Source organism: Schistocerca serialis, chromosome 3, assembly GCF_023864345.2.
Source record: "Schistocerca serialis cubense isolate TAMUIC-IGC-003099 chromosome 3, iqSchSeri2.2, whole genome shotgun sequence".
In the NCBI taxonomy this organism is placed as follows: Eukaryota; Metazoa; Arthropoda; class Insecta; order Orthoptera; family Acrididae; genus Schistocerca; species Schistocerca serialis.
The window spans coordinates 246202160-247263609 of record NC_064640.1 but is presented as its reverse complement, the minus strand read 5'-3'; the positions used below and the strand labels follow the sequence as shown (position 1 = coordinate 247263609).

The following is a 1061450-nucleotide window of genomic DNA, read 5'->3' as shown; positions in this document are numbered from 1 at the left end:
TTTAGATGTAGGTAACCCTATGTTATAGCTTACTACACTCAAATGGTTGTGCCCAAAAAAATGTACCAAGAAGGAGTGGAAAGGGGAGAGGAAAGAGAGAGAAAGAGAGAAAGGGGGGGGGGAGAAAGAGGGAGAGACTAATCAGCTGGAACACAGATCAAATAATGAGTTGTTTGTCACGGGAAGGAATAATTCTGATGACAGAACAATTACTTTTTTTGTGGCTGTAGTGTTTTATGTTTCTGATTATCATGCAGATACGATGCACTCTAGTCAGTAGTCAGGCTCCTTGATGTAATGGTAAAGTGCATGACGGGGATCCGAGAGGTTGCAGGATCGAGTCCCAACTGGATAATAGAAATATTCAGTCTGCCTTTAATCTACCTTCACATCTCACTAATGTGAGGAGTTACCAGGAATACAACATGATTCAGATTCCATGTTAATCTGTAGGTCTTCTTTCCTTGGTTGAACAGCTGGGGTAGATTAGGGATATGCAAGTATGTCAATAATACAACAGTAATATGCAAGAAATTCAGAATATGGAACTGATGTGTAATTTGCAAAATAATTGTCAAAATTTATGGACAGTAATTCAATAGTCATTGTCAGCTACTGAATCAGTTTTTCTGAATTCTAAAATGTTTAACCAGGTACAAGAGAAACATAATATTGATAATAATGATAACAGAATGGTATATGCAATTCAAAAGAGTCTGACAGTGACAAATTAAATCTTGCAGACAAAATATGAACACTATAAGACAACCTTTTATGAAACTTCTTTAAGCACAAGCCCTCTTTCTTTTTCCCTATTTCATGCAACTGTGACACTGGCCAGTTTATTGATATGTAGGGAGATAGCTGCATCAACTAATTAGGTAACCATCATTAATATGTGACAGGTATGTTTCTTTGCTGTGTTTTCCAGCTAAAAACGTTTCTACAGAGTGACTAAATTTCCAATGTTGAAATATAAACTCAGTCATTTGTAGTGGATTGCTTGGGTTATTGTAAGCAAATGAAGAAAAGCTGCCTATTCAACTCATTGGAAGTGTGAGATAATAGAATAGGCATCAGGAGTTCATCAGGGGAACTGAATAATTTTATAGTATCGCAATCAGAGATTGAAAGTAGCAGGATCATGGATTATATTACAGTTTTAAACATTTTAATCAATATTTTAAGGCTATGTTTACTTCACTAAACACTCAAAAAGAAACATTATACACTGTTATGAGTCCTTAAGTTGGAGAAAAAGTATACTTGAGAAATAGAGAATAGGATCTGTGTATTTTACTGAAGTTTTGTGCACAGTGACACAAATAACTATAGTCAGACCTGTCAGATGTATGTGTAAATGCTTATTACATTAAAAATAGTTACATCTTAGAAAGTGCTACACATATTTCAATTACTAGAAAATTGTGTTCTCATTTTAGTTATTTGATTTGTTAGAGATGCTAGAGGTTAAATGGGTAGGGAAGCATTTTTTTTCTCTCAAGTTCTTTGAAACCATGTAAGTTAAGGCTGTACAGTCTTCCAGCAAGTTACTGGGTACATAATTCATCAAATGCTGATTAAAATAAATTATTTAAAACATGAAAACAGGAGATCTGCTATAAAATCTACAAGTAACAATATCATGCGGCAAAAAGATTTCAGTTGTACAGAGTGCAAGGAGTCTGACACAAGAAAGCCTTTTGACTTAGGATTGAAAATGTGATGTTCACTTTCTTCAGTCCTGTCAGAAGCCTGTTGGCATTGGAACCAGCAGAGTAGTGTATACCTTTTTCTAAAATGCTTAAGCAAGTGATTCGAAGTGGAATTTTTTCTTTTTCCTATTTAGTGTACACTCAGTGAATGCTGCAGTTCCATGAGAAAGTCTGTAGATACCACAAAATGTAAATTCCAAAGAACTTGAACAACAGCCTGCATGAAGTTCATGAACTGATACTACAGATATTCTCATTGCCTTTATCTCAGCTAAAATATTGTTTGTGAATGCAGTAAGTTGTCCCAAAATGTAATGCCATCAGACATAAAAGAAATCAATGGACCCATAGCAGAACCTATTGACACTTCCCACTTTACACCACAAAGTCGGATTGAATGTTTTTCTATTTGTAAAGCCCACACTGTCTTGAAGAATATTTTGATGTGTGTTGTACATACCACAGTGATTTGTTTAGAATATGCACGGAGTTTACAATGCAACAGCTTGTACATTGTCCTGGACGGGCATAGGGACCACAACAAGATGAAGTGCCATCTACTGGAACATATTGCCTGATCTGATAACATGCTGCTGATGAAAACATTTGCGTCACGAAAAAATAGCCATCTAAAAGCAGGCATTCATAAATCTGGTTATGGCTCTGGAACAAAATTCTAAAAGTATTTGTGGCTGGTTGAGTTATTCACCAACAACCTCTTTCTGTCTATTAGATATAAAAGGAATTATTCATGAGCTTACCACTAAATTCCATAATGCTCGAACTTATGCAACACTATATGATTAACTTACCATTTAGCCCTGCAAGTAAGTCATAAAGGAAAAAAATAAATTGTGTTTTTCATTTATGGTATTTTCCTGAAGTCAAACTATGGATTTAGTGTCTGTAATTTTACTGTTTTATTCGCAGACATTCCATAAATTTAAAAAATACTGGGAGTAAAGAATCTGGCTAATACTTGTGAACATGATCTCTTTTGCCCTTTTTATTAAGTGGTAACGCTGGCAAATGTTTTCATACATATGAAAGGTAATCATGCTGTTATGCACCCTTAGCCCAAAGAGCAAAAGCTAATTGCATTTAATGTATGGTGCTATACTCTTTATACTTAGTACCTATTCACATCCATCAGTGTGATGTAATAACTGGGAGTCTCCTCATTCTTACTTGTTTCCAGTAGTTGTATGTGATATAACTGTCAGGAAATCCTAGTGAGTAAAAAGTTTTGTGAACTTAACTGGGCCAAAATAAAATTGATGTCATATGCCATCTATTGCCAGAAAGGGATTATTAAATGTTGTGCACAATTCTTTTTAGTCAACAAAAGTTTTGTTTTCCTACAGACGAACTCTAATATTTCAAATACCCATCTGCTGCTTTTATACATGTTTCACAAGTGACTGCATAGCTTTTGTATTGTTCTGAGGGCTTAATGGTTTTCTGTGAGTCTGGTTACATTCTTCAGTACTTACAAATATTGCCAGTACTGAAATTCTGTGAGTATCATTCATATGACAACACAGCTCCTTTTCTTCCTACATGATACTTAATTCAATTAGTTATTTTTATTGGATGCTTATCAGTACTATATTGCTCCCTGCAGTATGTCAATGGAAACATGAATAAGAGCCTATAAATGAAGCAGTAAAAGTTGGCAAACATACTGTCTTTTGTCACTCACGTCACCTGTGTTTCAGACTTCTTGCCATGGATGCCTTTTAAGCTAGCCTTTAAACATCAACATTGCAGCTGTATCTACATCTTTTAATATTTGCTATTTTCTTTACATCCTTTAGAAATAACTCTACCTTGATCCCTGTCAATTGTAACACTCCTTCATCAAAATCTGACACATTATTAATCATTTTCCTTGCAAGTGCTCCTGAAATAAATAATATTTCATGAAGATATTTTGTATGACTGTGCTACTGTTTCTGTGCATTCTACCTGTACAGCTCACTGCCTTTGAGTTTCAGTAAATCTGATGCCAATATATTGGTGATTCATTATTGAAAATAAATTATGTTATTTTATTGCTACCACTACTCCATCTATTCTGCAAGCCAACTCATGATATGTGGCAAAGGGTTCTCTGTCTATCACTATCTCTTTCCTCCTTTCCTATTCCAGTTGTGAATGGTATGCTGGAAGAACAATTGTTGGAAAACATGTGTGTGAGCTAGAATTTGTCTTAATTTTCCTCCCTGACCTTTTTGCAAGCTGTCTGTAGGAAGAAGCAATATGTTGATTGAGTCTTCTAGGAATATAAGCTCTCAGATTTTGACAATGAATCACACCATGACGCACAGTGCTTCTCTTGTAGCAGCATCTCCATGATGCTTTCAGACCTATGAAATGTGATGAAACGCACTGTTCTCCTTCAGATCTTCTCTATTTCCTCTATCAGTCCTATTTGATATGGTTCCCAGACAAGCAATATTCAAGTATATTATATGAGGGCTTTATAAGCTACTTTCTTCAGGGGTAAACTACATTTCCTGAAGTTTCTTTCAGTGAATATCTGTCTGGCATCAGCCTTAGTTGTAATAAGTTTTGTGTGGTGATTCCACTTTAAACCACTCTATATGATTCCGATCGCTTCCAGTGATTGTCTGGCAATCATGTAATCATACTATAATGGGTCTTTCTACCTATTTGTGCGCAATACATTAAATTTCTTTATGTCGATTGTCAACTACCAATCCTTACAGCATGTGTCAGTCCTCCGTAGGTCTTCCTTCATTTTGCCACAATTTTCTAGTGCTGTGACTTCTCTGTAGTGCTGCGACTTGACAAAAAGTCTTATGGAGCTTCCAACATTGTACACTAGGTCGTTTGTATATACTGTGAACGGTAATAGTCCTATGAAGTTCCGTTTGGCGTACATTTAAGTTACTTTTACATCTGAAGACTAATCTCTGTTAAGAATTTCATGCTGTGTTCTAGTTACTAGAAACTCTGCAATCTAGTCACAAAGCTGGTCTAATACTTGGTATGCCTGCATCTTGTTCATTAAGTGACATTGCAGATGTGTATCAAACATTGTCTGGAAGGCAAAGAACGCAGTATCAAAATAGGTGCCACTATCTACCGCCTTCTGCATCATGTGGACAAACATAGTGAATTGCATTGCATACAGTCATTGTTTGCAGAGTCCACATTGATTCCTATAGAGGAAATTTCTATTCTCTACAAAAGCTGTAAATTGGGGGAGGAAGTTAGTGTTTAACCTCCCGTTAACTGTGAAGTCACTAGAGACGGAGCACAAGCTTGGATTAGGTGAGTACAGGGGAGGAAATCAGCCATGCCCTTTCAAAGGAACCATTCTGGCATTTACCTGAAACAATTTAGGGAACTCACTGAAAACCTAAATCAAGGATGACTGGACACAGGTTTGAACCATTATCCTCCCAAATGCATGTCCAGTGTTCTAACCATTGCACCACCTTGCTCGGTATACACCATGTTCTAAAGTTCTACAGCTGACCGATGTCAGTGATACAGGCCTGTTTCTAAAATGCTATAGTTGACTGATGTCAGTGATAAAGGTCTCTATGTTGTGTGTATCTGTTCAATGACTGTCCTTGAAAATGGAAACAACCTGAACATTTTTCCAGTCACTTGGAATGCTTTGTTCCTCCACCTACGGTAGACATCTGCTAGAAGAGAAGCAAGTTCGTTTGTATAGGCATCCCAACCTGTTCAATCTCCTTTCCTCTGTTAATTGATTTTGTGTGATTTTCTACATTGTCACTTATTTCACTATCCACCGTTGTGGCATTCACCAAGCATTTGAAAGGAAGAATGCCTGTATGATCTTCTTCAGGGAAACAATTTTGGAAAAAGGAATTTTATATTTTGACCTCCTTCAGTGATATTCCATTCTGATGTCATTATACTCATTGAGTTCCTGGACAGAAGGCTTTGATTTATCATAAGACCAAAACTTCTTAGAATGTTTGTCAGGTCCATAGATAGGCTTTCACTCTCAGATTCATTGAATGCTTCTTCCATGGGACTCCTTATAATGATTTTGGCTTTGTTCAGTTTTTTTTTTCTGTACTAGTCTTTGATACATTTAAATCTGCAATGAAGTTGTCTTTGGTTTTGGAGCATCTTTCTAACATGGTTGTTGAGCTACGGTGGGTCTTTTACATCCCTCTCAACTTTTCTTGGTACATACCTACCTAACATACATTGTACAATGTTCTTGAACTTTGTCCACTTTTATTCCACATTCTCATTCTCAGAGGTGAATGTTTCATGTTAACTCCTTGGTTAATCTGAAATCTGTTTCTTGTTGCACTTAACAAGTAGAAATATTTTGCTGGCTTTCTTTACTTCCCTGTTTACATCAGTCTTTGATGCTATTATGACCTTATGGCCACTGGTTACTTGGTGTACTGAGTCAAAAAGTTTATGCCTGTTCATAACCATTACATCTAAGACATCACCCTCATATCGCCGCCGCCCCCCCCCCCTCCCCCATCATCAGGAGCAGTGTGTCCTACTGGTCCCGAGGTGGTATTTTATGTGTAATACCAGGCCACATTGTTTCATTATGACATTATACAAAGACCAAGATGACATGCCACCAGAGATTATGTTGATACCTGTGATAGAAGGATGCTAATGGCACCACTGGGACATTTTTATTCATCAAACATAACCCTTTTCTTTGAAACTGCTGTCTGATAATAGAGGCTAAAATGTGCATTGCCAAAACTTCCCTATGATCTATTCGTTGATATTTAATATGGCATTGATGTTCCACACAGTATTCTGACACTGCACAGAATAATAGCTGTCTCACTCACTACTAATGTTACAAATTCCAGGAACCTTAAGATGTAGACTGTCATTTAATGGGTCTTTCATATTATTTATCAAGTAGATTTTCAACTATCACAGCATAATCTTCCTATTGTTCTTTGTATTTTTAACATTTCTTGTGACTGCTGCAGCTGTTATTTTGGTCAGTTCATGTGTGCACCATAAGAACATTGTGCAGAGCACATACAAGATATTAACTGTTGAGATCCTGATCAAACAGCAGTTGTCACACACAGATTCTGAAACTGGTACTGAATTAAGTTTGATGAGACAATGGTATTGGGTCATCTGTCAACATACTAGGATTCCACCATCAAGGAAATGCATGGAATAAGACTCTGCAATAACAGCTTCTGTTGGCAGTGAATGTCCAATGCTGACAAAGTACAGTGAACTGTACAGAGTTCTTTACTTTACAATTAAATTGGTGATACTACTAGCATCTGCCCTCCATCACAGATATGGCGTTAACTTACTTCTGATAGCATTTTGAAATTCCTTGGGTATCACCACAATGTAGTTTATGGAGTTTGCCTGACTATCACAAATAAAACACTATTCCAGCATCTGCTACAGTGGTCAGGTTGTAACTATGACTAATAAGGAAGTCATCAAAGCTTATCATTTAAACTTACACAGCATGCAGCCCAAGTGAAATACTGGGTGTAAGTGCAGAAATTTTCATTGGTGACTGAGCACAATATTAAAACAGTATTTACTTTATTTTCAGGCTAATAATTGTTGCTCTTAGGAGTAGTATGTTTTACGTTAGTTAGTATCCCCAAGTACATGTGGCAAGAGAAGCCTTATTTTAACCTGGGCAGCAGGTCAGCTGTTGAAGTGAGGACACATATGGATGCAGAATGGTTGGTCTATACTGCCAGGTGTAGCCCACTTAGTAGTACAGTTAAGACTGTGCAGAAAACATCAGGTAGTAAATTATGTGACATGTTCTCTGTTTGACGCAGAGAAAAAAACAATGAACACACTGATCTGTGTACGTATTAGGGCACCACGTGTAAAAATATCTGAACTTAAATCCATTATACCATGTATATCTCAGAAATGGAATATTTGTAGAAGAGTTGAGAAGATGCAAAAACATTACAAAGTTAATATGTGAGGATGGGTCATTTGATGATCACAAATAGCAGATGCTGGAGAGCAGAATCATGTAAAAAAAAGGGCAGAAAATGATTAGGTTTTGGGCAAAGTCCTTCATTATAACTAACAAAGACACACATTCAACTTACATCTATCATTGTCAGATTATTCCTGAATGAATGAATAAATAAAGATCATTCATTGTAGTCTTACAGCTCTGCTTCCATTTGGTAAAAATACATGTGTCTGATGCTCAGATCAGCACCTGTATGCACAGTAACTGTATGCATGTGTTTATTAGCTCTGGCATAGGGCTTCAACCAAAGCTAAGCATTTTTTTGCCCTCTTTTAGTTTCTGTCTGTTGCTCAGCATTTCCTCTGTATGGAGACTAGGATCTATCCTCTTACACAAATATTTTCCATCCTTGATTTTCCAAAAGAGCGGAAGTGGTGTACTGGCTAAGGCACTGGACTCATGGGATGAGTTAGGTAATTATCTAGATTTAGATTTTCTGGGGTTTACCTGTATCATTTCAGCATTGTTCAGTCAAGCTAGAGCCTGTCTCTAAAGACCACATTGTGATTGTGACACTAGAAGCACTGAGAGCAAGAGTGGACTAACCCACATTTGTTGCCGTGTTAAGTTACCTGCATGAAAGTTGTTAAAGTTACGATGATGGATCAAAACACACAACCTAAAACTATAGAGGAACAATTATAAGGTATGTTACTATTGATTAAGTGTGCAGTGGCAATATGAAAATATTGATTCCTCTACGTATGACACTGAACTTCAAAGATATGTTTCAACTGGAGGAGGAAGGTGATGATCAAGAACGTGATACAGAGTGGCTTGATGTTAATGACAGATTGGAAATGTCCTCAATACCAGGGCCATCTGCATCCTCATCATCACCTGATAATGTGAACAGTATGAAAAGCAAAAAGTGTTTGAGGAATGAGAAAGATTGGAAATGGAATGTAAGAAAACAGGGATGACCCATGGGGGAAGAATGTGTAAATGGTAAGGGTAAGGTTACACCTCCAAACGAATGCCGAATGGGACCATGTCCTTGTATGAAGCAATGCCACCTAAAGGTAAATGCAGACAGGCAGTGTAAAATGATTATTACGGCTTGGTGAACTTCGATTTGCAATCGGCCTTTCTATTTAACAGTATCCGTGTTTAGAAAACATCACGAACATATACCACGTTCCTTTCTCGATGGGAAAATACCAGGCAATACTTTTTGCTTGATATTCACAATAATTTGTGCAAGTGTGCAAACCATTTTTTCAGAACACATTGGCAATATCTGGAGGATGAATAGACAGAATGTTGAAGCAAAAAGGTGTTAGCACAACTGCTCCACTTGACCGACGAGGACGATGTAAATCTGCCAAGAAAACACTGTTAGATAAAATAATTGAATTGAAGGTTTTGTTGACAAATTTCCACGTATGAAAGTCACTATGCCATACACAAATTGAGTAGAAAGTATTTGGCACCTGATTTAAATATCAGTGTTATGTATTCATTATATTGCAAAGAAACAGTGAACCCTGTATCTGATCATATATTCGCAAAACCTTCAATGAACAGTTTAATTTATCTTTCCATCCACCTATTTCGGATTCATTTAAGAAATGTGATTCTTTCCAGATCAAAATAATGGCCTTACCAAACGACAGTTCGTTCATCTCGCAGAAAGACGAATATTTGAGGAAAGCTGAGTGTGCACGTAAGGGCTTGCAGAATGATACTTTGCTTGCTAAAAAAAATGATAATGTTACAGTTATAACATTTGACCTGATGAAAACCTTGCCTGCACCTGTATTGTCAACAGGGGTATGCTATTACAAAAGGCAAATGTGGACCTACTGCCGCGGTATTCATAACGTAGGGAATGATGATGTTCACATGTTTCGTTGGAACAAGTCAAAAGCATCCAGAGGTCCTCAGGAGATTGGCTCATGTTTGTTGTACTATGTGAACCATTTTGTGAAATCTTACCGGTTAATTATGTACTCGGATCAGTGCGGAGGTCAAAATAGGAATATTAAACCCTCACGTGCCAGTACATAGTTTCCAATCCTATTTATATCGTAAATGAAATTGATGACAAATTTTTAGTCAGTGGTCATTCTTATTTACTTTTAATCAAGATTTTGGCTTGACTGAAAAACAAAAGAAGTAGTTTAAAAATGTTTGCATTTCAGAACACTGGAGTGAGATTATTGAGGCTGCTAGGAAGAAAAAGTACAGTGGTTCAGGATCCAGTAGCTACGATTTGTGGAAAAGCTACCTTCTGATATACGTTTTAAATATTTCAATGAAACAGGTGATGTATTTAATAAAGCTGATGTGTGCAAGAGGACATCAGCTCTTATAAAGGAGTGAGTATACTGGACTTCATTCCACCAGTTCACCATGATTTTTATAAGAACTTGAGGACAGCTGTTGCAACGTCTGCAAATATGTTGCCGGTATCATACCGTATATTCATAGTGAATATTATGATGTGCAGTAACAGTTTGTGGAAACATTTGTGGTTGTTGTAATTGCATTATTTCATGACATTGTATCTTAAAGCTATTCAATGATGTAAACAAACTATAGTTCCTATACCTCTAGAATAGTATATAAAGAACAATAACTATTTGTATTCTCACTATTTTGTAGCTATTTCAATGAGTACGTTGAATTTCAATCCTCATTGTATTTGCTTATGCATTTGTTTCATGTATGTTACTTTATTTACTTTTCCAATGCCGATGTTTTCATACTCGGATTGCAAAGTACACAATCTGAAATAAAAATCGTTAAGGCTTTCGTGGCCACTTGTTGACAAACTGCCTATTTGCTTCTGTGTCGGGTTCTTCGGCCGACGTTTCGCCAGCACAAGTGGCTGGCATTGTCAAAGCTTCACCCTCCATTGCCGGTGGTAAACTGGAACCGAGCTCGCGGTTACATGTACCAGGCGCGCCAACGTCCGAGGGCTTCTCTGAGGTCATTTCCGGTGCGGTTCTCCTCACGATACTTGCGACGGTCGTTCGCAACAGTACGGGAAGCCAGGATCCGTTTACCTTAAGGCTTTCCTATTTCTTGTTGAAGCTGTTCCCGTGTTTGTGTGTTTCTACAGCTTCTCTAAACAAGCTTCTCTACAGCCAGAACTTCCGTGTCGGCGAATTTTATTACATGGTGGTCTCACTCAGCGCGTGCTCTGCCACGGCCGATTTCTCCACCTGCCCCAGCCTGCAATGCCGCTTATGTTCTTTGATCCTGGTGTTGATTGATCGTCCAGTCATTCCGACATAGCCGGCCGTGGTTGCCCAGCGGTTCTAGGCGCTACAGTCTGGAACCGCGCGACCGCTACGGTCGTAGGTTCGAATCCTGCCTCGGGCATGGATGTGTGTGATGTTCTTAGGTTAGTTAGGTTTAAGTAGTTCTAAGTTCTAGGGGACTGATGACCTCAGAAGTTAAGTCCCATAGTGCTCAGAGCCATTTGAACCATTCCGACATAAACTTTCCCCCATGTGCATGGTAAGCGGTATATTCCCGACATTGCAAGTGGGCCCCTTTTATCCTTTGCCGATCTAAGACACTCTTTGATCTTCCTTGTCGGCTTGAAAATTGTCTTCACGCCGTGTTTGTGCAATATACGGCCGATTCTGTCCGTCACTCTGGGAATATATGGCAGAAAGGCCATACACGATATTTCTTTTCCTGATTTCTTACTTCGTCGAGTGTTTGGCTCTGTTACACTTCTAATATTATTTGTGGAGTACCCATTGCTCGTCAGAACACTTTCCAGATGTTGCATTTCGCGTTTGAGGTGCTGCGGCTCACATATTCTTCCTGCTCGCGTTACTAGCTTATGAATCATGCCTCTTTTCTGGCTCGGGTGGTGGTTTGATAGTTTGTGCAAGTATCGGTCCGTGTGTGTCGGTTTCGGTACACGCTACGTCCCAGGTTTTCGCCGTCCCTTGTGACCAGCACATCTAGAAATGGTCGTTTTTTTGTCCTTTTCTACTTCCATGGTAAATTTTATGTTGGTGTGGAGGCTGTTCACACAACGAAATTATCATCGACGTATCTGTACCACACCTTAGGTTTACAAGGCGCTGAGTCTAGTGCCTGTGTTTCGAAATGTTCCATGAAGAAGTTGGCCACCACTGGACTAAGGGGTCTATCGATGGCAACTCCTTCCAGCTGTTCGTTGAAATCGCCATTCCACGTGAAATAGTTTGTGGTGAGACATGCATGGAAGAGCTTTGTGATGTCTTGCGGGGAAAATGAAACTTATGTGCTCCATAGCGTCACTGAGTGGCACTTTCGTAAACAAAGGAAGAATATCAAAGCTGACCAGGATGTCTTTTGGTGCAAGTTTGAGTTTCTTCAGCTTCTCAGTGAAATGTCCTGAGCCCTTTATGTATGTGGCGGTCTTCCCCACGTGCGGCTGGAGCAGAGAGGCCAAGTGTTTTGCCGGTTTATACGTCTGTGAGCCAGGAGTGCTAACAATCGGTCTTAGTGGAGCGTTGTTCTTATGGATCTTAGGAAATCCATACAGTCGAGGTGGTAGGGCTTCCGTGTTGCGCAGGTTTCTCTGTATGTCGGCCGACAGAGAAGACGCCTTGATTAACCAATTCGTATTCCGTGTGATACGCTGCGTCGGATCTGTGCTTAGTTTTCGGTACGTCGCCGGATCTAATACTTTTCGGATCTTTTTCTCATAATCTTCGGTCTTCATTACGACGGTCTCATTCCCCTTATCGGCAGGCAGTACCAATATACTCTTGTCGGCGTTAAGATTCTCAATAGCTTGTACCTCTTCTTTCTTCAGATTGCAACCTGGTGGTTAGCTCGGCGCAGTATCCTAGCTGTTTCAGTGCGTATTTCCTCTGCCCTTTCACAAGGAAGGGTTAGAATGGCCGCTTCGGTGTTAGCAATGATGTCCTCCAAAGTTGTAGTTCTCGGGGTGGTAACGAAATCCCCTCCTTTTTGAAAAACAGACACTTCCTCTTCGGTCAATAGTCGTTCAGTGAGGTTGACCACTGTGTGTGAGATGTCAGAAATCGCCTTGTCAGTTTGCTTCCGGTATCTTTCAAACTTTTTCTTCTGTCGCTCAGTGCAGCGTTCGAGTTCGTTCAGCATGCTCCTGTGAGTGATGCTGTCGATCTTGTCCCAATCGTCTCGATGCATTCTGCTACTTAGTTCATAGAATATGTCCAAAAGTTTATGATCCGTTCTTTCCAAGTCTCTCCGTGTTGTATGAATACACTTACGAAGATAAGCTTGTTCCATTCTGTCGTAGATACGATGGGCTTGGGCGGTGGTGAATAGGCGCTTACATTTCAAGAACTTCGGTGTAGCATCTTCATCTCTGCACCGCGTAAGGAAGGGGAGAGAGGACATCTATCGCGCTTTCTTCTTCCATCGTTGGTCAAGGTGTCGGTACAATCTACAAATCTCCTCCCCGTAGAGGCGTAATAAAAAATTGTTAAGTCTTTCGTGGCCACTTGTTGACAAACTGCCTATTTGCTTCTGTCGCGGGTTCTTCGGCCGACGTTCGCCTGATGATTTTACTGACGTTTCGCCAGCACGAGTGGCAGGCATTGTCAAAGCTTCACCCTCCATTGCCGGTGGTGAACTGGAGCCGAACTCGCGGCCGCAGGCTATATGTACCTGGCGCGCCAACATCCGAGGGCTTCTCCAAGGTCATTTCCGGTGCGTTTCTCCTCTTGCTACCGAAAATCGACACAGGCGGACCGATACTTGCACAAACTATCAAACCACCACCCGAGCCAGAAAGAGGCATGATTCATACGCTCGTAACGCGAACAGGACGAATATGTGTGCCGGCCGGCGTGGCCGAGCAGTTCTTTGATCCTGGTGTTGATTGATCGTCCAGTCATTCCGACATAGCCGGCCGTGGTTGCCCAGCGGTTCTAGGCGCTACATTCTGGAACAGTGTGACCGCCCCAGTCGCAGATTCGAATCCTGCCTCATGGATGGATGTGTGTGATGTCCTTAGGTTAGTTAGGTTTAAGTAGTTCTAAGTTATAGGGGACTGATGACCTCAGAAGTTAAGTCCCATAGTGCTCAGAGCCATTTGAACCATTTGAACGAATATGTGAGCCGCAACACCTCAAACGCGAAATGCAACATCTGGAAAGTGTTCTGAGGGCAATGGGTAGTCCACGAATTATATTAGAAGTGTAACAGAGCCAAACAATCACCGAAGTAAGAAATTAGGAAAAGAAATGTCGGGTACGGTCTTTCTGCCATGCATTCCCAGAGTGACGGACAGAATCGGCCGTGTATTGCACAAACTTGGCGTACAGACAATTTTCAAACCGACAAGGAAGATCAAAGAGTGTCGTAGATCGGCAAAGGATAAAAGGGACCCACTTGCAATGTCGGGAATATACCGCTTACCATGCACATGCGGGAAAGTTTATGTCGGAATGACTGGACGATCAGTCAACACCAGGATCAAAGAACATAAGCGACACTGCAGGTTGGGGCAGTTGGAGAAATCGGCCGTGGCAGAGCACGCGCTGCGTGAGACCACCATGTAATAAAATTCGCCGATACGGAAGTTCTGGCTGTATAGAAGCTTGTTTAGAGAGGCTGTAGAAACACACAAACACGGGAACAGCTTCAACAAGAAATAGGAAAGCCTTAAGGTAAACGGATCCTGGCTTCCCGTACTGCTGCGAACGACCGTCGCAGGTATCTTGAGGAGAACCGCACCGGAAATGACCTCGGGGAAGCCCTCTTACGTTGGTGCGCCAGGTACGAGGGCAGTTCAATAAGTAATGCAACACATTTTTTTTCTGAAACAGGGGTTGTTTTATTCAGCATTGAACTACACCAGGTTATTCCCCAATCTTTTAGCTACACAACACTATTTTTCAACGTAATCTCCATTCAATGCTACGGCCTTACGCCACCTTGAAATGAAGGCCGGTACCATTCCACTGGTCGATGTCGGAGCCAACGTCGTACTGCATCAATAACTTCTTCATCATCCGCATAGTGCCTCCCACGGATTGAGTCCTTCATTGGGCCAAACATATGGAAATCCGACGGTGCGAGATCGGGGCTGTAGGGTGCATGAGGAAGAACAGTCCACTGAAGTTTTGTGAGCTCCTCTCGGGTGCGAAGAGTTGTGTGAGGTCTTGCGTTGTCATGAAGAAGGAGAAGTTCGTTCAGGTTTTTGTGCCTACGAACACGCTGAAGTCGTATCTTCAATTTCTGAAGAGTAGCACAATACACTTCAGAGTTGATCGTTTGACCATGGGGAAGGACATCGAAGAGAATAACCCCTTCAGCGTCCCGGAAGACTGTAACCATGACTTTACCGGCTGAGGGTATGGCTTTAAACTTTTTCTTGGTAGGGGAGTGGGTGTGGCGCCACTCCGTTGATTGCCGTTTTGTTTCAGGTTCGAAGTGATGAACCCATGTTTCATCGCCTGTAACAATCTTTGACAAGAAATTGTCACCCTCAGCCACATGACGAGCAAGCAATTCCGCACAGATGGTTCTCCTTTGCTCTTTATGGTGTTCGGTTAGACAACGAGGGACCCAGCGGGAACAAACCTTTGAATATCCCAACTGGTGAACAATTGTGACAGCACTACCAACAGAGATGTCAAGTTGAGCACTGAGTTGTTTGATGGTTATCCGTCGATCATCTCGAACGAGTGTGTTCGCACGCTCCGCCATTGCAGGAGTCACAGCTGTGCACGGCCGGCCCGCACGCGGGAGATCAGACAGTCTTGCTTGACCTTGCGGCGATGATGACACACGCTTTGCCCAACGACTCACTGTGCTTTTGTCCACTGCCAGATCACCGTAGACATTCTGCAAGCGCCTATGAATATCTGAGATGCCCTGGTTTTCCGCCAAAAGAAACTCGGTCACTGCCCGTTGTTTGCAACGCACATCCGTTACAGACGCCATTTTAACAGCTCCGTACTGCGCTGCCACCTGTCGGAAGTCAATGAAACTATACGAGACGAAGCGGGAATGTTTGAAAATATTCCACAAGAATTGATGTGACAACAAGATGCAGCAGAAGTGTCAAAGTCTGTATCTGGGTCAATGGGTAGATGTAAAAGTGCGTCTGAATTACCACGTTTAGCCGTCGGACAATACACAATCTTGTACTGGTATTGAGACAACAACAAAGACCATCTTTGCAATTTTTGGGCGGTTTGTACAGGAATCGGCTTTGTCAGATGAAACAAGGACTGCAATGGCTTGTGATCCGTTGCTAAGTAGAATTTTCTGCCATACAAATAGTGGTGGAATTTGGTGACACTATACACAATAGCCAATGCCTCTTTCTCTATTTGTGAATAATTACACTGAGTTTTCGACAACACTTCTGATGCGATAGTGATAGGCCTGTCTTTATCACCAATTCTGTGCAAAAGCACAGCACAAATTCCGTAAGAGGAAGCATGAGCTTGCAACACAACTGGTTTGTCAGGATCAAAGTGAACTAAGCAGTGATTACTGAGAAATTAATCTGTAAATTTTTGAAAAGCCTCATGGCACTCAACTATCCAAACAAAGGGGACATTATGGCAATGCAAGCGATGCAATGGAACTGCGATTTGTGGAGCATTCAGTATAAACCAAATATGATAGTTCATTTTCCCTAAAACTGCCTGCAATTGTGCGAAATTGCGAGGAACTGGCAGATCTCGTATGGCCAACAAATGTGGCTGAATAGGATGTACACTTTGTCTGTTTATGACATGACCAAGATTCTGCAACTCAGGTTTAAAAAAATCACACTCGTCCCGTCTACTCTTTAGTCCTGCATCAGGTAACATATGAAACAAAACATGTGAATTTGCAATGTGATCTTCAGGTGTATGACCTGCTATGACAATATTGTCCAAATAGTTTGAACAGTTTGGCACTTGAGCAGTCACCTGTTCCAAATACCATTGGAAAATGGTGGGTGTGGAAGCACTACCAAAAGTCAAATACAAATATTTAAACAAGCCCAAATGAGTATTCACTACACACTTTTTGAGATTCTTCATTGAGTGGTATTTGAACATATGCGTCGCGCAAATCGATTTTTGAAAAGTAGCGACCAGCGTCTAATCTGTCCGTGAGATCCTCTGAGCGTGGTAATGGGTGTGAGTCACAGTTTGTGGCTTGACCGTAGACTTAAAGTCAATGGAGAGTCAAATGCGACCTGAAGGTTTGGGGAGCAAAACCAGTGGACTTGCCCATTGATTAATTTGTATGGGCGCAATAGCTCCGATATCTTGCGATTCTTTAAGTTCAGCAGTGACTTTGTCCTGTAATGCAATGGGAACAGTTCTGGCCTGGTAAAATTTTGGCCGATCATTGTCCTTCACAGTAGTATGTGCAACAAAATTATTAGCCTTGTCTAAACCTCCAGAAAAGACTTCAGGAAATTCTTTCAGCACGCGAACTGTCTTTTGCATGGAATGCAGACACTGACAACAAATTGTTCAAATGGTTCTGAGCACTATGAGACTTAACTTCGGAGGTCATCAGTCCCCTAGAACTCAGAACTACTTGAACCTAACTAACCTAAGGACATCACACACATCCATGCCCGAGGCAGGATTCGAACCTGCGACCGGAGCGGTCGCTCGGCTCCAGACTGTAGCGCCTAGAACCGCACGGCCACTCCGGCCGGCTCAACATATTGTCCTGAATGTTAAAAGTCAAACAAACAAATGAATCAAGACCAAATATGTTCTCACAATCACTTGATTGTAGCACTGTAAAGTCACTGTTAACGTATGTGAGCTGTATATGGCAGGCAAAGTACATTTTCCAAGAACGGGAATCTCTTGTCCATTACAAGCCGTCAGGTGCGTGCTAGTTTTAGACACGTGTGGGGAGCCTAACAGTTCATATGTGTGATGATTTAGCAATGTAACAGAGGCACCTATGTTCAACTGGAATTTCACATGTTTTCCACAAAGAAGCAAATGTACAAAAAGTTTGTTGGACTGGCATAGCTCTGAAGAAACTGCTTGCTTGCTTGCTAGTTTTGCTAACGCCTGTTGCACACTGCATTAATTACATGGGCGCTGTGACTAGATTTTTGTGAGTGGGCCGAATTCTAATGTTTGTTCCATTGTAAACATACAGATTGTACATGTCCTTTTTTTTTCACATGCGTAATGCTGCACTTGGTGCGAGGGGCAGTCTTGGCATTTGTGCCGTAAATAACATCAAGAGCATGACTTAATTCTGTTCACTTGTGAAGCCACCAGTTTTTTTTCCCTTTATTGTTATTTCATGCTTCAGATGAGGCGGGCCGGCAGCGGCCTACATAGGCCGCTCTTCGGCCAATAGACACAACAGATAGACACAGAAGACAGAGAAACATAAAAAGCGTGATAATACATGATGAACATTACTCAATATATTAGAAGTCGTTTGATGGAAGGCACTGTACACAAAGGGTGTCACCAGTTGAACAGACGAAGACATCCAGTTGGAGACACGAACGTAGGAGAACATCGATGAAAACACTGTAGCACACAACAGAGGAACACTGACGCATGGAAACACTGGTGACAATCATCAGCGAAGCACTCGCAAACACACTGATGAAAAGGCGAACGAGGGTGCCTCCAGCTGGAAGGGAGAGGTAGGAGGGTGGGAAGGGGGGGGGGGATCGGAGCCAGTGGGAGAAAGAAGGGAGAGTGGGGGGAGGGGGAGGTGAGGGGTTGGAAGCACGAGAAGGGGGTTGGAAGCAAGAGACGTGGGAGAGAGGAGGGGGGGGGGGGAAAGGAAGGTGAGGAGAGAGAGAGGGGGAGCCCTGGCGGAAAAGGGGGGATGGGAAGGGATAGTCAGAGCTGGTAGGAGGGGTAGATGGACTGAACAAGGACATCATCAGGGAGGGGGAGTTGGCGGAAGCCACCTCGGGCAAGGGTATGGAAGGTGTGAAGATGGAGAGCAGGTGGAATGCAAGAATACAGGTGCGGCAGTGGGCTGGGGTGGGTGAGGATGGGAGAGACAAGTGGGTGTGGGGGATCAGCTTGTGGGAGGTGTAAAGGATTCTTATCCATTCGAGGAAAAGGAGAAGGTGTCGGAAGAGAATCAAGTCTTATAGGAACCGTGTGGGGGATGGGAGACGGATGCCATAGGTGAGGCGAGGCGCCTGGCGCCGGGCACAACAAGAGGAAAACTTGCCGACCAGAAGCCGAACCCTGATTGGCGGACAGCTACCAATCGTTGACGACATGAACATCCACGAAAAGCCTCTTTCCTTCCATCTTCCCTTACGTCATGACTAGCCAATCATATTATAGGGCCAATTAAAAGTTTTACAACAGTGTCGTCAGACATCGACAGTCTGTAATAAATAGAAGCAACTATCCCCATGCAAAACCAGTCGTGCCCTGAAGAAGGCTGTTGCAATTCGGCCGAAACGTCGGTTTTAGTTGTTAGTTTTTAGCAATGACGCGGCGTAATACCCAGAAGAATTTTAATCACAATGACAACGGCCGCGGAAGCCTACGTTCTTAAAATCTACATGAAGCTGCAATTCACGCAAGTTAAAAAGTAGCTCACTTCATAGCACTGATTGGCAAGCCATTCTCGTTGGGACCTCTCGTTAAATCACGTGTAGTAACAGTAATAGAATGCATAGTTCCGAGGGAATTGGCAACTTTTGAAGGCATTTCTCACGCAAACTGCGTCCCATCGAAGTCTCTGCATGGGAGCTGTTCTCTGCAATGAGCAGAATAAGAAACGAAGAAAACTCATTGCTTCAAGACTTTACAATGAAGAGTATGCCGTGTATCGCTGTAGCAAACAAGACGTCACCTGATAAAGTGCATTTGCCTTGCAAAAAATCTGTAAAAAGCGCAAAAACCGATAAATCTTTGGTTAGTTTTGTGAAGGTTACCTGTTAATTATTCTGCCCTCTGTTTCTATACAGTTAGTTCATCCATTACCAGCAGTCACATTTTTATGGCGTTCAGTTTTTTTATTCTGAATAATTTCGTGTAGATGAAATTAGAAATGGAGTGATTTCGCAAATAGCAGTGACCAAGGCGGGATTTAGGGTGCAGTTGCAGTTCTTCGTGACATCACGCCCCGGCCAACCCCTTCACTTTTACACCCGTTCACTGCAAAGTGTGTTCGTACAACCACAGCTCACAGCTGATTGGTGGCGCACCGGGGGTAAGTGAGCGTTCCCCAGCACGTGGGTGATCGCACTGGTTGGAACAGCCTGTATTAAACCATTTCTCTCTCTCTCAATATTTGTTATTCGTTATATGTTGATTTTTCTTGGTTTTCTGTTATTCTTCCCTCAGTTCAACAGCTTTTTGACATATCCGATGCCGTGAATGATATGTTTGAGCAGCAGCAGCATCAGTAGAAATCAATTCAACAGGCAGACAGGCTCCCTGATGCAGATTATGGCACACTGGAGTGGAAATCAACTCAGCACGGAGAACTGTTTCCAGACTTTGAGTTTCCACGATACCCATCACCGACACCACTAAGTTAGCACACAAATAAGCTCTCTGATACAGTGCGCCGTATATTGGGGCAAGACACGGATTTGTTTCCAGACTCTGAGCTCCCACCATATCCAACGCCTGCATCACTCGTCGAGGATCAGCTGAGTCGTTACAGAGCGCTGTTTTTCAAGGCTGCTTATCAACTGGCCATCAACAGATCGAAGAGTGTTAATGTTGGTTTAGTATCTGACATAGACATCGAAGTTATAATAGAAACAGAGATTCTCCAGCGGGGTACAAAGGTGCAGTTAGTGTATGCAGTGGGATCAACTCTGCAGCAAGCTGAAATACGCCGAGGACTGAGTGACAAATGAATACAATTCATTCCTTGGGACATCAGTATCTTCGGCAGCAACAGTGCATCCATCGTCAACGTGTCTGGGGGTAACACGATGGTGTCAAACATCTCAAGACCCAACACAATGTATATATTTAAAGCATCAATGTGTCACGAACCTACATCGCCAATACACTCTCATGTGTGATTTTGAACATAGCATTAGAGAACGTAATAAGGTCAGCTCAAATCAACACAACAGGCACAATATACAATAGGATGGTGCAGCTTCTGCCCTATGCAGATAATATGGATATTATTGCAAGAACAGAACTAGCTGCTAAAGGAACATATAGGGCACTAGTGGCAGCAGCAATAAAATGGGACTGGACATGAACATCAATAAAACCAAATACAGGCGAATGATACGACCAGAACTGAATAAAATGTTAGAAATTGACTAGGTGAAAATAGAATCTGTTAGTGAATTTGTCTATCTGGGAACGCTGGTAACATCACATAATTTTAGTATGGGAATAAAGCGGCGCATCCACCTAGCTAATAAATGCTATTATGGACTGGTCCCAAAACTTAATTCCAGAATCTGTCCAGAAGAACAAAGTGTAAATTGTACAAAACTTTAATACGTCCAGTATTAATATAGGACTCAGAAACCTGGACACCGACACAACAGTGTGAAGAGCTAATAGGATGTTTTGAATGAAAGATGTTACGAAAAATCTATGGGATGACTAATGAAGATGGAACATGGCGTAAACGATATAATTTGGAACTTTACAGATTGTATAAAGATCTTGAAACCACAAAGTTCATTAAAAGAAATCGCCTAAAATGGGTGGGCCATGTTTCTTCGTATTACAGCGGAGTAGACAAGAGGCGGGTGCGAAGAATTACATTTCACCGCCGAGAGTGGGACAGGGGAAAACACAATACGGCGCTTTTGGCGAGCCAGACAGCGGACCTCAGCGTAAATGCAGTAGGCGGGGAAATTAGACAGCGTCACGTCACCTTCGTTATGCGATGAATGGAACGCTACTACTAGTGCAACAATACGTGCCAAGGGCATTTACGAAACAGTCTTACACTGTAACAGACTCGTTAACTACGAGGGCAGTTCAATAAGTAATGCAACACATTTTTTTTCTCGGCCAATTTTGGTTGAAAAAACTGGAAATTTCTTGTGGAATATTTTCAAACATTCCCGCTTCGTCTCGTATAGTTTCATTGACTTCCGACAGGTGGCAGCGCTGTACGGAGCTGTTAAAATGGCGTCTGCAACGGATGTGCGTTGCAAACAACGGGCAGTGATCGAGTTTCTTTTGGCGGAAAACCAGGGCATCTCAGATATTCATAGGCGCTTGCAGAATGTCTAAGGTGATCTGGTAGTGGACAAAAGCACGGTGAGTCGTTGGGCAAAGCGTGTGTCATCATCGCCGCAAGGTCAAGCAAGACTGTCTGATCTCCCGCGTGCAGGCAGGCCGTGCACAGCTGTGACTCCTGCAATGGCGGAGCGTGCGAACACACTCGTTCGAGATGATCGACGGATCACCATCAAACAACTCAGTGCTGAACTTGACATCTCTGTTGGTAGTGCTGTCACAATTGTTCACCAGTTGGGATATTCAAAGGTTTGTTCCCGCTGGGTCCCTCGTTGTCTAACCGAACACCATAAAGAGCAAAGGAGAACCATCTGTGCGGAATTGCTTGCTCGTCATGTGGCTGAGGGTGACAATTTCTTGTCAAAGATTGCTACAGGCGATGAAACATGGGTTCATCACTTCGAACCTGAAACAAAACGGCAATCAATGGAGTGGCGCCACACCCACCCCCCTACCAAGAAAAAGTTTAAAGCCATATCCTCAGCCGGTAAAGTCATGGTTACAGTCTTCTGGGACACTGAAGGGGTTATTCTGTTCGATGTCCTTCCCCATGGTCAAACGATCAACTCTGAAGTGTATTGTGCTACTCTTCAGAAATTGAAGAAACGACTTCAGCGTGTTCGTAGGCACAAAAATCTGAACGAACTTCTCCTTCTTCATGACAACGCAAGACCTCACACAAGTCTTCGCACCCGAGAGGAGCTCACAAAACTTAAGTGGACTGTTCTTCCTCATGCACCCTACAGCCCCGATCTCGCACCGTCGGATTTCCATATGTTTGGTCCAATGAAGGACGCAATCCGTGGGAGGCACTACGCGGATGATGAAGAAGTTATTGATGCAGTACGACGTTGGCTCCGACATCGACCAGTGGAATGGTACCGTGCAGGCATACAGGCCCTCATTTCAAGGTGGCGTAAGGCCGTAGCATTGAATGGAGATTACGTTGAAAAATAGTGTTGTGTAGCTAAAAGATTGGGGAATAACCTGGTGTATTTCAATACTGAATAAAACAACCCCTGTTTCAGAAAAAAAATGTGTTGCATTACTTATTGAACTGTCCTCGTAAGTGCGGCAGAGTGAGAATCGCTGATACCTTCCTAACAGCAAGACCTTTGCGGTCATGACTAGTGACCTCGGGTAAACATTAGCCATTATTTCGCTCCGTAAATAGCCCAGGATTTTAGCTCGTAATGCCGTCGGTCAGACGGATTGATGGTGTGTATATTGCTCGCTATCGATTCCTAGATTCCCTGATTACAGTAAAGTGAGCCTGCCCGGTTAGCCGGGCGGAAAGGTGTGTCGGTTCTCGGCAGGAATCCGCCCTGCGGATTAGTGTCGAGTAGAGATGGGTAGTTCGCGAACGAACGGGTGCAAAGGAACGGTTCACCAAGATGAACTAAAGGACCGAGGAACGAATTCCAAGGAACGATCGGTTCATAGTTCACTTCGGTCGCGGCAGTCTACTTATAGTTCCCGGGAACTAGGGACGATCGGTTCATAGTTCACTTCGGTCGCAGCGGTCTACTCATAGTTCCCGGGAACGAGGAACGATCGGTTCATAGTTCACTAGTTCACTTCGGTCGCGGCGGTTACTTCGGCAGTTCTCGTTCTAGCCTCGGTCGGGTGCTCGTCTCAGTCTCGGTCTCCCTCGGCCGCACTCGTCGTTTTTCGCATGACCACCTGTCTCAGTTCCACTGCCGACTGAGGTCAGCAGTCCCTAAGTTTACACACTACTTAGCCTAAATTATCCTAAGGACAAACACACACACCCATGCCCGAGGGAGGACTCGAACCTCCGCCGGGACCAGCCGCATAGTCCATGACTGCAGTTAGTTCAGTATCCAGTTGTTCGTTTCGTTCACTGCGCTCGCCCATTTCACAAGTGTTCCAAACTGTTCTTGCACTTGGGTCTGGCTATTCAGCGTCCACGACCGGTAATCAAAAAGTATTTTATAGTTACGTAAATTACATAAAAATTACGTTGTATGTAATAGTTACGTCTTTTCAGGTAACAAAAGGGCATATCAGCTCACTTCATTACATCGATGAACAGCAGAAGACATACTTATAACAAGGCAAGTTTTTTTGTTATTCGTATATTTTTTGGTTTCATAGACTTGATTTAGCAACAAACTTTCAAAAATTTGCTTAATTTTTAGTGTAACAAAATTCATTTAAACGATTTTAGTGTGTCTTTCATATACAAAACATTACATTTAGGAAGACTCTAATTATTTTTAAATTTGGTTGTTTCCAATTTGCATTACCTGCTAGTTGGGTTTCTTTGAAAAAAAAGAAGAAGAAGAAGAAGAAGAAGTGGGTTGTGGGTCATTTTGGCTCAGTAGCAAAAGCGGTGCCTCTCCATTTGAAAGGACATAGATTGCCATAAAATCGTATTTACTTATTATCTCAAAAACATTTGTTCAGAAGGAGCTTTCAAACCAAAAACTTTATTACTGCGAACTCGATTATTATTATTATTGCTGCATTGACTTTAATAATGCAACATAAAAACCTAATTTTTACTGAGCGTGTGACGCAAGTATGATGAGAAAACCACATTTTATTTTATGCTTCCATAAAGTCTACTTCGCCTACGAACTCAGAGACAACGTGAAGTATATATAGGGTGTAAACGATTATTGTTTACAACGTATCATAGCTATGTAGTGGAAGTCGAAACGAAGAATTTTATACAAGATACTTGTGGTCGATTAAGTTGGGAAACAGCCACCAACAGGTTTACAAGACTACATGTGCTATAGCCCATGCGCGTAGCGTGAGATTTTCATGTTCTCTTCTCCAGCTCTCTACACATCGTCATCGATTGTTTCGCCATTGTTGCTTGCATTTCTTCACTGCCTAGTTATTACATGTTTGTCTGTTTGTTGTATCTGCTCGTAACTGGGCAACATATCGTCCGTAATTGGCGAGCAGTCTGTACTCGGGCCCGGTTTTCCGTGCGCCACCCTATATTATTTCCCTGCGATCAGCCACACAACGCTATAGTTGGCTAAACGAGAGGTTCTACAGAATCACAGAAATTACTTCTAAAAGTGTATAAGAATTCTGTAATGAATAAAAACTCTATACTCCAGGGGGGAGGCAAGTGCCCCCTCTTGGTGCCCTCCATCCGTCAGTCACATACACTACTAGTTTTCAGTTTTTCATAAGAACCATATACCAAGCACAAATGAACGGTGAACGAGTAAAAATGAACGGTTCCCAAAAAAGAACGATCAGCAGTGAACTAGTTCCCAAGGATGAACGAGTTTGCCCATCTCTAGTGTCGAGGTCTGGTGTGCCGGCCAGTCTGTGGATGGTTTTTAAGGCGGTTTTCCATCTGCCTCGCCGAATGCGGACTGGTTCCCCATATTCCGCCTCAGTTACACTATGTCGGCGATTGCTGCGCAAACACTTTCTCCACATACGCGGACACCATAATTACTCTACCACACTTACAATGAGGTTACACTCGTCTGATTTGAGACGTTCCTGGCTGGAAGGGGGTGGGGGTCCACTGTGGGCCGAACCGCACAATAACTCTATGTTCGGCGTGGGCCGGCGGTGGGGTGAGTGGACTGCTGTAGCCTGTTGTGGGGTTGTGTACCACTGAGGGCTACGGTGGGGACGAAGCCTCTCTGTCGTTTCTAGGTCCCCAGATCCATACAATACAATACAGTAAAGTGAAGTCTGTTGTAGATTTCCTGCACACTACTGAACGACAGCCCCTACTGGGAGAGATGGGTACCTTGCCGTAATCGGCAGTCGCAGGGGTGGCCTCGGAGGTATTTCCTATTATCCTTGCTCAGGACACTAGCTTTCTTGATACTTCGGCAGACAGCTGAGGGACTACCTGAACTGCAGCCGAGGATCGTCATGGTACACATCTACATGACAATCATCATCGCCGTTCGACAGATGAAGAAGAATGGCGGTGAGCGGTAGGGAACATAGCAGTTCCAAAATTGGAGTGTACACACCTGCCGCCTTCACTCTTTGCCACGGCCTCCGCTGCTGGGTCAGCGCCGGAACCACCACGGCGACCGCCATAACAGCAACTGGCGAGGAACGGGCGTGCGGCGTGAGATACGTTGCGCACAGTGGGGGTCGCTTACCACGCGATTCCTCGATTAGCATCGACAGCCAATATCGACAGCGAGTCCAGATACTGAATCTAACTTAAGGAAATAAATAATTCTAAACCTTGTTGCACTGTGCCTACCAGCGACAACGGGTCACCATCATCCCTCCGAGGAACAGTGGCAAGTAGCGAGCTGAGAATACGCCTCCTGACACAGAACAATCTCTACTCCCGCCTTCCCAACAGTTTTCTACTTGTACAATTGGTGCCAGGAAGTGGTCGTGCTTGTGGGGCTTGCAGCATCAGCATCAGAAGTCTGTACAACGTGTTTCGTACCAGAGCCAACTAACAGTTACAACAATTGTGGGGTGAGTCACTGAAAAGCTTTGTTACTCACATAAATATGGGCCTGCCGGAGTGGCCGTGCGGTTCTAGGCGCTGCAGTCTGGAACCGCTACGGTCGCAGGTTCGAATCCTGCCTCGGGCATGGATGTGTGTGATGTCCTTAGACTAGTTAGATTTAATTAGTTCTAAGTTCTAGGCGACTTATGACCTCAGAAGTTAAGTCGCATAGTGCTCAGAGCCATTTGAACCATTTTTGAACATAAATATGTTTTGGTTGTGATCGTGTCCAGAATAGGACACAATGAGTTAAGAGTTACGTTCGTAAAGCATAGTGAACCTATATATGTATCTGAATTTAAGGGTAATTATAGGGAAGTGTATTTAGTACCAGTAGATTGTAAAATTTATTATTTGTCTGGCTACAGTGTGGATTGGCTTGTGATAAGTTTACCCCTGTAATATGTTCCACTTGTGGGAAGTATGGTCATGCAAAAGAGGGCTTCGTTAAGTGTCATTGTGTGTCGATGAGACGAAGTAATAAGCAATTTTTGGTATTCATGATAGTGTGTGGTGTATAATGCTTACTACGATAGAAAAGGAAATTACACAGATACGGCAGAAACGCGAGCAACTACTACAGCGGTCACAGTATCAGCTCTGACGGAGCAGGTTAAATTATTAAAGCAACAGAACGTGCAAACGGCCTAGCAGTTACGTAGTCAAACGGGAGATCCTTCACACTTAGGTCCTAGTGAGGTTACACCAATACTGGCAGTACGTTCTCCACTCGTGGATCTGGTAGCCGCTAGTCTTATTTCTATTTTCTCTGGCAGAACATCGGTGGATGTAATTATTTTTATTCGGGACGTGTTATCTGCGGCCAGCTTGTGCAACTGGTCTGAACAAATAGCAGAGCAGATGGCCAAATTGCGCTTGTCGGGTGAGGATAAGATGTACATCATACCCATGACGTTTCGAGTACGGTAACCACATTTACAGAATTAGCAAACGGCTTACAGCAACGCTACAGAAAACAAAACAGTGCTCGTTTCTTTCGAGAAAAGTTAAATAATTTGAGACAATTGTTAAATGAGACCGTAGAAGCGTTATCGGAAAGAATACACAAGTTGAACGTCCATTTAACTGTCAAACCGAACGCTGATGCAGCTTTATTGAGAGACGTTGAGGATATGATGATAGATGTGCTCCTAAGGGGCGTTTCCCCAAAATTTTCTCGCAAAGCGTGAATGGAAAACTTACAAGACGTAGCGGCAGTGCTGCGTGTGGACAGTGCTATCAAGTCTCGGAATGATCAGAAAACGTTTGTGTCAAACAAAGGATGTTACCGCTGCGGACGAAAGAGTCATTTAAAATCACAGTGTCACCAACCGCAATGTTGTGATTGTCAACCGGTTTGTCATGAGGCGCAGGAGCGTAGATGAAAGAAATAGGGTAACTATAACGGCAAAAATCATAGCTAACACTTCGTTCAAGAATCATAAAAGAAGGTTGTATACATGGAAGAAGCCTGGAGATACTGACAAGTTTCAGATAAATTATATAATGGTAAGACCGAGATTTAGGAGCCAGGTTTTAAATTGTAAGACATTTCTAGGGGCAGATGTGGACTCTGACCACAATATGTTGGAAATGAACTGTAGATTAAAACTGAAGAAACTGCAAAAAGTGGGAATTTAAGGAGATGGGACCTGGATAAACTGACTAAACCAGAGGTTGTAAAGAGTTTCAGGGAGAGCATAAGGGAACAATTGACAAGAATGAGGCAAAGAAATACAGTAGAAGAAGAATGGGTAGCTTTGAGGGATGAAGTAGTGAAGGCAGCAGAGGATCAAGTAGGTAAAAAGACGCTAGTAGAAATCCTTGGGTGACAGAAGGAATATTGAATTTAATTGATGAAAGGAGAAAATATAAAAATGCAGTAAACGAAGCAGGCAAAAAGGAATACAAACGCCTCGAAAATGAGATCGACAGGAAGTGCAAAATGGCTAAGCAGGCATGGATAGAGAAGAAATGTAAGGATGTAGAGGCTTATCTCACTAGGGGTAAGATAGTTACTGCCTACAGGAAAATTAAAGAGACCTTTGGGGAAAAGAGAACACATGTATGAATATAAAGAGCTCAGATGGAAACCCAGTTCTAAGCCATGAAGGGAAAGCAGAAAGGTGGAAGGAGTATATAGAGGGTCTATACAAAGGCGAGGTACTTGAGGACAATATTATGGGAATGGGAGAGGATATAGATGAAGATGAAATGGGAGATATGATACTGCGCGAAGAGTTTGACAGAGCACTGAAAGAGCTAAGTCGAAACAAAGCCCTGGGAGTAGACAACATTCCCTTAGAACTACTGACAGCCTTGGGAGAGCCAGTCTTGACAAAACTCTACCATCTGGTGAGCAAAATGTATGAGAAAGGCGAAATACTTTCAGACTTCAAGAAGAATATAATAATTCCAATCCCAAATAAAGCAGGTGTTGACAGATATGAAAATTACCGAACTATCAGTTTAATGACTCACGGCTGCAAAATACTAACGCGAATTCTTTACAGACGAATGGAAAAACTGGTAGAAGCCGATCTCGGGGAAGATCAGTTTGGATTCCGTAGAAATATTGGAACACGTGAGGCAATACTGATCCTACGACTTATCTTAGAAGCTAGATTAAGAAAAGGCAAACCTAAGTTTATAGCATTTGTAGACTTAGAGAAAGCTTTTGACAATGTTGACTGGAATACTCTCTTTCAAATTCTGAAGGTGGCAGGGGTAAAATACAGGGAGCGAAAGGCTATTTACAACTTGTACAGAAACCAGATGGCAGTTATAAGAGTCGAGGGACATGAAAGGGAAGCAGTGGTTGGGAAGGGAGTGAGACAGGGTTGTAGCCTCTCCCCGATGTAATTCAATCTGTATATAGAGCAAGCAATAAATGAAACAAAAGAAAAATTCGGAGTAGGTATTAAAATCCATGGAAAAGAAATAAAAACTTTAAGGTTCGCCGATGACATTGTAACTCTGTCAGAGACAGCAAAGGACTTGGAAGAGCAGTTGAACGGAATGGACAATGTCTTGAAAAGAGGATATAAGATGAACATCAGCAAAAGCAAAACGAGGATAATGGAATGTAGTCGAGTTAACTCGGGTGATGCTGAGGGAATTAGATTAGGGAATGAGACACTTAAAGTAGTGGCGGCCGGTGTGGCCGTGCGGTTAAAGGCGCTTCAGTCTGGAACTGCGTGACCGCTACGGTCGCAGGTTCGAATCCTGCCTCGGGCATGGATGTGTGTGATGTCCTTAGGTTAGTTAGGTTTAATTAGTTCTAAGTTCTAGGCGACTGACGACCTCAGAAGTTAAGTCGCATAGTGCTCAGAGCCATTTGAACTTAAAGTAGTAAAGGAGTTTTGCTATTTGGGGAGCAAAATAAGTGATTATGGTCGAAGTAGAGAGGATATAAAATGTAGACTGACAATGGCAAGGAAAGCGTTTCTGAAGAAGAGAAATTTGTTAACACCGAGTATAGATTTAAGTGTCAGGAAGTAGTTTCTGAGAGTATTTGTACGGAGTGTAGTCATGTATGGAAGTGAAACATGGACGATAAATAGTTCGGACAAGAAGAGAATAGAAGCTTTCGAAATGTGGTGCTACAGAAGAATGCTGAAGATTAGATGGGTAGATCACATAACTAATGAGGAGGTATTGAATAGAATTGGGGAGAAGAGGAATTTGTGGTACAACTTGACTAGAAGGATGGATCAGTTGGTAGGACATGTTCTGAGACATCAAGGGATCACCAATTTAGAATTGGAGGGCAACGTGGAGGGTAAAAATCGTAGAGGGAGACCAAGAGATGAATACAGTAAGCAGATTCAGAAGGATGTAGGCTGCAGTACGTACTAGGTGTTGAAGCAGCTTACACAGGATAGAGTAGCATGGAGAGCTGCATCAAACCAGTCTCAGGACTGAAGACCACAACAACAACAAGGGTAAAAAGAAATCAAACGACAACTAGGATCTTCCTTCTGTTGAGGAGCATTCCCATTAAATAGCAGTGCATTAAAAGCGCACGCAGAGACGGATTGTTCGTTGGTGGCTTGGTTGAAAGAGAAACAACATGAATTTTTGGTGGATACAGGGGCACACATATTGGTTGTCGAATTGGAGCTCATGGATAAGTGCAGTCTACAAGAGCCAAGGTATAGATTGCGCTCAATAGGCGGCAAAGCATATGATTCGATCGGGACAACATGGCCCGGGTTTCATATAGGAAACACAAGGTTTTGTGAGTTACCAACTGTGGGACAAGGTCTCGCTGCGATACTTGGATTAGTCTTCCTGGTTAGGCATCGCGCTAGAATCTACCTTTGGCAATGGACGATTGAACTCGATGTTACATTGTTGAACTCGATGGAAAATTATTTCCGTTGGGTAAACAATTTCAAATGTTTCTATATGACAAGGTGCACCAATTGCAAATGCGGCATCGAATAAATTTTGTATGACAAAGTACTAGCAGATACAGGAAAACTGATCTGGATACCAACAGATGTTAACATTCCATAGGATATAGTGTGTTTGGTAGAACTACTAGCAAGCAATGACATGTTGGATGTGCAACACTGTTTTCTACTTTGCTGTATAGAGCATACGAGGGATAGTAAGATTCAGGTTATGGTGCCAATAAGCCTGGATAATTTTGGGGAAAATGAAGTTAGTCTTCCAAAGGGATTACTGATACCCACGTTAGAGGTTATCGAAGAGGAAGATATCGAGGATTCTAGCCTATAAGGCGGAACAGAGTGAACAGGGGACATATTTCCGTTGCGAGAAAATGTGAAGCATCTGAATGGTGAAGATATGTCCTTAATGGAATCAGTATTAATGAATATATATCATAAAAGTAAGTGTACAATGTGCGTACCGCTAAAACTCAGAAACAAGTCCCAGTACGACCAAGGGAGTTATATGGTATGGTAGCCCTCTATCTTCCATCCAAGAAGAAGGTTCCCGTTTTTACCTGAAGGGCGTGCTTTTTAAGATATAAAGGCTGGGAATTTCGCCCTATAGAAATGTCTAGAGCATTCCAGAACATTTGAGAGTATTCGAGAGGCTTCTACAACATTCCAGAATTTTCCGGAATGTTCCACAATGGTCCGGGCCCTTCTAGAGTGTTCGGGAACAATCTGTAACTTTCGGGAAGATTCCAGAATGTTCTGGAACATTCCGGAACATCCCAGATCATTGTGGAACAGTCCAGAACACTCTCGAATGTTGCGGAATGCTCTGGGACAGTGTGGAGCATTCGAAGCCTTTTTGGTATGTTCTGGAATTCGCCACTGGTGGGGCTACCCATACGTAGGAGTATATAAAGCAAGACTCTTCGTGGGTTCGAACATTAGTTTCTTATCAGTGACGAAGAGAAGAACCGAAAAAGTAGTGTAGTGAGTGAATAAAAACAGACAGTGAAGTGTGGGTAGCGAAAGTGATAGAGTAACTGAATATAAATCAGAAATAAATTGCAAAAAGTGTACTTAGTATATTCGTTAGTAAAAAGTTGAAGTGATTTATATTTTAGACAATGTCTAAACGTAAAGGAGGAGGAGATCTTATCAGTTCTGAAGCAAAACGGTGAAAATAAAAATAACAGCGAGAAAACGAAACAGAAGAAGAGCGCGAAGGACCAAACGAACGAGAATGAGCACTGTGAGAAGCAGAGAAACCGAAGAACAACGAAATCAACGGACTGAAGAATCAAGAACTGTGACACAATCTTAAAATAAAAGACTGCGAACTCAAGCCAGCCATGAAAATATCACCCTACGAGAAGTGTGGACGAGGACAAGTAAACAGTACAATCTAACAAATGAAGCGTTCCCGACGAAATAATATAACAAACACAAACATGTCGTCATCGGAAAAATCGATAAATCTGCCAATTTTGCAAAAATCAGTAGAGAAACACCAGGATTCTGTTACACGAATGGAAAAAATTCGATTACAACCACTGGAAGCACCTCCGCAGGAGGTTTTACATTACATGAGCGAGGAAATTCCAGAATCAAAACACTTTCTTCAAAATATAAGGGGTACAGCGCCTACTTGCAAATGACTTCCATCGGTGTCACTTCGATCAACACTAATATCAGTGGATTGAGACAAGAAGTAGTCCGAGATGTACACAGGATCTTACACGAATATAATCAATTGTTTCACATATTCAAAACAGCACTAGACCGAGTGATATCTGATGGTTATACAGTTATAATTCGAGCCGTCAAAAGACCACATTGAGGACACGAACGTCGATTTAATGCACCTCAGGTAGACGAAATCGCCATCGTAATTGTGGACAATGAAAACGCAGGCCGTGACATAATTGTACAAAGAAGAAGAGAAGGACTACAACGCATTGGAGAGGCACACCGTTCATATGATGCAAGCCAATATCCATTAATATTTCTGCACGGAGAGACGGGTGTCATTTTAATCTGAAACAAATTCAACCTGAAACAGGCGTAGAAACAAACAAAAATGTTACTTCCAAGGAGCTCTATGCTTACGCTTGATGATCGGAGACAATGAAACATACGATCACATTCTCAACACTCACCGTTTATTCCAACAATTCCTGATAGAAATTTATGCAGAACTAGAAGTGAATGGATGGTTTACATAAGATTGAATCAGAAGATACTACGCATGGAAGAATATATCCACCTTCGAGATGAAATAATAAATTATGGAAACTTTGACGACATTGGAACAATGCTCATCTTACCATTATCCGATACGCCATGTACGAATACACACAAGATTTAATTCGACTACATTCCATTATACTCGTTTTGTTATTGTTGATGTTCATTCTATATCCTCCTTTCAAGACACTGTACATTCCATTCAGCTGGTCTTCCAGGTCATTTGCCGTCTCTGACAGAATTACAATGTCGTTGGCAAACCTAAAATTTTTTATTTCTTCTCTATGGATTTTAATTCGTACTAGAAATAGTTCTTTTGCTTCCTTTACTGCTCCTTTACAGACTGAATAACATCGTGGATAGGCTACAGCCCTCCCTTGCTCCCTTCTCAACCACTGCCTCTCTTTTGTGCCCCTCGACTATTATAACTGCCATCTAGTTTCTGTACAAATTGTAAATAGCCTTACGCTCCCTGTATTTTAACCCAGCCACCTTCAGAATTTGAAAGGGAGTATTCCAGTAACCAGTATCAAAAACGTTCTCTAAGTCTACAAATGCTAGAAACGTAGGTTTGCCTTTCTTTTCCAAGATGCTACTCCAGGCGGGTCTAAATTAATGTCCGGAACGGAAATACTGAGTGCGAAAATGAAGATTTGGCCCTGTTTGACTACCCCCTGAAGCAGATCTTAGGATCTCTTAATGGTGATTACCTCCTTCTTGGTCTTTAACATATAAATTACAACATAAATATAATTGAATGATTAAGGGAACTAGTAACTACCAAATGATAAATGCTGTTTCTAGTTATACATTTATTGTAGATTATAACCTATTTAAATTACAAATGTTTATATATCAATGTCCAATGGACATAAAGAGATACAAGTGAATTTACTAACTAATACGATTGATCAATTGACCAGCTCTGCCCCTTTTATGGCTACGCTGTCTAATACAAATAACGTGAGACGACTGACATCATCTACGTACCAAATTCTAGAAGACACTTCTTTCAAAGATGATCTGCAGTGGTGTGCAACCTCAGTGGAAATAAAATTTACGTAATCACAACTCTTTAGCTTTATAGCCCTAATAAGTCGAAGCAGTTACCAATCTCATCGTCTGTACTGTGTCCGGTGCGTCAGAGTGATGGTTCTCGTACAAGTCTGTGACGATGGAAGAACTCCAGCCACAAAATATATAAAAAAAAAACCGTCATTCAAATACTAGAATGGCAGAAAGCGGTTCTCTAACAATTATAATCTAATACTGTCCTCTCCTCTCTGTGTTCCACAGACAAGAAACGCGAACTCCCAGCCACAAGGACTGAATTCAGATAACGTCTCTATGTGAGTATAGGCAGAAGAAGTGCTCTCAATCACTGAACGCTGCATACTCAATGACGACTCCCTACCAGAGGCGAAGTCCAGTATCGTATAAGTTCGCAACAGTACAGTGCCTAACCGTTCTAACTATAAAATCTTCCACCGAGCGAGGTGGCGTAGTGGTTAGCACACTGGACTCGCATTCGGGAGGACGACGGTTCAATCCCGCGTCCGGCCATCCTGATTTAGGTTTTCCGTGATTTCCCTAAATCGCTCCAGGCAAATGCCGGGATGGTTCCTTTCAAAGGGCACGGCCGACTTCCTTCCCCATCCGCCCCTAATCCGATGAGACCGATGACCTCGCTGTCTGGTCTCCTCCCCCAAAAACCAACCAACCTATAAAATCTTCTGAGATCAAAAATAGCAAGTCCGTCTGTACCAACAAAAGCTGATACTGAGCGACCATCCAACATGGGCGCTCAAAGCGGAAGACCTCATTCTTTCCAACGCTGGCTTCCCAGCAAAGCTCGGCTCCTCCCCTTCGTAACTGCAGAAGGCCAATCCTATTCTCGAAATCACGGAATAGTCTCCCTCTCTACAGATTCTTCCGAACGCTGACCAACCATATTTTAGTCTTTTGTCGTCAGCGCGGAAAGTTTGCGAGGAAATACCTACACTCATACAATGGTACGTTTCTCAGATTAAACATCCTCAGAAATAACCCAGCCTGCGATTTCTGAGGTGATGCTTCCTCGTTCCTCTCTGCTGATCAAAGATATTCAGAATTTCCAAAGTATTATCCAGTTATCCTTCCGGCCCTACTACAATACCGGCCGGCTGGTGCTGTATTGTGTTTCCGCGCTCAGGTGCCCAGACCATCCGTTCAAATGGCTCTGAGCACTATGGGACTTAACTTCTGAGGCCATCAGTCCCCTAGAACTTACAACTACTTAAATCTAACTAACCTAAGGACATCACACACATCCATGCCCGAGGTAGGATTCGAACCTGCGACAGCAGCGGTCGCGTAGTGCCAGACTGTAGCGCCTAGAACCGCTCGGCCACCACGGCCAGTTAGAACGTCCGTCTTGGCACTTCCTGTGTGAAGCAGGACCAACACACCTGTGCGGGCTTTTCCACCCAAGGCTTGAGTTACGCCTGCCGTTTCATTTCCACTGGCGTTCCAATCTCTACTAGTATAGGCAGTCATTTATTACGTCGTTTTGATAATAAAGACACTCCGTCACCCTTCACGCAATAAGCGTTAACAACTGTTTACAAGGTGTACGTGACAATGTCAGTCTTCTTTAAATATTCGTATATACGATATACAACGTTTCAAATGATACCTAATTGCGGTTGTAAATAACGGCAAAGTATGTAGATGAGTGCTTGTAAGGTGCGAAATTATAGCCACCCTACAATATCCCCACCTAATGAACTATTTTGTACTAGGATGGGGTAATTCTTATAGTATTATCTCATCCAGTAGAAAATAATATAACCATCAATTGCCTGTACAAGGGAACTAATAAGAATACGAGGTCAGAGGAACAACTGAATCCTGATATATTCTTCTACAGTCATTCTGCATTCATTCATGGGCTAACTGCCATAAATTTGGTTGCTACATGTTTATTTTAATCTGTCTGCTTCTTATGTTTTGAACATTTTTTTTCAGACATGACAATTGGAATATACAATAACAAGCAAAATAACCCATGTTATCAAAGGAAATTTACTTGGTAATTCTTATTCTCTTTCAAAAATTGCAGTTCCTATCTTTCTTTAGACGTAAGACCCATGCTCTCTGTCATTCATCCATCCCTAAGACATAGGTTGAGGCAAGAAATATTAAAGTAAAATATCCTAAACTTTTCAAAGTGGTCGTCAAATACATTACATGTGCTTCATTAACCATTAATATGCAAAATAAGCAGTTGCGTAAATTATTCTAGAGGTTATCTATTGGTCATTGTACACAATTATATAAAGTTCTGTGAAACATTCTGCATAATTTTACTTGGTCATATTTTTGCTCTTGGCTTACATTTGAAAAAACCATCGTTTCACAAACTGATTGTCCAAGTCTAGTGTTTCTCTAACGTGTATACTCCTTAAACAATTCAAAAATCTTATGTTCTAAAGCATTATTTGACAAACTGCATTTACATTTACTGACAAAACTAATATTTGTAATGAGAGTTCGGATCGACCACCAACTTCAGCTAATGTTCTTGTGCACAGCGTATAAAATGTAATAGATTAAAGCATTAAAAACCATAGCATCGTTGTAAAAGAAAATGACAAACAACGATTTTACATAAATAAATAAACAAATAAAATTCTGGAAGTACACAAATATTTAAAACGTTGCAGCATAGCATCATTATCAAAGAGAATGACTAACAATAATTATACACGAATAAATTCACAAATATTTTCTTAAGACTACCCTGAAAATAAGTACAAGATGTTTACAAAATGACAAATATCGGAAACTGTTAGTTTGTGGGTGTAGCTGTTCAGTGTTCACTAAATTATACACCCTTTTTTCTATCAAGAGTCACACACTGATTCGGATTTCACAACACACCTTCATCCTCATTTGTGTACGGGGATAGGAGCTACAGTTTTTGTGAAGTTTAGGGAGCGAAGATTGATTGAGATCGGTCATGGTGGATTTGCAAGTCAGTCTTTTGACCCTCAGCCCACTGTTGATCCTGTCAAGTTACAAGTCTCTCGCAGAGTTCATGATGTGGAGGGATCCTGGAATACACAGCAAGGTAAGTGAGTGTATGTTTTGAACCAGCCAAGTTTTCGTCGAATTTGCACAGAGTATGAGGAAGGTACAGTCAGGCAGAATCTTTATAGGTCACCTAGAATTCTCCTGTGTCGGCTAAGAGAAGTGTAATTGTATCTAATCTTCAGTTCTTTGTGTTTCTTATTTTAATATGTTTGTGTTCCTACTCTTCTGTTCTTCATGTTGCTTCTTTCTCTTGATATAAAAATTGCGTTCTGGATGAGGATATCGGTAGTTGTGGACAGGTAGGTTATCTGTTTGGTGCATTATACATAGAACTTTGACTCAGATTCCTCAGAAGTCAGTGCCAGGTGCCTGACTGCTACAGATTATGATGTTTATCAGTTTCTGTCTGGCAGAGAACAGCAGAAGCAAAAGCAAATAGAGTTCACAGTTCTGTACAGCTATTAGCAGTTGCACTGTAGGTTTAACTGACTGTATTATGTGTGCAATTTGTTTATCTCGTCTCCTCGTGTAGTACAATAGTGGAGACCAGATATTAGTGGGCCGTTTAAACACCCATCTTGACCCAACCCAGCAGGTCTGCTGCGGATTGCTACACTACCTGCTCAGTCGTCGCCTGTGCGGCCCGAGGTCTTCAGGTAGCCGCATTTGAAAAGGACTGCTGTTTGCCCATGTCCAAGACATGTCTTCGACTTAGCGACGGCATCTCTTGCTTCCGCTATTCCCTGCAGCTGTGCCGTTAGTCTCCCGTTCCATCTGAAAATCACGTTGTTGCTTCCGGTGTGTATTGAAAAAGTTTCTTTTTGCGACATCTGTGCCCACTAACGCATACAATTAGTTTCCAATTTACACAAATACTATACAGTACATAACACAAAATCATTGACATGTTTTTTTTATGAACTATAAATTTTTATATGCATTCACTGGTGAGGTCATTTATCTTTACATTTATATTGTTCTAGTTGTACCATCAGCCAAGACACTCACTTATTTACTCTTATTATTTTGATCAAAATTTCATGTACAAAGTTAATGTTAATTATAAAAGAACACATTCCTTAACCTATGTAATTTAATTATTAAATATCTGTCGGCACCTGTATACCTACAAAAATACATATTCATTAGTTATCCATACAACAGTAGGATTATAATCATCACCAGATCCCAATGTTAATAATTGCAAATACTAGTTGTTAAACAACTGGCCAGTAGGGTGTTTATACCAGTTTAACTACAACCCTATTCAAAGTACTGCATTGTGGTTGGGTATCACAAGATCGTCCGATCTCAAGGCTCTTGGTTTCGTCATGGATGTCGTCCTGAACATATGTGAACAAAAAAGTGCACGTCTGCACAAACTTACACAAATAAATGATAGGACGCACCTTTTCTTCATTTCATGCTTTGGCTTGCTTCCTGTCGAAAATCATACTACATAGCAAGTTTAGTACAAAATTACTGATAGCTTCATTAATCACACTGTCACGTAGCTTCTTTCATGTTTTTACTCAGTAATACCTTCTCTGTCACTGTCCTTTCTCCGGCGCTGCTGCTATTACCTTCATCTGTCGTTAACTCTTCCTTTTAGGTTACTATAGGTACATTTTGTTGTGGATTGGCGAGACAGCCAACCCACTATGAGAGGAAGCCGAAAGGCACGTGTTTTAGCTCACGCAGGCTGGCGTGAGGTCTGGAACAGGTCAAGGAAATGAGACTAACAAAAAACGTACGTAGCTGCTGGAATACTTAACTTTAATCCATAATTGGTGAACATCGCTCTTGACGGTACATGTTTTACATCATCAATAGTAACTGGTAATGGCGCTTTGCTAGGTCGTAGCAAATGACGTAGCTGAAGGCTATGTTAACTATCGTCTCGGCAAATGAGAGCGTAATTTGTCAGTGAACCATCGCTAGCAAAGTCGGCTGTACAACTGGGGCGAGTGCTAGGAAGTCTCTCTAGACCTGCCGTGTGGCGGCGCTCGGTCTGCAATCACTGATAGTGGCGACACGCGGGTCCGACGTATACTAACGGACCGCGGCCGATTTAAAGGCTACCACCTAGCAAGTGTGGAGTCTGGCGGTGACACCACACATTTTATTTTACTAGTGGTACCTGGAAATACAAAGATTTTAGTACATTATATAAAATCACTGCTCATCAACACGACTGCCATGCCCTTATATATTACCCACAATGCCATGTGCTTTGCACGAATAGCATTTCTTACTTACATCATTGGCGGACCTCACATCCTACAATTTCTTACTTTCCTTTATTAATTTTTACGTGTCGATATACCCTTGTTACACTTCCATTTCATGTTGCTATAACACTCAAACAGTATTTCGGTGCTCTCGTACGATACTCTGCAGAATTGGCCACCATATACACAATTATTCCGTCTCTCTGAAAAGCATAAATACAACATTTTCCTATACAAATAACGGTGCGCCGTGTAGCCACTTGAAGCAGGCCACCTAGTGAACTCTCATTCCTCTGAATGGAGACAAATCATACTTGAACGACACACCTACATGTCACCGCAAATAACTACTAGCAAGTCACTCATTTGTGATCCTATTGCTAAACATGGAAAATAGACTCTCATTTCATGAAGTATTCGTAATTTTTTTTTTTTTCAAAATGCTGACGTTCTCTGCTAATACGTTCCACATCAATTGGGTAACAAACTTACGTATTCACACATCTTTACAACATTTTTGCAGTATCACATGTTTCTCATTTTTACTTTATTCCTTCATGGACAGATAGCACATCTTAAACTCCAAACACCTTTTAAATTGTACGCTCAGCTTGCTTTGCACATAGTTATAGCCTACATAATGAAAAATACCCTCGACATCCTGCCCTTTTATGTACTGTGGTACCTCTTTTAAGATGACTATAGTACAGAAAATATTGATAACTCTACATATCCCTTCAGTGCAATATCTTAACTTAATTGATAATTATATACAATATACTTTACTTTCGCCATAAAAGCTCACTTTAATTCTTCTTACTTAGTCTATGTCATTTTGGGATACTCTCCCAGAGTTAGGTGGTTTAATTTCAATTGATTGTTCCCGATCCCTGTTGTTATTCATTCCACCCCATCCTTGGTCAGACCGTTGTCGAGTTTCTCTATTGACGCCCCACGATGCGCCATTATTTTGTGGCTTCCATCTGCATTTATTTTGATGCCTATATTCTCTGCCACAGTTCTCCCACTGTACATTGTTGAGGATATCTTTCAGCGTATACATCTCCAGCTCTCACTGAATTTCGTTGGCATTCTCCATAAATGAGAAGCATAGCGACTTGTTCTTCGAAGGTATACATCATTCACATTAGCTTTATTCGACGATACTAGTCTTACTGTTCCTATTTGTGTTGTGCTGCAAAACCGTCGAATGGTGTTTACATGTCAATGGCACATTAGATGGATACGCCGTATTCGGCGAATATTTACTATTTGCACGATATACAGGAAAGAATTGCAGAGAATGTGCTTCGATAAGTGCTGAAGTGATAAGGAATACAACTCAATCCATGATAAGAAGATTTCAGGACAGCATTGATACCAATGGTCATCATTTCGAACATCCTCTGTAAATGGACGTTCATGACACCTTTTTGACCTTCGTTGATCTTCAAAGACACAGCATTGGATTCGTCTCGGTAGCCGCTATCAGAAACATATCTCTGACGCGCCCCTACCTAGCAACAAAAAGCCAACGTCATATTATGGCCCCCGTTGTTCCATGCAACATTTGTTCCACAAACTTTTCAGCTACTATCATACTTTCGGAGTTAGTCTAGGTGGCAATAGTTAGTGACTCACCCTGTATACGTTTACAGACTTAATTCTATACAGCTAGCTGTTTGAGCAGAGTGCAAAAGCGTACAGAGTGCGAAACAAATTCGACAATTACGCAAATACATTGCAATCATTTTCACAAGTCTTGAAAACAATGAGTCGCTGAGTGTGATATCTAGAGGCAACACTAGGTAACTGGTGGTTTGACGTACAGAGCTGCTACCCGAGGTCCATGAGAAAGTATTTAAAATGGCTCTGAGCACTATGGGACTCAACTGCTGTGGTCATCAGTCCCCTAGAACTTAGAACTACTTAAACCTAACTAACCTAAGGACATCACACACACCCATGCCCGAGGCAGGATTCGAACCTGCGACCGTAGCAGCAGCGCGGCTCCGGAGTGGAGCGCCTAGAACCGCACGACCACCGCGGCCGGCGAGAAAGTATTTCTCGTCGGCTCCGCTGCGAACCCTGAAACCTCAGGGTTTAAAGTCAAGTATAAACATCGGATGGCTTTGCATGCTACTCATCACGTCACATGTCGAGAACGGCGGCGTCAAGAGGGCTCTCTTTACAATATATTAAACGTTATATTAAAGTTACAAGTGAGACACAAAACACTCTGAAAAGCAAAGAAACAAATTAGAATTTCTTGACCATACAGCTAAAAGTCCATTGACATTTGAAAATTCAGTACTTTGCGGATAATCGGAATAATGTAGGTAGATAGGTAAAAATTGACATACATGCTTGAAACGACATGGAATGTTATTGAAAACACACACACACACACACACACACACACACACACACACACACACACACACACACACACACAAAACGGACAACAGGTGGTGCTTCATGCCATACGAAAATAATAACTGGCATAATAACTGATTCATAGCAAAGACGATGTTCCTTATAAAAAATGGTTCAAATGGCTCTGAGCACTATGGGACTTAACATCTATGGTCATCAGTCCCCTAGAACTTAGAACTACTTAAACCTAAGTAACCTAAGGACAGCACACAACACCCAGCCATCACGAGGCAGAGAAAATCCCTGACCCCGCCGGGAATCGAACCCGGGAACCGGTGCGTGGGAAGCGAGAACGCTACCGCACGACCACGAGATGCGGGCGATGTTCCTTATAACAAATACGAAACACGTCGGCCGTCATTCCATCAACAATACCTGTAGTCGAGGGACAATGTAGAGAAGAGCACTGTACAGCTTATCAGTAGGTACAGTGAGAAACTGCCGTCGGATATTGTCTTTTAGTATTTCCAATAAGGTCGGATGAGAGCTGCAGATTTGCAACTTCAGGTAACCCCACAACCACTTGTCACAAGGATTGAGGTTTTGGGACCTGGAGGGCTAAGCAAGATGGAAGTGGTGTTTCAGCACGTGATTCTTACAAACGATGCACGCAAGTGATCTTTCACACGTGTAGCTATATGGGGTGGAGCGCCATCCAGCAGAGAAGTCGTACCTACCAGCAGGTGTTTATCACCCCGGCTAGGGATGATACGATTCTGTAACATAATGGCGTACCTCGCACCCGTTACACTGACAGTTTTAAATGTTGCACCCCACATTTCCTCGAAGAAAAAGAATTCTATCATGACTGATGTCGTAAATCTAGACCAAAAGGTCACTTTCTGGTCGTGCAATGGGGTTTCTACGACAGTTTTAGGATTTTCAGTAGCACACATCCTGCAGTTTTGGGTGCTGACAGACCCTCGGAGTGTGAAGTGGGCTTCACCAGTCCACGACACGTCACCTTCCCCCATTTTTTAAAGTGCCCACATCGCAAATGCTCTCCGTGCCACAAAATCGGTGGCTAATAGTTCATGATGGCACTGGCTTTTGTATGGATAGCATTGGAGGATACGCCTTAGTGCTCTCCAAACAGTAGTGCATGGAATGCCGGTGCAACTTCACGAGCGTTGACCTCATCATGCTGAGATGAACCAGTTAAAGTTTCCATTCTTTTCTGAACTGTCCGAGCAGCAGTAGCACTGGTGTCTGGTCGCTCACTACGGGCTCATCGTCCAAACAACTCGTGGTTTCGAACTTCGAGATCATTTTCTTCACAGCAACACTTGTTACAAGACCTTTACGCATTCGAATACCTTTCTTATGGCGATAGGATCGTAAAGCTGCAGTAGCGGATCCTCCGTTACGATAGTAAAGCTTCACTAACAATACCATTTCTGGTAAAGTCAACATTCTGCTATTTGCTGGCGCACCTGACTCCCTCTCTCACCACAACTCAATTTTATACACGATGCTCATGCAGCGTCACTGACGTGTTGCAGTGCAGCTCCATCTGTTGGCCGGTTTTTGCACTAATTTTTGGTTGGAATAAAGCCCAATGTCACTTCAGGCTTTTGTGTCAAGTTTTATCTCTCTAACTGCATTATTTTGTAAATTAGTGTATTTTCAAATGTTAACAGACTCTTTGGTCACCCTGTATTTTCACTCATTAACTACAAACTATATAGACCGTTTCACTCTTTCTTTGATAAATCAAGAAACGTATTTCTTATGGAAACTTATGTCCGGCCCCGGTAGCTGAGTGGTCAGCGTGACGGAATGTCAATCCTAAGGTCCCGGGTTCGATTCCCGGCTGGGTCGGAGATTTTCTCCGCTCAGGGACTGGGTGTTGTGTTGTCCTAATCATCATCATCATTTCATCCCCATCGACGCGCAGGTCGCCGAAGTGTCGTCAGCTCGAAAGACCTGCACCAGGCGAACGGTCTACCCGACGGGAGGCCCTAGCCACACGACATTTCATTTAATTTCATGGAAACTAATACTCAACATAAGCGTGAGAATTGGAATACCAAATAAAACACCTAGAGGAAAGTGGAAAGAATATCAGGAAAGTAGCTATATGACATGGACAGGCGGCAGTGTCTATCCCCGTGTTTTCAACTGAAGTAGATGATCTACGTTTTCTGGGTAATATATACCACAATCCAATCATCAGTATCGTGGAAACGGAAAACCTTTCTCAACGAGACTGAACGATGGCAGACTTATAGTCGGAGAGATGCTGTAAAGCAGCCTTTGACTTACAGTCAGAAGATCAACGGCATAACTCTCACGGCGGATTAGGCCTATATCGACTTCGACTGGTTTAGCCCTCATTGTACTTCTAATACCCTATCCATCGCATCCTTCCTCGTATTGTATCATGGTTTCAAGGCACCAGGGCGCTAATAATGCTAAACGCTGAGACAGATTTTCGTGATCGTTTATCACCCACCATGCATTCTCTATATTTGATCATAAATCGTCTGCATATGTTGATCTATATGCTAGCGACTTCATAACCTCCACTCACATATTTTCTATGGAGGTTGAGGTCTGGTTACTTCAGGACAAAAGGAAGAAGTTGGAACCAATTATTGATGGCTCCACTGCTATGAATGGGCAATGGCTCTATGAAGAATTAGTATGTTTCTGACTAATATGAAGAATTTTCAATTTATATACCGTGAACAAGTTCGACCCCTTCAGTACCTGAGGCACACACAATCACTCACAAGGGGAGCACATAGGTCAATACGGGGATCAAATACAAAATGAGTGGTGGTTTAGTTTGAAGTGACACATTTATCGCTCCAGTAGACTTTCGTTCAGGATAGATCGATCTCACAATGCGGACGAAATTAATTTAAAATGGCATCAGGTTTCGTAGTTGTGGGATAGTCATGTTTGTCTGCTGTTAGGCTGGCCAGTTCGGGGTCTTTTGTTCGATAAAAGTCGTCTAATATTACACTTTGTTTTCGCTGGAGTTGAAATGGGTTAGTGTATATTACTGAGAATAGAGAAGGCCGCTGGATTCCTGTTAGACTTTTTATTTGTGACAGCAAACGCTAATCTGCCTCGCCTGTTCAAAACGACAAGTAGCCTTTACTTTATTATTCTTTTTTCTCTCTCTTTCTACTCACAAACATACAAGGAAGCTAAAGATCTATTTTTAAGGAGGGATATTCTCTGAGGACTTTACAAGTGTTCGGTCACTTGATCTGCTGCATTTACTGAAGGTGACCGTGGCCGATGCCGTAACCCATTCACATCTCAAGTCAACGCGGTCACTTGCGACTTTTCGTTTTTCTGATGTACAGACATATGTAGATGGGAAACATGCTGGAGTCGAATTATGTTATGCGATGCTGAGGAAATTAGGTTAAGGAATGAGACGCTAGAGGTAGCAGACGAGTTTTGTCATGTGGACAGCAAAATACCTGATGACAGCAGAAGTAAAATTGATCTAAAATGTAGACTGGCAATAGCAAGATTAGCTTTTCTGAAAAGGTAAGTACACTAGCACTGAAATAAATTTCAGTGTCAGCAAGTTTTTCCTCAAGGTATTTCCCAGTCTTCCTGCTGTTATTTAATGGTGTAGGTTGTCCAAACATTATCCCTAAAGAAGTTTTACCCATGATCCGAGTCAAAGAAAATGGTAACAACACTCAATGGGCTATTATTCAATTTTAGACACTTCTCAGACAGGTGTCCACAGTGCATATCTCAACATATATCATACATTAGACCGGATGTCCGGATGTGATCACAAACGATTGCAGCTATGAAAACGCTTTTCCTTGGCGTTAGCGTAAGCAAGACTTTGCAAGGTCATAGGCAACTCTGTTGTCATCACAGTGACTTTTTCTTGTTATCTCAACGAAATATTCTGAATAATTCCCACTTAAGATATAACATTGAATTAGTAAAGTAAAAATTTTTGCGTTCGAGAAGGTCCTTTCATGAGTAAGCTGCTCCTAGTCTCATCTTTCAAGTTGCGAGCTATCTACCCCACTACGATTTTGACAATGTGAGAGTCTTTAATGCAACAATGCCTAATCTGTATAGTTATAAAGTACTCACTTTCTAAAACAGTGCCGGCCGGGGTGGCCGAGCGTTTCTAGGCGCTACAGTCGCAGGTTCGAATCCTGCCTCGGGCATGGATGTGTGTGACGTCCTTCGGTTAGTTAGGTTTAAGTAGTTCTAAGTTCTAGGGGACTGATGACCTTCGAAGTTAAGTCCCATAGTGCTCAGAGCCATTTGAACCATTTTTTTTCTAAAACAGTAGTTGCTTCCAAAATCAGTTCCAGATTGGCTGCAAAAGCTGTGTTTCATCAATTCCTTTCGCTACTTTTTTAATTCAGCTGCTACCGATCAGAAGTAACTGATGACTCTTAAACTTCCCTGTCATATACGAGGTATGTTCACAAACTAAGTCCCGTTTGGTTATATAAAACAAACGTGTACAGATACAGAAAAAATATTCATTGTACAAAAATCTACAACCGTTAAACTACTTTTCTACATAGCTTCCGAAATTTTGTAGGCACATGTCATAGCGTGGCACAAGGTCGTATGCCTTCTTCATGGAAGGTGTGTACCCAACGTGAGCAAAGGTTTCGAAATTTCAGTTTTACAGTAGCAATTTCATGAATTAGTTATCGTGAGATTTGCGGAACTTCCATAGCAAGGGCACTAAGTGTAAACTTACGGTTGTACTTAATCTTCTCTTCAATAGTGTGAACCAGTTCATCAGTAACCACAGACGGGCGTCCACTTCGTTCTTCATCGTGTACTTGATCCCGTCCTTCATTGAACAGTCTGACCTATCTTCTAACCATTGAATCACTAATAGCATTGTCCGTAAACCACGAAGATTTGCCGATGAATTTCCTTTGGTTTAACTTTCATTGCATTTAGAAAAAGAATCACAGATCTGATTTCACACGCGGCGGCATTTTCAATTACGGCTGACATTATAAAGAAGCACTACAAAGCACACGTCGGCAGCAGCGAGCTGAAAATGGCGTACATACGTTCTCCTTGAGTCAGAGTAACTGCCGCGCATGCTCGGAACTGCGATCGTAGCGCCAGAGCAATGACAGAGAGCTGAACCAACGCCATGTTCATCTCGTACTCTACTGGAAGGGCAGTTGCTGGTTCAGATATTGTTAGAATAGCGAAGCGTATCGTTGTAGATTTTTAGTTTTCTCTTATAAGAGCCAGAACAGAATTCAGTAACATTTGCATTTCGCCAACTGAACGATCCGTCTATTTTTATTCATCATCATCAACCTTCTTTTGCAATGCAACAGTCTTAATTCATTATTAGTTTGTTGTTAATGTTGTTATTGGTATTCGTTCACTCACAACAGCTTTCCCAAACATAAAGGGTACTGACACAGACGACAGATGGATCTACATGATACTGGACGTTTCGCCACGCAGGATACACTGATTTATCTCGGCATCTGGTGTTGAGGGGAATTGAAAAAAAAATCCAGTGAGAAAAGATGACAACGGGAGGCCGGTGAATCAGGCAGAACTCTCCCATAATTTCTGTTGATTTAACACCATGATGATAGGCAAATTCGCGTCACAGTGTATTAATCAACAATCGAATATGTAGTACGGACTCTGTCACTGCTACAGATAACTACAAATTTATCAGCGCACACTCCGCTGCAGAGTGAAAATTTCATTTCAGCTACAAATTTGTGACCACTACTATAGTTTACTCTTGGCTTAGCTGCTGGTTGTACTGTCACAACTGTAACAAGAGGATTTTGATAATTTTGTTCTGACATAAATCATTCGAAAATGAGTTATGTCAGTGGATAAATTATTCTCGCTTTCATTTAAGCTGCTACGTAAACAGGTATGGAAATTCTGGGTAATCAAGTGTGTGTTTTAGCTGCGACATTCGATTTCGAATAGAATTCGTATGCCTTATCGCAACTTCGATCCAATTTCTCGTCGGAGAAGGCAGAATGGTTTGCTTTGCGAATACCAAGCAACGACTCACACACACATACATCACACACACACACACACACACACACACACACACACACACACACACACAAAGAAAAAAAAAACGTCGCTAGAAAGATTCGAAGGAACAATCAGAGACGTGCACTTGAATTCTTTTCAAGATTTAGGGGCCAAAAAAAAGAGGACAACATTACGAAATCAATGAACAACCTATTCAATATACATTATTGTCACTATATACATAGATCTGAAGGTGAAAAACGTATGAAGGCGAAGAACTGCACACTCACCACATCTGCTCTTTAGTTTCTGCGTTAATGAAGACAATTTTTAGTTTCTTCTCTTCTGAATCAGCAGCTGAAATGATTGCTTGTTGCAATTCTGTTTACTTGATGTGGTTCCATCATTTGAATTCAGCGCCGTTTCCAGAGCATTCGGAAATCAAGGGATTTCCAGCTTATGTTTCTCTTTTCTGTATGTGCTCTTTGGTGCAGCTTGGTAGTTTGCGGAAAAACATCTCTGTGTAAAGACGGTAATATGACGGTAGTGCCATTCAATACATTGAGAGAGTGTGCTTATCTGCAATAAGTTTATTAACAGCGACGATGTGTGTGTTATAATTCAATCATGTATCCTCATCCACGTCTCAGTACGCGTGGGGCACTTTCTGATTACAACAGGTTATGGGCCTAGTGCATGAGTGTGCTGAGCGTGTTTGAGTTCAAAGAAAAGAGAACACAAAGTGTTATAACCGACGAAGACGACGTATCTGACGTCATGCAATAGCCGACGACGAAGAAAACAATACAGAATGATGGAACCATCTATGAAGATTGGTCGCATGTGCAGCAATAACTATTTTGCGTGATCGATCGGTGTTCGTTTATTGATACAGCATTGTGAGGCATGGAGTGCCACAGAATCCGGTTTTGGAATACGTTATGGTCAACTGAACGCAGAGGAAAGAAAGAAAAATGAGATGGCCTTGTCCATGGTCGAAGACTGCTACTCCTGCCGGCCGAGTGGCCGTGCGGTTCTAGGCGCTACAGTCTGGAGCCGAGCGACCGCTACGGTCGCAGGTTCGAATCCTGCCTCGGGCATGGATGTGTGTGATGTCCTTAGGTTAGTTAGGTTTAATTAGTTCTAAGTTCTAGGCGACTGATGACCTCAGAAGTTAAGTCGCATAGTGCTCAGAGCCATTTGAACCATTTTTGAACTGCTACTCCTAGAGGCGATTGATAATCTTAAACAAGCAAAGGAAGCGTGGGAGAAGATCGAAAAAATACACTGCAACAACGGCCTACTCAACACTATCCCCACGATGAGACATTTAGTAAACATGAAGAGAGAAGGCGATATGACTATGGACGACTTGTTTAACGTAGGTACTGGCTGTTAATAGATTAGTAAAGCAAAGGGGGCTTCACCTTTGGCAACAATACAGTTGAAGACCTCGTTAGAAATTTAGAAAGAGACGAAGACAGACTGACAACAGACATCGTCATCGACAAAAAATGGCTCTGAGCACTATGGGACTTAACGTCTGAGGTCATCAGTCCCCTAGAACTTAGACATACTTAAACCTAACTAACCTAAGGACATCACACACATCCATGCCCGAGGCTGGATTCGAACCTACGACCGTAGCGGTCGCACGGTTCCAGACTGTAGCGCCTAGAACCGCACGGTGACTCGTCATCAACAGATTAGAATTAGAAGAGAAGGGTGTGGAACCAGATTCCAAGTCCACCAGGAGCCTAGATGAAGCCAAAGCATATGTAACACAAGGCGAGGTCAGAAACAGCGCGAATTTGTCCTGAGCCACTACAAACGTTATAAACAAATCCAAGAAGGTGAAAACAACACATTCAGTAGAAGCAAACTCCGTTTCTCCTACAGTGAAGCAGATCACATAGCTAGGGCCCACATTTCCATGAAAAACAAGTAGGGGCTGCTCCGAGCAAGCAGATTCTTCCTGAGAAATCAGCATACAAGAGCGAGCGGGTGCAAGTTCAACAGTGCTAAAAATGATTCAAAACGCATATATTCATCAAGTGCAAGTGCGATGGATGATGAAATAGTGGCTACGACAGTGACTAAAGGTGGAGATGAGCTGATGGAAAGTTTTTTTCTGGATTCAGGAGCATCACATCATATGACTAGTCATCAAGAGATAATATAGGACTTAGAGATGGGTAACATTGGAGAAGTGAAAGCGACTGATGGGAAAGTTACTAAAGTGACTGGTAATGAAGGTGTTACCATGAAAATAGTAAAATAATATGGTGGCAAGTCAATGCAGTTAACAGAAGTGCTTCTGGTGAAAGAATTGGATGGGAACTTGCTGTCTATTAAACAGCTGGACAACAAAGAAATGTATATCAGATTAAAGAACGATAACGTTAGTGTGTCTCTTGGTGAGAAGGAAGTGTTGCCAGGAAGATCATCAATCAGTGATATGTATTTAATGCACTGCGAATATTATAAAGTGACAGCAACAAAACACATCAACAAGGCGAAATGAAGCAACAGCCAGCTGGCAGAAGTTTTGCAGCACCAAACGCTTGGACACAGAGAAACTTTACCGAAAGTGTGTGGAGTTAATAAGTTTAAAGAAAAATCTGAAGCTTGTGTGCAAGGAAAAATGAAAAGAGAACCTTTCAGACTACTGAAAATGTTCTGTAACTGGTACATAGGGATGTAAGCTCTATTAGGCAGACCACCTTGGGTGGAGCATATTATTATGCTACTTACCTGGTTGATTCCTCAAGATATTCGATAGTTAGAGTGCTAAGGCAGAAAAGTAACGTGTTTGATTCGTTTGGACAGAGTACATCAACAGCAAATCTGAAGAGTTGTTCAAGGAAGCGGGCATATTACATCGGAAAATCACAGTTTACTCTCCTCCATCCAACGGGAAAGCCGAACACCTGAATCAAACACTTATATCCACCATGATGTGTCTACTATTCCAAGGTAGTTTTCCCAACACTTTTGGGGGAACGCTATGATATTGCCCTGCTACATCCGAGATAGAAGCCCGACTGGATCCCTTGGTGAAAAAAAAACCATATGGAATGTGGAAGCGGGAAGAACTTCTTAAAGAAGGTTTTAAAACGCTCAAAGCGTTTCGTCTCAGAGCTTGGACAAGCATGTTGATATTTGACAAACTCGGGGAACGAGCGGAAGAATGTGTTTATCTTGCAGTGGAAGAAGGATCAAAAGGACATCGTCTGTGGAGCTTTGGACAGAAATAAATCTTTTTAAGAAAAGATATCACCTTTGATGAGAGAGTATCCCCTCTGAAGTCTCCCGGCGGGGTCAGGGATTTTCTCTGCCTCGTGATGGCTGGGTGTTGTGTGATGTCCTTAGGTTAGTTAGGTTTAAGTAGTTCTAAGTTCTAGGGGACTGATGACCATAGAAGTTAAGTCCCATAGTGCTCAGAGCCATTTGAACCCTCTATAGTAAACAAACAACTGTGTCTTCTAGGAGAAGTAAATACGAAGCAGACTACAACAGCTGATCCACACTGCGGTGAGGTGACAGCAGACGACGCCAATACGGTGCAGTTGAGCCTTTCGGATGTATCGACAGATGGCGACAACACACCACCCGCGAATGCAGAACCAGTTGCGGATGGTGCAGCTAAGTCAATAACTGTTTCTGAAGATGGGGGCCAATGCGGGAACGGAGAAGAAAATAGATATGGTACAGAAGTTGGTGTATTTACCATCAGTGAAGGTAGTAATGTGTTTGAGGAGTGCGATAAAGCGTTGGAAAGTGAATTTTCCAGTGTAAATAACGAAGTAGGGTTACGATAGTCTTCGCGTCTGGTATAACTGAAAAAGTGTGGTTCTTATCTCTTTGCGTGTTTTTAGCTATTGTGCGTCAAGTGAATCCGTCTCATCCAATATCAGTAGAAGAGGCTTTTAGGCTCAGTACACCGGGAAGTATGGCGTGCGGCCATGGAATCGGAAATGAGTAGCATAAAACGCTACAATACATGGCAACTTGTTGACAGATCAATAGCTGGTCATGTTATAGAAAGTAAGTGGATATTTATAACAAAGCGAAAGAGAGCAGGTGATATTACTAAATTTAAAACAAGGTAAGCAACTCTGGGTTATAGCCAGGTATCTGGAGCAGATTATTGGAAAAGCTACAGCCCACTGATGAAACGAAGTGGTTTGAGGATACTGATAGCAATAGCAGTACTGAGGAGATGGAAAATCAAACATATTGATGTAGAAACTGCTTATCTGCATAGAAGTGACACCTTTTTCATGCAGCAAGCAAAATTGTCTAGTGTTAGAAATGAAATGTGTTTATTTACTAAGAGTTTGTATGGTTTCATGAGACAGCTACGGATTGGAAAAAATTTTTGTGCTCTGTGACGATAAAGTTAAGTCTGAAACAATGTGAAAAGGACCCTTGCGAATTCTTCACAAATAATTTGATCTCTGGGGTTCATTTTGACGATATTGTTATAATACGCGAGGAATAGAGGACTGTACCATTCAAGAATGTTTTGAAATATCACAGTGACATTAAAGAAATAGATGACATGTTGTATATTCTAGGACTTGAGGTTGAACAGTCTCACAAGGGCAGATAAAATTAAACCAAACTCGCTAAATTCAGATGTCGCCAGTACAATTTAAAATGCACGACTGCAAGGACATAGCTACACAATGCAATGACACTCTGTAAACATGTATCGAGTAGTGCCGATATCGATTATGATGACAGTGCTATTGTCTCTTCTTTTTTTTCGCGCCAGAACGAGCGAGAGAGTCACGTGGAGATGTTTAACCGTGTGCTTGGTGTGAAGATGTTTAGGAATCAGGCTTAGAGAACAAGTAAATTTTGTGACTATAAAGGTGTTTTATGCTGTGTAATCATTCGTGTACCTCACGAGACATAATCCGCGGTTCGCGAAGTCAAAAACCACGAGAACAATCGCGAGAACATGATTAGATGCCGCGAGCATCTCATTCGCGCCGGTAAATGAAACTTGGATTACCTGTCTTGCCACGAACGCCGCATCTGGACTGAAGTGTGGAATGATGTATTGAGGTGTAGTGTTACTGTATGTATCAGTGTATCAACATATTTGTTACTTTGGGAAGCGTATAACAGTGCAGCCCTGTGTAGTGCAAGTGTTAAAAAATACATCAATGAAACTTAAATTTCGGTAATTCGCACTCCTTTATTACCCTTGTCATTTATCATTTACTACAGCAATACTCAAGCTGCTGTTCCTAGACTGCAAGGGAAGAAACGAATGACTATTGGATTTACGAGGTGAGTGGGCAGGACTACCAGATACAGACGAAACGATAGCACCACCCTCCCCCATTCGCTTACAACCCGTTTTGGTGAAGACGAAAATGACATGCCAATTGACCCAAAAATGTATCAGATAGGATTAACGGAGTGCATCGAGAAAGTTAAAAGAAGAGCAGCACGTATTGTATTATCACGAAATAGGGCAGAGAGTGCCACGGACATGATACAGGATTTTGGATGTACGCTATTAAAACAAAGGCGTTTTCCGTTATGGCGGAATCTTCTCACGAAATTTCAATCGCCAGCTTTTTCCTCCGAATGTGAAAATATTTTATTGACGCCGACCTGCACAGGGAGAAACGATCATCATAATAAAATAAGGGAAATCAGAGCTCACACGTAAAGATATAGGTGTTCGTCTTTTCCGTGCACCGAAGTGGCCGAGCGGTTCTAGGCGCTACAGTCTGGAACCGTGCAACCACTACGGTCGCAGGTTCGAATCCTGCCTCTGGCATGGATGTGTGTGATGTCCTTAGGTTAGTTAGGTTTAAGTAGTTCTAAGTTCTAAGGGACTGATGATCTCAGAAGTTAAGTCCCATAGTGCTCAGAGCCATTTGAACCATTTTTTTTCCGTGCACTGTTCGTTAGTGGAATAACAGAGAATTGTAGTAAAGGTGGTTCGATGAACCCTCTGCCAGGCACTTAAGTGTGATTGGCAGAGTACAGATGTAGATGTAGATGAAAAGGCGGTGAGGTGTTTGCTGCATATCTCCACGTGTACTCGATCCGATACTTCCTTTATTTCGGGAAGGGTGAGTCAGCTCGATTCAAAATCGTGTTTCTCATTGGGACTGAGTTAAAAGGGTGTTTCGTTACCTGCAGCAAACTAAAGATTTGACTTTTTGTTTCAGAACCGATTGTTCTGATACTAGTGCACTCAGTGATACTGACTGGGCAAATGACACAGCTGACCGTAAATCCGTAACGGAGTACACCATTTTGTTAGCTGGAGGAGCAGTCAGCTGGGAGAGTAAAAAGCAATCCATTGTAATGATCTCCACAGTAGATGCTGAATATATTTTCATGTATGAGACATGTAAGGAGGTGAAATGATTTGCAGATTTCCTAACGAGATGAAGTGTTCTGAATTTGTTGGACTGTGCCTGCAGGTCAATGCTTACAACACAGGTGTTACTGAGATTACCAAGAAAAAGAGTGTATCAGAAAGGACCAAACATTTCAGGGCGCACTATCATAAAGTAGAGCAGACTGTCTCGAACAGTTTTCTTATATTTAAGTATGTGTCAATTGATGACAATGCGGCAGACGTTTTAACTAAAAGTCTTAGCGGTATTAAAACTGCGAAATTCATAGAATGTTAGGATTAAAATAAGTATTATTTCCTGATGGACTACCTGTCAGGTAAGTTTTGTCTCATTTGTGTGGTTCTGTTTAATACAAGAGTTTAGTAGTGTGAGAGAATTAAGTTATTCTCTTATAATGTCCACTGAGGGGAAGTGTTGCAGTTCTGTTTAGTTAATGCGGTGGCCATCATTTGAATACAGCGCCATCTGCAGAGCATTCGGAAAACAAGGAACTTCCAGCTTATGCGTCTGTCTTCTGTATGAGCTCTTTGGTGGAGCTTGGTAGTTCGCGCGAAAACAACTCTGTGTAAAGCCGATACTATGACGGTAGTGGCATTCTATAGTTGTAAGTGTGTGTATCTGTAATAATTTACTAACTGTGACGGTGTGTGTGTTATAACTCAACCACCTATCCTCATCCACGTCTTATACACGTCGCGCACTTTAAAATTACATTACAGCGAGACATCAAATAATTTGTTAACTGCGTTTCTTCTTGCTTTCATCACAAGCAAAGTATTTCCCTGTTCTCGTGCTAGTCATGATATGGCGCAGAACTGCATGCAGACTCAGTCGATTTCGAGGAGCAGTTTTAGGTACACAGTATCTTACACTTCTGTGACGTGTGGGGCTACATTGATTTGCAATCACTTTTTATTCCATTGAAATAAACTTTATTGAAAATTATCACTGTAAGTGTTTTATTCGCTTGTATTTTGGGAAAATTGTAATTGTGATGGAAAATTATATAACTCAATATTTCACACGCCGTAATCTGCATGAGCGAAATTAATATCACTAGCTTCGCTATGCCTACGCTGAAATTATATAACATTGGCGTTAACAGCCTCCTTCCACTAGGGAAAGCTTCATACGCGGGGTTAAATCTAACTGAATTCTTAAATGTGTATAACCTAAAAAGCAACATTAGAAACTATGAGGGGTAATATTGCATGAAAACGAAACACACACGTACCTCCGCCTTGAAAGTCGATAAAGACTAGCATGTATTGTATTGTATTGTGTGTTAACCGGGGACCCAGAAACGACGGAGAGGCTCTGTCCCCGCCGCAGCCGCAGTGGTCCACAACCGCACGACGACTACCGCAGTCCACTTCGCCCCTCCGCCGCCCCACACCGAACCCAGGGTTACTGTGCGGTTCGACCCCGGTGGACCTCCCAGGGAACGTCTCACACCAGACGAGTGTAACCCCTATGTTTGCGTGGTCGAGTAATGGTGATGTACACGTACGTAGAGAACTTGTTTGCGCAGCAATCGCCGACGTAGTGTAACTGAGACGGAATAAGGGGAACCAGCCCGCATTCGCCGAAGCAGATGGAAAACCGCCTAAAAACCATCCACAGACTGGCCGGCTCACCAGACCTCGACACAAATCCGCCGGGCGGATTCGTGCCGGGGACCAGGCGCTCCTTCCCGCCCGGAAAGCATTGCGTTAGACCGCACGGCCAACGGGGCGGGCAAGACTAGCATGACTAGTATTTCGCTACAGATCTGCCTCTGCATAGCTAAGAATTGGCAATATTGCTGAAAGGCTTTGGCAACCCTGTGATAGCGCATCCACTTCTGCGTGCTATCCTGAATTGTTCCGCTAAATTCACTTTGCATTCCCTTTCCTATTCGATGACTCATGCTAAATAGTCCTCATGTAAGATTAGACACTGATATAGATGATTTAATTTTTGGTCTCCACGCATGCCGTTCTTCACATATGTAACAACTGTTGTTATATTTAACGTTGCACTATGAGGTTCAGCGACCAAAATCGCAATCTACATCTACATCCATACTCCACTTGGAACGCGTTCTGAGGAGCATGGACTTTCCACAGTTGCATAAGAAGTGTCACAAAACCTAACACACGCCGAAGAGATGCGTCAGAAGAAAAAATGTGGGGACGGCCTTTCTGCCATACATCTACATCTACATCCATACTCCTCAAACCACCTGACGGTGTGTGGCGTAGGGCACTTTGAGTACCTCTATCGGTTCTCCCTTCTATTCCAGTCTGGTATTGTTCGTGGAAAGAAAGATTGTCGGTATGCCTCTTTGTGGGCTCTAATCTCTCTGATTTTATCCTCATGGTCTCTTCGCGAGATATACGTAGGAGGGAGCAATATACTGCTTGACTCTTCGGTGAAGGTATGTTCTCGAAATTTCAACAAAAGCCTGTACCGAGCTACTGAGCGTCTCTCCCGCAGAGTTTTCCACTGGAGTTTATCTATCATCTCCGTAAGGCTTTCGCGATTACTAAATGATCCTGCAACGAAGCGCGCTGCTCTCCGTTGGATCTTGTCTATCTCTTCTATCAACCCTACCTAGTACGGATCCCACACTGGCGAGCAATATTCAAGCAGTGGGCGAACAAGTGTACTGTAACCTACTTCCTTTGTTTTCCGATTGTAATTCCTTAGGATTCTTCCAATGAATCTCAGTCTGGCATCTGCTTTACCGACGATCAACTGTATATGATCATTCCATTTTAAATCACTTCTAATGCGTACTCCCAGATAATTTATGGAATTAACTGCTTTCAGTTGCTGACCTGCTATATTGTAGCTGAATGATAAAGGATCTTTCTTTCTATGTACTCGCAGCACATTACACTTGTCTACATTGAGATTCAATTGCCATTCCCTGCACCATGCGTCAATTCGTTGCAGATCCTCCTGCATTTCAATACCGTTTTCCATTGTTACAACCTCTCGATGTACTACAGCATCATCCGCAAAAAGCCTCAGTGAATTTCCGATGTTATCCACAAGGTCATTTGTGTATATTGTGAACAGCAACGGTTCTACGACACTCCCCTGCGGCACATCTGAAATCACCCTTACTTCGGAAGACTTCTCTCCATTGAGAATGACATGCTGCGTTCTGTTATCTAGGAACTCTACAATCCAATCACAAAAATGGTCTGGTAGTCCATATGCTCTTACTTTGTTCATTAAACGACTGTGAGGAACTGTATCGAATGCCTCGCGGAAGTCAAGAAATACGGCATCTACCTGGGAACCCGTGTCTATGGTCCTCTGACTCTCGTGGACGAATAGCGCGAGCTGGGTTTCCCACGATCGTCTTTTTCGAAGCTGATTCCTACAGAGTAGATTTCTAGTCCCCAGAAAAGTCATTATACTCGAACATAATACGTGTTCCAAAATTCTACAACTGATCGACGTTAGACATATAGGTCTATAGTTCTGCACATCTGTTTGACGTCCCTTCTTGAAAACGGGGATGACCTGTGCCATTTTCCAATCCTTTGGAACGCTACGCTCTTCTAGAGACCTACGGTACACCTCTGCAAGGAGGGGGACAAGTTCCTTCGCGTAATCTGTGTAAAATCGAACTGGTATCCCATCAGGTCCAGCGGCCTTTCCTCTTTTGAGCGATCTTAATTTTTCTTCTATCCCTCTGTCATCTATTTCGATATCTGCCATTTTGTCATCTGTGCGACCATCTAGAAAAGGAACTACAGTTCAGTCTTCCTCTGTGAAATAGCTTTGGAAAAAGACATCTAGTTTTTCGGCCTTTAGTCTGTCATCCTCTGTTTCAGTACCATTTTGGTCATAGAGTGTCTGGACATTTTGTTTTGATCCACCTACTGCTTTGACCTAAGACCAAAATTTCTTAGGATTTACTGCCAAGTCAGTACATAGAACTTCACTTTCGAATTCATTGAACGCCTCACGCATAGCCCTCCTCACACTACATTACGCTTCGTGTAATTTTTGTTTGTCTGCAAGGCTTTGGCTATGTTTATGTTTGCTGTGGGGTTCCCTTTGCTTCCGCAGCAGTTTTGTAACTCGGTTGTTGTACCACGGTGGCTCTTTTCCATCTCTTACGATTTTGCTTGGCTCATACTCCTCCAATGCATATTGAACGATGGTTTTGAACTTTGTCCACTGATCCTCAATACTATCTGTACTTGAGACAAAACTTTTGTGTTGAGCCGTCAGGTACTCCGAAATCTCCATTTTGTCACTTTTGCTAAACAGAAAAATCTTCCTACCTTTTTTAATATTTTATTTACGGCTGAAATCATCGATGCAGTAACCGCTTTATGATCGCTGATTCCCTGTTCTGTGTTAACTGTTTCAAATAGTTCGGGTCTGTTTGTCACCAGAAGGTCTAATATGTTATCGCCACGAGTCGGTTCTCTGTTTAACTGCTCAAGGTAGTTTTCAGATAATGCACTTAAAAAAATTTCACTGGATTCTTTGTTCCTGCCACCTGTTATAAACGTTTGAGTCTCCCAGCCTATATCCGGCAAATTAAAATCTCCACCAGAACTATAACATGGTCGGAAAATCTACTGGAAATATTTTCCAAATTTTCCCTCAGGTGCTCTGCCACAACAGCTGCTGAGCCAGGGGGCCTATACAGACATCCAATTACCATGTTTGAGCCTGCTTTAACCGTGACCTTCACCCAAATTATTTCGCATTTCGGATCTCTGAAAATTTTCTTCGATACTATTGCACTTTTTATCTCTATAAACACGCCTCCCCCTTCACTGTCCAGCCTGTCTCTGGGGTATACATTCCAAACTGAGTTTAGAATTTCATTACTGTTTACATCTGGTTTCAGCCAACTTTCTGTCCGAAGTACTATGTGGGCATTGTGACCGTTTGTTAATGAGAGCAGTTCTGGTACCTTCCTATAGACGCTCCTACAGTTTACTATTACCACATTAATATTGTTATTCCCTGTTGATTTTTGCCTACTCCTACCTTGCCGCGTCTCAGAAGGCGTCTTGTCGGGCCTAGGGAGAGAATTCTCTAACCTAAAAAACCCACATGTGCACTCCACACGTACTCCGCTACCCTTGTAGCCGCTTCCTGCGTGTAGTGCACGCCTGACCTATTCAGGGGGACCCTACATTTCTCCACCCGATAGCGGAGGTCGAGAAATTTGCACCTCAGATCTCCGCAGAGTCGCCTGAACCTCTGATTTAAGCCTTCCACTCGGCTCCAAACCAGAGGACCGCGATCGGTTCTGGGAACGATACTACAAATAGTTAGTTCAGATTCCACCCCGCGAGCGAGGCTTTACGCCTTCACCAACTCCGCCAACCGTCTGTATGAACTGAGGATGACCTCTGAACCCAGACGGCAGCGGTCATTGGTGCCGACATGAAAAACAATTTGCAGTCGGGTGCACCCAGTGCTCTCTATCGCCGCCGGCAGGCCTCCTCCATATCTCGGATGAGACCCCCCGGCAAGCAGACCGAGTGAACACTGGCCTTCTTCTCCGACCCTTCCGCTGTTTCCTTAAGGGGCACCATCACCCGCCTAACGCTGAGAACGCCGCTGAACTCGCCACTCCCCTTGGGGAGAGGGTGGCCCAACCGCGCCCGGTACCAGCGAAGATGCCTCGACAGCAGGGACCGTGGGTGAAGCATTTAACACCTGGGGTGTACCATGGGACATACCAGACTCCCCACTGCCGCTACACTCCGAGGCAGCAGCCTGAAGACGGCTGACCGCGGCCATCAACACGTTCAGCTGTTCGCGAACAGTGGTCAGCTCCTCCTGCGTCCGTACACAGCAGCCACACATCCTATCCATCACGAGAAATCAACAATTTACTGTAGATAGTTGATCAACTTTTAACTAGACTGCTAATTCACTAAAGGCGGCAGATAGCTGACTAAACTGTGGTTACTAGACACTTCTTGTTGAAAACAATGAAAATAAGCACTACCTGTCTCTGGACTGTATTCAAAACAAACACTAGCACTACTGGCACTACAGCTGACTAAAGGGACTCTCTCTGACTATTCAAAACAAACACGAAATCTATGGAACAGTATTACTAGTATTCGAAAATTAAAGCTGCCTAAAAGCAAAAACACAAGGAAGAAGAAGTGAAAAGTAAGAAAAATACAGTTAATACTTAAATTAACGTAGCTCGCTGCACAGCAGATGTGAAGCAGACGGCAGTTACGACGACACTGACACTACTGGCACTGTGGCTGACTAAAGAGGGAGAGAGAGGCGCTGTGAGCAGCGTCCAGTTAGCACGGTGATTCCACACGTCTTGCGATGCAAGGTCGGTGCGAGACGTCAGTTCTAATTACGGTGGAGACCAGTGGATTCAAGATTACTTTTTCCTTTTTATTTAACGGAGTAGTAAATTGCTAGAGTAAATTATTTTTACGACGTCTGACGAAAACCTTTACACATTTAATTTTCTAGCAAGATAGACTCAGTAAGCTGTATTAATTGTCAATGATGTCTGCTTTACTAATACCAAGTGCTACATTACAGCATTCTTGCTGAAGAGATTTGAGTCGACTGTCAACGACACGTATTTGAGTTTTGTTCGTCACGTGGGACCCACATATAAGGAGGATAGTTATGAATTAAACATACTAATTAATATAGATCCTCTCTGTTAAATCACTGGAACATGAATTAGGCACTTCGTGTAGGCATTTGCTGACACCGGCTTTAGCAACTCCATCTCATTCCGGGTAGCTTCAAAACTGATCAGCTTTGTTGGTTTAAATGTAATTGGTTACCTTAACTTTTACTTTCGATCAACGTTAAATGCTCCGTAATTCCATACGTGATACTCAAAGCTGCAGTGTACCTCATCTGCTATCTGCATGGTGCGAAAAGTGGCAATTGCCCTGAATAAAGAAAAGTGTGGAGTTATTCACATGAGTACTAAAATAAATCCGTTAAATTTGGATTACGCCATAAGTCACACAAATCTGAGCTGTAAATTCAACTAAATACTTAGGGATTACAATTACAAATAACGTAAATTGAAACGATCACATAGATAATGTTGTGGGTAGAGCCAACCAAAGACTGCGATTCATCGGCAGAACACTTAAAAGGTGCAACAGGTCTACTAAAGAGACTGCTTACACCACGCTTGTCCGCCCTATTCTGGAGTATTGCTGTGCGGTGTGGGATCCGCATCAGATGGGACTGACGGATGACATCGAAAATGTACAAAGAAGGGCAGCTCGTTCTATATTATCGCGAAGTAGGGGAGATAGTGCCACAGACACGATTCGTGAACTGGAGTGGCAATCATCAAAACAAAGGCGTTTTTCGTTGCGACGGGATCTTCTCATGAAATTTCAATCACCAGTTATCTCCTCCGATTTCGAAAACATTGTATTGGCACCCACCTGCATAGGGAGAAATGATCATCACGATAAAATAAGAGAAATCAGGGCTCGCACAGAACAATTTAAGTGATCGATTTTTCCCGCGCGCCGTTTGAGAGTGGAACGGTATAGAGACAGCTTGAAGGTGGTTCATTGAGCCCTCTGCCGGGCACTTTATTGTGAATAGCAGAGTAATCACGTAGATGTAGATGTACAGAGCATGCACGGCGTGGGATTCACACATATTATCGCATACATTTATCATACGGAACCATACGACAGTAAACACATTACACCATAGTTACTGTAAATTGACAGAAACATACGAATTCCTGACCAAAAATAGCACGAAGACTCGCCTCTAAAAGGAAAAGAAACGATATATAAAGCATTAATAGTAGCATTAAACAACATAGTTGAGGTATTGTAATTGGATCATAAACTATAAAATTAATTTTTAACTATACTTTTGTCTTGCATAGTAGCGTAACACAATACTCATCATACTGAAATGGATCGTCCGTTTCAGTTGCTGTCGAACACGAAATGCAAATTGTAGACCTTTTTATGGAGCACCACTCAGCATCTCTAAGCCATTTTATACCCTATAAAGCCAGAGTGGTAGCTGGCACTTTCGACAAAGGACGAGTGAGTGCAGCGTCAGCTCTCCTGCCGGGTGGTACCAAATGGGTCCGAGAGAGCTCTGCCGCATGTAGTTTTCAGAGGCATACAGCCTGCCAGCAAAGATATTATTGGACGGAACTGTCATAACCAGTATGTCAGAAAATGAAATACATTGTAGGTTCACTACCATTATAGTCAGAACTTCAGCATTCAGACGAAAGGTGCTATAAAAATTTAGGTAGCGAGTGGTCTCGACCGGCAGTGGCTGAATTCAGACGAACGCGGTTTACTGCTTGACCATGGGCTGTGACTTCGGTCAGCAGCTCAAATACAAGACAAGACTTCCTCCAGAACTACCGCAGCTTAGAGTGTTACCAGAGATTGTGCAGATAGTCGAGCTTGGAGAATTATCAAGGTGGCCATGTTATTTGTCCCATTTCACGATGGGCACGGACTTGAATTCTGTTGCACCCAGCCGTTGGTCAGATTTTATGTCAAAGAGTGTAAATTTAATTCAAAAGCTGGATATTATCTACTGAGTTAGACAAGAAGTTTCGGTTCTAGATCAAATTAGTAGTTTGTCCTTCCAGATCTTCATTGATCAGGATGATACTGGGACACAATATGATAAAATGATGACTGAAGACTCAATTTTGTATTCTACAATTGCTACACTGAAAGAGCTCGCAGTTCAGTTCCAGCTTTCTGACATCACACAGAAGCAAAAACAAGTGTGCGCAGAATTTCAAAATAGCTGAAGTTGCTTGATAGGAAGAGGCAATTGACAGGACCTTGTAGGATATCTGTTATCCACAGTGTTTATCACTTAAGTAGATTAAAAGACCCAATATTGTTAAACTACGTGATGATCAGTCACTTGACTAATTCAAACCATCAAGAAGTACTCGTACAGAACAATTTAAGGTGGAATAACTATAGTGCTGGCCATTAAAATTGCAACGCTTGAAGGCGGCATGCAACTGAAGTGTGCTGCAAATGATTACATTTCAGCGGAACAACACAAAGTAGCGTGGAATAACACCATCTCATTCTGTATACAAGGAAAGATTACACAAGACATTTTTCATTCAGAAATCACATCTGAGTATTGTATGTTTAAGAGAAGCTCATGTTATGCTTCATGTAAAAAGGAAAAACGTCTACTACCACATATCGGAATCCAACAGCAGCGGAATTGTAGCTTATGAAGACTGTGTTTTTTTGTGATAGTGCTGTTTATGGTGGTCAGCATCATATGAACTGTCATACTAATATTGAATCATTCGTTTCAGGATGGCCATACTCAGGGCCACGCAGGGTCTTAACGGCCCCACGCAACTAACACCCGAGGGGACAGACATACACTCAGGTTACTAAAGTCATGGGACACCTCCTAACATCGTGTCGGAGCTCCTCTTGCCCGGTGTAGTGCAGCAACTCGACTGACTCAATAAGTCGTTGGAAGTCACCTGCTGAAATATTGAGCCATACTGCCTCTAGAACCGTAGATAACTGCGAAAGTGTTGCCGGTGCAGGGTTTTGTGCATGAACTGACCTCTCGATTATGTCCCATAAATGTTCGATGGGATTTCAATCGCGAACAATTGTGGTCCAGACATCATCGTCTGGGAACATGAAGTCCATGAATGGTTCAAATGGTTCAAATGGCTCTGAGCAGTATGGGACTCAACTGCTGTCGTCATCAGTCCCCTAGAACTTAGAACTACTGAAACCTAACTAACCTAAGGACATCACACACACCCATGCCCGAGGCAGGATTCGAACCTGCGACCGCAACAGCAGCGCGGCTCCGGACTGGAGCGCCTAGAACCGCACGGCCACCGCGGCCGGCGAAGTCCTTGAATGGCTGCAAATGGTCTCCAAGTAGCTGAACATAATAATTTCCAGTCAATGATCGGTTCAATTGGACTAGTGGACTCATTCCATTCCATGTAAACACAGCCCACACCATTAAGGATCCACCACCAGCTTGCACCGTGCCCATTTGACGGATTGGATCCGTGGGTTCGTGGGGTCTGCGCCACACTCGAACCGTACCACAAGCTCTTTATCAAGCCCAGGACAGGTGCTACAGGTGATGTCGTGCTGTTAGCAAAGGCACTCGCTTCGTTCGTCTGCTGGCAGATGCCCTTAACACCAAATTTCGCTGCACTGTCGCAACGCATACGATAATGGTACGTTCCACATTGATTTCTGCGGTTATTTCACGCAGTATTGCTTGTCCGTTGGTACTGGCAACTCTACAAGAACGCTGCTGCTCTCTGTCGTTAAGTGAAGGCCATAGAGCACTGCGTTGTCCGTGGTGAGAGGTAATGCCTGAAATCTCTAGTTCTCGGCGCATTCTTGACAATGTGGACCTCGGAACACTGAATTCACCAACGATTTCCGAAGTGGACTGTCCCATGCGTCTAGCTCCAACTACCATTCCCCGTTCAAAGTCTGTTAATTCCTGTCGCGCCGCCATAGTCACGTCGGAAACCTTTTCACGTAAACCAGTTGAGTGAAAATGACAGCTCTTCCAATAAATTGGCCTTTTGTACCTTGTGTACGTGATACTATCGGCATGTGTTTATGCGCACGTCACCATCCCACGGCTTTTGTCACCTCAGTGTATAGTTCACTTGGTCATGGAGACTTGTACAGCCATATCACATACTTTGAGCCAGAACATGGAATTGTGTATAAAAAGATAGGTACACAAATGGGCAGTGCTATGACGTCTGGAGCACCATCGACTATCACCATAGTGACCACTGTTGTAACTTCTCAACGCCATAATAGAGAGACGTGCACCGACAGTGTTATATCCAATGGGCGTCACCCCCAATGTTTTTGAAAAGCAGTTTCAATTTCTTGTGTCTTAGTTGACGAAAAATGACAACGTTGAATGGATATATCAGAGCTTAACTAATAACACATACTAAAAGCTCTTGTGCAGTAGGAATTAATGGTCTACATGATTTAATAACGTTCCAGTAAATCAAATCCACTTATATTATTCACTAAAGAGACAATTAACTGTGTTGGTACGAGCGCAAGTGATGAAAGAGTGGGGTAGACGAGCACAGATCTGCTTGGTTTTGCTTTAAGTTTTCAGCAGTGGTAGCCAGGAGGTGGCTCAGATGGTTCAGATGGCTCTGAGCACTATGGGACTTAACATCGATGGTCATCAGTCCCCTAGAACTTAGAACTACTTAAACCTAACTAACCTAAGGACATCACACAACACCCAGTCATCACGAGGCAGAGAAAATCCCTGACCCCGCCGGGAATCGAACCCGGGAACCCGGGCGTGGGAAGCGAGAACGCTACCGCACGACCACGAGCTGCGGACAGCCAGGAGGTAGAGAGCTAACAACACAGACAGAATCACGTACAGTCAGGTGTTGCTATAGCAATAAAGTTATAGAGTGCATGTGTCAAGAGGAATTGTTATGAAGAGAGTTTAAGGCAATTTATCAATACTGTCTTTTTTTTTTTAATACAAAGGAAGGATGGCAAGTAAATATTTATTACAAAAGGTGTCTCAGTTTACTCAACTTTTCCACTACAATGTAACAAAACACCAAGTTTGTAGAACTTTGTCAACTGTTTTTTAAACTGCTCTAACGTAGCAGATAGCCTGCTATATCATATCTACTGAGTCCTTCCCCTCCCCCCCCCCCCCCCCCCACCAAAAAAATCCAACAATCTAATGCTGGTGACGATCATGGTGTAACCATTGACAAACTGTACACAGGAGTGGTTTCACCTCATCTTTCCAGATGAGTCTTAGTTGTGTGTAAGATGTACAATGTACAGTGTGTATGTGTGTTGAAGCTCTGAGGAGTACAAACATTGCCAGGTTGCATTCATAGTTAAATGTGCCAGACACCTTGTTGGATACTATGTGATGTCACTGGGTGCAGGAGACCAACGCCTCTGGGCACAAGGCCTGTTGTAGTGGTATTTGGTGCCATTAAGTGCACAAGATCATCGCCTCTGACTCGCATATGTGGCAACTTGGAAATGGCTGTGCTCTATCTTCTAGGTATTTTTCTGCCAATAAGATAACGCAAGACCACCTACTGCCTGTGCTGTTCTGACCTACCTCGTTACAGAGGGTATTTGGCTGTTGCCCCGGCCAATACGTTCTCCAGATCAGTCACCAATTGAAAAACCCGGTCATGTGTTTCCAAGCGACTGGCAAGCCACCACTCACCAGACACGATGACTGATGAAGTCTGCCATACAGGTGAAGTACTATGGATTGATATACCTGCATCTGTCATTGAAGCTCAGATCAAATCGATGCCCAGCCAGGTTAGAGTCATTGTTGGTGCCACAAGTGGCAGATCTACGCACCAAATTTTGCGTCCTATATATCTCCAAATAACCTGCAGATTTAGGTATATGTTCTCCCTATTATACTACGTAACTATAATATGAAAGTTTCTTTATTTTGCATTATTTCTAGTGTTGTATTTTTAATGGCTAGAACTTTACATAAACATAGACATGACGAAATCAAACTGTAGAGTTGATTTGTTAGATTTCTAAGGAAGGGCGATTTACTCATAAAGGAAGTCATATGTAAATCAGTGTTATGACCATTTCTGAGAATTTTTCATTGATATGGGATCGTTAGAAAGTTGGATTGATTGAAGAGTTGTAGTCTTTGTCATGGGTTTGTTTAGTCAGTATGAGAGCATTATCAAACTATTCAACAAACTCTAATGTGAGACAGTGAAAGAAAGGCATTGCAAAAAGCCTTCTTTTCAAAATTCGGAGAGCCTAAGTTAAAATCTGATACAAGAGACGAACATTAATTCCTGCCATATGCACTTCACACGTTCATAAAACTGGAGATATTTGGGCCTGTTGAGACAGCTACTAACAATTATTCTTCCCACATGCAATCTACAGATAAAAGGCGAAAGGGGAAAATGAAGGCTCTGAGCACTATGGGACTTAACATCTGTGGTCATCAGTCCCCTAGAACTTAGAACTACTTAAACCTAACTAACCTAAGGACATCACACACATCCATGCCCGAGGCAGGATTCGAACCTGCGACCGTAGCGGTCGCGCGGTTCCGGCCTGAGCGCCTAGAACCGCTAGACCACCGCGGCCGGCAAAGGGGAAAATGATTTTGGTACACTATGTACCCTCTGCTACAAAGTCTGGCGTGGCTTGTGGAGTACCAACGTAGATATAAATCTCTAAAAGGTAGTTGTTCTATGGTTCCCAATATTGTGGAAAAATGTTTAGGATATAATTCTTCATGCTTTCCCGGCGATCTGTTGACATCTTGGATATTCGGGAATCCAGCCGGATATTCGCGTCGTTCTCGCACATTTCAACAGCGTGCCTCGCTGTCTTCTTCAGCGAAGCACGCTGTTGAAATATCGTGCGAGAACGACATGTTAGGATAACTTAGAAGAAAAGAACAGAACGCTCGTTTTTAAAGCGCTAATGGAAAAGAATGAGCTTACACTGAGGTGATCATGTTTTTGAAACATGAAAACGGGACATTTAAAATTTTTGTCAATGAAAAAAGGGAAGAAAACACAATGCATAAAATTATTTCATCACAATTTTGAAGTTTTCTAAACTAACAATAAATCAATAAATAATATGCAATTTATACAGACCTATATAGTAGCTCTGAATTTAGTCCAAGCAAACAATCCTGTAGAGTTATTAGTGCAGTGCACTCCTCATTGATATTTTGCTGATGAATGGATCTTCTTTTGTAACTCTACTTTATCACACAAAACTTTGTAAAAAGTTACTCAACTGTGATTGAAGCCTACCTTATTAATTAACATAGCTTTCAAAGTCTGTACTGAAACAGCGTTTCGTCATTTGTCCACAGAACAGTCATATGAGAAAACACTTGAGCAGTGGGGGCGTTTTTCGCAGGTGAACAAAGAAGAAAATTTAGTATTTTAAGAAAATTGGCATAAGCCACATTTTTCGTATTACAATGTGAAATAAGTTCTTCCCAACAGTCGTTTTTGGAGCATCACCTGCGACTAGCTTTGCGAAAGAAACCATGACACTTTCTGCGCTACCCACCCACCATTTTGCACGATAATGCGCGGGCGCATACAGCGCAAGCTGTGGCTACTCTGTTCGTTAGCTGCCGGCCGCTGTGACCGAGCGGTTCTAGGCGCTTCAGTCTGGAACCGCGCGACCGCTACGGTAGCAGGTTCGAATCCTGCCTCGGGCATGGATGTGTGTGATGTTAGTTAGGTTAGTTAGGTTTAAATAGTTCTAAGTTTTAGAGGACTGATGACCTCAGATGTTAAGTCCCATAGTGCTCAGAGCCATTTGAACCATTTGTTCGCTCGCTGGGACTGGGAAGTACTGTACCATCCACCATACTCCCCGGACTTAAGTCCTTGCGACTTTGAGTTGATGCCGAAGCTGAAGGAACCACTTCGTGGCATTCGCTTCAGAACTGTTCCAGAGGTTCGTCAGGCAGTAGACCGCTCCATTCGCATCATTAACAGAACAGGCTGTGCTAACCGTATACTACGCCTTCCACATCGCTGGCAATGGTTTCTACACAACCCTGGTGACTGCTCTGAAGGACAGTAACAGGAGCAAACATGTAACTCTTTTGTACTGGTTGTGAGTAAATAGTTCCAACCTACATATTTTTCACTGTTTATATGTAGTGATATATCTGACCCTCCTCCCGAGTTAAACTGAAAGTTGACGTACACTTACTGCATCGAACATCTGAGTTAGAAACTGTTTTTTTTTCTTTTTAATGCATGAGTATTGCTTTTGTAGGTCACTACTGAAAACACACTTCCTTTTCGATGGTGGTATATTGTTGATTTCAAGTGTTTTAGCACTCGCAGTTTACAGAAGTTCGCTACTTTATTATTTCACAAATGCAGAACACAACACTGTCTTCTACCAAAGTCACAACTGTAATGAATTCTTTTTGATTTACACTCAGGTATATGAGTGTACAGTTTTCTTGATTTTTTGCGTCATTCACATCAGATACAAGTGATTACGATTTGTTAGTTGACAGCGGAGACCGGCACAGTTTAACTGTCGTCGTTTCCAGAACTGTTTACGGTACCTTGTAGCAGGGATGCCCACTTACGCACAAAAAAACTCTGCGCGGATTGTTTTTGAGAGCGACTCAGAAAGTAAGGGAATTAGTAAAATACTCAGAATTAAATCCACTCTACCGATAAAGGCACCTGAAGATGTGAGAACTAATCTGACTTAAAGATATCACATCCACAAGCGGATAACCATATACAATGAATGTGTAGCATAAACAAAACTGCTCCATACAGGATGCATCTCCAAAACTACATATATAAGACTTACCAATGCCGAACCAACACTTTGGCCATAAAACTAAAACGCTATACTACCGCTACTAGGAAATGAATCACTCAAGTATAACCACAATAAGCATTCTAATCAAGATTTCGTGGCCTCCACAGGAGCTTCTGATGTCCAAAACTCAATAAACGTCAGCTGACGCAACATGCCACTTGTATCATCCTTACTAGACTCCTTCCCAGTTTTGTGACAAAAAATAAAACCAGACTATCGAGACGGTTAGAGGAAACTGGGAAACACATGCTGTACAACCTCAGCCCCTAACTTCAGAGGTCCATAACTCAATAAATATCAACCGTCACAACATCCACTTGCAGCGTCCGTAGTATATTCGTTCCTCAGTTTTGTGAAGAAAAATTAAGCCAGATTGAATACCGAAGAAAATATGAGCTGTACAGCTTCAGCTCCCAACTTCAGAGGTCTACAACTCAATAAATAACAGTCGTCACGACATGCCACCTATATCATAAACAGTAGACGCTTTCTTTTCTTTTGTGGCACGAAAGAAGCCAGATTAAGGAAACCACAAGTTGAATATCGCAGAAATTACGTTCTGCGTGGACTCCGCCACTAACTTCGGATGCCTGTAACTCAATAAATATCAACTGTCAAACATGCAAGGTGCAGCATCCACAATAGACTCATTCTTTAATTTCGAGGCAACATAAGACGATAGATTAACAAGCCGATTAGGTGAAATCGGCAATTGAATATTACAGAAAATACACATTATCGGTCTCTGTCCCTAAATTTTGTTCATAACTCAATAAATATCAACCGTCGCAATATTGCAGTTGCAGCATCCATACTAGACATCTTCTAAAGATTTATGACAAAAAATGAGGCGAGATTAAAGAACAGATTAGGAGAAAAAGGCAACTGAATATCACTTGAAATAATGTGCTATACTGGCTCGGTCCCTAAATTCGGAGATCCATAACTCAAAAAATATAAGCCATCTCCAAATACCACTTGCTACGTCCATAATAGACTCCTTCTTTAGTTTTGTGAGAAAATAAAGCCAGGTTAGCGAACCAATTAGATGCTATTGCAACTGAATATAGTAAGGCAAACTTATTGATTACGAGGTACAATAACATTATTTAAGTTTTAAGTGTTACGATAGGCAACTTCATCTATCAGTCAGTAAGAAATTCCATACGAAATGAGTGTAAATGACATAAGGTACGTTAAAATACAGCAGATAGCCCACTCCATGCTATTACTCCGACACTGGTGAACACGCTGTGGCGTCATCGGGAAGACAACAGTGCTGCGAACTTCATTTCTCCTATGCAGTAAAGAGTAACTGTGATGTTGTTTGTGGGTTATTTCTCATACCGATCATAAACAAGTATAATTTTTAGTTGTCGTTCTATTTAAGGCAAATACTGCCCTAACTAATCAAGCAGAAACAGCTACATAGTAACATGGAAAAAAACTGAATGAGACTCTTCAAATTAGCAGCACGTTGCACAGAGAGATGCACCATCAAATTTAGTTGCGTATGTTTACCGATTCAAATAATTATCAGATCAAAATACATACCATTTACATCAAGCTAATGTTTCACGTCAGATATGCTATGCAAAGAAAAGTATTTGGTTTAAACAATATTAAAACAAGATCAGGGCCGTACCGAGACCGTGGCGAGATGGACCCCGCCAAGGGTGCAGGCACAGACGGAGCGCAAAAACTGACCTAAAAACACTCTAGAAAGACGATTTAAGAAGTCATACATCACATGTTCCTTTTTTTTTGCCTTTGAAAAAAAAAGCCTTTTCCCTCGGCCCAAGATTATAAACGCACGCTGTTGTCAGAGTCATTTCGGCCAAGTACCATTACATCTACATCTACATCTACATGAATACTATGCAAATCACATTTAAGTGCCTGGTAGAGAGTTCATCGAAGCACCTTCACAATTCTCTATTATTCCAATCTCGTTTAACGCACAGAAAGAATGAACGCCTATATCTTTCCGTACGAGCTCTGAATTCCCTTATTTTATCGTGGTGATCGTTCCTCCCCACGTAGGTCGGTGTCAACAAAATATTTTCGCATTCGGAGGAGAAAGCTGGTGACTGGAATTTCGTGAGAAGACTTCGTCGCAACGAAAAACGCCTTTCTTTTAACGATTTCCAGCCCAAATCCTGTATAATTTTGTGACACTCTCTCCCATATTTCGTGATAGTACAAAACGTGCTGCTTTTCTTTGAACTTTTTCGATGTACTCCGTCAGTCCTATCAGGTACGGATCCCACACAGCGCAGCAGTATTCTAAAAGAGTACGGACAAGCGTAGTGTAGGCAGTCTCCTTAGTAGGTCTGTTACATTTTCTAAGTGTCCTGCCAATAAAACGCAGTCTTTGGTTAGCCTTCCATACAACACTTTGTATGTGTTCCTTCCAATTAAATTGTTCGTATTTAGTTCAATTTACGGCTTTTAGATTAGACTGATTTAGCGTGTAACCGAAGATTAACGAGTTTCTTTTAGCACTCATGTGGATGACATCACACTTTTCGTTATTTAGGGTCAACTGCCACTTTTCGCACCATTCCGATATTTCTTCTAAATCGTTTTGCAGTTTGTTTTGATCTTCTGATGACTTTATTAGTCGATAAACGACAGCGTCATCTGCAAACAACCGAAGACGGTTGCTCGGATTGTCTCCCAAATCGTTTATATAGATAAGGAACAGCAAAGGGCCTATAACACTACCTTGGGGAACGCCAGAAATCACTTGTGTTTTACTCGATGACTTTCCGTCAATTACTACGAACTGTGACCTCTCTGACAGGAAATCACAAATCCAGTAACATAACTGAGACGATACTTCATAAGAACGCAATTTCACTACGAGCCACTTGAAGTTACATTGTCAAAAGCCTTCCAGAAATCTAGAAATACGGAATCGATCTGAAATCCCTTGTCAATAGCTCTCAACACTTCATATGAACAAAGAGCTAGTTGTGTTTCACAGGAACGATGTTTTCTAAACCCATGTTGACTGTGTGTCAATAGCCCGTTTCTTCGAGGTAATTCATCATGTCCGAACACAATATATGTTCTAAAATCCTGCTGCATATCGACGTTAGCGATATGGGCCTGTAATTTAGTGGATTACTCCTACTACCTTTCTTGAATATTGGTGTGACCTGTGCAACTTTACAATCTTTGGGTACGGATTTTTCGTCGAGCGAACGGTTGTATATGATTGTTAAGTACGGAGCTAATGCATCAGCATGCTCCGAAAGGAACCTAACTGGTATACAGTCTGGACCAGAAGACTTACTTTTATTAAGTGATTTAAGTTGATTCACTACTCCGAGGATATTTACTTCTACGTTACTCATGTTGGCAGCTGTTCTCGATTCGAATTCTGGAATATTTACTTCGTCTTCTTTTGTGAAGGCTTCCCGGAAGGCTGCGTTTAGTAACTCTGCTTTCGCAGCGCTGTCTTCGATATTATCTCCATTGCTATCGCGCAGAGAAGGCATTGATTGTTTTTTGCTGCTAACATACTTCACATACGATCACAATCTCTTTGGATTTTCTGTGAGGTTTCGAGACAAAATTTCGTTGTGGAAACTGTTATAGGCATCTCGCATTAAAGTCCGATCTAAATTTCGAGCTTCTGTAGAAGACCGCCAATCTTGGGGATTTTGTTGTGGGTTGGCAGGAGAGCCAACACCGGGTACTAGAGGAAGCCGAAAGGCACGCGTTTTAGCTCACGCAGGATGGCGTGAGGTCTGGAACAGGACAAGGAAATTAGACTTTAGAAAAACGGACGTAGCTGGTGGAATACTTAACTTTAATCCATTAATGATGAGCGTTGCTCTTGACCGTACATGACTCGGTATCAATTGTAACTGGTAATGGCGCCTTGCTAGGTCGTAGCAAATGACGTAGCTGAAGGCTATGCTAACTATCGTCTCGGCAATTGAGAGCGTCTTTTGTCAGTGAACCATCGCTAGCAAAGTCGGTTGTACAACTGGAGCGAGTGCTGGGAAGTCTCTCTAGACCTGCCGTGTGGCGGCGCTCGGTCTGCAATCACTGATAGTGGCGACACGCGGGTCCGACGTATACTAACGGACCGCGGCCGATTTAAAGGCTACCACCTAGCAAGTGTAGTGTCTGGCGGTGACACCACAGATTTTGCGTCTGTTTAAATTTGGCATGTTTGTTTCGTTGTTTCTGCAACAGTGTTCTAACCCATTCTGTGTACGAAGGAGGATCAGCTCCGTCGTTTGTTAATTTATTTGGTATAAAACTCTCAATTGCTGCCGATACTATTTCTTTGAATTTAAGCCACATCTGGTCTACACTTATATTATTAATTTGGAATGAGTGGAGATTGTCTATCAGGAAGGCGTCAAGTGAGTTTTTATCTACTTTTTTGAAAAGGTATATTTTTTGCTTATTTTTCGAGGATTTGGGGATTACAATATTCAGTCTCGCTGCGACAACCCTGTGTTCACTAATCCCTGAATCGGTTTTGATGCTCGTTATTAACTGAGGATTATTTGTTGCTAAGAGGTCAAGTGTGTTTTCACAACCATTTACTATTCGCGTGGGCTCATGAAGTAACTGCTCGAAATAATTTTCAGAGAATGCGTTTAGCACAATTTCGGATGCTATTTTACGCGTACCTCCAGAATTAAACATGCATTTTCGCCAAAATATCGAGGGCAAATTAAAGTCACCACCAACTATTATCGTTTGAGTCGGGTACGTGTTTGAAATCAAACTCAAGTTTTCTTTGAACCTTTCAGCAACTGTATCATCTGAATTGGGAGGTCGGTAAAAGGATCCAATTATTATTTTATTCCGGTTGCCAACAATGACCTCTGCCCATACTAACTCACAGGAAGTATCTACTTCAGTTTCGCGACAAGTTAAACTAAGAATTAACAAAAATTTACGAACAAATCTCACGTCGGTTACGTGTCGACAGTGCGCTTGGTTCATACAGCTGTCACTTACACAGTTATCTCACGTTCAAAAATTGAGTCTTTGCTGCTGTTAACCTAAGATATTATAGGTCTTCAACGGTTGGCGAGAGGGTGCTGATGCAGATATTATGCTATTTGACCGAAGACTTCAGATTTTTGCCGATTTCTGCCAACTGAGGACTAGAGTGAAACTGTTTAAGCTAGAATGCTTGTGCGTATTTAATAGAATAACAACTGAAATGGATAACAGATCTCACATATAGCACATTTCAACGCACTTCAATTTTCTGCCAGGAACGCCTTAAATGAAAGCTCTGAATCCTATTTTCATAGGTATACAGCATATTTTGGTGTCAAATTTAGCAGAAATATCGATTCAGCTGAACTAGCCAGCAAGAAAGCGTATTTCAAATTCCAGCACAAAGACCTAGTGAGGGTCACTGAAACAAATTTTCATTTGGACGTTTTGAAGTATTCCAGTGACGGCAGCATCTTATCAACGCAGCTTCAGCATATGAAAGATGATAAAAAAACTACTTAAGGTCGAATGTAGGTGAAGCAGGCTGCCAAATTCAGTTACAGGTAGGGGCAAATAAAAGTGGCGTGGACGAGTGGATACAATTGGACGTGGATGGATGCATATAATCACACCCCGTGACGCCCACACGACGTGTTGCCCTCTGTGTGATCCACACCGGTTCATAGCGTTGTGCGGGCTGTGTCAGAGTGAGTGGAGCAATGCAAAGGGGAAGACGGTACTCACAGCGGAGCAGCGGGTGCCTGTTGTGGAAAGTTACGTGACAACAAAGTCGTGGAAACGGTGTGATCAGTTGTTTGCTGTGAAGTTTAATAGTGTCAAAGCGCCAACAAAGAGTGGCATGCAACGCTTAGTCCGAAAGGATCTGTTTTGAACAAGTAAAAAAACGTCCCGAAACGTGTCCGAACACCAGAAAATGTGGCAGAAGTTCACCGGAAAATGCTATAGAGTAGTACCAAATGAAGCCGACGCCTGTCGCAAGGGACCAGCATATCACATCGATCATGCGGACGAATACTCCGCCTGGACCTGAACATGCATCTCTAACGAGTGTCTGTTGAACATGCATTGAAACCAGCAGACGCTCCTCGGCGCCTCCAGTTTTGTGAGTGGCTGTTCACTGAGATAATAATGAATGGTTTGGACATGTCTGATGTCTGATGAAGCCTGGTTTCGTCTGAGTTGTTACATCAATTCACAGAATCACAGGTTCTGGGCAGTGGCGAATCCACGTAACTCCCACGAAACACCATTGCATGATCAGAAGGTTGATCTTCGGTGCGCAGTGTGTACACGCCGCATTATTGGTTCCATCTTCTTTCATTCGACGCTGACTTCGGCGCATTACATTGCCAACATTTTGAAATCGCTTGTTGCAGCGTTAACGGAGGAGGAAAAGACCTACAGTTACATCCAACAGGATGGAACAAGTGCCCATACAGCCGGCGGAAACTTGGAGCACATTTACACAATATTTACGCTTGACAGAATTGTTAGCAGAAGTCAGTCTAGTCGCGGCCCTAGCTGGTTACCCAGGTCACGTGAACTGTCAGCGAGCGATTACGTTGTGTGGGGAGCCCTCAAGTATAAGGCGTATCTCAACAACCCTCATAGTCTTCAAGAACTGCAGCAGAACATTTCGGATGATACTGCAGCAATTCCATCAGTCCACCTTCGATCCGCCTTCAGAAACTTGCTGACTAGGACCCAAAAGTGCTAAGAAATGAATGGTGGTCACTTTCAACATTTGCTATAGACAGGTTGTACCGTATTTTCTTTTTTCCCCGGTGTTTCTTTGTACCCTGGAACTCTGTTCTCTGGGCTACTTTTATTTGCCCATTTTGAACGGAATACGACACAGCTGCTAAATTTGACATCTATGACATAATCAATAGGCTTGTTTCGCTCAAAGCAAGGAAATGGAAAATAAAAGTGTAATGAAACTACAATTCTTGGAAAGTAATGTTTTCTCAAAACTTATTTGTAGCTGTTTTTCTTTTAATTCCAAATAATAATTTATGCAATATTAACAATTTATGAAGAACAAACAAAATCTATTCTTTGTTGTACATTATACTAAAATTAATGTACAATAGCTGCCGTAAACAATAAGACATAGATTTTGTTTATTTTCAATGTCTTTAGAAAGTTTATACAATTTTTAATATGTTTACTACAATAGTACATTCAACTTGTTGTGAGCAATATTTCTCATCTATTTAGCTAGTTTATGTAATATTATTGAATAATGCTTCATTGATGTTGAACTTACCTTACAAATTACAAAATGTCCTAAATCTGTGCAGACAGGTTTGTCTCTGTGGTGAGGGGGGGGGGGGGGGGGGGGAGGGCCAACTTTAGCAGGATCACCTCGAGACAGCTGTGCACAAGATGTTTAATCTGTGTTGCGAATGAAGAGACGCAGTCCAGAACTGCTTTCTTGGGTGTACTACTGCATTCTTCTTAACGGCCAACCATTCTGCCTTTCTGTTTTGTTGTGTGAACTGAATGAAAATCCTTGTCCATACTCACAAGAAATAGACATTAGTTGTTAATTGTTTCGAACTGAGAATCTATCGGTATTTCCATCATCATTTTGCACTTCAAAATCTTTTCTCAGTTGAAAGTTGCGAAAATATGCTTGAACTCTACCAGTTTAGACAGTCATTCACGTGAAGGATATGTGAGACATGCTTTGGAAATCGTCGTAATCCTCTCTTGATCCACTATTTCTTTTGCAACAGGCTGGCAATTTACTATTTGCCCTAGAAGACAACTATAAATGTTACTGCATTTGAAGGCAAGGCGAGCCGGCCGCGGTGGTCTAGTGGTTCAGGCGCTCAGTCCGGAACCGCGCGACTACTACGGCCGCAGGTTCGAATCCTGCCTCGGGCATGGATGTGTGTGCTGTCCTTGGGTTAGTTAGGTTTAAGTAGTTCTAAGTTCTAGGGGACTGATGACCACAGATGTTAAGTCCCATAGTGCTCAGAGCCATTTGAAGGCAAGGCGAGAAACTGTATGCCACAACTTCACTGAGACATGGTGAACTGTTGAAGTCAATATTTAGGAGCTCGTTCTCTTTTGTGGGTTGAGGATCTTATGGGCGCCCAACGGCGAGGTTATCAGCGCCCTAACAATGACTGAAATAAACGAACGTAGGTAAGAACGAAAACTGTCGTACACGCATGCACATGAAATGACCACACAATTACTCTATCACACAGGTACTCCCACATGCACTAAAGCCAAGGAGGAGGCAAGATAGCTAATCAAGAAATTAAAACAGAGGGAAAACAAAACACGGAAGAGCTAAAAGAACAGCATAGGGAAATGTGAGTGGCCCTTTTCTTCTATTTTTGCATTTGCTAGCAATCAGATTGGCGCCTAGTTTGAAGTATAACTGATTGGCAAGAAAATGTTCGTAATCTGCTTTGGACTTTCTGCTAACATACTTCGGTACTTACATTAACTGCAGTTTTTACGAAAGTATAAGATTATTTGAGGATGCGGAAATGTCTTTTACCCTGCTTATCGACTCTTCAATAAAAGATGCAACAACTTGAGTGTAACAGGTATAAAAGGTAAAAATCTGAATTAGAACTGGATCAGATCTATTTCAAACCTTTGAGGTACCTATTCTTACCTTGGATAAAATGAATGTTGGTAGTCGAATAAGTTACATCTGATGGAGTAATACTTCAGGTTGTGACGTCATAAGAGATGTGTGTGACACAAAATTTGGTCAATAAATGGCTGGTTTTAGCTGAGAAACGTACGGCTGGCAAACTGCAGCATATTGGTCAGACCAGACTGGTAAAGAGCCGTCACGGAGTTGGAGGGGCCGCAGCGAGCAGTCGAAAAGGGTAGGTAGCTATCTGACCAGCCGGTGAGCGGATGTTGCTTGGATTTCCTCACAGGGGGAAGCGGTGACAGAAAGTCACTGCTTGTCTATGGATACTAAACAGCATGTCAAGATTCTATGTTATATGAATGCGAGGTATCTGTCCGAAAGAAGAGACACATCGCCCGTGCACATTTGAGGTAGGAGTAGGTTGCAAACTATGTGTTACAGTAGGATGTATACGCCGATTCCATGACACTACATTTTCGTGCCACGATATTAGAGTTACAAGTTTCGTGTGACTGTGTGTTCATGTCAGTCTTCACAGGGCGGCCATGTGCGTGCTGCCGTCTGTCTACGCTGTAGTTGTTACAGAGCCGCCAAGTCCACGCTGCTGCTTGCCAGTGCGCAATATCTTCGCTCGGTCTCTTTGCTCATGCTACCAACTGTCAGTAGCGCAGTATAGATTTCTGCCATCCTGTAGGAATCATAAATCTGCCTATTCCCCTATTTTCGCAACTAAGCAAAAAATAATAGACACCTTCGACAATGCGTCCCATTATTTGGTTAAATCGGAAGCAGATAGGGGTATAGTTGTTTGGTTTCTTCTGTAATTTCAGTTATGCTGAGCAAATCATTTTCGAAGAATATTTATATTACTTATTTATGAGATTTGTTCATAACAGCAAAGAAAAAATCATATATTTAAGACAGTTTCAACAAATTCATTCATGCATAAAGAGTAAATAACTTGTAACATCTGAACCTGCATGGAATGGGCTTTCGTAACAATAAATTATGCTGTTGTGGTTTAAGTTTGGGGAGTTCTTTTGCGTAAATTAAGTCTATGATAAAATGTTGTCAGTATGACCTCAGAAGCCATTTCCACTGCCCATTAAACGAGGTCCGTCTAGTCTTTGTATGGACAGGAACGCTCCACTTCGTCAACTTACCACTATCTGACGGGCGACTTAAGTCAAACCAGGATTTGTCGAGTTCAGGAGAATTCCACCACTCACAAGGGCTTACTTTGACTTATAAACTTTTCGCAATGTTAGGATGAAAATAACAGTAACAAGTAGTTATGCCAGGAAGCGACACGAAGAAGAAAAATGCTAGTAGCACAGAGGAAAGTACTATAGTTAAATGGCTTTATCATGAACGAACGGCTGCAGCTTAGCAATTAGAATTTAGTCGACGGCTTCAAGCCGTTGCTCGCGGTACTCAACGGCTGTTTACCTACTACATGTGCCGTGTCGAGGAAGTCATTTTCTCAAATATATTTTCTTACAAGTAAATTGAAGGTAGAGGAGCACTGCTGTCAGCTGGATCAGAACATTACGCGGAATCAACGGCGACGAGTGAAAATGTGTAGCCAGCCGGGATTCGAACCTGGGATCTTCTGCTTACGAGGCAGGTGCGTTCACGACTGCGCCATCCGCAACAGCTCCGCAGACTACCTCGGCACGCCTCAGGGCCTATCCACACTCCCTGTCCATGTTTTTCATCTTCGCTACTCTGAGATTCCCACAGGAGGTCTGACGTACTTGTGCATCCACGCTGCTGAAGGCGGTCAATTACCCAGCTAGGCGAATCAATCAATTATATGAATGCGTGGTGTCCGTTCTTTTGGACATGTCTGAAAGAACAGACACCACTCCTTCATATAATTAACACTTCCTTATATCACTTATCCATAACTAAATGTTTAGAATGCAGTCCACTTGCCATGCTGTAATGAAAGTCATCCAATATGCATAACTATTTTAAGATATCACGTTTTATTTTAGATCGTCAGAGTTTTATTTTTTACAATCTAAATAAAATTTTTAGCTACTGCATTTCATCCACTTGAAGCAACAGTCTTTATTCCTAAAGAAGGAAGATTTATCCATTTTGTACTGTAATTGCTCTAACGAAGCTATGTTTTTCATATAATTTTCTGTTGTAATTTAGTTTATGACAATGGTTTTTAAATAACTTTATTAGCGTCATTTAATACGTATAATATTTTGTGTACTAGATTGCACTGCTTAGGTAGGCTTACAATGTTTGTCAGTCACGCACTACTTTTGTAAAATGTTAGGCACGATTATTCGCGCTCAATTACGAACAGTTTTTGTCAGTTCATTTTATGTAAGTCAGTCAGCATGCTGATTTGCGCACTGCTTGTGCTATACACACACGTGGTAACCTCCAAATTGAAGTTGCCCTTAACGTACGAGCCTAGTACGCAAGTTAGTTCACAAGAGTTATCTGTGAAAATCACTTTGGTTTCATTTGATGGGCGTGAGTTGTTATTTCATTTATTCTGACGTGAACTTTTACTTGAAAGAGCCAAACGGCTTTATTCTGAAGCACCTTTTCAACAATGTGTAACAAGAATATGTGTACTCTTGGATTCTAGTAGTTTATCCTGCTTTTGAAATTCGTGTTTTACTTGAACCTTTGTAATCAATGTGTAATTTCTAGGTGTTTCAGTTTCTTCTGAAGAAGATAATTTTGTAAGTATCGAGACCTAGGTCAAGGGTTGTAATAAATTATGTTACGCAACTGGTTGGCTAATTCTTTCATCCTTTCCCAAAGTGTGGCTTTACAACTGCTGTTGACAGCCATGTTCAAGATTTTAAAACGGAATGAAATTTATCAAACTTGTTTTGGAACGCTTGCATGGTTAACTATAGGCTATCTTAGAGAATACATTACATTTTTCATTGTCACCAAGTCTGTTGTATGCATCTTTCCAGTCTGCATTCCGCAAATCCATTTTACAGTGTGAAAGCCCCCAACTCCTTTGTTAATTAAACTGAGTACATAACTTACACAACCTCAGTGAAAACGCCCTGAAAATATTCTCCTGTTTATACAACATTTTGACTCAAGCATGAATATCACGAGATCTGCCTTCTATATAAGGAAGTGTTTATAGAGTAACAAAAAGATATAATGGTAACTTGAATATATGTTTATCTGAGAGAAACGTTACAGTCACACCTCTATATTTCCTGGCAAATCTATAAGTGTCTTCGTGTTTTCCGTTATAGAAAGGAGAAGTGTCATGATGATGTAAGACCTCACTTTGTAAACCCTTGAAAGTATTCACAAGTGAACTTGCAATACAGTACTCACTCAAAACATGTTCATGATCAGCAAAATGTCTCGACGTTCACAGACGCACTAACTTACCTTAAACTAGATGCAAAATGCAGGCAAACAACTTAAAATTTGAGTTATTTGTAGTTGTAATCCCTAAATATTTAGTTTAATTTGCAGCCTTCGGATTTGTGTGACTTATCGCGTAATCGAAATTTATCGAATTTCTTTTAGTATTCATGTGAATAACTTCACGCTTTTCTTTATTCAGGGTCAGTTTGTAACACCATAGCTCTAATGCTGTACTGATTTATTTTGCTTTTGTTTCATTTAATGTTACATTGTTGAGCTTCTGTAAATGTGTGTGATTGAATCGATAACATAAAACTGTATATTTCTTTCTTTGTAAAAACTCTGAGTCATGGTTTGATTCTATGCAATGTAGTATATCTGTCGTTTAAATTCTTTGTCTCATTTGGAGGGAACAAAACTTACTATACATAAATGTAATTCCTGTGTGAATAATTTTTTTGTAGAAATGTCAATATGTGAAAATGTTCTGTTTTATTTAATGTGTTTGGTTGCTGCTATGTAAACTGCTGATCCTCACTTAGAGTTCTTAGTTATTCTGTATGTAAAAGGTGTTGTGGTTCCCCTCGGGAACGGAACTGTGTAGCGCGCGCAAATTGTGGTTGGCCTATGTAGAAAAGGTGGTACTGATAGTCAGTCGGGGACGAGCAACGATTTGGGGACGAGCTACGAGTCCGTGCCCTGCCATGTAAAAGATGCATTTTGTGCTGATTCCGAGAGAGGCTTTTCCTGCTTCTTTGCAAGGCCTCGGATGGATGGATAAATAGCTGGAACTATTCTGGAATTTGTATCTGTCGTCGCCACCAAGAAATGACTGAGTCCAGCAATTCTGTCTGCGAATCCACCTACCAACATGCAGTTGCCACCACGTTGCGCAATCACTGTAACGTAATACTATAATGATGTACAGTGAAGGATCAGCTAAATGGATGTGTTATTGTGCTCAAATATAAGGTAAATTTTATCTGAATTTATGTACCTACCTTGATTTTTTCCTCATCATAACACCTCTCAGGTTCCTCTCCGTTTGAGCTAAAGTGATATCCGAGTGTCCTTACTAAAAGAACATTTATAACCAATGTTATGCTAATTAATGCCTCTTGAACTTAGTAAAAAGAAAGTTAAAGTTAATGTGGCAAGAGAGTGAGTTAAAGTTAATGATGCTTACTGAAATAATTTTCCTAGTAAAACTGCTTATTAATGTATTGTTGCCAACTTCAAATTAAAATTTCTTAAGACTGAGACTTATAAAGCATATGATCACATAGTTGTCTGTAGTAAATTATAAAAGGTGAGGCAGTTTCTTGCAATTTTGTCGACATTGTGTTTCGATGTAGTAAAAGTGAGAAAGCTGCAGTTGTGAAACGTTATATACTCGTGTTTACTAAGTGTTTGTCTCTCTTGTGTATTGGAGGTGCATATTAATCGTATAACTGGATCCACAGTTTGTCTATTGTGTTACTGCTGAGTAACAAGTAACGGAAAGACCATTAATTATCGTAAAGTATTTAACTGAGAGAGACTTAACTTACGTCTAATTAATGATTCTGCAGTGAATAGTAATAATAACGTTATAAAGACCATTCAGTTTGTATAAGCCCTGAAAGTGATAGTGTTTTTCTGTACCTGTATTAATTTTGCAAATAGTTTATGCTGCTCTGTTAGTTTCAATCTTACCGTGAACATATGTATGTGTCAGAGTTCACTGCACTCGCGTGTGACAAAGTATAGGGTGTGTTGATCCGTTATAGTTACTTATATCTACTTCCTTAAACGAGAACATTAATCTTTCTCTTGCCTAATTAGGCTGGCGACCGTTTTCCTTATTCTATAAAAAGTATAGCTAGGCAAAATTTTGTTTATTACTGTTCAAATATTTACGTAATTCTGACTTTCACTTCCGATAAGCCACCTCCGTTAGGAACAACACGGTCAACATAACAAAATTCTTCTCAGAGGGTAACACTGCTCTGTTGCTTTATACCATAATTGCTATAACAAAATAATTCTGTTTTGCAAACTGCCTCCTACTTTAAGGTTATGGTATAGCAGTAGCGGACGGTAGTGTTATAAGTTGACACTTTTCGCACTCTACAGATATCTCATCTAAATCATTTTGCAATTCGTTTTGGTCATATGATGACTTTACAAGACAGTAAATGACAGAGAACATCATCTGCAAACAATCTAAGACGGCTATTCAGATTGTCTCCTATGTCATTAATATAGATCAGGAACAATAGAGGGCCTATAATGACTTTCCGTCTATTACTACGAACTGTGACCTTTCTGACAGGAAATCACGAATCCAGTCTCCCACTTGAGGTGACATTCCATAGGCACGCAGTTTGGTTAGAAGACACTTGTGAGGAACGGTGTCCAAAGCCTTCTGGAAATCTTAAACTATGGAATCAATTTGACATTCCCTATCGATAGCACTCATTACTTCATCAGTATAAAGAGCTAGTTGTGTATTGCAAGAACGATATTTTCTGTATCCGTGCTGACTATGAGTCAATAAATCGTTTTCTTCGAGGTACTTCATAATGTTCGAATACAGTATATGTTTCAAAACCCTACTGCAAATCGACGTTATTGATATGGGTCTGTAACTCAGCGGATTACTCCTACTTCCATTTCTGGGTATTGGTGTTGGTTCAATTGGCTCTGAGCACTATGGGACTTAACATCTGAGGTCATCAGTCCCCTAGAATTTGGAACTACTTAAACCTAACTAACCTAAGAACATCACACACATCCATGCCCACGGCAGGATTCGAACCTGGGACCGTAACGGTCGCGCGCTTCCAGGCCGGAGCGCCTAGAACCTCTCGGCCACTCAGGCCGGCGGTATTGGTGTGACTTGAGCAATTTTCCAGTCTTTAGGTACGGATCTTTCTGTGAGCGAGTGGTTGTATATAATTGCTAAATATGGAACTATTGTACCAGCATATTCTGAGAGGAACCTGACTGGTATACAATCTGGACCGGAGGCCTTGGCTTTATTAAGTGATTTAAGCTGCTTTGTTACACCGAGTCTTCTTTGGTGAAGGAGTTTCCGAAAACCGTGTTTATTGACTCTGCTTTAGCGTCACTTTCATCAGTGACTTCACCGTAGTTATCGCGCAGTGACGGTGTTGATTGCGTCTTACCACTGGTGTGCTTTATGTATGACCAGAAACTCTTTGGGTTTTCTTCCAGATTTCGAGACAGCATTTCGTTGTGGAAATTATTAAATACCTTCGACTGTTTTTTGTTTTTTTTGTTTCACCAATTCCAAAAAGTTATCTCTATTTGCGCTGGTGTCATCTTCCCTGTGGCAGAGTTACTCCAAAGGAATCTTACTATGTCAAACATTCTGATTAGAGTTCCATGCCATTTTCAATTTCTTTTACTACTACATCTTGCTCTTTTTTATCAATAGTCTGTCTAAGACTTGCTTCCCACTTCTTCTGTTTAGTAAAAGGTTGGTTGTGTGCAGCACTTTATTTATGCTTGGCGACCTTAGAGTTCCACATTTTATAATCAGCTATCTAGTTTTTGCAAATGAATGTATTTTGTGGAGGACTTGAGACCACAGTAATATTGTATATGAAGGTTAGAAATGTGGTTTGGTGTCCCTTGAACCCAAATCACATGACAAAAACTGAGTTCAAGTAGCACACTTCTGCATGTTGTATCGACAAGTTTGCATATCAGCGAGTGTATATGGTTTACTTTAAAAAAAATATTAAACTGACTATGGATAAAACTGTAAAAGGTGTGAAATATGAAAAAAATCACTTACCAACAATCTATCCTTTGATGGTGCGTGAATAGACGAAAACTGAGGATTAAACGAAACAATTTTTAGCCACTGGTGGCCAGCGTATGAACTATAAAATCTATCCGTACTAAACACAGCTGCTACCTATCCGAAAATCATACTCCTAACAGTCTTATCAGTAACTGCTGTCTCTGATAACAGCGTGAACCTTTTTTCCCCATTTTCGGCAGAAGATAAACCTTAGGGCTCAAGGAACCACAATTTACAGTATATTTGTTTAGGTCAAATCTTAACAACTCTACGTATTTTGAACCACTTCACTTGTCCAGTTGCCTTGAAATTCTGCTTAAGTATCTGTATAGTCCAGATGTCAATAGAGTTATCTGATCTAATAACCACGCAGACAAGATTATCCAGCGTGGCCATTAGCATTCGAGCTGGGAGCTTTCGTGACCAGTGTGAACTATTCAGGAGCGTGCTTGACGTGTTTTACACGGATCACTATGCCTTTTTTTTTTTTTAGCACGATTTGCGTTCTACGGAGTTCATCACAACTCAGTCAAGAAAGGGACATCAAAGCACAAGAAGCAACGATCATAAGAATACTTCAAGAAAGTGTCCCAACATCGGATCCGGAATTCTCTTCAGACGGAAACGAACGCCAAACGAACAACGCAGACATTGAACATTCACAATCCATGGAAGTCCAAGACCACTAACCAGGGATCGAACAGCCATTTGAGACTGTTCGTCAAACCAAAAGAGACAGAAAATGGAAACAATGCTTGGAAATGCCATCGGCTAGCAAGAACACCAAACGAATACCGACAGCAAATAAATTTGAACAGCTTCAAACCACAGATACGAACACAGCAGAAATTCAACGAGGGCCATCCACTTCATCCACTGACAGTCACTTTTGACAAAAGCCAAAATTCCACAGATAACGCTCATTTACTCAGGAAAATACACTGAACTTAACGCTGCATTCAAACAGACAACAACTGGACCTGTGAAAGAAATACATAAACATAACCAAATTAAATACCACTGTGACTCCCTATATGATTAAAGAGCTGCAATCCAATTCTTTCAAGAGATAAAGATGCCATTATATGCCTATCAACTGGCAACAAATAGAGAACATGTTATCAAGTGGATACCTGAGGAAGTTATGGAAGAGGAACTTCATGAAGAACTGAAGAGACTTCAGTGTCACACGTGTGCATCAATTCTAGAGACGAGACAGGCACACGAAAAAGCTCATTCCACAACCTACGTACTAGGCCTCATTTCCCAAAGGACATCACACTATGCACTACATGATATTAGAAGCATGTTTAATAAAGAGCAAAAACAGAAATTTACAAATCAAAGGATGAGCGTACCCAATGCAAGCGCTGTCAGAAGTCTTTCAAACAGTATTTTAATGTACAATGCCGACTACATATGTCAGATGTGGAGACAATCACCATTCTAAGAACTGCAGACTTCCTCGCAACGAACCACCTAAATGTGCAAATTGCTATGAGTCAGGACATCCAGCTTCCTCGAGTGGATGTGAGCAATATCAGAAAGCAGTCAAATCATACTAGCTAACACCTGAAACAACAAAGAAGCGACAACCTCAGCCCACAGCAGTATTCCCACCACTAAGAACATCCACTGGAAATCTCAATAACAGTTTAAACCAGGGCATAACCCAGGCATAAGGGCATAAGTCAGCGAGGTCATAAGAAAAGGGATGAAGAAAGACATAACCAACAACCTGAATAATCCCTGCGACCATCAGAAACTATAAAAGCATTCTTCAACATGGGATCTGTTGTGTCCCTCTTTAACAGACGTAACTTCATAGCTACAAAAACGGACCTAGCAAGACAGTTCAACAATTCAACTGACCTTTTCTCAAAGAGTCTAGTTTTGATAGAAGGTATAATGACGATCTTCTCCGACGAGTAATGGATCATATGCCACAACTGAAAAAAAACGCCTCACATTTGGTTATACAATGGCGTCAAGAATAAGAAACTAGAAGTCACAGATTTGACTGAATTCCATGAAGTCGATGTTATGTTCGCATCAGAAACTCACCTAAGGTCAGCCCAGGGATTCAGAATTGGAAACAAAACGGGCTACCACAGTGACAGACCTAACAGGGGAGCAGTAGATATCACAATATTTTTGCGGTCCTCACTCACACAAAACTATGAAACTATTCCGCAGCTAACGTCCCTAGAAGCAACAGCAATAACTATAGAAACATCTAATGAGAAAATTTCGTTGATAGCCACCTACTTGCGGCCAGATATCTACCTTGAAGACGATGATTTTATCACACTATTGTATCATTTCGACAAAATCTTGCTTTGCGGAGATGTAAATGTGAAGAACATAGCATGGAACTCACGTCAAGAGAATGTAAGAGGAAGGCAACTTCACGACTTTGAAGAACGACTCCAAGCAATAACTACTGGACCAGAATAACCAACATGTACATCCATCACACAGAACCGTGGAGAAAATGTGTTAGAAATACTAATCGTCAACAACATCAGCACACACCTCAGCTTAAGAAACACCAGTGATTTGACATCAGATCACAAACCGATTTTCCGCCGCATTTCACGAGCAGTAGATCCACCAATGAGACTAACAAAAACAATGAATTGGGGTCAATTCCAAAATTGGCTAAATAACAATATTACATTAACAGAAAACGTCACCACAGCGGAACCTATTGACCAAACAACTGAGACACTATCATCGAAAATCAAAAGAGCAGCCAGGCAAGTTTCATTAATAACAACTCATAGAATACATGCTATGAAGCATTTCCGCCCACATTCCAGGATCTTAAATATTTAGATAAACAGAATCAACGAACCTTTAACCAAGCTTACAGAAAGTAAATGAAGCAGTTGTCATGAGAATTGACTAGAAGAGCCACGAAATGGCGCTCTGGACTGTGGGAATATCGAATGTCAACCCTACACAACGACCGCGAGATGAATGGCAACTTATCCTCACCATTCGTAAACCACGACAATCAAAAAGAGCCCTACTGCACAACTATAGACTCACGTTTGACCCGTGGGAAAGACCGAATTATAAATCACAAGTTCGAAAAACAAAACATAATTAATACAAAAGATTTCCAAATTGACCAAGTTGAGAACAATGGAACAACAGAATGAGCCAACATAATACGCAACGCCAAAAGCAGAGACAAGTTACAACTGTCCACACCACATGAGCTGAAACGAATCATCAAGAATACCAAGTCAGTACCTAGACCTGACGGCATCATTAACGTCTATGTCAAATATCTGCCACGGAAGCCGCTACTATTGCTAACTAGAATTTACAACAGTTGTTTAATTAATGAATATTACTCCTCCAAATGGAGAACGGCAAATGTAGCACCAATTCTAGGCAAAGACCACAAAGAGCCAAGAAGCTGTAGGCCTATAAATGTATAATCAACATTGGGAGAAATCTTGAGAGAATATTATTGGCAAGAACTGACCACCATTATGGGACAACAATATCATACCAACCCCTCCCCTCCTCCCCCTCCCCCCCCCCCAAATCTGGCTTAAGCCAGAGATAAATTCTGCCGAAATTTTTACAAAGGTACAGACGGTGTTTAGAAAGGATAGATTGCATGCAACCGGTGGTGGAGTGTTCGTCGCTGTTAGTAGTAGTTTATCCTGTAGTGAAGTAGAAGTGGATAGTTCCTGTGAATTATTATGGGTGGAGGTTACACTCAACAACCGAACTAGGTTAATAATTGGCTCCTTTTACCGACCTCCCGACTCAGCAGCATTAGTGGCAGAACAACTGAGAGAAAATTTGGAGTACATTTCACATAAATTTTCTCAGCATGTTATAGTCTTAGGTGGAGATTTCAATTTACGAGATATAGACTGGGACACTCAGATGTTTAGGACGGGTGGTAGGGACAGAGCATCGAGTGACATTATACTGAGTGCACTATCCGAAAATTACCTCGAGCAATTAAACAGAGAACCGACTCGTGGAGGTAACATCTTGGACCTACTGATAACAAACAGACCCGAACCTTTCGACTCTGTATGTACAGAACAGGAAATCAGTGATCATAAGGCCGTTGCAGCATCCCTGAATATGGAAGTTAATAGGAATATAAAAAAAGGGAGGAAGGTTTATCTGTTTAGCAAGAGTAATAGAAGGCAGATTTCACTTAACAGATCAAAACGAAAATTTCTGTTCCGACTCTGACAATGTTGAGTGTTTATGGAAAAAGTTCAAGGCAATCGTAAAATGCGTTTTAGACAGGTACGTGCCGAGTAAAACTGTGAGGGACGGGAAAAACCCACCGTGGTACAACAACAAAGTTAGGAAACTACTGCGAAAGCAAAGAGAGCTCCACTCCAAGTTTAAACGCAGCCAAAACCTCTCAGACAAACAGAAGCTAAACGATGTCAAAGTTAGCGTACGGAGGGCTATGCGTGAAGCGTTCGGTGAATTCGAAAGTAAAATTCTATGTACCGACTTGACAGAAAATCCTAGGAAGTTCTGGTCTTACGTTAAATCAGTAAGTGGCTCGAAACAGCATATCCAGACACTACGGGATGATGATGGCATTGAAACAGAGGATGACACGCGTAAAGCTGAAATACTAAACACCTTTTTCCAAAGCTGTTTCACAGAGGAAGACCGCACTGCAGTTCCTTCTCTAAATCCTCGCACAAACGAAAAAATGGCTGACATCGAAATAAGTGTCCAAGGAATAGAAAAGCAACTGGAATCACTCAATAGAGAAAAGTCCACTGGACCTGACGGGATACCAATTCGATTCTACACAGTGTACGCGAAAGAACTTGCCCCCCTTCTAACAGCCGTGTACTGCAAGTCTCTAGAGGAACGGAGGGTTCCAAATGATTGGAAAAGAGCACAGATAGTCCCAGTCTTCAAGAAGGGTCGTCGAGCAGATGCGCAAAACTATAGACCTATATCTCTGACGTCGATCTGTTGTAGAATTTTAGAACATGTTTTTTGCTCGAGTATCATGTCGTTTTTGGAAACCCAGAATCTACTACGTAGGAATCAACATGGATTCCGGAAACAGCGATCGTGTGAGACCCAACTCGCTTTATTTGTTCATGAGACCCAGAAAATATTAGATACAGGCTCCCAGGTAGATGCTATTTTTTGACTTCCGGAAGGCGTTCGATGCAGTTCCGCACTGTCGCCTGATAAACAAAGTAAGAGCCTACGGAATATCAGACCAGCTGTGTGGCTGGATTGAAGATTTTTTAGCAAACAGAACACAGCATGTTGTTATCAATGGAGAGACGTCTACAGAAGTTAAAGTAACCTCTGGCGTGCCACAGGGGAGTGTTATGGGACCATTGCTTTTCACAATATATATAAATGATCTAGTAGATAGTGTCGGAAGTTCCATGCGGCTTTTCGCGGATGATGCTGTAGTATACAGATAAGTTGCAGCATTAGAAAATTGTAGCGAAATGCAGGAAGATCTGCAGCGGATAGGCACTTGGTGCAGGGAGTGGCAACTGACCCTTAACATAGACAAATGTAACGTATTGCGAATACATAGAAAGAAGGATCCTTTATTGTATGATTATATGATAGCGGAACAATCACTGGTAGCAGTTACTTCCGTAAAATATCTGGGAGTATGCGTGCGGAACGATTTGAAGTGGAATGATCATATAAAATTAATTGTTGGTAATGCGGGTACCAGGTTGAGATTCATTGGGAGAGTGCTTAGAAAATGTAGTCCATCAACAAAGGAGGTGGCTTGCAAAACACTCGTTCGACCTATACTTGAGTATTGCTCATCAGTGTGGGATCCGTAGCAGATCGGTCTGACGGAGGAGATAGAGAAGATTCAAAGAAGAGCGGCGCGTTTCGTCACAGGGTTATTTGGTAACCGTGATAGCGTTACGGAGATGTTTAATAAACTCAAGTGGCAGACTCTGCAAGAGAGGCGCTCTGCATCGCGGTGTAGCTTGCTCGCCAGGTTTCGAGAGGGTGCGTTTCTGGATGAGGTATCGAATATATTGCTTCCCCCTACTTATACCTCCCGAGGAGATCACGAATGTAAAATTAGAGAGATTAGAGCGCGCACGGAGGCTTTCAGACAGTCGTTCTTCCCGCGAACCATACGCGACTGGAACAGGAAAGGGAGGTAATGACAGTGGCACGTAAAGTGCCCTCCGCCACACACCGTTGGGTGGCTTGCGGAGTATAAATGTAGATGTAGATCATATCGGAATACCTAGCTTACAATATGAATATCCAAACTACACATGTGCCATATTCTGTGATACAGAAAAAGCGTTCTGTAATGTGCAGAGACCAATTACTCACAAAACTGAAAGACAATACAAACCTACAGGAGTGCTATATAGAAATCGTAGACAGCTTTTTAATGGACAGAAGATTTTATATACAAGTCGATGGAAAAAGATTGGACGGCAAGACACAAATCGAAGGAATTCCGCCAGGCTCGGTACTTTGGCCCGTTGTGTTTGCCATATATGTGAATGATCTCCCAAAACTACAGAACATACTATTAGCACAGGTTGCAGATGACACAACGCTCATATCTAGCAGCAGACTACCCAACACTGCCATAGACTTCATCATCAACTAGACGTTCTTCAATTATGGGCGGCTCATAACAAGATCAATATTGACTTCCTGAAAACTAAAAGTTATCCTCTTCACTCGCCGAGGACTAGTACTAGACAGAAAACTGGTAATCAGTGAAGAAGAAATAGATTGGACTCATCAAACTAGGCATCTTGGTGTCGTGCTTGTCAAAAAGCTGTCATACATGCAGCGTATAACAGCGAAACGCGAATAGCTAACAAAATCAATTTATGGGCTGTATCCCATGCTTAGTAGCACTTATATGTTTATCAAGGCCAAATTTAATATCTATCAAGCGACTACTGTGACGATAATGTTGTATAGCTGTTCCTTCTGGGACACAGCCAGTAGATCCAACTTAAAGAACCTACAACTAATCCAATAAAAAAAAATCTCCGCAAAACACTCAAAGCCCAAAGATGAACAAGAATACATAGAATGCACAACAAATGGAACATTCAAATGACAGACTAACTAATCAGAATTAAGACGCAAAACTGATTAGACAAAACTGAGGCAATGAGGCCTGATACTAGGCATATCAAAAAATGGTTCAAATGGCTCTGAGCACTATGGGACTCAACATCTTAGGTCATAAGTCCCCTAGAACTTAGAACTACTTAAACCTAACTAACCTAAGGACATCACACACACCCATGCCCGAGGCAGGATTCGAACCTGCGACCGTAGCAGTCCCGCGATTCCAGACTGCAGCGCCAGAACCGCTAGACCACCGCGGCCGGCCTAGGCATATCAAAGACATCAGAACAATAGAACCAGAAATATGACATAAAATAAAGGTCCCTCATGCAGTAACAGAGGTCCCACAACAAATAAGAGGAATGAAGGGCAAGCAGACCTAAGAGCCCATTATCCTACAAAAATTGACAAATAAAAAGAAACTTGAACACTTAACCTTACATCCTTGCAGGTCCAGCCGCCAAAGTAAATAACACTGTGGCGACGACATAAATAAATAAAACCTGACCCCCCCCCCCCTGTGCCACTGGTACCATGGCCCCCTCCCACTCCTATCTACTCTACGCTACGCCTCTGCCGCCTCTCCACACTACATATGTCACTGGGGCAGCTGAGTCCACTCTGCCGCCTCCCAGCGTCAGTTCCGTTACTGGGCTGCCTTGATCGTGCTATTATGACTGCATAGCAGCCATCGCATGTGTCCATGCTGACACCTGCCCAAAACGCAGTGTTTCACCGCAGCCAATTCCGTCCCGCTGCCTCCAGACCACTGCGTCTGTTGCTTGCCAACGCCACCACTTCTGAGTCATAGTGTCTCTGTGCCGATCGATGTCTTCGTGCCGCATTGTCCACGTGCTGCCGAGTCTGAGCTACAGCGTCTCCACATCACAAACGTCGATCCTAAGCATAGACCTCCGCAGCGCATTGCTCTGCAGTAGCAAGTCAGAGATTTAACTTAATATGTAACAGCAACAGTTGCATATTTTATTGTTTATTTCCAATCGCTAGCCATATGCAATGAAATGGAGAGCTCGTTAAGTGGCTGTGGATCAGAGGGTACTGAGAGTAATGCAAGTAGCACTGGTATGCAAAATGAAGAGATAGTTATGAGATCAGTATACATTTGAATATCAGTTAATAGCAAGCTTGAGTGCATTGATAATGGTAAAAACTTAGGGGATATGGAAATGAAGTTTATCAAGAAATTTGAAAAGATGGAAACAGGAATGGGGAGTATGGAATCTGAATTAAAGGGTGTGTTAAAACAGTGTTTGGAAAAAAAATATTGAGGAATTAAAAGCTTGTGGGGAAAATAAGTAAAGTACGCGAAAAATTTGATCGATTGGAAGCCAGATTCAGAGACACTGAAAGTAAATGTGAAAGTGCTGTTAAGTTGCTAGGTTAGTTGTGCAGAGGGTCAAAGGTGGAGAAAGGATTAATTGCTAACATGGGGACACTGCAAAGTGTTCCCAAGAGTATATTCAGGCATGAGAACCTAAGTGGAAACTTTATGAAAGGCAAACAGATGCCAAGTTAAAATCCGTGAAGGTAGAAATTTCTGAATGTCAGAAAGGTGTTAATAGCAGAATTAAAATTGGAAGTAAACAATTTGAAAAACATTTAATAATGCAGCAGCACAAGGTAACTCAATGGCAGGATATCCTCTAGGGCAGAGATTTCATTCCAGACCCTTTGCTGGAGAAAACTGATATCGTGCAGTGGATTTCTTGGCTGCGTGTAAAGCTAATTTATAAATGGTGTGAATCAGGTTGCTAAGATTAAATTTGTAAAAAAGGCTGTTAGAAGGAGGGCTCACACCCAGGCAAATCAAAATACTGAACAATTTGTTGACTATAAAATAATTGGAAAAAAGCAGCCGAGATTGCAGAATAATTTTTTCAGTGGGTCAAACTACAGAAGTGCAAAGAAAAATACGAGGGAATTTTGTGTTAGGGAGCTGGATAAATTGATTCGTCTGAATAGACCACTGGGTGTGCTAACTGAAATTTCAACTTTGAAAAGAAGGCTACCTGAATCCCTAAAATGGATACTTATTCATAGACCAACAGACACTGTGGAAGAATTTCACACCTTTATTGAAATTATGTATGGGGCTTTGTGTTAGACAGATGTACAACGAGAAGAGAGAAAATGGTAGGAGTCAAGTAGAGAAAATTATAAAAATTTTAGTGGAAACAGTGGTAATAGGTGGAAGGATGAGCAGTTTGGCTAGAGTAATGAGGGCAGAAGCTGGAGGAACGGACAGCAGGAAGATAATAGAAACTTTGGCGTAATGAGAGACAATTTTGATCAGAGAAGGAGGAGATTAGCGTTTAACGTCCCGTCGACAACGAGGTCATTAGAGACGGAGCACAAGCTCGGAGTGGGGAAGGATGGGGAAGGAAATCGGACGTGCCCTTTCGAAGGAACCATCCCGGCATTTGCCTGAAGTGATCTAGGGAAATCACGGAAAACCTAAATCAGGATGGCCGGTCGCGGGATTGAACCGTCGTCCTCCCGAATGCGCTTCCAATGTGCTAACCACTGCGCCACCTCGTTCGGTTTGATCACAGAAGAGACGATGAGATGGAAAGGGGTAAAAAAGAAAGTCCACATGCTATCAATTTTCAAGGTAGACAGTCGGGAAAGTAGGTGAGGCCTCAGTGATGGTACGGTCCACAGGGAGGCCAGTAAAAATGCAAGGAATAGGACCAAACAGAGATACAGTAGGACAAGAAATGAATGTGACAAGATGAGGATACAATATCGTAATAAGAAAAGGAGTAATCACTATAATAAACAGAATAACAGCATGCGTAATGATGATAAATCCAGTTTTCATATTAAGGAAATATTTGATCAAAATAAGGTAACTCAGAGAGCAGATATTGAAAAAAATGTTGGACTGAGTTCAATCCAAATTTTTGAAATGTCTGAAAGACACATCAGTTTCATCAGAGGCAAAAGCAGAAGTGGAAATGGATTCAAGGGGTGAAAGTACAAATAGCAGTAGCAGTAATTGTGAGGAAGCGATAGATGTAAGTGGATCATTAAATAATGAGAAAAATTGTGAAAGTGACTGATGTTGCTATTAAGTGTTGCCCTGATAACACAACCAAAACATGTTTCCCTGAATAATGAACACATGAGTCTGTGTGAGTATGTTAGTTGTAATTGGTTGGAAAAAGGGGAACCTAACTGTAATGTAAATGACTCACTGTCTTATGCTAGGTTTCGTAAAGATTTGCTACCAGGGGAATGGGATCAACTGAAATCCAAAGATGCCATGGGGGAGCAGGAGATTGTGAATATGCTTAATGAATTATTTGAAGGAGATACAGAAATAGAAGTGTGAGAGTAGGAGGAAGTCAGACTCTGATTTACAGGGAAAACTGAATTAAATAGGAAAAGGTTCAGTAAATAATTGATGATAAGGAGGTAAGAATGGAAGCTGTAGCATTATTGGATTAAGATATATCTGCAATATCAGAATCATTCTGGCAAGTAATTAGATGCAAGGAGTTGGTGGAATTACCAGTAGCTGAAGTAAAAATTATAACACCAACTAGAGTATGTAGCAAGCCAATTAATAGACTAATTTTATTGGATTTCAAAATCAGTTATCACAGGTTCAGTGAATGTTGTTTTGTAATTCATGGTTTAATCATGAACATCAAATTAGGGATGGATTTTATCTGCAAATATAGAAGTAACGTAACAGTGAAAGACAGGATTGCTGAATTTGGTGATAGAGATGGCAGAAGGAACATGAGGTTTAAAAGAGAATAAGCAGTAGAAAGGAGACTGCATGTTTGCAGGTGGAATGAAGACATGAGTTTAGTTGTTATATAATGTATAAAGTGTAAACGTTTTTTTGTATTTGTACAGTAATAAGCAATTTTGGAAGTCAGTAAGTATAACAAAGCTTGCATGTATATTGTGTGATGCAAGGTGTACAATGGGTATGAAAGTGTCAAAAGTCTGTCTACATGGCAACAGAAAACTGAAAATGAAGTAGTCACAGCATATCACAGTATGTGCAAGAGGGTTAGCTGCAGATGGAGGGTTTCTTTATTTATATGACTGTTTCTGTGACACCTGGAGTTAAGTTTGGTGCTTGGGAGAAGAATTACTACTAGGATTGGTCACATAAATTGGGTCATTTAAATAATAAACTGAAAATTTAGATAGATGTTCATAAATAAGGGTTAAATTGCAGATATTAATGTGTTTGCTTGAACTATTTGGATGATGAAAGGGTGGAGATATAAAAGGAGTATGCAGATGTTTGGGTTTGTATACATTTATTTGTTTTGGCGTAGTCTCAACGGAGTAAAGTACACAGTGGACATGTGGCAATTCAGGGAAAGGTTCATATTTCCTGATCACTGGAAGTCTTGAGTCTGCTTATCAGAGCAATAATTTATTTATTTATTTATCTGAAATACTTTTCTGTGTCCAACCCAGTGCATATTTACATGATAAATTACGTAAAATTTTGTAAATTACACAATGTTTAGAGCCAAACTTGTTACATGATCCTACTTCACTCTTTTACTCTAAAGTAATTGTTAGTGTATTATAGAATGAAAGGAATTTGGAAGATTGGAGAAATACATTAAAACCTCTTATTTCATTTTAGCAACTTATGCATCTACAGTTCCTGAAATATTTCTCTTGATTTTGTTCAGTCCAATTCATGTTCTTTGACAGTGTTGGACAGACCTCTGTTCTATCTTTCAGATTCTGAAGAGCCAGTTCTTCAGTTATTACGTAGTTATTGCCAATGTCTCTATTAAAAATAAAAGATTATTCAGTACCACAATTTAATTAATTAATTATTTTTCATAAGTGGTTCCAGTTCTGGGAAATCCTTTATACCAATCATCTTCAGTGGAAGTATGTACAATCAATGTGCCCGTTTTGTAAATGTTGAAAATAGTCTCAAGCTCCTTATAAATCTTCATCAACTGTAAATGAATTTCCATTGGCAGTATAGAATACAGGAAAAAGAATTTTATGATGGCATGGTATTCCAGATTATCCATTTGAACAGGAGTCTATCCATATGAGTACTTTAAGATGCCATCTAAACAGAACAGTTTCACAGGTAATGTTGATGTCATCATCACCATTGTCATCATTGTTATTTCATTATGAGAGGGATCCCCAATCATTATATACCATACCCAATTAGTTTTTAAAGTAGAGCTGTCAACAAAGATTGTTTCATCCTCTAATACAACACTCAGTTGCATCACAGATTTAATCAGTATCATGATACACTTCCCTTTTAGCAGTAGTAGAAATAAACAGACGAAATTCATGTGATCAGAAGAAATAAATAAAATTTCTTAAACAGAAATTTAATTCCACATTTGTGTCAACAGAACTGATAATTTCAACATAGCAACTGATATGAAATTCAGCATACTATATATCAGCACACTGATATTCAGCAATGGCGGTACTGCATCCAATTAAACATAGTTTCAGTTCTCTGTGACTGTGCTGTTCTAAGACAATGAATAATTTTTAAGATTTCATACTGAATGCACTACAGTACCTCTATTATTCTTACCATTGTCACCTATTGCTACATAACAAGAAAAGGACGAAACTACTGGCTGATTTAACTGAATTATTCTAAATCTGTTTCCATTGTCATAGAACAGCTGAAAGTAAGAATGGCTTGAGGCTATGATAAGTGTCTCAGTAGTTACAAATAAATGATAAAAACTGCTGTTTCATCATACTGTTTCTTTTCTGAATTGAACTGCTGTGGGAGATTAATTTATGGAAATTTTAATACAAAAATTGTTTGTATAGCATACCTCAAAGAAATAGCTGATGTGCATTAAGGTGGGGCTAAGTAAAAATTAAAACAAAGCAAATGTATTCACAAAAGAATTTTGAGATTTCTTCTATCAGAAAAATATTTATGTCACAGAACATGTAAATAAATAAATGTTTGTTATTATAATCTTACTTTAACTATAGCAGATGTATGCAGAAGGGAAGAGGGAAATAGGTTTGACTTCCCCTGCTGGTGTCTCCAGAGTGAGCTAAAATATTCCAGTCTTTCTTAATAAATGTTTAATAACTGGCAGTAGTCAAATCTGATGTATCTTACTTGTTCATTACTGTGTCTATTGCTGCATGAGAGAAATTTTATGCCTCCCAGTGTGTATACCTTAATCCATCATAATGTATTGTAATTTTCACCTTTTCAAGGTCTGTCTACTCACACATAGACTTTATATCTCTCTTTCTTTCTTTCTTTCTCTCTCTCTGTCTCTCTACCTCTGTCCCTCTCTCACTCAGTCACTCACTCACTCACCCATAGCAGTAACAAGTTCAAATAATAAATAATTATTGTATCACATTTCAAAACTCGATTTTTCTTCAAATTAATAAATTATTTTTTTATTAAAAATCTCTTATTTAGTACACATATTCATAAATACACAGTAAAATAAAGACAAAATTCTTTTATTTTGAAGACATTTCTTGTTTGTTGAAATGCATGAACATTTACAAAAATGTCATATTATTCAACAACACACTGTTTAGCATTCTCAAATTAATAGTACAAGCTGATAATTCTGTGGAATCCAATGTTGCACTTTGAGTACTTCGAATAATCTTATATTGCAGGTAGAATGACATGCTGGAACAAATTCACACTTTGTGTATCCACAATTTTCCATTTTATGTTTAACACGAAACGTTCATACTACCAGTTTACACAGTACAAAAGACTGTACTTGTTTAACATTCACAATCAATGAAAAAATATTAATTAGTGAATCATACAGAAACAGTCCACTTTCCAGACACCTCAAGGTATTACTTTAATACAGATAAATGTTGAACTTGATGTCAAATAAATTGTGTCTACAGCAACACAACGGATGTCGTTCAGGGACGCGCAAAAAATTACCATCAGCTACTAAATTTTGTTTGATTATGTTTTTTATTGCCTGTAGGGAGTTGATAATTTCTAGACACTACTATTTGTTATCTCGGATATGTGTGAGAGTTGTATCATTCATAAGTGGTTCTCTGAGCTCTATCTTTGTCGGCTGTGGTGCAGTTTTAATGTCTGCTGTTCGCCACTGCCAGGTCCTGACAACTCTTCCATTATTATTGTTATCAGTTTCATGAACATATCGTGGTTGAAGCTTGATGATAGTTCCAGGTTCTCTCATTCTTTCTTTATGATTAGAATTTCTGCCAGTATCCTTAATTACTGTTCCGGCATCAGACATTGCCTCTGTATCTTCAACTACATCGAAAGAGGGTATAATGTTTGTATCACCAAGAGAGGAGTTTGAAGAACTACCTTTGCTTTTAATTATGGACGCTACTGCAGCTGTGATATCAGACTGTGTTTTAACAGATATATGTCCTTGATCCTTTGAGTTATAAGGCCTTCTACTGTAATTATCATTCCTGAATTTATCTACATTTTTAGCATGCAACTGTCTGTCATCCACATAGTTATGAAAACCTGACTCAAACGGCAATGATGTGTAACTTGATGTGGCATTTGGTGGTGATTCTTTATGCAAGTATGCAACTGGCCAGTACTGTGGTGGTCCGTAGTCATGTCTGGAACCATGGCTTGGATATGGTAAATAGCGTTCACTGCATGGTCTCCACTGATTTGTACTGAAGGTTCCAACGTAGCACCTGCACACACAATGCAAAAAATAATTAAAGTAATTTTTCGTTAGTATGTATCAACTATAAACCAAATATTTTTGTTTAAAAATTAATATGAAGATAGTGATAAATTCATTTTAAGGCTTTTTAAAAATGCATTTGAATTGATGACGTACTAAAAATATTTTTCATCTGTACAAGCTGTATTGACAAGAAGCTAATTTCTGCTATAATTTACCTTTTAGAGATGATTTAGGAAGGAGGCTGCTTCATATTGAAGTATTAAATACTGACTGGTTTGTTTCAGTAGTGTTTTAAGTTTTACTATTGACTTTACCAGGGGATTCTGAAGTTCGTATTTGTTTTATTTACATCAAAAATCAGAGGTTGCTGAGAATTTCAGAGGAAGCATTAGGGAACGATTGACAAGAACAGGGGAAAGGAATGCAGTAGAAGAAGAACTGGTAGCTTTGACAGATGAAATAGTGAAGGCAGCAGAGGATCAAGTAGGTAAAAAGACGAGGGCTAGTAGAAATCCTAGGGTAACAGAAGAGATACTGAATTTAATTGATGAAAGGAGGAAATATAAAAATGCAGTAAACGAAGGAGGCGAAAAGAAATAGAAACGTCTCAAAAATGAGATCGACAAGGAGTGCAAAATGGCTAAACAGGGATGGCTAAAGGACAAATGTGAGGATGTAGATGCATGTATCAGTAGGGTAAGATAGATATTGCCTACAGGAAAATTAAAGGAACCTTTGGAGAAAAGAGAACCATCTGCATGAATATCAAGAGCTCAGATGGTAAACCAGTCCTAAGCAAAGAAGAGAAATCTGAAAGGTGGAAGGAGTATATAGAGGGTCTATACAAGGGTGATGTACTTGAGGACAATATTATGGAAATGGAAGAGGACGTAAATGAAGATGAGATGGGAGATATGGTACTGCGTGAAGAATTTGACAGAGCACCGAAAGACATAAGTAGACACAAGGACCCAGGACTAGACGACATTCCATTAGAATTACTGGTAGCCTTGGGAGAGCCAGCCATGACCAAACTTTTCCATTTCGTGGGCAGGATGTTTGAGACAGGTGAAATACCCTCAGACTTCAAGAAGAATATGGTAGTTCCAATGCCAAAAAAGCAGGTGCTGACAGGTGTGAAAATTAATGAACTGTCAGTTTAATAAGTCACGGCTGCAAAATACTAATACCAATTCTGCACACATGAATGGAAAAAACTGGTAGAAGCCGACCTCAGGGAAGATCAGTTTGGATTTCGTAGAAATGTAGGAACACGCGAGGCAATACTGACCCTACGACTTATCTTAGAAGTTAGGTTAAGGAAAGGTAAACCTAAGTTTACAGAATTTTTAGACTTCGAGAAACCTTTTGACAATGTTGACTGGAATACTATCATTCAAATTATGAAGGTGGCAGGAGTAAAACACTTGGAACGAAAGGCTATTTATAATATGTACATAAACCAGAAGGCAAATTTAGTAGTCGAGGGGCACGAAAGGGAAGAAATGGTTGAGAGGGGTTAAGACAGGGCAGTAGCCAATCCCCGGTGTTATTCAGTCCTTATATCGAACAAGTAGTAAAGGAAACTAGAGAAAAATTCGGAATAGGAATTAAAATCCATGGAGAAGAAAAAAAATCTTGATGTTTGCTGATGACATTGCAATCCTGTCAGAGAAAGCAAAGGTCCTGGAAGAACAGTTGAACGGAATGGACAGTGTCTTGAAAGGAGGCTCTAAGATGAATATCTACAAATGCAATACGAGAATAATGGAATGTAGTCGAATTAAATCAGGCTATGATGATGGAATTAGATTAGGAAATGAGACTCTTAAAGTAGTAGATGAGTTTTGCTATCTGGGCAGGGTATAAAACGTAGACGGGCAATGGCAAAGAAAGCGTTTCTGAAGAAAAGAAATTTGTTAACATCGGGTATATATTTAAGTGTCAGGGAGTATTTTCTGAAAGTATTTGTATGGAGTGAAGCCATGAATGGATATGAAACAGAGACGATAAATAGTTTAGACAAGAAGAGAACAGAAGCTTTTCAAATGCTGAAGATTAGATGGGAGATCATGTAACTAGTGAGGAAGTACTGAATATAATTTGGGAGAAGAGGAATTTGCGACACAACATGACTAGAAGAAGGGTTCTGTTGGCAGGACACGTTCTAAGGCATCAAGAGATCACCAATTTAGTACTGGAGGGAAGCGTGGAGGGTAAAAACCGTAAGGGGAGAGCAAAAGATGAATACACTAAGCAGATTCAGGAGGATGTAGGGTGCAGTAATTACTCGGAGATGAAGAGACTTGGACAGGATACAGTAGCATGGAGAGCTGCATCAAACCAATCTTTGGTCTGAAGACCACAACAACAACAACAACATGGAAATGGATATGTTTTTCGGAGATAGTAAGATACATACCCAAGCAAAAAGTTTAAATTTAATGTTATTTTCCCTCTGACTTCAGACAAATGACGAGATGAATTCTACAAGTTTACAGTTGATTTCTTCTCTCTTCATTGCTCAGTTGAGCTAATGCATAATCTCTGCTAACTGGGACATTAGACTGTAGCTCCTTTCTATTTTCATTCCCTCTTTTCATCAGCTGGAGAATTTTGGAAGCGACAGGATCAGCTGAGTTTTAAACAGATACTGACGTAGTAACTGAAGCTATAGACAGTATCAGCAAGGATTGCCAATAGCACTCATTAGCAGGATTCCAAAGAAAACTGTCACTGTAACATATAACTATGAAGCTTTCAGTTGCACACCATAGTTGTATTGCGTTGTCAACTTTGCTTTGGTATTGTACTCTGATTTGAATACAATGTAGATTCTCCACACTTTGCTCAAGACCTTGGGTTTAATCTGCAGACAGTTTGGCTCATCCCCCCCCCCCCCACACACACATAAAACATTTTATCCCACCCCCCCCATATCTGGTCTATATTATCCCAAACATAATCATATATCTACATTCAATGTTACCCAATTTATCAGCCAGTGTTTGTAGATTTGAACTTGTACACCACTTTATACTGAATGGTTTGTTCTTATATTTTGTAGATGGATGGATTATGTGATTGTAAGGGAACAAACTAGTATGATCTTTGGTCCATACTGGGGTATCCAAAACATAGGATTCAGCCATTCATTTTTAAACCACAAAAAAGGGAGTAAAAATTGATGTAGGACAGCCGCGAGATATGTTAAGAATAAGAGTCGGAGGTAAAAGAAAATTGGGTAAGGTAGACATCAGCTGGGATCAATTTGAGGCCCACTGCAGCTCGGCATGTGCTGGGAGGTGCAGCCCAGCCTGAAAAGGCACTCCTGCTCACTGTACCATGTCAGTATAGTTCACAAGCTGTCTAATAGGAGAAGCGCAAAACTGTTTTAAGAAGAAATTAAGACACAGCGTAATATTAAAATTGAGTTTGAATGTCAGGGGTTTAACCAGCGCTTCATATGGGGCAGGCACTAAGAGTTGACGATATACTGTTGATCGCATGTCAGATCCTGGTATCGTTATTTCCAGATCATCCTTCCTCATAGCTTCTTTGAAAAGCTGATTGGTTATTTTATTCCCCAGTATTTCAATTTAAATGGGGAACCAGAAGTAGACTATCATCTTCCTGTTGTGGCGGAGGTCTAAGACGATATATTGTGTTCGCGTTATCAATGACTGCTGGGAATGACAGCGGACTATAGTTTGTACGCTGCACGTGGAGTCTGCATTTCAGGAAATAATCATGTGATTCACTGTGGGTGTAGCGATGGGTACACATTATTGCCACCAATTCTGCTGTAAACATAGTGTCGTTGGTACTCACATATGTAAAGGGATAACCTGTCCAGTCTTCAACTCTTGAGTGATCAGTTCAGTGCTATCTGAATTGAGGTACTCACTGAGTACTGAGAGGAACAATTGGTGAGAAACTAAGGAGTTTATTACGTGCTTTGGACCAAGAGAAAAATCCAGTTCAATTTGTGCATGAGGCACGCACCATGTGAGAGTTCATGAGCGTGACATAGTCGAAGGCTTGCTTGGGAGTAGGTAAGCAAAAGCTGGAACTGATAAACTGCAACCAGGTAGATACTGAAATTTCTGACCGAAACAGATTTTCTTCAAGTCTTACACATTAAATGATTTAAGATCTTGAACTTCTGGGTCTCATGTTCCCATTTTGTGATATTGCAAGTTGATGATTAGGATTAGTGATCTTCACAGCAACTGGTGCAGTAAGGTAGCTGTACACAGGGGAATTCCCAAATAGTGGTCATCGGAAACCTCCACAGAAATGTTCATTCATTCAACTGGATGATGTATGACCAACTTTCAAACAGTTGAAGCACCTCATCGCAGGTGGTATAAAAGGCTTTACATCACGGCCGTAAACCATAATCTGAATTTCATACAGTAATAAGTCACGTCAAAGCCCTCCTCTGCCTCCCAAAAAAAAATTTGAGTATATTTTGCTATCTTTAGGGCCTCGTTGGACATGGCAGATAAAATGAACGTCCCGCAATTCCAAATTAGCATGTAATCATCATCCATTTGAAGTATAGCGCCCTCGTGGAAGATTATACCCTTGATCGTAGTTACGTTCCTGTGTGAGCTGACTGAGATAGGGAGGTTGCCAAACTAGTTGCAATTTAACAATGAAGCGACAGACTGCAGAGGTTGTTTTAATCGGCACAGATTGAATCAGGGCCCTCAGGGGTTTGGCATTAACTTGCTGAGTAAGGGCTTGGCGAACCCGGGTTCCCCGAGATGAAGACTGGTGAGCGCCGCCAGTTCTCTATCACAGTAAACTCTGGGCAGGCTTCAACGACCACCGTGTGGCGCGGCGGTGGAATGCCGTGTGTCACTGGGGCCAGGGATCTTGGCTTAACTACCTGAGTCGCGAGGATGGAAGAAGCCTCTGTAAAAAAACCCTCAATCCTAAGATGTGCAGTGCGCTGATGGGATGCATGGCTGTTGAGGCAAAACTTCCATAAGCGGGCGACCTCTGGAGAACCTGCCGCACCTCAGTTGCACAAGGCTTACCCAGGCAACTGGGGCTGTGCTGGGTGGACATCCGTTCCCTAGCTGCTCATGGGACGCCCATGGCGCCTCTTAATTCTTAAAGAAACTGCTCCCAGTGGATCAGGTGGGCCACTGGTGAGCACTGTTACCCATCCCAACAAGATACGCTGTAAGGGTACGTCTCCTGAGCATACTCGTCAGAAATGCAGAGTCAATTACAGTAACCAGGGTACAGGTGTGTCAAAGTGGTTTTGTGATGGTTAAAAGAGCTGAGGGCACCTTTGCTAAGGTGTCCCCATTCTACATCCAGAAAGGTTTAGATGGTGTTACGAGTTGTCTGAACAAAATAAAAAGGCTTTGTAATGGTATATGTTGATTGAAACGGCCACTTCAGGGCAACTACCATGACTTCTGAAAGCAACTGCATTGGGTGAATACTCTATGACTGTTGAACTGCATAATACCTTAAATTCCAGCTGCGGGGTGGTAATATGTGAAGACCTCTTGCATGAGGACGTCAGTGTCTTGCAGTGGGAAGGTGTTATGGAAGTTCAAAATGTGAAGAAGAGAGTGAATGGGAAGCTTGAAACAACAACTACATTCATATTAACTTTCAATACGCAAGACCTGCCCAGCTACATTAAGACATGTTTCTTACACTTAGCAGTTCACCCTTTTTTCTAAATCCCATGAGGTGTTTCAAGTGTCAAAGATCTACTCATACTACCATTGCATGTAATGGTCATGATACTTGAGGGAACTTTGGTCAAGCAGTTCATGAACCAGGTGTGGAATGCTCATCTCCATCAGTGTGCGTTAATTGCTGTAACTCACATCCTGTCTTGAATAGGGACGAAAAGAAAATTCAAGAACTTAAAGTTACACGTCGCGTGTCATATGCCTCCTGTTGCTGCACATGCCAACTGCCAGGCTCTAGTTACACAGACTCAGTTACACAAACTTCTCACACTGACAATGTGGAGCCACTGCCCCAACAGCAATCGTCCCACTGGCACCTACTGGTATACTCATTCAAGGACCTTCCCGTGTTTGAGCCCAACGAGGGAAAGCTACGACAAAGACCAAGTCAAAATCCGGTGGAACAGTACCTAAAGCACCAGCAGTCAAACCAACTGCTACTGCTGCTATTGACGACTTGGCAATGTATGTGGTTCCAATCGAGGAGTCATCTAGTCCTAGTAGTCCACCCCCAGTTACTTAAAGTGTAAAGAGAAAGGAAAGACAAACTTTCCCAGTAGATAATGGATATCCTGCAGTGGAATTTAAATGCCTTCAGAGTTCGCGTGGATGAACTAAACTTCCTCACACAGACCAGACCAGTGAGTGTGTGTCTTCAGAAAACATATTCCAAGGAATCCGATAACCCTGTGTTTACGGGTTATCGTCTACATCGAAAAGATGACCTTCTTGGAGGTAGAGCTCAGGGAGGAATGAAAGTGTTCGTCCATGACTCACTTTGCTCCTTCCCTGCAACCCTAATCACCACACTGCAGACAGTTGCTGTCACACTGCATTTTGTGTCCTTTCAGATAACCTTCTACATCTACATCTGCATGGATACTCAGCAAGCCACATTTAAGTGTTCCATCTATCTTCTGCCACAGGCGCCAATGGATGATGAGGCACTTTCCGAGCTGATCGACTAGCTTCCGCCGCCGTTTGTGCTCTTAGAGGATTTTATGCCCATAATATTCTATGTTGTTGCCTCTTCACCTGGCCAAGGGGACGAGTGGTTGAAAGTTGTTACGGTCTGACACCACGTGTCTCCTGAATACGGGCACATTTTTGCACAGCATCAGAGACATTCTCCGCCACTGATTTGACCGTTTGCTCTCCTCCTCTCGCAGACTCTGTCGAATGGGAGGTGGCAGACGACCTTCACTCCAGTGACCACTTTCCTATTACTGACTGCCTTTTACAACGAATCGATCCTTGGGGAAAACCACCCAAGTGGCTGCTATCCAAGGCGAATTGGACGTTTTATAGCCAGCTGGCTGTGCATGAGCACATGGATAGCGTCACATCCACGCTGCCACTGATGCATCTATGCCTAAATCGTCAGGCCGTCACAGAAGGCAACCTGTTCCTTGGTGGAACGATCAGTTTCGTTGCGCTATACGGGACAGGTGGATAGCGCTGCACAGGTTCACGCGTTGCCCAATAGCAGAGAACCTACGAGCCTTTCGGTTAGCGAGAGCAAAAGCCCGACAGACAGTGAAGGAGAGCAATAAGCAGTCATGGCACGAGTTTCTGAACTCCATTCATAGGTCAATTTCCACCAGTGCAGTATCGGAATCCGTAAGGAAGATATCTGGGAAAAGGATGTCATGTCCATTAGCTGCCGTGAAGGATAATGGAGTCCTGAAATTGACACCATGCCACGGTACTTTTACGATTAGCATTGTCCATGAGTTCAGTTCCACGTTTCCACGCCTATTGCAGTTCGGAAAAGGTGACGTCGTTCTTCGCCTCCAACAATGACGAGGCCTATAACCTCTCGTTCTCCATGTGGTAATTGGACACAACATTAGCTGCAGCTCGCGAGACCTCTCCTGGGCCATACTTTATAAATTACGGTATGTTAGGGCACCTTAACCCTGAAAATAAAGAAATCTTACTTGCTCTCTTTAATAAGATATGGAGAGATGGGGAATATCCTGTCCGTTAGAGGGAATCCATAATGGTCCCCATTCTTAAACCAGGCAAGGACCGTAAATTCCCAGGGAGCTATCAGAGTCTCGCTCTTGCCAGCTGTGTAGGAAAGAAGCTAGAATGAATGATCAAATCGCGCCTTGTCTGGACTCTGGAATCTCGAAATCTCCTCAGTCGGTTCCAGCGTGGATTTAGAAGACATCGTTCCACTCTTGATAACCTCACCCTACTATAAACAAAATTTGATGTTCATCTTTTTTGACGTTGAAAAATACGTCACTACATGGAGAGACAATAAATTTTGTGAGCTACATGAATGGGGCTTTCGTGGCCGCCTCCCCATTTTCTTGCAGTCCTTTCTTGCTGAACACTATTTTCGGTACAGAGTCAGGAATACTCTTTCCAATAGATTTCGTCAAGTCCATGGTATTCCACAGGGGAGCGTTTTAAGTATGACTTCGTTCACAGTGCAATCAATGGCATATCGTCTGCAGTGAGGAGTCCTGTCCAGTGCTCATTGTTGTAGGTGATTTTTCTATTTTCTGTTCCACTTCTAATCCTATATCTTTCTCTCGTCAGTTACAGTTGACACTCAAGCGATTGGAAGAGTGATCTTCCCGGACAGGTTTCAATTTCTCCCCAGAGAAAACAGTATGTACTGATTTTAATCGTGATCGTTCTCTTTTTACACTTCTGGAACTAAGACTGTGGGATACTGTTTTACATTGTAAGGAGGCGATGTGGTTTTTAGGTCTCTTATTTGAGAGCAAACTTGCTTGGCTGCCACACCTCAAGGAGCTCAAAACAGGAGCCCTTAAAGCGCTGGATATCATGAAGTGCTTGAATGGGAAGAAGTGGTGTGCGGATGGATTCTGCTTGCTGCACTTCTATAAGGGTTTCGTGCGATCACGTGTCCAACATATTTAAAGATGCTGGACTCCTTATGCCACGAGGGCATCAGATTGCCAACAGGAGCCTACACGACGAGCCCTATACCGAGCTCTGTGCAGAGGTAGGGGAGGCGCCATTAGCGGTTCCTTGGCTGAACAGGTGCTCAAGCTCCGGTTGTCTCCGACTTTGCTGGCTTTCCCTGCAGATATTAATTTCTGAGATACCTTAGAACGACTATATGGAACTCGTCCACGAGGGACGAAACTGTTCGATGTACGGGCAAAGCAGCTTTTATTGGATCTGGGAGTGTTTCTGCCAACATACAGAGAGAGGGTTGTTGCAAAGCTCTTCCCTGTTTGTTATTGAAACCTAGAATAATTTTTTATTTGACAGAGTGTAACAAATTGCTCACTCCAGATTACGTTTTTAAGAATAAATTGATTACCATTTTGAGTGATACTAGGAGTCTAACTTGGTATACACGGATGGGTCCAAAGAGGGGGATACTGTCGGCTGTTTTGTCATTTTTCCTGCCTCTGTCTTTAGGTTCCATGTGCCTAGTGCGTTTACAATCTTTCTGTGCGGCTTTTAAGGCTGTGTCCTGCAGACAATCCAGTTTATGTGCCCAGCAGATAGAACTGTCCAGAACATCCACGAAGCCATCCTGCACTTGCAAAGACAAGGAAAGGAGGTCTTATTCTGCTGCGTACCAGGGCACGTGGGTATCCATGGAATGAGTTTACGGCCAAGGAGGTATGTACCCTTCCCAACGTAACTGACTACCCTATCCCTCTGCAAGATGCACTGTCATTGCTGCGAAGGTCTGTTATGCATCTTTGGGTGTGACGGAAAATGAGTTGTCATCACTAAAAGAGACTGTAAGGCCATGGTGCACCTCAGTTACAATTGATGAAGTCTGTTTAACGCGACTTCGAATAGCCCACAGCCCCTGACCCATGGCTTCCTCCTCAGGCGTGAAGAACCACCTGTTTGTGATGCATGTGGCGTGCTATTACGGTACGACACATTTTAAGCGACTGTATTTTATATAATGACGAGAGGGTTCAAGCTGGTTTATTGACAGACATGCCCTCAACTTTATGTGATAATGAGCTTAATGTGGCACTTGTTTTACGATTTTGTGCCGGCCGATGTGGCCGAGCGGTTCTAGGCGCTTCAGTCTGGAACCGCGCGACCGCTACGGTCGCAGGTTCGAATCCTGCCTCGGGCATGGTTAGTTCAAATGTGTGTGAAATCTTATGGGACTTAACTGCTAAGGTCATCAGTCCCTAAGATTACACACTACTTAACCTAAATTATCCTAAGGACAAACACACACACCCATGCCCGAGGGAGGACTCGAACCTCCGCTGGGACCTTTCAGGAGATACAGTCCAGGTCTTAAAGCTATGCCGAAAGTCAAATCTTTTACGATTTTTCGTTAAAATGATTGTAGAGAAAAGAACGCCAATGTACTGTGGACACTCGTGACACGTTTTCGTGGCGTTAGGTAAGAATTTATTTAGTGAACGTGTGAACTTTCTCAATATTTTGTTATAAATAAACATAAATCATTACGTAACGCATACTTTATTGCTAATATGGACAAAAATCAAACAAATTATGCCTATTTTCTATTCTCTTTGTAATTATTCTCCACGCATAGTTCATTCTTTGACACGCTTTCCAATTGTATGTGTCAGTGAGGAAGTTCTGGATGATTTATTCTTTTATTAGGAATGGCAGAATTTGCATTAGGTAATGCACCTTCTTATCATTTATTGGAACATATCGAACAGTCTCTCCGTTTAAAACTGTGCTGAGAACAAAAAATTTTGAGAAAACCCGCTCTTTCTGTACATGTGGAGGTTTGTCTTCTGTTTAGGTGATACGATAACTGCATAACAATACAGAAAATCTCAGAACGTATGAGGTTTCTCTATCGGCCTATGTGTTTAAAGTAAAAGTCAGCTCAATTTTGTCAAAAAAATAGGCGTGTAGGGTTTCTAAATCTTCCCATTTAGTTGCAGGCAGTCAACATAGGTCTGGACAAAGTGAGCTGGGCTTCATTCGAAAAGCTGTTTTATCAGATCAACATCAATAATGATGCTGTTCTTCGAGAGTATCGACGCGTTAAAGGAACGCCCCACACCGGGGTTGAGAAGAACACGATTCGCCAATTGCGTCACAAATTATTGAAGAAGTTACTATTGCCACGCTGAGAATGCTGGACGCAATGTGCGATCTTCATGCAGTGCACGAACTGTATCACGACAGCTGAATATTTCATGGGCTACCGTTAAAGATGTGCTGCAAACAGTCGTGAAGTGGTATCTCTAGTGCGGTTGCAGGTCTAGTGGATGTAGATGGTCGCGACACTGGGCAATACTTGTAACTTGGAACGTAAACCTGGTACGCAATTAATAAATGTTTCCCTCTCATATGTATGTTAAAATGTGTTTCTTTCAATGGTTTATTCGTTGTCTTCGCATGTCGTTACAGATGTTTCCACTAACTTTCTTCTTCCTAAGATCACTGGTTTTTCATGGGGGCCCTCTCAGGTAGTAAGTTTAATTACAGCCACTCTGTACAACGGATGCGAGGAAGGGGCCGTGGTCTGGCGGCTCCCTGTGAAAGGCATGCGCTTTCCACCCAGCTGCTCTTGTACGCCAGACATAAAAATTCTTGGCACTGTGCGAGCTGTCTGCTGCCATTGAGAAATGTGAAAGGGGCGCGGACTCAATCACATCATCAAACTGGAGATAACAAGTGTATTTGTAGATTTTCCCGACGAATATGCTGCTTGGAAGGCTCTCGGGTATGCAACCTGTGGTGTCACCGCCAGACACCACACTTGATAGGTGGTAGCCTTTAAATCGGCCGCGGTCCGTTAGTATACGTCGGACCCGCGTGTCGCCACTATTAGTGATCGCAGACCGAGCGCCGCCACACGGCAGGTCTAGAGAGACTTCCCAGCACTCGCCCCAGTTGTACAGCCGACTTTGCTAGCGATGGTTCACTGACAAATTACGCTCTCATTTGCCGAGACGGTAGTTAGCATAGCCTTCAGCTACGTCATTTGCTACGACCTAGCAAGGCGCCATTACCAGTTACTATTGCTGTTGTAAAACATGTACCGTCAAGAGCGATGTTCACCATTTACGGATTAAAGTTAAGTATTCCAGCAGCTACGTACGTTTTTTGTTAGTCTCATTTCCTTGACCTGTTCCAGACCTCACGCCTGACTGCGTGAGCTAAAACACGTGCCTTTCGGCTTCCTCTCATAGTGGGTTGGCTGTCTTGCCAATCCACAACACAACCGAATTGATTGATCGTTGCAGAAACGATTATCTACGGCGTAACGTGCAGTCACCATCAGGTTACTCCTGATGACTGACATCCTGGACCAATGGGTGCGATATATATCCCGGTCGCCCCCCCCCCCCCCCCCTCCATTTACCCCATGTATGGACCGCGCAATGTCTCGGCCGTGGTGAGGGGGGGCGGGGGGGGGGGGGGTAGCTCGCGCTCGGGATTCGAGTGGCGGTGTTTAGCCTATGCTCCGCCTTGCTGTGGTCGGTGTTGCGTTTCCGTTGCGTTTCGAGGGTTTTCAGAGCTGGATCCCACGCTTGACTAAGTTGAAATCCATTGTCCTTGTTGATGAGGTTCTCTTGTATCCAGATTTCGGTAGCCTTCTTGTAAGCACAGTCCGAATAGTGGGACGTGTTTTGCAGAATTTTTGTATCTTCGTATTTCATTTTGTGGTTGGTTTCAAAGCAATGTTCACAAATTACTGACTTTGTGGGCTGCTGGAGGTCGGTGTGCCGTTTGTGTTCCATGCAAATGGTTTGTCCGACATATGCTTTCCCACAATCGCATGGTACGTAATACACTTCAGATTTACGGAGACCCAGATCATCTTTTACTGTCACTAAAAGTGATTTGGTCTTTGCTGACTGGCGGTACACACATTTGATGTTTTGTCGGTGTAAAATTCTAGCGATTTTTCCAGATACGTTCCCAGCGCATGGAATGTAGGTTATCTTTTTCGGTTGGTCTTCATTGGGTGTTGGCTGTGATGTGGTCTTTTGCTTGAAGGTGCGAAGAATTTGGCAGTCGCTACAGCCATTTTTATGGAACACGTCCCTGTGGTGGTACAGTTCAGGTTTTAGGCTTTCGTAGTCGGACATCACAGGAGCTCTGTGGACCAGCGAGTTTAGCACTCCTTCCCTTTGTGACGGATGATGACCGCTAGAGGCGTAAAAGCACAGGTCCGTGTGAATTTTCTTCCGACAGACGCTGTGTCCCGGTGTTCCGCCCGGTTTTCTCCGAGAATGGCAGCTGACCGTTTTGCTCCACCTCATAGGTGAACTGAATTTCCTTGTAGATAGAGTTCAGGTGCTGCAAGAAAACTTGAAGCTCATCTTTCCCGTGAAGCAAAATGATGAGCATATCGTCAACATACCTGTACAAGACGGTCGGTTGTAGTGCTGCTGAATCTAGTGCCTTGTCCTCAAAGTCTTCCATGTACGTATTGACCATCACAGGTGACAGAGGACTACCCATAGGCACGCAATCAGTCTGTTCATAGTAATGTGCCTCAAAAAGAAAATATGTGAACGTGGGCGCAAAATTGAAAAGTTTGGTGTACAAGGACCCAAATTTCTTTCCAGTAAGTTCCAACGACTCCTTGACTGGAATTCTGATTAAAAGTGACACCACGTCGAACCTGACCATGAGATCTGAGCTGGCCAATCTGGTTCCCGTAGACGTTTACGATCTGAGCCGAGTTCTTGATGTGGTGCACACATTTGCCAGCCAACCATTGGACTCAAAACCAACGTCATCTGTTTCGCAAGCTGGTACGTCGGCGCTATTATTGTACTCACTATTCGTCTCAGGGATATGCCCTCTTTGTGTACCTCTGGAAGCCCGTTGAGCCTAGGTGGTGCGGCAAAAGTACTTCAGAGAAGTTCAGCCATCTTGCGCTGCATCCGGCTAGTTGAATCCATAGCTGTCATCTTTTAACCGGCGTCGTCTAGCAGTTTGTACATTTTGTCTTGTACTGAACGCAGCGCGGTTTTTCCCCGTCTGGCGTCGCGGACCTGGCGAGAGTGCGGCACGTTTCCCACCGCATCTCCTCCGCCGTATCGGGTGTAGAGTAGAGGTAACTTCGTCGACTCCGCTGATGATTTATGCGTCAGGTAGTGCTACTGGGCGAAGTTTAAGCGTTTCTCAAGGACAGACAACTCAGCATCATCGGTAGTTTTCCCTGTAAGATCCATGATGGTTCGTCAAGTCTCTTGTTTTGGCTGTCTTGATGCTGGTCGGTCGAATTTTGAAGACTGTTTTATATATGCATTTCGTTCTGCCCTCTCTGCTTGGAGTTCTAGATGTAGGGCGAAGAGTTTGCGTCCTATAGAGTCAAGCTGGCGACGTGTATCCCTGTTCCGTTCGCGCACTAAGGCCAGGGTGGTTCTTCTGGTAATTCGGTTCGCTGCTGACATCTGGATGTGATGTACAATCTTGGCAAAAGTTGGCACAATGCAGATGTCACGGCATCTTTTCCAAAACGCAAGTGCACTTAGAAGGCGTTGTTTCTTACTTCGAAGCTTGTCGAACTTCTTGACTTGCTGTCGCAGCTCCTCCCCGTAGATGAAAGTAATGTGTGTTCGTAGGTTTTCCCGGCGAATATGCAGTCTCTCGGGGATGCAGCCGGTTTGAGTGATTGTTATAGAACAAATTGACGGCGTTACATGCAGTCATTATCAGGTTACTCCTGCTGACTAACATCCTGGACCAGTGGGTGCGATATATATGCCGGTCGTCACCCTCCATCACTGACCCTGTGTAGGCACTGCGCGGTGCGCCGGCCACGGTGGTGGTGGTAGCAGACACACATTGTCAAGATGGACTGATAGGAGACGTTAGCAGGTGCGGGGGCGGAGGTGACTAACAAATGAGTCGATGGAACACCCCATTATTAACTGGAGACTTGCAGCTTGCCTAGTGAAGGAATTCTGGCTACGATAAATTCTGCATGTGGTCTTCCATTGTGCCGGCCGGTGTGGCCGTGCAGTTCTTGGCGCTTCAGTCTGGAACCGCGTGACCGCTACGGTCGCAGGTTCGAATCCTGCCTCGGGCATGGATGTGTGTGAAGTCCTTAGTTTAGTTAGGTTTAAGTAGTTCTAAGTTCTAGGGGATTTATGACCACAGATGTTAAGTCCCATAGTGCTCAGAGCCATTTCAACCATTTTTTTCTTCCATTGTGGGCGGTACAAAATATTTCGCAAGGTTGTTGAACAATAACTTGATTGACCAGAGAAAGAACATAAGCCGGCCAAACAGGTTACTGGTCACGCCCAGGGAGAGAGCTCTGGGGAGAATGAAAAGAGACTGCCCTGGAGGACACTTGTCGAGTTGGCGATGGGTGAACTTCCTGGTCAGAGTCGAGACCGGACCTCGTTTCTTAACATAGGTGTCCACAAGGGGAAGGGAGGGGGACAAGAGGGGGCACTTATCACTCGTGGAATTTGGTTACAGACTTGTTGATCATTACAGAATTTTTTCTAATTTCTAGCAATCGCAACGAGAAATACTACAGCTTTAGCAATAACTATATATCTTTGGTTTTCTTAAGTGTTACTGTGTTCACGGGATATTATGCCGATTATTTGGTATGCCTACGGTTTTGGCGCTGATCTGCAGTCAAGATAGGTAAAAACCTTTACAGAACCGTGCCGAAATACTGCCTTCACACTGTCACACTGATTCCGTCGCTGAATCCTAACACACACATACATGTGACAATCATCCGTCCCCAATTCTCATACGAACGCTCGTCCCCTAGATGCATGATGGAATCGCAAGAGTAGTTTACCATTTGTTTGTCGGAAAAGAAAATAATTTGTCAAACTGGAGAGACAAGAATTAATTTGGTGCAGTTCTAGGCTGCTAAACGTTGATTCTACATGACCATTCGAGTATGGGTTTTGGAGGTTTCGCACATTCGTCTAATCCTATATTGATACTGGGCAACACTTTACCTCGCCAAACCAAAAAATATAGCTTTCAAAACATTTTGTTCAGCTTCAGTTATGCCAGTCGACACTAAAAAAACAGAAATCATGTGTCTTCTGCCGCCGCCACCAATGCCAGATATAGCACTCCGGTCGCTGTCAAAGAAATACATTGTGACGTGCCTACTCCACCAGGACATATGGCCAGTTGACCTGCAGCGCGTCTTCCGCCGCGACACCAGCAGCGCGACCACCATCCGGTAGAATGCACTAGAGCTCTCTCATCCTAGTCTGCTGCCAGTTTCGTTTGTCTTTCAGCAAACACAATTTAATACTCTTGTAACAACTCTGAGAATCTTGTTACCGAGAATGAGAAAGACATTCCCGCTAAAGAAAAAACACGAACTGCGCTAGTCGCGAGTGTGGTGCAAAACTTGTTTTGAGTAAAACAATTTCTGTTGGTTGTGTTCCACAGCTCCGACAAAACTTTAGAAATGACACAATGTAACACCGAAAGCTACTGTTAAAAGTATTCTTTAATAATTATCGCACATCTCATATTTGCACACGTAATCTCATGGTTGGTAATTTTTGTTCCTAGTTTCCGTCGATTTTTTTGAAATTGTTATTCTTTTCTGATGTCATTAATTGACTGACTTTTATTTTGTCTCATTTGCCTACATTATGTATAGATTATGTACATGTGATTCGGAACATTCCTGCTTAATCTGATGTCCTAAAATAGCAAGGGTACATGATAGTATTTATGTATATATTTACCTCTGTCTTTATATTTAGTTATCTAATTTATTTAAGTACTTATACAGCATAGAAATGAAACGAAGTCCCATTCTTATTGATAGAGCGTAGGGGAACGATGCGGGAGACCCGCACCGCCGTACTAGGCAAGGTCCTGATGGGGGTGGTTTGCCATTGCCTTCCTCCGATCGTAATGGGGATGAATGATGATGATGAAGACGACGCAACAACACCCAGTCATCTCGCGGCAGGTGAAAATCCCTGACCCGGGACCCCGAGCTCGGGAAGCGAGAACGCTACCGCGAGATCACGAGACGTGGAGAAACATATATCTACAGTTATTTAACTTTATCTGTGGTTTGACATGCAAAGATATATATTATACACAATAAACTTTTTCACACATGTGACATTACATAAAGATATGAAAATATTCCTCATTATTTACATACACACTCCTTTGCACCACAGAATTCATTTTTCACTAAACAATCCATAACAAGTTTCTGGAACGTCTTCTCACACATAGACAGAGCCTTAGATAGACATTTTACCAGTTTTACACCTGAGTATCGAGGGCGTCCTTCAAAAACTCGCCGGCTGTATGATACACTTCATAGCAGGTCTTTACTTCTTATGTAATATGAATGCAGAACCGAATTTATTTCTAGTAATGTATTGCTTTATTTATAAAGCTATTGTTCTTTATATGTACGCAGATGGAAGTATCAATATTTTTAGAGGTTAGAAGGCAGTTCTGCGTGAGTCACTCTGCATCTTATTCAGAATGGTCCTAGTGGTTTTATCTGCAATATAAAAATTCTTTTTGTTGTAACTCTTGGTCTTAATACAATCTGTAAGTAGTGCTTGTGTTTTTGCTACAATTTCGAAACGTACTTCTTCACCTGCATACTCTGTATTCATGACATTTGCATTATAGTTGCTGAAAAAAGGGTCTCTGATCGAAACTGTTCGTTTATAAGGAGCATTTCGAAAGACAGATGCTGGACTTGACACCTCGTAAACTTAAGGTGTGCTACCGGTACGTCGACGACACGTTCGTCGTGCGGAGCCATGGTAATAAACAGTTCAATAATTTCCTGAGACAACTGAACAATCTGCATCCAACATTAAATTTACTATGGAAGTAGAGAAGGATCAACTGCTACCGTTCCTAGGTATACTGATCGTCGTGTTTGGTCGTTGCGGACGTCGCAAGATATCCTGTTCAAGTTCTGTGGTTGATCCTTCCACTCAGTTTTTTACTACAGAGGCCAACCGGTTCTCTGACCGAACACGTTGAGCTACCGTGCCGGCATGAGATAGAGCCAACAGCACCCAGTCCCTGAGCAGAGAAAATCTCCGACCCAGCCGGGAATCGAACCCGGGCCCGTAGGTTTAACAGTCTGTCGCGCTAACCACTCAGCTACCGGGGGCGGACCCCAAAAAGAGATGTGATTAATTGTGCTCGTAGCGTAGATGAATATGTGAGCCGCTGCACCCCGAACGCGAGATGCAACACTTGGAACGCGTTCTGAGGAGCATGGACTCTCCACCAGTTGCATAAGAAGTGTCACAAAACCTAACACACGCCGAAGAGATGCCTCAGAAGAAAAAATGTGGGGACGGCCTTTCTGCCATACATCTACATCTACATCCATACTCCTCAAACCACCTGACGGTGTGTGGCGGAGGGTACCTTGAGTACCTCTAACGGTTCTCCCTTCTATTCCAGTCTCGTACTGTTCGTGGAAAGCAAGATTGTCGGTATGCCACTGTGTGGGCTCTAATCTCTCTGATTTTATCCTCATGGTCTCTTCGCGAGATATACGTAGGAGGGAGCAATATACTGCTTGACTCCTCGGTGGAGGTATGTTCTCGAAACTTCAACAAAAGCCCGTACCGAGCTACTCAGCGTCTCTCCTACAGAGTCTTCCACTGGAGTTTATCTATCATCTCCGTAAGGTTTTCGCGATTACTAAATGATCCTGTAACGAAGCGCGCTGCTCTCCGTTGGATTTTCTCTATCTCTTCTATCAACCCTGGTACGGATCCCACGCCGGTGAGCAGTATTCAAGCAGTGGGCGAACAAGTGTACTGAAACCTACTTCCTTTGTTTTCGAGCTGCATTTCCTTAAGATTCTTCCAATGAATCTCAGTCTAGCATCTGCTTTACCTATGATTAATTTTATATGGTCATTCCATTTTAAACCACTCCTAATGCCTATTCCCAGATAATTAATGGAATTAACTGCTTCCAGTTCCTGACCTGCTATATTGTAGCTAAATGATAAAGGATCTTTTCTTCTGTGTATTCGCAGCACATTACACTTGTCTACTTTGAGATTCAATTGCCATTCCCTGCACCATGCGTCAATTCGTTGCAGATCCTCCTGTATTTTAATACAATTTTCCATTGTTACTGTGGTGTCACCGCCAGACACCACACTTGCTAGGTGGTAGCTTAAATCGGCCGCGGTCCATTTAGTACATGTCGGACCCGCGTGTCGCCACTGTGTGATCGCAGACCGAGCGCCACCACAAGGCAGGTCTCGAGATACGATATAGCACTCGACCCAGTTGTACGACGACTTTGCTAGCGACTACACTGACGAAGCCTTTCTCTCATTTGCCGAGAGACAGTTAGAATAGCCTTCAGCTAAGTCCATGGCTACGACCTAGCAAGGCGCCATTAACCGTATCTGAAGATAGTCTTATTTGTATTATCAAGAGCGATGTACCACAAGGATAGAATAAAGTTAAGTATTCGAGGAGCTGCATACTTTTCTTATTAGAATTCACTACTTATCCTGTTCCAGAATTCACGGCCGTCTGCGTTAGCGTGCATTTAGGCCGCCTCTATCTACAAGGTGTTGGCACATTTACCAACACATCAGTTACAACCTCTCGATATACTACAGCATCATCCGCAAAAAGGCTCAGTGAACTTCCCATGTTATCCACAAGGTCATTTATATATATTGTGAATAGCAACGGTCCTACAACACTCCCTGCGGCGCATCTGAAATCACTATTACCTAGGAAGAGATGCAAAAAATCGCCCATACGCTTCGCAAATACGGCGTAAAAACTATTTACAAACCGCAATGTCGAGAGTACACCGCATAACAAGTAGATGTAGAAAATTCTATATTGAAACGACAGGTCGATTTATCAATACCACGACCATCGAACATAAACGATATTGTAGATATGACAGGTGGAGACAGCGACCGTGGCGATGCACGCGCTCTGTGGGACTGAACCCTTATTAAGATTCGCCGACACGCAGATTCCCATTGTGGAGAAGAGCTACCACGCCCGTTAGTTCAGGAGGCCTTTGAAATTCTGTGGCACTCTCTTTTCATTTGCATCTATGTTCATTTGACGGGAAACCTACTTTGCTCTGGGTCAGCTCCACTGACGCATATACACTTCCTATTTGCATTAATGTGACCACCTTTCAAATGTCTGAAAAATCACGTTTTGCAGCGAGGACAGCACCGCGACGTGCAGAAAGAGATTCAATGAGTTCCTGTAAGGTATTGACAGGGATGTGGAGCCGTACTGACTCCAGCACTGTGACCAGCTGCGCTAGGTTTCTCGGTTGAGCATCCATGGCACGAACAGCCCTGTAGAGGTGGTCCCACAGATTCTCGAGTGGATTGAAATCCGGGTAGTTTGGTGGACACGTACGTACGCTTCCAGCTATCAACATCGTCAATAGGTCTTTCTGTTTTTCAACTGATAAACATGAGCGATGTTTAAGATAAAGTACGGCATAGCATACATTAGCCATGGCCTTTCCTCTTCTTAATACATTGACATGTCTGCATTGTTCAGTTTCTGGGTAAGAGTTTGTAATAGCTATTTGAGATGGAAGAGTATGAAACACTTCGATCATACTGCATTTGTAGATCTTACACGCCTGTACTGACATCAGTGTTTCAGCAGCATCTTTAAAATCAAAGAATGCATTAGAATTACATGGAATGGGTTCATAGCTTTAGCTGACTGAACAATCTAGTGAAAATCTTGCGGAACAAAGACCTTGCTTACCTTTCTTCGGTCCTCTAAATTACCCGCGTCCGACCATCCTGATTTAGGTTTTCCATGATTTCTCTAAATCGCTCCAGGCAATTGCCGGGATGGTTCCTTTGAAAGGGCACAGCCTATTTCTTTGCCCATCGTTGAATCATTCCGAGAGTGTGCTCCAAAAAGCTGTGCCCACACGCCAAAAGCTTGTGTACTGCAGTGCTGTGTGAGAGACTATGTTGACGACCAACAGCCGCATTCATTTAAGAATGAACTCGCAAACAGCGATGGTAGTCCGTCACAAATTTTAACTTATTCTGAAATATTCGACAGATGGTGGGGAACCATATTAACAGTTCACTGTTAAAACCGTGTTACCTCGTCAAACCATCACAGGTTAAATAGAGGAGTTCTCGAACGTACGCTAGTAGGGACCCCAGAGGGAAGTACTGATTATTACAAAGACAATGTGATCTAGTAATGAATGCTTGAAACATTTTATCCTTGACCTGACACTTGGAACGAATCTAGAGACATGCAGCGGACTACGAGAACACAATATTGCTGAAAACGCATTTTGTGAAACCATGGCACTTAGAACGCTTGACACTTTCGCTCTTCAAATGCCAGCCGAAGATCCCGACATCAGAGCCAATAGGCAATACGCCAAAAAACGGTTCAAATGGCTCTGAGCACTATGGGACTTAACTTCTGAGGTCATCAGTCCCCTAGAACGCAGAACTACTTAAACCTAACTAACCTAAGGACATCACACACATCCATGCACGAGGCAGGATTCGAACCTGCGACCATAGCGGTCGCGCGTTTCCAGACTGTAGCGTCTAGAACCGTTCGGCCACACCGGCCGGCGCAATATGCCAAAAGTGAATATTAAAGCTTCAATAATTTTACGTTGAACAATGCACTGATGACCTAGAACATTATGACCGCCCGCTGAATAGCTCGTTTGTCCGTCTTTGGAACGAAATAAATCTCTGATTCTGCGTATCCGACAGTTTGTTGGTAGGTTTGTGGAGCCATGTGCCATTAGATGTCTACGCACAGGTCACGTAATTCGTGTAAATAAAGGGCTGCTGATTGGCGTACTCGGTGATAGTGGCCGATCGCGACCCACATGGGTTCCATCAGGCGAATTTGGTCGCCGAGATACCAACGTGACTTTACTACAATGCCCCTCAAACCACTGTAGCACGGTTCTGGCACCGAGACACAGACAACAATAATGCTGAAATCTGACATCGTCGTCGGGGAAGACATTAAGCATGAAGGCATGCAAGTGATTTGCAGCTGTCAGCGTGTCTTAGATTATTGTCACAGATCCCATTGAAGCGCAGAAGAATGTCTCCCATAGCACAGCACTGCACTCACCAGCCTGCTTCTGTGGCGTGCTGCGTATTTCGAGCCGCCGTTCACTTCGATGACGGCGTTTGTGGAGACGACCATCGATCTAGTGTAGCAAAAATGTGATTCACCTGAAAAGCCGACAGGTTTCCATTGATCAACGGTCGAATCCCGATGGTCCCTCACCCATTGCAGTCGTAACTGACGAAGTGTTTGGGACAACATGCGAACACGGAGGAGTGGTCTGATGCGGATCTCCGTGTTAAACAATGTGCAATGAACGGTGTGCTCCGAAACACTTGTGCACGAACCAGCATTGTGCTCTGTCGGCAGAGATGCCACAGATCACCATCTATCCTACACTGCTGGCCATTAAAATTGCAACACCACGAAGATGACGTGCTACAGACGCGAAATTTAACCGACAGGAAGAAGATGCTGTGATATGCAAATGATTAGCTTTTCAAAGCATTCACACAAGGTTGGCGCCGATGGCGGCACCTACAACGTGCTGACATGAGGAAAGTTTCCAACCGATTTCTCATACACAAACAGCAGTTGACTGACGTTGCCTGGTGAAACTTTGTTGTGATGCCTCGTGTAAGGAGGAGAAATGCGTACCATCACGTTTCCGACTTTGATAAAAGTCGCTTTGTAGCCTAACGCGATTGCGGTTTATCGTATTGCGACATTGCTGCTCGCGTTGGTCGACATCCAATGACTGTTACCAGAATATGGAATCGGTGGGTTTAGGAAGATAATATGGAACGCCGTGCTGGATCCCAACGGCCTCGTATCACTAGCAGTCGAGATGACAGGCATCTTATCGGCATGGCTGTAACGGATCGTGCAGCCACGTCTCGATCCCTGAGTCAACAGGTGGGGACGTTTGCAAGACAACAACCGTCTGCACGAACAGTTCGACGACGTTTGCAGCAGCATGGACTATCAGCTCGGAGACCATGGCTGCCGTTACCCTTGACGCTGCATCACAGACAGATGCGCCTGAGATGGTGTACTCAAAGATGAACCTGGGTGCACGAATGGCAAAACGTCATTTTTTCGGATGAATCCAGGTTCTGTTTACTGCATCATGATGGTCGCATCCATGTTTGGCGACATCGCGGTGAACACACATTGGAAGCGTGTCTTCGTCATCGCTATACTGGCGTATCACCTGGCGTGATGGTATGGGGTGCCATTGGTTACACGTCTCTGTCACTTCTTGTTCGCATTGACGGCGCTTTGAACAGTGGACGTTACATTTCAGATGTGTTACGACCCGTGACTCTACCCTTCATTCGATCCCTGCGAAATCCTAAATTTCAGCAGGATAATGCACGACCACATGTTGCAGATCCTGTACGGGCCTATCTGGATACAGAAAATGTTCGACTGCTGTCCTGGCCAACACATTCTCCAGATCTCTCACCAATTGAAAACGGCTGGTCAATGGTGGCCGAGCAACTGGCTCGTCACAATACGCCAGTCACTACTCTTGATGAACTGTGGTATCGTACTGAAACTGCATGGGTAGCTGTACCTGCACACGCCATCCAGGCTCTGTTTGACTCAATGCCCAGGCGTATCAAGGCCGTTATTACGGCCAGAGGTGGTTGTTCTGGGTACTGATTTCTCAGGATCTATGCACCCAAATTGCGTGAAACGTAATCGCATGTCAGTTCTAGTATAATATATTTGTCCAATGAATACACGTTTATCATCTGCATTTCTTCTTGGTGTAGCAATTTTAATGGCCAGTAGTGTACTTTACAGAGCATACAAGCCTCCAAACCACATGTTCTGTGAAGAGCCGTGGACATCCAACCATTTAGCGCCTAGTAGTAGTTTCACTGTCCTTCGTAGATGCTTCGCCGCTTTCGAGATACTCGTTCACAGGCTCTGCGTAACAGTGATTTGCTCTTTATCAAAGTCACTTATCTCAATGGATTCTCCCATTTGCACACCATATCTTCGCTAGGATGATCCACAGTCCGTGTCTGCTCCTCTTACGTACCTTTGTTACCGTGTCACGTGCCTGCAAAGCCACCAGGCGGCACCAACGTCGTGGTCATAATGTTTTGACTTACCAGTGTACTTTGAACAGCAGCTTACAGTGTTGCAGGACGTCGCTATTCTTTTTTAGGGCAGTTTACGTACCAGGGGTAGTGGTAGCCGTCTGAGTACCCGCAGTGGTGCCCCTGGCGACAGCAGTAGTCCCAGGCGCCCGCGTCGCCGCCCTCCAGTTCGCAGGACCAGAAGCCGCCCACCACGTTCAGGCTGCAGAACGTCCCACGCCGGCACGGCTGCCCCGACACCGTGAACCGACTCCACGTGTCCGAGCCGCCCGTGTGCGCTGAAAATGTATCAGTTGCGTGGACGACGGCTTCTGTGAAGTAATGCCTCCGAATTTATGAGAAAACTCTTAAAGCTTTTTAAATAAAAAAAGACATTAACATCTTTACCCTTTATGTTTGTATACTTATTTCTCAACATAGTCACCCTGGCAACGAACAAACGTCTCCCAACGAGAGACCAGTTTGTTGATACTGTCCCTGTAGAATGTTTGTCTTTGTTGACGGAGCCACAACCTCACCTCTGCTTGCACTACTTCATCACTGTCAAAGCGAAGTCCTCGAAGCTGATGTTTCAGTTTTAGAAACAGATGACAACGGGATGGGGCCAAGTCGGGGCTGTATGGATGATGGTCGGTGACAGTGAACCCAGTGCGTCGGATTGATGTAGATATCGCTGAGGTCTAAGGCGCCTTGCCACGGTTCGCGCGGCTACCTACGTCAGAGGTTCGAATCCTTCCTTCACTCTGGAACCGCGCGACAGCTACGGTCGCAGGTTCGAATCCTGCCGCCGGCATGTATGTGTGTGATGTCCTTAGGTTAGTTAGGTTTAAGTAGTTCTAAGTTCTAGGGGACTGATGACCTCAGATGTTAAGTCCCATAGTGCACAGAGCCATTTGAACCATTAGAATCGTCCTTGGAGTATGGGTTTGTGTGTTGTCCTTAGTGTCAGTGAGTTTAAGTTAGATTAAGTAGTGTGTAAGCCTAGGGACCGATGACCTCCGCAGTTTGCTCTCATAGGAACTTACCAAACATTTCCAAAAAGATATCGCTGCGCTCGTGCGTGGTCTAGGACTTCGACGCTGAAGGAGAGAGTGCTCCATGTGCGGACTAACTCTTCTATGGTTAAAAACTAGATTACAGCACGATGTTCCTCAAGCACCGACAACTACTATGTGATCAAAAGTATTCGTACACCTGGCTGAAAATGACTTACAAGTACGTGGCGCCCTCCATCGGCAGTGCTGAATTCATTATGGTGTTGGCCTACCCTTAGCTTTGATGACAGCTTCCACTCTCGCAAGCATACGTTCAATTAGGAGCTGGAAGGTTTCTTGGGGAATGGCAGCCCGTTTTTCACGAAGTGCTGCACTGAGGAGAGGTATCGATGTCGGTCGGTGAGGCCTGGCAAGAAGTCGGCGTTCCAAAACATCCCAAAAGTGTTCTGTAGGATTCAGGTCAGGATCCTGTGCAGGCCAGTCAATTACAGGGATGTTATAGTCGTGTAACCACTCCGCCACAGGCCGTGCATTATGAACACGTGCTCGATCGTGTAGAAAGATGCAATCGCCATCCCCGAATTGCTCTTAAACAGTTGGAAGCAAGAAGGTGCTTAAAACATCAATGTAGGCCTTTGCTGTGATAGTGCCACGCAAAACAACAAATGGTGCAAGCCCTCTCCATGAAAAACACGACCACACCATCTCACCACCGCCTCCGAATTTTACTGTTGGCACTACACACGCTGGCAGATGACGTTCACCGGGATTTTGCCATACCCACGCCCTGCCATAGGATCGCCACAATGTGTACCGTGATTCGTTACTACACACAACTTTTTTCCACTGTTCAATCGTCTAATGTTTACACTCCTTACTCCAAGCAAGGCGCCGTTAGGCATTTACCGGCGTGATGTGTGGCGTATGAGCAGTCGCTCGGCGATGAAATCCAAGTTTTCTCTCCTCCCGCCTAACTGTCATAGTACGTGCAGTGGATCCTGATGCAGTTTGGGATTCCTGTATAATGGTCTGGATAGATGCCTACATATTACACATTACGACACTCTTCAACTGTCGGCGGTCTCTGTTAGTCAACAGACGAGGTCGGCCTGTACGCTTTGTGCTGTACGTGTCCTTTCACGTTTCCACTTAACTATCACATAGGAAACAGTGGACCTATGGATGTTTAGGAGAGTGGAAATCTCGCGTGCACACGTATGACACAAGTGACACCCAATAACCTGACCACATTCGAAGTCCGTGAGTTCCGCGGAGCGCCCCATTCTGCGCTCTCACGATGTCTAATGACTACTGAGGTCGCTGATATGAAGTACATGGCAGTGGGTGGCAGCACAAAGCACCTAATATGAAAAACCTATGTTTTTGGTGATGTACGGATACTTTTGATCACGTAATGTACTTAAGTACACACTGCCATGTTGCTCGCTACAATTTGGAGTCCTCTAGCGGCAGAGGGTTACAAACTGCGTCAGCGAAGCGGGAAAGTCGACCGAGTAATACGCGTGACATGTAATACCTCAACCTATATTGAGAACAGAATAAAATATTCGGACAATGTACCTTTCAGCACGCATAATGCATTTGGGTTTCGAACATAGTGCAAAATGAAACAACAAGTTTACTATTAACTGTCAGTAAGTCACGGTAAAGCCTAACCAACGATGTTCGCATTAGAGCGAACATAATGCTGTGAACGACCCCTTAAACATAAAGTAAACAAATGACATTGATTTGAGCTTAAAGAGAGAATATGACACCGTTAAATTAAACATAGATGGTACCCTTGTAGTTTGTGTAACAAACATAAAATTTACAAGAATGAATATTGATTCGCACTTCAAGTGGTGTGAATGTACAAAGACACTTGCAGATAGAATGTCATCACCATGTTATCCCCTTAGACTTCTATTATCAGCGTCTGACGGGCGGTGTCTTAGGTATACACTTTTCATACGTACATTCCGTCCTTAGTGATGGAATTCTTTTCTGGGGCACAAATGCGCAAAATAGGAACACGGTTTTCACATTACACAAAAAGGCCATACGAATATCAACCTAAAATAGTAATAGATCTCACTGTAAGGTTTTGTTCGAAACGTTGAGGATTTAACTACACCATGAGAGTATATTTATCAATCAGTTATGCACGTTAAAAATAATATTCATAACTACTGCACAAACAACTCTGTTCATGACTGGGGAGGACGATACAGATAGCATTTACATTTACCGATAAAGAATGAAAATAAAACTCAAACCAACGTTTTATACCGAGGAGAAAACTACACAATAAATCTTCCAAGGAGATTAAAGACATTATTAAAACAAACATATTTAAGCCGGTCGTTAAACAGTTTCTCGTAAGCAATATATATTCGACACAGTGAAAGATTACTTAGATAACACAAAAATGGCTCTGAGCACTATGGGACTTAACTGCTGTGGTCATCAGTCCCCTAGAACTTAGAACTAGTTAAACCTAACTAACCTAAGGACATCACAAACATCCATGCCCGAGGCAGGATTCGAACCTGCGACCGTAGCGGTCTTGCGGTTCCAGACTGCAGCGCCTTTAACCGCACGGCCACTTCGGCCGGCTTAGATAACACAGAGTAGTAATTAGTTGTAATAGTAATAATAATGTTATGTTAATAATATTTCAAATTATATCAGGCGATGCTAAGGCAATCAGATTAGCAAATGAGAAACTAAAAGTAATAGATGAGTTTTGCTATTTGGGCAGTAAAATGACTGGTGATGACCTAATTGGAGAGGATATAAAATGTAGACTGGCAATGGTAAATAAAGCGTCTTTGAAAAAGCGAAATTTGTTGAGGGGAAACTCTACCCTAAAACTTCAATTTTTTTCAAAAAACTGTTAATAGCTGTTTCACATCTTTGGAGTGTTTACCCTTAGATACTAAAAAACATTTAGCTATAGTCGAATTACAAGTACGTCCTAGAAACATTTGAAACATGGACTGCATGAGGCACATCGACAGCTGTTGAAGTGATCAAGACAGTACCTGTCCATCAAAGACTTGCATCTGATGCGTTACTGTCAAGATGCACCGATGACTGACACAAAATGCAAATGGAAATTCTCGCAGTGTCATTTGGTCCAAGTTTACCAAAGAAAAAAAGATAAAAGGAAAAAAACAGATACTTCTGGGTCTTATAAAAGGTGTTCAGCATGGGCTGTTTGAAGAAAGCAGGAGTCCCACTCTCCTGTATCATCCTCCCAGAAAAAAGATCTACTTATCTAGACATCAACGATGGATTAAGCAGACCACAAGATGCTGACTGGAGAAGGAGAAATTCTATAAAAAGGCTATCTTGGTCTTGAAGCTACACGTAGAAAAGCCTTACAAGAACAGGAAGGGAAAACGTATAGTGCGGGTGAATTTTATCCTTAATATTGAGCAATCTCAACTAAATTTTTGCAGGAGGTAGTTTTGAGGTATTTGCATGTTTCTATGCATTAATATTATCGAAAAAGTAGTTTTTCTATTTTATAATCACATTTATATACCGATAATTAACGAAAATATAAGTTTGAAACTTGAAACAAATACTGAGAATAAACTAATAAAAAAATCAAATGGCTCTGAGCACTATGGGACTATAACTTAGAACTACTTAAACCTAACTAACCTAAGGACATCACACACATCCATGTCCGAGGCAGATTTCGAACCTGCGACCGTAGCGGTCACGCGGTTCCAAACTGAAGCGCCTAGAACCGCACTTCCACACCGGCCGGCTATAAACTAATAACATTTCTCGTAAATTAATGCACAGAACTATTGAACATTCCCGTGAATGCGCCTAAAAAATCTGGAATGTGAAAACTGAGGTCTGCGTACCAAAAGCTGGTTTTCGAAAGTGCTACTAAAATCATATTAAAAATTCAAAACTCCAAAACCGATGAAGATCTGCACGTCAACGTTTGGGTGTTGCTACATCTTTGTGTGACAGACATTATTTTAAAACCGGCCGGCTATAAACTAATAACATTTCTCGTAAATTAATGCACAGAACTATTGAACATCCCTGTGAATGCGCCTAAAAAATCTGGAATGAGAAAACTGAGGTCAGCGTACCAAAAGCTGGTTTTCGAAAGTGCTACTAAAATCATATTAAAAATTCAAAACTCCAAAACCGATGAAGATCTGCACGTCAACGTTTGGGTGTTGCTACATCTTTATGTGACAGACATTATTTTAAAATTTGGTTGGAATAGGAAAACAGCACAAAAATTAAATTTTTAGGTGGAATCTCCCCTTAACATCCAATACAGATTTAAGTTTTAGGAATTCTTTTCAGAAGGTATTTGTCTGGAGTGTAGCCTTGTATGGAATTGAAACGTGGACTATAAACAGATCAGACAGGAAGGGAATAGATTCCTATTTCTGAACTCAATATTTCACTCTCTATAGAAGCACGTTAATTCAGTTTTTCAGGCAAGCATATGGAATCTTGAGATACAAAAAATGAAAACTAAAACCATAGGTACGGTCCGGATGTCTGATGATGGTACGTATATTATTATATTCTGAAATAATTTGTGAATAGTGTGTGTCGTTTGTGCAGTGACTCAGATTATACTGTCCGTCTTTATTGCTTTAATTTTTTCTAAAACGACCGGTTTCGATTCTTTACGAACCATCCTCAGGTCTGTAGATAAAAAGAACATAGGCCCCCTACCTAACAAACACATTCTCTACGATATTTTAGTGTTTTATTTCCCGATATTTGCCTAACTTCTGTCAATGCCTGACATGACACAAATTTTGCATAAATTGATATATTGTCTTCGGAGAAAAGGCATTCTTCTTCTCATTAGACGCATTAAGAACATTCTCAGTAAAGACATGGCACACGGAGGGATAGTACGCTGTATCAAATTTGGTAGGGTACATGCCTGCGCGCCTGTAATATCGGCTATCACATACTCACGAATTCCCACTTGTTCTGGTGCCCAACAGCATGACACCTCTATCCACTGTCTATGTAACTGGGACAGGGCGTACTGCATATTCTGGACAATTTTATCTTTTGGGTACATATGCTGGGTAGCCTGTAAAGCGCAGAGAGCCGAAGCAGATGAGGAATTTCATCCATGATCACGTCTCATCTGATCTCCTGTCCTCAAAATCACATACCCCATCTGTCCAAGACGTTTAAAGACTGAATTAACAAAAAACTGAGAAAAGTTAAGATGGTGGTTTTATTACGTCAAGTGTTTTACATGGTCTCCCCCCACTTGAGTACAAAGCGTAGAACATTCATACAACCATGTCAAACTATCAGGAAAGTCTTTCTTTACGATGTCGTTCAATTCGCGTGTCACATTGGCTTGAATGTCGGTTGCGCCGTCAATTTTATGCATTTTGACAATATGTGGTAGCTTTTTATTGATAAAAACACGTCTTATAACTTGTGACGATTTTTTCCAGCCGAGAATCGTTCGCGTTTTGCATTTCAGTATGGCAGCGGCAGGCGTCCACGCGTCATTGTTTTCCTTCCGCAATCAAGGTGTGCAGGACAAACTTTACACACGTTTTTCTTGTCTTCTAAACATTCCGGAAAATGTCTTGAACATTTCATTTAGAGATGTTGCTCGATTGCGATTTGTGAGTCAACGACGTTGACACTCGATGCCACCAAGCGAGGTGGCACAGTGGTTAGCACACTGGACTCGCATTCGGAAGGACGACGGTTCAAAACCACGTCCGGCTCACCTGATTTAGGTGTTCCGTGATTTCCCCAAACCGCTTCAGACAAACGCCGGGATGGCTCCTTTGAAAGGGCACGACCGACTTCCTTCTCCACCCTTCCCTAATCCGATGGGACCGATACCTCGCTGTTTGGTCCCCTCCCCCAAATCAACTACTCGACGCCCGCGCGCCCACTACAGTACTGTCTGCCAAAAAACTACGGTTTGCTAGTTTTGTGCAGTACATAAGTGACGACGTAAATGGTAGGATTATCAGTAGTATTGGTAGCATTGGTAGTGAAAGAAACATTGTGCTGTTTCTCGGCACTCACCAGGACGGAATACTGTAGAAAAAAATTAATTTTGGTTTCGTGACAATGAAAGTAGTCACATGGTGTCCAGAAACATTTTCCAACCATGAGCGAGATTTACCTGTGACAACAGCGTGAAATCATTACATTCGGTGTTGAGTAACGTGGTACCTATGCCCGTCCGGTTAGCCGTGCGCTCTAACGCACGGCTTTCCGGATTGGGAAGGAGCGCCTGGTCCCCAGCACGAATCCACCCGGCGGACTTGTGTCGTGGTCCGCTGAGCCGGCCAGTCTGTGGATGGTTTTTAGGTGGTTTTCCATCTGCCTCGGTGAATGTGGGCTGGTTCCCCTTATTCCGCCTCAGCTACTCTATGTCGGCGATTGCTGCGCAAATAAGTTCTCCACGTACGCGTACACCACCATTACTCTACCACGCAACATAGGGCTTACACTCGTCTGGTGTGAGACGTTCCCTGGGGAGATTCACGGGGGACCGAACTTTACAATAACCCTGAAAGAGTGGTTCGGTGTGGGGCGGCGGAAAGGTGACGTGAACTGCGGTAGTCGTCGTGGGGTTGTGGACCACTGTGGCTGCGGTGGAGACGGAGCCTCTCCGTCGATTCTAGGCCCCTGGTTAACATACAGAACAATACAATACATACAACGTGGTACCCATAGCATGGTGGCTAAGTGGCTCATACCCAGGAAAATTGAGTGGAAAGCTTTCCTCCAGTATTGGGTCTCTAACATCGATAACGAGGCTCCTGAAGCATTAACAGCTCTAGCTGCGCGGGATTAGCCAAGCGGTCTAGGGCGCTGCAGTCATGGACTGTGCGGCTGGTTCCGGCGGAGGTTCGAGTCCTCCCTCGGGCATGGGCGTGTGTGTTTGTCATTAGGACAATTAGGTTAAGTAGTGTGTAAGCTTAGGGACTGATGACCTTAGCAGTTAAGTCCCATAAGATTTCACACACATTTGAACATTTTTTGAACAGCTCTAGCGACGACTTTGTCTACGTCTGTCAGAAGTTGATAATCTGGCGTTCGAGAGACTAGACTTCTCCTGAGCTGAAGTCGCAGACATAACAGACATCGACGTTTCAATAGTTGTTTTACAAGTGGTTCTCCAATTTTTTCCCAATCTCAGTAAAGGTCCAGAATGAGATTTTCACTCCACTCTGCAGCGGAATGTGCGCTGATATGAAACTTCCTGGCAGATTAAAACTGTGTGCCCGACCGAGACTCGAACTCGGGACCTTTGCCTAACACGGGCAAGTGCTCTACCATCTGAGCTACCGAAGTACGACTCACGCCAGGTACTCACAGCTTTACTTCTGCCAGTACCTCGTCTACTACCTTCCAAACTTTACAGAAGCTCTCCTGCGAACCTTGCAGAACTAGCACTCCTGAAAGAAAGGATATTGCGGAGACATGGCTTAGCCACAGCCTGGGGGATGTTTCCAGAATGAGATTTTCACTCTGCAGCGGAGTGTGCGCTGATATGAAACTTCCTGGCAGATTAAAACTGTGTGCCCGACCGAGACTCGAACTCAGGCACACAGTTTTAATCTGCCAGGAAGTCTCAGTAAAGGTTCCTGAGCTATATGTTTACTAGACTGTGGACAGAATCTACACTTCTGGATGTTATCTAGTAGACGAGTAGCCACTGCTTTATGATATACGTATGGTTCCACAGTACTCACATGTGGATTGTCTTGTTTTCGATGGTCCTTGTATTGTGCGCTTCCAAATGATGACGCATGCTGAAGAAAGTTGGTCGCTTACTAATTTTCTGTAGTTCACGTGGTCCTTCATATGTCCTCATTCAATTTCTACACAGTTCAACGCTTCCGGTTTCGAAGGGAAGAGTAAGACATGATCACACAAGTAAACAAGGCTGTCGAAATGAGGTAAGGCCCGACAGATATGCAACACACCTGATGTACTACAGGTAATGCGGGTAGCATCTTAACTGCTGAAGTCCATTAGGAAAAGTACCGTGGTCTACGCTTACTTATGGTAGCCTACAGTAGTTTTACAGCTCTACAATTGACAGCTCGAACGCCCATTTGTTGTTTACAGTTCTCAGTTCAAGCTAAACACTGCAGTTACTGCACTGACGTCGTCTTTACACCACGAATAAAATCAGTCTCGGAACTCTATGGACGGACGATGCAGATGCCAGCATGAAATGCATAGTGCACATGTTTATGTAAACGCAACACTTTTTCAGGAATTTACCGCTGTTGTCAGGTGCTTAGTGATCTATACTCCCATAAATTAAACGTCTCCATCTGTTTTGTTTTGCATTTTTGCAGTAGTCTCTGATATACCAACATAATGTCGAGTTTTGTGTTCTAGTGGTAAAGTACGAGTCTGGAGACTGTACGGTTGCAGGATCGAACTCCAGTCAGACACCGGAATTTTTCAGTCTTCCTTTATATGCACCTTCATCTCTCAATGATGTGAAAAAATGCCTGGAACGACACGTGATTCGGATTCCACGTTAAACTGTAGGTCCCTTTCGCTGATAGGATTACTCGGGTAGGTTAAGGAGCTGCAAGTCGCCGAAGTGGCGACCAATTGAAAGAACTTGCAAACATGAAGCTGAACATCACTCTCGAGTGACTGTTAGCCAATAATGCCATACGAATCTACTTCTACTATTTCCTGTACACCACTTTTAGTGGTCTGCTAGTGCCATCAGTACGGAACTTACAGAGGTATTAATATTATTGCTCGGACTAATCAACAAGGTGCGGCACATTGCTCTGTAACATGGTCATGTTAAGTAACGATGCCATGCAAATGAAGCAGGGTACTGGATGTGTGTAGCGAACTCGTGCGAGTCGGACTCGCTCCCCATTCACTTTTCTCGCGCCGCGGCTTCACTCGGCTGTCAGTTACTCACTCGCCTTCATAAGGGCGAGCATACGCCAAGTGACTCAACAGGTGCGCTATCATACGGACGTCTAAAGCCCGTTTTACACGAGCGACTTTCATGTCGAAATCGACTGCTCGAAGTGCGTGTGCCTTTCGTGCATGCATGTAAATCAGCAGCCAACCACGATGTGTGTGTGTCCATGACGTCAGTGATCTACGGATTGTGTGGAGCGTGGAGTTCTAAATTTCCGAGAATGCTGCACACTGCGCAGGCGCAGAAACAGAGGACTATGGCGGCGTCTACTAACATCGGAAGTTAACCTTTTATGTCCGAGCTCACTCCTATTAAAGATATGGACTTCATGCTTTCGTGTCTTCTTCATCTTTACTGTGTTGTTTGCTTTGGTTCAGCAGCTGTTGTGGTTGAGCACCTGAAGGATAATTCGGAAAATATTTCGAGTAGATTTCCCCACCATGTTATAGTTCTGGGTGGAGATTTTAATTTGCCGGATATAGACTGAGAGACTCAAACGTTCATAACGGGTGGCAGGGACAAAGAATCCAGTGAAATAACATATTAGACCTTCTGGTGACAAACAGACCCGAACTATTTGAAACAGTTAACGCAGAACAGGGAATCAGCGATCATAAAGCGGTTACTGCATCGATGATTTCAGGCGTAAATAGAAATATTAAAAAAGGTAGGAAGATTTTTCTGTTTAGCAAAAGTGACAAAAAGCAGATTACATAGTATCTGACGGCTCAACACAAAAGTTTTGTCTCAAGCACAGATAGTGTTGAGGATCAGTGGACAAAGTTCAAAACCATCGTACAATATGGGTTAGATGAGTATGTGCCAAGCAAGACCGTAAGAGATAGAAAAGAGCCACAGTGGTACAACAACCGAGTTAGAAATGTGCTGCGGAAGCAAAGGGAACTTCACAGCAAACATAAACATAGCCAAAGCCTTGCAGACAAACAAAAATTACGCGAAGCGAAATGTAGTGAGGAGGGCTATGCGAGAGGCGTTCAATGAATTCGAAAGTAAAGTTCTATGTACTGAGTTGGCAGAAAATCCTAAGAAATTTTGGTCTTATGTGAAAGCGGTAGGTCCAGACACTCTATGACCAAAATGATACTGAAACAGAGGATGACAGACTAAAGGCCAAAATACTAAATGTCTTTTTCCAAAGCTGTTTCACAGAGGAAGACTGCACTGTAGTTCCTTCTCTAGATTGTCGCACAGATGACAAAATGGTAGCTTTCGCAATAGACGACAGAGGGATAGAGAAACAATTAAAATCGCTCAAAAGAGGAAAGGCCGCTGGACCTGATGGGATACCAGTTCGATTTTACACAGAGTACGCGAAGGAACTTGCCCCCCTTCTTGCAGCGGTGTACCGTAGGTCTCTAGAAGAGCGTAGCGTTCCAAAGGATTGGAAAAGGGCACAGGTCATCCCCGTTTTCAAGAAGGGACGTCGAACAGATGTGCAGAACTATAGACCTATATCTCTAACGTCGATCAGTTGTAGAATTTTGGAACACGTATTATGTTCGAGTATAATGACTTTTCTTCAGACTAGAAATCTACTCTGTAGGAATCAGCATGGGTTTCGAAAAAGACGGTCGTGTGAAACCCAGCTCGCGCTATTCGTCCACGAGACTCAGAGGGCCATAGACACGGGTTCACAGGTAAATGCCGTGTTTCTTGACTTCCCCAAGGCGTTCGATACAGTTCCCCACAGTCGTTTAATGAACAAAGTAAGAGCATATGGACTATCAGACCAATTGTGTGATTGGATTGAAGAGTTCCTAGATAACAGAATGCAGCATGTCATTCTCAATGGAGAGAAGTCTTCCGAAGTAAGAGTGATTTCAGGTGTGCCGCAGGGGAGTGTCATAGGACCGTTGCTATTCACAATATACATAAATGACCTTGTGGATGAGATCGGAAGTTCACTGAGGCTTTTTGCTGATGATGCTCTGGTGTATCGAGAGGTTGTAACAATGGAAAATTGTACTGAAATGCAGGAGGATCTGCAGCGAACTGACGCATGGTGCGGGGAATCGCAGTTGAATCTCAATGTAGACAAGTGTAATGTGCTGCGAATACATAGAAAGATAGGTAGGTTCCTTATCATTTAGCTACAATATAGCAGGTCAGCAACTGAAAGCAGCTAATTCCATAAATTATCTGGGAGTAGGCATTAGGAGTGATTTAAAATGGAATGATCATATAAAGATGATCGTTGGTAAAGCAGATGCCAGACTGAGATTCATTGGAAGAATCCTAAGGAAATGCAATCCGAAAACAAAAGGAAGTATGTTACAGTACACTTGTTCGCCCACTGCTTGAATACTGCTCACCGGTGTGGGATCCGTACCATATAGGGTTGATAGAAGAGATAGAGAAGATCCAACGGAGAGCAGCGCGCTTCGTTACAGGATCATTTAGTAATCGCGAAAGCGTTACGGAGATGATAGATAAACTCCAGTGGAAGACTCTGCAGGAGAGACGCTCAGTATCTCGGTACGGCCTTTTGTTAAAGTTTCGAGAACATACCTTCACCGAAGAGTCAAGCAGTATATTGCTCCCTCCTACGTATATCTCGCGAAGAGACCATGAGGATAAAATCAGAGAGATTAGAGCCCACACAGAAGCATACCGACAATCCTTCTTTCCACGAACAATACGAGACTTGAATAGAAGGGAGAATCGATAGAGGTACTCAAGGTACCCTCCGCCACACACCGTCAGGCGGCTTGCGGAGTATGGATGTAGATGTAGAACTGACGAGATGCTGGTGTTGGAAAGAGGTGTTTAATAAGTGTATTACCCATAAGCATACAGCTGAGAATTGTGCCTAGAGCTGTTTGATGTCAGAGTTCACTACAGACACCTGCTCGAAAGTAATCCTGCAGCCCAGGTAATTGAAGCCAATACATGCTACCACAACTGATGGAAAAAATGCATCACTGGTTTAATTACACTGCGAAATTGTCGTGAAAACACCAGCACTCGTAATGTATGGGTCATAATGCAACACATGTACTGGGGAAAATCATCACCCCAAAAGATTGTAGAGGAGACGGTAGTTGAACGTGCACTCTCCTCGATGTACAATCACAAATTGTCGAAATTTGAGGCCCTCTTACCTCCGCTCATCCTTTCCCTGACTCCATCCACCTGCGGGGACACACAGGCTTTTCAAACTGTCGACTGCTATCGCTGAGCGATTCACGGTTTTTCTGCGACAAACAGCCATCCTCTCACGGTCGCTGGCCACACCTGGCCTATCCCCATATTCCCGCTGCCCTCCCTGGACAATGGCAATATAGTCTGTCTGTAAACTGAAGAGCGAGCAAGCGAGTCCCCACTCTGCCTACCCTGCTACGTCACAGGGCGCTTCTACAGGCTGTTTCACAACGTAGTACCGGCCCTGCGGCGGTGCGCGCTTCATATCTGTGGCGACGCCGCGTACAGATACGTCCCGGCTGTGTTTATTTTTAGACAAATGCATTAAGAGTATAAGGAAAACAAAAGACGATAGCTTCTTCGAAACAAAACATTATAGAGTAAATAATATTAACATAAGAACGGAAGTCAGTATTCTACTACAAACATAGAACCGAATGCCTCTTCATGTGAATGTATGTTCCTCTATTCGTAAGACGAACCAGATATAGTGCAATCAACCTGTAGAATTTAAGGCTTGTTCTTACTAAAATGTAGAAGTTTTCTTTAAAGGGTCTGCATTGGAACTTAACAATTCTTGCAACACGAAGAGTGTTTAAAAAGTAAGCAGAAATTTATAATTCCGTGTTTTGTATTAGTTCGGTTTGCACTGCTTTTTTTGCCACTCTCTTCGTAAACATGTCTGAAAAGTATCTGTGCAATGTTTTGCATATTGGGTATTTACCCAGTTCTCAGTTGTCAAATGGTTCAAATGGCTCTGAGCACTATGGGACTCAACATCTTAGGTCATAAGTCCCCTAGAACTTAGAACCACTTAAACCTAACTAACCTAAGGACATCACACACACCCATGCCCGAGGCAGGATTCGAACCTGCGACCGTAGCAGTCCCGCGGTTCCGAACTTCAGCGCCAGAACCGCTAGACCACCGCGGCCGGCTCTCAGTTGTCAAAAAAGTTATATGTGTTTTGGTAGCATCAACTATTATTTGTTTTGTATAAAAATAGATTAGAGAATCTGTACTAAATTTTGTTATAAGAATGGAATAAAGTGTATCAAATTTTTAGGAATGTTAAATATTGCTTTTGGTGAGTCTCTTATGAGTAAACCCAGAACACACAAGTGGTATAAACATTTCAAAGCAGGCCTTAAAGGACAGCAGTTTTACAAGAATGGGTGAGATTAAAAATGCAGTCAAAAGGCCTATGAACTATCCCGAGGAAATAATTCCTAAAGTGTTTTGGGAATTGGAAAAAGCACTGGCATAAGTGTATAGCATGTACTGGGGAATATTTTGAATAGGATAACATTGTTGTAGATTAACAAGTAAAGTTCTTACCAAAAAATAAAAATTAATATGTGAACGCACCTTGTATGTCAAGCTTTTTACATAGAAGTCCAGAATCGGTATACGTGTCTCGAAAGAAATTTCAGTAGTGTTTAGCTATTGCACACATGTTTTAAGCAATATTCCTTAGAATCATGTGAATAGTAACCGAGATAGAGTTTTAGTGACAGAGTATATTCAAATGCTGCTGTTCTCTAGGCATTAAATGTATTACGTGATTGAATCACGTTCTGCTAGCGAAACGTTAATTGATTTTACCATGAAGCTCTCAAGTTATTCCTGGTTTTGTACAACAAGTGATAATGGTATTTATTGCTTTGGACAACATTTGACTGTATTTATCTTGGAAAATCTTTTACTACCATGTACTACATTTCTACCAAAAGAAATTTCATAGTGTATGAGCAGAGTCAGGCTTGAAAGAACACACAACATATTTTTCAAAAAAATATTCATTGCCTGTTTACATACATCGTATTTTAGAGGTCATCATCAACATTGTCACTATCATTACTGTCGTCGTCGTCGTCGTCCTCGTCGTCATCACTTTCTAAATTAATAACTATAGCGTCTATTATGTCTTCCATAACCCCATCCTTAACCCAATATTCTCTTTCAAGTTTCTCCACATGGAGGCAGTATGCACTCCAGTCATCTTGACTTATCGTTTCAAAACCTGTAACAATTGGGACAAGTTTTTGTATACGCTCTCTTTCGGTTACGGCAAAATTTAGTTCGGAATAAAACATGGAAGCTCAGAAAATGTCTACATACCTTCTTTCACCAACTGCAGCAACTTCGTCATGCAAATATCTCCAAGAATATTTCTTCCTCTGACGAAATTCTTGAGCTTTGCCCACGCCATTTCAATTGGATTTAAGTCACAGTTGTATGGTGGAAGTCGCAGCACAGTGTGTCCATGGGCTTCAAGTATTTTATTAATTTCAAATACTTTGTCTTCCGGCTTATGTTGTTTAATTAAATCAAATAATTTTGTTTTTCTCATTGTCAACTCAGCTTCCACCTTATTTTTTAATAACCATTCAATCATTTCGCTTTTATTCGAGGACCTAGTTGGAGCTTTGTTGTGTTCCTTGTTGTGATATGAAGCGTTGTCCATAACAATAACACAGTTCGGTGGCAGATTCGGAATCACTTTATTCGATATCCAATTAGAAAAATTTTCGTAGTTCATTTGCCCATGGTAGTCTCCTGTTGCACAACCCGCTTTATAAACCAACTGTGCGTTGGGTAAGAACCCATCTTTTGATCCAATATTCACCACTATAATCCTATTGCTTCCGCTAACATTGTCCATAATGCCCTCAACGCCAGGGCCCTGCCAACATTTTCTGTAAGTAATGTTATTGTCCACCCAAGTTTCATCAATATAAAAGAATTTTCTGCCTAGCTCCCTTAATTTCCTCACTTGGATCAGATACTTACATCGCCAGTCAATTATATCCGTTCTTTCTACGAGAATCTTTCGTTTACTTACAGATCTTTTCCAGGTAAATCCCATTTCACGCAATGTCTTGTGTAAAACATCTTTCTGCCAAGGAAAATGTATTTTTTGTTTCACGGCATTAAGCAATTTCCGTAATGTCGGCACTATTTTTTGGTTTATGTAAAAGTCCTCCATCGTTTGTCGAATGACTGATTTTGTGAAACTGTCTATGACGATGGGTTTCCTCCCTAAATTATCAGTTTTCCTTCGCGGCGATTCCAGTAAACCATGCGGCTTGTTTTCACGTTCCTTCCTTATGCGTCCTATAGTGGCGAGGCTGACGTTTGCATATACTGCAGCCCTTTGATTGGGGCTGTTAATGTTAACCAACAGTTCTTTTTGTGTTGCCTCCTTAACACACGCTGTAATAACGTTAGAGACGATCGAACGCTCGTTACTCCGCAAATACCTCCTCTTCTTCGTATTCCGCACATTTTCTTGCAATGCAGGGCGATTATCCATCACTTCGGGATACTGAAGTATATCAGTGAGTACACAAAGTCAACTGACTGACGCTGGCAACAAAGATTCCACAAACAGAAACGACGTATATCAGTATATCACTGCACGCTGAACTACACCACTAGACGGGTAACAGGGCAACTGATTTTGGGTGGCCCTGTAGGCCAGTGGCAGCGTTCTTCCGGGAAAGGCCACTTCCCCCACCAAAGGCGCTGCTCGCTCTTCAGTTTACAGACAGACTATACCCAGTCTGCCTTGAGGCGACAGTCCTTTGCCAACACAAAAGGGAAGTTTAGCGGCACCGCCCCGTCCCTTTATCTGTGTTGAGGGACCACACATGCTGATCCACACCCACACCGCCGTTCTGCGATGGAGAACAATTGTATTTAACGTCAGTTCAACTCTTATAATCGACGATCTATTAAAAAAGAGAACACAATCACGACGATAATAAATATCCTCTTTCAACAGAAGTAGGCACAGTTCATTTTGTTTTAGTTTCATGAAAAAAGAGGTTTGTTCATTATGGCAAGTACCATTTTACCAATGCGAAGCTATATCACACTGGCGTTTACAAAACAAATCGTGAGAGCCTGTCTTGGAATAGCACCTCCTACTAGATGTTACTGCGTCTCTCTTCTTCTGCTTCATCGAATGCATGCTTACATTTGACATTTTTGCTCCATAACTCCCCTCTACTGACAGGTTTGTAAAGTATCTAATCATATATCAGATTCTTGTGTTCTAGTTTTGTAAGCAATTTGATCATCACAGTCTGTTTCACGCAATCTACCCACATCTCGGAAAAAGAACACTATCATTTCTAGGTCCCATAACGAGCTATAATTCAAGTGGTGTCTACTTCACTGTTATAGTTTAGAAAGTATGAAATAACACAGGACTTGCGATAACACCTGTTTTTTAAACACGAACTCGTTACAATAATTATAAAAACAACCGTGATTCCATGACAATGGATAGCAGCCAATTTTTATTAGTTTTATGAGCAAAATGGGTGTAGTTTTGAGAGAATTATCTGCATCAAAACTAAACAGTTATACCATTCCTTATAGTAGAACCTCCTATAATATTTTATCATGTCTCTCTCTTCTGATATATCGAAAAACAAATAGTGTCTGCATGTTGACATTGAACATATTACATATACATGTACTGCCCCATTGGAGCACATTGCTAGTGCTCGAAGTCACACGGACAGATCTGCATAAATTTTTCTCAGTTCGCTACGGTCGCAGGTTCGAATCCTGCCTCGGGCATGGATGTGTGTGATGTCCTTAGGTTAGTTAGGTTTAAGTAGTTCTAAGTTCTAGGGGACTGATGACCTCAGATGTTAAGTCCCATAGTGCTCAGAGCCATTTGAACCATTTTTCTCAGTCGTAGTGGAGGAAGACCGTATCCAACAGACTATCAATCACAAGAGAGGGTTACCTTATTGGTCCTTCATAAACAGTTTAATACAATGTTTTTTCGGCTGTAATACATGGAAGCAGTGTACGACTACAGTTTTGTACACCGCCATATACTTTGTCTTTCTACAATGACATAGAGGTCTGCGTCAGGTGCTAAAACGATATTAACTCGTTTCCATCCTTTGTCTCTCACAGAAAGCTGAACATCGCATGGTGTAAACTATGTGTCTCCCACAACACACAGGTCGGCAGAAATAAAACATCGAGGCGATGTTTCTCAATGACAAAAATGTGAAAGACATCGCCACATATGGAAACGGGAAGAGTTTGTGGCATTGTAGAGCGATTACAACAGCTATCCGATGGTGATAACTTATACAGTTAATCTCATCTTCCACAGTGACAGGGTAGCTGCTGTCTCGGTGTTGTGTTTTGACGAGCATTCTTTCCTCATTTTGCATGTACATGATTACTGTTGCGGTGTTGACCATCCCCAGAAGGTGACGTTTACAACACATGTGAGGCTGTAGAACTAAAAAGAGATACTGTTATCTTATGGGTGAAAAAAAAAACATGTGGAGGGCATGGCAGCAAATGGAAAAAAAAAATTGGAAATTTGTGGTAAGGTCTTATGGGACCAAACTGCTAAGGTCATCGGTCCCTAAGCTTACACACTACTTAATCTAACTTAAACTAACTTACGCTAAGGACAACACACACACCCATGCCCGAGGGAGGACTCGAACCTCCGACGGGGGCAGCGGCACAGACCGTGACAAGGCGCCTCAGACCACGTGACTACCCCACATGGCGCAAATGGAAATAGAACGAGTCTGCAGCATTGAGGATCACTTCCAAACAACTGTCTGAAGATGATGATCTGTACATTTAATTCCATGCTCCAACTGTGACAAGTAGTAGATATCCCGTGTTCTGCCGAGGCTCCCTCCATGTCGACCAAGTAGTGTCAGTGAGTCATTATGTGGTAATCAACAGTATACCAGTGGACGGACAGGATCGGAAAACCACTGTTGATATGGAAAGATTTACTGTAATACACACAGTTGACAATGTGATCAATTTTTGCAATTGTACCAGTTGTTCCATGATTTCAACACAAGCCAATGACACAGCGCAATGCTTCCCAGTTTCTGCATCATCGCTAAATCACTCCTTCACTACTTTGGCTCAAATGGTTCAAATGGCTCTGAGCACTATGGGACTTAACATCGGAGGTCATCAGTCCCCTAGAACTTAGAACTACTTAAACCTAACTAACCTACGGACATCACACACATCCATGCCCGAGGCAGGATTCGAACCTGCGACCGTAGCGGTCGCGCGGCTCCAGACTGAAGCACCTAGAACCACTCGGCCACTCCGGCCGGCTGCACTACTTTGCAAGTACCATATACTGGACTGAAACTGCAGATAGAGGACTGTGCAGTACATCCATTCGGTCATATACATCAAAGTATACCAGTTGTTCCGTAATTTCAACGCCAGCCAATGACACGGTAGAATGCTTCCCAGTTTCTGTATCATCTCTAAATCACTCCTCCACTACTTTTAAGCTACACTATATTCGACTGCAAATGCAGATAGATGACTGTGCAGTACATTCATTCGACCGAACACACCAAAGTATACCCGACAGCGTCCAATACCGGTGCAATTAGATTATCTACACGTTTCCAGTGCATCGATCATAGTGCAGAATTTACGATTACAACTGTCCATCTTTCCCTGTGTCGACGGGTGTCAGAGAGCATTCTCGCATTCGTATGATACAGTCGGAGATTGACAGATCCCTCCCACATTGTTCTTGGCCAATCTTTCCTGCAGCACCAATCTTACCCACGGCACCCATCCAAATGCACAAGATCCCTCCAGATGCGTGCGTGTCGAGGAGGGTAGCGCCTTTTATCTGTGTATAGTAGACATGAGAGTGCTGCAGTGATATAACAGACAGTTAGGATGAAATGTATGGTTTATACATGATGGAGCTCCAGACGGTTGGAGTTTAAAACATTTCACATACATCAAGCGTGCTTTCAATTCTGAAGCATTATTCCACTGTCTGGAGTCAGTATCAGGAAGGTACCAGTATGAGAGAAATGATCGTAGATCATAAACACACATTCCTATGGTTACATGGTTCTGTACCTAAATATGCTATAGGCTTAAAGACACATGGTTTCCAAAGAATTAGTCATGCAGAATGCAACGCTCTTAGTTCTCAAATGCAGGATATATTTGTCCAATATCAAACATACAACCACCCCTCAAGTTTCCTACCCTAATCACTATGGTGCCAAACTTTAAAATGGTAAAACTGCTTCCTTCTACACTACTCTGGTGTCCTACGATGGCATCGTCAGTGTATATCCACCACTCAAGCTGCTTATAAGCCAACTAGAATGAAGTCGAGAGACTGCTCTTCTGTCTCTTAGGAATTGCTAGCGAAGTTGCCTCACCGTGCGAAGTGAAGCATAACACTGCAGGTAACAAGAAGCACTGACAGATCTCAGGAGCCAACGGCCACTACGTAAGCAGCAGTGCCTCACGACTGCAACTTCCACCGGATTCGCAGATGACAACCAACAAAAAATTCACGTCAAAATTCCCCAGCAACAGCATCGGATGTCCGTCCTCCTTGATTTTGTCATCCAATCAAAGTATAGTATGCAAAAGCGCCCAGCCAGTGTCAATTAATAAATATAAAACAGCACACACAAGCTTCAAGATATCTTGGACTCACGTTCGGCAGGCAGTTAACAAGTAAACCTCACCTATTAACCATCCAACACAAACGCCAAAGTGGAACTAATGTCCAGGGGAACATGGGGTGACAGCCTCCTATTCTACAAACACCAAACGTTCCCCTCCCCGAAACCAGTTTTCCCTTGTGCAGTTCCCAATAGTTTTTAGTGAAAGTGCAGTGCTACTTTTTAAAGAACGTCACCGTTTCTGAAAAGTGTTTTAAATATATATTTTTGCTATAATCTTTACCTCTCTGTTTTCTGATTTCAATTAAAAAGCGAAGAGGGTCGCAATTTTATATAAATACCATGAGTAATCCACAGTTTTATAGATTTTAAAAACTTTCTAAAGTTTTTCACCTTTTAATCATTTTCTTTAGTCTTCATATACATGATGGTCAGAAACAGTGTGAAAGTCTTGTAAGGATGTTGCAGGGAAAGTTGTGTTGAGAAATAACTGGCAAGAAAAAAATTCGAAAAGTTTCGCTGTTTTTGAGTTAATTAGCATTGAATTTAGCCAATCGGGCAGTTGCCCACAAATTCAAGCTGCCCGTTAGATACAATAAGCGGCAGTTGTTCTAATAGCGTAGATGATAGAACCGAAACCGTTCAGCCTTTGATTCGGGTTCAGTCCTTACCAATGTCTCATGTCCAATTTTGCATCGCCCTCTTTTTAGGTTTTAGGAAACCAAACGAAAAACACGTTTGGCGACACCGGCTTTGGCGGGCCGCTTGAATTCGAGCGCGCAACGGCCTGTTGGTTGACTTGAATGCTAATGAACTCGGAAAGGGCGCAACGTACAGAATTTTTTTCTTAACAGTTGTTTCTCACGGAACCTACACTTCAATACCCTCACAAACTTTTCAGAACACTTCCAGTCTCAAACTCTTGCACAAACAGTTGCGTAAACGTTTTCCAAGAATTGTGCTTCACATAGCACTCGACAATGAACACGCGCTGTTTCATCGTGAGCATCATTTGGTGTTGCATCCAGCTGATACCTAACACGTCTGCTCCTCACATACACTCAACGTAATGACACAGTGACGTACTCTGGACAGAGCATGAGGGAGATGTGCATCAGCGAAAATATGACAGCAACCGAGTGTGCATAGTTTAATTTTGCTCAGTTCGTTTGTCCACGCTTTTTGCCGAAGAGCGGGAAGTTGTACCACTGACTGTCCACCCTCTGCCCATATGGGGTGAGGGGGTTGAAATAACTATTAAAAAAAAAAAAAACAAGTACTCCCTCTGATGGAGGCTGCATGAATAGCAACCGAAACGTTGGTAGCTAAATCACATACTAGCTGAGAAATTTAGCATTGTCCAGGTACCTATTTATTTTCAAGCTTCTGCTAGTTCATCTCCTCCTCCTCCTTCCTCTCTCTGTCCATCTTCTTCTTCCCACTCTCTCAGTCCATGCCCTCCGGCTCCCTCTCTCCTCCCTCCCCCTCTCTACCCACCTCGTACCCTCCCCTCTCTACTCATCCCCTCTCTCTTTATCCCCTTCTCCTCCCTCCTCTCTCTATGCATCCCCTCTGTCCCTGTACATCACCTCCACTCTTCTCTCACTCTGTCTCTCTCGACCTACCCCTCTCTCTGCCAACTTCCTTTACCCCCACTCTCTGTCTATCTCCTCTTGCCCTTCTCTCTGCCCATCTCTTCCTGCACTTCTCTCTGTCTATCTCCTCCTGCACTTCTCTCTGTCTATCTGCAACTCCCCTTCTGACCATCGCCTCTACCCTCTAATTCCTCCTCTGCCACCCCTTTTTTTGTCAGTCTCCTCCTTCCCTCTCTCTGTCCTTCTTCTCCTCCTTCCTCTCCCTGTTCTCCCCCTCTCTTCCCTCTCCCTGCACATCTTCTCCCTTTTCCTTTCTGTATCCTTCTTCTCCTCTCTCCTTTCTCTGTCCATTTTCTCTGTCTGTCTGTTCATCTCCTCCTCCCCCATCTCTCTGTCTGTCTCTTCCTCCCTCTGTCTCTGTCCATCTCCTCTCCCATCCTCCTCCTCTTATCTGTGCCTGTTTTCTTCTTCCTCCTTGCTGTCAGTCCATTTCCTTGTCTTCCCTTCTCTTTCCATGTTAACACACGCAGCCCAATCGGTGGCTGGTAATTATTACCCCCACAGTATTCCTTTCCAGATTGTAACTAGTATGCGTAACAGATTCCATTGAAATGGCTCGAGGGGTTTGAGATAGGCTTTATGTCCGTGGCTTTGGTGACATAAGCAAATGTCAAATAGATTTCACATATATTTAACATATTTCACGCGTATTTGTACACATATTTCATCTGTATGTCTCGCGAATTTCGCACTGCAGTTTCATTTTCACGCAGCTTAATGTTTATTACGTCGAATCTCCTGAGCTGCATGTCGTACAATGGTATAATTTTAGAAGTACATCCAGTGGTATACGTGCTTACTGTCTGCGAAACGTGTTGTGAATACAGTTAGTAGCAAAGAAGTAATAAATTAAACGTCATGCATGATGCGCCTATTTTTTCACGGATCTCAGTATTTGACGTCATTTCTCTTGAAATATGTGTCGTACAATGATATATTACTGTAGGTACATTCGGCGGCAAATGTGGAAATACTGTCTGCGAAAAGTGGTGCGAATAGAGTTAGTGGTAAGAATACTTAAAACGGATAACAGAAGCGACGCGTCGTGACATGGAAGCAATGCGGCCTTGGCAGATCACTGGAGGGATTTGGTAGCACTTCTGCCCACACAGGTCACCTAATTCCCGTAAATTCCGGGGAGGGGGGCGATGAGCTCCGACGCCACGTCCAATCACATCCCAGATGTGTGCGATAGGGTTCAGATATGTCGAGTTGGACGACTAGTACATCAACTGGAACTCGCCACTGTGTTCCTCGAACCACTCCACCAAACTCCTGGCCTTGTGGCATGGCGCATTACCTTGTTGAAAAATGGCATTGCTGTCGGGGAACATGATCGTCTTGAAGTGGTGGTAACAAGATCTGCAGCAATGTGCGATATTCCTTGGCCGTCGTGGTGCCTTGCACGAGCTCTACTGGATCCATAGATAGCCACGTGAATGTTCCCCAGAGCATAATCGAGCCGCCGTCAGCTTGTCTCCGTCCCGCAGTACAGTATCAACGTGTTGTTTCCTTGGAAAACGACGGATTCGCGACCTCCCATTGTTATGATGAAAAAGGTATGGGATTCATCAGACCAAGCAAAGCTCTGCCACTGCGCCAGCATCCAATGCTGATGGTCACGTGCGCATTTCAGTCGTAGTTGCCGATATCGCGGTGTTGACATTGGCATACGCATGGGTCGTCGGCAGCAGATGCCCATCATTAGGAGTGTTCGGTGCACTGTGTGTTCAAACTTGTACTCTGCCCAGCATTAAAGTCTGATGTTAGTTCCGCCACAGTTTACCAGTCTGCCCAGGCTAGTATGCCCGAATGTGGAGTGGCCGCCCAACCCTACGACGTTTGGACGTGGTTTCACCTTGGTTTTGCGACTTGCTGAAGGGCACTCACCACGGCACTCCTTCAACACCCGACAAGACGTGCAGTTTCCGAACTGCTCGTGCCGGTCCTCCGAGGCATCACAATCTGCCTTCGGCCAAACTTAGATAGATCGAGCGCCTTCCCCATTCTACGCACGGACAGCACGCTCACTGATATTGCCTGCACCGTGCGTGTCTGTCTGGCAGGCATTCCTCGCCAGGTGGTGGTGCTATCGCCTGAAGATGTTTATATCGATAGTAGGTCGGTGGTCTCAGCGTTCTGGCTGATCATTGTACATCAATACGCCCATTTTTATAATTGGTGTGGATGCCACCGTCACATACCTAGAAGCATTTTATTAGAATAACGTTTATCGGCCTTATTTGATCTTCACGAAGGTATCTATTGACTGGATTTTTTCGTTTGTTACGGCTATGGCGTAATGTGTCTCTGCAGAGCTCCCACTATATCGATTCGCCGTAATTGATTAGGTACACGTAGTTGAACGCACTGCGCCACCTGATGGCCCCTCTGACCGCATAAAACATTTATCAGCTGTCGCCGAGCGCTGCCTTGAGCGTAATCACAAAATGAAATTCGACGAGACCAATAGCGTGGGGCAAGCGCCAAGTTTATGGAACAACGTAATTATAGAGTCTATGGAAATAAAGATGTCGGAAAACCTAAGAAACTGTTACGGATATCAGAGCTGGAAAACGCAGAGAGAATAAGAGAGAATGTGCATTTCACTGAATAATAGCACTGGCTCCGAAATACAAATGAATAACAAATGGGCATCAAAGGACATGCCGGCTCCTGGAATACGAACTCGGCTATAAATAGCGACGTGATACCAACAGTACTTCAGTCTGGTCGGAATCCAAGTAGAGAGGAAGGATAAGGACACAGCAAGCTGAACTTCAAGAAGACGTTTCTGTCGGATGTCGATATATCGTGACAGAAAAATAGAATCATCAATTCAGCTGAGCAACTGAAAGTACACCATTAATCAATCACGCCGAGAAATCTCAAATAAATTAACAGAATTCCTCATATCTCAAGGCAAGGAACAATATAAAAATTCAGAAGTTTCATGTTGGGAAGCAACGGAGGGTACTAACGTAGGTGATACTCGTTTTCAAGAACGGTCGTAGAGCAGATGCACATAGTTATGGGCCTATATCGTTGACATCAGTCTGTTGTAGAGCTATGGAACATGTTTTTTTGCTCACGTATTATGGCGTTTTTGGAGACTCAACATGGATTCCACAAACAGAGCTCTTGCGAAACTCAACTCTGTGTTTCTCCATGAGACCTACTGAACTGTAGACATCAGTGTTCAGGTTTATGCCGTGTTCCTAGGCATAAGGAAGGCATTTGACACCACCCTGCACTGCCGTTTAGTGAAAAATGCCAGCTTACCGAGTATCGAACCATATTTGTCACTAGATTCAAGACTAACTGGCAAAGAGAACTCAACACGTCGGATTTAACGGACCAAAACTGACAGATGTAAAGGTAATTTCTGGAGCACCCCAGGGAAGTGTGATATGATAGAACCGTTACCGTTTACCATATATGACTGTAGCGTTTCGAAAAGGACCTGCAGAAGATTGATGAATGGTACAGGGACTGGTAGTCGACCCTGAAAGTAAATAAATGTAGCGTATAGCGCATACACAGGAGAAAAATCCGCTACTATACAACTACATCATCGATGAAAAATTACTGGAAACAGTATCCATCGTAAAATATCTAGGAGTAACTATCTGGAGCAACCTTAAGTGGAATGGCCGCATAAAACAAATACACTGCGTAACACAATTAAAGGATCACTTTATCGAAACCCCATAATGTTGTTCCATTCCAACGCATAACTTCGAAATTTGGTTCAAGGGTGGCTACAACCTTCCTCTATAATGGTATAAAAGCGTGGCGCCCTGCGCCGTCACCCTCCGGCTCGACGACGCATCAAACATCAAAGTGTCGACACTTACGAAAAAAGACCAGAGCTCAGAAGTTCTTGTGACGTGTCAAGTGGATTAATGATGCACATTGGCACCAAATGTCACCAAAATTTGCCCAACACCACCGTGGATGTGCCATATGATGGGAAAGTCGTCAGAGCCTCTCTTACGTACATTCAATGTTTTCTTTTGACGCCTCTGCGATGGAGGTCAGAACAGTGACGACCGGCGATGAAATCACGCGGTGTTCATTTGGTTGGCTGAGGAAAACATTTCAGACACACCGGCTCTCAGAATCGAAACGAAGAGGGTTGCGGGGTTGGCATAAAGTGCGTTAATGACACCACTCCCTTTCTTAGGAGTTTGATTTCTATACATTTCGCGGCAGAAAAGGCAGTCCACAGTACGATGAGCAAAAGGACGACGTTCTTGACGACAACAAGGGGGTTTGAAACTGGAGCTCTGAAAACGCATAAGGAGGCTTTGTCACTATGGATATATCTTGGGCTATTCAAACAGTCTCGACAAACATCACGGTCCTGTAACCCCACTGAACGAGATGTGATCCATTTGGAGTGCAGTGTGACTGCAGTTTTTCGTTTGGGTACAGAGTAGTTCCACTAGAGACGTTTAAAACCATTCTAAGAAATATTGAACGTGATCCAAAGGAGAAGCAGGAAAGGGTCCTTATGCTTTTTCAATGCTCCTGTTTCGCGCCCTCCTGCGGCGTGAGCACACAGGGGTGCGACGTTGACACATGCGAGAAGAAAAGGGCAAAGGGTCCCTCTAACACCCTGCAGTTAGGCAAAACCCTCTGAGCACCTGCTCACACTAACAGAGAATTTTAAAAATGTGCCTTTACAGAGAAAACCTACGAAATAGCTCAAAGTGCGTGCAGGTAGGAAATCATTTGACACACCTCTGAGGCCAGTTGACTGCCTGCAGGCGCCTAGTAGTTCAAAAATGGCTCTGAGCACTATGGGACTTAACTTCTGAGGTCATCAGTCCCCTAGAACTTAGAACTACTTAAACCTAATTAACCTAAGGACATCACACACATCCATGCCCGAGGCAGGATTCGAACCTGCGACCGTAGCGGTCGCGCGGTTCCAGACTGTAGCGCCTAGAACCGCTCGGCCACATCGGTCGGCCGCCTACTAGTATTTCGCAGGTTTCTTCTGAAAAGGCACATTTGTAATATACTAAATAAATGTAGGCGGGTGCCACTGAGTGTTTTGCTGGATTGGGGATCTTAGAGGGACGCTTTTCCATTTTATTCATGGATGTGCCAACGTCACATCCCTCCACGATCACGCCAGGAGGGTTTGAACGTGGAGCACCGAAAAAGCATAAGGAGCATTTGCTGCTTCGGATCACGTTCAGATTTCGTCTAATGGTTTTGAACGGTCCCTAATGGATCCACCTCGTACACCAGGGCAAAACTTGCTGTCGCATTGCACTCCAAAGGGTTCAGATAATATTCGGTGCCGTTACAGACTATTAATGTTTGTTGAGAAGGGATGAATGGGCCAAGAGGTGTCCATAGTGCCAAAGGTTGTAGACAACGTCGTAATTTTGCTCATCGCACTGCGAACTACTGTTTTCGATCGCGAAATGTGTGGAAACCAACGTTCTGAGGAAACGCGTGGTTTCATTGCCGCCCTTTATGTCACCACGCAGAGCACTTTGCTTTCGATTCTCAGCGGCGGTGTGTCTGAAATGTTATCTTCGGCCAACCATAGAAATTCCTAGGAAGAGTGTTAAGCAAATGTAACAGATCCATGAAAGAAGTGGCTTCTGAAACACTTGTTCGAACGATTCGTGAGTATTCTCATCGCACTGGAGCCCTTACCATGTAGGCCTAGTAGTAGTACATCTACATCTACATCCATACTCCGCAAGCCACCTGACGGTGTGTGGCGGAGGGTACCTTGAGTACCTCTATCGGTTCTCCCTTCTATTCCAGTCTCGTATTGTTCGTGGAAAGAAGGATTGTCGGTATGCCTCTGTGTGGGCTCTAATCTCACTGATTTTATCCTCATGGTCTCTTCGCGAGATATGCGTAAGAGGGAGCAATATACTGGTTAACTCCTTGCTGTCGCATTGCACTCCAAAGGGTTCAGATCACATTCAGTGCGGTTACAGCCCATTAATGTTTGTTGCGAAGGGCTGAATGGCCCATGAGGTGTCCACAGTGCCAAAGGTTGTAGACAACAAGAGATAGGGAAGATACAACGTAGAGCAATGTGTTTCGTCAGAGAGTCGTTTAGTCGACGCAAGAGCGTTACAGAGATGCTCAACAGACTCCAGTGGCTGATAGTACAAAAGATGCTTTGGGCATTACAGTGTGGTTTACTACTGAAATTCCGAGAGACTATGTTCTGGAAAAAGTCGAACAACATGTTTTTTGAAACTTCCTGGCAGATTAAAACTGTGTGCCCGACCGAGACTCGAACTCGGGACCTTTGCCTTTCGCGGGTAAGTGCTCTACCATCTGAGCTACCGAAGCACGACTCACGCCCGGTACTCACAGCTCTACATCTGCCAGTATCTCGTCTCCTACCTTCCAAACTTTACAGAAGCTCTCCTGCGAACCTTGCAGAACTAGCACTCCTGAAAGAAAGGATACAGCGGTGACATGGCTTAGCCACAGCCTGGGGGATGTTTCCAGAATGAGATTTTCACTCTGCAGCGGAGTGTGCGCTGATATGAAACTTCCTGGCAGATTAAAACTTTTTCCTTTCTTTCAGGAGTGCTAGTTCTGCAAGGTTCGCAGGAGAGCTTCTGTAAAGTTTGGAAGGTAGGAGACGAGATACTGGCAGATGTAGAGCTGTGAGTACCGGGCGTGAGTCGTGCTTCGGTAGCTCAGATGGTAGAGCACTTGCCCGCGAAAGGCAAAGGTCCCGAGTTCGAGTCTCGGTCGGGCACACAGTTTTAATCTGCCAGGAAGTTACATATCAGCGCACACTCCGCTGCAGATTGAAAATCTCATTCTGGGAACATGTTTTTTCCTCCGACTTAGGTCTCGGGAAATGACAACAATGAGATCATTCGAGAAGTTAGAGGTAATACAGAGGTTTCCCGACAATCATTCTACCCATGCGCCATTCGCAAATGGAACAGGGTAGGGATGGGGGGACAGATAGTGGTACCATAAGTACCACCCACAAATAACAGCAGGCGGCTTGAGGAATACTGATGTACATGTAAAGGTCTTATACAAAAATGGTTCAAATGGCCCTGAGCGCTATGGCAGTTAACATCGGAGGTCATCAGTCCCCTAGAACGTAGAACTACTTAAACCTAACTAACCTAAAGACATCAAACATCCTTTTCCGAGGCAGGATTCGAACCTGAGACCGTAGCAGCAGCGCGGTCCCGGACTGAAGCGCCTAGAACCGCTCGGCCACAACGGCCGGCAAACGTCTTATAGAAAATGGTACAGTTGTAAATAACGAAATATATTAGCGGTAACTAGCTGTCATAGACGTATCGTTTCATTTTGTTTTGGACTGGCACTGTATTGGGGGATTTATTACCATCTCTTAGTCTTCTGGTAACTTTGCATTCAGTGACATACGCCTATGAAGTTTTCACGAAACACGATAGAGTTATTGAATTTAAGCATGTATTTATGAAAGATACCTTTTCACACAACACTCATCTAGTAACTGTGACGTTGCACTGTAATTTACAAATACGAACACAGATCAATGTATATAGTCGAGTTCTAGCGGCATGTCATACTAAAAAAGCATTCTGAAATCATCCTGACTAAAGAAAATTACTGTTTTTGTGAGTATACTTACGTATGTAGTTGTGTTCAATTGGGGGATCTTTGTTTATGGGGTACTGAGGCTGGCAAACTGGATCTCTGGAGTTCCAGGCAAACAGCCAGTTATCTTCTTCGTGAACGAAGTCAATCCCGGGACGAAGGTCTCTTTGTTCAATGTCACTCAGAAGACAATTAGCAGGACGTCCACCACGCGTCATCCTAAATGAATACAAAATACATGCTGTAGTATATAACACTTAGATTACACACCAATGTAATGAAAGGATTATATTCTAAAAAAATACTTAAAGTCAAAACTGACACAGCAGAATTAAGGTAAATAAAGCGAGTAAATTTCATTAATGCTATGTATTTGTTCTTGAGTTTGAAACTATTCTGTTATCACACATCCCTTTTTAGTCATATATGCCTTATTTTCATTATGTTCCTTCTGCGTTCTGTTATGTTCTTTTTGTCTTGTCTGCAGAGTAAGAAACATTATCTTATTTTGCACTACAGCCATATGTTACCATTCATCTATGAAGTCTGTCCTTGTGTCGGCCTCTGACCCAATCGTCAGAAAAAAATGAGTACCAAAGCCGGAATGAAACACTGACCTATGTTTTTCGCGGTCATACTTTACCCACGGGATTATTAGAACATGCCTCACGGCCTAATTCACCTCTGTGTATTTCTCCACTCATCGTCCGACACGTTTCTGTGAGAAGTAACATTTCAGTTCAGTCGAAATCTTCGAAAGAGCAAATTTAATTACGTGGTTGAAAGAGCGATTAAATTTTTACCATATCATGAATTTTTGCGGAATAAAGATGTTCACCCGATCAAATTTTTTATATCATAATATAAATATATTTTATATCATGAATAGCCCAGAAACATAGATTGTGGGAAATGCTCCATAATTTCATTGAAAACTGTTATCTTTGTCTTTTATCTAAGGTTTGCCAAGGTACTTCCCGTACTTGTGAGCACTGGCAGTCTACTTTTGCTGGTATTACGACCGAATTTCTGCATCAGGGTAGTAAGAGTTCTTGATTTTATTGGGTGCAGATTTTTCTTTGCAGTGAAGAATACAATTACAGATGACAGCTGTGTGCACATCTCTTCTCCATCCCTGAGTTCGCTGGTCACGAATGTTCAAAACATTTTATTTCAGTGCGAAACATTGCAGGGCGAATGGATGATTTACATATATAAATAATACTTCGAAAGCATTGAGTGAAATATATAGCCAGTAGAGAAACAACAAGCGCAATGATTTATTGTGACAGTTTGCGCTTTGAAAATTTTACATCACATCAGTAAAACATATCCAAGTAATCCGGCACTTAAACTACTTGGAAGAAACGACTGCAAAATCCCCGTCCGGTTATTCTGATTTATCTTCTTACGCTTTACCTAAATCACTCCAAGTAAATACTAGGACAGTTTCGTTACGTAGACCATGGGCAATTCCTCTCCCTTCTTTTTCTAACGGAGTTTGATATTAACAAGACCGTTAAACTGTCTTCCTTCTCTTCACATCTGTAAATTGTTGCTTGGCGAATGCGCTGTTACTGATTCCTGTGATTTAACACCAGTTATGAGACTTTTCGCCTATTGCGCGCAATATATTACAATGTATATTGAAGGCTACCTGCCAGACCCAGTACCATGAAATTTTTTCTCTCCAGTGGAGAACACACAGAAATGAACTCTGACATGGATACTAACTGTAAGCACACCTTTTACCTATCACAGAATTTTGTTATTCACGAGCAAGGATTTAGGTTTGCATCCCGGTGACCAGTTGTGATCGATCGAGAAGGTTTCTGCAATTCACTACAAATTTATCATTAACTTCGAAACCCACTGTAGCTCAATAGTCAGCGAAAATATTTGAATGATGCGCTGCAGAGCTTTAAATTCGTGATTTTCGGGTCTATATCTTGAGCGTATAGTTTTAAGGGTCACTGCAAGTTGAAGCACTCGTTGTTCTTTGCACCAACAAAACGGCCACTATTCTATTTCCCACAGACGAGGATATCTGGACTGTTATAGGAGCGAATTGGTTCGATTACCATAGTTACAGGACAACGTTTCGTTGTCAGTAATTGTTATCCACGTAACGAAATGTGCCTCATTTTTTTTTTTTTTTTAGGATTTCGTATCGTCGAAACTGATATTTCAGATGTTTTCTCCGAACTCTAAGTCTGTTGATGGTGTACATACTCCCGAGGTTTCACCTGTTAGGAGGTACGACACCATTTTCGTACTATTCCACCACTACAAAATTTTCTTCATTGGCCGACCGCGAAACATCCTCGAGACTGAGATGTCCTGAAACTCTCCGAAAGATCTGAATGTGGCAGAGCCATGTGTCAGTCATCTCCAAACATTGAAAACATTTCTTTAAGTATCGGTAGACAGACAACCTGTGTGAAAAGAAATATACTCTAAACCTGCTCGCATCTACGACAACACGGATAGTGTGGGATCCATCTCTTGGCTGCAGATCTAATTATTCATGGACGCAAGTCACACCTTTCCACTTTGAGACCCATTTTGAAAAACTTTACTGGCACTCTTTTCAGTCAAACTCATTTTCACAGATAGTTTCTGTGTAATTACTTTCCTCTCCCACCCTCTCCTCCCCTCCCTCCTTTTTCGACCTCAGCAGTGCGTGTCAAACAAATCTATATTCAAAATATAAGTAAGTATTATTACATATTTATCAGTTTCGTTGTAAAAGCTATATTTTACCTTTTTTCTTTTTTTAAAAAATGTAGGTGTAGTAATATAAGACGGCAACACTGATAAAATGATTATCATGGAGCATCTCAAAGTTGTGAACTTTGCTTTTCTACCTATAAAAAAAGTCATACGTAAATGTTGTGTTACAGGCGAATAACTAAGTACAGCAAATATTTCAAGCAATATGTGCAGGCCTCGGAAGAGGGAATTAAGATTTAACGCATAAACGATATCAGATAATGGGCTCATACAACGAGGTGTAGGAAGTAATCATATGTGCCTTTATTGGAGAACCATTCCGGCATGTGAGTTAAGTGACGTAAGGAAATCACGGATAGTACGAGAAAGAAGATTTGCACCAGCCCCTCCTTAGTCTGTGAGAATACAGGTGCATGTTACCTTTTCATCTCCCGACCGTCAAATCTTCTCTGCTTATGCAGGGTTGAAAAATGATTGTTAACATCGGTACAGATATCCGAAACTTTTCTACAATACGTGATCATCTCACGATCGCGCGAAGAAAATATTTTGTGAAAAAGAGTGATGCCCTGCGGCGTCACCCTCAGGCCCGGCGACGCTTTAGTAAACAAAGTGTCGACACGTGCGAAAAAGAAGACCAGCGCTCAGACGTTAACGTGAGATGTAAGGTTTTTTATTTATTTTAATTACACGTAAAGTTCCGTAGGAACAAGTTGAGGAGCAAATCTCCAAGGTCATGGAACGTGTCAGTACATGAAATTACAACATAAAAGTAATAACAGATAAAAATAAATGTTTATGAACCCGAAAAATGTCAGTCCATAAGTTTAAGTAAAAACAATCAACAATACAATAAGAATCAGCTTAATTTTTCACGGAACTCTTTGACAGAATAGAAGGAGTGACCCATGAGGAAACTCTTCAGTTTCGATTTGAAAGCGCGTGGATTACTGCTAAGATTTTTGAATTCGAGTGGTAGCCAGAGCTCAGAAGGTCATGTGAGGTGTAAGGTGGGTTAATGATGTCACATCTTTTTTATTTTTATTTATTTATTTATTGTTCCGTGGGACCAAATTAAGGAGAAGTCTCCATGGTCATGGAACGAGTCAATACATGAAATTATAACACTATATTAGAAACAGATAAAATGAAATATAAAAAAAAAACATATTCAGGTGACAAGTCGTAAGTTTAAATGAAGAAAATCAAAAATGTAACACTGGAATTTGCTTAATTTTTTAGCTCTTCCAGGAGCTCCTCGACAGAATAGAAGGAGTGAGTCATGAGGAAACTCTTCAGTTTAGACTTAAAAGAGTTTTGGCTACTGCTGAGATTTTTGAGTTCTTGTGGTAGCTTATTGAAAATGGATGCACCAAACTTCACCAAAATGCTGTACAATACCACCTGGACGTGTCAGAGGATGTGTAGGCCGTCTTACCCACAATTCTCCCCTTATTTTGACGTCTCCGCAATCGAGGTTAAAACCGCGACGCTGAGCGTTGAAATTAAGCATTTTTCTTACCCGTGAAAAGATTTCACACACACCGCAGCTGGGAGTCGACATGAGACCTGGCATAAAGGGAGACAACGAAAACATCCTTCCCTTGAGGCGCTGCACACATTATCCAATCGAAGACGACAGTTCGCCGTGTGATGAACAACAGGGCGACGTTCTTGACAATCTTTGACGCTGCTAATACACCAAGGACACTTCAACTTTTATCTAAAGACATTGTGGGCCAGCAACACCAATGAATGTGATCGCACTGTGAGGGCAATTTTTGCTCTGGTGTACGGAGCAGAACGACACGAGACGCTTCAAAACCATTCGACGAAATTTGAGCGTGATCCGAAGCGTTAAAGGGTGCCTGTTTCGCGCCATTCTGTGGCGTGATCACGGGGGGATGCGACAAGTATGAATAAAACGGCAAAGGGTCCGTCGAAGACTCTCACCCCCCTAGTTCGGCGGTTCTGTCAGTGTGACTCACCCACGTTTGTGCAGCACTTTAAAAATGTACCTCTACAGAGAAAACGCGTGACGCAGCTAGGCAACCACTTGACACGTCTCCGCTCCGGCATGCCTAATAACAGGTGGCCAGAACTCTCAGGGATCTTTTTGTGCAGATACATTTTTACAGTGATCAACAAACGAAGGCGGGTGTCACTGACAGCACTGCCTAACTGGTGGGCCTTAGAGGAACGCTTTGCTGTTTTATTCACGCATGTGTCAATGTCGCGCCCCTCCGTGATCACGCCACAGGAGGGTTGAAAAAACATAACCACTCTTTGATACTTCCAATCGCGTTCCAATTTCGTCGAATGGTTTTGAACGGTTGTGGTTCCACACTGAATACCAGATAAGAAATTGCGGTCGCACTGCACTGGAAATGGGTACTATCAGGTTCAGTGTAGTTACTAGCCGACGATCTCCTTAGAGAAGGACTGAAGCGTCCGTGGGGCGTTAGCGATGTCAAAGATTATGAGGAACGTCGCACTACTTCTCGCCCCACTGTTAACTGTCGTTTTCTATCGCAAAATGTGTGGAATCAGCGCCTCAAGAGAAGGGGCACTGGCGCTCTTTATGCCAACCCCGGAGGCCTTTTCATGTAGATTCCTAGCGGCGGTGTGTCTGAAATATTTTCCTCGGTCACTTGTAAGAGAAACGCGTTATTTCAACGCTGAGCGTCGCTCTTCGAACCTCGATCACGGAGGCGTCAAAACAAGGGGTGAAATGTGGGTAAGAGGGACTGTGACGATCTTGTAATCCTCTGACACGTCCACGAAGGTGTTGGGCAGAATTGTGGCGAAATTTGGTGCCAGTGTGATATCATTAACCAATATTGCTCCTCTTATGGGCTTCTGAGATCAAGCCTTTTTTTTTCGTATGTGTCGACACATCGCTGTCTGAAGCGTCACGAGGGGACGTCGCAGGACGCCATGCTTTTGCATCATTACAGACGAAGGTTGTAGGTATTCAAACTTACACGTCGCAGTGGGGAAATAATTACGAGGTTTCGAAGAAGTGATCATATAACTCTGTTGTGAAATGTATTGCTTATGCTCTTGAGAGGCGGTAGGCTGTAGGCACTCTACGTCGTGGCCATGCAATGTATGTTGTCTGTAAATCAGTCATCTTGTCAACGTGAAAAGTGGTAGGCCGACCAAGTTAAAGTCCCTGATTCGCTTCCAAAAAAGCTTTCTCCGCTTAGAGACACACATTATTAAGATCTTATTGATGAAAAGCACTCTATAAGTTTGCTAGAGTAGGTTGTATGCATACCTAAATAACGGACCCCGCAGATTTGGCAAAATTTAGTTGTCCAGTGCCGGCGAAAGCTGAAGCACATGTATTGTCGTAGGGAAGCGTCAGCGAACATTTTGTCTCTAACAAAAGTGATTCTTCATCGATAAACGATTTTATACAAAGACTTTGAAATACCGTGTGTCTATTAGGTGCCAACAACGTGGTTCTCTGTCGATACGGGGTATGGAGTCTAAAGTGCTCTAGTATTAATTGCCGAACTGACTGGGAAGAATATCACAGAGTTACAAAAGTATCAAGGTAGTTTTCTCGCTCTCACACCAGAGAGAAGCGATATTACGAAACCACACACACGCAACTTATCTTTGGATAACAGTATTCAGTGAAAGCGTCCATGTTACTGCAGCATGGTTTTCTAATGTCATCAACCCACCATCCATAGGTCGTCTTCTCGGCCTTTTCCAATGTCTTGGCTTACGATACATTAATTCCGTTATTCACATTCCACCAATTTGCCTGGTTACAAGATCCACTCGCTCCGTCTAATTTTTCAATATTCTCATAATTACGTTCTCCACTCCAATCGCGTTCCGGATCCATTTGTTTGTTTTTCTGTGTCTCACACTAATCCCCAGCAAGCTTCTCTCCATTCATTGTTCGCTGCGTAACACTAAGATCTTGGATGGTTTTCACTTTAACCGCGAATATCCCACTGTCTTAAGTTAAAACTGTTAACATGCAAGTACACTCCCTGACAAAAATGTGATGTTCCAAGAATACATATTCGGATGTCAATGAATCTTCGTACATACACACAACGCAGCCTGATATGTGAATGATAAGAGTTGCAATTATTCATGACAGGTGTAACGGCCACCAGGGTGTACTAGTGTTATTCGTAAATAGTGTTGTTAGCAGGCCTGGTCCTGTATGTACACTGAACAGCCGGTATGCCCAGGTTTGGCACGGATAACAGCGGTGAGGCTTTGGAAGGTCGTTGGAGGGAACTGGTGCCACATCTGCACAGATAAGTGCAATTCCCGTAAACTCTGGTGAGCTCTGACACCACGGTAAATCCCATTCCAGATGTGATCGATCGGTTACAGATCTGGCGATTTGGGAGCCAAAACATCAATTGGAACTCGCCACTGTGTTCCTCGAACAACTCTAACACACTCCTGTCCTTGTGATATGGTGCATTATCTCGTTTAAAATGCCACTGGCGTCGGGAAGCATGATCGTCGTGAAGGGATATACGTTGTCTGCAAACAGTGCACGATCCTCCTTGGCCGTCACGGTCCCTTGCAGGAGCTCCACTGGACCCAGGGATGCCTACGTGAATGTCCCCCAGAGCGTAAAGGAGCCGCCACTAGCTTGTTTCCGTTCCGCAGGACAGGTTCAAATGGTTCAAATGGCTGTGAGCACTATGGGACTTAACTTCTGAGGTCATCAGTCCCATAGTACTTAGAACTATTTAAACCTAACTAACCTAAGGACATCACACACATCCATGCCCGGAGCAGGATTCGAACCTGCGACCGTAGCGGTCGCGCGGTTCCAGACTGTAGCGCCTAGAACCGCTCGGCCACCCCGGCCGGCCGCAGGACAGGCTTCAAGCAGCTGTTTCCTTGGAAGATGACCGATCACGCCCTCCCATTGGCATGATGAAGAAGGTATCGCGATTCATCAGACCATGCAACGCTCTGGCACTGAGACAATGTCCAGCGCCGACAGTCACGTGCCCATTTCAGTCGTAGTTGCCGATGTGGTGTTAAGATGGGCATATGCATGGGTCGTCGACTGCGGAGGCCCATCGTTAAGAGTGTTCGGTGCATTGTGTGTTCAGGCATACTTGTGTTCTGGCCAGCATTAAAGTGACGTTAGTTCACCACCTGTCCTGTTTTACCAGTATGCACAACGACGTCCGACATCTGTAATGAAGGATGGCCGCCTAACCCCATGACGTCTGGACGCAGTTTCACTTTGGTTTCGCCACAGCACTCCTCGAACACCTGACAAGTCGTGCAGTTTCCGAAATGCCAGTACCGAGTCTTCGGGCCGTCACAATCTGTCCTCGGTCAAACTCAGATAGATCGCGCGCCTTCTCCATTCTACACACGGACAGCACGTCCACTGACACTAAATGCACCGTGCGTGTATCTGACTAGCAGGCATTCCTCGCCAGGTGACGGTGCTATCTCCGCGACGGATTTATACCGATAGTAGGTCGGTGGTAATAATGTTCTGCCTCATTAGCGTGAGAGGCGTAAACAGCGTCAGTAGCTGAGTGATCACTGTGAAGGAAACGTAGACGGCACAGTTTCGTGTGACATAGCATTATCAAAATCTGACGGAGTTTGAAAGGGGCCTCGTTGCGAGTCTCCGTTTGGTCAGCTAGTCGAATGATGCAATATCAACACTTGTGGGACATTTTGGTAGGACAGTGTTTCGATCCAAAACTCCATACGATTGTGTGAGCAGGCATACTTGTAGTCAATGTTCTGTTCGATCACGTCTGACCACCGAAAAGGAGGCTCGCCTTATTGTGCACCAAGCACATCTTAACTCCTCCACATCAACACCTGCCGTCCGACAGGAAATAATCGACTGCCTGCAGCATTCTGTGACATCCCTTACCATTGGTGTGAGGCTAATACAAGCTGAATTAGGAAGTTACCATCCTACGCATAGCACAAACGGCTGCGTTTAGAGTGTTGCCATGATTGGGAAGTATGGACTGCGGATGAATGGAGTCGCGTTGCGTTCAGCGATGAATCCGGTTGCCAATACCCTGGATGGCCATCGCCGGCGAATAAGACCTCAATCTGGGGAGAGGCCACATTCTTCCAATCTTCCAATGCTTTGGAGAGTCACAGCGGTTTTACTCCTGTCGTGGGGAACCATCTGGTATGACTTCAAGTCACGACTCGTAGTGATTGAGGGCTCTCTGGCGGCACAACGATGCGTCGCGGACACCCTGCGTCCTCGTACATTACCTGTCACGTAACAGTATTTTGGCGCAATTTTTCAACAGAACAATACTCATTCACACACGGCACGTGTATCTACAAACCTATGTGTGATGTTGAGGTACTCCCGTGGCCAGTAAGATACTCAGATCTGTCCCTGACGGAAGACACGTGGGAACAGCTCGGACGAAATTCCATCCCAGGATATCAAGGAGCAGTTTCAATACTCGTGTGCCATCTTGCATTAGGAGGCACCCTTCCGAACCGAATCAGTGCATGTATCCCGGTAAGAGAGGGTGCAACATCATACTGATAAATAGGATGATACCGCCAAGTCCTTTGTAAATTTGATTGATTTTGTAATCACTGAAATGCGTAACATCACATACCCTCTCAACTCGTTAACTTTCATTTCGTTTCCACCTTTCCATCTGGGTGCTTCTCTTTTCTGTCAAGCATTCTGTTATGAACTTTCCGTTTAAAATACACTTCTGGAAACTGAATTAAGAACACCGTGAATTCATTGTCCCAGGAAGGGGAAACTTTATTGACACATTCCTGAGGTCAGATACATCACATGATCACACTGACAGAACCACAGGCACATAGACACAGGCAACAGAGCATGCACAATGTCGGCACTAGTACAGTGTATATCCACCTTTCGCAGCAATGCAGGCTGCTATTCTCCCATGGAGACGATCGTAGAGATGCTGGATGTAGTCCTGTGGAACGGCTTGCCATGCCATTTCCACCTGGCGCCTCAGTTGGACCAGCGTTCGTGCTGGACGTGCAGACCGCGTGAGACGACGCTTCATCCAGTCCCAAACATGCTCAATGGGGGACAGATCCGGAGATCTTGCTGGCCAGGGTAGTTGACTTACACCTTCTAGAGCACGTTGGGTGGCACGGGATACATGCGGACGTGCATTGTCCTGTAGGAACAGCAAGTTCCCTTGCCGGTCTAGGAATGGTAGAACGATGGGTTCGATGACGGTTTGGATGTACCGTGCACTATTCAGTGTCCCCTCGACGATCACCAGTGGTGTACGGCCAGTGTAGGAGATCGCTCCCCACACCATGATGCCGGGTGTTGGCCCTGTGTGCCTCGGTCGTATGCAGTCCTGATTGTGGCGCTCACCTGCACGGCGCCAAACACGCATACGACCATCATTGGCACCAAGGCAGAAGCGACTCTCATCGCTGAAGACGACACGTCTCCATTCGTCCCTCCATTCACGCCTGTCGCGACACCACTGGAGGCGGGCTGCACGATGTTGGGGCGTGAGCGGAAGACGGCCTAACGGTGTGCGGGACCGTAGCCCAGCTTCATGGAGACGGTTGCGAATGGTCCTCGCCGATACCCCAGGAGCAACAGTGTCCCTAATTTGCTGGGAAGTGGCGGTGCGGTCCCCTACGGCACTGCATAGGATCCTACGGTCTTGGCGTGCATCCGTGCGTCGCTGCGGTCCGGTCCCAGGTCGACGGGCACGTGCACCTTCCGCCGACCACTGGCGACAACATCGATGCACTGTGGAGACCTCACGCCCCACGTGTTGAGCAATTCGGCGGTACGTCCACCCGGCCTCCCGCATGCCCACTATACGCCCTCGCTCAAAGTCCGTCAACTGCACATACGGTTCACGTCCACGCTGTCGCGGCATGCTACCAGTGTTAAAGACTGCGATGGAGCTCCGTATGCCACGTCAAACTGGCTGACACTGACGGCGGCGGTGCACAAATGCTGCGCAGCTAGCGCCATTCGACGGCCAACACCGCGGTTCCTGGTGTGTCCGCTGTGCCGTGCGTGTGATCATTGCTTGTACAGCCCTCTCGCAGTGTCCGGAGCAAGTATGGTGGGTCTGACACACCGGTGTCAATGTGTTCCTTTTTCCATTTCCAGGAGTGTATGTTAAACTTAATTATGAATACAGTAGTTTTTCAGAAGAGCTCCAGGCCACTGTTTGCTCTTCTGGTTACTTCCTTTTCCATTCATCGAGTGTTGCCTTCAACCGTCGTAGCTATTAATGGTCCACCCGATGAAGTTTCGGAAGTGGTCTTATAAGTAAATTTTCCTCGAGACATTTAAGTCTCATATTTATCTACGATAATGATGGAACCTGAATAAAACGACCATGACTTCAAATATTGGAGTGCTATTCCAGTGTGCAGATAACGAAGAAATTGAAGAAATGTATGATGCAATAAAAGAAATTATTCAGAGAGTGAAGGGAGACGAAAATTTAATAGTCATGGGTGACTGGAATTCGAGTGTAGGAAAAGGGAGAGAAGGAAACGTAGTAGGTGAATATGGATTGGGGCTGAGAAATGAAAGAGGAATTCGCCTGGTAGAATTTTGCACAGAACACAACATAATCATAGCTAACACTTGGTTTAAGAATCATGAAAGAAGGTTGTATACAAGGAAGAACCCTGGAGATACTAAAAGGTATCACATAGATTATATATTGGTAAGACAGAGATTTAGGAACCAGGTTTTAAATTGTAAGACATTTCCAGGGGCAGATGTGGACTCTGACCACAATCTATTGGTTATGACCTGGAGATTAAAACTGAAGAAACTGCAAAAAGGTGGGAATTTAAGGGGATGGGACCTGGATAAACTGAAAGGACCAGAGGTTTTACAGAGTTTCAGGGAGAGCATAAGGGAACAATTGACAGGAATGGGGGAAAGAAATACAGTAGAAGAAGAATGGGTAGCTTTGAGGGATGAAGTAGTGAAGGGAGCAGAGGATCAAGTAGGTAAAAAGACGAGGGCTAGTAGAAATCCTTGGGTAACAGAAGAAATATTGAATTTAATTGATGAAAGGAGAAAATATAAAAATGCAGTAAGTGAAGCAGGCAAAAAGGAATACAAACGTCTCAAAAATGAGATCGACAGGAAGTGCAAAATGGCTAAGCAGGGATGGCTAGAGGACAAATGTAAGGATGTAGAGGCTTATCTCACTAGGGGTAAGATAGTTACTGCCTACAGGAAAATGAAAAAGTCCTTTGGAGAAAAGAGAACCACTTGTATGAACATCAAGAGCTCAGATGGAAACCCAGTTCTAAGCAAAGAAGGGAAAGCAGAAAGGTGGAAGGTGTATATAGAGGGTCTATACAAGGGCGATGTACTTGAGGACAATATTATGGAAATGGTAGAGGATGTAGATGAAGATGAAATGGGAGATATGATACTGCGTGAAGAATTTGACAGAGCACTGAAAGACCTGAGTCGGAACAAGGCCCTCGGAGTAGATAACATTCCATTGGAACTACTGACGGCCTTGGGAGAGCCAGTCCTGTCAAAACTCTACCATCTGGTGAGCAAGATGTATGAAACAGGCGAAATACCCTCAGACTTCAAGAAGAATATAATAATTCCAATCCCAAAGAATGCAGGTGTTGACAGATGTGAAAATTACCGAACAATCAGTTTAATAAGCCACAGCTGCAAAATACTAACACGAATTCTTTACAGACGAATAGAAAAACTAGTAGAAGCCGACCTCGGGGAAGATCAGTTTGGATTCCATAGAAACACTGGAACACGTGAGGCAATACTGACCTTACGACTTATCTTAGAAGAAAGATTAAGGAAAGGCAAACCTACGTTTCTAGCATTTGTAGACTTAGAGAAAGCTTTTGACAATGTTGACTGGAATACTCTCTTTCAAATTCTAAAGGTGGCAGGGGTAAAATACAGGGAGCGAAAGGTTATTTACAATTTGTACAGAAACCAGATGGCAGTTATAAGAGTCGAGGGACATCAAAGGGAAGCAGTGGTTGGGAAGGGAGTAATACAGGGTTGTAGCCTCTCCCCGATGTTATTCAATCTGTATATTGAGCAAGCAGTAAGGGAAACAAAAGAAAAATTCGGAGTAGGTATTAAAATCCATGGAGAAGAAATAAAAATTTTGAGGATCGCCGATGACATTGTAATTCTGTCAGAGACAGCAAAGGACTTGGAAGAGCAGTTGAATGGAATGGACAGTGTCTTGAAAGGAGGATATAAGATGAACATCAACAAAAGCAAAACGAGGATAATGGAATGTAGTCGAATTAAGTCGGGTGATGCTGAGGGAATTAGATTAGGAAATGAGATACTTAAAGTAGTAAAGGAGTTTTGCTATTTGGGGAGCAAAATAACTGACGATGGTCGAAGTAGAGAGTCTACATTTAGACTGGCAATGGCAAGGAAAGCGTTTCTGAAGAAGAGGAATTTGTTAACATCGAGTATAGATTTAAGTGTCAGGAAGTCATTTCTGAAAGTATTTGTATGGAGTGTAGCCATGTATGGAAGTGAAACATGGACGATAAATAGTTTGGACAAGAAGAGAATAGAAGCTTTCGAAATGTGGTGCTACAGAAGAATGCTGAAGATTAGATGGGTAGATCACATAACTAATGAGGAAGTATTGAATAGGATTGGGGAGAAGAGAAGTTTGTGGCACAACTTGACCAGAAGAAGGGATCGGTTGGTAGGACATGTTTTGAGGCATCAACGGATCACCAATTTAGTATTGGAGGGCAGCGTGGAGAGTAAAAATCGTAGAGGGAGACCAAGAGATGAATACACTAAGCAGATTCAGAAGGATGTAGGTTGCAGTAGGTACTGGGAGATGAAGAAGCTTGCACAGGATAGAGTAGCACGGAGAGCTGCATCAAACCAGTCTCAGGACTGAAGACCACAACAACAACATTCCAGTGTCGTAGAGCCCTGGCAATGGAGACGATTTAGGGGGGAAATGAGCTGAGGATATGTGAGACATCATTATCGCAGATAACTATGAGACTTAAATGTCTCGAGGAAAATTTAATTATAAGATTTGTACGATTACCTGAGGTACAGGATTTCTCCATTACGTCCAACGCTGGGGTGTTATTCCAGTTCCGGAGAGCCTTGGAAATAGTGACGATTTAGGGGGAAAATAAGCTGAAGATAAGTAAAAACTTGCCTAGTAAGCAAGGAGACCCGAGTTCAAGTCCTGGCCGTGGCACGAATTTTAATTCATTTATTCAGCTTCCTTCATTTTCGGAAGTGAATCCAGTCATCATTTACTAGCACGCACGATGTTTCGTTAGGGCATCTGCCAGACATTATCACGTGAGTTATCGAAGATGAACATCGGCTTCGCACGTTACACAATTTACTAGCGCACTGTCTGCCTTTCACACAATAATTGATGTCATAACTGGACCGACCACAGCATGCAGCGCCATCGATGCGGGAATGGGGAAACTCAGCTGTGTGGTGGGTTGCCGCTCGAGTGAAAGTCTCTATCGGGACCAGTGTAATACTTACCCTCTCTGATCAAAAGTAACTAGACATCCCTATGTAATGCAAAACTGACCACCAGACGTCGCGAGAGGCGGACCTGCCAGTATAAAAGAAGGTGGGTAAAACTGTTATGTCAATAGGGAAGCAGGGGACCTCAGTGACTTCGAACGCGGACTAGTCATTGAAAGGCACGCGCGTAAAAAATCCATTAAGGACATCTCAGCCCTTTTGCAGATGCCCCAATCGACTGTTGATGAAGTGCAAAAGTGAAGGAACAACCACACCTAAACCGTGGCCAGGTAGCCACATGTTCCTGACAGAGAGAGACTGCCGAGCACTGCGGAGGCTGCTTGTAAAAAATCGCACTAAATCAGCGGGAGGAATCGCTCGTGAGTTCCAAAATGCTGCTAGCAGTCCAGTTAGTACAATGACTGTGCGTAGGGAGTTAAAAACAATGGGGTTCAGTGGACGAGCAGCCCCTCATAAGCCAGTACTCAGTGCTAAGCGACGCTTGAGGTGGTGTAAAGAGTGACGTCACTGGATAGTGAATGGCTGAAAACGAAGGATTTGGAGTGATGAATCACTCTGTACCCTGTAGAAATCCGATGGAAGCGTTTGGGTTTGGTTAACGCCTGGAGAACATTACCTGCCATCGTGCGTAGTACCAACAGTGAAGTAAAGAGGAAGTTGTGTTACAGTATGGGGGTGTTTTTCATGATTTGGGTGTAGTCCCCGTATTGCCCTTTAGAAACCGCTAAATTCGGCAGGATTTGAACATATTTTACAGCATTGTGTACTGAGTTCAGTAGATCAACAGTTAGGGAGACAACTACTGGATCAGCATGAGAGTGCAACCTGTCACAAACCAGCATCTGTTAGGCAATTGTATGTGAACAATGACATTCCTAAAATGGACAGGCTTGCCCAGAGTCCCGACCTGAACCCAATGAAACACCTCTAGCATTAGTTAGAACGTCGATTTCGATGTGGAGAGCAGCGTCCAACATCACTGTCTCTCTGGTTTTCGGCTCTTGAGGAAGAATGTGGTGCCACAGACATTCAAACACCTCATTGAGTCTCCCCAGTCGAGTTAAATCCGTCATAAAGGTGAGGGATGTACAAATTCCTTATTGATGTCGACTAATAGATGATCAGATACTTTTGATCATATAGTGTATATGTTTCGTAGGGCAATGTTGTCAGCGCTGGCCGTGGGGCATGATGGGAACGTAAGGGGGTGTGTCAGCTGCTGGTTCTACGTAGCAAATGACATATCAGCTGGCAGATTAGATTTTCATGCCAAGAGACGAAGGAATATTGTTATCTTCTCACGTCGATGTAACTCCGAAGCCTCTATGATCTCCAAAAAAAGCCTCTTTTTACATATACATTCGTTGGCTATCCCAACTCACATCGACATTACCACCTTCTTATCTAGCCTAAACATCGGACCACGCTACAGATCAGTCCGTCTCCAAAACTTACATTCCGAGACACTGTTTCAAAAATGGCTCTGAGCACTATGGGACTTAACTTCTGAGGTCATCAGTCCCCTAGAACTTAGAACTACTTAAACCTAACTAACCTAAGGACATCACACACATCCACGCCCGAGGCAGCATTCGAACCTGCGACCGTAGCGGTCGCGCAGTTCCAGACTGAAGCGACTAGAACCGCTCGGCCAGACACCGTTTCCTTTTAAGTGATATGTTCGTTGGCTTCACCAGCTTAGAAGCAAATTTTCATCTTCCAACCTATCCTAAACCTCGGCCTATGCTACAGATCAATCTGTCACCAGAACATTCATATCGAGTGAAGTGGCGCTATGGTTAATACAATGGACTCACGTTAGAGAGAACGACAGTCCAAATCCCTGTTCGGCTATCTTGATTTAGGTTTTCCGTGATTTCCCTTAATCGCTTAAGGCAAATGCCGGGACGGTAGCTTTGACAAGGGCGCTGTCTATTTCCTTTCCTATCGTTTCCAATTAAGAGATTGTGCTCCATCGTATTCCATTGTAATTCTTCTTTACTGTACCTTTATTGCGAGAGGAAGTTGGTTTTTTTTCGTGAAACATTCTTTGGGTTCGCCAACTCACATCCAAATTATCACCTTCAACCTAACCTAGACGTTAGGCTCTGGTACACATCAATCTGTCACCACAAGCTTTATTTGAAGCAAGTATTCACGAATCAACAGCGAAGAAGAGAACGGTTTCAGTTTTGGCACTAGAATTACACTGCCTCTTGTCTCGCCTCTTTTTGGTTAAGTGAATATAACGTCCCACTGACGCATTATCAATTTTTGAGCAGTAGAGAAACACCGTCTCTGTAATCCCTGGCCGGCCGCGGTGGCCGTGCGGTTCTAGGCGCTCAGTCCGGAACCGCGTGACTGCTGCGGTCGCAGGTTCGAATCCTGCCTCAGGCATGGCTGTGTGTGATGTCCTTAGGTTAGTTAGGTTTAAGTAGTTCTAAGTTCTAGGGGACTGATGACCACAGATGTTGAGTCCCATAGTGCTCAGAGCCATTTGAACCATTTTTGTAATCCCTGGTGTACTCTGTCATCTGTTCTGAGGGGACACTCGGGGAAATAATGCGATTTCATGCATTTCTAATAGATAGGTGCTGCCCTGGTTTAAAAGCGTCCTGTAATACCTTCCCTACGGTCTCCTTAATAGTGAAATCCCAAAAATGAATTAGCAGTAGCAAAAATTATTATTTTATCGTATTTCATTGTATTTTTGGTGGATGCACAATATTCGGCATTGTCAGTCTTGGTGGGTTGCAAAAGGTGAGCGCTACGGTGAGGTTGTGCGTGACGTTCTTCCACAATAATAACTCCTCATTCAGCGATACAATTTCAAGATTCCGTACTAGTGGTCCATTTGTAAAATACCAAGGCATATACTTACCCGAAGCTCAGAGATGCACAGTAGAACTCGAAGTTTTCTCTAGCGCGTGTGCATTCCGACCTACAGATCATTTCCGTGGGGACATTGAGGACTTTCTTGACGACCGGCGGCAGCAGCTGCGCCGGCGCTCCGTAGCTCACGTAGCACGCTGAAACACGCATTTCTCATTGGCAACTTGTTTTCAATTCATTTATTGCTTACTTAAAGACCTGTTGCTTCATATTTTGAAAATATGTCATACATTTTCCAGTTTTTCCATGTAATAACGTAAGTAGTTCTATAATGTGAGCAAATATTGTTTTCAGAAATAGAAAATCAAAGTAATAACAATGAGCTGCAAACAAAATTGGATGAGTTAAAGGAAATGGGACATGTTAATTTAAAATCTTACAAGGGGAGGCCGCCAATTGTGAAATTCAGATTCGATTCATACTGCGCATAATAAAAGCTCATGGCCAGAGGTGTAATGTGGCAAAGCACCAAGATGCACTTCTCAGCCGTTGTCGAGAAAATCGACAGTTAAAATAAACCGTTGCGGTGAAATGCCCTCTACGGTTAATAGTTTTATACAGCGTCGTGGCGGAGCGGTAAGCGCTCGGGTTTATAATTGGAAGGTCGCCGGATCGAATCTCGTGCCATGCAACATTTTTTTTTATTATTAGGTTTTTGTAATTCAAATTATATATATATATATATATATATATATATATATATATATATATATATATATATAACTATTAATGCATTGCTTATGCATTTTGGTGAAGGCGGATCGCTCTCCAATTGTACCGCCTCCATTTTTCCGTTTGTTTAACAGGGTGTACCAAAGCTCTCACGTCCGCACTGATTTTCGACGATGTTATAAGTTGCGCTAGGGACCGCATCTACCTTCTTTCGAAGTTAGCAGGCAACTACGCTTTTATGCGGCGGCTCGTTTCGGCCCATTCAACATCTGTCCTTCAAGTGTAACGAGCGAGTAACGGAGCTTATATTTCATACCTGCCACAGCAAATTTGTGTTCGTGGGGTCTCTATTCTAATTCGAACGTTTGACTTACGCTCATACGTATTCGTTTCGGAATATCGTTTCTACGTCTTCCGTTAACTATACGTGGTTAACATTATGAAGACAATTAATAACATTTGTGAAATACAACTTTGTTTGCGGAAAACATAATGATGTTCGAAGTCGCCAGTTTTTCCACGACAAACGACCTTCAACAACTTATTATATGCATAATTGTTGCAACTGATTGCCGGGAATTATATATATATATGTGTGTGTATGTGTGTGTGTGTGTGTGTGTGTGTGTGTGTGTGTATAGACACATTTGAATAACAAAAAACAAATACTAAAAAAAAAAAAATTGCATGGCGCGAGATTCGATCCGGCGACCTTCGGATTACGAACCCGAGCGCTTACCGCTGCGCTACGACGCTGTCGATAATTATTAATCGTTGAGAGTATTTCACCGCAACGGTTTATTTTAACTGTCAATTTTCTCGACAACGGCTGAGAAGTGCATCTTGGTGCTTTGCCACATTACACCTCTGGCCATGAGCTTTTATCATGCGCAGTATGAATTGAATCTGAATTTCACAATTGGCGGCTTCCCCTTGTTAGTAATTTAGGAGAAACTAATAGAGAGATTTGTAGTTTTTTTATTTACTATTTAAATAAAGTATGAAATGCCACGGCTATTGTATTTTATTAATATAAGAAGTGGCACGACAGCGAGAAAAGGAGGAAAACTTTCTTTAGAGTAATATTCGAGACAACTCACAAGCCTTGGTGCCAGTATGAAGTCAGACTTGTTGACAACAGTACTGTAATGGCTCGGCGAGGACAACAACGTCGTGTAAAAAGGTGACTAGCAGATGCTGGCATACAGCCACAGTGTTCGAGAACCTTCTGTAAGTTTCTGGAATAATCTTACGGAACACCTTCGGAAGAGCCTGGGGACATCTCTACTGCAGAAACTCGCACAAAAATCGCTTAAAAACCAGTATATAAACTGCCGATGCAAGGGGCAAGACAATGATTACCAGGAAGCAGAAGAAGCAGTACTACAAGCGAGCCTCAGAGTCACTACAGAGTGGCACTTTGATGCTGCTGCACTAAACTACGAGCAGAATGTCCACATTCGAGGGAGGACTACAGAATTTCCGATACGTATCCGGTAATAGTTGTTATCTTGAGTTTTCTGTCTGTTAGAAAAGAACAGCCTATGTAGAGTATGTGTCTAGTCGTAGCAACAACTAATACTTTGTATTTTCTGTGTGTCATAATACGAAGAGTAACAAGCACTGCCTCACACTTGCGTCCTATTGGGAATGATTGTGTACAGTCGCAATTAGGTCTCCTAAGTACAGAACTCTGTTTGTGCGGCAGTTGGTCACACTGTTATGAAGAGTGCTTCACGCGCTGTGTGTATGCGCACGCCGCGCCGAGGCGCTCAGTCTTGGCTTGGCAGCCGTTGAGAATGGAGCTTCCGTTGGATGTTATCGCTAAGTGCGAATTGAGCGCAGTTATTTGGTTTTTGAACGCAAAGGGCACTGCGCCGAATGAAATCCATCGCCAACTGACGGAAGTGTATGGTGAGTCGTGACTGGATGTCAAAAATGTTCGTAAGCGGTGTAGAGAGTTTGCAGCTAGTCGGACCGAAATTCACGACGAACAAAGTTCAGTTTCTGAGGAGACAGTGTTGAAGGTTGAGCAAAGCATGTGTGAAGATCGGCGGATCACCCTGGATGATGTCTGCACGTTGGTTCCTGAGCTTTCCCGAAGCACCGCTCACAGAATTTTAAGGGAAAAATTGAACTACCAGAAGTTTTGCGCAAGATGGGTGCCACGTATGCTGACTGAGGACCACGTGCGGCAACGAGTTGATGCTTCCCGCGCATTTCTTCACCGCTTTGCAGCCGAACAGGACAACTTTGTGGATTCAATTGTCACGGGTGACGAAAGCTGGGCATACCACTTTACACCTGAGAGCAAGCAACAATCACGCCAGTGGCGGCATCCTTCTTCGCCAAAGCCGCGGAAATTCAAACAAACGCAGGAAAGGGGTATTGTTGGTCGACTTTATGCCCACTGGGACCACAATTAGCGCTGACAGGTACTGTGAGACTCTGAAAAAACTCAAACTGGCAATTCAGAATCGGAGAAGACGAATGTTGAGCAAGGGCGTACACATTCTCCATGACAACACTCGCCCACACATCGCTCGGCAAACCGTTGCTCTTCTGCAACAGTTTCAGTGGAACATAATCACCCAGCCACCCTATAGTCCTGACTTGGCGTCCAGTGACTATCACCTGTTCCATAGGTTAAAAGAACATTTGACCGAAAAGCGATTCAGCTCCGACGACGAGGTGAAATAAGAGGTTCATAACATTCCGAACAGCATGGCGGCGAGCTGGTATGACATGGGCATACAAAAAGTGCCACAGCGTCTACAAAAATGCATCGACAGAAATGGTGGTTATGTCGAAAAATAGCTTAATGTTCAAGCTGTAAACTGATGTAACCCATTGTATAAATAAACAGGTCTATGTACCTACAAAAAACAGGAGACCTTAATTTTGGGATTATCCTCGTATTAATATTCGATATTTTCTGTGTTTCAGAAAATAGGAAGGAATAAGTGCAGTGTCGAGCTTGTTTCCCACTGTGATCAAACTGTTTGTCTTGTGTACTGTTGGAATGAGTTGCAAGAAGGGCGCTAACTCTCATAGTGAAAGGTAGAAATAAGGCCCCAGAAGTTTATGGCAAGGATTATCACACAGAGTGATAGGGTGTAATTGGTGATGCGCTGGGTCATGACAGAAATATAAATTATATCTACCGGAAATTTGAAACCTTCAAATTATTTATTGAGTCTGAAGGAAGTTTAATGACGATGGGATAGATTTAAGATGAGTTGTAGATTCCCACCACCACATTTCAGCGAAGTAGGGGGGGGGGGGGGGGGGAGGGTTAGGATACTTCGGAAAGACATCGATCCTTCGAGTCTTGCTCCCGCCGCTGGTTCATGTTGTTACTATGCTATGGGCCTATTTGTATTTTACAGGGTTTGTGTGTCTCCAGGTACAGTAACCTCACACAGATTATGCACAAGGGATTTGGTCAAAGAAGCTGTCGTCATCATCATCTGTATTGTTGCTTGGGTCAGTTTCACCATCTTCCTCTTAGGTGTCTGTTACGTTGACTGTAATGACTTGGGTCTCAGGTCAAGTATATTTTGTCGTTCATTCGGGTAATGACTGTGCAGGGCCTTGGAAATTGAGCCTGCCGTACTACCGACTTCTTTCCACGCTGTTTCGTCTCTAACCTCATTTCATAAGTCCTCGTATATGACTCGTCTGTCTAGTCGTCTGGCCTGTGTGAGAAGTGTGCAGTCTATTACGACGTGCTGTGGAGTGACATTTGAAAGGTAAGTTTCGTCATTGTTTTTCACACCGAAACTTCATTACCAAAAACAAATACACCGTGGCGTAATGAACTACACACCTTGCACTATTTTTTTTTTTTTAAATTTCAAATGTGTGTGAATTCGCCGGTCGGGGTGGCCGAGCGGTTCTAGGCGCTACAGTCTGGAACCGCGCGACCGCTACGGTCGCAGGTTCGAATCCTGCCTCGGGCATGAATGTGTGTGATGTCCTTAGATTAGTTAGGTTTAAGTAGCTCTAAGTTCTAGGGGACTGATGACCTCAGAAGTTAAGTCCCATGGTGCTCAGAGCCATTTGAACCATTTGTGTGAATTCCTAAGGGACCAAACTACATAGGTCATAGGTCCCTAGACTTACACACTACTTAAACTAACTTATGCTAAGAACAACACAGACGCCCATGCCCGAGGGAGAACTCGAACCTCCGGTGGGAGGGGCCGCGCCCCCGATGTGGCCGAGCAGTCCTAGGCACTTCAGTCCGGAACTTAGCTGCTGCTACGGTCGCAGGTTCAAATCCTGCCTCGGGCATGAATGTGTGTGATGTCCTTAGGTTAGTTAGGTTTAAGTAGTTCTAAGTTCAAAAATGCTCAAATGTGTGTGAAATTTTGTGGGACTTAACTGCTGAGGTCATCAGTCCCTAAGCTTACACACTACTTAACCTAAATTATACTAAGTGTTATATCCGAGCCAGTAATGCCACCCGAGCCCGCTGCCAAAAGGTTGGCAGCATCAAAGTCCGGACGCCGTCCGCATAAGCAGCGCCAGCGAGACCCCAAATCGCCGCAAGTCTGCGCGCGCCACCGCTGGCTTCTGGCTTCTTAAGCGCTGGAGTCGCGAGCGCTAGGACAGTTCTGTATTCGCCGCTCAGTTGTATACTCGCCACCGAATTGTGTACTTGCTAGTCAGTTGTGTGTTCATCGCAGCAGAGTTGTTGTTTGTCGTCAGCCGACGCTGACCTAGCCGCTCCGACTCGAACTAGACAGATTTCTGTAGACACGGAGTTCACTACTGTGTTTCTGTATCTTCGTTAATAAAGATAAGTACCGACTTTTATTTAATCAGAGTGTTTGGGTTTTCATCTTTCTGTTCACTGTTCCAGCGGACCGGTCGGCCCGCTATTAAAAGTGTGGCGGTGACTTCGTAAGCCGTTTCTACAGCGAATTGTTTGTCGCTACGAACGCCGCCACAAAACTAAGGACAAACACACACACCCATGCCCGAGGGAGGACTCGAACCTCCGCCGGGACCAGCCGCACAGCCCATGACTGCAGCGCCCTAGTCCGCTCGGCTAATCCCGCGCGGCCAGTAGTTCAAAGTCTAGGGGACTGATGACCTCAGATGTTAAGTCGCATAGTGCTCAGAGCCATTTGAACTATTTTGGAGGGGCCGCTCAGTCCGTGATAGGACGCCTCAAACCGCGCGGCCACTACTCGCGGCTCACTATTTTTCGACATAGTCACCACTGATATAAAGAAATATACTGTAGCGTGTAGTCACTTCGATGAAACCACTCTGGTGAAACTCGGTGCCCTGCGATACAAGGGCTTTTCGCGCAATCTGCTCCATCTCAGCAATGGTTTGGAAGTGACGCCCCGAGAGTGCGGCTTTCAATGCAGGGAACAGATGAAAGTGCTCCTTAAGCATGCAACACCAATGACCAACCATTTGATGAGACGTGGCTTCTTCACCATGCACGGTTTGTAGGCATTCATGGACGACAGACAAAATAGTCCCAAGTGCCCATTCATACTGGATAACACCACGCACTTCCATTGGCGACCACATTATCCATACAAGTCCGTCTGCCATCGTTATTTGTACTTGATAAGCTTTGGCCACGACGGTCTGCTACTACTCTCTCTTCTTCGGTGCTCTGCGCATGTGTCATTCCTCCTCCGCTGACGCCCCTTCCGTCATTGAACATGCAACGGGTGTGAATTCACATGGCGTTGTTTTGCATCACCTGATGTACCAACTTCTGCTTAAAAAACAAAGACAAAACTTACTTTCGGTACGTCTCTCGTACATGACACCCATTACATGAGGGGTAAATGCATAGGGTATGGGCCATGTCCGGTCAGGTCGTGGACCGTGCCCCTTCTGGGGCCGATATGTCTGATTGCTAAGCGTGTAAGCTGGCTATAATTTAGCACCTTACAGGTACTCATCCACATACTTTGCCGTGAACTACAACCACAATTAGATATCATTTGATAAGTTGTACATCGTGTATATGAATATTTAAAGCAGACTGATATTGTCACGTACGTCTTGTAAATAATTGTTAACGCTTATTGCATGAAAGGTGACGGAGTGTCTTTATTATAAAAATGGCGTAATGAATGATTGCCTGTACTAGTAGCGGTTGGAACGCCAGTGGAGATGAAACGGCAGGCAGAACTTAAGCTCTAGGTGAAGGCCCGCACAGGTGTTGGTCCTGCTTAAACACAAGAAGTAGCTAGACAGACGTCGTCGCACCTGAGCTCTGGAGCACAATAGGATGACGGTCGGCTGCTATTGTAGTAGGGACCGGAAGAATAACCGGATAATACTTCCGAACACTGAAAATCTTGGAGGCAGGCGAGAGGAGGGATGAAACGGCACCTCGGAAACCACGCAGGCTGGGTTATTTCTAAGGATTTTTACTCAGAAGCCTACCATTGTACGAGTATAGGTTTTCCCCCGCAAACTTTCCGCACTGGATGACAAAAGACTAAAATATGTTTGGTCGGCGTTCGGAAGAATCTGTAGAGAGTGAGGCTATTCCGTGGTTTCGGGAATATGATTCGTTTTCAGAATTACGATGGTGGGGAGCCGAATCTTGCTGGAAAGCCAGCGGTGGAGAGGAGAGGTCTTCCGTTGTGAGCGCCCGTGTGTGACGGTCGTTCGATATCAGCTTTGTTGATACAGACGGACTTGCTGTCCTTCCTCTCAGGAGAGTTAATAGTTAGAACAGTTAGGCACTGTACTGTTGCGAACCTATACGATTCTGGACTTCTTGGTAGCTGTCGTTGAGTACGCAGCGTTCAGTAATTGAGAGCACTTCCTCTGCCTATACTTATGTTGAGACGCTATCTGAACTCCGTCCTTGTGGCTGCGAGTTCGCGTTTCTCGTCTGTAGAACACAGAGAGGAGAAAACAGTATTAGAGTATATTAGTCAGAGGACCGCCTTCTGTCGTCCTAGTGTTTGAAAGAGTTTATTTGTGGCTGGAGTTCTTCCATCGTCGCAGACGAGTACGAGAACCATCACTTGGACGCACCGGGTGCAGTACATACGGTGAAATCGCAAATTACTTCTGCTTATTAGGGCTATAAAAGCTAAACAGCTGTGATCACGTTAGTTTAGTTCCACCGAGGTTCCACACCACCGTAAATCATCTTTCAAAGTAGTGTCTTCTAGTGTTTGGTACGTAGATGATGTCAGTCATTTTGCGTTATTGATATTAGATCGCGCAGTCATAATAAGAGGCAGAGTTGGGCAATTGATTAGTAATTTTACTGAGGAACTGTAAACTTTGTAGTATAAAGTTAAAAAAAATCTAAAATAAATATGTAAGCACGAACAGCGTTTATCATTTAGTAGTATTAGTTGCCTTAATCATTCATTTATGTTTAGGTTGTAATTTATATGTTAAAGTCCATTAAGAGATCGTAAGATCTGCTTCAGGGGGTAGTCAGAGAGGGTCAAATCTTCATTTTAGCGTTTATTACTTTCCGTTGCGGAAATTCATTTTACACCAGCCTGGAGTAGCATCTTGGTAGCGTTCCCTGGTATTGGGCAATAAGGTATAAACTCCCCGACCCTTACCCCATTCCATTGGCAACTATGTGAGGGCCTACCTTCGTCCCGGAGCAGCGGCGGCTCACGACCCCCAACGCCCGGCTGGCCCGGCGGCTGTGGTGGCGGTATGGGGAATGGCGGCTCGCAGCCGCGGCCGTAGCTGCCACGCTCGTACAGCTCATACTCCAGGTCGTCCACCAGCTGGCGCAGGGGACGCAGCTCCGCCGCCGGCCAGTCCGACAACTGGCAGTTATCCAACGGGCCGCCGATCACCGGCGGGCCGTAGCTGAAACATGACGGCAAGATTGGCGTTAACCCTTAACTACATTCGTGGGGTGATTTATTATCCCACACATCACTCTTTTGTTCGCAATTCCGTTCCTATGACAACGTTACCAATCCACTTCTATTTAATCTTAGTATCGGTTGTACTTTTGCGTTGTGAAGGCGCGTGCTCATCGGCGTCTATTATTTCCGTAGGTAGGTACTAGTTCGGGTCAAATTTACTATAGACCTATATCTCTAATGTCGATCAGTTGTAGAACTTTGGAACACGTATTATGTTCGGGTATAATGACTTTACTAGAGACTAGAAATGTACTCTGTAGGAAACAGCATGGGTTTCGAAAAAGGCGATCGTGTGAAACCCAGCTATTCGTCTACGAGACTCAGAGGGCCATAGACACGGGTTCACGGGTAGATGCCGTGACTTCCGCAAGGCGTTCGGTACGGTTCCCCACAGTCGTTTAATGAACAAAGTAAGAGCATATGGACTATCAGGCCAATTGTGTGATTGGATTGAAGAGTTCCTAGATAACAGAACGCAGCATGTCATTCTCAATGGAGAGAAGTCTTCCGAAGTAAGAGTGATTTCAGGTGTGCCGCAGGGGAGTGTCATAGGACCGTTGCTATTTACAATGTACATAAATGACCTTGTGGATGACATCGGAAGTTCACTGAGGCTTTTTGCAGATGATGCTGTGGTGTATCGAGAGGTTGTAACAATGGAAAATTGTACTGAAATGCAGGAGGATCTGCAGCGAATTGACGCATGGTGCAGGGAACGCCAATTGAATCTCAATGTAGACAAGTGTAATGTGCTGCGAATACACAGAAACGTGATGGCTGGGTGTTGTGTGCTGGCCTTAGGTTAGTTAGGTTTAAGTAGTTCTAAGTTCTAGGGGACTGATGACCATAGATGTTAAGTCCCATAGTGCTCAGAGCCATTTGAACCATTTGAATACACAGAAAGATAGATCCCTTATCATTGAGTTACAAAATAGCAGGTCAGCGACTGGAAGCAGTTAATTCCATAAATTATCTGGGAGTACGCGTTAGGAGTGATTTAAAATAGAATGATCATATAAAGTTGATCGTTGGTAAAGCAGATGCCAGAATGAGGTTCATTGGAAGAATCCTGAGGAAATGCAATCCGAAAACAAAGGAAGTAGGTTACAGTACGCTTGTTCGCCCACTGCTTGATTACTGCTCGGCAGTCTGGGATCGGTACCAGATAGGGTTGATAGAAGAGACAGAGAAGATCCAACAGAGAGCAGCGCGCTTCGTTACAGGATCGTTTAGTAATCGCGAAAGCGTTATGGACATGATAGATAAACTCCAGTGGAAGACTCTGCAGGAGAGATGCTCAGTATCTCGGTACGGGCTTTTGTTAAAGTTTCGAGAACATACCTCCACCGAGGAGTCAAGCAGTATATTGCTCCCTCCTCCGTATATCTCGCGAAGAGACCATGAGGATAAAATCAGAGAGATTAGAGCCCACACAGAAGCATACCGACAATCCTTCTTTCCACGAACAATACGAGACTGGAATAGAAGGCAAAACCGATAGAGGTACTCAAGGTACCCTCCGCCACACACCGTCGGGCAGCTTGCGGAGTATGGATGTAGATGTAGATGTAGATACCCCACGAAGTTATAAACCTTACTTTACTTATTTGTCATCACTTTTTTAAAAAGCTGCTTTAGGTAGAAAGAAGCGATGTTTGAACCATGCCAAATTTTGGAGTTTTTGTTAGCTAGTGAAGGCAGCTGACTGTAGTCGTAAAACTACAATAGGCTACTGTAGACTATCGTAAATAAGCATAGACTACGGTAGTTTTCGGGAGCAACGGCCTTGCCGCAGTGGAATCACCGGTTCCCGTGAGACCACCGAAGTTAAGCGCTATCGGGCGTGGCCGGCACTTGGATGGGTAACCATCCAGGCCGCCATGCGCTGCTGCAATTTTTTGGGGTGCACTCAGCCTCGTGATGCCAATTCACGAGCTACACGACCGAATAGTAGCGGTTTCGGTCAATGTAAACCGCCATATCGACCGGGAGAGTGGTGTGCTGATCACACGCCCTTCCTGTCCGCATCCTCAACTGAGGATGACACGGCGGTTGGGTGGTCCCGATGGGCCACTTGTGGCCTGAAGACGGAGTGCTTATTACGGTTATTTTCCAAGTAGTGTTATTCACTTAAAGATCGTAACTGCATTACCGGAACGTTAGCTGCGTTGCATACCTATCAGGCGTTACCTAACTGCGAATGCTTTGTTTACATATGCAGTCAGTGACTTACTAGATTCTCCTAGACTCCGGAAACAGTGAACTGGCTAGATACTGAATGAGGACATATATATGGCCGCACAACCTACAGACCATTTCTGCTCTACATAGCTATCCTCCTGCCTGTTACTTAAAAATAAACACTATCTACAGCAAAATCAAAATTGTTGATTTGTACGTGCAACAGAGGGATGTAGTAGCAGAAATAGAAAAAACAGCAATACAAATTTATCATATAGCGTTAAAAAAGGGAAAATAAAAAAAAACACAAAACGGAAACATATCAAACATCGCTTCAATACTTCATCGAACATATATAAAACATGTTTCTATTATTTATAAACAACTTTCGCACTTATAACTAATAACAGGAAACACCTGCCTTTGATCATGATAAAGAGCTTCCCACTGAGTAAAAAAATACAACAATAATTATACAGTTTTTAATGTTTGTGCATGTAAACTGTACTTGCATCAAAAGTAACTGCAGAAGTGCAACTAATTTTTCTTACGTATAAAATGAAAATTATATCTTGTAAAGATATAAAATACACAAGGAACTAACAATGAATGATGTGCAGTTATAATTATGTGCAAGACAAACAAGAAAACAAAAAATAAAGAGAAGTCTTCGGCTATCAGTTTCTCTCTCATACATTCGTATATGTTTCTTTCCCTACCAGTGCTACCAATACTACCAGTAATTCTACCATTTACTACGTAATTTATGTACTGTACCAAAGCTACCGAACCGTAGAGAGCAACGCTACTGCTGACTTATTGGATACACCAGCCGAGTTTCGTGACAATGAAATAAATATATGATCAGAAGAAGAAAATGTTCGCGAAGAAAAGCAAGAAATAGTAAGACAATGTGGCTGTTTTTATGGGAAAAATCGTTATAAATAAGAATTGCAAGACGGTGCATCGAGATTTTATTAAAAAACTCGACATGACTTCGATAAAAGCAAATATAAAGAGAAGAAAATGAAAGCCAGAATTTTTTCTAGAGACTTGCATACAGCAATGGACAAAGTTCTTTGCAAAAGGTCTCAAAATGGTAGCAGGGTCGATGAATTTGCAGTGAAAATCCAATCGGTACCGAGGCAGCCAAAAATTGAAAAGATGTCACGATGCGATACATGTCCATCCCCGAAAGACACAGAAACTACCAAGATATGTTCAAAATGTCAAAAATACGTGTGCAAAATGCATTACATGACAAAAATGTGTGACTTGACTGTGATGAGCGAAATAAGTGTTTAATTGATTCGTTCAAGTACCTACTGCCATTTTTAATTGATAGTCGTTGTTTATTATTTGTCTATAGTTTAGTTAATTTATCATTACTTGTTCTCAAATCACGTTTCTGAACATTGCTGAAGTAGATTTTCTTTGTTTTTTAATTCCAAAACCTCTGTTTAAGAGTCCAATGTTGGCGTAAGAGACTTAATTGTTGGTAAGATCATGTTTTCTTTGTTAATAAAGTGATTTTTCATAAATAGAAGCCTTTCTTTTATTCATTCGTTAACAACAATTTAGAGAAACATTGTAGTAAATAAGTTTCAGATGGTTTTTGTTTCAGAGGTCTAAAACTACCAAACGAAGTTACTAACGTCAGTCTGAGCGTCTGCCATGCAAGCAGGAGATCCCGGGTTCGAGTCCCACCGGTACGGTAGCTCAGCTTGTTCGGTCAGACGGTTTAGCTACCCTCTGTAATAAAAAAAACATGAGTGAACGGATCAACGAACAACCTGAACGGACGTCCGCCACGAACAAAGTCAACGAACAATATAGGACAAAATAAGGTTAAAAAAAAAAGAAAGTCCCGATCGGGGCACACATTTTCAACCGTTCCTGTTGACTCATATCAACGTCTGTATGCAGCTAAGGGTATTCATTTCATTGTAATTAAAATTATATGTATGAGAGGAAATCGAAGTCAGAAATAATATTTAAATGATTTAAAGTTGTCATGTTTTCCTTATTGCTTTTACAACTGTGTAATTTCGGTATTAGACCATTATCAATTACCTTTAAAACGGAACCATCACATGTTCATGAATTAGCAACCATATAAATATTAAACATAAAAATCATTTAAATAAAAATAAAATTTTAATGTAACATGTTTTTAAATTGGACTAAAAAATATATAATAATTTCTTCCAGGACCAGATTGATTCCTAACCCCATACAGATAGTCGTAAAAATTTGTGATGGCGAAATTTGAGTAGTTATGACAGTACTAGTAAGATTTATAACGTAAAAGGTGGGGCACGTGCAGTATGTAACTGATGCATGCATGCATGTATGGACCTATATATGTATGTATGTATGTATGTATGTATTGAACTACGGACCTAGAAACGACGGAGAGGCTTCGCCGCCGCCGTAGCCCACAGTGGTACACAACCCCACAACAGGCTACAGCAGTCCACTCACCCCACCGCCGCCCCACACCGAACCCAGGGTTATTGTGTTTCGGCCCCCAGTAGACGACTCAGCGACGGTATCGGATGCGAATTTCTCGATCTCTGCTATCGGGTACAGAACTGTAGGGTTTCTCTTGATAGGTCAAGAGTGCAGTACACGCAGGAAGCGGCTACTAGGGTAGCGGAGTACGTGTGGCGAGCACGTACGTTTTTTTTAGGTTGGAGAAACCCTCCCTTGGGATCAAAGACGATTCGCCTGATAAATTAGCCATAATGTCCTCAGAGAACATTCGTCGTCGTCAGAGACAGAAAAGGTAAATTTTATTTTAGTAAACTGCAGGAGCACCTAAGGAAAGGTCCCAGAATTAGCATCGCTTACTGAAAGTTATAATGCACAGATAGCATTAGGAACAGAAAGTTGATTGAAATCAGACATTAACGACAATGAAATCCACAGTTCAGATTGGAATATTTATCGTAAGGATAGGTAAGTATCGAAGGTAGGTCAAAAATGGTAATCGGATGTTTTCATAGACCACCTGGGTCAGGAGTCCTAGTGGTAGAGCGCTTCAGACAGAACTTGCAGAATACTGTTAGTATCTTTTAGTAACCTTCCTGATCATGCTTTTGCAACAGGGGATAACTTCAACTTTCCAGATATAGATTGGGAGTGTCATGCCTTCAAAACTGGTGCCATAGACGGAGATTCGTGTTACATTATTCTGGATGTCTTCTCCGAAAACTACGAAAACTATTTTGAGCAGATAGTTAGAGAACCAACTCCCGAGGGTAACGTCTCAGACCTCTTGGCAACAAAGAGACCTGAAATTATCGAAGCAGTTAACGTAGAGGAAGGTATCAGCGATCATAAGGCTGTGATAGCATCTATGAGGACGGGTATGACATACAATGTTAACAAAGGTAGGAAAATATTTTTGTTTAGGAAGAGTGACAGGATACGAATTTTAGAGTATCTGGGCAATCAGCATCAAATAATCGGTGATGAGGACGAAGATATCGAAAACAAATGGAAAAAAATTCAAAGGAATCGTGCAATATGCTCTAGACAAGTATGTTCCGAGTAAGGCCTTAAGGAATGGGAAAGACCCAAAATGGTTTAGTAGCCGTGTTAGAAAACTTGCTACATAAACAAAGAGAACTTCATCTCAGATTCAAGAGAAGTAAAAGCCTAGCTGACGAACAACAGTTGAACGAAGTGAAAGTGAGGGTAAGGAAAGCAATGGGAGAAGCGTTCAATGACTTTGAAAGTAAAACTTTGTCAACAGAACTGAGTGAAAACCCTAAGAGGTTTTGGTCGTATATAAATTCAGTAAGTGGGTCAAAATCAACTATTCATTCACTATCAGTGACCATACTGGCACCTAAACGGTAGAGAACAGAGAGAAAGCCGAAATGCTGAATTCGGTCTTCCGAAATTATTTCACGACGGATGAATGTAACACAGTCCCTCCTTTCAATCGTCGTACGAACGTCAAAATGGCTGATGTTGAGATAACCGATCGCGGAATAGAAAAACAACTACAATCGCTTAGTACTGGAAAGGCGCCAGGACCAGATGAGATATCTATAAGATCCTACAAAAATTATGCTAAAGAACTTGCTCCTCTTCTAGCAGTAATTTATCGTAGATCATTTGAGCAGCGAAGGGTACCACACTTATGAAACCCTTATCTGCCGCAGTCTTACTTACGCCAGTGTAGCATGGACTTGAGCTCCTCCGAAGTATTATCGTTACCTGAAAATCCTGGAACGACATACACTTCATCTCGCATTCCGCATCCTACTACTTTCTCCCACTCGTATGCTGTATCGGCTCACAAAATTCCCTCAGCGCTTCAGATGCCTAGTATACCTACGCCTCTCCTACATCTTCCGCAAACTTCAATCCGAACACCCTATGGTCTCCCCCTTCCTTCAGGATCCTGACTTGCTCCTGCGTCTCTGTCAACAGGTTCCAATTCCTGTTCATCTCTAAATACAATGAAAGACGAATGGGTAGTTTTGAGAGGTGAAATAGTGAAGTTAGCAGTGCATTAGTTTGTCAAAGAAAAACATGATCCAGTAGGCAACCTTGTATAACACACGAAACGTTGAATTTAATTGACGAAAGAAGAAACTACAGAAAAGTCGCAAATGAAGCAGGCAAAATAGAATACAAACGTCTAAAAATGAGATTGACAGAAACTGCAAAATGGCAAACAAAGGATGACTAGATGGAATATGTAAATCTGCAGAAGCATGCATGAGTATGAGATACATACATTAGACAGCGCCTATAGGAAAACTGAAGAGACGTCTGGGGAAAGAAGAACCTGTACGAATAGTAAGAGCTCAGATGGCAAGCCAGTACTAAGGAAAGAACAGTAGGCTGAAACATGGAAGAAATATCTACATCTATATAAAACTTCCTGGCAGATTAAAACTGTGTGCCCGACCGAGACTCGAACTCGGGACCTTTGCCTTTCGCGGGCAAGTGCTCTACCAACTGAGCTACCGAAGCACGACTCACGCCCGCTACTCACAGCTTTACTTCTGCCAGTATCTCGTCTCCTACCTTCCAAACTTTACAGAAGTTCTCCTGCGAACCCCAGGCTGTGGCTAAGCCATGTCTCCGCAATATCCTTTCTTTCAGGAGTGCTAGTTCTGCAAGGTTCGCAGGAGAGCTTCTGTAAAGTTTGGAAGGTAGGAGACGAGATACTGGCAGAAGAAAAGCTGTGAGTAGCGTGCGTGAGTCGTACTTCGGTAGCTCAGTTGGTAGAGCACTTGCCCGTGAAAGGCAAAGGTCCCGAGTTCGAGTCTCGGTCGGGCACACAGTTTTAATCTGCCAGGAAGTTTCATATCTGCGCACACTCCGCTGCAGAGTGAAAATCTCATTCTGGATACATCTATATACACACTCCACAAGCCGCTGTACGGTGCGTGGCGGAGGGTACCATGTACCACTAATAGTCGTTTCCTTTCCTGTTCCGCTCGCAAACAGAGAGAGGGGAAAAAAATTATCTATAAACGTCCGTAATTTCTCTTATCTTACCTTCGTGGCCCTTATATGAAATGTGCATTGGCTGCAGTAGAATCGTTCTGCAGACGGCCGCCGGCCGAAGTGGCCGTGCGGTTCTAGCCGCTGCAGTCTGGAACCGGGAGACCTCTCCGGTCGCAGGTTCGAATCCTGCCTCGGGCATGGATGTGTGTGATGTCCTTAGGTTCTACATCTACATCTACATTGATACTCCGCAAGCCACCCAACGGTGTGTGGCGGAGGGCACTTTACGTGCCACTGTCATTACCTCCCTTTCCTGTTCCAGTCACGTATGGTTCGCGGGAAGAACGACTGTCTGAAAGCCTCCGTGCGCGCTCTTATCTCTCTAATTTTACATTCGTGATCTCCTCGGGAGGTATAAGTAGGGGGAAGCAATATATTCGATACCTCATCGAGAAACGCACCCTCTCGAAACCTGGCGAGCATGCTACACCGCGATGCAGAGCGCCTCTCTTGCAGAGTCTGCCACTTGAGTTTATTAAACATCTCCGTAACGCTATCACGGTTACCAAATAACCCGGTGACGAAACGCGCCGCTCTTCTTTGGATCTTCTCTATCTCCTCCGTCAACCCGACCTGGTACGGATCCCACACTGATGAGCAATACTCAAGTATAGGTCGAACGAGTGTTTTGTAAGCCAACTCCTTTGTTGATGGACTACATTTTCTAAGCACTCTCCCAATGAATCTCAACCTGGTACCCGCCTTACCAACAATTAATTTTATATGATCATTCCACTTCAAATCGTTCCGCACGCATACTCCCAGATATTTTACAGACGTAACTGCTACCAGTGTTTGTTCCGCTATCATATAATCATACAATAAAGGATCCTTCTTTCTATGTATTCGCAATACTTTACATTTGTCTATGTTAAGGGTCAGTTGCCACTCCCTGCACCAAGTGCCTATCCGCTGCAGATCTTCCTGCATTTCGCTACAATTTTCTAATGCTGCAACTTCTCTGTATACTACAGCATCATCCGCGAAAAGCCGCATGGAACTTCCGACACTATCTACTAAGTCATTTATATATATTGTGAAAAGCAATGGTCCCATAACACTCCCCTGTGGCACGCCAGAGGTTACTTTAACGTCTGTAGACGTCTCTCCATTGATGACAACATGCTGTGTTCTGTTTGCTAAAAACTCTTCAATCCAGCCACACAGCTGGTCTGATATTCCGTAGGCCCTTACTTTGTTTATCAGGCGACAGTGCGGAACTGTATCGAACGCCTTCCGGAAGTCAAGAAAAATAGCATCTACCTGGGAGCCTGTATCTAATATTTTCTGGGTCTCATGAACAAATAAGGCGAGTTGGGTCTCACACGATCGCTGTTTCCGGAATCCATGTTGATTCCTACATAGTAGATTCTGGGTTTCCAGAAATGACATGATACGCGAGCAAAAAACATGTTCTAAAATTCTACAAGAGATCGACGTAAGAGATATAGGTCTATAGTTTTGCGCATCTGCTCGACGACCCTTCTTGAAGACTGGGACTATCTGTGCTCTTTTCCAATCATTTGGAACCCTCCGTTCCTCTAGAGACTTGCGGTACACGGCTGTTAGAAGGGGGGCAAGTTCTTTCGCGTTAGGTTTAACTAGTTCTAAGTTCTAGGGGACTAATGACCTCGGACGTTGAGTCCCATAGTGCTCAGAGCCATTTGAACCATTTTGCAGACGGCCTCAAATGCCAGTTCTTTAAATTTTCGCAACAGTGACTCACGGAAAGTTCGTCGCCCTACCTCCAGGGATTCCCATTTGAGTTCACGTGGCATCTCAATAACACGAGCTGATCGAACCTACCGGTCACAAATCTAGCAGCACGCTTCTAAATTGTTTAGATGTCTTCCTTTGATCCTCCCTGGTGGGGATCCCAAACTCTCGAGCAGTGATCGAGAATAAGTAGCACTAGCATTCTATACGCGGTCGGTTTTACAGATGAGCTACACTTTCCCAACATTCTCTCAATAAAACGAGGTCGAGCATTCACCTTTCCTACTGCCAATCTGACGTGCTCATTCCTTTTGATTCGCGTAGACATTTAATCGATGTGACTGTGTCAAGAAACACACTAATAATGCATTATTCAAACTGCAAAAGGTTATTTTTCCTACTCATCCGCATTAACTTACATTATTCCACATTTACAGCAACCTGCCATTCATCACACCGAATAGAAATCCTGTCCAAGTCATCTTGTTACCTCTTACAGTCACTCAACAACGACACCTTCCCGTACACCACAGCGTTGTTAGCAAACACCCGTAAATTCCTGCTTCCCTTGTCCGTCAGATCATTTATGTATGCAGAGCGTAAGTTCGGTCCCATCACACATACCTCGGGCATTCCTGACGATACCCTTGTCTCTGATGAATAATCGCTGTCGAGGACAACGTACTGGGTTCTATTATTTAAAAAATCTTCGAGCCACTCACATATCTGGGAACCTACCCCGTACGTTCAGACCTTTGCCAACAGTTTGCAGTGAGGCACTGTATCAAACACTTTCCGAAAATCTAGGAATATGTAATCTGCCTGTAGCCCTCCATTCATGTTTTGTATGATATATTGTGAGAAAAGGGCAAGCTGAGATTCACAAGAGCGATCCTTTCTAAAACCGTGGTGATTTGTGGACAGAAGCTTGTCTGTCTGAAGGAAATTTATTATTTTCGAACTCAGATTGTGTTCAAGAATTCTGCGGCAAACTGATGCTAAGGATATTGGCCAGTAATTATGCGTCCTTTTACCTTCGTTATATACAGGAGTCACCTGCGCTTCTTCCCAAGCCGCTTGGGTCTTTGCACTGGACGAGAGATTGGCGATATATACAAGCTAATAAGGAGCCAATACCGCAGAGTACTCTGTGTAAAACCGAATTGAGATCATCTGCACCTGGGGACTTTTTTGTTTTCAGCTCTCTCAGTTGCTTTTCTGAAACAGGGATGCATACTTCTAAGTCCTCCATGCGAGTGTCTGTGCTACAGTTAAATGAAGTTAATTTTATACGATTTTCCTGTGCGAATGATTTCTCAAACGCTAAATTTAAAATTTCTGCTTTCCTTTTGCTATTGCCACTCCAGACTGGTCGACGAGTGACTGGATAGAAGCCTTCGTATCGCTTAGTGATTTTACGTACGGCCAGAATTTTCTCTGGTTCACAGCAAGATCTTTCGATAGAGTATGACGCTGGAAGTTGTTGTACGCTTCGCGCATTGATCTTCTTACGGACGCAAAAGATTCTATTAACTTTCGACTGTCGGCGTTTGTGCTCTCTTTTTTGAACCGAGAGTGCAACAACTGTTTCCTCAGCATTTTCCGAATTTGATTATTAAACCGTGGAGGGTGTTTTCCATCCTTAATCTACTTACTTGCGCCAAACGTCTCCAGGGTCCGATTACAATCATTTTCAACTTTGCCCACAATTTCCCTACGTCCGTCATATTGAAACTAAATGACGTCTTTTCATTGTCTAAGTAGGATGATAAAAATTGCTTATCCGCTTTTCTAGCATAAATACTCCCTAGCCATCTTGATGGGTTTATTAGCCTTAGTAACCATCGTCGCTATGATGACATCATGTTCAATAATCCCTGTGTCTATAGTGACACTGTCGATGAGATCAGGCTTGTTAGTAGCTACAAGGTCTAAAATATTTCCTTTACGGGTGGGTTGTCTAACTAGTTGTTCAAGACAGTTTTCGGAAAACGTGCTCAAAAGCACTTCACAAGACTGTCTGTTCGCACCACCTGCAGTGAATCAGAGGACGTATACTTGGGAGATCAAAGTCGCATTCAGCTAACAGTTCATGATCCGGGTAGTTCCACGCTATTGAGCTTAGTCTTTACTTGAATGATTCTACAGCTGCTACGGCGAAATCAGGTGGCCGGTAAAAACATCCAACAATTAACTTGAGCTCTCCAAGGTCTCCTACTTGTGTCCAGATAATTCACATTGAGATTCAGTTTTGACCTCGATAGACCCAGTACTTTTGTCAGCAATGAACACTCCTCCTCCTATGGCGCCTAATCTGTCATTTCGATATAGTACTTCCAATTTCTTGCTAAATATTTTAGAGTTTTCTGCTTCGGGTGTCAACGAGCTCGCGGTTCCCAGAATAATTTAAGCCCAACAATTTTCCTGGAGGGCAATAAGTTCAGGATCATTATTGTGAATATTTCGACAATTTACTGTTAATATTTTGTCAGTGGTAGTGTCTCCACTTTGTACGTGATTTGCTCTTACTCTCTGCATATTGACTGACGAGCGTTCATGAGAATATCACAAACTACCTTAAATATTCCAGAAGTACTCTGCTAGCCGAGTAACTGCTTCCTGTGTGTAGTGCTCCACTGACCTACCAACAGAAATCCTACAACTCTCCTCCCCATAACGCAGGACGAGAAATTTGCAGCCATGACCGTCACAGCATCGACGGAGCCTCTGATTGAGGTCTTTCACTCAACTCCAAACCAAAAGACCCCAGTCGACTGTGGGTACGGTGCTGCAAATTGTAAACTCTGCTTGCACCCCTCGAGCGAGACCAGCAGTCTTCACCATTTATGTTAGCTGCCTGTCGGAAGTGATGATGGCCTCAGAACACAAGCGACAGGCGTCGTTGGTGCCGACATGAGCAACAACTTGGTGACTACTGCACCCTGAACCCTCTATGTCCACAGGAAGGGCCTCGTCCACATCTCGGATGAGGCCCTCCGGCAGACACACGAGTGCACATTGGGATTCTTTCCAGCCTTGGACGCTGTTTCCCTAAGGGGCTCCATAACGCACTTAGCATCGAAGCTCCTGATAACCGCACCCCCGCCCTCTCCCTTTTGTCAGTTCGGACCCTGTTCAAGGGGCGGACACCTGATCATTCAGAGAGCAAATAACTACACGTATTATAAAGCCCTGGCAGCGTTTTTCCGTGTAGATGTGAAAAATAATCTCAGGATCTATGGTAGAGTCTTTGATATGGTTTTCAGTAATAGATAGACTGATTCATGAGGAAGGTATATATGTTACCGCTATGCCAGACAACTCGTTCCAAAACCATTCCACCTGGTATACAAAATTATTGAGACTGACGGAATACAGTCGGATTTAAAGAAGAATTTAATGATTCCAGTTCCAGAGAAGTCAGATGTTGACAAGAGTGAATATTACCGACCCATTGGATTAATAAGTCATTGTTTGCAAAATACTGACACGAATTATTAGCAGGAGAATGGAACAGCTCGTAAATGGAAATGCCGTGTGGCTAGGTCATCCCGTCAGGTAGACCGGTCGCCTGGTGCAAGTCTTTCGAGTTGGCGCCACGTCGACGACTTGCGTGTCGATGGGGATAGAATGATGATGGTAAGGACAACACAACACCGAATCCCTGGGCGGATAAAATCTCCGACCTAGCCGGGAATCGAACCCGGGCCGTTAGGTATGACACTCCGTCGCGCAGAGCACTCAGCTATCAGGGGCGGACGAACAGCTGGTAGAACACGACCTCGTGGAAGATGAGATTGATTTCCGGAGAAAAGAAGGAACATGCGAAACGATACGGGTTCTACTATTTCTCTTGGAAGGTAGGTTTGCCTTTCTTTAGACTACGTTCATTGCATTTGCAGATTTAGAGTGCGCTTTTGATTTTATTGTCTGTAATACAGCCTTTGAAATTCTGAAGGTTGAATATAAAATCCACGTGGCAAAGATTATCTACAATTTCTCCAGGCTACGGTAGTAAGAGTCAATGGACATGAAAGTGGAGCAGTAGTTGAGTGAGTGAGTGAAGAGGCTTACACAGGACGCATTAGCGTGGAGAGCTGCATCAAACCAGTTTTCGGACTGAAGACCACCAGCACCACAACAGCAACAACAATTAACACAACATTTTAAGCTGATCAGGATGGTGTAGTTAGATGCTTATCTTGTCTTAAGGGACAGAAATGTTCTCCGCAGTAACTCCTGTCTTTGGCTCCGCATACTCCGATGGGAGAACAAATACCTACAACCAACACGCGAACCGCCTCTTTGGCGCACATCCATTCCTTAGGGAGACGAAATAAGAAAAAGTATGTTTAAACTAACAGACTCAAATGATAAGAGGAGAGGGAAGAGGGAGTACTCACCGGTAGCTGAAGGTGCGGCAGGTGAAGAAGCGCGCGTTGAGGCAGTCACGCTCGCACTGGCCCAGCGAGTGGGCGCTGAGCGAGTCCCGCACCACGGAGGGGTGCAGCCTCTGGCCGCTGCGCACCCTCCAGAAGCAGTCTGCAAACAGTTTAGTACTCCGTGTCAGTGTCCACACCCTCAAATAAAAACTGCAACTTTCAGGATTATTGATAGCGTGAATTCAAAGTGAGGTTAAACGCAAATGATTCTCTCGGTGTACAGTCCGCATCAAATCTGAACTAAAACTCGTTTTCGAAAGTATCCATACGTTTCTTCGTCAGGATGTGGCAGTCCGCCTGGAGCAAAGTCTGCCTCCTTTATAGTGATGTTCAAACTTGTTACTGGTCGGGTGACGTCTTATCGACTGAGTGACGTCACCTGGAGGGCGGGACTCATATGCGTAAATGTGAGAAATTTGGAAGGAAACAGTAAGCCCCCTCCCCGCCCCCCCACCCCACCCTATCACTCGCCCAGATTGAATGGCGGCAAGGGAATGGAGATCGCCATCATGGTTTTTGGTTTTACTTCTTTGAAGAAGCTCCGTCTTAAGTGCTCGTCTCAAGATCTGACTGGATATTTGTGCAGCTTCTATCATATAGGTACTTCAATACACGTAACTGCTTCATCTTACAGAAGTCTGAGGCTACTGTTAATATTGTGTGCCATGTCATTGATATACAACATGAACAGCAACGCTTCCAATATACTTCCCTGAGACACGCCCAAATTTGCAGGAGTTGGACAAAAATATGTAAACACTGCGAGAAATATACGTTTGAACAGATGATAGCCAAGCCTGCAGGTTGTGCTATTGTATTTGACCACGAACGTCATCTGTACAACGTCCTCATTCGTTGCAAACGCCAGTCGCGGTCAGAACGGTGTTCTGTCTGGTTGTGATTGCATTACGTCGGAGCAAAGTGAATTCGAACGTACGAAAATTGATGGTACTTTTATGGTAGCTGCTTCCGTAACGAAGGTAGCCGAAATGTCTGGTGTTACAAGAAGCACCGCATCGAAGATTTATACCACATACACGTAAAGCGGAAAAACTTCGTCCGCTAAGTCACAGCGCAGACGACAGTGTGTGTTGCGCGGTTGTAACGGACGTTCAATGAAGTGGATTGTGACGAAAAATAAGGGGACGAAAGCTGAAAATGTCACTGCAGAATGGAACGTCGCAAATGCGAACCCTATCAGCACCAGAACTACACAACGGGAGCTCCATAAGCTGGGGATTGCAGGGGGAGCTGGAATTCCGAAACAATACATCAGAGATGCATACACTCGTAACAGGAAAACGCGGTACCAAAGGCATAAAACCTGGGATATGGAGCAATGGAAGAATGTCATTTGGTCAGATGAGTCTTGTTGCACACTGTTTTCAGCTTCTGGCTGAGGTTACGTCCCAGGAGAGAAACATGGCGGGGCTCCGGTGGTAATTTGGGTAGCCGTATCGTGGTGTTCCATGGTCCCCATTCATACTCTGCAAGGTCGCATTACTGCCAGGGGTTATGTGACCATTTTGGCTGATCAGACCCATCCTAAGGTACAATGTTCCTTTCGCAGTGGTGATGCTGCATTCCAAGGCGACAGAACTCCTGTTCGCACAGCTCCCATTGTCCAGAACTACACTACTGGCCTTTAAAATTGCTACACCAAGAAGAAATGCAGATGATAAACGGGTATTCATTGGACAAATATATTATACTAGAACTGATATGTGATTACATTTTCACGCAATTTGAGTGCATAGATCCCGAGAAATCAGTACCCACAACAACCACCTCTGGCCGTAATAACGGCCTTCATACGCCTGTGCATTGAGTCAAACAGAGCTTGGATGGCGTGTACAGGTACAGCTGCCCATACAGCTTCAACACGATACCACAGTTCATCAAGAGTAGTGACTGGCGTATTGTTACGAGCCAGTTGCTCGGCCACCATTGACCAGACGTTTTCAGTTGGTGAGAGATCTGGAGAATGTGCTGGCCAGGGCAGCAGTCGAACATTTTCTGTATACAGAGAGGCCCGTACAGGACCTGCAATATGCGGTCATGCATTATCCTGCTGAAATGTAGGGTTTCGCAGGGATCGAATGAAGGGTAGAGCCACGGGTCGTAACACATCTGAAATGTAACGTCCACTGTTCAAAGCGCCGTCAATGCGAACAATAGGTGACCGAGACATGTAACCAATGGCACCCCATACCATCACACCGGGTGACAGGCCAGTATGGCGATGACGAATACACGCTTCCAATGTGCGTTCACCGCGATGTCGCCAAACACGGATGCGACAATCGTGATGCTGTAAACAGACCTGAATTCGTCCGAAAAAATGACGTTTTGCCATTCGTGCACCCAGGTTCGTCGTTGAGTACACCATCGCAGGCGCTCCTGTCTGTGATGCAGCGTCAAGGGTAACCGCAGCCATGGTCTCCGAGCTGATAGTTCATGCTGCTGCAGACGTCGTCGAACTGTTCGTGCAGATGGTTGTTATCTTGCAAACGTCCCCATCTGTTGACTCAGGGATCGAGACGTGGCTGCACGATCCGTTACAGCCATGCGCATATCATGCCTGTCATCTCGACTGCTAGTGATACGAGGCCGTTGGGATCCAGCACGGCGTTCCGTATTACCCTCCTGAACCCACCGATTCCATATTCTGTTAACACTCATTGGATCTCTAACAACGCGAGCAGCAATGTCGCGATACGATAAACCGCAATCGCGATAGGCTACAATCCGACCTTTATCAAAGTCGGAAACGTGATGGTACCGTACGCATTTCTTCTCCTTACATGAGGCATCACAACAACGTTTCACTAGGCAACGCCGGTCAACTGCTGTTTGTGTATGAGAAAGCGGTTGGGAACGTTCCTCATGTCAGCACGTTGTAGGTGTCGCCACCGGCGCCAACCTTGTGTGAATGCTCTGAAAAGCTAATCATTTGCATATCACAGTATCTTCTTCCTGTCGGTTAAATTTCGCGTCTGTGGCACGTCATCTTAGTGGTGTAGCAATTTTAATGGGCAGTAGTGTATTTTCGTGTGCAATGGAATGAATGGTCGCATCTCCACTGGCCACCACAGTTACCAGATCTCAGTATTATTGAAACTTTGTGGTCTACTTCGGAAAGAAGGGTTCGTGATTGCTATCCACCTCCATCATCATTAGGTGAACTTGCCACTATCGTGCAGGAAGATTGGTATAAGATTCCCTTGAAATCCATATAGATGAGTGGAAGCTGTTTAGAATGCCATTCGTTTCCTACACCGTGGATGGGCCCACATGTTGCCATTGTTGTTTCGAGTACGCCGCAGAAGTTGTTCTGGGAAACCCTTACAAATCCTTCATGCAGTACTGATTTCTCTTCATGTGATTTTCATATTTTTGGAGTCCTGAAGAAAGACGTTCGTGACCGTTGATTTGCAAGCCTGGGCACAATTATGGTTCCATAGGCAATTACAGTCTTTTTCCATGAAGGCACTGACCATTTTGTCTCGCAGTGAGATAGCTGTATAAACATTTACAGCGATTACTTTTGAAATAATAAACAGTTTGCTTACTTTTTTCCACTGTCTCATTTCCATTGGCTGCACCTTATACTTTAGAACACCAGATAGTAGGCTACAATTTCCGCTATAATACAGAACAGTTAAATAAATAGATAACGAGTACATATTCTTTCGACTACTCCAGCTGTCTGTTCAAAGCTGATCGTACAAGGTTCACAGCATCACTAACTAACAACTATGCCCGTTGTGTGATGACGACGCTTCCTTGAAAAGGAGGATCACAGTTCGCAGATTGTAGAAATAAAAACGTGTCACGTCATATTAAGGTGATAGAGCACCGATTAGAAATTAGATGTGAAGTGTCAGTAAAAGATATATTTGTTTCTTTTTACTCAGTCTCTGCTCTGTGATAGGGGTTTTAAACTGAGATGGCGTAACGAGTAGTATAAGTCATTTTTTATTCTGCTGTTATGAACGTTGCTGTTATTTGCAGATTGTGGTTGACTGTTGACAACAGCCTTCGCAAGGGAGTAGATGTACTGTGAGGCAGTTACCAGAATCCTGGACTGTTTAAGGTGCTTTCTACAAGAGGTTCTGAAGTGAATACCACACATTATCTTTACTGAACGCTTCTGCACAACACACATGCACTTTCTTCCTGAGTGTCGAGGTACCCTACAATATGATGCCACAAGACAGTAGTGGTTGAAAACAGGAAAAGTAAGTAAACTTTTTGACCTTTTGATCTTCAAAATCTAATACTAAACGTAAGACAGAATCTGCAGAGCTTGGACATTTAAGAGCATCTATAATCCGTGACTTCCAACTCACGTTCTTACGAATATACACACCTAAGAATTTTAAAATGTTATGCTTCATTTTTTGGTTAACTTTCGTACATGATTTCTGATAGTGTGGTCAGGCTTTGTGGAGTACAGAATTGCATTTTTTGTCTTTTGTCTAAGTCCAATGACAGGCCATTTGCAAGAAGCCAGTTATTAATTTTAAAGGAAATTTTATTTACATTTTCTATTGTTGAATTTTCTTCAATATTCTTTCTTAAACACTTGCATTGTCAGTAAAGGAACTATCCGTACTTCCTGGAGACATGATGGTATACATACTTATTCATAAGTACCTGTAGGGTTTCAGAAGACGACTGCACGAGAACTACAAGATGTACAGAAAATAGACACATATCAGTGGATAGAGCATGTCTCCAAGTTTTTAACTCACATAGTAGCCAGTATTTCTGATGTGGTATATGTCAAAACAGGTGGAACAGCACGTACCTGCAGTTCAATAAAGTTGCTGCTGGCTGAGGAGGTGCGGTGCCAACACCCCGCGTTGGAAAGCTGTTCATTGAGCTGCCTATCTACAGGCGCGAAGTAATTCGATGCGACTATCCGGAGCGGATGATTTGTCCACATGTTCTGACATTTCTGCCCCATAGTGGTGTGTTCTAATACTACGCCACGACGCGTATTATGAATCGAAACTTCGAGAGATGCTCTATCTACTGATATGTGTCATTTTTCTGTATGAGTTGTAATGTTCGTGCAGTTGTCTTCTAAAGCACTGGAGGTACTTACGAATAACCCCGTATAGCGAGAACGAGAGCGGATCCAATAACAATCCCTTTGATACATCTGTCGTGATTATTTCACTCTTTCTGTGTGGCCAGAAAGGGATGACAAGTTGGCAACATACTGATTGTGGCCACCACATTATGTGAAAAAGTCTCCACGTCTCCACAAAGTATTGTGAGGAGGGATGTGATACACTGTTTGTTTATGTTGAAACGTCCATAAAGAAGAATTTAACTATCCTTCACCAAAGAGAACAGCAAGTAGAAGAAATACTCATTTAATTCACGCAGCAATTCGTTGATTTCCGCTGACTGCATTACTACTAGAACGTTATTGAATAAGATAAGATGATAAGGTCTCTCTTCCTTTTGAGACGTTTACACTTCATAATGTCATTACTACCTGCATGGTCGATGATTTTTTCTCCATGTTCTTTAGCACAGTTCCAAAAATTACGACTTTCTTCACTGTTCAGGTTTCCGTTATAATGCCAGTGAAAGAAATAGATTTCACCACGAGAAAAAGCAGAGGTGGTATGGAACAGTTTTTGGCTTGCATATGTTTTGCCGTTTTCACTAGTTTAACCTTAGGGCGTGTCACAGCGTCTTTAGAAGAGAAAGTATAAAAGGAAATGAGTAGTATTGCCTACAGTACGTCGACAACTAGGTTTAGGCGTTTTATGTAGCGTTTGTATTTCTTCATGAGCACTGGTACTTTTCCTTTGAGGATGAAGTATACTGAACATAAAATTAGCCCACCCAGAAGAAACAACACTAGTGCTGAATAACACAGCATCTTGCCTTGATAATGGCCTCAAATGGTCGAGAAATAATGGCCACAAATATCTTCAGGTATGCTATATCCCGCTGAAACTACTCACTGATGATTAGGTCCCGCACATCTACAAATTGTGGGGACGTAGATTGCTATCTTTCACACACTGTTCCAAATACATTTGGCAACAAAATTAAAGGACCACTCTTTGGAAACCCCGTAATTGCCTCCTATTCTTACGCATGAGTCTGAAATTTACTCAAAGGCGCCTACAACCTTCCTCTGTAATATTCCAAAAGCGTGGCGCCCTGTGACGTCACCTTCGAGCTCAGCGATGCTTCAAACAACAAGGTCTCAACACATGCGAAAAAAGGCCACAGCTCAAAAGTTCATGTGAGCTGTAGGGTGGGTTAGTGATGTCACACTGGCACCAAATTTCACCACAATTCTGCCCAACGCCACCGTGGACGTGTCACAAGATGGGAGGGTCACTACATCTACATCTACATAGATACTCCGCCACCGAAAGGTGCGTGGCGGAGGGTACCCTATGCCACTACTTGTCATTTCCCCTCCCGTTCCACTCTCCAATAGAGCGAGGGAAAATCGACTGTCTGTATGCCTCCGTATGAGCCCACATTTCTCATATCTTCTCTTCGTGGTCCTTACGCGCCATGTACGAGGGATATTCGGAAAGTAAGTTCTGATCTGTCAAGAACTGGAAACCACTGTGAAGATCTAATAAAGCTTTGCACGTATGTATTTGACAGTGTATCTAGTAACGCTGTTGGTTGCATCACGTCGCTCTTTTCAGTTCTGAGTGCACAGTGAGCACATAAAGATAAGTAGAAAATAGTGTCTCCCGCCAAGCATGAGGTCCTGATGAGAGATTTCGCCTGATGTTATGCAGCCCACATTACAGAACTGTCATACGGAACTTCGTGACAATTCTCGGACGCAATCTGCAGGGGCAATGAAAATGCTCCTGCAGCGTTTTCGATGTGAAGTGTTTGATAACCCGCACTACAGCCGGTAATTGGCTCTCTCTGTGCTCACATTAACTACTGGCTATGAAGACAACGTTTTCGCACAGACAACGAGTTATGCATGAGAGTAGAGAATTGGCGGGAAGCACAGGCGGCTGCCTTCTATGACGAGGGTATTGTAAAGTTGGTATAACGGTGCGACAGATGTTCTAGCTGGAGCGGCGACTATGTGGAGAAGTAGCTGGAAGGTGGAGCCAACTGTCGCAAATAAAACATTTCTGATTTTTAATGTAGTTTCCATTTCGTGACTGATCGGAACTTACTTTCTGAACAAGCCTTGTATGTTGGCGGCAGAAGAACCGTTCGGCAGTCAGCTTCAAATGTCGATACTCTAAATTTTCTCACTAGCGTTTCCCGAAAAAAAATGACGCCTTCCCTCCAGGGATTCCCATTTTAGGTTCCGAAGCATCTCCGTAACACTTAAGTTTTTTTCGAACCTACCGGAAAAAAAGAAACAGCCGTCCTCTGAACTACTTCAATGTCTTCCTTCAATCTGTAATGTTAGGGCTCCAAAACACTCGAGCAGTACTCAAGAATAGGTAGCACCAGCATCCTATATGCGATCTCCTTTACAGGTGAACCACTCTTTCCTAAAATTATCCCAATAAACCGAATTCGACCATTTGCCTTCCCCATCACAGTTTGCACATGCTCCTTCCATCTCGTATCGCTTTTCACCGTTGGGCCCAGATATTTAAACGACTTGACTGTGTCAAGCTGGACACTAGTAATACTGTATACTAACATTAAAAGTTTATTTTTCCTACTCATCAGCATTAACTTACAGTTTTCCACATTTAGGGCTTGCTGCCATTCATCATACCAACTGGAAATTTTGTCTAAGTCGTCTTGTATCTTCCTAAAGTCACCCAACTTCGACACCTTACTGTACACCACGGCATAATCAGCAAACAACCGCAGACTGTCGCCCACCCTGTATGCCAAATCATTTATGTATGTAGGGAACAACAGCGGTCCTGTCACACTTCCCTGGGACAATCCTGACGACTCCCTTGTCTCATATGAACACTCGCCGTCGAGGAAAACGTACTGGGGTTCTATTATTTAAAAAGTCTTCGAGCCGCTCACCATACCTGTGACCTTATTCCATATACTCGTCTCTTCGTTAACAGCCTGCAATGGGACACCGTGTCCAATGCTTTCCGGAAATCTAGAAATATGGAATCTGACTGTTACCCTTCATCCATAGTTCTCAGTATATCACGTGAGAAAAGGGCAATCTGAGATTCGCACGAGCGATGCTTTCTAAAACCATGCTGATTCGTGGACATAAGATGCTTAGCCTCAAGGAAATTTATTGTATTCGAACTGAGAATGCTTTTAAGGATTCTGCAGCAAACAGAAGTTAGGGATATTGGTCTGCAATTTTGCGGATCCGTTCTTTTACCTTTTTCATATACTGGAGTCACCTGCGCTTTTTGCAGTCACTTGGGACTTTGTGCTGGGCAAGAGATTCACGATAAATGGAAACTAGGTAAGGGGCCAATGCTGTAGAGTACTCTTTGTAAAATCGAACTGGGATGATATCCGGACCTGGTGATTTATTTGTTTTCAAATCTTAAAGTTGCTTCTCTACGCCAGGTATGCTTATTTCTACGTCGTCCATACGAGAATCTGTCCGATGGTCAAATGACGATATGTTTGTACGGTTCTACTGCGTGAACGATTTGTTGAACGTGAAATTTAAAACTTCGGGTTTCGTTTTGCTGTCTTCAACTATCACACCATACTGCTCAACAAGGGACTGAATGGAAGCCTTAGATCCGCTTAGTGATTTTACATAGGACCAGAATTTTCTCATGTTCTCTGCCACATCATTTGATAAGGTATGACGGTGGTAGTTACTGTATGCTTCGCGCATATATCTTTTTACAGACGCACGAATCTCTACTAACCTTCGCTCGTCGTCGTTTATGCGTTCTCTTTTGAGCCGAGAGTGCAACAGCCTCTGCTTCTTCAGCATCTTCAGAATTTTGTTATTAAACCATGGTGGATCTTTTCCATTCTTTTTCCACTCACTAAGCACATAACACTCCATTCACTATCTAAGTGAGATACTAACAACTGCTTATCTCCTCTCTGTAGCAATAGAGATAATTTTTTTGTTGACTGCAGTGAAAACTCCCTCTCCTATGGCTTTTAATCTGTCTTTCCGATATACGTACCACGACTCGCTAAATATCTCAGAGCTTTCCACTACAGGTATCAGCCAGCTCTCAGTCACAAGAATAATTTGAGAGCGAGAACTTTCCTAGAGGGCAATAAATTCGGGAACTGTATTACGAATAGTTCGACAGTTTGCTGAAAAAATTGTGACAGTCGAAGTGTCTTTATTCTGAACGCCTTTTGCCTTTCCTTGTTGTGAATCGACTGGCGAGTGTCCCTGTTACCCACATTTCGCTCCTTCTTTTAACATATCTGCGGTGGAGGTCAGAACTGTGACACCTAGCGTTGAAATCATGCGATTTTCTTGTAGGTAGCCAAGAAAAGCAGTTAAGACACGCCGTCGCTCAGAATCGACACGGAAAGGTCTCAGGGAGTGGCAAAAATGCGCGACAGCAATGTTTGTTCACGTGTAGCTGCTGGAACCACTGCGGATCTTTCAAAACAATGCGACGAAAGTTTAACGTGATTAGAAGGAGCAAACACAGTTATGCTTTTTTTAGCCGTGCTATTTGCCGCCCTTCTGCGGCGTGATCACGCAGGAGTGCAACATTAACATGTCGTGAATAAACCGGCGAAGAATCCCTCATCCCTCTTCTAACACCCTCGCCCCCCCACCCCCCCCAGTTCTCCAACGCCCTCAGTGCCACCCAGGAAACTTTGTGCCTGTCAGAAACTTTGATAGTATTCAGCCTTACGACTGCTCTAGCGCCTGAAGGTAGGCAAACCCTTGCCAGAGTATGTCGACGAGGTTGCCTAACCCACAGGCGCCAGGCAACCTCGTTGTTGAATTGGTGTTGAAATTTCTAAATGTCCGTTTATAATGTGTACAACAAACGTGCGCTGATGACACTAAGGATGTTGCAGAACTGGGGGTGGGGGGGGCGGGGTGTCATAGAGGGACCCTTCGCCGTTTTATTTGCCCACATGTCGCGCTCACGCCACAGGAGCGCTGAAAACAGAGGGCTGGAATAGCATAAGTGCTGTTAGGTGCTTCTGATCATGTTCTAATTTCGTGATTGGTTTTTGACGGTCGCTAGTGGTTACAACATGTACACGAGAGCAAAAACTGTGCACTCCAAAACAGTGTGATCACGTTCAATGGGAATGCAGCCCCGCAATGTCTTTAGAGATGGACTGAAACGTCTGATGGTGTTAGAAGTGTCAGAGGCTGTCAAGAACATCGACCTGTTGCACCACAAGGAAAGGAATGGTTTCATTGACATCCTTTGTACCTCACCCTAAGACCTGTTCGTGTTGATTCTGAAGTGCTTTCCTCGGCGAACCGTAAGAAAACACCGTGATTTCAACGCTCGGTGTCGCGGTTCTGACCTCCAACGCAGACACATCAAAAGAAGCGGTGATGTGTGTAAGAGGGATGACCTTCTCATTGTGTAACACGTCCACGGTGGTGTAGGGAAGAAGTATGTTGAAATTTGGAGGCCAATGTGACATAATTAACCCACATTACAGTTCACATGAACATGCGAGCTGTGGCCTTCTTTCGCATATGTTTTAACGTTGCACTTTAAAGCACCGCCAAGCCCGAGGGTGACGTTGCAGAGTACCATGCGTTTGCATCATTGCAGAGAAGTACAGTAGGCAACTTTGAGACAAATTTCAAACTTATGGGTCGCAATGGGAAACAATTACCGAGTTTCGAAAATGTGATCCTTTTATTCTGTTGCGTAGTGTGGTTACGCACATCTATGGAATTAAGATCGGCTAGTGTGGAGGCTAATTCGAGGTTGCCTAACTGTTTGTAAAACCAATAGCGAATGAATGGAGCCCTGTTGACGCCTTGGAAGACAGGAATGTTCACAGGAAACTCACGACGATGTTGTAGAAGAAAATGCAACATTTCGTGTCACAGAATGCTGAAATAAACATCTTGGATCATACTGATAGTAACCTGAATGAATGGGTTCAAGTCATGGTACGAGAAAAACCTCCAAAAGATTGCGGAACCACCTCCAACCTGAACAACACCCTGCGCAATAAACGCCTCAATGGCCTTTGGTGTACTCCACGCCTTCTATCATTTCAATAGCAGCAAAACTGCGACTCGTTAGAGCACACTACACGTGTACCTCCAGGTACTCTCCAGTTTGTGTGTTTTTTTGGCCACTGAAGACGTGCAACTTTATGTACCGTTGGAAACAAGACGTTCTGCGTGGTACCCGACTCGAAATGTCCATTGCATTCAATTCCGTTCTTAATGTTCCCTCGCAGACATGTTTAGATGGTTCAAATGGCTCTGAGCACTATGGGACTTAACATCTGAGGTCATCAGTCCCCTACAACTTAGAACTATTTAAACCTAACTAACCTAAGAACATCACACACATCCATGCCCGAGGCAGGATTCGAACCTGCGACTGTAGCAGTCGCGCGGTTCCAGACTGAAGCGCCTAGAACCACTCGGCCCATGTTGAGATGGACCTGCATTTAGTGACACCAGCAACTACTGTCGGGTTTGAAATCAATCGTCACTGTCAAGGCGTAACTCATCTCCGATTGGTAAAGATCTTTCTGCGACCACAGTTCTTACCCCGGGTGACACGGTTGCGAGTAGCACACCATTCCCTGCAAACACATTGGGCAGTCGGCGTTGAGGCAGGGTAACTTCAGTCACGATGTAGTCATGGGCACGTCCAAACGCGACAACTCATTCCTGTCATTGTGTCACGTCTCCACGTCGTCCCATCTTACTGCGCTGATTCCACGTAATTGTCAGGAACAAAAACATTGCGTCACTGCCATGACTAACGTCAGCAATGGAGGGTCTCAGCACCGGCTGGTACCAGTTCTACACCATTCACAGTGACTCAAAGCAACCAGTGCCCTCTTTAAAGGGGTGATCAATGTTTTGTCCGACGAGCTTATGAGTGCTGCGTGCTACCATAAACTGATTATTCACAGGTTATCATTGCGTGCTTAGAACATGGTGTTGTTTTTGACTAATTATCACTGTGAGATAAAAGGGAGAAAGTGCCAGCAAGTACCAGCGTACTACGAGGTGCATTCAAGTTCTAAGGCCTCCAATTTTTTTTCTCCGGACTGGAAAGAGATAGAAACATGCGCATTGTTTTAAAATTGTCAATACCGGCCAGAGATGGCAGCACCGTACGGCAGATGGAATTTTACCGCCAGCGGCGAGAATGAGAACTGTTTTCAATACTTAAAATGGCGACGTTTTCCTTACTTGAACAGCGTGCAATCATTCGTTTTCTGAATTTGCGTGGTGTGAAATCAATTGAAATTCATCGACAGTTGAAGGAGACATGTGGTGACAGAGTTATGGATGTGTCGAAAGTGCGTTCGTGGGTGCGACAGTTTAATGAAGGCAGAACATCATGTGACAACAAACCGAAACAACCTCGGGCTCGCACAAGCCGGTCTGACGACGTGATAGAGAAAGTGGAGAGAATTGTTTTGGGGGTTCGCTGAATGACTGTTGAACAGATCGCCTCCAGAGTTGGCATTTCTGTGGGTTCTGTGCACACAATCCCGCATGACGACCTGAAAATGCGAAAAGTGTCATCCAGGTGGGTGCCACGAATGCTGACGGACGACCACATGGCTGCCCATGTGGCATGTTGCCAAGCAATGTTGACGTGCAACGACAGCATGAATGGGACTTTCTTTTCGTCGGTTGTGACAATGGATGAGACGTGGATGCCATTTTTCAATCCAGAAACAAAGTGCCAGTCAGCTCAATGGAAGCACACAGATTCACTGCCACCAAAAAAATTTCGGGTAACCGCCAGTGCTGAAAAAATGATGGTGTCCATGTTCTGGGACAGCGAGGGCGTAATCCCTACCCATTGCGTTCCAAAGGGCACTACGGTAACAGGTGCATCCTATGAAAATGTTTTGAACAACAAATTCCTTCCTGCACTGCAACAAAAACGTCCGGGAAGGGCTGCGCGTGTGCTGTTTCACCAAGACAACGCACCCGCACATCGAGCTAACGTTACGCAACAGTTTCTTCGTGATAACAACTTTGAAGTGATTCCTCATGCTCCCTACTCACCTGACCTGGCTCCTAGTGACTTTTGGCTTTTTCCAACAATGAAAGACACTCTCCGTGGCCGCACATTCACCAGCCGTGCTGCTATTGCCTCAGCGATTTTCCAGTGGTCAAAACAGACTCCTAAAGAAGCCTTCGCCGCTGTCATGGAATCATGGCGTCAGCGTTGTGAAAAATGTGTACGTCTGCAGGGCGATTACGTCGAGAAGTAACGCCAGTTTCATCGATTTCGGGTGAGTAGTTAATTAGAAAAAAAATCGGAGGCCATAGAACTTAAATGCACCTCGTAATGAGGTCACCCGAAGTGAGTGCCACCATTTGGCACACTGCTTAGTTTTATCCGATATCGCGGTGAGATTTGGGATTCAACCCATGACAGTGGAACGCAGTCTGGATATAAGTAACTGCACCTCACTACTTGACCTCTTCTTGTTGTCCTTTAAATTAAATCTCTTGCACTACATGTACTGCTACAGTCTACCACCAAACCAGCGTGTCTTAACGATCGCGGCTACAGGTGCGGGCTGGAGTAGCATGTGCTGTACTAGCTAGAGCTATCGCCGCAAGCAGACGACGGCTGTTCATGGACGTACAATAGGAACGGTAGCTGAGCAGAATGCCTACGACGCATGAGGTAGGCAGGGAGGAAACGCTCCTTCCCTTCGCTCCCTTCCCCTGCGCATGGTCTGTGTTATCGCCATCCAAAGATATTGCCGTATCAGTAGACTTCGTAATCATCCTTATTGTGTCTCATTTGTTCGTGACTTATCGGTCCCCAGTTTCCTTTAATTTTTATTCACAACACCAGTGAGAAAGGGGAAAATTCTTGTGAAACGTACATGCAGAGATGACATTCACATTATAAGCAAGAAACGGACATGAAAACCCTATAAATGACCAGGTTTTAACTGAATATTAGGAAACGCATATCGAGACGAAAAAAACTGAATTCGGTAGTTGCACTCAGAGTGCCAATATTATTAGTAAATTAGTTATACATCAGCTACTGACACCATGTGCACACAAAGAGAATTTGATTGATTTTTTTGGAAAGTATCAGTGCACTCAAGAGGTGAGACGATTTAATATACACTGTCTGACAAAAATGTGAACCACCTAAAAGGCATGGTTGAATGTCAATGCAGCTTCGTACACGTACACACCGTCGGCAGATATGTAAATGATTGAGTTGCAGATCTCTGTGATTAGTAGAACGGCCATCAGTGTGCAGTAGTATTGCTCGTGTTTGGTGTTGTTAACAATCCTAGTTAGGCTTAAAAATGCTTTAACTGTGTCTGATGTTGGGGGGTTATTGTGGAGGACAAGGAGAAGCCGCGTAACCGTGTGAGGCGGCGTTATAAGCACCTGACAGTGTTTGAAAGGGGCCTCATTGTGGGTCACCATTTGTCCAGCTGGTCGAATTGTGGAATATACAAATGTGTGGGGTATGATAAGGGTCTAATTGGGAACGTGGGGGCGGGGATACTCGTCTCGTCAAGGCTCCGGTCGACCAGTCTGACCACAACACAGGACGGTCACCATATTCTGAACCAAGCACATTGTAACTCCTTCGTATGAGCCTGCCATCCGGAAACAAGTAATGGACTGCGTGCAACATTCTGAGTCATCCAGACCCATTGGCCAGAGGCTAGCACCAGCTGGAACACGGAGCTACCGTCCCTTTGGCCGTAGTTAACACCAGAACGCGTACGGTTGCTTATGCAGAGGTGCAGTGACCAAGAAGTGGTTGGGAAGTATGGACTGCTGATGAATGGCGTCGCATTGGGTTCGGCGACGGATTGCGACTGAACACTACAACGGATGACCATCGTCGACTTGTATGGCGGCGGTGACCTGGGAGCAGGCCCCATTCTTCCAATGTTTTGGACAGGCACAGCAGAGTTACTCCTGGCCTCATGGTGCGGAGAGCCATCGGGCATGACTTCAGGTCGCGGCTGGCAGTGATTGAGGGAACACTGATGACACAACAGTACGTCACGGACATCCTATGTGCTCATGTGTTACCTCTCATGCGAAAGAGTCGTGGTGCCATTTTTCAACAGAACAATGCTGATCCACACATGGCACGTGTGTCAACGAACGGTCTACATGCAGGTGAGGCACCACCGTAGCCAGAACTATCGTCGATAGAACGTGTGTGGGATCAGCTCGGCCGTCAACTCCGGCCCAATGTCAGTCCAGGACATAAAGGACCAGTTACAACAGTTCTGAGCTAGACTGCGTCGCTGGAGGAAATAACGGCTTTTGGACACCTTTCGCAACCGAATTAGTGCATCATGCAGACCAGAGCGGGTGCACCACACTGATAAGCGGTCTCATACTGCTAAGTTCTTTGTGAAATTGCCTCGCTGCTGTAATCACTGAAATAACACCTCATATCCTCTCTCTCAACCCGTGAAGTTCCATTTCATTTCCTCCTCCACTTTTGGGTGCTTCGCTTTTTTTCTCAGGCAGTATATTTATCTGCCAATGGTCTTGCCGCAGTGGTAAGACCGGTTCCCGTCACATCACCGAAGTTAAGCGCTCTCGGGCTGGGCTAGCACTTGGATGGGTGACCACCCGCTCTGTCCAGTGCTGTTGGCAAGCGGGGTGCACTCAGCCCTTGTGAAGCAAATTGAGGAGCTACATGACTGAGAAGTAGCGGCTCCGGTCACGAAGACTGACAACGGCCGGGAGGGCGGTGTGCTGACCACATGCACTTCCATATCCGCATCCAGTGATGCCTGTGGTCTGAGAATGACATGGCGGCCGGTCGGTACCGTTGGGCCTTCATGGCCTGTACTGATGGAGTTAGGTTTAGTATAGTATATTTTTCTCGTTCGAATCCCTTCAAGCCAGTCACAATTACAATAGTGAGGTATTTGTTTTCAAGAAAAAGTTTTGAGATCGGCGCGTGCTATTCCGTTTAGAGTACGACGCAATGCACTTTACAGACTATACCGCATTCCTGTTGCGCACATTCTCCTCAGCTGCGGACGGTACCTGCATCGGGTTGCGATGGCGGCAGTGGAGGCAGTGGCGGTGGCGGCGGGGGCGGCGGCGCTGGGGCAGGCACTGGGGGCCGCCCGTAGTCGTGGTCGTGGCGGTCGTGGCCGTAGCCGCCGCCGACGTCCACTGGGCATTCGCGCGAGTAAATGTCGTAGTCGCGGTCCGGCACCAGCGCCGTGTACGGGTCGATGAGGCGCAGCTCCACGTCGCTCAGCATGCAGCGGCTCTGGGGCACCCGCGCCTCCACGCTGTACCTGTGCGCACACCCAAATCAAATGGATCTGAGCACTAAGGGACTTCACATCTGAGGTCATCAGTCCCCTAGAACTTTGAACTACTTAAACCTAACTAACCTAAGGACATCACACACATCCATGCCCGAGGCAGGATTCGAACCTGCGACCGTAGCAGTCTCGCGGTTCCGGACTGAAGCGCCTAGAACCGCACGGCCACCGCGGCCGGCTATGCTGATTTACTATGTAATAATCTGCCGATGTTACTACAAGCTGTTTCACTGCATGACAGAATGGTGATGTACTTCCAACATGATGGATGTCCGGCACATGGCTCACGTGCGGTTGAAGTGGTATTGAATAGCATATTTCACGACAGGTGGATTGGTCGTCGAACCACCATACAATGGCCCGCACATTCACCGAATCTGACGTCCCCGGATTTCTTTCTGTGGGGAAAGTTGAAGGATATTTGCTATCGTGATCCACCGACAACGCCTGGCAACGTGCATCAGTGCATTGTCAATGCATGTGCGAACATTACGGAAAGCGAACTACTCGCTGTTGAGAGGAATGTCGTTACACGTATTGCCAAATGCATTGAGGTTGACGGACATCATTTTGAGCATTTATTACATTAATTTGGTATTTACAGGTAATCACGCTGTAACAGCATGCGTTCTCAGAAATGATAAGTTCACGAAGGTACATGTATCACATTGGAACAACCGAAAAAAATGTTCAAACGTACCTACGATCTGTATTTTAATTTAAAATACTTACCTGTTACCAACTGTTCGTCTAAAATTGTGAGCCATACGTTTGTGACTATTACAGCTCCATCTATCACAAAGCGAAAAATGGGGCCCAACAAAAACATTCATATTTCTTTAAGTACTACACGAATATGTAATAAAAATGGGGGTTCCTATTTAAAAAACGCAGTTGATAACAGTTTGACCTAAGGCAGCGCCATCTAGCGGGCCAACGATAGCGCCATCTGGTTTCCCCCTTCAAGCTAGACAAGTTTCGTTCTTTGTAGTTTCTTCGTTTAACGCTTATTTCGTGAGATATTTGGACCGGTCACGACAATGGACCACCCTGTATACGGCCGTGTGACTTGTTAATATACTGAGGTGACTAAAGTCATGGGATAGCGACATGTTCATATACAAATGGCGGTGGTACAGCGTACGCAAGTTTTAAAAGGGCAGAGTATTCGGGAAGCTGTCATTTGATTCATGTGAATAGGCTTCCGACGTGATTATGGTGGCAAGAAGGAAATTAACAGACTTTGAACGAGGAATGCTAGTTGGAGCTACATGCATGGTTAGGGAATTCAATATTCCGAGGTCCACAAAGTGAAGAGTGTGCCGAGAACACAAAATATCAGGCATTATCTCTCACGACGGACGACGCACTGGCCGACGGCCTTCACTTAACGACCGAGAGCAGCGACGTTTTCAGTGCTAACAGACAAGCAAAACTGCGTGAGATAACCACAGAAATCAATGTGGGACGTACGACGAACGCATCCGTTAGGACAATGCGGCGATTTTGTCGTTAATGGGCTATGGCAGCAGAAGATCGACGTGAGTGCCTTTGCTAACAGTACGACATCACCTGCAGCGCCCCTCCAGGGCTCATGACCATATCGATTGGACCTTAGACGACAGGAAAACTATGGCCTGTTCAGATGAGTCCCGATGTCAGATGGTAAGAGGTTATGGTAGGGTTCGAGTGTGATCCAGACCCTACGACGGCATGGACCCAAGTTGTCAACAAGGCACTGTGCAAGTTACTGGTGGCTCCATAATTGTATGGACTGTGTTCACATGGAATGAACCGATCACTGACTGGAAATGGTCATGTTCGGCTACTTGGAATCCATCTGCTGCCATCATGGATGACAATACACCACGTCAGTGGGCCACAATTGTTTTCGATCGGTTTGAAGAACATTCGGTACAGTTCGAGCGTTTGGTATGGTCAACCACATAGCCCGACATGAATCCCATCAAACATTTATGGGACGTTATCGACAGGTCGGTTCGTGCACAAAACCCTGCACCAGCAACACTTTCGTACCTATGGACAGGTATAGCTGCAGCATGCCTCAGCATTTCTGCAGGGGCCTTCCAACGACTTGTTGAGTCCATGCCACGTCGAGTCGCTGCGCTACGCCGGCAAAAAGAAGTCCGACACGATATTAGGAGATATCCCATGAGTTTTGTCGCCGCAGTGTAACATACAATGATTTACAAAAAGTTTCGTTGTGAATCGGTCTATTAGTGAAAACCGTTTCAAAATCCCTACAGTAGGTCCTGGGATTAGTATTCAAATACAGATAGAAACACGTGACGAAGGCTTTAATTTATAGCATGTATAGATGTTGGCAACGCAACGCCAACGTCATGTTACCGCTTTCGGCATGTGACTTTAGTGTGATGATGACCACTAGGTGGTAGAGATTGTTTACTGCATTGTGGTCAGAAAAAGTAAAATAAATAAATAAATAATAAGAGAGCCACACGCTTCTTCGCACAGTGGGCCAGCCGGGACAGTTTACATCAGTCACGCTAAAAATGGCGGGCTGCATCGAACACCACTCAAGAACAGGAGAAGATATCAGCGGTGTGCATACGTACCTAATATGTTCCAAAACTCCGCACATAAAAATGGGATTTCACGGTGCTCATACCTCGGTTCTATTGGTGGCAAAATGGTAGGGGCAAGTGTTTTGGATAGCCCTTGGACTAGAGACCATTTGTATATCCAACAGAAGATCGCCTTAATCTCACTATCCTACAGTACAGGGATAACGTACGAATATTACTCACTCCCTTCTGGTTAGGTAAATGAAGCAAATGGGTTGGTTCTTCTTGCATTTGATGTGGTCTGTTGTGGGCTTAATGAGACTTATGTAGGCACCATTTGTTCATGGGTGGTTCCTCGGAAAACAGCAAAAAATGGAACTTCCTGGCAGATTAAAACTGTGTGCCCGACCGAGACTCGAACTCGGGACCTTTGCCTTTTGCGGGCAAGTGCTGTACCAACTGAGCTACCGAAGCACGACTCACGCCCGGTACTCACAGCTTTACTTCTGCCAGTATCTCGTCTCCTACCTTCCAAACTTTACAGAAGCTCTCCTGCGAAACTTGCAAACTTGCAGAAAGGCAAAGGTCCCGAGTTCGAGTCTCGGTCGGGCACACAGTTTTAATCTGCCAGGAAGTTTCATATCAGCGCACACTCCGCTGCAGAGTGAAAATGTCATTCTGGAAACATCCCCCAGGCTGTGGCTAAGCCATGTCTCCGCTATATCCTTTCTTTCAGGAGTGCTAGTTCTGCAAGGTTCGCAGGAGAGCTTCTGTAAAGTTTGGAATGTAGGAGACGAGATACTGGCAGAAGTAAAGCTGTGAGTACCGGGCGTGAGTCGTGCTTCGGTAGCTCAGTTGGTAGAGCACTTGCCCGCGAAAGGCAAAGGTCCCGAGTTCGAGTGTCGGTCGGGCACACAGTTTTAATCTGCCAGGAAGTTTCATATCAGCGCACACTCCGTTGCAGAGTGAAAATCTCATTCAGCAAAAAATGGATTTATTACTACATTTTCGCCGTCACCAGTGGAGGATTCCAAGACGGCTGTTCACACCAAATGGCTGAAATTTTTGAGATATATTCTTAGATCCCAATCTCGAACAACCGTGGAAACTTTTTTCATACCTTTGCCCGTTTCCAAGATACAGAGGTTCAAAGTAACCCTACTTCTACACGTAAAATCCGGTATGAAGCGAAATCTAAATAATAAATAACTGCAGCAAACTGGTTAAATTTTATCGGTATATTCTCTAGGCGTTAATCTAGAAGAGCCATTTCCTCGTTTTCAAAAATCTGTATCCATTATCGAGAAATACCTCAAAAACTTGTTTTCTTTTGGTACCAAATCCCAGTCGCGGATTCCGAGACAGCTATGCAAACCAAATGTCTGCAATTTTGATCATCTCGATCTGGAACAATACTAAAATTTTTTTATGTATCGTTATCTGGTTCCGAGATACAGAGGTTCGGAGTTACTGTACTTGTAAACGTAAAAAATGGTTCGTATGGTTCTGAGCCCTATGGGACTTACGCATCTGAGGTCATCAGTCCCCTAGACTTAGAACTCCTTAAACCTAACTAACCGAAGAACATCACACACATCCATGTCCAAGGCAGGATTCGAACCTGCGACCGTAGCAGCAGCGCGGTTCCGAATTGAAGCGCCTAGAACCACTTGGCCACAACGACCGGCAGTACACGTAAAATACGCACTTAAAATGAGGTGTGAAGCGAAGAAGTAGTTTCTAAAGTGACGCAGCACGTAGAAATATGCTGTAGTGTGTCTCCGTTGTCACCTGGAACCACGTGTTGAAGTACTGATTCACATGCAAATTTTGTTTGTCCGTAACATCCAGTGTGAAGCGCAAAACTACTTTTGCTTTACTTCAATTTCACATAAGTAGACTACCTAAATTTTACAGACATGCATTTCTGTTCATGAGTTACATGCCCGGCTGCAAAAGAAGGGTACCAACGGAGAAATGCTCCTATCGGAACTCAATAAATGAGAATATTTTTCGGTTTATTTAAGAGACTCTGAATGAAAAATGGAGTAGCAACTGTCTAATTCTTTCCTCAGCATTGTTCAAAATTTTCCCAAAAATTTTGGCATGCGAATATATTAGCGTTTTTTTACGCAAAGAGAGAGGAAGACAACCTCAGTGACATAGAAACAGAAAAGTAATAAATATTGGAAGACATTAGAGAGTGGTTGTGTTATAAGTCACAGTTAGGGGAGCGTGTGGGAGTTTGAGGTGAGCTGCGTGTTAAAAAAAGCACTAATATGTTCTCATGCCCAAGTTTTTGGGAAAATTTTTAAATGCGCTGAGGAAGGTACATTCAGGCAGCAGGCACTCCACTTTTCAGTCATAGTCTTTTAAATGAACAGCTACATACTCGTATTTTTTGTGCTCGGATATGACGATTTTTCCGCTGGTATAATGATGTATGCTTGTGAATGTTGAGACCTCTCTCACATGTTCAGTTAGACTCAATGGGCACTGACAGAAAGACAATGAGGACCTAACTGCGAATGAATGGGAACTATAATTTTTCCGCTCATGCATTATTCTGAAATGTAACATTTCTCTTTTTATGATACCATTTACGCAGGTTAAGTCCAGTGAGTGTGTTGTGTAGTAGAGAACCATCGATCAAAGAAATCAGTCGCACCTTGCGCCATATGCGCCCGAATATTGTGTTGCAGGCTGTGTTCCAAAAACGAACAGCTTAGCGAGAGAAGCTGGGACACTTTCTACAGAACTTGTCCATTATTTTGTCGGACAACTGTCGGGTGCAGTCGGTGCGAGTTGTGACTGATTTGTTTGATCGATGCGTCTGGAAAGAGCTGTCCTACCCACCACACTCCCCTAACTTAAGCCCCTATAACTTCAACTTGATTCCTAAGATGAAAGAAGCACTTCGTGGGATTCGCTTCAGAACTGTTACAGAGAGTCGTCGGGCAATAATAGCTCTATTCGAATTGACACAAAACTGGCGCTGCTAAGGAATGCTGCGACTTCACATCGTTGACAACAGGTTATGTACAATGCTGATGACGAATTTGAAGGTCAGTAAAACTTTGAAACATGTTTCTATTTCGTATAACTTCTAAATAAATAGTTGCCACTATCAAAGTTCGAACCCTCGTACACAAATGCAGCGAAAACTTAATATTCAAGCTGCACCGTTTACCAAAAAAATGGTTCAAATGGCTCTGAGCACCATGGGACTTAACATCTGTGGTCATCAGTCCCCTAGAACTTAGAACTACTTAAACCTAACTAACCTAAGGACATCACACACATCCATGCCCGAGGCAGGATTCGAACCTGCGACCGTAGCAGTCGCACCGTTTACCAAAAAGATGGTACAGTTAGACATTAGTGGGTAATCGGACGACTAACGGAACTATGTAAACAAGTCGCACAGTGATGAACATGAAACCGGAGGGGTTTATAAATATTAGAGAAATACGCAAAAAGACAGCCACCACAGAATTTCTGTTCATGCCATGTCATGTGAGACGGCGATTCACCGACGCTCTTGACGTTACAGCATTGGAACATCGTGGATTGGAAAGTGTAGCTTCGTTAGATGAGTCGCGTACAGATTTTTCAACGTTTCGAACTGAGGGTCGGACTTGACTGCGGTGTCGACACGTTGGTGGTTGCGTATAAATAACTCGCCTGATTGAACACTGGAGAGAAAAAAAAAATTAATTGTGGTGTGGTCTTATGGGACAAACATGCTGAGGTCATCGGTCCCTAAGCTTACACACTACTTAATCTAACTTAAACTAACTTAGGCTAAGGATGGCACACACACCCATGCCCAATGGAGGGAGGACTCGAACCTCCGACGGGGGGGACCAGCGGGGACCGTGACAAGACGCCCAGACCGCGCGGCTACCCCGCGCGATGAACACAGGAAAGAACCAGGAATTTTGCGCTAAATTGTAATTGTGTAGTAGGTAGTGATTACAGTGTTACTTATAGGACACTGCAGTACACACAGACTGTAGCTATCTCCCTCGGTACGTATACCCTCTCCCTCCCTCCTCTCCACACTTAATGCAGTAGGTTTGTATGCAGCGATTAAAAGAAATATTTCTTATCCAGACAAATATGGCCTCTTCAGCATCAATTTAAGTCATCCTGTAATATTATAACCTTTTTGTTTTAGAAAAACAAACACGGTTATAAATAAAATGTAAAAGGCTTAAACTTACAAGAGCATCCTGTTATAAGGAGTTTATTTTCGTGATTTATGTGAAATGGAATTACGTGAAATGAAATTACGTACTGTGTTGTCTCCTGTAGCAAAACATCTCTGGAAGTTATTCGAGTTTCCACTATATGTATCATCGTTATCACGTTGTTTTGATCAAATACCTGTCCTCACAGACTTTCGATGTAGGCAAGCTGGTGGTTTCCGGTTAATCAGTGAATCGCTGACAGCAAGAGGGAATCTAGGTGAGGTACTGAAAACTACTACATGCACTGTCATCACAGTACACACATTCTTGTTGAACTGAGTCTGGCCAGCCGCGGTGGCCTCGCGGTTCTAGGCGCGCAGTCCGGAACCGTGCGACTGCTACGGTCGCAGGTTCGAATCCTGCCTCGGGCATGGATGTGTGTGATGTCCTTAGGTTAGTTAGGTTTAAGTAGTTCTAAGTTCTAGGGGACTGATAACCACAGCAGTTGAGTCCCATAGTGCTCAGAGCCATTTGAACCATTTGAACTGTGTCTGATAAACGAATAGTAGGTGAAGAATAGAACTTAATGATACAAACGGGAGCCAGTAAGGAACACTGTTGTTTCTAGTTACAAGATCATTGTGACGAAAGTTTTTCCGAGTTTGATATGCGTCTAGAGAGCAAAGTATCAACGAAAACAGTGCTACGGGGGCTATAAAAATAAAAGTTCCTTAGTTGAGGCGCTAGAGCCGAACTTCTTGCAAGCGACCTGAATTCCAGGATACTGCGTCTTTAAAGACAATGTTATTGCTACTCACATGTCTAGTATTGGTCTTATAATTACAAGCATGAAACAGCACGTCTTTTCCGATCTCTCCAGTTGCCAGAGTCGAATATTTATCGAGGCATTGAGGTCTGTATTGAAAAATATGCTCACATAGCTGCAACAGAAGTATAAAGATATTTTTCTACAATTTTCTGGGAATCTTTCTCAGTATTGTCGACTGAGGTACCCACATAGAAAATTTTATTGTGTTTCGAGAAGAGTCTATTGTTTTTTCAAGAAAATATCTACTGTTTTCATGAAGAATGTGTCTTTGTTCAATACATTTCAAATGCTTTTTTAAGAATGAATTTAATTATATTTTACTTCAAGAAAAGTAACTACATTGTCCTCCACAAGAAGGGGTTATTTCATTCGTTTACACGACGAAATTATTTATTTGTTTTTCAGGAAGAAGCACATATGCTTTTCAGAAGAAGTTTTGGTTTTCGGAAGACTTACTTCACTAGTGTGAAACACGCTTCAGGACAAATTTTATGACGAATATATCATTACAAGCTACAAGCCTGAGGCGATTGAGGTATTATTTATTATGTGCATAAGGTGGGCCGGAAAGGGTTTAAGGAGGCCCTATCGGAAAATTAAAAAAAGGCATGTATATGTCTGAGTGTGGTTTTTAGGCTGTTTTCAAGACTCGTTTGCACAAATGCTGGGACAGCTTCCAGTCTCTGCTTGAGAATATACCATACGGAAACAATGAAAGTACGATAACACACAAAACGAAGTTTACACAGTTTTAATTTGTCACTAAGTTACAAGACAGCACACACTCCGCTAAAGAGAGAAAGTTTCATTCTGACAAGTTTACAGGATTCACAGACAGACGGCGCATATGACTTCCCTCCCTTTGGTTAACTGACGATTGTGGCGTAAGCAATGGGATCCGGATTCAGAGTTAAAGTTAAATTATTTTGCCAGATCGCGAAAACATGACCACGCACAACGAGGAAACGCTAGGAAGGAAAGAAATATCGGAAAACCACAGGAAATCTGAGTCTGGTTTGCGTGACAAGGATTTTAATCCCATTTTTCAAGACACGAGTTGATTGCCACATTCACTGCTTTATCCCCCTTGGAAATGTCCGCAGCTCGTGGTCTAGGGGCTAGCGTTGCTGCCTGTGGATCACGGGGTCCCGAGTTCGATTCCCAACGGGGTTGGGGATTTTCTCTGCCGGAGGACTGGGTGTTTGTGTCGTCCTCATCATTTCATCATCATTCGTGAGAGTGGCTAGATTGGATTGTGTAAAGATTAGACTGTGTAAAAATTAGGACTTTGTACGGGCGCTGATGACCACGCAGTTGAGTGCCCAACAAACCAAACATCATCATCACCCCTTGGTAATAGAGGCAGAGTGCTGTGTTCATCAATAAACAGCCATACATAGAGAGGGTGCCACTCAGCACGACCAGCCTCTGGAGAGGCGCAACATACGAGGTGCGGCTAGAAAAAAACCGGACTGATGCTGGAAAAACATTTATTTACAATTATTTACAATTTCATGTTATCTCCTTCAATGTTCTCTCCTCCTCGGTCTCTACACCGCTCCATACGAATTTTCCACTTTTCATAGCAATGCTGCAGATCATTTTCGGTAAGTCCATACATTACTTCCGTCGCTTTTTCTTTTACTGCTTCAACAGTCTCAAATCTAGTTCCTTTCAAAGCTGACTTGACTTTAGGGAAAAAAAAGTCACAGAGGGCCAAATCAGGTGAGTAGGGTGGATGATCTAAGATGGGAATGTTGTGTTTTGCCAAAAACGTCTTCACTGACAACGCACTGTGAGCTGGGGCATTGTCTTGGTGAAGGATCCATGACTTTTTTCTCCACAAATCGTTCCGTTTTCTCCGTACTCGCTCACGTAGGGTAGCCAGGACGCTAATGTAGTAATGCTGATTCACTGTTTGTCCCTCTGGTACCCAATCAATGTGCACAATCCCTTTGATGTCAAAAAAAAAATTATCATTGCCTTGAATTTCGATTTTGACATTCGTGCTTTTTTTGTCGTGGAGAACCAGGAGTTTTCCAATGCATCGATTTTGTAAGAAGGTGGGATCACTTTCAATTTTTCCAGGATGTCAGAACAAATCATTCTTCGGCGTTCCTTCTGTTCAATTGTGAGACACTTTGGAACCATTTTTGAACACACTTTGTTCATGTTGAAACTTTCATGAAGAATCTGCCTAACACTTTTCTTGTCAACTCCTGTTAACTCAGACAATGCTCTGATTGTTAAACGGCGATCTTGTCGAACAAGTTTACCGATTTTTTCAATGTTTGCATCAGTTTTTGCTGACAATGGTCTGCCAGTGCGAGTGTCATCACTGGTGTCTTCGCGGCCATCTTTAAATCGTTTAAACCACTCAAACACTTGTGTTCGCGATAAACAATCATCGCCGTACACTTGCTGTAACATTACAAACGTTTCACTTGCAGATTTTCCTAGTTTGAAACAAAATTTGATGTTAACACGCTGTTCTTTCTGTACACTCGACATTTTCCGACGCACAGACAAAACGTCAACTACTTAAAACAGACGCCACGGGCAGACTGAGTGCAGGAGGCAGATGAAACTGGAGCAGTAGGCGGAGCGAGAGTCACGTGACAGGCCACGTGACTTTCAGCCTTATTGCATTCGTTTTATTGTTTCACCAGTACTAGTCCGGTTTTTTTCTAGCCACACCTCGTAGTTCTGGTTACGCGCCATACATGGCGCACACAACTCAGACTACGTTATGCTTTCGCCTTTCGTCACCCATATAGTTCCGGGGCACACGTGAAATACGGGCCCCTCAACGAACCTGTGACGTCACACTGATCAGCTTGCCCGCCAAACTTCGTAAACGCGCGGCTGCATGTAGGATCCACGCGATATCAGTACGTCAATGGAACGGTACCCATATAGGTTTTAACCTTGTCGGCTGCTATCGAGAGCTTGCATGCATTTAAAAGTGCAGTTAATAATTATTAAACTCTTCTGCAATAGTTACTCACTCTCCGCCGGAGTCGGCTGCTGGCAATCGTTAGACCTGTAGTGACACGCGTTGTGAACGTCCATTGGTCAAACACAGATATAAGCAGACGGACTGTTCCACTACGCTGGTATCACCATAGCAATTAGTTCGACAGTATCAACACCGTGTATCAAGACAGAATTAGGATCTGTATACACTCGCCACCCAGAAGAGCCCAACTGGAAATCCTGCAAGTCATATTAATAATCGTTTATTGGATTCAGGATTAGATTAGTGTTCAAAGACTGATCACTGCAAAGAACTCTGAACTACAATGCCACGCACTCTCTTCACATTCAATTAACGTGAGGTATAAGTTACTTTAATACATTATTGTTGCTAATCTGTGTTGCCATAATTTCTGCTATAGTTTGCTAAACATGTTTGGACCTGTGATGAGGCTTTATAGTAGCTGCGTGCAAGCAAGCACCACATAACAGCAATTGCTTTCAGCGATAGGATGTTCTCTTCCTGCGACATTTTGTTGGGCGCTAAGAGTATTTAATGAATACAACACAGAGCATATGCTCACTTTGACAAGCGTGCGGAAGGAGTTTACCCGTGGACTGGTTGCAGGAACATTCCAGGAACAGAGCTGACTAAACGATATAAATCCAGGTATTCGCTTCAGTTAAGCGAAGAAAAATACAGTTAAGGATGTCCAGATGGTGGTTTGGATATCCTCCATCTGAAGTACGAATCTACTGTCTTAAAAACTGTGCCAATCCACTTGGTAACTGGAAAATGAAGGAAGGAAATTAGGGTTTAATGCTCAGTCGGCAACGGGATTTCTGGAGATAGTACACACGCTCTGGTTGGTGAAGGATGGAGGATAAAATTTTCCGTGTCTTTTTCAAAGGATAAATCTAAATGTGGACGGCTGGACGGCAGTTAGAACTGGCGTCCACTCGAATGTAACTCCAGTGTCTTACCACTGCGCCATATCACTTTGCTCGGTGAACTGAAGCAGAGAATCCAAAGCAAGTGTCATTAGTAGCAACCGTTAGCATGCAGCGGTGCTGACCTGTAGCTGAAGGAGAGGCAGGGAAAACGTTGCTCAACGAGGCACGCGTGTTCGCAGGCGATCAGCGAACCCTCCAGCTGAGTCAGCACCACCGACCGGTCCAGCCGGAAGCCGACGCGCGCTCGGACGAAGCAGTCTGCACAGACAATCAAAAGTTATTTATTTATTTATTTATTTATTGTTCCGTGGGACCAAATTAAGGAGAAGTCTCCATGGTCATGGAACGAGTCAATACATGAAATTATAACACGATAGTAGAAACAGATACAATGAAATATAAGAAGCGTATTCAAGCGACAATTCGTAAGTTTAAATGAAGAAAATCAACAATGTAACACTGGAATTTGCTTAATTTTTCATCTCTTCCAGGAGCTACTCGACAGAATAGAAGGAGTGAGCTATGAGGAAACTCTTCAGTTTAGACTTAAAAGCGTTTGGGCTACTGCTAAGATTTTTGAGTTCTTATGGTAGCTTATTGAAAATGGATGCAGCAGAATAGTGCACTCCTTTCTGCACGAGAGTCAAGGAAGTGCATTCCACATGCAGATTTGATTTCTGCCTAGTATTAACTGAGTGAAAGCTGCTAACTCTTGGGAATAAGCTAAGATTGCTAACAACAAACGACATTAAAGAAAATATATACTGTGAGGGCAATGTCAGAATTCCCAGACTTTTGAATAGGGGTCGACAAGAGGTTCTCGAACTTACACCACATATAGCTCGAACAGCCCGTTTTTGAGCCAAAAATACCCTTTCTGAATCAGAAGAATGACCCCAAAAAAGAATACCATATGACATAAGCGTATGAAAATATGCGAAGTAGACTACTTTTCGTGTTGAAGTGTCACGTATTTCAGATACTGTTCTAATGGTAAATAAAGCAGCATTTAGTTTCTGAACAAGATCCTGGACATGGGCTTTCCACAACAGCTTACTATCTATCCGAACGCCTAGGAACTTGAACTGTTCCGTCTCGCTTATAATATGCCCATTCTGTCTGATCAAAATATCGGTTCTTGTTGAATTGTGAGTTAGAAACTATAAAAACTGAGTCTTACTGTGATTTAGCATCAAATTATTTTCCACAAGCCACGAACTTATTTCATGAACTACATTATTTGACAATGTTTCAATATTACACACAAGATCCTTCACTCCAAGCTGGTGTCATCAGCAAACAGAAATATTTTTGAATCACCTGTAATACTAAAAGGCATATCATTTATATAAATAAGAAACAGCAGTGGCCCCAGCACCGACCCTTGGGGAACGCCCCACTTAACAGTGCCCCATTGGGACTGAACATCACTACCACTCTTAATAATGCGGAGAATTACCTTCTGCTTTCTGTTCTTAAAGTAAGAGGCGAACCAATTGTAAGCTACCTCCCTTACTCCATAACGGTCCAACTTCTGCAGTAATATTTTGTGGTCAACACAGTCAAAAGCCTTCGTTAAATCAAAGAAAAGACATAGCGTTCGCAACCTTTTATTTAATCCGTCCAAAACCTCACAGAGAAAAGAGAATATAGCATTTTCAGTTGTTAAACCATTTCTCACGTATGGTTAGGTAGTGCATCAAAAGGATAATCCTGCAATGACACCGAATGCTCATAACATTTCAGCAACAAACTCCTGGCTTCTCAATACGTCACAGAATCATTAGAAGAAACATGTCCTGCCAAAAAGGTATTTTATATTAACAATATTTGTAAGAGAAAGTTTTCAGTGTAAAAAGTAATGGAACATCTGAAATATGATACGTGTCGAAGAAGTTTGAGAAAATGTGAAAAGTTTTTTTTTTCTGTGTGGTCGAGGAAGAAAGATCAGCTCCCGCTTACCCCGTGCTATGGGCAACGTATGGCGCGCGAATTCACTATGTGACGGAATTACACCATTATCGGTGCAGGAAACATTAACTGGCGGACCACGGTCAACATCCTAGGTTCTAGACGTGTGAAATGTCAAAAAATGGCTCTGAGCACTATGGGACTTAACGTCTGAGGTCATCAGTCCCCTAGAACTTAGAACTACTTAAACTTAACTAACCTAAAGACATCACACACATCTAAGTCCGAGGCAGGATTCTACCCTGCGACCGTAGCGGTCGCGCGGTTCCAGACTGTAGCGCCTAGAACCGCTCGGCCACACCGGCCGGCGTGTGAAATTTGTTTTCGAAGCGTTACCAGTATAACTTTGATCCGAAAGATGAGGCTTAATAGTCACAATGCCTACTTCACTGATAGAACTCTGAAACTCGTATTAACACCAAAGATCTATCTCCAATGGTATGGAAGATAAAACGTCAATTGCCGTCAGAGTGGAAACGCAAAAGCAGGCGAAACACATGTTTTTGACGTGGAAGGGCGCAAATCAGCATTTGAGAACAAACGGGCAATAAGATCGATTTACGCATAGTTGATATGTCTTATTGCATCATATGGGTTCATACACAAAATGCGCAACAATGCTGATGTCTGTGTAAACGAGGCTCACATGCATTGACTAGCGAGTCTTCAACCACAAAATATGACCACAGCACCGGATGGGCACTACCTTGCCTGCATGACAAGAAAAGATCTTTTCATAAATCAGCATTGATTCAGGGAGCATCGTTCATGCGAAACTCAGCTTGTCCATTTCTCACACGATATCCTGTGAACCATGGCTGAAAGGCAACAGGCAGAGTCTATATTCCTAGCTTTCCGGAAAGCGTACCACACTGAAAATTGCTAACGAAAGTCCGAGCATACATAATAAGTTTCTCAAATATGTGAGTGGCTCAAAGACTTCTTAAGTGGTAGAACCCAGTGTTCTCTACATATATAAACAATCTGACGGATTGGCTGAGAAGCAACTTGCGACTGTCTGCTGATGATACGGAAAGTGTCGTCATTGAGTGACTGTAGAATACAAGATGACTTATAATTTCCAGTTGATGTGATCAATGGCAGGTTACTATAAATGTAGAAAAATGTAAGTTAATGCAAATGTAGTGTTAGTGGTGTGGTGCTTGATACAGTCAGGTCGATTAAGTTCGTAGCGTAACGTTGCAAAGCGGTGTGAAATGGATCGAGTGCTTAAGGCCAAAAGAAGGGAGAACTAAGAAAGTGCAACTCATCTATAAAGGTCCGCAGCTCGTGGTCGTGCGGTAGCGTTCTCGCTTCCCGCGCCCGGGTTCCCGGGTTCGATTCCCGGCGGGGTCAGGGATTTTCTATGCCTCGTGATGACTGGGTGTTGTGTGATGTCCTTAGGTTAGTTAGGTTTAAGTAGTTCTAAGTTCTAGGGGACTGATGACCATAGCTGTTGAGTCCCATAGTGCTCAGAACCATTTGAACCATCTATAAAGCAGACCGCGCAGAGAATACTAGTGCGACCCATTCTTGAGGGCCGCTCGCATGTTTGATAACCTCATCTGGTCGGATTAAAGGAGGGCATCGAAGCAATTCACAGGTGTGCTGCCAGACTGCCAGATTTGTTACTGGTAGGTTCGATCAACTCGCAAGTATTAAGGAATTCAAATGGGAAACCATGGAGGGAAGACAACGTTCTTTTCGAGAAACACTACTGACAAAATTTAGAAAACAGGTATTTTCACGTGACTGCAGAACGATTCCGCTGGCACTAACGCACATTTCACATAAGGACTGCGAAGACAAGATTAGAGAAAACAGGGTTTGCGCAGAAGCACATATAGACAGTCGTTTTTCTCCTGCGGCATTTGAGAGTGGAACATGAAAGTGAATTAATGTAGTTGTACAAGATACCCTCCGTCGTGCATTGTGTGGTGACTTACAGTGTATGTATGTAGAAAAGAAGAAAAGAGCGAGGTTTTAAATTGAAAATCACTGAAGCTATTGTAATTCCATTACCTACGGAAGGAAATGTCATGACTATGAGAGCGCTGAAGCCCAAAACTCGCTGTAAGAGAGACATGGGAGCACATACACGTTACTACAGAGCGAGCACGTACACACGTCGACCATCGACTGCAATTAGTAGCCCTGAAAACGGAGAAATGGGTGTAGTGCGTTTCCTTACAGTGGAAGGAGCGCGGGGAACGGAAATTCATCGAAGAGCGTCACACGTTTACTGCATGTTAAAGATCAGAAACGAGTTCTATATATTTGCTTTAAACTCACAAGTAGGCTGCCCATTTGAGTCTGTCGTCGTGTACAAGAGGAAGCAGAGAAGAGAAATTTGTATGGATGTACATGAGTGTATTGTAGTACAGCAGTATAGTTAACTTGGTGTAGTCAGGAAACTTTCAAAGACCTTTCTTGGCGACGAAAGAAGCAGGGCAAAACGGGTCAATAGCCAGGCAGGATTCCAGAGAGACAGGACCGTTGATTGTGCAGCAGCGAACACGGAAGCTATGGCTGGCGACACACTGAATGAGCTGTGCGCCTGAGCGACAAAAAAAAAAAAAAAAAAAAAAAAAAAAGGTGTGTGAGTTCTTAAGTGACCAAACCTCAGAGGTCATAGGTCCCTAGACTTACACACTACTTAAACTAACCTATGCTAAGAACAACACACACACCCATGCCCGAGGGAGGACTCGAAGCTCCGGCGGAAGGGGCCGCGCAGTCAGCGACATGGCGCCTGTCCGAGCGAGCAACGTAGCAGAATGACATGGCGACAGAGAGATATCGTCATAATGGTATCTCAAGGGAGCCTGAGTTGGAAGCAACAGCAAACATTTAGCGTACAGACTCTGCAGAATACGCCTACTACCGCTCCTGAAAGGTGGAGTTGAGTTACATTTCAGACGGTGACTGAACAAGAAAAGCTGGGAGGATCGTTTTATTACCCCCTCGCAGTAGCAGAGCACACAAGCCCGTGTTGTATAAATCCTACTTCCGTTCTGGTGGCTAATCAGTTTTTAGAAATCCAGCCTGGAGAGGAGGCCTCCATCTGCTAGTATAGTCGCTTTAGATCTTCTATGGAGCAGCGAGTTCAGTCTAAAGAAACTTAGACGCTGTTAAGATGAAGTACCAATTACCGAGTCAAAACTGACAGAGCTGTGGCCGCCACCAACCAGGAGGTCCTCTGGAGGCTTAACTAGCATGGACAGGGAGCAGATCGTCATCTTTTTTGCAGTGAACACACAGTGCGTAGTGGGGTGATCACTCTGTTGTAGGAATAATTCAAAAGCCGAGATCGCTTAAATACTGTTTACTGGATAACCGGTTTCAACACACTAAAGGTGCCATCAGCGGATCTGAATGTAGATAAACATTTATAAACCATTTGGATATAACGATACATGAGGCAGACCAGCTGATACAAAAACATTGTCACAAAAAATGAAACACAACTGCTCTCATGGTCATTCTTTTCCGTAAGATATTTAAAACCGAAGTCACAAGATAAAACTATTGGTGCATGACCGCTGCTCGATTCAGATTCGATAATGGCACCTTTAGTGTGTTGAAACAGGTTATCCAATAAACAGTATTTAAGCGATCTTGGCTTTTAAATTATTTCTAGATCGTCATCTGTCGTCGTAGGTGTGAGCCGCTGCTGCTGCCCGCCTCCATCCGCGTGGCAGACTTCACACCAGTCGGGAGGCGACAGCACTCCACTCCAGGACTTCACGTACTCCGAGCAGAGCTGGTACGCGCCTTTCCTGTGTGTAGTCTACGATGGGGTCACGGGAGTCGTGAGCATCATCTCACGGAAGCTGTGTGTAGGCTCACTCGGCGTTGGCGCAGCTGAATGCTAACGTAGGCCAGATCGCTGGCTTTGTGTCGTCGTTGCAGCTGAGTCAACGCACCACCCAGCTGTGTGCTAACGGGTGTATTTCACGGAGGAACGCCACCGCTGTCCCCAACAGCTTTAGCTGTCTGAATGTAGGTATCTAAACTGTAGTATTCTGTGGACCATAAATGTTTGCAACTTTAATATTTCCAGAACGAGATTTTCACCCTGCAGCGGAGTGTGAGCTGATATGAAACTTCCTGGCAGATTAAAACTGTTCGAGTCTCGGTCGGGCACACAGTTTTAATCTGCCAGGAAGTTTCATATCAGCGCACACTCCGCTGCAGAGTGAAAATCTCATTCTGGAAACATCCCCCAGGCTGTGGCTAAGCCATGTCTCCGCAATATCCTTTCTTTCAGGAGTGCTAGTTCTGCAAGGTTCGCAGGAGAGCTTCTGTAAAGTTTGGAAGGTAGGAGACGAGGTACTGGCAGAAGTATATCTGTGAGTACCGGGCGTGAGTCGTGCTTCGGTAGCTCAGTTGGTAGAGCACTTGCCCGCGAAAGGCAAAGGTCCCGAGTTCGAGTCTCGGTCGGGCACACAGTTTTAATCTGCCAGGAAGTTTCAACTTTAATATTGTTTTTAACGACTTAGGGCATCAGACAGGCACCTAATCTCCGAATTGACATGATCTGCATCCTTGGATGGTCAACTGTGGACCTCCTGAACTCGATACACTACCCACCGTTGCGCCCTACCCCTAGGGTGCTACAGCATATATAGGGTGAGCATTAATAGAACCGACAAACTGCAGGGACAGATTCCTGACTGGAAATAGAGAAAAAAAGTTCGATGATGCACCCTTACGACGGTAGTTGGCGCTCAAATCACGTGCTCTTTGTTTCTTGTTGGATGCAGGCTGTGTGATTGACGCAGCGTACTGAAAGCAGCAGAATGTTCCAGTATTCATATCGGGAATAAGCCGACATAGTGTTTGTGTACTGCCGAGGAGATGGAAACGGTCGAGAGCCAGCACGGCTATACCAAACCAAGTATCCTCACAGACAGCAGCCACATCACACAACATTTAAAGCCCTTTTTGGGCGTTTGTATGAGCGTGGGCCCTTTCAGACAGAAGAACGTGCAGGGAAGCGGCGGATTGTGCGTACACTAGATTTCGAAGCCAGGTTCTACAGGATGTTGAGATGAACCCTAGTATAACTCCAGGCAAGTGGCCTGCCAACATGGACCAAAAGTATGATTATGTGTATCCCGCATGGTATAGCATCCCATAAGGCCGCTTTGAACATCTGTTGAGACGTGGATCCGATGCAGCATGGTACTGTGTTCCGGGACGATTTGTTGTCGTTGCACGCACACCGTCCATTTCTGGACACGGACTTTTTTTCCCTCCATTTCTAGTCAAGAATCCGTCGCTGTAGTTTGTCGGTTTTATTAATGTTCACCCTGATAAAATCACCAATACTCAAATATGGTACGTCATTGCACTATATGTACCGATATGATGTAACATTAATAATACAGACAAACTGCAGGACGGATTCCCGACTAGAAATGGAGGAAAAAAGGTTCTTTGAACATGGATTTTGCCTTGGTGGGAGGACTAAAATAGGGTCCGATTAGTCTCGTGATGCAAACTGAGGAGCTTCGTGAAAGAGGAAGTAGCGGTAACAAGTGTAATAACGAGACAACGGTCGGGAGACTGGGGTGCTGACGTCCCTCCATACGCATCTGCATGATGCCATTGGTTGAGGATGACGCAGTGGTTGGACGGAGGCGAGTGGCCCGTCTTTGGTTTTGGCTGGATTATTCTTGTCCTTTTCATGTTCCATTCGCGATTGCTACAAGGGAAAATGATTGTAGGTACCCTGCTGTATTAGTCCGAATTCATCCAATTATAGCGTTGTGACTATTAAGCTGGGACCACTGAAGAGCCAAATCATTATGACCACCTATTTAATAGAATGTTGGTCAATCTTTGGAACGCAATACAACAGCGATTCTGCATGGTATATATTCACAAATACTTGGTAGTGTATCAGAGGTGTCTGGCACCAGATGTCAAGCAGTTTCGTAAATTACAGGCCGGTGCTTTGTGGACGCAGGACTGGCGCCCGATAGTATGCCAAATGTGTGCCCTCTGGTTCAGATCAGGCGAATATCATGGCAAAAACATCGACATGAATTCACAATCATCCTCCTCAGACCATTGTAAAATAATTAGGGTCCTGTGACACGGCAGTTATTATGCTGGAAGATACTATGACTGTCAGGGCAGACATGAAGCGTGAAAGGATGTCGGTGGTTCAAAATACTGTTCACATAATCCACAACTATCATGGTGGCTTCGATAACTACGTCGCATGGAAGCCCAAATAAATGTATGTGTTGCTTCCCCTAACGGCCTGCACGACTACATCCGATGTGTAACAAGAAACGTCATTCATCCAACCAGGCGACACGTTTTCAATCATCCACGGTCCAATTTCGATGATCGCGTGCCCATTGCGAACGTAATTGACGATGCTACTGAGTCAAAATAGAACACGCTTGCTCGTCTCCTGCGGAGCCTTGTGTTCAGCAATGTACGCTGAACGTGTGCTCCGAAACACTTGTGCTTCTACCAACATTGTAAATGTCGTCAGATCTGTCGCAGATCACCACTTATCCTGCCTTACAGAGCGGGCAAGCCTCTGATATCCACGTCTGTAATGTGACGCGAACGTCCAACACTTTGTCACCTACTCGTATTTTCACCATCCTTAAAGCACTTTACGCAGACGGCCACTATAGAAGCCCGGGAACGATCGACCAGCTTCGGCGTTTCGTGGGCGCTCGTTCTCAGGCGCCAGACCTAACGATGTGCCCTTTGCTCAAGTCGCTTATGTCGCAGGATTTCGCCATTTGCGGCCGGTATCGTCACTCAGATGATTCTTCCGTCATTTCTGCTTTGATTACAGTATATACTTTCCTTACGTGTTCGCATCCTCAATAGCAAGCATTCAATCTCGCGATAGACAGTGGTTGTAAGGTTTTCGCTCATCATTATATATATTGAAGGAATTAACATGTTTCTTGATGAAGTTTGGAACGTAGGTGCTTAAAATTTTCCGACTAAGGCACTCGGCAATACATAACTTTCTAATGATATCGGTCAATTAGTCGGCCATTTCTGTGACGTGTTAACTTTGACCAAACGGAGAGGTGGGGTTCAAATTCAAAATGGCTTTGAGCACTATGGGACTCAACTGCTGTGGTCATCAGTCCCCTAGAACTTAGAACTATTTAAACCTAACTAACCTAAGGACATCACACACATCCATGCCCGAGGCAGGATTCGAACCTGCGACCGTAGCAATCGCACGGTTCCGGACTGCGCGCCTAGAACCGCGAGACCACCGCGGCCGGCAGAGGTGGGGTGTTCCATTCCTCCACTAGCGCGATTGACAACTGCTGGACAGTTGTTGGTCCATGTGTACATGCTGAAAAACGTCTTCTCATGCATTCCAAGCGTGCTCGATTGGATTAAAGTCTGGGAAACGGGCAGTCCAATCACTGAATATCCTCTAGTTCCAAAAACTTCTCCATCTGTGCAGTTTGATGCGGTCACTTATTGTCATATGTAAAAATGAAGTCAAAGCCGAATACACCCTCGAAGAAACGTACATGGTGAAGGAGTACAGTACTCACAATAACGTCGACCGAAGAGTGTACAGTGTTCAAATATTTGGAGATGAGCACACGCATGCAACATTATGCCTCCCCACGTCTTAACAGTTGGACAACCAAAACGATCGTATTCGACAATGTTGGACGTACCCTTATATGTCGAGAGATGAAAACACGTGACGTACCCAGGTACATAGTCGAACATGATCGTTTCGGTGGTCCAGGTGTTATGCTGTGGGGAGGCATATAGTTTCATGGCTCTACTGACCTCCAGATCTTTGAGGACGGTACATTCGCTGGTCAACGTTATTGTGACTCTGTAAATCTTCTCCACGTGTATTTTTCAGGGGTGTATTCGGTCACTACTTCGCTTTTATGGATGGCAATGCGCGACCGTATCGAACTGTGCAGCTACAGTAGAGGAGCTCTTGGAACTAGAGGATACTCAGGCGACTGGACTGGCTTGACAGTTTCCTAGACTTAAATCCCATCGATCACGTGTGGGATGCTTTGGAGAGACGTATTGCAGCACGTTCAAACTCACCAATGAGCATCCAGCAGTGGTGGAGCAATAGGCCCCATCACAAGAATTCCTTACCAACCATAAATCCAGCATGGGAGTATGTTGCAGAGCATGCACTGCCGTCCGTGGTGATCACACACCCAGTTAAGAACCACGTCCCACCTTTTGTAATGTCCAGTCAATAGCGGTGACTTCAGTGAATGTCTTTGAATAAAAGTGTCATTTCTGTTCCTCTCATTGCATAGTTATTTGAGTTGCCTTCTGCACTACACTGCAGCAGTTCTTTATATGTACGGTCCAAATTTCATCGAGCTGTATTACTTCTTCAGTCCGGAACCACGCTGCTGCTACAGTCGCAGGTTCGAATCCTGCCTCGGGCATGGATGTGTGTGCTGTCCTTAGGTTACTTAGGTTTAAGTAGTTCTAAGTCTAGGGGACTGATGACCTCAGATGTTAATTCCCAAAGTGTTTATAGCCATTTGAATCATTTTTTGTGTTACTTGGCAGTGATACATCATGCGAAAGCTACTTTCGTTCTTAAATTTCGCACTCCATTGTACATGGCGTTACTCCTGTCTGCTTTACAGGGTTGCGCTAAGATATTAACCATTTTCATTTAGAACGTTTCAGATAAGCTGTTTTACTCTGTAGCTTACAAAATAATAAGTGGAAGAATACTTATTTAGATAGGGAAAAGTAAGAAATTTACTCTTTCTGCGGAGTTATGAATATTGTTTATTTAGTTATTTTCCAGAGCTATAGAAATTAGTTTTAATTTTTTAAATAGTACTTTTTGTTTGTAGTGTTGCTGGTGTATTTAAACCAACTGTGTGTAAACCAATTACAATTACATTTCTATCGATTTTACTTAGTGAGCTAGAAACATTCAAATTTTTAGATATGGATACCGCACGCTTTACATAATCATTGGCTTTGTATAGATATATGTTGGGCGAGGGAATGTTCATTCAAGTGAGGTGTACAAACGGGTACCCATTTTCGAGAATGCCTAACCCAGTGGAAACCCCAAGAAAATAACAGCTGTCGTCAAGTGCATTTATGAAAACTACACATGCCAGATTTAACATTAAGGTCTGCTTTCAGATCCAATAGCAGTGAAAACAGGGGTTAAGCAGGGCTGCATGCTCTCACCGATACTTTTTGAACATAGTACTTAATCTTGTAATGGCGCAAGCAATAGATAAAGTGAGAGCAATAAAACGGAGCAATGGGACACATCTAGAAGACCTAGATTTTGCAGATGACCTTTGCCTTCTATCCCACAGCCTCAAAGACATGAAAGAGAAGCTGGAAGATCTGAAATCTGCAGCGAAGGAAGTTGCTTGAAAATTAGCGCCCAAAAAACTACAGACATGCGGGCAAATGATAACAGCACTGCAGAGCTTAAGCTTTGGAGCCAGATAATTGAAAAGGTGGATAAGTTTTGCTACCTTTGAAGCATGATTACCTCAGATGGCGGTGCAACAGAGGACATTAACAGCCGCATCAACAAAGTAAGGGGAGTTTATACAACTCTACGCTCTATCAGGAGATCGAAGGAAATATCACTGAGGACCAAATTGCGGATATTTGAAAGTAATGTAAAATCTGTGCTCCTTTATGAATGTGAAACATGGAAAGTGACAGAACAGTTAATCCACAAGCTGCAGAAATTCAACAACAGATGCCTGAGGAACATCCTGGGCATACGGTGGCCAAATGTCATCTCTAACGAAACTCCTTTGGAAAGAACAAACCAGAAGCCAATTGAGCTGCAAATCAGAAGCAAGAAGTGGAGATGGTTAGGACATACTCTTAGAAGACCAAATGAACATATTGCGAGAGAAGCACTTGACTGGATCCCGCAAGGACGACGGAGACGAGGCAGGCCCAAAATGACATGGAGACGGTCAGTTGAAGCAGAAGGCCATCAACAAGGAATAGGATGGGAAGAAATGAAGATACTAGCAGAAGACAGAACAATATGGCGATCCCTTGTTGCAGCCCTATGCTCCACATAAGGAGTTAAAGGAATTAATAATAATAAATAATAACTCAGTGGCTTTGTAAACGACCGGCGGACGATATGTCAAGTTGTTGGTGTCACGGAACGACAAGCTTCAGCTATGAGTTGCTCTGCTTCCCTAAAACTACTTGTTTCTTGAAGTCATTGCTCAGAGTATGAAAATGTAATGGCTGGTGGGGCTCGTAACCATGATATCACATGGTGAAAGCCATAGATGCTTTATTTGCATTGTGTCGGGATTCGCCGAGCATCAGCAACACGTCAACGTACTCGCCAGATGTGTATGCCATGTTATGTTTATTCTGCGTCAGTATCCGTGGCAGATGGGACGTCGGTTGTGAGTGGACTCCGATCGGCCTTGTAAAGGTGCATCTACAGTCTAACCGAACATGACTTTAAACAGAACATCGAGGAATTATTTCGCTCCGTGACACCACGAGCTTTACATCTCGTCCGCAGGTGGTTGAGAAGACACGTTGAGTTGAGCGTTCAGGAAAATCGGCACTCGTTTGAACACTTCGCTTAAACGAACATTCCGCTACTAGAGCATCCATCTGAACTCAGTTAATTACGTACAGCATGTTGCATCCACCTGTAAAACTTTGAACGATTGTATCTTCCTAGCTAAAACTGAGAGAAATTTGATTTGAATTGATTTGTACACGGTTGGTTTAAACACGTTAGTAACATGACAGGAAAAAATAATGTTGCGTTTAAAAAATTATGAATCGTTTCTATAAGTCTCTGGAAAATATGTAAATAAACTATGTTCATAAGTCCGCAGAAAGAGTAACATTTCTTACGTTTATCTATCTAAATATTCCTTTACTTACTATTTTGTAAGTTACAGAGAAATTACCTATCTCAAATGCCCTGTGTGTAAGCACGTAGTGCACTTCTAGATCTACATCTGTACTCTATAAGTCACCTTGTGGTGTGGCGGAGGGTACTTTGTGTACCACTGTCACTTCCTCCTTTTCCTGTTCCTGTTGTTAATGGTTCACGGGAAGCACGATTGCTGTTAAGCGTTCGTGTAAACTCGAATACCTCTAATTTTACATCCATACTTTTTCCGCAGTATATGAGGACCATACGCTCTCCAATATTTGACAGTGAATCACACCGTGATGTAGAACGCCTCTCTTGCAGCGTCTGCCGCTGGAATTGGCTGAGCATCTCCGTGACGCCTTCGCACTTTCTAAAAATGGTTCAAATGGCTCTGAGCACTATGGGACTTAACATCTATGGTCATCAGTCCCCTAGAACTTAGAACTACTTAAACCTAACTAACCTAAGGACATCACACAACACCCAGTTCAAATGGTTCAAATGGCTCTGAGCACTATGGGACTCAACTGCTGAGGTCATTAGTCCCCTAGAACTTAGAACTAGTTAAACCTAACTAACCTAAGGACATCACAAACATCCATGCCCGAGGCAGGATTCGAACCTGCGACCGTAGCGGTCTTGCGGTTCCAGACTGCAGCGCCTTTAACCGCACGGCCACTTCGGCCGGCTCAACACCCAGTCATCGCACTTTCTAAATAACCTGTAACGAAACACTCTGTTTTTCTTCTCTGTTTCTTCTATCAGTTCTATCTGGTACGGATCCAAGACTGACGAGCAATATTCAAGCGTTAGTCGAAGATGGTTTTGTAAGCTACGTCCTTTGAGCATGGACCAGACTTCCTTAATGAATCTCACTTTGGCATCTACCTTAGCTGCTATTAATTTTATGTGGTAGTTCCACCTTAAATCGCTCCATACACCTATTCCTAAATATCTTATGGATGTGACTGCTTCAAGTGATTCTTCTGCAATCCTGTAACCATACAGTACCGGATCTTTGTACTGGTTTACGTGTAATACGCTACACTTGTTTATGCTGAGTGTCAGCTGCCAGTCCCTGCACTAAGTGTCGATTCTCTGCAGGTCTCCCTACATTTCACAACAGTTTTCTGATCTACGAGAACATTATGACCACCTACCTTATAGCAAGTATTTGTACCTTTGCCACAGATAACAGCGGTGACGCGTCATGAAATGGAAGCAATAAGGCCTTGGTAGCTCGCTGGAGCGAATCGGCACCCCATTTGAACAGACATGTCACCTAATTCTCGTAAATTCTGGGGCGGGGGCCGATGAACTCTGACGCCACAGTCAATCAAATCCCAGATGTGTGCGACAGGGTTCAGATATGGCGAGTTGGGGGGGCCAGCACATCAGTTCGAAATCGCCACTGTGTTTCTCGTACCACTCCATCACACTCCTGTCCTTGTGACATGGCGCATTATTTTGCTGAAAAATGCCACTGCCACCAGCAAACATGATCGTCATGAAGTGGTGTACGTGGTCTGCAACCAATGTACGATACTCGCAAGCCGTCATAGTGCCTTTCACGAGCTCCACTGGACCCATGGATGCACACATGAATGTTCCCCAGAGCATAATGGAGCCGCCGCCACCTTGTCTACGTCCCGCAGAATGGGTGTCAAGGATATATTACCCTGTTTTAACATTGGCATGATGAAGAACGTGTCGGGATTCATCAGATCATGCAACGCTCTGCCACTGCGTCAACGTCCAGTGCCGATGGTCACGTGCCCATTTCAATCGTAGTTGCCGATGTCGTGGTATTAGCATTGGCACATGCATGGTTCGTTGGCTTCAGAGGCCCATCGTTAGGAGTGTTCGGTGCACTGTGTGTTCGGACGCATTTGTACTCTGCCCAGCATTAAAGTCAGATGTTAGTTTTGCCATAGTTCGCCGTCTGCCCTGTTTTACCAGTTTTCCGAGCGTACGACGTCCGACATCTGTAATGAGGTGTGGCCGCACAACCCCGCGGCGTCTGGACGTGGTTTCGCCTTGGTTTTGCCACGTCTTGAAGACATTCATCACAGCAGTCCTCGAATATCCGACAAGTCGTGCAGTTTCTGAAATGGTCGTGCTTAGCCTCTGGGCCGTCACAATCTGCCTTCGGTCAAACTCAGATAGACTGTTTGCCTTTCCCTTCTACACATGGCTAGCATGTTCACTGATACTACATGCAACGTGCATGTGTCTGACTAGTAGGCATTCCTCACCAGGTGACGCTGCTATCCCCTGGATGGGTTTATATCGATAGCATGTCGGTGGTCATATGTTCTGACTGAGAAGTATATATAACAGCATCATCCACTTGGTCACTTACATATACCGTAGAAAGTAATCGTGCACTAGCACTCCATTAGGGTACATTCGAAATTACTTTTACGTCTGAAGACTTCTTTCCGTTGTGAATGACATTCTACAGTATGTTCCGTTTGCTAGAAACTCTTGTCCAGTCGGAGTCTGACGTTCTGTACGCTTGTATGTTGTTTATTAGGCGTCAGTGTGGGAGCTGTATCGAACACCATTCGGAATTAAAGGAACACGCAATCAAACAGGGCGCCTGTATTTACGGCTTCCTGGATCTCGTGGACGAACAGAGCGGGCTGAAATTCTCACGATCGTTGTTTTCGGAACCCATTTTGACGTTGGTTGCATGGTGTCTTCGTGGTATTGCAGTTTTAATAATTAGCAGTGCAAACGATTATATAATGCAATATAGTGTACACTACAGATTAAAATGATGGCTGCTGTGTTTGGAGACGAAGATGGAAGGCGCACGGTAGGTAGCAGCTATAGTGCGCGTCATTTACGACAGCGGCCGAGTTTAGGTTCATTCTGCGCATCTGACGTCACAAAACACAGTCAGCCCATGAACAGAGAACGACGTTGCCAGAGCTCGACTGCAGTGCAGAGCACGGACGAGTGGCTTCAGTTTTAGAAACGTTCAGTCATAAATAAAGTAATTGACCAAAAGCAATGTCTTGATAGCAGACTTTCTTTTATGGAAAGTTTGGAAAAAGCATTCTTTATACCAATTGCTTCATGTTCTATTAATTAATTAAACCAAACAAGCGATAAGCCTCCTAATTCAGGCGATAGCAAGGGAAGGTTTTTTGTATCATTCTCACGAACCGCTTTTTAGCAATAAAGAACAGCAGTAATTGTTTATTTCCTACTGTACTTCGACGAAACGTGAATAATTCATAGTCATACTAACAGTGTTTGTTTGCCCGCATCTCGTGGTCGTGCGGTAGCGTTCTCGCTTCCCACGCCCGGGTTCCCGGGTTCGATTCCCGGCGGGGTCAGGGATTTTCTCTGCCTCGTGATGGCTGGGTGTTGTGTGATGTCCTTAGGTTAGTTAGGTTTAAGTAGTTCTAAGTTCTAGGGGACTGATGACCATAGCTGTTAAGTCCCATAGTGCTCAGAGCCATTTGAACCATTTGAACAGTGTTTGTCGGTATTTTGCGTCATGTTTTGAAGTCCTCCAGTAGTTCATTTGAACAAGAAGCTGCATTAGCGTAATGGTTAAGGTGTTTGGCTGCTACGCAAAAGGTTCTGAGTTCAAATGTTGTTCGCTGCTTAATATTTTCTTTATTTAAAAACAATATCAAAGTGTCTTACTTCATGAATTTTATTCGTTTGAATGTAATTTTTTGAAAATTCTAGTGCTTTGTCTCTTCATTATAATCATAATGAGTTTTCGGTTTTTCTAATTTTGTCCTCCAATATATCTTTTCACAGCAATTAAAAACAATGAAAAGGCACACTTACAATATTCATGTTATCTGTTTTGTTTGTATATCTTCTCTTCTGCAGTCACTGTTTTACTATTCATATTGAGATATATTCTTTGCGACAGTATTAAAAGTATTATTTAGAGAAGAATTTCTGCTTGTATGTTGCCGAGCTACTTGATTGTCTGATGCAATTCTTTGCTTCGATGCTTTGGCAACATCATCACATTCAATGTATTTGTCAACCGATCTACGTTTTGGCAAGCATTTGCTGTCCTTTGTGACAAACACAAATTGTTTGAGCACTGCACCTCACTGACAATATAGTTGAGTTTCTATGTTTTATTACGTCCACAATTCAGTTTTGTGTACTTTGCCAATTTTGTTTTAATCAGAACTTTTCAGAAAAAAGCGAAATGACTCTGGTATAAATAAAAATTTTATTACAGTCGCAAAAGACGGAATATTTCTCAATATTACATATGACACCTATCTGGTACTTAAATTAAATGAGATATTGTTATACAGTAAATTTTATATGAAATTTAGTTATCTTGTCCACATTTCATTCTCAACATTGTGGCAACTAAAATCGACCATAGGGAAAGTGTTGTGTACGTAGTTCCGCGTAGTCAGCACGTACACAACTTTCCCTCTAGAGCGCGCCCCGCTAAGCACAACAGCACAGGCGCAGCGCTCGTCTGTCTCCGCAATACGAGATGGCGCTGCCATAGAGACGGACCAAATTCTGCTTCCGCCGATCCGTGTATTAATATGTAATGCAGCCAATGAGATTGCTGCTAAAGTAGAACCTTTTCTCCTCGCGGATCACACTCGTGCAGTGATACATGAACGCACGAGGTATTATAACGAGTGTACAGACCTCCAATTAGTCAGTCTGCATTTGTCTGCACCAGTCTGAACTAGTCTACATTTGTCTGTAGCAGTCTATAGTCAAGTTTCAGTCTGTGCCTAATAAGATTTCCATATTACTGTACATAGCCATGAAGATACATGTATAGACACTTTTGTCAAGTATCAGAGATATATGTGAGAATAAGATTAACGTACCAATACCAAAGGAATTTCAGATTGTCAATTGTAAATAGCATCCAGAATCAAGTTAAGTAATCTTTATGCTTGTCATTATTTTAATAAATGTTGTGAAAATTAATCAAGTTCTGTTTAAAGTTAGTCACTGTCAATCTGCTACTCTAAGCGTGCAAGTGGCATTTCTATCGTCTGACCTAACAGCAGAAGATAAACACGCTACGATAAGACCACTAGACATATTGCTGACACTCGCCTACTTCGTTAGAGCGACAAGTCAAATAATCTGATGGTGTGTGTACTGAAGGTCTTACAGTACACACTCCACAGAAAGTATACGCTATGGACTTTTACCTCTGCAAACTCTTCAAAATTTCGTGCAATAGTTTACTACGTTTAATGCTGCACAATAACTGCGTTGAACATCGAAACAAAATTAAGTCATTTATGGGGACAAGGTATCAGTCAAGAAGATGTGTAAAAATCAAATTTTTGTGCCAAATAATTTTTTTGAAATCGAATGATAAGTGTGTCAAAGCAGTCGAAACACCACGTGTCACCACAGGCGAGCAGTGCAGTGATGACAAAATCGCGCACAGCGCGGAATGCGGGGAGCACGTCTCTGTAGCAGCGAAAGGGTTAATGCGGCCGTGGTGGCTTTACTTCATAAACTGCGCGCTCCCCCCTAAACGTAAGTTTGAGAACTATATTAGACTATGGCGCTGCTTCTGTTGGCGCGTGCGTCGTTTACAACTGGCAACGCAGCAATCTCCCGCGTCTGAGCGGGCATGCGCGAGCCGCCAAGATAAAAGAATTCAACTATAGTACTGTACTGACCTCGAGGCGGCAGGTCCTGTGGCGGGTACTGGGGCGGGTAGGGGTACACGTCGACGGGCGGCGTGGGCGGCGGGTCGGTGCAGGCTGCCCCGGTCTCGCGCTGGTAGGCACTGAAGCGCACGTCTCGCAGCAGCCGCAGCTCCGGCGGCCTCGCAGACGACAGCTCGCACACGCCGCCATCAACCCGCCTGGCACACACAGCACGTATCACAGAGGCAAATGCTCGCTCACCGCTCCGCATCAGTCTCTATCACTAAACATCAGCTGCATCTAAGAGATCCGAGACAAAACAAAGGATACTTAAGCTTCAAATATTCCGTGTGCTGCTTACCGACATGTGTAACCGTACTGCTGTGCTGTTTGTTTATTTATTCGTGTGAAAATAATCAAACTTCAGCATACAAGGTACACAGGTATACATACGCAACAGCACTTATAAACTTACTGGTAATTTAAAATTTGAAGACATTTGTACATATTCCAGGACATAGTTTACATTGATGTAGGCTAGGGCTTTTCTCAAAGACGCGGATTTACCAGTGGGTGTCGCCAAGAAATTGACACCTCAAGGACCTGTACCGCCAAGACTTTATGGACTCCCTAAAGTCCACAAAGAAGGAGTGTCGTTACGCCCAATTGTCAGCAACATTAGGTCACCTACATATTTGCTGACCAAATAACTGGCAGAAAGCCGGCCGCGGTGGTCTAGCGGTTCTAGGCGCGCAGTCCGGAACCGCACGACTGCTACGGTCGCAGGTTCGAATCCAGCCTCGGGCATGGATGTGTGTGATATCCTTAGGTTAGTTAGGTTTAAGTAGTTCTAAGTTCTAGGGGACTGATGACCACAGATGTTAAGTCCCATAGTGCTCAGAACCATTTGAACCATTTGAACTGGCAGAAATACTAAGCTCTAACGTAGGTAAATGCCCTCATCACATTCGGAATTCTATGGATTTCGTAAAACGTCTCGAGAACTTCAAGCTGAAAGACTCAGATAACCTGGTGAGTTTTGACGTTGTCTCGTTATTCACCAGGGTGCCTCTTCAAGAGTCAGTTGAGCTCATTGCACAGAAATCTGATGCTGTGGCCTTCACCACCAGACATGACGGCGCCTACAGTATCAGCAACCAAACTGACAGCCTGCAGTCGCGGGTTGCCCTCTTCGCAATCACACCGAAGCACTACACAACCGACAGGCAATATTGATGAACGGCCACAACAACAACAACAACAAAAACACAGCAGTGACACCAGCGGCCACCAGAGGCCACTACCGGCCCACATACACATAAGGAAGAGGTCACTGCAGATTCTGAAACTATTTTCACATGTCAAACCACGTGATGGAAAACAGTTCCGAGGTACTCATCCGCCGAAGCGCTATAAAGGCCGGCGCTCGGCTGCACATCGGCAGTTAATCGACCGCCAGCAGACGTGGATAGCTGCCGCCCCAGCATCCCGGCTTGGATCTTCTCGCTGATCTCTGGATTAGGCTTGGTATATCAGAGAAGTCTCTGGCGGAGACTAGTAGGAAATTATTTCAGTTGTTTTCTATATTATTCTTGTATGTAGTTGTGATTCGAAGACGGATCAGTGTTTTGTGTTGGTGTTATACTTGGAGAATTTGTTTTGGTTAATTGAACAGTCGAATAAATTGTTTTCGGACTTTGATCGTTAGTTTCTTCTGCTCACGCAGACATATCATTTGACGAGAAGACGACCGACCTTTACAGGCACGTTCTGACCTCCACGTATTTTCTGTTTAATGGAGAATATTATGAGCACACAGAAGGAGTCGCAATGGGGAGCCCACTTTCGCCTGTGGTCGCGAATTTCTATATGGAGTACTTTGAGGAGGAAGCTTTTGCGTCATCCAAATGGAAACCTTCTTGTTTTCCACATTATGTTAATGACACATTCGTGATATGGCCCCATTGAAGGGACAAGTTCCTAGACTGCCTTACACACCTGAACTCGATACATCCGAATATCTAATTCACTACGGAGACCGACGCAGAAGGAAGTTTACCATTTCTGGACGTCATGGTCAAAGGAAGAGCGGATGGCATCCTGGGCCATGGGATATACAGAAAGAAAATGCACACCGACCTGTATTTCCAAGCAAATAGCTGCCACCACCCTTCGCAGAGGAATGGGGTACTAAAAACACTGGTGCACAGAGCGCGCACCATCTCGGACGAAGAGAGTCAGAGAGTCTGCCCCATGAGCTACAACACCTCAAAACTGTATTTCGGAAAAACGGGTACTCGGAATGGCAGATCAGACGCGCTCTCCGCCCCACCTCTACAGTACAGCGTGTGGAGATGGACGAAGTCACGGAGGAAGAGATAGCCACCGCCTATATACCATATACTGGCGTACTATCGTGGAAAATTTATTTATTTATTTATTGTTCCGTGGGACCAAATTAAGGAGATGTCTCCATGGTCATGGAACGAGTCAATACATGAAATTTTAACACGATATTAGAAATAGATAAAATGAAATGTAAAAAAACATATTCAGGTGACAAGTCGTAAGTTTAAATAAAGAAAATCAACAATGTAACACTGGAATTTGCTTAATTTTTCAGCTCTTCCAGGAGCTCCTCGACAGAATAGGAGTGAGCCATGAGGAAACTCTTCAGTTTAGACTTAAAAGCGTTTGGGCTACAGCTAAGACTTTTGAGTTCTTGTGGTAGCTTATTGAAAATGGATGCAGCAGAATAGTGCACTCCTTTCTGCACAAGACTCAAGGAAGTGCATTCCACATGCAGATTGGATGTCTGCCTAGTATTAACTGAGTGAAAGCTGCTAACTCTTGGGAATAGGCTAATATTGCTAACAACAAACGACATTAAAGAAAATTCATACTGTGAAGGCAATGTTAGAATTCCCACACTATTGAATAGGGGTCGACAAGAGGTTCTCGAACTTACTCCACATATAGCTCGAACAGCCCGTTTTTGAGCCAAAAATACCCTTTTTGAATCAGAAGAATTACCCCAAAAAATTATACCATACAACATAAGCGTATGAAAATATGCGAAGTAGACTACTTTTCGTGTTGAAGTGTCACTTATTTCAGATACTGTTCTAATGGTAAATAAAGCAGCATTTAGTTTCTGAACAAGATCCTGGACATGGTCTTTCCACAACAGCTTACTATCTATCCGAATGCCTAGGAACTTGAACTGTTCCGTCTCGCTTATAATATGCCCATTCTGTCTGATCAAAATATCGGTTCTTGTTGAATTGTGAGTTAGAAACTGTAAAAACTGAGTCTTACTGTGATTTAGCATCAAATTATTTTCCACAAGCCACGAACTTACCTCATGCACTACATTATTTGATACTGTTTCAATATTACACACAAGATCCTTCACTACCAAGCTCGTGACATCAGCAAACAGAAATATTTTTGAATCACCTGTAATACTAGAATTCATATCATTTATATAAATAAGAAACAGCACTGGCCCCAGCACCGACCCTTGGGGAATGCCCCACTTAACAGTGCCCCATTGGGACTGAACATCACTACCACTCTCAATATTGCGGAGAATTACCTTCTGCTTTCTGTTCTTAAAGTAAGAGGCGAACCAATTGTAAGCTACTCCACGTACTCCATAATGGTCTAGCTTCTGCATTAATATTTTGTGGTAAACACAGTCAAAATCCTTCGTTAAATCAAAGAAAACACCTAGCGTTCGCAACCTTTTATTTAATCCGTCCAAAACCTCACAGAGAAAAGAGAATATAGCATTTTCAGTTGTTAAACCATTTCTAAAACCAAACTGAACATTTGACAGCAAATTATGTGAATTTAAATGCTCCAGTAACCTTGTATATACAACCTTCTCGATAGCTTTAGCAAACACCGATGGCATAGAAATAGGTCTAAAATTGTCAACATTATCAATGTCTCCCTTTTTATAAAGTGGCTTCACTACCCAGTACTTTAATCGGTCAGGAAACCGACCACTCCTAAAGAAGAAGTTACAGATATGGCTATGTACTGGGCTAACATACATAGAACAATACTTCAGTATTCTGCTAGACACATCCATGAGAGTTCTTGGTCTTTAGTGATTTAATTATTAACTCAATCTCGATCTTGTCAGTATGATGGAGGAGCATTTCAGGTAACAGTCTCGGAACACTTTTTTTTAAGAGCGCTATATGATTCCCTGTTGGGACTAGGTTCATATTTAGTTCACCTGCTATATTCAGTAAGTGATTATTAGATACTGTACATATATGCGACTTATCAGTAACACGGACATTCCCACTATGCACTGATTCTATTTCCTCGACCTGTCTCTGCAGACCAGCCACTTCCTTTACGACTGACCATATGGTTTTAATTTTATGCTGAGACTTAGCTATTCTATCTGCATACCACATACTTTTCGCCTTCCTAATAACATTTTTAAGCACCTTACAGTACTGTTCGTAACGGGCTGCTGCATTTAGATTTTGACTGTTTCTAATGTTTTGATATACCTGCCACTTTGTTCTACAAGATATTCTTATCCCTCTAGTCAGCCGCCCAGGCTGCCTGTTTGTGCTAGTACCCTGTTTTGAACGTTGTAACGGAATGCAACTTTCAAAGAGCACGAGAAAAGTCTTGAGAAAAGCATTATATTTATCGTCAGCTGTATCAGCGCTATAAACATCTTGCCACTCTTGTTCCTTGATAAGGTTTACAAAGGTCTCTACAGCAACTGGATCAGCTTTGCTAAACAGCTGATGACTATATTTAACACGTGTTACAAAAATCCTTTACAATTAAAACTTGTGCATCATGATCTGAAAGGCCATTTACCTTTTTGCTAATAGAATGCCCTTCTAGTAATGAGGAACGAACAAAAATGGTGTCTATGGTTGTTCTACTGTTCCCTTGCAGTCTCGTTGGAAAGAATACGGTTTGCATAAGATTATATGAATTAAGGAGGTCTACCAGCATCCTCTTCCTTACACAATCACTTATAAAATTAATATTGAAGTCACCACATATAACTAACTTTTTGTATTTCCTATAAAGTGAACCAAGAACCTCATCTAGCTATAGCAAAAATGTTGTGAAATCGGAGTCCGGGGATCTATGAATAACAACAGTTAGAAGTTTAGCTCCATTAAATTTAACCACACCTGCACAACATTCAAACACCTTTTCAGTGCAGTACTTTGAAACATCAGTTGACTCAAATGGGATGCCGTTTTTCACATACATGGCTACTCCCCCACACCGAAAAGAGCTCCTCGAAAAGCTGCTAGCCAACCTGTATCCTCGTAAAGGAAGCCTCTGAATTATCTCCTTATTTAAAAAGTGTTCAGATATACCAATAATTTCAGAGTCAACATCTATAAGCAGTTCACTAACTTTATCTCTAATACCGTGTATATTTTGGTGAAATATACTAATTCCCTCATTACTCGGATACCTAAGCTTTGCCAAAAGTGGTTCCTTTGTTAGAGAGACTTCCCTTAAGCAGGAATACCTATCAGCTGACTTCAATCTAAAAAAAAGGTGTAGCTCTAACACTCACTACTGCAGGAATTTTCCCATGAGTGATCCCACCAACCCCACCTATGTTGTCACCTATAAGCTTTCCCAACCTCCCCTTCCCATACCTGTTGAGGTGCAGGCCATGTATAGTGAACCCCGTCCTGCTGATAGACTCCACCGACACCGCTGAAATGTGAACCATGCTTTCTGTCATCAGCGCACCCCCAAGTCTCATATTATTACACCTGACGGCTGTATTAAGATGAGGCCGATCGTGACGCTGAAACAGTTCCACGAAATGCACATTCGTGTGCCAGTCTGAGTGGCTATCTTTTCCAGGTCACCATCTATATCATACTCCCCATCCCTATCAATACTATTACCAGCGCCACCCACAATCACTACCTGATCCTCTTTAGTAAAATCCCTACATAACCGCCCTATGTTAAAAGTCACCTGAGCCAATCCTGCATTAGGCTTCACAATGCTGGTGACCTGGTACTCACTCCCCAACACTTCCTGCAACTGCTGGCCTACACCTCTGCCATGAGAACTACCTAACAGCAGAACCTTCTTCTTCCTCTTCGACTTTGCAACTGTTCTAGCCACCGTAACTACTGAGGTCTGCTGCATACTTCCTACATCTACAGCTACTAGAGATTCCTCTCCACTAGACTCTGACAGTTGGTCATATCTATTGTAAACACCAATAGTAAAACTATCTGAAAATCTGCTTCTCCTAGCAGATCTCTTGCCAACAGCCAGCTCCCATTCCCCAACCCCCTTCTCCCTCCTCATCCTATCTAGCTCCTCCTGTGCGTTTTTCAACTGCACCTGAAGGGCACATATCTTACGCTCCTGCTCCTCTATCAACTTACTCTTGCTACATAACCTGCAGTTCCAGGAGAGGATCTCACCAGAATGCCCACTGGCTTCCACACTGCATCCCCCCCAGTGAAAACACTTCGAGCAAGTCTCACACCGCAATCCACTACTCACGAACCTACGGCAAATCCAACACTTCTCACTCATGGTAAAATTTTACTTTTTTATGTTCCGCTACTATAATAAGAAGATGTTAAAAACCTGACTACAATAATCACAAACTTACTCTACAAGGGAAGTAACTATTATTATTAAGAGTATTAATAAACAACAAATGTGAATATAGCAAAAGACTAATACAGAAAGAAAATCAAACGTCTAATGACACAGTAACGAAGCTGAAAACAGTTCACAAAAGGTTCTTCTGAAATTATTTCACCAGAAAACACAAAAAACACCGGTTGAAGACTACTAAAGTTCCTAAATAAACCACTATACACAAACAATTAATTAGTACTTAGCTTTCGATGCGCCGCTACAGCTGCAACTGGTCAGCGCGGAATGTAAACACAGGTAAGAGGTTACGTTGCTCGATACGAAACACTCGCAAATATCAGGTCACAACACAAGAAAGGCAGAGGTGAATGAAGAAACTACTAATAAGTCACTTATATAGTAAATATTATCACAAAAACCGTTAAAATATGTATCTGAAACCTAAAAATATATAAAAACTTAGAGAGCGATCTCACACGCAGTCACTCGCTTATGACGTCTCACCAAAGACGAATATTGAGGAAACACCGAGTAGGAACTGTCTTTCGCCCGCCCAACAAAACACGAGCATTATTGGGAAGTGTCAAACACGATATCGGTTTGCGGAAGGCCGGCATATACCATATTCCCTGTGAATGTAGGAAGACTCACATTGGATAGACAGTGCGCACCATCGAAGATTGTTGCCGAGAACACCAGAGTCACACTCGACTTATGTACCCCAACAAGTCGGCAGTCGCAGAGCACTGTTTGTCCGAAAATCACGAAATGGACTACCAACATATCAGGCTCTTGGCACAGACATCTAAATACAGGGACAGCGTCGTTAGAGAGGCTATCGAAATTCGTACCAGGGACGGACTCATCAACAGAGATTGCGGCTATAACCTCAGCACGGCATGGGAACCAGCGCTGAGTCTAATTAAAAAGAGGCTCAGCAAAGAAAACGAACGAGCGACCAGGACGGACGAGGCAGTTACACTGATCCCACCACAGACGCCGACGCCAGCCTCTCAGCGGCCGCGGGCGCGGACCGCGGAGAGAACGCCTCTTGGAGGAAGGGGATTTAGGACGGCCGCCCGCCCTCAGGAGCTCAGTTCGTCAGCGCACCTGACGATGGCGACATGTCTGAACGCCGAAATATTGTGCTCGTTGGACACTATTGACAGGCAGTACACCCGTGGACTGTTCGGGTACATTGATGTAGTTTGTTAAATACCACAGTCAGAGTCACTTAAAAACTAATGCTAATTTGGAATTTGAAGAATACGTTAAAGGAATGTTAAAATAAAAGAAATAAGGACAAAAATGACAATCCAAGCAACTTTAGCCCAATATTTGGCAATCAGTACGGCTTAAGAGTTTGCGGACGTCGGATCAGTAAAGATACGTCTTCCAAGATCTAGTCTACATTGACATACATGGCCCGTAGTTTTTTGAGCATGCTCAAAGTTTTCCCACACGGGTTACTCTTCGGTGTTATCAGCAACTAGGTATTCTGATGGTGTCATACAGAGGTGTTGAGATGTCTTCCATATAGAAAATGAGCAATACTTCTGTTGACAAACGTTGTCTACTATCCTTATGAAACTTTTCCTGGACGTCAGTCTTGAAGGAAGAGGATGATGATCATATAAACTGATGTTTATCGGAGGTAGATAGATATTTTAGGCCTTTCTCTGCATGCAACAACCACACGTCTGATGTCTCGAGGGGCAATTACAGCTAAGTGGTGGAGTTTATTCCGCGTTGTAGGTTTCAGAAATCCAGTAATGGGCCAGCACGACTCATTACGAGCGATATTCACATGTTTGACGCCGGCAGAATTGTAACAGACAGATTTGAGGGGATATCTGCTTTTATATGCTGTTTGTCAGAACAGTACGTCAGTGTACGAAATTCTGTGTTCGTTCCTCTGCAATGTATTGAAATTTACAGGTATGATGATATCTGTGAGTCATACTCTGAGGCCAAAAAAATGCTTCTGGCAATTTCCAGCAGAAATTTCTTTTAGGCTCGTTTGATACAACGACGTCATAGATCTTTTGACGTCTATCGAAGGGTGATTCACACAGCCGTGCTCTAATATCACCAACATGTGCGCGCCCGGCTAGCCGCGCGGTCTGACGCGCTGCTTCCCGAGCGGAAAGGCGTGCGGGTCCCCGGCACGAATCCGCCCGGTGGATTAATGTCGAGGTCCGGTGTGCCGGCCAGCCTGTGGATAGTTTTTAAGGCAGTTTTCCATCTGCCTCGGCGAATGCGGACTGGTTCCCCTTATTCGGCCTCAGTTACACTATGTCAGAGATTGCTGTGCAAACACTCTCCACGTACGCGTACACCATAATTACTCTAATACACATACACTGGAGTTACACTCATCTGGTATGAGACGTTCTCAGGGTGGGGAGGGGGGGGGGGGGGACCACTGAGGGCTACGGCGGGGCCCCGGTTTGTAGGCCCCGGTTTAATACACAGTACACACAATACAAGGTTGACTTTGTCTACTATATAACACTGGACTCGCATTCGCGAGGACGGCGTTTCGAACTCTTGTCCGATCATTCAGATTTACTTTTTCTGTCATTTCCCTACGTCGCTTCTTGATTTCTTTGGAAGGGCACGGCCGATTTCCTTCTGTGTCCTTGAAACAGTCTGAGCTTGTGATCCAATTCTAATCACCTCGATGTCAACAGGACTAATCTTCCTTCCTCTATCCTCCCTACTACAAACTGAACTCCAAGTAACAGCCATCACCACGCCTTGTGAATGTGATTTTATGCAGGATGGCGCTCCATCCCTTATGGATCTCTTGCGCACATTGGTGAAGATCGCGTGCTAAGCCGCGACTTCTCACACGCTTGGCCTCCCATGACCCCAGACCTCAATCCGTGTGATATTGGTTCTGGAGTTACCTGAAGTCGCAAGTCTGTCGCGATCGTCTGACTTCATTAGCGATGCTAAAAGACAAGATGCGACGGCAATATCTGACCATACCTACTGAAACGCTGTACAGTAATGTTCACAACATTGTCCCTCGACTGCAGGTATTACTGACGAATGATGGCCGACATTTGGACATTTAATATGAACAACATCGTCTTTGCTAAACATCATTATTATGCGGTGGGGTGGTAAGTTCTTACGGGCCAAACTGCTGAGGTCATCGATCCCTAGGCTTACACATTACCTAATCTATCTTAAACTAACTTATGCTAAGGACAATACACATACATGTGCCTGAGGGAGGCATGGCTCTTTAGACCGCGCGGCTACCACGCGCGGCGTCAGAATTATACACATTGGCCTCTCCACATCAGTATCATTTTCAATTTCACAGCCAACACAAATTCGTAAACTTTTTCCCTCAATTCTTCTTTATTCGCTATTTGCAAATGAGTGATCAATTTATTGATTTTCCTTGAAGCAATCGGGTGTGTTACTTCCTGGCCAGACCACCAAAAGGCATGGACGTAGACGACAGTCGTGCGAGGTAGCCACATGGTTTGAGGCGCCTTGTCACAGTTTGCACGGCTCCTTCCGTCGGAAGTTCGAGTCCTCCCTCGAGCATGGGTGTGAGTGTTGTCCTTAGTGTAAGTTAATTTAAGTTAGATTAAGTAGTGTTTAAACCTAGGGACCGATGACCTCAGCAGTTTGGTCCCATAGGATCTTACCACAAATTTCCATTTCCATAGATGATAGCTGCTGTGCTGTGTTCCTATTACCTGTGAGCCCTGCTGTTGCCGCCACAGCTCTATGCGCTGGGCACGCCTGCCGTGCCAGCCGATCAGCACTAACATGGGCCCCTTAAAGCTGGCAGCGCAGGGGCTCAGAGGGGCCTTCCGTATCCGCCTTCGTCCCCCACGTGCATCCTCTACGACCTCATTCCCTTCCCTCACCTTCTCCTTTTCTTTGAACACATCTGCACCCTGTATATTGCCTGCCGACTCGATCCCCACCACCCCCTGGTGTCCCCCTTCCTCTCCCCCTCGAGCCCATTGCCGCGCCTTTACCCTTGTGTCCTGCCCTTTCTCCGTCTCCACACCCTCCACCTCTTTTCCCAACGCAACTTCCATCTCCTACCCCTCCATGATGTTGAACTTCGCCCTGATGTCTAGCCCTCCCATCAACTCTAACCCCACCTTCCTCCTGCCTCATCCTCTGGGCTCCCTCTCCTCCCCCTCCCTTCTCCTGAGCGGCTTTCCCCCTCCTACACCCTCTCCCTCTCTCATGCACCCCTTCAGTGTCTCTGCACTCCCTCCTGCCTTCTGTTCGCTCTTCATCTCCCACCCTGCTCATCTCCTGCCCCTTGGTGCACCTCCTGCCCCCTTTTTTTCCGCCGGCCGCGGTGGTCTAGCGGTTCTGGCGCTGCAGTCCGGAACCGCGGGACTGCTACGGTCGCAGGTTCGAATTCTGCCTCGGGCATGGGTGTGTGTGATGTCCTTAGGTTAGTTAGGTTTAAGTAGTTCTAAGTTCTAGGGGACTTATGACCTAAGATGTTGAGTCCCATAGTGCTCAGAGCCATTTGAACCATTTGAACCTTTTTTTCCTCTTCCTACCACCACCCCAGCCCCGACACAACAACTTCCACCCCTCTTTTTCCCTCCTCTCCAGCCTTCAGTCCCTGGACAGGTCGATAGCGGCGGTTTTTTATTCTTCATGAGTGCTCCTTCGTTTCCAATGGTTTTTTAAGTGTCGTACTCTGCGTGATTTTTATCCTGTGGCTGACTTTTAACTTGTGTTTGCCTCCACTGTTTTTAAATGCACTTTGATTTGCCAGGTGTGTTCTTTTAACTTTATGTCGACTTTTTAGCTGTCCCCCAGTGCATGCCCCCATCTTAGTGTATATTTTACCTCCATCATCTCCATTTACTGTGTTTTTTGTGTCACTATTTTTATCCCCCCTTTTTGTGTAATCACCCTTCTGTATTTTTGTAAAGCCAATTGGATGGAGAGCGGCGGAATGTGCCGCTGCCAGCCCTCCCCTGCCCATATGGGGAAGAGGAATGAAATTACAACAACAACAACAACAACAACAAAAAAGGTTTAGAGGGCAGTCGTGTTCCGCCTGTGCTCTTGTGTTGTTCATCGTATGCATCGTTGTTGGTTCCTGATCTTGCTACATTAGGCTCTCGATCTGTTTTGCTCTTCAGACACATATACCTCCGTATCCGTTCGTGGCTGTTATTGTTGTCTTCGTTGTTGTCCCTATCTGTTTTTCTGTGGGTCGTCACCCTCAGCCAGTTGGCCTGCGTCTTCCAGTCGTTTCGGATTCTGGGTACTAGATTTGGCGACGAGGTAAAAGGTGGAACAGCAACAGCAACAGCTGCTGCTGCTGCAGCAGCAACGATTGCGACAGCAGTTCCATAAGCGAACGGACGTTTTCCGTCAGGAAATTCAGCTGCTGTCAGACAGATTATAGGTATAAGGTTCACAACCCCACTGTGGTCACTTCCCCGACAGAGTCCCACTCAACAGCATTTCCGCCATTTAACGGTACCAAGGAGGATTGGGACATGTATTTGCAACGGCTGAAACAGCACTTCGCCGCTTTTCGGTTTCTGATGACGCTCTCCAACGTTCGCTCTTCTGTTCCTGGGCTTTCCTGGATACATTTTTCTTACTCAAGAAGTTGGCTCACCTCTCAAACCCGGTTGCACTCACTTTTGAGGAATTGTGTTCGTTGCTGTCGACCTATTATTTACAACTGTTCCACGAGGTCGCATCGCGCCTTTAGCGCCTCTGCACCATAAGCAAGCGGGCCAGTCTTATCGATAGTGGGTGACAGACTTGAAAGGTCTGAGACGTCGTTGTGATTTTATCTGTGCCAACCCATCTCGCAAAGCCTCATATGCCGATTCCCTGATCCGTTACGTGGTAGTCCAGTCGGATCCCAATCCTGAAGTTGGTACTACAGCCCTCAGGCTCAACAATTCCTCCTCGGACGACATACTGAAAATCGCGCACTCTTTCGATATTGCGCAGGCAGCAAATGAACGTCTCACGGCCCGCCCCCAGATCGCTGAGGTTCTATGACTGCCGCGGCGACGGAAATCTCGCATGCCTTCTTTCCGACCGCGGTGTCGTGATTATCACTTTCGGACGTGTCAATGACCTCCGAGCAGCCAGCGGGATCTGCCTTCTTGTCCTGACTGTTTTGCGAGGCACCAACGGACTGACTTTCCTGATCGCTGGGCGCACTGCATCCATTGTGGCAAGGACGGACATCTCCGAACTGTCGGCCATCAGCCATCAGATCAGTCTAACCCTACTCCTAACTTGCGTCACGGGACGGTGTATGAGCTTCAGGCCATCGTTCCCCAGGGCAAAACTTGCACCCCCAAATTGTTTATTGATCTCATAACTGCTCGTCAGGACGTTTGTTTCCAGGTCGACACGTGTGCGACGGTTTCCCTGGTCAATCTCCCAACGTACACTCGTCTGGGTTACCCAGCGTTGGCCCCGCCCTCTCGCAAGTTGGTTGCACATGGTGACAGTTCTGTTCAGTTCAGAAGTCAATTCATCACTACAGCCACATACTAGATGGTTACACTCCTTCTAACGCTGTATGTTGTCAACAGTCATTCCACTGGAAATATTTTCTGCCTGGATGCTTTCTCGCTGTTTGGGTTCTCCATCATGGACGAAGTTCAAGTCACCTCAGACACGGTCTCCTTCCAGGAATTTGGTGACCTTTATGCTTCTTTGACGTCTCTGTTCGAGCCCAGCTTGGGGTGTGCCACCGATTTTGAGGCACATAATTCTGTACATTCAGATGCGGTGCCCCGTTTATGTCGTGCACGTTCTCTTACAGTCTTACTGATGGACGGCTGTTAAGCTCGAACTCGATTGCCTTCATGACGCTGGGGTCATAGAACCGATCAAAACTAGTACTTGGGCCACACCCCTGGTCGTAGTCCAGAAGCCAATTGGTTCTCTCTGGCTTTGTGGAGATTTTAAGTCGACGATCAATGCCCAAGCTCTGGCAGGAACCTTCCCCATACCATGTTACGAGGACCTCCTCTCAAAGCTTGTTGCAGGTGACTGTTTGTCTAAATCAGATCTTTGCTGACGCTTACTTACAGATACCACTAGATGAGGAATCGTAATGCATTGTCACCAATACTCCTTTTGGCTTATACAAATACAAGCATTTGTCTTTTGGGATATCTTCTCCTCCAGCGATCTCCCAGAAATACATGGAACAGCTAACCATGTCCATCCCAGCTTGCACCAATTAGCTTGATGACTCAATTGTTATGGGTGTTACACATCAAGACCACCTGCACAACCTACGTACGCTCTTCACTAGATTGTGTGATGCTGGGCTCAAATGCCGTCTTCACAAATGCCAGTTTTTCCAGGAACAAGTGGACTACTTGGACCACTTGCTCACCAGAGATGGGATTCAGCCCACTGACCGTAATATTTCTGCCACTGACTCTCTCCCGCGTCCCCAAAACATCCAGGAGTTGCAGGCTTTTTTTGGTGAAGGTGAATTATTATTATAAGTTCATTCCTCAAGCAGCACACATTATGCATCCACTCAACGGTTGTGGTAGAAAGGCTTTCCATTTCAGTGGTCGTGGCCTGTGAGCAGGCCTTCACGCAGCTGCAGTGCATGTTACATTCCGCACCCTGCCTTACTCCTTTTCCCCATTGTACCCCCCCTGTTCCGGCTGCGGATACTTCTCCCTATGGCATTGGTGCATTGCTAGCACATCGTAATGATGATGGTACGCAGCAGCCCATCGACTATATATCCAAAATACTGACGCCTGCCCAACGAAATTATTCCCAGATCGAGAAAAAGGTGTTGGCGATCATCTTTGCCGTGAAGAAATTCCATGTGTATCTGTTTGGGTCCTGGTTTATCCCCGTTACAGACCATAAACCGCTGGTAGCACTCTTTGAGGCACATTCGCCGCTTGTAGAGTGGACAGCCCAGAGGCTCCAGCTTTGGGCTCTTCTTAGCTTCTACAATTATGCCATCAAGTACAAACCTACTGTATAACATGCAAATACAGATGCCCTCTCATGTTTACCCTCAGGACTAGACCCGACGTTTGGACAGCTGGAGTTCTCATGTTATCACATTAGCGTGGAATGACAACACATCTTGGATGGGTTTCCCATCAATACTACTCTCAATATGGCGGGCACATGCTGCGACCCTATCTTGCGGCGTGTCATACACTGTGTCCTCCATGAGCGGCCCACTTATTTTAGAAGTTGGCTTCTACCAAGCTCTAAGCCTGGGCCCACCTCTCTCGTCGTTTGTCCATCGTCTCCAATGTGCTGCTGCAGGATGCCGAGGCGGGTACACACAGTGTTGTCATCCTGACTACTTCACACACTTATGCCTTGGAACTCCTCCACCGCAGGCACTGGGGTATGTCGTGGATGTAAGCCTTTCCCAGGCAACATGTCTATTGGATGGGACTGAATAAGAACGTGGAGGCTATGGTGCACCAATGCTCTGCCTGTGCTCAACATCCGGCTGCTCCACATCACTCTTTCGCTGCCTGGCCTACTTCCCTTTGCCCTTGGGATCGCATTTATCTAGATTTTGATGGCCCCTTTCTTGGCTCGATGAGGCTTATTGTTGTGGAAGCTTATTCAAACTACACCTACATGGTCAGCATGGCGTCCACCACCATAACGGCCACGCTCAATGCGCTTCTGCAGATTCTTGTCATTGAAGGGCTTCCCTGCACCATCGTAACTGACAATGGGCGCCAATTCACTTCTACGGCCTTTGAACAGTTCTGCACCGCTAATGACGTGAAACACCTGTGTAGCCATCCGTTTCAACCCCTCTTCCAATGGTGAAGCGGAGCGAATGATGCACACATTTAAGCAACAAATATGAAAGGCCGTGGCCCCTTCTACCACAACAGTGGCATTCACAACGTTCCAAAGCACCTACATGTCCACCTTCGTCTATGTCCACAGCCCAACAGAACTCCTTCATGGTCGCCCGCCGTGTAGGCTCCTACACTTCTTGGCACTCCAACCCAAGGAATCCCCGACCCGACACGCTGGACAATACCGTCCTGGATCGACTGTTGGGGCATGTTCCGACAGGGTAAAACCTCATGGATGCCAGCTATGGTAGTGGGCACTCATGGACAGTGTCTTACAACAGTTGATACCCCGAGAGCTTTGAAGCATCAACACATGAACCAACTCTGTCCCTACCTCCAGCATACCCCTCCAACAACAGTCCCCATCCTCACACGTCCCTCCACCTCATGAGTAAAATTTACACTCTACGGCACCATCGGCAGCTCCTGTAGCCGTGGGTATGGAGGTCGAGACATCACCACTGCCTCCGTCTACTCCACAGCTACTCCCCCAACTTGCATTTCCCCATCGCAATATTTGATGTCCCGTGTTCCTTCTCCCAGCTGGCCGCTTCCATGGATAGCCCACCACCTGTTTACCTCCCAAAACATCGGCCAGGGTGCATCTGGCCATATGCGCCCATTTCGGGTGGCAGGGAGCATGAACATCGACAACATTCTCTCGTCGGCGCCCTATAACCTGCGAGCTCTGCTGTCGCCGCCACAGCGCGGTTCGCGTGCCGCGCCAGCCTATCGGCACTCACGGGAGCCCCAAAAAACCGGCAGCGCAGGTGCTCAGAGGTCTTCGCCTTGTGTTCTTTTAATTGTCCCAGTGTCAGGTTTTTTGTGCACAATACTTTTTTAAGGTTTTTATCTCCATTTTACAGTCGCCCCCTTTTTCGTCTGTTCTCTTCCATTATATTCCCCTTTTTTATATTTTTGTCCGTCATATTTTCTCCTCTCCAGTTTTAAATGTCTTCTGTTGCATCATCATTGTCTTTACTGCTGCCAGGCCGCCCCGGATGGGGAATTTAAGTACAATAAGAAAAAATACTCAGAGGTCAGTCGTGTTCCGACTGCGCTCTTGTGTTGTTCAACGTACGAATCGTCGTCGGTTCCTGATCTCGCTATGTCTAGGTTCTCGATCTGGTTTATTCTTTGGACTTTCTTGCGTTCTTGGCTGTTGTTTTTGTCGCCTTCGTTGTTATCCTTAGCTGTTTTTCTGTGGGTTTGGGTAACTAACCGTCGACGACCCCGGCCGGTCAGCCTGCATCTTCCGGTCGTATCTGATTCCGATTACTAGACTAGCTTGTAAAGCTCACCTCCTTATATCCATACCAGGTATCGCTACTGATTTCTCCACGGCGATTTGAGATGTATCTAAAATGTATTTGAAAATAGCTCGTCCCAGATGCAGTGATTTGTGCTTCCCACTTATACAGATCTTCTCTCTTTGCCGTATCTATGCTTTACAGCTTCAAATTAGTTCTTAGCAGAGTGCCAAATGTAACGGCTTTTTGCTTCTATTCAAGGTCTACGTCACATTTTGTTTTTTTATTATCTTTAATCTTTCTTCATAATCTTCCTCATAAGATACTTCAGTTAGGATAGGATCTGACATTGCACTTCCGTCTTCGAAGCTTAGGATAGTGTGTCTTTCCAGAAACATGTCATTATCAATAGCATTTATAACTGCGACGTAAAAGCATTTTCTTCGCTAGTGGTCGTAGTTGCCACATTGTGTAGTTCTGCAAGGTTCGCAGAAGAGCTTCTGTGAAGTTTGGAAGGTAGGAGACGAGGTACTGGCAGAATTGAAGCTGTGAGGACGGGTCGTGAGTCGTGCTTCGGTAGCTCAGATGGTAGAGCACTTGCCCGCGAAAGGCAAAGGTCCCAAATTCGAGTCTCAGTCAGGCATACAGTTTTAAGCTGCTAGGAAGTTTCATATCAGCGCACACTTCGCTACAGAGTGAAAATTTCACTCAGGAAAAATCGAAGTTTTTTCCTTGGGTAGGTTTACTTGTATGAACGTGAAGATTTTGTCACGCTCACTAATTTCACAGTTACTTCTGCTCCTGCTTATCATCGACCTCCAAATACAAAACGCATTGCTGTATCAATGAAAAATAATTCAAGATACTAACATGTTAATAGAGATACTTTGTGAGATCGCAACTTTATTGTCAGATGACAGTGTAGTATGGCGCCGAATGTATTTCGAAAATCTAGGAAATACTAGAGCTACCTATTCATGTGCATTTACTGTTTGTAAGGTGTTGTTTGGTTTTACATTAATTGTGTTTTTTGAACCCATGCTGATGCTTGTGAGAAGCATCTTTTCCGCAGAAACTGAGATTACGTTCGCACTCAGAATGAGCTCTAGCGGCTTACGACAGAAGTTAGGAGTATTCGTCTGTAACTTTCCTCCTCCATTATTTCAAGATTTTCAAAAATTTGTGGAGGCTGCACTCTTTTTCAGTAATGTGACACCTCTTCGCTGCACTATAAGCTGTAGGTAAATGACAGCTAGGACAGGTGCTAATTAGGCAGCGTACTCAGTACAATAAGTAACAGGTACTCTTTGGGAGAATGGAACCTTATTCCTTTAAAAAGTCATTGCATTTTTAAATTTTCATATTCTGGTTTTCCGCTCATCGTCTTCGGCGATAACGTGCTTTCTTATTTTCTTCACTGTTTACGTTGTTTTGATATGGTTTCACTTCCAACCAGATTCCCCCCACCCCTTCCCTTGATGTTCTAATTTTTGTGAAGGATTTTCAGGAGAGAGCCAGGAAATGAGTAACCTTTAAACCATCCGTTTTATGATGATATGTTGTCAATATTTCATTGCTGCGGTTGCATGGGAAAGATAAATTAAGGTAGTTTTTCATCATCTTAATTCCATTCAAAGAATATCCAGTTCATTTTGGAAATACAAACATATGGTTACCTATTATTTCTGGACGCTCTGCTTGTAGGGAAGAATGGTGGTTCTCTAGAGCATTTAGTCTATCGCAAGTCCACTCACACTGATTTGTATCTACAGCCTTAGTGTGTGCTTATAGCACTTGTGTGTAGGGCACACCCGTTTTCCGTTTGGGCTAGTATATGTAAGGAGGTCATTCACAGCAAAACTGTGTTGAGGGGGAGTGGAAAGCCACTCGCTAGTTAAAATAGCCATCCTAAAGTAAGCCCGAAAATGACTCATTAGGTAAGGAGGAAAGTACGCCGTCAAAAGAAGAAAGTACGCAATCAAAACATACGTCTCTGCCTGTGTATGTTAGTCGCTTTTCGCCCAAAATAGCAAGTCCCCAACATAGCAAGTCTTGAGTAGATTTCAAGTTACAGTGGTTTCCATGCACAATCTAAGATTTCAGCCCTTGTGGGATCAGTGAAGGACGATTTATCACGTATTATGGAAGGTTGAAGTTGTAAACTATCTTGTCATGTTGATATGGCTTATATCACACGCACTGTGGAAGAGAGTAACTCTGGTAACACCGTGTCCTATATTCACAAAAAAAAAAAAAAAAAATGGCTCTGAGCACTATGGGACTCAACTGCTGAGGTCATTAGTCCCCTAGAACTTAGAACTAGTTAAACCTAACTAACCTAAGGACATCACACACATCCATGCCCGAGGTGGGATTCGAACCTGCGACCGTAGCGGTCTCGCGGTTCCAGACTGCAGCGCCAGAACCGCGCGGCCACTTCGGCCGGCCTATATTTACACTTGACATTCAAAGGAATATGAGAAAGCAATGATTTTGCCTTCAGCAACATCGTTTTGGGACTCCATTATGAAAGTGTCCATGGAATTCGCATGGTAGAACACTTCATTTGTCATGATAGCTGCTATAAAATTGAATTCCGTCATTTAAACAAAGTGCTGTAACGAAGACGGCAGAATACGCCTTAGGTAACGGCGTGCGGCAACCCACCAGGCAGCTGAGTTCTGCTCTTTCACCGTCGTTGGCGTAGTGCTGACAATCTTGTTACTATAACCTTGATAAACGCGTGAAATGCATACAGCTTGTCATTACATACTGCGACGAGAGAAGCGTATGTCGGTCTTTGACGGCTCATCTCACGACCTCACTATAACTGACAGATGTTGACTTGAGATATCGTGCTGGTAAGTGATCGACGACCTTCTGCAACGCCGAAACATTGTCGAGGATTACTATTAACAACTGTTGCTTTATTGTCTTCAGATATAACACCGTAATAAAATTTGAAATAGTAGCTGTGTTACAGAGTCCCACAAACAGAATGTTGCTCTGGTGGGAATGGCTATTGCCATCATGTCATTCAGGGAGAACTGTTAATTTCGAAGACAAGTGAAAAGAAAGAGCCATTAGCGCTTAACGTCCCGTAGTCCACGAGGTAATTATGGAGAAATATACGCCCGGATTTAACGGGAATGGGAAAAGGAATCGACCGTGTTATTTTCAGAGGAACCAGCAACAGAGGATGATTCGAGTTTAATGTCCCGTTGACGTCCACGTCATTTGGGCTGAACATAAGCTTAAGGGGAGAAGGAGGTGGTCAAATCCAAAAAAATTACGATTTTTTTTGCTACCGAAAATTAATTGGAACATTCCTCTTTAATGTAAACTTTGAATTATTGTTCTACTCACCCTAGAAGTGGAGTTATTACCATTTTCCCCCACGCCTGCAGAGGAAATGGGCGGCCGCTGAATGCATCTAACACCCTCTCGTGACTTCCTGGCGAACTGCTTGGGATTTTCTCGGCCTGTTAGGCATACAGCGCCTTATGTTACGCATACAGCGAGTGTGCAAGGGTTGGCTACATTGTTTTCGGTGGCAAATCAAGCGCTAAGAGCGCGGAACATCGTCTCTTTGCTGTTTACCGTTTCGAATTAGTTCAGTGCTGCGCCTGTTGTTGGTAGTATTATACTTCTTGTGTAAAGCGTTGTTGTGGTTACGATGCCACGTTTTAGTAACCGTGTATATAAGAAGAGGAAGAACGTAGGGAAAAGAAAATTAACACTAATACCAACTTGCGATACTAAAATTACTGAAACAGTGCGTTCTTCTGCTAAGCAACACATGGCCGGCCATAGCCCTGTGACATCTTCTAGCAAATACTACCTTGGGGATGGTGACTCCAAAGGTTTCAAGACTATAGAGGAACTGAAACCATATGGAAATGAATTTGTAGTTGAAAAGTTGGAATGCATTGGGCATGTGCAAAAGCGTATGGGTGCACGGCTTCGAAGGCTCAAACAAACTTTGGGTTCAAGTAAGCTCAGTGATGGAAAGACAGTAGGAGGGAGAGGCAGGCTTACTGATGAGGTGATTGAACGTCTACAGAGATACTATGGGTATGCTATAAGGCAAAATACTGGTAATGTTAGTGACATACGAAAAGCAGTGTGGGCATTGTTCCTTCATACTGCCTCTTCCAATGAATACCCTCAACACAGCCTGTGCCCAAAAGATTCCTGGTGCAAATATAATGCAAAAAAGGACTATGATCACAAACATGGTTTGCCATCAGCTGTGATAAATGCAATAAAACCAATTTTTCATGACTTATCAAAGCCAGAATTGTTACACAAATGTCTACACGGAAAGACGCAGAATCCTAATGACAGCGTAAACAATTTGATTTGGAAAGTGATTCCTAAAAGGGTGTTTGTAAGCATAAAGCACTGCACTTTGGCATTTATGATGCAATAGCAACCTACGACCAAAGGAACAGTGTGAAGTGTTAAGTTCTGAAGGCATTAGGATTTACAGCTGGGGTGAACACTGTACGAGCACTGAGAAATATTGACAGAGAAAGGATAAGAGGAGCAGAAAGAAGAGAAAGGCATATGAAGTATGATGGAACAACAGGCCAGAAAAGAAGACGGAAGAGGAAGCTTTTGGAGGATGAAGAAGAAGACCATGATAATCCATCCTATAGTGCAGGAATGTATTGAGAAACTTTGATAGCCATTTCCCGTAAATTAGAATATTTCGAATATAAGGAACATTTTCACAAAATCCACTCAAGCTAGAGAAATGAAATTTTTATACAGCACTCCTAGTGGTCAAACTTCCATTGTAACACAGCCATTTGGCAATATGTTCAGTAGTTTCATTTCAGTTTAATTATAAAGCAATTATTTGTAAAAAAATTTGGGTCATTGACAAAAAAATAACTGGAAGGAAACTAGAAAAGATACTCCAAAATACCTCTGTCATAACTGCAATACTAAACCACTCTATATGTAAAAAAAAAAAAAAAATTCAAATTTTTCTATTTGGTAGTTTATTCATAAATGTTCCTCAAACCTAGTGATTTTAACATGGGCAGCATACGCACCTCCGGCTCCCCTTAAATTGGACAAAGATGGGGAACAACGAATGAGGAGGCGCGGCAATTGGTTGTAAGTGATCAAGGTGGGCGCTAGATGATTATTGGACGTGATAAATTCGTGGCAAGATACTGGCGGTATTTTTTTTTCTTTATCCTAAACATTATAGTAACTTTTTAAATTTAATGGTACATCAGCAATTCCACTAGCACCTGAAATTCGCCGAACACAGCTATGGCGAGAGTCATTAAGCTAATGGGTTGGGGAGAATATCAAAGAGGAATCTGCTGCGGGGTTCCATCTGCGGTACATGACGTGGAAGGCATTAAATCGACTGAGGCCAAGTGCGTCACGATGCAAGGCGCACCTCAGGAAGTGGGGCTCCACCACTGAAGATGAGACCTATGAGTGTGACGGCCAGCAGGAGCCACATCTGCTGGTCTGCAAAAATCTGCCTGATCCAGAAGATCTATATGCAGGAAGTGACAAGGCCATCCAGACATCGCACTTCTGGAGCTTACGGTCCATCTAACAGAAAATCTATAGTGGCTGGGAGAATTTTGTTATTATTTCTATTATTTTGTATTACCTAAGTCCTGGACACGTGAAATAAATACTTAATAGTAATTACGCACTTTTTCTTTTCGGAAATTTTAGTTCGGATTATAATCCGCAAGAGTCGAAATCAGTAAAGTTGCTTAAATCCAGCAAATACGTTCAAGATAAATGCAAATGAAAAAGTATTTCACTGTTCAACATTTACAGAGAAGAAGAGTGTTTTTACGATTTGTAATTACAACGTCAAAGTCGACAGATTTTAAACTTTTTCTGAAGCTTGAAAAGCAGTTATTTCTTGTCCACAAACGAGTAGTTTGAGGTAGTCTGTCACTGAAATCAAATCAATGATTGACTTGCTATATGTTCGAAAGTCTGATACTCATCTGCAACTTAAACGTGGTTAAGTAATTAGTAGGCTCTATATAGTCGTGTGATATGTATTCTGTAATCTTAGAGAGTGCTGGAAGAACAAGCGATGTCCTTAGTTCGACGGTGTTTCGGAAGATCTCTCTTTAGGTAATTGTCTTCAAGGCTTCATTTCAGCAACGATTGATTGACGAACGTGAGATTATAAATATATAAAGAAACTAATTACAGTTCTTCAGTGTAATTTCATCACGGTCGCAGACCTCTATTAAGACTGCCTGTCGTCCATTAACAGAAATGTAGATTATGCGTATCTTGGGTCAAGTGACTGTGATAAACACGACTGCTGAGTGGCCCATCACCACATTCCAAACAAATGCAATCATTTACACAAGCTGTCAAGGGGTTCAAACACTCAGACATTCAAAAATGATTATATTTGTTTTTCTATTTGCCAGTTGTATATTTCAAATTCCTTTTATTTTATAAAGGACAGTCAAATGAAAACGAGACAGATTCCAAAATTTAAGTAAAGAATTTATTATTTCAAAAGTAATCACGATAACTGTTAATACATTTATCCCATTGTGAGACAAGGCGGTCAATTCCTTTATGGATAAATGTTTGCGGTTATCTACGTACCCATGATTTCACCCAGGCGCGCATCTCTTCGTCTGAAGCGAATCAACGGCCACGAATGTCTTTCTTCAGGTCTCCATAAATATGGAAATCGCATGAGGAGAGCTACGACCTACCTTACCCCTGGCTGAGGAAGAGTTTCAAAAACTCTACCTTCTGGTTGTGATGAGAAATGGACGACTTAGAAGTCCCTGAATAGACTGAGATGTGGAGTTGGCAGATCAAAGGTTAATCTGGCAAGATGGAGATATACTGATCAAGATGATATTCAGTTTGAATATGGAGAAGACGAGACTTCATCATGTGCTTCAATGCTGACTGTGTCCAGTCTCCTACACAGAAGATGAACTTCATCAAGGTACAGTAAATGCATTGGAAGTGGCCAAGGTTTGGGCAAACGTGATATGGTCATAACGGTGTATAATATGCGTGTTTCTGATCATCATCACAAGTCTTTGGGCTTATTGCTGAGCCTCGTTCCCCATGAACCATGCATCTCCGTCCTGGACGATATACATCATCTCTCAGAACCTGCTCGTTGCTCTTCTCCTCGGTCTCTTGCCCTCAATCTTCTTCTCCATGATCATTTTATCTCGGTTTCCTCCATCTCTTATCCCATTATGACCAAGGAACTTGAGAATTTTGTGGTTAACAAGAGAAGAAAGGCGCAAACCAAGCAACTAAAGATGCTGAATAACTGAAAAATTTGTTCTCCTTTCAGTCCATTTTATGCGCAGCGTCTTGCGCCTGCACCAAAGCTAAAATTCGTCAGTACGCTGCTTGCCTCTGTCCTTAAAGGTCCATGTTTCGCAACCGTAAAAGAAGACGGGAACACAAGTGTTTCTACAAACCGGATCTTTATGATATTTGTTATTACTCTGTTCTGCCAGATCTTGGTTAATTTCTTCATACCCACTTCCCATAGTATGATCCGTCTTCTTATCTCATCTTTACAGCTTCCTTGTCTCAGATGGCTGACCCCAGGTAGATGAAAGAATGCACGACTTGCAGTTCCTATAATAGACGTATGAGTTTAACTTCTGCTCGTCGATCAGTTATCATGAGTCGAGGTCTAATCCATATGATAGATTAATATCCTTTACTTTTCTTAGTAGCTCAGCAAGTTCATCTTCGCTGGTGACTAGAAAAATGGTTCAAATGGCTCTGAGCACTATGGGACTTAACTGCTGAGGTCATCAGTCCCCTAGAACTTAGAACTACTTAAACCTAACTAACCTAAGGACATCACACACATCCATGCCCGAAGCAGGATTCGAACGTGCGACCGTAGCGGTCGCGCGGTTCCAGACTGTAGTGCCTAGAACCGCTCGGCCACTCCAGCCGACGGTGACTAGAAGAATGGTGTCTTCAGCAAATCGGAGGCTGTTAATAGTTTTTCCACCAATTAAGATGCTATTAGTCCAACTAACAAGAGCATTCCTAATGACATGTTCTGCATAGATGTGTGGTTAGGGGGATAGAACACAACCCTGTCTTACACCTTTTGATACGCTGAAGAAATCAGATGCACCAGTGTTTCTCTTCATAGTTGCGAGGTGACTATTGTATTGACTTCTGATCAGCGTTGTCAAGTGGGGTGGGGCACCAAACTCTGCTAGCACTTGCCACAACGTTTGCCAGACAACACATTCAAAGGCTTTCCTACAGTCAAGGAAGCGGACGAAGACAGGAACGCAGAAGAACTCTCGCGATTTCTCGATTATCGTCGTATGTTGTGAATCTGTTCACGAGTTGCTTTTCCTTCAAAATGTTTCTGATACGAGAGTAAATAAACCCTCGACGTTTATCGCGCGCTGGAAAAGCTGTCAAGCGATGAGGTGTGTCTAGAGTACCAGATGAACGCCACATAAAACTGGTAGAGACGTGTGAAGCCGGCGCCGTGCACTGTGGAGTAGGCAGCGCAGGCGGACCGTACGTACCGGAAAGCGAGGGCGTGGCAGGAGAAGCGGCGCTGGGTGGAGCAGGCGTGCTGGCAGGCGGCGAGCGACTGCAGCGGCAGCGAGCTGCGCACCTGGTCCGGCGCCAGGCGCTCGCCGACGCCCAGCAGCTGGTAGCAGTCTGCCGGCAAACAAGGCAACGCTGTAGTCTCACTTCGAACTCAAACCACATTACCATCACAATATACTGACTGGGGTACACGTACTTTCTAGTTCCCGACGACATTTTTCCGGGTTTGACTGGTGCTTTTGTAACTGTAATAATCATTTATTGATGTAACTGTTCCGGGTCACACATTTCTGTAGTTCAGTTTAGTTAAAAGCAAAAGGATGAAAAGAGAAAGCACACGTTTATAATACGTACGGGGATTAGACATAAGTCCTAATCTCCTTCTCCCCCTGTCTCTGTCCATCTCCGCCTCCCCCTCTCTTTGTCCATCTCCTCCTCCTTCTCATCTTTCTGTCCATCATCTCCTCCCTCTCTCTGTGTCCATCTTTTCTTCATATTTCTTTCCATCTTATCCTGTCCTCTCTCCCCCTTTCTCCGTCCATCACCTCCCCCCCCCCCCCCTCTCTCTGTCCATCTTTCCTTCCCCTTTCTTTCCATTTTCTCCTGTCCTCTCTCCCCCTTTCCCTGTCCATCACCTCCTCCCCCTCTCTCTGTCCATCTTTCCTTCCCCCTTCTTTCTATCTTCTCCTGTCCTCTCTCCCCCTTTCTCTGTCCATCACCTCCTCCCCCTCCCTCTGTCCATCTTTCCTTCCCCTTTCTTTCCATCTTCTCCTGTCCCCATTCCCCCTTCCTCTCTCCATCATCTCCTCCCCCTCTCTCTGTCCATCTTTCCTTCCCCTTTCCTTCCATCTTCTCCTGTCCTCTCTCCACATTTCCCTGTACACCACCTCCTCCACCCTTTCTTTGTCCATTTTCTCCTCCCCACTCAATCTCCTCCTGCCCCCTTTCTCTGTCCATCACCTCCATTTCGCTTTCTATGTCCATTTCCTCCCATCTCTCTGTCCATCTCCTCTTCCTCCCTCTCCCTGACCTTGAATCTTGTTTGTTGTTATTGCAAATTCAAATTCTTTAGTAGTTAAGTAGAGCCCAGTAATTAGAGCTAATTGGGGCTAGGGCTACCTCGAATTATTTAAAAAAAAAAAAGATCGGATAATACGGAAATGACACTAAATCGATGGGTAAACCATGAATAAATGTTTAATGAGCACAATAATAGAATATCGCTTTTTACCAGTAATGTCGCGCCGTCTTATAAGAAGAATGGTGTTAGTTGGAGGGGCTCTGCTTGCTGCTCGATAAAACGCAATGCTACATCTAGCGCTACCAAACCCTCGGTGTGAGTGATCACTGGTACAAGTTCTTCAGGCAATTCCTCGCCGTCACTGTCTTTAGCGGGTTCACTAACCAATTCAACAATTGCAAGATTGGTCCCTTCAAACTGTTCATCACTGTTCATACGTTCTGAAACATCACTCGCACTCGCATTTTCACATCAAATGGTTCAAATGGCTCCGAGCACTATGGGACGTAACTTATAAGGTCATCAGTCCCCTAGAATTTAGAACTAATTAAACCTAACTAACCTAAGGACGTCACACACATCCATGCCCGAGGCAGGATTCGAACCTGCGACCGTAGCGGTCGCGCGGCTCCAGACTGTAGCGCCTAGAACTGCTCGGCCACAACGGCCGGCATTTTCACATCCAGCAAACATTTTCGTCAGTTCTGCCAACGGTAGGTCATCTTCGTCTGTACTGAAGCTATCCGTTTCGTTGCGTAAAATCTTGTTCCAAGACTTTTATAGTGTCTCCGCCTTTATTACAGAACATGAATCGGCTATCCAGTAAATTAGGTCTTTTATCGTAGTTTGTTTTCAGATTTTTTTAAACGATTCCTTCAAAAAATGGTTCAAATGGCTCTGAGCACTATGGGACTTAACATCTACGGTCATCAGTCTCCTAGAACTTAGAACTAGTTAAACCTAACTACCCTAAGGACAGCACACAACACCCAATCATCACGAGGCAGAGAAAATCCCTGACCCCGCCGGGAATCGAACCCGGGAACCCGGGCGTGGGAAACGATTCCTTCACCTTCCGTTGTTTGTAGAAGCGACCGGGGCAAAAGATGAAGATACCTTTCTTTTTCAAGCACTGTAAAACACCTTAGTCCATAGGCTGTATCGAACTCGTCACGTTAGGGGGTAAGAATAATGCACAAATACCGTCACATTGTAATTTTTCCTCATCAGGGTGTGAACCAGCGTTGTCAGGCGTTAAGATTGCTTTGGAAGGCAAGCACGTTTTCTCTTGGTCTCTGGAACAAAATTTCGAAAAACCACTTCTTAAGAATATTTTTATCCATCCAAGCAGATTTTTGGTGGACATATGTAACACGCAGTGCAGAAGCACCGATATTTTTTAAAGCTTTAGGCTTAGCAAACTTTGCTATTATCAGCAGCTCCAGTTTGTGGTGTCCATTTGCATTCGATGCAGCAAGAACTGATAACCTCTCTTTACGTTTTTTGTAGCCCGGAGCTGTCGTTTTTACTTTTGAGGCTAGAGTTTTAGATGGAACCATTTTATAATTTAGGCCTCTTTCATCACCGTTATACAGATGATCAGGAATAAGATTTTCTTCTTGTATAATTTATTTTAATTTCTCGCAAAGTCGTGTAACAGTTTGAGAATCTGCAGAAAGTATTTCACCTCAAATTTCAAACTACCTCACGCCGTATCTTGAACCTGCAGTAAAATCGTCCTCACCTTCCCTTAACTCATATATATATAAAAAAAAAAAAAAACAGATTTTTCTAACAGAATAGGCCTTGAAATTGGATTTCTTTTTTATCTTTGTTGAGTAAACCAAACGAACAAAGCTTCACTATTTCTTTTCAATACTCAGACTTCTTCGCTGACTTCCGTTCAAATGACGAAATGGAACACTTGTTTTTTGTCTCTGTTTCTACGGCAATCTTCAACCGTCACTTCAACGATTTATACTCAGCAGCAAGTTTTTTTTTAATGTCTCTCCTTTGTCTTGTCTTTTCAAAACCTCCAGTTTCACATTCAGCGGCACAAACTTCCTCTGACTCCTACCACTCACTGTAACGTATGGATTAAAACATCAAGAAATACACGGTTATATACTAACAGTGCACTGTGCATACATACAACACTTTAAAATTAATGTGACACAGGTGGGCTCGCTACAGTACAGATGTTACTACACAAACAACTTCAGTACATACACTCCTGGAAATTGAAATAAGAACACCGTGAATTCATTGTCCCAGGAAGGGGAAACTTTATTGACACATTCCTGGGGTCAGATACATCACATGATCACACTGACAGAACCACAGGCACATAGATACAGGCAACAGAGCATGCACAATGTCGGCACTAGTACAGTGTATATCCACCTTTCGCAGCAATGCAGGCTGTTATTCTCCCATGGAGACGATCGTAGAGATGCTGGATGTAGTCCTGTGGAACGGCTTGCCATGCCATTTCCACCTGGCGCCTCAGTTGGACCAGCGTTCGTGCTGGACGTGCAGACCGCGTGAGACGACGCTTCATCCAGTCCCAAACATGCTCAATGGGGGACAGATCCGGAGATCTTGCTGGCCAGGGTAGTTGACTTACACCTTCTAGAGCACGTTGGGTGGCACGGGATACTTGCGGACGTGCATTGTCCTGTTGGAACAGCAAGTTCCTTTGCCGGTCTAGGAATGGTAGAACGATGGGTTCGATGACGGTTTGGATGTACCGTGCACTATTCAGTGTCCCCTCGACGATCACCAGTGGTGTACGGCCAGTGTAGGAGATCGCTCCCCACACCATGATGCCGGGTGTTGGCCCTGTGTGCCTCGGTCGTATGCAGTCCTGATTGTGGCGCTCACCTGCACGGCGCCAAACACGCATACGACCATCATTGGCACCAAGGCAGAAGCGACTCTCATCGCTGAAGACGACACGTCTCCATTCGTCCCTCCATTCACGCCTGTCGCGACACCACTGGAGGCGGGCTGCACGATGTTGGGGCGTGAGCGGAAGACGGCCTAATGGTGTGCGGGACCGTAGCCCAGCTTCATGGCGACGGTTGCGAATGGTCCTCGCCGATACCCCAGCAGCAACAGTGTCCCTAATTTGCTGGGAAGTGGCGGTGCGGTCCCCTACGGCACTGCGTAGGATCCTACGGTCTTGGCGTGCATCCGTGCGTCGCTGTGGTCCAGTCCCAGGTCCACGGGCACGTGCACTTTCCGCCGACCACTGGCGACAACATCGATGTACTGTGGAGACCTCACGCCCCACGTGTTGAGCAATTCGGCGGTACGCCCACCCGGCCTCCCACATGCCCACTATACGCCCTCGCTCAAAGTCCGTCAACTGCACATACGGTTCACGTCCACGCTGTCGCGGCATGCTACCAGTGTTAAAGACTGCGATGGAGCTCCGTATGCCACGGCAAACTGGCTGACACTGACGGCGGCGGTGCACAAATGCTGCGCAGCTAGCGCCATTCGACGGCCAACACCGCGGTTCCTGGTGTGTCCGCTGTGCCGTGCGTGTGATCATTGCTTGTACAGCCCTCTCGCAGTGTCCGGAGCAAGTATGGTGGGTCTGACACACCGGTGTCAATGTGTTCTTTTTTCCATTTCCAGGAGTGTATAATAATGGTCAGCCAATGTTGTAAAATGTGTACTGTATTGTTACCTAGGTGTACTGTATTTTAATGACCACAGCTGCTGAGTATGCACATAAATAGGGGTAACAGTAATGATGGTATAAACTGTACAACTGATTGTCAAGCGGTCCCAATAAGTGAACGGTCGACAAAGAAACAGTAAGCACACTCCCTGAAGCCTAATGATATCTGTAATAGAAATACATTATTCATCTGTAATAGAAATGCATTGACAGTCTGAGGCCAAGGTTATTTCGGTGAGTTATGAACGAAAATTCTAAATGGGACAGTACTGTACATGGAAAACTGAAAGATGTAACACTCGACAGTGCGTAAAACGTACATACGGACAACCTATGAAAGCGGGTTTTTACTCTAGTTTTATGAAATATGTTAATTTTCTTTAAGAGCAACTCGAATTATACGGTACCTTGAAATATCGTGATTCGAATTACCGGGGCAGTACTGTATTTGACACTACTGGCCATTAAAAATGTTACACCAAGAAGAAATGCAGATGCTAAACGGGTATTCATTTGACAAGTATATTATACTAGAACTGACATGTGATTACATTCTCACGAAATTTGTGTACATACATCCTGAGATATCAGTACCCAGGACCACCTATGGCCGTAATAACGGCCTTGAAACGCCTGGGCATTGAGTCAAACACAGGTTCAATGGCGTGTACAGGTACAGCTGCCCTTCAACTTCAACACGATACCACAGTTCAACATGAGTGGTGACTGGCATATTGGGACGAGCCAGTTGCTCAGCCACCATTGACCAGACGTTTTCAACTGGTGAGAGATCTGGAGAATGTGCTGGCCAGGGCAGCATTCGAACATTCTGTATCCAGAAAGGTCGGTACAGGACTTCCAACATGCAGTCGTGCATTATCCTGTTGAAATGTAGGGTTCCGCAGGGATCGAATGAAGGGCAGAGCCACGGGTCGTAACACATCTGAAACGTAACGTCCACTGTTCAAAGTGCCGTCAGTGCGAACAAGAGGTGACCAAGACGTGTAACCATTGGCACACCATACCATCACGCCCGATGATACGCCAGTATGGCGATGACGAATACACGCTTCCAATGTGCGTTCACCGCGACGTCGCCAAGCACGGATGTGACTATCATGATGCTGTAAACAGAACCTGGATTCATCCGAAAAAATGACGTTTTGCCATTCGTGCACCCAGGTTCGTCGTTGAGTACACCAGCGCAGGCGCTCCAGTCTGTAATGCAGTGTCAAGGGTAACCGCAGCCACGGTCTCCGAGCTGATAGTCCATGTTGCTGCAAACGTCGTCGAACTGTTCGTGCAGATGGTTGTTGTCTTGCAAACGTCCCCATCTGTTGACTCAGGGATCGAGACGTGGCTGCACGATCCGTTACAGCCATGCGGATAAGATGCTTGACATCTCGACTGCTAGTGATACGAGGCCGTTGAGATCCAGTATGGCGTTCTTTATTACCCTCCTGAACCCACCGATTCCATATTGTGCTAACAGTCATTGGATCTCGACCATCGAGAGCAGCAATGTCGCGATACGATAAACCGCAATCGCGATAGGCTACAATCAGACCTTTATCGAAATCGGAAACGTGATGGTACGCATTTCTCCTCCTTACACGAGGCATCAGAACAACGTTTCACCAGGCAACGCCGGTCAACTGCTGTTGTGTATGAGAAATCGGTTGGAAACTTTCCTCATGTCAGCACGTTGTAGTTGTCGCCACCGGCGCCAACCTTGTGTGAATGCTCTGCAAAGCTAATCATTTGCATATCACAGCATCTTCTTCCTGTCGGTTAAATTTCGCGTCTGTAGCACGTCATCTTTGTGGTGTAGCAATTTTAATGGCCAATAGTGTAATAATAAGCCGATAAGCCATAAATACAACATTCCTGGTTGCTAACAACGTTTTACTTTTATCCAGCCTATATGTGCCCAAACTTTTATTAAAGTAACGTGTAAAATTTGAAGTAAATGGGTCGAATATTTTCTAGATTTTCGGTAAAATATTTCCCATTTACATATTACATATGTATTTATGTATTAAAAATATATCACCTATGTCCGTCCAAATGTTCATTAGAGTATTGTATAAAAATTTGAAGTAAATCGGTCAAGATCTTTTCGAGATTTTTGGTAGTAACGTCTCCCCTTTATATAGCACATATTTATTTATATGTTACATATATTAAAAATAGATGTATTAAAACACGCACATATTCTAATGCAATGTTGTGTCAAAACTTCGAAGTAATCGATGAAGAATTTTCGGAGATTTTAGACTTTAAACAAATGAACATTTACATTTTTATGAAGATTTCCCTTATAATTAACACATGCTTATATATATATACTATATGTGGCCCTCTGGTAGGCATATGAAAGCGCACGCGTATTCGAATGCAACGTTGTGAGAAAACCGCAAAGCAGGCGGTGAAGAACTTTCGGATATTCACGATTTTGAACAAACGAACATTTACATTTTTATTTATACAGTGTAACTCCCATTACTCACCATTTGTTAATGAGAGACAGAACTGCTGGATTTCAGATTCACCTGTAATGGAAACAACCTTTTTTCTTTACATAAATCTAAAAATGTTCCAGCACCTTTAAGCCATCGTCAGTGAGTACCCTTTATTCGGTTCTGTAAAATGTTAACACTTCTTAAGTAATGATTATTCTAACGAAATCATGGCCTAAAATAGCTTTTGTCTGTTGTTGCCAATATGTTACTTCTTCTAAATTTGTGGGATATGTAGGATACTCTGTGCATTTCTGCATACTGGAAGTTTTCCAGGTGGAATTAAACGATGTAACCGTGAATTTGGTTGGCGAGTTAAAAATCACTTTATCTATATGTGTAATTCTGTTGTGCGAGAAGATCTAAAACTTGATTTAGCGATTAATTATAGTTAGTTCTGAAATATCTGCTTACAACTGCATTCTCTTCTGTTGGTGCAATGGACTCAAAAACAAAATGCATGGTTTTGCGGAACTTCACACGCAAGTAACACTTTTTCACTTTACAGGACTAAGTGTTTATGTTGCTTCTGAGTGTGCCCAGTCCCTGTCGATGTGCGCTTGGTCCCATCTCGGTTTGGCGCCAAATATGAACTTTGTTTTCTCTCTCTCTCTCTCTCTCTCTCTCTCTCTCTCTGTCTCTGTCTGTCTCTCTCTCTCTGTTTGTGTGTTTGTGTGTGCGTGTGTGTGTGCGTGTTTGTTTGTTTATCTATTTGTGTCGTCTTCTCTTTACAGCTCCGTTAATGAGTTAAAGCGTGTGCCACTGAAAAGTGTAGTGTACACTGACGGGAAAGAAATCGGAACACCCAAAACTAACTAACGCAGAGTAATGAAATTTCGGGAATACATTTGCCTAGATAACATATTCGAGCGATTAACACTGCAAGACTACAGGTTAATGTAAGCCAGAGATAAGCCATTGCAAATGTGAAATGCTGATACATTAGTAACCAGTGTAACCGCCAGAACGAAGAATGCAAGCATGGAGATGTGCATGCTTTGTTTTGTACAGCTGCCAGACGTTAGTTTGTGGGATGGACTTTCATGCCTCTTGTACTGACCGAGTAAGTGTAATTTACTCGGTCAGTACAAGGACGGCTAATGCTGTTAGTGGATGACGCTAGGGTTGTCGTCCGATGACGTCCCACATGTGCTCGATTGGAGACAGATTTGATGACTGAGCAGGGCAAGGCGACATGTCGACACTCTCTAGGGCGTGTTGGGTTACAACAACTGTATGTGGGCGACCGTAATCATGTTGGAAAACACCCCCTCGAATGATCTTCATGAATGGCAGCTCAGAAGGTCGATTCACCAGACTGACGTACAAATCTGAAGTCAGAGTGCGTAGGATAACCAGAGAGTGCTCCTGCTGTCGTATGAAATCACACCCCAGTGTTTCTAGTATGCAGATTGACTGATTGTAGGCCCTCACCTGCCTTCCTTGTAATCAACACACGGCCATCACTGGCACCGAGGCAGGACCATCTTTCATCACAAAACACAACAGACCTCCAGTCTACCCTTCAATGAGCTCTTGCTTGACACCACTGAAGTCACAAACGGCGTTGGTTTGTGGTCGATGGAATGTACGCAACAATGCGTCTGTCTTGAAGCTGTCCGAGAGGTACGCGACTTCTAGCACTTCTTTGTGTCATTGTGGCGCCAACTGCTGTTCAGATTGCTGGTGCAGTTGCAGTACGATACGCCAGAGCCATACACCGGTCACGATGGCCTTCCCCCCCTGTAGTGCCATGTGACCGTTCGGAGTTCAGACTTATTGCGACCATACATTCTCATGATCACCGCTACCAGCAGTCAGTACAGTGGCTGCATTCCTGACAAGTCTTTCTACATATCACAGAACGAACATCCAGCTTCTCGTAACCGTGTTATACGACCTCGTTCAAAGTTAGTGAGGCTTTGATAATGGCGTCTTTGTCGTGTTAAAGGCATTCTTGACTAACATCAACTTAGCTTGTCCAATCTGAAAGGTAACTAACGCTCACGACCGTTACGGCGTGTGTTTAAAGAAAACCTGATTTGTATCCTCATAGCGGCGCTACTAGCCCAGTGTTGAGCGATTGGTACGAAATATGAATAGACATCATCTTTAAGATATAGAAACACGACTACTAACTTTCGTTTATGTCGTACGATTTTGGTGTTGCAATTATTTTTCTCGTTACTGTTGTTGTCTATAAACTGTTTTCCTTCTACACACGATTTAACAATTGAATGAACTGTACTGAAAAGATGACACGAAGAAATGAATGAAGTAACACACGCAGACACACGGTACGCAATTTTTTCCGCCTCATTATGTGAGCGGTCAGCGCCTCTGCCTGCCATGCAACGGGCCCGGCTCGATTCCCGGCCGGCTCAGAGATTTTCACCACTCGGAGACTAGGTATTGCGTTATCATCATCACCATTTCATCATCATTGTTACGCGAGTCGTCCGTGCGGCGTCAACTGAGAAGACTTTCAGCTCGGCGGACGAACTTTCCTACGTGAGGGTTCCCGGTCAACAGTGCCATACGATCATTTCATTTTTCACCACTGTGTCAGTCCCGCACAAACTCACAAATGAACTGTATTGCTATAAACACTGGTCTTTCTTAAATGAAGGTAAATGCAGAAGGTAAATGCAGGGAAATTCCCACAACAACAAGAAGGAACCTTAAAATATCCGATTGCAAGATTGGAGTTGAATTCAAGGAGCCTCTCACATTGTTTAAATATTCAGGGTTAGTATATTCAGGGGTATTATTCTAAAACAGAAGTTTAGAAGTGGTAGAGAAGGCGGACTCAAGGTTTAAATTTGCTGGAAGAATTCGGGAATGTGCGGTGAATCTACGAAAGAAATGTCGTTCAAGACGTTGGTTCGATCAGTTCTAAAGTACTGCTCCCTCGTCAAGTAGGCATGACAGTAGCAATGAAAAGAATTCACACCCACGTTTCTAGGATCCTAATGCAGCCCATACGGAAATGCAAGAGGGATGGTCAGGGAAATAAGAAGGGATCTCTGGAAGAAGTCGACATCGTTTTTGTGAAACGTTGTTGAGTAAATCTAGAAAACTTGTATTCAAGGAGAAGTGTGCAGGAACTCTACTGCTTCCGCTATATATCACTAGTAGGGATCGTGAGAACGAGATAAGAGAGATTAAAGTGTGCAGCGAGCCAGATAGTCAGTAATTTTCCCCCTCGCTCTATGTATTAGTGGAACACTAAAAAAAGTGGTTAATCTTGGTTTGAAGCACGCTCTCCATTCAGCGTACAGTAGATTGTGGAGTAACTTATATCCACAGCTGCAGGCGAAGAACGTCATTAGCATGCAAAGTAGTCGTCTTCTAAATGAATGCAGGAGGTGAGCTGTGTACGTGAACACAGTATGGAGTTTTCTCCTGACTAATAGCTATGAATTTCTCGACAATGTCCATTTAACAAATTTCAGATCATCGGGGGAACGTATACCTACTATCAACGGGCTACAATTCCTTTAGACCACATGCAATAACTTTCTGGGTGTGGGGACTAAGATAAACTCTCGTACCCTTCAAGGAAGTAATTTAAAATGTTACAATTAGAGAATGTAATAAATATCTGTTCGTAATTAATGATTAAGTTATAAGAAATCAGCGAGTTATATCAGAAACAATATTTTCTTCTTTTAATATACGTATTTACTGGGAGAGACAGAAAAAGAATAATTGCTGTGAATAATATCGACATATTTTGTAATTGCCTCTCGGGTTAGAGATCTACAAAAGTGAGCAAATCGTTTTGTACTTTGTGAGACTTGTATGTAGAATTTCCATGTGAAACCAAGTTCGCTCTGTTCGTCGACGACACCTGGAAAGCAGGAGATACTGGTGCCCAGGTTGATGCTGTGTTCCTTGACTTCCAGAAGGAATTCAGTACAATTCCTCATTGCCACCTAATGAACAAAATACGAGCGTACGGAATATCAGACTCATTGTGTCGTTGGTATGAAGAGTTTCTAGCAAACAGAACACAACCGGTCATTCTCAATGGAGAGAAATGTTCAGACGTAAGAAGTAACTTCAGGTGTTCCGCAAGGGAGTGTTAAAGGACGATTAATTTTCACAATATACAGAATATAGCGGGTGGAAGTGCAACTGTTTCTGCTGGGGACTGAGGGCGGTGTACTGAAAAACATTACATCAGTAGTTACGTCATTTGCAGACTAATAATTGTAGCTGTTACAAGTCGTATGTTTTTAGGGTTGGTTGTACCTCCAAGTACATGTGTTTAGGGCAAGCCACACACATCAAAAAATGTTTTGCATCACCCCGGTTCCCAGAACTCCTGAAGATAGGCGTTGACTGTGGGTATTGTATCACAGACACAGTCCCTTTGACTGTTCAGAGATGTCACTAAACCCGCCCAAAGATGTAAACAACCATGCATGAGCAGCACCTGTTAGACGGCGAGGTTCCGACAGCCGATCAGTTCAAGTCATTCCACCAGGTAGGAGGTACACGGCTCGTGTTGTCTGTAGTTAAACCATGCCTAGATAGTCAATACCACGGTTCGATTGCATCCGCACTGTTACATTGTGCCAAGAAGGGCTCTCTACAAGGGATGTGTCCAGGCGTCTCGGAGTGAACCAAAGCGATGTTGCTCCGACATGGAGGAGATACAGCGAGGCAGGAACCGTCGATGACATGCCTCGCTCAGGCCGCCCAAGGGGGGCTACTACTGCAATGGATGACCGGTACCTACGTATTATGGCTCGGAGGAACCCTGACAGATACGCCACCATGTTGAATACTGCATTTCGTGCCGCCACAGGACGTCGTGTTACGACGCAAACTGTGCGCAATAGGCTGCATGGCGCGCAACTTCACTCCCGGCGTCCATGGCGAGGTCCATCTTTGCAATGACGACACCATACAGCGCGGTACAAATGGACCCAACAACATGCCGAATGGACCGCTCAGGATTGGCATCACGTTCTCTTTACCGATGAGTGTCGCACATGCCTTAAACCAGACAATCGTCGGAGACGTGTTTGGAGGCTGAACGCTAGACTGTCGAGCGAGTGCTGCAAGGTGGAAGTTCCCCAACGTTTTAGGTGTGGGGCCAACGTACGCCGCCGGTGGTCATGGAAGGCCCCGTAACGGCTGTACCATACGTGAATGGCATCCTGCGATCGATAGTGCAAACATACCAGCAGCACATTGGCGAAGCATTCGTCTTCATGGACGACAAGTCGCGCCCCCATCGTGCACATATTGTGAATGACTTCCTTCGGGGACCGAGCGAGGTGGCGCAGTTGTTAGCACACTGGAGTCGCATTCGGGAGGACGACGGTTCAATCCCGTCTCCAGCCATCCTGATTTAGGTTTTCCGTGATTTCCCAATATCGTTTCAGACAAATGCCGGGATGGTTCCTTTGAAAGGGCACGGCCGATTTCCTTCCCAATCCTTCCCTAACCCGAGCTTGCGCTCCGTCTCTAATGACCCCGTTGTCGACGGGACGTTAAACACTACCCACCACCACCACTTCCTTCGGGATAACGACATCGCTCGACTAGAGTGGCCAGCATGTTCTCCATACATGAAACCTATCGAACATGCCTGGGATAGATTTAAAAGGGCTGTTTATTCACGACGTGACCCACCAACCACTCTGGGGGAGCTACGCCGAATCGCCGTTGAGGAGTGGGACAATCTGGCCCAACAGTGCCTTGATGAAGTCGTGGATAGCTGTGTACAGCAATCTGGACCACCATCTCTGAAGGTCTCGCTGTATGGTAGTACAACATGCAATATGTGGCTTTCACGAGAAATAAAAAGGGTGGAAATGATATTTGTGTTGATCTCTGTTCCAATTTTCTGTACAGGTTCCGGAACTCTCGGAACCGAGGTGATGGAAAACTTTTTTTGATGTGTGTATTAATGTTTATTTTCCCCTGGGCAGCAGGACGCAGTACGGTTAGGCTATACTGACGGGCGCAGTCCACTTACCGGTGAGGTTAGGACAGTGCAGAAAACATCAGGTAGTAAATTACACTACAAGCCATTGAAAATGCTACACCAAGAATAAATGCAGATGATAAACGGGTATTCATTTGACAAATATATTATACTAGAACTGACATGTGATTACATTTTCACGCAATTTGGGTGCATAGATCATGAGAAATCAGTGCCCAGAATTACTACCTCTGGCCGTAATAACAGCCTTGATACGCCTGGGCATTGAGTCAAACAGAGCTTGGATGGCGTGTACAGGTACTTCTGCCCGTGCAGCTTCAACACAATTCCACAGTTCATCAAGAGTAGTGACTGGCGTATTGTGACGAGCAAGTTGCTCGGCCACCATGACCAGACGTTTTCAATTGGTGAGAGATCTGGGGAATGTGCTGGCCAGAGCAGCAGTCGAACATTTTCTGTGTCCAGAAAGGCCCGTACAGGACCTGCAACACGCGGTCGTGCATTATCCTGCTGAAATGTAGGGTTCCGCAGGAATCGAATGAAGGATAGAGCCACGGGTCGTATCACATCTGAAATGTAACGTCCACTGTTCAAAGTGCCGTCAATGCGAACAAGAGGTGACCGAGACCTGTAACCAATGGCACACCATACCATCACGCCAGGTGATACGCCAGTATGGCGATGACGAATACACGCTTCCAATGTGCGTTCACCGCGATGTCGCCAAACACGGATGCGACTATCATGATGCTGTAAATAGAACCTGGATTCATCCGAATAAATGACGTTTTGCCATTCGTGCACCCTGGTTCGTCGTGGAGTACACCATCGCAGGCGCTCCTGTCTGTGATGCAGCGTCAAGGGTAACCGTAGCCATGGTCTCCGAGCTGATACATCTGTTAACTCAGGGATCGAGACGCGGCTGCACGATCCGTTACAGCCATGCGGATAAGATGCCTGTCATCTCGACTGCTAGTGATACGAGGCCGTTGGGATCCAGCACGGCGTTCCGTATTGCCCTCCTGAACCCACCGATTCCACATTCTGCTAACAGTCATTGGATCTCTACCAACGCGAGCAGCAAGGTCGCAATACGGTAAACCGCAATCGCTTTAGGCTACAATCCGACCTTTATCAAAGTCGGAAACGTGATGGTACGCATTTCTCCTCCTTACATGAGGCATCACAACAACGTTTCACCGGGCAACGCCGGTCAACTGCTGTTTGTGTATGAGAAATCGGTTGGAAACTTTCCTCATGTCAGCACGTTGTAGGTGTCGCCACCAGCGCCAACCTTGTGTGAATGCTCTGAAAAGCTAATCATTTGCATATCACAGCATCTTCTTCCTGTCTGTTACATTTCGCGTCTGTAGCACGTCATCTTCGTGGTGTAGTAATTTTAATGGCCAGTAGTGTAAGTAAGGTGTTTGTAGAAAACTGTTCGACGCAGAGAGAAGGAAAAGTGATTTGTGCACATATTAAGACACCACATATAAAAATATCCTCACTAATACCCGTTACAACCTGTATACAAAGGACATAGTGGATAATGTCGGAAGTTCCAAGAAGACAATGCTGTTGTATACAGACAAGTCGCACAGCTGGAGAATTGCAGCTAATTTCAGGAAGACCTAAATAGGATTGACGATTGGTGTAGGGACAAATTGACCATGAACGTAAACAAATATAACCTAATGCGCATAAATAGGCAGAAAGACTCATTAATATATGATTACGTGACTGCAAAACAATCACTGGAAGTACTCACCTCCATAAAACAACAAGGTGTATGCGTACGGAGTGATTGAAAGTGGAACAACTCACAGGTAAGGCAGATGCCAGACTGACATTCATTGGAAGAATCCTCAGGAAACGCAGTCCACATATATATGAGGTAACTTGCAAAACTTTCGTTCGACCGATATGTGTGAAGATAAGCGATTCTGAACATCACTGTCCTGAGTATTTTCTCTCTGCATTTTTATTTACGTAATATCGCTGTTGTCATGTTGATATAGCTAAGTTAATAAATACCTTGGTACAAGTGATCGGTCTTGTACTCCCTGGTATTAAAGACTCGTCGGCAAAAATTTCTGGTGCAGAAACCCGGGAAAGGGTGTACGTGGGCTACGATTGGACGACACACTGCTGCTCTCTTGTCATTAACGGTATACGGAGCTACTGTAACACCACAAAAGGTACGACGGACAGTTGCATGCTGCAGGGTAGGCATTATACGAAAGCACTCTTACCGCTTACCGCTGAGAACACAATTATTACGATCCACAACGCTTGTTGTTGCCATCAGAAATACACTAAGAAGTGCCTGGTCTGAAGCAAAAGGATCATTTAGTTGTGCACACTTAATTAAAAAAATTTTACGTCAATTGTCGCAGGCCGTAGGCACAAACATCTCTGGCTATCAAAGAGTCTCTTTGTTAACATCTGTTGCTTCACGCAGTCAGTCTTTGTTCATTTGAAACAGTGGACTATTTTACAGCGTGTGTAGCGCATTATTTGGAAACTAATAACAAAAGTGTCTCCTGAAGAGTTACACAGTCTGAAAAGAAAACGATCTCGCCAGAGAACACTTACCACGTTCTTAGTACCCGAGACTGAAGAATCTTCAAATGACACACCACTTCAGGGTATTAAATATCGCAAGGAGCGCCGAAAGAAGAACTGTCACTTCCCACACAGGTTGACGACACTTTACACACTCGTCTCCCAGACAGTTTTAGTTCTTGCGATGAGAATCTTGACAAGCGAAATACGCAATTTTCAAGGCCCAATAGGGTATGAGAAAAAATATTCTGCTTCTGCTGCGACATTGTGTTCGAATGATGCAGTCTCGTCTGTGGTTCACATTCCTTCGACAATTAAGCTGCCGTCTATTAAGGTCAAATCCTTCTCTGAAGATAGTGAGAGCTGGTACAAGTTTTGGAAACAGTTTGAAACTGTATCGATAGTAATGCTTCAATGTTTATTATTAATGAACATGTGTCCTGAAGAGGATGTCTAGAAGACGAGCCCAAATGGCTGGTGGATGGCACTGCTGTAATTCCTTCGACTTATGAAGATTAGTGATGGGAACAATCGAATGAAAACAATGGATTTATTCGGTTGCTGGAAATCAATAGACTCATTCGGTTGTAGTTTCACATATCGATTGAATTGTTCATGAGCAATCAGACGAAAACAGTCGATTCAGTAGTTTTATATATCGGTTGGATTATTCATTCATTTCTTTCGAGTGAAACCAGTTTATGCGAGCAAATGAATGAAAACAGTCGACATGTTTTTTGTTGTTGTATTAACTGAGTTATTCCTCCTTCCTTCTCAAGTGAAATCAGCCTGTAGTTTTTCTGTCGGTTGAACTATGCATTTTATTGTTTTTTAAACTGAAACCACTCTTTACTATTTCAGTCAGCCGAACTATCAATTCATTACTCTTCTGAATGGGTAACCCTAACCCCGCTGCTTGAAGACATCGCAGGGGTTCACGAAAGGTAAAATAAGCATTTCATTTAATTATGTACTGAATAGAGAAATTCTTCTTTTGATCATTTAAAACTGACTCAGGAAATGAAAAGGAGGCATTCGGATTCTGGAAGCCTACAACATCGTGCAAAGAATGAGTCTGAGCTTTCTGAAATCGGCCTTAAACAACAAACCTATAAAATCAAGCACAGAAACATGAATTACGTAGACACTTTTAATATAAATTCACTCTCAAAAACAGGAAAACCTGAACTTAAATAAACTTTCTAAAGGAAAAGTCTGTCGAAACCAGTTGTTACAAATAAAGGAATATTTATGCAATCTGAGCTTTACAAACTTCTTATAAAGGAGAAAAAATCATAACAGCACTGCAAGAAACAAGATTTACTGATGAACATCGTTCCGACTCAGAAGGATTCAGGATATTTAAGAGAAAATGGGGAAAAAGAGTTATGAAGAGTGTAGCTCAATTTGGAACAGGTTTCATGAAATTTGGAGCAGACTTCATTGTAAATAAAGCATATTAAACTCAATAATATAATTTAAATTAGTTAATGAAAGACTTCTCACACTAGCATTTAAATCATCAAAGTTAACGCCATTTTAAATGAAAATGCACCAACGAATGAGGAAAACATAACATAGAAAGACCTAACAGAAAATGTTTGTCAAAATGTGTCGAGCATGCTAGATCACATTCCATTGAAAAACACAATATTACTACTTGAAGACTTTAATGCACACACTGGCAAAGAACGTCAACACAGATTAATAGCAGGAAAATTCCGTACACATAGAAGAACCTATGCAAACGGAGAAAGAGTCTTAAGCCTGTTCACGTACAACAACATAGTACTAAAATCTACACTCTTCCAAGGAAACTAACTACATCGGTGTCACGAAATCCAAGTTGTGGTGGAAAACAACACGATCATGTTGCAATAAGTAGATACTCTGCTGTGGAGGTACTCAATGTAAAAGTTGCATAGAGCACCGGTTTAGATTCAGACCACGTCATTAAATTCAAGGTTGGACCAATAATTAGAATAAAGAACCAATATTAACGGTTAAAGCCTGACATAGAGAAGGTCTCTAGTGACAATGATTACAAAATGTAAATCGAGAAAAAATACATAAATGTTGGGAACAACTTCAAAAAGACGTTGAGACTGCAGAAGAAACTATCCCCCGTAAAAAAAATGGGAACATCCTTGGTGTAATGACGATAGTAATAGGTTAATTATAAAGAGGCAACGAACGTGGAATATATTGAACGCAAATAAAAACGATAAGAAAAGGACAATTTTTATAGAAGCAAGGAAGCATTCATCAAAAGGTCTCGAAAAGATCAGAGTACAACATATAAAATATTAACTAACGTCAGTTTAGTCACACTACAAGCAGAACAACACAAGAACTTAAAACATTCAAAACTAGTTTACAGAAGTACGAGTACACACAACCAAGTTTACAATTTATAGACAAAGCATCAGGAGAAGACAACATAGTTTCTGAGTTGTTGAAACACTCTAGTGAAATTATTATTCTATGTGTGACAAAAATCATTAACGAAATTTCCACAACAAAGAGCCTACCATCAGTATGGACTTCGGCATTAATACATCCAACACATAAAAAAGGAATGAAAACTGATCCTAACAATTATAGAAGGATCTCCCTCTTGCTAGTGACATATAAGATCTTGTCTGTAGCACTTTTAGAGAGAGCTGAAGGAATACTCGACCCACAACTAGGGTATTATCATGCAGGATTTAGGAAGGGAAGATCTTGTGCAGAGCTAATACTGACTCTAAAGAGCATAATAGAAATGAGGAAAATCAGAAACTTGAAATATGTGGTAACTTTTGCAGATTTTAAAAAGCTGTATGGCACAGTTGATAGAAACGCACTAACCAACATTATAAAGGAATTCGGACTCGATAGTAAAATAACAGAAATAATTAAAAAACTTGAAGAAACACAACATAAAAAGTAAAATTTGTGGGAAAACAGTCAAAACCTTTTGCAATAAAATCAGGGGTAAAACAGAGAGATCATTTATCACTCCTAATTTTTAACTGCCCGTTAGAGAAAGCATTGAGAGAATGGAGGAAATCCGTCAATACTAAGGGTGTTCAAGTAGGAAGAAACCCAAACAAAATTACCATAGATTCTCTAGCTTCCTCAGGTGACATGGCATTAATTACTGACTCGCTGGACAGTGCCAAAGAACAAATCACACAACTAAAGAATCAAGCAGACAAAACAGGACTAAAAATATCATTTGACAAACATCAATGACGCATCTTCAAATCTTAAAATCGATGACAACACAATATTTAAAACAAACTGTTTTAAACATCTAGGAGAATGAGTACGAGCAATACAAAAGAAGAGATAGCCATAGAAAATAAAAGTGCATAAAATGGAAAGGGCATTCCAAATGACAAAAACATATGTAATAAAAAAACTGTCCTGGACTACAAAACAAAGACACTATCAATCAGTGGTAAGGTCTGAAACACTGTATGCTGTAGAAACACTTAAACAAAAAGATGTGGAAACCTTCAACTTTCGTGGTCCTGTCTTCCTTAGTTCCGTGTAATATTACGATATACTGATAATTTTTACTTTATGGACCGTCTGACAGCAACTGAATGAAACACAATTTCATGCCATACGGGTTTCGCCTGTATTTTCTGCAGGGCATCTTCAGTGGCAGGTTGCGTGGACGATTTTCTACGTATTACGCTCCTGTTGCAGTTTTGGTGTTTTTCTTCTTCTTATAAATGTCAATTTGCGGTTTTTTCCCCCACATTTCACAGCACTATGAACAGAACACTTGTTTTGATGCAATGTTTGTTTCACAGCACAATGAACAGAACACTTGTTTTGATGCAATGTTTTTGCATCAAAACAAGTGTTCTGTTCATTGTGCTGTGAAATGCGGGAAAAAAAACCGCAAATTGGCATTTATAAGAAGAAGAACAACACCAAAAATGCAACAGGAGCGTAATATGTAGAAAATCGTCCACCCAAATTGCCACTGAAGATGCCTTGCTGAAAATAAATGCGAAACCTGTATGGCATGAAATTGTGTTTTATTCAGTTGCTGTCAGACGATCTATAAAGTGAAAATTATCAATATACCGTAAAAAGGTGTGGGGTCTTGAAAAACTAGAAAAAGTTGCGAGAAGAATTCTAAGAAAAATACTGGGTCCTAGAAGTAACAGTAATGTTTAATACAAATTAAGAGAAAAAAGAGAGCACTATTTGAAACTGAAAAAGCTAACTTACGTAATGAGGCAAGGAAGACTACAGTTTCATTGACTCATATACCGAATGGATAATAACACACTAACCAAGCAGAACTACAACTTCCTAAACAGCTACATATCCAGACCCACATAGTTCACCGAAACTGACGAAGATATGAAAAACGTAGGAATCAGAACGTATAAAATATATAACAGAATACTTTTTAGACAGACAACTCAAAAGGCAAGGTTTCAGGAAAGAAAGAGGTCTATAACAGTAAGAAAGTGAACCCATGAGAAATGGAACGGCACTTTTGAAGGATGAGGGATGTCTGAGAGTAACGAAAATTAAACGCAAAGAAGCAAAACCAAAGCTGATTTATCGCACCCTCCAAAAGGGTTATCCAAATAAATAAATAAACATTGCTGTGGGTTAAGGTGTTACAGGTGCAATTAATGCATAACTAATGAAGCTGTGTCGTTGGTGGTAAGAAGTTGTAAAATTTTAGCAGCTGGTTTGCATTCCGTTTTACTAAAACGTGTCCACCATTTGAATCAGCAGGCCGCTTGCGGCCTCCCGCTGCCGCCAGGTGTGCATCCGGGGCGTGGAGGTGGCCAGTTGCCACTGCTACACAGGCGGCCACGCCACCCCCTGCGCCGGATGTGTTCCTGGCTGTCGAAGACTGCCGGCGGCAGTACCAACCCTCCAGTAACGACGACGTCGCTCCGCCCCCGGACGCAAAAACAGTGAAAGGATTCACAGGGCAGACGTAACTGGCGGAAACTTGAGCCGGTTGGTTGTCTTACAATAAGTGAAAACACTCAAATCTGGAAAGTGAGTGAAAAAGCTTCATGTAGTTGACGTGACCGCATTAGATTGTTTCATTCGACTGAAAAAAAAAACTGACTGAACGAAAGAACAAACGACTGGCCAGTCGGTTCGTCAAACCAGTCGGTTTTCCCATCACTAACAAAGACACTAAGCGAATCTTCAGGAAAGGTATGGAGACTGCAACCGCCTTGTGTAGGCTCGTTTAGATTGCTTGCAAGTGAACCTACTTCCATTTTGATCGGCTTTGAATATGCTGTAGTGTAGAACAAAATAAGAGACATATGTTTTTTTATATACTTGCCCATACAGTCTGAAACAACTCTTAGAAAAAATCGAGTTTCATGTTTCTTAACAAACACAGCTGAAACGATAACAGATATAAAAAGAAAAAACTTCAAATAAAAGTCCTATGGTTTTTTATGTACGTTACAGTGGTGCACCCACATCTGGAGAAAAAGTAATTTTTTTCAAAGTCCCCTCCCCTTCTATTTTGTTCTTCATTTTGACATTTGACTAATAGCAAAACGTATAGCATCGTTAATATACAATTCACTCATACACGATGTAGTGTTATTGGCTCAAATGGTTCAAATGGCTCTGAGCACTATGGGACTTAACATCTATGGTCATCAGTCCCCTAGAACTTAGAACTACTTAAACCTAACTAACCTAAGGACATCACACACATCCATGCCCGAGGCAGGATTCGAACCTGCGACCGTAGCAGTCGCGTGAAGTATTATTCCAAATACGCATTCGTAAATTCAGTGACGTATGACGAAGTGTTATTTCAAACACGCATTTGTCAGAAATTGTCGGCCGGTGTGGCCGTGCGGTTCTAGGCGCTTCAGTCTGGAACCGCGTGACCGCTACGGTCGTAGGTTCGAATCCTTCCTCGGACTTGGATGTGTGTGATGTCCTTAGGTTAGTTAGGTTTAAGTAGTTCTAAGTTCTAGGGGACTGATGACCACAGATGTTAAGTCACATTGTGCTCAGAGCCATTTGAACCATTTTGTCAGAAATATCTCTATATCACTGTACGCGCGCCCATTATGTGTCCGCTTCAGTGCCAGTTGTCATCTTGGGTTGCTTAATAAGTCTTTCCCAGTTAAATATTATCTAAATGTCTATTCTAAATAATCTATTGTTACATATTTCTTTTAATTGCATAGCACGAAGCACATCGTAAAATTGCAATTTCATGGCAGAAGCCACAAACAGGATTGCAATTTTAAAGCAAAAATCAAATTAGGAGGTTTCTGTTCAATGTAGCCACTCTTGTACCATACATATTTAAATGGTTGACAAATCTGGGCGAAGAAATCTGATTGTGAATGAGGTATTTAAGTTTTATAATAATATTTCTTAAAGAGCAAGTTAGCATCAAAATTATATAACATAATTACGTATGAGAAAAGTCAACGTGAGCCAAGAGAACCCAGACGGCGTGTACAACACTCGGCGTGTTGATGTCATATCAATGATGTATACTAGGCGCCCCAGCATGCAGCGTTTCCCTTACACCGCTTATCCCCGCTCCGCTGCCCATGCGCTTGGGTAACGTTGGCCGAGGGAAATAGAGAGGGATCGTCTCTTCCTTACCGCTCCTGTCATGAAATTGTAACTCTTCCATGTGCTTGGTGCGCAAGATCAAAGTGTAAGCTGCATTTCGTCGTCATAATCATCATCAAAATCATCATCATCATAATCTTCGTTTCAAGCATTACACCATTTTTTGTTTGGCCTGTTACTGTACCCACTGCTTCCTCGCTCTTCCTTAACTTCTTCCTCTTTTGATCCGAACAATTCTGCACTTCCTCATTACTGTACTGATTTACAATAATGTTACAATGAAAATGTACAAACAGTTTCAAATATAACATAATTAAATCTGAAAAAGTTACAACTTGAAGAGAAAAAATACACCAAGTGTAAAAAGGAGACACATACACAACAGAAGATATTTTATGTTTCATAAAATTAAAAGAAAATATATATACAGAACTATAAATGCTGAATATACATTTAGAATATATCTATCTAAAAAAGACTTATTAAACAACCCAACGTGACAATTGGCATTGAAGCTGTAACAACATAATCGACAGTGAGTAGTTCACACAGTGTAATTTATTATATGAAGTATAAAGTGTTACTCTTTACTGCTTAATGTCTTTGCGTTACTGTAAGGAAGAGGAGTTTAGCGAAATATGTTTTGTAAAATTTTAACTGTGTGCTTAAGTAATGGAATTTTATTATATATGTTTGTTTATGTATGAAAAACCGTAATATAAAAACTGGTTCATACTTAGGGATTTTGTATTGTATAATGTAAAAGACATAGTGATTCTCCTCCGCTACGGAAGCGCGAGCTAAAAGGTGGAATTGGTGCTCATCCGGGCGGCAAGCGAGAGAGCATAGGAGGCAGCCAGGAGCCAGCAGCCGACGAGCCAACAGCGCAGGTACTGAGCGAGCCATTCAGTATCTAATTTGAGGTGGAATGGCCTCGGGTGCAATTGTGGCTGTACAATGGTGCTCTGGCTTTGGAAATGGCTCTAAAAATGATATTCACGTCGCCAAGAAGAACTAAGTAGGGCATATTACTGCAAAAGGAGAGACCAGGTAGCCGCTACGTGCTCGCCACCACTTCATCAGATTCGAGAGGTTAGAACTGTATAACAGTATGAATCGGAGTGTTTGTGTGATTTAATTTGCAATAATAATTCAAATATTGCTGAAATTTGTGTTCGAACGATGAATTTACTCCTTTCATGGTACCAAACAGGGTCCTCTCCTCAAAATTATTAAACATCGACTATCCTGTGTGTGAAAACTGATAATAATCTGTGTTATTTGCTTATGCCTAATTTCTGAATACAAAAATATATAAATGTGGATTGTCAGATTAATGGTTTCATTGAAATCAGGGGAAACACTTACTGATGAATTTATAAAAATCTCCAGTGTGTTTTGATTTGCTTCTATCATACAAATATTAATGTTTTAATGTTTAGTGGCATAAAAGTAGTCAGTGAAAACAAGTGGTGTTATAAAGCATTTGGTTTTGATGCTATTTGAAGTTGAACTTTTACTTGAAGTTATTTATGAAGTTGTAGAGAGTATTGTAAGTGCAAATAACGTTAAAACTTTGCAAGATAAATGATCTTAAGTGGGGCACTAATTCAGCTTTTATCATAATGCAAAATATTTCTGAAAAGTGTGTATAGTTTGCTTATACAAAGAAAGTATGGTTTGTGGGACCCCCTTTCATTTTTTTATATCAGGAAGAAACCAAACTGAATAGTTGTTTCCTAACTAAAGAAACTAGAAGTGATTATTTAAAAGAGTTTATATAAAAGGTATATATACAGTGTTATCTTACTGCAATTTTGATGAGTATATATGTGTTAGTCAAACTTAAATTCTTACCATGTGCCACTTAGTCTTGTGTATGCCCTGGGGAGCAATTCAAATGCCAAATTAGTGAAAGGTAGAAGTGAAGATTGTGGTTAACAGGGATAAAGTCTCTTTTCCATTTTTTGCTATGCTGTTGATAACTACTGCTACCCACTGTATAGTTCGTCTGGTTATTGCATGTGTTCATTGCACTTGATTAAGAAAGGATTTATGAAAGTTACTTGGCAAGAGTAAAAATAGATTCATTAAAAATAATGTTTCCACATTATTATACCTAATTAGGCTGGCGACCGTTTTATATTTCATTTACAGGAACTCTGTTACTGTAATTTCTTACAAAATTTTAGTCTTTCTGTTGTCTACCAACTGCTACTATTACGAACTTCATGTTCGATTCCCTCTGTCTGTTAGGTAACACACGGTCAAACTTTTAAAAAAATCCTCCCAGAGGGTAATACACTCCTGGAAATTGAAATAAGAACACCGTGAATTCATTGTCCCAGGAAGGGGAAACTTTATTGACACATTCCTGGGGTCAGATACATCACATGATCACACTGACAGAACCACAGGCACATAGACACAGGCAACAGAGCATGCACAATGTCGGCACTAGTACAGTATATATCCACCTTTCGCAGCAATGCAGGCTGCTATTCTCCCATGGAGACGATCGTAGAGATGCTGGATGTAATCCTGTGGAACGGCTTGCCATGCCATTTCCACCTGGCGCCTCAGTTGGACCAGCGTTCGTGCTGGACGTGCAGACCGCGTGAGACGACGCTTCATCCAGTCCCAAACATGCTCAATGGGGGACAGATCCGGAGATCTTGCTGGCCAGGGTAGTTGACTTACACCTTCTAGAGCACGTTGGGTGGCACGGGATACATGCGGACGTGCATTGTCCTGTTGGAACAGCAAGTTCCCTTGCCGGTCTAGGAATGGTAGAACGATGGGTTCGATGACGGTTTGGATGTACCGTGCACTATTCAGTGTCCCCTCGACGATCACCAGTGGTGTACGGCCAGTGTAGGAGATCGCTCCCCACACCATGATGCCGGGTGTTGGCCCTGTGTGCCTCGGTCGTATGCAGTCCTGATTGTGGCGCTCACCTGCACGGCGCCAAACACGCATACGACCATCATTGGCACCAAGGCAGAAGCGACTCTCATCGCTGAAGACGACACGTCTCCATTCGTCCCTCCATTCACGCCTGTCGCGACACCACTGGAGGCGGGCTGCACGATGTTGGGTCGTGAGCGGAAGACGGCCTAACGGTGTGCGGGACCGTAGCCCAGCTTCATGGAGACGGTTGCGAATGGTCCTCGCCGATACCCCAGGAGCAACAGTGTCCCTAATTTGCTGGGAAGTGGCGGTGCGGTCCCCTACGGCACTGCGTAGGATCCTACGGTCTTGGCGTGCATCCGTGCGTCGCTGCGGTCCGGTCCCAGGTCGACGGGCACGTGCACCTTCCGCCGACCACTGGCGACAACATCGATGTACTGTTGAGACCTCACGCCCCACGTGTTGAGCAATTCGGCGGTACGTCCACCCGGCCTCCCGCATGCCCACTATACGCCCTCGCTCAAAGTCCGTCAACTGCACATACGGTTCACGTCCACGCTGTCGCGGCATGCTACCAGTGTTAAAGACTGCGATGGAGCTCCGTATGCCACGGCAAACTGGCTGACACTGACGGCGGCGGTGCACAAATGCTGCGCAGCTAGCGCCATTCGACGGCCAACACCGCGGTTCCTGGTGTGTCCGCTGTGCCGTGCGTGTGATCATTGCTTGTACAGCCCTCTCGCAGTGTCCGGAGCAAGTATGGTGGGTCTGACACACCGGTGTCAATGTGTTCTCTTTTCCATTTCCAGGAGTGTACGTACTGTGCGTTTAAGGCATATTTAGGCAAATTACAGCGGTAGTGTCATACTTGGCTTCCTTGTGACAAGTTTGTATGTTCCGTTATGTGGAAACAGTGTAACACACGCACGTGAACGCCAGTAATAGTGTTATAAAGCGGACACATATCGGGTGCTCGTACCAAGATATAGATATACTGATGAGCCAAAACATTACGACCATCTGTTTAATAGTGTGTTATTCCACAGTTTCAGCTTGGCATGAATTCCACAAGCACTTGGCAGAATTCCAGAAGTATGTGGCACCACATGTTTACGCTAAGGTCCAGCAAGTCCCACAAATTAAGGGCTCGTGGTTTGCAGGCACGCAGCTGGCGAGCAATGTGTGTTCCAGTGCATACAGATCAGGAACATTTGCTGGCCAAGACATTAATGTGAGTTCACTATAATGCCCCTTAAACCACTGTAGCACGATCATGACCTTGCAACGCGGACAGTTATCCTGCTGGAAGATGTTCTTGCTGTAGGGGAGACTTCAAGCGTGAAGCGGTGTAGGTGGTCCGCAACAATATTCACGTAGTTCACTGGTATCATGATGCATTCGATTACCACCACAGAGCCCATGGAATTCCAACTAAATGTACCCCACAGCATAACTCTGCTCTCACCGGCCTGCATCTGTGGCGCAGTGCATGTTTCGTGCAGCCATTCTTCTAGATGACAGCGTGTTTGGATCCAACAATAACCTGGTGTGACAAGAAATTAGATTAATTCGAAAGGAGACACGTTCCTATCGATCCACGGTGAAAACTCAATGATTCAGTGATACTGTGCCCGCTGCAGTCATAACTGGCGATTTCGTTGGGTCAGCACAGTAACACGTAGGGGTCACGTGATGTGGAGCTCCATGTTCAACAATGGCCTTTGAAAGGTGTGCTCCGAAACACTTGCGCCTGCATCAACATTGTACTCTGTCGTTAGCTCTACCACAGATCGCTGCATACCCTGGATTGTACACTGTGGGATCCACCGACCTCTACGTTTTGTGATGAGACGTGGTCGCCCAGTACCATACGGCCTATTCGTTATTTCACCATCCTTCAACCACTTTCCGCAGGTTCCCACGATACAGCATTCCAACAGGTAACCAGCTTCGCTGCTTCAGAGATTCTCGTTTCCATTCGTAGCACCACAACAATGCGCCCTTTGTCAAAACCGCTTATATCAGAGGACATCCCCATTTGCGGCCAGCATCTTCGCTATAATGACTGTCCATTCGTCTCTCTTCCGCTCACCATCTTTTATTACTGCGTGACGTGCCCCCAACACCACCAGGAGACTTTCAACCTCACGGTGGGCAGTGGTCATAACGTTTTGGCTCATGAATGTACACTCCTGGAAATTGAAATAAGAACACCGTGAATTCATTGTCCCAGGAAGGGGAAAATTTATTGACACATTCCTGGGGACAGATACATCACATGATCGCACTGACAGAACCACAGGCACATAGACACAGGCAACAGAGCATGCACAATGTCGGCACTAGTACAGTGTATATCCACCTTTCGCAGCAATGCAGGCTGCTATTCTCCCATGGAGACGATCGTAGAGATGCTGGATGTAGTCCTGTGGAACGGCTTGCCATGCCATTTCCACCTGGCGCCTCAGTTGGACCAGCGTTCGTGCTGGACGTGCAGACCGCGTGAGACGACGCTTCATCCAGTCCCAAACATGCTCAATGGGGGACAGATCCGGAGATCTTGCTGGCCAGGGTAGTTGACTTACACCTTCTAGAGCACGTTGGGTGGCACGGGATACATGCGGACGTGCATTGTCCTGTTGGAACAGCAAGTTCCCTTGCCGGTCTAGGAATGGTAGAACGATGGGTTCGATGACGGTTTGGATGTACCGTGCACTATTCAGTGTCCCCTCGACGATCACCAGTGGTGTACGGCCAGTGTAGGAGATCGCTCCCCACACCATGATGCCGGGTGTTGGCCGTGTGTGCCTCGGTCGTATGCAGTCCTGATTGTGGCGCTCACCTGCACGGCGCCAAACACACATACGACCATCATTGGCACCAAGGCAGAAGCGACTCTCATCGCTGAAGACGACACGTCTCCATTCGTCCCTCCATTCACGCCTGTCTCGACACCACTGGAGGCGGGCTGCACGATGTTGGGGCGTGAGCGGAAGACGGCCTAACGGTGTGCGGGACCGTAGCCCAGCTTCATGGAGACGGTTGCGAATGGTCCTCGCCGATACCCCAGGAGCAACAGTGTCCCTAATTTGCTGGGAAGTGGCGGTGCGGTCCCCTACGGCACTGCGTAGGATCCTACGGTCTTGGCGTGCATCCGTGCGTCGCTGCGGTCCGGTCCCAGGTCGACGGGCACGTGCCCCTTCCGCCGACCACTGGCGACAACATCGATGTAGTGTGGAGACCTCAAGCCCCACGTGTTGAGCAATTCGGCGGTACGTCCACCCGGCCTCCCGCATGCCCACTATACGCCCTCGCTCAAAGTCCGTCAACTGCACATACGGTTCACGTCCACGCTGTCGCGGCATGCTACCAGTGTTAAAGACTGCGATGGAGCTCCGTATGGCACGGCAAACTGGCTGACACTGACGGCGGCGGTGCACAAATGCTGCGCAGCTAGCGCCATTCGACGGCCAACACCGCGGTTCCTGGTGTGTCCGCTGTGCCGTGCGTGTGATCATTGCTTGTACAGCCCTCTCGCAGTGTCCGGAGCAAGTATGGTGGGTCTGACACACCGGTGTCAATGTGTTCTTTTTTCCATTTCCAGGAGTGTATTTCTAACTTATTTCTGACAAATTCTTCTATGGAATACCACTTCATCATATATGATTGAATTTGGTGTTAACGGTACCATATGTTTTGCTGTTAGTAAAATTTCATAATGAAAAACAAAGCATTGTGAGGAGGGGATTTCGAAATAAATGTTTTTTTCTACAAACCTGTGTAACGTACATTAAAATCGTATAACCTTATTTTGAAGCTTTTTCTTTTTATATCTGCTACCTTCTCAACAGTGTTCACTTAAAAATATTAAACTCGATTTTTTCAAGGAGGTGTTTCACCCCCTCAACGGCTACATGGGCATGGATAAAAAATATGTATCTCTTATTTTGCTCTGCACTACAACATATTCAAAGCCGATCAATATCTAAGTGTATTTTTTGGATAGGTTTACTTGTTGGAAGAACTGCGACCCTTTCGAATTCAGTGTCCTGAAATTACTAACAGAACACTCATAGAATGCAATAGACGTGTCCACACTCTAAAGTCCTTGGGTGAGGATGTAAATGCCTATGGCAAGGTCCTCTCGCCCGGTGTCCGCATACATCTGTCGATGCTGGATAACCTACGTCAAGAGAAAGGAACTTTTCGAAGGTGAGGTACTATGTCTAATGGAATTTTTAAGCGAATATGTCGATGGTGGGCTCACTGCGCAAAAGATACCCAATGGCATGTCACTGACGAGAATATTACGTTCAGTCGCAACCACTCTTAACGTTAATTCGAAGTAAGGTCGTTCGAAGCACAAGATCGCACATACCGTGAAGCCTTACTGTGTTTTTTGTGAATATAGCGACCACTGAGAACAAGACTGCAAAATACTAAAGGATAATCCGGAGCACCTCAAGATCCTAAGATCGATAAATTGGTGTTTTCTTTGTCTTAATCAAGGCTACACTCTCAGAGACGGTTCGAAGATAGGAAGAGCCGCCTGCTCTTACTGCAAAGGGAGTCATCACCGAACAGTCTGTGATAATTCGAATAAATCTAAGCCGTCCCGCAAGTCATATTATTCTCGCAGCGCCCCCATTAATATTTCAGTGGGCAAATTTTGACAGAGGACACACAAGCTTCAGACACCTTCAGGCGGCACACATGTTTGTGACAGGGCCCACAGACGGCAGCCGGCTCACACGCTGTATTTTGGATGCAGGCAACCATTCCACATTCATTTGCCGAAATATGGTCGATAATCTAAACGTAAAGATTATCGATACTCGGCCTTTCTCAGTAGACGCATAAGAATCCTCTTTGACGTACATGGCTCGTAGATTTGTGCGTTTCAAGCGAAGCAGCGCATGCAAGAACATTCATGTTACTCTCAATCCCTTCCATAGTTTACGTACCTCCACAAAACATCCGACTGTGCCCAAGAATGTCAAGATAAATCAAAATATCAAACACATACAGTTGGCGGACACCACTGGAGTGGAACGTCATATCCCTATAGAACTACTTATTGGACCAGATCACTACTGGAAAATAATGGTCGACGCAGCGTCAATGCCCGTTAATCCGTCTCCAGCATTGTTGCCCGCTAATCCCTGGTGGAGTCTCAGGCGTGTGTTGCCCAGATGCTTTGAGGCACTCAGTCCGGAACCGCGCGACTGCTGCGGTCGCAGGTTCGAATCCTGCCTTGGGCATGGATGTGTGAGATGTCCTTAGGTTAGTTAGGTTTAAGTAGTTCTAAGTTCTAGGGGACTGATGACCACAGATGTTAAGTCCCATAGTGGTCAGAGCCATTTGAAATTTGAATTTTGCCCAGATGCTTTAGCGAAACATTCAACTGTTAAAATCATAAATCTAACTGTTAAAGAACCGAATAGTGACACAATGCGTAGCTTATGGGACTTAGAACCAATCGGATTCAACAACGATCAAGAACTAGTAATCAGAGGGAAAGAGTAAGTGGTGTTGAAAGTGTTTCACACAACGTACATGCTTGCAGACGATCGGCGAGTAGTTCGTCTCCCTCGAAAATCCGCTGTCGCTCCACTTAACAACTTTCACAATGCAGAGAGGTGTTTCGCTACCTTACAGAAAAGACTAAGCAGAAATGGTGACCTAAGACGCCGTTACGGCAACTTAATGTTGGAACATACGCTACTGGCCATTAAAATTGCTACACCAAGAAGAAATGCAGATGATAAACGGGTATTCATTGGACAAATATATTATACTAGAAGTGACATGTGATTACATTTTCACGCAATTTGGGTGCATGGATCCTGAGAAATCAGTACCCAGAACAACCACCTCTGGCCGTAATAACGGCCTTGATACGCCTGGGCATTGAGTCAAACAGAGCTTGGATGGCGTGTACAGGTTCAGCTGCCCATGCAGCTTCAACATAACACCACAGTTCATCAACAGAAGTGACTGGCGTATTGCGACGAACCAGTTGCTCGGCTACCATTGACTAGACGTTTTCAGTTGGTGAGAGATCTGGAGAATGTGCTGGCCAAGGCATCAGCCGAACATTTTCTGTATCCAGAAAGGCCCGTACAGGACCTGCAACATGCGGTCGTGCATTATCCAGCTGAAATGTAGGGTTTCGCAGGGATCGAATGAAGGGTAGAGCCACGGGTCGCAACACATCTGAAATGTAACGTCCACTGTTCGAAGTGCCGTCAATGCGAACAAGAGGTGACCGAGACGTGTAACCAATGGCACCCCATACCAACACGCCAGGAGATACGCCAGTATGGCGATGACGAATACACGCTTCCAATGTGCGTTCACAGCGATGTCGCCAAACACGGATGCGACCATCAGGATGCTGTAAACAGAACCTGGATTTATCCGAAAAAATGACGTTTTGCCATTGGTGCACCCAGGTTCGTCGTTGAGTACACCATCGCAGGCGCTCTTGTCTGTGATCCAGCGTCAAGGGTAACCGCAGCCATGGTCTCCGAGCTGATAGTCCATGTTGCCGCAAACGTCGTCGAACTGTTCGTGCAGATGGTTGTTGTCTTGCACACGTCCCCATCTGTTGACTCAGGGATCGAGACGAGGCTGCACGATCCGTTACAGCCATGCGGATAAGATGCCTATCATCTCGACTGCTAGTGATACGAGGCCGTTGGGATCCAGCACGGTGTTCCGTATTACCCAGTGAACCCACCGACTCCATATTCAGCTAACAGTCATTGGATCTCGACCAACGCGAGCAGCAATGTCGCGATACGATAAACCGCAATCGCGATAGGCTACAATCCGACGTTTATCAAAGTCGGAAACGTGATGGTACGCATTTCTCCTCCTTACACGAGGCATCACAACAACGTTTCACCGGGCAGCGCTGGTCAACTGCTGTTTGTGTATGAGAAATCGGTTAGAAACTTTCCTCATGTCAGCACGTTGTAGGTGTCACCAGCCGCGTCAACTTTGCGTGAATGCTCTGAAAAGCTAATCATTTGCATATCACAGCATCGTCTTTCTGTCGGTTAAATTTCGCGTCTGTAGCACGTCATCTTCGTGGTGTAGCAATTTTAATGGCCAGTAGTGTATTTCGTACTACGTGTATCTTGCTAAAAGACTATGAAGGTAAGGTCAGTGAGATTCGGCTTCTCACGGAAGTTTACCAGCAATCGTTCTTCCTGACAACTATTCAAGAACAAGAAGTAGGGGGAAGGGACAGTGGGGCACAAAGTGCCCTCTGTGACATCCTGCAAGATGGTTTGCAGAGTACGGATGTAGCTGTGAAGTGAGGTCCTTAGGTGGCTTGAAAGGATATTGTAAAGAAACAAGAATTTTTGTTGTGGAAAGAATACCTTTACTCCTGAACTGTAGACATGGAAAGATATTAATTATTTGAATTTACTCATTTTTCCAAAAGGTCATTTTCCATTAAATGCTGGTTTTAATCAAAAGATCCGGTTTGGACGAAGGGGAAGTTCTCCATTCTGTGTGAGCATTGACGTATACTGACTGGCCATAGATTTGTTCCAATCAATGAGAACAGAGACTTACCCCACGCGCGCGCTGTAGGACCAAAAAGAGCTACACGAATGGAAAGCGTAGGGATTTGCAGCTGTGACATGGTCACAGTGAGACGTATTTTTCACGTCTCCAACAAGTTTTGTAAATTAAAACACAAAGATGTAGCAGACAAAGAATCGTGTATTGTAGTGAGGAGTCAAAGCGATTTTGGATCGTGAATCTGTAAATTATCAGTGTCGGAATCTTATACCATTACTAACTTTTGGGACTGTTTTCAATAATGAATATTAATTCCACATTGCATTTTGTGGCAAAGGAAACCTCTCTCTGATCAAATAAACTCTGCTTTATACATAGGCGAACAATCTAAATGACTGGACGTAGTATGGACATTTACCTTCGCCTATAAACATTATAATTCATGTGCTGACCAATACTATATACGGTCATTTCGTGAATGAATTTACCGACGTTTTTTGTGTGAGAGAACAGTTTGTTGTGTACCATATTGAGTCTGACAAGGAAAAACTCTATTTTACTGTGCAACGCAATTGAAGGGTCACTTCTCTGAAATTCCGTAATTGACTTCCATTGGTAACACATGTGAAAAAATGCTAGAGCTCAGGAGTTCAAGTGAGGTGTAAGGCAGTTTAATGATAGGATATTGACACCAAATTTCACCAAAATTCTGTCTAATGTCACCGTGGACGTGCCATCGGATAGGAGGGTCGTCACAGCCTTTCTTTCGCACGTTTCAGCCCTTCTTTTGACGCCTCTGCGGTGGATGTCAGAATCGCAAGCCCAGCGTTAAAATCATGCGGTTTTTTTACGAGTGGTCAAAGAAAATATTTCAGGTACACCGCCGCTCAGAATCGACATGGAAAGGCCTCAGGAGGTGCATAAATTGTGTCAACGAAACCACCCCCTTCTTAGGGGCTTCGATTCCCACAGATTTCGACATTTCACAGTGCTACAGGACGACGTTCTTGAGAACGTTCAGCACCTCTGACACTCCCCCCCCCCTTTCCCCCGGACATTCAGTCCTGCTCTAAAGACATCGTGGCGCTGTAGCCACATCGAACGTGATCGTTTCTCTTTGGAGTGTAGCGTAATCGTAATTTTTGCTCTGATACGTAGCGTGAAACCACTAGAGACCGTCCAAAACCATGCGGTGAAATTTGACCGGTATTCCAAGCGGCAAGCAGCAAATGGTGTCTGTGCTTTATTAGTCCTCCTGTTTTGCGCCTTCGTGTGGCATAATCATAGAGGGGTGCATCATTGACATGTGCGTGAATAAAATCCCTCTAAAACCCACAGTTTCACAACACTCTCGGTGTCATCCTCGTACCTTCGTTGAACACCTGTGCAGGGACTTCGACACCCATTTAGTCTAGTGCCACTCCGCTACTGCTCTACCGCCTCCTTGCGGGCATACGGAATGCAAGTGGTGTCAAAGGGGTTGCCTCCCCTCAGGAGCTATAGCGGCAGCTGAGTGCCACTCAGTTAACACTATGCCGTCTAGCGACACCACAGTGGTGTCGTGCACGATACAGCGGTCAACGGCCGGCGACATCACAGTGGTGTCGTCTGCATAGTATTGCTCAGTGGCCGGCGACACCACAGTGGGGTCATGAGCATAGTATCGCGCAGTGGCCGGCGACAGCACTTTAGTATCTTTTGCATTCTGTTGGTGGTTTGTTTAGGTACCAATAAGTTAAACACGTCAACAAGTTTTTTGTTTTTATAAGTACTTGTGCCCTTTCATCATGGCGGACGAAAGAGACAATAGTATTATTTACGATGAATGCACGAACGTCTCGTCTGACCTTCCGGACGACTTGTCCGATCTGGAAGAAGACACTGGACATCAAAAAAATCAAAGTGAAGCAGAATCGTAGGGAGATAGTGAAAAACGTCCAAGAAGAATTCGGCGAACGCTACGGTTGCCAACTGATTCGGCTGAAGCAGACGAAGAAGGCAGTGCACAGTGGGCAGACTTTGATTTACCGAGGACCAATAATAAATTTGAAGGATCCCCGGGTCCAAACATATTTCCCAAAGATACACAGAGCGTCGAGGATATCGTAGAATTATTTATTGGGAACGATCTATTTGAATATATTAGCAACGAAACCACCAAATACTACAGTAAAATTGGCAATAGAAGGAAAATGGATTTAAAAAAATGCCAAATTTGTCAACGTTACGGGACCCGAACTTAGAAAATGGTTTGGGCTTGCTATCCTTATGGGAATTGTAAAAAAAAGCAAGGATCGGTGATTACTGATCAACGATCCGTTGATAGACACACAGATATTTCGCAAAACGATGTCCCGCAACCGATTCAGACAAATATTATCATTTTCACATTTTTCCGACAGCAACAATAAACCAGATAGTGCCGACCGGCTTGTCAAAGTGCAATTCGTAATTGATTATTTTTCCAAAAAGTTTAAAGAAACGTTTAATCTAAGACAAAACATTCAATTGGTGAAGGAATGATACCGTGAGGTGGACGATTAAATTTTAAAGTTTACAATCCGTCGAAAATTACGAAATACGGCATACTCATTCGGATGCTGTGTGATTCGATTACGGTATACATTTCCTCATTCAAGATATATTCCGGATCTGGACAGCCTTTAGCCAAAACAGTGATGGAACTATTGACACCTTCTGATGGAAAGTGGCATCATCTCTGCATGGATAAATATTATAACAGAATAGAACTTGCAGAGAAGTTACTTGAAAAGAAAATTCGAGTTTGTGGAAAGATACGGCAAAATAGAGGATTTTCGGAAAATTAAAGCGCGCAAAAATCAATGTGTTCGAAGCTTGTCATCAACGGAAAGGTGACAAGCGGCCGGCAACAAGCCAAGTAATCCGAATTAGCGCTGCCGGCGCCAAGCGAATAAATCTGTACAAGACCTGCGGACAGCAAAGGGTTAAGTGGGTGTCGAAGCCTCTCCTCAGGTACATTTTTAAAGTGCTCAACAAAGGTATGCCAGTGGTACTTAGGGTGTTTCCGAACTATGGGGAGGGCTGGGGGGGGGGGGGGGCACCTTAGAGGGACTCTTTGCGTTTGATTCGCGCATTCATCTACATCTACATGTACATCTATACTCCGATAGCCACCAAGCGGTGTATGGCGGAGGGCACTATTCACGCCAAAGACATATTTCCCCTCTCTGTTCCACTCACGGGTCGCGCGAGTGAAAAGCGACAGTCTGAACGCCTCAGTATGAGCTCTAATTTCCCTGATCTTTGAGTGGTGATCACTGAGCGATTTTAAGTTGGTGGAATAATATATGCTCTACATCCTGGTCGAAGATCGGATTTTTGAATTTAGTGAGCAGTCCCTTCCGTTTAGCACGTCGTCTATCTGCAAGTGTGTTCCGCTTCAATCTTTCTATGAGATCTGTAACGCCCTCGCGATGGCTAAAAGTACCAGTCACGAAACTTGCCGCTCCTCTTTGGACCTTCTCAATTCCCTGAATGAGACTCAAGTTCTAAGGGTCCCATATAGACGAACAATACTCTAAGACTGGACGAACTAAAGTATTGCAAGCAATTTCCTTTGCTGAAGGACTGCATCGCTTCGGGATTCCACCAATAAATCGTAATCTAGAGTTCGCGCACATGTCAGTAGTGCACGCCCCTCTCCCCCCTCCACTCCCATGATCACGCCACAGTAGGGCGCCAAACAGGAGAATCATGAACTCCCTTTTCTGATTCGGATCACGCTCAAATTTCGTCGAATGGTTTTGCACTGACTTTAGTGGTTCCACCACTATATGGGAAACAAAAAGCTGCGGTCGCGCTACGTTCCAAAGGGATCAGATTATGTTCTGTGTTCTTGCAGCCCCATGGTCTTCTTATTTCCTTAGAGACGTGTTGAATCGGCTGGAGAAAGGGTGGGGGGGGGGGGGGGTCAGCAGTGTCGAACGTTGGCAAGAACGTCGTTATCTAGCTCACTGCACTGAGAAATGTCGTTTTTCACCGCGAATTGTGTGGGAATCAACGCCCCAAGGGAAGTGGTGGTTTCATTCACGTCCTTATACTACCTACTGAGGCCACTTCGTGTCGATTCTGCGTGACGATGCGTCTGAAATATTTTGTTTGGTCATCCACAAACAAAGAGCGTGATTTCAACTCTGGGCATTGCGATTCCGACATTCATTCCACAGGCGTCAAGGGAAGCGTGTGACGATTTGCCCGTCATGTGACGCGTCGGTGGTGACTTTGGGTAGAATTATAGTGAAATTTGTTGCCAATGTGACATCATTAACCCAACCTTAAACCTCATATGAATTTCTGAGCTGTGGCCCTTTTCCGCATGCGTCAACACCACTCTGTTTGAAGCGTTGCCGAGTGTGAGAGTGACGCTGCAGAGTGCCACGCTTTTGCACCATTACAGAGGAAGGCTATAGGCACCTTTAAGACTTTTGCGTAGCAATGGGAGATAATTTCGGGGATTCCAAACAGTGGGCCCTTTAATTGTGTTGGGCGGTGTATACAGGGTGTCCCAGAAATCTTGCGACAATCTTCGAGGGGTTGTAGAAGGCGTCCTGAGGAACAAATCGGGGATAGAAATCTGTGTCCGGAAACGTCATCTAGAGACGCTACAGAGCGTTGAAGTTACAGGCGCCGGTGCTTGGCACTAGACCAGCCCTAGGCAACAATCGTGACATTGTACGCTGACGGACCGTAGGCGTAACGTCTTGCAATGCTGTTCGTTATTCGGTGAGCGCGAGTGATTGCCACGATCGCCAGTGGAGAAGATGGAGCTAGCTGTTGCTGTTGCGTGGGCAGGCCTTGCCTCCTATCAATGTAACAGTTTGTTGCCTTGGTTTCGGACACGGGTTTCCATCTGCAGTCTATTTTTCTCCTGTGTACCGAAAAAAATGGAGACTTAAGACGCTTTCAGGAGAAAAATAAAATGCAGATGGAAACCTGGGTCGGAAACTGCCATCCACCGAGGCAACAGAGCATTAAATCCATAGGTGACAAGAGTTTTCTACCCAGCGGCTAACTCCAGCTTCTCCACTGGCGATCGTGGCAGTTATTCGTAATCACTGAATAACAAACACCATTTCGTCAAGTTCCGCCTACAGTATACAAGGTCACGTCTGCTGCCGAAGGGGTCGCGTAATGATAGGCGTCGGCAGCTATAACTTCAACGCTCTGTAGCAGCGTTAGATGACGTTTTCGAACACGGGTTTCTATCCTAGATTTATTTCCCTAAACGCCTTTCTACAACCCCTTGAAATTTCTCGCAATATTTCTGAGACACACTACGTATCTCACGGAGTTAAACGTGTTTTACATTTCTACTTATTGAACAACACAACATAGCTACATTTACCTAAGTAATTAATTGAGCTTATCTAGCAAAATGGAGAGTTCATGATACCTATGAGAAGAATTAATTAGACCTGCTCAGGAACGCGTGATGTACGGTAAGGAGAAAACTGTGGAATAGCTTCTGATCCCAGCCCATGGCACAACAGTAGCACAACACCACTGCAGCTTCTGTTGAATATGTTTCACATCTTCAGGGACATGTTTAAGTTCTGTTGAAGGATAACGATGAAAACATTAATTAACCCATTTTATAATAACGCGTTACACATCACGTAGTGTTTACAAGTTCTCAATACAGTTGGAAATTGGAAATTTGTGGTAAGGTTTTATGGGACCAAACTGCTGAGGTCATCGGTTCCTAAGCTTACGCACTACTTAATCTAAGGACAACACACACACCCATTCCAGAGGGAGGACTCTAACCTCCGACGGGGGCAGCCGCGCGGGCCGCGACAAGGCGCCTCAGACCGCACGGCTACCCCGCGCGCTTCAATACGGTTACAAAATGAAATGACCGGGTGGCACTGATGGCCGGGAGGCCCCATCCGGGTAGATACAGTTAAAAAGAAAATACCACTACGGTTTATATTTAACAAAACAAGATGAATTTTTAAAAAGCTTTTGGATTAGGAGCTTTAGCCATGGTTTTTCTTTTAGTTAACGTCGAGGAATGAGTAACAAACTCTTTGTTTCAATTTTTTTGCAGGTACCGGAAATGTCTTGCATTAATCCTCATATAAGACTTTCCATTAGAACTATGACAGAGTTTATGCTTTGTGCGAGTTGCTGTTGTCCAGAAACACCTGAAGCTGAGAGCTAGTACATGGAAGTAAATGCATCTGTTTACAGAGAAGTATTTCTTTAGAAGATAACTTTTCGTCAAGCTTAGCCTTTCTACAGTTTTTTTTTTACTGGTAGGATCAAAACTCTTCCCGTGCATCGATTCTGCTGACTTTCTGTCCACATTTGTATTCGTTATGGGATATTAGCAATACGCCAAACAGAGGAATACTCCAGTATCGCTGGAAATCAGTCGTATACTTCACAGAACAACAGTAACACAGCCATTAACAAAATTCAGTATACTTCCTAAACACAAATGACCGCGGGTGCTTCGTCCAACAAAGAAGTCAACAGATGTCACATTGCTAAAACTGTTGTCAATATTTTCTGAGTCATTGGTTCATAATAATAATGGTTGCAACTATACATTAAAATTCATTGAGATTACCTTGAAATTAAATGCAATCGTTAATATTTAAATGTTTGCACAAAGGTTTCATCTGATGTTTCAGTGATATAGGTACATGAAATACTTGGCTACGCTAAAGGCTAACGGCTGCTTAGGGGTGAAGTACTCGAACCTCCTATCTGTCTCATTTATCTCTAGACCCCAGGATCCTTTCACATTCCAAGAGTGTGTTCAGTCACGATTAATCTCATCGTAGTCGGGATGTTAAATCCTTATCATCCTTCTGTATTATGAAGTGAATTGACTAATTTGTTTCAGGGACATAAACAACTGCTATGCTCTTCAAATGCTTCGACCCTTCGCAAGTAAATACGATACTGAGCTCCCGATTGAATTAGGTTTAGCTTACACTGCGCAGATTGCGTACTTTGTTCTCTGACTACTGTTGAGCGAGATGAAGGTGCTTTAAGCGAAGACGTTATACTGTGTGTTCTAAGCAGAGTAGCCGAGCTATCGACAGCCACTACAGTCACATTTCCTCTCAGGAAGCCACTACACTGCGCACTGCAAAGGGATTGGACAAAATAATACGAACAGTATCAACACTTCACTTCCGGAGCTTCTTTTCTCTGTAATGCGCTTTATTTATTTATTTTTATTTATTTACATGTAAAGTTCCGTAGGACCAAATTGAGGAGAAAATCTCCAAGGTCATGCAACGTGTCATTACATGAACTTACAACATAAAAGTAATAACAGATAAAAATAAATGTTCATGAACCTGAAAGAAAATCAGTCCATAAGTTTAAGCAAACGCTATCAGCATTACAATGAGAATCAGCTTAATTTTCCAAGGAACTCCTCGACAGAGTAGAAGGAGTGACCCATGAGGAAATTCTTCAGTTTCGATTTGAAAGCGCTTGGATTACTGCTAAGATTTTTGAATTCGAGTTGCAGCTTATTGAAAATGGATGCAGCAGTATACTGCACACCTTTTTGCACAAGAGTTAAGGAAGTCCGATCCAAATGGAGGTTTGATTTCTGCCGAGTATTAACCGAGTGAAAGCTGCTTATTGTTGGAAATAAACTAATATTGGTAGCAAGAAACGACAATAAGGAATATACACATTGAGAGGCCAATGTCAAAATACCCAGACTCGTGAACAGAGGTCGACAAGAGGTTCGTGAACTCACACCACTTATTGCCCGAACCGCCCGTTTCTGAGCCAAAAATATCCTTCTAGAATGGGAAGAGTTACCCCAAAACATAATACCATACGACATAAGTGAATGAAAATATGCAAAGTAGACTAATTTACGTGTCGAAGTATCACTCACTTTCGATACCGTTCGAATAGTGAAAATGGCAGTATTAAGTCTTTGAACAAGATCCTGAACGTGGGCTTTCCACAACAGCTTACTATCTATCTGAACACCTAGGAATTTGAACTGTTCAGTTTCACTAATCATATGCGCGTTCTGTGAGATTAAAACGTCGGGTTTTGTTGAATTGTGTGTTAGAAACTGTAAAAACTGAGTCTTACTGTGATTTAATGTTAGTTTATTTTCTACAAGCCATGAACTGAGGTCATGTACTGTACTACTTGAAACCGAGTCAATTTTGCACACAACATCCTTTACTACCAAGCTAGTGTCATCAGCAAACAGAAATATTTTAGAGTTACCCATAATACTAGAGGGCATATCATTTATATAAATAAGGAACAGGAGCGGCCCCAACACTGATCCCTGGGGCACCCCCCACTTGACAGTACCCCACAGCCGTTATCCACATTGTGAATAATGACCTTTTGCTGCCTGTTGCTAAAGTAAGAGGTGAACCAATTGTGAGCTACTCCCCTTATTCCGTAATGATCCAACTTCTGGAGCAATATTGTGAGATCAACACAGTCAAATGCCTTTCTTAAGTCAAAAAATACGCCAAGCGTTCGAAACTTTTTGTTTAGCCCATCCAGTACCTCACAGAGAAAAGAGAATATAGCATTTTCAGTTGTCAAACGACTTCTAAAACCGAACTGTACATTTGATAGCAAATCGTGTGATATAAAATGATCAATGAACCTTACATACACAGCCTTTTCGATAACTTTTGCAAACACTGATGGCGTAGAAATAGGTCTAAAATTATCTACATTATCCCTTTCTCCCTTTTTATAAAGCGGCTTTACTACTGAGTACTTTAATCGCTTAGGAAACTGACCATTCCTAAAGGAAAAATTACAAATATGGCTAAATACAGGGCTAACATGTGCAGCACAGTACTTTAATATTCTACTAGACACTCCATCATAACCATGAGAGTCCTTAGTCTTCAGTGATTTAATTATTGACTCAATCTCCATCTTGTCTGTATCACAGAGGAGTATTTCAGACGTCAATCTCGGAAAGGCATTTGCTAAGAAATTTATATGATTTCCTGTAGAAACTAAATTTTTATTTAATTCACCAGCAATGCTCAGAAAATGGTTGTTAAATACTGTACATATATCTGATTTATCAGTAACGGAAATATTATTCAAAAATGGTTCAAATGGCTCTGAGCACTATGGGACTCAACTGCTGAGGTCATTAGTCCCCTAGAACTTAGAACTAGTTAAACCTAACTAACCTAAGGACATCACAAACATCCATGCCCGAGGCAGGATTCGAACCTGCGACCGTAGCGGTCTTGCGGTTCCAGACTGCAGCGCCTTTAACCGCACGGCCACTTCGGCCGGCCGGAAATATTATTACTGCGAACTGACTTTATATCATCAACCTTGTGCTGCTGACCAGACACTTCCTTCACAACTTACCATATGGTTTTAATTTTATCCTGTGAATTAGCTATTCTATTTGCATACCACATACTTTTTGCCTTGCTAATAACATTTTTAAGCACCTTACAATACTGTTTGTAATGGGCCACCGTTGCTTGATTGTGACTACTTCTAACATTTTGATATAATTCCCGCTTTGTTCTACATGACATCCTTATCCCACTAGTCAGCCAACCGGGCTGTCCATTACTGCTAGTACCCCGCTTAGAATGTTCTAATGGAAAGCGACTCTCAAAGAGCATGAGAAATGTGTTATGGAAAGCATTGTATTTATCATTTATATTATCGGCACTATAAACATCTTGCCACTCTTGTTCCTTGACAAGTTTTGAAAAACTCTCTATTGCTGTTGGATTAACTTTCCTACGTAGTTTTTAATTAAATACAACGTTGGTTTGAGTACAAAAACCTTTTAATGTTAAAATTTGTGCATCATGGTCTGAAAGGCCATTGGCCCTTTTACTAACAGAATGCCCACCTAGTAATGAAGAATAAATAAAAATATTGTCTATGACTGTGCTGCCATTGCTTTTTGTTGTATCCCTATACAACATAATTTCTCTTTACATATCCTCACTCATTTTCTAGACGGTTCACCACTTCTGGTTTCTAGGGGAATCTAGAGAGGCACTGATCGTATGCGTAAAAAAAAACCGATTGTTACGAGGTAATGCCCGATATGTACGCAACACACCTGAAGGACGGGTAATAAGGGTACGACCTCAACTGACCAAAGCCATTAGAGAACTACCGTAGTGTACGCTTATAACAATATATGGCAGCCTACCGTAGTTTCACAAGTCTAGCTGTGACTCGCTAGTGTTTGTGTGATCGTTGTGGTGTTGTGCTTATTTACTGTTATTTCAGACCTTAGACGAGGGAAATTTGTCGAAAGTATCCATCACAACAGTCTCTGATCTAAGGAGACTTTCAACGATCAAAACAACGCCTGGAGAACTTAGGAAAATTTCATGTGTGAAACACAGAAGCGAAACAAAATCCGAACTTACTTACGTAGAGGAGGGTATTAAAGATTATTTATACCGATAAGATGAAGACTGTTGTCACGAAAGCGAAAGCTAACTTTATTAAGCTTCGAGAGAATGACATCACCGACGGGGTTGCTACGGGACTGCATAAACAACATGTTTATTCTATGACTGTATCACGGTTTTTAAAAGGGAACTGATGCTTATCAGAGGGTATGTACCCATTAACACGCTAGAAAAGTCTAAAATTGGTTTAATGGACGTATGAATAAATGCAGATTTAAATATTATAGAACCATTGTGGTCTACAAAGGAAAAGCTATTGCGGTTGCAGCTAATTTTCCCAGCAATTCACAAGAAATTTGAAGGGGTTCTACCCGTGACAACTATAAAATCACATTGACCACCATGTAAATGTCAATGTAGAATGGTATTTTGGCTAGGATGTCCTCTATCGATTGCCATGTATAAATAAAAAGATATTTTCAAAATATCCACGGGTGTACTGCCGGTCTACAGTGTCCAACGGCCACAATATTTCGGCGATCATACATGTCGCCATCATCAGGTGAACTGACGGACTGAGCTCCTGTGAACGTGCCGGCACGGAGATATGTACGCTATGGCTGCTCAGAGGGAACTGGGTTCGGTCGCGGCGGCGGCCGATTTAAATACCCTCCGCCCGCGGCGCGCTCCCTCCGCTGTCCGCACCCCGCGCCACGGTCGCACGGTGGAACAGATTGCGACGGCGTCTGAGATGACGTCGGAGTGATGGCTCTGTCCGCCGTGGTCGTCACAACTATACGTTTGCTCGATTTTCTCTTGATTTACCCAATCGCTGGTTCCCAAGCCTTGCTACGATTATAGCCACAGTCACGGTTTTTGAGGTCGTCATTGGTGCGAATTTCGATGGCCTCTCTAACAACGCTGTCCCAGTATCTCGACGTCTGTACCAGAATCCTTGTGCGTTCATACTCCATGGCGTGATTTTCCGACAAACAATGTTCAGCGACCGCCGACTTGCTCGGATACATCAGTCGAGTGTGCCTCTGGTGTTCACGGCATCGATCCTCGACGGTACGCATCGTCTGACCAATATACGACCTGCCACATTGACACGGAATCTGGTACACGCCGGCCTTCCTCAAACCGAGGTCACCTTTGGCGCTCCCCACCAGTGCACGAGTTTTATTCGGAGGACAAAACACAGTTCCGACCCTGTGTTTCTTCAAAATGCGGGCGATTTTCCCACGGGAGCTCAGTCCGTCAGTTCACCTGATGATGGCGACATGTATGATCGCCGAAATATTGTGCCCGTTGGACACTGTAGACCGGCAGTACACCCGTGGATATTTTGATTATCAAATACGCCGGGAGAAACTCAAGAATCACAAAAAGATATTTTGTTTATCAATGTCCGCTGGACATTTCCCATCGCGAAATGTCAGTCCTCTGTCATAAGAGTACGTGTTTTGCATACAATACATGACTCATGTGAATACTTGTGGTGTTATGTATTGATTACAGTCAGAGAGAAGGTGAAACGTGATCCTAGCACCTAGATTAATTCACAGAATAGTACCGAAATGGCAGCCGAGCTTAACTTCCCATCCAATAGGACGAATGATGGTCAGTAGTTTCACATATTATCATTCTATGAGACACTCCACAGCGATGTGAGACTGAATACAGTAGAAACTAGTTCAACCAGCGTGATTCGAAACGGCTACCTCTTGGTTCAGCGATACCTCACTAATGTGCATTAACATCAGCTACGGAGGTGGATTATTGATAGCCATTCATGATTTATATAAAGTTCTTAGGTTGGTTCGGTACGGAAAGAGCCGTAAACCCTAGTAGACAGCTGTCCACATTAATTTGTCCAACCTCACTGTCCAGAAACTATAAGAATATCAGTGTTCAATGAGGATGTGAACTTGGCGAAAAAATTTGGAAGTGTCCAAGTGGAACGATTTAAAACAGAGAGGAAACACGTAGCATGTGAACTGCATTCCAGCCAGCCACTTTCATCGCGTGCACAGCGTGAAGTCTACAGAGCGGAAGCATTGCTTGGGGAAAACCGCCGCGAAACAAGTGTCGTCTAAGATGGAGATGAGTTACGGACCTACCGTGACGACTTGCCATGCAGGAAAGGCTCGTTTTTGCGTGATAGTTTTCCGAGTCCCTCATTAAAATTCTCAAACAATAGTTTGTGGGTGTACCGAATAGAGGGTTCGAGCAATTTAGAAACCATTGGCACGGTGAATGAGACGAGCATACCATTTGCAACAAACGAAGAAAAACCGAATAAAAAGGTGCTTTTTTTCAATTACATCGGGTGCGCGACCGCGTAATTATGTAATAGAACTATCAATGTTTTGGCTACTTATCAAACTATGACGCGATGATACACCAAGCAAACAGATTGCAAAATGTTATTCTTAAAGGAGAGAAATCTTCAGACGTAAAAGTAACTTGGGGCGTACACTAAAGGAGTATTATAAGAATATACTTTCCACTACATATTTGAACGACTTTATGGATAACGTCGGAGGAACCATCAGGCTTTTCGAGGATTATGCTAATATAGACAGAGAAGTCGGAACACTAGAAAATTGTAGCCAAATGCAAGAAGACCTACAAATGATCCACTCTTGGTGCAGGGATTAGTAGCTGACCCTCAAGGTAAACAAACGTAACATACTGCGCATAAAAAGGCAGGAAAACCCATTCTTGTATAATTACACAACTGCGGAACAATTATTAGAAGCAGTCACATCTGTTAAATGTCCTGGACTATGCGTACAGAACGATTTACAGTGGAACGACCGCCTGATTCTAATGGTAGACGAGATAGACAGACTGAAATCCACTAGAAGAATGCTCAAGAAGTGTTGTCAGTCCACGGACGCAGTAGTTTACAAAACCCCTTGTGATCAGTACTTGAACATTGCTCGTCACTTTGAGATCCGTACCAGATAGGATTGCTAGAGAAAATACAGAAAAGTCAAAGAAGAGCAGCACATTTCGTCACAGTTTCATTTAGTAAGCGTGAAAGCGCCACGAAAACGATCATCCGACTTAGTGGGAGACGCTACGAGAGATGTGTGGTTTACTGTTAAAATTACGAGAGCATATGCTCCTAGAAAACTCAACTGATACATTGCTGCCATCTACTTATATGTCGCAAAAATACCAAGAAGGTAAAATTAGAGAAATTCGAGCTCACACAGAGGCTTACTGACAATCGTCTTCACGAGGACGATTGGCGACTTGAACAGGGAAAGAAGGAAGTGACAGTGGTGCACAAAGTACACTCCGCCATACACCATAAGGTGGCTCGCCGAGTATAGATGTAGATGTAGATATGGAAGAATTTTATTGAAATGGACTCCACCTGCGATAGCCAAAGTTCGTATAGAAACACCTTGTTACATACAACAATATACGTTCTTACACAGCAGCAGTAATCCAGTATAAGGTACAGTACAACTATTTGGACTCCTACGTCTTTCATAATACTGTGACTTAGACACGTGCAGCTTATATATTTTGGGTTCGCTAAAAGAGAAGCTACACGATCGTCATAGATGAAAGAGATTATCTGACTGTACAGATCTGTTCTCAACGAAAACCCGAACACATGCATTTCTGCAGGCCAACGGAGGCACGCTGACCAAAAGAAAACTGTGCTGTCTTGCAAACCTACTGACTGGAAGAGTACAATTTTCATTTTATCTCAGTGACTACTCTTTCAAAATTAAAATCATTGTTTTTTCCTTCTCGCTCGTCCTTCATATTTAACTTTGGAGAGTCAAAATAGGCGAAGGATCTTGGAGAATCCTGCCGTTCTAAGCACACAACTCACGAAAATTAAACTGATAATGTGTCAGTCTTCCTTAGATCCACGCACGCATGAAATGGAAAGGACATAGGACGCTATGATGCAAACGAAACTGCTCCGGTGCCTCAGTATCCTGCGACTGACCCCGTGTTACCTCACAGTCATCAGAAAACGCAGCATAAAAGGTCAACCCATAGTCTGATGGACTCGAATATCCGGAATGTGGTTAGTCTGCTGGCCATGTGCACCAATAAGAACGTGACGTAAATAATGACATTAATGTCAAAGCCTTATATGTACGCTATTGCTGAATAAATTCGCAATTTTGCTAATATCTAACAGAAATCAGTGAGACACCTTCTGTTTCATTGCCACACACTGGCCGGGTCTGAACGGAATTTTGGGTTTCCCCTGCAGTCCAATCGCTTACTGCCGATACCACGTCATGAAAACTCCTTGTTACTTTGAAGTAAAAGGAATAAATTAAGTAGTTCTATATAGATGGAACAATTTCTCTGAAGACATGTCTCCTGCCATGTGAGGACCGTAGAATGGACTACAATGGAACTCTATTGCCTATAGTTTTTCATGGAGCAAGGCAACCTTCGTCGCTTCCTCTTGACAACTCTAATACCAGTATTCTGTCTGAATAATCATCATAAAAAAACAAGAACATGAACAGCATATACACCATTATCTGCAATTTTATTGCGGTTGCTAACTCCGATTATTCATCTCTTTGAAATCTTCAAGGCTTCCAGGTTTATAGAAATCATTTCTATCATACGATTTTCATCTATACGTTAACATATATGAATCATCCTTCAATACTTATTACTTTACGACCAGAATACTTACTCCCCGTTTGCAAAGTATATTGTTACGTGGAACAGTGTTAATGATCTTTCGTAATTTGCAGTTTACGCACTCGTTATTTGCAAATGAGCCATCGTTTGATATCAGTAGATTACTTTCACTCAGAAACGATTGACATCGCGACGTGATCTCTATACTTTGTCTAAAATTACCTAGACGAAGGTAACTTTAAGTACTTAACTGCTTCTCGAGGAAGAAGCATGTGGCGGAACAAGTTGTCAAACAACGATATTTGTGATTTCTTTCTCGCACGGTGTACCATACGATAACAGTTACGGTGTGACACTTTTCACAACTAACATTTTCACTACTCCAAAATGTAGAAACGTTACAAATATTTAATTTAAGCGAAATTTTCATGCCATTAAGAATTCATTAGATGCATTTGAATCAGAACCTTAAATTCTCAACCTTATAACTGGTTTTACACAAATTCCATATATTCAGTTGCAATGAGTCATATAAAAATACGAGTAGTATCGTAGTATCGTCGCATGAACAGAAACCATTCATGTCACTTTGTCAGTCTGATTTGATTAACTATAGGAGTGAAAAAACTTTATAAATACCTCTGCCAGCCACAAAACTTGTTGACTACATAGATTATTTAATTAGCAGCATGTTTCGAGGTTAGACTTCATCATCAGGCTAGAGGGGGCAGCACAAAAACGTTTGAAAGAAGTGCACACACGTATTAATGTTTGCCTGTATAGACCTGATGCATTCTGTGGTCATACTGTGGAGAAAGAGAAGGATAACGCAATAAGAAGCGACGTCTCTTTGTATGTTGGTCTGCTGTGAACATCACATTTTTTGTAAATAATTACTTAGCTTTTGTAACGTGACTTTCTTCCTACCTCCATTTCTATGGCTTCTTTGAACTTGTTAGCCAGTGTTCACAAACTTCTAAAGGTAACGCGAAACGGCATATCACAAACAACTCAACAGAAAAAAAGATGGCATTTAAGTACTCAACAAATTTTGTGACTGACAGTGGTATTTGTAACACGTTTTCATATTTTCTAAACAGTCACGGTATATTAACAGTCAATATAGCTCTTTAAACTAAAGGAGTGATCTCTGAGTCACCTTCGCAACCAAGTCCTTTCCAAAAATTTATAATTATTCCTTATCTGGCTTTATTACGCAAGTTACAACGCCTGAGCGCAAAATGTACAACATTAACAGCTGATTTTCGCGACATCACACATTGTACCTCAATCATTATCAGCTTCTCGGACTCCGTTCTGTGCAGTTAATAAACCGACGTTGTAACGAGCTTTAAAATGACAACTGTCCTTGTGCTCAATGTATCCATGAATCAAGTAATTTATATAGGTGCAAACAGAGAACCAACTACATTTGCAACTGCCCATCTTCCTGTGCCTAAATCAAGGATTTGACCTCTTAACAAGCCCGTAAGAGCTACGTTCGTATTGCTACGAAAAATCGAGAATCTTGCACGATATATGTGAAAAGCCTCCATCTGATACTGAAAGCCGGTTTGTTATGTAAATCCAAGACGAGAAACAAACGAAGCTGAACCACTTCCTGAACAGAGAGCATCGCTATTTACACAAAACATAGAATTTTCTTGATTTTTCAAAGCATTTTGCTAACGTGAAATAATTTATATCTTCCAGAACTCTAAATGTTAGACACAACCTACCTATTGGTTGGAATCGAAGCTAGGGCCTGCATGAAGAAAGATGCACAAACATTTCAATGAAAAAAGTCACTGAACGAACAGAGCTTTGTGGCGTTCTTCTTCAAAACATATTTAACAGTGCCAAAAAGGGACAAACACAGACAAATCTTAACAGACATTCTCGTTCAGATATTCAGGGCATCCAGTGACGCCTATGGGCTGAGGATGACTCGGCGGCAGGTCAGTACCGTTGGGCCTTCATGGCCTGTTCGGGAGGAGTTTTAGTTTTTTTCAGTGAAAGCTTAAGTTACTCCACGATGTTCCTTGCAGATCTCGTGTTTTCACCGCGAAGCGTTTTTGCTGCGGTTGGGAGGTTCTACCACAAAGCAGTTTAACACTTTTACTTTTATTAACACCTACTGACTTGACACTCTAGTACTTTGCGCGTTTTTGAACTGAGGAACTGAACGATAATTAAAAATAATTGTGTATAGATTCCGCGTAAGGGTTTCTCTAAGCTTGTAAGACTAGGTACTTCCTAGTTAAGGTCGTAGCTTACCACATACATCTGGTATCTTCATCAGTGTATAAACATATAAAGGAATTCTTTACAGTTGTTTGCAATCGTCATTCATGTCAGTATGCGGAGGTCTGTTTCTTCGTCTTACCGTCTTTTATAACGATCAACAATCGAAACGCTCGTGATCGAGGGCAAAGTCCACAATTAATTAAAAACAAACTGTGGTGTCACCACCAGACACCACACTTGCTAGGTGGTAGCCTTTAAATCGGCCGCGGTCCATTAGTATACGTCGGACCCGCGTGTCGCCACTGTCAGTGATATCAGACCGAGCGCCACCACACGGCAGGTCTAGAGAGACGTCCTGGCACTCGCCCCAGTTGTACAGCCGACGTTGCTAGGAATGGTTCACTGACAATTACGCTCTCATTTGCCGAGACGATAGTTAGCATAGCCTTCAGCCACGTCAATTACTACGACCTAGCAAGGCGCCATTACCAGTTAATATTGAAATTATAAAACATGTACCGTCAAGAGCGATGTTCTCCAATTATGGATTAAAGTTAAGTATTACATCAACTACGTACTTCATTTGCTACTATTAATCCCCTTAACTGTTCCAGACCTCACGCCAGTCAGCGTGAGCTTAAAAGCGTGCATTTCGGCCTCCTCTAGCAACACGGTGTTGGGTCTTCTGCCAACACTTCACAAACTAAATCGCTCTCGAAATTCTCTGCGGGTTTGCTGCCGGATCCTAAAATCAACTCGATTCAATATTTCGGCGATCCAACTGTTGATCATCTTTAGGAGAAGGCTGCTTCTTCTGCTGAGTCAGCAGTGTTCTCCTGAAGATATTGAATAGAGTTGATTTTAGGATCCGGCAGCAAACCCGAAGAGACTTTCAAGACTTATTACGCCAGGAAAGCCTACGAAGTAAATCGCTCTCAGTACTGTTATCAGGGTAGGAGGTACAGTTAATGCTCGTAATTTGTCACTAACGCAGCTTTCTGAGAGACAGAAGCAGTTGATCCTTCACAGAATAGTGATTCACAGTTTCTGAGCACAATGAAATTCACTACACTGTTGCTAGTGAAGATGTCAACCCAGCCGTTTGACACAACAATGATTTCTGTTATTTTCTGTACAATGCGCTAGTGTAAATTATAGTGCCACAGAATTTGACACTTCTATAAATTTTCTTTGGGGTATAGCCTTCTGATACTAAGAAAAGGTATTCAGTGCTTACCACATAGAATGTTGTTAATAAAATCTCATACATTAAAGTAAATGCATCAGAAGGATTCACTAGAGTCATTGTTTGTTTTATATTTGGTAGGAAGGTTACAGACTAGTAGTTATTCAGCTTCAAATGACTACATAGTGTACTATTCATTGGGCATGGTTTTCCCTAACTGGCCGACCGCTGTGCCGAGCGGTTCTAGGCGCTTCAGTCCGGAACCGCGCTGCTGCTACGGTCGCAGGTTCGAATCCAGCCTCGGGTATGGATGTGTGTGATGTCCTCAGGTTAATTAGGTTTAATTAGTTCTAAGTCTAGGGGACTGATGACCTCAGATGTTAAGTCCCATAGTGCTTAGAGCCATTTTGTTAAGTCCCATTGTGCTTAGAGCCATTTGAACCATTTTTTCCCTAACTTTTCCGGCTGTCAATGTGTGTTGCTACGCGGAAGACAGAGGAGTGAAGAATTACCTTCGTAAGGTGCTGCTCCTACTAAGGACCCTCTATAGCTGAAAGAATTCGAGGCATTGCTGTCCGCTATTGTCGATGGTGATTTAAATGCCAAACGCGCAGACTGAATCCCCAGAGTGATTAATACCTGTGTCCTAGGTCTCCTACAAACTGTGAGATATCGTGATGCCTCATCGTGGTGTCGGCTGATCCCATCATATATCTGATAACGAGATGCCTACGAACGCCATCGATGAAGATGACATCACCCAGTAGATGTGCACTGTCATCGTGTCACGTTCTTGTGATCTTTGTCAGCGGTATTCAAAAAATGGCTCTGAGCACTATGGGACTTAACCTCTATGGTCATCAGCCCCCTAGAACTTAGAACTACTTAAACCTAACTAACCTAAGGACATCACACAACACTTAGTCATCACGAGGCAGAGAAATGTCAGCGGTGTGTTCGGCACTAGACCAAACATACGCATTGCACACAAGCTAAGCAACAGCGTAACACATTTCGAATTGAGGATCCCACACTGCGACAGTTGACAGTGAAATGCTTCCATTGGAAGGAGGTGACAACACTGCGGTGTCAACTATACACGAACCAAAAGCATTTTCCGCGAATTTTAGGCCAAACGAAGTGAAGTGTTACTCAGAATGATGTGGACGCGTCAATATTATGGCCATACACCAAGATGGTAAGGACCAGCATCCGGCAAAGAATGACCCGTAACTAAATTCTCAGCTACGTAGAATATGTTAGAGGGTCTGATGAGACCTTGCCACATCGAGTTAACCACAATGAATGAAACTACTAGAAAATCTACAGTGCAAAGAGAAAATGTTGTTAGTTTTTTGCGATAGTAATCATTGACCTGGCGTCCGATTTATTATTGCAGGACTCCCTACTACACAAAATTTTCAGTACGATTCCGCACTTGCGCTCCCTCTCCACTCCTGCACCCATAGAACGCAGACGATATTGACTTGTATTCGCGACGCGTGAACGCTGAACGAACCAAATCTTCATACGGACATCCAGTCTTGGGTTTTCCCTGATTCATGGCAATCATTCCTTTCGAAAGGTCAGGTCCGACATACCACTCCTTCCTGGTACAGTCCTCGTGTGTTCTCCATTTTTAATGCCATGTCACATTTTACACTTTAAATCCTCTGTGCTAATTCCAATATTTCTGCTATCTGAAATACTACTCGCTGTACAAGTCAGTATAATGTTTATGTAGAACGTGCTCTTAGCAGTCAATAGAGCGTCTATCATTCTGACTTTAATGTTTTTGTGATTGATATATCTGGGGATAATACTCTTGTAGAGAGGAACTGATGATCAAGCTTAAGGTTGTCTGTAAGGCGTGCCTGGATAGATCATTCGGTAGGAGAATTATCCTCAGAAGGCAGTGCACTGAACTCGAGCCCCGATTCAGCACAAAATTTATGTGTGTCAGCTAGGTTAAACCGACCTCCGGTTATCAGGAAAGCATATGTTTTTCAGTTTTGCTAACCACACTAATGCAGAGTTCGAGAATAATCATGAAGAGACGAATTTTTTATCTTACCCGGGTTTTACACTCGTTCGCTGGAGCGTTGTGCTGATTCACTAGTTGCATTTGCCTGGGGTAGTAACAGAAAGGAAAATGCAGATTATATTTAACTTTAATTTATCCATCTTATATATAAATGTTTGGGATTGTGAATGTATTAAAAAATTTGTAAGATAATTTTTCAGCTTCTGTCACTTTTTTGTCCAATATGTATTATTGACACTACACGCTCCGGCAGTATATCGTCATCATCACGTAGCTTACAGTCATATCCACATCACTTTTTAGTTACAGATTCTTTTAAAGTGTGATGAGGTCTATTTTACTTGGTGTGCCAGTGAGGCAATGTACCGAAATTTGTCCCTGTCCAGAAAGATTTATTTATTTTTTATTTTAGTGTGCAACATTACGCTTAAATAACGTCAGTGACGTCGTTACCTACATTTTTGCTTGTATGTCCCTATCTGGCACACAGAGTACAAGAACAAACACAAAACCGTCACATCACACTTTCAAATGCAGTTATTTACATTCTTAAATGAAAAGATGAAACTTATTTCAGTTGCTACGACAGCTCATAGAATAAGAATGCAAATTTTTTCCTATAACCATATTTATGTTATGAAACATGTTATACAGAGTGGTTACATTCAGTAATATTAAATCAAACTGAACTTTAAAGTAACAGATGGTGGCACCATGTTGCCGATATGCGTTGTGTCAATAAATATTGTCTAAGAAAAGTGTCTGAGTCTGACAAGTTATTCATAAATTACATTTTCTACAGGAAGTCTGGCTCCAACGGAAACATCTCTTTTCTGTGAGTTTAACAGCAGTCATTCCATTACTGATACAGTTAATTTTTTTAACGATTTCATTATACTCTGCGCATTAAATCCCTTGGATAACACCAAATAGTGACAATACTGGCGTTGTGAGAGATGCTACCAGCATATAAATTTCATTTTTATTTACTACAACTTAGGTGACGCTACGCAATACATTTACTCACACAGTACAGTAACACGTGGCCGCCTGTTAAATTTTGATCCATTTCATTGATTTAAGGAATATTGTGTTGTATTTGCAGTGAAACGAATACAATACTTCAAGTTGTAATGCAGTTATAGTTCATAAAATATCCCTCATTCTGGCGGATGAGAGTCTTTCCCTATGACAGTTTTCAGGCTACGAGACAGAATACTCATAATGCTAGCGACATCAAACAAAGAAGTCCTGTGTCTGTAACTTCTCTCAAATCTGCTCACTTGTCCTTATGTTCATTTCAAGTGATGCTTTTGACTTCATGTGACTGTATTATGCACACATTCCAATATTCTACATATTGCCTGCGGACTACCTCGTCATATGTACATATGTGTATTTTTACTCTTTGATTTTAGACCTAAATATAATATTTAAAATCTATAAAATTTTAGAGCACAAGAAGGATGTGAAATCTCTCTTAATTTTAAAGCTCTTACTGTTCGCTAGAATCTCTCTGCACTGTGTTCATACAATAGTGAGTATAATGTATCAGATCATTATTTATTACAAATGACAGCCTCACGGTGCAGCCTGCAACCGTTGAGAGCAGACTAAAACAAAACATTCTACAACGTTTATGCACATGTACTCTTATATATAAAAATAATTGCACGCCGGAGGTGTCGACAGGCATGCAGGTGCGTTCCATATCAGAAAAGATGGAGTTGTTGTATTAACACTCCTGACCGAACAGTATACACGTAAACATTGTGCTTACCACGCTGCGCGGCTGATCATAAGAGGATGTTCTGTCGACAAGTACGTACCGTCGACGGTAAGTATGTGGAACATAAAGATCAACGGCAGAAAGGATCACTGCGTCGGTCGACATGCTCTGAACGAGTCGTCGTATTCGGTTTTGACAGAACAGACGTCTTCATTATCCGGAACTACATCTACGCACGTCCCCGTAGACATTTAAGACGACTAGAGCTAACCGCTTACCAGCGTCCACATAGATCGAATGTTGTCGTCTGAGAGAGAAATGGATAGGTACATACCAGCTGTGTGAGGTACTGAGGAACAAATACCTCTTCTGTTCAGGCAGGGATGATCAGGTAAGCTGTAAGTGACCAATCTTTGGTACTGTTAATTTAACGCAACAAATGAAAAGTCATTAAGACTCTGGACATTAATCCAGTTGACTTTCATTTTTTACACTACTTAGTCATTTTCATTCTGTTTACTGTGATTTTTCTTAAGCGCATCATGAGAACAATACTGTTCTCGTGCGAGAGCATGGCTGATACACAAACAGACATTGCCAATATCAGAATACACAGACGGAAAGAAATCGCAACGCCAAAAAATAATGAATGTAGAATAAAAAAATTTAGGGAATACATTTGTCTAGGCAACATAATAGGTGATTAAAATTGCGAGATCAAAGATTAATGTAAGCGTGAGATAAGCCACTGCAAATTTGAAATGCTGGTACATTAATAAACGATGTAATCTCCAGAATGTTGAATGCAAGCATGCAAACGTGCATGCATTGTGTCGTACAGGTGTTGGATGTCAGTTTGTGGTATGGAGTTCCATGTCTGTTTACACGTGGTCGCTCAATACAGGGACGGTAAATGCAGTTTGTGGATGAGGCTGGAGGTGTCTTCTGGTGATGTTCCACATATGCTCGACTGCAGACAGATCTGATGGTTGGGCAGGCCAAGGCAACACGTTAACACTCTTAACAGCATGTTGGGTTCAACAGCCGCATGTGGGCGAGCGTTATCTTGATGGAAATCAGCTCTTGGAATGCTGTTCATGAATTGCAGCACAACAGATCTAATCACCAGACTGAAGAACAAATTTACAATCAGGTTGCATGGGTTAAACCACGAGAGTGCTCCTGTTGTCATACGAAATAGCACCCCAGATCTTAGCCCGACGTGTAAGTCCAGTGTGTCTAGCACGCAGACAGGTTGATTGCAGGCCCTCAACTGGCCTCATTCTGACAAATAACCGGCCATTACTGGCACCGAGGCGGAACCAGCTTTTATTAGAAAACGCAACAGACGTCCATCCTGCCGACGATGAGCTCTCCTTTGACACCAATGACATTGTAAACGGCCGTGGATTTGGGGTCAAAGGAATGCTCGCTATTGGGCGTCTGGCTCGGAGCTGTTCTTGGAATAACCAATATGTAACAGTTCGTTGTGTCACTGAGGTGCCAAATGCCGTTCAAACTACTGTTGTAGATTCAGTACGGTGCGCCAGAGCCATAGGCCGATCACAATGGTCTTCAAAAATGGTTCAAATGGCTCTGAGCACTATGGGACGTAACATCTACGGTCATCAGTCCCCTAGAACTTAGAACTACTTAAACCTAACTAACCTAAGGACATCACACAATGGTCTTCCCTCTTGGTAGTGCCAAGCGGCCGTTCGGAGGCCGGACTTTTTGAAACCGTACATTCTCGTGACCACTGCTGCCAGTAATCATGTACAGTGGCTACATTCCTGCCAAGTTTTTCTGTAGTATCGTAGAGGGAACATCTAGCTTCTTGTAGCCCTATTACACCATCTCCTGTAAACCCACTGCCAGAGCTGTGTTAATAATGACGTCTTTGTCGCCTTAAAGGCATTCTTGACTATCATCAACTCACAACGTCCAATCTCAGAGGCAACTAACGCTCAAGATCATTACAGTGCGTATTTCAAGCAAACCTGATTTGCATCCTCATAATGGCGCTACTGGTGCCACTTTTATGCGACCGGCGCTAAATCTGAACAGACATCATCTTTCAGTTGTGGAAACACGCCTACCAACTTCCCTTTATGTAACACAACTCCTTCTTGGTGCTGCGATTTTTTCCCGTCAGTGCATAATGGGAGAATAGTTCGTTATACAGACTCGTTAGTGGATTATATTGATTTATAAACTTTAACTTTTAATGGAGATAAAACTTGACAAAAATTAAACTGAGATTCTTTATCAAACTTCTTACACACTATCATTCGACAAATCTCAGCATCCCTACGATCTGATGCTTGCTTGTCATGTAACAGAGGGAGTCAGGTGAATCGTCATATCTTAAGGGAAGCTGGAATCTCTACTCAAATTTAAACTTTGTTAAGCAAGCCTGTATAAATTGATTTTCCAGTCACTAAATAAATTTCCCCTAAATTCTTTGCTCGGTTCACATAAAAAGGACCTAGTACAGCCATTTTATATTTTAACAGCCTTGCACCATAGTACCTCAAGTCAAGCACTCGGTAATTGGTGGTGGTGGTACGCTTAGTGTTCCATATCTGAGACTGACCTGTGGCAAATGAAGCACTTCTACCATTATTCGGTATAGTGCGGCCGTGGAGTTGCCTACTAAAGCGACGTCAGTGGCATAACCACATACACTGATGAGCGAAAACATCATGACTATCCGATTAATAGGGTGTTGGCCCATCTTTGAAAAACAATGCAGCAGCGGTTCTCCGTGACATGGATTTGACATGAACTACGTAGGTTTCTGGAGGTGTGTGGCGCTAGATATCTGCCCAAAGGTCGCGCTGTTCGTGGACGCGTAGCTGGTGTCCGATAGCGTCCAAGTTGTTTTCCATTTGGTTCAGATCAGGCGAATTTGTTGGTCAGGACATCAACGTGAGTTGACTATCATGATCCTCTAACCACTGTAGTACGACCCTGGTCCTGTGACAAGGACAGTTATACTGCTGGACCATGCCATCGCCGTCGGGAAGACATCAAGCATGACGGGTTGCCGGTTTTCCGCAATAAAGTTCACGTACGATAGTTCACAACTGTCATGGTCCCTTTTGATTACTACCGAGCGAGGTGGCGCAGTGGTTAGCACACTGGACTCGCATCCGGGAGGACGACGGTTCAGTCCCCCGTCAGGCTATCCTGATTTAGGTTTTCCGTGATTTCTCTAAATCGCTTCAGGCAAATGCCGGGATGGTACCTTTGAAAGGGTACGGCCGACTTCCTTCCCCATCCTTCCCTAATCCAATGAGACCGATGATCTCGCTGTTTGGTCTCTTCCCCAAACAACCCAACCCTTTTGATTACTACCACAGGCCCCGTGGAAGCCCAGGTGAATGATACCCATACCGTAGTATTCACGCCACCGGCCTGGGTCCACGGCGCTGTGCATGTTTTGAGCAGCCAATCGCATGGATGCCGGCGTATCCGAACACGACCAACAACACAGCTATTAAACCAAGGTGTGTCTTTCCCATCCCTTAATACCTTGCTTGGAACAAACTTGATTAAGTCATACTGAACGGTGCTTTTGAATTTTTCCCATGTGTTCTCCACATCTTCGTCCTTAGCACTGAATATTGTTGTTGACTACTCAGATACTCTGCAATTTATATTTTCCAACATTTCTTAACATTCTTTGTAAAACCCGTTGTCAAAGTTGCTATGACAGCTTTATGATCACTGTCACTTTTCTCTTCGTTAACTGATTCGATAAGTTCGGATCTGTTTGTTGCTAGGACATCTATGACGCTACCGTCACGAGTTTGTTCTATAATTATCTGTTCGAAGTTATTTTTGCGCAAGACAAAATAATGTCACACAAATTCCTGTTTCTGTCACCAGTTTTGATAGCACGACTCTCCCAGCCTATACAAGGCAAGTTGAAGTGGCCTCTCATTACAACAACATGATCAGGGAAATCACTAACGATATTCTGCTTGTTCTCCCTAAAGCGTGCTACCACTACCGTCTGTGGCCGAGCTGTTCTAGGCGCTTCAGTCGGGAACCGCACTGCTGCTACGGTCGCAGGTTCGAATCCTACCTCGGGCATGGATGTGTGTGATGTCCTTAGGTTAGTTAGGTTTAAGTAGTTCTAAGTTAAGGGACTGATGACCTCTGATGTTAAGTCCCGTAGTGCTTAGAGCCATTTGAGCCACCACTACAGGTCTATAAGCGCACCCTCTTACAATGTTTGACCGAGCTTTAATGCTTAACTTCACCCAGATTAATTCACATTCGGAGTCTGTGATAACATCACTAGATATTATTGATTCCTTTGGTGCAATAAATACGCTTCCACTAATCGCGACTAACCTGGCCTTACGATAAATATTCAAATATGAACTTAGGATTTAGTTGGTATTCACTTCTTGTTTCAACCAACTTTCTACTCCTAATACTACCTGAGCACTATAACCTTCAATTAGTGATACTAATTCAGTGACCTTTCCTTGGATCCTCCTACAATTTACTAATACTGAAATTAACAATGAAATAAATAACCCTAGTTGCATACCTTTTCCATATCCGATCTGAAGGGACGAGCACTCTCTGAGATCATGGTGGCTGCTGTAACTTCGATTCGTCTCTGATCCAAAAGGAAGGTGTGTTCCATAACCTGAAAACCCGCCATGTGCACTCCATAAGCACTCCGTTAGCCTAATAACCTCTTCCTGCACGTAGTGCACTCCTGACCTGTTAAGGGGAACCCTACAATTCGCCACCAGAGAGTGGAGGTAGAGGAATTTGCATCCGATACCGTCGCCGAGTGGTCTGAGCCTCTGGTTTAGACCTCCCACTTTGTTTCAAGATAGAGGATGGCGATCATCCTGTGTACGATGCTATAATTAGTCAGCTTTGCTTTCACCCCACGTGCGATGCTAGTTGTCCTCACCAAATCAGTCATCCACCGGAAGAAACCGATGATGGCATCAGAACCTATGCGGCAGACGTCAATAGTGACAACATGTGCCACTATTTGTACACGTTGTACCCAGTGCGTTAGATAGCTGCTAGCAGAGCCTTCCGCACCTTACGGACGATACCCTATGGCAAACATACCGAGTGCATACTACCATTATTTACCACCTTGCACCCATTTCCCTGAGGGGCTTCATTACCCGCATAACGTTGAAACTTCCAGTGTGTAGGATACCTTCCCTCTGTACTTGTCCGGACTGGGCCGGAGAATCAGCCCCTGGCCCATTAGGAGAGGCATCCCGAGTTGGCTCAGAAGTATTATCAACACTGGATAGCACCTCATACCGGTTGCTAAAACCTAAGGAGCTAGTCATGAGGACGATTCCATCTTTCACCTTCCGCCCATTGACACACAAACTCAAGACTGTCAGCCGATCACATATTGTGTATCAGAATACGCAGCGATAACCAGGTCACTAGGGGATTTCAACGGCACCACGGGTGTTGCAGCTCTTGTCATGGGCGCCATGATGTCGCCGCAGCTTTGAGCAATAGCCAGAAGTCTGTTGACCATGGCTAATGCAACCTCCAGCTGTTTACGGACAGCAGCCAACCTTAACTGAGTCCGCTCACAAAAACCATAGTCCCTATACATATCGTACTGTGTAAAAAACCGAATAAGGTCTCAAAAATAGAAACAAAGCAATGAGAAATAACTGAAAAAGTACAACAGACGCCCGCAAAGGAGAAAATTACTCTACTGTGACGCTTCTGTGATGAGGAGAGCAAGCTGCTATATAAACACTAACTCACTGAACGCAATTGCACAGGATACAGGCAGACAACGAACTCAGACTACCAGCTGGCTGCTGGTCTAAACATTTAAACTACTCTGTCGCGCCACAGGCGACGCAAATCTACACTACTAAAACTATGATACACACAAAAATATATTCAAGAAAACAAAAACTAGCTCTGATCTCTTTTAGACGAAACTGAAGGGGATGCTAATAATCAACGTCATAAAATGAGAAGCGCAAACAGCTAGATAAACACTAACTCAATGAATGCATCTGCACATCACACAGGCAGACAACGAACTGAGACTATCAACTGGCTGCTATAGGACACAGAGTAGGAAGAATTATCCTGAATACCTTATAACCAAGGTACAGCATGAACGTATGAATATACAGGGTGTTTCAAAAAAGTGTCATATACGCACAGATGGCAGTACTGGTCAAAACTAGAAGATAAGCTCCTGTAACTGTATGTCCGGAAACCAATACGTACTGAGATGTGAGCCAATCTGTCCTATCAATCCCAGCTCTCTCTTACATAAAAGTAAAGACTACAGGCAGCACTGCGTGCAGTTACAAAGTATTCTGATAGATCCCCCATCGCCGGCCGTAGTGGCCGAGCGGTTCTAGGCGCTGCAGTCTGGAACCGCGCGACCGCTACGGTCGCAGGTTCGAATCCTGCCTCGGGCATGGATGTGTGTGATGTCCTTAGGTTAGTTAGGTTTAAGTAGCTCTAAGTTCTAGGGGACTGATGACCACAGCAGTTAAGTCCCATAGTGCTCAGAGCCAAGATCCCCCATCTTTTCTTCGCAGTGAATGACGCACTGTTTAAAATACACCTGGCTCCATCTGGACTTCATTGAATGCATTGTTCACATGTTCCTGTAACGTCTGCACATAGTCGGTGGATTGGGCATAAACCAATGTCTTTAAATGGCCCCATAGCCAGAAATACGACTGATTCGGGTCTGGTGAACTGCTAATGGATCTCTTCTACCAATCCGTGCCCCTCGAAACGCTGCGGTGAGATACGATCGCACGATCCGTAGAAAATCGTTTGGTGCCCCGTCGTGCGTAAACGACAGTCGTTGTCTTTCTGCAAGGGTAACAGTCTCCAGTAGCGCTGATAATTCATCGCGCAGACCGAGCGAGGTGGCGCAGTGGTTAGCACACTGGACTCGCATTCGGGAGAACGACGGTTAGATCCGGTCTCCGGCTATCCTGATTTAGGTTTTCCGTGATTTCCCTAAATCGCTTCGGGCAAATGCCGGGATGGTTCCTTTGAAAGGGCACGGCCGATTTCCTTCCCCATCCTTCCCTCACCCGAGCTTGCGCTCCGTCTCTAATGACCTCGTTGTCGATGGGACGTTAAACACTAATCTCCTCTTCCTCCTCATCGCGCAGAAATAGGTGATACGCAGCATCCGTTTATCTGTTTGGCAAAGTGTATGGCCCTATGAGTCTGTGAGTCCTCACGCCTCACCTCCGTGATTACTCGAGAATTTGCATCTGCCCACAAGTGTGTATTGTGGTAATTTATTATGCTATCTCCTGCCTACACCGCCGAATACTACACATTACTCATCACGAGTAAAATGACGCATATGTAAGTATCGATTTCAGTACATATAATTATAGGATCTTTTCTTGTAGTTTTGACCAGTACCTCGTCATGTAGGGATATGTAACACCTTTATTTTAAATACTCTGTTCATGACAAGACTGTAACACTTTAGCTACGTTAGATACAATAATGCTTAGTAGAAAATACTACAGGCAACGGCCTTGCCGCAGTGGATACACCGGCTTCCGTCAGACCACCGCAGTTAAGCGCTGTCGGGCGTGGCCGGCACTTGGATGGGTGACCATCCTGGCCGCCATGAGCTGTTGCCATTTTTAGGGGAGCACTCAGCCTCGTGATGCCAACTGAGGAGCTACTCGACCGAATAGTAGCGGCTCCGGTCAAAGAAAACCATCATAACGATCGGGAGAGCGGTGTGCTGACCACACGCCCCTCCTATCCGCATCCTCAGCTGAAGATGACACGGCAGTCGGATGGTCCCGATGGGCCACTTGTGACCTGAAGACGGAGTGCTAGAATATACTACAGTCAAAAATTTTCTGATAGTTGCGCTTCTACATACAACTGTAGTTTCAGTTAAACCATTCGTTTGCCACTATCCAATCTAATTCATTCCACCTTTCATCAGGGATGCGATTCGGAGTTTGGTTACCTGTATGAGAAAAATACTGAATTGTAAAGATGTCAGATAATGGCAAATTGCATGGAAATGTGCGTCTGAGGCACATTTAGTTAATCAAATCAATTGGCTCTTAGTCTGATGCAAAACAATGACTACAATATGACGACAGCACTGAACTTTTTCGATAAACAGATTTGAGCGCATCCTGAAGCCGCACGACATTATGGGCATGTAACGGCTTCAGTATCCATCTGATCGGTGTTAATGTACGATCACCGTAAAGGACATGACCGAAAAACTTACTACTGTCACTAAAGGCTTCCTTCCCCGTTCCATTTACGACTGGAGTCGCAGAAAAACGAACCACTTAGTTGTGTACCTCATAGATGATTTTCACGATGATGTGGAAGACGTGTGTGGCTGTCCTTACTTAAAATATATGATGTATGCAACAAAAGAGTTTACACCATGTATCAAATACTGACTCTTTTAATTTATTCATCGCGAAAAGGAAGCCGTCTTTCTTCCTCGATTCTCATTTAAGTTTCCTGAGCATCTGCACGATAGTGACTAATCTTTTCGGTTACAGTGCCATCAACAACTCTCAAGCCTTGCATCCAGTCCTACAGGCGAAGTTCACGGAGGTCCTAAATACTTGAGTAATCCTGCACAAGACACTTCTTGGAGGTTATCTCTTTCTGCAGAATTTCCATATTAATGGAATGTTTCTTCCCCATTTCTCACCACTGTTCCCACACTGTCTCTATAGGCCTACGTTAATTACATGGCATACCCCAGCATCCGTTGCTGAGGATCATCAACGACCAAGGGAGAGTGCATAAAACGCCGCGTTCAGTTATTAGGCAAGATATAGTGGACCATTTTCAAAACCTATACAGTACCACAGAGTGTGGTGGACAGAAAGTAGGTAATCGGATGAAGCGAGTGGGAGCACAGGCTACCATGTCAGCACATCCAAACTGAGAACTAAAGAACACTTGACTAGAGTAGCCGCGTGTTCTGAGGCGTCTTGTCACGGTCCGCGCGGCTCCTCCGTCGGAGGTTCGAGTCCTCCCTCGGGCATGGGTGTGTGTGTTGTCCTTAGCGTAAGTTAGTTTAAGTTAGATTAAGTAGTGCGTAAGCTTAGGGACCGATGACCTCAGCAAAATGGTTCAAATGGCTCTGAGCACTATGGGACTCAACATCTGAGGTCATCAGTCCCCTAGAACTTAGAACTACTTAAACCTGACTAACCTAAGGACATCACACACATCCATGGCCGAGGCAGGATTCGAGCCTGCGACCGTAGCGGTCGCGCGGTTCCAGACTGATGAACCTAGAACCGCTCCGCCACCCCGGACGGCCTGACCTCAGCAGTTTGGTCCCATAAGACGTTGCCACAAATTTCCAAATTTTTCTTGGCTAGAGAGAGCGTGAGAAGTGTCATACAGGTGGTCCACGGCATAAAACACCGGGCACGTATTTCACATCTGTGATGCTAGCTGACAAGTATTATCGCAAAAGTGAGGACAAATCGAAGCGTTTAACGAATTATTCGCGAGGACAAACCCCCTGGGCAATAACATGGAGGCCATCAGCATTTTGTTGCGAAACAAATATAAACCAGTCATCAAACGCAGATTTTAAGATTCTCGAATAAAATATTTAAAGAAATCACGCTGGTCATTTTAGCACCGTATCAGAAAACCATAATTTCTGAGAGGTCAACGACAAACATCATGGCAGCATACATGAACTTAGAATTTATATGTGACGGAATACGAGGTTGTGGCCGTACTCAACTTTAAAAATAAAATGAAGCTTGAGCCTTATTTTCAGTTCTAAAGCAGACAGATATCTTGTCCATTAACACTGGGACTCAGATTTGGCGGAGAGTTTAGATTTAGTAGAATGCAAAAATGCCTAAGACAGGGCTGAACACAAGTGAGATTACAATGGGTTTCGATAATGACTTCGCACATATACCTGGAAATTTCATAAGTGGTACCCTTTCCAGAATTAAGTTTAACATAACTTTAAAACTCAACGGCCTTGCCGCAGGGGAAACACCCGTTCCCGAAGGACCACCAAAGTTAAGCGCTGTTGGACGTGGCGGAACTGGGATGTGTGACCGTCCGGGCCGCCATGCGCTGTTGCCAGTTTTCGGGTGCACTCAGCCTCGTGATGCCAATTGAGGAGCTACTCGACCGAATAGTAGCGGCTCAGTTGAAAGAAAACCATCTCAACGACCGGGAGAGCGGTGTGCTGACTACGCGCCCCTTCTATCCACATCCTCATCTGAGGATGACACGGCGGTCGGATAGTACCGATGGGCCACTTGTGTCCTGAAGACGGAGTGCTTCACTTTACAACTGCATATAAAATTATGAAGAGCTTTTAGATATGGTATCCCGTTGTTTGCGACACTATACGCCATCGCCACGGAGCCGCTTTTTGCCAAGACAGAGGCGAGCTTATCGAGGGAGAGATCCAGCATGGCACGGATCTGACACGTTATTGGTAGGTTTCCTGAGGTATGTGTCATCCTATGTCCACTAACCGGCCACGTAAATCCGGTTAATTATGCTCCCGTGGTTTGAGGACTCGGAGCTTGCACCCGACAGCATACCAGACGTGTTCCATCGGATTCAGATCAGGCGAATTTGATGGCCAAGATATCAACATGAGTGCACTATCATGCTTTTCAAAGCACTGTAGGACGAATTAGGTCTTGTGACAAGGACTGTTATCTAGCTGGAAAATGCCATCGTTGTTGGGAAAGCACGAAATCATGAGAGGATGTACATGGGTCGCAATAATGTTCATGCAGTCTACAGCTGTATTGGTGTCCGCAGCTCGTGATCTAGTGGCTAAAGTTGTTGCCTCTGTATCACGGGGTTCCGGGTTCGATTCCCGGCCGAGGCGGGGGTTTTCTCTGCCCGGGGCCGGGTATTTGTGTTGTCCTCATCATTTCATCATCATTCGTTAAAATGGTGAGACTGGAGAGTGAAAAGATTGGGGAATGTGTACGGACGTTGATAACCACGCGGTTGAGCGCCCGATAAGCCAAATATCATCATCATTAGCTGTCTTGGCGCCTTTGACTACTACCACAGGTCTTAGAAGCCCAAGTGAATGCTCCCCATAGCGTAGTACTGCCCCCATCAGTCTAGGTCCGTGGCGATGTGCATGTTTCGAGCAGCTGCTGGGTGTCGGAGTATCTGGACGCAACCATTGACCTGGTGTAACAAGAAACGTGATTCATCCGGTTAGGCGACATGTTTGCTCTGATATTTTGTCCAATTTCGATGATCCCGTGCTCACTACAATGGTAATTGACGAAATCGTCAGGTCTGCATGGAAATATGTAGGTGACGCCTACAAAGGAGTCTCATGTTCAACAGTGTTCGCTGAATGGTGTGCTCCAGAATACTTGTTCCATCATTGTACTCAGTCGTCAAATTGCCACAATCGCCGCCTATACTGCTTTACAGAGCTGGCAAGCTTCCGACCTACACGTTCTGTGATGCGGCGTGGACGTCCAACACCTTGTCGCCTACTCGCGGTTTTACCACCATTCTACCATCTTCCACAGATACCCACGACATTAGCACACGAACAGCCGATCACCTTTACCGATCTGAGGTGCTCGTTCCCAGGCGCCGAGACGTAACAATCTACCCTTCTTCAGCGTCTAATAAGTCAATAGATTTCCCTATTTGCAGCCCGTACCGTCGCTAAAATGACTTTGTATGTGCACTACTTATGTATTTTCCTTACCGCGTTACATGTCTTCAAAACCACCATATGGGAGGTAACCTCGCGCTTGGCAGTAACCATAATGTTTTAGCTTTTCATTGTTGGTAAACGATCAACAGGAAATTAAAATTTAACAGAAGTCACGAGAGCTTCTGAACTGGATAGCGGGAGAAGAATTTAAATCTGCCATCATATACACTGAGCTGACTAAAGTCATGGGATGGAGATATGCACATATACAGATGGCGGTGGTATCGCGAACACAAGGTATAAAAGGGCAGTGGATTGGCGGAACTGTCATTTGTACTCAGGTGATTTATTTGAAGAGGTTTCGAATGTTATTATAGTTTCTCGACGGGAATTAACAGACTTTGAACGGGGAACGGTAGTTGGAACTAGGTGTTTCGGAAAACGTTAGAGAATTTAATATTCCGAGACCCACAGCGTCATGCGTGTGCCGAGGACACCAAATTTCAGTCATTGCCTCTCACCAAGGACAACGCAATGGGCGATGGCCTCCACTTAGCGCCCGAGAGCAGCGGCGTTTGCATAGAGTTGTCAGGACTAATAGACGAGCAACACAACATGAAATAGCCGCCTAAATCGATATCGGACATACGACGAACGCACCCGTTAGTACAGTGAGACGTAACCTGGCGTTAATGGGCTTTGGGCTTTGGCAGCAGACGAGCGACAGCATTGCTTTTTAAAAAAAAAAAAAAAAAAAAAAAAAAAAAAAAAAAAAAAAAATGGCTCTGAGCACTATGGGACAGAACTTCTGAGGTCATCAGTCCCCTAGAACTTAGAACTACTTAAACCTAAATAACCTAAGGACATCACACGCATCCATGCCCGAGGCAGGATTCGAACCTGCGACCGTAGCGGTCTCGCGGTTGCAGATTGTAGCGCCTAGAACCACTCGGCCGCCCCGGCCGGGCATTGCTGACAGGAGTGCCATTGCTAACAGCGCGACATCGCCTGCAGCGCCTCTGCTGGGCTTCTGAACACATCGGTTGGACCCTAGACGATAGTAAAACCGTGGCTTGCTCATCTTAGTCCCGATTTCAGTCGGTAAGAGCTGATGGTACGGTTTGAATGTGGCGCAGACACCACGAAGCCATGGACCGAAGTTGTCAACAAGGCATGCAAGATCATGGTAGCTGCATAAAATGGGTGGCCTGTGTTTACATGGAATGGACTGGGTCCTCTGGTAGAACTGAACCGACCATTGACTGGAAATGGTTACGTTCGGCTACTTGCAGACCATTTGAAATTATTCATGGACTTCATGTTGCCAAACAACTATAGTATTGTTATGGATGACAATGCACCATGTCAGCGGGTCACAATTATTTACGATTGCTTTGAATAACATTCTGAACAATTCGAGTGAAAGATCTGACCACCCAGATCGCCCGACGTAAAACTCATCCAACATTTATGCGACATAACCGAAAGTTCAGTTCGTCCACAATGTCCTGCACTGGCAATACTTTCGCAATTATGGTAGATTATAGAGGCAATATGGCTCAATATTTTGGTGGGGGCTTCCAACGACTTTTTGAGTCAATGCTACGTCGAGTTGCTGGGCTACGCCGGGTAAAGGAAGGTCCGACACGATATTAATAGGTATCCCATGACTTTTGTCACCTTAATGAATTCGTTGAGAAACCAATGCAAGACCAAACCGGATTAGATAGCTCGGAATGCAGAAGGAATTCAACTAGTACTCACAATCAACACAAACCCAAGTCCAAGTACAAATGGAAAAAGGGAGCAGGTTTATTCGAGGCGTTATTGAGATAACAGAATAAGCACTCCGTCTTCAGGCCACAAGAGGCCCATCGGGATCATCCGACCGCCGTGACATCCTCAGCTGAGGATGCGGATAGGAGGGGCGTGTGGTCAGCACATCGCTCTCCCGGTCGTTATGATGGTTTTCTGTGACTGGAGCCGCTACTATTCGGTCGAGTAGCTCCTCCATTGGCATCACGAGGCTGAGTGCAACCCGGAAAATGGCAACAGCACATGACGGCCCAGATGGTCACCCATCCAAGTGCCAGCCACGCCCGACAACGCTTAGCTTCGGTAATCTGACGGGAATCGGTGTATCCACTGCGGCAAGGCCGTTGCCTAACAGAATAAGAGCCCTGGATAAAATTATGATGCCAGATTTCATTAAAGTCTGTGGTTTGTCTAAGCTACAATATGTAGCTGCGATTTATCCTCCACGGAATATGAAATTTCGAGCTATTTTAGCGAAGGCGGCATGGCAAATATGGAAAGGAAATATTTTCGAGCTGCCTTTCGAAATTACAGCGACACTTATATGTGTGTGGGAGTCTAGGCTTACGCAATCCGGTTGCTGAGCGTAAAGCAATGCACTATGAAAACTCTGGCGACCAAACCATACAGTATAGCATTGTTAGTGTTGCAGGTTGTCTATCTAACGGCTTCCAGGGGCAACAAAAGTTTCATTTTCAATATTTCATGCAATTGTTGACCTAATTTAAAAATTTAAAATGCTGTCATAATCTACTCATCAAGAGCTATAATCTTATGTTTCGCGTTTAAAACAGCAAGTTAAGTATTACAGTCAGAAGCCGTGTATATGAAGTGAGCCAGCATAACTCACAGTGCGGAAATTACCCACACTGTAGTCATCTTGCGCTTAATAATAACAACACATAGCGACTTCAAAACATAATTTGAAAGCTTTAAGAAACTTTTTTCTCGGTGGCACTGCCCACAAAATGGTGGAAGGAAAGAAGTTTATCGCTTACTTCGTTTTCACTGTTCTCGCAGTAAAACTGCAGCATCAGGCATGATGTTTCAATGTATCATCTCTTTACTACTAATTCTATTCGCAACACATTTTGCAGACAGTAATCACATATCTCACTGAACGTACCTGCAGAATTATATCATTGCACGACACATAGTTCGGGAGATATGATGTTTTATACATGAGAGTTCGAGTCTTTGTAGAGGTGGGGCGGTGGTTTACTGTTCTGTCAAAGCGATTCACACACGGAGGGCGATGATCTGTACGATCGTATCCTTATTATTTCTACAGAATGCGGTTCGACGTCGAATACATTTGTAATGCCTGGGAGGACAAAAGTAGCTGTGAGGACTAAATGCAAACGTATTGCCGGTTTCCGTGCAGTGTGGCGGGCTTTACCCTGGACGTCCTCGACGATGATGATGGAGGGTCGGTGCGCCTCGGTGAGACACGAGGCCGCTGCCAGCAGGCTGGCACACAGCAACGGCGCCACCATCGCAGCCGACGGCAGCTTCTAGTGCGCGCAGTTTCCCCCCGCCATCTGCCGATGCTCCAGCACGTGCCTGCTGGTGGTGAGAGCTTCCATCCACACTGGCACGCGCGCCGCGTCACGACGCCGCTTATATACAGTCGCGGCGTTGAAAGGTGGGGGGTGGGGGGGTGGGGAGGGGAAGGGGGGCAGGAAGCTGCGGTACAGATGCAGATATGATGCGCCACTGCTTCCGTCAACGCTACCACTTTCCATCAGAGTTGCGCATTCCAAACTTCTGGAGGTCAAATCACGTAGACCTGAGACCACAGAGCCATATAGACCCCGCACGCCCCTATGTCTGTCGTGTTGAGCTTTGAGAACAACATCTAAGTCAGGTGATGGGGAGCAGAAAGCTGAGTTTTTGTCATGCGAACTACGCGAAGTGGAACCGCAACATTTACAGTTTCTCTCACCTATAGCTTAAATCCGCTGAATTACAGACCGTTGTCGTTGAAATAAATTTGCAGAAGGATTTAGGAACATTGCCTGTATACGAACACTATAAATTACATCGAAGGAAACAGTACATTGGCACAAAGTCAGCGCGTATTTGTAAAATATCGTTCTAGGGAAATACAACTAACTCTTCATTCACACGAAGTACTGAGTGCTATGGACAGGGGCTCTCCAGTTGACTCCATATTTATAAATTTCCCGCAGGGTTTTGACGCCGTCCTCCACAAGTGGCTTCTAATCATATTGCGTGCTTATGGAATATCGTCTCAGTTGAGCGACTGTAATTGTGATTTCCTGTTCGAAATGTCACAGTTCATAGTAATTGATGGAAAGTCATCGAATGAAACGGAAGTACTGTGTGGCGTTCCCCAAAGAAATGATACAGACCTTCTCCTGTTTCTAATCTACATGAATGATTTGGGAGATAATCTGAACAGCCATCTTACATTGTTTGCAGTTGATGCTGCCGTCTAGTAAAATCATATAAGATCAATAACAGTTGCAAAATGATTTAGCCAAGAAATCTTTATGGTACGAAATTGGCAACAGACTCCAAACAATAAGAAGTGTGAGCTCTTCACATGAGTAATAAAAATATCTGATAAGATTCGTTTACACGAGAAATCAGACAAATTTTAAAACTTGGCAGATCAGTACCCAGGGATTGCAGTTCCGTACAATTTGAATTGGAACCACCACGTAGAAAATGTTGTGGAGAAGGCGAACAAAAAACTGTGTGTTATGGGCAAAACACAATGAAGATGCACAATATGTACTAAAGAGACTGCCTATGCCACTCTTGTCCGACCTTTTCTGGAGTACTGCTGTGATGTATAGGATCCTTACCAGAGAGGATTGACGGAGGACAGCAAGAAAGTTCAAAGAACGTCATCTCGTTTTGTTTGACCGCGGAAAAAGGGAAAGACTGTCACCGATATGCTAGGCGAGCTGCGGTGGTATTCATTAAAATATAGGCGTTTTTCGTCACAGCGAGGTCTTTTAACGAAATTTCAATCTCCAACTTATTCTCCGAATGCGGAAATATTTCGTCGACTTCCACCTACATAGGTAGGAATGACCATCCTAGTAAAATAAGAGAAGTCACAGCTCGCGCAGAACGATTCATGTTTTCGTTTGACCCATATGCTATTCGAGAGTGGAATTGTAAAGAAGTAGTCTGGAAGTGTTCCGATGAACACTCTGCCAAACACATAAATGTGAGTTGTTGAAGGGCCATGTACACGTAGAAGTGGATGTAAAAATAAAGTACTGCTTTTGACAACCGAAACTACATCTGTATTGACATTACTCATGTAGTTGCACAGTTAACACAGTTTTTCCTAAATTCCTAATGTTAAAGCGATGGTTATTTTTTTGTCCTTGGTCAAGTGAAAAGGTAACATAAAGTTTGGAACACTGTACTGAAAATTTTTTATTTATGCAAGCGACGGAAATGCAGTTATTCACCGAATTCCGGTATGTGTGGCACAGCGAATCATTTAGTTCACCACTTTCGGAAGAGAAGAAGACAAAATCGCAGTTTGGCAGGAAGCATTTAGTTTTCTGACAATTCTTCAATAATACGTGTTGAATAGTTTATAATGTTTTTGTTAGAAGTGACGTCCATTTGTAACAGTAACGTCTGTTTTTACACAAAATAAACGGATATGTTTTATGACTTTTGCTTAATCCAGTGTATATACCGAAGTATAATCACGAAGTATAATTTATTAGAAAACGTTGATTATACAGAAAACTCTTGCAGTGAGTCAGACAGTAACATCACATCGTCTTAAAATCTCAGTCAGTCGTGGAAAAAATGGTTCAAATGGCTCTAAGCACTATGGGACTTAACATCTCAGGTCATCAGTCCCCTAGACTTAGAACTACTTAAACCTAACTAACATAAGGACATCACACACATCAGTGCCCGAGGCAGGATTCGAATCTGCGACCGTAGCAGCAGCGCGGTTCCGGACTGAAGTGCCTAGAACCGCTCGGTCACGCCGGCCGGCTCAGTCCTGGAGTTTGAGACCTGAGGATCAACGCACTTTTTCGGGTGTGATTTGTAATATGCCTTAGTCTTCAGTTTTTATTTAGACACAAATAAATACACTCAAATAGAAGGCCATTCACATCTTCTTGGTAACGATATCACCCCTTAGATTCAGCCTGTAAACTGACTGATCTCAATCGAAACATTACTTCCACATATCTTTTGGTGCAACCAAATGCTGCACAAACTTTCATCACTGCAATAAAGAAACCTTTACTGAACAAGTACAATTAAGATAAATGTATTCCATGATGTTTCGGGATGGAAACGGGATGCCGTCGGTTTCTTGCCACGGAATTTCAACTGACAACCATTCCGCCATCTTCAGGTGAGTACTCTGTATTGGAGATTGCTGTATTTTTCTCTTTTTTCTTTGTTGTTACTTCATCCCCCACGGAGCATTTGGGCAGAGGGTGGGCTGTCAGCGGTACAGTATTCCACTCTTGAACCAACAACATTCATAAAGATATAAGAAAGATGATAGAAAAAATATGAGGACTGTTTATGTTTTTAATTAAAAAGATTAATGAGGGACAGCGAAAAGGACTAAAAATATATCCAATTTAAAAATCACAATTGCTGTGAGGTGATATTCTTCTATGAAAAAAAGCACTGGAGCTCTGCAGTACCACTTAACATTTAAAAGACCTGCGCTGGGTGACAACTAACGTGGGAGGAGAGATTATGTTCCATAGAGGTTTAGGGGTGTGAGTAAAGAGATAGGGGTCTGTTAAATGGGAAGAACTATGCAGATGATAGGTAGGAGGAGAAGCGGATCATGGGAATATAAACGGTTGGAAAGGCAAAGGTAAGAGGGAGTAATGGACTGCTATTTCACGTCGCTAACTTTATTCACCAAACGTTGGCGCGCAGACGCACGCGCAAAGGCAGCTGTTACTTGAGAGACGCTGTCGTGTTCAGCGCGCTTCGAATATTGTTCCATGTATAGTGCGCAGGCGCATGCGTAACGGTGATTGTCGGAATGCGGGCTCTTAGAGTTAAAATTCAGGTGTCAAATTAACTGTCGTTAGGCTTGTCATTAGGCACAAAATGTTTTCCTTCTGAAGATATTAAAGAAATCACCAGGTGCCACGCCTTATCCAGATTACAGTGGCCATCATGACTAAAAAGTCTTCCATTAAAAGTATTTCCACAGATTCCTCAACAACTGAAAACCAGAAGTATCTCGTCTGGGCCAAAATTATCCGTAGAATGTGGCAGAATTATCCATAAAGTGTCCTGTGGAGAGACAATGCTCGGCCATGGCTGACTTACTGGGCTACAAAAGACGTGTGTGGCAATGATCAACGCACCTTTCACGTACAATGCGTGTGGTGTGCCAAATGTAGGCGTTTTGACGCCGGCAAGGTATGCTGTAGATTTCAGCTTGACGCGATCCTAGATCGTTCTTTACCAAACCGAGAAGTGTAAAAATCCTTGTAGGTGGCCGGACATCTTTTTAACATAATGTTTCCTTAGGGGTCTGCATAATTTCGGCGAAATATTGCTGACATATAGGAGGAATGCCCTCAACTTGAACAGTTCATTCTCCTCTTGAGCTCGTTGGTAATCACATTTCTTCCTTCTTACAGTTGTGCTGAAGTGATGTGGAGAATATCCATTATCTCTGAACCCAGACTGTAGGTGTTCCAGCTCCTTTGCAAGGCTGTCTATAGCGGAAACAACTGTCCGGTACGCCAAGGTTCGAAGGACGACCACAGTTTGTGAAGGCTGGTGGCTGCTAGATACCTGCAGATACAGATATGTGTGTATGGGCTTACTGTAACCGGAGTGCCCCAAGGATAGATCCACTTTCCGACTGACCAAGACATCCAGACACGGCAGACAGCCGCCCTTATAGATTTCCATTGTAAATTGGATATTATCGTGAACTGAATTCAGATGCTGCAAAAATCGTGGCAGTTCGTCTTTACCGTAGGATATACTACCAAAGTATCATTTCCACATCACCAGAAGAGTTTTGATTTAAGTTCTGCCCCTTCCTCAAAGCCTTCGATAAAAATGTATGCTACCAGGGGAGAGAGGGCTACCCATGCCATCACCGTTAAATTACTCAAACTATTAACCTACTTTTTATTCAACAGAGAATATTTTGAGCAAATTAACTGTAATGCCACGGTGAGTCCTCTCTGTTCTGTGGTAGTAACATTTTTATCGAAGACTTTCACGAGACGGCGCTTGATTCGGCAGAACTTAAAGCAAAACTCTTCTGCCGATATCTAGATGGTATTTTCGTAGCGTGGCCCTATGGCGAAGAAGAAGCGTCATGATATTTGCAGCATCTGAATTCATTTCACGAGAATATCCAATTTACGATGGAAGTGGAGAAGGGGGCTCGGGCTATCTGCCGTTTCTGAACGGCTTGGTCAGTCGGATTGTGAGTGGATCATTGTGGCACTCCGATTACCGTAATCCCACACAGACCTGTATTTACCAGCGTCTAGCTACCACCACGCTTCACAAACTATCAGCGTCCTTCAGACGTAGGACTTTGGTGCACCGGGCACTTGTGTAATGAACCCTGTCTGTCGAACGTTGAATCTGCTAGAGACAGCCTTGCATAGGAGCTGGAACACTACAATCTCTATTCAAATTTAATGGATACCATCCGCATCAGATCAGCACATCTTTAAGAAGGAAGAAAGGTGATCACCCACAAGATCAAAAGGAAAAAAATTGTTCAAGTCCAGGACGTTCCTCCAATATATCGGCCGTATTTCGTCGAAATCAGGCAGAATCCTAAGAAAACATTCTGTTGAAGGTATGACCAACCACCTACAAAGAACTGTACACTTCGTGGTTCGGTAAAGGACGATCTAGGGTCACGCCAGACTGGAATCTACAGAATACCTTGCCAGTGTGGCACAGCGTGAATTTGTCAGACAACACACACAGTACATGAAAGGTGCGTTGAACATGATTGCTGCACTGGCCTTTCTCAGACCAGTAAGTCAACTATAGCCAAGCATTGCATCTCCACAGACATTCCATGGATTATTCTGTCACGTAAATCTTGGTCATGACGAGATCCTTCTGGAATCAGTTATTACGGACTCTGTAGAAATACATGCGGCAAAATATCTTGTTAATAGTGATGGCTGCTTTCAACTGGAAGGGGCGTGGGACCCAGTGATTACTTTAATATCTTTAGAAAGAAAAATATCTGTGCCTAATGACCCGTATAGCGACAACTAATTTTATTAATTTGACATCTGAATAATAACTGTAGGAGCCAAACTTCCTACAGAAGGCATGCGTGTAATATTACTATTATGCATGCGCCTGTGCAGTTTTCGAAGAGGACGGCTCCTAAATTTCACGCGTGTTGCGTGCGCGGGCAACTTGCGGGCTAAGGGTTGGCCTGTCATTCGTCTTTGCTTGCTCCTTCTCCGAATTACCCGAACACCGCAACATTTCATTTAGCATTGCCGTGCGGTAGAATCGTGGTGTCACCGCTGTTTACCCTACGCTATTTGTTCGTCGTATCAAGGACGTTCACAGGTCCAATGGATGCTTGCACAGAACGAGGCAGTATGGCGATCCATCGTCACAATTCATTATTACGAATGCGAATGACAGAAGAGAGAGATGAGAATTCTCAATTCGCATAAGCGACGGGTGCTGCATATTTGCTGTGAAATGACATCACAATACCATGTAGAAAGAGTTTAAAGATTTGGTAGACAAAGAGAGAGCAAAAAATTTCAACGTTCGACAGACAGGGTTCATTGTTATGTACATCAAGAAGCGCTTTGTGCTAAACTTGCAAGCAAGGGTCACATGAAGAAACTGGTGGTAAGGAATAATAAAACTTCTGAAGTCACACACATGATTCCACTGGCAGCTGCAATAGTTTTCAAGGGACTGGTCGATCAGTATGGAGACTTCATATGTTACTACAAAGTACGCTGGTTATGCCTGGAACGATTTTTCGATCTAAAACTCGCTATTGTTGAATTTATGAAGGAGAAAGGAGTGCAGGAACGAAAATCAGAACGTCCGGAATGGATTGTAGATCTCACATTTTAAGTGGACTTACCTTCACACTGCCCACAGTAAGACATTGTAAGGTGACTTCTTTCTGATTTGATGGGGATGCATTTAGAAAGAAAATCGCGTTGTGGAAGGGACACATTTGACAAAGACAGACCAGTTCCCTAAGATCACTGGCGTTACAGAAAACGCGAGGTTTGAAAAGTTCATTGTGGCCTTGAAAGAATTACAAGGATAGTTTTATAAAGGCTTTGAGGACACTGTCAATCTTATATTTGTTTTCAAGCTGTTTCCGAGACCTTTTGCCGTTTCAGTTGAAAGCGCCACTGTGCATGTGTAACTGTTTGACTTGCAAGGTAATTCCAGTTTTAACGACAGATCTTTTTACAGTTAAGAAAATGTTCCGGCCTATTATGCAGTGGTCGAATGGACCCAACGTTTCGTCCCCATCTGTGGAGGACATTTCCGGTGCTGAAGAAGATGTGTACCAATCTTCTACCATGGGATGATAGCAACAGCGGATGACGGCATTCCACAACCGCCAATTGCGCTCGCGTATTCAAAACGGCACTGCGCGAAAGGATGCCGAAGAATGCGGAAGCGGAATTTTGCTTTAGTCAGTAGCGAGCCAGGGTGTGAATCGGACAGTCAAAGAAGCTACAATCCCCCTTCAAAATGTTCTCCGCAGATGGAGACGAAACGTTGGGTTTTAAGGCGAAACCCGTTCGACCACGGCATAATAATCAGGAACGTTTTATTAATCATGACACTGCCGGACATGAAAGTTTACGTTTTACAAATCTTTTTACGTTAAAACTGCCAAGGACGTCTACATTGCTCTCCTCAGATGGAGTTTTAAAATCTCCATAATGAGGTTGCAAAAGTGCTAAGATATTTCGATCGCCCCGTTTGTATGAAAGCCCTTTTTCCATTATGAAACTAAATAAGTAACGGTTACATGGCAGCTAGAGTGCGAAAATCTGTGAAACTGTCAGTATCTGTCCGTATGCCGACAGTTTGCACCAGATAAAAACTATAGTGTGTGTTCAACGGGCTAAAAATGATTTAATAATACTGAAAATCTGTTTTGTTTGTGATCTGTATTGTTGAGGAATGTGAAATATAAAACCATGTCTGTGAAAAGCGACTGGACTGCCATTTAAATGCAACGCGTTCGCAGTTCTTCTCTCTTCCCCCTCCTCCCTCTCAGACCGGATGGCGTGGTGGTAAGATAAATGTGCAGCGAGATTGAGAGCTTTGGCTCTCGTGCCTGTGCAGGGCCCATGAGCCGAAATCATGTACACCCATGGTACAAAGTTAGTGACGTGGACTAGCAGCCTCCAGTGCAGAAGACTCACCTGAAGATGGCTGAATATTTCTCAGATGAAATATCGTGGCAAGAAGTTGACGTTATCCGCCTGGAACCTGACACTTCATGAAATACTCTTTATGCTGCGAAAACTTCAAGAATCACAAGATGAACGTAAGTTGAACAGAATTTCAGAAGTATCCTGAAAGTGGATGCCACCACTAGTCAGCTGATCCAAATGTTGGTGTCCATAACAACGTCATGTGTTGGCTATACATCTGTGGACTAAAATGCAAACAGTACCGAGCGTCTGTCAGATAAACACTGTATCATTGAGATGGCGGCATGTTTGAGACTGATACATCGTCGACCTTGTAACTGTCAACAGAGCGAATTATGAAGTTCTTCTATCCTCATACGTTGAGATTTTACTCAGAATTTTATCATTATTTACACATCTAGTGAGTAGTAACAAACGATTCAGAGCAAATGCCACTTCTAGCGGATCAACCTGCAAATGAAAGCAATCTTTGAATAACAATGATGAATTGTGGCTCGACATTGTTAAACGGATATAATGAAGTAATGATATATCCGCGCGAATAGAGCCAGTATAATTGAGTCTGTTAGCGGAAGTCCTAAACTGCAGTTAACTTCCGTGTCAGTGTGGAATGCAGTAATTTTGATTAGCGGCAAATTGTATGGATGATTATAAGAATTGTGTTAATACGCTGTGCTCTGTTTTGCTGGTAACTATGAATAAATACCAGACTTCGTTAGTCTTATCAATGACTCTGAATTAGAAACCTTGTTCACGTCCAATCATAGCCACACTAAAAATAATTATTCAAATAAAAATGAGTTTTTAATACACCACATTTTTACATCTGACTAAAACGTGTAAAATAATTCTTCTTGAAATACACAGATTCCTAACTCCACACATCATTTATGTATTGCATGTGCCTTACTTTTTCGTTTTAAATCTTACAATTATTGTCATAGTTATTAAAAATTAACAATCATAAATTTTCAGGACTGTCTGTTTGGTAATAGCAATCTGTACTGGGCTAGAAGAAATTACTTTATGCTTTCCAGTCCGATTTAGAAGCGTGGTATATTAAAAATTCATATTTATTTCAATAATTATTCTCTTCTTTTTAGTCTTGTGTGTGTGAAATTTTTGAATCGATTCCAAACATTTTGATGAGAGTGCAGCAGAGACATGTGATAAATTTCAGGATAATTTCAGTCTCTCTTCACCTAACGTAACCAATATATTACTGCCTTCTACGTATACAGCTCGCGAAAACACCTTGAAAGTAAACATCAGAGAGATTAGAGCTCATACAGAAGCTTAACCAGCAATCTTTCTTCACGCGAACCATTCACGATTGGAACGGGGAAAGGGGGTAAGGATCCTGTTACACAAAATACCCTCCACGAAACACCGGACAAGAAAGTAAATTAATATTGCATTGTCATTCAGTTATGACCTATGCTTAAAATTTCAAGTCTCATTGGGAAGTCAGTTTTAAAATTTGTACCCATCAGAGCGACATAATAAAAACATCGTAAAAAATGGGGAAGCTGGTCCAGATTATCAACAATGAGAAGAAGTAATGTGATGCGAGTTAGCTTGTGTTGCCATACCAAGACGGAGCAGTCGGGTAGCTTCATACAGTCATACGGGACGGCATCTTTCTGAGCTGTATTTCTTGCGATATGCCTTCATTGTTTAGGGAGGCGTATGTTAAACACATGGTAGATAGACCACTGTTCCTACATCTAGATGAAGCAATGTGACTGTTCTTGTCCACAGGTAAGCATGTGTTGGTTAAGCGGAGAGCACTTCTACATAGCTTTCCAGACTCATGTAATTGAACACTGAGATGACTCTCGAGTTTCGTTTACCTTTCGCTTTACGTTACAAACAGGATCTAACAACTAATATGGACAACCTAATCTTTGATAAAAGATTTGAAGTATAGAAGAATGTTTTTCTTCTTTTTGCTTCCTCTTCTTTCTCCTCCTGATCCCCGTCAGCTATAATCTTGCGGCAATGCATGATCCATTTACAATCTTGGATTTTACGCATTTCATACTTCATAGAACACTGCTTTTACCACATACTCATTTACTGCAGTAGCAGAGAGATAGAAGAGTGAGAGAGAGAGAGAGAGAGAGAGAGAGAGAGAGAGAGAGAGAGAGAGAGAGAGAGATGGAAACGCAAGCACATACTCGGCTGAGAGGATAAACTTGTTTCTAACTGTGTTTCCGGAGCGAGGTTCCCAATCTTCTTGCGATATTTTTTACTGCCTTTCAGTCATCGTTTTAAGTCTCAACCGTCATCTCAAGAGCACCTTGTATATGTTCAGGAACTCCACATTACTAGACCGTGAGTATATGATGTTCGTTTTCTTGCGCCTTTGTCCCATAGCGGTGCAGAGTCGACACGGTTATAAATGGATGTGCCAAAGTTTGTTTACTGGGTCGCCGGATGGCCGGATACTCTTCCCCCGTTCCCCCGTCATCCTGGAAGCGAGAGTATCCACAGCATAATTATCAAGAAAACATAGAAGAAAGGGCAGCACTAGGTTATCGATAATGTTGCAGCAAATATCCTGGTTCAAGGTCCATCTGAATAAATGGATCCAAGTCATGGCCTGAGAAACATTCCAGAACGTTACCGAACGATCTCAACAACCTCCAGCCTGATCTACATAGGAGGGACAAAAATATGAAAACAACATAAACACAACTCGTTGTCATGGCTAATATGTTGTAGGAAAACCGTTGGTATTCAAAACAGTTTCCAAACGTCTTGGAATGGGTGAATACAGGTCGTGTATTGGTTTTCAAGGGAATCTGATACCATTCTTCCTGCAAAGTAGTGGCAAATTCAGGTAACTATGATGGAGGTGGACAGCGATCACGGATCCTTCTTGCCAGTATAGATCACAAAGGCTCAATAATATTGAGGTCTGGTGACTGAGGTGTTCAGGAGAGATGCGACAATTCACTCTTGGACAATGTGAGTTGTGTGCACATGGGTCCTGCTGTCTTGGGACTTAGAATCACTACAGGGAAACAAATATTCTACTGTGTGATGGAGATGATCATTCAAAATGGCCATATAATCCTTAGCAGTAATACGACCTTGCACAATAAACATGGGGCCTATGGAATACCACGAGATGGCTACCCAGATCATCACCGATTCCCCACCATGTTTCACTCTTGGGACGAAAGCTCCGCCAGAAGTTGGAAACAGGGTGAAACAAGTCACACTACCAAATGACATTATCCTATTGCTCAATGAGCCAGGATTTATGGCTACAGCATTATATTTTGATGTTACGGGCATTTTATCAGTGATGGATCATTTAGGAATTGCAGCTTGCCCTGCAATTCCCTGCTTGTGGAGCTCCCTTCGTGTCGCTTTGTTGCTGGCGGTGTTCGTCACAACCCTCTTCACTAACTTTCTGTCTCGATCACTCAGCACTCACTTTCTTCTTGATGGCTTAGCGGATGACGTTTTTCCTCTTTCCATGTATGCGCTATAAATCTTCGATGCAGTGCCTCTTGAAGCACCAAATACACTACTGGCCATTAAAATTGCTACACCAGGACGATGACGCGCTACAGACGCGAAATTTAACCGACAGGAAGAAGATGCTGTGATATGCAAATGATTAGCTTTTCAGAGCATTCACACAAGGTTGGCGCCGGTGGCGACACCTACATGAGGGAAGTTTCGAACCGATTTCTCATACCCAAACAGCAGTTGACCGGCGTTGCCTGGTGAAACGTTGTTGTGATGCCTCGTGTAAGGAGGAAAAATGCGTACCATCACGTTTCCGACTTTCATAAACGTCGGATTGTAGCCTATAGCGATTGCGGTTTATCGTATCGCGACATTGCTGCTCACGTTCGTCGAGATCCAATGAGTGTTAGCTGAATATGGAATCGGTGGTTTCAAGAGGGTAATACGGAAGGTCGTGCTGGATCCCAACGGCCTCGTATCACTAGCAGTCGAGATGACAGGCATTTTGTCCGCATGGCTGCAACGGATTGTGCAGCCACGTCTCGATCCCTGAGTCAACAGATGGGGACGTTTGCAAGACAACAGCCATCTGCACGAACACTTCGACGACGTCTGCTGCAGCATGGACTATCAGCTCGGAGACCATGGCTGCGGTTACCCTTGACGCTGCATCACAGACAGGAGCGCCTGCGATGGTGTACTCAAAGACGAACCTGGGTTGCACGAATGGCAAAACGTCACTTTTTCGGATGAATCGAGGTTCTATTTACAGCATCATGATGGTCGCATCCGTGTTTGGCGACATCGCAGTGAACACACATTGGAAGCGTGTATTCGTCTTCGCCATACTGGCGTATCACCCGGGGTGATGGTAAGAGGTGCCATTGGTTACACGTCTCGGTCACCTCTTGTTCGCATTGGCGGCAATTTGAACAGTGGACGTTACATTTCAGATGTGTTGCGACCCGTGGCTCTACCCTTCATTCGATCCCTGCGAAACCCTACGTTTCAGCAAGATAATGCACGACCGCATTTTGCAGTTCCTGTACGGGCCTTTCTGGATACAGAAAATGTTCGGCTGATGCCTTGGCCAGCACATTCTCCAGATCTCTCACCAACTGAAAACGTCTAGTCAATGGTAGCCGAGCAACTGGTTCGTCGCAATACGCCAGTCACTTCTGTTGATGAACTGTGGTATCACGTTGAAGCTGCATGGGCAGCTGTACCTATACACGCCATCCAAGCTCTGTTTGACTCAATGCCGAGGCGTATCAAGGCCGTTATTACGGCCAGAGATGGTCGTTCTGGGTACTGATTCCTCAGGATGTATGCACCTAAATTGCGTGAAAATGTAATCACATGTCAGTTCTAGTATAATATATTTGTCCAATGAATACCCATTTATCATCTGTATTTCTTCTTGGTGTAGCAATTTTAATGGCCAGTAGTGTACCTCGGCTACCGTAGTTACGGAATCACCTACAATACGAGCACCAACAATTTGCCCTCGTTAGATTCATTTAGCTCCGACGTAATGCACTCAAAACTACGCAGAACACTGTTCTGACCACGACTGACACTAGCAACGTGCTGAGGATACCGCACAGGTGCCGTCGGCTGTCAAATACAACAGCGCAACATGCAGGCTTGGCTAGCATCTGCATTCATCTTAAAGCGTGTATTTTCGCGTTGTTTCTGTATTTTAGTTCACCTACTGTACGCCATCCACACAATGCTGGTTAAACGCCTCATTGGGCCGTGGGCGAATCGTCGGCCCACACTACTCGCCTTCAGTCAGCTACTGTCCAATTTATGTGTCTTTTTGACAAAATCAAGACGTGCATATTTATATTCTGCTGTGGGCAATGATCTATGCGAGGTACCAGAATCCAGATATTCATTGCATACAGTTCATTTCGCAAAGTTCACTTGGAAACTGGTTGACATGGACCTTTCTTCAACGATAGTAGCAATACGTGAAATTTCTTGTTATTGATAATATCCTATTAGGATCTTTTACTACTACTGTTGTTACACCGTATTATATTATTAAGAGTGGTACACCATTCCCTATACACTCGTGATCTAAGGCGCTACAGTCATGGACTGTGCGGCTGGTCCCGTCGGAGTTTCTAGTCCTCCCCCTGGTATGAGTGTGTGTGTTTGTCCTTAGGATAATTCAGGTTAAGTAGTGTGTAAGCTTAGGGACTGATGACCTTAGCAGTTAAGTCCCATAAGATTTCACACACATTTGATCACATATATACACGTTGGAAAACAACAGATTGGGCAGCTTCATACATTGGGTCATCATGAGCACGTCCAAAGAAGACAGTCAATAGCTTATATCTGTCATTGTATCATGTATCCGCGTTCAACCATCGTATTGCGCTGATTCCGTAGAAATGACTGGAAATTACAAGACTTCGTCACTGCCATGATTCACCTTACCGGTGGTCGGTCACATAACCTACTCCTACCATTTCTACTTCACTTACAGCGCGCCAAAGAGGCCAGAGTGCTGTTCGAAGGATGTAACTATTTTTTTCCCAGTGAGCATAGTGGAGTAACATACAGAGCTATAGACATGGCATGTACAAAGTTCCTCCCCTGAATCGGTAGACTCTTGGGCCAGGCAGAGACTGTGGTCAGTGTGGCTGTTCTATAATTACGTGGCCTAATGTGATGGCATGCCGTTGCTGAAGGAGAGGCAGGCCTCATACCAACTGTGAATTCTTCCCAGTCGTCATGGAAGCACTGATAGACGAGAAGAAGGCGTGTACAGAACTTAAGAGAAGGCGCCGCTTCGCTTATCAAGAAGCACTTACTCCTCGTAAAGGCTAATTGGGGGGCAGTATCGGGTGCAGATCTCCCGGGCCAAAACAAAAGACGACCCTGTGGCGCCCTTGACCGAGTCTTTGCCTCACACACGGCGACCGGGGAAACCTGCTGCGAGGGCCACCAGAGATCGGTAAGTGCCGACTTTAAACCGGCCGGCTACAATGCATAATGGCATCCGCGTCTTACAATACAAACGAAGGCGGCTACGTCTGTGTATCGTCACAGACTGCATTAGCTGCGAGATAAAATCAAAGATCGCGCAGAAAAAGCTTTCGGGTAGACTCGTCTCATAAGGGATGCAACACCACAGTTACAAGATGCAGAAACAATTGAGCCCAGGCCGTGGCATCTTTTCAAGGTACCGAAATCAGAAATAGCACAAGAGAATCTACAAAATTGGACAACAACCCTGAAGATTACGATAACCAGGAAAGGTCCCAAAAATTGGAAAAAAAGACAAGGAAATAAGTCCAGAAAGGAAAGAAAAATAGCTCAGAAGTACAAAGGACCCATCTGAGAGCCGAAGTGTCTTCCGAAAATGATACAAGTAAAACTATTAAGAACTTTACCCTATCTTGCCACAGTTCAAACAAGCGGGAAAAAACCGCCAAAGGCAGCCACACTTGGGAACAACTAATGAAAAAACGCTGTGATTTTTCGATTTCGAAGCCTTACTTTCGAGACTTATGGATTAAGTGGTGTTAGGGGATAGGGTTATCTAGGGGCAAACAAAACGCTACCATAAGAAGGCACACATACGTTATGATGTTTGAGATATTGTAGACCGAAAAGCTGGCTGTTGTGGCCGAGCGATTCTAGGCGCTTCAGTCCGGAACCGCGCTGCTGCTACGGTCGCAAGTTCGAATCCTGCCTCGGACATGACTGTGTGTGACGTCCTTAGGTTAGTCAGGTTTAAGTACTTCTAAGTCTAGGGAACTGATGACCTCAGATGTTAAGTCCCATAGTGCTCAGAGCCATTTGAACCATTTTTGTAGACCGAAAAAACAATAAATCGCTTTCTGTTCAGCTCCACGGTTTTATTCGTGAAGAGTGACCTTAAATAATATTTAGGAAAATTTCTCCGTTCTTTCGTATATTAAAGTGGTGATAAACTAAAATTTATTAATATTAGAACTATAGAGGGATTTACCCTTTGTCACCTGACTACTGAACAACCTAGGCAACACATTGAGAAGAAGCTAGGCGACTTGAAAACTAATTTGGTACGACGTGGCAGTATTTTTATTGCTAGCTGTATACAGGATTCCCGTGCGATGCAGGTTCCATAAAGCCGTGGACATTAGTTATTAACACTGCGATGGATCTATACTGAAATAGGAGTTACTTTCAAGGCTTGATATGACTCTTCTATCCTATCGAAAGTGAACCATCCACGGTCTAGACGCCGAAAAGTTGAGCTGACATGTGACCACCTGCAAACAAACTACAAGTACTCCTGTAGGGTCGGAAATTTCCAAGGTGTGTCATATCATTCGGCCATAACTTGCAGTAGTTTTGAAGGACTATGTGAACAGTTTCTGTGAATGATATGGCCACCTAAATCGCTACGTATGAAACTGATGAAATGTCTTCGGGAAATGACTGATCGATCGATTTGTGCACAGAAGAATCTATCTAAAGCAATTACACAACGGGTGGCTGTAGAGACATTATGGATGTAACTGCAGAGAGGATTCACTGTCTGTTTCAGTCAATGCTAATTCACATTTCTACGGAGAGAGGTACTGGTGGTAGTAAAGCTTGAGAGCGTGACGTAAGTTGTGGCTGGATAGCTCAACTGATAAGAGCATTGCGCACTAAAGGCAAGGTTTCTGGATCCAGTCACAATCCGGCACAAAGATTTAACCTGCTAAAAAGTTTCATTTTTATGCACTTTGGCAGGATAAATAATGCGTATTGTTGGTAGATGTTTTACAACTTTTGATAGGTACTCCAGCGTACCTTTGCAGCACTTATTATGAGTGACTGATCTTCCAGATGTCGCAGCACATACCTACCTTAAACGGGGAGAAATTTGGGTACATTATTTTCGTATGTTTTGTGTTTCTGATAGAAATAATTTGTCTTTTAGTGCCTCGATATTGTTTGTGTGAGATAAAATTGGGAAAAACCATGTTTTCGGAGATAATGTTTTTATTGTGGTCTTTAGTGCGCTGACTGGTTTGATGGAGCTCTCCTCGCTAGGTTATCTTCTTTAAGTGTCTTCACCTCTCCATAGATACTGCAACCTATCTCTGTTTTAGCCCAGCACCATATGTTGCTACAAGCATACATTGTTTGAATGAAGTTGCGAATTAAATAATTTAACTAAAGTTTGAGGTTTTTGTACAAAATGGGATTACCTGACTGAACTACATTGCGTAAAAAGAGATGTACATTATGGTACGTACCTCCATAAGAAAGAAAATGGAAACGTCCTTAATTCGGCAGAGCAATATTTTGGAATCGTGGCTCAACAAAGTAGTTCGCGCAATCTTTTGTTTTTACTTTATAAGCTGTTAGCTCAGCTGGATGACACGAAACACATTCATATCCTACGCGGATAGGATCCGTGAGGAGGCATAATGAACATTGCACCTGCAGTCCTGACCTTGTATTGTATTGTATGGAACTGGAGACCTAGAAACTTCGGCAAGGCTTCGTCCCCGCCATAGTCCTCAATGGTGCACAACCCCGCAACAGGTTACAGCAGTCCACTCACCCCACCGCCGCCCCACACCGAACCCACGGTTATTGTGCGGTTAGGCCCCCAGTGGAGTCAGGGAGAAACGGCTATCTACATGCCTCTGTACCAGCCCTGATTTCTCTTATCACGAGGGAGATTTGTGTATATCGCTACATATTATAAACAAGTCGTCCCGCTGTAGACACTCAGTGCTACAGGTTTTGCGGAGTGGCCGCGCTGTCTCTGGCGCGTTGCCACGGTTCGCGCCCCCCCGAAGGTTCGAGTCTCGAGTACTCCCTCGGACATGGGCGTGTGCGTGTTGTTCTTAGCGTAAGATATTTTGAGTTATATTAAGTAGTGTGTAAGCTTAAGGACCGATGACCTCAGCAGTTTGGTCCCATAGAACTTACCATAAATTTCCAAATGTTCAGTGCTACACGTGAAAAGCCGCTGTGGATCGCTAGTCTTGCACAGAGAGGATGACAGGGGTATCGAACGAGATTTTAGGAGTTACTGTTCCAGACAACTTCAACCTGTACTCGCAGTTGCACAAGGGCTACCGCCAGTAATGTAGACAACACCAAACGTCTCCCCATCATGTCTCACACATATCCAGTTGCGATCATGCTGGCCCAGGGAGATGACAAAATTGTTTGACAGGACCTTCCATAAAGCGGAAACTGTGCGCTTGGGTGCTATCCTGTTTGAAGAGTATATGGTTCAAATGGCTCTGAACACTATGTGACTTAATATCTGAAGTCATCAGTCCCCTAGAACTTAGAACTACTTAAACCTAACTAACCTAAGGACATCACACACATCCATGCCCGAGGCAGGATTCGAACCTGCGACCGTAGCAGTCTCGCGGTTCCGCACTGAAGCGCCTAGAACCGTTTCAGAGTATATCTCATTGGCTTAGTAGGAACGGCAACATAACGGGATTTCTGGATGAGGATCAGTGTCGATTAACAAACACTAGAGGCGTTTAGTCGTCGTACGCAACGGCTCTCCACATCATAATGCCTGAAGCTGCTTCAGGTTGTCGCTGACTGCCACACTCTTGTAGTTACCGCGCTGCACTCACAAATGACGTCAACGTAGAATGTACCGTAACTATTAAGGAGAGCCACGGAATCGCTTGAGGAGTCCTATTGCCAAATCATAGAATAGTTTTAAAAACAGATTATCTGGAAGATGGATAGGATAATAGTGGCTGTAGGCAGCTACAAACTACTCCCACATATGCATGAGTGTGGGCCCTATCGTGAAGGTTGCACAATTTAAAATTTGACTTAAACCGTTAATGAATGAATTACTGTTGCCCGATTCTGATGTGAATCTCTGTGATTTACGTAGGCAACGGATAATGTATTTTACAATTGCAGCTATACACACTGCTCTGCAAAACTTAAGGTCAAGATAGATAAAATAACATAACATATTAACAACTCAGCGGGAATGAATGAAAGTGTGGGAGTATGTTGCCAGAGGTCTCCCAGTCACGCACAGAGACGGCATATGGCGTGAGGTTAGCACGACTATAACGCCAAATGGGGCTGGCCTCGCAACACCAGGCAGTTGCAGGAACGGAAAAAACGCAATGGGTGTCTGTCAGGGAGGGGTTGCGATGGTGCCAGGACCATAGAGACTAGACCAAGGAGGAGTGGGGTCGCGTGCTCCTCTCTGATGAGAGCTGATTCAGTATGAGTAATGATTCTGACGGTAGCACCCAGGAACATGGTCGTAGACGATAGTTTTGATCGTTCAGGTTTTTGTCGTATGGGGAGCCATAATGTTGCATGAGCTTACTGGACTCCAGATATTTGAACACGCTACACTCACCAATCAACGTTTTATGACACTGTACTTCTTTCGCATGTGTGTCTTCTCAGGGCTTCACTCGGCCCTGTCTTTATTTTTATGGATGACAATATGCGACCACATCGAACAGCGCATGTACAGGAGCCCTTGGAACGAGACGATATTTGGTGAATGGACAGGTCTGCCACTTTCCCCTAGTTCAATCCCGTCGATCACGTATGGAGAGCGTTGGGGAGACGTATTGGAGCATGTCCACATGCGCCAACGACCACCAAGCAGTTGACAACCACGCTGGTGGAAGAATGGAACACGTACGACAAGAACTCTTTTGCAACCTTGTAGCCAGTATGGGAGAGTGTTGGAGATTATTCATTGCCGTCCGCCATGATCGCAGACTCTATTGAGAACTATGTTCCGCCTTTTTAAATGTCTAGGAGACCATCACAAATCGAGGTGATTTGAGTGTAATTGTTATCTCTGAGTAAAAGTGTCATTTCTGTTCGTCTCACTGCGTATTGCTTTCAGTTACATTCTTTACTATATTGTAGCAGTTCTTTCTCTGTAAGGTTCAAGTTTCATTAAGCTATGTGACACGTCGTCCTTAAGTTCTGTACAGTGGCCTTTACCTTTCGTAAACAAGTGCTCTACCGGCTGAGCTATCCAAGCACGACTCATGACCCGCCCTCACAACCTTACTTCCGCCAGTACCTCCTCTACTGCCTTCCAAACTTCATAGAAGTTCGCCCACATAACCTGCGGGGGTCGGCCGAAGTGGCCAAGCGGTTCTAGGCGCTTCAGTCTGGAACCGCGCGACCGTTACGGTCGCAGGTTCGAATCCTGTCTCGGGCATGGATGTGTGTGATGTCCTTAAATTAGCTAGGTTTAAGTAGTTCTAAGTTCTAGGGGATTGATGACCTTAGATGTTAAGTCCCAAAGTGCACAGAGCCATTTTGAGAAGTGTGCGCTGATTTGAAATTTTCTAGCAGATTAAACGAGTGTACCTGATTAGGATTCGAATCTGGAAGTTTGGAAGACAAGAGATGAAGTAATGCGGAAGTGAAGCTGTGAGGGTCGCTCTTTTATCGTGCTTGGATAGTTCAGTCGATAGAGCACTTTCCCGCGAAAAGCAAACGTTCCAGCTTCGAGTACCGACAAACAGTTTTAATATGAAACTTCCTGGCAGATTAAAACTGCGTGCTGGGACCGAGACTCGAACCCGGAACCTTTGCCTTTCGTGGACAAGTGCTCTACCATCTGAGCTACCCAAGCACGACTCGGGACCGAGACTCAAACCCGGGACCTTTACCTTTCGTGGACAGGTGCTGTACCATGTGAGCTACCCAAGCACGACTCACGCCCCGTCCTCACAGCTTTACTTCTGCCAGTACCTCGTCTCCTACCTTCCAAACTTTACAGAAGCTCTCCTGCAAACCTTGCAGAACTAGCACTCCTGAAAGAAAGGATATTGCGGAGACATGGCTTAGCCACAGCCTGGGGAATGCTTCCAGAATGAGATTCTACATCTACATCTATACTCCGCGAGCCACCTTACGGTGTGTGGCGGAGGGTACTTATTGTACCACTATCTGATCCCCCCTTCCCTGTTCCATTCACGAATTGTGCGTGGGAAGAACGACTGCTTGTAAGTCTCCGTATTTGCTCTAATTTCTCGGATCTTTTCGTTGTGATCATTACGCGAGATATATGTGGGCGGTAGTAATATGTTGCCCATCTCTTCCCGGAATGTGCTCTCTCGTAATTTCGATAATAAACCTCTCCGTATTGCGTAACGCCTTTCTTGAAGTGTCCGCCACTGGAGCTTGTTCAGCATCTCCGTAACGCTCTCGCGCTGACTAAATGTCCCCATGACGAATCGCGCTGCTTTTCGCTGGATCATGTCTATCTCTTCTATTAATCCAACCTGGTAAGGGTCCCATACTGATGAGCAATACTCAAGAATCGGACGAACAAGCGTTTTGTAAGCTACTTCTTTCGTCGATGAGTCACATTTTCTTAGAATTCTTCCTATGAATCTCAACCTGGCGCCTGCTTTTCCCACTATTTGTTTTATGTGATCATTCCACTTCAGATCGCTCCGGATAGTAACTCCTAAGTATTTTACGGTCGTTACCGCTTCCAATGATTTACCACCTATGGCATAATCGTACTGGAATGGATTTCTGCCCCTATGTATGCGCATTATATTACATTTATCTACGTTTAGGGAAAGCTGCCAGCTGTCGCACCATGCATTAATCCTCTGCAGGTCCTCCTGGAGTACGTACGAGTCTTCTGATGTTGCTACTTTCTTGTAGACAACCGTGTCATCTGCAAATAGCCTCACGGAGCTACCGATGTTGTCAACTAAGTCATTTATGTATATTGTAAACAATAAAGGTCCTATCACGCTTCCCTGCGGTACTCCCGAAATTATCTCTACATCTGCAGAATGACATGTTGTGTTCTTTCTTCTAGGAAATCCTGAATCCAATCACAAACCTGGTCCGATATTCCGTAAGCTCGTATTTTTTTCACTAAACGTAAGTGCGGAACCGTATCAAATGCCTTCCTGAAGTCCAGGAATACGGCATCAATCTGCTCGCCAGTGTCTACGGCACTGTGAATTTCTTGGGCAAATAGGGCGAGCTGAGTTTCACATGATCTCTGTTTGCGGAATCCATGTTGGTTATGCACTCTGCAGCGGAGTGTGCGCTGATATGAAGCTTCCTGGCAGATTAAAACTGTGTGCCAGACCGAGACTCGAACTCGGGACCTTTTAATATACTAGAAAGTTTCTATAATAAGATGCGAACTGAACACCAGCCAGGTAATTGGAACCACAAGCATTTCACAGATAGTGCTCTGTCTTCTGTGCTATCCAGTTACGCGAGGGCAATACAGTCAAACCTTTGGTCTAACATTTACTCACATCCATTAGCTTGTGCCCCACAACAGCGCTCCTGCTACGCCGTGGGTCAAGAAAGCTTTAGAAAAGTATCTGGAGGAATACGGTTAGAGCACAGCCCGGAAAACGAATGGTACGGGTTAAGAAATATATTTTTCTGATGTCCATGCTTGTAGTGTGATCAGCCTGATGTCAGCCATATCGAGTCCACCTGGCACGTGAGATTGGTATGATACGGAATGAAGAGGTAGGATATTTCTGTGCTATTTGCTAGCGAACTACAAGAGGTCCTGCCTTCAGTATTCTCTGTCGCAAGGACCATATATACAGGGTTATTACAAATGATTGAAGCGATTTCACAGCTCTACAATAACTTTATTATTTGAGATATTTTCACAATGCATTGCACACACATACAAAAACTCAAAAAGTTTTTTAGGCATTCACAAATGTTCGATACGTGCCCCTTTAGTGATTCGGCAGACATCAAGCCGATAATCAAGTTCCTCCCACACTCGGCGCAGCATGTCCTCATCAATGAGTTCGAAAGCATCGTTGATGCGAGCTCGCAGTTCTGGCACGTTTCTTGGTAGAGGAGGTTTAAACACTGAATCTTTCACATAACCCCACAGAAGGAAATCGCATGGGGTTAAGTCGGGAGAGCGTGGAGGCCATGACATGAATTGCTGATCATGATCTCCACCACGACCGATCCATCGGTTTTCCAATCTCCTGTTTAAGAAACGCCGAACATCATGATGGAAGTGCGGTGGGGCACCATCCTGTTGAAAGATGAAGTCGGCGCTGTCGGTCTCCAGTTGTGGCATGAGCCAATTTTCCAGCATGTCCAGATACACGTGTCCTGTAACGTTTTTTTCGCAGAAGAAAAAGGGGCCGTAAACTTTAAACCGTGAGATTGCACAAAACACATTAACTTTTGGTGAATTGCGAATTTGCTGCATGAATGCGTGAGGATTCTCTACCGCCCAGATTCGCACATTGTGTCTGTTCACTTCACCATTAAGAAAAAATGTTGCTTCATCACTGAAAACAAGTTTCGCACTGAACGCATCCTCTTCCATGAGCTGTTGCAACCGCGACGAAAATTCAAAGCGTTTGACTTTGTCATCGGGTGTCAGGGCTTGTAGCTATTGTAAACTGTAAGGCTTCTGCTTTAGCCTTTTCCGTAAGATTTTCCAAACCGTCGGCTGTGGTACGTTTAGCTCCCTGCTTGCTTTATTCGTCGACTTCCGCGGGCTACGCGTGAAACTTGCCCGCACGCGTTCAACCGTTTCTTCGCTCACTGCAGGCCGACCCGCTGATTTCCCCTTACAGAGCCATCCAGAACCTTTAAACTGCGCATACCATCGCCGAATGGAGTTAGCAGTTGGTGGATCTTTGTTGAACTTCGTCCTGAAGTGTCGTTGCACTGTTATGACTGACTGATGTGAGTGCATTTCAAGCACGACATACACTTTCTCGGCTCCTGTCGCCATTTTGTCTCACTGCGCTCTCGAGCGCTCTGGCGGCAGAAACCTGAAGTGCGGCTTCAGCCGAACAAAACTTTATGAGTTTTTCTACGTATCTGTAGTGCGTCTTGACCATATGTCAATGAATGGAGCTACAGGGAATTTATGAAATCGCTTCAATCATTTGTAATAGCCCTGTATAAGGAGTCTCAATTCTGAGAAATTTTAATTGTTGTACACCACTAGTTCAATCCCTGCGTGGTTATACAAATTCACGTTTGGCGTTGTTCTTTGAACTACTTCAAGCTGATGTCATGTACCTGCTCATTCTGATGTCCTCTCCCTTACACGAAACTTGGGCGCGTGCGTGGCGTCTCACACCCTCTTAGTCACAAAATGAGATCACTAGAGAGGAGAAGAGACACGCGGTTGCCGCGACCTGAATAGAGCTGTAGCGAATCCTCGGTAGACGGACGTCGCCGGCGCCGTCGGTGAGGTCAATGCCGCCGCCCACTCAAGCGTAGAGCCGGAAAGCCATTTACCTCACTGCTGCCTACAAAAACACCTTTAACAAAGGACACGGTTCCTCTGCTCACTACAAGGAATTCCGCAAATTAACCGGAAAAAAGCTTCCTATTAAAAGGTAACTATTTTTTCGCACTTTCAATCCTTCAGCACCGTCATGCACGCTGCTGCCACAAGAAAGACCAAGAAAACCCACGATAGCTATAAAGAGTGTACAGATGTCTCAATACGCTCGTGCAAGGAATTTTCGTACAGTAACGGGACGACAGGAGATTTTATGTTGTAAGTTAGTGAACTCAGTGTATGTGTATGCTCCCTCACGGAAATTGTTTTCAGATAACATGAATGCGTTCTCCATGATCTGCGAACTACAGTCGGTAACTCCAGTAAGGAAAAGAAGCCAGATTTCTCATTCAGCTTTCTTAACTTCTTTGTAGTAGGACCAACAAATTACACAGCAGCGAATTTAAATCAGTTTTAACCGAAGTTTAAAATGGAACATCCCGATCTCTAAGACGTTAACCGAAAAACGTCTTGACGATCTCCATCACAGAAAATTATTCTTCCAGGCTGCAGCGCTTGAACATGCTCGCTACACTTAAGCAAATATGAATATGCAAATCGTATTTATAAAAATGAGTTGCGAAAATTTTTTGAACCAAAAGATAAAGAAAGTAATGTCTTTCTTTGTATTCTTTTTCGTGCTCCGTAGAAGTCTATTAATTTAAGTCCCATGATTACTAATGAACCATGGGGGCACACAGTATCTTTTGTTCAGTTGGTAAGGTCTTCGCGAAGACGGTAAAAATTATCCTTCCTCCGACCTGTGAAAGATGTGACAGCGATGAATACTCGTAAAGAGAGATGTTTCCTTTCTTATTGTCATGGATGACTGTTGAAAAAAATATAGATATGGTGGAATACGAAACTGTGTGTAGCGTACCCCTCTCGAATAGAATCAGGGGACTGCAGAGCTTAGTTTCCTCAGAGTCAACATACGAATTACCATGGATTACCATGCCCCTACTCTATGATACACAGCGGAGACGGTAAGGATAGAATCCAGAACACTGATACGTAGGAACATCCAAGTTTTGTCAGTGAAAGGTATGCCGTTACCATAATAAAACAAGTTACATTCGCTCGCTACCAGCTGGTGTTTTATTCTAGAGCTTCGGCCTGCAGTGTTTTCATTATAGAACTATTCGTCAGGTATTCCTAAAAGATCATCAATAGCTGGCAAATAAAAAAAAATGGCACAAAAGACACAGCCATTTCATGAAACTGCCTTCGGGCAGAATGTGACAATGTCATAGGCTACTTAGCTGCTTAAGCTATGGAAACAGTTCTGGTACTCAGTCAAGATATTTTGTAAATTGCAAATGATAATTTTATATACCGTAATGCTGCTCTATTTATACGCTGGTATAATTTAGCTTCTTAGCCTCGCTCGACGACCAAATATTGCTAGCTATGGCACTGTCAGGGAATCAGAATAATAGTTCAATGAACAACTCTGAGTGCTTGAACACAGTTTATAATAAAATGACGTAAATCGCAGGACGCGTATTAAGGTCCTACCTGACTTGAATGATTCACAGTAACTTGGTAATGGAAGCTTCGAAAGGTTTTATTTCGTCCATTACTTACTCACGTAAATCAGGGTTGCAGAAAAAGCATCGAATGGATAAACACAAGTGGGCAGTATAATGAACGAAAACAATTGTAAGATTACTATTTTCCATTCTTCTTCTCCTTCTGTCTTCCACACGATGACGCTGTTTCTCACGAGCACTCGCTTATCCATGCATTTCGCAGTAGTTTGTACGATTAGTCAACCTTCAAAAGCTAAGGTTTGACTTTAACGACAACGAGGTCATCAGCCAGACAGCACTAAGGGAAGTAACGTGGCCTTGTAGCAACAATCCTGGCTTTCGCCTGAATTGATCCTGGAAAAGCTCGGAAATCTTCACTTAGCATAGTCGTACGATTTTTTAAATTCAGTCAATTGCGCCCTCCTACTCATCAAAAACGTTTTAGAACGCCATGACAACAGTTTATGCTCTAGTAAGGTGGGAAGTCGTGTGGATCGTCTGTGTAGAAATATTACGAAACAAAAAGAAATAGAATTGGACCAAGTTGTTTAATAGTGTCAAAATAATCAAAGCGCCACCACGAGTATACGTTGAGTGAGACGCCACAGAGGACGGTAGTGATTTACAGGTTCCGCCAGGGGTAACCAGCACACATTTGTATGGCTTTAATACACTCCTGGAAATTGAAATAAGAACACCGTGAATTCATTGTCCCAGGAAGGGGAAACTTTATTGACACATTCCTGCGGTCAGATACATCACATGATCACACTGACAGAACCACAGGCACATAGACACAGGCAACAGACCATGCACAATGTCGGCACTAGTACAGTGTATATCCACCTTTCGCAGCAATGCAGGCTGCTATTCTCCCATGGAGACGATCGTAGAGATGCTGGATGTAGTCCTGTGGAACGGCTTGCCATGCCATTTCCACCTGGCGCCTCAGTTGGACCAGCGTTCGTGCTGGACGTGCAGACCGCGTGAGACGACGCTTCATCCAGTCCCAAACATGCTCAATGGGGGACAGATCCGGAGATCTTGCTGGCCAGGGTAGTTGACTTACACCTTCTAGAGCACGTTGGGTGGCACGGGATACATGCGGACGTGCATTGTCCTGTTGGAACAGCAAGTTCCCTTGCCGGTCTAGGAATGGTAGAACGATGGGTTCGATGACGGTTTGGATGTACCGTGCACTATTCAGTGTCCCCTCGACGATCACCAGTGTACGGCCAGTGTAGGAGATCGCTCCCCACACCATGATGCCGGGTGTTGGCCCTGTGTGCCTCGGTCGTATGCAGTCCTGATTGTGGCGCTCACCTGCACGGCGCCAAACACGCATACGACCATCATTGGCACCAAGGCAGAAGCGACTCTCATCGCTGAAGACGACACGTCTCCATTCGTCCCTCCATTCACGCCTGTCGCGACACCACTGGAGGCGGGCTGCACGATGTTGGGGCGTGAGCGGAAGACGGCCTAACGGTGTGCGGGACCGTAGCCCAGCTTCATGGAGACGGTTGCGAATGGTCCTCGCCGATACCCCAGGAGCAACAGTGTCCCTAATTTGCTGGGAAGTGGCGGTGCGGTCCCCTACGGCACTGCGTAGGATCCTACGGTGTTGGCGTGCATCCGTGCGTCGCTGCGGTCCGGTCCCAGGTCGACGGGCACGTGCACCTTCCGCCGACCACTGGCGACAACATAGATGTACTGTGGAGACCTCACGCCCCACGTGTTGAGCAATTCGGCGGTACGTCCACCCGGCCTCCCGCATGCCCACTATACGCCCTCGCTCAAAGTCCGTCAACTGCACATACGGTTCACGTCCACGCTGTCGCGGCATGCTACCAGTGTTAAAGACTGCGATGGAGCTCCGTATGCCACGGCAAACTGGCTGACACTGACGGCGGCGGTGCACAAATGCTGCGCAGCTAGCGCCATTCGACGGCCAACACCGCGGTTCCTGGTGTGTCCGCTGTGCCGTGCGTGTGATCATTGCTTGTACAGCCGTCTCGCAGTGTCCGGAGCAAGTATGGTGGGTCTGACACACCGGTGTCAATGTGTTCTTTTTTCCATTTCCAGGAGTGTAGGATCTGCAAAAGGTGGAAAGCGTCAGATTTTTAAATTTCCCCTATTATGGACTACTAGGATGGCTGCTGGCAGTAACAGGGCGAATATAATGACGCTGAACGGTTATATGCAACATATGGGCGCTAGTCAAACACTGTATTAATACCTGCATTGAGAATCAGACAGGGGTCAAATGATGAATATTTGCCATCTGTAACTAATTATTATTAGCAGGTCACTGCTAAAGGCCTGTGTGAGATAATCGTTATGCAACCTGTACTGAGTGAACGATGTGCTGTTTACAGACTTCACTCAAGGTGATTTATGAACGTAGCTTCTGGTTCACAGACTGAAACAATAAATCTATGCTGTGAAGTATGTATCAAAATCTGATGTCAACAGCACATAAACTTGTCAGCTGAACCATCTTTAATGTCTGTTAGGAAACTGCTTAGTTCGAGAAAGATTATCATCTCAAATTGTTAATAACTTAGGCCGCCACTAGTTCAGTTTCTGACTAATTTTTTAAGTAACGAGTAATTCATGATGTTAACCTGAAAAAAATGTTAAATAGCAAATAATTCTATTATCTGACACATTTCTATTTCCTGTAAGCAGTTTAATTAATGTGCTTTAAAATGTGTTTCCATTGGGCTTTATGTTTTCAGTTTCCCACATCGGTGGTGACAGTGTGGGCATGATTATTGTCTAAGTTACAGTAATACAAATCCCACAAAATTAATCTGATATGAGGTGGAAAGTCTGATTACTAGTTTTTCAGTGTATAAAATTAAATTAGGTCTGTTGTGTTGTTGCGGTTTTCAGTCCGGACATTACTAATGCTGCTCTTCCTGATAGTCAATCCTATGCATGCCTCTTCATATGTTCATTTCTGCAACAACCTACATCGACATCAACCTGCTTACTGCATTCCAGCCTGGACCTCCCTCTATAATTTTTATCGTCCACACTTCCTTCCATTATTACGTTAATGATTCTTTCGTGTTTTAATGAAAGATAAAGACAGCCAAGCGGTTGCACAAATTTTGTTACATTGACCTGGTTTCGATACCAACTACGCATGTTTCCATTTGAGTAAGTTACAGCTACCTATAAAAATATTTTAATCATTGTAAGAGAATAAGGTAAGGGAATTAGAATGAATGAAAGAAGGCTTACCAACTTGAGATTTACTGATGATATTGCCTTACTGGCCAAAGACTTCGCAGAGCTCCAAAACTTAGCTACAGATCTTGCATCGGAATGTCAGCTGGTTGGCTTGAACATGAACCTTTCCAAAACAAAAGTAATGTCCAACAAATGGGTCCCAGCTGGAGATGTGAAGGTCAAGGACAGTCTGCTAGAAGAGGTCAGTGAATATGTCTACCTTGGCCAGATTATAAATACGAAGGGAGACATAAGGCCAGAAATCTATCGACGCATCAAGCTTGGCTGGCAAGCATTTGGGAAGAATTCAAAAGTGTTCAGATCAAAAATGCCAGTAAATTTGAAGAAAGCAGTATTTAATCAATGCATTCTTCCTGTGATGACGTATGGCTGCGAGACATGGACAATGAACTCATTTACAAAAGGGAAACTTAGGACAGCACAGAGAGCCATGGAGAGATCAATGCTGGGCTATACAAGAAAGGACAGGAAAAGTGCAGATGACATCCGGTCTGTGACGAAGGTTAATGACATCTTAGAGACAGTAGGTTCCTTGAAATGGCAGTGGGCTGGCCACGTCGCAAGAAGAAAAGACAACAGATGGACGAAGCTAGTACTGGAGTGGAGTCCGAGGGAGCACCGGAGGCCTAGAGGAAGACCACCAGACAGATGGGACAAAGACATCAAGAAGATCGCTGGTAACACCTGGCAGAGAACTGCCCAAGACCGTCCCACTTGGAGAAGACTGCTGAAAGCCTACCTGAATCCACGACTCGAAGAGGCCACATCATTTGATGATTGAATTGGCTGATGATGATGATGATGAAGAGAATAACAATAATATCGAAAACCTTAAACAGTACTACAATATTAAAACAGAAAGATATTACCTGCATAGAATCACAATGCATGGAGAGATAATAAAAATAAATGAGCTCAAGTCAAATTCGTAAAAATTATCTTGTAAAGCCACCACTGAAACTACGAGACATTTGTCCAGTTTCTTATATAGGAGAGGTCGAAAGAGCCATCAGTACCAGATATAGAGGGAATTTATTAGGAAGAAAGGATATCCTGTACCATTGTAAGTAATTCATCGTTTGCTGATCATTTTCTAATTACAGGCCACAAACGGAAGGAAGTCGACGAAGTTACTATCCTCCATAAAGAAATTAAAGGTTATAAACTTGACATCGTTGAAGAGTTGGAAATATTTAAGCGTATATCTGTTAATGATGGTCTCATTCTCAGTGAACACCTTCCGAAATAAAATTTTTTTGACGGCATTAAACCGTTATTTGCAACTATTTGACGTACTGTAATTCTTTGGCTGAAAGTCTTTACATATGGTTCTCAAGCATCATTTTTCTCCTCTTTTTAATTGATTTCAATTTCTTTCATAGCTATTATTTCTACTTTGTTAATTCTGCTCATTTTAAGTAATTTTTCGCTATCTGCACTGCGCAGATGGTGCGTACAATCGCTGTTCCATTTTACAGCATTTTCTTGTATTTTTAATTTATTACCCATCTTAAACTTGGTCTCTTGTTATATCGGTTTTCATTTGTAATATGCCGGCCGGTGTAGCCGTGCGGTTCTAGACGCTTCAGTTTGGAACCGCGTGACCGCTACGGTCGCAGGTTCGAATCCTGCCTCGGGCATGGATGTGTGTGATGTCCTTAGGTTAGTTAGGTTTAAGTAGTTCTAAGTTCTAGGGGACTGATGACCATAGATGTTAAGTCCCATAGTGCTCAGAGCCATTTGAACCATTTTTTTTCATTAGTAACTGTTTTCTTAACTTCTGCCGCTCTACACCATTCGCGCCACATAGGTGGCGCTCACTGCGTTATTTTCGCGCAACGGCAAAATCAGTTAACAAAAAATTCCAGTCTGATGTCAGTTCTAGTGGCTTGTTATAAGCGTGCTATGAGTGTTGGCTTTTCGAGATAACTTTTATTAGTTTGATTTGAGCACTTTAGATAGTACATTTTTATCATCTCTCTGTGCAATGTGATTCTATGTCACTAATTTTTTTTCTGTTTCAATACTTCTTGTGCTACTTAACGTTTTTCATATGGTTGTTGTTCTCCTATGTTGATTAAAAAATTATAGGTAACTGTAACTTTTTTGATGAGGATGCCCTTCGTTCGTATTGAAAACAGGTCGATGCAATAACATTTGTACAACAGGTTGGCTGTTTCTACCCTACATTAAAACTTAAATACAGTTGCTGAACGTCAACCATGTTCCCGATTGTCACATTCTTTGATGCCTAAAGATGTGTCCCATAACAGATCTTTTAGTCAGGTTGCGCCATTAACTTCTTTTCTCCCAATCCCATTCAGTACCATTTCATTAGTTATCCAATCTACCCATCTAATCTTCAGCATTCTTCAGTAGCACTACATTCCAAAAGTTTCTATTCTCTTCTTGTCTGAATGGTTTGTCTCAAACCTATCACTGCTGGACAAAGTTACACTTCAGACAAAACACTTAAATTTACATTTGATATTACCAAAATTTCTTTCTCGGAAACGCTTTTTTTGTTATTGTCTGTCTACATTTTATATCCTCTCGATTTCGGCCATCGTCAGATATTTTTCTGCACAAATGGCAAAATTCATCTACTGCTTTTAGTGTCTTATTTCCTAATCTAATTCCCTCGGCACCGTCTGATTTAATTCGACTACATTCGATAACCCTTGTTTTACTTTAGTTGATATTCATCTTTTAATACTTTTCCAAGGGGTTATGCATTCTGTTCAACTTAACTTCTTGCCGTCTCTGACAGAATTACCAAGTCATCGGCAAACCCCAGAGTTTTTATTTATTCTCCTTGAAGTTTAATCTCCTTTCGAAATTGCTCCTTCGTTTCCTTTAATGTTTGCTCAGGGATGATGTTGAGTAGCATTGGAAGTAGTCTACAACCCTGTCTCAATCCCTTCTCAACTACATGTCCCCTTCCATTCTCTCGACTCTGGTAACTGCATTCAGATCCTGTACAAGTTGCAGGTATCTTTTGACACCTTGTATCTTATCCTTACTATCTTCAGAATTTCATAAACGGTATTCCAATCAACATGGTCAAATTAGGATTAAAGCCACAGTAGTAGGTACTTGTGGCATGGGGTCCGCAAAATATAATTTCGTACGGGAGGGTGAAAAAGGTGTCCGATAATTGTAGACAATCTATTTCGTGAACTTGATTGCGAATGCTGAGTAATTTGAGACTATTTTTCATAGAAACAGATAAACTATCTGTTTATGATGTGTGTGTGTGTGATTGAATTTGTAGTACATGCAACAAATTTATGCTGTACGTAAAACATAATCATTGGCGATGTGGTCCATGGAATGAAATCTACTCCAAGGAGTGTACTGTTCGTGTCAGTGTATACCATCCGTTTTGCGTCCACGTGTACAAACTTTAATATCTGACATTAATGGCTTGCTTTTGCCACACATACTTGGAGGTAATAGCCAACCTAAAAATATGCTAGTCGTGATAGCTATAATTATTGGTCTGCAAATGAAGTAAATACAGATGTAACAGTGTTCAGTACACTGTGTCCTCAGTCGTCAACTGAAATATTTGTACTTCACTAACATTTCACTAACACCCTATATACACAACACCCTATATACAGGGTGAAAAGTATTTAAACCGACAAACTCTGGCAGGTTGTAGGGGGCATTAAAACAAATATTTTTCCCTAATGTCATTTTTTCCTTTGTTTCTCCTGGAAGCCCTTGAATGTTTTTACTTTTGCTCTGAACTTTTCTCTTTGTCCTATTTCTTCCTCAGATATTTCCAGTTACCTCAGATCTGCCATAACTTCTTTGATCCACGTCATAGATATTTTTGGGTTTCTGTCAAAAAAAGTTTAAAAATTTCTTTTCATCTAGCCTTTTTAGGTGTCTATAATATACAACAATTCTCGTCCTAATTGCGTCTAATATTCATTCTATTCTCTAATAAACTTTTTTATTATTTCTTAATTTCCATTTACCATTGTCATATTTTGATCTCGAGATTTTCCTGATTATATCCTTTTTCTTCTTTCCTTTTTCATCTAATTTTTTCGCTGTATCAAAAGAAAGGCATTCTAAAGCATAAAAGCGTTGTGGTCTAATGACAGGGTTGTAGCACTATCCTCTGATTACCTTTTCTAGTTCACAGCTGAACAGTCGTGGGGACAATACATCACCTTGTCTTGCACCAGTTTTGATCTCAAACGCCTTGGAAGTTTCACCTAAAAATTTAATTTTTCATTTTGTATTTGTTCGTGTGTTTTTTATGGTTGCCGCTGATTTTTTGTCAGCTTCCAACACTTTTAAGTCGTTGAATGATGTTTCTCCTGTCAATCGAATCACATGCGTGCTTGAAGCCTACAAATGTTTTGGCTCTCATTCTTCTATACCTGATTATAAATTTGAGATTTATAATTTGTTCCACATATGATCGTCCTTTTCTAGACCGTCCTTAGTACTCTCCTTATTGCTGATCCAGTTGGCTTTCCAGCCTTTCCTGTAACGATTTTGAAATAAAAATCTGTAAGTCACTGGAAGGAGAGAAATTCCTCTGTAGTTGTTGGGATCAGTTTTATCTCATTTATTGTGGACTGGATGGGTTTATGCTGTTTTTTAATCTTCTGACATAGCTTCTGCTTCCCGGACTTTTGGAAGGAATCTATGTAGCTTCTTGACTGTTTCAGCAACTGCAATTTTTCAATTTCAACAGTTACTGAATGTTCCCCGGGGGGCTTGTCATTCTGTAATGATGTTTCGGATTTCAGCCATGAGTGGAGGTTCTGAATTTGTGTAAGTGTATCCTGAATTTTGTTCTAGAAATTTTGCTCTTGGTTCCTCACAATTTAACAATGTCTTGAAAATGGCTTTCTAACATTTCATAGTTTTCTTGGTTGTTTAAGGATAGTTTTCCATATTTGTTCTTGAAACACGAGCTAGGTAACTGGTGAGTTTGGGGACTTTGTTGAAAAGTTTCCTATCAGTTCTTGGTATTGTTTTTTTGGAGGTCCTCCTCAATTAGCTGGGTCTATGCGAACTTCCTTTTGACTGTCCCTATAGCATCTAACTTTCTTTTCGCCGTCCCTATGGTTTCTGATATTTGACACATTTTTTATTTAAATTTGATAAAGTCTCCACTTCTTTTGGTGGAGCAGCTTGCATTTCTGCTACACCTGATTTCTAAGCAGTAACGCTTTTTTACACTGTTCATTCCACCATATGTGATTTTTGCGTCTTTTTCGTTGTGCTATTTCAGTCTGTATTAATGTTTTGTGCATTTTTAGGTTTTTTAAATGTATTGTACCTGTGCCAATCTAATATTTCTTAACAAACAAATACCGGGTGAACAAAAAAAATCAGTATAAATTTGAAAACTGAATAAATCACGGAATAATGTAGATAGAGATGTACAAATTGACACACATGCTTCGAATAACATGGGGTTTTATTAGAACCAAAAAAATACGAAAGTTCAAAAAATGTCCGACAGATGGCGCTTCATCTGATCAGAATAGCAATAATTAGCGTAACAAAGTAAGACAAAGCAAAGATGATATTCTTTACAGGAAATGCTCAATATGTCCACCATCATTCCTCAACAATAGCTGTAGTCGAGGAATAATGTTGTGAACAGCACTGTAAAGCATGTCCGGAGTTATGGTGAGGCATTGGCGTCGGATGTTGTCTTTCGCATCCCTAGAGATGTAGATCGATCACGATACATTTGCGACTTCAGGTAACCCCAAAGCCAATAATCTAACGGACTGAGGTCTGGGAACCTGGGAGGCCAAGCATGACGAAAGTGGCTGCTAAGCACAAGATCATCACCAAACGACGCCATCTGTCGGACATTTTGTGAACCTTTTTCTTTTGTTCTTATAAAGCCCCATGTCATTTCAAGCATGTGTGTCAATTTTTACCTCTCTACCTACATTATTCCGTGGTTTATTAAGTTTTCAAATTTATACTGACCTTTTGATCACCCGGTATTTTGAAAGTAGGTGCCAATGCATCGATATAGTTTGATGATTCACGTAACATGAATATCATCAAATCATTAACTGGTCGTCGGCATGACAGCTCAGGACAGTGTGGGCAATGTAGAAGATGTCAGATAATTTGAGCGCCGCATTATCATAATTACTTAACTCCCTGCACATTCCGTTTCGAAGATATCGTTGGCACTGAGCTTTTCGTGACCATCGTCTTAAGGGTGTATCGCGAGTACATTGATTTGATGAAGACCTACCAGAGTCGACTACCATGGCTAACAATGTGTCTGTAACACAATTTCCGCAAATACCTCGCAATTTAGCAGTGGATAGACTGGTCTCAGCACAGCAAATCATCCGGCATTTCGATGCTGCATAACAACTGATGAAAAACCACAGACTCTGCAATTACATTCTTGCTTTGGGACGCAGAAACCGCTACTCTACACATGGATATACACCTTTGCTCACCTTATGTCACAGGGCACAGACATACAGACATTAAAATTGTTGCAGGGATACCAAGACTGGGTGCTCGAAGCATGTAAAATGATAGCTTGTGCAGAGGAGTCGCAGTACAGATTGCTATACGCCGATGAGAGGGTAGCAGTACTGTGAAAATCACCTGAAGCGATGCGTCTTGTTTGTCAACATAACACTGTTGTGGTGCTCCTCGTGTGTGGGATAGTTACATGGAATGAAATTTTGTCTCCCATAGTCTCATACTTCCACGCAGGAACCTACCACATTAATGTGACCACCTGTCTAAAGTCTGAATAACCATCTTTTTCAGAGCGGACCGATGCGAGATGTGCAGGAAAAGGGTCAATGAGATTCTAGAAGGTACCGACAGTGCCGTGGACAGTTGTGCTAAGTCTCGGTTGACGAGCCTTGGCGCGAACAGCCCGATCGAGGTGGTTCCACACACAACCGATGGGATTTAAATATGGCGAATTTGGTGGCCAGGGGAGTGGAGTAAACTGATTCTAGCGCTCTTCGGACCACACTGCCGTGATACCTTGCATTGTCCTGCTGGTAGATGCCATCGTGACGACAAACTGCACGTAGGGGTGGACATAGCCCCCAAAGGCATGCATACTTGCTGATGCACTGTGCATTACAGAATGACGAGATCACCCTGTGAATGCCACGTAAACCTTCCCCGGACCAAAACGTTCCCTGCTGCGGCCTGGACCCTTCAGACAATTGCAGCAGGGCCGTGCACGCCAACGGCTATCTGTCGGATGGAACATAAAACGTGATTCATCTGAAAAGGCCACCTGTCGCCACTCAGCACACGTCCAATTTCTGTACTGACGTGCGAATTACAGCCTTCGTCGCCGACGAACAGCGGTCACCCATACGCAGCAATATTTACGGTCGTTGACGAGACACTGTTAGTAGCCCCTTGGTTCAAGCGGCGGTCAGTTGCACGTTTATTCGCCAGTACACATGTCTGCAAGCGTCGTTCACCCCTATCATCTATGGCCCTTGGTGCACCTCGGCACCGGTTTCGGATAGCGCCATTTTTCTATCCACTGTATACTTTAACCACAGCAGCACGCATACAGCTTACAAACATAGCCGTTTTGGAAGTGTTTCCATCCTTGGCCCGAGGGCCAATGCTATGCCCTTTTGGTAGTCAGGTAAATTGCTCAGTTTCCGCATTACGACAACTATTGCACAATTTTCAGCGTCTCTCGGCCACGCGTTACACATACACAGATGGCGATAGTATCTCGTACACAAGTTACAAAGGCAGTGCATTGGCGGAGCTGTCATTTGTATTCAGGTACTTCACACGAAAATATTCCCGGTGTTATTATGGTGGCGTGTTCTTTGAACGCGGAATAGTAGTTGGAGCTAGACGCATGAGACATTCCATCTGGTAAATCGTTTGGGAAATCAGTATTCCGAGACGCACAGTGTGAAGAATGTGCCGACAGTACCAAATTCCAGGCATTACCTCTCACCACGGACAACGCAGTGGCCGGCGGCCTTCACGTAACGACCAAGAGCAATGACGCTTCGGTAGAGTTGTCAGTCCTAACAGGCAAGCGACACGCGTGAAATAGCCGCAGAAATCAGTGAGGGACGTACAACGAACGTATCCGTTAGGACAGTGCGACGAACTTTGGCGTTAATGGGCTGTGGCAGCAGAAGACCGACGCAAGTATGTTTTGCTAACAGCACGACACCGCCTGCAGTGCCTCTCTTGGGCTCGTAATCATATCGGTTGGAGTCTAGACGAGTAGAAAACCATTGCCTGGTCAGATGAGTCCCGATTTCAGTTGGTAAAAGTTGATGGTAAGGTTAGAGAATGGCGCAGACTCCACGAAGCCACGAACCTATGTTGTCAACAAGGCACTGTGCAAGCTGGGGGTAGCTCGATAATGGTCTGGTCTGTGTTTACATAAAATGGACTGGGTCATTTGGTCCAGTTGAACCTATCATTGACTGGAAATGGTAATGTTCGTCTACTTGGAGACCATTCGCAGCCATTTATGGACTTCATGTTCCCAAACAACGATGGTATTTTTATGGATCACAATGCGCCATGTCAGTGGGCCAAAGTTGCCCGCACTTTGTTTGAAGAACATTCTGGACAACTCGAGCTTCCGACATGAATCCCATCGAACATTTATGGCACAAAATCGAGCTGTCAGTTAGTGCACAAAATCCTGCACCGGCAACACTTTCGCAGTTGTGGATGGCTAAAGAGGCAGCATGGCTCACTACTTCTGCAGGAACTTGTAACGACTTTTTGAGTCCATACGACGTCGAGTTGGTGCACTACTCCTGGCAAAAGGAGGTCCCACACGATATTAGGAGGTATCTCATAACTTTTATCACGCACGTTGACGTCGAACATAGGCTGTGATCGCATTAATGTGACTGGACTGTTTATGTGTATCAGTTTGCTAGCTTACAGCATTTCCCACGCTACCTCTGTGTTTAGGACGACATTGCATTGGGGGAAAGCTGAACTTGGAGGTACGCTTAAATAGGTTACGAGCATTGCTGTCCTCAGGGAAAGTGAGGAAAAACTGAAAGACCTGCTGAACGGAGTGAACAGTAGAACGAACACAGAATATGGACTGCGAGTAAATTGAAGAAATACGAAACAATTAAGTGTAGCAGAAATTAGGTTAGTGGTGAAGATAACATCAAAACTGGGGATAGTTAAGTAGATGAAGTTAAGGAATTATGCTTCCTTGGAATCAAAAAGCATATGACGGGCGAAGCAAGGAAGGCATAAAAAGCGGAAAAGCGCAAGCAAAGACGGCATTCCTGGTCAGCAGATTTGTATTAGTATTAAATGGCTCTGAGCACTATGGGACTCAACTGCTGAGGTCATTAGTCCCCTAGAACTTAGAACTAGTTAAACCTAACTAACCTAAGGACATCACAAACATCCATGCCCGAGGTAGGATTCGAACCTGCGACCGTAGCGGTCTTGCGGTTTCAGGCTGCAGCACCTTTAACCGCACGGCCACTTCGGCCGGCGTGTATTAGTATTAAACATCGGCCATAGTTTGAGGGGAAAAAATCCCTCAAATTTACGTTTGGAATAATGCATTGTATGAGAGTGAATCATGGATAGTGGGAAACCTGGAAAAGATGAGAATCTAAGCATTTAAGATATGGTGCTACAGAAGGATATCGAAAATCAGGTGAACTGGTGGAATAGAAATGGGGGATTTCTCACAGAATCGGCGAGGAAAGGAACATTGGCAAGAAAAAGGGTAGGATGATAGACCATCTGTTAAGACATCAACGAACAACCTCAGGGAGCTGTACGGGTAGAAACTTTTGGGGAAGACAGAGACTGGAATACTCGTATATCCAAGAAAGAAATGCGGCCGTTGGATGCAGGTGCTAGTGTGAGATGAAGAGGTTGGCGTAGGAGAAGAATTCGTGGCGGGGCGCATCAGACAAATTAGAAAACTGATGGAAGAAAAGAAACACGATCGAATATTGTATTATTTTGCCACCTCAAAGGAACGTCGTTATGGTCTTCGAGAATGGGCACTTCACCATCTCTAGTGCCACCTGTATCATTTTTGGAAGGTTCTGCAAATCTTTATTGCCTGACTAATACAAGTGCATATATTGTAAAAGCTCTGTTACTAGATCATTATCTCGGTAGTGCTTACAGTCAAAGAATTAAATCTGGTCAACAATGTAGAACAGAAAGCGCCAACGAAATTTTAATTACAGGATGTATTATAAATTCACAAGGCTGCGCCGGACACGTCACAACCCCAAAAAATGTGTGAAATGGATGGTGAAACTACAGTGGGAGATCAAGTCTTGACTACAGAAAACAATCTAATATGAATGTGCGGTGTAGTAGTCATACAGATGTGAAAATACTTGCACAAGATAGACTATCGTGTAGAGCTACATTAAACCAGTTTTCAGAGAGATGAACGCAACAACAACGAATCAACACTCTGTAATGTTCAATAAAGTTGTCTACAGATTGATTTTCTCTGCAAGTAAAGCACGGCACCCATTAATTGAGTGATTGCTTTGAATGCCATAAACATTACCTGACGCTGTCCTATTGTGATGTGTGCCCTTTCCCTCCATAACAGCGAGAACTAGCTTGTGAGACCTATTTCGGAAGGAACCACAGTTCAAAATGGTTCAAATGGCTCTGAGCACTATGGGACTTAACTGCTGAGGTCATCAGTCCCCTAGAACGTAGAACTACTTAAACCTAACTAACCTAAGGACATCACACACATCCATTCCCGAGGCAAGATTCGAACCTGCGACCGTAGCGGTCGCGCGGTTCCAGACTGTAGCGCCTAGAACCGCTCGGCCACTCCGGCCGGCGAACCATAGTTGAATGTGGATTTCAGAACCAGAGTGTTCTTTAGTGTTGCATTTGAAACTACTCAGAGTACAACTGCTGATTTTTCGTAGTCCGTTTCATATAAGCATCGTTAGTGGCGGGCATGTAACTCCCATGATAGTCGCTCCAGAAAAATTTAATAGTCGCACTCTTCTGTGTTAACTAGGGGTCGCAGCTTGCACGCAGTGCTCACTCGCTAAGTGCATCACTACATCGTTCCCTTCGTTTTGCTTCTGATGTGGGCTGCCTAGTTCTGCTGAGAAAAAATTCCGTACCTCGATCTATGACATTCATGATGTTTGTATTTTACTTGCTTCTCTGATTTCTCTGTCCTAGAAGCCCGACGGCGAATAGTTAGATGACTTTTTTTTCATAATTGGATGTGTGAGTCTTAAGTAAAGTGTACTCATCTAGTGTAGATTTGTCTCCCTGTCCGAATATCACGTCGTTTCGAGGTACAATGTGCGATGTTTGATTTCGCACATCAAAAAGAAACGCAACATACCCCACGAATACGAAATACTACTGTATCTTACACATTATCCGAATATTTATTATATATATATATATACATGTAATTGGAAATTGGGCTTTATTGATTTCTGCATCAGAGCTCGGTTTGTTGTTGCGAAGGTTGCATCAGTATGTGGTAAAGCGGCAACTTTCTTTCTCAGGTGTCAGGGATTGGATAGGGAAGGGGGGCGGGTAGAGAGAAGCTCAGTGCCTTCTTAACATTATCTTTCGACAGCAAAGGCCTTTTTCGGCATATCCATTTCAATCAAAAGGCTTCCATCATCACGTACAGTTTTCACGCTGCATACCAGCGTCGTCATTATCGAATATCCCTGTTGTGGCTAGTGACAGCTATTCGCTGGAGGTTACAGGACCCAGTGGGTTAATTTTAGGTTCACTCCATGTTCCACAGTGCCGTCAGAGCTCTTCTGCCGATAAACATCTACAAACGGAGGCACCTATTCTATTATGTCTCCACCGTGCATTTGATGAGTTAATTAATTTGCTTTAGATTGTCGAGGAGGCCTTCAGAGACTTCTTGTCATGTTGCTACATCACGAATATATCGTATCCGCATCGATAACAATGTTTCGGTAGATGCTGTTCGTAGTGCGAAGTCTTGAGTTTCCTGGATTTAGAAGTTCGCTTCCACAGATGTCAGAGGGGAATCCTTTGGAACATCATCCACGAGTTCATAGCAGTTTCAACCGTGAAACAAATATATCGTCGATAACCAAGGGCAGAACAAGCTTAACATAGTTGCTGTTGTTGTGGTCTTCAGTTGGAAAATTCCATACTACTCTATCCTGTTCATGAGTCTTCATCTCCGAGTAATCACTGCAATCCACAGCCATTTGAATCTCCTCACCTCTTGGTCTCCCTCTACGATTTTTACCCCCCCCCCCCCCCCCCCACACACATCTCTCCAGTAGAAAATTGGTTATCCCTTAATGTTTCAGACTGAGTCCTACCATCCGATCCGTTCTTCCAGTCAGGTTGTGCCACAAATATCTTTGCTCCCCAATTCTATACAGTACCTCCTCATTAAGTACGTGATCTACCCATCTAATCTTCAGCATTCCTCTGTAGCACCACATTTCGAAAGCTTCAATTCTCATCTTGTCTAAACTGTTTTTCGCTCACGTTTCACTTCCATTCGTGTCTACTCTCCATACAAATACTTTCAAAAAATACTTTCTATACTCGACGTTAACAAATTTCTGTTCTTCAGTAACGCTTGTCTTGCCATTGCCCGTCTACATTTTATACCCTCTCTTCTTCGGCCATCGTCAGCTATTTTGCTGCGCAAATAGCGAAACACATCTACTACTTTAAATGTCTCATTTCCTAATCGTCCGCGGCTCGTGGTCTTGTGGTATCGTTCTCGCTTCCCGCGCACGGCGTTCCGGGTTCGATTCCCGGCGGGGTCAGGGATTTTCTCTGCATGGAGATGACTGGGTGTTGTGTGTCTTTCATCATAATTTTCATCCTCATTCACTCGAAAGTCGCCGTAGTGGCGTTAAAGAACTTGTGGAGCGGCGGCCGAACCGCCCCGCGAGGGGTCTCCCGGCCACCAATGCCATACGCTCATTTTTATTTCCTAATCTAATTCCCCCAGCATCACCTGATTTAATTCGACTACATTCTATTAACCCCGTTTTGCTTTTGTTGATATTCGTCTTATATCCTTCTTTCGAGACACTGTCCACTCCGTTCAACTGCTCTTCCAAGTCTTTTGCTGTCCTGACAGAATTAAAATGTCATCGGTAAACTTCAAAGTTTTTATTTCTTCGCCCTGGACTCTAGTTCCTACTCCAGATTCTCTTTTGTTTCCTTTATTGTTTGCTCAGTGTACAGATTGAATAACATCGAGGATAGGCTAAAACTCTGTCTCGCTCCCTTCCCAACCACTACTTCCGTTTCATGAGCCTCGACTCTTACAACTTCTGTACAAGTTGCAAACAGCATTTTGCTCCCTGTATTTTAACCCTGCTGTCCTCAGAATTTCAAAGAGTGTATTCCAGTCAAGATCGTCAAAAGCTTTTTCTAAATCTACAAATACTATAAAGGTAGGTTTGCCTTTCCTGAGCGTATGTTCTAACAGACATCGTAGCGTTGGTATAGCCTCGCATATTCCTACATTTCTCCGGAATTCAGACTGGTCTTTCTCGAGATCGGCTTCTAGCAGTTTTTCCATTCCTTTGTAAAGAGTTCGTGTTGGTATTTTGCAACCATGACTTACTAAACTGATAGTTCGATAATATTCATACCTGCTTTCTTTGGAACTGAAATTATTAAATTCCTCTTGAAGTCTGAGAGTATTTCGCCGGTCTCCATACATCTTGCTCACCTGATGGGAGAGTTTTGTCATGTTGGCTCTCCCAAGACTATCAGTAGTTCCAGAGGAATGTTTTATACTTCTGGGGCCTTGTTTCGACTTAGGTTTTTCCGTGCTCTGTCAAATTCTTCTCACAGTATTATATCTCCCATCTCATCTTCATCCACGTCCTCTTCCATCTCTATAATATTGGTCTCTAGTACATCTCCCTTGTATAGGCTCTCTATACACTCCTTCCACCTTTCAATTTTCCCTTCTTTGTTTAAGACTGATTTCCATCTGTGCTCTTGATATCCATACAGCTGCTTCTTTTTTTCTGAGGACCTTTCTAATTTTCCTGTACGCACTATCTAACATTCTCCTAGAGAGATATGCTTCTAAATCCTTAAATTTTTCCTCTAGCCATTCATGCTTAGCCATTTTGCAATCCTTGTCAATCTCAGTTTTAGACGTTTGTATTCCCTTTCGCCTGTTTCATTTTCTGCATTTTTATAATTCTCCTTTCATCAGTTAAATTCAATATCTGTGGTGTTACCCCAGGATTTCTACTAGCCCTCGTCTTTTTACCTAATTGATCCTCTCATGCCTTCACTATTTCATCTCTCAAAGCTATCCATTCTTATTCTACTGTATTCCTTTCCCCAGTTCTTGTCAGCCGTTCCCTAACGCTCCCTCTGAAACTCAAAACAATCTCTCGTTCTTTCAGTTTATCCAGGTCACATCTCCTTAAATTCCCACCTTTTTGCGGCTTCTTCAGTTTTAATCTTCAGTTCATAACCAATAAATCGTGATCAGAGTCCACATCTGCCCCTGGCAATGTATTAAAATTAAAAATCTTGTTCCGAAATCTCCTTCTTATCATTATATAAACAATTAGAAACCTTCTGGTGTCTCCAGGTCCCTTCCATGTATAGAACATTCTTTCATGACTCTTAAACCAAATATTAGCGATGATTAAATTATTCTCTGTGCAAAATTCTACCATGCGGCTTCCTCTTTCATTTATTTCCCCAGTCCATATTTACCTACTATTTTTCCTTCTTTTTCTTTTCCTACTATCGAATTCCAGTCCCCCATGAGTATTAAATTTTCCTGTCCCTTAACTATCTGAATAATATCTTTTGTCTCATCATACATTTCTTCAATCTCTTCGCCACCTGCAGAACTAATTGGCACATAAACCTAGACACGAAGCCCACACCCACCACTGTAGTACATCTCGGCTAAAATAACGCGTTCACTATGGTGTTCATAGTACTTATTTATTATTAAACCTACTCCGGCATTACCCATATTTGATTATGTATTTATAAGCCTGTATTCAACTGACCAGAACTTCAAAATGGTTCAAATGGCTCTGAGCACTAAGCGACTTAATTTCTAAGGTCATCAGTCGCCTAGAACGTAGAACTAATTAAACCTAACTAACCTAAGGACATCACACACATCCAGGACCGAGGCAGGATTCGAACCTGCGACCGCAGCAGTCGCGCGGTTCCGGACTGAAGCGCCTAGAACCGCTCGGCCACCAAGGCCAGCTCGGCAGAAGTGGCCGTGCGGTTCTAGGCGCTACAGTCTGGAACCGCGTGACCGCTACGGTCGCAGCTTCGAATCCTGCCTCGGACATGATGTGTGTGATGTCCGTAGGATAGTTAGGTTTAATTAGTTCTAAGTTCTAGGGGACTGATGACCTCAGAAGTTAAGTCCCATAGTTCTCAGCGCCACTTGAGTGTCCGCGCGGCTTGAGGCGCCATGTCACGGACTGTGCGGCTCCTCCCGCCGAAGGTTCGAGTCTTCCCTCGGGCATTGGTGTGTGTTCTGTTCTTAGCATAAGTTAGTTTAAGTAGTGTGTAAGTCTAGGGACCGATGACCTTAGCAGTTTGGTCCCTTAGGAAATCACACACACACACGCTCTTTTCCACGTAGTCAGTATTTGCGGAGAAGCAGAGGCTGTCTTCCTTGGCAGGAGGAAGAATGACTACGTCGCTGTTCTGATGGAGATCCTTCAATGCTGTCAGAACGTGGCATATCGCTGGACAGATTTCTTCGGTTGCTTCTAATGAAACCTCTCTGATGTCCTGTTCAGTTTCACTGAAGATTTAACAGGGCAAAAATGGGGCAAGAAATGGGATGTGTTGATTTCAAAGGTACCATTTCAGCGTTAGATTTACTCGATTTAGGAAAACAAAAACAAAAAAAAAAAAAAAAAAAATTCAATGATTTTAACCAGAATGTGACTCAGATAAAACAGAACAAACTACCTGTGCCTGAATGTTCAGCAGATAATGAAAGACTAACACTAGGGCCGAATGAAATAAATAGAATGATTTCGTCTCGAGACTGTAATACACAACTGTAAGGAAAATTCGATATAGAAGTCAAGTCCACAACGGTTATAACAGGAGTTTCTCTAACCAAAGACAGACTCAATGAAGAAATTGTAGCAATAAAGCGCTGCTCCTATTGAAGAGTTACAGAGTCAAACAACCGCCCATACACAGCACAATACCACATAGGATCCAGTGTTATCAAGTAAGAAAAATGACGTTCATATCTACAGTGCGTAGACTATCTTTAGTTACGACTGAGGCCATATGCCTCATAAACTAGCTATCATGACTTAGGTTCCCTTTGTTACGGCTCCCTCATCACACCGTCTGTGAGGAACAAAACTTATGCATAACTGACACACTAGGACAGGCGACTGCACTGTATGTTTGTGTGCTCAGGGCAGTAAGTGTGCAACTCTAGCATCAAAGGCGATATTTGGATTAAAGGTGTGCAAATGTAAGTAGCTTTCAGCAGCTTGTCCGGTAGATCCAGATCTGTTATACAATATGAGCCTCAAATAAGGGCAGTACATGGACATAAAACCAGAATAACACAGAAATAAAAGAAATTCAGACCACAGACCTGCATTTTTCTTCTTATATGATGCTTTTAGCAACTGACAGTTCTCCAGTGACACTATGGAATGCAATGCGGAAAGTTCGGAAAACTAAGCTTGGACCGAGAAAAGAGAAACATGAGTTGAGAGGTGGAAGTTCAGGGAGCGTTCATATAGAAACGTCAGAAATAACCGTTTCTGATGTCATTCTGTGATTAAGACGAGACCGCCAGAAAGTTTTTGCTGTGCGAAGAGATTGACCAACTGCACGCAGGCATCGTGGCCAACCTGAAGCGAGGATCGCGTCTGACGGCGGCGCTGCTGCGGAGGTGGAACTAATTTAACATCCGGGAATTGTTGCCTCGTGTCTTTTGCGGGGACAGAATGGTGGCTCACAGAACTCCCACGTTTTCGGTGAAGAAACGGTTACCAAATCGTGCAGTAGGGGGACTGTTCGCCGGTGTCAAAGTTCTTCTTCGTCATTTTGTATTTTCAAAGAAATTCTGCGTTCAAATTTCGCAGCGTATTTTTCTGTGAAAAAAAACCCTCTTACGCTCCGAGCCTAACAAGGGAACCTCCCCATCGCACCCCCCTCAGATTTAATTATAAGTTGGCACAGTGGATAGGCCTTGAAAAACTGAACACAGATCAATCGAGAAAACAGGAAGAAGTTGTGTGGAACTATGAAAAAAATAAGCAAAATATACAAACTGAGTAGTCCATGCTCAAGATATGTAACATTAATGAGAGTAGTACCTTAGTAGTGCCGTGGTCCTGTGGTTAGCGTGAGCAGCTGTGGAACCAGAGGGCCTTGGTTCGAGTCTTCCCCCCCCCCCCCCCCCCTCCCCCGAATGAAAATTTTAATTTTTTATTTTCAGACAGTTATCAAAGTTCAGGCACACACATACACACAATCAACTTCGTTCTCCAAAATTCCAGGACATGTTCAGATTTGCTTGGACAAATGCAGGATTTGACGGTCTACACACGGAAAAATTTGAAAACGTTAAAAACATATGTTTTGACAGAGCACAGGGAAAACTGTGCGACTGTTGCAGTCATTTGTTGCAGTTTATGTGACAAACTCTTATGTTTTCATCACTTTTTTGGGAGTGATTATCACATCCACAGGAAAACCTAAATCGGGCAAGGTCGAAGAATCTTTTTACCTATTCGCCAAGTGTACAAGTTAGGTGGGTCGACAACATATTCCTGTCACGTGACGCACATGCCGTCACCAGTGTCGTATAGAATATATCAGACGTGTTTTCCTGTGGAGGAATCGGTTGACTTATGACCTTGCAATCAACTGTTTACGGTTCCCATTGGAGAGGCACGTCCTTTCGTCTACTAATCGCACGGTTTTGCGGTGCGGTCGCAAAACACCGACACTAAACTTATTACAGTGATGAAAGACGTCAATGAACGAACGGACAGATCATAACTGCGAAAATAAATAAATTAAATTTTTCACTCGAGGGAGGACTTGAACCAAGGATCTCTCGTTCCACTGCTGCTCACGCAGACCACGGGACCACGGCGCTCCTGATCTCACACCGTCCTTGATGTTGCATATGTTGCACATAGACTACTCACTTTGTATATTTTGCTTATTTTTTTCATAGTTCCACACAACTTCTTTCTGATCTGTGTTCAGTTTTTCAAGGCCTATCCACTGTGCCAACTTATAATTAAATCTGAGGGGGGTGCGATGGGGAGGTTCCCTTGTAAGGAATGCTAATTGATTCGTAAGTTCCTTTCGAAAATGGATAGTTAATTGGAAGAAAAAGTTACTGATAGAGAGCGTGCTGGAAAGTAATGCCTTCGAACTTTTTACTCTGTTCTCAATATCGGTTAAAGTATTGCATGTCATGCATATTACTCGATCGACTTTCCCGCTTCGCTGTCGGAAGTTGCAACCGTCTGCCGCTAGAGGGATCCGACGTGTAGTGTATAATATGGCAGTGCGTAACGTAACTATGTCGGACCGTGAGGAACACCGAGCTGTAATCAAATATCGAATTCGAAGAATTCGTCCACACATAGAGCATCCTCTCCTTCAGTATGGCAATGCAAGACCACACACAGGCGCTACGACATCTGCAACAATCCGACGCCTACGGTTCAGTGTCATCGATCATCCTCCATACAGTCCCGACTTGGCCCCATTCGATTTTCATCTGTTTGCAAAACTTAAATAACACCTTCGAGGACTTCACTTTCATATTTATGAAATGGTGCAAGCAGAGGTAACGTTATGGCTCTGTCAGCAAATGAAAACTTTCTACACTGACGTTATCAACAGACTGGTCCCCCGCTGGGAGATGTGTGTTCGTCGCCAGGATGAATATGTTGAGAAATGTGTATGTAGACATGAGGAATAAAGATACAGAATGTTAATAAAGTTTGCTTTATTTAAACAGCTTTAAGAAATTTTACATAATAAAATTCGGAGGCACTACTTTTCAGCATGCCCTCCTAATTCTCCGACCGACAGAACAGAAAAGCAGACTATATGAGAGAAGCTTTCCGGGTGGGAAGGAGCGCCTGGTCCCAAGCACGAATCCGAACGGCGGATTTGTGTCGAGGTCCGGTGAACCGGCCAGTCTGTGGATGGTTTTAGGCGGTTTTCCATCTGCCTTGGCGAATGCTGGCTGGTTCCCCCTATTCCGCCTCAGTTACACTATGTCGGCGACTGGTGCGCAAACAAGTTCTCCACGTACGCGTACACCACCATTACTCTACCACGCAAACATAGGGGTTACACTCGTCTGGTGTGAGACGTTCCCTGGGGGTCCACTGGGGAGGGGGGGGGGGCCTACCGCACAATAAGCCTGGGTTCGGTGTGGGGCGGCGGAGGGATGAAGTGAACTGCAGTAGTCGTCGTGGGGTCGTGGACCACTGCCGCTGCGGGGGGGACGGAGCTTCTCCGTCGTTTCTAGGTCCTCGGTTAACATACAATACAATACAATATGAGAGAAGATAAGAAGAAAAAGGAAAAAAAAGCATTCACCAAGTTCACAATACGATTTAACTTATTGTGGCAGCAACTTCAATTAGCTTAATATTTTTAATGTTTAGTAAACCTGGAAACATTCTAGAGATATTGCTGCTGATTTTGTTTTCACTTGTGGCTGATCCGTCTTAAAATTTGCTCAGTTGCTTGCACTATGATTTAAATTTGTTCACAGTATTCTGGACCCCCCTTCCGTAGCCGAAGTCGCTAACGAACGCCTGTGCCATGGTATCGATTCGGAGATAAGCTGGTTCAAATCCGGGTGATGGAAAATTTTTACTGTCAGTATTTGGCCGGCAAGGGGACGAGAGATGGTGGTGTATAATTTCTGATCAGCAATCTTTTTGCCAATATCCCGGATCAAATTCCGAACCTCGCCGCAATGTTTCATAGAGTGAGGGCATATGACACTGTTGATAGTGGTCCGTCAGTCAGATGGGGACGTTAAGCTCCACCACCACCTTGGAGGCTAGGCTACGTGACGGCACTGGGTTTCACCTTTTTCCTTCCCCTTATTCATAACAACAGAAAACCAACACTATGTTATACAAGTACTCATCGCCGTCATCCACACGACACAGATACATATTTCACAGTCCTTAACAGGTCAGACGAAGGCAACGGCAAACCATCTCGTCTAGGACCTTGCCCAGGACAGCAGTGCAGGATCCTTGCATCTGCTACTCTACAGTTACTCCCTGAGTATGGGACTCTAGGTTATGTACAGTTTTCTGGGGGAAATTCTTCACAGATTTCAGATTCTGAGTCACATCCCAATATTCCATCCTGCGGCGCATAAACTGCATGGATTATAGATCTCTGACACAACCACAACTCGTCCTTCCAGTAGCTTCCTATTCTTTACGTTTCCCACCATCTAAACAGTTATTCTGCGTTTCCCTTACCTCTATCTTGCTTTTAATCCATTTCCTTTACTTTTTTAATATCTCTTTTTTTGTTGTCCTCAATGCCTTCGTTTTTACCAACCATTAAGTTTGGAAAGTAGGAGGTAGGTAGTAGCAGAAGTAAGGCTATGAGGGCGGGTTGTGAATTGTGTCTGGGTAATACACTCAGCAAGAGCATTACCCATCGAAGGCAAGGATCTGCGTTCGAATCCCGCCTCGGCACATAGTTTTCCTACCAGGAAGTTTCAAAGCAGCGCACATTTTACCGCAGAATGCCAGATTCATTCTGCAAACAACCGTTTAGGCAGTGCCTAAGCCATTGCTCCACGATATTCTTTCTTCCGGTTATGGTAATCTCGCCAGGTATTCAGGAGAGCGCCCGCATCTCGTGGTCGTGCGGTAGCGTTCTCGCTTCCCACGCCCGGGTTCCCGGGTTCGATTCCCGGCGGGGTCAGGGATTTTCTCTGCCTCGTGATGGCTGGGTGTTGTGTGATGTCCTTAGGTTAGTTAGGTTTAAGTAGTTCTAAGTTCTAGGGGACTGATGACCATAGATGTTAAGTCCCATAGTGCTCAGAGCCAGAGCCATTCAGGAGAGCTTCTACGAATTACTGAACGTGTGAGGTAGGTACCAACAGTATTGAAGCTATGATGACGGCTTGTGAGTCGTGCGTGGATAGCTCGGTCCGTAGGAGCATTGCTCGTTAATGGCAGGGTTCTCGATCCGAGTCCCGGTCCAGCACACAGTTTTAATACACAATAAAGTTCTTTGCATGTCAGTACAAAGTCAACCAAAAACAACCACTTCCCAGCAAAAGTCTCGACATACCTATCAGTCTCAGAGCGTTACCAGGTTGTATCAATTGAAGATATAGACATGATCCAAAGAAAAGCGAAGCGTTTCTTCACGGGATCGCTTAGTCCGCACGAGAGTGTTACGGAGATGCTCAACAAACTCCAGTGGCACAAACTACGAGACAAGCATTGTGCATCACTTAAATATTTATTATTTAAATTTCGAAAGAGTACGTTCCGGAAAGAGTCGGACAATATATTGCATCTTTCCACATATGTCTTACGAAATGACCACACCGAGAAAAGTTGAAAATTAGAGTTATACGGAGGTTTATCGACACTCATTCGTCCAACACGCCACGCGCGTGTGGAACGGGGAAGGGAGGATCAGGTACGAGAAGTACCCTCTGCCACACTCCGTCAGGTGGCTTGTGGAGTATAGGTGTAGATGCAGACGTAAAAACACCATCTGGTTTTAACTGCACGACTATATCCAACGATGTCGACTAGTCAGTTTTATGCAGAGCTTCCAGCTGCCTTCAAAGTTGAACTAATGATCAGAGGTTCTGTGCAGCTGGCCTGTATGCCCGACATCTCACAATGGGAGTTTCAATTGCGGTAGCCTAGATACTGACCTGGCAACATCGAGACTTATGGATGAATGAAGGAGTGTGCTCTTCACAGATGAATGTGTATTCAGTGATCAGAAAGAATACCGCCACACAGTAATCGAGAGGAACACTGACAGTATGTGCAATCCCCGGAACGTCGTGAAAAAAAGACCCATTTTTTGGGTCGACACCAGATCTGGGAGTGTATTGTTTTGGATGGGTATGTGGAGTTTTCGAAATTGTGATTGCTGGTGCATCATTTCATCATCATACATTATAAAAGAACGTATTCGGTAATACGTTTCCTTCACTATGCCATGGGACTATAGTTCATAACGAGAAAGGATACTGCGTGGAGTTTATCTTCATATCACATAACCACGGTTGTAGCTTATTCTGTAGTGAAGATTACTTATAATCCGATTTGTAACTGCTTTCACTAGTGCTCATTGATGACATAGGAACAGAATAGCAACGGGGAAACAAAATACGAAATACTGAATTTCAAACGTTTTTCCCAAAGGAACATGAAGAACTGCAGTCGGACTATAGTCTTAACACTGTAGCACATACGAGCAATCTTGATGCTGATAAACGGCTGAAAACGGTAAAAATCGACAAAGCTTCATTGACTTAAAGAGTCCCTGTCAGTTCCTGTATTGACTCAGGAAGAGTATTCGCTCCACTCTTCGTCAAAATTTACCGCATATTGCTAAGGTAACACCTAAATCTTAGAGATATATCACAGCTGATCCACAAAACTAGCACCATTAGCTAATAACTGCAAGTTTTTATGGAATTCAGACTATATCTGGCATTCGAACATAATGACCCACCCGAAAGAAAAAGACGTTATACGTGGAAACTAGTACGGTTCCCTAAAACACTACTTATTCTACACTTATCATACGCTCTCCATAAATCATGTTCTAAGGAATGTAAATTTCATATGGCACTGTTGACTGGGAACTCAAATGGGGTGCGTTCAGTCACAGTGTCGTTGAGTATAATGGACGCGTGGATAGTGTAGTGTTACGTTTGTGTTGTGCAATGACGATGATTTGTTACCGTTAGGTTCGGTGAAGATGCGTGTTTTACGGAGATGCACCGTGAACTCAAATGGAAATTCGTGGAGGGAAGACGACACACCTTTAGCGACATACCATTGGGAAAGTTTAGAGAGCCGGCATTTCAATCTGACTGCACAGCGAATCTACGCTCGCTAACGTATATTTCGGGTAAGGGCCGCGAAGATAAAATGAGAGAAATTAGGGCTCGTACGCAGGCATACAGATAGCTGCTTTTCCCTCGCTCTATTTGCAAGTCGAACAATAAAGAAAATGACTAGTAGCGGTACGACGTACCATCCGCCATGCACCATACAGTAGATTGCGGAGTATGTAGACGTAGATGTAGATGAAACCCAGTGCCTGAACATGGCCTGCTCCACCCGAATAGCACCAAGGGCCCGTCGAACTTAACGTTCCCATCCGACCAACGGGTCACCATCAACAGTGTCACATACGCTCACTTGCAGGCACTGTGGAGAGGTATGGAATTTAATACAGGACATTGGCGTAAAAACTGATGGTCACCCACCACCTCTCCTACGCTTTCTGGCCAAATATTGGCAGTGAAAGTTTCATCCATCACTAGGGTTCTAACCAGATTATCTCCGAATCGAGGGACACCGCACAGGCGTGGGTTAGAGAAGTCGACTAATTTTTCAATTTTTTTTAATTTTCCGAAAGCAATACCAGTAGTGCAAAAAGAAGGAATGCAGAGGAAAAACAGAGGCGAGAAAACAAAAGCACAATGGGGACAGCAGCTGCTGCTGGAAATATCCAACGCCCTGTCTTTGAAAGGAAAGATTCAGCATGGTGGCAAGGAGTTCTCGTATTACGGAGGCGGGTGACGTTGTAGATCCTACTGATAGATATACCGAGGCAGCTTCGGTGCTACAACCACATACATATTCCGCAACCCACCGTATGGTGCGTAGCGGAAGATACCTTGTACCACTACTAGTCAATGCCATTCTTATTCCACTTGCAAACAGAGTGATCAAATACCGGTTCTCTAAATTTTCTCTGCAGTGTTCCTCGGAAAGAACTTCGCCTTGCCTCCAGGGATTCCCATCTGAGTTCCCAGATGATCTCCGTAATACCTGCGTGTCGATCGAACCTACAGGTTATATATCTAGCAGACAGCTTCTGGATTGCTTCGATGCCTTGTCGATGACAATGTACTGAGTTTTATTGCTCAAGAAGTCTTCGACTTACCCAAATATCCGAGAACCTACCCCGTATGCTCGAACTTTCGTAACAGTGTGCTGTGGGGAACCGATCAAACGCTTTTCAGAAATCTAGGCCTTCCCTTCATCCATTGTTGGCAGTAGAAAGTGAAAAAAGGGCAAGGTGACTTTCGCACGAGCGATGTTTTCTAAATCCCGTCTCAACAAAATTTGTTATATTCGAACTGGTAATATGTTAATGAATTCTGTAGCAAATCAATGTTATGGATATCGGCCTGTAATTGTGAGGGTACATTCTTTTACCCTTCTTATATACAGGGGTCACCTGCGCTTTTTTCCAATCACTTGGAGCTTTGCGCTGGGAGAGAGATTCGCGATAAATGCAAGCAAGTAAGGGGCCAATGTCGTAGAACACTCTTTGTAAAACTGAATTGACATTCCATCCTGACCTGGCTACTTATTTGTTTTCAATTCTTTCAGTTGCTTCTCTACGGCAGGGACGCCTGTTACTGCGTCGTCCATACGGAAATCTCTGTGATGATCAGACGACAGTATGTTCTTAAGATCCTCATGCCTGAACGATTTCTTAAACACGGGATTTAAAATCTGAACTTTCCTTTTGCTGTCTTTTGTTGCCACACCAGACTGGTCAACGAGTGACCAGGTAGAAGCATTCGACACGCTTAGTCATTTTTACAGTCCGCCCCGATAGCTGAGTGGTCAGCGTGACGGATTGCCGTCCAACGGGCCCGCGTTCGATTCCCGGCTGGGTGTTGTGTTGTCTTCACCATCATTTCATCCCAATCCGGCGCGCAGGTCGCCCAATGTGGCGTCGAATGTAATAAGACCTGCACCAAGGCGGCCGGACCTGGCCCGCAAGGAGCCTCCCGGCCAATGACGCCAAACGCTCGTTTCATTTCATTGATTTTGCATAAGACCAGAGTTTTCTCGGGTTCTCGGTAAGATCTTTCGCTAAGGTGTGACGGTGGTAGTTGTACGCTTCTCGCATCAATCTGTTTATAGACTCATGAATCTCTATTAACTTCTGCCTGTAGTGATTTGCGCGTTCTCATTTGACCCGAGAGTTTACACTTTGCTGCCTCAGCATTTTCCGAATATTATCATTAAACCACGGCGGGTCTTCTCCGTCCTTAATCCACTTACTCGGCACATACTTCTCGAGAGTGTGATTTGCAATCTGTTTAAACTTTGTCAGAGAGTCAAAGCGATGGGAAAGTTGTTCGTGTTTCCAGCCACGTCAAGTGATTAAAACTACACGAGCTTTCGGAAAAGCACTGCTAGGTCATTTTCAAGTGATATGACAGCCGGTGTTCTGCAAGTAGGCCCTTAAATACACTAGCTGCCAGCTGAGACGTCACCAGTGGGCGCGGCATCACCATATGTGAGCATACGTTGACTCAGCGTTTGATGTGTCCGCATCAACAGCGCAATCGCTGGATACCACACCGGACTAAGCTGCAGGCCGCCGTCTCTATTAAGGATGATATCGGTAATTTTTATTTGGATGACTTCATTAACTCTTTCAGACCCTCTGGCTACAATTGTGTACATTAACTTTTACGGTGTCCTAGCTGCATCACAAGTATTTTTCGCAGTGGAAACCTGAGGTACACATATGTGAATCTTCAGAATTTTCATCATGTCCAAGAAACGCCAACTATTGGGCATCATTATGAAAATACCAGGAAGTCAATGTAGCAATATCCCGTAATCACCAAAATATGTGAATGTGATTGGTTCGCTATATTCTTTTGTATAGCTGAATATTGCTATTGTTGTTTTTCGTGGCAATTATTGAATGATTATTTTACTATTTATTACAATACAGAATATTTCGTAGTTAGTTATTTTAGTACATACAATGAAGACAAATGTACAAAGTACGTTTTGAAAACGGGTGCATATTTTTGTATAAATCTTGCATCAATGAATCACGTAAGAGCATTACATCATAAAGAAAAATTTTCCATCCTCCAAAAGAATTCAGTTCTGAAAGGGTTAATTACACGGTCCCAGAAGCCGTAACTGCGAGCCAAGACAGAGGTTTGGTCAAATTTGAACCGGTGACCGTTTTCTAAACCATGCTCAGATCCGGCAGATTTCTCGAGGTAGCGTAGGCAATAAAACTTATTGTCCCTGCGTTGTTCTACAATCCCTACTGTTTGTCCGACATAAAAATGGCCACACTCGCAGGGTATCTTGTGTTCTGAGACCTGTTGCATCGGAGGCCTGAAGATCAATTTGCCCTTGTGTGTTTTCAGCAGGTGGCTTAGCTGCCCGACACGGAGCCGCAGTACAGCAAGAAAGAAAATATCTTTTCCTGCTCCTCGTCGACGGCCCTTTCGTTGTATTCGTTTGAAATCACTTCATTTATTTTATGAACGTTATAGCCGTTGTCCCTGAAAACCTTGCGTAGGTCGCTCAACTCCTGCGGCATGTCGTCAGCATCTGATGTCATTCTTGCACGGTGCACCATCGTTTATAACAAAGTGATTTCTATGATGATGATGATGATGATGATGTTGATGATGCCTGATGTCGTTTGAACTTTGCCTACAGTTCCTCTGTGTCAGCCATACCGGAGCTAAATGATGTCTATTCATTGTCTAAGTGGACTTCTAACAACTGATTATCTGCTCTCCGTAGCAAAAATACTCTCCTAGCCTTCTTCATTGATATAATAACTTTAGTAATCACCGTCGCTATGATGACATCATGATCACTAATGCCTATCTCTATACTGACACCGTCAATAAAGCCAGGCATGTTTGTTGCAACAAGTTCTAAATTTTTTCTTGTGCGTGTTGGTTGTCTAACTGTTCAAGACAGTTTTCGATTAATATGTTCAAAATTGCTTTACGAGACTACCTGTCCGTATGCCCGGTAATGTATCCACAGACGCCTCAGGCTATACTCGATAGGTTAAAATCATCTCCAACTAATATTGCACGATGTGGGTACTTCGTGCTTCTGAGTATAGGCTTTATTAGAATGTATCTAAAACTTTCACGGCGGAGTCGGGTGCCCTGTAAAAACACCCAACAATTAGTTTTATTTCAGCTATACCTGTTGTACGCGTCCACATAACTTCACAGTCACACTCAAATTCGATCACAATAGAGTCGATCTGTCTTTCCGACAACGTTCCATGAATCGCTAAATATTTTCAAGGTTTCTACATTTGGTTTCAGCCAGCTCTAGGTTCCGAGAAATAACCTGAGCGTGACGAATTTCTTGGAGGGCAGTAACGTCGGGAACTCCTGTTAGGAATACCATACGTGCACCGATAAAACTTGATAGTCGAATGGTATTTACTACGAACGCTGACTGATTACGCTATCTGTGTGTAGACTGACGAGTGTTCGTCCGAGTTTCTGTAACTACCTGTTAGCCTAAAAACCCCACGTACACATCACAAGTATTCTGCTACACGAGTAGCTGCGTCCTTTGTGTAGTGTACCGCTGACCTATCAAGAGGAGTCTACAATTCTCCAGCCGATAACGCAGGTCCAGAAATCTGCAGACAAGACGATAACAGCATTCACGAAGCCATTGGTTGAGACCCTCCACTCGGCTCCAAATAAAAGAACCCCGATCAACTAAGGGAACAATACTGCAAATTGTAAGTTCTACTTGCAACCAGCGAGCGAGGCCAGCAGTCTTCACCCCTTCCGTCAAATGCTCGTATGAACTGAGGCTGACCTCATAACGCGGGCGACACTGCTGCCAACGTGAGCCACAATTTGCAGACGACTGCACCCTGTATGTTCGATAGCTGCAGGGAAGGCCTCCTCCGCATATCGGATGCGACATTGCCTTTCTTTTCGGCTATAAATGGGCTTAACTTCGGTTATCTAACGGGAACCGGTGTTACCACGCCGACAAGGCGATTCGCAGACGGAAGAGGGCGGGGGATTATATAATTACAAATTATTAATTTTTCAGATTTTTCCCTTTACTTTTACATTGAAATCTTGCTTCTTGGCAAACTTTATGATTGTGGGTCAGCGGGAAGTGCCCTATAGATTTGATGAGTGAATTTGCGAGTATCAAAATACGTGACACAAAAGGCCACATCTTTTGATTATATTGACTTGGAAGCTTAAATGTTTAACACAGCCAAGTGACCATCGACGTTAGTATGTGACACGAATTTGTATGTGATAGCCTTACCTGTTCCTGAGAAAACGGGATCTTAACAATGGGACAGACTGATAGACAGACATACAGACAGACGGACGGACAACGAAGTGATAATATAAGGGTTCCTGAAAAGGTAATGGTGGTAGCCACATGTGAGAGATGTTTAGATGGGATGCAATGGCGCCCCCTTTAGATCTAACATCATTTCTCGTCGACGGACGACACACGAACTTACCCACTGTTTATGTGTGGTGTCTGTTCTTTCGTATATGCCCGGAAGGACAGACACCACACACGTAGATATGTACGTATATGCGCCTTGACGGTGAAATGTTGCCTTCTGTGTGGATGCACTCACTCGTCCGAACCTTTGAGGGACTCAGCTGAATGGACGGAAGACACTTCGTCTGTAGTGTGCGGCGGGTTCCCGGGTTCGATTCCCGGCGCGGTCAGGGATTTTCTCTGCCTCGTGATGACTAGGTGTTGTGTGCTGTCCTTAGGTTAGTTAGGTTTAAGTAGTTCTAAGTTCTAGGGGACTGATGACCATAGATGTTAAGTCCCATAGTGCTCAGAGCCATTTGAACCATTTTTTTGTAGTGTGCGGAATGTGAGAATTTGGGGGTGGGAGGCAGGCGAGTTTGGATGGGCAGGGCGATAAAGGCAATCGTTCTAGAGAAGCGGGGCATCCACGTTTGAGTCCCGGTCCAGCACAGATTTTCACATGTCGTCGTTGCATTTAGTGCAATGCCCGTAAGAAGCAAAGATCTGAAAAATTCCCTTCTTTCTCAGAGTGTTTGTCTGAAGAGTAGCCTTATGCAGAAGTGAGCCGTGGACTATAAGCAGTAAAGACAAAAGAAAATGCAGTACTGACCATTAAAATTGCTACACCACGAAGATGACGTGCTGCAGACACGAAATTTAACCGACAGGAAGAAGATGCTGTGATATGCAAATGATTAGCTTTGCAGAGCATTCACACAAGGTTGGCGCCGGTGGCGACACCTACAACGTGCTGACATGAAGAAAGTTTCCAACCGATTTCTCATACACAAACAGCAGTCGACCGGCGTTGCCTGGTGAAACGTTGTTGTGATGCCTCGTGTATGGAGAAGAAACGCGTACCATCACGTTTCCGACTTTGATAAAGATCGGATTGTAACCTATCGCGATTGCGGTTTATCGTATCGCGACATTGCTGCTCGCGTTGGTCGAGATCCAATGATTGTTACCAGAATATGGAAGCGCTGGGTTCAGGAGGGTAATACGGAACGCCGTGCTGGATCCCAACTGCCTCGTATCACTAGCAGTCGAGAAGACAGGCATCTTATCCACATGGCTGTTACGGATCGTGCAGCCACGTCTCGATCCCTGAGTCAACAGATGGGGACGTTTGCAAGACAACAACCATCTGCACGAACAGTTCGACGACGTTTGCAGCAGCATGGACTATCAACTCGAAGACCATGGCTGCGGTTACCCTTGACGCTGCATCACAGGCAGGAGCGCCTGCGATGGTGTACTCAACGACAAAACTGGGTGCACGAATGGAAAAACGTCATTTTTTCGGACGAATCCAGGTCTGTTTACAGCATCACGATTGTCGCATCCGTGTTTGGCGACATCGCGGTGAACGCACATTGGAAGCCTGTATTCGTCATCGCCATACTGACGTATCACCCGGCGTGATGGTATGGCGTGCCATTGGTTACACGTCTCAGTCACCTCCTGTTCGCATTGACGGCACTTTGAACAGTGGACGTTACATTTCACATGTGTTACGACCCGTGGCTATACCCTTTATTCGATCCCTGCGAAACCCTACATTTCAGCAGGATAATGCACGACCGCATGTTGCAGGTTCTGTACGGGCCTTTCTGGATACAGAAAATGTTCGAGTGCTGCCCTGGCCAGCACATTCTCCAGATCTCTCACCAATTGAATACGTCTGGTCAATGGTGGCCGAGCAACTGGCTCGTCTCAATACGCCAGTCACTACTCTTGATTAACTGTGGTATCGTGTTGAGCTGTACCTGTTCACGCCATCCAAGCTCTGTTTGACTCAATGCCCAGGCATATCAAGGCCGTTATTACGGCCAGAAGTGGTTGTTCTGGGTACTGATTCCTCAGAATCTATGCACCCAAATTGCGTGAAAATGTAATCACATGTCAGTTCTAGTATAATATACACTCCTGGAAATTGAAATAAGAACACCGTGAATTCATTGTCCCAGGAAGGGGAAACTTTATTGACACATTCCTGGGGTCAGATACATCACATGATCACACTGACAGAACCACAGGCACATAGACACAGGCAACAGAGAATGCACAATGTCGGCACTAGTACAGTGTATATCCACCTTTCGCAGCAATGCAGGCTGCTATTCTCCCATGGAGACGATCGTAGAGATGCTGGATGTAGTCCTGTGGAACGGCTTGCCATGCCATTTCCACCTGGCGCCTCAGTTGGACCAGCGTTCGTGCTGGACGTGCAGACCGCGTGAGACGACGCTTCATCCAGTCCCAAACATGCTCAATGGGGGACAGATCCGGAGATCTTGCTGGCCAGGGTAGTTGACTTACACCTTCTAGAGCACGTTGGGTGGCACGGGATACATGCCGACGTGCATTGTCCTGTTGGAACAGCAAGTTCCCTTGCCGGTCTAGGAATGGTAGAACGATGGGTTCGATGACGGTTTGGATGTACCATGCACTATTCAGTGTCCCCTCGACGATCACCAGTGGTGTACGGCCAGTGTAGGAGATCGGTCCCCACACCATGATGGCGGGTGTTGGCCCTGTGTGCCTCGGTCGTATGCAGTCCTGATTGTGGCGCTCACCTGCACGGCGCCAAACACGCATACGACCATCATTGGCACCAAGGCAGAAGCGACTCTCATCGCTGAAGACGACACGTCTCCATTCGTCCCTCCATTCACGCCTGTCACGACACCACTGGAGGCGGGCTGCACGACGTTGGGGCGTGAGCGGAAGACGGCCTAACGGTGTGCGGGACCGTAGCCCAGCTTCATGGAGACGGTTGCGAATGGTCCTCGCCGATACCCCAGGAGCAACAGTGTCCCTAATTTGCTGAGAAGTGGCGGTGCGGTCCCCTACGACACTGCGTAGGATCCTACGGTCTTGGCGTGCATCCGTGCGTCGCTGCGGTCCGGTCCCAGGTCGACGGGCACGTGCACCTTCCGCCGACCACTGGCGACAACATCAATGTACTGTGGAGACCTCACGCCCCACGTGTTGAGCAATTCGGCGGTAGGTCCACCCGGCCTCCCGCATGCCCACTATACGCCCTCGCTCAAAGTCCGTCAACTGCACATACGGTTCACGTCCACGCTGTCGCGGCATGCTACCAGTGTTAAAGACTGCGATGGAGCTCCGTATGCCACGGCAAACTGGCTGACACTGACGGCGGCGGTGCACAAATGCTGCGCAGCTAGCGCCATTCGACGGCCAACACCGCGGTTCCTGGTGTGTCCGCTGTGCCGTGCGTGTGATCATTGCTTGTACAGCCCTCTCGCAGTGTCCGGAGCAAGTATGGTGGGTCTGACACATCCGTGTCAATGTGTTCCTTTTTCCATTTCCAGGAGTGTATTTGTCCAATGAATATCCGTTTATCATCTGCATTTCTTCTTGGTGTAGTAATTTTAATGGCCAGTAGTGTAGAAGCTTTCGAAACATGATGCTACATAAGAATGTTGACGTTGGATCGGTAGAAAACTAATGAACAGGCCCTGAAGCGAAATTGGAGAAAATAAATTTATGGCAGAATTTTACTAAAGAAGAGATCGGTTGATGGTGAAGCGCCAACGAATATTTAAACTGGTAGTGGGGGAAAAGTTGTTGAGGAACTGAAGGCTTGACTGCAGAAAGCGGTTTCAAATGGATGTACGTCGCAGTAGTTTTGCAGGGATGAAGAGGCTTGCAGAGAATAGACAAGCCTGAAGAGCAGCAGCATACCAGTCTTTGGACTAGAGGCTACAACAGGAACAACGACGACGACGATGACACATACAGGATGTTCGTGTGGTACTCCCGATCATCTGACGTCCATCTTATTGAACAATCTCTGGACGCCGTCGATCATCTTCGTGAGTGGCTGTGGGTGGTTTCGTGAGCGACGGTCGATAGTTGAGCGGTCATGAATCAGCATGACTCCCCAACACTTTGGGCACCTCGTGGAATCTATGCCATGAAGGGTCGCCGTCAGTACCATGGCGAAAAGCTACTCTCTACTAGGTAGGGGCCTACATGTCTCTAAGTCATTTGCTCATAAGTGAATAATAATGACATAGCTGATAGTATTAGATGCTGTCCCTGAATTTTTGTAGATAGTGTGGTTCGATGTGAATATGTGTCAGTGGCCTATAACTGTATTAAAATTACGTCGGAGCTAGCAAAAACATCAATTTTGTCAACGAAAATTAACTGTGGTGTTTACTAGATGAACACACAGATACGTAACTTCTTACTATACAATAAATGGGTCATAACTGAAATCAATCATGTTCTCAATGCCTGAGAATAATACACTCCTGGAAATGGAAAAAAGAACACATTGGCACCGGTGTGTCAGACCCACCATACTTGCTCCGGACACTGCGAGAGGGCTGTACAAGCAATGATCACACGCACGGCACAGCGGACACACCTGGAACCGCGGTGTTGGCCGTCGAACGGCGGTAGCTGCGCAGCATTTGTGCACCGCCGCCGTCAGTGTCAGCCAGTTTGCCGCGGCATACGGAGCTCCATCGCAGTCTTTAACACTGGTAGCATGTCGCGACAGCGTGGACGTGAACCGTATGTGCAGTTGACGGACTTTGAGCGAGGGCGTATAGTGGGCATGCGGGAGGCCGGGTGGACCTACCGCCGAATTGTTCAACACGTGGGGCGTGAGGTCTCCACAGTACATCAATGTTGTCGCCAGTGGTCGGCGGAAGGTGCACGTGCCCGACGACCTGGGACCGGACCGCAGCGACGCACGGATGCACGCCAAGACCGTAGGATCCTACGCAGTGCCGTAGGGGACCGCACCGCCACTTCCCAGCAAATTAAGGACACTGTTGCTCCTGGGGTATCGGCGAGGACCATTCGCAACCGTCTCCATGAAGCTGGGCTACGGTCCCGCACACCGTTAGGCCGTCTTCCGCTCACGCCCCAACATCGTGCAGCCCGCCTCCAGTGGTGTCGCGACAGGCGTGAATGGAGGGACGAATGGAGACGTGTCGTCTTCAGCGATGAGAGTCGCTTCTGCCTTGGTGCCAATGATGGTCGTATGCGTGTTTGGCGCCGTGCAGGTGAGCGCCATAATCAGGACTGCATACGACCGAGGCACACAGGGCCAACACCCGGCATCATGGTGTGGGGACCGATCTCCTACACTGGCCGTACACCACTGGTGATCGTCGAGGGGACACTGAATAGTGCACGGTACATCCAAACTGTCATCGAACCCATCGTTCTACCATTCCTAGACCGGCAAGGGAACTTGCTGTTCCAACAGGACAATGCACGTCCGCATGTATCCCGTGCCACCCAACGTGCTCTAGAAGGTGTAAGTCAACTACCCTGGCCAGCAAGATCTCCGGATCTGTCCCCCATTGAGCATGTTTGGGACTGGATGAAGCGTCGTCTCACGCGGTCTGCACGTCCAGCACGAACGCTGGTCCAACTGAGGCGCCAGGTGGAAATGGCATGGCAAGCCGTTCCACAGGACTACATCCAGCATCTCTACGATTGTCTCCATGGGAGAATGGCAGCCTGCATTGCTGAGAAAGGTGGATATACACTGTACTATTGCCGACATTGTGCATGCTCTGTTGCCTGTGTCTATGTGCCTGTGGTTCTGTCAGTGTGATCATGTGATGTATCTGACCCCAGGAATGTGTCAATAAAGTTTCCCCTTCCTGGGACAATGAATTCACGGTGTTCTTATTTCAATTTCCAGGAGTGTAGTAGTGGGAGATATAAAGGGGAACGAAAACGATGCCTGATTTGCAACTAAAGCAAACTGCAGCCCCAGTTCATTGGTACGATATAGCGAAACTACTATTTGCCAACATAGGAGTTTAATTAAAAAAACATTTTTTTCTTCATGTATAGGCACACAGCCTTAGCGTGTCATTTAAATGGTGGAACAATTTAACACCGTAGCCTGTCACTTTTACTTCTTTCATGCACCATGCATATACGAGGGCTGATCGGTAAGTAAGATCCGATAGGTCGCGAAATGGCGACGACAGCAAAAATATTATGAAGCTTGGCACAAATTGTTGGACAGTGTCTCTAGTATGCCTGTCGACCGCATCACGTCGCTCTTTTCAGTTCTGAGCACACAGTGAGCGCCTAAAGATGCCTTGAACAGTAGTGTCTCCCGCTAAGTATGGGTGCCCGCTGCGAGGTTTTGCTTGATTCCATGCTTTGCCACATAACGTACTTGTGACGTATTTCCTTCTTCATAGTAATTCTCGTCCGCACACTGCAGGGCCACTGTGGCTGACCCTGCAGCGTTTTTGATGGGACTTGTCTCTCTCTGATGTTCATCTCTGATCACATGAAACCTTGGCTATGAAGAATACATTCTGCCACAGACGAGGAACTGCAGACTAGCGTAGGGGCGTTGCGGGAAGCACAGGTGGTTTGATTCTATGACGAGGGTGTTGTAAAGTTGATACAACGCTACGAGAAATATCTAAGTCGGAGAGGAGACTATGTAAAGAAGTAGCTGGAAGGTGTAGCAAACTGTTGCAAATAAAACATTTTTGATATTCACTGTAGTTTCTATTTCGCGACCGATCGGACATTACTTGCCGCATAGCCCTTGTAAATTACATTACTGACCTGTTTCTTTTCGGCCTTAGGCCATTATTAAATGTATGGGCGTATTATGTGGGACAGATATGTTCCCACGCTTACACATGTCGAATGTAACAGATATAGTCTTCCACGTACCCATCAGCTTACAACAACAACTTTCACAACACGTCTTGTAGGCAAGTTATTCTTGTAAGCTCACGGGTATGTGCAAGACAATAACATTCGACATGTGTATGTGAGGGAACGTGTCTGTCCTCACATAATATGCAACAAACATTTTTACATGTGACACATATATCACCAGTATCACGCATCTGATAATGGCCTAAGGCCAAAACTGGCCAGTAATGTAATTTATATGCATAGTGCATTAGCGGAATAAAACTGGCGACCTACGGTGCTTCAGATGCTACCACCATTTACGAAAGTTTGTACAATCTATACTGGAGTACATCTCAGGTATGTGGGATTCATACCAGCTTGGGCAGACAGGTCACAATAGTAATATACAAAGAACGATGGTGCGAAAGGGCGCGAGAGCAGGCATAATTGTCTTGACGAGTGTATTACAAAAATTGGAGCAAACATATTCTTCAAAAGAGATGTATAACTCGCGAAATCCTATTTATAGCGTTGTAGGAACCAGCTTTCTAGCCGAGTGGCCGAGCGGCTCTAGGCGCTTCAGTCTGGATCCGCGTGACCGCTACGGTCGCAGGCTCGAATCCTGCTTCGGGCATGGGTGTGTGTGATGTCCTTAGTTTAGTTAGGTTTAAGTAGTTCTAAGTTCTAGGGGACTGATGACCTCAGATGTTAAGTCCCATAGTGCTCAGAGCCATTTGAACCATTTTGAACCAGCTTTCTAGTCGGTGCGTATGAAATGTTTCCTCCCCTTACTTACCCATCTGGCAAGTTCTGTGAAGAACATAAAGCAAGTAGCAGTTTCTACAGTGGCAAATATTTTACACGATACAATAATGGCAAAGCGAGAAATTTCTGCTCATAGCACAATATAAAACAGCCTACCATATACTTATCAGGGACTTACAGTATATAAATGTTGATCTTGAACGTGGTAGTAGACCGTCTGAGGATATTTGAACGAATGAAGAGGAAACAGAGAGGTAAGCTCTAAAGGCGCAATTGGAAGATCATAGTCAGCGAAAGACAAGTGTGCCGCGGCCAGCAGTCCGTTTTAATTTCTTGTGGATGTTCATTGTAGAATATAATTTGAAAATAAAGACGTACCATCTCAGATATTTAGTAAATTTAAACGTACTGAGCGTAGTAACAGCTCCAAGTATGGCAGGTCGGGTTTATCAGAAAAAGTTATACAATTCCACAACGATGAAAAGAATTCTTCATGTACAAGGTCTCTAGAAAAACTTCGCCATTTTTAGACACGGTGGGCGTCAACGCTGCAGTTATTTACCGGAAGTAGCTTGAAGATGGAAGACATTTCTTGTAGTCTAAGTCAGCTAATAACGCGAAAGGAAAATAATTAGTCTCGTAAGCTATGTCTCATAAGAAGCACTGCATTCTGCGCATGCAAAGGCATGCTTCGCGGCTAATTACTGTTATACAACAAAATTATTACAAGCGTACCGTGAAATTTGCTTCCGCAAACTCGGAGGACAAAGCCTTCAGGGACTCTTAGGTGCTTCCTCAGGTAAAGGTCACTTCCAGCGCGTCATGCGCTCCTTCTACTGGACACTCATCGTTTCTCAACACGATGTCATCGTTTTTAAGCGTGAAGCTTACTTTTTATATCTCACAGCGTGTATAATTACGCACACGTGAGAAAAACCTCTCATCAACGACAATTTGAAACCACTGTGTTTGAAAATAATTGCTACATTATTTGATAATAATTTGCGTTTTATAAATCGTTACCCCATGTGGCTCCAGGACTTACGTTCTGGCCTGTTTGCTGGTTGCTGTTGATAAAAGGCATTGAGAAAAATGAGTAAAGGGGGGATTTTTTAAAAGTGTTATAGTAAAAGGCATTCCGAAACGTGCTTTTCAAAACAAAAAGAAACAGAATTTAGAGTTTAGCAACGCTTGATCTACATAGCGATCATAGATGGAACGCTTGCTCAGTTAGGCAAGAAGAAGGTAATCGTCCGCCGCCTACGCATTTCTGGTATTCGTCTGACGCGCTGTAGAAATACCAGCGTAAAACAGAAGCTGGGTGGCTCCTCCTGAATAACATAGTAGTGTTTTAAGCACTGTGCCATTTATTGCGGACAGGTCGTGCTGTTCTTTTCTTATTCTAGTATTTCCTTTAGTCATTCTCTATTTATACAATAGATCGAGTTTTTTACATTTTTGAAGTTGTGAGCCAAAGAAACTGTTACACCTGTCTTCTATCGTTTAGGGCCCCCGCGAGCAGGCAGAAGTGCCGCAACGCGACGTGGCATGGACTCGACTAATGTCTGAAGTAGTGCTGAGGGAACTGACACCATAAATCCTGCAAGGCTATCCATAAAATGTTAAGAGTACAGGGGGGGTAGAGATCTCTTCTGAATGGCACATTGCAAGACGTCCCAGATATACGAAATAATGTTCATGTCTGGGATTTTGGTGGCCAGTGGAAGTGTTTAAACTCTGAAGAGTGTTCCTGGACCCAATCTGTAGCAGTTCTGAACGTGTGGGGTGTCACAGTGTCCTGCTGGAGTTGCCCAAGACCGTCGGAATGCACAATGGACATGAATGGATGCAGGTGATCAGACAGAATGCTTACTTACGTGTCACTTGTCGGAGTCGTATCTAAGCATATCAGGGGTCCCATATCACTCCAACTGCACACGCCCCACACCATTACAGAGCCTCCACCAGCTTGAACAGTCCCCTGATGACATGTAGCACCCATGGATTCATGAGGTTGTCTCCATACCCATACACGTCCTTCCGCTCGATACAATTTGAAGCGAGACTCGTGCGACCAGGCAACATGTTTCCAGTCATCAACAGTTCAATGTCGGTGTTGACGGGCCCAGGCGAGGCGTAAAACTTTGTGTTGTGCAGCCATCAAGGGTACACGAGTGTGCCTTTGGCTCAGAAACCCCATATCGGTGATGTTTGGTTGAATGGTTCGCACGCTGACACTTGTTGATGGCCCAGCATTCCAATCTGCAGGAATTTTCGGAAGGATTGCTCTTCTGTCACGTTGAACGATTCTCATCAGTTGTCGTTGGTCCCGTTCTTGCAGGATCTTTTTCCGGCCGCAGCCATGTCGGAGATTTGATGTTTTACCGGATCTCTGGTATTCACAGTACACTCGTGAAATAGTCGTACGGCAAAATCCACACTTTATCGTTACCTCGGAGATGCTGTGTCTCATCGTTCATGCGTCGACTATAATGCCACGTTCAAACTCACTTAAATCTTGATAACCTGCCACTGTAGCAGCAGTAACCGATCTAACAACTGCGCCAGACGCTTGTTGTCTTATGTAGGCGTCGTCGACCGTAGCGCCGAATTCTGGCTTTTTACATATCTCTGTATTTGAATACGCATGTTTATACGAGTTTCTTTGTCGCTTCAGTGTATATAAAATCTGAACAAAAGTATCCGGACACGCCTATACAATGTGGAATTGAACACTGGATATCATGAGAGGCGGACTCACCAGTATACAAGGAGGTGGGCAGTATTGTCTTGTTAGTAGAAAATCAGAATGGGTCGGTCAGGAGTGCCCAGTCACTGCGAACGTGGACGAATCATTGGATGTTACCTGAATAACAAATCCGTACGAGACATTTCAATCCTTCTAAAGCTGCCCAAGTTGACTTTTGGTGATGACACTGTGAAGTGAAAGCGCAAAAGAACAAACACAGGTAAATCAAGACGAGGCAGACCTCACGTACTGACAGAACGGGCTGTTGAGCATTTTAGGAGGGTGGTTGTAAACAGCCGCATAAGTTCAGCGGATAGAATCACTCGCGAGTTCAAAAGTGCTACCAGCAGTCCAACTGGCTCAATAAATGTGCATAGTGAGTTAAAACGAGTAGGGCTGAATGGTAGAGCAGCTCCTCTAAGCCACACATTTCTGTAGTCCGCGGTAAGTGACGCTTGAGGTGGTGTGAAGAGCGACGCCACTGGAGAGAGGATGTCTGTAAATGAGCTATCTGGAGAGCTGAATGGGCAACGACCTTGCCACAGTGGATACACCGGTTCCCGTCAGATCATCGAAGTTAAGCGCTGTTGAGCTTGGCCGGCACTTGGATGGGTGACAATCCGGGCCGCCATGCGCTTTTGCCATATTTCGGCGTGCACTCAGCCTCGTGATGCCAATTGAGGAGCTACTCGACCGAATAGTAACGGCTCCGGTCAAAGAAAACCATCATAACGTCCGAGAGAGCGGTGTGCTGACCTCCTAGCCCATCCTCATCTTAGGATGACACGGCGGTCGGATGGTCCCGATAGGCCACTTGTGGCCTGAAGAAGGAGTGATTTTTTTGGAAAGATTAATGACGCTATAACCAACGGCAATCCGATGCCATCATATGCAGCGCCAGCACTGAAATACGGAGGAGGTGATGTTATGGTATGGTTTTTTTTTCGTAGTTGGTGTGTTGACGTTTTGTCACGTTTAAGAAAACGATAAATGCGGTTGAATATAAACCCATTTTCCAGCATTTTGGACTGTGTACAGTAGAGGAACAGTTCACAGACGACGATTGATTGTATCAGGATAACAAACCACCCTGTCATAAAACAGCATCTGTGAGGCAATGGTATGTCTACGATAACATTCCTGAAATAGACTGACGTGCCCAGAGTCTCGGTCTGAAGCCAACGGAACATTTATGGGATGAGACTAAACGTCGTCTTCTCTCCAGAGTTCCAACATCACAGTCTTCTCTGGTTTCGACTCTTGAGGAAGAATGGGTTACCATTGTTCCACAGACATTCAGACACCTCATTGGAATTGTTTCCAGCATAGTTAGAGACGTCATAAAGGCGAAGGGTGGACACACCCAATATTGATGTCCACTATTAAGTATCTGGATACTTTTGATCAGATACCTAGGTTCTCGATTACAGAGTGATAGCTGCTTGAATGATGATGTGCGAGAGGAATCAGAGAGACCTGGATGCGATTCAGAGAGGTCACTGATATTATCTGCGATAAGAAGATGCGTATCCACCTAAAATCAAAGATATGCCGCACAATGATGAGGCCACTTACATTATACGGCACCGAGTGTTGCTCCAGTCCTAGAAGTGATGAGAACTCAGCACATGTCATGGAATGTGGACCCTCGTAGGATCATTAGGCATTTCTCTGCTCGATCACATCAACAATACAACGATCCGACAACTAACTGGAGTGGCTCCAGTGAACGAAAGGAGGAAAAATCGAGACTTCGGTGGTCTGGACACATCATACAGGCACAACCTACTTCAGTCATTAGTTCAGCCTATCATCTCGCTGCTGATGGTCAGAAAAAACGTGACGACCTAAATTATGGTGGCTAGACCATATAAACGAAAATCTAAGACTAAGAAGCCTAAATTCAAAGGAAGCGTTATATCACTAGAAGAAGGAGAAGAGGAAAAAGTGTAAACCACTGTGCTCATCGGTAGACTGTCCCTTTGTTGAGTCTGATCTTTAATTATAGTGCTTTCGCTCTATTACTGTAAGTTGTTCCTCATTGTTAGAACTTCACAGGTGTAATATACAGGGTGGTTATAATTCAAGTTAAACTTTCAGAACGCTGTAGAAATAACACCACTGGTCACAATAACATCAAATTGCAACGAAATACGGCCCCTCCGGCCGGAAGTTCGAGTCCTCCCTCGGGCATGGGTGTGTGTGTTGTTCTTAGCATATTATCGGAGAAGGGGAAAAAAATGGCAGAAGAAAAAAATAGTGTGAAAATTGATTAATAGATGGCGTTGTATATGTCAGAATACGTAAATGAAACACCTGTCATGCACACGACCCATTGAAGTTGCTATAAACACGTCGGGTACTCGGCTTCTCCTCGTTTCGCGTCTGCGACGTTCCCCAAGACAGTCTCAATGCAAGACCGCACTCTGCTTGTAGAGCTGTATTGCAAGAATGTGCACACTACAGAAGTTCCAGACACTGAAGGGTTTGAAAAAAAGGCGTTGATCCGATGACTGCCGTGGGTCTGGAGAAAATGATTCGGAAATTAGAAAAGACGGGTTCTTTTGGTGTGCAACCTGGCAGAGCGAGGAAATGAATTAATTTGACGTCAGTGGAAGCAGTGGCCACAACAATGCAGGCGAAGGTGGTGTGCAAACGTATAATGCACGGAGAACTGCCCGAACATTCGACATACCCGTGAGTACGGTATGTAAAATCTTACTAAACTTCCTTCTTTGCCATCCATTCAAAATTACATATGGGCACGAGTTGCTTCCTGTTGACCTGCCAGCAAGAGAGGCCTTTGCTTTAGAATTTCTTGCTCGCATTGAAGTGGACAGTTATTGACTGTGGAAGATTTTGTGGACAGACGAAGACCAATTCCGCCTGACAGGATATGTCAGGGAACGGAAAATCCACACGAAAATCAACCAGTACCACTTCATCCTGAAAAGGTCACTGTGTGGTGGGTGTTTACGGCATCATTTATCATCATAGGGTCATATTTTTTCGAAGAGACAGGTGCTTCCGGTCTGTTACATGAACCGTCACTGGCAAGCGATATGAGTGTCTTTTGCGCAGCCACGTCATTCCAGCTCTCCAACAGCGCAGATGTGTGGATGGGATCATTTTTATGCAAGATGGCGCACCTCTGCACATTGCAGTTGCAGTTGAGCAGCTGCTGAAACACCATTTCGGAAATGCTAGAATTATCAGCCCCCATTTCCCTACAGCCTGGCCGTCCTGATCACCTGATCTTAATCCGTGTGACTTCTGGTTGTGGGGCTATCTGAAAGATGTTGTGTTCAGTGTTCCGATTGCAAACTACGTTGCATTGGAGGCACGCATTGTGCAGCACATTCCGGACGTGACCCCGGAAACACTTCGATCAGATGTGGAACATGCTGTTTCTCGATTTCAACTTGTTGCAGAAAATGGTGAACAGCATATTGAACATGTTTTGCGCCAGTCGTACGGGAATTAATAATCAGATTTGATTTTTATTGATGCTTTTTATGAGGTTTTTGGCCTCAGGACATTAAAAACCGATGTGAGTGATGCTTTTTATGCGGTTTTTGGCCTCAGGACAATTAAAAACCAATTTTCGCCATCCGATATGATATGACCCTGCGGTGATGGATGAGCTTACGTAACTAACAGCATCACACCTGTACACCCATGCTCACTGAGTAGTACAGTTCGTTTAACGTCAGACGTACTCCTTAGGCATTGTTGTATGATTCATTTGTCATTTATAGTCGACCACTATCAGATTACGATGCTTACAACGCTATCTATTGCTACATTTTGTAACTATTTATTTTTCTTATGCCATACATTTTCCACCCTTCTCCGATAATATTCCGTCGAATTTGACGTCATTCTGACCAGTGATGTTATTTTTACGGCGGTTCGACAGTTTATTTATAATCACCCTTTATTTCTCACTCATCATAAATTTTTATTCTAGAGGACATTATGTCTTTGTGTCCTGTTTTATTGTGGCGAATTGTGCAAGGTGTGATTTCGGGTGTGTGTTCATATTAATTTTCTCCCTTGCATTTTGGATGGCCTTACCCCTACTGGAGTCTGTTTGATAGTCACTATTCAATATTTCATCTTCCAGTTATTAAACTCCAGTGAGCAGTTGGCTTTGCAGCATTGCACTTTAAAATACTTGTCCCCTGATATCTGTGGCTGCCTCGATTGGTATACGACCTTGCATAACTGAGTTATCGAGGTATTCTGACTGACTTACGAAATTTTCATCGATTTTAAGAAAAATACTGTTGCAACAGGAAGTATATTTTACAGTATCTATTTCATTTTTCGATATTTCCATGACTGTCGTCATGCTATTGCTCTTTGCCAACTCCTAGGTTCTCTAAATTGGAGGTTTTATCTTCGCTTTCGTTGAGCGTGATGTGAAGTCTGATTCTGTTTTAGTTGGATATTTGCACGGTGTGCCATTTTGATATAACTGTATTTGCTCTCCATAATTAATCCTTGTTGAAATAATTGTATTTACCCTCCATAGTCAATCCTAATAAATTTCCGTTGCAGAGGCAGTAAATATGTCGCATATTATTTGCTATCTTTGTTGCACTGTCTCTTACGATAGTGACATGGTATGTATCCCCTTAACTTGTTGTAACATTCATTGTTCTGGTGACCAGTTCGAGTTAGATGCCACATATCTGGTGTTGTGAGTCACTACATTTCGTTATGTGGTTAAGATCATGGCATTTTAACTATCTCGGAAGTGAAGTATAATATATAATATTTAATATTAAGTGCCTCAGATCCTGTACACATCTCTTCTCTTTCGTGTAGTACGTTCCTAAGGCTTGGAATGCTTCAATAGCTTAATGAAATTAGTTTCTCAGCTGACACCAATTTTGGAGCAGAGTTTTATGTTCTCCAAAAATTCATATTTCTCTACTTGGTTTTTAACATTCTTTTGTAAAGGTTTTCCAGTATTTATTTCTTCATCAGTTTTTTTTTTTTGGTACTTCATTTCTTTCCAGCAGAGGCGTTTTCTTTTCAGGTAGTTCGCCTGTGTTTGTTTTGGAGCAGAGAACCACCAAAATTTTAGTAACACGATGAAATCACAAACATACGACGCGCCCCCAATTACGTGACGTCCACGCCCCAGTTCGCGATCTAAAACTAGTACCTGTAAACTACATCCCATGGGTCCTAAAGAACAGAACGGTACCGACCGACCGCCATGTCATTTTCAGTCATCGGATGAGGTATGGAGAGGCGTGATGTCAGCACATCGCTCTGACAGCCGCTGTCGGTTTCCGTGACCTGAGTCGCAACTACTCTGTCAAGTAAGTCCTCAATAGGCCTCAATAGACTGAGTCCACCCTGTACAAGTTCTTCCACAAAGCAAAAATTCCTGGCAGTACCGGGACTCGAACCTGGATCCTCCGTAGGTGAGACAGACGTGATGACCACTTTCTTTTCTCTTGCTATTAGATTGACTTGATACTTACATGAACATTCGCACGACCATAGTCAAAATCATGTAATATGAGCTGCAAAATGAGAAAAAATTATTATAAACAAACCTTGAGAAATCCAGGGAACTCACAAGCTGTTGTCTTTTTAATTTTTTATTTTTTACAGGTGTGTAAGGAAGAAAACTGAACAAAACAAAGCTTCACGTGATTCAGGACCAGAAACATGGAGCAATCAAAGACCACAGAGGAACTTAACCAACATCCTGTCGACTAAAGATACGAAAAAGCATATTTGTAAAAAGCGCTCGAGTAATCGCAGCCATTTCCAATCCGCGGTCTCCAGATATTGGTGGAAGACACGGGGTCAGGGTCGTCTCTCATTCAGCATAGTGAACGTAGTGACCCAGGAAGAATTCGTTTTCCTCTGAGGAAAGTAGAATACGTCCAGACGAATAAGAAATTCATCGGAAAAATCGGATTCAGACTCTCGGGAAAGAACAGCCAGTTGTTGACGAATCCATAGCCAATGATCACGTCCACAAGAGACCAGCATTTCAAATAACGTATCAGTGTGATGACATTCGTCACGAAGCGATATCCATCGGTAATACAAGAAGACTAAGATGAGACAAGAAAGTTTTCCAGAATGTTGACGGGAAAGCAATTTCAACAGGGGAGGGACAAGACGGTTCACCCCAACGGGATAATAACACTCCCGTAGTGGGGTTCGTCTCTGAAAGGATATGAGCACGTAAGAAAGTGACAGTTAAAAAATTATTCGGGGATAGGTCGCAATTTAAAGTTAACCGTCACGCATCGACGGGAGGAGTCAGACCGACCTGCTGGAGACAGGAAAATAAACGAGATGAACGCCTTCACTTTAATATCGGGAAGACCTGCTCGTCCGAGCTTGCGGGACCTGGTTCAAAAATGGTTCAAATGGCTCTGAGTACTATGCGACTTAACTGCTGAGGTCATCAGTCGCCTAGAACTTAGAACTAATTAAACCTAACTAACCTAAGGACATCACACACATCCATGCCCGAGGCAGGATTCGAACCTGCGACCGTAGCGGTCGCTCGGCTCCAGACTGCAGCACCTACAACCGCACGGCCACTCCGGCCGGCTATCGTGTAGGGTACCCAGGTACCTACCTGTGTACAAATGAGTGCCGCAACATGACGTGGCATGGGCTCTGAAATAGCGCTTGAGGGAATTGGCACCATGAATGCTGCAGGGCTGTCCATAAAACAGTAAGAGTACAAGGGGTGGAGATCTCTTCTGAACAGCACTTTGTAAGGCATCCCAGATTTGCTCATAATGTTCATGTCTGGGGAGTTTGGTGGCCAGCGGAAGTGTTTAAACTCAGAATGTCTCATCACAGTATACCGTGAACTGCACTGTACTGTAGAGTGAAGTGAAAAAAGTCATGTGATACCTCCTAATATCTTCACGGAATTCTTTTTGCCCGGCGTAGCGTAGCAACTCGATGTCGTATGGACTCAACAAATCGCTGGAAGTCCCCTGCAGAAATACTGACAAATGCTGCCTCTATAGCCGTCCACAATTACAAAACCGTCGCCAGTGCAGGCTTTTGTGCTAGAACCGGCCTCTCGATTATGTTACATAAATGTTCGATGGGATTTATGTTGGGCAATCTGAGACGCCAAACCATAGGCTCGAATTGTCTAGAACGTCCTTCAAACCAATCGCGAACAATTGAGCCTGCTGACATGGCGCATTATCATCAATAAAAATGCCACCGTTGTTTGGGGAGATGACGTCCATGAATGGCTGCAAATGGTCTCCAAGCAGCCTAACACCCAGGGACCCAGTCCATTGCATGTTAACAGAGTCCACATCATTATGGAGCCACTACCAGCTCGGACAGTGCCTTGTTGACAACTAGGGTCCATGGCTTCGTAAGGTCTGCGCCACGCTCGAACCCTACCATCAGCTCTTATCAACTGAAATCGGGACTCATGTGACCAGGCTACGATTTTAAAGTCGTATAGGGTCCAACTGACATGGTCACGAGCACAGGAGAGGCGCTGCAGGCGATGTCGTGCTGTTAGCAAAGGCGTTCGCGTCGGTCGCCTGCTGCCATACCCCATTAACGCCATATTTCGCCGCACTGTCCCAACGAATACGTACGTCGTATGTCCCGCATTGGTTTCGGCGGTTATTTCATGCAGTGTTGCTTCTCTGTTAGCACTGACAACTCCACGCAAACGCTGCTGCTCTCGGTCGTTAAGGGAAGGCCGTCAGCCACTGCGTTCTCCGTCTTGAGAGGTACTGCCTGAAATTTGGTATTCTTGGCACACTCTTGACACTGTGGATCTCGAAATAGTATATTTGTTAACGAGTTCCGAAATGGACTGTCCTATGCGTCTAGCTCCAATTATCATTCCCCTTCCAAAGTCTGTTACTTCTCTTCGTGTGGCTACAATCACGTCGGAAACCTTTTCACAGAATCACCTGGGTACAAATGACAGCTCCGCTAATGCACTGCTCTTTTATACTTTGTGTACGCGATACTACCGCCGTATGTGTATGTGCATATCGCTAACCCATGACTTTTGTCACCTTAATTACAGACTGCTGTTGTAGTCTTTTATTGGCATCTTCCACACCTACATCTACACGAACATAATTGCTCTACAATGCAGACTTAAGTGTTTGGCAGTTCTATCACAGAAAGACTTTCAGGCAAGAACAATTTCTCGAATGTTCCACTCTCGAATAGCACTTGGGAAAAATATGCTCCTAAATCTTTCCCTGTGAGCTCTGACTTCTCTTACTTTATTGCGCTGTTCCTTTCCCCCTATGTACATGCGAGTCAACAAAATATTGTTGATGATCATATCCGTGGCACTCTCTTCCCTATTGCACAATAATACGAAACGAATCGACCTTCTTTGAACTTTTTGGATATCTTTCATCAATCTTATCTTATCTGGTAAGGATATCATGCCGTACAGTAATACTCCAGAAGAGGATGGACAAGATAAGTTTTGTGCCAATAAAACACAGTCTTTGGTTCGCCTCTCACACAACATTTTCCACGTGATGGTTCTAATTTAATTTTTCTGTAATTGTAATCCCTAGGAATTCAGTGGAGTCGAAATTAAAAAAAAATGGTTCAAATGGCTCTGAGCACTATGGGACTCAACTGCTGTGGTCATAAGTCCCCTAGAACTTAGAACTACTTAAACCTAACTAACCTAAGGACATCACACACATCCATGCCCGAGGCAGGACTCGAACCTGCGACCGTAGCGGTCTCGCGGCTCCAGACTGCAGCGCCTAGAACCGCACGGCCACTTCGGCCGGCGGTCGAAATTCTTTAAATTTGTTTAACTTATCGTGGAACCGAAATTTAATGAAAGCTTTTAGTGATCTTATGGAGGACCTCATGATTGTTATTGCTCAGTGCCAAATGCCACTTTCCAGACCACACGTATATCTTGTGTAAATCACTCTTCAGTTCCTTTTGATCTTCTGATAACTTTACTAGTAGGTAAACAATCACATCATCTGTTAAAAATCCGAAAGGGTTGATCATATTTTATGTTAAATTGTTTACACAGAGTAAGAACAGCACAGGGCCTGTAACACTTTCTTGGAGAATCCCAGATATCACTTCGGTTTAATCAGATGACTTCCTGACAATTACCATGCACTGTGACCTCTCTGACACGAGTCCGCAGCTCGTGGTCTAGTGGCTAGCGTTGCTGCATCTGAATCAAGGTGTCCCGGGTTCGATTCGTGGCCGGGTTGGGGATTTTCTCTGCCCGCTGATTGGATGTTTCTGCTGTTGTAGTCATTTCACCATCATCACCATCATTCGTGACAGTGGCTAGATTGGACTGTGTAAAAAAAATTGGACTGTGAAAAAAAGGTTGGAATTTGTGTGGGGGTTAATGACAGCGCAGTTGAGCGCCCCACAAACCAAACATCATCATCATATCTGACATGAAATTACGAATCCACTAGCAGAACTGAGATGATATTCTACAGGGGCGCAAATTTATTGGGACCCGCTTGTTACGAACGGTGTCAAAATCCTTCTAAATATCTATGTCATGTGAATAAAGAGCCAGTTGTGTTTAAAAGGAACGATATTTCCTGAATCTGAGCAATGCCTCAATAGATCTTTTTGCTCGAAGTAATTCATAATGGCCGAACACAGTATATTTTCCGGAACCCTACTACAAATAGATGCCACGTAAGTCAGCGGATTACTTCTATTTATTTTCTTGCGTATTGGTGTGACCTGTGAAAACTTCCAGTCTTCTAGTGTAGTAGGCGGTTGTGTATGGCTGCCAAAAGTGGTGTTATTTCGTCAGAATACTGCGAAAGAAAACTAACTGGAATATAAACTAGACCGGAGAACTTAAATTGCTTTGGCACACAGAGTACCCATGTTGCCAGCTGTGCTTGGCTAGAATTTCGGGACTGTTTTCTGTATCTTCTTTGGTTTAGAAATGTCTGAAAACTGCGTTGATTAACTCCGGTGTAGTGGTAGTGTCGTCGGTAACGTTGGCATTGATACCATGCTGTGAAAGCGTTGATTGTGTTTTGCCGCTGAGGTACTTTACATACGACCAGACTATCATTTCATTTTCCGCAAGATTTCACGAAAGAGTATTGTTTTGGAATTTTTAAACGCATCTCGCATTGAAGTCCGCGCGAAATTTCCGACATCTGAAAACCTTCGCCAGTTTTGAAGATCTTGCGTTCTTTTAAGTGTGGCATTCATATTTCGTTGCTTCTGCAACATTTTCCTGACCTGTTTCGTGTTCCATAGGTGATCTGATATGTTTCTTATTAATTTACTTGGTGTAAAACTCTCAACTGCTGTTAATACCATTTCTTTGACTTTAAGCAACATCTAGTCTACAGTTACATAATTAATTTTGAATGAATAGAGACTGTAGCTCAAGAAGGTGTAAAGCAAAGTTTTATCTACTGTTTTAAATAGATATACTTTCAGTTTATATTTTGTAGATTTTGATGTTGCTTATTCAGTCTCGCTAGTACGACCTAATGATCACTAATTTCTATATTCTTCATTATGCTCCCGATTTGCTCAGGATTGTTGGTCGCTAAGGGGTCTAGCGTGTAATCGCAACCATTTACACTTCGTGGTGTACTAAGGCCCACTGATACCGGCTCTTGTGACTGTACATTCCATACGAAGAATGACTTCGGCGACCGTGTTTGGTCGGTGGCCGTAATGGAGCGCGATGTGGCACCTCCAAGAGGTTCTTCGTATACTTGGAAACTTCTGTGAGCCGGCCGGAGTGGCCGAGCGGCTAAAGGCGCTACAGTTTGGAACCGCACGACCGCTACGGTCGCAGGTTCGAATCCTGCCTCGGGCATGGATGAGTGTCATGTCCTTAGGTTAGTTAGGTTTAAGTAGTTCTAAGTTCTAGGGGACTTATGACCACAGCAGTTGAGTCCCATAGTGCTCAGAGCCATTTGAACCATTTTTTGAAACTTCTGTGATAGATAGGAAACTAGAAATGCAGCTAAAGATCGTTTCCTAACAACTGCGGAGTAATACGCAGAGACACTTCGACATTGTTCCTTTTGGATATTGATAATCTTTTCGGAATAATTAACTCTGTGCTCGAAATTTTTAGGTGCAGACCTACGTAAGAGGATGGTGTTAATAACCACCTGTGACAGGCTATTGTCAAAAGGACTGGACTTGGCGAGGTTAGGTTAACGCAAGCAAGTTGTGTTTTTTCTGTGGTAGCCAAAGTGCTTTACATGATATGACGGATTGAGTGGCATAGAGGTTAAGTACACTGACGGAAAAGAATCGTAGCACAAAGAAGGAATTGTTCGACATAAACGAAAGTTGGTAGGCGTGTTTCTACATCTGAAAGATGATGTCTATTCGAATTTCTTGACAGTTGCATAGGAGTGGCTGTAGTAGCACCGCTATGAGGATGCAGTTCACGTTTGTTTTAAATACACGCTGTAACGGTCGTGAGGGTGGGTTACCTTTGAGACTGGACGTCGTCAGTTGATGTTATTCAAGGATGCCTTTAAGGCCACAAAGACGCCATTATCAACACTTCACTGAGCTTAATTCAAATGGCTCTGAGCACTATGGGACTTAACTTCTGAGGTCATCAGTCCCCTAGAACTTAGAACTACTTAGACCTAACTAACCTAAGGACATCACACACATTCATGCCGGAGGCAGGATTCGAACCTGCGACCGTAGCGGTCGCGCTTTTCTAGACTGTAGAGCCAAGAACCGCTCGGCCACACAGGCCGGCCACTGAGCTTGAACGAGATCGTGTAATAGGATTACAAGAAGCCAGATGTTCCTTCAGCGATATTGGAAAAAAGATTTGGCAGGAGTGTAGCCACTGTACATGATGACTGGCAGCGATGGTCACGAGAATGTACAGTCGCAAGAATACCGAGCTCCGGATAAGTGGCCCCAAACCACCGGCATTTGCGACTTCAGTGGCATGAAGCGAGAGCTCATTGTTGGGCAAAGTGGATGTCTTTTGTGTTCTATGATAAAAGCTGATTCTGGCTCGTTGCCAGTGATGGGTGAGTGTTGGGTAGAAGGAGGCCAGTTGAGGGCTTACAACCAACCTGTCTACGTGCTAGACACACTAGATCTATAACTGAAGTTATGATGTGAGTTGCGATTTCGTATGGCAGCAGGAGCACTCCCGTGGTTATTCCATGCACCCTGGCTGCAAAATTGTTCCTCTGTCTGGTTATTCGACTTGTGCCTCCATTTGTGAACCACATTCCATGGCGTGTTTTCCAACAGGACAACGCTCTCCCGCATACTGCTGTTTTAACCCAATATGGTCTACTGGGTGTCAACACGTTCCCTAGGCCTACTCAATTACCAGATCTGCCTCCAATGGAGGTCATATGGGCCATCATGGTACGACAACTTCAGCGTCATCCACGAACAGCATTAGCAGTCCCAACATTGACCGTCCAAGTACAACAGACATGAAACTCCATCACGCAAACCAATATCCGGCACCTGTACAACACAATACATGCATATTTGCATGCTTGCATTCAACATACTGGCGATTACCCCAGTTATTAACGTACCAACAGATCACATATGAAATGGTTTATCTTCCACTTACATTAGCCTGTGGTCTTGCAATTTTAATCACTTAAATATGGTACCTATAGAAATGTATTTCAAAAATTTCATTACTCTACAGTAATTAGTTTTTGGTGTTGTGATTTTGTTCCGTCAGTGTATTATTCACAGATTTTCTTCACTCTACTTAAATGCCGTTTTGACGGATAGCATTAGGCAATTAAATTGAGACTTCGTTTAATCTTGCTGTCCATGGCCGAATATTATGGGTTTTCCGAACAGGATTAAGTATGCTAAAGGAATCATATCAGAGAAGTAGGACTGTTAAATGCTTGACACTTTCTCGTACGTGAAAGCGAATCTGTGACCTTTCAAAAACAATTTCCCTATTATATGTGTTTAGGAAGTCGATTCGGATCTAGCAAATAAAGTTTCCTTCATCATCTACATCTACATCTATACTCCGCGAGCCACCTTACGGTGTGTGGCGGAGGGTACTTATTGTACCACTATCTGATCCCCCCTTCCCTGTTCCATTCACGAATTGTGCGTGGGAAGAACGACTGCTTGTAAGTCTCCGTATTTGCTCTAATTTCTCGGATCTTCATCGATGGTAATATAATTATGTCACATTACGATTTCGTGAAAGCCACATCTCGTCTGGAGCACGTGTACCGCCACAGTGGATGCAACGCAGAGGAGAGGAATATTTCAGTAAGTAACTGGATTCGAAGTAACACCGTCAATAACTCAGACATTTAATTAAGGACAGAAACAAGTAAATTGTCAGATCGGCTGATAATCTATTTGAAGACGTATCACAATTTAATTATGTATTTACGTTCAATAGGTACATACAGGGGACAATTATTGAACAATATGAAGAAATACGTAAATTAGTTCAAAAATGATTCAAATGGCACTGAGCACTATGGGAATTAACATCTGAGGTCATCAGTCCCCTAGAACTTAGAACTACTTAAACCTAACTAACCTAAGGACATCACACACATCCATGCCCGGGGCATGATTCGAACCTGCGATCGTAGCGGTGGCGCGGTTCCAGACTGTAGCGCCTAGAACCGCTCGGCCACCCCGGCAGCGCGTAAATTAGTTACAAACAACGGCGTGCAGAAACTTTATTCAACATGCAAACGTCACTGCATATATTCTGATTTTGGTTAGGACATGTTCGGCATGCCTGCCATCATTGACGATGACGTGGTGCAGACGAATAGCGAGATTGTGCATGACACTGTGCCGCACTAGCGGCTTGTAGTGAAATTGCATGGTTATGGAATATCGTCTCAGTTATGTGATTGGATTTGTGATTTCGTGTCAGGGAGGTAACAGTTCGTAGTAATCAACGGAAAGTCATCGAGTAAAACAGAAGCGATTTCTGGCGTTCCCGAAGGTAGTGTTATAGGCCCTTTGCTGTTCCTTATCCATATAAACGATCTGGGAGACAATCTGAGCAGCCGTCTTCGGTTGTTTGCAGATGACGCTGTCGTTTAACGACTAATAAAGTCATCAGAAGATCAAAACAAATAGCAAAACGATTTAGAAAAGATATCTGAATGGTGCGAAAATTGGCAGTTGATCCTAAGTAACGAAAAGTGTGAGGTCATCCACATGAGTGCTAAAAGGACTTCGTTAAACTTCGGCTACATGGTAAATCAGTCAAATATAAAGATCGTAAATTCAACTGAATACCTAGGAATTACAATTACGAACAACTTAAATTGGAAGGAACACAGAAAAAGTTGTAGGGAAGGCTAACCAAAGACATTTAGAAAATGTAACAGATCTACTAAGGAGACTGCCTACACTACGCTTGTCCGTCCTCTTTTGCCGGTCGCGGTGGCAAATCGGTTCTAGGCGCTTCAGTCAGGCCTGTAACACTACCTTCGGGAACGCCAGAAATCGCTTCTGTTTTACTCGATGACTTTCCGTCGATTACTACGAACTGTTACCTCCCTGACACGAAATCACAAATCCACTCACATAACTGAGACGATATTCCATAACCATGCAATTTCACTACAAGCCGCTAGTGCGGTACAGTGTCATGCACAATCTCGCTATTCGTCTGCACCACGTCATCGTCAATGATGGCAGGCATGCCGAACATGTCGTAACCAAAATCAGAATATGTGCAATGACGTTTGCATGTTGAATAAAGTGTCTGCACGCCGTTGTTTGTAACTAATTTACTCGCCGGCCGGGGTGGCCGAGCGGTTCTAGGCGCTACAGTCTAGAAAAGCGCGACCGCTAAGGTCGTAGGTTCAAATCCTGCCTCGGGGATGGATGTGTGTGATGTCCTTAGGTTAGTTAGGTTTAAGTAGTTCTAAGTTCTAGGGGACTGATGACCTCAGACGTTAAGCCCCATAGATCTCAGAGCCATTTGAACCATTTTTCCGTCCTCTTTTAGAATATTGCTGCGCGGTGTGGCGTCCTTACCAGATAGGAATGACGGAGTACACCGAAAAAGTTCAAAGAAGGGCATCACGTTTTGTATTATCGCGAAATATGGGAGAGGGTGTCACTGAAATGATACAGAATTTGGGCTGGACATCATTAAAGGAAAGGCGTATTTCGTTGTGACAGAATCTTCTCACGAAATTTCGGTCACCAACTTTCTCCTCGGAATGCGAAAATATTTTGTTGACACCGACCTACATAGGGAGAAACGATCATCACGATAAAATAAGGAAAATCAGAGCTCGTAAGGAAAGATATAGGTGTTCGTTCTTTTCGCACGCTGTAGGAGATTGGAATAATAGAGAATTGCGAAGGTGGTTCGATTAACTCTCTGCCAGGCACTTAAATGTGATTTGCACAGTATACATGTAGATGTAGATGTAGATGTAGATGTAGATGTAGATGTAGATGCAGACCCGCTGAAGTGTCGGAACGTCGATGACCTCCTGAATGGCTGTTTTCAGCTCATCAATGGTTTTGGGGTTGTTGCTGTATACCTTGTCTTAATATAGCCCCACAAAAAGGATTCGCATGTGTTCAGATCCGGAGAATATGGCGGCCAATCGAGGTCCATGCCAGTGGCCTCTGGGTACCCCAGAACCAGAATGCGCTCCCCAGAGTGCTCCTCCAGGACATCAAACAATTTCCTGCATCGATGGGGTCGGGTTCCGTCTTGCATGAACCACAACTTGTCGAAATCAGGGTCACTTTGGTTAATGAGGATGAAACCATCTTCCAAAACCTTCACGTACCGTTCGGCAGTCACCGTGTCATCAAGAAATATCGCACCGATTATTCCATGACTGGACATCCAACCCATCCAAATGAAAGTGGGCTTCGTCGCTAAACCAAACCATACTAATTCCCATAATGCCTCGCGGACAACCGTGCAGTTTGCATGTCCTAACGCAAAACGTTCAGAAGTTATGGTGATTTTATTTCATATAGTTCAATAATTGTCACCCTGTACAGAGCAAATAGTTTCAAGATCGTATTACGGGAACAATTAAGACAGTGACAAGTCATTTCCTCCACTGGCTCAATAAATACAGAAGGAAACAATGACACCGTCGTACAATGTATATTAAGCAATTATTCTAACTTACGGACTAGAAACATTACGTTAAAAATTTGTATGGAACTTATGCATCACGGAAAAAAATTTTTAAGGGTGGTATAACCTCCAACTAACAGAAACAAAATAGAAAACACAGGTATCAGGAAGAACGCAAAGACTGATTGGTGACGGTGACCGTAAATCGAAAAGACACTAGAGAACTCATAGTTCATGTAGACCACACATCTTTTATGCTTTATCTCATTTGCTCCCGTGCGGTTAGGGGACCAGACTCATGTTTGGAACGAATGAGATCAAAGAATGACCATTCACTTCTCCGTCCTACCATTTGAAGTGAATGACTCTTCAGATTGCTTCTTCTATCGTTTTCCAAAACAGGAGGACCTAAAACGGTAATTGACAGTTTCCGAGCCCGCATCTCGTGGTCGTGCGGTAGCGCTCTCGCTTCCCACGTCCGGGTTCCCGGGTTCGATTCCCGGCGGGGTCAGGGATTTTCTCAGCCTCGTGATGGCTGGGTGTTGTGTGATGTCCGTAGGTTAGTTAGGTTTAAGTAGTTCTAAGTTCTACGGGACTGTTGACCATAGATGTTAAGTCCCATAGTGCTCAGAGCCATTTGACAGTTTCTGAACGACTCATTGAAGTCTACGCCCCTTTCCCTATCAAATCTATACTACTATTACCAGTCATTCGTATATTTCAGCGTTTCTCTCGTATTATGGATGATACAGTGCCTCTAAAACCTTGGTTAATGGTTTTTCCTGCATTATTGTTTTTTTTTCTTTAACACTTCAGGCGAGTTTTTCTATTGTTAGTCTCCGTTCCAGAGTTTGTATATTCTTCATTTTGTTGAAGGAATTAATAAGTCCCTATTTCGAGGACTTACCTCAGTTAAATGTAGATGTGACTTTTTGGTGTGCAGGATGTATAATCAGAAAGAAGTTGGTATATGTGCTAAACTAATAAGACTAATCACAATGACAATGACAGAGACAAGAGCAAAAGTAAAGGTCCTTAGAAGAACAAGTGAAAGCTTTGGCTTTAATAAAGGTGTGAAGCAAGGTGACAGTCTCTCCACTGTCCTATTCAATATAAACTTGCATAGTGTAATAAATAAAATCAACAAAAGAGGCACCATTTTTATGAAAACTAGTCAGATATGTGCATCGCTGATGACATTGCTATAGTAGGAAGAAATACCAATACACTCCTAGAAACATACCGGGCAATGGAAACAGAAGTCTTAAAAATTGGCCTCATAGTAAATGAAAACAAAACAAAATATATGGTAATGTCTCAATCTGAGGCCAGACGAACCCCTAAAAACCCAAATATCAAAGGGAAATGCTTCAAAGGAGTGTCCTCTTTTAACTACTTGGGAGTCCTAATAACAAATGATAACAGTATTGGAAAGGCTGTAAGGGAAAGAATACAAGCAGGAAACAGAGCTTACTTTGCAAACACGCAACTTTTCAAAAATAGCCTTGTTACAAGAAAAACTAAACTGCTGATATATAATTCCCTAGTCCGCCCAGTTATCACATACGGGTCAGAGGTAAGGGTGTTGAGAGAACATGATAAAAATCCAATAAGACGCATTCAGCGGAAAATACTACGCAAAATCTATGGGCCAATAAGGGAGGAAGAAGGCTGGAGAATACGCTGCAGTGCCGAACTACAAGAGTTAATACAAGGCAGGGACATACTAAAATTTGTGAAATCGCAGCGAATACGATGGCTAGGACACTTGGAGAGAATGGCAGAGGATAGAATTCCAAAGGAAATAATGAAAGGTGTGATCCATTCAGTTACGCGAAAAGGGAGACCTAGAGGAAGATGGATCGACGAGGTAATAATGGATATCACCAGTATGGGAGTCCGAGGGTGGAAAAGAGCAGCAAATAACCGAGAAGTGTGGAAGAAGATTGTTGAAGAACCCAAGGCTCACCAAGGGCTGTAGCGCTACAGAAGAAGAAGAAGAAGATTGTGTTATCGTACTTGTTATTAACTTGGCTTTCGAAACTTCGAGTAAAGGAAGTTTCTATCAACACTTAGTGTCACCAACGGTGATCTTCTATCAGTTGAAACTCTCTCCATGGCGTTCTGAAGTAGTTTACGAAAGCAATTAAGAATAGTATTATGAAGAAGCTAGATATAAAGGGAGTAAAAGCTGAGAAATATCCTTCACGGTAATTGGCACGTTGTTTTTTACTCAGTTTAGTCTATTAAGAATTCACATACATTTGAACATTTTGTTTTTACTTCCGTAGAATCCCAAACGTTATTTTCTCATCTCTTACGTTTCTGTCCATATTCATGACAATTCAGACGTACATTTCATGTAAGCTGTTATACTATCAAGATAGCATTGTTTTCTGTCTGATATCACGACACAGATGTGCTCGATGTCAAAAATAGCTGTTTCTAAAACCGGTCGTCGAAGTTATTTTCATCATTCATAATTGGAGAACATGAGACGACATGTGTCTACGTACAGGTTCTAGCAGGACTGTTCGTTAATGATCAGTATTAAATCTCAAACGTCTTTCTAATGATCTTTGGCATGCAAACCTAAAATGGATTTGAGGATGAGCCATCATTCGCACAGGAACAGTGAGGCTTGCGATCCCACATTGTTTTTAATGGGAGTAACTAATTTACTGACAACCTGTTCTAATTCGTTTGCGTGGAAATCCTCCACAGCAAGCACAGAAATATTTCTTTTGTAAATAAAAAAAACGCCTTCTCTTTCTGCAGGGGAAAGTGTTTTTTATTTACAAAAGAAATATATCTGTTCTAATTTGTTTCTTCATTCTGTTCAAAAAATCGTATGAAATTCAAATGCGAAACTGAACGCATACCCATTACATTGTTGTTCACAAAATTCTTCAGTAAGGGACACCTCATATTGTAAGTCCTCAGAAAATCAGAGGCAAGTAATTTTCCGTGAGCTTTGACAAGAAAATGTGTGAGATTTCAGCGTCGTCACCACAAATTACGTCGTCATCTTGAATGTGGGCGGGAGAGGGGTGGGATAGGAAGGGGGGGGGGGGGGGAGCAGCGAAGCCGCAACCATCACGCTGTATGTGCAAATACCAAATAAAATCACAAGTTCTTTTGGTGGACATAGCAGATGAGCAGAACCTTTGGAATGCATCCAGAATTATGCTAAATGAACATAAAGACTGCCAAAATCCCGGAGGGAGACATTCTGATAAATGTGTGTAGACCAGCGCTCCCACGTTCAGTGAGATGTCAGAGAATTTTAGGCTGTGTCAGTACTCCTGATATTTAGATGTGCTAGATATACACAATTGATACTAGTTCCGCAGCGAACAGATTTTATATTATTCCTCACATGATTGTCAAGCGGCCCAGAAGAAATATTGATAATTACAAATAACACAAGCAAAGGCTGTCCGGCCGGCCGGTGTGGCTGAGCGGCTCTAGGCGCTACAGTCTGGAACCGCGGGACCGCTACGGTCGCAGGTTCGATCCTGTCTCGGGCATGGACGTGTGTGATTTCCTTAGGTTAGTTAGGTTTAAGTAGTTCTAAGTTCTAGGGGACTGATGACCTCAGATGTTGAGTCCCATAGTGCTCAGAGCCAAAGGCTGTCCGTTTAAAGGGTAACAGCTTACATGAAATGCACGTCTGAATTGTCACGCGTATGGACAGAAACATAAGACATCAAAAAATAACGTTTCGGATTCATGAGCGGCGCCTCTACAACTACATATTCATGGCAGTTATACACGAAAGAGTTACGTTTTTCAATAGTAACATATATTATTGTAATTGGATGAATAGTTATAGGTTTGATTCTAACGCAGTTATGTTTTGGAAACTTGAACCTTAAAACAACCTAACTTTCTTCTTTTTTCTCGTCTTATTTCACGTCGTTACAGGATCGGAAAGTTAACATGGATTTCGAGGCAGAGGGCAGCCGGATGCCCTTCCTGTTGCCACCCATTCCCCGCCCCCCCCCCCCCCCCGGCCCAACTTCCCCCCCCCCCCCCAACTTCTCGCCACGACGTAATTTGTGTACCCTATTTGCAAGCGTGTAGTGTTATTCCGCATGAAAGTATGCGAACGTTTTTGCAATGTTTGCGAATCATGCAACTGAGGCCAACCAGGCAGTCACTTACTCGGAAGCGGGAAACCGCCGAAAAACCACATTCAAGCGACCAGCACACTGGCCCTTGTCGTTAACTCGCCGGGCGGATTCGACCCGGAGCCGGTACACCTTCCCGATGCCAGAAGTGGCGTGCTATCCTGGCGGGTATAAAACTGCCTAATAAAATAACTAACGTAAAAACTATCGAAAATCGAGTAAATTTCTGTCAGATAGCCCCCAAAGCTGACTGAAACATGACCACGTAGCGAAACGTGAGCAAATGATGACTGAAGCAGGCCATAAATGAAGAAATCTGAGTCAGTTCATTCTCCTCTGCTGCAGGGATCTGCCAGACATTGGAGCAGGCGCCTGGAGAACTTACGCATGCCAGCGTACGATATGGGAGAGCAGGAGACGCTTTCGACGTTATGAGCGCGTGTCAGCTACGCAACTCGCAACAATGGAAACGGCGCTTATTTCAGAAGCCAGGCGTCACGTCACGGTGCTGCCGTGTGTCGCCGCAGACCAAGACAGCGCTTCTTGCCCAACGTCTTGCGTAATCTCCCCAGATTTCACTCTCTCTGCCTACCATTTGTCGGTCAGTAACTCATACACGGTCCAGTGACATTAATTTGACCTCTGCCTATCTTCACAGACAGCAGGTGGCAACTCTAGCAGTGGAAGGTATATAACGCGTGTCGGGAGAATGCGGAAAACAGTGCAGTTATAGTAATAATGCGGAAACGAAGCGATTTATCTGACGTCTAAAAGGGCATGATCACTGGCCTTCGGGCCAAGGGGGGAAGCATTTCCAAAACGGTTATGTTTGTAAATTTGTTCGCGTGCCGCTTTGGTTAAAGTATACCGTGAATGGCGAAATGACGCTTTCCAGAAGCGGCACTAGGCAACTCTAGTACTCGGTGGACCACAGATGACAGGGCTGAACGACATCTGCGGAGATGTGTACGGGCGAACAGACGTGCAATTGTTGAGCAACGGACCGCCCAGGGTATTCAAGGGGTTACCAACAGTATCTCCTCAACGATCGTTCTTTGAACGTTGCTGCGTATGTGCCTACGAAGCGCCTTTGTCATGCACCCATGCTGACCTCACAAATGCTGGAATTTGGACGCCAGTATCGCAGCTCGACGTCCACTAACTGGCGACAGGTGGCCTTTTCAGATGAATCACGTTTTTGTTCCATCGGACAGATGGCCGTAGGGGTCTACGGTCCTTTAACAATTGTCGGTAGGGTCCATGCCGGATGAGGGAGCGCTATGATCTGGAGAAGGTTTTCGTAGCATTCCCTGGGTGATTTCGTAGTTGTGGAAGGCACAAGGGTTCAACACAAGACTGCGTATGTCCTTGGAGACCAAGTCCACTCCTTTTCTTCGGTACAATGGCATCTACCAGCAGGACAATGGAATTTGCGTGGTTTGAAGAGCACCAGAATGCGTTTACCATACTCTCTGGCCACCAAACTCTCACGATTTATACCCAGCCGAGAATCTGTGGGACCAGCTCGATCGGGTTGTTCGCGTCATGAATCATCATCTAAGAAACCCAGCGCAGCTGGCCACAGCAATGGAGTAGGCATGGCTCGACATCCATGTCGGTATGTTCCAGAAGCTCACTGACTCTCCTCGTGCGTGGCCGTGCTACAAAAGGTGATTATTCAGGCTTTTGACAGGTGGTCACATTAATGTGACGGGACCACGTAAATCATAAATGATGTCTGTTATGACAGTTTGAAACTGATATTAATATTATATTTAAAACTATTCTGTTATATGTGTTAGCACTCACCCTTGAAACATATACGAAGACTGTATTAGGAACGAAAATATGTACGCATGACCCACACATTCTACTTATTTAATGTTGATTTGCAGTAGTATGCCATTCCACTCCTCTGTCTGCCTTCCTTTTCATTTTCGCATACGTAGCACACTCTATATGAGGTCCGACAATAAAATAATGAGACTGATTTTCTTTGCAAGATGTGGCAACCCTGCAGGCTTGCATTGGCACAATATCTTTGACCTTGGTCTATAAGCTGCTTCTAGTCCAAGCGGCATATCGATGCAACTGCTCAGTCGTGAGTTGTGCTGTAATAAGTTAACACGTGTTTGTGTCTCTCGTCACGGAAATGGAACTGCATAACATTGCGCAACGGTATGCCATTTCTTTTTGCGTTAAATTAGGTGAATACGCGCGACAACTTACGGTACGCTTCAGAAGGCTTCTGGAAAGGAGGTTATGTCAAGAGCTCAAGTTTCTCGTTGGCATAAAATGTTTAGTGAAGTCAGAACGAATATTGAAGATGAAGACCGCAGTGGACGACCATCAACCTCACAGACGGATGTCAATTTGGCTAGGGTGCCTGAACTCGTACGATCTGATCGAAGATTATCCGTGAAAATGATTGCAGAAGAACTGAACATCAATCGAGAAACGGTTCGTCTAATAATAAGTGAAGATCTTGGTATGAGAAAGATTTGTGCAAAAATGGTCCCCAAAAATCTCACTCCACAACAGCGAGAAACACGGAAAAATGTGGCAGCCGATCTGTTAGAGCAAACAGAAATCAATCTAGAATTGTTGAGCTGTGTTATCACTGGGGATGAGAGTTATTTTTATCAGTATGATCCAGAGACAAAACGCCGAAGTTATCAATGGTGCTCAAAGGGATCACCAAGACCAAAAAAAGCTCGCATGTCAAAGTCAAAAGTGAAATGTATGCTTGTGTGCTTCTTTAATTCCAAGGGAATTGTTCATAAAGAGTGGGTGCCTCCTGGACAAACAGTTAACCAACATTACTACAAAGAAATTTTAGAAAGATTTAGTAAAAGACTTCTTCGAGTCCGTGCCAACATTGCTGATAATTGGATTCTGCATCACGATAACGCGCCATCCCATACTGCTCTATCAGCACAGCAATTTTTAACCTCAAAGAAATTTCAGTACTACCACAGCCACGTTATTCACCATATATCGCTCCGTGCGACTTTTTTCTATTTCCAAGAGCCAAAACGGCGGTCAAGGGACACAATTTTCAAACAACATAAGATGTCCAAAAAGCTGTGACGAGGGTCTTGGAGGATATTACATAGGATGAGTTCCAGAAATGTTACCATCAATGGCAGAAGCGCTGGAAAAAGGGTGTGCAATCAGAAGGGAACTAATTTGAAGTAGACAACACTAAACTTGACTAAAACGGTAAGCAACTTTTTTTTCACATCAGTCTCATTACTTTACTGTCGCACCTCGTATGTCTCACAACCTGCTGAACATACGACATTCCTTGTCGACCCCCGCCCCTTCTGCTGTTGTTCCACTGATGTTATTGTGACTTTAAAATGTGTCCTACGAATTTGTTTCTTCTTGCCTGGATGAGGATCAAGAGAGCTCTGGTTTCCTGTACTCTTCTCAGCTCCTCTTTATTGGTAACTCTATCTCTCTAGTTGATCGTCAACACCGTTCTGCAGCACTAAACCTCCAGGGCTTCTAGCCGTCTTCTCTCTTGTTTTCTTGTTGTCCAAGTTTTACACCCGTGCAGGGCCGCGCTACAACCAAATGCTTTCATGATCCGTTTCCTCGTTCCCAGACTGCACTGCTCACAACTTCTTTCCAGCTTCTTCCATCTCCTGTAATCTTGTTTCCCGAAAGGTAAATTCCTCATCACTTCTAACTCCTCTATTCCAATTCTCATTCTTAGAGGTTCATATTCACTAGTACTATATACCATTACTGCAGTGTTTCTCTTGTTTATTGTCATACCACACTGATTACAGAAAATTCTTTCCATCGTGTTGAGGACCTTCTCTAGGTCTTTCGTCTCTGCTTCCACAGTAATATCATTTGCATATCACAGCAAGTCTATCTTCTTCCCATTAATTTTGATCCCTACATCATCTGTTTTACGAACTTGGTCTATAGCTTCCTGGATGAAAGTATTGAATAGAAGAGGAGAGAGATGAGGCCCTTGTATCATGCTTTTTCTAATATTTGCTCCTTATGCCTTATGAAAATTCTTAATCACAATCACTTCGTTCTTATAGAAGTGGAGTATTACATGCATGTCTTTGTATCTTAAACCTGCTTGGCAGATAATATTATTAAGTGCCTTTTCCAGATTCTCACATTCGTAAATTCACATCTATACACAGGATTTTATCGTACCTTTGACAAGACATGATGATGACAGATGAAGAGAAGGGTGAGAGGGAGGGAGGGAGGGAGGGAGGGAGGTTCAAATGGTTCAAATGGCTCTGAGCACTATGAGACTTAACTACTGTGGTCATCAGTCCCCTAGAACTTAGAACTACTTAAACCTAACTAACCTAAGGACATCACACACATCCATGCCCGAGGCAGGATTCGAACCTGCGACCGTAGCAGTCGTGCGGTTCCGGACTGCGCGCCTAGAACCGGTAGACCACCGTGGCCGGCAGGGAGGGAGGGAGAGAGAGAGAGAGAGAGAGAGAGAGAGAGAGAGAGAGAGAGAGACTGACAGACAGAGCAGCAATGATTGCTACCATATTTAACAAGAGACGAAAAAGCTTATCATCATCACCACCATCGTTATTTATTTAACAGTCGCCTCTGGATAAAGGCCTTCGCTAGACTTCTCCTCGCACTGCTCTTTTCAGTCATATTTATTTATTTTATTTAATTATTTAACCTGATTAGATTAGGACCTTCAGGCTCTCTCTTATATCGGACAAGGCTTTCACAAATACAGTACTTTTTTACATCAAAGTTCGTTAAGAAATCACAATCATATTAATATGACAAATAAAAATGAAGTGGTACCAATATGATTAAAAATGACTTGAATATCTATAAAGAAAATGTGAATAAATAATACTGACTAAGAAATAATAACATTAATACTAGCTGTTCTATTACTACTACCACTACTACTACTATTACTATTGTAGGATGAAGTTTTGTTTTACGGGGAGTAGTAAACTTATTGAGACTCGAGTAATAACGCCAATGACCTCGCCCTCCACAGCGCACAGTCAGTCCTGTGACGGTCACTATAATGTTCAATACATAAAGACTAGCATTACTACGTCTGAATCCTACATTCTATAGGAGCGTATTCAGTCAACAATCGCCTAGCTTCTCTGAACATTCACAAACGTGTGCATCACTTCTCTTGTTGTTGTGGTCTTCAGTTCGAAGACTGGTTTGATACAGCTCTCATACACTCTACATCTATGCATACCTACTGCAACCTACATCCATTGGAATCTTATTATTATAGTCAAGCAATGCCATAAAATAGTATCAATTTGCAAAATGACCTACAGAAGACTGACGACTGGGGCAGTCTTTGGCAGTTGACCCTGAAAGTAAATAAATGTAACGTATTGCGCGTAAACAAGAAAGTCCCTACTGTACAACTAAAGTACTCCTTCGCCCCGGGGATCAGAAAAGGGGACTATTTTACCTCCAGAATATTTTATCCAAGAGGATGCCATCATCATTAAGCTTCAAAGGTCATTCCATAATGAGAAGTGGTAGTTTTGTTTGTGATACTTGCTACAGTAAACACTTTTCCTGAGCACATGTATAAAGGAGACTCATTGGATTCTCTCAGTGAAACTATTAGATCAGATTATTAATTAGTAATCTGCTGGTGCTTAGCGGTCTTGTACTGTAGATAGCAAGATTTATTTAAGTAACAGCAAAGAAGCATGATTTATCTCAGATGGAAGCAGTGGAATGCAATTGCTTAGCAACAGCCAGGTTATCCGTTATCACACGGCTAAGCCTAATGATTATTACTAGGATTAGAATTAAATACTGTCTTGTGCAGTTGGGGAACAGTCGCGGCCTATTCAGTCTGCATTCTGTGAGACAATAATTGGTTTGACATACACTCTGACATTTAGTTTCGTGAATGTGTAAGTGTTTGCATTGGAAACATAAGTATTAGGACTACCTGTAGAGTTTATACAGCAACATAACGATCACATGTGGTAGGCCAGAGGTGATAGGAGGATGCTATGTAAGCTCCAAGTACAGAATGTTAGAAACACCATTAAAAGAGGACAGTAGTCGCTTTGGAACACTATAGATGGGGCAGAACTGGTCCCAGACCGTCAAGTGACTCTCAGTCACTGACGAGAGTCACGACAGTGAAATTGTGTACATGTTTCAGTGAGTTGTATGGACTCAGCGCAGTAAGATGGGTCTGCGTGGAGATCTTAGAGAATGTTATGGGGCTTTTTTTTATACCATGACTTGGGCCCACACTGTCAAATAGCCTTGAACTTGAGCTAGGATGTTTATTTCAACATCCTTGGTGACCAAGTGATACCCATACTTGTGAATGTTCATGATGAGAGTTTTGTGGACATTCCCGTCTTCCAAGATGAACGGGCCGTCCGTCTAAGCAGGACTGTGGGCATACTTTCCTTGTCTGACGGACACACAGGCACTCTATCGCACCTCGACTGGTCCGCAAAATTGCCCGATCTTATCCCACAGAAAATGTCTGGGAAGATTGGTAACGGATGGTGAAACGTTTCAATTAATATCCCTGAAACTTGGAAGCTCTACAGGATCTAATCGTCAATCAGTGGCTGCTGCTGGAGGTGGCATAGTTGGAGGAACTTGTGGGCTCTCTCGCTCTTCGAAATGAGACTATTATAAATGTTAGAGGTGGAGTTACACGGTATCTGAGTGATGTCTCCTTGGAGTAAGATTTTTTTCCTCCCGTATGCTTGCCTTAAATGCGGAGGCACTGACAGACCTAGAACTATTTTCAGGAGCAGCCCAGTGAAGGGAAATGGGACCTTTGTTCTTCATGTTTTATGTTTATAACTTGGTAGACAGTATTATAGTGACTTCAAACTTCTTACATATGATATAATTATAAAAAATAAATTACTGATTCCAAGAAAGCTGCATACACATCCAATGTCAAAATTTGATAAGATTTAAAGGTGGCACAAGGATTGGTAACATGCTTTAGATGTCACGCTATATTTTACTGTTCACTTCAAGAAATGCAAAAAAACATAGGTTCCAATGACTAAAATGTCAATAAACTCAAAACTGGGATCAGTCACCCCCTACAATTAACTGGGTGTAGCAGTGTGTGGGTACATACACTGATCAGTCAGAACATTATGACCATCTACCGGTGTGTCCACATTTGTCACGGATAACAGCGGTAACGCGCTGTTCAAAAATGGCTCAAATGGCTCTGATCACTATGGGACTTAACATCGGAGGTCATCAGTCCGCTGGAACTTAGAACTACTTAAACCTAACGAACCTAAGGACATCACACACATCCATGCCCGAGGCAGGATTCGAACCTGTGACCGTAGCAGTCACGCGGTTCCGGACTGAAGCGCCTAGAACCGCTCGGCCACCGCGGGCGGCGCAACGCACTGTGGTATGGAAGCAATGAGGCCTTGGTAGGTCGCTGGAGGGAGCTGGAGTCACATATGCACACGCAAGTCACTTAATTCTTGTAAATTCTGGAGAGGGAGGCGATGAAATCTGACGCCACGTTCAGTCGCATCCCAGATGGGTCTGATCAGATTCAGATCTGGCGAGTTGAGAGGCCAACACATCAACTTGAATTCGCCACTGAGTTCCTCGAACACTCCATCACACTCCTGGCTTTGTGACACGGCGCGTTATCTAGTTGATAAATGCAACTTTCGTCGGGAGTCATGACCGCCGTGAAGGGCGGTACGTGGTCTGCGACCAGTGTACGATAATCCGTGGCCGTCATGGTGCCTTGCACGAACTCCAATAGACACATGGATGCCTACATGCGTGTTCTCCAGAGCATAATGGAGTGGCCGCCAGCTTGTCTTCGTCCAGAAGTACAGGTGACATGTGTCAATGAGCTGTTGACCTGGAAGACGACGGATTCACACACTACCATCGACACGATGAAGAAGATATTGGGATTCATCAGACCATGGAACGTTCTGCTACTGCGCCAACGTCCAGTGCCGGTGGTCATGTGCCCATTTCAGTCGTAGTTGCATGGTTTGGAGCCGAGTGGAAGGCTTAAACCAGAGGCTCAGACGATTCTGCGGAGATCTGGGGTGCAAATTTCTCGACCTCCGCTATCGGGTGGAGAAATGTAGGGTCCCCCTGAATAGGTCAGGCGTGCACTACACACCGGAAGCGGCTACAAGGGTAGCGGAGTACGTGTGGAATGCACATGGTTTTTTTTTAGGTTAGATACTTCCCTCCCTAGGCCCGACAAGACGCCTCCTGAGACGCGGCAAGGTAGGAGTAGGCAAAATGCAACAGGGAATAACAATATTAATGTGCTAATAGTAAACTGCAGGAGCGTCTACAGAAAGGTCCCAGAACTGCTCTCATTAATAAACGGTCACAACGCCCATATAGTACTAGGGACAGAAAGTTGGCTGAAACCAGACGTAAACAGTAATGAAATCCTAAACTCAGATTGGAATGTATACCGCAGAGACAGGCTGGACAGTGAAGGGGGAGGCGTGTTTATAGCGATAAGAAGTGCAATAGTATCGAAGGAAATTGACGGAGATTCGAAATGTGAAATGATTTGGGTGAAGGTCACGGTTAAAGCAGGCTCACACATGGTAATTGGATGTCTCTATAGGCCCCCTGGCTCAGCAGCTGTTGTGGCTGAGCACCTGAAGGATAATTTGGAAAATATTTCGAGTAGATTTCCCGACCATGTTATAGTTCTGGGTGGAGATTTTAATTTGTCGGTTATAGACTGGGAGACTCAGACGTTCATAACGGGTGGCAGGGACAAAGAATCCAGTGATATTTTTTTAAGTGCTTTATCTGAAAACTACCTTGAGCAGTTAAACAGAGAACCGACTCGTGGCGATAACATATTAGACCTTCTGGTGACAAACAGACCCTAACTATTTGAAAAAGTTAACGCAGAACAGGGAATCAGCGATCATAAAGCGGTTACGGCATCGATGATTTCAGCCGTAAATAGGAATATTAAAAAGGGTAGGAAGATTTTTCTGTTTAGAAAATGTGACAAAAAGCAGATTTCAGAGTACCTGTTGGCTCAACACAAAAGTTTTGTCTCAAGTACAGATAGTGTTGAGGATCAGTGGACAAAGTTCAAAACCGTCGTACATAATGCGTTAGATGAGTATGTGCCAAGCAAGATCGTAAGAGATGGAAGAAGCCACCGTGGTACAACAACCGAGTTAGAAAATTGCTGCGGAAGCAAAGGGAACTTCACAGCAAACATAAACATAGCCAAAGCCTTGCAGAAAAACAAAAATTACACGAAGCGAAATGTAGTGTGAGGAGGGCTATGCGAGAGGCGTTCAATGAATTCGAAAGTAAAGTTCTATGTACTGACTTGGCAGAAAATCCTAAGAAATTTTGGTCTTATGTCAAAGCGGTAGGTGGGTCAAAACAAAATGTCCAGACACTCTGTGACCAAAATGGTACTGAAACAGAGGATGACAGACTAAAGGCCGAAATACTAAATGTCTTTTTCCAAAGTTGTTTCATAGAGGAAGATTGCACTGTAGTTCCTTCTCTAGATTGTCGCACAGATGACAAAATGGTAGATATCGAAATAGACGACAGAGGGATAGAGAAACAATTAAAATCGCTCAAAAGAGGAAAGGCCTCTGGACCTGATGGGATACCAGTCCAATTTTACACAGAGTATGCGAAGGAACTTGCCCCCCTTCTTGCAGCGGTGTACCGTAGGTCTCTAGAAGAGCGTATCGTTCCAATGGAAAAGGGCACAGGTCATCCCCGTTTTCAAGAAGGGACGTCGAGCAGATGTGCAGAACTATAGACCTATATCTCTAACGTTGATCAGTTGTAGAATTTTGGAACACGTATTGTGTTCGAGTATAATGACTTTTCTGGAGACAAGAAATCTACTCTGTAGGAATCAGCATGGGTTTCGAAAAAGACGGTCATGTGAAACCCAGCTCGCGCTATTCGTCCACGAGACTCAGAGGGCCATAGACACGGGTTCACAGGTAGATGCCGTGTTTCTTGACTTCCGCAAGGCGTTCGATACAGTTCCCCACAGTCGTTTAATGAACAAAGTAAGAGCATATGGACTATCAGACCAATTGTGTGATTGGATTGAGGAGTTCCTAGATAACAGGACGCAGCATGATATTCTCAATGGAGAGAAGTCTTCCGAGGTAAGAGTGATTTCAGGTGTGCCGCAGGGGAGTGTCATAGGACCGTTGCTATTCACAATATACATAAATGACCTTGTGGATGACATCGGAAGTTCACTGAGGCTTTTTGCGGATGATGCTGTGGTGTATCGAGAGGTTGTAACAATGGAAAATTGTACTGAAATGCAGGAGGATCTGCAGCGAATTGACGCATGGTGCAGGGAATGGCAATTGAATCTCAATGTAGACAAGTGTAATGTGCTGCGAATACACAGAAAGATAGATCCTTTATCATTTAGCTACAAAATAGCAGGTCAGCAACTGGAAGCAGTTAATACCATAAATTATCTGGGAGTACGCATTAGGAGTGATTTAAAATGGAATGATCCTATAATGTTGATCGTCGGTAAAGCAGACGCCAGACTGAGATTCACTGGAAGAATCCTAAGGAAATGCAATCCGAAAACAAAGGAAGTAGGTTACAGTACGGTTGTTCGCCCACTGCTTGAATACTGCTCAGCAGTGTGGGATCCGTACCAGATAGGGTTGATAGAAGATATAGAGAAGATCCAACGGAGAGCAGCGCGCTTCGTTACAGGATCATTTAGTAATCGCGAAAGCGTTACGGAGATGATAGATAAACTCCAGTGGAAGACTCTGCAGGAGAGACGCTCAGTAGCTCGGTACGAGCTTTTGTCAAAGTTTCGAGAACATACCTTCACCGAAGAGTCAAGCAGTATATTGCTCCCTCCTACGTATATCTCGTGAAGAGACCATGAGGATAAAATCAGAGAGATTAGAGCCCACACAGAGGCATACCGACAATCCTTCTTTCCACGAACAATACGAGACTGGAATAGAAGGGAGAACCGATAGAGGTACTCAAGGTACCCTCCACCACACACCGTCAGGTGGCTTGCGGAGTATGGATGTAGATGTAGATGTAGATGTAGACATTGGTCGTCGGCTGCGGAGGCCCATAATTAGGAGTGTTCAGTGCGCTGCTTGTTCAGACACACTTGTACTCCTCCCAGCATTGAAGTCTGATGTTAGTTCCGCAGTTTACACCTGTCCTGTTTTATCAGCCTGCCCAGCGTACGACGCTCGACATCTGTAATGAGGGGTGACCGCCCAACCCCATGACGTCTGGACGTGCTTTCACCTTGGTTTCGCCACGCGTTGGAGACACGCACCACAGCACTCCTCGAACACCCGAAAAGTCTTTCAGTTTCCGAAATGCTCGTGCGGAGCTTCCGGACCATCACAATCTGCCCTCGTTCAAACACAGATAGATCTCGCGCCTTCCCCTTTCTACACACGAACAGCACACTCACTGATACTACATACATCGTGCGGTGATGCTGCTATCGCTAGGACTTGTTTATATTGATAGAAAAAAAAAAAGATTCAAATGGCTCTGAGTACTATTGGACTTAACATATGAGGTCATCAGTCCCCTAGAATTTATAACTACTTAATCCTAACTAACCTAAGGACATCAGACACATCCATGCCTACGGCAGGATTCGAGCCTGCGACTGTAGCGGTCGCACGGTTCCAGACCGTAGTGCCTAGAACCGCTCGGCCACTCTGGCCGGCTATATATTGATAGCAGGTCGGTGGTCATAAGGTTCTGGCTGGTCAATGTAAAATGGAATGATCATTTGGACTCAGTCATAGCTAAAGTACACGGTCCATTCAGAGTAATGTGATCGCTGCCTATGTTCAAAAGTCAACGTGCAATAGCCACTCAAATACGGAGGGTGGAAGCACTAACAGAGGAGGGTACATAAAGCGTGTCAGAGGGGACACGGAAAACAGTGCAGTGGTTGTATTAATGTGGAAACAGAGCGATTAACTGACGTCCAAATGGGCATGATCATTGGCTTTCGGGCCAGGGGTGGAAGCATTTCAGAAACAGCTCAGTTTATGAACTGTTCGCTTGCCGTTGCAGTTAAAATGTCACTATTCAAAACTGGCGCTAAGGTAAAGGGGATAACACCACGGGCCACAAATGACAGGGGTGAACGACGGCTGCAGAGATGTGTACAGGCGGATAGATGAGTAACTGTTGAGCACCTCACCGCCCAGATGAACCAAGGGGCTACCAACAGTGTCTCCTCAATGATGGTTTATTGAATTTTGCCACGTATGGGCCCCTGCAGCAGGCGCCTGATTCGTGCACCCATGCTGACTGCAGTTCGTCGGTGACGATGGCTGGAATTTGGGTGCCGGTACCACAAGTGGATGTCCACTAAGCGGTGAGAGGTGGCCTTTTCAGATGACGGATGGCCGTTGACGTGTACTGCGTGAAACGTCTGAAAGCAGACACCTGACAACATTCGTCGGAATGGTGAGGACGGATGAACGAGCGTTATGGCCTATGGAATCTTTTCGTGACATTCCATAGCTGACTACTCATTCTGGAAGGCACAATGGATCAAAGAAAGTATGTATCTATCCTTGCGGACCTTGTCTACCGCTACATGCAGTTTGTTTTTCCTCAGTACGATGGTATCTACCTGCAGGAGCATGGGACGTGTCACATAGCTCGCAGTGTACCTGCATGGTTTTAAGAGCATCAGGATGACGTTGCTGTACTTGTCTGCCCACCAAACTCCCTGGATTTAAATCCAGTCGTGAATTTGTGTCACCATCTCGATCAGGCTGTTCGCGTCGTATGTCCTCAACCGATAAAACTGGCGTAGCTGGCCATGGCAATGTAGTTGGCATGGCTGCACGTCACTGTCGGTACCTTCCAGAATCTCATGGACTCTCCCTGCATTTGTCGCAGCGATCCGCGCTGCAAAAGGTAGTTATTCAGTCTTCTGACAGGTGGCCACATTAATGTAAATAGACTGTGTATGTAATATACTTCGCATCATTGGCAGAATACAGGGAAAATGCTGTCTACCAAGGAGAGCGCTTTCTAAACATCGTGCGACCTATCCTGGAATAATATGACGAGCGTGGGTCCCAACCCAAGGAGGAAAAACAAGGAAACTGAAGGTATTCAAAGAAGGGCAACAAGAATGTTCAAATGTTCAAATGTGTGTGAAATCTTATGGGACTTAACTGCTAAGGTCATCAGTCCCTAACTTACACACTACTTAACCTAAATTATCCTAAGGACAACCGAGCGAGGTGGGGCAGTGGTTAGACACTGGACTCGCATTCTGGAGGACGACGGTTCACTCCCGCGTCCGGCCATCCTGATTTAGGTTTTCCGTGATTTCCCTAAATCGCTCCAGGCAAATGCCTTTCAAAGGGCACGGCCGACTTCCTTCCCCGTCCTTCCCTATTCCGATGAGACCGATGACCTCGCTGTCTGGTCTCCTTCCCCAAACAACCCAACCCTAAGGACAAACACACACACCCATACCCGAGGGAGGACTCGAACCTCCACCGGGACCAGCTGCACAGTCCATGACTGCAGCGCCTCGGCTAACCCCGCGCGGCAAAAAGAATATCACAAGTTTGTTTGACTCAGTGGAGAGCGTGTCGGAAATGTTGAAAACCCTGACAGACAGACATAAACTATCCCGTAGAAGCTACTTATCAAGTTTCAAGAACCAGTGTGGTTAATATATGAATATAGTATTGACCCCATCTCATACGAATGCGAAGAGAAAATTAGAGTAATTACAGCGCGCAGTCAGACATTTCAGTGATAGCTGTTCCCGCGGTTCCTGCGCAAAGGGAGCGGGAAGAAACCTAAATAGGTTGTATAATGGTATGCACCTTCTGCCATGAAATTCACAGTGGTATGCGCATTGTGGCTGCAGACGTATACCTCATCGTCGATGTGACGTTAAGCAGAAATCTTCCTTCCTTCCAAATGAAGGACGTATGATGGCAGGTCCACTATCGAGAAGACTTAGGAGGAGCCGAAATGGCGTTCAGTTCCGCATAGGAGCTTTATTTTTCCTGCGGCCTTGCGAGTGTACTCGACATGGGCCTACTCTGCAGAAGCGGCTTCCGTATGTAGTGCAGTAAGGGCTGGCAGGAAACGGCACCGAAGACAAAGCGTGACGATTGTCAATGAATTGCCGAGGGTTTAAAGGATGCTTGCACAACATTTAGCAGTTTCGTCAATGCAGTCCAAACCCCTGCGAGCATAGTCACGTTGTGGCCAACTGGGAAAACAGGCGAAGAAGAAACAGGTCGTATGGGGAATGACAGTACACGTTCTGGTTTGACACTCGTTCTGCTGTATTACGTAGCGTTCTCGCTTCCCGCTCCCGGGTTCCCGGGTTCGATTCCCGGCGGAGTCTGGGATTTTCTCTGCCTCGTGATGACTGGGTGTTGTGTGCTGTCCTTAGGTTAGTTAGGTATAAGTAGTTCTAAGTTCTAGGGGACTGATGACCATAGCTGTTAAGTCCCATAGTGCTCAGAGCCATTTGAACCATTTTTTTGCTGTATTATGCGAACGTTTTTACGAAATATAATTTCCAAATAAGCATTCCGTCTGGGTCAATCGCCTAACAGGTACCGCACTAGTATATGAAGTACGTTAATAATCGTTATAGAAATTGTAGACTGGCCGGCCGCGGTGGTCTCGCGGTTCTAGGCGTGCAGTCCGGAACCGCGCGACTGCTACGGTCGCAGGTTCGAACCCTGCCTCGGGCATGGATGTGTGTGATGTCCTTAGGTTAGTTAGGTTTAAGTAGTTCTAATTTCTAGGGGACTGATGACCACAGATGTTAAGTCCAATAGTGCTCAGAGCCATTTGAACCATTTTTGACTATTACACGATCACCATTATACTAGAGAAAGAACAGATCTTTTTACCAGATACTGTTCTCACTGTTTAGCCGAGAGTTCCAGTGGCGATTTTCTTGAATTTAAATAAAAGTTTTCGATTTTTAATTTAAATTTGGCAACTTATCAACATAGCCAGACCATTAGTTTCTATTCTTTTTTAACCTGTGTCACATAAAGGTAGAATCTAACGTTTCCTACTATTTCATCGACGTGTCTGGAGCACATTGTGAAGGCGCATGGTCTTGGCTGAAACAATACTAGAATTTGGAAACTCTGCTTTACAAAGCAGCGATATTACCCCAAGGCCACGATAGGAGGCTTAATGCGTCATTAATACATTTTTATTGCCAGAATGGATAGCGGACAGTCCTATCACAGGAGTGCATTACAGGTGTTTTATTTGCGGATACTAGTTCAAATGGACAAAGATTAAGTATAAGTCGAGACTTTGTTGAAGGAATCATCTCGAAAGTCATTTGAAATGATCGCGAGCTTTGGGAGAATTACGAGGCACAGTAGGACATTTTAGCCGTGCAGATCTTTGGACAAAATTAGAATTGAAGAGAAGAAGATATACCTGAGAAAAGTGAATACATATTGCATACTGGCGCCATTTCTTAGCAGGCATGTATGGGAAGTTCACTGGATAGTTAGCCTACTCGACAAGTTCCCAAAAGCGGTAGTACCGCTGTAGTGTAAGATTTTTAAAATATGTCATCAGACGTAGCTTTATCTATTGACAGAATTTATCTTACAGAGATTTGAGTTATAGTTTAACTAATGCTTTTTGTTCAGATCATTTAAAAAGTGAGTAATAATATTGCAGATCATTATCTGAACTAGAAATGGCAAGTCGAATGAAGCTAACCAAAATTAATTATGCTGTACTGTTTCGAGATCTATCTTTATTTAAAGTTACTCTAAACCTTCGAGAGGTATTGGCTGCGCGTGACTTAGTAAGAGTTGTTTCACGATAACTTAAGTTGACGACAGTTACGTAATGCACATATACTTACAGTAATCGATTAGGTCACCAACGATTGGAGGAGTGGCCACATATGGGTGACCACTGAAACTAATCTATGTTAGGAACTGGTTTGAAGTTTGTGAAAAGAAATGTGCACGCGCACCCTTTCCTTACAATTAACAGCTTTGAATATTATGCGACATTCCACTCATAATTTGGCCAGTGCACACAACTGTGAAACAACACCTCAGTGTACTCCTGACAAATTTGTTGCCTCGCCTAATCATGCGAAAATCTGTAGGAAGTAGGGTTCGTAACTGGAAGTTAATTTCACAATTACCAAAATTTTATTAAAACATAAAAACCAACATGGAATCTTACTGCAATGTTACTCTTGAAAAACAAAAAACGCAGAAAACTCACGTGAAATACTGAAGTTAATTTTGTGGGAATCAGGCTGGCATCGTTAAGGAGACTGAAGGAAGAACAAAATCAGAGTTCCTCATCTGCGTAACTCGCATTTTCAATTAAACCAGAAAAAAAGCAATGAACTCTGCATCAAAGATGCACAAAGAACCAGTTAAATGCGAGCTGCTCAGACCACGAGCTCTCAAATATTAAACTGACACCTCATGATGCTAGCAGGAAACCACACTTACATCTTCAAACAGAACGTTCAGCAGAGTAATAAAATGATAAGAATTCTAATTCTCTGTTCTCAGTCGAAACTCTGTCGGAGAGACGACAGCAAGCTCGTAGGCAATGTGACGAATGTGAAAAGTTCCTCTAACCTCGAAACTGAGGGGAACGACGGAAAAGTTTCCCTGACATGGCATACAAACATGCATATACAAAGGTCTGAACGGTGTTATACTATTGGTTGACTTAGTATACACAGTGTTTGTAGAGGAGGCAGTACATAGCACTGGATTCAGGTGAATGAAAAGGCGGGATTATTGTTGACATCCGTGCTGAATGAATACCTGTCACATATCAAGTGGGCACTTGATAGCTCAGGCTCTCTTGCATGTAAGGAATTAGCGCCTGGAAACCGCTACTTCACAATTAGGTGAGAGGGCACTGGGAACCTCCTCAGAATGCCACCAAAGTCATGATGAAAGATTTCTTGCCACAACTAGAGAGTAAACAAGGGTTGTCTCGAAATCCGCTTACTTACGTGAGAACCTTCAACCACCTCCCAGTAGCTTGCGCTGCCCACTTTTATTTATGAAACTAGCTGAGAAACCTGGCGTTGCCCGGGACTTCATATGCGTGGAATTTATTTTTGACTTAAAAAGCTGAAGTAGTATGTTTGGGGACATGAACGAAGAGATTGTTTGCTTCACTAACATTGGGAGAGAGTCACATAAGCTGGCCGTGCAAAAAGCAACTGACACTAAGGTACATACTCACAAAACGCAGCCTCTGGAGTTGTGCTTTGTTTATGGGCATGGTATAACAGTAAGCTCACTGGGAATTATACATGTTTAAAGCTAAACGGTACATTTTTAGTAATAAGCTGGTTTCGGGGTATAAAAACTCGCTCACTTGCTTTACTTCCCGTCAAAATTTCCGCTTCTATGACGTTGCATTGAAGAGGAGTAACTTTAAGCCTCTGTGAGTGAAGGTACCTAGGAGCGAGATAATACACGACGCTCTCGTTCAGAGTTACATAGTGACTCACTTTCGGAATAAGTTTTCAAAGAGTGAGTTAAAGCTTGATGTTCTCAAGCCGCAGCAAGTCTCGACTTACGATCGACATTGTATTGTTGAGGCCACATAGTCCTCAGCCTTTTAGGCAATTTGATATAGGCGTTTTTATGAATAAACAAGACGAAATCAAACTGTAATGAGTAGACACCCAAATCACAAAGCAAAGTTAATAAATTCGTTTTTGCTTGTAAAGATTAATTAAAACGTATTGAAAGAATCAAAGGAATTTCATTAAATTTTTAATACACAAAGTGAAATAAGTAAATCCATACATCCTATCCAAGTAAACTCAATGTTAGTTTGTATACGTAAAGATAAGATTGTAGAACTTAATTATGTCACTGAAGTAAACTTCTGAAAACACATCTGACACTAAGTTCCTTTAAAAAAGTGACAATGCCATATATTAGTTCTTTGGTGTACAACGACAATAACAGAGCCATCTATTGGCTCTTGAGTGATGATTAAACATCAGAAGTACTAATCTGTCCAGACGATTTTAGATAAAACTTTAAATTACAGTATGTTTCTTTTCCGTGTTCTGATTCTGATGGAATCAAGTCTGTATATTGCCACATGCTAAACTCTAGTTACCTGCGAAAACCCCATGAAAATTCCTCTAGTAGTTTTGGAGATTAGCTTGTTCAAACAAACAAACAGACAGACACGACGATTTTTCAGATTTATTATTAGTGTACGCAAATATAAATGAACTGACGAGGCATCGTGAAGCGATGGGTACCAATCATGTTACAGCAACTTAGGATATGTTGCTGTTGTTATCATCAGTCAAGAGACTGGTTTGATGCAGCTGTCCATGCTACTCTATCCCGAGAAAGCCTCTTCATCTCCGAATAACTACTGCAACCTACATCCTTCTGAATCTGCTTAGAGCATTCATCTCTTGGTCTCTCTCTACAATTTTTAACCTCAACGCTTCCCTCCAACAGTAAATTGGTGATCCCTTGATGCCTCAGAACGTGTCCTACCAACCGATCCCGTCTTCTAGTCAATTCGTGCCACAAATTCCTCTTCTCCCCAATTCTTTTCAGCACCTCCTAATTAGTTACGTGCTCTACCCATCTAATGTTCAGCATTCTTCTGTAGCACCACATTTCGAAAGCTTCTATTCTCTTCTTGTCTACACTGTTTATGTTTCATTTCCATAGATGACAACACTCCATACAAATACTTTCAGAAAATACTTCCCAACACTTAAATCTACATCTACATCTACATCTACATCTATACTCCGCGAGCCACCTTACGGTGTGTGGTGGAAGGTACTTATTGTACCACTATCTGATCCCCCCTTCCCTGTTCCATTCACGAATTGTGCGTGGGAAGAACGACTGCTTGTAAGTCTCCGTATTTGCTCTAATTTCTCGGATCTTTTCGTTGTGATCATTACGCGAGATATATGTGGGCGGTAGTAATATGTTGCCCATCTCTTCCCGGAATGTGCTCTCTCGTAATTTCGATAATAAACCTCTCCGTATTGCGTAACGCCTTTCTTGAAGTGTCCGCCACTGGAGCTTGTTCAGCATCTCCGTAACGCTCTCGCGCTGACTAAATGTCCCCATGACGAATCGCGCTGCTTTTCGCTGGATCATGTCTATCTCTTCTATTAATCCAACCTGGTAAGGGTCCCATACTGATGAGCAATACTCAAGAATCGGACGAACAAGCGTTTTGTAAGCTACTTCTTTCGTCGATGAGTCACATTTTCTTAGAATTCTTCCTATGAATCTCAACCTGGCGCCTGCTTTTCCCACTATTTGTTTTATGTGATCATTCCACTTCAGATCGCTCCGGATAGTAACTCCTAAGTATTTTACGGTCGTTACCGCTTCCAATGATTTACCACCTATGGCATAATCGTACTGGAATGGATTTCTGCCCCTATGTATGCGCATTATATTACATTTATCTACGTTTAGGGAAAGCTGCCAGCTGTCGCACCATGCATTAATCCTCTGCAGGTCCTCCTGGAGTACGTACGAGTCTTCTGATGTTGCTACTTTCTTGTAGACAACCGTGTCATCTGCAAATAGCCTCACGGAGCTACCGATGTTGTCAACTAAGTCATTTATGTATATTGTAAACAATAAAGGTCCTATCACGCTTCCCTGCGGTACTCCCGAAATTACCTCTACATCTGCAGATTTTGAACCGTTAAGAATGACATGTTGTGTTCTTTCTTCTAGGAAATCCTGAATCCAATCACAAACCTGGTCCGATATTCCGTAAGCTCGTATTTTTTTCACTAAACGTAAGTGCGGAACCGTATCAAATGCCTTCCTGAAGTCCAGGAATACGGCATCAATCTGCTCGCCAGTGTCTACGGCACTGTGAATTTCTTGGGCAAATAGGGCGAGCTGAGTTTCGCATGATCTCTGTTTGCGGAATCCATGTTGGTTATGATGAAGGAGATTTGTATTATCTAAGAACGTCATAATACGAGAACACAAAACATGTTCCATTATTCTACAACAGATTGACGTAAGCGAAATAGGCCTATAATTATTCGCATCTGATTTATGACCCTTCTTGAAAATGGGAACGACCTGCGCTTTCTTCCAGTCGCTAGGTACTTTACGTTCTTCCAGCGATCTACGATAAATTGCTGATAGAAAGGGGGCAAGTTCTTTAGCATAATCACTGTAGAATCTTAAGGGTATCTCGTCTGGTCCGGATGCATTTCCGCTACTAAGTGATAGCAGTTGTTTTTCAATTCTGATATCGTTTATTTCAATATTTTCCATTTTGGCGTCCGTGCGACGGCTGAAGTCAGGGACCGTGTTACGATTTTCCGCAGTGAAACAGTTTCGGAACACTGAATTCAGTATTTCTGCCTTTCTTCGGTCGTCCTCTGTTTCGGTGCCATCGTGGTCAACGAGTGACTGAATAGGGGATTTAGATCCGCTTACCGATTTTACATATGACCAAAACTTTTTAGGGTTCTTGTTTAGATTGTTTGCCAATGTTTTATGTTCGAATTCGTTGAATGCTTCTCTCATTGCTCTCTTTACGCTCTATTTCGCTTCGTTCAGCTTTTCCTTATCAGCTATGATTCGACTACTCTTAAACCTATGATGAAGCTTTCTTTGTTTCCGTAGTACCTTTCGTACATGATTGTTATACCACGGTGGATCTTTCCCCTCGCTTTGGACCTTAGTCGGTACGAACTTATCTAAGGCGTACTGGACGATGTTTCTGAATTTTTTCCATTTTTGTTCCACATCCTCTTCCTCAGAAATGAACGTTTGATGGTGGTCACTCAGATATTCTGCGATTTGTGCCCTATCACTCTTGTTAAGCAAATATATTTTCCTTCCTTTCTTGGCATTTCTTATTACACTTGTAGTCATTGATGCAACCACTGACTTATGATCACTGATACCCTCTTCTACATTCACGGAGTCGAAAAGTTCCGGTCTATTTGTTGCTATGAGGTCTAAAACGTTAGCTTCACGAGTTGGTTCTCTAACTATCTGCTCGAAGTAATTCTCGGACAAGGCAGTCAGGATAATGTCGCAAGAGTCTCTGTCCCTGGCTCCAGTTCTGATTGTGTGACTATCCCATTCTATACCTGGTAGATTGAAGTCTCCCCCTATTACAATAGTATGATCACGAAACTTCTTCACGACGTTCTGCAGGTTCTCTCTGAGGCGCTCAACTACTACGGTTGCTGATGCAGGTGGTCTATAGAAGCATCCGACTATCATATCTGACCCACCTTTGATACTTAACTTAACCCAGATTATTTCACATTCGCATTCGCTAATAACTTCACTGGATATTATTGAATTCTTTACTGCTATAAATACTCCTCCACCATTGGCGTTTATCCTATCCTTGCGGTATATATTCCATTCTGTGTCTAGGATTTCGTCACTGTTCACTTCCGGTTTTAACCAACTTTCCGTTCCTAATACTATATGCGCACTATTTCCTTCAATAAGAGATACTAATTCAGGAACCTTGCCCTGGATACTCCTGCAGTTTACCAATATTACGTTAACTTTTCCTGTTTTTGGTCTCTGAGGACGGACGTTCTTTATCAACGATGATAATGTCCTCTCTGGTAAGCCGTCAGGTATTTTATCGTTTCGCCCAAGGGGGGGGGTCCCTCTAACCTAAAAAACCCCCGTGTGCACGCCACACGTACTCTGCTACCCTAGTAGCTGCTTCGGGTGTGTAGTGCACGCCTGACCTGTCTAGGGGGGCCCTACAGTTCTCCACCCAATAACGGAGGTCGATGAATTTGCAACCATTATAGTCGCAGAGTCGTCTGAGCCTCTGGTTTAGACCCTCCACACGGCTCCAAACCAGAGGACCGCGATCGACTCTGGGCACTATGCTGCAGATATTAAGCTCAGCTTGCACTCCGCGTGCGATGCTGGTTGTCTTCACCAAATCAGCCAGCCGCCGGAAGGAACCAAGGATGGCCTCAGAACCCAAGCGGCAGGCGTCATTCGTTCCGACATGTGCTACTATCTGCAGCCGGTCACACCCAGTGCGTTCAATAGCTGCCGGAAGGGCCTCCTCCACATTACGGACGAGACCCCCCGGCAAGCACACCGAGTGCACACTGGCATTCTTCCCCGACCTACCCGCTATTTTCCTGAGGGGCTCCATAACCCGCCTAACGTTGGAGCTCCCTATAACTAATAGGCCCGCCCTCTGTGACTGTCGGGACCTTGCCGGAGAATCGGCCACTGGCCCAACAGGCGAGGCATCCTGTGGTGGCTCGGAAACGATGTCATCACCACTAGGAAGCACCCCGTACCTGTTGGAAAGGGGTAAGGCAGCTGCCACGCGGCCAGATCCCACCTTTGCCTTTCGGCCAGGCACGCGCGAGCCCACCACTGTCCGCCATTCACCCTGGAGTGATGGCTGACCGGTAAGATACTCACTGCCGGAAGACGCAGCGACATCAGGGGTTCCATGTGATTCCAAGGCCACCGTAGTAGGCATAGGTCTCACCACAGTTGCCCCAACGCCACTACGAGCCGACGCCTGCGCCTCGAGCTCGATGAGCCTAACAGACAAAGCCTCCACCTGCCCCCGAAGAGTGGCCAATTCTCCTTGCGTCCGCTCACAACAACCACAGTCCCTACACATGACTATGTTTACCCTACTCTATACGGTGACAAATTCCCAAGATAATCTTCTGATGAGCTACTCTGATAATCAAGAAACACTCACTGAAATACGAGACGCGAAAACTACGCTAGGTTTTCCCAGAAAAACTATTTAAAAGCTAAGCGCAGCAAATAAGTACAAAAACGCTTTATACAAACAGTACTCGCTGCTGCTGGTGCTCTCGCTCTGGCTGTCACAAGACAACTGCTGATTCAAGTGACTAGTGGCTAACGGCCGCGAAACAAACAAAAGACGGTTTTAGGGCGCTTTCTGTTCTAAACGATCAAGAAAACACTAAGAAATCTAACACGAAAACTACGTATAGTTTTATCAAGAACTGTTAGTTACTATGCAGAGCAGATAAACACAAATAGAATCCCTTCCTTAGTGGAAGGTCGTAAACAAAATGCAAAATAAACGCTTTATACAAACAGTACTCGCTGCAGCTGCTCTATACTCGTTGTTAACAAGTTTCTCATCTCCAGATACGCTTTCTTTGCCACAGCCAGTCTACATTTTATATTCTACATCTACATCTACATCCATACTCCGCAAGTCACCTGACGGTGTGTGGCGGAGGATACCCTGAGTACCTCTATCGGTTCTCCCTTCTGTCCGCAGCTCGTGGTCGCGCGGTAGCGTTCTCGCTTCCCGCGCCCGGGTTCCCGGGTTCGATTCCCGGCGGGGTCAGGGAATTCTCTGCCTCGTGATGACTGGGTGTTGTGTGATGTCCTTAGGTTAGTTAGGTTTAAGTAGTTCTAAGTTCTACGGGACTGATGACCACAGAAGTTAAGTCCAATAGTGCTCAGAGCCAATCTCCCTTCTATTCCGGTCTCGTATTGTTCGCGGAAAGAAGGATTGTCGGTATGATTCTGTGTGGGCTCTAATCTCTCTGATTTTATCCTCATGGTCTCGTCGAGAGATATACGTAGGACGGAGCAATATACTGCTTGTCTCTTCGGTGAAGGTATGTTCTCGAAACTTTAACAAAAGCCCGCAGCGAGCTACTGAGCGTCTCTCCTGCAGAGTCTTCCACCGGAGTTTATCTATCATCTCCGTAACGCTTTCGCGATTACTAAATGATCCTGTAAAGAAACGCGCTGCTCTCCGTTGGATCTTCTCTATCTCTTCCATCAACCCCACCTGGTACGGATCCCACACTGCTGAGCAGTATTCAAGCAGTGGGCGAACAAACGTACTGTAACCTACTTCCTTTGTTTTCGGATTACATTTCCTTAGGATTCTTCCAATGAATCTCAGTCTGGCATCTGCTTTACCGGCGATCAACTTTATATGATCATTCCATTTTAAATCGCTCCTAATGCGTACTCCCAGATAATTTATGGAATTAACTGCTTCCAGTTGCTGACCTGCTATTTTGTAGCTAAATGATAAGGGATCTATCTTTCTATGTATTCGCAGCACATTACACTTGTCTACATTGAGATTCAATTGCCATTCCCTGCACCATGCGTCAATTCGCTGCAGATCCTCCTGCATTTCAGTACAATTTTCCATTGTTACAATCTCTCGATACACCACAGCATGATCTGCAAAAAGCCTCAGTGAACTTCCGATGTCATCCACAAGGTCATTTATGTATATTGTGAATAGCAACGGTCCTATGACACTCCCCTGCGGCACACCCGAAATCACTCTTACCTCGGAAGACTTCTCTCCACTGAGAATATCATGCTGCGTTCTGTTATCTAGGAACTCTTCAATCCAATCACACAATTGGTCTGATAGTCCATATGCTCTTACTTTGTTCATTCTCTCCACTTCAACTATCATCGGTTATTTTGCACCCCAAATGGAAAAACTCGTTTTCTAATTTAAGCGTCTCATTTCCTAATCTAATTCCCTCAGCATCGCCTGATTTATTCGAATATATTCCAGTATCCTTGTTTTGATTTTGTTTATGTTCATCTTATATCCTCCTTTCAAGATACTGTCCATTTCGTTCAGCTAATCTTCCAGTTCCTTTTTGCTGTCTCTGACAGAATTACAATGTCGTCGGCAAACCTCAAAGTTTTTATTTCTTCCCCATGGATTTTAATTGCTGCTACAACTTTTTCTTTTGTTTACGTTACTGCTTGCTCAATATACAGATTGAATAACATCGGGGATAGGCTACAACCCTGTGTCACCCCCTACCAACCACTGCTTCCCTTTCATATCCCTTGACTCTTGTAACTGCCATCTCGTACCTGAAAAAATTGTAAATAGCCTCTCACTCCCTGTATTTTACACTTGCCACCTTCAGAATTTGAAAGAGAGTATTCCAGTCAACATTGTCAAAAGCTTTCTCTAAGTCTACAAATGCTCGAAACATAGTTTTGCCTTTCCTTAACCTGTCTTCTAAGATACGTAAGACGTAGGGTCAGTATTGCCTTGCGTGTGTCAACATTTCAACAGAATCCAAATTGATCTGCCCCGAGGTCGGCTTCTAGCAGTTTTTCCATTCGTTTGTAATGTTTGTAATGAATTAGCATTATTATTTTGCAACCATGACTCATTAAACTGATACTTCGGTAATTTTCACATCTGTCAACACCTGTTTTCTTTGGGAGTGGAATTATTAAATTTTGGAAATTTGTGGTAAGATCTTTTGGGACCAAACTGCTGATGTCATCGGTCCTTAAGCTTACAAGTAAATTAATCTAACTTAAACTAACTTACGCTAAGGACAACAGACACACCCATGCCCGAGGGAGGACTCGAACCTCCGGCGGGGGTAGCCGCGTGGGTCGTGACAAGTCGCCCTAGACCGCGCGGCTACAACGCGCGGCATGTAGTTATTATATTATTCCTGAAGTCCGAAGGTATTTCACCTGTCTCATACATCTTGCTCACCAGATGGAAGAGTTTTCTCATGGTTGGCTCTCCCAAGTCTATCAGTAGCTCTAATGGAGTGTTGTCTACACCCGGGACCTTGTTTCGACTTAGGTCTTTTAGTGCACTGTCAAATTCTTCACACAATATCATATCTCCCATTTCATCTTCATCTACATCCTCTTCCATTTCCATATTATTGCCCTCAAATACATCGCCCTTATATAGACGCTCTTTATACTGTTTCCACCGTTCTGCTTTCCCTTCTTTGCTCAGTATTGGTTTTCATCTGAGTTCTTGATATTCATAAGGGTTGTACTTTTTTTTCCAAAGGTCTCTTTAATTTTCCTGTAGCCAGTATCTATCATATCCCTGGTGATATATGTTGCTACATCTGCCCTCTAGTCATCCCTGCTTAGCCATTTTGCACTTCCTGTCGATAATATTTTTGAGACTTTTGTATTCCTTTTCGCCTGCTCCATTTACCGCGTTTTTGTATTGTCTCCTTTCATCAATTGAATTCAATCCTTCTTCTGTTACCCAAAGATTTCTACAAGCCCTCGTGTTTTTGCCTACTTGATGCCCTGCTGCCTTCACTATTTCACTTCTCAAAGCTCCCCACTCATCTTCCACTGTATGTCTTTCCCCTGTCATTTTCAACCGTTCCCTAATGCTCTCTCTGAATCTCCCTAAAACCTCTGGTTCTTTCAGTTTATCCGAGACCCACCTCCTTAATTACCAACTTCTTGCAGTTTCTTCAGTTTTAATCTACAAATCATAACCAATAAATCGTGGTCAGTGTCCACATCTGCCTCTGGAAATGTCCTCCAGTGTCTCCAGGTCTCTTCCACGGATACAACCTTCTTTCATGAGTCCTAAACCAAGTGTTAGCTATGATTAAATTATGCTCTGTGAAAAATTTTACCAGGCGACTTCCTCTTTCATTCCCTATCCCCAGTCCATATTCACCTGCTACTTTTCCGTCTCTTCCTTTCCTACTATCGAATTCCAGTCTCCCATGACCGTTAAATTTTCGTCTCCCTTCACTATCTGAACAATCTCTTTTACCGCATAGCCCTGTATTCACTTGACTAGGAGGCTTGTTCCTCCTGCCACCGAACTTCACTAATTCCCATTATATCTTACTTTAATCTATCTATTTACCTTCTTAAATTTTCTAACCTACCTGCCCGATTAAGGGATCTGACATTCCACGCTCCAATCCGTAGAACGTTTGTTTTGTTTATCCTGATAATGACGTCCTCCTGAGTAGTCCTCACCTGGAGATCCGAATGGGGGACTATTTTACCTTCGGAATATTTTACCCAAGAGGACGCCATCATCACTTAACCATACAGTAAAGCTGCATGTCCTCGGGAAAAATTACGGCTGTAGTTTCCCTTTGCTTTCAGTCGCTCGCAATACGAGCACAGCAAGGCCGTTTTTGGTTGATGTTACATGGCCAGATCAGTCAATCATCCAGACTGTTGCCCCTGCAACTACTGAAAAGGCTGCTGCCCCTCTTCAGGAACCAACAGATACCCCTGGGGTGGGGGGGGGGGCAGGGGGGGGGGCAGGGGGGGAGGGGGAGGTAGTGATAATGAATAAAATTGAAAAACGAGCAGTCTGGGAAGAATGACGAGGACGTGCTGAAAAGTAATCCCTACGAATTTTTTATTTGAAAACTTTTAAAGCAATTTCAATAAACAAACGTTATTAACATTCTACATCGTTATTGTTCATGTCTGCGTATTAGCAGTCCTCTGCCGCTAGAAAGCTCCGAATTGTAGCATCAAACATGGCGATGTGTAACATAACTATGTCGGCGCGTTAGAAACATCGTGCTGTAGTCAAGTTTCGGATTCGAAGTGTTCGTCCACACGTGGAGCAGCCTCTCCTTCAGCATGAGAATGCCAGACCACACACGCGCGCTGCGACATCTGCAACAACCCGACGCCTTGGTTTCAGTCATTGACCATCCTCCATATAGTCCCGATTTGACCCATCCGATTTTCATCTGTTTGGTTCAAATGGCTCTGAGCACTATGGGACTTAACATCTGTGGTCATCAGTCCTCTAGAACTTAGAACTACTTAAACCTAACTAACCTAAGGACATCACACACATCCATGCCCGAGGCAGGATTCGAACCTGCGACCGTAACAGTCCCGCGGTTCCGAACTGAGCGCCTAGAATTTTTCATCTGTTTCCTAACGTTAGAGAACACCTACGAGGACTTCATTCTGATAGTGATGAAGTGGTGCAAGTAGAGGTGAGGTTGTTGCTCTGTCTACAAAGTCAAAAATTCTACAGCGACGGTATCGAAAAACTGGTCTCTCGTTGGGAGAAATGTGTTCGTCGTCAGGGTGACCGCGTTAAAAAATTAATATGTAGACATGAAGAGGAAAGCTGTAGAATGTTAATAACGTTTGCTTTATTTAAAAAGATTAAATGTTTTTCAAATAAAAAATTCGTAGCCATTACTTTTCAGTACGCCCTCGTACTAAGTCCAGACTCAGTGCTTCATTGACGCCTTATTCGTTTTCTGAAATTAATATAATAACAATAGAAGTGGCAATCTAAATGAGTACGATAAGGTATCCATTCAATGTCAGTCACACAATAACTCACATAAATCAAAAGGTTTTCAATTCACCGGAAGATCTAGAGATTACCAGTACGAACACCTGAAATAAAAACAGTCACATCTATCTCTACATCTACATGGTTACTCTGCAATTCACACTTATGTGTCTGGCAGAGCGTTTATCGAACCATCTTCATACCACTTCTCTACCATTCCATTCTCGAATGGCGCGTGGGAAAAAGGAACACCTAAATCTTTCCGTTCGAGCTCTGATTTCTCTTATTTTATTATGATGATCATTTCTCCCTATGTAGGTGGGTGTCAACAAAATATTTTCGCATTAGGAAGAGAAAGTAGGTGATTGACATTTCGTAAATAGATCTCGCCGCAAAGAAAACCGCCTTTGCTTCAGTGACTGCCACCCCAACTCGCGTATCATATCAGTGACACTCTCACCTCTATTGCGCGATAACACGAAACGATCTGCCCTTCTTTGCACTTTTTCGATGTCCTCCGTCAATCCTACCTGGTAAAGATCCCATATCGCGCAGCAATATTCCAGCAGAGGACGGACAAGGCTAAGTGTTCTGCCAACAAAGCGCAGTCTTTGTTTCGCGTTCCCCACAATATTATCTACGTGGTCTTTTCAGTTTAAGTTGCTTGTAATTATAATTCCTAGGTATTTAGTCGAATTGACAGCCCTTAGATTTGCGCGATTATCGGATTTCTTTTAGTACCCATGTGGATGACCTCGCACTTTTCTTTGTTTAGTGCCAATTGCCACTTTTGCACCATACAGAAATTCTCTCTAGATCATTCTGTAATTGGAATTGATCGTCTGATGATTTTACTAGACGGTAAACTACAGCGTCATATGAAAACAATCTAAGGAGGCTGCTCAGATTATCACCTAGATCATTTATGTAAATCAGTAAGAGCAGAGGGTCTATGACACTACCTTGCGGAACGCCAGATATCACTTCTGTGCTACTCGATGATTTACCGTCTATCACTACGAACTGTGACCTCTCTGAGAGGAAATCACGAATCCAGTCACACAACTGAGACGATACTCCATATGCATGCAATTTGATTAATAGTCGCTTGTGAGGAACGGTATCAAAAGGCTTCTGGAAATGTAGGAATATGGAATCGATCTGAGATCCCTTGTCGACAGCACTCATTACTTCATGGGAATAAAGAGCTAGCTGTGTTGCACAAGAACGATATTTTCTGAATCCGTGTTGGTTATCTATCAATAAGTCATTTTCTTCAAGATGATTCATAATGTTCGAGTACAGTATATGCTGCAGAATCCTACTGCAAATTAAGGTCAGTGATATCGGTTTATAATTCAATGGGTTACTCCTATTTCCTTTCTTGAATATTGGTGTGACCTGTGCTACTGGGTAATGTTGTGGCAAGGGAATCAAAGACTGCGTTTTATTGACAGAACACTTAGAAGATACAACAGGTCTACTACAGAGACTGCATACACTACACTCGTCCGTCCTCTTCTGAAGTACTGCTGCGAGGTATGGGATCCATACTAGACAGGACTGACGGAGGACATCGAAAAAGTTGAAAGAAGAGTAGCTCATTTTGCGATATAGTGAAATACGGGAGAGAGTTTCACCAACGTGACACGCGATTTGGCGTGTTTCAATGCCGTGAGATCTTTTCACGAAATTTCAATCATTAACTTTCTCCCCCGAATGCGAAAATACTTCGTTGACGCTAGCCTACAGAGGGAGTAATGATCGTTGTAATAAAATAAGAGAAATATGAGATCTCAAGAAAAGATTTAAGTGTTATTTTTCCCAGCGCGTGCACGGGAATGAAATGGTAGAGCACTGGTTCCGCAAGAGCTCAGATATGGTCCACGAAAGATTTAAAATTTCAAACTTTTATTGATCTTAAATTATTAACCCCTCGTCACGCAGACGGTGCAGTGCAGTGCACTAGGAGGGCACTGGTGAGTGCGGGTGGCCGGGATGAAGGCAAGTGATCCGTCTCACAGGATAGCACAAGCCGGTCAGTCAATCGTACTGTGTGTCCACAACTTGACAATTCTACTAGTGCTGCCGGAAGTGGAGAAAATCGGCACTAGTTGGAAGATATTAGTTTTTATTGCAGCGTTGTCATCGTTTGGCTGTCCTTAGATGCGAAATATTATTGTAGCGAAGTGTTATTGTACACATTGTTGAAGGTAATCGTGCCAACACTGGGAAGCAGCCAACTCTGCCTTCCTCTCACCAATCAACTCCCCTCGGCAATAAATGCTACAGGGACGTGGCATACCTCCTGTCGTCCCTGACAATCACTGAGTGAACGTCAACTTATCGTGGGCAAGCGAAATGCTTTCTTTTGTCTTGATCAGTGGTTTAATTGTTTCTGTTTGGCTGTTTAGCTGTTTGGAAGCATTTGACCATTAATCTTCAATAATTTTTGTCAATTTATAACTTGTGAAAAAGCGGTAAGTACACATTTTGCTTTGCTAAAATCTTTTAATCAAAACAAGGAGTTCCGAAAGGGGATATAGGCATGAGTATACCTATGTATGCGTTTATCACAAAATGTTCACAACAGCCAGGAACATTTCATCGACTGTCTAATTAGAATATCACATTACATAGTGACATGCAATAAAAAACAAAGATATTTAGAAAATGACATCTAAGAGAAAATACGACAGTAGTCACATTAAACTCGGTTTTATTTCGATAGAAAATAATGGAGAAACAAAACCACAGTGCATTATATGTGCAACCGTTCTTGCGAGTCATTCATTGAAGTCAGTGAAATTAAAACACCACTTAGCAATGGTCCACCCTAATTTCTCGGACGAACCATCAGAATTCTTTGAAGGGAAATTAGAGAAACTGAAAAAAAATGAAACATGGGCCCAGTAGGTCGAAGTAGAGTGTGATTGTGAAGTTATCGGACACGTTTAACAGGGATAGGAGAAGTAAAGTTAATTGTGGGGTGTTACTACCGCTTCCCACGCCCGGGTTCCCGGGTTCGATTCCCGGCGGGGTCAGGGATTTTCTCTGCCTCGTGATGCCTGGGTGTTGTGTGCTGTCCTTAGGTTAGTTAGGTTTAAGTAGTTCTAAGTTCTAGGGGACTGATGACCATAGATGTTAAGTCCCATAGTGCTCAGAGCCATCTGAACCATTTGTTATTACCGACCACCAGGTTCCACCGTGACAGTCCTAGAATCATTCAAAGGGAGTCTACATTCTGTATCGCAGAAGTACCCGGATCATGCTATATTAGTCAGAGGGGACTTCAACCTACCTAGTATAGACTGGGATGTCTATGGATTCACTACAGGTGGTACAGACAAGCCGTCGTGTGAATTAGTTTTGAACACATTATCCGAAAACTGTCTTGAGGAGCTAAACCGACAGCCAACGCGTAATGGAAATATTTTAGATCTGGCAGCCACGAACAGACCAGACCTTATCGACGGTGTCAGTGTTGAGACAGGGATTAGTGATCATGATGTTGTCATTACGACTACGGTTACGAAAGTTAAAAAGTCGGTCAAGAAGGCTAGGAGAGTATTCTTACTAGAAATAGCAGATAAGCAGTTGTTAGCATCCCACTTAGTTAATGAATCGACTTCATTTACTTCCGGTACGATGGACGTGGAAGAACTATGGGCAAATTTTAAACACATTGTAAATCACGCACTGGACAAGTATGTGCCGAAAAAGTGGGTTACGGACGGACGGAAAAGACCTACCGTGGTTTAACAGCGCAATTCGGAGAATGCTCAGGAAGCAAAGGCAGTTGCACTCGCGGTACAAGAAAGATCGGGAGAATGAGGACAGGCAAAAATTAGTAGAGATTCGTGCTGCTAAAAAAAGAGCGATGCATTCAACCACTATCACCGTCATACCTTAGCAAAAGATCTTGCTGAAAGCCCAAGAAAATTCTGGTCTTACGTAAAATCGGTAAACGGGTCGAAGGATTCCATCCAGTCACTCACTGATCAGTCTGGTCTGGCAACGGAAGACAGCAAAACGAAAGCTGAAATTTTAAATTTAGCATTTGAGAAATCTTTCACGAAGGAGGATCTTACAAACATACCGCCGTTTGAGTCTCGTACAGATTCCCGTATGGGGGACATAGTGATAGACATCCCTGGGGTTGTGAAGCAGCTGAATGGGTTGAAAATAAATAAATCGCCAGGTCCTGATGGGATTCCAATTCGGTTTTACAGAGAGTACTCTACTGCATTGGCTCCTTACTTAGCTTGCATCTATCGCGAATCTCTTGCCCAACGTGAAGTCCCGAGCGACGGGAAAAAAGCGCAGGTGACGCCTGTATATAAGAAGGGTAGAAGGACGGATCCTCAAAATTACAGACCAATATCCTTAACATCGTTTTGTTGCAGGATTCTCGATCATATTCTCAGTCCGAATATAATGAATTTCCTTGAGACATAGAAGTTGCTGTCCATGCATCAGCACGGCTTTAGAAAGCATCGCTCCTGCGAAACGCAACTCGCCCTTTTTCACGTGATATATTGCGAACCATGGATGAAGGGTATCAGGCGAATGCCATATTCCTTGACTTCCGGAAAGCGTTGGACTCGGTGCCCCACTGCAGACTCCTAACTAAGGTACGAGCATATGGGATTGGTTCCCAAGTATGTGAGGGGCTCGAAGACTTCTTAAGTAATAGAACCCAGTACGTTGTCCTCGATGGTGAGTGTTCATCGGAGGTGAGGGTATCATCTGGAGTGCCCCAGGGAAGTGTGGTAGGTCCGCTGTTGTTTTCTATCTACATAAATGACCTTTTGGATAGGATGGATAGCAATGTGCGGCTGTTTGCTGATGATGCTGTGGTGTACGGGAAGGTGTCGTCGTTGAGTGACTGTAGGAGGATACAAGATGACTTGGACAGGATTTGTGATTGGTGTAAAGAATGGCAGCTAACTCTAAATATAGATAAATGTAAATTAATGCAGATGAATAGGAAAAAGAATCCCGTAATGTTTGAACACTCCATTAGTAGTGTAGCGCTTGACACAGTCACGTCGATTAAATACTTGGGCGTAACATTGCAGAGCGATATGTAGTGGGACAAGCATGTAATGGCAGTTGTGGGGAAGGCGGATAGTCGTCTTCGGTTCATTGGTAGAATTTTGAGAAGATGTGCTTCATCTGTAAAGGAGACCGCTTATAAAACACTAATACGACCTATTCTTGTGTACTGCTCGAGCGTTTGGGATCCCTATCAGGTCGGATTGAGGGAGGACATAGAAGCAATTCAGAGCCGGGCTGCTAGATTTGTTACTGGTAGGTTTGATCATCACGTGAGTGTTACGGAAATGCTTCAGGAACTCGAGTGGGAGTCTCTAGAGGAAAGGAGGCGTTCTTTTCGTGAATCGCTACTGAGGAAATTTAGAGAACCAGCATTTGAGGCTGACTGCAGTACAATTTTACTGCCGCCAACTTACATTTCGCAGAAAGACCACAAAGATAAGCTAAGAGAGATTAGGGCTCGTACAGAGGCATACAGGCAGTCATTTTTCCCTCGTTCTGTTTGGGAGTGGAACAGGGAGAGAAGATGCTAGTTGTGGTACGAGGTACCCTCCGCCACGCACCGTATGGTGGATTGCGGAGTATGTATGTAGTTGTAGATGTAGCACAAGACTTGCATCATCGTAGAGTAGTTTGAGATATTGAGACTGACAGCGCAATAAAAAATCCTCGCACAACATGAGAAACACTCGTGAAATCTTGTTTGATCAAAGCTCTCGAAGGAGAAGGAAAAAAAAAAAAAAAAAAATGCAAGAAATACCTCTATTGAATATCACGGGAAGAGGAGCAACGTTTTCGCTTTGCAATGTGATGAATCGACTGACATTTCTAATTGTTGTCTATTACTCATGGATGTTCGCCTTTTAGACGACTACAACATAATCAAAGACGAATTGTTGATGTCGGGAGAACTTAAAACGACATCAAAACGTATGGACGTCATGAAAATAATAATGTATTATTTTCAGCAACGTAGTATTATGAGGGAAAGGCTAGTCGGCTTCTGTACGTATGGCGCTCCAGCTATGTTAGGATCACGCTTCATTTATAACTATTATCACAATTGTATTACTGACAATATCGCAAAAAATATGTAACATGCAACTTTAGTGAATCATCATTACCTTGCACAATAAATATAGTCCATTGAGTGGTAGTTATATAAAACGATGATGTCTACCTATCTTTTTGATGGCTTTAGTGGTCCATGAACTAAAATTCATTTATCAAAACTTTTTAATACGGAGGTCTGGCTTTTTCGTTGTAAATGACGGAAAACCAGTTATTTACTGTTGCTCATTTATTTCGCTATTTTTCTTGAATGCAAACATATTTCAAGTCATACTTTTTATCACAGAGTAATTCATTGATTTACATAGCTCTTCAAACTACATTCATATCTTTATTGATCACAACAGACAGTGTATATACATCATAACTTCACAGAACTGGTTCAAAACAAGACTTGACCAAGCGAAGGCACAACCCCAATAACTTTTCAACACAGACTGCTTCACAGGGCACCAACTTACGACCAAAAACTATAATTCACGATAGATAATTTTCAACGAAATTATATTGATCTCTGCTGTGACAATTTTGTACATTACAAAAGAAGAGTTTTGTACATTATTGCAAAATATCATTTGTATTAAGATTAATAATTATTTTTATCCGACACTGCTTAAGCTGAATGTTAAAATAGCTAGATGACTAGCTTGTTGAAGTCCATATATTTTTGTATAAAAAGCATACCGATAGTTTTCGTAACTATCCAACAGGATGAAGAAATTGATATAATGGATAAATACAATAAAAAATCCAGCTCCCCTTAAAAAACCGAGAATCGCTTAAGTATAGACCAAATGTGGTATCTGATGTTTCATTAACAGTGAGACTGGCAACGGTAGAATCAATCTGGAAAAGAGAGTAGCACCCTTGAGTTGGTACACGTTCTAGCGACATAAAACAGTAGAATCCTTCGACATTAACAACACATTGTATTACATTTCGCCAGGTGTTAGCTTCCAAGACCCTTCCTACATGTCTTAATAATACAGTGCAATTGGCCATAAATGTGGTAAATGTTTTCAAAAGCAGCATATTAAATACTCGATTTTTTTTAAAAACTATACACTGAAATGAACTCCGACCATGATACCCTTCTCTTTCACACAGAAGTTCGTTGGCTGTCTAAAGGTGATGTGCTGGGAAAATCATACGAACTCAGAGGAGAGGCTGAGAAAATAATGAAAGGCTTACAAGAGCATTGTTCTGATCTGATATCTCAAATGCATTTGACTTACCTGTAAGGAAATCATCAAGCCAGCCGTAAAACTCGGATGGATATTCACAGGCAGCGTATTTTACATCTACATCTACATCTACATCTATACTACGCAAGCCACCCAACGGTGTGTGGCGGAGGGCACTTTCCGTGCCACTGTCATTACCTCCCTTTCCTGTTCCAGTCGCGTATGGTTCGCGGGAAGAACGACTGTCTGAAAGCCTCCGTGCGCGCTCTAATCTCTCTAATTTTACACTCGTGATCTCCTCGGGAGGTATAAGTAGGGGGAAGCAATATATTCGATACCTCATCCAGAAACGCACCCTCTCGAAACCTGGCGAGCAAGCTACACCGCGATGCAGAGCGCCTCTCTTGCAGAGTCTGCCACTTGAGTTTGTTAAACATCTCCGTAACGCTATCACGGTTACCAAATAACCCTGTGACGAAACGCGCCGCTCTTCTTTGGATCTTCTCTATCTCCTCCGTCAACCCGATCTGGTACGGATCCCACACTGATGAGCAATACTCAAGTATAGGTCGAACGAATGTTTTGTAAGCCACCTCCTTTGTTGATGGACTACATTTTCTAAGGACTCTCCCAATGAATCTCAACCTGGTACCCGCCTTACCAACAATTAATTTTATATGATCATTCCACTTCAAATCGTTCCGAACGCATACTCCCAGATATTTTACAGAAGTAACTGCTACCAGTGTTTGTTCCGCTATCATATAATCATACAATAAAGGATCCTTCTTCCTATGTATTCGCAATACATTGCATTTGTCTATGTTAAGGGTCAGTTGCCACTCCCTGCACCAAGTGTCTATCGGCTGCAGATCTTCCTGCATTTCGCTACAATTTTCTAATGCTGCAACTTCTCTGTATACTACAGCATCATCCGCGAAAAGCCGCATGGAACTTCCGACACTATCTACTAGGTCATTTATATATATTGTGAAAAGCAATGGTCCCATAACACTCCCCTGTGGCACGCCAGAGGTTACTTTAACGTCTGTAGACGTCTCTCCATTGATAACAACATGCTGTGTTCTGTTTGCTAAAAACTCTTCAATCCAGCCACACAGCTGGTCTGATATTCCGTAGGCTCACACTTTGTTTATCAGGCGACAGTGCGGAACTGTATCGAACGCCTTCCGGAAGTCAAGAAAAATAGCATCTACCTGGGAGCCTGTATCTAATATTTTCTGGGTTTCATGAACAAATAAAGCAAGTTGGGTCCCACACGATCGCTGTTTCCGGAATCCATGTTGATTCCTACATAGTAGATTCTTGGTTTCCAAAAACGACATGATACTCGAGCAAAAAACATGTTCTAAAATTCTACAACAGATCGACGTCAGAGATATAGGTCTATAGTTTTGCGCATTTTCTTTCTCAGACATTGATCTCGTTGTTATTCGAAAGTGTTTTCAAGTTCTAGGACCACTGATTTGCACGGTTACCTCTACCCATAGCATTTAAGATATCCTGGGTTCCGAACTTTAGCTGGATTTTGCACAAGCGGTTGGTTTTCGGATGCCATCCTGGTTCCTATAAAGTTGATCGTGTTCCACGTAAGCTCCTATGATTGAGCTCAGGATACATTCTAAAATTATACTACCAATGCATGTGGGTGATATGGGATGGTAGTTCTCTGGATCACTTAAGCTGACTTATGATGAGTGTGACCTGCGTTCTATTCTAATCTCATGGAAAGTTTCTCTGGTCAAGTAATCTCATTTACTTATGGTCGAAGGTGGAGGTAGTCCACTCGCGAATTCTGAATGGAACTTGTCGGACTCTGAGGCCTTGCCGAGTTTTAAAGCTTTCCAACACTAATAGTATTTACTGCTACGCCATTCATGATTGCAGTAGTACGATAAATACACAGCGCTAGCTTTCTACGATTTTCTTTTGCGAAGGAACATTTGAAGATAGATATCAATAAAATGAAGGCGGAATTCTATTTCCGTCACTGCGTCGTCAACAAGTATCAGGACAGGAATTTGTAAGCGATTTAGAGCCTTCACATATTACGGGAAATATCCTGTGATAAAACGCTATTAAAACAGTTACTGATGGAATCCCACATTGTTCCTCTGGTAGCTGAGCGCGTTTCAGATATCTTCTCCCTATTGCAAATCAGGTGCTGTTTCTCAAGAAACTTCATGGTGTTGTTAGTATACCAAGAGAAGTCTCAACCATCGTAAATTATTCTAGGGACACATATTTGTCTAGAGCTTGAGGCAGTGTTCGCTTGAACGCGGACTATAATCCCTCTACATGCTCACATTATTTCTGGTTATTTTATTTTCCTCCTTCCCCATTTTGCTGGACATATAGACTTAGGTAGCTGATTGCACCTTTGCGACCATTATTGGTGGAATTGCATAACCACTTATCGCAGTCTTGACGTGAACATCTCTCAAGAGGTAGCATTTTCTTGTCACCAAGTCTAATGTTCTTCCATCGTAGGTAAGCACCTGTGAGATCTGTTACTGGCAATTTTCAGAACAGTCTTGGCCGATAATTTCACAAGAACTTTTGTCTCGTTGGCCACTAGTGAATTTGTTTTCTTGCCAATCTGTTGTCCACTTAGTATAGTGGGAAAATACGTGGTACTAAACTATGGTTTTCTCTTAATTTCTTTCATACTTCTTTAGATAGATAACTTTGTTATCCTACTCTTGATGGAAATTTTTCTCCAACCTTTTCTCATGGAATCTTCGTTTCTACCTCAACTGATTTAGGATTCTAACACGCCGCTATGGATACACCACCACCCAACCATCTTTTCTGTAAATCTATCAATTTCTGGTGTTGACCAATTCTCGATACTCAGTTATACGGGGCCCCCACAAGTGTTCAGCTATACTTCAAACTCCAATCCTTGTTTATGTTGCTACCACATTTGACCTTTAGTATCTTAATATATTTGTCTGTTGGGAGCATATCTGCGCTTTTAGTTGCTGCTGGGGTGGTCTCTTTGAAGTGCTGAATAACTCCCAGGGGCATACATACTGAACTCACATGACTCTCCTTCAAATTCCATAAGGGTACCGTTACTTGTCGCATATTGGAATAATTACCAACGATTGGTAGATCCCTTCACTTCTGAACATGTTTTTATCGGTCACAGGATTCCAAAGGCTTTGCAAAAAGAGAAGTGGGTTCTACTGATTTAGGTTAACTATCAGTTTCAGAGAACACTTCTTGAACCCTTTCCTGAGTATTGTTCGTATAAGACTGTTATTAAGTCTAACTGGATAAGGAAGAAGTACAGCAAGTATTTTAAAAATTGAATGGGTATTTGTTGGTATCATTAGTAGTGGTAGGTGAGCAATAGGGTCCGTCTCCGTAGCTGAGTGGTCAGCGTGTCTGATTGCTCCGGGAGGACCTTGGCTCAGTATCCTGTACTGTCAGCAGATTTACTTATTGGGAGGGGTTCCCTAAACCTCTTGGGGCCAACTGAGCTGCTGCTATAGTGAGAAGTAGCGTTTACAAAGCCTGAGAAGCTGACCAGAGCCTGCAGAGCTTTCTGCTGACGACAACTTCTCCATTTCGCATCCGAAGGACGCCATTGGCAGAAGATGACACGGCGGTCGGTCGGCTCCGCATGGAAAGTTAGAGTCGGAGCGAGGAGCTGGTCGTGGTAGCAGAACAATAGTGTTTTTGTATCACCTTTGACTTTTATTGTCTTCGAGCTTTGACCTCAAGTATAAACTTTTTCAATTCCTATACTCCTAAGCATGATTTTCCCACATCTATGAGAGACTTCGTTCTATCCCCCACACCTCAGCTATGAGTTACCATACCACCAAATCTGACTCTTCCAGAACAGAAATTAAAAAAATTGCAAATTATTTAAAATTATGAGGCTACAAATGCCAAAGTCACAGCTTCTCATTTGGAATTGATTTATTTCTCCCAGACCACACTCATCACACTCTACCCTGATGAGGAAATTAGAAATACAGCCAATTGCATCATGATTAAATGACGATGTGATGGGGCTGCAGTTGCGTTGATGACATAACTCGCCCTCTCTCACAACGCTATTTTGGGAGTTTGAGTTGATGCAATCGTAATTTCTGATAGGTTCCCGTATAAAATATGTTCCAGGTTCCGCAATGAGCATTACTGGATCATACAAACGCTGATGTTTTCAGCGACTTATACGAACCATAAACAAAAATTCAGTTCTTGATGTAAGAATATTAGACAGTAATCGATTGTAGATTAAATCACTATTAAGCATCAAACACATTAAAAATGCTGTAATAGGTGTAGCTTGTATGTTCTAGTTACAGTTGCTCTGCTAAGAGTCATAGAGATACTCACTGTAAAGCATTTTAGATGTCTCTCAAGAGCACGCTTTAACTGCGTTATTATGAAGGCACATGGGATGAAAAAGTAAGCATTTTCAAAAGATATCTACGTATAGGACGGCTGGAAAGTACACACATTCGTTTATAAACAGTTCGTATTGGAAATTCACTATGTGAAATCCCTGATGACTCGTTCAGAAATCAGATACTGTAGGTTACATGCACAGGATGATGCACTCAAATCTGTAGTTGTTAGTACGCGTTCCGACATCAAATAAAAGCTGATATCCAATCTTGAAATGCAATATGTCTGTAAATATAGACACACGAAAATTTAGCGTCATTGGGATGTAATTTGGTCACGTCGTATTAGAGCATTTTAGCTTAATGAACGAAACAAAGTATTACAGTCAACGAGTGCATACTACTCAGATTGTTGGATAAAAATAAGAAAAGAAATGAAGCTGAGTAATTACACTCCAACTGCAAGTCACTTCTCAGGAAGCAATATAAACGAGCGTTGCTTAATTCTCATTATCACAGATATCATGCTCTAGCCTAAATAGGTAAAATAATGCACACAAAACTGCCTGCAGGAGAGTCAGCTTTGTCTTCGAGGAACCTGTTCATGAATATTGTGTTACTAATCACAGTCCCACGAACCCGACAAGGTATGTGCCGCTTCTACTGGTTACAGAGATTTTTGATTTGGGGATCGGCATGTCAGATTCGGCGACAATGGAACCGTACTGACCCAAGTGGCAGTCTCACCATTTCGAGAAAACTATGAAAACGCGTTTGTGTTTGTTTTGAGGAAACGGGTCAGTTTTTATGGTTTAATCTTTAATAAAATGCTGACTTACATGTTAGAACAAATTTACAAAAAAGTTATTGAAATCTTTTTACTGGAAGGTACAAAAAGTTTGGCTTATGCATTAAACAAATCACTTGGATCACTTTAGTACAAACAAATAATGAAATTATAGTTGCACAAGAAACAATGAAGATCTAAGGAGGTGATCAAACTTGATCGTCTCGAAATCCGGAGGGTAGCATGTTTTCGTCGTCCTGGGCTTCATCGCCCCTTCCTCTTCTGGGTACACGCAGAATTGATCGGTAGAACGGCTGATGAAGTGGTGGAAGAAATTTAAGACTTTTTTATGTCTTGCATCTTTTTGTACGCCATTGGCTTTGCTGCCCCAGCCTGTGCAGGTATGTAATTTCGGAGGCTTATAAGAAATGCCTGCAAATCTGTTTCATTAGGTCTGGGGTCAAACGCTTTATACTTTTCTCTACATCCGAAACCAAAGAGAATATATACACTGTCGAAACTGAGAAACTTACGAACATGAGACAACTGACTTTGACATAAGCAAAAACTTGTTTTGTTACCAGTCGAAAAATTACTCTATAGTTAATTCCATGAAATATGTATACGAACATTTTCAGAAAACATAAACACCAATTTTGACTTTAATATAACTAGTTACACGAATTCTAAACCATAAGCCACAATCATAATAATATTTTGCCCTTGGAACACTTCAACTTTTGCACTACATTAGGACCATAACTTCGAATTATAACGTTCCAAGTGTTGTTTTTCATTTGGATTAGTATGGCACGATGTATTTTTCAAAGTAAGATAAAAAAAAGTTCAAATGTGTGTGAAATCTTGACTGCTAAGGCCATCAGTCCCTAAGCTTACACACTACTTAACCTAAATTATCCTAACGACAAACACACACACACCCATGCCCAAGGGAGGGCAAGAACCTCCGCCGGGACCAGCCGCACAGTCCATGACTGCAGCGCCTGAGACCGCTCGGCTAATCCCGCGCGGCCAAAGTAAGATCAATTCGAAAGTGGCAGATTGTGACGTTCTTACAGAGGACAATGGTTTTTGCACTTGCATGAGTGTGGCATGAAAATTTATAGTTGCTCCCATGCATCCATGTGAAAAGCTGTAACAAAAAAAAAGTCACTTAGATCACTATGGTTCTACTGTTCCCATATAGACTATGGATTCAAAAGTTCGGTCTAATGAATTTCTCAGACACTTAACGCGTTTACACTCCACCAACATTTTAAGCTTATGAAAAAATCAAAATACGTTATGGCTCAGTTTTCATATTAAACTATAGGTGGCCCTATAACTGGGGTGGGGGTGAGGATAGGGGTTGGTTGTATGTCTCAAAAGACAGAAGAAGGCAAAAAATACAATATCATTAGGTCCGTCGCTAGGAAAATAACTTTCAGACCGATGACAGCTTTACTCTGGTGTCAGAAATTAGTGATACGATACTCAATATCCATAATTATATCAACACATAATGTCTCATAGTGCAACATTAGATGCCTATATTGTAATTTTCACAAATAATTCTCTATAAATAAAAGTAATTGTCGGATATTCGAACCAGATTCACTGTACCAAGCATAAATCGACAGTTGTCATAGCTTTTAGTCTGCGACCACTGCAAAATGTTCGTACTGCAGCATTTGATGCGCAGTGCAGAAAACATTTTGTTCATGTCTCACAGGCGCATGGAATGTGTAGCAGAGGCTGCAGCACTGTCATGAATGAGGTCAAGTACGAATCCTAATGGCAGCTTCCAGTAAATACGTAACGTGCCCGACGACCCTGGCGGCCGCTACATGATCGCGTGACCACTGCTTCCACTGTTACCTCTTTAGCAGTATAATATGGCACAGTAGTTTGCTCTGTAAAAATTGCAACAGAAATTAGGCTCAAGGCAAACTCCAGAGCTCTCGAATCCAGCGCGATTAGCTGATGATGGAGAGAGTCTAACGTGGCCTTGAGAAAACCTGTTGTGAAGCTACGGGATTACCTCCATACAATGAATAAGATTACCTCCATATATTGAATAAGTAAGAGATTTTAAATGCACTAGTAAATATTTTACATGGGCTAGTGACGCAGGTTACGATACTGGGCTCAGTGGGGTACTACAGATTCCGACCACAATCTATTTCTTACACCAGGCGAGACGTCACAGTTGCTTAGCGACTGGACTCGCATTTGGGAGAATCGTGACTTAAATCTCTATTCAATAATTCCTCTTTTCTTCTTCGTTACTGTTTTTGCTCGATGCTAATGATCTACTGTTTTGTAAATCAAGAGGCAGACCTAGTCCTCCTTATGAGTAATGCGAAACTTTTTGTCAAGACACGTAGGCCTAAAGCAGCACCAACAACAAAATAAATAAATAAAATAAAAAATAAATGATGTTACTGCGAAAGTTATTAAATCATTTTGCGCAAATGGGTTAACTCCAAACTTTGATACAACACTATTCATATAACTGTAGTGTACATAGCATTCTATTAAATGCTTTGCCAACAAGGAATAATAAACTCTTGAGCGTACATACTGATGAAAGCTTAAATTAGAAAAGAAACCTTATAGCACATACGCTAAAACGATTAGTTTCAGATACTTCTGCTGTGAGAATAATTGCCAACTTCGAAGATTAATGATTCTGTAATACACCGACGTGACAAAAGTCGTATACAGATGGCGGTAGCATCACGTACGCAAGGTATAAAAGAGTAGTGCATTGGTGCAGCTGTCATGTATACTCAACCGATTCACGTGAAAAGATTTCAGATCTGATTATGGCCGCTCGAAAGGAATTTACAGAATTTGAATAGGGAATGATGGTTGGAGCTAGACGCATGTGGCATTCCATTTCCGAAATCGTTAGGTAATTCAATATTCCGAGATCCCCAGTGCGAAGAGAGTTCCCAGACTACCAAATTTCAGGCATTACCTGTCACCATGGACAACACTGTAGCCGACGGCCTTCACTTAACGACCGACAGCAGCGGCGTTTGTGTAGAGTTGTCAGTGGTAACAGACAAGCAACACTGTGTAAAATAACGGCCGAAACCAATGCGGGACATACGACGAACGTATTCGTTGGGACAGTGCGGCGAAATATGGCATTAATGGGCTATGGCAGCAACTACGTGCGGGAGTGCCTTTGCCAACAGCACGACATCGCCTGCAGCGCCTCTCCTGGGCTCGTGACCATTTGGGTTGGACCCTAGACGACTAAAAAGCCGTGGCCTGGTCAGATGAGTCCCGATTTCAGGAGCTGATGGTAAGGTTCGACTGTGGCGTATACCTCACGAAGCTATGGATCCAAGTTGTCAACAAGTTACTGTGCAAGCTGTTGGTGGCCTCATAACGTTGAGGGCTGTGTTTACACGGAATGAGCTAGACCTTCTGCTCCAACTGAACCGGTCAGTGACCGTTGGTTATGTTTGGCTACTTGGAGACCGTCTGTAACCATTTATGGACTTCATGTTGCCAAGAAAGAATGTCATATAGCCGGGCCACAATTGTTCCGGATTGGTTTGAAGAATATTCTGATCATTTCGAGCGAATGAATTGACCACCCAATCACCCGATATGAATCCCATCAAGCATTTATGGGACAGAATCGAGTGGTCGGTTTGTGCACAACATCCTGCTCCGGCAACACTTCTGGAATTATGGAATAATTCCGTATATATTCGGTGAAACGAGAATTATGTCACACACACTATCAACAAGTTGATGGGAAAGAAGGTTTTCCACCGTTCTCGTTTGTAGTAGAATTCTTTATGAAAAAATTCATACATTTCAACCATCTGAACACTGTGCAGACGATGTACTGCGGACACATACAGCCAAGCAACGAATTTGCGTTGAAGAGTTTAATAAAGAATGTACGATCAATCAGATATCGAACAGGAGCTAGAATGATTCACTTCAAGGACATATATATAAACATTCAGATATGAATACACTGGTTCAAAATACGCGAGTTACTGACTACTTCATACCATCATCTTCTTTGAGTTTTAACCCATACAAAGAGTCTGCTCTTCGTATCATTATTCACCACTTGTTTTTTGTCCCAACCCTTATAAGATTTCCGAGCAACTAGAACATAATAACATTACATAAGTCTTAAGAATCAGTTATTGGTTGACATTCATTGGTGATACCCTATGAGGAAAAAGAGGTTAATAAAACTGTGAAACATTATTGTATCCATTAGTTCTGACCCAGACGTTTAACAGAAACCACAGACTTTTGCCATGTGTTAGGAAACTGTCCATTAAGATAGCAAATATCTGTAATGTTAGCCGCGCGGAATTAGCCGAGCGGTCCAAGGCGTTCCAGTCATGGACTCTGCGGCTGGTCCCAGCGGAGGTTCGAGTCCTCCCGCGGGCATGGGTGTGTGTGTTTGTCCTTAGGATAATTTAGTTAAGTAGTGTGCAAGCTTAGGGACTGATGACTTTAGCAGTTAAGTCCCATAAGATTTCACACACATTTGAACATTTTTTTTGAAATGTTAGGAAAAATTGCAAATCTTTCCAACAACACTGACACCTGATAAAAATATATTTTATTATCAAGACAAAAAAATATCCACGAACATAAATGGCGTGTAAAAGATGTTTGTAAGATACGTAGTTGACATTATAGATAAAAACCAGGATATTACTCTGTGCTACACTACAGGTGAATCAAAGCAGTTATCTGCAGACAGCTGACTCCACATTGGCACACTATTACCTAGATACCAGGACCCAGTTTATCATACGTGGTAAAAATTTGGAAATCGAGATAGAGATATGCACGGTTAAAAACTATAGTAGTTATCAAACAATAAAAGCCTTCCCATGGACTGATACGAAACTACGTCGTCCAGTTTTCTCGTAGCTGGACTCATTTAACATGGACTATAGACAAAAATGTAATTTTGCGCTCAAAAATTACTAGCAGCTTTGGTGGTCTGCTAACAATATTTTCCCTATATTGTAACACTATCAACATGTGTAATGCAGACGTTAATCTTAAACATGCTGAATGGGCACACTCCAAACGCCAGCAACGCGGGCACGGCGAATAGGTTACAGAAACACCCGGCCTGCAGGGTGAAGCAACACGTAAATATTTCCGGCGGACAAAATCAGCACCGTACTGTTTTCGTGTACAAGTCAAGCACTAGTGGCTCGCCGAGCGAGGTGGCGCAGTGGTTAGACACTGGACTCGCATTCGGGAGGACGACGGTTCAATCCCGCGTCCGGCCATCCTGATTTAGGTTTTCCGTGATTTCCCTAAATCGCTCCAGGCAAATGCCGGGATGGTTCCTTTCAAAGGGCACGGCCGACTTCCTTCCCCGTCCTTCCCTAATACGATGAGACCGATGACCTCGCTGTCTGGTCTCCTTCCCCGAAACAACCAACCACTAGTGGCTCAGTGAACTTGGCACCACATGCTTCTGCCTTATCATGTGTCAGCAAGTAGATCGAATCATATACATCCAGCGAAGTTGTATAAAGCCAACGCCCTTGTCGCAGTGGTAACACCGGTTTACTTCAGATCACCGAAGTTAAGGGCTGTTGGGCTGGGCTAGCACTTGGATGGGTAACCATCCGGTCTGCCGAGCGCTGTCCTTGTGAGGCAAACTGAGGATCTACTTGCCGGAGAAGCAGCGGCTCCGGTCTCGTAAACTGACATACGGCCGGGAGAGCGGTGTACTGACCACATGCCCCTCCGTATCCGCTGAGGATGACACGGCGGCCGGTCGGTACCGTTAGGCCTCCCAAGGCCTGTTCGGACGGAGTTTAGTTTAGTTCAGATCTGTATACAGGCAGCCATCAACCAATGAGCGAGTAGTTACAACCACCTCACAAACCTCGAAATTACGCCTTTGCAGCCCTCCCCCCCTCCCTCGTGACATTGGCCTCCGGTGAATTCTGGACATCAGGACTTGATATCCGCTGGTTGTTATTGACTTCTGTCACTGTCTATCTAAGATCTAAGGACTGCTATCTAAGATTGGGCCATTCTGTTTTTGGACTGCGTAAAGAACTCTGTTAATGTGTAATGTGTTGTCGAAATCTGATGTGCCTACTTAATACATTTTGTAAAGCTTTAATTACAATGATAAATAGAGCACACAATTAAATTATTGCGCTTCAAGTAAAAAGACAAAACAAATCGATTATGTTCTTTCTGAGTACATTCAGAATTTGTTATCAATTATTATTGCAAAAAGTGTAAGACGATGCACAAGAAAGAAGGAAGTCATTAGGCTGAAGGAGGCCCTGCTCTTACAGTTGACCTTTCCGCTCTTTTCTACAAGGGAAAAGGCGAAGTAGGCAGAACCGAAGAGACAATGTTGAGATAGTGGAAAAGTTGACCGTGTTGCATTCCGTTTTGATAACATCTTTCACATGGAAAAAAGTTTACCTCAGGCAGTCTGGAAAGGGCGGATATAGCCAGACAGCACTGAAAGTGAAAGTTCTTGTTTCTTGGTGCGCTCGTTAAACCTTTACTCTTTGAGCGAACACCAGCACAAAATATTACTGGAAAACGCTTATTAATACTTCTGCATTAAACTGCGTCTCTGCTAATTATTAGCTATGAGTACAAGACTTATAGGGCTCAGTAATGGATTACAATTCCAATTCCAAAGAAAGCAGGGCTGACAGGTGTGAAAATTACCGAACTATCAGTTTAATAAGTCGCAGTTGCAAAATAATAGCACGAATTCTTTACAGACGAATGGAAAAACTGGCAGAAGCTGACCTCAGGGAAGATCAGTTTGTATTCCGTAGAAATGAAGGAACGAGCGAGGCAATATAGACCCTACGAATTATCTTAGAAGATAGGTTAAGGAGAGACAAAGCTACATTTAAAGCATTTGTAGACTTATAGAAAGATTTTGACAATGTTGACTGAAATACTCTCTTTCAAATTCTGAAGGTGGCAGTGGTAAAATACAGGGAGCGAAAGGCTATTTACAATTTGTACAGGAACCACAGGGCAGTTACAAGACCGAGCGAGGTGGCGCAGTGGTTAGCACACTGGACTCGCATTCGGGAGGACGACGGTTCAATCCCGTCTCCGGTCATCCTGATTTAGGTTTTCCGTGATTTCCCTAAATCGTTTCAGGCAAATGCCGGGATGGTTCCTTTGAAAGGGCACGGCCGATTTCCTTCCCAATCCTTCCCTAACCCGAGCTTGCGCTCCGTCTCTCATGACCTCGTTGTCGACGGGACGTTAAACACTAACCACCACCACCACCACCGCAGTTACAAGAGTCAAGGGGCACGAAAGGGAAGCAATGGTTGCGACGGGAGTGAGATAGGATTGTAGCCTATCCTCTATGTTGTTCCATCTGTATACTGAACACGTAGTAAAGGAAACCAAAGGATTTGGAGTAGGAAATAAATTCAGGGAAAAGAAACAAAAACCTCGAGGTTTGCTGATGACATTGTAATTCTGTCAGAGACAGCAAAGGACTTGGAACAACAGTTGAACGGAATGGACATTGTCTTGGAAGGAGGATATGAGATAAACATCAACAAAAGCAAAACGACGATAGTGGAATGTAGTCGAATTAAATCAGGTGATGCTGAGGGAATTAGATTGGGAAATGAGACACTTAAAGTAGTAATGAGACACTTAAGGTAGTAGATGAGTTTTGCTATTTGGGCAGCAGAGTAACTGAAGATGGTCGAAGTACAGAGGATATAAAATGTAGACTGGCGATGGCAAGGAAAGCGTTTCTGAAGAAGAAAAAGTTGTTAACATCGAGTATAGATTTAAGTGTCAGGAAGTCTTCTCTGAAAGTATTTTTATGCAGTGTAGCCATGTATGCACGTGGAACATGGACGATAAACAGTTTAGATAAGAAGAGAATAGAAGCTTTTGAAATGTGATGCTACAGAAGAATGCTGAAGATTAGATAGGTAGATCACGCGGCTAATTAGGAGGTACTGAATAGAACTGGGGAGAAGAGGAATTTATGGCAGAACTTGACTAGAAGAATGGAGCGATTGGTAGGACAGGGTCTGATGCGTCAAGGGATCAACAATTTAGTACTGGAGGAAATCGTGGAGGGTAAAAATCGTAGAGTGAGACCAATAGATGAATACACTAAGCAGATTTAGAAGGGTGTAGGTTGCAGTAGTTACTCGGAGATGAAGAGGCTTGCCCAAGATAGAGTAGCGTGGAGAGCTGCATCAAACCAGTCCTTTGACTGAAGAACACAACAGCAAATAGACTTGCAGTGGTAACACAACTTTGCTTCAAGTACGCTGAATACGGGCAGCACTGGTGACGTCATTATCCTTTCGTTTTAACCAGAGAAATGAAGAATTTGCAGACGTGTTTTACACCACATCCTGAACTGCACTGCACATAACAAGGTAAGCTTTTGTGAAGGAGAGGCAGACTTAATTTCACTCGTTCTGTGACCAAATGAGTTTTTTCTCAATATATTTTCATTTATAACTATAGAGTGTTACTGTTTGATTTCAAAGTTCATTTCTTTTCCTTAAATCTTACGTTCAAATGTTACGATGATGATCGTAACAATAGCTACAGTAGTAGTTGTGTGTTATGCATTTTTGATGGGTCGCGTTGCTACATCGTTTGAGTAAAAATAATTTTCTTAAGCTCTTAAGAGTATATTACCTTTCTTCAAATGATAAGCATTAACTTTAAACAGTTTTTTTGAAAAGACTTGAGGTACTGATAAGAATTAAATTAATATCTTGTCAGTTTCATTCCGCTTCTCAGAAGAAAGTTTTAACATCATTAAAAGCTAGCCTGAGTAACTGTTCCAATTTGAATGAACAAATTTATCTTTCAAAACTCGTTCCTTCAGAGCCTGAGGAGCTTATATAGCAAACAGAAGCTTTAAATTTAAAGAAAAATTTCTCAAGGTGAATTTAGTCACAGTTCCTGTTCAAGTGGTGGCTGCAGTCACCATGTTTAGTGGAAAACAGAAATGAAGGTGAGCAGGGATTTGTTTCGAATACTCGATTACTAAGTACAACGACCCAATAACTTGCCTACTAAACACTTCAGAAGTGCTTCGATAGCAAAATTAAATTTTAATTAGGGAAACACGCCGTCAAGAATAATCAATGGCTCTGAGCACTATGGGACTTAACATCTGAGGTCATCAGTCCCCTATAACTTAGAACTACTTAAACCTAACTAACTTAAGGACATCACACACATCCATGCCAGAGGCAGGATTCGAACCTGCGACAGTAGCGGTCTCGCGGTTCCAGACTGAAGCGCCTAGAACCGCTCGGCCACTCCGGCCGGCCAAGAATAATCAAAGAGTGTGTTACGGTTCAATATAGCGTTAAAAGAGCAAATATTGTAGTATGGGTTCGCGATTACGGTTTTAGGAGGTATGTAAGACAGATAAAGTCTAACCAAGGTCAGTCTGCTTCACAGACGCTACCAGACAATCAGAAAAAATAACGCGAGGAGAACAATATACTTGAGATATTTGAGTATAGGAAACGGGGTGAGAAGTTCGTTGTAACGTATGCTATTAAACACCCTGCGGTGATTGAAATCTGTCGTGGTCGTATTCACTTCAAGTGTTAGTGTATTTGATACTACCTATATGAGACAATTATGCAGTGTCAAGAAGGTAATTTATTTGATCTTGATAATTTTATGCAATTGCGGACGTTACTTGTAAATCATTAGTTTTATGTTAACTAAAATAAAGAGTTTATGGTTTTACGTATACTTGGAAATCTTGTTTGGTCTTATGAACCCGCGTGAGGTCAAATGGTTCAAATGGCTCTGAGCACTATGGGACTTAACAGCTATGGTCATCAGTCTCCTAGAACTTAGAACAACTTAAACGTATCTAACCTAAGGACGTCACACAACACCCAGTCATCACGAGGCAGAGAAAATCCCTGACCCCGCCGGGAATCGAGCCCGGGAACCCCGGCGCCCGCGTAAGGTCATCACGGTCAACAGTGACGAGGGTTTAAATACAAAAGACTGAATTTCTGGCAGTTCCTATCGTAGTCAGCGCTACTCGGACAGTTTTCCAAACGTGTTCGTGCCAAAACATGCAGCAAGCCCAGTAATTGCTGCTGGAGAAGGTAGCATCAACATGACACTGGAGGACACCGATCGTCTCTCACGGATCGACTTCATGTTCAAACGGCTCCGGCCAGTGCCACCGCCATTCCCTGTATTTGGTTCAAATGGCTCTGAGCACTATGGTCATCAGTCCCCTAGAACTTAGAACTACTTAAACCTAACTAACCTAAGGACATCATACAACACCCAGTCATCACGAGGCAGAGAAAATCCCTGACCCCGCTGGGATCCCTGCGTTTGACAAGAAGGTAAAACCCAGAGCGAACTATACTGGATGCCTTGAATAACAGTTCATTGCACACAGACCCACAGGTGATACCCATCAACGGGTCTTTTTATTAGCCTATTCGGATGCCGAGATTTATAGACTGCTTCAACAGTTAAATCCCGAGGTGGCACCCCATGACTTATCGTATGAGCAACTGAAGTCTAAATTAACGGATTGTCCTGATTCCCAGATCCATGTGACCGCTGTCCACCACAAGTTCTTCAGCTGTCACAGAAAGAATGGCCAAACATACCGCGAACGGAAAGAGCAGTTACAAGACCTTTCTCAGGAATGTCGATTTCAATGTGCCAGATCGAAGTGTAAACTATCTTATGAAGATTATTTGGTGCATAACTTGATCCTTGTGCATCCGCTGGACGAGGGACTTTGGAACGATTTACTCAAACTGAAAGATTTGTCAGCATCTTATCTACACATTCGGGCATTCAAGCAAACGATGAGATACTTGGTGGCCATACAGCACACGTCAAAGGTGCTTTCCACCCATCAGCCACGCACAAACCAGGCCGCCGACGACACCCTGCAAACACGTTCCCGCAGGACACAACCAGCTACTCTCAAGAGCTCTCGGGCGCCCATGTTTCAAGGAAGTTTGGTCATGTATTTTTTTTCATTACTCATCAAAGGCAGCAATGTTATTTTCGGAACGTGAGATGTACATTTTGTACAAAGTCGGACCACAAGGCAGAAGTGTGCAAATTTGCTACCAAAATAAACGTAGACAGCATACGTCTTAGGGACAAAAGATTTGATAGCGAGACCGAAGTTCTGGGATCAGGTATGGATGTGCTTCAAGTTCAGGATGTATAGCTCACTTAGACCGGTATATTGCATTTGGACATGTTCATTTATACAACTTCCATCAAGTGCCAAATAGGTACAGGATCCTGCGCAACGATCATCAACTTGCCTACACACTGGAAGCTCGAGTCACCGACATTTTGTCAGTTCCCATGCAACTAAAGAATAGCAGGAAAAAAAATGGTTCAAATGGCTCTGAGCACTATGGGACTTAACTGCTGAGGTCATCAGTCCCCTAGAACTTACAACTACACTAACCTAAGGACATCACACACATCCATGCCCGAGGCAGGATTCGAACCTGCGACCGGAATAGCAGAAACGAAGACGTCGTAGAAATTAGACAATTTAGCGCTACAACAGCTGGTCATTCACGGCTAAACTACTAGTAGTCGCTATTAATATATTGGCCCTGTTCTAGCAATTGGGTTTGGAAGTGCACCATTGTGCTCATCAGATACGGTTTTCCCTAACTATCACGCATCCACAAACCCTCCTTACAAAATATGCCTCCTTATTTAATGGCCGGACAATGAGTATTACCGCTTCTGAGGCGCACATCATCTTGCGACCATCAGTAGTTCTTAAGTTTTGGAAAGCAAGAAAAGTGCCATTTGCTTTAAGAGACAAGCACTTATAGGACAAAGGGGCCTCCACTACTTTGGTTAAGAAATTGACCTGAGCGTTATGGATTTGTGAGGATTTGAAGTCGACAATGAATGCCCAAGCAGTCGTCGACTCATAACCTATTCCGAAGTTGGGAGATAATATGTCTACCTAGCAGGGGAAGCATTATCGCGAAGGCTGACCTGCGAGAGGACCACCTTCAGTTAAATTTGCATACAGATTCCAGAAGCATTCTGGTGGTGATCAAGACCCTGTTTGGACTACACTGACGAAAAAGAAATAGCAACACCAAAAAATAGTTAATGTAAGGTAACGAAATTCCTGGAATACATTTGTCTAGGAAACAAATTTAAGTGATTAACATTGCAAGATCGCAGGTTAATGCAAGCGCGGGTAAGCCATTGCAAATGTGAAATGTCGGTATATTAATAACCGACGTAACCACGAGAATGTCGAATGCAAGCATGCAAACGTGAATGTATTGTGTCGTACAGGTGCCAGATGTCAATTTGTGGCATGGAATTCCACGCGTGTTGCACTTGGTCGGTTGGCCGGTCAATACAAAGACGGTTAATGCTGTTGTTTGCGGATGGCGCGGGAGTTGTCTAGCACGGGTGGGGCTTCTGCTGCGGCAGTCTCCCTATTCTGCTATTCTGACTTCTGGCATTGTGCTGACTGGAGGGCTCCAGGTGCGGAACTTATTTTTGCTCTGACAGTGGATGGACAAACTCAGAATCTGCATATGACATCTCTGGAACAAGAAGACAGGTGGAATCACTGGAGGAGGCACCCATGTCCCTGCAAGAGCAAAGTTAATTACTGTACTTGCAGGTCTGCGACTGATCTTGTAGGAAGACTTCTACCATGGTCCTGCCCAGGAGAAGTATGGTTCATACCAGAACCCTCCTATGCTTACCCTGTTTAAAAACTGTTTCCAACTCATCGTCATAAAGCCACTAAAGATGTGAATGTGACCCCGATAGAGGTTGATTGCGACCAGTGATTTTACTATGGAGAGGTTGGTTCTATGGAATTTTTGCATGCGTTTACGTCACCCAGGTAGTTTGTAGTTCCAAGGACCTCCTATGTTAGTCGTTACAGGTAGCACTGAAATACTGCTGGCGCACTGAATATTCCAAGAGAAGATTGTACTGAAATACACTGACAGAAAAAAAAATTGCAACACTAAGGAGTTGTGCGACATAAATGAAAGTTTGTAGGCGTGTTTCTCCATTTGAAAGATGATGTCTGTTCAATTTTCGCGCTAGTAGCGCCGCTATGAGGATGAAAATCAGGTTTCCTTCAAATACACACTGTGACGGTCGTAACCGTTAGTTCCCTTTGAGATAGGATGTATTGAGTTGATGTTAGTAAAGAATGCGTTTAAGGCGACAAAGACGCCATTATCAACACCTCACTGTCTTTGAACGAGGTCGTGTTATAGGGCTACGAGAAGCTGGTGTTCCTTCTGTGATACTGCAGAAAGACTTGGCAGAAATTTAACCGCTGTAGGGGAAGGGTGGGCATATTGGCCACTGCGGGAATAGTGGCCACTGGCTGTTACTGCACTGTACGGTGCTGCTACACTGCGGCGGACGCGTCATCTATTCCATTGGCACGCCATCTCAGATGTGTTGAAGGTGGAAACTGTTCTTATCACTTGTTTAAAAGTTATTGAATATTTTCGTGCAAAGTAAGTCTATTTAACTATTATAACCAAACGTTCATTCATAATGTAGGCAACTGATAGTAACATCTTAAAAGAGGTGTATTTAGGCTACAAAATGATGTGTCTGTGTAACGCGTTGCTCGATTCGTTTAGCCAGTAGTGTGGCATTTATGTAATGCCGTGAAGAGGGCAAACCCCACTCCTCCCCCGGGCTTCCCCTCCCCTGTCCCTCTCCTCCTCCCCCCATCTCCTCAGCCATTGGCATCTTTGTTCTCCCCTCTCCCCCACATCACCCTTCCACCCCCTCCTCCCCGGACTCGCACACGCTATGTGGACATTTGCGCGCCGGAGATCACCGCCATCAGTGTCTCGTGTGTGCCGTCGTGTTTAGTGTTCAGTGTTCACCGTCACACTCCATCGTTCACCTGTACCATCGCCATCTTCAGTGTTAGTGCATCGTGACAACAGTTTGTAGTGTGGATTCTCGTCGAGTGTAAACGGCTCCGTGTTTGTCTTTATGTGTCTACTGTTTTATTACCCACCGTTATGTCACATCTGTGTATTCTTTATGTTGTTTATTTATCTACTCTATAGCTGAAGAGCGGCGTAACATGCTGCTGACTGCCTGCCTGTTTGTAAGGATTTGAAAATAACAATAAAGAAAAAAAAAAAAAGAGGGCAAAGTAGCCACATCTGTGGCCACTTTGCCCGACATAAATTAAAATATATTTTCATTGAAAAATAATAGTGTTGTATGTAGTTTACAAAACTATTGAGGGTTTCAAACAGCCAACCCAGCCCACTGCCTCATTGCAGCACTTCATGTGATTTAATCAGCATCTCCAAGACAAACAGGCCCTATACTTTTGCTGTAAGCCCACAAGATATTGTTCCAATCCCTAAAGCAAATATTTTCAAACGAGAAAATAGACAAAAGAAAGGAACAGCTGCAGTTTTGACCTCAAGCCATTTCAAGATGGAACAAGTAGCCGCAAAAGCACAAAATGAAGAAAAGGAAAGACTTAAGAAAGTAAAACTGGAACTGAAAAAAGAAAAACGGAGTAAGAAGAGGAATGAAGGAAACAAAGAAAAAGTTAAAGGTAAGCAGAAAAAGAAATCAAAATCAGCGAAGCATGCTTTGTTTAATGACTCAGACGGTGACTTGAGTGATACTGATTGCTTTTTCTACAGGGACCTACGTTCCAAGTCAAGGTAAAATGAAGGATGGATAAGGTGTTCAGGCTGTTTACGATGGGCACATGAGGTTTGTGCTGGGTGTAAAGAAGAAGACAATGACTTTATTTGTGACGTTTGTAAATAAACTCAGTGAGAAACTTTCTTTTTCTACGATGGTAATACTGTTTTTATTTTGAAAATACACTTTCAGTTACTATACAAATTCAGTTTAAATTTTATATTGGGCAAAGTGGCCACCTCATGGCCACTTTGCCACACCCTGAAGGGCAAAGTGGCCATTTGGTAGGGCTAGAGGAAAAATATATATATATATATATATATAAAATTTAGCAAGACAAAGTCAAAATAAGAATTGCCTTATATATATATATATATATATATATATATATATATATATATATATATATATATATATATATATATATATCGATGACCTCAGCAGTTTGGTCCCATAGGAATTCATACGCATTTGAACATTTTGGTTCTGTGTCTTGTAGTCCCTACACTAACAATCATTATGAAACTAGCGAAAGCCATTCTATTGAACTCTACTCTGAAGACAGGCGTTTCAGTTTTGCTGCTTATTTACCCAGGTAGTTCCTCAAGTGGTCTCACGAGTATGAGTGAACTGCGATTTAGATCTTCCATTCCACAAAAAAAGACGAAATTATAAATGATTGGAGGTTTGCTCCTCAGTATGACAGCAAGACTGAGCCTCAGACGGCGGAACCGTTCAATCAGAAACCATAATACTCCATCTTCGCTGTCTCCCCATTCGCTGTTAACTTCCTCTTGAACACAAACAGATAAACTGAAGGTAGAGCAATAGCTTAAAACTTCATGGGATTCCAATTCTGGGTAAGCGAAATTCTCCCCACCAAATTCAGACTCGATTAAATTGAGAATGAAATCTCTCCCAACATTCTGAGCACACTGTGGGCATTTCATTGCAGACTTTTCCTCATACACGTGATGTGTTTTCCTAATATATATATAAATATGTAGGATATCGTATGTTAATATGTAGTTTATTTCTTATTTATTTTCTGATGTGTTGGCAAATGTGCCAACACCTTGTAGATAGAGGAGGCCGAAATCCACGCTATCTAACGCAGACGGGCGTGAATTCTGGAACAGGATAAGTAGTGAATGGTAGCAAGAAAAGTACGTTGCTTTGGGAATACTTAACTTTTATATAGTCCTTTGGTTTACAACGTTCTTGATGAGACATTTCATACGATAACTATCAAACTATGTAAGGCTAATGGCGCCTTGCTAGGTCGTAGCCATGGACTTAGCTGAAGGCTATTCCAACTGTCTCTCGGCAAATGAGAGAAAGGCTTCGTCAGTGTAGTCGCTAGCAAAGTCGTCGTACAACTAGGGCGAGTGCTAGTCCGTATCTCGAGACCTGCCATGTGGTGGCGCTCGGTCTGCGATCACACAGTGGCGACACGCGGGTCCGACATGTACTAAATGGACCGCGGCCGATTTAAGCTACCACCTAGCAAGCGTGGTGTCTGGCGGTAACACCACATTTTCTTCAAGATAAAAAAAAATATTCCTTAGTATGACCACTTTGCCCACTCTTCCCCTGCATGATTGCTGGTAATGATGGTCAGGAGAATGCACGGTCGCATGGCACTACCGAGAAGGAAGACCATCGTGTTCCGCGTATGGCTCTGGCGCACCGTATGTGCATCTGCAGCAGCAATTTGAGCGGCAGTTGGCACCACAGTGACGAAACGAACTGTTAAAAACCGATTATTTTAAGGAAATTTGGGAGCCAGACGTCCTTTAGCGTGCATTCCACAGACCCCAATCCAGCGCCATTTGCGACTTCAAAGGTGTCAAGCGAGAGTTCATTGGATGGCAAAGTGGAGGTCTGTTGTGTTTTCTGATGAAAGATGGTTCTCCCTCGTTGCCAGTGACGGGCGTGTATTAGGTAGAAAGAAGCCAGTTCAGGGCTTGCAACCAACCTGTCTGCGGGCTAGACACACTGGACCTACACCTCGAGTTATGCGCTGGGATGCGATTTCATATGACAGCGGGAGCACTCTCATGGTTACCCATCGCACCCTGACTACATATTTGTACGTCAGTCGGGTGATACGACCTGTCGTGCTGTCATTCACGGGCAGCGTACCAGGGGTCCTTTCCAACAGGACAACGCTCGCCCGCATAGTGCCGTTATAACAAAATATGCTATACAGGGTGCCAACATGTTGCCTTGCCCTGCTCGATTACACCAGCAAACAAATTTAAACTTTTTTTTTGCATCTGGTTTGTCAATGGGTGGATTTACCTAATTTTGGGGTGCTGAATACGCTGGTATAATCAGTTTTTCTCTATGACGTCACATTTCCTACATACACAGCAGAATAAAAAATGATAATAGCGCAAATTGACACAATTAAGTCAGACAAAAATACACATTTAAAACGTTTGGAATCAATACTATTTTTTTGGTATATATGGGCATGATGCCAATAAAAGGTCCAAATTAGTTCCGAAGATATTTTCACCTTTAATCGTCTTCGGTTTTTGAAAAATGCGACGACGAAGCTCTTCTTTTGTTTGCCGTTTCATCGTTCTCCCCAACAAGACCCCAGCGGTAGTCACCCATCATCGAAGGGCTCCAATGGTCTTGGTAACGGTGTTCCATGGTAAGAATGTCTTGGTGAAAGTGTTCACCATGCTCATCGCTTACGCCTCCCAAATTTTCCGGGAGGAAATCAAGGTGAGACAGTAAAAAGTGAATTTTAAGCAACGTTCTACACCCCATGTTCTTATAGTTGTCTGACAGATCATTCACAATGGTAACATAGTTTTGTCTTTTCTGTTACCCAAAAAGCCCTTCACAGTTGCTTTAAAATAAGAAAAAAATGGCTCTGAGCACTATGAGACGTAACATCTGAGGTCATCAGTCCACTAGAACTTAGAACTACTTAAACCTAACTAACCTAAGGACATCACACACATCCATGCCGCCGGCCGGAGTGGTCGAGCGGTTCTAGGCGCTACAGTCTGGAACCGCGCGACCGCTACGGTCGCAAGTTCGAATCCTGCCTCGGGCATGGATGTGTGTGATGTCCTTAGGTTAGTTAGGTTTAAGTAGTTCTAAGTTCTAGGGGACTGATGACCTCAGAAGTTAAGTCCCACAGTGCTCAGAGCCATTTGAACCATTTTGAACATCCATGCCCGAGGCAGGATTCGAACCTGCGACCATAGCGGTCACGCGGTTCCAGACTGAAGTGCCTAGAACCACTCGGCCACAATGGCCGGCTTTAAAATAAGACCAAGCATCTAATTAAATATCTGTGAGTTTGGTATCAAAGGTTGGATAAAACGTTTATGGTAAGAAGATTACATAAAGTTTCCCAGAGTAAGTGAGGCAAAGCTGAAAGAGGATATATTTGTTGAACCACAAATAAGAAAATTGCTGAAAGATCCAGCCTTTGGTACCAAACTCACAGATATTTAATTAGATGCTTGTTCTTATTTTAAATCAATTGTGAAGGGCTTTTTGGGTAACAGAAAAGACAAAAACCATGTTACCATTGTGAATGATCTGTTAGACAACTATAAGAACATGGGGTGTAGAATGTTGCTTAAAATTCACTTTTTACAGTCTCACCTTGATTTCTTCCCGGAAAATTTGTAAGCCGTAAGTGATTACATATTTCGTGTTCATTAATGTTGATCATGTATACACATTCTGTAAACTGGCTCGTTCGATACCATTTGGATAAGGAAACGTTAAATTGATTTATGGAACGTGTGACAAAATAACTAATTATGTGATAAAATTTGTGTTAGTTCTTCCATAGTGTTACAGGTTCTGTTATCGAAAAACAGCAGTACAAAGTGCTAATTAAGCATGTGTGGCTCACCGTTGTCGAAACGGTCGTGCGGCAGGTCGAGGCCGTGGTCGTGGTCGTAGTCGGGGTAGGCGGGCGGAGGCGGCGGCGACGGCGGCCGGGGCAGCACGCGGCACTCCTCCTTGCGGACGTACACGTCGTAGTCGGGGTGCTCCTCGAGCGCGCCGCGCGACGGCACGCTCTCCGACAGCTCGCAGCTGCCGTTGCCCGCACTGCTCACGCTGCCGGCACCACCACACGACACGTTCGAGCACACTTCTAAGTAAACCGTTCAGTTAAGCACATCTCTAACTTTACTTTACTGAATTTTCATCCCATCCCACTAAACGGCGAGAGTGAACTGCAAGAGGTGTAATTACCGCTCTCCAGTCAAATTTGAAAATTGTTTTTAAATTAGAAAATGTTTACATATTTCTTTTATATGGGTAGACATAAGAGTATGTTAAAGTGTCTCAGATGATGCTGTGCCCCTTGACTTCGGGCAAACATTTGATACAGTTCCGCACTGTCGTTTTATGAGCAAAACACGAGCTCACCTAGTATTGGATGCGATTTGTAGTTGCATCAGGACTTTCTACAAGACAGAATTAAATATGTTATTCTTGACGTGGCCAAACAGACAGAGGTACAGATAGTCAAGGTCACTTGCAACAGCGACTGAAACGTCCGTAGTTTTACATATTGACAATATCACAAACCAAGAAAAAGTTTATTGACTGCGAAACTGGCCGCGGAAGACTACGTTTGTATTTAGAGGTACAGATAATTTACGGAGTACCTCAACCGAGTATTGTTCTTCCTTTTTTTCCTTTATTGTATTTCAATTCCCCATCGGGGCGGGCTGGCAGCAGCATATGCGCTGCTCTTCAGCCGAAAGACATAGAACAAACAATAGAAGGTATTTAAAAATAACAAAGGAGACAACATAGTGAACATAGATATAACAAAGGGGGAACGTCATGGAAGACAATAGACAAAAAAGGGGCGACTGTAAAATGGAAATAAAAACGGTAAAAAAGTAGCGCACACAAAAAACCACACACTGGGACAATTAAAAGAACACAAGGCGCAGTACGACTGGAGCATAAAACTATCGACAGATGGCGTAGCACATAACAAACACACACAGTAACACTAAGTACTAGGCCAGCATACAATTAAAATCACACCTCTCGACGCATAGGAGAAACAGCACTAAACACATCACTGACGTGGTACACTGACGATGATCAAAACGGAGGATCTGCCAGGCGCAAGAAGATGAGAGAGAAGGGAGGAAAGGGGCAGGAAGGAGGGAGAAGGGCGGGGGGCGCGCAGAAAAGGGCCAGGTAGAGAAGGATGAGGGAAGGAAAGAGGCAAGGATGAGGTGCAGGGTCTCAGGAGTGAGGGGGGGGGGGAGGTTCTTCTTAAACTCACAGCAAGTATTTATTAGTACATACACTGAAGTGCCGAAGAAATTGGTATAGGAATGCGTATTCAAATACAGACATATGTAAACAGGCAGGATACGGCGCTGCGGTCGGCAACGCCTATATATACAGGGTTATCCATTGATCGTGACTGGGCTAAATATCTCACGAAATAAGCGTCAAACGAAAAAACTACAAAGTACGAAATTCGTCTAGCTTGAAGGGGGAAAACAGATGGCGCTATGGTTGGCCCGCTAGATGGCGCTGCCATACGTCAAACGGATATGAACTGCGTTTTTTAAATAGGAACCCCCATTTTTATTACATACTCGTGTAGTACGTAAAGAAATATGAATGTTTTAGTTGGACCACTTTTTTCGCTTTGTGACAGATGGCGCTCTAACAGTCACAAACATATGGCTCACAATTTTAGGCGAACAGTTGGTAAGAGGTATGTTCTTTAAATTAAAATACTGAACATAGGTACGTTTGAACATTTTATTTCGGTTGTTCCACTGTAGTACATGCACCTTTGTGAACTTATCATTTCCGAGAACGCGAGCTATGTGCCGGATATCCATCATGTTGGAAGTACATCGCCATTCTGTCATGCAGTGAAACATCTTGTAGTAACATCGGTAGAACATTACGTAGGAAATCAGCATACATTGCACCATTTAAATTGCCATCGATAAAATGGGGGCCAATTATCCTTCCTCCCATAATGCCTTACCATACATTAACCCGCAAAGGTCGGTGATGTTCCACTTGTCGCAGCCATCGTGGATTTTCCGTTGCCCAATAGCGCATATTATGCCGGTTTACGTTACCGCTGTTGGTGAATGACGCTTCGTCGCTAAATAGAACGCGTACAGAAAATCTGTCATCGTCCCTTAATTCCTATTATGCCCAGTGGCAGAACTGTACACGACGTTCAAAGTCGTCGCCATGCAATTCCTGTTGCCTAGAAATATGGTACGGGTGCAGTCGATGTTGATGTAACATTCTCAGCACCGACGTTTTTGAGATTCCCGATTCTCGCGCAATTTGTCTGCTACTGATGTGCGGATTAACCGCGACAACAGCTAAAACACCTACTTGGGCATCATCATTTGTTGCAGGTCGTGGTTGACGTTTCACATCTGGCTGAACACTTCTTGTTTTCTTAAATAACGTAACTATCCGGCGAAAGGCCCGGACACTTGGATGATGTCGTCAAGGATACCGAGTAGCATAAATAGCACACGCGCGTTGGGCATTTTGATCACAATAGCCATACATCAACACGATATCGACCTTTTCCGGAATTGGTAAACGGTCCATTTTAACACGGGTAATGTATCACGAAGCAAATACTGTCCGCACTGGAGGAATGTTACGTGATACCACGTACTTATACGTTTGTGACTATTACAGCGCTATCTATCACAAAGCGAAAAAAGCGGTCCAACTAAAACATTCATATTTATTTACGTACTACACCAATATGTAATAAAAATGTGGGTTCCTATTTAAAAAAACGCAGTTGATATCCGTGTGACCTACGGCAGCGCCATCTACCGGGCCAACCATAGCGCCATCTGGTTTCCCCCTTCAAGGCTCTGAGCACTATGGGACTTAACATCTGTGGTCATCAGTCCCCTAGAACTTAGAACTACTTAAACCTAACTAACCTAAGGACATCACACACATCCATGCCCGAGGCAGGATTCGAACCTGCGACCGTAGCAGTCGTGCGGTTCCGGACTGAGCGCCTGAACCGCTAGACCACCGCGGCCGGCCCCCCTTCAAGCTAGAGGAGTTTCGTTCTTTTTAGTTTTTTTCGTTTGATGCTTATTTCGTGAGATATTTGGCCCGGTCACTGTCAATGGACCACCCTGCAGACAAGAAGCGTCTGGCGCATTTGTCAAATCGCTTACTGCTGCTACAATGGCAAGTTACCAAGATTTAGGTGAGTTTTAGCGTGGAGTTATAGTCGGCGCACGAGTGATGGCACCCAGCATCTCCGAGGTAGCGATGAAGTGAGAACTTTTCCGTACGACCATTTCACGAGTTTACCGTGAATATCAGGGATCCGGTAAAACGTCAAATCTCTGACATCGCTGCGGCCCGAAACAGAGCCTGCAAGAGCGGGATCAACTACGACTGAAGAGAATCCTTCAACGGGACAGAAGGGCAACTCTTCCGTAAATTGCTACAGATATCAACGCTGGGCCATCAACAATTGTCAGCAAACGAATCATTCAACGAAACATTATCGATACGGCCTTTCGGAGCCTAAGGCCCACTCGTGTACCTTTGATGACTGCACGACACAAAACTTTACGCCTCGCCTGGGCCTGTTAACACCGACATTGGACTGTTGATGACTGGAAACATGTTGCCTGGTCGGACGAGTCTCGTTTCAAATTGCATCGAGCGGATGGACGTGTACAGGTATGGAGACAACCTCATGAATCCATGGACACTGCATATCAGCAGGGGACAGTTTAAGCTGGAGGAGGCCCTGTAATGGTGTGGGACGTGCGCAGTTGGCGTGGTATGGGAACCCTGATACGTCTAGATACGACTCTGACAAGTATCCGTTCATGTCCATTGTGCTTTCCGACGGACTTTGGCAATGCCAGCAGGACACTGTGACACCCCACACGTCCAGAAGTGATAAAGAGGTGCTCCAGGAACACTGTACTGAGTTTAAACACTTTCGCTGCCCACCAAACGTCCCAGACATGAACATTATTGAGCATATCTGGGCTGTCTTGCAACGAGCTGTTCAGAAGAGCTCTCCACCCCCTAGTACTCTTACGGATTTATGGACAGGCCTGCAGGATATATGGTATCAATTCTCTTCAGCACTACTTCAGATATTAGTCGAGTCCATGCCACGTCGTATTGCGGCACTTCTGCGTGCTCGCGGGGGCCCTACACGATATTAGGCGGGTGTACCACTTTGTTTGACTGTTCAATGTAGTTTTACTGTTTGTGTTCCCCGCTGCGCAGCACGGGGTAGCAGTTTTTATGGAATATGTGTCACTTTTACCATTTTGACATATAACCTTTGGTTGCATGACTACATTGAGACGAAGGAGGAGACAGGAAGGAAGATTGGGTTAACGTCCCGTCGACGTAGAGGACACTAGAGAGGAAGCACAAGCTCAGATTATGTCAAGAATGTGGAAGGAAATCGGCCTGCTATTTCAAAGGAACCATCCCGGCATCTGCCTTGAGCGATTTAGGGAAATCACGGAAAATCTAAATCTGGATGACCGGACGCTGGTTTGAACCGTCGTCTTCTCGAATGCGAGTCCAATGCGCTAATCACTGCGCCACCTCGCTTGGTAAACATTGGGTGAGAATGACGCCAGATGGTTGAGTGATTTTCTTTTTTACATCATATGATGGAACTTTAAGCGTTCCGAAACCGGTCTTGTACACAATAAAATATTGTGGATTAAGCAACTGTTGTGCGGTTTCTGCACTTTACAAAATAGAGTGTTGTTGTTGACTCCAGTCCGAAGACTGGTTTCATGCAGGTCTCCATACCAGTCTGTCCTGCACAAACCTCTTCATTTCTGCGCAACTACTGAAACCTACATCCATCTGAATCTGCTTACCGTATTCAAACATTTGTCTTCCTGTACAGTTTTTACCCACCCTCACTCCCCTCCATTACCATATTTACATTTTCTTGCTGCCCCTGGATGTGTCCTGCCTATCGATCCCTTCTTTTAGTCAATTAGAACTATTAAATTATTTTTTCCCCAGTTCGATTCAGAGCCTCTTCGTATGTTATTCGATCGACTCGTCTATCCATTCTCCTAGAGCACTACGTTTCAAAAGCTTCTATCTTCATCATTTATGAACTGTCTGTGGTCCGCGTTTCACTTCTGTACAAGGCTACATTCTAGACAAATGCCATCGGATAAGACTTCCTAATACTTAAATTTATATTCCATGTTAAAGAATTGCTCTTTTTAAAAAATGCTTTATTTGCTGCTGTTAGTATGCATCTTCCATACTTCGGCTATCATCAGTAATTTTGCTGTCAAATAACAAAATTCATTTACTACTTTTAGTGTCTCATTTCCTAATCTAATCACCCTCAGCATCACCTGATATAGTTCGGCTACATTCCATTATCTTTATTTTATTATTGGTGATGTTCACTTCATAACTTCTTTTCAAGACACCATCTATTCCGTTCAACTACTCTTCTGCTCTCTCTGACAGAATTCCAATGTCGTCAGCAAACCTCAAAGTTCTGACCTTCAGTTCTCTCTTCAGTTTTCTTCTTGGTTTCTTTCATGTCTTTCTCAATGTGCAGATTGAACCGGGGAAAGACCACAACCCTGTCCCACTCCATTCTCAACTATGGTGGCTTTCCTTTCGTGTCATCGACCGAGGTGGCGCAGTGGTTAGCACACTGAACTCGCATTCGGGAAGACGACATTTCAAACCCGCGTCCAGCTCTCCAGATTTAAATTTCCCGTGATTTCCCTTTATCCCTCTAGGCAATTGCCGGTATGATTCCTTTGATAGGGCACGGCCGATTTTCTTCCCTATTCTTGGGACAATCCGAGCTTGTGCTCCGTCTCTAATGAACTCGATATTGACGGGACGTGAAACCCAATCTCCCTTCCTTCTTATTTTCGTGTCTTCGACTCTTGTAACTGCAGCCTCGTTTCTGTACAAATTGTATATGAACTTTCGTTTCGCGTATTCTAACCTTAATACCTTCAAGAGTTTTCTACAACCTAATTTTTCGGGTAAGTCGCAGGGTGAGTACTGTCCCGCGTGTTTCTACGTTTCTCCGGAACACAAACTGGTCTTCCCTGAGATTGGCTTCTACCAGTTTTTCCATTCTCCTGTAAACAATTCGTGTCAATATTTTGTATCCATAATGTATTAAACTGATGATTCGGTAGTATTCACATCTGCCAGCGCCTGCCTTCTTTGGAACCGGAAATATTACATTATTCCTGAAGTATGAAGGTATTTCACAGCTCTTGCACTCCATGTGAACTAATTTTTTTGTGGCTGGCTTTGTCAAGGATATGAACAATTCCGAGGGCATGCGATCTACTCCACTGGCCTTGTTTCGACTGTCAGTACTCTCTCAGATGTTTCTCACAGTGTTATATCTCCCATCTGACCTTCACATACCTCTTCTACTCTTTCTGTAAACTATTTCTCAAGTTTGTTACCTTTATATAGACCCTTTATACATTGCTTCCACCTTTCAGGTTTCTGGGAATGTTGTAGGGCCTTAACTGTTTACACTATATATAGTGTTATTCATAAGCACCTCCAGGACTTCAGAAGACCACTGTGTGAAAACTAAAAGACGTACAGAAGATAGACACATATCAGTGGGTAGAGAATGTCTCCATGTTTTTAACCCACGTTACAGGTTCTTATTATGGGTATTTTTTGTGACTCAGCAAACGTCAATACACGCTGCTTTGGAAAGGTGCAACGTAGGTCGCTTTGTCCAACTGTTCAATGGGTTGCCTATCTGTAGGCGCTAACTAAGTCGATGCTACTATAGGGAGCGGATGATTTGTCTACATGTTCTGACACGCCTGTCCTCTATCGGCGCGCTCTGCAATTACACTACGGATTGTATTACGAATCGAAATTTGGATAGATACTCTGTCCACTAGTATGTATCATTTTTCAGCATGTGTCATAGTTTTTCAGGCAGTCGTCTTCTGAAACCCCAGAGGTACTCATGAATAACTCTGTATAAATGATTTACAGGATAACTTCCATGAGGCTTTTTGCAGACGATGCTCTTGTCTACAGAAAGGTTATAACGCTACAAAACTATAACGAAATGCAGAAAGACCTGCGGAGGACTGACGATTGGTGCAAGGACTGGCAATTGACCCTAAAGTTAAAGAAATGTAACATACTGCGCGTAAATAGGTGAAGAGCTGCATTACTGTTCAATTACGCTATTGGTGAAAACTTATTGGAAACAGTAGCAACCTTGAAGTAACTTTCCGGAGCGAACTTAAGCAGAAGGACCATACAACGTTAATTGTAGTAAAATCAGAAGTCATGTAGAGGTTCATTGAAAGAATCTTAAGGAAATTTAACTCATCCACGCAAGAAGTGGCTCACAGAACATTTGTTGATCGATTCCTGAATACTGTTCATCAGTCTACGACTTCATCAGGAAGGACTAGCAGAAGAGATAGAGAAGATCCAAGGAAGACCGGCAGATTTCGTTACAGAATCGTTTATTCGGCACATGTGCGTTGCAGAGATGCTCAACGACCTCCAGTGCAGTTGCTACATGAAGGACGTTGTCTATCTCGGAGAGGGCTACTGTTGAAATTACGTGAGAGTATGTTCGACGAAGAGCCGACAGTGTATTATTTTCTCTCATACTAGTCTCACCAAATGACAACCACCAGAAAATCAGAGAAATTAGTCCTCATGTGGACGTTTATAGACAGACCCGCCAGGGTTGCCGAGAGCGCTAACACGCTGCTTCCTGGACTCGGGTAGGCGCGCCGGCCCCGGATCGAATCCGCCTAGCGGATTAACGACGAAGGGGCGGTGTGCTGGCCAGCCTGGATGTGGTTTTTAGGCGGTTTTCCACATCTCCCTAGGTGAATACCGGGCCGGTCCCCACGTCCCACCTCAGTTACACGACTCGCAGATATTTGCAACACATTCGCACTACATTAGACACAGACAGCTGGGGTACACTAATACCTTCCCGGGGGGTAGGGGTGGCGGCAGGAAGGGCATCCAGCCACCCCTTAAACTTACCGTGCAACATCCGATTACCTATGGTCGACCCTGCGTAACTGCGGGACAAGACTCAGACAAAGAAAGAAAGAAAGATTGACGTTCATAGACAGTCGTTCTTCTCACGCAACCGTTCGCAAATGGAACAGAGAAGGGGGAACATGATAGTGTTGCCTCCACACGTCGCAAGGTGGTTTGCCGAATATAGTGTAGACAATGTTTATTAGGAGACACAGGAACAACGTCTGGTCGCGCACCTCGCTGAACAACTGTCCCATTTGCGAGAAATGTTCTTTCCAGCTGAGCTACCAAGACACAACTCACTCGCATGGCCTTATTTCGGCCAGCATCTCTGTTCTACCTTACAATCTTCACAGGAGCTGATATGCAAACCGTGCTGGAATAGTACTCCTTGATGGATGTGGCTAAGCAATTTTTTGGCATTATCCATTTGGTAGTCGAGAACGTCGAGTGAAAAATTCGTCCTGAATCAAAGAAGTTATTTTATTTTATACAACGAGCTCCTTGCCAGGCCTTGAAGATTCGAGGGATGTCTGCAGGACGCCATGTCATCCTCTGACTTGTGGCGTCGTGCGGATACGGTTTGGAGAGGAAAGTATTCAGCACACAGCTGTCCCAGCCATTTTGCAGACTTTCCAGATAGTGAAGCCGCTACTACTCGATCAAGTAGCTCCTCAGTTGGCATCACGAGGCTCCCACCAAGGAAAAATCCTTAGCAGTACTGGGAATCGGACTCGTGTCCTCCGCCTGACAGTCATCTACACTGATCACTCACTTACGGAACCGGACTATTTATTGCATATAATATGGTAAAATATTCAACATATTTCCCGAATAGGAAAGCAATTTCTATTTCTCACACACAAAATGGGTGTGAGGGTCATAAATAAAAATACCGCATATTTCACACCCATTTTAGATTTTGCTGTCAGCTTGTTTTTTGCAGAAGTCGTATTTTGATTTTCTTTCCGTCCCGTTGATGAAGATGTGTTGAGGCTTACGTACGCCTAAAAATGTACGCATGATTCCTTCCAAGTCTGAGGAAGATAGGTCAGTTTTTTGCGTCTCATTGTTGACGGACGAGATCTGTCCCTAGACACATTAGTTATTGTCTCTGAGATTCCTAGGTACTTAAGAACGCTGACCCCAGCAATGAATAACTACTGCAATGTTGATCCAGACTGTAAACCCTAGCCTAAGATTGTCGTAATTATTTACCTTACCTATCACTCCACTTTCTGGTGTCGTTGCTTGATCTTTGTGTAGCATAGTGCTATTACTTACATCAATAAATAAACACTTCCACAGTCACAATATTTACTAGTCATCAAATACACTACGTGATGAACAATATCCAGACACCTATAAGTGGACATTAATATGTGGTGTTTTCACCCTTCGCCTTTATGACGGCTTGGGCTCTGTTGGACACACTATCGATGAGGTGTCTAAATGTCTGTTGAGGAATGGAAGCCCAGTCTTCCTCAAACGGCGAAACCAAAGAAAGTAGTGATGTTGGACGATGACATCTGGAACGAAGTGGACGATCTAACTCTTCCCAAAGATGTTCCAATGGGTTCATGTCGGGACTCTTGGCAGGCCAGTGCTTGTAATGAACGTTATTGTCCGCAAACCATTGCCTCAAAGATGCCACTTTATGACAGGCTGAATTGTCATGGCAATACAATCTCCGAACTGTTCCTTTACTGTACGCAGTACACAATTCTGTAAAATGCGTTCATATCCTTCCACGTTTAGCGGTTTCTTAATCCCAATAAGAGGAACACACCCTAACCACGAGAAAAGGAAAGAACCATACAGTAACACCACCGCCACCATACTTCACATTAGCAATAGACGCGATGACAGGTTACGTTCTGCAGGCATATGCCAAATCGATAAACTTTCATCGGACTGACACGAGATATTGCATGATTTATCACTTCAGACCACTCGTTTCCAGTCATCCACTGTCCAGTGGCGTGACTTAGCCCTGAATATAGAAATGTATGGCTTCTGAGAAGCTGTCCGACCATTGTACCCCGTTCCTGTTAACTCCCGACGCACAGGGACTGATATAGCTGGACTGCTGGTAGCACTTCACAACTCACGAATGATTTCTTCCGCTGATATCGTGCGACTTTTTACAACCACCCTCTCAATTCTCGTCTGTCCCTGTCCGTCATAACGTGAGGTCTGCCGGGTCTTGGTTTAACTGTCGTTGTTCCTTCGCGTTTTCATTTTACAATCACTTTACCAACAGTCGACTTCGGCAGCTTTAGAAGCGGTGAAATGTCGCTGATGGTTTTGTTATTCAGGTGACATCCAATGACTAGTGCACGTTCGAAGTCAATGAGCTCTCCTAACCGACACATTCTGCTGTTACTGTCCCTGTACCTTCTTATATAATGGCGGGTCCACCTCTCGTAATATCTGATGGCCAATCCCGCATTACATATGGATGTCTGCATACTTTTGAACAGTGTATTTATAAAACTTAAATTGGTAAATCCTTGTATCCGGGAAACGCTGAAGTCCAGTAGAAACTAAAATACAAAGAATTGATCCTTGAAGTTTCAGAAGTTCAACAAGAATCACAAGATTCAATTAGTGAGACTTGATAACAACGTGAGCAAGTTCAGAGTGTTCCACGCAACATAGGCCACGACAGAGCACATATGAAGGGCTTATTTCAATAGTGGTGCAAGTCCATTACCTCCAATTTTCTGCCTATAATGCTTCTGAAATTAATGATCCAAACAAACAGAAAGAAAGATTCATCTCTAACAAGAAGCCATATGCTTGAATATTTCTGGTATCTCAACTGCAGATTTTTCATCGCTCATTTAACTTCAGGACTTTGTATCTCAATATGAACAAAAATGGACTTGTACCACTATTGAAATAAGCCCTTCATATCCAGAGTAAGTGTTGCCTCTTAGTAGTAGACCTGTAGTCGAGCAGTGCTAACTGAGTCAGTCCTACGGTAGCATAGTAGGGCGAGACGACGCATACGGTAGGATCCAACTGAGTGAAGCGATGTCGTTGTCAGAGTAGCTGCCGTGGCGCCGAGAAGATGTGGCTCATTCCTCGTTGGGACTTAAGTCGGGGGAACAACCGGGTCAGTCCACTCGCCGAATATCCTCTCGTTCCAAGAGCTCCTCCAACTGCGCAGTTCGATGCAGTCACGCACTGTCGTCCACAAAAGTGAAGACAGGGCCGAATGCACCCTTGACAAACGCACATGGGAACAGGTACAGCCTTACAATAGCGTTGACGGGTGAGTGTACCGTATTCGAAAATTTGGAGTTCAGTACACCTATGCAATATTATCCCTCCCCACTAGAGGTGCACTCTACCAAAGGTACGGTTCGATAGTTTTGGTACAGTACATAAATGATGTAGCAAATGGTAGGATTATCTGTAGTACTGGAGCGTTGGTAGGGAAAGAAACATAAATGAATGTGTGAGGGAGAAACTGCGAGTCGACGACTTCTCTTTTTTTGTTTAATTGTTTGTTTTGTACATAATTAGAACTGCACATTGTTCAGTGTTAGTCGATTGTGTATTTTATATCTTACAAAATATAAATTTCAATATATAAGTAATAAAAATTAGTTGATTGTGTATCTTCTGTGGTGTTATTTGACCAAAGCAATTACTTTTGGTGCAAGTATAGTTTACTTGCACAAACATAACAAAAACTCTATAATTATGGTTGTTATTTTGTACTCACCAGAACGTTCTTTATCATGATCAAAGGCAAGAGTTTCCTTTTGATAATGATAAATGCGAAAGTTGTTTATGAGTAACAGAAACATGTTTTATATAAGCACGACGACGTAGTAAATCGGTGTTTGACATGTTTTTGTTTTGCGTTTCTTTAGCAATTTTACCTTTTGTGAGGGAACTGGGTTTGCTTTCGCTACATGATAAATCGGTATTTTTTTATATTTTCACTACACATTCCTCTGTTCCACGTTACAAATCAACGATTTTCGAAGAAAACTTGGATTAAAGATCGACAATTTTAATTTTACTATAAATATTGTTTATTTTTAAGTAATAGACAAGAGGATAACTACACTGGTGTCCAAAATTAACGCGACAAAAGGAAATTTTGCAATATTGCGTTTGTTGTTGTTGTGGTCTTCAGTCCTGAGACTGGTTTGATGCAGCTCTCCATGCTACTCTATCCTGTGCAAGCTTCTTCATCTCCCAGTACCTACTGCAACCTACATCCTTCTGAATCTGCTTAGTGTATTCATCTCTTGGTCTCCCTCTACGATTTTTACCCTCCACGCTGCCCTCCAATGCTAAATTTGTGATCCCTTGATGCCTCAAAACATGTCCTACCAACCGATCCCTTCTTCTTGTCAATTTGTGCCACAAACTTCTCTTCTCCCCAATCCTATTCAATACCTCCTCATTAGTTACGTGATCTACCCACCTTATCTTCAGCATTCTTCTGCAGCACCACATTTCGAAAGCTTCTATTCTCTTCCTGTCCAAACTGGTTATCGTCCATGTTTCACTTCCATACATGGCTACACTCCATACAAATACTTTCAGAAACGACTTCCTGACACTTAAATCTATACTCGATGTTAACAAATTTCTCTTCTTCAGAAACGATTTCCTTGCCATTGCCAGTCTACATTTTATATCCTCTCTACTTCGACCATCATCAGTTATTTTACTCCCTAAATAGCAAAACTCCTTTACTACTTTAAGTGTCTCATTTCCTAATCTAATCCCCTCAGCATCACCCGATTTAATTTGACTACATTCCATTATCCTCGTTTTGTTTTTGTTGATGTTCATCTTATATCCCCCTTTCAATTGCGTTTATTTTGCCACAAAACAGTACAAACAGGTGATAGTAGAGTAGAAACCATCTAATGAATACAGAACGCAAACAACTGCAACATGCATAACGGTAGGAAAAAATGTTCTTCGTTTCTTCCAACTTAACGGATTTGCACACACATTCCGACAACTGGTTAATGTGCTCAGTATGCTGACAGCAATACAGGCCTGAAACGACGGGGCATGCTGTGAACGATGTCATCAGTCTCATGTTGAGGCAGTAACGCCCATTCTTCCTGAGAGCTGCTCGCAGTCTTGGAGAGTGGTTGATGGATGCTGAGATGATGCAAGCCGTCTCCCTGGTGCATCCCAGACATGCTCTATGGGATTCAAATCGGGAGAGCGAGCAGGCCACGCCATGTGTGCGATGTCATCAGTTTCCAAGAAAGTATCATCCACCTGTGCTCTATGAGGTCGAACCTTATCGTCTATCAGTACGAAGTCTAGGCCCACAGCACCTCGCGACAACCGCAAATGAGGTCTCAAGATATCGTCACGAAACATGACAGCAGTTAAACCTTTCCGATTCACCTGTACAACTTCATGCAGAGGCGTTCTCGTGGTAAACATAATCCCTGTCAGCAACATCAGCGATCCTCCTCGATCTCGGTCTCTTTCCACAATGTTTTGGCCCCGATATCATGCTCCACGTTCCCTCCAGATGTGAATCCATCGAGAATCACTCTCAAGACTAAATCGAGACTCATCTGTGTAAACAACATTGGTCTGCTGTTTGACCGCCCAGCTGCCATGTTGATGACTCCACTCTAGACGGTCCCTTCTGTGAAGCCGCGTCAGAGGTACAGGGTGTTTCAAAAATGACCGGTATATTTGAAACGGCAATAAAAACTAAACGAGCAGCGATAGAAATACACCGTTTGTTGCAATATGCTTGGGACAACAGTACATTTTCAGGCGGACAAACTTTCGAAATTACTGTAGTTACAATTTTCAACAACAGATGGCGCTGCAAGTGATGTGAAAGATATAGAAGACAACGCAGTCTGTGGGTGCGCCATTCTGTACGTCGTCTTTCTGCTGTAAGCGTGTGCTGTTCACAACGTGCAAGTGTGCTGTGGACAACATGGTTTATTCCCTAGAACAGAGGATTTTTCTGGTGTTGGAATTCCACCGCCTAGAACACAGTGTTGTTGCAACAAGACGAAGTTTTCAACGGAGGTTTAATGTAACCAAAGGACCGAAAAGCGATACAATAAAGGATCTGTTTGAAAAATTTCAACGGACTGGGAACGTGACGGATGAACGTGCTGAAAAGGTAGGGCGACCGCGTACGGCAACCACAGAGGGCAACGCGCAGCTAGTGCAGCAGGTGATCCAACAGCGGCCTCGGGTTTCCGTTCGCCGTGTTGCAGCTGCGGTCCAAATGACGCCAACGTCCACGTATCGTCTCATGCGCCAGAGTTTACACCTCTATCCATACAAAATTCAAACGCGGCAACCCCTCAGCGTCGCTACCATTGCTGCACGAGAGACATTCGCTAACGATATAGTGCACAGGATTGATGACGGCGATATGCATGTGGGCAGCATTTGGTTTACTGACGAAGCTTATTTTTACCTGGACGGCTTCGTCAATAAACAGAACTGGCGCATATGGGGAACCGAAAAGCCCCATGTTGCAGTCCCATCGTCCCTGCATCCTCAAAAAGTACTGGTCTGGGCCGCCATTTCTTCCAAAGGAATCATTGGCCCATTTTTCAGATCCGAAACGATTACTGCATCACGCTATCTGGACATTCTTCGTGAATTTGTGGCGGTACAAACTGCCTTAGACGACACTGCGAACACCTCGTGGTTTATGCAAGATGGTGCCCGGCCACATCGCACGGCCGACGTCTTTAATTTCCTGAACGAATATTTCGATGATCGTGTGATTGCTTTGGGCTATCCGAAACATACAGGAGGCGGCGTGGATTGGGCTCCCTATTCGCCAGACATGAACCCCTGTGACTTCTTTCTGTGGGGACACTTGAAAGACCAGGTGAACCGCCAGAATCCAGAAACAATTGAACAGCTGAAGCAGTACATCTCATCTGCATGTGAAGCCATTCCGCCAGACACGTTGTCAAAGGTTTCGGGTAATTTCATTCAGAGACTACGCCATATTATTGCTACGCATGGGGGATATGTGGAAAATATCGTACTATAGAGTTTCCCAGACCGCAGCGCCATCTGTTGTTGAAAATTGTAACTACTGTAATTTCGAAAGTTTGTCTGCCTGAAAATGTACTGTTGTCCCAAGCATATTGCAACAAACGGTGTATTTCTATCGCTGCTCGTTTAGTTTGTATTGCCGTTTCAAATATACCGGTCATTTTTTAAACACCCTGTAGACATACAGCATGTCTCCGACAATAAAGGCCATTCTGCCGAAGCCTTCTGCATACCGTTTGCCTCAATACAACACTCCAGTGGATACTGCGAGCTCACATGTCAGTTGCCGTGCGGTACTAAGGCGGTACTGTCGTGCCCTTACAGCCAAATAACGCTTCTCTCTTCTGACGTCACACATGGTCGGCCCTGTCATAGTCTTCAGGACACAGTTTCGGTCTCTAAAAATTGTCGCCGCATCCGAGAAACAACAAAACGATTCACCTTAATCTATCGGGACAAATCAGTTTGTGACTGTCTGCTTTCTTTCTTTCTATGTCCCTCCACCGCAGAGGGTCTGGTAAACATCTTCTCTGTGCCACACTGCACAGTCTGTGACTGTGTACACACGATTGTGGATGTGGGGCTACCCGGCAAACACTATCTCGTTTCATAGATGCCCTGACGTCATCGTTGGCATGGTTATCCCTTAACCGGAATGCCATCTTCCGTGCAGAATACGACAGTACGGACATCTGGTTGACAGCTAGTATGATTACAGTGTGGATTAGGCACAGGACGGGGAAATAGCGGTGTGTTGCTCTAATTCTGGACACCAGTGTATGTAGACCAAAACCGTTCCGTAGGTTACGTGGTCCTATATACAGTGCAACCTCACACATTTTCTAGATGGTTCACCGCTTCCGGTTCCTGGGGTTTCTAGTAAGACACTGATAGCATACGCAAACAAAGCGAACGAATTTAAGTAACGCCCAATAGGTAATCAACACACCTAACTTACAGGTAATGCGGTTACCATCTTAACTGATCAAGGCTAGTACGAAATCTACCGTAGTCTACACCTACTTATGGTAATCTACGGTAGCCTAGAGTAATTTACAACTCTAATCCCAACACCAGAACACATTGAAACCAAAACGATCACGTTCCATAATGTCTGTGGGCGCATTACGTGTTCCCGCCCCTCTCCACTTGAAGGTATGTCCAGCATTGTTCAACATGGTTGTTCCGGTGGTCCAGTCTTATGGTGTGGGGAGGCATAATGCTGCATGAGCGTACTAACCAGCAAAGATTTGAACACAGTACACTCACCAGTCAAAGGTATTGTGACACTGTCTCCCTTTCCATTGTGCATCTTCTCAGGGGTGCATTAGGGCCGGACTTCATCTTTATGGACGACAGCTCGCGACCGTATCGAACCGCGCAGGTGGTGGAGCTGACCTGCCCTGCCCCCCCGGCTTAAATCCCCCCGAACACTGTCGGATGCGTTGGGGAGACGTCCTGTAGCAGGTTCATATGCACCAACGACCATCCAGTAGTTATCTATGGGCAGAGAAATGGAACGCCCTACCACAACAACTCCTTACCAACGTTGTGGTCAGCATGAGAGCACGTTGCAGAGCATACACTAACGTTCGTGGTGATCACTCACTCTACTAAGAACCATTCCCCGCCTTTTTTGTGATCTACAGGAGACCACCATAAATCGCCGCGACTTTAGTCTAAATATTGTCTTTGAATGAAAGTGCCATTTCTGTTTGTCTCATTGTGTATTTGTTTCAGGTACCTAGTGTACTGTACCGTACTGTGCTGTTCTGTACTGTAGTAGTTCTTTGTACGTATGGTCCAAGTTTCATGGCGCTATATTACTTAGCAGTGACATCATAGGAAAGTTACTTCCGTCCATAAGTTTGCACACCAGTGTACACCGTTCTTCCAGTCATCGAGAGGTATCATGAGGTTTCCGCTGATAGTTTCATGACCTCTCTGTGAGTATTGTATTCAATCTAGAAACCTGAGTCAAGTAACATTTATTAGGAAATGGTTTTTTTCTGATCGGCCAGCAGATGTCGCGCGACTAGGACCATTATAGGCTTGCAATTTTCACGTTTCTGAATAATTGCTAAACACTTTCAACAACACATTTTCGAGTATTCTGAAATTTTCTACAGTAACCATCTATAAGAGCAACTATAGCAGTTTCCTTCCTCTGCCTTCTTTGTAACGTAGCGGCGCAAATGACACAAAACAATCCGATTTAAAAGATTTAACATTCGTTCGTGGAAATGTACGCTTCTCTGATGGGTGAAATTTTGTTTCAAAGCTAGGTATGTTTTTGTGTGATAATGTGGTTTCTGCATGGTCCAAGTCTAAGTCACAATCTTTTTCTCCATCTCCTTTACCTTAAATCGGTAAGGATACAAACATGGAACATGAAGCATCTCGCACCAATTACACTGAAAGAAAAATATGTTCATGTAGAAGCATAGGAAGGAAAACTCATTGAGTGTCACAGCAGGCTCAGTTTACCGATAACAATGCTTATGCCATCTCGTAAGCATCATCAGCTACTACGAGCAGCAGATCGAGGCTGGTTAGTGTTGAGGAGAACGCCAGCACAATCGATTGAAAGAATTTTGTAGCTTACTGCCACCAAAAAAATTACTTGTCCGATTTTTGTGACCTTGGTCCTCTTAGTGCGAGGAGGAAGAGAAGTTTTTCGTAGCAGAGTGCCGGTACAAGAGTACAGCTTTATACTAAGGGATTGTTGAACAGTGTGCCTCATTGTTCAAAATGGCTCTGAGCACTATGGGACTTAACGTCTGAGGTCATCAGTCCCCTAGAACTTAGAACTACTTAAACCCAACTAACCTAAGGACATCCCACACATCCATGCCCGAGGCAGGATTCGAACCTGCGACAGTAGCGGTCGCGCGGTTCCAGACTGTAGCGCCACTCCGGCCGACTGAGCGTCATTGTCAAACAGGTCGTACTTAGATATGCAGAGCTGAGTGCAAGAGAATTGTGTTATTGGATTGGAGGATAACCGATAACGGCCAAAACGGAAATAAAACACAAGTAGTTGAAATTTTCTGTTAGCTTGACGCATCCACATTCGTCTACGTCAGTTATCAGATGTCAAATCTCGCACTTCTCAGTTTAGAGAGGCCGACGTCCTTGGTCCATGTTCTATGCCACGTGTTAAATTGTTCACCTATTTCGCACGCCACGTTGCTCGGCTGATCGGTTGGGACACACGCGCGCACGCACTTATACACACACATATATACAGGGTGGTCCATTGATCGTGACCGGGCCAAATATCTCACGAAATAAGCTTCAACGAAAAAACTACAAAGAACTTGAAGGGGGAAACGGCGCTATGGTTGGCCCGCTAGATGGCGCTGCCATAGGTCAAACGGATATCAACTGCGTTTTTTAAAAATAGGAACTCCCACTTTTTATTACATATTCGTGTAGTACGTAAAGAAATATGAATGTTTTAGTTGGACCACTTTTTTCGCTTTGTGATAGATGGCGCTGTAATAGTCACAAACATATGGCTCACAATTTTAGACGAACAATTGGTAACAGATAGGTTTTTTAAATTAAAGTACAGAACGTAGGTACGTTTGAACATTTTATTTCGGTTGTTCCAATGTGATACATGTACCTTTGTGAACTTATCATTTCTGAGAATGCATACTGTTACAGCGTGATTACCTCTAAATACCACATTAATGCAATAAATTTTCAAAATGATGTCCGTCAACCTTAATGCATTTGGCAATACATGTAACGACATTCCTCTCAACAGCGAGTAGTTCGCCTTCCGTAATGTTCGCACATGCATTGATATAGTGCTGACGCATGTTGTCAGGCGTTTTCAGTGGATCACGATAGCAAATATCCTTCACCTTTCCCCACAGAAAGAAATCCAGGAACGTCAGATCTGGTGAATGTGCGGGCCATGGTATGGTGCTTCGACGACCAATCCACCTGTGATGAAATATGCTATTCAATACCGCTTCAACCGCACGCGAGCTATGTGCCGGACATCCATCATGTTAGAAGTATATTGCCATTCTGTTATGCAGTGAAACATCTTGTATTAACATCGGTAAAACATTACGTAGGAAATCAGCATACACTGCACCATTTAAATTGCCATCGATAAAAAGGAGGCCAATTACCCTTCCTCCCATAATGCCTCACCATACATTAACCCGCAAAGGTTTGCACTTGTCGCAGCCATCGTGGATTTTCCGTTGCCCAATAGTGATTATTATGCCGGTTTACGTTACCGCTGTTGGTGTCTGGTGTCTGGCGGTGACACCACACTGATGACCTCAGATGTTAAGTCCCATAGCGCTTAGAGCCATCTGAACCATTTGAGCCCACATAAGAAACGTGACACTTTCTGTTGCATTATGAACATAGTTCATTGTGTTATTTTCCACAGAGTTACAGCAAAGAGATACAGTTTTTTTAAAGAGGGCATTAGCTTTTATATCATTTAGCTATTGTATTTAAACAAGCTATGTACAAATCAGCGTAAATCACTTTGCTACCACGTTTACTTAGGCAGCTAGAAACCTTCAAAGTGTTAAGGGTGGACGCAACATACTGAACGTAGTAGTTGAGTAGACGGTCTGGTGCCGGAATGTTGATGTAAGTGAGGTGTTCACACGTGTGCTCATGTTTCTGAATGTCGATGCGCTTTCCAAATGACCAGCGGACGCGGTGTAACGTCGTCGGTGTCACAGAGCGACAGGTTTCATGGATTCGCTGTTATATGTAATATTTGGTTAGACTACCGACTGTCGCCTTACACCACCGAATACACGGCAGAGCGGACCGCACAAACAGTGTGCAGTGTGCCTCGGATACTGACGTCCAGTACTCATGGCGAATGCCGAAACGACGACAATGAAGCAGTCGTGGCGTATGCCGTGAGATAATCTGGTCAAAGAGCTCCAGAAGCCATTCCTTTCTTACGTGTTGAACATCGACTTAAGTAAACAAGTACAAACATTAAAAAACATCACCTCGGTTCCGAGAGTTCCGGAACCTGTACAGAAAATTGGAATAGAGATCAACATAAACATCATTTCCGCTCTTTTTATTGCTTGTGAAAACCACTCATTGCATGTTTTACCACCATACAGCGAGACCTTCAAAGATGATGGTCCAGATTGCTGTACACACCGGTACCAATACCCAGTAGCACGTCCTCTTGCATTAATACATGCCTGTACTCGTCGTGGCATCCTATCCACAAGTCCATCAAGGCACTGTTCGTCCATATTGTGGGGAGGATGGCACTCACGTATCGTATAGCCATTACGGCGCCTTCCATAACCACGTCGGCCCCACATAATGCCACCCCAAAACAGCATGGAACTTCCACCTTGCTGCACTCGCTGGACAGTGTGTCTAAGGTGTTCAGCCTGACCGGGTTGCCTCCTAAAACGTCTCCGACGATTGTCTGGTTGAAGGCATATGCGACACTCATCGGTGAAGAAAACGTGATGCCAATCCTGAGCGGTCCATTCGGCATGTTGTTGGGCCCATCTGTACCGCGCAGCACGGTGTAGTGGTTGCAAAGATGGACCTCGCAATGGACGCCGGGAGTGGAGTTGCACAGCATGCAGCCTATTGCGCACAGTTCCAGTCGTAACACGGCGTCCTGTGGCTGCAAGTAAAGCATTATTCAACATGGTGGCGTTGCTGTCAGGGTTCCTCCGAGGCACAATCCGTAGGTAGCGGTCATCCACTGCAGTAGTAGCCCTTGGGCGGCCTGAGCGAGGCATATCATCAACATTTCCTGTCTCTCTGTATCTCCTCCATGTCCGAACAACATCGTTTTGCTTCACTCCGAGACGGCTGGATACTTCCCTTGTTGAGAGCACTTCCTGGCACAAAGTGACAATACAGACGCGATCGAACCGCGGTATTGACCGTCTAGGCATGGTGGAACTACAGACAATACGAGCTGTGGTACCTTCTTCCTGGTGGAATGACTGGAACTGATCGGCTGTCGGACCCCCTCCGTCTAATAGGCGCTGCTCATGCATGGTTGTTTACATCTTTGGGTGGGTTTAGTGACATCTCTGAACAGTCAAAGGGACTGTGTCTGTGACACAATATCCAGAATCAACGCCTATCTTCATGTGTTTTGCGACCCGGGGTGATGCAAAACTTTTTTTTTTATGTGTCTAGTTTGAGAAGGCGCGGCAGTAATAGACGAAGACCAGCAAGAAATGAGGGGATGGAGGTGTTTGTTTTACCTGCAATACATCACGATTCTCACGTCAGCTTAAGAAGCGTCCCTGCTGTCACTGATATCCGCCCTACATCCCTGTGGCATATAGTACAGGGTCGTTGGTTTCGCCTGTACCAGCTGTCACTGACACAGGATCAGCATGGGAACGATATCAATTGGAGAGTTACTTTCTGCGAATGGACCGTGTGTAGTTTTACTCTGGTTGCCTTACAAAGTATTGTGTTCTTCGATGAATCCAAGTTCAAAAATTATGGTGCAGTGAACCGTCATAATATACATTACTGGGCTAAGAAAGTTGTAGGTGTGAACATCCTGTCGATCGTAAACGGAGGTGGTCCATTAATGTGTGATGTGGAATCCTTGGGGAAGAAATCACTCCACACTACTTTGCAGATATACTGACAGGTTGGCTGTATCGAGTCTTTGTCACCACAATTTAGGGGATCTCCTTGAAAATGTGCGTCTAGACATTAGACACCGTATGTGCGTGAAGAATGATGGTCGCCCAGCACATTCTGAGCGTGATGTGCAAGAACTGAATACCAGAATCCCTGGAAGATGGTTGGGACGCCGTGGTGCTCAGGAATAGCCTGCACGTTCGCTTGATTCAGCACCAGTGATATCTTGTTGTGGAGATATCTAAAGCGTCGTCTTTATGTCAGTGAACCCACAACCCCAGATGGCTTCAAATGTCGCATAGAGAAGCCTGTCGCTCCGTCACACCGGCGACGTTACATCTCGTCCGCAGGGCGTTAAGAAAGAGCACTGCCTTGTGCATTCAGGAACATGGGCACACATGTGAACATCTCACTTACATCGCCATTCCGCCACCAGAACATCCATCGGAACACAGCATTTTGCATCCACCACTAACGCTTTGAAGTTTTCTGGCTCCCAAACTAAACGTGATAGGAAAGTGATTTTAACTTATTTGTACACAACTGGTTTAAGTACATCAGCTACCTGACAGAAAGAAACGAATGTTGTATTTAAGAAACTGTGTCTCGTTGCTATAACTCTGTGCAAAATAACTCAATAAACTATAATTCCTAAGGCTTTCGTGGCCATTTGTTGACAAACTGCCTATTTGCAGGACTTCCAGTGATAAGAAAAACCTTGTCTCCGGATAACAGGATTTAAAGGGAGAGATAATAGGATTTACGGGGACACTTATCTGTAGATAAGACTTGTGGTGTATCAGGTTACATACTGAGGCAACTGGGTGAGATCATACCCCACCAGCAATTGATCAAGGTCATCCAGGGGAATCCCCACTCCATCCCCTCCCCAACTCCCCCTTCCCCTCCATTTCCCCCTTGAAAGACGGCGAAACTGCTGGTTTTAGTGACTTTCCCATTATCGATATTTGATATGCAAATTATATTGAGTGATATGTAGATCGAATTAATTTGGTTTGAAAATTGTGTATTGTTTTATTTTTGTTAAAGCTTATCTAATAGTGATTGCCAATACATGAAATACTTGTAGGCGTTTTCTGTCTTCGGGATTGTATTTGGGTGGGCTGGCAGTTGCATAGAAAGACAGCAGATCAAACTGGGCAGAAGGGCACCATTAACTTAAAGCAGGTTGTGAAAGGTGACGCCAACGCCATTTAGGACAGCGTTTGCCGAAGGCTGTTAGGTGTACTGGACGTGATGATGGGACGCCCGTCCCGAGCCGACACGATGTGGACACCAGATTACGCTGTGGCCGTCCTGACTGCCGCAGAGTTTTTAAAATGGTTCAAATAGCTCTGAGCACTATGGGACTTAACTTCTGAGGTCATCAGTCCTCTATAACTTAGAACTACTTAAACCTAACTAACCTAAGGACATGACAAACATCCATGCCCGAGGCAGGATTCGAACCTGCGACCGTGGGCGGCCTGCCGCAGAGTAGTCGTTGGAATTCTGCGTGAGATGACCACCGCTGTTTTCTGCGGTGAGGGCGTTGTAAAGTACAATAAAGGTCCCAGAAGACGGGCAGTCAATGAGCCTTGGATATAGAATGCAGAGAAGACAGCGCCAGTCTGTCGATAGCAAAGCAATATGCCAGTGAACACTATGCAGGCTCTGTGAAAGCTGCAGGTATTCTGGCTCTACGATCTCGGAAGAACAGGCGGGCGATGAGGACTCTATAAGTGTGAGACTGCAACTTTCTCATCACAAAAATACCTTTAGCTGGCCCTCGTATACATAAAGCCGATATGAATCTTACAAGGGAACCTCCCCATCACACACCCCTCAGATTTAGTTATAAGTTGTCACAGTGGATAGACCTTGAAAAACTGAACACAGATCAATTGAGAAAACAGGAAGAGGTTGTGTGGAACTGTGAAAAAATAAGCAAAATATACAAACTGAGTAGTTAATGGGAAGATAGGCAACATAAAGGACACTGAGAACGTAGGAGCGCCGTGGTCTCGTGGTATCGTGAGCAGCTGCGGAATGAAAGGTCCTTGGTTCAAATCTTCTATCGAGTGAAAAGTTAAATTTTTTATTTTCAGTTTATGTGACAAATCTTATGTTTTCATCACTTTTTTGGGAGTGATTATCACATCCACAAGAAAAACTAAATCGGGCAAGATAGGAGAATCTTTTTACCCATTCGCCAAGTGTACAAGTTAGGTGGGTCGACAACATATTCCTGTCATGTGACGCACATGCCGTCACCAGTGTCGTATAGAATATAACAGATGTGTTTTCCTGTGGAGGAATCGGTTGACCCATGACCTTGCGATCAAATGTTTTCGGTTCCCATTGGAGAGGCACGTCCTTTCGTCTACTAATCGCACGGTTTTGCGATGCGGTCGCAAAACACAGACACTAAACTTATTACAGTGAACAGAGACGTCAATGAACGAACGGACAGATAATAACCATGCAAAAATAAAGAAAGTAAAATTTTCACTCGAGGGATCACTTGAACCGAGGACCTCTAGTTCTGCAGCTGCTCACGCTACCACGGGACCACGGCGCTCCTGGGCTCCCACTCCCCATGATGTTGTCTATGTGGTCCATGGACTACTCAGTTTGTATATTTTGCTTATTTTTTCACAGTTCCACACAACTTCTTCCTGTTTTCTCAATTGATCTGTGTTCAATTTATCAAGTCCTATCCACTGTGCCAACTTATAACTAAATCTGAGGGGGGTGCGATGGGGAGGTTCCCTTGTTTGGAGGGTCGTAGGAAACAAAAACGTGTAACAGTAACACGCTCCTTTGAGGCATCAACAGAGCCAAAACAAATTCCGCTCTTTAGCTGTATGCCTCTGGGCACGAAAATGTGGGAATTTCATTGGTCAGCCTGGTCTGACGTAGAAGTTTTCGAAAATTGTTGAGACATGGGAGGGAGCTCCAGGAGAACAGACACTCGTCACTGGATGACTGCTTGTGAGATCAGTGGGGTAATACACACTAGGCCAGTGAGATTCAAGCATCCCCTCCCCATATTCATTTTCTATAACTAGGGAATTTGAGTGGGTGACCTCACTCTGAAGCGGAGAGCGAGGATTAGGGTGTGTCTATTTTTAATAACAAATTTATGTTATTGTAATTACATTAAGTCACCTCAGTCAACGTCTATTTGTTAATAACAAATTCAGTTTAATATTCTGTGATTTTTCTTATTTGTGGCACCAGCAGAGACCACAGTCAGGCAGATATGTAAGTACTCTCATTCTATCATATTTTCCACAGTTTCATGTACTTTTCCTCGGTTTTTCGTATTTTTCCGCTATTTTATCCAATTACGTTACTTTTGTCCCAACTACTCTCGATGACTGCAACATCGCAACGTGTTGCTCTGCACTGTGTCGCGACGTCATGCTAATGTCATGTAGGGTGATGTCATGGTGTTATCAGTTAACTGCAGTGCAACACCATGCGCCCAATAGTATCCATATAAATAATTATCACTGCTAAGCCACGGCTTCATTAGCACGCGCGGGTGTGTGTATGTATGTATGTATGTATGTATGTATGTGTGTGTGTGTGTGTGTGTGTGTGTGTGTGTGTGTTAAAAACTAACACGTTTCGCTGTTGGTAAGAACAATGATGTTACAGTAAATAAATGATGTCGCAGCAAAATCTATAAGCAGGGGCTCTGACCACTATGGGACTTAACATCTATGGTCATCAGTCCCCTATAACTTAGAACTACTTTAACCTAACTAACCTAAGGACATCACACAACACCCAGTCATCAAGAGGCAGAGAAAATCCCTGACCCAGCCGGGAATCGAACCCGGGAACCCGGGCGTGGGAAGCGAGAACGCTACCGCACGTCCACGAGCTGCGGACTATAAGCGGTGAAGTTTTACTAATTTCCAATCAAAGATACTGTGTATGAGCATATTGCTAGAAATAATATGATGTCACAGTAAATTAATGGCGTCATAGCAAAACTTTAAGGTTCAAATGGTTCAAATGGATCTGAGCACTATCGGACTTAACTTATAAGGTCATCAGTCCCCTAGAACTTAGAACTACTCAAACCTAACTAACCTAAGGACATCACACACATCCATGCCCGAGGCAGGATTCGAACCTGCAACCGTAGCAGTCGCGCGGTTCCAAACTGCAGTGTCTAGAACCGCTCGGTCACAACGGCCGGAGGGTGCGCAGAACTCTGAATAATCTGTAAGGAGTCAATGGTATATCATTGTGTGAAGCTACCACTGGTCGGCAAGCACAGTGTGGCTGCATATGGGTCAGAATAACATGTACACAACAGAATTGTGAGATGGGCTAGCTGTACTTAGTGGAGAACTGCAACACATAGCGACTGTGGGGTAGGACGATGTCACCACACCAGGGCAAAACTCTTTATGAGCTATGTGATTGGCTGTGGGTTTTAGTGTAACAAATGCGCCTCAGAGTTATTCACAAGATGGGACAAATAAAAGCGGCCTGGACGAGAGGACACCATTTGATGCAGCATTAGCAGAGGTGAAAAAGACCTACAGTCACTTACAATACGATGTAGCAACTGCCCATACAGCTGGACGAACCTTGGAGCACATTTACTCAAGCCGGCCGCGGTGGTCTAGCGGTTCTAGGCGCTCAGTCCGGAACCGCGGGACTGCTACGGTCGCAGGTTCGAATCCTGCATCGGGCATGGATGTGTGTGATGTCCTTAGGTTAGTTAGGTTTAAGTAGTTCTAAGTTCTAGGGAACTGATGACCTCAGATGTTAAGTCCCATAGTGCTCAGAGCCATTTGAACCATTTTTGAACATTTACACAATCTTTACTCCTGACAGAGTGGTTAGCAGAGGACAACCTGGTCGCAGCCCTAGCTGGTCATCCAGGTCGCCTGATCTGTAAGGTGTGTGATTACTTTGTGTGGGGAGCCATCAAGTCTAAGGTATATTGCAACAACTCTCATAGTCTTCAAGATCAGCAGCAGAACATTTCGGATGAAACTGTAGCAATTCCAGCAGTCCAGCTTCCATCTGATCCGCCTTCAGCAATTTGCTGACTAGGGCCCAAAAGTGCCAAGAGACGAATGGTGGTAATGTTCATAATCTGCTATAGTCAGGTTAGTACTTTATTTCCTTTCCCCTGCTGTGTTTCTTTGTACCTTGGAACTTTGTTCTCCAGGCCATTTTTATTTGCCCTGCACTGTAAATAACAGTGGATTTTGAGGCAGAGGCATTCAGAATCCAGCAACACCAACGCGATGCCAGGTACATACCAGACGACGATAGGACTAGGCAGTGCCAGCTGCAGGTATGGGTTTGAGAGAATGTCAGGCCTGCTGCCACCAGCACTGAGCCTCCTTGCGGGATTTAGTGCCATAGGACTGATGTCCTGCCATTAAATCTGCCGTAAGTGGCTCGAAACAGCATATCCAGACACTCCGGGATGATGATGGCATTGAAACAGAGGATGACACGCGTAAAGCTGAAATACTAAACACCTTTTTCCAAAGCTGTTTCACAGAGGAAGACCGCACTGCAATTCCTTCTCTAAATCCTCGCACAAACGAAAAAATGGCTGACATTGAAATAAGTGTCCAAGGAATAGAAAAGCAACTGGAACCACTCAATAGAGGAAAGTCCACTGGACCTGACGGGATACCAATTCGATTCTACACAGAGTACGCGAAAGAACTTGCCCCCCTTCTAACAGCCGTGTACCGCAAGTCTCTAGAGGAACGGAGGGTTCCAAATGATTGGAAAAGAGCACAGGTAGTCGCAGTCTTCAAGAAGGGTCGTCGAGCAGTTGCGCAAAACTATAGACCTATATCTCTGACGTCGATCTGTTGTAGAATTTTAGAACATGTTTTTTGCTCGAGTATCATGTCGTTTTTGGAAACCCAGAATCTACTATGTAGGAATCAACATGGATTCCGGAAACAGCGATCGTGTGAGACCCAACTCGCTTTATTTGTTCATGAGACCCAGAAAATATTAGATACAGGCTCCCAGGTAGATGCTATTTTTCTTGACTTCCGGAAGGCGTTCTATACAGTTCCGCACTGTCGCCTGATAAACAAAGTAAGAGCCTACGGATTATCAGACCAGCTGTGTGGCTGGATTGAAGAGTTTTTAGCAAACAGAACACAGCATGTTGTTATCAATGGAGAGACGTCTACAGACGTTAAAGTAACCTCTGGCGTGCCACAGGGGAGTGTTATGGGACCATTGCTTTTCACAATATATATCAATGACTTAGTAGATAGTGTCGGAAGTTCCATGCGGCTTTTCGCGGATGATGCTGTAGTATACAGAGAAGTTGCAGCATTAGAAAATTGTAGCGAAATGCAGGAAGATCTGCAGCGGATAGGCACTTGGTGCAGGGAGTGGCAACTGTCCCTTAACATAGACAAATGTAATGTATTGCGAATACATAGAAAGAAGGATCCTTTATTGTATGATTATATGATAGCGGAACAAACACTGGTAGCAGTTACTTCTGTAAAATATCTGGGAGTATGCGTGCGGAACGATTTGAAGTGGAATGATCATATAAAATTAATTGTTGGTAAGGCGGGTACCAGGTTGAGATTCATTGGGAGAGTGCTTAGAAAATGTAGTCCATCAACAAAGGAGGTGGCTTACAAAACTCTCGTTCGACCTATACTTGAGTATTGCTCATCAGTGTGGGATCCGTACCAGATCGGTTTGACGGAGGAGATAGAGAAGATCCAAAGAAGAGCGGCGCGTTTCGTCACAGGGTTATTTGGTAACCGTGATAGCGTTACGGAGATGTTTAATAAACTCAAGTGGCAGACTCTGCAAGAGAGGCGCTCTGCATCGCGGTGTAGCTTGCTCGCCAGGTTTCGAGAGGGTGCGTTTCTGGATGAGGTATCGAATATATTGCTTCCCCCTACTTATACCTCCCGAGGAGATCACGAATGTAAAATTAGAGAGATTCGAGCGCGCACGGAGGCTTTCAGACAGTCGTTCGTCCCGCGAACCATACGCGACTGGAACAGGAAAGGGAGGTAATGACAGTGGCACGTAAAATTCCCTCCGCCACACACCTTTGGGTGGCTTGCGGAATATAAATGTAGATGTAGATGTAGATGTCATCTGACTGCTGCCAGAGGGCATGTCTCATGAACACCAATCACCCATCACCTATGCAACGAACGTCTTCGGGCCTGAGTCACCTAAGTGCGAGTGTCTGCCACTGCAGGATGCTATCACAGCACGACTCAGAGCATTGCTGACGTCAAGTTATGGGCCGCTTTCAGGCCATCGGCCATCACTCTGCCTGATATTAGCACTGCAGGGCACTGACTGTTCCATATCGCCAGTGCAGTAGTCGACAACTGCAAGCGTTCGCCGACCTGGGTTGCTGGAGTTGTGCGTATCTGCCTCACATTGCTGGTGATGTGATGTGTATCTGAAGGTAACAGAGTATTGTTTCTCGGTCCTCAGTTATCTGCTGTGCCCCATCACTCGACCTACCGCATGCTGCCGCTATTCATCAGTGGTGTCAAATGTCAGGAGAGCTGATGTCACCACATTGTACAATGGAAGGTGTACCACCTCCTGCAGCACATTGTCAGAACCGCAGCCTATGATATCTTCATTGTTGAGTGAGTGGGATGGTTGTTTCTTTGTGTGGTGATAATAATGGGGTCAGAGTTATGAGCCGTGATAGCTGTATAAAGCTACCTTTTTGAGGCGAAAAGAACCAGAGGATACCTCTCAGTTTAAAGGTAATTCTAAGGATGAATAGCTAGAGCCTGTCCAACGCACACATTTTAGTTTACTTGGGCATTCTCCCCTCGTGCTGAATGTGTTTCACTTGCCTAGCCACATGGCCTAACGGTAGCGGAATCCTAGGCAATGTAGGGAGTCCAGGTGACTCATGAAGAGACCGAATAAACAAGTGTGGTAATGTGTGTAGCTAAGCGGTGTTCTGTCCATGTTATTGCTAAGTTGTTATGGCTGAGGCCGTAAAAATGCGCAAGAGAGATGCAATGGCGAAGTCAGAGACACAAGGTGTTACTAGCGAGGAAGCTATACTATCATGGGTTAATCAGGTGGCGCAGTTGAGAGCGGACAAAACGTCCATGAGTAATAAACTAGTGGAGAAGGTTAAGGAGTTGGGGTAGCTGAAATAATGAAGTCTAGGGATGGCTCCGGCTGTGGTGAACCTTGTTACATTCTCTTATGGTAGGTCTTCTGAGGATGTGTTATCATTTGTAGAGGATCTCATGCCATCGGCTGACATAGGAGGTTGGTCGGACAAACAGTTGTTACAGGTAATTAGATTGTACCTGTCGGGGGAAGCAAAGTCATTCATGCATTGCACGAAGAAAATGGACAAAGCAGAAACTTTTGAGCAACTCAGGCAGAAATTTATACAGAGATACATGAAGCAAAACAGCACGCGTTTTCTCTATGAAAAACTGAGCGATTTTTCGGTGTGTCTAAGAGGCCTGACGAAGCCATGGAGGATTTTGCAGATAAAATTAGCAACCTTAATGTACATATATATGAGTTAATACATAGTGAGGAGGTAAATAAGGGGGTACCACAGGAAAGGGCACTCGATGCTTTCCTCAGAGATTTGCCACTAGAGATGTCTAGGAGAGTGTACACTGGTGCACTTAGAGATTTCCACGTAGTAGTTACGTTGGCGTTGGAATTTGTGAAGACTGATGTTGCGACAGGGGAAAGAGATCTTCGAAGTGTCTTCGCAGCAGATATAAGATGTTTTAATTCTGGGAATTGGGGTAGTACCGATCAGCAACAGCTGAACAGGAGTAATGATAGGGATGGTTTGGGTGGTAATAAGAACTCATTATACTTAAGAGGGAATTCAAGACTCGCTGAAAGGCGTTTCCAGTTAAAGTAAACGGAGTCTAAACGGTTGCAGAGCTGTACTGTGTCGCAATGGGTGTAGTAGATGCTAGAGAGTATAAGGTTTTGTTGGACACAGGGGCACATGTGCCGTTGGCTTCAAGAGAGATAGTGGGTAAGAGGAAATGGAACCCACCACGTTATAAGATGCGTGGGGAAGCGGATAGTGATATACGATCACAGGAGTCTATAATGACAAATTTTTTGTTAGAGACAACTAAGTTCAGGTAATGTGTGGAAGTGGTGTCTTATGTAAGCTCCCGCATGATCCTCCAGTTAGACTTCCTGTATCAGCATCATGCTATAATTGACCCTCGACAACGTGTAGTGCAGCTTAATGCGAAAATATTCCAGCTAGGGGAAACTTTCGTCAACGTCAGTCTGTCGCGAGGAGCATCTGTTGCACAAGGCACACCAGATAAACCGCATGGTGAGGCACCAGGACGTCACTATGGCGAACGTGGAGCCTGACTTAGTAGTAGATCTGTTGGGTGTAGTGGAAACACTGGGGTATAGTGCTATATTAGATGCAGCAAGTTGTTTAGTGAAGTGAAGTATCGTACGTGAACGGAAGAGGGATGTTGGCGCCAAGGAGTTTGTGTTGATAAAGGGAACATTGCTGGCGATGATAGAAATTCCGGGGAATGAGGACTGCTGCATAGAAGGTGTAGTTTATAAAATGGCACAGGATGTTGTTAAGAATGCATTTCGTTATAAGGTGAAGCATTTGGAAGGAACAGCGGGAGTACAGATGGAAGATCTGTTTTTATGTCAAAAATACAGTAAAATCCGGATATGATATGGTCATACAGGAGATCTGTATTTATACATAGGAAGCATTCAATTTTTTTTGTGACATAAGCACTAGAGAAAAGTGTCTGGAGATCTGTTGGACACCTTTCTAGAAAGCTACAAGTTTGTACCACGGAAAAGGTCTATTAGGATCACAGCAACATCTACTCCCAAAATGACGGAGTTGTGTGCTAAAGATTGAGAGAGTTCAAAGACCCCTAGGAAAACATATTTGGGCAGAAGTAGGGGAGGCAGGGAGACGCACAGCGTCACACAAACACTTAAAAAAAAGCATTATGCAGATGGAGTAATCTGTAGAGAGGGGCTGTAACAGCTAGATATAAGAGAGGGAGTGATACCACATATGCTTTAATAGAGGAAAGACCGTGCATTCTCGAAAGAGACATGATGACAGGACGAAACTGTCTTACTCCCACTAGTTTTGTGTGCATGAGGAAACGGTAACGTTATTTATTCTGAATGCTTTGGTACCCTCCCACAGTACATGCAAGTTGCGAGTCATATGTATTTGGATTCGAAAAATATTTGGGTGGATTGTAAAGTGGTCCGATTCCAGTATGAAAAATCAGTACAGATGGATAACATATTGACGTTACTACAGAAAAAATCAAGAGAAGTTCGCTGATCACAGCTACCATACATTTTATCTATGTGACTTAGATTAGTACCCAATACTACCGCTCGTCGTTTGTCTAATTTTTAAAACTATTTATCATACCTTTAACAATTTTTTCGATTTTTCCCTCCGGAAGTATCAGCTGAGAGAAATTTACTGCTTTTGACACATGTACAATTGAGTGTTTTGGAGGAGAGAGAATGTTGGCGAGAGAGAGTCGAAGATGCAGTCAGCACAGCAGCCCGTATATCACTACCACTGTGAGGAAGGTTATGCCCAGGACTGCTGATTCGTCAAGGTCGTTTGGTGGCTCCATCTGCCAGCCTTCATCCTCTTTTCGCCATCCTATGGTTTTAACGTTTAACGTATTACCGTCACACATTACACTCGAACTATATGTGGGCCTGGCTGACTTTAAAGTGAATTTCCTCCACCAGTATTCGTTCGTTTTGGGCAGCACCACGTATACAGAAAACAATCACATCCACCTTGGCCCTGGGGTGTCCACGTGGCAGCACACAAACAAATACACACACACACACACACACACACACACACACACACACACACACACACACACATTTGCGCGCACGAAATAGTGTGTAATTACATCCATACTTAGGGGGTATGACCGAAAAGTGTTGCCATCTTAGGTTTTGACTCTTAGCTTTTTTTACTACAATACAAATAATCGACAGTAAACTCTTGCTGTTGGTGTGATTGTATAATATGATGTATTCTTAGACGTACAAACAAGGCACATTCATGTTGCTTGGTATTGCCGGACCCACCTAACCCCATGGCCCTGGGATATTCATGTCGCAGCACGCAGAAAAGAGTATAACTGGATTGCAAGTAGAATCACGTTCAGAGTGTATGACCAGAAGACCACGTGACTGGAAGTGTTGTCATGACCTTTACCTGAAAGTCTTCTTTGCTAATGGTATTAATAATCATCGTCAGTAAAAATCATTTGCTGTTGGTTATCATTCTGATCATGTGGCACTGCTAAATTAAGTTCTAGTATTTGTCCTACGGATTTACGAATACAGATCTAAACCACGATCTTCTGGAGAATTATAATAATTATTGTTGACTTATGGTGGGCCGGCCGGAGTGGCCAAGCGGTTTTAGGCGCCACAGTCTGGAACCGCGCGACCGCTACGGTCACAGGTTCGAATCCTGCCTCGGGCATGGATGTGTGTGATGTCTTTAGGTTAGTTAGGTTAAAGTAGTTCTAAGTTCTAGGGGACTGATGACCTCAGAAGTTAAGTCCCATAGTGCTCAGAGCCATTTGAACCATTTGAACTTATGGTGGATGTACATATATTCCAGGCAAGCAGATGCAATAACGGGTTACACAAGCTATGAAACAGGGACACTGACATTAGTAATATGGAACCGAAAGTTGCTCTGCTGGATGGTTGTCTGTTCATATTTATAAATCAGTACGGGATGTGTACTGATGTGACAAAAGTCATGGGATACCTACAAATATCGTGTCGGACCTCATTTTGCCCGGAGCAGTGCAGAAACTCGACGTGGGTATGGACTCAACAAGTCGTTGGAAATTCCCTACAGAAATACTGAGCTATGCTGCCTCTATAGCCGTCCATAATTTCGAAAGTGTTGCAGGTGCAGGATGATGTGCACGAATTGACCTCTCGATTATGTCCCATAAACGTTCGATGGGGTTCATATCGGGTGTTCGGGGTAGCCAAAATATTCGCTCAAAGCGTCCAGAACGTTCTTCAAACCAATCGCGAACAATTGTGGCCCACTGGCGTGGCATATTGTCATACATAAACATTCCATTGTTGTTTGGTAATATGAAGCCCATGAATGGCTGCAAATGGTTTACAAGTAGCCAAACATGACCATTTCCAGTCAATGATCATCTCATTTTAACCAGAGGACTCAATCCACTCAGTGCAAACACAGCCGACACCATTATGGAGCCAACACCGGCTTGCACAGTGCCTTGTTGACAACTTGGGCCCTTGGCTTCGTGGAGTCTGCGCCACACTCGAGTCCTATAATCAAATCTCACAAACCGCCGTGTATGTACAGGGCTATTACAAATGATTGAAGCGATTTCATAAATTCCCTGTAGCTCCATTCATTGACATATGGTCACGACACACTACAGATACGTAGAAAAACTCATAAAGTTTTGTTCGGCTGAAGCCACACTTCAGGTATCTGCCGCCAGAGCGCTCGAGAGCGCAGTGAGACAAAATGGCGACAGGAGGCGAAAAAGTGTATGTCATGCTTGAAACGCACTCACATCAGTCAGTCATAACAGTGCAACGACACTTCAGGACGAAGTTCAACAAAGATCCACCAACTGCTAACTCCATTCGGCGATGGTATGCGCAGTTTAAAGCTTCTGGATGCCTCTGTAAGGGGAAATCAACGGGTCGGCCTGCAGTGAGCGAAGAAACGGTTGAACGCGTGCGGGCAAGTTCCACGCGTAGCCCGCGGAAGTCGACGAATAAAGCAAGCAGGGAGCTAAACGTACCACAGCCGACGGTTTGGAAAATCTTACGGAAAAGGCTAAAGCAGAAGCCTTACCGTTTACAATTGCTACAAGCCCTGACACCCGATGACAAAGTCAAACGCTTTGAATTTTCGGCGCGGTTGCAACAGCTCATGGAAGAGGATGCGTTCAGTGCGAAACTTGTTACAGTGATGAAGCAACATTTTTTCTTAATGGTGAAGTGAACAGACACAATGTGCGAATCTGGGCGGTAGAGAATCCTCACGCATTCGTGCAGCAAATTCGCAATTCACCAAAAGTTAACATGTTTTGTGCAATCTCACGGTCTAGAGTTTACGGCCCCTTTTTCTTCTGTGAAAAAAACGTTACAGGACACGTGTATCTGGACATGCTAGAAAACTGGCTCATGCCACAACTGGAGACCGACGGCGCCGACTTCATCTTTCAACAGGATGGTGCTCCACCGCACTTCCATCAGGATGTTCAGCATTTCTTAAACAGGAGATTGGAAAACCAATGGATCGGTCGTGGTGGAGATCATAATCAGCAATTCCTGCCATGGCCTCCACGCTCTCCCGACTTAACCCCATGCGATTTCTTTCTGTGGGGTTATGTGAAAGATTCAGTGTTTAAACCTCCTCTACCAAGAAACGTGCCAGAACTGCGAGCTCGCATCAACGATGCTTTCGAACTCATTGGTGGGGACATGCTGCGCCGATTGTGGGAGGAACTTGATTATCGGCTTGATGTCTGCCGATTCACTAAAGGGGCACATATCGAACATTTGTGAATGCCTAAAAAAACTTTTTGAGTTTTTGTATGTGTGTGCAAAGCATTGTGAAAATATCTCAAATAATAAAGTTATTGTAGAGCTGTGAAATCGCTTCAATCATTTGTAATAACCCTGTATTATAAGTTTATCATGTGATCATGACATTTCATCCAGTGATGACCCCAAAAACAAAAAAAAAAAAAAAATACAGAACGTATTGACACTACAGATATAAAAATCTTGTGATGTGGTTGGTTGATTTGTGACGTTTTCGATTTGTGTGCGTGTTAGGTCTTTTATAACGCTTACACAACCTCGTGCTAATATCAATATTCTCTCATAAAATACCCATGACCATCCATTATAATCAATATAACTTTTGATTATTCAGACATATGTACCGCGTATGGGGAAATGATTCGATGCTTTTTCGATGTGTGTTACATATAAGAAAGTCATGTTATTTGATTTTCTTGTCAGCCTGAGATCCATTTCGGGTTACATTACCCAATATAGTGTATAAACATATGAGGATTATGGAAATTTTCGAAACAAATTGTCGCATTTATTACCTTACAAGAGAACGAGATGAAAGAATTTAGTAATATCCATTCTGCAGACTTCTCCTTTCGGCAGTATCAGGCACTGAACGTGACTACGGTATCAGACGAGTTGTGCTTCATCTTGAATGACAGTGTCGTAGATGGGACGTTGTCGGAGATCTAACGATATATGAGAACCAGGAGGGAGGAGGATTCGTGGTAAAATATTAGCGTCCAACGCTTTACACCTGCTGGATTTAGTTTATCGAGTACATTAATGAATGTGTAGGATGTCCATAATTAAAATTCAAGTTTCAAAATGCTGTATAAAGAGAACCACTGTTCAGAATGACGTCAGGTTTCAATAGCATACTATTAACGCAGAGGGAAACGTCACCGAAAAAAAGGAACTTAAACGAAGTTTGACCAATAGATGGCTTTGTAGGTGTGCGATACATTTCTGTTCCTCAGTTTGCGTCCGAGATGTCCAACATGACTGTGGTTAAGAGCTTTTTCTAAGAACGGAAACCGCGCGGGATTAGCCGAGCGGTCTGAGGCGCTGCAGTCATGGACTGTGTGGCTGGTCCTGGCGGAGGTTCGAGTCCTCCCGCGGGCATGGGTGTGTGTGTTTGTCCTTAGGATAGTTTAGGCTTAGTAGTGTGTAAGCTTAGGGACTGATGACCTTAGCTGTTAAGTCCCATACGATTTCACACACATTTTTTTTTAAGAACGGAAACGATGCGCCAGTAGCCCTGCAGAAGTTCCGGACACTCAAGGGTACGGAATAATGCGTTTGTCCGATGTCTGGTAAGGGCACGGAGAAAAGACAGATGCTTTTAAAGTGCAATGTGGCAGAGGGAGAAAAGCGATTGATTCGACGTCTGTCGAAGATGTGGTCACCGCACTGCAAGAGGGGTCGAGTGATGGTGTGCAAACAGGCAGTGCAAGGAGAATTGCTCGAACGTTGGACATGTCGGCGAGCACGGTGTATAAAATCCTACGAAACATTCTGCATTGCTATCCATTCAAAACTATCCATGTTCAGGAGTTGCTTCCTGCTAACCTACCAGCAAGACAAACGTTCGCTCTGGAATTTCTTGTTTGTATGGAGGTGGACAATGAATGACCATGGAACATTCTGTGGACAGACATAGCTCATTTCCATCTCCAAGGACATGTGACATGGCAGAATTTCAGAATATTGCCAACGGGAGATCCTCATGCACATCAACCGGTACTGCTTCATTCTGCAAAGGTGACTGTGTGGTGCAGGTTGACGGCATGGTTCATCGTAGGGCCGTATTTTCTCGAGGAGACCAGTCCTGCGGGTCCTGTACCTGTACAGTTAAAGGTAAACGTTATGAGAGTCTTTTGCCCACCGTCACTTCAGCCCTTCAACAGCGTGGGTGTGTGGTTAGGGCCGGCCGAAGTGGCCGTGCGGTTAAAGACGCTGCAGTCTGGAACCGCAAGACCGCTACGGTCGCAGGTTCGAATCCTGCCTCGGGCATGGATGTTTGTGATGTCCTTAGGTTCGTTAGGTTTAACTAGTTCTAAGTTCTAGGGGACTAATGACCTCAGCAGTTGAGTCCCATAGTGCTCAGAGCCATTTGAACCATTTGTGTGGTTAGGATCATTTCAATACAAGATGGCCCTCCTCCGCACATTACACTGTCAGTGACGCGGTTACTTATCAGCCGCCATTTGCCTACAGCCTGGCCGTCCAGATCACCTGATCTTAACCTGTGTGACTTCTGGCTGTGAGTTTATCTGAATAATGTTGCCTGCAATGCTACAGCTACGAACGTAGCTGAATTGAAAGCACACATTGCGCAACGTGTTGTGAACGTGACACCCGAAACACTCCCATCTGTTGTGAAACATACTGTTTCTCGACTTCAACTTGTGGCAGAAAACGGTGGACAGCGTATTGAACATGTCTTGCGCCAGTCGCACACCACTTAGAAACCGTTGTCATTTGGCTTTTTATGCGGTTTTTGGCCCCAAGACATTTAAAAACTGATGTAATTTTGGATTTTATGCGATTTTTTCCCCCGGGGAATTAAAAACCGATGTCATTTTGCTTTTTGTGCAGTTTTTGGCCTAGGTACAATTAAAAACCGATTTTTCCCATCCCATGTGGAACGACTTTGCCGTGATGGATGACGGGCTTACCTAACTAAAAGTGCCACAGTTGTTGACTGTCGAATTTGTGTAGTCATGCACATTAAACAGAGCGGGTGGCATAATGTGCAACTCAAACCATAACCGTCGTATTGCGATTCGCCGGCTGTGGTGGCCGTGCGGTTCTAGGCGCTGCAGTCCGGAACCACGGGACTGCTACGGTCGCAGGTTCGAATCCTGCCTCGGGCATGGATATGTGTGATGTCCTTAGGTTAGTTAGGTTTAATTAGTTCTAAGTTCTAGGGGACTGATTACCTAAGATGTTAAGTCCCATAGTGCTCAGAGCCATTTGAACCATTTGTATTGCGATTCAGCTGTCTTTTGTGGCCCAACACATCTACATTATGACGCTTACAGCACCACCTTTTGGTTAAATTTTCGCTAATTTCTATCTTTTTTTTTTGTTCCAAAACGTTTCCCCTGTGTCAAAAAATGCTGTCCAAATTTGATCTCTTCTACAGCATTTAAAAACTGGAACTTCTATTATGGGCATCCCGTATATGTTACTAAATAATGCAGTTTCTTAATAAAACTTCGTGAGCAAATCCACCAGCTCACAGACGTGTTGAACGACATACATCAACCATGTAATAAAAATAATTTTAAAACGTTTTTGAGGTCGTCTTCATACAGCATTCGGTGACTGATACGGAGAACACGCAAGAGGGCATGGCCGTGGGCCTCTCTCCATTAGGCGATCATCTTACGAGGCGGTGTGAGTTATCTGGAGATGGCCGGTTCGTGATTCTCGTCGGCGAAAGGAATTCTAGACCGTCAGCTAGAAGGACACACAGATCGGTGATTCCCCATTTATCAGTTTGGTGTAGGACTTTTTCCCGGATGTGACAGCCAGTGCATATTTGCTTGAGGCCATGTTGTATCTTCTCACCCAGCTAGACGATTGACATATACGCAGTATAGAGAGAGACGCCTGACTTCTCAGACAGTTGCAGCTGTGACAGGGAGCATGATACTGCGGCTGCTGAGGCCAGCAACACCGGTCGGTAAGTTGCAGTTTTATTTTTATTTTTGACGTGTGTGCTATTTCTTACACCTGTACTTATGTGCATCTTCTTGTGAAAGTGGAAGATGGTCAGTCAAAATAATGTAAACAGCGAAAGGTATTTGTACACTGAATTCTTTTTAACGCTATGACATCACATATTAATAATGCAGTGATACTGTAGACTAGGTACTTAGCAGGTGGGTACTTGTTGTTAGATAATGAATTATGTAATTTATTAAGCATTCAAATGTCTCTAATGTGGTTGAGGTCATGCTTTATAGTTAACACAGAAAACCTCTAGGTATCCCATCCTTAAACTCTAGTAATTCCTCTTTATTTTTTAACTCACGTTAAGACGTCACACGTTACTAACGAAATAGGATTGAGGTAGTAAGAATTTATTTGTTTAAATATAGTGTTGTCACACTTTATTAAATGGAGAATGGTCAGCGAGAACTTGTTTCGTATTAGTGCAACGTGAAAAAGGGGAGAGGGGAAGGGCATACTTGGTTTTTAAACTGTTAGCAACGCTTATCTGCTGGCGGCCGTGTAGGCTCTGCAGTTACAAATAGTTTGTTGTGGCAGCTTACCTCCACCCAAATGCTTGGTTTCGTAGCCGTATCTTTTGTGGCAACCACCAGGTCGACTGCGTTGGAGACGATTACACATACGTACTGTTTAAATACTGCAAATTTTTCCACCATTCATGGGAAATTGGTAGATTGCTGAGTTGGAAATCTCTCGGTCGTGGGCAGGGATTCGGTGGCAGGCACTGTCGCTGGAGGAGTTGCAGTCCCTGAAGACATCTCACCTGTTGCGTTCGATCTGTATTATGTGGTGAATGCAGGGGCGAGTTCGTCGTAATCTCGGCGTGTATTTGTAGCAGTGTGTTAATTACACTACTGGCCATTAAAATTGCTACACCACGAAGATGACGTGCTACAGACGCGATAATTAACCGACAGGAAGAACATGCTGTGATATGCAAATGATTAGCTTTTCAGAGCATTCACACAAGGTTGGCGCCGGTGGCGACACCTACAACGTGCTGACATGACGAAAGTTTCCAACCGATTTCTCATACTTAAACAGCAGTTGATCGGCGTTGCCTGGTGAAACATTGTTGTGATGCCTCGTGTAAGGAGGAGAAACGCGTACCATCACGTTTCCGACTTTGATAAAGGTCGGATTGTAGCTTATCGCGATTGCGGTTCATTGTATCGCGACAATGCAGCTCGCGTTGGTCGAGATCCAATGAGTGTTAACAGAATATGGAATCGGTGGGTTCAGGAGGGTAATACGGAAGGCCGTGCTGGATCCCAATGGCCTCGTATCACTAGCAGTCGAGATGACAGTCGTCTTATCCGCATGGCTGTAACGGATCGTGCAGCCACGTCTCGATCCATGAGTCAAAAGATGGGGACGTTTTCAAGACAAAAACCATCTGCACTAACAGTTAGACGACGTTTGCAGCAGCATGGACTATCAGCTCTGAGACCATGGTTGCGGTTACCCTTGACGCTGTATCACAGACAAGAGCGCCTGCGATGGTGTACTCTACGACGAACCTGGGTGCACGGCCGGCCAAGGTGGCTGAGCGGTTCTAGGCGCTACAGTCTGGAACCGCGCGACCGCTACGGTCGCAGGTTCGAATCCTGCCTCGGGCATGGATGTGTGTGATGTCCTTAGGTTAGTTAGGTTTAAATAGTTCCATGTTATAGGGGAATGATGACCTCAGAAGTTAAGTCCCATACTGCTCAGAGCCATTTGAACCATTTGAACCTAGGTGCACGAATGGCAAAACGTAATTTTTTCGGATGAATCCAGGTTATGTTTACAGCATCACGATTGTCGCATCCGTGTTTGGCGACATCACGGTGAACGCACATTGGGAGCGTGTCTTCGTCATCGCCATAATGGCGTATCACCCGGCGTGATGGTATGGGGTGCCATTGGTTACACGTCTCGGTCACCTCTTGTTCGTATTGACGGCACTTTGAACAGTGGACGTTACATTTCAGATGTGTTACGAACCGTGGCTCTACCCTTCATTCGATCCCTGCGAAACCCTACATTTCAGCAGTATAATGCACGATCGCATATTGCAGGTCCCGTACGGGCCTTTCTGGATACAGAAAATGTTCAACTGCTGCCCTGACCAGCACATTCTCCAGACCTCTCACCAACTGAAAACGTCTGGTCAATGGTGGCCGAGCAACTGGCTCATCACAATAAGCCAGTCACTACTCTTGATGAACTGTGGTATCGTGTTGAAGCTGCATGGGCAGCTGTACCTGTTCACACCATCCAAGCTCTGTTTGACTAAATTCCCAGGCGTATCAAGGCCGTTATAACGGCCAGAGATGGTTGTTCTGGGTACTGATTTCTCAGGATCTATGCACCCAAATTGCGTGAAAATGTAATCACATGTCAGTTCTAGTATAATATATTTGTCCAATGAATACCCGTTTATCATCTGCATTTCTTCTTGGTGTAGCAATTTTAATGGCCAGTAGTGTATTATATATACCGTATTTACTCATATTTAAGGTTCACGGTTTTGGAAATCGGTAAACCACATAATTTTGCTATGACGTCATCCCCTAGAGTTATTGGGTTGGGTTGTTTAGGGGGAAGGAGACCAGACAGCGAGGTCATCGGTCTCATCGGATTAGGGAAGGATGGGGAAGGAAGTCGGCCGTGCCTTTCGAAAGGAACCAACCCGGCCCCTAGAGTTATTCATTTTGTTAATATTTACCTGAATATCTCGTGCCGTAACTCGTTTTATTGGATTTTAGTATTATAGGGATGACTTAGCAGGAGTTTATACTTTGAATTGTGGTATTTCTGCTATTGTTCCTGTGGTGTCACCGCCAGACACCACACTTGCTAGGTGGTAGCCTTTAAATCGGCCGCGGTCCGTTAGTATACGTCGGACCCGCGTGTCGCCACTGTCAGTGATTGCCGACCGAGCGCCACCACACGGCAGGTCTAGAGAGACTTCCTAGCACTCGCCCCAGTTGTACAGCCGACTTTGCTAGCGATGCTACACTGACAAATACGCTCTCATTTGCCGAGACAATAGTTAGCATAGCCTTCAGCTACGTCATTTGCTACGACCTAGCAAGGCGCCATTACCAGTTTATATTGAGCTTCTTATTAATGTACCGTCAAGAGCGATGTACACCAATTATGGATTAAAGTTAAGTATTCTACCAGTTACCTCCTGTTTTGCTAGTCTTATTTCTCTGACCTGTTCCAGACCTCACGCCAGTCTGCGTGTAATTAAACGCGTGCATTTCGGCCTCCTCTAGCAACACGGTGTTGGCTCTTCTGCCAACACTTCAGTTACCACCAGGCTAACATCACTAAAGTGACAGACATACAATTAACTTAGATGAGCGAACAGACTAACATTTGCAAAACATCTAATAATTCGCCAGAATAAAATTTCGAAAAAAATGCCACCCTTTCTCGATGTGTATTTTGTAGTGCTGTCGTAATTATTATACGCGTATAACGTACCTTGGGTTGGAAACCGGTAAAACCTCAGAATTTTTACGACGCCATAAATTAACGGCCACGTGATTTTATCTACCAATAGTGGTACGCGTTCGTTTCTAACACAAACCCTATGGTGGCACGTACACACTATTTATGTATTGGTGACTTAGCAATCATGAATAATTGAGATACTCTTGGACTCATGCTGATGCACTGGGATTGGCCAAGAGCATCATGATGTCGACACGACATTGACGTGACGTGATGTGATCTGTCGTTTCCGCGATGCGATGTTGATGTGATGGCAAGAGCAGTTGGGTCGGTAAACACATAACTGGATACAAGTGTGGAAAAATATGGAATACGGTGCAAAAATACGTAAAGTCGTGGAAAATGTGAAAAAGTACAAAAAATATGGAAAATACGTAAAATTGTAGAAAATACGGAAAATACGATACATTTTGAGAAATATGTAAAACTGTGGAAAATCTGGCAGAATGAGTGTACTTACATATCTAGCTGGGTGCGTTCTCTGCTAGTGCCTCAAATGACTATAATCACGTAATATTCAGTTTAATTTGTTATTAACAAGTAGACTTGGAGTGACATGATTTAACGTAATTCAATAACATTAATTTATTATTAACATACAGACAAACTCTGATCCTCTCTCACCCTGTACAGCTCCAGGCTGAAGCCACTTAACCAAGTGCCGTACTTACAAAAGACGAAGCTGGGGAATGGGTGCTTGAATCTCACAAGTCTATAGAGGAGAGAGGGGAGAGGGCTCGAGATCCCCTCGGTGACCTCTTTCGATTGCTGGTGTTTAACTGGGAAGAGGGATGTGGAGCGTGACGTTGCCTAGTTGCCTCAGTATGTAAACTGATGCCCTGGTTCTTAGCTTATCTACAGATAAGCTTATCTACAGATAAGCTCCCTTAAATCCAGTTATCTGTCCCTTTAAGCTTACAATACCGTTGGTTGTCGATTCGACGAACACATTCTCCTTCAACAGCCCCCTCTATCGTTGTGAATGTGAGGGGCGCCCTGTCCTCACAGCAGTGCGAGGATTTATGATTCTACCGTTGCGTCGCTTTTAGTCTTTTCCTGCCGAAACCTAGGTTAGGTTGGGTTGTTTGGGGGAAGAGACCAAACTGCGAGGTTATCGGTCTCATCGGATTAGGGAAGGACGGGGAAGAAAGCAGGCCGTGCCCTTTCAAAGGAACCATCCCGGCATTTGCCTGGAGCGATTTAGGGAACCTAAATCAGGATGGACGGACGCGGGATTGAACCGTCGTCCTCCCGAATGCGAGTCCAATGTCCTAACCGCTGCGACACCTCGCTCGGTGAAACCTAGGTGTGGTAGTCGAATCGACGAAAGTGTAGGTATGGAAGGGTTTGAAATTGGTATAGATTTGTAGGGCTAAATCTCATTACCTTCCCATAAGCGTTATCCTATCAGTGGACGTCGTTATCGTACCAGTGTAACCTGATATCTTCTTATCTTATCAGCTACAGACTTACCCCCTTATCGTATTAGTTCCTGAAATTTAGATCGTTATCTGTGCTCGTTCTCTCCTTGCTATCCTTCTTATACTCCATTAACCAAAGACATTGACGAGGTGCGACGGCTTGCGTGTCTCGATAATACAGATTGCCAACCCTAGGTGCAGCCACGATGGTGGGGTACCAGTGAGGCGGCCATATAAACATGTGGTTCCTGAAGTGGGGTATCAGCTTTTTCAGTGGCTGCAGGAGCAACAGCCTGGATGACTGACTGATATAGCCTCGAATCATCAGCCACAATGGCCTTATTGTACTGGTACAGAAAACGGCTGAAAGCAAGGGGAAACTACAGTTTTACTTTCCCTGAGGACGCGAATCTCTGCTATATCTTTTAATGATGACGGAATTCTCTTGGGCAAAATATTCTGCCGGCAAAATATCCCTTATTCGCGTCCCCAGGCGAGGACTACTCCGGAGGATGTCGTCATTAGTAAAAATAAAACTGGCATTCTACAGATCAGGGAGTGGAACGTTAGATTTCTTAATCGGGTAGGAAGGTTATAAAATTCGAAAAAGCAAGTAGATAATGTTAAGTTAAATATAGTGGGGATTAGTGAAGTTGGGTGCCAGAATGAACAGGACGTCTGGTCAGGTGAGTACAGGGTTGCAAACAAGAAACCAAATAGAGGTAATGTAGGGGAAGGTCTAATAATGAATAAGAAAATAGGAATATGGCTACGCTGCTACGAGCAGTATAGTGAATGCATTATGGTAGCCAAGATAGATATCAAGCCAACGCCCACCACAGCAGTACAAGCTTAGATGCCAACTAACTCTGCAGATGATGCAGAGACTGAAAGAATATGTGATGAGAGAAAGAAAATTTTAAAACAGTTGAGGGGGAGGAAAACTGAGTTATGATGAGCGAATGGAATTTGCTAGTAGGAAGATAACGAAATATAGTAGGAGAGTACTGACTTGGGGAAAAGACTGAAAGAGGAAGCCACCTGGTAGAATTTTGCACATGGCATAATTGAGTCATTGCTAACACTTGATTTAAGAATTCTGAAAGAAGGTTGTATTTGTAGAAGGAAGCTGGAGACACTCGATGGTTTCAGATTGGTTACGTAACGGTAAGACACAGATTTCGGTACCATATTTTAAACTGAAAGATTTCATCAGGGGTAGATGTAGACTTTGAGAATTATGTATTGGTTATGAGCTGTAGATCAAAACAGCAGAATTTTCAAAAAGGTAGGAAATTTGGGAGTTGGGACCTGAATTGAAAGAACCAGAGGTTGCTGAGAGTTTCAAAAGCAGCATTAGGTAACGATTGACTGAAACACGGGAATGGAATACAGACGAATGGGTAGCTTTGAGAGATGAGATAGTGAAGGCAGCAGAAGAGCAAATAGGTAAATAGACAAGACCTAGTAGAAGTCCTCGGATATCAAGGGGATATTGAATTCAACTGAGGAAACGAAAACATATAAAAACGCAGCAAATGAACTAGGAGAAAGGCAATAAAAACGTGTAAAAATGAAACTGACATGAAGTGCAAAGTGGCTGAATCGGAGTGGCTAGAGGACACCTGAAAGTCTATAGAAGGATGTTCAAATGTTCAAATGTGTGAATTCCTCAGGGACCAAACCGCTGAGGTCATCAGTCCCTACGCTTATACACTACTTGAACTAACTTAGGCGAAGAACAACACACACACCCCTGCCCGAGGGAGGACTCCAACCTCCGGCGGGATGGGCCAGCAATCCGTGACATGGCGCCGCAAACAGCGCCGTCACTCCGCGTGGCATAGAAGGATGTGAAATTAGGGAAGAGATAGATACCAGTAACAGGAAAATTATAGAGGCCTTTGTAGAAATGAGAAGTACCTTGAGCTGTTAAACAGGGAACCGACTCGTGGCGATAACATATTAGACCTTCTGGTGACAAGCAGACCCAAACTATTTGAAACAGTTAACGCAGAACAGGGAATCAGCGATCATAAAGCGGTTACAGTATCGGTGATTTCTGCGTAAATAGAAATGTTAAAAAGGTAGGAAGATTTTTCTGTTTAGCAAAAGTGACAAAAAGCAGATTTCAGAGTACTTGACGGCTCAACACAAAAGTTTTATATCAAGTACAGATAGTGTTGAGGATCAGTGGACAAAGTTCAAAACCATCGGACAATATGCATGAGATGAGTATGTGCCAAGCAAGATCGTAAGAGATGGAAAAGAGCCACCTTGGTACAACAACCGAGTCAGAAAACTGCTACGGAAGCAAAGGGAACTTCACATCAATCATAAACATAGCTGAAGTTTTGCAGACAAACAAAAATTACACGAAGCGAAATGTAATGTGAGGAGGTCTGTGCGAGAGGCGTTGAACGAATTCGAAAGTAAAGTTCTATGTACTAACTTGGCAGAAAATCCTAAGAAATTTTGGTCTTATGTCAAAGAAGTAGGTGGATCAAAACAAAATGTTCAGACACTGTGTGACCAAAATGGTACTGAAACAGAGGATGACAGACTAAAGGCCGAAATACTAAATGTCTTTTTCCAAAGCTGTTCCACAGAGGAAGACTGCAATGTAGTTCCTTCTCTAGATTGTCGCACAGACGACAAAATGGTAGATATCGAAATAGATGACAGAGGGATATAAAAACAATTAAAATCGGCCAAAAGAGGAAAGGCCGCTGGACCTGATGGGATACCAGTTCGATTTAACACAGAGTACGCGAAGGAACATGCCCCCCTTCTTGCAGCGGTGTACCGTAGGTCTCTAGAAGAGCGTAGCGTTCCAAAAGACTGGAAAAGGGCACAGGTCACCCCCGTTTTCAAGAAGGGACGTCGAACAGATGTGCAGAACTATAGACCTATATCTCTAACGTCGATCAGTTGAAGAATTTTGGAACACGTATTACGTTCGAGTATAATGACTTTTCTGGAGAATAGAAATCTACTCTGTAGGAATCAGCATGGGTTTCGAAAAAGACGATCGTGTGAAACCCAGCTGGCGCAATTCGTTCACGAGACTCAGAGGGCCATAGACACGGGTTCCCAGGTAGAAGCCGTGCTTTTTGACTTCCGCAAGACGTTTGATACAGTTCCCCACAGTCGTTTAATGAACAGAGTAAGAGCATATGGACTGTCAGACCAATTTTGTAATTGGATTGAAGAGTTCCTAGATAACAGAACACAGCATGTCATTCACAATGGAGAGAAGTCTTCCGAAGTAAGAGAGATTTCAGGAGTGCCGCAGGGGAGTGTCATAGGTCCGTTGCTATTCACAGTATATATAAATGACCTTGTGCATAACATCGGAAGTTCACTGAGGCTTTTTGCGGATGATGCTGTGGTATATCGAGAGGTTGTAACAATGGAAAATTGTACTGAAATGCAGAAGAATCTGCAACGAATTGACGCATGGTGCAGGGAATGACAATTGAATCTCAATGTCGACAAGTGTAATGTGCTGCGAATACAAAGAAAGAAAGATCGTTTATCATTTAGCTACAATATAGCAGGTCAGCAACTGGAAGCAGTTAATTCCATAAATTATCTGGGAATAGGCATTAGGGGTTATTTAAAATGGAATGACCATATAAAATTAATCGTCGGTAAAGCAGATGCCAGACTGAGATTCATTGGAAGCATCTTAAGGAAATGCAGTCCGAAAACAAAGGAAGTAGGTTGCAGTACACTCGTTCGCCCACTGATTGAATACTGATCACCAGTGTGGGATCCGTACCAGATAGGGTTGATAGAAGAGATAGAGAAGATCCAACGAAGAGCAGCGCGCTTCGTTACAGGATCATTTAGTAATCGCGAAAGCGTTACGGAGATGATAGATAAACTCCAATGGAAGACTCTGCAAGAGAGACGCTGAGTAGCTCGGTACGGGCTTTTGTTGAAGTTTCGAGAACATACCTTCACCGAGGAGTCAAGCAGTATATTACTCCCTCCTACGAATATCTCGCGAAGAGACCATGAGGATAAAATCAGAAAGATTAGAGCCCACACAGAGGCATACCGACAATCTTTCTTTCCACGAACAATACGAGACTGGAATAGAAGGGAGAATCGATAGAGGTACTCAAGGTACCCTCCGCGACACACCGTCAGGTGGCTTGCGGAATATGGATGTAGATGTAATGTACCTGTATGAATATCAAGAACTGAGATGGAAAACCAATACGAAGAAAGAAGGGAAGGAATATATGAGTACAGAGGGGCTATACAAGGGAAATGACCTTAAAGGCAGTATTGTAGAAAATGAAGAGGCAGTAGATGAAGATGATATGGTAGATATGATACTGTGAGAAGAATTTGACAGAGCACTGAAAGACCTATGCCGAAACAAGGCTCTGGAGTTGACATTCCATGCCGCGCGGGATTAGCCGAGGTTAAGTAGTGTGTAAGCTTAGGGACTGATGACCTTAGCAGCTAAGTCCCATAAGATTTCACACACATCTGAACATTTTTTTTTTTTTTACATTCCATTAGAGGGAGACCAAGAGCCGATTACGGTAAGCAGTTCAAATAGATGTGATTGCAGCAGTTATTCGGAGATGAAGAGGCTTGCACAGAATAGAGTGGCATGGAGAGCTGCATCAAACCAGTCGTCGGACTGAAGACCACTACAGGATGGAGAAAAATTGTGTCACAAAATTTTAACCCTGGATAGCTGATGCCAGTAGGAACCAAAATTACTAATGTTGTGTAGGTCGACAACGCACCATTTTTAAAGTAGGGAAACTTGGCGCCACGCGCTCCTATTGGCCGTGGGATTTCTCTGTTGCTGTTTGTTGGTTGATGGGCAGAGCTATGGTTGTCAGTTCACGCGAACTAACAGCTGTTGATGGGTTTGTTTTCGGTACGTCTTATCATGAATCTACAATGGATGTGTCGGGACCCTGGCGGATTCGACCGCAGGACGTAGGCTGGTGCGCTACTACCGAGCCTTTGATACATCGCGATCTCCGGCAGGCAAAGCATTCGCTGTCATGCGTTGTCCAGAGCATCTGGCAACAGAGCAATCCCGCGGCCAATCGGAGCGCGTGGCGCCAAGTTTCCGTAGTTCAAAAATTGTGCGTTTGCGACCGACGCAACGTTAGTAATTTTGGTTCCTAATGGCATCAGCTATCCAGGGTTAAAATTTCGTGACACAGTTTTTCTCCACTCTGTATACAGGGTGTCCAGGAGGAATGGTCAATATTTAGGGATGTGGCAGGAATATTTGAAGCAAAAATCTCCATATGGACGTAAGCCCTATTCCGAATTGTTTCCGAGATAGAACACATTTCATATACATTTCTTTTTGAACAACTGGCGCGTACGTATGTGTCTTACCCAACTAATCTCTTTGACGTTCCATTCTAACCCAGCATATCTCGTTGCTTTCCGCCTATTTGCTCGGGATTTCTTTCTGCCATTAAAGTAGCCCATAGAACGCGAAGTTGTCCACAACGTGTTGTGACTGAAGCAGTCCGAGGGACTGAGATCGTATCAGAGAGAAGCATCGGTTAACTGTGTTTGTGCCGGCCAAGGTGGCCGAGCGGTTCTAGGTGCTTCAGTCCGGAACCGCGCGACTGCTACGGTCGCAGGTTCGAATCCTGCCTCGGTCATGGATGTGTGTGATGTCAGGTTAGTTAGGTTTAAGTAGTTCTAAGTTCTATGGGACTGATGACCTCAGATGTTAAGTCCCATAGTACTCAGAGCCATTTGAATCATTTGTACCAACTGTGTTTGTACACCAGCTGGCTAAAATGCCAAACATCTACACTTATGAAAAATATGAAGATGTGGAGTATATTTACTGCTTCTGCGATGATGGTGCTCCTACTGCTATCGAAGAATACCATCGGCGCTTCCCGACACGTCGAATCCTTAATCGTAGAGGGTTTACCAGAGTTTTCAGCACCTTGTACGAAAGCGGTATTCATCCAAGTTCCAATTTTTCTTCTGAACGTGTAGTGTAGTAACTTGTGCAGGAAGAGGAACACATTGTTGCAATGGTGCGGCATAGTCCTACTACCAGCACAGGGCGACTTTCTGCACGTATTCATGTTTCAAGGATACGTGTATGGCGAACACCACACACGGAAAACTTGCGTCCATTTCACATACAGCGTGTTCGCAATCTTCACACTGGCGACCATGGCACGCGACTTGGATCTTGTTGCTGGTTAAATTGCAGTCGTCATTGGCTTCCATTAATACTATTCACTGACGGAGCCACGGTAATACGGAATGTAACCAACGTCACATGTAATGATCATCGATAACCGCAGGAAAATCCACACTTTACGATAGAAACGTACTTACAAGTTCATTTTTCGTAAGTGGTTGGTGCCACTTGATTGGCAACATGTCGACAGGTCTAGTCATTTCAGAAGAGTTAATGACGGTGCAGAACTACTTGCATTTTTTGGGAAATTCGTTTCTTGAACACCTTGAGAACTTTCCTGTAGCCACGCGAACTACAATGTACTTGTAGCTTGAAGGTGACCCTCCGCAGTTTACCATACGTGTGAGGGAACATCTCAACCACACTTACCTTAACGCTGAATTGGTCGTGGTAGTACAGGTAACTGGCCAACAACATCGCCAGACCTTACACCATTAGATTTTTGTTTATGGGGTTGGCATATAAACGAAAGGTAAATACGTGAAATGAAATGCTTTTTCGCATCACTGACGCTGCTGCCCTCGCTTTGGAACCTGGAGACGCACTCAGACAAGCAACACATGTTCTCGCAAAAGTGTAGAAATGCACTAACTTTGACGGTTGGATATTCGAACATTTATTGAGAGCTGTATAGGAGCTGCAATGCGACGTGTACAGTAATGCTTAGAGGTAAATGTGTTAAAAACGCGTGTTGCCAATTGATACTTGTAAAACGCATGAAGAAATGTTGTCTAACTGTTGTACATGTGCAAACCTGATAATGTATTGAATAGTACAGAAAATTAATAAAATATACGCTAAATATTTTGCATCTAGCAAACCATTCGGAGTAGGGAATACATCCACATGAAGTTTTCTGCTTCAAATGATCGTTTCTGTCGTATCCCTGAGTATTGACCATACTTCTTGAGATATGCTGTATACACAGTGAATTGAAACTCCACTGAAATAACCTCTGAGGTTATTCAGCGACATTTGCTGAGCATTTTCGTACAAAGGACGCATGGTGTCCGATCGCTCTTTACAGAGTAATGGTGTAATTATGATTTATTCAGTTTGTCACCCCAGTTACCTTTATTCACTGAAAAATACCTTCAAAATAGTAAAAGTCTGTAATATGACAATGTAAAACACCGAGTGATGCATCAACCCTCAAACAGATGCAAAAGTAGTGTAATTGGTCTGCCGTCGAAGAGACATCATAGCATACCGTCGCAGTGCCACTGTTCCACTACATTAAGTGAATTCATACACGAGGTGCTGCGTATCACTGTTAAGGAACAGCTAACTCAGCCAGAGAAAAACTCGACAGAACCGAGCAGTGCTGAGTACAATCTTGAGGTCGAAAAGTGAAGTGGGCCTTACTGTTGTCAGCAACAAGTACCACGAGTGGGTGGAACCAGTATTTCCTAACGAGACATACAGTTCATACCGTCGACATTTGCAATGTTATGCAGATATTTTCAGCTCAATGCACATACACAGATGAACGAGGACAAAAATTAAGCCAAATGCAATTACTCTGTAACAAGCCACTAGAGACCACGGGTCCCTTGTACCAAAATACTCAGAAAATAGCCCTGAACAATCTCCGAAATTTTGTTGGTGGAGCTGTGGTTCACCTGCGTGACAAACACGTGAAGAGACCAGAATGGGAGGCAGAAAGTAAATGAAACTTCACATGCTAAGAGGGTATGTCATGTTATTTCGGTGATTAAAAAATCAAGTCCAAGTTACTAAAAACTTGGCAGTATGAACCCACTTATCAGTATAAAATTGTACCCCTGTGGCCCGAACGCATGCACTGATTCTGTTGGGAACGGCGTCATTAAGCCGTTGAATCCTCTCCTGAGGCAAGGTGGCTCAAAACTGTTGCACATGATACTTGATATCTTGGATACTAGCAATGGACTGGAGTAGCCATCCAACCTGGTCTCATACGTGTTCTTTCACAGGCAGATCTGTGGCTCTTGCTGGCCACAGTTGTACCTTAACATCACGCAGGCAGTTTATAGAGACACGTGTCATGTGTGGATGAACACTGTCCTGTTGAAAAATCCACCACAAAACTGTCACATGAAAGGTAACATATGGGGATGCAGTATTTCTGTAACATACTGCTGTGACGTCAGACTTCCTTTAATGGCCACTGGCCATGACCCGAAGTCATATCTGATGGCTCTCCAGACTATTATGTCAAAAGTAACACTGTTATGCCTCTCAACAGTGGAAGTATCCGGATTGGCGGAGAACTGTGATTCGACAGTGAATACATTGCGACGTCATTCACGAGCAGTCCATGCTTTCTGGTCACGTCACCAAATCAAACGCAGCCGTTAGTGTTGTTGTGTTAACAGGAGCCTATGCATGAAATGTTTATTGAATGTTCAGTTCCGGCCAGTCTCTGACAAATGGTGCTGGATGACAAAATATTTCACAGAGTCCACTGCTTGTGCTCAGATGGCAGGCACAAATGAGAAGTGCCTATGATGTGCTTGGTGCAGAATACACTGATCCTTCATTGTGGTAGTCAAACGTGAACCGGAACCTTGACAGTGAGTATTCCTGTCCTCATGGTCTCATGCAGTCCAACTCTCACATCCAGACGCCCCACAAATCTGGATACTGTTCCATTTGACCAACTGGCTCTGAGTGAGATGGCCCAATGTCCAGCACACTGGGCTCACATTCTGGAAGACGACGGTTCAAACCCGTGTCTGACCATCCAGATTTAGCTTTTCCGTGATTTTCCTAAATCGCACTAGGCAAATGCAGGGACGGTTCCTTTGAAAGGGTATGACTGATTTCCTTCCACATCCTTCAAACAGTCCGAGCTTTTACTCTGACTCTAATGGCTTTGATGTCGACAGGACGTTAAACCAAATCTTCCTTCCTCCTTCGAGCAACTGGCCAAACGGAGAGGACCCCTCAAAAGTCTTTCAGGTGCTGATAACGCTGCCCCACATGAGTGTGTGGCATCTTCGTATCCTTCACAGTGATAAATCGACAAACAATGCTGATCACATCCCTTTTATGTCCCAACAATGGATAAAACTCAATTTCCCACCAAATTTTGAATTTCCCACGTTTTTTTGGAATTTGTCACCATTGTTTTGAATTTCCCGCCATTTTATGCATTGAGCAATTGGCCTATGTCAGATGGGTGGGCAGTGGGGAGGGGGAAATGTGGCAACAGCATGTGATGTCACAGAGGGAGGGGGAAATCTAGCAACAGCGCACTCTGTGATTGAACTCTCTTTGCCTACCTACTTATGGGTATTGAATATTTGTGATAAGAGAATTTTGATATTTAAATTTATAGGCCTCCTTTTATTGTTTTTATTTTTCTATTATGTTATTCTTTTAATCTGCACAAGAGTTTACTAGTCTTGAAATTTTTTAGCTTTCCTTTTAGATTTCTGAATTTACTTGTCACCTTTCTCTGAATAATGCAATGACTCTTTCAATATACGAAAGATCACATCAGTTAATTAAAATCAGATGAATAGTCAACTACACTTATTCATCATTATTCAGAGACACGAAACACTTCAGGGTCACGTAGTCACATGATTCTATTGATGGAGATTTCTGAAGTACCCATAAGACACCAATTGGCACTTTAAAATATCTGAAAAACGCACTGCTGTTCACAGAGTTCAGCCTATGTACCTGCCTCCTAGGACGTGCCATACGATCATTTTTGCGCCTGGGATAGCCAAGTACAAAAACATTCGTCATCCTACTGCTTTCACAGTTACTACGTCGAGTAGTAGCAGTTATCTCTTATTATCCTTTAAAGAAATGTGCTAGTAATAAAGATCTTTGTACATTTCCATTTCGGATAGATCGAGCAAGAAGGATCATGCATAAATTAGGAACAGAATACTTGAGAAACGTATATTTCAGCTAGACGTCACTTAAACCACATAATTTTTCATAGTTCAACACACTGCTACTACTGTTAACTCTGGAAAGAACAAGTACTCGTAATCTTCCGTGAGTAATCTCTGCAACATTCACCTGTTTGACGACATCAGCAGTTGATTCGTTTCTTAAACAATTATCACCTGATCATAACTGTAACCAAAAGGCTGATCTTCAGAGTACCCTGATCGAGCATATAAATAAACCAAACACTTTGTCACATTCTTCTATTATTGCTATCCATGTCAGCTGATGAGAATTAAGTCAGGGAGATTAAGTTACTTGAAAAAATACAGCTACTAGTCTCTTTTTTATAACTGTATTAATGCAAAGACGCAGATCTGATTTTTATCATCCTTACATTATTATAAAAAATTGTATAATGTTGCAGCGCCGCATCATGTTAAAATTGTGTATGAAAATTCGTGTGATATGTACAAAAACCTGAAATAATGCTTAGAAAATATAGACTCAAACACAACTGCAGCATGAAAATTACAGCCAAAATGCATTTAATGGTGATGAATATATAAGTATATAACGTCAAATAAATTAAAAAATAAATAAAGTGAACAAAGTTGTTGATGCTATATTTCTTCAATTAGTCTGATAAACAGCCACGGAGCTAAACCATCAGCAGCACGGATAAATTAACGGAAATTATATGAAGCATCATTTTGGAATGAGCAAGGAGAGGACGGGAAGCTGTCCATTTTCTTTTCGAAAGGGTCACATTTGCATTCAACTGAAGCGATTTAGGAATACCACGGAGAACATAAACTTGGATGGTCAGTCGGGTTCTCGTCTGAAGGAGCATTTTAATATAACATTTATAGCTATCGCAACATTCGGCGTCAATCTTTGTATCTATTTTTATTCATTTGACACATTTCTGTATAATAAATGAAATATTTGCTATCTGAGAGTGTAAAGAAAAGCACACGTAGTGTAAGTAGGGTGTTTATGTTTTCTTATTGGCAACGTTACGTAGCGCTCTGTGTAGGCTGTTTATGTTTGAAAGTCAGATTGCGTTGCGCTAAAAAATATTGTGTGTCAGTTTAAGCACAGTCATGTATAATTTTTCTAAGGGGACGTTTCAGTAGAAAAGGCACAGTGTGCCAGACCTACATGAGTTTGCCACATTATTCAGTAACCTATTAGCCATATTTTCAATCAAACTGTGATTATGTTTAATTTCTAAATAAATTATTGAAATATGAGGGCAGTTGAAAAAATAAGTATACTTGTAAAGAGATCATATTAGTGGGGAAAATGAAAATTGTCATGTTTGTATTAATTAAACACCATTTATTAAACAATATAGCACAGCGTCCAGATGAGCAATGTACAGAAGTGACGGTACGAAGGCAAGTTTAGTGTCTTGGAACCTTTCATGGATTCCCCAGGCGGAGGGATACAATGTGGAGAGACAGACACTGCATAGTCTCTCTGCCAGGACACCTGCTGGAGAGGACAATGCCATCCCATGTACAGAACTGGTTCTACCTGTGTCTTTTCACAGGCGCATAATCGTTTCGGAAAACAAAGTACTGCTTGCTCCTCGACTAGGAGCAGATTTCTGAAGCTGTGTTGAAAATAGGAAAATATGATTTGGAAAGATATTTAAACGTAACAGAGGCCCAAGGAGAATATATAAGATACCACCCACGCATTGGAGAAGAATTAACCTGATCTTCGACGAATCCGTGAGCCAGTTCTTTTTTTCGTGGCAGTTTGGCACTCCTCGCAGGTAACGACATCTGCCGAGTGTCAGCTTTGAACGTAAACAGGTGGCGGTAACTGCGAGCCACTAATATTGGCCTCTCGTATCTAAGCTAATGCATGTCCAAAGGGTGCTGCCTGTCGTGAAATTCTACTAGCGTGTAGGTAACGTCCTAGCTTTCAACCCACATTTCGCCGGACTGGAGTCTTTTGATCCATTGCTGTTCGTTTAGCTGATTTATTATGACACCTCCACATTATAAGACAATGTTCCTACCTGTTTTACATCTTAACCCAGATTAAAATAGCAGAAAAGCCTGGCTAATTGCATTTTCTCCCTTTTGGGACTAAGATCAAAAGGAATGTGAGTTACTAACCTACTGCTTGTTGTCGTATAGGAATATCCCGCTATAATGAAATTTTTTAACTGAGAAAGCTTTTGACTGGAAAACTCTCTTAGAAATTCTTGTACAGACACCAGAACGGCAGTTATAAAGTGTCGAGCGGCATGAAAGGGAAGCAGTGGTTGTGAAGGGAGTGAGGCAGAGTTGCAGCCTGTCCCCGAAGTTATTCAGTCTGTACACTGAGCAAGCTGTAAAGGTAACTAAAGAAAAATCTCGAGTATGAATTAAAGTTCAGGAAGAAGAAACAAAAACTTACAGGTTTGCCGATGACATTGTGTTCTGTCAGACAGCAAAGGGCTTGGAAGAGAAGTTGAACGGAATTGACAGCGTCTTGAGAAGAGGATGTAAGATGAACATCAACAAAAACAAAGCAAGGATAATGGAATGTAGTCGAATTAAGTAAAACGATGCTGAGGGAATTAGATAGGGAAACGAGACACAAAAAGTAGCACATGAGGTTTGCCAATTGGGAGGCAAAATAACTGATGATAGCCAAGACAGAGAGTGTATAAAATTAGGATTGGAAATGGCAAGGAAAGTGTTTCTGAAGAAGAGAAATTTGTTGCCATAGAATACAAATTTACGTGTTAGGAAGTCATTTCTGAAGGTATTTTTGTCTGGAGTGCAGCCATCTACGGAAGGGAAACACAGACGATAAACAGTTTAGAGAAGAAAAGAATACAGGCTTTTGAAATGTGGTGCTACGGAAGACCTCTGAAGATTAGATGAGTGGATCGCGTAAATAATGAGGAGATACTGAATTTAATTGGGGAGACAAGAAATTTGTGACACAGCTTGACTAAAAGAAGGGATCGGTTGATACGACACATTCTGAGACATCAAGGGATCACCAGTTTGGCATCTGAGGGGGTGGTGGTGGTAGAGTTGGGATGTAAAAATCGTAGAGGGGGACCAAAAGATGAATACAGTAACCAGATTCAGAAGGATGTGGGTTGCAGTAGTTATTCGGAGATGAAGAGGCTTTCACAGGACAGAGCAGCATGGAGAGCTGCATCAAACTAGTCTTCCTATGGAAGACCACAACAACAACAACGTTGCAATGAATTCGGCATATAGCGGTGTTTGACAATATTTCGCTGATATCATCCCAAAATCTGGAATATTTGAGCGGAGATGCTATACGCCATTTTGTTTAACGCATCTGAACTATTGCCTGGAGCTCTAACATGGGAGGCAAAAGTTAGGGTTCTAAATTTAGGTTTATAGTGTGGCTCTCCGTTTCGTTGTCGCAAGTGGAGTCTTACTTCACGGATGTATAAAATTTATACTTCTCTGTCATTTTATGCTTCTGTCAGAAGGACGCGAAGCCCCTACAGCCGCTTTATGGCAAGCCAGGAGAGTAGAAAAATAAATATAGTATTACATCGGCGAACTTTTATTTAGTTACTCGAGCGCTAAATGATTATCTGCTGTGTCCGTCATTCGCTTGTACATGGGCATGTTGGGACACCTACAATGTACAACATATTCGCGAAAGCGGAGTGCTGCCACGGTGGTTCTTAGTAGCGGAATTATATAAATAGATCGATATTTTTACAGTTTGTAGATTCTTCATGCGAGAAACTGCAGCTCATTTAAACCTAAATTATTAACATCTATTGTGATATCACTCTATTCTGTGGAAGAACAGTAGCACACACCAAATGTTGATGGTCTCAGTTTATGGGTACGAGTAACGTACACTTATGGAACATGGGACATTTCATTTTTCCTGCTTTTTTATAACAAATAGAGCAGAGAATAGGAAGACTCAGAACTGTGAATTAACAAACAACTTTCCTCTAACAGCTGTGGGCGTAGCTTTAACCTTTTACATTAATTCATTTATCGAACTCAACTCTATGTAGTGTGTTAAAATTGTTTAAAATAAAAGTAAAAAGCAATATATTTAATAATCGACAAGACAGTAGCAATACCGATAAGACAGTTTCTCTCCATATCTAACAGATTCTCCGTTGACAATAGTTTGAACACTATCATATTCTAGTAAAAGCAAACATTAAAAGCAGTCGTGGGGATGGTAGTATTGCAGTTTTCGTGGTTCCGAAATCCATGTGTCCGCACGGAAATAGTTACCAGTCACACAAACTTCATATTCAAAATTTTGGAGGTCAATACAACACTTTCAAAAATAATTCGAAAATTACGTTATCTACGATCAACGAATCCGCCATGGAGGGAATAATGTGTCAAGGACACCATGGAATTCAAGCCGTAGGTATGACTAAAAGAGGAAAAATATCGTTTCGCTCATTTACTCTCCTATAAAAACAACGATAAACATACTTCGAATCGTGGTACTATCTACTACCAATAACTAATGTCAGGAGTGTAGTTAGTCGTATTTTGCAGCAATAAGATTGTACTTTACGCACTTCACGCAGATATAAAGGGTGTAAACGATAGCTGTTTACAACGTATAACACTGGTGTAGGGGAAGTCGTGATGAACAATATGACAGAGGACTTTTGTAGTCCACGTAGACGGAAAATAACCTCAAATTGTCCTCCAAAAGCCACCTAAGCTACAGCGCATGCGCACCGCACAGATTCTGAATCTAGTCTCGCTCTCTTACACTAGCGACTTAGTCACCTGTTTCGTTAAGGCTACTGTTTTAAACTTTCCCGTGAGGGTAATGAAAGAAAAAAAAGACTTTTGTAAACGTTATACAAAAACTAATTCCGTTAACAACTCTATTTAAACTTAGTCCTTACAAGCACAATAGTTCGTAGTAAGAAGGACAGATAAAAAAATACGATTTAATTGTTAATTTCATTCTGTTAAAGTTTAAAATATTTTGAAGTTAAATTTAGACAAACTTCAATGTTACTTTTTCTAAGTCGAAGAACAAGGGGTTTCTAATACCTCAAGGACGAGGTTTTCTAACCCAGCCTGATAGTTGTGCGTTTTAAAGTGCCGTCTCCGTGATGGGGAGATGCGCCGGCCCCCTACCGAATCCAACCTGCGGATTGACGACGAGCGTCGGCGTGCCGGCCAGCCTGGATATGTTTTCAGGTAGTTTCCAACATCCCATGCGGTGAATGCCGGCCTGATATTCAATTTCCGCGTCAGTTATATCATTCGCAAACATTTAGAAAAGTAGAAAATTTCTGCTAACTTTCACATGACATGCAGACATTTGGGGAGGGGGGAGGGGGTGGCACACACATTCCGTAACGGGGTAGCGGCAGGATGACAATGATGATGATGATGATGATGGTTTGTGGGGCGCTCAACTGCGAGGTCATCAACGCCCGTAGAAAGTCCTAATTATTACATTGTCCAATTTTTCTACACAGTCCAATCTAGCGATTGTCACGAATGATGATGACGATAATGAAATGATGAGGACGACACAAACACCCAGTCCCCGGGCGGGGAAAATTCCCAAACCGGCCGGAAATCGAACCCGGGACCCCGCGGTCCAGAGGCAGCAACGCTATCCACTAGATCACAAGGGGTGGCAACAGGAAGAGGATCTCACTACCCCTTAAATTAACCATGCCAAATCCGTTAATAACCATGCCGATCCTATGCCGATGCAGAATAAAGGTACTAGAAAATGATGGACGATTTCAGCCAAAACTCTTAGGTGGCGAGCATGGGCTGCAATTTAGGTGAATTTTGTACGCCAGTTTGAGGTTGTTCTCCGTCTTTATAGACGATTACTGTCCTGGCTCAATCTGTTCGTCTCGACGTCACCTATACCACTGTGGTAACTTATTAACGGTTATCGTTTATACTCTGCATATCGACTTCTCAGGGCCATCAGCACCTGGCCTTAACTTAACTTAATACCTGAGAGTTTAGTTGCAGTTTTGAACATTAACAATAATCTACATCTATACTTCGAAGACACATTATGGAGTGTGGCGGAGGCTACGCATACCGCTGTCACTCCCACTGTTTTTGGTTCAAATGGCTCTGAGCACTATGGGACTTAACTTCTGAGGTCATCAGTCCCCTAGAACTTAGAACTACTTAAACCTAACTAACCTAAGGACATCACACACATCCATGCCCGAGGCAGGATTCGAACCTGCGACCGTAGCGGTCGCGCGGCTCCAGACTGTAGCGCCTAGAACCGCTCGGCCACTCCGGCCGGCCACTGTTTTTGTTCCAGTGGTGAATGGTCTTCGGGAACAATGGTTGATTGAAAGCACTGTGTGAGTTAGAATATTTCTAATTTTATCTTCACGGTATTTTCGCAAGATTTACGTAGAAAGAAGCGATGTATTGCGATGTATTGATTGAATTAATGTAAAATAATTGGTCTACAATTCTGCTACTGCTAGATAGTTATGTGAGGCACTACACGTGTATAGTAACGCTATGTGACAATTTTTTCCGGTTTGACGTCTGTGGAGCCGCGTTGGACAAAGAAAGCCATTAGGAGAATATCAATGCAAGTATCCCCAAGAGAAACTACAGGAATCCACTAATGTCTCGTCTTGCTCATAGTCTATTCCAACATAACCGTACAGAGATTTGCAAAGAGCAGCAGGAGCGGAAGGTCGACCCAAACTGTACGCATTCGTCTCTCTGAAGCTGGCTTCTAAACAATTCGTGAGCACTTCGTTGACAGAACGAGACCGTCTGGCCAGAAGGCGCTGGGTAGAAAAACACCGACAGCGGGGATACACACCTAATGTAGTCGTGTTTTGCTCTCTGATGAGTCACGATTTAGAGTCTAACCGTGCAACCTGGGGAACCGTATGTGCGAATCATCCCAGTGCTGAGGTGACGAATAATTGTAAGGACTAAAATCAGCACTGACCAACGTATGATCCCTCTCGTTATCCGGAACGGTTCTTTGACGACTCAAGACATACCAAGAAAGTTGTCTGAAACTAAGCACTGTTGTATAATTGTACATTGTCGTTTATTTTCTTTTTATGAACAGCGATGCTCGCCGAGACGTAGTTCAGTTGGAAGACTAGATCCCACAAGCTGAAGCCATGAATAAAATACCACGGTCAGTGTGCTTCGTAGCTTCAGTCCTATTAAACATGCAGAGAATTTTCTAGGAAGACACATTGTAACTATTTCCAAATGTCCGAAGGCTTTTAAGCTGCAAATTGCTTTTCTCGAGAAGCAACATAATGTTTATGAGGGACTTATCAATAATGCCGTTGCCGGCCGCGGTGGTCTCGCGGTTCTAGGCGCGCAGTCCGGAACCGTGCGACTGCTACGGTCGCAGGTTCGAATCCTGCCTCGGGCATGGATGTGTGTGATGTCCTTAGGTTCGTTAGGTTTAAGTAGTTCTAAGTTCTAGGGTACTGATGACCACAGCTGTTAAGTCCCATAGTTCTCAGAGCCATTTGCACCATTTGAATAATGTCGTTAATTTCATGCTACGCAAATACAGAAAAATTCTGTCCGTTCACAGTGACTACTAAAAGTTTTGGAGAAAGTTATTATGGCTTTATCTCTCGTTACTGAGTTATTCTATAGGAGCAAAAATTGTCCTTCCATCTCTTGAGCCATATACAAGAATTACAGAGCATCTCAGGTAATATTATATGACAGTCTGACATCGTTATTGTTTTGATCACTGCACAAAAATTCACAGTTCTAGCCCTGACTTTTGCATGCCGTGTTTTTCATATTTCCGACTGACAAATTTTCTCCTTTTACTCGGCCGCATCGGAAGTCATCTACACTGTATCAGCGTTGTTCCGGCTGGGTTCAAAGCTATGATCGAAACACAAGAGGATTAGCATTTATATTGGGTCCTCTCAATTTTGAAATGCAAATTTCACAATGTAATTAAATGCAAATACATATTCCTTCGGTGCTATGAGCCATACCTTGAATGAAGAAGACAGAGGTGTCACTGCATTAAAAACTGATAAAGCGAAATCTCATCAGATGAAGTAATATTTTTTTCGATTCCTACTATATGCGTTTACGTCAGATGGGTAGTTTATTTTCAGCAAGAAGTGTGCCGTGTACTGGAGGTATTTTAGCAGAGTTGTAGTCATCAGTATGCACTATCTCTTGAGGAGCAAAATTATCCGCATTTACCCATGACGTGATCTGCGACAGGTGGACTACCAAAGTGATGACTGTCATCGTCCTTTGGTTTTTAATGTTTAATATTTTACCGTCATGTACCAACGCTTAAAAAAAAAGCAATTACACTCTAGCCATGAAGTGGATATGGGAGGCGTTAAAACTGATTTTCCTTCATTAATATGCAGTTTGGTGTGTTGAACAACGCTATGGATACAAAAAAAAAAAAAAAATCACATTCACCCTACAGCTGGTCCTAGGGTTTCCACGTCGCAGTACACACTCAAAATAGTGTAATTACATTCACGCTTAGAATGTATGACTGAAAGTGCTGCCATCTTGGGTCTTTACTCAGAGACTTTTGCTACCTATACGAACTATCGACTAAATTGTGTTTGAAAGGTGGCGGTCAAATGCAAAATATTATCAGTCTGTCTATAACTTTAATTATTTAAAGTGGAAATAGTTTACACAAATTCGTTATATTGGTGGACTCATGTAAAATAATGTGTTCTGAAACGTTTACTGCTACTGAAGAGGGTGCATAGCTGCAGAGTTAGGTAAGAATTAAGTCAATTTGCCATCATATTTTTAATCTTGTCCCAATTTTTTATTTTATTTCATCTTGGGAATTATGGTCTGCTGTGGTAACTTATATTAAAACATGTATGATATGTCATACATCTGTGATCATATTCCTGTTGTTGATGATGGTTCAGAACCGAAAACGGTAACAAAATAAAATAACATTATTAAAGACAGCTTAGTGTTATGCATTTTCTAAAATTTGTACATGCTGTTGACCATCGCCTACGCAAGGTATTAAGAATTGAGGATCATAGTCTAGATTGTGCGTATTATTTTATGAAAATGCCTGTCTCTGTTCTACTTAAATCGATATCAAATCCATCCATGCATTACCAGGACCCTCCACGCTATGGTAACATTATCACGTCCTTCCATACGGCTGTCGGTGTTGGGCTATGCTGCTCGCTTTGGAGTGTCATCTCCCATTTTTATAGACATCGGGACTGATACTTTAATAAATATACGCCACTGAGCGTACATTTTTGGTGTGCAGAGCAACTCTAAGCATACAAACAAAAAACGTGTATGATGCTTATTGTTGCTGAACTCACACCTCACCCCTTGGCCCTGGGGTATCCAAGTCGTAGCATACACATGTCCGTCTTCACTACTGTAAAACATATCTCTTCTATTAAGCAAACTGCAGGTGGAGGGGGGGGGGGAGGGGGAGGAGAGGAAAGGGAAGGAATTGATGATATCAGCTGTATTGGGACTTTATGAGGAATCGGCGGGGACAAGTGAAAATATGTGCCGCACCGGGACTCAAGTCCGGGATCTCTTACTTACTGTTTTTTTTTTCGCTCTGACCACTTTTTGTTCGTTTATTTTCTATTTACTTATTTATTTATTTTTGTAACATGAGACGGTCCAACGCTACCAATCAACCGGAAGATGACAAGAAGTGACTGTCAGAGAAGGAGATACTTAATTGTAACCATCAAATTTCATGGTGTGTCACACAAGTGGCAGATAAGAGAGACGGGAATGGAAAACAAGGACAGTGCGGTATCAGGCGCTTCGCGCCCCGGGGGCTTCAAATAACGTGAGGAGACTGTTAGTAGTGCATCGCAGCAGCAGTCACGTTAACCATATCAGGCACATTCAAGCTGAGCGGCCGATCACGCAAAACCCTACGGTGGTGATTGGCGAAATAGGCGTTCAATCACCGCATAACCATTCTGCGCCGACCCACATTCCCAACAGTCACCACCTATCCGCTGTCCCCATCCATGTCCTCTATGCTCGCTAATTTTAAATTCCCGCAGGAGGTCGAACGATATTGTGCTTCCCCCTTGCCCATCGAGGCGAATCAGTTGTATGAATGCGTGGTGTCTCTTCTTTCGGAAATTTCCAATCATTTGGCGGCAAACATCTTATCTATTCTTTCCTATTTGCTTTTTTCTTTTCTAAATTACTAATATTTTCTAATTTATAATCAAGAAATTGAAACATTAGCAAAATCATCGAAACACAGAGAGCAGCATTACTCGCCGCCTTCATACATCACGAGGTAGGAGATATTTATTTGCATGTACCTTGGGCGCTGAGAAAGGCTGACAGCGAAAGTAAATAAAATAAACAGAATCACGTGCATGTAACAAGAACCAACGTACACTTCTTTATATATAGGGTAAGTCATTAACTATTGCCACCTAGAATAACTCCGAACTTATGATAGTAGCTGAAATGTTTGTGAGACAAAAGTTGCTTGGGACAACGGGGACCATAATATGACGTTGGTTTATTGACGCTAGATGGGGTCGCGTCACAGATATGAAGATTAACTTTTTTTTTTAATGAGATGCCATAGTTTGGTACTTACAGGGTGTTTCAAAAATGACCGGAATATTTGAAACGGCAATAAAAACTAAACGAGCAGCGATGGAAATACACCGTTTGTTGCAATATGCTTGTGACAACAGTACATTTTCAGGCAGACAAACTTTCGAAATTACAGTAGTTACAATTGTCAACAACAGATGGCGCTGCGGTCTGGGAAACTCTATAGTACGATATTTTCCACATATCCACCATGCGTAGCAATAATATGGCGTAGTCTCTGAATGAAATTACCCGAAACCTTTGACAACGTGTCTGGCGGACTGGCTTCACATGCAGATGAGATGTACTGCTTCAGCTGTTCAATTGTTTCTGGATTCTGGCGGTGCACCTGGTCTTTCAAGTGTCCCCACAGAAAGAAGTCACAGAGGTTCATGTCTGGCGAATAGGGAGGCCAATCCACGCCGCCTCCTGTATGTTTCGGATAGCCCAAAGCAATCACACGATCATCGAAATATTCATTCAGGAAATTAAAGACGTCGGCCGTGCGATGTGGCCGGGCACCATCTTGCATAAACCACGAGGTGCTCGCAGTGTCGTCTAAGGCAGTTTGTACCGCCACAAATTCACGAAGAATGTCCAGATAGCGTTATGCAGTAATCGTTTCGGATCTGAAAAATGGATCAATGATTCCTTTGGAAGAAATGGCGGCCCAGACCAGTACTTTTTGAGGATGCAGGGACGATGGGACTGCAACATGGGGCTTTTCGGTTCCCCATATGCGCCAGTTCTGTTTATTGACGAAGCCGTCCAGGTAAAAATAAGCTTCGTCAGTAAACCAAATGCTGCCCACATGCATATCGCCGTCATCAATCCTGTGCACTATATCGTTAGCGAATGTCTCTCGTGCAGCAATGGTAGCGGCGCTGAGGGGTTGCCGCGTTTGAATTTTGTATGGATAGAGGTGTAAACTCTGGCGCATGAGACGATACGTGGACGTTGGCGTCATTTGGACCGCAGCTGCAACACGGCGAACGGAAACCCGAGGCCGCTGTTGGATCACCTGCTGCACTAGCTGCGCGTTGCCCTCTGTGGTTGCCGTACGCGGTCGCCCTACCTTTCCACCACGTTCATCCGTCACGTTCCCAGTCCGTTGAAATTTTTCAAACAGATCCTTTATTGTATCGCTTTTCGGTCCTTTGGTTACATTAAACCTCCGTTGAAAACTTCGTCTTGTTGCAACAACACTGTGTTCTAGGCGGTGGAATTCCAACACCAGAAAAATCCTCTGTTCTAAGGAATAAACCATGTTGTCCACAGCACACTTGCACGTTGTGAACAGCACACGCTTACAGCAGAAAGACGACGTGCAGAATGGCGCACCCACAGACTGCGTTGTCTTCTATATCTTTCACATCACTTGCAGCGCCATCTGTTGTTGAAAATTGTAACTACAGTAATTTCGAAAGTTTGTCCGCCTGAAAATGTACTGTTGTCCCAAGCATATCGCAACAAACGGTGTATTTCTATCGCTGCTCGTTTAGTTTTTATTGCCGTTTCAAATATACCGGTCATTTTTGAAACACCCTGTATTTTCTGATAGCGGCTATCGAGACGAATCCAGTGATGTGTAACGTAAGGTCTTTGAAGGTCAACAACGGTAAAAAAGGTGGCATGAACGTCCATTTACAGAAGGTGTTCGAAGTGATGACCATTGGTATCAATGCAGTGCTGCAATCTTCTTATCATTGATTGAGTGGTATTCCTTATCACTTCGGCACTTATCGAAGCATACGCTCTGACAATTCTCTCTCGTATATCGTGCAAATAGTAAATATTCGCCGAATACGGCGTATCCATCTAACGTGCCATTGACATGTAAATACCATTCGATGGTTTCGCAATACAACACTGATAGGAACGGTAAGACTAGTATCGTCGAATCAAGCGAATGTGAATGATGCATTCCTTCGAAGAACAAGTCGATATGCTTCTCAATTACGGAGAATGCCAACGAAATTCAGTGAGACCTAGAGACTTATACGCTGAAAGATATCCTCAACGTAATGACCTTACACGTTGTCCATTTAAATATGTGTATGACAAATTGAGAACAACTGAATCTTTAACGCATCGGAAACATATCAGGAAAAGGAAACTTACTAACGAGGAAACGGAAATTGGTTCTCTTGCCACTGTGGTTCGAGATCCTTGTGTTAGTTCGCGTCCAATCGCAAGGGAATTTGGCAAGAGCCAGAGCAGTGTCGTTCGTGTTCTGCATCGCCGTAAATATCATCATTACCATATCAGTCTCCACCAAGAATTAATTGGTCCGGATTGTATGCGTCGCACTGAATTCTGCCGATGGGCCCAACTTCAGATTCAGAGGGATGACACATTTATTCATTTGATTTTATTTACTGACAAGGCTACATTCAGGAGCCAAGTAAATGTTAATTTGCATAACATGCGTTATTGGGCAACTGAAAATCCATGTTGGCTGCGGCAAGCTGCGCAGCAAAAACCGTGATCGGTGATTGTATGGTGTGGGATTCTAGAGGACAGAATTTTAGGTCCCTATTTCATAGAAGTAAATCTGAATGGCAGGAAGTACACCACATTCCTGCAAGAAACATTAGGTTTGTTATTGGACGAAATACCTTTAGGAATAAGAAACAGAATGTGGTATCAACACGATGGGTGTCCGGCACATTTTTCGCTGATGGCTAGAAATGAATTGCAGAGACAGTTCCAAAATCTTTGGATTGGACGCGGAGGAGATGTGTCGTGGCCGACTCGTTCGACAGACTTGACGCCTCTGGATTTTTTCTTGTGGTGATTCGTAAAAGACATTGTTTATAAAGACGTTCCAACTACACCTGAATTGTCAGACAATATGCTTCGATAAGTGTCGATGTGATAAGGAATACCACTCAATCCATGATAAGAAGATTGCAGCACTGCATTGATACCAATGGTCATCACTTCGAACACCTTCTGTAAATGGACGTTCATGCTGCCTTTTTTTCTAACGAGTTTGTTAGTCAAAGAAAACAAAAGATTATTTATAGGCAAACTCGTTAGAAGCGTAAATATCTGGACTGTTGACATATTTATTTGGTGTAGCTAGTGGTATGAACATATAATAAACTCATTTACAACGTGTAGGATATCGATTCTGCGGGCAGAAACGATTCAAAATTATGAAAATCTTACTGGTTTGAAATTCTGTGAACACGAATCACATTTAATATGGTGTGTTGCAAATGTACTGCCACCCAAGTAATAGTAAGCAGCGATAGAGAAAATTAATGAGGCAGTACACTAAAAAATAGAAAAACAACTAACTGATACATTTTTAAACCTACGAGATCGCGTTGAAAAGTAATGCCTCCGAATTTTTTATGTGAAAACTCTTTAAGCTTTTTAAACAAAACGGACGTTATTAACATTCTGTGTCTTTGTCATTCACGCCTACATATTTAGTTCACAAGCTAGTCATCCAGCGACGAACATATTTCTCCCTACGGAGTCAAAACCTCACCTCTGCTTGCACTGTTTCATTGCTATCAATGTGAAGTCCTCGAAGGCGTTCTTTAAATTTTGGAAACAGGTGAAAATTGGACGAGGCCAAGTCGGGACTGTATGGAGAATGGTCGATGACTGTTAACCCAAGGCGTCGAACTGTTGTAGATGCCGCAGCGGTCGTGTGTGGTCTGGCATTGTCTTGTTGAAGTAGAGGGTGATCGATGTGTGGACGGACTCTTCGCATTCGAAACTCAATTACAGCACGCTGTTTCTCACGCACCGACATAGTTACGTCACACACCTCCATAAAATTCGCATCCCTCTAGCGGGAGAGAGCTGGAAATGTGTAGATGTGAAGAATAAAGACGTAAAATGTTAATAAAGTCTGCTTTATTAAAAAAAAGCTCTAAGGGTTTTCACATAAAAAATTCGGAAGCATTACTTTTCAGCACGACGTCGTAGAAGATCCTGTAGATGATTACAGTTTTATCTTCCAAAAACAAAAATAATACTTGCGGCGTACTGCAGCCACATGCTTAATGACTGAAAGTAGGACGTGATGCGGCAGGCCGTACCCAAAGCTGAAGGCGTTGCACTTGTCGAGGTCCCGGTCGCACTGCGCCTCGCAGTCTGACACCAGCTGTATGGGAGCAGTGCGGCGCACCAGGGAGGCCGGCAGCCGCTGCCCGATCGCCGTGCGCTCGTAGCAGTCTGCAAAAGCACCGCCTCGCTCAGAAAACGAAATTAAAATTCTGGTTATGTACTACATAAGACACAGGAAGGAAGGAAGCAAGGAGTTTTCCAGAATAAATTTTTTATCTGCAGATGTGTATCTGGTGATTTGAAACTTCCTAACTGATTGAAACCGTGTGAGGGCCCAGCTCTCGAAGCTGAGACCTCTTCCTTTCGTCGGCGAGTGATATACCGACTGAGCTGACTAAGCACGACTCGTTCCGCTAGTACCTCTTCTCCTAACTTCCAAGCTTCAGGAGAATATCCATCACAGCCCTAGGTGGAAGCATAAGCGACCAAAGGCACTGCTACTGGGGCATAGCCACCTATGGGGAGCTAACAAACACTTACAAGCGACAACATAGGGGAGCCCCTGCACATCAGCAATACTGACTGGATGCGCCAGCTGCTATCACACCCGACCAGCAGGCAACAGCAGGGAAGCCGGTAATCTAGCACAGTAACGGTATTTTTCATCGGCTTAATTTACAGTCAAACTTATTTTATTATACCTGCAGAGACCAAATCATTTCTTTTTGTTACGGAAAAGCATTATGTTCTTATTTTTCTTAATTTTTGACGAAAGCTTTTTCGACTGTATCACTACAATTTCAAATGGCTCTCAGCACTATGGGACTTAACATCTGAGGTCATCAGTCCCCTAGAACTTAGAACTACTTAAACCTAAGGACATCACACACATCCATGCCCGAGGCAGGATTCGAACCTGCGACCGTAGCAGCAGCGTGGTTCCGGACTGGAGTGCACACATCTACATGGATACTCTGCAAATCACATTTAAGTGCCTGGCAGAGGCCTAGAACCGCTCGGCCAAAAAGGCCGACGTCCATTCTTAATGCCTTTATTGTTTTATTACTTTTATTACTGTTACTTTTATTATTATTATTATTATTGCCTATTGTTATTTTTTATTAATAATACAAATTATTATTATTTGTGTTTGTTACGTAATATTTTTTGCATCTGCTATACCTGGTCAGATGTAGTCCGTTCACTGGAGCATATCTTTCCTGCTCTCAACGCCATTATTACTTTAAATTCAGTTGTACTCAAATGACTTTTTAGTACGCCTCTAGCACTCACGTACATACTTAGAAATATAAGTAACAAGATGTACTCATTTTCCGCTAAACATCAAGAAGTTTTATGCTAAATTACTCACTATGAATTTGGATCAACTTGTAGAAAGATTGCTGCAGATTTTAGGGAACATTCTTTTTCCCAGTATTTTTAATCGCTCTGTACCGCGCATAAACATGAATATTTCTGTAGATTTTTGTGTGCGTGTGTATCAGTACCCTCTTATGGAAGCAGAAGGCAGTCAGTTCGATACACCTATATTAACTTTTCGCCCTTTCTGGTCACACGGGGAAGATCGAACACTTCTTCTTCAACGGCACGAAAACTCCCGCCTTCAGAAAAACTCGCCCCACGGCCAGCATTAATTTGTCTTAAGTGCTTTATAGAAACCAAATTTACGTTGCCTGACGGGGTTTTAACCCCATATTTATTGGAGGAGTTCTTAGAAAGTTCGGTATACTATTCAGATGGCCTGACAGGGATTTTAACCCTATATTTATTGGAAGGGTTTTTGGAAAGTGCGATATGTCTGTAAACGAAATCGTGCGACAAGATTAGAGTAGTGACTTACGGTTTTCTACAATATAAAACTTACGTTAATTATATATCTGTGAGTGGTTTATATTCTCGTGTTTACGTCAGCCCACAATCGAGAAGTTAAATGAGCAACTAGCTTTATATTATTGCAGTTTAAGTGTATGTTAGTGTTTTTCCGTTTACTGTAAATGTAGCGTCGCGTGATGAATTTGTATGTCGACGCTGACAAGTCAACGTGGGAAAAAAACATGTCAGGACTTGTGTGTTTTTCTTCAATGGGCGATTTTTGCGGAGAAGCGAGTGAAATACCTGATGACGCTTTCTCAGTGAGTTACATACAATGCAGTCGGGATAAAAGGATCATGGAAGATGGAAGAAAGACTTATGCCCTTCAGACAGAATTGGAAATGGTGTATTTCGTATTAGATACGTTAAAGGAGGAAATAGACAGTGGAAACTGGGAATGGGTAACAGCTAAATAGCAGAAGGAGAAAACCACAAAATCAAATTTCAAATTCCGTTTAGCAGATTATGTTTGTTACCTGAAATAGGACAAAATCCTTTTGGAACGTAGTAGTTAGTACCAGAATCGTAGGAACGACTTACAGGCTTCGTTGATAGGAAAGTCAAGCAGAAAGAAAACAGTTCTGCTACTAGCTAAGTCACAGAAGGAGTGTAGGCCAAATATTACAGGAAATGCTAGGTGTAGAGTATCGGGTCACAACTATCTTGAAACCTATGCCAAACATAGCCAGCACAAAGAGAATGTAGTGGCTTTGTGTGAAGAATTTCACGTGTCCAATTAATTTGACGGCTGAACCTCCCACAACACTGCCCTTTCCCATCATACAACGCAGGTCACTGCTGGCTTACGTATACGTCATCTTTCTGCGACCTTTATTAATTATTGCTGGTAAACTGTACTACCCACCCACCGTTTGAGTTTGGGTTCATTTGGATGATTCTCCCTCGTGTTGTGATTTTCACAAACTTCATTTTTGTATAGAACATAAGCTTCGAAGTTATTCGCATGAGTAAAAAAAATGGTTCAAATGGCTCTGAGCACTATGGGACTTAACATCAGAGGTCATCAGTCCCCTAGAACTTAGAACTACTTAAACCTAACTATCCTAAGGACATCACACACACCCATGCCCGAGACAGGATTCGAACCTGCGACCGTAGCGGTCGCGCGGTTCCAGACTCAAGCGCCTAGAACCGCTTGGCCACTGCGGCCGCCTCGCATGAGTAATGTTTTCCGTTAAAATAAGACATTTACTGTTTTGAGATAAATAAAATCACCATAAATGATACGCTGTGGCATTTATGCAGTATAAAATAGTAAAAATTGAAGCTTTATAACAGACATGCTTTTACTTAGAAATCGCGTTGTTGAAGCAATTACTGTTTCTCCCAGATTCTCTGCAGAACATCTAGAGTTTATTAAGAAAGAAGGTAGCCTAAGTAGCTTTACGTGTAATTCAATTTAGCAGGTGTTAAAACGCGTTAAATTCTTCAGAAACAGCATTTGCTTTTTACTGATGTTTTTCTACTGATACAGCTTACAAACATACGCTGCTATTCATCCTTCAGTCGATGTAAACAGAAATATTCTTCTTCTCTTCAAAATTCTGCTTGAGTTGTGCCGATTTAAAAAGGCTTTCGAGGAAGCAACCCAGAAATGAACGCAGCTGGTCGTTCACAATAAAGAGCTCTCAGCGGCTCTGCTGCGTGGCGTACGCTTCGCAACGCGCCCTCATCGCAGTATGAAAGAAACCTGCCCGGTCTGCCGGAATCAAGATGAAAACTCCAGAGAATACACGAAAGCGAGCCAGCCCTCACTTCCCTTTCATGGCTTGGACATGATGGCGTAATTAATGGCCATGTAGGCCTTATTTTTATTCATATATTTGCAGTCCATCACCTTGGCAGCTAAAGTGGGCCTTTAGATAACGAGATTCATATTTCAGGAAGTGGTAAATTTTCGTATCGCAGTTGAGATTGGAGCGTGGACCACGCTCTTTTATGCTTGCGTATCTGGAAATGGTTGTTGCCATGAAAGAAGAACTAGTGCTTAGTGGCTGAAAGACGACCCGTATACTGTTTAAAATGAGCATCATTAATTATTAGTCGCATATCCGTATTACGTGTTAAGGCATACACTGTGTGATCAAACGTGGACGGAAACCTAGTATTCTGTCCTTGCTTGCATGGTACAGTCAAGAAACAATTCAGAAAAGAGTACTATGCTTTATAACTACAAACACCACTCCTTCATGCTGTATCCCCTATAAGAGAGTGTTTTGAACACAAAACACGCGTCAATTCGGATTATTCTGCTCCTTCTTTAGGACTCGAGTATGCTCGTACTAAACCATTTTTAGAAAAAAAAATCTCAACTACGCCATCACTATGCAGCAGATAAACCCAATTAGTGTATCTGTATTCATTGCTATGAGATTACTGATATTTCCCTACCATATTTAGCCACATACAAAATGAATATTCTTTCAGCATTAACGACTTCACTGGAAACAACCTATAGAGTCTAGACTATGAGAAAACTATTCAACGCAAAAACATGTTTCCCAGGACTGCTAGTCCATCGAGGTATTCAGATTGTTCGGGAGATTTCGATTTATTAGTTTCCGTATTTACATATAAAGCGCACCCCATAAGCTACCAAACGCAGTGTTCCACTATTAATATTATTATTATTATTATTTACAAACACAGTTGTTAATTAAATTGTTTCGTTATTTTATAAACTGTTATCTGCATAGCCTCGAAACCCAACACCACATTACACTACTTACGTAATTAAAAAACCAACACGGAAAAGAAAGCGGCCTAGAGAAGGCAAGAAACAGGGAGTGACAAGGAATAATGTGACTGAGAAAGGCAAGGAACTCTAATTAAAATCATATGTTACACTAGGGAACCTGGAAATGCTTCGTAATTGCTAAATATGCATGGGAATTGGATAAGCACCTTCACCTCTCTTCTCTCTGTTCATCTCTTTTGCCTCCTCTCTCTATCTCTCTCTCTCTCTCTCTCTCTCTCTCTCTCTCTGTGTGTGTGTGTGTGTGTGTGTGTGTGTGTGTGCGTGTGTGTGTGTGTGCGTGTACATCACCTCCTCTTTTTCTCTGTGTCCACTTCCCGTACCTCAACCTCCTCTCCGTCCTCTTAGCTCTATCTCTGACCTTGAGCCTTGTTTATTATTATTGCAAACGAAACCTTCGTTGGGAATTGAAGTCACTTAAAATAAAAGGGTAAATTGGTTGCGATCACTGGGAAGCGAAGTATGAGATCTCTACAGCTGCTCGATCTGTGAGGATAATAATGACATTGTTTCGAATAGTTTTAATTTGCGAATGGGTAGGATTACAAAGTTTCTGACTATTCAGGTTTCGTAGTAGTGTTCTGACCATAAGAAAGTAAGACATTAGTACACTTTTCCTGATTTCTGTAAACCAATGGCAAAGAATAAAACAAAACAGCACGTTGTTTCGTTTTTAATTTTTGTTTGAAATTGTGTATGTAGTGAGAAAGTATGTATGTGTGGGAAACAATGTGTCTAATAGCTGACATGCCTTGCTGTCCTAGTTGAAACTGACTGCAAGAAAGAAAAAGAAACAGTGCATGTCCACAGTACTGCACAGCATTTTCCGTCTCGCAGACTAAATTAACAGAAAACCCTACATTCTCGACCAAAAAAAAAGTATAGCTTATCCTTCCGAATGTTTATTAATGTATAGTGCAAAAACCTGAATTAAATCGGTCACTAACTCTTCGATATTTTTGCTATGAACGTTTCCCCTTTCTATAGGAATATGTATTCATACATAGGTACATTAAAGAAAAGATAGCCTCTGTCTGTGAGAATGTTAATTAGAGTATCGTGTAGAAATTTGAAGTAAACCGGTCCAGAACATTTCCTGATTTAGCGATTCTTCACGTTTATATATTACATATATCTTGGTATATTACCTATATTAAAAATATACACACGTAAAAAGTTTTGCATCACCTCGGTTCCGAGAATTCCCTAACGTGCACAGAAAATTGGAATAGAGATCAACATAAACATCATTTCCGCCCTTTTTATTGCTCATGAAAACCACACATTGCATGTTGTACCACCATACAGCGAGATCTTCAGGGGTAGCAGTCCAGATTGCTGTACACACCGGTACCAATACCCAGTAGCACGTCCTCTTGCATTGATGCATGCCTGTATTCGTCGTGGCATACTATCCAGAAATTCATCGAGGCACTGTTGGTCCAGACTGCCCCACTCCTCAACAGCGATTCGGCGTAGATCCCTCAGAGTGGTTGGTGGGTCACGTCGTCCATAAACAGCCCTTTTCAATCCATCTCAGGCATGTTCGATACGGTTCATGTCTGGAGAACATTCTGGCCACTCTAGTCGAGCGATGTCGTTATCCTGAAGGAAGTCATGGTGGCGCGAATTACAATCCATGAAGACGAATGCCTCGTCAATATGCTGCCGATATGGTTGCACTATCGGTCGGAGGATGGTATTCACGTATCGTACAGCCGTTACGGTGCCTTCCATGACCGCCAGCGGCGTACGTCGGCCCCATATAATGCCACCCTAAAACAGCAGGGAACCTCCACCTTGCTGCACTGGCTGGACAGAGTGTCTAAGGCGTTCAGCCAGACTGGGTTGCCTCCAAACCCGTCTCTGATGATTGTCTCGTTGAAGGCATTCGCGACACTCATCGGTGAAGAGAACGTGATGGCAATCCCGAGCGGTCCATTCGGCATGTTGTTGGGCCCATCTGTACCGCGCAGCATGGTGTAGTGGTTGCAAAGATGGACCTCGCCATGGACGTCGGGAGTGAAGTTGCGCATCATACAGCCTATTGCGCACAGTTTGAGTCGAAACACGACGTCCTGTGGCTGCACGAAAAGCATTATTCAACATGGTGGCGTTGCTGTCAGGGTTCCTCCGAGCCATAATCCGTAGGTAGCGGTCATCCACTGCAGTAGTAGGCCTAGGGCGGCCTGAGTGAGGAATGTCTTCGACAGTTCCTCCTCCATGTCGGAACAACATCGCTTTAGTTCACTCCGAGACGCCTGGACACTTCCCTTGTTGAGAGCCCTTCCTGGCACAAAGTAACAATGCTGATGCGATGGAACCGCGGTATTGACCGTCTAGGCATGGTTGAATTACAGAAAACACGAGCCGTGTACCTCCTTCCTGCTGGAATGCCTGGAACTGGTCGGCTGTCCGACCCGCTCCGTCTAATAGGTGCTGCTCATGCATGGTTGTTTACATCTTTGGGTGGGTTTAGTAACACCTTTGAACAGTCAAAAGGACTGTTTCTGTGATACAATATCCACAGCCAACGTCTATCTTCAGGAGTTCTGGGAACCGGGGTGATGCAAAACGTTTTTGATGTGCGTATAACCTGTGACTGTCCGAATGTTCATTAGAGTATCGTGAAAATATTTGAAGTAAATTAGTCTACTTTTCGAGATATTTGGTAACAAAGCTAAAGAAAGACTTGTCTTCATACAGGGTGGTCAGAAAGAGGCTGAAAAGCTTGTAAGGGTGTTGCAGGGTAGGCTTTTACACCATTCACTCGGAGACAAATACGGACGTCAACATCATTTCTTTATAATGTCTCCTCTGAACTGCGTCTACAGTGATGCAGTGTTGTTGGACATTGTCGAGCTACAATTATTTCTCTTCCTTTGTGAATATTCGCACAATTTTGAAGCTCTCTCCTGGAATATGGATTTGATAGTCTGTTCAGAGCCTCACCGGCTTCTCTGCGCCGTATACTATACAAATCATGACCTCTTAAACTGTCTTTGGGTCAATGGTGAGCCTTTGAGCGAGGCATCCTGTCAGAACATGTTCGGATGTTCCAGTTTCCCCACAAATGCAACTGTCGTGTTTCTTATATTAAATGTGTAGTGAGAATTAAAATACTGTCCGTGTCTCGTCAGCTCATGGATCATCCCCTTTGAAGGAATTTTCGCATGTTTCGTGAAGTCTGGTACAATGGTACTTTCAGTACTCGTAGTGTCCCAGATGCGTCTCCGTTCTTCTGACATCCTTATTTTTTCTGTCAGTTATTAGTTATTCTATTATTTACCCGATTTCCTCAGATTTCCCTAATATTTGGCACGCCTTCTCCTCATGTGTAGGTTGATAACATGCATCCGGAATATCAGTAGAATCCATCTGGCGACGTTCTCCGATTCCGCCGTAACAGCTCTAGAAACATTCAAAGTCTACTCTCAATAGCGCGCAAGTTCCCCGATCACGCAATATTAGTTGTAGGCGACTTTAATTTACCGAATATACACTCCTGGAAATTGAAATAAGAACACCGTGAATTCATTGTCCCAGGAAGGGGAAACTTTATTGACACATTCCTGGGGTCAGATACATCACATGATCACACTGACAGAACCACAGGCACATAGACACAGGCAACAGAGCATGCACAATGTCGGCACTAGTACAGTGTATATCCACCTTTCGCAGCAATGCAGGCTGCTATTCTCCCATGGAGACGATCGTAGAGATGCTGGATGTAGTCCTGTGGAACGGCTTGCCATGCCATTTCCACCTGGCGCCTCAGTTGGACCAGCGTTCGTGCTGGACGTGCAGACCGCGTGAGACGACGCTTCATCCAGTCCCAAACATGCTCAATGGGGGACAGATCCGGAGGTCTTGCTGGCCAGGGTAGTTGACTTACACCTTCTAGAGCACGTTGGGTGGCACGGGATACATGCGGCCGTGCATTGTCCTGTTGGAACAGCAAGTTCCCTTGCCGGTCTAGGAATGGTAGAACGATGGGTTCGATGACGGTTTGGATGTACCGTGCACTATTCAGTGTCCCCTCGACGATCACCAGTGGTGTACGGCCAGTGTAGGAGATCGCTCCCCACACCATGATGCCGGGTGTTGGCCCTGTGTGCCTCGGTCGTATACAGTCCTGATTGTGGCGCTCACCTGCACGGCGCCAAACACGCATACGACCATCATTGGCACCAAGGCAGAAGCGACTCTCATCGCTGAAGACGACACGTCTCCATTCGTCCCTCCATTCACGCCTGTCGCGACACCACTGAAGGCGGGCTGCACGATGTTGGGGCGTGAGCGGAAGACGGCCTAACGGTGTGCGGGACCGTAGCCCAGCTTCATGGAGACGGTTGCGAATGGTCCTCGCCGATACCCCAGGAGCAACAGTGTCCCTAATTTGCTGGGAAGTGGCGGTGCGGTCCCCTACGGCACTGCGTAGGATCCTACGGTCTTGGCGTGCATCCGTGCGTCGCTGCGGTCCGGTCCCAGGTCGACGGGCACGTGCACCTTCCGCCGACCACTGGCGACAACATCGATGTACTGTGGAGACCTCACGCCCCACGTGTTGAGCAATTCGGCGGTACGTCCACCCGGTCTCCCGCATGTCCACTATACGCCCTCGCTCAAAGTCCGTCAACTGCACATACGGTTCACGTCCACGCTGTCGCGGCATGCTACCAGTGTTAAAGACTGCGATGGAGCTCCGTATGCCACGGCAAACTGGCTGACACTGACGGCGGCGGTGCACAAATGCTGCGCAGCTAGCGCCATTCGACGGCCAACACCGCGGTTCCTGGTGTGTCCGCCGTGCCGTGCGTGTGATCATTGCTTGTACAGCCCTCTCGCAGTGTCCGGAGCAAGTATGGTGGGTCTGACACACCGGTGTCAATGTGTTCTTTTTTCCATTTCCAGGAGTGTAGATTGGGGACGACTAGGGATTCATTGTAGATGGTATGGAGCGACAGTCATGCGAAGAAGTTATGAACACATTTTCCGGAAACAGTCTTGAGCAGCTAGTTCGATAATCCAAACGCAACTGAAATGTTTTAGACCTTGCATCTACAAAGAGGCCTGACCTTATCGACAGTGTCAGTACAGAGACAAGGATTAGTGATCATGAAGTCATCACATCGACGATGATTTGTAAAGCTAATAAGTCAATCAAGAAGATTAGGAGAGATTTTATGTTTTAAAAAGCATATAAGCATCCCACTTATACAATGAATAGACATCATTAAGTTCCCAAATGCTGAAAGAAGATAAATTATTGGCAAAGTTTAAACTGATCGCAAATCACGCTCTGGAGAAATATGTGGCTAGTAAGTGGATTAAGGTCGGAAAAGACCCACCTTGTCTTTATAACAAAATCCAGAAAAGGCTGAGGAAGCAGATACTTTTGCATCGGTTCAAACAAGAACGCGGAAATGACGACAAGCAAAACTAATAGAAATTTGTACGTCTATAAAAATATCGATGCATGAATCATACAACAACATCCATCGTCATATGTTACAGAAAGATCTTCCCGCGACCCCGAGAAAATTCTGGTTTTACGTAAAATAATTAAACGTATCGACCAGTCTATTGCGGCAACAGCAGGCAGCAAAAGGAAAGTGGAAGTTTTAAAATTCGCTTTTAAAAAAATCATTCGTGCCGGAGGATACTACAGTCATACCGTCATTTGACCGTGGCACAAATTCCCATATGGAGGACACAGAAATAGACATCCCTGGCTTCGAGAGTGCGTCCTAACATCACATAGATGTTCGGGCTCACATGCGGTTCCTCTTCGTCGAAACGTCTTGACCCAAACTCGTCTAGGGGTCGAACCGCGCGTGTCGCATTACACGCCCTAAATTAGACACTTGTGACCCTTTGGTTAAATTGTCTGGCTAATGGCAAGTTTGCGAAATTGTATGAAACAAAGTTAATGTAACATATAATAACAGTAATAATAAAATTAATGACCCATAAATAATATAGGCCACACAGTTGCGATTTGGATAGAATAATGTTTATTCGGAAAGAAAACTAATAGCGAAAGTGGTCGTATTTAGAATTACTATTACACTCGAGCGCATATCCATTTGACACAGTTCGATCATTCACAATCTCGTAAGTCCGATACTCAACACGAATACTTAAGAGTTCACACCAGGGCCGTGGCTGCTCACCGCTGAGAGACTAAGTCCCGCGATACCACAGAACGCGAAATTTTCTAAGTCATTTCACTTCCTAGCTGCCTAAAGACCGACTGTCCGCTTTCGCGTCTCAATCCGAACTGTACTCTCTGGTGTCTCCAGCCGAACTGTCCGCTTTCCGCTTTCGCGTCTGCACCAGCACACCCCTCTGCCCGTCCACGGCCGCGTTTCCCGCGCGCCGAATATCCTCGCTCAACTGGCTAGGGCAGTTCTCTTTCGTGAAGCCGTCCATTTGATTGGCTACAGCTTATTCCACATTATTTTACATTTTAACATATTTCAATAATCAAAGCTTGACCACTTTCACGTTCTAAATGAAGTAACAATAATATCCATTACATAATAACCGTTAAATTCTTTTACATAGAACCAACAGAATTTCCTTCTTAGCTTTGAATGCCACGGCCAGTAGCCTTGCACCAATGTGCTTTCTGATAAATAAATAAAGAACAAAAGTAACTATTATGCACTAAAATTAACAATTATTCTATTGTCTAATGATTCAATAAGGTGCCATGCTGTCATCGTTCTATGTGTTTTGTGTTTAGGAAACGATGATCTGATGCTTAACTGGAAATACTGGTAGTTTATATTTACTATATCTTTTATACAAATAAAGTTACAGAGTTGATATTCACAAAATTTGTCATTTTAATGATGCTCTTCTATAAGGAACGTCGATCGCTAAGATCGACCAAAGCGTTCAGATTTTAGCATTCAGATCTTTGTTACAAAACGCGTTAATTTCACTTTAACAGTAAATCCTAGCCTATTATATATATATGATCAATATTAAAGTTTTATTGGGATCACCATGAAAATTTATGGAGGACAGCATATTAAAATTACTGTGGTTTCATTCCCTGTATTACTGCAGAATTAAATAGTTTCCATAAATGTTTCCCTTTATGACCAATCTTAGGTCTGCCATATTTAACACTGCTACGTCTCCGTGGCCACAAAAAGCCTTCTACTGGGTTTCCCTATGACGTAGGTTCTCGTCTGTCTCACTCGCACACAACAGCGCTTAGGCCTCAATAGACAATAGACAGCTGTGAGTTTCCCCATCTCGTGGTGAATCTGCACCCTTTGAGGCACATGGTCCTGGACGACAGGGTTCGTTTCACAATTCCTGTAGGCTGACCATATATTTAAAAGAGAGCGCAATCCTCGTTAACTCACAAGATACAACTGAAAGAGTTGAAAATAAATAAGTAACCAGGGACGGATGTGAAACGTCACTTCAGTTTTACAGAGATTACTCTGCGGCACTGGCACGGTACTCGGCTTGTATTTATAGCGAATCTCTCGCCCGCGCGAAGTCCCAAACGAATGGAAAAAACAAAAACAAAAAAGCGCAGGTGACTCCAGTATATAAGAAAGGTAAAAGAACGGACACGCAAAACTACAGACCAATATTCCTAAAACCGTTCTGCTGCAGCATTCTTGATCACATTCTAAGTTCGAGTATACCAAATTTCCTTGAGTCAGAAAAGCACCTGAGCACATATCAGCACGGATTAAGAAAGTATCTCTCTTGCGAAACTCAGCTTCCACCTTTCTCATACGAAATCCTGGATCGAGGGCAACAGGCAGATCCCATGTTTCTAAACTTCAATAAGGCCTTTGACACAGTGCCCCACTGCATGTTGTTGTTGTTGTCTTCAGTCCTGAGACTGGTTTGATGCAGCTCTCCATGCTACTCTATCCTGTGCAAGCTTCTTCATCTCCCAGTACTTACTGCAACCTACATCCTTCTGAATCTGTTTATTGTATTCATCTCTTGGTCTCCCTCTACGATTTTTACCCTCCACGCTGCCCTCCAATGCTAAATTTGTGATCCCTTGATGCCTCAGAACATGTCCTACCAACTGGTCCCTTCTTCTTGTCAAGTTGTGCCACAAACTCCTCTTCTCACCAATTCTATTCAATACCTCCTCATTAGTTATGTGATCTACCCATCGAATCTTCAGCATTCTTCTGTAGCACCACATTTCGAAAGCTTCTATTCTCTTCTTGTCCAAACTATTTAACGTCCATGTTTCACTTCCATACATGGCTACACTCCATACAAATACTTTCAGAAACGACTTCCTGACACTTAAATCTATAATCGATGTTAACAAATTTCTCTTTTTCAGAAACGCTTTCCTTGCCGTTGCCAGTCTACATTTAATATCCTCTCTACTTCGACTATCATCAGTTATTTTGCTCCCCAAATAGCAAAACTCCTTTACTACTTTAAGTGTCTCACTTCCTAATTTAATTCCCTCAGCATCAGCCGACTTAATTCGACTACATTCCATTATCCTAGTTTTGCTTTTGTTGATATTCATCTTATATCCTCCTTTCAAGACACTGTCCATTCCGTTCAACTGCTCTTCCAGGTCTTTTGCTGTCTCTGACAGAATTACAATGTCATCGGCGAACTTCAACGTTTTTATTTCTTCTCCATGGACTTTAATACCTACTCCGAATTTTTCTTTTGTTTCCTTTACTGCTTGCTCAATATACAGATTGAATAACATCGGGGACAGGCTACAACCCTTTCTCACTCCCTTCCCAACCGCTGCTTCCCTTTCGTGCTCCTCGACTCTTATAACTCCCATCTGCTTTCTGTACAAATTGTAAATAGCCTTTCGCTCCCTGTATTTTACCCCTGCCACCTTTAGAATTTGGAAGAGGGTATTCCAGTCAACATTGTCAAAAGCTTTCTCTAAGTCTACAAATGCTAGAAATGTATATTTGCCTTTCCTTTATCTATTTTCTAAGATAAGTCGTAGGGTCAGTATTGCCTCACGTGTTCCAACATTTCTGCGGAATCCAAACTGATCTTCGCCGAGGTCGGCTTCTAGCAGTTTTTTCATTCGTCTGTAAAGAATTCGCGTTATTATTTTGCAGCTGTGACTTATTAAACTGACAGTTCGGTAATTTTCACATCCGTCAACACCTGCTTTCTTTAGGATTGGAATTGTTATATTCTTCTTGAAGTCTGAGGCTATTTCGCCTGTCTCATACATCTTGTTCACCAGATGGTAGAGTTTTGTCAGGACTGGCTCTCCCAAGGCCATCAGTAGTTCCAATGAAATGTTGTCTGCTCCCGGAGCCTTGTTTCGACCCACTGCATAATGTTAAAGAAAGTCCGAGCACCGAGCGAGGTGGCGCAGTGGTAAGACACTGGACTCGCATTCGGGAGGACGACGGTTCAATCCCGCGTCCGGCAATCCTGAATTAGGTTTTCCGTGATTTCCCTAAATCACTCCAGGCAAATGCCGGGATGGTTCCTCTGAAAGGGCACTGCCGACTTCCTTCTCCATCCTTCCCCAATCCGATGAGACCGATGACCACGCTGTCTGGTCTCCTTCCCCAAAAACCAACCAACCAACCAAAGTCCGAGCATGCGGAATAGATTCCCATATATGTGAGTGGTTCGGCCGACCAGAGTGACAGAGCGGTTCTAGGCGCTACAGTCTGGAACCATGCAACCGCTACGGTCGCACGTTCGAATCCTGCCTCGGGCATGGATGTATGTGATGTCCTTAGGTTAGTTAGGTATAAGTAGCTCTTAGTTCTAGGGGACTGATAACCAAAGAAGTTAACTCCCCTAGTTGGTTGGTTGGTTGGGATTAAAGGGACCAGACTGCTACGGTCATCGGTCCCTAACTCCGATAGTGCTCAGAGCCATTTGAACCTTTTTTTTTTTTTTTGTGAGTGGTTCGCAGAAAAATTATTAAGTAGCAGAATCCAGTGCGTTGTCCTGGACGGCGACTGTTCCTCAGACACAGGGGTATCGACAGTGGTGCCACAGGGAAGTGTGACAGGATCGCTCTTCTTCTCTATATACGTACATGATCTAATGAATAGGGTGAACAGCAGTTTACGGCTGCTTGGTGACGTCATTGTGGCGTACGGGACAAGATGATTTACACAAAATTTCTATTAGTTGTCATGAATAGAAGAAACTTGCTCTAAATGTAGAAAAATGTAGATTAACGCAGATCTACTCTACATCCATACTCCGCAAGCCACCTGACGGTGTGTGGCGGAGGTAACCTTGACTACCTCTATCGGGTCTCCTTTCTGTTCCAGTCTCGTATTGTTCGTGGAAAGAAAGATTGTTGGTATACCTCTGTGTGGGCTCTAATCTCTCTGATTTTATCCTCATGGTCTCTTCGCGAGATATACGTAGGAGGGAGCAACATACTGCTTGACTCATCGGTGAAGGTATGTTCTCGAAACTTCAACAAAAGCCCACATCGAGCTACTGAGCGTCTCTCTTGCAGAGTCTTCCACTGGAGTTTATCTATCATCTCCGTAACGAATCGCGCTGCTCTCCGTTGGATCTTCTCTATCTCTTCTATCAACCCTATCTGGTACAGATCCCACACCGGTGAGCAATATTCAAGCATTGGGTGAACAAGTGTAGTGTAACCTACATTGCATTTCCTTAGGATTCTTCCAATGAATCTCAGTCTGGCATCCGCTTTACCGACGATTAATTTTATATGGTCATTCCATTTTAAATCACTCCTAATGCCTACTCCCAGATAATTTATGGAATTAACTGCTTCCAGTTGCTGACCTGCTACATTGTAGCTAAATGATAAAGGATCTTTCTTTCGATGTATTCGCAGCACATTACACTTGTCTACATTGAGATTCAATTGCCATCCCCTGCACCATGCGTCAATTCGTTGCAGATCCTCCTTCATTTCATTACAATTTTCCATTGTTACAACCTCTCGATATACTGCAGCATCATCCGCAAAAAGCCTCAGTGAATTTCCGATGTTATCCACAAGGTCATTTGTGTATATTGTGAATAGCAACGGCCGTACGACCCTCCCCTGCTTCACACCTGAAATCACTCTTACTTCGGAAGACTTCTCTCCATTGAGAATGACTTGCTGCGTTGTGTTATCTAGGAACTCTTCAATCCAATCACACAATTGGTCTGATAGTCCACATGCTCTTACTTTGTTCATTAAACGACTGTGGGGAACTGTATTAAACGCCTTGCGGAAGTCAAGAAACACGGCATCTACCTGGGAACCCGCGGGTAGGAAAAATAGATTTGTGACGTTCAAATACAGTATTAGTGGTGTGTTGCTTGACGCAGTCACGTCGATGAAATATGTACGTGTAGCGTCGCAAAGCGATATGGAATGGAAAGAGTATGTAAGATGGGTAGAAGGGAAGGCGAATGGTCGCCTTTGGTTCATTGGGAGAATTCTAAGAAAGTGTAGCTGATCTAGAAAGGAGACTGCGTGCAGAACTCTATTGTGTCACATTATTGAGTACTGCTCGAGTGATAGGGATTCCCACCGTGTTGGATTTAAGGTAGACATCGAAGTAATTCAGAGGCGGGCTGCTAGATTTGATACCTGTAGGTTCGATCGACACCCGAGAACTGCGGAGACGATTCGTGAACCCAAATGGGAATCCCTGGAGGGAAGGTGAGGTCTGCTCCCGGTGCACTATTGAGAAAACTTAAAGAACCGGCATTTGATGGCTCAAATGGCTCTGAGCACTATGCGATTTAACTTCTGAGGTCATCAGTCGCCTAGAACTTAGAACTAATTAAACCTAACTAACCTAAGGACATCACACACATCCATGCCCGAGGCAGGATGCGAACCTGCGACCGTAGCGGTCGCTCGGCTCCAGACTGTAGCGCCCAGAACCGCACGGCCACTCCGGCCGGCCCGGCATTTGAGACCGACCGCGAAGGATTCTATTGCCACCAGACTACATTTCACCCAAGGACCTCCACGACAAGATTTCAGAAATTTGTGTTCGTTCGGCGGCGCGTAGGCAGTCGCTTTTCCCACGCTTCATTTGCGAGTGGGAAATGGACCGCTAGTAGTGGTACATCATATCCTCCGCCGTGATTGTGGAGTATGTATGTAGACACAGAAGAATGCACCAGGTATCCTTATATGGACATTGGGCTGCTTTCTTCGGGGGTTTTGAACAGGTCTCACTTGCTGAAGTCTGAACCTGAGCACACGTGCACTGAAACTGACTGACTGTGAGAGATGTTGGCGGTCTGCAGCTTAGAATCAGAACTTCGGGAGTCTTATATCATTCATTTGGTAAGAGGGTTGTCTTCCATAACCAAATTTTCTGGTCACGTCACGGACTGGCATTTTGTTTTACTCCGCCATCAACTTCTCAATAGTAATGTGAATATATGTAATCATACTTTATTGTGTAACTTTTAAAATTAAGATTGTGTATATTTTTCTCGTGTTCACATTATCGAGTACGTTTGCTGCAACATGGCCGCAGCTGACAATAACACATCATTGGCTGTTCTTAGCATTGTCATACGTGCGCCCGTACAGTGCGCTGCTATCCGCGGGTCACTGTCTGGTTTCGACATGTGCCCGCGATGTCCGTGTATATTTCTGTTATGCCAAACTATATTAATACGGTTTCATGTCGTTAAAATTAATAGTCAGTCGTTCGATGTCAGGGTCAAACTTCCACTTGCTTGATCCACAGTTTTCTGCCTGATAGATCGGGAACTGAGCAAAGTGATCGACGTACTTTGGTGCAAATTTTAACGTAATAACATTTTCAGGTTTGTTTTTGTTTTGCTGGAACAGTTCAGTTAAAAATTTAGTTTTAAATGTATTGATTAATATAAAAATGAAACTTCCTTGCCATCGTCCATCTTTAAAGCTGTTAATCTGCCAGTTGCATACGATACTGTAACGGGAAAGAAATGTGGGACTTTCAGACTTTCTTAGTAGCAAGCAAGCGTAAACAATGGAATTTGGAAATAGAGAAGCATGTAGCGTCATCTCCTCTTATCAACAGCACGTAATTTGTGCTGAAGCGATAAAGCATGTAAGAGTAAACAACAATTTTTCCCAACGTAACAGCAACGTCCAGTGACGGTGATCTGATGTAATAACGTTAACGTAATATGGAAGATGGACTGTGGTGGATACATTAAATTTCGTTATGATGACTTTTTGACTGCTCTGTTTCATTTGCTCTATCGAGAGGCCATTGAGCACCTTGAGCCGTGGTTTGCAAAAACTGGTGCAAATGGCTCTGAGCACTATGGGACTTATCATGTGTGGTCATCAGTCCCCTAGAACTTAGAACTACTTAAACCTAACTAACCTAAGGACATCACACACATCCATGCCCGAGGCAAGATTCGAACGAGGTTCCAGACTGAAGCGCCTAGAACCGCACGGCCACACCGGCCGGCGTGGTTTGCAGATTGCACCCCTTTTGAGGAGTGGAGAGTTCAAATTCAAGTCCAATTGTCCAGATTTAGATTTTCCATGGTTTTCCCCAACCGATTAATCCGAGTTCTGCGATGATTCCTTTGAAAATGAAACGGTCGATTTTTCTCCATCTTTTCCAACCCGAACTTATGTTCATACTCTAACTATCTCATCGTCAACGGGACTTGAATCCCTAACCTCTCTTTGATAACTACGGGATGCCTTTCCTTGATAAAAGATAATATGAGATATGATTATTCCTCTCTCTGATATAAAATTATTATGGGGTAGTCAAGAGCGCCTATAATACGGAAGAGGGTAACTCATAGTTGTCAGTTCAATACTTTCTGCCACACTGCCATAGGAGTGGACTACATACGCGCGTGTGCAGCCACTTGAAGGCGAGCGGCCGCGATCTCTTTGAAGGGCGGGGACAACAGGTTCGTTGTGTGGAAATCTGCTGACACTCATAAAAGTTGCCATACGGGGTAGCCGCGCAGTCTAAAGCGCCTTGCCACGGTTCGCGCGGCTCCTCCCCTTCTGAGGGTCGAGTCCTCCCTAGGGGCATGTGTGTATTTGTTGTCCTTCGCGGAAGTTAGTTAAGTTAGATTACGTAGTGTGTAAGCCTAAGGAACGCGGTTTGGTCCCATAGGATCTTACCACCACTCATAAAAATTACGGAGCTGACAAGCTCCAGAAACTGCTCATTTTCCCATAGTGAGCAGTCACTTTGAACTGAACAGTTGCTGGATTATTAGAGAATACTGGGCTAAGAAATTAAATGGAACAGTTTCCGTTTGGTTGTGCAGTTTACTTCAGTTTATTATCGATCAAATCCATGTACAGCTTTCTTTCAGTAGTTATAAGAAAAAGAAACTATTTGTCCTCCATTCGTAACCATCAACAATCAAGTCCACAGTATTCCGTAAGTGAGGCTTTACTCGCTAGTTTTTCTTCAATACCAGTTACAATCTTTTCCACCATCTTTTCCACCATGGAATTCCTACCTTCTATCTCGGACACGCCCACCATATTTACGAGGGTAGAAGTTCTTGAAAGAAAAAAGAAAATAAACCAAAATAAAACAAAGAACCTAGAGACACACGTTGAGACTTAAGTACCAACGACAAAAATCCACGTAGACGATCGGGGCCGATCCGTATGTGTGCAGGAGCGTCTCATTTTTGTAATGTTCGCGCAGCGGCTGGCAGCAGCTACTGCAGTTAATTGTCTCTTCCGTGAGATAGTTTTCCGGAATGCTTTGTCTTGCGACATTTTTCAAACTTGGGGAGTGACATTTATGTTATACTTAGCTTTGAGATGTTTCTTTTATTTTGTAGTTTCGTTTTATATTCATGGTGATAATTTAGAGGCGATTTGGGTCTTTTATACTTTCCTTGTGCAGTTTCATATTGCCCTAGGTTTTAATGAGCTCATTTTCTCCCTCCCTATCAGTTTCGTAGAAAACGTATGTCAGATTACGGAATATGGTGCTAGGCGTTACGACTTTCAGAGCGGTATGCAGGTCCGTGGTCGGAAATCTTTGGGGCAGGCGCAGAGCACGATAAAGGGCTCTGTTCTGCACAACTTGTAGCCTCTCCAGCGTTTATTTAGAGGTGTACGCTCACGCCCATACTGGCCAGGTATACTCTAAAATCGGGCAAATTAAGCTGTAATAAAGCCGCACTCCTATCGATGCTGATAGTGAGCTGTCGATACGGGTATTTAGGACGGAGTACACAACTTTCATCCGCCATTAGCTTTTTGCCTAAGTTCCTCTATGTGCTTTTTCCATGTTACTCGTTTCTCGAGAGACACCCTGTAACGTAACGCGTATGTAGGCTAGCGGTTTGGCCACCTTGAAATGGTATGCGTGGAGGTGAAATTGTATGGCTGAACGCTATTGGGCCCAGGGCTCAGGTCGCGCCACAGGAGATCCGGCTAGGTGACCAGTATGGCTGAGTCCAGATACATAGACAAGCAGTGTTGGCGGAAATGGGTAGACTCCAAAGCTGGGAATGTGGACACTGTTGCTCGCATGGCCTTTGTGCAGGAGACAATGCTTCAAGAAATGGCAAAGTGTCAGGCAAGCTGAAAGATGGCTTCTTACAGCTCTTTGAGAATCTATAATAATTCACAGTCAAGTATTAATGCAACTCTGAATACATCTGCGATGTCAGGAAAATGAGGCGCAACCAGAAACACAACAGTAATTTAATATCTTTAGTACTACAGACGTCAGTATTTCAAAGTGATTAAACATTTTCACTATGAACTTCTGAATTAACAACTTTTAAACGGTTCATGCGATTTCAAGATGCGGTATCTCAGATACTGGTGATATCTCAGATACTGCAGCAGCAGCAACAACAACGGAAGCTCGGTCAAACAGCGACTTTGAGTTCAACAGCGTCCGGACTTCGGGCAGCAGCAGCACAGCAGAAGCAGTCAGCATGAGCGATAAGTTACGTGCTTGCGCCGATAGCATTGATATGTGTGAACCTGCAGTTGATCGTCAGTGATGGAGCTACCAATGGTTAGCCAAGCACCCAGCATACATGGTTCAGATAACGTAGGCTTTCTCGGCGTAATAAGTCTTGAAAGTCTCTTCGGGTTTGCTGCAGGATCCTAAAAACTTGACTCGATACTCGTCGGGCTATGGAGTTTGGACCATCTCCGGAGGTGTATGAAGAGGAACATAGATCGGTGGCCTTTCTTCCTTATGCTGGAGGCTTATCGTTTAAGATTGGACGAATTTTAAGGAATTTTAACATTAAGAGTGTGTCCCGTCCACCTTCTAAGATCAGGGCACTGCTCGGCTCTGTGAAAGATAATTTGGGGCTTAGGAAACCCGGGGTTTACAAAATTCCGTGTCAATGTGGGAAAGCTTACATTGGCCGTTCGATTCGCACAGTGCATGACAGGTGTGTGGAACATCGCCGTCATACGAGGTTACAACAGCCGGAAAAATTGGCAGTAGCAGAACACTGCTTAAATGAGGGACACAACATGAAATTTGACGAAACTGTGGTAGTTGCCAACATTTCCGGTTTCCGGAACAGTGTCTATAAAGAGGCGACTAAAATTAGGTTGGCGGATAATTTAATCAACAGAGACAATTGGTTTCCTCTTAGCAAGGCGTGGAATCCTGTATTATCTCGCATCAAAATCGAACGTTCTTGGGTGCGGCCCTGAGTGCGATATATCGTTGCCGCCAGGGTTCCACTAAGGGCGGCGTCACCTCCCTGTCTTGGAGGTCAGCAACGGTGATGGGCGGCGCATGCGCCGTGTACTGAACGGTTGCCTATATAGGACATCGATTTGCAGCCTGGCGTCAGTTCTCAGCGGCACTCATCAGCAGAAGCAGCATTTTCCTAAAGATGGCGAACAGTTGGATCGCCGAAATATCGAGTCAAGTTGATTTTAGGATCCGGCAACAAATCCGAAGAGACTTTCATGGTTCAGATAACATTAGTGGCCAGTTAGTCCAAAATCTGAATGTGGTGATGTTCATAGGGACGGTATTAGTAGGTCACATAGTCTGAAATCAGAGAAAGGAGATGAAATTGTGAGTGATTCAATGGCGTGTTTACGGGAAATTCTGACGAATTTCGGCTCTAAAATGGGGGTTCTGGATACAGAGATATGTTTAATAAAAACAGAGAGAGGTTCAGTAGAGGCAAGTGCAGCAGAAAGTGTAAAATATGAGGTGAAGAAAATTAAATCGGATGTACAAGGGGTGACTGATTCTAAACCAGAAGCTATAAGGACAGATGTAGGAGGGTGATTTGGAGGTTAAGTGTTGAATGTCCTGTCGACAGTGAGGTCATTAGAGACGGAACGCAAACTCGGATTAGGGAAGGCTGGAGAAGGAAAGCGCCCGTGCCGTTTCGGAGGAGCCATTTACGTATTTGTCTTAAGCGAGAAATCACGGAAAATCTAAATCAGGGTGGCCAGACGAGGGTTTAAACAATTGCCCTCACGAATGCGATAACAGTGGGATAACAGGGCAGATTTGAGCAAAATTTCCGGGGAGATTGGCCTGGTTAACACCAGTGTCAACACAGTGGAAAAAAATTTCGGGGACAATCTGAAAAAGATACCGGACGCACTGGGTGGCAAGTTACAGAACTGTGTGCTGAGGGGAAATGCACTTGAGGAAGGGACCACTAAGTCTATTAACAATTTGTTTGGTTGAGTGAAAGAGTGTGAAAAAGAGGGAGTGAAAAACAACTTCAATTCGAAGCTGCAGCGAGAAGAGCATACTGAAGATGCAACTGCAGAATTAAATGCTTTAGAAGCGAATAAGGCGACTACTATGACAGGTGTTCCGTGGGTTAGTTCAGTAACAACAAAGTGTTTCGCACTTCATGGAAAATACTATCCACTTGATTTCCTTGTTGTATGTATAGATGGCTTGTGTGAGGCATGTCGGAAGAGGCAAAAATTAAAATCGCAGAAAGGCGTATTGAGGGCAATGCACAATCATGGGAAAATTTAAAGTGGGCTTCATGTGCTATCTATGAAGTGTTTGAGAATTGTTTCCGGAGCAAATTCTTCAGTGAAGCGAAGTAAACGCGACTTCATAATGAGTTCCTAAACGGACCAAGTTTCGGACACAGAAGTATCTCGATGCGGGATTTCTGTGTGCGTGAACTGGCTAAGTTAAAGCATATACACTATGTGATCAAAAGTATCCGGACACCACCGAAAACATACGTTTCTGCCGCGCTGGATTAGCCGAGTAGTGTAACGCGCTGCAGTCATGGACTGTGCGGCTGGTCCTGGCAGAGGTTCGAGTCCTCCCTCGGGCATGGGTGTGTGTGTTTGTCCTTAGGATAATTTAGGTTAAGTAGCGTGTAAGCTTAGGGACTGATGACCTTAGCAGTTAAGTACCATAAGATTTCACACACATTTGATTATACGTTTTTCATATTAGGTGTGGTGTCACCGCCAGACACCACACTTGCTACGTGGTAGCCCTTAAATCTGCAGCGGTCCGGTAGTATACGTCGGACCCGCGTGTCGCCACTATCAGTGATTGCAGACCGGGCGCCGCCACACGGCAGGTCTAGAGACACTTCCTAGCACTCGGCCCCAGTTGTATAGCCGACTTTGCTAGCGATGGTTCACTGACAAATTACGCTCTCATTTGCCAAGACGATAGTTAGCATAGCCTTCAGCTACGTCATTTGCTACGACCTAGCAAGGCGCCATTATCAACTGCTATTTATCTTGTGATGCATGTACCGTCAGACCGATGTTCACCAATTATGGATTAAAGTTAAGTATTCCAGAAGCTACGTACTTTTTTTACTAGACTCAAATCCTTTAACTGCTCCAGACCTCACGCCAGCTTGCGTGAGCTTAAACGCGTGCTTTTCGGCTATGTCATAGTGGCTTGGCTGTCTTGCCAAGTCACAACATTAGGTGCATTGTGCTGCCACATGCTGCCAGGTACTCCATATCAGCGACCTAAGTAGTCATTAGAGATCGGGAGGCACCAGAATGGGGCGCTCCGCGGAACTCACGGACTTCGAACGTAATGAATGGGCTGCCGTTCCCGAACAAACCTTACAGCACCTGATTGAACGTATGCCTGCGAGAGTGGAAGTTGTCATCAACGCTAAGGGTGGGCCAACACCATACTGAATTCAAGAATTCAAGCATTACCGATGGAGGGCGCCACGAACTTGTAAGACATTTTCAGCCAGGTGTCCGGATACTTTTGATCATATAGTGTAAATACCTATAGGACCAAACTGCTGAGGTCATCGGACCCTAGCCTTACACACTACTTAATCCAACTTAAACTAACTTACGCCAAGGGCAACACACACACACCCACGCCCAAGGGAGAACTCGAACCTCCGTGGCGAGGGGGGGGGGGGGGGGGGGAGTCGCGCGAACCGTTCAAGGCACCCAAGACCACGCGGCTACTCCGCGTCGCCACCACGTATGCTGGTACTTGGATTAGTCTCGACGTCATTCACCACTCTATCTTCCATAACGACCGAACGCGCTGATCGTGGCCTACCCTCGCTAGCCCTGCAATTTCTTTATGACTCGTATTCGTACAATTTTCGATGCAGACAAACTGTGGCGCGGTTGACGGCTGACTGAGAACCGTTCCACACAAATGCGTCAAGCGGCTTGTCCACTGCACTCAGCTATTTCATACACTACTTACATGTCTGCAAGCTCATCTTTTGTATACCGACCCATGCTCCTCGTATACTGGCTAGCGCTCGAATGAGGAAATACGTTCCCCTCCAATAATCTCGTGTACAGCATTACGTAGTGGCGTTCGCCTCCAGTACTCTCGCGTACAGCACCACCTAGCGGCTTACGACAACGTTTGCGACCATGGGTCGTTATGTAATTCTCAGTTCATATGATGCTTTCCACCTATCCTAGAAGTTTGTCGCAACATTTCTGGGACATCCTGTATTTATTTTTACTGTGCTCATATTAATAATGTACCCTCGTGTAAGCAAATGTATACCTGCCATTAGACATCGGCTGCATTTTTCAAGCTGCTAAACCTCACTTTAGTGACACAACCAGTGTGTTTACTTCCCTCTAGGCAAGGAAATGAGGAATAAATTTACAATAAGACACAGTTCCTTCAAAAGGGTTAGTTCCTGAACTCTTAATTATAGCGTTGTTATTTCTAATTAACTATATTAATAATTTATGAGGAGCAAATAAATGCCGATACTTACTACATATCATACTTAAACCGTTCTACAGTAGCCGCCGTAAACAATAAGTCCTGGGTTTTGTTTTAATTAATACGTATTAGAAAATTTCTACAATCTGTAATGTATTTACTACAATAATACGTTCAGTATGTTATGTGCACTAGTGTTCATCAATATGGCACTTTTAATTAATATAGAGAGGGGGGACGCAGCTTTGGCAATTATGCTAACGACGCAGGATCACATCGTTAACACTCTGCTTGCGTGCACCATCGTTTAAGTATCTAGGGGTAAGGCATCATGAAGTCGGACGATCACGTAAATTCAGTATCAGGGAAGCAAAATGGAAGACTTATTTTACTTGAAATTATTCAAGAAAACTACATTCTATCTGTAAAATCTTTATCAAGAAGGAATGAAGTTAGAGAACCCACGAATTCCGAGACGCGCTGATAGTATCATAATAGGGCGGTGTAACAGAAATACTCGCCGAATTTACGAAGACGTGGTGAAAAGTAACTCCTCAAAAATTTTTATTCTGTTATCAATGTCGACTGAGGTATTCCATGTCATGCACGTTACTCGTTCGATTTCTTCGCTTTGCTGACGCAAATTGCAGCACTCTGCCGCTAGAGGGCTCCGAATTGTAGCGTGTAACATGGCGGTGTGTAGCGTAACTACACTACTGGCCATTAAAATTGCTACACCAAGGAGAAATCCAGATGATAAACGGGTATTCATTGGACAAATATATTATACTAGAACTGACATGTGATTACATTTTCACGCAATTTGGGTGCATAGATCCTGAGAAATCAGTACCCAGAACAACCACCTCTGGCCGTAATAACGGCCTTGATACGCCTGGGCATTGAGTCAAACAGAGCTTAGATGGCGTGTACAGGTACAGCGGCATATGCAGCTTCAACACGATACCACAGTAGATCAAGAGTAGTGACTGGCGTATTGTGACGAGCCAGTTGCTCGGCCACCATTGACCAGACGTTTTCAATTGATGAGAGATCTGGAGAATGTGCTGGCCAGGGCAGCAGTCGAACATTTTCTGTATCCAGAAAGGCCCATACAGGACCTGCAACATGCGGTCGTACATTATTCTGCTGAAATGTAGGGTTTCGCGGGTATCGAATGAAGGGTAGAGCCACGGGTCGTAACAAATCCGAAATGTAACGTCCACTGTTCAAAGTGCCGTCAATACGAACAAGAGCTGACCGAGACGTGTAACCAATGGCACCCCATACCATCACGCCGGGTGATACGCCAGTATGGCGATGACGAGTACACGTTTCCAATGTACGTTCACCGCGATGTCGCCAAACACGGATGCCACCATCATGATGCTGTAAACAGAACCTGAATTCATCCGAAAAAAAATGACGTTTTGCCATTCGTGTACCCAGGTTCGTCATTGAGTACACCATCACAGGCGCTCCTGTCTCTGATGCAGCGTCAAGGGTAACCGCAGCCACGGTCTCCGAGCTGATAGTCCATGCTGCTGCAAATGTCGTCCAACTGTTCGTGCAGATGGTTGTTGTCTTGCAAACGTCCCCATCTGTTGACTCAGGGATCGAGACGTGGCTGCACGAGCCGTTACAGCCATGCGGGTAAGATGCCTGTCATCTCGACTGCTAGTGATACGAGGCCGTTGGGATCCAGCACGGCGTTCCGTATTACCCTCCTGAACCCACTGATTCCATATTCTGCTAACAGTCATTGGATCTCGACCTACGCTAGCAGCAATGTCGCGATACGATAAACCGCAATCGCGATAGGCTACAATCCGACCTTTATCAAAGTCGGAAACGTGATGGTACGCATTTCTCCTCCTTACACGAGGCACCACAACAACGTTCCACCAGGCAACGCCGGTGAACTGGTGTTTGTGTATAAGAAATCGGTTGGAAACTTTCCTCATGTCAGCACGTTGTAGGTGTCGCCACCGGCGCCAACGTTGTGTGAATGCTCTGAAAAGCTAATCATTTACATATCACAGCATCTTCTCCCTGTCGGTTAAATTTCGCGTCTGTAGCACGTAATCTTCGTGGTGTAGCAATTTTAATGGCCAGTAGTGTATGTCGTGTGGGAGAAACAGCGAGCTGTAATCTAGTTCCTAACCGCAGAAAAGTTCATCCGCACATGGAGCACCTTCCACTTCAGTATGACAATGCCAGACCACACACGAGCGCTACGACATCTGCAACAATTCGATGCCTTCGGTTCACTGTCATCAATCACCCTCCATCCTTGGCGCCATCCAGTTTTCGTGCTTTTCCAAAACTTCAAGAACACCTTCGACAATTTCGCTTTGCTAATGGTGAATTGGTGCAAGCAGAGGTGAAATTGTGGCTCTGTCAATAAAGTCAAACATTCTACATGCATGCACTCAACAAATTGGTCTCTCGTTGGGAGAAATGTGTTCTGCACCAGGGTGGTTATGTTGAGAAATAAATACGTAGACGCAAAGAATAAAGATCTAGAATGTTAATACAGTATGTTTTATTCAAAAAGCTTTAAGAGTTTTCGCAAAAAAGCCGGAGATATTACTTTTCAGCACGCCCTCGTAAACGGGAGTCCTTGGAAAAAATACAGCGTAATTCTCGCGAAATCCTGTTGGGAAAATTTAGAGAACCTCTGTTCTAAGAATACTGTGCAACAATTCTGCTGCCGCCATCGCACATCTCGTGGAGGGTTCATACGAATAAGATAACAGAGACTTGGGCGCGTAAAGAGGCATATACAAACATTTTTCCTTCATGCAATACGCGAACAGAAAAGGAGAAAGATCGATAATATTGATACGAAATTACCTCCGCCATGCACTCCACGATGGCTTGCACTGTACACATGTAGACGTCATCACAAGAAACTGTAAACACTGCTAGGAAAAGTTACTACCCCCTAAATAGAATGCACAAACCAGCAAGGTTTGAATGGTCGCACGAGTGCGAAATATCTTACTACACCATGGAACCCTGCCCGCCCCCTTTCCCCGCCGCCATAGATCATCTTATTCGGCCATCAACATTTTTGGTAAGATTGTCCTCGCCCTTGGGCACAGTAAAGAAGATAAGTGTGGCGGTGGTACAACTTGCAGAGACACTGTACTTGCGACTATAGGCGAGAATACTTTTAATACTTATCATTTTTCTGTTATAACCACAAATCGGGATACATGGAAGAGGCCTCCCCGAAGATCGCAACATGAGGAAGATACGACACAGAATATCTTCACCAGCGATAGGGCGTACCCTGGGCAACGTTGGGAGCAGTTCCAACGGCACAGCCTTCCACCATCAGAACATTACACCCGATTATAAATCAAAAAGGCTTTTTTCAAAGCTAGCTGTTCCAATAATTTCCACATATATAGAAGGGGTAACAGCAGAAAAAGAAGTATTACTATTCAATATGTGTGAGAAAGAGAACTGCGATCTCCTGCTCATCCAGGAAATCCATAGAGGTCCGAATGACAGAAGGCCGAAGATAAGTGGAAAGACCTTAATCACTGAGAGACCTAGCGCACAGTATAGCAGTGAAATATTTGCTAAACCAGGCCGGAATATCGCGTCCGCAAATTTAATTGTAGATAACGACACAGAAATACTGACTGTAGCAACAGAGTCGTGTACAGTATCATCCGTGTACGAACCTCCAAATAATGTGTTTAGTTTCAAAGAACCAGATAATTTCTATTGACAACCAGTGAAGTTCGTCATGGGAGATTTTAATTTCCATAGTGTATCGTGGGGTTACGGAGAAACAGACCAAAGTGGAGAAGACCTGGAAAACTGGGTAGACCGCACAGGTCTGAAACTAATAAATGATCCAAAGCTACCATGCTCCTTCAGAAGTGGAAGATGAGGTCGTGGATATAACCCAGATAATATCTCTGCAAATGAAATTGTTGCTCACCAAGTGAAGAAAGAAATGGAGACCCAATTCGAAGGGCACAACATCGAGCAATTATTTGTACTATAGAAGCAGTCATCAAACCCAACTATACCACCTTCAAGATAAGGTTCAACTGTAAACGAGCACAACTTGATAAGCTTGCTGAGGAACTTGATCGTTCTACAGAGAAGTATGATAGCTTTATAAAGCTGGTCAAAACTGTCTCACGTAGGTACATACCACGTGGATGTAGAACAACTTATATCCTGGGACTAGACAAAGATACAAAAACACTTATGAATAAATATGAACACCTCTTTGGCCCATTTTATGAAGAAACAATACACGCTGGTGAAGACCTGATATCAGCCGTATCAGCTCCAAGGAAAGAAAATGGCGCGATCTTATGATGCAGCTTGATATGAAACAAAACAGTAGTAAGGCATGGCAATTGCTGAAGAACCTTGGAAACGAGCCAACAGCTACTCCCTCGGCCTTCCCTGATGTAACACCTAACCAGATAGCGCAGCAGTTACTATTGAATGGCAAAGTTAATGACAAATCTGTAACTCCAAAGATCCAGAGTACAGCTCAGGAGAATAACTATAATGGCACACCTTTCTCACTTGAAGAATTAGAAACCGCAATATGCTCAATGAAGAACAATAAAGCCGCTGGATTATATGACTTGAGGACGGAACAAATAAAAATGTTTAGACCAGCAACCAAGAAGTGGATCCTAGATATGATGAACACCAGTGTATCAAGATTGCAAATACCAAAGATGTGGAGGAAAACCAAAGTTGAGGGCCTACTGAAACCTGGGAAACAGCCAACAGATGCAAAAATATTCCGACCGATATCACTCCTAAGCCATCAATATAAAGTTTTACAGAGAATGATCTTCAATTGAATCTCGGACCAAGTTGACCAAACGCTGATCAGAGAACAATCGGGTTTCCGCATCAGGAGGTCGTTGTGGACAGAACTTGAACCTGACACAACACATAGAGGATGTATATGAACGTGGACAGATCACCGGTGTCGCTTTTGTTGCTCTTACTGCCACATATGACACCATCAGTGACAAGAAACTGTTAACAAAGATTTATGCCACTAAGGAAGACTTCCACCTACGACAGTTTATGAGATGTCTGCTGCAAAACAGACGTTTCTTTGTTACTCTACAAAACAAGAAGCAGACGTTTCTTTGTTACTCTACAAAACAAGAGAAGCCGATGGAGGACACAGACAAATGGTATCCCCCAAGGATGCGTGCTACCGCCACTGTTGCATAATATTCACGCTAACGACCAGCCAGTTAGTACTGTCACAATATCGTTCATTTACGCAGATGACACAGCACTTGCTGCGCAAGGTAGAACTTTTGAGGAGGTGGAAGGAAAACTCACAACAGGTCTTAAGGCACTATCTGACTATTTTGATAGCAACTACCTTCAAAAACACAAGTGTGTGCTTTCCACGTACAGAACAGAGAGGCTCGGAGGAAACAGAGAATGACCTGGAGCGGTCAACAGCTAACCCATTGTGACACCCCAATATACCTCAGCGTAAAATTGGACCGTTCCCTTACCTTCAAAGACCACTGCACAGATAAAAAACTGAAAGTCTGTGCTAGGAATAATATTACGGAAGAAACTGACCTGCAACAACTGGGGAGAACATACACATGTCCTACGCACATCTGCTCTTTCTTTGTGCGTCTCCGCTGCTGAATATGCAGCACCTGTATGGCAGAACTCCAACCATGGCAAACAGGTAAATATCGCCCTAAATGAAACAGGGCGCATTGTAACCGGCTGCTTGCGAGCACCACCTGTCAGCAAAATCTACAACCTCATGGACGTAGCACCTTCAGACATCCGAAGGAGAACGGCAGCTAAAACAGAAAGAAAGAAGCAAGAGACGGACCAAATACACCCCCTCTTTGGAAGATAACATCGACCACCAAGACTCAGATCGAGAAACAGCTCCCTCCAGGCAACGCAACCAATTCAAGCAACACCTGCAAAACGTAGGATACAACTCTGCATAGCTCACCATCAGAGAAATATTGGGACAACCCCAAAGAAGAACTTGCTGCAGGTCATCACCTCCCATACGAGACATGGAAGATCCTCAGTAGACTGAGAACTGGAGTATCTCGGTGTAAGGTGAACATGAAAAAATGGGGACACATCTCAGGGGACGAACTGGGTGAGTACGGTGAACCTCAAGACCACCAGCACCTACTCAACTGCAGGAAACTATCAGATCCTGTTTCCATGGACGATCTGGTTGTCGCCAATGATAAGGCAGTCCGTGCAGCGGAATTCTGGGCAGCACATGGAATATAAACATGTACATATACTTTTTAATAATATATATATATATATATATATATATATATATATATATATATATATATATATATGTTCTGGTCTGGACACGTATAAATAAATAAACAGACAAATCCGGTTTTACATCTCTCTTGCACTAGACCGATTGTAAGTTTTGTTGCTAAGATTCATTCACTATTGTTGGAATTTTGGAACTATGTTTCATCTATACTTAGGTTCAGTTTCATATTGCTATACATACTAATTTCCGTTTTGTTTTTAAAGTAACTGTGGGTTGTTCAAATATTTTCAACTTTGATCCGAACTGGGATTGCGTTTGTTAGTTAATTACATGAGACATTACTCTGTCTACCGTCCAGGGAAAAAAAGACGCACCACGAATGAGTTACGTTAACTGCTTATAAATTGATATTCATCGAGGTATTGACGGAAAATGCAAAACTGTAAACTTTGGCGGCCGGTGGATGAATGTGTGACGTTGCAGCGCAATTTTACTGCGCAACTGACAAGGACAGAAATCAGGGGCCATAAAGTCTTTGCGAATTTCATTAAGTCTACTCAGTAGGATGGTAACTATACCATCCAGATAGGCGCGTGAACAATGTACGCAGATGTCAGTTTGAGAGAGGGCGTCTAATTGGGTTCAAAGAAGCAGGTTGGAGTATTTGACGAATCGCTCGACATTCGAATAGGAGCAATGCCACTATTCGACGATGTTGGCAGGAATGGGTCAAGAAGGGAACGGTTGACTTAGAGAGACGACAGAACGTGAGGACTGAGCAATCGTCAGAGAGGCACTCAGAGCCCTAGATTCATCATTATCATCGATCCGACGTGCAACTGGTGCTTCAGTGATCACGAGGACCATTAATCGGCGGCTCACAGGAAGGGGACTGAGCTCACGACATCCCTTGCGCCGACTACCATCGACGTCTACAGTAGTTTAGCTAATCTGGAAGAGCGTGAAGTAAGCGAATAACAAAGCTGTTAAATATTACTTCGAGCATGACATGCCTCGTCCTCGAGAGCGTAACGCAGAAGAATGTGTGAGTCGCCAGAAGGCCTTGGGGAGTACGTCGGCTTGGCCTGAGAGCGACAGCCGAATTCATCCCGGAAAGAAAAAGTGTGGCCGACGTAATGGCACGGAGGCCATGCCAAGGCTCCGCTTCCGTTTCGTAACGGTTCGTGGCCTGCAAGCCTGCTAGCCTACACAACGCTCCTTATAGCCTACCAGGCCTGTGTTTGTTGCAAATGCCAACATCTAATATGCAAAATAGAAGTAATACTTCTATACGTAGGAAAAGCTCTGGGAACATGCAGCCCGTGAGAAAAGACAAACACGTATAAGTCTTTAGTAGCGCCTATTATTTAGTACTTTTAGAGGTTTTGTGCTCTCTTTGCGACACTTAAGCAAAGTGCTAGAAGAAATTCAAAGATATTATACTAGAGCTGAGGACATCATTCAGTCAGTAAACAAATGTTACAAAGAAACTCAGATAACCAGTGTCGCAATCGATAGACGAAAGACGAAACTTCGTTCGTGAACTGAGTTTGGAGAATCAGTATCAGGGTCTGAGATAAATTGGAAAACAGCTGTACTGCCTTTATCGTATAGTTTGAGTTATTTCTATGAATGTAGGATAACATACATTGGGATGGATTAACAGTTATTTATACAGTCATATTTTCTTCGATTCCACACGTCTAGTAAAGGTTACGATGCAAAACGGTACTTCGTGACATCCGACTCGCACTTTACAGTCGCTAGCGGACTACGTAATTCTGTAGATTTAAAGGTTTCTAGAAATTACTGCAACCGGTCGCCTTTGGTCTTGTTCTTCAATTTTTATTGTCCCGTTTCGAACCGCCTAGGGATTCATCACCACGTGGTACACATTTATTGATTGTTTGCAGGAGTGTGGGAGCCGTGTAGCTGTGCAAGGTGTATAAACGAAACACGTAAGCACTGACTGTGACGAGAGTTATGCACATTGTGAGATCGATTTTGTTGCATTACTGGCAGTTATTAGTATTCGTTGGTTGATTATTGATACACACAGTATTCTGGAAAACATAATGAATGTTTTCCAGTGATGTTAATTTTACTACACTTCACACACTTAGCCACAGGTAACACATTCAACATGCAAATAAACCAAGGAGTGTAACTAAACTTACGTCAAAGAGTTTGTGTTGGGGCAGAGAGTTTCTTTGTTCAGGTCTTGTAATCTACACTGGCGACAGTAAGTATGTACCTATTTCTCTACTGCAAAAATAAACAATGAGTTTCGAAGATATTACATCTATAATTTTATCACTGTAATTTTGTTTGTCATTTCATTTATCTTTTGTTTAACTAACATTGAACAATACTTACGAAATAAGCACTAAACATCACTGCGTTACGGTTTTAATAGAAATGAAATGTTAAGCAGTGTGGTATGTGGGAGGAGAAGATTTTGTGTGTGTGTGAGTGTGCGTGTGTGCGCACTACAAGAAGAGAGAAAGTGTTGAGTAAGTGTGCCAATGTGAAAGAGAGAGACAGAAAGAGAGAGAGAGAGAGAGAGAGAGAGAGAGAGAGAGAGAGAGAGAGAGGGAGGGAGGGTTAGCTATTAGTTTAATGATTCTTTGAAATTTTGGAAAAAATGGGTTATTTGCCAGGCCCGTTTGTTCATTGAAGATGGTGTGGGATGATTTGTTGTTATAGGAGAAAACCCCTAATTGTTCCAGGAGGTCCATTTTTACTCCTTTGTCTGCAATGTGCAGGATGTGGGGGTTTGTTTCGGTGTTTGTAACTGAAAAATTGTCTTGTGCTAGGGTCGGCTTCAAAACTAGATTTATTTAAATTTTTTAAACGTAGTGCATCTGTATGTTCTCTGTATCGAATTTGGCTGTTTTAGGGTTATGAACTATTTTATTTGTATTTTGTTGTTTGTGTTTTAACTTATTTTGACTTTGTGTGGTGTAAACAGTTTTGCAAGTTGCTATGAGATGTTACCGAGAAATGGCATGGAGATATATTTAGTTTCTGCTGCTACTGAGGGCTATGTTGTTGATACATTCAGTAACTCACAAGAAACCCTCCTCTCTCTCTTCCACATCGCCACACCCACTGAACACACACTTTCTTCTTCTAGTGCCCAACCACGCACGCACACACACACACACACACACACACACACACACACACACATCTCCTCCTCCTCCTACACACCACACTGCTTAACATTTCATAGCTAAAAAAGTAATGCTGTGATGTCTACTGTTTATTTCATAAGAACTGATCAATGTTGGTTAAACAAAAGATAAATGAAATGTCAAACGAAATTTCAATGCTAAAATTGTAGATGTAATATCTTCCAAACTCATAGTTTAATAGACTTTATAAATAGTACATGTCAGTTTTGCTATACCGATACACGTTATTTTTGCAGCAGAGAAACAGACACATACACTACGTGATCAGAAGTATGTGGACAACCAGGCTGATAATGACTTACAAGTTAGTGGCGCCCTCCGTTGGTAATGCAGGTATTCAATATGGTGTTGGCCCACCCTTACCCTTGCTGACAGCTTCCACTCTCGCAGGCATACGTTCACTGAGGTGTTGGAAGGTTTCTTGGGGAATGGCAGGCCACTCTTCACTGAGTGCTGCACTGAGGAGAGGTATCGATGTCGGTCGGTGAGGCCTGGCACGAAGTCGGCGATCCAAAGGATCCCAAAGGTGTCCTATAGAGTTCAGGTCAGGACTCAGTGAAGGCCAGTCCATTACAGGGATATTATTGTCGTGTAATCACTCCGCCACAGGACGTGCATTAAGAACAGGTGCTCGACCGTGTTGAAAGATGCAATCGCCATTCCCAAACTGCTCTTCAACAGTGTGAAGCAAGAAGGTGCTTAAAACATCAATGTAGGCCTGTGCTGTGATAGCGTCACGCAAAACAGCAAGGGGTGCAAGCCCCCTCCATGTAAAACACGACACATCATAACACCACCGCCTCCGAATTTTACTGTTGGCACCACACACGCTGGCAGATGATGCCCACCGGGCATTCGCCATACCCACACCCTGCCATCGGATCGCCACATTGTGCACCGTGATTCGTCACTACACACAACGTTTTTCCACTGTTCAGTCGTCCAATATTTACGCTCCTTACACCAAGCGAGGCGTAGTTTGGCGTTTATCGGCGTGATGCGTGGCTTATGAGCAGCCGCTCGACCATGAAATCCAAGTTTTATCACCTCCCGCCTGTCACAGTACTGGCAGTGGATCCTGATGCAGTTTGGAATTGCTGTGTGATGGTCTCGATAGAAGTCTGCCTGTTACACATTACGATACTCTTCAACTGTCGGCGGTCTCTGTCAGTCAACAGACGAGGTCAGCCCGTACGTTTTTGTGCTGTACGTGTCCCTTCACGTTTCCACTTCACTATCACATCGGAAGCAGTGGCCCTAGGGATGTTTAAGAGTGTGGAAATGTCGCGTACAGACGTATGACACAAGTGAGACGCGATCATCTGACCACGTTCGAAGTCCGTGAGTTCCACGAAGCGCCCCATTTTGCTCTCTCACGATGTCTAATGACTACTGAGGTTGCTGATATGGAGTACCTGGCGGTAGGTGTCAGCACAATGCACCTAATATGAAAAACATATGTTTTTAGGGGTGTCCGGATACTTTTGATCACATAGTGTAGTTACTGCCACCAGAGTGTATTACACGAGCTGTACAAAGAGGCTCTCTATCCTAATACAAATTATTTGACATGACTTTAGCTATAGGGCCCTACTCATTGATTTATTTACGTTTTGTAAGCATGTGGGACGTGTTACCTGTAGTTAAGTGTGTGAAGTGCAGTAAAATTAAATTCTGGAAAACTTTCTACATAGTTTCCAGAATAATGTGTGCAGCAATAACCAGCCAACGGATACTAATAATTGTACGCAATACAACAAAATCGCCCACGACTCTCACACTGCTGCAATCAATTAATAAACATGTACCATCTCATGATGATTCGCTAAGCCGTTGGAAACCGGCAACGGGAAAGTAAAAATTGAAGAACAAAACAAAAAGCGACTGGTTTCAGTAATTTCAAGAAACCTTTATTCATCACACTCTCAGTGATTGTCTTCCATAATGGATACAAGTTTCATACTGTAGATCTGTCTTCATGGATGGCCTGAGATAAGGACTGTCGCATAAGAATTTTATAGGACCTGTTGGAGCAGTAGTCCGGCTAAGAGAATAGTTGGTTTTTAAATGCACTAACGGAAAAAAATCGTTCCACCAAGGAGCTGTGCAACATAAACTAAACTTGGTAGTCGTGTTTATACATCTGACAGGTGATGTGTACTCAAATTTCGCGCCAATCGCGTAAGAGTGGCGCTAGTAGGGCTGCTATGAGTATACAAATCAGGTTTGCTTTAACGGCCGTGGGCGTCAGTTACTTTCGAGAAAGGACGTTGTGAGTTGATGTTTGTCAAGAACGGCTTTAAGGTGACAAAAACGTCATTATCACCACGTCACGGAGTTTGAATGAGGTCATGCAGTAGGGCTACGAGAAGCTATATGTTCATTCCGCGATATTGCAGGAAGACTTGGCGGGAATGTAGCCACTGTACGTGATTACTGGCAGCAGTGGTAACGGGAATCTGCGGTCGCAAGATGACCGGACTCCGGACGGCCACATGGCACTACCTAGAGAGAAGACCATCGTGTTTGGTGTATGGCTCTGGCGAATCGTACTGCATCTGCAGCAGGAGTGCGAGCAGAAGTTGTCACCACAGTGACAGAACGAAATCTTACAAATCGGTTACTCCATGGACAGCTCTGAGTCAGGCGCCCTGTAGTGTGCATTCTTCAGATCCCAAACCACCGCCGTTTGGGCCTTCAGTGGCGTGAAACGAGAGCTCATGGAAGGACGAGATGGAAATCAGCTATGTTTTCTGATGAAAGCTAATTCTGCCTCAGTGCCAGTGATGGCCGTATGTTGGTTAGGGCCTGCAACCAAGCTGTATGTGTGCTAGACACTCTGAACCTACACCTCATGTTATGGTTTGGGGTGCGATTTAATATGACAGCAAGATGACTCTCGCGGCTATTCCTCGTACCCTGACTGCAAAATTTGGGCGCCAGTCGGTGATTCAACCTGTTGTGCTGCCATTCATGAACAGTATTCCACGGAGTGTTTTCCAACAGGATAACGCTCGCCTACACACCGCTGTTGTTACACAACATACCCTACACAGTGTCGACATGTTGCCTTAACCTGTTCGATTACCAGAACTGTCTCCAATCGAACACATATGGGACATCATCGGACGACAGCACCAGTGTCATCTACGAACAGCACTTAACCGTCCCTGTATTGACCGACGAAATGCAACAGGCATGGAAATCCTTCCCAGAAACTGACATTCGGCACCTATACAACACAATGCATGCACGTTTGAATGCCTGCATTCAGCATTCTGACAGTTACACCGGTTACTAATTTACCAGAATTTCGCACTTGCAATGCCTTATCTAGCGCTTACATTAACCTGTGGCCTTTCAATGTTAATCATTTAATATGTTACCTAGACAAATGTATTCGTGAAATTTCACTGCTCTACATTATTTTTTGGTGTTGTCAATTTCTTTCCGTCAGTATATTTATACTTTTTGGTGAGCTTCAGGTTCCTTCTCCCCTCAAAGCTTCAAATGCGCGGCTACGAAAAATATTGGTTACATCGAAACGGTACCAGCGTTTGGGATCAGGTATAACAATTCCTGTTGAGGTCATGTGTTCCGGCATTGAAACTGCTAGTTCGAATCCTAGTGACGGAGGATGTGTTAATGAAGATAATTTGGTCTGAAAAGGGAGCTTCATATTGCTCGCCCGTGTGTTGGTATCCAGATTTTAATTCCAAGTCTCTCAGCAGTGCGGTGAGTGCGTATGACACGCCTAGTGGGGATTTACCTCTTATATGTAATCGTTGAGAGTGAGATGAAACTGTTGGATAAAATCAGTGTCATTAGGCAGGGACACTGCCAAAGAAAACAGAAAAACCATTGTTCAGAAGAACTGTCGCAAAATTTTCTAACACAAAAAATGGAATCAAATTGTTTTTATTCGCCTTCAGAGCAATATCCATTTGTCACAATATTTCTTGTAATTTCCATAAAACTAATGGAAAGTGTTGGCAATGTTTTATTTGGAAGCGACTGAAGCATTAATGTCACACATCTTTTGATACCTGTGGGTAAGTTATGCATGTGGTGCCACTTTAACCACAATGTTGTCTTACCATATTCTGAATAGTATTGTCAGCACCAGGTCTGACTTCATAGATCTGTCATACATGTCAATGAAAATCTTGATCAATTTATTTTAAATAGTCGACCTAAAACGTGGCGCATTATCAGTAGTTATTTTCGTGTTGACAGTTGGTCATGAATAGATTTTTTGATGATAGCTTCCATTATGTACACTCTTACTAACATCGTGTGTGCCTCCACGCAGTTTTCGACCATTTTTAATGAAACTGGAAATCTGTGTTTGGCCTCTACCACTGTGTACTGAGACTTGACACTCAATGTGTTTGACTGCCTGCAGCAGACAATTACTGATAAGCCAAAAAAGTATGACGACTGTCCACCGCGAAACTGAAAGCCGCTAGGTGACGTAGCAGACACGTTACGACGTAAGAAAAATATACACGCAGAGCAGAGACAAATAAAAGCTCATTGTAGTGACGATACGGGTAGCAGAGGAAGAAATCCACTAACATAAGCGACTTAGAAAAACGGCACATTGTTATGGCCCGGCGCTTGTGAACGACAGTCTCGGAAACGGCTTACCTGATCGGCTGTTCGCTTGCTACCGCCATGAGCATCTACGGAAAGTTATGAAGGGCTGTGAAACCACGAGAGGCGACAAAATGGAAGACTAGTGCGCTTTACCACAGATTGTTGAGCTCAGGGGCTTCCCCGCTCTATAAAAGAGGATGGGTGGTGGTCTGTGGCTGATGTGACGACAACGTACAAGATGGCGTAGGCAAGAGTTTCCGAACCCTCCATTCAGTGGACATTTTTTAACATGGGGCTCCGCGGCAGTCTGCACCCACGTGTTTTCTTGTTGACGTAACGACATCGTCAATTGCAACTGCAGTTAGCACAGGATCTTCTAGACTGGACCATTGGTCAGTGAAAACGTGTCACTTATTGGAAAAATCACGTTTTTTGGTACACCTGGTTGATGGGGTACACGGAAACGTCGTTATCCGGGGAAACAGCTGCTCGAAACCTGCACCGCGTCACATACGCAGGCCGGTTGGGGCGGTATTATCGTATAGGGAACATTCACCAGGGTGTCCATAGCAGTGTGGTTGTAATCGAATGCACTAAGGCAGCTGTGGACTACGTGAACATAATTGCGGACCACCTGTACACCCTCACGCTTGATGTTCTTCCCACGGGTATGGCGTTTTAAAGCTGGGTAACTGTCCACATCGCAAGGTTAGACACGTGCTACAGTGGTTTGAGGAGCACGACAGTGCAATCTCGTTGATGTCTTCGACACTAAGTAAGTCCGATCTGAATTTGATGAAGCAAACCTGGTACGCTGTCGGGTGCTAGTTTAACGCCCCCAAACCACTGGCCAGTTATTTAGGAAATATATGCATGTCTGTTCATGAACATCCGGTGCCACATACCTCCGGAAACCTACCAAACAGTTATCTAATCCATGCCACACAGAATCGCTACTGTATTGCGCTCCAAATGTGGATCAATACACTATTTAGCTGGTGGAAATTATTTTTTTTCTCGTCGATGTATGAGCAGCAGATTTGTGACCTCGAGTCTACGTGGTGTTTTTGACAAGTCTCTTCCATGCATGCATTTTTAACATACGTTGCCAATTAGATACCAGTGCATTCACCAAATTTTTTAGGTGCCTTTATATCAGCAACAGTATAAATTTCTGTTTTTAGACCTATTCGAAAATACCGTACATACTTATTTCCTCTCCTCAACTGATATTTCTTACAAATATTTTCACAAGATCTTTTATCCAAGGGCCCAAAAAACTAATCCACATAATATTGTAGGAACTGCCATTAAGTGGTAGAATTCATTCTAACCTCCATCCTCGTCTTTCCTTTGGCAGTTCATCCAATCGTGTCACAAATCCTCTAATCCGAATAGTAATTGCGCTCGTCATAATTTATAACACAATCGAAGATTCTTGATATGTGACATTCCCTTCTGACTTGTAACGTGGATCGATTATGAAAATATTATGACTCTAGTTTTAGTGGCTGAAATTTATTCCGAGCTTAACAGGAAAAGCTTTCACACTGTCATCTGCAGCTTTTCCGAGATATCCTGGGCAATCAGCACAGATTAAAGAGCTCATACATCTCCGATTTAAAGTTTTTGTAGTCAAATGAGAATAATATTCTTCGAAATTTCGTTATAACTCATCAGGATTTATTAGTAGACGCTAAATAATCTAAGGGACATTCTACTGTCCTTTCATGTATTAAAGATTTATCTATAGCTCGAGGAAGCTTCAGAGAATATTGGATTCCCGTCAATAAATTGGTGTATTTAAATGAAAATTAATTTATTTAGTTATTCGGAGATGAAGAAGCTTGCAAAGAATAGAGTAGCACCGAGAGCTGAATCAGACCAGAATTCGGACTGAAGACCACAAAAACAACAAATGAATTTAATATAGTTTATTGTTTTCAGTATTAGTCACTTTCACCTTATATTACTCCTTCATTGCTCTGCCATGTTTACGATTGTTCTAACACTACTAACCAAAAGGGGTTTCACAGTATTGCCCTTGACCATATGTGCAAGATAAATCTGGAAATAATGAGCATCCGCTTGCTGTAGGAGTCGATTGTCTACAAATATTTCAGAGTCAGCAGTTTTGCTGTTTGGTAATCCTCGCTCGTTAGAATGATTCTGATTTACAAATCATTTAAGCAGCATGACAAGTGTTCTCCTCCGTGTCCCAGTGGTGCATCTGAACCAGCTGGTACAGTTACGCTTCCTTTTGGATTAGATAATATTTTACGACGAGCGGAAACGTCGGCAAGTTCTGCAGGACTGTTGGCCTGAGGCAGCGTGTGAGATCCGCCGGTCACTGGGCGCATATGAGGTTTTTGACCCGAACTTGCCCTTGACACTGGGCGAAGAAACGCGACTGCTCAAGGATTTCTTTTCGCTCTTTGCTTACTGTTACAAGCATGTATCAGATTACCTATGCAGGGACGTGCGGGGAACGTTTCCTTCATTTGCGAGCATCAGTGTCACGAAAGGTGATTAAGTTGCATCATAGGTTCGTACGAAACTGTTACTTACTGGACGTTTTCCAAATAGTTCTGCACTGTCAGCTATGAAAAAGAATTACATGGTGTATCGGAACAAGTATATGATTAAATTGTAAACATGCCAGCAGTTGGAACACACTATCATTCATGATGTGGAGATATTGTCTGAAAGAAACGTCTCGTTCGGCGTACCTCATGGAAATGTGATACGATCGTTACGTTTGCACCTTTTTAAGGTTATACAGCTGTACACGAGGAATTAACGTATATAGCAAATGTTGCCGAAATGTAGAAGAGCTTGCAGATGATCATCTCCTAGCAGAGACACTGACAGCCGACCCTCTGGGTAACAAATAAAATGTAATGAATATAAACGGAAGAAAAGATTTGATAAGATATGACGTCACGACCGGACGTCAGTCAGTGGGAATGGGCGTAAAGTATCTGTCTGGAGTTACTGCAGGTGGGACGAATACGAACATTTAGCCATACTGTGTGAGACGGGCTGCGTTTTATTAGAAGAAATCAAATGAAGTGCTGTTTATGTGCATTGGAGGATAATTACAAAATATTCATTCGACCAATTCATTAATCTTGTTCGTAGGTCTGGGACTCTTACCAAATTGGATTAACGGAAGATGGAGAAAAATACTCAAATCAGAACTGCTTGATTTGACATGAATCTGTTTGGTAAGTGCAAGAACGTCATAGAAAATCTCACCGAACTCCAGTCGGAGACACGATACAAGATGTGAGATGTGCGTCAGGGATATTTTTAACCTAAAAATTTCGAGAGCTTACAGTCCAAAGCGAGTCAAGAAACTTATTACTTCTGCCTCTTACAAGAATAATATGTGTAACAATAGAGAAATTCGGGCGTACGTAGAGAGTTAATGTCTACCTTTCTCCCCGTGCACGATTCGCGAAAGGAACCAGAAGGGGGAAAATTCTTCTGATGCATTAAGCTCTAAATATGATAAGTTGTGGAATACAAATTTTGATGCAGATGTAACAGTGAAATGTGATCTCATATAGATATTTTAAAGATATTTTATTTAATACAAACAGTCACATGAAAATTCTGCTTTCGTTTTTATACTTGCGGCACTGTTGGGTTTACTGTCTAGTTTCACGTAGAGAAATTCTGCAACTCAAATCTTCTGTGTTGTAGAAACGACGTAAAAATTTGGTAACGGAGTAATATTGCCGCTAGCTGTGCTGCATGCAATGTGAAGTAGCGGAGAGTGTCGCTAACTGGTTTGCTGAGGGTCGTCAGTTCAAACTTTATCACCAGCACATATTTGTTATCTAGTATTTATCATTTCTGGAAAGTTCTAAAAATTTCTTACGTTTATAATATTTGCAGATTCTGGAATATTCGATGTTTGTATAAACTGCAGCACTCTCCATCCAGGAGGCAGTTCTGTTCTTTCTGTACGTTGGTGTCCGTAATAAAGGTGCTTACAGTGCTAAAAATTGTACCTAATTGACGACCATGTTTTCGGATTTGGACTTCATTGTGATTACGACGTGTCAGTGTGATGTAAACTAAAATCTCCGTAGCACAAATCTGAATAACCATAGTGGTTGCGTGGACGAAACAACAGTAAGTAAAACTTCTGAGAAACCCAGAGCGTGTAACTTACGACTGCTGCTCTACAACAACCCAGTAAAACATCTCCATGAATCCCACACAGGCTGTGTTGCCCATGTATACAAGTAAAACGTGCTGTAGTATACAGAGTAATTTACAAATCCTATTACAGGCTTCTTGGGGTTGTACAGAGATTTAGTAGATAAAATTGTGATAAGGAACCCGTGTCCAGAAATATACCGTATGGCTATAAAGTAAGTTTGAACATCGAATCCGTTTCAAATCTCCCGCTTCAAGGCACGCACGCAAACTGAGAACAGGGCGCCGTCGCCAACCCCTTTTGTAATTATGACGTCACAAACTATTTTCGGCCGACTACAACAACGGCTGCAAGAAGCTGATACGTTCTCTACTTTCAGGGTTGGCTGTGGTGGTCCACAGACGTCTCAAACTCCCGACTTTGAACAGAACGTCACGTAGAAGATCCTAGGAGGAGTACTCGAAATATATTGTCCGTGCCATGATTTCCTGTAGAGCGCACAAGTAAGAGCTCACTCATTGTCTCTGCTGTGTCCGTACCGTGAAGCGAGTTATTTGAAAATGATCCACTCTTCAAACTTATTTTATAATCAACCGGTACATTTCCTGACATGAATTCCTTATCAAATTTCTATCTATTAAATCCTTTTTGCGATACCGTAATAGGAGTTGTGAAAAACCCTAAATAGATTCCGTCGCCTTATGCAATAAATCATCATTATCGTCCTTTTTTTTTTCGTTAGTCATCAGTCTTCTGACTGGTTTGATGCGGCCCGCTAAGAATTCCTTTCCTGTGCCAACCTCTTCATCTCAGAGTTGAGATGAGACTTCTGAGGTTATCAGTACCTTAGAACTTAGAACTACTTAAACCTAACTAACCTAAGGACACCACACACATCCATGCCCGAGGCAGGATTCGAACCTGCGACCGTAGCGGTCGCGTGGTCCCAGACTGTAGCGCCTAGAACCGCTCGGCCACCCCGGCCGGCTTGCTGGATGTATTCCAGCCTCTGTCTTCCTCTACCGTTTTTCATTCAAATATGTATCAACTATAGCATTGCTTTGCTTATGTGCATGAAGAGGAATAACCTAAAAACTTTCAACTGAAACTAACTCGGGACCATTGCCTTTCATGGGCTAGTGCTCTGCCGACTAAGGCACCCAAGCACGACCCACGACTTGTCCTCACAGCTTTACCTCCGCCAGTATCATGTCTTCTACCTCCCAAATTCACAGAAGCTCTCCTGCGAGAAGTGCTTCTGTGAGGTTTGGAAGGTAGGAAACGAGATAATGGCGGAGGAAAAACTGTCAGGAGAGATTCTGCGAAGTCTGGAAGGTAGGAGACGAGGTACTGACGGAGGTATAGCTGTCAGGAGAGCTTCTGTGAAGCCTGGAAGGTAAGACACGAGGTACTGTCGGAGGTAAAGCTGTCAGGAGAGCTTCTGTGAAGTCTGGCAGATAGGAGACGAGGTACTGGCGGAGGTAAAGCTGTCAGGAGAGATTCTGCGAAGACTGGAAGGTAGGAGACGAGGTACTGTCGGAGGTAAGCTGTCAGGAGAGCTTCTGTGAAGTCTGGAAGATAGGAGACGAGGTACTGGCGGAGGTAAAGCTGTCAGGAGAGATTCTGCGAAGACTGGAAGGTAGGAGACGAAGTACTGGCGGAGGTAAAGCTGTCAGGAGAGATTCTGCGAAGACCGGAAGGTAGGAGACGAGGTACTGGCGGAGGTAAAGCTGTCAGGAGAGATTCTGCGAAGACTGGAAGGTAGGAGACGAGGTACTGGCGGAGGTAAAGCTGTCAGGAGAGCTTCTGTGAAGTCTGGAAGATAGGAGACGAGGTACTGGCGGAGGTAAAGGTGTCAGGAGTGATTCTGCGAAGTTTGGAGGTTAGGAGACGTGGTATTAGCGGAGGTAAAGCTGCGGGGACGGGTCGTGAGTCGTGCCTAGGTAGCTCAGCCGGTGTCGGCACGGCAGCCCACCGTGTCCCGTCAGAGGGCTGGCAGCCGTCTGTAATAATAATAATAAAAATAATAATAACAACAATAATAAAAACTACGTGAAGTGTTGAGTGATGAACTCGAAGGGGTGTCATTTGACGTCCGCTCAAACCAAATGCCAAGAACAATGATGGTGGAAAAAATGGTCGGTGGAGTACTCCGAGTCTCGGTCCGGCACACAATTCTAGTCTGCCAGGAAGTTTCATTTCAGCACACACTCCGTTGCAGAGTGAAATTTCATTCTGGAAACTTTCAACTGTTTCCATCAGCGCCGCCGGCCGTGGTGGCCAAGCGGTTAAAGGCGCTACAGTCTGGAACCGCGCGGTCGCTACGGTCGCAGGTTCGAATCCTGCCTCGGGCATGGGTGTGTGTGATGTCCTTAGGTTGGTTAGGTTTAAGTAGTTCTACGTTCTAGGGGACTGATGACCTTACAAGTTAAGTCCCATAGTGCTCAGAGCCAGAGCCATCAGCGCCACGATACCACCGGCTGTTACAGAATTTAAAGTGCCTCTATCTGAGGGTGAGCCTATAGTGGCTAAAAAATTAAGTAATGAAAGCACAAAACATTTAGAAACAACATTATTTACGTAAGCAGTTCTCCATAGTATGCAACACAAAGCATCCGCTATTTTAACCTAGATGCACGTTCAACGACCATAATGTGAAAGCTATATTATCGCAAACGGTTGGCCACATTCTTGAAATAATATCGCTAACGTATCGCCATACGCCGAGGATCGCAGGATATTAGACAGAGGCTCCATATTATGGAGGAGACAGATTATAAGTCGCAGTGTGGCCATGCATGCCGGCCGCTGTGGCCGAGCGGTTCTAGGCGCTTCAGTCCGGTACCGCACTGCTGCTAAGGTCGCAGGTTCGAATCCTGAATCGGGCATGGATGTGTGTGATGCCCTTAGGTTAATTAGGTTTAAGTGGTTCTAAGTCTAGGGGACTGACGACCTCAGATGTCAAGTTCTTTAGTGCTTAGAGCCATTTGAACCATTTTTTGGCTATGCATATTTACGTCTTCCATGGTTTCTGTAAAGCACTTAATGTGAATGTAGGGATGGTTTTTAGTGTGAATGTAGGGATGGTTTACCAATTCTTGGCCAACAGAGCTACTGTTCCGCCACTACTAACCAGATGTCAAAAGGATTTTAAACGTTAAGCGGGCTTCTTTTATGTTCTCATATTTGCTTGAGAACTACCTGTCTGTAAGTACTGTTGATCTGGAATAGCTTGGACGTATTTCTAAAGCAGTTAAATGTCTTGGCCACGTGATGATATTGGTTTGTAGTATAACGAAGTCCATTACTTCGATTATATCTCAGTTTTGTTAGTGCTGAGAAGCGACAAGATGCAATAGGTTCAATACTTCATCTCTTTTCTAATTAGGTTTTGTTGAATAACGTATCATCATTATCCGCTGCATTCGTACAACTAATTCGACGAAATTTCGGTGTTTTGATTTTCATCTTCACCGGTAATTAAATCATCCGCGATTCGCAGTTAATGAATGTCAGTGTTAATGTTATAAAATTGCGCACAATTTTAGCTATTTTTTAAATGATTGCATAATGGCAGTATCAGCTGCAGAAGTCACATTAATGTAAATTTCTCACCTGGGAGCATATGTACGAACGCAGGGATAGTTCGGATTTATGCAGTATTATGCTAGAAGTGTGAAAAGTGCCTTGTGCAGCAGTTACGGAAATAAAAGCTAACTGCGAATTTTTTACTCCAAAGAACTAGATGGGCAGTCCACGAGCAGCATTTTTCAAGGTCCCATCTGAAGCAGTGGAAAATTGTATGAAGGAGAAAGGATGTGTGAAGGGCTGATGTCACGGAAAGATAACCACGCAAAGCGACGTCCTTCCTTAGGAAAAAAAGGACTTCTGGTGAAGGAAAAGAGCAGATTAACAAAAACATCCTTAACATCTCAGGAAACGCGTAAGCACTGCTACAAATGACAAAAGGAGCAAGGATTAATGAAAGGCCCATGTATGTTTACTAGCTTTGCTGCTATCTGTTCTACTGGAGTGCAGAGATGACGTTGTAGAATATTCCGTTGGTTAACGTGAGAAAACCAAAAAATAAGGATGCCGAATATGCTCCGTTATCCTCGTTTCCAAAACCAAAATACCCTTTTCATTGAATTCGAACATTTGTACAAGCAAAGTGTAATTTTGTCATTTTTTTACATTTTGGATTGGTTATTAATAGGAAATTCTTTCCATAGTCCTGTACAATAATGATAAATATTACAAAAATATTTGATATGCCAGTGCAAATGGATTTCTGAGCACGTACGTACATTCATAAAATCTGAAACACCATCGTAAAAGTTTTGGGTTATTCAGGAAGTACAGATATAAATGTGGATTGCAGCTGGTCTGCAGCGTTTTAAAAATGAGTGTCCTTGAAGTTTCTGTAAGAAAACTATGAGTTTCCCTGTTCTTCAGTCTTACACACTATCTGACAGGAGGTCCGTGGCGTTGATTTGGTTAGATGCATACTTTTCGTTTCAAAAGATCCATAGTGAGGACATCTTCCAGGACTTTGAAAATATCAGAAGATAAGTGTACCTAATAAATATTTACAACGAAAAATAAACTTTCTATTGTTCCTTCCACAGATCCCAAGTGGAATGTTCCTCACTGATGTGGAATAAATCAGAAAATCTTAAAACATAGTTTAATTTACAATGTAATAGCAAATTTGTCTCCAATCATGCAGATGTTCAACGCACTAAGGTGATATGCTATTGTAGCCATGCGTAACTAAACAGAAAAATCATTTTACTACACCTATTTACAATGATCGCATTACTGCACTGAATTTGTACAGAAGTCAGTTCGTACGTAATACTCGCATTATTTTCTGTTATTAGTAACATATACACATCAGTTGCTTCTACTAATTGTAAGAAATTCGTCAATGAGGTGTAAGGAGCTGGCGATATACAAATCCTTTAGATTCCCCTTAAAATTAATTTCATTAGTATTTAAGCTTTTTATGGCTCCTGGTAAGTTATAAAAATGTGTTTTCTGAATAATAGACACCTTTTCGGACTAAAGTAAGAGACTGCAAAGATTATTGTTATTTCTAGTACTGATACCATGAACTGAGTTGTTGGTTTGAGAAAAAGAGATATATTTCTAACGAAAAATTTTATTTAGGAATATGTATGCACAAAATATAAAGAAAGACTGTTAAAACGTCGCACAAGAGACGTAACATGTAAGCAGGACAGAATTACAAATAAACTGTATTAGTGCGGATGTTTATGGAATGCATGTATGAGTGCTTATTTTCTGAACCAATCCTTTAAACAAAAGTGTGCAGACGAAGTGATTTTCCCTCTCATCATCCCTTCACAGAAACGTCAATAACAGTTCGTTATTGCCAGTATTATACGGTAATTATTTACTGTCTTTACATGACAATTAATGTCTCTCGCTCACCATCGGAACTATTACAGCTGCGTAGGTGCTTTATGCCAGTATTTCTCTAAATATTGTGCTTTACTATGTAAGAATATTTAGCAGTTAATCAGGTATATAACAATCAAGATTATGTTATTGCACCACGATCCGGTAACTGATAGATTTGCATTGTTTACATTAAGTACACAGAAGATATTACGAAACACAGCCATTGCTACCTGTCGATTAAATCGACTCGACAAACGATATGCGTGACCTCCGTGTATTACGAGTGTGCTAGTTGTTTATTAACATGTTTTAATCCTAAGTGTGCAAGTAATAACAAAAACAAACGAAAACTTAAAATATAAAACCCTTAAGTTTTGAGTCGCTATGAAGTGCATATTGTGATTGTTATTAAGCGGCGGTTGCACGCGCAGTGAGCGGGCACGTGTGTGCACGTGTCCCTGATGCGAGGGGTGGGGGACTCACCGCTGTCGACAGCGGCGAGGCTGCCGTCGACGGTGAAGGTGGCGGCGCGCGCCAGCTGCAGCTGCAGCGGCAGCAGTAGCAGTAGCAGCGGCATGGCGGGCTGTGGCGTGCGGCGGCTGCGGCTGCGGCTGCGAAGTGCGCGCTGCGGCGGCGGCTGGCTCACTGAGGCACGCCGCTCTGCGCCGCACACCTGCACCGTTCTCACGCCACTGCGCCGCCCCTGCCCAAACAATCTCCCTCCCTAGTTTAATTGCAGATTAGTCCACGCCATCTGATCTGCTCGCACACCGTAACGTGCAGAGCTAGCTAGCACGCGAAATGGTGAGCTGAGCCGGCCCCGAATGCCTCTCTGCGTGGGATTACAGTTCGATGGTGTAATATACCTGCTTCGTTGGAAATGATGTTTACTTGGTTTCCTCATTCCTGTTTAGCTGAATGTCGGGCTCTTTTCCTATTTAAGGCTCAGAAACAGAATACAAAATGAGCTAACAGCCAAAACAGAAAAAATGCTATATGTGGGGTGAGCATGAATAAAACCGAAAAAATGCACAGACGGATTCCCGAATGGAATTAGAGGAAAAAAGGTCAAGTGAACATTTTTCCGGAAATGCATCGTTGCCACGATAGATGGCGCTGATGAATGAAGGTTCCTCTAAACACGTGTCTACGTCTATGCGTGATTACTCTGCTATTCACAATAAAGTGCCTGGCAGAGGGTTCAATGAACCACCTACAAGCTGTCTCTCTACCGTTCCACTCTCGAACGGCACGCGGGAAAAACGAGCACAAATTTTCTGTGCGAGCCCTGATTTCTCTTATTTTATCGTGATGATCGTTTCTCCCTATGTAGGTGGGTGCCAACACAATGTTTTTTCAATCGGAGGAGAAAACTGGTGATTGAAATTTCATGAGAAGATCCCGTCGCAACGAAAAACGCCTTTGTTTTAATGAGTGCCACTTCAATTCACGTATCACGTCTGTGACACTATCTCCCCTATTTCGCGATAATACAAAACGAGCTGCCCTTCTTTGTAATTTTTCGTGTCATCCATCAGTCCCACCTGATGCGGATCCCACACCCCACAGCAATACTCCAGAATAGGGCGGACAAGCGTGGTGTAAGCGGTCTATTTAGTAGACCTGTTACACCTTCTAAGTGCTCTGCCAATGAATCGCAGTCTTTGGTTTGCTCTACTCACAACATTATCTATGTGATTGTTCCAATTCAGGGTCTATGTAATTGTAATTCCCAAGTATTTAGTTGAGTTTACAGCCTTCAGATTTGTGTGACTTATCGCGTAATCGAAATTTTGTGGATTTCTTTTAGTACTCATGTGAATAACTTCACACTTTTCCATATTCAGGGTCAACTGCCACTTTTCGCACCATACAAATATCTTATCTAAATCATTTTGCAAGTCGTTTTGATCATCTGATGACTTTACAAGACGGTAAATGACAGCATCGTCTGCAAACAATCTAAGGCGGCTACTGAGATTGTCTCGTATGTCGTTAATATAGATCAGGAACAATAGAGCGCCTATAACACTTCCTTGGGGAACGCCGGATATTACTTCTGTTTTACTCGATGACTATCCGTCTATTACTACGAACTGTGACCTTTCTGACAGGAAATCACGAATCTAGTCTCACAACTAAGGCGATACTCCGTAGGCACGCAGTTTGGTTAGAAGACGCTTGTGAGGAACGGTGTCGAAAGCCTTCTGGAAATCTAAAAATATGGAATCAATTTGACATCTCCTGTCGATAGCACTTATTACTTCATGAGTATAAAGAGCTAGTTGTGTTTCACAAGAACGATATTTTCTGAAACCGTGCTATGTGTCAATAAATCCTTTTCTTCGAGGTGCCGTGTGTTCCTTGCTTGTTGTGGGCTGTGTTCCTGACACAGCGCATTCTAAGCAGCAGAATGGTTCGGTATTCATGTCAGCAACAAGCCGAGATGGTGTTTGTGTACGGCCAAGGAGATGGAAGCGGTCGAGAGGAAGCACGGCTACAGCAAAACAAGTGTCCTCACAGACACCAACTACGTCATACAACATTTCAGGCCCTGTTTGGACGTTTGTGTCATCGTGGGTCCTTTCAGAGAGACGAAAGTGCAGGGAGGCGGCGGACTGTGCGTACACCAGATTTGGAGGACCAGCTCCTGCAGTATACTGTAGAACGCTCTCCACTCTCCCTTAATCGGCACGTGCTCTTAACATGGTCTGGGATCTTAATGTGAGTGATTTTACTGATGTGAAAATCTCTTGATTTTAGGGGCCTTAACTTTTGCTAACTGATGTACAGATCGTTGCCGAAACATTTCATGTGGAGATGTTAGATCTCTTTACAAACTGACTGCTAATGTGAAGTTTGTTTCTTACCTTTCTGAAAAAAAAAGGTTTAAATATGTTGAAACCATGGTTAAGGTTAATTGAATACCACCATTTATTGCAAATGTTGGCTGTCTTATTCCGCTGCTGTTCTGTAACCGTTGCTGAAGTGCAGCCATGATCAAGATGCTGTGTACTATGTTATAGGACATATTTGAGATCCTATCGTATTAAGTGACATACATGTCATTGCTATAGAAGTACGTAATGTAAGTAGACACACATTAATGCTTCCGTGTGTACAGTTATTTTCTAGAAATCTGTGTGCATACCGTTGTTTGCTCCTTTGTATCAGATGCTTTTGACGATGGTTAATAAACCGGAAAACCGGTTTTGGCAAATAAAATATTTCTAGTGCAACTTATGGTGTATAGAAGACGTCCTTCAACAAATACCTGAAAGATGCGGAGCACCAAGCGTTCAAGAGTTTCGCATATCTTAAGAGCTACGAGCACTTTCTCAGCAGAAAAGATGTGTTTCACAATAGCGAAAATGAACAAGTGCTAATAGCTGTTAAGGTATACCTTTTAGGGCCCATGTTCACTAGACTTCCTGCTACGAATATCCGTTCCTGTCCTGTCACATCCCTGAATAATAGCCATTCCTCCTCGGACACCCTCCGTATGGTATGTACAAGAATGAAGAAGGAAAAATAAAAATGGAAGACCAAGAACGAAGTGCACGGGAAAGAAAGGTTATAGGACAGGAATGTTTTCTTTCCTCCCTACTGTTCAATCTATACATCCAAGACGCAGTGAGGGAAATTAAAAAAAAAAAGAAAAAACTTTAGGGGTGGTATAAAAATTCAGGGTGGAAGGATGTCAGTGATAAGATTCGCTGTGATACTGCCAACCTCAGTGAACGTGAGGAAGAATGTCAAATGGAATGAACTATAATTAGCACGCACTATGGATTAAGAGCAAACCGAAGAATGACAAAATTAATGATTAGAAACAGAAATGAGTTTAACAATGAACTTATCAACATTGGGGACCACAATGAAGACGAAGTGAGTGAGTTCTGCTACCTTGGAAGCAACATATGACGGGCGAAGTAAGAATATAAAATGCGGACTAGCACAGCCACAGAGGGTGTTCTTAGTCAAAAGAGGCCTACCAGTATCAAACATTAGCTTTAATTTTAGCAAGAAATTTATCAGAATGAAAGTGAATCAAAGACTATAGACAAACTGGAAGAGATGAGAATCGAAGCGTTTGAGTTATGGGGCTATGGAAGAATGTTGAAAACTGGGTAGACTTGAGATACTGTATGAAGAGGCACCCTGCAGAATCGCCGAGCCGGCCGCTGTGGCCGAGTGGTTCTAGGCGCTTGAGTCTGGAACCGCGCGACCGCTACGAACGTAGGTTCGAATCCTGCCTCGGGCATGGACGTGTGTGATGTCCTTAGGTTACTTAGGTTTAACCTTCAAGCGCTCGCGCGGGCGGTGAAGTGACCGCCACCTTTTTGCAATTTCGCTCCATACTTACTCCACAAAGGTAACGAGGCGGCGGGAAGGACATTTATTCTCTAGTTGCACCTTTTTCCGACAGATGCTGCTCAAAGTTCGTCCAAGTCGCACGTCTTTACTTCTCAGGACAAGTTCAAATAGGTCCGAACATGAGACTATTTCTAGCGCGAGCGCATGAAGGTTAAGTAGTCATAAGTTCTAGGGGACTGATGACCTCAGATGTTAAGTCCCATAGTCCTCAGAGCCATTTTAGAATCGCCGAGGAATGGAAGATATGGGAAACACTGAAAAGAAAAAGGGGCAAGATCATAAAACGAGTCAAGGCGTCAGGAAATAACTTTCATAAAAGTAGAGGAAGCTGCAGAGGGTAAAAGCTGTAGGGGATGACAGAGACTGGAATACACCCATCAAATATCAAATAATCGAGAATACTGGGGGTAAGTGCTTTTCTGAGATGAAGAGGTTGGCTCAGGAGAACAATATTGGTTGCACCAAACCAGTCACAAGTTCGACTACGCAAAAAAAAGCTTCCGGGGAATTACCGTGTGGCTAAAGCACTAAAATATTAACATAGTACAATGAAATTGTTGTTCGTGACTTTCTACAATTTCTGTCAAAATTATACAGAGAAGGTCAGTTTACGGACTACGTAGAGCGTCCAAATATAGTTTTGCGCCACCTTCTAATTTGAGAGCGTATGTGGGCTTAGATTCAAGGAGAATTGAGAATTAAATGATAATACTTACCAAAAAATATGGTTTTATTTTGAAATAAAAAATTAACATTAACCAAAATAAAGGCAATCTGTCTGAAAGAGCATATCTTTGCACAATAATGAAATATTGATCTGCTCCAAATTCAGTATCGTCATAATCAGTAGGGCAATAGCGACTCCAGCCCACTTTGACCTTAAATGTCGACTGAAAGTCATACAGCTCCAGGGCAAACGCATGTCGTCCCACATGAAGGTTGCCTAGATGCAGGACTGACCTGCTGTGTCTCCAGTAACTTGATATGCAGTTTTCCAACGAGCCTCTTAAGCAAGCATACTTATGTCGTGTATAGGGAACAACAAAGGCTAAAAACGCTTAACGGCATTTTTTTAAAAATATAAGCCAAGCAACAGAGCTGTAGCTTACGACAGGACAGGGCTGTGTACTCAGTGGCGGATGCATCCAGAGAACTGGCAAATATTAGGCTTATGACACCTCCATGACGCTTACTGGACACCCATATCCACAGAGTAATGTACACTCAGAGACGAGGAATAGCGGAAATGACGAGGTCCAAGTACAGTCAAAGAACAACTTACACATAATCAGTGTGTGCAGTAGAACATTTCTGTGGAGAAACAGGGTTGGACTCTAGGATGCAACTCAGGATGTGATCGTCACTAGAGCGTACCTACATTGTGCGTGGGAGCTACCCAGGAAGTCTTTGACAGCGAGAGTGTTGGTTAGCTATCTCTTGTGTCGCTCCAGACGATGGGATAGGAGTACGTGATAGTCGCATTTTGGTAGAGTGCTTAGATGATCTTCACCTCCTCCACAGATTTTACTTCCATCTCTCGCATGTAACCTGTCGAGTTCCTTAACTTACAAACCCCTCGGGAGGTTGCTTAATGTCTTCCTTGTTTGGGCTTTCAGCAGCTGCTGATGGATCCACGAGTTCTCCACGCAGATCCACAGTCACTGCTAGTCATCCTGTTTTCAGCTCTCTCTTCAGGATGCAACATAGGATCTCCATTTTTTGTATCAGGTGTGGAGTTATTTGAGGCAATTAATTAGCTATCTGCATTATAGTGGACAAGTAGATCAGATAGGTCGGTCATAGAGCTGTCCCTGTTAATAGGCTACGATCTACAGTTATGGTCAATTGTAGCCTCAGAGTTAATGGAATGCAACAAGTCCACTAAAGAGACAGCTTACGCTACACTCGTTCTACCTCTGTTAAAATATTGGTTCAAATGGCTCTGAGCACTATGGGACTCAACTGCTGAGGTCATTAGTCCCCTAGAACTTAGAACTAGTTAAACCTAACTAACCTAAGGACATCACAAACATCCATGCCCGAGGCAGGATTCGAACCTGCGACCGTAGCGGTCTTGCGGTTCCAGACTGTAGCGCCTTTAACCGCACGGCCACTTCGGCCGGCTGTTAAAATATTGCTGCGCGGTGTGGGATCCTTACCAGGTGGGATTGACCGAGGACATCGAAAGGGTGCAAAAAAGGGCAGATCGTTTTGTATTATCGCGTAATAGGGGAGAGAGTGTGGCAGATATGATACGCGAGTTGGGATGGAAGTCATAAAAGCAAAGACGTTTTTCGTCGCGGCGAGATCTATTTACGAAATTTCAGCCACCAACTTTCTCTTCCGAATGCGAAAATATTTTGTTGAGCCCAACCTAGATAGGTAGGAATGATCATCAAAATAAAGTAAGAGAAATCAGAGCTCGAACAGAAAGGTTTAGGTGTTCGTTTTTCCCGCACGCTGTTCGTGAGTGGAATGGTAGGGACACAGTATGATTGTGGTTCGATGAACCCTCTGCCAAGCACTTAAATGTGAATTGCAGAGTAATCATGTAGATGTAGATAGGAAGAGCAAGGAATTTTCATAAAAAAGCTCAGCCCAAAATCCAGTAGGCACTAACGGATTTGAGAAATGGAACCCAGAAGAAGCACAAAGAGTGAAGAAGAATTCCACGTAACCAGTAGCAGTGAAGACCTTCACGAGTAGCAGTGCAGAACTTTGCCAAGGAGCCTGCATGAGCGGAGGATCACAGCCCAGCAGTCTGCAGTGTTATACCGACGCACAGCTTGCAACAGCACAGGGACACAGAGCAGCAGAAAAAGTAGCCAATGATGGTAGCGGTGGATGCGCAGTTGAGGTGTTGAGATCAAAAGGCGGACATATCACTTAAAAGTAGTTCTGAGATATATTGTAAAAACTATATAATCTTGAATAGTACTACTTCCAAACCCTATAGTTACTTCAACAAGCTCATTAGGAAGAATACAATCTTATACAAAAATTTGTTATCATAGAATAGAGGAAAAAAACAGAAAACGATAATAGAAAATGAATTACATGTCCCCGCTCTGATCTAAATGACACTCATTTTACCACAAGTATCATGTAACCAAAAAAAGTATGTTTTTCAAGTAAAATATTATTTTTAATTATTTCAACATGTTCACACACATTCCTATTATTTGTACAAACAATCCTGTTGGACGAACATCCGCAACTGAGCATTGTGCAAGAGGTTGAAAATACCGCTTCAGCTGTAAATTTCTTTTATTATCACGACCGGTTTGGGGTCTCATAAGCCCATCCTATATATATATATATATATATATATATATATATATATATATATATATATATATCCAGCGGAAATGTTAGATGACTCACCCTATATATATATATATATATATATATATATATATATATATATAGGGTGAGTCACCTAACATTTCCGCTGGATATATTTCGTAAACCACATCAAATACTGACGAATCGATTCCACAGACCGAACGTGAGGAGAGGGGCTAGTGTAATTGGTTAATACAAACCATAAAAAAATGCACGGAAGTATGTTTTTTAACACAAACCTACGTTTTTTTAAATGTAACCCCGTTAGTTTTGTTAGCACATCTGAACATATAAACAAATACGTAATCAGTGCCGTTTGTTGCATTGTAAAATGTTAATTACATCCGGAGGTATTGTAACCTAAAGTTGACGCTTGAAACCTCCGACGTTCAGTTGCGTGTTGTAACAAACACGGGCCACGGTCGGCGAGCAGCATCTGCAGGGACATGTTTATGATGACGACCGTGTTTACGAGTGTGGCTGTAGTGCACTGTTGTGGTTTGGTCTAGCTGTCGCAGTGTCCGCATGTAGCGCTTGCTGCTATTGTTATTCTGCATTCGTCTCCGCACGCAGACCAATTGTAGTACACCGTGTTACCAAACGTCTGTGATAGTGTAGTGTTGTAGAAACTGTGACCATAGTGTATTCGAACTTTGCGGCAGTCAGTAACGAGCCAGTGTGTGTGTTGGACCTTCCATCAAGGTGCGCACCCCCTTGAAGATGTCTCCCGCAGTCGGAGACGAAACGTTGGGAATCACCTCAGAATTCATCAACCGACCACGGCATAACAGCCCGGATAATTATAATGGACATGATATTTCCGGCCGTGAAAGTTTACATTTTAGTAATAGATTAACTACCATCAAAGCTAACTTTTATGAATTTGACGTAAATGACGATGAATACAAGGTCTCTTAAAGTTGTAGTTCAAATGGTTCAAATGGCTCTAAACACTGTGGGACTTAACATCTGAGGACATCAGTCCCCTAAACTTAGAACTATTTAAACCTAACTAACCTAAGGACATCACACACATCCATCCCCGAGGCAGGATTCGAACCTGCGACCGTAGCAGCAGCGTGGCTCCACATTGAAGCGCCTAGAACCGCTCGGCCACGGCGGCCGGCCAAGTTGTAGTGCAGAGGTCATGTTCTGCTGTCAGTTCCGTTCTAAAAATTCTAGCCGGCGATGTTTAAGTGCAGTCGAGCTGAAACTTTTTCTGTAATTAAAGCCAACTTTACTCCATTCATATAAAATTACGAAGATTGTAAATTAATTCATGACAGAGTTATTAAATAAACTGAATCCGAGAAAGCGGCCATTTAGATGATGCTACCTAGGCATACAGCACATGACGGCAGATGTTCATTTCGGCCGTCCGCTGCGCCCATGTATTATTAATACGGCCCGAGAGCCACTTCACTTCGCACCGAGCTGTCACTCCGTCCGCGTTAGTCAAGCGCCTGCTTACGCACCGCCTCGGATAACGTCACAGCCATGCTGTACACAGTCCTGGATCGTTTAGATTTCACGGAAGTAACTGTTTGTGTGCCGCCCGTAATGTTAACTAAACCGCATGGCAAGTGGTGAGATTATATTCTACTTTTTTGGCTAGCAATTTGATTATTAAAAGTCAGGGCTTGAGGCCATTTAATGGTCGCCTCCAAACTGCTCATAGTGCTGTTTATGATAGAGACATCATCATTATTATTGTTATTATCAGGAATATTATTATGTTTTGCGTGTGAACTTTTTCTGAATGTAATTGAACCAGTAAGAACTCAGAACTCTTATTTATAATAATTGTTCCTGATCCCTCTGAGTAAACGGAGAGTAGAAACATTTCTTTCAGTGAGCACAAGAAGAATGTGGACGGAAACTATGGTCAGTATGTTCTCCATCGCTTTCTGGCTGACTGCAAAAATAGTTTTCAGGTTCTCGTAAAAGACGGCGAACAAATATAATATTTATTTTCTCAACATATTCCACCCGCCAGCCCACAGCTTGAGAACTCTTGGTTAGTGTTGCCACTGGTGGTGTCTGACACAGCTCCTTAAGGTTCTACAACCAAGTTGTTGTCCAACTGCTGCATATTTCCCGAATGTTGTCTTAGAAAAAGTCCTCCATGTTAATGAGGTTTTGGCTGATCTGAGGAGCCATGTAGAGTACTGACTGACACGGATAGAGGCGTAGGCAAATGAGGAGGCGTACTGTTGAGAGTAAGGTATAGGCAAATGAACAGTAGTGGGTTTATTGTGGTCTGCCGTTGACGGTTCACTACAGAGTTTTGTTCAGTGCTGTACACGTTCGTTATTGAATCGTTTGTTAGCGTGCTGTCAGTACCTGCATCAACGGTACCACTTTATTAAATGACACTGATATCTGGGATTAACGGATCATAAGAGAAGAAAATAAGATGTTTTGCAGAAGTCTTGGAAACTTGATACTCTTGTGGTTAACAAATCAGTTAAATAAGTGCACAATCAATCGATTTGTTATGACTGCTTCACACTGATATAACTGATATAATTGAGGCTAGCTCACACTATACGTAACAATCCTATGACGGAACTTCACCTGGTTCTCTGTTGGTGCTCTAATGTTGGGTGCTTCCGAAACCAATGAAGCCAAGGTGTTAGGTTTTCAAGAATCACTGGATCGAAGGTTTATATTGCATATAGGGAAACGGAGAAACACCATCTGCTAATCATACAATGAAGGCTTTCACGGCCGGATGCTTCAGCTGCGAGAATTCTTCCGGGTTGTATGGCCGTGGGCCATGGAACTCTTCTATCCCTGACGTTTCGTCCAAAGCTACGACATCTTCGGAGGTGCTCGTGGTTGTGCTGAGTCTTGTCGACTGACGAGTCGGACGTCGAAAAACGGCCTAAATACCGTGGAAAGCGGGCGTGGTCGGGATTTCACGTGATAGCAAAGATAAACCTTGTTAAGGATAAAATATAACTATCGATCATAGTACGTCAAAGTTAAAAACTTCTCATCGGTTCTGTAGCACCATTGTCCATATATCGCTGAGTTTCATGGCATCGTCTTTTCTGTTAAAATTATCCCCATGTTTATATATATCGACGGATTCTCTATATAGCCTTGGATAATAGTTTGTCATGCTACATACAACTTCAGTTTTCGAAACTTTCACTACGTGATCACCCGACTGAAGAGCATGTTCCGCCACAGCTTGTCCGTTTTCCCTAGTCGGCAAGGACTTTTATGTTCCTTCAACCGTGTATTCACAAAAATGGTTCAAATGGCTCTGCGCACTATGGGACTCAACTGCTGAGGTCATTAGTCCCCTATAACTTAGAACTAGTTAAACCTAACTAACCTAAGGACATCACAAACATCCATGCCCGAGGCAGGATTCGAACCTGCGACCGTAGCGGTCCTGCGGTTCCAGACTGCAGCGCCTTTAACCGCACGGCCACTTCGGCCGGCCGTGTATTCACACTTCTCTTTGTAGTTCCAATGTAGACCCTACCACATTTACACGGAAGAGGTGTAATTAAAAGTCTAGTGGACATAGCTAAAAGGATTTGTGCGCCGGAGTACCTGGACGCCGAGTTAAAACATCTAAAGCAGGCTTTTGAGAAGAATGGGTACTCTAGTAAGGAAATAAATAGGGTTTTGCGACCGAATAACAGGAGGCGTAAGGACAACGATAGGACACAGTGATGGAAGAACACGGTTCCTCTACCCTTCATCAAAAAAGTAACGGATCAAATCGGCAAGATTTTAAGGAAACTTAACGGACGACCGATAAGAAAATGAATTAAACTTGCATTACAGAGCGTGATAGGAGTGGACGTCTGAGAAGAGTTCCAAAGTACGACACTCTTTCCTGCTGCAGAAAATAATTCTAAATGGAACAATCCCGGCTTTTCAGCCAGAGTATTATAGTAACACCCTTTTTCGTGCTGATGTAGAGTACTTGTAATGCGATACGAAATGCTTGTAACAGATACAGTGGACAGTGATGACATGTCTATTGATAGTGAGTATCTTGAAAACGTCGTGGCTTCGAAGGCGTTCACATTTATCGTAAGTGGCCGGGTTACTACGAATACATCAGTATAAAACACATTAATGACTCAAATAGGGTGGTTGACATCGTCCACTTGGGAAAGAACAGGCGCATTCTATAGCGCAGTTGATAGCGGAGTACAATGCTAGGGAGGGCACCAATTTTTCGAACGCCGCTGTTCTTCGTACATAGTTGCAGACGGGTTTCTGCAGTAGATATGCCATCCATTGCCTTATGCACTGTCAGTTACACTGAAGCGCCAAAGAAACTGGTACAGGCATGCGTATTCAAATACAGAGATATGTAAACAGGCAGAATACAGCACTGCAGTCGGCAACGCCTATATAAGACAAGTGCCTGGCGCCGTTGTTAGATCGGTTACTGCTGCTCCAATGGCAAGTTATCAAGATTTAAGTGAGTTTGAACGAGATGCTATAGGCGGCGCACGAGCGATGGCACACAAAATCTCCGACGTAGCGATGAAGTGGGGATTTTCCCGTACCACCATGTCACGAGTGTACCGTGAATATCAGGAATCCGGTAAAATATCAAATCACCGGCATCGCTGTTGCCGGCAAAAGGTCCTGCGAAAACGGGACCAACGACGACTGAAGAGAATCGTTCAACGTGACGGAAGTGTAACCATTCCGCAAATTGCTGTCTATTTCAATGCTGGGCCACCAACAAGTGACAGCGTACGAAACATTCAACCAAACATCATCGATACGGGCGTTTGGAGCCGAAGGCCCACTCGTGTACCCTTGATGACTGCACGACACAAAACTTTACGCCTCACCTGGGCCCCTCAACACCGACATTGGACTGTTGACGACTGGAAACAGGTTGCTTGGTCAGACGAGTCTCGTTTCAAGTTGTATCGAGCGGATGGACGTATATGGGTATGGAGACAACCTCATGAATTCATGGACCCTGAATGTCAACAGGGGACTGTTCAAGTTAGTGGAGGCTCCGTAATGGTTTGGAGCGTGTACAGTGCGCGTGACATGGGACCTCTGATACGTCTAGATACGATTCTGGCAGGTGATACGTACGTAAGCATCCTGTCTGATCACCAGCATCCATTCATGTCCATTGTGCATTCCGACCGACTTGGGGAATTCCAGCAGGACAATGCGACATCCCACACGTCCATAATTGCTACATTGTGGCTCCAGCAACACTCTTCTTTGTTTAAATACTTCCGATGGCCACTAAACTCCCCAGACATGAACACTATTGAGCATATCTGGGATGCCTTGAAACGTGCTATTAAAAAGAGATCTCCACCTCGTGTTGCTCTTACGGATTTGTGGACAGCCCTGCAGGGTTCATCGTGTCAGTTCCCTCCAACACTATTTCATGCATTACTCGAGTCCATGCCACGTCGTGCTGCGGCACTTCTGCGTGCTCGCGGTGGCCCCTACACGATATTGGGCAGGTGTACCAATTTCTTTGGCTCTTCAGTGTATAGTTGTAGCGGATATGTCGTGTAATAGGCGAGATGCTGATGATGTTTGGTTTGTGGGGCGCTCAACTGCGTGGTTATCAGCGCCCGTACAAATTCCCAACTTTCGCTCAGTCCAATCTCACCACTTTTATGAATGACGATGAAATGATGAGGACAACACAAACACCCAGTCATCTCGAGGCAGGTGAAAATCACTGATCCCGCCGGGAATCGAACCCGGGACCCCGTGCTCGGGAAGCGAGAACGAGACCGCGAGACCACGAGCTGTGGACTAACAGGCGAGGGGTTTCTTAGAGCCTACGTATGCCTCTGCTCACCCTTCAAGAATTTATACAAATAATGGCGAACTGCAACCGCCTTTGTGGCAAAAGTTGGCCAACACTTTATTCATTGAACTGTTGTAATAATTTGCTTGGTTACTGGATACTCAAATTCAGCGAAAACCAGCATCTATTTGTTGGTAAGGCATCAACAGAACGAACAGCACAAACTATGCACGATAACGCACGGGCTACCGTTATTTTGGGCTATGGCAACGAACCGTGACATAGGCTCCACTGAAAGCATTCGGGGGACAATCTGAGCCACAACCTCACAACCGCTGTCCAGAACTCATGAAAACTGATCAGAGGTGGATCAGACGTCAGGCAAAGGAGCGTCATCAAATCACCCATAGGTCCATCGAGAGGTCTACAAACTATTCTGACTCAGTTGGAAAGCGATGGGGTGGCACACCGTCTTGATAAAGATGTGAAATGACTGCATGACGTTTCAGACGCACAAACTGATCACGTGATCGTACGGTACGTTCCTCCATTATTCGTCGGTGAGAGATGATTGTAGACGAATCAGGGGCTCTAGTTAATCTCATGTAAGCATCCATCACTCGACGATACGTAAACCTCCTGCCTGAAGGAGACCTTGCTGGCTGACGGGATGTATCACCTCATACGGTTTTCAATGGCTGTACCCCATATCCTCTTAATATGCATTCCAGTAATATGAATTGGTGGAGGCACAACTTACGCAAACTGGGTATCATCTAGTGGCGCACCTGCACATTCAAGTATCTTGTGCTAGCTGCGAATTGGAAAGCTATAAATTTCATACATTTCCGGTTTTGTGGAGAAACGTAAAAAAAATATGTTGTTTGGAAGTAGTGGCCGACAACTGCATCTACTCCTGTCTTAAGATGATAAAGAATGACAATGAAATCCACAATTTCGGAATATTTCGGAAACCACCTGCACTGATAGCATACTCCACAACACATCGGACCACCCAGAAATGCGTAAGAAAGCCTTTTTTCACTGCATGACCAACAGAATCATTAACCTCTTATTATTGACCGTCATTAACCTCATTACCGAGGAGTTGTGTATGCTAAAACATATAGCAACGAATAACGGCTTCAGTGCTGATATGGTAAACAAAACGTATACTACAAAATTACACAAGAAAATCATAAATATAAATAAAGAAATGACACTAACAAGAGAAGCAGAATCAGAAAAAAAACGAAATACATTGCTTCATCTTATAATCGTGCCATATCAGACAGAAAAGACGATAATTTTCAGAAAACTAATTACGAATCGGGTTCCGCACGAACAACAAAGTAAGGACAATAGTCGGACATGTCATTCACAAAACAAAACCGTTTATACAATCAGGGATTCACAAAATCAACTGCGGCGAATGCGACAGTTTCTGTGTTGGGCAGACAGGTGGATGTTTCTCCACCCGATTCAGAGAGCGTACAAACACAAGCGAGAACTGCAGTTCTTCATTTAGGGCAAATCTACGAATCTGCAATCATAACACCAGCAGCATCGAGGAATCCTTAAAGGTATTGCATAGGGTAGAGAAAGGCACATTAGTGGACGGTCTAGAAGGAACTGAAATTTATAGTGCCTTCAAAGAACAACCAGAATACAAACTCAGTGAACAAACAGACCTCAGAAATAAAAATTTTCTCGATTGGTTTAGACATTTACATTAATGTGTTACAAGTGCACACTTTTACTGTGAATCTGCAGTGATATATACAATCCACTGCAGTACATGAAATGGTGTATTGCCTCGTATCGCTGACCAGTTGTTCTTTGATGTGCACATCGCGTCGTTATCTCTGCGTAACGTAAACCTGTATGTCAAAATCTTGTAAGTATATGAATGTTAACAATCTACAAAATTGGTTGTACATTCTGTTAATCCCACTTTACATTGTAGTCATTACATTGTATTGTGTTTTTGTAGATACCTGAAAATGCCTTAATGCCGAAATTGCAGTTGTAAAATAAAACACTAAAAACTGAAAGCAAGATGACGTCATTTAAAAATTATAGAAGCTGTGGAGCCAATTACAAGAAAATATTTTAGTTTAGTTCCTATATCTCACGTATTTCCACACTGAAGTGAATTGTACCTATATATTTTACTTGAAATATTTCCGGTTTTAGCGATCATCATTCTCGCTTCAAGATTCTCTCATCAGAGCAGTTGAGATTGCAAACGTAAGCAGATGCAATAAGTAGTGTGGGGTACCAGTAGCAGGTGACATGACCGGTAGCCGTTTCAAGCGAAAGACCGCCCGAATTGTAGTCCGGCACTGTGATTGACTGCTGTGTTCAGAGACAGCGCGCCAAAACGCTAATTTTTCTATCATTAATATTACAAAAACTAGCTATGAAATTCCTTTGATATTCAAAAATAGGTATCCCTAAGGAGGAGGCTATCCCAATTTTTTCAAAAGTCGTAATAATAAATAAAACTAAGAACAAATGTTAAACGAAAATGCTGACGAAGCAATTCGGGTCTCTTCGGGTCCTGCCTAAACTGCGCGTCCAAGCGAAGTGGTTTGCGCTGCCTGATCATTTCGGAACGAGCAGTCATGAGGCACAAACGCGTTTCCTGGTGCGATGGGCTGTATTTCAATTCTATATCTATAAAGAAAAGTTAAGTCTAGAACAGTCAAAAGAATAAGTAAATGTGTGATCAGTTACCGGTGTTTAGAGAGAGAACTTGTGAAATTATTTGTGACGGGTGAATTGTTAAATAGACCGTGGATAAAGATTGTAATTCGCAACTTCTCGTGTTCTGCTAGAATAAATACTAGTGGCATCCAGAAAAGTGAGAGAATCAGTCATTTAAGTAGTATCAGTTCCTCGCTAACAGTTCATTACAGCCTCGCCGGCCGCGGTGGTCTAGCGGTTCTGGCGCTGCAGTCCGGAACCGCGGGACTGCTACGGTCGCAGGTTCGAATCCTGCCTCGGGCATGGGTGTGTGTGATGTCCTTAGGTTAGTTAGGTTTAAGTAGTTCTAAGTTCTAGGGGACTTATGACCTAAGATGTTGAGTCCCATAGTGCTCAGAGCCATTTGAGCCATTACAGCCTCAAGACAACGGATCTATGACCTGTTGCTGTTTTCTGCGCAGGCAACATACAAGACTTCAGGTTGGTGAACTTTATCAGAAACCTCATGCATTCCACTCAGAGCAGTGAAACTAACTAGGCACCTCGCGTGTACAGTTTGTCAGTGAAAATGGGAACAGTGACACGTAGTCAATGGTAACACATAGGAGGTAGATATATGAAAGCCATACAAAGCCTTTCTCGCAGTAATATTCTTTTACGCCGTATACTGCGTATACAAGTGTTTACTAATTTACTCTAAGTTTTAGTTTTTGCGTAAATTTTTGTGAATATCTTTACGTGAGGCAATTTTCTGGGCAGCTTCACCGCGTGAAAAGCGCCAAGTCACGTGACTCAGTTTAAATCTCGTGTTAGTACACAGCGTATACTTTGGATCAGCGCATTAGAGTTTGCTTATTTATTTCCTGCTGTAGCTATTGTGTAAGCAGAGTTTCTAGTAATAAGTAACTGTTGATACATCTATTTTCAGTAGGTAATTTTATTACTGTTTCAAGAGCTAGCAGACCATGCGATCTTAGGCTCTAGTGAGAACAATGTAGAGCAGATTTTAGTGTTTGTTTATTCTCCTCGTTTATACCAGGGTGAGTCAAATGAAAACCTTAAATATTTTTTAAATATTATTTATTGTGCAGAAGTGGTACAAAGCTATATCACTTTTCAACATAATCTCCCCCACGCTCAATGCAAGTCCTCCAGCGCTTACAAAGTGCATAAATTCCTCTAGAAAAAAATTCTTTTGGTAGTCTGCGCAACCACTCATGCACCAGGTGGCGTATCAAACATATGGAAATCACTTGGGGCAAGGTCTGGTGGGTATGGTGGATGAGGAAGACACTCAAAATGCAAGTCTGTGATTGTTGCAACTGTTGGTGGAAGTGAACCCAGATTTCGTTCCCAGTAACGATTCTTGCAAGGAAGCCATCACCTTCTCGTTCAAAGCGCCGAAGAAGTTTTTCACAAGCATCAACACGTCGTTCTTTCACTTCAGGAGTCAGCTGCCATGGCACCCATCTTGCAGACACTTTGTAAAACTGGAGCACATCATGCACAATGTCGTGTGTTGACTCATGAGTAATCTGTAAACATGCTGCAATGTCATTCAGTGTCACTCGGCGGTTTTCCTTCACTATGGCTTCAACTGCTGCAATGTTCTGTGGAGTCACAACTCGTTGTGCCTGACCTGGACGAGGAGCACCTTCCACTGAAGTCACACCACTTGCGAACTTCCTACTCCATTCGTAGACTTGCTGCTGTGACAAACATGCAACACCGTACTGAACCTTCATTCGTCGATGAATTTCAATAGGTTTCACACCTTCACTACGCAAAAACCGAATAACAGAACGCTGTTCTTCCCTGGTGCAAGTCGCAAGTGGGGCGCCCATCTTTATACTGATACTGTAACGGTAAAGTGTGCATCTGTACTATGCTGCCACCTACAGGCCATTCTGCACGCTGTTTGTAGCACGCTTACCAACTTACAGGGTAACGGCGCGAAATTTCGATTTGTTATTACAAATTTAAGGTTTTCGTTTGACTCACCCTCGTACTTCACTTACATTCCAAATTTAGTAGCGCCACAGTCGGAATTTTTTTTTGTTGAGATCTTGGAATGTTCCCGCTACCTTGGGAAGCATTCAAATTACTATCGATGTGATCAGCGGGCTCTTCACACCTTAAAGATTGCATCGAATAGTAATATACACACTTACAGAATTAAGCACGTGCTTCTGTGTCTCCTCCGCCACTGGACAAACATCCGAAAAAAAACTTGTATTTATAGAGTCAGTTCTCTGTTGCTGGTTAAGGAATACTTAATCTAAATTCCTTTGGATGTGGGTTGCTCCACTAGGAAAGAGAATCCTTGGTCTTACTGCAGCTGGTCTTCCTATATGTGTATGTTGCAATAATAATCTGCAGAGTTTTTGAGTCATCGTCGTTTATTGACGAAAAATACAAAACATCTCCACTGCCCACTTGTACCATCACCACCATCCACGTGCATTCAACTGCCGTTCCAACTGCCCTCCAAATTAATATGAATAATTGTCACACGAGAAAATGGAAAATTAAGATCTGCACACAATATAAAAGTTATTTGAATAACAATTCAAATTATAATGCGTAATTAAGATCTGCATAAAATTTGCATAAAACCTAAAGTAGATACTAAGGATCTGCACATAGTACATCTACATCTACATCTACATTGATACTCCGCAAGCCACCCAACGGTGTGTGGCGGAGGGCACTTTACGTGCCACTGTCATTACCTCCCTTTCCTGTTCCAGTCGCGTATGGTTCGCGGGAAGAACGACTGTCTGAAAGCCTCCGTGCGCGCTCTAATCTCTCTAATTTTACATTCGTGATCTCCTCGGGAGGTATAAGTAGGGGGAAGCAATATATTCGATACCTCATCCAGAAACGCACCCTCTCGAAACCTGGACAGCAATGGGGAGGATAGAAATGGGAAAGTGGTTTCATTTCAGTCTTATTAAGTTTTTACACAGTGCGGTTTGGACAGGGACAGTGCTTGTGGCGAGCAGACACAAAGAGAGATGGCTGCTAGCTGTAAACAGCTGGAGGAGGGATTGGCCACGGCCGAGAGGCTTCTGCGTACTGCTCAAAGCTGCAGCGACATAAGGGCGCCAGGGACAAGACCTATGACACCTTTGGTACGGTTGGAATGGCTATCGCTGCTTCTTCCGATGCTCAATATATGACTGATCCTTCTTCACTCGAGAGTGAGCGACGGACAGTGGTGGGCTCTCTTTTCACTGGGCGGAAGGCAAAAGAGGTAACGGGCGGTACGGCTGGCTCCTTACGCCTTAGCAACAGGTGCTACCCAGTGCTGATAATGCTTCTGAGCCAGCACGGGATGCCTGTCCTGTTGGGTTAGCGGCCGATTTTCCTGCCCAGTCCGGACAATTGCAGAGGGCGACTATGGTAGTCGTTGCCAACGTTAGGCTGGTAATGGAGCCCCTCAGGGCAATAGCACAGGGTGGGAAAGAATGCCTGTGTGCACTCGGTATGTTTGCCAGGGGTCACTTCCGAGACGTGGGGGAGGCTCTGCTGGCGGCTATCGAGCGTACTGGGTCAACCGGATGAAATTAGTGGCACATGTCTGCAAGAATGAAGCCTGCCGCTTGGGTTCTGAGGCCATTCTAAGCTCTTTCCGATGAGTAGCTGATGTGGTGAAAGCAACTAGCATCACACACGGGATGCAGGGGAACTTTACTATCTGTAGCATCGTACCCAGGATCGATCGCGGTCCTCTGGATAGGAGCAGAATGGAAGGTGTAAACCACAAGCTCAGATGATTGTGCGACGGTATCGGATGCGAGCTTGTCGACCTCTGCTGACTGCTGAAGAAGTGTGTAGCGGAATACAAGCGGCGTGCTCATGGCGTTTTTTTTAGGTTAGAGAAATTCACCCCCCCCTCCCCCCCCCCCCCCCCCCGGGACAAGAGACGAACTGCCCGACAAAATCGAAATACATGAATTACACTGTTCTCAGAGAATGCCCGGCCTCGCAGATCGGACACAGAAAAGGTTAATATGACATTAGAAAACTGCAGGTGCATCCAAGGAGACGCCCTAGAATTAGTGTCTCTCATTGAAGGTCATAATGCCCAGGTGGTATTATTAGGGACAGAAAATTGTTTGAAATCGGAAGTCAATGTCAACGAAATCGTAAGTTCAGATTGGAATATTTGTCGTAAGGACAGGTTAGTTGCCAATGATGGTGGCGTATTTATTGCAGTAAAAAATTCGATAATACCTTGTGAGGTATTCGCTAATCCCGTATGTGAGTTATCTGGGTGAAGTTAAAGATCAAAAATCGGTCAAAAATGGTAATCGAATACTTTTATAGGCCGCCTAGGTCAGGAGCTGAAGTGGTAGAGTGCTTCAGAGAGAACATGCCGAAAATAGTAATAGAGGTGACTGCGATTTGCCAGGTACACACTTCCAGTGTCATGCTATCAAAACTGGGGCCAGAGACAGAGATTCGTGTGACGTTATTCTCAATGTTTTGTCCGAAAATTGCTTCGTGCAGATAATCAGAGAACTAACTCGTAAAGGTAACTTCTTAGATCTCTTTGTAACATCAGATCTGAAATTACCGAATCATTTAACATAGAGGAATCAGTGATCACAAAGCTGTGATAGCAACCGTGACTACGGGTACCATAAGGAATGTTAAGAACGGTAGGGAAATATTTTTGTTTAACAAGAGTGATAGGACACAAATTGCAAAGTATATGAGTAGGCATCGTCAGATTTTCAGTGCTGGGGACAAAGGTGTGGAGTACAATGGTAAAAATTCAAAAGCATTGTTCGATATGCCTTAGTGAACTATGCTCCGAGCAATGCGTGAAGGGATGGGAAAGTCCCGCCGTGGTTTTATTGCCGTGTTTGGAAACTGCTGCGTTAACAAAGAGAGCATCATTAAAGATTCAAAAGAATTCAAAACCTAGCTGAACGAAGGCAAAATGCGTATATGGAGAGCAATGAGGCAAACGTTCAATGACTTTAACAGTAAAATTGGATTAACCGATTTGACTAAAAACCCTAAGAGGCTGGTCTTATGTAAAATCAGTAAGCGTTTCGATATCCTCTATTCAGTCACTCAGTCAGCATCATACTGGCACCGTAACAGAAGATAACAGAGAGAAAGCCAAAGTACTGAATTCGGTCTTTGGAAACTGTTTCATCATATAAGATCACTCCTCTCAATTGTCGTACGAACGTTGAAATGGTAGACACTGCGATAACCGATCGCTGAACAGAAAAACAACCACAATCGCTTAGTAGTGGAAAGGCTTCAGGACCACATTAGACACAAGTAAGATCCTATAAAGATTATGTAAAAGAACTTGTTCCACTTCTAGCAGCAGTTTATTGTAGATCGCTGGAGCAACGAAGAGTACCTAAAGACTGGAAAAAAGCGCAGGTGATTCCTATTTTCAAGACCGGTAGTAGGACAGATGCATGTAATAACAAGCTTGTATCCTTGGCGTCAGTCTGTTGTGAAATTATTGAATACGTTTTATGGTCGAGACTTCACACTTTTTGGAGAACGAAAATCTGTATAATAATCAAACATGGATTACGCTCGTTCTATTGCTCCGTGAGATTCATAGCGTTGTAGACAACGTCACTCAGGATGATGCCGTGTTCCTTGACTGCAGGACGGCATTTGACATTGTCGCGCACAGCCATTTAGTGAAAAAAATATGAGCTTACCCAGTATTGGACCAGATTTGCGATTGCATTCAGGACTTCCTTGCAGAAAGAACTCAACACATCGCTCTTAACGGAACAAAATCGACAAATGTAAAGGCAAGAAAAAAATGGTTCAAATGGCTCTGAGCACTATGGGACTTACCTTCTGTGGTCATCAGTCCCCTAGAACTTAGAACTACTTAAACCTAACTAACCTAAGGACATCACACACATCCATGCCCGTGGCAGGATTCGAACCTGCGACCGTAGCAGTCGCGCGGTTCCGGACTGAGCGCCTTAACCGCGAGACCACCGCGGCCGGCGTAAAGGCAAGATCGGGAGCACTTCAAGGAAGTGTGACAGGAGCGTTTCTGTTTACAGTGTATACAAATGATATAGTAGAAAGCGTCGGAAGCTCTTTAAGACGGTTGTCTCTAAGAAAATATCAATGCCAGAAGACAGTATCAATTTGCAGAATGACCTACAGAGGATTGATGACTGGTGCAGGCTCTGGCAGTTGACCCCGAACGTAAATAAATGTAGCATAACGGAAAAGAAATTCACTAGTGTACAACTACACTACTGATGACAAGCTGCTGGAAGCAGTATGTACCGTAAAATGTCGTGTCTAGGATTCTGCATACTCGGTTCGCTAGACAAACAATCAAATAACCCGTATTAATGAGTTTTATTACAATAAAAAAATTACAAAGATAAATGTGTCGTAAGCGAAATAATCAGTCTTCCTCAGAATAGGCAAACAAAAGTCTATGCTACGTAGAGAGTACTAATGAAGTACCTAACGCAGAAGCTGCGCTTGGGCGTGACGCTTACGTCCTCTTCACATCTCTTCACATAGGGGCCGCTGCTATCACGTTGTCATCCTGGAGGGAGGTCGGTCAGCGAGGCGATTGGTTGACCTCACCTACTTCTCACGGCTGTCTCTTCTCTATCGTTCCCGACTGGCGTACCGGCGCTGACCTTAGGCCGTAACAGTAAAATATCTATGAGTAACTAACAAGAGCGACCGCATTAAACTGATGCTAGGAAAAGTAAATGCCAGACAGGCATTCTTAGGAAGAATTTTTAAGAAATGTAGCTCATCCACGAAAGAAGTGGCTTACAAGGTGCCTGTTCGACTGTTAAGTATTGCTCATCAATCTGCGGTCCTTATCAGTTAGTACTGATAGAAAAGAGAGAGAGAGAGAGAGAAAAGATCTAACGAAGAGCGGCACGTTTCGTCACGGGATGGATAACCGGCGCGAGAGCGTTACAGAGATGCTTAAGAGAACATTATGGAAATTATGATGATATGCTGGGAAATCTCTCTCCATTTTTATCAGTTAAGTCATAAAGTTGATCAGTTTGCCATCAGTCTTAGAGATGTAAAGAAGATAAGTCTAGTGGCTACTTATTTTACTAATCTGGTTTGGAGTAATTAGTTTTGAACACAATAAGACACTTGGAATATGTAGCTACTTAGGTGGCCTAATAAGTTACATTATGATAAATTAGGTTATTTCGCCGCCCGGAGTGGCCGCGCGGTTTGAGGCGTCCTGTCACGGACTGTGTGGCCCCTCTCCCCAGAGGTTCGAGTCCTCCCTCGGGCATGGGTGTGTGTGTTGTTCTTAGCATAAGTTGGTTTAACTAGTGTATAAGTCTAGGGACAGATGACCTAAGCAGTTTTGTCCCTTAGGAATTCACACACATTTGAAGATTTAGGTTATTTCATTTTTCCACGATTCCAGGTAAGGTATATGAAGTACTTAACTTAGATTTTGTTGTTGTTATCTTAACGTTTTAATGTGATACCATTTCATTCTCAGGGCAAGAAAGCAAAAATTAGAGTAATTACTGTAAACCTATAAGTTCTCTGTATCAAACACACAATTAAAAGCTCACCGAATAAGATATGGTGCAACTTTTAAGCAATAGGAAGGTAATATAGTAATTGCCAAGTGACTATGCTCACAAGAGTCATGTGAGTTTCAGCTCATCTTCACTTATCCGCCAGAAACTGTCTGGCGGCTGCTCTGTCCTGGCTACCTCCTCCGTCGAATCGCCAAGCCTCAGGGACTGCTCATTAGAAGGCCAGTTACATAAATGCTGTTGTAATTTTTGTCTTTAATAGCGTTCTCAAACTCTATATTGTACTCGAATGTAACACGATCGAGTTTTTCCCTCTTTTATCCTTTCTCCATTAGTTGTAAACACCTAGTCAGTGCAAAACCACCCACCATGTCACGTGGACCTTTGTGAAGCAGGAGGAATGCGCAGTGTATAACTATTAATAACTATTGTAACAGTCTCGATACCTTCCAATCCATCCACCCAGGCCAGGGTAGGGAAGCAGGAGCCCACGTGCCGTACCGCTAGTGGTGACGCTGCTTTGTCTGAGGTGATGGTGCGGCGCCACACAGGTGACCAATCCGCCCCCCCCCCTCCACCTCTCAATCAGATCGTGGTAGGTTTACCGGCAGCAAGCCTGTGGACTGATCCTAACCCCTAACAATTAAAATACTGAAGTATCCCGTTATGCCCCTCCCCCTCCCCCCACATGAAGTACCCATGTATCCTTATCTCGATAAACCACTTGTGTATTAAGTATACCTTCTTATTACCTCTAAAACTCCTCCAATACTGACGCACATAAACCAAGTTTGGCAATTCTCTACTCTCGTACAATACCAACGGCGTGTACAATCGTGTAACACGACTCATCAGTTGAAGCGAGCGTCCAATGGTAGTGTTGCTACGCCAATGCTACTTCCTATGGTATGTGACGAGCAGCGAGCAGAGGAAAAGAAGTGTGATAGTAGCCTCTGTACCCCTTACCCAGAAGCTGATTCAGGATGGTATGACTGCTCATCGGTTGCTGTTCGCCGGCACTGAATCATCTTGCGGTTAGCTGCACTGTGACAAGTTTATTAGCCGTTTATTCATCTGTGGACTGACCCTAACCCCTGATAACCAAGAGACTGAAGTTTCAAGTTATGCCTCCCCATATGAAGTGCATATATAGCCCTTTCTCGATAAACCACTTGTGTGTTAAGTATACCTTCTTATTACTTCTAATCCTCCTCCTGTCCTGACGCCCACCCACCTAGTTTGGCCATTCTCTACTCTCGTACAATACCAACGGCGTCTACAATCGTGTAACACGACTCTTCAGTCGAAGCGAGCGTCCAATGGTAGTGTTGCTATGCCCATGCTACTCCCTATGGTATGTTACGAGCAGCGAGCAGCACCGTTATAATTCGTGTTGTCGATGGTGATCCCTGTCATTAACACTTTGTCAACGATTATTGAGTACGTCGGCTACGGTATTCCCAGAAAAGGAGCAGTCGCATTAAGGCCTAGACACGATGGCACGTGCAATCCTTGTGCCTGTACGACCTCAGTAAAGGAGAGCCCCTTCCACCGATCACAATCGATCTGGCCGTGATCGACTGCAGTGATATCGTGGATCATGTCGATCCTGCAAAGGACTATCACACTGACAGCCGGGAGAAGATCTGACGACGCCCTGGTCACGTGACACGCCGCATTATTCCATTACGTATGGTGACTGGAGGACTCTCTCTCCAATACTAAAGCTGTCTCTAGTTAAAATATTAATGAAAGTGTAAGACACACTTACACAGGAGTTGCGTCATACACAGATCAGAATACAACGACAATATTCCACTAAGGCCCTAGAAGGTAAAACCAGATGTCAATAGCAAAGAAATTCTAAATTCCGATTGGGATATATATTGCAAATGTAGATGGAACTTTGGTGATGGAGCCTTGTTTATATCCATAAAAGTACGATAATATCTAGTTAGGTTAGTACAGATTCGGTATGCGAAATAATTAGGATGAAGACATGTATTAAAGATGGATAAAACATGGTCGTCGGCTGCTTTTATAAACACCCAGCATAGGAAGCAGTAGTGGATGAACATTTGAGAGGAAATTTGGAGAATATTTCACATAAATTTCCTGGTCATATTGTAGTATTGGGCTGAGAGTTGAACTATAGACTGGAGCCTCAAGTAATTAGGGTGGGCGTTAGAGACGGTGAATTGTGTGACACTGGCGAATGACGATCTTGTATAAAGAGAAGTCGCAACGCTAGAAAACTGTAGCGAAATGGAGAAATATTTACAGAGGATCGGTGTTTGGTACAGGGAGTGGTAGTTGATCCTCATCATAAACAATTCTAACGTAATGCATATACATAGACAGAAAACCCATTATTGTACGATTGCGCGATTCGAGAACATTGACTGGACACACTTACATCCATAAAATATCTAAGATAATGAGTACGAAGCGATTTAAAATGTAACGACCACATAAAAATAATCGCAGGAAAGGCAAATGCCAGACTGAGATTCACTGAACGAATCCTCAGGAAATGTAGTCCACCAACAAAGAAAGAAGATTACAGAACCTTAATTTGAACAATACTTGAAAATTACTGTCAGTATGCGATCTGTACCAGGTAGGATTGACGAAGGAAATACAGAAGGTTCGTTTAGTAAGCACGAGAACGTCACAAATCAACCAACTCCTGTGGCAGACGCTGCAAGAGAGGCTTTCTGCATCACGGTGTGGTTTACTGTTAAAGTTCCGACAGGGATATTCCTACTAGTGTCAAAAAATATAATGGATCCTCTTTCGCATATCTCGCGAAAAGACCATGAAGATAAAATTAGAGATACGGGAAAAAAGGTAGTGACAGTGGTAAACAAAGTACGCTCCGCCAAAAACAGCAAGGTGACTTGCGTGCTATACATGTAAGCAGATGTAGAAAGAGTTCACAATTACTGTGTTGCCCTTCGCAGTGCCTTCAGGTCAGGCTCAAACTGCGACAGATTTCCATCGTTACTTCATACTATGATTGGAGTTTGGATGTCTCACTCGCAGCATGTATGGGAGACTCCTAGGGCAGTTGTCTACATGTTGTGTGAAGAACTGAAACGAAAGCCCAGTGGGATACTCGGATATTTGTCTCTCCTTAACAGTGAAGTGATAGCACGGCAAACAATTAGAACAGTTAATTATCAGATAACAGAAAGTTATCATGGCAGAATTACAAGAAGCTGATTGGAGGGGTGTGTAACGTCTGAGACGTCAATTCTAAATGTAATGTACGTGTGGATGAGTTTCTACCAACATTTAACAGCCTCTTTCCCACGAAGATAATTTATGATATTGATAAGACTTCAGAAAAGCCTTGGATTTCATTTGTAACGAAAATAGCACATGTAAGGTTCAAATGGCTCTGAGCACAATGGGACTTAATTGCTGAGGTCATCAGTCCCCTAGAACTTAGAACTACTTAAACCGAACTAACCTAAGGTCATCACACACATCCATGCCCGAGGCAGGATTCGAACCTACAACCATAGCGGTCGCGCGGTTCCAGACTGTAGCGCCTAGAACCACTCGGCCACTACCCACGTATAAGGAAAAAGGATGTTGTTTGAAAATGTTAGGAGAAACAGAGAAGTAGAACTGATTACGTATTACGAAAATTACTGATTTGTCTTAAGGAAAGTGATTAAAAAATTAAGAAATTCTATGTAGTGTGTGAAGTTAGTGATCTAGAAATAAATTAAAAATCTATTGGACAGTAGATAAAAGAGAATTTGGTAAATCAGTTAAGGGACGCGAGGATTTTTTTACTACAGAAGACAACCAAATAATAGTTGCAGCGGTCAGGTAGCGAATGTATTTAATAAGATCTACCTCAAATTAGATCAGAAGGTTGAGCGCAACTGTTGAAGGGCTAAAAGCCATGTCACATACCTACATGCAAATCACGATATCTCCATTCTCTGCCGAAGACATTAATAATGTAATTAGCTCCCTCAATACCAAAAGCTCACGTGGATTGATAAATATCACAAGTGAAGTACTTAAATCCTTTCGTCATACACACATAAAAAACAAAAAATTTGCATCACCCGGTTCCCAGGACTCCTGAAGATAGACGTTGACTGTGAATTTGTATCACAGACACAGTCCCTTTGACTGTTCAGAGATGTCACTAAACCCGCCCAGCCGGCCGGAGTGGCCGAGCGGTTCTAGGCGCTACAGTCTGGAACCGCGCGACCGCTACGGTCGCAGGTTCGAATCCTGCCTCGGGCATGGATGTGTGTGATGTCCTTAGGTTAGTTAGGTTTAAGTAGTTCTAAGTTCTAGGGGACTGATGACATCAGAAGTTAAGTCCCATAGTGCTCAGAGCCATTTGAACCAAACCCGCCAAAAGATGTAAACAACCATGCATGAACAGCCTCTATTAGCCGATCAGTTCCAGTCCTTCCACTAAGAAGGAGGTACATGGTTCGTGTTGTCTGTAGTTCAACCATGCCTAGACGGTCAATACCGCGGTTCGATCACGTCCGCATTGTTACTTTGTACCAGGAAGGGCTCTCAACAAGGGAAGTGTCTCGGTGTGAACAAAAGCGGTGTTATTCGGACATGGAGGAGATACAGAGGGACAGGAAATGTCGATTACATGCCTCGCTTAGGCCGCCCAAGGGCTACTACTGCAGTGGATGACCGCTAACTAAGGATTATGGCTCGGAGGAATCCTGACAGCAATGCCATCATGTTGAATAATGCTTTTCATGCACCACAGTACGTCGTGTTACGACTCAAACTGTGCACAGTAGGGCTGCATGATGCGCAACTTCACTCCCGATGTCCATGCCGAGACCCATCTTTGCAACCATGACACCATGCAGCGTGGTACAGATGGGCCCAACAACATGCCGAATGGACCGCTCAGGATTGGCATCACGTTCTCTTCACCAATGAGTGTCACATATGCTTTCAACCACACAATCGTCGAAGACGTGTTTGGAAGCAACCCGGTCAGGCTGAACGCCTTAGACACACTGTCCAGCGAGTGCAGCGAGATGTAGGTTCCATATTGTTTTGGGGTGGCATTATGTGGGGCCGACGTACGCCGCTGGTGGTCATGGAAGGCGCCGTTACAGCTCTACGACACGTGAATGCCAGCATCCGACCGATAGTGCTACCATATCAGCAGCGTTTTGGCGAGGCAGTCATCTTCATGGACAACAGTTTGCGCCCCCATGGTGCACATCTTGTGAATGACTTCCTTCAGGATAACGACATCGCTCGACTAGAGTGGCCAGCATGTTCTCCAGACATGAACCCTATCGAACATGCCTGGGTTAGATTGAAAAGGGTTGTTTATGGACGACGTGACACACCAACCACTCTGAGGGATCTACGCCGAATCGTCGTTGAGGAGTGGGATTGGACCAACAGTGCCTTGATGGACTTGTGGAGAGTATGCCACGATGAATACAGGCATGCTTCAATACAAGAGGACGTGCTACTGGATAATAGAGCTACCGGTGTGTACAGCAATCTGGCCCGCTACCTCTGAAGGTCTCGATGGAGTTACAACATGCAATGTGTGGTTTTCATCAGGAATAAAAAGGGCGGAAATGATGTTTATGTTGATCTCTATTCCAATTTTCTGTACAGGTTCCGGAACTCTCGGAACCGAGGTGATGCAAAACTTTTTACTACTTTTCTACATAGTTGCCATTTAAATTAAGGCACTTATCGTAGCGATGGACGAGCTTGGAAATTCTTTCGTCGCAAAATTCGGCCGCCTGCGCCTTCAACCACGTAATGACTGTCTTTTGGGACAGAAAAGGTGTGATTTTTGTGGATTTCCTGGAAAGAGGCACTACAATAAACTCTCAAAGGTATTGCCAAACTCTGCACAACCTCAGAAGAGCAATACAAAACAAGCTCAGGGGAAAGTTGAGCTCAAAGATCTTGCTGATTCACGACAACGCCCGGGCCCACACGGCAAATGTCACTCGTGAAGTTCTCGAATCTTTTAAGTGGGAGTTATTTCCTCATCCGCCGTACAGTCCCGACCTGGCACCGAGCGACTTCCACTTATTCCCAGCAATGAAGAAGTGGTTGGCTATGCAGCGTTTTAATGACGATGCACAGCTTCAAGAAGAAGTAACCACGTGGTGAAGGCGCAGGCGGCCGAATTTTACGACGAAGGAATTTCCAAGCTCGTCCATCGCTACGACAAGTGCCTTAATTTAAATGGCAACTATGTAGAAAAGTAGTATTTAAGTGTGGCTTTCATCTGTATATAATAAAAAAAAATTCCAATACTTTATTTATTTTTAATTCCAAAACGTAATGTACTTTGTGGGTAGCCCTCGTATGTACACAACTTTATATACAACTTTATACGTCAGTTCATCTGGAAATATACCCTGTGATGACCAGATTACAAGGATGGTCATGAGAGAGACATTAATGACCAGCCCCATTGCTTACCTCCTTCTCGATGGCACTGGAAAATATTGTGTGTGCAAGAATCTCTCAAAAGAAGATATTCACTCAGTCTCATTGTGGATTTCAAAAGGGTTTCTCCACAGCGTATGCTATTTTCCAATCCAACAGTCTGCCTATGAAAAATTTAAATGATATAATATTGCCAAGGGGTATTTTATATGACTTGTCAAAATAATCTCATGCTATTCACACAGACAAGTTCAAATATGATGATATCGGAGATCTTGTTGATAACTGGTTTTCCTCCTGTCTAACTAACAGGAGGCAGAGTGGTTCGCTAAAAAACTCAGGAGGTGCACACAACGAAAAGTGTCTTCAGAATGGGTAAAAATCAACTACAGATGTATCACAGGGATCGATATTGGGTCTCCCCCTTGTTCTTGTCATATACAGGGTGATTCGAAGTCTTTGTGACAAACGTCTACGGGTGATGTCACGTCTAGGGAACAGCTTTTGTTAGAGGTAAGATGTTCACTGATGCTTCCTGGCGACGCCAGGCATCCTTTAGGACTGGATATCCTGCTCAGAGGCGGCAGGGCGTAGACACGTTGCGGCGTTCACGTGCAATGTGTGTTGCCTACCATCCAGTGATCTGATCTACATGAAGGGCAGTAGGGCCTGCAAACTAAACGTTCCTGATTCGAATCTGAAAAATATTTCTCTGGTTAGAGGTACTTATGGTTGTCTTGATCAAAATAAGTCTGTCAGTTTAATGTGGTCGGTAGTACGCTGCACATCTGGTTAGGAGACCATACTAGTTCGTTGAAATCTTGTCATCCAGGGCTAGAGAATACTAAAGGACGCCTGACTACGCCGGGAACCATGTATTTTGTCTGTAGTAAAAGTTGTTCCCCATGACGTGATCTACCACTGTCGCAAAGACTTTGAATCTTCCATCATATACACTACACACACACACACACACACACACACACACACAAAAAAAAAAAAAAAAAAAAAGAAAAAAAAAAAAAGAAAAATTAAAATTAAAAAAACTAAAAAATGCAGCACCCAAAAGGAGAAGATCATTTTATTGACAAGCGATGTCATAGGTAGTTTACCAATGTAGGAGTATGTGGTAACAAATTAAGAGCAAATGGAACACCCATGGCACAGTAAAAATTACGCAAATAGTCGCATTAACATACAATGTATCCTCCTACGGCGGCAAGGCAGGCGTGTATTGTCGCATGCAAACGCTGATAAAGATGACGAGTGGTATCCTGTGATAGACTGTCCCAAGCATCTTGAGCATTATGGTGCAATTACAGGCTCCGGAGAACGGGTAAGTTCCTGCTTCACCATGTCCCCCATGTGTTCAATTGGTGAGAGATCTTGTGCTCTTGCTTGCCATAGCAGTTGTTGTGCACCACGAAGAACACATCGCGTAGCAGCAGCCGTATGTGGACGTGCACTGTCCTGCTGAAAACGCACATCACCTACATGCTGAAGAAATTGCCGTAGCACGTGGATAATATTCTATCCAATGTAGTGGGTACCGGTTACTTTACCCCACAGAAACACGGAGTGTGACCGCGAGCTGTAAGTAATGACCATCCATATTATGAAGCCTGGTGTTGCCCCTGAGTGGTGGGCGAATGCACTCCACAATAGGCCGTTCACCAGGTCTACGCTATCCACGTGTACATCCATCACTCGCGTATAGACATAACCTACACTCATCACCGATGACGACAGAGCACCAATCCATTCTCAGTGGACGCTTTCAAGAAACCCGCGTAGCCGTGCTTGGCCGTGTGGTGGTGTCGATGGCTGCCTGGCCAGAGGCACGCGTGGTCTTAGTACTGCCGCAAGCAGACGCTTCCCAAGGGTTCTCGGTGACATAGTAGGTACAAGATGTGCCGGAATCTCTTCCCTGGATGGTGTCTGGTCGGCCACCGCTACTCGAACAATGGGTCGATTTTGAAGTACAACTGTAATACGTGGACATCTAGAATATGATATAGAAGTGTGGGAATGTTTTAAAGATTAGTGCTGAAAGAAGAGACTCACCACCGATACTCATACGTTGTGCCCAACATATGCAGCAACCTGCCAAGGCGTCAACCCTATCCCCGTCCAAACGGCTGCGGTTTTTCAGCCGGACGGCGCAGTCGTCGGTGGTGCATGGCTGTACCATAGAATGAATGTTGCAGTCACTGTTCACCTATAAACTTAGCACAGTTATTGTCTGCAGACAAAAAACAGAGGTCGCATAGACAAGCCTCCTGAGCGACATTTGATCGCCAAAGACCATGCCAAATCAATCACTAACAATACTACACCTCAGTACACACACATTATAAACTGGTACCCAGAATGCAGTCCTTGAGGGTGTTGCCATATTTTTTCCGGCAGATTTTATCCAAGCAGTAGAAATCGTTCTCTACGGTGACGATACAGTTGATATAATCAAGCCTACAACTGATAATGTAAATAATATTTCCTTGTAAGTTAATAACTTGGTCTCTGTAAATGGATAAAGTACAATACACGCAGTTCATTACTGCACAAGAACTGGCCCACATCATTAGAATTCAAATTTTGTTCCAATTTTGTGGTAAGTTCCTATGGGACTAAACTGCTGAGGTCATCGGTTCCTTGGCTTACACACTATTTAATCTAACATAAACTAACTTACGGTAAGGACAACACACACACACACACACATGCCCGAAGGAGGACTCGCACCACCGACAGGGGGAGCCGCGTGAACTGTGGCAAGGCGCTCTAGACCGCGCGGCACACATCATTAGAAGTAATGCTTGAGGATAAATCAGTAAATAAACAGAATATTCCAAGTTTTTAGGTGTCTATATTGATAAGAAACGAAGAATGAAGGCAAATGTTTGAGAGTTTTTTAATGGTCTAAGATAGTCAACTTCTGCGTTGAGGATATTATCAGATTTCGGTGACGAAAATGTTGAAAAAAGATGGTTACGTTTCTTATTTTCATACACTAATGTGTCATGGCATCCCATTCTGGTGTAACTCCTCATCGAAGAAAAAACTGTTTGTTACACAGAAGCACGTAATAATGATAATATGTGGCGTAAACTCCAGAACATTTTGTAGATAGTTCTTTAAATAGCTGGGCCTACTGACAACAGCCTCACAGTACGTCTCCTTCTTTCTAAGGCTTGTTGTCAACGATCAATCACAGTTTGAAAACAACAGTAGAATTAATACATGTGATATCGCAAAGAGAAATGATTTAAACTATCAACTACTTGCCATTAGTGTTGTACAGAAAGGAGTGAGCTATTCAGCCAAAGAAATCATTGACCACCTACCAAATGATACATAGAATTTAATGAATATCAAAATTAACTTCGAACACAATATGAAATCATATCTGCTTGAACGAATTTCTGAATGTGTTGTACTACGGTGCGTGTGTGTGTTTGTTTCTGTGTCGTATTTAAGGAAAGTAGAGAGAGAGAGTAGCACTGAACTGAGAGTAGCATAAAACCCTGAACAGAAGAAAAAATACCTTAAGAAAACATGTAAATGGTGAGCATGCTGTCTTCTTTTCCGCTCATAATATGTACTATAATTGTAAAAATGACTCATTCCATAATATAGCGATAACTCACATTAATGATCGACGGGACATGCAGATAACTAACAAAACGTAGCGGGAAGGTCTTCCGAATAACATAACAGTAAGGATGACGCCGTGGGCCACCCACCATTACCATACTGGTGTCTTCCGACGATGTTTCTGTAATTGTACCTGCAATCACTTTCTGTTTAGACTCTAGACGACTTTGAGACAAATGTCATTCCTTGACATGAAACGTAACACACCTTCTAGTTGTACGTCTATCTATTACTTCATTGTGCAAAGTAACGTTATTGATTTCATAATAGATACAGCGTTCCTACACTGTTTTCGGGTAATTCCAACTCATTTTAACACCCGTGAGCTTGTCAGCTAATTATTGTCTTGGAGGCATTGTTTGATTTTGTTGTACCCTGTGATGGAATATTTGCGTTTGATTGCGTTTGTACGAGAGCGTACTGAAAAGTAATGCCTCCGATTTTCCTATGTGAAAACTCTTAAGGCTTTTTATCGTAAATAAAACAAAAGTTATTAACGTTCTACGTTTTTATTCTTCGTGTCTACATATTTGCAGCCCTCCGCCGCTAGAGGGTTCCGAATTCTAGAATGTAACATGGTGGTATGTAACGAAATCACGTCGGTACGTGAGAAACAGCTTGCTGTAATCTAATTTCTACGAGTTTGACCTCATATTGAGCACCCCCTCTTTCAGCATGACAATCCCAGACCACACACGAGCGCTGCCACATCTGCAACAATCCGACGCTTGGGGTTCGTTGTCAACGATCATCCTCCATACAGTTCCGACGTGGCCCCGTCCCATTTTCATCTGTTTCCGGTACTTAAATAACACCTTCGAGGACTTCACTTTGCTAGTGGTGAAGTGGTGTAAGCAGAGGTGAGACTGTGTCACTGGCAACGAAGTCAAACGATTTACGGTGACTGTATCGAGAAACTGGTCTCTAGTTCGTCGCCAACGTGACTATGTTGAGAAATAAATATTTAGACATGAAGAATAAGGATGTAGAATGTTAATAACATTGGCTATAAGTGAAAAAAAGTCGGAAGTATTACTTTCTAGCACGCCCTCCTGTTGGGCTACACGCAAGATTGTCTGTGCATAGGAACTGTCAGCGAATCCCTGAAATTACTGTTTGTGGTACATTCAGCGATACTGTGACTGCGGACCGAGTTTGATCTGTTTCAAAGTTCTACCCCATAAACAGTGGCCAAAGCTCGTTTTTTTCTGCTCATAACAGAGTTTAAACACAACTGAGACAACATGGGTCGCATGGACTGCTTCTCGATATCTTTGAATGACGCAGGGAATAGTTCTTTCTCATACACATAGCACAAGTCTTGCTGTTTTTTTATATGTGCCTTTTTCAATAATTTTGTATGGAGCATGGTTTCCAGTATTTATGTGGTCATTAAATAGCTGTTTAAAAAATCAGAAAAACTGTTCTTTTCACACCCCTCACTCTCTTTCACTCCTTCTCCCCACTCCCTCCCCCCACACCCACCATTTCGTGTCTACTTCTTCCCCAATTTTCTCCATATCGTTATCAACTCGCTCTCCCTTCCCCTCCTTTGCACCCATTGTTCTCTCAACTTAACACATTAAATAAATACGTAGTAACAAAATTAAATGGCATAATACACATATGACGAACAACAGAGGAAGGGTACAGTTTTAGATAAAAGAAATACCAAAACTAGCGGTTAAGTTGGCAACACTACTCACGTAATAGCACACAGAGACATGTTTAGCCGGAAGTATGCAAACACTAGTGGTGACACATTATGTCATGTTTCGCATCAAGAAATGTGTAGTGGAATTAGGCATAACACAGCAGTGTCAAACGAGGAAATAACTCAGAATGCCTAAGCAGACAACGCTTCCTCATATGCGCGAGAATTCGACATAAAATTCTGAAGCAAACTCAACATATTTTGTAGCGAACTGTTTTTAGATCTAGAATACAAGCGAAACTGTAAACATGTTTCATTACTGATCACCTATGATTTTTATATCACTAAATCTTTATGTACTACGTGACAAAAATACACATTCTCTTGTAGTTATACACACTAATTTAAAATATCTCCAGTAAGTTGTGATTTTGCTTTTGTGCCACAACGTTTACTCCTAACTGTATAAATTGTGGCTTTGGGTAGTTTTATAGCTCAACTACGTAAGGAAAGTAATGGACTTCACCTGGTACCGTAATATTCAAGAAATAATTACGAAGAAGTTAGTGAAACATGAATATGTGACGCTGGTGTTCGAAACATGCCTATGTCCTCCTATGGTAGGGTACCACAGCTAAAGTTGCTTAACAAGTAATCCACTGCGTTTAATCTGATATAATTAGTTCTCGGTTAGTGTGTAGTGTTTATATCAAAGTCTCAATGAGCAAAGTATACATATTCGTTGTAGCTTTATTTGTAGAAGCATTTTTCGCGGGCACAAAGTCGAAGGTGTCTTGAGGAACCTAGTCCGTCCCTATGTCATGTCTTTCGTACCAGCGTTTCTTATGTCTCGTTTCTTGCCGACATTTCGTCCATAAGATCCACTTAAGAGTGGGGTATTTCCGCTATACTTGCAATACACCTCCCGTGACTAATGCGCGTCGCGCTGGCCGTGGCGGGGCTCACAAGCAGCTGCCTGCTCAAGGTCAACAGGCTCTCGCATTGTGTGAGGGAGCGTTGCGCCCGCAACAATGGCTGCCAAGGACCTCGGTCTCCCACACAAAATGGCTTTGCCGCATCGTGCAATCTGCAGCTTATCTCATGCCTCAACAGTCTAGTTCCTGCACTGTTCCGGCAATTGCTGGCAAACAAAGCTGCGCCCAGGGTAGCGGCTTGTTTAATGGCACTGGCGGAGCGCTGCATAGTCCATTAGTCTACAAGCCAGCAGCATTAACTAACTTCATTCCCAGCAACTGCTACCTACAGCTTGATACGCTACATTCACGCATCCTATCAATGCTTATTAGAGTGTACTTAGAGAATGCAACACGGATTTCCCCCTATTAACTATCTGATCAGGTGATAGCACAGAAAAGTTCTGTGACAATTCTTATTTTTCCTATACATAAACACCATACCTTCCGCGTCCAGTCAGTAATTATACTGATTTTACTGGAACAATAATAAAGTTTCCGAGTGCGGCACTGGAACATGTAGACTAATGGTGCTTATAAACTCTACTGTTGAATGTGCCCAAACTGCTTATGGCTCTGAGCACTATGGGACTCAACTGCTAAGGTTATTAGTCCCCTAGAACTTAGAACTAGTTAAACCTAACTAACCTAAGGACATCACGAACATCCATGCCCGAGGCAGGATTCGAACCTGCGACCGTAGCGGTCTTGCGGTTCCAGACTGCAGCGCCTTTAACCGCACGGCCACTGCGGCCGGCCCAAACTGCTTATGATTGTAGTTAAAAAGAGGAATCAAGCTGAAACAGAAAAATCGTAGCAGTCGCACACTGATTATTTCACATTTCAACGAAATCTTCCACACATCTTTCTGTAGAGGATCCCTTTCAGTTCCTCGATAATTTCTGTATGTCAGATGGTACATGCGTCACTTTGTATTTTACAAAACTATAGAAAGCATTTCTCCCGACATGTGAAAGCGAAAGTAGTTCGGAGCCCATTGTTGGCTATATATGACTGTAGATTAAAAGAATATGCACCAATCACGACAGAAGTGCAGATTCTTTCTATAGATGGGGTAAGGCCTCCAATTCCAAAATGCGATTGCAAAACACCCGGGCAAACTGTTCCCCACTTTGTTACAGAATGTCCCATTAGGGAATATCGTGGGACTTTCGGCGATTTCCTGAGGACAGCGAATGACGCAACTGATTATACTAAAAATCTAAATGTCTGTTTCCAAATAACATGTATTCTTGTTTGCATTTTATTTAATACTGTGCTTAAAAAACCGTACGATAAATAAGTAAATACATGACTATAGCGACGTCTTATTAGAGTGTCTAAACTGCGATAAATGCAGAAACTCCGGGTATGTCACCAGAAATCGGCAGCAGAGATTTCCGAGAAGAACAGTATGTTTGTCCTTACCACACCACATTCTTCCAGAAGAAGAAAAAATGGACTTGGAAAGGGGCAACAGGAACTGAAAATATAAATCCTGTAATTTATGAAAAAATTTAATTACGCCGCACAAGAATGCATTTAAGCGAATTCTTCCCACGCTGCATACACGAATCACTCTCAAATTGCATGTGGTCATACCACTGAAAGCAAAAGTAGATACATGGTAGAAAGGAACAGAGATATCAATCTGGAGGTCAGACATGTGGTTGTATCAATTTACTTAAAAACTGGGGAGGTATACCCTATTATTAAAGAATTTCAACAAATAACGACTTTACAGGTAGAGACAAGAAAGTAAAAAGGTTTGACGAAGTTACTTTTAGAAACAGGAAAAAATACTGTTGGTACTGAGGAAAGAAACGAAAAGAAATTCCAAAAAGAATAATGTAGCTACTATTGAGGAACAGAGAGCATCATGCGAACAATAGCAGGAACATTTAGGCTCTGAGCACTATGGGACTTAACAGCTGAGGTCATCAGCCCCTAGAACTTAGAACTACTTAAATCTAACTAACCTAAGGACATCACACACATCCATGCCCGAGGCAGGATTCGATCCTGCGACAGTAGCGGTCGCGCGGTTCCAGACTGAAGCGCCTAGAACCGCTGGGCCACACCGGCCGGCAGCAGGAACATTATGGAATTATTCATAAATGTGTTCAAGAGTTTGTACAAAGCTATATTGAAACTTCGGTAACAGGAAAAACTGAAAATAATGAAAATGTGAGTAAAACAAAAGAGAAACTTATTTTGGTTTGGCATATTATTTCACCTGTTAAGACGACAAATGACACAGTAATTAACAACAGAGGAAACTGTACAAACATTCGAAGATTTCCTTAAATGTTTATTACAGTTGAGGAGATGATCAGAAACACAGATAATTAATAAAGAAAATTATAACATTACCGAAGTAATGCTAGGTGACGTTGTAACATATTTTCTGGCTACTCGTATGAGTGCTAGCACTGTTTATCTTTGTAGTTTACTAGGACAGCCGGCCGGAGTGGCCGAGGGGTTCTAGGCGCTACAGTGTGGAACCGCGCGACCGCTACAGTAGCAGGTTCTTATCCTGCCTCGGGCATGGATGTGTGTGATATCCTTAGGTTAGTTAGGTTTAAGTAGCTCTAGGTTCTAGGGGACTGATGATCGCAGAAGTTAAGTCCCATAGTGCTCAGAGCCATTTGAACCATTTTTTACTCGGACAGTTTCCGTTTGTGCGGGGAAGGGAGTGATTGTTGACACACGGTGATAGGCTGGTGGTGGTGGGAAAGACCAGTGGTTGCTAGTCCACTGCTGAAAAAGGAGGCAGAACTTTACACCAGCACTGTAAGCTGGAGCGGGAAATTGCCAGTGAGAACACCTACATTCTGCTCCTGATTCTGGATGGCTGAAAGGCCCATGTGTTCTATAATTTCGTACAGTTTTGTGGACCTCGCGAAATCGAGAAGTCGGGTGGCAGCCATCGTGGTGTTAAACAGAAAGTCGTGGGTACTGCAGGAAGGAGATGTATTTTAACGTAGTTATTACCTAGGAGTTCTGGAGTTAGTGATTTGCTGCGATCAACTACATTATTTTTCCGGTTCGGAAAGTCTACAAAGCATTCGAAAGTGAATTCTCGTGAGTGGGCGTTGAGTTTTGCTTTGGAACCTTCCCGCTTTTCTGAGTGAGTGCTGTCAATTCGGGTTCCCGGGTTCGATTCCCGGCGGGGTCAGGGATTTTCTCTGCCTCGTGATGACTGGGTGTTGTGTGATGTTCTTAGGTTAGTTAGGTTTAAGTAGTTCTAAGTTCTAGGGGACTGATGACCATAGATGTTAAGTCCCATAGTGCTCAGAGCCATTTGAACCATTTGCTGTCAATTGCATGTTCCTCAATGTGCTCTGAACGGTGTACTTCAGAACACTTGTCCCTACACCAATATTATACTCTGTAGTCAGATATGCCATATGTCATCGCCTATTGTGCATTACAGAGAGGGCAAACCTCCTACGTCCATATTCTGAGAAGGCACGGACGTCCACCATGTTGTCGCCAGCTCGTGTTTCCACCATCCTTCAATCACTTTCCATAGATTCTCACGATAGTAGCACGTGACCAAACGAAAAGCTTCAGCGTGTGCGAGATCCTCGTTCCCAGGCGCCATACCGTAAGTTATAATAATCTGCCATTTGTCTAAATAACTTTCCAGTGGATTTTAGAAGCTGACCACAAAAATCTGTGAATCCCAAACAGAGCGGTAATTCATACTCATTTGTTTTATTCTGTAATTCGTTCATATCTTCTAAAAAGTTCATGCCCACCCACTTGATGCGTACAATGTCAGGTGGACTAAACTGAGTTAGGTTCGACGTTAGTGAAGCCAGCACGTTTTACATTTGATTTCGTTTATGATTTTGAACAAGCAATACATGTTCAATGAGCTCTTTACTAAGTCATTAACCATAGAAAGGAAGACAGGTTTCAATGTAAAGATAAACTCCCTCAGTTCGTTGTCCAAAGTATTCACTCTTAACTAGATATCATCCATTACACATTTGTAACAACTAGTCCCAGAATCTTTCCTTCTTTTGAGATTTTAGTCAAATATTTGTCAAAGATAAACAAGTACTCAGATGATCAGTAATTTCGTAAAATCAGCTGGGAGAGGTGAGATCAACGACTCCTTATACCTCCTGGTAACAAACAGACCAGAATATGATCGCATCGGTGGTCCATTTGTTTTGGTGTAATGTGGCATAATAATGCATAGGAGCACTGACCTCTAAATCTTTGAACATGGTACACTCACTGGTCAACATTATTGTGACACTGTCCTCCTTCCACACATGCGTCTTTTCAGGGATGCATTTGGCCCTAACTTCATTTTTATGGATGACAATACGCGACTGCATCGAGTAGCATAGGTGGAGGAACTCTTGGAATGAGAGGATATTCGGCGAATGGACTGGCCTGCCCATTCCCCTGACTTAAATCCCTTCGACGACGTGCGGGGTGCGTTGGGGAAACGTATTGCAGCAAGTCGGTGACCAACGACTAACCATTAGTTGTCAGCCGTGCTGATGGAGGAATAGAAAGCCCTACCGCAAGAACTCCTTATCAACGTCGTGACCAGCGCGATGCAGAGCATTCATTGCCGTCTGTGGTCTATTAAGACCCATATCCCGTCTTTTGTAACGTCCAGGAGACCATCACGAATCACGGTGACTTCTGTGTAACTATTGTATCTGAATTTTTAAGTAATATTTCCTTTCGTCTCATTGCGTGTATCTTTCAGTTACCTTCTGTACTATACCGTGGCCGTTCTTTCTATGAGAGTTGCCCAGAAAGTAATGCACCGCATTTTGTTTCCCAGCCCAGAAAAATGCTACGAATGCGAAACGTTACGTATGTATTATTCGAAGTCTCCTGAGTGGGCGAGCCAAGTTTCCGCCACTTTCGACAGATAGCGTGGCTGCAGGACAGTCCCAAAATGGCGTCTGTAGGTGATGTACGTTACAAGCAACGTGCCGTCATTGAATTTCTCATTTCAGGGAAAGAAACTGTTCACACACGCTTGTGCAAAGTCTGTGAAGCGTCTGCTGTCGACAGAAGTCCGGTTAGTCGCTGGGCTCTGAGGGTGAGGTCAACAGAAGGCGGTTCGCTGACAGACCTGACATAGCCCCCTCGGACTTTCACTTGTTTGGGCTATTAAAGGATGCCGTCTGTGGAAGACGGTTTGAGGACGATGAGGAGGTGATTCACACAGCGAAGCACTGACTCCACCACCAGGACAAGGACTGGTACTGACAGGGCGTACACGGCCTTGATTTGCTCGGGAGAAACGCCAAAGAATGGGATGGAGATCATATGGAAAAATAGAGTGTGTAGATAAAGCACCATTCTTTCGTGTGTGAGGTTCTCATTATGTTCAATAAAGAATTTAAAAAAATGCTCTGCATTACTTTCTGGGCACCCCTCGTATATATGGGCCAAGTTTCAACGATCTATGTTACTTGGCAGTTTTACATCATGCGAAAGTTACTTTCATCCCCAAGTTCTGCACAACAGGGTATATTAGAACTATTTGGAATATGCTGTTAATTCTCCAGGTCCAGAAAATTATCGTGAGTAAAATGCTATGTATTTCTAGATCTATTCATATAACATACGGACACTGAAACTGTGCTTCGTTGGTCGCGCAACACCTTGCACCTTGAAACAGAAGGAGGTCTATTACCATGGGACATGTGATACTTGCAAAAAAACTGAGTTTGTTTAATGTCTTAATAACTTTATCTGTCAGGAAATTGGAATTTGGTTCTATGTTACAACAGTTTCTGTTTAAAATGTATTTAACTTGTAACTGATTTTTGATAATACTTCTACTTCATTTAATTTCACTTACTTACTATTGGTGTGTAGTAGAGTAGTAATGAACCAGATATACGATTGAATACAATAATAACAAGAGTTTCTCTATTGCAACGCTTTTAAATTTCACTCCTACTTTTATTCTTCGATAGGTGGCCACGTTGTACCTTGGAACGTCTTTTCACATTTTCAAAACCTTAATGTTCCGCGATAATACACTTTTTTAAATGGAGCAATGTCTATTGACATTAACAGATTAAAAGCTGGGTAAATTAGAATTTCAGTGGTGTGTGTTGGAGGCTTCTAGTGCGAGTCATTTGGGAGATATCGTATTTTCCAAAATTTTCACACCAAAACTTGTATGTACCATTCAACCTACATACACTCCTGGAAATGGAAAAAAGAACATATTGACACCGGTGTGTCAGACCCACCATACTTGCTCCGGACACTGCGAGAGGGCTGTACAAGCAATGATCACACGCACGGCACAGCGGACACACCAGGAACCGCGGTGTTGGCCGTCGAATGGCGCTAGCTGCGCAGCATTTGTGCACCGCCGCCGTCAGTGTCAGCCAGTTTGCCGTGGCATACGGAGCTCCATCGCAGTCTTTAACACTGGTAGCATGCCGCAACAGCGTGGACGTGAACCGTATGTGCAGTTGACGGACTTTGAGCGAGGGCGTATAGTGGGCATGCGGGAGGCCGGGTGGACGTACCGCCGAATTGCTCAACACGTGGGGCGTGAGGTCGCCACAGTACATCGATGTTGTCGCCAGTGGTCGGCGGAAGGTGCACGTGCCCGTCGACCTGGGACCGGACCGCAGCGACGCACGGATGCACGCCAAGACCGTAGGATCCTACGCAGTGCCGTAGGGGACGTCACCGCCACTTCCCAGCAAATTAGGGACACTGTTGCTCCTGGGGTATCGGCGAGGACCATTCGCAACCGTCTCCATGAAGCTGGGCTACGGTCCCGCACACCGTTAGGCCGTCTTCCGCTCACGCCCCAACATCGTGCAGCCCGCCTCAAGTGGTGTCGCGACAGGCGTGAATGGAGGGACGAATGGAGACGTGTCGTCTTCAGCGATGAGAGTCGCTTCTGCCTTGGTGCCAATGATGGTTGTATGCGTGTTTGGCACCGTGCAGGTGAGCGCCACAATCAGGACTGCATACGACCGAGGCACACAGGGCCAACACCCGGCATCATGGTGTGGGGAGCGATCTCCTACACTGGCCGTACACCACTGGTGATCGTCGAGGGGACACTGAATAGTGCACGGTACATCCAAACCGTCATCGAACCCATCGTTCTACCATTCCTAGACCGGCAAGGGAACTTGCTGTTCCAACAGGACAATGCACGTCCGCATGTATCCCGTGCCACCCAACGTGCTCTAGAAGGTGTAAGTCAACTACCCTGGCCAGCAAGATCTCCGGATCTGTCCCCCATTGAGCATGTTTGGGACTGGATGAAGCGTCGTCTCACGCGGTCTGCACGTCCAGCACGAACGCTGGTCCAACTGAGGCGCCAGGTGGAAATGGCATGGCAAGCCGTTCCACAGGACTACATCCAGCATCTCTACGATCGTCTCCATGGGAGAATAGCAGCCTGCATTGCTGCGAAAGGTGGATGTACACTGTACTAGTGCCGACATTGTGCATGCTCTGTTGCCTGTGTCTATGTGCCTGTGGTTCTGTCAGTGTGATCATGTGATGTATCCGACCCCAGGAATGTGTCAATAAAGTTTCCCCTTCCTGGGACAATGAATTCACGGTGTTCTTATTTCAATTTCCAGGAGTGTAGTTGCTAGGTATGATGTTATGTTTGCTTAGAGTGTGCTTGTGTGTTTCTCGAGTGTTTTGCGACTTGCTTGTCAGTTAGAGTGTGACAGTCCAAGCACTAGGTCATGATAGGACAGTGGGATTTACCAATGTAGAAAAAACCGACATGGTGTATGGAGAGTATAGGAAGAACGCACTTCGTTCTTGTGCAGTATATGCAGCAAGATATCCCAATACACGTCACCATCTCTGCAATTATTTATCAATTACGTGAAAGTTGTAATGTAGCAACAAGCGACGACAGGAGAGGGGAAAGTTAACGTTCTTGTCGCAGCTGTTGTAGTTGATCCACACGTTAGCTCCTGTGCAACCACACGAGGAAGTGGCATGAGTCAGGCAAGTACCTTACACATTCTCCATCGACATAGATTCTATCTCAATCGCGTCTCTTTCCATCAAGAGCGGCGTGGAAACGATTGTGAGGATCGTATTAATTTCTGTACATGGGTAGTGGCAGTGGTGGTGGTACTATGTTCCTATGGGACCAAACCGCTGAGGTCATCGGTCCCTAGACCTTCACACTACTTAATGTAACTTAAAGTAACTTACGCTAATGACAACACACACACCCATGCCCCAGGGAGGACTCGAACCTCCGAGGGGGGGGGGGGGGGGGGGGGAGCAGCGCGAACCGTGGCAAGGCGCCCAAGACCACGCGGCTAACCCGCAGTGCATACATGGGCATTAAGATAGGATGCTTCAGATGTATCACGTATCTTGTTTAGTAATGAAGCTACATTTACTAATCATGGACAGGTAAACCATCGAAACATGCACTATTAGTCTGTTGACAATCCTCACTGGCTTCTTCAGGTGTAATGTAGCGTCTGTGGAGTGTAAAGTGTGGTATGGGATAGCGAACCATCAGCTCATAGGCTCGTTTTTCATAAATGGAACACTGAACGTGCACATGTACCACAGCCTCCTAACAGACAATCTTTCACGGGTGCTACAAGACGTTCGTCTGTCGACTAGGAGGAAGCTGTGATACCAATATGATGGCAGTCCAGTCCATAGCGCACGAAATACTACAGCACGTCTTCACGAACTGTTTCCAGATCGTTGGACTGGACGCAGAGGACCTGTACTCTGGCTGACCCGTTCCCCGGATTTGACGCCTGTAGACTTTTTTCTGTGGGGAAAGCTGAAAGACACTACCTACAACGGCATACCAAACACACCTGATAAAATGCAACGACGTCTTACCGCAGCCCGTTTGGACATCTAAGCTGAAATGCTAGCATGTGTACAGCACTCGTTCCATGCCAGACTGGAAACGTGTACTGTCGCTGCCGGTGGTCATTTTGAACACATCCTGTGGTGGTCAATCGTCTCATTTCCGGTCACAATGCACATAACTAGAGTACGTACATGTGTTGTTCTTTAGTGTGTGCTACTAGAAGTATTGTACAAGCGCCAGTGTGGGAGCTTTTTAAAACATGATATCTCGTGAATGACTCGTGCTAGAACCCTCTTCTAAATTAAACTACTTTCAGTTTGTTTATGTCAACATGCATTGTTCCATTTAAAAACGTGTATGTTTGAACAAAAAATACAGTGATGAATTCTTCTCGGGTTATCAGCCGAGTGGTGGCGTCGTCTTGTTGCAACGTTTCAATGAGTTTCGTACCCAGTATCTTCGCCAGAAGATGATGGGTACGAAACTCAGTGAAACGTTGCGACAAGACGACGCCACCACTCGGCTGATAACCCGAGAAGAATTCATCAGTGGAATACGCCGAGAAAGACTGCAATTGCATACAAAAAATACACTTACTAAGCATTATTACAATCTGTTGTTTGGCTAACAATAAGAGCCCCTGCCTACCAATACATTCTGTGAAAACCGCAGATCAACAGTGCTTTCTATTTCCACAGTGCAAACTGATTGACCAGTTCATACAGAAAGTCAGGTTTACAAATACAGATGTCAAGACTATTAATATAAAACTGAATGAAAAGTACAATAGTCCGCAGTACCATTATTGAAGTCGATTAGAGACTCACACAACCGGTTTCTCAACTTTCAAGTTGCATCTTCTGGTGTATATAATGCTATATCATACGGTATAGGAAACTCTTACAGAACGTCGGAGAGTAATAGTTCGCGTAGCTATCGAAGTTTTCATCCTTCAATTGGTAAAACCATCATCAATGACGAATGTCCAGTCTGTGTTAAAATCACGAACTATCATCACGTTTCCGATTAAAATGTTCCTGTGGACCTGTAAGACCATGTCAAGCAACGGACGATACCGCTCGTAAATGCTATCCAGCAAAATAATGGGTTCAGAAGCCGACACGCTTATGTTTGATTGTCACTAACACAAGAATAATCGTAGCGGCTGACAACACAAGCTACGAGGTGTCCACGGTGTGTCTGCTGTATAGAACAGCAGAGGTACTAACTGTAACAATCCTGACGATGACGGAAAATCGAAAAGCGTAGCTTCAAATGAAGCTGGTGGCAGCACCATTTTTACTGACTAAGAAAAGAAGCCAACATTTACAAAAAATATCCGAATGTGTGGACCTGAAAGCAGCACTAAAAATTTACAAATTTTTCGATAAGGGAAAGATTTAACTTTACTTGCATAGCGAGTAAAACCCACACAATAGCTCACGTATCTGCTACGCAATCACAAAACGACAAATTAACTCATTTCTGCCTAGCGTAACATATATGTCACGGAACAGCCTGTCATTGTTTTCTCTCGTTGGCAGCAGTGCCTGCGTTTCGAGTGGCTATTGTTGTATGGCTTTCAGATAAGGAGGCTTTGTTGTTCATGTTTAGGTAGGTTTCAGTCAGTTGCAAGCTTTAAGTGGTCAGTGACTGGTGCTTAAGGACGGAAGACTTTTCTGAGTGAGATTATTTCTTGGAATAAGAAGTAAGTATCATTTTTTACCGCAAATTATAATACAATTTGTTTAAATTATGGTTGATTATAATGTTAAAAGTACCGAAATTTACGTTAATGGTCATCTAAAAAATGCAATTCCAACTTTGTGGCTCCAAATACAGTTTGAGTTTTATGTTGCATATATGTCACGCTAGCAAAAACAGTGAAAATAACGATTCGTTCTTTTTAGACGTCTTTCTCTTCATGAGATCCAGGCTATTCTTGAAGGAGAGGAAGAAGATGCAACAGATATATACATTGAACCTCCTGAAGCTAATGTGGATTCGGATGAAGATTCTGGGGAAGAAGATGGGGAGGAAACGTCAATAATCTTGACCAAGGTGACTCCAGGCTGGTGTAGAAGTGGTTTTAGCAAGTAAAAACAGGTTAGGTAGTGAACCTGAGGTTAATTTCTCTCCTGACGATAAACCAGATGAATAGGAAAAGTCACAGATCTTAAAAACTGTAATCAGAGATTGGAAAAAAGACGATCTGCGTAGTGTTAGTTCTGTATTTCCTGAGAGTGATTATAGTAAATACAAAAACTTGTCTCGAGTTCAGTGCTTCGAATTATTTTGGAACGACGAAGTAATTGAATTTCTTCTCACTGAATCGACGAAGTATACTTTGTTCAAGAACTGCTCAGATCCAAAAATATCATATGAAGAGATAAAAGGTTTTCTAGGAATTCCAATTCTTTCTGGCTATAATCCTTTACCTAGCAGAAGATATTACTGGGATCCTGGATTGGACACGAGAAATGAAATGGTCCACAGCACGATGAGAAGGGACAGGTTTGAAGCAATTATGAGATTCATTCACTCGTGTGACAACACAAAATAGATGCTAACGATAGAATGTGCAAACTTCGTCCATTAATAAATAAGCTAAGAAAAAAGTTTGCTCTCCACTTTCAGCCTAAGCAAGATTTGTCTTACGATGAGAGCATGGTAAAGTATTTTGGCAGACATGGATGTAAACAGTTTCTGAAAGGTAAGCCCATTAGATTTGGGTACAAAGCATGGTGTCTAAACACAACCATGGGTTATCTAGTGGACTTTCAAATATACCAAGGAGCTGATCCTCAGAGGAATGAAAAATATGAGAAAGCATTTGGGAAATATGCTGCTCCTTTGATTCAAATTATCGATTCTCTTCCTGAAAGGAACAAACATCTTCCCTACGGGTTTTATTTTCGCAACCTGTTTACATCACAAACATTGTTGATTTACCTGAAGCAAAGAGAGTTTGGTGCAACTGGAACTATTCGTGAAAATCGTCTGCCTACAAAGTGTCATCTCATACGTTCTAACACTATGTCCAAAAGGAATAAGAGAGGAAATTTTGATTACAAGAGCAGAAGGAAAGTGGAATAATCGTTGCCAGATGGCTAGATAATTCCACAGTAACAATTGTTTCCACAAGCCATGGTATCAGTCCAGTCAGCACCGTTGCACGATACTCTAGACAAGAGAAGAAAAGAATACTTGTACCTCGACCTGATGTAATTGGAGAATACAACAAAAATATGGGAGGAACTGACCGAATGGATGAAAATGTAGCGTTATATAGAGTGAGTGTCAGAGGAAAGAAATGGTGGTGGCTAATTTTTAGATGGCTTCTAGAAAGACTGGTACAAATATGCCACAGCTGCACTTCCGGTGCTACATTGTGAAAAGTTACCTGACTTCTTTTACGCCCTGCAGGCAATTCAAACCAAGGCAGAGTGCTGCATGATATTAGATATGATGAAACAAATCATCTGGTAGCCATGGTGCCACAGAAAAAAAGAAGACGCTGTGCGGCGGAAAACTGCAAAGGGACCCCAAGAATAATGTGCTGCAAATGTGATGTTGGTTTGTGCATAGAATGTTTTGTGCCATATCACAGAAAGTGATTACTGTCGCCTGAGCTTGATGTAAATCACATACAGTGTATTATTTTACTTGCTGTCACATATTCTGCGTAAAATGTATGTTCTGCCTAGCGTAGCATATATGTTACGCCCTTTTTTTGTTTCAATTATTGATTTTTTTATTGTTGTATTGCTTTTCTTTGATGACAATAAACACATAAATATCTAATTGGTAGAAATCAGAAGAAAAAAATAATTCAGGCAGAAATGGGTTAATGTTTTATTGTACTTTTATTGTAAATTCTGACAAAAAGAACAGAAGCAACGGAATTAAAGTACTGTATATCACATCAAGTAACACGTTCTGTTAATTCCAGGCTTTCTGCACTTTATAAACTCAGAATTACAAGCTGCCTGTAAGTAAAATTGTGATTATGCCTAGATTCTCCCCCCCCCCCCTCTCTCTCTCTCTCTCTCTCTCTCTCAGACTATCTGGGGGGGAGGTGCCTCCATGCCCACCCTCCTGAATCTGCCCTTGGACGCACCCGCACACACAAAACACACACACACACACACACACAAAACCACTGTTATGTCAAGTATTATAATGGTATGCCCATGTCTAAAATTGTTGTCAGCATAAGTAAAGAGTGTTGGCATTTCAATCGGAGATTATTTTATTGGTGGTTTACAAAATGAACTGACATTTCCTAACGCTTTAGAAGTTCTTCAGTTATACACCACCTCACCACGGATCACTTTAAGAGGAGTTAAGATAATGCATGACTTTCAAGACTAGAAAAATATAATCAATGTTTCTGATGGGCTAATGTTCCTTTTTATTACATTTGAACTAGACCTGCTTCAGGTCATGTACAAAAACAAACTTTCAAGGACGGCTACAACATTTACCGATTTGGATTATGGTGCTAAGGCTCTATAAAACGATTACCTACTGCATTTCCACAATTAATTACTACATAATACCAAAATCTAATCATAAAGTTCCAAAATATGGATGTGAAAACACACTACATAGTCACAGACATACAAGCTGATTAAGCACCATTACGGAATGGGATGAGGGTATTCTGACTAGACCTTTATTGCGATGTATTATTTAAACTGTATATTTTCGTAATTCTAGAAAAGACCATAATAATACATGGATTACGAAATGTTTACATACAATATTACCAAGGATAATGGTGAAACAAGGTGGAGTTGTAGCATGGCCAAAGACAGTGGTGGAACTAGACAGAGGTTAAGAGTCGATATCTCGAAAATACAATCGTTGCACCAAATTGAAATTCTTTATCAAAATAAGTAAATATTTCCTGTAAAACACACACACACACACACACACACACACACACACACACACACACACAGCACAGTATGTGTCAAGTGCTACAATGGCATCTCCATGTCACAATATTCGTCAAGACTAGAAAAATACAACCCATGTTGCTGATGGGCTAATACTGCTTTTTACTATGTTTGAACTGCTCCGAATTTAGATCGTGTACAAAAACAAACTTTCAAGGAAGACTGCAACATTTAAAATTGGAACTATGGTGCTAAGACTTTAATAATCTCTTACACACTGTATTTCTATAATCAGTTACTAAATTATATCAATATCTGTTCATAATGCTGCAAAATATTCAATGTAAAAACACACAACTCAGTCACTGACAAATAAGGTGACAAAGCACCATCATAGAATGGGGAGAAGATATTTTTATGAAATCTTTGTTGTGGTTTATCTCTGAAACTGTATATTTTCGTAATATACAAGAAGACCATCATTATGTATGGAATTCGAAACGTTTACTTTCAACATGGCTCAAATGGTTCAAATGGCTGTGAGCACTATGGGACTTAACATCTATGGTCATCAGTCCCCTAGAACTTAGAACTACTTAAACCTATCTAACCTAAGGACATCACACAACACCCAGTCATCACGAGGCAGAGAAAATCCCTGACCCCGCCGGGAATCGAACCCGGGAACCCGAGCGCGTACTTACAACATGATCAAGGATAACTTCGAAACAAGGCAGAGATGAAACATGGCCAAAGAAAAAGGTGGAACAAGACGGAGGTGATGGGCCAATACCTGGAATATGCAAAATCGTTGCAACAAAATAAAATTGCTTATCAAAGTAGGTAAATATTTAGAGTACACACACACACACACACACACACACACACACACACACACAGAGAGAGACACACAAGAACGCGCGCGTGTACGCTGCTTATCGTAAAACGCAAGTAAAATTACAGCTCGCGAACGAAACTTCTATCTTTACTTCAAAATAAAAGTATTTTTCGTACTATGTAAAGTTTCGAGCACAATACACACCTGCCACTAATGTCAAAATTTCTTCTACAAAATTAAGGAAAATGCAAATGGCTTGCATATTGACACTGCTGATAAAACTTACCAGTTAAGCATCACGTGTAGACAATCACGGTTTGATACGCATACTACACTTTGAGAATGTAATGGACACTCAAACTAAATTTTCAACATGTATATTATCTGTAATACTTCTCAAAATAGACGTGGTTCACTTACTGGAACTACTGAAATATATTATGGTTTAGTCAAAGAGCTTATTTCTCCATTGAGGGAGGGAGGGGGGGGGGCAATGATGGTCAATTTACAGGTGACCATTACCCAACTAGATTAATGATGGGCAATTTACAAGGTGACTCCCATTGCCTGGGGAGACACTGATAATCAATTTATGGGTTACACCATTACCTGTGGTTGTAATTTTAAACTGCCCATCACTGCTCCAGAAATATTAGTGGTCACGTTGTAAATTCACCATCATTGCCCCTTGCTTTAACATGGCGATGTATGGGGCAGTTTGTTACAGTTTTGCTGTAACATGAGGGAGGGGCGGAGGATTTCTTACATTTTTGCATTAACGTGAAGGACAATATGTTACAGTTTTTTTCTGAAAAATGAGTCAGCTTGTTACATATTTGCTGTAACATGGTAATGCATGGGGTGAAGTGTCATGCAGCCTCCACTGGGCAATGGAAGAAGATGACAAACAATTTGTATTGCAAGATAAAGTCAATACCCAGCACAGGGTTATTGCAATGTCTGGGTGACTTTCACAAGTAGCTGAAAGTATAGTAATCCTTGCTTCTTATATACACGGTGGTCCATTGATCGTGACCGGGCCAAATATCTCACGAAATAAGCGTCAAACGGAAAAATTACAAAGTCCGAAACCTGTCTAGGTTGAAGGGTGGAAACCATATGGCGCTATGGTTGGCCATCTAGATGGCGCTGCCATAGGTCAAACGGGTATAAACTGCCTTTTTTTAAAATAGGAACCCCCATTTTTTATTACATATTCGTGTAGTACGTAAAGAAATATGAATGTTTTAGTTGGACCACTTTTTTCGCATTTATTGCATTAATGTGGTATTTACAGGTAATCACCCTGTAACAGCATGTGTTCTCAGAAATGATAAATTCACAAAGATACATGTATCACATGTAAACAACCGAAATAAAATATTCAAACGTACCTACGTTCTGTTTTTTATTTAAAAACCCTACCTGTTACCAACTGTTCGTCTAAAATTGTGAGCCATATGTTTGTGACTATTACAGCGCCATCTATCAAAAAGCGAAAAAACTGGTCCAATTAAAACATTCATATTTCTTTACGTACTACACGAATGTCATAAAAATGGGGGTTCCTATTTTAAAAAAACGCAGTTGATACCCGTTTGACCTATGGCAGCGCCATCTAGCGAGCCAACCATAGCGCCATCTGGTTTCCCCCTTCGAGCTAGACGAGTTTCGTTCTTTTTAGTTTTTTCGTTTGATGCTTATTTCGTGAGATATTTGGCCCGGTCACTATCAATGGACCACGCTGTATATGAGTGTGTGTTACTGCAATTCAGTTTGCTGTTTCATGGAAATAACAGTTTCTTTATAAGGCGATTCATCCTACACCTATTGACACTGTAATTGAAATCTTACTTGGAGAAATGAAATGGTTAGATGAAAAATGATGAACGTACACCATGGAATTCGATCCTCGCTCAATTTTCAAATGTTTCTTCCTTTCTTTATTTTTTTATATAGTCAAATTTGTCTGTGCTGTACTATCAACCATAGCTGCCAGCAGCACCACCTTCACAGAGGTTTTTGTTGTTAGAATTGATAACAGCCATCTGACACATCAACAGAAGCATCTGCTGTTTCTGCGCATTATGATCGCATTGATATCCTAAATGCATACCGCTCATGAGGCGATGAATGTTGAAGTAGCTGCAACTGCTTTTTGTGAGCATAATATTTTGCCTATGCCATTGTGGTGGGAATAACATAGTTACTTTGGTTATTCTGCTCAACACATACACTTTAACCTCTAACTTAGATTAGCAGCATTAAAAACGTATGTTTTGTAATGTTACAGAAAAAATTATGTTCTTTTATAAATTTATTGAGTTGTACGAAGAGTGAATTTAGCTCATCAAGTAATCTATACTATCTCTCAGAAGTGCCACATGTACTTTTATAAATGAATCAGATAACTTAGATGTGGAAACACACTGATGTCCAAGATTAAAGCAACAAACGGAAATATTGCAAGGTTGTCTTTATTTTTCCACAAAACAGTATAAACAGGTGATAATATAGTAGAAACTATGTAAAGAATACAGAACGTAAACAACTGCAACATGCATAACTGTAGACAAAAATGTTCTTTGTTTCTTCCAACTTTACGGATTTGCACACACATTCAGACAACTAGTTAATGTGCTCAGTATGGGGTGTCGCCAGCTCTGGCAGCAATACAGGCCTGACAACGTCGAGGCATGCTATGAATGATGTCGTCTGTCTCATGTTGAGGCAATAACGCCCATTCTTCCTGCAGAGCTGCTCGCAAGTCTTGGAGAGTGGTTGGTGGGTGCTGACGTGATGCAAGCTGTCTCCCTAGTGCATCCCACACATGCTCTATGGGATTCAAATAGGGAGAGCGAGAACGCCACGCCATGCGTGCAATACCTCCCGTTTACAAGAAAACATAAACAACCCATGCTCTGTCAGGTCAAGCATTATCGTCTATCAGTGCGAAGTCTGGACCCACGGCGTCCCTCAACAACCGCACATAAGGTCCCAAGATTCTGTCACGATACGTGACACCAGTTAAACGTTGCCGATTTACCCCCACTTAACGCAATCCCTGTCCACACTATTAGGGGTCATCCTCGATATCGATGATTCTCCCCGATGTTTGGGTCCCGAAATCGTGTTCCACGTTCCCTCCAGATGCGAATCCGTCGTGAATCACTCTCCAGTCCAAATCGGAACTCTTCTGTGAAAAGATTATTGGCCCACTGTTCGACCGTCCAGTTGGCATGTTGACGACTCCACTCTAGACGTTCCCTTCTGTGAAGACGCATCAGAGGTACAATTACAGCAGGTCTCCGACAATAATGACCACTCTGCCGAAGGCTTCTGTATGCAGTTTGCAACTCGTCCGGTGGATGTTGCGATGTCAGACGCCAGTTGCCGTGCAGTACTGAGGCAGTACCAAATGGTTCAAATGGCTCTGAGCACTATGGGACTTAACACCTATGGTCATCAGTCCCCTAGAACTTAGAACTACTTAAACCTAACTAACCTAAGGACATCACACAACACCCAGTCATCACGAGGCAGAGAAAATCCCTGACCCCGCCGGGAATCGAACCCGGGAACCCGGGCGCGGGAAGCGAGAACGCTACCGCACGACCACGAGCTGCGGACAAGGCAGTACTATCGTGCCCAAACAGCCAAATGACGGTCCTCTCTCTCTGATGTTACACATGGTCGGCCCTGCGCTGTCCTTCGAGATACAATTTCGTTCTCTATAAACTGCCGCCACATCCGAGAAATAACAGAAAGATACACATTAAGCCATCAAGCCACATCAGCTTGCGACTATACTGCTTCCATTCTTCCTATGGTCCTTCACCGCAAAGGGTCTGGTAGAAATATTTTCTGTGCCATACTGCACCATCTGTGACTGTGTACACAGCGATTGTGGATGTGGGGCTACCAGGCAAACACAACGTCGTTGGGAAGGTGCCCTGACATCATCATTGGCGTGGTTGTCCATCGACCGGAATGCCATCTTCCGTGCAGAACACGAGGACGTCTGTTGATAGTTGGTATGATTATATCGTGAATTACACACAGGACGGGAAAATAGTGGCTTGTTGCTTTAATTTTACACAACAGTGTACTTAATTTGAGGGTCCATTTTACTTATAAAGTGTAGCACAGTATCGAACTTCGGTCATCTACAAGTGCAAGTGCTGCCTAACTTGTAATAGCCCAGACCAAAAAAGGTCGAATAGGGAGAAAATTTGTGTAGTCGCAAACTTTCGTTCTGTGGTAGGAGGGAGTGTAATGAAGACTATACTAAAAATGCCCACTGGTGGGATGTGAGTGTGAGTGTGGGGGCGATTTTAAAGGTCACTTTTCACGTTTCTCTTGAATAACTCGGTAACAACACCTCATAATGAAAATGATTCACAGTACAAAATCAAACTACATTTAATTTACGAGGGTTATTCCAAAAGTAAGGTCCGATTGATTGCCAAATTGAAACCACAGTGAACATCAGAAATGTTTTACTTGTAACAATTAGCTACACCTTTCAGCTACTTCTCTACGTAGTCGCCGTTCTGACTTAGACTTTTGTCATAGCGTTGTACCAACTTTTCAATAGCCTCATCATAGAAGGCAGTCGCCAGTGCTTTCCGCCAATTCTCCACGCTGGCCTACACCTCGTTGTCTGTGTCAAAATGTTGTCTTCAAAGACAGCGGTTCATGTGACCAGAGATGAAACTGAGGGGGAGACAATTGCGGACTGTATTGTGGGTAATCTCACATTTCCATTTGAAAACGATGCAGGAGCATCTTCATTGCCCCTGCAGAATGCGGCTGAGAATTGTCTTGAAGAAGAAACAGCACGACAGTTATGTAATGTTAGCTGCATAGCTTCAGGCGAAATTTCTCACCAGGCCCTCGTACTTGGCGGCAGACACTATTTTCTAGACATCTTTACGCACTCACTGCGAGCTCAGAAATGAGAAGAGCGACGTGATGCTAACTGGGGTTGTACTAGAGACACTACTCAACACATCTGTGCAAAGCTTTATCGGAGTTTCATAGTCGTTTCCATTTCGCGACCGATCGGACCTTACTTTTGGAATAACCCTCGTACTACACAAAAGGTTCTGCTCAGTTTTTTCTCTTGTAGTAATGGTTTGTGCATTTCAATGGGTGGAAAAATCGGAGATTGTGAGAAAACAAATCTTCCAGATGTATAAAAATAACGTTTATTACTAAATACAATAGGTCAAAACAAATATTAAAAGTGTATAGCATGTCAACCTGAGGGAGAGTTATGTCAAGAGATAAATTATTGACTGGAGGTGCAGGTTGCTGGATTGTGGTCAGGCAGTTGACTCCTTCGCAGGTCTGCGAACTGGAGAGCGAGCAGGTGATTTCCCCCTCTGTCTACCCCATTACATCACAAGAAGCAACCACAGGGGGTTTCACAATGTAATACCGACTCTCTGAATCATGCGTTACGAATCACTGACGATACAGAGCACATAAATGCCTGGGTATGTTTATTATCCACAAACTATTCCATTTACTAAGTCATTAATGTATTGTACCTTAACTACCAAACTGTAACTTCGATGGAGCACAGTTATGCTACGATCGCAGGTTCGAATCCTGCTTCGGGCATGGATGTGTGTGATGTACTTAGGTTAGTTAGGTTTAAGTAGTTCTAAGTCTACAAGACTGATGACCTCAGATGTTAAGTCTCATAGTGCTTAGAGCCATACGAATCATTTTGAGAGTGCTGTTATAGTCCAGGTAATTGCCGTAAGCAAATTAGGGAAATCAAGGAAAATCTAAATCTGGATCCTGGGCGGAGCTTTGAACAGTCATCCGAACCCAGTGTCTTGCCACTGTGCCACCTAACTTGGCCCATTAGTAAATGGTCACGCGTGTAGTTGTAAAATTACCGTACTCTACCGTAGACTATCGTAATTCAACTTGTATTGTTAGTAGCATTGGTCAGTTAAGGCCGTTTCTGCGTTAACCTTTACGTTAGGGGTGTTGCATACTTTTCGAGCATTACATAGTAATGATCGCTTTCTTTACATGTGCGATCAGTGTCTTAGTATACTCCCCTAAACTCTTGCGTGAGGATATATAACGTGCCGCGTAACCTATGGAACATTTTAGTTCTATATAGTTATCCTCCTGCCTGTTAGTTAAAAATAAACAGTAGTTATAGCAAAATTGAAGTTGTCAATGTTTATGCAGGTTTTATTCGAAAACTGTTGATTTACAACTTGGAACAGGGGGATTTCGTAGTAAAAATAAAGAACACAATACATATTTATCATATAGCGCTAGGAAACGCAATTTCCAACACAAATAGGTGAAAAAAAGGAAAGACGCAAAACAAAAAAAAAATCAGACATCGTCTGATTACTTCGTCGAACTTACATAAAACATGTTTACGTTATTCATAAACATCTTTCGCATTCATCATTAACAACAGTGCGTTTGATCATGATGAAAAATGTTCTTCTGGGTACGAGACAACAACAATAATTATGTAGATTTTTTATGTTTGTGTATGTATACTGTACTTGTATCAGAATTAATTGCTTTGATTACATTTAAGCGCAGAAGTTATGGGATGAACTAATTTTTATTACCTAATGCAATTTATATTCTGTAAGGATATAAGATACACAACGGACTAACATTGAATGACATGCGATTCTAATTATGCGAAAAAAGTAAAGATCGTCGGCTCCCAGTCGCTCTCTTACACATTCACTTGTGTTTCTTCCCTTACCAATGCTACCAACATTACCGTTTATCCTACCATTTACTACTTCATTTAGGTAGTGTTCCAAAACTACCGAACTGTAGATTTCGTAGAGTGCAATCAAGCAAACAATCATTATATTTTTTTTAATTTTTGTCGTATGTATTTATTCTCTAGCTGCCTACTTATTTAACCAACGACATTGTTATATAATATGTTTACAAATTATCTGTTCATCTGATTTCTTTCCAGAGAAGTTTCAGTACGTCTCATTCTTAATTACATATTCCCACTCCAGATAGCACGAACATATAAATTTCCTTCTTATATGTTGCCTTAGTTAATAAAAGTCCCGTGCTGAGGATGTTAATAAGTGACAATTATACAGACAAGTCAGCAGGTGGCGCTGTTGTATTTGATCACGAACGGCAGCTGTGCAGTGTCCTCAATATGTTGCAAGTGCCAGTAGTAGTCAGAACTATCTTCTGTGTAGCTGTATGTGCATTATGTCAGAGCAAATTGAACTCGAGAACCAGAGGGTTTGGTGTTTTAGGAGGCAGTGTATCGAAAATTTATACCGTATACAGGGAAAGCGGAAAACCACCATCCGATAAGTTACAACGCGGACGAAAGTTTGTGTAGAGTGATCGTCACGGCAGGTCATTGAAGAGAATAGTGGCGAAAAAGAAGAGGACTACTGCTGCAAAAGTGAATATCGGAGTCGCGAACCCTGTTACCACCAAAACAACATGAAGGGAGCTCCATAAGTAAGGAATAGCCAGGCGAGCTGGAATATCAAAACCACAGAACAGTGATCCACACGGCTGTAACAGGAAAATGTGGTGCTGAAGCCATAAAACCTGGACTATGGAGCAATGAGAGATTTAATTTGGTCGGATGAGTCTTTTTTCGAACTGTTTCCAACTCCTCTGCGAGTTAACTTCAGTAGTGGGAAACTATCGTTTCCGGCCGAAAAGGCTGACATCAGAATCAGCACTTTCTTATCTGTGGTGTCATATTACAGCTGAGACGCTGTGACCGTTATATTTTGCTGCACTTCCCTATCTCTTATTTACAGTGAAAATGAACTTAATTCACTAGACAAAAAATAGCAGGCAACTGGTATATTTTGCGATCTGTCAAAGGCATTTGACTGTGTAATATCCTTTTAAGTTAATTAGAATATTATGGTGTAACAAGAAATGCTGCAAAGTGGTTCAAATCTTATATCTCTGGCAGGAAACAACGGGTGTTACTAGGAAAGAGAAACTTATTAAGTTATCAGGCATCATCCACCTAGGAAAGAATTACATGTATGGTCCCACAAGGGTCCATCTTAGGGCCATTACTTTTTCTTGTGTATATCAATGATCTTTCAGCAGTAACATTACCAGATGCCAAGTTCGTTTTGTTTGCCGATGATAGAAACATTGCAATAAATAGGAAATCAAGTGTAGTCTTAGATAGATCGGCTAATAAAATATTTGTGGACATTAATCACTGGTTCCTAGGTAATTCTTTGTCACTAAAATTTGAAAAAACACACTACATGCAGTTCAGAACGTGTAAGGGGTGTCTCACGAGTATATGCCTAACATATGCTGACAAGCAGATAGAAGAAGTGGATGGTGTTAAATTTTTGGGATTACAGCTTGATAATAAATTCAACTGGGAGAAGCACACCACAGAACTGCTGAAGCGTCTAAACAAATCTCTATTTGCAATGGAATTCTGTCAGACGTTGGGGATATAAAATGAAAAAGCTTGCAATTCATCAAGCCAAGCTAAAGTTTTCAGGGCACAGAAAGTGCAATAACAGTTGTATGTGGTGTGAACTCAAGAACTCCATAACGTCATATGGGATTATTTTTAGGGGTAATTCATCAAGCCAAGCTAAAATTTTCCGGGCACAGAAAGTGCAATAACAGTTGTATGTGGTGTGAACTCAAGAACATCCTGCAGAAGCCTGTTTAGAGAACTAGGGATACGAACTACTACTTCCTAATATATTTATTCCAAAATGAAATTTGTCATTAAAAATATATCACTTTCTTAAACCAACATCTCAGTTCATGGAATAAATACTAGAAATGAGAATAATCTTCACAAGCATTTGAAATCACTTACTCTTGTACAAAAAGGTGTGCATTATTCAGGAACAAACATTTTCAATAACTTGCCAGCAGCCATAAAAAGCTTAACAACCAATGAAATTCAGTGTAAGAGAAGCCTAAAGTGTCCAGCTCCTTCTACTCTATTGATGAATTATTCAAATCTAACTTCTGCACCATTTCAGTGCAGCAATGTGCTCATTGTAATTAAGTATTGTAGTAGTTCTATTGTATTTTTATTATCTTATAAATAAAAAAAACGTTTTTTAAATTTTAAATTCAGTGCATTAATACGATCTTAGCAAATGAGTGTTGCAAAATGATCCTTTCATATAGTGTTCATTAAAAATATTACGGTCATTCCACTTGGGACCTGTGGAAGGTACATTAGTTTATTTGTTTTAGTTGTAAATATTTGTCATGGATTATTGTTTTTCTGACATGTTCTGCCTCCTCACTACGGATCAATTGGAATGAAAGTAAATATAATCTAATCCGATCTCCAAGGACATAATGGGAAGCATGACTTCAGCATCATCGTATCCAGGGACATGCCAAGACCATGGAAAGAGGGGCGGGGAGGGGAGGGACCCCTTGACTCCTACAACCACCATGCATTGTATTGGAGAAGCTGAAATCTGGTGAAGTCACGACAGTAATTTATTATATATGTTGGTACACTGCAATGTTGACGTTGTATACCTCATAATATTTACAGCCATTTTGTTTAATCTTCACTTCTTGGAATTCCTAACATGAACGATGTGGTTGAAGGACTTGATGTCAAGCGTATATCTCAGCTGTAACAGCATCAAGGGTTGGTAGAACCTCTGACGTTATTTCCAGTTATGATCCCGTAAATTTTAGGCCACAACTACTTTCGCATCTACATCGAAACATTTGTATGTAATGAAGAATCACAACACTTTAATTATTTGTTGAGGTGTTTTTTTAGCATTTAAAGCAATGAAGGGTAGTTTTACAATGGTGTGCTTACAGAGAATGTCTTGCATTTGGCGTTAGGTGCATTTGATGCCTCGTTGTACTTGCAAGGTGTGCGAAATCTTACATGTACTGCAACTTGATTTATGCTCGAATTTTCGTAGAGATCTTGCTTACGGTAAGCATGAATTTTGTTGTGTTGTACAGACAGTTTAGACGTGGCGATATTTAATTTTTGGTGCATCATTGTTTTCGCAAAGTGTTAGGACGAGACACTTATAGTAGTAAAGGAGTTTTACTATTTGGGGAGCAAAATGACTAATGATGGTCAAAGTAGAGAGGATATAAAATGTAGACTGGCAATGGCAAAGAAAGCGTTTCTGAAGAAGAGAAATTTGTTAACATCGAGTATAGATTTAAGAATCAGGAAGTCGTTTCTGAAAGTATTTGTATGGAGTTTAGCCATGTATGGAAGTGAAACATGGACGATAAATAGTTTGGACAAGAAGAGAACACAAGCTTTCGAAATGTGGTGCTACAGAATAATGCTGAAGATTAGATGGGTAGATCACATAACTAATGAGGAGGTATTGAATAGAATTGGGGAGAAGAGGAGTTTGTGGCACAACTTGACTAGAAGAAGGGATCGGTTGGTAGGACATGTTCTGAGGCATCAAGGGATCACCAATTTAGTATTGGAGGGCAGCGTGGAGGGTAAAAATCGTAGAGGGAGACCAAGAGATGAATACACTAAGCAGATTCAGAAGAATGTAGGTTGCTGTAGGTACTGGGAGATGAAGAAGCTTGCACAGGATAGAGTAACATGGAGAGCTGCATCAAACCAGTCTCAGGACTGAAGACCACAACAACAACAATAGGTGTCTCAGAATAAATGATACGTAATTTTATTTATTTCTGACGTACTGACTATGACATTATCTCTGAAAATGTTACATCTCTCATGAGTGAGCGTTTACAAACATTTCCTTTCGTCCTGCAGTATATTTATTCCTTAATGAAGTTTGTTGTAAATAAGACATCTCTGTTTCCAACTAACTGCTTAGTACACAGTATCAATACTACGAATAAGAACAATATACATAAAGATTTAAAATCACTTACTCTTGCCCAGAAAGGAGTCCAGTATTCATCAACGCATATTTTCAATAGGTTACCAGCAACCATTAAGAGTTTAGTTTCAGACAAGACACAATTTAAACATAATTCAAAAGAATTTTTGGTGGCCAACTCCTTCTATTCCATCCATGAGTTTCTCAACAAGTGCAATCGACCATTTTAATGAAAATTTATTATACTTTAATTTTTGACAATACTTGGCTGTAATAGCCAAGAAACTAGCAAATGTCTGAATGATGGATTTAATGAAAGCAGATGTAAGTATTAAACCTGAAAACATTAGAAGTTTAAATTTAATTCATGTACATAATTTTACTGTTCATTGACTGAGGATCATTAAAATTAATGAAACTCAAGTTTTTCTAATTATATTTTTGTAATGTGTTTATCTGACACGTTCCACACCCAGCGGGATTCCCTCTTTTATGGGTCAATGGTATGAATTATTAATCTAATCTAATCTAATCTTGAGCGATACACCGTAATAAATCACCTTATTCCTTTCTTCCCTGATAAAACAACTGCGTTCAACATGTGTATTTTATGATTTTTGCGAGCCATGATTTCCCAAAATGCAGCTGCACAGAATAATACAAACTTTATGTATTTAGATACTGATGCAATGTAAACATTGCATTTTTCGATGCATTTTTAGAGTACTATGACATCAATGATGAGGTAATTTAAGTGATTCGGAGCTTACAACGTTTTTTTCTTGTTCTTAATATGAACTAGGTGCTAGATATGCAATGTAAGCATCGCACTTTTCGAGTTGGCGTCGTATTTTCCAGACATTTTAGAATATTGTGAGATCATAGTTGTGGAAAATAATACCGTCTATTAAGCTTTTAGATAACATTGGCACCATAGTTCTCGTCACAAATTTCGTCGAAAGTAAGCCTTTGCCATTTGTAATAACGTCAATAAATGGCGATCAGTAACTTCGATTAAACTTTTTATAGTGAATAACACGATGCATTATCTGTGTATCTCCTAAAATGGTGCTTGAAAATATTACAAACGCGAAAATACTTATTTTGAGGATGTATTGTGGCTTACATCAAGAGTAGGCATAATTAATTGCATTCAGACTGTCAACTTACTTGCCTGTCTACCTGCTTAGCGTAACATTTTAGCTAATATGTATTTTTTCTGCAGTCATAAATCTGGTCAGGTCATTTTTACGACATCTGTTCCATAGGTCTACTTTCTTAAAAGCCAGTTGTTATTATCCATGGAGAACTAGCATTGGAGTATATACTTCAGAATTCTGGACGGTAGTTTGGTGGCTATGTGCACGTGTGGAAACTAAATTGCACCTTCTTTACATTGCAGACTTATTTTTGCAGAAATTGTAGCGTACTCTGACACTTGACAAACATCACTGATGTGGAAAGTGGTTGGAAACAATATTGTTACAGTTGAGAAGTGTCATAGGCGTGGAAAATATTTACTTTACGACTCTGTTACATCTTAAACCAAACGTTGTACATAAAACGAACACAATTTTTTTTTAACAATGAAATCACGTTTTCTACAGTGCAGCTTCTATGGATCATAGTGAGAACATCTCGTGGAACAAAGAAGGAACTAGGCTCGTTTTTACAGCTAAGCCATCTGCTAGTGACAGTAAGCAAGCGAGATGTAAGACAGAGCTTGATTTTGTTTCGCATTTTCAGTGTTTGCAGGATGGTTTTTAAGGTAAAACTCATATTCACCAACTACGTATTCCTAATTTTTTTGTAGATATTTTACAAGCAAATGTTGGTTTTTGATTATTAACAGAGAAATATGCTATCTACTCATTGCAATGTTCTACGGCAAATGATATATAGCTTCAAATGAATTTTACCATTGTGATTGATGAGCCAGTCCTTAAACGAATTTTTGGAAGTCAGTAGTGCATACTTGACAAAAGTTTTTGGCGTTTACGCAATTCAGGTACTTCATTGTATTTGGTGCTATATATTAAATTATTCTCGTGGTGTCACCAGATCACAGCCTCTTTATTGCATTGCATGCAATCTATTATCAAGTGTGGGTGCAGGGGTCTTGGCTCATAGCTGGATGCTACGATGCTGATACCATGATCCCCAATATGTCATTGGAGATAGGGAAGTGCTGATGATAAACTCAGCGAAATTTAAGAAGCATAGTTTTGTCAGCTGTAGCATAATACCACAGATAACAAAGCACTTATGCATATGTCAGCGTTTTTGACCAGAAACGGCAGTGCCGCATCACTTACATGCCAAGAGTGAAACACGGTAGGGATTTGGTGATGATATGGGCAGCCATATCGTGATATTCCATGAGCCCCACGGTTATTCTGCAAATAGCTCTACTGTGAAGGATTGTGTAACCATTTTGGCTGACCAGGTCCATCCCATGGTAAAGTGTCTGTTCCCAATGGTGATGTTGTGTTCCAGGACGTCAGAGCTCCTGTTCACGCAGCTCCTATCGTCCAGGACTACTTCTTTGAGCATGAGGATGAATTGTCGCGTCTTTCCTTTACACCACAGTCCCCGGATCTCGCTATTATTGAGCTTTTGGTGTCTACTTTGGAGAGAATGGTGCGTAATCATCATCCAACTCCATCACTGTTACCTGAACTTGCGACTGTTTTGCGTGAAGTATGGTATAAGATTGCCTTGCAAACCACGCAGGACATCTGTTTATCCATTCTGTGTGGACTGAACGGTTTTCCTACACCACATTAGGCATGGTAATGTGTTGTGTTTATGGTATTTCCATATTTTTGTCCACGCCCTCTGTTCCACTCGTAGTTGGTTGTATGGGATTCATGATTAGAGATAATTAACTAATACATCTAGTGATTAACGTTTGTGTACAAATGACCAGTTAATGAAATTAGTGCAGACGATTTCTTCTACTGGCAACAGTTGACTGGTGGAGTGATTCAAGTAATGCAGCTATCGTGGCTCGGTGTCTTCAAATCTTGCAATTTAGAGATGAATATCCATCTCTTCAAAATATCTTGCGATGCGGACATAGATTTTTCTCTATTGGACAAGTTTCATGACACTTTTGTGTAGAAGAATTCCAAGTCTGACTGTTGCCTCACAAACCGAGCGAGATGGCGCAGTGGTTAGCACACTGGACTCGCATTCGGGAGGACGACGGTTCAATCCCGCGTCCGGCCATCCTGATTTAAGTTTTCCGTGATTTCCCTTAATCGCTCCAGGCAAATGCCGGGATAGTTCCTTTGAAAGGGCACGGCCGCCTTCCTTCCCCGTCCTTCCCTAATCCGATGAGATCGATGACCTCGCTGTTTGGTCTCTACCCCAAACAACCCAACCTGTTGCCTCACAGAGTTGGCCAAACCACTGGCGTACTGGGAACAGGCGAGAAATTTGTTATTCAAGTCTGCTAGTTTTGAAGGATGATCTTGGCAATATCCTTTGATTTTGTGGTGAGGTGCAGGGCAGCACCTGTATCCATTCCGCATTCTTTTTATGGATGTTAAATGACGTCATGCAAGTTTTAACTCATAATTTCATGTTCCTTTAAGAACGAATGACTGAATCGATGCAAATTATCTTCCTCTCGTCATCTGAGAGGAACGAAATTAATTCTGACGAAGTGAGGAGAGTTAAAAATAAGTGTAAGTTTAAATCGATTGGTATGATTGGGCTTAAATGAAAAAATAATGAAGTAAGTAGCATCACAAGCATGAAAATTGGTTTGCGCGCCAGGTGGAGGGCATGTAGAGGCGGTGAGCCGGTTGTCCGGCACTTTACATTGTGGCGGGGTGGTCGGCGGGCGGAACTCCGCCGGAAGAACGACGACCTCGCCGGCGCAGGAACCGCGCAAGGAGCTCCATCTGCATTACTCATGCCTGCCGCGCCACAGACTCTGCGCAAACTGCGTACAAGGACCCCGACCTCGGCCAGTTTCCTTGGCCACAGTAGCCGTGAAACGGAAGAGGCACTTGATCCCCGGAATTCATGCTGCGGATCTACATATGTTATTGTTGTGGCCTTCAGTCTGAAAACTTGTTTCATGCAGGTCTGCACGCTAGTCTGTCCTTTGATTGTCGTCTCCGCACAACTATTGCACTCGACATCCATTTGAACCTGCTTGCTGGAGGCAAGCCTTCCACGTTTACAGCTGCATATACACTCTGCGCAGCGCGTAGCGGAGGCTGTCAGTACTATCGATTATCTGACCTATTCCGATCACGTATCGAGAGAGGAAAAAATTACTTTGTACGCTACCCGATGAAAAGTATCTGGACACCTATTAGTGGCCAGTAATATTGGATGCGTCCACCATTCGCCTTTATGACGGCTTGAGATCTGCTGGGGCGCTTTCCTGAATGTTTGCGGATAAAAGGCAACACTTCTTTGTCAAGAGACGCAGCCAGAAAAGGTATTGATGTTGGACGTTGGGGTCTATGGCATAGACGACGATCTAATGCGTCCCAAAGGTGTTTCAGCGGTTTCAGGTAGGGACTCAGAGTAGGCCAGTCCATTTCATGAATGTTACCACTGCGTCACAGATGCTTCTTTATGACAGGGTTCTCTGTCATGATGTACACTTATTCATGGTCTGCAAACTTTTCTTCTATTACACACAGTAAACAACACTGTATAATGCGTTCAAATCCTTCCGCATTTAGAGTTTTCTTAGGTGCAGTAAGGAATCACTCTTTAACTTCGACAAACACTCCTGAAGATACCTTTGTCTCTGGTGATCCCTTTCCCGGGGATGCCGTGGCTTTAACACGTCTCCGGGCATAGTAACCAGTCCAATTTAACTATCGCGAAATGGTTGCGGCAGTGAAACTTGTACTGGTAGCAGTTTTAAGGTCTTCAGCGATCTCCAAGGAGAGAGATGTCTGTCCCTTTGCGCCGCTATGGCTACGGATCGATCCTCTTGCCGTGTGTTGGTCTGTCTACGACCAACGGCGTGTTGTCGTGTAGTATATCCACATTCAGCAGTATGTTTTTTATAGCACATTACTATGGCCACCGTAGAGACACTTTGATTGACTTCGAGACGTCCAACAGATCGTCCACGATCGTAAGCACTCAAATGATGTCTTGCAGACATGTTGCCGCGTCGCAAGGAGTGTATTACCAACCGGTTCCACAACAAGCTTCGTCAGACACTGTGCTGCGTCGACTGTCGAATGCATACGGAATATTCGTGTACAGCTTTCACTGCAGTTACCACGTCCCGCCCTCTACATTTCCTTTTACTATCGTTAGTCGGGTGCGTTATAGCAATGGTCGGTTGTTCCGCACCAATCGGCAGTAGTTCCTAAGCAAGTGCCAGTTGTTTCTTAGCAATTGTCAAGCAGTGTACTTTCGTTTCTGTAGAACATTCACCATTGTATATAATGTACTGAGTTCTATTAGCCAAATATACATCTAACCAATCACACAATTACGAGGATACTCAGTTGGAGTATACTTGGATACTAGGTTGATAATCGGCTTTGTGGTACAGTGTCGAATGCCTTTCGGAGTTCTAGCGAGAAGGAATATATTTGTCCAATTATATTTATTGGTTTGAAAATGTTGCGTATGGATAACTCCAGCTGTTTTTCACACGGATGCTTATTATTTAAGAGTAACTTGTATTTCTGCTTGGATGTCATAACGTTTGTGCTTATACGAGGTGTGGCTAGAAAAAAACCGGACTAGTACTGGTGAAACAATAAAACGAATGCAATAAGGCTGAAAGTCGCGTGGCCTGTCACGTGACTCTCGCTCCGCCTACTGCTCGAGTTTCATCTGCCTCCTGCACTCAGTCTGCCCGTGGCGTCTGTTTTAAGTAGTTGACGTTTTGTCTGTGCGTCGGAAAATGTTGAGTGTACAGAAAGAACAGCGTGTTGACATCAAATTTTGTTTCAAACTAGGAAAATCTGCAAGTGAAACGTTTGTAATGTTACAACAAGTGTACGGCGATGATTGTTTATCGCGAACACAAGTGTTTGAGTGGTTTAAACGATTTAAAGATGGCCGCGAAGACACCAGTGATGACACTCGCACTGGCAGACCATTGTCAGCAAAAACTGATGGAAACATTGAAAAAATCGGTAAACTTGTTCGACAAGATCGCCGTTTAACAATCAGAGCAGTATCTGAGTTAACAGGAGTTGACAAGGAAAGTGTTAGGCAGATTCTTCATGAAAGTTTCAACATGAACAAAGTGTGTTCAAAAATGGTTCCAAAGTGTCTCACAATTGAACAGAAGGAACGCCGAAGAATGATTTGTTCTGACATCCTGGAAAACATTGAAAGTGATACCACCTTCTTACAAAATGTTATTACTTGCGATGAATCGTGGTTTTTTACTTACGATCCCGAAACTAAACGCCAATCGATGCATTGGAAAACCCCTGATTCTCCACGACAAAAAAAAGCACGAATGTCAAAATCGAAATTCAAGGCAATGATGATTGTTTTTTTTGACATCAAAGGGATTGTGCACATTGATTGGGTACCAGAGGGACAAACAGTGAATCAGCATTACTACATTAGCGTCCTGGCTACCCTACGTGAGCGAGTACGGAGAAAACGGAACGATTTGTGGAGAAAAAAGTCATGGATCCTTCACCAAGACAATGCCCCAGCTCACAGTGCGTTGTCAGTGAAGACGTTTTTGGCAAAACACAACATTCCCATCTTAGATCATCCGCCCTACTCACCTGATTTACCCCCCTGTGACTTTTTTCTTTTCCCTAAAGTCAAGTCAGCTTTGAAAGCAACTAGATTTGAGACTGTTGAAGCAGTAAAAGATAAAGGGACGGAAGTAATGTATGGACTTATCGAAAATGATTTGCAGCATTGCTACGAACAGTGGAAAATTCGTATGGAGCGGTGTAGAGACCGAGGAGGAGAGTACATTGAAGGAGATAACATGAAATTGTAAATAATTGTAAATAAATGTTTTTTCCAGCATCAGTCCGGTTTTTTTCTAGCCGCACCTCGTAATATGCTCTGAATATAACCGATTGTACGGGTACTATAAAGTCAAGAAAGCAGATCGAGTCCGGGATCCTTCTATGCTGTCTCTGGAGTGGCTGTGTCGAGGATATGAGAGGAAGACGTAAGGAGGCTGGAATAATTCACGCACTCAGTCTCCTTAGACAGGTCCGCAAAGGTCTCGCAAAAGCTATTGCCTCTCGAAGGATCTCAGATCACCTTCAGCTGAACTTCTTAATGCCTTTATTGTTGACTTCTCTTCTTTAAACCCATGTTGTGACTAGTGTGGAATGCAATTACAATTCATTATCACTTCTTAGATTTTTGCAAATGTGAGCACCAATGATACTGATCTGTAATTTCCTAATCAACTCTATTTCCTTTAAAAATTGTCAAGGGTTTCGTGGCCACTTGTTGACTGACTGCCTGTTGGCTTCTGTCTCGGGTTCTTCGGCCGACGTTTGTTTGATAATTTTTCTGACGTTACACCAGGACGAGAGGCTGGAATTGTCAAAGCTTCACCCTCCGCTGCTAGTGGAGGACTGGAGCCGAGCTCGCTGCCGCAGACTATATGTACCTGGCGCGCCAACATCCAAGGGTTTATCTGTGGCCATTTCTGATACGCTTCTCCTCTTGTTACCTGCAACGATCGTTCGCTGCAGGACGGGAATCCAGGGTCCGTTCACTTTGCGGATTTCTTCTCTCCTGTTGAAGCTATTCTCGTGTTTGTGTACTTCTATAGCTCCTCTGATCAAGCGGGTGTGATAGCTCTTCTCTGTAGCCAGAACTTCCTTGTTGGCGAATTTTACTATATGGTTGGCCTCACACAGCGCGTGCTCCGTCACGGCCGATTTCTCCACCTGCCCCAACCTGCAAAGCCGTTTACGTTCTGTGACCCTCGTTTCGTATGAATGCGTGGTGTCTGTCCTTGCGGACATGTCCGGAAGAACAGACACCACGCATTCGTATAAGCCTAGTTGGGCAATGGATCCACCTTCTTCAGTGCTGATGCACAAATACGTCCGACCTCCAGTGGGAAGCTCTGATTAGCGAAGGGGAGTATAGTGGATAGGGAGTGCGGATAGGTGACGCACGGTGGGAATGCGAACGGCCGTGAGGCGTACCCAGATGGTCCGTGCAGGTGCGACAACGCTGTGTCCTATGGAGGGCATCATTGCTAATACCGAAGCAGCCATTCGGTCCCTCCCTTGTAAATGAGCTGAGGAAATACGCACTGATACAGCCAGGATACTGCGCCGAGCAAAACCACGAGCTTTCAACCTGAAGAAAGAAGAGATACAATTTATCAAGGGCCTTAACTCCAATAAGAGTATATTGGTACAGCGTGTCGACCGTCGTAATGAAGACCGAAGATTATGAGCAGATGATCCGGGACCTATTAGATCTGAAGACGTACCGAAAACTAAGCGCACATCCGACACAGGGTATCAGACGAAATACGAATCGGTTAATCAAGTCGTCTTCTCTTCCGGCGAAAATACAGAGAAACCTGCGCAACATAGAAGCCCTACTATCTCGATTGTATGGATTACCAAAGATCCACAACAATAACGTTCCAACAAGACCGATTGTTGGCACTCCTGGCTCATCGACGTACAAACTGGCAAAAGACTTGGCCTCTCTGCTCCAGCCGCACGTGGGGAAGACTGACACATGCTTGAAGGACTGTGAAGCTGAAGAAACTAAAACTTGCACCAACTGACATTTTGGCCAGCTTCGAAGTTGTTCTTTTGTTTAACAAAGCGCCACTCAGTGACACTCTGGAGCACATCGGTTCCATTTTCCCGCAAGATATCACCAAGCTCTTTTATGCATGTCCCACCACCATCCACTTCACGGGACTAGCTAGTTCTACGAACAGCTGGAAGGCGTCGCCAAGGGTAGTCCTCTTAGACTACTGGTGGCCAACTTATTCATGGAACATTTCGAAGCCCAGGCACTGGACTTGGCGCCTTGTAAATCTAAGGTACGGTACAGATACGTCGATGATACCTTAGTTGTGTGGAGCCATGGTGAGGAGCAGCTCGGTGACTTCCTAAGACACTTGAACAGCCTCCATCTCAACATAAAATTTTCCATGGAAGTAGAAAAGAACAAACACCTACCTTTCTAGGTGTGCTGGTTACAAGGAATGGTGAAAACCTGGGTCACAGGTGTATCGAAAACCGACACACACGGACCGATACCTGCACAAACTGTCAAATCACCATCCGAGCCAGAAAAAGGGGCATTATTAATACGCTCATAACGCGAGCAAGACGAATATGTGAGCCACATCACCTCAGACGCGAAATGCAACAACTGTAAAAGGGTTTTGAGGAGCAACGGGTACTCCACCAATTATATTAAAAGTGTAACATAGTCAAACACTCGGCAAAATGACACACAGGGGCCGGCCGAAGTGGCCGAGCGGTGCTAGGCGCTACAGTCTGGAGCCGCGCGATCGCTACGGTCGCAGGTTCGAATCCTGCCTCGGGCATGGATGTGTGTGATGTCCTTAGGTTAGTTAGGTTTAAGTAGTTCTAAGTTCTAGGGACTGATGACCTCAGAAGTTTAGTCCCATAGTGCTCAGAGCCATTTGAACCATTTTTTTGGCACACAGGAAAAAGAAATATCGGGTACGGCCTTTCTGCCATACATTCCCAGAGCGACGGACAAAATCGGCCGTGTACTGCGCAAACGACGCATAAAGACCATTTATAACCAAACAAAGAAGATCAAAGAGTGCCTCAGATCGGTAAAGGAGAAAGGGAACCCACTTGCAATGTCAAGAATATACTGCATACCATGCACATGCGGAAAAGTTTATGGTGGAATAACTAATCGAGCAATCATAACCAGGATCACAGAACATAAACGGCATTGCAGGTTGGGACAGGTGGAGAAATCGGCCGTGGCAGAGAACGCGCTGTGTGAGTCCGACCAGTTAGAAAAATTTGCCGACACGGATGTTCTGGCTGTAGAGAAGAGTAATCTCACGCACTTTTTCAGAGAAGCTACAGAAATACACAAACACGAGGAGAAAAGAAAGCCTCAGAGTGAACGGATCCTGGATTCCCGTACTGCAGTGACCGACCACCGTTGCAGGTAGCAAGAGCAGAACCGCATCATAAATGACCACAGAAAAGCCCTTGGGCGTTGAATATGGAAAAGCACTTTTCTCTATTGCAGCATTCATCACATGTGTTAAACGCTTTAGTAGGCTATCCCTGCAGCTCTTTATGAGATATGATGTAACATGGTCTAATCCGAATGAATGTTTGACTTTGCTATGTTTCAAACCTTTGTCTAATTTCCTGAAATGAGTGCAATATTATGATTTATACATCCATTGTCATAAAAATAGATGCATCCAGGAGGACCAAAGCGATCCGCTGCAAACTGGGTTGGTATCTTGGACATATCAGCTATGACCATTATTACTTCGCACGGGCTGCCTCGCCTCGGGGAGCGCGGAGGGGGCCGTTTTATCGTGCGCATCGATTGAAATAAGAGGGCCCCAAACGGCCGTGCAGGCCTGTCCGAAAGCGTGTAGCGTGCTAGAGGTTGCCCAGCTGGACGAGTTCGAAAGGGCCACATCGTAGAGCTGTGGGAGGCCGGATTGTCCTATCGCCGTACTGTGCGTCACACCGATCGTACGGACATCACAATTGCCTGTTGTTGGAGGCAATCTATTCATGATAGCACGCATGCACAGCACGTAGGGTCTGGACATCTGACACGCACCACAAAGATGGAGCGCCAGTTTTGTCCGCCACGCGCGAGCAGATTTGACGGCAAAGGTAGGGGCCATTCAGCGGGATGTCCTGCTTTCTATGAAACATTCTGTAAGTGCTAGTACCACTAGCAGGTGGTTTCATGGCGCAGGGTTCGCAGCACGCCAACCGTTATGACAGCTCTCACTCACTCTCCTTCATCGTTGCGCCCTACTGGCCTGGTGTCGGCAACGACGGAGATGTAATGTATTGTGATGTAATGTATTGCGAATACATAGAAAGAAGGATCCTTTATTGTATGATTATATGATAGCGGAACAAACACTGGTAGCAGTTACTTCTGTAAAATATCTGGGAGTATGCGTACGGAACGATTTGAAGTGGAATGATCATATAAAATTAATTGTTGGTAAGGCGGGTACCAGGTTGAGATTCATTGGGAGAGTGCTTAGAAAATGTAGTCCATCAACAAAGGAGGTGGCTTGCAAAACACTCGTTCGACCTATACTTGAGTATTGCTCACCAGGTCGGGTTGACGGAGGAGTTAGAGAAGATCCAAAGAAGAGCGGCGCGTTTCGTCACCGGGATATTTGGTAACCGTGATAGCGTTACGGAGATGTTTAATAAACTCAAGTGGCAGACTCTGCAAGAGAGGCGCTCTGCATCGCGGTGTAGCTTGCTCGCCAGGTTTCGAGAGGGTGCGTTTCTGGATGAGGTATCGAATATATTGCTTCCCCCTACTTATACTTCCCGAGGAGATCACGAATGTAAAATTAGAGAGATTAGAGCGCGCACGGAGGCTTTCAGACAGTCGTTCTTCCCGCGAACCATACGCGACTGGAACAGGAAAGGGAGGTAATGACAGTGGCACGTAAAGTGCCCTCCGCCACACACCGTTGGGTGGCTTGCGGAGTATCAATGTAGATGTAGATGTAGATGTAGATAGAGCCCTGCAGACTTGCAGCTGGTCATCTTTAGTGACGATTCCCGCTTCTCTCTTGGAGGCGGTGACAACCGCCGGATCTGTGTAATTGGCAGGAACATTCGACAGGACGATTAAATGCTTTAATCACAATATTTCATAGAGGAAGGTAAAAAAAAAAACTTAATCCCTTGCTCCGCTAAACGCACCCGGCCATCTCAATTTAGATTTTTCATGGCTTCCCTAAATCACTTAAACCATATACCGGGAAGGTTTCTCTGGAAAAGACACGGCTGACTTCTTACATTATTTCTTCCGTCTTTGTTGAAGATATACATGTACATACAAACTTACTTTTCTCACTACTCTCATAGTCCATACATTGTTATTGAACCACAACTGCAGATAAAAATCTGAAAGACTAACTGTTCGTGGTACATGGAAATGAGCGTTTGGCGTCAGTGGCCGGGAGGCCCCTCGCGGGGCAGGTCCGGCCGCCATATCGCAGGTCTTAGTACATTCGGCGCCACATTGGGCGACCTGCACGCCGGATGGGGATGAAATGATGATGAACACAACACAACACCCAGTCCCTGAGCGGAGAAAATCTCCGACCCAGCCGGGAATCGAACCCGGGCCCAGAGGACGGCAATCCGTCACGCTGACCACTCAGCTACTGGGGCGGACTTCGTGGTACATACTCATACAGGATTGGCTTGTAAAGTGATTCATGACAACCATTCAGGAACGATAAGTCATAATCACATGATCATTTTAATTATTTCAACGCGCTATTTTATGAGTAATAAATATACCGAGAATGAATAAGAGATGTTCACAAATTACATTTCATTAAAGATAAGATAGAATAAATGTACAACTGCGCTCACACAGCCTATCCTGGCTTCAGTTTAGGCACAGCTGTACCAGTTTGCCTGATGTACGGTAATTTAGTTCAGTTTCTGTTTCTCACATGTATCAGTGATAAAATGAATTGTACCTGCGTATTCTGCTGTGTATACTAGTGTTTGCTTACTGAATCTAGCTGTTTTGCGAAAATTTTTGTGCAAGTCTATGTGAGGCGACCGTCTCCAGAAGAGTCACGTCACGTGACTTTTTAAGGGGGGGGGGGGGACGTTGATGAAATTGACCAAAAAAAATGTAAAAATGTCAATTTTCGATTTATTTTTTTATTTGTTAGTACAACTCATGTACAATATGTTCCCAAAGTTTCAATGTTGAAATCGCATCCGAGGTGCCTGAAAATTAATTAAAAGTGTGACGCGGTTTCCCTGCCACGCCCACGTTTTGAAGCATCACTTCAGTACCAGCTCAGTGAACAACGATTCCGTGTTTTACTTTCAACCAAACGTTTGTGGAATACATCTAGAAGGCCGTGATGAATACTGTTTAGTTTTATAGATCATCTTTGGTCAATCCTACACTTCTCAAAAAGTGTGTTCATGGCAAAACCCAAAATACAAATGAGTCTCTTAATTCACTCATATGGAAACGATGCCCTAAAAACACATTTGCATCTGATACAGTTGTCAGAATTGCAACTTATGATGCAGTTGTTGTATTTGATGATGGAAACAAAAAAAAATGGTTCAAATGGCTCTGAGCACTATGGGACTCAACTGCTGTGGTCATAAGTCCCCTAGAACTTAGAACTACTTAAACCTAACTAACCTAAGGACACCATACACATCCATGCACGAGGCAGGATTCGAACCTGCGACCGTAGCGGTCGTGCGGTTCCAGACTGTAGCGCCTTTAACCGCTCGGCCACTCCGGCCGGCGATGATGGAAACGTCAGGAGGATGAAGGTATTAGAAAGAATGGGCTTCAAGATAGGAAATTTTACTCAAGGCATCCTGAGAAAAATAGATTTACAGCGCGTCTCTGCAGCTGAAAAGTCAGTTGAAGACCTGGTAAAGAAAAGAAGACAGACAACAACAAACCCGAAGGGAATCCTTGAAGGGAAAGACGATCCAGAGTACAAATGTGGTGCCTTCTGAGGAAGTAACATAAGGAAAAAACGTTAGGTTGAACTTTAAATTGCATTTCCTGAAAAGTTTGTTTTTTAAAGTTTATGTAACTTTTCCTCAGATTCTACGAACGCTAGAACTATGAAATTTTATTCACGTATTTCTGTAAACCTAATAAACGTTGTCTCAAGAGAAATTTTGAAATTCGGATTGCAAGCTTAGATATGGGGCAAAGTGCTTGGAATTTTGCATCAATTTAAAATTGTACTTGTGGAATTATAATTAAAAATTATGCAAATTCTCCTATTTGACCTATTCAAAAAACCTCATGAGAGATGCTGGCAGCATATAAAGAGATGAAACAGAGAAATTTTTGTAGAAATCTCTTGAATACTTTCTGAGAAAAAGGAACATACATTATTTTTTAAAAATAAGACTTCAAATTTCAGTCAAAAGAAAAGTTATATATATATATATATATACACTCCTGGAATGGAAAAAAGAACACATTGACACCGGTGTGTCAGACCCACCATACTTGCTCCGGACACTGCGAGAGGGCTGTACAAGCAATGATCACACGCACGGCACAGCGGACACACCAGGAACCGCGGTGTTGGCCGTCGAATGGCGCTAACTGCGCAGCATTTGTGCACCGCCACCGTCAGTGTCAGCCAGTTTGCCGTGGCATACGGAGCTCCATCGCAGTCTTTAACACTGGTAGCATGCCGCGACAGCGTGGACGTGAACCGTATGTGCAGTTGACGGACTTTGAGCGAGGGCGTATAGTGGGCATGCGGGAGGCCGGGTGGACGTACCGCCGAATTGCTCAACACGTGGGGCGTGAGGTCTCCACAGTACATCGATGTTGTCGCCAGTGGTCGGCGGAAGGTGCACGTGCCCGTCGACCTGGGACCGGACCGCAGCGACGCACGGATGCACGCCAAGATCGTAGGATCCTACGCAGTGCCGTAGAGGACCGCACCGCCACTTCCCAGCAAATTAGGGACACTGTTGCTCCTGGGGTATCGGCGAGGACCATTCGCAACCGTCTCCATGAAGCTGGGCTACGGTCCCGCACACCGTTAGGCCGTCTTCCGCTCACGCCCCAACATCGTGCAGCCCGCCTCCAGTGGTGTCGCGACAGGCGTGAATGGAGGGACGAATGGAGACGTGTCGTCTTCAGCGATGAGAGTCGCTTCTGCCTTGGTGCCAATGATGGTCGTATGCGTGTTTGGCGCCGTGCAGGTGAGCGCCACAATCAGGACTGCATACGACCGAGGCACACAGGGCCAACACCCGGCATCATGGTGTGGGGAGCGATCTCCTACACTGGCCGTACACCACTGGTGATCGTCGAGGGGACACTGAATAGTGCACGGTACATCCAAACCGTCATCGAACCCATCGTTCTACCATTCCTAGACCGGCAAGGGAACTTGCTGTTCCAACAGGACAATGCACGTCCGCATGTATCCCGTGCCACCCAACGTGCTCTAGAAGGTGTAAGTCAACTACCCTGCCCAACAAGATCTCCGGATCTGTCCCCCATGGAGCATGTTTGGGACTGGATGAAGCGTCGTCTCACGCGGTCTGCACGTCCAGCACGAACGCTGGTCCAACTGAGGCGCCAGGTGGAAATGGCATGGCAAGCCGTTCCACAGGACTACATCCAGCATCTCTAGGATCGTCTTCATGGGAGAATAGCAGCCTGCATTGCTGCGAAAAGTGGATATACACTGTACTAGTGCCGACATTGTGCATGCACTGTTGCCTGTGTTTATGGGCCTGTGGTTCTGTCAGTGTGATCATGTGATGTATCTGACCCCAGGAATGTGTCAATAAAGTTTCCCCTTCCTGGGACAATGAATTCACGGTGTTCTTATTTCAATTTCCAGGAGTGTATATATATGTATAACTTTTCTTTTGACTGAAATATATATATATATATATATATATATATATATATATATATATATATATATATATATAATCAAAGGATATTATATGTAAATGTGTTTCTTCCATGTAAAATGTCATTGTCATATCTCCAAAACTGTGGATTTGGTGCATTTTTGAAGTAGTATGTGTTTTTCATCAACGTCCCCCCGTTAAATACCGTGTTAGTATACAGCGTGTAGTTTAGAACTGTGCTTTAGAGTTACCACATTTGTTTCCTGCAGTAGCTTTTGTATAAGCAGAATTTCTAGTAAAAAGTAACTATTGATACATCCATTCTTGATGGAGAAATTCGTTTCCGTTTCACGAGCTGGCGGAACTTGTGATCTTAGGCTGTAATGAGAACATTGCACACTGGTTTTAGTGTTTGTTTATTCTTCTGGTTTATATAGGCTGGACAGAAAGGGTCTGAAAAGCCTGTAAGGGCGCTGCAGCACAGGCTTTGTTGAGAACTAACTGTTAAGAAAAGAATTCAATACATTGCGCCATTTCCGAGTTAACTAGCATTTAAGTTAGCCAATCAGCCCGTTGCGCATACATTCAAGCGGTCGTCCCGATACAATTAGTGTCAGTTGTTCTCACAGTGCAGGTGATTGCGCACGAGAATGGTCAGCCATTGGCTGGGGTACGATTTTTACTACCATCCCACGTCCATTTTTTATATTGCTCTCTAAGAAAGCACATGTTTGGTGATACCGTCTCCAGCTGGCCGCTTGAGCTTGCATGCACAACAGCCTGACTGGCTAACTTCAGTGTTAATTAAGTAGGAAAAGTCGCAAAGTATCTAATTTTTTCTTAAAAACTATTTCTCAGCACAACGTACCCTCCAACGCCCTTACAACTTTTCAGACTGCTTCTGGTCACTCTGTATTTTGCATACTTTCCGGCCTCAGTAGCACCACAGTCGGGTAATTCTCTCTTTTGCGGCGATCTGTTTGTACTTTCTCGGTTACACATCGCTGCTTGGTTTGTATTATTGAGGTCTTATTCATGTTTTTGCACAGTACGAGGTGGGTAGGGACTATGCTTTTTGTGAGAGAACACACAGAGAATTGGCTTCTGTCTGGAAAGAGCTGGAGGTTGAATTGTCCACGGTGGACAAGCTTCTGGCTACTGCTTAAAGCTGCTGCGACATCAGGGCGCCGGTGATGAGATCTGCAACACCTTTCGTGCCGTAGGAATCCCCTAGCGGCATGGTTATCGCTTCATCTTCTGACATGCAGCATCTGACCAGTTCGTATTCACTCGTGAAAGACTAACTTGGTTGACATGATAACGCATTAATTCATAAACGATTTAGGTTGGAAAAAAATTAGTTCCAGTTTTAGCCATATGGTGCACACTGTTTGCGGGGTGGTATGACATCCGCGTTGACAAGCCGTAACTTGAGTGAAGAGTATAACTATCGAGAAGAGAGACCGTGCACTGTTAGCGAAATTATTTTATATGACCGGCAGCAATTACAGTGCTGCATTGAGATAATATCGACGACGGAAAGGTCTGAGGATTGGTTGAAATGGTTCTGAGCACTATGCGACTTAACTTCTGAGGTCATCAGTCGCCTAGAACTTAGAACTAATTAAACCTAACTAACCTAAGGACATCACACACATCCATGCCCGAGGCAGGATTCGAACCTGCGACCGTAGCGGTCGCTCGGCTCCAGACTGTAGCGCCCAGAACCGCACGGCCACTCCGGCCGGCAAGGTCTGAGGAGAGGTCCAACGTGATTAAATGGTTTAAAGAAGAAATAAGTAAATTTGGAAAAACGGGTGAGCTTGTTGTGGCACCTCAGAGGTAGGTGGCCTATCCCCGTGGAAGTGATTGATGGGGTTGCTGTTGCTGTAACTCACAATACAGTGCTAGTGTTCGTGCATTGCAACGAGGATTGTCCAGCCCATGGTCAACACTACGGAAACTTTTGCGGTCTATATTCCACTGGTACCTGTACATGATCCAGACGGTGAAGCTATTGAAACGTCATCACCTCCAGCAACGCTCTGAATTTGCTGTTCTGTTTCTAGCACGGATCGAGGTTGATGGCATGTGGCCGGACAATATTTTATGAAGTGGCGAGGCACATGTTGCACTACAGGGTGGAGTGGATACACAGAACTACCGAATTCCGGCTACTGTTAAACCACGTGTTGTACATGAATAGCCATAGATCTCGCCGTATGTGACTGTGTGGTGTAGATTCACAAGTACCTTTATTCTCGGTCCTTTCTTCTTTGAAGAGAACACACTCAGAGGGCCTGTCAGGTGTATCGTAATGTCTGCACGTCATAGAGACCTCCTTTTGAAGCATGTGATTCCACTTTCGAAGAGCACAACCGTGTGGAAACTACGGTTTCCGTGCAAGCTGGGGCAACACCTCATGCCACTCGGCCAGTAAAATATCTGCTTACAAACATTCCACGAATGTTATTTCCAGAGGTTTTCCAGATGCATGGCCCGCAAAATCGCCTGATCTGAATCCATATGACTTTTGGCTCTCAGGATATCTAAAAGGACGCCTGATCTGTAGATCAGAATACCGGAGTAAGTTGCTCTGATTTCACCGGAACTGCTCCGAGAAGCTGTTGGTAAAGTCGTTTTACGAATGCAGTGCCTAGTCAACGTCTCAGGAGCTGATATTGAATCAATTGTGTAAGCAGAGGTTAGTGACAAAACAAACATTATGCCTTTCTTACTTATTTGACCTATTCTACTCCATTAGATATGAAAACATTTCTATACGTCTTTCTTGCATTCGCAGTGCCATATTTGCACCTGGAGATCAAAATCGGAACTAATTTTTTTCCATCGTAAATCGGTTCTGCATTATCGCATTAGCGTGTCTGCCAAGTTTCGCTGTCACACGATAATTACGGCCCACAGTGGACCTCTGTGAGTAGCTGCACTTTAATTATAACAACCGGAACTTCTGAGCCAGCACGTGATGCATCTCCTGTTCGGCCGGCGGCCGATTTTTCGGCCCCATCCGGACAACCGCAGAGGGCGGGTATGCTAGTCATTGGGAACTCCAAAGTTAGGCAGGGCGGGAAAGAATGCCAGTGGATCTCTTGATCTGTGATGTGGAGGAGGCTCTGCTGGCGGCTATCGAGCACACTGGGTGCAATCGGCTGCAAATAGTGGCACATGTCGGCACAAATGACGCTTGCCTCCTGTGTTCTGAGGCAATCCTGAATTTCCTTTGGCTGGTGGCTAATTTGGTGATGGCAGCTAGCAAGGCACGCTAGGTGCAAGCTAGGCTATTTAGCATCGTACCCAGGATCGATCGCGGTCCTCTGGTTTGGAGAGGCTGGAAGGCCTAAACCAGAGGCTCAGCCGGCCGGAGTGGCCGAGCGGTTCTAGGAACTACAGTTTGGAACCGCGCGACCGCTACGGTCGCAGGTTCGAATCCTGCCTCGGGCATGGATGTGTGTGATGTCCTTAGGTTAGTTAGGTTTAAGTAGTTCTAAGTTCTAGGGGACTGATGGCCTTAGAAGTTAAGTCCCATAGTGCTCAGAGCCATTTTTTGAACCAGAGGCTCAGGCTTCTCTTCGACGGTACTGGATGAGAATTTTTCGACGTCCGCTACCGGATGGAGAATTCTAGGATTGCCCGAACTAGGTCAGGCGTGCATTAAACGTAGGAAACTGCTATTAGGGTAGCAGAGTACGTGTGGCGTGTAAATGGGGATTGTTTTCCGGTTAAAGTAACTCTCCGTTGGTATCACAGACAAATTGCCTGTCATAATCGTAGTTACATCAGCCACAATGTTCTCAGAGGATGCCCGTGCTCGCAGATCGGATGCAGAAAAGGTTAATATGATAACAGTAAACTGCAGGAGCGTTCAAGAAAAGACTCCAGAATTAGTATCGCTTATTATCAGAAACAGAAATTTGGTTGAGCAGGAAGTGAATAGCAACGAAATCCTAAGTTGAGACTGGAATATTTATCGTGAGGGTAGGTTAGTCAGCAATGGTGGTGATGGATTCATTGCCGTAAAGAATTCGATAATACTGTATCTTGGGAGAGATCAACGAATTCCGAATGTGAATTATCTGGGTGAAGTTAAGCATCAAAGGTGGGTCAGGAGCTGTAGTGGCACAGCGCTTCAGAGAGAACTTTCAAAATATAGTTAGTAATTTTCCTGGTCATGCCATTGTAACGGGGGGGGGGGGGGGGGGGGGGACGGGGACTTCAACTTGCCAGGTATAGACTGGGAGAGTCGTGCTATCAAACCTGGTGCCGTGGATAGGGATTCTTGTGACATTATTCTGACTGTCTTTTCCGGAAATTACTTCGAGCAGATAATTGTACTGGAGGCAGCATCACTAGCATGTTGATGAGGAAACTGCTGCACAAATTCTATACGAGACGTAAAATGGTGTGATTTTATTGCCTGCACCTTCTGAGAGTGGTGCACGCGCAGGTTGTACTCTTGCAGTACCCCCGAATCCTCTGTGGTTGCTGATGCATTATAAAGGCTCTTTATCATGGCAGCCCCAAAACCTACGGTTCTCGCATCTGCTTTTCACAGCTACCATGCTCACAGTGAAGACTCCCTGTTCTTCGAATGCGTCGTTGAACTGCACCACAAAGATATTGTGCTCTGTATGTTCTCTGTTAGGAAGACAGTGGTCTCTTACACTATCTCTCGCCTTACCACAACACACAATGATGACACTGAATTTAAACAATTCGTAATCTACCCTGGTTCCGGACTTGACATGAAAACAACAGCTTGTAGCGCATGCAGAACACAACAACTGCAAGTCTGTTACGGTGCAACATGTACCATGACTAATGCACCACGCTCTTGAAAATATTTTATGAACGACACATTAGGAAAGATATGTTCCTTATCAAACAATTATTCTCTGTGTGTGACCTATCGGCAGTGTAAGGTTTCTCAATGATATACTGAAACGCAATTTACGATAACTTCTGCACTCTGTCGGTTAATGAAAGCTTTAAAGTGGAATCACTCTGGACGTGATGTTACAGAACGTCAAAACATTCCACATTGCATATCAAATGGCAGCACTGACAAGACAGTCAACGGAACGGAACACCAGCCTTAAGGATTCTCTGGGAGAAAAGCTTGACATTTCCATCGTCTGCTAGCGTGGAAAATTACCCTATACGCGCTGCGGTCATTTACGCTATAATAGTACATTTTTTTGTCTTCGTAACCTTTATTTCATAGCTTACATTGTTTTATGACATATTGCGAAGACTGAATAACTACATATTTGTTTCACGTTTCTCCCACATAAGAAATCCAACATTTGTAAACGATACATTATTTCCATTTTACTGTACCTGAACAAACCAAAAGCCTGCAAGGTGCATCAATAAGAACATAAGTAGCATGGCAATATATTTCCTGGTCCATATTTCGAGCATCTGGTACTAGTCAGAACTGCAGTCACCGAAAAATTCACGGTGATACTGTTGAGAAACTAAAAAAATGTAAGATGGTGGTGATGGGAAATTTAAAATCGAAGACGGAGTTGGTGGGAAATTCAAAAATGGAAGAGAACAGTGGTGAGAAATTTAAAATTCCATGGTGGCGTAACTATCCCAATTGTTCTAGCAGTCATTATGATATCTTCTTCAAGCCAGGTGAAGCAACATAATCAGCTGGATTCATTTCATATGTTACAAGACAGAGACCGCGAAAGTTTTCTGACACATCAGCAAGCAGTAGCACGTCAATTTTAAAATATATGTCGAAATATTCTCCTAGTGTTTTACACTTGGCTCATTCCTCATACTGCAAGCTCTTTGGTACTCTCCTTGTGTTATTGTATCAGCTATTAGTAAACTTTTAAACTTCTCAGTCGGAGTAAATTATCTTTCAGAACGAGTCATTAATCATATATTCATATGGAAATACTTTTTTTTTGACTGACTACATAAAACTCGAGATCGCCAGGAATATATGTTCTCATTATCATCTCATTTCAAGTACAACGCACTCTTTTCGAGGGAGCATATAGAAAAATCAAGTGAACAGATATATTGGAAATTGGTTTTTCATTGCCTCTCTTGGTGCAGTACTTCAATACTCTCTCTAAATGTAAGGACATTTTATGTATATTATACCAGGACGTTGCTACTTTTGAAGCCTTATTCAAGAGCTGTACAGTTAGGCGATAAGCTTATTTCGGTGCATTGCTTTACAAGATATCTACTACACTGCAGGCCCTGAAAAATATAGAATGCTGAGATCTTTGTAATGATTTATATTTTTTCATACTTAGTAGTAGCAGAGAAACGTGACCCAGACTTAGTTTAATTTCTTTTTCACTGTCTGTCATCACTTGTTCACATATGTTCATGATCAAGAAATTCCATTGTAACTGCTCAGATTGTGAAATAAAATTGACAATGTTGTTGATGTTTGTAGTTCACACTGCCTCTGGCATGTGCAGCAACTCGATATGTACCAATGAAATGCCAATGGTCTCTGCTTTTAACATCTTCATCGTTAAGAAGTCCCTGGGAAACATGACACACCTCTGCTCAGCCAAACGCTAGTTTTTCTTCGGTACTTACTTCCAGCTTTTTATTTTGCAACAGAAACTCATTCACTGTCTCAGCAGCCATATTCAGCTCTTCAGCGAACCATTTCTGCAATCAGTTACTCTGTACAATTTAAACACAGAATATCGCTCACCATAGATGTAAAAGATGTACTAGGGCATGCTGAATGGTGTATACATATGTACCTGACCGGAATATGACCCTGAATCACTACTATGACTGCTAGCAGAATGTATCAGCATAAATTACAAAAGGAAGTTTCAGCTTGCTGTTAAGCTTGGAAATTTGATAAATTAACTCGTGTTACTAGGCATGACACTGCTGACTGACTCAAACTGTGAGCTCTCGGCTGATCGTGAATTTAACTTTTCTTCGGAAAGAATGTAACAGAGCCAATGCTACAATACACTGAGGTGACAAAAGTCATGGGTTACCTACTAATATCGTGTCGTACCTCCTTTTGCCCGACGTAGTTCAGCAACTAGATGGACTCAACAAGTCGTTGGAAGCCACCTGCGGAAAAAATGAACCATGCTGCTTCTATAGCTGTCCGCAACTACGAAAGTGTTGCCGGTGCAAGATTTTGTGCACGACATGACCTCTCGATTATGTTCCATAAATGTTCGATGACATTCACGTCGGGCGGTGCGAGTAATCACTCGCTCAAAATGTCCAGAATGTTCTTCAAACCAGTCGTGACCAAATGTGGCCTGGTGACACGACATTGTTGTCTGGGAGCACGAAATCCATGAATGGCTGCAAATGGCCTCCGCGTAGCCGAAAATAACGACCTCCAGTTAATGAACGGATCGCTTGGATGAGAGGAGCCAGCCCACACCTTTATGGAGCCACCACCAGCTTTCACAGTGTCTTGTTGACAACCTGGGTCCACGGCTTCGTGGGGTCTGCGCCACATTCGAACGCCCTACCATCAGCCCTTACCAACTGAAAACGGGACTCATCTGACCAGGCCACGGTTTTCTAATGGTGTACGAACCAACCGATATGATCTGGAAGCCAGGAGAGACGCTACAGGCGATTTCGTGCTGTTAGCAACGGCACTCTCTTCGATCGTCAGCTTCCATAGCCCATTATCGCCAAATTTCGCCGCACTGTCCTCAAGGATACGTTCTTCGTACGTCCCACATTGATTTCTGCGGTTATTTGACGCAGTGTTGGTTGTATGAGCATTAACTCCACGCAAACACTGCTGCTCTCGGGCATTAAGTGAAGTCCGTCGGCCACTGCGTTGTCCGTGGTGAGACGTAATGCCTTAAATTTGGTATTGTCGGCATATTCTTGACACTGTAGATCTCTAAATATTGAATTCCCTAACGATTTCCGAAATGAGATATGCCATGTATTTGGATCCAACTACAATTTCTCCTTCAAAGTCTGTTAATTCACGTCTTGCGGCCGTAAACACGTCGTTAACCTTTTCACAAGAATTACCTGAGTACAAATGACAGCTCCGCCAATGCACTGCCATTTTATACCTTGTGTACGGGATCAACCGCCATTTGTATATGTGCATATCGCTATCCCATGACTTTCATAACCTCAGTGTATAACAATGAGAAGGAGTAATGTCTATACGTCAGCATCGAAAGGTTTTTATGTAACAGAAACGGTATCAATTTACATTAGCAAACTGCAACATTAATAGATTTATAGGTTTCTCACGACTGTAGTGTGTAACATATAGTGGTACAACTCGAAATTTTTTCTCATGTTTCTTGTTATATACGAACATCCATTCATAATCAGAATATTGCATATCATAGATTTAACAGCGACGTCTCCATTTTGCTCTCCGAAAAACTGAACATGTTTCAACTCTGCAGCAAATGGCACGTTAGTAAAGTTTATTTTTTTTCATATGGAAAATAGTTAGACACACGTTGTGCATTCATATTGATAGGATATAAACCAGATAAAACTGACCACTTGAAACTGGCACTGTCATGTAAGTTAACGTTTATTACCACATGTATATTTGCTATGACTTTAGGCAGTTCCCGTTATTTCCATTAAGATCTCTCCTGAATAACCTCAAGTTTCTTTACCAGCTTGTCAATAACGTTAGTCGAATACCACTCATCATTAATTTCGGATGACATTAAACTCATATTATTTGTATTGAGGTACGTTTGTTTTACTTCACCTGATTTGAGTAAGAGAAAGCTGCAAACGAGTGAACAATTGATTTTAAGAAGTTGGTGAATTTGACATAGTCTGTTCCCAGGCACGTAAAAACAGACATCGAAGAAGTGTCTAGGATCTTTAAACCCAAACCTATTGTCTACCATACCTGTAAATAGTGTACTCTTGAATACACATTTTAAATATGCATTCATCTACATCTACATCTACATTGATACTCCGCAAGCCACCCAACGGTGTGTGGCGGAGGGCACCTTACGTGCCACTGTCATTACCTCCCTTTCCTGTTCCAGTCGCGTATGGTTCGCGGGAAGAACGACTGTCTGAAAGCCTCCGTGCGCGCTCTAATCTCTCTAATTTTACATTCGTGATCTCCTCGGGAAGTATAAGTAGGGGGAAGCAATATATTCGATACCTCATCCAGAAACGCATCCTCTCGAAACCTGGCGAGCAAGCTACACCGCGATGCAGAGCGCCTCTCTTGCAGAGTCTGCCACTTGAGTTTATTAAACATCTCCGTAACGCTATCACGGTTACCAAATAACCCAGTGACGAAACGCGCCGCTCTTCTTTGGATCTTCTCTATCTCCTCCGTCAACCCGACCTGGTACGGATCCCACACTGATGAGCAATACTCAAGTATAGGTCGAACGAGTGTTTTGTAAGCCACCTCCTTTGTTGATGGACTACATTTTCTAAGCACTCTCCCAATGAATCTCAACCTGGTACCCGCCTTACCAACAATTAGTTTTATATGATCATTCCACTTCAAATCGTTCCGTACGCATACTCCCAGATATTTTACTGAAGTAACTGCTACCAGTGTTTGTTCCGCTATCATATAATCATACAATAAAGGATCCTTCTTTCTATGTATTCGCAATACATTACATTTGTCTATGTTAAGGGTCAGTTGCCACTCCCTGCACCAAGTGCCTATCCGCTGCAGATCTTCCTGTATTTCGCTACAATTTTCTAATGCAGCAACTTCTCTGTATACTACAGCATCATCCGCGAAAAGCCGCATGGAACTTCCGACACTATCTACTAAGTCATTTATATATATTGTGAAAAGCAATGGTCCCATAACACTCCCCTGTGGCACGCCAGAGGTTACTTTAACGTCTGTAGACGTCTCTCCATTGATAACAACATGCTGTGTTCTGTTTGCCAAAAACTCCTTCAGTAGCAGTTCATTCAAAAAAATTGGCTGGATTTTATTTAATTTTGTTTTGGAGGCAGTTTACCTATTATTGCTAACCTTACACTTCGCTGATGCAATAATATTGCTGGTTAGCCCCAAGTCGACCATGTTCACGATGTTCAGCCTACGTACAGCCTTGCCCATCTTCATCGGTCTTCGACAACTGCTCCGATCTGGTATTCGATGGTAGCCGCTGCAGTCCGTCAACTGCTGCTCTCAGTGGATGCTATATGACAGCTGCTGCAGATTCTGCAACAGCCGGTCGGTGTGGCCGAGCGGTTCTGGGCGCTTCAGTCCAGAACCGCGCGACCGCTACGGTCGCAGGTTCGAATCCTGCCTGGGGCATGGATGTGTGTGATGTCCTTAGGTTAGTTAGGTTTAAGTAGTTCTAAGTTCTTGGGGACTGATGACCTCAGCTGTTAAGTCCCTTAGTGCTCAGAGCCATTTGAACCATTCTGCAACAGTGAATGTGAAAAGTAAGACCTTATGTTGATAAATACTGGATTTCACAGACAAATGTTCACTTTTGCAGGATGACTAACAGGTGGGGGATGGGCAATGATAGTCGATGTTATTGCGTATAGAAAAAATTAAACCACAGAGGATCGCTGAGTGTTGCCAGTGATTGCCTGTTGATCCACAACGTAAATACATCTATTCACTAAGCATAAATACGCAAAATCACTGGTTATAGACTACGCTATTGGCAACAAATCACTGAAAAAAAACTTAGGAGAAACTGCTTCGGGCGACATAAAGTGGAAAGACCATACACACAGAGGAAAAAATATCGCAATTCCAAAAAATAATTGATGTAAAGTAATGAAATTTCGGGAATAAATTTGCCTAAGTTACACATTTCAGTGGTTAACATTTCAGGATCACAGGTTGATGTGAGCGTGAGATAAGCTGTTACATTAATAAACAGTGTAACTGCCAGAACGTTGAATGTAAGCATGCAGGTGCTCATGAATTGTGTTTACAGGTGCCGGATGTCAGTTTGTGGGATGGAGTTCTATGCCTGTGGCTTTTGGTCCGTTAATACAGGGACGGTTATTGCTGTTCATGGACGACGTTGGAATTGTCGTCCGACGATCTCCCATATGTGCCCGACTGGAGACAGATCTGGTGATCGTGCAGATCGAGACAACTAGGTCGACACTATAGAGCATGCTGGGTTTCGACAGCGACGTGTGAGATGACATTATCCTATTGGGTAACGTCCCCTGGAATGCTGTTCATGAATGGCAGCACAACAGGTCGAATCAGTGGATTGACGTAGAAATTTGCAGTCAGGGTGAGTGGGATAACCACGGGACTGCTCCTGTTGTCATACGAAATCGCACCTCAGACCATAACTCCAGGTGTAGGTCCAGTGTGTCTAGCACGTACACAAGTTGGTTGCAGGCCCTCAACTGCCCTCCTTCTAAAGCCGCCACTGGCATCGAGGCAGAATCAGCTTTCATCAACAAACACAACGTATCGCCACCCTGCTCTCCATTGAGCTCTCTCTTGACACCACCGATTCTAAAATGGTAATGGAAATTGGAAATTTGTGGTAATGTCTTATGGGACCAAACTGCTGAGGTCATCGGTCCCTAAGCTTCACACTATTTAACCTAATTTAAACTAACTTACGCTAAGGACAACACACACACCCATGCCCGAGGGAGGGCTCGAACCTGTGACGAGGAGAGCCGCGCGGACCGTGACAAGGCGCCCAGACCGCGCGGCTACACCGCTCGGCTGGTAGTGGTTTGGGGTCGCGTTAAAGGCATTCTTGATTTACATAAGTCACCATATACAATTAAGAGATACTAACACTCACAACCGTTACAGTGTATATTTAAAGGAAACGTGATTTGCATCCTAACAGTGGCGCTACTATTGCCACTCTTATGTGACGGGCGCGAAATTTGAATAGACATCACGTTTCAGATGTAGAAATGCGTCCAAAACTTTAGTTTTGTCGCCAAACTCCTTCTTGATGTTGCAGTCTTTTTCCGTCAGTATGGTAGTAGTAGTAGGAGGAGGAGGACGAGGAGAAGGGAGAGGATGACGAGAAGGGGGGCGGGGGGAAGCAAACGTCAGTCTTGAATTTATTGGACGAATCCGGAGCTAATGTTATTCAGTCACGAAACAAGTGGCTTAAAAGACAATCCATCGACAGGCTCATCAGTATTTCTGCTCGTTCCGGAACCATAGCAGCTGGGTTAAAAGAGGAAATGAGTTATTTTAGTATGCGTGAGAGGGTCATGCACGCATATCACAATCAGATTTCACAGACTGACGCTACGATAAACGGGTGCATCAAAGAGATATTTACTTTAAAAGTTTTGAGAGTGTATGTTCCATACAATTCTCACAGTTAATCGAAGCTCTCAGAGGAACTGGTTAAGTAAATTGCAGTAGTTTACAAGGAAACATCGTTATTCGCGCTGCACAAGATTTTTTATGCATCCACAAGCATTTCACATTTCAACAAGGCATCTTCAGAGGGTGTAACACGATTTTTCGTTTTTAGATTCAAAATAAAGTGGTATTACAATAAAGCGTCTAATTAATTACGTGAAAACCATCTTGTTTCCCCTCATGTGGAAAACTGTCTATGTTTTCGTGTGGAGCCTGTGGCTTCCGGTAGCTCGTGTTTGCGTGTGTGTTTTTTGCTGAGTTTGCATTCAGAAGTGCTTTGTTTTTTTTTCGACAGTGTTAGTTGTACATTAACAGTGATGGATAAATTTACTAATGAAGAGCTGATCGATATGCATCTCGTGTATTGGCTGTTCCTGCAGCAACGGCATGAGCCGTCACTATTGTTTTGAAATAAATATAATCTGAGCCAAGTGTTCACGAACACTTTAATCCTGATGTGGCTTTCAATGTGTTCCTCGAAATGTGCTCGACTCGATGTAACTCAAAGTGTGTGGTTTATTAGCAGAAAAAACTGAAAAGCTACACAACATTATGGTTTAAATGGCTCTTAGCACTATGGGACTTAACTTCTGAGGTCATCAGTCCCTTTGAACTTAGAACTACTTAAACCTAACTAACCTAAGGACATCACACACATCCATGCCCGAAGCAGCATTCGAACCTGCGACTGTAGTGGTCGCGTGGTTACAGACTGTAGCGCCTAGAACCGCTTGGCCAACACAACATTACACTAAGCCCATGAATACCATGTACAATTAAACGCTCGTAACTTTAATCATATATCGGACCTCAGTTTCATATTAAACACTGATGAATTGCTAATAGCTCCCGAACTATTTCTTGCAAGAGCATAACATTTTGATTACAAGAGTATTTTTTCATCGCGAACGCGAATCCTTAATGAGAATGGTGGTTCACCATAAAATGCTATTATTTCAATAATATGAGGCTGTTCTCTCTCTCTCTCTCTCTCTCTCTCTCTCTCTCTCTCCAGGGTAGGCAACAGAGGCACCAGCAGTGGCTGGTGAGTGAGTCATTCGTCAAGTTGTAGTTATGAAAACAATTCTAGATTGTTTACTACACCGCCAAATTATTTAATACTTAAGTGGCCCCATGGCCTATCCTTTCTCTCCAGCCTCTCAGCTGCGTCCAATTCGAGGGACGTTAACACATCTTTTTCCGAACAGAATTTTTCAGTCACCTAAGCAGCTCACCTACATTACACAGTTCCCTATGCAGTACACAGGTGCTCTCTGGGTGGATTGTTTGATTGGTTGATTTGGGGAGGGGACCACACAGCGAGCTCATCGGTCCCTTCGGATGGGGGAAGGAAGGGGAAGGAAACCAGCCGTATCCTTTCAAAGGGACCATCCCGGCATTTGCCTGAAGAGATTTAGGGAAATCACGGAAAACCTAAATCAGGATGGCCGGACGCGGATCTGAACAGTCGTCCTCCCGAATGCGAGTCCAGTGTGCTAATCTCCGGGTGGATCTTCTGACTGTTAGTGTGTATGCACTAACATGGAATGTGTTTGCTACTACTGCTGCTGCTACTGGTGGTGGTGTGGGTTGAATGAAGAGAGTGGAGGATGATGGACATTGATCGCAAGTTCTTCTCTATTGCAATTTATAAAAAAACTTCTTGTTGTTGTTTTTGTTGCCTTCAGTGCGAAGACTGATTCGATGCAGCTCTCCACGCTACTCTATTCTGTCCATGTCCCTTCACCTCTGAATAATTACTGCAACGTACATCCATTTGAACATGTTTACCATATTCATCTCTTGGCTCCCCTCTACAATACTAAACTGATGTATCCTTAACGTTAGGCGGCCAACGGCCTTGCGGCAGCGGTAACACCGGTTCCCGTCAGATCACGGAAGTTTTAGTGCTGTCGGCCTGGGCTAGCACTTGGATGGGTGACCATCCGGTCTGCAGAGCGCTGTTGTCAAGCTGGTTGCACTCAGCCCTTCTGAGGCAAACTGAGGAGCTACTTGATTGAGAAGTAGCGGCTCCGGTCTCGTAAACGTACAAACGGCCAGGAGAGCGGTGTGCTGACCACACGCCCCTCCATAGCCGCATCCAGTGACGCCTGTTGTCTGAGGATGACACGGCGACCGGTTGGTATCGTTGGGCCTTCGAAGGCCTATTCGGATGGAGTTTAGTTAATGGTAGGCAATTTGTGGCTCAAATTTCTTTTCTCATTACTTACGCGAGCTACCCATCTAATCTTTAGCATTCTCGTTTTCCCTTGAACTGCTTATTGTCCACTTTTAACTTCCATACAGGACCAAACTCCAGATGACATTCGAGTTGAGTTCATGTTTTTTATACTACCTGACTTGTTTTGTTCTCTTGCCAGTTACAGATCTCACTATGAATGACGAAGTTGATAGTAGCTCTTGCTATCGGAATAAGAAGGAGATCTCAAAAATTCTAGGTAAGTTCATTTTTATTGAAATTTATAAAGGTGCACATTTCGTTATAATTAAGATCGTGACGAGGAAAATGAATTATATCATGATATGTTCTTTCTTTACACCTATTGATATTATGATGGAGGAGGAAGATGATGGGGAAGAGGAGGAGAAAGAGGAGTGGGAAGATGATAATCCGGAGAAATATCCGATGACATGTATTGCTGTTATGGTCCCGAATATTTAACGTAAATTCCTCTATATTAAAATTTGTAAGGGTTCATAATTTGTTATAGTTATGATCGTGATTGGAAAACGCATTATCTCATAATTTTCTTCTTTCTTTTACAGTTACTGATCTTAGAGTAGGAAATGACGGTGAAGATGTTATAGAGGAAGATTATGTTGTTAATGAACGAAATTGTGAGAAAGGCGATAGAACACCGGAATGAGCATTTGTGAGGCTCTGCCTCTGTAAAAATTTACATTCTGTACTTGAAGACCACAACAAACAAAACACTTCATAGATGGAAATGTAAGCTATAGTATTTTTGTTTGGGATTTTTTTTCCATGAGAGAGCGAGAGAGAGAGAGAGAGAGAGAGAGAGAGAGAGAGATATGAAAATTTGACATAAGCACTTTTTTAGTGTCGTATAATATAGACAAATGAAATTTACGGGGAAGCAGATGACAGAGAGAAATTTCACACTGACACTAAGACCACTAATATAATGCATAATTAAACCTTCACAGCAAATTTGATGTTCACATCTTTAATCGTATATCAGGTCTCAATTTCATCTTAAGTATCGATGATTTGCTAACAGCTTTCAAACTATTGCTCGCAAAAGCATAAAAGTTTAGCTATGGGGGCATTTTTCCATTGCAGACACGAATCCATAATGAAAATGATGAGTTGTCACAGAATGCAGACAGGAATCTATAATGAGAATATAGGTCATCATAGAAAGTTCCTTTTCAATAAACTCCGACTGAACAGGCCTCAGAAGGCCCAACTGCACCGATCGACCCCCGTGCAATCCTCAGCCCATAGGCGCCACTGGATGTGGGTATGGAGGGGCCTGTGGTCAGCACACTGTTCTCCCGGCCGTCATTTTTCATGACCGGAACCGCCGCCTCTCACTCAAGTAGCTCCTCAACTGGCTCCACAACGACCGAGTGCACCTCGCTTGCTAACAGTGCTGAGCAGACCCAGGGGTCACCCATCCAAGATCGATAGCGCTTAACGTCGGTGATCTTACGGGGACCGGTGTTACACTTCAGTAAGTCTGTTGGCCACTCTTTTTCCAATACCATAAGGATAATGCATTTCTCTCTGGAGTGCAGCAGTGCCTAGAGAGAGAGGCACATTCTCACATGTATCACCTCTGCAGCTGGCTGGGCATGGTATCAAATATCTCACCGCTGACGAGAGAAGTATCTTTTGCACTAGCCCAGTGCCCCTCTATCTGTCACTCTCCCTCGCCATCACTCTTTCTCATATAGCCAGTAGCAGCTCTGAAGGCTACAATATGTTTCTCATGAAACGAGTAAGAAGTGTAGTATTTGACATGAACATTTTTTCTAAGTGAAGTATGAAATACAGAGGTGTTTGCCTGTGTTTGTACCAAATGGCGTCAGTTTGTGCAGTAAAGGTGAAGATACTCACTCCATTTTTTTTTACCATTGCGCCAATACAAGTGAAGGTTATTTATTTTCTGACAGGGAAAATACTGTAATATTGGCAATATCTATTTTGGAACATGGCGCCATTTTTATGCAATTCAGGTGATGATTACGCAATTTTTACTAGAAATACCATAGTATAGGCAAATATCTTTTTCGAACAGAGCACCATTTTATGGAGTTAAAGTGACGCTGGCATATGTTTTCAACGTGGAAATACTGTAGTATTGGCAATATTTTCTTGAACATGTCTCGCCGATTTAAGCAATTCAGGTGGAACTTCGTAATTTTACGTGATATGTGCACAAATGTGAGGTCACAAGAACAGTATTTGATATTTTGATAAATAACATAGATTGCTTGGATATTTTTGAACATGCCGCCACATTGAGGCTAGCTTACTGATCTAGTTTCGCCAGTCTGGGTTTTGTAATTTCCAGCCATCACTATCATGAGATTTTTAAAATGTCCTCTTAATGTCATATTACATTTTTTAAATTTCCTACCAATGCCATATTGAATTTTTAAATTTACCGCTATCACCGTCTTATATATTTTTTGTAATTCCCACTAGTCTCATCTCGCATTCTTTGGCGACTGCATGCTGATTAGCAGCCGACGCTTCAACAATGTACCAGGTAGAACATTGCCATACTACAAACATAAACGGGTAAAAAAAGTTATGTTTAAACAAACACTGATTCAGCGGTGAAGTATGGTTTACTTATCATTAATCGGCAATTAGAAAGAAAACAAGACCCAAAAGTTAAAGAAAAAAGGCGATTTGTTTCTGTTTTTGAGTTTATATTTGCTCTAAGAAATAAATAGAAATGATGTGGTATTTTATTTGCATTAAAGGTCTCCCTACTTTTTGACTGAACTGTCAGTCTGAAGAGCCCCACTACTGAAATGTATGGTGAGCACCCCTGTCTTAGTTGCTACGTCATAGCCATCAGGCCTGTTAGTTATTTTGTATCTATGTGTACTTTAGTTCGGTTTCTTTCCAAACCCTTTAAGGCCTGTATTTTTTTTTTTAAATTTCCATTCGTGTTCTCTCACCGCCAGATGCGGTACACAGCGATAGGGCGCCACAATCCAAGTAGTTTCAGTGTGGCACCACGTATAGTATGGTCAGTTGCCTCCTAGATGGCACACATACCAGGAACTACTTAATGCCTGCTCTAAAACACCTTAAAGTAGTACTCCATTCATCCACCAACAGTTACGTCTGTTATCACAGCGAGCAGTAACAGCTAGAACCATTTTTCTAAACCCACTAAATAATTCCAAGTCGCACTTTAATACACTAGGTACAAGATTTAAGCAGCCGCTTGCCGACACTCGAGCAGCTGCCTTTAGTTATGCAATTTTCACCGTCCATTGGCCACCATAAAATTATATACAGTCGCCAAACAGTACCAATCATTGGACAGTTAAGGCGGATTGTCGAAAATTAGTTGAAGAGATAGTCACGGTTTTTATCTGATGAGAGACAGAACTTAGATATTCTCTATCTGCGTCCAAACTAAACTTCAATTTCATTACTTAGTCATCATCTGCTGTGTTAGATTGGATTAGGTTCCAAACTTTTAACTGAGGGCCATACCATCTCAACAAAGCGAAAGCTGAGAATACTTCTCAATGTACATAATTTTAGCAAAATTAATGATCCTTCTTGTTCCTTATGTGTTACCCTACTCATTCTGTTTCATTTATACTCCTCTGTGACGTCAATGTGACAAGTGTACAAGTAGACCACTCTCCTATAGCCACGGAATTCTGTACTTGGGGGTTCGCTTTCTGCTACCTGTCTGTTGAGGACCTTAGTGTGCTGGCATAAGCTGTCGCTGGCACACTGGTCGGCAAAGACGTAGCACGAAGATCGATGGTAGGAGCTGGATCAAGCGCGCCTATGACGACAGAAGTCAGAGACACACCGACAGGCAACAAGCCGACAACGCCCTCTCGATAGCACGTATTTAGGTAGCCGCCACTGACAGGAGGGTCTCGCTCAGTCACTGACTCACTCAGGCTACGACAGTGCATAGCGATCAGATTGAGACTAGCAACGAGACTAAAGTTTGTAGCCGGCCGCTGTGGCAGAGAAATTCTAGGCGCTTCAGTCCGGAACCACGCGGCTGCTACGGTCGCAGGTTCGAGTCCTGCCTCGGGCATGGATGTGTGTGATGTCCTTAGGTTAGTTAGGTTTAAGTAGTCCTAAATCTAGGGGACTGATGACCTGAGATGTTAAGTCCCATAGTGCTTAGAGCCATCTGAACCATTTGAACTAAAGTTTGTAATAACAAGATTACCGATATTGTACGCAAGAGGACTATTACAGATGAGCTTGTACCACAACACATGAACTTCATTAAAGTTAAGTGTCCAGGTCATATAAATAAAGAACCGTATTAATCCACATGTGCATTTGTGTTGTAGAAAGAGGATACCGGTCACCCATTACAACATCCTCTCCCTTGCTTCCCTACGGTACAAGACACTACAATAAGTTATTGCTGAATACAACAATTCCTCAATTCATGACAAAAATTTTACTTGAAATGCTTGATATTAAGCAGTACTTCGTTGCTCAAAATGAATCACAATGGTCTTCCTGTCGATATCCTCACCAACTAGAAATGCTCCTTCTGAGAATAATTATTATTCCATAAGACCGTTATGAATACCGAACTAGTTGGGCGGCATCTAACAACATTTAACGTGCTATACAGTGTTCCCACGTGTGGATTTAACACCGTTGGTGCCACCCTGCAGCGATTTCCCATGGCGTGTGACTTTCACTACTTCCACAGCACTTCAACCCACCACGGTCCTAACGCACGTTTGTTCTATGTCTAGGTAGCAGACTGGAGTTTAATCACCTTAAAATAGGAACACTCTTAGCTAAACTGCATGTCAGGCTGTGAAATCGGAGTGTTTTGAAAAACAATTTCTGTCGGAATTAACAGTGAGACATATCCACCCTTAAGAATCAGTGCTAGATTAAACGTGCACAGCGGATTGAATTAATGCTTTGGCAGTTTTCGGTACTAGCAATGAAACTTAAGTTTGGGTACTCACAATTCTTTTATTTAAAACATAAATTATGATAGAGGGTTTGACAACTGCTTTAATCAACTGAATGATTTGCTTGACTCTGAATTTATTACACAAGTTTAAGTGCACAGAAAAGTGAGAAAGGCGTGGCGTGAAAGTCCTTATGCACAGTTACATACTGATTAATATGAATCTGAGATAATTCAAATAACAGTTGTCAAAGTTAATTGTTGGGAACTGAAATTTGCTAAACACCACCTTCGTTTCCTAATGACTTTACTGCAACCTGCCTATGTATTAATAACATTGATTGTGTGGCTCGAAAGAGAAACTGAAGTTATCCATGCAGTAGTGACAGTACTGTGGAATATTGGAAGGCTAAACCGAAGATGGTATTGAATCCCTAAACATCCTGCCGGCCGTGGTGGCCGAGCGGTTCTAGGTGCTCCAGTCCGGAACCGCGCGACTGCTACGGTCGCAGGTTCGAATCCTGCCTCGGGCATGGATGTGTGTGATGTCCTTAGGTTAGTTAGGTTTAAGTAGTTCTAAGTTCTAGGGGACTGATGACCTCAGATGTTAAGTTCCATAGTGCTCAGAGCCATTTGAACCATTTGAACCTAAACTTCCGTTCATCCTAAGGTGCCAGTGCTGCAAGTTACTCGCACCATATTGATCGGTGTAATGTGGCCATACCGCAGCTGGTCTGGCTGCCTACCATGAAATACTCATCTTGAAGTGCCCTGCTGTCAATTCGGAACATTGGACTTCATCGGACTCCGCTGCAGAGGAGAGCTGCCTTTGAAGTCTGCCGCCCCTTGTTGTTTCGCGTCCGAAGACCAAGTCCTCCCTTTTGCCACGTCAGAAACACACGTATGAAGTGTCGTTTTTAGAAATCAAACCGAAGACTGTCCATTTTTTACGGCATGAAAATTTCGTCTACCAATCCTTAAAAGGTTACATTTTCTCCGCAAATGGTATAATGTTTTGTTGTTAAAACACACCAACCATTGATTTGTTGTTAAAACACTCCAGCTATTGTTTTGTTGTTAAAACACTCCAACCAGAAACGGGCAAAATTTCAAACCCAATTATCTCTTTGTCCGCCCCTCTATTCTACAAAGATCATGGTTGCAAAAAAAAAGTCATACAATTTCTTTGCAGAGGAATGGAAAAACTGATAGAAGCCGAACTCGGGAAAGATAAGTTTGGATGCCAGAGAAACGTAGGAACACGCGAGGCAATATTGATACGTTAATGAAGGGCAAACTTATGTTTATAGCATTTTTAAACTTAGAGAAAGCTTTTATCGTTGTTGACTAATACCCTCTTTGAAATTCTGAATTATCAGGAGTAAAATACAGCGAATGAAAGCGTATTTACAACTTGTAACGAAACCAGACGGAAGTTATAACAGTCGAAGAGCATAAAAGAGAAGCACTGGTTGAGAAGGGAGTGTGACAATGTTGTAGCCAATCCCCAATGTTATCCAGTCTGCACACTGAGCAAGCAGTAAAGGAAACCAAAGAAAAATGTGGAGTAGGAATTAACGTTCAGCAACAAGAATTAAAACTTTGAGGTTTGTCGATGATATTTTAATTCTGTCAGAGACAGCAAATGAATTGGAGAAGCAGTTGAACGGAGTGGGCAGTTCGCGAAAGGAGGATGTAGTATGTAATCAATGTAAGTAAAACGAGGGTAATGGAATGAAGCCGAATGAAATCAGCTGATGCCGAGGGAATTAGATTAGAAAACGAGAAACTACAACCAGCAGATGAGTTTTGGTATTTGGTCAGAAAAATAACTGATGATGATCGAAGTAGAGAGGATACCAAATGTAGACAGGCAATAGCAAGAAAAGCGTTTCTGAAGAACATAAATTTGTTAAAATCGTATATAGATTTAAGTATTAGAATGTCCTTTCTGAAAGTATTTGTATCGAGTGTAGGCATATGTGGAAGTGAAACATGTACGATAATCTATTTTACAAGAAGAGAAAATAAGCTTTTGAAATGTGGTGCTACAGAAGAATGCTGAAGATTAGATGGGTAGGTCACGTAACTAATGATGAGGTACTAAATAGAATTGGGGTGAAACGAAATGTGTGCCAAAGTATTAGAATGTCCTTTCTGAAAGTATTTGTATCGAGTGTAGGCATATGTGGAAGTGAAACATGTACGATAATCTATTTGACAAGAAGAGAAAATAAGCTTTTGAAATGTGGTGCTAGAGAAGAATGCTGAAGATTAGATGGGTAGGTCACGTAACTAATGATGAGGTACTAAATAGAATTGGGGAGAAACGAAATGTGTGCCAAAACCTGCCTAGGAGAAGTGATCAGTTAATAGGGCACATTCTGAGACATCAAGATATCGCCAATTTAGTATTGGAGGGAAGCGTGGGGTGTAAAAATCGCAGAGGGAGCCCAAGAGATGAATACCGCAAGCAGATTGAGAAGGATGTAGGTTCTAATAGTTATTTGGAAATGACGCGGTTTCTACAGGATAGAGCAGTAAGGAAAGCTTTATCAAACAAGTCTTCGGACTGAAGACCACACTAATAACAACAACATTCTATGAGAAGCAAGTCCAATGCTGCTTTATGCTGACGTCGCAGTATAGCCACGCATCGATGGCCTTTCTAGCTGTTCGCGCAGTTACCTCTAGCCTTGGGAAAAGAGAAAACAGAAGTAAATAACTTCACTCCCTGGAGACAGCCTGCCAGCCATGTTTCAGCTACAGTTTTTTAGAGGCCTGTTTCCGTGTATTTTGGGATGGCCTAGAGATGTCTGTCTCCCAGAATGTTTCTTTGAGAGAGACCCAACTGCCACCCCCGACTTTGCCGAATTCCTTGCTGCAAAACTTAAGAAGTACCGATCCATAGCTGGACCTCGCCTTTTTAAACCGTCGGTCGCCTCTGTTGGTATTGCTTCTGAGTCACAGGCGCTGCCATATGGCCGCCGCAGAGCCTATGTCTGGTCTTAAGCTTTCATGCGGACAATGCTTACGAGCCCAGCTGCTTTTATGTAACTCGGCCGCTTTTCATTTCTCAGAATACCTTGTCCCTTATCTGCAGGGTTCCGTTTCACCTGTGTTTCACTCTGAATGTTCTGTCCCAAGAACTGCAGCATATCACGGCTTCAAAGTTCTCCCATAGAAATCATTATAATTGCATGCACTAGGTTGATTGTAGTAAAGTAAAGTAAAGCAAAGGAAATGAAATGAAATCGCGCCTAACAATCACTGTTATCATTTAATCCACTACAAAATATGTATTTGCAACATCTACATAAATTTAATAACGTTAAATCGAATCTACATATCAAAATGAAAACGTGTTTGCTTGATGTGCATATGTTTAATCACGTGAAATCGAATTTACATATCGCTGATGTTTCTTTCTCCCCGAGAATGAAACCATATTTTTTCAATTTTTTTGGTCGTGTGTACTGATAGTGTGTTGATTTTATGAACTTCACGTTTTCTTAAGAAAAACCATGCTATAGATTCTTTTTGTAATCTGTTATTTGTCCCAGATTATGTTAATATGCCTGGCTGTCATATTCATTCTGGTTTCTGTAGCAGTTTTACTGGTATGATACCAGCAATAGCCTTTATTGGTCATCCCAGAGTTCAACGTGTCCTAGTCTAATATACAGTACACATTTTTTTGGTTGTTGATCCTTTCGTTGTACACGTCTTAAGTCGATCGAGTAAGCCATCGTGGAGGCAGTTTAGGGGGATACTGAAATTTTCTGGATACATAGTATACTAATGAAAAAACAGGAATAGAACTTTTCTTTCTTAGAATCTTATTTTAAATGGTAATTATTGGCCAGTTATCTAATTTTGCACCACTTGTGACAGATTGCAGTGTGTCAGCAATGCGCAAGTAGCAGCAAGTGGCTTATTTAGCGTTCATATAAGTGTTGTAGTCAAGTTGAAAATTTGTTTGAGTGTTCTTAGCGCACTTGTTTAGTTAAATCCATCAAATCATTGTGTAGTTTCGTATTTAGCAGGGGCAGATTTGCATTTTAATATCTGTGACGTGTAAAGTCGCGTAGTCGTCTGTAATTTTTTTATTTCTTTCAAATAGTCTTTGTACGTTACTGACAGTACAGTTAGCCTTCTGCCGCCGAGCAGTGTGTCAGCAGTGCGCAAGTAGCAGCATTACTGCATTTACTAGGCAGTGTTGTATTGCAATAACCGTTTAAATTTTGTGTCGAATTGTTTGTGCTCTCTGTAGATAGTTCAGACGTTCTTTGCACAACAGTATTTAGCATGGATAGGGACTGCGACTGCTGTGTTCGGATGCGGGCTCAGTTGGCATCCCTTCGCTCCCAGCTTCAGGCAGTGTTGGCTTCGGTCACACAGCTTGAGGCTGTTACGAATGGGCATCACTGCGGGGGTCCGGACGGGGGTTTGTCGGGAACGGCCAGCTCGTCTCACACATCCCCCGATCGGACTACAGCTGTGGCTGCCCGGGATACTGCCCACATTGAGGCTGACCCCTCACCTGTGGTAGAGTGGGAGGTCGTCTCGAGGTGTGGCAGGGGGCGAAAGACATTCTGGAGGGCTGAACGGAAGGCCTCTCCAGTTTGTCTGACGAACCAGTTTCAGGCTCTGTCTCCGGCTGATACTGATCTTCGGCCGGACATCGCTGCTTGTCCTGTTGCAGAGGTTGCCCCTCAGTCTGCAAGATCCGGGCAGTCGCAGAGGGTGGGCTTACTGGTAGTTGGAAGCTCCAACGTCAGGCGCGTAATGGGGCCCCTTAGGGATATGGCTGCAAGGGAGGGAAAAAAACCAATGTGCACTCCGTGTGCATACCGGGGAGAGTCATTCCAGATGTGGAAAGGGTCCTTCCGGATGCCATGAAGCGTACAGGGTGCACCCATCTGCAGGTGGTCGCTCATGTCGGCACCAATGATGTGTGTCGCTATGGATCGGAGGAAATCCTCTCTGGCTTCCAACAGCTGTCTGATTTGGTGAAGACTGCCAGTCTCGCTAGCGGGATGAAAGCAGAGCTCACCATCTGCAGCATCATTGACAGGACTGACTGCGGACCTTTGTTACAGAGCGCAGTGGAGGGTCTGAATCAGAGGCTGAGACGGTTCTGCGACCGTGTGGGCTGCAGATTCCTCGACTTGCGCCATAGGGTGGTGGGGTTTCGGGTTCCGCTGGATAGGTCAAGAGTCCACTACACACAGCAGGGGGCTACACGGGTAGCAAGGATTGTGTGGTGTGGACTGGGCGGTTTTTTAGGTTAGATGGCCTCAGGCAAGTACAGAAAGGGCAACAGCCTCAAAGGGTGCGGCGCAGAGTCAGGACATGCGGGGACCAAGCAGCAATCGGTATTGTAATTGTAAGCTGTTAGTAGTACTTTATCCTGTAGTGAAGTAGAAGTGGATAGTTCCTGTGAATTATTATGGGTGGAGGTTACACTCAACAACCGAGCTAGGTTAATAATTGGCTCCTTTTACCGGCCTCCCGACTCAGCAGCATTAGTGCCAGAACAACTGAGAGAAAATTTGGAATATATTTCATATAAATTTTCTCAGCATGTTATAGTCTCAGGTGGAGATTTCAATTTACCAGATATAGACTGGGACACTCAGATGTTTAGGACGGGTGGTAGGGACAGAGCATCGAGTGACATTATACTGAGTGTACTATCTGAAAATTACCTCGAGCAATTAAACAGAGAACCGACTTATGGAGATAACATCTTGGACCTACTGATAACAAACAGACCCGAACTTTTCGACTCTGTATGTGCAGAACAGGGAATCAGTGATCATAAGGCCGTTGCAGCATCCCTGAATATGGAAGTTAATAGGAATATAAAAAAAGGGAGGAAGGTTTATCTGTTTAGCAAGAGTAATAGAAGGCAGATTTCAGACTACCTAACAGATCGAAACGAAAATTTCTGTTCCGACACTGACAGTGTTGAGTGTTTATGGAAAAAGTACAAGGCAATCGTAAAATGCGTTTTAGACAGGTACGTGCCGAGTAAAACTGTGAGGGACGGGAAAAACCCACCGTGGTACAACAACAAAGTTAGGAAACTACTGTGAAAGCAAAGAGAGCTTCACTCCAAGTTTAAAGGCAGCCAAAACCTCTCAGACAAACAGAAGCTAAACGATGTCAAAGTTAGCGTAAGGAGGGCTATGCGTGAAGCGTTCAGTGAATTCGAAAGTAAAATTCTATGTACCGACTTGACAGAAAATCCTAGGAAGTTCTGGTCTTACGTTAAATCAGTAAGTGGCTCGAAACAGTATATCCAGACACTCCGGGATGATGATGGCATTGAAACAGAGGATGACACGCGTAAAGCTGAAATACTAAACACCTTTTTCCAAAGCTGTTTCACAGAGGAAGACCGCACTGCAGTTCCATCTCTAAATCCTCGCACAAACGAAAAAATGGTTGACATCGAAATAAGTGTCCAGGGAATAGAAAAGCAACTTGAATCACTCAACAGAGGAAAGTCCACTGGACCTGACGGAAAACCAATTAGATTCTACACAGAGTACGCGAAAGAACTTGCCCCCTTCTAACAGCCGTGTACCGCAAGTCTCTAGAGGAACGGAAGGGTCCAAATGATTGGAAAAGAGCACAGGTAGTTCCAGTCTTCAAGAAGGGTCGTCGAGCAGATGCGCAAAACTATAGATTTATATCTCTGACGTCGATCTGTTGTAGAATTTTAGAACATGTTTTTTGCTTGAGTATCATGTCGTTTTTGGAAACCCAGAATCTACTATGTAGGAATCAACATGGTTTCCGGAAACAGCGATCGTGTGAGACCCAACTCGCTTTATTTGTTCATGAGACCCAGAAAATATTAGATACAGGCTCCCAGGTAGATGCTATTTTTCTTGACTTCCGGAAGGCGTTCGATACAGTTCCGCACTGTCGCCTGATAAACAAAGTGTGAGCCTACGGAATATCAGACCAGCTGTGTGGCTGGATTGAAGAGTTTTTAGCAAACAGAACACAGCATGTTGTTATCAATGGAGAGACGTCTACAGACGTTAAAGTAACCTCTGGCGTGCCACAGGGGAGTGTTATGGGACCATTTCTTTTCACAATATATATAAATGACCTAGTAGATAGTGTCGGAAGTTCCATGCGGCTTTTCGCGGATGATGCTGTAGTATACAGAGAAGTTGCAGCATTAGAAAATTGTAGCGAAATGCAGGAAGATCTGCAGCGGATAGGCACTTGGTGCAGGGAGTGGCAACTGACCCTTAACATAGACAAATGTAATGTATTGCGAATACATAGAAAGAAGGATCCTTTATTGTATGATTATGTGATAGCGGAACAAACACTGGTAGCAGTTACTTCTGTGACATATCTGGGAGTATGCGTGCGGAACGATTTGAAGTGGAATGATCATATAAAATTAATTGTTGGTAAGGCGGGTACCAGGTTGAGATTCATTGGGAGAATCCTTAGAAAATGTAGTCCATCAACAAAGGAGGTGGCTTACAAAACACTCGTTCGACCTACACTTGAGTATTGCTCATCAGTGTGGGATCCGTACCAGATCGGGTTGACGGAGGAGATAGAGAAGATCCAAAGAAGAGCGGCGCGTTTCGTCACAGGGTTATTTGGTAACCGTGATAGCGTTACGGAGATGTTTAACAAACTCAAGTGGCAGACTCTGCAATAGATGCGCTCTGCATCGCGGCGTAGCTTGCTCGCCAGGTTTCGAGAGGGTGCGTTTCTGGATGAGGTATCGAATATACTGCTTCCCCCTACTTATACCTCCAGAAGAGATCACGAAAGTAAAATTAGAGAGATTCGAGCGCGCACGGAGGCTTTCCGGCAGTCGTTCTTCCCGCGAACCATACGCGACTGGAACAGGAAAGGGAGTTAATGACAGTGGCACGTAAGGTGCCCTCCGCCACACACCGTTGGGTGGCTTGCGGAGTATAAATGTAGATGCAGATGTAGATTTGTCATACATATAAGGAAAAACTCATTCGCAGTGCATCCGCCATAACTAAATTTAAGATGGAGCATCTTCTGCGTTCCTTCAAGTTCGCTGTCACTTGTTTCGGCCATATGTACCTTAATATGTTCTATTGTCCTGTTTCTTAGGCGCTGGATAAAAGAGTCTACTACTTGCAGTGCTTCCGCGTGTTTTAAGCAACTTGCCCAGTCATACTGAGCAACTTTTCCGCGTGTTAGCTGCTCGACGTAAATAAGGGTAAAAGCAGTGGCTTTTTTTCCGCCACTTCTCGCTTAACCTCGGCCCTGATCAGCTCACTATGTTATACTGGTAACGATACGATGCCAGGCATACCACTTGTTGGCCCATTTCGTCTGCCAACTGATCTCATTCGTATGTATTTTTGGCATCTAGGATTTCTTCTTTAGATATAGGTTCAGCCTTCGTTTCGTCGACTCAATACTTCTTCTTAATCACTTCATTATGTCTGCATTGCCCAATTTGAACGTGGCAGCTTTTCCATTCGAACAGAATATCCATCACGAGCAGCGCAGACGTCAATCGCATAAGCTAATTGTTAAAAACTTCTCCATTCATGTCGGAGTGATAATCGAATTGACAAGAACCTTTACCACCACAGAAAACAAGTGTGGCATCTGATATGAAGCCCGCGTTCAGTGAACTAGCATAGGCGACGATTAATTGTTCACCTCCACGAGTAGGCACTTTCACGTCATCATTTCCTTTGGAGTCGTGCCATCCTACTTATTGGTGCGATTTTGCGAAACCGAAGTTTCATCTAAGTATACTACAGGCTTGTTGTTCTCAGTACGCAATAAGTGCACTGTACGCAAAAACATCGCTCTTGCGCTGCTGTGACTCTGAATTCCATTAAAAATTTTCATATCTCATAATACTTTCTGAACAAAAAACCAAGTGAGGCGAGAAGACGAACGGAGGTCTCTGAGGCATAGTATTAATTTCTTCACGGAAGCCTCTCTGTATTTTTGTAGTCGTCACATACTATTCACTGTCATAGTAACCAAGTACAGTTCTGCCCATGAGCTCATAGAAAAAATCGTCAAATTCTGTAGATTCCCGTTCTCGTTTATATCATTGTCTTGGAGAATCAAAACCCGAGTTACCATCTGGAGACACTGCCGATACTGTTTCTCTGTTAATACGGCCTACAGTCGACTCGGAATTAGCATATTCTTTCGCTGTCAGTTGAAGAATTAGCGGAAAATTTATGTTATTCCCGGCTTCTTCATTGTTGGCCAGATCAGTAAAAAACTCAGTAAGTTCGATAGGACAATTTTAGCTTCTTTTCGAATACCTAGTCTCCTTTTACGCACACCGGTGGGTATAGCGTTACCCGCAGGACCTTGCTCCTGCATTTTGTTGACTACATAGCACAAATCAGTTAACTTTTCCACGGAGGGCTGGTTTGATGCAGCTCTCCACGCTACTCTATCCTGTAAAAGACTCTCCATCCCCGAATAACTACTGTAACCTACGTCTATCTCCATCTGCTTACTTTATTGGTTCAAATGGCTCTGAGCACTGTGGGACTTAACATCTATGGTCATCAGTCCCCTAGAACTCAGAACTACTTAAACCTAACTAACCTAAGGACATCACACAACACCCAGTCATCACGAGGCAGAGAAAATCCCTGACCCCGCCGGGAATCGAACCGGGGAACCCGGGAGCGGGAAGCGAGAACGCTACCGCACGACCACGAGCTGCGGACTTACTTTATTCATCTCTTGGTCTCCCTCTACGCTTTTTACCTCCTATGCTTCCTTCCAATACTAAACTGGCGATACCTTGGTGACTCAGGATTTGTGCTATCAACCGATCACTTCTCCTATACAGGTTGTGCCACAAATTTCGATTCTCCACACTTCTGTTTAGTACCTCTCCATTAGTTACGTGATCTGCCCAACTAATATTCAGTATTCTTCTGTAGCGCCACGTTTCAAAAGCTTATTTTCTCTTCTTGTCAACCAGTTTATCGTCCATGTTTCACTTTCATATATGGCTACACTGGATACAAATACTTTCAGAAAGGGCATACGATGTTAACAAATTTATGTTCTTCAGAAACGCTTTTCTTGCAATCACCAGTCTACGTTTTTATATCCTCTCTACTTCGGTCATCATCAGTTATTTTGCTGACCAAGTACCAAAACTCATGTATTAGTTTTAGTGTCTCTTTTTTCAATCTAATTGCCTCAGCATCACCTCATTTCATTCGACTGCATTCCATTATCCTTGTTTTACTTACTTTGATGACATACTGCGTCCTCGTTTCAGGACGCTGTCAATTCCGTTCAATTGTTCTTCCAAGTCGTTTGCTATCTCTGACAGAATTAAAATGTGATCGGCAAACCTCCAAGTTTTAATTCTTCTTCCTGAACGTTAATTCCCACTCGACATTTTTCTTTGTTTTCCTTTACTGCTTTCTTAGTGTGGAGACTCGATAACATCCGGGATTGGCTACAACGTTGTCTCACTCTCTTCTCAACCAGTGCTTCCCTTTTATGCTCTTCGACTGTTATAAGTGATGCCTGGTTTCGTTGCAGTTGTAAATAGCATTTCACTCCCTGTATTTTACCCCTGCTACCTTCAGAATTTCAAATAGGTTATTAGCCAACAGTGATAAAAGCTTTCTGTAAGTATACACATGCTATAAACGTTGGTTTGTATTTCTTTAACCTACCTGCTAAGTGAAGTCGTAGGGTCAGCATCGACTCGTGTGTTCCTACATTTTTCCGGAATCCAAACTGATATTCCCCGAGGTCGGCTTCTACCAGTTTTGCCAATCTTCTGCAAACAATTTGTGTTAGTATTCTGCAACCATATTCACACCTTATAGCACCTGTTTTCCTTATAATTGGTTCTGACGGAATGTTGTCTGCTCCAGGGGCCTTGTTTCGGCTTAAGTCTTTCAGCGCTATGTCGAATTCTTCTCGCAGTAGCATATCTCCCGCCTCATCTTCATCTTCGTTCTCTTGTCTTCAAGTTCATCTCCAGTGTATAGATCCCCTACACACTTTTCCAACTTTCAACTTTCCCTTCTTTGCTTAGTACTAGTTTTCTATCTGGCCTCTTGATATGCACACAGTTTCCTCTCTTTTCTCCAAAGGCCTCTTTAAGTCTCTGTAGGCGGTATCTATCTTGCCCCTAGTGAAATATGCTTGTGAATACTTACATCTGTCCTCTAGCCACTCCTGTTTATCCATGTTTGGCCATTTTGTATTTCTGTAAGTCTATTTTGAGGCGTTTGTATGCCCTTTCGCCTATTTGATTTGCTGCCTTTTTATATTTTCTCGTTTTATCCGTTAAATTCAGTATCTTCCCTGATATTCAAGGACTTCTACTAGACCTTGTATTCTTACCTATTTGCTTCTCTGCTGCCTTCAAAGGAACCGTCCCGGCATTCGTCTGGAGCGATTTATGGAAATCGCGGAAAACCTAGATCTGGATGGCCGGGTGCGGATTTGAACCATCGTCCTCCAAAAGGCGAGTCCAGTGTGCTAACCACTGCGTCATCTCGCTCGGTGGAAGGAAAAACATAGGTACGAGGAAGGTAGCCGAGAAGAAACAGTGAGTAACAGAAGAAGTGCTTCAACCGATTGACGAAAAAAGGAAATACAAAAATGTTCAGGTAAATTCGGGAACACAAAGATACAAGTCACTTAGGAATGAAAAAATAGAAAGTTCAGGGAAATGAGGCGTAATGGGTGCATGAAAAATGTGAAGAAATCGAAAAAGAAATTATTGTCGGAAGGACTGACTCAGCATATAGAAAAGTCAAAATAACTTTCGGTGAAATTAAAAGCAAGGGCGGTAACATTTAAGAGTGCAATGGGAATTCCACTGTTAAATACAGAGGAGAGAGCGGACAGGTGCAAAGAATACACTGAAGGCCTCTACGACGGTTGGTTCAAATGGCTCTGAGCACTATGCGACTTAACTTTTGAGGTCATCAGTCGCCTAGAACTTAGAACTAATTAAGCCTAACTAACCTAAGGACATCACACACGTCCACTCCGGCCGGCCTCTACGACGGGGAGTACTTGTTTGATGACGTGATAGAAGAAAAAACTGGAGTCGATAGGGAAGAGATAGTGGTTCCAGTATTAGTCAGAATTTAAAAGAGCTCTGGAAAACTTAAGATCAAGTACGGCATAAGGGATAGATAACATCCCATCGGAGTTTCTAACATTATTAGGGGAAGTGACTGTAAAACGACTATTCACATTGGCGTGTAGAATGTATGAGACTAGCGATACACTATCAGACTTTCGGAAAAACGTCATCCACACAGTTCTGAAGATTGAAGAGCCCATAAGTGCGAGAATTATCGCACAGTCAGCTTAACAGCTCATGCATCCAAGACTAATATACAGAAGAATGGAAAAGAAAACTGAGGATTTGTTAGATGACGATCAGCTTGGTCTTAAGAAAGGTAAAGGCATCAGAGACAGCTCTGACGTTGAGGTTGATAAAGGAAGCAAGACTGAATATAAATCAAAAGATGTTCACAGGATTAGTCGACGTGGAGAAAGCGTTAGACAATGTCAAATGGTACAAGATCTTCGAAATTCTGAGAAAAATGGGAGAAAGTTATAGGGAAAGACAGGTAATATATAACCAGCGCAAAAATGCTTCTATGGAAGCACAAAAAAATGCGAATACATTCCTCTGAATAGTGGGATACCAGCTGCATCATTCTACCTTCCTCACCACCTTCAAAAATTTTCCCAAAAATTTTGGCATGCAAACAATTCGCGCTTTTTTTTAACATGCAACTCATCTCAGACTCCCAGAAGCTCCGCTAACTGTAACTCACGCCCACTAGTTCACCGTAGTAAATCGCTCATACCCATTCACTCCCAGTTGCCCTTCCTCACTCATACATTCAACCCAACTCATTGTCAGTATCTCTTTGTGTCTCTGTCTGATTGTCTCCTGTGTGACTGCCACAATCCTACTACTACACTAATATCTCATTCCTTCCTTCCTGTTGCTGCCATCTCTTCTCACTTTCACTATCTCTCTCTCCCTCGTTGTCAATGTCATACACTCTGTCTCTCATTATCACTGACTCTCATCCATATCCAGTTTCTCTTTATCTTTATTCCTCCCCCCTCCCCCCCCCCTCACCTGGCATTGTCTCCTTCACTCCTTTCCTAGCACTGTTCTGTCACTGTCAACTAAGGTCCACTGGATTGTGTCGCTCTTTTTGTCCCTCCCTATCTCCCACACTGACATCGTCTCCTTCGCTCCTTCTATAACACAACCACTGTCTACTAATCTTCCAATATTTATTACTTTCCGTCTATTAGCCACTACCACTGTTTTCTTGTCTCTCAGCATAAAAAACCACGAATATGTTCACATGCCAAAGTTTCTGCGAAAATTTTTAAAGATGTTGAGGAAGGTAGAATAAGACTGCAGCAGGCATGTAATTTATATGAAAAGAAATGTATTGGTCAGTAAAATTTAGATATGTTACTTATGTGAAACTGAAATAACGCAAAACTAATTTTACACCTCAGACCGGATTTTATGTACAAAAAAATTTAGCATGTGTTTTAGTAGTACAAACGGTGGCTCCCAGATGATAACGGAGACACTTCAGAGCATATTTCTCCCTGTTAAATTCCTGTACAAATTACGTTTTCTCCTAACACCGCGTCTTTATTTCAGAAACGGATAAAGGTATGAAGAAAATTTTCAGCGTTATTTCAGATCCTGATCATAGGAATACATTGTAAAAATTAGAGCAAGTTGCAGTGCATAGGCGTCTCAGAAGCTGCGAAAGTGTTTTGGTATCAAAACACAAGTTTTTGAAGAGTTTCTCGATTCTGGATATAGACTTTTGAAAACGGGGAAATGACTCTACTAGATTAATGCTTAGAGAACATACCGTTCACATTTGTGAAATTTTCTGCAGTTATTTGTTATTTAGATTTCGCCTCATATCGGATTTTACGTTTAGAAGTAGCGTAGCTTTGAACCTCTCTATCTTGGAAACAGATAACGACATCAAAAACATTTTCTCTATTATTCGAGATCGAGATATTAGGAATATATCGCAAAAATTTCAGCTACCTGCTTTGCATATCCGTGTTTCGGTCGTCGGCTGAGGTCTGATCCGCTGGTGACGGCGAAAATATAGTAAAAAAATTCTTTTTTGAGCTTTTCCGAGGAACCGCCCGTGAAATAATGGTGCCTCCATAGGCCCCAATCAAGTCCACCGTAGACCACATCAAATGCAAAAAGAACCAAGCGATTTGCTCCATTTACCTCAGCAGGAGGAAGTGTGTAATATTCACATATTGATCCTGTACTGTAGTATTGTGACACTAAGACGATCCTTCTGTTGAGTATACAAATGGTCCTCAGCCCAGGGGCTATCCAAAACACATGATCCTACCTTTTTATCGCCAGTAGGACCCGAGGTATGAGCACTGGAAAATCCCGTATTTATGTGCGGCGCTTTGGAACATATTGGTAATCATGCTGTCTCGTGTATACCGATATGTACAAGAACCAAGAGGCAGTAATAAGAGTGAGAGACCAAGAACTAAGTGCTCGGATTAAAAAGGGTGTAAGACAGGGATGCAGTCTTTCGCCCCTACTGTTCAATCTATACGTAGAAGAAGCAATGACAGAAATAAAAGAAAGGTTCAAGAATGGGATTAAAATTCAAGGTGAAAGGATATCGGTGATAAGATTTGCTGACGACATTGCTACCCTCAGCGAAGGTGAAGAGAAATTGCGGGATCTGTTGACTGGTTCAAAAAATGGTTGAAATGGCTCTGAGCACTATGGGACTTAACTTCTGAGGTCATCGGTCCCCTAGAACTTAGAACTACTTAAACCTAACTAACCTAAGGACATCACACACATCCATGCCCGAGGCAGGATTCGAACCTGCGACCGTAGCGGTCGCGCGGTTCTATACTGTAGAGCCTAGAACCGCTCGGCCACCCCGGCCGGCTCTGTTGACTGGGATAAACAGTCTAATGAGTGCACACTATTGATTGTGAGTAAATCGAAGAAAGACGAAAGTAATGAGAAGTAGCAGAAATGAGAATACCGAGAAACTTAGCATCAGAATTGGTGTGAACGAAGTAGATTAAGTTAAAACATTCTGCTACCCAAGCAGTAAAACAACCTACACTCCTGGAAATGGAAAAAAGAACACATTGACACCGGTGTGTCAGACCCACCACACTTGCTCCGGACACTGCGAGAGGGCTGTACAAGCAATGATCACACGCACGGCACAGCGGACACACCAGGAACCGCGGTGTTGGCCGTCGAATGGCGCTAGCTGCGCAGCATTTGTGCACCGCCGCCGTCAGTGTCAGCCAGTTTGCCGTGGCATACGGAGCTCCATCGCAGTCTTTAACACTGGTAGCATGCCGCGACAGCGTGGACGTGAACCGTATGTGCAGTTGACGGACTTTGAGCGAGAGCGTATAGTGGGCATACGGGAAGCCGGGTGGACGTACCGCCGAATTGCTCAACACGTGGGGCGTGAGGTCTCCACAGTACATCGATGTTGTCGCCAGTGGTCGGTGGAAGGTGCACGTGCCCGTCGACCTGGGACCGGACCGCAGCGACGCACGGAAGCACGCCAAGACCGTAGGATCCTACGCAGTGCCGTAGGGGACCGCACCGCCACTTCCCAGCAAATTAGGGACACTGTTGCTCCTGGGGTATCGGCGAGGACCATTCGCAACCGTCTCCATGAAGCTGGGCTACGGTCCCGCACACCGTTAGGCCGTCTTCCGCTCACGCCCCAACATCGTGCAGCCCGCCTCCAGTGGTGTCGCGACAGGCGTGAATGGAGGGACGAATGGAGACGTGTCGTCTTCAGCGATGAGAGTCGCTTCTGCATTGGTGCCAATGATGGTCGTATGCGTGTTTGGCGCCGTGCAGGTGAGCGCCACAATCAGGACTGCATACGACCGAGGCACACAGGGCCAACACCCGGCATCATGGTGTGGGGAGCGATCTCCTACACTGGCCGTACACCACTGGTGATCGTCGAGGGGACACTGAATAGTGCAAGGTACATCCAAACCGTCATCGAACCCATCGTTCTACCATTCCTAGACCGGCAAGGGAACTTGCTGTTCCAACAGGACAATGCACGTCCGCATGTATCCCGTGCCACCCAACGTGCTCTAGAAGGTGTAAGTCAACTACCCTGGCCAGCAAGATCTCCGGATCTGTCCCCCATTGAGCATGTTTGGGACTGGATGAAGCGTCGTCTCACGCGGTCTGCACGTCCAGCAAGAACGCTGGTCCAACTGAGGCGCCAGGTGGAAATGGCATGGCAAGCCGTTCCACAGGACTACATCCAGCATCTCTACGATCGTCTCCATGGGAGAATAGCAGCCTGCATTGCTGCGAAAGGTGGATATACACTGTACTAGTGCCGACATTGTGCATGCTCTGTTGCCTGTGTCTATGTGCCCGTGGTTCTGTCAGTGTGATCATGTGATGTATCTAACCCCAGGAATGTGTCAATAAAGTTTCCCCTTCCTGGGACAATGAATTCACGGTGTTCTTATTTCAATTTCCAGGAGTGTATGATACACGGAGCAAGGAAGACGTAAAAAGCAGACTAACACTGGCAAAAAGGGCCAAGGGGAGTCTATTAGTAGCAAACAGAGGCAATAATTTGAGGAAGGAATTTCTGAAAATGAACGTATGGAGCACATCATTGAATGGTAGTGAAACATGGACTGCACGGAAATAGGAACAGAAGACAATCGAAACATCTGAAATGTGATGCTACAGAAGAGTGGTGAAAATCTGGTGGACTGGGAAGGTATGGAATGAGGAGGTTCTCTGCAGAATCGGCGAGGAAAGCAATATATGGAGAATACAGACAAGAAGAAGGGACGGGATGATAAGACATCTATTAAAACATCAGGGAATAACTTCCGTGGTACTAGAGGGAGCTGTAGAGGGTAAAAACAGTAGAGGAAGACAAGATTGGAATACTTCCAGGAAAAAATTGAAGACGTGGGTTTCAAATGCTACTCTAAAATCTAAAGGTTGGCACAGGAAAGCCAGAGATCCTTTTCCTCCTGCCACCGGACTTCACTAATTTCCACTACACCTAACTTCAGCTGATCCATTTCCCTTTTTAAATTTTCTAGCCCACCTGTCCAATTAAGGGACCTAACAATCCACGCTCCGACCGGGAGAACGCCAGTTTTGTTTATCCTGATGGCGACATCCTCCTGAGTAGCCCCCTCCAGAAAATCCGAATGTAGACCATTTTACCTACGGAATATTTTACACAAGTGGATGCCATCATCATTTAACCATACAGTAGTGTTGCATGCCCTCAGGAAAAATTACTGCTGTATTTTCCCCTTACTTTCAGCCTTGTTGCACTCTACATGTGGCAACACAGCTGCGAAGTGGGCGAATCACAGTGAGTCGCGCCTGGAGACTGCAGTCAACAGTTGTAACCTCGAGCTGCCAGTATTTGTGATGGCCACTACTGACATTGTCTGGCTGCCAACAGTACTCTCCGATACAGTCTGATCCACTACTAAGACGAATGACTTTTCAGAAGCATGCTGCAGGATGGCCTTATGTGCCTTTTTCACTTCAGAATGTAGGATAAGTCGAGTGACTTTAATTTCCTGTGGCTTCATCTTCACTGCGAAGTCCTCTATGAAGATTGTATACTCGATATTCTCGCCAGCAATTCGCAGACATGAAAAGTGACATAGAGAGAGTATTTCCTTCATGAACTGCCAAACAAAATATACCACACGTTACCGAACGTTTGTGTTCCTTGGTGGTGTCCCCAAAATGTTGGCATTTAAGAGGTCGCATGGGATTAAGTAAATAAGGCCCAGTTTTCAATCTGACGAAACCTGCTGCAATGTACTCAGGTAATATCTGTGCAAGAAAGACTACCGCTCCTCGAGCTCGTCGTTGACTCATCTCGTTTTATATGTGACCTCAGTAACACCTTCGGTTTAACTATTACGATAGCAGTTCCTGGCGGGTATGTGCATTACGTCCTCTAGCTGACTAACCATTTATTAACCGATTTGTAGCTCTGTAAAACATCGATAGTCGAATGAAGTCGAATTAAATCAGGCTACAAAGAGGGACTAGATTAGGTTGGGTCTGAGCACTATGGGACTTAACTTCGGTGGTCATTAGTCCCCTAGAACTTAGAACTACCTAAACCTAAGGACATCACACACATCCATGCCCGAGACAGGATTCGAACCTGCGACCGTAGCGGTCGGGCGGTTCCAGACTGTAGTGCCTAGAACCACTCGGCCACCCTGGCCGGCGATTAGATTAGGAAACTACAATAAAAGTAGTAGATGAATTTTTGTATTTGGGCAGCAAAATAACTGATAGTGGCCGAAATAGACAGAATATAAAATGTAGATTCGTAAAGGCAAGGAAGGTGTTTCTGAAGAAGAGAAATTTGTTAACATGGAATATAGGTGTTAAGAAGCCCTTTCTGAATTTATTTGTCTAGAGTGTAGCTTTGTGTGGAAGTGAAACATGGATGATAAACAGTTCAGGTGAGAAAAGAATAGAAGCGTCTGAAATGTGGTGCTACATAAGAATGATGAGGATTAGATAGATAGACCATGCAAGTAATCAGGCGGTGCTGAAAACAATTGGGAAGAAAAGAAATTGGTGGCACATCTTGACTAAATGTAGCGATCGGTTGGTAGGACACATTCTAAGACATCAAGGTATCACCAGTTTACTACTGGAGGGAAGTGTGTGGGTTAAACATCGTACAGGGAAACCAAGAGATGAATTCAGTAAGCAGGTTCAAAAGGATGTATACTGCACTAGTTATTTGGAAATCAAGAGGCTTGCACAGGATAGATTAGCGTGGAGAGTTGCATCAAACCACAACTCTTCTGACTGAATACCACAACGACGCTACTTCCCCACTAGGGGTCTTTGAAGGGTTTGCTGCTGGACTTCGCTTAGGCCAATGTTCGCAGTTGTTTTGATTACTTCCTATACAACATGATGGCATTAGAATCTAATTAACAGCACAATTACTTCTTACTGCTAAGAGTGGTAAGTTTTCAATTAGTGTCCACGTCACTGAATAAACAAATTGTATCGTTATTGTGTAGAGGAAGAGGTAATATGGACTACTATGGTTTCTCGTCTTTTAAGTGCTGTACTTTCGTGAGCTCTCGATAATTACGTTCACCAACTGTCGACTGCTTTGGGATGCATCCATATTACAGTGGGCAACCACTGCGAGTGAATGAACTGTTGTAATGAATTCACTAGGAGGAATAATTGTTGCTGGTTGGTGGTTCTCAGTATCGATATTTGTACCCTAGTATTTCCTGTTTTACTTACGGGAATTGCTTCAGAAATGACTTCACGAGCTCTAAAGCAGTGTGACGTGTCTGCTATGCAAATAGCAATTAAAACGTTAGAAAAAAGAAAATGGGCCACTCCAGAATTCTGGTTGTTATAAATCTCGGACGCAAAACCATGTCAACATCTTGTTTCTGCCTCCTCATGCCTCTCGCAAGATGCAGCTGCTAGATAGAATTTTCATGAGTCCTTCGAAAGCTTGTTATTCTGAGCAGGTACGCGTATGAATGAGGGAAATTGCACGTCCAGTAACGAACTTGGACATCGCCGAACTGAGTGGGAGTGACAGACATGGGACATAGCAATCAATTGATTTAGGGTGACAGGACTATACCACTTAAACCCTTATATTTTCACAGATGAATATGTCATTGCCAGCAATGAAGGAATATTTGAGGATTTACCCAATGCTTCAGTGAATGAACTATCTGCAGGAGCTGTGTCTTCTAAAAGTGGAAAGGCTAATGTTGAAGTCGAGAGAGGCACATCTGCCGCCACATCGGAAATTGGCAAATCTCATCCGTTGCACAAATAAAGAAGAGGCCAGGCACGAGGGAAGAAAAGCAGGTATTTCAGCAGTCCTAACCTTATCTCCATACAAGAGAGTTCTTGATGTATCTACGACAACAACAAATAAACCGGAGACAAAGAAGTAGATGCCTCCAAAGCCTAGGAACCAAGAATCATCTGATCCAGAGGATGATGTTTTTAGTGTGAGAGATGATTCGTCCACCCTCAGGAGCGTTCTGGACAACAGTGTACCCACTAATGAAGATGGCGATTGCCTGTTTTGCTCAAGCCAAATTTTAGCAGGACGAAGCAGGGGAAGAATGGTTGGGTGGTTGTGGGGGGAGGGAGGGGGAGGGGAGGGCAGGGGGAGAACGGGTAATGTGTCTAATGTAAGAATTGTGAGCGCACGCTAAAATGTGTAGGTTACGGTAAAAGACGATATATCTGTGATTTCTGCAAGTGAATTTACTTAGTGTAAGGAATTTAATAACTGAAAATGGTATATTTGGTGTGCTTTTCTATGTGTTATTATGTTTTATAGTATTTTCTATGGCAATAAATTATTAGATTTTCCATTATTTAATTTACCTTTAACAAACTTGAAATGAATATTCAGGCTCAATATAATCTGAAGTATCAAAAATGTCAAACACTGTGTGAAGCCTAATTTAGACATGTTCCTAATGTAGTACATATTCGAAAACATAGGAAGCATTAAAATATATCTCCTTAATGTGAAAAACTGAGAAATTTATAAGCAAAAAAAAAGGTATTCCATATTTGTACCACTTCCTCTATGTGCATTGCCTTTATATGAAAGTTCCTACTAATGTTTGCAGGTTCTTGGTGGCTGATTACACTCTATGGCTGATTACCTGACAAGCATCTCATTTATGGGGAGATATGATGAAATAGTTAAGCAGCAAGGTGTCTATATGCACAACAATTTCCGGAGAGAAGGTTACCCAAACATCTGCATTTCAAAGATTTGATGGTCATCTTCGTTATACTGGATTGACAAGTGAACTGGTAGAAATCGCAGACTGTGAAATGTTCAGTCTGAGGAACTTGTGTTACAGCGAATTTCGGATAACCCCAGCAACAGCATATGACCCATAGCCAAGGAAATAAGTATCTCTAACATAAGTTTGAGTACATGTCATATCAAACAGGCTGATGACTTTTCCCAGTGTGTGGAATTCTACCAATGGTGTCTACACCTAATAGCAAGGCCTATACTTGTAAACATCCTCAACTTCCAAATATCCATTTGGTTTACTGACAAGGTTGCCTCAGCAAGGGAAGGAATATTTGATAGCAAAAACAGCCATGCCTGATAACTGGAAAATCCTAAGGCAATTCATGTGTTATACCATCAACAAAGATCTACTATAACTGTGCGGGCTAGTACGCTCCACCCCCATCTGATTGGGCAATACCTTCTACCTAACATGTCTCATTGAGGAAATTATGATATATTTCTCTGTGAAGTACTACGAGAACTGTTGGAGAATGTCCTGCTGGCACTCAGGCAACGATTATGGTTCCAGCATGACAGGTCCTCACAACACTTTGCCATTGATGATAGAGAACATATAGACAACGTTTTCTCCAACTGTTGGATTGTAAGGGGTTTACCAGTACTGTGACCAACATGTTCTCCTGACCTCACTCATATTGATACTTTTTGTGCATAGAGATGAAGCATTTTGTGTACAAGACACCGACAGACACTCCAGAAGAGCTGATGGCCTACGTGACAGTTTGAACACCATCTCCAAACATCTTCTTCATCTCACTCCTTCCTGAGACAGAATTTGTGTATCACAGCTGTCTGCACCTTGTGTTCACTTCTCCCTGAGACAGAATTTATGTATCACAGCTGTCTGCATCTAGTTTTCAGTCATGTCTTAACTTCCCCCTGAGACAGAGACAGAATATGTGTATCACAGCTGTCTGCATCTAGTGTTTACGTCCCCCCGAAACAGAATTTGTGTATCACAGCTGTCTGCGCCTAGTGTTCACTCATGTGTTCACTTACCCCTGAGACAGAATTTGTGTATTTGTGTATCACAGCAGTCAGCATCTAGTGTTCACGTCCCCCCGAAACAGAATTTGTGTATCACAGCTGTGAGCACCTAGTGTTCACTCATGTGTTCACTTCCCCCTGAGACAGAATATGTGTATCACAGCTGTCTGCATCTAGTGTTCACTCATGTACAAGTGCGAGAAAATTTTCCACATTTTTTGGAACTTTTAACAGGAAGCTGTGGAAGGAGGAGGGGGGGGGGGTAGTAAAACCCCAGTACTTGCCTACATGCAGGCACGCCAGCACACAGACCCTAACCATTAATCTGCCTGGTGGGTTGAGCGCACTTGCCTGTTTTCCTGGTGGATCACGATATCTGAATATTACTAATGTTAGAAGAGAGGACTAACAGCACTTAGCAGTACACAGTTCAGGAACCCTGGTTTCATCTGACCCATATATAGACAATGAAAGTTGAACTAGCCGGCTGTTTAGGCCGAGCGGTTCTAGGCGCTTCAGTCTGGAACCGCGCGACCGCTACGTTCGCAGGTTCGAATCCTGCCTCGGGCATGGATGTGTGTGATGTCCATAGGTTAGTTAGGTTTAAGTAGTTCTAAGTTCTAGGGGACTGATGACCTCAGATGTGTTGGACCTTCCATCGAGCTACGGACCCCCTTGAAGATGTCTCCCGCAGTCGGAGATGAAACGCTGGGAATTGACACAGAATTCATCAACCGACCACAGCATTAGAAGCTATTGGTGTATGAGCTGTGGTGAAAAAAATGGCTTCAGTCATATCTCCATAACAGGAGACAAGTAGTAGAAATTACCTCAGCAAATATTAAAAATGAAAGCCTTGTTTACATATCTGATATTCAGACTGCATCAGCTTGGATCCCATGGGACAGAGTTCCAGGACCTCTCTTATTCCTTATTTATGTAAATGATATCAAGATTCCAATCAGTGGTACAGTACTCTCATAACCCTATTTTCAGATGGCATGAATGTTGTTGTAACTGATATAAACCTGGTGTTGCCAACATTTGAAATTAGTTTTGGAATATTCACAAATTTGGTTTGAAATGAAGAAGTTAACTTTAAATATTTCAAAAACTTATTATACCCATTACAGGAAAACAATGTCACGTCCTGACCTGGCCTTCAGCATACAAAAATAAAGACTTTGAGAGGATAGCTATCACAAAACTTTTAGGTGTCTATCGAGACAAGAATGTTTGTTTTGAATTACGTGTAATTAGTACTGAGTGTAGTAGACAGAGTAGCAGAATTATCCATTTTGTGTACATCAATTCTGCTATCATGTATGGCCTCACCTTCTGGGGTCACAATAAGACAAACCTGAAAACCATCTTCACTCTACAAAAACAAGCTATTGGAATAATTACCAACAGTTCAAGGCTACCAGCACCAATCAATTATTTCAGCAGCTAAATATTCTACTCTTACCATTCCTCTATATACAAAACAGTGCAATTAATACAGAAAGGTGCACTGACAATTTCAGAATTGACTCAGATCTTTCTCCTTACAATACAAGAATGTGCAATGACATCCTAATAAAAAGAGTAAATATCATTTTCACACATCTATGTAATCAATCAAAGTTATATGAGTAATTTTGAATGTGATATTGTGTAGGGTACTGTGCACCCTTGTATTGCATAGGGCACTGTATCTCCTTCAATTTATATAGTGCTATGTATTTTTTTGATGAACTCCATGCAATGTACATTGTATCTGGATGAATAAACTACTACTACTGCTACTACTATATAGTATCCAGAATGAGATTTGCAACATAGGTCTCCATAGTGACACTGAATGAGATAAAGCATGGGTGCAGACCCAGGGTTTGGTTCTAGTGGGGGATTTCACAATTTATTACTGTCTGCCAACCCCCTTCCCCAGCCCTCACACCTCTTCATATATCACTTGCAGTCACCTACACATTTAAAATGCCACAGATGTCTATAATTGTAACAATAAAATCTTTTAATGTAATAATAATAATAATAAATTGTTTAGATCAGGAATTAGCACATTGCTTTAGCATAATATCCAAGAAATGGTAATTCAGAGAAATAAAGCATTTGAAATGCATTTTCCTGAAAATTTGAATAGATGTGTTATACAATTAATTTAAGAACCATCACAGTAACAAACTCTCACAACTATGATAACATGATTATTTACACAATATAATACAAAATGTGCACTCACCTTTATCAGTATTTCCCTTAGCACTTTGACTGTGAAAAAGGTGTAAGGGCCATGACTGTGTCGCATAAGGCCAGGAATGCTGTTTCTTTCTGTCATTTCTTTCTGTGTTCAGGAAGTCAGTATTTCAGTTATTCCTTTTTTCTCAGTGTAGGGTCTTAGCCTTTGTCTTCCCTCACTCAGCTGCCTTTGGTTTGTTGCTCAACCTATGGACTTATGAAGTTTATCTGATTTGTTGTTGATGGAAGGTATGGACAGCCTGGAAATGTGCACTGTTACCTGGCTAGAAGTTTACTGCTCAGGTTGTATTCCCATCCATGTGGACAGGTTGGCATATAAACATTTCCCCAAAAGTAATCTGTGAGAGTTGGAAGTTGAGATAAACTATCTGGTTGGAAGTACCTGGACACTCCTGCTTAATGTGGAACTGACCAATAGGTGTTGTGAGAGATAGACCCATCAGTATAGAAATTGAGGAGTATTGTGTTGTCAGCAGAAAATCAGTAACAGCAAAATGAGTTAGTCAAAAGGTCTCAGTGACTTCGAATGTGGATTAGTCATAAGTAACAAATCCATCACGAACATTTCAACCCTTCTGAAGCTGCCCAAGTTCACCGTTAGTAATGTGAATGTTAAGTGGAAACATGAAGGAACAACCACAGGTAAACCAAGACCAGGCAGACCTCATGTACTGATGACAGAGGTCATCAAGCACTGTAGACGGTGGTCATAATTCTGACAGAAATAAATAATGCAGATAACAAGAGTAAAACTATATTGGATATTGTCAAACACGAGATAGGACAGCCAGTCAGTGTACAAGATACCATAACATTTACATTAAATCACAATGTTTTGGGTGACAATTCATAAGTTTTGGGTATTTTAAATAATAACTTTCTAAATGTAATAGCAAAGTTAGGATTAAATAGTTGAGTTGAAGTTGCAAGAAAACATATTAAACATGTCATTCCACAGGACATTAAGCAATTAGAAGTAACATTGATATCCTTCACTGTGTTGATGGAATTTTAAACAGAATTCTGAAAAGTTGTCCTACCTTAATAAGCAATGTTCTTAGTGTTACATGCATCACTGGCACAGGGTGTGTCTCCAAACATATTAAAATATACAATTGTTCAGCCTCTTTATAAAAAAGATGACAAGAAAGAATAAAGTAATTATCATCCAGTTATCTTACAGACATCTTTTTCCAAAATATTGGAAAAGAGTAATGTACTCAAGGGTAGGCAACCGTTTAAGTAGAAAAATTTACTTAGCATATCACAGTTTGGATTCCATGGGGATTGTTTGACTGAAAATGCTATTTATGTATTTGATCACCAAATATTTCTAGCTTAAGAAATAAAATATCACCAGTTGGTATTTTTTGTGATCTTTCCGAGGGATTTGATTACATAGATCATGTTACACTCGTAGAAAAACTCAAGTTTTGTGGTATTGATGGCTTTCCACACAACTGATCTGAATCATACTTAACAAACAGAATGCAAATGTTATGCTAAATAATTCAGACAATGTTGGAAGGGTTGATAATTTTAGTGACTGAGGAGAAATCACAAACGAAATCCGACAGTGTTAAATTTTTGGTCCACTCCTATTCTTTGTATACAGGGTGCAGAAAAACAATTTGCCTGAAAGTGTAGGGCAAATAAATGAATTTGAGTACAGTATAGGAAATAGGGGTCAGAGTTACATATTTTCAGCACTTCATGAACTTCATTGAAATCTAACATATGAATATCTTTACTTCAAATGAAAAGTAATTCACAGATAACATGCATCTAAAAAAAAAATTTTGGACTAAATAATCATCACGATGAGAACAAGACAAACATAAAGCATCACATACATGTGTATCATACTTAGCTGTCATACCATACAACACCTCTTTAGAAATGGAAAGAATCACATCTGTATGTTTCATGTACAGCATGTCCTTAAGAAGACGAAGTAAATGAAAAATGACAACGCTCTCTTATACATACTTAACATCACTTAACATGAGTATGTTATAGCAAATGTTCAAACTGACCACCACTTTTATGCTGGCATAGAACATAGTGGTGATGCAGGGATTGTTGTATTCTCTGAAATACACCAGGAATCTGTTTTGCTGCTGCCGTAATGTGAGGCACCAAGTCCTGTACATCCTCAACAGATGTCACATACATTGTCTCTCAGAGGGAAAAATCCAGAAGTGACAAGTGTGGTGAACATGAAGGCCACCACATAAGTCAACTATGTCCGATCCATGTGCCAGGACATGTCCTGTCTTGGTGATCTCTGACAGCACATGCAAAATGTGGAGTTGCACCATCATGTTTGAAGCAAATGTTCTGCCTACCCCTCCAAGCATTGCATCCTCAAAATGTGCAGGCAATAGTTGTTGCAAAAACACAAGGTACATGTGAGCATTGAACTTTTGAGGTAACATGTTGGGGCAAATAAGTGAGTCATTGACAATTCCTGTCCACAAGCTTATAATGAATCACTCTTGATGATCATGGATGTATGTTGTATGAGGATTCTGCAGTGCCCAATGTGGCTGTTGTGTGAAGTGAAAACACATTCACAAGTAAAGCAAGCCTCATCCATAAGCAACACAGGGAACTGCAGCTGTTGCGCTACTCGTTGCTGGAACCAGTAAACAAATTCCAAGTGCCTAGGGAAGTTATCCATGCCCACAGCTTGTTCCTTTTTCCACTTGAAAGGATGTCAACCAGTAACACAAACAACATTCCACATGTAATGCTGGTCCATGCCAAGTTTCTCAGTGATTCATCTGGTACTTGTCATTGGATCTTGCTTTGTGTAATCTAACACATCTTCATCAAACTCAGCAATATGAGCAATGTATGTCCTGCCTGTATCATGCTTATTAGCCTACAAAGGTCCTGTGTCTCTCATGTGTCTGTCAACTGACACAAAACTATTTATCTGTGGCAGTCTGCAATGTGGATGAAGTTCCTGGTAAATCCTACAAGCTGCCCTGCCATTGCCATGAGCACTGCCATAGGTCAGATACATGTCACTAATCTCCATGTGAAACCATATGCTATGTTTCTGTTTCATAACACTCACTCACTCATTGACACGTACCCTAGTTGGACCACTGTACCTACAGTGTGTTAACTGTAAGACGGCAGAGTTGTGAGGGGTGTGCGGGGAGAGGACGAAGCAAGCATTGGCTGGCGAGGGGAGAGGGGCCGTTGGGGGGGACAAGGCACGCCTACCAGTTGCAGTGCTGGCACTACAAATTGCGCGTCATGCTTACACGAAAGCAGATGAAAGGCTTGTTAGTAAAACTAGCTTTAAATGTTGTTCGTAAACGAAACTGAAATCGTCATGTACATTAAAAAAAAAAAAAATATATATATATATATATATATATATATATATATATATATATATATATATATATATATATATATATATATATGAATGTATGTATGTTTGTCTACTATGCTCTCACAAACCATTTGGAAATGTACTGTAATATGAATGTGTTTCGAAATAATACAGTAACCAGTGGTGTTTCCATACAAATACGGTAGGATGAAAAAATGAAATATAAGGTATTTCAGACGAAATAGGGGGCTCCTTCAAAGTGATCGCAAGCAAAATATCTGAAATGGAAACTCACCTTTTTTTGCCAGGCGTTTGTAGTGATACTCCAGGATGATTCTTGGAAAACTGTTTGAATCTTCCAATGCTACGCATGCTTTGTCCTGTGTATGTAGCAGCTCTCACTGAAGATTTGTAAATGGGGTGAAGCAATTTTTTCTGCTCCCTTTCACAGCATTCAATCACACGCAATATAATTTTGCGAGCATCGCTACGTAATACTGGTTTCCTTCTAACCGTAGGCCTACCGGTAGGGGTTGTTGGCGACTCCCGAGATGGGCCAGCAACTGCCTCTTCACTAATTTTGATAATGTTTAGCACAAATCCACAATAAAAACATGCAGAACAGTACATTGCAAAACAATAACGAAGCAGACGACAATGGCTACCTTGTACAACACAGTCAGCTACGTAATGTTGGCAGCAGTCGAAACTGCGTGCCTACCGAAGCCGCCCGAAGTTTACCGACTTCTACCGATTCAGGACTAGGGAGAGGTCTGCCATCTAAAAGTTTACACACTGTACTGAATATGAAGAAAGTGTACTGAAAACCTTCATTCTGCATTGCACAGCAGTCTCACCTAATGACAGTGAGTGGAGTACATTTTGTTTACACCTGTCAAATACAAACAAGTTTCAGAGTTATAGACCACTGTACTGACTTACTGTCATTTCTTGTTAACAATATTAGCTTATTCCCAAGAATAAGCAGCTTTCACTCAGTTAATACTCGGCAGAAATCAAACCTGCATTTGGATTGGACTTCCTTAACTCTTGTGCAGAAAGGTGTGCAGTATACTGCTGCATCCATTTTCAATAAGCTACCACTCAAATTCAAAAATCTTAGCAATTATCCATGCACTTTCAAATTGAAACTGAAGAGTTTCCTCATGGGTCACTCCTTCTATTCTGTCAAGGAGTTCCTTGAAAAATTAAGCTGATTCTCGTTGTATTGTTGATTGCGTTTACTTAAACTTGTGGTTTGACTTTTTTGGGTTAATAAACATTTTATTTTTATCTGTTATTACTTTGATGTTGTAATTTCATGTACTGACATGCTCCATGACCTTGGAGATATGCTCCTGATTTTGGTTCTATAAACTTGAAGTGTAAATAATAATGATAATAATAATAATAATAATAATAATAACATTACACTGCTAGAGTTGATGTTGATGAATGTAATACCATAAATATATAACTCCAACTCCTAGTTCCTACACTGAAATTCCTTCATTTGTTACTGAATTTCTGTCCTACACTTTTGGTCAAATTGTTTTTCTGCAAATTGTATGTGGGTGACCTCCCACTTAACATTCAACAAGTGGAATAAGTACTTCATGTACATGATGCCATTATTATAACAAATCCCATTAGAGGGAACATAACAGAAAGGATTGTTAACTAAGCTTTTCAGAGAACTACAATTTTTGAAAATGAACTCTCTCTAAATTTTGAGAAAACACTCTATATTCAGTTCTGTTCAATAAATAGTCATAACAAACAACAGATGTAACACATGAACAAGTCAGTAAATAGGGTAGAATGTTCCAAATTTTGGGTCTACACACTAATGAAAACTTGAACTGGAAGAAATATATTACTAATGTCATCAAACAATTAAGTTCTGCTGCTTTTGTTCTTTGTAAAATTGCTAGTAATGTAAACAAAATGAGTAACCTCCTGATATATTTTGCATATTTCCCACTCAATGATGTCTTATGGAATCATTTTCTGGGCTAGTTCACAAGTTAGAAGGAAAATACTGACTGGACAAAAGTGAGCAGTAAGGTTAATATGTTATGTTCCACCATGATCTCCATGTAGGTACCTCCTCAAGGTGTTCATCATTTTAACTGTACCATCACAGTACATTTATTTGCTAATGCAATTAATCATATATAATCCAACAGAATTTGAGAAGAACATTGATACCTATACCTACAGTACTGGAATAAATAATGACTTTCATTACCCAATGTTAACACATTGACTGCTGTGTGGCCACAGCTGGCCACAACAGAATTTCACATCTAGCACCATGTGATTAGCATGGCCTGACAGTGAAACATCCATCATTAAGCTTGTGGCAGTCAACGAGCAGAAGCTGTCAGTGGCTCAAAAGGAAATTCAATATGCATCAACAAAAATTTTTGACCATTTTACCAATAACACAGAATGACTCACAAGTAGCAAATAAAGTTTTAAATATCACCTAAAATCATTTACCCTGGACATCTCCTCCTATTCCATGAATGAATTGCTTTTTAAAAATTGGTAGCCTGTAAAAAAGTGTGGTTGTTCGCGTAGGACTAAGGAATAATGTGTTTATTAATGTAATCACTAATCATGTGTACATATCTTGTAAACTGACTCATTCCATGTCATTTCAGTAAAAGAATCATTCAGGCAATCTATAGAACATGTAAACATTTAATTAACTAGAAATAATGGTTTACAATGGTCAAGCAGCTCCTCATAAGTAATAGATTTCTGTAGTCAGTGCTATGCTATGTCTGGTGTAGTGTAAAATGTCACTGGACAGTAGATAACTGGAAATAAGTGATTTGGAGTTGTGATCATGCTGCACCCTGTGGTAATCCTAAGAAAGAGTTTGGGTTTGGTGAATGCATGGAAAATACTACCTGCCATCATATGTAGCAACAACACTAAAGTATTGACAAGATGGTGTTATGACATGGGAGTGTTTCTCGTGGTTAAGGTGTGGTCCTCTTACTGCTCTTAAGAGAATACTAAATGTTGAAGTATGTGAATACATTTTACAGTATTGTGTACTGTGTACAGTACAGGAAAATTCAGGAGATGATGGTTATTTGTATTAAAATGACAATGGGCCCTGTCACAAAGCAATGTCTGTGAGGGCAATAACATTCCTGGAATGGGGTAGTGTACCCAGAGTCCCAGCTGAAATACAATGGGACATTTTTGCATTAGTTAACATGTCAATTTTGCTCCACACCCAAGTGGTATCCAACATCACTACTTTCTCTGGTTTCAGCTGTTGAGGAAGAATGAGCCATCTCTACTCTACACACAGTCAGAGACCTCAGTAAAAGTGTCCCCAGAAGAGTTCAAGCTGTCATAAAGGGGAACAGTGGACACATCCTACATTAATGTCCACCAATAGGTGTCCAGATACTATTGATCAAATAGTGTAAGTAAAAATATTAACAAACTTGCTGAAATGTGTTTTTGAATGGGGTGGTAAGCAGTCTTGACCCCACTGAACCCCGTGAACCCCACCCCCACTCCAGGTCCCACTTGAATCCATGCCTGATGAAAACAATCTATTCCAATTTGAAAATAACAGCTGCAATTTGAAATACTAAAATAAAAGAGAAAAACTTATAACATTTATAATACAATAAACATGTGCAAATGAAGTGTCCATGAAAAAATGGAAATGACTAGGAAACAGTTTATCATTATTTACCCTTGCTAATTCATTTTGAATCACAGATAAATTCTTAATGTAAGTAGTTGATATTAAAGATTTTTTCAGGTGACTGTCAACAGCATTGATATTCTTGGAGAAATGTGCGGTACACACTGTGCTGTCTTATAATATATTGCAAACAAATATATTGTAAGGCAGCACATTGTGTACCATAGTTGATATTACATATGTAAGAAGCCAACCAGGTGTCACAATATTTAAATTGAATATGTACGACTCTGATAGCAAAGTTTAGAAGAAGTTGAAGCAGGTATACAATTTGTCTTGGGTGTACTATTTCCTACTGTGTCAAGATTACAAATTCTGCTGGCAGGTAACACTTTTATTTTGCTTTCACATCTGCTAGTATTATTCCATTACGAAAGTTATCATACCTGTGAGCTTGTGAATGTTGATGATTCCACATTTGACACAATAACAGTTCCTAAACCTTTTTGCAGTTTCAGTGGTTGAGCCACAGAGCAATGTGCTACTTACTACAGGCAGGTCATGAATTTGCATTCTAATCTTGAAAAAAAATTACCTAAATTAATATTTTAAATATCTTATTAATATCAGCAATATTAAAAAAATTACTTCATAGATTAAAACTGTATGCATCACAAGGAGTTGACCTCAGACCCTTTTCCACAGCAAGAGTTTGTAAGGAAGGAGAGAGATTCTGGCAAACAAACTACAACAACAGCAGTGAGGTGTGTGTAGTATAACTGAAAAATGCTGTCGTATAACACAGAATGTTACTGCAAATACTCGATGAGTGTGCCTACCCTCATGTTCAAGTACAGTCCAACATCAGACTGCTGTCATAACCAAATGCCCCACAAATCTGGATGTCATGATTTGACCAGTCAGCCAAATGGTGACCCACAATGAGACCTATTACAAACTTTGTCAGGTGCTGATAAACACTGTCTCAAACAAGTATGAGGCAGCTGCATGACCACTCAACAGCTGATGCTGTTCATGTCCCTTTTATACCTACCAGGCCTTGTAACAACACTAAATGCAAGCAATGCTACTGCACTCTGGTGACCATTCGAACTGTCACAGAGAATTGCAGCTAGTGTGAACATGTGAATAGTTACACTGACATCTGACAATGTCCTCTGGGTGCTTCACTTTTTCTTTGTCAGGCATAGCAGGCAGCCAACTGGAGACCCAGAATGAGACTCTTTGCAAAATTTGTCATATGCTGATAGCAATGCCTCATATGAGTAAGTATCATATCGATGTCATCCACAGTGACTGTTCAAAATCTGATGCTGTCCATGGGGTAATAGGCACACTCTGTCCTATTCAGTTCATAAAAGAAATGAAGGGGAAATGACTACCAGTGCACCCTGCAGGTGACTTAATATCTTTAATCTTACACTCATGAGTCCTGTGGAAGATACAAAATGGAGGCAGTATGTTGTTGTGCAATCTTCATCAAGTAATGGTTCTCTAAATTAACACAACAGCATTTCTTGGGAAAAAAGTGACCTTTTTTCCAAAGGTATTCCTGTAAATTTCCTGAAAATCTGTTACGTTTTCATATGGGCTGCACTAACCTCTAACAATTGTAGCAGTCTGTCTCTGAATTATTTCAATTTCTTTTGTCAAGCCTGCTTGATAAGACCACTATATGTAGAAGTTTATTTAAAACTCTTTTTGACATTTACACTGATTATTTTATATCCAGACTACATGATTTTATGTCACTGATGCCTTTAACTGTGAAGAAAACTTTCAGTTTCCAAGTGCACACTTTTACAATCATCTTCTATTATATTCCACTTGGGAAACTGACTTGTTCACTACAGCCGTGCGGCGTAGCCGTGTGGTCTTAGGCTCCTTGTCACAGTTTGCACGGCTCCCTGCATTGGAAGTTTGAGTCCTCCTTCGGGCATGAGTGTGTATGTTGTACTTAGCGTAAGTTAGTTCAAGTTAAATTAAGTAGTGTGTAAGCTTAGGGACTGATGACCTCAGATTGGTCTCATAGTACTTACCAAAAATTTCTAAATTTCCAATTTCTGTGTTCACTTCTTGATTAGACTGGCAGCTTGTCTCTGTATTAAGTTAATAACACAGTGCAGTAATGAAAAACATAATCTGATTTATTACGTGAAATGTTGTAGAATAAAGTGTTAGTAAACTTTCTTGCTCATCTTATTGAAATCTTCTTGGAATGAAAAATATATGGTAATTCAATCAACTTTGAACTGAAGGTATTTTATAATCAAACTGCTGGTAGGAAGTTCCTACAATCTGCAGACATGCAACATTAATAGTCACTTAAATACAGTTTTCATACACACTTCAATAGGTCCCCTTGTGATCCAAAATTAATGTCAACTTCTTCTAGTCAGTCTTGTTGCAAGAAACAGTACGTATCCTTGGCTATTTTCATTTTGTATCCATATTTTTCTCCTGTTCCTTGATATTCCAAATGGTTTTCCCTTCACAGTTTGGTTTATTAATTTAAATGAATGTTGTAAACATTTACCATTTATAATTGAGCAATTTAATATTTTAGAGTAATATTTGTAGTTTAATTTTAGTATTTGTTTCTTACTAGCCCTATACTACAGACACAGCTCTCACTTTTATGCAAACAGTACTCACATTGCACATGGTATTCATTCTGTTCTTACATTTGTGTTTTATGTGATTTTGATGTTTTTTTTTTTTTTTTAGTGTGAAGTTTCTTTTAAAGTGCTGGAGAAACAAATTTATGAATGAATTTAATTGGTAATCCACAGCATTTGCATTATAAAACTTTTCTTGTTGCTCCTGGTTTATTGAATTAAGCATTTTGATTGAGTATTTATTTGTTGCATAGGCAATCAACCTTGAACTTGACAAATTACAAGTTCTAACGTTGTGACTTTACCAGTTATCTGACATGCAATTTATTATATCTTATTGGTTTGTTTGTAAAATAACTTTTTCTGCTGCCAATCAAGATTTTCTTTTTATTTGTATCTTGCAAAATGTGTTTCAAGAAATGATTCCCATTTTCAGATGTGTTTTTTGTGTAATGTTCCATTTATTCATGGTCAAACAAAAAAATTACATCTTATATTCTTATTTTACTATGATAATTAGGACCTACATACAAAGGATACTGGCTAACAAATCACAACCTGCTTCTTTGCATTGAAGCACCTGACCTGTGCTTAAAAGCTTGCATTCCTCTTGTTTTAATGAACAAAATGGTATAATGAAAGACAGTGGACTCATATTCAAGGACGGGGTTCAAATATACAGCTGGTTTGCCCAGTTTGTATTTTCTTCAGTTAATGTAAACCTATTCATGTGAATGCTGGTATATTTCCTTCTAGAAAGCCAAAATTGATACTGTTCCCCACTCTTGTCAAACTGAATTTGTTATCTGTTGCACAACACTGTTACTGATATGCTACAACCTGCTATATTAATATTATAGTAGCTGTAGGCCAGTTATCATCATAATTTTTCATTAGAATTTTGTCTAAGCCTATCAATAATTCAGTGCAAGGAAAAAATTGTCCACACTGATCCACCATATTCATAGAGTTCAAAGAATACTGGAGGGCAGCATAATGCCTAAGTTACCAGTCATTCAACAAATATTCTTCTTAACTACTGAAAAGAAAGTTACTGCAGCACAGAAACTAGTGGAGGAGGTTGTCATAGCAACAGAGAAGAGAATTCTAGGACTTTTATGAGTTTGCAAATAATGCCATTTGAGAAGAGGGTGAGGAAGCATTACACTTTGTGAGTGGCCTACATTCTGGCAACATACATTGTATCTTGTTGTGCTGATAAATTATCAGCATTCATATTGTGATAGTAGAGCTTTTTTTGCTTTGTGAAACCTGTTTTTATCTGAAGACACAAGTCATCAGTAAAAATTTCCTGTTATTACTCATTTGTAAATTAATATACTATTATAAGAAACTGGGATATGTTCTGTCTGTAGATAATGAATGAAGCTGTTACTCTTGCAAGTATCCTTGATTTTTTTAAATACAACTCCACTAGCTTAATGATGTTTCCTGTATTAGTTACTCATGGTTTATTAACCCACCAGGGTAGCCGAGAGCGCTAACACAGTGCTTCCTGGACTCCGGTAGGCGCGTCGGCCCCCGATCGAATCTGCCTGGCGGATTAACGACAAGGGCCGGTACGCTGGCCAGCCAGGATGTGGTTTTTAGGTGGTTTTCGACATCCCACTAGGTGAATACCAGGCTGGTCCCCAAGTTCCGTCTCAGTTACATGACTCAGAGACATTTGAAAAAATGTTCACACTATTTCATGACTTACACTAGACGCAGACAGCTGGGTTACACTACTTCTGTCCCGGGGGGTTTGGGGTGGCGTCAGGAAGGGTATTCGGCCACCCTCTGCCATTAACACTGCCAAATCCATAATAACAAAGCCGACCCCGCGTTGGAGCGGGGCAAAGGCCCCGAGAAAGTTACTCGTGGTTTATTATATTCTCATCAAAAGATGTTGGTTATATACCATATATAGTCTGAAAAGTTTGTATTCATTATTAATAACCTGTTACATCACACTCTATTTAATATTGTAATTCATAATACAATAAACCAGTTTTAACTCAGCTTAATTTATATGTTATGCTGTATTTAATTATTAAGCTATCTTTATTTTCATGTATTTCAGTTTAATGTTAAATTCAAATTTATGAAACACTGCTTCAGAGTCCCTGCGAAGGAGGTGTGTTACATCTAACAAAACTTATTACTGCTTTCATAAACAGATGTGGAAGTAACGAAAGTTGTATAGCACACATAGATATCATGAAATGCGCAAGGATATATCCTGATAAAAAAGGTGCTTATAAATACCCTGGGAAAGTCAGTATTTCTATTATTTTTTCTTAGTGGGGCATGTTTCTCCATCTGTTTTGTCTTCCTTCAACTACCTGTAGCTTCTTGGTTCCACTGGTGGACTCGTGGATTATGTAAGATTTGTTGTGGACAATTAGTATGGTAAGCCTTTAATGGATGACTTTTTCTGTCTGGAATGTTTTCTGCAGTATCAGATTGCAAAACAATCCACATGAGTTAACTGTTAAGACTGAAAATTAAAAATAACCTGTGTTCAATGACGTTTGTAATCTTTTAGAATTTTCCATTTTTGAGACACTGTTTTCACAATACTGTATTCTACAAAAGTTAACTGAAAAATTTGGAAATTGATGTGTATTATTTGTAAAAACGTAAATAGTTTTAGTAAAATGTTGTTGCTAGAGGAGGGGATGGGGGGTGGCGGTGGGGTGTCTCATGTGCCCCATGAAGTCCCTTGCCATTTTTCTGGATCTGTGCCGGTAGCATACTACACATGTATTTATGAAAGCTCCACTTTCAATAGATCACAATACTTGTAATAAATCTCCTTGAGTCATAAAATTATGTTTTTTTTAAAGTCTGTTGCTGATGAGTATGCTTTCCAATACTTATGTATTTTATAAATTATATAAGGAATTTTGTGCAACTGGGTGTGGTTCTGGATAGTTATATGACTTTAGGAAAATTACATAGATAAGATTTGCTCAAAAAATAGTGCTAATGTATTTCTTATGAGGAAAATGTCTACAACTGTAAATGAAGACACTATCAAATATGCAGTGTTGTCTCATATATCCATAATTGGCTCACTGCATTCTGGTCTGAGGTGACGCAGCAAATATGCGTGTGCAGAAGTTCTTAAAGCTTCAAAAGAAAACATTAGAAATATCGCAAAAGCAGCTTCTAAATTTCTTGCAGAGACAAACTTAAAGATCAGCAGACAATAACTGTCACAGTGTTGAACATCTGTAAAGTCATTCATTTCTTAAAACTTCCCTGTTTAGCTAGTTGTAACTGATATAGACACAACATATTGGAAAGACAGATTAGAGGCCATGGAGGGAGAGTACTCATTTCTGTTCACAATAGTATTGTCTCTAGTGAGGTCGAAGTTGAATGTGACAGTGAAGTTATCTGCTCATGTGTAACATGTGCAGGTGAACCCAAGTTATTTGCTGGATGTTTTTACCTGCCACCCAATTCTGCTGTGAAAGTTCTAGAGTCATTCAAAGAAAGTCTATGGTCAATAGCATGTAAATACTGAGATCATGTATTACTGGTTGCAAGCGACTTTAGCCAGCCAACTATAGACTGCGATGTCTATGGATTCATTGTGGGGAGTACAGACAGACAGTCATGTGAAATACTTTTGAACACGTTTTCTGAAAACTGTGTTGAGCAGCTAGCTCGGCAGCCCACATGCAATGGAAATATCTTAGACCTCATACCTACAAACAGGTCAGATCTTATTGACAATGTCAGTATAGAAATGGGGATTAGTGATTGTGACGTCATTATAACAACTATGATTATGAAAATTAGTAAATCAGTCAAGAAGGCTAGGAGAGTGTTTCTGCTATATAGAGCAGATAAGCAGTTACTAACGTCTTACTTCGACAGTGGATTGGCATCACTTAGTACCAGTAAGATGGGTGCAGAGGAATTATAGGCAAAGTTTAGGGGAGATTGTAAATCATGGTCTGGAGAGTTATGTTCCTAGAAAGAGTATAAAGGATGGAAAAGACTCAATGTGGTTCAATAACAAAATTCAGTGGATGCTGAGGAAGCAGAGACTGTTGCACTCTCGGTTCGAATAGGAACACGTAAATGATGACAAGCGAAGTTTATTAGAGATTTGTGCATCTGTGAAAAGATCTATGTACAAAACATACAACAACTACCACTGTCATACCTTAGCAAAAGATCTGGCAGGGAACCCAAGAAAATTCGTGCCATATGTATAAGGGCCATTCAAATGAAACCCAGTCACTAGTGTAAGGTAACAGTAATGATTTTATTAACTCAAACATGTAGTTATACACAGCGCACATACCCAAAACTAGTCAATAAAACTGTTTGCACATTTATCCCATTGCGACACTAACTGGACAATTTCATCCTTGAAGAAGCTAGTAGACTGATGTCGGATCCAGGCCTGGATCCAGTCACACACTTTTTGTCGGCTGCGAATTGATGTCTGCGAATAGCTTGTTTTAGAGATCCAAACACATGAAAGTCACACAGTGAAAGGTCAGGACTGTACGGTGGATTTTCCAGCATTTACCACCAAAATTGCTGCAGTGTTGTCTTCACTGCATTGGCTGTGTGTGGGCAGGCATTATCATGCAGAAGGATAACACCATTGGACAACATGCCTCGGTGTCTCGACTTGATGGCTCGTCTAACATTCTGTAAAGTGCTTGATAACGCTGGGCATTGATGGTGGTTCCCCATTCCAGGGACTCAACAAGCAGTGGACTCTTTTGGTCAAAAAAGGACATTATGACCTTCCCAGAACTGGTGTGCACAGCCTTTGATTTCTTTGGAGGTGTTGAACTCGCATGTTTCTCCTGCATGCTCTGATGCTTGCTTTCTGGTTCAAAATGGTGACACCATGTTTTGTCACCTGTTACAATACACAACAAAAAGCTGTATTCCTCCTCATGATAATGTTGCAGATGACTCAAAGACAGCACCACTCGAGTATTGTGCTGTTCAGCAGTCAGTTGGTGGGGAATCCACTGTGCACAGATTTTTTGAAAGTTCAAGTGTTGATGCATTATGGTGTGGGAGGTGCCCATGCTAATACCCAGTAACCAATGGATCTCATCCCTCATCATTCTGTGGTTGTCCAAGACTAAAGCATTCAATTCCACAACCATTTCCATTGTGATGTCCTGGCTAAGCATCATCTTCCAGTGACTCGTGCCCCTCAAGGAATAATTTGTGCCATTCCACAACACTTGAACATCTCAGACCATACTCACCATACACAGCCTTCATCCGCTGATACATTTCACAGCCTACAACTCCCTCCACTGCCAAAAATCAAATCACTCCTCATTGTTCCTGCTTACTCGCCCGCATGTTCGGTAGTGGACGATAACTTGTGTGACCACATCCTCTTTGGCATGAAACCACACAGGCACCACAAATGGTGTGCACACATCAGTCTATCTATTGATAGATGGCACCACCATACCCGCAGTTACATGGTGCCATCTTACGTGCAAGGCAAAGGTAGACACACTGACCAGGTTTCATTTGAATGAACCTCATAAAATTGCCAAGTGGGTCTAAGGCTTCCATTCAGCCCTTTGTTGACTAGTCTGGTGTGGCAGTTGAAGGTAACAAAATGAAAGCCAAAGTTTTAAATTTCACTTTCATGGAATCATTGATACAGGAGAATCGTACAAACATACCACCATTTGAACGTTGGGCAGACTGCTGTATGGATGACATAGTAATAAGCATACCTGGCATACAGAAACAACTGAAGAATTTGAAAGCAAATAAATCACCATGTCTGGATGGAATCTCAGTTCGATTTCACAAAGAGTACTCTCCAGCATTGCCTCCTTACCTAGCTTGTATTCGTCATGAATCTCTCCCAGTGCAAAGTTACAAGTGACTGGAAAAAAGGACAGGTGATGCCAGTACGTAAGAAAGGTAAACAAACGGACCCCAAAAATTACCAATATCCTTAACTTCTCTTTGGTGCAGATTACTTGAACATATTCTCAGTTTGAATATAATAAAACTTCTTGAGACTAAGAAACTTATGTCCGCAAATGAGTGTAGTTGAGAAAGTATTGTTTGAGTGAAACTCAGCTTGCCCTTTTCTCACATGATATATGATCTATGGATGAAGAGCAACAGGCAGATTCCATATTTCTAGATTTCTGGAAAGAATTTGACACAGTGCCCCACTGCAGGCTGATAATGAAAGTACAAGCATATGGAATAAGTTCACAGATATGGGAGTGGCTGGAAGATCTCTTAAATAATAGAACCTTGTATGTTGTCCTCGATGGCGAGTGTTCATCAGGGACGAGGGCATCATCAGGAGTGTCCCAGGGAAGCGTGACAGACTGCTGTTGTTCTCCATATACATAAATGATTGGGAGACAGGGTGGGTAGCAGTCTGAGGTGGTTTGCTGATGATGCCACGGTGTATGGTAAGGTGTCAAAGTGGAATGACTGTAGGAAGATACAAGACAACTTGAACAAAATTTGTAACTGATATGGTGAATGGCAGCTAGCCTTAAATGTGGGAAACCTGTAATGTTCAGATAAAGTATTAGTAGTGTCCTGCTTGACACAATCAAGTCGTTCAAATATATGGGCATAATGTTACAAAGAGTGGAATAAGCATGTGAGAACTGTAATAGGAAAGGTGAATGGTCGACTTCAGTTTACTAGGAGAATTATAGGAAGGAGTCGTTCATCTGTAAAGGAGACCACATATAGGACACTGGTGCAACCTATTCTTGAGTACTGCTTGAGTGTTTGGGATCCGTACCAGGTCAGATTGAAGGTAGACATCACAGCAATTCAGAGGTGGGCTGCTAGATTTGTTACTGGTAAGTTTGAAGAACACCTAAGTGTTATGGAGATGCTTCAGGAACTCAAATGGGAATCCCTGGAGGGAAGGCAATTTTCCATTTGAGAAACACTATTGTGAAAACTTAGAGAACTGGAATTTGAAGCTGAATGCCAAACGATTCTACTGCCACCAACATACATTGCGCAAGAGGACCACAAAGATAAGATTCAAGAAATTAGCACTCATGCAGAGGCATACAGATAGTTGTTTTTTCTTTGCTCTAATTGTGAGTGGAACAGGAAAGGAAATGACAAGTAGCGATACAGGGTACCCTCCGCCACACACCATATGGTGGCTTGCGGAGTATCTATGTAGATCCAGATGTAGAATAATGACACTACATATAGAAAGTAAGCATTAAAGGTAACTGATAAAGACCCTATAGGTGCAGGCAGTATTTTTTTACAACACACTTCCACACAAAAAAGGAATATCGAAATGCTGCCCACTTTCAAAAATAAATTACATAAGAATGCTCGCTGCTGCTGCTTTTTGTTTGCTTCTTCTCTCTGAGACACTGATACCTTTACTTGCCTCTGCCAATGGAAGAAGAAAGTTGTGCGAGTATGACAGAGCAGTGCTGTGATAAGTTCCAATTCCTATTGTTATCATTGATGATACAACATCAAATACACTGGTAGGAGCAGCAGGTTTTCATGGAATTGTGCGGGCAATTAAACGGGGTTTCTATGAGTAGGTTCTACATCCTCATTTGTCCATCCTGATTGAGTTTTTCTGTAGTTTTTCATAATCACTGAGGAAAATGCCAGGATTGTTTGTCTGAAGAGACTATATTTCCACGTCCTTGCAGTGTGAGCTTAGTCACACATGAACATATATTTTTATTTATACAACTATAATTTTCTTTACAATCATATGCAATTATATTTTTGTAATATGTTTCTTGGCATGTCTCTTGCTATTGTTAAAATGAGACATGGACAGGCAAACGAATAAAAATAATGTAACTTTGAAGTGTACCACTGCTTCTCATGATCAAAATATGGCCAAAGATGATTAAACCTAATTATATACTTCTCTTCTATATATATGGTCAGCGTATCAAATCTCAAAAGGTGCTATGGAGATTCCAGTAATATGTGTAGTTGATGAAGTCTCAAATATTAGCCAAGCCGGTGTATTTTCACATTTGAGAATGATGTACATGTTTTTCTTCTTCTCCAGAATTTAGCAAGTTTAAGATCCACTCAAGTTTTGAAATTCTGAAAGATCATCACTGTATGTATGCTTAGTTGTCTACAATGTTGTGATAATTTTTGGTATCAAACTGTTTTAAGTCATAAATGCACAAAATCATAGCATAAATGTAAACACTTTACTAATATCAAACAAGTCAACTTCCATACCAATGACTAAGTAATACACTCTATAGTTCATTATTAATACAAAACGTTCACATTATGGGTCACTGTCATGTCAGCTGAGCTGTGATAGCTTTAATTCTCCCATGAAGCCACAGTTGAGAGACAAGGACCACCCAGCCCTCAGTTACTTATTTGTGTCTTATGTAGAACTCTTGCAACACACTGAAAAAATAGAACTTATAGGACTGGGCTGAATAAATTCTAGCTTACAGTCTGTATCAATACCACAAAATAAAATTGTGGGGGTGGATTATATATATACATTGCTAGTGTCAGCCTATTTAGTAAATGCAAGCTAGTGTAGCAACAGTATCATCTCAGTGTACTACAAGAGAAGAGGACAAGTTATAAATCAATAATATGAGTACCTAATGTCATGCAGTAACAGAGCATAACAGAGCATAGCACAAACCACTATTTTCGTAAAAAGATAATGAGGACAAGTCCATAATGTCTTCACTACAAATACAGTCAAAATGGCAAATATCAATCTCTCTCTCTCTCTCTCTCTCTCTCTCTCTCTCTCTCTCTCTCTCTCTCTCTCTCTCTCTCATATATATGTATAATCTGCTAGCCGCTATGTGTTGTATGACAGAGGGCACCTTGTACCAATACTTGTCATTTCCTTTCCTCTTCCACATGCAATTAGAGTGAGGGAAAAATGACTGTATACATGCCTCTGTGAGAGCCCTGATTTCTCTTATCTGCAAGGACCTAATGTGGAATGTGCTTTGGCAGGAGTAGAATTGGTTTTGCAGTCGCCTTAAAATTCTGGTTCTCTATTTAATCTCAATAGAGCTTCATGAGAAGAATGCCATCTTCCATCAAGGGATTCCCATTTCAGTTCACAAAGAATCTACTCATACGTTGACTGAATGTACCAGAAACGAATTTAGCATGATGCCTCTGAATTTCTTGAATCTCTTCCTTTAACCTGACATCGGGGGGGGGGGGGGGGGGAGACCCTAACACTCAAGCAGTATTAAAAAAATTCATCACACTAATGTTCTATACACAGTCTCCTTTACAGATGAACCACACTTTCCTGAAATTCTCTGAATAAACTGAAGTCGAGCATTTACTCTCTCTATTACCATCCTTACATGCTTGTTCCATTTCATATCACTTTGCAGTGTTACACCTAGATATTAAATCTATGTGACTGTATCAAGCAGTATACTACTAATGTTGTATCTGAACATTACAGGATTGTTTTTCCTACTCATCTGCACTAAAATTTTTCTTCATTTAGAGCAAGCTACCATTCATCACTCCAACTAGAAATTTTATCTAAGTCATTATCATCCTTCTAAACTCACTCTACGATGACACCATCCAGCAAACTACAGCTTCATCAGCAAACAGCTACAGATTACTGCCCATGCTGCCAGTAAATCATTTATGTGTATACAGATTTTGTGTACTACACTGCTGACATAACTATGCAAAATACAATTCTGTTTGCAAATGTTGTGGCATGAAGAAAGAAGTATGCAACCCACATGATACTAACTCAGGGTTTCCCAAACTGTTCCACAGGAAGTGAATAAATACTCTCCAAAAAACTATTAATATTATGGTATCATCTTTTATTGACATTTTGATTATAATAATTATTTTTAAAAATATTATTGTGATTTATGTAGTGTTATTCAGAGGAGAGTATGCCAGGTGCATGATTGTAAATATGAAGAAATAACATGTGTACGCTCAGTAGTGCACGTACTCCTGCCTGGTCATGGGAAGTGTATAAACTGTGCTGTTTTCTCTGTATATACAACATCACAAATGTCTAACATGTCTACATGTAATCTGCACTGGTATTGGCCAAACATTAAATGTACGTCGTTGTTGTTGTGGTCTTCAGTCCGGTGACAGGTTTGATGCAGCTCTTGATGCTAATCTATCCTGTGCAAGCCCCTTCACCTCCGAATAACCACTGCAACCTACATCCTTCTGAATCTGCTTAGCGTATTCATCTCTTGGTCTCCCTCTTCAATTTTTATCCTCCATGGTTCCCTCCAGTACTAAATTGGTGATCCCTTGATGCCTCCGAATGTGTCCTGGCAACTGATCCCATCTTCTAGTCAAGTTGTGCCACAAATTCCTCTTCTCCCCAGTTCTGTTCAGTACCTCCTCATTAGTTACGTGACCCACACATCTGATCTCCAGCATTCTTCTGTAGCACCACATTTTGAATGCTTCTATTCTTTTCTCGTCTAAACTGTTTATTGTCCGTGTCTCACTTCCATACATAGCTACACTCCATACAAATACTTTCAGGAAAGACTTCCTGACACTTAGATATTCTTCTGAAACACTTTTTTTGCCATTTCCAGTCTATATTTTATATTCTCTGTACTGTGACCATCATCAGCTATTTTGCTCCACAAATAGCAAAACTCATTTACTACTTTAAGTGACTCATTTCCTAATCTGATACCCTCAGCATCACTTGATTTAATTTGCCTACATTCCATTATCCTCATTTTGGTTTTGTTCATGATCATCTTGTATCCTCCCTTCAAGTCACTTCCATTCTGTTCAGCATGCTCTTTCCGGTCCTTTGCTGTCTCTGACAGAATTACAATGTCATCAGCAAACCTCAAAGTTTTTACTTCTTCATCATGGATTTTAATTCCTACTTCAAATTTTTCTTTTACTGCTTGCTCAATATACAGATTGAATAACATCGGGGATAGGCTACCCCATGTTTCACACTCTTCTCAACAACTGCTTCACTTTCATGCTGCTCGACTCTTATGACTGCCATCTGGTTTCTGTATGAATTGTAAATAGCCTTTCACTCCATGTATTTTACCCCTGCTACCATCAGAATTTAAAACGGAGTATTCCAGTCAAAATTCTCAAAAAGCTTTCTCTAAGTCTACGAAAGCTATAAACATAAGTTTGCCTTTCATTAATCTATCATCTAAGGTAGGTCATAGGGTCAGTATTGCCTCACCCAACATTTCTACAGAATCCAAATTAATCTATCCCAAGATCAGCTTCCACCAGTTTTTCCATTTGTCTGTAAATAATTTGAGTTAGTATTTAGCAACTGTAGTTTATTAAAGTTATAGTTTGGTAATTTTCACACCTGTCAACACCTGCTTTCGTTGGGACTATAATTAATATATTCTTCTTCTGTCTCACACATCTTGCTCACCAGATGGAAGAGTTTTGTCATGGCTGGCCCTCCAACGCCATTAGTAGTTCTAATGGAATGTTGTCTACTCCCGGGGCATTGTTTCAACTTAGGTCTTTCAGTGCTCTGTCAAATTCTTCATGCAGTATTGTATCTTCCATTTTATCTTCATCTATGTCATCTTCCATTTCCATAATATTGCTCTCAAGTACATCAGTCTTGTATAGGACCTCCATATACTCCTTATAGTTTTCTGCTTCCCCTTCTTTGCTTAGGATTGGTTTTCTGTCTGAGCTCTTGATATTTATACAGGTCGTTCTTTTCACTCCAAAGGTCACTTTAATTTTCCTGTAGGCAGTATCTATCTTACCCCTAGTGATATATACCTCTACATTCTTATATTTGTCCTTTAGCCATCCCTGCTTAGCCATTTTGCACTTCCTGTCAATCTCATTTTTGAGACATTAGTATTCCTTTTTGCCTGCTTCATTTACTGTATTTTTATATTTTCTCCTTTCATCAATTAAATTCAATATCTCTTCTATTACGCAAGGATTCCTTCTAGCCCTCATCTTTTTATCTACTTGATCCTCTGCTGCCTTCACTATTTCATGTCTCAAAGCTACCCATTCTCCTTCTACTGCATTTCTTTCCCCTGTTCTTGTCAATCATTCCCTAATATTCTCTCTGAAACTCTCTACAACCTCTGGTTCTTTCAGCTTATCCAGGTCTCATCCCCTTAAATTTCCTCCTTTTTGCAATTTCTTCAGTTTTAATCTACAGTTCATAACCAATAAATTGTAGTCAGAGTCCACATCTGCCCCTGGAAATATCTCACAATTTAAAATCTGGTTCCTAAATCTCTGTCTTACCATTTCATGATCTATCAGAAACCTTTCATCTCTTACATGTACACAACCTTCTTTTGTGATTCTTAAACCATGTGTTAGCTATGATTGAGTTATGTTCTGTGCAAAATTCTACCAGGTGGCTTCCCCTTTCATTCCTTAGCCCCAGTCCATAGTCACCCACTAATTTTTCTTCTCTTCCCTTTCCTACAATCACATTCCAGTCTCCCATGACTACTAAATTTCCATCTCCCTTTACTATCTGAATAATTTCTTTCATTTTATCATACATTTCTTCAATCTCTTCATCATTTGTGGAGCTACTTGGCATATAAACTTGTAGTTATGTGGTAGGAGTGGGCTTCATGTCTATCTTGGCTACAATAATGCATTCACTACACTGTTCATAGTAGCTTATTTGCATTCCTATTATTTTATTTATTATTAAACCCCCTCCTTCATTACCATTATCTGATTTTGTATTTGTAACCCTGTATTCACCTGACCAGAAGTCTTGTTCCTCCTGCGACTGAACTTCACTAATTCCCACTATATCTAATTTTAACCTATTCATTTCCCTTTTCAAATTTTCTAACCTACCTGCCCGATTAAGGGCAGAACACCAGTTTTGTTTCTCATGATAATGACATCCTCCTGAGTAGTCCCCGTCCGGAGATCCGAATGGGGGCTACTTTAGCTCCAGAATATTTTACCGAAGAGGATGCCATCATCATTTAACCATACAGTAAAGCTGCATGCCCTCAGGAGAAATTACGGCTGTAGTTGCCCCTTGCTTCCAGCCATTCTCAGTACCAGCACAGCAAGGCCATTTCGGTTGATATTACAAGGCCAGATCAGCCAATCATCCAGACTGCTGCCCCTGCAAGTACTGGAAAGGCTGCTGCCCCTCTTCAGGAACCACACGTTTGTCTGACCTCTCAACAGATACCCCTCCATTGACGTTGCACCTACGGTACGGCTATCTGTATTGCTGCGGCACTCAAGCCGCCCCACCAATGGTGAGGTCCATGGTTCATTAAATGTATAGAATACTGAATATGTATGTAATACTGCAATGATATCACATCCATAAAGACAAAATTTGGTTGAAGGAGCTTTATACATATAAAAGGCTTTACACTTCAGTCCATCAAAACATGTATGTACTCAAACTGTCCCTGCGAAGTGACATTCAAGATAGTTTTTAAGTAAATAACGAACACTATCTCACAATTCTGGCAACTGTACCATATCATAGGCCACATATGCTCTGAAACCTACTAAATGCTGAGTACCCCAGGGAGCTCAACAGGGTCTAGCTCTGTACTGTTTTGGCAAAACTGTGGTTTACAAGTAGTGGTTAGCCAGTGCCACATCTTCAAGTACCAGCATTTCAACACTCCAATCAGCTTGAAAGGTACATTTCAGAATATGAATCCCCAACTAACAAAGTCAATTTGGTTGGCTTATATCCAACTGTGAAACCAACACAAAACAATTTTGTTATTGATAATGAAAGAACACATATTAGATACATGAAAGAGCTCTTTGTAAAATGAAATGATGAAACCACTCAGAAGTTGAATTTTCTCATTTTTAGAGTTGAGGAAGCAATCTGCCATACTTGCTGTAAAACATTCAACAGCCTAGATCACATAAAGTATTTCTTTATTTAAAACAACTAGTTTTGACAGATGTTGCTGTCATCTTCAGGTCTGAAAGATCTTAACTTGACATTAGGTTCAACGTAAAATGAACAAGTTTCACAACAAAAGAATGTAAGACCTGAAGCAATTCCATTGGATCTGATTGTCTTAAATTAAGAAATATTTTATGTGATCTAGGCTGCTGAATATATTTTCTTTACATCTCAGAACTGTTTACATGTTTACAAACAGGAGGGGTTTTACAGAACTGCTGGTACAGTTAACACTGAAAAATTTGGATGGTGGAAATCACAGACAGAACTAAAGCCTGTACAACCAGAAGTGTATTCAACATGTTAGGGGGTTATGGAGGAGGAGCCCACCTGGTTAGCCGTGCGGTCTAACATACTGCTTTCCAGGTGAGAAGGCGTGCTGGTCCCCGGCAAGAGTCCGCCTGGCAGATTAGTGTCGAGGTCCGGTGTGCCTGCCAGTCTGTGGATGGTTTATAAGGTGGTTTTCCAACTGTCTCAGTAAATGCAGGCTGGTTTCCCTTATTCCGTCTCAGTTACATTATGTCGGCAATTGCTGCGTAAACACTTTGTCGACATATGTGTACACCATAATTACTCTATGACGCAAACATCGGAGTTACACTCATCTGGTGTGAGATGTTCCTGGAGATGGGGGGTCTACTGGTCGCCAAACAGAACAATAACCCTGGGTTTGGTGTGAGGTGGTGGTGGGGCCTGTTGTGGGGTTGTGTACCACTGAGGGCTACGGTGGAGATGAAGCTTCTCTGTCATTTCTATGTCCCCAGTTCCATAAAATACAACACAATGGGGGGGAGGAGAGGGGAGGCCATGATATGCCCCTCCCCACAAAGAACATTTAATATTAGTTTTTTAGACAATTTTCAGAAAATAAAGTAGCACTGAAACAGTCTACAAATGACAAAAAATTCTAGAGAATCACAAACTTTACAGGATACTTTACAGTTGCTCACTTAAGGACTAGCCCACATGGGTCTGCTCCCAGACTGCCCACCTGCAAAAGATAGGCTATTCTAGATAAGTAAAGGTGCCAAAACCTGCTGTCAACAACATTTCAGACACGTTTATTGAGGCCACAACAGCACAGACAGAATGTTGAGGAAGGCAAGACAGATAGAAGAAGACATTCCACTAAGGAAAAAATGATGGGAACGCTGACTTCCCAGATCATAGGCATAAACAACTGAAATAAATAGCATTCCCTTCATTTATGTACATTAATACCAAATTCCTGCAGACCTGTGTTCACAATCTGAATTCTAAGTGATGTTTCTGCTAATGGTGATTTCACAGTTCAGTTTCATTTGGTGTAAAATATTTTCAAATGTTAGTATAACTAAGCATTATGGTGTTTAAGGTGTATGTGGGGGAATCTACATAAAATGTCAACATAAAAAGCAAAAATAATAAAAAATAAAGTCTACACGCTCCATCTGGCCATCTGGCAAACAGATACGTGTTAATCTGGAATCAATAAGGCACTTGCTGCTGGTCTGCTACACTATTCTGCATTACTGGATCACAAGTTTTGTAATTTATAATTCTATACTACTCTACTATACAACACTACCCTACACAGCACTACACTACACTACTGTACTGGGTATCAGTACCAAGCTAGATTTCTCATTTGTCTGGATAGTTAGCCCTTGGCACAGTGAGGTACAACTCAGAATTCATAGGGGCTGTTCTGCAGTGCCACCCACAGTGTAGAGATTAGGGAATGGCTGTCAGGGGCTAAGGAAATCCTTCCTTGTCATTTCTCAGGCTCATTTCCTCATTTCTTCCGGAAGATTGTTGCAGGTAGATGTTCTGCCATAGTACATCTCACTGTCATGATTGATGGCCTCTTCTTGCTTTTGTCTCAGCTATGTAGGCTTACAGTTCATACGCTAATAATATTTAAGCTGTCTATGTGTTTCAGTTTATGCCACAGTTCCTCATTCCTTATTATGTTATAGACCAGTGGTTCTAAAACTTTTTCTGCTGGGCCCCCATTCACAAGGAAAAACAGCATTAGCCCCACTCCCAGGCTATTTTATTAACATATATGGTTTTTTTTATATTTTCTTTGCCTCATTTTTTATGTTCTCTTCGCTTTATTCGCTCTTTTGCCAAATTCAATGTGAAAGGATTTTACACAACAGAAACCAAAACTCCATGAATTATTGTAACTAAAATATGGAATAAATTGTTCATTGCATTTTACTTTATTCAAAAACTATGAAATCAACAGTATTTACAATTCAACAAACAAAGATTACAAGAGCATTAAAAATTTAAATTACAAAGCTCAGTGTGATGGATGAGCTTGCTTATGAGAACAAAGTTTTTCAAGAGTTAGTGACTTAGTTAGTTACATGTTCCATGGATCATTTTGCATGATCGATGATGATACTGTGGAATGTGTCATTTTACATTCACAACACAAATTAATTTGTACTTTTTTTTTTACAAAAAGGGAAATACACACAGATGATGTAATGAAATATAGAGATGTGACTTAGCAATTCCTCCCCACCACCTTTTACACATTACAGTAATAGAAATTCTTCTACAGAGTAGAAGGGGTTGTCAAGGAGAATGTTTCTCAGTTTGTTATCAGATTTTAGTCTCATGTCTGTCAGGCAATTTATATCACTGGGTAACGGATCAAAAATTTTTGTTGCAGCATGTGCAACCCTTTTTGTGCTAAAGGCAACCTTATTATGAAGTAATGAATGTAATTCTTCTTTGTGGTATTGTAATTATGTACAACATTGTTGCTTTTGAACTGTAGTGGATTGTTTACAACCAACTTCATGAGCAAATAAATATACTGTGAAGCTATAGTCAGAATGCCCAACTCCTGGAACAAGTGTCTACAAGATGGTCACGAGTGAGCATCATATATTATCCTTACAGCATGTTTTTGCACAATGAAGACTTTCATTAAAGATGAGTTACCCCAGCACATTGTTCCATATGACATTAGCCAATGAAAATATGCAAAATATCTCAACTTAATGATTTGTCTCTCCCCAAGATTTGCAATGTTTTTAAGTGGAAATGCGGCTGAAAAGTTATTTAGGAGTTCCAAAATGCATTTTTTCCACTTTGAACTCTCATCAGTGTGACCCCCAAATAATTTTGAAGTTTTCACCTTATTTATTGTTTCCTCACCATAAGTTACACTTATCATTGGTGTAGTACCTCTCAATGTGCAGAACTGAATACGCTGTGTCTTTTTGAAATTGAGGTTGAGACAATTCACAGAAAACTAGTCAATGATACTTTTAAGAACTTTGTTTACCATTTCTCCTTTTTCTGTATGTATGCTAGGATTGATTACAGTAGTAGCATCATCTGCAAAATTAACTAGTTAAGCATGTTGTATATCGTTTACATAGGTGAGGAACAGTGGTGGACCTAAGACTGAATCTTTGTGAAGCCCATATGTGATTCCTCCCCAGTCAGAATAATGTTCCCGGACTAGACCACTTGAATTACTAAGTATAACTTTCTGCATTCTTTTAGTTAGATATGACATTATCCATTGGTTGAATTTACCATCAATCCTATAAAATGTCAATTTATCTAAGAGAATATTGTCAAATGCCTTAGGGAGGTCGTGAAAAATACCAACCGGCGCTATTATATTATTTAACGCTTGTGAAATCTGGTGAGTGAACATGTAAATGGCATTCTCAGTAGAGCAACCCTTCTGAAACCAAAACTGTGATTTGGTAAGGATACTATTGATGCTAAGATTAGATACTGTTCTAGAGTACACCATCTTCTCAAAAATTTTGCAGAATTTCAGCAGTGAAACAGGTGAGCATGATTGCAGAAACAGCCGCTCGAAGTTCTTTGCTGACATCTAGCTTTAAACTGTAGTTCGACTTCATGGCTGCCAAAGTTGAAAAGCCAGTCTCACATAAGTATGTTGTTACAAAAGAAATCAAGACCTTCATTGCATTTTGACTTAGTGTTGGGAATCCTTGCTATTATGTATCCAAAACTTCCACAAAGACACTTCATTAAATTTGTTTTTCAGTGAAGTACCACAAGCAAAACCAATAAGTTTTTCTTGCTCTTTTAGATTCCGATAAGATAGTCCAGGAGCATTTTTCAATGGATTTTTAATTCAACTAAATTTATCAAAATCGTCACTAAAATACTTTTCGAAGAAAACTTTTAGTGTTGCAAGGCGTTGAAGAAGGCAGGCTTTTATCTCCATTGGAAGTATTGGATTACACTGGTCGACATGGTTTCTGGGGTTTGGACAGTAAGTGGTGTTCTTTACTAACTTGCCACCCCTAAATACGAAAATGATGTCAGTTTTTTTTCCATCGCCCTCAGTTTTCTCCGCACAGATACCCCCCACCCCCCTCCTCCCCACCCAACCTACTACTGGCTGTGAAATCTATGTTATTCACAGTAATTTAAATTACTATCACATAATTAAAAGATATATCATCCTCAGAGCCTTCAACAATGAGCCGCTACTGCTTCTCCATTACTTGCCTTAAGCTAAAGATCTGCTCCTGCATGAAGCCGCACAAATTTTCTTCCAGCTTATCCTGAATACTCGCACCCAGGCCCGGATCTCGGCGGTGGGAGTGGCGTGAGAGGGGGGCGGGGGAGGGGGGAGGGAGAAAAACCGGGGTATCTGCTCCAGGCGGCAATTTCAGAGGGCGCCAAATTCATATTATTGAAGAAAAAAAAAAAAAATATAGCCTTGTTTCACAAAGCGCCTAGTATCATGCAAACGTCGATCTATCGATTATTCATATGATTTTGAAACGCGTCCCTGTTGGTTTATGAACACTTTTGAGCATATCCTAAGTTCATTTCTGAGCGAATCATAAGTTCATTTTTGAATGCGTGCATAGTAATGTGATGTCTCTGCCAAGGGAATCCCCGTCGCGTTTAGAAACAAAACATTTTCCCGCAGATAAAAGGGGACGGGCAATACGAGCTGAGCCGAATAAACCCGAACGGGTGAATGTCAATCGCTGTTTGATTATGTGGTTGACTGGGTGTGCGAATAATACGTGTTATTATAAATCACTAGTGAAAGCCATAGATTCAGACTACCAGAGTGGAAATATACGACTAACAGGTATGAAAGATTACATATTACATCCTCGGGGTATTCAGGAAAATGAAATTTTGACAGAATATTTTAAGTTCTCTTCTCGGCGTAGCGCCGGAAACGCGTTGTACGAACACGTAATAACGCCTAACCGGAAAATAAACGCATGATAATTGAACCGGTGATTCTGGCAGGGTTAGTGAAGTTAACTGGAGAATAAGTTTTGACAGTGGCAGGAAAGTTACAGAATTAGTGATGACAAGATTTTTTGTTAGACCGAGGGAGTAGAAGAAACGGGGACATAACACAAATTATATAGAAGAATATGATGATTCCAAATTTATATAAAAATTTCGTATTGCTACTACTACTACCACCACTTTTCGATCTCATGATATTGGTACTTAGGGAATTTTATCTGACGATGTGGATGAGGTAGATAAAAATAAGCATTTGTGCCAAAACAATCTCGCTAATTTGGCGTGTGCTACAACTGCTGCAATATTAGAAAGGTTAAGTTCGTTTCATCTAGCGCACAGTGACAAAATAGTGACAATAAAATCGAGAAACCACATCAGTCTTGGATACTATTCGTGTTAAAAGCTTTTTCGGTTTTAGACAACAACATTTTGATTTTTCATATAGCAAAACATTTGACGAAGTTTGATGAGGTAATAGATTCTTTTGCAGAAAGGAAAGTATGCCATGTAAAGCTGTAGTAAGATATAGAGAAAGAAATGCTGGGACCTAAGGATTGAAGGAATGTGTACTGTCTTGCTTGTCTCTTGCCTTTACTGGTTTTGTGTTTCCTATATTTAATTTTATGTCACACAAAAGAGAGAGTTATTAGCTAAAAGACAGTAAAGGGCGCAAATTTTCTGAAGAGTTCTTATTCTCCTGATCACAAATAATCCCACTCAGTATTAATTGTGAGCTTTTTAAAGGGGATAGGATGTCAAGCTGGCTGAGTGGGAGCAGGAGAGGCACCACAGGACATTTTAATTTCCACTGTCCTGAATGTAGATTTGATGGCTTCCATTACAAAATGTACACATTTGAATTCCACAGAGCAAAATACAGTGACATGTGATAGAAGAATGTTGTGTGAAGAGGCATGGCACTTGACTTTGGCACACTTAAGACCAACTAACATGTCTTATATTTTCTCGAACATACATGTTTTATATATCAAGCTCTTCAGAAAGATGTGCTCTACAAAATGTATATATTTTTGAAAAATATATTTTTTAAAATCTTGACGTCTATCTCAAATGCTTGAGGGTGCGGGGTGACAGTATTAAGTTTTTGCCCCAGTTCTGAAATATCTTAGATCCTGGGTTGCTCGCACCCTCACAGAAATGTGGCAAAATCGTACTGTTTGTAGGCTGGTGAAGTAAAGGGGGATAATGAGCAGTCTGAAGTGTCTGAGTCTTTTGATTCTGCCTGCTGTTTGCTGGTACTTGAGCTGAGAGATGGAAAATACACAGCAGTTTGAAATGTTGGTATGACGCTAAGTTCTTCATTAGGGGGAGGTCTATCTGTTATACTTGAACCAAGGAAGTCTGCCTCAGAAATGATGTACCGGGCTGAATTTCCGTGATCGCCACAGAAATCAGTGAGTGAGTGCTACAGCTAGAAGAAAGTGCTTCAGTGCATTGTTGTTAGTGGTGTTAGTTTACTGAAGCTGTGTTAAAAATATCAGGAAGGCAGTGTGTGTATAGCCCAGATACATTGTGTTATATCAGTGTAACTTATGTGATAAGTAAAGATGTTAACAAATAACACAATATGTGCAAAAATCATACTTTGCTTGTTTCTGCATGAAGCTCGGAGATTAGAATAAGTTATCTGCTCCACACATTGTGTGTTACCCATGCATAGAACCACAAAGGAAATGGTGTGAAGGTAAAATCAAGTGCTTGAACTACAGTAGTCCCATGATATAGTGCAGACAGAAAAATCACAACGATGATGGTTACCTCTGTATGGTGAAAGTAACGGCATACAACAGAAGAAAGACGAACAAAATTTTGTATTCGAACTCCGATTCGGCGATAAGACCCATTCCTCACGGTCCAGGGCTGCCAATCCCCACTCCACCAACAACAAAGTATACATTATAATTCTCTGAACCACAGGTAAGTTAAGAAAGCAGTGAGTCTAACTACTCCGAGTGTGGTACCGATAGCAAACCAAACCCTCTTACTCAGACAGAACTTAACAATTTGGTGAAAGATTTGGGACGGAAAAAGATGTAGCTTAACTTCTAGGATCACGTCTCAATGAAAATAATTTACTTGCACACAGCAGGCGAGGATGGGGAGGGTTGGGACAGGGAGAGTTTTGGGACATTCGTTTTAAAACTTTGTGGTTGTTGTGCCTGACTCAGTTCACTTCTATAATCTTTGACTTTAACTGTTTGTAGCTGCCACACTGAAATTTCGTCAACTGACTTGATTTTAGATGCTACAGGTAAGCTAACACGAATTTCACTACTTAAATTTTTTAAAAAAATTGTGCTGCTTTTGAAGGCACTACACGGTGAAGTAACTAAATTTACTGAAGTGCATGTATTATTATAAATCCCTCATTAGTTTATCTTTGGAATGTAATAAAAGTTCTTGTCATTACATAAACGAAACCCAGTGTTTTAGTATCAAATAGACAACATGATAACTAAGGGAGAGTCCCTTATTAAAAGTTGATATTCCTATATTGTTTACAGTTTGTTTTGGACGCTTATCATCAATATACCACTTATCAACAAGAAAAGGACAGTTAGACAGACACTGTCCGAAGAAGCAATACAATCTGCTATAGAAGCAATGAAAAATGGCAGAAGGTTGTAAGCGGCAGGAAAAACACATGGAATACCTAAATCAGCCCAATCGAGGTATGTAGTAGATCATGCTGGAAAACTTCACTCAATACACGAAGCTTGGGCAGCTAATAAAGTAGCAGAAGAGGATTGAATGAAAGGTTTTATGAAACGAAACTGAAGACAGCCACTGCGAAAACCAGAAGCTACTAGTCTTTCTCGTGGGACAAGTTTCATTAAAAAGAACATCAGAGGATTTTTTGATAACTTGAGATCCGTTTTAAAAAGACACAATTTTGAGCCAAGCTTCATATATAATTTAATGAGACAGCCTTAACTACTATGCAAACATCACAAAATGTAATTGCTGAAAGACTTAAGCAAGCAAGTGAACCAGGCAAGATCAGCAGAAAGAGGTAAAAGATAACTTTTTGTGCAACATTTTAAGCCTCTACCCGGATCTCAAGGTTCTGCAAACCCTTCTGGATGGATTAATGCCAGTAATTTTATAGATTTCTTGCATCATTTCAAGAAATGTGCTTCTCCAACAGCAGAAAACCCAACACTTCTTATATTTGACCACCGTGCTAGCCACGTTTCAATTGAATTTAAATTTTTTCAAAGAGAACCACATTTTGCTTCTCACACTGCCTCCTCACTGTAGTGATAAACAGCAGCCTTAGGATGTATCTGTGTTTGAGCCCTTGAGGAAATATTGCAACACTGCCTGTGACTGTTGGATGCTATCCAGCCCAGAAAAAAACCGTTTCTATATATGACATAACTACGTTATCTACCAGTGCAATCTTTCTAGCATTTTCACCAAGAAACACATTATCAGGTTTTAGGAAGAGTGGCATCATCCTTTTGACTCCGAGATATTTTTTGAAGCAAATTTCCTTGGTTCAAGTGTAGCAGACGGACCTTCCCCTAATGAAGAACTTAGCATCATACCTGATGTGTCGACAGAAGTGCCGACACAGTGTGATTTGAGGGGACCGCAATGCACGCTATAAACACACGAAGGATGGCGTGAGGTCTGAAACAGGATACGTAATGAATGCTATAAAGAAAAGTACGTAGCTTTTGGAATACTTAACTTTAATCCATCTTTGTTGTATACATCATTCTTGATGAGACATGCTTTATACGATAAGTATCAATTGCTATGTAAGGCTAATGACGCCTTGCTAGGTCGTAGCCATGGACTTAGCTGAAGGCTATTCTAACTATCTGCTCGGCAGAGGAGCGAGGCTTCGTCAGTGTGGTCGCTAGCAAAGTCGTCCGTACAACTGGGGCGAGTGCTAGTCCGTATCTCGAGACCTGCCTTGTGGTGGCGCTCGGTCTGCGATCACACAGTAGCGACACGCGGGTCCGACATGTACTAATGGACCGCGGACGATTTAAAACTACCACCTAGCAAGTGTGGTGTCTGGCTGTGACACCACATTCCTCCCCCGCAAATCGGCGAACGGTCGTGTTATAAGGCTTCCGCCCGCCGTGGATAGGGCCCCATGTTGACGTACGCGATGAGGTGGGGAGCCTAACAACAGGCAAGGCTGTGCCACCCGCACCCGGCCATTCGGTCCGAGGGGAGCTAGGAAACGCCTGAAAGCCTAGTCCAGGGTGCACGTCAACATGCGGTGTATGCGCCCGTAAAGAGACAGGAGGGGCCGAAGGGTCGACCTCCATTGCGTCGGGGTACCCGACGCGCGATGACGCCATGTGGTCCGGAGCGGGCAAGAGTTCCATGGCGGAGGACTGCTGGTCACGGGAAGCGATCGGCGGCGCGTGACCCAGGGAGGCGCACGGTGGCTGCAGCGAAGCGTCTACTGCGGGCGTCGCCGGCGGGAGAACAGGCGGCGGCGGCGCGTCGCCATGAGGCAAAATGGAAGGCAGTGTCGGTAACGCCTGGGGATGAGGCGAGCCAGTAGATGGGTCCCCAAGGCGCTGACCGGACGGCACTGTCGCTGAAAGCAGACGGGGAGCGGCAGAACCCGTGCGACGACAGAGGCGCAGCTGATTGAGATGCCGACGCACCTCACCAGAGGCCCCCAAAACCAAATACATCGCGCGGCCGAGGCAGCTAAGAATGCGCCCTGCGAGCCAACGCCGTGAACCTCGATAGTTGCGATAGAATACAACGTCGCCTGGAGCAAAAGCAGGAGTCTGCCACTGCACAGGAACCTGATGCGGCGGATGCAGCAAAGACATCAAGGTTCGATGAGGACGACCGTGGAGCAACTCAGCCGGCGAGCGACCATCTCGGGGCTGAGAGCGATACGAAGACAAAAAGAGCAACAACGCGTCCTCCCGAGAATGCGACTCTTTTAACTTCAACTTCTGTGACTTGAAAGTCCGGACCAATCGTTCAGCGGCACCGTTAGACTGAGGCGAAAACGGCGCGGACGTCAGATGTTGAATACCATTGGCCTTGCAGAAAGACTGAAATTCTGCAGACATGAATTGTGGGCCATTGTCGGAAACAATAGTCTGTGGAAGACCTTCAATGCAAAAAATAGCGGATAACGCTTGGATGGTGACAGAAGACGTCGTGGAAGACATCCGGACAACAAAAGGAAAATTACTGAAGGAATCCACCACAACCAACCATCGAGCATTCCAGAACGGACCAGCAAAATCGATGTGCAAGCGTTGCCAAGGGGAAGTGGCTTTCGGCCATGCAAAGAATTTCCGCGGCGGTGCGGATTGTTGTTCGGCACACGCCAGGCAAGAAGAGCACATATTCGTAATCGCAGCAGCGATTCCGAACCAAGTACAGTGCTGACGAGCAAGTTGTTTCGTTCGCACTATACCCCAATGTCCTTGGTGGAGAAGCCGTAAGACAGAGGATTGTAACGAACGTGGGACCACGACTCTGGACTGATCATTATCAGAACGCAACAACAAAACACCACGTCGGACAAAAAGTCTCTCCTTGTGAGCAAAAAATCGGCGAACCAACGGATCCTCGATCCGAGACTTTGACAAGGGCTATTGCGTAGCAACAAAACGCAAAACGGTAGCAAGGACAGGATCAGCAACTGTGGCTGTAGCTACACGACGAAAATCAATCGGAAACGAGTCGACCACGTCATCGGTTTCCGCATCAATGAACATGCAAGCAAGTTCGGAAGAATCGAATGCTCTATCCTCAGCAACAGGCAAACGGGACAACGCATCGGCGTTTCCGTGCTTAGCAGTGGACCGATACAAGATATCGTAGCGGAACTGCGAGAGGAAGATAGACCAGCGAATGAATTTCTGCGCTGTACGTGGAGGTACAGGCTTGTTCGGATGAAAAAGCGATGTCAAAGGTTTGTGGTCTGTGATGACGGTAAAGTGACTACCATACAAGAAATCATGAAACTTTGTAACACCAAAGACGAGAGCCAAAGCTTCTTTCTCGATCTGTGAGTAATTTCCTTGCGCAGACGAGAGCAATTTGGACGCAAAGGCAATAGGGCGATCATGCGATCCATCTTTGTGCGCAAGCACAGCACCGATCCCGAAATCCGATGCATCTACCATCAACAAAAGGGGTTTCTGGGGATCGAATGGCGTAAGGCAAGTATTTCAAAGCAACGCCGATGTCAACTGGCGAAAGGCGCGTTCGCATTCCGTCGTCCAGACGAACGGAACACCTGTACAGCGTAAGCGATGAAGCGGAGCTGAAATGGAAGAGGCATTATGCACATTCACTCACACCTTGTGATTCCAAATCATGTAAGGTTCTCGCGACCTTATCACGCAATGCGTGGGGAACATTGTGCGCTCTGAAAAATTTCGGTTGCGCGTTTACTTTCAGTTCCAAATGTGCTTTATAGTTCTTAGCGCAACCAAGGCCCGGTGCAAAAATGTCTGCAAATTCTTCACATAGACGAGAAACACTGGCGGAAGGCACAGTGTGGTTCACTGATAGGACCTGATTGACTATTGACAAATTAAACAATTGAAACAAAACTAAACCAAACAAGTTCACTGCAGAAGAAGAACGAAGAACGTAAAATGACACAAGTTTTGTTTGTCCCTTGTATGTTGCGAGAAGGCTGCACTGTCCTAACACAGGGATCTTGTGACCTGAATATGTAGTGAGCTGAACATTTGCGGCACGCAACGGAGGAGTGCCCAGTTGTTTGTACGTGTCGTGATTGATCAATGAAACTGCAGCTCCGGTATCGAGCTGGAATGATATGACCTTGCCATGAAAGTCCAAATCTACAAAAAGTTTATTGTCCTGCTGACGACAAGCGCGACTGTCTCGTGCAATTTGAACTGATACAGGACAGCATATCCCATCCTCGTCGCCATATGATGTGTCGACAGAAGTGCCGACACAGTGTGATTTGAGGGGACCGCAATGCACGCTATAAACACACGAAGGATGGCGTGAGGTCTGAAACAGGATACGTAATGAATGCTATAAAGAAAAGTACGTAGCTTTTGGAATACTTAACTTTAATCCATCCTTGTTGTATACATCGTTCTTGATGAGACATGCTTTATACGATAAGTATCAATTGCTATGTAAGGCTAATGACGCCTTGCTAGGTCGTAGCCATGGACTTAGCTGAAGGCTATTCTAACTATCTGCTCGGCAGAGGAGCGAGGCTTCGTCAGTGTGGTCGCTAGCAAAGTCGTCCGTACAACTGGGGCGAGTGCTAGTCCGTATCTCGAGACCTGCCTTGTGGTGGCGCTCGGTCTGCGATCACACAGTGGCGACACGCGGGTCCGACATGTACTAATGGACCGCGGACGATTTAAAACTACCACCTAGCAAGTGTGGTGTCTGGCGGTGATACCAACATTTGAAACTGCTGTGGAATCTCTATCTCCCAGCTCAAGTACCAGCGAACAGCAAGCAGAATCAAGAAACACAGACACTTCAGACTGCATTGAAATTGTATCAGCTGAGCAGATACGGCCATTTTCAAAAGTTCCAATGAGAAAAAAAATGTGGGAAGAAGTCAGAAACGAGCGAAAAGTCGCATACTGACAGACGCCTCAGAAAAAAAATCAGCGTAGAAGAAGAGCTTCTGAAGAGGAAAACGAACAACCGGGCAAAGAAAAATGTTAAAGGAAGAAAGTTGATTTATTCAAGCAGCAGTAAAGACCTGGATGAATTATGTGACCAGAGCAGTGACACTCCTTTTGATTTGTCCTCAGATTCAGAACAAGAAGAGGAAATATCTAAGGGGAAGTATGTGCTTGTTCGATTTGCTGCAAAATTGAATCACATTCATTATGTGGGGTGCACAATGAAAATTCTCAGTGATGACTGTGAAATTAAATTTTTGAGAAGAAAACGTACACGTTGTGAATTTATATGTCCTGATGTAGACGAATTTTCGAATGTCAGCAAGGATGTATTGTTCATGTCACTCAGAACCCACTGACAAAAAGGAGGATTTGTAAGAAGAGAACTGCAACTGTTTTTCCAGAAAAAATTTTGAGTAGATTTCTGAATGTACAACAGAAACATACAAAGAAAATAATCATTGTAATTTGTATCAATGCAGTTCATTTTATAAGTTTGTATGTGATTCTGTTACGAGTCTCCCTCTGTAGGGGAGCCTTGGGACAGAATGCAGGGTATCACAAATATGTTTGTACTTGCTACAAATATATTGTTTTGTAAAAAATAAAAAATAAATGTGTTTAGTTTAGAAATAACTAAAGAACAATATTTCGAATAAAAAGATTTGAAAACTGTTAAAAGGCTTGCTTCAAATAGATTAAAAAGAAAAGTTTCCCACTCCTCCCCATCCTCTTCTACATCATATTCAGTGTACAGAAATCGAGAGAAAGTCTTAAGGAAATTTTTGTTGAAGATAGTTTAATGGTGTTTTGCAAAGATACCGTCGGATTATTAAGGAAAGTGGGAGGTCAGAAGTATGAGAGTAGGCAATGGAGATTATTTTTATATTCTTCAAAGGGAAATTTGAGAGCAGTATTGCTACATATTGGAAACTAGATTCCAATTGCGTATTCAGTACACTTAAAATAGACATACACTGCCATGAAAGAACTCGTTCAAAATGCGAAGTATGAAGAACGCCAGTGGCTTGTGTGTGGTGAGTTTAAAGCGATTGGCATTCTATATGGCAAGCAAGCAGGGTACACCAAGATACCTTGCTATATGTGTGAATGGGGCACTAGAGCATACCATGAGCATTGGGGCAGGAGAGAGTGGCCTAAGAGGCAAAACCAGATAGCGGTATCAAAGAACATTGTGAATGGACATTAGGTTAATCCAGATCATATTTTACTGCTTCCACTGCACTTCAAATTAGAACTTTTGAAGCAGTATGTGAAATCTCTGGACAAAACAGGAAACTGTTTACAATACCTCTGTAGCCAGTTCCCAAATCTGTCGGTTGCAAGGTTGAAAGAAGGGATATTTGTTGTACCAGATATACGTAGGTTGATGTCTGATGAGCGCTTTGAAACTACAATGGAGGAATTAGTACAGCAAATTGGAGAACTTTAAAAAATGTTGTGTATCGTTTCCTTGGCCAGAATAAGCAAAATGATTATAAGGAAATAGTAGAAGATATGCTATAGCCATTTAAACTGTCAGGATGCAAGGTCCCTATAAAACTAAATTTTGTTATGTCAGACTTAGACAGTTTTCAAGAAAATTTGGCTGACATATCAGAGAAACATGGCGAATGATTCCATCAGGAACTTAAAACTCTGGAACATCGATATCAAGGTCGGTGGGAATAAACATCATGTCAACCATAACATTTGATTCTTCTAATTTATACACCTTTCACGACGTCTGTGACGTCCTGTAATTGCTTTTCGATTTCGTTGGGTACAGATTTAGACGACGACGACGACTGTGATGGTGATGATGATGGTGATGCTGATGGTGATGATAATGATGCTGATGTTGGTGATTATGTTCATAATGATAATGATGATGATGATGATGATAATGATGATGATGATGATAGTGCAAAAAACCAGACGTGCTATAGGAAAACAGGCTTCAGATTCGTGATCAGCAGCATCTATTTTCATGTAAACCACAGATAAAAAGTCAAAATCTGTCGACTGTGTTATCTGCATTCTCTAACAGTGACACTAGAGTAAGGTACATCACTTTGCATTCGGTTTTGCCACAGCTGTGGTTTCTTTATGAACGCCTTATCTTCTTCATTCGAGAAAGTACAGTTGCCTGATTACCTTGAAGTTAAGTTTTCAGAATGTTTGGTTCCTCAAAAACGTCGTTGAGGTAAGCCACTTTCAATAGAAAATCTCCGTTGCTGAAACACTACGCAAGTGAGTGACCTTTCTCCTTTAAGAGAATTCCGATTTTCTCAGTTCAGTCATTCTTTTTAGTACTTTACTCCTTGAAATCCTTTGAGAATTACTAAAAAAGAGCAATTGAATGTGTTCAGCACCCATCTCCTCATACATCAGTTGAAAAAGCCTGGAATTAATAGATTTTTCCATTAATAATATTAACTGCTTCTATAACAATTTGCAGTAACGCATGAAGAGGTGAGCTAAGTACCTTAGCTGCCAGAGGCTCCCAATGTCTCGAGCAGTGAGTCCATATTGCATCAGGACTACAATTTTAACTTTCGCCACAATCCGCCATGAATTCCAGACAGTGAGCGAGTTCTATCGGTGCACACTCGAATGACCTATTCCATGATATTCTGTTTTGATTAAAAAAGTATTAAGTCAAAAAGGCTTTTAGCTGTAGCTTTTTTCAATGTCGCCTTACAGGAAAGTAATTTCTCTCGGATGTTAAACTCATCAACGAAATGAGCATAAGAAATAAAATGAGCATCTTTATGAACATCACTTGCTTCATCCACTTGAAGCGCATAGCAGCTATTCCGCAATTTATCGATTAACTGCTCGAATGAATCGTTAGAAATGTCTAAATTTCCTCTACGCCCTGTTTCATTAAAGGCAGGAATCTTTTTAACTGCCGAGCAAATGAGTTGTTGATACTATGTCAATCACTGCTGGCGAAACCAAAATTTTCTGCAAGTGTGTGTGATTTGTTGCATTTAGCAACACTATGCGAAATCAGGTGAGAGGCTAATAGGGCCTTAGAAGTTACATTCGTCATTTCAGCAATGTTCTTCCGGGTAGACAATAAAACATTTAGTTTCCTGACAAAAAATTCTTTTGGTTTTCCCATTAATTCAGCATTTTCGGTTTCAAAATGTCTCTATCGATTTAGGCTTCATGCTATCAGCAGCTAAAGGGGTTAAATAAATTACATACTGCAGGCGTTCTTCACCGTTAATTGTAGTTTTCGTGAGGCCTAGTAATTAATTTAACTCCCATCATACGTTCTCGTTTTCACCTATGGAGTATCTTCCTCCCTTCCGCCAGTTGATGGGCCAGTGGTGTCTCCATGTCTGTCACTAACCAGGAACCACTTCAGTCCTGTCACCCTCGTGACGTCTGAAAAACTGTAAGGAGGCGTCGAGATACACGAGTCAAAGTTTACGTCGCGCCCTATAGTTAAAGATAGAGGCCCAGCGCAGTCAACAATTGGCGATGCCGCCGACGGCTGACATCGCCAATCTCGCCCGATCGTTTCAACCAATACTAAAAATATGTCCGCGGTTTCACTGTCGGTCTCGTCTTGCATAACACCGACGCCGGGCGAAATTCAATCCAGAGCGACAGCATATTCTTTGTTCAAAGGAAAAGATAAACGTAATTGTTTGGTACTAAGAATTTCTTTTGTGCCCCCCGTGCACTCCATTCGCGCACACTCCGGAGGTCGCACCTCACAGTTTGATAACCGATGTTATATACCTTTGTGTTACCGAAGACGTTCCTGTCCTAGTCTGTAATCTCTTATCAAATGCCACATTCCCAGACGATGTGGTCCGGGGTGCCGATTACTCCACATTCACAAGTGTCTGTGGTGCATTGTCGTATATGCCGTAAGTAGCTGGAGTATGGAGCATGTCCTGACATGTAGGAATAGCTCCATTGGATGAAAAAAATGACATTCTTGATCTTCCTTTTATGTTAGGAAGGAACTGGTAAGATCTCCTCTATGTTTCTTCCCTGTCCCATATTTCTTGCTATTCTCTATCAATGCAAGCTTTTATTTACTAATTCGATGTGGCTCTTGTGCGCAATGTCTCATTTACGTTGTCATATTCGACCTTTTTGAATTAGTAGTGTGCACCTCTCTTTCTTACTGCTAGGCCTAGAGGTAGGAAACGTAGTATCACCAGCAGCGCATCAGTTGGTGTTGTTCTATATGCGTCTGTCAGGCGCAAGAGTAAATGTCTTGTGCTCGCTCTGGAGTTCATGCTGTCCTTACTTTTCTGGCTCCATGAGCCCAGACGCTCGATCCACAGCCCACAGTAGGAATTAAGAATTCGTTGTGGTATGCTCTTCTACTTGGTCACAGCTGAAAACTCCTTTTTTCAGGATTTTAATTCTTACGTGGCCGATGACTTCTATATGTGCATGAAAGTTCCCTTTTCGTCAGTGTGTATATCAACTTACCTATATACTTCCATTCTTTTCACAATTTGGTCACTAATTCTGATTGTGGGATTTCCCGTTCTTGATAGCGTTCCTTCCAGTAACATAAGAAACTATTCTATGGGCCACTACCGGTAGTTTGTTTCCCACACACCAGTTACTTAGTCTCTCAAGAACTACGCTATTGTTTTCCTCAAATTTAGTCTTCGAGTTGGCAGTTATTGTAATTAGCTGATCGTCTGCATAGGTGATGCAGCTTCTAGTGTTTGTTATACTCTAAATCTGGTTTAGCAAAGGCTCTATGCCAACATCCCAAAACTCTAGATCATGAACAGAGCCCTGTGGGCAGCGTTGGGTGATGTTTTTCACAATATTCTTTCTGGGACATTCTAATTGCAGCTACCTGTCTGTGCAATAATCTCGTAGGCTGTTATAGAGACACCTGGGGCAGTCCATCTGTTTCAGTCTTTTGAACAGGAGAGGCGACTATAAATTATCAAACACCTCAGTTATATCAATCATTATGCCGATAACATACTTTACGTCTGAGGTGTTCACAATGTACATTGCGTGATTTATCGAATTCTCTGTAGATGTCCTTTTCTGAAACCATATAGCACGGGGCTTATGCTTACTACCTATCCGTGGTCCCTCAGGCGACGACGCAGAAGCTTTTCCTGAACTTCGGTTAAAGCATTTACCAAACAAGTCTACCTGTGAGCTTTCGGTTCTTTTGAGCCTTTCTCTTCCCTCTTTTTGGTGTAACGATATTCAGGAATTTACAGATTCATGACACCCGTCCCAGCAAAAGACAATCATTTAATAACACAGTTATATATGGTACAATTTGGTCAACTGGCTGAATCAACACTGGTGATTTCTTCTTAACTTCGTTATTGCTAGCCTCGTTTCTTCCTGGGCAAATGGAATTACTAATTTTTTTTTAATATGTTGCTCTAATAATTCAGAGCCAAGTTACCGATGTTACTCTGTGTCTTCTATCGTCGTATCATCCAGCACCAGAGTTCTGAGTAGGTATGGCCTCTCAGGGTTGATAATGCAGTAAGTGATCGAACCTTGTTTGTTGCAAGTTTGAATGGAAATTCTTAAGCATCTGGAACCATTTGGTCCTTAACGCACGCCTCCCATTTTTATCCTCTTTTTTGTGTAGTAATTCTTCACATTGCTCATTAACTGTTCGACAGAAACTCGGCCTTCTTTCACATTCTATTTCCCATAAGGATATCTGGTGCTGTCTTCTTGTCTGCCTCGCTCTGCATCTTAAAGACTGCAGGGCGAGATACCAAGTAATCCCTAACAAATGTTGGCACCTCCTACTCTTGCGCTGTCTGCAACATTCGCATCAATTCGTTGGCTTTGGCGTCAACATCAAATCCGCTTCCTATCATTGGTTGTGTAACTTGAATTCTGCCTTTGAAAAAAATGGTTCAAATGGCTCTGAGCACTATGGGACTCAACTGCTGTGGTCATCAGTCCCCTAGAACTTAGAACTACTTAAACCTAACTAACCTAAGGACATCACATACACCCATGCCCGAGGCAGGATTCGAACCTGCGACCGTAGCAGCAGCGCGGCTCCGGACTCTGCCTTTGAAAGTTCCAATTAGCTTTGCGTAGATTGTGTAGTCGCTCAGCTGGATGTTAACGTTTAAGTCATTGTCTGAGAGTGTAACTGTGAAGTAAATGAGATTATGGTGACTTCTTTTCGCAATCTGGTCACTAACTTCGGTATTTGCGAGGTTTAAGTGTATAGTTGTTGCCGCACTTCACCGGTTTTGTCAAGGAGGTGGGTTGAGAGATCTATCAGTGACATGAAGGCCAAGTTCTTGTACAGCGTCCTGAAGGCAGCATCCTCTCTCATCGGTAACTGCCTTGCCACAAAATTGATTTTGCGTTTGCGTCCATTACAAAATCGTATCTGTCGTGTCGATCAGTATGTTGTCGGCATAATGATTGATATAACTGGGGTGTTTGATAATTTCTAGTCGTCTCTCCCGTTCAAAAGACTGAAACAGATAGACTGCCCCAGGTGTCTCTACAAAGGCCTACGAGATTATTACACAGACAGGTAGCTGCAATTAGAATGTTGTTTTTAAATTTTCTATATATGGTTGTATTTCCTATATTGAAAATATTGGTTAATTATGTAAAATTTTCCTAAGACAGTCATTATGTTTATTGTAACTGCGTGTTCGTGACACACTTGATGTATCTTTTTAATTTTTATGTCTTTATCTGACACAAAATGGCGGCCATTGGATGATGCAATGACGTTATAATCTGTGCTGTAATTGGTATGTGGAGTAATGTTCCATTTATGGAATATGGCTCCTCTATGTATAGTATGTGTAGGTCCAACTCTTTTGCACTTTCCCGAATGCTTGCATCACTGCCCCTGTGCATCGTGTTTATCTGGCCGATTTTAAAAATGTTGGCTGTGTTTTTTTGCCATTGGGGTGGGAGCTGATTGTATCCCAATGCTATGGGAACCTAGTGAGCACTTAGCTAACTTGTAATCTTATACAGTTCGGTTATGTGTCATCAATAACTGCTTGTACAGACGCTCAATATCAAGTGTCATCTGCCTCCTCTTAAAGACGACATCAAGTATGGGCCACAGTTCCTCTGTATTTGTAAGCAAGTTGTTGACATTGAGCTAAGTATGATCAACTTCCTCCTTGACAGGAAACTTTATGGTACAGCCTTTTGGATGAATGTGTAACGAGGTGTCTTGTGTTATCGTTAACCACATGTGTATCTTCCAGTTTAGCGAGGCTCAATGAATTTTCAAATATTTCATAAACAGAGCACGGGTCCGCCCATAAACACGTTCCATCTCTCATATCATGTCCGTCGCCGTTTGTGTCCTTTTCGTAATTCCTGTTGCCATCTGCGCATTTTCATAACCTTCCTCTATTACCCGCTGGGTTCCATCACACTACGGGACAATAAAGTGTTGCGTGCTCTCACACCTTCCAGTCATTGTACTTTCCACTTTTCCTGAATTTTCTGTGTGCTTTCTTTGTCTAGAGATATGCATGCTGTCTGTTCTTTGTTTACGTTTCTCCTTAGCCATTTCCATAAACTCAGCTCCTTCTGTCTCTTATGCTCATGTTAGACTTCTTATTATCCATCTCATGGTCAACCTTATCTATGTGGTTAGTCACATTTTCGGTTTGTGTCAGTATGTCTCTTCTCGTTCTACCCTTCACATTCGACAAGTATATTTTAGCTCTTCCTACATGCATCTCGCTTTCTTTTCGATGGAGGTTTCCATTTCTTATAAAGATGACAGGTAATTTTATGACCCGTTTGATCAATGAGCTTGAGTTTAACAGTTTTCTTGCTGACAATAGTTCATCTTCTTCGACTGTTGATCTGACATTTCTTTCGTTTATATTTACTCTGCTGTTTCCTATTATGCTCGTCAGCAGATTACACAATGACTGAGAATCCATAGTCTCTTCTTTGAATTTCCCACCCCAAGAACACTTGGTATGTAACATAGTGTATACCTCGTTGGCTGCATGATTTTTTCCTTTTTGCATGTGGAATGCACGCTGGAGCTCGCTTGCTGTTTTTACAGTCCTTTTTTAGATAGTTACATTCTTCGCAGTGGGAACATATCGGCTTGTTTTCCCTACAGTTTTTTGCAATGTGACTATAGTTGTGGCAGCTATAGCATTTGGTGAGTGTAACGTAGCGGTTGATCGAAATCAAATGTATATTCTTTTCTGTGTAACCAATTGTGCCCTGTCTTTTGGACTTACCTCCAGCACATAATTTACTCTGAGCTTCTTAGGTGGATCTGTTGTGCACCTGACTTTTGTTTCCTCTAAGAACTGCTTCCTATCTGTGGTTCTTTCCAAGTTCTGTTCACATACTGACTCAACTAATTCACTTTCTGCCACCGTAACTGGGACGCCATACACCTTCACTTTCAACCTCCGTTTCCTCAGTGGATTGTGTATCATTTCTTTATTTAGCTACAAATTTTGTTTCAACTTCCTGATTTCCTCTTCTGTTTCTGGTTCAGTTACGACTATATTGTTCGTTGTCTTCATTTTATTGATTCCTATATTTTCTTTCTTCGGATCAATTATCTCTGTGAGACGTGTTTATATTTCCTTTGCGTCTGTTTTGCTCTTGGATTTGATGAATACTGTGCTACCTGGCTTGCTTGTGTGGTTTGAATCGATGACTTTGTGGTGGCCATCTGAGCTAGTGGAGCAGTGGTTGCTACACTAGCGAACAAACGGACTGTCTTGTTTTTGTTTTCCTCCCTAAGCCTGGCTTTTCTTTGTCTGATTGTTCTGTAAGCCCAGTCAGTTTTGCTTGGGATATCGCCCAATGTGTGAGTTTGTATTTCAACTCTAGTATTTTTGCGGTAGTAACCTTCAGGGTTACACGGAATTCCTAATTGATGTATCGTATTATGTGCCCCAGGCTCTGTGAAAGCTACAGTTATTTATGGCTCTACGCTCTCAGCAGAACATGACAGGCGAGGCGTGAGGATTCATCATGTGTGGGACTAAAACTGTCTTGTCCCTGGAGCTGTTCCCTCATATGCTAAAGAAGATAGGAATCTAAGGACGGTCATAGGAAACAACATACTGCAACAGAATAACGCGCTCCTTTGAGGTACCGACAGGACAGAGCCCAAACAAATTCCATTCCTTAGCTGCAGGCCTTTGTGTGCGAAAATGTGGGAATTTCATTAGTCAGCCCTGTCTATAGTAGTAGCATTGGATAATTATTGAGAATTGGGAGGACGTCCCAGGAGAACTGACGTTTGTCGTTGGATGACTCCTCGTGAGAGGAGAAGGGGAGAGAAGGGGAGACAGGAGGAACTAAGGAGAAACTTCATTCGCTGCTGGTGAGAAAAACACTTCCAATTGCGCTCGCAGGCTTCGGTATGGGAAGTAGTCATTTCACTTTGCAGCTCGAGCGGGGGTCTGATGTAAAGTTTGCGTTAGGCAGTTTTTTGGGATTCAAAGGCATCGTATCTAACACAGTGGCCGTCGATAGCCACACTGGTGGACAACAGAGCGACACAGTTAAAAACTGGTAAGATCTGCAATCGGTTTCGGCGTGTATTCGTCGCAATGTACTCAGTAAATGTTAGAGTGTTAAAGAGTATGCGGAATACGCCCTTTTGGCGTGCATAATTTTACAAACTCAAATTTTGGCAGTCACTGTATTCAGATCACGGAAATGGATCAGTATGCTAATAATGTAGTACACTACCTAGCAGTTCCTTGGCTTGAATCTACGACAACCTTAATTACTTGTAACTGTTTTATGTTCTTGTGAAAATTTATCAGTGAACAGGATGTAATTAAACATGTTTGTTTTGTACTTCAATGCAACTACTGCACTCGTTTTATGTAAGAATTTATAATAAACAATAGAAGTTAACGATTTATTATTATTCTTAAGTCAGAAACATACAAATTTACAGTAGCCATACACATCAATAAATGAGGCACTCGGTCGTAAAACATGGTAGCTAACAATTTTTGCCAATTGGCGTTTTTGGCAACGTCGGACTCCTTACAGCTGATTTCACAGGTTGGTGAAGGAATCTGTGGGAGATGTGTACGTTGTAAGAAATTATGTTGGTACTATGTTATGTTAAGTGACAGCTGACTGCAGGTAAAACACTGTAAGTAACAAACATGGCGGCCCGACACAGTCTGTTCCGTAGTGATGAGGAACTTGAATCGAAAGTTTCGAGCGCTAACAATAATTCTGACTACAGTTCTTCCTGTAATGACGAAGATGAAAGCCCAGAGTATTATCCTGTTTATGAGAGCAAACAAATCGGATGCAAATTACTCCTTAAAAGGGTAAGAACAGATGCCTTTATTTCTTAATCCGTTTGAAGTAAAAGATGGTATGTACTGAACTTACCAAGTTTTACTGCCTGTTCCGTATCGAAACTTTTCAAAAACGGAAATTCTGAACGTTCCTTTCATCAAATATGAACTGAGTACGTGGTAACCAAACTTCGTAAAACATAAACACAATGCATTATATAGAAATAACCGAAATAGGTTTCATTTTAACTCGCAAATTATAAATATGTGCGAAGGTGACCACGGTATCTACTAGAGTTACCATGTTTTACACCCTCTAGGTTAAATCACATAGGATTTTTTCTATTATCATGGTGTAACTCAGCTCTTCAGAAGAAATGTCTACCTGAAACGTAAACACAACACTTTTACCTTACGTCTTGTAGTGTAGCGACTTAAGCGCTTGACTACCAAGCCAAAGGTCACGAGATTGAATCCTGGTCGGATCACGAAGAGTTTTCAGTTAATCTTCGGACCGATCGTTTTCAACAAGATACGAATTACGCCAGATACAGCCGTAGTTCAGCTTCCGCGATGAACTGTAGATCCCTTCTCTTGCAGGTTGGGGATACGGGAACCTCCCAAATGGTTTCAAGTTGATAGACTAGCAACAGAATCGGGAGGCACACGAGATTTTTATTATTATCCCTTGCACTTTTAGCCGGCCGACGTGGCCGTACGGTTAAAGGCGCTACAGTCTGGAACCGCAAGACCGCTACGGTCGCAGGTTCGAATCCTGCCTCGGGCATGGATGTTTGTGATGTCCTTAGGTTTAACTAGTTCTAAGTTCTAGGGGACTAATGACCTCAGCAGTTGAGTCCCATAGTGCTCAGAGCCATTTGAACCTTGCACTTTTTTTTTTAGGAAGAAGGGTAATGAGCTTTTCGATACAAGCATTCCTTGTTTTGTTTCAGAAATCGACCGCGCTCAATATCAACAAGGATTGTGAATCGGAACCATGTACCGGTAGGTCTACAACCAACAGTCATGATGAAAACAATGCGGATGTAAGATCACCTACTGCTTCTGGAAAATCTAATCCACCTAGTGGAGTCCGTTATGCAGGATCGTCGGTACCTCTTGAACAAAATGATACTGTAGATGATCAGGAAAAATCAAACAAAAAAGGTAGAAAAACGAAACGTGGGGTAAACCAACAGGAAACAAATAAAAAATTAAGAAATTTAGGTGAAAGTTATTTGTCTTATCGAGGAAAAGGAAATCCACAAGCACATCGAGAAGCAGGCCCAGATTGCCTTTGTAAGAAAAAATGTTTTTCAAAGATTGATGCTGACGAACGACACTCGGTTTTTGAAGAGTTCAATAGAAGCCCTTGTTCAATAGAATGGGAAACTACAACATCGAAAACGCTTATCTATTTGGTCTAATAGATGTTAAAAAACTGCCAGAAGTACGAAAAAGAGTGGATGTCCCTCTCAAATAATATTTACCATTACTTACAATATCTTGGTTGAAGGGCAAAAAGGAAGTATGTAAAACTGCTTTCCTCAACATCCACGGACTGCAAAAAAGTAGGGGGAGAGTCGAAATTTAAAAGAAAACCAATAGTGCTCATACTCCACCATCAAATAAAAGAGGTGCACACGGGCACCACAAGAAAAAGTATTCAGAAGTCGATAGAAAAATGCGCATACTTTTATATCACAACTTCCCAAATACGAAAGTCACTACACCAGGCGCAAAAATCCTTATAAGATGTTTATGTCTATGGAATACACAGTTAAACGTTGTTTTGAAGAATATACTCAGATCTGTTCAGAAAGTGGTAGCAGTCCTGTATCTTCAGACAACTCCAGAAGAATATTTACGGAAGAATTTAATATAAGATTGAAGTCTCCTAAGACAGAGACATGTAAGGACTGCGACTCAATGAGAATTGAACTACAACAAGCCGAAAACGATAAAAATGACGCTGAAGTCCAAGAAATTGGACACAAAATCGAGACACACCACCTACATGCTGCTGCCGGCCAAAAAGTTTTGCAAGTTGCCCCAGAGGACAAAGAAGCCCTTGTTCTAACATCTGATCTCCAACAGGCGTTGCCCATTCCAAAATTATCCACTGGACCTGCATTTTGCAAAAGAAAATTGTTTTGCTACAACCGCAGCATTCATGATTGCTCCAATAACGTAGGGTACTTTTATTACTGGGACGAGGGTACTGCTAGCAGAGGAAGTGATGGAATTGCAAGTTGCATATTTAAACACTTCACCGTGAATGACATACAGTGCAAGAAACTGATAGTAATATCAGATAACTGCTGTGGTCAAAATAAAAGCTGGACATTAGTCGCTCTCTGGCTTAAATTATTGGCAAGTGGCTGTGTAAAACGTGTTGAACATGTTTTTCCAGTAGTTGGACATTCTGTGTTGCCAGCAGATTGAGATTTCGGCCGAGTAGAGCAGTATGTGAGGGATCACATTCAGTACGTGTACTGCCCCGAGGAATGGGGACAGATCTTCAAAAACGCTCACCCCCCGTTAATGTGTACAAAATGCTGCAGGGAGATTTCTTTCAAGTTTCTTCACTGAAGGCGTTGTTTAGAGCACCCAAGAACGTAATTGCTGCGTCTGTCAAACTTCTGTTGGTCCGCGAAGAACCAGATTCTCTGAGAGTTTATAAATCATATTTCGGATCTGGTGAAGAAATATTGAAGCTGAAAGGTCGTCCTCTTACAGAAGATTTTCTGGGGAAATTTAACACACCTCTTCCACTGCTGTATAATACACCAATACCAGTCAATAAGGAAAAATTGCGCGATGTCCTCAGCCTGTTCAAGTATATTTCATAGGCATATCACGGATATTACACGAGCTTAGTTCCTGAGCATTAAATGTAAAATTATTGTACCTAAAAACTACTAATAAAACAATTGGTAATGCAACTTTCGGCTACTTTATTTTATTTCCAATGTGATTATCATGTTACACCACTGCACTGTAAACATCCTGGTAAGGTTCCGTCCATGTGGTAACTGCCATGTACCAGAAACAACATTTAACGTCAGTTGGTGTGAAACATAGTATCTGGCAGATAACAAGGTAGCTATGTGTCATACGTGAATGAAAAATATGGTATCTACGGGCATATTTCCTCTGATTTTAGTTCTTATATTCGCAAACAAAATGTTATGAGGAGCAGCATTTTAGTTCTTATATTCGCAAACAAAATGTTATGAGGAGCAGCTAAGACGAATTTTACTTTTCGGTACACATAGAATATCTGCGCAACATAATTATGTGAGTTTTGTTCGAGCAAACTATTTGATATTTTCCTCAAAACTTAACAGTCGATTTCCCGTAAGTTTTCATTTTGTTGGTTACCATGTTTTACGATCGAGCGCCTCAAATATATATATATAGGTTGTCCCACTTAGACCGTTGTACAAGACAATGCTGCAGTCAATGATTCACACGTGCCAGGCCAGCCTCCACCAGCTGTCAACAAGATTGATTTCTGTGAACGGGATATAGGACAGCACCACAGCAGTTGACCAAGTTCAGTTTGGTTCAGTTCAGTTCAGATGGTCGTGGGCTGGAGATCATACTACATCGCATTTTGCCTTGCACACTGTGTGTTTTTGTGTTAGTTACTTTACTGTGAACCTTGGACTCTGATTTTGGATGGCACTTCAGGACTGACTCAAGTTATGTAAAGATACATTTACTGACTATTGCTCTTGTGCAGATCTCTGACGGGGACAGTTCGCTGCTCTGATACTACTAACCACCTGTCTTCCTATGGGGGTGTCAGCTACTGGTTCGTAACCCTTGAGTGGGCACAACATTTTTTATAACACGAGCAAGCGCGTGGCGTACTTTGTACACACGTCAAGGATAGCTGTCTTTATGTTACCAAGGTAAACACAGATGAGCAATATTACACTTTAATCTTAGTTTAATTGAACAACAATAAAACACTAACATTATACTAGCCAAATTTCTGTTTAATTAAGCAATAATAAAATAAACTTTCATAATATCGCTTTGCTCCCGCGTGGAAGTTTTGCCCCATAACGATGATCCACTCGAAACATTAAAGAGCATAGTTGCATCATGTCCCAGACAACTTTGAGTCTACATTACTTGTTTCTGAGGGCGCCAAAATTTTGTGTAGGGCTTTGTTGTACTCTCGGTTTCGCTTTTTGTCTTATCCATGCTTCATACCTTATGGAAGTGATGCCTACGCGTAGCTGTTATGGTACTTGCGTACAGACGCCGTTGTTGCTGACGCCTCTTCTGTCTCCGCAGTCGCCGCCGTCACACCGAAGCCATGTCCCCGGTGCACGGCGATGTGACAGCTGGTGCCGGTGTTGTTGCCAATATAAGCTGCGCTCCGCTTGGCCAGTACGCTGACGCTTGACACTCAGACGCGGCACGACGCGGCCCGAGTCACTGAATAAATAAACATTGGCTGGTGGCCTCTGCTGTAGGCTACAGTCTCGACCCAGTTGTGGTAGTATGCTGAAGGCTTCGACAAAGCTCGCCAAGGCAGTTGTTTACAACGCACGGTTGCCAACTGAGTGATTAGGAAATGACGTTTGAATTTTGATGTCCCTCACTGAGTACAAAGGCGATCATAGACGAGTGCTTATACAATAAGATAAAATCGAGGGAGGCGGACGTATTCTGTTTGCAGTAGGTGTCATTTGCGAGAAAATCATGCGACCAACAGCCAGTGTCGTGGAAGTAATCCGATCAGGTGGCGAAGTTATCAATGCAATGAGAAAACATGCTTGCCTGGGTATGACGACAGTGCCGGTAGCTAATACTACATTCATCAAACATTGCATAATTCTTTTAGCAATTCGGCCAGGTGCACTGTCATTCAGATGGATACTCTGATGGCCTTTGAAATCCATGGATTTTAGTTCCCCACGGAGGAAAACCACTAGGTAGACCAAAGAAAAGGTGGAGAGAGATAGAATCCATGAAGACTTCATGCAGTTAGTCATAGAGGGTGATTGAAAACAGAAGACAGTTGTGCTGGTGTGTGTACTCGCCACACCTTCAGAAGTTGGCTGGGCTGCTCATTGAAATATTGTGCATGATACGGAAACAAAAACTTGGCTGAACTACTGAAAAACTTTGTTCGAACAGGCCTTGGAAGGTCCAATCGTACTGACCGAGCACCATGTCATCCTCAGCCGAAATGAGTCACCGGATGCGAATATGGAGGGGCATGTGGTCAGCACACCGCTCTCCTCCCAGTTGTCAGTTTTTATGGCCGGAGCCGCTACTTCTCAATCACGTAGTTCCTCTGCTGGTCTCGCAAGGGCTGACCGCACCTCAGTTACCAGCAGCACACGGCAGATGCGAGCGGCTACCTATCCAAGTTCTAGCCAAGCCCGACAGCGCTTACTTCCGGTGATATGACAGAAATCGGTGTTACCATTGCGGCAAGGGCATTGGATGAACTACGGAAAGGACGCCTTTAATCAGTCACGCCAAGGAAAGCTGGAGGTCACAGATTTAGAGACGAATTTCGCGATCGATGAGTCCTTCACCCTCAACGAATGACTGTGTGGTGTGCAATGTCCAGTCACGGAGTAATCGGCGCGATGTTACTTGATGGGACGGTGACTACCGAACGATACGTGAAGGTTTTGGAAGATGATTTCATACCCATTACCAAGAATGACCCTGATTTCGTCAAAATGTGATTCATGCAAGACGGAGCGCAACCCCACGGAAGCAGTAGAGCGATGGCACGCTGATTACCGAACGATACGTGAAGGTTTTGGAAGATGATTTCATCCCCATTACCAAGAATGACCCTGATTTCGACAAGATGTGATTCATGCAAGACGGAGCGCAACCCCATGGAAGCAGTAGAGCGATGGCACGCTGATTACCGAACGATACGTGAAGGTTTTGGAAGATGATTTCATACCCATTACCAAGAATGACCCTGATTTCGACAAGATGTGATTCATGCAAGACGGAGCGCAACCCCATGGAAGCAGTAGAGCGATGGCACGCTGATTACCGAACGATACGTGAAGGTTTTGGAAGATGATTTCATACCCATTACCAAGAATGACCCTGATTTCGACAAGATGTGATTCATGCAAGACAGAGCGCAACCCCATGGAAGCAGTAGAGCGATGGCACGCTGATTACCGAACGATACGTGAAGGTTTTGGAAGATGATTTCATACCCATTACCAAGAATGACCCTGATTTCGACAAGATGTGATTCATGCAAGACGGAGCGCAACCCCATGGAAGCAGTAGAGCGATGGCACGCTGATTGCCGAACGATACGTGAAGGTTTTGGAAGATGATTTCATACCCATTACCAAGAATGACCCTGATTTCGACAAGATGTGATTCATGCAAGACGGAGCGCAACCCCATGGAAGCAGTAGAGCGATGGCACGCTGATTACCGAACGATACGTGAAGGTTTTGGAAGATGATTTCATACCCATTACCAAGAATGACCCTGATTTCGACAAGATGTGATTCATGCAAGACGGAGCGCAACCCCATGGAAGCAGTAGAGCGATGGCACGCTGATTACCGAACGATACGTGAAGGTTTTGGAAGATGATTTCATACCCATTACCAAGAATGACCCTGATTTCGACAAGATGTGATTCATGCAAGACGGAGCGCAACCCCACGGAAGCAGTAGAGCGATGGCACGCTGATTACCGAACGATACGTGAAGGTTTTGGAAGATGATTTCATCCCCATTACCAAGAATGACCCTGATTTCGACAAGATGTGATTCATGCAAGACGGAGCGCAACCCCATGGAAGCAGTAGAGCGATGGCACGCTGATTACCAAACGATACGTGAAGGTTTTGGAAGATGATTTCATACCCATTACCAAGAATGACCCTGATTTCGACAAGATGTGATTCATGCAAGACGGAGCGCAACCCCATGGAAGCAGTAGAGCGATGGCACGCTGATTACCGAACGATACGTGAAGGTTTTGGAAGATGATTTCATACCCATTACCAAGAATGACCCTGATTTCGACAAGATGTGATTCATGCAAGACGGAGCGCAACCCCATGGAAGCAGTAGAGCGATGGCACGCTGATTACCGAACGATACGTGAAGGTTTTGGAAGATGATTTCATACCCATTACCAAGAATGACCCTGATTTCGACAAGATGTGATTCATGCAAGACGGAGCGCAACCCCATGGAAGCAGTAGAGCGATGGCACGCTGATTACCGAACGATACGTGAAGGTTTTGGAAGATGATTTCATACCCATTACCAAGAATGACCCTGATTTCGACAAGATGTGATTCATGCAAGACGGAGCGCAACCCCATGGAAGCAGTAGAGCGATGGCACGCTGATTACCGAACGATACGTGAAGGTTTTGGAAGATGATTTCATACCCATTACCAAGAATGACCCTGATTTCGACAAGATGTGATTCATGCAAGACGGAGCGCAACCCCATGGAAGCAGTAGAGCGATGGCACGCTGATTACCGAACGATACGTGAAGGTTTTGGAAGATGATTTCATACCCATTACCAAGAATGACCCTGATTTCGACAAGATGTGATTCATGCAAGACGGAGCGCAACCCCATGGAAGCAGTAGAGCGATGGCACGCTGATTACCGAACGATACGTGAAGGTTTTGGAAGATGATTTCATACCCATTACCAAGAATGACCCTGATTTCGACAAGATGTGATTCATGCAAGACGGAGCGCAACCCCATGGAAGCAGTAGAGCGATGGCACGCTGATTACCGAACGATACGTGAAGGTTTTGGAAGATGATTTCATACCCATTACCAAGAATGACCCTGATTTCGACAAGATGTGATTCATGCAAGACGGAGCGCAACCCCATGGAAGCAGTAGAGCGATGGCACGCTGATTACCGAACGATACGTGAAGGTTTTGGAAGATGATTTCATACCCATTACCAAGAATGACCCTGATTTCGACAAGATGTGATTCATGCAAGACAGAGCGCAACCCCATGGAAGCAGTAGAGCGATGGCACGCTGATTACCGAACGATACGTGAAGGTTTTGGAAGATGATTTCATACCCATTACCAAGAATGACCCTGATTTCGACAAGATGTGATTCATGCAAGACGGAGCGCAACCCCATGGAAGCAGTAGAGCGATGGCACGCTGATTACCGAACGATACGTGAAGGTTTTGGAAGATGATTTCATACCCATTACCAAGAATGACCCTGATTTCGACAAGATGTGATTCATGCAAGACGGAGCGCAACCCCATGGAAGCAGTAGAGCGATGGCACGCTGATTACCGAACGATACGTGAAGGTTTTGGAAGATGATTTCATACCCATTACCAAGAATGACCCTGATTTCGACAAGATGTGATTCATGCAAGACGGAGCGCAACCCCATGGAAGCAGTAGAGCGATGGCACGCTGATTACCGAACGATACGTGAAGGTTTTGGAAGATGATTTCATACCCATTACCAAGAATGACCCTGATTTCGACAAGATGTGATTCATGCAAGACGGAGCGCAACCCCATGGAAGCAGTAGAGCGATGGCACGCTGATTACCGAATGATACGTGAAGGTTTTGGAAGATGATTTCATACCCATTACCAAGAATGACCCTGATTTCGACAAGATGTGATTCATGCAAGACGGAGCGCAACCCCATGGAAGCAGTAGAGCGATGGCACGCTGATTACCGAACGATACGTGAAGGTTTTGGAAGATGATTTCATACCCATTACCAAGAATGACCCTGATTTCGACAAGATGTGATTCATGCAAGACGGAGCGCAACCCCACGGAAGCAGTAGAGCGATGGCACGCTGATTACCGAACGATACGTGAAGGTTTTGGAAGATGATTTCATACCCATTACCAAGAATGACCCTGATTTCGACAAGATGTGATTCATGCAAGACGGAGCGCAACCCCATGGAAGCAGTAGAGCGATGGCACGCTGATTACCGAACGATACGTGAAGGTTTTGGAAGATGATTTCATACCCATTACCAAGAATGACCCTGATTTCGACAAGATGTGATTCATGCAAGACGGAGCGCAACCCCATGGAAGCAGTAGAGTGATGGCACGCTGATTACCGAACAATACGTGAAGGTTTTGGAAGATGATTTCATACCCATTACCAAGAATGACCCTGATTTCGACAAGATGTGATTCATGCAAGACGGAGCGCAACCCCATGGAAGCAGTAGAGCGATGGCACGCTGATTACCGAACGATACGTGAAGGTTTTGGAAGATGATTTCATACCCATTACCAAGAATGACCCTGATTTCGACAAGATGTGATTCATGCAAGACGGAGCGCAACCCCATGGAAGCAGTAGAGCGATGGCACGCTGATTACCGAACGATACGTGAAGGTTTTGGAAGATGATTTCATACCCATTACCAAGAATGACCCTGATTTCGACAAGATGTGATTCATGCAAGACGGAGCGCAACCCCATGGAAGCAGTAGAGCGATGGGACGCTGATTACCGAACGATACGTGAAGGTTATGGAAGATGATTTCATACCCATTACCAAGAATGACCCTGATTTCGACAAGATGTGATTCATGCAAGACAGAGCGCAACCCCATGGAAGCAGTAGAGCGATGGCACGCTGATTACCGAACGATACGTGAAGGTTTTGGAAGATGATTTCATACCCATTACCAAGAATGACCCTGATTTCGACAAGATGTGATTCATGCAAGACGGAGCGCAACCCCATGGAAGCAGTAGAGCGATGGCACGCTGATTACCGAACGATACGTGAAGGTTTTGGAAGATGATTTCATACCCATTACCAAGAATGACCCTGATTTCGACAAGATGTGATTCATGCAAGACGGAGCGCAACCCCATGAAAGCAGTAGAGCGATGGCACGCTGATTACCGAACGATACGTGAAGGTTTTGGAAGATGATTTCATACCCATTACCAAGAATGACCCTGATTTCGACAAGATGTGATTCATGCAAGACGGAGCGCAACCCCATGGAAGCAGCAGAGCGATGGCACGCTGATTACCGAACGATACGTGAAGGTTTTGGAAGATGATTTCATACCCATTACCAAGAATGACCCTGATTTCGACAAGATGTGATTCATGCAAGACGGAGCGCAACCCCATGGAAGCAGTAGAGCGATGGCACGCTGATTACCGAACGATACATGAAGGTTTTGGAAGATGATTTCATACCCATTACCAAGAATGACCCTGATTTCGTCAAAATGTGATTCATGCAAGACGGAGCGCAACCCCACGGAAGCAGTAGAGCGATGGCACGCTGATTACCGAACGATACGTGAAGGTTTTGGAAGATGATTTCATCCCCATTACCAAGAATGACCCTGATTTCGACAAGATGTGATTCATGCAAGACGGAGCGCAACCCCACGGAAGCAGTCGAGCGATGGCACGCTGATTACCGAACGATACGTGAAGGTTTTGGAAGATGATTTCATCCCCATTACCAAGAATGACCCTGATTTCGACAAGATGTGATTCATGCAAGACGGAGCGCAACCCCACGGAAGCAGTAGAGCGATGGCACGCTGATTACCGAACGATACGTGAAGGTTTTGGAAGATGATTTCATCCCCATTACCAAGAATGGCCCTGATTTCGACAAGATGTGATTCATGCAAGACGGAGCACAACCCCACGGAAGCAGTAGAGCGATGGCACGCTGATTACCGAACGATACGTGAAGGTTTTGGAAGATGATTTCATACCCATTACCAAGAATGACCCTGATTTCGACAAGATGTGATTCATGCAAGACGGAGCGCAACCCCATGGAAGCAGTAGAGCGATGGCACGCTGATTACCGAACGATACGTGAAGGTTTTGGAAGATGATTTCATACCCATTACCAAGAATGACCCTGATTTCGACAAGATGTGATTCATGCAAGACAGAGCGCAACCCCATGGAAGCAGTAGAGCGATGGCACGCTGATTACCGAACGATACGTGAAGGTTTTGGAAGATGATTTCATACCCATTACCAAGAATGACCCTGATTTCGACAAGATGTGATTCATGCAAGACGGAGCGCAACCCCATGGAAGCAGTAGAGCGATGGCACGCTGATTACCGAACGATACGTGAAGGTTTTGGAAGATGATTTCATACCCATTACCAAGAATGACCCTGATTTCGACAAGATGTGATTCATGCAAGACGGAGCGCAACCCCATGGAAGCAGTAGAGCGATGGCACGCTGATTACCGAACGATACGTGAAGGTTTTGGAAGATGATTTCATACCCATTACCAAGAATGACCCTGATTTCGACAAGATGTGATTCATGCAAGACGGAGCGCAACCCCATGGAAGCAGTAGAGCGATGGCACGCTGATTACCGAACGATACGTGAAGGTTTTGGAAGATGATTTCATACCCATTACCAAGAATGACCCTGATTTCGACAAGATGTGATTCATGCAAGACGGAGCGCAACCCCATGGAAGCAGTAGAGCGATGGCACGCTGATTACCGAACGATACGTGAAGGTTTTGGAAGATGATTTCATACCCATTACCAAGAATGACCCTGATTTCGACAAGATGTGATTCATGCAAGACGGAGCGCAACCCCATGGAAGCAGTAGAGCGATGGCACGCTGATTACCGAACGATACGTGAAGGTTTTGGAAGATGATTTCATACCCATTACCAAGAATGACCCTGATTTCGACAAGATGTGATTCATGCAAGACGGAGCGCAACCCCACGGAAGCAGTAGAGCGATGGCACGCTGATTACCGAACGATACGTGAAGGTTTTGGAAGATGATTTCATACCCATTACCAAGAATGACCCTGATTTCGACAAGATGTGATTCATGCAAGACGGAGCGCAACCCCATGGAAGCAGTAGAGCGATGGCACGCTGATTACCGAACGATACGTGAAGGTTTTGGAAGATGATTTCATACCCATTACCAAGAATGACCCTGATTTCGACAAGATGTGATTCATGCAAGACGGAGCGCAACCCCATGGAAGCAGTAGAGTGATGGCACGCTGATTACCGAACAATACGTGAAGGTTTTGGAAGATGATTTCATACCCATTACCAAGAATGACCCTGATTTCGACAAGATGTGATTCATGCAAGACGGAGCGCAACCCCATGGAAGCAGTAGAGCGATGGCACGCTGATTACCGAACGATACGTGAAGGTTTTGGAAGATGATTTCATACCCATTACCAAGAATGACCCTGATTTCGACAAGATGTGATTCATGCAAGACGGAGCGCAACCCCATGGAAGCAGTAGAGCGATGGCACGCTGATTACCGAACGATACGTGAAGGTTTTGGAAGATGATTTCATACCCATTACCAAGAATGACCCTGATTTCGACAAGATGTGATTCATGCAAGACGGAGCGCAACCCCATGGAAGCAGTAGAGCGATGGGACGCTGATTACCGAACGATACGTGAAGGTTATGGAAGATGATTTCATACCCATTACCAAGAATGACCCTGATTTCGACAAGATGTGATTCATGCAAGACAGAGCGCAACCCCATGGAAGCAGTAGAGCGATGGCACGCTGATTACCGAACGATACGTGAAGGTTTTGGAAGATGATTTCATACCCATTACCAAGAATGACCCTGATTTCGACAAGATGTGATTCATGCAAGACGGAGCGCAACCCCATGGAAGCAGTAGAGCGATGGCACGCTGATTACCGAACGATACGTGAAGGTTTTGGAAGATGATTTCATACCCATTACCAAGAATGACCCTGATTTCGACAAGATGTGATTCATGCAAGACGGAGCGCAACCCCATGGAAGCAGTAGAGCGATGGCACGCTGATTACCGAACGATACGTGAAGGTTTTGGAAGATGATTTCATACCCATTACCAAGAATGACCCTGATTTCGACAAGATGTGATTCATGCAAGACGGAGCGCAACCCCATGGAAGCAGCAGAGCGATGGCACGCTGATTACCGAACGATACGTGAAGGTTTTGGAAGATGATTTCATACCCATTACCAAGAATGACCCTGATTTCGACAAGATGTGATTCATGCAAGACGGAGCGCAACCCCATGGAAGCAGTAGAGCGATGGCACGCTGATTACCGAACGATACATGAAGGTTTTGGAAGATGATTTCATACCCATTACCAAGAATGACCCTGATTTCGTCAAAATGTGATTCATGCAAGACGGAGCGCAACCCCACGGAAGCAGTAGAGCGATGGCACGCTGATTACCGAACGATACGTGAAGGTTTTGGAAGATGATTTCATCCCCATTACCAAGAATGACCCTGATTTCGACAAGATGTGATTCATGCAAGACGGAGCGCAACCCCACGGAAGCAGTCGAGCGATGGCACGCTGATTACCGAACGATACGTGAAGGTTTTGGAAGATGATTTCATCCCCATTACCAAGAATGACCCTGATTTCGACAAGATGTGATTCATGCAAGACGGAGCGCAACCCCACGGAAGCAGTAGAGCGATGGCACGCTGATTACCGAACGATACGTGAAGGTTTTGGAAGATGATTTCATCCCCATTACCAAGAATGGCCCTGATTTCGACAAGATGTGATTCATGCAAGACGGAGCACAACCCCACGGAAGCAGTAGAGCGATGGCACGCTGATTACCGAACGATACGTGAAGGTTTTGGAAGATGATTTCATACCCATTACCAAGAATGACCCTGATTTCGACAAGATGTGATTCATGCAAGACGGAGCGCAACCCCATGGAAGCAGTAGAGCGATGGCACGCTGATTACCGAACGATACGTGAAGGTTTTGGAAGATGATTTCATACCCATTACCAAGAATGACCCTGATTTCGACAAGATGTGATTCATGCAAGACGGAGCGCAACCCCATGGAAGCAGTAGAGCGATGGCACGCTGATTACCGAACGATACGTGAAGGTTTTGGAAGATGATTTCATACCCATTACCAAGAATGACCCTGATTTCGACAAGATGTGATTCATGCAAGACGGAGCGCAACCCCATGGAAGCAGTAGAGCGATGGCACGCTGATTACCGAACGATACGTGAAGGTTTTGGAAGATGATTTCATACCCATTACCAAGAATGACCCTGATTTCGACAAGATGTGATTCATGCAAGACGGAGCGCAACCCCATGGAAGCAGTAGAGCGATGGCACGCTGATTACCGAACGATACGTGAAGGTTTTGGAAGATGATTTCATACCCATTACCAAGAATGACCCTGATTTCGACAAGATGTGATTCATGCAAGACGGAGCGCAACCCCATGGAAGCAGTAGAGCGATGGCACGCTGATTACCGAACGATACGTGAAGGTTTTGGAAGATGATTTCATACCCATTACCAAGAATGACCCTGATTTCGACAAGATGTGATTCATGCAAGACGGAGCGCAACCCCATGGAAGCAGTAGAGCGATGGCACGCTGATTACCGAATGATACGTGAAGGTTTTGGAAGATGATTTCATACCCATTACCAAGAATGACCCTGATTTCGACAAGATGTGATTCATGCAAGATGGAGCGCAACCCCATGGAAGCAGTAGAGCGATGGCACGCTGATTACCGAACGATACGTGAAGGTTTTGGAAGATGATTTCATACCCATTACCAAGAATGACCCTGATTTCGACAAGATGTGATTCATGCAAGACGGAGCGCAACCCCATGGAAGCAGTAGAGCGATGGCACGCTGATTACCGAACGATACGTGAAGGTTTTGGAAGATGATTTCATACCCATTACCAAGAATGACCCTGATTTCGACAAGATGTGATTCATGCAAGACGGAGCGCAACCCCATGGAAGCAGTAGAGCGATGGCACGCTGATTACCGAACGATACGTGAAGGTTTTGGAAGATGATTTCATACCCATTACCAAGAATGACCCTGATTTCGACAAGATGTGATTCATGCAAGACGGAGCGCAACCCCATGGAAGCAGTAGAGCGATGGCACGCTGATTACCGAACGATACGTGAAGGTTTTGGAAGATGATTTCATACCCATTACCAAGAATGACCCTGATTTCGACAAGATGTTATTCATGCAAGACGGAGCGCAACCCCATGGAAGCAGTAGAGCGATGGCACGCTGATTACCGAACGATACGTGAAGGTTTTGGAAGATGATTTCATACCCATTACCAAGAATGACCCTGATTTCGACAAGATGTGATTCATGCAAGACGGAGCGCAACCCCATGGAAGCAGTAGAGCGATGGCACGCTGATTACCGAAGGATACGTGAAGGTTTTGGAAGATGATTTCATACCCATTACCAAGAATGACCCTGATTTCGTCAAAATGTGATTCATGCAAGACGGAGCGCAACCCCACGGAAGCAGTAGAGCGATGGCACGCTGATTACCGAACGATACGTGAAGGTTTTGGAAGATGATTTCATCCCCATTACCAAGAATGACCCTGATTTCGACAAGATGTGATTCATGCAAGACGGAGCGCAACCCCACGGAAGCAGTAGAGCGATGGCACGCTGATTACCGAACGATACGTGAAGGTTTTGGAAGATGATTTCATCCCCATTACCAAGAATGGCCCTGATTTCGACAAGATGTGATTCATGCAAGACGGAGCGCAACCCCACGGAAGCAGTAGAGCGATGGCACGCTGATTACCGAACGATACGTGAAGGTTTTGGAAGATGATTTCATACCCATTACCAAGAATGACCCTGATTTCGACAAGATGTGATTCATGCAAGACGGAGCGCAACCCCATGGAAGCAGTAGAGCGATGGCACGCTGATTACCGAACGATACGTGAAGGTTTTGGAAGATGATTTCATACCCATTACCAAGAATGACCCTGATTTCGTCAAAATGTGATTCATGCAAGACGGAGCGAAACCCCACGGAAGCAGTAGAGCGATGGCACGCTGATTACCGAACGATACGTGAAGGTTTTGGAAGATGATTTCATCCCCATTACCAAGAATGACCCTGATTTCGACAAGATGTGATTCATGCAAGACGGAGCGCAACCCCACGGAAGCAGTAGAGCGATGGCACGCTGATTACCGAACGATACGTGAAGGTTTTGGAAGATGATTTCATCCCCATTACCAAGAATGACCCTGATTTCGACAAGATGTGATTCATGCAAGACGGAGCGCAACCCCACGGAAGCAGTAGAGCGATGGCACGCTGATTACCGAACGATACGTGAAGGTTTTGGAAGATGATTTCATCCCCATTACCAAGAATGGCCCTGATTTCGACAAGATGTGATTCATGCAAGACGGAGCACAACCCCACGGAAGCAGTAGAGCGATGGGACGCTGATTACCGAACGATACGTGAAGGTTTTGGAAGATGATTTCATCCCCATTACCAAGAATGACCCTGATTTCGACAAGATGTGATTCATGCAAGACGGAGCGCAACCCCATGGAAGCAGTAGAGTTTTTGATGTCGTGGAGGAGCACTTTGTGAATCGCTTTTCGCTCTCGGGTACCCAGAGGCCACTGGCATAGACCTCGATTGGCCGCCATATTCTCCGGATGTGAACACATGCAACTCCTTTTTGTGGGGCTATATTAAAGACAAGGTATACAGCAATAACAACAAAACCATTGCCGAGCTGAAAACAGCCATTCAGGATGTCATCGGTAGCATTGATGTTCCGACACTTCAGCGAGTCATGCAGAATTTCGCTATTCGTCTGCGCCACATCATCGCCAGTGGTGGCAGCATATCGAAAATGTCATAACCTAAATCTATCTGTGATGACGTTTGCATGTTGAATAAAGTGTGTGCACGCTGTAGATTTTAACTAATTTACGTTTTTTTCGTATAGTTCAATAACTATCACCCTGTACAAATTTATTTACCGTCAGCGATTGGAGACGAGTGTCATGCCTTTTTAATGATAGTCAGTGATAAGATTGCAAAGTAAACTGCTTGCAGTGGACATTTAGAATCGAGTACCTTGCAAAAGGATATTGCTCAGAGTGGCACATAAATCTGCACGTCTACAAGAGGCTAATCAACGCAATAACTGGGCAGTAGTTGACTGGAGGCGTGTATTGTGAGCTGACGATTCGTGATTTTGGCTTATTTCAAATTATAAAAGATCTCGAGTCCACTAGCGGCCCAATGCGTGGGCCGGGGAGGAATTAATTCGGACCAGAAGGGGTTTTGTGATGTTTTAGGTCTGAGCCTCGTAACATAACTCGGGATAAGTAATTTTTGTTTCCATGAACGTCAGCCGGGATGTTCATTTATTGTACAGCTTAACGATGAGTAAGCTGCGAACATTCTCATCTTCAAGAGCTCGGCTAGTCGCTACGTCACCTAACGTTCATATCGTACAAAATGTTAAGAACAATTTGGAACAGTGTGTCAAGTATAGTAACGAACATCACCGCAGATCTGTAGCTTCAGGGGATCTCGTCATCAATGAGTGGCTTTAGCAGGACATAGTGTACCTGAGGAAATTTGTTGACTCTCGCCCGCATCTCGTGGTCGTGCGGTAGCGTTCTCGCTTCCTACGCCCGGGTTCCCGGGTTCGATTCCCGGCGGGGTCAGGGATTTTCTCTGCCTCGTGATGGTTGGGTGTTGTGTGATGTCCTTAGGTTGGTTAGGTTTAAGTAGTTCTAAGTTCTAGGGGACTCATGACCATAGATGTTAAGTCCCATAGTGCTCAGAGCCATTTGAACCATTTTTTGTTGACTCTCTTTGTCACAGAACTGAGGCCATTACAAAGGTTAGAGCAAATGTTAAGATAATGCAGATGAGTAGTAAAAACAGTCCTGTAATGTTCGAGTAAGTAGTGTGCTGCATGATACAGTCACGTCGGTTAAATATGTAGGCGAAGTAAAGTTGCAAAGCGTTATGAAATTGAACGAGCACGTAAGGTCGGTTTTAGGGAAGGTGAATGGTGAGCTTAGGTTTACTAGGAGGAGTTTAGGAAAGTGGAAGTCACTATATAGGAGACCGCGTCTGTGACACTAGTGCGACCCATTCTTGAGCACTGCTCTAGTGTCTAGTGTAGTGTCTGGAATCTCCCCCCCCCCCTCCCCCCGAGGTCGTATTAATGGAAGGCATCGAAGCAGTACAGAGGTGTGGTGCTAGGTTTATTACTTGTAGTTTCGATCAGCACGCGAGAATTTCAGATAGGTTTCGTAAACTTAAATGGGAATTCCTGGAGGGGAGATGACGTTGTTTTCGCAAAACTACATTGAGGAAATAGGAACGGGCACTCTCAGCTGACTCATAAAGATTCTACTGCCGCCTTGGCGTAAGGACCGTGAAGACGAGATGGGAGTAATTAGGGCTCGTAGGGAGGCATATAGATAGTCATTTTTCCATCACTACATTTGCGAGTGGAACAGGAAAGAGAATGACTAGTAATGTACCCTGTGCCATGTACTGTATGGTGGCTTGCGGAGTATGTATGTAGATGTTGATGTAGATCCGGTGTTACATGCTGTTAGCATGATGTCTCCTGGAGGATGACAAATTTTTTGTCCCGTGTGCTTATAATGGAAATGAAGTTCTTGTATGTTTTGAATATATCCATACAATTGAGTTTGTCTACGGATGAATATATAAATAAGCAACAACCTTCAACTAGAAGTGTATAAACGTGATAGAGCTAGGTGTGTTTTTATTGTAAGGTGTATCTACCTACAAAGTTTAGCTTTTCCTTCGATTTTCACAACATTTACAGCGAGTATCAATGTGGCTCAGCAAATAAATAAGGGAGGTAATGCGTTGATTATGCAACGTAGGCGATTCTGTGGTGCTAGTAAATGAAAGAGGTGTCGCAGTCATGATGTATAACCTAACAGAAAACGTTTATCTCAGAGTAACAACGAATTCTATAGCCGCGCTGGATTAGCCGACCGGTCTAAGGCGCTACAGTCATGGACTGTGCGGCTGGTCCCGGCGGAGGTTCGAGTCCTCCCTCGGGCATGGGTGTGTGTGTTTGTCCTTAGGATAATTTAGGTTAAGTAGTGTGTAAGCTTAGGGACTGATGACCTTAGCTGTTAAGTCCCATAAGATTTCACACACATTTGAACATTTTTTTTCGAATTCCATGGAAACTACTTTTTTAGGGAATGAAGATACTATATCTGTTAGCAAACGCCGGCCGCTTTGGCCGAGCGGTTCTAGGCACTTAAGTCCGAAACGGCGCTGCTGCTGCTACGGTCGCAGGTTCGAATCCTGCTTTGGGCATGGATGTGTGTGATGTCCTTAGGTTAGTTAGGTGTAAGTAGTTCTAAGTCTCGGGGCAGATGACCTCAGATGTGAAGTCCCATAGTGCTTAGAACCAATTGTTAGAAACAAATGCCAACAAAAAATATCACGTTAAGTTTGTAATTCCGTTTGTAGGAAAGAAGATCACTTTCCAAATTTCAGTTTTAGCAAGGAGCTCAAAAATTTAATGGGAGGACTGGACATTCACGATACCTGCATTAAAATGAACTGAGATACAAACATTTTTGCAAACTCGGAAACTTCGAGCTGGCTAGATAGATGATGCAGATACTTTACTGTGATTTCAAGTATTATCAGAAGTGAAATCACTTTCAGACCACCAGCGGAAGCGTTAATGTAACAGTATACATTATATGTAAGACTAGTGTTTGGCGTAGTTGTTAGATCGGTTACTGCTGCTACAATAGCAGGTTGTTAAGATTTAAGTGAGTCTGAACGTGGTGTTGTACTCGGCGCACGAGCGATGGGACACGGCATCTCTGAGGCGGTGATGAAGTGGGGATTTTCCAGTACGACCATTTCACGAGTGTTCCGTGAATATCAGGAATCTAGTAAAACATCAAATCTCCGACATCGCTGCTGCCGGAAAAGGATTCTGCAAGAACGGGACCAAAGACGACTGGAGAGAATCGGTCAACGTGACAGACGTGCAACCCATCCGCAAATTGCTGCCTTTTTCAGTGCTGGGCCATCAACAAGTGTCAGCGTGCGAACCACTGAACGAAATATCTTCGATATGGGCTTTCGGTGCCGAAGGCCCACTCGTGTGCCCTTGATGGCTGCACGACACAAAGCTGTACGAATCTCCTGGGCCCGTCAACACCGACACTGGACTGTTGATGAATTTAAACATGTTGCCTGGTCGGACGAGTCTCGTTTCAAATTGAATTGAGGGGATGGACGTGTACGGCTATGGAGATAATCTAATGAATCCATGGAATCTGCATGTCAACAGGGGACTGTTCAAGCTGGTGGAGGCTATATAATGGTGTGGGGCGTGTGCAGTAGGCGTGATATGGGACCCCTGATACGTCTAGATACGACTCTGATACGTGAAACGTACGTAAGCATACTGTCTGATCACCTGCATCCATTCATGTCCATTGTGCATTCCGACGGACTTGGGCAATTCCTGCAGGACAATGCGACACCCCACACGTCTAGAATTGCTACATAGTGGCTTCAGGAACACTCTTTAAACACTTCCGCTATCGACCAAACTCCCCAGACATGAACACTATTGAGCATATCTGGGATGCCTTGCAACGAGCTGTTCAGAAGGGAGTTTCATCCTCTCGTGCTCGTACGGATTTGTGGATAGCCCTGCATGATTCATGGTGTCAGTTCCCTCCAGCACTACTTTAGGCATTAGTCGAGTCCATGCCACGTCTTGTCGTGACATTTCTGGGTGCCCTACACGATATTAGGCAGGTGTACCAATTTCTTTGGCTCTTGAGTGTATGTGTATGTATACATAAGTTTAGGGAGTAATAAACAGAGTCATCCAGAAAAACTGCTTAAGAAAAAAAATTACATTATCTAATATAACGAATCTGTCAATAGCACAGCTTGATATTTAGCCGAAGACAGGTATAAAACATGATATCGAAAAGCCAGCGGCAGTTAAACTATGGGCAAAGTCTTTCTCAGCTAGAGAATGTAAGAGCTATAATGAGTGGTTCAGAGGCTAAAATTTAATTATTGAATGGATAATGTCGAAAATGTCCATGTGCAGGGTTACAGCCTTGGAGGGCTAGCGACAGGGATGATATAATTGGCAGCAGCCAATATATTTACGGGCAGCATCATCTAGTGTTATGTTACAGATGTGAGGTGACTGTGACATCTGCAAGAAATAATAATGATAATGACATGCTAACAATGAATGAGTGTCGTCACAGTCTAGCGACAGGCTGACGATTACCAAAAATTGATTACTGTCTGTGACACTATCGAACTTTTTAGAGTAAAGAGACTTTGCACTAATGAAGCAAAGAATGAGATTTGTACAGTATACAGTGTATAAGAGGGTCTGCCGAAGACAATATTCCTTGACTGTGTGAAGTTTAATGTTTATATGAAATTAACAAATGTTTGTAATGTTATGTAAGTAACAATAAGTATCTTTTATTTAACTACAGGGTGGCGCACGAAATGTGTTACCAATTGTTTCTTTCACAATTTACGACGCACATTAGATATCCCGCTGGTATCTCTACAGCAGTACCAGCAGAACTAGGAAAAACAAATGAGTTACGAAATGACGTGTAATTCACGATACTGCCGCTAGGAGACTAGTAAGCAGCAAAGGCTGACAATGGAAGACTGACGACACAGCAACGATCGGCAATTGTGTTACTTTTTCATGAAACGAAAAAGCCTTGTTGTAACTCAGAGGCGTTTTCGACAACAGTTTAACACACGATGGGTCCCTTGCAAGAAGACCATCCACAGGTTGTGCGATAAATCTGTACAGGAAGGAACAGTATTGGAAGTGAAGAGACCTCGACCTAAGCCTATTTGTTTGCCAGAGAATATTGAAGCGGTACGAGTTGCTGTACAGAGAAGTCCCGGGAAATCGTGTAGAAAGGCAGCAGTGCAACTGGGAATATCCAGACGCTCCGTTCAACGCATTCTTAAAAGTGACCTCCATATGTACCCATACAAGATGACCTGTGCACAGAAGGTCACTGAAGAACACAAGCAGCTGAGACTACTGTTTGCTCAGTGGGTGGAGGATAGGGAAGAAACTCTCAACAACGTTTGGTTTTCAGACGAGGCGCATTTTCATTTAGAGGGTGTGGTTAACAAACAAAATATATGCTTTTGGGCCACTGAAAACTCACAAGTGCTTCATGAACGACAACATTATGCTCCGAGGATTACAGCGTGGGCAGCAATTTCCAGTCACGGACTTATTGGACCCTTTTTCTTTGAAGAAACTGTGAACAGTGAGCGTTATTTGAGCATGCCTCGCAATAGCTTCATTCCACAGCTTCTTGCTACTGCCTCGCCCTTCAATACGCCGTGGTTCATGCAAGATGGAGCAAGGCCACATACTGCAAACACTGTGTTGGAGTTTCTACACTAGCATTTCGACATGCGGATCATTTCACTCAGGTTTCCAGGTCGCTTCAATGACGGACAAAAATGGCCCCCCAATATTCCAGACCTCAATCCATGTAACTTTTTTCTTTGGGGTTACCTAAAAGAAAAAAATTTCCTGATACTTCCACGTGATTTAATGGAGCTCAGAAGACTTATTCTTCAAGCCTGCGGTGAAATTACGGAAGACATGTGCCGTAGGGTAATCACTAACTTCAGTGTTCGTTTGAAGGAAGTTAGGAAACGAAATAGTGGACATATTGAGCATGTGCTGAGTTAGAATAAATCTCCATGGACGGCTCTTCATTGTAGTATATGTTCCTTTCAGATTGTATTGACAATAAAGTTTATATTCAAAAACAAAATGGTAACACATTTCGTGCGCCACCCTGTATGTATAATTGTTTGTAAAGTGAAGTCAGCTCCAGCTCAGGGCTAAAATTAAATATAGGTGAAAACCAGTAGGGATTTACCGACGTCCTGGAAGGGCGGAAAAGGTGGAGATATTTTTGCTGCTAACGGAAGCAGGTAGGAGAGGGGAGAAGTGGAGTGAGTCAGACAGGCGCAAGACACTGTAGAGGCAGGTGACAAAAGCTGATGCGTGCTGTACTCCGCAGTAGTGTATAAACAAAGAAAAAGTTTAATTGCTTAACAGATGTGAGTGAAGGGGAAGTGCTAAGGTACAAGTTTGCAACGCTTTAGAGGAGATACAAAATTACGTCTGCAACGAGTGTTGGTTCCTGGATGTGAAATGGTCTAAGGCTTCCATTACTTAGATTGACGCAGATCCACAGGAAAGGCAAACTCATATTTGCAATGGTATAAGTCGCATATTTCGACGCCACGAAGACAAGTAATAATCTCCGTCGCTGCAAACCGGTACGTGACTTCAAAGCATCTAAATCTCCAGCAACTGTGCTCACAAAGACGCTACTGAAATTAACTGTCCATACGAGCTGTGCTGACAAGTTTTTTCGTGTTTTGTTCAATGACCATTTAACCTAAAGTGTTCCAAGTAGGATTCCTTTCCTATACTCAAAAGAAAGAAACCGAGAACCCATTGGTGTGGAACATTATTGCGCAACTGAGCGTTTTCTTTCGAAATAAATTTAAATCATCACTCAAGTGCGGCAACTAAAGCAAATGAGGGGAATTGTAGATTGCATTAAAAGTACGTAAAATAAATAATAATTCTACCTAGTGTGTGAACTTGGTTATTGGGACCATCTGTCCAAGAAATTACATGAAGTAACTATTTCAATAAAACTGAGAAAAACCAAGTATAAAACCTTTTGCAATCATTTCGATACTAACAAAAATATCGTAAAAACATTTCTTGTGTATGATACATGTTTTCAGAGGCAGTGTTGCTGATCTTACCTTCAGAAACGTAAGTAGGCATTATTGTCGTTTTGGCATTGTTTTCATGGACCACAACTTCCTAAGCGTGTGCGTGTGACCAATTCTGAAAGCAGTCATTATTTCGCTATCTACGTGCATTAGCCTGTTCCTTCAGTGATAGAAATTATTAAAGGAGAAAAAGTTTTAATAAGAACCAAAATATAGTAAAGACCAAATTTGGCGAATTTGTTGAATAATATCAATCGATTCGTCATTTTGGCTGGCGACCTTGTGTTTCAGTATTATTATTACTCGCAAGAAGAAGTTTGACGAAAAACAAAAGCTGCAACCAAGACTATACGATAACTTCACATTTGATAGAGCTTTATCCATTACGCGGCATCTGAGGTCACTAGCGGTTGTTAAGGAGGTAATTGTGTTTAAATGCTTCCATTACCGAAGCTAGAATAACATATGAAGTACTAAACGTACATGCTGGAGTAGAAACCGTGAGTGTTATAAGCGGCCTTTAGACAGGATTAGAAAAAAATACTAAGTGTACGTACTATCGTTATATATATCTTAAGGTGACACAACAGCACTGACATCGCCATGCAACCGTTATATGTCTACGCGTTAGCAATAGTAGGAACACAAACATTTTCGGGTGATTTTGTTACTGAACTTTGTTATGGCCATTTACAGGCTGATTAAGGAAAAAATTTTAAAAAATCTGTCTTAAAACATATTGATTATACAGCAAGGCTTAAGAATACTATTACAACTGTCTTCAGAATAGGGAACGAGCTCTGTATCACAAGGCAAACGAAACACTTTCAGTGAATACTCTTATTTGTTATATGATGGTTGGCGCAGACGGCTAATTACTTGAAAGATACCAGCAATGTCACATCTTACTGTGAATTATTCAGAATATTTCTTCGAGATGACAAGAGTATATGAAATTAATTTAGTCAGGTTTTTCAGCACTATGCAAGGAAAACGGCTGTCGCTGGCACAGTTGCCAGACATTTCCTATGGTTTTGCTATCAAGAGAACATTCTCATATGTCAACAAACTATCTTAAGGTGGGTGGGTAGAGTGGCAAAATAACGCAATACGTATTGTTTTGTTTGTGCTCAATTTCACTTTTAAAGGGTGAAACACACCTCAAAAAGTAATTTGGCATATTAGATTTGGAGGGAATATCTTAGAAATAATGATATACAGAAAATCTTTCTCATGTAAAAGTTGGTATGTACTTAATGTTTTTGAAAACTGTGTATCGAATTTTGTAATACTTCGAAATTTTGCGATATGCCTTACCACCAATCTATTAATTTTGAAAAATGAAAAATTTTGTTAAATCATAAATTAAAGAAGCTTTCATACGTCCATGTGTAATAAAGCTGGCGCACAAAATACCACGGTTGGAAAACAAGCTGTACACAACATGCTGTCAGAGTATTTTCAAGATACCTAATTTATTAAAATACTAATCAGTCTTGATTGCAAGGCTGTATTAAAAATTAATAATCACACGTCAAATTTGGTAACCAGTTCCGATTTTTAGCAAAAATAATCTTCGAACGATGTCTCTGAAATAATAAACATTAACATTCTTCAAAGAGTACCAGGTGTCAAAGTTACACACTTCGTTTACATAACAAATATGGATAGACAAACTTCATCAAAAAAAAAAAAATTATGTCATCAGATGGTGAACGGAGAGAACGGCTGGAGCATTGGTAGGTGTTGGAGGACACCACTGGTAACTGCTGAATAGCGTTTTCTTTCTTTATTATTGTTTCAATGGTGGGCTATCTGGCAGTGGACAAAAACAGCCCTTCAGCAAAAGGTTACATAAACTGCATTTAAACTTGGTTAAAATGAATATAGGGTGTCAATAACAGATTTTCTTATAAAAATACATAGAGGGACGATATTTACGATTTTAGCATTTTTTGGTGAGACAAAAAACGAAGATTTTGTAAAATAAGCGTTGATGGAAAATATTGATTTCTTTTATAACTCATTTGACGATTTTGTATTATAGTTAAAATATAGTCATTTATGAAAGCGAATGATTCCGTGGTGTAATGGTGATGCTGGGTGACACGCAAAAAAAATTGTGATGATGAGAGTGAGATGATGAATACGACTGTGGGGCCCTGAAGGACATCGTGTAGCGACGGTGGATGAAGCCATGGGAATGAAGGGTAAGGAGAAAATGGGAGGACGGTGTGAGATGGAGCCTTGTGATTAGGATTAGAAAGAGGGGTATATCTCGGGACGGAATTCATTGTTGGAGAGTGTGAGTTGGTTAAAATAACGGTGGGAGAGGATGGATAAAGTATGGCGGTGCATGGAGGATAGAATATGGATGTAGTTAGTGGGAAATTTGGTGCTCGAACTGGGTTTTGCGAGTAATCTATCGGATCCGAAGGTGTTCTGGATGAGTTGATAGAGGACGGGAGTTGGGGAAGGCTGGCAGATGTGGAAGATGAGGTGGAGTGGATGTCTTGGCAAGATTTCAAGGGACTTATCGAATTTAAGCAAGACTGAGATCCAGTCAACACTGGCTTAGGTTAGGAGGGGGCAGATCAAGGATTTATAAGTAAGAATAATGGTAGAAGGATGTAGACCCCAGTTGCAGCCTGGTAGTACTTTTTGTCGGTTTCAGGCCTTGTGTTGGATGCTAAGGAGATGTGCATTCCGTGTTAGTTTGCTGTTGAAAATTGGTCCTAAATACTTTACTGTGTTAGTCAGAGTGATGGGTTGGTTGTAGACAGAGAGATGGAAATCTGGACGATTGAAATGCCGAGTGGTGCGACCAAAGATGGTGGCCTGGCTCTTCTGTGGATTTACTTGAAGTTTCCATGTATTGCACCACTCGACTAGGAGATTTAGGTGGCATTAGAGGAAGGCATGGGAGAGTTGAACGGTGTGGTTAGTGGCTAGGTAGGCGGTGTCATCAGCAGATTGCAGGATGTATCTTGGGGGTCGCGGTTTGCGAATATCTGCAGTGTACAAGATGCAAAGGACAGAGCTTTGAGACGCACCTGCAGCAGGGTGTAAGATACGAGAGCAGACATGGTTGATTGTGACATACGTAGGATGGAGTTGAAGGAAGGATGCTGTACGGTGGCCACAGTAGACTGGAAGTGCATAGGTTTGTAGCTTCAAGAACAGTCCAGAATGCCATACCCAGACGAAGGCTTTTTCGATATCAAGGGAGATACATATGGCGGACTTACGTTTATTCAGCTGAAATTACAATGAAATGAATACCCCTAGCTGCATACAGACGTTGATATAAGTCAACGAGGGCTGTTGAAAATGTGTGCCCCGATTGGGACTCGAACCCGGGATCTCCTGCTGTCGCACTATCCTCTGTGTCCTCGGTGACTATGTGCCGGACATTCATCACGTTGGAAGTACATCGCCATTCTGTCATGCAGTGAAACACCTTGTATTAACATCGGTAGAACATAACGTAGGAAATCAGCACACATTGCACCATTTAGATTGCCAGCGATAAAATGGGGGCCAATTATCCTTCCTCCCATAATGCCGCACCATACATTAACCGGCCAAGGTCGCTGATGTTCTACTTGTCGCACCCATCGTGGATTTTCCGTTGCCCAATAGTGCATATTATGCCGGTTTACGTTACCGCTGTTGGTGACTGACGCTTCGTCGCTAAATAGAACGCGTGCAAAAAATCTATCATCTTCCAGTAATTTGTCTTGTGCCCCGTGGCAGAACTGTACACGACGTTCAGAGTCGTCGCCACGCAATTCCTGGTGCATAGAAATAAGGTACGGGTGCAATCGATGTTGATGCAGCATTCCCAACACCGACGTTTTTGAGATTCCCGATTCACGCGCGATTTGTGAGCTGCAGATGTGCAAATTAGCCGCGACAGCAGCTGAAACACGTACTTGGGCATCATCATTTGTTGCATGTCGTGGCTGACGTTTCACATGTGGCCGAACACTTCCTGTTTCCTTAAATAACGTAACTAGCCGGCGAACGGTCCGGGCACTATGATGATGTCGTCTAGGATACCGAGAAGCATACATAGCACACGCTCGTTGGGCATTTTGATCACAATAACCATACATCAACACGATATCGACCTTTTCCGCAGTTGGTAAACGGTCCATTTTAGCACGGGTAATGTATCAAGAAGCAAATACCGTCTGCACTGGCGGAATGTTACGTGATACCACGTACTTATACGTTTGTGAATATTGCAGCGCCATCTATCACAAAGCGAAAAAAGTGGTCCAATTAAAACATTCATAGTTCTTTACGTACTACACGAATATGTAATAAAAAATGGGGTTTCCTATTTAAAAAAACGCAGTTGATATCCGTTTGACCTATGGCAGTGCCGTCTAGCGGGCCAACCATAACGCCATCTAGTTTCCCCCTCAACCTAGACGAGTTTCGTTCTTTGTAGTTTTTTTCTTTGACGCTTATTTCGTGAGATATTAGGCCCGGTCACTATCAATGGACCACCCTATATATAAGGCTCACCGGCCATTTGACCATCTTCTTCTGTGCGGATGCACAAACAGTGCCCGAACTCTTACGAGAATCGGCAAAAAGCCGCAAGTATTGAATATAATAGGCTGGGGCACTATGAAAATAGTACGGGACAATAAGTTGGGAATGTGGTCTCATGGGAGGCGTGCCAGAGGTAAACCTCTGTAGTCGCACTATTCTAACAAGGGAACATCTCCATCGCACCCCCCTCAGATTTAGTTATAAGTTGGCACAGTGGATAGGCCTTGAAAAACTGAACACAGATCGATCGAGAAAACAGGAAGAAGTTGTGTGGAACTATGAAAAAATAAGCAAAATATACAAACTGGGGCGTCCATGTGTAATGTAGGCAATATTAAGGGCAATATTGGTCGAAGAGCGCCGTGGTCCCGTGGTTAGTGTGAACAGCTGCAGAACGAGAGGTCTTCAGTTCAAATTTTCCCTCGACCGAAAATTTTAACTTTTTAGTTTCAGTTTATGTGAAAAACTCTTATGTTTTCATCACTTTTTTTGGAGTGATTATTACATCCACAAGAAAACCTAAATAGGGCAAGGTAGAAGAATCTTTTCATCCATTCGCCAAGTGTACTAGTTAGGTGGGTCGACAACATATTCCTGTCATGTGACGCACATGCTGTCACCAGTGTCGTATACAAAATATCAGACGTGTTTTCCTGTGGAGGAATCTGTTGACCTATCAAATGTTTTCGGTTCCCATTGGAGAGGCACGTCCTTTCGTCAACTAATCACACGGTTTTGCGGTGCGGTCGCAAAACACAGACACTAAACTTATTACAGTGAACAGAGACGTCAATGAACGAACGGACAGATCATAACTTTGCGAAAATAAAGAAAGCAAAATTTTCAGTCGATGGCAGATTTGAACCAAAGACCTCTCGTTCCGCAGCTGTTCACACTAACCACGGGACCACGGCGCTCCTCGCCTCATATAGCCCTTAATATTGCCTATCTTACGCATGGACGACCCAGTTTGTATATTTTGCTTGTTTTTTCATAGTTCCACACAACTTCTTCCTGTTTTCTCGATTGATCTGTGTTCAGTTTTTCAAGGCCTATCGACTGTGCCAACTTATAACTAAATCTGAGGAGGGTGCGATGGGGATGTTCCCTTGGAAGTGTCCTCGGTGGCTCAGATGGTTAGAGCGTCTGCTATTTAAGAAGGAGCGCCCAGGTTCGAGTCCCGGTCGGGGCACACATTTTCAACTGTCCCCGTTGACTTAAATCAAAGCTTGTATACAGCTAAGGGTATTCATTTCATTGTAATTTCATTCTAACTAGCTGCATGGTATCTGTTCTTTCGGACTTGCCCGAAAGAACAGATCCCATCTTTACATGTTTATTCAAATGATGGGAGATCAGGTGGGAAAGGTAAAGAAGTTGGTTGTCGATGGAATAGTTGGGACGGAAGCCACATTGAGTATTGGAAATGGGTAGGTGGTTTGCAAGATTCTGATGGATTCGTTGGGTAAGAATGGTTTCGCTAAAAACTGACGTGAGGCCGATGGATCGATATCATTGGTTCTGCGAGGGTGGTTTATCAGCTTTCAGTAAGAGAAAGAGTTTGGACGTTTTCTACAGTTCTCGGTAATAAACTAAACTACGTATGGTATTGTAAAAGATGGCAAGGGTTTAATGATAGGCTCTGGAACATCGCTTTAGGTGGCGACAGGTAATAGTACCGTGATTGGGCGTAGTGTTTCCCATTTTAGCGAGTGTTTGTGTAATGTCATCAGTTGCTGTGGGCGTGTTTATTCCAGTTCGTGGAGTGTTGTGTAAGTACTGTAAATTTGGTGCAAGAGGTGGAATAGTTGTGTTGGTACATTCATACACGTAAGGGTGCATAGTGTAATCAGTTTGAGGTTATGTAGGAAGGTGAATGTGTCATAGATAGACTGTGAACTAGTTGGCTTTGGTGAGGCTAACTAGAAGTGGTCTGTTGTTGTGTAGGGTGGGACAGGTGGGAGAGGGGTTGTTAACACATGATCTGCTTAATTTAGTTCATGTCATATGGCAGTCTTCAGATCGTTTGACTTGTAACTGACTGTGAAAATGTCACTGGAGCTGTTGGACATGTGTGAGCCTGTCCCAGTCAATAGCACAAAGGAATTCTCTGTATGCACAATGGGGTTCTTAGAGCAGGGCAAGATCTTGTGTTGGGACAGTGGGACAGTCATAATAGAAGGTTCGGAGTGGGATATGGTCAGAAATGGCATCTGACACAGCGTGTTGTAGGTAGTCAGTCTCACTTTGAATGTTATCAGGATTTTGAGAGTTGGAAGCATGGCTTTCAATTATGGTATTAATTTGGACATGCTACGCATTCCAGTATGCATGGGAGCGATCCTAGATATATTGGGCTAGATGATTAGCAGTGGTGCGGATCAGGTTTGGTACACAGTATGAGATCTGGAGAAGGGCAGGTACGCGATCACTTCCAGTTGGCTCTAGGACTTCCGCGTTAGTGAGTCTCACGTGATTGGGGGAGACAATAATGGTATTGGGGGTGGTATCTGCATCAGGACGGGTGCGAACAGGGATATGTATACCGTGGTCATTGAAGATTTTGATAAACTGACGCCATTGCCATTTTTCAGTGGGTATGCGGGAGTGAAGCTCAAGGTCGGTTCCGATTATGCGTGTGGTAAAGATTTTTGTCTACATGGGTCAGGAAATTGTAAGGGATGAAATGGTTGGGGCATATCTAGATTTTTGCAGGTATCAGTATGAGTTTAGGGAGAAAGATGGTGAGAACGAGGCGCTCAGCTCGATCATTTAAGAGATTTTGCTGAGAAGAGGGGATATTTTGAAGATCGGCAGTGGCTACTCCACTGCAGGTTAGAGGACTGGGATTATCAGTGCGATGCAGGATGCAAGTAGACGTGTATGGAATGGTGGGACTGGATAGAGGTTTCGTTGTAGAGGCGGGCGTGGATTTCATGTTGTTTGAGGGTATGGATAAGAATATGATTGTTGGAGTGGAAGGAATGGATATTTTGGTATATTATGTTATATGACTGCTGCGTCATTTTCAGTAAAAGTAGGAATTAGAGGGATAGGTTAAAGTAATGTTTGGAGACGATCGAAAATGAAATGGGCTTGGTTTTGGGAATATGAAATGTAGGTACTGAGGTGGAAGATGGTGCTGGTGGCGATGGTTATTCGTTGTGGAATGTGGGGTCTTTCAAAAGGATGTATGCTTTTCAGGATTAGTGTTATGAAACGGATTATATCTTCAATGGTGGGTTAGGGGCAGAGGGAACTGTTTTTGTGGAGTCGTTGATCAACTGTGCATATAGGGGAATGAGTTCAGGCCCATGAGGAGAGGGTTTGGATATGCATTTGTGGGAGTAAGTGGGTGGGGTTGGTCGCAGGTGTTGCAGAAAAGCGGGGAGTTTAGGTTCAGGCATTGTTTGTGAAGGCAGTTTTGCTTGCAGTGAAAACAAGTGAGTGGGTTATGCAATGTTCTGTTAGGTGGTCGTTTTATTGGAGGCACCGCTGACACCTATACGCTTGAGTAGTGGATCAGTTCTACAGGATGCCTCCTGTGGTAAATCAAGGTCTCATGTTTGATAAGTGTGTCAGTGGTGTCAGTTGATTCTGAGAATACTACGAAGCGAGGTCCATTATCACTTTGAATGCAGAGAGTCTTGCACACATTGATTCCCGGTTGCAAGTTGAGTTAACTTTCGATCTCTTCGTCGGTGTACACAAAGTTGACCAATTTGATCACGGCTGTGAATTGGGGGGTTGGCGTGGAGGCTGGGTTTGTGTAGGCGGAGGGTCTGTAAGGGCCATAATGGTAGCATTTTTTTTTCCAAAAGAAGGAATAATTCGGAGAAGGGATGAATGGGAATGGACTCATTAGTTTTGATGATAATCTGTCTCTCCCAGGGATGAGTTTCTGGATTTGAAATGCTGACGTGTAGCGCTGAATGTGAGTTAAGAGTGTTTTTGGTGTAGAAATCTGGGGTCACATATGCTGAACAAACAGAAATGGGAATGTACCTGACGACCACTGATACTCGGCCTTTTGTTAGTTTTAGTGCTAATTTTTCGTTGGCTGAGGAAGGGAGTTTGTGGGATGACTGGAGGTAGGGAATGTTTATCTGCTGGTATCGGTATATGTGTCGTTGCTGATGTTGCAGCTGGCGGTGCTGGCGCTGCTCTGGTGATGGTGTGACTGCTGCTCTTGCTGACAATGCTATGACTTATGATGCTGATGGTGATAATGTGGCAGGTGCTGGGAGAGTTGACAGTGATGGTGATACGTCCTGGGCGATCGGTCGCTCCGTTGGTGGTGCTGGAGTGTTGTTAAAAGGTCCTGCAGATGTTTGACAGGTTGCTGTTGCCCATGTTGTTGTCCACGTAGCAGACGGTTTTGTGTAGATTTCGGCTGTATTTGTTGTGGCTGCAAAAAATGGTTCAAATACAGTAGCTCTGAGCTCTATGGGACTTAACATTTGAGGTCATCAGTCCCCTAGAACTTAGAACTACTTAAACCTAACCAACCTAAGGACATCACACACGCCTAGAACCGCTCAGCCACACCGGCCGGCGTTGTGGCTGCAGTTCTGGCTAATGTCCTCATTCTGAAGTCTGGTCGTCATATAACAATCCGACGATGGAGGTGGTATTCGTCCACGTCACAAAAAGCTGCCCCCATCTACAGGCGTTGCGTAGTAGTTTAAAGTCAAATATTGAAACAAAGATAAAAGTGGCAACACCAACTGTTGCCTTGGAAACTGTAACCAGAGACCTCTCGATGCACAGTGTTTGATAGCGAGGAATATGGTGCGCCAAAGATAAGAGGAGACAAGGAATGACTATTGCAATCAATACAAAAAATCTTACAAAGCTCCAAGTTCAAAGAATTATCATCTCTACTGCCAACGGTATGTCTCAGTTTATTTTGAAGTCGGTTGTTGGTAGTGTTCACTACGAAGGACACAGAAATCAAAAATGGTTTAAATGGCTCTGAGCACTATGGGACTTAACATCTGAGGTCATCAGTCCCCTAGAACTTAGAACTACTTAAACCTAACTAACCTAAGGACATCACACACAGCCATGCCCGAGGCAGGATTCGAACCTGCGACCGTAGCGGTCGCGCGGTTCCAGACTGACGCGCCTAGAACCGCTCAGCCACACCGGCCGGCGACACAGAAATCCTTGTACTTGTTTGAGACAGCGTTATCAGCGTGTGACAGTGTGAAGGGAGTTTCACTGTGGGTCTCTATTTGACCGACTGGTCGAATCGTGCAGTATCCAGATTTGTGAGGTTTTTGGATGGAACAGTGGGCCGATGACGGACTACATGGGAACTTGAGGGCGGGCATACTCGTTGTCAAGTTTCTAGTCGACCACATCCAACCACAACAAAGGAGGACCAGTGTACTGTGTACCAAGAACATCGTAACCCCTTCACATCCTCACCTACCATCCAAGAACAAGTAATGGAGTCCTTGCAACATTCCATGTCATCCCACAGCACTGGTCAGGGATTAGCAGCATTCAAACAAGAGAATTACCATCCCAGTGTTCAGTGGCGAATTGCGGTTCTGCACTATCCCAGACAACCATCGTCGACGAGTGTGGCGGCGTATCATGTGTTACGCCTGATGCGACAGTATTGTGGTGCCAGTTTTCAACAGGACAGTGCTCATCCACACATGGTACAAGGTACAAGTCTCTGAGCTATCTGCGTGAGGTTGGTGTACTCTCGTGGCCAGAAAGATCCCTAGACCTGACCCCAACAGAACGTGGTGGGACCACTTCAGATGTCAACTCTGTGCTGGTTGCAGAATCAGTGATATAAAGGACCATTTACTCGTCCAATACTTTTGGCTCACCTTACCTCGGGAGAGGTTATAACGACCTTATGTCAACTTTCCCAACAGAATCAGTGCATGCATCCAGGACAGGGGGGGGGGGGGGGGATGCTAAGTCTTACTGATGAGTGGGCTCATACTGCTAATTTCTTTCCAAATTTGACTCGATTCTGGAGTCACTCAAACAACATCACATATGGAATGAGATTTTCACTCTGCAGCGGAGTGTGCGCTGATATGAAACTTCCTGGCAGATTAAAACTGTGTGCCCGACCGAGACTAGAACTCGGGACCTTTGCCTTTCGCGGGCAAGTGCTCTACCATCTGAGCTACCGAAGCACGACTCACGCCCGGTACTCACAGTTTTACTTCTGCCAGTATCTCGTCTCCTACCTTCCAAACTTTACAGAAGCTCTCCTGCGAACCTAGCAGAACTAGCACTCCTGAAAGAAAGGATATAGCGGAGACATGGCTTAGCCACAGCCTGGGGGATGTTTCCAGAATGAGATTTTCACTCTGCAGCGGAGTGTGCGCTGATATGAAACTTCCTGGCAGATTAAAACTTTGTGCCCGACCGAGACTCGAACTCGGTACCTTTGCCTTTCGCGGGCAAGTGCTCTACCATCTGAGCTACCGAAGCACGACTCACGCCCGGTACTCACAGCTTCTGTAAAGTTTGGAAGGTAGGAGACGAGATACTGGCAGAAGTAAAGCTGTGAGTACCGGGCGTGAGTCGTGCTTCGGTAGCTCAGATGGTAGAGCACTTGCCCGCGAAAGGCAAAGGTCCCGAGTTCGAGTCTCGGTCGGGCACACAGTTTTAATCTGCCAGGAAGTTTAACATCACATATGGTCTTCGCCTGTGAAGTTTCATTAGATTCCCCCTCCACTTCTGGGTATTTCACTTTTTTTGTCAGGCAATGTATATAGTGTTACACACAAAGATAACTTATATTAAAGGTCAGTAGACAATGTAAACTGAATTACTGTATGCATACAGGTACTTACGAAAACAGTCTTGCATTATTACTCAAGAAATCTCTTACCCTGTAACAGCATATACTTTTTTACTTTTTTTGTATTTTCCAAGCCTGTTTCAATATTTTTTTATTTGGGCCACATTTATACTTCCTGATTTTTATACCCATATAACGTTGAGTTTATTTCAAACACTTTAAATCTGTGACTACCAACAAACCTGACGTGTGTCTAGTCTCTTACTGATACAAGGAGAAGCTGCTCTCAAAAACCTGTGTTTTTCTTTGTGAAAATAAGACTATCATAACGTATGTACATGCTTGGAATGGTCGTTAGATTTACCTTTTCAAATAAGTGTTTGCTGTTTTGTTTCTTTTTAGCTTCCTCCTTGTCCCGAATGGTCTTTTCGTGTTGTCTAAAAGCTATGAGTAGATCTGTTTTCTCAAAGCCTCCCCCCCCTCCCTCCCGTAAATTATACTATACACAACCATACACGTAGTTTTGCAGCCAAATCGGTGGTGTTATTTAAGTTTTTCATGACAAACGAGACTGTTCAGTCAACCAAGTATGCTGTCAACATGATTACTCCTCAGCGTATTTTTAGTGTTTGCAGCGTCCAGATTCTTTGTCCATATTTGCATCTTATGTCAGTTATGCTACACGGCTTGTTGCGTTTGGTTGCCTTGGGATCTGAAGGACTGGAAAGTGGTATTGAACATCACCTGCGGCACCTACAAAGTTTTAAAATACATTTATTGAACATACATCAATCAAATCAGTTAAAACACTGCGGTTTCCTCCACTATGTTTATGAGGATCTACACAATACGGATCTCAAATATAGAATAATGAAAGTGTGTTTCACATCGAATCACAAAATAATGCTTTGATGTAAAACCATTATTTAAAAAAAATTATCAAAACGTTAACACTTGCTTAGTGTTCTTGACATTTGTTTAAGGAGGATTACTGAAAACGTTATTCATTAAAACAAGTTATCGAACTTGGCAAAGCACATAGCAAGAACAGAAAAAAACTCTGCTTGCGAGTAAGCCACTCAATCGTTAAGAACATGCCCCGAAGTCGCGCAAACTTTCGGGACATTTTACGAAAAGTCACCAACAGTGCCCAGGCTCCCCTTCTCTAAAACACAATTCCAACAGATCTCATATATGAACATTTACAGCCATTGCGGGACCCGTCCCGAGGTCCAGTTAGCTTTAAGTTACAAACAATCAAAGCCCACAGATCGGTAAATTTCCTCAAGCTCTAGACCGGAACAAAACAATGATTTCCGACTAATTAATTGTGCCGAAGATATTTACAACGACAAGGCTTCGACCCTAAACATTGCAGGACACCACAGTGACAGAATTAACATAACAATCGCACATGATAAAGGCAAAACAGAATATTAACTATTTCAGAACGTAATAACTCATTAAACAAAGGCCAGCTTAAGGATCTGTTCCACATGCGCCCAAAAGGTGAGACCAGCGCATTAATAATTAACTTAAGCCTGGGGAAGGAGCAGATTCTTTCGCTATTTTAACTGGTGAGGATTGCGCCACAGGCCAGAAACCGTTATTAACTGTTGCCAAAGCTTACGATCTTAAATGGCGACATACGCGCTGGTCAGCCAACAAGGCAACACAGAAATATACTTTACTCAGAGGCTTAAAGCATCTGTTAACATCTTCCAGTAATTTTCGGATTTGCAGCCGGATCCCATCAACATGGGATCCGGCTGCAAACCCGAAAATTACTGGAAGAAGAAATACGCCGGGAAAATTTCAGAAGTCACATATGTTAACTACTTTCTACAAATCCGCGTAAGGCGGCATGCGTGACAACCATACAGTTACAACACTTGGGCTCCGGCACGAGCAGATAGAACTCGAGTAGCCACACGCAACTCGCAATTAAGACAAAGCCATATTTACGGAACCGTTACCAAAATATAGTTCCCAACAAGATCTCAAAAATTAAGGTACACAGGAAACACCTCCTGAGATCAAACAATTGCCCACAACACACAATCCACGTATGGGCACTCTTGCTGTTCACTTTCCATTCGCTGAGTAGAATGACATTCAACTAAGAGATTTTTCATGAAAACCGTAGCTTATCAGTTTGTGGGAAACAATGTCGTGATTTGCAGTATCAAAAACTTTTGTTAGTTCACAAAAGATACTTAACACACAAATTCTGTTATCAAGGAATCTATTAACTTTGGTGACCTGTTCATTTAATACCGTAGTTATGTTGCAGCGTTTCCTGTAATCATACTAACTGCGTAAAAAATGCTGTTAGATGAATTAGAAAGTTTTCTATCAGCTAGAAAGTTTTCTATTTGATCACATGGAGCTATGTCAAATATTTTTTAGAAAATTCGTAAGAATGGAATAGGAGTACGGTTCCCATTTCATCTTGTTTATCATTTTTATGAACTGGCTGAACTTCAGAATTTTTAGTCGATCTGGAATAGTCCTCGTCAAAAGGCTGCTTAATAATGGGGGAGAATGGAAGTCCAATCTCATGACACGTTATTTTCATTATTCGATTGGGAAACTCATTCCAGCGCACAGAGTGAAATTTTTTAGGGCTTTTATGATTTTCGGAACATAATAGCTTGGCGCATGGGAAAACATAAAACACGTGCCATATCTCTCTGTCACAGTAGGATTTGTGCTTGGTTGTGAGCAGCTACCCTTTTTGTAGCATTTTATGAAAAAGTCGTTAATTTCTGCTTCAGTAAGGAGTTCCCTCTTCTTAATGCTACACATCCTAATTCCTTTTGCTACGCATGTTCTAGCTTTATGACATTTAGTCCATAATATTACAAAAGGGAAGCATTCTTTGAATGCAGTCATGAATTCAGTTGAATAGTTATTGTATTGTTATTTGTTGAAGTATATTTGCTGACTTACTAGATATCTGCTGCGAATTGAAATGAGAGAAGCAAGGAGTTCTTCCTGACCAGATTAAAATATCGCACCTGATAGACTAATAATCTGCTCGCTGGATCGTGGAGCCATCAGACAACTTCTCTTTGAGCAGAGAATTCTTTTACTGAGATAATTCACTTCATTAATGATGAGAACAGGGGAAACTACGGGCTAGTAACAGACAGAAACCCGCAATTAAAGCAATAATACTACTGATAAAAACACAGAAATGTGAGATAGTCTTGTCACTAAAGGTAGGAATTTGCCAGCCCACAATTTTGGACTCTACAGAAATCGCCAAACTTGCTGTGGAGCGAGCCAAATATATATGATAAGAAATAGAATGACATGACAAACAACGATAAATGGCCTGGTTCCTAGAGGGAGTATTGATCAGAAAAGCGGAGAAGAAAATTGGTAGTTTAGAGTCAAGAATGAAGTTATTTAACCATGAGTAATCACGTAGTGCGAGCGCAGAGACATAGAATGACAAAGTCGAACGTAATGCTGATTGCTCGCAGTGCAAACTGCATATTTACATTTTAATAATGCTCGATTGCTGCACGGTACACCCTGTTACCACTAACGAGGATATGGCGACCGATTATCTCCCGGAATAAGGTGACACCCTCTACCAAGCGAAACGGTCTCCTAGGAGGGCGGATGAGCAGGTAGAGGCAGGGCACTCTCTTGTCCTTGGGATGGGAAACTGTCCCTAAAGGCGGAAGAGCCACATGATGGCCAACGGCATAGAATGAAGAAGGCAAGGAGAAACCACTTCATTAAAGATCTAATTAGATTTCTCAAGTATCAGCAGCCATAATATGAAGAAGTCCTGCAGAGAGCGGAGGAAGTTCCAGTTCTTTGGAAGACGGTCAAGAAGAGGAGAGATATATGGATGGGACACATTCTCAGACATGAAAGTCTTCTCCACACTATAACGGAAGGCCTTGTGGAGGGCAAAAGGGCAAGAGGCAGACCTAGAAGAAAGTACATAAGCCAGATAATGCAGGACCTAGGATGCGGAAGTTTCACGGAATTGAAGAGGCTGGCCGACAATCGCACTGAATGGAGAGCTGCTGCAAATCAATCTTAGGATTGGCAACTTAAGAAGAAGAGAATAATGCTCGAAACCGCAAGGAGCATTCTGCCATGAATATCTTGACTAAAGCCAAATGTGACCATACATGGTAGTTTCCACGATAGTAAAAGCTAACATATGTCTCACAAAAATGGCGGCAAGTACTAGACAACTGACAGTCACGAAGTGAAGCCTGTGAAGATCTGCAATGAACTGGAGCTGAGAACCTCTCTCAGTAGTGTTTCTATCTCGAATGCAGCACAGCAATGTGCTTACTCCGATAGATGAAGGTTCCTGTAGCCAACTTGAATGGAGGTTTTTGTATCCCGCCTGGAAGGCGGCGCGTGGGTCTGCTCCTGAAAACAGAAAGGTTGGCCGAATGACGAACGCGAGTAGGAGCAGGAAAAGGTGAAAATCTCTCGGTACTGCAGTGTGAATGATAGATGTTTGCTATAGGCAAAAACGAGTTAATTAATCGTTACATAACTTTGCACTGAGGTGCGAAGCCTTAGACCAGTCGTAAGTAGTACATAGTCTCAACCTGAAGCGAACTGTTCCAGCCGTCTGCTCTTGATAAAAGGGTAGAATCTGCAGCGGCGCTCGTAGAGCTGAAAGCGCCTGCTAGAGGGCGCTGTCGTCATTGTCGATGTTGTAGTGCCAACCTATGAACTCGCACCTACGCCGTGGCATCGCAGCTATCGATACCATAGAGGTGGCAATGCACACGGTTGCTACGGCTTTTGGTAGAGGGGTCAGTTCAACCTCCCAAAGCACCGGCTGGTGAACTTCTGGCAGCGCCAGTTCTCTGTCTACGTGCAGCCTTTGCCATGAGTTAAATTTGAAATTAACGGCCCCTGGAACTTCTGCTGATTTTCGCCACGTCGTGAATTTCATGAATTAAACAGTGGTACACATGAAAATTGCTCCGTCCTCATCATTTGATTGTCCTCTACTTAGCAAGCTATCCGTGGTTTCATTTAGTGGGGTTAAAATTGATTTTAATATGTAATTAATCAAATTAAATTCATTGTCCTTTTGATTAAGCGATTTACTTGCCTATGTCGAATACCACTGAATACGTAACTGTGCAGACAATACGAATCTGTGATTGAAAACGTGGTTGCATTTTCATTTAACTCTCTTTCTTTGTAATGGGACCAGGCTGGATAGCTGCTGAGACTTCGCCCTTGCTTCGCACGACTGTCAAAAGTGTCTGGGTTATAACGACATGGTGAGGCACAGTGTTTTAATAAATACTCCTATATGTCTTGACATTCTTACATATATTGGTTATGTAGGTTGAAATGAATTTTGGTAATGATGCAAAAAGAGTTGATTGGTTGGTTGGTTTGTTGGGGGAAGGAGACCAGACAGCGAGGTCATCGGTCTCATCAGATTAGGAATGGATGGGGAAGGAAGTCGGCCGTGCCCTTTGAAAGGAACCATCCCGGCATTTGCCTGGAGCGATTTAGGGAAATCACGGAAAACCTAAATCAGGATGGCCGGACGCGGGATTGAACCGTCGTCCTCCCGAATGCGAGAAAGAATTGAGTGGTCTGTACTCCTATATCCAGAACGAATGTTTCTGTTACACTTCAACAGTAATTACAATATTACATATACATGTTGATGCCGTTGCTGTGACTCGGGTACGTAGCTCACATTTTGGATTTACCCCATTTGTGGCTACCAGATTCTTTAAATGTGATATAGTCTTTAATTAGCTATTAAATTTATTTTGAACAAAGCACGTATCACTACTTTCTTATGCAGTTATTCTGTTTTTAAGTTATGTAACAATCTTTCAGATTTACTCAAGAATACGGAGCTAACATGCTATCCTGGGATGCAATATATGTTGACTATTAACATGTTACATTCTAAGTTTTATGAAACAACCTTCAAGTATAAAGACCACATTTACGTGACAGACATTGTGTCTGATTTCGCGGTTTACTGATAAATGAACTAGTGTGTAAGAGCTTCCACAACCTTTAGCTCTATAACAGTTGGCAGTCAGTTTATACCCCATAAGTTTATTAAGGTGATCAATACGTTCAGTTTTAAGCTAATTTTCATTTAGACAGATTACCTTTGATGTGTCGACAGAAGTGCCGACACAGTGTGGTTTGAGGAGACCGAAATGCACGCTATAAGCTCACGCAGGATGGCGTGAGGTCTGAAACAGGATACGTAATGAATGCTATAAAGAAAAGTACGTAGCTTCTGGAATACTTAACTTTAATCCATCATTTGTATACATCGTTCTTGATGAGACATGCTTCATACGATAACTATCAATTGCTATGGCGCCTTGCTAGGTCGTAGCCATTGACTTAGCTGAAGGCTATTCTAACTATCTTCTCTGCAAATAATCGAGGCTTCGTCCGTTGCATCGCTAGCTAAGTCGTCCGTACAACTGGGGCGAGTGCTAGAAAGTCTCTCGAGACCTGCCGTGTGGTGGTGCTCGGTCTGCGATCACTGACAGTGGCGACACGCGGGTCCGACATGTACTAATGGACCGCGGCCGATTTAAAGCTACCACCTAGCAAGTGTGGTGTCTGGCGGTGACACCACAACCTTTACTGACTGTTTCATATTTCCTAACAGAATTTGCGTATCTTAAAGCTTTTGATCATTTCTTCAGAGAGATCAGCAATGATCAAATGCAAAATGAAACTGCTAATGAGTACATAAAGTGAAGCATAGTCAAAAGTAATTTGATTGCAAGGTAAAGGAAGTTCCACCACTTTATTGAATATTTGTTTTGAATTGTTAGTGCTGGGCTGGGCCAAATCCTGTCTGGAATTGGCCCCTTTCCCAGTTTCCCTGAGCGTGTTGGTATTTAGCTTGTATGCGTTTACAACTGATTTCTCAAATTATTGCCTCAGCAACTTTGTTTATATGTTACGCAAGTCTCTTCTTGCCAGATAAGTTTAGATGTAGTCTATGTGTTGTAAAACTAGATTTTTACCAAACGTTGACACTGCGAAGTCTTACACGTCTTTGAATTTCGAACTAAAGTGTTTTAATTTTTAATTAGTTCGCCGAGTTTCAATTTTCACGCAAGACCAGTCCGCTGGAGATCAGCCTGAAGATTATGACCACCGAGCGATTATCGATATAAATCCGTCTAGGCGATAGCTGCGTCACATGGCGGCGACTGACCTATAGTCACACACACACACACACACACACACACAGGGTTTATGTAGTATCGGTGAGCGTGCTGTCTGTGAGTAGTATGGGGAAAAGAGTATTTCTGAGCACGACTTGTCAGGTGTTCGAGGAGTGCTGTGGCGAGTGTCTTCGGCACGCGGCGAATCAAAGGTGAAACCACGTCCAGACGTCGTGGGGTTGGGCGGCCACCCTCGTTGCAGATGTCGGACGACGTAGGCGGGGTAGACTGGTGAAACAGGACTGGCTGCGAACTGTGGTCGAACTAACATCAGACTTTAATGCTGGCCAGAGAACAAGTGTGTCGGAAAACACAGTGCACCGAACACTCCTAAAGATGGGCCTCCGTTGTCATCGACCCATGTATGTGCCAATGTTAACACCACGATATCGACAGCTACGACTGAAATGGGCACGTGACCATCGGCACTGAACGTCGGCGCAGTGGCAGAGGGTTGCATGGTCTTATGAATCCCGATACCTTCTTCATCACGCCTAAGGGTGGGAATCCGTCGTCTTCCAGGGGATCAGCGCCTTCATACCTGTACTGTGGGGAGGAGACAAGCTGGCGGCGGCTCCAGTGTGCTCTGGGGAGCATTCACGTGGGCATCCATGAGCCCAGTGGAGCTCGTGCAAGGCACCATGACGGCCAAGGAGTATCGTACACTGGTTGCAGACCACGTTCACCCCTTCATGACGATCTTGTTTCCCGACAGCAGTGATATTTTTCAGCAAGATAATAAGCCATGTCACAAGGCCAGCAGTGCGATGGAGTGGTTCGAGGAACACAGTGGCGAGTTCTAATTGATGTGTAGGCTCCCAAACGCCCCAGATCTGAACCCGATCGAACACATCTGGGATGTGATTGAAAGTGGCTGCAGAGCGCATCGCACCCCTCACCGCAATTTACGGGAATTAGGTGACTTGTGTGAGCAGATGTGGTGCCAACTCCCTCCAGCGAGCTATCAAGGCCTCACTGCTTCCATAGCAAGACGCTTCGCCACTGTTATCTGTGCCAAAGGTGGACGTACCCCCTATTAGGTAGGTGGTTTAAATGTTTCAAATGGCTCTGACAAGGGAACCTCCCCATCGCACCCCCCTCAGATTTAGTTATAAGTTGGCACAGTGGATAGGCCTTGAAAAACGGAACACAGATCAATCGAGAAAACAGGAAGAAGTTGTGTGGAACTATGAAAAAAATAAGCAAAATATACAAACTGAGTAGTCCATGTGCAAGATAGGCAACATCAAAGACAAAATGAGATCAGGAGCGCCGTGGTCCAGTGGCAGCCGGCACGGTAGCTCAGCGTATTCGGTCAGAGGGTTAGCAGCCCTCTGTATAAAAAAAAAAAAAAAACTGAGCTAATCGATCAACAACGAACTTAAACGGATGTCTTACGACGTCCGCCACGAGATGCAACGAACAAAAGCGAACAAAATGAGATTAAAAAAAAAAAAGTGGTTAGCGTGAGCAGCTGCGGAACGAGAGGTCCTTGGTTCAAGTCTCGAGTGAAAAGGTTAATTTTTTATTTTCAGACAATTATTTTCTGTCCGTCCGTTATGTTTTCATCACTTTTTTGGGAGTGATTATCACATCCACAAGAAAACCTAAATCGGGCAAGGTAGAAGAATCGTTTTACCTATTCGCCAAGTGTACAAGTTAGGTGGGTCAACAACATATTCCTGTCATGTGACGCACGTGCCGTCACGAGTGTCGTATAGAATATATCAGACGTGTTTTCCTGTGGAGGAGTCGGTTGACCTATGACCTTGCGATCAAATGTTTTCAGTTCCCATTGGAGAGGCACGTCCTTTCGTCTACTAATCGCACGGTTTTGCGGTGCGGTCGCAAAACACAGACACTAAACTTATTATAGTGAATAGAGACGTCAATGAACGAACGGACAGATCATAACTTTGCGAAGATAAAAAAAGTAAACTTTTCACTCGAGGGAGGACTTGAACCAAAGAATTCTCGTCCCGCAGCCGCTCACGCTAACCACGGGACCACGGCGCTCCTGAGATCATACTGTCCTTGATGTTGCCTAACTTGCACATGGACTACTCAGTTTGTATATTTTGCTTTTTTTTTTTCGTAGTTCCACACAGCTTCTTCCTGTTTTCTCGATTGATCTGTGTTCCGTTTTTCAAGGCCTATCCACTATGCCAACTTATAACTAAATCTGAGGGGGGTGCGATGGGGAGGTTCCCTTGTGAGCACTATGGGACTCAACATCTGAGGTCATCAGTCCCCTAGAACCTAGAACTACTTAAACCTAACTAACCTAAGGACATCACACACATCCATGCCCGAGGCAGGATTCGAACTTGCGACCGTAGCAGTCGTGCGGTTCCGGACTGAGCGCCTAGAACCGCTCCGTCACCGAGGCCGGCAGGTAGATGGTCATAGCGTTCTGGCTGACCAGTGTATTTGAGAAATACACTAGTCTAGTTGCAGTAAACACCAGCTGATATACTGCTGTGAGAAAAGAACAGTTATTTTTAGTGGAATTGGCGCATAGTTCATCTATACTGCTGATCCTAATAACAGCTGACACACTCGCGTTCTGTTTGACAGAGTTTGACAAAAATCTCCTATGCATGACATGACTGTCGCCGACTATTTTCACAATTGTTTCATGGTGTTTTTTTGTATGGCTGCAGAACTGTTCTTTGTAAATTCAGAGTATAGTTTTAAGAATGCATTTTTACATGTGATTTGTAACACAGGATTTATGTTTTACACATTCTCAGACGTATAAGTTTTACCGTATACACCTACACTACGCGAACACCGCCATCTTCCGAAGACACAACTGCACTAATGGCACACCTGCTTCGGGCATGGATGTGTGTGATGTCCTTAGGTTAGTTAGGTTTAAGTAGTTCTAAGTTCTAGGGGACTGATGACCTCAGAAGTTAAGTCCCATAGTGCTCAGAGCATTTTGAACTAATGGCACAATTTAGAAATACTTAGAGACCTACAAAATAAAGAAGGTAGGCAAGGAGTGAAGTTACACCTTTCTTAAGCTTCTGACACTTCATCACGTAATTATTTCAAATAGTGAGGAAACACTATGAATTGTAAGGATTAGAAGAAAATATGCTCAAATATTATCCATAAAAGAAATCATTCACACACGTCACTCTAATAATTTAATTGAGAACCGAATTAAAGGAAGTCATAGTAGAAGGTGACTACCGTAATACCATATACAGGTAAAATGCCCTGTGTTCGTCCTCTAAATACACTTCTACATCCATACTCTGGAAACCCCCGTGAAATGTGTGGCTGATGTACTTTCCATTGTTCCAGTTACTTGTAGAGGTCGCGGAGGATGTTTGCTTAAATGCCTCTGCGCTCGTTGTGATTAGTCTAATGTTGTATGTGTGGTCCAAGCGGTAACAGTACGTCAGGGGTTGTAATATATTCCTAGATTCTATCTTTAATACTGGTTCTTGGGATCTGGAAAGTAGGTTTCCACGGGACTGTTAATGTGAATTTTCAAACATCGGCCAGTCCAGTCATTCATTATCTCCCTGAGGCTCCACTATGTGTCAGACAAATCTCAGGCTATTTTTTCTGCTCTACTTTGTACGAGGGTCGTTCAATAAGTAATGCCCTACATTTTTCTCTCCGAACATATTTATTTTTAAGAGTCAAAATTTGGTGACAATGTACATCAGCACTCTATTTCTCTACGTAGTGTCCATCACGTTCTATGGCCGAACGCTAACGCTGTGGAAGAGCATGAATTCCCTGCTTGTAAAAGCTCTTGTCCTGTAGGCGTAGCCATGTTTTCACTACATGACTGGCACTGTCGTCATCTTTAAAGCGTGTTCACCATAGAGAATCCTTAAGCGGCCCAAAGAGAGGCAAGTCTGAGGGTGCCAGTCTTTACTGTACAGTGGATGAGGCAATGATGTCGAACCCTATTTGGCGATGAGTTCCCGGGTTCTCAGACTTGTGTGTTGGCTTGCATTATCGTGTTGGAGCAAGATTTCTGCTGAATTCTTGTCCGATCGAACACGTCGGAATCGGTTCTTGAGTTTATTCAGAGTCTTCGCGTATGTCTCTGAATTGACGGTCGACCATCTTGGCATCACATCCACGAGAATGACGCCATCACAATCATAGAAGACAGTCACCATGACTTTTCTTGGAGAGTGGGTTGTCTTAAATTTCCTCTTTTGTGGTGAATGAGGCTGTTGCCACTCCATGGACTGCCGTTTTGCTTTCGGCGCAAGGTGGTGCACCCAGCTTTCGTCCCCCGTAGCGATCCGTGACAGAAAGGCCTCTCCGTCGGTCTCAAAACCCTGCAGCAATTCAGATGAAATGGTCTTTCTTTGAAGCATTCGTAGAATCCATCGTGAGCACCTCTTTGAACACCCGAGAGTCTCGATCATTGCAGGAGCACTTCCAATGCTGATTGACAACTATAGAGCCAATTGTCGAATTGTGATGCGCCGGTCGCCACGAATAATGGCAACTGCACGATTGAGCATGTCTGGAGCAGTGGCTGTGACAAGATGTCTCGAGCGTGGCTGATCATGGAGCTCTGTTTCTGATTTCCTGAGGCTGTAACTTTCTTTACCCATCGCCCAACTGAACTCCTATCAAGTGCAGCATCGCCATACACTGTACACAAACGTTTATGGATGTTCGCCACGGCTTCTTTTTCTGCACACAAGAATTCAGTAACAGCACTCTGCTCAAAACGTGAGTCGTATGTAGATACCATATTTACACTGTACTACAGCTCTGTCATCTGCCAGAACGGTTAGCACCTTCACCGGTGATCAGGACAAACATCAAATGTGAAGCAGCAACAAGGACGTTTGTCTAATTATATTAATTTTGGGCATTACTTATTGAACGGCCTTCGTATACACTCACTGTCAACCATCAGTCTTATTTGGTATGGGTATCATACACTTTGAGAAAAATTCTGGGATGGGTCACACGAGTTTTTTTTAACCCATCTACTTTTCAAACTGATTGTATTTTCCCAGTATCTCGCAGTAGAGCCACTACTCAGTCTTTGAGCAAAAATTATGTCTTTTATCAATTATAGAGCGCAGCAATCAGTATTCCTTTTTTTTTTTTTTTGCAGGGTTTATTAGTCAAATCCAGATCTGATACAGTAGTATTCAAAGAACTGTGACTGATGCCCGAACAACAGGGAACTAACATGCATCGTGATTAGAAAATAGTGCATTGATAATGGCTAGCCACAACCCGAAATCTGGATTGGACGACTGACTGCTGCGCTGTATAATTTATAAATCACATAACAGTCGCTGAGTTCAACCACTTTCCTAATGGAACGTAACCTGGTAAAAATTACGTCTATAGCAAAAATGAAGGGAAGTAGTGTGGAAGTCGCTGTGAAGCAGTGCGTTAATAGCAGTCACAAGTCAGTAGTCGCCAGTGTGGCAACATGAGGGTCACAAATAACAGACACGAAAGGGGATTGCAAAGTCAGGATAGCTGAGTGCAGCAGTGAACTGTAACACACAGCGGTAATCATGCAGACAATGGGTTGATGTCACCACATCAACACAAGTCTCTTATTATGGGGTACGTTACTAGGCGGCAGGTTTAGTGAAACAAATGCGCGTCAGAGGCATATAAGTAAGTCCGTATTTCGATGCAGGCATCACTTCTCATCATCGGAAACCGGCAGCACCACCATGACACCAGAGCTACGCCAGCCACCGAGACGACTGTGCAACACCAGCAGCAATCATGAGTTGGAGCAAGGGATGTGCCAGCCGCCTGCACTAAATCCTTCACGGGACTTGGTGCCACATAAGGGCAATGCGCGCTCAATGACACCGAGGAAAATAGCGCACTGCTGACGTCCATGGCAGTGGCCTCTAATCGCTGCCAGCCAACACAAAGCACCGGCTCAGCAGCCAGGATGGAAGCCACTGACCATACATCAGTGCCGTTCAGGAACAACAGAGAGAAGAGTGCTTACCTCACTACGTCAACAGTGTTTCCACTGGGGCCACCAGCTTACCATTCCCCACCGACCTGACACTACAGGCCTACCTTCTATTTAGCCTATGAGATCATTTCAGTTCATACCCCCTCAAATTGTTGCACATGAATGTTTGTATAAGTTGACTGATTCCAACTGTGACTCATTGATACTAAAGTCATAAGATACTATGTTTTCTGTGTCTCGTGAAGTACACATTTTTACATTTCTGACGATTAAAAGCAAGCTACCAGTCTTTGAATCATTTTGAAATGTTATCGAGCTCTGACTGGAAATTTATCAGCAATTTTCAGAAAGGACTTCATTAGAAGGTGTTTGAACAGCAATTTTCCAAATTGCAGTATTACAGAGTGAACTAACTTGAACAACACAGTGAACGCATTAATATAGCCATGGAAGCAGAAAGCCTAGATCTATAACAGTAGTTTCTGCGTAAATACCTGCTACCACTGCACATGGTTAAGAGACTGAAACGAGCATTATAACATAAAATAAATGAGTCCGTTCATAAAGAGAGACAAAAATTTAATTGTGCTGGAGGAATGGAATTCGGTAGTTTCAAAAAGGGAGAAAGGAAAAATAATATGAGAACATGGACTGGGGAAAGGAATGAGCCGGCCGGAGTGGTCGAGCGGTTCTAGGCGCTACAGTCTGGAACCGCGCGACCGCTACGGTTGCAGGTTCGAATCCTGCTTCGGGTATGGATGTCCGTGATGTCCTTAGGTTAGTTAGGTTTAAGTAGTACTAAGTTCTAGGGGACTGATGACCTCAGAAGTTAAGTCCCATAGTGTTCAGAGCCATTTGAACCATTTGAAAGGAATGAAAGGGGTGCCATCCGGTTGAATTCTGTACAGAGCACAATTTAAGCATTACAGAAACTTAGTTTATGTATCAAGAAAGAAGGTTGTGTTCATCGGGAGCTTGGAGACACCAGAAAGTTTCAGGTAGATTATGTAATGGCAAAACAAAAACTTTTTCAGGAGCAGATGCGGTAACGGACTGCAAATTAAACAGAAGGGATCGCAGAAGCTAGAAAATTAAGAAGATGGTACCTGGATGAGTTGTTAGAACCAGCGGTTGTTAAGAGTTTCAGTGTGGACATTAGGTAACAATGATGGAAACTGAGGAAAAGAATGTAGTAGACTAATGGTTAGCTTTGAGATAAAATAATTCATGCAGCATAAGATGAAGTAGACTTTTGTTCAGTAGAAATCCTTGGATAACACATGAGGTATTGAATATAGTGGAAGAATTAAGAAAATATAAAGATGCAGCAAATTAAGCAGGCAAAACATAATAAAGACGTTTAAAAACCAAATTTGGTGGGACGTGTAAAATGCCAAAGCAGGATTGGCTACAGGAGAAATGCAAATCTGTGAAAACATGCTTTACTTTGAGTGACATAAGTGCCCCTATACGAAAATTAAAGAATTTAGGAGCGAAGAGTAGCTGATGTATGAATATCAGGAGCTCATAGACTTGTTTTTGGAGAGGGTCCGCCTTGAGTAAAACACAATTTCTCTTTTTCTTTCTATTCCCCATATATATATATCGCTGAAGTTTCAGCATCATCGGTGGGTCTTTTACTATCTTCTATAAAAAAGGAATAAGCTTCTTAATTCTTGTACACATATAAATTTAAGTTTTTAAGGCAGAATTTATATAATTGAGAAATAGACAAAATTTTGTATGTGTACATTGTTACCACATGCCGTGGATATCCAGGATTTTATGTTATTTATTGTCGTTGTTTTATTTCACAGTTTGTCATCTGCAACCATATAGAACATTAATTTACTTCGAAAATTTACTACTGAGCATTTTATGGTTATGCCTATGACTAACTACCGAAAAAAGCATGCGAAATTTAAAAGAACACAAAATCCCCAGTTCGAAATATAGCGGGTACTTCAATGGGAGATGCTTTTAATAATTTACAAAAAAAATGGTTCAAATGGCTCTGAGCACTATGCGACTTAACTTCTGAGGTCATCAGTCGCCTAGAACTTAGAACTAATTAAACCTAACCTAACCTAAGGACATCACACACATCCATGCCCGAGGCAGGATTCGAACCTGCGACTGTAGCGGTCGCTCGGCTCAAGACTGTGGCGCCTAGAACCACACGGCAATAATTTACATAAACACGGCAATAATTTACATAACGAAACTCTGTCTCGGAATCTGGCAGAAAACCCGAAGAGATTCTGGTCATACATGAAGCACACCAGCGGCAAGACGCAATCAATACCTTCACTGCGCGATAACAAAGGTGAAGTCACTGATGACAGTGACACTAAAGCAGAGTTATTGAATACGGTTTTCCGAAACTCCTTCACCAAAGAAGGCGAAGTAAATATTCCTGAATTCCAAACAAGAACAACTACCAAGATGAGAAACACAGAAGTAAATATCCACGGTGTAGCAAAGCAGCTTAAATTACTTAATAAAGGCAAGGCCTCCGGTCCAGATTGTATGCCAGTCAGGTTACTTTCAGTGTATACTGATACATACAATAGTTCCATATTTAGCAATTATATACGACCGCTCACTCACAGATAGATCCATACCTGCAGACTAGAAAATTGCTCAAGTCACACCAATGCCCAAAAAGTGAAGTAGGAGTAATCCGCTGATTTACAGGCCCATATCACTAACTTCGATTTCCAGTAGTGGTTTGGAACATACACTGTGTTCGAGCATTATGAAGTACCTCGAAGAAAACGATTTATTGACGCATAGTCAGCATGGTTTCAGAAAATATCGTTCTTGTGAACCACAACTAGCTCTTTATACTCATGAAGTAATGAGTGCTATCGACAGGGGATGTCAAATAGATTCCATAGTTTTAGATTTCCAGAAGGCTTTTGATACCGTTCCTCACAAGCGTCTTCTAATCAAACTGTGTGCCCATGAAATACCGCCTCAGTTGTGCGACTGGATTCGTGATTTCCTGTCAGAAAGGTCACAGTTCGTAGCAAAAGACAGAATGTCATTATAGGCCCTCTCTTGTTCGTGATCTACGTATATGACCGACATAAGAGACAATCTGAGTAGCTGTCTTAGACTGTTTGCAGATGATGCTGTCATTTACCGTCTTGTAAAGTCATCAGATGACCAAAACGAACTGCAAAACGATTTAGATATGATATCTGTATGGTGCGAAAATTGGCAATTGACCCTGAATAAAGAAAAGTGTGGAGTTATTCGCATGAGTACTAAAAGAAATTCGCTAAATTTCGATTTCGCAATAAGTCACACAAATCGGAAGGCTGTAAATTCAACTAAATACTTAGGGATTACAATTACAAATGACATAAACTGGAACGATCACATAGATAATGTTGTGGGAAGAGCAAACCAAAGACTGCGATTCGTTGGCAGAACAATTAGAAGGCGCAACGCGTCTACTGAAGAGGCTGCTTATACCACGCGTGTCCGCCCTATTCTGGAGTACTGATGTGCGGTGTGGGATCCACATCAAGTGGGAATGACGGATGACATCGAAAAAGTTCAAAGAAGGGCAGCTCGTTTTGTATTATCACGAAACAGGGGCGATAGTGTCACAGACGTTACGTGAATTGAAGTGGCACTCATTAAAACAAAGGCGTTTCTAGTTGCAAAGGGATCATCTCATGTAATTTCTATCACTAGTTTTCTCCTCTGATTGCGAAAACATTCCGTTGGCACCCACCTACATAGGGAGAAATAATCATCACGATAAAAGTGCTCGTTTTTCCCGCGCGCCGCTCGAGAGTGGAACGGTAGAGAGACAGCTTGAAGGTGGTTCATTGAGTCCTCTGCCAGGCACTTTATTTTGAACAGCAGGGTAATCACGTAGTTGTAGATGTAACTAATATTACGTGGAAGATTGTGTGTGTGTGTGTGTGTGTGTGTGTGTGTGTGTGTGTGTGTGTGTGTGTGTGTGTGTTCTTGCAATATGTTTCACTTACTTTTGCTGGTTTCCCCATAATACAGCCCCATAATTGAAGGAAAACTAGTAATAAATAAATACACAGTTCTCTGCAAACACACTCACACAATCTTCCACATAGCACTAGTTAGTGATAGACATAACCAAAACATGCTTAGTCGTAAATTTTCGAAGTGAATAACTGTTCTACATTAAGTTATATAAGGTTGCAGATGACAAACTGTGAAACAAAACAACTGCATTAAATAACATAAAATCCAGGATATCCATGACATGTGGTAACAAGGTATACATACAAAATTTTGTCTGTTTTTCAGTTATGTAAATACTGTCTTAAAAACCCAAATTTATATGTGTACAAGTAGTAAAAACCTTTTTCCTGTTTTATAGAACATCATAAAAGACCCACTGATGAGGTTGAAACTTCTGCGAAACATGTCTGGGGTATAAAAATAAAAATAAAAATTCTGTTTCTTTCAAAGAGGAGCCTTCCCAAAAACATATCTATTTGTAAGTAAACATGTAGAGAAGAGATGATTATGAAGAGCTCAGATGCAGCGACAGTACTAAGCGAAGAAAGGAAGCCTGAAATAAAGGATGACTAGACAGAAATCAAAAAAAGTTTTGCATCACCCCGGTTCCCAGAACTCCTGAAGACAGACGTTGACTGTGGATGTTGCATCATAGACACAGTCTCTTTGACTGTTCACAGACGTCACTAACCCCGCCCAAAGATGTAAACAACCATGCATTAGCAGCGCCTGTTAGACGGAGGGGGACCGATAGCTAATCACTTCCAGTCATTCCACCAGGTAGGAAGTGCACGGTTCGTGTTGTCAGTAATTCAACCATGTCTAGACTGTCAGTACCGCGGTTCCATCGCGTCCGCATTGTTACTTTGTGCCAGGAAGGGCTGTCAACAGGCCGGCCGAAGTGGCCGTGCGGTTAAAGGCGCTGCAGTCTGGAACCGCAAGACCGCTACGGTCGCAGGTTCGAATCCTGCCTCGGGCATGGATGTTTGTGATGTCCTTAGGTTAGTTAGGTTTAACTAGTTCTAAGTTCTAGGGGACTAATGACCTCAGCAGTTGAGTCCCATAGTGCTCAGAGCCATTTTTTTTGGGCTGTCAACAAGGGAAGTGTCCAGGCGTCTCGGATTGAACCAAAGCGACGTTGTTCGGACATGGAGGAGATACAGAGAGGTAGGAACAGTCGATGATATGTCTCGCTCAGGGCGCCCAATGGCTACCACTGCAGTGGATGACCGCTACCTACTGATTGTGCCTCGGAGGAGCCCTGACAGCAACGCCGCCATGTTGAATAATGCTTTTCGTGCAGCCACAGGACGTCACGTTAGAACTCAAACTGTGCGCAATAGGCTGCATGATGCGCAACTTCACTCCCGACGTCCATGGCGAGGTCCATCTTTACAACCACAGCACCTGCAGTGCGGTGCAGATGGGTCCAACAACATGCCGAATGGACCGCTCAGGATTGTCATCACGTTCTCTTCACCGATGAGTGTCGCATATGTCTTCAACCAGACAATCGTCGGAGACGTGTTTGGAGGCAACCCGGCCAGGCTGAACGCCTTAGACACACTGTCCAGCGAGTGCAGCAAGGTGGAGGTTTCGTGCTGTTTTGGGGTGGCATTATGTGGGGCCCCCGCACGCCACTGGTGGTCATGGAAGGCGCCGCAACGGCTGTACGAAACTTATCATCCTCCCACCCATAGTGCAACCATGTTTGCAGCATATTGGCGAGGATTTCGTCTTCATCATGGACGACAATTCGCGCTCCCATCGTGCACATCTTGTGAATGACTTCCTTCAGCATAACGATATAGCTCGACTAGAGTGGCCAGCACGTTCTCCAGACATGAACCCTATCGAACATGCCTGAGATAGATTGAAAAGGGCTGTTTATGGACGACGTGACCTATCAACTACTCTGAGGGATCTACGCCGAATCGCCGTTGAGGAGTGGGACAATCTTGACCAACAGTGCCTTGATTAACTTGTGAATTGTATGCCACGACGAATACAGGCATGCATCGATGCAAGAGGACGTGCTACTGGGTATTAGAGATACCGGTGTGTATAGCAATCTGGAACACCACCTCTGAAGGTCTCGCTATATGGTGATAAAACATGCAATGCGTGATTTTCATGAGCAATAAAAATGGCTGAAATGATGTTTATTTTGATCTCTATTCCAATTTTCTGTACAGGTTCCGGAACTGAGGTGATGCAAAACTTTTTTTGATGTTTGGATATAGATAGGTTGTAAAGTGGAAGTAAACTTGAACGCGATACTATGGAAAGGTAATAGGATATAGTGGAAGAGGAGAGAAGCGATACGACACTGATAGAAGAATTAGATAGAGCACCGAAAAGTTTAAGTGGGAAGAAGATTCCTGTAGTAGACGACATTTACTGAGACCTTCGAGAGAGCCAAGAATGGCTAAACTATGACACATTGTATAGAGCATGTGTTAGATGGTGGATATACTCCCAGACTTCAACAAGAGTATAATAATTCCAGTTACAAAGAAAGTAGGTGCTGACAAGTGGATCATCAGCTTAATAAATCATGATTTCAACATAATAACATGGATTATTTGCAGAATAATGAAAGGATTCGTGGAAGCCCATCTCAGGGCAGATCAGTTGGGTTCTGGATAAATATATGATGTATCTTAGAATATTTTCTGAACAGAGGTAAACCTATAGGTGTAACTTTTGAAGATTTATGTAGATTTAGAGAAAAAGTTCGAAAATGTTAATTGTAAGAGAGTATTTGAAATTCTTAAAGTAGTGTGCATAAAATACAGGGAGAAAAAAGTTATCTAAAACTCACAAACGAAAGGAATGCAGTAGCTGAAATTGTAGTTGGACAGGTTTTGCAACCTATCACCCATGTTATTCAATGTGTACGTTGAGCAAGCACTGAAGGAAATAAAAGTAATTTATAAAGGGAAGCAAAGTTCAGAGAGAAGAAATAAAAACTTGAAAATTTGCCTATGACACTGTAATTCTGACAGAAGTAGTAGGTAATCTGGAATGTGAGTGTGTTCAAAAGAAGTAAGTGGAATTTAGTCGAATTAAGTGGGGTGATTTTAAAGGACTCAAATTTGGTAGTGAGACACTGAAAGTAGTAGACGTGGTTTGCTACTAGGAGAGTAAAATAATTGACGAGGAAAAAGTATAGAGGATAAAGAAATGCAGACTATTTGTCTGGAATTTAGCATTCCACGCAAGTGAAACATGGACGATAAACATTACAGGAAATAAGAGAACAGAAGCTTTTGAAATGCGGTGCTAAAGAAAATGCGTTAGGCGGGTAGATAGTAGAGGTACTCAATCCAACGGGGTGAAAAGAAATTTATGGCATGACTAGACTTATAGGAGGGACGGTTTATGGGACACATCCTGAATCATGGAGAAAAAGTTACTTTGGGATTGGAGAGAAATGTTTGAGGTGAAAGTTGTAGAGGGAGACTCAGACTTGACTATAGTTATTAGCCGACTGAAGAGAATGTAAGTTGCAATAATTATGCAGAGGGGAAGACACTTGCACACGATAGATTTGTCTGGAGACCTGTATAAAAACAGTCCTCGGACTGAAGAGCTTAACAACAGCCTGATAATCACAAATGTTTCTTACATGCAAGCAAAACACTAAACGAGGTGGCGCTTAAGACTCAGTATAACGTGCCAACCTCTGATAAAATACTGCACTTCCTGGCCCTTCAAAAATCTGACGACTTTCCAATAGATCGGTTGAACAATCTTGGTGCCCATCATTAGCTATGGTTCACTATCAAGCGGTGATCATATACCGCTGTAAAATGTTGCCAAAATTGTTAACCACCTAATCTGTAATTAAAATTATAGAAATCGAAATCTTGACGAGTTATTGTTCAATATGACAGTTAATTACATCAAAAAAGCTCAGAAGCCAGTAGTTGCAAGTGGCAGGATGTCGGCACAGCTAATAATAATTACAAGTATGACTATATGAAAACGCGTCAGTAATGTTTCCAAACTAGACTGAATAATTCCAGAGTTCCAAGACGAAAAGTGGCAATTAAGCTTCAATATGGCCGTTTACTCGATCAGGACATGTTCACAAATTACTGTTGGCGAGCACACAACTGCGTGGAAGTGCTTCAGTAATGTTTATAAACTCTGTGTAATAATGCCCAAGTTTCAAGTTAACGTTCGGTATTAGCAGTGTTTCAACTAAGTTCAGCGCTAGTAAACGGGCAAGTGAATTACCGGAATATTTTAAGAGCTAGAGGCTCCAACTGTCCAACTACAATTTCGTATTCTAAGTTCAGAAGACTATAGAAAATGATAGTTTCAGAGCGAGAATATTAAAAACGTCAAAGTCTATACCCAATAGCTACACCGTTACAAACCTCTAAAATTAATTAAAAGTTCTCACTTGGTATGACATTTGTACAATAAAACGAACTTTTTTTATAATTATCAGCTTATTTTCTTGATAAGGATTGGAGATTGTTGGTCAATAATTACGTTGGGGACAGAGTGAGGTAGTAGTAGTTTTTTGTACGTGTGTGTGTGTGTATTTATATTTTTAATCAACGGTTTTAATGCATATATTTTTGCAATTATTTCAGTGTTCATTGAAGATCTGTTTCTTTAATTTCTTCCTTGTACTTGTTTTTCGCCTCTTTTTCCGAGTCTTATTCCTAGTTACAGAAAAATGACATTATCCGAGTAACCTCCCCTTAAAATAACCCCCACTGCAGAAGACGTTTTTTAGTTGCAGTAGATAATACCCGAAATACACTCCTGGAAATTGAAATAAGAACACCGTGAATTCATTGTCCCAGGAAGGGGAAACTTTATTGACACATTCCTGGGGTCAGATACATCACATGATCACACTGACAGAACCACAGGCACATAGACACGGGCAACAGAGCATGCACAATGTCGGCACTAGTACAGTGTATATCCACCTTTCGCAGCAATGCAGGCTGCTATTCTCCCATGGAGACGATCGTAGAGATGCTGGATGTAGTCCTGTGGAACGGCTTGACATGCCATTTCCACCTGGCGCCTCAGTTGGACCAGCGTTCGTGCTGGACGTGCAGACCGCGTGAGACGACGCTTCATCCAGTCCCAAACATGCTCAATGGGGGACAGATCCGGAGATCTTGCTGGCCAGGGTAGTTGACTTACACCTTCTAGAGCACGTTGGGTGGCACGGGATACATGCGGACGTGCATTGTCCTGTTGGAACAGCAAGTTCCCTTGCCGGTCTAGGAATGGTAGAACGATGGGTTCGATGACGGTTTGGATGTACCGTGCACTATTCAGTGTCCCCTCGACGATCACCAGTGGTGTACGGCCAGTGTAGAAGATCGCTCCCCACACCATGATGCCGGGTGTTGGCCCTGTGTGCCTCGGTCGTATGCAGTCCTGATTGTGGCGCTCACCTGCACGGCGCCAAACACGCATACGACCATCATTGGCACCAAGGCAGAAGCGACTCTCATCGCTGAAGACGACACGTCTCCATTCGTCCCTCCATTCACGCCTGTCGCGACACCACTGGAGGCGGGCTGCACGATGTTGGGGCGTGAGCGGAAGACGGCCTAACGGTGTGCGGGACCGTAGCCCAGCTTCATGGAGACGGTTGCGAATGGTCCTCGCCGATACCCCAGGAGCAACAGTGTCCCTAATTTGCTGGGAAGTGGCGGTGCGGTCCCCTACGGCACTGCGTAGGATCCTACGGTTTTGGCGTGCATCCGTGCGTCGCTGCGGTCCGGTCCCAGGTCGACGGGCACGTGCACCTTCCGCCGACCACTGGCGACAACATCGATGTACTGTGGAGACCTCACGCCCCACGTGTTGAGCAATTCGGCGGTACGTCCACCCGGCCTCCCGCATGCCCACTATACGCCCTCGCTCAAAGTCCGTCAACTGCACATACGGTTCACGTCCACGCTGTCGCGGCATGCTACCAGTGTTAAAGACTGCGATGGGGCTCCGTATGCCACGGCAAACTGGCTGACACTGACGGCGGCGGTGCACAAATGCTGCGCAGCTAGCGCCATTCGACGGCCAACACCGCTGTTCCTGGTGTGTCCGCTGTGCCGTGCGTGTGATCATTGCTTGTACAGCCCTCTCGCAGTGTCCGGAGCAGGTATGGTGGGTCTGACACACCGGTGTCAATGTGTTCTTTTTTCCATTTCCAGGAGTGTATATCGCAATCTCCACTAGACCTGAATAGGTCCAGTAAACAATGCCATTTGGGCAACCCTCAACTAAATGCATCACAGTCTTTTTTAATACAATAAATCACGAAATTCTCTCCACAAATAAATACCCTCACTAATACTACAGGACAGTTGAAAACTATGCACCAATATTTAATACGAAATTAATTTAACTCACGTTTAAAGCAGCTAGTACTTTCCTAAGCAATAGACGTTTGGTGGAGGCAGCGATAAGCTGAGAGATGGTAGTTGGGATCTTGTTTATTAATGTTTATAGATCTGGTGGAGAAGGTGAAAGGTTGCTTATGTCGTTTTGTTTACTAGACCTATGTTTAGTAGACACAGAGAGCCACATAAAATTATTTATCGACTGGAGCGAAACGCTATTTTAGTTTCGTATTCAGTTATTTCATTTAAGTTTTTGAAATTGTGTAAGTTTTGAAACTAGTTTTTTAGAATCAGCTGAAGGTAATTTTTATGGTTTCACCACCCAAAACCCAATATATCCGCTTAGGTTCCACTAGTTTTCGAGCTTGTGTTTTAGTAATGTTTCGTGTTGTTAGTCACGTCATCCACTGGTCGGTTTTCGAAGTTCGTAAGTGGACTGTATTGATGACGTCATGTGTCTATTAGCCCGGTTTTTTGTGGTGTACTAGTCCGACATAATTAAATTAGTTTATCGCAGATATGTCTACACCATTGGATATCAGTTAGGAAACACTGGCCAGTTTTATGGTCGTAATGTCGGTTTTCTGTTTGATATTTTAATTTTCTAATAAAGAAATTATTGGTTGAAATTTCCTTTCAATGGAGTACTTGCTTTCATCATAATTCATCTGTTACTGGTAGCGGACATTTACAAAACTTCTGAGTATCATTGTTTCCAACATTCTCAATATACACAAGAATTAAAAATAGTTCTGTTTCATTTACATTTATTTTAAACACCAATATCCATTTTAATGATCACATTGTTGTTGACAGGTAGATTAAGATACTTGTTATACAGATATGCCTAAATGCCACCTATGTGGTGCTCGCCTCGCAGCGTTGCTTGCAGCACTGAAAGGCGTTTTACACATTCCTACGTGTGTGTAGAAGCTGTACTTAGTTCACAAATGGAAGAATAAATTTTCTGTGCGTTGTCATAGCGCACCACACGTGTTGGTCACCACACATTTCAAAATCACAATATGTTACAAGTCTTACAGTGCAAAGGTGTTAAGGAATTCTTAGTTCTACATAATATTACAGAAGTATGGAACTCATTATTTAAATTTTAAAGCTAAATGAAGCTATAATAAAAATCGTCTGTATCGACCTGCAGATTATGGCAGATTTAAAATATTTCAGCACATATTTCAATCTAAGTATAAATATTATACCTGTCAAAATTGCAAGTATACGTGTAATTCATAAACGTTGTTTACAATATCACATTCGTGTAACGTTAAAAGAAATTTATTGTAGTGGTGTTAAAATGTTAATGACGCAACAACTATCTTATTTTTTGTGTATTATCTAATTGTTCGCTGCTCTTGTTAAAGAGTCTATTACAAACGAGGTATTTCAACATTATCAGTGTTTAGCTTAAGACGCTGCCAGCACCTTCGCGGCTACCGTTCTCCCTGGGTAATACCATGCTCATCACATGGTAACCTATTTACCTGTAAGTACTGAGTAATCTTCTGGTAGCTCACTGGTCCCTACTCAGCATCTCAGTTCAATCTGAACGTTGTATGAGGAGTAGTCATAAAGTTTTAATTATCGTCTGGAAAACGAACGTGTGATGATGAATCTTGGTGATGATGTTAGTCCTTCTCTATCTATTCACCCTTCAATCTGAGAAACTTTTCCCAACGATCCACGGTGCGACGGAGATCTTGGTTCTGAAAGTCTGCATTTTGGCTGTTCAGGAAATCACGAAAATCACCTGATGGCCATTCCAGAAATGTCTGCCACGCAGTGGTTTCTGTGGCGTGTTGCCAACACGTCGCTAATAGGTTGCCTACTGGATGCAGCGTTCTTGGAATGCTATACAACAATTCAATCAAATAATATTAGTAGTTTTATTTTCCGAAAGCAAACTGACAATACTTAATTGACTATAGCAGATGTCGCTAGTGAGAGGCGACATGACAACATATATACAGTCTGATACGTTGCAGACTCGGGCCGATCTAAGCAGCCGATGCTAGTAGGAGCTGCGTATACAGGGTGTCCATTTATCTCGACCACCCTAAATAACTGTTTGTCCAGATGCAAATTACAAAATGTTTCAAGTAAATGTTCTTTATCCGTCGTGGGGACATCAATCAGTATGATTGCCTTCATTGTAGCTTTGTTTTTACAAACATATGAAAAGCGGTATGACTTTTTTAAATGGCACCCTGTATTTTTTATTCGGTAATTCATTTCCTATCCTAAAGACCTATTCAAAAATGTGTCACAGTGTACCATTCACTGAAACACAACGTTATTAATTACATAACACAACATTGACTTTGAGTCCGAGATCACAAATTCGTCCACTTATTGGAGTTGTCAGAAAACAAACGAAAACCAAGTAAAAACAGAACACAAAAATTGACTTTTACACTCCTGTACCATTGCCCAGGAGTAGAACATTCAAAGGTGCTTAAAGTGGTGACCCTGGACACCGATACACTGGTGCACTCGTTGAATGAAAGAATTATTTACTGCTTCGAGTGTTGCCTGCTGAAGAGAATGACAAGCAAGCACGATACGGTCCTGCATGTCTTCTGGAGTTGTTGGAATATCGCGACAGACAACGTCTTTAATGCCTCCCCAAAGAAAAAAGTCCAGAGGATTTAAATTAGGAGACCTAGCAGGCCAAGAAACTGTTCCTCCTGGACCAATCCATCTGCAGGATACCTTCGGTTCAGAACGCGACATGCACGCAAGGCTTTATGTGATGGACATCCATCGTGTTGATTCCACATAAGCATTCTGGTTCTTACCGGCATTTCATCCAGAAGAGGAGGAAGAATTCGTCTGAGGAAGTCGGCATGCGCTGTGCCATTTAGACTACCACTGATGAAATAAGGGCCAATAATTACAGTACCAAGCATCCCACACCAGACATTAACTCTCCATTGACGCTGATGTTCCACCTGCTTAGCCGCCCGGAGTGGCCGAGCGGTTCTAGGCGCTACAGTCTGGAACCGTGCGACCGCTACAGTCGCAGGTTCGAATCCTGTCTCGGGCATGGATGTGTGTGATGTCCTTAGGTTAGTTTGGTTTAAGTAGTTCTAAGTTCTAGGGGACTGATGACCTCAGAAGTTAAGTCCCATAGTGCTCAGAGCCAGTAGAAGCATTCCACCTGTCTAAGCCGTCGTGGGTTGTCGCTGGACCAATAATGCATGTTCCTTGTATTTATTTGTCCTTTGCTTGAGAAGGAACATTCATCGGTAAATAGAAGATTGGAGAAGAAGTTAGGGTTGGCGGGGATTTGCTGCTCTGCCCACTGACAGAACTGTACACGATTCTGGGAATCATTCCCATGCAATTCTTTATGTAGGTGTACATGGTAAGGATGGAACCGGTGACGTGTAAGAATAAGATGTACACTGATTTTAGGAATGGCAATATCGTATTCAAGCTGCCGTGTCCACATATGTGGATTCATAGCAACCGAAGCGAGAACAGTAACTTCGGCAGCTTCGTCTGTGCGAGTACTACGACGATTACGTTGTCGTGGGTTGAAACTTGCCGTTTCCTGAAGCGTCGCAACAAGACGAGAAAACATCCGTCTGGAAGGTGGGTTCTTGTCTGGATATCGCTCTCTGCACAGTTCTGCTGCCTTCAACAACAACAATAAAAGAAACGTTATGTCGATGCAGTTTGTAGGAAGGACAACTTTTATTGTTTGCCTACTCTCCACAACAGTATTTAAAAGGACTTAACTACTGTACTAAACGTACCCGTACATAAGAAAACAGTATTGCAATTACTGCCTGCTGACTTACATTCCCCATAGATGAGTAGCATTTCTGCCTCCTCGTCATTGGTGTACGTTCTACTCACACACTTCTTCAGCTGACGATGGTTGACAGAATGACGACTGTGCATTCTACTTATGTTTAGATTTGTTCTCTGTCAATGTCATCACGTGGATGTGTTCCATTGCCCCGAGTACCTGCACTAAGCGCTGGGAGCGTCAACGTCAATGTTGTGTTATGTAATTGGTTCAAATGGCTCTGAGCACTATGGGACTTAACTTCTAAGGTCATCAGTCCCCTAGAACTTAGAACTACTTAACCGTAACTAACCTAAAGACATCACACACATCCATGCCTGAAGCAGGATTTGAACCTGCGACCGTAGCGGTCGCGCGGTTCCAGACTGTAGCGTCTAGAATCGCTCGGTCACCTCGGCCAGCGTTATGTAATTAAAAACGTTGTGTTTCTGTGAATGGTACACTGTTATACATTTTTGAATAGGTCTTTAGGAGAGGAATTGAATTACCGATTAAAAACTACAGGGTGCCATTTAAAAAAGTCATACCGCTTTTCATATCTTTGTAAAAAACAAAGCTACAACGAAGGTAATCATGCTGATTGATGTCCCCCTGACTGTTAAAGAACATTTGCTTGAAACATTTGTAATTTGCATCTGGACAAACAGTTATTTATGGTGGTCAATATAAATGGGACACCTCGTATATTCAGTTGCTGCAGGTGGCGAGCCTGATGCGGCGCGGTCCGATTCCGCACACCATTGGCCGCCCTTTCTTTCCAGCCTTTTCTGCTCTTGCGTGTCGCCTCTACGTAACGGCGTTTGTGGCTACGCCGGAACATTCCTCCTCCCCAAAGCGACGGACCGTCGTCGTGTATGGAGTGCGACAACGGTGCGGGATGCAGGAGGAGAAAAGCAACTGGAATCACTCAATAGAGGAAAGTCCACTGGATCTGACGGGATACCAATTCGATTCTACACAGAGTACGCGAAAGAACTTGCCCCCCTTCTAACAGCCGTGTACCGCAAGTCTCTAGAGGAACGGAGGGTTCCAAATGATTGGAAAAGAGCACAGATAGTCCCAGTCTTCAAGAAGGGTCGTCGAGCAGATGCGCAAAACTATAGACCTATATCTCTTACGTCGATCTCTTGTAGAATTTTAGAACATGTTTTTTGCTCGCGTATCATGTCATTTCTGGAAACCCAGAATCTACTATGTAGGAATCAACATGGATTCCGGAAACAGCGATCGTGTGAGACCCAACTCGCCTTATTTGTTCATGAGACCCAGAAAATATTAGATACAGGCTCCCAGGTAGATGCTATTTTTCTTGACTTCCGGAAGGCGTTCGATACAGTTCCGCACTGTCGCCTGATAAACAAAGTAAGAGCCTACGGAATATCAGACCAGCTGTGTGGCTGGATTGAAGAGTTTTTAGCAAACAGAACACAGCATGTTGTTATCAATGGAGAGACGTCTACAGACGTTAAAGTAACCTCTGGCGTGCCACAGGGGAGTGTTATGGGACCATTGCTTTTCACAATATATATAAATGACTTAGTAGATAGTGTCGGAAGTTCCATGCGGCTTTTCGCGGATGATGCTGTAGTATACAGAGAAGTTGCTGCATTAGAAAATTGTAGCGAAATACAGGAAGATCTGCAGCGGATAGGCACTTGGTGCAGGGAGTGGCAACTGACCCTTAACATAGACAAATGTAATGTATTGCGAATACATAGAAAGAAGGATCCCTTATTGTATGATTATATGATAGCGGAACAAACACTGGTAGCAGTTACTTCTGTAAAATATCTGGGAGTATGCGTACGGAACGATTTGAAGTGGAATGATCATATAAAACTAATTGTTGGTAAGGCGGGTACCAGGTTGAGATTCATTGGGAGAGTGCTTAGAAAATGTAGTCCATCAACAAAGGAGGTGGCTTACAAAACACTCGTTCGACCTATACTTGAGTATTGCTCATCAGTGTGGGATCCGTACCAGGTCGGGTTGACGGAGGAGATAGAGAAGATCCAAAGAAGAGCGGCGCGTTTCGTCACTGGGTTATTTGGTAACCGTGATAGCGTTACGGAGATGTTTAATAAACTCAAGTGGCAGACTCTGCAAGAGAGGCGCTCTGCATCGCGGTGTAGCTTGCTGTCCAGGTTTCGAGAGGGTGCGTTTCTGGATGAGGTATCGAATATATTGCTTCCCCCTACTTATACTTCCCGAGGAGATCACGAATGTAAAATTAGAGAGATTAGAGCGCGCACGGAGGCTTTCAGGCAGTCGTTCTTCCCGCGAACCATACGCGACTGGAACAGGAAAGGGAGGTAACGACAGTGGCACGTAAAGTGCCCTCCGCCACACACCGTTGGGTGGCTTGCGGAGTATCGATGTAGATGTAGTAGATGTAGATGTAGGGTGGAGCTGTTGGAGCAGTGTGCGATGGCGGCGGCCGTGAAGCAATTCCGTCGGCGATGGTCCATCTCATGGGTGCGAATGATACGAGGCGACAAACAGCTACAATGCTTGATACCTGGTGTGTGCGAAGAGAAATTTGCCCATCTGCTGCTTGAATGTTCTGACAAAACGTTCCGCTTCGCCGTTTGACTGGCTGGAACAGTGCACTAGTTAGATGCTGTGTGCCATTGCGTTCACAGAGTGATTGAAATTCATGTGACATAAACTAGGGCCCGTTGTCTGACATTATTTCTTCAGATAAACATTCTGGGCAAAAATTTTAAATTACGACAAGATCAAAGAAATGTTCTGCAACGTCCACCTGAAAACACTGATTAGCAAAAACGACAAGAAACTGTTAAAGCAAAGCGAGCGTCCCTTCAAAGTAAAGACAAGAGAGAATTAAGGCGTCTGCACATTAAAAAATCACAAGCCCGTGGTCGGCAGGCACGTAGTTCCGTGATAAGACTCGTCGTCAGTACTGGTGTCTTGCCCACACGTCGCTATAGGGTGCCCACGGGATGCAGCGTTCTCTGAATGCTATACAATAATTCGATCAAACAACATTACTACTACTACTATGTGATCAGGTCCAGTGGACCGCACGCATCTACAAGTTTCCTTCTCCACTTTATTCTGTCCATTGCTGCTATCCGCCATCCGTATTGACACTTGGTTTAAGTCTTCATGGAGTCCATCCCTCCAACGCTTCTTGGGTCTCCCTGGCGGTCTCTTTCCTGTAGGTGTGAAATCCAGGAGCTTCCGAGGCCATCTGTGATCCTCCATCCGGGCCACATGGCCGGCCCACTGCATTCGTTTGGCTTTGACAGTTCCTGCTATGTTGGGCTGCTGGTATAGTTCCTCAAGCTCTTGGTTGTATCTGATCCTCCATTCCCCTGTATCTGCATCCAGAACCGGACCGAAGATCTTCCGAAGCACGTTTCTCTCAAAAACAAGGAGCTTATGGAAGTCCTGTTTCCGGATACTCCATGTCTCACAGCCATATAGAACAACCGGCTTGATCAGGGTTTTGTACAGTCGAATCTTGAACTGTCTGGAGAGATATCTGGACCGAAGCAGTTGTGCTAGGCTGTGGTAAGATCGGTTTGCTGCTTTTATTCTGGCATTGATTTTTGCTTCACATGACGAGTTGTCAGTGAAAAGTTCCCCTAGGTATTTGAATTCTTGCACTCTCTTGTAGGACTGGGCCCCAACCTGCAGTGATTGTAGATGATCAGCAGTCTGACAATGACCACGCGTCATAACGAGGTACTCTGTCTTGGCTTTGTTTATGTTTAGCCCAAATTTGCTGGCAACCTCCTTTAGCGCTTTCGTCATTTGCTCCAACTCCTCTTCCGACCTAGAGAGTAAACAGATGTCGTCTGCATAGGCTAAGTATGCCAGTCTTTCCTTCGATTTCAATCCCTTCGTTCTCTTGGAAGGTCTCGCGTACGATCTTCTCGAGAGTAAAGTTGAAATGGATAGGGGACAACCCATCTCCTTGCCTGGGTCCTGTCACAATTTCAAACTCTTCGGTTACGTGATTTCCCATCTTCACCTTTGCACGTGTTTCGTTCAGACAGATCTTTATCAGATTGACGCCAAACTCCCTTAAACAGTTGAGCAGGCTCTTGCGATGTATACAATCACTGGCCTTCTTGAAATAACATTAGTAGTTTTATTCCCAGGAAGCTAATCGACAATATTCAACTTGGCTATAGCAAATGTCGCTAGCGAGAGGCGACATTAAAACAATGCAGCCTGATAGCGAAGCACGAAACACGTTGCAGACTCTGGCCGATCTAAGCTGCCGAGGCTAGCAGGAGCTGCGTATATATTCACTTGCTGCAGGGAGCGCGCCTGGTGCGACGTTGTCCGATTCCGCGCACCGTTGGCCGCCCTTTCATTACAGCCTCCTCTGCTCTTGCGTGGCGCCTCTTCGTTCCGGCGTTTGTGGCTACGCCGGCACAGATTCTTCAGAGGAAAGAGAAAGAAGTAATTGAGTGCTGTGTCTCGGGAATGAGGGGAGTGAGGCAAACTTTGATAGTCCAAAGGAGTAGCATGTTTGATTGTGTCCTGTGAAGACTTTTCTGGAGCGCTATTCCCTACCCGCGAAATTTCGTCGAGACACCCACCCGTACCCTCGTCAGGCGATTTCAGCTCTATGCTGCCATGAAGGTGGATCTATTTGCACCGCACAGTGGCAACCTGAAAAGACACTCGACATCCCTTTGCTCGATGATGGTTGGAGATTAGACTTTTATAGTGATGGTGAACCTACATGTTTCCAGTCCATGCTGTGCTCCTTTACTCGGGGTTCATAGTGATACAGCAGCACTCGTCCATGGTAATTAGATGGTAATATGAAATCTGAATTGATCTGACCCAGCTGCAACATTTTCGCTGATGCTCCAGTTTGGGTGGCTATTTGAATATGTGTAAACAGTCGCGAAACCCAGAGGGCTGTCTCCCTTGTCATGTTCAAAATGTCGTGAAAGATGCTGAAAACTGATTTGTAACTGGTTTTAACATTTGGTACCGGGTGGTTATAAATAAAGTGCAGCTGTTCACAGAAGTGGATACGGCAGCGAAACTTGGTAGATATTCTAATGTGTTTATGCGGAACCGATTTACTCTGGAATACAGCTTGTTCCAATTTTGGCCACCAGGTAAAAATATGGCGTAGTACAGCATCTCTTCGACGTCTCCGATGCTCATACTGAACAAACTGTGTAACCCTTGGTTAATAGTTACACCAAGATTGTGACTTTGTCACTTGTTTGACCTATTCTGTCCACGTTCCGTCCCTAATCCAAAATGGCTTGTCACTTAAGTAATTAATGATAGATTTTGCTTCATTATTTACGATCGTTTGCTACTGCTGGGGCAACTTTTAAATTCCGCAACTGTAGCAACACCGTGGACTGTGGTGTCTTGCGGTTGGCAGAAAAGAACTAACGATCAAATATGAACACGCTTTATTTAACAGCTACATGGCGTGCACTAATTTCCAAACTCTAGACCAACAAGAAACAGTAATTCCTGAGGTGGCAAAAGCCAGATAAAAGTTACAAGAAATGGTTCAAATGGCTCTGAGCACTATGGGACTTAACTTCTGAGGTCATCAGTCCCCTAGAACTTAGAACTACTTAAACCTAACTAACCTAACGACATCACACACATCCATGCCCGCGGCAGGATTCGAACCTGCGACCGTAGCGGTCCGCGGTTCCAGACTGCAGCGCCTAGAACCGCTCGGCCACTCCGCCCAGCATCCCTAATCCATTATGCGCACGTACCGATCCTAAGGTCTGTTGATGTTTACATTCTGAGTCGATGTTTTGATAGGAGCTCTTGAAAGGCTGCCCGCCTTGCTTGTCTGTTGTGCGGGCTCTCTAACTGATCAGCGGCCGCTACAACAGAGACGAAGAACTCGTCGAGTGATGTTCGGAGCACATTTACACCAGGAAAGAAAAGTTCCTTGAAGGTTGTTTCATAGAGAGCGGAAAAGGTGAAAATCTGGTGGGTGCAGAATGACTTCCCAACCCAACTTGTGCATGGTGTTTTTTGTCATTCTAAATGCTGGCGGGGATAATCGTGGAGTAGCATCACTTCACACAGTCTTCCCGTTCGTCATTCTTGAATTGTGTCTGCAAGGCATCTCAGTTATTGACAATAAAAGTCAGCAGTAATGGTTACATCTTGGGGAAGCAGTTCATAGTACACCCTCCTCCCCCCCCTTCCCCCCCCCCCCCCTCCACCTTACGGCGTTGCTGTTCCACCAGATGCGCAACGTTAACTTTTGTGGATGCATGCAGGTCATTTAACGGGAAGTTGCTGCATTGTTGGGGCTCTACCATATCTTCTTTTTCCTGATGTTAGCATAAACACTCCATTTCTCGTCAGCAGTAACGATACAAGATAGGAATGGTCAGCGATGTTCATGAGCCAATTGATGACGAGCAACCAGAGATGCACGCATGGCCACCTGCCGATTTTTGTGATTTTGGCTTAGAGCAGGCTGTGACGATGCACCCGATTTTTTAACCTCCGCAGTTTTGTGCAAATGTCGCACAATAGTGGAATGATCACACTTTACCACATTTACCACTTCTCGAGCACACTGATGTGGACCATTGTTGATCATCGTGGATTCATGTGTTTAAACGATCTTCATCAAATCCCGAAGGTATCCTCGAACGCGGAGAGCCGCTAATGTCAAAACGATCCTCCTTAAAACGAGAAATTCATTTTCTTGCAGTGCTCTGTGCAATGGCATTATCCCCATACACAGCGCAAAAGTTTCCAGCTGCCCTCGCTACTGTCAGTCTTCTATTGAACTCAAACAGAAGACTATATCGGAAATGTTACAATTTCTCCACTTGACACTACGTTTTATAGCTTCTACAGCTACAATCACTACCTCCAAACGAAGAAACGATAATACGTAAACTCATATAACTACAGCGAACTACAAATAAAAAATGACAATCGACATATAAACCCATAGCAACCGGAATACCAACATGCAGAACAAAAAAAAAAAAAAATGGTTCAAATGGCTCTGAGCACTATGGGACTCAACTGCTGTGGTCATAAGTCCCCTAGAACTTAGAACTACTTAAACCTAACTAACCTAAGGACATCACACACATCCATGCCCGAGGCAGGATTCGAACCTGCGACCGTAGCAGTCGTGCGGTTCCAGACTGTAGCGCCTTTAACCGCTCGGCCACTTCGGCCGGCTGCAGAACAAAAACTCTATGTACTTATGCACGAACTAATTTAACCATCCGGTACTATCGTCTAGACTGTGATAGCCGGTGTTCAACCACCACAGCCCCCTATTCTCTTGAGGGTCTCAGTCCTTCAAAGAGAGATGGTCCGCCACGTCGTTCTTCAAATGGTTCAAATGGCTGTAAGCACTATGGGACTTAACATCTGAGGTCATCAGTCCCCTAGACTTAGAACTACTTAAGCCTAACTATCATAAGGACATCACACACACCCATGACCGAGGCAGGATTCGAACCTGCGACCGTACCAAGACCGCGGATCCGGACTGAAGCGCCTAGAACCGCTCGTTCAGACTTGTTACACCACTTTGGAAGCGTCTGTGCCATCTAGACAATGTCATGTGATAGTGAATTGTTGCTGTACGCTTCCACAAACACAGCATCGATTGTTGCTGCGTTGTTTCCCTTCAAATGCAGAAAACGAATTACTGCACGATACTTTACTTCATCGACTAGGTATGCCATTTTGCCTTCAATCCTCCAGCGGCATTCTTCGGTACTATGGCGTACGGATCTCAACGTGTGACAGGTACACATCCACATACCTGCAAACAGAAACTGATTTCCTCGAGGCAATGAGTAAAACTTTGTGAGTACCCGTCGTATAACACTGAGAGCCAACATATGGCTCAATACACTCGATGTGCTGCGCTTTTCATGCCACAGTGGACTTGCATTCAGCAGGGTCAGGATTCAAATCCCCTCTAGCTATCCATTTTTAGTTTTACTGTCGATTCCCTAAGCCGCCGAAGGCTGATACCAAGGTCATTACACTGAAAAGGCCACGGGTGAGTTCTTGTCCTATGCATGTACAATGTGAACAGATCTTGGTTCCATTTCATTTATTCATATATAAATATCACTTTAACGTAATTTTGTAACATCGCTACCTCCTCTTGCTGTTACTGACTAGAGTTCCCGTGTGCCGGGTTACCTGCTTGAACTCGTTACTGCTATGTATGCTGGTCACTTATCCTATTATAATTTCTGGAAGTGGTGGTGGTGGTGGTGGTTACTGTTTAACGTTCCGTCGACAACGAGGTCATTAGAGATGGAGCGCAAGCTCGGGTTAGGGAAGGATTGGGAAGGAAATCGGCCGTGTCCTTTCAAAGGAACCATCCCGGCATTTGCCTGAATCGATTTAGGAAAATCACGGAAAACCTAAATCAGGATGGCCGGAGACGGGATTGAACATTTCTGGAAATGACGGGGATTGTGGCTCAAAATGGCTCTGAGCACTATGGGACTCAACTGCTGTGGTCATTAGTCCCCTAGAACTTAGAACTACTTAAACCTAACTAACCTAAGGACATCACACACATCCATGCCCGAGGCAGGATTCGAACCTGCGACCGTAGCAGTCGCACGGTTCCGGACTGTGCGCCTAGAACCGCGAGACCACCGCGGCCGGCGGGATTGTGGCAGGTTTCAGTCTGAAATAAAGGCAGGGATTTCGATAAAGGCATTTGTTGCGACAATAGTGCCGTCAAAATACAAGAGAGTTGCCTATATTGTACCGTCTCCTAATTTGTAAAACTGCTATAAAATTCTTACCTCTTGTACTAACCGACATTTAGTGGTGTCAGCGTAAGCTATGTGCGTTGTTTCAGCTATTAATTTTGTGAGTTTAGGAACGGATCGTCGGAGGACAGCGTTGATTTTGTTGTAGTTTTCATGTAACTTTTGTGTATATCGTGAAGAGAATTACTATTATTGTGTACGTGGCGAAAAGAATTACTGTTATATGGCAATTGGCAACATAATGGTTCACTTTTTGGGGGACTATACATGAAACAATCTTAACTTTCAGACAGTGATGAATGTGTACTCGTAGTGGTTCGCTTGTAGGCTACTAAAAAACAGAAAACGGCGGGGACGCCCGTAATGTACGATTTTTTACCGGTAAAATTTGAAAACATAGACGTATAGTGAGCTTAAAAAATGCATTCAATATTATTAGTGCAACATAATGTTTAGAAGTGATGTGTGAATTTTCTAACGTGTTATCTTTCCTAAGTTATTAACTAAATGCTTATTTTGTTTTACAGAATGGTACAGAAAGGTGTTATGGAAAGTGGAGCACTGATGAATTGCGTTTACCTGTAAGAGTGGATGGGGATAATGGATTAAATGAATGCGCACTTATATACACTGAAGGGCCAAAGAAATTGGTATAGGCATGCGTATTCAAATGCAGAGATATGTAAACAGGCAGAATATGTTGCTGCGGTCGGCAGCCCCTATATAAGACAAAAAGTGTCTGGCGCGGTTTTAAGACCAGTTATTGCTGCTACAGTGGCAGGTTATGAAGATGTAAGTGAGTTTGAACGTGGTGTTATAGCCGGCGCATGAGCGATGGGACACGGCATCTCCGAGGTAGCGATGAAGTGGGGATTTTCCCGTCCTCCCATTTCATGAGTGTATCGTGAATATCAGGAATCCGGCAAAACATCAAATCTCCGACATCGTTGCGGCCGGAAAAAGATCCTGTAAGAACGGGCCAAGGACGACTGAAGGGAATCGTTCAGCGTGACAGAAGTGTAACCCTTCCGCAATTTGCTGCAGATATCAGTGCTTGGCCATCAACAAGTGTCAGTGTGCGAATCATTAAACGAAACATCATCGATATGGGCTTTCGGAGGCGAAGGTCCAGCCGGCCGCTGGTGGCCGAGCGGTTCTAGGCGCTTCAGTCTGGAACCGCGCGACCGCTACGGTCGCAGGTTCGAATCCTGTCTTGGGCATGGATGTGTGTGATGTCCTTAGGTTAGTTAGGTTTAAGTAGTTCTAAGTTCTAGGGGACTGATGACCTCAGATGTTAAGTCCCATAGTGCTGAGAGCCATTTGAACCGAAGGTCCACTAATGTACCCTAGATGACTGCACAACACAAAATTTTATGCCTCGTCTGGGCCCATCAACACCTACATTGGACTGTTGATAACTGAAATCATGCTGCCCGGTCGGACGAGTTTCGTTTCAGATTGTATCTGGCGAATGGACGTGTATGGGTATGTAGACAACCTCTTGGACCTATCGTCCCTGCATATCAGCAGGGGGCTGTTGGAGCTGGTGGAGGCTCTGTAATGGTGTGGGGCGTGAGCAGCTGGAGTGATATGGGGCCCCTGCTACGTATAGATACGACTCTGACAGGTGACACATACGCAAGCATCCTGTCTGATCACTTGCATCCATTCACGTCCATTGTGCGTTCCGGCGGAATTGGGCAATTCCAGCAGGACAAAGCGACACCCCATCTGGGATGACTTGCAATGTGCTCTTCACAAGTTATCTCCACCACCTCGTACTCTTACCGATTTATGGACAGCCCTGCGGTAATCGTGGTGTCAATTCCCTCCAACTCTACTTCAGACATTAGTCAAGTCCATGCCACGTCTTGTTGCGGCACTTCTGCGTGCTCGCAGGGGACCTACACCAATTTAGGCATGTGTATCAGTTTCTTTGGCTCTTCAGTGTAAAATGTGCCTAAGCCAGCAGTTAAGTAGGTATACTTAAAATAACAACGAAAATACCCTGACTGTAGGGCCCCCGCAAACACGCAGAAGTGCCGCAACACGACGTGGCATGGACTCGACTAATGTCTGAAGTAGTGCTGTGCTGATGGGAACTGACACAATGAATCCTGTAGGTTTGTCTGTAAATCCGTAAGAGTACGAGGGGTGGAGGTCTCTTCTGAACAGCACGTTACAAGGCATCCCAGATATACTTAATAATGTTCATGTCTGGGTAGTTTGAAGACCAGCGGAAGTGTTTAAACTCAGAAGAGTATTCCTGAAGCCACTCTTAGCAATTCTGGACGTGTGGGGTATCGCATTGTCTTGCAGGAATTGCCCAAGTCCGTTGGGTAGCATGGATGCAGGTGATCAGAAAAGATGCTTACATACGTGTCACCTGTCAGAGTCGTATCTAGACGTAACACGGGTGCCATATCATGCTCACTGCACACGCCCCACACCATTATAGAGCCCCCATCAGCTTGAACAGTCCCCTGCTGACATGCAGGGTTCATGGATTCATGAGGTTGTCTCCATACCCGTACACGTCCATCCCCTCAATACAATTTGAAACGAGACTCGTCCGACCAGACAACACGTTTCCAGTGATTAAGAGTCCAATGTCGATGTTGACGGGCCCAGGCGAGGCGTAAAGCTTTGTGTCGTGCAGTCATAAAGGGTACACGAGTGAGCCTTCGGCTCCGAAAGCCCATGTCGATGATGTTTCGTTGAATTGCTCGCACGCTGACTCTTGTTGATGGCTCTGGTTCAAATGGCTCTGAGCACTATGGGACTCAACTGCTGAGGTCATTAGTCCCCTAGAACTTAGAACTAGTTAAACCTAACTAACCTAAGGACATCACAAACATCCATGCCCGAGGCAGGATTCGAACCTGCGACCGTAGCGGTCTTGCGGTTCCAGACTGCAGCGCCTTTAACCGCACGGCCACTTCGGCCGGCTCTTGTTGATGGCCAAGCACTGAAATCTGTAGCAATTAGCGGAAGGGTTCCACTTCTGTCACGTTGAATGATTCTCTTCAGCCGTAGTTGGTCCCGTTCTTGCAGGATCTTTTTCCGGCCGCAGCGATATCGGAGATTTGACGTTTTACCGGATTCCCGAAATTCAGGGTACACTCCTGAAATGGTCGTACGGGAAAATCTCCACTTCATCGCTACCTTGGAGATGCTGTACCCCATCGCTCGTGCGCCGACTATAACACCACGTTCAAACGCACGTAAACCTGCCGTTGTAACAGCAGTAACCGATCTTACACCTGCGCCAGACACTTGTTGTCTTATATAGGCGTTGCCGGCAGCAGCGCTGAATTCTGCCTCTTTACATATCTCTGTATTTGAATACGCATGACAGTACCAGTTTCTTTGGCGCTTCAGTGTACAAACTGGGATATTGAAGTTTTTGGCAGCAGTAAAGTGTTTGCGAACGAAGCTGAAAACGAAGTGAAAGCCTTTGTGGTGAAGCCATCACTGATACGCGTTCGTAAAATAGAGGAATGATATAGCGAGTTGTGTGAGGAAGGTGGCGTGGAAGAAATGATCAGTCACATTAAATGCCCGAGAACAGTGATGTAAGAACTAACGTAAGGAACGTTTCCTTTAACCTAGACTAGTACATATCCATAGGCTCAGGGATATTGCTTATAAGGGTACTATAAGCGAATTATGATACCGGATTTCTAATTGGTACCACCTGCACATGTTTAGAAAATTAAGTGTAATCTGTTTATTTTTCTTAGAGATTCCCGTCTTTAAATTAGATACCAAAAACAACACCTGCAGCTGGGGATGTCATTATTTAAATTATTTTGTAACTTACTGTTTGGGCTACAATAAATGAATTCTCAAAAGTGCTGCACTTTAAGCAAATCTTCTCTTCTTCTACAAATTGAGTGCAATATGGTTGTTATGTCTTCCTTTGCCCGCTATGTTGTTCTTTAGTGGATACAGGAGCGAGGAACGGATGCTCTTCATGAACAGAGAGTTGTGATATTAATTTTTGCTACACGTAATATCAAACAGTACAAGTAATATAGCACTTTGTTGCTGAAGTCGGTCAGTTGGTAACAGTAGATTTGAATGCAGAAATGTATACAGATAGAAAAGATTTATAAATTCGTCACTTTTTGGTACAATATCTATTCAGAAGGTGTTGAGCCCTGGCCATTATGAAAGTCCGTGAATGTCATTCAGTTGGCTCACAAAACGAGGTAAGTGTATGAATGTTCGAATCTAAATACACCCACCGCTAGAGCTCCAGAGAGGGGATGCTTGCATCTAATTTGTAGCGGCGTAATTGGCAGCGCGATTATTTGAAAATGCTGCAACAGTTACTTGAATCTGTGATTTTAAGCTTTATAAACTCCACATTTCGTGACAGTAGAACTGTAGCTACTGACTGGACTAGGTGACGACTGACAGCTGCTTTCCGACTATTAACTACTACTATATATTTGACTTCCGCCGCTTTTGCATTGATTTTATACATTCGAGTTTTTACTAAGCTGAGGTTGAAACATTCTGAAATATTTTTGTTTGCCGCCTCTCTTCAGAGGTTGGCCATCTTTACGGATAATCTTGTTTTTGACTTTGCTGACCTGGACAGTGCATCAAAAGCATTCTCTCAGATTCTGTAGCCACAATGTTCGTTTTGTTCCTACTGATCTTTTCACTACTACTTCCCTCTCCTTTATCAGTCTTAGAATATTGTATCTTTCTCCTCCCATAAGAGTTTTCAGATTCTGACTGTTTCCCAATGAGAATGTGTACACATTATAAAAACGGATTTAAAAATGTACATATGTATGTTTCACATCTCCTCCTTAACCACTAGTCCGATTTCAACCAAGCTTCGAACGCACATCATTTACTGTCTGAGAAGTATCGCTGTGGGGGTAAGGACCACCTACCTATCAAAATGAGGGGGGTGAAATAGTTCTGTTGCCCACGACGCACAAATACCCGTACTTTAATCATTTACAATTTGAGAATGAGACGACTTAGTAACTTGCAAGAAACTTTACATATATTTTAAAACCCTTAAGAAAATGTTTCTCGCTTGAAACTCCCACAAAATGATGAAAGGGAAAAAATTGTCGCTTACTGCATTTTCGCTGTTCATGCAGTAACAAAGCTGGATGAGGCATAAGGTTTTAAATGAGTACTTCTTTACTACTAACTGTATTCGCGAAACATTTGGTAGACAGTATTCACATACAACACTGAATGTACCAGCAAAATTGTACCATTGTACAACAGATCGTTTTGGAGATATGATGTCATAAACACTGAGATGCGTGAAAAACAATCGCATCATGTATGACGTTTTTACTTATCACTTCTTTACTACCGACTGTGTTCACAATACTTTTCGTAGATACTATCCACATATACACTATGTGATCAAAAGTATCCGGACACCTGACTGAAAATGACTTACAGGTTCGTGGCGCCCTTCATTGGTAATGCTGGAATTCAATATGTTGGCCCACCCTTAGCCTTGATCACAGCTTCCACTCTCGCAGGCATATGTTCCATCAGGTGCTGGAAGGTTTCTTGGAGAATGGCAGCCCATTCTTCACGGAGTGCTGCATTGAGGAGAGCTATCGATGTCGGTCGGTGAGGCCTGGCACGAAGTCGGTCTTTCAAAACATCCCAAAGGTGTTTTATGGGATTCAAGTCAGGACTCTGTGCAGGCCAGTCCATTACAGATTGTCGTGTAACCACAGCCCGTGCATTATGAACAGGAGCTCGATCGTGTTGAAAGATGTAATCGCCATCCCCGAACTGCTCTTCAACAGTGGGACACAAGAAGGTGCTTAAAACATCAACGTAGGCCTGTGCTGTGATAGTGCCACCAAAAACAACAAGGGGTGCAAGCCCCCTTCATGAAAAACACGACCACACCATAACATCACCGCCTCCGAATTTTACTGTTGCCAGATGACGTTCACCGGGTATTCGCCATACCTACACGCTGACGTCGGATCGTCACATTGTGTACCGTGATTCGTCACTACACACAACGTTTTTCCATTGTTCAATCGTCCAATGTTTACGCTCCTTATACCAAACGAGGCGTTGTTTGGCATTTACCGACGTTCAAAAATGGCTCTGAGCACTAAGGGACTCAACTGCTGAGGTCATTAGTCCCCTAGAACTTAGAACTAGTTAAACCTAACTAACCTAAGGACATCACAAACATCCATGCCCGAGGCAGGATTCGAACCTGCGACCGTAGCGGTCTTGCGGTTCCAGACTGCAGCGCCTTTAACCGCACGGCCACTTCGGCCGGCCATTTACCGACGTGATGTGTTGCTTATAAGCAGCCGCTCGACCATGAAATCCAAGTTTTCTCACCTCCCGCCTAACTGCCATAGTACCTGCAGTGGAGCCTGATGCAGTTTGGAATTCCTGTGTGGTAGTCTGGATAGAAGTCTGCCTATTACACATTACGACCCTCTTCAGTCAACAGACGAGGTGAGACTTTACGCTTTTGTGCTGTACGTGTCCCTTCACGTTTCCACTTCACTATCACATCGGAAACAGTGGACCTATGGATGTTTAGGAGGGTGGAAATCTCGGGTACAGACGTACGAAACAAGTGACACCCAATCACTTGACCACGTTCGAAGTCCGTGAGTTCTGCGGAGCGCCCTATTCTGCTCTCTCACGATGTCTAAGGACTGCTGAGGTCGCTGCTATGGAGTACCTGGCATTAGGTGGCAGCACAATGCACATAATCTGAAAAACTTATGTTTTTTGGGGTGTCCTGAGATTTTTGATCACATAGTGGACCACTGGATGTACCTGGAAAATAAAATCATTGCGCGACACATAGTTCTAGAGATATGAAGTCACAAGCATTGAGATGGGTGAAAATAAAACTGCAGGACGAATTAGCTAGAGACAGACATAAAATATGTGTACAAACAAATACTTTTGAAATATGTTAAATATATGTGAAATACAGAACGATTATAATTAAACATTCAAAACGCTGTAGGAATAACACCACTGGTCAGAATGACGTCAAATATCAACGGAATATTATCGGAGAAGGGGGAAAACGTATGGCAGAAGAAAAAAAAAGAGTGTGAAAATTGATCAATGGATGGCGCTGTATGTGTCAGAATACGTAAATGAAAACACCTTTCATGCGCACGGCCCATTGAAGTTGGTATAAACACGGCAGGTACACGGCTTTTCCACCTATCGCGTCTGCGACGTTCGCCATGACTGTCTCAATGCAGGATCGCGCTCTGCTTGTGTAGCTGTTTTACAAGAGTGATGACTGTGCACACGTCGCTCTGCAGAAGTTCCGGACGCTGCAGGGTGTGAAAAAAGGCGTTGGTCCGATGACTGCCGTGGGTCTGGAGAAAATGATTCGGAAATCGGAAAAGACAGAAAAACGAATTGATTCGACGTCAGTGGAAGAAGTGGCTACAGCAATGCAGGATGAGACCAGTGGTGGTGTGCAAACGTGTAGTGCACAGAAAATTGCCCAAACATTGGACATACCCGTGAGCACGGTGCGTAAAATTCTACGAAACTTCCTTCTTTGATATCCATTCAAAATTACCCATGTTCACGAGTTGCTTCCTGTTGACCTGCCAGCAAGAGAGACCTTTGCTTCAGAATTTCTTGCTCGCATGGAAGTGGATAATGATTGGCTGCGGAAGATTTCGTGGACAGACGAAACCCATTTCCATCTGACAGGATATGTCAATACACAGAATTGTCGAGTATGGGCAACGGAAAATCCACACGCATATCAAACTGTACCACTTCATCCTGAAAAGTTCACTGTCTGGTGCGGGTTTACGGCGTCATTTATCATAGGGCCATATTTTTTCGAAGAGAGAGGTGCTTCCGGTCCTGTTACCTGTACCGTCACTGGTAAGCGCTGCGAGTGTCTTTTGCGCAACCACGTCATTCCAGCTCTCCAATAGCATGGATGTGAGGATGGGATCATTTTTATGCAAGATGGTACACCTCCACACATTGCACATTCAGTTAAGCAGCTGCTGAAGCGTCACTTCAGAAATGGTAAAATTATCAGCCGCCATTTCCCTACAGCCTGGCCGTCCCGATCACCTGATCTTAATCCGTGTGTCTTCAGGCTTTGGGGCTATCTGAAAGATGTTGTGTTCAGTGTTCCGATTGCAAACTTAGTTGCATTGAAGGCACGCATTGCGCAACACATTCTGAACGTGACCTCGGAGATACTTCGATCAGTTGTGGAACATGCTGTTTCTCGATTTCAACTTGTTGCAGAAAACGGTGGGCAGCATATTGAACATGTTTTGCGCCAGTCACACGACAATCAATAATTTGATTTGATTGATACTTTTTATGCGGTTTTTGGCCTCAGGACAATTAAAAAACGATGCGAGTGAAGCTTTTTATGGGGTTTTTGGCCTTAGGGCAATTAAAAACCGACTTTTCCCATCCGATGTGATGTGACCTTGCCGTTTTGGACGGACTTACGTAACTAACAGTATCAAAACTGTACACCCATGCACATTGAGAAGTACAGTTTGCTTAACGTCAAACGTACACCTTAGGCATTGTTGTATGAATAATTTGTCATTTGTAGTCGACCACTATTAAATTATAATGCTTACAGTGCCATCGATTGTTACATTTCTTCCATACGTTTTCCGCCTTCTCCGATAATATTCCGTTGCAGTTTGACCGGTAGTGTTATTTCTACAGCGGTTTGAAAGTTTATCTTTAAATATAATCACCCTGTATATGTGGCATGTGCATACGGAAGCAAAGTCGCGGGTAAGAAGTTTCTCCTAAACTGTTGGATTAACTTCAGTCAAATTTGGTACACGTATTACTTACTGCCTTGAAGGAAATATTGCGAGGGTAAAAATCAGCAACCTCCTATTTGGGTGGGGCTGATAACGTGGAGAGTGAAGGATGAGATTGACAGACAGAGAGAGGAGAAGGAACTGGAGAGAGAAAGGGAAGAGGAGGAGATGGACAGAGACAGGAGGTAGGAAGGGATGGACAGAGAGAGGGGGGAAGAGGAGATGAACAGAGAGAAGGGGAGGAGGCGATGGACAGGGAGAGGTGGGGGGACGGAGGAAATGGACTGATAGAAGGTTGGAATAAATACATATCCGGGCAAAGCCGGGTACTCAGCTAGGATATTAAATAAAAGGTCATAATTAAAGAGACTTTCCCTGTTCCCAAGTAGTATAGCATCATATAAGTTTTTTAAATTATTATTAACAGCCGAGTTAGCTTCGCATACGTCGACAGGAAGAAAACGTGGTAGAGAGATCCCGCTTGTCGATCGACTCTTGTTGGATTGTAAGTGGGATCACGGTGCAAGTGGAGACGTTAAAACTTGTAGCTCAGAGATATCAGTTGTATTTACATCTACAAGATACATTTTAAAATATGGTGACGCCTCTGCCCTAAGAAGCTGTACCCTCCACAGAAAAGTCAAAGTTAGCAGTGGAGTGGTCATCCTTCTAAATGATACATATGACTCGTTTTCTCCACCTCTTATCGCATATGTACATGCTATTTTTGTATCAGTGCAATTGTATTAAATAATCTCTTTACCTGCAGCTCCTGAAGCTTTAAACCAAGAAGTCTTCGTCGATGGCATCAACGCTGGTACACATGAGCTGCTCCTTAGTGGAGACTTCAACACACACAATCATATTGGTGCGCAAGCTGTAGAAAGAATCTTGTTGTGAGAAAATATATTTTTCTGAATACTGAGCAAAGCTCGAACTTCGAGACTGTTACTGTTATGTTCTCTTACTCTCACGAACAGTACGCAGTGGTAAGAGGGTGATAATTTGCTTTCAGTGACCACTTCAGTGTCGGACTCTACAGGGTGAACATCAATAAAACCAACAAACAGCAGGTACGGATTCATGAGAGGAAATGGAAGAAAAAAGGTCATATGAACATATGTCCGGAAATGCATCATTGCCATGGTAGATTGTGCTATATCTGCATCTACGTGGATACTCTGCAAATCATATTTAGGTGCCTGGCATTGAGTTCATCGAATCATCCGCACAATTATCTATTATTCCAATCTCGTATAGCGCGCGAAAGAACGAACACCTATATTTTCCCGGACTAACTCTAATTTCCCTTATTTTGTCATGGTGATCGTTTCTCCCCATGTAGGTCGGCGTCAACAAAATATTTTCGCATTCGGAGGAGAAAGTTGGTGACTGAAATTTCGTGAGGAGATTCCTCCGCAACGAGAAACGCCAATGATGTCCATCCCAAATCCTGTATCATTTCAGTTACTCTCTCTCCCCTATTTCGGGAAAATACAAAACGTGCTTCCCTTCTCTGGACTTCTTCGATGTACTCAGTTAATCCTATCTGGTAAGGATCCCACACTGCCCAGCAGTATTCTAAAAGAGGATGGACAAGCGTAGGCAGTCTCCTTAGTAGATTTGTTACATCTTCTAAGTGTCCTGCCAGTAAAACGCAGTCTTTGGTTAGCCTTCCCCACAACATTTTCTATGTGTTCCTTCCAATTTAAGTTGTTCGTAATTGTGATACCTAAGTATTTATTTGAATTTACGGTCTTTAGATCAGACCGATTTATCGTGTAACCGAAGTTTAACAGATCCCTTTTAGCACTCATGTGGATGACCTCACACTTCTACATCTACATCTACACCCATACTCCGCAAGCCACCTGACGGTGTGTGGCGGAGGGTACTTTGAGTACCTCTATCGGTTCTCCCTTCTATTCCAGTCTCGTATTGTTCGTGGAAAGAATGATTGTCGGTATGCCCCTGTGTGGGCTCTAATCTCTCTGATTTTATCGTCATGGTCTCTTCGCGAGATATAGATGGGAGGGAGTAATATACTGCTTGAGTCCTCGGTGAAGGTATGTTCTCGAAACTTCAACAAAAGCCCGTACCTAGCTACTGAGCGTCTCTCTTGCAGAGTCTTCCACTGGAGTTTATCGATCATCTCCGTAACGCTATCGCGATTACTAAATGATCCTGTAACGAAGCACGCTGCTCTCCGTTGGATCTTTTCTGTCTCTTCTATCAACCCTATCTGGTACGGATCCAACACCGGTGAGCAGCATTCAAGCAGTGGGCGAACAAGTGTACTGTAACTTACTTCCGTTGTTTTCGGATTGCATTTCCTTAGGATTCTTCCAATGAATCTCAGTCTGGCATCTGCTTTACGGACGATTAATTTTATGTGGTCATTCCATTTTAAATCACTCTTAATGCCTACTCACAGATAATTTATTGAATTAACTGCTTCCAGTTGCTGAGATGCTATATTGTAGCTAAATGATAAAGGATCTTTCTTTCTATGTATTCGCAGCACATACACTTGTCTACATTGTGATTCAATTGCCATTCCCTGTACCATGCGTCAATTCGCTGCAGATCCTCCTGCATTTCAGTACAGTTTTCCATTGTTACAACCTCTCGATGTACTACAGCATCATCCGCAAAAAGCCTCAGTGAACTTTCGATGTTATTCACAAGGTCATTTATATGTATATTGTGAATAGCAACGCTCCTACGACACTCCCCTGCGGCACACCGGAAATCACTCTTACTTCGGAAGACTTCTCCCCATTGGGAATGACATGTTGCCTTCTGTTATCTAGGAACTCTTCAATCCAATCACACAATTGGTCTGATAGTCCATATTCTCTTACTTTGTTCATTAAACGACTGTGGGGAACTGTATCAAACGCCTTGCGAAAGTCAGGAAACACGGCATCTACCTGGGATCCCGTGTCTATAGCACTCTGAATCTCGTGGACGAATAGTGCGACCTGGGTTTCACACGATCACATTTTTCGAAACCCATGCTGATTCCTACAGAGTAGATTTATACACTACTGGCCATTTAAATGGCTACACCACGAAGATGACGTGTTACAGACGCGAAATTTAACCGACAGGAAGAAGATGTTGTGATATGCAAATGATTAGCTTTTCAGAGCATTCACACAAGGTTGTCACCGGTGGCGACACCTACAACGTGCTGACATGAGGAAAGTTTCCATCCGATTTCTCATACACAAACAGCAGTTGACCGGCGTTGCCTGGTGAAACGATGTTATGATGCCTCGTGTAAGGACTAGAAATGAGTACCATCACGTTTCCGACTTTTATAAAGGCGGATTGTAGCGTATCGCGATTGCGGTTTATCGTATCGCGACATTGCTGCTCGCATTGGTCGAGATCCAATGACTGGTAGCAGAATATGGAATCGGTGGGTTCAGGAGGGTAATACGGAACGCCGTGCTGGGTCCCAACGTCCTCGTATCACTAGCAGTCGAGATGACAGGCAGTTTATCCGCATGGGTGTAATGGATTGTGCAGCCACGTCTCGATCCCTGAGTGAACAAGTGGCTCAAACGATTCAAATGGCTCTGAGCACTATGCGACTTAACTTCTGAGGTCATCAGTCGCCTAGAACTTAGAACTAATTAAACCTAACTAACCTAAGGACATCACACACATCCATGCCCGAGGCAGGATTCGAACCTGCGACCGTAGTGGTCGCCCGGTTCTAGACTGTAGCGCCTAGAACCGCACGGCCACTTCGGCCGGCGTCAACAGATGGGGACGTTTGCAAGACAACAACCATCTGCACGAACAGTTCGACGACGTTTGCAGCAGCATGGACTATCAGCTCGGAGACCATGGCTGCGGTTACCCTTGACACTGCATCTCAGACAGGAGCGCCTGCGATGGTGTACTCAGCGCCGAACCTGGGTGCACGAATGGCAAAACGTAATTTTTTTGGATGAATCCAAGTTCTGTTTACAGCATCCGTGTTTGGTAACATAGCGGTGAACGCACATTGGAAGCGTGTATTCGTCATCGCCATACTGGCGTATCACCCGGCGTGATGGTATGGGGTGCCATTGGTTACACGTCTCGGTCACCTCTTTTTTGCATTGACGGTACTTTGAACAGTGGACGTTACGTTTCAGATGTGTTACGGCCCGTGGCTCTACCCTTCATTTGATCCCTACGAAACCCTACATTTCAGCAGGATAATGCATGACCGCATGTTGCAGGTCCTTGTACGGGCCTTTCTGGATACAGAAAATGTTCGACTGCCGCCCTGGCCAGCACATTCTCCAGATCCCTCACCAACTGAAAACGTCTGGTCAATCGTGGCCGAGCAACTGGCTTGTCACAATACGCCAGTCGCTACTCTTGATGAACTGTGGTATCGTATTGAAGTTGAATGGGCAACTGTACCTGTACACGCCATCCAGGCTCTGTTTGACTCAATGCCCAGGCGTATCAAAGCCGTTATTACGGCCAGAGGTGGTTGTTCTTGGTACTAATTTCTCAGGATCTATGCACCCAAAGTGCGTGAAAATGTAATCACACGTCATTTCTAGTATAATATATTTGTCCAATGAATACCCATTTATCATCTGCATTTCTTCTTGGTGGAGCAATTTTAACGACCAATAGTGTAGTCTCCAGAAACGTCATTATACTCAAACACAATACGTGTTCCAAAATTCTACAACTGATCGACGTTAGAGACATAGGTGTATAGTTCTGCACATCTGTTCGACGCCCCTTCTTGAAAACGGGGATGACCTGTACCCTTTTCCAATCTCTTGGAACGCTACGCTCTTCTAGAGACCTACGGTACACCGCTGCAAGAAGGGAGGCAAGTTTCTTCGCGTACGCTGTGTAAAATCGAACTGGTATCCCATCAGGTGCAGCGGCATTTCTTCTTTTGAGCGATTTTAATTGCTTTTCTATCCCTCTGTCGTCTATTTCGTTATTAGGGTCAACTACCAATTTTATCACCATTCAGATATAAGGGTGTTACAAAAAGGTACGGCCAAACCTTCAGGAAACATTCCTCACACACAAAGAAAGAAAATATGTTATGTGGACATGTGTCCGGAAACGCTTACTTTCCATGTTAGAGCCCATTTTATTACTTCTCTTCAAATCACATTAATCATGGAATGGAAACACACAGCAACAGAACATACCAGCGTGACTTCAAACACTTTGTTACAGGAAACGTTCAAAATGTCCTCCGTTAGGCAGGATACATGCATCCACCCTCTGTCGCATGGAATCCCTGATGCGCTGATGCAGCCCTGGAGAATGGCGTATTGTATCACAGCCGTCCACAATACGAGCACGAAGAGTCTCTACATTTGGTACCGGGGTTGCGTAGACAAGAGCTTTCAAATGCCCCCATAAATGAAAGTCAAGAGGGTTGAGGTCAGGAGAGCGTGGAGACCATGGAATTGGTCCGCCTCTACCAATCAGTCGGTCACCGAATCTGTTGTTGAGAAGCGTACGAACACTTCGAGTGAAATGTGCAGAAGCTCCATCGTGCATGAACCACATGTTGTATCGTACTTGTAAAGGCACATGTTCTAGCAGCACAGGTAGAATATCCCGTATGAAATCATAATAACGTGCTCCATTGAGCGTAGGTGGAAGAACATGGGGCCCAATCAAGACATCACCAACAATGCCTGCCCAAACTTTCACAGAAAATCTGTGTTGATGACGTGATTGCACAATTGCGTGCGGATTCTCGTCAGCCCACACATGTTGAGTGTGAAAATTTACAATTTGATCACGATGGAATGAAGCCTCATCCGTAAAGAGAACACTTGGACTGAAATGAGGATTGACACATTGTTGGATGAACCATTCGCAGAAGTGTACCCATGGAGGCCAATCAGCTGTTGATAGTGCCTGCACACGCTGTACATGGTACGGAAACAACTGGTTCTCCCGTAGTACCGTCCATACAGTGACGTGGTCAACGTTACCTTGTACAGCAGCAACTTCTCTGACGCTGACATTAGGGTTATCGTCAACTGCACGAAGAATTGCCTCGTCCATTGGAGGTGTCCTCGTCGTTCTAGGTCTTCCCCAGTCGCGAGTCATAGGCTGGAATGTTCCGTGCTCCCTAAGACGCCGATCAATTGCTTCGAACGTCTTCCCGTCGGACACCTTCGTTCTGGAAATCTGTCTCGATACAAACGTACCGCGCCACGGCTATTGCCCCGTGCTAATCCATACATCAAATGGGCATCTGCCAACTCCGCATTTGTAAACATTGCACTGACTGCTAAACTACGTTCGTCATGAACACTAACCTGTTGATGCTACGTAATGATGTGCTTCATGTTAGTACTGTAGAGCAATGAGTCGCATGTCAACACAAGCACCGAAGTCAACATTACCTTCCTTCAATTGGGCCAACTGGCGGTGAATCGAGGAAGTACAGTACATACTGACGAAACTAAAATGAGCTCTAACATGGAAATTAAGCGTTTCCGGACGCATGTCCACATAACATCTTTTCCTTATTTGTGTGTGACGAATGTTTCCTGAAAGTTTGGCCGTACCTTTTTGTAGCACCCTGTATTTTCTAAATCATTCTGCAATTTGTTTTGATCTTCTGATTACTTCACTAGTCGATAAACGACAGCGTGATCTGCAAACAACCTAAGACGGCTGCTCAGATTGTCTCTCATCAAATTGTTTGTATAGATAAGAAACAGCAAAGGGCCTGTAGCACTGCCTTGGGGAACGCCAGAAATCACTTGTTTTTTACTCGATGACTTTCCGTCAGTTACTACGAACTGTGACCTCTCTGAAGGAAATCACGAATCCATCACATAAGTGAGACGATATTCCATAAGAATGTAATTTCTGTACAAGCCGCTTGTGTGGTATAGAGCCAAAAGCCTTCCGAAAATCCAGAAATATGGAGTCAATTTGCAATCCCTTGTCAATAGCACTCAGCACTTCGTAGGAATAAGGAGCTAGTTGTGTTTCACTAGAACGATGTTTTCTAAATCCATGTTTACTGTGTGCCGACTAGAGATGGGCAAAACTGTTCTTTTCAGAGATTGGATCAGAACTGTTCACTCCCTGAAATGAATTAGCTCTTTTTCATGACTCACCACTCATTTACAATAGAAAATAAATGGAAGGCACATTGTCCTTTAAACTTGGTTTATTCCAGTACTACACCTGTATTTTGATCTTATTTGATCCTATTTTTAAGTAACACAGATAATGAGTAAGAATTTTGTATTGTTTATTGAAATTTCCACGATATGACAAAGTTTTTGATTATTGATTTATTTTGCACTATCGTGGTTTTTTGGTGATCGGAAAATGTTGTAACTTGAGATTTACATTAACAATATATTTGGCTATAATGTATTAAAATTTCATTAACCTCATACAAATTCATTGCAAGCCATATATTTTTAAAGTGAACGTTTCCTTCCGAAGACGCCTAAAATCGCAAAATCCGTACCAGAATAAGAAAAAAAAAATATAAATTTGACTGTAAAACGAAAGTGCTGCATATAGCCTTACGCAGAATAAAACAAGGAAAATATTTGTGTATCACATTTTGCGATACGTTTATCGGTTCGCTCGTAATTAAAGCGTAAATTCGAGTGTCCATAATAAAAATCCTATAGTAAGAGGAGTCATCAGGAACCTAATCTAATCAGTTTAAACAAATAAAAATAAAACAAAAACAATTGATGTATACATAACATAATAATGTAATATACATAGCGGTATTACTACAAAGAACAATATCCAGTGGGGACGAACTCCGATGCAGAGGCGCTGAGTCGAGCGGGTCGAGCCGCGAGCTGTATTGCTGCGTGAGCTGAGACCGCAGAAACCAGAGTGACACCTGAGTCGCTTTGCTCAACGCTCTGGCTAGAGTCGAGACGGTGGGGTGAGCGTTCAGCGGGCGAGTTCCGAGGGTGGGGGGAGCGGTGAACTCACCCGCTCCGAAACAAATCGTCCGTTCCCTTGCGAGCAGGTTGTTGCAAGTAGTTCCTATGTTATCCGCTAGGTGGCTCTCTGTCCTGTTGCTCTCATCAACTGCCCAGAGGGCAGGACGTGCGACTGAAACGATCGCCGACAGAGTGCGATGCGAAGTTAAGCTGCGCCAGACACTGCGCGCGGCAGACTACGCACATGGACGGCACGGCATACGTGAAACACAAAATCCAATGGGGCACTGCACAATGCAGGCAGCCAAGGTAGAAGCAGGGCAGAGGCCGGCGCTGGCTGTGTTGTGTGGCGTGCACTGTGCTCTGACCAGCAGAGGCGCTGCTGATATGCTCCGTCTCTCTCTCTCTCTCTCTCTCTCTCTCTCTCTGCCGTGGGAAACGTTTGGAGCTACCGTTCTTTTTTTCTGAATCACTGATTGTTCACTCCTTTGAAAGATTCAACTCTATGAATTAGTTCAAGAGCGCATCCCCCATCTCTAGTGCCGACGAATGACCGTTCCTGTGACCACGTGCCGTGTGTTCCTTGTGTACTGCCGACTGTGTGATTGACGCAGCGTACTGTAAACAGCAGAATGCTCCGGTACTCAGGTCGGGAAGAGGCCAAGATGGTATACGGCCAAGCAGATGTAAACGGTTGGGAGGCAGCGATGCTATACCAAAACAAGTACCCTCACAGATACCAACCACATCACACAACATTTATAACCACTTTCTTGCGTTTGTTTGTGTGATCATGGGTCCTTTCAGACAGACAAACAAGACGGGAGGCGGTGGACTGTGCGTACACCAGATTTGGAGGATCGGGCTCTGCAGGATATGAGATGAACCCTAGTAAAAGCTACAAAGATGTGGCCCGCCAACGTCGTACAAGCCAAAGTACGATTATGTTTATCGTGTATGACAACCGCTACTGCCCATATCATGTGCAATCCGTGTTGTATTGGTTTCTCTCCTTCACGTGTAGTTTGCAACAACCAGATATTGGTTTTAGTTTAGACAACCCTTCGTAACATTATCTCGAAACTGATGATTCTTTATCCCCCACTCACACTCCATTCAGTTAAAGGCCACAGCTGGAAGAATGTTTCACTTTTGTGACTATTACGGCAAAGCATCAGTAGCAAGTAGCAAGTTAATTACAACACATTTCAACAGTTTTATTATTCACAGATAACATACGTCTTAATATGAAACTTTCGTCGACAATATCTGGAGCAATACAATACATCAATCTTTACATAACCAGATCTCAAAATGAACTGAACTTCCTTTTTTACGAAGCACAATACGATACAATACACCGTATTTTATTCTCTCATTCACTCTTTGTTTTTAATAAATCCACTGACTCAGCAAGTAAAGTACAACTTTCGGTGCCTTCTTGTTTCATCGGCCTTGGGCTGGTAGGCGAATGTTGCCAAGAAGCCAGGTACTCGCGGTACAGCCGCGACGGGCGAGGACTGCCGTCCACTGTGCGTTACTTGCCGCGTCGTACACGAAACAGAGAAAACCACACAAACATTTTTATCTGCCTTATTAAAATACCATTGATGAAATTATGATTTATTGGCGTTCGTTACCTTGACACTTCTCCGCACGAATCGTTGTCGTAGGAAGTAAGTCTTGTACGGTTTCCATACCTTCACACTACAACTATTCCTGATCTCTCTTATCCTATTCTGATTGTTTTGTTTTGTTTTAGAGCGCAAAACAACTACGGTGATACGTGCCTATGTCAGAACTGTAGAACACGAAGACAAAGAGAGGAGTTAAAAACGTCTACACGTTAATCCCAAACGACGGAAGAGAAGACAGCTAAAAGCAGGGGCGTGGAGAAATGTCTATAAAATACGCCATAGAGAAACGGATGTCCTTACTAAGAATTAAATGGCCTTCGCCATATTCCTAGGATGTGTTAAAAGAAAAACGCCGTCGTCAGCCAGCGCGTTGTTCGCTAAAAGGGCCGGTAATTCGGACGGCAAACAAAGGCGAGTATGTAAGGGGTTAAAACAGGGCATTCCGTCAGAAAGCCGGTCGCTGTGGCCGAGCGGTTCTAGGCGCTTCAGTCCAGAACCGCGCTGCTGCTACGGTCGCAGGTCCGAATCCTGCCTCGGCCATGGATGTGTGTGATGTCCTTAGGTTAGTTAGGGTTAAGTAGTTCTAAGTCTAGGGGACTGCTGACCTCAGATGTCAAGGCCCATAGTGCTTAGAGCCATTTAGACCATCAGGAAATAGCGGACCGTCAAAGTTTGAGCGCAGTGAGTACAAAATGTTGGGGGAGCACCACTTAACAAAATGGCGATGGCTAGAATGATAGTGCCCGATGCGCAACCTAGCTAAAACGATCTCCTCACGTTGAGAGGAGAGGCTTAATGACCCGGAGCTTATTCACGCGAAGGGAGGACCAGTGGTGATGCCAAAGGGACATCACCTGCTGACAGACGGCAACACAGAGATCATCAGAGGAAACGTAAGAACTAGTGGGCTGAAGTACGAGAACTGCAGCCTTGGCAGCAGCTTAAGCAGCCTCGTTTCCCGTCACACACACGTGTCCAGGAACCCACATAAACATCACAGTGGCTCCACCAAGAGTGAGCAAGTGACGGCTTTCCTGGACCCGCTGTACTAAGGGATGGACGATGTACAACTGTCAGAGGCTTTGAGGAGCACTGGGAGTGTCGGAGCAAATGCCGCAATTGAAAAGCCTGTGTCGCCGGATGAACTGCGTGGCCTGATATAGGGCGAAAAGCTGTGCTGCAAACACTGAGCAGTATTCCGGAAGCCGATATCGAAAAACGTCGGTGCCAGTGACGAACGCACACCCGACACCACTGTCAGTCCGAGAGCCATCTGTGTACACAAATGTACTATAGTGAAGTTCCGTGCAATGGTCGTGAAAGTGAAGGCGATGGAGCGAGGCTGGAGTAGTGTCCTTAGGAAGTGAATGAAGGACAAGGTAACATGGGCCACAGCACGAAGGTGGTGAAGGGTTCACACCCACCGGAAAAGTGGCAGGTAGCGCGAAGTTAAGCTGCAGTAGCAAGAGAGGCAACAGAGAAGAGGGACGAGCCCCATACTGGCGATCAAAGGAGTCATCGAAGAAAGAGGCATGCATGGCAGACAAATGACATACATACCAGCTGAGGGAAAAGTCGCGAGGGTAAGACGGTGGTAGTTCGGCAGCTTCTGCATACAGACTCTCAACCAGGCTGGTGTAAAAGGCGCAAGTGTCTAAACGGATGCCACCATGATGGCTAGTATTAAGACGGCGTAAGATAGACGGACGTGCAGATGCGGAAACGAAACACCCATAGACCAGTTTCGAATGGAGAAAGGACCGGTACAAACGGAGGAGGATGGTACGATATGCTCCCCAGGAAGTACCACTGAGGACACATAGGACATTGACGGACCGCATACAGTGGGCTACCAGGGAAAACACGTGGGAGGACCATGAAAGTCTCCTATCGAGCATGAGACCTAGGGATTTCGTAGTTTCAACGAACGGGGGAGCAACAAGCCCAAGATGCTAAGACGGTGGAAGAAACCAATTGCGCCGCCAGAAATTCCTACAAACGGTTTAGTCAGTGGAAAAACGAAAACCATCGGCGATTCTTCACGAGTGAAGGCGATCGAGACATCGCTGAAGACGCCGCTCAATGAGATAAGTCCGTAGAGAACTGCAATAGATGGCAAAATCTTAACGAAAAGGGAGCTGGAGATGTCTGGTGGGAGACAGGCCATTATAGGGTTAATGGCGATAGCAAAGAGGACGACGCTCAGGACGGAACCTTGAGGCACACCATTTTCCTGGATAAAGGTGTCCGTCAAAGCAGAACCCACACGTACCTAGGAAACTCGGTCTTTTAAAAATTCCTGAAGGAAACGGGGCAGGCGGCCACGGAAGCCCCATGTGCAGAGAGTATGGTAGATACCAGTCCTTCAGCAGGTGTCGTAGGGGTTTCTCCAAGTCGAAAAACACGGCCACAGTCTGAGGTTTCCGCAGAAAACCATTCATGATATGGGTGGATAAATTGACGAGATGATCAGCTGCAGAACGGCGCACTCGAAATCCACACTGTGCAGTGGTTAGTAAACTGCGAGACTCGAGCCACCATACCAACTGAGTATGAATCATACGTTCCATCACCTTGCAAACTCAGCTGGTGAGAGAAATGGGGCGGCAGCTCGAAGGAAGATGTTTGTCCTTACTGGTCTTAGGTATGGGTATGACAGTGGCTTCATGCCAGCGTCTGGGAAACGTGCCCTCTGCCCAGATGCGGTTCTACATACGAAGCAGAAACTGCTTGCCTTCAGGAGAAAGGTGCTGCAACATCGTCTGGCCGTGTGGATGAGAATCGGGATGAAGTGAGAGCATGACCTACCTCCCTTATAGTAAAGGTGGCATTGCAGCACTCACGATTCTGAGAAGAGAAGGGTATCACCCTAGCCTCCTCCGCTCGTTTCTGATGGCGGGAGGCAGGATGAAAGTGGGAGGAGCTCGAAATTTCCGCAGAATGGCAGCCTAAGGTGTTGGAGATAGCAATAGGGTCCACTGTCATATTGTCTGCTACTGTCAGGCCTGAAATTGGGGAACTGATCTTAGTCCCAGAGAGCCGCTGGAGGTTGGCCCACACGACGGAGAAGGCAGTGGAACTATTAAAAGATCTAGTGAATGTATTACAGCTAGATTTTTTGTTATTCCAAAGAACGCGACGACACTGTGCACGCAACTGTTAATAATGAATGCAGTTTGCCATCATAGCATGATGGTTAAAAAAGCGGAGAGCAGATCTCTGCGCAGTCGACCAAGGGAATGGGGCATGGCATGGTAAAGGGATAGTGCGAGGAATGGAACGTTCTGCGGCGGTAAGGGTAACGTTTATAGGATATTCCACCTGGTCAACACAACTGGGGAAATCCTGTTCTTCGAAGGTCGCCAGGGAGGCGTAAGGCCTCAAGTCGGCCGTAGTAAGCTGCCATTTCGGTGTGCGCGTAGGTGGGGTAGGAGTCAGCAAACGGATAGCCTACAGGAAACGGTCGCTAGAGTATGTGTCAAACAGAACGGACTCCTCGAGAGTATGGGCAAGCTGGGCAGTGCAGAAGGATAGGTCCAAAAGGGTATAGGTGTGCAAGGAGGCGGAAAAGAATGTGGGTGCTTCGGTGTTAAGTCAGAAGAGGTTGAGTTGATTAAGAAGATCAGCCAAAAGGGCACCTCTCTGACAGGTTCTGGCAGAACCTCAAAGGGCACATTAACGTCGCAGAAATTGGGGAGGTAGCTGCCCAGTAAGCTGAAGGAAGTCTTCCCTGGTCACATCGAATGATGGAGGGTTGTAAATGGTACAGAGGGAAAAAGTCAGGTGGGGCAAGAAAAGGCGAACTGCAACAGTTTGAAGATGGGTAGCCAGGGAGATGGATTGACTATGAACGTCATCCCGTATGACAAACATCCTGTGGGAGAAGGTCAAAACGGACTGGGATGAAATGCGAGAGCTCTAAGCGGTCGTGAGGACGGAATTTTGTTTCCTGGATGCAGAGAACAAGTGGGCGCTGAGATTCTAACAAGGGAACCTCCCCATCGCACTCCCCTCAGATTTAGTTATAAGTTGGCACAGTGGATAGGCCTTGAAAAACTGAACACAGATCGATTGAGAAAACAGGAAGAAGTTGTGTGGAACTGTGAAAAAATAAGGAAAATATACAAACTGAGTAGTTCATGGGAAGATAGGCAACATCACGGACACTGGAGCCGTGGTCTCGTGGTAACGTGAGCAGCTGCGGACCGAAAAAAAAAAGTGAAAAGTTTAATTTTTTATTTTCAGTTTATGTGACAAACTCTTACGTTTTCATCACTTTTTTGGGAGTGATTATCATATTCACAAGAAAACCTAAATCGGGCAAGGTAGAAGAATCTTTTTACCCATTCGCCAAGTGTACAAGTTAGGTGGGTCGACAACATATTCCTGTCATGTGACGCACATGCCGCCACCAGTGTCGTATAGAATATATCAGATGTGTTTTCCTGTGGAGGAATCGGTTGACCTATGACCTTGCGATCAAATGTTTTCGGTTCCCATTGGAGAGGCACGTCCTTTCGTCTACTAATCGCACGGTTTTGCGATGCGGTCGCAAAACACAGACACTAAACTTATTACAGTGAACAGAGACGTCAATGAACGAACGGACAGATAATAACTATGCAAAAATAAAGAAAGTAAAATATTCACTCGAGGGAAGAGTTGAACCAATAACCTCTCCTTTTGCAGCTGCTCACGCTACCACGGGACCAGGGCGCTCCTGAGCTGCCGGTCTCCATGATATTGCCTATATGCCCCATGGACTACTCAGTTTGTATATTTTGCTTATTTTTTCACAGTTCCACACAACTTCTTGCTGTTTTCTCAATTGATCTGTGTTCAGTTTATCAAGGCCTATCCACTGTGCCAACTTATAACCAAATCTGAGGGAGGTGCGATGGGGAGGTTCCCTTGTAAGAGCAGCCGTCATTGAAGGAGAGCCATAATGAGGAAAAAATGAAAGCGTGTCACCTCGGCGGATACCGAGTGCCAGCTTTCGAAGACTCACTGCTATAGGGCACAGATGCAGGAGGATCCTGCTCCATGAAGTCTACACTGGCGTCGGCATTCTCCTTCGGTCGGTCTGTTGAGTCCAGGGCAGAAAAACGGTTGGTGGCGCGCACTGACGACACGGTGGTGGGCCGGGTGAGGGTATCATGGGGCAGCACTGTCGAAGAGGCTCTCTGAGTCGGCGAAGAAGACCGTTTGCCTTTGACTTCTTGGAGCCTTTCCGATTGGCAGAGGAAGACTCAGATGTTTGTTGGCTGGAGGGAAGTAGGAAGTCTTCGCGGAAGTATTCCTGCTGTCCTTTCTGGCTTCCCGGTTGTGTAGCAGGTGACTTCACTCCAGGAGATGAATGTTTTGTGGCTTGTTGCACAGATTGACGAGGAGACGGCGATGCTACCATGACACTGGGCGATTTAACAACCTCAGTGCTGAATTTGAGGTCGCATGTGTGCGTGGCCATGTCCTTCATGGAGCGAGATGTTGCAAGAACAGTACTGTAAGTGCCAGACGGTAGAACGCAGGGCTTACGACTAGCCAATAACTTGCGGGCGACCGGGTAAGGCACTTTTTCCTTGACCTGGATCTCCTAGACAGCCAACTCATCGAGATACACGGGAGAGGAGGCGGCATGGTCACCATTGCAAGAAGGAGGCGGATAATCGCCCTCGTTCGCGTCCGTACCACTGGTTACACATTTGGCTGTGTGTCGGCAAGACATTCCAGTGTGGTTGAAACTATGACACTGGTAGCAGCGCATCGGGTTCGGAATGTTCGGTCGGACAGTGATAACTTCATAGCCTTCTTTGATCAGGGACGGAAGCACCACTTTATCTAAGATGAGAAAAAGAGTGCGTGTGGGCACTAACGATGCATCTACTTTTTTCATCACCCGATGAACGACAATGACACCCCGATCAGAGAGGTACGTTTGGATTTCTGCTTCGGTCAGACCATCGAAGAGCCTAATGTAAATAGGAAGAACTGAGAGTCCTATGGGCCTCGACACGAACGTGGAAAAGCGAAGCGGGAAGCAGTTGTTGTGCTTGAGAATCAGAAGTAGTCTCCAAAAGCAAAGTGCCATTGCGTAAACGAGAGCAGGATATCACAGGGCCGGCAATTGCATCAACACCTTCCTGAATTAGAAACGGATTTACCGTTGCAAAGGACTGCCCGTCTTTAGTACGTGAAACCACGAAAAACCGTGGTGCTGTTGGGAATCGGGAGCTTCATTCCGTTTACGTTTGGTGGACGTGAACTTGTAACACCATAGCTCTAATGCTCTACTGATTTTATTGCTTTTGTTTCATTTAATGTTACATCGTTGAGCTTCTGTAAATGTTGTTTGATTGAATCGATAACACAAAATTGTATACTCCTTTCTTTGTAAAAACTTTGATGTCATGGTTTGATTATATGCAATGTAGTATATCTGTCATTTAAATTCTTTGTCTCAATTGGAGGGAGACAAAACTTACTTTATGCATTTGGAATTTGTTTAAATAATTTTCTGCAGAACTACCAATACATGCAAATGTTCTGTTTTATCTAAAATGTTTGTTTGCTGTTATGTAAACTGCTGACCTTCACTTGGGATTATTATTCTGTATGGAAAAGGTAGTGTGGTTCCCCTCGGGAACGGAACTTAGTAGCGCGCGCAAATTGTGGTTGGCCTAGGTAGAAAAGGTGGAACCAAGAGTCAGTCGGGGACAAGCTACCAAACTGTGCATTGCCATGTAAAAGTTGACTATTATGCTGGTTCCGAGAGAGGCTTTTTCTGCCACTTTCCAATGCCTCGGATGGATGGATAAGTAGCTGGAACGATTCTAGAATTGGTATCCATCATCGCCACCAAGAAGGGACAGAGTCCAGCAATTCTGCCTGCAAATCCACCTACCAACATGCAGTTGCCACCACATTGCGCAATAACTGTAACGGAATACTATAATAATGTACAGCAAAGGATCAGCTTGTTGGATGTTTTAGTGTACACAAATATAAGGTAACTTATAACTGAATTTATGTGCCTACCTTGATTTTGTCCCTATCACAACACCTCTCAGGTTCCTCTCCATTTGAACTATGACTACCGAGTGTCCTAGTTTGTGGAAAAATGAAAGCCTCAAAGTCAAATAGTTAATTACATAATGTTGTTTGATCTTTGGTAAAAAGGGAATATTCAGATTTACTATGGATTTAGTGAAATTATGGGAGGCAGTAAATGTAGTTTTGTGAAGTTTCAAAGTCACCTATTTAATCATTTACTTGAAAGTAGAAGACAGTGGTAATAAAGACAATTTGCCGTTTCTTTTAAAGATTAAAAGTTCTTAAAACTAAGGCTTAAAAATTTTTGCTTAGTTAATGATCATGGTGCTGCATGTAGTAAATTTTAAAAGGTGAGTCAGTTTCTTGCAAATCTGTCAGCATTGTGTTTCACTGTAGTAAAAGTGGAAAACTGCAATAGTGGAAAGTTATATATTCATATTTGCTAAGTGTATGTCTCTCTTGTGTATTGGAAGTGCATATTAATAGTATAACACGATCCACAGTTTGTCTATTGTGCTAATGCTAGATAACAAATAGAAAGACCACTATTTATGAGAACAATAATTTCTTTATTCAAAAGACAGTGAGAAGTAACCTGCTAGTGAATTCCAATTAACTTTCATTTTAAATAGTAAAGTATTTAACTGAGAGAGGCTTAACCTGTGACCAGTTCATAATTTTGCAGTGAACTACATTTATAATTTTATGTCAACTAGGAAAGTGTTTGAAAAATAATACTTAACCTGTGTCCAATTTATGATTCTGCAGTGAATATTAACAGTAATGTTATAAAACTTATTCGGTTTGAATATGCCCTGAAAGTAATATTGTGTTCCGTTATCTGTTATATTTATGCAAATAGTCTGTCCTGCTCTCTCAGCTTCCAATCTTAACCGTGAACATACGCAGGTGTCAGAGTTCATTGCATTCGCGTGTGGCAAAGTATGGGTTGTGTTTGTCCGTTAAAGTTAATCATACTTATTTTCTTGAACGAGAATGTCAATCATTTTCTTGCCTAATTAGGCTGGCGACCGTTTTCCTTATTCTTTGAACAGTGTAGATAGGTAAAATATTGTTTGTACTGTTTAAATATTTACGTAATTCTGACTATCATTTCCGATAAGCCACCTCCGTTACGTACAACGCGGTCAACATAACAAAATTCCTCTCAGAGGGTCACACTGCTCTGTTGCTTTATACCATAATTGCTTTAACAAGATAGTTTTATTTCACGACCTGCCTCCGGCTTTGAGGTTATGGTACAGCAGTAGCAGGCAGGAGTGTTATACGTGGCGACCGTGACAGGACTATTTGCTCTGTTGGAGCACGATATGCAATAAACCAAATCTGGTATTTGATTGCACAAGCTACGTAAATGCTGTTGCAGTGTTATAAACTACAAAGATAATCATTGGCTCGTTGCGGGAAAATCCCTCATGACTGCCAGCGTCTCCGATGGTGTGCTCCTTCAAACTCCCCCCCCCCCCTCCCCAAGAGGGGGCACACCTGCCTTGGGTGATTGTTGACACCTCAGGTCACACCCCCGAAACACCTGGCAGAGGGTCCATCATTTGGCAATTTGGGAATGTAGCAGCTCTGGCGGCGAGCCCCTGGTGGGATCCTATTCTGATCATAACTATGACAGACATACGATGGCAGCTGCAGGATTTCGAAAGAGCAACGTCATCTTACTTTCTCAGATTCCCGTTTACATTCCTCGAACATTTCTGTTACGATCCATTACGACCCCAGCAGCGTGCCTATGAAACAGCTCGATGTCTCCTGACATGCCTACCTGGTAAGGACTCCAAAAGCTGAAGTAACGCTCTAGTATTTTTCGCACCAGAATCTTGTACGCACTGCGTATTCCCAGAAACCTTCCAATGAATCTAATTCTTCTATTCGCCTTACCAATTGCAGATTTTACGTGTTCATCGCATTTCATATTGCTTTTTTCCATTACTCTTAAAAGTTTAAAAGATATGATACATTCGCGACTACTCTTGGAATACGATATTTCCTGTTATTACACTTTTTTATGAACAGTATTCTGCGTTCATACAAATTTAAAAAGAGCTTCCATCATGTAGAAGTCTTATCCGACACTTTCTGTACTTGGTTACATTCACCCGATGACGATACTTTCCTTTACACATCACCGCCATCAGTGGACAATCTGATAACCTTACTCTCTCTATCTGATACATCGTTTGTGTGTATCGAGTTCATCAGAGACCGAATTACGCTTCCTAAGAACACGCTTAAAGTTATTTCCATGATAATCATCGCTATGGCTCTATAGTTGAAAATATATTTCAGGACTTTTTTCCACAGCTGTAGCCGCCTTCTTTATTTACTCTGTTAGTTTCGAGACTAAAATCTCATTTTCGTCTTTTATCGCCCCATTATGATTGTTATGGTTGAATGGTGATGATAATTTTTTGTTAAAAAGCCTTTAGCATCGAAATTAGTAGTAAGTGAATAAAGAAGCAAATGTCTTTGTGAAACAGATACACTTTCCGAAAAAGAAAGTGAAGCACTCCCAAGACATTGTCAGATGACAATGTATCTTCGTGCATGTTCACACTATCGGCAGGTATGTAAAAGAATGGAGTTGCAATTCTCTGTGACATGTAGAATGGCTGCAGAGTGCATTACTGTTGTTCGTGTTTAGTACTGTAACCAGGCCTGGTAGGTTATATAAGGGCCATGAACAGCGTCAGGTATTGAGTTGTCACTGAGAAGGGCTCTGAGAGGTCGTGTATCCGCGTGAGGCAGCATTATAAGCACCTAACGTAGTTTGAAAAGGAGACTCATTTTTTGTCTCCATTTGTCCGGCTGGTAATATCGAGTGATAACAAGATTTGAGGGGCACTCGGATGTGATAGTGACTCGATGTTGTACTGCATGGGAGTTGAGCACACACGTCCTCAAGGTTTCAGTCGACCAAGCCTGAACACCACAAATGAGGAGGATCGACGTAATGCGCACCACACCTGCATCAGCCATCAGAGAACAAGTAGTGGACTCGTTGAAACTTTCTGTGTTATCCCGCACCATTGATCGGAGACCAGCAGCAGCTGGACTGGGGAACTCCAGTTCTATGCGTAGACCGCTGTTGACATCACAACACAAACAACTGCGTCTGGAGCGGTGCCGTGACCGGCAAGCATAGACTGCTGATGAATGGTGTCGCATCGTGTTCATCGATGAACCGAGGTTCTGCACTACCGTGGATGACCATCGTCGACGAATATGGCAGCGACCTGGGAAGAGATCACATTCTTCCAATGTTTGGGAGAGGCACAGTAGTGTTACTCTTGGCGTCGTGGCGTTGGGAGGTACCGCAGATGGCTTCAGGTCGTGGGTGGTAGTGATTGAGGGATGTCAAACGGCACACTGGTACATAACGGACATCCAGTGCCGTCATATGTTACCCCTCATGCGGCAGTAACTCGGTGCTCTTTTTCAACGGGACAGTGCTCGTCCACACGGGTCACGTGTCCCTATGAACTGTTTGCTTAACCTACTGCCGTAGCCGGTAAGATCCCCAGTTATGTTCTCAATAGAATATGTGTGGGACCAGCTCTCACGTCATATTCGTCCCAGTACCCGTATCAGGAATATCAAGGACCAACTGCCAAATTTGTGGGCCAGATTGCCTCCAAAAAATGGCTCTGAGCACTATGGGACTTAACTTCTGAGGTCATCAGTCCCCTAGAACTTAGAACTACTTAAACCTAAACCTAAGGACATCACACACATCCATGCCCGAGGCAGGATGCGAACCTGCCACCGTAGCGGTCGCGCGGTTCCAGACTGCAGCGCCTAGAACCGCTCGGCCACTCCGGCCGGCCAGATTGCCTCATGAGAGGATACAAATACAATGGCCTTCCCAACCGAATCAGTGGATACGTTCAGGCCAGAAAATTGCGATGTGACTGATAAATAGGTCCGTGCTGTCAACTTGCTTGTAAATGTGATTGTTTTGAAATCACTGAAATTACATTACATATCCTCTCAGTCCGTGAAATTTTACATCGTATTCTCCCGCCCCCCTTCCCGCCCTCCCCCTATCCCCCTTCTGGGAGATTCATTTTTTTGTTAGGCCCTGTTTTCTCAGAAATATTATTTTCATCTCTGGTCCCCTAAAAATTCTGTCTATGGAAACGGGGAAGACCATGAAATATATGCTGTACGAGATGTAATTTCACCCTTAATTTCCGTATTTTTGCCTTTTTACAACGGCTAAGACATTGTGAGGAAAATAAACATTTGATAATAAAGCTTACGCCTCGATATTAGCTACGACAGAAGATGTGAACTGTAGCTGTGAATGATGGTTTCTTGAATACTTTCGTTTTGTTAAGTAGTCCCCGGCTACCGTATTATTCATGTTGAAACCTGAAAGCTTCCTTCGAACATTACGAATACTGTAATTCATTCTAGCAAGATAGCTACCCTATTTTAGAGATAAAAACAATAGCAGCTGATGATTTTTTTGCGTTGTTCATTAGATGCCCGAAGAATGGTTCAAATGGCTCTGAGCACTATGGGACTCAACTGCTGTGGTCATAAGTCCCCTAGAACTTAGAACTACTTAAACCTAACTAACCTAAGGACAGCACACAACACCTAGCCATCACGAGGCAGAGAAAATCCCTGACCCCGCCGGGAATCGAACCCGGGAACCCGGGCGTGGGAAGCGAGAACGCTACCGCACGACCACGAGATGCGGGCAATGCCCGAAGAAAAGTAGTAGGGCTCGTCAGAGAAATATGTAATTATCATTCGATAACACGTGAATCAGGAGAAAGATTCATAGCACACTGGTTCTCATCACTGTCTCATAACTCTCCAGCGCTTGACAGCTCTTCACTTGCAGCAGTACTGGATCTTACCTGGTTTATACAGCCATCTCTCTCTATTTTTCGAAGGTAAGCACAACTGCGCTTCGAAACCATAGTCGACACTTTCGTGATTTTCCACTGTCAGCTCTTCGAGTCTGACAGTAATTAAATGCTGATGAATATCTAATGTTGTTAAAAAACCAGCGAAGAACCGTACAATGAACTAAGTTGCACGCTTTTGCGCGAGTACAAGGGCACTGACTGTATACCCTGGGCGCTGTTTGCATGCGCGCCTGTTGTGTCCACAGCTTTATGCGCCGCATCATATGCAGCGATCGGATTATCGACCGTCGCATTTTGAAAGTAAACACAGTGTGACAGATCCGCGCTGTGAGTGAGCCGCGGTCCCCTCAAGAGACCGCCATCGTCACGGGTGATATAGGCAGGTTGCGACATGCCTGCCAACAGCAGCCTTCTCTGTCCATTTACCGCACTCGTCCCCAGCTGCTACCATTTGCAATATCAGTGAACAGTCCAGCTTTCCACTGTGACAGGACATTACATTTCTGTAAAAGAACTCTTATTCGCGTGTTGGCGACGTAATTACTTGTTACAGCTATATTAATTTATAACAGTTAAAAAAAAAAAACACACAACTTCCTTCTTTGAGATGAATCATGAAAATTCAGTGAGGTTCACAGTCAAATTTATATTCTTTTAAGCTTACTCTTCAGATAATAGTTATCGCAAAAGAGCATCAAGTTAATAATTTCTACATTATATAAGAAAAATCGCAACATTGGCTTATAGTAGTAGTAATGAAGTGTTGTATGTTGGAAATCTCCAGTGTTGCCACATTTACAGATGACTTCATCAGTTGAGCCAATTCTGGCATCAGTTGAAATTTTTCTAGATTTCTGGTGATAAAAGTCACCAAGAGGAAAGGAGTTGAGTGAAAATGACAGAAATCACAATTTTTATTAATATCAAACGGTCATGAATCACGCTGGAATATGCCCTAACATCACAGTATATAATTAGTTATGCAGTCCAATTAAAGATAGAAAAATGCCTTCTTCATGCTGGTACTTTGCTTGTTTCAAATTTTATCTTTGTCTTCCACGTCTCAATTAATCGATTAGGCTTCAAATGGATCTGAGCACTGTGGGACTTAACATCTGAGGTCATCAAAAAAAATGGCTCTGAGCACTATGGGACTCAACTGCTGAGGTCATTAGTCCCCTAGAACTTAGAACTAGTTAAACCTAACTAACCTAAGGACATCACATACATCCATGCCCGAGGCAGGATTCGAACCTGCGACCGTAGCGGTCGCGCGGTTCCAGACTGAAGCGCCTAGTAGCGCTCGGCCAGTCCGGCTGGCCAATCGATTAGGGGTCGTGCGTCAAAGCGACTGCGGGTTTGACTAAGAATTGGCGATTTTACACGAAATATACGGAAATTGAAATGTTAATTTTTGTTCTACTCCTCTGACTGCCAATTTGAATCCATACTAGTCAGTAAATCACATTTTACACAAGGTGCAAAATTACCGTATTTCAATTGAGCTAAGTCGTGGTAACTCAGTGTGTCACATCTTTCTCTCATGTACATAGGGGTTGCAGTAATTGCCACATCCATTCTATCATTCTCTTTCTCTGGTATTTTGGTGGACGGCAGCTGTCACACATTTTACTTCCTTTTGCCTTAGGTCTGGTAGAGACACGCTGCAGAGCCAAAAGATCAGTGGCTGTATTCAAAATGAAATCAGTTATAATGCAGAGATTAACGCTAAAACAGTAGAAACAACTAACGAGAATAGACACGATGCTCTCTACATCGCTACAAAACTATTCCTTCTGTACAGCACTGGACACCAACTTCGTGTCTTTCCGATTTACATTCTGCGTTCGCGGTCTCTACCAGGTGCAGTACAAGTAGTGACACGCCTCGATGCATATGCTTTCAGTATGTAAACAGGTTACCTTCACACTCGCGCGTCACTCATATCCTGTCCACAGATTAAAATTATTCGTGAGACAGTAGACAAAGATATGATGATGGATGTGTTTTGGCAGGGACACTGTTACTTTAGTGTAAATTCTTCCGTCAGCACAGTAAAGTATAGCACAGTGGAATGAAACTAAACTAACACTTTAACACTTTCCCTGCTAAAACTTATCCATCATCATGTCTTTGTGAACTGCCCCACGAATAATTTTAATATGCGTGGAGAGAACTTTAATGATTCGCAGACAGTTGAAAAAGACATGAGTTGGGATATATTTTAATCCACAGTGTGTGTGTGTGTGTGTGTGTGTGTGTGTGTGTGTGTGTGTGTGTGTGTGTGTGTGTGTGTGGAGGGGGGGGGGGGGAGGTGGCTGTTAGTGTTGTTCCGTTGCACTGAACCTGAAGGCGAGAGGTTTCTCTCACGAAAAGAGTAGTTCAGTGTCACGTTGTTGAATGCAGTAATTGATAATACTAGTATTGGCATTACACTTCTGCTACTACTATTGCTACCATTGACACTGTTACTACTACAACTAACTAATTTAAATGTTTTGAGTTCTTACTAAGGCCGGCCGGAGTGGCCGTGAGGTTCTAGGCGCTACAGTCTGGAGCCGAGCGACCGCTACGGTCGCAGGTTCCAATCCTGCCTCGGGCATGGATGTGTGTGATGTCCTTAGGTTAGTTAGGTTTAATTAGTTCTACGTTCTAGGCGACTGATGACCTCAGAAGTTAAGTCGCATAGTGCTCAGAGCCATTTGAACAAATTCTTACTAGGTTAGACGTGGTACATGTTTATTGGAAAATTGTCACTTACTAATTTGTTCACAAGGATAATTTTTAAACCACTTGTATATACATCTAATGTGTCTGCCAAAGAGACCTCAAGCCACGTGGACCTACAGAGAGAGATACTTAGAAAGTGGCCGCAGAAGGGCTCCTAAGAGATCAGATGGTGTCCCAGCGCGTGATTTCATTTTCAGAGAAGTATTTTGCATTAAAAACGGTCCAAAGAAGCTGAGAAATTAACGATATAAAGAAACATATATTTCTGCAATTATCGGAGAAACTAAAACCTAATTCAAGATAACGCATGGGTACATTTAGAGAAATACATTCTTTGTGGTTTTGTGTGTCTTTTTGGTGTGGGTTAAGAGGGTGTGACACAGTTACAACGAGCAATGTTACTAAATAGTACGAATGGCAAGATGAAGAATCTTGGCTGGTCAGTTAGAATTCTGGACATGCCCATAGAAAATCTTGTAGAACGCTAGGGAAGAGAGCTTTCAACTGGACCCTCTACATCTACATCTACATTTATACTCCGCAAGCCACCCAACGGTGTGTGGCTGAGGGCACTTTACGTGCCACTGTCATTAACTCCCTTTCCTGTTCCAGTTGCGTATGGTTCGCGGGAAGAACGACTGCCGGAAAGCCTCCGTGCGAGCTCGAATCTCTCTAATTTTACATTCATGATCTCCTCGGGAGGTATAAGCAGGGCGAAGCAATATATTCGATACCTCATCCAGGAACGCACCCTCTCGAAGCCTGGACAGCAAGCTACACCGCGATGCAGAGCGCCTCTCTTGCAGAGTCTGCCACTTGAGTTTGCCAAACATCTCCGTAACGCTATCACGCTTACCAAATAACCCTGTGACGGAACGCGCCGCTCTTCTTTGGATCTTCTGTATCTCCTCTGTCAACCCGACCTGGTACGGATCCCACACTGATCAGCAATATTCAAGTATAGGTCGAACGAGTGTTTTCTAAGCCAACTCCTTTGTTGATGGACTACATTTTCTAAGGACTCTCCCAATGAATCTCAACCTGGCACCCGCCTTACCAACAATTAATTTTATATGATCGTTCCACTTCAAATCGTTCCGTATGCATACTCCCAGATATTTTACAGAAGTAACTGCTACCAGTGTTTGTTCCGCTATCATATAATCATCCAATACAGGAGCCTCCTTTCTATGTATTCGCAACACATTACATTTGTCTATGTTAAGGGTCAGTTGTCACTCCCATCCCCAGTAAAGCACTACTGAATTTCGCAGTACCTGATGCACATTGTTCCAGCGCCACCGGTGCTCTCGTTGCCAGCCCCGGCACCTCCTCACGTCTCAGCATCAGTGGTGCCTTACATGCCGCCAGCCCACGCACTGCAGGCCCGTCCGCCACTGGCCCACACATGCTGCGGGCACACACAACAGTGGGCCACTCGCCGTCCTCCACCATGGGTTCCTTCTTGTGGTTTCCTGTATTGCAGGCTCTGGCCTCTGAGTGCCATCACCTTCTCAGTCCGATTGTGGCATCTCTTCATCCTATGTCGCCGCTGGTATCCATTTCATGTCAGTTCTGTACGTGTGGACCTTCGTTCTGTCATCATTCCTGCTTTTTGCTGGCATTCCACCGAGGTCCTCTGGCCATTACTTCCTTCCCCAGACTTCCTAACTTGTTGTGTTACTTTTGCAGATCTCATTCACTGGGTTCCTTCTCGAACAGATATCTTCATAGCGCATCACACACTTTTTTCTGGACCCCGCTCTGCACTGTTCCACCGTGGTCATGTCTCTCATCGTGGTCATCTTCCAAGGTCTTCTCCTCTCCGTTTAGCATCAGACTTTTCTATTCAGGGTAACCTCTGTGGTTCTTCATTTCGAAATCACTGGCACTCCCACTCTCCGGTACTGGAAGTTTCGCTGCAAGCCTGGCTTCACTAAATCGCTCTTGCCTTTGGCGGCTCCGTCGCTTTTCTCGACCTTGCTTGATTCCGGTTTTTTCTTCAGGTTTGCTTCTCCTAGATGGCTCTGCCTCCTCCTCCGTGGGGAAGAGGAGTACTGTATCTTCAGCTATAGTCTTCGCTACAGCCTCCTTCAACGACGGCGACGACCTTTTCTGATTACTTTTTTTTTCGGGTTTGCTTCTCCCAGATGACTCAGTCGTCTCCTGTGTGGAAAGAGGAGTGCCATATCTTCAGCTGTCGTCTCCTCCGCAGTTTCCGTCAACGCAACGAGATGACTCTGCTATCTGCTTACGATCTAGCTACACGCCGAACAGCGGAGGGTTGCGGGTTGCCGCACTATCAAGGCGCCTGCGACGCAACAGCATCCCAGTCCGCCAGCGACAGCCATTGCATTATTCGGAGCTCCAATCCGCCGGATACAGCGCTGCTGAGCCTCGTGATACCAGCCTAACTTCCTAGTATCCCTCTAGTGGACGGTCTTTATAGGACGCCTCCTACCAGCTCGCCAGTCAGTGAGAGTTCCACGCTCGACACGAATGCTCTATATCGGAAGCGCCTCAAGTGTAGTCCTCAGAGTGCAGCAGATGCTATCGGAACCTAGGTCATCGCCAGCGTAGCCTATACCGACCGTACCTACGGCAGTATTTCTGTATCGTGACAGACTGAATGGTCGACTTGCACCTTCAAGAACTGTTGTCATATTAGGGACTATCTTTCATAACATCAGGACGATACTTACATTGCTTTCACTCGGAAGCTGCTTCAGTTGACGTTATCGTGTACTTTCTGTGTTCTAATAATGTTTTATTCTTGGCTGCCTGGGCACCTTACCCTTCTTGCGCATGCGTCATTCACAGTGGGATACTACACTAGTATTGGTTCGTTGAACGTCACAAATGGTAATTTCTTATGTAATTAACGTTTACTTTAAAATTTTCACAGTTAAACCTAGGAGTGGATTTAGGTACTATGGAGGTTAACTTACCACTAGTTATATATACTGATGAGAGCAACAAAGTGTATGAGTCGGTCTTGCCGCTAGGCACCTCGAACAATAGCAAAGAAGCAGCGATATTAGAATAATTTTCATTGTTGTTATATCTGATATGGCTGCTAGGGATCCCCATGTCGGGTAGACGTCGCATTTTTGCTTGCCTTAGTTTCGTACTGGGGATCGGATACTACACAGATGTGTAAAACTTAAGGATGGAAGTTATTTTTGCATGATGTTTGAATGACAGGGCTCGATGAAACTTGGATCATATGTAGAAAGAACTGCTACAGTATAGTACAGAATGTAACTGAAATAAATACCCACTGAGACAAACGGAAATGACACTTTTATTCAAAGACAGTAATTAACTTACCGAGATTCATAATGGTCTCCTGTACATTAAAAACTCAAGACATTGTTCTTAATAGAGCGTGCTATGACCACAGACGTCAATGCATGCCCAGCTACGTCCTCCCATGTTGCCCGCAAGGTTGTTAAGCAGTTCTTGAGATTAAGGCGTTTAATTCCTCGACCAATACTGTTGACAACTGGTGGATGGTCCTTAATGCATGTGGACGTGCTGCAATACGTGTCGCTAACACAACGTATAGTGTTCAAATATTTAGAGTTCAGTACGCCCATCCAGCACTACGTTTCCTCATATATGGTTCGCCAAAACGTCCGTCTTGGATAATGTCCACATGTGGCTAGGGGTGTGAATACGTGAAGCACCCAGGAACACTGTCGAACATGATCGATTTTGTGGCCCTGCTGTTATGGTGTGGCGAGACATTATGATCCACGGACGTACCGGTCAGAGTTATTGTGACATTGTACTCCTTCCCCATGTGCGTCTTTAGGGGTGCAGTCAGCCCTGACTTCTTTTCTATGGATGACAATGCGCGACCGCATCGAACAGCGCAGATGGAGGAGCTCTGGGAACGAACAGATATTCGGCGAATGGATTGGCCTGACCATTGCTCCCGACTCGAATCCCACTGAGCACGTGTGACTAAGGATTGGCAAACAACTACTAACTTAAATTACATAACTCAATAAACCACCGCTGTAGTTTGCTGTCTTTGGCTTACATTTTACATATCCGTTATTTGATTTCATAACTAAAGTAGATGCTTTTAATAGAGACTATATTTGTACAATGGACAGAAATTAAGCAACTGAATAGCATGCGTATATGAGACATGTGGTAACAAAATCCTCGAGAAAGTGTGAACTTGGAGACCTCCATTAAGGCAGAGAATTGATTGTCCTAGGAAGGACTAGAAAAGAGAATTTTAGAAGCTATAAAGGTAAAACAGATGACAGAAAATACTTGTACAGATAAAGAGCTGTGGAAATTCGGTTGATGCAGGCTGCCAACGATGGTCTTATCTAACATAGGATATTTAAAACATTCGTGAAATTTCACAAGACTGTATCTTCTACATTAATAATGATTACAACTCTGGATGCATTTCATCTTACCCATTTGATCTAAAAAGTTTCCTTGGAGCCGGTTGCAAGTTATCAGTTTATCTGGCTATCGATCTGGGACTCCCTGACGCAGCAGGCTCGATCGTTCTTCATCGAGGGTATAAAAACCATGCGATATTCACGAGATAATATCATACATAAATCAATTGGAAGGGAACGGTCGCAGAGTCCTCGTGTATCAGATTAAAGTGCACAACGAAGTCCTGGGCGATGAGATCGCTGACACTCTCTCAAAGGAAGCGAAGATCTCAGGTACAGAAGATTATACACACATTCTAGCGGGGGAACTCTTACCGATTTATAGGAAGAGGATTCGGACCGCGTGGGAGGAAGAATGGAAAGCTTCCCAGACAACAAAGGGAATACATTACACGCAAAAAAACTCCAGTGCTACAAACCAGGCCTTGGTATTATGGACTTACGAGTTCACCGAAATTTACAATTGCCATTGCGCAGTTGAAGTTCAACCACTAGCTATATCTAGAACACCTCCACTACATAGGCATAGTACCATCTCCACACTGTGACTGTGACGAAGTGCAAGACACAAATCACATACATGACAGCGGGGCTACATGAATGATTTCTGCTTTCACACATTTTTTTCTGGGAACTTATTAACTACATTTTCCTTTTAAGCATGTAGTAATACGTCTATGGGTATACCTACCCTATCTGTGAAATGTAGTTGTGCAATATTGCCAAACTTTTATGTTATACTGTTATTCAATTTAACCTCTCGACTGAGCAAAAGCATTTGAGTAAGGCTATTCCGTTAGTGATCGGAGTTATTTGAATAAGGTTAATTGTGGACAGATATACAATTAAATTACATGGATGTTTAAAGTGACAACAATGCTAATCTCTGTTTAATATTGATTAGGCGTAAGGGTACAGTAATAATGTCCTATTAATATAAATTAACCTTCGTGAAATACACCTGGTCTTGTATAATCACCTGAGCGTCCGCAAGAAATTGCTACAGTACGCACATCTCTCTGTGTTAGGCCAAATCCTCGTTTTGCCCAATATATTTTTCGGAAATTTGTGGTTAGTTTCTAAGGGACCAAACTGCTGAGGTCATCCGTCCTTAGGCTTACACACTACTTAGTCTAACTTCAACTAACTTACGCTAAGGACCAAACACACACTCCTGCCCGAGGGGCGACTCGAACCTCCGATGGGGGGAGCCATGCGAACCGTGGCAAGGCGCCCAACACCGCGCGGCTACCCGGTGCAGCACCAATATATTATTGTACAGGCAAAAGAAGTTTCCAAATCTTTATAAAAATATCTGAATATCCTGCAGGGTTACCGCATGCATATTTTTTTGGTAAAGGAATACTGATTTCCATAATCTTCTTTTTATCCTTTTGATAACGTCGGTACAAACTCGTATATAGCACTCCGAAAGTTATTCTGGCGCCTGATATTGATGTCTCTTTCACAGCTGCTTCAACTACATTCTTCATCGACACCTCGTCCCATCCAATTCTGCCTCCTTTCCTTGTACAGGTCCCCGCCATCTACAGAAGTGAAGTAATAATTACAATATTATTACAAAATAGAAAATATTTTGTAAATACACTTTACTTCATATTAAATCAGTTATCCACTAGCTATTCTTAAAGACCAGTACTTAGTTATTTATATAACCCCAAAGCCCAAAGTATTTTCAAACGCTATCGTCACATAGTTCCCAATACACTAACCAGTATGTTGTCGGAAGGACCCACTATAATGCTTCAACTTATTACATGTCTCTCATTTCTCAGAAACTGCAGGAAATGGCGCCTGCATAAAAGCTTACATTTGTTCATATAGATATAGTCCGTCTATTCAATTAGCCCTTCTCTACCCTTTTTTTTTGTGGTGCATCGATCGGTGGGACCTCACATCAAATTGCTAAAGGTATTTTGAGCAAGGAAAAAAATGCCATGTTATTGGCAAACACAGACGTTTTAGTGTATAAAGAACTTCACTCCTTTCTAACGGAAGCGAAAAGAGGGATATGAACTAACTCACGTAAAGTAATTCACGTTGTGTAGTCACAGTGTGATATTTCAAGTAGCTCTTGCCTTTGTTTTATGTCATCATCATTTGTGCTTGTTTTCATCAATTAGCTTTTCTGTCTCTACCTGTTGTATGTCATTATGATCTCCTTATGCTTAAATGCCAATAAATAAATAATAAAGAAAAGCTCGGTCGCTTCCTCATTCACTACCCATTTTACGTCGAGTTGAGATGTTAACAGCACAGCTGAGATATTTTGTGTTCTCATTTTTCAATAGGACAGAGCACCACCACAATTTCATCTGCATGTGTGAGGGGCGTTCAGTAAGTAATGCAACACTTTGTTCTCGGCCAGTTTTGTTTGAAAAAATGTGAAAATTGCTGTGGTATAGTCCCGCTTCATCTCCTACAGCTTCATAAAGTTCCGACAAGAGGTGTGTTCCAAGCAGAGAGCTGTCATTTCATTGAGTTTATTTTGGCGGTAAACAAGAGCATCGCAGATATTCATAGGCGCTTGTAGAATGTGGAGACCTGGCAATGAACAAAAGCACATCGAGTCCTTAGGGTTATCAGTACGTGGATGATGGAGAGGTTATTGGTACAGCAAACAAACATTGGTTCCGACGTCGTCCTGTAGAGTGGTACTATACGGGCACACGGGTCCTCCCAGTTAAGTGGCGTAAGGCTCTCGGATTGAACGGATATTATGCTGAATAATAGGGTTTTGTAACAAAAAGAGTGGGGAATAATATGGTGCATTAGAGTCTCGAATAAAACCTACCTGCTTTCTGAAAAAATGTGTTACAATACTTACTGAACACCGCTCGTAACAGCATTTCTTAGTAATAATCTGACTCAACGATGGATTGGCCGTAGGGGACGTTTGGATCGCGAATTGCAGCATTGGCTTCCAAGGCCGTCTGATCCCACGTGATATTTTTTTGTGGGACTCTGTGAAAGACTCCACCTCTGTAGTTCTTTCACCACCTATGAGTGAACTACGGCGCTGTATAGAAACGGCAATGAATGCAGAAACTCCAGACATAATAAAGGTATGGAACGAGTTTGACTATCGTTTGGACGTTTCTTGAGCGTTCAGTGGAGGGCAGATTGAACAGCTGTGAAAAGTAAATTAGATCTGTGATCCTAAACGCAATTTTAAGAAGTGCACCGATGTTATATGTGCATGCATGTAGAAGACACAAACATGTAAAATTGGATAATTCTTTTGAAAAGCCGGCCGCTGTGGCCGAGCGGTTCTAGGCGCTTCAGTCCGGAACCGCGCGACCTCTACGATCGCAGGTTCGAATCCTGCCTCGGGCATGAATGTGTGTGATGTCCTTAGGTTAGTTAGGTTTAAGTAGTTCTAAGTTCTAGGGCACTGATGACCTCAGATGTTAAGTCCCATAGTGCTCAGAGCCATTTGAACCATTTCTTTTGAAAATAAAAACTTTGTAGTTCTATGTATAAATTAAAACTTACCCCATTGTTGTGACCGGTAGGTCTGCGGGTCACCTTTAGGCATTGCGAACGGAAAACATCTATCTGCCGTAAGGCTGACGTTGAAAATTGAGGTGGCTGTATGTACAACGGTAGGGACACCTTTATTGGCTGACTGAGGGCACCTTCGGAAAAAGGGAAACCTAATACACCAATACTGAAATTGAGTAGTTACGTATTTTTTGTCTTTGGCTACAAGCCAGTATAGGAGACGTACATCGGTGGTGTAGACTGTAGAGGATCGGCACAACAATTAAAATTCCGCCGGAAGTACAGTGCTACCAGCGCTGCAGGGAAGTGAGATTCGAAAATGCAAAGCGCTACATCACTGTTCGGAAACCGACCGCCGCAGTTTGGGCGCACCTACGACTGACGCAGAGAGAACTGGCTGTTCAACAAAACTTGCGGTTTTGTAAGTTAGGATCTTTCTTCTTTACCTTCTCCTGAGGTGGGGATAGGCGGCCGATTTTCGGATTTGGGACAGAAGTATCTGTGGTGTGCACGTCTCTATTCGTGCGTCGCCATAAGCGAGGGTTTCTTATCTTTTTGATACGCCTGATATAACAGTTACCGTCTTTACGCCCTTTCGGACAGAGCTGACCGCTATTACTTCATCTTTGCCGGAGAGTGGACTCCGTGTTTACCGGTCGGAGTGGCCGAGTGGTTCTAGGCGATACAGTCTGGAGCTGCGCGACCGCTACGGTCGCAGGTTCGAATCCTGCCTCGGGCATGGATGGGTGTGATGTCCTTAGGTTAGTTAGGTTTAAGTAATTCTAAGTTCTAGGGGACTGATGACCTCAAACGTTAAGTCCCATAGTGCTCAGAGCCATTTGAACCATTTGAACTCCGTGTTTGAATCCTTTTTCTCAGCGTTCCCACGCCTAGATGGCTGCTGGATTACTAGTTGGCATGAGTGGAAGCTAGCAAGCACGTGCTTACAGCAGGGCAGATACAACCGGGTCACAGGAAGCCTCGACCTGACCCACAGAGCCGCATCGTTTAAGGTAAGAGCTGTCTTCGGGGGCTCCGACCAGGCGACACAGACAGCAGTTCCGGGGATGAAACTGTACTGGATGAGACCCACAGGAAGAGCTTTGCTTCTTGTTCTCCCGTCCGTATCAGTTACTGCTTCTGGTTTCGTCCCTCGGATTCCTGCACTGTTACACCGGCGGCTGTTTTCGCTGACCACCTTCTATCTTCATTCTTCATTCGAGTAGCAGATACAGTCTGGTGAAATCGGACCTCTTCGTAATGCTAAATTTAGGCGGGTCATCCTGACGTTCCCATGTATTGTTTAGCGCATCATACAATTTTGATGCGCCGAATGTGAGCCATGTTTTCATATCCTTGAAGATTTGGAAATAATTTTCTGCTGGCATTGCAAGACTTATTCACTCTACATGTGTTGATCGCCTGAAGAGCACGTGAGGTGCTAGACGTTGCTATCCACGCGAACTTATAATTACGTACCTTTCTGTCGTTAAATAAGCTTAAGTTCATAATACTGTGACTGGGGCGCTAATGAATAAACATTACATTAATGCTCCCATATGACAGGATCTTTCACAAGTTGTCAGTTAATGTGGCAAAGTGTCTTAGCTTTTAGGGGTCTTACAAGTGCGGGTCCAAATTGTAATATGAGGGGAAAAATGATAGAGCTATGACAACTTTATAAGTATAGCAATTAACTACAATGATTACCTGTTTCAAATTCTTACCCTCGTCATTTCGAACTAGCTTAAAAATTTGGCCCGTGGTGGTTCATCAACGTTCTTGATGAATCAAGTCAGTTGAATCAGTTAAGTATCGAGAACTACACGTCGGAATTTAAATAGCTCAGGTTTGACGGACAAAGATTCCAGTCTCCAGCGCTCAAGAAAAGTCCAAACGATAGTCAAACTCGTTTAATACCTTTATGATGTCTTGAGTTTCTGCATTCATTGCCGTTTCTATGTAGTGGCGTAGTTCACTCAAAGCTGTTGAAAGGAGAACTACAGAGGTTGAGTTCTGTCGGTACGAGTCATTAGAGACGGAGTACAAGTTCAGAATGGTCAAGTATGTGCAAGAAAATCTGCAGTATTACTACGAAAATAAGCACATCGGAATTCCCCTTAAGCGGTTTAGGTTAACAAACGATAAAATCTGAATTGGAATGGCTGGGCTTGGGTTTGAGCGCCAGTTCAGTTCGAATCCAGTGTCCTAACCAGTGGGCCGCATCGTTCTGTACTCAAGTCGAACAACTTAGAATCGCTTAAAAATGATCATTTGTTCCTTTCACTGTCTGAACGCTTGTACTGGGCATGGAGTACCTAGAATTTTGAAAAGAAACTCATAGTCGGAAAGCAATAGTTACAAAATGAAATATGTAATTTAATTTATGCATCTCTCTCACGTTCGATGAAAGAGCGGAAGTAAGTCTCCCTGACTTTGCAAATTATTGCATTTGTAAACAACTAACTAACATAGCAATAATGTTTAATGTTAACCGTTGTTGTAGTAGTAGCACAGGTCGCGGACTTAGTATGGTAGAAAATACACAGAGAGTGGAAAGAGACATGTGTTTTGTGCGCTTTTATTGTCCCTAAGCAGTTGTCCTTTTTGCTACATTGGATAGCTGATAACGAAAGTAGTAACTGCCGGACTCACAGTAAATAATTTTCACTCTTTCATCAAGCCAACTCCTGTAATACATTAAGGGTACGAGTCCGGGTATGAATAATTACACGAAATTATAAATGCAAGTCTTCGAAGTGTGTAGTGGGGATGTAGGGTGCCTCCGCATTTTGAATATGCGCATTTCTCGCGTGTGAAATTCATTTCGAGTGAAGTTGGCAGCAGCAGAGAGAGGCAACTACCTCCGTGAGATGTAGGGCTTGGGGAGCTGTAGCGTCGCTGCAGAGGCAGTAGAGGCGGTCCACGGGAACCGCAACAGATGGGCGCGCGCGGGACGAGCCCTCCCTTACACTCTAACCGCGAGTCGTGATGTACCTGGGACGCCCCGCAGCCAGGTCACGCCAAAGCAAGCAAAATTTATCCCACTGTTTCATTACGTAATGAAAATCCCTGACCAATTATCAGTTGGCTGAAACATTGTTGCAATTTGTTATGGTCTTTCCGATGAATGTTTGCCGGAGAATCGAATCAAAAGTATCAACACTGAATCGTTTAAGGTTAAGTGTATAAATGTGAGAATATGAACTTACGCGTGTTACAGGGTGTTTCTGTACCTAGTCGATAAAAATCGGGAGGGGTGAAAGGTAGCACACATACGATAATTTTTCTTGTTTTTATAATTTAGTAGTAAGGAGTAATGCAGATGTGTCAGGCCCACTGGTCACGGTACGTAAGGCACCATAATCAAGTTGTACCCTCAGATTTCAAGAAGACTATTGGAATTTGAGTTCCAAAGGAGGTAGGTGCTGTCAGGCGTGAATAATAAGACCATTCAATTTAATAATTCATTGTTGCAAATTACGAACACGGGTTATTTACAGGAGAATGTGAAGATCTGTATGCTGTTTAAGATTAGGTGGAGGAAATAAAACCTTTTAGATCTTACGGTGATATATTTATTCTGTCATGCATGGAAAAGACTTGGGAGATTATTTGAACGGAATGGATACCGTCTTGAAAATCTGTTAGAAGATGATTGTCACGAAATGTAAAATAAGAGTAATGGAATGCACTCGAATGAAATCAGGCGATGTGGATGAAATTATATCAGGAAATGAGGCACTTAAAGTTGTAGTTAGGTTCTGCTATTTACAAAGAGAAATTGGTTGACATCGAATATAGGCTACATCTAGATGTCATACAGTCTGAAACCGCGTGACCACTACGGTCGCAGGTTCGAATGCTTCCTCGGGAATGGATGTGTGTGATGTCCTTAGGTTAGGTTTAAGTAGTTCTAAGTTCTAGACGACTGATGACCTCAGAAGTTAAGTCCCATAGTGCTCAGAACCATTTTTTGTGTTTTCTGAAGGTTTTCGTCTGGAGTGTTGTCTTATACAGAAGTCGAACGTGGAGGAATAGTAGTTCAAACAAGAACAGAACAGAACAGGAGCTATTGAAATGTGGAGTGGTACATCGTTTAACTAATGAAGATGTATTGGATCGAAATGGGGAGGAAAGAAATTTATGGCTCAAATTGACTAAACGAAGGGATCGTTTGATAGGACACATCATAAGGCATCGAGAATCATCAGTTGGGTAGTGGAGACAAGTTTGCTGGGTAAACATTGAAAGACTGTAGAGAAACATCAAGCCTTGACTGCAATAAGCATATTCAAATGGGTATATGTTGCAATAGTTATTAAGAAATTAAGACGTTTGCTTAAGATAGACTAGAAAATATTAGATACAGGCTCCCAGGTAAATGCCATTTTCCTTGTCTTCCGGAAGGCGTTCGATACAGTTCCGCACTGTCGCCTAATAAACAAAGTGAGAGCCTACGGAGTATCAGAACAGCTGTGTGGCTGGATTGAAGAGTTTTTTAGCAAACAGAACACAGCATGTTGTTCTCAATGGAGAGACGTCTACAGACGTTAAAGTAACCTCAGGCGTGCCACAGGGGAGTGTTATGGGACCAATGCTTTTCACAATGTATATAAATGACCTAGCAGATAGTGTCGGAAGTTCCATGTGGCTTTTCGCGGATGATGCTGTAGTATACAGAGAAGTAGCAGCGTTAGAAAACTGCAGCGAAATGCAGGAAGATCTGCAGCGGATAGGCACTTGGTGCAGGGAGTGGCAACTGACTCTTAACATAGACAAATGTGATGTATTGCGAATACATAGAAAGAAGGATCCTTTATTGTATGATTATATGATAGTGGAACAAACATTGGTAGCAGTTACTTCTGTAAAATATCTGGGAGTATGCATACGGAAGTGGAATGATCATATAAAATTAATTGTTGGTAAGGCGGGTTCCAGGTTGAGATTCATTGGGAGAGTCCTTAGAAAATGTAATCCATCAACAGAGGAAGTGGCTTACAAAACACTCGTTCGACCTATACTTGAGTATTGCTGATCAGTGTGGGATCCGTACCAGGTCGGGTTGACAGAGGGGATAGAGAAGTTCCAAAGAAGAGCGGCGCGTTTCGTCACAGGGTTATCTGGTAAGCGTGATAGCGTTACGGAGGTGTTTAGCGAACTCAAGTGGCAGACTCTGCAAGAGAGGCGCTCTGCATCGCGGTGTAGCTTGCTGTCCAGGTTTCGAGAGGGTGCGTTTCTGGATGAGGTATCGAATATATTGCTTCCCCCTACTTATACCTCCCGAGGAGATCATGAATGTAAAATTAGAGAGATTCAAGCGCGCACGGAGGCTTTCCGGCAGTCGTTCTTCCCGCGAACATTTCGCGACTGGAACAGGAAAGGGACGTAATGACAGTGGCACGTGACGACAAGAGCTAGCTGTTGCTCTGCTTTCATCCGCAGATCAAAAACGTTACCACCTCATGCGTCGTCTACACATTACTGTAATAACCGATACCTGACACCGCAGACTAATATGACAGTAGTGAACAGAATAGAAGGTGCGACTTTGCCAGTTCTGTGACTGGTTGTTGCTATGTTAGCTACCCTGTAAACAAACAAACTGCAATTAATCATATTGTTATTCTAATAACTTGCACAGAGTTGCTTTCTAACGAACAGTCCACAGTCCACAGTAGTCTATGGTAGTGTTACTACTCTGCTTATACTCCTCAGTATGCCTTATCGGTTGTGTACGTGTAACGTTCTGAATCCTGTGTGGTGTGAAAGGTTCTGAATCCTGTGTGGGCTGTTAATTGTTTAAGATAATTGACGTGCTTGTGTTGCAATGAGGCGAGGGCCCATGGAAGACGCTCACATCTTATCTATGAACATCGGTTTCTCAATATCAAATATTCACACTGCAGTACCTTTGTTGAACATTAGAGACGCCTTCCAGAAGTAGGAAGCCTTCATTCTCAGCACGTCGGTTGGCGAAGGTATGAAGTGAGAACTCCATGCTTTGAGGATACCGTGATGTAGATATCGTAGCACTGTAGCACGTGACAAGGGCGCGGCTCACGTAAACGTGTACACGGAATTACAGGATAAAAGGTACTTTCATAAGGTGCAGGTAATAAAACCATATCTCATTGTATATGGAACTTGTAAACTGGTGTCTTCACAAAATATATATAATGCAGCCTTTTTTTCTATGAGTTTATGTTCGTACATCAGACTTCCGGAAATCCTGTGCACCAACATAGCATGTTGCGAGCCCCAACAAATTTTAGTTTTGAAGCGTCAACACAAATAACTGCCAAATTCAGGCAACACTGGATAGGACCTTTTCAATGGCCAGTCTGTTCACCTGTTTTATCTCTCTCTGATTTTATATACAGTGTTCCAGCTGCTAGCAAAGTAGAACTCATGGCTCAGATCATTTATGAAACACAATCTTGTCATGTTCGACAGAGTCAAAGGGTCGTTGCTACTAAGCTATCAGGCACTTCATTATACTTACAGCAGAGTGTTTTAAAATGTTGGGCTTCCTTCTGCCGAGATCGACGAGACGTAAAACTCTGAACTTCTAAGCTGGACTTTCTGCTCCTCATGCTTGTGGGTGAAAGATGCACAATTAGAACTATCTTGTAACTAGAATTTCTTTTGGCAGGTGTAAATTTCCACCGTTTTATGGCAGTCACATATTTTCAAACCTTTACAAAACTCTTTCTCAGAAAATGATGAAAGAAAAAAGTTTATCTCTTACTACAGTTTAGCTATTCATGCAGTACAACTACGGCATTACTTCTTCAGTATTAACTGTATTCGCGACATATTTTGCAGACAGTATTTACATACACCACTGAATGTACCTGCAAAATTATGTCATTATAAGACACGTAATTCATGAGAGATAATATCATTAACCGTGAGATGCGCTAAAAACTGCAGCATCATGCACGACGTTTATATTTGTTATTTCTTTGCTACCTGTTCTAATCGCATCACATTTCGTAGATAGTTTTCACATCTTCCACCGAATATACCTACAAAATTATATCTTACTACGATGTGTAGTTCAGGACATATGCATAATAGACACTGAACTGCATGAAAACGAAACTGCAGGGCGAAATTCGCTAGAGAAATAGGTGAAATGTGTGTACAAGTATGAGCGAAATGTGTTAAATATATGTGACGTTTGGTACACGGGCAAAGTCACGGGTAAAAAGCTTCTCCTAAGTCCAAGGCTTAACTTCAGTCAAACTTGGTACTAATTTCTTATTATCTGGAAATAAATACTATTGAGGTAAGAACCAGCAACCTCATACTGGCGTAGGGTGATAATGTGAAGAGAGAAGGAAGAGGAGGACATGGGCAGAGAGTGAGGAAAGAAGAAGGTGGCCCCATAAATGATTCGAATAAATACACACTCGGACAACACCGTGTACTTGCCTAGTACTTGAACAAAATTGCTGCTGTGGCCTACAGCACAAGGACTACTTTGATGCAGCTCTCCTCGTTAGTCTGCCCTGCGGCAGTTTCCTAATCTCGCCTTAACCACTGCAACCATCTTACAGTAGTTGAGCTCCGTTAATTTCTTGACGTTTCTGGATGTGCCCTATCAACCCATCCCTTCTTTTAGTCAAGTTAAGCCATAAAGCTCTTTTGTCTCCAGTTAGATTCAGTATGCGTCACAAGTCACTGGATCCCTTTCATCATCTTCGACTCTGATAGCTGCAGCCTGGTTGCCATACAAGTTAAAGATAACCTGTCGTTCACTGTATTTTCTCCCTAATACATTTAGAATTTCAAAGAGTGTATTTCAATTAATATTGACAGAAGATTTTCTGAACTTTTTCACTTGGGTAGTCAGTCTTCTGACTGGTTTGATGGGACCCGCCACGAATTCCTCTCCTGGGCCAACTTCTATATCTCAGAGTAGCACTTGCACCCAACTTCCTCAGTTATTTTTTGATATATTCTCGTCTATGTCTTACACAACAGTTTTTACCCTCTGTAGCTTTTTGAAGCTCGAGGTCGGTTTCTACCAGTCTCCACGTTCTTCTGTGAATATAAGGGACAGTCAAATGATAACGTGTTAGGTGGAGAAAAGTAAGTAAACAGTTTATTATTTCAAAGTAATCACCATAACTGTTAATACATTTATCAGACTGTGAGACAAGACGGTCAATGCTTTCATGGAAAAATGTTTTTGATTGCCAACGGAACCATAACTGTACCCAGGCGTGCACCTCATCGTCCGAAGCAAATCGACGGCCACAAACGTCCTTCTCCAGGGCTCCGAAAATATGCAAATCGACATTCGTGGTCATCAATTTACTTCGGATGAAGACGTGCACGCCTGGGTACAACCATGGTTCCGTAGGCATCCGCAAACATTTTCCCACGCAGGCATTGACCATCTTGTCTCACAGTAGCATAAAATTATTAACAGTTATGGCGATTAATTTTGAAATAATAAACTGTTTACTTACTTTTTTCACATGTGTCTCGTATTCATTATTACTCGTGTTAGTATTTGGCATCTCTGGTTTACTAATCTGGTGGCTAGATAATGGTCGTGCCTTTCAGCAAACGTCTTCTTTGGTTGGGATTATTACATACTTCTTGAAGTGTGACAATATTTCGCTTCTCTCATATATCTTGCCTACTAGGTGGAATTGTTTTGTCATGATTGGTTCACAAAAACATTTCAGTAATTGAAAGATAATGTTGTCTATTCCAAGTGCCTTGTTTCGACTATGGTCTATCAGTGCTCTTCAAATCCCTATAACGGTATCAAATTCCCATCTCTTCTCCATTCGATTCTGTTTTCCTTTGCATAGTATTCCCTTCAAGTTTCTTTCCTTTGTACCAACCATTAATCCAGTATATATTCCATCCACCTGTCCGTCTCCTCTTCTTTGCTTGCTACTGGTTTGCCAAAGCTCTTTATATTCATGAAGCTGCTTTTCTCAAAACATTTAATTAATTCTCCAACATGTGGCGTCTATTTTTCCGATAGCATGCAAGTTACTACAGTGTTGCATTTGTCCTGTAGCCATCCCTCCTCAGCCATTTTGAGTTTCCTGCAGTTCTGACTGTTTAGATGTCTGTATTCCCTTTTGCCTACTTCGTCTGCTGCACTTGTAAAGTTTCTCCTTTCGTGAGTTAAGTACAATATTCCGTGTGTTATCCAAGGATTTCTGCTGGGTCTTGACGTTTCGCCTGTTAGATACTCTGCTGCCTTTTCAATTTCATCTCCTAAACTTGCCTATTAATCTTCTATTGTATTTATTTCACCTATTCAATCAGTCGTTGGTAAGGTTCTCTTTTTTAAATTCTCTACATTATTTGGTTCTTTCAACTTATTCAGGTGCTATATATCTCGGTAGAAATGTTTTGCGGTTTAAACCTGGTTCCGACATTCCTTCCTCACCAACGTATAAGCTATATGAAACCACCCGCCATCTTCATGACCACTCCACGTGTACAACCTTCTTTGACGAACCTTAAACCAAGTGTTCAAAAATATTACATTGTGAACTCAGTGTGCAGCCTACCAGGGACACTATCACTGGTGTTTCAACACAACCCTCAGGTCTGAGTTCGGATCTAGCTCCGTTGATGGGAGCTTCGCCAATATATGTAAGTTGCCTAGATGCAGGGGCAGGACAATGAAGTCACAGTCCAAGATAGCGGAAAATTAAAAAAAAAAAAAATGCCAACACTGCACTGCTGGGAAACTTAAAAATTTTATTAGACATTAAAATGAAACAGCCAATTGCAGCACACTATTTTAGTGGTCATTAAAATAAAACCGCCAACCACTATCGTGTCATGTTGGAAAGTATCAGAAAGATATGAATTTGAGCCATGTTCAAAAGTACTTGAATGGCCTGAATTACCCATCAGAAATACGTAAACACACAAGCACACATGCACACGTGTATGTGTGCACACAGTGTCATAAATGATTGTTATGTACTTCACTAAACGAATGTTACTGTAATGACTCTTTGAAATATTTAAATTAGCCAATCCTGCTGCAATTGGCTTATCAAGCCAAAAATGTAAGGCTCGTTTGTAAATTAAGTTTTGCGTTCAGTGCAGCTGCTCTGAGTCTGCTTTCTCAGGACGTTGCTAGATTTATGTTTCTCACCTTTCGTACGTTTTGCATGGTTTTACAAAACACGCTATTATTCATCAGCTTGCAAAAATTCCTTCTCAGAATCAGTGCTTGCACGCATGTGTTTCTGGGCTTTATGTATATGTAAGACTTCACCCTGGGAGCTTGTCTAAGCGATAAAATTCTACGAATCTTTTTTGATAACAATTTATGATGCAAACATCGTTATAGATTTCTGTAGTGAATAAAATAGCTCTTCTTATCGCACAGAGTAGATATAAATTTCTATGGTTTGTTGCTATCAGATGGTGGTGGCTTTTTTTTTTTTTTTTCAGCACGTAACGGAAACTCTCAACGAAAATTGTGAATCTCTCAGGATATTGTAGATCTACATCTAAAAATGTATGCTATGTCAGAACTGTCTGATACATTTTTCTCATCAAAAGGTTCAACACCCTCTGAAGAAAATCATACAAAATTGTACAGTGGAAGATATTGCTTCATTTCCCAGCTGTAAAGGTTACTCATGTTAAGACATATAATGTAAGATTATCGCTTTATCATCAGAACCAGCCATGGATCTATTGCTCGCAATAGCATGTCTGCACGAACAATAAACAATACTGCCTCTAATGTCCCTTTCAATAAACTGAAGTTCTTCAGTATCAGTAATAAGCTTCAGGTGTGCTCTAGTAATTTTCAGTAGAGCATCCCACGCCAAGACAGCTGAAGTAATGTAATGAACAAGTAACCACTTCGTTTCTTGTCCAACTCGAGTGTGACACGGAGATCATAAAATTTATTCTGCTGTATTTTCTATTATGTTCTACTCATTTATTCCATCGTCGTGCAAGCTAACGTCATAATGTGAAAATATACAAGGTGTACAACTTTGCTTCAACCGTTTTTTCCCCAAAATTTGAGGCTTTAATGAAACAAATTGGTTACACACTTATCATTCAAAGTATTTTCCATCGCTGGCCACTACTCTCTCCCATCTTTCAGGCAGTGTATGAATCCCGCGTCAAAAAAATTGTTCATCTTTTGAAGCTATCCACGAATCGATCCACTTTGTGACTTTTTCATGAGATAGGGAGCGTTGGTCAGCCAGACCATGCGCCATTGATCTAAACAGGTGATAATCTTAGCGAGCAATGTCTGGAGAATTCGGCGGGTGGGGTAGGACTTCCATTTTTAACGTTTCCAAGTACGTTTTGACTCTTTTGCAACGTGGGGTCGAGCGCTGTCATGCAGCAAAATTACTTTATCGTGCCTCTCGCTGTGTTTCGGCCGTTTGTCTTTAAATGCTCTGCTCAAATGCATTAATTGCGTTCGATAACGAGCACCTTGGATTGGTTCATTTGGTTTTAACACCTCATAGTACACGACGCCGAGCTGGTCCCACCATATGCAGAGCATGAACTTGGAGCCTTGAATATTCGGTTTGGTCGTCGACGTGGAAGCATGGCCGGGATATCCCTATGATTTTTTGCATTTAGGGTTATCGTAATGAACCCCTTTTTCGTCCCCGGTCACAATACGATGCAGAAATCCCTTCCGTTATTGCCTCAGAAGCCACTGTTCACAAACACACAAACGCCGTTCAACGTCTCTTGGTTTCAGCTCACACGGGACCCAAGTTCATTCTTTCTGAGTCATGCCCATAGCCTTGAGACGTTTTGAAATGGCTTGCTGTGTCACTCACACTAATCGTGCCAATTCTTCTTGAATTTGACGCGAGTCTTCACTCAGCAATGTCTCCAAGTCTGCATCATCGAAAAGATTCTCTCTTCCACCACTATGCCGGTCTACGACGTTAAAATCACCGTTCTTGAAGCGTTTAAACCACTCACGACACATTCTTTCACTAACAGCGTCCTTACCATACGTACTTGACAGCATTCGATGAGACTCAGTTGCTGTTTTCTTCATATTGAAACAAAACAGTAACACCTCCCGCAAATGACAAGAATTAGGCTCGTAAACTGACATTTTCAATCAAGAACAACTTTATGATGCAGACACAAATCGCCTAATGTTTGAATGAGGTTATGTTGACCGAGGTCCAAGGTAACTGCCTGACGTCTGCGATCTGTTTCTTTCGACCGCGGCTTACCGTTGTCGCCACCTATCGGCAAACGGCGGAAGCAAAGTTGTACACCTTTTATTTTTCACAAAAGGGAATTAAAGGGAGGGTTTCGAGGGTGAGAATTTGCCCTTCTTGGTACTGCATGTGATCTATTTTGACAACGGAGTACGTGTGCAAGGTGAGAATAATTGATTTCGGGAATACTATTGCAGATTGTTAGATTTCTACTTGATATAAAAAGTAAAAGCGCCTTCACAATTTTAATCTAATAAAGCTGCCAGTTCACAGGCCCTGGCGAGCCCATCGGCACCGACTGACCGCCATTTCATCCCGCGCTGATGGCGACACTGGAGGTGGTGTGGAGGTGTGGAAGACCAGTACATTGCTCTCCTGGCCATTGTCTGTTTTAGTGACCTGGAGCCACTACTTCTCGGTCAAGTAGCTACTTAATTGCCGCCACAAGACTGAGCGCACCGCTTTACTGTCCTCCTGCCAAGGAAAAATCCCCGTTAATACCAGAAATCGAACCCGGTTCCTCCACATAGTAGTCATTCACGCTGACCTTGTAATGTCCCCACAGAAAATACCCTCTACTATGCACCAATTAATCATTGCCAATCAAACCATCCACATTCATTCACTTTGGAAAAGTATCTGATGTGATTTTCTCGTAACATATGCGGCGACAGCTCGACGACGCCAAATTATTTTCTAATGCGTTTATTCTTTGAAATAACAGAGATGCATGTATGCATTCTCCATGATTGTTAGAGAGGGGTAACTAGGACAGCTTCTGGAGTATCGATGGAGGGATTGACGTGTTTCTGAGAGATACATATTCTGCTTTTCTTCTCGCTAAAGCGAGCCAGTTAACATTTGTGCCGCTAGCGATTTGTTTGAATAGAAAGAGACTGTAAACGGAAAAAAATTAAGACGTGGAATCACCGGAGATCTGGACATGTAATGGAGATGGATTTAATACACAATTTCCTTCATAAATAAGGTTTGAGACTTTTTTTGTTCCGGAGTGAATGAACGAATGAGTTTTTTCTGAATCATTTGATGATCACGTTGGCCCTGTAATTAGTGGGGAAGTTTCAGCTGTGTCGAAGAGAGCCTGCAATCACTGAGTCTGTGTTAAATCGTCCAAAAAGGCTTCGTACACATCTGGAATTCGCAATCTTTCGTAAAAGGAACAAACTGTCCACACGATTGATTCTCCCGAATGAATGCAGTGTTTAACCGTAATAATAAATGTAAAGATCTCTTACAGCAAGCCAGCCGCTGATTACCAAAACGAAGGACTCCACCAAAGATTCTACACTCCTGGAAATTGAAATAAGAACACCGTGAATTCATTGTCCCAGGAAGGGGAAACTTTATTGACACATTCCTGGGATCAGATACATCACATGATCACACTGACAGAACCACAGGCACATAGACACAGGCAACAGAGCATGCACAATGTCGGCACTAGTACAGTGTATATCCACCTTTCGCAGCAATGCAGGCTGCTATTCTCCCATGGAGACGATCGTAGAGATGCTGGATGTAGTCCTGTGAACCGGCTTGCCATGCCATTTCCACCTGGCGCCTCAGTTGGACCAGCGTTCGTGCTGGACGTGCAGACCGCGTGAGACGACGCTTCATCCAGTCCCAAACATGCTCAATGGGGGACAGATCCGGAGATCTTGCTGGCCAGGGTAGTTGACTTACACCTTCTAGAGCACGTTGGGTGGCACGGGATACATGCGGACGTGCATTGTCCTGTTGGAACAGCAAGTTCCCTTGGCGGTCTAGGAATGGTAGAACGATGGGTTCGATGACGGTTTGGATGTACCGTACACTATTCAGTGTCCCCTCGACGATCACCAGTGGTGTACGGCCAGTGTAGGAGATCGCTCCCCACACCATGATGCCGGGTGTTGGCCCTGTGTGCCTCGGTCGTATGCAGTCCTGATTGTGGCGCTCACCTGCACGGCGCCAAACACGCATACGACCATCATTGGCACCAAGGCAGAAGCGACTCTCATCGCTGAAGACGACACGTCTCCATTCGTCCCTCCATTCACGCCTGTCGCGACACCACTGGAGGCGGGCTGCACGATGTTGGGGCGTGAGCGGAAGACGGCCTAACGGTGTGCGGGACCGTAGCCCAGCTTCATGGAGACGGTTGCGAATGGTCCTCGCCGATACCCCAGGAGCAACAGTGTCCCTAATTTGCTGGGAAGTGGCGGTGCGGTCCCCTACGGCACTGCGTAGGATCCTACGGTCTTGGCGTGCATCCGTGCGTCGCTGCGGTCCGGTCCCAGGTCGACGGGCACGTGCACCTTCCGCCGACCACTGGCGACAACATCGATGTACTGTGGAGACCTCACGCCCCACGTGTTGAGCAATTCGGCGGTACGTCCACCCGGCCTCCCGCATGCCCACTATACGCCCTCGCTCAAAGTCCGTCAACTGCACGTACGGTTCACGTCCACGCTGTCGCGGCATGCTACCAGTGTTAAAGACTGCGATGGAGCTCCGTATGCCACGGCAAACTGGCTGACACTGACGGCGGCGGTGTACAAATGCTGCGCAGCTAGCGCCATTCGACGGCCAACACCGCGGTTCCTGGTGTGTCCGCTGTGCCGTGTGTGTGATCATTGCTTGTACAGCCCTCTCGCAGTGTCCGGAGCAAGTATGGTGGGTCTGACACACCTGTGTCAATGTGTTCTTTTTTCCATTTCCAGGAGTGTATTTGGCTGGTTTCACGTAATGAAATATTATATAAAAACTGTACATATATAAAAGAGAGAAAGAGAGAGAGCGAATGAAAATAGAGATAATACTAATAATCCTCCATTAGTCTAACTTTTCGCCTGTCTTATCACGGATCAGCCAAGAAATGGGAGGCCCTTACATTACTGTATGGATTTATGTGTGTAGGTGAAGGGATCTTAAAGGCAACAGATACACGTCTATACAGTCAAGACATTACACAAAGTTAGCGGCTAGCTGCATTCATCATCTGTTCTTAGATAAAGAGACGGCATCTTATTATAGAGACGGACTTCATCTAATAAGTAAGTCAAAATTTTCTGTTACCGTTTGAAGAAGTAATTATAAGGGGCGATAATAAAAAAAAAAGGTTCAAATGGCTCTGAGCACTATGGGACTTAACTTCTAAGGTCATCAGTCCTCTAGAACTTAGAACTACTTAAACCTAACTAACCTAAGGACATTACACACATCCATACCCGAGGCAGGATTCTAACCTGCGACTGTAGCGGTCGCGCGGTTCCAGACTGTAGCGCCTAGAACCGCTCGGCCACCCCGGCCAGCGCGATCAAAAAGTTACCGTGCGAAGGCCTCACTAACCCCTTATCTACATTGCATTGGACTCGCAGTGTGTTGCACATACGTTGCAGTAAAGCCTTCAAATGGAAACTTTTTCATCGCCCGTTATATTTTGGGTATGAGTTATCAAACAGAGTATCGTAATCGTGTGCTGATCTCATATTTCCCAGATACAAATTTTGGAGCTGTTAGCGACATAAGGTTTATAACCAGAAATAACAACTGAACCCTTCACTACGTACAAGAAAATCTAAATTTTTTGCCTAGCTGTAATATGTCGGGCGACGCACACAGAAGGGGTTTTGTGTTGCTAGACTAGTTCTCTCTTCAAGTAGTACAGAGATCATTGCTCCAACGTCTGGATCGCTGTTGACGTTGGATGTAGCTTGAAGTGTAGGAGAAATAGTTTTACATATTGTGTCGTACTCTTTTTCTGTGGAAAGAGCAGTCAGAGTTCGACTAAATCTTGTGAAGGTTGCGACAACGTCCGTTACGAAGAGAAGCGTCTTTTCTCTTTCTTCCCTCTTGTCATTAATTTATTGCGCCGTTACGTAACGATGAGGGAAGCTACCGTGAGCAAATAGGTGGTGCTCTAGTGGGCTCATGAGCGAGTGAGGAAATTTGATGGTGAGACACTGGACTACTCGACTTGCATTCAAGACATTTCGAATCCTCGTGCAGCCGTCAAGATTTGGGTTTCCCGCCGTTTCCCTTACTTGCTTAAGCAAAATGTCGAGGTGATACCTCTTAACAGGTGACGGCCGATTTCCTTCCAGAGGCATCAACGGTCTCAGCCTGTGCTCCGTTTCTATTGATCTTGTTTGTCGTCGATGAGACGTGAAAGCATAACCATAAAATTTTTCTGCTGGGATGGTCTGAAGTAATTCTAGGAGTGAACTTCTTCTTGTAGGAATTTGACGACTTATCATTAAATACCCTGTGGAACATGAAGTATACAAGAAACGTATCGATTCGGATCTGTCACCAGACAAGACAGCGACATTTGATACTGGGGACTCAGGTACATTGACTGAGAACCATATGTGATGCTGGTGTACCATCTATGGATCTCGGTACCTAGATAAGACATGTGCTGCCAAAGGAGTAGCATAGCTATAAACATTCTGGTACACTGTTTGGTGAACATACAGGGTGTTAAAAAGTGTCTAATATGTTGAAAGGTGGTAGTAACCATCAAAAAAAGAAAAAAAAGGCCAGTAAACATGGGTCTGGATATGCATAATTTCTGAGATCTGTACACCTGCTCATAGCGGATGAAGGTGTTTGGTTCTGAAAATGTCCAAGACAATGTATGGACAAGATAGCAGTATGTCCGACTCTATGACGGACAAGGTAAACATCGAGGAAGCAAAGGCTGTATGCGCACAGTCGGTGCCTTGGTCACCTGTCAGCAAGGTTCACCACTGTGCATGACGCTCTGTATCAATGTACTTTTAGTATATACATGAGTCCGAGTATGGAGAGGTCTACAGGCAGTTGAGTTGTTTCAATTGAGTTGTAGGTATTGTAGTTTCAGTCTTCGTGTGTGTTATTGTGCAGTAAATCACTCATAACACTGGGTACGTACCATAGTGGCATATCCAGTTACAAAAATGGCTTAATTGTTACGTTAACTTTTATTTTATTGTTTGTATTGTCCTGTGCACGAATGGTTCAGTACATTTTCTTTTCTCTTCCTCGCGTTAGCGTTGGAAGAATACTAGTCCACGAGTGGTATGACAGATATGATTTCCCGGGGACTAGGTGTTTGTGTTGTCCTCATCATTTCATCATCATCATTTGTGACAGTGGCTAGATCGGATTGTGAAAAAACTTGGACTGTGTACGGGCGCTGATGACTGCGCAGTTGAGCGCCCCACAAACCAAACAAACAGATATGATTTTGTGCTATGTGTTAGCAAATGGAAGTAGCCTGTGAGCTGATGTCCTCTAATGTGGAAAAATGTACATGTTACACTGTACAACCCCATAAGCTATTTGGCAGACTTTTTCAGTGTCTTAAGGACACAGTTTCCCTTGCACCACACGAGGTGAACTCTGGATGGCCTTGGTCAGTCCACATATCGAAGATGGAAGAACAGTGCTACTTTTATTTGAATAAAGACCTGGAACCAGAGTGCAGTGATTGGCAGTAGCAGAAGGCGTGAGTCATCCTCTTGTTTGGCAGTACTACAAGAACAATGGCTGTATCCTTACCATCCTCAGCATATCCAGGCACTAAGGTAGCAGATTGCAGTTCTGTCAATGGATCTTGCGGAAGTGTGCTGCAGATCCACTATTTTCACTGAAGCCTTTATTTATCAATGAGGCAGGTTCACGTGAGATGGCGCTGTGAACTTTCATAACCAGGATGTGGGGGCTGATGAAAATCCCTAAGCAACTGCAGAGAGAGGGCAGCAACGTCGATTCTCCATTAAGATATGGGGAGGCTTTCTTGGTGATAAATTATTAGGGACATACATCTTACCACAAAGATTAAATGGACATCTTTATCCCCAATTTCGTGTTGGAGGATGTGCCATGCCAACGAAGACTAAAAATGTGGTTTAGGCACGGTGGTGCACCAGCACATTCCTTCTGCAGCGTGTGTGAACACTGGCACTGACATTTCAGGACTACCACTGTAGATTCGTCGTGGAGGCCTCACACCTTGCCCGCCAAATTCCTCAGACTTCAGTCCCCACAGACTTTTCGTTATGGGGATATCTGAAGTCATTAGTCAACGTCACGCTAGTCAGTGATGTCTGGACACTGTCAATGCATGACAACACTTACAACAACTGCAGGTATTTCGAAGAGTGGATGATTTCTTACACAAAAGGATAGAGGTATGCATTGTCTTGGATGGACGCTTCGTTGGGCATCTCCTACAACAAGTTTCATGAATGGATATTCGATTGAACCCCTCGCATGGAAAGGTGTACAAATCGCAGAATGTATGTGTTTCTCGACCAATATTTTTTTCTTGTTTTCGTGGGTACTACCACCTCTCAAAACAATCGACGCTTTTTTTGTACCTTGTATATATAAAGTATACAATATGTACTACAGCTATGATGACCTAAGCCATGCATCCTTCCTGTGACGTCATCATGCCTCCCGCTACGAAGCCACTCCCCTTTCTTGGAAATAAAACAGTCAGAGAGCTTTTAAGGAGACACGTATTTAGACCTCCTCGTCACAACTCAGTATTTTAGCGACCAGTCACATTTTTTCAACTTCATCTTAAGTCACACCACCTCACCAATCAGGGATCTTCTAAGGGAACACATGCATATGTAGATATCTCAGTCAAAAGCCAGTATCTTACTATATACTTAGTCATGTTAAATAGCCAATCAGAGAGCCCCCATATACATATTTAGTACTCCTAGTCACAGCGTAGTATTTTACCAGCCATTAAAACGAAACAGTATGTTCCCATCTTCGATATTATTTCTTCCTACAATGCACTACACTTACAGCGCACTTAATAAAAGCATAATTAAGTATTTCTACATGTAAACAGTTACTTCCATATCAGAACAAAATATGCATGGCTTGCATTTTGGCACTAGCGATCTAACTTACATATTAAGCTGCACCAGCAAAGTTCAATCGTTATATCACTCTTGGTAGAAGGCACAATGGACCCTCAGATTAAGTGTCTCAATGTTATTTCCACGTCTAATTTTTTCTATAATACTGCAAAATACATATAACTCACTTATTAGCACTACTGATGCACACTTGGTGTTAAAATGTTATTTACACATGTAAAGTGTGTGTCAAAAACAAGTAAAAAATTGACTATGCTTGTGTGTCTTTTAGCACTTCCTCATCTAAAATGTCTCTTTGTAAAAAATACGTAAACTTTTTATTCTGCAATTATTGTGTAGTTTACAGTTACACTTTACAAATGAAACATTAATGTGGACTGTAAAATTAAGTGTCACAAATTTAGTTACAAGTCTAAATTTTCTGTATTATTGTTCTATAACAGTGCAAAACATGTATGGCTAAAACCAACTTGGTACGCAGGCAATGCACTAATAGTTGACATTCCTCTTAAGCCTAAAATAAACTGATTGAGATTTATTTTAGCGGTGAAGAAGATAATGTATCATTAAAAATACGATTAACATTACCTATTTGTTGCTACAGCTCTCTATATTACTTTTGATCTTCGACCTACTTATCAATACGTTCCACTAGCGTCTTTATCCCTTGCTGTTACATTTTCTAACATTTCAGCACAACGAAGCATTCTAAAAATAATGAAATGATGTGTTTTGAAAAGATCTTTAGGATACTGTATCACTTAAACTGCACATTTTCGTAATATGGCAGCGTAATTTCGAAATGCAAACAATACGTGTTTGTAAACAATACATGGCCAAAGACAACAATGGACAACTATGCCCAGAGGGGAAGGTTTGATCTCTGGAAAATTATATCTTTCCACCTAAATAAACTTGCCCATATTATTTATCAACGCGCATAAATATTTGTTTTATAAAATTACAAATCACCTGGGGCACTACTGATCTAACTTGCAGGTTGAGGCATACTTTGTGTGAGGACTGAAATAAGCTGTCACACAGTAGAAACTACGTGATACTTCGATGAAACAGCGTACTGAACAGTAGTTTTAACATCAGAGTTTGATACACACTTGTATAGGTAAGAATTGAGAGTTTCTATGCTTTTAACTACCCACTATCAGTTATTTTTAAAAGACAATCATAATTATAGCGACTCCATGCTAGAGTATAAACTGCAATACAAAACGGATATCATCTTCTGTTATATGTAACTTATAGTGTTGCAAATATACATCAAACTAAATTGTAACACATTGTTCCATATGTCACCACTTACAGAAAAGCTTGAAACAAAATTGTAAAACTTTGAATTATACATATCCAGATACAGATAAATACCATGTACAAATGGCTCTGAGCACTATGGGACTTAACAGCTATGGTCATCAGTCCCCTAGAACTTAGAACTACTTAAACCTAACTAACCTAAAGACAGCACACAACACCCAGTCATCACGAGGCAGAGAAAATCCCTGACCCCGCCGGGAATCGAACCCAGGTACCCGGGCGCGAAATACCATGTACAATTGTAAATAACTGAACCTTATGTCAATATTTTAAAATTTTCTGTTGTATCACAGGAACAAAGATAAGAAAAATTGTGTCTGAATACGCAGAAAAGATTGATTCGAATATTGACCATTTCATTAAAATTTCGTTTGATGTTTATCTGTAACAGCATAAGTGAGCATTATAACTGGAAGATGAATATGTGTCATGCTGCAGGGTAATTTTTTTTTCCTTGCATGGAGTCATTACAGTTTTTGACTGACATTCTTTTGTAAAATCATTGAAAGTGGCTAGTTGAAAGCATAGCAACTGTCGTTTCCTATCTTTAAAATGTGTATTAAATTCATATGTTTAAACTGATGTTCAGTATGCTATTTCATCGAAGTGTCATGTATTTTCCACTGTTTGTTAATGTTAAGTCAGCACTTGGCAAGTTTACCTTAACCTGTAAGTTAGATCAGTTGTGCCATGATGTTTTGTAATGTTATAGAACATATCTTTATGATAAATAACATAAACAATTTTTGGTTTTTTAAAGTGTGGTACAATAATGGAATTTTTCTCATTGTCAAGTGCACATTAATTTGTAAACTAGATCAGCAGTAGTTTACTGTTGTGGAACAATTAAGTTTCAACAGTGGTGCCACAGTTGTTTTGTACTGTGTGTGTTGCTGATGAAGCTTGGTTATAGGGGCGACGAAGAAGTTTCCATTTGCAGGCATTGCTGCAGCATACACGCAGCCCAGCATGACTCTGATGTAGGTCTATAATCATCGACGATTAAGGGTATTTTGGTCTTCAAATGGAAACTTTATGATCGCCCCATGGATTACTGATAGATAGTACTTCAATATTGTCAATATCCTTAATTATCTTTGACAGTGAGTTTAGAAATGGAAATGAAATTGTGATAGCAAGCGTTAATCAGTAGTTCCAATAAGTGATTAACATGAATTTTATGCTATTATGGAACAATTTAGACAGGAAAGTAACAATGTGACACTTAATTTGTGGCTCCGTTGTGCCTGGGAACAAATGTGGTACGAAGATCAAACTTTGCTCATTGACCAGTGCAGCTTACCCTGTAAGCTAGATACCTGTTACAGATTGAATTATTTACGTATTTTGATAAATAACACATACAGTTTAGATGTGGAAATATTTAATTGTGACTTACATCAAGTGTGGTAGAAATATCGAACCTTGCTTGTTGTAAAGTTGGAGGTACAGAGAATAAAAATGGGGAATAGATTTTTCGTTTTAATGGTCGGTAAAGTACTGGGATGTTGTTGGCTGTTAGATTTTAGTGCTGGCAAAATGATGGGCTGTTATTTGGATAGCAGAGTATGATGCGAGCTCTCTGATTTTCTAAGTGGTGTGGCTTAAAATGTAGCTGAAAGACAGTAAGATACTGGGTTTTGATTGTAATGTCTAAATATGCATGTGTTGGATTGGAATTTCTATGGCTTAATATGGAGCTGAAAAAATGTGATTGGCTGCTAAAATACTGGGCTGCGACTGGAAGATCTAAATATGTGTTTTCTTAATAGCTCACGGATTCGTCTATTTTCAAGAAAGAGAAGTGGTTTAGGAGAATGGGAGGTTTATGATGATTTCATAGAAAGTGAAGTTGTGGATACAGTATGTGTACGGCTCGTGTATTCGCACCAAAAGTGCACCGTAATACTCATAGTTAGACTACTCAAAGGCTGTATTAACGCAGATATTCAGAAGGGGCCGCTCCCTCAAGGAAAAAGGGTAATGTGCTGTGCGAATATGCAAGCTGCGGTCAGGACGGCGTTGCTTGGTATTGCTGCTGCGAACGCTTCAAGCATGGTGCAACAAGAAACCGAGGTCAGCGACCAGGCGCTGTTATTATGTGGGGCGCAAAACAGCCGTGATGTGAGACTTGCGTGCGTTGTCAACCTATTAGGCTCCACAACCAATACCACAGTACAGCCAGCATCACGACCGGAATCGTGTGGAGTGGCCAGCTAACTGAACAACACAACATGGCAGCGGGCAAGAGTGGGCGTGGTTGGAGAATGGAACACCAGCGTAGTGTAGAGATCTTGGCGGGAATCTCTGGTTTCAGTTCTTTGCGAAGGCTTGGTCCCCTAGCGATTTCCCTTCAGAAGTTTTTTTTGATTCAATGCTATCAAAATTTCTTCTAGTGGTCTCCTATATTGTTAGTCTGAAACACACGTTGTACTAGTATACTGAAAGAACAATCGCAGTTTACTTGCAGGTGTGGCCACCTGTTGATGTTACTGTGCTTGCCCCTTGGTAACCTGTAGAGATGGGCAAAAGTGTTCTTTTCAGAGACTGGGTCAGAACTGGTCACTCAGTGGAATGAACTAATTCTTTTTCTTGACTCATCACTCACCATTCACTCACAAAAATAAGTAAAAGGAAGGTACATTACCTTTTTAATTCAGGTCACTAAACCTGTATTTTTATTTAATTTGGTCCTATTTTGAAAGAACATATAAAGAGGACCAATAACTTTGTGTTATGTCCATAGTAAATTTCAGATACAAAAGTTTTAAATTTCCTCTCTTGCAAAGCTATAAATATTACAACAAAATCTCAAATATTGTTTATCAGGTGGAAAAATTTTAAGAAAGAAGAGTGATTCTTGTTATTTTTTCATATTTTTCTTGTAGAAAACATAATATAAGAATTATAACAACTGTATTTGAAGTGTATTTGCAGTCATCATTTACGGTCAGTATTACCATATATGTTCCAATAAAAGAAAAATTAAACATTATTGTCATTTATGAATAAATTTGACTCATTTTAGTCGATCTGAGTCTATTTCTCATCTCAGTGCGTATTTGTCCTGCTTTTGAAAATATTCGTTCACAGGCCACTTATATTGCTGTGATTCATAATACTTTCATAACCAATTGATACAGCGCTGGCTAAAGTATTCTTTTTTCTTGTTTCTCACCAGTTTAAGGGATCGCTGTTTCTAGGCAAATATCCCTCCACTAAATGTTCGTCCATTTCAAAAACTGCTGCATTTTACGGTTTGTGACTTCCTAGAAGTTGATTAACAGTTTCACTGAAGTCCTACCAGATTGAAGAAGTCTCATGTTTAACAGGTGGTAACTGGTTGAGGCAGAAGTTCTGTTTTTTCTTGTTGAATAACCAACGTTTTCATTTCTACAACAGCCTTCATGTAGCAGTTCTGAAATGTTTTGTCATCTGAAAATACTTGCCTTTGAATTGGGGATCCCGTAATGTTGTCTGATTAGTCATTTCGTTGCTGGAGATAACACCAAACTACCCTGATAACTCTTTACGCAAATTATCAACCAATGGCTTTGTTTCTTGAGGATATTCTTTATTTTTGTCTTTAAAAGGTTTTACTTGCCATTTAATTAATTTTGGAAAGATTTTCATCATTGAAACTGAGACTGTTTTCTGTGAGGGCACCTCTTCGGTTACCTCAGCAAAAACTTTCAAAATCTGTAAAGCCTGTTGCATTATCTTCCATTCTGTATCTTTTAAGTTTAAAGTTATCGATTTCCGACCTAAAACAGAGAGGTAAGACATTATGGGATCTTTATTTAAATTAAATATTTTCAACATTTCTTAAGTAGTTCTTAAGTAAGTTATGGAAGTGATTTTAAAATTGGTGTTATATGTGGGATAACAGACTTTATCCAGTTTGAGACGTTTTCTGCAGTCTGTCTGTCTTCGAATTGTGAGGACTCTAAAACGTATTACTTTAGTTCACTCTTCTCAAACTAATGTTACTTACACTCGTCCGCTCATCAGACGTACGACAGACTGCCTATTCGGTGGCCGAAATTTTTAAAATTTTTATTGCAAAGCAAGTTTAAAAGCTGTACGTCTAATGGCATACATTTACTTAATGTGAACGGCTTTATAACATTAAAAAAATTACTTATTGGTTGTTGTAAATGAAATGCAATTGAGGGTGAAGGCACCACAAAGGAGATAAATCAGGACATGGTCCAGAACTTGACGACACTGATGGGCTGGATAGTGCCTGACACTCAGTTTGCCTTTTTGGGGGAATACCTCCACCCGAGGTGGAAGCAGACGTCGGTGAGGACAGCTCGCGAGAAATGATTTCTCAAATTTCTGCAGCAATTGATGGCGATCTTGATCGGCTTCCTGACCCTCATTGTTCCAGAGATACTGTAGGATGCTTCGATTTTAGATGTCTCTTCAGATCTGATAATGAGCCAGAAGCCACAACAATTATCTGCCGACAGTAGTGGCATTTTCACTTTTCTTCCATTTTGGTAAAATGGTACCGAACATCGCTCCTAATTCTTCAAAAAAGAAAAAAAACAATTTGTAGCTCTAAATGTAGTTGCATGTGTAGAACTAAAAATTTCAATAATATTAATATTATAACTATTCATGTGTGTATATATATCCTGTAATCTGACTCGTTCCACATCATATTGATAAAATAGTCGTGAAAAATGATCTACGGAATATGACATAACTAACTAGCTAGCTAACTAACAAGGCGAAGGCAATGTGGATAACATATTGTTGTGCAGCACTGAAAGTACACTGGTAAATTAAAACATTTGCTGTTAATATAACCATTTTACATTGTGAAAGCTTAATGTCAGAACAAATATACATGCAGTACATTCTACAATAAGAAGTTATAGAGTAGGATGTAGAAAGTTGTGATCTGCGAAAACTAGAGCCGCAATCGTGAAGTTTGTAGCATATACGAAAAGGTCTGAAACAGTCATAGTGACTGAGAAATTCACGAAGACAAGCCTGACAATTTGCGAGGATTTCACTGCTGATAGAAAAATTTTGAGGAATGTGATATCCGAATTTTGGCTATACAGCGTGTGAACAAGAGATGACAGGATAATGGTGCGGATAAAGGCTGGAAAAAGGCAGTGTAAATGAACTCTAAAGTTTGTGCTCTAGGAGCTACGAACTTATCTACTCATGCTGCCACTATTTCTAGCAGCTGTTTGTATTGTTACTACAGAACATAGTTGGCCATCACTTTCAACTCATTTCGACGAACTCTGCCTTATGTTCAGACTATCGACATCCATGTCTTTCTTCTAACGAACTTGGACATCTGGCTCAAGCCAAGCGCACTCTCCAGTTCCCTGAATATAGACTCCACTGTCCTAGGACATCACAGAAGTAACAGATGAGGAGGTGGGGCAGTAGCATACAAGCGCTTTGACTTATTACCGATCATGCTACTCACATCCAATACCAATGAAGCCAAACGAGACAAATACATGTTCGTAATTATCAAATACCTTTAAAAAATTTTCCTAATATGCGTCCTCTACAGACCTCCGAAAATTGGTGGGATAACCTGTTTCAAAATTGACCTTTCAAAATTCGATTCTGCTTAGGAGCATACAGATATTGGTAGGAGCACTAGCATAGACATTCTGCCCCTTCACTGTGAAATTCAAGTGTGTAGTTTCTTTTGCAGATGCAACAGTATATCAGCTTGCACCTACCCATAATGCAGCCTACAGTCAGGCCACCATACATATATTTGTCACGAAATCCACAAGCGAAGAAATTCTTACCTGGAGTATCAGCTCTCAACTTCATTATCAAACTAACTCTCTTACATATAACCCTGGGTTTGGTGTGGGGCGGCAGTGGGGTGAGTGAATTGCTGTAGCCTGATGCAGGGTTGTGACCCACTGAGGGCTACGGCGGGGACGAAGCCTCTCCGTCGTTTCTAGGTCCCCAATTCCATATAATACAATACAACTCTCTTACATAATAAATATGCTCCCCCGAAGACTGGAAACCTGAAGGGAAAATCTGCGCCTTGGCTAACGGAAGAGGTAAAACAGTCCATGAATGTAGGAGACACCTCACATCGGATTCACAAACGACGTCCTACCCTTGAAAATAAAACTGATTACATGCAGAAAGACAACAGAATCAATCAAACTGAGAGAAACGATAACTACGACATACCAATACATTAATCTAAAACGTAAAGACCAGATGCTCTATGGGAAAGCCTGTGTGATCTAGGGAAGAGTAGGCAAAGTAGAAGCTGCAGCTGATGCCATTGATCCGATCGAGGAATTAAACCGGTACTTGAATTTAGTGATAACCTTCATTGAACCGTAAACATAATAGAAACTTACTGATTATTTTGCCGAGTTAAAAGACGGTAGTTGTGAAAAATTCTTTCTTGAGCTGACAACACTGTAGAGAAATCCTTCAGCTCAGCATTTACTGCACGGGACGGCGTCGCAGTCCAAATACTCAAGCTTTTTGTTGATCCACTACTGCTCATAATAACTACTGCTCCAGAGACCTTGATGCTCTTACCTAGACAACACAGCAGAAACACTCGTTCCCATCAGAATACAAGCACTAGAGATCCGATTGTTAGAAGAGCAGCTGGGTACATCATGTTTGGGGGAGAGTAAATGTAGACATCACAAAAGAACTGAGAGTGAAAACATTAAATGAGCAAATTAATGAATACAGAAACAACTCGAAGAATTATGTCAAAAGAAAGGAAGACGACAGATTACCAAAATTGGTAACAATTATTACTCTGTGGACGGAAGATATTTAGGAAGCTCGAGGAAAATCAACAATTTCAGCCAAGAGGGCGCAACAGTCAAATCTGTACTACATGCAGAGAGATGAAGAAGAAATATCAAATTAAAAATATTATCATTTTTTAAGTAACTGCGATTTTAATAAGTTTTGTAATTACACATAAAACTCTGATCTGATGTAAAAGGACACCTGAGGGTATTAATCTGTTCAGGTTAAATGAATGAATAAGAAATTAAATATAAGATACGGGTTGTCCCAGGATGAATGGTCAATATTCAGGGATATGACAGGAACGATGATTTGAAGCAAAAAACTTCATGTGGACACACGCACTCTAGTTACCGAGACAGATCACATTTAATATACATTGTTACTTATTTTCTTTATTATTCAGTACACTGCCATTGTTTACAATGTACCACAGTAGTATAGACGAATTCGAGACGAATAACGTGATATGGGACACGTGGTCTATCAAGTCGAGAAACTACCTCAAACTGGCTTACCTACACCTCAATGCATGCGCGATGAGCAAGAATTTCCATACTCCCTCGCTCTCTGCACGCAACCTAAAAGTCCTTGAGAAAAAATGAATAGGACAGTTTAATTTTGTACTGAGACAAGTTTTCGCTAGAGGCCACGGATTTCGTGTTATTCAAGAAAAACATACAAAAGTAACTTTAAATATGTTTCGTCGAAAAAACCATTTGGAATAGGGTATATGTCCACATTTAGTTTTCTGCTTCAAAACATCGTTCGTGTCATATTTCTGAATACTGAGTATTCTTCCTGAGACAGCCTATGTACATGGACTACTACGTATGTTAAAATAGCCGTTTCATTTAGTATCCTATCCACCCAAAGTAGTTAAAACGTGCATAAAGGCTACCAACACATCAACAAAAGAAACGGGAAATGCAGCACACATAGAAGAAGACATAATTGTACATCTAACGAACACTCACGCAACAAGAAAAAATGGTTCGAATGGCTCTGAGCACTATAGGACTTAACATCTATGGTCATCAGTCCCCTAGAACTTAGAACTACTTAAACCTAACTAACCTAAGGACATCACACAACAACAAGAAAACAGAAGAGCAAGAACACAAGAAGATGACGATTAGAACAGATCACATAAGGATAAAAAGAATTAAGAGCTGAACTTGGATAGAGGCGTGCTCAGTCATGAAAGCGAATTGCAAATTGTTGCACTGTGCCAAGTGTGCAGAGAACAGAGTGATGCCTCAATTCGCTGTGTGGTATGCTCTGTGCGATGTCGTCTGTGAGAGCTAGTTGCCTTGGTGGGGAGCAGTGAGCTAGTTTGCAATCTGATCCTTAAGAATGATGGGGAGCAGTGAGCTAGTGAGCTATTTAACAATCTGATCTCTGAGAGTGGTGGGGAGCAGTGAGCTAGTGAGACAGACAACGGTCTGATCGGTGAGAATGGTGGGGAACACTGGGCTATTGGGAGGGGAGTGATGCCTGGATCGCTTTGTGACATGCTCCGACCATGCAGTGGCCAAAGGCAGCAGCTTTTATGATTGCTGGCAACACATTACGAGTACGATGCTAAGTGAAAGGACAAGAAGTAACAACTCTTTCAAAAGCATGTAAATGTTTACTGAGCTTCCGAAATTTGAGATACTGGTTGGTTAGTTGGTTGATTTGGGTTATAAAGGGACCAGACTACAAGGTCATCAGTCCCTTTTTCGTCAAGTAAACGAGTCTCAAGGTAAAACAATTAAAAACAAAGGAATTGGAGGAAGTAAAAGGGTGTAAAACTAATGGGGAACCACAGCGAAAGAGAAAACGAAAGAAGCGATCCAAAGGGGGAAACGTACAATAAAAGGAAAGGTACAGGAAGGTATTAAAATCATATAACAGGTGGCTTGGGCTGGCTGATCACAAAGATAAAAAAGGATGAGGCAGGCGCTCTGCAACATACTAAAATCGCCAGCTTAAAAGACAAGTCAAGAAGAACACACATAGGGAAAAGTCAAACAACAAGGCAAACAAAACGCAAAGTAAGAGCGATGAAGACGGAAAAGGGGTGGAGGCCTAGAGAGAAGGCCAGGCACCCAATCTTAGATGATATGATAAAAACCCCCTTCACGATTAAAAGGTAAAACTAAATCGGCCACCGAGCGAGGTGGCGCAGTGGTTAGCACACTGGACTCGCATTCGGGAGGACGACGGTTCAATCCCATCTCCGGCCATCCTGATTTAGGTTTTCCGTGATTTCCCTAAATCGTTTCAGGCGAATGCCGAGATGGTTCCTTTGAAAGGGCACGGCCGATTTCCTTCCCAATCCTTCCCTAACCCGCGCTTGCGCTCTGTCTCTAATGACCTCGTTGTCGACGGGACGTTAAACACTAACCACCACCACCACTAAATCGGCCGTTGAGGTATAGTCGCCCAACACCATAGGTAGAGTGCTGAGGAGGTTTAAAGTCAGCCGCAAAGCGGCTAGAATTGGACAGTCAAACAAGAGGAGGACGACAGTTGAAACGTCCCCTTAGAAAAATTAATGAATTACTGTGCTGATAAACCTCTTACATTATTTGATTTTCACACAGCTGAGCAGAACTGAACGTACTCAGACCCTCGCTCTTTGTCTATTCTGATCAACACTAAACTGACACACAATATTTTTAGCGCAACGCAATCTGACTTTCAATAATCCTTACAAAAGAATGGGCCTGACTAACATTAACCTATACGTTTCACAAATCACTTACCTCACAAAAATCTTCGTTACTCGAACTACTGCAGTACAGCGAGCGCCACTACTGCCAGCTAAATAAACGATTCAAACTACTGAAGGCACTAACTACTGATAGGCATAGTTAGCAAATGAAAGATTTTGATAGAGAACAAGCAATATATTTACCTTAATAGTGTTCATATATATATCAGTCCATGATATCCAACTTTACAAATTTACTCTTTCTGATGGACACACGCCCAGACCGTCCGTTTCAGAATTCCGTCATCTCTCTCCCCACATCCAGCACTGCTGGCGGCTCACCTCCAACTGCACAACGCTACGCGCTGTTAACATCTAGCTGCCCAACACTACAATAGTCAACAACAATGCAAACCAGCCACAGACTGCACGCAGCACAGCCAGTGATTTTCATACAGAGTGCTACGTGGCGTTACCAATAAAAAACCTAAAGAGCCTACTTACTTAGCCCCCATGGTCCCTACAAAAATTTTTACAAGTTGTTTTGGGGAGTGACCAACACAGGTTTGCAAAAAATTTTCGTAATTACAATAACAAAGAAACCAAATGCACACACTTATTGATACAATGTTGGTTAAAAGCTAAAATTTTCTCACAGTCCATAAAGACAGTCTTGATCATTCATCACAGTAAAATTGCAGTGTTTTTTTTTTGTCTCCAAGTCTGAGTAGTAAAAGAAAGTGCACACCGAAGTAGTGGATTTCCATGCAGTCTTGAAGAAGTAGTGTTGTCCTTCCAACGGAAAGACAGTGCTGACTCTTGACATGCAGACAGGTAATGGGCCACAACATAGCAAATCCACAGTCGAAGTTTAAGAATATTGGTAGGTAGGTCATCACAGAGCAGACCACTGTAGTCCTGGTAGAGGTTACGGTATTGGTGGGCCACCAGAGGTGCAGACCCACTGCAGTCCTTATAGAAATAATGGTATTGGTGGGCCATCAAAAATGCAGACCCACTGTAGTCCTTGTAGAGACGGACAGCAGCCATCTGTTGTGACTGTGCAGATGCACAATCACCATCGAAGAGTATTGCAGACAATATAGCAAGTCCATAAACCACCACTTGTGCACTCACAAAGTTTTTGGAATTGTCCTTAGAAGCAGCAATTCTGTTAATCAGTCCCTTGCTGAATTATTAACACACCTCCAAACACTAACAGTCCTCTATTTTTCACATATTGTGCGTATACTATGACCAATACAAATATGTGCAGTGAAATGAATGCTTACAAGTTACTTAATTTGATGAACTAGTGTCAATTACAATTTTATAACATGAGAATACAATAACAAAGGTACAAAATACATCATTAAAGAAGATAACAACACAGATAACATTTGTAGTAGTACAGGCTTTACAAAAGAATAGAAATAAACAGATACCTCAGTGTTACAGGAATTATGACATAAGTAAATACATAAAAGATCAGAATAACTTTTGAAACATCAACTTCACACATGACCAACAAAACAGAATAAATAACATACTTTAAATGCAAATTATATTTGAGGATAACAGTATTCCTCATCGTAGTGAATGTAGCTGAGTATTAGAAAAAATTCTACAACATAAGTCTTATCAGATAAACATATAAAGACAGGAAAAACACAAATACACAAGGTATACAGACACATAGTGGAATAACACAAAAGGACAGGACAGTGTTTGTTTTCAGTGTGACATTTGGTACTGCAGTCCTACCCAAAACTTCATTCCATAGATCTTTCCTCTTATTTCAACATTTGTTTCCACCAAAAAATTTCTATCCAAGCGTAATTTCTGTATTCTATTCACATCATCTGTCAAAATAGTTATTCTCCTCTGTACACTACTTTTTTGGCCAAACCATTTTCTTATAGCTTCTCAATGCATTTCTTCCAATTCATCACAGTTACTTTCTTATATCGTCTACCCCCTTTTAAGCTAACTTAAATCTACTGAGCTCAGATATATATACTAAGGGACGAGGCAATGCTGCAGCACAAAACAAATTAACACAAACAGCAATGGCAAAAAAAAATGCAAACTGGCAAAGCAAGCAACAGTATATCTAAATTAGCAAAGCAAATGCAACATTACCACTAATATGAGCCAATGCGCAGCAAAAACAAAAATAAATCAGTAGTAAAACTGGCTTAATACAATGTAAAATTCAGTAGAACTACGCCTGGCAAACAGCAGCAGCAAATGCTATAACTTATACCTAAACATGACAAAGCTGAAGCAGAAAAAATATTACAGTAAAGATAGGAAATGTCTAATAACTATGTCACATCTTAACACTAGAGTGATGGATGACGATAACTTACTCTAGCAGACAAGTTACCAAATCGTAAAAAAATATTTATGCAGTTCCTGTGAAGGGAAATGTCTATTTGTGTTCCCCCCCCCTTTTTTTTGGAAGTAGCTCATAAAATTATTGTTTAATGGATCTGTAGACAGAAAATATTTACATTAGTACATCTATTAAATTTTGTTTAACCAATGCTACAGTGTAGCTAGAAACTAGATATTAAACAAAATGAGAAATCTCTCAACTAGAAAGACAATAGATGTAAAATGTTTCTCATCATTTCATTAGGAATTTCAGTAAATATCATAAATTAAGAGCTCCACAGTGTAATCATATGTTTTAAAGTTTGAGCGTGTCGTATTTGCGAAGCTTTCTACAAAGAAATGTCAATAGCGAGGATAATGGCCTCCTTTTCCCTCCACCTGTGCCTCTGAAAGGCACACACTAATGGCTTTTTTTCCAGGTGACTGTCGCTCAGATGGGCCTCCACAGCTCATTACATCAAGGTCATCTACCTTCTTTACTGAAATATTTACGGCAGCTGTTTCCACTACAGTGACAGTCTCATATAAAATAAAATAATTCAAAGGTTAGGAATTTACATTATAAGTGTGTAGAAACAAAATCTCATATACAGGGCGTTACAAAAGGTACAGCCAAACTTTCAGGAAACATTCCTCACACACAAAGAAAGAAAATATGTTATTTGGACATGTGTCCGGAAACGCTTACTTTCCATGTTAGAGCTCATTTTATTACTTCTCTTCAAATCACATTAATCATGGAATGGAAATGCACAGCAGCAGAACGTACCAGCGTGTCTTCAAACACTTTGTTACAGGAAATGTTCAAAATGTCCTCCGTTAGCGAGGATACATGCATCCACCCTCCATCGCATAGAATCCCTGATGCGCTGATGCAGCCCTGGAGAATGGCGTATTGTATCACAGCCGTCCACAATACGAGCGCGAAGAGACTCTTCATTTGGTACCGGGATTGTGTAGACAAGAGCTTTCAAATGCCCCCATAAATGAAAGTCAAGAGGGTTGAGGTCAGGAGAGCGTGGAGGCCATGGAATTGGTCCGCCTCTACCAATCCATCGGTCACCGAATCTGTTGTTGAGAAGCGTACGAACACTTCGACTGAAATGTGCAGGAGCTCCATCGTGCATGAACCACATGTTGTGTCGTACTTGTAAAGGCACATGTTCTAGCAGCACGGGTAGAGTCTCCCGTATGAAATCATGATTACGTGCACCATTGAGCGTAGGTGGACGAATCTAAAATGAGCTCTAACATGGAAATTAAGCGTTTCCGGACACATGTCCACATAACATCTTTTCTTTATTTGTGTGTGAGGAATGTTTCCTGAAAGTTTGGCCGTACCTTTTTGTAACACCCTGTATAACAGTGTCCAAAAAGTTTTTTCAGCAATGTGGTAACTAACATTCACGTATGTACACACATTTCATAACTCTTAAAGTACAACTCTTGGTTTCCAACATCCTTTTTCACAAGTCAGAGTCCCTAACCACTACTAATTATTCCTTACCTTATTACACATATACATATTCGTCGACACTTCTTCAATATTTCACCATAATAAATATGTAGCATAATCAAATTACTCATATAGCAGCAGTTTATTGATCATAAACATACCCCAACAGCATAATACACATCGTCGTCCTAATAATAACATCATAACACCTCAGTCAAATCTCAAAAACGTCGTAGCTTTCTGCAATAATTTCAAAATCTAAAATAAATTCTCTGCTCATTTCAATAGTGTCATCCACCTCAAACGTACTTTAAAATCATGATCCCATACCAAATATATAATTCAAAGCTCTCATAGTATCACAATGGTTCCGAAAAAAATGTGAACAGTTCACAAAGTACAGACAAAATACAATTTCATAAGTGTCAAGTTATCCAACTGTGTAATTGCGTAGGCATGTGTCACTGACGTAGTAAAAAAAAAAGTTTGTTTCTCTGTTAAATAATCAGATAGCTGTGTAATTCTGTGTTAGAGAAATATGGTACCGATGTGTAAAGTTGTATAAGCAAATACCATAATAGCTAGGGCTCCTTGTGCTTACCAAACACATGGTACACAAAGTAAGCGGGTATCTCCTGAGGATTAATGTAATTATACCGTCAGGTGTTACAGATTACAGCAATCGAATGAAATGTATCACCAAAAACTTTCTTTGTATCTTTGTGATTCAAAAATCTATAAAAGTAAATGTTTTAAGTACAAAATTAATCACTCAAATGCGTGTCCTCTAGCGCTAAATGTGCGTCTTGCTGTAAGATAATTCTGTGGAAGTGTCTTAGTCATCGTCCTCTGTAAGCAAAGTTCTGCTGAAGTCAATGTACTCACCTCATCATAAACAAAAGTGAAATGCTTTGCGTATAGATATCTTAGTTATTACGCTTATTGCCGTGATGAAGAAAGTACTGTGCTGTCACGTATTGTTGTGCTTCCAAAAAAGGCTGTCTCATTGTAGCTATACCACAAAAGTTACTACTAAAACATGTTTTACTTTCCAGAATAATACAGAAAACTGTGCAGATATAAAACAGATACACTGCAAAAGCAACAATGTAAATTGTGTCACATATTAGTAGCGTCGTGATATAATCGTGTAGCTATCAAAGAAACCAAATGCTAAGTCATCTTTAATCTCACAGAATGTACTTCAAATAAAGAATATCTTTTCAAGTAAACCAAAATGTTGCATCAAAATCTCATTAGCAGTATATGTTGTAAGTGTGTAAGCCGTATATTCGTTACATAATCGTGCAAATAACAAGCAAGAATGTACAAATAACAACACTGTGTCGTCTGTTCACTATAACAATGCATTCTTAATTTCTCTTTAAAAAAGTTCTCTTGGTTCTTCACTGGATATTTAACTTCAAACAGTTTATTTTCTCGTTCAGCTACAGGCAAAGCGTGATACACTTACAAACATCAACATAAAAATTTAAATTAACATTAACAATGATTTACAATAAAATTTTCAGGGTTTCCAGCCACAAAAGTGCTTGGTCACTTATCACATGTATGTCCATCAGATTTCCTCCCTTAAGTCCGTGTACGTCGCACTCAACTATATGCTGCATGGTTTGACTCTCTCCGCACTCACAATTGGGGTCCTGGGAGAAACCCCACTTTTTCAACAAATATCCGCACCGACCAACACCTGTCCGCAGACGATTTAGAGTTACCCACACTCTACGTTGGAGTTGGAAGCCTGGAACTCGTTGAGATGGGTCCTCAATAAGGAAACTGTTATTCACTTTGCTTTCCTGCCATTGCTGTTTCCACAGGTTATCGATATCAATCTGTTGTTTGAGTTCTTTCCAGAAGGGATTTCTTGACATCAATCTGTCAGGGGGAGGAGGTAGGTCCCTGAACTTTTCTTTGTACCTCTGGATTGCTCTTTCACGTCTAATCGAGGGTGGTTCGATATTGGCAAGGACGGGCAGCCAAGGTTTCGGGGTGGGTCTTACTGTTCCTGTTATGAGCCTCATTGTCTCGTTAAGTTGCACATCAATATATCTGACATGCCTACTGCGGGCCCAGACGGGTGCGCAATATTCCGCTACACTATACAGAAGTGCCAGTGCTGATATGCGTAGAGTTTCAGTGGAACATCCCCAGGTTGTTCCTGCCAGTTTCATTATGATGTTGTATCTTGTTTTCATTTTTTGGGCGACTTCGTACAGGTGGCTCTTATATGTGAGAGTGCGATCTAGCTTAACACCCAGATATTCTGGCGTTCTATCGTTTTTCAACAATTTACCTTTTATTTGCACTTTTAGCTCACGATTTGCATCTTTGTTACACAAGTGCATTATTGATGCCACGGATTTAGTCGGATTTACTTTGAGGTGCCAGTTGTCATAATATTGTTGTAGTCGTTCCAGATCCCTGTTTAAAATTTCTTCCAGTTCTTCGAAAGTGTTGGCGTGAGCCGCGATAGCGATGTCATCTGCATACATAAAAGAACGAGATTCCAGGTTTGGGATGTCCGCTATGTATAAATTGAAAAGGCATGGAGCCAGCACAGACCCTTGGGGGAGACCATTTTGTAGTGTCCTGTAGCTGCTTGTTTTCCCATTCAGAGATACCTTGAATCTCCTGTTTATCAACATATTTCTGACTAGATCTATGATCTTCTTGCATTTCACGACTTTTGACAGTTTATACAGTATCCCTTTTGTCCATACGGTGTCGTATGCTGAGGTGAGATCTAATAATACCATGCCCGTTTTCTTTTTGTTTTGGTAACCTATTTCAATGAAAGTGGTTAGGGCGAGAACTTGGTCGCAACAATCTCTTCCTTTTCGAAAACCGCCTTGCTCTGGGGGAAGAGCAGCTTCTATTTTACTTTCTATTCTGCCTAGGATGACTCGTTCAAACAGCTTGTAAGTGGTGCACAATAAAGATATCGGTCTATAATCTTTAGCATTCTCTCCTGTTTTCCCTGGTTTCTGGATGGCTATGACTTGTGCGTTTTTCCATTGCTTTGGTAACCGGCTGGTATCTATGATATTAGAGAAAAGAGAAGACAGCCATGCTCTTCCCTTTGGCCCGAGGTTCTTCAAGAATTCTGGAAGAAGGCCGTCACAGCCAGCTGCTTTACCAGGTGACATTTTCTTTAGTGCTATATTTATCTCTTCTTGTGTTACCCAGTTCGCTAAACCTGCTTCCTCCTCGCTTGCATCTAGCTCTTCGTTCATCAGTTGGTGCAGTTCTTTTTTCTTCGAGGCGGAGGCATGGATTCTGGATGTTTGTAGTATAGAAGAGCATATCTTGTTAGGGGTCATTTTATTATTGATGTTCCGTCCCTTGAATTGTGCTCCGCCAAGTTTCCTCAGTAGACTCCAGCTCTTCTGTGAGGAGTGCGTAAAGTCCATTTGTTCCATCCGCTTTTGCCATATCTGTTTGCGTTCCTCGTCCATAGCTCTTATGAGCTGCTCTCCTAGTTCTGGATTCTCTGTTTTGTTATATTCATCGAGTAGTTGTTCGCACTCCTTTGTCCAGCATGGGATGTATTCTTTCCGCGCTCCTCTTGGTATTGAGTTATGTGCCGCTTTAATAATTAACTTCGTAAATCTGTCGTAATTTTCTGGAATTGGGGGAATTCTGTTTACATTATTTTCAATGGTATCTTTAAACTTAACCCAGTTAGCCTTCCTGAGGTTCCAGCGGGCTATAGGGGGGCTCTTTATTACTGGTATTTGGATCCCAAGGTCTATAATAACTGGTCTGTGTTGGCTCCGAGGAATACGGCTCAGTACAGTTCTCTTGGACGGAAGTGCTATTCCAGTTTCTCCAGATGAGACAAAACAAAGATCGGGCGTTGATGTTGTGCCCCACGCTCCTGAACAGAAGGTGGGGGTATCTTTTGCATCGTATATTAATGTATAATTATTTATATCTGCCCAGTCTGCCAGCATGAGTCCTTCTTTGTCGCAAGACTGATAGCCCCATCTGGGGTGGTGGGAGTTAAAATCGCCAATTATGACTGCAGGGTGTTGTGGGTTAGGTAAAACAGGTTGTTCCCATTTTTCTGAAGGTGGCTTGTACACATTATACACAGTCATATCGTTTAGTTTGATTCCCACGGCAAATTCGTGGTGCATAGTTTCCTCAATATTATCAACCAGTTCTTTCTTGATCAGTGTTGCAATACCGTGTTTATTATAGGCTTTATAGCCCACAATTTCATAGCCTGGTATTAGAAGTCTCGAGATATTTTCTTCTGATAGATGTGTTTCCTGCAAGGTCAGCACATCAATTTTTTCTTCTGTTAGTAGCTTTGTGAGGATGTCTCCTTTTGTCCTCGTGTATCCTTCTATGTTAACTTGTCATATACGTATTCGTCCACGCACTTGGCTCCGGGGGGGAAACTGAGGCATGTTAACAGATTCCAAGTCCGACAAAGCAAACTAGTAATGTAAAGTGAAAAATTTTATAGCAAAGACTAAGTTAAAAAGCAGATTATCTCTCAATAAACGGTTTTAGGTGTGAAATGTGGTGTAAACCTTTACTCTTCCTAGTATGCAGAGTTTCGACTTCAACGCAATTATCATGTGGTATATGCCGGATTCTGTAAGGTCCATTGTAAATCAGAAAGAATTTGTGACTCAAGAGTTTATTCTTATGTGACAATGAATGACCTTTAATGAGAACTTTCTGACCAATATATAGTTTCTTTGCATTTGCTTTACCGTGTAGTTTTCTCCTTTTGTCTGCAGCAGAATTTATATTTTTAATAGCCAAATTAATTATGTCTTTGTGTCGAAGTTTACGTGTATTCGGAAAAGATACAAGCTCTCTGATTCTGTTTGGTGGTTCTTCATTCTTCAGTACAAGAATAGGTGGTAAAGCAGTGGAGTCACGAGGCATTTCATTCAGCACGTTTTGAAATAAGTGTAAATATCTGTCCCAATGCTGATGCTTTCTGTGACAATAAAGTCTGCAAAGCTTATTGATTTCTTTCATAATCCGTTCAGATGGGTTACAATGTGGTGAGTACAATGAAATAAAAACAGGTTTGATTTTATGGTTCCGAAGCATGCGTGACCAAACAGCAGACCTGAATTACGGTCTGCTATCTGAAATGACTTTATTAACGTGTCCAACTTCACATGAGAAATTTTTAACAAAGGCGTTGGATACAGACCGTCCAGTGGCTTTACGTAACGGTGTGAAATAAACAAATTTTTAAGTAAGTTCAACAGCGACTAGAACGTACGAAAATCCATTAGATGTTTTGAGAAGGGGTCCCAAGAGATCAACAGCAGCAAATTCTTTTAATTTAGAGGGAATGATAGGAAACAACGGAGCAAGATGTGAGACAGTAGATGGTTTAGCCTTTTGACAAAGTTTACAAATAGACAAGACTATTCGAATTTTCTTTTCGATGTTGTTAAAATAACAAGTCGTCCGAAGAATATGATAACATTTTTGTGGACCAAAATGTGCATAGCTGAAATCAATCTACCAAATGAATTTATTAACAAAATCGTCTGGAATGCAAAGTACCCACAGATTGTCATCAACAGTGGAGCGTTTGAAAAGTATGTTGTTTCTAACCAGATAATAATGCCGAATCTGAGTGTGTGTCTTTTCATGCCATTTACTTTTGATGTCTTTCCAAATCGGATCTTTATCTTGTTCATGAGCAATGTCCTTTAAAGATGTGGTGATGAAGTTTTCAAAGGCGACTTTCTGAATGTAAAGAATACTGAAATTTTTCTCGAGGTAGCCTTCTGTGTTACTTTTCTCAAGCCCAGCTGGTGCGCGTGACAGTGTGTCCGCAACGATGTTCTCCATGCCGGGAATGTAGGCTATTGTGAAGTGGAGATTCCAGTTTCCTATCCTGGCAGGGTCGCCATATCAAACGTCCCCTTAGAAAAATTAATGAATTACTGTGCTGATAAACCTCTTACATTATTTGGTTTTCAAACAGCTGAGCGGAACTGAACGTACTCAGACATTTCGCTCTTTACCTATTTTGATCAACACTAAACTGACACACAATATTTTTAGCGCAACGCAATCTGACTTTCAATACTCCTTACAAAAGAATGGCCCTGACTAACATTAACCTATATGTTTCACAAATCACTTACCTCACAAAAATCTTCGTTACTCGAACTACTGCAATATAGCGAGCGCCACTACTGCCAGCTAAATAAACGATTCAAACTACTGAAGGCACTAACTACTGATAGGCATAGTTAGCAAATGAAAGATTTTGATAGAGAACAAGCAATATATTTACCTTAATAGTGTTCATATATATATCAGTCCATGATATCCAACATTACAAATTTACTCTTTCTGATGGACACACGCCCAGACCGTCCGTTTCAGAATTCCGTCATCTCTCTCCCCACATCCAGCATTGCTGGCGGCTCACCTCCAACTGCGCAACGCTACGCACTGTTAACATCTAGCTGCCCAACACTACAATAGTCAACAACAATGCAAACCAGCCACAGACTGCACGCAGCACAGCCAGTGATTTTCATACAGAGCGCAACGTGGTGTTACCAATAAAAAACCTAAAGAGCCTACTTACACAGTTTTAGAGGAGCCACAGCGACACTGAGATGGTTCCTCGTGACGGAGGTTACCATGTGTTAGCCAAATATGACCAATGCGGAGCCAAGTATGACCGATGCAGAGCCAGCCAAGGACAACAGAGGCCCTGCGAGTGGCTCGCATGGATGACCGCCAAACATTCGTGATCTCCTTTATTTGTTTGGGGTGCTGAAGATGCGCCAGTCTGTATACCAGATCGCGGAAACTTTGTGGCAGAAGATCGATCGGAGATTACTCTCCAGCAGGCCGATTTCCGGAGTTGGTTTACCGATAGACTCTTTGGCCAGGGTGTCAGCAAGTTAATTTACCGGCATCCCGACATGTCCTGGGGTTCAAATGAAGGTCACTGAACGTCCACTATTCTTGAGGGCATAAAGAGACACGTGGATGGTCATTATCAAAGGATGTCATGGGAGGCACTGGTCGAGAGCTTGTCGGCTCCTTAAGGAGTCACTACAGACGATGGAGGACTCACCAGCGCAGGAGCAGATGTGCTCAAGGGCGCTGTAAATGGCTACCAACTCTGCAGTGAAAACATTGCAGCCACCCGGCAAGGAGCGCTGTTCAGTTTGTCCAACGAGAGCGTAAGCGAAGCCAACAAGACTGTCAACCATTGATACATTGGTGTAGACTGTTTGTGAGCCCTATAACTCGCCAAGAAGCGAGAAAAATTGCCGGTGGAGGACCTCAGGTGGAATGGAGCTTTTTGGGCCCTGCGATAGGTCCAGCCGAAGCCGTCGCCGAGGTATTGATCATGGAGATGGACGGAGGTGGACCCGCAGGAAAGATGGCACGGGGAAAGCGTCGAGTTCACTAAGAAGCGACCGGACACGGACGGCGAGGGGATTCCCAGTTGTGGGCAGCCGTTGCGGGAGATGCATCGCCGTGTTATGGAAAAGGAGACCGTAATTTGCATGGCGAGGCGAACAACCAATGTGGGCGATATAATTTTCAAGCGATAGTTCCGCCGGAGCCCCAATGAAGGAACGCCAGATTCCACAAAGAGGCTGTTCACGGGGCTCGTTCGGAAGGCTGCCGTCGCGACCCGATGGGGTCCAGCAGATGCAGTGTGGAGGGCGATGCTGAACAATATTCCAGTCTCCTATAGTCAATACGGGACTGTAAGAAGGCTTTTTACAGCTGCAGTAGTGTAGGACGATCAGCACACCATTTGGTGTGGCTCAAGCATCGAATAATATTAAGGTGCTGCCAGCACTTGTCCTTAAGCTGACGAAGATGGGGAAGCCAAGGTAAGTGGGCGTCGAATACCAGTCCCAGAAAGCGGTAAGTTTCCACTACATCTAGTAGTTGGTCATCTAGTTAAAGTTCTGGATGGGGGTGGACTGTACGACAACGATAGAAGTGCATAACGCAAATTTTAGCGGCCGAAAACTGAAAGCCGTGAGTGACGGCCTACAACTGCATCTTTCGTGTAGCTCCCTGGAGCCGGCGTTCAGCCACAACAATACAAGAGGAGCCGAAGGAAATACAAAAATCGTCAGCATAAAGGAGAGGAGATACTGACGATCCTATTGCTAATGGGAGACTTTGAGATATTCTTTTGAAATCAAAAACGGAAACATGCTGAAAGTGTTTTCTAAGTTAATGTAATATTCTGAAGAGCTCGACATTCGTTTGCCTCGGTAGCTGCGTGGTCAGCGGGACGGATGGCGAAGTTACGGGGCCCTGATTTTATTCCCACACAAGTCGAAATTTTCTTTCACTCACAGACTGGGAGCTGTATTGTGCTTACTTTCATATCCTCATAATTAGCATTACTATTGACAAGGCTAAATGGATATTGCCTGACACCCAATAAATTGGAAAAAACGGAGCTTCCTTTATTTTCTGTTCTCATGGATGAGAAAAGCTTCATGTACTAATAAGGTTTGCAAATCCGCATGTGCTCATGGTCTATAACACATTTTTTGTAGCTTGAGCAACGTAACATTTTTTTAAGGATGTGACGTGGGGCGCCATTGCAGCAGCCTAGCGAAGAATTTTCTACCCGAACATTACGGCCACCAGAAACGCATTTTGAAATCAGATGAGCTACCATTCATTTTTTACGAATCATCCACTATCTACTCTTTAGAGAATCAATTCAGGAGCAGAGTGCCCATCTCTAGTAACCTGGTTGCGGATGTATCGGTTCTGTGATATGGATTGCTCGTAGTCGTCTCTGCCTGCTTCTGAGGTTGTTTTCCGATCTGTTGGAGTTCCATCATTGGGAAACTCCAAGAAAGATGTAGAGTGAATTTGATACCTCGTTGCCGGCGCAGCGTCTATGCCATGCATTCCGTTACCAGCAGTGAACTGATACATAGCAATCAGATGTTCGTTCCATCAACAGTCAGACAAGTGACATCGACAGCGAGAAAAAGCGACGAAACTGTGCTAACAGAATTGGCATTCGATCTCGAGATGACGATGCCCGTGATGACGATGTTCACAATAACGAAAATCTGTACCAGAAAGTGAGTGCCGCTTCAGCACCGACCCATGGCGATATTCGAGTGTCACTGGTTTGGTGAATGACGTCAATACTATAGTCGAGGTGCTCATTCAAGACATCCTGCGGCAAGCTGTAATCACAGGAAGTCCAGGCCATGGTCTAAAGTGCCGGCCGCAGTGGGCGAGTGGTTCTAGGCGCTTCAGTCTGGAACCGCGCTTCCGCTACGGTCGCAGGTTAGAATCTTGTCTCGGGCATGGATGAGTGTGATGTCCTTAGGTTAGTTAGGTTTAAGTAGTTCCAAGTTCTAGAGGACTGATGACCTCAGCTGTTAAGTCCCATAGTGCTCAGAGCCATTTGAACCATTTTGAACCATGGTCTAAAGTCTGCTTGTATGTGTGGATTGTCATTGGCCTCCACACACAGACCAGGAAGTCAGGCAGTATTTACCTCATGAATTTGGTCTCTCTGGTGTCGGAGACATAATGACGCCTGGTGTACTGGTGCGCGTCGCAATTTATGGTTGTTATCGTTTGCAGACAGCCCATGCCCAGCGGGGAGAGAGCAGTGAACGTGTGGACCTTGCTATCTTCCTACTAGATAGGACTATCTCCAGTACAAGGCACTGCACATATCAAGGACTTATCACTACTACGATCGCCTGTCTCCACCTCGAGCTCAACTGCGGCCGCTGACGTCAAACTAGTACTATTGCTCCATGGTAATGGGGTGACTTCAATACGAAGCATAGCACTCGCCAACTATTAAGAGAAGCGGCTGTTGTCCAGTACTCTTTGGTCCCAATGAGTCATCCATCGAACGGCCGGCAGTCTGCTGTCCTTCCGTGGTGCTTCTTGGAGGCTATCCCATACAAAATTGCAGCGAACACTCATAACAAGCTCTAGTATTGCTGTCTGTGCGTCACCTTTGATTTTGACGTCGCTGTAACGACACGACTGGACGACAGGCGTACCATCAGGGCGTTCCACCATAAGGAGTCGGCGGCGACGTGAGTGCCCGCCACTTCCCAGAATGAGTTCTATATCAGCGCACACTCCACTGCAGAGTGAAAATCTCATTCTGGAAACATCCCCCAGGCTGTGGCTAAGCAATGTCTCCGCAATATCCTTTCTTTCAGGAGTGCTAGTTCTGCAAGGTTCGCAGGAGAGCTTCTGTAAAGTTGGGAAGGTAGGAGACGAGGTACTGGAAGAAGTAAAGCTGTGAGGACGGGTCGTCAGTCATGCTTGGGTAGCGCAGATGGTAGAGCACTTGCCCGCGAAGGGCAAAGGTCCCGATTTCGAGTCTCGGTCCGGCACACAGATTTAATCTGCCAGGAAGTTTCAGTTCTAGATGGTGCGCAGATGGGAAAGCCACCACTCAGGAGCGGTGCACCAGACTGTTCAAGACAGTTGCTATCACATATACTGGAGACTACTGCCTGAAAGAACGGAATCTTCCGCGAATGGTAGCTGCTACGTCGTGCGCTTACTGTGATTGCATACAATATCCTCAGAGATTACGCCATTTCTGAAATCTGAGATTGCCATTTCGGTGTGTATAACATACATCGATTTCTGTTAATTAGAATAACTATATCGACATCTGAAGATAAGATTTTATAATTTCGAAATCGATAATATAATATAAATATCTTAAATAAAAAACAGTCACCTGGAAACTTATCCAGAATCAGTTTCTTACCCATGGCTTTCCCTGTGTATTGGTGTCTGACATATGCTCCACACATGTATGCCTGATTCTCTGCTATTTTATACCATACAACTCCAGAGAGGATGTTAAAATATATCTGTTGTATTCAGCCACGTGGCATGATCTTATGTGCCAAAACACTTTACCAGCGTTATTACCTCACTACAGTGTTCATTCTCCCGACCTGGTTGAACAGCTCAAGTAAGAGAAAAATTGCGCTTCATACTTTTAAAATATTCCACACCATCTAAATACAGGAAAGAAATTCCAACAGGTAGTTTTAGAACATTTTTCATAGCACCCCATTCTTATCCCCATTCACGTCCTCAAACCTAGAGGCACTAGGGGTATCTTACTCCCACAGTACTTTTGTACAAAAAGTACAGCTTTCCTCTCCATACCTAGCTGTAGGGATGCTGGAGGGGGGGGGGGGGGGGGGGGAGCGGTCGTACTGTCACACTACCTCCATCCCAGGTTACAAGTGATACATGAGCCCAGTCTGCTAAAAATTGCTGAAGGCATAACAGAGATGGACTGACGTGTCACTGTCTTTGCTCTTCACTCCCCTCGACACACACAATATATACGGGGTGTCCCAGCTATCTTGTCCACCCAAAATATCTCTGGAACAATAACAGCTATTGGAAAACGACTTTCACCGGTATCAATGTAGGGCTGGGGCCCATGAATGTACATATTTGGGAACGTTCTAAAACGAAAGCATATGTGTTTTTTAACACAAACTTATGTTTTTTTAAATGGACCTCCTATATATTTTCTTCAGCAATCCATAGCATGACAAAGCACACACACAATGGCGTTGATTGCATCGCAATATTCCCATTACATCCCGAGATATTAAGAAGCGAAGTTGACGCTTGAAACACCCGACATGCGCTGCTAGCGCACGTCCTGACGCTCAGGCGTGAACCCCATGCTGCCCGTAATCGCGATGTGTCCGCCCCAGTAGCTGAGTGGTCAGCGTGACGGATTGCCGTCCTCTGGGCCCGGGTTCGATTCCCGGCTGGGTCGGAGATTTTCTCCGCTCAGGGACTGGGTGTTGTGTTGTGTTCATCATCATTTCATCCCCATCCGGCGTGCAGGTCGCCCAATGTGGCGCCGAATGTAATAAGACCTGCGATATGGCGGCCGGACCTGCCCCGCGAGGGGCCTCCCGGCCAATGACGCCAAACGCTCATCATCATCATCATCATCATCGCGATGTGATTGAAATGCGTAATCACACTTCCATACTTATCAAGAGGTCCGAAACAAATAATACGGTCTCTACCATCCTGCATTAACGTCGTACATTCCAGCAGGTATTTATCCCATAGGCTAGGGGTGATGCGGTTCTGTAACATATCTGTGTACCGCAACGTTAGTCACAAAGTTAACTTCGCTTATCGTTAATCCGTTACTAAAAAGTCAATGCCGTTCAACGTTAAAACTTTACTTTACTGTAGATCTAGCGCAAGTGGCAGTTAATCATTCACTCGTAATAGTAAAATTCATGTTGATGGTTTTAGTGAAACGAGCAAGTGGACTAAAAGTTTTACCGTTGTTTAGGTAAAAATGTTTTGATTTGGGAAGTTCAGGTAGGACATAGAAGATAAATGTAAACATGTTTAACCAATTAGTTTTATTATCACATAATTATCAATGTTATGTTTATCTAATGCGTTAAATGACAAATTGTTGCAAACAAATGTTTCTTAACATCACTGGGTAAAATGGCCCTTTGTAGAAACTTCCACTGTGATACCAGCACTACATACTAAACATAGCGTTCACATCTCATGCTCAAAGTGATGCCCATTGGTTTGCATACATAGAAGGATGCCCTACTTCGTGTTACTGTTTCCTCTTTGATGGCTGTACAAGCATCAATAATGCGTTGCTTCATGTCCTGTGGTGTTGTTGGTTCATGTTGGTAAACAGCATCCTTCACTGCTCCCCAAAGAAAATAATCCAGCGGTGTAAGGTCCGGAGATCGGGCAGGGTACCTAACTGGGCCACTTCGTCCAATCCACCTACCAGGGAACTTACGGTTCAGAAGTCGTCGTGCTCGTAAGGCGTTATGTGCAGGGCATCCGTCATGCTGATGCCACATGACCATTCTCCGGTTCAGAGGTACGGTGTCCAAGAGAACAGGAAGATTGTGTAGTATAAATCTGGAGTATTGTCTGCCATTTTGGATGCCATTTATAAAGAAAGGTCCGATAATGGTATCTCCAATAACCCCACAACAAACATTAACTTTCCACGGGCGTTGATGCTCTACCTGACGGAGCCATTTTGGTTCGTCTGCGGACCAATAATGCATATTCCTCATATTGACAATTCCTTTGTTGGAGAATGATGCCTCGTCGGTAAAGAGAACATCTGCAAAAAATTTAGATTAGTCAGAAGCTTTTGCTGAGCCCACCGACAAAATGTTACCCTATTGCGGAAGTCATTTCCATGAAGATCCTGGTGTAAATGAACATGATAAGGATGCAATTTATGACGTTTAAGAATACGCTGTGCACTTGATTTCGGCACACCAACTTCACTTTCAATTTGACGTGTGCTGATTTGAGGATTCACAGCTATGGTAGCGAGCACAGCAACTTCAGCACGCCCATCTGTGCGTGTTGTAGGACGATGTCGAGGTCTTGGATTTAAGCTTCCCGTTTCACGTAGACGAGATGTGAGACGACCAAAATTCCGGCGCGAAGGCGATGGCTTGTCAGGGAATCGTCTTCTGTACAGTCGTTCTGCCTGAACAGCATTTCGTTCACCTACAACAGGGCACAGTACAGGTATGTAGAGTAGGGTAGAAAACAGACATATTAACTTAATAATCATAATGTTCGCTAACAGTACTATCAACAAACAAGCAATCTCATAACGTATTTCCCGTCAACGTACATTCTCCATAGATGAGCAGCATTTCTACCATATCTTCATGTGTGTACATTATACTGTACAGTATAAGTTCCACAACACAACGTTTATTCACAATGTGTACTACCTCCGTGCCGTCACTAGATTACTCTGATGCACGACTACACTGGCAAGCGGTGTACTGCACGTCAAAGAAACAACAAATGGGATGCTCGGAGGGTGGTGGAGTACAGGAGTTTGCATGGGTCGCAAAACATAAACAAGGCGAAGTGGTAACTGTGGCAGTAGTGGGAACTACGTTGGACGCTTGACTAGGTAGAGCCGGGCCCTACGCGACAGGCACAATGGGTCATATAACGCATTAGATAAACCTTATTTTGCGTGTGCAGGGTAAATAAGACAACCTGACGGGTGTCACCGATCGGTACTGGTTCATAATGTGTACGTAGATACGTAAAACGTGCAAGACGGAAACCATTATGTGCTTATGAGAGTTGATGGTAGCAGACCGTATTTTTCGTTTCGGACCTCTTGATAAGTATGGAGGTGTGAGATTACACATGTCAATCACATCGCGATTGCGGGCAACATGGGGTTCACGCCTGAGCCTCAGGACGCGCGCTAGCAGCGCATGTCGGGTATTTTGAGCGTCAACTTCGCGTCTCAATATCTCTGGATGTAATGGGAATATTGCGATGCAATCAACGCCATTGTGTATGTGCTTTGTCATGCTATGGATTGCTGAAGAAAAAATATAGGAGGTCTATTTAAAAAAAAACATAAGATTGTGTTAAAAAACACATATGCTTTCGTTTTAGAATGTTTCCAAATATGTACATTCATGGGCCCCAGCCCTACATTGATACCGGTGAAAGTCGTTTTCCAATAGCTGTTATTGTTCCAGAGATATTTTGGGTGGACAAGATAGCTGGGACACCCTGTATATATATAGGATGGTTCATTGATCGTGACCGTGCCAAATATCTCACGAAATAGGCGTCAAACGAAAAAACTACAAAGAACGAAACTTGTCTAGCTTGGAAACCAGATGGCGCTATGGTTGGCCCGGTAGATGGCGCTGCCATAGGTCAAACGGATATCAACTGCGTTTTTTAAAATAGGAACCCTCATTTTTTGATACATATTCGTGTAGTACGTAAAGAAATATGAATGTTTTAGTTGGACCACTTTTTCGCTTTGTGATAGATGGCGCTGTAATAGTCACAAAGATATGGCTCACAGTTTTAGACGAACAGTTGGTAACAGGTAGGTTTTTTACATTAAAATACAGAACGTAGGTACGTTTGAACATGTTACTTCGGTTGTTCCAATGTGATACATGTACCTTTGTGAACTCATCATTTCTGAGAACGCATGCTGTTACAGCGTGATTACCTGTAAATTCCACATTAATGCAATAAATGCTCAAAATGATATCCGTCAACCTCAGCGCATTTGGCAATACGTGTAACGACATTCCCCTCAACAGCGAGTGGTTCGCCTTCCGTAATGTTCGCACATGCATTGAAAATGCGCTGACGCATGTTGTCAGGCGTTGTCGGTGGATCACGATAGCAACTTTCCCCACAGAAAGAAATCCGGGGACGTCAGATCCGGTGAACGTGCGGGGCATGGTATCGTGCTTCCACGACCAATCCACCTGTCATGAAATATGCTATTCAATACCGCTTCAACCGCACGCGAGCTATGTGCCGGACATTCATCATGTTGGATGTACATCGCCATTCGGTCATGCAGTGAAACATCTTGTAGTAACATCGTTAGAACATTACGTAGGAAATCAGCATACATTGCACCATTTAGATTGCCATCGATAAAATGGGGGCCAATTATCCTTCCTCCCATAATGCCTCACCATACATTAACCCGAAAAGGTTTGCACTTGTCGCAGCCATCGTGGATTTTCCGTTGGCCAATAGTGATTATTATGCCGGTTTACGTTACCGCTGTTGGTGAATGACGCTTCGTCGCTAAATAGAACGAGTGCAAAATATCTGTCATCGTCCCGTAATTTCTCTTGTGGCCAGTGACAGGACTGTACACGACGTTCAAAGTCGTCGCCATGCATAGAAACATGGTACGGGTGCAATCGATGTTGACGTAGTATTCTCAACACCGACGTTTTCGAGATTCCGGATTCTCGCGCAATTTGTCTGCTACTGATATGCGGATTAGCCGCGACAGCAGCTAAAAAACACCTACTTGGGCATCATCATTTGTTGCAGGTCGTGGTTGACGTTTCACATGTGCTGGAACACTTCCTGTTTCCTTAAATAACGTAACTACCCGGCGAACGGTCCGGACACTTGGATAATGTCGTATAATAACTGTATACGACGTTCAAAGTCGTCGCCATGCAATTCCTGGTGCATAGAAATATGGTACGGGTGTAATCGATATTGATGTAGCATTCTCAACATAGACGTTTTTGAGATTCCCGATTCTCGCGCAATTTGTCTGGTACTGATGTGCGGATTAGCCGCGACAGCAGGCAAAACACCTACTTGGGCATCATCATTTGTTCCAGTTCGTGGTTGACGTTTCACATGTGGCTGAACACTTCCTATTTCTTTAATAACGTAACTATCGGGCTAAGGGTCCGGACACTTGGATGATGTCGTCCAGGATACCGAGCAGCATACATAGCACATGCCCGTTGGTCATTTTGATCACAATAGCCATACATCAACACGCTATCGACATTTTCCGCAATTGGTAAACGGTCCATTTTAACACGGGTAGTGTATCACGAAGCAAATACCGTCCACATTGGCAGAATGTTTCGTGATACCACGTAGTTATACGTTTGTGACTATTACAGTGCCATCTATCAGAAAGCGAAGAAAGTGGTCCAACTAAAACATTCATATTTCCTTACGTACTACACGAATATGTAATAAAAAAGGGGGTTCCTATTAAAAAAAAAAAACAGATGACATCCGTTTGACCTATGGCAGCGCCATCTAGCGGACCAACCATAACGCCATCTGGTTTCCCCTTTCAAGCTAGACAAGTTTCATTCTTTGCAGTTTTTTCGATTGACGCTTATTTCGTGAGATATTTGGCACGCTCACGATCAATGGACCACCCCTATATGTACATGTACGAACATCTAGGAACGAAACGTCACCAGCACTGACGGGCTAACGACACAAAGCACTATTAATTCGATATTAATGTTGGCCATTATTGAATATTTTTATATGTCATGGCCTCTCATTTCCATGCACGCCCACCGGTGTGCTAGGTAGGGGTATATTACCGACACAGTATTTTATACAAATAACACATTGATTGAGATACGTAATACAAAATTTGCTTGAAATTGCTCCAGACATTCATGAGTTGCAGTTCTATGTCACCCCTATCGCTACCCTACCCTATGGAAGCCGGTAGTTCTTACTCATAGAGTGCTTCTTTCAAATAGTAAATGATACGTGTATCAAGTTTTGCTGAAATGGATCCAGTGGTTTAGGAGGAGATATGGAACATACACACATTACATACATACCGTTTTATAACATGTATAGAAGATATGATTCACAAAATACAGTTAAAAACACCACCATCTATACCTCCTAAGACGGAATCTACAAAATTGTCACACGTAGCTTCATTATATAGACTGTTTGTGTTTTCTAATTTGTATGTTGAATTTGACTTAAATAATCTCTAATCCTGAACATCTGCCACTAAAATCTCAAGCATTATTGTAATCAGAAGTAACACTTTTTGGTAACATGTGTGAAGTACATCACTTACACTGATAATACAAAACATTACGAACACTGTCCACCACGTCGTTGGATGCCGCCTGGTGGCGTTGCGGGCATGTGACGCGGTAACAATAGTATGTAAGCGGAGCAGACACGGATAGGGGGTCACCCTAGCAAAGATATGGGGTGCAAATGAGGAAACCTAGTGAGATAGAGGCAGGCTTTTCAAAGGGCAGATTATTATCACCCCGAGATTTTGAACGTTGAAGCTGGTCCGATATTCACATGCTACTGTCGTCAGCATTTACCGAAAGAAGTGGAAGGACAGTGAAAATACCACTAGGCTCTGGACGGTTGGACGTCAATGACTCTTCACAGAACGTGGGGTTCGGAGACATGTCTGCTCTGTAAAGTGGGATAAATGTTGATCTGTGACATCTCAACCGAGAGAGCACGATGCTGGTGAACGCACAACTGTTTCGGAGCACACCGTTCGTCGAACATTGTTGAACATGGAGCTCCGCAGCAGACTACCCCTACGTGTTCGCATGTTGACTCAATGACATCGTCAGTTACGATTGCCGTGGGCACGGGTCCATTGGAATTCGACTGTTGATCAATGGGAACGTGTTTGCTCTTCCGGTGAATCACAGTTTTGCTACACTAGGTGGATGGTCGCCTCCACAGTCGCTGTCATCGAGGTGAAGGGCTGCTCAAAACGTGCAAATGGTTGAAATGGCTCTAAGCACTATGGGACGTAACATCTGAGGTCATCAGTCCCCTAGACTTAGAACTACTTAAACCTAACTAACCTAAGGACATCACATACATCCATGCCCCGAGGCAGGATTCGAACCTGCGAGCGTAGCAGCAGTGCTGTTCCGGACGGAAAAGCCTAGAACCGCTCGGCCACAGCGGCACGCTCAAAACGTGCAGAGCGCCAAGGGCGCAGGCTGGTGGGAGCAGCATTATGCACTGGAGATGGTCTCCTGTGCGTACATCGGACCTATGGTAGTAATCGAAAACACGTTGACAGCTGCGAGTCATCTGCATCCCTTCATACTTGATGTCCGTCCAACGGGATGTCAGTCTACAGCAGTATAATTGTCTGTGTCTCTGAACCAAAACTGTGCTACGGTGGTTTGAGGAGCATTATAGTGAACTCACGTTGATGTCTCCGTGACAGAATTCACTTGATGCAAACCCTATGGAACCCATCTGGGTCCCTATCGGACGCCATCATTGCGTACGCAAATCAGCGTCCCGTTATTTACGTGCGTAGACGTGTAACGCCACATGCCTCCACGAACCTACCAACTAACTATCGGACCTCTGATACGCAGAATCAGCGATGGATTTCGTTCCACAGAAGGAAAACAAGCTGTGAAGCAGGTGGTCATAATAATTTGTCTCATAAGTGTATAATCTTTAAGTAAATTCGATTACTTATACGAAGGTTGTCCAGAAAATAAGTTCCGATCGGTCGCGAAATGGAAACCATAGTGAAAACCAAAAACGTTTTTTTTTTTTTGCAACAGTTAGGAACACCTTACACCTAATTCTCTACATAGTCGCCGCTCCCCCTTCGAGTGTTGTCGTGGTGTTGTATCAACTTTCCAATATCCTCGTCATAGAAAGCAGCCGCCTGTGCTTTCGGCCAGATATCTGTACTGGTCTGCAGCTCGTTGTCTGTGGAAAAATTTTGTCTCCATAGCCAGTGGTTCTTGTGAGCAGAGATGAGACTCAGGGGGAGCCAGTTACGGACTGTATTGTGGGTGATCAAACACTCCTCATCGGAAGCACTGCAGGAACGTCTTCATTGCCCCTGCAGTGTGCGGCCGAGAATTGTCAAGAAGAAGGAACTGCTCGACAGTTGTGTTTTATGTGGGCTACATGACACAGGCGAAATCTCTAACCAGGCTCTCATACTTGGCAGGAGACGCTATTCCCCACGCATCTTTACGTGCTCACTATTCACTCAGAACTGAAAAGAGTGGCGCGACACGATAGACGGGCATACTAGAGACACTGCCCAACACATCTGTGCAAAGCTTTACCGGATTTTCTCAGTGGCTTCCAATTCGCGACCGATCGGAACTTACTTTCTGGACAACCCTCATATCAACAGCCCATTGAAGTCAAGTACATGTGTAAAACTGTTTTGGCACTACGCTTCATCATATAAAAATATTTGTGTGTGTGTATGCGTGTGTGGGTGGTGTGTAAGTTAACAGCGTGCTGACCTGAAGGTATGCTGGATCATTGATGTTCCTGTGCGAACTAGCTTTGCACCTGTAACAGCACTGTCCTTTTTACTGTGTGAAATTGTGCCAGTTAAAGTCGTCTTTGTATATCTGTTTGTGTGAGACAGATCTATGTATTAATATCAAATATGGCTTAGTAACAGAGTAAAATATTTTCCATATAATTAATTAAATACTGCGTAATGTGGTGCGAAGTGATTCACAGTAGGATGTAACCTTTTATAAGTGCCTTCACTACACTAGGAAATAAGATGCGGAAGAGTGAATTGCTTACCCATAACATGATGGTTCTTATTGAGAGTAAGAAATAACAAATTTTTAAATTGTAGGGCGGTTTAGAATCAGTCAATGATAGTTAACTGTTGCTTCATCACAGATATAATACGGGTATTGTTATGCAAAACAGTCTCCCTGTGAAAAAAAAAATTGAAATGCAGCAAGTCCTTTTAAGTAATGATTAGAGTGGTTTTACGGAAATTAAATGTAATACAGTCCACAAAGGATAATACCATTTATTTAATTGCATTAAGCGGGAAATCTGCTGTTTGCAGAGATACAACTACATCGATCACACCGTGGTATAATCTAGGTAATGGCCTTGTATACCGCAGACTCCTCCAGGGCTAAGAGGCAGAGTGGTACCTCTGTAATACCTCACAACCACAGGCTCTTTGAATTAGAGACTAATCTCTTACATGTACGCTGGTGCTGTAGCCATGAATAGAAATTCTTGTTAGTCTTCTGGACATTAGTAATGTTTCTGAAGCACTGGCATGCTGCATGATGTCGATGAAGTGAAAGAAGATAAATAAGGTAAAGCAGATTAGGGGTTATATTCTACAAATATGGGAAGGAAATCTGCCCTGGCCTGTTTTGGGAGAAACCAACCCACACCTAACCGAATTAATATAATTTATTCATGTATTTTACTTCTGTCCACATTTATGCAAAAGAACGTGACTGAAATATTTCAGTACTTATAACACAATGTATGTTAAAAAAGATAGAACTTCTATTTTTTACTTCGAATAACTCTTTTAGGGGGTACGACAAATCAACATTATTTCTGCTTATTAGTATTCAGCTGCAGTTTCCTTTAAGATCCACATTTCTTTCATTCGTGAATGTTGTTTCTTCTCTTGTTCTGCTCACTTTCTTCAAGTTCTCGATTTATCCTGTTCTGAATTCCTATGTTTTCTATTACTTCTTTATAAATTGTCCTGTTTCTTATTATGTCCTAGTGGATTCCCACATTTTCAATTTCTCTTCCTACGTCTCTCAGCCATATGATTTTTGATTTGTAAGCAATCAACAATAAGATGTACTTATTCTTTATTTTTTCAAATTTTTAATATATGGTCTACACTTGTTTTCATTTTCGCTTTTTGTGAGCTCAGGAGTACAGAATTTAATATTCATTTGCCAGATTTTATTTTTTTAAACTTTTTAATTTTATTGGCCATCGGAACGTGACCATTCTGCCATCTAAGTACTGGAAATGATACGCGGCAGTTGGTTTTGACAGTTTATATAGTACACATAAGTTGGAATCGTATCCAAGTACAAAGTTATACAAGCTTCACAAATGACAGATTCCGACATAAAACTAATTTTCCATTGACAGTATACTGAAACGAGTACACAAGACGAAAATGTTACACAGAATACATAGAGGTAGCATGGAATAAAAATTCTACTGGTAACATAATAATGAAAGATAAATCGCCGTTGCTGCACATCTGGGATATTTCCGATTCAATCCATATTAATGACTGTGTATCTAAATTAATGTTAAGGTGTACTTGTATATGCCCTGTAAGAATTGTTTCAAAAGCTGCGGACAGAGAATTGACTGCCATAGCGGGACTACAAGTACCATCCAGACACAAGATGATAACAAATACAAGAACCGGATTTGGGTATTACAGCATTTCTCAGAGTTACCCAGTTCATGTGACGTCTTCTTTTTCCTGACCTTATCCCGCATCAGCACGGCGTGGGCATTTTAATCTGGATTTGGCAATGTTAGTGGTAGATGGTGGCCTGTCGCCACCCCTTTGAAAACCACTTCTTCAGTGAATCCGTAAGATTCATATATGATTCTTCAAATGGCCCACAGCCCTGCATTTGTTGCTCCTACAAGAAGTTTTCTTTGTCATTACATTTTAGGTCGCTCCGGGTAGTTACTCGCAGTGCTTTATCGTAAACAGTATAATTGACCACTAATACCGAAACCAACGAACATGTTGCGGAGTGTGTGTCTGCAACCAAATGGCTAAAATGGTTCAAATGGCTCTGAGCACTATGGGACTCAACTGCTGAGGTCATTAGTCCCCTAGAACTTAGAACTAGTTAAACCTAACTAACCTAAGGACATCACAAACATCCATGCCCGAGGCAGGATTCGAACCCGCGACCGTAGCGGTCTTGCGGTTCCAGACTGCATGTGTCTGCAACCGCTCAACTCTACTGATTCAACTTTACTCGTTACACCCTTCGTTAACAAGTATATTGTTCTGTAGACAGATATGTAAGTTTCTATTTAAGCATTAATTTTTAGTCAGAATCTAAACTGAAAAGGGGAACGTACGAACCTTCTGTCACCCATAAGATTCATATTGACAAGGTATGTAGGACACGACTAGGACTTCAGTTTATGTAAAGAGGAAGTCGCAACTCTCAAGCGTTTGCGAGAAAATAGAGTTTGAAAATTTTAGGCGTGCTTACATGCTTTCCGTGGTTACTAGTACTCAGCGAGACCGCAGACGGGCGAGCAAGCACTTAGTTTCATAAGAGTGCGGTATCTGGATCGGATCTCGCTATGGGTAATTTTTTTTTTATTAGTTCCCACGTAATTTTAGCAACAGATTAGAAATATGCAAATTATGAATATTTAATGAGCCCGTTGTTACTTTTATAATCTTTATCCTGAAAAATCTGATTATTCTCCAAAATGTTGTAAGTTATTTCCCATTGTAACCGTATTCCTGCAGGCACGTTGCCGACCTCTGTGTCCGAGCGGTTCTAGGCGCTTCAGTCCGGAATCGCGCTGCTGCTACGGTCGCAGGTTCGAATCCTGTCTCGGGAGTGGATGTGTGTGATGTCATTAGGTTAGGTGGGTTTACATAGTTCTACGTCTAGAGGACTGATGACCTCAGATGTTAAGTCCCATAGTGCTTAGAACCATTTGAACCATTTTTTGCAGTCACCTTCAACCGAAAAGGAGTCCGTTATCGCGATATTTATACGTAAAGAAAGAACCCAGGTTTGCACGGCGAAACCTTTCAGGATGGATAGGGTCTGCCAACGTGCAGTATTAAAATAATTCCTCCAAAATGTACTCCACTAGCGCAGCCTTGCGACGTTTAGTTTTACGGGCCGATGAAGAACTTTATAAAACGATTACGAAGTCGCACATACACCATCAAACAGTTTTGAAAGTTAGCTTCTAGAATAAACATTAAATTAATTAAATATGCTCTATGTACAATAATTACTGTTTCCAAATGAACACACCGCCATTTGACTATATTGCTGTATATTTAATTACGACCTGCGTTTCGGCAGTTTTTGCTATTTTCAAGCCTGTAAGTTGAATGAAAACAAATAAGTATTGGTTCCCCATGGAATGTCAGATGTAAAATCACCATCTTGTAAAGAGATCTTTTTACAAGATTGTGGTTTTACATCTGACATTTCGTGGGGATCTAATATATATATATATATATATATATATATATATATATATATATATATATATATATATTAATTTATGGCCAATTTTGAGCCTGTTGTCCTGCAATATACGTTACTGACATAAACTTAATTACTTGGAAATGGCATAAAAGGCTGAAATCTGGGTCGTAATTAAATACACAACAATATAGTCAAGCGGCTGTGTATTAATTTAAAAATTGTTGCATTACTGTTGCTCAGAAACATCAAAAACTGATTAATAATTATTTTTTCCGTGTTTCTACGAACAGTATCATCCCGAATCATGCAGTGATCCGTAGGTTACACATTATACTTGTCACAAATGTACATACAATAATATAAGTAAAATGACTAAGTTCTCGTGCATCGTTTTTTTATTTCCAATCCCATTGCGAAAAAAATGTTTCTCCTTTTTTCGGGAGAAAGATTATGAAAATTATAAATGAATCATTAAATATAAATAATTGACACAGTCATAGCAAGTCTTTTGTTAGAATTGCGAGAGAATGAAAGAAAAAAAAGGCACCTAGCTTGATTCGAATGAGAGACCTCGCGCTTATGAAAGTAAGCGCTTACTCGCTAGGCTCCGGACTCCTAGAAAGTAAGTGACCACACAAGGTATGGAAGCACGCCAAGATATTCAAACTCGATTTTCTCAAAAACGGTTGAGAGTTGCGGCCTCCTGTTTACATGCGTTAAAGTCCTAGTCGTGACCTACACACCCTGACAATGTGAGGGAAATCGGCGATGGGAAGTTCTTACAGTCCCCTTGTAAGACAAATTTCCAGTTTAAAGTGATGCCAGAAGCACCCTTTAGACTACGCAAACATTCTGACAGTATTCTTGAAAGCGACCAAAACATCGAAGGATGTGAGAAAATACGAGACGTGTGGCTTACGGAAAAAGATACTGACCAACGAAGGGAAGGACAGGGAGAATGACGAAAAATAAGTCGAAATGAGGGGATCTCAATTACAAACCACCATTACGAAGGTTTATATTAAGTTCGGTCAATACCGTCAGACGACGTTTCGAGGCTGCGGCCAAGAAGCGAATCCGGTACGAATCATATAAGAGAGGATGGTCTGGACATAACAGAGCTCTAAACTTCTTTCCGAAGAGCGGAGCGTAATAAAAGCAGTTTTTATGAGGCGCAGTGTGAGCGTCTGGCTGCGCGCGGCGGCTCTGCAAATGAAGGTCTGGCCGTAATGAACTGGCGAGGGCCCGCCACCTGAGATCGTGCCACGTCTCCCTGGCCTACCATCTGACTCACCAAACAACTCACACCACAGCGTATGCCGTGCACACAGTTTCATTCGCTTCACATCAACTGTTTATGACAAGAGGAGTTTCTTTTGAGCCTCTAGCAACAAAAAGTAAGAATTCTGTATTGTTAAATTTGTGAAAATGTAGAAAAATTTGGGAGTAATACGAGGAGAAATCGTAAAGTTTTAATTATTACCTCAAAAAATAAAGCTTTCTTTGAACTCAGGTACATGACTGCAGTCATGATACACGGTGAAATCGCCTCACCACGATACCGTACCACGCCGCTAGAGGGGGGAAAAAATATCGCACCACATTTATAAAGCGTAGTATCGTGCGGTAATTCGTTTTCAGCAGCTAGGAATATTGTAGCTACGTCAAGCCAACAAAGATGATTCCTTTAGACATCTGGATTGGCCTTATGACTCCCCTGCCTGGCTTTAGCAATAAGAAATTTGTTTTTATAGTCCACGTTGACACTGCGTAATAACACTCTTTGTTTAGCAAGCAATGTACATTCAAGAGCAAGGAAAGGTGACATCAAACAGTTCTAAAATGTTTACTTGGCTTTTTAAGATGACGTCAGTATGTTAAGGCGTTGCAATGTTGCGTAATATCACATTTGAGGTCTACGGTGTTACATGACATGGTATGTCAGAAACTGTTGTTTATTTATCATTTCATATGAAATCCCACACGTAGTTTCAAATTTACACATGAAAATCTAAACTTATAACAATATAAAACCCTCTTCGGTGTCTATTTGCCGCACATATTGCAAACAGCGCTACGGATTTTAACTCTACCTGAGAAACAGTCTCACGCTGTTAGCGTCTGGGAACAATAATGTATGACAAGCTACTTCCTGTCGAAGCTTCTAGAACTTTCGATGTGTCAGCAGTGTGTTAGAGTGACTTCTGTTTCTAAATTATTCATCAAATGTAGTTTACTGAACATTTATGTGAAGATTTTTAACAATAACAGCTGATAACAGAGGTTGAAACAGTTGCAAATAACAGAACTGGAAACTTTCCGTTATGTTATAACATCGAGTACATATCAATATAAGAAATAGAAAAAAAATGGTGAGACAAGTTTTATCCCCAGTTGAAGTAGTCTGTGAAAATTATTAATAAATAACATAGTTTGTTAAATAGGATTTGCTATTGCGTATTTGTAAACTAATCTTCAAAGTGCATCTTTGCATAAAGTGAACATATCGATACATAAACAGAAAATATATTTACTGCAAAATTTACGCTCGAAGTTAGAAACATCTGTGAACGTCGACAGCAATGGATTATAGAGTTTATAAACGGGAATAAGATCAAACCTGACCAGAATTTACGTGGTATCGCATACTTCACTAGTTTGGAAGAAGATACCGTCAGACCCAGTTTTATTACAGCTTGACACAGCTGCTACGTTTGTGTTACTACAGAAAAAGAATCATCGTAAGATACTAACCTTTATCAAAGCACAGTGTCCATTTGTTTTGGCTCCTGTAGCGGCACGATGCGTGCCTGTGGCGCGGCGATTTCTGTGTGTACCAGGACTGTAGACATGTACCTGAAAACAAACTAAGATTAGTTACGTAATTTTAATTTTTGAGGTGATAATTAAAACTTTACAACTACGCGTCGTACATAGTTTCGTGTTAGAGATTAACATCCCTTTTCCCTAGCCGTAGATCCAAGGGAAGGACGGCCGTTGGGGTCCTGACTTCCTCTCCATCTCAAAGAAAAACTGTTTCACTAAAACTAGATTTATCAGTTAACTTTCAAAGAATAGAGTGGCATGAAGCTAAGAATCCCGAAAATGGATAGAGATGTAGAAATTACAAGTAATTTTGAACACAAGATAATTTTCAATTGCTTGCCTGAAGCATAGCCCACTTGGATGGGCTTGCGGTCTGACCGCCTGCAGAGAACATTCCAACCAAGAAAAGGCACCCATTCACACACTGGCCATACCTTCTGTTAAAAACAAATGCGAAATTGTTTCGTAGCCTACAGGCAAAAATCAGCAAACCATAGGAAGTTGGAAAATGCTCATCTACACTGTCAAAGTTTCTTTGACAAACTTTTAGAAAAACTAAGACCACATGCTGAAGTTTTTATACAAGATGAGCAAGATGTACACAACTGAAGTATTTGTAAAATGTCTTTTTATAAAAGATATTTTACAATGCTATTTTGCAATACGATAAGGTCCTAAGGTGAGACAGAAATGGAAAGACCCTTCAATAGGGAAGTATAAAAAAGTTTAAAAAATGGTCAAACGTTTTATGAAATAATTTGTCTGAAAGCAAGGAGTAAAATAGATTAGAGAAAAATTTGACAAGCCTTTAAACGATGCTCGGAATCATGAGCAGTATTCGACATGCCAGTACGTTAGTGACGCAAGAAGACGACTGAGTGAAATTCCACCTGACAAGTATCCTCTCGCATTCCTTGAAATTCTAAGAATCTAAGTTAGACACTGAAATTTAAACTCTCGCTTGGTATATCATTTGTTGCCCATCATTCAAAGTCACGTCAGATGTTTTCTAATCTATTTTATTTCTTAATTTTAGACAAATAATTTCACAAGAATTTTGATCTTTTTTCAGTTTTTTTTCAAGTTTTATTCAGAAAGTATGAAATATAATACATTTAAATTCCGATCGGTATTCTATTATTATTATTGTTATTATTATTAGTTATTATTATTAAAGGTATATAGATTTTATTTAACTACTTCGTTCTTTTAAAACTGTTACGGTTTGGATAGATTTCTATAAAAGTGGCCTGGACGAATGGATACGATTGGACTTGAATGTATGCATATAACCACACATAGTATGCGCACACCACGTGTACGCCCGGTACGCGATCCACACCTGTTCAGAGCGTAGTGCCGGCTGTGTCAGTGTGAGTGGGGCAGCAGGTGTTGGTTGTGGAAAGTTATGTGACAACAAAGTCGTGGAAAACGTAGGGTCAGTTGTTTACTGAGAAGTTTAATGGCGTAGAAGTGCCAACAAAGAGTACCATGCAGCGTTTAGTCCGAAAATGGCGTCAGACAGGATCTGTTTTGTAAAAGTCAAAAACATTCCTAAACACGCCCACACACCAGAAAATGTAGCTGCAATTCACCAGCAAGTGCTCCAGAGTCCTACCAAATCAACCCGACGCCTCTCGCAAGAGACTGGCATACCATGTCGATCATGTTGACGAGTACTCCACCTGACCCTACTGTCTGGTCGCGGCCCTCGGTGGTCATCCAGGTTACCTGATTTGTCAGTGTGCGATTGTGTGGGAAGCCCTCAAGTCTAAGGTGTATCGCAAGAACCCTCATAGTCTTCAAGAACTGAAGCAGAATATTTGGGATGAGATTGCAGCAATCCTAGCAGTCCAGCTTCAATTCGCCTTCAGCACCATGCTGACCAGGGCCCAAAAGTGTCAAGAGAAGAATGATGGTCACTTTCAACATCTGCTATAGTCAGGTAAGTACTGTATTTCCTTTCCTTTGCTGAGTATACTTGTACCTTGGAACTCTGTTCTCCGGATCACTTTTGTTTGCCCCACAGTGTATAGTCGAATGTGATATAGCAATGTCTTGCATTATACGCTACTCTCATGAAATTTTGTTTGATGGCCTGCACATTATGCGGCATATTCCTCTACGGCCGATTTATTTGTTTGTCGAAAGTGATAGTCCCACTTTTAAGGGTAGATGTAATGTCTGGATAGACGCCGCAACCCTTTGGGAAGTTACAGCATTTAAGCAATAGTTGCGATTTAATATAGACTATTAACGACTACATCCGTTATTGGCTGTTTTGAAATAACGGCAAAAACCGATAACAGCTTATGATAAATCAAAACAGTGCCTTAAATAAGTAATCATCTAGCGGTTACTCTTTTATTCAGCTGAGCAAGTGTTAACACTCCTTCCCGTGATTCTAAAGACTGGCAACAATTGCAGCGAAGTTTTCTACATCTGTGTTGCAGCTCTGATATTCACAATGAAGTGAGTGGCAGAGAACCACTTTCAGGTTATTTCTCGACCGTTCCACTATCGAATAGCACGTGAGAAAATGAACGCTTCAATCTTTCTGCGCGAGCTCTGATTTCTCTGTTTTTATTATGATGGTCATTTCTCCTTATTCGAAGGAGACAGTTGGTGATTGAAATTTTCATGAGAATATCTCGTCGAAACGAGACACTCAATAAGAAGAATGATTCCCACCCTAACTCGAGTATCAGATCCTTGATATTCTAACTGTGCCAAGAAGGACACTAATAATGCTGTATCCGAACACTACGGGTTTGTTTTTCCTCCTCATCCGTATTAACTTACATTTTTTCTACATTTAGAGTTAGCTGCCATTCATCACGCCAACAATAAATTTTGTCTAAGTCATCTTGTATCCTGCTTCAGTCACTCAACTTCGACACTTACCCTTTCACCACCGTATCATCAGAAAACAGCCACAGACTGCTGCCCACATTGTCCGCCAGATCGTTTATGTATATAGAAAATCGATATGTACGGGAAAGGAACAGCAGCGGGCCTATAGAACTTTGGGACGTGTCTTACGCTCAATTACTACGGTCTGTGTCCTTGTAATACATAATTTTATGCTCACTCATGTATGCTAGCACTTTAGCGTCGGGTGGTTATGGCTGCTGGAGGAGGGGGATTTTTTGTTCTGTCTGAAAATGATAGGCTGGACTTTATCTAAATCTGCTAAATGGGTGTCGGCCGGAGCCTACATAACGGGCTTACAGGGAAATTTCCCTATTAAGGGGGGGGGGGGGGGTGTTTCCAACACCCATTGCAGAAAAACTTGTAGAAGTCTTCGAAGTAAGCAATGATTTACAAATGTGAAGAATAAATGGCCAATGAACTTGCTTGCATACTGATAATGAGTCTCACTGGCCGAAAAGCCTCATGGTAAATAATTTCGTGGAGCGGTGTGGAGCTCGCAAAATCAAGGAGTCGGCCGACGGTCCCTGCAGTTGAAGTGGCAAGTCGTGCGCCATCTGGGGTGGAATTTGTCTTTTAAAATCGGTATCATGTAGAAATTATGGAGTGTTCCTTTGCGATCAACAAGATTACTTTTCTGGTACGGAAAGCATACAAACCATTCTAAAGTGCGGTCCCGTGCGCTGGCATCAGATTCTGCTTCGGAGCTGTCCTGTTTTTCCCACCGAATGTTGCGGACTGGTGAGCGTGGACTAGTTCGATAAAAAGAGACATCAGAGCAATGTGTGTAGGCATTAGCTAACTGAAGGTTGATGGTCTAGGCTAGGCACGATTGATACAAATAACCTTCATTTGTTAACGTGCAAGCTTGAGTGTGGTTTTACGTGCATATTTCCCTATTGCCCTAACTGTACTGCTGATATGTTGTGTGGGAATTATCGACGAAGTTGTTTGGAGTCGGTTGGAGGCTGTGTGCAGGCTGTTAGCGGTGGACACTATTTCAATCCAGTGATTGGATATCATAATCTTTCTTGAAAGTAGTTTGATAGTGACAGGGCCTTTAATTATTTCCTATAGTTGTGAGTAATTTAACTGTGTCTCGTGGCTCAAAGCGGGGCTGGCAACTCTTATTGATGTTGATTTGGTAATGTAGCAGTATACACAGTTAATGCAGCTCTGACAACAAACGTTTCCAGTTACATCCGCGCACCAGTAAACAGTGTAATTTGTTTCAGGCGTCGCACATTGCCAACTATGCCTGTATTACGACTCTTGCCACGACACAGCCTTTGCGCTACGTCACGGAAGCTCCGGAACGGACGGAATGAACGCTTTAACCTTTCTGAAAGTAAATATTACACACACCATCTGTCACCAAAGAATGACGTGAATTTTTTGTAGGCATAAAGAATTAATCTATTTTCCTAGGTTTGAGGCGTCATGTCACGGATTGTGTGGCCCCTCCCGCCGGTGGTTCGAGTCTGCCCTTGGGCGTGGGTGTGTGTGTTGTTCTTAGCATAAGTTAGGTTAAGTTAGCTTAAGCAGTGTGTAAGTCTAGGGACCGATGACCTCAGCAGTTTGGTCTCTTAGTAATTCACACACACACATTTTGCTAGAGGGTTTAAAATGGTTTTAATCCCATGTTTTGCCGAAATTTTACCAATGCGATTATTAACCCCAACGTATCATAAAAATAAATGTAGGTATATATGTATGTATGTATGCATATATGTATGTTTCAGATCTCCTCCTAAACTGTTGGACCGATTTCAACCAACTTTGGTATACATATCACTTACTGTCTGGCAATCATCGCTGTGGGGTAAGAATCATCTACCTATCAAAGGGGTGGGCGTGTGGGTGAAAATGTAGTGCAGTCCACGACGCGCGAATACCCATGCTTTAATCATCCAATATTTGAGAATGAGATCACTTAGAAACTTGCAACAAACCTTACACATAATTTGAAACCTTTAAGAAACGTTTTCTTGCTGACGACCCCCACAAAATGATGCAAGGAAAAAATTTCATCGTTTACTACATTTCCACTGTTTATGCAGTGAAACTGTCGCATGGAGGATGATGTTCTAATTTATTACTCCTTTACTAGGAACTGTATTCGCGTCATAGTTTGTAGACAGTATTAACATATACCACTGGACGTACCACAAAAATTATATCATTCTACGATACATAGTTCAGGAGATATGTCATAAATGTGATGTCGTCAGTCATACGACCACACCGCCGCCTGAGAGATCGATCCGCCGGATGCGATTCTCTCGATAAAGGGAACAGAAGATCGGCTGTGTTAACTAAAGAGTACACAGCTAGTCGCAGTACTTATGCTCGCAGCGAGGCACCGCGAGGCCACTTCATGTGCAGCAGGAGAGTAGTGCAGTTGTGCCAGTCTACAGTTCGTAGCCGCGCTCAGTGTTCAGTCAGCGCCGATGTTAGTCATCGTTTGCAGCTCAGTCATTGCTGCCATCAAGTCTTTGTAGCTCCGTTCCAAGTTAGTCTTCAAATACACCGGATTCGACATTCAAGATTACGAGAAATTAATTCGTCACTGCAAGATTTGTGACTTGTAAATTATGTCATTCTACAGACTCTTAGCGTAGTCGCGTTTTCTATAATGGCCAACCAACTGATCATGGACTACAGCAAAGTTAACTAATAAATACTTTATTATTTTGTACTCCTGCTAATTAATTGTGTTTTCCTATTGTAGCTACCAAGCAGTCTTGGCATAGTACAACCCACGTTTCCACCTACTTGGCTACCTCGTTTTTGGCAGTTCTTGTTGATGGACTCGATTATGGTGGAAGATCAATAGCCATCAATAAACACTGAGGTGCATGAAAAATTGCGGCGTCGTGCATGAGCTTAGTTCATTACGTGCGTGAAAAACTACTGCACCATGCATGACTTTTTGATTTATTACGTCTTTACTACTGACTCTACTCGCTACACATTTCCGATACAGTATCAAAATATAGCACTGAATTTATCTACAAATTATCTTATTGCACAGGACATAGTTCAGGCAATACGACGTCACAAAAATTGTACTGCGTGAAAACGAGACTGCAGGGGGGAATTCGCTAGAGGTACGGTTCAGATGTGTGTATAAATACGTGTGAAATATGTTAAATATACGTGAAGTGTATTCGAACTGCCGGCCGAAGTGGCCGTGCGGTTAAAGGCGCTGCAGTCTGGAACCGCAAGACCGCTACGGTCGCAGGTTCGAATCCTGCCTCGGGCATGGATGTTTGTGATGTCCTTAGGTTAGTTAGGTTTAACTAGTTCTAAGTTCTAGGGGACTAATGACCTCAGCAGTTGAGTCCCATAGTGCTCAGAGCCATTTGAACCATTTGTATTCGAACTGTGCGTACGCGAGCAAGGCCACTCATCCTAATCTCCTGGAACTATTTCAGCCTAATTTGGTGCACACATTAGTTACAATCTGGAAATAAATATTGTGGGGGTAAGAACCACCAGCCTCCTACTGGGGTGAACGTGATAACGTGGAGAGAAGAGGGCGAGGAAGACATGTACAGTCAGTGGAGAGGGGGGGGGGGGAGGGGGAAGGAGGAGATTGGCACAAATAGAGGCATGGAAGAGAAAGACAGAGTGAGGGAAGTGGAGGTGGTGACAGAGAGAGGGGTGGAGGAATTGGGCAGATGTGTTGAAGAAGGAAATGGACAGAGAGAGGAGTAGGTGGAGATGGACTAATAGAAGACTGGCACAAATGCATACCTGGGCAACGTCGGGTACTCAGCCAGACTTGCTTATGAAGGGGAGGAAAACTTCCCCTGTAGATGGTTCTTGGTCTTCATTAGCCTTGGAAACATTTATTCTGGTTGGTAGTGCTCATTCCACCTACTTAATTTCTTTGACTGCACTCACGTGTCTTAAAGCACTATTTGTTGCCACCCTAGCCTTTTCTGACATAATACATTATCTTTTATGTTTCCAAAACTTCTTCAGGAGAATTCTGAGATGGTGTTTTCAACAAAGCCACTGCCACTTTCATTCCTCATTGTTGTCTACTATCAGTTTCGATAAACCGAGCATTATAAAGTAACATGAAATTATTTACAACAGCCTGTATATTATCGTTCGGCAGGTCCTGGTGGTCGTTAAATACAAGTTTCTTAGAATATTCACGAATTATGAATCATCGACTGCACAAAATATTTTCTGAGCCACTAATATGACCAAAAGCTATGTAATTCGTTTAACTACATGATCACCGAATATTTACACAGTTTCGCTGTTGCCAACAATGTCAAATCCATTTTTGATTTTCTGCTGTTGAAAGACACGCCCTGATGAGCGATGTGTGAGTCGAACCATCAAATTACTTTTGCTTGCATATCTGATTAACCACGGAAAAACTTTCCAAATGTTTTTGTAGTGAAAGCTCTGTGGTGAACAGAATTGCTAAACAACACACAATTAAATGAGCATTAGTGCAATGTTTTTATTGCAAAGGCACTCACTTTACCATGTCTAAAATAGGCACTGGGCCAGGCAAATAATGTAGGAAACAGCGATGCACTATATTTACTCGATTTAGGTTCTGGCAGCGTTGCTTTCTGTCGATTTTCAGTATAATTCGAGTTGCGTACCTGATTACTGAACTCACGTGTGATCACATTTGCGTACCAGTAAGTACTTCGATATTCAACTAGTTACTATCAGTTCATAAGCTGATCTACTGCGACAGACGAAAAATTGTAACAGGGCAGAATGCAGAAACCTATTTACGTCGTAACTTCACAAATAGCTTTACGTAACCCTACTTAAGTGTAGCCAGAGCGTTTCTCTCTCTCTCTCTCTCTCTCTGTCTGTCTCTCTATTTCTCTTGTCGTCTGAAAGAGCGCTTTACTGAAGTAGTGTTCGGTTTCATCGTAGTACGGCTATTCTTTGGCGACAATTTACAACAAAACTCAGCATCCTTTTCTCTTAAAGATTACTTATCTTCCGCATTTAAACAGTTCCTGTTTCATAAGACTCGTTCTGCATGGATATAATTGCTTACGCTTCACAATGCCATACGTTCCTTTTCCGAAGCAGGCGCTACCGGCGACTAGGCTTCAGTTCCCTACTTCGACTTCGCCGAAACTCTGCTCTCGAACCTATGCTCTGCTTGTACTCTTAACTTTCTCTGTGTAGATTTTTTTCTATCGCCCCTTTCATAACCTTGGAATATTAACCCGCAGGCTCGCTCATATCGTTACAGAAATCACAAAAACTGTAGACATGTTAATATTTTTACGTACTTGAATTCATTTTACACAGTCCAGTATAATGATGTCAGCACTTTTACAGCATCCGAAGCCATTTAAAATAAACGTCTCGGTCACCGTTTGTTCGTATTGACGGCACTTTGAACAGTGGAAGTTACATTTCAGATGTGTTACGACCCGTGGCTCTACCCTTCATACGATCCCTGCGAAAACCTACATTTCAGCAGGATAATGCGCGACCGCATGTTGTAGGTCCTGTACGGGCCTTTCTGGATACAGAAAATGTTCGACTGCTGCCCTGGCCAGCACATTCTCCAGATCTCTCAGCAACTGAAAATGTCTGGTCAACGGTGGCCGAGCAACTGGCTCGTCACAATAGCCAGTCACTACTCTTGATGAACTGTGGTATCGTGTTGAAGCTGCATGGGCAGCTGTACCTGTACACGCCATCCAAGCTCTTTTTGACTCAATGCCCAGGCGTATCAAGGCCGTTATTAAGGCCAGAGGTGGTTGTTCTGGGTATTGTATTGTATTGCATGTTAACCGGTGACCTAGAAACGACGGAGAGGCTCCGTCCCCGCCGCACCCGCAGTGGTCCCCAACCCCACGACGACTAACGCAGTCCACTTCACCCCTCTGCCGTCCCACACCGAACCCAGGGTTATTGTGCGGTTCGGCCCCCGGTGGACCCCCCAGGGGACATCTCACACCAGACGAGTGTAACCCCTATGTTTTCGTGGTAGAGCAATGGTGGTGCACGCGTATGTGGAGAACTTGTTTGCGCAGCATAGTGTAACTGAGGCAGAGTAAGGGGAACCAGCCCGCATTCGCCGAGGCAGATGGAAAACCGCCGAAAAACCTTCCACAGACTGGCCGGTTCACCGGACCTGGACACAAATCCGCCGGGCGGATTCGTGCCGGGGACCGGCGCTCCTTCCCGCCCGGAAAGCAGTGCGTTAGACCGCACGGCCAACCGGGCGGGCGTTGTTCTGGGTACTGATTTCTCAGGATCTATGCACCCAAATTGCGTGAAAATGTAATCACACGTCAGTTCTAGTACAATATATTTGTCCAACGAATACCCGTTTATCATCTGCATTTCTTCTTGGTGTAGCAATTTTAATGGCTAGTAGTGTAGATCGAAAAGAAAGTATTTTGTAAAGAGCGGTAGTCGTTAGCTTTGTTCACATTTTAGGCTTAAATTTCGTGCGAGTGTAGATCTATATTTTTTGACTAGACTTATATGATTAATTCGCGTCTGTCACGTAGAGTTTAGTTAGTTAAGTAAAACCTTTGAATGTAAGTTTAAACGTTTGTTTACATTCGCATTTTGTTACGTATTAGTACAGGTAACGAAACTTCAGTGGTCTTGTGCCACGTTACTCTGCTTTTGTGTAAATTTTTCTATCAAATGATGTGTGACAAATGTGGTGGTTGCCGTAGAAATCTGAAGGGGGAAGGGAGTGTTTTCTGAAGACTGCAGGTTATGGTTTCGTTGGGGCGAATGTAGCGGCGATGAAAAACTGTGGTAGATAATGAGGCTCTTCCATGGCAATGCACGTTACGAAGAAAGGACAGAAAAATACGGAACAGGAGGCAAAAATTTGTGCCCTCAAAGCTGAATGAGAAAACGCGAATTTGGAATTATGTAGGCTAAGGGAGGAAAGCGAACGGCAAAAAAGCGAAACTGTTGAAGAAACATTCGAAATTCAGTTACTAAATCAGTTTGGTTTCTTATCTGAAGTAGTGGAGGAAGGGCCTTATCCAGATGTAGTTGAATGTAGTTTGGAGCAGAATATCAGCTACAAGAAAAAAGACATGTCGGGATCAAATCAGAAAAGCAAAAGAAGAATTTTGCCTGTAGGTTGCAGTCCTTGGAGGAGAGTAGGCCAGCAGCTTCATGAGAAATTAGGTGCAGTTACCAGGTCACAAGTTTTGTGAAACCCAGTGCTAGCCTCTGCCAGGTGTGAAAAACTTAGGTCAGCTACGCAGGGATTTTTAGAAGGAAAATCAGGTAATTATACACACATCAACAAAAGTTTTGCATCACCTCGGTTCCGAGACTTCCGGAGATTCCAAAGAAAATTGGAATAGAGATGAACATAAACATCATTTCCGCCCATTTTATTGCTCATGAAAACCACCCATTGCATGTTGTACCACCATACAGCGAGACTATCAGAGGTGGTCGTCCAGATTGCTGTACACACCGGTACCTCTGATACCCAGTAGCAAGTACTCTTGCATTGATGCATGCCTGTATTCGTCGTGCCGTACTATCCACAAGTTCATTAAGGCACTGTTGGTCCAGATTGTCCCACTCCTCAACGGCGATTCGGCGTACATCCCTCATAGCGGTTGGTGGGTCACGTCGTCCATAAACAGCCCTTTTCAGTCTATACCAGGCATCTTGGATGGGGTTCATGTCTGGAGAACATGCTGGCCACTCTAGTTGACCGATTTCGTTCTCCTGAAGGAAGTCATTCACAAGATGTGCACGATGGGGGCGTGAAATGTCGTCCATGAAGACGAATGCCTCGCCAATATGCGGACGATATAGTTGCACTATTGGTCGGAGGATAGCATTCAAGTATTTTACAGCCATTAAGGCACCTTCCATGGCCACCAGCGGCGTACGTTGGCCCCACATAATGCCATTCCAAAACAGCAGGGAACCTCCACCTTGCTACACTCGCTGGACAGTGTGTCTAAGGCGTTCAAATGGCTTAAATGGCTCTAAGCACTATGGGACTTAACATCTGAGGTCATCAGTCCCCTAGACTTAGAAATACTTAAACCTAAGTAACCCAAGGACATCACACACATCCATGCCCGAGGCAGGATTCGAATCTGTGACTATAGCGGTCGCGCGGTTCCAGACGGTAGCGCCTAGAACCGCTCGGCCACTCCGGCCGGCCTAAGGCGTTCACGCTGACCGGGTTGCCTCCAAACACGTCTCCGACTATTGTTTGGGTGAAGGCATACGCGACACTCGTTGGTGAAGAGAACCTGATGCCAGTCCTGAGCGGTCCATTCGGCGTGTTGTTGGACCCGTCTGTACCGCGCTACATGGTGTCGTGGCTGCAAAGATAAACCTCGCCATGGACGTCGGATCTGAAGTTGCGCATCGTGCAGCCTATTGCGCACAGTTTGAGTCGTAACACGACGTGCTGTGGCTGCACGAAAGGCATTATTCAACATGGGTTCGTTGCTGTCAGGTTCCTCCGAACCATAATCCGTAGGTAGCGGTCATCCACTGCTGTAGTAGCCCTTGGGCGGCCTGAGCGAGGAATGTCATCGACAGTTCATGTCTCTCTGTATCTCCTGCATGTTCGAGAAACATCGCTTTGGTTCACTCCAAGACGCCTGGACATTTCCCTTGTTGGGAGCCCTTCCTGGCACAAAGTAACAGTGCAGACGCGATCGAACTGCGGTACTGACGTCTAGGCATGGCTGAACTACAGACAACACGAGCCGTGTACCTCCTTCCTGGTGGAATTACTTTAACTGATCGGCTGTCGGACCCCCTCCGTCTAATAGGCGCTGCTCATGTATGGTTTTTTTACATGTTTGGTCAGGTTCAGTGATATCTCTGAACAGTCAAAGGGACTGTGTCTATGATACAATATCCATAGTCAACGTCCATCTTCAGGAGTTCTGGGAACTGGGTTGAAGCAAAACATTTTTGATGTGTGTAGTTAGGGAGCTGGAAACAACCTGCCTATGAATCAAAGATATATTACTAGGGGTGACCTGGATAACATAGGAGCAGAAACTTGGCACACAAATGTGGGGTTTGTGAAGGTCCCTCAGCGCCATGATCGGCCCTGGGCAAACACTGCTGTAAGGCATGTAAACACTGAGCTGAGAATAATGCTCCGGACACCGGCAAAATCTCACATAAGCGCTATTCCAGTTGATGCTATTAGTAGGTGCAATAGGTGGGGATACGCTACCCGTTGCCTGGACCTAAATGGGAAGGGGAAAGATAAGTTAGCTTCTTTGTTAGCAGATACTGTAAGGGGGGCCACAGTCACACAAGGGATAATCCCTGTGGTTAATGCGACCGGACAGGTTTATTAGGCTAAAGCAAAAGTCCAGAGTAACAAATATCAAGAAAAATAGTATAAGACAAGCTTCGTGTACAGTAAGTAGGGATAAAGCTAAAGGTAGTATTGATTTACTTCATAAAATATCAGGAGAATAATAAATAACACAACTGAGCTGTTAGTGTGTTTAGATAATCTCAAAAATAACAATAGGATTGATATACTTTGTCTGAACTTCATGTAACTGTGAGGACAGAAAGTGTCGGTATAAATTGGTATAATTTAGCATCTTACACTTGCAGATCTAGCATGCATAAAGGATGAGTTGCCATTTACACGTAACAAGGGTATAAATGCAAAACTTTAGAAGTAAGCTTACTTGGTGTCGGTCAGGACTTCGAAGTTTGTGCAACTGAAGTACAGCTGGATAATTTAGTGTTGATATTAGCAACAGTGTTCATGTTCCCATTAGGAGATTGGGAGCTATTCATAAAAAGTTTGAATCCCTATTATACTGTCGGTCAGACAGAAAGAAGTTATTAATCTGTGAAGATATCAATGTAAACTTTCTAAGCAATTCTGATAGGAAAAGCGAACTAGAAGCGTTATTAATGACATATAACTTAGAATCAGTGATCAGTTTCCTTACAAATACAGCTCAAGACAGTAGCACTCTAATAGAGAATGTATTTGAACAGCAAGAGGATGTAAAACTAACACATATTTTCCCTGTGGTAAATGGATTATCAGGCCATGATGCACAATGGATTAACGTACAAAACCTAGCAGGGTGCAAAGTTGAGAAACCATTAAGTAAAAGTGTAAGGTTGGTCAACCAGGTATCTATAGAGCACTTCAGAGAAATTTTAAGAAATGTTAATTGGGGAGATGTGTATAATAAGCCAAATGCTAATTCTTGATAAATTTATTCTTGCTAAATTTGTATCCCTCTTTGAACATGGTTGCCCAAAATAATTACTAATTTTAACCCCGATCAGTTTTCATAGAAACCTTGGATTACTAAGGCATTAAAATGTCTGCAGAGAGAAAAAGAAAACTGTACGAGACAGCAAGAATTAGTAAAGACCCAGAAGTAATTTTACACTATAAAATTATTGTAACATACTGAGAAATGTTTTCAGAAAATCAAGAAATATATATGTTAGAGATGAAATTAACAACTCGGGCAATAAACTCAAATCAGTATTTAATGTTGTTAGAAGGGAGACAGGAAAAGTAACTACTGGGGTAGGTAGCATTACTATTAAAGAGAATGATACCATCTTAACCAACAGTACACAAGTAGCTAATGAATTTAACGACAATTTCTTAATTGTAGGTGAAAACATTGGTGTCAATAGTTCAAAAGAAAAAGCCAAGCAGTACACGGAAGAGTTAATTTTGAGAAATCTTAGTCAGATTAATTTTCACCTAACAACCTCTTGTGAAATACAGAAAATCATTAAATCTTTGAAAAATAAATCTCCTGTGGGAGTAGATGACATCTCTAACTAGATATTAAAACAATGTGGAGTACAGCTGATTTTCTGAGTCACATATGTAATGCATCGCTAACTCAAACTATTTTCCCATGCAGGTTAAAATATACCATTGCCAATCCTCTCCACTAAAAAGGGGACATCACAGATGTCAGTAATTATCAGTCAGTATCCTTGCTTACAGAATTTTCACAAATCGTCGAGAAAATAATGTACTCAAGAGTGGTTAGCCATCTCAACAGTAAGGGGATACTTAGTAAATCACAGATCGGATTTAAAAAATTATGTTCCTCTGAGACAGCAATATACAGTTTCACTGCCCACACAATAGAGTATTTAAATAGTAAAATATCACCAATAGGAACTTTCTGTGACTTATCTAAAGCATTTGATTGCCTGAAACATGACATTAAGTTTCATAAATTACAATTCTATGGTATAGATGGAACAGCACATGAGTTGTTTAAGTCATATCTGCAGAACAGGAAGCAAAAAGTTTCTTTATATGGGTTCAGTGATTTAAGGAAGTTTGCCACACCATCTACCTGGGATGAAATTAAATAATGTGTTCCAAATGGTTCGATCATGGGTCCTCTTCTGTTCTTGATATATGTTAATGACCCCCCTTCTTATCTGAATCAAGAAACTAAACTAACACTGTTTGATAATGATAGAAGCATCATTATTAATCCAGTAAAAGGAACTCCGGTAGAAAGTGATACAAATAAAGTCTTTGGAATAGTTATTAATTGGTTTTCTGCGAATGGGCTTGTTCTGAACTTTGAAAAAACACAGCACATCGAATTTTCTGCTGCAAGGCGTACAGTTACTTTAATAAATACAACACATCAACAGAAGTAAGTAGCCAGGGTAGAGCATACTAAGTTTTTAGGTTTACATATAGTTGAGAATTTTAACTGGAAAATTCATATTTTGAATCTCCTAAAGTGACTACGTTCAGCAACTTTTGCAATCAGAATAATCGACAATTTTGAGGATACAGAAATTATTAAGCTAACATATTTTGCATACTTTCACTATATCATGTCATACAGAATAATGTTTTGGGGTAACTGAACACTTAGTCAAAAAGTAGTCACTGCTCAAAAGGAAGTGGTCAAAATAATGTGTGAGGCTCACAGTCGCACATCTTGTAGGCAGCGTCACCGTCCATTTACTCAGTAATGAAATTTGTTCTCAACGACATGAACCAGTGTAAAAACAACAGTGACATTCATGATTGTAATACCAGAAGAAAGCAGGACTTACACTATCCTCTATTTAACCTAACTTTAGCACAAAAAGGGGTAAAATACGCTGCTGTTTAACTTTTCGACAAATTACCAGATGAAAAAAATGTCTGACAGACAGCAGTAATAGTTCAAAAAACAAACTGAAATCACATCTCCTTGACAATTCCTTCTATACCATAGATAAATTCTTGGATAGGAATAAACAAATGTATAGGTATAATACATGCATTTTGTGTCATTTAAGGGAATGGGGTGTGTAATAAACATTTTAAGTTTTTAAAAAAAAATTCATGTGTGCATTTCTTATGCACTTGACACGTTCCACATCCTAACGGTTACCATACGATTAACCAATGAACACATAACTAACTAACTAACATATGGACTGGGCTGTTTAACATGCCAAACACTTTTTTTATTTATAATCCGACGCAAGCGCTACACAATTATACTAACGTGCAATGATACATCGACTGTGATTGAAAATGAAATAAGAAGCTATAATTTCATCGGAGATTGTCCTTGCAGCAGTAACACTATGAATGTCGCGAAATAACTTTCTCTCGATACCTTACAGAAAGGGCAAACACGTAGGTTGTCAGACATCATTACAGGCTTCGGCAGAGCTCGGTAATTCCTTTCCATACCTGCAGTCACAGATTAGTGGGTCTCTTTTACTACAGCACCTAAGAGGAGTTAGATGAAGGCACGTTCTAATTTGTGAAAAACGAGCATAACGTGAAACTACTTCTTCTCCGAGACCGGTTCCTCTTCTTTTCTTGAAAAGCAGCAGCTCTCAATTTACTCCATTCTTTCGGCTAACGACTTCGCATTTAACAGAAAATGAGGCTCTGCTCATTTAATACTTTCGAATCAGCACAAAAAACATCGGACAAGCATTGCAGTTACGTAAATAACCGAGAACAAGGAACGTCAAGTTCAGCCTGAGAGTATAGACGTTTACTTTACGAGGCAGTTGTAACTGACGAATGGCGAGAAATAAGTCAGAAATTGTAGCAAGATATTCTTCTAAAGGAAGTCGTTCATATTTTTCGACTAGCAATATTCCCTGAAAACAATCACTTAGCAAGTGCTGGAGAGAATCATTTCTCTCTCCACTATATTTAACGTGTATAAAACAAAATAATTGCTTTTCTCGTACATATATATCACTGATATGCGAACTGTCATTTTATTACAGAGAGATACGAATCAGAGTGGACAATAGTACGGCGAAATGTACCGATCGTTTTAATGTCTCTTCCCGTGATTCAGCACTTAATTAATTCTCATTACCATGCCACTATCTCGTTTACAAAGTCGAAAGCTCATTGGTATACAACCCAAGACACGTCGGAATAGTGTCTAACCGAAAAGAAAAATTCACAGTTACAACACATACCTAAAGAACAGATCATCGAGAAGTATATAGTACACAGATGTTTTGGGTTATTTTATAATCAGTATTATCACTATAATAAAATGAACTTTCATAATGATAAGTCATTTCATTGCATAGCCCTTTGACTGCTTTCCATAACCGAGAGACATCACTAGATAATATGACTAGAGTAATGTACTGTAAAAATATTAACACTGACATCACAATCCGGAAGCCAGAACAGCAACAGCCACTTACCTTCGAACAAATATCATTTTGTTCCAGCAATTCTATATAATTAGGCAGAGTCTTTGATAGACATGTCCGCCCTCTCATGGAATACTGAAACCGTAAAAGCCCTTCTTCGTCTTATTATCTTCATGGGAATTTGGTGTGAAATAGAGTAGACAGCAACGAAATAAAATTCTCGCACATGCGAATCAATTTCAGGCGTGTTACCGTTGAACTGTTTTGTGGCACAGCTTACAAATGAGAAGCTTACCAAAACAGAGATCCAGCAGAAGTAATATCTTACTGGGCCAGTTGACAGTGCTAGAACACCAAACGTCAGTTCATAGAATAATCAAATTCGTTAACTAATTAGCTGTTCACATGCTAGACAATTTTTACAGGGACAAAGTGAGATACGACGCATCGTAGAACAGAAGACTGTTTCATTCAATGACACACCATATGTGATTTACCTCTGCCGAATGTCTCCGGCAGTATCGTGTCGTGTATGTTAATGGGATGCGTTTCATGTACTAGACCCATGTGGACCACATTCACTGTGAATGCAGAAAGCGTAGATTGATGATATCTTACACCCTGTTGCTGTTAAAGTGGCACGATAGAGGTGAAGAGCAATCTGACACATTTTACAACGGAGGATGAGCAGGTGTAATGGTCATATGCGGTTTTAGTCGCTTGTAGACGACCTGTGAATAGCTTTCGTTGTCTTAGTGATGTCTATAGACTTTAAATTGTACTTTGGGATGATCACACTTCACTTAGAGGAACCACTAGCTATGAGGACACAATTTTGGCACAGTCAGTGAGCTGCAGGCCATTGTAGAGGATTGGCGGAAATGAGAGCGGCTGTTTTCGATGGCAATGGTATTGGAAAGACAGAATAACGCTACGACAAATGTCTAAGATGGAGCGGCGTCTATGTAGAGAAGTATCTACAAGGTGTAGCTGAAGGTGCAAATAAAATATTTTTGATTTTCATGATGTATATATTAAATAGAACGTTGTTTTTTTCTGTAATTCATATTCTGTATTTAATCCAGCTGTACACAAATCAGTTTAAATAACTGGTCTTCAGTCCAAAGATTGCTCTGACGCATCTCTCCACGCTGCTATCTCCTGGGAATGCTTTCATCTGCTTGCTGATACCCACAATTTATGGATTTCTCGATGACGCGACGTACAGGACAATAGGACATCCGACAAACCGCCTCCAGAAAAAAAGCACCCAACTTCACTACTTTCGATGCGAGAACGGTCAAGAAATTTCGACCACGAGATACTGCCCCGTGACGACTCTCTGAGCTACCAAAGGACCACAAAGAGAGCTTCCCACTGCATGCTATCTTGAGTAATATTTGAGCAGCAACATATGGCTCGGCCAGACAGCTGACAGTTCCCCTCATCTGTTTGTGGGGAAATGCCAACATCACATCCGAAATTGCATTCACTTTGTACAACGTCTACAGGACCTTTGCCGCAACGGTAGTGGCCTACTGGCGAGTTTTAGTGTAGTGTGTCTCTTCACCAGGGTCCTACTAAAGGAATTCATAAAAGAGAGAGCAAGGATTTCGACACCAACCTGACCAGATTTCCGAGCTTGTGTTCTTCAACTTACTTCCTTTTCAATGGAAATTATTATAAACAGACAGACGGAGCTAACATGAGGTGTCCTTAAATGACCAGTTGCAGCGAATTTGTTCACGGAGATTTCGAAGAGAAGACCCTAGAGCAAGCCCAGATAAACCTAACCTGTTGCTACCGTTACGTGGATAACACATTTGATGTTTAGCCACGTGGACGGGGCAGCTTAGGTGAATTTCTTAATCATATCAACTCACTTTACTCCAACATACAATTGACCATGAAGGAGCAACGGTAGGGCGTCCTCTGGTTTGTTGATGTTTTGGTGAAACGGACAAGTGTGCAGAAAACCTACACACAATGATTAGCAGTAAGAAGAGAGGAGCACAAATCACTAGCCTGCATCTCATTTGTCGGCAATACCTCCATGAAAGACAGCGGAATTTTGGAACGACACGATTCCAAATGCGTATTTCACCCACCGCATAAAACCTTGACACTACCGGGTTCATTAAAGGATGGCGTAGATTTTCACAAATCAGGGGTCTAACAAATGCCAAGCCAATGCGGAAAGGAACACATTTGGAAACTATAGTAGAGAGGTGCTGTGAACATAGACGCCATACTGAATCGCGCCAGACTAGCAAACCAGCCGTGGCCGAACATACGAGTATACAGTAGTATAAAAACAAGCCATACTAAAGGTTACAACAAAACAAAGATACTTAGGCAGTCTTCCTCGTTCGGGGTTGCAGTATTGAAAAGGCTATTGAAATAAGGGAGAAAGACTGCGCCGAGAAATAAAACAAAGCGTTCCAGAACAGTTGTTGATAGTTACAACGTCTGTATTTATGCAGTATCTGCATCTTCACAATACAATGTCCTTCACACGTAGATGCATGTCAGAAGGAACAGATACTGTCACTGACGATTACAGCTGCGGTAAACACTATAAAATAGATTCGCATCTCGTGACTATGCATTGATATCAGCTGTTTGCGACATATGACAATTTGTGCTCACCGGGACTCGAACCTGGATTCCCGGATTATCGCGAGCGGTCATCTTAACCACTTCGGATATCCGAACACGCCTCTAGGACCGATCCAGACTTCCATATGTCACGTAGCCACAAACCTTATGCTCGCCCAATTCATGATTCCTGCACAGGGAGACAAATATATCTTATATGAAAATGGAAGGCGGAGGGGAGAGGGGTGGGGGAGAAAGGAAAGGAAAGGGAGGGATCACTGCTGTCAGCTCGATCAGGGCATTTCGCGGAATCAGCGGCGACGAGCGAAAATGTGTATCGGTCCGGGATTCGGACCCCGGGATGTCCTACTTACTTGGCAGGTGCGTTAATCGCTGCGCCATCCGGGACACAGTGTTGCCGCAACTGCGCTGAATATCTCGACACGTCTGACGGCCGAACCACATTGCCACCGAGTGCCACCTGTCGGAAGTCCCTGTCCATTTCCTTCATGCTCGCTTGTCAGAGATTCCCGCAGGAGGTCGGGTGTACTTTTGAATCCGCACTGAAGAAGGTGGATCTATTGCTCATATAGGCAAATCAATTATATGAATGCATGGTTTCTGAAAGAACAGACACCACGCATTCATATATATACCTACTTATCGCGAATGGACCCAGAAGGATCACGCAAAGCTTTCTGACGTCGTTTCTTCCATACTTCTTTCATTCGTTCTCCATGTTTTCTTTTTCTTTCTTCTGTCCATTTTGTTCCTGGTCTCTTTAGTGCTTCCTTCTCCGACAATACAATCCACTTTTCCACCTTATTTCTAAAAGTTTTTCTATCTTTGACATCTTTAAGTTCAATATTTGCTTTTTGTAAATCTAATTTTACTTGGCTAATCCATGGTGTTGTTGATTTGACTTTTTCTATGTAAGTGAGAATTCTGTTGGTGAGTCGTGTGGGGGGAAGTCTAGTGACATGTCCATAAAATTTTAATCTTCGCCTTCTTATGTCTGCTGCCAGGTTTGATATAGTTTCTGTGGTTCTTCTTGATTGTATCCGGTATCCTTCTTCTGTTAATTTTGGACCTAAAATCTTTCTCATAATTTTGCGTTCTTCTTTTAGTATTTTTTCTAAATCACATTTTGTGTGGAGTGTGAGCGTTTCACTAGCATATAGTGCTGCTGGCTTAATTACTGCGCAGTAGTGTCTGATTTTTGTGTTCGAGGAGATGCATTTTTTATTGTATATTTCATGTGTCATACCATATGCTCTCTTCATTTTCTGTTGTCTGATCTTCTGTGCAACTTTCTCTCCTCCGGTTGGCTCCAAAATTTCACCTAGGTATTTAAAATGTTTTACTCTATTTATTTTTCCATATTTTGTGTTCAAACTGTGTATATGGAATTTCGTACAGAAAAATTCTGTCTTTTGAAACGAAATTTGTAAACCTACTTTATCCGCGCATTCCTTAAGGATCTCGATTTGTTTGGTGGCGATTTCTTCATCATCTGCAAGTATGGCCAAGTCGTCCGCGAATGCTAAACAAGATATCTCCACGTTGTCTTTGGTTCTACCAAGATGGATTGGTTTCCAGTAGGATTGATTTTTTAATTCTTTTTCCCATTCCTTAATGACTTTATCCAGGACTATATTAAACAGAAGTGGAGATAGCCCGTCACCTTGACGTACTCCAGTTTTTATGAGAAAAGGTTCAGAGATTTCTCCCCTGAATTTAACTTTAGATACAGTGTCTGTCAGTGATTCTTTGATAAGCCTTAGTGTTTTGGAGTCAAGTCCAAGTTCCTCTAAAATGTTAAACAAAGATTGCCGGTCAATTGAGTCATAGGCTTTCTTAAAATCTACAAATGTACAAATTATGGGGGCATTTCTAATTGCTTTGTGTTTTAATATTGTCTTTAAATTAAATATTTGTTCTATGCATGAGCGACCGGGGCGGAAGCCTGCTTGATAATCACCAATTTGGCGTTCCAGCTGCTCTTGTGTTCTTTTCAGCAGGCATGTTGAGAGAATTTTGTAGGTGACTTGTAAAAGTGAGATTCCCCTGTAGTTATTGACATTTGTTCTGTCTCCTTTTTTATGTAGCGGGTGAATAAGGGCACATTTCCAATCCTCTGGTAATTTTTCTGTTTCCCATATTTTTGTTATTATTTTTGTGAGCTCTTGCAACGTCTTTGGTCCTAGGTTTTTTAATAGCTCTGCAACAATGCCATCTTCGCCAGATGTTCTATTATTTTTTAAGTTTTTAATGTGACATTTGATTTCTTCCTGTGTTGGTGGTAATGAATCCGGTTGAGCGTTGTCACTGATTTCTTTGGGAAACCTTAAACTAGGTTCTGGGCAATTTAGTAGGTTAGAAAAATATTGAGCCAATACTTGACAGTTTTCCTGGTTTGTTAGGGCTAATTTACCATCAGGTTTTCTGAAACATAAATTTTGAGGGATATATCCTCGTATTTTATCTGCGAAAGTTCTGTAGAAGTCTCTTGTATTATAGTTTTGGAAATTTTCTTCTATGGCATCCAGTTGTGCCTTTGTGTACTTCCTTTTTGCTTGCCTAATGGATTTTGAAACCTGTTTTCTAACCTCGTTAAATAAATGTAGACTTTCTTGTGATTTTTTACTGTTATATTCTTGAAATGCCTTTTTTCTCCTTTCCAATGCATTTTCACAGTCTGAATCCCACCAAGGGTGTTTGAATATCTTTTTCAAGGGAATAGTTTCCTTAGCTATTCGCGTGATTTTAGAATGAAATTCTTCCCATGTGTTTGCCTTTTCCTTCTCCCATTCTTCTTTTACTTTAGATTCTTTAATCTTCTTGGTGTCATATTTCTGTATTTCTGTTTTCTTCTGATGACTTCTTCGTGCTGTAAACTTGATTTTAATTCTAGTTAGGTAATGGTCTGAATCAATGTTTGCTCCTCTGCGTACTTGGACGTCGTAAATTTCTTTTTGTACTGGGTATGAAATCGCCACATGATCTATTTGAAACTCGCCAATTTGTTGTATAGGAGATCTCCATGTCTTTTGTTTTCTTGGACATTTTCTTAGAGATGTTGACATTATCTTCAGGTTATTCTGCTTACATAGTTCGACGAGCCTTGTACCATTTTTATTGGTAAATTTATGTGCAGGATATTTGCCTACGGTTTTTTGGTGGATTTTCTCTCTACCAATTTGGGCATTAAAATCGCCGAGTAGAACTTTTGTATCATCTTTTGGAATCTTGGCCATTATATTCTCCAAATTTTCCCAGAACTTTTCTGTTTCTATGGGGTTTTTCTTGTTGTCTCCGTTTGTGGGAGCATGAACATTAACCATTGTGTATGTTTTGTTGGCACATTGTAAGCGCATCGTCATTATCCTATTATTTACGGGAGTAACTTCCTTGATGGAGCTGAGCACGCTCTTGTGTATGATAAACGCCATCCCGAGATGGGGGGCTCCTCTTCCGATTCGTTTATCCGTCTTGCTCTTAAAGATGCGATAGTTGCCATAATCTGATGTTTCTTCATCTGTAAAACGTGTCTCCTGTAAAGCTAGTATTACTATCTTTTGCTTTTCAAGTTCTGTTGTAAGGTTTAGAAGTTTTCCTGGTTGGATTAATGTATTTATGTTAAAGGTTCCAATGTATGTAGGTGTTTTAAGTGGAAGTTTGCCAGAGAGCTCCGACTTTCTCTGGTGTAATCGTGTAAGTCCAGGTTCCCCAGAATCCGAATTCCTGGTTGCCATCTGTTGATGGGTGTATTGGTTACCACCTGGGGTAATGTTGTTCTTACTTGCACGAGTCATACTTGCTTGTAATCAAGTTGGTCCAGTGTTTCCACTGGGTGTTTAGAACCAGGGATTGTTAGTTCCTGGCGCATTGTGACCAGCCGCACATTGTGTGAACAGACGCTGACCAGGATGCCGATGGTTCCCACTTCAGACGCGTCCTGGATTTGGGTGTTGACAGTGCTTATTGTAATGGCGGCACTTACTCGCCATGACACAGCAACGTCTTCGGGTTCTGTGGTTTTTGAATGAGTGTGACCCTTGCCAAAAGTCACCCTCCCACACCCTCGTGATGCTGCCGCCTCGGTCCGGGACTGCTTATTTGGGTTTCCCCTTATTCGCAGCTGTCCACCATATCTGATGGATCGTTCGCTATCCGCCACCTGCGACCCGCCCTGTACCTGAGGCTCGGCTAGGGTATATATATATATATATATATATATATATATATATATATATATATATATATATATATATATGATACCGTCCTCTTAGCCCGTCGAGGCCTGGATACATCATTGATGGTTACGATGTCTGTGTTTATACAGTGTCTGTATCTTCACAATATAATGTCCTTCAGATATGCATGGAGGCATGAATTGTATTGTGAAGATGCACTCTTTAATCACAGACATTGTAACCATCAATGACGTATCCATGCCTCGACGGGCTAAAATAGCGATTTAACATTTGCCTCCTTGTGCGGGAATCACGAATTGTGCGAGAGTTGTGACTACGAGACATGTGGATTTTTAGATCGGTGCTGAAGGCGTGTTTGGGTAGTCGAAGTGGTTAGGCGACCGCTCGCGATAAGCGGGAAATACGTGTTCGAGTACCGGTGCTGTATAAATTTTTATTTGTGCAAACAACTAATGTCAATGTATAGTTGCGAGACGGTAATCCACAGGGTCATTTTTTCCAGCGTGTACAAACTCTAGGGATTGAGTGATGAGAGGATACGGAACAAGAGAGGTCTTATGAACATATGTCCGGAAATGCATGATTTCCATGCTGGTGACCATTTATTCAATCTTACTTTGTTACAGTAAAGCTGCATGCCCTCGGGAAAAATTACGGCTGTAGTTTCTGATGTGTCGACAGAAGTGCCGACACAGTGTGGTTTGAGGGGACCGCAATGCACGCTATAAGCTGACGAAGGATGGCGTGAGGTCTGAAACAGGATACGTAATGAATGCTATAAAGAAAAGTACGTAGCTGCTGGAATACTTAACTTTAATCCATCCTTGTTGTACATCGCTATTGACGATACAAGTGAGACTCTGTAGATTCAGGCAATAAACTACCAATGGCGCCTTGCTAGGTCGTAGCCATTGACTTAGCTGAAGGCTATTCTAACTATCTGCTCTGCAAATGAGCGAGGCTGCGTCAGTGTGCATCGCTAGCTACGTCGTCCGTACAACTGGGGCGAGTGCTGGTCCGTCTCTCGAGACCTGCCGTGTGGTGGCGCTCGGTCTGCGATCACTAACAGTGGCGACACGCGGGCCCGACATGTACTAATAGACCGCGGCCGATTTAAAGCTACCACCTAGCAAGTGTGGTGTCTGGCGGTGACACCACAGTTTCCCCTTGCTTTCAGCCGTTCGCAGGAACAGCGCAGCAAGGCCGTTTTGGTTAGTGTTACAAGGCCAGATCAGTCAATCATCCAGACTGTTGCCCGTGCAACTACTGAAAAGGCTGCTGCCCCTCTTCAGGAACCACACGTTTGTCTGGCCTCTCAACAGATACCCCTCCGTTGTGGTTGGACCTACGGCATCAAGGGATGACCAATTTAGTATTGGAGGGCAGCTTGGAGGGTAAAAATCGTAGAGGGAGACCAAGAGATGAATACACTAAGCAGATTCAGAGGGATGTAGGTTGCAGTAGGTACTGGGATATGAAGAAGCTTGCACAGGATTGAGTAGCATGGAGAGCTGCATCAAACCAGTCTCAGGACTGAAGACCACAACAACAACTTTGTTACAGAGACTGCGGTCTAATACGCGCTGTACCACAGTTACAGTATGTACGGTTCCCTCCTAGAGTGTGATACTGCTCCTCATACTCCACGCCCTCCTCCCATAGTAATTGGTAATGTTGTGTCTGATTCACTTCTCTTGCCGTCTCACCTTGTAGTGGATGTGATAGAGCGTCATACACAATGGTTCTGTATTCGAATCGAGAACTTGCCAACATGGTGTTTACTTATGGAAAGACAAATCGTAACGGGCGGCGGGCAGCAACGTTACATCACGAGACATATCTCTGCCGATAACAACCACAGCATTCAATGTTTGCAACAGTGTTTGGCCGTTCTATGAGACAGGGTCGTTTCAGGAAGCAAGAAATCATGAAGGACGTACCAGAAATATTCCGACACCACACTTGGAGGAAAATGTGATTAACACGGTGGAAGGTGACCACGATGTCAGTAAGAGGCAGTTGTCCCGCCAGTATAGGGTAAGCCAGACGACCGTGGAACATTCTCTATGACAATTGATATTACCCTTATCACTTACGGTCTGTACAGGGCCTACTAGCAACAGGCTTTGCACATCGGGGGAAGTTTTGTCACCGATTTCTTCACCTGGGTACCATGACTCCGGGATTTGTGTCATCCATCCTATTCACACATGAGGCCAACTTTACGCGGCTTGGTATCTTCAACTGTCATAACAATCATCTGTTGAATATTATGCAGAACCCCCATGGTATGGTGACAGCGTATTATCAGCATCGGTGCAGCCAGAATATGTGAGCCGGAATAATTGGCGACCTATCTGGGGCATCTTCCTTACACGTTGTTTAACAGGCCGGAACTATCGGCCTTTCTTGTGGATGACTTTGCATCCCCTGCTGTAAGAAGCGCCATTGATGATTCGAAAGGTTATGTGGCTGCTATATGATGATGCTCCAGCCAACTTCGCCGTTCACGTCCGGACGCGCCTCAATCGTGTCTTCCTTCGTCGATGGATCGGACGAGAATGTCCAGTTGCATGGGCTGCTCGTTCATCGGTTCTCAACCGGTGCGATTTCTGGTTATGGGGCCATCTCAAAAGTATCGCGTATGCGTACCCATTCCAGATGTGGAAACACTGGAGCGGTGTATTCATGCTGCCTTTGACACTGTTGAGATGCAGCCTGACCGATGTGATAATGTGAGGCAGAACAAGCTACTGCACGCACACGCATGCGCTGAGGCACATGAAACCATTTTGAACACATTCTGTAACTGTGGCAGCATGGTACAGTGCATGTTATACCGCAGCCTCTGTAACAATGTATGACTGAATAAATAGTCTCTAGCATGGAAACGACATTTCCGGACATAAGTTCATAAGGTCTTTTTTGTTCCGTACCCTCTCATAGACAAATCCATAGAATTTGTACACGGTGGAAAAAAACCATCTTGTATTTCGAAACCAGTACAGTGAGGTTCGCACCCGGCGTCGTTAGCGGCGACTGGGGGCCGCAGCTCACAGTCCACCGCCATCCGTCACCGACAGCGACAGGAGCCGAGTGATGGAGCGGGCAACGGCCAACGTATATAGGGCGCCGCTCCGATCAGAGCAGCAGTCGTCAAAAACTACTTGAAGATGACAAAAGGTCTGTTTGCCAGATATCATGTGGATCTTACGACGTGACCCGGACGAACATCCGAGAATTCTACGTGTCAGAAACACACCGGAAAAAAAAACAGATCGCGTATTTCCAGTGGAGGCACACTCTACCTTAGTGTTTAGCATCAATGTCTGCCCAAGATTTGGATGAGCCTTCAGTGAATCTTCCAGCTCCTGTTTTGCTTCTTCATCGAGAGCATTGACTTCCACAACTTCACAAACGACTTTTTCCCTGTAAGCCTAAATAACTGACTCGAATGAATGTAAGAGAGCTTCGAGACTTTTCCATCGACCGTTACATCAACTGCCGACAGCGGAAGCGCAGGCTTACTTAAGCATTTGTTTTACAACATTTGTTTTTGTACAGATTTTCAGAGCAGGATTTTTGGTGAATTATAAGAGTTTTTAACATCGGTAGGAACAATCCACTAGGATTTTGTTGACTCTCTTTCTACCGATCTAGGTGCTTCTACTTCGAGACTGCCGTGTGGACAGCACTTGCATACCGCTCTTTAATCCGAAAACTTCTGTAAGTGGTTTTACCAACAGGAGCTAACATAGGTTTTTCCACCCATGATTTATGAACAATACTATCAGGGGATTTTCTACGGAATGTGGGAGAAGCACCACTTGGGGAACTAAGTCGGTGGAGGACCGTGGCGTACTATCGCAAGAAACATATTTGGAATGAAGTATAACAGCTGAAATGAAATGAGTGGAAGAATGGGGATGAAATAATGAAGACATATTTAATTCATTTTATATACAGCGACTGAAAAAAAGGTCGCAGCACCAAGAAGGAGTTGTGTGACATAAACGAAAGTGGGTAGGCTTGTTCCTCCATCTGAAAGATGATGTCTACTCAAATTTCGTCCCAGTCGCATAAGAATGGCGCTAGTGAGGACGCAAATCAGATTTGCTTTAAATACACGCTGTAACGGTCTTGAGCTTTCGTTAGTTTTTATATTGGGCGTGGTGAGTTAATTTTAGTCCAGAATGCTGTTAAGGCCACAAAGACGCTGTTATCAACACCTCACTGAGTGTGAATGAGTTTGTGTAATAGGGCTACGAGATGCTGGATGTTCCTTCTGCGACACTGCAGGAACACTTGGCAGAATGTAGCTACTGCACTTGAGTGCTGGCAGTGGTGGGCACCAGAAGGTACAGTTGGAAGAATACTGAGTTCCGAACGGCTATGTGGCACTATCGAGAGGGAAGACCATCGTTTTCGGTGCATGGTCCTGGCGTACCGTACTGCATCTGCAGCAGCAATTTGAGCAGCAGTTGGCACCACAGCGGCACAACGAACTGTTACACATCGGTTACTTTAAGGACAACTTCGAGCCAAACGCCTTATGGCTTGCATTCAACTGACCACCACCGCCATTTGCTACTCTGTGATGTCAAGAGAGAGCTCGTTGGATTGCGGGGTGTTTTCTGTTGAAAGCTGGCTCCGTCTGGGTGCTAGGGATTGCCGTGTGTTGGTTTACTAGGAGACCAGTTGAAGGCTTGCAATCAGCCTGTCTGCATGCTAGACACACTGGGCCTATACCTGGAGTTATGGTCTGGAGTGCGATTTCGTATGACAGCAGGAGAACTCACGTCGTTATCCCACTCACCCTGACTGCATATTTGTTCGTCAGTCTGGTGATTCGACCCGTTGCGCTGCCAATTATGAACAGCATTCAAGGGGGTGTTTTCCAACGGGATCGCGCTCGCCCAGAAACCGCTGTTGTAATCCAACGCGCTCTACAGAGTGTCGACATGTTGACTTGGCCTGCTCGATCACGAGGTCTGTCTCCAATCGAACACATATGGGATACGATCGGGTGACAACTCCAGCGTCATCCACAGATAGCAGTAAACGTCCCTGTATTGACCGACCAAACGCAACAGGCATTGATCTCCGCCCTACAGACCGACATCCAGAGCATGTACAGCACAATGCATGCACGTTTGCATTCTAGCATTAAACATTCTGGCTGTTACACCGTTTGTTAATGTACCAGTGTTTCACATTTGCAATGTCTCAACTCGCACTTGCATTAACCCGCAATCTTGCAATGTTAATCACTGAAATACACTCCTGGAAATGGAAAAAAGAACACATTGACACCGGTGTGTCAGACCCACCATACTTGCTCCGGACACTGCGAGAGGGCTGTACAAGCAATGATCACACGCACGGCACAGCGGACACACCAGCAACCGCGGTGTTGGCCGTCGAATGGCGCTAGCTGCGCAGCATTTGTGCACCGCCGCCGTCAGTGTCAGCCAGTTTGCCGTGGCATACGGAGCCCCATCGCAGTCTTTAACACTGGTAGCATGCCGCGACAGCATGGACGTGAACCGTATGTGCAGTTGACGGACTTTGAGCGAGGGCGTATAGTGGGCATGCGGGAGGTCGGGTGGACGTACCGCCGAATTGCTCAACACGTGGGGCGTGAGGTCTCCACAGTACATCGATGTTGTCGCCAGTGGTCGGCGGAAGGTGCACGTGCCCGTCGACCTGGGACCGGACCGCAGCGACGCACGGATGCACGCCAAGACCGTAGGATCCTACGCAGTGCCGTAGGGCACCGCACCGCCACTTCCCAGCAAATTAGGGACACTGTTGCTCCTGGGGTATCGGCGAGGACCATTCGCAACCGTCTCCATGAAGCTGGCCTACGGTCCCGCACACCGTTAGGCCGTCTTCCGCTCACGCCCCAACATCGTGCAGCCCGCCTCCAGTGGTGTCGCGACAGGCGTGAATGGAGGGACGAATGGAGACGTGTCGTCTTCAGCGATGAGAGTCGCATCTGCCTTGGTGCCAATGATGGTCGTATGCGTGTTTGGCGCCGTGCAGGTGAGCGCCGCAATCAGGACTGCATACGACCGAGGCACACTGGGCCAACACCCGGCATCATGGTGTGGGGAGCGATCTCCTACACTGGCCGTACACCACTGGTGATCGTCGAGGGGACACTGAATAGTGCACGGTACATCCAAACCGTCATCGAACCCATCGTTCTACCATTCCTAGACCGGCAAGGGAACTTGCTGTTCCAACAGGACAATGCACGTCCGCATGTATCCCGTGCCACGCAACGTGCTCTAGAAGGTGTAAGTCAACTACCCTGGCCAGCAAGATCTCCGGATCTGTCCCCCATTGAGCATGTTTGGGACTGGATGAAGCGTCGTCTCACGCGGTCTGCACGTCCAGCACGAACGCTGGTCCAACTGAGGCGCCAGGTGGAAATGGCATGGCAAGCCGTTCCACAGGACTACATCCAGCATCTCTACGATCGTCTCCATGGGAGAATAGCAGCCTGCATTGCTGCGAAAGGTGGATATACACTGTACTAGTGCCGACATTGTGCATGCTCTGTTGCCTGTGTCTATGTGCCTGTGGTTCTGTCAGTGTGATCATGTGATGTATCTGACCCCAGGAATGTGTCAATAAAGTTTCCCCTTCCTGGGACAATGAATTCACGGTGTTCTTATTTCAATTTCCAGGACTGTATGTTACCTAGAGAAATGTATTCCGAGATTTCATTACCCTTCGGTTATTAATTTGGTGTTGCGAATTTTTCCGTCATTGCACATCTGTCCACAACTGCAGGAAGCCAAAATCGCTTTCCTTGTTGCTACTGTGAAAAGATATAGTTGAGTGGAGTTGTGGCATGCTGAATTCCAGATGGCCCTCTTCTCCTTAACGAACGCTACTGGTAGTTGTGGGACTCGACGTTTGAGACAAATATGGTGTTTGATAGTGCGACTATACAGATTTCAATGTATGTGGACTGAACCTCAAAAGAAATTACGAGTGACATCTTTGTGGAAAAACTGGCATTGTTACAGAAACAAATTAAACAGCATATGAAAAAAGACCGTATTGAGGTCCTACCCACTCCAAACTCAATGAAAAAATATTACATTCAGTCTCATAATCTTCCCATATAGGTGTTGTAGTACATGGATTTCTCCGAGAATAAGGACATTAATTTATTATCTACGTTCATGTATCGGGCCGAATACGTTCTCATTGTAAAAAGATTCTAGCTTTTGATAAAGAACGCGATTAATTCAGTATATTCCTTTGAGAGTTTTTGTACCATGTAACCTGCTTTATTTTAAATATTTTTATTTATCGATTATTTAGCCTGGCAACTCAACTAACATTGACTTGTTGAACTGCTTTAGATAAAAGTCATGTTAATTTTTTTTAAATACCTACAAACGTCACTCATTCATTCGCTGGAGTGTTGTCTAACTTAGATACAGCAGCGAGAACTACGCTTTGTAGAACCTGCGCAATGGTTGAAGGAGTGTTTAGATGCAAAATAACCGTTCGAAAATGATTTGAAAGTTATCATAGTCAGTTCTTTATATCTGTAAAGATAAGTGACCCATCATTTCATTAGTCCAATTTCTACGTGTAACGAGCCTCAACTTGTTCTAGAGATTTAAGTATTTGACAACAAATGTCTGTCACCAGTTTAACAGTGCGTATTAAACAGTATCACCCGTGCTCATCCGTAAGAGTGCACGCTCCTTGAGAACTCCTAGTTAAAGGAAACATTGGGCACCGTGTTGTTATCACAGTCTTGGTTGTAGCATGTGGCTCTCGCTATCTGTCACGATGTCATGCTCGTGAAGGTGCGTTTCAAAAAACGCAATATATTTCAGACAGTAAAAGGACGAAACATGATGTTTTAATGTCTGCCCGTAGACGAGGAAATTGTAAATTTGGAAGAACCACACGTTGGAATTTTTTTTAACGAAGTCTTAATCAAATTCGGTAACTTCACAATTAAGTGAGGTTATTATCCAACCAGTTTATCTTTGGCCAGTGCCCTGCTCCTAATTGGCAAAGAGCACATCAACGCTGCGCAACGTAGTATAGCCAACCCACAGACGTGCACACTGCACACCAATCGTGATGCAGCTGAAAACAATCCGGGATCAGTAAAAAAAGTGTGTGACGTACATGAGACAATAACTCGTATCTGACTGGCTTTTCAAGACATGCTGTGCAATACGTGTACTAAGTAATCGCTAAAAGGTTTATAATGCCCGTCTCTGTTTGGACACGGAATAATGTAATTAATGTAGCGTAATGCATTAGAATTGTGTATTTTATTGAAGTCGGCTGCAAGAAAGTGATGACGAGAGTATACTGCAAGATACATGACATATATAACAAGAAATGCATGTCTGTTCACACAAAGATCAGACAGAATAGACTAATCAAGCCTGAAATACTGTAAACAAGCGAGACACGGACATGGCGACATGGAAAGCCGACTGAAGGAAGTACGCTAAATTTTGAGAAAAGTCCTCAAGATGTCAAACCCAGTAGATGTCGGCAAAAAGAAGCTTAAAGCTCTTCGGGAAAATCAGCAGGCTGCGACCAACAAGGCTCACAAACAGAATTCTGACTTAAATACGGAAGGTCAAGCCAACAACACCGTATATCGCACAAGTCAAAATTGACCTAGAAAAAGCATAAATCAATCCAGTAGAAGTTCAAGACAAAACCCTTTGCTGAGACAACATATTCGAGTGGAACAGAACCAGGAACGGAAAGTAGAAAGAGACTCCATGGAGAAAACAATGAGAGAATCACAAAAGATCAGAAAGGCTGCTCGAATGAAGCAGAATGCTTTACGTGATCCTGCAGGGTGTTGAAAGATTTAGAGCAATTGCAATAGAAAAAGAAATTAAAATCAGCTCTGGATATAGACCAGTGTAAACTAACAGATGGAACGGTGTAAACCAAAAACTGTCTTTTTAGTGACAGCTATACACTAGAAACGAGTCTGTAAACTAGTTAGTTACTTCTTAACACGTATCGCAGACTTAATTTTTGCAGAATGCAACCCAGTAAAACTGGCAATATTTCTGGAATCAGTATGATGGGAAAATCTAACAATAAACATTAGGTTTCATGTATCAGGGACTATGGAAGCCAGTGTTACAAGAATGTAATTACTGAAATTTAGTGCAGGCTTATCAAAAATGCTTGACACCTTATGCAGGATTCTAGCACGAACACTCTTTGAAGTTTTATGCTAATGTCTTCACCTGAAGACAAATCCAGCATCCCAAGGATACTTGCCGTACTCTCAATAAAGTATTCGTAGCAATGACGGTATACCGGAAGCATGATTTACTATTTGGAATAGGCTTCAACGATTTATCCCAATAAACGCAATTGTTGGTTTGCGTGTTGTCTCTTTAAAAATGAAGAATGAAGCATAACAATTAGGGAAAATATTAATGGGACTGATGCGTCTGTCCTGGACAGATCTATAGAATTTATAAAAAAAAGAAAGAAAGGGCGTATACGGATACTGTAAAAGAAATCGCTAAGATCCCTTAGAAAACTTAGCACATTCAAAAATAGAAGGGAAGGCCACATTTGTCAAGATTACCTATCTAGACCATTAAAGAAAACCTTTAGGCCTGTGGAGAAAAATGGTAACAAGACCTTGACAGAATGAAGGATGTACGACTGTCCAATCTGGCGAGACTTTACGAGCCACAGAAAAAGAAATTTGCTGTCAGTCGAAAAAAGATAGATGGAGGCGGAGTGCCCCCAAGGTTCGTGACAAAAGCGAATAAAACACCAATTTGTCGAGAAATGTCGTTGAGGCGATGTTGCGGGTAACGAGTCGTGCAGTGGTTTAGTCCTAAAAGTGTTACGTGACTAATCATCCGCAGGCTCTGTACGAACCGTGTCATCTTTGTAAGTTGATGTGTGTCTAGAACTTGAATTTCTGAAATCTTTCAAGGAAGACAGTAACTACATATTCTTACAAATCTCGACGTGTTCGCAGTAATGTACAACAAGCGGGGAGGTGACGCTGTTCTGCGTTCTCGCGTATCTAGCGTTTATCACGTTGTACGGGTCTGCAGTTTTATGCTTTCGTAAATTTATTTTAATCTTAATTTTGTGGCAGGATACCTTTCTTGTCATCACAGTCATCAGTTAACCTAACGGAGGACGTCTTGTGCGTCATTTGTTAATGAATCGTGTTCACTTTCTTCAGTGTGTTAGCGAATTTTAACTGTTTGCGCATAATATCGTATAATCTTAGGCAGAGATACGGGAAAAGCCAAACATTTGCCTTAACGAGCGCGGAAAATCTCCTAATAGCGACACTTTGCCTGACCGGTGCAGTAGAGCAACGGTCGCTATTCCAAGGAGGAGATTTGTCTCCCAAGTTAGCGCACTGTGCGTTAAGCTGTTAGAGCATACCTGACGCTGTCAAGCGTTGAGTGGTGAATATTCTGGAAGCGTAAAACTAGGTTACTGTAATTTCCCATACATATGGTCCAACGTCCGTAGTTTTTTCCTCATTTCGTCTGGAGATAATGTATATAAGAATTCAAATTACTTTTTTTTTTCAAGTGTTCAGTGATCTACCTCACAAATATCATGGTGGTTTGTAGTTGCGTTTGTAACGTCTATTCATGTGAGCAGGAAATGAAAAAAGCCTGCATCTTAACTGGGAATTAAATTTTACAAGTTACATCAGATTCGTTGTACACAATATCCATTTCCTTTGGCCAAAACTAGTTTCTCATTTCTTGCCATGCAACTAATTTCTGCCCCAGTTTTTCAAACATTAATGACTGTACCAGCCAAACTTCAACCTCATATTTGACAATGACTATTTACAGGCTTCCCTTTGACTCACATTTTTCCCCAAGTGTTTCCCTTAAGCATAAGACCCTTGTATCTGAAGTGTAAGGGTGACATCGCTTCTCATTTACTCTCTTTTGATGATAATTGCTGTTCGGTAATAGATTGAACTTTAGCATAGCTTGAGGTCTAGGTTTTTCCCGAATATGTTGCGATTATAAATTTTCTGTTTTATGAAATTGTCTGTTTTATAGTTATAACTTGTTGTGATTACTTCGCAGCACATTTCTAGCCGTAGCTCTGACGAGTCAAATGTGACGTTATCGAGTGCGGTGACGTATTACGAAATCCGTGCCCATCGAAGGCGAGTATCCTTTGCCTACTCATAGTTCAGTCTTCAGCACGGAGTCCCGCGGGTTCCTTCTAGATGAAATAGCTTTCTATAGATTAACGCAAGCCGACTTATGGTTCAAATGGTTCAAATGGCTCTAAGCACTATGGGACTTAACATCTGAGGTCATCAGTCGCCTAGACTTAGAACTACTTAAACCTAACTAACCTAAGGACATCACACACATCCATGCCCGAGGCAGGATTCGAACCTCCGACCGTAGCAGCGGCGTGGTTCCGAACTGAAGTGCCTAGAACCGCTCGACACAGCGGCCGTCCCGACTTATGGTCGTGGTTGGTGGAGCACAGAGTATTACCATGACCAATGGAATGCCTCAGATGCCATGTGTCGTCTAATTTTTTACCCAGTAAGCATTCTTTCCGTTGCTGGTGCAACAGAAGGTGCGGAAGGGTAGTCGCATGATCAGTGTGCACTGCACATTCAGGCACAGTGCCTGGATCGGTACTTGGTTAGGGTATTCGCGACTGACAGTGCGAAAAATGTCAGACTTCTGCGCCATGTGGGTCTCCATGTGTTATCCGAAGACTGTGAGACAAATTTCAGCATATCTACGCGTACGTTGACTGACTTGTCTTCCTTCTGGCGTGAAGTCTGTATCGAGTGGGCAGTAAAAAAATTCAGAACAGTTAGGGGAACCAATAATCGTAGTTGAAATAGGCGAGGCGAAATTCGGGAAAAGGAAACAACAAAACGAAATCGTCCGAAATTGAGTGTTCGGTGGAATTCAGTGAATGTCGAAAAAAATGCCTCCTTGAGCTCGTTGAATTTCGGACCAAGAAAGTGTTGATAAGAATATTCAAAGAAAATATCCTTCGTGGGACGACAATCGTTAGCGACTACTTCAGTTCATACAACATTCTAGGTACTGAAGGTTTTCAGTACATTAGTGTAACCCATAGTCTGAACTTTTTAGATCAAAAAGATCGTTGCGTTCACACACATAACGTGAAGAGAATGTGGCTGGATGTCAGAGGTGCTATCATGCGATATGGCAGAAAGACAATTTTTGGGGAGGGGGGGGGGGGGGGGAGGGTACCTATATGAGTATATTTTCCATCGAGCACAGCGCCCGAAAGAAATATTACGCTACTTTTTTGTTGAAGCGGCTAAACTTTAACCCCTCGGCGGAACTGTGATGCAATAATTCTTTCGGAGAATTCTGCAAACTCTACTAGCAACTACAGTTCCGTGCCTTTCGGAAAACCGGCGTCTTCACTTTGCTCAACTTTAAAGAAATGTTACGTAATACATGGTTTGCTTGTACACTTTGTATGTTACTATGTAGCAATTACTTCATTCAAGTTTCATGCTTAAAAGTTTTCCGTCATTTGTATGTTCGGGAACTGGTAATGTGATGATGTCAGTGGCTAAGTACGTAACGTGTAATGAGCTCTGATTCTGTGCAGTGATTGTCTGAGGACATCACGTGTCCTGTGCTCAGACTGCCTAGCAAAAGCTGTCGCACAGCGCAATTTAGATTTCTGAGTTTTCGAAGCTATCGTGTCGATGGTGTATTTCACATGTTGACTTGCTTGTTCCAAAAATATGCAGTTTTAATGATACAGTGCGTTAAATACCTATCCAAGACACGTCCTTTTTTCCAGTTTGTTGTACTACACTTCCAGGACGTCCGATACCGAAAAATGAAAACTCTACCGTGGCGACTACGTGCTATAAATAACTGCTTGAAGACAATAACAAGGTACTTCGACATCTGAGATCAGAAATGTTACTTGCCTAGCAATGGAGAAAGAAGTGACGCAGATAAATGTCCCAGGGTTCATTTGCATCCTCAAAACAGATAAACGCTGTGAAAGGTGGCACTCTGGAGGCATTGGCTCTGTTTGATAACAATCTGTAGCAGTTGCCTGTGGTTCTGTTGTTGTTGTTGTTGTTGTTGTTGTAAGGGTGGCCGCTGCTTCCTTAACTCCATATGCTGTTGATCCAACAATCAGATGTGTGAGAAAGGACCTCGTCGCCTATCTGGCGTCGCAATAGAACGCACATTTAAAAGTTTGGAATGACAAGCGTGAGCAACGGAGCTGCGAACACTAAAGCGTAAACACCGACCTCGCAGGCGGACTGCGTCAGTGGCCAGAGCACCATACAGAAGACCGCTAAGTCGCCGTATACCAGAAGAAGAATTACAATAGTAAACAATCACAAAAGCCAGGTGTCATATGGCGCGTAATGGCTAGCTTCATATACAGCGTACTGAATGCCTGCGCACGTACAGCAGGCTTTATACCGAGGTCTCCGACAGAGAACGTCGCTAACGCAGGCCGGTTGCGGTACGGAGATCAACCCTAGGTTTGTTTGTTTTGTTTTGTTCTAGGGCGAAGAAACAACTAGGGTCATACGCGCCCATGTCAGAACTATAGAACACAAAGAGAGGAGTTAAAAACGAATACACGTTAATCCCAGACGACGGAAGAGAAGACAGCTGAAAACAGGGTCATGGAGAAAGGTCTTTAAAATACGCCATAGAGAAGTGGAGGTTCTGAAGTAAAAATTAAATGGCCTTCGTCATATTGCTACGACGGATAAAAAACAAAACGGTCGACAGCCCGTGAGTCGTTCATTAAAACAGCCGATAACTCAAACGGCAAACACATACGAGAACATAAGGGGTAAAAAAAAAGGCATTCCGTCAGGAAATGGCGGACCGTCAAAGGTTTAGAATACTAGGTCGCTGTAGGTTGCAGCCATTATATGTATCGATTGAATAGCACAATGACTATACAAGTAAATCATTGCTTTAGCTCCATGTCTTCTATTTTTATTGAATTTGTAACTGAACTGTATTTCAATATTGCTAACAACATTCCTACGCTAGTAATTAAATAGGCACGGTGGACAATACCATAGTTTGTCTACATTTACTTTTCAGTCAGTAGTATATCGTACAGTAGATCTGGGTTGAGTATTCAGTGAGTACCAAAATTTCCGTGGATTTCGTCACATGTCTAGTTGTAAGATGCTACTCGTGCATTAGGTTAGACACCGTAAAGTCTTTGTAGGTTGCCAACCTTATGTTGTAAAAATAATAGATCTTACTTCTAGCTAGATGATCATCATAACAGTGTTCTGTGACAATAAACGCGCATTAACTGAAATTTAACATCAGCAGCGTAATAACATAGTGTAATAGTTCTAAACAGCTATCAGTTCATCCACTGGACAAAAATGGAAAACACAGATCGAGGCGTTTAAAGCCAGTAATTTTGCACCCTGCTCTGGTGATTTAACGGCTGTCGGCGTGACTCAGGAAAATGAACGTTTAACAAAATATTTAAAAAGATGTGTTAAAGAATTTACAATATAGAACAACATAAACACAGCGACAAGTCACTTGAAAAATAACTAAGAATGAAGTTGTCCTAGCCCAAAATTTCGAAATTTTATATTTAAAAAACGGTTATTTTACGGAGATACGTCCACAGCTTACTTGCGATGGGACTGCACTAACGATATAAACTTATGGAATCCTTGCAGAAAGTCAGTGCCGTCTGGATTCACGAATGCTACCCAGAAATTGCTACATCCTGTAAGCTTCTGCGTATGAGCCATTCTCCCTCATGTTATTGCTGCCGTCTTGATGATAAACGATTGCAGGAGGATATGCTGATATGCTGGTTTTCTGGTGAACTCTGTTACATTTTCTTCAGTGGTGAAATGTGATTATAATTAATTGTATGGTAGTTACACATCACTTTAGAAATACAAATACAGTACAATATGTACAGAAGTAACAAATTTACAGACATTATCTATGTAGTTTATTACATCTGTTGTAGTGTTCAAAAAGTCCGAGCGGTTGCCAGAGTACCAATTTTGAGGTTACTCTTTCATAATTTGTCAGTCTGTCTTGGAAAGCCAGTAGTGTACTCTGCAGTGTTAGTCTTTTCCCATCTTTATAGTAGGTCACTGCATCTTGTAATGGTACTTGAATTAAGTAACCATTACGGCACCTCACCTGAACCTCTCGATACCAGTAATATTCTACTGTGTTTCTGTAAAGTAGTTGACATATTTCTGAGACAACATTCAGATTTGATTTCATTAATGTAGAGGTACTTTGATACATCGATGTGTTTATATTGCAATGATATTATTCGTATGTGTATTCTTTCTTTTGTCACTATGATCTTTCACGTTCTTGTAACTCTGATTTTTGGGCGCGTAAGCGGTTATTACTTAGTTGTTAGAGAGTCGGACCTTGAAAAAGTCAAGTCTGGGACGTCATGTTGGAAAGACGCATATTGTAGCCAGCTTATAAAATGTGAACTTTAACAGTGAGGAAGATGTTTTCAAGTATGTTATGTATTGTGAAGTGATGTTTTGTGTGTTACGTGATATTACAACAAAAGCAATAAAAAGGAAGTGTAACTTAAATTCGGAGTGCTGATTACTTTTTTACATCACCATTGTCCTGCAAAAGTGTAAACTTCAAGAATGGTTTGTGAAACACATCTCTAAAACTTTTGAATATCGCAGAATAGAACCTAGGCCTCTTTGCAGCCGAGCTTGTAATCATCACCACCTAGATTTTCGACGATTGAGCCCTGATTTTACAACGAGACCAGCGTGGGAAACACGAAAAGATGAGTGCCTAGTTTATTCATTATTACATGAAATGACTTTATTAACTGTGCTCTAATGACACCGACCACATAATAACTTTGTTGTTGCCCGAAAATGCAGTATTTAGCAGCGTGAGCAACACCACAATCATTATTACATTTTGACCTTTGTTGTGGTAGGGTTGTTAGAATCTCCATGGCTCGTCCGGATTCTGTTAACTGTACTCTACGTCTTTCGGGGCAGATCAAGTTCCCATGGTTTGCTGTTGGCATGGAGAAAGCTTTGGAGCTCTGGTAGAGTTGTATTATAACACTCTTGCCTCCAGGCATCGTGGAGATTGAAGTTATGGTCCGCCAGGTTACTAGCCGTTATGAGTGGGGGATCTCTGGAGCGAAATCTGTTGAATTGGCAGCTGTTGGTTGTTGCAGATTTTCTTATATTTCCTGAGAACATTATTCTTTCTTCTCATATTAGATGATGGAATGTGGCTGGGGGCAAGTAGCCAGAATACTGGAGTTCACTTGATTATGCCGTAACAATCCGCATTGTTTGATTTAGTTGTGCATCTACCAGATTCGTGAGGCTGCTGTTTATCCAGGCAGGGTTGCATTACTCTGCCGCTGAGTAGACAATGTTGAGGGTGAACGATCGTAAGGTCCAAACTGCTGAGCCTCATGTTGTACTACACATCTTTTGCAGAATATTATTTCTTTATCTTAGTCTGGCTGCAGTCTTTGTTAGATGTTGTTTAAATGACAGCATTCTGTCAAGGATAACTCCAAGATACCGCGGATATTTGTTATTGTCCAGGCGTTTACCCTCGAAAAATATATTCAGTTTGTCGGTTGTCTGGAATATTATTCATACACTGACGGAAGAAATAAACACCAAGAAGGAGCTGTGCGACCTAAACAAAGTTAGTAGGCGTGTTTCTATACCTAAAAATGATATCTATTAAACTTTCGCGCCATTCACATAGGAGTGAGGCTAGTGGCTTTAAGTACACGCTGTAACGGTCGTGAGCGTTAGTTATCTTTGAGAATGGACATGGTGAGTTGATGTTAGTCAAGCATGCCATTTAGGCGTCAAGGACGTCGTTATCAACACCTCACTAAATTTGAACGCGATCGTGTAATTGGGCTACTAGAAGCTGGATGTTTCTTCTGCCATACTGCAGGAAGAATTAGCAGGAATGTAGCCACTGCGTATGACTTCTGGAACGGTATTCACGAGAATTTACAGTTCCGGATGGCCACGTGGAACTACAGACAGGTAAGACCAACGTCTTAGGCGTATGGTTCTGGTGCATCTCACATCTGCAGCAGTAATTTGAGCATTATTTGGACCACAGTGACCAACGAACTATTACTAATCGGTTACTTCAAGGACAGCTCCTACCCAAACTCTCTGTAGCCACCAACTTTTGTGACTGTGGTGTAAAGCGAGAACTCATTGGAGGTCGAAGCAGATGTCTGTTGTGTTTTCTGTTGAAAGCTGGTTCCGCCTCGGTACCAGTGATGGCTGTGTGTTGGTTAGGAGGAGACCAGTTGAGGGCCTGTAACCAAACAATCTGCGTGCTAGAAACTTTTACCTGGAGCTATGGTCCGGAGTGCGATTTCGTACGACAGCAGGAACACTCTCGAGGTTATCCCAAGCATCCTGATTACAAATTTGTACGTTAGTTTGGTTATTCGACCTGTTGCGCTGCCATTCATAAAAATCATTCCAGGGGATGGTTTCCAACAGGATAATGCTCCCTCACATGCCACTGATGTAACCCAACATGCTCTACAGAGTGTCGACATGTTGCCCTGGCCTGCGCGATCACCAGATCTGTCTCCAACCGAGCACATCCACAACCATCATTAACTGTCCTTGTATTGACCGACCAAGTGCAACAGGCATGGAACACCATCCCATGAACTGACATCCGGCACCTGTGCAGCACAATATATGCACGTTTGCATTGATGTACACTCCTGGAAATTGAAATAAGGACACCGTGAATTCATTGTCCCAGGAAGGGGAAACTTTATTGACACATTCCTGGGGTCAGATGCATCACATGATCACACTGACAGAACCACAGGCACATAGACACAGGCAACAGAGCATGCACAATGTCGGCACTAGTACAGTGTATATCCACCTTTCGCAGCAATGCAGGCTGCTATTCTCCCATGGAGACGATCGTAGAGATGCTGGATGTAGTCCTGTGGAATGGCTTGCCATGCCATTTCCACCTGGCGCCTCAGTTGGACCAGCGTTCGTGCTGGACGTGCAGACCGCGTGAGACGACGCTTCATCCAGTCCCAAACATGCTCAATGGGGGACAGATCCGGAGATCTTGCTGGCCAGGGTAGTTGACTTACACCTTCTAGAGCACGTTGGGTGGCACGGGATACATGCGGACGTGCATTGTCCTGTTGGAACAGCAAGTTCCCTTGCCGGTCTAGGAATGGTAGAACGATGGGTTCGATGACGGTTTGGATGTACCGTGCACTATTCAGTGTCCCCTCGACGATCACCAGTGGTGTACGGCCAGTGTAGGAGATCGCTCCCCACACCATGATGCCGGGTGTTGGCCCTGTGTGCCTCGGTCGTATGCAGTCCTGATTGTGGCGCTCACCTGCACGGCGCCAAACACGCATACGACCATCATTGGCACCAAGGCAGAAGCGACTCTCATCGCTGAAGACGACACGTCTCCATTCGTCCCTCCATTCACGCCTGTCGCGACACCACTGGAGGCGGACTGCACGATGTTGGGGCGTGAGCGGAAGACGGCCTAACGGTGTGCGGGACCGTAGCCCAGCTTCATGGAGACGGTTGCGAATGGTCCTCGCCGATACCCCAGGAGCAACAGTGTCCCTAATTTGCTGGGAAGTGGCGGTGCGGTCCCCTACGGCACTGCGTAGGATCCCACGGTCTTGGCGTGCATCCGTGCGTCGCTGTGGTCCGGTCCCACGTCGACGGGCACGTGCACCTTCCGCCGACCACTGGCGACAACATCGATGTACTGTGGAGACCTCACGCCCCACGTGTTGAGCAATTCGGCGGTACGTCCACCCGGCCTCCCGCATGCCCACTATACGCCCTCGCTCAAAGTCCGTCAACTGCACATACGGTTCACGTCCACGCTGTCGCGGCATGCTACCAGTGTTAAAGACTGCGATGGAGCTCCGTATGCCACGGCAAACTGGCTGACACTGACGGCGGCGGTGCACAAATGCTGCGCAGCTAGCGCCATTCGACGGCCAACACCGCGGTTCCTGGTGTGTCCGCTGTGCCGTGCGTGTGATCATTGCTTGTACAGCCCTCTCGCAGTGTCCGGAGCAAGTATGGTGGGTCTGACACACCGGTGTCAATGTGTTCTTTTTTCCATTTCCAGGAGTGTATTTAGCATTCTGGCGGATACAACGGTTATTAATGCACCAGAATTTTACATTTGCGATGGCTTACCTCGCGCTTACATTAACCTGTGATCTTGAATGTTAATCACTTTAATATGTTACCTAGAAAAATGTATTCCCTGAAGTAACATTACATTAATTATTTTTTTGTGCTCCGATTTTTTTTTTCCGTTTGTGTGTAATCCAACATGTTAAGGATCCCAACGATGGAACTATTATTTTAAAGTCCAAGTACTGTCTTTCAAGCGGTCTTCAGTGTAGATACGCTACACTTATCAAGTGTGTTCCCAAAATATCGAATGTTGCATTTGTCCGTACAACAAACGGTTTTGTGAGTTGGTTTCACTTTTTACGGTTTGAATCTGAATATCCACGTAGCTATTAAACAAAAATAGTTAACTTCCGCAGTAGTACAGTCAGCAACCAGTCTCAAGAGTTCTTCTCGCAGTATATGGTAATTTTGTTTATAGTCAGGCTGTCCTAAGTTATGTGGCGGACCTTCAGAATTTAATAAACGGTTCAAAATATCTAAACAAGGCTTTGGCAAGCGATAGAACGTGAAGGCGTGAGTATGTTGCCTGATCGTTAATACTAAGATATCAACGGAACTGCGTTTTTTTTTATAAAAAATCGTGTCTTGGTAGCATCATGTCCTATTGAGACTGTGGTTTATTGTTCTGTGATAGTGCTGAAAGCCTTGGTCGGCATCATACAACTTTCATGCGAATATGGGACCTATAGACTCAGGAGGAAAATACCCAACGTGTAACACCATCTTAGCGGCCCCATGCGACTAGCGCCAGAGAGGAGACATACCTATTTTATGTTAGGCCTTGCGGGATCGTACAGCCACGTCGTACGACGACGGCTAGAGGACCATGGACTATCAGCATGGTGAGCATTGTTGTGGCTTCCTTGACGTGGAAGCAGAGAGAGGTGCGCCGAAAGTGGTGCGCCCAAAGCCACTATGAACACAGAAATGTAAGTACAACCGTTTTCATTGATCAGCTTTTAAAGAAGCCTTTTGCACATCGTGGACGCGAATTGTTTCGCGCCACTGCATCTACTACATTCTAAACTTGTTTTCTGCGTACCCTCCCCCCCCCCCCATGGTCCCATCGAAATTATTTGCAAAGCATGTAGCTAGCCCTACTGGTGACATGAGACCCTAACGAAACGTAATGGAACCGAATGTGGCAAGAGTAATGGTTGGTATTAGTCGATGGGACCATTGGGGGAGGGTATACACAAAACAAGTTTGGAATATAGAAGATGCAATGGTGCGAAACAATTCGCGTCCACGACGCGCAAAAGGTTTCTTTAAAAGTTGACCAATGAACGCTGTTATGTTTCCATTTCTGTGTTCGTAGTATGTAACTGATAATGTTTTGTAGAAGACCCAATGTAATCAGTGTATGACGGTTAAGAAGCCAGGTACTGTACCACGCAGACTACTTTTAGCAAATAAAAACAAATAAGCCTTGACTCAGAATCGCACCCTCAACCTCATGTATGCTAACTAATGACGTTGCCCACTACACCATGTGCATAACACTACTGCTAAAAGCTGACAGAGGTAGTTACTGTACATATGATTACAGTGTAGCCAGTTTGCCAATCTTTAACGTTCGTTTACTCCCAGAAATATACGCAGGACGAAATTTGTGACAGACTTTTTGTATTGCTAGTGTGTGAGAAATCGCGCTATGAAGTCCGAGTGCGCGAATTTTTCTACACCCTGTATATTGTGTGTCCAGATTATAATTTATTTGTAACGTAAATGTACTAATCAACTTTATCGTAGGGCAATCTTAATGAAAAACTTATACTGCCCCTACGGATGATTCACGTATGCCTTGGAGAGTGGTTTTAAGAATAAGACGCCAGCTGACCTGCTCAACGACCGGTATCTGTCTTCCCCGGCGGCTGTGCCTGTTCACGCCCCCGCACCCCAACTGACACCGTGGCGCCGACCTGTTGTCACCTGGAAACACTCGACGCCCGCTTCGGTCACTCGACGCCGCACAACGATGTAGCAACCTTAGTTCAATCTCCAACGACGTTATTTTATTGACATGCACGAGGTGGGCCAAATAAACGTGAACCCGACGAGTATATACGTTTGGGCGTGAATGTATGCATATATGCATATACAGGGAGGTCAAAAAAAGTATCGAAAACTTTGAGAGGTGTTGTACTCATGGAAACAAGAACAATAAGCCCAATAAACATGGATACGGAAATGCATATTTTTTGCGATAAACACTTGTTTACGGGAGATGTGTTCAACGCGCCGTTCGTTCATGGCAATACAGCCCTGTTCCCTGAGGTATAAGAAATGACGCACCCTTTGAAGTATACCCGGTTGTTGTTGTACCTGCTGGCATCCTTTGAAAACGCGATCCTATAGTGTCCACACATCGTTAATTGGCGTGGCGTAGACCAGTTCCTTCAAGTATCCCCATAACCAAAAGTCTAGGGGATTGAGGTCTGGGGAACGAGCAGGCCAAGGTGTGGGGCCCTTCCGGCCAACCCAGCGGCCCTGAAATGTGTTCGCGCACATTGTGACGAAAGTGTGCTGGTGCACCATCATGCATGAACCACATTTGTATTCGTTGCTGCAATGGCACAAGCCGGCCGGAGTGGCCGTGCGGTTCTGGGCGCTACAGTCTGGAGCCGAGCGACCGCTACGGTCGCAGGTTCGAATCCTGCCTCGGGCATGGATGTGTGTGATGTCCTTAGGTTAGTTAGGTTCAATTAGTTCTAAGTTCTAGGCGGCTAATGACCTCAGAAGTTGAGTCGCATAGTGCTCAGAGCCATTTGAACCATTCTTGCAATGGCACAGCCTCCAATAAGTTAGGCAAAACATTAATGAGAAAGTCCAGATAATGCGCCCCAGTTAACCTTTCTGGGAGCATGTATTTCCCTGTTAACCTATGGCCGTCCGCCTCCGGTAGCTGAGTGGCCAGTCTGCGTTCGGCAGGGCAGCAGTGCCCACCGCGCTCGGCGCCGCTGCGCGCGCGGAGTGTTTGTTTACTTGCTCGTCCTACGCGAAGACGTGAAGATCCCTCGTGACGAACTCATCGGCATACACCTATCGATCATTAGCAGCGTCGTTTATGTTCAGATGACTTCCGACGCTGCCTGCAACGAGATTATTCAAAGGACGCCACATGGACTAAAATTTCGGCACTCCGACGGAAACGTCGGCCCTGTGGATGTCGACCATGCAGGACTTGGCCTTCGGACGATCCGTGTATTCGAACTGCCTTTCGAGGTGAATGAAGATGAAGTCATCGCGGCACTAAGCCCGTTCGGAAAAGTCCAGAGCCACGTAGCCGAGACATGGGCACAGTTTACGACGTATCCGGTACTTAATGGTGTGAGACAAGTCCGAATCGATCTCAAACGGCACGTTCCATCGTACATTTCTATTGGCGGCCGCCGTGCGGTGGTCATTTACGACGGACAACCTCGAATATGTTCCGGTTGTGGCAAAGAAGGCCACGTCCGTAATGAATGCCTGCAACGCCGCATCACACAACTAAGGCACGGCGATACGAACACCGACAGAACCACAACCACCCTTCCAGTCACCTATGCGGCGACACTGCACGTCCAGCCCTCACAAGATGCCGTTCATGAGCGTCTCTCTGGTTCGATACACCCGGAGGCGTCCCAGAACCTTGACACCGGCGATGCCGCCCGTGAACATGTCCAACAGCCGGACACATCCACGCTAGAAGATCACAAGGATACCAATGAGCATGTTCTGGAGAATGACGACCGCATCATAACACCCGCAACTTTTGTACCGGAACGACGTGAATCTCTTCCTTCCTCAGACACCGAAACTCATTGCCGGAAGCAGAAGTCGCCCAAACGACGAAGAAAACGCCGCAATACATCAGAATCGACCATTGAGCCACCTCAGCAGGACGAAGAGGTGGCACATCACTCTGACGGAGAACACGATAACACTTTCTCCTCTGCCACGGAGACGCGTCATCCACAACACGGTGAATCGTCCAAGAGAGATCGTGCGCAAGCCCCGCGCCCAGAAGCCATGGAACATAGCACGTCTGTTGTCACCGACGCAATTGAGCCGACTCGGCCAGTGCTGCCACCTCTCGCCGATGTCAAACCTGTCGGACATTTTTCATGGGCGGATGACACGTATTTCCCACCTCCATCTGATGCGGAAATGAGATCTGTTCCTCCGTTAGACCAACACTAAAATGGGGTAAGTTTCTACGGCAACTCCTGCGACTTCCATGGACTTCCAGCATCCACCACGACAATCTTCACCAGCTACGAACCTATAGGCAACACGGATCTCCCATCAGGCGTACCGAATAGCTACTATCAATACTAAGCATATCGGCTCCCACGTTAAACTTCAACTGCTCCGTGACGCGCTAAGAGCAATGGACATCGACATCGCCCTGTTACAAGAACTGAGGACAGCAACTTGGACCGGGTGTTACGGATATGAGACGTACGCCGCCCCTGCAGCTATGGAACACACAGGCGCAGCCATCCTCCTACGAGAAGGGATTGCACTTTCCGATGTCACATACCGCCCAACGGCGCGAGGGGTGGCCATAACAGTTGAAGGAATCAAAATCATAAATCTCTACGCCCCATCGGGCACTGATAAACGGAGGGATCGCTCCCAATTCTACGCAGAAGATATCACGCATTTATTCCTCGGCCGATACGATCATCTCATCGTAGGTGGAGATTTCAACTGTGTTCTCGAGCGCACAGACCAATACCCCCATTTCACCACATGTCCGGAACTTCGCTTCCTCGTCTGCCGCCTTCGTCTCCTCGACACTTGGCGAGTGGCACAAGGCGACCGCCAGGGGTATACACACATCACGAGCCACTCCGCCAGCCGACTTGATAGAATATACATTGTTGTGGATTGGCAAGACAGCCAACCCACTATGAGGAAGCCGAAAGGCACGCGTTTAGGCTCACGCAGGCTGGCGTGAGGTCTGGAACAGGACACGGAAATGAGACTAGTAAAAAACGTACGTAGCTTCTGGAATACTTAACTTTAAGCCATAATTGGTGAACATCGCTCTTGATGGTACATGTTTTACAGCATCAATAGTAACTGCTAATGGCGCCTTGCTAGGTCGTAGCAAATGATGTAGCTGAAGGCTATGCTAACTATCGTCTCGGCAAATGAGAGCGTAATTTGTCAGTGAACCTTTGCTAGCAAAGTCGGCTGTACAACTGGGGCGAGTGCTAGGAAGTGTCTCTAGACCTGCCGTGTGGCGGCGCTCGGTCTGCAATCACTGATAGTGGCGACACGCGTGTCCGACGTACACTCCCGGAAATTGAAATAAGAACACCGTGAATTCATTGTCCCAGGAAGGGGAAACTTTATTGACACATTCCTGGGGTCAGATACATCACATGATCACACTGACAGAACCACAGGCACATAGACACAGGCAACAGAGCATGCACAATGTCGGCACTAGTACAGTGTATATCCTCCTTTCGCAGCAATGCAGGCTGCTATTCTCCCATGGAGACGATCGTAGAGATGCTGGATGTAGTCCTGTGGAATGGCTTGCCATGCCATTTCCACCTGGCGCCTCAGTTGGACCAGCGTTCGTGCTGGACGTGCAGACCGCGTGAGACGACGCTTCATCCAGTCCCAAACATGCTCAATGGGGGACAGATCCGGAGATCTTGCTGGCCAGGGTAGTTGACTTACACCTTCTAGAGCACGTTGGGTGGCACGGGATACATGCGGACGTGCATTGTCCTGTTGGAACAGCAAGTTCCCTTGCCGGTCTAGGAATGGTAGAACGATGGGTTCGATGACGGTTTGGATGTACCGTGCACTATTCAGTGTCCCCTCGACGATCACCAGTGGTGTACGGCCAGTGTAGGAGATCGCTCCCCACACCATGATGCCGGGTGTTGGCCCTGTGTGCCTCGGTCGTATGCAGTCCTGATTGTGGCGCTCACCTGCACGGCGCCAAACACGCATACGACCATCATTGGCACCAAGGCAGAAGCGACTCTCATCGCTGAAGACGACACGTCTCCATTCGTCCCTCCATTCACGCCTGTCGCGACACCACTGGAGGCGGGCTTCACGATGTTGAGGCATGAGCGGAAGACGGTCTAACGGTGTGCGGGACCGTAGCCCAGCTTCATGGAGACGGTTGCGAATGGTCCTCGCCGATACCCCAGGAGCAACAGTGTCCCTAATTTGCTGGGAAGTGGCGGTGCGGTCCCCTACGGCACTGCGTAGGATCCCACGGTCTTGGCGTGCATCCGCGCGTCGCTGTGGTCCGGTCCCACGTCGACGGGCACGTGCACCTTCCGCCGACCACTGGCGACAACATCGATGTACTGTGGAGACCTCACGCCCCACGTGTTGAGCAATTCGGCGGTACGTCCACCCGGCCTCCCGCATGCCCACTATACGCCCTCGCTCAAAGTCCGTCAACTGCACATACGGTTCACGTCCACGCTGTCGCGGCATGCTACCAGTGTTAAAGACTGCGATGGAGCTCCGTATGCCACGGCAAACTGGCTGACACTGACGGCGGCGGTGCACAAATGCTGCGCAGCTAGCGCCATTCGACGGCCAACACCGCGGTTCCTGGTGTGTCCGCTGTGCCGTGCGTGTGATCATTGCTTGTACAGCCCTCTCGCAGTGTCCGGAGCAAGTATGGTGGGTCTGACACACCGGTCTCAATGTGTTCTTTTTTCCATTTCCAGGAGTGTATACTAACGGACCGCGGCCGATTTAAAGGCTACCACCTAGCAAGTGTGGTGTCTGGCGGTGACACCACATACATCTCTGACGCTCTAAAATCAGTTCTCCTCGACGCGGAACGTTGGCCGTCTGCCTTTTCGGATCATGACATCTACATCCGTACCATGAACCTACGTCGACAATCTATATGGCGCAGTGCAGGACCTTGGAAACTCAATGTCACGCTACTGTGGGACCCTGAATGTCGACAACAGGTCACCGACACGTGGCACACCTGTGTTCAACGCATTATGCGTTACGAGACCACACTGCAGTGGTGGTTGCTGTGCGCCAAACCGGCCATCCGACGCACATTGACACACTATGGCAGAGCCAAAGCTAGGTGGAATCACCACACAACTGATTCCTACTATAGCGCTCTACGTGAACTCATGGATCATCCTCCATCCCCGGATCGTCTAAAAGAAGCTCAATGCATCAAGGCAAAGATTTTAGCCTTGACCAGATGCCGTCTAGAGGGAGCCATTGTACGAGCACGCAGCCAAGATAGGATTAACGGTGAAGAACCTTCTATGCATCATATTGTTCAAAAAGTTCGTCGACGCCGACAGGCTTTAATGACAACTTTAGACCTACCTGATGGACGACGGCTGACTTCGCAAGCTACCATTGCGGATGCATTCACAACGCACTATAGACTTTTCTATCAAAAAGTACCTGCCGGTGCAGAGGCCATTGCCGAGGTTGCCCAGGAGACACTTGGTAGTCTAAACGCAGCAGCTGCAACCCTCCTCACTTCTGAAGTGACCACCGACGACGTCCAAGGCGCTGTAGCCAAAGGGTCTCTGAATCGATCTCCCGGCCCGGATGGTTTAGCTCTCGAATTTTACAGAACCTTCCAAGATTTGATGTTGCCACGATGGAGGGATATGTACTGGGAACTTTTGTCCGGCGCGGCGAACCCGTCACCAATGTTCATGGAAGGCTTACTTGTACCAGTCCCGAAACCAGCAGGAGGAACACGACCCGACAGTTATCGGCCGATCACGTTACTCAATTCCGACTTCAAGATTGTCACACGCCTTATAGCAGTGCGACTCAAAAATGTCTTACGAGATATTGTTTCCCACGAACAAACATCCTTAGGCGGCGATCGTAATATACAGACAGCCCTCAGTGAATATCGAGATGTGATCGCTGTGGCAACACACTCGCGACTGCCAGTCGCTTTACTCTCCATCGACTTCAAACAAGCGTTTGACCGCGTCAATCATGCATTCCTCAATGCAGTGATGGACCGCATGGCAATTCTCCCGACGTTCACGCAAGTGATTATGCGGCTCCTTCGTGGAGCAACGTCCAGACTTCTCGTCAACGGCAGACTTACAGAACCTATACGGATTGAACGCTCAGTACGGCAGGGTTGCCCTTTGTCGACGGTGCTTTATGCCATTGCGATGGAACCACTCATTTGCGGATTACGGCGACGTTTGACAGGTATTCCACTCCGGGGTCATATTTTCCGCTGCCGAGCTTACGCGGACGACTTGGCCCTCGTCGTACGTTCAACGGCCGACGTACAAGCTGCGATGCAGTGGATTACCCGTTACAGTGCAGGGGCAGGGAGCGCTATGAACGTGGCAAAATCACGCGCCATAAAGATCGGCCGCGGCCTTCCCGCAGACAGCGTAGTCCCATTTCAACTGGTGGACACCCTTCGTTGTCTCGGATTAGTGTACACGCGAGACATTTGCCGCACCTCGGCGATCAATTTTCGGGCGCTACTGCAACGCATCCGGGCCAACATACAAAATCACATACTACGCCCGCTGAATATGTGCCAGAGAGTCTCCTTCGTCAATACCCATCTGGCAGCCCGGATACCCCATATAGCGCAGAGTCTGCCCATCACTGCGACAATGGCGGCCGGATTACAGGCGGCTTTCGGCTATTTTATTTGTTCTGGACACATCTTCAAAGTCCAGTATGAAGCTCTCACCTTACCGAAGCGGGACGGTGGCCTCGAACTGGTTAATGTGGGAGCCAATACTATGCTCCGGTTATGGAAAAGCCAAAATGCTAGTTTTACTGGAATGTTGACCACCGAGCTCGCACCTGTTTCGAGACGCCCACCGACGTCTCTGGCACACATCCCACCTCCGATGTCACATATCGGCCGTTTCTTTTTGGAGTACAGCTACATATGCACCGAGCTCCCCAGGACCAGGAAGACGACCACCCGCGACATCTATTGCCTTCTCCGAAAGTCTCCACCCCGCAACCCCGTCGAAACGCGTCACCCCCATGTTTCATGGCCTACAGTTTGGAAACCGATCCACCAACCATATCACACCACTGACACCACCTCTATGTGGTACCTTCTCGTCAACGGCAAGTATACTACAAGACAGAAACTGCATCGCATCGCACTGGTGGACTCACCCCTGTGCCTCAAGTGCAATGTCGAAGATACAGATTTACGTCGTTTTGAGTGTGGGCCAGCAACAGCCGTCTGGACCCTCGTACAGAAGATTGTGACTTTCTACCTCCGAGTACCACCACATCACGTTTCTCCTACCATGATGATATATCCCGACACGACCTACTTTCCATCGGCTAAGTGGCACGCCATCTCATGGATCAGTGGCATGGCTGTCAACTACCTCTTCCGGGACGACATCGTCGATCCGGCAGACTTTTGGACACGGCTCCAAGTACATCACCACACCCTTCACCGACATCGACACTATCGGGCCACTTTCGCGAACTATTTACAGAGTATTGTCACCAACCCGCCTCAAAGTTGGAATCTCAACGAACCGTGCCAGCCAAGACTGGACGATCCCACGTTCCCCTTTAATGGTCAATGATAGAATGCATTTTGTTCTGATGGCGCGCCGAAGTGGAGCATGGCACGGAAAGTATTCCTATTTTATTTCACTTCTCTTTTCTCCTCCTCTTTTTTTTTCCTTACATATGTTTACGCTTTTCACGCATAGCTCTCTATCTGCAGCCTATTTGTTTTCTGTATCCTGTGCTCCCCCCCCCCCCCCCCTCCCAAAAAAAAACATAAAAAAATTTGGGTTGCTGCTGATGGTGAGACTCTCTACTCACTTATATTAACAATAAAAAAATAAAATAAAAATAAAAAATATGAAAAAGGAGGTCGTTGCGGCAATATAGCTACCTTTTATGTTTTACGTTTTCAAAGGATATTGTGTTATTTTATGAAGAACGTCGTATTTTATTTTCATACACAAGAGGTGTTTATTTGTTTTCTCCTTACAAAAAAAAAACAAAAAACAAAAAAAGAAAACAAAAAAATAGAAAAAAAGTGGTCAGCGCGACAGAATGTCAATCCTAAGGGCCCGGGTTCGATTCTCCGCTTAGGGACTGGGTGTTGTGTTGTCCTAATCATCATCATTTCATCCCCATCGACGCGCAAGTCGCCGAAGTGGCGTCAAATCGAAAGACTTGCACCCGGCGAACGGTCTACGGGAGGCCCTGGTCACACGACATTCACATTCACCTATGACCAACTACTCCTGCCCGTACGTTAACAGAGAATCGGTGTTAATGCCCTCTTTCCTTAATTGCTTATGGATTTATATTTGTCCATACATGCTGGTTATGTAAATTTGTAACACCATCTCTTGTGAACCCTGCCTCATCTGTAAATAAAATCTTGGATGAAAACGGTGGATCTGCCGCAAACTTCTGCAACAGCCATTTCCAGAACTGCCGTCTGCCATGATAATCCTGTGACCTTAGGGCCTGAACGCACTGTAGATGATGTGGATACAACAACTTCTCGTGAAGTGTCTCGCAGATAAGAGTGGGACACGTATTCTGCTGATGCTAACTGTCTCACACTGGTCCCAGGGGTTTCTTCCACCAAACGTAGAACACGCTCCTCCGTGTCAGGCGTATGGACTGTGCTGGACCTTCCACTGTCAGTCTGCCGAAGTTGAAGGGTACCTGTGTCCCTCAGAGGATGGAAAAGTCTGCCGAACAGTTTATCAGAGGGCACTATGCGCTGTCGATATTTTCCAGAGTAGATGGCACGGCCTCGCAGGCTACATCCATTTGCTAAACCATAGCAGAATATCATAACCGCCATTTCATTTGTCGGGTAGTAGGCTTTCATTCCTACCATGTGGTCGAAGAGAGAAAATGTAAATGTACTATACCATTTGTACGTACAACCAGCGCAATAACAGTAAACGCATCAGTGAATCCGCGTTTGGTTGACAATACGGTACAATAAGGCACACAAACACGACGAAAACTGACGTAACCTACAACACGACTCGCACCACACAACTGACTGCAGACCACCTAATGGCAGGTACAGTACTGTGAGAAAGACATCTACTACCCTGTCGACAATTCTGACGGAGCGCCAATGCAGCTACTGTGCTAATATCCGCAACCGTGCGTTGCGCAACCCTTCGTATAAACAAGCGTTTATCTCGGAAACTATGCGTTTCCGGACCCATGCTTATTGGACTTATTTTTGTTGTTGCTATGAGTACTATCACCTCTCAAAGTACTGAACACTTTTTTTTGAACACACTGTACAAGAGAGCAGGAGAAGACTTACAGTCACTGTCACTACCCATACAACTGGCCGAACTTTCGGGCACATTTATACAATCTTCGCCCCTGACGTAATTGTTAGCAGAGGTCAGTCTAGCGGTGGCCATAGCTGGCCAGCCAGGTCATCTGATCTATCAGTGTGCGATTACTTTATGCGGGGAGTTCTCAAGTCAAAGATGTATTGTGACAACACTCATAGTCTTCAAGGATTACTACAGAACATTGCGGATGAGACTGCAGCAATTTCAGCAGCCCATCTTCCATCCACCTTCAGGAACTTGCTGACCAGGGCCCAAAAGTGAAAAGAGATGAAAAGTGGTCACTTTCAACAACTACTGTAATTTTAGTGCTGTATTTCCTTTCTTCTTCTGTTTTTTTTCTTCTTCCTGGAACTCTGTTCTCTGGCCCACTTTTATTTGCACCAACCTGTACAAAATGTTTCTTGAGAACTAAACATTAGCAGAAAAATATCAATGTAGAACAAACAGAGAAATTTCATCACTTTATTAATCAATTTGTGTGTGTGGAAAGAACACAATTTTGAACACCCTGAGAACATACCCTTTTTAGCGTGTAAATGATGATAGGTGTGTTCAAATGGTTCAAATGACTCTGAGCACTATGGGTCTCAACTTCTGAGGTCATCAGTCCCCTAGAACTTAGAACTACTTAAAACTAACTAACCTAAGGACATCACACACATCCATGCCCGAGGCAAGATGCGAACCTGCGACCGTAGCGGTCGCGCGGTTCCAGACTGTAGCGCGTAGAACCGCTCGGCCACCCCGGCCGGCGATAGGTGTGTAAAATCTGAGATTCTGTACGTACAATAAGCATGACTGTGACTCACGAACACTTTACTGAGTATAAATTTTGAATAAAAGCAATAAATGTACAGGCCGCATGATGAGTCGCTTGCTGCATTTTTTTTCCTCCTTGGCTCTTTTTTCCCACGAACTAATCCCAGTTGATGAGGCTCAGACAACTGAAAACGATAAATGAGACAAGAACATTAGAATAACTGTTGAAATCTCATCAAGTGCTGAAATATAAAAATTAATTCTGTTTTTATTTACATACTTATTAAAGAAGCAATTATTCTAATTTTTTTAAAGAAGTTATTATTTTTGTAACGTTTCCTTAACAACTCATTCATCGAATATTTTATTTTCTAATTCTGGTCTTCCACTCTGTGTTTCTTTACTAAAAGGTAACAGGAAAATAATATGCTGAAAGATAACTTCTACCCTCCTAATACTGTTGAATGTTTATACTGTATACTGTTGACACGATAACTACAAGCAATCAAGGGGACGATAAAACGTTTCATTATTTTTGCCCTAATTTTTATTCTCATAGTTTGGAATGAAATAATGTGTAAAAAACGTAAACCATATTTATCCGTGAAGAAAGCTATGATTTTGATACATGTTGAAAGATTGCGTAACTGCCGTTAGCTTCACATCTGCTGTGCAGCGAGCTACCTTAATTTAAGTATTAACTGTATTTTTCTTACTTGTCACTTCTTCTTCCGAGTGTTTTTGCTTTTAGCAAGCTTTAATTTTCGAGTACTAGTAACAGTGTTCCATAGATTTCGTGTTTGTTTTGAATACAGTCAGAGAGAGTACCCTTAGTCAGCAGTAGTGCCAGTAGTGCTGGCGTTAGTTTGAATACAGTCCAGAGACAGGTAGTGCTTATTTTCATTGTTTTCAACAAGTAGTGTCTAGTAACCACAGTTTAGTCAGCTATCAGCCACCTTTAGTGAATTAGCAGTCTAGTTAAAAGTTGATTAACTCTCTACAGTAAATTGATTCTTAGGATGGATAGGATGTGTGACTGCTGTGTACGGACGCAGGAGGAGCTGGCCACTGTTCTCGAACAGCTGAACGTGTTGATGGCCGCGGTCAGCCGTCTTCAGGCTGCTGCCTTGGAGTGTAGCGGCAGTGGGGAGTCTGGTGCTTCGCATGGCACACCCCAGGTGTTACGTGCTTCACCCACGGTCCCTGCAGTCGAGACATCTTCGCGGGTACCGGGCGTGGTTGGGCCACCATCTCCCCACGGGGAGTGGTGGGTTCAGCGGCGTTCGCGGCGCACGAGGCGGAGGGTCAATGTGGAGGCTGGCCGTGTGGCATCGCCCGCTCTGCCTGTGACTGGACATGTGCCGCTCCTTCAGCAAGGTCCGAGCAGGCACACGGGGGCAGGGGTTTATTAGTGATTGGGAGCTCCAACGTTAGGAGGGTGATGGAACGCCTTAGGGAAATAGCGGAAAGGTCGGGGAAGAAGGCCAGTGTTCACTCTATCTGCTTGCCGGGGGGTCTCATCCGAGATGTGGAGGAGGCCCTGCCGGCGGCAATAGAGAGCACTGGGTGCACCCGACTGCAAATTGTTGCTCATGTCGGCACCAATGACTCCTGCCGTCTGGGTTCAGAGGTCATCCTCAGTTCATACAGGCGGGTGGAATCTGAGCTAACTATTTGTAGTATCATTCCCAGAACCGATCGCGGTCCTCTGGTTTGGAGCCGAGTGGAAGGCTTAAACCAGAGGCTCAGACGATTCTGCAGAGATCTGGGGTGCAAATTTCTCGACCTCTGCTATCGGTTGGAGAAATGTAGGGTCCCCCTGAATAGGTCAGGCGTCCACTATACGCAGGAAGCGGCTACAAGGATAGCGGAGTACGTGTGGAGTGCACATGCGGGTTTTTTAGGTTAGAGAATTCCCTCCGTAGGCCCGACAAGACGCCTCCTGAGACGCGACAAGGTAGTAGTAGGCAAAACGCAACAGGGAATAACAATATTAATGTGCTAATAGTAAACCACAGGAGCGTCTATAGAAAGGTCCCAGAACTGCTTTCATTAATAAACGGTCACAACGCCCACATAGTACTAGGGACAGAAAGTTGGCTGAAACCAGATGTAAACAGTAATGAAATTCTAAACTCAGACTGGAATGTATACCGCAGAGACAGGCTGGACAGTGAAGGGGGAGGCGTGTTTATAGCGATAAAGAGTACAATAGTATCGAAGGAAATTGACAGAGATGCGAAATGTGAAATAATTTGGGTGGAGGTCACGGTTAAAGCAGGCTCAAACATCGTAATTGGATGTCTCTATAGGCCCTCTGGCTCAGCAGCTGTTGTGGCAGAGCACCTGAAGGAAAATTTGGAGAATATTTCGAGTAGATTTCCCGACCATGTTATAGTTCTGGTGGAGATTTTAATTTGTCGGTTATAGACTGGGAGACTCAAACGTTTATAACGGGTGGCAGGGACAAAGAATCCAGTGAAATTTTTTTAAGTGCATTATCTGAAAACTACCTTGAGCAGTTAAACACAGAACCGACTCGTGGCGATAACATATTAAACCTTCTGGTGACAAACAGACCCTAACTATTTGAAACATTTAACGCAGAATAGGGAATCAGCGATCTTGAAGCGGTTACTGCATCGATGATTTCAGCCGTAAATAGAAATATTAAAAAGGTAGGAAGATTTTTCTGTTTAGCAAAGGTGACAAAAAGCAGATTTCCGAGTACTTGACGGCTCAACACAAAAGTTTTGTCTCAAGTACAGATAGTGTTGAGGATCAATGGACAAAGTTCAAAACCATCGTACAATATGCATTAGAGGAGTATGTGCCAAGCAAGATCGTAAGAGATGGAAAAGAGCCACCGTGGTACAACAACCGAGTTAGAAAACTGCTGCGGAAGCAAAGGGAACTTCACAGTGAACATAAACATGGCCAAAGCCTTGCAGACAAACAAAACTTACACAAAGCGCAATGTGTGAGGAGGACTATGGAGGACTATGCGAGAGGCGTTCAATGAATTCGAAAGTAAAGTTCTATATACCGACTTGGAAGAAAATCCTAAGACATTTTGGTCTTAAGTCAAAGCGGTAGGTGGATCAAAACAATATGTCCAGACACTCTGTGACCAAAATGGTACTGAAACAGAGGATGACAGACTGAAGGCCGAAATACTAAATGCCTTTTTCCAAAGCTGTTTCACAGAGGAATACTGCACTGTATTTCCCTCTCAATATTGTTGCACAGATGACGAAATGGTAGATATCGAAATAGACGACAGAGGGCTAGAGAAACAATTAAAATCGCTCAAAAGAGGAAAGGCCGCTGGACCTGATGGGATACCAGTTTGATTTTACACACAGTACGCGAAGGAACTTGCCCCCCTTCTTCCAACGGTGTACCGTAGGTCTCTAGAAGAGTGTAGCGTTCCAAAGCATTGGAAAAGGGCGCAGGTCATCCCCGTTTTCAAGAAGGGACGTCGAACAGGTGTGCAGAACTATAGACCTATATCCCTAACGTCGATCAGTTGTAGAATTTTGGAACACGTATTACGTTCCAGTATAATGATTTTTCTGGAGACTAGAAATCTACTCTGTAGGAATCAGCATGGGTTTCGAAAAAGACTCAGAGGGCCATAGACACGGGTTCCCAGGTAGATGCCGTGTTTCTTGACTTCCGCAAGGCGTTCGATACAGTTCCCCACAGTCGTTTAATGAACAAAGTAAGAGCATATGGACTATTAGACCAATTGTGTGATTGGATTGAAGAGTTCCTAGATAACAGAAGGCAGCATGTCATTCTCAATGGAGAGAAGTCTTCTGAAGTAAGAGTGATTTCAGGTGTGCCACAGGGGAGTGTCGTAGGACCGTCGCTATTCACAATATACATAAATGACCTTGTGGATAACATCGGAAGTTCACTGAGGCTTTTTGCGGGTGATGCTGTGGTATATCAAGAGGTTGTAACAATGGAAAATTGTACTGAAATGCAGGAGGATCTGCAACGAATTGACGCATGGTGCAGGGAATGGCAATTGAATCTCAATGTAGACAAGTGTAATGTGCTGCGAATACATAGAAAGAAAGATCCTTTATCCTTTAGCTACAATATAGCAGGTCAGCAACTGGAAATAGTTAATTCCATAAATTATCTGGGAGTAGGCATTAGGAGTGATTTAAAATGAAATGATCACATAAAGTTGATCGTCGGTAAAGCAGACGCCAGATTCATTGGAAGAATCCTAAGGAAATGCAATCCGAAATCAAAGGAAGCAGGTTATAGTACACTTGTTCGCCCACTGCTTGAATATTGCTCACCAGTGTGCGATCCGTACCAGATAGGGTTGATAGAAGAGATAGAGAAGATACAACGGAGAGCAGCGCGATTAGTTACAAGATCATTTAGTAATCGCTAAAGTGTTACGGAGATGATAGATAAACTCCAGTGGAACACTTTGCAGGAGATACGCTCAGAAGCTCGGTACGGGCTTTTGTTGAAGTTTCGAGAACATACCTTCACCGAGGAGTCAAGCAGTATATTGCTCCTTCCTACGTATATCTCGCGAAGAGACCATGAGGATAAAATCAGAGAGATTAGAGCCCACACAGAGGCATACCGACAATCTTTCTTTCCACGAACACTACGAGACTGGATGTAGATGTAGATAGAACATTCCGAAAATTACAGAATTTGTGAAAGTGGTGAACGAAAAGCCACTAAGAATAAATGAAAGAGCGCTGTTGTTTTATCTTCTTCTTGTACTGTTCGCTTTTTTCGCTTGAAGGTTGAGCTGAGCGCATGTAAGAGTCGTAGATGTAACCATACTTGTTCGTTAAAGGACATTTAAATCTATCTGTTGTGTCGGCTCCGTTATTAATTCAGGGTATTACCACGTAATTTAATAATTTATGCTGGTTTATCCACATGTTACAAGCAAAAATAGGCGAGGTTGGCCGCGGATCGTTCGGACACGGACAATCGGATATAATTAGTGTCCTAACATACCTGAGATATTTATTCCGATCATTTCTCGGCTGTACTCAATATTTTGCCATCAAAACTTATCGAGTCTGATCGGTTTCTTTTTACGAACAAAGACATCTGCCAGCCTACTCAGTGGCCTAATACCATGCAGAACTACAGACTAAAATAAAGAGGATGCAAATCGATAAGGTAAATTGTTGCACTAAAGTATGGAACTTTCGTTTGCCGCGCTATATTGTGCTCTTTTTAGAAAAATTATCATCCCCAGTGAGAGTTCCCTCCACATAGCTCCAAAAAAAAAAAAAAAAAAAAGTTCAAATGGCTCTGAGCACTATGGGACTTAACATCTGAGGCCATCAGTCCCCTAGAACTTGAAACTACTTAAACCTAACTAACCTAAGGACATCATGCACATCCATGCCCGAGGCAGGATTCGAGCCTGCGACCATAGCGGTCGCGCGGTTTCAGACTGAAGCGCCTAGAACCACTCGGCCACAGCGGCCAGCCCCCTTTGTAGCGGCTGTTCTATTGCTCTAAATTGTCCCATTTATAAAATGCTTAATTCTTGCCGGCCATTTCAGTAGCATCTCATCTACCTCTCATATAGAGACCGGGGCGAAAGCTTCAGGCAACTATTTTAATGTCAAAGTCTAGTGTGAATCGCTAAGCCATAAACGCAATTTGTTTCGTAAGTCCAGCTTGAAAATCTTTTTTCATCTAATTCGTGACATACAAAAGTGTTCCCTCTGAAAAGCCGTAATGTGCTCTGTAAATCACCTGTACTTACTGCCTGCCCCTTGCTGGCTACTGCGTGAAAACAGGAGGCTATTTCTAGATGTCTCCAGTAAACTGTTTAACTGGATAGCATGCATAAGGCAGTGAACTCTAAACTCACGGATGGATCGAATGAAACTTCAGTAACTCTATTTGTATATTTTCTTCAAATTTCTGGGTTATCAATTTCATCGTAAGAATGCAGTTTTTATACATCTGATTCATTTTAGGTCGTTTCCGTGCATTCAGTTCATGTAAGAACGAATTTTACGTGCTACAGTTAGCTCGACTTTAAACCGTCGTATGTCGACAACGTATAAAGATTAATGGACAACAAATTTCTTTTTTCCTTTCTCCATTTATTTACTTTCGTGCTACGTTTGAACCGATTCGCATGAGTTTAAAGTGCAGACGTGGCGCGCTTCGAAAATCTCCCAGAAAAAAGTTAAGCCAACGTATCTCGACAGTGGATAAAGGTTATAGGATTGGAAGAATTTCCTTTTAACTTCATGCATTTATCTACCTCCATGCAAAGTTTGAACCGATTTGTGCAGATTTCAAGTATAGAAGAAGAGCGCTTCAGAAATCTCCCAGAAGAGCGTGTTTTTTGATCGTAAAATCCAAACGAAAGAAGATTTTTTCAAATAGTCAAAACCTTTCTTAGAGCAATGTCCGATACACTGGTGGATCAAATTTGAACTGCCAGTCTCGCTCCAGTCCGGAGTTACTTAAGGTTTTTGCATGTAAAATCGGAACGAGGTTAACTGTTTCTGCTTGTAAAATCCGAACGATGCACATACAAGTTGTGCCATTAGCTGAACGTTAATTTCAGGCACATTTGAAACTTTTGTAAAAGGTATTTATCGATTCACACAATTTGCCTGACCACCAGTTCCGGTTCGTCGTTCAGATCTTGCTTAATATACTCTAACGTAGCTACAGTAAAAGAGATGTTAGAATGGCTATTGACCACTGGTCTGGGCTAAACCGAAAAGTTTTCAACCCGTGTTCCTAACGCATATAGAAACCGAGCACCAAGACCCTCGAAAAGGTGATTCTACGCGCTGCCTTTTCAGGCATACACTGACGGAAAAAAATTGCAACACCGAAAAATATTGATGTAGGGTAATGAAAATTGGGAAATACATTTGTCTAGGTAACATATTTAAGTGATTAACATTACAAGCTCACAGGTTAGTGTAAGAGCGAGATAAGTCATTGCAAATGTAAAAATCTGGTGCATTAACAACCGTTGTAATCTCCAGAATGTTGAATGCAAGAATGCAAAAGTGCATGCATTATGTTGTACAGGTGCCGGATGTCAGTTTGTGGGGTGCAGTTTCATGCCTGTTGCGCTTGGTTTGTCGTTACAGGGACGGTTCATGCTGTTTGTGGATGACACTGGAGTTATCGTCCGATGATTTCCCATGTTTACTCGATTGGAGAGGGCTTTGGTGATTTTGCAGCCCAAGGCAACATGCCGACACTCTGTAAAGCATGTTGGGTTTCAACAGCGTTATGTAGACGAGCGTTATCCTGTTGGAAAATACCCCCTGGAATGCTGTTCACGAATGGCACCACAACAGGTCGAATCACCGTTTTGACGTACAGTTTTGCAGTCAGGGTGTGTGGGATAACCACGAGAATGTTCCTACTCTCATATAAAATCGCGCGCCCCAGATCATAACTCAAGGTGTACGTCCAGTGTGTCTAGCACGCAGACAGGTTGGTTGCAGGTCCTCAACTGGCCTCCGCCTAACCAACATACGGCAATCACTGGCACCGGGGCAGAACCAGCTTTCATCAGAAAACACAACAGACCTCCACCCTGCCCTCCAATAAGCTCTCGATAACATCACTGAAGTCCAAAATGGTGGTGATTTGGGGTCAATGCAATGCACGCTGCAGGGCGTCTGGTTCAAAAATGGTTCAAATGGCTCTGAGCACTATGGAACTTAACATCTATGGTCATCAGTCCCCTACAACTTAGAACTACTTAAACCTAACTAACCTAAGGACATTACACAACACCCAGCCATCACGGCGTCTGGTTCGGAGCTGTCCTTGAAGTAACCTATCTTTAACAGTTTTTTGTGCCACTATGGTGCCAAGTGCTGCTAAGATTGCTGCTGCAGATGCACTACGATGCGCCAGCGCCATACACCGAACACGATGGTCTTCGCACTCGGTAGTACCACGTGGCCGTCCGTAGCCCGGTCTTCTTGCGATCGTAAATTCTCGTGACCACTGCTGCTAGCAACATATACAGTGACAATATTCATGCCAAGTCTTACTACAGTATCGCAGAAGGAACATCAAGCTTCTCGAAGCCCCATTACACGACCTCGTTCAAACTCAGCGAGGTGTTAATAATGGCATCTTTGTGGCCTTGAAAGCATTTTCGACTAACATCAACTCACCACGTGCAACCTGAAAGGTACCGAACGCACACGACTGTTACAGACTTTATTCAAACGAACCTGATTTGCGTCCTCATAGTGGCGCTACTTGCGTCACATTTAAGCGAATGGTGCAAAATTTGAAAAAAAAAGTAATAATCTTCCAGATGTAGAAATACGCCTATTTACTTTTGTTTACGTCACAGGATTCTTTGTTTTCCACTATTCAGCACCGTCTAGGTGATACAGGTGCTTTCAGAGACGTCAAAACAGTGGAAGTCACATGCAAAGCACACGCATACTTAGATTTGAAAGTTATGTTTTGGAGGCATTTGACGCAGAACAGTCCACAAGCACTCACGCTGCGCGTAGCAACTGTACGATGGTCTGGAGTTGGGTGTGCTAAGAAGAAAGACATCAATTTCGTTTTCAGAAAGTGCAGGCGCTCACGTCCCTTGATTTTGCACCGCGTGTGTTCTGGAAGTTTTTTTTGCAGGGTTGCGTTTACGCAGCCTCTTTGCGCAGAGGCGTCCTGATGTGTTCGACGTTCAGAAATGTCGGACTTTGGTGGAAGAAAGACATAAGTATCTACAAACAAGGTCGTCAAGGAATTTACAATAAATTGATTCCTGGTATGACGCATGATTACTTAATTGGCTCTCATATTGTTCCTCATCGACTCACAAGCCATAGCTATACAACGTTTATTCAATTATTGGAAGAAGTGCTGCTTGCAGTTCATCGAAAGCCATTTCAAGAGTGTTGTCTGAAACCTCAGACTAGGACTGAGTTGCAGTGGGTATATGGAATGTACGAAGATATTCGCATTATGGCCAGTATTTTTCAGTGAGTGCGCCCCTCAACTTCAGCCATGTTAAATACTAAGAGGCTAGCACTATGAAAACACTTTGTAAATATTATTATGATTGTTATTGTTATTATTTTGTAAAACTAGAATAGAGAGTAATGTTCACACTCTGAAACTTGTTTTGCATTCTCCGTCACAGTGAACAGTAATATGTTCCACATTTCCTGTTTGCCTTTGCATCCCCCTTATGACAGATTTAATAAAGAAGTTGAATTCTTGAAACATGTATTGTTATTCGCTGAATGCGTCTTATTGCTGAAATCTTCAGTGGAGACAATAGCTGTGGCTGTTGTGTAGGTGGAAAATAGCTTCCGAGCTACATCCCAAACAGGTACGGGCTCTTACGAGTTTCCTATTCGTCGAAATGTCTTGGATCATACTCGACTAGGGGTTGACCCGCACGTGTCGCATTACATGCCCTAAATTAGATACTTGTGACCCTTTGTTTAAATTGTGTGGCTGATGGCAAGTTTGCAAAATACAAAATTAACGTAACATACAATAACAGTAATAGTAATATCGAGAACTAAATTAACGACCCATAAATGATGTAGGCCACACAGTTGCGATTTGGTTAGAATAATGTTTATTCAGAAGGCAAACTATTAGCTAAAGTGATCGTATTTAGAGTTACTGTTACACTTGAGCGCATATCCATTGGACACAGTTCGGTCATTAACAATCTCATCGCGAAATACAAGTTGCCTACGCGAAAAGTTGGAGTCCCACTATACCACACAACGCGAAATTTTCTAAGTCGTTTCACTTCCTAGCTGCGTAAAGACTGACTGTCCGCTTTCGCGTCTCAATCCGAACTGTACCCTTTGGTGTCTCCAGCCGAACTGTCCGCTTTCCGCTTTCGCGTCTGCGCCAGCGGTCTCCCTCTGCCCGTCCCCGGCAACGTTTCCCGTGCGCCGAATATCCTCGCTCAACTGGCTGGGGCAGTTCCCTTTCCTGAAGCCGTCCATCTGATTGGCTACAGCATATTCTACATTATTTTACATTTTAACATATTTAAATAATCAAAGCTTGACCACTTTCACGTTCTAAATAAAGTAACAATAATATCTATTACATAATAAACGTTAAATTGTTTTACATAAAACCAATGCCATTTCCTCCATAGCTTTGAATGTCACGGTCAGTAGCCTTGCACCAATGTGATTTCTGATAAATAAAGAACAAAAGTAACTATTATGCACTAAACCTGTCAACAAATATCCAATTACCTAATGATTCAATAATGTGTCATGCTGTCACCGTTCAATGTGTTTTGTGTGGAGAAAATGATGATCTGATGCTTAACTGTAAATACTGATAATTTAAATTTACCATATCTTTTAAACAAATAAAGTTAGAGTTGATATTTACAACGTTTGTCATTTTAATGATGCGCTTCTATATGAAATGTCGATCGTTAAGATCGACCAAAGCGTTCAGATTTTAGCATTCAGGTCCTTGTTACAAAACTTGCTAATTTCACTTTAACAGTAGATCCTAAACTATTATAGATATATAAATTCTTCATTTGTGTGGCCATAGTGTCCGTAGTTGCTTTATAATTCGTGAGGATATTTTTGATCCGTCGTTGCAACTACAAAAATGCTTGATTTTTGCACCAGATGCGTTTCGCTTTATTGAGGCAAAGCATCATCAGTGGTCTGCAGTTAAGTTTATTTACATTTTGATTTGCTTTTCAAATCGAAAAACAGTTCGTTAAGAATAGGTTGGTGTGTACTACGGCGATTTTTTGGCTGCTTTCCTTTTCAGATGTTCTGCAGCACTATGCATTTCTCAGAACACACTTTTATACACTAGACATGATTGTCTTAATGGGAATTTCGCGATCGTTCATTAAATAAAAATATGGCGTTTCAGTCTTTGATCACTATTCTTTATTTTCAATTACCGGTTTCGGGCTATCTAGAATAGCGATCAAAGACTGGAACGCCATATTTTTATCTATTTAAGTATGTTTCTGTGTATTTATATACTGTGTAAGAGTAAAGAAGGAATAGCGATGGACTTAGGGTAGGAGCGTGAGATGAAATGAAACTGTGAGTGGGGGGCGGGGGTTGTGGGAGAGTGGGAGTTGGTGAAGGATGAATCTTTTCTTTTTCATGTGATTTCATCAATTATTCTATACAGAGTCTAGTTTCCAATATTTATCCGCTCATTCAGCAACTGATTATTATGTGTTAATAGTTTTTGTACGTGGAAATTTTCTTGGAAAGGAAGGAGATGTCAGTCTTTACTGATTTTTGTGATATTCATATCGTTTTCAATATTGCTTAGTCTATGGTGTTCTTCTTAGATGATCCACAAATGTTGAATGACTTGTACCGTATTTGACTGCTCTGATGTGTTCTTTATATATTATGTCAAATGTCCTGCCAGTCATTCCAGTGTATATCTTCTCACAATCTCTGCAACTGAGCTGATAGGTACCACATTGTTGGTATCTGTCTAGTTTTTATTTTAGTTTTGGGATGTGCTTTTGTTTGGAATTGTTTGTTTTGTTTCGTTCAAATGGTTCAAATGGCTCTGAGCACTATGGGACTCAACTGCTGAGGTCATAAGTCCCCTAGAACTTAGAACTACTTAAACCTAACTAACCTAAGGACAACACACACATCCATGCCCGAGGCAGGATTCGAACCTGCGACCGTAGCGGCCACGCGGTTCCAGACTGTAGCGCATAGAACCGCACGGCCATTCCGGCCGGCTTTTGTTTCGTAAGTGACCTATTTTATGAGTGAATTTGTTGTGGTAGATCATTGTATGCCATTCTTTTGTTTAGTGCAAGTTGTACGAGTTGCTGTGGTTTGGATAGTTTTCTTCCTTATTTGCCCCTTTATTTTTTATTTAGTTTGTCTATCATTATTTCTTCGTGTCCATTTTTAATGCTATTTGTTTTATAATGCCTAAATCTTTGGTAATTAGAAGTATTTAGGGGGATCCTGTTCAACCTGATTAACACGTATCTGATTGCTGCTTGTTTGTAGTTCTATGGGTGGTTTAAAGTTTCATTTAAGATGACGTCACTTGTTGTTGGTTTTCTATATATGTCAATGTGTGTTTATTATTGTGTTTTCTTATGGTTATGTCTAAAAAGTTGAGAGTGTTTTCTTGTTCTTCTTCTGCTGTGAACTTTATGTTTTTGTGTACGGTATTTATGTCTTTGTGTAGTTGCTGTATTCTGTATTTAGGTTCATCTACCATGCATATTATGCCATCCTTGTATCCATACCAGTAGACGACGTTGTAACTTTTATTTGTTATAATGTCTTCAAATATTAGATTTCTATGTGATTCATGAAAATGTACCTGAGATAGGTGAACCCATGGGTAAACCTTCTCCTTTAACCCACACTGCATCACACTGCTATATACTTATGTCCACTCATCATGGTTTCTCCTCCCCCCCCCCCCAAAAAAAAATCTCCATCGCTATTCGTTCTCTACTCTTACGCAGTATATAAATACACAGAAACATAGTTAGACAGAATTACACATATGAAATGATCTAATTTAAAAAAGAATATTTGTAGCTCAAAGACAACGTAGTGGAAAGGTTATGTTGGCGACACTGTTGTTGTTGTTGTTGTGGTCTTCAGTCCTGAGACTGGTTTGATGCAGCTCTCCATGGAATGATCACATAAAGTTGATCGGCGGTAAAGCAGATGCCAGACTGAGATTCATTTGAAGAATCCTAAGGAAATGCAATCCGAAAACAAAGGAAGTAGGTTACAGTACGCTTGTTCGCCTACTGCTTGAATACTGCTCAGCAGTGTGGGATCCGTACCAGATAGGGTTGATAGAAGAGATAGAGAAGATCCAACGGAGAGCAGCACGCTTCGTTACAGGATCATTTAGTAATCACGAAAGAGTTACGGAGATGATAGATAAACTCTAGTGGAAGACTCTGCAGGAGAGACGCTCAGTAGCTCGGTACGTGCTTTTGTTAAAGTTTCGGGAACATACCTTCACCGAAGAGTCAAGCAGTATATTGCTCCCTCCCACGTATATCTCGCGAAGAGACCATGAGGATAAAATCAGAGAAATTAGAGCCCACACAGAAGCATACCGACAATCCTTCTTTCCACGAACAGTACGAGACTGGAGTAGAAGGGAGAACCGATAGAGGTACTCAGGGTACCCTCCGCCACACACCGTCAGGTGGCTTGCGGAGTATGGCTGTAGATGTAGATGCAAGCTTTTTCATCTCCCAGTACCTACTGCAGCCTACATCCTTCTGAATCTGTTTAGTGTATTCATCTCTTTGTCTCCCTCTACGAATTTTACCCTACGCGCTGCCCTCCAGTACTAAATTGGTGATCCCTTGATGCCTCAGAACGTGTCCTACCAACTGATCCCTTCTTCTAGTCAAGTTGTGCCCCAAACTCCTCTTCTCCCCAATTCTATTCAATACTTCCTCATTAGTTATGTGATCTACCCATCTAATCGTCAGCATCCTTCTGTAGCACCACATTTCGAAAGCTTCTAGTCTCTTCTTGTCTAAACTATTTATCGTCCATGTTTCACTTCCATACATGGCTACACTCCATACAAATACTTTCAGAAACGACTTCCTAACACTTAAATCAATACTCGATGTTAACAAATTTCTCTTCCTCAGAAACGCTTTCCTTGCCATTGCCAGTCTACATTTTATATCCTCTGTACTTCGACCATCATCAGTTATTTTGCTCCCCAAATAGCAAAACTCCTTTACTACTTTAAGTGTCTCATTTCCTAATATAATTCCCTCAGCATCACCCGACTTAATTCGACTACATTCCATTATTCTCGTTTTGCTTTTGTTGATGTTCATCTTATACCCTCCTTTCAAGAAACTGTGCATTCCGTTCAACTGCTCTTCCAAGTCCTTTGCTGTCTCTGACGGAATTACCATGTCATCGGCGAACCTCAAAGTTTTTACTTCTTCTCCATGGGTTTTAATACCTACTCCGAACTTTTCTTTTGTTTCCTTTACTGCTTGCTCAATATACAGATTGAATAGCATCGGGGAGAGGCTACAACCCTGTGTCACTCCCTTCCCAACCACTGCTTCCCTTTCATGTCCCTCACGTGTTCCAACATTTCTACGGAATCCAAACTGATCTTCCCCGAGGTCGGCTTCTACCAGTTTTTCCATTCGTCTGTAAAGAATTCGCGTTATTATTTTGCAGCTGTGACTTATCAAACTGATAGTTCGGTAATTTTCACATCTGTCAACACCTGCTTTCATTGGAATTGGAATTATTATATTCTTCTTGAAGTCTGAGGGAATTTCCCCTGTCTCATGCATCTTGCCCACCAAATGGTAGAGTTTTGTCGTGACTGGCTCTCTCAAGGCTGTCAGTAGTTCTAATGGAATGTTGTCTACTCCCGGGGCCTTGTTTCGACTTAGGTCTTTCAGTGCTCTGTCAAACTCTTCACGCAGTATCATATTTCCCATTTCATCTTCATCTACATCCTCTTTCATTTCGATAATATTGTGCTCAAGAACGTCGCCCTTGTATAGACCCTCTATATACTCCTTCCACCTTTCTGCTTTCCCTTCTTTGCTTAGAACTGGGTTTCCATCTGAACTCTTGATATTCATGCAAGTGGTTCTCTTTTCTCCAAAGATCTCTTTAATTTTCCTGTAGGCAGTATCTATCTTGCCCCTCGTGAGATAAGCCTCTACATCCTTACATTTGTCCTGTAGCCATCCCGGCTTAGCCATTTTGCACTTCCTGTCGATCTCAGTTTTGAGACGTTTGTATTCCTTTTTGCCTGCTTCACTTACTGCATTTTTGTATTTTCTCCTTTCATCAATTAAATTTAGTATCTCTTCTGTTACCCAAGGATTTCTACTAGCCCTCGTCTTTTTACCTACTTGATCCTCTGCTGCCTTCACTGTTTCATTCCTCAAAGCTACCCATTCTTCTTCTACTGTATTTCTTTCCCCCATTCCTGTCAATTGTTACCTTATGCTCTCCCTGAAACTCTGTACAACCTCTGGTTCTTTCAGTTTATCCAGGTTCCATCTCCTTAAATTCTCACCTTTTTGCAGTTTCTTCAGTTTTAACCTACAGTTCATAACCAATAGACTGTGGTCAGAGTCCACATCTGCCCCCGGAAATGTCTTACAATTTAAAACCTGGTTTCTAAATCTCTGTCTTACCATTATATAATATATCTGAAACCTTCTAGTATCTCCAGGGTTCTTCCATGTATACAACCTTTTTTCGTGATTCTTGAACCAAGTGTTAGCTATGATTAAGTTATGCTCTGTGCAAAATTCTACCAGGCGGCTTCCTCTTTCATTCCTCAGCCGCAATCCATATTAACCTACTACATTTCCTTCTCTTCCTTTTCCTACTTTCGAATTCCAGTCACCCATGACTATTGAATTTTCGTCTCCCTTCACTACCTGAATAATTTCTTTTATCTCATCATACATTTCATCAATTTCTTCATCATATGCAGAGCTAGTTCGCATATAAACTTGTACTACTGTAGTAGGCGTGGGCTTCGTGTCTATCTTGGCCACAATAATGCGTTCACTATATGTTTGTAGTAGCTTACCCGCACTCCTAGATTTTTTATTCATTATTAAACCTATTCCTGCATTACACCTATTTGATTTTGTATTTATAACCCTGTATTCACCTGACCAAAAGTCTTGTTCCTCCTGCCACCGAAATTCACTAATTCCCACTATATCTAAATTTAACCTATCCATTTCCCTTTTTAAATTTTCTAACCTACCTGCCCGATTAAGGGATCTGACATTCCACGCTCCGATCCGTAGAACGCCAGTTTTCTATCTCCTGATAACGTCCTCTTGAGTAGTCCCCTCCTGGAGATCCGAATGGGGGACTATTTTACCTCCGGAATATTTTACCCAAGAGGACGCCATCATCATTTAATCACACAGTAAAGCTGCATGCCCTCGGGAAAAATTACGGCTGTAGTTTCCCCCTGCTTTTAGCCGTTCGCAGTACCACAACAGCAAGGCCGTTTTCGTTAGTGTTAGAGGGCCAGATCAGTCAATCATCCAGACCGTTTCCCCTGCAACTACTGAATAGGCTGCTGCCCCTCTTCAGGAACCACACGTTTGGCTGGCCTCTCAACAGATACCCCTCCGTTGTGGTTGCACCTACGGCACGGCTATCTATGTCGTTGAGGCACGCAAGCCTCCCCACCAACGGCAAGGTCCATGGTTCATGGGGGGGGGGGGGGGGGGGGGGGACAAAACACAAACATCAACACATACTTGAAGTACGAAAACAAACAGAATACAGTGGTTTGCATAAAAATGTGTTCTGAGAAATGTGTAGTGCTGCAGAACATCTAAAAAGTAGACGAAACTTATCAGTGTCTAACACAGAAATACAACGATGTGCTAGCAGACGGCATTTCCCGATATAAGCGAGAAAGAAGCCGTCAAATCACTGCAAGTACAAATCAACCTATCCTTAACGAACTGTTTTTCGATCAAAAAAGCAAATCAAAATGTAAATAAACTTAGTTACATACCACTGATGATGCTTTCCCTCAATAAAGCGAAACGCGTCTGGTGAAAAAATCACGCATTTTTATAGTTGCAAAGACGGATCAAAAATACCTACATGTATTATATGTATGATCAAAATTCAAGTTTTATTGGGATCACCATGCAATGTATGAGGGGTGGTAGATTAAAGTAAGTGTGGCTTAATTCCTTGCATTACTACAGAATTAAATAGTTTCCCTTTATAGTCGATTTAACACTGCTACGTCTCCTCGGCCACAAACGGCTTATACTGGGTTTCCCTGTGACGTAGGTTCTCGTCTGTCTCACTCGCACACTACAGCGCTTAGGTCTCAATAGACAATGAATGCCTCTGAATTTCCCCATCCCGTGGTGAATCTGCGCCCTTTGTGGCATGCGGTCCTGAACGACAGGGTTCGTTTCACAATTCCTGGAGGCGGACTCTTTCGGCCATATATTTAAATGAGAGCGCAATGCTCGTTATCTCACAAGCTCCCATAATTTCGTCATTGTCGGTATCGTTTCGTTTAAACCTATAGAACTGAAGCATTTAGCAAGCACATTTGAGGCTCTGTAGCTTTTGATTATCTCTCTTCTTTTAGTTTTACGACTTCCGCAATCTCCAAAATCTTAGGCCACACTCTTCTGCAATACCATTGATTCTCAGACGTTGAAAAATGTGAAACTACCTCATCTCTAATCTCTAAAACCCCACCGCTATGATTCCGGCTATTCAAATGTTTTCTCCACTTTAATTTCGTTACTGTCACTCAATCATGTCTTCTAGTAAATTGAACTACAACTATGCTGCTTGCACTGTGCACAGTTATTTAAAAAGATCGTTTTTCAATGACATCATATTCGCCATCGACTGTTCTATTTATTGTAATTTCCACTATTGCAATTTCGACCTTATGTCATATTCAAGTGATTAAATATGCTGAAAACTTAGCATTTTTCAACAGCAATAAAAGTAATAAAAATGATTTGAGTCCCTATGGCTCATGTCAACATTCGCCACATACGCTATTGATGTGTAACTAATGGCATTATATCTCTTGAAACTAGATTCGTCTGAAACTTCCTGACAGATTAAAACTGTGTGCCCGACCGAGACCTTTGCCTTTCGCGGGCAAGTGCTCCACCAACTGAGCTACCGAAGCACGACTCACGCCTGGTACTCACAGCTTTACTTCTGCCAGCTGTGAGTTTTAATCTGCCAGGAAGTTTCATATCAGCGCACACTCCGCTGCAGAGTGAAAATCTCATTCTAGATTCGTCTGGTTTACCCATATCACCTATGGAAGGGAGGTCTCCAGTTATTCCAGAGTTGACATGTTGTAATTTGTCTCACTGTAGCTTCGAACCTCTTTGAAAGCATACTGTACTGCGAAGAATCGAGTTTTAGGCGTAATAGATTTATAGGACAGGCTCTCTGCATTTGCTGACATACACACTTGGATGTATGTTTGGCAAGTTTCTAGCTTTGTTTTACATGGTAGACCCAGTTTGGTTGTGTCGCATACATGTAGCTTTCTCATTCTCTCCATGTTATTGTGTTTTGTGGTGGCAAGTCTCGTTTTACGTTTTGTCGACCACTGGGTGTCCTTGTTTCTCTTGTATTTTGAAGGAAAGCTGGTGTCACATTATTCTGCACTGTACGTACCATTTCATGTAATTTAGCGTCAACATTAAATCCTGTACGCTACAGAGATTACAGCTTGAATTCAAATTTTAAGCGCTTCCAGTTAGCTTTACGTAAATTATTAGCTGACTACATTCAACACATTTGTCATTTTCATCACAAAGCCGCGAGAAGCTCACCGAAACGCTTTCAGAGCATTATGAAAATATGTACACGAGGAGACGAAACACACAGTGACGGAAAACTTCATATGGAAGTTCGTGGTGAACTTTTACTGCACCGCATTAAGAATTATCGATGACCTGTCGTAGTAAACATTAAAACAAAGTTGTCTACAGGAGAGATGACCTCAAAACTGGTGCAGTTACAATTATTGACAACAGGTATGTTGCACATAACGTGATTGGAATTTTCTTTGTGCAAGAGGAGCTATGCACTCCATTTCGGGGCTTTTATAGTGCTGTGGTGCTGATATAAGACGTTCTGGTGTACACAGGGGAACGCAAGTTAAATTTTGTGCAAATATGGTAACACAGCTGCCCTTATTCTAATATTTTTACTGTTTTTAGGAAAGGAAACAGCATACAGTCTCTCTTTCAAAATCTGATAAGACATAAACGTCTGTACCAATGCATTCGTCTCTGTGACCTCGTCTTTGACGGATAGAAGATTCTGAGCATCCTACCTTTATCTCAAACAGAAACAATGTTTGGGAGTTAATAAAGCTGCATATAAATTATAGACAACTCCAAGTATATCTCTGCAAAAAAGAGTTAGGCGTCATAAACGCCAGTGTGTTTGTCGTTCTTAAAAATCTACTACTTTTAGTGAAAATGCTTTTTGGTGCAGTATGTGAAAGACCTCCGTGAACGGAGTGATTAAAATCTATTTCACCGACTTAAAGATAATCTGCGAAGTGGCAGGCAATGTATTTTAATCACCGTTACATATTCAGTGCAGGCCTTAATCTGCAATGGATGAACTGCCGAGATTACGAGCTGAAGAGGAAGTCCAGACGAACAGCATTCTGAAATCGATTCCGGAGAAATTATCGGGAATGTGTGTGAAATAGATCGCTGGCGAAACGGTGTTTCGTGCAAATAGCAGCGGATGGGTGTTAGATATGCGACAGATAAAGAGCAAAAAGCACTTGAAAGTAGTAGCAGGCTTATCGCGGGCCCAGCCAACACACAATCAGCAGTGAGACACGTCATGTATTTGAACACCCAATAAACTAAGTTTTATTAAACAGTTCGAAGTAAACTGAATGCTTTAGTTGAACAAGCTAGAAATATTTCCTTGTTTCATTCATTTAATCTGTTTCTGTTCTAAGCTGGATTTCGAAAGTTCTACACCGCTTACGCCGCCTCTCCATGTTTACATTTTCTTTATTTTATTCTCGCCTCTATTTTTTCAATATTTTTGCAGCAACCCGTGAATTCTTCATTCTGTTTTTCCCTTTAAGGCGAATTGTTTTTTTCTGTTGTATTCTTTATGAAATTTGTTTAAGTTTTAATCACTATTTAAGTACCATACTTTGTGATGTCCTGCACTTTGATCAATATACTCTGGAAAATTTCTTCATAATTTCTTAATAATTAAAGCGTTAAGATTATTTTGATGCCTGCTTTCCTTAGTCATGATTTATTTCTCGAATCAAAAGGGCTTACGCTTTGTTTATGTCAATCCAGTTATCATTTCAAATGGTTCTGAGCACTATGGGACTTCAGTCCCCTAGAACTTAGAGCTACTTAAACCTAACTAACCTAAGGACATCACACACATCCATGCCCGAGGCAGGATTCGAACCTGCGACCGTAGCGGTCGCGCGGTTCCAGACTGAAGCGCCTAGAACCGCTCGGCCACAAGGGCCGGCAGTTATCATTATCAAACATATTGCTTACGTTTCCTTTATAATGATGTGGTTCTTCTGGTATATGATTCCAAAGAACTTTCCTTCGTGCACCTTTCTCTTTTGTTGCGTTTACACTTGTTTAATAATTCCTTCTGCATTATTTCACGAAAAGTATATTTTTCCCTAAACGTTATTTCCCGTCTTCTTGCAGATGCTAGTTACTATGACGTGGCCGGGTGGTTATAAAATGGTAAAATGAATGGCTGTGAGATTGGTCAAACTCGCTGCGCCTGTTCCACAATTTGCTGTAACACTTAGTATCACCATCTACTCTGCTGTTGTCTCCACTATTGTGGCACAGGACTCTGTTTCGCCCCACATCGGATTTTGATAGTTAAACAAAACTTTTTATATGAGGAAGCATGAAACACCATATACCAGAAGACGGAAAGATCAGGTAAAAATTTGAATATATTGATTGTAAACACAAGAAATGCGAGGTAGCCTGTTACATCATAATAGCGGTTACTCCACACACGGTATAGGGCAGCAACCTGACACGAACAACGTCTTGCTGCAGGCCAAGATAAATTAATAGCAATAGCTATACACATGCTAGAGGGTATGAATAACTCATCCAGCCCCCATTTAGACGGAGGGAGCGATTGAATTGAGAACTTTGTTGGAAATATGTAATAACCAAGAAATGGGCGTTAGCAGACAGGGGCTGCACAGAATTTGCTTATCGCGACCACATGGATACTTTTGGATATCTTCATCACGTCCATCGATTGAGATGCTAGCGAAAGTATTACTAGGAAATCACGACCTATTAATCACGAACCGTATCACTGAACAAAGGTAGTACTGATATAAGCTGCGTGGTCCATGTCGGCCACCAAGTACAGGTCTCTTGTGCACAGACATAAAATGGAGACAACGCCCGTGCTACTGCAGATCTCGAAGTGATTCCATTCGGAGTCCAGAACACAGTATGCATCCGTTTGCAGTAAGTGGAAACCATTGCCAACCTAGCAAGAGGGCGATCAGAATCTGAGGCGACTAGCGATAGCCTGGTCTCCACGCTCAGGAGTTGGGAGTTGCACCAGCTCTCCGAAGGAGGAAATTTCTGGGGTTCTTGAGCCTCGAAGTGGCCAAGGCTTGAAATTCAGAGTAATGGCTCGGAAGCCTCTGTAACATTCCGCCAACTTCCACATTATAAGAAATGATTGATCGATGCCCCCACGTGACCGTAGTTCTCTGTTTATGCAAACCCACAATGGTCTCCGACTGCTGCTAAATTAGTTTAATAACAATTATTCAGCGATTAATATCATCGACTTTTGAACTGACAATCTGGGGAACCCGAGACTTGTGTCATTAGGTTCGTAATTTAGCGGGCACTCCGAAGCTGCGATCGTAATTATAAACTAAATTTTATTTAATCACTCTGTCTTCGTCAGGATGCTAGACAGGACTGCAGTCGTTGCTTCTGCACGCCTTGTTGCATATCAGAGAAGTCCATGCTCTACAGACTTTCATTGATCTTCTGCTAAATTATTACTCACTGATCAGCCAGGCCAGCATTAGTGGCCGAGCGGTTCTAGGCGCTACAGTTTGGAACCGCGGGACCGCTATGGTCGCAGGTTCGAATCCTGCCTCGGGCATGGATGTGTGTGATGTCCTTAGGTTAGTTAGGTGTAAGTAGTTCTACGTTCTAGGGGACTGATGACCTCCGTAGTTAAGTCCCATAGTGCTCAGAGCCATTTGAACCATTTTTGATCAGCCAGAACATTATGACCACCTACCTAATAGCCGGTTTGTCCATCTTTGGCACGGATAACGGCGGTGACGCGTCGTGGCATAGAAGCAATGAGGGCTTGATAGGACACTTTACGGATTTGGCAAGACACCTGCACACACTCAAGTCATGCAATTCCCTTAAATTCCGGAGAAGGATCGATGAGCTCTGACGCCACGTTCAATCACATCGCAGATGTGTTCGATCGGGTTCAGATCTGGGGAGTTGGGGGACCAATACATCAATTGGAACTCGCCACTGTGTTCCCCGAACCACTCAGTCACACTCCTGGCCTTGTGACATGATGCATTATCATTCTAATAGTTGTCACTGTCGTCGGGAAACATGATCATCATGAGGGGGTGTACATGACCTGCAACCAGTTTTCGACGCTCCTTGGCCGTCATGGTGCCTTGCACTAGCTCCAGTGGATCCATGGTCGCCGACGTGAACGTTGTCCAGAGCATAATGGAGCCGCCGCCAGCTTGTCTCCGCCCCGCAGTACAGGTGTCAAGGAGCCATTCCCCTGGAAGACGACTGATTCACACCCTCCTATCGGCATAGTGAAGAAAGTATCGTGATTCATCAGATCATGCAACGCTCTGCCACTGCACCAACGTCCAGTGCCGATAGTCACGTGCCAATTTCAGTCGTCGTTGGCAATGTCATGGTATCAACATTGGCACATGGGTGGGTCGTCGGTTGCGGAGACCCATCGTTAGGAGTGTTCGGTGCACTGTGTGTTCAGACACACTTGTACTCTGCCCAGGATTAAAGTCTGATCTTAGTTCCGAAACAGATCGCTGCCTGTCCTGGTTTACCAGTTTGCACAGTCTACGACGTCCGACATCAGTAATGAGAGGTGGCCGTTCAACCCCACGACGTCTGGACGTGTTTTCACCTTGATTTTGCCACGTGTTGAAGGCACTCACCACAGTACTCCTCCGACACCTGACAAGTCGTGAAGTTTCCGAAATGCTCACGCCCAGTCTCCGGGCCATCACAATCTTCCCTCAGTCAAACTCAGATACATCGCGCGTGTTCCCCATTCAACACATGGACAGCACGCTCACTGATACTACATGTATCGTGCGTGTCCTGACTAGCAATCATTCGTCTCCAGGTGACGCTGCTATCACCTGGGCGGCTTTATCTCGATATTAGGTCGGTGGTCATTATGTTCTGGCTAATCAGTGTACACTAAGGCTTACGAGTGTTGCAACCCTCAGAAAGAACTGTGTTGTTGGTTGGCAGGAGAGCCAACATCGGTTTACTAGAGGAAGTCGAAAGGCACGCGTTTTAGCTCACGCAGGCTGGCGTGAGGTCTGGAACAGGACAAGGAAATTACACTTTAGAAAAACGGACGTAGCTGGTGGAATACTTAACTTTAATCCATTAACGATGAGCGTCGCTCTTGACTGTACATGATTCAGTATCGATAGTAACTGGTACTGGCGCTTTGCTAGGTCGTAGCAATTGACGTAGCTGAAGGCTATGCTAACTATCGTCTCGGCAAATGAGAGCGTATTTTGTCAGTGAACCATCGCTAGCAAAGTCGGTTGTACAACTGGGGCGAGTGCTAGGAAGTCTCTCTAGACCTGCCATGTGGCGGCGCTCGGTCTGCAATCACTGATAGTGGCGACACGCGGGTCCGGCGTATACTAACGGACCGCGGCCGATTTAAAGGCTACCACCTAGCAAGTGTGGTGTCTGGCGGTGACACCACAAACTGTCCGAAAGTATCCGAACTTAGCCGTGTGGTCTGAGGCGTCTTGCCACGGTCCGGGCAGCTCTCCCCATCGGAGGTTCGAGTCCTCCCTCGGGCATGGGTGTGTGTGTTGTCCTTACCGTAAGTTATTTTAAGTTACGTTAAATACTGTGTAGGCTTAGGGACCGATGACCTCAACAGCTTGGTCTCTTAAGAATTCGCACACATTTGAACATTTTAATTTTATACAAACTCAGAAGGCTTCTAGAACAGAAGAGCAGCAGTAAGTGATTTGATGTGCACACAGTTGGCACACACGCGGGACCAGAAGCATCTCCTCTATTGTTAACTGGATAGGCTAGTGTTAGACGAAGTACAGTCTACGACAGCCGACGGGCCAAGCGGAAACGAGGAAGTAAGTGTCAGAACGTTCTGTCAACGTCACACGGTCTAATTTCACTATGACGGTGATTAAGGACGGTCAGGAAAATCGAACTCAGAACAATGCATTTTTAATACCGAGATATTTCATTTTTTTATGGTTTGCAGTAACAGACCGTATATCTTCATTCATAGTGTTGAACTGATGATGGAGCAGCGTAACGGGCGTGAGGCTGTCTCTTGTCGATGATTCGACGTTGTTTCTTGTAAGCTGCACTCGTAGGAGGCTTGCCACTGCGTCGGGTTCCACTTTCCAGAAACCACAAATGCCTCAGTTTGGAGAGGGCTCATGAACGCCGTCGCTGGCGTGCTGAGTGACAAAATGTACTGTTATTACACGAGCCACGTTTCATGAATGCAACAGCGATGGTCGCATAATTGTTTGACGCTGTCTTGACGATTACAATGTGCCTTTCTACCTCGGTCAATTGAATAGCGTCAAACGCGAAGTGTGACGGTTAGGGGCTCCTATGTATTGAGTGAAGTATGAACAGCAACAACTACATCAAAAGATGCTGATATGTTCAGGGTATCGCCCCTGTCCGCAGCTCGTGGTCTTGCGGTAGCGTTCTCGCTTCCCATGCACGGGGTCCCGGGTTGGATTCCCGGCGGGGTCAGGGATTTTCCCTGCCTCGAAATGACTTGGTGTTGTTGTGACGTCTTCATCATCATCATTCATCCTCATTACGGTCGGAGGCAGGCAATGGCAAACCGCCTATGCTAGGACCTTGCCTAGTACGGCGGTGCGGGTCTTCCGCATCGTCCCCTGCGCTCCTCGGAGTATGGGACCTCATCATCATCATTATCGCCCCTACTTCAGACAACCTCATAGGCCGCATTTCACTAGGAAAATGACTATTCGTATGTGATGAAGACTGCGTAAAAGCCTTTTCGAAAAAACTGGCCCGTGTCATCGTTTCACTGACTTGCACATTCGACTTTCGTGTTCCCTATCAACGTGCCTCCGATATAATTGGTACAACTTTTCGATGCCGCTCTCCAGCAACCTTTGTCGAGTCGATTCACTGGGGACTCTCATACAAAATGCGTGCACAGAGATTCCCAAAGACTATATGCAGCCCCTATTTTATTCTGTTACTGCGACAAATGAGAATGTTCCACCATATTGTATTCTCAATATCACATTACATATTATAATTCTAATCCTTTATAATTTTTCTTGTTTATGGCCAGCAGTATAATATATGTTTGGTAACGACATGAAAAAATGGCTCTGAGCATATGGGACTTAACGTCTGTGGTCATCAGTCCCCTAGAACGTAGAACTACTTACACCTAACTAACCTAAGGACATCACACACATCCATGCCAGAGGCAGGATTCGAACCTGCGACCGGAGCGGTCACGCGGTTCCAGAGTGAAGCGCCTTTAACCGCACGGCGGTAACGACATGATTATTAGAGTAGATGCACCAAATAGTTGTTTATAAAAAGCAATCTTTATTTACGACAAGCTGTTTCGGCTTTATCGTCATTTTCAAGTACTTGCGATAACAATTTCGGTGAGAATAGGTATAGACGCCAATGTCCTTTATATTAAAGTAGCTGTGTTGTAATCAGGTCTAGATTGGTCTGTTTCGACGCTGAACGACGACATGTGGAATTTGGGTCTGGCCTTTAGGTAGTACACGGATAGCCAAACCGATTAATCGACCGCTCGTGTAGAGCATGAAGTTCGGTTTCGAGTCCCTGTTCGGCACAAATTTTCATTGTCCCCTAGAACTTAGAACTACTTAAACCTAACTAACCTAAGGACATCGCACACGTCCATGTCCGAGGCAGGATTCGAACCTGCGACCGTAGCGGTCGCGCAGTTCCAGACTGTAGCACCTAGAACCGCTCGGCCACTCCGGCCGGCGATAAATATGGTTTTCGTGTTTTGTACATTATTACATTCCAAACTATGAGAATAAAAATTAAGGCAAAAAATAATGAAACGTTTTATTGTTCCCTTGACTAATGATGAACTAAAGCGGTATAATCGAAATTTTTTGAACTCCTTAAAAATATTGTATGACGAATAATGAATGGAACAAAATACGTCGTAAGAAAACGAAGAAAAACTGTTAAAAAGTGTTTTGTGAATTTGTACATACATATACAAAACATACGTGGTAAAAGTCGTGAAAATGATGTTCACATATAGAAAACCACGAAAAAACTAAATTGTAAAATTACTAAATTGTTACTGGATATTTATTAGCTGCATGAATCACAGAAACTTTCAAAATTTACTCTTAATAGTTAATGGGAAGAATAGGTCATATTATCTTTACGGCGCCTTCACTGATATTTCCCTGCTTGATTTATTGTTATTGGGCTGTGTTAGTAACAGGACACTAGTAGAGGGACACATACAACTCCAAACCAATCGGCACTACTTTTAATCTTATTTAAACGACGATACGGATAAATTGCATATTTTTCTCGATGGTTTAATTGTTTACTCTGTTTCAGGTTTTGCATGTACACTGGTGTCCAAAATTAAAGCAACAAACGGTTATCTCCTCGACCTGTGTCTATTTCACGATATAATCATACAAACTGTCAACAGATGTCGTTACTATCGTGTTCTGGACGGAAGATGGCATTGCGATCGACTGAAAACAACGCCAGCAATGACGTCAGAGCACCTATCGAGGGAGTAGTGTTAGCAGGGTAGCTCCACGTCCAGAATCGCTGTGTACACAGTCACAGACGGTGCTGTATGTCACAGAGAAGACCCTTAGAGACTCTCTGCTGTGGAGGGCCACAGGAAGAATGGAAGCAGGAGATTCGCAAACTGATGTGGCCCGAAGGCTCAACTTGAATCTTTCTGTTGTTTCTCGGATGAGGCGACAGTTTATAGAGACCGAAACTGTATCCCAGAGACCAGGACTGGGCCGACCACATGTGACATCAGAAAGAGTGGGCCGTTATTTGGCTGTAAGGGCACCATGGTATCGCCTTACTACTGCATTGCAACTGGCATCTAACCTCGCAGCATCCCCTGGACGTGTTGTATCGAGGCAAACAGTGTACAGAAGGCTTCAGCAAAGTGGTCTTTATTGTTGGAGATCGGCTGTCTGTTTACTTGTGGCGTGTCTTCATAGAAGGGAACGTCTAGATTGGAGCCGTGAACTTGCGGGACGGTCGAGTGGTATGCCAGTGTTCTTGTCACAGATGAGTCCCAATTTGGTCTGGAGAGTGATTCGCAACGTATTCACATCTGGAGAGCAAGTTGAATACGATTTTGCGACCCAGAAATTGAGGAAAGAGACCGATATCGAGGAGGATCCCTAATGGTGTGGGCAGGGATTGTGTTGACAACTCAGACACCTCTTCATGAAACTGTACTGGTGTACCAGAAAGATTTAACTGCTCTGAGGTACCGTGAGATCTTGGGATCTCATGCGTGGTTGTTGCGAGGTGCTGTGGGCCCAGACTTCGTATTGATGGAAGATAATGCTCGACGTCATAGAGAACTAGTGGTTGTTGCTTTTTTGGGAACTGAAGATATTGCACGCTTATCAGCCTGCTCGCTCTACTAATCGGAACCCATAGATCATGTCTGGGACGCACTAGGGAGACGGACTGATTCACGTCAGCATCCATCAACCACTCTCCAAGACTTGTGAGCAGCTCTGCAGGAAGAATGGGCGTTACTGCCTCAACATGAGATTGACGATATCATTCGCAGCATTTCCCGTCGTTGTCAGGCCTGTATTGGTGCCAGAGGAGGTCACACCCCATACTGAGCACATTAACCAGTTGCTGTATTTACCTGCAATTTTACGACGTTGACGGGCTGGCTCTGAGCACTATGGGACTTAACAGCTGTGGTCATCAGTCCCCTAGAACTTAGAACTACTTAAACCTAACTAACCTAAGGACAACACACACATCCATCCCCGAGGCAGGATTCGAACCTGCGACCGTAGCGGTCGCGCGGTTCCAAACTGAAGCGCCTAGAACCGCTCGGCCACCCGGGCCGGCACGTTGACGGTTTCCTGTAAAGAAAAAGTTGTAAACACATTTTCATTTGTCCTTCGCTTACATATCTCTCTCATAAAGCAGTATTTCATCACAGAACCAAAGTAAAAGATGTGCTAATTTCCTAGGAAATGGTTTGAAGTTTACTTGTAGTCTTACAGAACACAAGGTATATGGAGTTAACGACACATTTCCTGGCTCAGGTCTGAAGGTCCTTCTGCATGAGGCGTTTATCATCCGACTCTATTTCAAGAGTACTTCTTTCTAATTTATATTACAGTTTTTGCATGTAACAGCAGTCACGACAGCCATTTAAATGTTCTCAACATGTTCAAAGGTCCACAAACGTAAACGATCCGAATGTTTTCGCATCATTCGTGACCCTATTTGGGCAAGGCTTCGTCCCCTCTTTCTGTTTTCAGGTACCGCGTAAAACGGGAGTCTGTCAGTTTCAGTTATCCAGAAGACAGTTTGTACATTAGCATCTGAAATACTCTCAAGAGGAAATTAAAAGATAACAAATTCGCTGTTATCATAGTTTAGAGGTTTTCCACAGGTGTATTTGGCCAAAATTGCAATAAATAAAAAATGTCATGTGACTAGGGCCTCACGTCGGATAGACAGTTCGCCAGATGCAAGTCTTTCGATTTGACGCCACTTCGGCGACTTGCGCGTCGATGGGGATGAAATGATGATGAGTAGGACAACACAACACTCAGTCCCTGAGTGGAGAAAATCTCCGACCTCGCCGAGAATCGAACCCGGGCCCTTAGGATTGACATTCTGTCGCGCTGACCACTCAGCTACCGGGGGCGGACAAAAAGAAAAAAAAAATTGCATTGTATGATGAGAGAGTGTTCTGTAATTCTCTGATAAGGCCTGCAATATTGAAACGGACTGTGGCTCGATGTCGCCGCGGCCTTCAATCTGCCCTGCGACTGCAATGTCAACTTTAAGCTAATTGTGCTTTCTTACTAAATGTGAAGTCACAGCGTAGAAGTAACGGACGATACAGTTTGGAAACCGTCAGAAGCTAGTAGACAGTAGTAGCCGTGCGCGGAAATGCTCGAACACTACAGACTAGGGGTAAGTGACAAACTGGTTGCATTGCGATTTCCTTGGTAATATGCTATGAGCTACGAGGCTTCGTCCGAAAGCAAATATAAACAGTTCCGTTCTGCTGTGCATTTTCATTTTGATACGAGGTTCTGAATCTAGCTGGTCACGGTCACAGCTAAATGTTTTATGAATAAATCGGAGTTGCTGAACTGAGTGTTTAATTAACGGAGGTGTCATAATCCGCCACCGATTTGCAACCACTGCTAAATAGCACGAGGACATTGTACATGACTATCTATTTGCGAAATTACGTTCAACGCCACGAATTGTACATCCCTGTAGCGCGCGTGAAACTCTCTGGCCGCGATTACTGTCTCACCGGACTTGAGCAAATTTTTTTATCCTGCAAGCATTAGTAGGCTCAAAGCTTCCTGTGTGAGACCTACGAAGTTCATCATATTTATACAGGGTGTTACAAAAAGGTACGGCCAAACTTTCAGGAAACATTCCTCACACACAAACAAAGAAAAGATGTTATGTGGACATGTGTCCGGAAACGCTGAATTTCCATGTTAGAGCTCATTTTAGTTTCGTCAGTATGTACTGTAGAACGTGATCAAATTGTAAATTTTCACAATCAACATGTGTGGGCTGACGAGAATCCGCACGCAATTATGCAATCACGTCATCAACACAGATTTTCTGTGAACGTATGGGCAGGCATTGTTGGTGATGTCTTGATTGGGCCCCATGTTCTTCCACCTACGCTCAATGGAGCACGTTATCATGATTTCATACGGGATACTCTACCTGTGCTGCTAGAACATGTGCCTTTACAAGCACGACACAACATGTGGTTCGTGCACGATGGAGCTCCTGCACATTTCAGTCGAAGTGTTCGTACGCTTCTCAACAACAGATTCGGTGACCGATGGATTGGTAGAGGCGGACCAATTCCGTGGCCTCCACGCTCTTCTGACCTCAACCCTCTTGACTTTCATTTATGGGAGCATTTGAAAGCTCTTGTCTACGCAACCCCGGTACCAAATGTAGAGACTCTTCGTGCTCGTATTGTGGACGGCTGTGATACAATACGCCATTCTCCAGGGCTGCATCAGCGCATCAGGGATTCCATGCGACGGAGGGTCGATGCATGTATCCTCGCTAACGTAGGACATTTTGAACGTTTCCTGTAACAAAGTGTTTGAAGTCACTCTGGTACGTTCTGTTGCTGTGTGTTTCCATTCCATGATTAATGTGATTTGGAGAGAAGTAATAAAATGAGCTCTAACATGGAAAGTAAGCGTTTCCGGACACATGTCCACATAACATATTTTCTTTCTTTGTGTGTGATGAATGTTTCCTGAAAGTTTGGCCATACCTTTTTGTAACACCCTGTATATGTATGCGTGGTGTCCGAAAGGACACCATACAGAATCTGCAGCTGTGAAATGTGATATACAAATTGAAGGGGACCACTGATATCAGCTACAACGGGACATTACTTGGAATCAGCGGTAGCGAGCGAAAATGCTCACCAGACCGGGATTCAAACCTGGGACTCCAGCTTACGAGGCAGGTGCGTTAACCATTGCTTCATCCGGGACGCAGCATTATCGCAACTGCGCGGACTATCTCGACACGCGTAAAGGCCGATCCACGTTTCCACCGAGCGCCTATTTTACTGGGGGACTGATGACCTTAGCTGTTTAGTCCCCCTTAAACATCCCAACAACCACCACCACCTATTTTACTCACTATCCGTTACTTTGAGACTCCCACAAGAGATCGGACGTGTTTGTGCATCCGCACTGAATAAAGTGGATCCATTGCCATCAGTTATATATGAATGAGTGGTGACTGTTCTTTGGTCACGGTCAGAACTAAATTATTTGTGAATAAATAGGAGTTGATGAACTGAGTGCGTAATTAACGGAGGCGTCATATTCCGCCCCCGATTTGCGGCCTACAGCCAACGCGAGAGACTGCTAATTGTCCGAAAGGACAGACACCATGCAGAATCAGCAGCTGTGAAACATTTTATGTAAACTGAAGAGGCTCACTGCTGTCAGCTGCAGCGGGACATTACACGGAATCAGCAGCGACGAGCGAAATGTGTACCGGGATATATGGCCAGCTGGGCAGTGTATCCACTTTCTTCAGTGCGGATGCACAAATACGCCCGACCTCCTGTGGGAATCTCAGAGTAGCGAACAGTGAGCAAAATAGACGGGGAATGCAGATAGGTGGGAACGGCCGTGAGGCGTGCCGAGGTAGTAAGCGCAGGTGCGATGATGCTGTGCCCAGAATGGTGCAGTTCCGCTTCGAGCGCCGGGCCGCAAGGTTCCTATTTATCTCACTCGCCGCAGCGTCGCTAGTGTGAAGTTATCCTTAGACACTCTAGTTTTCCTCGTTAGTGTTGTTCAGTCCGCCGAGTGAATCGTAGCGCTTCCGCTTCGCCTTACTGTCTGTTTTGTTCGTCTACTGGTAGTGGCGTCGGCAGCTCCACTATGTCTACCATGGTTTCTACGTGTATTCCACGAAAAGGTACTGTGAGTTTTACAACAACGCGACACGTGCAGCCCGGGTCTCTATAAATCCGCGACTGACTTGTGGATGCAATTCATGTGAACTCTAATCAGGTCCATACCATTTATTTTGACGTAGGTGAGTACGTGTTTTACGTGAAATTTATGGATCCCATAACGTTGAAAGATTACTGTTGCGACTTGCTTCTCAAGTCCCGCTAAAGCATCGCGATAATTCCGTTAGCAAGGTGTCACTCGCAGATGCTGAAATTGACTATACCAATGTTCGAGTGTTCAACCTCCCGCCGAAGGTAGTGACAACTTTCTAAAGGACATATTGGCTCCTTAAGATAACGTGAAAAACGTCCATCGTGAACGCTGGTCTGCTCAACACAGATTACCCTATTATAGTGGCATTCGTTCCGTGCAAATGCATGTCACACACAATATTCCATTACATTTACTAGTGTGTGGTTACCGCGTTGGTGTCATGTGTACTGGACAAGAGGGAATCTGCTTCCTATGTAATGAAAGTGGACACGTTCGGTCTAATTGCCCACGGAGAGTGTTTGTATTAGAGCCGTCCCTTGTGCAGCGTCGCAGATTAACGGTTGCTAATATTGTTCCTTCCACTCCCGAAGTCGGACCTACTCCTGCTCTGGATCGCAATGAACGAAAAGGCAGTTCCGATAATAGTGAATTTCCGCCCTTACCTCCGCGACAGGGTCACAATCCTATTGCCCCTAGGATAGAACCTGCAACACCGACAAACAAGCGGCGACACATTCGTGATGGTGAGGGTAAGGATTTGTCTGTGCCTTCTTCTGCTCCAACCTCGTCCGCATCGATTTTGTCCACTGCTGCTGTCGATGTTACTAAACCTCCCGTCTGTGGTACGGTGAGTGGCGAACAAGTTATCTCTGGCATCCCTCCTGCTCGCGAAGTGGCTTCTTCTGATCTGCCTGTGTGTGCAGAGGAAGCGAAGAGTTCCCCCCCCCCCCCCTCTTTCGTCTTGGTGTCCCCCGTTACTGTCTGAGATGTGGCAATGTGCTCCTGATCCTTTGTCTTCAGCCCTTGACGGTTTTCTCAATTTTCCGGCAACAGCAACTCCAGAGAGAATAATATTAGCGACGAAGTATCACCTGTTGCAGTGGTGGTTCCACAGACTGCTTCCACCTTAGTGACTGGACCTGCATTAGATGATCCTTGATCTGAAGGGCAGGAAACTGCGACTATGACCCCTCCCATACCTCCGTCTGCAGAGGCCGCCATTCCACGTAGCCGACAGAAACAGCGTTTACAACCTAACCGTGCGGTGGCAAGTAAGAAATCTAGGAAAAAAGGTTGCCATGACGGAGGTTCTGGTCCTCCGACGTCTGATTAATCTGTGGATTCCGCAATGGACCTTGACGCTCAACTGTCTACCTAAATCAGCTCGGTACGTTCGGTACATTCCTGCATAGCTGTGGTCAGTGACCCAAGCCTACACGTTCCTTTCCTTAAATGTTAATCTTGTGTAATGAGAATTGAGATTGGTTTCGCTGCGTCAGTTCACGTGCAGATGCAGTATCCTTACAGCAGGTGTTCTTTAGGCATCTCTACATACCTGGTTTTCGTATAATCTTCAATCTAGCACACGAATGTTCTACGATGACCACATTATTCTTTCGCGAAGGCGTTCCTATTGCTGAGGTGGAAATGTTGGATTCTGGCAGGGTCATAGTTTGTCAACTTTCTACTCTTACCTGCGTTCTTTTATATGTCCCGTCTGGCACAGGTAGCAAAATGGCTCGTTTTTTCGTTCTTATAAAGAGGAAATTGTTTATATGTTATGTAAGAGTCCTCTTGGTATTCTGTTGAGTGGTAATTTTAACTGTGTGTTGCTGCTGCAGATCAGTCTCTAGATTTTAATTTCTCTCGTGAATTACATGAATTGGTCCTCTCCTTACGCCTGGAAGACGTTTAGATATGTAAATATCCGACGTTACTGAAATTTACCCACTTAACTGCGACTTCTACTAGTAGATTAGATGGGTTTTACGTATCAGAGTGTCTGCGTGGTGGTATTCTTAATGTTGAAGTCATCCCAGCTTCCTTTACAGATAACTGCGCTGTGACTGCAGCTCTCAATCTTGAACGGCAACCGGTCAAAGTTGTTTGCCGTCCATGGATGTTAAATGTCACTCACCTAGGTGACCCCTCTCTCGATGAAGTGATAAGAGTCGTGTGAGAGCGTACTCCATGGTACACTAGGAAGTAGTCTTCCATCCTTGACTGGTGGACACAACTGACAAACCGAGGCGCAGACAAGCTTTGATACTTTTCTGTGCTGCCAAAGCTGGAGACTTTCGGAGTACTTAACGAATAATACTATTTCTGCCTGAACTTTGGTGCTGAGGACCATACCCCTCTGCGAATTGCGGATGTTAGACGTGTAAAGACAAAACTGATCTTGAAGAGATTACAAATGGAAGGCTTGAAAATGCGATCCAAGCCACATTCATTAGTGACTGAAGAACTGACTTCCTTATTTGCTTCGGCATCAGACCCGCCGCCGACACGCTTGTATTTATTCTCTCACGACCAATGATGGACGACATATCGTACGGCGCAGGCTGGTATAGTGCACATCTTACACCAATACTTTGTAAACGTCTAAGACATCGATGAGTCCAGTGAAACCGGCCGGCCGCAGTGGCCGAGAAGTTCTAGGCGCTACAGTCTGGAACCGCGTGAACGCTACGGTCGCAGGTTCGAATCCTGCCTCGGGCATGGATGTGTGTGATGTCCTTCGGTTAGTTAGGTTTAAGTAGTTCTAAGTTCTAGGGGACTGCTGACCTCAGAAGTTAAGTCCCATAGTGCTCAGAGCCATTTGAACCATTTTGAACCGAAACGCCCTGGAACGGCTGCTCCCGATAGCTTTCGCCCAATTACTTTTATAAGCTGTGATTGTAAGAGTGTGGCGAGAGCTGCTAATAGTATGATGTCGCCTGTGACGAAGACGATTGTTGCAAAACATCAAAGCTGCGTACCTGGTCGTACCATTATTACCCCTATAGTCGAGTGTCGTGACGTAGTTTTGGTCGCTGCTGTGACGTCGGTCCCTTGTGCCCTTGCCTTTCTAGACTTTGATAAGCATTTGATCGTGTTAATTATGACTCTTCGCTTCTGATTGTGCGGGCAATTGGCTTTACTGTCGACACACGGCGAGCGCTCTCAATTCTGTTTACGTGTATTTCAAGTTCGGTGGTTGTTAATGGCCAACTGACGGCCCCAATAAAAACCCGTCTGGGAGTGCCTCAAGGAAGCTAGCTGTCAATGACTTTGTGTTGTCTCTGGAGCCCCACTTCGGATGCTAGCACCCCAGCTGAAAGGTTGGACGCTTTCCGGAGGAACTATAGCTGTTCGTGCTTAAGCGGATGACGTGATGGTTCTACTCTGCAATCCTGCGGAGATACCTCGACTGTAGAATATAATCGATAATTATTGTCGGAGTTCTGGTGCACTACTTAATGAAGGAAAACGCCGGCTTCTTACTTTGCGAGGTTTTGATGACGCGTTTGTTCCATGGGCTTGTGCTGTGGATCGTTATACGTCTCTCGGTATCATCACTGATCGTTGTTCACTCAAAATGGCGACGCTCAAATGGAAACCTGTTACGGACAAAGTTCAGGGAGCGATACTAGAACATGAACGGCGTTCTCCTCCTCTGCTCCAGAAAGCCCGAATGCTGGTTACATACGTCTCACGCAAAGCTTATTATGTGGCGCAAGTTTATCCGCTTCCCTCGATGTTGGCGAATAAACTAAAACAGCTGTCTGGTCTTTTTTTTATGGAAAAGACATATTTTTAGCTTACGGTATGAGGTGGTGACCAAGCCTCGTTCCTTTGGGGGTTGGGCCTAACTGATATATGAAGGAAGACGCAGGTGCTATATCTGCGACGTACTGTTCTGACGATGACTCAAGAAACTGACACATTCACCTCTCGTTCATTTCTGTTTGTCCGTCCCCCTAGTCTTGAACACCCTATCGATGTTGGTCGCATAAATTATAAGTTACAACTAATTCGTGACCTTTATCTTAAAGTGAGCTATCTAGGGGTTATCATTTGATGGAGACCCGTCCTCAGCATGAAGTTCCTAAGACTAGCTGAGAAGCAGTTGCTTGGCCGAATCTCGTTGAAAGAGAATCTCCGCCTATCTGAACGACAGTTTGGTTTAATATCAGTCTTCCGATTCTGATGATGCGTGTAGCATCCTCGTGGTATAAGGTAGTAAATAACCTTATTCTAATGAACGAACGACTTTTTCGTATTGGGCTTATTGGCACGGATTTATGTAGTCGTTGTACGTCTACAGATACGTCATTGCTTTAATTGTGGAGGTCATATGGCAGTTTGGTCTTGGATTAGGACAAAAAAATGGTTCAAATGGCTTTGAGCACTATGGGACTCAACTGCTGTGGTCATCAGTCCCCTAGAATCTAAGGTCATCTGCCCCTAGACTTAGAACTACTTAAACCTAACTAACCTAAGGACATCACACACATCCATGCCCGAGGCAGGATTCGAACCTGCGACCGTAGCAGTCGCACGGTTCCGGACTGCGCGCCTAGAACCGCGAGACCACCGCGGCCGGCGGATTAGGACACAATTGGCCTTCCTTACTCAATCTTCTGAGACTGTGTACACTACGGACATCATATAGCGCACAGATTCTTCCTTCTTTCCACGGTCGAAAACCCATACCGTAATCTGGTTGCTGGGGCACTTCGTTAATTGTGTTGTAGAAGGTGAGGGGGACGATTACATGGCCTTCAGGCAGTACATGATAGCGACTTATTGGACATGCTTGCGACTGCCTCGATATCGAGACCTCTCCGCCAACATGTTGAATCTTATTTTCCGTCGGCAAGGTGTTGGTTAATTTCATTTTCCTGACGGTAGGTGTAGTCTTTGTTATGTATGACCCAATCTGTTTTGATTCGGCTTGTTCTCTCCCGGTTTCCCTGCTAATTTTATTTTTCGTTTTGTCTGAGCATTGCTTCAGTTCTGTTGTAAAATGTGTGTAGCTGTATGTATAAACTTGAGCGCATACAGTCCTTGCAATCAATTTCGCTAGACGGAAGGCTTAGTTTGCTATTTAGAATATAATCTGATTTCACTGTCGTTATGCTTTTAGATTCTATATATAAACTAAAAAATAAATATAAAAACACAAAATAAAAAATTGTAAAAATAATAAAATAAAAACTAAATAAAAAATTGGTGATGCATATTATGAGAGCTTGGTAGAGGTTGTCGCGTTTGTTCCCGGTTTTATCTTACTCTTTTTGTTTATTACTCTGTTATAATTAATTTTTCTTCCAGTTGCACCTTATATTACTTGATGACCAAGATGAAGACCAGGAGACAGATGGCCGAAAGGAGTAGACAGTAGAGGAATGCGTCCAGAAGAAAGAAGACTGGACCAAGGTGAAGAGGGAGAGATGGTGGAAAGACAGAAGACGATGGAGAGGCCTATGTTCCATACAGACACGGCCAGAGGCTGGTAACTGCCCATGATGATGATGATGATGATGATGATGATGACGATCTGACTTTGGTATACTGAAGTTTCATGATAGCACCAACTCACTCTGTTAATAATAAAAAATGGCACAGTGGTTAAGGCACCTACCTAGTAAGCAGGAGATCCAGGGTTCTAATCCCGGTCTGGTAATCATTTCCGCTCGTCGCCGCTGATTCCACGTAATGTGACGCTTCAATTTACGTTTAATTCATCATTTGTCATTTGAAAAATCTTCCAAAGTCGTTAATTTATAACTGTTCCTACGGCGAAATTTTAGTTTAATGTCTATCAAGCTTTAAGCACAAGTGTTCATTTCTAGTGTTCACGCCATGAAGGCGTAGTATTATGTCAACACAAATCGGGAAAGTTTCAAAGACGGAAACAGTTGACATGACATCACCACATTTCACATGATAATATGGAAAATTTATTAATTACTTCTCACTGAATATTCGAATCTAGAAGAGTATGTTCATCAATATGAATTTTACTTTGTCATTTCTGAAACGTAGATAATATATTTAACGCATCTGTGTCATATATTAGACAGGGTTTAAAATAATGAAACGACGCAGTAGTTTTGTGTAAACGGAACTTGATATCTACATGATCTTGGAAGCATAGATACAGCTCTGACTACACTCGTTATCGAACTTGGCAGTGATATTTCAATTCCCTGCCGAATGCAACATCACGTAATAACGTAAGTTTAATTAAAGAATGAAGTATTGTTTACTAAGCTTGAAAACATCCAATGGGAAATTACCAGTCCATTCATGCAGTCCACACTGAAATAGATTCTAAGGTTTGACTTTTTAAGCAGTTTTGAAGACGGCGAAACAGGAGAATTCAGAGACAAACGAGGGAGACATGTTTGCTTTTTTGCGGATCGCGCGAGGGAATACGATCAGACGAGCAGCGGCGATGCTGGTGTTGAAGGAATACTAATTGTGTCTAGAGGATGTCTGGAGGAATGGACTCGTCCATGTCACTAGAGTGAGTGAGACACATCATTGTGTGTCAGTAATCGTACTATCTGAATGAAATATAAGTATTAAAACTGTCGTAGTGGCTGATCCGAGTTTCATGACGGTCTGTAAACAAAGCATTTTGGTTACGTTATCTAAGAAAATGGACATATCTGACTCTAGAGATGGGGAAAAGTTTATTTTCGAGGGCTCGTAACGATGGTTGACTGAGGGTCCGGACGATGTTGCTGGGGGCGTAATAAGCTGAAATTGTTCAGTAATTGATAGTGCCAAGCAAAATATGTAAAATCACGTAGAAAGTGACTTCTGAGTGGAGAACAAATGCTTGATTTTTATGGCGACAGTACTTTCAAGCTTAGGCATGGTTAGACAATTGCGAACAAACTTACGCCGCCTTACTGGGTTGTTGTTCACTAATCTGGTTGTTATACTAGCTTGCTGTCGATGTTATTATTGATGTTTAGATAATAATCGTTGACGGCCTTATAGAGGTGACTGTGTAAACGTGAGGAGAGTAGAGAATATAGTGTTGAACTGTACCAAACAGTATTTCCGTATCCTAGCATTTAATGAATTAAGTCCCGCGTGGCAGGGTATTTTAATTAGTTTCGTTAAATGTGCGTGATTAAGACTCGCTGCTTGTGTGTTTAATTTCCCATGGGTTTCGCTAGTACGTAGAGTGTGCGTTGGGAAAACGTCTACTCTGAGCTAGTGGCTCCATGAAGTCTCCCTGAATTTTGGTTTTACATAGATATCGCTTTAATCAAAAGATCATGGTGATGAATACCAACTTAATTGGAGGACACAGAGACACAGAAATACAGTCTGTTTTTGCCAGACGAGTTTGGTTTTCAATTACTGATCAAACAGTCTCATCCATACCTTATTTAATTGAAAGCTTACGAATGTTTCACCAGAAGGAGAGCAAAGTCAGAGGAATTCGTGTAGTGGAAGGTAAGCAGGTGAGTGTTGTAGGTCACTGTGGAGCTCGGAGACTCGTGATATAAAACATGCGGCTGCGAGTCAGCTGGCTTTGCTAGCCACCAGTGTAGAGCCCTTTTATATATTGAAGTTGTATTTGTACCTTTACATGAATTTTAGAAACTGTTACAAAATAAGTAAATAAGTTAGAATCGAGTTGGCCAAAAGTGAATCTCTCACAAAAAAAAACAATAAAACAAAACTGGTAGCTACTGTGCACTAGCGAACTGTTGGCGGAAATTTAGATAGTACTTACTGATTTCTGCGTTGCACTTCACTGTGTGTTACTTATAAGTATTACTTTGAGAAATGAAACATAGTATTAATCAGTGGCTACCACTATCTGTGATTTAGCATAAATATTATTTTTTGTGACCCAGCCGAATTAGGCTATTAAATGGAATAAGGAATATTATCTTCTAGAGTGGGAAAATAGAACTGCTTAAAGAGAGAGAGAGAGAGAGAGATCACACATACACGTGGTTTAGTACAATAAAAACCCACGACTATATTCTACTTCTTCACACTAACCTCAGTCAGTGAATAAGCTCACAGCTTTGAAATATCAGCCTATTTATCTATTAGCGTAGCAGCCGCCAGACGCCCTAATATGGTGGCGCAGCGAACACAAGACACCATTATTAAATATCTTCTTAAAGTGTTTGTCAGCATTATCACAGAAAACACTAATTCTCCTACGGCAAACTTAAATGGATGTTATGCAGAGCCACTAATCACAGTATGTTCTTATTGTTGTGGTCTTCAATCTGAGGACAGGTCTGTTTCGGCTCTCCACGGTAGTCCATCTCGTGGAAGCCTCTTAGTCTCTAAATAGCTACTGTAGGCTAGATCCATTTGAACTTGCTTACTGTATTCATCCTTTGGTCTCCTTCTATTCAAATTTTATGATCTACACTTCTCTTCATTAACAGCTTGACGAGTCCTTGATGCATTAGGATATATGCTATCAACCGATCCCCTCCTTTAGTTAAGCTGTGAATTAATTTCCATTTTCCCCAAATTCTATTCTGTACCTATTAACTAGTTACCTAATAATCTTCAGGGTTCTGCTGTAAGATTATATTTAAAAAGCTTCTGCACTCTTCTTGTCTGAATGCTTATCGTCCATGATTCACTTCTGTATAAGGCTACACTACAAATACCTTCAGAAAAGACCTCTTAACATTTAAATTCATGTCGGTTATTAAGAGTCCTCTTTTGCAGAAATGCTTTTCTTGCTATAACCAGTCTCCATTTTACATTTTCTCTACTCCCGCCATTATCAGTTTTTTTGCTTCCCAAATAGCAACTGTTACTTCTTGGTAGAACAATTCCATACTTAAAAGTGAAATAACTAGTGTTGTGCTTTTGTTCTACAGTGAACTTGTTATTCAAGCTTAAAAAGCAAAGCTAATCTACAATTTTTAGTGTCTCATTTGCTAGAATGATTCCCTCAGCATAATCTGATATTATTCAGCTGCATTCCATTACCCATGATTTAATTTTGTTGTTGTTTGTCTTATAAGTTCTTTTCAACACGCTATCCATTCCGTTCAACTGCTCTTTCAAGTCCTTTGCAGTCTATGACAGAATTGCATGTCACTCTGAACTTTTATCTCCTTTCAGACTTTCACTGCTTCCTCAGTCTACAGACTAAATGACAAGGCGATTAGGCTACAATCTTGCCTTACACTCTTCTCATTTCTGCTTCCATCCATGCACTTTCTTAAAACTGCACTCTGGTTTCTGTCCAAGTTGCAAACAAACTTTCAATTTGTGTATTTTATCCCTCTTACCTCGCTAATTTCAAGGAGATTCTAATCAACAGTGCCAACAAGGTTCCTCTAAACCTACAGATGCTATATATGTAAATGGCTCTGAGCACTATGGGACTTAACAGCTATGGTCATCAGTTCGCTAGAACTTAGAACTACTTAAACCTAACTAACCTAAGGACAGCACACCACACCCAGTCATCACGAGGCAGAGAAAATCCCTGACCCCGCCGGGAATCGAACCCGGGAACCGGGCATGGGAAGCGAGAACGCTACCGCACGACCACGAGCTGCGGACGCTATATATGTAAGACTGCCTTTCATTAACCTATCTTCTTAGGTAAGGCAGAATGTCAGTACTACCTTGTGTGTTGCTGTATTTCTCCTGGACCTAAACTGATGTTCCTCGAGGTCGGCTTCTACCAGTTGTTCCATTATTTTATAAATAATTCGTGTCAGTACTTTGCAGCCATGACTTATGAATTTCGTGGTTTGGTAGTTTTCATACATCTGAGCACCTGTCTTTCTTAGAATTGGAGTTATTACATTCTTCTTGGAGTTTGAGGTTATTCCGCTTGTCTCATACCTTACTCACTTCACACTTAGTTAAGCGCTTGTGTCATTACTGGTTCTCCCAAGGATCTCAATAATTCTAAGAGTATGTCATTTTCTCCAAAGGACTTGTTTCGGCTTAGGTCTTTCAGTGATCTGTCAAAGCCTTCTCGCAGTATATCTCCCATCTCACCTTCACCTACTTCATCTTCACTTTCTATGTTATTGTCGTCATTATATAGAGCCTCCACCTTTCAGCTTTTCCTTCATTTCTTTCTTTTGGCTTGCTATCTGAGATCTTGCTATCCATACTGTTACGTGTCATTTTGATTGTCGAATAGACGGCACCTGTCTTTCCTTAGTTGTGCAGCTTCTACAGTCTTGCATTTAGTCTCCAGCCGTTTCTGCTCAGCAATTATTCGCTTTCTGTCAATCTCATTTTTAAACGGCTGTATTCCATTTCGACTACTTCTTTTACACCATGTTTATATTTTCTCCTATAGTCAATTAAATCCAAGTCTTCCTGCGATATCCGTGAGTTTCTACTAGGCCTTGCTTTTTACAAGCGTTGAATGAAAAATAATGCCTCCATCTTCGTTAATTGGGTTTGGATGGGAATATTTTAATAAATAAAACGCAAAAATAATCCTTAGAGTGTGATCTATAATTACCAGTATTCATTTTTTCACATAATCACCAGCCAATTGGATACATTTCTGCCAACGATGAACAAGTTTTCTGAAGCCGTCACTGAAGAAGTCGACACGCTATTTCCGCAACCACAGTCTCACAGTTCTCCCGACGTCTTCATCAGAAGCATGATGGTGTCCCCGCAGATCGTCTTTCGTTATCGGGAACAGATGGAAGTCAGATGGTGCTAAATGTGGACGCCATGGAGGATGCCGTACGGTGGTGAGATTTAGTCTCTGAAGTTCTGCTGTGGTGGCACGTGATGTGTGTGGTTTGGCATCGTCATCTTGCAAAAAAACATTTCCCTTTTCCTTTCGGACCCTTGTTAGCCGTCGTTTCAGAGTTCGCAGCGTTGTGATGTAACGCCCTGAATTTATTGTTGCTCCACGATCAAGGAAATCAACATGGATAACACCATCTGCGTCCCAGAAGACTGTGGAAATGATTTTTCTAGCTGAGGGCTGCGTCTTTAATTTCTTTTTCTGGGGCTAGACTTTGTGTCGATATTCCATAGGCTGAAGTTTCGTCTCCGAGTCGTAATGGTGTACCCACGTTTCGTCTTCTGTCACAATTGAGTGGAGAAAGGCGTCACCTTCATTCTAGTAACGCGAGAGGAGTTCCTGGCAAATTTCAAGTCTGTGTGCTTTCATTTCAGGATTCAGCATCCGGGGTACTCATCGTGCAAAGATATTCCGATAGCCAAGCAAAGCAATAATGTGACCCACACGTTCTTGCGAAATGCCGATTGTGCTTGTAATTTCTCTCTGAGTGATACGACGATCGTCCTGAATCAATCTGTCAACATTTTGCTTGTGAAACTCTGTGGTTGCTGTCACAGGTCGTCCAACTCTTTGTTTGTCACGCAGCTCAGATGTTCCCACCTCAACATCTTTAAACTAAATCGCCCAACGACACACAGTACTCAAATCAACACAATCACCATAAAGTGCTTTCGTTCTCTGATGAGTTTTCTTTGGGGTGACACCTTCTGCTGTTAAGAATTCAGTGACTGCACGTTGCTTAAATCACATTGACCGACCGACTGCGCAGGGTTCCACACTTAACACTGTAAAAACACAACCGTTCAATTCTAAGGCTTCTCGCCAACTGGAGCTGTAGAGAAGAGGCTACGGAACAAGGCAGTACTTGCCGCATACCAATGCTGCCAACTGTTGAAGAGTTACGAAGGTGGAGGCATTACTTTTCAATCACCCCTCGTACTTTTATGATCCTGTGCTGCGTTCTCTATTTCATCGCTCGAAACTACCCAATCGTCTTCTGTTGTATTCTCTTCCACTGTTTCAGTCCAAGGTTGCCTAATGCTCTATCTGAAACTCTCAATAACCTCTGGTTCCCTCAATCTATCCAAGTATCATCTCCTAAATTTCCTACCTCTTGGCAGTTTATTCAGTTTTAATCTGCAGTTTACAACCAATAAACTATCGTCATTTAACAAATTCTAATGAAAGTGTCTTACAGTTTAAAGTATGTTTTCGAAAACTCTGTCTTACCTACTGTTTTACAATCAAGGTGAAACCTTCCACTATCTGCACACGTATACCTTCTTTCACGATTCTTAAACCAAGTGTTAGCGATGATAAAACTATTCTCTGTGAAAAAGTCTAATAGGCGGGTTTCTCTTTCATTCCTTTTCCCTAGCTCATTCGTCCTGTTACTTTCACTTCTCCTCCTTTCCCTACTTTCGAATTCCAGTACTCAATCACAATTACATTTTCGTCTCCCTGAACTGACTCAATAATTTCTTGTATCTCGTCATACATTCTTTCAATTTCTCCATCTTAGGCGGTAGATGACACAAACTTGTGCTGCTGTGGTAGGTGTTGGCTTCATGTCCATTTTGACTATAACAATTCGTTCACTATGCTGTTCACAGTAGCTAATCGCATTCCTATTTTCTTTATTCATTGTTAAACTTCCCCCTGCATTACCCCGATTTAATAATGTATTTATGAACCTGTACTTACCTGACAAGAAGTATCATTCTTCTTGTTACAGCACTTTACTAAATCCCACTACGTATAACTTCAAACTCTCCATCTCCTTTTTGAATTCTCTAATCTACTTACCTCATTAGGGGATCCAAGATCTCATGTGTCCACCTGAAGAATGACAGTTTTGTTTTTCCTGATGAAGATATCTCCCTGTGTAGTCCTCATCTGGAGATCCGAATCACGGACTGTTTTACCTCCGGAATAATTTACTCAGGAGGATGCTGTCATCTAATCATACAGTAGAGCTGCATGCCCTAGGAAAGACAGCGATAGTTTCCCCTTGATTTCAGCCGTTAACAATACTAGCACAACAAGGGAATGTTGGCTAACGTTTTAAGACCAGATCAGTCAATCGTTCAGACCGTTGTCCCTACAACTACTGAAAATTCTGGTGACACTCTTCAGGACTCATAGGTCAGTCTATTCTCTTCACAGATGTCCCTCCGTCGTGGTTGCACCTAGCGTACGGCTAACTGCAACGTTTGGGACGCAAGCCACCCGACATTGGCAAGGTTCATGGCACATGTGAGCTTTCGAACCACATGCCTCTGTAAAGGCGTTGGGTTGACGTCATATCGTTACCATATAGTGCGCACTTTCATTCTGTCTCGTGTGACGGATACATATGTATTTGCTCTCCGACTGTCACGAACTCGGCGCCGTGCCATTTATCTCTGGAATTTTGATTTTTCTAATTTTGGCGTTATTGAGGAACCACAGCGATCGTACTTCATATTTTGATAAAAACCAGTCCAGATCGCAATAAATAGTTTATTTTGAATTCCTGTAACCTTTTCCAGTCTAGACGACTACCTTCAGACCAATGGCTTCAGATGGTGTGAGTAGTCGCTTCAAGCAACTGCAGTGTAACATTGGCTAGTACCTCTCACGAACTGCAGATCCTATCTATGATTTTTATTTTTAGTAAAAACACATTGCATAATATCTGTATGTAAAAATTGTTAAACTAGTGGACATAAAAGTTCCATATAAGATTTCCCTTTTGAAAGATGCCCACTCTACTACGTGAAAGCGACAAAAAAATCGTGATGCGATCTGAATAACTTAATACAGACACATATACCAAGCGCAACGGATATGTTTAGGCATCTGAAGTGATTTAACATTGTTTGATGAGCAAACTCTTCATCATTGAATCTAACATTTGATCCCATAAAAATTTTGTTAATGATGCCTTGTAGGGAAAACGTGCTACGACTGGGCTATCGACTATAATTCTGAACACCTTACTGTAAGGAACTGATAATACGATAATTCCGTAAAACCTTGTAACAAGATTTGGCACAACTACTGCTGGTCCGAAGTACTAGAAACATACCTTCTGGAACTTGAAAACCATAAATATGAATAATGAAATTGATAACATCCTTTGACAACTGTTTGTACAACACAAGGGATGGCTTCCGTCAAAGTAACCTTCGTGCTCAAGGCACAAGGCTATGATCCTATATCATTGCTATACAAGGCAACAATACATGTGTAATTTCATTCAACTAAATGAGGAAACGAAGTAATAGAGACTGAAGATTTTATATTAAGCTCCGATTTTTAAAGTCCAAGGAATGCAGTTAGTTTACATAGAATATGAGAATTACTGTTACAAGAACCACGTGGTGCTTACACTACTAGGGAGAAGACTTCGAGCGGTTCTAGGCGCTTCAGTCTGGAACCGCGCAACCGCTACGGTCGCAGGTTAGAATCCTGCCTCGGGCATGGATGTGTGTGATGTCCTTAGGTTAGTTAGGTTTATGTAGTTCTAAGTCTAGGGGGCTAATGACCTCAGATGTTAAGTCCCATAGTGCTCAGAGCCATTTGAATCAGACATGTGAAACTTAATTAACGGAAATTTGCAATATAGCAGGCAACTTTCAGTAGGTCGAATGAACGAAACAATCTATCATATCGGAATTTTGATCTCTTTCCCCATTATAGGGGCCCGCATTTTACAATTATTCAATTATTGTTTTAATACCCAAGCATCCCCCCAATGAACCATGGACCTTGCCGTTGGTGGGGAGGCTTGTGTGCCTCAGCGATACAGATAGCCGTACCGTAGGTGCAACCACAACGGAGGGGTATCTGTTGAGAGGCCAGACAAACGTGTGGTTCCTGAAGAGGGGCAGCAGCCTTTTCAGTAGTTGCAAGGGCAACAGTCTGGATGATTGACTGATCTGGCCTTGTAACAATAACCAAAACGGCCTTGCTGTGCTGGTACTGCGAGAGGCTGAAAGCAAGGGGAAACTACAGCCGTAATTTTTCCCGAGGACATGCAGCTTTACTGTATGATTAAATGATGATGGCGTCCTCTTGGGTAAAATATTCCGGAGGTAAAATAGTCCCCCATTCGGATCTCCGGGCGGGGACTACTCAAGAGGATCTCGTTATCAGGAGAAAGAAAACTGGCGTTCTACGGATCGGAGCGTGGAATGTCACATCCCTTAATCGGGCAGGTAGGTTAGAAAATTTAAAAAGGGAAATGGATAGGTTGAAGTTAGATATAGTGGGAATTAGTGAAGTTCGGTGGCAGGAGGAACAAGACTTCTGGTCAGGTGACTACAGGGTTATAAACACAAAATCAAATAGGGGGAATGCAGGAGTAGGTTTAATAATGAATAGGAAAATAGGAATGTGGGTAAGCTACTACAAACAGCATAGTGAACGCATTATTGTGGCCAAGATAGATACGAAGCCCACACCTACTACAGTAGTACAAGTTTATATGCCAACTAGCTCTGCAGATGACGAAGAAATTGAAGAAATGTATGATGAAATAAAAGAAATTATTCAGATTGTGAAGGGAGACGAAAATTTAATAGTCATGGGTGACTGGAATTCGAGTGTAGGAAAAGGGAGAGAAGCAAACATAGTAGGTGAATATGGATTGGGAGACAGAAATGAAAGAGGAAGCCGCCTGGTAGAATTTTGCACAGAGCACAACATATTTATAACTAACACTTGGTTTACGAATCATGAAAGAAGGTTGTATACATGGAAGAACCCTGGAGATACTAAAAGGTATCAGATAGATTATATAATGGTAAGACAGAGATTTAGGAACCAAGTTTTAAATTGTAACACATTTCCAGGGGCAGATGTGGACTCTGACCACAATCTATTGGTTATGACCTGTAGATTAAAACTGAAGAAACTGCAAAAAGGTGGGAATTTAAGGAGATGGGACCTGGATAAACTAAAAGAACCAGAGGTTGTACAGAGATTCAGGGAGAGCATAAGGGAGCAATTGACAGGAATGGGGGAAATAAATACAGTAGAAGAAGAATGGGTAGCTTTGAGGGATGAAGTAGTGAAGGCAGCAGAGGATCAAGTAGGTAAAAAGACGAGGGCTAGTAGAAATCCTTGGGTAACAGAAGAAATATTGAATTTAATGGATGAAATGAGAAAATATAAAAATGCAGTAAGTGAAACAGGCAAAAAGGAATACAAACGTCTCAAAAATGAGATCGACAGGAAGTGCAAAATGGCTAAGCAGGGATGGCTAGAGGACAAATGTAAGGATGTAGAGGCTTATCTCACTAGGGGTAAGATAGATACCGCCTACAGGAAAATTAAAGAGACCTTTGGAGAGAAGAGAACGACTTGTATGAATATCAAGAGCTCAGAAGGAAACCCAGTTCTAAGCAAAGAAGGGAAAGCAGAAAGGTGGAAGGAGTATATGAGGGTCTATACAAGGGCGATGTACTTGAGGACAATATTATGGAAGTGGAAGAGGATGTAGATGAAGATGAAATGGGAGATACGATACTGCGTGAAGAGTTTGACAGAGCACTGAAAGACCTGAGTCGAAACAAGGCCCCCGGAGTAGACAATATTCCATTAGAACTACTGACGGCCGTGGGAGAGCCAGTCCTGACAAAACTCTACCATCTGGTGAGCAAGATGTATGAGACAGGCGAAATACCCTCAGACTTCAAGAAGAATATAATAATTCCAATCCCAAAGAAAGCAGGTGTTGATAGATGTGAAAATTACCGAACAATCAGCTTAATAAGTCACAGCTGCAAAATACTAACACGAATTCTTTACAGACGAATGGAAAAACTAGTAGAAGCCAACCTCGGGGTAGATCAGTTTGGATTCCGTAGAAACACTGGAACACGTGAGGCAATACTGACCTTACGACTTATCTTAGAAGAAAGATTAAGGAAAGGCAAACCTACGTTTCTAGCATTTGTAGACTTAGAGAAAGCTTTTGACAATGTTGACTGGAATACTCTCTTTCAAATTCTAAAGGTGGCAGGGGTAAAATACAGGGAGCGAAAGGCTATTTACAATTTGTACAGAAACCAGATGGCAGTTATAAGGGTCGAGGGACACGAAAGGGAAGCAGTGGTTGGGAAGGGAGTAAGACAGGGTTGTAGCCTCTCCCCGATGTTGTTCAATCTGTATATTGAGCAAGCAGTAAAGGAAACAAAAGAAAAATTCGGAGTAGGTATTAAAATTCATGGAGAAGAAATAAAAACTTTGAGGTTCGCCGATGACATTGTAATTCTATCAGACAGCAAAGGACTTGGAAGAGCAGTTGAATGGAATGGACAGTGTCTTGAAAGGAGGATATAAGATGAACATCAACAAAGGCAAAACAAGTATAATGGAATGTAGTCTAATTAAGTCGGGTGATGCTGAGGGAATTAGATTAGGAAATGAGGCACTTAAAGTAGTAAAGGAGTTTTGCTATTTGGGGAGCAAAATAACTGATGATGGTCGAAGTAGAGAGGATATAAAATGTAGGCTGGCAATGGCAAGGAAAGCGTTTCTGAAGAAGAGAAATTTGTTAACATCCAGTATTGATTTAAGTGTCAGGAAGTCATTTCTGAAAGTATTCGTATGGAGTGTAGCCATGTATGGAAGTGAAACATGGACGATAAATAGTTTGGACAAGAAGAGAATAGAAGCTTTCGAAATGTGGTGCTACAGAAGAATGCTGAAGATTAGATGGGTAGATCACGTAACTAATGAGGAAGTATTGAATAGGATTGGGGAGAAGAGAAGTTTGTGGCACAACTTGACCAGAAGAAGGGATCGGTTGGTAGGACATGTTCTGAGGCATCAAGGGATCACCAATTTAGTATTGGAGGGCAGCGTGGAGGGTAAAAATCGTAGAGGGAGACCAAGAGATGAATCCACTAAGCAGATTCAGAAGGATGTAGGTTGCAGTAGGTACTGGGAGTTGAAAAAGCTTGCACAGGATAGAGTAGCATGGAGAGCTGCATCAAACCAGTCTCAGGACTGAAGACCACAACAACAACAACCCAAGCATGTTTCACCACACTTTAAGCGTCCTCACTGGGTCTTTCCCTTTCATTTTTCCTGAAATACGTACATACATATTTTATTTGTATTAGGAAGTATGTTTAATTGGATTATTTTGTTGTTTAAGTTAGATATGTACTTTACCTTTTGTTTACACTGTGAGTGTCCTCTGTAGCTGTCAACCAAAATAGTCCAAGGGTTTAAATTAATATACCATACCATAGGAAACATTTTGAGTAAACAAGGAATACATGATGCAACAAACAATACACTGCAGAAAAGATTAAAAATACCCAACATCGCCATAAGTAAATTCAACAAAGCAGGTACACTATGTCATCAGAAGTATCCGAACACCTGGCTGAAAATGACTTACAAGTTCGTGGCACCCTCCATCGGTGATGCTGGAATTCAGTATGGTGGTGTCCCACCCTTAGCCGTTATTACAGCTCCTACTCTCGCAGGCATACGTTCAAACAGGTGCTGGAAGATTTCTTGGGGAATGGCAACCTATTCTTCACGGAGTGCTGCACTGAGGATTCAGGACAGGGCTCTGTGCAGTGCAGGCCAGTCCATTACAGGGATGTTATTGTCGTGTCACCAGTCCGTCACAGGCGGTGCATTATGAATAGGTGCTCGATTGTGTTGAAAGATGCAATCGCCATCCCCGAATTTCTCTTCAACAGTGGGAAGCAAGAACGTGCTTAAAACATCAATGTATGCCTGTGCTGTGATATTGCCACGCAAAACAACAAGGGATGCAAGCTCCCCCTCCGTAAAAACACGACCACACCATAACAACTCCGGCTCCGAATTTTGCTGTGGGCACTAAACACGCTGGCAGACGACGTTTACCGGGCATTCGCCATATCCACACCCTGCCATCAGATCGCCACATTGTGTACCGTGATTCGTCATTCCACACGACGTTTTTCCACTTTCAATCGTCCAATGTTTACTCTTCTTACACCAAGCGAGGCGTCGTTTGGCTTTTATCGGCGTGATGTGTGTCTTATGAGCTGCCGCTCGACCATGAAATCCAAGTTTTCTCACCATCCGCCTAACTGTCATAGTACTTGCAGTAAATCCCGATGCAGTCTGGAACTCGGTTCTCGTGGTCTGGATAGATGTCTGCTTTTACACATCACGACCTTCTTCAAGTGTCGGCGGTCTGTCAGTCAACAGACGAGGTCGGCCTGTACGCCTTTTTGCTGTACGTGTCCCTTCACGTTTCCACTTCACTATCACATCGGAAACAGTGGACCTAGGAATGTTTAGGAGTGTGGAAATCTCGCGTACAGACGTATGACACAAGTAACACCCAATCACCTGACCACGTTCGAAGTCCGTGAGTTCCGTGGAGCGCCCCATTCTGCTCTCTCACGATGTGTGATGGAGTACCTGGCAGTAGGTGGCAGTACAATGCACCTAATACGAAAAACATATATTTTGGGGGGTGTATGGATACTTTTGATCACATAGTATGTATACGAGCTAGCCTGCAAAGACTGTCATTCAGTATATTTCGGACAGACATGTAGAAATTTCAGAAGAAGATCGACAACGAAAACAAAACAGTGAAACAAGCGACTGCTAAGAACGCATCAAAAACGTAAATTGTGCAGTTTAACGTGTGCCCACGCGAAAGCAATATAAAAAGACAGAATTCGCCAGTGAACGGGACAAAACGTAAGTAAATGCTGTTAAAATACGTAAAGTAATCCATAAATACCAAACCACACCAAATAGTTCTCCATTCCAAAGCATCACAAATTTTTATCGATGTCCGAAGGTGATTCCAAATAGACAAACAACAAAAAAAACAGGTTTTCAGGCAAATAAAAACCAGTCACAACTCAGGAAAACCAATTACAGCAATGGTAAGCTTAAAAATGGCTGTGTACGACATGATTGTAACGGAATATACCAATTTGGGTGTTGTATTCTAAACGAAATTTCAATTCAGACGATGCCATAATATCCATATCTTGCAGACTAGATGTATTAATTTAGGTCTGTGGCTAACTTTTGCTTGACACCCACAAGACAGTAACTTCGTAATCAAAGATAAAGTACGTATGTAAAATAAGTATGATATAACATATTTCCTAGTTTAAATAAAATCTGTGAGTATTTAAGGAAAAATTAAAGGAAAAAAAAAAACACTGAGGATGCCACAGTTGTGGTGAAACATGTTTGGGTATTAAAGCAGGACAATAATTGTGTACTTGCAAAAAGACGGGCCCTATTTAATTCATTATGAAATCATCTGTCTCGCTGTTGTTGTTGTTGTGGTCTTCAGTCCTGAGACTGGTTTGATGCAGCTCTCCATGCTACTCTATCCTGTGCAAGCTTCTTCATCTCCCAGTACCTACTGCAACCTACATCCTTCTGAATCTGCTTAGTGTATTCATCTCTTGGTCTCCCTCTACGATTTTTACCCTCCATGCTGCCCTCCAATGCTAAATTTGTGATTCCTTGATGCCTCAAAACATGCTCTACCAACCGATCCCTTCTTCTAGTCAAGTTGTGCCACAAACTTCTCTTCTCCCCAATCCTATTCAATACCTCCTCATTAGTTACGTGATCTATCCACCTTATCTTCAGCATTCTTCTGTAGCACCACATTTCGAAAGCTTCTATTCTCTTCTTGTCCCAACTAGTTATCGTCCATATTTCACTTCCATGCATGGCTACACTCCATACAAATACTTTCAGAAACGACTTCCTGACACTTAAATCTATACTCGATGTTAACAAATTTCTCTTCTTCAGAAACGAATTCCTTGCCATTGCCAGTCTACATTTTATATCCTCTCTACTTCGACCATCATCAGTTATTTTACTCCCTAAATAGCAAAACTCCTTTACTACTTTAAGTGTCTCTTTTCCTAATCTAATTCCCTCAGCATCACCCGATTTAATTTGACTACATTCCATTATCCTTGTTTTCCTTTTGTTGATGTCCATCTTATATCCTCCTTTCAAGACACTATCCATTCCGTTCAACTGCTCTTCCAAGTCCTTTGCTGTCTCTGACAGAATTACAATGTCATCGGCGAACCTCAAAGTTTTTACTTCTTCTCCATGAATTTTAATACCTACTCCGAATTTTTCTTTTGTTTCCTTTACTGCTTGCTCAATATACAGATTGAATAACATCGGGGAGAGGCTACAACCCTGTCTCACTCCTTTCCCAACCACTGCTTCCCTTTCATGCCCCTCGACTCTTATAACTGCCATCTGATTTCTGTACAAATTGTAAATAGCCTTTCGCTCCCTGTATTTTATACCTGCCACCTTCAGAATTTGAAAGAGAGTATTCCAGTTAACATTGTCAAAAGCTTTCTCTAAGTCTACAAATGCTACAAACGTAGGTTTGCCTTTTCTTAATCTTTCTTCAAAGATAAGTCGTAAGGTTAGTATAGCCTCACGTGTTCCAACATTTCTACGGAATCCAAACTGATCTTCCCCGAGGTCCGCTTCTACCAGTTTTTCCATTCGTCTGTAAAGAATTCACGTTAGTATTTTGCAGCTGTGACTTATTAAACTGATAGTTCGGTAATTTTCACATCTGTCAACACCTGCTTTCTTTGGGATTGGAATTATTATATTCTTCTTGAAGTCTGAGGGTATTTCGCCTGTCTCATACATCTTGCTCACCAGATGGTAGAGTTTTGTCAGGACTGGCTCTCCCAAGACCGTCAGTAGTTCTAATGGAATATTGTCTACTCCCGGCGCCTTGTTTCGACTCAGGTCTTTCAGTGCTCTGTCAAACTCTTCACGCAGTATCATATTTCCCATTTCGTCTTCATCTACATCCTCTTCCATTTCCATAATATTGTCCTCAAGTACATCGCCCTTGTATAAACCCTCGATATACTCCTTCCACCTTTCTGCCTTCCCTTCTTTGCTTAGAACTGGGTTGATATTCATACAAGTCGTTCTCTTCTCTCCAAAGGTCTCTTTAATTTTCCTGTAGGCGGTATCTATCTTACCCCTAGTGAGACAAGCCTCTACATCCTTACATTTGTCCTCCAGCCATCCCTGATTAGCCATTTTGCACTTCCTGCCGATCTCATTTTTGAGACGTTTGTATTCCTTTTTGCCTGCTTCATTTACTGCATTTTTATATTTTCTCCTTTCATCAATTAAATTCAATATTTCTTCTGTTATCCATGGATATCTACTAGCCCTCGTCTTTTTACCTATTTGATCCTCTGCTGCCTTACTACTTCATCCCTCAAAGCTACCCATTCTTCTTCTACTGTATTTCTTTCCCCCATTCCTGTCAATTGTTCCCTTATGCTCTCCCTGAAACTCTCTACAATCTCTGGTTCTTTCAGTTTATCCAGGTCCCATCTCCTTAGATTCCCACCTTTTTGCAGTTTCTTCAGTTGTAATCTGCAGTTTATAACCAATAGATTGTGGTCAGAATCCACATCTGCCCCTGGAAATGTCTTACAGTTTAAAACCTGGTTCCTAAATCTGTCTTACCATTATATAATCTATCTGATACCTTTTAGTATCGCCAGGATTATTCCAGGTATGCAACCTTATTTTATGATTCTTGAACCAAGTGTTAGCTATGATTAAGTTATGCTCTGTGCAAAATTCTACAAGGCGGCTTCCTCTTTCATTTCTTCCCCCCAATCCATATTCACCTACTATGTTTCCTTCTCTCCCTTTTCCTACTGACGAATTCCAGTCTCCCTTCACTACCTGAATAATTTCTTTTATCTCGTCATACATTTCATCTATTTCTTCATCATCTGCAGAGCTAGTTGGCATATAAACTTGTACTACTGTAGTAGGCATGGGCTTTGTGTCTATCTTGGCCACAATAATGCGTTCACTATGCTGTTTGTAGTAGCTAACCGGCACTCCTATTTTTTATTCATTATTAAACCTACTCCTGCATTACCCCTATTTGATTTTGTATTTATAACCCTGTAATCACCTGACCAAAAGTCTTGTTCCTCCTGCCACCGAACGTCACTAATTCCCACTATATCCAACTTTAACTTATCCATTTCCCTTTTTAAATTTTCTAATCTACCTGCCCGATTAAGGGATCTGACATTCCACGCTCCGATCCGCAGCACGCCAGTTTTCTTTCTCCTGATAACGACGTCCTCTTGAGTAGTCTCCGCCCGGAGATCCGAATGGGGGACTATTTTACCTGGTGCAAATGGCTCTGAGCACTATGGGACTCAACATCTTAGGTCATAAGTCCCCTAGAACTTAGAACTACTTAAACCTAACTAACCTAAGGACATCACACACACCCATGCCCGATGCAGGATTCGAACCTGCGACCGTAGCAGTCCCGCGGTTCCGGAATGCAGCGCCAGAACCGCTAGACCACCGCGGCCGGCGACTATTTTACCTCCGGAATATTTTACCCAAGAGGACGCCATCATCATTTAATCATACAGTAAAGCTGCATGTCCTCGGGAAAAATTACGGCTGTAGTTTCCCCTTGCTTTCAGCCTCTCGCAGTACCAGCACAGCAAGGCCGTTTTGGTTAATGTTACAAGGCCAGATCAGTCAATCATCCAGACTGTTGCCCCTGCAACTACTGAAAAGGCTGCTGCCCCTCTTCAGGAACCACATGTTTGTCTGGCCTCTCAACAGATACCCCTCCGTTGTGGTTGCACCTACGGTACGGCCATCTGTATCGCTGAGGCACGCAAGCCTCCCCACCAACGGCAAGGTCCATGGTTCATGGGGTTCGCTAGCAGAGCATATCTGGCGCTTCTGCTGGGAAGATTGACCGCGTTATTCTCTTCAGCACAACAGATTATTTCTAGTTGTCCCAAATAATTTCTGAATGATATCTGCGTTAAAAAACCTGAAATAGTTTAAAGATAACTGTAGTGGGTACGATCTGTGTAAGTATCAAGATCTTACAAATTTTTCATGGACATTACAACACAGCAGTAGCTGCAATTAAGGTAAAGGCTGAATACCAAATATTAATCATTAATTAAGTAGAGCCTCCAAGAAAGCTTAATAACGAAAATTTTTCGGCTGACATGAAAGTGATAAACCTGCGTGGAAATTAAGATAAACCTTCTGGAGTTTAGTGACAAATACATTTAAAACTTTCGATCAATGGATTCTTCATTTGTGTGGCCATGATTCTATGTAATTGGTGAGTAACAGTCCAAGAAAACATATTCTGAGTTATTTGGTAGATATTAAGCATGAGCGCTTACATAGCCTAGCTAGGTCCCTACGATCTGAATTCCGATCAGAGTGGTGGTAAAATATTTTAGTAGGCTGCACAGAACTTGGCATGGAATGGTTATGTTAGTAGGTAGAATGGCAATCAGAAAAGAGCCCCCTTAATCTAGAACGATGTGACTCTGAAAATGGCTCTTCATACCACATTCTGATTAGGTAAATGTGATGGTCTTTAAGCATTCGTAAAAGTTTTTCAAAGAACTTCATTTATTTCAACGTAGCGCAAACTTATCGACAGTACAGTCAGTACATGTTTGGTGCGAACCATTGAAATTTTGAGAGATTCGTAAATTGATATCAAAACATTTAAGGCACAACGTAGCTGTAGAGGAAAGTATGAAGAAAAATGATGTTAGATGAGAGAAAAATGGTAAAACTTAAGAAATTAAGGTACAAATGTAAAGTGTGATATCTTTGGATTGCCTTTTATTTAGTCTGATCATATTCCGTGCCTACTGCCAATTTGGAAGTTCAGTCCGACATTCCAGCCCACCCTACACAAGCACAGAGATTCAGATCTTTCGTTTTAATCATTGTCGTTCGTGGTCCCAAAGTTCTTCAGCGTGTATGCACACTGATTCTTGTTTATCTGCCAGTACTTCACACAGGTTGAACATCAGCGCCATTCATCTATGTACGTATGTTTGTTGGATTAAAAGCTCCACAAAATGTTATTTTGAAACTGGCAACAACGTTCTTGGATCAAAACCACGGCTAATTTATATTCCGAAATAGAAATCCTCCAGCTGTAACTTCATCGAAAGTAAGGCAAATGCTACACACGTCGACTCTCGTACATGCCTATAACACTATGAAATCTTTACGCCAGTCGGATGTATTGAGGTAATTAACGCAATATATTAACACGCGCGCACCTGGCGACATTCCAGCGTTCTTCAATATTCGGCATGGCAAGAGGAGAGCTCTTTCTCCAACCCGGCACCTTTTTATAATTCAGTTGCTCAAGTCACGTACGAATGTAAATTAGTGCAATAGAAAAGTTCAAATAAGACGAACAGAAAGCTATATTGCAGATGAACGTTTCATAAAAATCCTCTGAATGCTTCATAAAAGAATTAATAAAAATGGTTCATAACAATTTTCTTCAAAGGAAATTCTTGCATACACATTAAGAAAGCTAAAATTAATACCGGGAATAAATAAACAATTTCACGAACGTGTGCCATTACATCTGAAAAATGCAGACAAGCTAAGAAAAAGGTGTAAATTTAGTTAGTAAAAAAAAAAAAAAAAAAAAAAACAGGAAATTAAATGTACGTCACACATCACACTATTAAAACTTCTGAATATCTTTCTATCGTCAACGCTACCTCAGACGCTGAGCAGATAACAAGTTTCCGTGTCATGATTTAGATGTAAAGTCTCATGAACACCAATAGCGGCAAATAACGAATTCTAAAACGGCATTGTAGGATCTCTGGAACCGCTTGTAGAACATCACTCGTTATACGAAGTGAAGGACACATATTGTAAATGCTGAAGTCACACAGAGGTACGCGCACAATTTCGCTGGCACGCTGCCTACGGACTGTTGGTAGCGAGCCACAGCTGCGCTGCAGTCTACCTCTTCTGGCTACACGAGTATCTACGAGGCTAACTTCTATAAGCTACAACATTAACGAAGCCGAAGCTTAAAACTGCAGCTTACTATAAAAGACGACGAGCAGCCAGAAAGAAAGTTATTACATCATTACTAGCTGTGAATAGCACGCGAAGGATCATATTTTTGCGCCATATACGTAACTGAACAAAGAATGAAGTCAAAGAATCTTCCATCTTCGGCAGAGTGGGTGTTGTTTTGTAACCTCCTAGCAGAATAAAGTGATGTCAGGCGGGATCTGTACCTGGCACCTTGTTTCTCGCAGGAAATTTGTTTATTTATTGAATCAGCGTGGATAGTTAAGTCGAGCCGCGCGGGATTAGCCGAGCGGTCTTAGGCGCTGCAGTCATGGACTGTGCGGCGGGTCCCGGCGGAGTTTCGAGTCCTCCCTCGGGCATGGGTGTGTGTGTGTGTGTGTGTGTGTGTGTGTGTGTGTGTGTGTGTGTGTGCGTGTGTGTGTTTGTCCTTAGGATAATTTAGGTTAAGTAATGTGTAAGCTTAGGGACTGATGACCTTAGCAGTTAAGTCCCATAAGATTACACACACACACACACACACACACACACACACACACACACACACACACACACACACACAGTTAAGTCGATAAGAGAACTGTTCGTGAAAGGTAGGCTTTGAGTCCCAATCTGGCACAAAGTTATAATCTGCCAGGAAGTTTCGATGAAAAGAAAGTTATGAAAGCATTGGAAAATAAACAAATATTACAATTATACTCGTATAGTATAACTGAACTACAATTTTAGCTTCATGCAGAGAAAATTCCGCCATGATAGCGCTTGTTTTTCTGGCTGTCTATCATAATACTCTAGTAAAAGCTTCACCACGACCACGAACCACTCGGATGTTTTCTGAGCTTCTGCTGTGTAAAGTAATAGCAGCGACATGCAAAATCAGTTTAGTAGTTCACCCTATCGAGAGACGCGCGTGGACTACTTGGCAAGCCACCACCACTCAAATCTCCACTATCCTCTGCTACGAGGAAAGTACGGCCATTATGAAAATCCTGATGTCGGTTTACAATGTTAGAACATACTCTGCTCTGAAAACTTAAGGAGGGCTTCATAAAGTAAAATAACTTATGAACTAATAGCAGGAAATGAAAGAAAGTGTTGGAGCCAGTCGTATTGCCACAGGTCTCTTAAGTTATGCACAGAAAGTAGGACGTACATGGCGAGAGGTCAGCGTGACTATAGCGCCAAATGTGCTGGTCCCGCAACACAGTGCAGGTGAAAGAGCGGGAAAAACAGTGTGTCAATCAGCGAGCAGCTGCTGTGCATACTAGTGGTGTTCTTCATTGCAATGTGATCCAGAGACAACATCTTATGACTTTACACTGGGAGAATCATTGGGAAACTGGAACAACGACGAAGTGTGACGAGGATAGTGCAGGAGTTTGGTATTGCTCACAGCGTTACAGCATTGTTTCATGTGCATGCAAAGCGTTCTCAACTATGGGCACTGCTGTCCGAAGTAGAGGAGGTGGTCGATCACGATCAACTGCAACGGCAGATGACCACTACAATGTGCAACACGCCAGAACAGATCCACGTCAGACAGCGGGAGCCATTGCTGAAACATCTATACTGTGTTCATCATAAGAATAAACCTGATGTAAACATCTTCTGCGTTTGCTTGAATCTGTTTGGATTTCGTTTCATGTGGAGCGGAAGCCAACTTATCTCCAGTATAGCCAAGTACAAACATAAGGATACGTTTTATGCTGTGTTACAAGCACACAGACTGAGTGAAAATGCGGGACAACAGCTTTAGCGGCGCATTTATCTTGGACAGCACTGGCCAGCCAGCTGGTCCAACTAACCTGCAATGATGTGAGCAGTGGCACTTCAGACGTAATAAGCGACGAGCAGAGAAACAATGATATAATATTCGGCAAAACTCCAGCACTACCGCCCGCATCTTAGGCAACAGGACGGAAAGTATAAAGTGCTCTCGTTCTCACCTAACATAGTTTTCTAATTACAAAAAAGATTGATGAAAATTCCTAACTTAAACGCAGGGTAATTTTTCTGTGCGAGTTATCTGTGATGCAAAAACATACTGCAGGGATTTCACCGTATTGTTGAACATTGAAGCAATTGAACGTATTAATTACGTACAGTCGTCTGGTAATCTCTTGGCTCTTTCATTATCCGAATCCGAGAAATACATTTCAGTTCTGGAAGTGTCATCTTTTACACTGGTAACGAGTCGATGAACAACAGAATTCACGAAGCCACTCGGGGGCCACATTTTTCTCCTCTTTTATGACGTGCCGTGAGACGTGGAACTTAGGGAAAGCAGGAAAGGTGTGGACTGGGCCTAATCAGCTACCGTTGGTTACACAGAAAACACATACACTTTATTTAAAAAAAAAACTCTCAACAATCATTTTTAAAAGATTTTACCACACTGGCTCCTGAAAGCCTTATTAAAAGAATTGCAAGTTATTGTCAGCTGAAGGCCACAAGCAATGTTACACACAATCAACGGCTGAAGGCCTGATTAAGAAGGTTCAAAATTATTCGTCGACTGAAGGCCAGAAGCAATTTCAAAAATACACAACGGCTGAGAGCCTGAATTACGAATAATGTGGACAATTACACGTTAAAAATACCTAAAACCCTTTTGAGAATCTTAATAACTGTAACAAGCTATAGAGACGGCTGAAGGCCTTATCAAAACAGAACTGAAACTATTAGTCGGCTGAAAGCCACAAGCAATGTTACAAACAATTAACGGCTGAAAGCCAGCAGCAATTGCAGAATACACAACAGGTGAAGGCCTGAATTACAAGTGAGGAAGGCAGTTACACATTGACAAATACTAAGATATTTTCTTCATAAAAATAAAAACGGTAACAAGGTATAGTAACGGCTGAGGGCCTTATTAAGAAAAAAATTGCGAATTATTGGTCGGCTGAAGGCCACAAACAATGTTACACACAATCGACGGCTGAAGGCCTGATCAAGAAGGTTGAAAATTATTCGTGGGCTAAAGGCCACAAGCAGTTTCAGAATACACAAGGGCTGAAGGTCTGAATTACAAATAAGGTGGACAATTACACCTTAAAAATATTAATACCCTTTCTAATAATCTTAATAACTTGCAACAAGCTATAGTGACGGCTGAAGGCCTCACTAAAACAGGACTGAAAATTATTTGTCGGCTGAAGACCTCAAGCAATGTTAAAAACAATTAGCAGCTGAATGCCTTATTAAGAAAGGATTACAACTTGTCCAAATAAGACGGGCTGATCCACATGCAGTACTCCGTGGATCGGCCTGAGGAAGGTGACTACAGCTGTGTAAGCGGTTAGACAGGCAGCCAAGAGTTGTACTCACGAAACAGGATGGAAACTCACACTAGGGGTAGCTTAAGCGCCGACCGACCGACTAACCGATCCGCCTAACGTCCGATGACCGGTACAACGATGGAATATTTCAGGCAAGAGCGAAGAGACGGACAGCACCACTTCTTGAGAAACACACCCAAGGCCGATGGAAACACTAGAACCATTGTAGACCTCCCAAAAAACATATGCACAGTACAATTCAAGAGACTGTCGAACTACACGCCGTGTCGGACAGCATCAACACGACGAGGAAAGGTACACTACCGGAAAGGTACGCTAACCTCCATGGCAGGTAACTGGGGCGTTAGCGGCCACAAGGCAGAAAATACCGCTGGCTGCACTTCACTAATAAGAATAATACAAAATTTAAGCAGGCCGAAGTGGCCGAACGGTTCTAGGCGCTACAATCAGGAACTGCGCGACCGCTACGGTCGCAGGTTCGAATCCTGCTTCGGGCATGGATGTGTGTGATGTCCTTAAGTTAGTTAGATTTAAGTAGTTCTGAGTTCTAGGGAACTGATAACCTCAGAATTTAAATCCCATAGTGCTCAGAGCCATTTGAACTAAATTTAAACTAACATCAAGGAGTAGAAGGCGGCTAACAGACTCCACTTGTTGTGGTTGGTCTCACTGACCCTGAGAGCAGCAACACGCAAACAACAGCGAGATCTGAAGCAGTGGAGGTTTCAGTCCTGGACACGGTTAATACACTACCCCAAGTTATGAACGGCAAGAACGCGAGCCGCACAAGGCTCATGCCGTTTTATATCCCGCCAGTGATTTTTGAAATAAAAACTACGTAGTTAAAACGTCATTAAGAAAAACGTTGATGGCAGTTAATACATTGGAATATCTTAAGGTTTCATTTAACGTAACTTAATAATAAAATATGTAATAAGTAAGCAGGATCTACTTCCAAGAGCGTAACAACACCAATGTGCGTTGTCTGCAACTTCTGACAAGTCATCGCATTTGTGTTTGTTTACATCAGGTTTATTCTTATGATGAACAGAGTGTAACGGGGCTGCAAGGCACGTAATCTCACTCTCCCCAGTAGGACGTCGACTGCACGGGGTTCGTATCTTTGTCCGACTATCGGTACGTTGTGTTCCGTCGACACCCGCATATCGTCGGCACCTCGGGCGATGGTGTCAAGAGCATAAGGACTGGACTAACAAGCTGTGGGTTCGCGTGCTCTTCTCGGATGAGATCACATTGTCTGAGTAGTGATTCTAGGCGTAACCTCATACAGTGTGATGAGAGATGGGAACACGTAATGCATCCAGGAACATTGTCGAATATGGTGTTATGGTGTATGGAGGCATAATGTGGAAGGGCGTACTGACTTCAAAATCTCTCAACACGGTACACTGTGCGGCATCTTCGTCAACTGCATCCGGGGCGGCGCATGCGGCTCCCAGCTAAACGGTAGACGTCGCTTTTGAACCGCTCGCCAACGCGCTGCCGGGCGACCGCCCTCATTCATCCCTCGCGGTCTCCAATGGGGGAGGCGGCAAGTACACGCAACCAGAGGAGGCTAAGTTGACATGACGTCATTGCTTGCGACTCTGATTTGCTGGTGCATATTTTTAAGCAGACGCACTCACAGATTGTCCGCAGAGATCTGGTGCATCTATAGGACTTACCAACATTAGTATAGAAGCCTGCTGTGATGGGATTACATCAACGTACATCCAAAGAAGAAAAAAGTACGATATTCCGCTGGTGAATAAAAAGTTTTAATCATTCATTGTAGCTGAATTGTATGCTAAAGACACTGCATGTAAATTTTATACTTTTTTGATGGAAATTTAGTCATCCATCGTAATTGCTCATACAGCGAAAAAAGGCATTTATGGAAAAAATTGAAATAAGTATTACATCTTTCATACTTTCCGTTTGACGTTTTTTGTTATCCTTTCTGGTCCCTACAATGAGCAGTTCCTCAGTCATTCGAAGGAGCACGTTGTTTCAACTATGTAACAATGTAAACTCTTTATCCGCACAGAATTACAAATGTCATTTACACCCCAATAAAGTAAAAACATTTTCCTAGGGACATTACTGTATAAAAATTTGAGGTATTTTTTATAATTTTGAGAGATGGAATAACGTGTGTTTTGTTTTATTCTGTATGACAAATCGCACCGTGTGTGTGTGTGTGTGTGTGTGTGTGTGTGTGTGTGTGTGTGTGTGTGCGTGTGTGTGTGTGTGTGTGTGTGTGTGTGTGTGTTTTTCGGGCACTTGTGCGATTTTACATGTATAATGCGTATCTTTGAATTTATTATAAGTTATTTTAATGTTATGCCAAGTGTATGTTCATGTACACAGTCATCTTTACTTTCAGAGAAATAATGTAACTTAACACCATGTAATGTAACTTAATCCATGGAGCATGGACCTTGCTCTTGGTGGGGAGGCTAACGTGCTTCGGCGATACAACGGAGGGCTATCTGTTGAGAGGCAAGGCAAACGTGCTGTTCCTGAAGAGTGGCAGCAGCCTCTTTAGTAGTTGCAGTGGAACAGTCTGGGTGACTGACTGATCTCGCCTTGTAACGCCAACCAAAAGGCCTTGCTGTGATGGTGCTGCGAACGGCTGGAAGCAAGGGGAAATTACAGCGGTAATTTTTCCTCAGGGCTGCACCTCTGCTATATGGTTAACTGATGATGGCATCCTCTTGGGTAAAGTATTCCGGAGGTAAAATAGTCCCCCATTCGGATCACCGTTATCGGAAGAAACAGAACTGGCGTTCTTCGGATCGGAGCGTGGAATGTCAGATCCCTTAACCGACCAGGTAGCTTAGAAAATTTGAAAAGGGAAAGGGTTAGGTTAAAGTTTAGTGGCAATTATTGAAGTTCGGTAGCAGGAGGAGCATGACTGCTGGTCAGGTGAACACAGGTTTGTAAAAACAAAATCAAATAGAGGTAACGCAGGAGCAGATTTAATAACAGATAAAAAATAGGAATTGGGGTAAGCCAATATGAATAGCATAGTGAACGCATTATTGTAGCCAAGGTAGACACTAACCCCAAATCCATCACAGTAGTACAAGTTGATATGCCAACTAGCTCCGCCGATGAGGAGGACATAGAGAAAATGTATCACCAGCTAAGAGATAAGATTCAGATAGTTAAGGGAGACGAAAATTTAATAGTGATGAGCGACTGGAATCGATAGGAGGAAACGGAATAAAAGGAAAAGTAGTAGGTGAATATGAACTCTAGGAAAGGAATGGAGGAAGAACCCGCCTTGTAGAATTTTGCACAGAGCATAATTTCATCATAGCTAACACTTGGTTAAGAATCACGAAAGAAGATTGTATACTTTGAGGAGAATTGGAGACACCAGAAAGTTTCAGATTGATTATTTAATGGTAAGACAGAGATTTCGGGAAACAGGTTTTAAATTGTAAGACATTTCCGGGGGCAGATGTGGACGCTGATCGTAATTTATTCGTTATGACTGCAGATTAAAAATGAAGAAACTGCAAAAAGGCAGGAATTTAAGGATAAACTGAAGGAACCAGAGGTTGTAGAGTGTTTCATCGGGAGCGTTCGGGAACGATTGACAAGAACAGGCGAATGGAATACAGTAGAAGGAGAACGGGTAGCTTTGAGGGATGAAATAGTGAAGGCAGCAGAATATCAACTGGGTAAAAAGGCGAGGGCTAGCAGAAATCTTTGGGTAACATAAGAGATATTGAATTTAAATATAAAAACGCAATAACTGAAAAAGGCGACAGGGAATACAAACGTCTAAAAAATTAGAGACAGGAAGTGCAAAATGGCTAAGCAGGAATGGCTAGAGGACAAATGTGAGGATGTAGAATTATATATTACTAGGGTAAGACAGATACTGCGTACAGGAAAATTAAAGAGACTTCTGGAGGAAAGAGAACCACCAGTATTAATATCAAGAGCTCAGATGGGAAACCAGTCCTAACGAAAGAAAGGATAGCAGAAAGATGGAAGGAATATATAGATGGTCTATGCAAGGGAGATGCACTTGAGGGCAATATTATGGAAGAGGAAGAGGACGTAGAGGAAGATGAGAACGAAGATACGACACCGCGCGAAGAATTTGACAAGGTACTGAAAGATTTAAGTCGAAACAAGGCTCCGGGAGTAGACGACAATCCGGATTGATAGCCTTGGGAGACCCAGCCACGACAAAACTCTTCCATTTGGTCAGCAAGATGTATGAGAACGGCGAAATACCCTAAGACTTCAAGAAGAGTATAATAATTCCAATGCAAAGAAAGCAGGTGCTGACAGGAGTGAAAATTACCGATCTATCACTTTAATAAGTCACAGTTGCAAAATACTAACACGAATGTTTCACACAAGAATGGAAAAACTGGTAGAAGCCGACCTCGGGGAAGATGAGTTTGGATTCCGGAGAAAAGTAGGAACACGCGAGGCAATACTGACCCTACGACATCTCTTAGAAGATAGGTTAAGGAAAGGCAAACATACTTTTATAGCATTTGTAGACTTAGAGAAAACTTTTGACATTGTTGACTGGAATGCTCTCTTCCAAATTCTAAAGGTGGCAGGGCAAAATACAGTGAGCGAAAAGCTATTTACAATGAGTACAGAAACCGAACTGCTGTTATAAGAGTAGAGGGGCACGAAAGGATACAGTGGTTGAGAAGGGAGTGAGACGGGATTGTAGCCTGTCCCCCAAGTTATTCAATCCGTGTATTGAACAAGCAGTCATGGAAACAAAAGTAAAATATTTAATAGCAATTAAAGTCCTGGTAGAAGAAATAAAGAGTTTGAGGTTTGCTAATGACGTTGTAATGCTGCCAGAGACACCGAGGGACATGGGAGAACAGTTGAAAGGAATGGGTATTGTGCGAGCTAACATCCCAAAGATGTTCGGGCTCATCTTATAGCATATAATAACAGTAATAATAGTATCTGGAACTAAATTAACGACCCATAAATGATGTAGGCCACCCAGTTGCGATTTGGTTAGAATAATGTTTATTCAGAAAGCAAACTAATAGCGAAAGTGGTCATATTTAGAGCTACTGTTACACTCGAGCGCATATTCATTGGACACAGTTCGATCATTCACAATCTCATCGCGAAATACAAGTTATCTACGCGAAACGTTAGAGTTAACACCTAGCGCGCGGCTGCTCACCGCTCAGAGATTAAGTCCTACGATACCGCGCAACGCGAAATATTCTAAGCCGTTTCACGTCCTAGCTGCCTGAAGACCGACTATCTGCTTTCGCATCTCAATCCTAACTCTACCCTTTGGCGTCTACGGCCGAACTGCCGGCTTTCGCGTCTGCACCAGCACTGTTCTCTGACCGTCCCCGGCCGCTTTTCCCGCGCGCCGAATGTCCTCGCTCAACCGACTAGGGCAGTTGCCTTTCCTGAAGCCGTCCATCTGATTGGCTACAGCTTATTCTACATCATTTTACATTTTAACATATTTAAATAATCAAAGCTTGACCACTTTCACATTCTAAATAAAGTAATAATAGTATCCATTACATAATAAACGTTAAATTCTTTTACATAAAACCTATGCAGTTTCTTTCTTAACTTTGAATGTCATGGCTAGTAGCCATGCACCAATGTGGTTTCTGATAAATAAAGATAGAACAAAAGTAATTATTATGCACTAAACTTTATAACAAATATTCTATTACCTAACGATTCAGTGAGGTGTCATGCTGTCATCGTTCAATGTGTTTTGTGTGGGGGAAATGATGATCTGATGTTTAACTGTAAATACTGATAATTTAAATTTACTATGTCTTTTAAACAAATAAAGTTACAGAGTTGATGTTTACAACGTTTGTTGTTTTAATGATGCGCTTCTATATGAAATGTCGATCGTTAAGATCGACCAAAGCGTTCAGATTTTAGCATTCATATCTTTGTTACAAAACTTGTTAATTTCGCT

At 43.2% G+C, this 1061450-nt stretch overlaps 1 protein-coding gene and 1 pseudogene across 2 annotated transcripts; both read right to left on the bottom strand.

The window, feature by feature from the left end:
* Positions 1-98974: 98974 nt before the first annotated feature.
* On the bottom strand, positions 98975-600279 carry LOC126469995 (uncharacterized). Of its 2 annotated transcripts, XM_050097449.1 has the most exons (13): positions 600139-600279; positions 551198-551333; positions 482219-482427; positions 265284-265422; positions 240000-240187; positions 221573-221708; positions 209663-209922; positions 193474-193612; positions 179350-179576; positions 171058-171205; positions 153936-154120; positions 124130-124325; positions 98975-100207 (listed from the first exon to the last, which is right to left on the bottom strand). In XM_050097449.1, the coding sequence occupies exons 1-13, from the start codon at positions 600230-600232 to the stop codon at positions 99526-99528; spliced, it is 2739 nt and encodes a 912-aa protein (XP_049953406.1). In that variant the 5' UTR covers positions 600233-600279; the 3' UTR covers positions 98975-99525. The 2 variants fall into 2 exon arrangements, with proteins under 2 accessions (XP_049953406.1, XP_049953407.1); XM_050097450.1 differs by lacking the exons at positions 482219-482427; positions 551198-551333; positions 600139-600279 and adding an exon at positions 335299-335479 and having other exon boundaries at positions 98981-100207.
* LOC126472057 (5S ribosomal RNA) lies at positions 334131-334248 on the bottom strand (annotated as a pseudogene).
* Positions 600280-1061450: the final 461171 nt, after the last annotated feature.

Bases quoted from the DNA above. Each gene is read 5' to 3' on its own strand.
- LOC126469995 (XM_050097449.1), bottom strand. From the start codon at position 600,232: ATGCCGCTGCTACTGCTACTGCTGCCGCTGCAGCTGCAGCTGGCGCGC. The intron at 209,923-221,572 runs GTCAGCACCGCT...GTGTGCGCACAG, and splicing joins TGCCTCTCCTTCAGCTACAG to GTACAGCGTGGAGGCGCGGG. The intron at 171,206-179,349 runs GTAGGCCCTCAC...TGCGTGTTTCAG, and splicing joins GCCGCTGCTCCGGGACGAAG to CGTGCTACGTGAGCTACGGA.